General features: G+C 33.5%; 4 protein-coding genes across 7 annotated transcripts; 2 read left to right on the forward strand and 2 right to left on the reverse strand.

The window, feature by feature from the left end:
* The first annotated feature begins 10,702 nt into the window (after positions 1-10,702).
* On the forward strand, positions 10,703-964,008 carry LOC126886732 (apoptosis-stimulating of p53 protein 2). 3 transcript variants are annotated; one of them, XM_050653743.1, is made up of 13 exons: positions 10,703-10,980; positions 60,874-60,929; positions 565,120-565,393; positions 736,305-736,483; positions 899,713-899,918; positions 920,392-920,572; positions 937,900-938,215; positions 939,999-940,192; positions 945,164-945,590; positions 953,292-953,789; positions 955,003-955,224; positions 956,976-957,175; positions 962,179-964,008. In XM_050653743.1, the coding sequence occupies exons 2-13, from the start codon at positions 60,900-60,902 to the stop codon at positions 962,209-962,211; spliced, it is 2,760 nt and encodes a 919-aa protein (XP_050509700.1). In that variant the 5' UTR covers positions 10,703-10,980; positions 60,874-60,899; the 3' UTR covers positions 962,212-964,008. The 3 variants fall into 3 exon arrangements, with proteins under 3 accessions (XP_050509700.1, XP_050509702.1, XP_050509701.1); XM_050653745.1 differs by lacking the exons at positions 10,703-10,980; positions 60,874-60,929 and adding an exon at positions 239,131-239,269; XM_050653744.1 differs by lacking the exons at positions 10,703-10,980; positions 60,874-60,929 and adding an exon at positions 538,370-538,526.
* A 5,505-nt stretch (positions 964,009-969,513) lies between these two features.
* Positions 969,514-989,560, reverse strand: LOC126886730 (inositol monophosphatase 1-like). Of its 2 annotated transcripts, XM_050653740.1 has the most exons (3): positions 989,377-989,547; positions 977,910-978,412; positions 969,514-969,907 (listed from the first exon to the last, which is right to left on the reverse strand). In XM_050653740.1, the coding sequence occupies exons 1-3, from the start codon at positions 989,542-989,544 to the stop codon at positions 969,640-969,642; spliced, it is 939 nt and encodes a 312-aa protein (XP_050509697.1). In that variant the 5' UTR covers positions 989,545-989,547; the 3' UTR covers positions 969,514-969,639. The 2 variants fall into 2 exon arrangements, with proteins under 2 accessions (XP_050509697.1, XP_050509696.1); XM_050653739.1 differs by lacking the exons at positions 969,514-969,907; positions 977,910-978,412 and adding an exon at positions 982,251-988,709 and having other exon boundaries at positions 989,377-989,560.
* Positions 989,561-989,635: 75 nt separating this feature from the next.
* LOC126886736 (uncharacterized) lies at positions 989,636-992,883 on the forward strand. Its single transcript, XM_050653753.1, has 2 exons — positions 989,636-990,336; positions 990,478-992,883. Exons 1-2 carry the CDS (start codon positions 990,016-990,018, stop codon positions 991,891-991,893), a joined length of 1,737 nt encoding a protein of 578 aa, XP_050509710.1. The 5' UTR covers positions 989,636-990,015; the 3' UTR covers positions 991,894-992,883.
* A 364-nt stretch (positions 992,884-993,247) lies between these two features.
* Positions 993,248-996,997, reverse strand: LOC126886738 (uncharacterized). The gene is made up of 4 exons (XM_050653756.1): positions 996,828-996,997; positions 996,497-996,733; positions 996,114-996,283; positions 993,248-994,798 (listed from the first exon to the last, which is right to left on the reverse strand). The coding sequence occupies exons 2-4, from the start codon at positions 996,714-996,716 to the stop codon at positions 993,731-993,733; spliced, it is 1,458 nt and encodes a 485-aa protein (XP_050509713.1). The 5' UTR covers positions 996,717-996,733; positions 996,828-996,997; the 3' UTR covers positions 993,248-993,730.
* Between the last annotated feature and the right edge of the window lie 14,426 nt (positions 996,998-1,011,423).

Raw genomic sequence — 1,011,423 nt, forward strand, 5'->3', positions numbered from 1 at the left:
ATCATTTTTGTCCCAGCTATTATCCACGGGGTAACTACAACTGGCACGTTGCATAATACTTAATTAGTCTTCAAAATTGGCCACAAATCTAATATTTATTTACTTGAAATTAATCCTGTATTAACATGTGTTTAGTTTACACATTACCGAATACTAAAAATAGTTTTGTGGTAAAATGGTTCAAGCACACTTAAACCCGTTTATTACTATTTGTTTTTACAGAATACTAAAATAGGTTTGTGCATTGATTATAGACCCGGGGATTATAGATCCGTGTCTATAATCAATGGTTTGTGGTAAAACGGTTCAAGCGCACGGTGAAACCTGTTTGCTACCAAAGCAAACTGCAATTGTTTTCAGTAAACTAAATGTAATGGCGATAGATGGCGACTGTAGGGCGAAGTATGCTTAAATTGTTTTACCACCAAGTCCCAATACCATTTAAGTATGCGAATCTGTACGTAGAGTGAAATTTTAAAAAGTGCACTTAACCCTTTTACTTCTAACCTCCTCAATTTATGATGATGTAGCGTTAGTAGGAAATACGGAAAACAGATTTAGTGAAAAGGCTAGAACACTGGAGACAAATTCTTAAAGGAATAGATTTTAAATTTAATAGAGTAAACACTAGAGAATACAAGAAATGTAACTAGAGAAGCAGACTCCATAATTAGTGATCTTTTTCTATCATCATCATAAGTGACTCGGCAATCTGTTGTGGATCTTGGCCTGCTCACAAAGAAGTCGCTACTCCTGCCAATTCCCGGCAACTTCCCTCCATCTTCTGATTCTTAGAATCGTTAGGTCTTCTTTCACATCATCAATCCATCTTCTTCGTGGTCGTCCTCTACTTCTTGTGCCCTCTGGTTTTGAAAATTTTAATCTCTTCGTGTATTCGTGATCTGACATCCTATCAATGTGTCCAGCCCATCTAAGTCTCTGCACTTTAACTTATTTCACAATATCTGGATCGGTGTATAACTGAGTTAGTTCAAAGTTGTATCTTCGACGCCGTAGCCCATTTTCATTTCGGTGCGCTCAAAAAATCTTTCTAAGAATTTTTCTCTCAAATATACCAAGAAATCTTTCATCATTTTGAGATAAGGTCCACGTTTCAGTGTTTCAGCCTCATATATCAAAACCGGTCTTATTAAGGTCTTTTTTTATATCAAATTATTTATTCACGAATCTAAAAATAAATTCTGAAAATTTTTTGAGGTTTGTACAATGGACGTTTTTAAGAAAACTTTTTTTTAAACATTATTGATTAAGATCAGTCAGGGCCGTAACTACCATTGGGGCAACCGGGCGGTGTCCCAGGGTCCCCTTTGGTTGACCGTACATGATACGAGTAGACCCCATATCACGTTTGACCCGGGGCCCCCAACATCGTACTTACGGCCCTGAGATCAGTGTGACTTTTCGAAACCTGCATTTGGTTCAAGAATGTTCTAGGTATTTTTTCTTCAATTTATTTACAGGGCTATGTATTATCAATCTTTATTATTCAAATGAAACGAAAAATGCATAAATTATTATCGCTAAGTGGGAAGGCTCGAAAAGGAATCGAATAGAAACAATATCGTAAGTAACTGGATTAAAGATTGATACAGATGAAGAGAAAATAAAAAATATATGACAACCTTTACAAGAATACATCTACACGAGGAAGTAATGTAGAAAGAGCAAAAAACTAGGACAAAAAACGTGTTTGTTAGAAATACGAGAACACGTGGAAAAAATGAGGTAGGTCACCTATGCAAAAAAGGACAGTTGAAAAAGTTAAAGGGAGAAAAGGTATTCATTCATAAATGATGATATAACAACCAAAGAAAGAGAAATGAGAAAAGCCATAACTGAAAAATGTAAGGAACCCAGGGGAAATGGTAAAACGGTAAAAAGCATGGAAACAGTATCGGAAAATAAAACAAACGAGAATTACAATAACTATAAAAATGAAAGAAAACGATAAAAGCAATTGGATTTTGTAAGTCATAGGTTTTCACTAGAGATTTAAAATTTCCAGAAAAATTGGGTGCAGAAAAAAACCTGTTTTTCCGGAAAAACAGGAAAAAAATGAAAAATACGGAAAAATTGAAATTTGCTACAATATACTAAACAAATTTTGCATCCCGTATCAAAATCGATAAATTTAGTAGAATCGGATAGATCTATATTGTCAGAAGTGCCTTTGTCTTTAATAGACAATATATCTTTGTCTTTAATATCTATGATAGGTAAGTATATAGCAAACACAATATGTATTAAATATTCCCAACAAGTTGACCAGACTAGTTCTCTTATCGAAACCTTGCTAAAATAATATGTTGAAGAAGGTTACGAATTTTGTTCTAAGCCGATTCATTTTGCAGTCAATCTTCTTGGTGCTCGCCTTAAAGGAGAACACTTGAATGAAAACCAGCTAATGGAAGCTGTAGACTTATATTGCTGAAATGGCTCATTCACGAAGGGCTTGTCCATATGAGGGCGGTTTTCCGACGTCTACTGCGCGGTTTACCTGTTTTACTTGATCCCACCCTAATGCTGCCTTTGAAGTTACCAAGGAAAACAGGGGGAAAACAGGAAAACCGCGCAGCCGACGTTGGCAAACCGCGCTCATATGGAAAAACCCTAAATCTAGATGTAGGGAAGATGGTGGTAAATCTGGCCCAATTTAGAACAAAAACTGGATTCTTTTGGTCGAAAATCTTTATGGGATAGTGCGAATATACTCATCCCGTTATATTATGGTGGCAAGGTTTTTGTACATCGCAGCCACTTATGCCAATTGCCTCCCGAATTTTAAAGGGATCTCCATCTTCCGCCTCTTCGGAAAGAAACTGGTCCTTACACGGTGTCATACAATATATCGGTCGTAAAAGCGAACGAAATATATTATCACAGGAAAAAATTCAGAAGTTGTTGCTATTCATTTAAATTTGGTTATAAACGAAAAACAGGTATTCATTTACGATGCTAGACCAGATCCACTTTTAGAAGAGACTGACAAAAATCATGTTGTTTTATCCATCCAGGATGATGAGGCTGATTTCGAGTCTGAATCAGATGCTTAGTCTGAAGATTCAGATTTAGACTCAGATGAAAATATACCACTAAGCGCTTTGGTTATAAATAATGTGCTTTCTACGTTTGAAGTTTCGGTTTTGATACTTTGAATTATTAGATAATAATTATAATTTTTGACCCTATATACTACATGTTTGTACTTATATCTTAGATATTATTATCATCATCAATGGTGCTACAGCCCAATGAGAGAGCCTCGACCTTCCCAAGTATATTACGCCAGTCAGTCCTATCCATTGCCAGCCGTTGCCAGTTTACTGCGCCTATTTTTCTTCCATCCTCATCTACACCATCCTTCCATCTAAGTTTTGGCCTACCCCTATTTCTACTTCCCACAGGTTGTGACATAAGGATTTTTCTAGGAGAGTTGTTATGCTGTGATCTTGCTAGATGTCCTGCCCATTTTAGTCTTCCTATTCTTATAAGAGATACTATGTCTTTACCACCAAATATATGTTTATATATCTGTGGTATACCTCGTAGTTCTACCTCCTCCTCCAAATACCATTTTCACAGATGCCACCGAATATTCCTCTCAGGATCCTTCGTTCAAATATAAGCAGAAGGTTTTCATCTGCCTTGGAGATGGTCCATGTCTCCGATCCATATGTCAACACTGGTTGTATAAGGGTTTTGTATATGGTTATTTTTGTTTTTTGACTTAAGTTTCTGCTTCTCATATGTCTACTCAGTCCAAAATAGCATTTGTTCGCTAGGATTATCCTTCGCTTGATTTCTTCCGTCATGACGATCTCCTTGGTGATCAGGAAGCCCAAGTATGAGAATTTGTCCACCACTTCAAAGGTAGAGTTGTCAACAGTGAATTGGTGACCGATGTTTTTGGCTCTATTGTTGGGTGTTGAGGCCATCATCTTAGTTTTCTCCTCGTTTACTTTCAGGCCCATATTTTTTTAGGCATTTGAGAGGGTGGTATACATTTCTTCTAGTTTCCGTGTTGTCCGGGCAACAAGGTCCACGTCATCTGCATATGCCAAAATTTGGGATGATTTATTAAAAATATTTCCTCTTTTGTCTATTCGTGCATCTCTGACCGCCTTTTCCAGAGCTATGTTGAAGAGGAGACACGCCAGCGGATCTCCCTGTCGCAGCCCAACATTCGTTTCAAACGCCTGTGATTGTTCGCCCTGTATTTCGACTTTGCAAACGACTTTACGCATTGTAGCCTTAACCAATCTTATCAGTTTATCAGGGATGTAGAATTCATCCATGGCTTCATACAATTTATTTCTTAGGACACTATCTATCATAGGCCGATTTGAAATCTACGAAAAGATGGTATGTGTCGATATTGAATTCATTGGTTTTTTTCAGTATTTGCCTTAGCACACAAATTTGGTCTGTTGTTGATCGACCAGGCCTAAAACCACTTTGATATTCTCCAAGAAGCTCCTCTGAATGTGCACTTAGGCGACCACATAAGATACTCGAAAATATGTTGTAAGCTGTATTAAGGAGGGTTATTCCCCTATAGTTTCTACATTCCAATTGATCACCCTTTTTGTGTAGCGGGCAAACGATTCCAATACACCACTCTTCCGGGATTTGTTCCTCATTCCAGGCTCTCAGTATTATTTTATATATTTGATTAGTCAGAGTAGCACCTCCATATTTAATAAGTTCCGCGGATATACCATCACTTCCTGGAGATTTATTATTTTTTAGGTGTTTTATTGCATCCCTTACTTCTTGAATTGATGGAGGTTCTAATGGTGTATTGTTGGTTGCTCCTGGGGGTGGTTGATTTGGATCTTCTACTTCGATGGTAAGTAGTTCTTTATAGTGTTCCACCCACCTTTTAAATATTTCTTCTTTTGTATTGAGTATTTGCCCCTCCTTATCCTTACATAGTCTTAGCCTTGGTTTGAATTCCTTTCTTGCATTATTCAGAGTTTTATAGAATTTTCTTGTTTGATTTTCCTGTTTTAATGCCTCAAGTTCTTCCAGTATTCTATTTTCATAAATTCTCTTTTTTCTTCAATGAATGTACTTCTCTTCTTTTCTAAGGTCTTTATATTTTTGTTGTTTTTCTCGGGTTCTTCTTTGCTGCATCTGTTTATTTTATATGCATCGTTCTTTCTTCTTGTGATATCCTCACACTCAGCATCGAACCAGTCATTGCGTGATGGTGGTTTTTCTTGCCCTAGAATATTATTTGCTGCGTTTTTAATATTACATTTACACGTATCCCAAATGATACAGATATTATTATTAAGTATTACAAAATATATTTAAACGAGGTGAAAATTGGTATATTTTCACGTTTCAAGTCTTAATGAAAAAATATTGAAATTTTCCCATTTTTTCCAATTTTTCCAATGGTCTGGAAAAAAACGGAAAAACACCTGTTTTCCCCAATTTTTCCCGTTTTTCCGGTATGTTAAATATCTAGTTTTCACTCAACATGTTCGAACCGGAAGTAGAACTGGAAGACGATATTTGAACTCTTCGTGTAACTTTGCGTCGAGTGATATACGATTTCACCAATTTTGAGTCATTTTTACCAAATTTCCGGTCATAACTTTTTAATCGGAAATGACATCAAAACCGGAACTAAATATTCGAGCTTGACTTTTCAATACGCGATTACACCTTTTTAACCGGAAGTGATATATAAACCGGAAGTATATTTATTCTGGTCTTGCCAAGGCGCGTCAATTATATGGCTTGTACTATTTCGGCGACTTTAAAGCAGTACTTCCAGTTGTAATTCTGCAACCGGAAGTCCGAGGAATCCTTGAGTTATAAGTTCTCGCCTCATTTGTCATTCTACAGTTGTAATAACGTAGAAGTTATATTCGCGGACAGATATACGGATGTTCCGACAGGCCTGAAACCGGAAGTATATATTTGTTTTCGTCTTGCTGAAGCGCGTCGAATAATATATCGCTTGTATTATTTCGGCGACTTTAAAGCAGTAGTTCCGGTTGTAACTCTAAAACCGGAAGTACGAGGTCAAATTTCTCACCTCTAATAGGTACCATCTTTGGGTTATAAGAGCTTATTCGTCACCTCATTTGTCATTCTATCTGTTTTAATAACGAAGGAGTTACATTCGTGGACAGACAGACGTATGTGCAGACAGGCATGAAATCGGAATATATTTTGTTCTCGTATTGATAAGGCGCCTCGAGTAATATATCACTAGTACTATTTCGGCGACTTTAAAACAGTACTTTCTGTTGCAACTTTGCAACTGGAAGTCCGATTTTAAATTTCTCACCTTTAATACCATCTTTGAGTTATATGTCCTCACTCGATGCCTCATTTGTCAATCTACAGTTGTAATAACGTAAAAGTTATATTCGCGGACAGACATGCGGATATACAGACACGGGGAGCGTTCAAGTATTACGTAACGCAGGTTGGGGGGGGGGTGTCAAAAATCGTAATAGTTACGTAATACTTAAACGCCCATTAAACAGTGCGTTATGTAGGGGGGGGGGTCAAAAATCTTAATAAATCGCGTTACGTAATACTCGAACGCTCCCCAGGCCTGAAACCGGAAGTATATATTTGTTGTCGTCTTGCTAAAGCGCGTCGAATAATATATCGCTTGTACTATTTCGGCGACTTTAAAGAGATAGTTCCGGTTGCAACTCTAAAACAGGAAGTCCTAGGTCTAGGTCAAATGTCTCTCCTTTAATACCACCCTTGGGCCCTTGGGTTATACATAAGCTTTCGTTCGACACCTCATTTGTCATTCTATTCCGTCCATAAAATATGGAAACACTAAGATAATATCCCGGATCCCGGAAAATTAGAAAGTGTCACTAATAGTAGGTACCCATATGCAAAAAAGGAGATATACTACATTCGCTCTCGCGAGATTTTTTTGACACATTCGGAATAGGAAACATACAACACAAAAATTCCTACCTCACACTATTAACTGCTAAAATCAACTCAAATCAACTTAATCTTTCATTAAAAAAAGAAGAATTATTAGAAATAGTGGGAGTGTCTAGTAATCTCATAAAATTTTGTGAAGTTTGTTTCTACAAAATATTTTTATTTTGTACAATAAATAATTTTCTCTTTTGTTATCAATACATTATAATGGGGCAATGGGGTAAATAAATAATTATTGATTGGCGTAAGGTTTATGTTATTTTTATGTCTGTTTACTATTAATAATATTGGCTATGAGCAGGTGCGTTGGTTGTGTAGTAATTTCCAATCACTTCTGACAACTGAACTTTTCAAAAAAGAAATTACTAACGTCAGTGTCAAAGTGAATCTCGATAGAGCGAATTCAGTATAGGAGAGAATGTTATACCTAACTACCGATGATTGACGTTGCTATAATTTATGAAACTTTTAGGAAAAGTAATAATAGACCTGGATCCCTCGTACAAAAAAAAGTTGATTAATAACAAGCTGAAAACTTGTTAATAGCTTAACGGTGTCTAGTCGGACAAACGTTGATTTACGGGAACACTGGAACAGGGGAAGTTTTAATTGTGGAACAGTTTAAAAATTTAGAACGTCAGATTCCGAAAACGTCCATGTATTTTGTCGGACAGAACATCCAACTGATTTGTTACCATTTCATCAAACTCTCATGCAAAATTCAGACTGGTGTTTATCACCAACTGGGCATTTTAATGAGTGGAACACGAAGAACATGTCAAATAACAGGAATCATGTTGGTTAGTAATAGCAGTCTGATTTTTGCAAAAGAGTTTAATGAAAGGGTAACAAATCATTTGGATGTTCTGTCCGACAAAATACATGGGACGTTTTCGTAATCTGACGTTCCAAATTTTTAAACTCTTCCACAATTAAAACTTCTCCTGTTCCAGAGTTCCCGTACATCAAAGTTTGTCCGACTAACAAATTTTCAGCTTGCTATTAATCAACTTTTTTTTGGTACACGGGATCCAGGTCTACAAACAAACTCTTAAGAATAATGAACACACACACATGGCAGCGTTTAGACACCGTGATAAATCCGAGCAATTTATCGATATCGATCAAGTTGTTTCAATTTATCGTTGTGTGTAAACGGTACATCGCAGCGATTTATCGGAATTGGAGTTGGACTGGTGACTGGTGTTGGTATCGGATTGCATATCAATAGGGCTTTTCATTCACAGTCATTTGTTTCAAGCCTCTGTCATATTTCATATAATCCGTGTATATTAATAGGTATTATCGACGGATTATACAACATAATATGACAGAAGCTCGAAACAATGGCAAATGTAACCATCTAGTTCAGCGATTCTCAATCTGTGGTACATGTACCACTGGTGGTACATTTCATTACTTGCGGTGGTACACAAAACACAAAAAAAATTAAAATAGTAGTACTTAGTAAGTCTTCTTAATACACTATAAAAATACAGGGTGTAACAAAAATACAGGTCATAAATTAAATCACATATTCTGGGACCAAAAATAGTTCGATTTTACCTTAGTACAAATGAGCACATAAAAAAAGTTACAGCCCTTTGAAGTTACAAAATAAAAATCGATTTTTTCCAATATATCGAAAACTATTTGAGTTTTCTTATTGAAAACGGACATATTAAAATCTTAAATAAAATTATAGTGAAATTTGTGCACCCCATAAAAATTTTATGGGGGTTTTGTTCCTTTAAATCTTCTCCCCCCAAACTTTTGTGTACGTTCCAGGTAAATTATCATTGTAGCACCATTAGTTAAACACAATGTTTTTAAAACTTTTTTGTCTCTTAGTAATTTTTCGAAAAGCTAGTTTTTATCGAGATATTTTGAATATTCGTCAAATCCACCGCATATTTGTATACTATTAAGTATGATTATTCTATGGAGACCCGATAATAATATGAACATTTATTTATAAATTACAGATTGAGGTATATTTCTGCGGCTTGGTTCTAAAAGGGCCAATGTTAAATTTTTGTTTTTTTTATACAGCTTTCTTTTGAATTTAATATTGACCAAACAAAATGCAAACAAGTGAAATTGGCCATTTTAACACCAAGTCACATAATGTGGCTTAATGCTAAAAGGACCAGAGTAAATTTTTTGCATTTTGTTTGGTCAATATTAAATTCAAAAGAAAGCTGTACAAAAAAACAAAGATTTGACATTGGCCCTTTTAGAACCAAGTCACACATTTTTAACCATATTAAAAAAGAACCCACATCTCGATTAAAGGTGCCTTATCGGAAAAATACTATGAGGCAAAAAAGTTTTAAAAACGCTGTATTCAACTAGTGGTACCGCAATAATAGTTTAATTGGAACGTACACAAACATTTGGGGGGTTTAAAGGCACAAAACCTCCATAAAATTGTTACGTAAACATATTTAAAAAGAAACAGCATCTCGATTAAAACTGGTTTATCGAAAAAATACTAAGAGGCAAAAAAGTTTCAAAAACATTGTGTTTAACTAGCGGTACCACAATAATAATTTAATTGGAACGTACATAAAAGTTTGGGGGAGTTTAAGGGAACAAAACCCCATAAAATTTTTATGGGTGCACAAATTTCACTATAATTTCCTGCCATAGTAATGCCACATGTCCATTTTCATTAAAAAATCTCCAATAGTTTTCGATATATCGGAAAAAATCCAGTTTCATTTTGTAACTTCAGAGGGCTGTAACTTTTTTTGTGTGCATATTTGTACTAGGGTAAGTTAGGTTCAATCGAACTATTTTTGGTTCCAGAATATGTGATTTAATTTATGACCTGTATTTTTGTTACACTCTGCATACATATACATATGTGGTACCAAAAATAATAAAAAGAAGTAGGTGGTACATGACTCAAAAAGTTGGAGAACTGCTAATCTAGTTGTTTCAGTTTATAATCAATCGCGACAATATAGATATCGCAGCGTCTAAACAGCTTTAAAAAATCAATAAATCGTAGCAATGTATCGTCACAATAATTCAGAATTCAGAAGTTGTAGGACTATACAGGATCATTACATTAACTTTAAAACAGATAACACAAAAAGCGTTGCAAAAAAAAAAGAAAATATTATAGGTACTATTTCTTGACCTAGAAAAAACCTTTGATAAAATACCAAGACAGAAACTACGGAAAATAGGTACCTACCTACAAAGAGAAAAAGTAATGAACAACAAGTGACTAAGAATGATAAAAAAATATACAATAGTTGTCATTCAAACATCACTTATAAAATACCTAACATAAAAAATGTCTTTTTACTTTTTGTATAAAGTTCTTTCAGTTCTTTGTCAATAATATTTTGTTTACGTTTATTTTACTTGTGAGTATGATTCATTTTAAACAAGAAATACCATAGGAATTCCTCAAAAATGCTTTAAATTGTAAACAGTGGAGGTTTACCTACCTATAAGTACCGCATATACCTACCTGAATGCCGACTACGTGGCTACTTCTAGAAAGAAACCGCCGCAAAACTTAATCAAACAATTAAATAATATAAATTTGATTGCACAGCAATGTCGTGTGTACCTTATTTTCTCCTAATGTATAAATGAATCCATCAACAACCGATAATCAATCCGTACTCTCTCTGGAGCGAATTCTTCGGCCATCTTTACAGGTACTACGTCCCTCTCTCTTCCTCTCAGCGCTTCCCGCCGCTACTACAGGTTGTTGAAGTTGACGTACCAACTAGTTTGATTTGAACGAAGTAGAGGTACAACCGATCTTTGCGTTACACGGTTTCTAACGTTTTCTTTCGTTGTAAATGCCGTTTTTGCATAAATTCTATCGTAAAATCCGCTAAAATGTCGTTATTGTTCCCAGTACTACAGTGAAAAATGTTTGGTTTTGTGTTGTTTAGTGTAAAGTGAAAATATCTGTGAGTGTTGTGACCATACCGATGTCTAAAAGGTTCTTCTATGCAATTTTTCAACAGCTCAGCACGATGATGACTCTTTGAGGTTGGTTTTGTTGCAATTTTATCGCTAATTTGTCTTCTAATACCTTTTAAAATACCCAAACAGCATATGCCAAGTATAAAAAACTAGGTCGGCATATTTTAGTCTTGGTACTACTACTACTTACATAGGTATATAGAGAAAGTGTTTTCACATAATTATATATTTATTCGTTGGTTCACGCTTAGAGAAAGAAGTAGGTAGAAGAACCTCGTTAGGTATAAAATATATTCGTCTTTACAGTACTTATAACTTATACCTATTTGGGTGGTACTTTTAAGCTAAAAGATGCGTAAATTCCTAAGTAGACCTCTAAAAATATGTAAATTTTATACATCTAATTATACAGACTATCAAGTTGGGAAATTCCAATAGGTACCACCGAAAACTAATTATTTTATAATTAGATATTAATTAAAAATATCTTTCGACAAAGGTACCACAGGCACCACAATAAACAAAATTGATACAAAAAACGTTATTTATCTATTATTTTTATTGGTAAAACTCAAAAGGCTTTGAAGGCCAACGGGTGAAAAGTTTACATTTTTATCATTACAATTATGATTTCTTCTTCTTAGGCTTTCCCACAATGAGGCCGCCGTTTTCGTCCTCCGCAGTACTCTATTCTCCCAGTCACCTTCTCTGAGGTCTCTATCTACCCTAGCATATCCTATGTTTTCCATCTTGTAGCAGATGTTCCTGTCCGTCTTCCGCCTTCTTCCCGGTGGGTCCCATTTCAAGATTCTTTTCGGCCACTTATGCTCTGGCATTCTTTGTACATGCCCGTACTACTGCTTTCCCACTAGCATTCTGCATTCTTCCCTACTGTTCTATATTTCCTCTGTTCTTATTCTATCCTCTATAGTCCAGAGAAATAAGGATTTTCTCAGTACACTCAAAGATCCAGGTAGCTGACTACTTTTTTAGTTATTGTAGACCTACAGGAAGAAAACCTACCTGTTTCCTGCCTAGAGTTCGCGTCCGTTTTTTAATTATTAACTATTTAGTGCAAAAAACGCGATTTTTTCGGTTGTTTGCACCCCATTAAAAAGCTAAATAGTTGTCATAAAATTACAAAATTTTATTTTTTAGAACATTAAAAAAGCTTCAAAATACCGATTTTTGAATGTTAAAAAGTCAATTTGTTGCTTCGCAAATTGCAAAATAAATGAAAATCGATTTTTGTTAATAATTTTAGGGTTTCAACCAAAGTTGGGTATTTTGGTACTTAACAAACACTCAAAATTTGAGACCGATCCATTAATTATTTTCAAAGTTATTCTATTTGTTTATTCCATAGACCTTTATTTTGCAATAACATAAGACAGAAAATAATAAACATAGGGCAATTCTGAGTATGCCATATGAAAGCAGAGAAGAGTGGTAGTATCAAAATGTATTAAAATATATAAAAAAAAATTAATTAAAATAGCTAAAAATCTAATGCCAAATTTTTGAAATTTTGTAGTTTATAAACATTTAGAATAACTTTAAAAATATTATCTGTAGAAACAATCTTTATATACATATTCGAAAAAAGTATTTTAACACGAATTTTCAAATAAAGAAATTTAGCCTGGGTTCATTTGAGACAAAGTTAGCATGTGTTTTTTTAATTCACAGCTAATTTGTTTATAATAATAATTAAGGAATCTCATTAGTGATATCATATAATCTCATAAGGAATCTCATGGTAGGGGAGCAAAGTATGCTAAATGTGCAGTCACTCGAGCGCTTTGGGGACCTATTGGGTTGTGATTATTAGGTCCTAAAACCAAAAAAAGTTAAGTAAAATTTTCCATTTTAGCGGGCGCTTGCCATTTTTTAATTTAATTTTCCATTTCCACTAATCGTTTTTTCCGAATATAGCGCCATCTATCCATAATTCGAAAAAATGTTTCGAATAAAAGTTGCTTATTTTTATGCAGAGAATTCAAATCTGCAATAAAAAATGGGGGCTCCCATTTAATATTTTAAAGTAAACCCCCACCCCACCTCCGTGGTGGGTCACGTTTGATACCATTCGATATATTTTTCAAAAATATTAAATAAGTGTATTTTGCAGTTTTTCGATCTGATGTTTATTTTGCTAAATATCGCGGGATTTGTATTTAAAATTTCAAATTTACCCCCCACCCCTCTCTGTGAGGTGTCGTGTTTGGTATCTATCGATAGATTTTTGAAAAATATTGAGCGTGTAGTTTTTAGTTTTTCGATCTGACGTTCATTTCGCGAAATATTCGCCTTTTTCTTGTGAAACTTTGTGACTCACCAATTCCCTTACGCCCCGCTCAAATCGTCAGATTTTTTAAATATACACTGTTTTGCATATACTTAACTTACCTTATCTTAATCTGACAATTTCGAGTATTTTTAAGGATATATTTTTTTTTTTCGGGCCCCCCTAAACGAACTCCCCTGTGTTAAGAGCCAATATATGGCAGAGGTACATCTGCAGGGTACCACGTTTCTCCCCATATGATAATCTGACGCGCTCGAGTAACTGCAAAAATCCCCGCTTGGGCTCCCCTACCATAAGAGGATGGGTACGTATTTTCGGCTGCAATGCTATTCAAATGGGGATTCGTTTTTTTCGAAGCCTGAGAAAATTAATAGGTATTTTTGAAAAATTTAAACGCAGAATTAAAGATTTCGTTATTAGCGAGGGCCGAAAGTCGCTGAGAACTTCTATAATGTTTATTTTAATAAGTTACAGGGGTGAAAAACTAAGAGAAAATTTAGTGTGATTTTTAATTTCAAATATCTCATTCAAAATAAACTTTTTAGTTATTCTAAGGGACTTTCGGCCCTCGGTAATAATTTAGTCTGTCATTCTGCGTTTAAATTTTTCAAAAATATTCATTGGTTTTTTCAGGATTCGAAAAAAATGAAGACAATGTCCGTGGTAATATTTTCCAAATCTCTCTTTGTCTAACAACGCACTCAGACGAATAGAATATTGTCAGCATAGTCAGACACTGACAATCAGTGACAATTTTAAATATTTGACATGGCATCGGGAATATTTTGAGTTGTTGATTAAACACTATTGATATATTATAGTGTATTTGATAAATAATTGATTTAAGACGTGAACTTAATAAAAAGTTATTTATTGCGTATTATTTGTGGAAGATCCAAGCAGAGAATACATCAGGACTCAGGACAATATATTCTGTGATCCAAGTATTTTGTTCTTAAAGATGTTCAAAATTGTAAGCGTTCCATAGTAACAATACATTATTAAAAAATCACTTTAACACTTTTTTTCTTTTCTCGATTGAGTATTAGTTTTTGTTGTACATATAAATTATTACAATCATTGAGTACATAGTTAGTGAAAAAATTATCACATTCAGTTATCCAAGAACATTCAAAAGCCATCTCTTTAAGCTAATCAAGACATTTTCAAGTAGAATGACATTCTAGTAATGTTTACATATCCATACCAGTGTGAATTTTACTACACGTAATTTGCCGTGTAAAGACAGAAAAAGTAGGGATAGCCGTAAAATATTTGCGAATTATGTACCCATGGCCTTAATAATATATTATTAGGCTGTATCGTTTTGTAAATAATTAGGTTAGGTAGGTACTTACATAATAAACTTTTTTTTGTAAATATTTGGTGTGCATTTTTTTGTAAGTTATTAGTCCCCTGTAACTTTACATTTATTTCCTCCAAATGTTTATTACTTTTAAATCAATATTTCATTATTTTGCGCAAATCCTTCAGGAATTTTCAGATCCCGATCGGTACACCGTACACTATAATAATAAAGCTATATGCAAAGGTAGACCGCATTCTCTAAGTAGACCGCATACTATTATAGCAGCCGTCCTGGTCTATTACGTGTTTGAACAAAGCGATAAAGGTTAGAAACCTGTATTTCCTTTAATAAATCGTTTTTACAGTACCTAAAATCATTTTTTGTTCTTCTGGGAATATAAAACAATAGATTTTTCTTACTTAACACCCATCCATGGCCCCCTCAAATTTTAACTAAAACGTATTATTCCATGTAAAATCTTACTATAATAATGAAGGTCAATTTTCAGATGGTATCAATTCACTTGCGTATTTTGTTTTGTAGCTGACAGTCAAGGTCTTAAAGAGAAAAAAACTGGGTTCCATTAAATTCCCTAACAAAGTGTTAAATTCCTCTGTAAACTGTGAAAATGAATTAACGATTTTTAGAATTTTTACGCCGTTCACAAATGAATGTCAACTGTAAACTTCCCAAAAGAATGGACAAAAATTTACTCACTTTATTATTTTATACAAAAATTAAAGTATCTCCATTGTAGAGATCAGTGGCGACGCGTGACTTTTTTTAAATTGTTACCAAAACCAGATGTAAAAAGATTAGAGCACTCGTGGGAGTGCCGACAGAAGTGAAAACTTCTTATGAAGCAAGCTCCTTCGGATACACACTATATTCCTCCTCCAACCATTATAACTTCGGTCGAACTTATACGCAAGTCAACCTATAGTATATAAGTTACTAATATCTGCCCTGTCGATAACGATCGCGAGTTCAATGCTTTTTCCCCATCCAAAGAGAAGTGATATACCTACATTATATACCCATTGGGTGAATCCTATACTATTTATATATACATACATACACATAATACATAAACGTACAGAATTTATTTCGGCGAAGCGATAACGGTCACGAATTCAATGCTTTTTCCCCATCCAGAAAGTGTACAAAATCGCTACAGAAGTTTTCACTTCAAAAATACTTTAAACTCTAATCACTTATAATGATTGGAGTAGGGACCGTGTGGCCCCTTATGCGCTTGCTTCGCAAGCTCCTTCGGGTACACACTCTATCCCTCCTCCAACCATTATAAAACTTCGTTTGAACTTATATATATGCAATTCAACCTATAGTATATACATTAGGTACTAATAAAATATCTCTCTGTAGCGATGACGGTTGCGAATTCAATTCTTTTTCTCAATCCAAAAAGAAGTTCTATACCTATATTATAAACGCGTTGCGTGCGTCCTATACTATTTATATATACATACACCTAATGTGTAGGTACCACAAAAGCGAAAATTTCAAACCAATAAGCCTGTTGCCACATCCGTACAGAATGCTTACCAAAATAATATCAGGCTAAAAGGCATTCGATTCCATAAAACTATGGGCCGTATTAGAAGAAATGAATAAACGTAAGGATTGATTCTAGATATAGAATACTCCTCAAATACATATACGACAATGCAACTATGCAAATACATGTATCAGAAGGTCTAAAAACCGGCGGGTGTATGTATTTTCCTCACCAAAATAATTTTTTACCTGCGTTTGGAAGGGTATGTCATAATCCCACAGGTATTTTCCTCACCAAAACCGAAATGGTTCTTTCAGGTAGATTTTACTAAAAGGCATTCAAGGAATTATTTATCTACTATAAAACAGTAGGTACCTATAATAATAATTAGTTAATTGTAGTATTTTATTTTTAGTGGAATTTTGACAAAAATGGCATGTTTAATAGAAAGTAATTGCGGTAAACCTTTACTGGTATTTGAAAATTTTATTTTTTATAAAATGAAAGTTTTAAGAAGTGAAGAAGTGTTCTGGAGGTGTAATAAAACAACTTGTAGTGCGAAATTGTTTACTATTGGTGCAAATTTTACAATATCTCGAAGTAGCCTACACCATAATCATGAACCAGATCGTCAGAAGATATATCTAAAAATTGTTTCTAACTCTTGTAAACGTAAATCCGAAGAGAATCTAACTGAAAAACCAGCAAAAATTATACGCCAAGAGTTTGCAGGTAATTTGACTGAAACAATTACTACGATTGATGTCAGTTACATAAGAAAATATATTTATATATTTATCGACGAAAAATGATGCCTGGTCAACCTCCTTCCAATATTGATGAGGTTCAAGAATTTGTGAAGAGCTGTGCTCAAAAAACAACCAAGGGGGAAAATTTTCTCTTTATAAACTGTGTCAAAAGTAAGATAATTGTATTTAGTTATGAAACAAATATAAGACTTTTAGCCACATTGAATTTTATACAGAGAGGGTAAAAATTATGGAATAAATTCATTTTCTCTAAAATGGACGATTTTGGAAAAAAATTCCGAAACAGGTTGGTTATTATTTTTAAATTAAAATTTTGTGGCATATATTTCATACTAGTCACGTTTGATAGCTCATTTGAAAGGTAAAATAATTCTCTATTCAATAATATAAACATTAACATCATTATTTATACAGGGTGACCAAAAAAATAATTTTTGAATTGAATTAATTGACGCAGAAAGAAGAATGTAGGTATGTACTTTATTTAACTCAAAATGCATTGTACTGCTGTCAGAGTAGCAAGTAGAAAAAAATGTTTATTTTACAAATAAACATTTCTTTTCACTTAAATTAAATCTCAAACAACCTCTCACCTGCCTCTTGGCAATTCGAACATTTAATTTAAGCGAAAAGCAATGTTCATTTGCCAAATAAACATTTTTTTCTATTCTCTGGTAGCAATATAATGTATTTTGAGTCAAATAAATTAAAACATTCTTCTTTTTGTGTCAATTAATTTAATCCAAGATTTATTTTTTTGGCCACCCTATACAAACAAATATGTTAATGTTTATATTACTGAATAGAGAATTAAACACCCTTTCAAATGAGCTACCACACGACCCCTATTCTCATTTAAAAAAATTATCGACTACGTGATCACGTTCAGATGGATGACGTCACTAGTATGAAATATAGGCCAAGAAATTGTAATTTAAAAATAAAAATCGACCTGTTTCGGCATTTTTCTCCAAAATCGTCCATTTTAGAGAAAATGAATTTATTTCATAATTTTGCCCCTGTCGTATGTATGGTACATTTCTTACTGTACCACATATTATTTGCAATTATTCACTAGTCTTGGGTTAAGTAATGGGCATTATGTATATGGGCATTATATCTTTATTAGACTGTTTACTGCCAAACAAAAAACAGAAACTTACAACAATTTTTTTATTTATTAAAATCAGAAATTTTTAAAGCTCTCAAAAAAAAAAGTTCAAGTATTACGTAACACAATTTTTGAAGATTTTGACCCCGCCTTCCCCCCTATGTAACGCACCGTAATGGGGCGTTCACGTATTACGTAACGCAATTTTTGAAGATTTTTGATCGCCCCTCCCCCCAATCAATCCTAGTAAAATTTTTGTAGATTTTGAAAAGGCTATACATAATGCAATCATTCAAATGTGTCCGAACATATATGGTTTAATATTAATTTAACAATACATGGTTCTAGATTTCATCTACACCAAGCTTGGTATAGAAAAATTCAGTCTCTTGATTTAACATCAGAATATACAAAATGATTCTGAAGTAGGTAAGTGACTCAAACAGACTTTTGGCCTTACATATTATATATAAAACCAGAAGACGTATCAGATTGTTTTGTGTTTGATTTAATGTCATGCAAACCAGAAAATGAAATTTTTGATAATATGTTGATTATTTAGTTGAAACTTATGTAGACGAAAATACCATATTCCCCCCATATTTGTGAGCAGAGGCAAATTCTTCTGTTATTCATACTACGAATGCTTGCGAATCTTTTCAGTCGCATTTTATTTCATAGTTTTATAATACGCATCCATCCATATATATCTTCTTAGAATAAATTAAAGAATTTCAGATATAATACGTATGTTAAAATTTAAAGTTTGCATATTGCTAAACCTATCAAAGATAAAGAAGTTAAACTGAAATTGAAAAATAACTGTAGAACATTTATTAATATCAGTCTAATCAAATGAATTTTGTATGGATTTTGTAAAGTGTGTCTCTTAGTATAATAGTAAATATTAAATAATAATTTATACATTTTGCTTATTATCTATATTATAAACTATTATTATAATGTAAGGAATTTAATATCTTTTATTCGGATTTTGCATGCTTTCATAATAATCATTCCTAAATTACATCTATATTTTTATTTTATTACCTGAGTGAGTTGGTGAGGAAAATACCTACCGGATTAATAGGAACCCTTAAATTTGGTGAGGAAAATACCTGTCGGATTATATGTTTTTACTGGTTGGTGAGGAATTTACCTCCGCCCCTAAAAACAAGCAAAATAAGAACGGAGAGAGAAGTTAGACAAAAACAAATAAAACAAAAGTGATGACAAATCAATATATCAATCACAATCGACTTAGATGGAAGTGATATCGAAAGTGTCAACTTACAGAGCTTACAGAGGTATCAGCCAATATATTGAGAACGACACAGATCTCTGAGGGAACATATTTATACAAAATGAGGACGTGCGAAGCAGGACGAAAGTGGAATATGTAATTGGAAAAATTGAAATACAAATGAAACGGACCTGGGTAGGACATGTGGCACGACAAAACACCGAAACGTGGACGAGAAACATTGTACATTGGAGACCACGCGAGTACAGTCGTAGTAGAGGAAGATCGCAAAAACGATGGCTAGACGACATCAAAGCAAAAATGGGGAGAAACTGGCACCAAATAGCACAAAACAGAGAAGAATGGAGAACTCATGGGGAGGCCTTTGTCCCGGAGTGGATGCAAACAGGCTTAAGAAGAAGATAATATATATTATAATATAAATAAATAAATAAATAAATAGTTTATTTACGGCCAAAAATACCATTTACAATATACTTATATTATCGTAATATATATTATAATACGTAAAGAATCCAAATCTGCAATAAAAATTTGGGGGTCCCCCCACTCCACCTCCGTGGGGTGTCGTGTTTGGTACCATTCGATAGATTTTGCAAAAACATATTGAAAGTGTATTTTGTAGTTTTTCGATCTGATGTTCATTTTGCGAAATATCGTGGGGTTTGTATATAAAATTTTAAATTTACCCCCCACCCCTCTCCGTGGGGGGTCATGTTTAGTACCGTTCAATAGATTTTTGAAAAATATTGAAGACGTATTTTTTAGTTTTTCGATCTGACGTTCATTTTGCGAAATATTCGCGTTTTTTTGTGAAAATTTTTGACTCACCCATTTCCTTAGGCCCCGCTCAAATCGTTAGATTTTTGAAATATACACTCTTTTGCATGTACTTAACTTACCTTATCTTAATCTGACAATTTCGAGTATTTTTAAGGATAGATTTTTTTCAGGCCCCCCTTAACGAACTTCCCTGTGTTAAAGCCAATATATGGTAGAGGTACATCTGCAGGATACCAGGTTTCTCCCCATATGATAATCTGACGCGCTCGACTAACTGCAAAAATCCCCGCTTGGGCACCCCTACCATTATTAGTTTTCTCAGAATTCGAAAAAAATGAATGGATTTAAATAGCATCGGACCGAGATTTTACGTCTACCCCCTTAAACGCGTCTTAAAGTTGTCTAAACTTTAAACGCGTTTTTCTAAAAAATGTTTTTTCAAAGGCGGTGGACATTTTCAATCCACCTGAAATTGTACATAGATTTTCTTTAGACGTCTTAATGAAGTTTCTTTGAAGAAATGAGGTTTCTTGAAGTAACGTTGTCGAGATATAATTGTTTATCGCCAACCGTCACTAAAGTCATTCATTATTGTACTCATTTGCCGCCATTTGCGGCAGTAAAGTAACACTTTATTGTACTGAAAGAAGAATTTTACTTTACCTGCCGCGATTAATCAAATTGTAAGATATGTAAGTAAGTGGTCGATGCCAGTAATCGAATGGCTAGTATTTGAGTGAACTTAAAATTTATTTACTTTAATTATTAAAAATATTGTACACAATTTGCGATATTATCAAATAAATTTATGTCAAAAAGTGGAATTTTCTAGTATTTTGTAATTATATTCATATAAAATAAATTAAAACTTTCCGATTTAGTAATTATTCAATATTGATAACTATCGATTAAAAATCGAAAGCGGCCATCTTGCAAAAGTTATCTGTCATCACTGTCATGAAATTATTATGACGTCTAAAATTTAAAAAGTTCTTAAATTGTAAATTACAGGTAAGTGTTAAAACCAATATCACATTATTGTAGAAAGTGAAATTGTAGATAAAATATATTTTGGCATTGTCCAAGCTGCCAAGCTTTCAGTACTTCACTCTTCAGTTTTTCATTCAGGGATTATTAAAATTAAAGATGATTAATTTTATGAAATAATGAAGATAATCAAATTTAAAAAATTGTGTAGTGTTATAATGAGATTTTAAAGAAGTTAAATAAACGACAGATTTTTATTCAATTATTTTTATAAATTTTATATATTTTTAAATAATTACAGAGCCTAAACTCTTACCTAGTCAACTTTAAGGTGCGAATCATCGGAATTCAAATTCCAAGTTTATTTCCAATCAAATTATGTTGGCGTTAAAATTTTGTATGCACCACGTCAGTAAAGACTCTTTATCGAACTTGTCTGTTACTCGCTTCGCTCGCTACACTCGCTCTTCTCGTAATATCAGACTCGTTCGATAAAGAGTCACTTTACACTGACTTGGTACATAAATAACTATGTTATGCATGTTTTTTGTTTACCAATAATAAATACATATATGTTGATTTTCACAATTTTGTTACACAGAATTTCGTTTTTTTATTTCCGAGTGATACCAAGAACTCAAAAATCGTTAAAAATAAAAAAACTCGACAGCGTTGTCTCGAGAAACTCATAAGCTTATAAAATATTTTTGAATTTTTTGTTTTACATGATCCAGTGACGAGTTCTGATGTCCACCGCAAAATTCATTTTGTTTGAAGTTGTCTGTAAAAATTTGCCACCGTTGGCTTATTTTTCAATATTTTTCCTGTATGTAGAAAGTACTATGTTGAATTATGTATATCTGTTGTTTTGTTGAGGTATCCAACTATCAATTACTATTGAGAGAATTTGTAATCTCTTTTTCTGCACAGGTATAGGTACTAAGATTGCACTTCTTCATTCGTGTGGCGTTGCTCGGTTTTAATATTCCTAACATTTCTCGCATATTATGTAATATAAAAGATTATCGTTGCGTTGCATAAAAAGGTCACATCAGTACAACCGGATGTCCAGATAGATTCTTCTCATGTGCTTCCGTACGGTACTGCTTTCCTCACACTTATTACTCTGTCTATTATTGCAATTATGTATGAAACGGTAGCTGTGCATAGGCACTTATTGAGCGAATCGCATTGATTAGACTGTAATTTTTCTGAGTAATTACTCAAAATGGTTTCCGCGATATTATCATACCATTAAAATAGCTACGGAATAGTGTTTAGTGATTTTTTCCTTTGGCTGCTAGTTTGTTAGCGGATATGATTATGTATGTAGACTAGAAGGCCAACAAATTATCTAACAGTACACAAAAATCAACCAAAGTAGATCGGATATTGAGCAAGAAGTATTTGACAATTTTTTTATTATAGTTTAACGTTACGAGGTTGACTTTACTATTTTATTTTTACTGATTTCTATTTAGACACTAACTTATATTTATTTAAATAAAAAGACTTACTTTATATTATTTTATTTACATACAGTAACTTTACAATATAACAACAACTTTTCTGATTAGCTTGCACTTTGCGGTGCGTGTCCCGATGTCACATACAAGCAAATACATAAACAAAAACATTGAGTAATAATTTCGTATATTACATGAAGAGAAGTATCCATTCTCAAATGTGGTCTGGTCTCGAAATAAGGAAGTACAATACTCAAAGAGGTACCACAAAAAATGTATATTAATAAAAGGTCATAAAAGGACGCGTTTCGTGAAGAGCCGAAACGCGTCCTTTTATGACCTTTTATTAATATACATTTTTTGTGGTACCTCTTTGAGCATTGTACTTCCTTATTTCGTATATTGTTATTAGATGATATAAAATTTAAACTGAATTTGCTAATGACTTACAGAACTCTTATTTTCTGGATGCTTAATTATATCCCTTTACACTTGTACTTTACGTTGCAATATGATTTGGAGTAATATTTCATGTCTTAACACATGTCCCAATTATTGTATTTTCCTCTCTTTGATTATGCTTAGTAATTCTTTTTGTTTACTCATGCTCCGAAGTACCTCATCGTTAGTAATTTTTTGTGCCCAAGGAATTCTCAGCATCTGTCTGTATACATACACCTCAAAGGCAACTATTATCTTTTCTGTTTCGTTGATTCTCTTTTCTGAGTCCGTTGTCCAACTTTCACAGCCATGCAGCAAGACAGAGAAGACGTGACATCTGATCATTCAGATTCTTAGCTCTTCTAGACCAAGGTCTGATCTCTTAAAAAGTAGTGTTTTAATTTTTGTGTTTTTTTTCGCTTGTTAGATTCTTGATAGGATTTCTTGTTGCGGGTTACACTTGTTGTTGATATTTGCTCCCAAGGAATGGAAGTTACTTGTTCTATCATTTGTCCCTTGGAATACAAATAATATACGTTTATTGGTATATTTGAAAATACATACTACAATTTTAGTTTTGGAAACTTATAGATGTAAACCGAACATTTCGCTAGGACGAACTACCTAAGTACCGCATTTATTATATTTTCTAGTTTTTGTGCGTTGCTTGCTATGAGGACGGTATCATCCGCGTGTCATGTTATCTATGCTGGTTTAAACTTGTTTCTATCTTGGACCTCGTCTAATGCGTTTCGGAAAATAGATTCTGGTCTAAGAGCTCTAGCAACGTTTTCGAGAAAGTATTTTAAGACAGCTGATTCTTTAATATATTCGTCCCTATGCTTCCTCGAACACCGTACTGGCCATCTGGCTGCTGATACAGGTTGAGTTCATTACTGCGCAGCACACCTGTACAGGTAAATACAAAATCAGGGTGATTGATTAGTGTGATAAAGCTTATTAGATCCGCTATAGTAATAGATAGCAATAAAAGTTAATAACAAAAATTGTAGTCAACTTTGAGCTTCACATTACAAAATTAGTTTTCTTTATATCGAATACAGGGTGAGTCAAAACGCAAGTACACATTATTTTCTCAGTATTTTAAATAAAACACCCTAATTAATAACTTGCTCTGAAAAATGAAAATATCTTGAAAACTAACAAATTTAGACATAGGTAATATCCATTCATCCAATGGCACTACAGCCCAAATCGAGCCTTGGCCTCCTTCAACAAGCTTCTCCAATCATTTCGATTTACCGCTGTTCTTTTCCATGAACGCGTTCCCAGGAAGTTCCTGGCAGCCTCATCGACTTCGTCTTCCCATCTCTTCTTAGGTCTTCCAACAGGTAGGGAATATTATACAAAAATTAAAGTACGGTAATGGTACTTTTCGATAGTGATATAAGATACAGGGTGTTCCATTTAAAATTTCTAACAAAAAAAAAGGACTTGCGTTTTGACTCACCCTGTACTCGATATAAAGAAAATTAGCAATATCAACAATTCTTAAAAATTTTCACAATTAACAAAAAAATATGGCACCAATAAACCATTGCTGTTGTGCTTATTTTTATTTATACAGGGAGCTGAACTTGTTACGATTTTTATATAAAATTGGTTATAACTTTGTAGATACCCTATATAACATAACAAACCTTTATATTTTTGTGATGGGGAAGTTAAGAGGATTTCGAATATAAAATAAAATATAAGGTGTTCCATTTAAAAAAACAAAAGTTTGGTCTGCCACTATGTTATCGAACACCCTGTAATATTCTAACTAATTTTGTAATGTGAAGGTCAAAGTTGGCTAAAATTTTTGTTATTAACTTTTATTGCTATCTATTATACTATAGCGGATCTACTGAGCTTTATCACACTAATCAATCATCCTGTATAATATTGAGTCTAAAATTATTTTGACATGAAAAATTTTTTTGTCATTACTTTTTAAACCACAGATGTCTGGCAATTATAATTCATATTTTTAATAATGTTTAAAAAGTAATGACAAAAAAATTTTTTCGTCTTACAATAATTTTAAATTCGATATATTTACCTGTACAAGTGTGCTGCGCAGTAATGAACGCAACCTGTATCAGTAGCCAGATGGCCGGTACAGTGTTCGAGGAAGCATAGGGAATAATATATTAAAGAACCAGTTGTATTAAAATACTTGTTTTTCCGACGTTGGTCCATTCCGAATACAGATTAAATAATAGTGGTGATAAGACGCAAACTTGTCGCACTCCTCGTCGGATTTGTATATCTTCAGCTTTCCTGTCACGTGTGCTCCATTTTAATTGTTGCCGTTTGCTGCCAATATAGTTCTGAGTCTTCTTCGTCATTTCTGTTATCAGAATGTTGATCATCTTTTGATGGTGAACTCATTCAAATGCTTTTCGATAATCAATACATGCATATACATCTACATTCATGTATTTGCATCTTTGAGTTACCACATTTAAGGCAAAACGTAGTTAGTGCTCGAACAAGGCGTAATTTTGCTTTTTTTATGTCAGTATTCATATTTTTGTGAGTTTGACTGTTGCCGATCTGGCCATTGTGATGCACCGTCGATTTCATATGTAATGAGTTAATGAAGTATTAGAAGAAGTATGTAGGTTAAAAAATAAACCGGCTACCAGAAGATTTCTAAATATTTTTTAATACAAGGCCTGGCTGAGATTCGTCGGTCATGGTCGTAAAACTGGCGGTCATAAACTGTTTTTAAATTAAAACAAACGTGATAGTAAATTATATTTTAGATGCCTTTAAATTTCTTAATTACTGTTAAAGTATCTTTGTTATTCTCTTTTAATATGAATATCATACGAGCGACTATAAATTAAGTCCGCAATAAATGATGCTTGTATTTGTGTACTCAGGTTTATTACTGAGTAGATTCTAATAGTTAGTTGTTCTCTTCATTAAATGTACTTTCCGTTTAATGGTGACATTGTTAAAACAAGGAATAAAATATTACAAGAAAACAGAAATGGGGGAGAACGGGGAATATTATTAAGAAAGAAAGAAAGTTTGACAATAATTCTCTTCGAAAAAGGAGACAGGGGAGATCTGAAGAACTATAGGCCAATCTCACTGCTACCCCAAATGTACAAACTGTTTATGCGAGTAATAACTATACTATATTCAAAATCAAGATGCACTAAAAATAAACAAACCAAGACACGTTAACTGTTACAAGGAGCACTCCTGAATCATGATTTACAATGTACATACATTGTAAATCCCAAATGATGATCTACAAAGTTTATACATACATTGTAAATCATGATTCAGGAGTACTCCTTGTAACAGTTAACGTGTCTTGGTTTATTTATTTCTAGTGCATCTTGATTTTGACTGTAGTGTAATAGGTTATCGTCGAAGCTTGATAGCTATCAACCGATAGAGCAGGCAGGATTCCGAAAGGGTTACAGCACAGCGGATCATCTTCTTACAGTCAGAACGCTAATAGAGAAAGCCAATAAATATCACTTGAACTTATACATTGGCTTCGTTGATTATGAAAAGGCATTCGACTCCACAGAACTTTGGTCAATAGAGAAAGCTATGAATAACTGTAGGATACATTCTCAATACAGAATGCTCATACATAATAATATTTACAAGAAAGCTACAATGAAAATACAAGTAGATGGGAAAACCAAAGCTATACCAATCAACAGAGGAGTTCGCCAGGGAGACGTTATTTCACCAAAGCTATTCACACTGGGACTGGAAGACGTGTTCAAAGACATTGGGTGCGTTCGGACGACCACAGCGGCTGGACAGCTGAGCCAGCAGTAGCTGTCAGACGTCACCGCTGGAAGCCAGCCGCTGAGAGATTTACTAAGCTTTCCCTATCACGGCTGGATACAACCACTCAGCCGATTTCTGCTGACCGCCAGCCGCTATGGTCGTCCGAACGCACCCATTAACTGAGTAGATAAAGGATTAAATGTTAATGGAAGAAAACTGAGCCATTTGAGGTATGCTGACGACATTGTGACTCGCTACGAGTTTCGGAGAATTACAGGCCATGATGACGCAACTATTTCAAACTTCGGAATAGAATAGAATAGAAATATGCTTTATTGTCACTGAAAATTTTTACAATTTTATGGACAAAGCTTACATACAGTCAAAAGAAAAATAATATCAACAACAAATAACAAATAACAACTACAATTTACTAAAATTAGATAAATCGTCAATATACAGTAAATCAGTTATAAAACCAAAGACAAAAACAATTAATTGCAAAATTTACATAAATTGCAAATTGAACATACTTATAACAAATAAAATACAACATTAGGAATTGACAGTTTAAGCTACTGCGTATGAAACCCAATTTTCTTAGTTATTTATTAAGAAATTCTTCTATTGAATAATATGGTCTTTTAGATAGATAGGCTTTTGTCATTTTACGGAACTTTGGGAAATATGTTGCAGATTTCAAGTTGTAACGGGAGATGGTTGTAAAGTTTTTTTGCGGAATATAATATAGATTTCTTTACTAACTCAGTGGATAGGGTAGGTAAATAAATATCAAATATTGAATTTCTGGTGGAGTAAAGATGATTGGACCTTGCTGGAAAGACACGAAGGTGTTTACGAATTCAACAAACCGTTTCTAGAATATATAAAGAGGGAAGTGTTAAAATTCCGTGATTTCTGAAGTAACTTCTGCAATGTGTAGATCTTCTGCGATTGATCTTCTGATCAAATTGAGCAGCTGTACTAGAACCCCAAAAAGGAAGACCATATCGAAGATGAGACTCGAACAACGAAAAATATGTTATTTTAGTTATTGAGTTCCCTTGAGACAGATCTTATGGCATAGCGAGCTGAGGCGAGTTTCTTACTTAACGAATCGATATAAAGGGACCATTTGAGGTTACTGTCTAAAAAAATACCAAGAAATTTTACAGAATCAACGGTACTGATCTGGCTGTTATTAAGAGGCAAAGGTTGAAGAGCTCCTTTATAGGATAATGCTACTGTTTTATCTACATTAAAAGAGAGTAAATTCAGAGTAAGTCAGACCAGGTCTTTATCGTCAGTAGATCCGAAGTTATAGTTTCATGAAGAGATGCAATAGTTGAGTTGCTCCAAGTGATACTGGTACCATCAGCAAAAAGAAAAAATTTCCCATCGATTTTTAAATTAGTGATATCATTTATAAAGATAAGGAACAGAAGAGGACCCAATACTGAACCTTGCGGTACTCCACATACAATGTTTTTGAGACTAGAGTCAGTATCATTTGCTCTAACTAGTTGTTTCCTATTATTCAAGTAGGATTGGAACCAATTCAAAGAAATACCTCTAATTCCATAGAAATTTAGTTTTTTAATCAAGATGTCGTGATTTGCACAATCAAAAGCTTTGGCATAGTCACAGAAAACAGTGGCAGTAAAAAGATTATTGTTTAGTGCTTGATAAACCTCATGTAGTACAGAAAACATGTTGTTATCAACGATAAAGGACATAAGTCGAGTTTTAATGAGTCTCTCAATAATTTTGGAGAGTACCGGTAGTAAGGCAATAGGTCTATAGTTGCAGGCATTATATTTTTCACCACCCTTATGAAGAGGAATAATAATGGCTGTCTTTAGGCACTCTGGAAATTTACCTTTTTCGAAGGAATCATTAATTAGTGAGACGAGGATTTCCAACACATTTTCTGTGAGATTAGAGAAAATTTTTATAGATAGTCCATCAGTACTACAGGATGATATGCTTTTGATACTATTGATTGTTTGGATCAGTTCAGAGTTATCGACTGGTTTTAAAAAGAATGAATTCGAGACCTTTCTTGAATTAGGGAGATAGGAAATGGGATCTTGTTGCGGCAAAATAGTTGATGTATATATTTTTACTCACATTAACGAAGTAATTGTTTAGACTTTCAGGATTTGAAAGGGAAAATAATTGAGCTCTGTGAGTTTTATTTTGAAGATCGTTTATTATAGACCAGGTTTCTTTTGCAACACTTTTAGAGCTTTCCAGACGATTTTGATAATAGGCTTTTTTAGCTGATTTGACAAGTTTTAGATATGTTGTCCTGTACTTCGTGATATATTCAGTGACAGAAACATTGGTAGTAAATTTCTTGATGTATAGAAGATTTCCGATGTTTTGGCTTAATAGGAATTAAAGGAAATGCCTTATTGAAGATTCGGAGAAGCTTATCTAGAAAAATACTGAAATTGTATAGTCCACGTATATAGAAGGAAACTGCCACTCAGAAGTTAAGCATAAATTTTGGAATTTATGAAAATTCTGGGCGAAAAAAATCCTACCTAAACGTCGGGTTTTTGAGGAGGGTTTGCTGAAGATGTTAAACTTCGTATACACTGCTTCATGATCAGATAGTCCCGCATTAAAAACTGTAGAGCAGACATCAAGGGGTGAGAAATCTGAGACAATATAATCGATTATGGTAGATGTAGTTTTTCTAATCCTTGTAGGAGAAAAAGTAGGTCTTAAGATGAACTTGGAAAAACCAAAAATAATGACGAATACACCGAACATTAGAAAAATAACGTTGAATGACATAAATTTAGAAACAGTAAGCTAATACATCTACCTGTGACACATAATGAAAGTTAACAAAGAAAATCAAACTGTCGAAATTACCAGAAGAACAAGGTTAGCATGGGCAACATTTGGAAAACTGATTTGGATATTGAAAAACGCTAAAATATAACAATATTTGAAAACCAGAGCTTACGCTCAGTGTATGCTCTCTTTACGTACGTATAGTTCACAGACGTGGACATTCACCAAGGCCAATATGAATAAAATAGTAGGCACAAAGCGCGATGGAAAGATCAATGCTCGGGGTGAGGTTTATAGACAAAAGAACAAATAAATGGATTAGAAGCAAAACCAAAGTAAAAGACGCAGGAGAACATGCTGCCAATTTAAAATGGAGCTTCGCAGGACACAATGCCCGACTGAAGGATAAAAAATGGAATCACGAAATACAACAATGGAGACCATGGTTAGGAAGGAGAAGCAGAGGAAGGCCACAAATGAGATGGGCTGATGACATTAAGAAGAATGGAGGACACAACCGCAAACAAGTGGCGCAAAATAGAAAACACTGGATTGAATTGTGGGAGGCTTATGTCCAAAGTTGGATTACTTAAGGCTGAAGAAGAAGAAGAAAAAGAACTTACATATTATGGTTAACTTCTTATGATATCTCAATTGAAGAAATAGCTCTTCTTCCAGATATTACAAACTTAGAAACGAAATCAAATAAAAGAAAATCCCTACATACTGAGATATCAACATCAGCTCCAATGAAAAAAAAAACAAATTTTAAATATTTCGTCTTCTCTTCATTTATTCGAAGACTCAGACCACCTGTTTCTTCCTTGAGTTGTGAAAACACGTCTCTTGTAGAATCAGCCACTGAATCTAGATAGATCATCAGCAAAGGCCAACAATAGCTTTAATCCTTGATTAGCAACTTCTCCCGTCAGCTCAGACTCAGATAAGATTTTACTTACTTGCATATTCTTAGGCCTCTTCTACACATTCGGCAGACGCTTCTGCGGATGCATCTGCCGATGTATCATCACGAGCTGACCACACATCTGTAGGTACACATCTGTAAATCGTTCAGTTTGTGTTAATTCTCGGGTGACGCAATATCTACTTTGAATTCACTGCGGAAATAGTCTAAGAGCTAGTCAACCCTCCGACTAACGGTCTTCCTTTAAGGCTAAAAATTTGTATAGTGATAATTCATAGCACACCAAGGCTAAAAACCAAAAACCATGACCTGGCAGGCAGCCCTGCACTTGTATCTACCAGGTGAATCGAAAAGTGCATAGTTTAGGGGGGAAATAAACTTTCTCCTGTAAAGTTTAAATGTGTTTGAGTAAGTCATTTAGAAGAAATGTGTACAATGCTAGGCGATTCTGAACAGCATAAGACCTTGCCAGGCGAGGGGAAAGATTAGGGGTTTTTCCTAAAATTATTTTTTTTGCATCGAACAAAGTTTTTTAGGTTTTTTGAATCATTCCAAACAGAAAAAGTCTTTAGTGACTTTTCTCTTAGGTTCATAGTTTTTGACATATAAGCTATTAAAAAGTTTAAAAATTGCGAAATCGGTCATTTTTAACCCTAAATCGGACATTTAACTGAAAATTTTAATGTTGCCAAGGCAGGTAGATATTCTTTAAACATCGATTGATGAAATACCGAAGAGTTTTTTGCAATACAATGTCGAAAACCCCTTTCTTTTTTAATTGCTAATCAAGCGGGCCCGACACTGTATCTAGTACAGGGTGAGTCATGAGGAACTGTACATACTCCTACCTCGTATAGAGACTCCTATGGGGAATAACAAATGACCATTACAAAATGTCTGCTCCCATTGTTTAATAATATACAGGGCGAGTTTCGCATTTTGACAGAAATTTGTATTCGTCAGAATTTTTGAACGGTCAGATCGATGTGTCTCTTATTTTGGCCAATTGTTACACTATTACCACCTAATCAACTAATTTATTCAAACTAGAAAAAAATCAGGTCCGGCTTTAAAAAAATTAGTTCGTTTGGCTCTTAGAAAAAATGTCACCCTGTATACGCTTTTTGAAAACTCTAATATGAATTTTACAAATTAGACAAATAGGCAATTAAAATGGCATATTTATTTTTTTCCGCACACGAATACTTAGTTTCTTATAAAAAAATCAAATTTCACTATGAATGAAAAGTTTCGTAAAGTGAACCATAGATTTAAACAAAATAACTTTTATTACAAAAATTAATTTTTTTTGCACAAATAAGTAATTTATGTTACCATCCAATCAACTGATTTATTCAAACTAGAGAAAAATCAGGTCCGGATTAAAAAAATTAGTTCGTTTTGGTCTTAGAAAAAATTTCACCCTGTATATGCTTTTTGAAAACTCTAATATGAATTTTACAAATAAGACAAATAGGCAATTAAAATGGCATATTTATTTTTTTCCCCACACGATAACTTAATTTTTTATTAAAAAATCAAATTTGTCAAAATCGGAATTTTAACCTAAAAATGAAAAAAAAAAATGAACTCGCGGTTTAACTCGCTACAACTCTGTTACATTTTAATATTTTTTTTCTGAAATTTTTAAAGCACATACATCTTACCATTGTGAAGACTATGAAAATTGTTGTAGACTTTCAGTCTTCTTCTTGTAAAAGTTGCAAACTTGTAAATCGCAAAAATTAGGTGGAAAAATTTAAAATTTATCAATTTGATCACGTCTATGTTAAACTATAGAGTCCAAAAGAAGTGTTATGGGAAGTTTTAGATCTAGACGTGTTATAGAAAAAAAAAATGGTAAAACTTTTAATTGTAAGAAAAACGTTGTTTTTGTAAATTAATTTTTGTAAAAAAAGGTAATTTTTTTAAATCTATGCAAAAACTTTGCCAAACTTTTTATGCATAGTCAAATTTGATTTTTTAATAAAAAAATAAGTAATCGTGTGGGGAAAAAATAAATATGCCATTTTAATTGCCTATTTGTCTTATTTGTAAAATTCATATTAGAGTTTTCAAAAAACGTATACAAGGTGAAATTTTTTCTAAGACCCAAACAAACTAATTTTTTAAATCCGGGCCTGATTTTTTTCTAGTTTGAATAAATCAGTTGATTAAGTGAAACATAAATTAAATATTTGTTCAAAAAAAATTCATTTTTGTAATAAAAGTTATTTTTTTTAATCTATGGTTCACTTTACCAAACTTTTAATTATTCATAGTCAAATTTGATTTTTTTTTATAAAAAATTAAGTAATCGTGTGGGGAAAAAATAAATATGCCATTTTAATTGCCTATTTGTCTAATTTGTAAAAATCATATTAGAGTTTTCAAAAAGCGTATACAGGGTGAAATTTTTTCTAAAACCAAAAAGAACTTATTTTTTAAACCCGGACCTGATTTTTTTCTTGTTTGAATAAATCAGTTGATTGGTGGTAACATAAATTAAATATTTGTTCAAAAAAAATTAGTTTTGGTAATAAAAGTTAATTTTGTTAAATCTATGGTTCACTTTACCAAACTTTTAATTCATAATCAAATTTGATTTTTTTATAAAAAAAATTAAGCAATCGTGTGCGGAAAAAAATAAATATGTTATTTTAATTGCCTATTTGTTTAGTTTGTAAAATTCATATTATAGTTTTCAAAAAGCTTATACAGGGTGAAATTTTTTCTAAGACACAAACGAACTAATTTTTTTAAAGCCGGACCTGATTTTTTTCTAGTTTGAATAAATCAGTTGATTAGGTGGCAATAGTGTAACGATTGACCAAAATAAGAGACACATCGATCTGACCGTTCAAAAATTATGACGAATACAAATTTCTGTCAAAAGGCGAAAGGTCGACCTGTATATTATTAAACAATGGGAGCAGACACTTTTTAATGGTCATTTGTTATTCCCCATAGGGGCCTCTATACGAGGTAGGAGTATGTATAGTTCCTCATGACTCACCCTGTATAGTGAGGAAGTTTGAGTTTGCATAAATTCATTATCTCGAGAATGGGCAAATTTGAAGAGATATCCTCAGACAGGTCAATTTCTATTTTTAAATTAGAACTTTTTGGCATATCAAGTATATTCAAATGGGAAATAAGCCACAATTTTACCTAAAAATGATTTTATTAACGTTTCGACGCCCAAGTCGGGTGTCGTTGTCAAAATACAAAATAATACTAAATAAACAAAAATGTTGTTGCTTAGTAAAAAATTCTTCTAATAATTTATTTAATCTGACTCATTTATATCGGCAATTCAGACACGTATTATACATTTTAAAGTAGACGACTTTAAAATGATATTGCCAATATTGATGAGTTGCGTTCCTGGGACGACTTTACTAAAAGATAGTTCATTCGATTACATGAAATCAATCCCAACTCAAGAATATCCGCCACAAAAAATCATAGCATGTGATCTGTCATTAAAAAGACAACCAAATGCAACGGTGGCACTGAAATTCTCGCGTTAGAGATTCCATAGTAAATCACGAGGGAAAACCAGGAAAAACCTCGTGATACTATCCCGACATCGTAAGTATTTGGGTTTACATTTAGTTTACTCTCAAAACTAATACCGAATTCTGACTTGATATTTTAAATTTTAAATATACTAAAATACTCAATGTACTAACTCGATATGCTACTGATTTACTAATTGTGGTATTTTCTTTCTATTGACTTCCTCCTTTAATATTGGTAACCACATCCTACTGCATTCTACCGAGGAATTTGCGACACAATTGGTTTCATTTAGCATAATTAGAGCCGCTTCTTTGATTTTTCTCTTTTTACTATCTGCTTCTTTTAGGACTATACTTGAATCTCTCCACTGAACTCTATGTTCATTATCCCATGCGTGTTGACATATTTGAGATCTATCAAATTCTCTATTTTTTATATAAGACTGATGTTCATTTACTCTAACGTCTAATGGTCTTGACGTTTCACCTATATAAAATTGTTCGCATTCACAAGGTATTTTATAAATACAATTCTTTGTTCTTTCTTGTTCACTGTTAGGTTTAGTTTTAGATAGAATAGATCTCAATGTGTTTGTTGTTTTGAATGTTGTTGATATGTTGAATTTATTTCCTATTGTTTTAAGTTTCTCGGATAGTCCTTTTACATATGGTATTGATATTTTCCTCGTATTATTTCTTGTGAATGTTGTAGGATCCCGTTCTAAGTTGTTCTGTTCCATTCGATCCAATCTTGACAATTCCTTATTTATAAACGATATGGGATAATCATTTTTTAATAAAACAGATGTTAACAATTGTTTTTCTTCAAAAAATGAATTTTCGTTAAAACAAGTAATTTTGGTAACTTACTAAATAAATATTTAATAAATTTAAATATTAATTAAAATATATTATTAATTACAAATTTAATGATAAATATTTAATTAAAAACAAATACATATATATATATATATATATATATATATATATATATATATATATATATATTAAAGTTAAATATATATATATATATATATATATATATATATATATATCAATTTACAAATTCTAGTTATATATACAGCTGTGATCATTTCTAGTTTATATATATATATATATATATATATATATATATATATATATATATATATATATATATATATATATTGATGCACGTTAAGTTGTGACTTCCGGTATACAGAAGAGGCTGTCCGACTTCCACCTTTTCTACTAGGAATTATTTTTTAAAAATTGTGTATTTGGTAAAAGGGGGGCTTATAAAATGGGTCTACCTATTGAGGGGAAAGGATTTACCAAAATAAATTTTGAATATATATACGTATATACCGAAGCGTACAGCATACGTTATGGCTTCCATATATAGGGTAGTTCAAGGTGCGTTGTCACTTCCAGCGGTGTTGTCATATTTTGGAAGTCACAACGACTCGTCTGCTGATTTACCTCTTACTTTAAGCGTAATGTGTGATCTTTTGAAACTTTTACTGTGAATACAGTTGTGAATACAGTTCTATGTTTTAAAGTTGTCTATTTAAATTAAAAGATTGATATTCTTTTGATTAAACAGGTTTACAAAAAAAATACATTTCGGAATATTTGACGAAACCATATGACTAGGGGGTTTTTGGGGTCGCTGGTCACGAATCCGGGGTCCGCTGACCTCTATCACGTCAGGTAATGGTAATCTCAAGGTCAAATCAAGATAAACCGACAGTCGCTCTGAAAAAGTATATTAGGGGGTTTTTGTGGTCGCTGATGACGAATTTGTGTCCGCTGACCTCTATCACGTCTAGCTCAAGGTCATTTCGAGGTCAAATCAAGATAAATGGACACGATCGCTCTGAAAAAGTATATTAGGGGGTTTTTGGGGTCGCTGATCACAAAACTGGGGTCCGTTGAGCTCAACCGCGACAGGTAAAGGTCATTTCAAGGTCAAATCAGTTTTGTGGACTTGTCCTGATTTGGCCTTGAAATGACCATTACCTTACGTGGTAGAGCTCAACGGACCGCAGTTTTCATGATCAGTGACTCCAAAACCCCTATATTTTCAGAGCGATTGTGTCGATTTATGTTGATTTGACCTTGAACTAGACGTGATAGAGGTCAGCGGACTAATGATTCGTCATCAGCGACACCAAAAACGCCCTAATATACTTTCTCAGATATATGATTGATATTTATTTTACAAATACTAATATTTTATTATTGCTGCAAAATGGATTTTTTGGAATTAATTAAAAAAGTGTTATTAGTAAGTAATTTATTTATGAAAATTATATCAAAAATTTTAATAAATAAATTTGAACTTATAGGAAATTTTAATATTTATTATTTTTCTTGATTAAATTTTGAATTTTAGATTTTATTACAGGCACCGTCCTTTTAATTTTTGATGTACCAATAATAATGTGTAATAAGAAAATTAAATTAAATTAGATCCATCTTTTTAGAGCAGATTAGTCCCAGTCTGCTACTCGATACTATTGACTGTGCTTCTCCAGTTCTTTCTATCCTCTGTCTTTTTCTGCTAGTCTCTAATTCCTGCCCTATATAAATTTTCCTTTTTTAACCATTTATTCTAGTTCCTCCGCGTCTCCTTCTAACTCCGGGTTTCCATTGTAAAATTGAGTTTATAGTTGTTACGCTACCTGCTCTCCATATATGCCGCAACCATCTAACACTGTGCTGAAATCTGAAAATCTGGAATAATATCTACCAGGGTCGAAACATTTTTTTTAATATATGAAAATAGTTATTTATGAAACAGTTCGTGAAGTATGCTTTTTACGAATGCACGTGATGTTTAGAGCACAAGCGACAACGGAGCGAGTGCTATACATCGCTTAAATTCGCAAAAAGTACTTCACGCACAGTTTCATACAATATTTTATCTACGATAAACAAATAAAAAAACTGTAACTCTTCATCACTGGAATTCATTCCTATTCTACAATTTTTAGAACTTATTTAAACATTCTAATTTCTTTCAAACCACAAAACTGTCAAATTTTTTTTTGTAATTTATTGCTCATTATGTCATCACCATGACAACGCGAAAGTTAAGGATATTTGATTATATGAAAGTGTGTCAAAAACAGTGCGAAAAAGTAAATCCCGTTTAAAATACATTGTTACTTCACGCACACGTTATCCATTAAATAGATCGATGCAGATCGGCCTTATATCGGATCCTCTACTATTAGTCCGTTCGCTGACGGTAAAATATTGTAAAACCCATAAATTTTAAAAAACCGCTTAGATCAGGGGTGGGCAATTACTTTTAAGCGCGGGCCAAAATGAAAGTTTCAAAATGTCTCTCGGGCCGGAGGACTATACCGGATATGTACGCTGTGCCCACGCGAATTTTTTTGGTGTAGCTTATTCCCTGCCCAAGAAATAAATACTATAAGTATTATTTTAAAGCATTTGGACAAAGAAATTTGACTGTTAATAATTAGAAAATGGTAATAATAAATTGTCCTACTTGGGAATACATGCGAAAAACTTGTGCCCAGTAAAATATGTCACGTAATTGAAAAAAAAAATGGTCATTATATTAAATCATAAGAAGATCCAGATAAAAAATGAAGATATTGAGCAAGTGGACAAAATGAAATACTTACTTAGGAGTCTGGATTACGGAAGATTTAAATTCGAAATCATAAATTCGATCAAGAATAGAGCAATTGAGGGTAGACTTTTTGAAGATGAGGACATTTCTGAGTCACCAAAGACTCAATCTGCAAATCTGATATTAGTTGATAAAATGTTGTATATCCACTCTATTCTTTTTTATGGTGCCGAAGCTTGGATTGTTTAGAAAATACCATGGACCGATCATATACGAACAAAATGATGTTGCACGAAATGGAAAGAGACAGAGAACTTTTGACCTCCATTAAAAGGAGACAGACAGCATATTTACGGCACATGCTCAGAAATGATATGTACGAGTTGTTCGAAGGAAAAGGGGTCCTGGTAGACGACAAATATTCTGACTGAAAACATTTGAGACTGGACCGGGTTAAACACACAGACGCTTTTAAGAAAAGCAGAAAATAGAGACGAATTTGCAATGGTGTTTTAGCCAACCTTCATTAGTGGAGTCGGCGTTAGAAGAATAATAATAAATTAATGGTAATTAAATAAATCAGTTATTGAAAGATTTTATTTCCTTATTTATTTATATTTTAACGATACAAATTAATTTATATTGATACATATTTTGTAAATATACCTAATATTAAATAAAATTATAAAAAAAAGACAAACATTAAACGTTAAAATTAATAGAATACTCATTATAAGTATAACTTCTATAATAGTTAATGCGAAACGTGAAATCGCGAATGTTCATGTGATATTATTTCTTCAAAATTGGGATCCAAATCACTTGTAGCAATCCTTAATACCGAGTGTAGATTTTCGTCAGTAATTTGTGATCGATATTTATTTTTCGTGGAAACCATCAACGAAAAAGTTCTTTCACAAATATATGTCGAACCAAATAAAACTAGGTATTTTTGAACATAGTTTAAAAAATGTTTAAAATGTTCTGTATTCAAAGCACCGTAGAAAGCACTCAATTCGTTTGATTGAACATTTTCTTTTAATAAATTATTTGCCTGTAAGTCAATTAATTCTAGCTGAATTTCAACAGGAGCTTCTTGCACATCGAAATTGAAAGGTTGACTAATTAATGACAAAGGTTTTTCAATAGCTTTGAAATCTTGAAATCTTCTTTGGAATTCAGTATGCAGGTCTTGTGTTACTGAACTACAGGGTGTAACAAAAATACAGGTCATAAATTAAATCACATATTCTGGGACCAAAAATAGTTCGAATGAACCTAACTTACCTTAGTACAAATATGCACATAAAAAAAGTTATAGCCCTTTGAAGTTACAAAATGAAAATCGATTTTTTCGAATATATCGAAAACTGTTAGAGATTTTTTATTGAAAATGAATATGTGGCATTCTTATGGCAGAAGCATCTTAAAGAAAAATTATAGTGAAATTTGGGCTCTCCATAAAAATTTTAAGGGGGTTTTGTTCCCTTAAACCCCCCCAAACTTTTCTGTACGTTCCAATTAAATTATTATTGTGGTACCATTAGTTAAATTCAATATTTTTAAAACTTTTTCGACTCTTAGTATTTTTTCGATAGGGCAGTTTTTATCGAGTTGCGGCTTCTTTTTTAATATGTTTACATACAAATTTTATGGGGGTTTTGTTTCTTTAGACCCCCCAAATGTTTGTGTACGCTCCAATTAAACTATTACTGCGATACCATTAGTTAAACAAAATGTTTTTAAAACTTTTTTGCCTCTTTGTATTTTTTCGAGAAGGCAAGTTTTATCGAGATATGGCTTCTTTTTTAATACGGTTCAAAATATACCTAAAAATGTAATACATCATACATTTTTCATATTATTACCAAGTCTTCATAATCGTATTTAACCATATACAAATATGTGGTGGATTTGAAAAATATTCAAAATATCTCGATAAAAACTGACTTTTCGAAAAAGTACTAAGAGCCAAAAAAGTTTTAAAAGTATTGTGTTTAAGTAATGGTACTACAATAATAATTTAATTGGAACGTACACAAAAGTTTGGGAGGGTTTAAAGGAACTAAACCCCCATAAAATTTTTATAGGGTGTCCAAATTTCACTATAATTTTTTTTAAGATGCTACTGTCATAAGAATGCCATATGTCCATTTTCAATAAAAAAATCTTTAATAGTTTTAGATATATTGGAAAAAATCGATTTTCATTTTGTAACTTCAAAGGGTTGTAACTTTTTTTATATGCACATTTGTACTAAGGTAAGTTAGGTTCAATCAAACTATTTTTGGTCCCAGAATATGTGATTAAATTTATGACCTGTATTTTCGTTACACCCTGTATATTTAAGAAAATCAGAATTTTTCAATAATTCTCGTCGTGTTTGTAATGATGGGAAGTGGTTTAATATTTTTTTATTAAAGTTCTCAGCAAATAAGTTTAGTTTTATCATAAATGCTTTGACATTTGAGTGCATATTGAAAGCGAACTGGTTTTTCCCTTGTAAATTTACATTAAGTTCATTTAAATATTTTACAATATCTACAGAAAACGACAAATAGTTTAGCCATGCCTCATTTTGCAATTCAGGAAAATCATGTAGTTTTTCTTTTATCGACAAGAAGGATACTATTTCATCAAGCAAATATTGAAATCTGTCCAAAACTTTACCGATGCTAAGCCATCTCACCTCAGTGTAGTAAGGAATTTCGTAAAAGTCACTTTCAATTTCTTTCAAAAATTCAACAAACTGTCGATGATTTAAGGCACGTTCCCGGATAAAATTTACAACTTTTGTCACAACAGTAACGACGTGATTCAATTTTAAAACTTTTCTACATAACACTTCTTGATGAATAATGCAGTGTAAAAATAATATGTCTTGTTCTGGCTGCAACTGTTTTACTTTGTCGCTGATTCGTTTTAGTAAGCCCACATTTTTCCCTGTTAAACTAGGACAGCCATCCGTAGTGATGCTTACTATTTTGTTCCAAGGTAAATTTACTTTAACTAAACACTCTTCAACAGCGTTAAAGAAGTCTTCACCGGTAGTTGTATCTTTCATTGGATGCACACTAAGAAGTTCCTCGCGAATTTCACATTTTTTGTTAATGCCCCGAATAAATATTAATAATTGACTTGTGTCAGTAATATCGCAGGACTCATCCAACGCCAGAGAACAATATGTAAAATCAGCAATTATTGTTTTTAGCTGGTCGAGTAAATTTCCTGAAATATTTTCGATCCGTCGTACTATTGTTCTCCTTGACAGGCTTAAATTTTCAAAAATATGTTTTTTTTCAGGACAACATATCTCCGACACTTCTACCATGCACTGTTTAACAAATTCTGCTTCAGAAAAAGGTTTACATAACTTAGCAATTTTGTGTGCAATAACATAACTTGCTTGTGTGGTAGATTTCTCGATGTTACTTTGTTTGCTAAAAATATTTTGTTGTTTATTTAAGTTTTTTGCTAAGTTGTCTGCAGCATTTTTAAGTTCTTCTAAAGAAAACGATGCATATTTTGGATGTTTTGATGTAAAATGCCTCTTTAAATTATATTCCTTGAAAACAGCAATGGTTTAATGGCAAACTAAACAAATTGCTTTCTTACCAATGTTCGTAAAAAGGTATTTTTCTGTCCATGCTTCATTAAAATTTCTGCATTCCAAATCAACTTTTCTTTTTTTAGATTGTATCATTTTGCAAATGCTTACAAATAAATATTTTAATACAATAAAATAAAAACAATGTTTTCAAATTTTACTTACAAAATGTCCTCCACTTTTTCAATTTATTATATATTTGCAAAATAACACACACTGTATCAAAAGAAATATGAGGAGTAATAGGAAATACGACCAGTGCTAAATCAAAATAAACTTATACGCGTCTTTCGAAGTAGTAAAACTTCGGCAAAAATCGGTAACAATGAATTTTATGCTGAAGTAGGTATTCCAAACAACCATACTTAATTCAGATTTAATAAATAAAGAATCATATTATTGGGACCAAAGTGCTGAGGTATTTAGATCATAAACTGTCAGTGATATGGTTGAAATAGATACCCAAACACCGAGTGCTTGTCTTGAGACCTTGAGAGTTAAATACGATTATTAATACCGAATAAACAATTATGAATCTCCGGGGATTTCCCTATATTTTAAAAGAAATTTAAAGTAAATAGTTACAATTAAACAGTTTTTAAAAATATAGTTAGCTAAGGCTGTTCGTAATTATAATACTCTCTATTATTTATATATTTAATAATTTATGTGAACACTATGCAAACTATTACTGTTGATTTCAACAAAATCACATAAAAGGGATTAAAAAGATTAGGTACTTGCGGGGTTTTTCAACGGGCCGGACAAAGTAAGCGAAAGGGCCGGACCCGGCCCGCGGGCCGGCTTTTGCCCACCCCTGTGCTATAGCCTTATTCTTTAACTATATCGCTGTAATAACATTGTTTCTAGACAGGTAAATTATCATTGTATACTGGGCGTACCAATCAAACTGTTTTTTTTTCAATTTTCACAACACCCTGTGGAATATTCTAGCCTTTATACAATATTGAAATTAAAACCCAACTATAGCCCCAGGTTTTCTTAACGTCCTGTTTGTTATTCATTCGCTTATGTTGGATAATAAAAAAGTTAGGGACTTTAACAACTAAAGATGTTCTTTATCAATACATGGTGTTTCTAAATAAGTGCGACAAACTTTAAGGGGTAATTCTGCATGAAAAAATAATGATCGTTTACTTGATAAAGCTATGTCCGCAAATGCTTGCAAATATAAAATTCTTTTGCCAAACGATCATTATTTTTTCATGCAGAAATTACCCCTTAAAGTTTGTCGCACTTATATTTAGAAACACCTGTATCGATAAAGAACATGGCTATTTGTTAAAGTCCTTAACTTTTTATTATCCAACGTAAGCGAATGAATAAAAAAACAGAATGTTAATAAAACCTGGAGCTATAGTTAGGCTTTTATTTAAATATTTTATAAAGGCTAGAATATTCCACAGGGTGTTGTGAAAATTGAGAAAAAAAACCCAGTTTGATTGGTACACCCGGTATACAATGAAAATTTACCTGTCTATCAACAATATTATCATAGCTATTTTGTTAAAGAATAAGGCTATAACATATTAAAAAAAATTACTTAAATCGGACAACAGGTTTGGGAGATACGAGACATCAAAAATTACCCATTTTTTTGGGGTGCCCGTTTTTCGTGCCGGTGAGTGTAGATTAAATTAGAAGTTCATTGTAAAAAAGGAAGTAAACAAAAACACGAGAAAAATGAATTTATATAAGTAAATAGGTAAGTAAATATTATAGATTAAAATAAGTACAGAAAATATATAATTATAGAGATATATAATCACTTATTGTACCTTCATTTAAGGCTAACTTTAAAAGTAAAGCAGATCTGCTATTATTCATGTTTAAAAATAAAAGGCACACAAAACACTAAGTACGATTAGGACCGCGAATCTACAACAGATAAATGTCTGCAAACCGTTACACAGGGTTGCCAAAAAACGGAAGTCACACCGAGCGGTGTGGTATACGGAAGACGCTACGCGTTGTGTACATAGCCTGTATAGTAGCACGGGAGCGACACTAGCGCTGGTGATATACCGTCGAACTAAAATCTGATCTTATGAGTATGTTAGATACGATATGACTTCCAGCGAAATTTTTAATATAAGCCTTCTGATACCATCTAGTAGCCAAATTCGTAAAAATATAGGCAAAACGTTGTGACTTCCGAAATCGGAAGTCATAACGGTATATATGAAGTAACAACGTATTACGAGAATCTACTTTGGAAGTCACATGGATACATGTATCAATATATATATATATATATATATATATATATATATATATATATATATATATATATATATATATATATATTATTAACAAGGTATTTAATTAGATACTCAATACTTAAAAGTACAATATGAGGACAAAATTACAGATCTAATTACAAATGGACCTTATACCAAATTAACGAAGGATCCAACGAAGACACTGGAAAACAAAATCTATAGAACTTTATTCAAATTTAAAAATGACCTAACGTACTATCAAAGAAAATTAATGACACCTCATTACAGTAAGACACCACATTTTTATGGAGTACCGAAAATTCACAAAGCAAATATTCCACTTAGACCTATTTGTAGTACCATCAATTCTCCTTGTAGTGAACTATCAAAATTTTTATTAAATATTATAAAACCATTTGCAAATAATAATGACACATTTATAAAAAATACACAACATTTTTTAAGCAAATTATCAAATATTGAATTTAATCCAAATAATATTTTAGTAAGTTTTGACATAAACAGTTTATTTACAAATGTGCCATTAGATAAAGCTTTAAACATAATCAAAACGAAATTAGAAAATGATAATACATTAACAACTAGGACAAGACTAAATGTATCAGCTATAATGGAGTTATTGACATTATGTACTAATAATACCTATTTTCAACTAAATAATGAATTCTATAAACAAAATTTTGGTCTCGCAATGGGCTCTTCTTTATCTCCATTATTGGCTAATATATTTATGGAGGATTTCGAAACTAATATCATTTCTAAACAAAATTTAAAACCCACAATATGGTGGAGATATGTAGATGATGTGTTTTCCATATGGCCTCATAGATCGGAATTGTTAGATATGTTCCTGAATATTATAAACGATCAAGAAGAGACAATAAAGTTTACAATGGAAAAGGAATACAATAACACCCTACCTTTCCTCGATGTTTTGGTCTCAAAGAAGGATACTGGATATGAGACTCAAGTGTATAGAAAACCAACACACACCAACAGATATCTCAATTACAAATCAAATCATAACATAAACGTTAAAAAGGGAATCATTAAATCCTTATATGATAGAGCCAAAATTACTTGTTCTAACGAAAATTCATTTTTTGAAGAAAAACAATTGTTAACATCTGTTTTATTAAAAAATGATTATCCCATATCGTTTATAAATAAGGAATTGTCAAGATTGGATCGAATGGAACAGAACAACTTAGAACGGGATCCTACAACATTCACAAGAAATAATACGAGGAAAATATCAATACCATATGTAAAAGGACTATCCGAGAAACTTAAAACAATAGGAAATAAATTCAACATATCAACAACATTCAAAACAACAAACACATTGAGATCTATTCTATCTAAAACTAAACCTAACAGTGAACAAGAAAGAACAAAGAATTGTATTTATAAAATACCTTGTGAATGCGAACAATTTTATATAGGTGAAACGTCAAGACCATTAGACGTTAGAGTAAATGAACATCAGTCTTATATAAAAAATAGAGAATTTGATAGATCTCAAATATGTCAACACGCATGGGATAATGAACATAGAGTTCAGTGGAGAGATTCAAGTATAGTCCTAAAAGAAGCAGATAGTAAAAAGAGAAAAATCAAAGAAGCGGCTCTAATTATGCTAAATGAAACCAATTGTGTCGCAAATTCCTCGGTAGAATGCAGTAGGATGTGGTTACCCATATTAAAGGAGGAAGTCAATAGAAAGAAAATACCACAATTAGTAAATCAGTAACATATCGAGTTAGTACATTGAGTATTTTAGTATATTTAAAATTTAAAATATCAAGTCAGAATTCGGTATTAGTTTTGAGAGTAAACTAAATGTAAACCCAAATACTTACGATGTCGGGATAGTATCACGAGGTTTTTCCTGGTTTTCCCTCGTGATTTACTATGGAATCTCTAACGCGAGAATTTCAGTGCCACCGTTGCATTTGGTTGTCTTTTTAAAGACAGATCACATGCTATGATTTTTTGTGGCGGATATTCTTGAGTTGGGATTGATTTCATGTAATCGAATGAACTATCTTTTAGTAAAGTCGTCCCAGGAACGCAACTCATCAATATTGGCAATATCATTTTAAAGTCGTCTACTTTAAAATGTATAATACGTGTCTGAATTGCCGATATAAATGAGTCAGATTAAATAAATTATTAGAAGAATTTTTTACTAAGCAACAACATTTTTGTTTATTTAGTATTATTTTGTATTTTGACAACGACACCCGACTTGGGCGTCGAAACGTTAATAAAATCATTTTTAGGTAAAATTGTGGCTTATTTCCCATTTGAATATACTTGATTATAAAAATGCCACAAGAAAATAGCTTCAGAACAACATTAAGAAACCGGTATGGGCCAAGCGTTTGTCAAAATTTTAGGAGATTGGAAACTTTGTACGAGAAATTGGCACACTGTCAAAATTCAATTAAATTTTTAAGACGATGTAGAGACAACAATTTAATACCAAAAGGCTTGAGGTTACGACCAGCGTACTCAAGCAGAAGACTCCAAAATATTTTATATAGAGCCAGTGTGTCAATGATCCGGGAAAGGTTACAATTTCATAGATCAAATTTATTTTTTATTGAATAAGACATCGTAAGTATTGAAGATTTGCTTTACGGAATGATATCGAATTCTGATTTTGATCGAATTATTTTTAGTTTACACATAATTTATCAAAATTCATATCAGAAACAAAGAAATATACATTTAAATAAATTTAATATTCTTTTAGAACAAAATAGTATACATACTTTTGATAACCTAAATAGAAATAATGACATATTAGCGACAGTTGTCAATCTATCAAATAGACATTTAAATGCAACGGAAAATTTGGTATTGTCAAAAGGTTTAAACTATGCTTGACTATGCTGTCACTCATCCATCTATTCCAAAATTAGACATAATTAGCGCAGTGGAAAAAATATCCGTGTTTACCAACTCATGAAAAAGAACAATATAGGGTACTATGCAAACTTGAATTGGAAAAATCTAATAAAATTGAACAGAACATCAATAAAGAGGAAATGAAAGCTTTAAAAACTTTAAAAAATGATGACTCCATAACAATCCTACCAGCGGATAAAGGAAATGCAACGGTAATAATGGATAAAGTACAATATGAGGACAAAATTACAGATCTAATTACAAATGGACCTTATACCAAATTAACGAAGGATCCAACGAAGACACTGGAAAACAAAATCTATAGAACTTTATTCAAATTTAAAAATGACCTAACGTACTATCAAAGAAAATTAATGACACCTCATTACAGTAAGACACCACATTTTTATGGAGTACTTACCGAAAATTCACAAAGCAAATATTCCACTTAGACCTATTTGTAGTACCATCAATTCTCCTTGTAGTGAACTATCAAAATTTTTATTAAATATTATAAAACCATTTGCAAATAATAATGTCACATTTATAAAAAATACACAACATTTTTTAAGCAAATTATCAAATATTGAATTTAATCCAAATAATATTTTAGTAAGTTTTGACATAAACAGTTTATTTACAAATGTGCCATTAGATAAAACTTTAAACATAATCAAAACGAAATTAGAAAATGATAATACATTAACAACTAGGACAAGACTAAATGTATCAGCTATAATGGAGTTATTGACATTATGTACTAATAATACCTATTTTCAACTAAATAATGAATTCTATAAACAAAATTTTGGTCTCGCAATGGGCTCTTCTTTATCTCCATTATTGGCTAATATATTTATGGAGGATTTCGAAACTAATATCATTTCTAAACAAAATTTAAAACCCACAATATGGTGGAGATATGTAGATGATGTGTTTTCCATATGGCCTCATAGATCGGAATTGTTAGATATGTTCCTGAATATTATAAACGATCAAGAAGAGACAATAAAGTTTACAATGGAAAAGGAATACAATAACACCCTACCTTTCCTCGATGTTTTTAGTCTCAAAGAAGGATACTGGATATGAGACTCAAGTGTATAGAAAACCAACACACACCAACAGATATCTCAATTACAAATCAAATCATAACATAAACGTTAAAAAGGGAATCATTAAATCCTTATATGATAGAGCCAAAATTACTTGTTCTAACGAAAATTCATTTTTTGAAGAAAAACAATTGTTAACATCTGTTTTATTAAAAAATGATTATCCCATATCGTTTATAAATAAGGAATTGTCAAGATTGGATCGAATGGAACAGAACAACTTAGAACGGGATCCTACAACATTCACAAGAAATAATACGAGGAAAATATCAATACCATATGTAAAAGGACTATCCGAGAAACTTAAAACAATAGGAAATAAATTCAACATATCAACAACATTCAAAACAACAAACACATTGAGATCTATTCTATCTAAAACTAAACCTAACAGTGAACAAGAAAGAACAAAGAATTGTATTTATAAAATACCTTGTGAATGCGAACAATTTTATATAGGTGAAACGTCAAGACCATTAGACGTTAGAGTAAATGAACATCAGTCTTATATAAAAAATAGAGAATTTGATAGATCTCAAATATGTCAACACGCATGGGATAATGAACATAGAGTTCAGTGGAGAGATTCAAGTATAGTCCTAAAAGAAGCAGATAGTAAAAAGAGAAAAATCAAAGAAGCGGCTCTAATTATGCTAAATGAAACCAATTGTGTCGCAAATTCCTCGGTAGAATGCAGTAGGATGTGGTTACCCATATTAAAGGAGGAAGTCAATAGAAAGAAAATACCACAATTAGTAAATCAGTAACATATCGAGTTAGTACATTGAGTATTTTAGTATATTTAAAATTTAAAATATCAAGTCAGAATTCGGTATTAGTTTTGAGAGTAAACTAAATGTAAACCCAAATACTTACGATGTCGGGATAGTATCACGAGGTTTTTCCTGGTTTTCCCTCGTGATTTACTATGGAATCTCTAACGCGAGAATTTCAGTGCCACCGTTGCATTTGGTTGTCTTTTTAAAGACAGATCACATGCTATGATTTTTTGTGGCGGATATTCTTGAGTTGGGATTGATTTCATGTAATCGAATGAACTATTTTTTAGTAAAGTCGTCCCAGGAACGCAACTCATCAATATTGGCAATATCATTTTAAAGTCGTCTACTTTAAAATGTATAATACGTGTCTGAATTGCCGATATAAATGAGTCAGATTAAATAAATTATTAGAAGAATTTTTTACTAAGCAACAACATTTTTGTTTATTTAGTATTATTTTGTATTTTGACAACGACACCCGACTTGGGCGTCGAAACGTTAATAAAATCATTTTTAGGTAAAATTGTGGCTTATTTCCCATTTGAATATACTTGATTATAAAAATGCCACAAGAAAATAGCTTCAGAACAACATTTTTGGCATATATATAAAATACTAGTGACGTCATCCATCTGGGCGTGATGACGTAATCGATGAGTTTTTGAATGGGAGTAGGGGTCGTGTGATAGCTTATTTGAAAGGTTATTCAATTCTCTATTCATTAATATAAAAAGTTGACATAATTATTTATACAGGGTGTGTAAAAAGATTTTCTTTGTTTTTGTGTAAATTAATGTAATAAAAATTTTTTTTGTACACACTGTATAAATAATTGTGTTAATGTTTATATTACTGAATAGAGAATTAAATAACCTTTCAAATGAGCTATCACACAACCCCTACTTATATTTAAAAAAATCATCGATTACGTCATCACGCCCAGATGGATGACGTCACTAGTATTACATATATGCCAAAAAATTATAAATTAAAAATAAAAATCGGCCTGTCTGAGGATTTTTCTTCTAATTCGCCCATTCTCTAGAAAATGAATTTATGCAAACTCAAACGTCCTCACTTATACTACAGTGTCGCGCCCGCTTGATTATCAATTAAAAATCAAAGGGGTTTTCGATATTGTATTGCAAAAAACTCTTCGGGATTTCATCAATCGATGTTTAAAGAATATCTACCTACCTTGGCACTATTGAAATTTTCAGTTAAATGTCCGATTCAGGGTTAGAAATGGCCGATTTTGCTATTTTTAAATTTTTTAATCGCTTATGTCAAAAACTATTAACCTAAGAGAAAAGTCACTCAAAGCCTCTTTCCTCGCCTGGCAAGGTCTTATGCTGTTCAGAACCGCCTGTCATTGTACACATTTCTTCTAAATGACTTACTCAAACACATACTTAAATTTAAACCTTACAGGAGAAAGTTTATTTTACCCCCTAAATTTGCACTTTCGATTCACCTGGTAGATACAAGTGCACCGCTGAGGCCTGCCAGGTCATGGTATTTAGCCTTGGTGTGCGATGAATTCTCTTATTTAGCCTCTTAGACTAAAACTAAAGTGCGTCGTAGAGGTCGGAGGTCAGATGTGTGGAAAGGCATCGGGCGTTCGAACCGAAACCCTTTGATCTGTGCTAGGAAAACCGACAACAATCGGATATTTATAAACAACACACGATCAAATTGCCCCATCTACACATCTGCAGACGCGTCTGCCGATGTGTAGAGGAGGCATTTTAGACCAACTTGAATAGCAACGGTGATAAAGGGTCTCCTTGTCTAAGTCCTGATGTTATACTAAATGGCATTGACGTTCTGTTTCATATTTTTACCTGTGCACATGAGCCTGTCACGCACATTTTCCATAATATTACAACATTTTCTGTAATTGCATTAATTATTAACAAATCATTTCGAAAATAATTTATTCGACATTTGACATTCGAAATAAACAAATGTATTGCAAATAATTTAATTACATGTTACGAATTTTAATTCTCTCGTAAGTGTATCTATAATTCATTTGAATAACGCTTTTATCAAAAGTTGTAATCAATAATCCCGTATTTAAGTTAATTAAATATTCATTATGTAATGAGGTACAAATGAAGCCGTATCATTTATAAATTATTGATGAATAATTGGACGAATGCCAGAATGTGAATACAATTCGTCCCCCAGGTCGAGTTTTCTGTTATATCGTTACAAGATGTCAGTAATTTACAAAAATATACACTGCTCGAACAAAATCTACAACATCAATTAATTAAACTCCTGTATACAAGGAATATTTATATTAAAAAGACCCTTTCGGGATACATCAAAGTACGGTTTCGAAATAAAAATTTCATTATCAGTGCTACTTACAGGTGTACATGCTTGAGCCACCAAAATCTGTGGGTGAAAACTCTTTAATAGGGGAGTGCATATAGATTTTCAGTTCGGAAAAAACCAAACAAGATAGATCTTTTTGTAATTTCATTAAGAAATGTTTAATAAACAACATATCAAAAAGTTCTACTCCAGAGGTGGGTGCTTCATTTTTTATTAAACAAATGAACTGCGAAATTAGATGTTTTTTTAAATAACTCCGAAAATATAAACTTTAGGAAAAAACTGGCTTGACCATTGAAAAATTCAGAAAATTTTACAAAAATAAACTTATATAAAGAATTTTCTAAAATTAAATCTGTATCTTCTATAATTTTTTATTTATAACGCTAAAGTCACCCTTCTCACAAAAATTGGTGCTCTGTAAACTAACGTACGGTGAAGTGCACGCTTAAGTTATTTTAATGTAATTCTTTAACTAATGGATCAAATGAAATTTTACAAATTGAACATGAAAGAAGAATAATTAAGCTACCTTATGGTTATAATATAAAGAAATAAAATTTATGGGCATAAGTACGGTGGGGGCGGAAAGTGAGCCCTACATGAATTTTGTTTAAAAATGATTTAAAAATGTGTAACTATGTAATACAATTTTTCTTATAAAACTCTCAATTTTGCACAACTTACCTTTCAAGCATCTTACTAAATGATGTTTCATTCGAAAAAAATCTCAAAAATTTAATTCAAATGATATGACGTCTCAGAAAATGTAATTTTTAAAATCTTCGTAGTTTCATAGAATTACCACCACTTTAAGACGGTATTACTCAAGTTTGAACAAATCTATTTACAGTTTTATAAGTGCTTTTTTAAAGCTCAGAATGTAATCTTTAAAATGCACTCAATTATTTTACTTTAGAAATGAAATAAACTATTTCTTTTTAAGAAAATTAAGAAAGATAACAAAAATGTAATACAAAAACCGAAAATTACCGGCTAAAAAAATGTTTATACAAAGTAATCAAAACTTTTTTGTGTAAAACTTACCTAAAATACATTTAATAATAAGCTTCAACAATAATAAATGTTCAGCAAAAAATTTTTTTTTAGCTCTTATATAGTATGTCTGCGTAACTTGGAACCTATTGATAACTTTTTTATTATCAGTTTTACGAAAAAAGTTATTTTTTATAAAATACTCTGCATCGTATATAATCTAAGATGCAATCATCAAATATCAAATCTAATTAATGTTATACGAGGTATGTCAAAAAATATGAATTTCACTCAAGAGTAAAGTACCTTTTCATTTCACAATATCGAAAATTGTTATTAAGAAAAGTTGTTTGGAATTAAAAAATTTGTTTTAGTGTTCAATTACATTAAAATATTGTGAATAATAAAAGCACTTAACTCTTAAGAAAAATTCATATTTTTTACATACCTCGTATAAAATTGAAAAAGTTTGATATCTGATGATTGTATCTTAGATTTTAGACCAGGGAGATCATTTTATGAAGAATAACTTTTTTTCGTAAAAGTGTTAATAAAATAGTTATCATAATTGTAAGTAATAAAGTGATGATGAGTATCAGTAATTTGAGAAAAAATTGAAAAAATTTTTTTTCGATTAGAATGATGTAATTGTATATTTAGACATCGTTTCTAATTTCAAACAACTTTTCATAATAGCATTTTTTGATATTCTGGAATATAAAGGTACTTTACTCTTTAACGAAATTCATATTTTTGACATAACTCGTATAAAATTGATAAAATTTTATATCTGATAGTTGAGTTTTAGATTTTTGACTATCCAGAGCATTTTATTAAGAATAACTTTTTTCGTAAAATTGATAATAAAAAAGTTTTCCATGTGGTTCCTAGCTACGCAGACACACTGTATAAGGGCTTCTGTATAAGAATTTTCAAATTGCAATGCCATATTCAGATTCAGCATAATCAAAAACAAAATAGAAACATATTTAATCAAAGTAAAATGATGAATTTAACGATATTTTTAAAATTATTTATACAAAACAATTGTTATTGTTTAAACAATTAATAAACAATTAGCGGCCAAATCTGCGAGTAGAACTTTTTACTTTAACATGTACATATATAAACTAACAAAAAAGTTTTAGAAAAATATAAGCTTGTTTGAATTTTTCCGAAACAATGCATGTTTGCGTTCTAATTGCACTCCCCTATAAATAAATGTTATGAAGTTGTAGAAAAGTTACATGTTATGTTTATACATATAAAATAATATGTGATGTTTAAATTATTCCTTGATTTTACATCAGCCAACGTAGTGCACTCCACACTGTGAGTTGCTAGTTCTGAAGATAGAACCTCACATTACGAACTCTAAATAGCAACTGATTTGGCAATGAGCAAAAATAAATAAAATAAAGATAAAAAAATAATAAAATAAAAAGTGTCTATTATTAAATAAAAAAAGTTTACGTTACTAAGGTACCCCCGTTTTGCAAAAATTTTGCAACAACGATAGCTTCTTCATATACCTATTGGTCCGTACATCGTAAAATGATGAAAAAATAATAAAAAAAAAACAATTTCTGTGAAACTTTTATCGACATGACTTTACATTAATATGTATTTTGTCAAAACAATTTTTTTATACCTTTAGTAGTTTCTGAGAAATAGCCCTTTTAACTGCTTATTTGGGACACCTATTTGATGCCACGAACATAAAAAGACACATCGTTGAATTAACTCATTTTTAATCAATAATTTGGAACAATTAGGTACCTAACATAGAAGTCTACGTAAAAGGCGTAAAATGTACATATGGGCCATTCCACGAACATACGCCTGTTTTGGATTACTTCCACAACGAATATTTTACTGTGCAACATAAGAAGTACGAAAGTAAATGGCGCTAATAATTATTCCAATAAACAACAATGTAATTTGTAATTTACTTTCGTTCTTCTTATTTTGCACAGTAAAATATTCGTTGTCGAAGTAATCCAAAACAGGCGTATGTTCGTGGAATAGGGTATATAAAAAACTCTTAATTTTAATATGAATGAATTTGCGGAGAATTAACTTAGAAAAATATGTTAAAGATAAACAACTATGTAGCTATAGTTTTTTTCGTCATAAAAATTTATATAATCATCTATCTAAATTAAACTTCCTTTTGGATATAATTACATTCTAGAATGTTTATACAATATTTATATTTAAATTTTTATAATATTACTTGTCAGTGTGAAATGTGTTGTGTTAAAAGATATCAATTTTATTGATTTTATTTTTTAATGCACTTTTCCTAAATTCAATCAACAATATCTTTTAGAACACGCAGACATGAATGGCAGCGAAAGAATTGCAAAAAAGCAGCACACCAATATAACCTGAAAAATTAAAAGAGCCCATGTTATATTCAAGCTTGCGTTACAAAGTTTTGGAGTTTTTTTAAATATTATTTAATGATTTAAAAATTAAAAAAAAAATAGTTAAATTATTGTAGAATATTAAAAAATATTACTTAAATAAAAAAATATTTCTTGTTTAAAGTTGTCCTTCCTTTTGGTAAAAATATATATACATACAGTAAAATTATTAGTAGCAAACGAAAAAAAATAGCACAGTAGGCAGTACTATAGACTAGCGCGAAGCTTCATACTATGTATTTTTTAATTTTAAATTATATTTTTAAAGTTGAATAAAGTAATTTTATTATTTATTTTTTTAATTACTATTTACATTTTCGCTTCAAAAATAAATATTAAATAATTACATAAAATCACTCTTAGTTAATATTTTTGTTATAGATTTTAATAATATTGAACACGTTTACAAGCTTATTTCGTGACGCCCGCCGTGTCATGTGTCATGGCGCTGCTTCTCTGACGCTCGCATCACTATTTTACGATAGAGAAAAAGAAATAGAACGCCATTATAGTGGCTTTGCTTCATAAGCACGCTGTAGGTATATTTTCCGATAGCAACATTTTATTAAGGCTTATTAAATCAAACAAGGAGACCTACAATTAATTACAATAATACTTAGGTCCGCTATTAAATCGATAAATAAATTCGTTGTAGGACGATGCCGGTGCTACCGTAGGTATTACATATTTTTGAAGCAGTATATCTCAAGATTGACATAAAGACCCTCATTAAATTTTAACAAGTATTTCAGATGTATTTATAATCTGAGTAACGTCATAATTTAACAACTGCCTTGACACAGCAGGGGAAAGTTGTATAAGCTTTTTTGTGTACAAACCCTGATGAGATTTGCGTTGTAACAAAAAAATATAAACCTATTTTTTTTATTTTTTATACACTTACCGGCAAAATTAACCACCCACCTTAAAACTGGGTCATTTTTGGTGTCTCGAATTTCCGAAACCTGTTGTCCGATTTAAGTGATTTTTTAATATGTTATAGCCTTATTGTTTAACAATATCGCTGTAATAATATTGTTACTATTATAAACATGTGCTAAACATGTAAATTTTCATTGTATACCGGGTGTATACAATGGGTTTTTGGACCATAAAAAAGTTGGTTACTTTAAGTGGCTATGGGTACATAATTTGCAAATATTTTACGTGTATCCCTACTTTTTCTGTCTTTGCACGGCAAATTACGTGTAATAAAATTCACACTGGTATGGATATGTAAACATTACTAGAATGTCATTCTACTTGAAAATGTCATCATTAATTTAAAGAGATGAGCTTTGAATGTTCTTGGATAACTGTTATTTTTATAATTGCAAATTATTAATTCAGTTAATAAATGTGATAATTTTTTCACTAACTATGTATTCAGTGATTGTAATAATTTATTTGTACAACAAAAACTAATACTCAATCGAGAAAAGAGGAAAAGTGTTAAAGTGATTTTTTAATAATATACTGTTATGGAACGCTTACAACTTTGAACATCTTTAACAACAAATTACTTGGATCACAGAATATATTATCCTGATGTATTCTCTGCTTGGATCTTCCACAAATAATACACAATAAATAACTTTTTATTTAGTTCACGTCTTAAATCAATTATTTATCAAATACACTATATATCAATAATATTTAATCAATAATTCAAAATATTCCCGATGCAATGTCAAATATTTAAAATTGTCACTGATTGTCAGTGTCTGACTGACAATATATGCTGACAATATTATATTCGGCTGAGTGCGTTGTAAGACAAAGATAGATTTGGAAAAAATTATCACGGCATTGTGTTCATTTTTTTCGAATCCTGAAAAAACCAATAAATATTTTTGAAAAATTTAAACGCAGAATGAAAGACTAAATTATTACCGAGGGCCGAAAGTCCCTTAGAATAAATAAAAAGTTTATTTTGAATGAGATATTTGAAATTAAAAATCACACTAAATTTTCTCTTAGTTTTTCACCCCTGTAACTTATTAAAATAAACATTATAGAAGTTCTCAGGGACTTTCGGCCCTCGCTAATAACGTAATCTTTCATTCTGCGTTTAAATTTTTCAAAAATACTTATTAGTTTTCTCAGGATTCGAAAAAAATGAATCCCCATTTGAATAGCATTGCAGCCGAAAATACGTACCGATCCCAACTAGCCATGTTTTTCATCAATACAGGTTGTTTTTAAATAAGTGTTGCAAATTTTAACGGGCAATTCTCTATGAAAAAATAATAACAGCTTGCTTTATAAACGTATGTCCGCAAATGGTTCGTTTCCGAGATATTGGTGTTGCCATTTTTCTTACAGAGTGGCGATATATTTATTGTTTTAAAACTGGTTGAGATATGCAAATGACATTTGGTGGGTTTTAAGAGGTAGTTATTGCACATTTTTGACATACAATTAAGAATCTAATATTCACCATTGGCGCGCATACGGGTAATATGACCCAGGGATAATATCAATAAATATATTACAAACCAAATACCAAGGGGGACGATTTGTCGCCACACATGCAATGCTCATACCTTTTTACTTTATCGTACTACATACGTAGTATGAGTATAATAGATAAAGGATCGTGCAAAAATTTTTTTTTTTTAGATTTCACTTTTTTTTGACGTTTTGAGTCCCCCTGAGTGTAAAAAGCAAATAAAAAAAACATGTCGGAAGTATGTACGTATGTCTGTACGTATGTCTGTACTCTGTACGTACGTATGTACGTACGTATGTCGCCACCGCCCAACAAAAACTACCGGACCGATTTCGATGAAATTTGGTATGAGTAAGTTTAAGAGAATTTTGTCGAGAAACTAAGCTTTTGAAAAAAACCTCTCAAAGGGGGGCCGAAATAGGGGGGTTATTTGGGGCCCATTTTTGCAAATTTTGACCGAAACGAATGAAATTTAACATAAAGTTAGCTTATCGATAGGTGAATAGAAATACGGAATTTGACATTTCCAAATCCAAAATGGCGGCCAGCATGGCCGACCTCCCACTCGATACATTTCCCTACCAATCTAAAAACTTGTTTAAGATAAATTTAATTTGAAAAAACATTTATATAGCCTAAAGATGGGCCTATAACAAGAATATTATCGTTTTTCAGAAAAAGTTATGGGTTGCCTATATTTAAGGGGTCAAAATTTGACATAACTTTGAACTAGATTTTCTCAAAAATGGCTCCAAGGAATTTGTTTATTTTTTGATATATTTTTGATATCTTATCGGTTAATTCAATAACATTAGTCAGATTTCTTATCTCCTCATAGGAGGGGAGTTATAAATTTTTTATAAAAAAATATTCGAATGCCCGTAACTTCCTCTGTAATAGAAACTATAATTTGAAATTTGGCATGCATATAGAGTACTTTATTATCTATTAGTTCAATAAATTTTACCCACAATATGGCTTCCGGTTGAACCGGAAATGAAAAAAAAATCTTAATTTTTTTGATACGCCCTGTATATTTTTACATATTTTGAAAGAATGCAAAATTACCTTTCCAATGTCATAAAACTCGTTGCTGTAGCTCAAAAACTCGAAAAGTTACAGAAAATAGAAATTTTGCTAGAATCTTGTGTGTGTCACCTCTCACGCGATCATAGCAGAGCATTATTATAGGGCAGTCAATGAGGGTATTTGGCTCCAAATTCCATCCTACTACATCGATGTACTTTGATATTTTCACAGTAAGTAGGGAATAGCTCAAGAAACAAAATCTACCCTATATAATATGGCGCTTTTATCTTGGGGCAATTCCCACCCTTTCAAGGGGGAGGAAAATCTGTTGGTCAAAATAAGCATGGAGGTGGCTAGAGAACCTATTTTTAAGCAAAAACTGATCTATACTTTTTTTTGAGAACTCAATACTTTTTGAGTTATGCGTAGTTGAAAATTGGCCATTTTCATTTAAAAATGACACGTTTTCGGACGGTTTTTTGTGAATACCTTAAAAACTATGCATCAAACTAAAAACAGTATATAAATTTTTTTAGATTATAAATAATAAAGAGATTCGTTCCTTCGTAAATTTTCTATTTATAATACAAAAAGAGATATGGTAGGTAAAAAGAGTTTGTTTTTTTGGTGCATGCCCAAAGTACTCATGCTTTTGTAGTGTTTGAAAAGGCATTTAAAACGAGCACCGTTCAAATGTCGGTTACATTCAAACTAAGCGAGATATGGTGCAAAAGAATATATGACTAATGTACTTTAAGGAAAAATGAGAAGTACATACATTTAACCCATCATCCACCAGAATTTAAATGCATTGTTTTTCTTTTGCAATACCTCTTAATATAGTGTTATTTCTATTTTCAAACAGTTGGACGGGTGAAAAAAATAAGATCAAATTATAGAGCGCATTTTTAACTTTTCTTAAAATTCTTCCTTTTGCTCCATGCAGTTCGAAAATAAAAATGTTCTATCCCCGAGAAGTGGTGGGAACCGCCCCCATGATAAAAGCGCCATAGTATATAGTATATAGGATAGACTTTGAATTAGGAGATTGGGCTTTGGGCTACTCCCAAAATTTCATTAAAATCCATGCAGTAAAATGCAAATATTGTAAACTATTAATTTCTCAGAAAAATGAACTAATTTGAAATGAAAGTATGACTAATATTCTATTGATTTAGGTATGCAATAATCTATAGTGTGTCCCCGAACATTCTCCCAAATGCAGGAATTAATGATGCGTAGAACCATAAAATATTATCAAGTATACAAGGTGTTTCTAAAATATCAAAATAACGAGTAATTTTGTTATTTTTATAGAATGCCAGTATCTAGTACGATAACGATAATAGATCGGTACGATAAAGTTCTCGGGCGGCCCTTCCGTCCAGCGTTTTTTACAGTAATCTCTTAATTTTTAGAAATTACAAACAGATTTGGGGCTATTATTTGGGGCTGATTTATGTAAACAAAATAATAATAACTGATATAAACCCATAATGTTTTTGTTTTGTGTATTATCTATTATGATAAATAAATAAATATCTATCTATCTATCTATAATAATATACGATGTGGCATAGAGGCGACATAGAGTTACGTCCATCAAGTTAGCAGAACAAGGTCAGCAGAACACAGTTATTCTTATACCATAATTAAGTGTAAATAAAATGCAAATTTAATGTTCCAAGAAAAAATTTATCGCTCTTTTTTTTAAGTTATCGCATGTTCTACTATAAAATCTACTATATTTTCTACCAGATTCTAAAATCTACTAGATTTAAAATTTTCCCACTAAATCACAAGAAATTCTACTACATCTAGTAGAAAATCTACTAAATTGGCAACCCTGAATGGTACCAAAACTTCTATTGTGCACTGAAGGAGAATGGCTCTAGAGCAGGGGTGGCAAATACTTTAAGCGCGGGCCAAAATGAAATTTTCAAAATGTCTCCCGGGCCGGAGACCTATACCATAAGTATCTTTTAAAGAATTTAGACAAAGATATTTGACTGTTAATAATAGATAATACTAATAATAAATTGTCTTAGTTGGGTGTGGGTGTACATTATACATGCGAACCATTTGTTCCCAGTAAAATTACGAAATTTTTAATGTGGTCCATTATATTAAGCCATAACAAGGATCCAGATAAAAAATGAAATTCAGCAGCCTTTATGAAGATAAGGAAATTTGTGAGTAACCAAAGATTCAATCTGATGCAAATCTGATATCGAATAAAAAACGTTATGCCAAGTCAACCATCATCGACGAAATTCAAAGGAGACAACTGATCTGGTATGCTCATGTAGAAAGAATGGACGACGACAGGCTGCCAAAACAAATTTTAAAATTGACGCCAAGCGAAAGAAAAAAGGAGGGCCGAAACAATCCTAGCTCTCTGGCATTCAGAAGGTAATGTCAAAAAGGAACCTTCACCCTGGCGAACGCAACGACGGACGAACAAAGCAGGAAACTGGGAACCGGAAGGCAGAGAACCCTATAAATAGGGTTAGGAATAGGGTCCAGGAATAAGGCTATAACATATTAAAAAAAATCACTAAAATCGGACAACAGGTTTAGGAGATTCGAGACATCAAAAATGACCCATTGTCTCGATTTTTTTGGCCAGGAGTGTATATCCTTGTAACCGGATAGAAAGTGTTGCATTTTTTTAGCCATCAGTTTAACAACTAAGTACCCTTTTAGACTAAGACACTGGTGTCTGACACCGGTGTTCAATTGCAGCAAAGCATTGTTGAGCCACTAAAATCAGTCACACACTCAAAGTGGCTCGTCTGTAGTCGTTCATTTAAAACAATGCTTTGCTGCCGGTGGCGGACACCGGTGTCAGACACCAGTGTCTTAGTCTAAAGGGGTACTAAGGGCGATCGCAAACACAGCCACTTGTGATCGCCACCGGTGGCTGCTACACGCATGGGTTTGGCTCACACACTGCGATCCCGATTGTCTTCGAGCGACAAGCTACGGCGGTGGACGGTTTTCGCTACTTGAAGTCGGTGACGACCACAAATGGCTGTGTTTGCGAGCGCCCTAATCTAAACCTACATTATACGACAGTAGAGCCGACATAGAGTTTTCCTTCAAAGAAAAACCAGTACATTTTCTTTGAATTCGGGGCCAACCCCTGTATATAATCTTTGTTTTTAACAACTCCCGATAACACTGCCCAGGAGGGTGTTAAAAACTTGTTTGTTATCTTTATATATAAATAAACGCTGAAACAATGGACGCTGTCTTGAGATTAGAAAATTGGAAATTCCCGACACGCGCTCATCCATTCTTTAAATTTAAAAGAAAGTGAGAGGAAAGAAAATGTTTGCTGATTAAATAGGAACACTCCGTGTGGAGAGGGGCTTTAAGCTGAGGCATTAAGGGTACTTATTCCGCAATTAATCACTTGCTGAATAGGGTTGTTTTTTTGTTTCAGGAGGGACATTCCAGAAGAGAAATGGTATGAAGGAGCCAGATCACTTTAGCGAAACGGTGAGTAATGATTGTTTCTACTTTTTAAGTGCCAGTTCAATGGTGAAGTAGTTGATTTAAAAAGGCCTTTTAGATTTGTCGATATTTACGAGGAGGCTACGTTTAGTTTTCAATATAAATAGCCCACCCTTTTAATATTGTGGGAATTGTTCAACAAAAAGTTCAACAAATTAATTCATCAAGTGAGCATTTTTCAATTGTTCATAATTATTAAAATAAACAATAAAAATATTTAAAACATTTCACAATGTGAATTTTTATGTAATTAAGTAGGTAGAGGTAATGGATTTTGATAAGAGCTATGAGTCATGCCGATGCAGTACACAAGTTTACATGTTATTTACAAGGTCATAGCTCTTGTCAAAATCTATTACCTCTACTATATGAAAAAGATGGGTCCGATCGGTCGAGTAGTTTACAAGTCTATTTCTTTATCCCATTTGAGAAAAAAGGTCCGTTTCAAATGGTTGTACAGGTGCTTTATCAACACTTACATTAAATTAAATAGTAGCTTTGTGGAAATATACAATTGTTTGTAATATAAAATTCTGAAAACATTGAACTTCTGTTTCTAGGCGATTAATAGGCGTTAAGGAAGTAGAAAAATACCTTCAATTGTATAATGCTCATTTTATACAAATTATACTAAAAATGTAACAATAGGGAACTTGCACTAAAAATTTTTTTTGCATAAAATTGTTAATTTATGTTTTAAAATCTTATATTCAAAATATTACGTCTTAACAATGAATAGTGTACGTACAACATCTAATCAAAGTTCCGCGCCTAAAATTTCCGTTTTAAACAACTTCAAAAGCGAGACCTGAGGTCTGACGTCACAGGCCACTCGTATCGTTTGTCCGTTCGGGGTGGGCCATTGCATTTAATGCAGTTTGCCCATAGATAAATAATATAGTTGAAATATCTTGTTTTACTCTGTGGCAAAAATGATTTTTTCTGTGACAGGCAAAATATTAACATTTTATCTCTGTTGACATGTATCAAAAAGTTCTTTTTTATGAAATTACTTTGTTCGTTTCTTGTGTTGAAGAACAAAGAAGAAACAAGTAACTTAAAAATAAACAAAACTTTTAGTAATAAAAGTAAGAGTAACTAAAAAGTATTGGTGCTACTATAGTATGCGGTCTACAGTCGGGTTTCTACTATAGCTTGCGGCCTACCGAGGGATGCGGTGTAAGTATAAGCTGAGATGATAAAGATATTAACTTGTAAAATTACAATAATTATTCTTCTTATTTATGCGTATTATTAACTTTGTAAAGAAGGATTTTGTTGCTGCTAATCACCATAATCTTTTCTCAGAAGGCTTTGAACACAATAATGAAAGGCTCCAGTAGATACTAATAAACATTACAATAAAATATAATCTTTATTATAATGAAAATTCCACACCTGTAATTTTGAACCAATCAAAATACGTTATTTTGACAGATCACCATGGCAACGGAGGTATTTTATCGGAAATTTTTTGCTCGTGGCGTACCCAACAGCGAATTATAGTGGAAATTTTTTGACGTTTACAATAACAGAACATTTTTTACAGACTGGTTTTTATTTGTTTACATAATTTAGTTTTGATTCATTTTCTATCACTTGTAGTTACTCAAAACTTATGTAAAATTGAAGAATATACTATTTTCTATCTTGAAATGGTATTCCCATGCAACTACAGTGAGTAGAAATTACGAATTTGAAAGCCTAAATAATTGCTGACAAAGCTATGGCGCGCTATTAATCTGTTCATGCAGCTTTGGATTTTCAAATGCAAATTTGGTGTGGAATTTTCTTACCGAATACCACGCGAAGTCAAATTAATATCCGGAAATTTTTTTTTGATCATGAATATTTTTAGGAAATTTTCAAAATATTCATGATCTCAAAAAAATTTCCGGAAATAATTTGACCTCTAGTGGTATTACTAGTGAAAATTACACCGTAATCTTTTCCAGGATATACGAAATCCTTCGATTAGAGGTAGGTAGATCAAACCCACGGGGTAATCCGTATAAGTACTATAATATAATGGTACCAAACTATTGTTATAAACGGTTTAAACATGCTTATTAATAACTCTTACTTATTTGCATTGACACTTCGCATTTCTCCAATAGAATAGCTTTTACTACTTTTTATAAAAGTTGCCACGATGAAGACATCAACGGTAGGTAAGTTAGTCAGATTGACCTTTTGAAAAACCCTCGTCCGTCATATTATGCGTTGTAAACTCTTTACAAGGTAGCACTCAACTTTATCAATTTCAGTTTAAAACTAAGCTGATTGGGGAACTACTTATTACAATATATAAGATGAACATAAATAATACCTAGGAATTTTTCATTAAAGACGATTAAAATGTAATATACCCGTGATACCTACCTTAATCGCGTTGTTTCCGCCGGTTCACCGTGGCCCGTGACGTCGAACCAATAGAAGGACGTTCAAGAGCCTCCTAAGATATTTGAATTTTATAGCATTTTCAAAACGTCGTAATTAGCGTACGGGTTAAAAGTATTTGTTTTTTTCACATGCAAGCGTTTTAAGATCATGTTACCTTTTAATATAATTTTAATATCATTTTAATATTTAAAAATTTTTGCAAGTTCCCTATACCTAGGGTTACTATACGTCCGGATTTCGTCCGGACAGTCCGGATTTGGTCCGGACAGTCCGGATTTGAAGGACATGTCCGGATTGGCGCCCGGATATGAGAAATGTCCGGATTTTTTTCTTTACTAAAAAAAATGGAAAATACTAGGCCCAACGGTGGGAAATTTCATTCTGCGCAGCACCTTAGGTCTAAAGTATGTTAAAACATAGGTGTATATGTATTTTAAACTAACAGAGATTTTCGATGTAGCGAAACAGCTGTACTTTTTGATTGTGCCATATGAATTTCGCATATATGTACAATGTAGAGGTAGCAACACAGTCAAATTCACATTTTACATTTTCTACAACCCCTTGGACAACCCCTGTCCGGATCTGGCCTTAATAAATTATGGTAACCCTACCTATACCGTACTTTTCACAGATCGAGATCGAAATAGTCGTTTTGGTTGGTATATAAAAAATGCGTTCTTCCTGGTTGAAAGACATGAGCAAACTGAATCGACTAGTGTGCGGAGAGCAATCGCTTGTGCCGCAGGCTTCTTACAAGATGAGCAAGACGCGCGAGCTTCGAGACGTGTCTTCGATCGAGCCATGTGTTGATGGCCTAAGAAGAGTTTTTTGATCTCATTCTTTTCGTAAGGTCTCAGATTTTCATGTTTTTAAAAAAGTATATTAATTTTTAATTATTTACTTACAAATAATTGATGCAGAATGAAGTATGTACCATTTTTTGACAACTGCAAAGGACATCGCACACATCTTATGGAAAATATAATGTCACTCACATTCAATAAAATTTATACGAATAGATTCGTTTTAAATTAACGGTCAAATCTTATCATTGCGCCAACTCTTAATTATGATTAATTACGGCGCGAATTGCAATTAAAGTTTATCGAAATCACATTTTTGGAGTCGGTAAAACTGTCAGTTACAATTACTATTGCTCTGGGTGCTATTCAAAAGAGCCTTAGGCCGATGCCACATTATGCGTTTTGACCGGATGCGTTTCCGACGCATCCGGTGAAAACGCATAGTGTGACAGATCGGTCCGGTTGCGTTGGAAGCGGATGCGTTTTGAGTCATCGGTACGCGCTTACTACCTGCACCAGACTAAACGCATAGTGTGACAGGTCGGTCCGGTTGCGTTGGAAACGGATGCGTTTTCACCGCATCCGTTCAAAACGCATAAGGCCGATGCCACATTATGCGTTTTGACCGGATGCGGTGAAAACGCATCCGTTTCCAACGCAACCGGACCGACCTGTCACACTATGCGTTTACTCTGGTGCAGTTTGTAAGCGCGTACCGATGACTCAAAACGCATCCGTTTTCAACGCAACCGGACCGATCTTTCACACTATGCGTTTTCACCGGATGCGGCAAAAACGCATCCGGTCAAAACGCATAATGTGGCATCGGCCTAATGTGGCATCGGCCTTAAACCCCGCTGGGCCTAAGCGGATTAGTGAAACTAATCCGCTGATTTATGGAGTACCGACAATTTGGGTATTATAAAATATTTTTTCTCTCTCTAACTTATGTACGTATCCATTTGATTTCAGATTTATTTATATCAATTTCAGCTCTTATTATTGAAAATATGGAGTTGGCGCAATGATAAGATTTGACCGTTAATTTAAAACGAATCTATTCGTATAAATTTTATTGAATTTGAGTGACATTATATTTTCCATAAGATGTGTGCGATGTCCTTTAATATAATTTTAATTATCTGCATTATCTTATTTATTTTATATTTATAAATCTTATTTATTTTATATGTATGTACAGTACGTAAATTGTTCAGCTGGACATAGGAAACATACATCGTATATATTTAGATACATAAATCCATACATTGTATTATATTGAGATGATTGTGGCAACTGAGCTACAAATACAAATTGTCAGTAATTGTTTATCCTGGATGTTAGCATTAACTTCAAAATTCGTTAAACGTCAAGTATTATTGGTTTGTCATCTGAACCTTGACCGAAGCGAAGAGTATTGTTTAAAATGTCTATTTATACTTCTCCAGAAAAGATGCAAATAATTAAATGGTATTATCAGTAGTAATTGCACAAGAGCTCTAAAATTCTATATTAATTTTAGAGATCGAGTGCAATTTGTTGTGATTATTTCATGAATAAAACTGTTCAAAACCAAAATTTTATTTTAATTTATTAATGTAAGTACAAATTAGTACAATTAAACACACAGTTGTTATAAATATTTTACGGTTGAAAGTCATCACTTTTATCATTTTTAAAACATTAATTGTCATTAATGTCACTGAATGTATTTTTTCGTAGCAAAGAAGGGCATCTGACGTAATATACTTAACGACGGGCAATTATCAAAAATTATCGATTTAATTCAGATTTCTCTAGCTTTCTATTGGTCAGAATGTCCTATGAATGAAATAATCAAAAATTATCAATTAATTCAGATTTCTGTAGCTTTCTATTGGTCAGAATCTCCTATGAATGAAATAATCAAAGTAATTCGTTGGCAGAATGTGTAGATCTATTTGCTAATACTTTCGAAACTAGACCCATACCTTGCAGACAAACAATGGCAAATGTTATAAATAGTTTTGAAACACAATATTGCTTAAAAGATTGTACAAAATGTCACAAAAAAAGAGATGTCCCCGAAAAGACAGCAGGAAATCGAAAGAAGGGATGAAGATATTTGTTCTAAAATTGAGGTAGATAACTCCAGAACCACCAGAAGTGTCGCCAAGGAGTTGGAGGTTTCGCATACCACAGTTCATAAAGTCCTAAAAAAATTGCTTTAAGAGTTTCAAATACTCGAGAACCCAGGAGTTATTTCCCGGACATCATTATCGTAGAATGGAGTTTTGTCAAGCTGCAATGGATGCATCACACGAAAATGATGATTTTGTAAAAAACATTCTTTTCACCGATGAATCGTCATTTTCTGCACGAGGTCATCACAATCCTTCCAGAACGCGGTATTGGTCTCAGGAAAATGAACATAGAAGTATTGTACATCGGACTCAACGCCATCAAAAACTTAATGTGTTGACCGGCATTTTAGGTGACCATGGAATTGGTCCATTTTTCATTGAGGGAGTTCTGAATTCAGCTAAATATCTTGCTCTTTTACAAGATAGCATTATTCCAGCTATTCAGAATATCCCAGATGTACGTTTAGAAGATGTCTGGTACAAACAGGAGGGCTGTTCCGTTCATAATGCGCGTATCGTGAAAAATTATTTAGGCACAATTTTTCAAGATCGCATTATAAGCGGAACAAGCAACCAAATTAAATGGCCTGCAAAATGTCCCGATTTGGCTCCCATGGATTTCTTCTTCTGGGGACATATTTATTAAATCCACCATCTATGGCAACGATCTCGAGAGGGCACATAGTCTAGAGGATTTGTAAAATAAAATAAGAAACGCTTGTGCTACGATTACGCCACAACAGCTTGAAAACGTGAGGCAAGCATTTTATGATAGACTAGATTATTGTCTTGCAAAGCAAGGTGGTCTATTTAAACCTTTCATTTAGTTTACTTATTATTTTGTACCGTATAATGTATTGTTGGTTTTTCAATTACTTTAAATTAATTATTTATTTGTGTTTAACTAGTTTGAATAATAATTTTTCGTTTTTCGTTGGGCATAGTACACAATAAAATTTTTGAAAGGTTTTTAACTGCATTTTAATAACTTTAAATTATTTACGTAGATTTACGTAGCAGGATTACCTCCCTCGATTCACAGGTCTTTTTCATGAAAGAAAATTCTACATAGAGTTAAAAAAAATAGGTGCGGTTCCCTGTAGGCCTATTGGGGACGATCTTTCCACAATAGAAAAGATCAACGCACTGGCTAGCTTACCTCAAGTGGTGTGAAAACGGCTAGATATGTTTGTAAAGGAGAAATTTACTTTACTTAAAGGATTGTGACCGATCAGAGGTCACAGGTCAAAGTATCCTCAAAATACTAAGGTAGCCACTTGAGGACACTTTTGCCTTTAACCCCTTACGACACGCAAAGGCCGCCATTCGTGAAGTCACAATCCTCGTTTATATTCATTTCGACTGACACAAATAAACGTCAAAACATGACAATAACGTAGTAGCTAATTTTTGGCCTGAGGGAATGAGAAAACTGTGTCTGTTTAATTTTGTAATGAGTTTTAAATAAAAAATATTTTAAAAATTAAAGTAAAATTATTAACTCATTAATCATAATCTTTGTTTTTGAGTTATTTATGGACATTTTTGCTTACAAATTCACTTATTCTATTGGTTGTAACAACTCTATTGCACCAGAAACTCGAACTCGTACACAAGCTTCAACTAACACAGATTAGCGCAGTTGCCACACTCAACTTAATGTACATTGCATATGTCCAGCTGTACGATTTACGTACTGTATATAATTTTAATATAAATTTAATTATATCTGCACCATTTTAACCTCTATAAAAAACAAAATACACCATCTGAAAGACTGCGAAAAAACACATCTTTATAATAAAACAAATTTGTACGACCCATAAATCCGGAGACAAATTTGGGTAGCTTGCCAATGAAGTTTTAAAATATATTTAATATAGATATGCATAATTAACATTGTAAAAACTTATTAAACTTACTAAACCAAGCCGTATGGTGAGGGGAGTTTCTCTAAACGGTAATATACGGTATATTTTTTCTCTAAACGGTAAAATACCTAAACGGTATTTCAAAACATGGCACGCTTGAAACTGCAACATCTCGGTTGCTACCTAATGTAAAACCTTCTGTTTTTTGATTTGTAGTAGCTTGTATAAATAAAAAGTTATAACATGTTTTCACCCCTACAAAGCCACCACCAACCCTTAAAAAGTTAGTGTTTTACCTTTTTTGGCAGTTTTTTGTTTTGATACTTTTTTTTATTATTTTTATGAATCAATTAAATTTTCTTTCTCTACAACCGTGTTAAAAATGCAATTTTTAGCACTCCATACGAGCGTTAAAAATGCTACTTTAAGGCACTAGTGCTTTAAAATGTTTAAGGCACTGCAGTTCGTATTGACCGTATAGGCAATTTTGATGTAATGTCAAAAAAATATAAGAATGTCAGTCAAGTTCAAGTAAAAGTTTTTGTAGATATTGTCCTGTAATTACGTTTGTAGAAAAAATATTGTATGATATGCGTGTTAAAAAGTACATTTTTAAGGCACTCATGTGAATTGCAGAACTCGCTTCGCTCTTTCTGCAAACTTTCACATGCGTGCCTTAAACGTGTACTTTTAACACTTATATCATAAATAACTATTATCTACATATTTTGAAATGCAATGTTTGAAATCCAATTTTATTTATAAAAAGACATTTTTCTTTAAAATATTGTTTTTTTTTCTTATTTTTCTTTTTATTATTTATACTGCATTCTTCAATCATTTAATTTTCCTTTTAATTTAATACATATATTTCAAATTAATATTCATACTTATAAAAAATATTTTAAAATATTAAAATTAAAAATACGTATGTGCCGCGGGCCGCTTTTGTCAAATCATAGATCTAATAACAGATAGATTGGGCAAGGTCCGAAAAATAGCGTAACGCGGAACAGTTTGGGCCGCGAGATAAAGTACATCTGCCGAAGAAATCTTCATCCTACACCATAGGGGTGTTTTTATGGTTATATTGAAAACGTCCACTACAGTCGGACAGTCCCTGTAGGTAGGTGTTGGAAAATATTCTGAAAGTGAGCGATTATCATGATTTTTTGTTCGCTCACGGTCCATTTAACCGTATTGTTTCGAGGTAATTTACGAATTCCTGTGTGGTCTAGTGATTTATTTTCACACAAAAAACTAACGAATAGAAGAAACATTAGTGGACGTTTATTAATTACACAAAATAAATTATTAGAGGGAAAAGTTTTTTTTTTATTCTTTATAGCGACATTAGCCATATACGGGATGGTTCTTGTTACGTTGGTAAGGACCACATTTTGAAGGCTTCTACTTTTTTCATTCGGGGTGGTACAAAATAATAATACCGGAGTGTGCTTGTTCTAAACAAACTACATATTGGAGAGGGAGAGAAATGTGTACATAAAAAAGGAAGAAAATGCGTGACGACAGAAAGTTGTGTCCTAGTTTTTGTTCCATGTAACAACATGTTGCAAAAATTCTTATATACTCAAATATGTTGAAAGATGTTAGATATTTGCCTCCCCCTCTAGAATCCGTGGACTGTTTTATTCTACTCGCCTGGGGTATTCTATCACATTTAAAGACTTTTAAACACATACATTTACTACAGCAGAGGCTCAGCTTACATCTTTTATAATAGTAGGCACAAGTCATAAACCAGTTGTACCTCTTTCATACTTTCAAAGGAATTCGTCATTATAGTTTTAAATGCCAATATTGTATGCAGTTATGCAGTATAAGTTAAAAATAATAAATATTCGCAATATATTTGCAATTTAGACAACATTAAAATATTTAAAAAATACCAAAGAAGGAATCTCCAACAACGCATTAAAATAACCACCTGTGTTATTATGTACATCGATATTATTTTTCTAGAGTCATGAAATAGCCTAGAATTGTCATAAATATTTGATTCTCTTCCGTAATAAAATCAATAATCGATAAAAACGCGGATTAAGTTTAACGAACTCCATATGAATGATACCCGTGGCCACTACTGTTGAGTGTTGGCCTTCTATAAGACATTCTTCCTCTAATGACATAAACCGTTGCCATATATGACAGCTGAAATGAATACATGTTCTGTTAGAGCAGAACGGTGCTCGTTATTACACTTAATGTACAGTATGTCTTCGCCGGTTTTTATCGAGACACGTTAATTTTAAATTAAAATGGATTCTTCTTAACCATTACGCCGGTTTTTCTCGATCAACGGTACAGGGTGTTTAGAGGCAGATATATTGTAGTGACTTCTCGCATATACGGAGCGGATAGTTTTTTCCTTCTATTATTTCTTAGGAATAAAGCACAAATTGGTGAAGGTTCACAAATAACGTGCCTTCATTATACTAATGGCTTGTTTAAAATGATAGTAAAGTAATAAAAGTAATATTTCATTATAAATCTTCTATTGTTGAAAATGTTACTCCTACTTTAAGCGCTTCTGTAATTCAGCTTGTTAATAGTGTAGTACAAACTTACTTTTTCGAGTTTGGATCCGACTACAGTTTTTCTGCCCAATATCGGGTCGGGCTACATCTTCACTCTTTGTATTTGCGAGACATACATCGAGGTGCACTGTGATGGGCAATACTGCATACTCTGGTGCTCCACATTCTATATTTTCTCACATTCACAAAGTGAGGGTTCTTTCCTCAAGGTTCATTCCATTAGGTGGTTCTGGGTGTAGGGGACACAGTTCGAATGGTTCAACGCTGACGTTTCTCATAAACCTTCTCCTTGATTTAAGCCAGCTGGTTCCTGGCGGTTCGTCAAGCCCGTACCTATAATTGGTACCTTTCATCGAAAGTTTGCCTAAACTTCTCAACATATTGCGAGGCGCATCGACGATCTTCTGGTGACCCGAATCCAGCTGCCCGCTACAGTATGGATAGAGGGGTAGATTTCATACAGCCGGTAGTTCTTCTACATGTTTCATCTAATGCAGTGTTGACTTGCTGGGCGTGTCTACGTCTATCCACACGGGACAAGCAAATTCCCCTGCTGAGAAACATAAGGCCTCAGCTGTTTACTTTAAGACCTGTGGGTTTGCACCCCACTTGCTCCCTACAAGTTTCCGGAGGAGGTTGTTTCTCGTAGTAATCTTTAGTCTTGTACTCTGACAATGGAATATCTATACAGGGTGTTTGGTAAAGAATGGGCCATAGCTTAACCTCAGGTTCCTGAGGTTAAAATAGGCCGATTTAAGCTAACTTACCTTAGTATAAATTTATAATAACCGAGATACAGGGTGTCAAAGTTAAACTTTTTTTTTATTATTTATTATTGAATATTTCCTGACATGTATGAGATAACAACATGAAATTTGGTATGTGTGGGTTTTTTGGGCCGAGAAAACTAAATTCCCTACCAAAAATCATGTATTGGCCAGAGGGCGCTACATACGCCTTTCAGCACTCATTTATTACGTTCAATTTTTTTTATCCCTCACTGTATAATTTTGACATTAAAATGTTTATTATCCTATTAGTTTTACTTAATAAAGGTATACATACCTCTTTCATCTCCCTAAACTCAACCGTTTTCGAGATAAACACATTTTAAATCTGCGATACACCATCATTTTTAGCATAATCATTGTAGTTACACCCGAAAAATAACTTAAAACCATAAAATTATCCAAAAATGTATCGCAAATTTCTTCAAATGGAATTTGCGATGCAATGACATAAATTTGAGAACTGGCACAATTATTATGGTTTTAAGTTATTTTTCGGGTTGAACTACAATGAAATATTATCTCGAAAACGGTTGTGTTTAGGGAGATGAAAGAAGTATACCTTTTTTAAGTAAAACTAATAGGATAATAAAAATTTTAATGTTAAAATTATACAGAGTGAGGGATAAAAAAATTGAACGTAATAAATGAGTGCTGAAAGGCGTATGTGGCGCCCTCTGGGCAATACATAATTTTTGGTAGGGAATTTAGTTTTCTCGACCCAAAAAACCCCAACATACCAAATTTCATGTTGTTATCTCATACCTGTCAGGAAATATTCAATAATAAATAAAAAAAAAGTTTAACTTTGGCACCCTGTATCTCGGTTATTATAAACTTTGTACTAAGGTAAGTTAGCTTAAATCGGCCATAGGAATCGGCCTATTTTAACCTCAGGAACCTGAGGTTAAGCTATGGCCCATTCTTTACCAAACACCATGTATATGTTAGTAACCGGTCTAGTGTAAGTCCAAGATATGTGGGCCTATCAGTATGTTCCAAGTGTTGTGCCTCCCAAGATACATTCAGTTTTACATGCGCTAAATGCTTGTTGATATGGAACGCACATATTTGGATTTTAGTAGGATTTGGTTTTAATGAGTTTTGTTTGTAGCAAGTAGACGTCATGTTTGAAGCTCTTCCATTGTCGACTCTACTTGTGTAAGAGTTTTCCCTTTAACGGCGATACTAAGGTCGTCAACGTAAACAAAACTCACAGTTTGGAGGGTGCATTGGCTGTTTGTTGGTGTAGATATTATATAGGGACTGCGCCAGAACGCTTCCTTGAGGTAGGCCATTTTTTGAGTTTTTCATCTGCTCTTCTTTCCATTTAGCACAACGTAGAAGCGTCTGTTCCACAACAGCCATGTCATGATCTTCACCAGGTCATAGTCAAGCACAGTGGTATAGTTCTTAGTTAGCAAGATTCTGTGGTTTATTGTATCGTATGCCGTTGTGAGGTCTCTCAATTCTATCTCTTTCTTTTCAAATCAGTGTTAAGTTCAGTACTTGCCCTGTGCACGATTTACCCTAACTTGCCTAAAGCCTAAAGCATGCTTGTTGTGGGGTTAGTTTTGCATCTAATTTTTTCTGGATGCCTTTGAAACTGAGGCGTTCATACAATTTATACAGGTGGCATAGCAGAGATATCGGATGGTAGCTACTCGTTAATTCAGGGTCTTTTGGACAATCTATCTACCCAGAAGAGAACCAAAGGGCGGAAATCACTAGAAGAGCAAGACTGGCATGGAAAGGAATTGGAAAAGTTGAAGACTTAGGAACCGCAAAATATCTCAATACTTAAGAAGCAAGGTGTTTAACCAGTGCATCCTTCCTATCATGACATATGGATGTCAAACCTGGATCCTAACCAAGGCAAATATGCATAAACTAGCCGCGACATAAAGGGCAATGTTAGGTAAAAGTCTGTCAAATAAAAAGAGGAGCCAACGGTCGAACGCCACAATACAACATTGGTACCCTACAGAGGTAAACAACCAAGAGGAAGACCACAGATGAGATGGGATGACTAAAAAAATCACCGGAACAAATTGGAAGTATGTTGCTCGTTGCTCAGGATAGAAATCGATGGGAGGAGTTAGGAGAAACCTATGTTCAACAATAGACGATAGAAGGCTAAAAAATAGTTGAGGAACTGAAACTGAAAAAATGGCAAAACCTCGCAATTTTTTCGTTCAACATCGATCTGTACCAAATTTTGGGATTAGGCTTATTTCAACCTCTAGTTCATTTTCTATATTGAGACGTTGTACGCTTTTGGTTTTTTAAGGGTGAAAACTACCCCTACTTGTAAAAAATTATAAAATAACATTTAAAACTTTAATATTGTAAACATTTGGTTCTTATTAGTCACATAATTATTATTTTATGCTTTAAGATATAATATCATAATATTTCAACCCTTAAAACCACCCTTGTTAGAACTATATATACAAAATTTACTTATCATAAAAGAATAATTACGGCTTGCATCGATTTACATAAAAATTTGGGATTAGGATCATCTCACCCTGTACTTCATATTCTATATCATGCGTTAATTATTTTTAGGGGTGTTAACTACCCCTTATTGTCAAAAATTATATAAAAACATTGTAAACTTTAATATGGGTAAAATTTGGTTTTGATTGGTTAAATAGTGATTGTTTAATGCTATAGAATATAATATCATAATATTTCAACCCGTAAAAGCCACCCTTAATAACATTGCAATTTTTATAAGTAGATAATTTAATAGATCTATACAGAAAAAAAGTAGAATTAAAGAATTACAAAAACATTTATTTACACAAAAATACGAATTTACAAATAGGTACCGGGTGTCCCAATAAGAATGGCTCTCGGCCATATCTCAGGAACCGTTTATAGTACAGCTTTGGGAAAAAAAATTTTATAACAAAAGTTACCTCGAGAAAAGCCTGGAAATTATTTTCATATTTGTAAGTCCACCGCTAGAGGGCGCAATTGAATGTCAAAAATTTAAAAATCAAAATTTTACAAAATTTACATAATGAAAGGGCACTGAAAATCCAATCATCGTATTCTTCGCAAAATTCTGCGAATATTTGATTTCACAAGTGTAACTCTACCTTTGCAAATAAGAGGTGGGGGTGAGTGGGAACCTTGTTATGAAAAATGGCTGTAAGTCCGGTTCTGCTTAATCGATTTTTGCAAACTTGGTCTCGTTGAAAACAGATATTTTTCGTTAATGTAAGAGTTATAATTACGAAACAGCCTAATAAGTAATATGCCAGCTAGGGGTCGCTATTTTATGTTTTTCAGAAATCTAGTTTTCTTTGGAAAATATTAAATACAAGTATGCACTTTTAACCCTGTATTACAAAATTATACCAAATTATCAACAGAATATCGAAAACCGCATGTCGATACCTTTTTTCTATCTCGAGATATCTTAAGAAACGTGTTAATTTTTAAACATAACTGATGATGTCTCCTGTAAACGAAGTTACGGAAATCAAAGTGGAAACAAGTAGTGTGCTGTGGAAAAAAGTTAAAGCGTGACACTTGCAGAATGCCGACAAAAGTGAATACTTATTACAGATTCGATTATATTCGTTTGATTCAATTAGATTCCAGTCGATTAGATTTAATTTTATTTAATATATATTATATCTATAATTTAATATAAATAATATTATATACTAGTGATTTCACCCGTTAAAATTAGGATTAACAAGATATAAAGATACATAAAGCTTTAAATTATTATTTTTCTTAATAATGTAACCGATATTTTTTAATTTAAAAATTTAATTACTGATGAAGTATAGTAAATACTTCGTGTAAATTTTAATCGTAAATAATGCATGGAAGAGTTCATTTATTTTTAGATACTCTCATTAAAGGGGAGGCCGTTATACAAAAGTGACTATTTTAAATTTGTTGATTACATTATTTCTTTCAACCTACTTATCCTCAAATTGTATTTTTAAACATCCTATTTATTTTATATAATAATAATTAAATTCACTATCAAATTTGAAGTACAACTTCTTTTGAAAGTTTGTTAATTCTAAAATTAATGGGTAAAATCACTAGTACAGTTTGTCAAACGTAGCAAAAAGTTTAAAAATTTCGGCGATTGTAAGATTTTCAAACTCTTTCCTACGTTTGACAAACCATATATATTATGTATTAAATTGGGTATATTTTAAATATATTAAATTATCAGCATAATTATAATAAATAAAATTAACCCCAATTAAATGGAATCGACTTGAATCGAACCGAATATAATTGAATCTATGAGAAATATTCACTTCTGTCGGCACTCCGCAAGTATTCCGCTCTAATTTGTTTCCATAGCACACTACCTGTTTTCACTTTGATTTCCTTAACTTCGTTTACCGGTGACATTATCAGTTTGTTTACAATTTATACGTTTCTTAAGATATCTCGAGATAGAAAAAAGGTATCGACATGCGGTTTTCGATATTCTGTTGATAATTTGGTCTAATTTTGTAATATAGGGTTAAAAGTGCATACTTGTATTTAATATTTTCCAAAGAAAAATAGATTTCTGAAAAACATAAAATAGCGCCCCCTAGCTGGCATATTACTTACTAGTCTGTTTCGTAATTATAACTTTTACATTAACGAAAAAGATCTGTTTTCAACGAGACCAAGTTTGCAAAAATCGATTAAGCAGAACCTGACTTACAGCCATTTTTCATAACAAGGTTCCCACTCACCCCCACCTCTTATTTGCAAAGGTAGAGTTACACTTGTGAAATCAAATATTCGCAGAATTTTGCGAAGAATACGATGATCGGATTTTCAGTGCCTTTTCATTATGTAAATTTTGTAAAATTTTGATTTTTAAATTTTTGATATTCAATTACGCCCTCTAGCGGTGGACTTACAAGTATGAAAATAATTTCCAGGCTTTTGTCGAGGCAATTTTTGTTATAAATTTTTTTTTTCCCAAAGCTGTACTATAAACGTTTCCTGAGATATGGCCGAGAGCCATTCTTATTGGGACACCCGGTACAAATACAAATAAAAATATTTTTTTAGTTATCTTCCAGTATACGAACCGGTTCTGTGGTATAATATACATTGAAAATGCTCTATTAGGGGACTATTCGAATTTTTCGAAAACAAAAATTCGTTTTATAAACATAGCTCCTTAATTTTTGGCGATAAAAAGTTTTTTCGAAAATGATTTTGTAGGACTTTTGAAGAGCTATAAGACTATGAAAATTAAATTCCCTTAGTTTTAATTGGGGTGGGTTTAAAGGGCTCGGATAAGGGGGTGTTTGCTCGTAAATAGAGGTTTTAAACAACTATATCTCGGTAACTATTCACTGTAATGAAAATCTACGCACAAGGAAATTTTAGCTATTAAAAAAAGCTACAATTTAGTAATGTATTATTTTTATATATCTCCAGTATTTTCGGAGATATTTTGAAGAAAAAGGTGAAAAATACGATATTGCAAAAATCTGTTTTTCTGTAAACTCCAGTTTTTCTAAAATTAGGCCTTTTAAATAGGTAAACTTCTTGGGTGTATTGATAATACAAATATAAAAGGAATTACAGAAAGGTAACGACCAATTTTTAATAAGGAGGGTAGTTAGGGGCTTGTTTTCACTGATTTTTTCGTAGAGAAAACCTTTAACATGCCGTATCTCGGTTTGTATTGGTCGTAAAAATATTATAGAAACAGAATTTGGTTTGTGTTACTAAAAGATACAATTTTGATATCTAGGTACAGTTTTTTTGATTAAATACATATTTTTCGAGTTATTCTCAAAAAACCCTCTAAAATAGTCGTTTTTTCGTCGAAAAACTGCTACTTTCAACCGCGAATAACTCGAAAATTATTAGTTTTACGAACAAAATGTAAAAAACATGTATTTTTTAGAATTATTTTGTACATCGATTTACATGGTTAAAATGTAAGAAAAAATTCCCACCCCCGAAATGGGGTCTCAACCACCCCCAAGATATTAGCGTACAGCGGCATGATATAGAAAATGTTCCTTGGACTATTCCCTACCTTCTGTGAAAATTGCAAGTACATCCATGCTGGACGAAGAATTGTGAGCCAAAATGCTTCATTTGCTGGACTAAAAAGATTTATGAAAAAGAAGATTTTAAGATAGGATTTAATAACAAACTACCATTCGAAAACATAAATGTAAAACATTAGAAAACACTATACAGGATCGAATAAAAGTTACTGCTTTCTGATTTAAATGGATTAAAAAAAATGGAAGTTTTTTGGATCGTTACAAGATGCCAACGTTCCCATTTTAGGAACATGTTTTAAAGTAATGTATTTTTTTACAAAATAAAATGATAAAGGATACCCCAATAACATCTTGTTTACGGATATTTGTTTATTACAGTTTTTAATGAATCGGCTTTCAAAGGGTTTTATCGTCGTCCAGCAGGTCCACGAAAGTGCTCAGCAAGTGAAGATCGTAAAAAGACGACACCGTAAAACTGTGTTTTTCTCTCACTGGATTTTAATTTTTCCAAGTTAATCCAGCGTATGAAAATTACCTTATTTGGTGTCGCTCCTACAGTGTTTCTAATAATTTTCAGGTAGAAGGAAAGGAGGCAGCATGGATCCACTTTGTTATTAAATATAGCTCTGGAACAAGTTGTGAGGAATAAATAGGTCTGGAACTCTTTTCTACAAGGAACACCAACGCTTGGCGTATGCTGATGATTTGTGGAGAGTACAGCTTCATACAGTCTCATTGCAAGAAGTGGAGAGTACCGTAAAAATACTGTTTCTGGCTAGCACTAAGATTGAACTGAAAGTGAATATAAGCAAATCCAATTACATGGAAATTGCGGAGAAACAAGAAAGAAGCAACATGGGACATTTTAAGTTAGAGGTGGAGGATGGTCAGAGGTAGAATTTGATAGGTTGGACAAATATATGTATTTGGGTACACTTATCGATCAGACATGTAAGGAAGGAGCAGAAATCCAGTTAAGACTGACCAAGAGTAATAGATGCACTGGGACTATGAACAAAATAATTAATGCTAAAGAAATATCGCGTAATACGAAAATAGGAGTATCCAAAAGGATAATTAGACTCACAATGCTGTACGAACCGAGACATGGACTATGAATAAAAACCATACAGAATAGATTGGAAGCCTGGGAAAGAAATATCAAATTAAATAAAAAATAGTTTAAAAAACGCAGGCTAAAATGGCTCTGTCATCTAGAAATAATGCATGAGGGCAGACAAGTCAAGCATATTGGTTGGAGAGCACCTGAGTGCAAAAAAAAGAGAGGAAACCAAGAAGGAAATGGAGAGATGTAGTAATGGAAGACGTCAGTGAGTTTGGAATCAGAGATTGGAAGCTGACAGCGAAGAACAGAAAAGGATGGAAATTATCCATCCAGCAATGGACTTAAAAGGTCTGTTAACGCTATACGTACATAAATTTTTTTTCACAAAATAGAATTATAAGATATCCCAGTAACATCCTGTTTACGGATATTTGTTTTTTTACAGTTTTTAATGACTCGGCCTTTAAAGGGTTTTAGTATCGTCCAGCAGGCCGATGAATGTGCTGAAGATCGTAAAAAGACGACACCGTAAAACTGTGTTTTTCTCTCACTGGATTTTAATTTTTCCACGTTAATCCAGCGTATGAAAATTACCTTATTTGGTGTCGCTCCGGCAGTGTTTCTAATAATTTTCAGTTAATTAAATTCTTGTAGAAGGAAAGGAGGCAGCATGGCGCTCTTAGCAGACTTAATGCCTCATTAATTTTCGCAAAATGAACTTTATACACGTACTTTTCTACGCAAGAAAATGAATTTTAGGGCTTGAGAGTGAGGCAGAGGGCCCAGCCCTAATCACGGGAACAACTGATGGCCCATAAAAACTAAAAAGGATATTCATACGGTGTCGCTAATGCGTGCGAATGCAGATGGGTTAATGTATCCTACATATTAATTTGTTGGGGCAGAAGAGATATTAAATTCATAAGAACACTTTACATATAATTTAGAAAATTAAAGGCAAGGGTGGAAAGTTTTAGACACAGATATGAACCAGAATTTATCCAAATATATTAAATAATTCAGCGGAATTAAAGGAATAAATATATTAAATAATTCAGCGGAATTAAAGGAATTGAGATGTTGGTGACTGTCGCCAAACTTACATCGGTCAAACTGGCAGAAACTTTAATAAACGTATAGCAGAACACAAAAGGGCTTTCAGCAATAGAAAAACAGATTCTATGGGAAGAGATAAGGGAAGATTAAAAGAAGTAGTAACAATACTGTCAAATGAAGCACGGAACAGGGGTATAGAAAGTAACGAAGTTTAAACAAAATATCCAATCTGCTCTTATGGCCAAACCAGACGGGGCCACTCTGCAGCGCTAATCTGTGCATCCACAGAGTGGCTGAAACAGGCGATTTTCTAGCGCCGGCGACTACGCTGTGAAGTGGATCGTTTGGAAGGGTGCGGCGTTTAATGTAATGAGTGAGAAAAAAAAAGTAAGCTTGTTCAAATAATTAAAAACTTGCCGGCTAATAATCTTTAAAAACCGTGTTCTTCAAAGTCAGTGTTTTTAATGTCCATAGTTTTAAATATTTTATAAAATTTCTACTGTTTTGAAAAAATACCAATAAACTCCATAAATGGAATTAAGAAGAACCAGACAAAAGCAGCTTTATCACAGAAAGAAGCACATAAAAAATTAACCAGTACATCTGGTATCCTACAGCCTTAAAATAGTTTGATACAATTTTCAACACAATAAACACACACAAATAGTAAGATTCCTATTACAAATGAGTGAGCGAGGTCCTGTTTTTAAGGAAATGATGACATTAAATATATGTAAACATGGTAACTTGCAACCCTCTTTTAACTGATATCTTATCGTTTTGTTTTCTACAACAAAAAATAAAACCTTTTTTTGGCAGAGGATGGGACCCCACTATTTAACATAAATAAACAAACAAGATTGTGAGTATTTCTTTTGTTCAGTTCAATGCTGGATTCAGACGAGGAAAGTCTTCTTTCTCGTCAGAATGTATAATAAAATGTAAATATAAATAGCAATATTGCTTACAGGATTTATTCTTTTCGATAGGGCTACCTTCTTTAAAATCAGGAATAAATAATTCAAAGATCTCGTCCCACGCTTTTCTTTTCAATGCCCTGTAACTATACCCTCGGGTTCTTGTATTCCATATAGCCGGTCTGTTTTGGAATTCAATTAAAAATCTTTCGGAATCAAAATTCATTTTACGTGCTCACCGTGTAAAATTTCGTCAATATTTGTGGCAGCTACAAAAGTGGTCCGTCTGAATGGGTTTTGCCACTAGTGGACGCCACTGGCAGTGAGACTCGGACTGTGGCTGGCCACAGTCGCTCGTCTGGGTTGCGACGTCCACTTCACATAAGAACCCACGGTAAATCATCGGAAGCTGCTTTGTGGATCCACAGAGTAGCGCTGCAGAGTGGCCCGTCTGGTTTGGCCCTTAGAGAAGATAAAACGAGCGAAATCAAGATATGAACCTGCACTTTTGAAAGAGTTCAACAATTTAATTACTTGGGAGTAATTATTGTGAATGAAAAAAATAAGTGAAATGTAGAAGTATATGTATAACAGCACTACAGGCCTTAGAGGCCCTTAGCTTCGATAGTGTTGACTAAATTCTTCCACTTTTCCAGTCCTTCACTTGTTCTCTCTAGTCTCTTGTACCCATTTCTTCGATGTCAGTCCGAACGGCATCCAACGGCTTCCTTCGTGGTCTCCTTCTTATTTTCTTTCCTTGTTCTCCTGCTAGCAAAACTCTTCAGGTGTTTCTTTCTTGTGGCCATTTTCTGTGTTATTTTAGGTCTCTTATACATCTCCCTTGCTCCTGGATTGTTCTTCTGCTTGTTCTTCTGCATTCACCGTTAGCCTCCTTGATACCACCAAAAACTTTTCTCAAGATTTTCCTGTCCCAAATAACTAGCTTTTTTTCTTCTTTCTGGTTCATTGTCCAAGTTTCACATGCATACAACACCGTTGGTCCCACTATTGTCTCATAAGTTCGAATCTTGGTTGCCCTGGACAGGTTTTTGGCCTTCAACAGTGCGTTTAATCAGCGTATATCAATTTCCCTCTCTTCGTAAGTGTAGAAGTAACGCAACGAATACTAGCAGGCAACAAAACACTGGAGATACTACAGGGTTAGGCTAATGAAGGACAAGAATTAGCGGCCAGATACGAATGAACCATGAAATCAGCGACATAATGAAGCGAGCACATTCTTCTTCCTATGCCTACGCACTACAAGAAGAAGAATGTGCTCGGTGTCCCAGGCATGCTTATATCATATTAGTGACGTCATCCATCTGGGGGTGATGACGTAATTGATTTTTTTTTTAAATGAGAATAGGAGTCGTGTGCTAGCTCATTTGAAAGGTTATTTAATTCTCTATTCCGTAATATAAACATCAAAATAATTGACTAAGTTTTCAATCTAATAGCACATAAAACAACACTAAAAATGTTGCTCTACATCCTACCAGATTGAAAACAATGGGAACCTTCTCTGGTTACACCTCCGAGGCTTCTAAAATTTGCAAGCCATACGGATGCTGAGACTAAGGAAGATGAGGTAATTTTACAATTTATAATTCACGTCCCATCTGCTCAGCGCGGTAAAGTTCCAACAAGAATGGTTCCCTTCGTACTCCAATCAGAGTAAACATGTAAACAAAAAATGAATAACCATTTTAAATTTCGTTGCAACACGAAACTACAGCCGCATCATATACTAGTTAAATCAGAGAATGCCGCAAGCCCCTCTACCTGTTTCGAAACTTATTAGTCTCTCATCAGGAGGCACATATGCTGCTCTCTCTGACCCAACCAGGACGAACCCCGGCTTGCAGTTACGAATTGCAACGAACGAAATGGCATGGATGCCCTAGCGGCAACTGCTAGCAAAAGACTAAGTTTTCAATCTAATAGCACATAAAACAACACTAAAAATTTAGAAGCCTCGAAGGTGTAACCAGAGAAGGTTCCCATTGTTTTTAATCTGGTAGGATGTAGAGCAACATTTTTAGTGTTGTTTTATGTGCTATTAGATTGAAAACTTAGTCTTTTGCTAGCAGTTGCCGCTAGGGCATCCATGCCATTTCGTTCGTTGCAATTCGTAACTGCACGCCGGGGTTTGTCCTGGTTGGGTCAGAGAGAGCAGCATAATATGTGCCTCCTGATGAGAGACTAATAAGTTTCGAAACCGGTAGAGGTGCTTGCGGCATTCTCTGATTGAACTAGTATATGATGCGGCTGTAGTTTCGTGTTGCAACGAAATTGAAAATGGTTATTCATTTTTTGATTAAAATAATTAAATTAATAATAAAAAGAAGAATGTATGTATGTAATTTAATTCAAAATAGAAATAAGATAGAAATAACGGAAAAAAATGTTCAAGTTGCCACCCATCTGTCTCTTGGTAGTTTGAACATTTAATTTAAACGAAAAGCAATGTTTATTTGTAAAATAAACATTTTTTTTCTTTTTCTGATAGTGGTGAACTATATTTTGAATTAAATAAATTACATACATTCTTCTTTTTGTGTCAATTAATTAAAAAAAAATATTTTTGGACACCCTGTATAAATAATTATGTTAACGTTTATATTACTGAAAAAAAATTAATAATCTTTCAAATGAGCTAGCATACGTCCCCTATTTTCATTAAAAAAAATCATCGCTTACATCAACACGCTCAGATGGATGACGTCACTAATATGATATAATATATGCCAAAAAATCATAATTTAAAAATAAAAATCTTGGGATTTATTTCCGAAATCGCTCCTTTACGAAAAAATAAATTTATTCCAGCCTTTACGTGCTCACTGTATGTATTAACCTTGAAACAACAAGAAACACATGTTTCTTGATACGAATCATCTTGCTATAAGGAGGAAGGGATTATATCTCGTTGATTGGCGTAAAGGGTCTATTGACGAAGTTAAAAATCAATTATTAATATAATCTGGCGTAGGGTGTATGTAATGGGGATCTGTTATTAAGTGAACATCTTTATTGAAAGCAAGGGGTGAAAATAACAGAGAGGGGACGACAAAGGAGATGGCAATTAGTAGAGTCAAAGCGTTAGACGAGAAACCCTCCAGTTTGTATCCTTTTTACTTTAATAAACCAATCTGTACTCTTCTAACAAGCTAAACCTTAATGGTATCTGCCCTATATGTGTGATGAGATGTGGGCTCTATTCGAAATGTAAAAAAGAGTTTCTAGATTTGTTAATTTGAGTTTTAAGACTAAAAAAATATTTAATAGTTTGATATTTAGGTAAAATGTCTCGAAATCACACAATAGGGAAAAATGTTTATAGAAAAATTGTTCTGAAAAATTTATTGTTGTGTTAGAATTTATTTATCAAACAAAATGTTATGTCATTTTAACCTATACCGCTATACCACAGCATAATAAACGCAACAGCAGTGACACACTAGAAGGCGGGAAAAGTTCGCGCACTATTACTGCGCAGATCGTCGGCCATTTTGTGCGTAGTACCAGACAGTGTAGAAAATCGACAGTGTTGCCGATTTGTACATAATTATCAGATTTACTTAACTTTTATGACATTCTGATAATAAATATTTTTTAACATAATTTTATACTTATGCCTGTGGGAATTATGTCAATAATTGGGACAAAATACAAAATATTGACGATGAATGACGATTGTATTGTTAATCTTTTGCAGAAATTTCAGAAAATATTCAAAAATAATCTCTTACGGGTAATACAGTTAGTGCAATAACTGATACTGCACCAATGCAGAAATAAAAAAAATCACGTTTTCTTAGATATTGTTGTCTGTCGACGTTTAAATGCGATGTGTCAGCAAATATTAAATTAGTGTTAGCAAAAGTGAAGGAGTAAAAGAATGTTACTCCTTTCAAACAGACAAAAAATGTTAAATTATTTTAATCACATATAAAGTCTTCATTTTCACAAGATGAGGATGAGGAAATATTATTTGAAAGCGTTCCAGATGTAGTTTAATTATAGTATAATATATTACAAATAATTTTGTTACAAGTATTTTTGAATTATTTTTTGAATTTATGTATTTTGAAATTAAGTTAATTAAGTTGAATAAAATAACTTTTTTCTTAATGTATTTTTATTACCCTTAGAAACTACCAACATAAAAAATTTTAACATAATTTTTGGCAAAATCTGATCATTTTAGCAGTGGATTAATATAATTTCATATAGTGACATAGGCAACACTGACGAACGAACATATCACTTCACCACTGAGATGTACTACGCTAAAAATGGCGACTCTCTACTTTTCAACTTCAAAGGCGGCATCGGGGAGTGTCCTTGCTGGTTTCGTTTATTATGCTGTGGCTATACCCTGTAGGCACTCACGACTGTTTACAATGAAAATACTTTATTGTTTAACATCAGAAAATCAACGATAGAATCAACGATAGAACAAACGAGGAAGTGGCTCAAGCGCTTCAAAAAATAAAGAAAGGAAAAGCGGTAGGACCAGATGATATTCCTGGGGAAGTATGGAGAGCATTGGGAGAGACAGGAACAAGGTGGCTAGCAGGTTTATTTAATAGAATTATGGAAGTTGGACAAATGCCAGACGAATGGAGAAGCAGTATACTAGTAGGTACCTGTCTACAAAAACAAGGGAGTACAACAATATACAAACTACAAGGCTATAAAACTGCTTAGCCACACCATGAAAATATGGGAAAGAGTAATTGATAGACGGATACGTGAAGAAACCGAAATATCCGAGAATCAGTTTGGCTTTACGCAGGGCAGATCAACAACAGATGCAATTTTCATTATAAGTCAGTTGATGCAAAAATACAGGAGTAAAGAAACAAACGCTCATATGGTATTCATTGATCTTGAGAAAGCATATGATAGAGTTCCTCGAGAGGTTCTGTGGTGGGCACCCAATAAGAAAGGAGTCCCTGGTGAATATGTAAAGATTGTGAGGGATATGTATGAGGGAGTAACGACTAGTGTTAGGACAGGTGTGGGAGAGACTGATAAATTTCATGTGAAAGTAGGATTGCACCAAGGCTCGGTGCTTATTCCGTATTTATTCTCATTAGTTTTGGACCAGATAACAGCGAAACTACAGGGTAACATTCCATGGTGCTTAATGTATGCTGATGATGTCGTGTTAGTACGAAATAATGAAAGATACTTAGAACAAAAACTGGAACAGTGGAGACAAGCTCTGGAGGAAAAAGGTTTAAAACTTAGTAGGACAAAGATAGAGTATTTCCAATGTTCATTTAAAGATGGAGTTACTACAAATAAAATGGTATCTTTGGATGGTGAACTGATAGTAAAAAGCAATAGTTTTAAGTACCTGGGATCGGTATTACAGAGTAATGGAGAAATAGATGTAGATGCATGCAGTAGAATTAGGGCTTAATGGATGAAGTGGAAGGAAGAGAGTGGTGTGCTGTGTGACAGGAAAATTCCAATGAAGTTGAAGGGAAAATTCTATAAAACAGCCATAAGAACCATGATGTACGGAACTGAATGTTGGGCAGTGAAAAAGAAAGAGGAACAACGAATGCATGTGGCGAAAATGAGAATGCTTAGATGGATGAGTGGAGTGACAAAAAAAGATAAAATTAAAAATGAGTATATTAGGGGAAGTCTAGGTGTAGCACCAATTGATGCCAAAATGAGAGCATAGGTTGAGATGGTTTGGTCATGTTCAACGTCGAGACGCTAACCACCCAATACGAAGAATTGCTGAAGTGCAGATTCCTGGAAGGAGTAGGAGAGGAAGACCAAAGAAGACGTGGGGGGAGACGATTTGTCAGGACATGTTGGTAAAGGGGATTAATATTGATATGACCCAAGATAGAATTGTATGGAGAAATACAATTAGGGAAGCCGGCCCCGCATAGGAATAAGGCAAAGAGAATGATGATCAGAAAATCAACGATACATTTAAACGGTTTAACCACTAACAAGAGCGGACTTGTAGGACTTGTGCAGATTTTATATGGTTTTTAACATTAAAATGGACTTATGTAGATTTCATTTTCACAATTTTAGCAAAATCTAGCAAACTATAGTAGAAGAAGAGCATATCACTAAACCAACTCTATGATATAATCAAATTTCAATATAAAAAAAATAGTACGGATGGAGCAGGTCTTGATATTATCAAAAATCTATTTCATGTGTTAGGTTATCCTTTATTAAATTTAATTAATATGAATTTAGAGAAGAGCCTGGTGCCCAAGCAATTTAAAATATCAACTATAGTTCCTATTCCAAAAGTTCCTAATACTAATAAACTTGATCAATTACGTCCAATAAATATGCTCCCATTTTGTGAAAAAGTTTTAGAAATTGTGGTTTACAATCAGCTGATTAAATTTATTACTTCAAATAATATCCTGTATAATTACCAGTCTGGATTTAGAAATTCTCATTCATGTGAGACCGCATTACAGTTAGTTGTCTCAGATATGAAAAGTATTTTAGATACGACAGGGGTCGGTATATGCGCAGTTTTTATAGATCTCAAAAGAGCATTTGAAACAATAGATCGTCATATAATACTTCTTTTGAAATTAAAGAAATATGGTTTTAACGGGACAGTTTTTAATTGGCTGGAAAATTATCTGTCAAATAGGTACCAAAGGACTAAATTAAATAGTGAAATGTCAAATCCACAGTTAAATGATATTTGTGTGCCGCAAGGCAGTGTACTTGGACCTCTACTTTTCATATTATACATTAATGATTTGGGAAACGTATTAAGCAAATGTAAAATTCATCTTTTTGCTGATGACACATTAATATATTTTTATGGGGAAGATTTTGTTGATGTAGTGGACACAATGAATCGTGAATGCATTTATTAACTGAAAGATTTAAGTTAAACAAATTGAAAGTCAATGAGTTAAAATCCAAATACATGTTTATTGGTAATAATACTCTTTTCGGGAAATTCTTAAGTTTGGATGTTCACATTAAATTAAATAATGAAAAAATTGAAATGGTTCAGGAAATAAAGTATTTGGGATTCATATTGGATAGGAAACTAACTTTTAGTAAACATGTTGATTACATTTGCAGAAAGATAGGGAAAAAATAGGTTTTTTTCGAAGAGTATCACCATTTTTGACATTTCAAACTAAATTAACAATTTATAATTCGTTAATATTGCCTCACTTTTTATATTGTTGTTCATTGATTTATACAGGATGTTCTAATTATGACAGGCTTCAAATTCTCCAAAATAAGGCTATGCGAGTAATATTGAGATGCAATCGATATACTCGAATTCAAGATATGCTGAAAACTTTAAATTGGTTAAAAGTTGAACATTTTATGTATGTCCAATCTATGACATTCTTATTTAAGATGGTAAACCATTTATTGCCTGAGTATTTAAACAGTCAGTTGGTCCCGATAGCAAATGTTCATGAGCATAGCACTAGAGCTGCAAATTCAATAAATTTTTATGTTAGAACAACCAACAAGTCCAGTTCAATGAAAAGCTTGTTTCATAAAGGAATTGTACAGTTCAATAATATACCTTATCACATTAAAAATAGCCATAATGCAACTATCTTTAAGAGATTATATTAAAACTAAGACCTAGAAACCAATTGGCAATGTTCGTTGTACTTCCAGTGTTTTTATTTTTATTTTATTTTCTCTTTTTTTTTTTTTTGTTTATATATTGAATGTTTCTGATTAATTTAATTTGACAATGCTTATTTCTTTATTTGTTTAGTCTCATGTTTTTAATTTTTGTAATACTTTATGATAATTATACAGCGCTCCTTGCCTTGACAATTCTTATGTAATTTGTACAGGTGTGGAGTGCAATGTTTTTGTTTTGTGTATTATCTATTATGATAAATAAATAAATATCTATCTATCTATAGAAAACAGAGCTGTACATAGCTTTTGGATAATGCAAACAGATGCCATAAAAAGTCTAAAATTAAATATTTTGTACTTATGCATTTTTCATATTAGGCCGACGATATTGCAAATAGAAACGGAAAACTTTTATTTCAGAAAGAAAAAGATACAACAACACAATGACTGTAATACAGCTATACAAAAAAGAATCAATTTACTCGACCAATGCCGCATTAAAACAAACACAAAAATTAGCCGTTCCCATGAAACGTTACACGCAAAAATATCATCACAGCATAAAAGCAATTTATTTTTCAGAAAAAAACTGCCGCATTAATCATTCATCACCTCGTTGAGGCTCTTTGCACCGGGTTTTAAAAGTTCTTGATGGTCCTTTGTGTTGATGATCCTCAACAAGTGTTGAAAGCTTCCAATATTTTTGGCAAATAACGAATTTATCGTTCGGCGCTTGTGAGTGGCTACAATCCGTCGTGGCGTTGTACAGTCTGTGTTGGTGTTGTTAACTTAAACTCCAGTTTTCAATATTCAGGAGCTGATGCTTAAGGCCCACTGTTAGAGTGGTTACAACCCAAATTTGAATAATTTATAATTTGCTGTGAAATGAAATATTCGCCATGGAATGAGATTATATAGTCCACGGGCCAGGACTATCTGTTGTACAAAATTATTAATACTCTAAACCGCATCTCGAGACCTATTAGTCTCTCGTCAGGGGGGTACATATTATGCAGCTCTCTCTGACTGAACCAGAATAATCCCTGGCCTCCAGTCTCGGAGATGTCGTTAGGGCATCCCTAGGACGTTAATCAAGAAGTACATGCATGTTTTATCGATTTTGAAAAAGCGTTTGACAGAGTACGCCACGATAGGCTAAGAGACATTCTTGAAAGAAAAGACATAGATAATAAAGATCTGCGAATAATTCTCAACTTATATTGGAATCAGAAAGCTAACATCAAAATAGAAAACGAGATATCAAAAGCAATAGAAATACGTAGAGGAGTAAGACAGGGATGCATTTTGTCACCACTGCTATTTAATGTATATAGTGAAAGCATCTGTCAGGAAGCCCTTTTGCAAGCAAATGAAGGAATCGTAATCAATGGAGAGGTTGTAAATAATATTCGATACGAAGACGACACTGTACTAGTTGCAAGAACAGTAGAAGAATTACAACGATTACTTACAAACATAAATATTGCTTGCAACAATTATGGCATAAACATTAATATCAAAAAAACCAAGTATATGGTCTTCAGTAAAATCATGACACAACCAGCACATATTAGTATAAACGGCATTCAAATTGAAAAAGTATCAAGTTATAAATACTTGGGAACTTTAATAAACGAAACTGGAGACCAAAACAATGAAATAAAAAGACGTATCGAAATTGCCAGGGCCACCTTCATAAAGATGAGAAAATTCTTCTGCAACAGAGATATAAGCATCCCTCTACGATTAAGAATGCTAAGTGGCTACGTATTTAACACGCTATTATACGGTGTAGAGGCCTGGACTCTCAAACAGAACAACATAAAAAATATTGAAAGTTTCGAGATGTGGTGCTACCGTCGAATGCTGAAGATAAGTTGGGTTGAAAGAATCACAAATCTTGAAGTAATACGAAGGATAGGAAGAGACTCAGAAATTTTATTAACGATAAAACGAAGAAAACTCGAGTATTTGGGTCACCTGATGAGAGGTCATAAATACGCATTACTTCAAAATATAATGCAAGGAAAAATAGAAGGAAAACGGAATCCAGGCCGTAGAAGAATGTCGTGGATGCGGAATTTGAGAGAGTGGTTTGGCTGCACCACTAATGAACTTTTTAGGTCAGCTGTAAACAAAGTCAGGGTAGCCTTGATGATTTCCAATCTCCGATAGGAGTGGCACGAGAAGAAGAAGAAGTCCACGGGCCAGGACTATCTGTTGTACAAAATTATTAATACAACACAATTACTGTAATACAGCTATACAAAAAAGAATCAATTTACTCCACCAATGCCGCATTAAAACAAACACAAAAATTAGCCGTTCCCATGAAACTTTACACGCAAAAATATCATCACAGCATAAAAGCAATTTATTTTTCAGAAAAAAACTGCCGCATTAATCATTCATCACCTCGTTGAGGCTCTTTGCACCGGGTTTTAAAAGTTCTTGATGGTCCTTTGTGTTGATGATCCTCAACAAGTGTTGAAAGCTTCCAATATTTTTGGCAAATAACGAATTTATCGTTCGGCGCTTGTGAGTGGTTACAATCCGTCGTGCCGTTGTACAGTCCGTGTTGGTGTTGTGTTAACTTAAACTCCAGTTTTCAATATTCAGGAGCTGATGCTTAAGGCCCACTGTTAGAGTGGTTACAACCCAAATTTGAATAATTTATAATTTGCTGTGAAATGAAATATTCGCCATGGAATGAGATTATATAGTCCACGGGCCAGAACTATCTGTTGTACAAAATTATTAATACTCTAAACCGCATCTCGAGACCTATTAGTCTCTCGTCAGGGGGTACATATTATGCAGCTCTCTCTGACTGAACCAGAATAATCCCTGGCCTCCAGTCTCGGAGATGTCGTTAGGGCATCCCTGCCATTAATATTAGAGATAGGCCGGGGATTATTCTGGTTCAGTCAGAGAGAGCTGCATATGCACTCCCTGACGAGAGACTAATAAGTTTCGAAACAGGTAGGGGTGTTTGCGGCACTCTCTGATTGAACTAAAATATAATACGGCTGTAGTTTCGTATTGAAACGAAATTGAAAATGTTTATTCATTTTTAATTTGCATTTTGACTAAAATCGGAGTACGGGGGATCCATTTTCGTTGGAACTTAACGCGCTGAGCAGATGGGACGAGAATTATAAATTGTGAAATTCCCTCATCTTCTTTAACCTCAGCATCCGTTATGGCTTCCATTTTTAGAAGCCTCGGAGGTGTAACCAGTGTAAAATAAAACAGTTTTAATCTGGTGGAATGTAAAATAATATTTTACATTTTATTGTATGTGCTTTTTTATAGATTAAAACTTAAACTTTTTTTTTATTTTTTAAATAATTATGATTCGTAAACTAACAAAACATTTTTACACAATGCAAGTTGTTCCTTAAAAAAACCTATAATATGATGTTTGGTAAACCTTGATATATGTAGAACTGGAGATATTGAAAAATTAGTGAAAAAACATTGCAAAATTACCACATTTAGGCAATTCTTCACTTGTAACACGGGTGAATTTTGAGTAAAATAACTTTATAATAGCTCATATTAAAATAAAATGTGATCTGTCTTTAAAAAGAGAACCACATGCAATTGTTGACAGTAAAATTCTCGTGTTAGTGATTTCATAGTAAATCACTAGGAAAAACCAGGAAAAAACCTCATGATACTATCCCGACATTGTAAGTACTTGGTTTTACATTCAGTTTACTCTCAAAACTAACATCAAATTCAGATTTTATATGTAAGTTATTTTAAATTATAAATAATATTAATAATACATAGATTAATCATGCAAAAATCAGATTGCCATTTACCGCCAACATAATTCCTGTCATTTGACATGTTCTACGTGTAAGTCTTATTAAAATGTCTAATATATTTGCCGGACAAACATTTTTTCATATACATATTATATAAAGTTTGCTATTGAAAAAAATTAAAAACAACCTGTTAGTTTTCACAATCATAAACTTGTCAGGATGACACGTTCCACACTTACAATTAAAATCACGTTCCACAATTAAAACTTCCCCTGTTCTAGTGTTCCCACACATCAAAGTTTTGTCGGACTAGACGCCGTTAAGCTATTAACAAATTTTCAGCTTGCTATTAAAAAAATTTTTTTTTTGTACGCCGAATCCAGGCCTATTATATTTGTTAATTTACGAATTATAATCATTTAAAATTAAAAAAAAAAAACTTCGAATTAAGCAGGTCAAAATACGAATAAACTCAGTAGACTCCGTGGACTGTGATCGGCCACTAATAAGCACCCCTGGCTCTTAGACTATATAGGTCAGTAAGATATTTTAGAAAATCTCTCGAGGATGCGGTTTAGAGTGTTAATGATTTTGTATAACCGACATATTAAGAGTTTCTCTTTACAATGCTCTTCGTGAAGAGAACGTTAAATATTGGTATTAAATATGTAAACAAACATTGCAACGAGGTTAGCGGTCAAGGAGAAAAAAGAAAAGTGAGATGTTATTTCCCATGCTTCTTCAGTTTGGCTTGAAAAAACATTTTAACCGTTTAACACCGGCAATATTAAATAGTATCGCAATAAAATACGAGTAAAATAAGAATCCTAGCTTTCGTTAAAATTCTATTTTTTTTATTTTAAAATATTCTGTCTCGACTACTAATCCAAATATTATGTTATGCAGACGACGCCGCATTAATCGTCGAGACAGAAGACGATTTCCAAAGATTAACACACATCTTCAATACAACAGCCAAGACATACAATATGATAATATCAGCAGAAAAAACCAAATGTATGACAACATCTAAATACCCACTACGATGTAAAATCGAAATTGATGGGAAAATAATAAAGCAGGAAGCAAGGTTTAGATATCTGGGAATAGATATATAACCAGTTACGGAGATGTTGAAGAGGAACTACGACAACAAAGCTTAAAAGCAAATAAAGCGGCGGGATCTCTTAATGACACAATCTGAAAGAACAAACACCTAAGACAAGACACAAAAGCAAGAATCTATAAAGCAACAATTAGACCTATATTGACATACACGGCGGAGACAAGACCTGACACATCTAAAACGAGACGACTACTAGAAACAACAGAGATGAAAATACTCCGACGAATATCAGGGAAAAGTCTGTTGGATATGGAGAGAAGCGAAAACATAAGAAGATCATGCAATGTAGAAGACATAAATGGATGGGTGACACAACGGAAACAGGAGTGGAACGAACACATTAGTAGAATGGCAGAGGATAGGATAGTACGAATAGCACGAGATAAGTCACCAAAGGGACGAAGAAGTATTGGCAGACCAAGAAAAAAATGGTGCGATAACTTACAACAATTTAGGAGGCTAATATTGAACAAGAAACAGGCTTTAAAGCCTACATACAAGAAGGAAGAAGAAGAAGAAGACTAGTAATGGTCATTAACATAGGTAAAATTTACATTTACATTTTTAATACTTTTACATCACTCCAAAGGCTCATAATTTTTTCTTTGGGTGTTCTTTTTAGATCTGATGATGTTTGAATCTCCGTTGTTGAGTTTAGAAAATAGGCTTATTTTGCTGCTACATCAGCTCTAATTTATCTGGGAAGGGTATCAGTACACTAGAGGCAGATTGTCGCAAAAAAAGATCTTATAGGGGAAAAATAGATAACTACATACACCAAGAATGTAACGATTTTCCCGAGACACTCTAATACAGGTATCTAAAAATTGCTTTTGATGAATTTGATGATAACCGTCATTATTTTCTTATAAACAATATACGCATAAACAATATAAGATCGCTATTTGAGTTTAAATACTAAAAGTGAAGGCCTGTAAATTATATGGAAAAGTGACGCAATTTTTCCCAAAATATATAGAAAATCCTTTAAAATGATAGTTTGTAAAGTTAATTATTGTTAATTTACTACTTATTTACCATGCTTATTTACTGCAAAAATAGCTTCAAAAGTCGATTTTTTGAAAATAATTAAGAACTTTTCTAAAAATGCACAAAAAGCTTTGATTTGGCGTAAAAATGAGGACAATCTTAGAAATATTGAGCTGTAGAAATTTGAAGAAGTTTTACGTAATAGTTATTGTAAAATTGAAATTGTTTATCCCAGAAAGCTTTTATCGAATACAACGTTATTATGCGTAAACTATTGGGCATGAATTCTGAAAGAACCAAATGAAGAGAAAAGCTTAAACGCATCAACATGCAAATGCAGCAAATTATTTTTGCCCTGATGCCCCCAGGGCCAAGGAATCGAATCAAATAAGAAAACCAAAACTGTATTTCATTTAAATTAGTCCCCCCAACCCCCTCTCCTCGCACCCACAGTAAACTATCCGTTTCCGCTACACCATGCCGACTTGTCAATAGTCATGTACTTGCAGTAGCACCAACCAACTTTCTGTTATCCATTCTGTCTCTCTTATGGTATTACGCATATTTACTTAAAATCTTTCATACTGACCAAAACAATTGCCTAACTTACTATAAGCATGAATGAGTTGATATCAGTGATGTGGGATCTCTCTCCCACATCCCTGGTTGATATGCTTCTCCGTCGGATTATGCTTTCGAAATGTCACTATTATTATCCAACTTTCACTCTACAATTCGTTTTATATAAAATACATTTATTTTTCGTGTTTTAATTTAACAGTTAGTACATTTATATTTTATAACATAATCAGTTCATAATAGTTGTTACATATACATATAACGCTTATGGATGTTGCTATTTAATATGTAAAATTTTTAACAATATTTATTCTTGTACATTTCATATCAATTGGTTGTTGACCTAAAGCTGACAACCACTAACAAAATTTTGAGAAGAAGAACTTGACATTTCAGCTAACCTCCTGTTGACTTAAGACTGTCAGTTGTTCCCTCTCAAAATAAATACAAAAAACCTAGTTTGAGATCTTAAAATAATTAATTATTACAGTGAATTCAACAAATGTAGTGCTACTCCTTACCAAAAAATTTTATCCATTTATTTTTTCTATGTAGTTGTCATAAATCCTGTTTGTTTTGTGTCTTGTGTTATGTTAATTTATTTATTATTTTAAATTTCTCAATGTAAGTGCCTACACCCTGTAATTATTAATTAATTATTTCTGACTATACATCATCATACAATAGCTTAAACAAACCCCAAACCTCCAACCCCCTTTCTCAGAGCAACTTTAATAATCACTGGTTTTTAACGAATATTTTAACTTGACCATTATGTATCAAATTAATCAAATTTCTAGTTGTTTCTAGTGTTAGGCACCTACATCGATATAAACGAACTGACACCCCTCAGTCCTTTGATTGAGAAGAATACAATCTTGCAACTGATTCCTATTTGTCAATCTCCTTACTTCGACCTTTGAACATAGCTCAAAAACATCTAAGAGCAAAGACCTTTACAATCGTACACACAGTCAATCTGCACTTTAGCTGCATCTACGAACTTTCCATCCAAGCGTTGTTTTTCTCATATCTAACACATCTATCTCTGTTTCACATAACACATCTGCCTTCAGGATCCATTCCAATTCACTGTGTTTTGACCTACGAAGCATGTCCGCCTACCCAGTCCTTCACCTAGCTAACCTACTAGCATAATCTGGACGTTTAAATATGTTAAGTAGATCAAAAATCCAAAAAAATTTTAAAATTTTTTAAAGTTTAATGTAATTTAACAAATAGTCATAAACCACAAGCAACTGTGTGCGTGTGCGTGCTTATGAGTATCTGTTTGCTCATGTGCGTGCATACGTATGTACTTGTTTGGCTGTTCTGAAACATCAACATTTACATACTTTTCAAAGTTTTGGGCTTTCTATCAGTTTTCATACAACCAGACATTGTTCTAACTCTGGCTTTCTTTAATTGTAGCATTTAATCACTTGTAACGCCGATCTGTAACGATGATCTGTATATTGTAGAGATCGAAACCGGTCGTCGAAGTAATTAAAAGATTGTGAGTAGGTACGTCTGTGTTTCTTTACTTCATTCATTCATTTTTTTTCGAACTGCATTTTGTACGAATTTAAAAACAAATACCATGTTCTACGACTCTTAGAACGCAAGTTGCCTTTTTTTCAAAAATTCACCCGTCTTTGTTTATAAAGATTAAGGAATTTAAAAAACACAATTTGAAAGACTAAAAGTTAAATTTTTGCGATAGAAATAATTGAAAACGATTCCTTTAAAAATACGCCAAAACTGAAGGGTTTAGAAGCGATGCGATTTGCACTCTCTCCATTTTACTAGGTATTTGAAAAACCTAATTCATAATTTCAAATTGATGAAACTCGCAATATCTCTCAAATCGCAAATTCATATTTTGTTTTAACGGCATCTTGTTTTGTTGCATAGATTATAAAAATGCAATTACATATATTTATGTAGTTAAATTCCGTGAAAACTAGAACAGTAGTCATCAATTTTGAATGAATCAACAATAATTCTAATCTATAAACGTCTGCAACAATGTAATTGAACACCACTCCTGACAATGTTAGTATTGAATGAAATACAATATCATGTTACCTATAATCTGATCAGCAAATGTTTGAAATAAAAACTTTATTGCTGTTATCATTGAACAGAACAATAATCCCACTGTGGAATATCAGAGCCAACGGTATAACCTGTAGGCCAGTAAATGTCCATTTTGGAATGTAATCTTGGATTTAGGTTCCTCTTACCATTTTATTTATTTTATTTAGCGTATGGCACCTGACACATTTACATATATTTTGTATAAGACAATACATAGGTTCACAAACGTCATACATAACTTATTTACATAGTGTATCGACTCTGGAGTCGCCATCAGGAAATCCTCTGACCTGCCATGATATGATCTTATGGGACACTGTTCTGTGATGTGATAGATGGTTTGTGGTTGTCCACAGTCACAGAGTGGGGATGGTCGTTTACCCCATTTGTGCATCATGTAACCACATCTGCCGTGTTGGGTTCTGATTCGGTTCAGCATAGACCATGTGTTCCGTGGTAAGTCAAAGCCTGGTGGTTTTTGTGTGATGCAGGGTAAGTTGCTATTTTGTTGTTCCATCCATTCTCGAATCCATGTTGTCGTTAAATTGAACCTCTTTTTCCACAGCCACCTTTGCTGCTTTTATTGGTGGTCGTCTGGAGCGTAGACGGTTACCGTTGGCGGCATCTATATATTGATGAATTGGCAGGTTTTCATTATCTACTATCTTTCTGTACTCACTAGTGAGTTCCGAGTTCGTATATGCGTCGTAGTTTGGGTGGTGGAATGTGGCTCAGTACTGGGAGCCATTGCGTAGGGGTGGATTTGATAACTCCAGCAATCATTCTCATTGTATTATTCAATTGGGCATCTACTTTGTATATATGTGGGCTGTTAAGCCATGCCGAAGAGCAGTATTCCGCAGTTGAGAAGACTAGGCCCAGGGCAGATGATCGCAAGGTGGAAGCCGATGCTCCCCATGTTGTGCCGCACAGCTTCTGGATGATGTTGTTTCTGGATTTAAGTTTTTCAGCTGTTTTTGTCAGATGTTCCTTGAATGATAGGGTTCTGTCAAGAGTCACCCAAAGGTACTTTGGTGTTTTATTGTAGGCGATTGTGGTGTTCTCGAACTGAATATTGAGTATTCTTCCTGCAAACTTGTTATTTAGGTGGAAACTGGAAACCTTTGTTTTTCGTAGCGTTTGGTTGGAGCCTCCATTTACGGAAATATTTTCCCACTATGTGTAAGTCCGTGAGGATTTCTTCTGTTTCTTCAAATGACTTACACCTTGTTGCAAGGACCCAGTCATCAGCGCCCGCGTAACCAAACTTCCTTGATCTGGTTTCTGGTATATCAGAGATGTAAAGGCTAAAGAGAAGAGGAGCCAGGACAAATCCCTGTGGCAGTCCATTCTTCAGTTTCCTTGGGGTGCTGATGTCAGATCCCATGACCACTTGAATCGTTCGGTCGGCTAGCATGCTGTTGATTATTCGAGCGGTGGATTTACAGGGGATTGTACGGAGGAGCTTGTATATCATGCCTTCTCTCCAGACTGCATCGTAGGCCGCTGTTAGGTCTATGAATGCGGCTGCAGTTTTAAGTTTTCGCTGGAACCCTGCCTCAATAAATGTGGTAAGTGAAAGAACCTGATCTGCGCAGCTTCTTTTGGGTCGGAAACCTGCCTGATCAACCGGTATTGTTTCAAGCAGCTTTGGGCTAATTCTATTGTAGATAAGGCGCTCTAGAAGCTTAAACGTCACCGATAGTAGGGCTATTGGTCTGTAATTCTTAGGGTTGTTATCATTTGGTTTCCCTGGTTTTAATATGGCAATGACCTTCGAGCCTTTGAGTTCCTGTGGTATGATACCGGTCTTCATAATGTCCGTGAAAAAGTGGGCTATCCATTCTCTCGCACATTTGCCGCAGTTAATTAAGAATTCGGGATGGATATTGTCAAAACCTGGGGCTTTACCTGGCTTTACATCCTTGAGAGCAATAGTGATTTCTTCGGAAGTGAAAGGGCGAGAGTATTCGGTGTCTGTAGATTGGAATTTTAAAATAATGAATGGGTTGCATGTGTGAGTCCATACTATTGTAGTAAAGAAAAAAGAGACGTTCTCACAAACAATTTATTTTACAACTGACGACCGGTTTCGCTGTCTACAATATTCACAGCATCTTCAGGTCACGGTAAAAGTAAAATTAAATGCTACAAATAACAAAAAAACCAGAGTTAGTTAAGTGGTCTGGTTGAAATCAAAGGGTAAAGATCAAGCCAATATTAAAGTATATATATTTATGCATACATATAAATACTAAAATGTACCACTACATTATTTTGTTATTCCTGCCAATTATTTTGTTTTGTTTGTACATGACAATCAAATCTGTCCCTCTACCATCTCTCCCTTTAGCATAATTTGGAGAAAAAGTATGATATTGAATACTACTATATTCTTCCCTTATACCGGAAAGTAAGTGTACATTTTATACTTATACTTGACATACTTTAGTTGCCACTACATTTGAATGCTTGCATGTATGTGATTGTGAGGGTTGTTAAACCATATTTACGTACATTTTAGTATTTATATGTATGCATAAATATATATACTTTAATATTGGCGTGATCTTTACCCTTTGATTTCAACCAGACCACTTAACTAACTCTGGTTTTTTTGTTATTTGTAGCATTTAATTTTACTTTTACCGTGACCTGAAGATGCTGTGAATATTGTAGACAGCGAAACCGGTCGTCAGTTGTAAAATAAATTGTTTGTGAGAACGTCTCTTTTTTCTTTACTACAATGGAATTTTAAAGTTTTGAGCTCTCGTTTTACCTTGGTTGTATGTGGCTTGTCTTTCGGTGCTCTAGATGTTGATACCAGATGTGAGGCAATATTGTTTGGGTTAATTGTTCTTTTGTTCCTTGTTATAGGAGTTCCGCTTCCTAATTTTCTTAACAGTGTCCATGCTTGCCTGCTTGATGTTTGAAAATTAAGACTTTCTACAGTTTCGGTCCATTTTTGTTGTCTCGTCGCATCTAGGCTATGGAGCAGTTCATCTGCTATTTCTTGATCGCCACTTTCAAGGAAGTTTTGGTACAGTTCTTCACTATTATGGGACCAACCGGGAATGTATTTTTTTCGGTAGCCTCTTGGTATATGCTTTTTGGCCGTGCTTATTACGGCTCCAGCGAATCTTTTGTAATTTCTGCCGGTAGGGGGTATCCATCCTAGAGTCTTGTCCAGTTCCGTAGAAAACCTACTCCACTTAGCTTTCTTCAGATTCCACCGTGGGCGAGGGATGGATGTGATTATAGGAATTTGCCCTTACCGTGATACTGATGATACTACGACCTGTCTATAGGACTTGAGCTCAGGCTTGATTTTACTTGAGAGATGAAAGCCACTCCTTCTCGGGGGTGAAAAAATATACCTTCAAAATAAGTCTGGAAATGGATAAACTACTAATTCTAAGCAACTTTTGTTCTATAGAGCTTCTAATAAATCAGTACTTTTGGAGTTATTTGCCAGTAAATATGTTCATTTTTTAACAAAAAGAACTCGTTTTTAGACGGTTTCTCACAAATAACTCAAAAAGTAGGTCCACAAAATGTATTACAACTAAGTGACTACAGCTGTTTCGCAGAGTGCCTTTCTCAAGTGATATAGTTTACAATGTGTTTGCCTTTTTAAGTCTTTAACTGAAGAGGTTGAGGAGTGGGGAGCTGTTTGTCTCGAGTTGGTCATTCAGAATTATATCTCTATTTTTCAATTTATTAATTTCCATAGATTCTAAAAAAGATCGCTTAAGGCCTTTATTTTGAATATGCAGAATTTGAAACTCTTCATTTAAAGAATGATTATGATCTAGCTAGAAGGTGAAGTGCGTATGTAGAAGTGTCTGTTTTTCTATTGTTGAAAGCCCTTTTGTGTTCTGCTATCCGTTTGTCAAAGGTTCTGCCAGTTTGACCGATGTAAGTTTTCGGACAGTCGCCACAAGTTAGTTTGTACACACCACTCTGTAGTTGCTTTCTCTTTCGGCTTTTATTGTTCTTAATATATTTGCTTAAGTTGTTGTTACTTCTGAAAGCTGGTGTTATTCTTTTCTTTTTTATGTATCTGGCTATTTTTGTTGTTATCTTGCCAGTATATGTGAGAGAGCAGAAGGTACTGGGTTCTTTCTGTGGTGGTGGATACACTTTCAGGGCTCTCTTATGGAGTTTTTGGTTTAAAATTTTGTTAACTGTTTGTTCGCTATAGCCATTGTTTACTGCTATTTGTTTAATGATGTTTAGTTCTATCTCGAAGTTATTTTTTGTCTTGGGATTTCTGTCAGTCTATGTATCATGCTATGGTAGGCTGCTAATTTGTGTTGTGTAGGATGGGATGACGAATTGTGTATGGTTGTGTCAGTATGGGTAGGTTTATGATATGCGGAGAACTCATATTTGTTGTGTAGTCTGGTAATCGTTACATCTAGAAAGTTTATGGAATTATTCTGTTCTGTTTCTATTGTAAACTAAATATTACTATGAAGTGAATTAATGTATGATAGAAATTGGTCAAGTTGTCTGTTAGTTCCTGTAATAGCAGAACACAAAAGGGCTTTCAACAATAGAAAAACAGACACTTCTACATACGCACTTCACCTTCTAGATTCTAGATCATAATCATTCTTTCAGTGAAGAGTTTCAAATTCTGCTTATTCAAAATAAAGGCCTTAAGCTATCTTTTTTAGAATCTATGGAAATTAATAAATTGAAAAATACAGATATAATTCTGAATGACCAACTCGAGACAAACAGCTCCCCACTCCTCAACCTCTTCAGTTAAAGACTTAAAAAGGCAAACACATTGTAAACTATATCACTTGAGAAAGGCACTCTGCCGAAACAGCTGTAGTCACTTAGTTGTAATAAATTTTGTGGAAGTATAGAAAACAAACGTTTTCAGTGTTTTATTGTTATATAAAATAAACTTCCATCAAGTAACGGTCGAATCCATCAATTACAAAAAGTAAGTACTTTATGGAAAAAATATACCTTGTAAAACCAGAGTTTTAGATCATGAAACTTAGGTTCGTGTTCATCAAATTCCAAATCAAATATTTCAACTTGAAATAACCAAAGAATAAAGTAGTTTACGGGGAAAACTTATCACTTTTTTAAAATGTTTAAAGAAAGCTTTATTTTTGCTTTTATGAAAGCAACTAATGAATATTGGCAATATGAATGAGTCAAATAAAATTAAATTACTTATTAGAAGAATTTTTTTTACCAAGCAACGAACACGAAATTTGTTTAATTTATTAATGTTTTGTATTTTGATAACGATTTCCGAAGTGGAAGTCGAAATGTCAAATAAATTTAATTTCAAACTTAAATTGTGGATTATTTCCTAAATAAAATAGTAAATTTCATAAGATACCACAAGGAAATAGCTTCAGAACAATATTTTTGTTTTGTTATAAAAGTTTTTAGCATTAAAACTAATCAAGTTACGCTCAAAATAAAGTTATCCTTTTTTTTGGTTAAAAAAGAATCGTGAAACTCACTCCCTAATTAGCATCTTAAATGAAATTACAATTTACTTTACTTATGTATTGTTTATAATATTATCTGTAAGTTTCATTGGTTCAAAGTGTTTATTTTTGCAAAAATTTGATTTTAAAGAAAAAAAATGTTTTTGAAATATTGAAAAAAAAATGTCATTTTTTTTTCAAAATAACTTAAAAGGTATTAGTGATATGAAAAATCTCGTAAAAAATGTAGGTTTTGCTTTAGAAAATATTTTGAATATTTTTATTTTTCTGTAAGACAAAGATATATATGACTGTTCAAAGTTTGCATGCACTGGTGATTAGTGACTATTAGTTCAAACCCTTTCAAAAATAAACACTTTGAACCAGTGAAAACTTACATACCATATAAACAATACGTAAGTAAAGTAAATTGTAAAGGGGAGAGGGACAATTTCATTTGGGATGCTAATTAGGCTGTGATTTTCACTATTTTTTTACCAAAAAAAGTAACAACTTTTTTTATCATAACTTGCTTACTTGTGATGCTAGAAACTTTTATAAAAATCAAAAATAAAACTTTTTTTACACACTGTAAAAAATTTTTGATGAGTTTTCTTCGAAAAGTGCTTTATTTGACGAATAAGAACCTACGTTTCATGAGCTACAACTCAGCTTCTACTGGGTCTACAGACTTCATCCATATACCAGTTTGTTCATTTTTTTATAAGCTATATTTTTGCTAACAATATTTTTTCGATAAAATACTTATATTTTGGTGTTTCCAGTAAATACTTATATTTGCCAGTAAATATGTTCATTTTTTAACAAAAAGAACTCGTTTTTAGACGGTTTCTCACAAATAACTCAAAAAGTAGGTCCACAAAATTTATTACAACTAAGTGACTACAGCTGTTTCGCAGAGTGCCTTTCTCAAGTGATATAGTTTACAATGTGTTTGCCTTTTTAAGTCTTTAACTGAAGAGGTTGAGGAGTGGGGAGAAAAATCTCGTAAAAAATGTAGGTTTTGCTTTAGAAAATATTTTGAATATTTTTATTTTTCTGTAAGACAAAGATATATGACTGTTCAAAGTTTGCATGCACTCGTGATTAGTGACTATTAGTTCAAACCCTTTCAAAAATAAACACTTTGAACCAGTGAAAACTTACATACCATATAAACAATACGTAAGTAAAGTAAATTGTAAAGGGGAGAGGGACAATTTCATTTGGGATGCTAATTAGGCGGTGATTTTCACTATTTTTTTACCAAAAAAAGTAACAACTTTTTTTATCATAACTTGCTTACTTGTGATGCTAGAAACTTTTATAAAAATCAAAAATAAAACTTTTTTTACACACTGTAAAAAAATTTTGATGAGTTTTCTTCGAAAAGTGCTTTATTTGACGAATAAGAACCTACGTTTCATGAGCTACAACTCAGCTTCTACTGGGTCTACAGACTTCATCCATATACCAGTTTGTTCATTTTTTTATAAGCTATATTTTTGCTAACAATATTTTTTCGATAAAATACTTATATTTTGGTAAGTCCAAAGGGGCAAGAACTAAAATTCGAATTGTTATCTTTTGCACTTTTTAAGATGGAAAATACAAAGCAGAACAGAGTGGGAATTAGTCGACAAGGGGATCCATAATTGCATCCACGACTTGTCGTTCACCGTAATAACAATTTTTAGCGAACTATTTCCGTTTACAGCCACACAAGTGAATTCAAATCAGCCGCTTAAAGGAAAAGTGGTATAACTCACAAACGTTTGTTGGTGAAATGGTATTCTTCTAATGACAAAAGAACAACGAAATTCAATCATTGCAATTCGGCATCCCATATAAATTTCAACAAATTCTTGTCAAGAATCCGTCACAACTGGCTCAGTAAGTATTACTGAGATTTTTTAGTTCGTCAACATGCAAATTGTTTTGCCAAAAGTTAAGTTATATGCAGTTATACCACGTTTCACCTGAGCGGCTCAAATAAAATGAAAGTAATGATGATTCAGATTTGATTACAGAACATGGCCTCTATTATGTCATACGTATTTTGGTTTTAACTTAACCTCATCGGAGCACCTCTATAGCGGCACTGAACTGGAATCAAATATTTTTATCTCTTCGGTATAATTATTAAAATAACCATCATCCACCATCTATTGAATCCATCCAAACCACCATCTATTGAACAGTAAGTCAAAAGAGGCAGGGACTAAAATTCGAATTGTTATCCTCTGCTCTTTTTAAGATGGAAAATACAAAGCAGCTTTTGATTTACTATTAATAGATGGTACTAGTTGCATCTTTGGTAATTATTTTAATAATTACATCGAAGAGATGAAAATATTTGATTCCAGGTCAGTGCTTCTACACAGGTGCTCCGATAAGGCCAAGTTATACGAAATACCTATAAGCACATTATAGTCTGGGCAGATTATCTGAGAATAGACCATTTTTGGGAAAAGTTATTTACCAGCAATTTTATTGCTGGAATCAAATCTTATGATTGTATATATTAATAATATAGGTATGCAAAGTCCGCAGATAGTGTGCTACTTTTTTGATGAACAAAATGGCGGCCCTAAATTGTGTTCTTTTCAATTTTTGCTGTATAACTCCAAAGATTTTAATTTTACACCAAGAACACTCAAATAAAAATTCACCGTAATTAAATTCTGCATAGGGACGTATATAAGTAATTGTTTATCAATGATTAAAACTTGGTAATATAAAAGCCCTTTTCGTATAGATTATAATTCCATAAGCCGATGGAAATTGAATGAACAGTTTAGCAACAATTGAATTGTTAATTAAAAATTTACGGTCGCTATAATAACAACAATAATTATGGTACATAAGAATAACTATGATTTTTGTATAAAAAGACAGTGTACCTACATATCTAATATACTTTACAGAAATGAAATTGGACTATATAAGCGGCCTCACGAATACATTAAAATTATAAACAATTTTTGGCTTATAAACAAATTGAATATCTCGGTAAATATTAAATTAGATTAAATCATGAAAACGGTATTGGAAAAAAAGCGACAGGACGCTTCTTCTAAAAGAAAAAACGTTTAATTGTGATGAGTGGTTCCTGAGATACAACCGGTCAAAGTTGACCGGCATTTACGAACAACAGGATCATAATTTTCGAACCATCACCTTTTTATTTTTGTCCTCTTTCTCCACAACAATTTTTTTCATATCTTTAAAATACTCACAACATAATAATATATTATTACATGTAATAAAAACTATCGATATTACGAGTGAAACATGCCAAAAATAGCAAAATTCCAATCAAAAATTAGGTTGGAGAAAATGTAATCTCAAAATTCAAGATCTGTATACGTTAAAAAAATGTATTTTCTCGGCTTCCCATGGAGCAATTTTCTTCATTATTTTTTTGTTCCCAAGTAACTCGAGTAGAGCCACCTAACTAACGCATTATTAAATGTCAAAGTTGCTTTTGTTTTGTTATAATAAATTAATTTATTTATTATAACAAACATTTTTAATTTCTTTAAATAAAATTGTTTAAATAATTATACAGCTTTCAAATAAGAATATTTGTGTTTTTTACGTTAAAAGGTACAGTTGTAGTAAGTTTATCTAAAAAAAGTCTACAACTGGAAAAAATATGTAGTTTTATTTTCCTATAAATAAATTATCTATTATGACAAAACAAAAGCAAGTTTGACATTTAATAATGCGTTATTTAGATGGCTCTACTCGAGTTATTTGGAAACAAAAAAATAATGAAGAAAATTGCTGCATGGGAAGCCGAGAAAACGCATTTTTTTAACGTATACCGATTTTGAACTTTGAGGGTTACATTTTCTCCAACCTAATTTTTGATTGGAATTTTGCTATTTTTGGCCATTTTCACTCGTTTTATCGATATTTTTTATTATAATAATATTAGTTATGAGTATTTTAAAGATATGAAAATTGGTGTGGAGAAAGAGGACAAAAATAAATAGCTGATGGTTTGAAAATTATGATTTTATTGTTTATATCTTTTCCGTAAATGCCGGTCAACTTTGACCGGTTGTATCTCAGGAACCACTCATCACAATTAAACGTTTTTTCTTTTAAAAGAAGCGTCCTACCGCTTTTTTCCAATACCGTTTTCATGATTTAAGTTAATTTAATATTTCCCGAGATATTCTATTTGTGTATAAGCCAAAAAAATGTTTATAATTTTAAAATATACCTGAGGCCGCTTAAATAGTCCAATTTCAATTTTGTAAAGTACATTAGGTAGGTACATTGTCTTTTTATACAAAAATCATAGTTATTCTTATGTATCATAATTATTGTGGTTATTATAGCGACCGTAAATTTTTAATTAACAATTCAATTGTTCATTCAATAAACTGTTCATTCAATTTCCATCGGCTTCTGGAATTATAATCTATACAAAAAGAGCTTTTATATTACCAAGATATTTAATTATCGATAAACAATTACTTATCTAAAATTTTAGTTGAAAATTAAAGATTTTGTTGGAAAAACCCGCATTTTCCAGGGAAAATTTTCGTCGAAGTAAATCGGGAAAAACACTTCTCTATGCAGAATTTAATTACGGTGAATTTTTATTTGAGTGTTTCTGGTGTAAAGTTAAAATCTTTGGAGTTGTAGAGCAAAAAATGAAAAAAAACACGATTTTTGGGCGCCATTTTGTTTATAAAAAAAGTAGCAAACTATCTGCGGACTTTGCATACCTATATTATTAATATATACAATCATAAGATTCGATTTCAGAAATAAAACTGCTGGTAAATAACTTTTCCTTGTATTTTGTTAATTAGCCCAGAGTAGAGGTCCTGTTCTGTAATCAAATCTGAATCATATGTACTTTCATTTTATTTGTATTCACTTTTGTGGGTATAAAAGGAACTAGTTCGCTAAAAATTGATATTACGGTGAACGACAAGTCGTGGATGCAATTATAGATCCCCTTGTCGACTAATTCACCACTCTGTTCTGCTTTGTATATTCCATCTTAAAAAGAGCAGAGGATAACATTTCGAATTTTAGTCCCTGCCTCTTTTGACTTATTATTCATAGATGGTCCTAGTTGCATATCTGAATCATCTTTACTTTCACTTATATTTTGAGGTATTTGGCAAACACCGTCCAAGAACGTGGTTTTCTTACAGAAAAATAGCATTTTCACTCGCAAATAACTCAAAATAGTATTAACTTAGTGAAAAACTTTATAGAACAAAAGTTTCTTAGATTTTGCTAGTTTGTATATTTCCGGACTTATTTTGAACGGATGTTTTTCACTCCTGATAAGGGGTGGCTTTCAACACCCAAAAAAGCAACTCTAAAACTAAGTATAAAAGTAAAGTAAAGGGTTCTCTCTCTTCAATCCTGACCCCCCGGAGGGAGTGTAGTGGTTGACGTGATGTCGTGTATTGTCCGTCTCCAAAGATCTCTGTCTCTGGCCATTTCTTTTAATTCATTCATAGGTCTTTTGCATATTCCTGTAATTTGATCGATCCATCTTTTTGGGGATCTTCCTCGTGATCTTCGGCCTTCCACCTTTCCTTGTATAATGAGTCTTTCCATGTTTTCTGTGTTTGCTCTCATAACATGTCCAAAGTATTTTAATTGTTGGAGATGGACTTTACTGGAGAGTCGTTGGCTAACTTTTAGCTCTCTTAAAGTTGAATTATTTGTTCTATGGTCGGTCCAAGGAATTCGTAGCATTCGTCTCCAACAGAACATTTCAGTGGCGTCTATCTTTCTTCTTTCCGAATTTCTCAGGGTCCAAGATTCACTTCCGTAGATCAGTATTGGGAATATTAAGCAGTTGATCAACCTCATCTTTAACGCTCTTGAAATTTGACAGTCCTTCCATATTGTGGTCATTTTTGCTGTGGCGACTTTTGCTAGATCACATCTACGTTTTATTTCTTCCTGTAGTGACCCTGTGTTTGTGATTAATGATCCCAGATATAAGTATGAGCTCACAACCTCAAACCGATCAATTGTGGTTATGTATGGATGATTGTTATGTAGTTTATCCACTATCATGATCTTTGTCTTTGATATGTTTAATTGCAGACCAAATATTTGACTTTCGTTTTCAACCAGTCGTATAAGATCAATCAGCTCTGTTTGACTATTTGCAAGAAGGGCTGTGTCATCTGCGAAACGTAGGTTGTTTATTTTATGACCATTTATTGAGATGTCTTTTTCCTATCCTTCAAGTGCTCTTCTCATAATATGCTCTCCATATACATATATTGAATAATTGTGGAGATAGTATACATCCCTGTCTGACACGCCGTTCTGGATGAAATTCGTTTGAAAGTGTGTCAAGCACTTTAACTGATCCAGTAGTGTGTTCGTATAGTTCAGTTATAAGTGAAATAAGGTGCTGGGGTACGCCTACTTCGTTTAGTATTCGCCATAAGTGTCTCCACTTGACCCTGTCGAACGCCTTACGATAATCTATAAAGCATATGTACAGTGGAATGTTGAATTCCCTAGATTTTTCGATTATCTGTCTTATATTCAACAGGTGTTCTCGAGTACCTCTACCTTTGGTAAATCCAGTTTGCTCTTGTGGAATTGCTCCTTTAAGGAATGTTTTTAGTCTCCCATTGATTATATGTAGCATTATTTTACCGGCATGTGATATAAGAGAAATAGTTCTATAATTGTCGCATTTATGGAAGCTGTCTTTTTTATGAATTGTTATTGTAAAGGGTTAGAGCAACCTAAAACCAAATTTTCATTCAATTCGGTGGTGACACGGAAAATTACTTGGTATCGCCATAATTGACGTTCATATACTGACCTAATAACCTATATCATTTCATTTTATCGCTTCTAGACTATATAGACGCCATTTAACTTGTCCGTTGCCTGCACAAGATATTATTGTATTTCTGATGACGGTAACACAATTACCACAGTTTACTCGTTTACTAGTTAATAAACTTATATTCGGTCAGCTTCAGTTTCTACAAATGGCAACATTTTAAAAGAAAACAGGCGTTCGGGACGAGGATTGAATTAAAACTGTCCTAGAACTGAACTGAAATAAACGTTTAATGGAATTGGTTGTTAAAGAAAATAGAGTAAAGAAGGAAGTCTTGTATGCATTATATCGGGGTATCGAGACATACGGTATGTTTCTTAACCTTTTTAAAATCAGGTGGCGAATTTTCGCTCTTGCTTGCCTATTTCCGTTTAGACAAGGCGAAAACGGCGAGTTCGTTGGAAGAAATATTCCCATGAGATTTTTTTGCATAATCACATTCGGGAGACACCCCAGAATAAGGTTCAAGAAGTCGCCCACGCGAAAAGTGGTCCAATTTTTTTTAACAATTTTTTTTATCAAATTGCAAAAATCAATGTTTTCGGTCCGGACAAATTTTTTTTAGATTTTTCGGACCATTCTGTACAGAAAAGGTCTTTTGTAATTTTTTTTCTAAAGTTGATCGTGTTCGAGTTATAAGCAATTTAAAATTTGGAAAACGGCCATTTTTAAGACTTAATAACTCGGTTAAAGATTATTATTATGAAAGTTAGAAAGTGACTAAATTAAATCAAAATCAAATTTAAAGCCCCCCCTTCATGATCCTGAAGAAATTTGTGTCATTAATTTATTACTAAGCTGTTATTTTTATTTATTAATAATGAGCGGTAAGATCGTATTGACGCGGCTGTAAATGTGAGTGCGAGTGAGATTCTCCATTGGACTGCCTGAATGGCATCTCTTTCGCACTCATCATGGACGGCCCCCTAATACGTACATGGCGCTCATTATTGTTACTTAAAAATAACAGCTTAGTAATCAAATAATGACAAAAATTTCTTGTTGGACCTTGTAGGGGGGGGGGGGGGGCTTTAAACTTTGATTTAGTCACTTTCTGACTTTCATAGTAATAATTTTTAACCGAGTTATTAAGCGTTGAAAATCGCCATTTTTCGTTTTTTCAATTTTAAAATGCTTTTACCTCGAAAACTATCAACTTTAGAGAAAAATTATAAGAGACCTTTTTTATCCAGAATAATCCAAAAAAACCTAAAAAAATTCTCCGGTTTAAAAATATTGATTTTTACAATTTGATTAAAAAAATTGTTAAAAAAAATTTGGACCACTTTTCGTGTGGGCGACTTCTTGAATCTTATTCTGGAATGTCTCACGAATGTGATTATGCAAAAAAATCTCATGGGAGTATTTTCTCCAAAGAACCCGCCGTTTTCGCCTTGTCTAGTTATTCTTTTTGTTTTTAGTGCACTTACGGGGTTGTTCACGTATATTATACAGAAATGTAACTAAGTTACCCTATATTAAATTTTAAGAGTGTATGCGCAAAATTTCGTAAAATTTCGTTCCAATACTTTTTAAACGCATTCATTTTTTTCGGATCCTGATAAAATTAACCCTGGAAGCTCACACTTGGGTGTGAGATACCCATCGCGACACTTAACTGCATGTAGCTTGCGCAGCTGCATTTCAATGGTAATGCTGTTTTATATAAATTCAGTCTCTAGTCTGGCAAGGACGGGTGTGTAGTTTCGGTCTCATTTGAGCAATATTTCCAATCACGAAAATTTATTGAATACAGGCTAGGGTATGTAGCACCCATGTGCGAGGTTTGTGATCAAGTGTGCGTTCAAGTTAATGACCTAACAACACAACATCCCACAAATTTAGTAAACCAAACTTGGTGTTTTTTTTTGCAAATTTTTTTTGCATTTCTGCAAAAGCAAAGATGGAAAAGCAAAGCATGCATGCTCGGCTTGCTATAAAGTCATAAGGCGCGTTCCAAGTGACATGAAAACCGTCCTTCGTACTGCCCTCGTCATGCGCATTATAAAAAATGCGTTCCAAGCGAACATGAACGATGATTGGTATCGTACACCGTGTTGTTCCAAGCGATCCATGTACCGCTTCGAAATCGGTAACTGAACGGCCCTTTTGATACATGCCTTCAAGCAGAAACTATTTGTACTGACTTGCGCAGTTAGGATTGTTTTTATTTTTACTGGTCACTGCTATGAGATCAGCTGATGATTCAATAATAGAATAATCCACAATTTACGCTATTAGTACCTGTGAATCTTGATTTCCGTTTAAATAATTATTAATTCTTTTTTTTTCAAATTAATCTTATAAAAATGGATAATTTATTATTTTCTTTTTTCATAGAAGACAACGATTTAATGTCAGATATCGATTCTGGGGAAGGTTTTGAAGCTGAAGTGATGTTTAATGAACATGTTAAGTCCACTTTACATCAACAATAAATTGAACAAGAAATTGACAAAGTTATTTAAGGTCAAATTTGGCTTATATAAAACACAATTCTACATCCAATTTTGCCGTGAATAAAAAGAAAATTAACAAAATAAAACATATCCAATTGTTCTATTTCATCAAATTATATCACTTTCTTTTACAAACCATACATTTTGTACTCGTCAAATTTGGTATTGAATAACTTTGTCAATTTCTTATTCAATTTATTGTTGATGTAAAGTGGACATTAGAAATATTAATTTTTAACCATAACCATCTAGCAAACTACTAGTGGTACAGTGGTACTCGCACTGAAAATGGCTCAGGCGCAACTCGAACTTGAAATGGTACACGAATTCGTTCCAAGAGGGTTACGTACCGGTAATCGGATCGAGATCGAAAGAAAACCGTTCAAGGGCGATTCTGCGCATTAAAACAGTCCAATCGATTTCGTGGCGGTTCAAGGGATCGTACAAATGTGTCGTCTTGGAACGAACCTATAATGCATACGGAGCATAGAGCCACACTGTCTTATGAATGTAGTCTCTAAAATGAATGAAACTGAAATACCTGGCTAAGAATGAGTATGAGTTCTATAATCAAAAGGTGTTGTATTTTAGTTAGAAATACCATTTGGTTGTTAAATTAAATTAAAATATTTTGAATTATGTTTCCGGTTTTTTAGAAAATGTTTGTTAATTATTTTTAGGTATTTTTAATATTTTTTTCTTTTGTGTTACTTCAATTAAGAGAGAGAAAATAAAATGATTTATTTATTTATTCTTATGTATTCAATAGTGATTAGAGAGTCTCTGGAAATCATAAAATATTTACTTTTTTTTATTTCTTCACAAAAAATCATTGGGTATCTGATACCCATGTGTGCGGTTTATTTAAAAAAAAAATAGGTGTGATCTTCCAGGGCTAAATAATAAGTATTTTTGAAAAATTGAAATAATAAAAACGTTAATACCCATATTTTTTTTTGTTCTAAACGAATAGTTGATCGTATGTTTACAGTACTAATTAAAATTGATAAATATCGAGTAGTATCCGCTTTGTTAAAACATACAATTAGTAGTTCTTGTATAACAAACAATTTGTTAATCGCAAAAACTCCTTAGAAAAGGTCTACGACCTCTTCACCTACCCACCTAACAGTTCTAGCTCTCAATTACCAATATTTATCTCGTAGGTATTGTGTAGATTCGGTACCGATCCCCACAATCCACATCGTTGTCTAATTGTGGTACCACTCCAATGGTACCGGTACCATTCCAACATCCAACAAACAGATTCTTAGCGAAACTACCGAGAGTTGATTGACTTTGGTTGCTGTGAATTTTTTATCGGCTCGAGAACGTCACCTTGAGTTAACAAATTTCGTGTTGTTACCTTGAGAATAAAAAGTTACGACGAAACCAACAAATTGTTGGCTTCTAGCTGATTTATTAGCTGGGAAGCTGAATCATATCGTAATCACTACCAACGACGGAGACAAACACGAATCGTTTTAGGTTGTTGCCAAATCAACCAGCCACTACTTTATTAATTTTTCAAATGATGATAAAGGACATCGCACACATCTTATGGAAAATATAATGTCACTCAAATTCAATAAAATTTATACGATTAGATTTGTTTTAAAATGACGGTCAATTCTTATCATTGCGCCAACTCTTAATTATGATTAATTACGGCGTAAATTGCAATTAAAGTTTATCGAAATCACATTTTTGGAGTCCATAAAGTGTTAGTTACAATCATTATTGCTCTGAGTGCTATTCAAAACAGCTTAAACCCCGCTGGGCCTAAGCGGATTAGTGAAATTAATCCGCTGATTTATGGAGTACCGATAATCTGGGTATTTTAAAATATTTTTTCTCTCTCTAACTTATGTACGTACCCATTTGATTTCAGATTTATTTATATCAATTTCTGCTCTAATTATTGAAAATACAGAGTTGGCGCAATGATAAGATTTGACCGTTAATTTAAAACGAATCTATTCGTATAAATTTTATTGAATTTGAGTGACATTATATTTTCCATAAGATGTGTGCGATCTCCGCACACGTAAACGGTAAACGTATTACCGGCTAACTATATCGAAGATACAACTATTAGTCTGGGCTGATTTTATCGGAGAATAGGCCATTTTTGGGAAAAGTTATTTACCAGCAATTTTATTGCTGGAATCGAATTATAAGATCCTATATATTAATAATATAGGTATGCAAAGTCCTGAGATAGTGTGCTACTTTTTTTATAAACAAAATGGCGCCCGAAAATCGTGTTTTTTTCAATTATTGCTCTATAACTCCGAAGATTTTAACTTCACAACAAAAACACCCAAATAAAAATTCACCGTGATTAAATTCTGCATAGAGACGTGTTTTTCCCGATCTGCTCCGACGAAAATTTTCCTCGGAAATTGCGGGTTTTCCCAACAAAATCTTTAATTTTCAAAGAAAGTTTTAGATAAGTAATTATCTACCAATAATTAAATAATTTGGTGACTTAAAAGCCTAACGCTTATTCTGAAGAGGTAATGCGAGAAACTCTGGAAGATGAAACAGTCGGCATAAGAGTAAATACAGTCTTAGTTAACAACATCAGATATGCAGATGATACAGTATTAATAACCGATAATTTGCAATACCTGCAAAGAATCATGAGTAAAATAGTAAGGTGTAGTAGGGAGTACGGACTCTCTCTCAATATCAAAAAGACGAAATTTATGAAAATTAGTAAAAAACAACAATAATAATAACGAAATCTTGGTAGTAGAGGGCCAGCAGATCGATAGAGTAAAAAAGTACACTTACCCAGGAACACTTATAACAGAAAATAATGACTACACTGCAGAAATCAAAGTCAGAATCGAAAAAGCACTTTCTAATTTTATGAAAATGAAAAAGGTCATATGTAGCAAAGATTTAACATTAGCTCTTAAAGTACGCCTAACAAAATGTTAAGTATACAGTGTACTATACTATGGAGTGGAATCATGGACGTTAAATGTAGAGACAATGAGACGACTTAACGCCTTTGAAATGTGGACCTATATAGAAGAATTATGAGGGTTTTCTGGGTAGATACAGTAACGAACAACGAAGTACTGAGAATAGGTAAAGAGAAGGAAGTTGAACTTACAATTAAAGAAAGAAAACTACAGTATCTCGGACATGTGATACTGCGCGAGAAGTATGACATCCTGCGACGCATAATGCAAGGAAAGATAGATGGCAGAAGAAGCATCGGATGAAGACGAATTTCATGGCGAAAGAACCTGAGAGAATGGTTTGATGCAGCTCAAAACAACTATTTCGAGCTACTGCCTCAAAAATTAAAATAGCTATGATGATTGCCAACCTCCGTAGCGGAGATGGCACCTGAAGAAGAAGCAATCTTATCGGTTCTTGGGGGCTTTCTCAGAAATTTGATGGCTATTATTATCTCCGTTTTAGAAGGGACCTCGCAAGATATGTAGAAGTCTATATTCTGCGGATTTTATACAATTTCATCCGCGTTATACCTGGGTATACTTATCATCTTAGTCCAGGGCGGATCTGTTTTGAGATGGACGTTGAGAGGTGACTCAAATTTTTTTGCAGAAATTGCTTGAAAATAAATCAAATAATAATATTTGAGTTATCCTCCCTCTCAAAAAGGTCCGGAACATTGTTTAAATAATCAAAATATCAAAAATTGAAGGAAAAATTCGATTTTTTTCTTCGTTTTTTGATTATAACTTTAAAAGTGTTCATTTTCGAGAAAAGTTGTACTGACCTAAAAGTTGCGTATTTAAATTTCCTACAATATAAAATTGGTTAAAAATTTAAAAAATAGTCACCCTAGTTGCAAAATAGCAATAATTGCGAAAAAACCATACAAAAATAAGTATTCGCATTTTACGTTTTTCAATCATTTATGATACACTTAGGACCTTCATATTTCACCCAGAAAAACTTTATGATACAGTAAAACAATACTGTAAATTTCTTTAAGATCGGTTTAACAGATTTTACAAAATAAATTTTGCAATCCAGCTTTCGCAAAAAAAATTAATTTTTTCAAAATGTTACAGGACTGAAACTAAAGCAGATAGCAAGTTAAAAATTTTTTTTCTTATAGAAGTGTACTGTACCTTTCATTTGCAATTTTCAAAATTAAAATCGATTAATTACCACGGCGTCAAAAAATTTTTGAAATAAACAATAATTTTTGGTGCTACGCGCAGGACAGCGGTGTTCGATTCACACAAGTTGATTTCCACCTAAATGTCTTCCAATCTTTATCTAATATATTATTTTCTTACTCTATATTTTGTTGTATTTTAATATTTTAATTCCACAAAAATCAAACTAATTTTATTATTGTTTGTGAAATATTGTTTAAACAATTGCATATGTTTAAAAATAATAAACTTTTATTATTTCAGTTAAAATATATGAACAAAGAAAGTTTTTGCTAATAAAATTGTTATATCAAAGGATAGAGTATGTGTTTTTATTTTGCAATAAACAAATTTATTTATTTATATCGAAATGTAATAAAAATTAAAATGTATCAATAATTATCAACGGTCATTGGAATGCCCAATCAGAGCAAACTATTCGCTGTCCTGCGCATAGCACCAATAATTAATGTTTATTTAAAAAAATTCCTGACGCCGTGGTGTTAATCGATTTTAATTTTGTAAAATTGCCAATGAAAGGTACAGTACACTTCTATACGCAAAAAAATTTTCAACTTGCTATCTGCTTTATTTTCAGTCCTGTAACATTTTGAAAAAATGAATTTTTTTTACGAAAGCTGGATTGCAAAATTTATTTTGAAAAATCTGTTGAACCGATCTTAATGAAATTTACAGTATTGTTTTATTGTATCATAGAGTTTTTCAGGGTGAAATGTGAAGGTCCTAAGTGTAGCATAAATGGTTGAAAAACGTAAAATACGAATACTTGTTTTGTATGTTTTTTTCACAATAATTGCTATTTTGCAACAAGGGTGAGTATTTTTTAAATTTTTAACCAATTCTATATTGTAGGAAATTTAATTATGCAACTTTTATGTTAGTACAACTTTTCTCGGAAATGAATACTTTTAAAGTTATAATTAAAAAACCAAGAAAAAAATCGAATTTTTCCCTAATTTTTTGACATTTTGATTATTTAAACAATGTTCCGGACCTTTTTGAGAGGGAGGATAACTCAAATATTATTATTTGATTTATTTTCAAGCAATTTCTGCAAAAAAATTTGAGTCGCCTCTCAACGTCCAAATGTACTAATATTTTTACAGATGCGCCCTGGTCTATCTCTTGAAAATGCTCCTTCCATCACTATACTTGGTCATCTGTTGTAGTAAATAATACCTGTCTTGGATATTACAATGTTCGAACAGTTGGGCCTATTTTTTGTTAGTCGTTTAGTAATTTGGTATAGAATATAATTTGTACTTTATCAAGTGCGATTTGTAAAATGTTCAGTCATTTCAATCAAACGGCAGATCAGGGAAACGTGTGCAAAGAAAAAATCATAATTTTGGCAACGTCGCTTTCAAATATGGCGAGGGATTTAAGATTTAGCGAAATACGAATATTATTTCGTAATTTAATCCGCTGAGAAATTCTTTTATGATGGATTCATTTCAGAACCAGATCCAACGGACAATGAGCGAGGAAGAGGAAAACAGACGATTGACGGCTTAAGCAAATTAAATTTTAAGCCAAATCGAGGATACGCACTTTGACTAGTAAACGGACCATTCACAATGGTTTTATGTTTATTATAAAAACATACGAGTTAAGCTGATTAGGAGGCTACCGGTTAGATTTTATAAACGAAAGTCTGAATATTAGTTGGAATGTACATACGAGGTTTGGGAAATTGAAATCTGTTTTTGAGGCATTAAAACTTTGTTAAGTACCATAACTCACAATGAATTGCTGCTTGACTTTTACATTCCAAGGTTTAGGAATTTCCTTTCCTTCTTGCTTCCTTCCCTTGGGTTAGTCTAGCTTATTGCTCACTTGGGGTGGGGTTTTCGAGAGAGACAGAGAGCGAGAGAGAGAGAGAGAGAGAGAGAGAGATTTTGAGTCTTTCTAAGATTGTAATTTCTTCATCTAAACAATAAAATCTCCTGTTAGTGACTCACAGTAAATCATGAGGAAAAACCAGGAAAACAGAACAACTTAGAGCGGGATCCTATAACATTCACAAGAAACGATACGAGAAAAATAATAATAACATACATAAAAAGATTATTGGAAAAAATTAAAACGATAGGCCAGGGCTTCCCAAACTATGCGTCGCGACGCCCTGGGCCGTCGCCGAGTTGTCCCAGGGGCGTCGCATGTCAGAGCGGACTTTTAATACAGAAAATATATTTATTACAATACTCATATCCTGCAATTGGCAGATAAAGTTACTGGGTTTCAGAAGAAGTTGCTCTTATGGAAGAGAAAATTAGAAGATCAAGAAAGTTACTGTTTACCTGCTTTACAAGGAATTCTAGAAGAGAAATCGATAGAAATCCTCGATCCCTCTTTAAAAAATATGTTTACATAATACATGTTATCATTAAGTGAACACTTTGACCAATATTTTCCCGTAGATCTGGAGTAATATGACTGGGTCAGAAACCCTTTTCAGTTATCCACATCATCGACACTTTCAACAGAGGAAGAAGAACAACTGACAGAATTGTCCAGTGATTCCAACCTAAAGCTTCAATACGACAAGGACAAACTGTTTGAATTTTAAAGCTCAGTTTCTCATGAACATCATGCTATCAGGACTGTAACATTTAAAGGCTTTATTACCATTTGCGGCTTCGTACTTGTTTGAAAGGGACTTTTCTGCAGTAACAGTAATTAAAAACAAGTACAGAGTACAGGTCAAACATAAACTTAGAAAAAGAAATGAAAGTGGCAATTTCTAAATTGGAGCCCCGGTTTCATAAGCTGTGCTCAAAAAAGCAAGCACATCCCTCACATTAACCAGCCAGTTACATAAAAAAATATCCCTTTTTATTTTTGCGCCTATGTTTTGATTTTGTTCTTAATTTCTAATAAAAATATAAATATTCAAATAGTTTTTTTGTTATAACTATAACCTGTTACTAGTCTAGTACTTACTACAATTGGTAAGTTTTATTGGGGGTTTTGTTGAGGGGCGTCGCAAAAAATAGCAAAGTCTCAAGGGCGTCACAGTACGAATAAGTTTGGGAAGCCCTGCGATAGGCAATACATTCAACAACATTCAAAACAACAAACACATTGAGATCTATTTTATCTAAAACTAAACCAAAGGTTAAGATAAAATTAATATGTTCTTTATGTTCGTCCTACAACAATAGGACGAACATACAGAACTTCCTAACAGGGAGAGAGTATGTACAGTTATGTACAAACCTAGGTTGCTGGTTAAAAATATGAGACTCTTACCTGTATTATAGGGATGTCTTAACACTATTAATTCAAAAAGCTTTTACAAAGGGGTACCTACTAACGATTTATTGTAGAGTGTAGAGAAAATACAAAATGGAGCACAACAACTAGGAGATCAAAAGAAAACATACATACAATCAAATAGATCCAACACTAGATCATCAAAAGAAAACAAAATACTATAATCACAATAATTACTTTACGAGTTTAACCCTTTCGCTGCGTCAAATAAATACATATCGCTGACCAGTGCGGCAGTAGTTTTTTAACACTAAATGCGATATTTTTTCAACAATTGTTTTTTGTACATATGTTAAAACGGATTATTATAATTTTTCTTCTGAATTTTTGCAAGACGCACATGTGCGCTGTACGCAGTTTTCAAGGAATTTCTTTTAAAAATGCGGAGGACGCACTTGTGCGCTTGATACAAATTTTTGTATTTAGTAAATTAAATCGACTTTTTTGATCTAAACTAAAATTTTATTCATTCAAACAGGATGTAAAATAAACAAATAACATATAATGTAAAATAAAAGTATACAAAATATTAATTTTTTCCTAATGTCTTTCTATATTGATACATGATATTCTCTGAAACATTTGCCTAAGCAGAGGCCAGGTTTATCGGGACATTCTTGACAATGATAAATAGTATCCTTACGTATCTTATTTTTATTGCATGTCCGACATTTTTTTCTAAGAGTTTTACCACGTTCATTATGTAACTCAATTTTTGAAGGTGTGTGGTTTACACCCGAAGTAACTGCTACTTCTGCTGTTCCTTGACATTTTTCTGGTAATAACTTTTCAAGTATTGACAATCGAAACTTATAATATGACATTTTGTTATTTCCGTGGTACTTATTATACAATATATGAGCATTTTGCAAATATAGCTGAAACAGATGTATGCCAATTTTTTTGTACCAACGTAAAGTTTTGCGTGTCGGCGGATAATAAGAAGACATTTGGTCTTGAAGATCTACTCCGCCCATATATTTATTATATTGAATGATTGGCAGTGGTTTAATTTTCTCATCCCCTCGTCTATTTCTTACGGTTACCATCTCATTTTTATATTCAGTTGAAATGTAAATGATATCTCTTGTCTCGCCATTTTCCAACCATTACGTTGTTGAGGTACATACTTTTGGTCTGGCCTTTTTTTAACTTTGCGTCTACGACGTTTTTTGGACAGCCTTTCCTATCTTTTCTCAGAGTGCCTGTACAAAAACTATTTTTATCCAGTAGTAATTTGGCCAAGTTATAACTATTGTAATAGTTGTCCATATGAAGCGAATGTCCATGGTCGAAAAAATTACGCATTACGTGTAGCACCACTCTTTCTGTATGAGACTTACCAGCAGTTGCATCACCTGCACCAGCATATATATGGATATCCAAAATTGTTGAATCGGCTTCTGTCAGCATATAAAGCTTTACTCCATACTTATGTCGTTTCTTAGGGAGATATTGCTTGAATACCAGTTTTCCTTCCCACAAGATCATCGATTCGTCTAGAGATAAATACTTTCCTGGATAGTATACCGTCTTCATTTTGTTATTAAAATGATCTAGCAAGGGTCTTACCTTATATAGTCGATCTACTGGAACTGGTTCATTTTCTTTTACATTTTCGGCAAAATGAAGGCATCGCATTATAAGCAAATAGCGGTCTCTACTCATGTATGAAGAAAAACAAGTCGAAAATAATCTATTTTTCTTCCAGTAGTCTTGTATGCTAGGCAATTGGATTGTTCCTGTATGGAAGGTTAATCCAATAAATATTAGCAATTCCGATATTGTTAATTCCTTCCATAGGGAAATCCTTGAAGGGTCACATCCTTTGCTGGTAGAAAGAACTTCAACTGCATAACTGTTAGTTTGTAAGACAATCATATTTAAAAGTTCATCGTCAAACAACAGCCTAAACCAATCGTACGCACTATCACCAGGACTATCGACTAACAATCCACTTCTTTTTGTAAATGGAATTTGTTTCATACCGCTAGTTGTTTCGGTCCATTCATTGTCTGTAATCTGTACGTCAGGATTATCTGCAACGGTATTATTTAACTCGTTCTGTAGTACATCATCCTCAGTATCACTTCCAGAAGAGTCTTCCGAAACATTTTCAATTTCAACTAAAAATATTAATTTCAGACCACAAGTTTATTATTACATTTATTTACTTACAGTTATCTACATCACAGTCTTCATAATCTTCATCTGAGTCTGAATTATATAAAAACTGCATCAATTCCTCAACACTCAGATTTTTTTCATTTCTCACTTTCACGGTCTTACGTCTTTTTACGCCTGAAGGTCCAGCTTTATTTAAATCAGCCATTATTATACAAATAATTAAACTTATAATCACACTAAACCGTTTGAAACGACAACACCTTTGAAAACCTAACTATGTGAGTAACTGATCTGCGACGCCACCTATGAATAGCTCTGCAAATCTAACCACATGATTCACCGAGCCGCGACGCCACCTATGAATAGAAGTGACCTTTAATAAAATGCGGACAAAGTTTCCTTGATCTCCTGAAACTGAGTCAATTTTAAATGTATATGGAAATCACCATATACATAGGCCGCTCATGTGCGCCATACGCATTTTACAAAGAAATAGGAGGGCGCGCATGTGCGCTTTACGCAGCGAAAGGGATAATGAGTCTTTCACAACGTCTTTGTGCATCATTTTGTCTGTCATACCGTTGATTGAGGTATTGGACCATATCATACCATATCAATATTTCAATCAACGGTCATACTTAACTAGAACGTAGATTCTAGCTATAGTGGTGTGAGGAGGACGTGACAAACGTTGATCGTATTCAGCTACCAAAAGCATTTTAAACTTCTAAACACTTATATACACAAAGAGTGTATATGTTACAGTTCAAGTTGATTCTCAGTTAGAGTTGACTCCAACCAACTGAAACGAGCAGTAAAAGTTGATTTTAAAAATTTAAATCGACTTTTACTAGTTGGAGTTTACTCTTCCTGGATCGATTCAGTAAATGTTGATTATACGAGAATCTCAAGTGCATTTTTGATGAGTGTGCGTTTCTTTGTTTTGACCGTTTCAACTACTTATTAGTATAGCCTGTAAATTCGCCCCCGTTAGGTAAATTATTTTGATGCGATATTTTGCACAAACTTACTCAAAGAAATACATCCGTATAACAATCCTTATAACAAATACACAGGGTGTCACGCGGTACCGCAGTCGAAAAATTGTTTAACCAATTTTGTTAACCAAATTCACAAAAATAATTTTTATCTACTCTATCTCATATTATGTAAAGCAGCGGTTCTCAATCTGTGGTACATGTACCACTGGTGGTACATATCATTATTTGCCGTCCTGCCAAAGACAAACCATTTTCATTTCCAATAATGACACGAGCCGTCTCACCGTGCCTCGGAGAGCACGTTAAGCCGTCGGTCCCCCTGGGCTAGTGTACATCGACACTAGTTACTTGAAACAGGGTTAAAGATGTAATTGGCGCCGGAACTGTCCGAAAGGCAAAAATGCCATACGATATTATATATTATGAAAGTCAGAAACTAAAAAAAATCAAAAATTAAAGCTACCTCTATAAGATCCTGAAGAAATTTTTGTCATTATTTCATTAATAAGATATTATTTTTAATTAACAACAATGAGCGCTAAGCGTGTATTGAGGCGGCCGTCAATGTGAGTGCGAGTGAGATTCCCCATTGGACGGCCGGAATGGTGCATCTCTTTAGCACTCACCATTGACGGCCGCCTAATATGCACTTAGCGCTCATTGTTAATAATTAAAGATAAAGCTTAGTAATAAAATACATAGTAACAAAAATTTTCTGCGTTATAAAGAGAGACTACTGTAGTGACAAAAATTTCTGCTGGATCTTGTAGAGGAGGCTATAAACTTTGATTTGGTCACTTTTTGTCTTTCATAATAATGGATTTTAACCGAGTTATTAAGCCTTGAAAATGGCTATTTTCGCATTTTTCAAATTTTAAATCGCGTATAACTCGACAACAATCAATTTTAGAGAAAAATCACAAAATTTTTGTTCAGACTAACCCAAATGATCTAAAAAAAAATTGTTCGAAGTGAAAAAATTATTTTTGTGAATTTATCTAAAAAAAATTGTTTAAACAATTTATCGATCAAGGTACTCCCTGGCACCCAGTAGATTTGTTATAAGGACCTCTTTTTGAGTAAGTTTGTGCAAAAAATTCGAATCGGAGTAATTTACCTAACGGGGGCGACGATACAGCCTAGGCTAATTTGAACATATTCAGTAACATTTAATTTCTAGAATCGGCTGTTTGTGTGAATCAGAATCAACTTTTACTAAATGGCATTGGGAAGAGTATACTTTTCCTAGTTGGAGTCTACTTTTACTAGTAAATGTTAGAGATGCATCAAGTCAAACTAGTTTGATTTTACTCAACAAACTTGACTTGACTTGAAAATCAAACTTTTTGTATAAAAAAGTTTGACTTGACTTGATTTCGATATCTTTAGGTTTGACTTGAAATCAAACTTCTTCAAACAGTTTGAAAAGTTTGAATATTACGCAACGTGTTTATTTTCAATTTTAAATGAGTCCGCCTACGCCTTTATTTGTTCAGTGGCGGATCAACGGGAGGAGGGGGAGGGGTAGGGGAAATTCCCCCTCTCCCAACAAAGGCAAAAATTTTTTTTGACAAATTTCAATAAACATAGGAATGTATTGGCTGATACGATATTTAAACCGCAGACAGACAAATAAAACCCAATAAACGCGCCAGTTAGGATAATTATTAAGAAAGCTTAATGCATATTTATACATTATTTTTTTTTTTAATTTAAACCCAACATTTGTAGCCTGTATCCGAAAAAAATTTAAATTGTAGATATAAAACCATATAGACCTGGATCCAGCGTACCAAAAAAAAAAGTTGATTAATAGCAAGCTGAAAATTTGTTAATAGCTTAACGGTGTCTAGTCAGACAAACTTTGATGTATGGGAACTCTGGAACAGAAGAAGTTAATTGTGGAAAAGGTTAAAAATTTGGAACGTCAGACTGCGTAAACGTTCCATGTATTTTGTCGGACAGAACTTCCAATTAATTTGTTACCATTTCATTAAACTCTCATGCAAAAATCAGACTGGTGTTTATCACCAACTGGGCATTTTAATGAGTGGAACACGAAGAACATGTCAAATGACAGGAATCATGTTGGTTAGTAATAGCAGTCTGATTTTTGCATGAGAGTTTAATGAAAGGGTAACAAATCAATTGGATGTTCTGACGGACAAAATACATGGGACGTTTTCGTAATCTGACGTTCCAAATTTTTTAACTGTTCCACAATTAAAACTTCCCCTGTTCCAGTGTTCCCGTACATCAAAGTTTGTCCGACTAGACACCGTTAAGCTATTAACAAATTTTCAGCTTGCTATTAATCAACTTTTTTTGGTACACGGGATCCAGGTCTAATAACCCTATGGTTAGTTTTGAATTTTAAAGAAATACCAACGAATATACAGCAATACTAACTTTTGTATTGTGGTACATATATTCGAGTGAACTAGCAGCTTGGTACCACATGTTTTTTCGAACTGGCCCTAAGATAAATAATAGTCTTATTTTATTGTTAAGGACATAGGCGTAACATGTCGCTTATTAAAATGTTCAATGTGTTTTAAATGTATTAATTTTTTTTCAAATTCTGAGAAAACTAATAAGAATTTAAAAAAAAAATTAAACGCAGCATGAAAGATTATTCTGAGGGACAAACATCCCTGAAAGCTTCTATAATGTTTATTTTAATAAGTTACGGATGTGAACATGAAAAGCAAAATTTAGTGTTATTATTAATTGCAAATATTTCATTCAAAAGAAACTTTTTATTTATTATAAGAGACTTTCGGCCCTCGGTAATAACGTAATCTTTCATTCTGCGTTTAAATTTTTCAAAAATACTTATTAGTTTTCTCAGAATTCGAAAAAATAAATATCTACATTTAAAAGTTTTAAATTAAAACACATTGAAAATTTTGACTTTTATGTGGCACTCATTGAATTATTAATTTTCTTATCTTAATTGGCAACTAACATGTCTATCTCGACAAAAAAGTATATGTACCTACTAAATAAATTATTTTTCAAACTCTTTCAAACTAGTTTGACAAACAGTTTGAATTTTCAAACCTGTACGATTGACCAGTTTGACTTGACTTGAAATATTTGTCAGAAGGATTGACTTGAGTTTGACTTGAAATTAAGTCAAACTCAAGTCAAGTTCAAACATTCAAGTCAAACTTGTGCAACTCTAGTAAATGTTGAATATAAATCTTCATTTTATATTTATAATCAAGTTTACTGAAACCAGCCGTTAGAGTCGACTCCAACTAGTTGGAGTCAACTCCAACTGGATAATCAACTTGAACTGTAACATATACAAGTGTTGTGTACTACCAACAACTTTCTATTGATTGCTTGTATCTTGTATACCAACAATGAATAATCTTTCCCAGATTATAGAGAGCACGTAGAATGAAGGTACAGTGGGTATAGAGAGTTTTTGATGAACTCGTGAGGAGCTGCCAAATAGAGATGTTCTTTGTCCAACATCTTGATTTAGTTTTTATCCTGAACGGATCTTTTGAGACACAGATTTACACTTTTGAGTGGAGTACGGTAACAGCGGAGGTACAACAGGAGGAGGAGGAGGAGGTTGCTTGTTGACCGGAGTAAACTAAGTAAAAGACTAAATACTTACCATGTCGAGATAGTATTATGCGGTTTTATTTCCTGTTTTTTTCCTCGTGATTTTCATTATTGCATGTGGTTGTCTTTTTAAATACAAATTACATGCTTTTGTTTTTCCGACGTGTATTCTAAACTTAAAAGGCTACATCAACGTGTCATCAATATTTTTTTTTCGAAAGTTATGCGAACTTTCAACAGTGCGTCAGCAGTACGACAGTGACACTATACTATCAAAAACGAAGGCACACTATGGTGATAACAATAATTATTATACTCATAAGCGCGCTAAATGTTGCCAAGTCAGTCAAGTTTGATTTCTTGTTATAGATAATCGATTTTTAGTATTCCAATGTAACACAAAATCTAGACATGGGATAAAAAAGTTTATTTAAAAAAAGTGTATTTTTTTGTTCTTCTTAATGACGGTACAGGCTCGTTTTTGTAATATCGTCGTTCTAATCTGTATAAACTGCGTAACACCATAATTCTCTGAAAATGAGTTATTACTGTCATCTGTTTCAAAAAGCCCCTACTCATCGTTTAAAAAAAGGTAGCACATGCATATTTTTACCACATGGGTAAATAGCGACCTTTTCTTATACACCGTATCTCCCTTGTCGCCAAATTTTGTACGAAAAATACGTAACTCCCTAGTTTGTTAATATAAATGTTTGTTAATTTTTGTAAAATACACGACAAGAAAAAGTTAGTGGTAAGTAATATTAAATACTTATTAAGCAATATACAAATGTTAGTGATATCTGTATCTGTAAAATATTTCCGTTTTACCACCCTATCTTTTAAAATGGAGATACGTAGTATTCGCATTAGTCTTTAAAGAAATAGGTTTTGTGTCTCCTGAAAAATTTGGATAAACGGAGTTACGCAGTTTACAGATTAGGCCGACGATATTTTATTCATTTATAGAAGAATTTCCACATACTAACATAATGTCTCAAATTGGGCTCTGTACCGCCATTCTTTACTATGTTATGAATATGTGTGCCAAATATCTCGACAAAATATTCAAAATTACAGCCGCAGTCTTGGAACGCGTCTTCCGCGCGCTTGTTGCCTCTTAAAATTGATTTCATGTAATCGGAACCATCTTCCAATAAAGTCGTCCCAGAAACGCAATTCAAAAATATTGGCAATATCATTTTAAAGTCATCTACATACTTTCAAATCTATAATATATAATGCCTGCATTGTCAATATGAATAAGTAAGATAAAATTAAATTATTAGAAGAATTGTATACCAAGTAATAAAAAACAAAATTCGTTTAATTTATCTGTTAATGCTTTATATTTTGATAACGACTTCCGAAATGGAAATCGAAACGTCAAACAGACTTATTTTAAAGTAAAACTGTGGTTTATTCCTAATAGACATAGTAAATTGTTTAATAGTTATTTATGATATAAGTGTTAAAAGTACACGTTTAACCCATTTCGTCCCACTGTAGTCGTCTAAGTACAGCAGCAAAAATGGCCTAGTAGTGACACATCTGGTAAAAAAGAGGTCTTCCACGTGTATGTCCGATTCTATTGGGAAGTGTTCTACTAGATTTTCATAAATTAGACCTTAAGTGGCGCTCTTCTTCTTAATTTTGCCGCAGAAATTATAAGCTAACCCTCATATTTCTGTTGGATCATCGAAGTAATTGTTATTTTGTGATTTTTTGATACTATTTATCATTTTTTTAACTTTTTTTGTTGTAAGGGTAAGTACTAGTAACGTTTATTTATTCAGTATAACATTTTTTTTTATTATTTTTGTTTTATATACGTTATAGAACTCTTGCTTTAGCTTCAGATGACCTAGCGAGTTCCAGTCATAAAGGTGTATCGGTGGTAGATATTGATGCTTGATGTCATTGATGATGTCGTTGATGTGCCTACTGACCATGAAGTATATTTGATAGAAACTTTAAAAGACAAGGGCTTTAGAGCAACAGGCTCAGCAAGAGAAAATCGTATAAAAAAATGTCCTTTGTTACCTTCCGCTGTAATGAAAAAGGAGAATCGTGGATATTTCGAATACCGCTTTGACAAAACAATTCTACTACTTTTTGTAAAATGGAAGGGAAACAATGTGGTCGCAATGGCATCAAATTACGATAGTATTAAACCACTTTCAAAAGTGAATCGTTGGTGTGCTGCTGCCAAACGAAAAATTGATGTACCCCAACCCAAACTTTTCTCATGATAGAATGCTTCAATGGGCGGTGTGGATCTCTTCGACCAATCGGTAAATAACTACCGAATCAGTATACAAGGTAAAAATGGTGGTGGACCATTTTTACCCACATGCTCAACTCGGCTCTTGTCAACTCGTGGAGGTTACAAATATTTGCTGGAAATAAAGAAATGGATTTTTTGGCTTTTCAACGAGATGTAGTACGTCATTATTTAAGGAAATCTACTTATTCTAGAACTTCCGATGTCGCTTATGCCATCAAAGAGTACGTTGGACTTGTATAAAGTGTGAAGTTACTCTGTGTATTGAACGTGATTGTTTTGTACAATTGCATACTAAGTAGTTAGATTGCATAAGTACAAGTATGTACCTATATTGTAAGAAAATAAAATATTTTAATCTTTACACAATGTTTCATATTTTTGACTCCCGATCAGCCCATTGTACTCGTATGAGTACACCTACTTTTTGCTAAAAATTTAATTTTTTTATGTCAAAAAACAATGAATTTTTACTATTTAACCCAGATCCAACAAGGGCATTCAAAAAAATCTTGTATTATCGAAAAAAAATGTCGTGGGATCAAATGGGTTAAGGCACGCATGTGAAAGTTTGCAGAATGAGCGATAGCGAGTTCTGGAATTCACACGAGTGCCTTAAAAATGTACTTTTTAACACGCATATCATACAATATTTTTTCTACAAACGTAATTACAGTACAATATCTACAAAAACTTTTACTTGAACTTGACTGACATTCCATTTTTATATTTTTTTGGCATTACATCAAAATTGCCTATACGGTCAATACGAACTGCAGTGCCATAAAATATTTTAAAGCACTAGTGCCTTAAAGTAAACTTGTAGTATTTTTAACGCTCGTATGGAGTGCTAAAAATTTCATTTTTAACTCGGTTGTAGAAAAAAATGTTTAAACAACTAATTTAATATATTAAATAAAGCGCATCGTCGCATGAAAGAAATATAAGAAGCCTAGAATTTTATTTAATCGTGACTCGGCCATGTTCCCTTATAAAGTAATTTCCGAGACGGTATTTCCTCCAGTACAAAAGAGATAAAAAGGATGGAGCATTTACCTAATGCATAAATTAAACTGGCACTGCAAAGAGCGTTTTTTGTACGAGAATCTTTTCTTGTCACGTGATGTTCCGCAAATAAACCACAAGCGGCGAATATGCTCATAACAGAACTTTGTGTATTATGAGATACCAATGAAAATTGTACAGAGGGTGTGTAGATAAAATTAATATCTACACAATAGGACCAACATGAAGAACGTATTAAAAGAGAGAGATGTAAAACATAGGTTGCTTGGTACAAATATGTCGTACCATCAATGCAAGACTATCACAACCCAAAAATTACCATTTTTTGTTTTTTATGAAAATGTAATGGTAATGGGTAGTCTAACATAATGCAAGAGTATTATAACTTAACATTAAGATTGTTTAATAATGTCTTATATTAAATTTTGAGTTATAATACTCTTTCATTATGTTAGACTACCCATTACCATTACAGATTCATAAAAAACAAAAAATGGCAATTTTTGAGTTGTGATAGTCTTGCAATGATGGTGCGATGTGACTACACAAACTGACATGAAGTAAAAACCACTTCTATGTAAAAGGTATATTTACTAAAAAAATTTTAAAATCCCAATGGATTCAATAAACTGAGTTCATCAGAACGTTTTCAAACCTATCGGTCCATCATCAGTGAATTTGAATACTTGCAAAATAGCCCCAGAACCAAACAATGGTTGTGATTATAAATAAATCTACATTATGTTAAAATAAAATTAAAAAGCTAAACGCCGATGTTCAGGGATTAAACCTCTGGGAACATGGTGAAACTCTACCCGAGGACCCAATCAACCATCTTCGGTCAACGATGACTACTAAGTGTCAAAGCTGTGTAAGGAAAAAAAATGACAGATTTTTTTTTCCTTACACAGCTTTGACACTTAGTAGTCATCGTTGACCGAAGATGGTTGATTGGGTCCTCGGGTAGAGTTTCACCATGTTCCCAGAGGTTTAATCCCTGAACATCGGCGTTTAGCCTTTTTAATTTTATTTTAACATAATGTAGATTTATTTATAATCACAACCATTGTTTGGTTCTGGGGCTATTTTGCAAGTATTCAAATTCACTAATGATGGACCGATAGGTTTGAAAACGTTCTGATGAACTCATTTTATTGAATCCATTGGGATTTTAAAAATTTTTTAGTAAATATACCTTTTACATAGAAGTGGTTTTTACTTCATGTTCCAGTTTGTTTAACTATAAGGTATACAGCCAACCCAGGGAACTACCCCTTTTTAGTAAATATGTGACTCTTACCTGTAATTTAGAAATGTCTTAAGCACTACCGGTTCAAAAAGCTTTCAGCGTAATCAACAGTTGTATTCTACCAATTATGACCTATGGAATGGAGAACCATAACACTTACAGAGGTATCAGCCAATAGATTGAAAACGACACAGAGGGCGATCGAACGAGCTACATTGGAGACAACGCGAGCTCAGTCGTAGGAAGATCAGTAGAGGAAGATCATAAAAAAGATGGCTAGACGACATCAAAGCAAAAATGTAGAGAAACTGGCACCAACTATCACAAAATAAAGAAGAATGGAGAATTCATGAGGAGGCCTTTGTCCAGTAGTGGATGCAAACAGGCTGAAGAAGAAGAAGAAGAATTTATTGAATGACCAATAATACAAAATTTGGTCAACGCGTAACAAAATACTTCTCGCTTTTCGTCCTGTAATAGCTTATAAAAATAAACAAGTTGAGAGGCGTTGTAAAACAGCCACTATCTTATTTTCTTTAAATAATACGTAAAGCTATAGTTATTTTCCTAACAAGTGCAGAAAGTCATACTTTTTCGCACGCGACTGCAGTTTGCCGAACGACGCGAAGCGGGAGTTCGGCAAGCAGTCGAATCCGGAAAAGAGACTTTCTGCAAGAGTTAGGAACAATATTTTTTCTACGAGTCTTTAAAAAATGACCAAATCTTAATCAATTAATTTAATTAATATGAAAATACATACACAAATTAATTCTTTGACAAGGTTGTCAAAACCAAACTTTCAGCATAATTGGTTAGCATGACGACGATCTTGCTTTCCATGACGATGATTCAAAACGACTGTTATTGTCTACCGATTTGACTTTCGAATATTATGTCAAAATAATTTTATTTCATCGAATTGTCGCGTTAATTTCATTAAAAAAGGAACACAATAAGATATATTTGAAATAAAATAGTAAATAATATCTAAATATTAGTTTATTGCATGTATTATAATTATTTTAAGGCCATATTAAAATATCTAAACGCGTGCGGAAAACTAAAACTTTCTAAACTAAAACGCGTGCGCGAAAGTAGACATTTTTGCACGCTCGTAGAAAAAAATAATAATCTATCTTTATCTACTCTATGTCATATTATGTATAAGTTTTTAGTTTGTGAAAACTGTCATTATAGATAGCAGTGCGTGAAGGGTTTAAAGTGCGCGTGAAGTAACAATGTATTTTAAATGGAATTTACTTTTTCGCACACTTTCAATGGCTTTTTTGGCACACTTTCATATAATCAAATATCCTTAACTTTCGCGTTGTCATGGTGATGACAATATGAGCAATGACTTACTACCAAATTTTTGACAGTTTTGTGGTTTGAAAGTAGTTAGGATTTTTAAATGTCAAAGTTCTAAAAATTGTAGAATAGAAATGAATTCCAGTGACGGAGAGTTACAGTTTTTTTATTTTTTTATCGTAGATAAAATATTGTATGAAACTGTGCGTGAAGTACTTTTTGCGAACTTACGCGATGTATAGCACTCGCTCCGTTGTCGCTCGTGCTCTAAATATCGCGTGCGTTCGCAAAAAGCATACTTCACGAACTGTTTCATAAATAACTATTATAGTACAGTCAAGTTGTCACCTCCGATTTGGTTGAACCTCCATCGATTTTCATGAAAATTGGTGAGTAAGAGGATACCTCAAGAAACAAAAGTGACGTTCTGCCAACTTCCTCTTTTACTCTGGGGGTGAATATCACCCCTTCTCGAGGGCGAAAATTATTTTATTAATAATAACCCCATTAATCGATAGAGGGATAAATTGTAAGTAAAATTTGTTAGACAGTGAGCACGTAAAGGTTGGAATAAATTCATTTTCTCGAGAATGGACAATTTTGGAAAAAAATCCTGAAACAGGTCAATTTTTATTTTTAAATTACGACTTTTTGGCGTATATATCATACTAGTGACGTCATCCATCTGGGCGTGATGACGTCATCGATGATTTTTTTAAATGGGAATAGTGCTCGTGTGATAGCTCATTTGAAAAGTAATTTAATTATCTATTCAGTAATATAAACATTTACATAATTATTTATACAGGGTGTCCAAGAAAACATTTTTTTAATTTAATTTATTGACGTAAAAAGAAGAATGCATGTAATTTATTTAATCATAAATACATTTTACTGCTCTCAGAAAACAGAAAAAAATGTTTATTTGAAAAATATTCATTGCTTTTCGCTTAAATTAAATGTTCAAACTGTCAAGAGGAAGGCGGGTGGCGGCTTTGATATTGAATTTAAGCAAAAAGCAATATTTATTTGTCAAATAAACATTATTTCCTGTTTTCTGATAGCAGTAAAATGTATTGTGAGGTAACACATTCTTGTTTTTATGTCAATAAATTTAATTCAAAAAAATTTTTTTGGACACTGTATAAATAAATATATTAATGTTTATATTACTGAATAGAGAATTAAATTACCTTTCAATTGAGCTATCACACGACCCCTATTCTCATTTAAAAATTTTTAAGATGACGTCATCACGCCCAGGTGGATCACGTCACTAGTATGATATATATGCCAAAAAGTCGCAATTTAATAATAAAAATTGACCTGTTTTGGGATTTTTTTCCAAAATCGTCCATTCTCGAGAAAATGAATTTATTCCAACCTTCACGTGCTCACTGTATAAAGTTATTACAATAAATTAATACTTTTTCAGTTATTAAAGATCAATGACTTTAATTTTTCGTGAAAAAAATTCATGTTTTAAAGCGGTTTTTCATAAATAACTCAAAAACTATAAGTTATCACAAAAAACTGATTATCAAAATTGAAGCTAATAAAAAATCAAATAAATTACATACTTGAAAAACCTTTTAATATTAATTCAAAGTAATTCATAAGAGTTGAATGTATATTTTTTTCGGTGAGTACTCAAATCTAAGTATTCAAGTTAAATATCTAGAAAACGATGCATTTTTTAAAATATATTTTTCTTGTACCAAAAGTTCTCAAAGAACTCAAAAAATACCGATCAAATGAGCTCCAGAAGAAGTTAATAGCATCAAAATTAAGCAAGTTATGACGAAAATAAGAGGACCCCATTTCAGGATACCCATTTCAGGACCCCGAGGACATACCCCATTTCCACAAAAATTAAAATTTATATTAATCCCTATACTTTCTTACTATAAGACTTTATTTATTTTAGCATAAAAGTAATGACTTCAAAAATGTTGACTGGTTTAAAATGCATATTTTTGAAATAAAAAAAAAAGATTTAAGCAAATCAGAATTTTTCAAATTTTCGTTATAATTTTTATTAATTTCATTTTCTTTTGATAGTAACTCCAAAAATACTCGATATACCCACGTAAAAATGATGCAGATCAAAATTTGAGTTTTTTATGTTGTATAACACAGATCTTACTTTTTTTATTATTTTTATAAGATAAAAAATAACCGAGAATAACGTTTCAAGCCTAAATTTTACTGCGAGAACATTGTAACCGGGGACTTTATAACCTTTTATCTTTTAAAAATTAAGGGATTTAAAAAAATAAATTTAAATCGATGATACAATACTTGAAATTACCTTTCAAGTGGTTTTTAGATGAACCCGATGTCATAAAAATTAACTAAAAAACTAATAACATTTTTTTTTGGAAAAATTATGTGAGCCATACATTTTGAAAAATTTTTGGAACATAAATTTTGATACCATCAAGCAACTCCTTCTGGAGCTCATTTGATAATAGTCTCTGAGAACTTTGTCAAGTATTTAAAGTATATTTTATAAAATTCATCGTTTTCCGTTATAGCTTGAATACTTAGATTTGAGTACTTGCCGAAAAAAATATATACGTTCAACTAACTTTGAATATTAAAAGGTTTTTCAAGTAAAAAATGTATTTAATTTTTTATTATCTTCAATTTCAGTAATGATAACTTTTTGTAAAAACTATTTTTTACATTTTGAAGCACGACAAATTAGATAAACATGTGATGTACATAAACTTGAAAAAAAATTCGTGCTACATAATTTAAAATCGCACCGGCGGCTCTAGTCATCAAGAGATTTTAGGGTGTGAGTTCATACAACAATATTTAAGCTAAAGAAAAGAAATTATTAATTTTTTTTGGGCGCCATTAATAGATCAGAATCTATTGATATTTATCTATATAAAAATTACAAAAATGTTACGAAAAAAATGGTATCCCTTTGGCTAGTAATGGTACTTACCCTTGTTGTCTGTGGTAGGCTGCGTTTCCTAATACAATAAGGATACATAGATGGATTGTGCGAACAGAAAAAGACGAAATAAGTTTTAACATAGTTACCATTTATTTAGATAGAAAATTGTCATTAAACTGAGTTGAGTTGATTAGAAAAATAAAAAATAAGTCTTTCGCGTTTCATCTTAAAAGTTCAAAAAAAAGAAAAAGGAACGAAACAGTTTATTGCAAAATACCTGGTGATGATCCATTGTTGTTGAATTGCTGGAATCGGTTAGCTCGCCAGAGTTGTGGGTACGACGAAATCACTTTCACTTTTCACTTTCATTTTTAGAGTTAAAGTACTGTTACATAGTTGTTATTATATTATACGAAAAATAAAAATTCCATAGTTCTTTTTGTTTTATGAAAAGAAAATAACTGCATTCATGATTATTAGTGATACTTCTCACTGACTTGATAATTAAACATATTTTATTTAGACCATTGTCTTTAAAAGAAAAATGGAACTGCGTTCCACGAAGATTGAATTAAGTGAGGTTTATATGAGACATATTAAACGAAAATCTTATCCGCAAAAGTTGAACTAAGTTCTGTTTGAACGAAACATATTACACGCCGTACTAAGAAAACTATTATTTTATCGTACCGGACACAACACAGAGAATATACCGGTATGGTATTTAAGACAACATATCGCACTTGCGATTTTCACGACAGACTCTCTAAGATTCCATTTTGCCTATTTAGGCACAGACAAGAAAAAATGCAGGTCTTCACTGCATGACCACTAGAACTTAATTCCTTTCTTCTTGTCCTAATCTCGGACAAGATTCCTCTCTGCTCTCTATATTCACCTCCCTTTTTCACAGCTATCACCTAATTTTACCAATAATCATCATTCCGAAATTTTCGTACCAATCACATAGCTGGAAAATAATGTTTAGACCAGCCTTATTATGATCATACGTTTCTTTTTCGGCCAATCACCACGAGTGTCCTTTTTGTAACCGTTTAAGGATTCCCAGGAAAGTTACTGCGTTGTAATTTTGTGGAATTGCTAGATTTCTATCACTCAAACATTTAGCAATCTTTCCTATTCTTCTTTTTATGAGGCATATCCTGTGCAAAGTAAATACTTTTAGGAAAGCTGTCTCCGAGCTCTAAAGTGTCTTTGTGATTTTACTGCCTGCAATAGCTAAATTATCAGCTTAGGCGTCTAGAATTTCTTAAAATATTAATCCTTCCGCTTTCTTGTGGGTGGCCTAAGAGAAACGCGTTGGGAAGTACATTTCGTCTTACTTCTATCTATAACGACAGAGACGGACTTTTGCGATATTTAGATTGTGATTCTTCTAGCCTGTTTCAATTTTAGTACTTTAGTTTTTAAGTTATTTATTTAAACCGCTTTAATAACATGCATTTTTTCAGGAAAAATTAATAGCACAAGTGTTTCACTTTTGTTTCTTGAGGCATCCTATATCCAATCACCAATTTTCATGAAGATCGATGGAGGCTTACCGAAATCGGAGGAAATAGTTGATTTTTACCTTGATACACTGTACTACATTATTTTCCTTAAAAGAACATAGAGCTAAAATAATAATCTATCCTTATAAATCAGCCTGTTATCGTGTGTAAGACCTAAATACCGCAGCAGCGTATGTTTTATGCAAAAATCTCGCCAAAAATCCTAATGCTATGCCGCTTTCTCATAATAACCATACAAGCATAATAGAATCATAAATATTAAATAATATTGCGAAAGTAGCTACAATTTAGAAACAACGGAATAATTTCTGTTCGCTAACAACTCTGACCCTTCTAATTTATGTGTAGGTGGACTCTCGTGAAAGTTATTTAAAAGTACATTAATTAGATGCTCTAAATTTGTTTTTCTCTCTTTTATAATGTGTGCGGTATGAGAGACCTGGTAGGTAAGATGTACACTGAAAAACAAAAAAAAAATGCACCACCTAATAGTATATGACTGAAAGCGCGATAGTCTATAAACTAAACACCAAATATACACTACAAAAACAGTTAAGCAGTTCGATACCATATTAGGTCTTCCTAATGTTGCGCGTTGGCAATGGCAGCTAATCTGGAAAGCTCAACGTAGGTGGCGCTCGTGTAGTTGGAGGTCACGTCAACTAACGTCAACACTTCAAATCAATCTATTTCCAAGTAAATATTGCATATTTGTTTCGCTGTGTGAATTAAACTCGAGAAAATAAAATCCCCCAATGTTGTGCTATGGGTTATTCCACGAACATACGCCTGTTTTAGATTATTTTGACAACGAATATTTTACTGTGCAACATAAGAAGTACGAAAGTAAATGGCGCTAATAATTATTCCAATAAACAACAATGTAATTTGCAATTTACTTTCGTTCTTCTTATTTTTCACAGTAAAATATTCGTTGTCGAAGTAATCCAAAACAGGCGTATGTTCGTGGAATAGGGTATATGCATTTGTGCTTATCGAGAACATCAGGACACAGGTTTCTCAAAGATATTCTGAAGAGAAAAAAGTGAATTGTAGCAATAAGAAGGGATAAATATGTGCCGACTATAAACGCACGTATCTGCAATAAACATTTTGTTGAAACAGATTACGTATTGCCCCTAGATTCGACTGTAAAAAATAGAATACTTCACTATAAAATTCAGATCAAAATTTATTATAAACGCACGGATTCGGGATTAAGATGTGCAATTTTATATACATTCACACTGTTGCCATATCTACAATCGCTTTTTATGGGGTGAACATATAAAAAAATTTATATTTGAACATTTGAAGCAATAACAATAATACAGAAAAATGTGAAATTCTAATTTTAAATAATTCTCAAGTTCTCAATATTTTTAGGGACTAAAACATAACCTGACCAAACCTAACCTAGCGTCATTGAAAATAATATAAAAAAGTTAATAACTGAATTTTAGTGACATATTATCTTTAAAATATGCTTTAAAATGACTAACATATCCTGATCAAACCTAACCTAATCGAAAATAATATAAACAAGTTAATAACTGAAAATTAAAGTGACCTAGTAGGTACCATTCAAATATTCTTTAGTGACTAAAACATAACCTGATCAAACCTAACTCTATATTTTTCTAATTTCATCTTAAATTTAAGGTCGCTTTTCACGTAGACAAACACCCAAATAATTGTACTTAATTAAATTAACACATTCTATATTTCCATAAGGAATTATATTTTTTTTTAAATAAGACAACATTGCACAATCGACTGCGCTCAACCCATACTTAAACCAAATTTACACCAAATGCGCAACTGTCATGGCGCCCATATTTTGAAAATATCACATTTTTAAATGAGATAAACACAAAAATTAATGCTGAGCGCACTTAATTGTGAATTTTAAATTGATAAAAAAGTAAGGCAGATCGCACATATCATATTATTCACAGTTGTCAGACTCGTGTGGGGAGCGAGTCAATACTAAATAAATACCCTCTTCTGAGCTATAGAAATAAAACATTGAGACGATGATTAATATAATTTATCATTCGATAAGGGCTTCCTTTTTCCAGTAACTCTCGCATTCCTTCTCAATTCGTTTTTCAACGCACAAACAGTCTCCAATATTTCGGCCATAATTTATTATTTATTAAATCGTAATCAAAAACACCATATACAATCTTCACGAATAGTCAAAACGTTGACCTCCAACTACACTAGCGCCGCCAAGCGGGAGAAACGGCGTACATAGGTGCCATTGCATTAGCAAGTTATTCACGTTCTTCACATTTTTCAGCTAAGGCTACGGCTCCACGGGCTGGAAATTGACGCTAGCAGTAGCCGCAAAACGAACTTAAGGTTCCACGGAACGGAATAGGAATAGCCGAACTGAACCGACTACGCACAAGTCCTGTAGTCGGTACAGTTCGGCTATTCCTGTTCCGTTCTGCGGAACCTTAAGTTCGTTTTGCGGCTACTGCTAGCGTCAATTTCCAGCCCGTGGAGCCGTAGCCTAAGGCTACGGACAGACAAGCGACAATTTGCGGCGCTGTAAGAGCAGTAAAATGTAGCGCGAAAATGGTTCCCACGGTGAGTGTAGTGGATGGCCAGACTGAGCTGTGAATCCTGGTTTGGTCCTCCACTACACTCACCGTGGGACCCATTTTTCGAGCATCGTTTTACAACTCTTACAGCGCCGTAAATTGTGGCTTGTCTGGCCGTAGTCTAATAGTTGTTGAGCACCGCGTATTCCTGTCCAATCGCGAATATTCTTGAGCCATGCCATGTTTCCTTCAAATTACTCTGCTGCTCTCGGTTTTACGTTTCATGATGAGCTGATGGATTCTGTACTAGTCTGCTATAAGAACATGTCCTAGGTATGACTTTTTCTTATTTTACTATAGTTTTCAATGAAAAAAAACGACTAAAATCCTTTATAAAAGGTATATTTGTCAAAGTCCCTAAAAAGGGCTACATCACAGAACTAGTTTTCGATCGGATGACCGATCATCATCAGTGCTTACGTGATTCTAACATGCTAATCACCAAAATACAAAAATATATGGGTAAAAACCCTTTAAAATTGATCCGTCATAAAAACATGGTGAGGTCCGAAAATTTTTCTAAGTATTTTTCGTTCAAAACGTCTGAGCTTTTCTTCGTTTGATTTGGTCATGGTCCACGTTTCGCAACCATATGTTAGTACAGGTCTGACGATGGATTTATAGATTTTGATCTTGGAACTTCTTGTAAGATTTTTGATTTTTTAAGCTTATCCAGTGCGAATAGACAGCGATTTGCTGATTGGATTCTGTCTTTTATTTCTTCAGTAACATCGTTGTCAGCTGATATTACGGCCCCCAGATACTTAAAACGTTGTACTCTTTCGAAATTGAAGGTGTTGACCGTCACATTTTGTCCTATCCTGTCTCTTCGTGTCGTTCTATTTATACACATATATTTCGTCTTCTCTTCATTAATCCTCAGCCCTACTTCGCATGTTGCTCCTTCCACCTTGTTGAAAATGGCTTTCGTGGATAGGATGGAGTCTCCAACGAGATCAATGTCATCTGCGTATGCTAGTAATAACTTGGGACCTTGAACCGATAGCAGATCTGTTTTTATTTCGGCCCACCTCATGGCTTTCTCTAATACAAGGTTAAAAAGTAGTGGAGATAAAGCATCACCCTGTTTGAGTCCACTGTTGATTTCGAAGCTGTCAGACAGTTTATTATTTACACGTACTTTTGATATTCCACCCTCCATACAGACTTTAGTCATCCGAATGAGTTTCTTTGGTATTGAAAACTCCGCCATGGCATTCCATACTTGGCCTATTTCTACGCTGTCATGTGCCTGTCGAAAGTCTATGAAGAGATTGTGTATGGGTCTGTTATACTCCCATCCCTCTTCTAGACGCTGTCTCAGCGTGAATAGTTGATCTATTGTGGATCTGTTTGCCCTAAAACCGGCTTGATATTCTCCTAGGACATTTTCAGCATAAGGGGTTAGTCTACTAAGAATTATGTTTGAGAGGATTTTATATGCCGTGTTTAAGAATGAAATTCCTCTGTAATTCGCGCATTTTGTTTTGTCCCCTTTTTTGTGGATGGGCACTATGATGTTTTCCTTTCATCTTGCTGGTATCCTTTCTTCTAACTATATCTGTGTTATTAATTGGTGGATTTGGCGATGTAGTGTTTCTCCACCATATGTCAGAAATTCTGCTGGTATCTCGTCAGTACCCGGCGCTTTGTGATTTTTCAGCTTATTTAAGGCCTTTCGGGTTTCTTCAAAAGAGGGATTTTCGACGGGCATGTCTGCTGTTATATAGATCTCTTCTTTGTGCTGTTCTTCCTGTATGATATTTAGAAGGTCCCTGAAATACCCTTTCCATTCTTCTGTTAGTTCTTTATCGTCGATTATCATATGGCCTTGATTGTCTCTCAGTGTATGGATAGAATTGATTCTATGTCCTCTTTTCTCTGTGGAGATTGCTTTATAGAATTCTCCGGAGCCTGGTTTGGGTCGGTCTCTCTCCATAGCTTCAAATTTTTGTTGTTCATACTTTCTTTTCTTTGTGCGTATCATTTTTCTTGTTTCTTTTCGGCAGTCGTCGTATTCCTTTTTACTTTTGTCTGTTTGTAGTTGTATCCATGTTTTCCTTACTGTTTCTCTTTTTTCCAGCTGTTTCCGACATTCATCGTCATACCTAGTGTGACCAACTCCAATTCAGTCGAATTCGGGACAAGGCTAAAAAAAATACCTAAAATCCGGGACTTTTCGATGAAAATGGGGCTATTTTTTTAATATAGAACTTTAATATCATTTTTCATTGATTATTTAACATTTTTATGTTGACAACAATTTTTTTGATGGATGAATTGTAATATTAGGTAATTACATTTTTGTTAGTTTTTGACGTTCTGACTTTCATTCCGGAAATCGTTCTCAAAAAACGAAAAATTAGTAAATCAACTGATGTTGGATTTCCACGTAAAGAGAAAGGTTAATATAAAAATATACTTATCATTGTTATCATTATTTAATATCCATGCTTTTGAATTGTCTTTTCAGAAGACGATAATTAAAATATAGAAACGGGAAAAAGTTCAGAGTTTGAGTTCTCGTAGAATTATAATACTATATAAAATGCATGCGTTTTAGATGTGGTATTAGTATTACACTCTAGAAATTGTCGACTTTTTTTCGTCCCGCCAATTCAATTTGGTGCGAATTTTTAGAACAACGTATTCAAAATTTCAAAATAGAATTTTATTAAAACATTGAAAATTCGGATGGCCCGGTAGCCTTATCCGGGACGCCGGGACACGACTTCGTAATTCGGGCCATGTCCCGGATTTTTCGGGCTAGTTGGTCACACTAGTCATACCATATGTTTATGCCCGCTTCTGCCTACTCCTTCCAAAGATTTCTTGTCAGCTGTCTTGGTTATTCTTTCGGCAGTCGTTCCCCACAACTCTTCTATATCATTGTAAACTGTTTCAGAGTTCAAGGTTTGTTCAAGTTGTTCTATATATTTTTGATGTTTCTCTGTGTTTAGCATTTCGTCTATGTTCCATTGTGGGTTCATTGTTGTTTTGTTGTATTTGTGGCTAGATATTCTGCATTTGACTTTTGCTGTGACTAAGTAATGATCTATGTCTCCGTCTATTCCTCTGAGGCTTCTTACGTCTATGATTGTTTCCATGTCGGGCATCTACAATGATGTGGTCAATTTGGTTTCGCGTAATATGGTCGTTTGAGATCCAGGCTTGCTTATGAATGTCTTTATGCGGAAACATAGTTGACTTTATTAACATATTATTAGCTGCTGCAGTTTTTGTGAGTCTTAAGCCATTGTCGTTGGATATATTGTGAAGGCTGTGTTTACCGATTATGGGGTGTAGGCTAGGCTCTTTCCCTATTGCCATCATTCGACCTGGAATGAAAAGCATTAATTCTGAATTAGATTAAGAATTAAGAATTTAAGATTAGAAGAAATTAATACGACAAAAAACAAATATATAAAAGGTAATTTCCATTACAACCCATTACGTCTTATTCCCATAGAAACGTCATATTTAATTTTGAATTCCTTGTCTATTTACATAGATTGATCGTTTTCTGAGAACTGACAACTGATTATCGAGGGAAATCACCACCAAATCATCGCTAAAACCTCCACGGAACGAATACAAATGTAAAAAGTTTTCGCCAACTTCCACCTTTTTTATTCGCCATTCATTCGACCTAATCCTCGGCCGCCAAAGGATCTCGGATCCAGCTTTTTAGGAAAATATATCCCGCGTGTAACTGGTCTAGAATAGAATGGAATCAGCGAGATGGGTATAAGTGTGTTAGCCTATTTTCAAGAGCTGCCAGCCGTGCGTTGCGACAAGCCATGATTTACTTCCAGAGACACTAAGAGGAATCAATGTCTACGCCGGAACAGTATATCGTGTGTCCGAGATAAGAATGAATTGCTGACGGAAAGTCTGATTCCAGAAAATGGAAAAGTACGTATATAAATGAATATTTATTTTACGTTATAATGCAAAGTAAATATGTACGTGTTCTATACAATATTTATAGGCGTGTACATACAGTATTGGGAATCTTTTTTCGGAGCATAGCTACTTTCAATGCAATAAGTTAGATTCTTGATTTGCAATTAGCTAGTGTAAATTTCAAGATAACGCCTCGATGTTTCATTTTTAATTCATTTGTTCGACTGCACTGAAGTGAAGTGCCCCGTCGGATTGCATCGTTTGCTTGCAAAGGTGCGATAGCCAAATGAACAACTGATTTAATTTTAAAACATCGCGACGTTATATTGAATTTTACACTGGTTAATTGCAGATCAAGAACCTAAACGTATTGTAACGTATTGCATTGAAAGTTCCTGTGTTCCGAAAAAAGATTTCCAAGACTGTACAGTCGGAAAAATGAAAGAATACCCATGACATAGGCGTAACCAGGATGATCCTAAGGGGGGGTTACAACTACACTGAACCAAAAAAGTACGTAAATATAATGAAAAAAACATTGATTCAAAAACGGGGAGCATTAATTTTCGTCCAATGATCAGTATCGTTGGTCCAATGTAAGTAGATACATTAACTTATGCTCAAAAACATTTATTTTTATGAATTAGTACGTTCATTCAATGTACTTTCTAGTTAAGAATCAATGTATCGGTACATTGAATTAATGTATCGGTACATTGAATCAATGGATCGGGACATTGAATCAATGGATCGGTACATTAATTCTTAACTAGAAAGTACATTGAATCAACGTACTAATTCATAGAAATTAATGTTTTTGAGCATTAGTTAATGTATCTACTTACATTGGACCAACGATACTGATCATTGGACGAAAATTAATGATCCCCGTTTCTGAATCAATGTGTTTTTCATTATATTTACGTACTTTTTTGGTTCAGTGAATGGCATCTTCATGTATATTTGTACATAACATACAAATAGTTAATAAGTAAACAAAATGACGACTTAATATCTGCATAAATATTTCAAATATAGGTTGAAGCAACGATTTTTTGCCGACTCACAAACTAATGTTAAGTATTATCTATAAGTTTAAAGAAAAAAAAAACATATATTTTTAATTAACACAAACAACTTTTTATAATGTAATTTGGAAAAAAACTGAATAACTAGATATAACAGAAATTGATTCTTCTTATAAAATATATAAAAAAATATAAATTTTTATATTATATAAAAATGTATACCTGATATTGTGAAAATAAATACATCTACAATAACATCTCCATACGTACAACATCTCTCTGGGATTAATTATCACCACCCATACAGAAAGCAAATGGTTGAATGGCATTTTTCTTTGATTTCAAAAATCTAATATGATCTTCGACTTCTTGCTGGGTCTTCCCGATGTAAGAATGATTACTGAAAATCTCTGATGGTATATTTTATTAGTTCGTACAAAATATCGATGTAGAACCCAAAGAATAACTGCATGATAGCCATCTACAATTTATATTAATAATTATTATAAAAAAATAAATCTAAATTGGATAATGAAATAGGTACTTACATTCCGTAATGTCTTCATGGGTAATCTTTTCAAATAAAAATTTATTTGTTTTATCCTCGATACGATTTTCACACCGAAGAAAGGAGATAATTCTTTCGAAATTGCTGTCCCATCCCTCAATAAGTCCATTTCCATTTCCAAATGCCACTCCAAAATCCATATCAATCTGCAAAAGTGGAAATAGAAGTACAACTTTTTTTTATAGAAATCCAACAAAATAATTTATAAATAGTTAAAAATATATGTAACATACCTTAGAAAAATCAACCAAATCACAAATCACTATTGCCAAACACCGCTCCTCAGAGTCTGCAGGGTGACTGTCTGCTAGAAAGTTGCAACTGTTGTCACGTGATTTTTTTACACCAATAAAAACACTTATAGAGTATTAAGAAATGTATCAATTTATGTACAAGACCATTGCTACAATGAATTGATCATTGATTCAGGTATATTACATTAATACAATGATTGCGTTACATCAAAACAATGTATCGAGTTATTAATCAAAGTCGAAAACATTGATTTAATGTTACGAAAACATTGATTCAATAAAGGAGTTCGTAATTTAAAGAACACTGTACATTAGTGCAACGTTTTATATTCATTAATTTTACCGCATAATCCTGATGTATAATTTCATATATACAATGAACAAATTATTAGTATTATGAAAAAAGTCATTGGATAGATAAAAAGATTAATTGGATTAATGATTCTATTCATTATTTTTTAAATAGAATTACATTGTAATAATGAATATGGTCATTACTTAATGACTACGTGTTTATAGTATCAACGAAATTTTCATTGAATCAATGTAAAAAAAGTCAATGATTGGCGTTCATTGGTACTATGTACAATATTTTTTTCAGTGTACCTGAAAGGGGGAGGGTTACAACTACTGGAAGGTCTCTGAGGGCTATGGTGTTAAGCGTATAGAGCTCAAAGTACATCCCAATGGGGGGAGGTATAACCCCCAAAACCCCCCTGGTTACGCCTATGACCCATGAACGATCACATCAATCACTTATTTTGTATTTGCTGTCTTTTTCTATAACAAACGTTTGTTATTTATAAAGAAAGACAGCAAATACAAAATAAGTGATTGATGTGATCGTTCACGGGTATTCTTTCATTTTTCCGACTTTACATAATATGTGAAATTATTTATGGAAAAGTACGTTTATAAATGAATATTTATTTTACGTTATAAAGCAAAGTAAAATATGTGTTCTATACATGAAAAATACATACACAATACAATTGGATATAGGAATTTAGTCACATATACAATAGTGGCATGTACACTGTGGGCCGAAATAAAGGAGTACATTTTTTAGTTGAAAATAACTTTTTTGTTTTTTAGACGATTTAATTTCTTTTAGCAGTTCTAATAGACTTACATGTCCTCAACATGACTGCAAGTTTGGAAGCAAAAATAACATACAGGGTCAGACTTATAAAAAAATTATGTAACGGTGCATTTGAGCTCGTTGCAAATGAAAACTGTCTCAGCTAAAATTGAATTGATATTCTCTTTTGGTAGGTTAACTATCCAGAACACTTCGGTAAAAAGGAAATTTTTTAAAATTACGGGATTCGCAAAATATCATTTTTTTACTTAAATAATGTACAGAACACGTATTCGCCATGAAATTTTAAAAAATCCCGAATTTGTAAAATATAATTTTTTACTTAAATTGGGAAATCTAATTCGAGTACTTTTCTAATATGTTCACCAGAACGAAACCACATTATAAAGAGGGAACCTCTATATACTGTGACGAAACCCTCTTAACACTAAATTACATCTTTTACATCGTTTTTGCCTCATATTAGCAGTAATTTTTGTTAAATGTCTTAAGAATTTCTCAATATGTCAATTTTACTTAGTAAGCCATGACTGCTCAGGTTGCCATTTATAGTTAAATAAGTAAATTGGCCAGTTCATAATGCCACTTTTAGGCAAAGAGGACAGAATATATTATTATATAAATTTTACCGTAAAAAATATAATTATGGCACAAGAAACATTGTAAATGCATTTCCTGAGAAAAATTGGCATATTAGAATGATAGGAAAGTTCTCAAGACATCTAAGGGAAACCCATGGGTCTATTGAACATAAAAGTGGAAGAGGAAGGAAGCGAAGCTGAATAACTGAAGAAAATATTGTTAGAGTAAGGGTTGTTTTAGGAAGTTTGCAACCTGGCCAATCTGTTGTAGCAAGGAAAATCGCAAAAGAAACTAGAATTTTCCGCACATCAGAAGATTGCCATCTTAAAGATTTAAAAAAGTTTACTGTCAAAGACTTACTGCAAATGTAAGAGAAAAACTAGTGAAAAGATATAATTTGCTACTAATAAGATTGCGTTCTCGTGAAGACATTAGAAAAATATGGTTTTCAGATGAAAAAATGTTTTATTTACGGCCTCCTAAAAATACCCAAAATAATAAGGTGTATTCTGACGTACAATTTAAGAGAGAAATTCCTCTAGAGCATTTTTAATTGAAAAAAGTGATTTCTCAAAAGGTGTGATGTAAGAATTAAATCCGGTTGACTATTCAATTTAGGGAATTTTCGAACAAAATTTGTATGTCGGACAACAATTTGAAACCATCGAACAGTTCAAAGAAAGATTGCAGTTTGTTTGGAACAATTTTGAACAGGGTGTAATAAATGGTGCTACCAATTTATGGCGAAGACGACTTCAAGAAGTGGTAGACACTAATGGTGGACACACTTATATTATTTTAGTCTAAGTTTTAAAATTAATAAACTGTTTTCATAAACGTGTTATTTGTTAAAATGTTATATTTTCCTAATTTAATAAAAAAATGATATTTTTCGAATCCGGTAATTTTGAAAAATTTCCTTTTTACTGAACTGTTCTGGATAGGTAACCTACCAAAAGAGAATATCAGTTCAATTTTAGCTAAGACAGTTTTCATTTGCAACGAGCTCAAATGCACCGTTACATAATTTTTTTTATAAGTCCGACCCTGTACGTTACTTTTGCTTCCAAACTTGCATTCATGTTGAGAACATGTTAGGCTATTAGCCCTGCACAAAGAAATTAAATCGCCCAAAAAACAAAAAAGTTATTTTCAATTAAAAAATGTACTCCTTTATTTCGGCCCACAGTGTACATATGTGAAATTATTAATATAATATCAGAGTTGTGTGGACTGTATTTCTTCAAATGGAAATCAGAGAGGGATTATGATAATACAGACAATATTATGGGTAAACCAATAATATTGGGTAAGTTTATAAAAAATCTTACCCAAAGTCACTGTTATCAAAGTCACATCTGCCAGTTTCACAAGCGGCTACTCCTCGTACAAGGTTTAATTGTTATTAGCAGATTAGCGGTTTGTCTATATCGGATTAGCGTCTTATACTATCGCACAGAGAACAAAAACGTTTGTTCATTGATTGTTGAACCCAGCAGCAGGTTCGCGTACCTACTGAGAGTTCATAGTCATCCTAATCCATAATCCCCACAAGGACTCAACCCAACCTTCATCCTACCGCCCTATTTGCCTATCGCCTTTACCCTCCAAAGTGACTGAAAGGCTTTTCCTGAAAAGAATAGTAAATAGCGCTAAGAGTTCTAAGCAACCCTGCAAACACCTTGGTACATTTCCAACAATTCCAACAATACTATACATAGGAATCTCACAAGTCCAAACCGTCAAAGCAGACATTATTTCCCGGTGCACTAATTACCACAATAGATTGCAGGATCAACCAAACATTTTGGTCACCAATCTGCTGACACCCCTACAGACCAAAAGACTAAAAAGAGCAGACGCTCTTGATCTCAACACTACAGCTAAACTAAAACACAAAATTAATAAAATAATAATTATATTATTGTACTCTTTTAGGTATTCATCACTGGGTGAATACTATCTGTGTCACTCTCTTAACACTTACAGATGCCAATAAAATTGATGTCAAAAAAACCTTTATATGGTAGAAAGGTTTTTGTTATTTTTTCCGATTTTTGTAGACTACCTCGTAAAAACTTCCTGGATTCCACAAGCGACACCACACACAGCAATCATCGACCATTAGCTTCTTTCGTATCCCATTACTAGCGATAATAACCCAGATTATATCGCGCTGGTTAGTTACTCTGTATAATTGTAGCCAAGTACGAGAACATCCTTTGCTTCTTTGATTTTGTGCGTATTGTTAATCAAGAAATTGCGGTTTTATTAATCTCGTTTTATTGAGCGAAAGATGTGATTAGGATGTGAAAGAAGGAAGCGGGTGTGAGGCAAATTAGGTGTAATTGCCGCATTCGGGATTTCCACAAAAACAACGACAGATAGAAGAAAACTAATTGCTTGTTCTTGTGCTCCGTTCCCGAATTAATTGGAACTTACAGGGTGTAGTGTAGAATAGGATCGACAATGTGTAATATACATGAATTATTTAAAAGTATTTTTAAGTAAAATGATACATAATTTGATTTGACTTTAAAAGTGAAGAACTTCTAGTGGTAATAAAGTTCCAAATCTTGGTCAAAAATAATTAATATAGAGACATTTACCAAGGCTTAAAATGTTCGTTTTGAGTTGTTCTTTCATTGGTCAGTTTATAGCTGAATTTTGTTTAAATTTCTAAACCAATTAATTCGCAACTTTTTAGTGAAATTTTTAATGTTTGATTGTTATTACTTTTTTATTAATAAAGATAAAGTAATTTTACACAGTTTTTTAAAGTTGAAACAATTACCTTAAAATGAAGAGGTTTTGAAAGTTACGTATGAAATCTGAGTTATACCTACTTGAAAAAGCCACATCGAATAACCAGCTGAAAATAACAAATTTAACAGAATATAAAGTAGTAAGTCGTTCCAATTAGTCGGGCTATATTATAACAGGTTTACCATTTACCAAAATATATTGAGAGATTTTGGACACAGAGAAGAAGTGAAAGCATGGAGAGATTGGTGATTCAAGGAAAAGTACCTAGATGGTAAAATAACTAGAGAAAGATCGGCACTTTAAAATTCAGACCAAATAAAGAACACCACTCTTTACTTCTGGCACAGCACGCCATGCGTAATAGAGAGAAAAATGGACAGCGACCATTATGTCGAATACCATAACCTTACGAATAATAAAGGTTAAAGGAGACAAATAAAGGAACAAATCTTTAAAAAGAAACGGAAGACTAGTGTGGGTATGTTGTAAGCAATTCTGGGGCTGTGCCAAAGCTAGTACTAACAATGTTGTCCAAATATTTTACGTTGAAGTGTTAAGAATGATCGTTGAATACTCCTTGGTGTATACCTAACAGTGATCTCTATGGGGATCTGAAGCAAGAAGCAAGTCACGAGAAGTCTTCCCAGTGGTGTGACTTGTTGAGGTTTGTTTATTATGTTCTTGTTGGAGTAACATGGTAATTATTATAATAAACATGATTACCGATGTACCTGTCTTTAATTCCTATCACTGGAACTTTTGGATCAAGCTTATAACTGCTGGATTCTCACAATCAGCAGCTGACAATTAATGAACCCGGAAATGCATGAGGAAGAGCAAGACATTCAAGAGCTTTATTGTTTTGATCCTGTTCAAAGTGAAGATCAAATGACTGTTGGACAATTGACTAAAGGCCTCAGTTTAATTGAAAAAGAATGCTAAATTTAGAAAATGTAGACTACAAAATATAGATCACAACAAAAATTGCCAAACTCAAATGGAGCTTCGCAGGCCACACTGCTAGACAAAAAGACCAGCGTTGGAATGCCACAATACAACACTTAAGACCTTACGAAGATAGACGACCAAGAGGAAGACCACCATTGAGATGGGTAGATGACATAAAAGCAATAGATGGAAAAATTGGAACTATATTGCTGAAGCTAGAGATCGATGGAAGGAGTTAGGAGAGGCCTATTTCCATAAATGGACAAGAAGACTAAGAAGAAGAAGAAGAAGGCTATAATAAAGAACGCATTTCCTCTACAAAATAAAGAATAATAAACTTTGAATCTTTCTAGATTCAGTTTCTAGTTCTACAATAAAATAACTTCGATTGCCGATTTTATATTATTTGTATATCCTAAGATTTTAATTTGGGATCAATAACCTAAAATTAGGACCTTCCGTTATCACTCGGTCTCACTTATCGCGTACGTTCGGGTATTACTGTATTTCATTCATCTATCTATATAAGGATTTTTACAGCTGTCGCCGCTTTCCTTTTTTCTGCCAACGCACAACGTCTAGAGTCCTGTATGTCCTGCCATTCTCCGTCTCTAAGGTCTCGTCTTTCCATGGCCTCGTCCACTTCATCCCTCCATGATCTCCGGGGTATTTCATTCAATTAGGTATTTTATATATTGATATTTCAGTATTTTACGGGATCAATCCATCAGCAAAGAAAACGAAAAGAGGATATATGAGACTATATAGTGAAAAGTATCAAACTATACAGCTGTGAGGTATTGACACTGAAAGAAAGAACACTGGCAACGCTGAGAGCAATGGAAATGGATTTATGGAGAAGATCAGCAGGAAGATCTAGAAGAGAAATGATTATCAACGAACTCATTAAAGAAATAGTGGAAATCAAACGAACAATTAGTCCATTGAAATGTTACATTTTTTAGGCCATATCTTGCATTTGTTAGAAGAGTCAATTTTATTTTTTAATGTGTAGGGTGGATCAGTAGAAGCTTAAGTTCAAGTTTTTGGGGTCGCCACCCTTGTCCCCCGGCCGCCATCTAGGAAAAGGGGTGCAAAGGGGTTCCGCGCTATATCTCGTAAACTAGGAACCCTACGAAAAATGTAATAAAATATAAAATATAGCGCCAATTAAATTTTCTACAATTTTATTTCTATTACTTTTTATCATCAAGTGACCAACAAAAAAGATATAAACAAAAATAAGTAACAATTGGATATAGTAATTGAGTCAATACTCGCAATCTTAAGTTTGTATATTTATTAGTTGTTATATAATCATGGGCAACCGGTTTCGAGTCTTACAATATATGACTCATCATCAGGCCCAGTACAAAAAGTCTTCTCAATACAAACTACAAGCTAAAAACACAAAACGAGAGACATGTACATATACATATATAAAACATAAAAAACAACTTTGTCTTGGTTTTAATCACACACAATAAAGCCAAACAACTGTATAGTATTGAGCTCAACAGTCTATAGCATGTAAAATGAGACATTTTGTCATTGAGAGCGACCAATCTGATGAAAATTGCTTGGTATATAATTTAATATATACTACCATCAATCCTTAACTAGTTAAGGGTTGATGGAGTCCTGACAAGATGGTATGCGATCAAACGACATAATATAAAGTTATTAGTAATCGGTATGTACTTACATAACAGCCATTAAAACTGTTCCACAGCTAAAGATGTACCTGGAAGTCACCAGCCCCATAAGAAGAGTTGACCAATCAAACAAATTAAAACAATTTAAGAGACTAATTGCTGTTTGATTGGTCAACTCTTCTTATGGGGCTGGTGACTTCCAGGTACATCTTTAGCTGTGGAACAGTTTCAATGGCTGTTATGTAAGTACATACCGATTACTAATAACTTTATATTATGTCGTTTGATCGCATACCATCTTGTCAGGACTCCATCAACCCTGAACTAGTTAAGGATTGATGGTGGTATATATTAAATTATATACCAAGCAATTTTCATCAGATTGGTCGCTCCCAATGACAAAATGTCTCATTTTTACATGCTATAGACTGTTGAGTTCAATACTATACAGTTGTTTGGCTTTATTGTGTGTGATTAAAACCAAGACAAAATTGTTTTTTGTTTTAATGTATATGTACATGTCTCTCGTTTTGTGTTTTTAGCTTGTAGTTTGTATTATAAAGACTTTTTTTGTACTGGGCCTGATGATATATTGTAAGATTCAAAACCGGTTGCCCCATGATTATAATAATAACTAATAAAAATACAAACTTATGATTGCGAGTATTGACTCAATTACTATATCCAAATCATTTTAAAAATAAGTAAAAAATTTTTAACAAGTTTCCTTTTGGAGGTTGTAACTTTTTTTCAGTTCATTTAACAATAAAATATTATTATGTATATCAATTTTGTAGAGGGTTTTTCAGCGAACAATTTACGCTATAAAGGTGTTTAATTCTATTTATTTATCTAGGTTTTACAGCGCTCCAAACTTGACCAGATTGTCGAATGCTCATAGGGATACAATAAAAACAAAACGTTAGGCTTACTTTTATATCTTAATATTTTTTTATTTATACAATTTATTATTATGTTAACATTCCTATGCTATTATTAATCTATTTTTGACCTTTCTCCTCACTATAAAACTTAGAACCCTAAGCATATATAGAAAAGGCCCAAGAAGTTGTTTGATGACAAATTCGCTGGTCCAGAAGAAGAACAACACAACCGCAAAATGCAAAATTCTTCAGAAGAGCAAAAAAAGATTTTTAAATATTTAAAATAGGGATTAAATGAAGAGTAATCGTCCAGGAGCATCGGTATGCCGTTTGTTTTTTGACAACATTGGCTTTTATTTTCATCGATATTGGTTCGAATTTCATTATCTTAATTTAATCGCCCCATTTTCAACCTTATCTACAGTTGCATCTTTATGCATCTGAAACAAGGTTTAACATATCGCGTATGTCAGTAACGACGCAACTACCCTATAGTGGCTCAGCACATTTTTACAGTTCGGTCTTTTTGTATCATCTTTACATAGTATTTTAGAAGTTAATTGCGCAATAAACAGGAATTGACAAAATTTGCAGTTACGTAATTTTTCTTCCGTATCGGACTGAATATCTGCCTGCTATTACTTTTATTATTATAATTTATCCTAGGTGGCACAGCAGTCGGTCCCCCTCTACTTAGCTTATTCTTACAGTTATTGTGTTACCTATTTGGCCACGTGCAGTCGTATTAAAAATTGCGAACAGTATTTTGAGTTTTATAGATAATACTATTGAGAGTCTTGTGGGTAAAATTTATATTTTTGTGATTATATAAGCATTTTGTGTTTTTTGTAAGAGCGCATCATGAGTGATGATTATTTAATTTGTGAGAAGCCTCTAGGGAAAATTATTTGTCAGTAAGAAAATCGATCTATCTTTACTCACTGTTGTCGGAGAACGTATTTCGTCTCTTTATATGGCGGAAATACAGACGATTCTCTGGAAACCCTGAGATACAAACGATTCGCTAAAACAGTGACAAAAATGCATTTAATCTCTTCTCATTTCCTCCAACACAAGATGCAGCCCGTTTCCACAGACTCGGAGTGTATCACCAGATTTAGTCATGGCTCGGTAAACATTGTGATCCAAAAAATTGGGGCTGGAAAAAGCATGGAAAATTTTGGTTACCAATCCAACCTTCCAAGCCTCCAGTACCCCCGAGCTTATGAAATTTATCTTTAGCAGATGCAATGGAAACTGGAAGTGCATGTGGTTGCCGAAAAGCAGACCTCAAATGTTCATCAGTGTGCCTCTATTGTGGTGGTGAATGTTGCAGCAACATCGTGGACATATCAACCTTATTTATTGAAGAAAATGAATTGGTAGATGAATTACCGACAATGACGCCAACTCTAACTCGCTCATTGTCATTATACCACAAAAATTCACCTCGTTTACTGCTTCAGATCTTGACTCGCAGCTTGGACCTTCGAGAAGAATGAAAAAATAATAACTATGATAGATCTTTTTCAACATATAATAATAAATAATATTATTTTGCCCAGAAATTATCCGTGGATTAGGCCTATTGGGGATACCACACAAAAAACGCGCCTCCAGAGTCTACCTCATAGGTGGCCGGAAAAGTGTCAAAAATAGCTTAATAATAGAATAGAAATGTTAAAATCATAATAAATAAATATATAGATAGAAAAGTAAGTCCAAGGTTTTGTTTTTATTGTATTCCTATGAGAATTCGAGAATCTGGTCAAGTTTCAATCGCTGTAAAACCTAGATAAATAAATAAAATTAAACAACTTTATAGTGAAAATTGTTCATTGAAAAATCCTCTATAAAATCGCTATGATGTTATTTTATTGTAAAATGAACGGAAAAAAGTTATAACCTCCAAAAGGAAACTTTTTACAAAATTTTCTCTTATTTTTGTTTATAACTTTTTTGTTGGTCACTTGGCGATAAAAAGTAATGATATGAAATTGTAGAAAATTTAATTTGCTACATATTATGTGTAATTAAATTTTCTGTATGGTTGCTAGTTTAGGAGATACAGGGCGAAAACCTTTTGCACCTATTTTCCAAGATGGCGGCCTGGGGACAAGGGCGGCGCGGCGACCCCAAAAACTTCCTTCTACTGAACCCACCTACAGATTAAAAAAATAAAATTGACTCCTCTAAAAAATGCAACCCTAAATGTAACATTTCAATGGACTAAATCACGTATGACTTATCAACAAAATCACTTATCTGGTTCGGACATAATATACAAAAAATGGATGAACAACGAATACCAAAGGAAACACGAAAATTGCACCCAGAAGTAAAGAGAAAACCAGGTAGACCGAGAAAAAGTTGTGAGCGAAGGAATAGACAAAGAGCTGAAAGAAAGAAACATAGAAGATGACCTATGGAACAACCGGACGAAGTGGCGATTGCAAGTCGAAAAACGGCGGAGGACGTTATAAACCGACTTGTAGTAAATATTGATATTTGTGTCTGTAAGTAAGTAAATTACGTGATTAATGCCAAACCCTGCGACTTAATAAACGGCTGGTTTTAATGAACAGGAAACACTTTTCACAAAGTCAAAATGTGTAATTATCGCAGACACAGACTGATTCATAATTCTGATACGGTGTATTTTTTGTTGACTACTTTCAGTAATTAGCTTGAGTATGTTCCTAATTATCGCTCACTAGGCTCACGCAAAGAGATCAAGAGATATAGGTAGATTTAATAGACATTATTGTCAATAATAACAGTTGTTAACGTATCAACCAGACATTGAAAAGCAACGACTAATGTTAATAATAACATTAAATTTATACTCAAAAAAGTCAGACTTTGCTTCTAAATAATTAACTATTCCATTAGATAAGAGGTCTGGGGAATATAAGTGATGTAAAGCAATATATACAGTTGAGTCCCTGAATCTTTACCCGTGCGTCATGATTTAAAGCATACAAAATAAGTCGATGATAAGTCGAAAATTGAAATTTACTAAACGCAACGGCAAATCACTACTGTCACTGTCCCTATGAGTATAGTCCACTAAAAAACAGTAAAAATCAAAGTTTACGGAACTAAAACAATGGAAATGTGCATAGCTATACTTACTGAAGTAAATTATAAAAAAAACTGGAAATAGACAAAGTAAATAAATCAAAGAAACAGACAATTACAATTATTATTTGGGTTTCTTTATATAAACAAAGGAACAACTGAAGATGATAATAAAAAATAGACTGGGACAAACAAGAGACTGCATACAAAAATTGAACACGGTACTGTGGGATAAGAGCATCAGAATAAAAACAAAAAGAAGAATATTCGAGGGGTTCGAGCGAAAACCCGATAAATGCCAAAATTATGAAATCCAGTGTTTTTATTTCTGCGGTATTAAAAACACGTCTCCTACCACTGATAAATGTTACTATTTGATATTAACATTTTTGAGCACAATAACTAATAAAATCAAAGATGGTAAAAACCGTTAACTGGTATTTTTAAATATCAGCAAACCGATATATAACTTTACTAATAAAATTACTTTGTTGTAAACATATTTATAATATGATATTCCGGTAAAATAATTTATTTTCTTTTTCCTGTGTAAAGTTACTAATTTTATTAGAAATATTTCTGAGTTAAAAACTGATAAAAAATTTTATCGGAGACAAAGATTACAAAATTGTCAATTTTGAAAAACTATATTCATGCGAAAACCCAATAAATAATTTTAGACTATGATAGTTTATTAAATTTCAGTACACTTTTTTCCTGCGAAAACCCAATAAAACATGGCGTAAATTGGAAATTTATTATTAAGAACAAAAAGACGGTTAGAATGGGGCCCATATTTATAACGAAAATCAAAATCAGAGCTTCCAAGGTACCACAGCAAATCAATAGTAGTAAATTTAAATTTAATTGTACTAAAAAGTTGTCTGAAGACTATAGACACAAACTCTGTAGAAATTACTGGAGTCTAGTAGTAGTATACTCTAGAAAATGTTTTATTTTGTACAATATAACTGTCAATATGAGAAGATATTGGTTTGAATTAAAAAAAACTACTCTGCGCCATAAAAGAAAAAAACAAATCAAATTTATTGGATATCAAATTTAAAAACCGGTAATAAGATCGTAGATCGAATTCCAGATCGAATTCCAGTGATGGGAGAACAATTGGAAGAAGAAGACATTTTACCTTTTTATATTCTAAAAAGAATGTAGATTCATTTTTTTTTGTTGTAGTAATATACAGTTAAATCTTATTTTATAATTAAAAAAATAAAAACCAATAAAACCAAATGTTATACTCATTCAACGAGGTAAAACCCGATAAATATCACGTTTTATTATTTTTTGTAAATACGTTTTTATAAATTAAAATTACAATAAATTATTCTAACTAAACATTAAATTCTCTACCATTTGGCTATAACAAATGTTTGATTAAACTTCCTATGATGATTTGAAATCTTCTTCAAACTTCCTAAAATCTTTAATCGCGATTATCTCGAAACAATGTTTTTGTTAGTTATCGGGTTTTCGCTCGAACCCCTCGATAAGACCATCACAAGAAGTATCCTGACTTATGGGTGTGAAAATTGGATAATAAATAAACAAAAACAAAATAAGAGAAACAGAGATGGAATTCCTAAGGAGAAGCAACAGAATAACAAAGAGATAGAATAAATAACAAAGATTAAAAAAATTGTAATGAACTCAGATATAATAGAATACCTACATATAAACAGAATAACAGAGTGGAGCCCGATAGGAAGAAGGAAGAGAGGCAATCCCCGAAGATCTTTCAGAGATGAAGTGGACTAAGCAATGGAAAGAAGAAATCTGCAGGAAGGGGATTGGCAAAACAGAAAGAACTGAAGAGAAAGGTTGAGTGAAGGAATACTTTGAAAACTGTGTAAACGAGGGGAAGGGAACTTTTGGCTGTACACTGTATATCAGCTCAAAAACTGTTACAATGCGATAAAGCGATTGCTGAAATGAAATTTGATAAGAATAAAATAATCTAAGTAAACTCAAGTTTTCCCTGCTATCGAAATAATTATAGGGTGTAAAACTTTCTAAATTAACACTTTATCATTTCCAGACCATTTGTCCGATCACACAATTACATTCGAATGCGAAATATGAATACAGCAAACTTTATATTTATTATTTGCTTTAGATTAAACAGAATACAATAATTATAAAATTCAATAGCTTCTATTTTGTTGTGCAGACCTAGTTTTGAATGAAACAATAGCGAATTTTATTTATTGACTGTCCATCTATCGCGAGAACCGTTCATTTGGAATGATTAAATTCAACCGTCATATGTAAATATTCGCACACAATATTTATAATATGCGTTGTGTTCGTTTAATTTGGCTTTATAGAACATATTGTTAATAGTCCAAGTAATGAAGCTTAAAATAGGACAGAACCTCGCAATTTTTACAGAATGGATCGATTTGCTTGAAAATTTAAGAATAAGTAGTGGATAGTCCAAGGATCAAAATCTATATCATTCCGAAAGGCGCTTTTAACATGGGGGGGTGGGTGGTTGCCACCCCATCTCGGGGGTGGAAATTTTTCATTATATTTTAATCGAAAAAGTTGGTAAAAACACTCATTCTAAGCAAAAAACGTTCTATACATTTTTTTGATAAAATTGATAGTTTTCGATTTATTCGCTATCGAAAGAGTTAGTTTTATATCGAAAAATCAATGTTTTTAATAAGTTTTCCGCTAATAACTCCAAAAGTTTTCGTTTTATCAAAACAACTTTACTTTTTTTACTAAAAATGTAACTTTTGAAGAAATAAACAAAATCGTTGTTTTAAATTTTCCTTAGGACCAATAGTAATCGAGCTATACTTTATTATATGCTGGCTCTTCTTCATCAAATGCTAAATATTGTAGTTTCAAAGTCAAAAGACGGGAAAACTATGCATTTTTCGAGGACAACTTGTTGTAACTAATTTGAAGTATGTATTTAAAAATATCTATCTCCAGAAATAAAAAAAGTGTCTAGCTCAAAAATTAAGTTACTTATAATGAAAAGAATATCAGTCCCTATTTTTTTTCAGCGAAAAAGTGTTTGGAAGCAACCTCCTAATCTCCACCCTAATTAAAATTAGTCGTTGACCTTATTTTGCCTTTTTTACTTATGTATTATTAATAGGTTTTAGAAGTTTGACCGGTTTAGAATGATTAGTTTAAAAGAAAATGGATTTAAAAGCGAATAACGAATTTTTGTAGTTTGGAACAAAATGGCATTTTCTTCAGAATAGAAAGATTAGCATCAGAGATACGAAAAAAATGTTTAAATATGAAATTGTAGCTTATTTAGTTCCCAAGACCTGGTTTGCAAAAATTTTTTCTACGGCAAAAATTGAGTGAGCTATTGACAATTAGAACTTGTAATAACCTGCAAAAACCACCTTTACCAACCGTTTCAAAGTCACCTCCTTTTGCGACTGAGGACTTTAAAAAGATTTAATATTAATAGGCTTATATATCTTGTAAAAACCTACAAAATTCTTTTTTACCACACTTTCTAAAGTAAAAAATAAAAAAGTTACGATTAAAAAATCAATATATTTTTTTTTAAAAAAAAGGGGGAAACCAATTGGAAGCATAATAATGTAAGTTAGCGGTGTTTTTAGTCATTGGCCTTATTTATTCTTATTTATTTATGCATTATTAATAGATTCTAGAAGTTTGACTGGCTTAGAATGATTAGTTTAAAAAAAAACTGGAGTCAAAAGCGAATAACGATTTTTTGTAGTTTGGGTAAAAATGCCATTTTCTTCAGAATAGAAAGATTAGCATCAGAGATACGAAAATATGTTTCAATATAAAATTGTAGTTTATTTAATTCCCAAGAACTTTTGAAACCCAAGAAGGTTTGAAAAAATTTTTTATACGTCAAAAATTTAGTGAATTGTAAATGAGTGTTATCGAAAAACATTGATTTTTTCGATATAAAACTAACACTTTCGATAGCGAATAAATCGAAAACTATTACTTTTACCGACAAAATGTATAGAACATTTTTTGCTTAGAATGAATGTTTTTATCAACTTTTGCAGTCAAAATATAATTAAAAATTTCCACCTACGAGATGAGGTGGCAACCACCCTCATGGTAAAAGCGCCTTTCGGTATCATATAGATTTTGATCCTGGGACTATCCATTACTTATTCTCGAATTTTCAGTAGTAATTGCACAAGAGCTCTGAAATTATTGAATTTTTCCCGAGTGACACTTTGACAGTTTTAATTTCACGAGCCGAAGGCGAGTGAAATTATGTCAAAGTGTCACGAGAGCAAAAATTCTATATTAATTTCAGAGATCGAGTGCAATTTGTTGCGATTATTTCATGAATAAAACTGTTCAAAACCAAAATTGTATTGTAATTTATTTATGTAAGTACCATTAAACACACAGTTTTTATAAATATTTGACGATTGAAAGCCATCACTTTTATAATTTTTAAAACATTAATTGTCATTAATGTCACTGAATGTATTTTTTCGTAGCAACGAAGGGTATCTAACGTAATATACTTAACGACGGGAGATTATCAAAAATTATCGATTTAATTCAGATTTCTGTAGCTTTCTATTGGTCAGAATCTCCTATGAATGAAATAATCAAGCAAATTGACCCATTCTGTAAAAATTGCGATGTGAAAAGCTTCGGTTCCTGGCCTATAAAGGGTTTTTTAAACGCTTTTATTTAGTTCAATCGCTTACGTCAAATCTTTAGACGTTAATTTGACTGCCTTTTCTTCAATGGAAATGAATGAAATTTTGCAGACATATGGATTCGCGGGAACAATACACGAATAGTCGATAATTTTTTTTATGTTTATGAATTGTTTAAATAAAAAAACGATTTTAATGGAAAATGCTTAAATTCTCTTGTTTTTTACAATGTAGTAACTTGAAACTTTTAGAGATTATAGCTAATTATATGAACTATACATAATTTCACTTTCTACGTTATTTTTTTACGTTATGCTTCATATATAAACAATAAAGTTGCAAATTTATCCAGTTTCTGTCCGATTTTTGTCCAGTTTTCAGCGAAAAACAGTTATGGCACCGCAGAGGGACGAATGCTGCCCTTAGTATTGTCGTGGGCTTCGACTGTCCATAAAACGCAAGGTTCGACTGTTGACTACGCTGCGCTGTCGTGAACTTGGGCCCGAAAGTGTTTGCGTAAGGACAGGCTTAAAAGCCTGCATTGAGCCTGCAAAGCTTACGTTTCATTGAGCCGAGTGCGATCATTAAGGTACGTATCCATACAAGGGTGAACCCCGCTCGGTGTAGCTGCTCAAATGGATACAGCATGCGCTCCCTTACATATAAACCGGAAACCGGTTGAAACGAAGAGTGTACGCGCCAAGCGGCGATCACCGACGTATCCACTAAGTGGAGCTACTACACCGAGCGAGGTTTGCCCTTGTATGGATACGTACCTTTAGACGGCTTGTGCATCGAAGAACTGCATTGCGAGAAATTAACAGCGTCTACACCTCTGCAATAGTAAAGTATTACAAGAGATGGAAATAATGCGAAAACTGTAATAGTCGTAAATAATGATTTTGATTTAAGAAATGTATGAAGAAATTACAGAAAATGTACAATGTATGTATCAAAAGTTAAAATAAATGCAAAAAAGGTATCTGTCATATATCTACATCCTTTTTTTAAACATGACGATATATTTTAATGTTTGAAAAGTGTAAGACTAAAAAGTAAAAAATAAAACAAATGAAAAAATTTTTTTTTAAGAAACGCTTTTATTTAGTTATGAGTGACTAAAAGTAAAAATATAAACAAATCAACTAAAAAGCAAAAAATAAAAAAATCAAACTTGACGGATTATTCGAAAAAAACGTTCGTTAAAAAATGAAAAAATCTAACACATTCGTTAAAGAAAAGTGTGGGGCGCGTCTTCACCGAATAAACGGTTTTCGCCCCACGCTTTTCTTTAACGAATATGCTAGATTTTTTTAATTTTTTTAACGAACGTTTTTTTCGAATAATGCGTCGAGTTTGATTTTTTTTATTTTTTGCTTTTTAGTTGATTTTTTTATATTTTTGCTTTTAGTCACTCATAACTAAATACAAGCGTTTGTTAAAAAATTTTTTTTCATTTGTTTTATTTGTTGTTATATTGTAAAATTAACTTTCATGCACTAGTGCTACGACGCAAATATAATAAAAGAGATAAAGTCCAGCAGACTACAATGGGCAGGACACCTCAAAAGACATTCTGAATACACTAGTGCGAGAAATATGCGGATATCAGTCCAGACTGTGTTCCTTGTCGTAAAGCCTGTTGGCATTAAAGCCCTCGTTCCGGATTTAGTCCCACTCCGCTGCGATATTTCCAAGAAAATTTGAGTATTTCACATTTACTAACAAAAAATAGCTATCCACTGCTAGAAATAGGTCTCCCTCAGCTCTTTCTATCTGTCTGTATCATGTGTGGCTTGCATCCAGTTACAGCGAACATGGTTCAGGGCGTCAGTCCACCTGATTGGTGTCTGGCCTCTACTCTGTAGTGCTTCTTATCTAAAAAACGACAGAAGTGAGCCCAAAGTCTTCGAAATGTAGGTTTTACAGAAGAATTGGGCAGAATACAGAATTAACCTGTTAATTCTGGAAGAGTATCATATAAAAAAGGCTATTAAAACAAGTATCTCTAAGCTATACGAGCATCTCTAAGTTACTTCGGCCACACAGCAAGAATAACGGGGACCATAGAATTATTGGTAGTAGAAGAAAAGGTAGAAGGTCGAAGACCAAGAGAACAAACTTTTTCTTTCTCCCCTTCCTATCACAGGGTGTCCCATTATTTTCAATTCCTCGAGTGATTTTCCTTTAACTTTTCCCGCCTCTGCTACTTGCTGTATCCATTTTTTCTTGGTCTGTCTCTTTTTCTTTTTACGATGTTCTTTTCTTGTAATTCTGTTGGGTTGCATCCTCATCAAATGCCCCTACCAATTCATTTGTCTCTTTTTTAGTTTATTTATTATTAGTTTTTGGTTGGCCATTCTCCTAATAGTCTCGTTGCTTAATCTATCCCATTTTGTCTTTCCAACTATCCTTCTTAAATGTCTCATCTCCATTGCATTTATTCTGCTCTTATGTTTTTCCAGAATTGTCCAGTTTTCACTTGTATAGAGCATAGTCGGTATCACTATTGTGTTATATATGTTTATTTTTGCCTCTCTTGCCAGTTTTCTCTTTCCCAGTATTGGGGCTAACGCATAGTATAACTTGTTTTATTTCTTTGCTCTATTTGTTATTTCCCAGTCTATTTTTCCATCGTTAGTAATGATACTTCCCAGGTATTCGTAAGTTGTAACTATTTCCAGTTCTGAGTTTTTGCATTTTATCTTTATTTCAATATCGACTTTGCCGTTGATTATCATTATCTTACTTTTTCCCTCGTTTATTTCCATCAAGAGAACAAACAAATAAGAAAAAATACGGATTGTGATATCAACAATATGAATCAAACATGAGATATTAGCAAAAGAGTATATAAAAACTAAATAAGACCAAAAAACAAGATAAGATGATGAAGACTGGAAAAAAATGTTGAAAATTAGAAACGAGAGGTAGTAGTGAAAACCCTAATGCTAAGAACCTAAAAACCTTTAGTCATCAGTAAAGTCCGGATTATAAGCATGACAGAAAGGTCAAAATAAGCACTTATACACACAACGCAAAAGTCTAGGGATATTTTTATAAATAGACGTATTTTGTTTATCTGTAATCAACTTAAAAAAAGTAATACAAAACTTGTAGTTTAAATTGTTGTTTAATATGTCAAAAACCAAAAATTGCAAAAAAAAAACAGAAAATTGGAGCAAAAAAATATATTGCAAATCACCCATGTTTCACATACTACCATAAAAGGTCAAAAATACGAAATATAAACTTAAAATAAAGTATGGCCATTACGTTGGTTTATCACAGCTCTACATCTACTGTTCATGCTCCGAATCACATTGTTAATGTCTGCTTGAGGTAGTTGTGTCCATTGTTTTCTCAGAAGCTATTTTAATTGAAACTCATTGTAGATGTTGCCCATATATGGAGTAATTCTTCGTTGGAGCATGTCCCATACATGCTCAATGGGAATCAAGTCCGGTGATTGTGCTGGCCACGGCAATACATCAATACCCTCGTTATCCAACCAGTTTGTTACAATATGCGCAACATATAGTCGAGCGTTATCATGCATAAAGTAAAAATTTTCTCCAACAGCAGCAGCAAACGGGCGCACAACAGGTTCAAGGATAGTGTCCGAATATTGCCGACTTCTGAGAAAGCCACGTGGGAAAATGAGGTCAGTTCTTCCGTCAATCATGATTCCGTCCCATACCATTAATGTACCACCTCTGTATGCATAAACTTCTTGAAGATGTCGTAATCGTTCTCCATTTCCGGGTCGTCTCCAAACTCTTGTCCGACGAGAATCTGGATGAAATCCATATCTAGACTCGCCACTAAACAAAACTGTGGCCCAGTCATTGTCAGCGCGATTGCCTCTAGATAGAAGTGGTCATCTCAGTGGTCACTGACTACGAAGTTTGGCTTCATGGAGACGATTCCCCACAGTACTGCGGCTAATTGTTACATTATGTGCAAGCTGTAATTCATTAACCAGCTCGGGTGCCGTGATTGATTGTTGGCTGCCTTCTGGCATTTAAAATTAAATATCGGTCTTGAGCGACGGTTGTAGAGCGACCACGTCCTGGATGTTGCTCGGCTGGACTCCCAGTCTCTCTAAACCGACGCCACAAACGACTTACAACGCTTTGGGAGACACCCAGCTGGTCAGCAACTTGAGTTTGTCGCATACCAGCTTGAAGGAGGCCCACGGCTCTACTCATCTCGTCTAACGTTAAATGTTGTCGTTGCATGGTAAAAAACAATATCTTTAACTCACCTATTAAGTAAGAATGGTATATAGTGACTAAAATTAAAAATAAACAAAACATAAAAATGTCGATTTTTTTGTCCCTTCTAAAAAACATTCTAAAACACGTATTGCTATCAGTTTTACAATTTTTTGATAAGAAGTGAGTGTCTGTATCAACAATTATAGTACAAGCAAATTTATATGGCCATAAAATTTCTGTCATTGGTATTGTCAAATTATTAAAATATCCTTAGACTTTTGCGTTGTGTGTATAAGCAAAAAATGTCGCAAAAATAAGCAAAGTTTTTATGGAATAAGCAAGGTTCAAGAAAAAAACGTGTAAGTAAACATGGATAATATCCATCTATTATATTATTATAATGATATAAATATGAATAAAGGACATTAACATTAAATTACATTTATTTGTAATTATCGTATTATTAACAATAAATAAAAAACTACCAAAGTGTTTAGCTATAATATAATAAAAAAAAAATCGAAAAATAATTAACATATTAATATATTTTTTATTCATGGCCATTAGCATAAAAACAATTAACAATATGTTTTTCAAAATTTTGTTGTAAAAAGCTATGTCTTCTATCTGTACACACATATATTTATACGTAGAAAAAGTTCTTTCAACATCTGCAGATGTGATTGGTGCGTATTTCAATTTAGTCAAATGTATCGGTATTATTTTACAACAATATATTAAATTTGGGCTGTCTGCAGACAAATATTAGTTTATTACATGCCAGGTATAACTATGGATTTTCCCATTTATCTGCTAAGACTAAGGGATTAATATTCTTATGGTTTATTGAATTATTAGAGTTTTATAGCCCTGCATACTTCATAGAATTTTGCTTAAAACAGGAAATAACATGAAATTTCACTATAGTTTATCATAAGAAGTAAAATAAACAAAGATAAGCAACATATCTTTAAAATAAGCATTTTTACTAAAAATCCTAATTATAAGCAAAAAAAGCAAAAAAAAGCAAAATGCTTATAATTCGGACTTTAGTCATCATCATTGGCTCTACAACCCATGGTGGGTCTTGACCTGTTCCAGAATCATCTTCCATTACTTCTCATCCTTCACATTGGTTTTCCAATTTCTTACTCGTAACACTCGCAAGTCGTCTTCCACCTGGTTCTTAAATCGTGCTCTAGGCCTGCCTCTTCTTCTCACTCCATGCGGTATCTTGCTATAAATATGTTTTGACGGCTCCACCTCATTCATTCTCTCTAAGTGGCCTAGCCACCGCAACCTGTTTATTTTGATAGACCCACCAACAATAGGCAGGCTCACTATAAAGGCGGTAAAGCTCAAAATTATAGCGTCTACCCCATAATCCGTTTTCCTGCACGCCTTTATTAAACGCGTTTTATTTCCAAAACATTTAGTACTAAATCAAAATATTCAAAGTAACAGTATATTTGCATTACTTAATTAAAACCCAAACAAAATTTGGAGTAATTTCCTAAATAATTTTTATATAATCTCAGTAACACGATTATTAAAAACAAAGACATTATTAAATAATCTTTGTTGCCTTGAGCTAACTGTTGAACGTTAAAATTTTTTATATAAATATTATTTTGCAATATTACATAAATTTAAATATTTCGTGCTTGTGAAGTATTAATCTTTAATTATATATTCCATTAAATACCATTACGAAAACGGTACAAAAACAATGGAATATTTGGCATTTTCCATTCACACACTCTTTAAGTAGTACACATGAACAAATCTATATGTTAACGAAATGAAAAAATCTCCATATAGACCAGTCTCTATGTGAAAAAGTCGTGTATAATATCGTGGGCGTACGGGGAAAATCTACTAACTTCATTTTTTTCATTGATATTTTAATACCATTAAATCCACAAACATCAATATGTTAACAGGAAAAATCGTATATCTCCAAATTCGTCATCCACCATGCTTAAATCGGAAATTCGTAAAAAAATTTGTTGAAACTTGTTATTCCGGGGTTTTTAAGGTTACTGAAGGCAGGGCCGCCGAGAGGGATGAGTGGGCCCCGGTAAAAAGTGAAGGGCGGGCCCCTGGCAAAAAGTGAAGAGCGAAAAAATTGTTTAATTTTTATAGAAATAAAATTATAAATAATAAGAAACATTTCAAATACATATAAATTTTATTAAATTTTGATTATACAAAATTTTATTCAATTTATAAGAGTGAAAATATTTATAATACAGGTGCTTTTCGAGTTTTCTGATTTGGCAAAAATCGCATGATTTTACCAAATCATTTTCAATTCACAAAGTTGAAATAGTCCATGTGGTGAGACCGCTCCCGTCTGGAAAAATTTCTGATTCGGTTTCTTTGTGGATTCCTATTCAAAAATGTCCCCTTTAAACAAATCTGAAGGGTGCCGGGCGGAATTTTTGGGCAGAAATTGTTTAAACATTTTTTTTAACAAATACAAAAGATCACGTCTTCTTGCTTCGGAACATAATATTTTTAAGTTTTGTGGGTCATTCTAAACAAGAAAGGTATCTTGTAAATTTTCTCAAAAATTGATAGCTTTCGAGTTATAGTTTATATAGTTAAGTTTAAACATTCAGCTTCAATATCCTGAAGAGTGATTGCGTCTAACCTTAATGTAAACCGTCGTTTTTTAATTGTTAAATATGCATGTCAATCCGATTTTTTTGCCGGTGCGGCGCGCTCTATTTCAAAAATTTCCAATTTTCCTCCGAAAGATATTTTTTTTAGATTCTTTGGGATATTCTAAATAAAATAAGTTTCTTGACATTTTTCTTAAAAGTTAACAGTTTTAAAGTTATAAGCGATTTAAAATCCGAAAATGCATTTTTTTGTCATTTTTCGGATTTTAAATCGCTTATAACTTTAAAACTATTTACTTTTGAGAAAAATGTCAGGAAAGTTATTTTATTTAAAATATCCCAAAGAATCTAGAAAAAATATTTTTCGGAGGAAAATAGGAGATTTTTGAAATAGAGCGCGCCGCACCGGCAAAAAAATCGGATAAACACGCATATTTAACAATTAAAAAACAACGGTATAAATTAATGCTAGACGCGATCACTCTTCAGCATCTTGAAGCTGAATGTTTAATCTTCAATTTAAGTACCTGGCAACCTCAAAAATACTAATTTAAATATGAGTTTTTAAGCCTCGAAAATGCGTATTTTCGCATTTTTCAGATTTTAAATCGTCTATAACTCGAAAACTATCAATTTTTAAGAAAAATTACAAGATACCTTTCTTGTTTAGAATGACCCTAAAACCCTAAAAATATATGTTCCAGGGCAAAAAAACGTGATCTTTTGTATTTGTTTAAAAAAATTGTTTAAACAATTTCTGCCCAAAAATTCCGCCTGGCACCCTTCAGATTTGTTTAAAGGAGACATTTTTGAATAGGAATCCACAAAAAAACCGAATCAGAAATTTTTTTAGACGGGAGCAGTCTCACCACATGGACTAAAAGGCAGCTAACCGATCCTGTTTCATTCATTACCTCATAGCATTTTTTATGCGAGAAAGAAAAATAAAGGACCTTTCTGCTTCTGTGACTCTCACCGGTAATGTGCAAAATATTCTTAACACAATAACGATTCAAATTTGAGATGTTTAATTTTATTAAGCAAATCTATTGGAGAAAGTTGAGATTCACCAATATTATCCTTGTCTATCGCTCTCAGATGAAAAATTTCATCTCTCATTTCTTCACTGATGTCTCTTTATAAAACTATTGCAATACATATATCAATTTTCCTTCTTAATATTGTCGTCATCTTCATCTCGGAATATCCATAAAATGTTAAAATTTTCAGCATTAAATCTTCTGGTTAAATTGCTTTATTATTATAACAATATTAAATATTTCCCAGCGAAATATTGCGTCGGGCTCAAAATTATCAGTAGTAATTGCACAAGAGCTCTGAAATTATTGAATTTTTCCCGAGTGACACTTTGACAGTTTTAATTTCACGAGCCGAAGGCGAGTGAAATTATGTCAAAGTGTCACGAGAGCAAAAATTCTATATTAATTTCAGAGGTCGAGTGCAATTTGTTGCGATTATTTCATGAATAAAACTGTTCAAAACCAAAATTTTATTGTAACTTATTTATGTAAGTACCATTAAACGCACAGTTTTTATAAATATTTGACGATTGAAAGCCATCACTTTTATAATTTTTAAAACATTAATTGTCATTAATGTCACTGAATGTATTTTTTCATAGCAACGAAGGGCATCTGACGTAATATGCTTAACCACGGGAGATTATCAAAAATTATCACCTTAATTTGCATCTCTGTAGCTTTCTATTGGTCAGAATATCCTATGAATGAAATAATCAGTCGCATCACTACTAGGCCCAGGCAAATCATCAAAAAATCTCACAGACTTTTTGCGCCTTTTTTCTTTATTTGATGTAAATTCTGGATTGATTCCATAATTGCTGGTAACTAATTTAGATTCTTCAACATAGATTCTTCTGATTTTTTGTAAATTTTCTAGAAGCAATGATATATTTTTATTCTCCATATCTATACCATATTTTTAGCTGACTGCACTATTATTTATATTTATTGCTGTTAAAATTTTAAACCAAATCAAACGAATTTTGGCAATAAGGTAAGAGCAAAAAAACGGGAAAAATTACGTCTTTGGTCTGGTCGACGCCGGGCCCCTTACATCGCCAGGCCCCGGTAAAATGTACCGGCTGTACCGCCCTCTCGGCGGCCCTGACTGAGGGTTTTAATAATATATATATATATATATATATATATATATATATATATATATATACTCAAGTTTCTAACATATTTATATCTCAAAACAATATATTACTAATGCTAAAGAGAAAATAGCTTCAGAACAATATGTGGCGAAAACAAAAAGAAACTGTATAATGCATGGTTTACCCGGCAATTTGAATAAAAGTGTGTAGTTAGAAACATTAATATTTTTTATTCCTCTACGACTGCTGTTAATTTTAATGCATTTATGCACACTAAACACTATCGCGTTCCATTGCCTTGAATTTCCACATCCACAAAGGCGAATTTTCACGTTTATTACACTACACCACCGCACCAGGATAAGCCGTTAAATTATAAACTCTGGCCGCACTCTTTATAATATTAACCAAAGCTAACAATGTAATTTTATCTATCTGTGTGGAAGACAAGCGTATTCGGTGTCTCGACTCTCGACATGTGGAAGAGAACGAAAACAAAGAGTTGGATGTACTGTTTACTGCTCTAATGGGGATATCAGCGGAGAGGGTTGTGATGTGACGAATTTATTGTATCATCAGAGGATCGAAGAAAATAAAAATGGAGAAAATGTGGACCAATTTTGTTATACTTTAAAGTCGACAATAACCCAGAAAATATCAAATCGTCCTATTAGAGGTAAAACTCACTAAGTGCACTTTTTGGAGATTTTGACATTTTCATCAATTTGAACTTAATACGGTACTGCCCAGCCCTGGAGAAGTCACCTGGGGCTCTAACCCTTCTAATTACTGAGATAATTTATCGTACAATTCACTAAGTCTAAGTGCATTATTGTGAATTTAGGTTTCAGGGTAAAACTCACTAAAACTTATTATTGCACTTAATGAATTGTCCTTACAATCTGGAGTGCACTCTTGTGAATTTTGGTTTCAGGGTAAAACTCATTAAAACTTACTATTGCACTTATTAGTGAATTTTTCCTGTACAATCTGGAGTGCCGAATAGGTACTTAGTGATCTTTCAAACAATACATTAGTAAACATAACTGTGTATTAATTGTGTGCATTATCTGTTCGGCGATTGATTAAAGAAATATGAGTTTTAATTTCTTTTTAACAGATAGCTTACGTAAAGGGTACTTACCATAATCTATTTTGCGATTAAGCAGGCGACTTTTGGGGCTGTCATAATCATAAATGCCGAAAGAATTGCATTTATTTTCAAAGAACGAAACTTATTATTCATTTTTTAAATAACAGACTGTTTTGTATAAACTTATTTAATTGTTTATTCACTTTTTATTCATTACCATAACCAGATTCGCAGCTTTAGCTCCGTTAGACGTTAGATAATATGTTTTAGGTTTAACATTTTGTAATATAATGCATTTTTTGTTACTTATTTCTTTCATTTTAAATCCCAACGCCATGATACCCCATGTAGACAAATTCATTAACTTCTCAATATCCAATAATTGTGTTCATGGAACAACTCATTAAGTACCAAGTGTAGTTAGTGAGTTTTAACTCTAATAGAATATCAATATCCAATAATTGTGTTAATGGAAAAACTCATCAAGTACAAAAATTGATCTAATATTGATTATATCATAGTTGCTGTGACAAAACGTGGCTTAAAATATCTGTTTTTATTTATTCTTTAAAGTTGCCTTAAAAAAATTCCAATATTCAAGTTAGGTGAATTTAAAAAACAATTTGTACCTTTAAATCGATTTTTCTTCATTTTCTGAAAAGTGTAGTTAGTGAGTTTTACCTCTAATAGGACGAAATAAAAAAAAAATGGGAATGAATTACGTGAAAGTCGATAAAAAATCCTACAACACAATACAGCTAATACCAACAAAAAAATGGATAGATCATTATAAGAATCTACTTACCGAAGAAAGAACAGAATACAAAGAACAAATAACAAGCACAAAATGAAATAAATATAGAAGTACTAATTGATATAGCAGTAGTGACTAAAGCAGTAAAACAGCTTAAAAATGGAAAATCCCCCGGCCCGGCGGAGTATCAGCAGAATTGATAAAAAACGGAATGGAGAAATTGTTTAGATCTCTTGCGTACATATTCACAAAGTTCGTCAATGGAGAAAGCATCCCAGAGGAATGGAAAACAGCTTTCATAACCTCGATACATAAAAAAGGTAACAAATTACACTGCAATAATAACTACCTAGTGCTATCAGTAACGAGTACGGTGAGTAGGATATATGGAAGAATAATCAGAGATATGATCGAAGAAGAATACAAAAACCAAGAAGAAGAAGAAGAAGAGCAGAGCGGGTTTCGAGCCGGTAGATCTTGCAGAGACAACATGTTCTGCTTTAAACAAATTATAGAGAAGAAACTAGAACGGAATAGATCAACACACCTAACACTCATAGATTTAGAAAAATCGTATTATGATAACATACCTATCTCGAAACTATGGCAGGTACTCCAGGAAACTTCAATCAATCATACACTCATAAAGGCTGTTCAGAATATATACAACAACATGGAAGCCCAGATAAAATTAGGCAACAGATAATCGGAACCATTCAGAGTCAATAAAGTCCTACGACAGAGGTGCTGCATATCATCGACACTTTTTAAAATCTATATTGATAAAGCTCTCCACCAGTGAAAATCGAAATGCAAAGGAATGGGCATACAGGTGGACGGTGACACTTGTTTGTATACTCTCCAATTTGCCGATGATCAAGTAATATGTGCAAATGACAAAGAGGATATCGAGTACATGACTCGAAAATGGTTACTATTCGGGTCGTGGTAGGGTCTAAAGATTCTTCTGATCTACGAAATCAAGAAAGTGAGTTGCTGCCAGAATTAACATTATTTATTAAATATACGAAACTAACTTATTGGCTGAATAAATTCACAATTATTATTCAATCATTGTGACAATAACCAAATACATACATTCATCAATGTCTAAAAGTTCGTTGAAACAAAAAATTAAATTGTTGTTACAACGAAATACTATTCAATAATCACTGTTAATCAATATTAGGAACTGAATTTTTTTGAGTGTATTTCCTTTTTTCTCTATAATTACTTTTAGTGTTTATCGTCGTAATGATAGTTTTCTTTACATTCTGTTGTTTCTCGTTGAAGCATAATGTTTCTCCTTTTCTGTCTGTCTTGTAGTTTTTTGGCATTCTTTATTAAACCATTTCCTTCTTCTCGGCCTACTTTTTCACATTATTAGTTCTTACATATCTGTAATTGATTTATCCATTTGTTGGCACAGCTTTTCGACCTCACTGTTCTGGTCGACTCTCTTTAGATGTTGTTTTATTTCCTATACATAATTTTCTTGGATTTCCTCATTTTGCATTTTCTCGATGTTAAACTGTCAGAAGTTTGTTTTAACCCAGATATGCCTGAAACTTACCTTAAAATAATTTTTAATATTTTTCTTCACATTTACGTGTTATGTAAGGTATTTGTCGTTAAAACAAAATATTTATGTAAAATAAGTAAAAAAAATGCTGTACAAAATATAACATACTATTAGGTTTGGGTATAGTATAAAACAAAACATTTGAAATTTAAGCATACGTTGCATTTTGAACACCTTATTTATGAAATATTATGGCACAAATCATACTATCGAGTTCTTTTTTCACCAAATGGTCTAGTCCTAGTCGATCATAGCAATTTTAGACGTTTTCATTGGCAGATGGACGACCTAATCCAAATTAGCCTCTTCTAAATTATAACTGATCCAATTTTGTAAGTAAGGCATCTGTCACAGCTTTGAGTCGATTTCAAAACATTCTCCTCCAAGGAATGTTGACATAACCACTCAATAATAGAGTTCCCAGAAAAGCTTTGACCTCATACTCCCGAACTTTTTGTTGGCGATCCTTCTGTGAAGCATATGGATTAATTGCTGACGGTATAAGCTTTAGTATAAGTTACTTATCAACGAAAAGTGAAAAACATTCAGCGGAACGCTTATAATCATAATTTGGAAGTTCCCTTTTCACCAATACATTGACCTTCTCTCTGCATGTTTTCTTTTACCTAGTGATATGTATTTTTTCTTTGATCCTTTACCTGTCCATTTATTTCTCAGCTGTGAATGGAATGTTTTACTGAGAATCGGGTAACAATATGTCTTCGTCATTATTTTGCACATATGTTTGAGAACGAGGTTATAATTCCGAACCACGTAAATTATCCATTGCCTTTGTATCTCTATCATCAGTCTTCGTCTGTTAGGACATCACATGCATTTACTGGAGACTCCAAAGCAATACTGTCTACAATTGCTACTAAATTTTCATGATTCTCCAACATGCCAAGCGCATCCTCCAGTGAAAAGCCCCTAATAATAAATAGTACAGTAAAACCTCGATATAACGGACTAATTGGGGAACGGGGTGTCCGTTAAAGCCGAAAGTCCGTTATATAAAAATAGGTTTAAAATAAATCAGACTATTTAGAAATGTGTTCTCATTATGATATAATAAAAAGTTTATTGAAATTCTTTGTAAAATATAGCGTTTGGGATCCACGGGGACCCCGTTGTTATGCAATGTATCTTGGTATGGGCAGGGTTAAGTATGTATAATATTAACAGGACGTTTTTAATTTTTTTACATTTGACCGGATTTTTGGTCCGTTATATCGAGGTTTTACTGTATGGTATTTTCCTGGCGTGCAATATTTTGTACACTAAAATGAAATAGCCCAACGCATATTTGTAGAATAAAAACTTAATCAATTTCTAACTCTAAATAGAAATATATACGTGTTCTCTACCGGTATGTTCATTATATATATATATATATATATATATATATATATATATATATATATATATATATATATATATATATATATATATATGAATTAGAACGCCATAATACATGGCATTGGAGCACATATTCGTCAAAACTTCCGTGATTTAACTGGTACCAATAGACTGATATATCGATATTTCAAGGTCTCCCTCTCATCAGTCAGTCGAGCTGGTACTACAAATTAAATCACGGAAGTTTCTCTGAACGTCTCCAAAAATTTCGCCACTCTAGTGGCAGCTTACAGAGGCGCCATCTCTTTTGATGGCAGGGAACGAAGACGATTTAATAATACCGTCTCCTATCCTCTGAGCTATCGGAATGTGCAAAAAGAATAAAGCTTCTAGCAAAGCTTGCTATTGCTTTTATGAATTAGAACGCCATAATACATGGCATTGGAGCACATATTCGTCAAAACTTCCGTGATTTAACTGGTACCAATAGACTGATATATCGATATTTCAAGGTCTCCCTCTCATCAGTCAGTCGAGCTGGTACTACAAATTAAATCACGGAAGTTTCTCTGAACGTCTCCAAAAATTTCGCCACTCTAGTGGCAGCTTACAGAGGCGCCATCTCTTTTGATGGCAGGGAACGAAGACGATTTAATAATACCGTCTCCTATCCTCTGAGCTATCGGAATGTGCAAAAAGAATAAAGCTTCTAGCAAAGCTTGCTATTGCTTTTATGAATTAGAACGCCATAATACATGGCATTGGAGCACATATTCGTCAAAACTTCCGTGATTTAACTGGTACCAATAGACTGATATATCGATATTTCAAGGTCTCCCTCTCATCAGTCAGTCGAGCTGGTACTACAAATTAAATCACGGAAGTTTCTCTGAACGTCTCCAAAAATTTCGCCACTCTAGTGGCAGCTTACAGAGGCGCCATCTCTTTTGATGGCAGGGAACGAAGACGATTTAATAATACCGTCTCCTATCCTCTGAGCTATCGGAATGTGCAAAAAGAATAAAGCTTCTAGCAAAGCTTGCTATTGCTTTTATGAATTAGAACGCCATAATACATGGCATTGGAGCACATATTCGTCAAAACTTCCGTGATTTAACTGGTACCAATAGACTGATATATCGATATTTCAAGGTCTCCCTCTCATCAGTCAGTCGAGCTGGTACTACAAATTAAATCACGGAAGTTTCTCTGAACGTCTCCAAAAATTTCGCCACTCTAGTGGCAGCTTACAGAGGCGCCATCTCTTTTGATGGCAGGGAACGAAGACGATTTAATAATACCGTCTCCTATCCTCTGAGCTATCGGAATGTGCAAAAAGAATAAAGCTTCTAGCAAAGCTTGCTATTGCTTTTATGAATTAGAACGCCATAATACATGGCATTGGAGCACATATTCGTCAAAACTTCCGTGATTTAACTGGTACCAATAGACTGATATATCGATATTTCAAGGTCTCCCTCTCATCAGTCAGTCGAGCTGGTACTACAAATTAAATCACGGAAGTTTCTCTGAACGTCTCCAAAAATTTCGTACCAATTGTAGTACCAGCTCGACAAAATTGTAGTACCAGCTCGACTGACTGATGAGAGGGAGACCTTGAAATATCGATATATCAGTCTATTGGTACCAGTTAAATCACGGAAGTTTTGACGAATATGTGCTCCAATGCCATGTATTATGGCGTTCTAATTCATAAAAGCAATAGCAAGCTTTGCTAGAAGCTTTATTCTTTTTGCACATTCCGATAGCTCAGAGGATAGGAGACGGTATTATTAAATCGTCTTCGTTCCCTGCCATCAAAAGAGATGGCGCCTCTGTAAGCTGCCACTAGAGTGGCGAAATTTTTGGAGACGTTCAGAGAAACTTCCGTGATTTAATTTGTAGTACCAGCTCGACTGACTGATGAGAGGGAGACCTTGAAATATCGATATATCAGTCTATTGGTACCAGTTAAATCACGGAAGTTTTGACGAATATGTGCTCCAATGCCATGTATTATGGCGTTCTAATTCATAAAAGCAATAGCAAGCTTTGCTAGAAGCTTTATTCTTTTTGCACATTCCGATAGCTCAGAGGATAGGAGACGGTATTATTAAATCGTCTTCGTTCCCTGCCATCAAAAGAGATGGCGCCTCTGTAAGCTGCCACTAGAGTGGCGAAATTTTTGGAGACGTTCAGAGAAACTTCCGTGATTTAATTTGTAGTACCAGCTCGACTGACTGATGAGAGGGAGACCTTGAAATATCGATATATCAGTCTATTGGTACCAGTTAAATCACGGAAGTTTTGACGAATATGTGCTCCAATGCCATGTATTATGGCGTTCTAATTCATAAAAGCAATAGCAAGCTTTGCTAGAAGCTTTATTCTTTTTGCACATTCCGATAGCTCAGAGGATAGGAGACGGTATTATTAAATCGTCTTCGTTCCCTGCCATCAAAAGAGATGGCGCCTCTGTAAGCTGCCACTAGAGTGGCGAAATTTTTGGAGACGTTCAGAGAAACTTCCGTGATTTAATTTGTAGTACCAGCTCGACTGACTGATGAGAGGGAGACCTTGAAATATCGATATATCAGTCTATTGGTACCAGTTAAATCACGGAAGTTTTGACGAATATGTGCTCCAATGCCATGTATTATGGCGTTCTAATTCATAAAAGCAATAGCAAGCTTTGCTAGAAGCTTTATTCTTTTTGCACATTCCGATAGCTCAGAGGATAGGAGACGGTATTATTAAATCGTCTTCGTTCCCTGCCATCAAAAGAGATGGCGCCTCTGTAAGCTGCCACTAGAGTGGCGAAATTTTTGGAGACGTTCAGAGAAACTTCCGTGATTTAATTTGTAGTACCAGCTCGACTGACTGATGAGAGGGAGACCTTGAAATATCGATATATCAGTCTATTGGTACCAGTTAAATCACGGAAGTTTTGACGAATATGTGCTCCAATGCCATGTATTATGGCGTTCTAATTCATAAAAGCAATAGCAAGCTTTGCTAGAAGCTTTATTCTTTTTGCACATTCCGATAGCTCAGAGGATAGGAGACGGTATTATTAAATCGTCTTCGTTCCCTGCCATCAAAAGAGATGGCGCCTCTGTAAGCTGCCACTAGAGTGGCGAAATTTTTGGAGACGTTCAGAGAAACTTCCGTGATTTAATTTGTAGTACCAGCTCGACTGACTGATGAGAGGGAGACCTTGAAATATCGATATATCAGTCTATTGGTACCAGTTAAATCACGGAAGTTTTGACGAATATGTGCTCCAATGCCATGTATTATGGCGTTCTAATTCATAAAAGCAATAGCAAGCTTTGCTAGAAGCTTTATTCTTTTTGCATATATATATATATATATATATATATATATATATATACAGTGCTGTTTTTGTGACGGTACGCGCCGGTACGCCGTACCGGCACCTCTTGGGACAAAAAATAAAAAAACAACCAAATTATAAACAAATTCTTGAATTTTTTCCTTGCTCCCAAATAGCTTCAAAACGCCCTTATTGAGGCTAAATTTAAAAAGTTTTCCCGGGGGCAGACCCTCTTTATGAACCCTCCCCAGACCCCCCGGAACATTGCGTACCGGAACCTCTATTGTTACAAAAACAGCACTGTATATATATACAAACAAATGAAATAGAGAATGTGGAAAAATCCCCTTACGAATAACTCACACATCCACTATTTCGAGCTGGGAAAAATTTTCTGAATAGAATCAAAGATCCAAACACCAGTTCTCAGAAATGTGTTTCGCCCTCTATATATATATATATATATATATATATATATATATATATATATATATATATATATATATATATATATATATATATATATATATATGTATGTATATATGTGCTTTCTGTTGTTTTCCGGGTTTGACTCCGCGTTAAATAATTTTGGTTTTGATAAAAACCATTATTTTGACGACGTTTCGGCAAGATCTCACTTGCCATTGTCAAGTCAGGTAGTTCCGCTTCTCGCTGCTGCTTGAAGTAAACTGAATTTTTACTCACGATACCGTCGCTTATGTAGTTGATCCTGATGCTGCTTGCCCTGCGCGAACTCTGGCTCTTGTTATTGGTCCGGTGTAGGTTGCAGTCGTCGGCGGGATGTTACGCGTGGATGTTGCGGCCTGATTTATTTTGGTCTTTTTCTTCAATACCGTTTTCCAAGTTGTAGGAAGCCGTTGCGCATCATCTCTTTGGTTTAAGCCGTTGGGATTTCTTTCAATTTCTATCGATTCTCTGATTTCCCGTTTTCTTTTTATTTCGATGTTAGCTAACATCGTTGTTTGGTTCAGGTTTATTGTGTGTCCTGTATTTGTGACATGTTGAGCCAGGGATGACGTGGTTTCTCCCCTTTCGATAGCATTTCGGTGTTCTTCTCGTCTTACCTGGATTCTTCGGTTGGTCTGTCCAATGTACGACTTTCCACAATCCCCACACGGAATCTCGTATACACCTTGGCTTTCTAAAGATATTTTGGTCTTTGGTGTTGGTAAAATAGTTGAGATCTTTCTGTCCGTATTAATTCTGTCCGTATATATATATATATATATATATATATATATATATATATATATATGGCTCACAAATGATAGGAAGCCCGCTACAACCTGCCGATGAATGGAAGCCCGCGGTTTACGGGGTAAGGGGATTGTAGCACTGTCTTATTCCTACAGTCTTACGAAGCCCACTCGTATAAACGCGTTCACAGTGTATATGGATTACGCATTATACGAAGCCCGACGATGTTGCCATGTTTTAATTTACGTTTAAATAATACGACTGTTCTACGAGATCCCTATATGTGTATATAAGTCGTCATATTGCCTGTTATAAGAAGCCCAATTCTATTCAACAATCTATACGAAGCATTTTAGAAGAGTCAAGATAGAACGAAAAGATGCATTGTTTCGGAGCAATTCAAACAAGATTATCTTTTTCTAAAACTTTTTTTGTTAGTTTATATACATGTTAAAGTAAAAAGTTCTACTCACAGATTTTGCCGCTAATTGTTTATTATTTGTTTAAACAATAACAATAATTGTTTTGTACAGTGTGTCCAATTAACACGTTGACGGACACTGCGTCAAATGTATAAGCAAGTGTTGTGACACTATATGTATTTTGCAAAGTAGAATAGGGAAAAATTCAACGTATATAGACGTTGTGTCACATTACATCAATGGAAATTAGACGACTATAGACGTTGTGTTCGTCAACGTGAAAAGTTGTGCATGGTCTAAATTAAAAATAGAACCATCAGTTCATTTTTTTAAGCCATATACGAGATATTATGTCAAAAAATATGAATTTTACTCAAGAGTAAAGTAGCTTTATTATTCAAAATATTAAAAATTGTTGTAATGAAAAGTTGTTTGGAATTAAGAACTATATTCTAATATGCCATTTCATCTTTCTAATTAAAAAAAAGTTGAATTTTTTTAATTATGGATATACAACATTATTTTCAGTTATTTCAATTATGATAACTCTTTTATTATAGACCAGTAAGGATCTGTGAAAAAACGTCTATTTTTGGATGTGAAAGGTGGCATTCGAATTTTTGCAGATAAAGTAAGGTGATAACTTCGTTAATAATAATTTACTTATGCTCCTTCTCAAATATGTCCGGAACATTAATAAAAAAAATAAAATATTTAAAAATTCGAAAAACGTCGATTTTTTTCTGTTTCTTTGCTTATAACTTTAAAACGATTCGTTTTGGAACAAAGTCGTAGAGAAATAAAATAAAGATAATTGAATTTTGTATGATATCGGACTGGTCAAAAATGTCTTAACTTATAACTTTTTCTGCAATATAGCAATAAATACAAAATAAGGGGGCAAAATATGCCTGTTGTTATTCAATGTTTTTAACCACTTCGGTGGTACTTAGAACCTTAGTAATTCACTTAGGAAATTCTTTGTAACATACTTAAACCGTGTACCAAATTTCATTAAAATCGACCTAATAGATTTTGCATAATAAATTTGCAATTTAAATGTTTTTAAAAAAGTTCAAATTTTTTAAAATCTTTCTGAACAAAAAGTAGACCATTTAGAAGTTGTCTAATTTTTTTACATATAAAGAGGTGCTTTACCTATCTAATACAGTTTACAGAATTAAAATCGGATTATTTAAGGGGCCTCAGCAATGTTTTAAAGTTATAAATAATTTTTTGGCTTATAAACAAATAGCTTTGTTTAATAATAAACAATTAATTTTTAGCAATGCAAATAATTAAAACCGGTATAATTTGATTTAAACTTTAAAATTATGTCAGCAGAATTGCTATTTTATTTTTTAATCAAAATTATTCGCGTTCAAAAATTGCACTTTTTCGATTTTTTGAAAGTTCCGCTGCGTTTATCTCGAAAACTATGCATCCTACGAAAAAACTTGTAAGAACATTTTTTGCTTAGACTTACCCAAGAAATATAAAAAAATGTTTTATTTTGCGAAAAATCGATGTTATGTAATTCCTCAAGTTCTTTGTTTATAACAATTTTATTGACATCCGGATCAACTGTTACCCAAAAAAATCGTGTTCCACGGGTCAAAAAATACATAAAAATCTTGGGTAAGTCCATCTAAATAAAGGAGCGCGCAGCACCCCCTCCTGGCCACAGGACTAATTTGTTTATAAGCCAAAAAATTGTTTATAATTTTAAAACATTGCTGAGGCTGCTTAAACAATCCGATTTTAATTCTGTAAAGTGCATTAGATAGGTGGAGTGCCCCTTTATATGTAAAAAAATTGACAAATCTTTGTATATACCAGTTTTTGTTGTGCAAGATTTTAAAAAATTTTAATTTTTTAAAAAAAGTTTAGATTGCAAAATTATTATTCAAAATCTAGTAAGTCAATTTTAATGAAAATTGGTGTACGGTTTTAGCACATTACAAAAATTTTCTAAGCGAATTAGGAAGGTTCCAAGTGTAACCTAAGTGATGGAAAATAATTGAATAAGAACAGGCTTGTTTTGTCCCCTTATTTTATATTTATTGCTATTTTGCAGCAAGGGTGATTAATTAAGAGATTTTTAACCAATCGCATCTGATAGAAAATTTAATTACCTTTGTTTTATTCCTATACGACTTTGTTCCAAAATGAATCGTTTTAAAGTTATAAGCAAAAAAACTTGAAAAAAAAAACGAAATTTTTTGAAATTTTTAAATATTTTATTTTTTTTTATTAATGTTCCGGGCATATTTGAGACGGAGCATTAATCAATTATTATTAACGAAGTTATCACCTAACTTTATCCGCAAAAATCTGAATGCCACCTCTCACCTCCATCTAAAAACAGATCCTTACTGGTCTATTATTAATTATACGAAAAAAAGTTATCCTTTGTAAAAAGTTCTGCATGGCCAAAGACCTTAAATACAACCATCTTATATCAATTTTGATTAATTTTATACGAGGTATGTCAAAAAAGATAAATTTCGATCAAGAATAAAGTACCTTTATAGTTCAGAATATTTCAATGAGAAGGATGGAATATTGGAAGATGGTTTTTAGTGTTGTTCTGAAGCTATTTTCTTGTGGCATTTTTATAATTATTTTGATTGGGAAATAAGCCACAATTAAATTGAAAAAATAATTTTATTAACGTTTCGACGCCCAAATCGGATGTCTTTGTCAAAATACAAAATATTACCGAGTAAATATTAGTAATATTTTATATTTTGACAACGACATCCGATTTGGGCGTCGAAACGCGAATAAAATTCCCAACCTAGCGACCCGGCATTGGTCGCTAGGTAGATTGTTACGCGAGTGGTCGCGCGTGAGATTTTCTCTCACATATCCAAATTTTACCTTTTTTTACAAAATAAAGTTTTTAAAACAGTTTTTAACCTTTTTTTATTAACTAATAATAAGAAAAAAAGAATGTAACATAATATAGATAATAATATAATAAAATAAAAAGAAATAATCGGAATTAAACCAATATTAATCAATCTCCGTATCTTGATAATTTACGGCACAGCACACAAATATAACAAGAATGCTCTGGAAAAATTGATTGATGACAATTACAATTTTTTTTACATTATTTTAGGTTTTAAGTGCCAAAATAAAATTAATTTTTATGTACAGTTCGTAACGCGGGTGGTCGCTTGATGAGAGAATGTCTCACTTGAAGCGCGCTGACTCAACAATTGGGTGATATTAGGTCAACTGAGTCACTATCTAAGCGGACGATTCTATTAGATTGTCGAGGGAGGATAGTTAGGAGACTAGAAGGAACTACAGATCTTATAATTTCCCAGAAAAAAAATTCTGTGCAATTTTCTGAAACCGTGAGAGAAAATCTCATATAGCGACCACTGGCGGGTTAATGATGGTTTTTAGTTCTAAACAACTTTACATAAGCACAATTTTCAATATTGTGAAAAATAAGGGTATATTATTTAAGTACTCTTGGGAAAATTCAAATTTTTTTTTATATACCTCGTATAAAATTGACAAAATTTGATATTAGACGGTTGTATTTTAGGTTTTAGACCCTGTAGAACATTTTATAAAGAATAACTGTTTTTCGTAAAATGAATAATAAAAGAGTTTTCCACCTACCTCTACCGAAAGTATACTTTTCCGGACCTGATTGTAGGGAGCAAAGTTGTACTTTTCCTCCCTAGGGAAGAAAAGTAAAAGTGACATCATGGTATTTCATTCATAAAAATATAACTTTTTGACGCCCTGTACAATATCTATTTTCTATTACGTAAGTTTGTATACATTTTAACGTTTATTTATAAAACACTCTGTATTTCACAGAATGGTAAAAAACTGTAAGCTGTTATTTTGATTTAACAATGTTTACATTTTTATTTTGACTTATATTTGACAGTTGACAGTTATATTGTACGTACTTATTAGTTTTAGTTCTAATAAATTTTGTTGGTTAGTTACATAAATAAATTAAGTAAACATGAAAAAATGACTTGTTATTTGAGGAAGGTAGAAAAACCATATGTATAACATGGGAGTAAAGTGCCTTTTCCTCCCTTGAATGATTACTGCCCTCCGCTACGCGTCGGGCAGTAAACTTCATTCTCGGGAGGAAAAATACACTTTCCTCCCTTGTTATACAAATATCTATATGTATCATAATTGAAATAAACAACTAAACATAATGTTGATTAGAAAAATTTTCAAATTTTTTTTTTGCCATTAGAAGGATGGAATTGCATATCAGAATATAGTTCTTAATTCCAAATAATCATTCCAAATTATATAATTTAAAATAATTTTAAAAATATCGTTGAATTTTGTTTCTATTTTGTTTTTGATTATGCTGAATCCGAATATGGCATTACAATTTGAAAATGCTTATAAAGAAGCTCTTCTACACTATGTCTGCGTACCAGAACCTGCGAACCATATTTGAAACATTTTTATTACAAATTTTACGAAAAAAAGTTTATTCTTCATAAATTGCTCTGCATAGTCTAAAATCTAAAACCCAATCATCAGATATCAAGTTTTATCAAGAATAACTTTTTTCGTAAAACTGGTAATAAAAAAGTTATTAATAGGTTCGAAGTTACGCAGACATAATGTTTAAGAGCTAAACATATTTTTGTTGAAAATTTATTATTGTTCAAGCTTATTATTAAATTTATTTTAGGTAAGTTTTAGAGAAAACATTTTTGATCACTTTTTATAAACAATTTTTTAGTTGGTAATTTTCGGTTTTTGTATTAGGTACATTTTTGTTATCTTTCTTAATTTTTGTCAAAAAGGAATAGTTTCATTCATAGTTTCATAGTTTCATTTCTAAAATAAAATTAATGAGTAAATTTTAAAAAATACATCAAATGCTTTAAAAAATCACCTATAAAATTGTAAAAAATCTTTTCAAACTTGAGTAATACCGTTTTAAAGTGCTGGTAATTCTGTAAACTACGTTTTTACTTAAAACTTACGTAAAAGTTTTCAAAAATTGCATTTTTGCGTCATATCATTTGAATTAAATTTTTGGCATTTTTTTGAATGAAACATTGTTTAGTAAGATGTTTGAAAGGTAAGTTGTGCAAATTTGAGAGCTTTATAAGAAAAATTTTATTAGTTACACATTTTTAAATAATGTTTAAACAAAATTCAGCCCACACCGTACTTATGCCCATACATTTTATTTCTTTTTATTATAACCATAAGATAGCTTAATTGTTCTTCTTTCCAATTAAGCTATCCTTTCTTGTTCCTTCTCTTAATTTTCTTCTTTCTTGTCCAATTTGTAAAATTTTATTTGATCCATTAATTAGAGAAATACACTGAAATAACTCAGCCGTGCACTTCGCTAGTTTACAGTGCGCCAATGTTTGTGAGAAGGGTGACTTTAGCGTTATAAATAAAAAATTATAGAAGCTACAGATTTAATTTTATAAAAATTTTAATCTTATATTTAGGTTTTTTTCAATAGTCTGAATTTTTCAATAGTCAAGTCAGTTTTTTTCTAAAATTTATATTTTCGGGGTTATTTAAAGAAACATCTAATTTCGCAGTTCATTTGTTTAATAAAAAATTAAGTGCCCACTTCTAGAGTAGAACTTTTTAATATGTTGTTTATTAAACATTTCTTAGGGCCATCGGTACATAATTCGCAAATATTTTAAGGCTATCCCTACTTTTTCTGTCTTTACACGGCAAATTACGTGTAGTAAAATTGTCACTGGTATGGATATGTAAACTTTACTTGACAATTTCATCATTAACTGTAAAGATGGCTTTTGAATGTTCTTGGATAACTTTTACTAGTATAATTAATTGCCTTAATTGTTAATTCAGTTAATTAATATGATTATTTCATATTTCCGACCAATAGAAAGCTACAGAAATACAAATTAAATTGATCATTTTTGATAATATCCCATCGTCAAGTATATTACGTCAGATGCCCTTCGTTGCTGTGAAAAAATACATTCAGTGACATTAATGACAATTACTGTTTTAAAACTTATAAAAGTGATGACTTTCAATCGTCAAATATTTATAACAACTGTGTGTTTAATTGTACTAATTTGTACTTACATAAATAAATTACAATAAAATTTTGGTTTTAAACAGTTTTATTCATGAAATAATCGCAGCAAATTGCAGCTCGATCTCTGAAATTATTATCGAATTGTTTCCCTCGTGCCACTTGACGTAATTTCACTCCCCTTCGGGTCGTGAAATTAATACTGTCAAAGTGTCACTTGGGAAAAATTCGATAATTTCAGAGCTCTTGTGCAATTACTACTGATAATTTTTTCACTACTTATGTATTCAGTAATAATTTATCTACTGTACAACAAAAGCTAATAATCAATCGAGAAAAGAGGAAAAGTGATAAAGTGATTTTTTAATACTTATATTGTTACTATGAAACGCTTACAATTTTGAACATCTGTAACAACACAATACTTGGATCACTGAATATATCCTGGTGTATTCTCTGCTTTGGATCTTCCATAAATAATAAACAATAAATAACTTTTTATTAAGTTCACGTCTTAAATCAATTATTTATTAAACACATTATCAATATTATTTAATCAACAACTGAAAATATTCCCAATGCCAGGTCAAATATTTAAAATTGTCACTGTCTGACTGACAATATGCTGGCAATATTCTATTTACTACTGACAAAGATTTGGAAAATATTACCACGGACATTGTGTTCATTTTTTTTCAAATCCTGAAAAAAAAACAATAAATATTTTTGAAAAATTTAAACGCAAAATGAAAGACTAAATTATTACCGAGGGCCGAAAGTCTCTTACAATAAATAAAAAGTTTATTTTGAATGAGATATTTTGAAATTAAAAGTCACACTAAATTTTCTTTTAGTTTTTTAGCCCTGTAACTTATTAAAATAAACATTATAGAAGTTCTCAGGGACTTTCGGCCCTCGCTAATAACGTAATCTCTTATTCTGAGTTTAAAATTTTCAAAAATAATTATTAGTTTTCTCAGAATTCGAAAAAAAAAAATTAATTCCATTTGAGTAGCATTTCAGCAGAAACTACGTACCCATCCCCTTAATGAAATTAAAAAACATCTATATTGTTTGATTTTTTCCGAAGGGAAAATCTATATGCATTTGTATTAAATATTTTGTATTTGTATTAAATGAGGCGCTCAGAGCAACAGTGGCACAGTCCACAAATTGAGCATTTTTAGATTAATACATCAATAAAAGCAGAAAAATTGGATATATGGTTCAACAGTGGTCTACACAATCTAGCTCTATATTTGGCAAGATGGCACTACATAATGTATTGTTGCCTTGACAAATACTAAAAATACGAATGAAACAGTGGCCTAACCCTCAATTGTGTGGCTCAGACCCATCAAACAAGTATTCATCGTATCAGAATCAGAATAATACGCATAATTCATAAGAATGACTATTTTTAATTTTATAAAGTAATATTTAATAATAATAACTTTAACCCCGTCCTTGACTGAGTGGTAAGAGCGCCTACCTTTGGATCGAAAAATCCGAATGGTTGTGAGTTCGAATCTCACCAGGGTCAGAAATGTTTCATTTATTAATTAATAAATGAAAATAGTTTCTGTCCTTGTATGATCGGTACTCACCGGAGGGATCGCAGACGTTCGGATACAGTTAGCGTCTCTTTGCAAAGACAATGACGTCAACTTTGCAAAGTAACAAGACACTTACTCAACACACACACACACTACACATTACACTAGGTACCTAACTGTTAAAAATTACCGTACCTACCATGCCAATGGCCATTAGTTGTCGAGGCATTAACCTTTTTTAAATAAAAAAAAAACAATAATTTAATTTGTCATATTAATTTCCTATTTGGTAGCAAATTTTGTGGCTTATTACAAACTAAAATAGTAAATTAGTAATACAAAGTATTAATTTGTATTAATTGTATCAATTAAAATAAATAATTCTTTTGCGATTCAATTTTTAAATCTTTTTTCTGTCGGTATCTTACTGTGTACAGGTAATGCTAAGAATTACCATAATCTGTTCTCGGGAGTCTTAGTACACAAGATTAATGACGATGAACGACCCAAAAATACGAAAAATGTGCATTGCCAGGTAATAATAAAAATGTTTACAAGCTAATAGTACTTTGAGGAATACGCAAAAACGTTGCCAAACTTCAGGGCTTCTTATAATCGGTAGCTCAATGTGGGCTTCCTAACGCTGCTGAACTTCTACAGAGTATATACTTTTTTTCGCAGCGCAAACTGGTGGTAGATACCATGAACTACGAGTGTATGTTTTGATAATAATTCCAGGCATAAGCAGCCCGGGCTTCGTATTGTTAATCATGATTTCAGAGCTACCTATGGTACATTTCTAAAATTTGTCCGAATATATATGAAGCCCAAGCGTATTCACATGTTCTGAGCTTGGTTAAAATATCGAGAGATGGTGTAAAGTACGTTTTTTGGGGAAATAACATTAAAGAATTACGAAGCCCGAATCCGGGCTTCGTAAGGAGGTGTCGGGCTTCGTATGACCGGTGCGATATAGCGTTTTTGGCTTCCTAAAGTCGGAATCCATATATATATATATATATATATATATATATATATTTTCTGCAGAAAGATAATAGACCAGTAAGTATCTGTGAAAAAACGTCTATTTTTGGATGTGAAAGGTGGCATTCGGATTTTTGCAGATAAAGTTAGGTGACACCTTCAGTAATAATAATTGACTTATGCTCCTTCTCAAATATGCCCGAAACAGTAATAAAAAAATTAAAATATTTAAAAATTTCGAAAAACGTCGATTTTTTTTTGCTTTCTTTGCTTATAACTTTAAAACGATTCGTTTTGGAACAAAGTCGTAGAGAAATAAAATAGAGATAATTGAATTTTGTATGATATACGACTGGTCAAAAATGTCTTAACGTATTACCTTTTGTGCAATATAGCAATAAATACAAAATAAGGGGGCAAAATACGCCTGTTGTTATTCAATGTTTTTAACCACTTTGGTGGCACTTAGAACCTTAGTAATTCGCTTAGGAAATTATTTGTAACATATTTAAACCGTGTACCAAATTTCATTAAAATCGACCTAATAGATTTTGCATAATAAATTTGCAATCTAAATGTTTTTAAAAAAATTCAAATTTTTTAAAATCTTTCTGAACAAAAAGTAGACCATTTAGAAGTTGTCTAATTTTTTTTACATTTAAAGAGGTGCTCTGCCTATCTAATACACTTTACAGAATTAAAATCGGATTATTTAAGGTGCCTCAGCAATGTTTTAAACTTATAAACAATTTTTTGGCTTATAAACAAATAGCTTTGTTTAATAATAAAAAAATTAATTTTTAGCAATGCAAATAATTAAAACCGGTATAATTTGACTTAAACTTTCAAATGCTGTCAGCAGAATTGCTATTTTATTTTTTAATCAAAAGTTATTCGCGTTCAAAAATTGCAATTTTTCGAATTTTTGAAAGTTCAACCGCGGTTATCTCGAAAACTATGCATCCTACGAAAAAACTTGTAAGAACATTTTTTGCTTAGAATTACCCAAGAAATACAAAAAAATGTTTTATTTTGCGAAAAATCGATGTTATGTAATTCCTCAAGTTCTTTGTTTATAACAATCTTATCGACATCCGGATCAACTGTTAAATTCTGTAAAGTGCATTAGATAGGTGGAGTGCTTCTTTATATGTAAAAAAATTGACAAATCTTTGTATGTTCTAGTTTTTGTTGTGCAAGATTTTAAAAAATTTTAATTTTTTAAAAAAAGTTTAGATTGCAAAATTATTATTCAAAATCTAGTAAGTCAATTTTAATGAAATTAGGTGTACGGTTTTAGCACATTACAAAAATTTTCTAAGCGAATTAGGAAGGTTCCAACTGCAACCTAAATGATGGAAAATCATTGAATAAGGACAGGCTTGTTTTGCCCCCTTATTTTATATTTATTGCTATTTTGCAGCAAAGGTAATAAATTAAGACATTTTTAACCAATCGCATCTGATAGAAAATTTAAAAAAATTAATCGTTTTAAAGTTATAAGCAAAACAAGTAGAAAAAAAAAACGAAATTTTTTGAAATTTTTAAATATTTTATTTTTTTTTATTAATGTTCCGGGCATATTTGAGAAGGAGCATAAATCAATTATTATTAACGAAGTTATCGCCTAACTTTATCCGCAAAAATCTGAATGCCACCTCTCACATCCACCTAAAAACAGATCCTTACTGGTCTATAACAAATATTTAATTATTTAGCAAATAGTGTTCCAAATTCAGCCGTATTATAAAACTTATAATCTTTATCACAAAATTATCGCCAGATATCACAAAGTGAGCAATTCACAACTACACCTTATTGTTGGTTAAGGCTTACTGAAAGTATTTAAGCTGTTACCAAGGCAAAGAATATGCATATATGTACAAGTAAAAATGTGTTTATGGTGTACAATTTATTGTACGTCAGGCACATCTGGGTTAAGTTTCTGTTATGATATTATTAACCTACTTTTTGCTCTCACCACGTAATGGTTTGTGTCTCTATCTACTCCCCCGAGGCAACTTACACATATACATCAAAGGAAATGCTAGAAAGAGATAGACAAACATAACTAATAATAATGTGCCAACAAAACATTAATAATCTCATTAATACAACTATTTTCACGCCCAATAGAATCCAACACCACTTTTAAATGAAAAACTCTCCAATAAACAAATTAGCACTATAGCATTATATCAGTATTCCTGTTAACATTCCAGTAAATTTAATATTTTAATAAATCATCTATTATTTATATGAATACACAAAACTATTTGTTGTTATGCCATAGTTAATTAAACTAATATAACAGAATTAACATGCAAATTAGTTCGATGTGATAAATTCATATTATTCCGTATATTATTAAAATTAATCCAGTGGTGTGACAACATATTTCTTTTTGGTTTTTATTCCAGATGTGTTATTACATAGATAAACGTAGCTGTTCCTGAAGAACATTGACGTAACTGCAAAAAGCAAAATTGTTCAGGGGAGCAAAAAAACGATTTTTAAATATTTAAAATAGTGATTAAATGAGGAGTAATCGTCAAATAGCATCGGTATGGCGTTTATCTTTGCAACGCTGGCTTTTATTTTCATCCCTATGGGTTCGAATTTCAATATCTTAATCGAAATCTCTATTTTCAACCCTATCTACAGTTGCGTCATTGTTCATCTTCAAATTTTTCTTTGTCAGGGAGAAATCTAACACAAATTCAATTGGACTCATAATCTTTGGATCAGCAATACCGTTAAGAAGAGGCATGCTAGATAAAAAAAAACAAAAATGAATAGTTCAACAATAGTGTAAAGTACAGTTAAGACATTACATGATAAAGAAAATTAGTCGAACAATGACAAAATAAACTTACGTCGTTGTTACACAAAAATTCCAGTCCAAGTTGATCTTCTTAAAAGGCTTGCGTGACACAACTGACGCTTGTGCCATTGTCCTTCTGAAACAAGGTTTAAAATGGAGCATATTTCAAGAACGACACAACTACTCTCTAGTAGCTCAGCACAGTTACAATTGTGTCGTTGTATCATCTGCCCACGGTATTTTAGTCGTTAATGACGTAATAAATAGGAATTGAAAAAAATTGCAGTTACGTTATTGTTCTTCCGGGACGGCGATATACAAATGTGCATCAATTGGGAATTACAGTCGGTAAACAAGTTAGGGTATGTTTCTTTAAAAATGTACATTAACCCTCCGTTAGTCGCTATCGGTGTCACACACCGACGACAGAATTATTCATTCGGGATTTACAAAATAATTGGTTTTTTCTATCGCCACTTTCTGTACCTCTTCCTATCAACTAACCTCGTGTTAGTATAGATTCTTACCTACTTGGGTACAGTTGTGCCAGTTTTATAGCTATTTTCGGTGCAAGACTCCGGAGCGACTAATGGTGTGGTTATTACGTTATTGGCATAGTTCAGGTAAATATTTAGCATCTTATTATTGCATTTTATCGGTAAGTTTTGGTCAAATCTTATTTATAGATGTCCTTTGAAGCCGAACAAAAACGTTTGTTGGAATTATGGGAAATGGTTCCTAGCGAATATTTTTATATTACAAATAACAATATGTTTATTGTTATACTAGGGTTTTTCATTTTATATCTGTTGTTTTTCAATAAAGCATTTTCAAAAATATTTTTCAGTCATTCCTATACACAATATAAAATATCTGTAAGAATTTTATAGCAATAACTATTTTTTTAAAATTGTCGGTCTCTGACACCTTAGCGATCTTGATGCTCCGTTTATCCTAGCGACTAACGAATGGTTAATAGAAATCTTCCAATATTATTTCTACGCGTATATAATAAAATATGTCTAGTGGCTGTAATTCCAGCGTAATCGGCTAAATGATTCTAAAAAGGAACAGATCTACCGCATAAATATTTCGTGTTGGTATCATGTGACGTCACGGGCTATGACGCAGATGACGTGCAACGGTAAGTATATTGGACCCTACCGTGTATGTACCGGGTGGTGAATCGTCAATCGGGCCATACGAAACTCAATGGAAAATTCTAAACTATTGAATTTCTGTTTCCCTAATTATTTTACATCAAAAGTCGTCAGATACTATTTGTAGAACACTGAAATATTGACAATTCAACTAATATAATATTGTTATAACTTCGTTGTGACCAAACGCAACCCATTATACACATTCTGCACTACGTATTGCCTAACTTTTATAACAATACTCTATACATTTAGTCAGTGCTGTTTTTGTGAGGGTACGCGGGTACCTCTTGGGACAAAAATAAAAAAAAATCAACAGAATTACAGACAAATTTCTGAATTTTTTCCTTGCTTCCAAATAGCTTTAAAACGCACTTATTACGGCTAAATTTAAAATGTTTTCCCGGGGCGGACCCCCTTTTGAACACTCCTTACACCCTCCGGAACATTGCGTACCGGAACCTACATTGTTACAAACACAGCACTGCATTTAGTCACTCGACGATTTACCGATACGATATCTTACATTTTTTCTATGATTTCTCGTGTAAAAATAAATAAAGAATTCACTATACAATAAAAGATAAAAGGAAAATAAAAAACAAATGAAAGCGGAGCCATACCCGCCAATGAGGTAGCTGGTTGTCAAATACAGAGGCGAAAATTCGCGATAAAAATTCAAGTTTTGTATAATTTGTTATAATTAAGTTAGTTTTGTGTGATTTCTAGTTATTTTTATAACATATAAATGAATATAGATTGGATTTTAAACCAATTAATATTTATTAATTATAACTAAGTGAATCAAATTAGAGTAAATTTTAAAAACAGGTGGTGCAAATTATGTTCTATATATTACAGCCTCTGACGCATTCCACATTCCGATCTCCACCTTTTTCGATCGGTCCATTCTTCCTCATTTATGGTTCTATCTCTCATTATTCCTATGATTCCTTCTCTCCATTCTAATGCTGGTCTGTCTTTTCTTCTATTCCGTGGGACATAGGTTAAAGCTTCTTTTGGTCATCGTTCGTCTTCCATTCACCATTACATGTCCGTACAGGCGATACGGGGGGGGGGTCAACGGGTCCATGGACCCCCTATTGTATTTAGTCTATAATGGTTTTTATTGTATTTAGTATGGTTTAATTATTTATTATTTTTTCTGTTAACTCTAAACTTTAAGCATCAGTACAACACTAAATTACACGACAACCAAGAATTCTTCCAAAGAATTGAAAGAAGCCATAAAATCTAATAAAACACCCTTCTCTGAAAAATAATCTGCAGGCGCATTTGTTTGGGTTTTGTACCGGTGGAACCATAAACAACGGAAATATTTTCAATCTGTCATTGACAGACTAAACGTGGTTCAATAAAGATCTAATCACAAAAAATTTTTAATTTAATGCAGTAGAGCATCATGTTTCTGGAAGTAATCCATTGGCATCCAATTTAGGCCAAATTCTTTTATAATTTTTACTATATACATAGTTTGAACATACAACTTAACCAGTGCTTGGCATTGTGGCCATTTAGCAAGGACAGGGAGTTCACTGATGATGGACTGATAAGTCCGAAAACGTTCTGAACTTAATCCTTTTGGATTTTTAAAATTTTTATTAAAATATACCAATTACACCAGGGAGTGTTTTACTTCACGTTAAATTTTATTTAAATAATATTAAATTATCACAAGAAAATAGCTTCGATATAACACTAAAAATTGTGTGTTCTGAATACAGGCTTCCCATTATATTTTTGACTTTGAGTATATTATGTGAGTTCTGAGTAAAATAAAAAAATTGTGTGTACTTTGTACGCACCGCACGTAAGAAGTTATACTTAGATTATTATGATTTCAACGAAATAAATATATTTTAAACAGTTTAATTATATTTTTATTTAAATATTAAACTAATTTTAATACTTAAAATAATATCAAAAATTAAAAATAACGTTAATACGTCATTTTTAGGAACTGTAGCCTCCCCGCAATTACTTTTCCCTTGATAAATCGTAGAAAATCTAAAAAGCGTCAGGTTTTCTACAATATTTTTAATTTTCTTTTCATCATATTTTAATACTAATTATCCTATTCTCAACGAAGACAAATCGAAAGACACAAAAATTATAATAAATATCGTCCTATTAGAGGTAAAACTCACTAAGTGCACTTTTTTGAGATTTTGATCATCAATTTGAACTCAATACGGTACTGCCCAGCCCTGGAGAAGTCACCTGGGACTCTAACCCTTTTAATTGGTGAGATAATTTATGGTATAATTCACTTAGTGCATTATTGTGAATTTCGGTTTCAGGGTAAAATTCACTAAAACTTATTCTTGCACTTAATGAATTTTTCCTTACAATCTGGTGTGCCGAATCGGTACTTAATGATCTTTCAAACAATACATTAGTAAACATAACTGTGTATTATTTTTGTACATTATCTATTCGACGATTGATTAAAGAAACGAATTAAAATTATTTCTTTGTAGCAGATAGCTTACATAAAGGGTTCTATTTTGCGATTAAGCAGGCGACTTGTGTGTTATATTGTATTCTTGAAACTGAATATTATTGTCTTTGTGTGCAATATCTGTTCGGCGATTGATTAAAAAAATATGAGTTTAAATTTATGTGTAACAGATAGCTTACACAAAGGGTAACATAATCTATTTTGCGATTAAGCGGGCGACTTTTGTGGCTGGCATAAATGCCGAAAGAATTGCATTTATTTTCTAAGAACGAAACTTATTGTACATTTTTTAAATAATAGACTGTTATTTTTGATAGTTCGTTAGTTGTAAGTCAGCGAAATTTTGTATAGCATTGTATAATTTAAGTATAAATTTTTTCGACTTCTTGAGTAGATTCTGTTTTAGGTTTAACATTTTGTAATATAATGCATTTTTGTTACTTGTTTCTTTCATCTTGAATCCCAACGTCATAATACTTTATGGAAACAAATTAATTAACTTTTCAATATCCAATAATTGTGTTCATGGAAAAACTCATCAAGTACAAAGTGTAGTTAGTGAATTTTACCTCTAATAGGATATCAATATCCCATAATTGTGTTCAAGGAAAAACTCATCAAGTACAAAAATTGATCTAATATTGATTATATCATAGTTCCTGTGACGAAACATGGCTTAAAGTATCTGTATTTATTTATTCTTTAAAGTTACATTAAAAAAATTTCAATATTCGAGTCAGGTGAATTTAAAAAACAATTTGTACCTTTAAATCGATTTTTCTCCACTTTCTGAAAGTGTAGTTAGTGAGTTTTTACCTCTAATAGGACGATATATTTACTAAAAACACGAACGTATTTTTTTACACTTTATTTGCATTGATACATACTGTCGGTATGAGCTTACTTTATACTGTCGCTTTTATAAAAATATTCACCCTCAACAATTTTCCTAATCGCGCCTAAAGAAGTATAACTTCAAAAATTGTATTTTACAAAAAAGTGAGGTCCAAAAAATGACAAAAATATGAAACATTCGTATCTACCGGCTTTTATTGATTGTAACTGAAACTACACATTGTAACTAAAAAAATAGGGTAGGGTCACAAATAAACATCGCAAAAAATAGAGCCCTAAATAAACAACACAAACAGAATGAACATATCGGTAATATTGTTTAAGCTCACGCTTTTCCTGTCACTCCGTTGTTTGGGAAAACAGTTTTTGATTACATTTGCACTCAACCACCGAACTAACAAGCTGTACATGAAAAGCGAATTATAGTTTTTGTAACGTGAAAAAAATAATGGAAATCAAACGGGAAGGATTACCGGTGGAAATGTTGAAAAATCCGTCAACGGAATTAATAGCAGAATTCGAAATATTAATTTTATTTTAAATAATTTCGATACATAGTCTAGGCTCGTGAAGCTCTTTTTTCACTTAACATACGCTCAGAAAATTTATGCGTTTTAAAATGCACAACAAATCACGTTAAAATAATTAAGTTGATCTGCTTAATTTAATTAATTAAAAGTATTTATTTCATAAACGTTCACTAATGATATGATATTGATTTGAATACATAATAAAAATGTAATTATTTAAAGTTAAGGGAATTTCCTTTTCTTTGATGTCTAATATTACTTCTTTTTAAATTAAATATTATCACATATAATTTAAAAGAACCACATTTAAAATAAAGCAGCATTGCTAAATTGTTTACTTGTCTACTAACAGCGGCGATACAATCAAATATGCACATTTTTATTTTAATTTACTTTTCTGAAATGTTTACTAGTATTTCCCTTTAAATCAATTATTAGGGGATATATGATTTAAAAGAACCACATTCGAATCAAACAGCAATGCATTTGTTCCGTCCCTCCACATATTTTTCTTTTATATATATATTTAGTAATTAATATTCTAAGTTTTATTATTATTCATTTTTTTTTGTTTAATCATGTGTGTGTATGCTACGTACTAATACGGTCCTGCACTACCCCCAAGCTAATAGCCACTTAAGAAATAGCTTGGCTTGCGATGCATATACACGCATCCCTCAGAATCGTATAGACATTCTTTATGACATGACATAGAGTTCAGTGCGAAATCACAGTTTTATCTAGTTTTAAAACAAAACCAGTGCCAAACCGCCCCCAGCCTTAGTCGACTAAGAAGAAGAAGAAGACAGCACACAAAGTTACCTTTGGAAGGCAAAAGAAGAGGAAAGCGCTTGTCATATGCTAATTCTGATTGGCTAAGTCTTCCACCCACTCTTAGAAGATCATGTGAGTCAAAGAAAGGATTCAATTTTTTCAAATATTTGAATTTGACAGCATTACCTTTAACCTGTTCTATTTCCTCCTTTAGATATCTCTGTTGCACTAATCTAATTAATTTATTAGTGGCATTACTTTGCTCTTGAATAGTAAGCATTCCAACGGTTCGTTGATTGGCTGATTTTAGATTACCAATGAATCGGAGAACATACGAGAAGACGCGTTTTAATTTTGAAAAGGAAGAAAATCGATTACACAGATTATCGATGAATTCATCTGTTGGAAAAGATAAAAGACAACTTTTCGGTTTTAATTCCACATCATGTTCGATAGAATCGGGCAAAGAGAATGACCAATTATCTTCAGTAGTGCGAAGGAACTCCGGACCCACCCACCAAGCAGGAGTATTTAAGAAATCCTCAGGGAAAAGTCCACGGGATCCGTGATCAGCACTATTTAATGACGAAGGAATATATCGCCAGTGTTTCGAAGCAACCCTATCCTGAATATAAGAAATTCTGTTACTTACGAAAGTTTTCCATTTATACGGTTGTGAATTAATCCAATGAAGGATGACAGTCGAATCTGACCATGCATAAACTCTACTAAACGAGATAGTAAGAGTTTGCAGTAAATAAGACATTAATTTACTAAGAATCACGGCTGCATTGAGCTCGAGACGAGGAATAGTTTGAACTCTGGTAGGAGACACCTTTGTTCGAGCTAAGAGAAAATAGGTTTTGATGGCTCCTGTGTCATAACAAACACGAAGGTATGTAACCGCAGAAGATCCACGTAAAGAAGTGTCGCAGAACCCATGAAGCTCACAGAAAACAATTCCATTTAACGGAATATAGCGAGGTATAGAAAACTTTGAGAGTAAAGGCAATTGAATTTTAAATTGCTCCCACTTTGAAGTAATTTCCAAAGGTGGAGTTGCGTCCCAATCTAAATTAAGTAACCAAAGACGCTGAATAATAGTTTTCACTATCAATGTGACAGGATTAAGAATCCCATAAGGATCGAATATACGAGCTATTTGGCTTAAGAGGTTTCGTTTTGTACAGGAAGCTTGGAGAGGTAGAATTTTGTAAAAGAAAATATCAGTTGTTGGATTCCATCCAAGCCCTAATACCTTCAATGATAATTGATCTAAGTCGAATGAAAAAGACTTCTGCAGAATACTATCCAAAGGAATATCAGCAAGATAGAATAATTGAGGAGCATTACTTGCCCATTTGTGTAGCTCAAATCCACCACGATTTAATAAAGATATCAATTCTTTTATAGCGACAACACTATCTTGTAAATCTCTTCCTGTCACCACATCATCTACGTAAGTATCATTCAGAAGTATAGACGAGGCTACAGGTAAGTCTGATTCATCGAGTGCTAGTTGCTGTAGAGTACGAATTGCAAGATATGGTGAGCTAGACACACCGAAAGTAACGCGAGTGAGTTCGTATTCAGCAATAGATTCCTGTTCTGAAAAACGCCAAAGTATTCGTTGAAACCTTTGTTGATCGGGAGCAATAAGAATCTGAGTAAACATGGATTTAATATCCGCAGTGAATACGTATTTATGAAACCTGAATTTAAGTAACAACTTTACGAGATCGTTTTGTAATTTTGGACCCGGTAATAAAGCGTCGTTTAAGGACGGGAATGTGGGAGCATGTGCGGAAGCATCAAATACAACGCGCAGGGGCGTAGTACTGGACTCCTTGTAAATGCAATGATGCGGTAGATAATAAGCATTATTTATGGCCGCACTTGGCTGAATAGGATTTAGAAACTTATTGTCTATGAATCCTCTAATAAAGTTTGAGTACTGAATCTTAAGTGATTCATTCTTGGCAAATCGGCGCTCTAAAGAGCTAAATCTTTGTAAGGCTAAACGTTTTGTGTCGCCGAAAGAAGGTATATCATTTTTAAAAGGGAGACTTACAATAAATCTGCCCTCTGAATTTCTAGAAGTGGATTCAGAATATAATTTCTCGCAGAGCGTGTCGTCCGGAGAACAAGATTTAATTTCTGGCACTTCCTCGACTGCCCAGAATTGTTTTAACGTTGCGTCCAACTGATCTGTGTCATCAGTTGAGAATGCAGTAAGAAACGAATGGATGTTTGTAATGTTTGTGGGTGGAATATTTCCCATCAAAACATACCCGAAACTAGTTTCAAGGGCTGATATCTGATCATTTCGAGTTTTAATGATTCCCCCTGTTAAGATATACGGAAAAATGTTGGCTCCCAATAGGACGTCCACTCTGCCGGGAATATGTGCCATTTTATCAGCTAACCTCAAATGTTGCAGATGTGACAAGTTGTCCAAGGAAATGGGAGCAGTTGGCATGTTTTGGCAAATCTGAGGGAGAATTATTGCATCTAGCACGCAATGAAAGCTTATGTCATAAGACGAAGAAATGTTTAGTTTTACGCCTGATTTGGCTGGAGTACACATCCTGTCAAGACCTTGTATCGATAAAGCCGCATTAAATTTAGGGAGACTTAATTTGTCTGCACACTCTTTACTAATGAAGTTAGCTTGAGACGCACTGTCTAACAAGGCTCTAACTTCCAGGGCTTTACCAAAACGATCAAGAACATGGATTGTAGCTGTAGCTAGCAAGACATTATTTGTCAAAGTATTTGATAAGGCGGAAACAGAAGGCACATGGTCGTTAGATGAACTTGCAACCTCGTTATGAGTTAAAGAAGAATGATCATTGGGATTCTCAAAATGTAGAGAGCTATGATGCATTTTGCTGCATCGGGCACACCTTCTGGACGAAAGGCATTTGACTGTGGCATGAGTATTAGACAAGCAATTTACACAAAATTTATTCTGTTTAACTAATTCGAAGCGTTTTTGAGGTGTTTCAGCAAGAAATTTATTACATTTAAATATAGGATGGTCGGAATCACAAAAGAGACATTTATTATTGACAGAACTGGTCAGAAATGTAGAAGTTTGACGAGACGAATGTTTTACCTTATTAGAATTATCTGAACTGGAAGATTTATTTTTGCTTACTTGTCTTTTATATGACTCCAATGAAGTGCAACGCTGCAATGCGAACTTATAAACTTCCTCATACGTAGGTATATTTTTTGAAGCAAAGTATATTTCGAAAGCCCTAACTGTCTCTTCGTCCAATTTATCCATGAGTAAATTCATTAGAATGAAGTCCCATTGAGCGGGAGAAAAAAGTAATTTTTCTAGAGAAGCTAAGTTTTCATTGAAAATATCTAGCAATTTTCTAAGTGAAACATGATCATCAGTTTTAACCGCACTGGCATTCTGAATATTTTTCCATAATGCTCTAGATAAGTCTCTTTTACCTTCATAGCGATCAATTAGGGTATTGTATGCAATCATATAGTTTGAATCTTGCAACTTGATATTTTTAATTAAATTGTAAGGTGCTCCCCTAAGTGATTGCAGAAGATAACCAAACTTTTCTATATTAGAAAGATCTGAATTATTATGTACAAGAGCATTATATAAATCAATATATGTAGGAAAATCTGTAATCTCTCCATTATATATACACAAATTCAGTCTGGCGAGACTTACATTAGGTTTAGATCTAATCGGTGGATCAGAAGATGCATTCTGATTTCCACTAGAAGCAATGTTTAATGCTGAATGATGTTTAAAATAAAGTGAAGCTATTTTATTAATAGAATTAGCGAATTCGAACCTAATTAATTCTTCCCCATCTAAATCAGCATTTTCCTCAACAGCGATTAAATTGATTAACTCAGTATGTTGATCATTAAAACTAGTATTAATATTTTCGTAATCTTTTGCAGCAAATAGAAATCCTGGAACTAGAGATTCATCTACTAAAAGTTCATCTGCAAGCTTTTCAATTTGTTTAATTTTACAGATTTCAATATTACGAAGGGCACGTAGTCTTGTGACTCGATTTTGCGTTCTAGCTGCCATGATAAAATGTTTTTATTAAAATTATTTCTTAACTAAACCTTTAAAGATACGCTCTCAATAAGTTTAATCGTTAATAGTATGTACTTTTAAAGTGAAAACTCAATAAGTATCAATAATGTTTAATATTTATTATATTTGAGAATGTATAGCCGAAAATTAACACAGAATTATTAGACAAACAACAATATATTTATTTATATTTCCTTGTAACTAGAAAATCTACGCATAAAATATTTTTAAAATAAAGTATTCAATAAATATTGCGCTTTTAATTTCTTACGTTATTTAAAATATAAACAAATAATAATAATGTACCAAAATATGAATTAATAATAAAATATATTTTTCTTTATTCAACATTCAAAACTATAAAAACGCCACCCCTGTATATACATTTGCCTTAAAAGAATGCGTATATTTATGTTTGTATCTGAAATGACTCTGAAATCTGAAATGACCTCCCAAACATATGAATTTTAAAAACCTGCAGCCCTTAATGGCATGAAACTAAACACATGTTATGAATAGCCCCGTCGGCGTCGATGCGATGCGACTTCGGCTGAAAGTAGGCGAAAGCTTTTGTGAAGAATAATGCACTGAATAATTTGAAATTTTATAATTTTATTATTTTAACTGAATTAATTACTTTAATAGTTTAATTAATTTCTCTATTCGTTCTCGAAGGACCATTAATGTTATTATATATTCTTTAATTAGAAATAATACATTTAGTTAGAACAGGTGCTGGTTTATATGATAATTTGAAAAAATTGAATCCTTTCTTTGACTCACATGATCTTCTAAGAGTGGGTGGAAGACTTAGCCAATCAGAATTAGCATATGACAAGCGCTTTCCTCTTCTTTTGCCTTCCAAAGGTAACTTTGTCAAACTCCTCATCTCAGAAATTCATGTTGTACATCTTCATGCAGGCATTCAAGGTACGCACTTCGCCTTGTCACAAAACTTTTGGATAATTTCGTCCAAACGTGTTATTCGTAGTGTCCTTTCAAAATGTATTTCCTGTTGGAGACTAAAACCTTCGAATTATCAGCCACCCATGGGGGCTCTTCCCGACCTACGGATATCCAAAGTGAAACCATTTTCCTGCGTTGGCGTCGATTTTGGCGGCCCTTTTCTGATACGGGCCAATAAACTCAAAAATGCTAAACGCACCAAAGCCTATCTTTGTCTCTTTGTATGCTTTGCCACTAAGGCCTTGCACTTGGAATTGGTATCTGAGCTTAGTACAGAGGCATTTTTAGCCGCATTCAGACGTTTTATAGCACGTCGAGGACGTTGCTCTGTTGTATATTCCGATTGTGGAACAAATTTTGTAGGCGCAAAATCATATCTAGAGGACATTAAGTCACGGTTTGATAAAGACAACGTCATTACATGGCATTTAAACCCCCCTGCAGCTTCCCATGTTGGTGGATTGTTTGAAGCAGGTATAAAAAGCGTAAAAGGTCATTTGTATAGGGTCATAGGCGAGCAAGTTTTAACGTATGAAGAATTTAATACGTTACTTATTCAAATAGAGGCTGTCTTAAATAGTCGTCCTTTATGTCCTGTCAGTAATGATCCAAATGATTTTTCAGTATTAACACCTGGGCATTTCCTGACATTGGAAACTTTAAAGATCATTCCCGATCACGATTACAGTGATGTTAATTTAAATCGATTAAATCGTTGGCAATTACTGCAACGATTACATGCAGACTTTTGGCGAAGATGGAGTAGAGAATATTTACATACTCTTCATCAACGCACAAAGTGGCATAAAAATGAGGGTAATCCTAATCTAGGTACACTCGTATTAATTCGTAATGAGACCAAGCCTCCCTTACAATGGCAAATTGGTCGAATTAAAACTTTAATTTTCGGCAAAGATAGTGTTGCTCGCGTCGCTATTGTACAAACCGCGAAAGGTGAACTTAGGCGACCTTTAGTGAAGCTATGCCCTCTACCATATATTGATTAAAATGCAAATATGCATTTTGGTGGGTGGGAATGTTCCGTCCCTCCACATATTTTTCTTTTATATATATATTTAGTAATTAATATTCTAAGTTTTATTATTATTCATTTTTTTTTTGTTTAATCATGTGTGTGTATGCTACGTACTAATACGGTCCTGCACTACCCCCAAGCTAATAGCCACTTAAGAAATAGCTTGGCTTGCGATGCATATACACGCATCCCTCAGAATCGTATAGACATTCTTTATGACATGACATAGAGTTCAGTGCGAAATCACAGTTTTATCTAGTTTTAAAACAAAACCAGTGCCAAACCGCCCCCAGCCTTAGTCGACTAAGAAGAAGAAGAAGACAGCACATAAAGGTACCGTACATTATATACATCAAACACATTTTAATTGATTAATTTTGATTTAACCCATTTTTCAAATTATCATATAAACCAGCACCTGTTCTAACTAAATGTATTATTTCTAATTAAAGAATATATAATAACAGCATTATTATATGAAGATGTTTTCCCCGTCTGCTTATATCAATAAGACATCCTTTTAATTTTATGTGAACATTTTTATTTTAAGAGCGAGAAGATATTGTTTCTATAAGATTCGCTAACATTTTAAAAACACTGCGGCGAATTTTACCCGCGTGACTTAATACTGTTCAATAGAAACTCGATGCAGTCGCCATCACTAACTGACAAACTTTTGTCCTTCGACATCACGACTTGAAAGCTTCTAGCCATGATACAAATATAGTTAATGTTTTAAAGGACTGGCCTTTATATTCGCATGCTAATGTAAAAGACTTGGTAAGTTTCTTGCTATAATAATATGCATCATGTGCCATGCATTTATATTCAAGGCATCTAATATTATTTTATTTTATTATTTTCAGATTGACATTGATTTTCGCTTGCTATTTCCTGGAAAAAAATTTTGCTATACATATAATAAATGGGCGGATTTTAAGAAGAAGATATCATTTTATAGAACAAATATAAATCATAAATCCTTTAAGTTATTATTTTCATCTTTAAATGACAAAACTGAAACAAGTAAGTTTTTTTGTAATATAATAAATAAGTTGATACTTGTGCTAAGGGCAAATTGTATTCTAACAAAAACTATTTTTACTAAGTTTCTAATATAAGTGTTTTGTCGATTTTTTTCCAACTTGGTCTTGGTGACCAAATAAATATTATACATTTTAGCACAGTGTGGCAAATATACAACTTTTGAAAAAAAAAATTTCATTCTATTTTTCTTTTTTATATTATGATTCAAATTTGTTTCTGTTTTAGATGTTGAAGATTATATCTTGGCCACATTATTAAACTCCATTATTCTACCAACTCGTCGGTTTCCAGTAGAAGTTTAGTTTCCAGTAGATAGTTTTTGTTTTTAGTTTAGAGTTCAATCTTGTCCTGATTATTTTTTAGATTGATGTTATAATAGGTTTACGTTATTTTTGTATATGCAAAATTATTAAAATATATAATAATTTTTGTTATAAATTTAATGTTGATTTTATTTAAAATGTTAGTACTAATGCGCTTGAATTAAAGTCGGCTCAAACTTTAAACAAAGTAAAATACTAATAAATTAATAAACATTTCATTTTAATTCATAAAGAAAACAATTTGATTTAAATTGACAAACAACTTATAATATTGCTGTAAGTTTTGAAATAAAAGGAACGTATTTTAAAACAAAAAGAACGTAATTTAAAAACAAAAGGAAAGCCAAGGAAGTAAAATCATTTTCTCTTTAAATCAAAGGGATAAATCAAATTTACTTTTAAATCGGCATTTAAATCTATACAGAACTATTAGAAAAATAACAGTGTTTCATGTTCATTGAAATAGCTGGGTCATTTCAATTGCTTAATGATATTTATTTACTTCAAATAGCACAGTGCGACGTTTTAACAGGATTAACCAATTAGAATGACTATGAGCATGCTTATTTTAAAAATGAGTTTAAAATCGTAAGATCTGTTAATTTAAATAAAAACACTAATGAAGCCAAAACATATTGGATTTTAGTTGAATCATTATTTTTTTTTTTTATTTTACAATGATTTTTCTTTAAGCGTACTTATACAAAGGTGCCTGGACGTCAATCAAGATATTTGCGTGTTTTATTGACTATAATAAAGCATTCGACAAAGTACGACATGAACAATTAATACATGTCCTGGAATCAAAGAAGCTGGACTACAATGACCTCAGGATTATATCGAATTTATACTATAAGCAACGAGAAAAAGTACGTGTTAACGACTAGCTGTCAGAGGAAATTGAAATCAGACGTGGAGTGAGACAGGGATGCGTGTTGTCGCCAATTTTTTTAATGCCTACTCGGAACAGATCTTGAAAAAAGCTGTTGAGGTTGAAACAGCTGGAATAAAGGATAATGGAGTTCCCATTAACAACATTAGATATGCGGATGACACCGTCATCTTAGCTGAAAATATTGGGGATCTTCAGAGGCTGGTGACCAGAATAGCAGAGTTTGGACAAGAATACGGGCTAACAATGAATGTCAAGAAGACCAAGTTTATGACAATAACGAAAATCTCTTCATAAACGGATCCAATATCGAACGAGTCGACCAATATGCATACCTTGGAACAATGATCAACTCCACAGGAGATTACTTACAGGAAATCAAAATCAGAATAGAAAAGGCTAAAGCAAATTTTAACAAAATGAGAAAAGTGCTCTACATAAGATATTTGAAGTTGGAGCTAAGAGTTAGGTTGGCTAGGTGCTACGTTTTCTCGACTTTGTTTTATGGAATGAACCTTGAATGCTGCATAGAATTCTGAAAATATCGTGGACAGAAAATATCGTGCACGTTACAAACAAAGAGGTTTTGAGAAAGATGAATAAACAAATGGAAATCCTAAATACCATCAAAACAAGAAAATTGGAATATCTCGGACATATTACACGTGGAGAGAGATACAGCTTGCTCCAATTGATTATGCAGGGAAAGATTCAAGGAAAGAGAACATAGGGAGACGCAGAATATCGTGGCTGCGCAACCTGAGAGAGTGATACGTATGTACATCAAATGAACTTTTCAGAGCAGCCGTCTCTAAAATACGAATAGCTATGATGATTTCCGACCTCCGCCACGGAGATGGCACTTAAAGAAGAAGAAAATAGTCTAGGGTCAGAGCTAGGTTACAGTGGCCTTTTCATTTCTGATAAGCTTACTTAAGGTTTTTATGTATTTTTGGCTGCTTACTGCACTGTTATACTATGGAGGAGACACGAATTAACCTTTCAAGTAGAAATAAATATTAGGCAAAAGTCTACGTTAATATTATGTACAAACTTCGGATAATAACATTACTTCCATTCCTTATTGTGTTTAGGTTACCTGTATTTACTTTAACAGTTCAATGTCAAACGTTCGTCAGGTCCGAAAACAATAGCTGAACACGCTGCATAATATATCATAATATCCAAAATATTACACATTTTATTTTTATACTTTTCTACCTATACGCAGAAAAATATTGAATTGATTTAATCATGAAATATCTGATAAGGTTACCAAATAATTATCTAATTGAAATAATGCCACATGCTGATATGGAATTTTGAGGGTGTTTTCGATCCGAGTGGTCAAACAACTGTTCAACAACAACAACAATTTTTCAAACAAAATTTGTTCTTTGAAAAAAAAAACAAAATAGCTTTTAATAAACTTTAATCCAATAATTAGAACTCGACATATTGTAAAATTAGTGCAAACTGGTTGCAAAATAAGTAATTTTCGAAGCTTTTTCGATCGTAACTCGGCTTTTAAACATGCAAATGAGCTTTACAAAGCATCATCAGTCTCAATCAAAATTGATATGTATGTCAAAAATGATGTATTTCGAATGTCACTTCTAAATATTTAAATTGTAAAAATTATGGTGAAAATGGATAAAACACCTTCAAAATATCATGAAAATTCTTATAGAAAACGAAGTCCCGCCAGAAGAATCTCGTCGGAAGTTTTTGCAATCCTTTGTTGAATTTTATTAGAAATTTTTGTAGGTCTGATAAACAAAATTTAACGTTAACTGAATTAGTGAGAAGAGGAGCCCAAATCCAAATTTAAAGACAGATGAGAGAACAAGAATGAACAAGATTATATTCGATTCCTTTTTGTAAACTTTAAGATAAATTCATGTTGTTTTATAATCTAAATTTAACCCTCACGCTCAAGTTGTAGTCCATTTGACTAACAACTTCAGTGAGAAACTGGGTTTATTTATTATGTACTAGGTTGCTACAAATATTATTATTATTATATTATTATATTATTATATTATTATATTATTATATTATTATATTATTATATTATTAAATGTATTTATTTGCATTAAAGTTTTGCCCGTTTAGCGTTGAATATTGAGTTTATTGTATTGACTGATTTTACATATATAATATTTCCGTTCAAAATAAAGATACGTTTTTTAGTTAACAATGTTCTAATGATAATATTTTATTTTCAGGTAAGTGTTGCCGAGCGCCGCCGCCGCACATTTTCTTTTTGACAAAAAATCATTAAAGAGGTAAGATTGCATTTTCCAGTTATCTACATTTGGTTCCTGAGCCTTTCATTTATTTTTAACACTTTTGTGATTACGCAGAATCAGTGGCGCACCCAGGGGGTCTTGGGGGTTAAAACCCCTCCCAGGGCATATAACAAAGATATATAAAGAATAAAATCAATGGGAAAATACGCAGTAGCTGGCTGTATACCATAATTAAAAAATCATACAGAAGTAAAAAACTTCATTTGTACAATGGTATAAAAAGTTTATTAAAAACTATTAAAAGTCATCCAAAAGGATCTGCAAAACGTTTTCGATCTAGATCAGATCATCTTCAGTGCGTTCTGCCTAGTACATGGAACTAGCAACCTTATGAAAATGGTAACATCGAGAAATATGGTTTAAATGATAATTCTATAATATTTATAGCGACTCCAAGTCGATGTTAAAGGATTAATTTATGTGTTAGTAGTGCTCAAAGGGCAACATGGTTCCCTGCTCGATAAAAAATCGTGGTTCTTGCCAGTTCAATGGTTGGTCTGTGTCCATTGAACTGGCAATAACCACGATTTTTTATCGAGCAGGGAACCATGTTGCCCTTTGAGCACTCCTAACACATAAATTAATCCTTTAACATCGACTTGGAGTCGCTATACATATAGAATTATCATGTAAACCATATTTCTCGATGTTACCATTTTCATAAGGTTGCTAGTTCCATGTACTAGGCAGAACGCACTGAAGATGATCTGATCTAGATCGAAAACGTTTTGCAGATCCTTTTGGATGACTTTTAATAGTTTTTAATAAACTTTTTATACCATTGTACAAATGAAGTTTTTTACTTCTGTATGATTTTATATAAAGAATAGTAGTAAAGCACTAAGCCTAAACCTCTAACTTTTTTAAACTAAGACGGATTATGAAACCGTTTGCATTCGATTCGGGAGAGCTTCAGGGAAATTCTTGAATACTTGGCATGAATAATTACAAATGAGAATTGCATTCTTGTAGGCGGAAAATCGAAAATCCATTTTACAACGCGCATCTCAAAGTGTTTACACAATAAAAATTCACAACTTGTAAAATAATCATGAGAATGAGTTCAATTTTCATATTCGGAGTATTTTGAGGTTGCTAAACAGGAATATAGGGTCGGCGAAGCTGTAAGAGGTACCTGGTGTCAGGAATCTACGTCATCTCCTGGAGTTTTATAGAAATTTGTTATTGAAAATAATTTATTATCTCGGGGTTTTAAGATCGCTGAACACGAATATTGTAACGAAGATGCTGTACGAGATACCTGGTATCCTGTATCTACGTCGTCTCTGAGAATTGTATGAAAATTCGTAATAAAATTTGTTGCAATTTGTTATTCCGGGGTTTTTAAGGTAACTGAGAGTTTTAATTATATACTCAAGGTTCTGACATATCTAAAAAAAATATTATTAAGAGTGAAAAAAAAATTCGAATTATTTTTTTTTTTTCATAATTTGCGCTCTAAACTAAAATAACTTACTGTTATTGTTACGCACCGTTGAATTTTATAACGAATTTCTATAAAACTCCAGAAGACGAAGAGTCCGGGCACCAGGTAACTCATACTCATACATCATCTTCCATGCAATATTTATTACAAAATTCCAGGAGATAATATAGATACCGGGCACCAAGGTACCCTCATACAGCATCGCCGAAGCAATATTCGTTTTCAGTAACCTCAAAACCCCCCGGGATAACAAGTTTCAACGATTTTCATAATGATTTTCCATAAAACTTCAGGAGATGACATATATGCCGGGCACCAGGTACCCTCATACAGCATCGCCGAAGCAATATTCGTGTTCAGCGACCTCAAAAACCTCGGAATTAGTTTTAATGATTTTCATAATGAATTTCCATAAAACTCCAGGAGACTACTATAATGCCTACTGGGATACCGGGCACCAGGTACCTCTTACAGCTTCGCCGAACCCATATTCCTGTTTAGCGACCTCAAAACCCCCGATATAAAAATATAACTCATTTCGATGATTATTTTCTGAGTTTTGAATTTTTATTTTTTGACACTTTCAGAAGCACTTTGGAAAATACATTTTCCGTTTACAACAATGCAATTTTCATGTGTCCCTCATACCGAGCATTCAAGAATTTTCCTAATGCTCTCTAGAATCGAACGCAAAATGTTGCATAACGTAATGCTTTATATCCTCGTTTACAGGAAAATGTAACTTGTTTTTCACAAACAATACAAAAAAAATTCGGTGTCCAAGCCAACCCCTCCCAGGGGAAAAATCTCGGTGCGCCACTGCGCAGAATAGTATATTTACCGTAGATGAAAAGCATGAGATAGTTTTTAACCCACCCTGAGGGACTTAAACATCCCTTGACCTTGAGAATGACCATTCGGTTATAATTATTCAGTGCGGCGAGAAGGATTAACTCATGTAAGGAAGAATCAGTCCACCCCACCCAAATGCTTCAGACTATCCACTATCCCTTCCCTCCCCCCCCCCTTATGAGCGCGTTGTCACTGCTTTTTATAGATGATAGATCTACGATTATCTAGACTTTATTATATATTGCTAATATTTGCTGTTTGGGTCTTCCGTGCTTCCACCTAGGGTAAACACCATACGTTAATATCCCTTGCAGGATCCGGATTGGGTGGTCTTCTAGTTCAGGGGTCACCAATTAGCGGACCGCGGTCCGCATCCGGACCGTATGCTAGTTTTGTGCGGACCGTGAATAAATACAGAATGTAGTGTTTTGCAATTTTGAAAATATTTGGCCATGTAGTTGTGTACTATGTTTGGCTCAACTTATATATATATATATATATATATATATATATATATATATATATTTTTACTATGTACATCTTATCTTTTGCTACATGTCTTTTTAAGGTAACGCTAGTGCTTTTTTACCTCTCTTTTGGATGTTGTTTCTTATACCACTCTTTTTGTAGATGAACTGATGATGTCTACTGAGCAGTAGACGAAACGTCTTCAATAAATAGATGAAGTAGCTGAATTCTTTGTCTCTTTTTTCACCCACTTGACCGATAAAACCCTACACTTACGAGTGCTCCTTTGTTATATTGGAATTGACGGTCGTACTCCTTTATGATATATATATATATATATATATATATATATATATATATATATATATATATATATATATATTGTTAAATGATCGTTAAGTCGACTAGTGGTGATCTCTAAGAGTCTCCTGAAGTAGTAAGGCAGATAAGTGAATAGTTGTGAGTTTGTTGAAATAAGTGTCCTGACGGAAGCTCATCACGTAAAGCATTGTAAGTTATATTGTTCTACTTATATTCCAAGAGTCACCGTTGCATGCCGGAACGAGAAATAGATTCAGTTTATCGAGAGGAGAAAAGGCTAGCATTGTTTTTTGAAAGATACGTGCATCTGTAGGGGGTCATTAATGACAATAGGCTTGCAATAATTTGTTGCGAGATTGCTGACTACATCGGGGGCTGCTAAGAGTAAATTGTAGGCGACCAGAGACAAGAATTTGGACAACTCATCATCCGAGAGACAGTTTTATTTTTTTTGTAGAATTATTCATAACGCAAATTTCAATAAGTACTTTAGATAGTGGTAGGGTTATTTCAATAATCAGAATAGGAGATATTATTTTTAGAGGATATTTTGAGGGTGAATTTATTTTAATAGATGCTTTTGTACCATATATGTGTTTTATTCCGTTAATCTTTGACCTTATTTATCATATGTAAAGCAAAGAAGATATTGAAGCACGAGAATATAAAACCCTGAGATTAGAGCATTAAATAGTGTGATTAAATCATAAGTGCATCATTAAAATTAAATTTAATTAATTAGTTAATTATCTAATCAATTGCTTTGAGTACACCGATCTTTGAATATCACATTAACTGGAGCCCAGAACGTGGTGGCTTAAAAATATCGCAGCTTTGCATTTGATGGTAGGGAAAGAGATAAGGAATAACTACAGGTGATCCAGAGATAATTTGACAATTTTTCCAGGTGTAAAAATAATTTTGATTTATGGATTGATCGTAGGTATTTGATATTTACTGCCATTGAATTATTTGATTTTTTTTTACCAATCGTACATTTGATATTTATTTTGAAATTTACTGATTGCATATTTGATATTTGTGGAGAAAATTTATTAAATTTGGGGAGAAATATTTGTCGTGTTCTGCAACTTATAGAGTGTTGTAAAATTTCACATTTGGCGGGGACAAAGAAAACAGTAACGAAAAGAAACAACATGTCGACCACAAGGAGGCAAAGCAAAATGCAAGAAAACAGAGAAGAGGAAAAAATTGTTGAAGAAGGATTGGATAATGAAGGAGATACAACGATTATGGAGAGAAAAGAACAGGAATTAACAGGAATAGAGAAACTATTGCAACTGATGCAACTCCAATCACAACAAATGGATAGAAATCAACAGGAAACAAAAAGGACAATGCAAGAAAATCAACAGGAAGCAAAACGAACAATGGATAGAAATCAGGAGGAAACAAAACTAGCAATGAAGGAAACACAGCAAAAAATGGATGACAATCAAAAGGAAACAAAACAAGCAATAGAAGAGAACAATAAGAAAATAGAGGAACGCATAGAAAAGTATGAAAAGGAAATAAAAGGATGTTTGACAACAATGAAAAACGAGATAGAACAGTTAGAAAGCAAATTTGAAAATGCAATACAAGAAGACAGGCGAGAAATAGAAGAAAAATTTAAGCAAAACGAAAAACAAATTGCGGAACTCAAGAATCAACAGAATTGTGGAGAAAGAAGGGAAATGATTATCCATGGTACAAGCGACGCGAAAATACAATTTGGCGGGGATATTAGAAAAACACACCCAGTACCATTTGTTAAAAATTTGAGAACCAAATTGCAACATATTAGATATTTTGACGACTGCAAAGAAACAATTAGAAACCATCTGAAAGAAGGAGCAGCGTTATGGTATGAAAGTAAAGAAGATGAGTTTGAAAATTGGACAGATTTCGAAAATAAATTTCTCAACTATTTCTGGGGGAAAGTTAAACAGAGGGAAATCAACCAAGAGCTACAGAATGGAAGATATCACGAGAAAATGGGAATATCGGAGGAAAGATATGCTTTGCAGATATATAACAATTCCAAATATCTAGACTACAAATACTCTACCGAACAACTGGTAGAAATGATAAGCAGACATTTCGAAGAAACGCTGGAGGACCACGTGATTTTGAGAAACTATCAAGATATTGATAGTTTGTGCCAATTCCTTCAAGTAAGGGAAGCAAAACGAAGAGAAATGCGAAACAGAAGACAACATGAACAATATAATGGACCGGCAAGAAGGTATCAATCAAATTATGACCAGAGAAACCGACATGCCCAATCAACAAACGAAGATAGGCCGAGAGAATACCAAAATTACAATAGACAACAAAATTATGATAACAGGAATCACGCAAAAAATAGAACATATGAAAATCACAACAGAAACAGAGATGCACAAAATCCTCCGACTAGGAATACGAACGAACAAAGGGACGGTAGAAACAATCAGAATTTCCAACGACAAAATAGAAGGGAGATGAATAATGTAACAATAGAAAACGAGGAAGAAGATGTATGCAATGAATCCAGACAGGATTTTCAATAAAGCATCCACTGAACAAACATAAACAACTCTCCGGTATATTTTGTCATCCGAGAGAGTTTATACAGTTGGCGGGAAATGAAAGACAAAGTTCTAATTCAAATTTAATATTCTTAGATGCATTTATAAAACATAAAGCGATTAAAATTTTGATTGATTCTGGATCGGAGATATCGTTAATCAATAAGAAACTAGTAAAAGAATTAAATTTGGACAGATTTGTGTATAAAATTCCTAGGGTTGCTTTAGTGGGTGCAAACAACAAAAAATTGACGACAGTAAATGAAGGTTTGGGAGTGCGGATCAGAGTGGGAGACAAATACTATATTATGCAATGTGTGGTGATCGAAGATTTAAACCATGATATGATAGCGGGAATTGATGAATTGAGTGAAAAACATATCACCATAAATTTTTCGGAGAATCAACTGGAAATCAAAGCAGAACCAGACAACATAGAAGAAGAAACGGAAATAGAGAGGAAAATAATTGTTGAAAAGATAAATGAACAGGAAAAACATAAAGAAATCAATATGACTGTAGAGGAAAAACCGAAAGTACAAGAAAAAAATCAACCAGAAAAAAAAAGAAGGAAGAAAAAGAAGAAGAGTTCAAAAAGAAAGAAGGAAAACACGGTGGATACAAGAGAAAGACAGGAAATCGAAGATACGGAAGAATTGTCGGCAATCGACGATAAAACAGAAAGGAAGCAGGAAGAAAAGGAAGTTCTCATAAGAGAAATGAAAGCAGTAGAAACATGGTGCTCGGGATACAAAATGGAAATTGAAGATAAAAAAAAAACAGAAGAAGAAATAAAGGATGAGGACAGAGAAGAAATGGCAATAATGGACGAGAATCCAGAATTTTATGAAGAAATATTATGGACAGTGAACACATGCGAACAAAATGAGGATGAAAGAAAATTAAAATGTGGAGAAAATATGGAAAAGGAAGTAGAGAAGATTCTAGAAAGTTATGGAGATTTGATTAATGAAGAAAGCCGAGTGGCTAAAAATTATGAACATTCTTTTAAAGTTAAAAACTTAGAAAATTTTAAATCCAAGACATATCCAATCCCGTATAAATACAGGCAAAGCGTCGGACAGGAAATTGAAAAAATGATCGAAGACAAGGTGATAGAAAGATGTGACTCTCCATATATCAACCCGATAGTATGCGTTAAAAAATCGAGTGGTGATTTGCGATTATGTTTAGATGCAAGAAACATTAATTCACACACAATCGCGCAATACGAAGCGCCTTTGAACATCGAAGCCATATTTGGACGAATCACAGGGTCACACATTTTTTCCAAAATCGATTTGAAACATAGTTTTTGGTTAATACCTTTGGCAGAGAAATGTCGAAATTATACCGCTTTTTCGATCGACGGAGTGGTATACCGATTTAGGGTGGTACCATTTGGCCTACAGAGTGCATGCGCTGCTTTGGTTCGCGCATTGAACACAATCTTAAATAGGCATGAAGAATTTGTTGTACATTACATAGATGATTTATTAATTTTCTCACCAGATATAACAAGCCATCTACGACGTATTCACACTGTGCTAGAAGAACTGGATCAAGCGGGATTGAAATTAAATATTCAAAAGTGTCAGTTTTTCCAAAAGGAAATACTGTATTTAGGATTCAAATTAGACACAAAAGGGATTAGTCTTGCAGAAGATAGAATCGAAATTATAAATAACTACGCTAGGCCAACCAATTTAAAAACATTGCGGGGATTTTTGGGAATGGTAAACTATTTCAAAAAACTAATACCAGACATCAGCACAAAAGAAATACCGTTGATAGCATTACTTAAGAAAAATGTTAGGTGGAAATGGGGAACGGAACAAGAAATGGCTTTCAAAAATTTAAAAGGAGCTTTCTCCACAGCTGTAAGAGTACACCACCCAAGATATGATCAACCTTTCATTCTCCGGACCGATGCTTCCATAACAAAATTCGCAGGGGTGTTATCACAGATCCAAGACGATGTAGAGGTGCCAATCTGTTTTGTCTCCCGTGTAACCAAAACATATGAGAGAAAGTACAGCGTTACTGAATTAGAGTTCGCCAGTGTGTTATTTTGTATAAATAAATTACGATTTTACCTACTAGGGGCAAAATTCACCGTTGAAACAGACCATGCAGCTTTGGTACATATAATGAAAAATAGGCTGGTAAATAATAGAATTCATAGGGGCATTCTTTTACTTCAAGAGTATGATTTTGAATTTAAATATATCAAAGGAACTGACAATATCTTGGCTGATGCGTTGACGAGAGATGAACAATTCCGCAAAGAGGACCACAAAACTCTCCACGTTGGCATGAACATAATGAGAGAAGAAGCAGGCTTATTTTCTTTGGCTCAGATCAGGGAAAATCAGGAACAACTGGATGAAAGAGAAAAGCAAAGGGCCGAACAAGAAGATAACTTATATTTTAAGAGGGTCGATGGTAAAGAACTATATGTAATCACGGAACAGATGGCAAAAGAAGTTTTAGCAAAATTACACTGTGACAACGGACACATTGGAAGCAGGAAGGTGTGGCTTATGTTCAGGGAGAACTACATTTGTCGACAGGACTATACAATAGCCAAAGAGATGACTCGAAATTGCGAGACATGCCAAAAGTGTAAAAGTAAGAATTTCAAAAACGAAAACATCACAAAAAACGTCATAGCTCGGAAGAAACTGGATATTGTCGCCATTGATATGTTGAGCGATTTAATAACAACAACACAGAGGAATAAACATATATTAGTTATGGTGGATGTTTTCTCAAAGTATTTAAAACTGTACCCATGTAGAACCACGAAAGGAGCTGAAATACTTCGGAAGATAGACGATTTTATCGAAACAGTGGGAAGACCCCAGACAATATTTTGTTGGACAATGCGACATACTTTAGGAATGACCGTTTTAAAGGGGAATTAAGAGAGAGAGGCATAAATACAAAATTTGTAAGCATCCGACATCCACAGAGCAACCCATCAGAGCGTTTTATACAAGAAGTCACAAAATTTCTAAGAATTGCTGCGGAAGAACATCATCGACATTGGGACAGAAAAGTGTTTGAAATAGAGACGTATTTGAACTGTGCACCAAATACGGTTACCAAGGAGACGCCTTTATATGTAATGAAAGGAACAATGCCTACGAGACCGTGGGAAGACACCGCCCCCAGACAATACGAAGAAGTGATCGAGGTGGTTCAACGAAGATTGAGACGAAGTGGAGAGAAATATCTCCAAAGGCAAGAGAGGACCCGAAGAAGAAGGCCGGTTACATTCCAGAAAGGGGATAAAGTTTTAGTGAGGGCACTGAGGGTGTCCAATTTACAAAATGGTATTTGTGCTAAATTGATGCCGGTATTTGAAGGTCCATATAGGGTCAATACGGAAAATGGGGTAAATAGTTATGAATTAGCGCATATAGAGACAGGCAAGATACGGGGTATTTTTAACATTCACGACATTTATAAGTATCATGAGTAGAGTTTGGTAACATAATGGAATAATTTGATCCTAAAAAAAAACTTGTGTCATTTAAATAAATAACAGAATTTTTTCGGCAAATCAAATGGCGGGGAGTTGTTAAATGATCGTTAAGTCGACTAGTGGTGATCTCTAAGAGTCTCCTGAAGTAGTAAGGCAGATAAGTGAATAGTTGTGAGTTTGTTGAAATAAGTGTCCTGACGGAAGCTCATCACGTAAAGCATTGTAAGTTATATTGTTCTACTTATATTCCAAGAGTCACCGTTGCATGCCGGAACGAGAAATAGATTCAGTTTATCGAGAGGAGAAAAGGCTAGCATTGTTTTTTGAAAGATACGTGCATCTGTAGGGGGTCATTAATGACAATAGGCTTGCAATAAGTTGTTGCGAGATTGCTGACTACATCGGGGGCTGCTAAGAGTAAATTGTAGGCGACCAGAGACAAGAATTTGGACAACTCATCATCCGAGAGACAGTTTTATTTTTTTTGTAGAATTATTCATAACGCAAATTTCAATAAGTACTTTAGATAGTGGTAGGGTTATTTCAATAATCAGAATAGGAGATATTATTTTTAGAGGATATTTTGAGGGTGAATTTATTTTAATAGATGCTTTTGTACCATATATGTGTTTTATTCCGTTAATCTTTGACCTTATTTATCATATGTAAAGCAAAGGAGATATTGAAGCACGAGAATATAAAACCCTGAGATTAGAGCATTAAATAGTGTGATTAAATCATAAGTGCATCATTAAAATTAAATTTAATTAATTAGTTAATTATCTAATCAATTGCTTTGAGCACACCGATCTTTGAATATCACATTAATATATATATATATATATATATATATATATATATATATATATATATATATATATATATATATATATATATATATGTGCGAAGCCGCTTTTTCAAGAATAAACTTTATTAAAAATCGGTGCAGATCTCAGCTAACAGATAAATCTCAACTCCCTAACGAAAATCAGTTGCACTGTTGCACTAAACTCATTCCGGACTTGAGATAGGTTCTATATTTTTTTACATAGGAAACAATTTTTTTAAATAAATTTAAAATTATCTTTTTGCCCCGAAAATGTATTGATTGGTTATTTGGGTGATTTTAAACAAAAACGGCCTCTTGTCATTTTTATAAAAAGTTGACAGTTTTCGAGTTATAAGCTATTTAAAATGTGAAAAATGCGAAAATCGCATAGGTACGCATTTTCGACGCTTGAAAACGCATGTGTAAATTATTAGTGCTCCGGTTGACAAGTGCCTAAAGTTAAGCTTATACATTAAATTTCAAGATTCACGACTTATTTCAATATAGACCGTTAGTTTTTAATTGTTAATCGTCGGGCGTCGCACTTTATGATGCGTTTCTGTCGCATGTATACATATACGTACTTATGCGCCAAAAATTCCCAACAAATTTTATGATATATTATTATCATAGTTTTTTTTAATAATTTATTTAATTAATTATTGCCAATGTGCTAATTAAATACGCCAATCATGTAGTGCGATACGCACCACATAATCCGACGCGATGCCGCGGTAGATTAAGGGTCGAGGACGCGCATTATTAACAATTAAAACAACGGTCTAAATTGAAATATACCCCGATTACTCAGCAGAATCTTGAAATTGAATGTTTAAGCTTCAATTTAGGCACTTAACAACCTCAAAAATAATAATTTACACATGAGTTTTCAAGCTTCGAAAATGCTTATTTTCGCATTTTTCAGATTTTAAGTAAATCGCTTAAACTCAAAATCTATCAACTTTTGAGAAAAAAGATGGCCCAAAAATGATAAAAACATAGGTATTTTCGGGAGCAAAAAACGCCATATTTTGAATTTTTTAAAAAAGAATGTTAAACAATTTCTGCCTAAAAATTTCTCCCGGCAACCTTCTGATTTGTTATTATGATGGGATGATATTTTTTCACAAGAATCCGCAAAGAAACTGATTTAGCACAACCGGACATAGGTAACATTAAGTCCGGACCCCGGAAGCAAATGTCGATAGGTTTTCGAAACGGACCCTCAGGGAATATAATTGGTGACCCCCTATTCTAGTTCACCCAATTTTTTTCTCGCTTTTTCCTCCCCACTATCCAGTAATCCTTATAGGAACCGTTCAGTGACGTATCTGGGCTTGTTTGCAACTTTTCTGAGACAGTTGTTGTGTGCTGCTTGGATCTTCTTTTTGTTGCTTTGACGTATGTGTCCTCATGCAATAGATGCATATGTAATTATTGCTGGTATGATGCTGTTTATCAGTCTTTTGTTTTCATGGCTAATTTGCTTCTTCTTTCTATGAGTCATCTTAATGCGGCTTTGGTCATTACTGTTTTCTGGACTGTCGCTTTAACTTGTGGTGTGAATATTAAACATTGGTCTATCGTGACTGCTAGATATTTAGCTTCGATTTCCCATTCGATGGATCCATCTTGCACTGTTAGCTGTTTTTTTTTCAGTTATCTTTTCTCTTTTTGAAGATAGCCTCTTGAGTATTTTCTGGATTTATTGCTCTTTTCCATTGGATACTCCACTCTTAGACTATGCGGAACCATATAAGAAACGAAGAACTACGATTGACAACAGGAGTCACAGATGTTGTATGTCGTGGCCCGTCTGACAGATCTCTCTCTCTCTCTCTTGTCGTTTCCTCATGACTGAGGATCGTGATTCCTTCCAATATTCCTAACAATGTTTCTCCATTGGTCTCTATCTTCAGCTGCTCTAAGAGCTTCGCAGAATGAGTTTCCAGCTGAATTCTTTATTTGGTCTGACCATCTAGTTGGTGATCGTCCTCTTGATCTTCTCCCCGGAACGTTTCCAGAAACAATTAATCTCTCCAAACTGTCGTCACCTCTGCGAACCACGTGACCAAAGAATTGCAGTATTCGTTGCAGACATATTGTGGACAGCCTTTTTTTTAATCTTGAGTTGGTTTATAATGGAAACGTTTGTCCTATGAGCGACTGACAGATGGGAGATGGACAAAGAGGTTGCTCGAGTGAAGACCAAGAGCCGATAAAGGAAGTAGAGAAAGACCATCCACGCGAATGACAAATAACATAAAAATAATGACCACAAATTGGATTCAAAGCGTCCAGGACAGAAGACAGTGGACGGAAATAGGGGAGGCCTATATCGAGCAGTGGATGCAAATGGAGCAGTGTCGTCTGTGATTTCTTATAGCTATATTAAAGTTCCTGTGTGGCCGCAATTGCAGTGTCGTCTGCATAAAGGCTGATTAGCGTTCCGAGTATTCTTGCGTGCTATACAGGAGGGGTGATAAGGCTGCCCCCTGCGGTACTCAAGCTTACGGGATTCCGAGTTCAGATAGAACTGGTTCTATCTGGACCCTGAAACTCCCATCGCTTAGTTACGAGGATTGTAACGTTACAAACGTCACGTCTTTAATATTTTATTTTTAAATAATTATTTTACTCTATTGTCTTTAATATTTCATTAATAATTATCTTCTATTCGTTTTAACTTGCTTTTTCGTTAAAAACTTGTTTGGCGCCCTCTTTTATTATCTTCTATTTACTATATCTCTTTTCATCTAAAATCTAAATCATCAATTGAACATACTGAACGTACCCCGTATATTCTTACTCTGTAAATATCTGTCTTTCAATACGGAACATGCCTGCTACTTCATTATGTACTTGGTCGTCATTTCAAGTGTCATTTTCAATGACAGTGTCACTTCATCCCTACCCGAAGACACAAAATGGAAGGGAAGAATTATTCCTTAAAAAGGCATGTAATTTGAAAATTAGATTTATTTTCCATCAATACTTAATATTCTTTTGGGTTTTTGGGTAAAATCTACTTTTCTCCTTTCGGGAGCATGAAGCCCATCGCCGGCGATGCATCAGAAGGCTGCTGTCTGTGTAGAGATGCATCTTTGTTTTAGTTGTCAGCTTCCTGATGCATCGCCGGCGATGGGCTTCATGCTCCCGAAAGGAGAAAAGTGGATTTTACCCAAAAACCCAAGAGAATATTAAGTATTGATGGAAAATAAATCTAATTTTCAAATTACATGCCTTTTTAAGGAATAATTCTTTCCTTCTCTTTTGTGTCTTCGGGTAGGGATGCAGTGACACTGTCATTGAAAACGACATTTGAAATGACCAAGTACATATGAAGTAGCAGGCATGTTCCGTATTGAAAGACAGATATTTATAGAGTAAGAATATACGGGGTTCGTTCAGTATGTTCAATTGATGATTTAGATTTTAGATGAAAAGAGATATAGTAAATAGAAGATAATAAAAGAGGGCGCCAAACAAGTTTTTATTGAAAAAGCAAGTTAAAACGAGTAGAAGATAATTATTAATGAAATAGTAAAGAAAATAGAGTAAAATAATTATTTGAAAATAAAATATCAAAGATGTGACGTTTGTAACGTTACACACTCCTCTCTCCCATCAGAAAAATTTTGAACACAAGTGAGAAATTTTTCTCAAAGAAAACAGGAACTCTACACGATATGAGTTTCGTCATGGACTTGCTGTATCCATAATATATCGTTTAGGGACAGAAATCTTTAATTTTTAGATTGTACATTTAATATTTGTTTATAGTGTAAAATTCGATATCGATTTTTACACCAAATAAAGATTAGCTCCTTTACTGTCCACCTCTATCTTTAATATCCATTCGTAAAAATTCCGTGCTAAGAATTTGGAACATAATGTATAATAAAATATAGGGCGAATGCTTCTGACATTATAGTCCTCACAAACATAATATATTATTTGCCTCACTTAACCTAAAATCGAAAAAATTGCATTATAATTACAGTTGGATTAACTTCAAACACGAACCGTATAGTCTTTGTTTGATCAATTGTTCAGGGATTTTCCCCCGCGTGTTTTTTCAGAAGAAAACAAAGAACAAAGAATAAATTCAAGAACGTTTGTACGTAATGGACGTACGCCGTAGCTCGGAAGTTTCAAGTCCATCGGGAGTTTAAATTTTGATTTTGCTGCTCGGAAAGAGCGGAAGTAAATTAAAACAACGGATTAAAAACGAAAAAAGAAACATATTGTACCTACATGATGTATTTATTAAGTACAACAGTAAAATACAGAGTGGATAAAAATACTGAAGTTGTTACATAGTCCAGGGCGCATCTGTTATGAGATGGACGTTGAGAGGTGACTCAATTTTTTTTGCAGAAATTACTTGGAATTAACTAATATAATAATAATTGAGTTATCCTCCTACTCAAAAAAAGTTCCGGAACATTGTTTAAATAATCAAAATTTAAAAAAATTAAGAAAAAATTCGATTTTTTTCATCGTTTTTTGATTATAACTTTCAAAGTACATATTCACTTCCGAGAAAAATTGCACTAACATAAAAGTTGCATAATTAAATTTCCTACAATATAGGATTGGTTAACAATTTTAAAAATTGTCACCCTTATTGCAAAATAGCAATGATTGCGAAAAACCATAAAAAAACAAGTTTTCGCATTTTACGTTTTTCATCCATTTATGCTACTCTTAGGACCTTCATATTTTACCCAGAAAAACTTTATCATATAATAAAACAATACTGTAAATTTCATTAAGTTCGGTACAATAGATTTTGCAAAATAAATTTTGCATTCCAGCTTTAGCAAAAAAAATCATTTTTTTAAAATATTGCAGGACTGAAAATAATGCATTTAGCTTGTTGCATGTAGCTAAGTTGAATTTTTCTTACATATAGAAGAATACTGTACCTTTCATTTGCAATTTGCAAAATTAAAATCGGTTAACAACCACGGCGTCGGAAATTTTTTAAAATAAATATTAATTTTTGGTGCTACGTGTAGGACCGGAATGGCACGTTTCATCGCCGCCGGTTCATCGCCGCCGTTTCGATGCCGCCGGTTCATCGCCAGGCCATTTCATCGCCGGCCGTTTCATCGCCAGTTAGTCAGTTGATCTTGTATTATGGGAGATGACAGGACACGACGTTAAATTCAGTTCAAAACTTATGACAAATAAATAGATAAAAAATATTATTATATTAATTTACTGTTCTATTTCTACTTCCCCTAAATTTGATACTAAACAGTATTAAATTTGTAGTGTTAAATTATATTATAAAAGTTTAAAAGTCTATTAAAAGATAAGTATGGCAATGGGAATGGTCATATGTCGCATTTCCTAGAATTCCTAATTAATACAAAAAATAAATAATAAATGTAACTGTCGAAAATTGGTCGAAAATTCGGAAATATATCAGTTAGCGATTAACTGACTGGCGATGAACCGGCGGCATCGAAACGGCCGGCGATGAATCGGCCGGCGATGAACTGGCGGCATCCAAACGGCGGCGATGAACTGGCGGTGATGAAACGTCCTAGACCCTGTAGGACAGCGGTGTTCGATTCACCAAGTTGATTTCCACCAAAATTTCTTCCAATCTTTATCTAATATATTATTTTCTTACTCTATATTTTATTGTATTTTAATATTTTAATGTTGTTCTGAAGCTATTTTCTTGTGGCATTTTTATAATCAAGTATATTCAAATGGGAAATAAGCCACAATTTTACCTAAAAATGATTTTATTAACGTTTCGACGCCCAAGTCGGGTGTCGTTGTCAAAATACAAAATAATACTAAATAAACAAAAATGTTGTTGCTTAGTAAAAAATTCTTCTAATAATTTATTTAATCTGACTCATTTATATCGGCAATTCAGACACGTATTATACATTTTAAAGTAGACGACTTTAAAATGATATTGCCAATATTGATGAGTTGCGTTCCTGGGACGACTTTACTAAAAGATAGTTCATTCGATTACATGAAATCAATCCCAACTCAAGAATATCCGCCACAAAAAATCATAGCATGTGATCTGTCTTTAAAAAGACAACCAAATGCAACGGTGGCACTGAAATTCTCGCGTTAGAGATCCCATAGTAAATCACGAGGGAAAACCAGGAAAAACCTCGTGATACTATCCCGACAGCGTAAGTATTTGGGTTTATATTTAGTTTACTCTCAAAACTAATACCAAATTCTGACTTGATATTTTAAATTTTAAATAATACTAAAATACTAAATATGTACTAACTCGATATGTTACTGATTTACTAATTGTGGTATTTTCTTTCTATTGACTTCCTCCTTTAATATGAGTTACCACATCCTACTGCATTCTACCGAGGAATTTGCGACACAATTGGTTTCATTTAGCATAATTAGAGCCGCTTCTTTGATTTTTCTCTTTTTACTATCTGCTTCTTTTAGGACTATACTTGAATCTCTCCACTGAACTCTATGTTCATTATCCCATGCGTGTTGACATATTTGAGATCTATTAAATTCTCTATTTTTTATATAAGACTGATGTTCATTTACTCTAACGTCTAATGGTCTTGACGTTTCACCTATATAAAATTGTTCGCATTCACAAGGTATTTTATAAATACAATTCTTTGTTCTTTCTTGTTCACTGTTAGGTTTAGTTTTAGATATAATAGATCTCAATGTGTTTGTTGTTTTGAATAATGTTGATATGTTGAATTTATTTCCTATTGTTTTAAGTTTCTCGGATAGTCCTTTTACATATGGTATTGATATTTTCCTCGTATTATTTCTTGTGAATGTTGTAGGATCCCGTTCTAAGTTGTTCTGTTCCATTCGATCCAATCTTGACAATTCCTTATTTATAAACGATATGGGATAATCATTTTTTAATAAAACAGATGTTAACAATTGTTTTTCTTCTAAAAATGAATTTTCGTTAGAACAAGTAATTTTGGCTTGTTTTTTAACAATTTTTTACTAAGCAACAACATTTTTGTTTATTTAGTATTATTTTGTATTTTGACAACGACATCCGACTTGGGCGTCGAAACGTTAATAAAATCATTTTTAGGTAAAATTGTGGCTTATTTCCCATTTGAATATACTTGATTAATATTTTAATTCCACAAAAATCAAATTAATTTGATTATTGTTTGTGAAATATTGATTAAACAATTAAATATGTTTATAAATAATAAACTTTTATTCTCTAAGTTAAAATATATGAACAAAGAAAGTTTTTGCTAAAAAAGTTTTATTTCAAAGGACACAGTATGTGTTTTTATTTTGCAATAAACAAATTTATTTATTTATTTATATCAAAATGTACTAAAAATTAAAATTTATCAATCATTATCAAAGGTCATTATAATGCCCAATCAGAGCAAACGTATCAGCTGTCCTGCGCGTAGCCCCAAAAATTATTGTTTATTTAAAAAAATTCCTGACGCCGTGGTAGTTAACCGATTTTAATTTTGCAAATTGCAAATAAAACGTACAGTATTCTTCTAAATTTAAAAAAAATTCAACTTACTATCTGCTTTATTTTCATTCCTGCAATATTTTGAAAAAATGAATTTTTTTTTGCTAAAGCTGGAATGCAAAATTTATTTTGCAAAATCTATTAAACCGAACTCAATGAAATTTACAGTATTATTTTATTATATCATAAAGTTTTTCTGGGTAAAATATGAAGGTTCTAAGTGTAGCATAAATGGATGAAAAACGTAAAATGCGAATACTTGTTTTTTATGGTTTTCCGCAATTATTGCTATTTTGCAATAAGGGTGACAATTTTTAAAATTTTTAACTAATCCTATATTGCAGGAAATTTAATTACGCAAGTCAAAGTTTTAAAGTTTTCAACGTAATAGAAATATTAAAAATATTGAAAAATATTAAAAATATTCCTAAAAGATATTTAATTGAAAACTTATTGGACCATTTTTCTGGTAACGGTTTTCTGGACCTCCACGGCTTCTAAAAATTGCAAGCCAGATGGATGCTGAAGCGAAGAAGACAAGAGGGAATTCAAAAAACTTACAATTCACGACCCCGTCTGTTCAGCTGGTGAATTTTTCATTTTAATTACGCAACTTTTATGTCAGTGCAGCTTTTCTCGGAAAGGAATACTTTTAAAGTTATAATCAAAAAACGAAGAAAAAAATCGAATTTTTCCTTCATTTTTTGACATTTTGATTATTTAAACAATATTCCGGACCTTTTTGAGTGAGAAAATAACTCAAATATTATTATACACTCACCGGCACAAAATTCCGCCACCCAAAATCTTTAATTAAGTTTGACAATTTATAACTTTATTATTTGTGCTCCGATTTTCAAGAATCTTGCACCAGTTTGTAGGTACATGTATTGATATCGTTTGGTATTATTCTGGCAACAAAAAAAATTTGCTTGCATGACATTATACAGGGGTGGATGAAAGCGTTGTATTTTCTCCTAACTTTAAAACATTCTGTGGAACTATGGAAGAGCTGATTTTGTTTCATAGTCCTATCATATTATTCTGGAGGTATCACTAAAATTTTGTTTTTTGAATTATCCGAATATCTCTTTTCTTGTAAGAGCTGTACCATTTTTTGTAAATAAAAACACTGATTGACTCATAAAATAGAGGTTGGATTGGTAAGATTAGAATGGCCCGCATGCAGCCCAGATCTCAATCCTATTGAGTATTTATGGGATGAATTAAAAAAGCTATTCGCCGTCATCCTAGGTCTCCAGAAAATTTGGTACAGTTATGACCCTGGTAGAGGAATATCGAGCTATTCACCAGGCAAGGATAACACATATTTATTCGATTCCAAACAGATTGCAAGCAGTCGTTGATGCAATAAGTGGACATACTCGCTATTAAATTGTTTTGTTTTGTTCTTAATTTCGTTTTGTTTTGTTAATTTTAGTGCGTTTGATATTTTTAATTAAGTAAAGCTTCAAAACAGTGTTTTTATTTACAGCTCTTACAAGAAAAAAGATAATCGGATAATTCAAAAAACAAAAGCTTAGAGATACCTCCGGGATAATATAAAAGGAGTATGAAAGAAAATCCGCTCTCCAATTTTTCCACAGAATTTTTTAAAGTTATGAGAAAATGCAACGTATTCAGCCCTGTATAATGCCATCTGAGCAAAAGTTTTTTGTTACCGGAATAATATCAAACGACATTAATACATCTACCTACAAACTGATGCAATAATCTTGAAAATCAGAGTAAAAATAATAAAGTTACAGATTGTCAAACTTAATCAAAAATTTTGGATGGCGGAATTTTGTGCCGATGAGTGTATGAGTTATTTTCAAGCAATTTATGCAGAAAAATATATGAGTCACCTCTCAACATCCAAATGTACTAATATTTTTACAGGTGCGCCCTGGTCTTATGGGCCGGCTAGACACAACGTCTTGCCTGTGCAGTCCAAAACTGTGCAGGCGTGACGGAACAAATAACGACGCTGTAGAAGTAAGTGGAGTAAAAAGTGGCTCCTGCGGAGAATTTCTTAATTAACTACTGTTTGACGTGTCGATTTGCACTCTGGAAATCGTCCGCAGAAACAATTAAAAAAAATTTGGTTTGAAAATTCTAGGAAAATTTCTCATATTTAATTTTCTTTTAATTTTTTCTGAGGACGATTTGCAGAGGGGAAATCGAAACGTCAAACAGTAGTTAACTAAGAAATGTAATGTTCGTTACACCTACAATTTATGGTTCAATCCTATACAAACATAATACAATTATTGTATTAAGTATATAAACTTTTTTCAATGGTAGTATACCAATTTTGGAAAAAATAATAGTTCATCTTTAAAAAACGGTCAAAAAATTATATGATTTTAAAGAATACCCTATTTTAGAATCAATTAAAAATAAAAAAATTAAATATTACGTATTAAATAAAAGCGTATGCTTCATTTTTCTTATTCCTGTCAAAATATTCTCTACTCTTCACCTTCCATAATGCCGGCAAAGATTTGTATAAGTCTATAAATTCAGTTAAGAATTGTTTTGAAACACTTCTTATGCAGCTCATTTCGTCTGGTCTTGGTCTATCCATCTAGAAAACTTTTGCATAACTGAAGAACGGACTGAACTGCCGGCCACACGTTCAAGCAAAACTGTAGAACCTAAAACTGCACAGGTAAAATCTTCAGCATGTCGACGAGAGTACAGTCCGCGCTTGGAGGCCTGCGCACGATACAGTCTTGCCGTCCATACACACGCTCTTACAGGCAAACGCGTAACAGGCCGCAAAGATTTTCATCCTTTAAAATTTGGTATATTTTTAACTGCACGTAGTCAATGAATCAGTGAATATAGGGACATAAAACGCCAGAAGTCTTCTCCAAACTGGAAAACTTTACATAGTAGAGATGTAGAAAAAGAATTACTAAGACAAAGTATATGAGGTCTAGCAGAAACACACTGGAAAGATCAAGGACATTTCAAAACAAAAAACCACACTATCCACCAAGATCTGAAAACACAGGATATAATGGAGTAGCGATTCTAATAAACAATAGAATAGAATCGAAATATATCATGCAATGCCCTTATTCTGACCAATAGAAAAGGATAAACAAAAACGTCGGGTGTTCTCCGATACCAACAAGTTCACACGCAGAACTGCAGAATCCACAATAATGCAGGTTGGCATCTTGGCGTAATCCAGGGCTTCGTATCAGTATCAGACAGTCTCACGGATTTCAGTCGCCAGAAAAATAACAAATCCTTTGTCGGCGAATTTATTACTCAAGTTTTATATAAACATCTATCAGGAATAGACAAGCTTGAAATCTTCTATATACCAGGGTGGTAATGAAATAAGTTTTTTTAAATTCGAACACAATTTAGGAAAATAAAAGGGTGGAATGATCGTGTTTTTGGCACCGTTTCAACACATAGCCAGAATGACAGATGGGCGATGGAGAGAAGACAAGAGAAGCGTCGGTCGACCGCCTACAAGATGGACTGACGCTTTAACAAGGCTAAATAAAAACTGAATTAGAGCGGCGCAAGGTAGACGGGGTTGGAAACAAGAGGAAGAGGCCTATGCTCAGCAGTGGACTTTTGAGGCTGACTTATAATGCATAGGTACCTGTTACCAAATGAAAGAGCATAAATTAAAATGGTTAGGGCATGTTTAAAATCGAGATACTAATCGTCCAATACGAAAATTGGCTGTTTAATCAGCATGACCTGCATTGCATGCCCAAAGCTAATTCTCTACGAAGTTTTAACCAAAGTAGTACTCGTAAACCCCTTCTTATTATGAATATTTTTGTTTGTCTACATGTCTACATTTCTACATGTATTTTAATCGTACTATAGATTTGAGTGTCGCTGTTATCACAAGACTATTAAAACTTCATTATAAACTGAATTTTTAGTGGAGTATATAAAGAAAACCATTCGCTTTCCATTTCCTCGTAATTTTCACCCCATTTAAGAGAAAACTTCCAACCCTAAACCGCTATTAAAATATTAACATGGACATTAAAACAAAATTTTACATTCGGCCCGCCACAAGTAGACAGTGAATTTGTCACTTATCCCTGGCCACCTCCGACTTGGGGCGTCGCGCCGTCTCATCCGACAGAATGTTATGAATAAGGGTGCGCGCATGTGTTATAGCCACCGGAGATTCCGACTTGCATCTCGGGACAGCAATTGAGGATCCTCACTACAAGCGTTTATAGTTGATGCCAGTTAGGAGTGTTAGTTGTCGTGCTTATGCGGATATACCTATATAGGGTGTCCCATAATTAATTGGACATTAGCTAATGTGTGATAGATGACATCAAAATAAAACGTTTGAGCTCAAATTGGGTTGGCAAAATGTTGCTAGTTTTCGTTGTAGGGTGATTCGTTAATACTTTTTTCTATTCGTTTTAGGGATATACAGAGTCGGCCAAATCCAAAGTGTCCACCTCGATATTTGGCAGTATTTATTAGATTTTAAGAAAATGACGAAACAGGCAGATTTTTAATCTAAGGGGGACACATTTTTACGGTACATACAACTGTCATTTGTCAACCCCCTCCCTTCTACATCCCCCACCCCTTATTTTTAAATAGGGAATAGGGGTTTTGTGTTAGCTCATTTGAAAGGATATTCAATTCTCTATTCAGTAATACAAACATTAACATAATTATTTATACAGGGTGTCCAAGAAAATTTTTTTTAAATTAAATTAATTGACACAAAAAGAAGAATGTTACCACAGCTATTTCTCAGTCGGAATTATTATTTTTAATTAGTTGGTTAGATTTAGAGTGAGCATGAGACATGACAGTTCAAATTTCAAATAAAACACTAGATAACTATAGAGATATGTAATATCAACATAAATTTAAGCCCCTATTTACATAAAAATATTAATTTTGATTTCAACAGTTTATAAGAACAAAAGTAGGTAATTATTTTAACAAAAAAATTAAACCAGAACCAACTGTTTCTTTCACATAAATATAAAAAAAAACTTGTTATTTTAGTCCCCTTTTTAGACCCATTTAACCCAATATAAATTGTCCCTTGTTTATTCTTGTCTTCTCCCATAAAATAAAATAAAATCTGTTACCGTCTTTTTTTCCTTCAATAACAAATCATTTGCCTGGATAAACACACTGCAATCTTCCTTAAATTTTGTCACAATGTCAAATGGTTAAACGTCAAATATAGAACTTCGAAATAAATCTGCCAAATGTATTATTTCTAATCTATTAAATAAATGTACTTCTATTGCAACTTCTTCAAACAGGATCGATAAATACATACAATTACTGTACTACCGGAACACCCAACAAAAGAAAAAAACAATAAAAATAACTGAACTAACCTCTTAAAACTGAAAACCAATAAAGTGGTAAAAAAATGACTTCAGCTTACCTTTAACATTTAAAAGGGTCCATTAAAGAACTCTTGGCCTGGCCATTAATACATTAAATTAATATTTGAGGGTTTTCCTAAAAATTCTTATCGTGCCCCAAATTTCCAGCACACCAACGGAAACCTCAACAGAAGAATTCTCAGCACATCCCATCAAAGGATCGAAAAACTACCATTTTCAATTAAAAACTGAGAATTCTAATCGCCGACCAGGCTTCAAGTGCTTTCTCAAAATCTATGTATGTATTGAAAAAGAATGAACGTTGTTGATTTGCCAACAAGGCGTTCAAAAACAAAAACTCTACAACAAAAATATTCTCTCACTGACTCACACAAAAAGCATATACATCCAAACATACAAATTATACATCCTACAAGGACAAAATAATCGGTTATAAACAACCAAAACTCAACAAACGTTACTACTAAATTTTCAACCGTAATAATGTATGTAATTTATTTAATTCAAAATACATTCTACTGCTGTCACAAAACAGAAAAAATGTTTTTTGATAAATAAACATTGCTTTTTACTTAATTTCAATGTTCAACCTATCTCTGCCTCTTGGTAGGTTGAATATTGAATTTAAGCAACAAACAATGTTTATTTATCAAATAAACGTTTTTTTTTTGTTTTCTGTCAGCAGTAGAATGTATTTTGAGTTAAATAAATTACATACATTTTTCTTTTTGTGTCAATTAATTTAATTTAAATAATTTTTATTGGACACCCTGTACAAATAATTATGCCAATGTTAATATTACTGAATAGAGAATTAAATAACTTTTCAAATGAGCTAACACACGACCCCTATTCCCTATTTAAAAATAAGCGGTGGGGATGTGGAAGGGAGGGGGTTGACAAATGACAAATGTATATACCGTAAAAATATGCCTTCCTTTGATCAAAAATCGACCTGGACACGAGGATTGATATCGAGGTGGACACCTTTATTTGGCCCACTCTGTATTAAATCTATTCAACTGATTTAACCCTTAAACGCCCAACCTTTTTTAGGTTCCATGTACGCCCAAGGGTGGGTAAAAAATGTCCACCTCGAAAATAGCTAATATATTTATTGAGAGTTGTTGGAAATGGATTAAACTTAAGAATCTTATGCTAAATAAACACAGCATCTTCTAAAATGTTAATATAAACAATTTACAAACCTTACAACAAAATTACAATGTACATCAAAATTAACATACCAGTAAAAGCCAGTAATTCAGATTTGTCGATTTTCTCCACATTCTTCCTGTCAGCCTCCTCATTGGCGGATAATTATGTAGATTATGTAATTATACGTCGATAATTATATGGATTATCTTCCTACCAACGAGAAATTATATAGAAACCTTTAGGAACAAGTTTTACCAAGGGTGTACTTTTTATGCCCATCCATATTTAACTCAAGATGCTACTTTTGTTTTCAAAAATATCGGTAGAACCAAATTAACATTCGATAAAGGCCTGTCTTTTTAACAATAAATAATTTTTTTTAAATTTTTAAACACGTAATAAATATGTTACAAGGGAATACGCATTAGGTGGACATTTTTTACCCACCTTTGGGCGTTTAAGGGTTAAGTGAAATTTGGTATCATGCTATTATTTAGTAAGCATGATAAAAAAATGTTTCGAGAGTTATCATTGACACCAGGTACCGCCACGTGCTATAACATTGGTTCATTAATATGACCATAATTTATTTGTCCGCCCTGTATGCACATTCTCGAAAAAAAAACATGAAATAACATTCAATCCTACACAGAAAAGGTATTTTTCTTTCAAATCAAAAAAGTACAGTGTTTTCGAAATAATAGTCTATTGTACAACAAGTGAGAAAACAAGACATATTTCTCACGAGCGCAAAAGTTTGTTGGCACGAGCCGAGGCACGAGGCGAGGGCCGCAAATCAAGCGAGGGAGAAATATGTCATTTTCTCATGTGTTGTACACGGTACTTTTTCTATGGATGCGGTATGTCAAGAGTTCAAACTTCAAAGTTAAATAATTTAGGTGCTTTTTGGTATATTATATGCATAAATTGAAATAAAATACATATACACCTGGTTCCAAAAAAAACTGATACGACTCTTGAAGCGTATTTTGTAGAAAATTGAGCAGTGTATTTTGAAGGATAAATACTAAATATTTACATACTGTCAATGTCACTGCCAAATCTTAAAATTTGTCAGATAGCTTATTCTGTTCCACGGTTATTAGACTTTATTATAAATCTTTATTATTAGGAATACTTTCTCCTCAGCTGAGGGTATCTTATCAACTGTATTGTTTTTAAACAATAGATGATAAAATAAAAATATTGACAGTTCAAAAATGTGAACATTATTGCATTGTGTGTGGCCTAAGTTTGGGCTGAAAACTGAAATGTATTACATTTTTACAAAATTTTGGAATATGTTTAATTATGTAGACCAATTTTAACAGTTGTTTTCAATACTCTACAAATAGTTTCTAATGTCTTTTGATGTCAAATAATTAGGGAAGCTGGAATTCAACAGTTTAGAATTTTACATTGAGTTAATGCAAAATTGTGACGCATGTCAAAATTCTCAATGTATTTTAATTGTAGGTATTCATTTTTTCGAATCCTGAGAAAACTAATAAATATTTATGAAAAATTTAAGCTCCGAATGAAAGACTATATTATTACCGAGGGCTGAAAGTCCCTGAAAACTTCTATAATATTTATTTTAATAAGTTACAGGGCTGAAAATAAAAGAGAAGTGTGATATTTAATTTCAAATATTTCATTCAATAGAAACTGATTGTTTATTCTAAGGGGCTTTCCGCCCTCGGTAATAATGTAATCTTTCATCCTGCGTTTAAATTTTTCTAAAATACTTATTAGTTTTTTCATGATTCGAAAAAAATCATATTACGATTCAAATGACAGTACTCTCGTAACGTAATCCACGTTTGTTGTGTATTTGTTGTATAATTTGTTGTATAATCCACGTTTACAATAATTATGTGATCTATTTGATGTAAAAACTATCATTTATAATATACTCTTTATAAAATACAGGAATTCAAAATAATATAAACATTTAGACCTTAATAATTAGTACAATTTATGAATTAACATAATATGTAATCAGTTGCTTATTGTTTGTTTATTTTATTATTTGTCTGTCATAATAAATATAATGTCAGATCAATCAAATACACTGCTCAACATGATCAAATCTTACTAAGAGTCGTATCAGTTTTTTTAGGAACCGGCTGTACATGTAGGTATTTAATATTCTTAAAATTTATATAAGTACCTTATTTTTTAAAATTCTAATTAACAGTTAGTTTTGAACAGTTTTGAAAGGTAATTTCTGGTAAGTTTTCTCCTCCTCTCAGGCGTCATCGGTGGAGCTATACAGTCACAACTCCGAATCAAACATCAACAAACCTGCGTTATTTAAGGGAAATTACCGCGAATGCAATAATTACCACCTTTGAGACGCAAATCAGCGACCTTTCAAAAAAACGTTTACTGTAGAAAAATAATTAAAATAATTGAAATAGAATAATAAACAATAGTTTAAATCTAAGACCTTTCCTAGACGAAGAGAGATTATATACGTAACCGTTGCCCTTTCTGGTTTCTTCTATATTCGTCGTGTCCGTGCTTATAAAATGTTAAAGCCGGAGATTCAGGATGTAACCAGAAAGCAGTTTCTTTTGACGAAAAGTCTTAGATTTAAAATATTGTTTATTATTTTATTTCAATTATTTAATTGTTTTATTACAGTAAAGTTTGTATCTGAGACTTTTAGTCTTCCTCGTTTTTATATACCTTTAACTTTAAGACGTAACTCTTGGTATATGCATAATGGTGCACCACCACATTATAGCCTATAGGTTAGAAATTATCTAGTTGAAGTTTATCCTCCCAGGTGGATTGGTAGAGGTAGTGTATACCGATGGTCAGCACGTAGTCCCGAACTTAATCGTCTAGACTTTTACTTTTGGGGCTACCTAAAATCACTTGTTTATAAAAAAATAAACAACCGTCAAGAATTATGGCAAAATATTGTAGAGGGAGTTAACCTTATTATGGTCCAAAGAAACTCATTATTTAAAATAAGACAGAACTTACACAAACGATTTAGATTATGTAGTCTATTAAATGGTGGAACATTTTGAACACTTATTGTAATTTGCTTTCGTTTTGTTTTGAATTATTCACTTTGTCAATTGATTTTTATTTAATTTCTTAATTTTTTTAAATGTGTTACTTTGTAAAAGGTTTAATAAAAATAATTGTTTCAATCAGATGCATTTCGTTTTGCAAAAATTATCTACTACTAATACATTTAACATTCACTGGTATTTAGGATCATTTGAATAATGTTTGATTGAATTTACATAAGTTTTTGTATACTTTTTTAAAGTTTATCTTCTTCTTCTTTAAGTGCCATCTCCGCGACGGATGTCGGCAATCATCATAGCTATTCGGACTTGGAGACGACTGCTCCGAAAAGTTCGTTTGATGTACATCCGTACCATTCTCTCAGGTTGCGCAGCCACGATATTCTGCGTCTCCCTATGCTTCTTGTTCCTTGAATATTTCCTTGCATAATGAGTTGGAGCAAATTGTATCTCTCTCCACGTGTAATATGTCCGAGATATTCCAATTTTCTGGTTTTGATTGTATGTATTTAATTTTATGCACGTCTCTAAGAAATAATATAATTTCGAAAACGGTGTACTTTTTTTATTTGAAAGAAGAGTATCTACATTTTTTGTGTAGAATTGAATATTATTTCATGTTTTTCCGAGTGTGTGAATACAGGGCGGACTAAACGTAATAAACTGTACGTAAAAGTAAAAATATACTTAAAATGTCATCTACATATTTCAAACTAGCGCGTTTGCGGCTGGCATCGGCGATAAGCGATAAGTAGTCAGGATCCTCATTTGCTGTCCCGAGACGTAACTCCGGAGTTTCCGCCACCGGCGGAAGGGAGAAGCATGGATGATTTTATGATCAATTATCTAAGTTGTTTTTATTTCGTAGTTCCTTCTAGATTTTCACATTTTTTAGGAGCTTCCTCTAATCTTTAATCCACATCACACTCGTTTTTTATAAGATTTTATCGGGGGAGAGTGCGGAGATTTATGATATACAGGAAGTTGCCACAAGGTGTTTTTCTTATCAAATATTGTCAGAAATAAACCGAGGAAAAAGTGCTCAAAATAGATTTACAGAATGTAGTTCAATTTATCATTGAGTTATATTCACTTCTAAACTTAAGCTATGAAAACTTTTAAAACACTTAAAAAAACACTAAAACACACTAAAACAAATTTTAAAATTTCGTATGAAATTTTTTTAATCCAGAAAATGAGATCCCTTGTTAGATATGATTAAGTTGTATTAAACAAAGATGCTTATAAACAAATAGCTTTGTTTAAAAATAAAAAAATTATTTTTAGCCATACAAACAATCAAAACCGGTATAATTTGACTTAAACTTTCAAATGCTGTCAGCAGAATTGCTTTTTTATTTTTTAATCAAAAGTTATTCGGGTTCAAAAATTGCAATTTTTCGATTTTTTGAAAGTTCAACCGCGTTTATCTCGAAAACTATCCATCCTACGAAAAAACTTGTAAGAATATTTTATGCTTGGAATCACCCAAGAAATACAAAAAGATGTTTTATTTTGCGAAAAATCGCTGCTATGTAATTCTTCGAGTTTTTTTATTTATAACAATCTTATCGAAATCCGGATCAACTGTTATCCTAAAAATTCGTGTTCTACGTGTCAAAATACATAAAAAAAACCAGGGTAGGTCCATCTAAATACAGGAGGCCGTTGCATCCCCTCCTGGCGACAGCACTAATTTGTTTATAAGCCAAAAAATTGTTTGTCACTTTAAACATTGCTGAGGCTGCCTAAATAATCCGATTTTAATTCTGTAAGGTGTATTAGATACGTAGAGCGCATCTTTATATGTATAAAAATTAGCCAACTTTTAAATGGTCTACCTTTTGTTCAGAAAGTTTTTAAAAAATTTGAACTTTTTTAAAAACATTTAGATTGAAAAATTATTATGCAAAATCTATTAGGTCGATTTTAATGAAATTTGGAGGACGGTTTAAGTATGTTATAAGAAATTTTTAAGCGAATTACGAAGGTTCTAAGTGCATCCAAAGTGGTTGAAAAACATTGAAAAAATAGGCTTATTCTGCCCCCTTATTCTGCCCCCTTATTCTGTATTTATTGCTATTTTGCAGAAAGGGTAATAATTTAAGACATTTTTAACCAGTCGTATATCATACAAAATTTAATTATCTTTATTTTATTTCTGTACGACTTTGTTCCAAAATGAATCGTTTTAAAGTTATAAGCAAAGAAAGTAGAAAAAATTCGATGTTTATCGAAATTTTTAAATATTTTAATTTTTTTATTAATGTTCCGGGCATATTTGAGAAGGAGCATAAGTCAATTATTATTACTGAAGGTGTCACCTAGCTTTATCTGCAAAAATCCGAATGCCACCTCTCACATCCACCTCAAAACAGATCCGTCCTGGTCTAAAGCTGTTTCTGTGGAAAAGTGGACTAAAAATGAATATGCAAAAGACTATATACCTATATATGTTAATAACAAATATAAACAAACAGATGGGAGATGCGTCGATAGAAAGGGTTGATAAATACAAACACCTGGGCACCTAGATTTCAGAGCATACTGATTAAACAGAAATAAGCGCCAAGATAGAAATAGCAAGAAATGCGTTTGTAAAAATGAAAACAATTCTCTGCAAAAAAGACCTTAGATTAGAATTGAGAGTAAGAACTCTGAGATGCTAAGTTTTTTCAATATTGCAATATAGACTTGAAAGCTGGACACTGAGCCAAGAACGCATAAATAAGCTACAGTTATTTGAAATGTTGTGTTATAGAAATTAAAATAGCATGGACATAGAATACGAAATACTGAACACAATAAAAATAAGAAAGTTGCAATATCCGGGACACGAAATGAGGGGACAGCGATATGAAATGCTAAGACTGATAATCCGGTGAAAGATAAGACGAGGAAGGAGAAGAGTGTCATGGTTAAAAAATGTAAGGGACTGCCTTAAATGTAGCTCAATAGAACTCTTCAGAGCAGCGGTAGATAGAATAAAAATGATGAAGATGAAGTTTTTTTTAAATGGTTTCCCGGAAAATAGTGCGTTCCTTCAAGGTACGGGCTAAGTGCATCATTTAGAGCAAAAAGTCTGATACAATTTTTTGTAAAGTCAATAGTTTTCAAAAACAATGATTTATTAATTTTAATGCATTTGATTAATGTCCACAGAAACGCAAATACAGCGTTCCTTCTTCTGTGTAAAAATAATTTTACTGGAACTCAACTCAACTATCATGAATCATCGACCATTAGGCATAATATGTATTGATAAAATACTAATAACGGTGATAAAAAAACAGCATAATATTTGAGTTTATTAAATATCTAATAAATAAGGATTGAGTGTTTTAACTTACTATACATGAAAATTTTTTATTACAATCAAACTACGTCTTCAAGAAGTATCTATCGGTAAAACATATTACAAAAAATTTGAGTACTACATTTCTCCATTCAATCTTCTGGGAAGTTCGAATGGTTCAATCAGATGATTAGCTACTAATAATCCCAGCCCATAAATTCATACCTTTGGCATTATGAAAGTTAAACACAAACACACCATTTCCCGTAAAACAAGCTTTATCTGCACACAACACTTTACACAGAAATTCGGGTTCTCTGAAGATTTTGCTTTGAAAGGATTTGTCTACAAATTCTTAAACTTCGAGGTAAATCGTCTTGGTGTACCTAAATCTTGCACTAATTATATACTATAGGTACGGGTACGTAATAGGGTGTTTCATCAATTGTCATTTGTTTCGAGCTTCTGTCATATGTTGTATAATCTTTGTATAATATTAATATACACGGATTATACGACTTATGGCAGAAGCTCGAAACAAATGACTGTGAATGAAAAGCCATATTAACATGATACTTGCTATCGAAATCATGACAATACCACAACAATACGATGTATTCTCGGGTTACAGGTAATTATGATATGACTGTTTGTGTTTATAATTTTAAATATCTTCACTATGTCAAAATAAATAAAACTGCCTAAGTGCATCATTTAGAGCAAAAAGTCTGATACAATTTTTTGTAAAGTCAATAGTTTTCAAAAACAATGATTTATTAATTTTAATGCATTTGATTAATGTCCACAGAAACGCAAATACAGCGTTCCTTCTTCTGTGTAAAAATAATTTTACTGGAACTCAACTCAACTATCATGAATCATCGACCATTAGGCATAATATGTATTGATAAAATACTAATAACGGTGATAAAAAAACAGCATAATATTTGAGTTTATTAAATATCTAATAAATAAGGATTGAGTGTTTTAACTTACTATACATGAAAATTTTTTATTACAATCAAACTACGTCTTCAAGAAGTATCTATCGGTAAAACATATTACAAAAAATTTGAGTACTACATTTCTCCATTCAATCTTCTGGGAAGTTCGAATGGTTCAATCAGATGATTAGCTACTAATAATCCCAGCCCATAAATTCATACCTTTGGCATTATGAAAGTTAAACACAAACACACCATTTCCCGTAAAACAAGCTTTATCTGCACACAACACTTTACACAGAAATTCGGGTTCTCTGAAGATTTTGCTTTGAAAGGATTTGTCTACAAATTCTTAAACTTCGAGGTAAATCGTCTTGGTGTACCTAAATCTTGCACTAGTTATATACTATAGGTACGGGTACGTAATAGGGCGTTTCATCGATTGTCATTTGTTTCGAGCTTCTGTCATATGTTGTATAATCTTTGTATAATATTAATATACACGGATTATACGACTTATGACAGAAGCTCGAAACAAATGACTGTGAATGAAAAGCCATATTAACATGATACTTGCTATCGAAATCATGACAATACCACAACAATACGATGTATTCTCGGGTTACAGGTAATTATGATATGACTGTTTGTGTTTATAATTTTAAATATCTTCACTATGTCAAAATAAATAAAACTGCCGGGTTGCCAAATGTAAATTTTAGTAAAAGACATTATTTTATTTTTTTGAGGCAACAGATGACTTTAGAAAGAAAATGTATAAGAAAGTTTTCTTTTAAATGGTGAATTCTACCCACACCTTTAAGGAACGCACTATTTTCCGGGACACCCTGTATAGTTAATTTTAAACTTGTTTATTGTTTACTGTAATTTCATAAATATATCGAAATGCCATACGCTAAATAAATAAATTATTAATAATTTAACACATAAAACTATTTTTCAAAATATCGAGCTATCCGTACTAATAGGAAAACTTAAACTTATGTATGTATATAACCTCTTCCTGCAAGTAACCAATCACTTCCCAGCTCGCCCTTACAATGGCATTTTCAACAAAACAGAGCATGGCATAGAGTCCGTTAGAGTTTGGAGCAGTCTGTCGGCGAAACTCTTGGAGGGAAGACTCAATGCGAGCTCCCTCAAAAACGGCCTAATGCGACGATCGCTCGACATTGGTTCTCTCTCGTAGTTTACTATTTTTCTAGTGGAATTTTTTAAATCAGCAGAAATGGTAGATCATTTTTGGTATGTTATCAGATATTTCATTTTTTCTAATTAGTATTTTTTATGCATTATTTATTTAATTTAAATAATACTAGAATTAAATAAATACCTGATATCTTATGCCTTAAAAAGTTTACATAATCCAATTTTATTGGTTAATATACATATTAGATATATACGAGTATGTTCATTTTTAAACGCTTTTCTTTACTTCAGTTAGGGGAGTGCAATTAGAACGAAAACATGTATTGTTTCGGAATAATTCAAACAAGCTTATATTTTTCTAAAACTTTTTTGTTAGTTTATATACATGTTAAAGTAAAAAGTTCTACTCACAGATTTGGCCGCTAATTGTTTATTAATTGTTTAAACAATAACAATTGTTTTGTATAAGTAATTTTAAAAATATCGTTGAATTCATCATTTTACTTTGATCAAATATGTTTCTATTTTGTTTTTGGTTATGCTGAATCCGAATATGGCTTTACAATTTGAAAATTCTTATACAGAAGCTCTTATACATACAGTACCTATGTTTGCGTAGCTAGGAACAACATGGAAAACTTTTTTATTATCAATTTTACGGAAAAAAGTTATTCTTCATAAAATACTCTGAATAGTCAAAAATTTAAAACTCAACCATCAGACATTAAATTTTATCAGTTTTATACGAGTTATGTCAAAAATAGGTATGAATTTCTTTAAAGAGTAAAGTACCTTTATATTCCAGAATATCAAAAAATGCTATTATGAAAAGTTGTTTGAAATTAGGAACTATATTTTAATATACAATTACATCATTCTAATCGAAAAAAAAATCAATTTTTTCTCAAGTTACGAATACCCATCATCATTTTATTAGAATAATTAATTATTGTAACTATTTTATTATCAATTTTACGAAAAAAAAGTTATTCTTCATAAAATGCTCTATCTGTTCTAAAATCTAAGATACAACTATCAGATATCAAACTTTTTCAGTTTTATATGAGGTATGTAAAAAACATAAATTTTTCTAAAGAGTTAAGGACTTACCTTTATTATTCACAATATTTTAATTAGAAGGATGTATTTGAACACTGAAACATATTTTTAATTCCAAACAACTTTTCTTAATAAGAATTTTCGATATTGTGAATTATAAAGGTACTTTACTCTTGAGTGAAATTCATATTTTTTGACATACCACGTATAAAATTAAAAAAATTTATATTTGATGGTTGAATCTTAGATTATAATATAATATCATATCATATATCATATGATGCAGAGTATTTTATAAGGAATAACTTTTTTTCGTAAGGCTGATAATAAAAAAGTTATCAATAGGTTCCAAGTTACGCAGACATACTGTATAAGAGCTAAAAAAAATTTTTTTGTTGAACATTTATTATTGTTGAAGCTTATTATTAAATGTATTTTAGGTAAGTTTTACAGAAAACAGTTTTGATCACTTAGTATAAACATTTTTTTAGCTGGTAATTTTCGGTTTTTGTATTACATTTTTGTTATCTTTCTTATTTTTCTCAAAAATAAATAGTGTATTTTATTTCTAAAGTAAAATAATTTAGTGCATTTTAAAGACTCCATCTTAAGCTTTAAAAAACACCTATAAAACTGTGATAGACCTGTTCAAACTTGAGTAATACCGTCTTAAAATGGTGTTAATTCTGTAAAACTATGAAATTTTCAAAAATTACATTCTTTGAGGCGTCGTATCATTTGAATTAAATTTTTGAGATTTTTTTGAATGAAACATCGTTTAGCAAGATGTTTGGAAGGTAAGTTGTGCAAAATTTGAGAGTTCTATAAGGAAGATTATATTAGTTACACATTTTTAAATCATTTTTAAAAAAAATTCATGTAAGTCTCACTTTCAGCCCACACCGTACTTATGCCCATACATTTTATTTCTTTTTATTATAGCCATAAGATAGTTTAATTATTCTTCTTTCATGTCCAATTTCTAAAATTTCATTTGATGGATTAGTTAAAGAATTACATTAAAATATCTCAACCGTGCATTTTGCCATACGCTAGTTTCCAGTGCGCCAATGTTTGTGAGAAGGGTGACTTTAGCGTTATAAATAAAAAATTATAGAAGCTACAGATTTAATTTTAGAAAAATCTTTATATAAGGTTTTTTTGAAGTTATACTTCTTTACCAGCGATAGAGGGTAAATTTTTATATGGGAAAACCTAGCGACCGGGCGCATGCGCATTATAACTTTGTTCTGATTGGATGTTCAAATGACATGTCAAAAATTATTCATTATGGCGACTGTGGCACAGCTGTAGTTAGATTATTTATGGTTGTTGCGTTTTAAAATTTGTGTGAAAAGAAACAACAAACAAAAGTTAGTTAATAGTTATACTGCCTTTTTAAATAGTATTCATATACCTATATTTTTGGACTTTTGGACTAATTTGGACAAAGAAAACTCATTCTAATTTGGTAAGTAGTTTTTATTATAATCATATTGTAATTATACATTTGGATTAGGTTAAAATACATACATTTATTTTCTCAAGAATGCGGATTTTAGAGAGAAATCCCAAATTAGGTTCGATTTTTATTTTGAAATTATGATTTTTTGGCGTAGATTTATTTATCTAGTAGGTACCTATGTAATGCTTTGATTTACATACTTAATTTGATTACCAACAAAAGTTCTACCAATCTTCATCTAATATATTGTTTTCTTACTGTTTTGTTATATTTTTATATTTTCTTCCACAAAATTTAACCTACATAATTCAATTTTCAAAACAAGTGTCAAACAGTAAAACGTTCAGTTACCGTATTTTTCCACATGATAAGTAATGTCAGATTGGACGAGTGAGTCTACGCTTCGATTACGAGTCAAAGCGGCATGAAATTCAAGGGTTCAATTCCCGATGCAAGTTTTATTTTTTTATACATGTTATGCTTGTAAGTATATTTGTTATATAATTTTTTTTCAGAAAATGCGTATTTAAAATTTTTGCCAACAATTATTATCGTTCAGAAATCATTTTTTCTTTGTGGCATTTTTCAATGTGTTTGTGTGCGTTTTATTCTTTTATTTTTTTAAATTTTTGGTATTGTCTAAAAAATCACATAATATGTAGTAGAAGTATAACTTCTTACGTGCGTACAAAGTACACACACATTCTTGTTTTGTAACATTTTCTGAATTTTTCAATGGTCAAGTCAGTTTTTTTCTAAAATTTATATTTTCGGAGTTATTTAGAAAAACATCTAATTTCTCAGTTCATTTGTTTATTAAAAACGGAAGCACCCACTTCTCGAGTAGAACTTTTTGATATGTTGTTTATTAAACATGTCTTAATGAAATTACAAAAAGTTCTATCTTGTTTGATTTTTTCCGAAGTGAAAACCTATATGCACTCGCTTCAGTAGTTTGCATCAAATCTTTAGACGTTAATTTGACTGACTTTTCCTCAATGCAAATGAATGAAAATTTGCAGACATATGCATTCGCGGGAACAATACACGAATAGTCAATAATTCTTAATGTTTAGTAATTGTTTAAATAACAAAAAAAAAAAGATTTTAATGGAAAATGCTTAAATTCTCTTGTGTTTTTTACAATGTAGAAACTTGAAACTTTTACGGATTGTAGCTAATGAATGATATGAACTATACATAATTTCACTTTTTACGTTAATTGTTTACGTCATGCTTCATAAATAAACAGTAAAGTTTAAAATTTTGAACGCTCATATATTTCTCTATATATAAAACTCGAATTAAAAAAATTCGTGTTTTTATTGTAGTCTCAGAAAAACCACCGGTAGAGACATTTTGTGCTACAATTAACATTAGAATTCGTTTTGTCGTATTAATTAATTAAACGCTTATCTTTAGTTCAATCGTTTGGGTCAAATCTTTGGGCGTTAATTTGACTGCCTTTTCTTCAATGCAAATGACTAAAACTTTGCAGACATATGCATTCCGAAGAACAATACACGAATAGTCAATAAAAATTTTTTTGTTTATTAATTGTTTAAATAAAAAACGATTTTAACGAAAAATGCTTAAATTATCTTGTTTTTTACAATGAAGAAACTTGAAAGTTTTACAGATTGTAGCTAATTATATGAACTATACATAATTTCACTTTTTACGTTAATTGTTTACGTTATGCTTCATAAATAAACAACAAAGTTTCAAATTTTTTGCCGATTCCGACTACTTTTCATGTTTGTACATCATATGTTTTATACATATTTTAATAAACATGACGATATATTTTAATGTTTGAAAATTGTAAGACTAAAAAGTAAAAAATAAAAAAATATGAAAAAAAATGTTTTTAAGAAACGCTTTTATTTATTAGTTATTAATATTTAGTTACGAGTGAAACTTTATATTAATGTTTAGTTACGAGTGACGAAAATTAAACATATTATAAAAAAATCAACTAAAAATCAAAAAATAAAAAAAATTGAAAAAATCTAACACATTCGTTAAAGAAAAGCGTGGTGCGAAAACCGTTTATTCGATGAAGACGTGCCACGCTTTTCTTTGACGAATGTGTTAGATTTTTTCAATTTCCTTAATTTTTTGCTTTTTAGTTGATTTTTTTTATAATATGTTTAATTTTAGTCACTCGTAACTAAAGAAAAGCGTTTCTTAAAAATATTTTTTTCATATTTTTTTATTACGTAGTAAAAACAACATGTCTTGTCACAGTAGAAATAAAACAAGCCATTTTTAAATGCACACAAAAGTAGTAGAAATAAATAATACAGTAATAGGTAATGTAAGGATATACTACAGATAAACAATAAAAATAAAATGTTTTTAAAAATCTGCAAATTTTTATCAAATCATATACTTAATATATACAAATGTGCAGACTTTTTATGCATAATTTTGTAAATCAGAAGAAAGGGTAGATCATTTTTGGTATGCTATCAGATATTCAATTTTGTCTAGGTAATACTTTTTATATGAAGGATTTTTAAATTTTGTGTTATTTAATATAAAAATTTTAATATTTTAAATTTAGTTAATTTAAATAACACTGTCTATAGTCCGGGTGGATCTATTTTGAATTGAACATTTTCCATAGGAGTCTAATTGTTGCTCGAATCACTTTAGGATGTACCATGTAGCAATAATCACGATATGTGACAGTCGAAAACTTTGTTCTTAATTTTGTATTTAAAAAAATCTGGAAAAAATCAAAAAATTTTGTCTTTTGCACTCATATTTGTGCCTATACCCCGAGAGATATCGTTCCTACAAAAAAAAATTATAAAAGATAAAAGTTTCGTTTTTTAATTTTACATATACCTATGTATTTGACTAGATAGAAATAAAAAATGTAATGTTTTGTTGTTTAAAAAATATTAATAATTGGGAACAAAAGTGCAAACAATAGAGTTTGTCCTTTAAATATTTTTAAATACATAACTTTTTCATAGCATTTGTAGGCTACGAAAAAGCTTTCGACACTATAGAACACACGCAACACAATGCAAAATTGTAGAATAGACAGCAGATATATTAACTTAATAAAAGAAACTATGAACTAACCTACAGCTACATACTACCTAAATGAAAATGGATATACGAACCCTGTACCATTAAAGAGGGGAGTCAAACAGGAAGACACTCTATCACTCAAACTGTTAACCTTAGTTTTAGAGGACGTTTTTAAGAACCTAAATTGGAAATATAAGGGAATAAACATCAATGGCCGCTACCTCAGTAATCTACGATTTGCAGATGACATAATCCTGATAGCCACTGACCTACAAGAATTGCAAACCATGCTTTCAGAACTACACACAGAATCTTCTAAAATAGGACTGAAAATGAATTTAAACAACACAAAAATCATGCACTCCGAAGAAACGATGACAATAAAAAACAACAAAGTTATAGAAAAAGTTGCAGAATATATATACTACTTAGGACAAAAAATAATACTAAATAGGGAAATTCAAACGAAAGAAATAAAAAGAAGAAGAATGTTAGCATGGGCAGCATTTGGCAAACTAAACTATATACTCAGAAATCAGCAAATTCAACTACATCTTAGATCTAAAGTTTTTGATGCATGCATTATTCCGATATTAACATATGGGGCACAAACATGGACAATCACAAAGAATATGTACATACTCAGAGTCACTCAAGATGCGATGGAAAGAGCAATGCTTGGCATACCACTTAAGGACAGGAAAACAAACACATGGATAAGACAGAAAACCAAAGTCTCAGATGTGGTACAAAAATCATTAAAATTGGAAAGAGAATACGCTGGACATGTAGAGGAGCGATCTAAACAAATGACACAGAACAATTCTAACCTGAAGACCAACACAAAAGACCCAGACGCAGACCTCCTATGAGATGGACAGATGATCTGAAACGAACTGCCGGGAAAAATTGGCTACAATTAGCGTACAACAAAAAACAATGGAAAGGAAAACTTGAAGAGGTTTATGTTCAGATGTGGACGTGAATGGCTAGACGAAGAAGAAGAAGAAGAACTTTTTCATAACCTACAGCTTTCATAGTCCGCCTATAAAAACTTAATAATACGACTGAAACGTGTGCTAAATTTTGTTCGATTTAATAGTTTGTGTACAATAATTTTGCAATCCAGGTTCCGAGAAAAAATTGCCAATTTACATAATTATGCTGGGCACAAAATAAAAACACTTAATAGTCGAACGTTTTTTCATAAATAAATATAAAGAAAAACTTGTGCTGTCAAACGCACTTTTAAAAAAATAAAATCGGTCTACTAGGAGAACTTGCGGAATTATTTAAAATTATACCCCCTTCTCTAAAGGGATGCCCCCATCATAACTCCCATGCACCTCGTGCGACTTTTAAGTGTTTTTTGTCATTTTTATGCATGGTGTCACTAAACGCATCACGCAAAAATTTTTATATAAAAAGTCCTTGACAAGACAAGGGTTTAGAGCCATCTATCACTTATGGTAAGGCGGCAAATGCATGCCATCTTTAAGTTTCGATATCTCGGCAACCAATCAACCAAATCCACTGTTTTTCACTTAGGGGACAGGCGCAAAATTTGGAACCAATGCATTTTAAATTCATTCATTTTTTTCGAATCCTGAGAAAACTAATAAATATTTTTGAAAAATTTAAACGCAGAATGAAAGATTACATTATTACCGACGATCAAAAGTCCCTGACTTTTATAATGTTTAATTTAATAAGTTACAGGCGTGAAAAAATTTAGTGTAATATTTAATTTCAAATATCTCATTCAAAAGAAAATTTTTCTTCATTCTAATGGACTTTCTGCCCTCTGTAGTAATGTAATCTTTCATTCTGCGTTTAAATTTTTTTTAAATATTTATTAGTCTTCTCAGGATTTGAAAAGAATAAATTTAAAAAGCATTGGAGCCGAAATTTGATTGCCTATGCTCTTAAAAAAATTTACATAATCTAATTATTGATTAACACATTAGATAGATATAGATAGATATATACGAGTATGTTTATTTTTACGTAGTAAAAACACAATAAAATGTCATAATATACATAAAACAGCCATTTTTAGATGCACACACAATACGTTAATGTATACGAGTATGTTACGGACAATGATGTAAATTGGCCATTAACGTTAAAGACCGGGCATTGTCGTGAATGTCCATTTCCCCTGGTTATTAGCGACAATGCCCGACCATTAACAACAATAACATCAGCTATTGGCCAATGTTGTAAAAAAAAATTAGAGTTTTCATCAGTAACCGGTCAATAACGACAGTGGCCAAAATCAAATGGTCAATGTTGATAAATAAGTAAAATTAGGTATGATGTCCTATTATTTTTTTATATGAGATAGCTTTTGAAAGCTAATTATTTTTATTTTGACAAGATAGTGAACCATGACATTTTGTAACACTTTTTACATAAATTTACTACGAGTAATTTCAGCACGAGCACAGAAATGAAGCAAATAAAAAACATAACCTATCTTTTACGAGTAGTCTCAGCATTGACCGATTAACAACGGGTATTGTTGAAATTGACCGGGCAATGATGGAAATGTTATCAAGAATTTAAAATTATCATCAATGATTAACTATTTATATGGGAATATGCCACAAGGAAGTAGCTTCAGAACAACATTATCATCAATGTCCAGTTTCTATAATAACGTTAATATCCAGCCATTGTCGAGAATGACTAATTCAACAGGCCATTGTCGATATTGACCGGTTATTAACGTTATTGGCCGGATCTACGTTATTGCCCGTAACATATAAATAAACAATAAAAATAAAATACATTTAAAAAGATGCAAATTTTTCTAAAAATAGATATAGAAGAATATATCTAATATGCAAATATGCAGAAGTTAAAATTATTGTCTTGTTCATAATTTTTGCATTTAAAAACCAATTCATATACCTAATAATAATAATAATCAAAAATGTCTTCCTGCTAGTATTTGGAATTTTTCTACAATATACAGCGTGTCGCATTTAAGATGAAGACATTTTTTAAGATAGTCAACTGAAATTTAAATTTTAAACGAGACCACAAACAGGGTGAATTTTCGATATTTTGCTTCCTGTTAGAGATATCGGAAAAAGTTATTTGGAAAAGTAGTTCAAAATATTATTATAACCCCACATACCAAATTTCATGACAACATTCGCACTTTTAGTGTAGTATTTTTAGTCAGGATCCTAAAACCTAAAACTGGTTTTGGTTTAGGAAAAAACTAAAAGTGCGAATTTTGCCATGAAAGTTGGTATATGTCGGGTTATAATAATATTTGGAAAAACTTATTAAAATAACTTTTTCCGATATCTCTAACGCGAAGCAAAATATCGAAAATCCACTCTCTGGATTCGCAGTAGGCCCCTTTTAAAATTTAAATTTCAGTAATTTCAGCCGAAATATAGGGGTCTTTATCTTAAACGCGACACACTATAGATTGTAACTAGTATAAGAAGGTTATTTCAAGGGTTATAAAATCGTATTAAATTTAATCTTTCAAATCCCTTATTTTTAAAGATAATATATGTTAAAGGACATGGTTTTCGCAGTAAAATATAGGCTTTACACGTTTCTATCTCGGTTTTTTTTATCGTACAAAAATAAAAAAAACTCAAATTTCGTTTCGTTCTCTATCATTTTTTACGTTTATAGAGTATTTTTGGAGTTATCAAAAGACAATAAAATTTACGAAAATTTAGAAAATTTTGATTTTTTTTAAATATTTTTTTTTTCAAAAAATGAATACTAAACCGGTCAAAATTTTTGTTCTTTTCGTAGTGGTTCTTTTCGTGGCCTCCACTTGACAACATAGGCGTAACCAGGGGGGTTTGGGGGGTTATAACCCCCTCCATTGGGATGAATTTTAAGCTCTATACGCTGAACATCATACCCTTAGAGACTCTTCAGTAGTTGTAACCCCCGCCCCACCCCCCTAGGATCATCCTGGTTACGCCGTTGCTTGACAATACGTTTTGTCTTTGACTACACATGACTACTATTTCAAAATATTCCATATTTCCATAAATTAGAGCAAAAAAGGTCCGTTGTAACTGTTTAATTTCTTACATTTCAAGACCATTAACTGGCGCAGGGATAAATCAAATTTATTACGATGGCTTCTGAGTCGCAAATGACTCATTCTTTGTGTTTAAAACGTAATATTTGCACCCTTCATGCGAAACCATATAATTTATATAGTTAATTAAACAAAAGCGGCCCTTTTTATTTTCCGAATTCGTGTCGACGAGTTCTGTATTTTTCTGGAGCGTGTGAATGATCTACTTACGTCTACCAGGGAAAAGGATAAGTTCTACAGCTTGCGTTTTTAAAAAATCCGTACCAGTGTTAGCAATGCTACTACATCGATATACTCGATAACTCGGATTAATCGGGAACGCGGCCGATCCGGGTTATCGAAAATCCGGGTTAGCCGGAGAATATGGTAAAAATTAATAAAGTATACTTACAAATAAACTCCGATATAATTGAAATAACATGAAATATATGTACATATGCACAGTACCTACACATCAAAATTACTAAAAACACGCAAACACAAACCTAACTAAACGTCACAATCAGTCACAATCGGAACGATGTTATGTTATTTAAGAACAGTAATAACTAAGACCATTGTTTAAAAAAGATTTTTTTAAATAGTCTTCTAGTCTTTTTTAAACAAAGACCGTTTGAAATAAATAAAGGAATACTGCAGGTGCCTGTGTTTCCGATAATCCGAGACAATGAACATCGGCGTCGCTCTGCTGCCGTGTGCCATGAGTCACTTTTACTATCGCATAGTTCAAATTACACAAATACACATTATCTCTCAAATATTATATTACTTACATTTTTATTGTTGAAATATTTGTCTGATGAAAATCGGTCCGTGCTAGCCGGACTTCCGGGTTATCGGGGGCCGACTTATCGGGGTTAACAGTTGTAGCAGAGAAAATAAAAGTCGCAAACAAGCTGGATGTACATAGAAGGAAAAAAGTTGGGATTAGTAATTAATGAAAACAAAACCAAATACATGAAATTGAACGGGAAAGCTGGTATAGGACTAATAATAATGGGAAAATATAAATTTGAAGAAAAACCATATTCAACTACCTAGGAGTAACAATAGGAAAAAGCAGCAGAGACAGAATACAGGAGAGAATCTAGAAGGGTAATCTGACTTTTGAACGGAATAAACAATTAGATACTCTAGATCCAAAAACATCAGCAGACAAACAAAAATCAGAATGTATAAGACACTGATCAGATCTAAGAGTAGTGCAAAGAAAAATAATGAGATCAATATTGGGACCAAAAAGAACAAGCGACGGAGAAACAAAAATGAAGACCAATAAAGAAATTCAACAAGAAATGGGAGGTGAGATACATAAAAGCAAGACGACTAGAATGGGCAGTCCACATAATGAAAAGAGCACCCACAAAAATGATAAAAAGAATCACAAAATGGACATCCCTGGAACCCAGAAAAAGAGGAAGACTCAGGATAAGATGGTGGAATCTGGCTTTTGAACGGAATAAACAATTAGATACTCTAGATCCAAAAACATCAGCAGACAAACAAAAATCAGAATGTATAAGACACTGATCAGATCTAAGAGTAGTACAAAGAAAAATAATGAGATCAATATTGGGACCAAAAAGAACAAGCGACGGAGAAACAAAAATGAAGACCAATAAAGAAATTCAACAAGAAATGGGAGGTGAGATACATAAAAGCAAGACGACTAGAATGGGCAGTCCACATAATGAAAACAGCACCCACAAAAATGATAAAAAGAATCACAAAATGTACATCCCTGGAACCCAGAAAAAGAGGAAGACTCAGGATAAGATGGTGGAACCAGATAAAAATAATAAAAAGAAAGGACTTAAAGACAAGATGCAGAAACGGAAAAAATTGGAAATACATAACCAACGCTGCAAAGACACATAATATAAATCTATAAGATATAAACCAAACAGGAATAATCCACCTCGAAAAAGGATTACTATATGCCGCGACACTGCCATAATCCACTAGCATTGAGGCTGTGATGATGATAATGATCTTATTAAAAAAATCGTTAACGAGTTATTTTATTGCTTGTTAGTCACTCTCTCAACTATTTAATTACATTAAAATTTTCACCCATTTAATAAACTTCTCCCCATTTTTTAACGAGCTTTTCCTCTTAAAAAACTATTAGACAAAAGAAGCACACTGCGAAACTTTCCTTTACCTCAACTTTCTCAACATTAACTTACTTGTCCATTAATTACTATATAATTCAAGATAACGAGAAAACTTATAATCAATTTTTGAAAATCTGTTAACGCTCAAACGGGCTCTTTAAATTTCTTATATTTTTTTTAATTGAAACTTTAGTACATAATGAGGTAACTTGTTGGAACTACAACTTTCTAAAGTCGACCATAACGCTGAAAAAATTATGTCTCTCGATAATAGGCCAGGACAGTAACGATTTTCTCAAGTATAATTTTCTTTTAAAAAATTTTTATTTTAGGAAAATATGTCTTTAAGGCCATGGGTATCCCTATTTTTTCTGTCGTTACACGGCAAATTACGTGTAGTAAAATTCACACTGGTATGGATATGTAAACATTACTAGAATGTCATTCTACTTGAAAATGTCATCATTAACTTAAAGAGATGGCTTTTGAATGTTCTTGGATAATTGTTATTTGTATAATTGCAAATTAATAATTCAGTTAATAAATGTGATAATTTTTTCACTAACTATGTATTCAGTGATTGTAATAATTTATACTTATGTACAAACAAAAACTAATACTTAATCGAGAAAAGAGGGAAAGTGATTTTTTAATAATATATTGTTACTATGGAACGCTTACAATTTTGAACATATTTAACAACAAAATACTTGGATCACAGAATATATTATCCTGATGTATTCTCTGCTTGGATCTTCCACAAATAATACACAATAAATAACTTTTTATTAAGTTCACGTCTTAAATCAATTATTTATTAAATTATTACACTATATATCAATATTTATTATTTAATCAACAACTCAAAATATTCCCGATGCCATGTCAAATATTTAAAATTGTCACTGATTTTCACTGTCTGACTGACAATATGCTGACAATATTCTATTCGACTGAGTGCGTTGTAAGACAAAGATAGATTTGGAAAATATTACCACGGACACGGTGTCCATTTTTTTCGAATCCTGAAAAAACTAATAAATACTTTTAAAAAATTTAAACGCAGAATGAAAGACTAAATTATTACCGACGGTCGAAAGTCCCTTAAAATAAATGAAAAGTTTATTTTGAATGAAATATTTGAAATTAAAAATCACACTAAAATTTCTCTTAGTTTTTCACTTCTGTAACTTATTAAAATAAACATTATAGAAGTTCTTAGGGACTTTCGGCCCTCACTAATAACGTAATCTTTCATTCTGCGTTTAAATTTTTCAAAAATACTTATTAGTTTTCTCAGGATTCGAAAAGAATGAATCCCCATTTGAATAGCATTGCAGCCGAAAATACGTACCCATCCTCTTAAGTTATGAATTCAGTTTTTGAAATATAGTAAAATCGAGGACGACTTCATTTTTAAATGAAGTTTTTAGTTTTTAAACACTCATCATCATCATCATTCTCTTTGCCTTATCCCTATACGGGGTCGGCTTCCCAATTGCATTTCTCCACACAATTCTATCTTGGGTCATATCTATCTTGGGTCATATCAATGTTAATCCCCTTTACCAACATGTCCTGCCTTATCGTCTCCCCCCAGTTGGTCTTCCTCTCCTACTCCTTCCAGGAATCTGCACTTCAGCTATTCTTCGTATTGGGTGATCAACGTCTCGACGTTGAACATGACCAAACCATCTTAACCTATGCTCTCTCATTTTGGCATCAATTGGTGCCACACCTAGACTTCCCCTAATATACTCATTTCTAATTTTTCTTTGTCACTCCACTCATCCATCTAAGCATTCTCATTTCCGCCACATGCATTCGTTGTTCCTCTTTCTTTTTCACTACCCAACATTCAGTTCCGTGCATCATAGCCGGTCTTATGGCTGTTTTATAGAATTTTCCCTTCAGCTTTATTGGAATTTTTCTGTCACACAACACACCACTCGCTTCTTTCCACTTCATCCATTTAGCCCTAATTCTACTGCATGCATCTCCATCTATTTCTCCATTACTCTGTAATACCGATCCTAGGTACTTAAAATATTGCTTTTCACAAACATTTCACCATCCAAAGATACCATTTTATTTGTAGTAACTCCATCTTTAAATGAACATTCCAAATACTCTGTTTTTGTCCTACTAAGTTTTAAACCTTTTTCCTCCAGAGCTTGTCTCCACTGTTCCAGTTTTTGTTCTAAGTCTCTTTCACTATTTCCTATTAACACTACATCATCAGCATACATTAGGCACCATGGAATACTACCCTGTAGTTTCGCTGTTATCTAGTCCAAAACTAATGAGAATAAATAAGGACTAAGCACCGAGCCTTGGTGCAATCCTACTTTCACCTGAAATTTATCAGTCTCTCCCACACCTGTTCTAACACTATCGTTACTCCCTCATACATATCTCTCACAATCTTTACATATTCGCCAGGGACTCCTTTCTTATTGAGTGCCCACCACAGAATCTCTCGAGGAACTCTATCATATGCTTTCTCAAGATCAATGAATACCATATGAGCGTTGGTCTCTTTATTCCTGTATTTTTCCATCAGTTGCCTTAGAATGAAAATTGCATCTGTTGTTGATCTGCCCTGCATAAAGCCAAATTGATTATCGGATATATCGGTTTCTTCACGTATCCGTCTATTAATTACTGTCTCCCATATTTTCATGGTGTGGCTAAGTAGTTTTATAGCCCTGTAGTTTGTGCATTGTTGTATGTATCCCTTGTTATTGTAGACAGGTACTAATATACTGCTTCTCCATTCGTCTGGCATTTGTCCAACTTCCCTAATTCTATTAAATAGACCTGCTAGCCAACTTATTCCTGTCTCTCCCAATGCTCTCCATACTTCCCCAGGAATATCATCTGGTCCGACTGCTTTTCTTTTCTTTATTTTTTGAAGCGCTTGAGCCACTTCCTCGTTTGTTATTCTGGTAACCATTGCTGTTACTGTCTCCGTTAACTCCACAGGCTGTCTGTCAAATTCTTCATTTAATAAACTGTCAAAATACTTTCTCCATCTCTTTTTGACATCCTTTTCGTGAATTAGTATTTTATTATTTTCATCTCGAATAAATAATAATTTCGTTGCAAGACGACACCAAAAGCCATCTTATATTTCAGTTCGTTCAGAAAAATGATCCCAATAAAGTTTTATTTTAATATTACATATTATTATATATTTTATTAAAGTAAAACTTTCGCTTGCTTTTAGTAGATATCGCTACGACACCCATGCCACGTTATTTCGTTGCGATTCTATGCTAACAGCCCGAAATGCTCGTTAGTTGGTTCAGAGAAAGTCATATATACATTTTCTGATGATAATCTAAGAAGGTTTGAACTCGGTTAGAGTGTTTATGGTGCTCTATGAACGAACTGAAATATTATAACGATCGGATGGACAAGAGGTCATGGGAGCTGAGCCAGAAGGATCAGGACAATATTATCCTTAGATGGAATAAGGAATGACCGGAGATGGAAAGGTCCAATCGCTTACATTGACGAAACAAAGGCCACGTTGCTCAGTCGGAAGAGATGTGGGCGTGGTTCTTTGTGTTGCGCTTGTGCTGTTAAATAAATAAATATTGATATGCGAATAGAGCTAATGGAACGACGATAGACAAAAGATAAATAGATAACATTAACTGATGGTTTGACTCATGGACTCTAAGAAAACGTAAATACTGAATACACAAACGAAAACATTGGGCGCCTGGAGTTTTGACCGCTAAACTCTCAAAGGAAAAATTAACGAAACATAACACAACAATAGAAAAATTAGCAACACTGCTACGACAAAACCACATTGTTCTAGTCTTGAGCTGTAAATAATAATTAAATAAAATGCAACATCGTACACTCTAATAAAACATTTATTAAAATTCTCAAAACGAAATCTCAATATTTACACAATACGTACGCGGCAAAGTTGAAATAAAAGGAGCGACAAAGAATAACTTTGGCCACAGTGTAATGTGGATTCAGATACTAGCGATAGGTGGTAACTGGGACTTGGAACCAGCCCTGTGAACAAAATTAATTATTCACAGTGAGGGTTCTATGAAGAAAAAAGGTTTTTTAAAGACTTACCTTAAAGAGATTTTAAATACAATTAAAGTCAGAAAACTGCAATATCTGGGACATGTTATGGTGGGCGAGCGTTATAACTTGTTACAATTAATAATACAAGGAAGAATACAGGGTAGAAGGAGTCGCGGAAGAAGACGCATCTCCTGGTTAAACAATTTGAGGGCTTGGTTTAATTGCACTTCTGCTGATCCCTTTAGAGCAGCGGTATCGAAAGTGCGAATTGCCGTGATGGTTGCCAACCTTCTTAGAGGAGATGGCACATGAAGAAGAAGAAGAAAGACTTACCAGAAGAAAATCCAGGCTGGTCCATCACAAAATAACTAACGTTCACCACATGACTCAAACGACTTAACTTACTGCAACAAAGTTTAACTCACGAATGCCAAGATTTCTCAGATTTCTGCTTAAATAAGAACTGATGGCGTGGGTACGCGACTTTGTCAACGGTCGTGAAAGATATGCAAAAAGGACCTTATCAACATCGCAGCATAGTCTCAGAACCATAATCCTCAAATGAGTTATGACTATTAGTGGATTAAGTGTTAATGATTTTTTCCAGTTCTAGATTCCAATTTCCACGTTGAGTGTGAAAATAGACGGGTTTCATGAAGAGAATATGGCATTCGAACGCAACATATGTTTTTTGAGAAAAACACGCGGATATAGGTCCTAAGGTCTACAGGCAATTAAGTAGAAGCCGTGAAAAGATGGGGATTGAATTAAAATCTACACTGGGAAAACTTAAACGTTACAATATAAGACGGCTTTTGGTGTCGTTTTGCAACGAAATGATTATTTATATATTTATATAATAATAATAAAACAGTTTTTGATTGTCTGATATTATGATATTCTTTTAATCGTACATCCCTCGTAAACGAGTATTGATTGTAGAGCAACTTTTTGCACAACCCTGTAATATAACTTCTACATCATAAGGCAAGATTAGCGAAATCTGCTCGGGCAGGTGTCTGTGACTAGCCATACCTCCTTCGGATAATAAATCCCAAACGGTCCGGAACGCCGGAGAGCTAAAGTGAAGATGAGGAAAAGTATCCGCATCCGCGTTATGAATGGCTGCTCGATGATGATGGCGACTTCAGAAACCGTTGATGGGTGCGGATACGAAACGGATGGGTCAGGGACGAGCCCATCAACTAATTCAACTAAACGACAGGACGAGTCAGAGTGGAGAAAGTTTGATAAAACGTAATTATAGCGAGTGAGGGAAGGAAATGTTTGTTTTACGTCTCTCTAGTAATAGCTAACGAAGGTACCGAATATTCTCGAAGAGGTTTGTTAAATAGATCATGGAAAACAAAAGTCTTTTATTTTATTACACAATATAACTTATACAATTAAACAAATGTGATGTGAAAGCTTTTATCATTATTTGTAGTTAGTTTTATGATTATTTTTTGAAGCGAAGCTTTTATAGTGGCGATGTATTAATTGTCCTATTACAGTAAAATGACAAGAATGTCTGTGTACTTTGTACGCACGTAAGAAGTTATACTTCTACTACATATTATGTGATTTTTAAGACAATACCAAAAATTTAAAAAAATAGAAGAATAAAACGCACACAAACACATTGAAAAATGCCACAAAGAAAAAATTATTTCTAAACGATAATAATTGTTGTTAAATACGCATTTTCTGAAAAAAAAATTATATAACAAATATACTTACAATCATAACATGCATAAAAAAATAAAACTTGCATCGGGAATTGAACCCGTGAATTTCGTGGCGGTTTGATTCGTAATCGAAGCGTAGACTCACTCGTCCAATCCCACATTATTTATAATGTGGAAAAATACGGTAACTGAACATTTTACAGTTTGACAGTTGTTTTGAAAATTAAATTATGTAGTTTAAATTTTGTGGAAGAAAATATAAAAATATAACAAAACAGTAAGAAAACCATATATTAGATGAAGATTGGTAGAACTTTTGTTGGTAATCAAATTAAGTATGTAAATCAAAGCATTACATACCTACTAGATAAATAAATCTACGCCAAAAAATCATAATTTAAAAATAAAAATCGAACCTAATTTGGGATTTCTCTCTAAAATCCGCATTCTTGAGAAAATAAATGTATGTATTTCAACCTAATCCAAATGTATAATTACAATATGATTATAACAAAAACTACTTACCAAATTAGAATGAGTTTTGCTTGTCCAAAATAGTCCAAAAGTCCAAAAATATAGGTATATGAAAACTATTTAAAAAGGCAGTATAACTATTAACTAACTTTTGTTTGTTGTTTCTTTTCACACAAATTTTAAAACGCAACAACCATAAATAATCTAACTATAATCTAACTACAGCTGTGCCACAGCCGCCATATTTAATAATTTTTGACATGTCATTTGAACATCCAATCAGAACAAAGTTATAATGCGCATGCGCCCGGTCGCTAGGTTTTACCATATAAAAATTCACCCTCTATCGCCGGTAAAGAAGTATAACTTCAAAAAATTGTCACGACACGGAAGAGTCAATTTACTTTTATAGGGGAGTGCGTTATAAAACATGTAAACATTTCATTTAATTATCAACTATATTTTTGAACTACAGTGCTTCCATAAAGTAACGCATAAATTCATTATTTCGTAAACAGGTTACTTTAAGGAAAAATCCCGAAACAGGTCGATTTTTATTTTTAAATTACAATTTTTTGGCATATGTATCATACTAGTGACTTCGTCCATCTGGGCGTCATGTGAATAGGGGTCATGTGATAGCTCGTTTGAAAAGGTATTTAATTCTCTACTCACTAGTATAAACATCAACATAATTATTTATACAGTGTGTCTAATTTTTTTTTTTTAATTAAATTAATTGACACAAAAAGATGAATATATGTAATTTGTTTAATTCTAAATACATTTTACTGCTGTCACAAAACAGAAAAATGTTATATTAAAAAAATAAACATTGATTTTACTGAAATGCATTATCAATTTCTGAAGACGTTAAATATTGATACAAAGGCCCCATCTAAAAATTTTTTGCTATAAATTAGAAAACCTATTTTTTAGTTGGATAATCATATTATCAAAAATATCAAAAAAAAAGTCGTCAACGACACTCATCCATGTTTAATTGCACGCACACTGTAATAGGTACTAACGAGTAGTAACCAAAACAAAAAGTGGTAACAAGCCTACTAATACCAACAAGGCGCCCATGCCTTCGCCTTCAAAAATTTCAGCCACGAGCCGTCTCCGACGATAACCGATGGACCATCATGTGTATCCACAAATAAAAGTGGTAACAACGTAACCTGCAACCGAGTCGCATAAACTCGCCAATATTTTCGTGCGTATAGTTGGCTTTTTACTAAATTACTATTGACACTAATATTTCTGTTGAAAAAAAAAAATAAATGGAATTTTTTCACAGTAGTCATAAAATATTTTATTTGTAAGATTTTTAACTGTTACCAGTGGTAACAGTAGTTACATGGACGCTTCGCCAGTGTAAAACTGTGGCTTTTTCCTAACAAAAATAGTAAATTACCTTGAAGATTCCACAAGAAAATCGCTTCAGAACAATACTCGAAATTCAAGGTGGCAAGCAATTAAAGTGTGTTTCTTGAATATAATCTTGTGAAGTAATTTTCAGTGTAAGCAAACCAAACAATATAAATATTTGAAAAGCAAGGGACGCGGTCGACCTACATTTACATAGATAATACTGTTTCCTGGTTTCCTGGCCCAATTTTGAACAGTGTACGTGTGTCACACGGATATTACAGGAAGAGAAATTCATCAATCATAAATATGCAAACATGGAAACCAGAAAAGGATCTGTTATTGTAAAACAATTGTTTGAGTCTGAAGAAGAGTTACAATAGACCTGTTCTTTTTACAGTATACAGGATTCGTTCATTCATAGAGATTCTGAGCAATAGAAGGCTACAGAAATAAAAAATTACAGCGATTATTTTTTGATGATTTTAACTTCCAATCGTATGTATAGTAAGATATTTGATCACGTGTTTAATACTGTCCAATCAGATTAAAATTATACTGAGAATTATCTACTGTAGAAAATTACCGATAGAATTGTTTTAAGTACATTGCTTCTGTTTAATGGCAACCAGTTTCCTAGTTTTGAAAACTGTCACATTTAAGAAAATATCCGTAATATACATAAGTATTAAAAAATAATCTTACGAATATCACACGACAGTAAGAATAAATAAGAAAATAATGCTTCATTTTTACTCAAATTTGTTGTCATTGGGCAATAGCCACTCGAGCCCTGCGGGCTCTCGTGTCTATTGCCAGACAACAAATTTTCGAAAAACTGTCGCATTATTTTCAATTTATTCTCACTCTCTTGTGATATTATACCCGATAATTTTTGATAATTTCCCGTCGTCAAGTATTACGTCAGATGTCCTTCGTTGCTACACAAAAATATATTCAGTAACATTAATGACAATTTATTAATGTTTTAGAACTTCTCACAGAGAATACCAAGAAAAAGGCTTAGCAAATATTCTGTGAAGATATAAATAAAATATTAGTTAAAATGATTTAAAACGACAATTTTATTCATGAAATAATCTTACCGAATTACTGTCGAGCTCTTAAAAATTATCGATTTGTTTTTCCCTCGTACTAACACTGACATAATTTCACTCTCCTTCGGGTCGTGAAATTAAAACTGTCAAAGTGTCACTCGGGATACAAATCGATCATTTTAGAGCTCTCGTGTACTTACTACTGACAATTTATTTTTAATGTATATGTAATCATCATCATCATCCAGCCCTTTGCGTCCACTGCTGGACATAGGCCTCCCTCATTTTTGTCCATTGTGTTCTATTTTGAGCACTTTGCATCATCATATGATGCCAATTTTAAATCATCCCTTCCTAATACCAAGCCAATTTTAAAACACCTAGTACCAGATGAGGAGAATTATCACACCCGTATTTTTTTGTATATTTGCTAATTTTGCTGTGTTATAATTTTGAAGATAAACCCCCTCTGTGGCTCAGTGGTAAGAGCGCCTACCTTTGGACCTAAAGGTCGTGAGTTCGAATCTCACCTGGGTGGAGAATTTTTCGTTTATTAAAAATTAAATAATGAAAATATCCACTAGGAAAATGTTTTTCCACCTACCTCTACCGAAAGTATACGTTTCCGGACCTGATTGTAGGGAGCAAAGTTGTACTTTTCCTCCCTAGGGAGGAAAATATTTTTCCTCCCTAGGGAGGAAAAGTAAAAGTGACGTCATGGTATTTCATTCATGAAATGTAACTTATTGACGCCCTGTACAATATCTATTTTCTATTACGTAAGTTTCTATACATTTTACCGTTTATTTATAAAACACTCTGTATTTTGCAGAATGGTAAAAAACAGTAAATTGTTATTTTGATTTAACAATGTTTGCATTATTAATTTGACTTATATTTGACAGTTGACAGTTATATTGTACGTACTTGTTAGTTTTGGTTCTAATAAATTTTGTTGGGTAGTTACATAAATAAATTAAGTAAAAATGAAAAAATGACTTGTTATTTGAGGAAGGTGGAAAAACCATATGTATAACATGGGAGTAAAGTGCATTTTCCTCCCTTGAATGATTACTGCCCTCCGCTACGCGTCGGGCAGTAAACTTCATTCTCGGGAGGAAAAGTAGCACTTTCCTCCCTTGTTATACAAATAGCTATTCCTGTAGTTGGCTGTATACCATATATTACAAAAACGATAAAATCCTTTATAAAAGGTATATTTGTTAAAATCCCTAAAAAGGGCTACATCTCAGAACTAGTTTTCGATCGGATGACCGTTCATCTGTCATCATCAGTGCTTACGTGAATCTAACATGCTAACCACCAATATACAAAAATATGTGGGTAAAAACCCTTTACAATTAACCAACCCTTCATGGGAACATAGATGAATAATGTGAACTTAAACATGGATGTCTAAAATATCCAATGTCTTATGCTCTAGGTACCATTGAGCTCGAATTTGACTTGTTCACATGATGACTATATATGGTACCAAGTGGACTTGCTGTTCGATAATCTGATTTTTTTCTGTTTTTGGTGCGGAATGTTGTTGTTTCGAAGGAAAGAGTATAAAACTTCTGTTTACTTTTGGGACGTATTATATAACTATAATATAACTATTTCGATCAGGCATAAACTTCGGAGGGTTGCATGTTGTATTCCTTCTTAGCGCTTCGCATAGTGTTAGTTTCTTGTCGATAAGATCTGCTGATTCCAATGAAGTGAAGAAGTTATCCGTGGTAATTTCGTGATCAGGTCCAGAATGCAAATCAAATCTAAAACTACCCTTCTTCCTTGGTCGCGGTTCGAGTATTTCCTCGTTTCCCCAAATACACTTGAAAATTCTTGTAATAAGCGGTATCAACATCTGGCAGACACCAGATCTGAATCCCATATTTTCCTGGTTTGCTTTTCATGTAGACTTTAAAAGGATATCATCCACAAAATGGCAATAACTGTTCATCGACGGTAAGATGAGCTGTGGTTAACCCCCGCTGTGTTTATTGCTTGGTTTATTGTTTATACCACAAGTATGTACTATAATTGTGAATCTGGTAAAGTTCTTCTCAGGACCTTCTTTCAGTGTGTCATTAATTTTGATGTCAATTATGATTTTAAGAATGTGAATCATTGCATGACATTTTAGTTAAATCTGACAGTAGTCAGAATATTAATCGGACAAATATGAACACGTTATTAAAATATAACACTTTTATCACAATTTGGTATAAAAATAAACTAATAGTGTTTATTATATTTATAAAAAGTGCTGTTCTTTGATTTGTATAGTCGCATATATTGTATAGGTATGTATAGATAATTGGTATATCATTTTTTTCGATTATAGCGCCATCTATCAACAACTAGAATAAATGTAAATGTGTATATTATGTATAATCACGGACCTATCGCTTCTTCCGTCACATTCAACTTAACACGTTAGAAAGAAATCGAAGAACTCTCACTCACTGAAAGAAAGCTCTGAGAAGAACTATATACTATAAACTATAATATTAAATAGTTTCAGCTAAATGTTACAAAATATAAAAAAACTAATGTCGAATTTTTACAGTGTATTGTCAAATACGTTTATGATGTGAAACATTAACACAGTAACATAAACCAATGTGCTGGTTTCATATTTCGATACCTCGGTTGGTAATAGAATTACAGACATATACTTAATATTTTGTTTTGAACAGTTGGTAGTATCGTTGTATAAATGCATAACCCTTAACTGAGCGCCCAAAGATAATATTATCATTTACCGTGCGCTGGAACGGAAATTTGGCATTTATTTAACATTGTCGTATGATACTGCGGGACTACAAATAATAGAATACGTCGGGTCAAGGTTTATATAAGACAGGCTCATAGAAATCAAAATATATTGTGTATATTTTCTAGTTTTCCCTCACAAAGTTTAACACAAGTGTACCTTTGAAAATACTAGCATAGCCGTAATCAGGGGGTGGTTTTGGGGGTTATAACCCCCCTTTTTTGGACTTTGAGCTCTATACGCTTAACACCATTATTATTCCATACCCCCCCCCCCCAGAGACCTTAAGTAGATGTAACCCCTCTTAGGATCATCCTGGTTACACCTCTGAAAAAACGTGATCTTTTGTATTTGTTTAAAAAAATTGTTTAAACAATTTCTGCCCAAAAATTCCGCCCGGCACCCTTCAGATTTGTTTAAAGGGGACATTTTTGGGGTCTCGGTGAATTCGTAACTATTTTAATCCCCCATCCTAATTACAGGCCAACTCGTAACTCTGGCGCGCAGGTAATTCTTCGATAACCCACTAACTACCGGTGAATTAGTAACTTTCATTTTTAAGTAATGTTGATAATTTAATATCGGTATTCCAGGTATGTACCTGTAAAAATTACTCTCTTTGAAGGTGGTGTAAAATCATTTATGTATTGTCTCTTGGAAGAGTTACTAGAGAAAATCCAAATAAATTTTGTGAAAATGACTGAAATTCTTGTAACAGATAACAGATTTTGTAATGAGTGCACGTGGGTGTAAGTTATTGGTGGTAAATAATTTTAAATTTCAATTAAAGAAAGTGCTAAAAAGTGGAAAACATTTATGGTACTGTTCTGCATCTAGTTGCAAGGCAACCTATTATACCGACGGAATCATACGGCCTGCTATCATACGGCCCCTATTTTCATTTAAAAAAAATCATCGATTGCGTCATCACGCCCAGATGGATGACGTCACTGGTATGATATGTATACCAAAAAATTAGAATTTAAAAATAAAAACCGACTTATTTCGGGATTTATCTCCAGAGACGCTCATTCTCGAGAAAATTAATTTATTCCAACACAAACGTCCTCACTGTATTTGTTTATAAGCCAAAAAATTGTTTATAACTTTAAAACAGTGCTGAGGCCTCTTAGATAATCCGATTTTAATTCTGTAAAGTGTATTAGATAGGTAGAGAGCCTCTTTATATGTGAAAAAATTAACAAACTTCTGAATGGTCTACTTTCTGTTCAGAAAGTTTTTAAAAAATTTGAACTATTTTAAAAAAATTTAGATTGCAAAATTATTATGCAAAATGTATCAGGTAGATTTTAATGAAATTTGGTGGACGATTTAAGTATGTTATAAGGATTTTCTATGCGAATTACGAAGGTTCTAAGTGCAACCAAAGTTGTTGAAAAACACTGAATAAAAAGAGGCTTATTTTGCCCCCTTATTTTGTATTTATTGCTATTTTTCAGAAAAGGTAATAATTTAAGACATTTTTAGCTAGTCGTATATTATAAAAAATTCAATTATCTTTATTTTAATTCCCTACGACTTTGCTCCAAAATGAATCGTTTTAAAGTTATAAGAAAAAATGTAGAAAAAAATTATTGTTTTTCGAAATTTTTAAATATTTTAATTGTTTTATTAATGTTCCGGGCATATTTGAGAAGGAGCATAAGTCAATTATTATTATTGAAGTTGTCACCTAACTTTATCTGCAAAAATCCGAATGCCACCTCGCACATCCACAAATAGACGTTTTTTTTACAGATCCGCCCTGGTCTATACATATAATATTGTTTCAATCAAAAGAGATTTCAATTTTTGTTATTTTTTTATAGGTACATATAATACACAACATGTTTTTAAGCAAACCAAGAACCATTCGCTTACATAATAATATGCTATATGCCCCGTGTTGGCTTAATCCGTTACTGTTCAAATTTATTTCTTACCTTTTAACCTATTAACAACTATTAAACAATGGTTTCGAATTCACCTGTATAAAGTTGCGAGTTGGTCAGGTAGAAAAGTTACGAATTGGCCGGTGTACATTTTGATTTAAAAAAGTTTGTCATTAAGAGTTACGAGTTGGCGCGTGTCCCATTTTTGAATAGGAATCCACAAAGAAACCGAATCAGAAATTTTTTCAGACGGGAGCGGTCTCACCACATGTACTATTCTAAATGTTTGTATGTACTAAAATTGTTAAAGAAATATTTTTTTCAATCCAGTGCTGTTGCTTCTTTATTTATTTTTCTCATAAACTAATCAACAACTCTAAGTTGTTATTGAAACTAATCAATAACTCTAAGCATAAGTGTTATACATTTTTGAAATCAGTACAAAGATGGGAATCCAAATATAAAATAAAAAAATGGGGTAGTAATTTAAAAAATATTAAGGGATGAAATATGGCATAATGTCTCCCCCTTCAAGTATTATTTGACATGTTTTTGCGTTTTTTCTAAAAATCAGTGGTTCAAAAGTTATTTAAGGTGGATAGTTTTATCTGAAGAGCACTGTATAATATAATAATACAGTGTGTCCATAAAGTAACGCATAAATTCGTTATTTCGTAAACCGTTTACTTTAAGGAAAATTCCCGAAACAGGTCGATTTTTATTTTTAAATTACGGTTTTTTGGCATATATATATCATAGTAGTGACGTCATCAGTCTTTTAAATGAGAATAGTGGTCATATGATAGCTTATTTGAAAGGGTGGTCGATTCTCTATCCAATAATATAAACATTAAAATTATTTATACAGTGTGTTCAAAAAACATTTTTTTAATTAAAATAAGTGAGACAAAAAGAAGAATATAATGTAATTATTTAATTCAAAATACATTCTACTACTGTCAGTAAAAGAAAAAAATTTTATTTGACAAATAAACATTGATTTTCGCTTAAACGAAATGTTCAAACTGCCAAGCGACAGGTGGGTGGCAGCTATAACATTGAATTTAAGCAGAAAACAATATTTATTTCTCAAATAAACATTTTCTTCCTGTTTTCTGACAACAGTAAAACGTATTTTGAATTAAATGAATTACGTACATTCTTCTTTTTGTCTCAATTATTTTAATTAAAAAAATGTTTTTTTGAACACCTTGTATAAATAATTAGGTTAATGTTTATATTAGTGAATAGAGAATTGAATACCCTTTCAAATGAGCTATCACATGACCCCTATTCTCATTTAAAAAAATCATCGATTACGTCATCGCGCCCAGATGGATGACGTCACTAGTATGATATATATGCCAAAAAATCTGAATCTAAAAATAAAAATCGACCCGTTTCAGGATTTTTCATTAATGTCGCTGGTTTACGAAATACTGAATTTATGCGTTACTTTATGGACGCACTGTATATACTAGTTAAGGATACATTTTAAACAATGTCTCACAATTTCTGCGACACATTTCGTCCTTTCTGCGGCCAAAACGAAGTGAACCGTGGAAGTGAGTGAATGTATGTGGGCTTTTTGGCGGATTGAAACGCCTTTAAATTTCCTGTCCTTTGCCAATGAATCGTGATTGGAAAAAGGGGTTGTATTTACTATAAATATACGACACAAAGGATTGAAAAATTCAATTACGTCGGATACCCCACAACTTTCGACACCGTAAACGTCGTGACAAAGAAGAACAATTCGCGATATCGAGAAAAATACGGTGGGTACAGGCATGACGCCACGCCAAAGAGGGAAACACTGACTTTTTGTTAATACAATCTGGATCCGTTTTCTAAAACTTAGAACCAACTGTACAATCAAGGCATGTACATATTGGGAAATTATTAACTTAATTTCAGAATTGTGTGGACTGAATTATAGTCCGTTCTTTAACGGTAAAATATTGCAAAACCTCTAAATTTTAAAGAACCGCTTGGATTGACATGAAATTTGGCATACACATTGTTAACAAGTCAAAGAAAAAAGTGATATTGTGCCGATATGTGCTTTTGCCCTAGGGGTGGTTTTCACCCCCTGTTGGGGGTGAAAAAATATTCGTCCAAAGAAAGTCAGGAAATGGATAAACTGGCTAATTTTAAGTAACTTTTGTTCTATAGAGTTTTTTCACTAAGTCAATACTTTTCGAGTTATTTGGCAGTGAATATGTTCATTTTTTCAACAAAATAACCACACTTTTAGAAGGTTTTTCGCAAATAACTCAAATAGTAAGTATTTTGTCGAAAAAACATTATTAGCAAAAATATAGCCTGTAATAAATTTTAAAAAAATGATGTATATATCACGTCTCTATACCTAGTAGAAGCAGAGTTATAGCTAATGAAAATAGGTTCATATTTGTCAAATTCCAAATGGAATACTTTAACGTGAAATAACCAAAAATGAAGCACATTTCGGGAAAAACTCATTACAACTTATTTAAAGTGTTTAAAAAAAGCTTCATTTTTGTTTTATAAAAAAAATTTCTAGCATCAAAATTAAACAAGTTACGCTCAAAATAAAGTTAGTCACTTTTGGTTTTGGTAAAAAATCGAGAAAATCACCCCCTAATTAGTATCTTAAATGAACTTAATCGTAACGACTTTACAAGTTTATTGACTCGTGTATATATTGTTTATATGATCTGTAAGTTTCATCGGTTCAAAGTCCTTATTATTGAAAGTGCTGTAGTTAAAAGGGGTTGAACGAATCACTGATCACGAATGTATGCAAATTTAGAAACACCAAATCTTGATCAATTTTTGTCTAACAGAAAAACAGCAGCCAAAGAACTTGGGAAAGTTCAGAGGCTAGCACTACTTTGTGTTACCGGGGTAATGAAAAGTACCCCGACGGCAGCCATGGAGGTACTCATGGGACTCCCCCCCCTGCACCTTCTGGTGATGGCCGAGGCGAGGCTAGGGGCCTACAGGCTGCAGTTAAATGGTGGCTGGAGGCAAAGGTCATACGGGCACACCAGGATTGTGGGGCACATTCGTGACCCCATCCTGGATATGGTGAGTGACTGGAGTCCGGTCACTCACAAATTTGATCCTCCCTTCAAGCTGGGGTTAAAACCCCCGGTGGAGGGGGATAAAAGACCGCAGAGTGAGGTAACATGGTTCACGGACGGTTCAGTGATGGGCGGGCGCTCTGGAGCTGGAGTGTATGGTGTAGAGCCCGAGGTGTGCATATCTATGCCTCTTGGGCGGTACACCACTATATTCCAGGCGGAGGTGGCTGCTATCACGACTTGCGTCGTAGAGAATATTCGAATGGGCCTTGAGAATAGGACCATACGTATTCTCTCGGACAGTCAGGCAGCACTTAAGGCCATTGCCAGCTGGAGAATTAACTCTAAGCTTGTGCTGGAATGCCGACAACACCTGGAAACCCTGGCCTACCGAAACCGAGTGGAACTCGGGTGGGTGCCGGGACATACGGGGGTTGAAGGAAACGAAAGAGCCGACTCACTTGCGAGAGAGGGTTCGGCTGTCCCCCTTACTGGGCCTGAGCCTGGCCTAGGGGTGACCAAATCGGCTGTCAAAGGAGCTGTTGCTAAATGGATCCTTGCGCAGCACACCCGACACTGGAACGATATTTCGGGACAGCGGCACAGCAAGTTAATGATGGGGCGGCCAAACCCCTCGTTAACCGACGAGGCCCTACGACTCGGAAGGAAAAAGCTTAGGGCGGTAACTGGCTTACTAACCGGACACTGCACTCTAAGAAAACACCTGCACAACATGGGGATCTTTCACGGAGACCCTGTTTGCAGGAGATGTGGGGAGGCAGATGAAACTGCCTCACATGTCATATTTGACTGTCCAGCCCAAACCCGATGGCGACTGCAATACGGGGTCGAAAACTCGAACCTAAGTGTCAGAAGTCAGGTAAAGAACCTAATAAAGGGTCTTGTCCTGCTAGCTGGGAGAATGGACCTCTTATAGGTAACAGACGACTTAACTTCAAGTTAAGTAATCCCGAACCCATTGGGGACAAAAACCCAATGATGGTTAACCCGAGACCGAACGGTGTGTGCAATAAGCCTACTCAGGCTGCAGTACGGGCCCCATGGCCACCCGGTTCGATCTAACAATCAAAAAAAAAAAAAAACAAGTTACGCTCAAAATAAAGTTAGTCACTTTTGGTTTTGGTAAAAAAATCGAGAAAATCACCCCCTAATTAGTATCTTAAATGAACCTAATCGTTACGACTTCACAAGTTTCTTGACCCGTGTATGTATTGTTTATATTATCTGTAAGTTTCATCGGTTCAAAGTCCTTATTATTGAATGGGCGATAGTTAAAAGGGGTTGAACGAGTCACTGATCACGAATGTATGCAAATTTAGAAACACCAAATCTTAATCAATTTTTGTCTAACAGAAATACAAAAAATACATGATATTCAGAAAAGAAAATCTGACTTTTTTATTTTTCGAAATTTTTGTTATCTCTAACAATGTTTAAGTTATTTTGAAAAAAAGCATATTTTTCAAAATTTAAATTTTTAATAATTTTACTTTGAAACCAAATTTTTTTCAAAAATAAGCACTTTGAATCGATGAAACTTACAGATCATATAAACAATACATAAGTAAAATAATTTGTGGAACGGTAACGATTAATTTAATTTAAGTTGCTAATTAGGGGGTGGTCTTCCCGATTTTTTTTGCATAAACAAAAGGGACCAACTTTATTTTGAGTGTAACTTGCTTAAATTTAATGCTAGAAACTTTTCGTAAAAACAAAAATAAAGGTTTTTTAAACACTTTAAAAAAGTTATAATAGGTTTTCCCCAAAAAGTGCTTAATTTTTTGGATATTACACGTCGAAATATTGTATTTGAAATTTGGTGAATATGAATCTATTTTTCATTGGCTATAACTCTGGTTCTACGAGATCCAGAGACCTAACGCGAACACCATTTTTTTTACTTTTTTATAGGCTATATTTTTGCGAAGAAGGTTTTTTCGACAAAATACTTACTTTTTGAGTTATTTGCGAAAAACCGTCTAAAAATGTGGTTATTTTGTTGAAAAATGAACATATTCACTTGCAAATAACTCGAAAAGTGTTGACTTGGCGAAAAAGCTGTATAGAACAAAAGTTACTTAAAATTAGTCAGTTTACCCATTTCCGGACTTATTTTGGACATATATTTTTTCACCCCCAAAAGGGGGTGAAAGTCACCCCCAGGGCAAAAGCACACATCGGCACAATATCACTTTTTTTCTTTGACATGTAAGCTATACGTATGCCAAATTTCATGTCAATCCAAGTGTTTCTTTATGTTGTTCTGAAGCTATTTCCTTGTGGCATTTTTATGATTAATTATTTATATGGGAAATAAGCCACAATTAAAATGAAAAAAATAATTTTATTAACGTTTCGACGCCCAAATCGGGTGCCGTTGTCAAAATACAAAATATTACTAAAATAAACTAAAGTGTTGTTGCTAAGCAAAAAAATTCTTCTAATAATTTATTTAATCTCACTCATTTATATTGGCAATTCAGACATATATTATACATTTTAAAGTAGAAGACTTTAAAATGATATTGCCAATATTTATGAGTTGCGTTCCTGGGACGACTTACTGAAAGATAGTTCATTCGATTACATGAAATTAACCCCAACTCAAGAATATCCGTCATAAAAAATTATAGCATGTGATATGTCTTTAAAAAGACAACCAAATGCAACGACAGTAAAATTCTCGCGTTAGAGACTTCATAGTAAATCACAAGGGAAAACCAGGAAAAAATAGGATAGTATCACAGGGTTTTTCCTGGTTTTCCCTTGTGATTTACTATGAAGTCTCTAACGCGAGAATTTTACTGTCGTTGCATTTGGTTGTCTTTTTAAAGACATATCACATGCTATAATTTTTTATGACGGATATTCTTGAGTTGGGGTTAATTTCATGTAATCGAATGAACTATCTTTCAGTAAGTCGTCCCAGGAACGCAACTCATAAATATTGGCAATATCATTTTAAAGTCTTCTACTTTAAAATGTATAATATATGTCTGAATTGCCAATATAAATGAGTGAGATTAAATAAATTATTAGAAGAATTTTTTTGCTTAGCAACAACACTTTAGTTCAGGGGTTCTCAATCTGTGGTACATGTACCACTGGTGGTACATTTCATTAGATGCGGTGGTACACAAAACGCAAAACCACAGCCAAAATTCAGCATATTTGTAGTTAATTAGATTATCTACCTCCGTAGATACTTCAGTTAGGTGGTACCAAAAGTAATTATAAGAATTTTGGTGGTACATGGCTCAAAAACATTGAAAACCACTGCTTTAGTTTATTTTAGTAATATTTTGTATTTTGACAACGGCACCCGATTTGGGCGTCGAAACGTTAATAAAATTATTTTTTTCATTTTAATTGTGGCTTATTTCCCATATAAATAATTAAGCGTTTCTTTAAAATTTAGAGCAAAAACCGTGAAAGAATGGACTATTATAGGTTTTTAATTCAAGGGAGATTAGACAGGGATTATGATATACAGACAATATCTAATTAAGGTTAAAAAAATCTTACCCAAGTCACTGTTACACTCGTGTATCAATCAACGTCACATATGCCGGTTTCACGCGCCATTTATTTCTCGTACGAGGTTTAATTGATTTTAGCGGATTAGTGGTGCACAGAAAGAAAAAGCGTTTGTTCAGCGATAGTTGAACCCAGAGAGGTTATCGGTATTTTCGCGTCTTAACTAGTGATTATCACTGAGAGAGTTAGAACCGTGTGTTTTCTTCAACGAGTCAACTTTTCTTCAAATAGAGATATATTTACAGGTCTGTTGCCTTTGATGATCAATAGTGAATAGCTAGAATCTCCCGTTGCAATGTCTAAGCAAAATGTCTGTACTTAAGTATGAGTCGGGTGGAGTCGGTAGTAAGATATTGTTAAGGGTTGTATTAAGGAATTATTTAAAATTAAGGTTAAACACTGTTAAAATAATGCAGCGAAAAATAGTCAAACTAGTCAGAAACCGTCAGCAAACAGTTGGTTAGTGAGAGAACATAATACAGTCACCAGTACTATCCCCTCTACTCGCGCTGGTCGACTATTCGCTGATGGTTTCAAACCGTTTGAAACTGATGCTAGAACAAACCTAATATTTGTTGCATGTGAAAATTTGAACCAACTGCCGTTTTTTGGATAATATTTGACATCAACAATTGGCCATTTATAGTGTGACAGAAATAATTGAAGACATGGATTGTACTCAAGAAATGCGTTTGATGTATTATCATTTTAAAGAAGAAAACAAGTGATATCATAAAGTACAAACAAGACATTGTGACAAAATGCCTGATATACACAGGATTGTACTCTATTCTAATTAATGTCACTCTTCTGCGATGTTAATCCTCCTTTAAGGATTTTTCTTCACTATCAGATTTGTTTGAGTTTAAGGTTTAGCTGACAAAAATGTCCCTTTGTCTACCACAAGATTAAGATCTGAATCAAACCAGCTAAACTGAACTATATTAGCACGGCTCGTCTTCTTTTTGTGACGACCTTGGTGTCCAACCATCTCTAGGTGAAGACCCCACAACATCTTCCTTTTTCATCTTTCTTTGCATTCTGGTAACATGCTATTTCTTCTTCTTTTGTGACTTCTTTGTTATTTTCATATTTTTATGTGTGTTAGATTTTTAGACATCTGATTTTGTAGAAGATTTTGTTAATTTGGTTTATCATTACGTCTGATTTCATAATAAAGTTAAAGTGGACTTTAAATTTAAAGTTGACTTGAACAATGCAATTTTTATAGTTAAAGTAAAATCAACTTTAAATTTAATAGGTCTGGATCCCGCGTATGAAAAAAAAGTTGATTAATAGCAAGCTGAAAATTTTTTAATAGCTTAAGGGTGTCTAGTCGGACAAACTTTGATATATGGGAACACTGGAACAGGGGAAGTTTTAATTGTGGAACAGGTTAAAAATTTGGAACGGTCAGACCACGAAAACGGCACATGTGTTTTGTCCGACAGAACAGACTTAAACTCTTCGAACAGAGATTAAACTCACATGCAAAAATCAGACTGCTATTTATCACCAAACGGGCGTTTTAATGAGTGGAACATGTGGAATATGTCAAGTGACAGGATTTATGACAGGTGATAAATAGCAGTCTGATTTTTGCATGAGAGTTTAATCTCTGTTCGGAGAGTTTAAGTCTGTTCTGTCGGACAAAATAAATGTGCCGTTTTCGTGGTGTGACCGTTCCAAATTTTTAACCTGTTCCACAATTAAAACTGCCCCTGTTCCAGTGTTCCCATATATCAAAGTTTATCCGACTAGACACCCTTAAGCTATTAACAAATTTTCAGCTTGCTATTAATCAACTTTTTTTTCATACGCGGGATCCAGACCTATAAAGTCCACTTTAACTTTATTATGGAATCGAGCGTTAATGATTTTTGAGTTTTTTCAATTTTCTCAAATGTTTTTTTGGTTAGTACAGCAGCAGATTATTCTTATTATCTGTAATGTATTTGTTTTTTGTTTATACAGTGCGCTGAAATAAGTGTTACCCCCCCTGTCAGCTAAACTTATTTATTTTTAGCACGTAAGCAAAACGCTCGGACAGGTCGATTTTTAAAATAATCAAAGTATATTATCACATCAATGTTTCGAACTTTACGCGATCCCTCTTCAGGTGACAGGGACAACTTTGATTTTTTTTTAATGGGAAAGTACATCATGGTGCACCACATTTAAAAGCTTTTAAAATACTGATTACAAAAATGTATAATACTTTAATCCTTTTTGAAAGCGTAGGCGCAAAATTTCGGTCGAATTATTTTTCAATGTATTCATTTTTTTTCGGACCCTGAGAAACCTAACACGTATTTTTGAAGAATTTAAACGCAGAATGAAATTTTACAGTATTATCGAGGGTCGAAAGTACCTGAAAACCACTATAATGATTATTTTAATAAGACTCAGGGGTGAAAAAAAGAGAAAATTTAGTTGATTTTTAATTTCAAATAAATCATTCAAAATAAACTTTTTGTTTATTCTAAAGGACTTTCACCCCTGGGTAATGTTTTCTTTCATTCTGCGTTTAAATTTTTCAAAAATACTTACTAATTTTCTCAGGATTCGAAAAAAATAAATGCGTTTAAAAATAATTCGAACGAAATTTTGCGCCTACGCTCTTAAAGAGGATTAAAGTGATATATATTTTTGTAATCAGTATTTAAAAAGCTTTTAAATGAGGTGTCACATGATGTACTTTCCCATTTAAAAAGATCAAAGTTGTGCCTGTCACCTGAAGAGGGCTCTCGTAAAGTTCGAAACATTGATGCAATAATATACTATGATTATTTTAAAAATCGACATGTCCGAGCGTTTTGCTTATGTACTAAAAATAAATAAGTTAATAAGGGGGGGTAACACTTATTCCAATGCAATGTATTTTAAAGTGATTGTACAGTTCTGTTTTGTTTTATTCAATATATTATTTACGATAACTACATATTTTTAGTCTGTCAATTTCCAGTAATACGTTGAATTAAACGTTAAATTTTCATGCAATTACGTAATTATACCCTAGTTTGAATATTTTAATATCCTAAAAGGTAATAATTAACTGCTAACAATTATTCGACCAATTCGTTTCAAATGAATTGAAATACATTAGGGAAATTATATTTATTATGACAAACGGTTAAAAATAAATTAAATATGTTCGGAGAAGTTTCCGCGATTAATACAATGAAACTTAAAGCTAAAATCAATATCAATAAAAGTATTAATATTAAAATTAAACTCACCAGGCTTCCGGGTTGAACCGCGTCGTTGGTTTCTAGGCCGAGCTTTCGACGTCCTCTCTGACGTCATCTTTAGGGCTTCCAGGGTCTCAGTCTCTTGAGGCTCTAGTCACTACACTCACTACAATAGTGTTGTGCTCCATGTTGGAGCGTTCATTTATACCGTGGTTAGTTGACATGGCCTTCGCTGACGTGGCTTTCGATGACGTGGCCTTAGAGAGTTGGCGCGAAAATTATTCTGGGCGGGATTTGGATTGACGTAAATATTTTTGACGGCGGGATTTGGTTTGGTAGATGGAGAGGACAATGTTTTTTTAGGAGGGGTCTCCAAGTCGAAAAGGCAACCGGATGCAGTCATTTTTGTTGAGACAATTTGGCCGTTTTTCGATCTCTATGGCTTCTCGGATAATTATTGGTTTATAGAAGCGGATAGAGGCTATGGTTTTGGAGGTTTTGGAGGTTTTTTGGACTTTACACTCCACTTTATCTTATCTTTCCACTGATTAAGTAACTGAGTTCTGCAAGACATTCACAAATTCATTATAATAATTAATTAAAATTTAAATTAATTATATTTTTTCAGATCGATACAATGTGAATCAATTTGTTTATTATTTTACGTTTTGATCGTTTTACGTTTTCATCTGTTTTGAAGAAAGTTGAGAGTTTTGAAAAAACATGCTTTTTGGGTGTTTAAAGACATTTCGCCCAATTTTTGAATTGCTAGGAACTCATTACTTTAATTACCTGTTGGTGGAGGTTACAATTTTGCTTTAATACAGGGTGTCCCGGAAAATAGTGCGTTCCTTTAAGGTATGGAGAGAATAAACAATTTAGAACAAAAAAGTCGTATACCATTTTTTTCTAAAGTTAACCGTTTCCGAAAAAAAGATAACATTGTTTTCCATATAGCTGTATTTTAATGTTTGGAAATTTTAATAAACTGGCAACATCGTACGCACTACGGAATAATAACAGATAATAAGAACTCGTTTGTGATTGTGATTTACAGTATTTAAAATAATCCAATCTAATAGTAGGTATTGTCGAAGCGAAGATCGGTGGAATAAGCGCATTTTATCAATGAAATTCGATATTTTTAAGATATTCCAGAAGCCGCTACAGATAAAATGTTTTAACGACCTATATTAATCATTCAGAATTACTCAACGGATATTAGTACAGTTGAAAAAATTAAGACGATAACCGGACAACATTGATTTAATGAGTAAAATTTAGTTTTTTTTACTTTAATGACAAAAAGAGCAAGCCCATTAGCAGAACCTAATTAAAAATTATTTTGCACATCATATTTGAAACATTATTTGGTTGAAAAATCTCATTTTTGTTGGCAAAAAAAATATATTAATTTGTTTGGACTAAATTACAGTTGTGCTTATCTTAAAAAGGATATGTTACTATCAACATTCGCACAGTGTTGCCAAACTGAATTTTGTTATTTTAGGGGTAAATTTTTTCCACGGATCTCCGAGGGTACTATACTTATGTATATTTACAGTAGGAAAAATGAAAGAATACCCATGAACGAACATATAAAACACGCTGTATTTTCCTGTCACCGTGTCATACAAAAAATTGGCCAGCGCAAGTACATGTAATAATTATTATTACATGTACTTGCGCTGGGCAATTTTCTTTGTGACACGGTGACAGGAAAATACAGCGTGTTTTATATGTTCGTTCATGGGTATTCTTTCATTTTTCCGACTGTACTATTTGTTTACTAAAATTATTTTCTTTTGAAATGTATTGGAATACCTATTGCATAATTTTAAACGAATTACACATCTTTTAACATAAAAACACATCTTTTAACTAAACTAGTATTATGTATTTAGTAAGGTTTAAATGTGTCGAATGCCGAGTATCGCTGAGGACTTTAACTGAATTACATAGTTTACAGTGGAACTTAAATACCCCAAATAATGTCTCTGTAATTTGTTTTTGTGAACTGAAATAATTAAGTTGTACTTACTTGAAAATAATTATTACACCGAATAGATGTTCCAAGTAACCCACTTTCACAAACACCATTCATACGACGAGAAATACCGGCAAAACATTTTAAAAGAAATTAATTATAGTATGCCTCTCCATTTAGTGATCTGGCATAAATAATCAACGTAATAACATAATAGGTAATACACTCACGATTCGAAAACATTTTCGGCATTGACACTAAACAAGCTTTTTTAAAACTATCTGTTTACTATCTGTCTTCTATCTATTTACATGGGACTGTCTATGCTTAAATTTGCGTACCGCACACAGTTGTCAGATTTAAATTTGCATACCAAAATGTATTTTAATTTTTTGGTCAAACGGTTGCATTGAGCAAAAAATGTTATAAGAGTTTTTTGTTCTACATGGTGCCTTCTACCTATACCTTTAAGGAACGCACTATTTTCCGGGACACCCTGTATAATAAATCAAACCGCTAATTGGTCTGATTGATTCCACTGGATTTTCAACAGAAACTAGATAAGTTTATGTATTATGCATATTCAAACACCTCGCAGGAAATTGCCGAATGATTGCTAAAAAGGGTGGTGTCGAATTGATTGTGTCGTAATATTTATGCTGGCCGTGTACTTATATCTATATGGCTAATTAATGATATGAAACAACTAGGCATTCAAGGTAAACTAGTAAGGCTAACGGAAAAGGCAATAAGGAATCCAAGGCACGAATCCTACCAATGGAATGCCCCTCAGATGAAGTACAAACGGAGGTAGGCATCAGACAGGGAGATTCCTTGTTAACAATATTATTTAACATCGCCATAGAGGGTGCAGTAAGAGCAGCCATAATTATGGGAACTATTACTGAATCTTCAGCCCAACTGAAAACGTATGCTGACGATGTCGCACTGGTTACTAAAGACTTAAAAACCATGCAGAAGATAATATTAATATTAATACTAGATAAAGAAGCAAAGAAAAGAGGGCTAGTAATAAACCAGAGCAAAACGAAATACCTCAAGTGTTCAGAAGGGAGTACAAACATCGAGAAAGCTTGGTGCATATACCTTTGAAAGAGTACACCGTTTCAAATACCTGGGAGTGATGGTGAATGGCAGAAATGATAGAACGGACGAAATAAATGAACGCATCCTACTGGGTAATAAAACCTACTGGAACTATCAAAAATTCTTAAAAGAAAAACACATTAGTAAGATAAGCAAATTAAAAATTTATAAGACCGCAATCAGGCCATCTATCACCTATGGTGCAAAGACGATGTGCTTAACACAAAAAGATGAAATGAAGTTAGAAATCTTAGAGAAAAAGATAATTCGACGAATAATGGGACCGGTGAGGATAGGTGTGGGCGAATTTAGAAGGTTAAACAATGAAGAAATTAAAGAAGCTATCCAGGGTGAAGACATAATCAAGTTCGCGAAGGCGCAAAGGCTCAGGCGGCTGGGACACATAGAAAGAGCTAACCCAGATTCTACGCTAAAGCGAATAACCGACTGGAAACCAACAACAAAGAGACCAAAGAGTAGACCCAAAACAATATGGAGAGATCAAGTCGTAGGAGACATAAAGAAGCTAAGAATCTAGAATTGGAAGGAGCGGTGTACGGACCGGAAAGAATGGAGGAAAATTGTAGACAGGGCCAAGTTACACAACACGCCGCTATAATACTATAATTATAAAAAGACAACAGCGGACTGATTTACCGCAACAAATGAATCAGCGTTCCCAAAAGGGCGACAAGCACTCCGCCAAGAGTGAGGAAGCCATGATGATGATGAAATGTAGAATAATAAAATGTCGGGCAGGTCGCCATGCAAGGTTAGGCCTTTTTTTCGTCTAAACCGACTGGACTATATCTTCTTCTTCATGTACGATGTCCTTTCAGAACGTTGGTTTCCATCATAGCCATCTTAATTTTATTCGCTGCCACCCTAAATAGCATGCTTGTATCAACCCCCGTACCAATCTCGCCAGACCTACCACTATAATATATGATACATTTTCAAATTCAGTATCAGAATTAAGCTGCTAATTGATCAGATTGATTGTTCTAGATTTTTAACAGAAACTAGATAAGTTTCTGTTAAAATACGTTAATATACGTAAAATAAAAGATACGTATCTTCAAACACCTCGCAGGAAATTGCCGAATGATTGCTAAAAAGGGTGGTGTTGAATTGATTGTATCGTAATGTTCATGCTGGCCGTGTACTTCTATCGAGTTTTTCAGTAGTTGAGTGATAAATTGGTAAAAGGGTGAACGATTTCCGCTCAGGGTAAATGGAATGTAATTCGAGTAACTATTTAAAGCAGATTGTATCCTGGAATCGTTTCGCGAAATAGAAGGACTGTGGTGTGGGCTTATTACAGTATATATACAGATTGTCCGTAAAGGGCTAAATCGAAAAGTAGAATTAAATGTTTTTTATCAGCTGAAGCGACAAAAACGTTACTCTAATTAAAAAAAAAACGAGTAAATACTATTCTGGTAATAGGGAACTTGCATAAAATTATAAATTCGAAAAAAATGGTATAAATCACAACAGAACATAATTTACAACCTGTATCAAAAATAAAAAAGTTTTGTTTGTCTTTCGTTTGGCCCCTAAAGACGACTAAAAATTCAACTTATACCAGCCACCCCAAAACGCGTCGTGACTTCACGGGGCTGTATGTTTACATTCTACACCAATTGTATATATAATTTTAAATTAGACATTATAAACGTCAGTAGAAAATACAGTTATGTGACGTTACAAATGTTTTTGATCGTTTGAACTATTCATAGAAAATTTGTACTTTTACAAAATGGTTTTATTTTCAATAGTAAACCTTCTTTCCTTTCCTTCAAAAACTGTATCAAACTGCAATCTCAACAAACTGGTATATTTTATTACAATGACATACGATAAATGTCATTAGAATATAAATATTTTTTCTTTATTCCCCGACGACGATCTGGCTAATTACCCAAGTAGGTGGAGGCCAATAAACTAAAGAAGAAGAAGAAGAATATACGTAAATATAACCATAAACTGAACCACTAAGAAGACTTTAAATTTGTACTTCTAAGTTATTATGAGTTTTTGAAGCGTGAAATTTTGGAAATCTCATTTTTATACAAAACTGAACATTATTATGTATGTAATAAAAAAATGTGCAAGTTCCCTATTGTAAAGGAGGCAAAAAGAGTTTCACTACTTATATATGTTTGGATAAGTGTAGTATTGTCGCCACTATCAAAACATATAGATAAGAACAAATCCAAAAATAGTCTTTCCTACGCACAATTCTGTGGCCTTCTTGTTTAAGTTCTGATGTTTACTTAATGTTATCGATGTTCTGTTTCCTATTTTTACCTGTACATATCAGTCTTTCACGCACATTTAAGTTAGCTCCACTTATTTCATTGGAATTCTTATTTCTAGCTAGAGTCTGCTTCTTTTTATAAAATCATGTCTTTCAAAAAAATCGTCTTTAATATCCTGTGTTTCTCTTATCTTACCACATGATCTGCCTATCTTATCCGGTTAGCTTTTATATGTCTGACGATGTTTTCAGCGCCACAGAGAGTCATCAATTCAGCACTGCTGAGCCTTTTCCACTCTCCTCTGAATTTATTTCTTTGAGGATCAAATATTATTCTGAGAACCTCTTCTCTTTATTTCCCGCTGATGTAGAGTCCACCTTTTACTTCCATATGTAACAACTTAATAATGATGATAGGGAGTATAATGATCTACTCTCCGCAGCTATCTTTGCTGATATGTACCTCTTTTTTATGTGATTGTCATCTGTGGTTACCGCCACCAGATATTTAAACTATTTTACTATTTTTATTAATAGTTATGTTCTGCCTAACTGTTGGTCTTGGATTTTTGGTTACTAGCATTTTTTCGTCATCTCTTCATTTATTCGGAGACCCAGACTATCTCTCCTCCTTGAGTTGTGAAAACACCTCTCTCACGTCTCTTGTAGAATAAGCGATTGCATCTAGATTCTAGATCATCAGCAAAGACCAATAATAGATTTGATCCTCGATTCGCAAATCCCTCTGTCAGTTGAGAGGATATTTTACTTATTGCATATTCTAAGGCCAAATTGAATAGCAACGGTGATAAGGGGTCTCCTTGTCTAAGTTCTGATGTTATACTTAATGGCATCGATGTTCTGTTTCCTGTCTCTACTGTGCATATGAGTGATTTGAGTTAGCTCTACTAATTTCCTTGATATTCCCATTTCTAGCATTACTAGCCATACACTGCTTCTTTTTATAGAACCATAATATTATTATGTTTGCTGGAAATCTACGAAAATTTGGTATACATCTCGGTTGAATTCCCAGTTCTTTCTAATACAATATGCCCCAAAATAAAGTATACCGAACTGAAAGCTATTGATCACAGTTGTCATGGAGAGATTGAAGTATTTTGTATAAGTCAAAACAATATTTGACGTTTGCTCACAAAAGTGGTGTAACAGTTATATTGATGATGGCTTTAAGTGCTCAAGAAAAGTCATTTATTGTTGAGACCTATTTTCGCTCATACGGAGTAGAACGAAATGATGGGCCTAGTTTAAAATTTGTTTCCACGAGGTTTGAAGAACGTTTTAATAAACGATCTCCTACAAAGCGCAGCATATTGTTGCTTGTGATGAAATTTAGACATACTGGTTCCATACTTACCCAACGAAAAGGAAGATCTGGAAGGAGGAGAACCTCTAGGGACAACAACACTATGGGAAGGATTTTTGATAAAATCTTGGCTTCTCCTGAGAAAAGTCAACGGCGAATTTTAAAAGAGCTTGCTTTAAGTAAGTCTATTGTCTACCGAGCTGCAAAGGAGTTGGGAGTTTTTTCTTATCGCATTCAAGTGGTTAATAAACTAAGGGTGGCTGATAAACTTGAAAGAGTTGAATACTGCAGGAGAACATTGAGTATGGCTTACGATAACGAAAGCTTTCTCATGCATATTTGGTTCTCAGATGAAAGCCATATAACATTGAGTGGATACATTAATAAACAAACAACACGATTTTTGGGATTTGAAAAGCCACAACAGTTTGTTGAGAGACCTCATTATAGTGAAAAGGTAACAGTGTGGTGCGCCATATCAAGTCATGGGATAATTGGTCCATACTTTTTAGAGGAAAATGGCAGACGTGTAACTGTTAATCAGCAACGATACAGAGAACTCATTGTAACACCTTTTTACCAAGATCTTCGCCGGTTTTGCCGTGCTAGAAATTTACCATTCCGCTCACAGTGGTTTCAACAAGACGGGGCCACAGCGCATACTGCGGCAGAAACTTTAGCTTTGCTGCGACGCTACTTCCCAGGGCGTCTTATATCAAGAGGAAGTGATTACCCCTATCCATCTAATTCACCCGATCTTACACCATCTGATGCGTATTTGTGGGAGATTCTTAAAGAAAAGATTTACAGATTAACACATTGAAAGATAACATTCGTCGAGTTATAAATGAAATTTCAAGTGATGTTTGTAAGGCAATGATTAACAATCTTCAAGAGCGATATGAAAAATGTATTGTAATCCAAGGAGGACATACTTAACACATAATCTCTACTTATAAGTAATGTTAGCACTCTAGAGACATAAATTATAAATTATTTAATTGTTCAATTATATATTTCATTTTCGGTATACTTTATTTTGGGGCATACTGTATTTGTAGGATGGTAAATTTGATGTATAAATGTGTAAAGATGCACGAAACTCATAGGGAACTTGCACATAAAAATATTTATGCATAAAATTGTTAATTTATGTTTAAAAATGTTATATTCAAAATATTACGTCTTAACAATGAATGGTGTACGTACAACAACTGATCAAAGTTCCGCGCCCAAAATTTCCGTTTCAAACAACTTCAAAAGCGCGAGCTGGGGTCTGACGTCACCAACCACTGTTCTCGTTCGCCCGTTCAGTGAGCTATTGCATGGAATGCATTTTGCCATTGCTAGTTGTGCGTGTCGAATAACTGTGTTGTTTGCTCGGTGTTAATATTATTGTAGTTAGTGTGTTTAGTGTATAATATACTTTATCAAAATTGAAAACAAATCTGCCCAAGATAAGTACTATTTTTTATTCTACTAGCAGAACCAAAAACGTCGATTAAAATGGCTAAAGGCAGGCTTGCGAGATAAAAAGGATATTTCACAAAGTACCAAAGATCTTTATTTCTGTGAGGATCATTTCGATGTGAGTATTTATCTAATTAGTAAAGACCGGATTATATGTTCCTGTTTTGACTGAAATATGTGCATATATATGTCTGAAATATGAATAAAATATGTTGAAAATATTCCCTAAAAGTTTAAAATATGTTCCAAATATGTGGAATATGTGAAAAACATTTTAAAGTACCAAGAAAATGTGCATTAAAAAATGTATAAAAGTTTTATTAAATAACAGTAAGTACATATATTAACAAAATTTACCTAAATATACAAATGTATACCTATCTAGTACCTGTTACTATTACTTACGTTTCTACATTTTATTCCTTCTTATAAAAACAATTCACAATCAAATGTTTTTAAATATTTTCAATAGTAAAATTATGTCGCCTATCCGTTAGTAGTAATTTGTATGTTGAAAATCTTTGTTCAACATCAAGTGATGTGATTGGTGCAAATTTTATAACATTAACAATCTCCGCATTTAAATTGGTATTGACATCAAAATCGCCACAAATAATTTGGTTTGCTTCCTGTAATAATAATTTGAAATCACTATTTTTCTGTAAAGTTTCAATCCATTTTTTATTTATTGATTGTCCAATTTTTCCAGAAACTTCTTCAGCGTTTTCCTTAAATTTCTGAATTAAATTAAGGGACTTTTGTAGTGGAAACGATTCAGTTTCAAGATTGAGGATGGTTTTATAAACAAATGCATCATTCGATTTAATAAAACAAAGCTCATTGTGCAGTGATCTGTTTTCTAAAATTGATTTGCATTTTGAAATCGCACCAATATTTTTTGTTTCTTCAAAACATAAAATTAGTTCTTTTATAGGGAGAAAATGTAACCGCATAAAAACAGGCAGCTTTTAAATATGTTCCCCAACTTGTGATTATAGGCTCCGGTGGCAAAGGAGTAGTTGGTAATTTTTCTTTATATATCTGAATCCTTAAAGGCGATTTTAAAAATATTTTCTTTACGTTGCTAATTAAACTATTAAATGTAGGAAATGAATTTCGAATTTCTTCCGCCACTCTGTCTAAACCATGCGCCAAACACGTCACATGAATTAAATTGGGATATAAAACTTTTAGTTGTTGGCCAGATTTGACCATGTATGACGCGCATCGGAAACCATAAGCAAGATTTTGTTAGCTGGAACAATGTCGGGAAGGAAAAAGTTCATGAATGCATCGTTTATAAACCTAACCATTGTTACATGGTTAACTGTGTCAAGCTGTTTACAGCCAAAAATATGTCAAAATATGCCAAAATATGTTAAAAATATGCCAAAATATATCAAAAATATGCCAAAATATGTCAAACGGTCGAATATATGTTCAAACCATCAAAATATGTTAAAAAACCGAAAATATTCTAAATATGTAAAATTAAATTAGTGTCAAACGTCTTTAATTATCATAATTCGTCCACATCCTGAAGCGTTTGATTGTATCTTTGATGGTTATCGATATGCAAAAAACATATAATCCGGTCTTTACTAATTAGGTATCATATAAGACATTTTCTATTTCAAGAAAAAATATTAGTTGTCGTTTCATGAAATGTGCCTACTTAAACTTGTTTATTGGTTACAGTTTGAACAAGACATGGATAACTATATTTAATTCAAGATTATGGGTGGTCCCAAAATTATTACGTCAGGTGTTGTCCCGCACATATTTGATTGTCAACTAGATAGAAAACGAGCTTTTTCTCAGCCTGTGCGGGAAGCAGCCCTTAAAAGGGTTACCTAAACGGCAACTTCTTGAAGATACCGCTTCTACATCTAAGTCTGTTCTAGAGGACAATGATGATAAGAGACAGTGTGATCCTAATTTCACAAACTTAGTTCAATCAGAACCTGAATTAAACCAACCAGCTTTACCTCAAAAACGGTATCTTAATAAAGGTATTCAGTGTAAATTTCAAAGGAGTGTTACAGTTGAGTTGTCACCATTGCAAATACATAATAAGGATGCAGGAATTTCACCTATAAATGACTTGAAACATTATTTGAAGATACAAAAAGTGAATCAGGAAGTTCTGTAGTTGAAGATAACAGTGAATATAGTGGTAGTGATGACTATTGGTACAATGAAAGTGATTCTGTATCTTGTGATGAAGATGCGAAAGAAGAGGAAGCAAAACAATTGAAAAGTTTGTCTCTGAATTGTACAGTGATGAAGTTTCAATACAGACCTAGATTGTGTACGTTTCATATTATACGTTTTAGTTAATGGAAATAAAAAACAAACAATGCATCTATTTTTAACTCTAAGGCCCGGTACTTTGTCTCCGTTAACAGCCGGTTAGTTAACCGGGGTTTAATCGGGACAGATATATATGCATAACATAGACATAAATGCAATTATACTTATTATTATATTCATAAATAATTATAATAATAATTATAATTGCTTTTATTACAACGCAAGAGGCCCTATGAGGTACTTTTCTGTCCCGATTAAACCCCGGTTAGCTAACCGAGGTTTAACCGGGACATAAAGTACCGGCCCTAAAAAAGATAAGAACAGGACACACATTTATGTCTCTTGGAGATGATTTCGCCATAAGCGAAAGAAATGCTTCGAGAATATTTTTGCAAAATCTGTTCCGTTAATTTGTAAATATTTAAGATATTGTATTTTTAATCTCCAAAATAGTTCAATTAAATTAAACTTACCCTTAGCATTTTAATTATTAAAGACGATTAAAATGTACTATACAATCCTCAGAATAACCTAATCGCTTTGTTTTGAAAAACTCTCATGAGTAATAAGTACTTATGCGTTTTAAACCCTTTAGAAAAGTAGCAATTTCTAAAGATTTATAAATTTTACTTTGAAACTATACAATTGATTGTATAAATATACAAGAATACAAATACTTCCTGTCGCGTTGTTTTCGACTCCTAGCCCGGTTGACCGTGGTCCGTGACGTCACACCAATAGAAGCACGTTCAAGCGCCTCCTAAGAAATTTGAATTTCATAGCATTTTGAAAGCCTCGAGGTATTTTATTACGAGCGTAATAAACGTATGGGTTAAAAATATTTGTTTTTTTTTACATGCAAGCGTTTTAAGATAATGTTAGCTTATGTTTTTTAATATAATTTTAATATTTAAAAATTTATGCAAGTTCCCTATTAAGAGAAAGTTAAACAATGGTGGTCACTCCTTAAAATTAGACGGAGCTTTACTGATTACATAATTAATAATAATATATAAAGTTTCCGCACAGGAAATCCGAAATTATTCTAAAATATGTTAATATTATGGCCAAATCCCCCGGATTTATGCATTAAACAAAACAATCCAGTTTAGCCGAGCCGCACAACATCTCGAACTTCTTCTAAACCTCTTAAATAAATCAAAAAGTTAAATCTTGAAGCAATTCCTCGAAGAGCATTTTACTGCCGTATTTAATGAGATCTTTTTGTTTCAATTGTTTTTTAGTTCCGGAGATAATTCTGACCAAACAAATACGCGAGGTAGTCAATCAGTTCGAAGGCAATTCGTTCGATTGTCTACAGTGCTCGAAGGGATTGGCTTTTTGCCGAGTTTTACATATGCCGGGGATTTTCAACAGACAATAGAAGAAAGCAAAAAATGAAAAAGAAAAAATAATATGAGGCGTAATAGGCAGTTCACATGGGTACGCACTGACAAGGCATTGTAATAATTTGATTTCATTGTTATATATACGAGGAGATGACATGCTTGAATTAGCAACAGCATTGGATATGGCGATTGTTAACACATTCTTTAAAAAGAGAGAAACTCATCTTATTACCTACAAAAGTGGATAACGTCAATCCCAAATAGACTACTTCATGATAAGGAAAGAAGACATACGTGAATGCAAGGACTGCAAGGTAATAGTTAGTGAGACAGTAAGCCAACAACATAAGCTGCTTGTTCTGGACATCGAAGTAAAAAGCGAAACTAAACAAAAATATCGGAGAGGACCACAAAAAATCAAGTGGTGGATGCTAAAAGATGAAAAAGAAGGTCTATTCAGGGAAAGAATAGTAGAAAAAATATGTTGGAACATGAAAGGAAGCCCTAATACAATTTGGAGAAAAATGGCCAATATTATTAGAGAGACGGCTATTGAAATACTTGGGAAAACGTCAGGAAAGAAGTTTGAGGATAAAGAGACTTGGTGGTGGTCAAATGAAGTACAAGGATAAATAAAAGATAAGGGAAAATTATATAAAAAGTGGCAAGAAACTAGATCGGACATAGATCTTCAAAACTATATGGTCGCCAAAAAGGAAGCGAAAGAAGCAGTAGCAAAAGCTAAAGCTGAAGCGTATTCAAACCTATACGATCAACTTGATACCAGGGAAGGCGAAGCAAAGATATAGAAAATAGACCAACAGAGAGCAAAGAAAGCAAGAGATTTTAATCAGATTAGATGTATCCAAGATGAAAATAATAAAATACTAATTCACGAAAAGGATGTCAAAAAGAGATGGAGAAAGTATTTTGACAGTTTATTAAATGAAGAATTTGACAGACTGACAGACAGCCTGTGGAGTTAACGGAGACAGTAACAACAATGGTTACCAGAATAACAAACGTGGAAGTGGCTCAAGCGCTTCAAAAAATAAAGAAAGGAAAAGCAGTCGGACCAGATGACATTCCTGGGGAAGTAACGAGAGCATTGGGAGAGACAGGAATAAGTTGGCTAGCAGGTCTATTTAATAGAATTATGGAACTTGGACAAATGCCAGACGAATGGAGAAGCAGTATATTAGTACCTGTCTACAAAAACAAGGGAGACATACAATAATGTACAAACTACAGGGCTATAAAACTACTTAGCCACACCATGAAAATATGGGAGAGAGTAATTGATAGACGGATACGTGAAGAAACCGAAATATCCGATCGTCACCCAAGAATAGAATTTTGTACGCCATAATTCCTTGTTGTTCCATAATTCCAGATTGTAATGTTTATCGCCCCAAAAATATTTTCGGTTTTTTACTGGTTTATTTCGTGCCACCCTGTATAGGTAATTATCGAACAAGCTTCAAACCGTAGACACGGAATATTTCAACTCGCGTTGAATTAGTACCTAACGATGATTGTTTACTGAGTATGAAATTATCATTACGGTTGAAAAGCTTTTTGTCATCGGTTATTCTGTTCAGTTCTGTCGCGCTGGGACGAGTCCCGCAATAAATCATCGGAATGAGTTGCATATCCAATGATCCGATTGTAGCACTGAAAACGTAGTCAACAAACTCTATTTTCGTATTCATATTTTTACGCCAGCAGCGTCAACCACTGACAGACACCTGTAGCGTCATCTCTTTCATGAGGAAGAACAAGATTAATATCTGTTTGTACGCGCTGTCCTAGATAAGAATGAACAGTATTTCGAACGGTAGTAGATTGAAGAAAAAACTATTAGATGACTCGGATTTGAAGAAGCGTTTATTTGTACACGCAGAAAAGTTTTTCTTCTGAAACGTTCAATGGAGTTTTTCATTTATGGCTGACAAACAAAAACATTTCTTGACACTTTTTATGGGTTTTGCAATTATTACATTCCACGGAGTTCCAAAACTGCCATTATCAGATGTAAATGCAGCCCTACAGTTGTCTTAAATTAAAGTTAATTTAACACGTAGATGGATAAGCTACTAGTATCACAACGTTTAGGTTGATTTATGTTTGGACGGGACGTCCCAACGTTAGGTTGATTTATGTTTAGATGGATAAGCTACTAGTATCACAACGTTTAGGTTGATTTATGTTTGGACGGGACGTGTATTACACGGGCTGTGGAGCAACGGGACCCGCACGGGTTTTGATTTGTGCTACGGCAGGTGGCTTCCGGATTCTGCACGGTTTTTTTTTAATTAGTCTTATTTGCGAGTGTCTTGAGTGAGTTTAAAAAATTCCGTGATTTTGGTATCTTTGGTTTATTAGAAAAGCTATACCTTCTTAAGTCCTGTTTTCTTTTGCTACTCCACTGTAGATTAGTATTCAGAGGCAGCCCGTCGGGGTAGGCAAGGTAGCCTAACCTCTTCAAATGTACTTATTTATTAATATAAATAACTTATTTCCAAATTGTAATTTATAAATTTTGACACAATACGTAAGTATCTAAAATAAAAAAGCTACTTTTTAATTTCTCTTCGAAGTTGTAATTATTGTACGCTCCTCGTAGTAGTGCTACTCACTTCTATATTATGGCACTACCCTATAGTCAAGCACTTTTCAAATCCGCCTTAAGAACAGAACAGAATGATATGCGTCTCTCATTCTTTACGCTAAGCACAGCGCTGTAACTGTGGCTTGTCTAGCCGTACTGGACGAGAATTTCCGGGAACTTTTTGGAGCTAGGTTAGGCTACATTTTTTTGCGCCTTCGACAATGGTTGTCCCGAGCTGCATCTCGGGTTAGCCAATTGTATGTTTTAGGATCCTGACTACAAATACTGAAAAAACTAAAAGTGCGAATTTTGTCATGAAATTTGGTACGTGGAGTTAGAATAATATTTGGAACAACTTTTCCCAATAACTTTTTTCAATATCTCTAACGCGAAGCAAAATATCGAAAATTTGCCCTGTTTGTAGATTCGCAGTAGATAGCGTTTAAAATTTAAATTTTAGTTGACTATGACTATCTTAAAAAATGTGAACCATCACACTTGCTTGACTGCAAATTTTTGAATCTGTATTTATTTTGATAGCCGCAATATAGAGGTGTCTTCATCTTAAATGCGACTCACTGTGTATATAGGTATACGAGTATATAATATGTAGAGCATACTGAGGTCACGAGCCGCCACTGTAGTATATATTCTCCTAACTTTGATTGCCCTTTTCCTTTCTTTTTTTTTGTTTTTTGTAGAGCGCATAAATCTATTTGCTTCTCTTTAAATTTATTTAAAAAATTTATTCCCACAAAAAAATGCATGGTTGTAACAGCAAATCTACTAAGATGCAAATTAGAACTGGAGGGTTAGACAATAGAACAAGTGATGGAGTTTAAATATCTAGACATTACACTATCTAGCTAAGGAAAGCTCGAAACAGAAGTGGAAGATCAAGAGAATAGAGCAAACAGAGCCGCAGGTTGCTGAATGTAACAACATGGAGAAATAAAAATATCATTAGTAAGGACGGCGAGAGACTGTTTCCCAAAAGGGAGACGATCAGTGGGAAGATCACAAAAACGATGGAATGACAACTATTGGAGGGGCATTAAAATAACAGACAGTTAGGTCTACACGAAAAGAAGAAGAAGAAGAAGAAGAAGAAGAAGAAGAAGAAGAAGAAGAAGAAGAAGAAGAAGAAGAAGAGTTGAGTGCCAACTATTTTTGTTAGAAAAATGGTACAACAAAACAGAAAGTTAACAAATGGATCAAATCAAAATAAATTGGAATAAAACAATTATTTACAAGGCACAATACACTAGATTACTAGATACTACACAAGACACAATATTTAAAGAAACATAATAAAAGTGTAACGTTTATAATGTTGCAGGTTTCGAACAGTGTACAGTAAAGATCGATATAGAACCACCGACCAGGCAAGAAAGTTATTAAATGAACAAGGGTTTGCAATATAGTCCAAGGTAATAAGGATTTTCTCGGGACACTCAAAGATCCAGGTAGCTGACTACTTTTTTAGTTATTGTAGACCTATAGGAAGAAACCTACCTGTTTTCTGCCTAGAGTTCGCGTCCGTTTTTTAATTATTAACAATTTAGTGCAAAAATCGCGATTTTTTCGATTTTTTGCACTCCATTCAAAAACTAAATAGTTGACATAAAATTACAAAATTCAGTTTTTTAGAACATTGAAAACCCTTCAAAATGCCGGTTTTTGACAGTTAAAAAGTTAATTTGTTGCTACGCAAACTGCAAAATAAGTGAAAATCGTTATTTGTTAATAACTTTTACTAAAACTACCTTAGAACTTTAGTGTTTCACCCAAAGTTGGATATTGGGGTACTTAACAAACCCTCGAAATTTGAGACTGATCCATTAATTAGTTTAAGAGTTATTCTATTTGTTTATCTCAGAGACCTTTATTTTGCAATAAGATAAGACAGAAAATAATGAAGATAGAGCAATTCTGAGTATGCCAAATGAAATTAGAAGAGTGATAGTATCAAAATGTATTAAAAAAGATTGTATTATATGTATTAACATAGAATGTATTAACATATTCAAAAATCCTAATGCCAAATTTTTAAAATTTTGTAGTTTATAAACATTTAGAATAATTTTAAAAATGTTGTCCGTAGAAACAATCTTTTTATATATTCGAAAAGATAGTATTTTAACCCGAATTTTCAAATAAAAAAAATTAGCCTGAGCTCATTTGGGACAAAGTTAGCCATATGTTTTTTTTAATTCACAGCCAATTTGTTTATAATAATTAAGGAATCTCATTAATGCCATTTTAAAGAAGGTGATTTGTATTTTTTCTTAAAAAATTTGCAAAAACATTATACCTTCACAGCACCCTCTACGATTTTTCAAAAATGTAGTGCAAACGATTACTAGGGGGACATACAAATCCAGCGAGTTAAAATACCGAAAAAGCAATTTCAAACGAATATAATTTGCTGTATCTCCGGATCAACTCAATGGAAGTTGATCTTTCTTTTTTTAATTGGTATGTAATTTTTACGTACATTACAAATATGCAAGTTGTTTATAAATTTATTAATTAATAAACAGTCTAATTTGTTTAAACAATTCTTGAAAAAGTATATTTTTACAAAAAATCTATTTTTTAAATCATAGTATCATTAATGATCACAGAAAAAGTTAAAGTACACTTTAATAAATAAATGATTTTTATTAGATAATTATTTATTGAAGATAATTTATTTATTATAGTATACCTTAACTTTTTCTATGATTAATAGGGATATTATGATTAAAATCATGGATTTTTGGAAAAAAATTATTTTTTCAAAAATTGTTTAAACAAATTAGACTGTTTATTAACTAATAAATGTCTAGACAAATTACATATTTGTAATGTACAGAAAAATTACATACAAATTAAAAAAAGAACGATCAAAATATATTCAGTACATCCCGAGATATAGAAAATGATAGTAGTTTTAAGTTGCTTTTTTTTAGTTTTTGAACTCGTGCATTTGTCGGCTCACAGCTCCCCCTTCACTTACCACGACTAGTCACCAGTTAAACTACATTTTTAAAAATTCGTGCAAAATACCAGCTTTTGTAATGTAAAATGACTTTTTCTACAGACAATATTTTTAAAGTTATTCTAAATGTTTTTAAACTACAAGATTTCACAAATTTGGCATTAGGATTTTTGACTATATTAGATAATCTTTTTATCGTTTTTTAGTACATTTTGATAGTATCAGTTTTCTACTCTGATTTGGCATACTCAGAATTGCCCTATCTTCATTATTTTCTGTCTTATGTTATTGCAAAATAAAGGTCTCTGGGATAAACAGTTAGAATAACTCTTAAACTAATTAATGGATCGGTCTCAAATTTTAAGGGGTTTGTTAAGTACCCCAATACCCAACTTTGGGTGAAACACTTAAGTTCTAAGGTAGTTTTAGTAAAAGTTATTAACAAATAACGATTTTCACTTATTTTGCAGTTTGCGTAGCAACAAATTAACTTTTTAACTTTCAAAAATCGGCATTTTGAAGGTTTTTTAATGGTTTAAAAAATTAAATTTTGTAATTTTATGTCAACTATTTAGCTTTTGAAAGGGGTGCAAAATATCGAAAAAATCGCGATTTTTGCACTAAATGGTTAATAATTAAAAAACGGACGCGAACTCTAGGCAGGAAACAGGTAGGTTTTCTTCTAAAAAAGTAGTCAGCTACCTGGATCTTTGAGTGTCCCGAACATGGTCTATTTCTAGCTTATTACCCTGGTCTAATAGTATACTGTACAATTTCCAACATTACCTATTTTACAATGGAACTGAGATACAAACGTATTCACATTATGTTATAATTTGGATTTCCAAAAAATTAAAAAACTGGATTATCAAAAAACTATGTGGATGAAAAATAGTGAGACAAACCAAGTAGAAATTCAAAGAGGAGTCAGACAGGGAAGCGAGCTGTTGCCACAATTATTTAATGTGTACTCCAACTAATATTTCAGAAGGCACTACGGTAAAGAACTGAAGGTGTAAGGATTGGAGGGAGCATCATTAAGAACATAAGTTTTTTAGACGATACCGCAGTCGTGGCAGAGAATATAGACGATTTACAAATTCTCCTAGAAATCATTAATAGAGAAAGCAAAAAGATGGAACTAACAATGAATATAGATAAAATAAAATACATGGTGATTTCGAAAAACCCTGTTGACAACATACATCTGACATTGGAGGGTAAACCGTTAGAGATGGACGACAAGCATAAATACCTCGGAGCAATTATAAAGTCACACTAAGATCTAGATGAGGAGATAAAGGTAAGAATAATAATATAGCTCGAAAAGGATTTATACAAGTCACTGTTTACAAATAAGAAATTGAGTATGGCTATCAGATTGAGGTTGGTCGAATGTTATGTTTGGTCGCAACTGCTATATGGGGTAAAGCTTGGACTCTAAAAGCCCAATCCGTAAAAAAATTGGAAGTATTCGAAATGTGGCTATATAGGCATATTCTTAAAATTCCTAGGACTGCAAAAGTCTCAAACGAAGAAATGTCAAAACGAATTGGACATGGCAGAAAGCTTATGAACACAATTAAAATAAGAAAAGCATCGTATCTGAGCCACATACTTCGAAACGATAAATACTCTTTGCTACACGTTATCATGCAAGGAAGAGTGGAGGGAAACAAATAAGCATATTAAGTACAGTTCATAAAATATCCAAAAAAATTTAAGGAAAAATATTGAAAAATAAGCCAACAATGGCAAATTTTTACAGAAACCTCCAAAAAAACATACAATTTGCGGTGGACATCAGAACTCGTCAGTGGATTATGTGAAACAAAAAATTCAAAAAGATTTTATTAATCTATGAGTTTCTCGAGGTAACGCTGTCGAAGTTTTTTTTATTTTTTAACGATTTTTGAGTTCTTGGTATCACTCAGACGTAAAAAAAAACGAAATTCTTTGTAAAAGGGTGAAAATCAACATATATTTATTATTTCTAATCATAAAAACAACATATCTCGACAGTCTTACCTCACGAAATGTCTAAAGAAAATTTATCAAAATTTCAGATGGATCTGTAGAGTAATTTTTGAGTTACAATGTCCACCGCATTTGAAAAAGGAGTTTTGAGAAAAACGCTTTTAAAGTTTTGACAACTGTATCTTCGTCTTCTTATTTGTCTGTCAAATCGTAAACTGATACACATCAGAATATGTTTTTAAATCGCGGAGTACTCTACAAAAGAAAAGGCGAACAGTTGTTGAACGTTTCTCACTACGCTCAAGCGTGCTGGCGCGAAACTGCGGCAAAGCGAGTCAAAGGTAGGGATATTCAACGCTATATCTCTGGTTATTTTAGTCCGATCAATCTGAAATTTTCAGAGAGTATCTTGAAGTTATGCACTTACATTTAAAATAATAAAAAAAATTAAATATTTCAAACCATACCACCCCCCCTTAAAAAAGTGATCGCCAAACTTCATTAAAAGACGGCACAATAATAAGAAGAAGAAATTAAAAATATTTTTTAATATTTTATAATATGTTCGAATGGATTTATTCGAACTCCTACAGATTTCGAACAGTGTACAGTAAAACCACCGACCAAGGCTACAAAGTTATTAAATGAACAAGGGTTTGTAATAATATAGTGTAACAGTATCCAACTGTACCTATTTTACAATGGAACAGGGCTACAGCCCGGCATCGGCTTCGGAATTATAATTTCCTACGGAACATTGTTTTGCAGAATTGAATAAAATGATAAAGGGCTACGCTTATTCCAATTTCGATCCCTTTGAATCCACGCGCTGAATTCCACATCCGAATTAATGCTCAATTTATGTGTGGAGCATTTTCTACTCGACACTATCGCCGCCTCCTTAATTCCGACCACTAATAAAACTTGAATTGGCGGATGAATTGATTTTAACTATAACACTATAACTCAGTGAAATTAAGTAATGCATTGAAGTTGTTAATATATTTTCTATTTATTAATATTTAAGCGATAGATTCGACCGTTAGTTGATTGAAGTTCAATTTATCTAACAATAAAACACTTAAGAACTTTTGTTTTCAGCTACCAGCTTTCAGAACAAACCATAACTTAAGCAAATATATTAAGAACAATAAGGGCCAAACGAAAAATCCATTACAGAGTAGTGTATACAAACTTACATGTGGTGATTGCTCAAAAACTTACATCGGTCAAACTGATAGAACGTTTAGTAAACGTATACCAGCACACAAAAGGGCTTCCAATAATATATAGAAAAAAAGATTCTACGTACGCACTTCATCTTCTAGATCTAGATTATAATCATTATTATAATGAACAGTTTCAAATTCTTCCTATTCAAAATAAATGCTTTAAGCTATGCTTATTGGAAGTAATAATTTAAAAAAATGCAGATATAAATCTGAATGATTAACTTGAAACTTACTCCTCAACCTTTTCAGTTAAAGACTTTGTGTAAAGACATACACTGTGTCCGTAAAGTATGGAACAAATTCTTTTTTCTAAACAGAGCATTTTAAGAAATAATCCTGAAACACGTCGATTTTTGATTTTAATTTACCGTATTTTAAAATAATATTCTAATATACAGGGTGAATTACTTTCGAGTAATGACGTCACCGTCATTTTTTTTAATGGAATACCCCCATTTTGTCTCAATTTTCGGATTACTCTAGCTGAGCTGATTCCAAAAATGTATCACATGTTGATTCAAATTGGTACAGGGTGGACAAAAATACAATAGTTTTGTGTGTGTTCATAAAGTAACGCGTTAGTTAAATTAACAATATTATCAAAAATACTTATTGTCTAGCGGACAGAATATGATGAAATACATGACTTTATAAATGTTCGAACTGCAGCCCTTGCTGTATTTGACAGTAACCCAAACGTTGTACAAATTCTTGTTGAACTGTGTTTATTGTGTCTTGAGAAATATTGTTTATTGCTGTCCGAATTCTCTGTTTTAATTCTTGAATATTTGCTGGTTTCGTTTGATACACAACATTCTTCAGATGGCCCCACATAAAATAATCCAAAGGATTGAAATCTGATGACCTCGCTGGCCATTCAATAGGTCCACGTCTACCAATCCACCTTCTATACATTCTAACATCTGCAGCATAATGTGGAGGTGCACCATCCTGTTGAAACCATAAACTTTTATCAAAACCTCCAGGATTACGTCTGCTGGGAAACAAATTACGTAAAGTAGGTACGAGATACCCTCTTAAAAACTCAAGGTACGTTGCCCCGTTTAAATTACCTTTGATAAAGTAGGGTCCGATGATTCGATTTCTTACAATTCCAGCCCATACATTTACCTTTTGCGAGTATTGTGTATGATGCTCACGCATGGGGGTTTTCTTTTGCCCAATATCGCAGTATCTACAACTCTGACGGTTAACCTCGCCATTTAACGTGAAAGTGGCCTCATCAGAAAAAATAATGTTTTGTACCAAGAGAGGGTCTCGATGGCAGTTATCCATCATTGCTTCGCAAAATTGAATTCTTCTATCGGGATCATCTTCGTTTAATTCCTGCACAAGTTTTGATTATATAAGGATGCCATTTTTCAAGCTTTAATAGTTTGTGTACCGTTGTTTTGCTAACACCCATATCGCGACTAACTTTACGCACAGAAGTGTGCGCATCTTCTTCAAAACCTAGTAAAACATCTAATGCTGTATCAGAATTTGCAGAGGGACGACCTGATTTTCGTGCTTTTTCAACCGTACCAGTTTCTCGAAATTTCTTTTCAATCTTACTGGATGAACGCGTTATAGGTCTTTCTGGATATTTATCATTAAACAAATTGCACACTTCCATCTGAGTTCGCGATCTGTCTCCATACCCAATCATCATAATAAGTATTTCAATTCTTTGCTTTACACTTAACTCCATTTCTACTTCAAATTAAATCTAAGCAATTATTAAAACATTCACAAATTCCAAAAATATTGTAGTACTAAACTGTCACTGAACATCAATAAATTACTAAATAAATAATGACATTTAACAAAAACATAGCCTACTATGTTTCTTTTAAATTGATAAGAAATAATTTCTTTCATATTCTGTCCGCTAGACAATAAGTATTTTTGATATTGTTAATTTAACTAACGCGTTACTTTATGAGCACACACAAAACTATTGTATTTTTGTCCACCCTGTACCAATTTGAATCAAAATATGATACATTTTTTGAATCAGCCCAGCTAGAGTAATCCGAAAATTGAGACAAAATGGGGGTGTTCCATTTAAAAAAAATGACGGTGACGTCATTACTCGAAAGTAATTCACCCTGTATATTAGAATATTATTGTAAAATACGGTAAATTAAAATAAAAAATCGACGTGTTTTAGGATTATTTCTTAAAATGCACTTGAGAAAGGCACTCTGCCGAAACAACTGTAGTGACATTAACTTTTGTGGAAGTGTTGAAACCAAGTTTTTCAGCGTTTTATTGTTATTGTTATTATTATTTATTTATATGCACAGTTGCACAGCCTGTTAAGCCCTAGGGCATTTGTATAAAACACAATCATGAGATTAACTAGTTATAATTATTTTAAACAAAACTCGAACTTAAGTACAGTAGACTCCCGTAAGTTCGGCCACCTCGGGACCGTACCTTAGGCCGAACTTAAAAGTGGCCGAACTAACCGATGCCTATCTAAAAAATACCCATTTATTGTTTGTAAGGATCTAGCAAGCAAAAAACACTTTTACATTCTGTAGAATACAACACAGAGGAATACTCTGACATGAAAAGATAGACCGTTACAAAAATACTATAAAACAATACTTACAGAACTTTAGGCCTAATAAAATTTAAACATATTATTGCACATTGGTGGTTTGACTTCTTAAACAGTTAAAAAAGTCAGTAATTTTTTTCTGAATTTTCTTTTTTAATGATTTTTGATGTGCAAAGTCACGCCACTTTTTAATAATCATTACATTGATGGTAGTTGCTTCTTTTTGCTTTTCGACGTAGGTAGCTGCCAGTTGCAGATCTGCTTTGCCTTCAGCGTGGCTCATTTTATTTTCTTCATCTTCCTCTTCACTCTCAGAAGCATATTTGTCGTTATCCTTCTCATTTTCTTGGCGAATGACACACTCTGTGATTTCGGTGTCGTTTAAAACCTCGTTGTGTAGCTCCGTTTCAAAGTTAATTCACTCCAAAACATCTTCTTCAACAATGGGACCACAGTTCGGTAGTTGCTGAAGGTCGTGCAATAAAGCTGCATTGCCATCAGGTTCGTTAACAAGAATGTTGTTTGGCTCATCTGCTGATGCGTTTGCTTGGTCAATGTTATCTTCTATATTTGGCCAAAGTTTTTTCCAAGACTTTACAAACGTCGACGGTGGTATTTCGTTGTATGCCTTGGCCGACATGTACACAACATCCTTTTAAGAGGTCTAAGTTGTCATCAGCCTCCAGTTTCGAAAGAACTTCAGAAAGCAGTTTTCGGCGATACTTTTTCTTGAAGCACTCAATGACCCCTTGGTGAATTGGCTGTTGAAGATTGGTTACATTGGGTGGAAGGAACATCAGTTTAATTTCTTTTTAAAGACACCTGAAGACCTTCCTGGCGAGTAGGCGCGTTGTCAAGCAGTAGAAGTACTTTGATGGGCGGAGCTCGCGTCTAGGTGGCGCTCGCCAAGTGCGTGACTAATGCTCAGAAAGCCGGCCGGACTAAGCAGAGACCGAACTAACCGAGGTCGAACTTACGGGAGTCTACTGTATGTCCAAAATTCTTAACTACTCTGAAGGACCTGACAAACAATATTTCTTCAGTCACTTCCGTTTCGTGCTTTTCTTTTTCAGTCCCTCAGGGCCTTGGCGTGTTTAAGGTTTTCCTCCACCTCTTTCTGGGTCTATTTCTTCTTTTAGGAGTTTTCTGGTCATACTTAGTTTAGGCATTCTGTTCGCTGCCATTCTTTCTAAATATCCCAACCATCTGATCATTTGCGACTTGACGAACCTGGTGGCGGTATTTTCCAAAGCCATTAATTTTCCATTTTCTGATTACAGTTTCTAATTAAAGTTGAATAATGTAGTGGATATAGGATCTCTCTGTCTTAAGCTTTTTACAACCGTAAATTGATCTGAAATGTGACCGTGCCAAGCAATGGTACACCGGTAAAGTTATTTAGCGTCATTTTTAGTAGACTGATCAATTTTTTTGGTATACCCAAATGTTTCATTGATCTATACATTTTGACTATCGTATGCTTGTCTAAAATGCACAAACAAAACATTCAGCGGAAATCAGCCAGAACGAAAACCTATTAAGTTGGATGAAAGCTAAAAAAATCCTCCGCAGAACTACACATTCATTTTTCTTTGAAAGTAGAGCTCAAACTCTTAAATCTGTATTAAGTAAAATGGGCGAAATCTATAGTTTTCCTAACATTAGCCGTGAATTATTACCAAAAACATTATAACAAGGCCCTTTCACGGTCATTAATAATGACATTACTATATCCGAATGGCATTAGTAATGATCGTGTGAGGTTCACAAAGTTGGAATGACGAACAGCAATAATGCGAATCCGGATTTTCTGATTTCGGCACATCATTATACCCACCATATGCTTCACCGGAACCGAACATCTAATTTCTATTAGTATTGTATTAAACTATGTATTACTCGGGCCGGGCGTCTCACATATAGTCTAGGCACCAAATAGAGGTCACCGTGCCCTTTTCAATTCTGATGGACAAACTCAACGGTTTCTTATGGATCTTTGGCTGCTGCTTACGAATTTCGAGGGTGGATTTCGATCCGAGTGGTCAAAAATTTTTATAAACAATGTAATTGTTTATAAATTGTTTATAAGGATCTGGCTCATAAACTAAAAGAGATAAAAACGAATGTTTCAAATAAAATTTGTTCGTTTATAAAAAACAAAGAAAAAACGTTTACTAAACTTAAATCCAACAATTAGAACTCAAGATATTGTAAAATTAGTGCACAATGCAAATTGCAAATTACAAAATTAGTATTTTTCGAAGCTTTATCGATCGTAACTCGGCTTCTACGCATGCAAATGAGCCTTAGAAGATCTTATTTTAAAGCTTCATGAATAGGCTTCGAAACAAAGTTTGTTAAATTACTTTATCTTTATTTGTTTTAAAGTTATACCCGTTTGAAGTTATAATTTTCTTTAAAAAAACTGTACATTAATTTGTTTATGAGGGTTTCAAGCAAATTTGAGCTATAAACATTTATACTTTAGTTAACAGTAATGATAGAAGAACTCAAAAGGAACATTTTGAGCTTACGAAAAAGGTTCGTAAGTTTATTTTTGGCAAAGATATCGATATTTTAATAGCGCGGTCTAAGGCGCAAGATCGGCTCAGCGCGTAAAGGTTCACGCGCTAACTTCTCGATGCAAATTATAAGTTATATGTGTATAGGTACCTATACGTTATCTTTATTTTTCATTTTTAAAGATCCTAAAAAAATTTTATCATATAATTCTTATAATTAAATCATCATACTGTACCTCGTATCACCTTTCATTATATATTTACTTTGTCTTCTATTTTTTGTACTAAATGAGAAAAAAAAACAATAAAAACTAATATTTCGGAAATATAACTTAAAAGTAAGTTGATATTATTTGTTAATACTATTTTTACAAACATTTGCTTTCATGCATCTGCATCGAGATATACACGGAATATCAGCTTTTTTACATCTGCATAAGTTCTTAGAGCAATTTTTAAAGTTACATGGTGGTACTAAGTCTGTCCTTGTAGGCAGTAAAACTAAAACTTTCTGGGGCTTCAGAGTCTAATTATCCTTATGATATCCATATAAAGTGGATCTAGTTCTTTTGTAGCATCATCAAGGCACGTCAATTGTGTGTATGCCGCCACAACATAAATGCTCGTTTTATATGCAATGATGATACTGCAAAAGAACTCTATCCATTTTTATATGGATATAGTTGTTCCATTTTATCTTTGCCCATGCGTCATGATTCATTTTCAAACAAATTAAATCAAAATATAAAGTGAAAGGTACTTGTATGTGTATAGTATATAGTATACAGTATACACAACTATATACACATCGACGTACGTTTCCCTTTATGTTTTAACTTAATTTGTTTGAAAATGAATCGTGACACATGGGCAATGATAAAATGGAACAACTATATCACATATTGGCTCATTTGCATGCGTAGAAGCCGTGTTACGATCGATAAAGCGTCGAAAAATATTTACTTGACTGTGAGCCGATCTTGCGCCTCATAGCGCGCCATTAAAATATCGATATCTTGACCAAAAATAAACTTACGAACATTTTCATAAGCTTAAATTGTTCCTTTGGAGTTCTTCTATCATTGTTGTTAATTAAAGTATAAATTTTTACAGCTCAAATTTACTTGAAACCCTTATAAACAAATTAATGAACAATTTTTTTAAGAAAATTATAACTTCAAACGGGTATAACTTTAAAACAAATGAAGATAAAGTAGTATAAAAAACTTTGTTTGGAATCCTATTAATGAAGCTTTAAAATGAGATCTTCTAAGCATGCGTAGAAGCCGAGGTACGATCGATATAGCTTCGAAAAATACTTATTTTGCAATTTGCATTGTGCACTAATTTTACAATATCTTGAGTTCTAATTGTTGGATTTAAGTTTAGTAAACGTTTTTTTCTTTGTTTTTTATTAACGAACAAATTTTATTTGAAAAATTATTTTTTATCTTTTTAGTTTATGAGCCAGAGCCTTATAAACAATTTATAAACAATTAAATTGTTTATAACAATTTTTTGACCACTCGGATCGAAATCCACCCTCGAAATTCGTAAGCAGCAGCCAAAGATCCATAAGAAACCGTTGAGTTTGTCCATCAGAATTGAAAAGGAAACGGTGACACCTCTGGCGCCTAGACTAATATACCTACACTTTTTTACGCCCTTTTTCTCCGAAACCCACAAATATACTAAAGAAAAGTCTCCTTCTTCTTCTTTTTGTGTAATGACTCTGTCTGTTTTTCAATGTGCCTCCAGTAAGTTGTCATTCCATCGCTTTCGTGGTCTTCCCACTGATCGTCTTCCTATTGGGGAACCGTCTCTCGCCGTCCTTACTACTCTGTTTGTTGTTATACGGCTTATGTGGTCGTTCCATTCTACTCTTCTGTTTTTCACCCAGTTATTAATGTTGTCCACCTTGCATCTCTGTCGTATATCTGCAGTTCTAGCTCTATCCCATAGTGTCTTACCATTGATTTTTCGAAGTGTTTTCATCTCTGCTGTTTCTAGCATTATTTTTGTCCTTTCTCTATCAGGTCGTGTTTCTGCCGCGTATGTCATTATTGGCCTGATGACTGTTTTGTAAATTCTGCCTTTCACTTCTTTTCCGATATTTTTATTTCTCCATATTGTGTCATTCAGGCAGCCTGCGGCTCTGTTTGCTTTATTCATATGATTCTCCATGACTTGTTCTATTATCTGACCTTCCAGCTCTAATTTACACCTTATTAGATTTGCTGTTATAACCATGCATTTAGTCTTTTTTGGGGAAATTAACATGTTAAATTTTCTAGCAGTTATATTAAATTGGTGCAGCATACGTTGTAAATCATCTTCACTTTGAGAGATTAGTATTGCGTCGTCTGCGTAGCAGATTATTTTAAGTTGTAGAAAGGCTGAAGCTGAAGAAAAGTAATGACAGTAATTATTGTGTAAGGTTGAAAAGTAATGATAATATGGAATGATGTGAATTTTAAAAGTAATGTCATTACTGGTAATGTCATTATTAATGATCGTGTATAGATGGGCCGTAGATATTTTAATTTTTGGTATATAAAACGTGTTTTGTTTATATCTCTAATGTGTAGATTACTTCACTATGTACTACTATGCGGTATTATACGACTAAATAACTGCTATACACAAGTTTGATAATCCAATGCGAGTTTTTTGTGTTTTTAATAATATTAGATTCATTTTTTTTTTCAGGTGAGTGACTGCAAGACAAGTGACTATGCTGTATTGGTATGTTATTTCATTACACTGCGGTGTCATATAAAATAAAACACCATAAAGTTAAACGTTTCGGCTATCTTTGCCATTTTCAATAAGCACTTTAATTATTTAAATATTACTCAAAAACAAGTTATTATATATTACACTATTTGCTAGTTGGCGATGGAACACAAAAGAGAGATTTTACCCTCAAACCATAATATGACAGATACTTCAAATCTACGACTGGTTCAGGGTCGTATTTTTTTTATTTAAATGTGTCTCGTCTGCAATGGCCATTGACACAAACAATATTGGTTATACAATAATTAATTACAATGAGGACTTATAACTTATAACTAGTTATTATTACAGTTAATTTCTAAACCTTAAATAATACTATGTAAAAATTATGACAAAAATATTGGATATACAGTCATTATTATAGAGACCTACAACTAATTAATTATTACAATAATTAATCACTGAGTTTTAAATAACAGGTAGAGATTATAAAGACAAAAGATCATATATTGTGTTAAATAATTGAATGTCTTTCAAAAAACTAATTACATTATGAAGTTGATCGGATGAGTTTAAAATATCTTTAATATTTGGCTTAAGTTTATGTTGATTTCTTTGCGTCGCATCTTTAGGACACTCAATAAGGGTGTGTTTCACGATTAAAATACTAAAGCAAAAGCGGGTTTTACAATTAGGTTTCGGCTCGGACTCCATTAAGTATTCGTGTGTGTATCGGGTATGTACAATTATCAATCTTCTGCTCAAGAATGACTGCTTTTTCTTTTGTAAAAATATCTACCAATGGTGAATTTACAGCCAACTCAATTTATTAGGTTGTGATATATATATTGGAGAGATCCTTGATATCGGTCTTGTTATTGATACAATTTTGATCTTTATTTATGTGAATATCTCCAACATACATAATATTTTCTTGCAGTTTTGTTCGTTATCTAAAATCTGTACATTTTCAACTCTTATTTCAATCATTTTTTTTCTAAAATGTATAAGAAACGTTTTATAGGTAAACAATGATTTTTCACTTTTTATGATTATTTAAAAAAACAAAGCAGAATCAGCTGTACGTCTTCAAGTATTTGTGTCAGTTATCTCTCATATACCTTTAAAACCTGTATAAAGATTTTTCAGCTGTTTTTTTTTGTTTACCTAAGAATGTTCATTCACGAAAACTCGAGGGTACTCGAATTAATAAATAAATTATAGAGTAAAAAAGTTATTCTCTATATTGAGGTCTTACATTTGACTCATACCTTGGCCTTGAGTAGCCATTATTTATAATTATATTGATACTAACAGGTTAAAATGTGTGATACTATTAAAAACGACAGGTTTAGAAATGTGTAGAAATATAAAATATAAATATTCCATATGACTAATTGATTTACTTTTGAACTTTTCAAATGTATTTCAATTTCATATATCATAACGTCAAACAAAAAGCAGAATTCTAGAATATTTGAGCATTTAATATTCTATTTAGGCCTTTGTGCTTCACATAAATAAAAGCTCTTTTTGCATTTAGTCTTTTCGTTAATATTTCAAACATAGCTTTATACAGCTTTAGAATAAAAAAAATTAGTAGAATGTTAATTGCTTTTGAATACACGTGAATGACATTAATACTTTATTGACACTAGTTTGAATAAATAAATGATAACGATGAATTAAAACTGAAACAGCAAATCTGTTTTATTTAGAATTATTTCATAAAATATATAAAATATTATGACAGCTTACTTTACGTGTACAGTTCAACAGAAAAGAGCAGTTCGAATGCAGTTCGGAAAGAGCGTGAAGGAAATCGTGTTCAGTGCAAGGTTTCTCCAATAGAGGACATAGACCAGTGCAGATAGCTCTAAAATGGACCAAAACAATAAAAAATTAATAGCAGGATGAGACCAATTCCAAATGAAAGTACACATATTAGATAACATGTGGAACATTTTTCACCAAATCTGGATGAGGGGAACATGGGTTGGGGGAGCGTTTTTAGGGGTGAAAACGGTTAATTACGATTTGCGGCAAAACGGCACATCCTATCGAAAAAAGTTAAATCGCACAGTTGTAGGCAATAAAAAGATCTATAACTTTTGTAAATAAACATTTTTCACATAACCTCAAAATATCCGAGAAAATCGGAAAATTCGATGTTTTTGATTTTATTTTTTTTCTCACTGAAAAAAAAATTTTTTTTGCCAAATATGGTGGAAACTTACCTCTTTCTGTCCCAAACACGCTGTAATTTTTCTGTATAAAAATATTTTTTAAAACTCTTGTTTTTTATGTTTAAGGGAAAATGTAAGAATTTTTTCAATTGAAAAATCTCCCGAAATTTTTTTAACTTTTTTAAAGAAGTTGGCATTTTTTTTATTTAATGAAACCTCTATTTTCTGATAGTGTAAAAAAATATATACGTTACTGTGGAAAATTTTGTCACAAAAGGCAAAAATCGGAAATTTATTTTCAACCTCTCACCATTTTCAGATTCTCAGACGTAATATAAGTTGCATAGCGAGCAGGAACCAACGAACCTCTGTTAAAAATTTACTACACTAATGCCGTTGTCTGTGATTTTTAATTTTGTGAATAAATTATAGTTAAAAAAAAATAAAAAACACGCTTTTAAAGCACTAACAATTTAAAAATTAAATATTACTAGCTTTAATTTTAAAAGTTATTTTTAAATTTTTAGTGCTTTAAAAGCGTTTTTTATTTTTTTTAAAACTATATTTTTTTTAAAATCGGTTTACTTACCTATAAACTACATTTTTTTAAACTTTTTCTCATGAACCAAATTAAAAGTCGCAACAACTTTTTTAACGAAAAGGTTTATTTAATACAAAAGAAAGTAGTAATTATTATAATTTTAATGGCCAATTTTTCATCAATTAATTAAGTTTTTGCTTCTTTGATGGCATTTCTTCATCACATTCGGTAATGCTTACAGATTCTGCAGTTTCCTCTAAATCTTCTAGACCATCATGGTCTTCGTCTACATTTTCTTTATTTGGCGTTGGTTTCTCATCCGTAATGTCATCATATTCATTAATATATAAAAAAATGGTTTTTCGACATTGGAGCATTTAACAGAAATACAATTTGATCATAAATTGGTACATTTCAAACCATGCTTTCGGCACCCACATTTTTGACTATTGCATCCAGTCTCACAGCTGCAGCAAATACTTTTTAGTAATATTTCTGGAATTAATTCTGCATTTGTGAATATGGGCACAATGCCACGTTCATGTTGCTTCCAGCCCCAATTTGTTGCCGTCAGTTTGTTACCCATCCAAGATTGGATCTGATGGTATGCTCTGTAACAGTGTTGTTCAGTTGGTGGGAGATTAGCTAGTTTAAAAGAAGTTATTACTCTTGCTAATTGGTATTTGTTAAATCTTAATTGATTCAAACTTATATTTTCATTTCTACATTTATAAATTGATAGAATTAATTGTAAACCATTTTTGGCGATATTTTCTTTACTTGCGTCTTTTTTGTAGAAAATATTGGCTAAATGTGACAAGTTTTTATTGTCTAATAATGCTTTCACTATGTTTTTCTTTCCTTTTCCTGCAAAACCCGATATTGCATTTCGCATTCATTCATATTTAAAACTGTACGAGGTAAAAAATTGATCTTTTATATTACCAGAACCTGCCTTGGGGAAATAAATGTCATACTTATGAGTATTGAATTGATTCAAAAGGACCAAAAGATCAATATCTTGACCCACAACTGATAGTTTTATTACTATCTCTGGCAATTTCTATCGACGTCTTAATTATGTCAGCATCGGCATCTTCTTCTGATTGCTTACAATAAAATCCTACTGACTCTAATCTTTCAAGTAACGTTTTTATTATTTTATCCTTGTTTTTTTCGTTAGATAAAAATTTTTCCTGCAAAAATGGTATTTTTGTGTGATATTGATAATTGAATTCTGGAATATGTTCTGACATTTTCCTGCGACTACGTTCTACACTTTTAGTTGAAGTAGTTGCTGATATTATTGTGGCAGTAACTGTTTTTTCAATGTCGGGGTACCCATCAAAAACGATGTAGCTGCCTGGTGCGTAATGATTTTGTACATAGCGCAAATATTTATTAATGATCTCTTCAACTGTTTCATTTTTATGCCAAATTACTTTATGCAATAAACAGCCACCGTCCACGACATGTACAATACCGTTGGAATGCATTGGTTCATTTGTACTCATAAATAAATCGTACTCATAAATAAATTTCCGATTTTTGCCTTTTGTGACAAAATTTTCCACAGTAACGTATATATTTTTTTTACATCATCAGAAAATAAAGGTTTCAATAAACAAAAAAAATGCCAACTTCTTTAAAAAAGCTAAAAAAATTTCGGGAGATTTTTCAATTGAAAAAATGCTTACATTTTCCCTTAAACATAAAAAACAAGAGTTTTAAAAAATATTTTTATACAAAAAAATTACAGCGTATTTGGGACATAAAGTGGTAAGTTTCCACCATATCTGGTAAAAAAAAATTTTTTTTCAGTGAGAAAAAAAAAATAAAATCAAAAACATCGAATTTTCCAATTTTCACGGATATTTTGAGGTTATGTGAAAAATGCTTATTTACAAAAGTTGTAGATCTTCTTATAGCCTACAACTTTGCAATTTAACTTTTTTCGATAGGATGTGCCGTTTTGCCGCAAATCGTAATTAACCGTTTTCACCCCTAAAAACGCTCCCCCAACCCATGTTCCCCTCATCCAGATTTGCTGAAAAATGTTCCACATGTTATCTAATATGTGTACTTTCATTTGGAATTGGTCTCACCCTGCTATTAATTTTTTATTGTTTTTTTGCTATTTGCACTGGTCTAACAGCTAAGTAGATGTGTTTAATCTTGTTCTGTCCCAGATTCACACAGGCTATCGGAGTAAGTTAACCAACGACTCTCCAGTAAATTCCATTTCCAACGATTAAAATACTTTGGTCATGTTATGAGAGCAAGCACAGAAAACATGAAAAGACTCATTATACAAGGAAAGGTGGAAGGCCGAAGATCACGAGGAAGATCCCCAACAAGATGGATCGATCAAATTACAGGAATATGCAAAAGACCTTTGCATGAGTTAAAATAAATGACCAGAGACAGAGATCTTTCTTCATCCAGCCTCAAAAGTCCACTGCTGAAGACAGGCCTCCTCCCCTCGTTTCCAACCCCATCTATCCTGCGCCGCTCTCATCCAGTTTTTATTTAGCTTCCTTAAGTCGTCAGTCCATCTTGAAGGCGGTCGACCGACGCTTCTCTTGTCTTCTCTTGGCCTCCATTCTAATCTAATAACCTCTTTGTCCATCGCCCATCTGTCATTCTGGCTATGTGTCCTGCCCATCTCCACTTCAACCTGGCTATCCTTTCGATGACGTCAGTCACCTTTGTTCTTCTCCTGATTTCTTCGTTTCTGATTTTGTCTCGCAGAGTTATTCCTAACATTGACCGCTCCATTCTTCTCTGCGTGACTCTTAGTTTAGTAGCCGAGTCTTTAGTTAAGGTAAGTGTTTCTGATCCGTACGTGGACGCGCTGATCAAATATCTTTCTTTTTAGGCATGTGGGCAACTCACTTTTAAAAGTTTCTCTCAGTTTTCCAAATGCTGCTTACCCAAGGCCGATTCTTCTCTTCAGTTCATGAGTCTGGTTACCCCTGCCAATCGTAATTTCATGTCCCAGGTATTTATATCTATCTACGAGTTCTATTTCTTTTTCACCAATACTAATGTTCTGGTTGGGTACCAAATTTGTCATTATTTTTGTTTTCGAGATATTTATATTTAAACCTACATTTTCTGTAGCCACAACCAGTTCCTGTACCATCTCTCTTGCCATAACTAGATCCTCAGCTACTATGACATGATTATATCATCGGCGAAACGTAAGTTGTTTAGGTATTCTCCATCTATTTTTATTCCCTTTGTCATCCAATCCAAACTCTTGAAAGCATGTTCTAAGACCGTATTAAAAAGTTTAGGCGACATTGGGTCTCCTTGTCTAACCCCCCGTTCCATTTTTATGCGATTACTGTTAGTATGTAATTTGACGGTAATTGTTGTCTGTAAGTATATTTTGTACAATGTACTTAAACTGCCGTCAAACGGTCTTGCACTATAATGCCGTTAACAGCTATGACGACATTCGTATGATGCGTTTGACGGCATTTTCTTTGACTGCCGTTCGCTTTCACTTGCAGTTCAGCATATATATACACGTGGTTAGTTAATGCACGAGTTGACGATTCTCTTATCTTATTTTATTATAGTGCCTGTCTCAGTATATAGTTACAAGCGTTATATTTGTACCTAATTGTTAATTATTGTGGGAATAATAAGTTTTAATTTGGAAAACTTGAATGACTTAGATACGTATCATTATTGGGCGTAGTATTGCACAACGTACGGGCATGTTATTTGAGCAAAGGTTTAATCTATTAAAAAATCTCAAAACACTGTGGGCCAATGATACTGCTGTTCTACTTATACCTATAGATGTTACAGACGAAAATGACACGCAAGTTATTATTGACAGTAATGATGAAGTTGTATTTGAAAATGACACGCAAGTTATTATTGACAGTAATGATGAAGTTTTATTTGAAAATGACACGCAAGTTATTATTGAAAGTAATGATGAAGTTGTATTTGAAAGTGAAAATAAGCTGTGTGGTGAGGTGGTTTGTCAAGAGATAAGTAGGGTAGATCACGTGGAGGGGAATATACAAGAGTCAAGTCCAGAAAATGAACTTCCTATTACTCACCAAACTCTTCAAGTGAACGATGTTGCTTGGTCGACAATTAAAATGCCAGTGGCAGTAAAAAAACGATCACGCCCAAAAGGACAAGGCCTGGCAGTAATAGGACTACCAAAGAAAAAGAAAAGAAACCCCAAAACATTTCCAAATAAATCCAGGGTTCCATTCCAAAGAAATGATTAAATTTCTATAATTAATTTTTTTTTGTTTACAACCTAATTAAAATACGTTTTAATACTTCACTTTATTTTCTTTTTCGTTTATAAGAAAATATTCTAGTATTATTAAATTCTTTATCAGAAATTGATACTAAGATGGCCAGCCTCCAAGCGAACGGCATCCGAAGAAAATGCCGTCAAACGCATCATGACGTCATAGCTGTTAACGGCATTATAGTGCACGACCGTTTGACGGCAGTTTAAGTACAGCGTATTTTGTATAATAATTTTGTATACAGTGATGAGCGCGCTAATAACCGGCAAAATAGCACAAAAGATGGAAAACATAATACATTGAGCAACAAAAAGAGATGAAACTAGTGGAGATGGAAATTATCGTTATAAACGTATAAATTGGAATTGGAATTTTTCCATTGATTTTTTTGTATAAATTAACATTACATTACATAGTTTCCCACCTTTAGACGTATCAGAGGAGTATGACAACTGTCACTGTGACAGTAGAATTTTATAAAATACTCCTGTCACAGACGTCTAAAGGTGGGAAACTATGTAATAATATAATGTTAATTTATCCGTTTATAACGGATATCTCCACTAGTTTCATCTCTTTTTGTTGCGCAATGTATTATGTTTTCCATCTTTTGCGCTATTTTGCTGGTTATTAGCGCGCTCATCACTGTATAGGGCTTTTCATCGATTGTCATTTGTTTCGAGCTTCTGTCATGTGTCACATAATATTAATATATCTACGTCATACGTTATTGGTATATACCAATGATACAAACCGATAACGTATTCTTCTTTGGGTGCCGTCTTCTTAGCAAAGGTTGGCGATGACTTCTGCAAAGTCTTCTCTATTTTGGGCTTTTCTTATTAGACTTTGAAAGTCTAATCCTGTCCATTCTTTGATGTTGCGCAGCCAGGTCATTTGTCGTCTACCCGGACCGCGTCTTCCTTCTATTTTCCCTGCCATAATAAGTTGAAGGAAGTTATACCTGTCGTGTCTAAATATGTGTCCAAGATAAGATGTTTTACGTCTCTTGACAATTTCTGTGAGTTCACGTTCTCTACTCATACGCCTTAACTTCTTCATTTCTAACGCGGTCGGTCCATGGAATTTTCAGCATACGACGAAATACCATAGATATAACAGAATAGATTAGGCCAGTTCGAAAAATACCGTAACGCGGAACAGTTCGGGTCGGTGGTCTATCTATCTCTCTCTACCATAGAGATGGCCGCCGCCTGTGTGTCACTGTCGTTCCGTTATTCCCACCTCTTGGTAGATACGCTCACACTCGCACGACAGACAAAGATAGCTAGACCACCGTACTTGATATCGGCGTTACACCCCGATGGTTTGAGTGGCATATGACTAGCCTGATCTATTTTCTTTACATATCTCTGCGAAATACCCTCATCTCAAAGCTCTCTAAACGTCGATAACGTATGCCGTAGATATATTAATATTATGTGACACATGACAGAAGCTCGAAACAAATGACTGTGAATGAAAAGCCATATACGACACATATTTTGTATATACGTGTATAGAGAGATCTTTAGAGACTGACAATACACGACATCACGTCGACCACTACACTGCCTCCGGGGGATCAGGATTTAAGAAAGAGATCGGAGTAAGTGGGGAACAGTACCCATTTCTCCATGTTGGTAATACTTTTACATATGGACACTCCGACTCGCAGACGGTTGAGAGTCTTCGACGCAGGCAGGGTACAGAAAATGGCTATCGGAAGAAAGTTCCTCTGGAGGGTTCAGACGACGATGAACAGCTTCTTTTGTTGATTGGTCAGAAAGCTTTTCCTTGTTTAAGTCTTTGTGCGGTAGGCTGGTAATCGTGGAGTAGATGTCGGAAATCTAGAGTTTGTTTTTTTTGTTCCACATCTCTAGCTACTTCTCTTCGCGTGTCAGGTGGAGTGATCACCTTTAGCAAAATCCACGTTTCCTCTCAGTCTAAATGAACAAATGAAGCGTGTTCTTTTTTTTTAATTATTATAGTTTCTTAAAAACTCGATTTTTTGTGAACGGTACTACCTCTTTCACACGAGGCTCTATTGTCTTCCATTTTGAACCTTAACCCAGTCTGTTTGAAAACTCTTCAAAAACTTACACTGGAAAATTCAAATGTGCTTCTGTCTTTTAATTTTTTTATCACTGTCTCTACAAAATCATGTTCTTTTTTTTTCGTATTTTTTATATAAGGTCCCGAATTTCAAACTTACAACCCTCAGGAAGATATTTGAGGAGCTGAGCATCAAAGACGGACTACTCCATTTCGTAATTTTTTCAGGAGAGCTGATAAACTGCAGTGCGTTATATTCTCTACCTCCAATTGTGATTTTTTTTTATGAATATACTTCTAGCGTTTCGTAATACATTTGAATAACGAAAATGTGAATATATTTATGTTTTATTCCCTAAAATCAATAAAGAAAATGTAGTTGGCCGATATTGCAACCAAGTTCTGGAGCTGTCCGTTTTTGAACCCAATGTCGACGTTTTTTGTTGACCAATCTCTTCCTGGCTTAATTTTTAGGTGCTTCAACTACGTTCACTTGCATTTTTCGGAAAAATAACGCAAATAATATTCATAAAAACACGAAAACGGTTGAAATATCGTCGTAAACTGATGCAAACTTGAAACGTAATGGCTACTCTAAGTAGGTTGGTTCTAGTACGCATGGCAACTTGACACAAAAATTACCTTTCGATTGGCTGTAATGGAGTAGTCCGATTCTGCTACAAAATCAAGTTGGAGCTGTCCATTTCTGAAACTGATGCTAGTTTTCAAATGCAATTTCTTGCAAGTTTTAGCCGCTTTTGAAACTAAAGCAATTCAGATTTAAATTCTCCGTGAGTTTTGTATCACTGATACACAATGCACCACGGACACGCTTTAATGTACGGATTGAGTCGGTCGCAAAGAGCCTCCATTGGCTTTGTGTGCAAAGTCAAAATAAGCGTCCAAATTAAATATTACTTAATTTATATCAAAACCAAGTCTCGTCATTTTCACTGTCAATACACAAACAAACTTTCCAATCACAAGTACTACTATGATTTTTCTTATTAGGGTACCATTAATTTGCAACCGGTTTGGGATAAAACACTAAATCTTTCAATAACCTTGATAACATGGAACTGTTTTTAATGTTGAGCAAAAAAGGTAAAGCTGCTAGTAAAACAAACATACCTAACGAAATGTGCAGTGGACATGAATTATATCAAAAGTAAATAATCATTTCGTTGTAAAACGAAACAAGAGCCATCTTATATTTTAGTTCGTTCAAAGAGCGCCATAAGCACCGTAACCGGTTTCGAACCTTGTTAGGTTCTCATCAGAAAGTGCATCTCTGAACAAACTGAAAGAAATCGAGATGCTGGTATCGAATTACAACAAAACAACGTGATACGGGCGTCGTGGCGACATCTGCTTAAAGCATGCGAAAGTTTTACTTTCATCATCATCATCATCATCATCATCATGCAACCTCTTCTGTCCACTGCTGGACATAGGTCTCTCCCATTCTTTGCCACTCTTCACGGTTCTGTGCTGCTTGTTTCCATTTATTGGATATTCGGTTAATGTCGTCCATCCAGCGTGTTGGTGGTCGTCCTCTGCTGCGTTTGTCTTCTCTTGGGTGCCAGTCAATTAGTTTTCTGGTCCATCTTGAGTCTTTCAGTCGCGCTATGTGACCTGCCCAATTCCATTTCAGCTTGGCTACAAGTTCAACGACATCAGTGATACCTGTTCTTTTCCTTAAGTCTTGGTTCCTTATTTTGTCTTTTTTTGTCACGCCGAGAATCGATCTTTCCATGCGCCTTTGTACCACTCGCATTTTTAGTGCTGTTGTTTTTGTGAGCGTGAGAGTTTCTGCTCCATATGTCATAATAGGAAGAACGCATTGGTCAAATGTCTTCCGTTTCATAGCTGTCGGGATGTTGCTCTTAAAGATGTCTCTTAGTGAACCATACGCCGCCCAAGCAAGTGTTATTCGTCGTTGAAATTCGCAAGTCTGATTGTCTTTGCCTATTCTGATTTCATGACCGAGATATATGTACTTTTCTGTCAATTCTACCGCTTGATTTTGGATGGTTAGGAGGTGTTCACTGGGAACTAAATTTGTCATAAATTTGGTTTTACTGATGTTCATTTTGAGACCTATTGTTGAAGATACGTTTTCCAATTCTAGTAGCATTTGTTGTGCTTCACCCAGATCTTCGGTAATAAATACTATATCGTCGGCAAAACGCAGATGATTGAGAATTTCTCCATCTATTTTTATTCCTCTATTTTCCCACTTTAGCAAGGCGTATTCGAGGACCGCTATAAATAATTTAGGTGAGAGAGTGTCGCCCTGTCTCACACCTCGCTTGATATGAATTTCTCTGGTAGTATTATGTAGTTTTACACGCATTGTGGCGTTTTGGTATAATGTTTGCACTAACTTTGTAAAACGGTAATCTATTCTACTGTTGTTCAGAGCAGTTAAAATGCTGTCTAATTCCACAGTGTCGAAGGCTTTGTGAAAGTCTACGAACTCTCTTTCGTAGACTTTCACGAAGTTTTACTTTAATAAAATTAAAATAATATTAAATGCTTGCTTTACGCAGATGTCGCCACGACACCCGTATCACGTTGTTTTGTTGTAATTCGATACTAGCAGCCCGATTTGTTTTAGTTTGTTCAGAGACAGTCATATATGCACTTTCTGATGAGATCCTAACAACGTTCGAAACCGGTTAAGGTGCTTATGGCGCTCTCTGAACGAACTGAAATATAAAACGGCTGTTGTTTCGTTTACAACGAAATGATTATCTATTTCTATTAGTTTTACTCCTAACTGAGTATGCGGGACTATTTTTCGTTGGAATTTTACCGCGCTGGACAGGCGAGAAGTGAGATGCAACTTTTAGATACCCCTCAGCCTTATTTACTCCAGCATTCCACCATTCGTTGGTTTGCAAATTTTAGAAACCACGAAGATGTTACCAGAAAACTTGGTCCCAATAAAGTTTTATTTTTAATATTATTTTAATTTTATTAAAGTAAAACTTTCTCTTATATCAAAAGTACAGTATGCGCCAAAACAAACGACACTGAAAAACTAAAGCTTTATTAAACATGAAAAATTAAATAACATTTCAAATATGTAATGCGAATTTTAAGTTTTCCTTCTATACAAAATGTGTTCAAAGTGCTCGCCATTGCGTTCCAAGCAGTACTCATAACGCTTAACAAGATTGCTGAGCATGTTATTAAAAATAGGCTGCTGCATTCTTCTGAAAAAGTGAAAAATTTTTCACGGAGTTCATCAATAGTTGCCGGTGGGTTTTCTGTAAAAACGGCTTGTTTCAGCATACCCCATACGTAAGCATCAAGAGTTGTTAGATCAGGTGAATGAGAAGGGTAAGCAAAATTCGTGTTACGGGAAATTACGCGGTCTTCAAAATTTTCTCGAATCAGATCTAAGGATGCTCTAGTGGTATGAACCATTGGGTATTCAACTGTATGTTTCTGGCACAACAGAATTGTCTGAGATCAATAAAAAGTGGTGTCAAAATTTGTTCTCTATATCGCACTTGATTTAGTGTAACGGGTCTTCTACGCTCGTCTTCCACGAAGTAAGGGCCCAATAATCCATTACCTGACACTGCGCACCAAATCGTTACACGGTCACTATGAAGAGGTTTCTCTACGATGATGTCTGGTCGTTCCCAAGAGAATGATTTGTCTGTCGATTGATAAATCCATTCAGATGGATGAGGCATTCGTCTGTAAACCACACATTAGAAAAAAATAGGAGTTGTTCATAAACCATTGCCAAGACTGAAGCACAATAAACAACTCTTGATTTCTTGTCTTGTCTTGTCAAGTGTTGCCCAATCTGCATTTTATAGGGAAAACCACCAATCGTCTTAAACATTCTTCAAGTAGACGTTTCACTCAAATTCATTTTTAGAGATGTTCTGCGGAGACTTCTTTTTGGTGATTCTAACACCTGTTGAAATAGCCTTCCTTGATTCGCATTTGTTGTCACGGTAACTGGACGACCAGTACAGCTTTTGCGTTGAGTTAGAACGCTTCCTGTTCGTCGAAATTTTGCAACGACTCTTAACAAGTCCTTATTAGTCGGTGCAGGCATCTGAAACTCTTCCCGAAATTGATTGGCAACCATTAACAAACTGATTAGGTCCATTTGATCGTCCATTCCCGTATGAGCGGAAATAATATTCAATAATATGTAAATATTTTTTCTTGCGTTGTAAGCACCATTTCGAATCTTTTTGACAGTTTGTTAGAATAAACAATGTTTAAAAATACCATGACAACTATTGTCACTTGTTTCATATGACGCGATTATATTTCACAGGCTTCCTAATTTCAGTGTCCTTTGTTTTGGCGTATTTACTGTAAATAATTTCTTACTAATACTGTAAAAATTTGCTTTCATATGTCTTATGCTGTACAGTATATTGGACCATTGGCTCTCGAGAGTCTAGTGATAATCCAAAACAGTTGCAAATCCGTGAAATATACTTTACTTATTCTATCCGGTAATATTGAAGTTTTAATGATGAAAATATCTCTTTAACTCACGTTTGTTCTGTTTTTTCACATTACAACAAAAAATTTCTTGGTAATCATCCAGACTTTCGAGCATTCTCTCTGTCAAATATCCACTTTATTGATCGTACAATGGCCAAAAAAACTTTTAAAAGGGATTTAACTGTCGTTCGGTAGAGATGAAAAAAACAGATTGTAGGTAATTGGTATAATCTTCTTTTTCAATGCGCAGTGAGTTTTAAAATTGCGGTAATAGTTGTAAAAACAATCGATTGAGTAAGTTTTCCATTGTTCATTGGAATAAATTTTGTTCGAAATACATGCACTTCAAAATGCGAATGTGGGAGTGTGGGAGTAGATTACATGATGGAAATGAGAAATATGGGTCACAATCTATAAGCATCAAACGGCAAACCAAACAACAGTTTTATTTAGAAAAGAATGTTCCATCAACCATAAGTTATTAGCGACTACATAAGATATGTTACACATTGTGAGATAATATATTATGTATAGATTTAAGCTCTTTTCTTTTGGTGTATATTCTTTTCGAATATTGGCGATCATTCTGGCTATAATTATTTTATTAACTGATTCTTTAAATAGATTAGTTGTTGGTGTGGAGAACCATTTCCTCAGGTTCTTCAACCATGATATTCTTCTTCTCCCAATTCCTCGCTTTCCGAATACTTTGCCTTGAAGGATTATTTTCAGTAATCTGTTGTTAGTGCAGTTTCTCATTATGTGTCCGAGATATTCTAACTTCCTCCTTTCAATTATATACATCACTTCTCTTTGTTTCCCCATTCTTCGTAGTACGGTCTCGTTGGTTATCTTGTCCGTGCATGATATCCTAAGGATTCGCCTGTATAGCCACATCTCGAAGGCTTCAAGTTTTTTCTCCATCGCTTCAGTGACAGAATATAGAAAAGGGACAAGAAGTAAGATCTCATAAATATAATCTAGAAAGCTTGAAAGAAGACTCAACGAAATTTCTATATAAATTACGACTGGCCACAAAATTACAAAATGTGGGACGAGAAAATATAACAGCGGAAGAATTATACCAGCAAATTAAAAAATACATTCATGAGGCTGCAAGTGAAGCTTTGGGGTATAAATACAAACATGAAATAAAAAATACAGAATGGTGGTCGGAGAATATACAAACGTTAGTAAACAAGAAGAAAACTGCTTATCAGAAATGGATGTCAACAAGAAAGGAGGAAGATCACAAGAGATATGCAGCATTAAATCGAGATGTAAAAAGAGAAGTAGTGAAAAGTAAAAATGAGATGTGGGACCGAAAATGCGCAGAAGTGGATAGGTATATGAGTGGAACAAGAGTTGGGCAAGCGTGGAAGGTAATAAAGTCTCTCCAGAGGAAAGGAAAGGAAAAATCTAACATAAAGTTAATAGATCTTAAACGGTGGAAACACCATTATGAGATTTTACTGACAGAAGATAGATGTAAATTCCAAGAGATCGAAATGGAAGAATTAGCAGAACATACACAAATAGTTGAGATAACAACCGGAGAGTTAAGCGAAGCCCTCAAAAGATCTAAAAACGGTAAAGCAGCAGGACCTGGAGACATCCCAATTGAGTTGGTAAAGTACGGACCAAACATATTACATGAGATGTTGGTTCAACTATTTAATAAATGCTTAAAAGGACAAAATATCCCTGATGATTGGAATGTTGGATACATCAGCTCAGTATTCAAGAAAGGGGATAAACGCATATGCTCTAATTATAGAGGAATAACTGTTACCAACTCAGTAGGTAGGTTGTACGGTCGAATAATAAAGAAAAGAATAGAATCAGAATACGAAGACATGGAAGAACAAAGTGGATTTCGTGCAGGAAGATCGTGCACTGATAATATATTCGTTCTGCAGCAGGTAATAGAAAAACGGAAGGCAAGGAATCTATCTACCCACCTATTGTTTGTAGATTTGGAGAAAGCATACGATACGGTACCTTTGAAAAAACTGTTTCAAACATTGGCGAAGGTAGGTCTCAGTAGAGAGTATGTGGATGCTATAGCAAATATATACAAAAATGCAAGAAGTGTCGTTAAAGAAGGAAACTTTATATCTGAATCAATCCCTATATCAAAGGGGCTTAAACAAGGATGTTGTCTGTCTCCGACTTTATTTAAAATATATATTCAATCATCGCTAGAGCAGTGGAGGAAACAAGTATCCGGAATGGGAATAGACATAGGCAGTGGTAAATGTCTAACAACTTTGTTTTTTGCAGATGATCAGGTAGTCGTAGCGAATGATGAAAAAGACATGGACTACATGTTTAGAAAACTAAAGAAAGAATATGAAAAATGGGGCCTCAATATGAATATGTCAAAGACAGAGTATCTTAAAATAGGGGATGATGAAGAAGATCCAGAGTTAGAAATTAGAACCACGAAAAGATGTAATGAATATAAATATCTCGGATCTATAATATCTAAAGAAGGCACTACCAAAAGAGACATCGAAAAGAGAACGCAGCAGGGCAAAAAAGCGGTAAACATTCTGAGCTCTCTACTGTGGTCTAAAGATATAAGGCAAGAAACGAAATTGACAATCTATCGTACCTTGGTAGAGCCTATTATGACTTATGGGGCAGAAGTTTGGCAGATGACAAAAAAAGATAGGAAAAGAATAGAAGTAGTAGAAATGGATTATCTAACGAGAGCGTGTGGTATATCTAAAAAAGATCACATCAGGAATGAAGATATTAGAAGGAGGACAAGTACTGTATATTCCATTGTAGATAAAATTGAAACTAGACAACTAGTGTGGTATGGTCACGTGAAACGAATGAATGAAGATAGATGGCCAAAGAAAGCTTTAAATTACATACCACACCAAAGAAGGGGAAGGGGAAGACCTTCAGTTGCCTGGGAAGAAAATGTACGGCACATCATGAAAGATAGAGCCATCAAAGAAGACGAATGGATGGACAGAAAACGATGGCGGTCGAAATGCGAGAAGCGGCAGAGGCTGTAGGAACCTCGCTTATAGATAGATAGCTTCAGTGAGTGTCCAGGATTCAATTCCGTAGTATAATATTGAGAAGATATATACCATCGTAGGAGCCTTACTTTTATCTCCAGATTAAGGTTGTGGCTTTTAAAGATTTTGTCCATGTTGTTGAATGCACTCCTAGCCTCCTCCATTCTACATTTTACTTCTTGTATCTTGTATATATGACCACATTGTTCATTTACTATTGTTTCAAGATAAATATACTGTTTTACTCGGTCCACTGGTGTATTCTTGGTAAGCAGTTGGACGTCTCTAATTTTATTTTTGCTGGTGACCATAAACTTAGTTTTTGATATGCACTTACTTCATTTACTTTGTTTATTAGTTGCTGTAAACTGTTCAAACTGTCTGCAAAAATAACATGTCGTCTGCATAGCGGGTGTTGTTTAGGTATTCTCCATTTAGTAGTATTCCATGTTCGCAATTTTTCAAGGCTTCACTAAATGTTTCCTCTGAATATAGGTTAAATATTATAGGTGAAAGTATACATCCTTGTCTTACGCCCTGCAGAATCGCTTCCGTCGGTTCATCTCCAATATTTTTTCTTATTGTGGCTGATTGGTTCCAGTATAAATTTTGTATTAAACGCCGGTCCTTATCATCCATTTGGGCTTTTGTTAGAACGTCCATCATTTTTCGGTGTTGAACTGTATCAAATGCTTTTTGGTAGTCCACAAAGCAGGTGTAAATATCGCAAGTCATATCTCTGCATCTTTGGAATAATACCTGTAGACTAAACAGTGCATCTCTCCAGGGGCGGCTCGTGATAGTAGAAGGTGGTGAGGCACACTACACCTGAGGAATTTTATTATTATGGTTAGCTTCTCTTTAATGTCCGGAAGGTCGATTTTGTGACGTCATAACGTTAGGACTAATCTAGGACCAATAATCCCGGACAAAAATCCTTACAAATTATCCCTGGACAAGAAATTCCCAGACAAATAATCCCCGGACAAAAATTCCCCACAAAAATTGCCGGACAAATAATCTACAAAAATTTTTTATTCAAAATATCCCCACAAAGAATTCCGGACAAAAAATCCTCAAGAAATATTTGTTGTCGATTAGTTCTCTAAAACTTTTCCAGTGAATGCGATCGACTCAAATGCTTTCAGCCTCAGTGCATAGAGTAATTTTGAATTTCAATTCCATATCGAAAACTTTAAATTTTACATAACAAAAGAGTGTGCGTTTTTTCAAAAATCGTGGAAGATATGGGAAATGAGCTAAGGCTGTGGGAATCATGTTGCAATATTATTTGCTTAAATCTTTTGCTCACTCTGATTTGAATAACTATGTTCAAAAAAATTTTACAAAAAAAACACAACCACAACATACAACATTCTTAAAACAATTAAAAACTACTTTTGTATGTAAATGTAACAAATAAATAATATAAAATAATGTATTAGTTATATATTTTACAAAAAAAACACAAACACAAAATACAACATTTTTGAAACACTTAAAAACTACTTTTTTATGTAAACGTCCGATGTGGAAGTGGAAACGTTAATAAGATCATTTTTTAAGTTAAATTGTGGCTTATTTCCGATTTAGAATAATAAATTACATAAATGCCACAAAGAAATAGCAGCTTTAGAACAATATATTAGGCGATAATGAACAATGATTTAAAATGAACAATGTTTTAAATACATATCCATAAACTTCTAAAATATACCATTCTACCGCGTATGCATAGAGAGCTATGATCTGCAATCGACTTGGTGATTGTAGTCGGTTCAGTTCGGCTATTCCTATTCCGTTCCGCGGAGCCTGAGGCCGTTCGGCTATTCCTATTCCGTTCCGCTGAGCCTGAGGCCAGCCTCAAGGATGGATGAATTTTTTTCATAGAATCGGTGGCACATTTTTCAAATTTTGCTGGTTTTACTGTTGGCGTTGTCCCATACAGTTGCAGATGGTGTGAGGCTAGCTAGCTTCAACTGTAATGATTTGAGAAAGTTGGAATGAGATGCATGATGCATAGATGCATGATGCATATATGCATATAATACTGGCACGTGGAAGACGGATAAAAAGATAAAGAGTCAGGGCTGTACCGATTTTAATTTTTTTCATAAAAATAAAGGTATTTAGGAAATTTCAAAAAGCTAAATTATATTTAAAAAACTGATTATAAAACAACGAAATAACGTAAATAGTCAATTGATATACTGATGAGGCACTGCCTCACCTGCCTCATAGGACAAGCCGCCACTGCATCTCTCGTACCTACGCCTTTCATGAATCCAAACTGTGTGTCTTGTATTCTCTCTTCGTATAGCTTGCATATTCTGCGATGTATAATTTTAAGAAAGAGTTTTAATGCATGGCTCATTACACTTTTTCGCTCCCTGTTTCTTTGGTAACGTAATAAATTCTGAAAGTAGCCAATCTTTTGAAATATTTTCCAGAAGATTTTACATAGTACTCTTAAAGATTTATCATCAAGGAGTTTAAGAAATTCAGACTGTACTCAATGAAAGAGCTTAATAGATCCAACAAAACACGAATTAAAACCACACACGGGCTCACGGAAGAAATCAAAATCAATGCAGGCATTAGACAAGGGAACAGCCTCAGTCCATGCCTATTTAATTTAATAATGGATGAAGTTATAGGTAGTGTTAACATAATGAATCAGGGATACAAAATGGGTAACCGAACCATGAGAATACTTTGCTACGCAGATGATGCAATCTTAATAGCCGAAAACGAAGATGACTTACAACGCCTACTACAAAAATTCAAAATAACCGCCGAAAAGTATAACCTGACATTATCCAAAGAGAAAACCCAATCGATGGTAATATCCAGGAACCCAATTAGATGTAAATTAGTAGTGGACGACCATATAATCGAACAGGTAATGGATTGTAGATACTTAGGTGTGGAAATATCTAGCGACAGGCATCTGTGGCAAGAATCAAAACAGCAGGCAACGAAAGCAGCGAGAATATCTGGTTTCCTGAGGGATATAATCTGGCGGAATAAATATATGAGCACCGAAAGCAAAGTCCGCATTTATAAGACATGTGTTAGACCCGTACTGACATACGCAGCTGAGACAAGGGCCGAGACAACAAAGACCAAACAAATAATGAGAACAACAGATATGAAAACCCTAAGATCCATAAGAGGTATCACACTCAGAGATAGAATACGAAACGAAGACACATTGAGAGAGCTAGGCGTTCAAGACGTATCGGATGGACCCTGAACGTATGGCGCATTGGGCGAAAACACAGAAGCCCAACACCAAGCGACCCATAGGAAGACCAAAAAAACGATGGAACGAGAGTTGGAGTTCCGGATCGCAGCAAAGACTGTAACAGAAGAAACAGGACATAGTCCTATTACAACAAGAAGAAGAAGACTGTACTCCTTCTCTTAGAATCTCTTAGTCTCTGAATTCCTATCAGACACAGACATATCACCTAGCATATCGGATACATTATTGGGTAGATGATAATGAGACCGTTGTTGTTCATAATGTTGGCAGTCTATTAACATGTGCTTAAATACCTGTTACAAATACAGCAAATACTACAATATCTAAAACTTTTTTTACAATGACAGCAACATTTTCCGGTGAAGCACACTTGGCCATCCTTACTTCAATCAACGCTATAACTGAACCTTTCAACTTCTGATATTGTTGCATGTATCAATATAGTTTTTAGTTGTTTAATTTAATTAAAATATAATTACTGTATTGGAGTTATTTGTACGCTTCTATATTATCCAAACAACTGTATTATGTAATACTAAATTTGAAACTACCAAAATGAAACTATTTCAAGAACAACCTCTTTAAAATGCCAATGAATACAAGAAATTCATCCAATCGTTTTTTTTTTAGTTTTGAAGGTGAACGCACCAATTAAGAAAGACGTGAATAACGAGAAGCTTTAAGATATTTCCGGTAGATAAGTATGTATAAAAGAAGCCCACCTGTGAAATAATACGTAAATGAAAACTACGTGGGGAGATCAAATATCAGGTGTAAATGACACTTTTGTAGAGAAGTAGCATTGTTAAGAGTTGTTGTGTCACATAATTCTACTTTCCAAGCTGTCGTGTCGCCTACATTCAAATCTGTACTTCTATGGGGTTGTATTTATGTACAATATGTGTCAAATAAAATTGACAAATCTGTGGCTTGAAATGAAAAAGGCGGGTGTTACAAAATGTAAACTTTACTAATCAGTCATTTTTTATATTTGGCTACATAGTAACCACCTTTCATTGTATATGCTTATTGCTCAATACAACACAATCAATATATTATTTGTAAAATTAATATTAAATTTTAGATATTAATGGTAGCACTCCGCGGTTTTTTCATATTTGGGGGTCCCATTGACTATATTATGACACATTAAAATCCCTTTTTGTAGTTTCTTTCTAAATATATAATCAATAGACTATTATTAGAACATAAGTAAGTGAACTATGAAGCTTGTAATAATCTTATTATAATCTTTAAGGTATATTCTATAATTCTTCTTCAGGTGCGATCTAAACCACAAGCATGCGCACACAGGACAGTATATATTAAACAGTAGTAAATATTAAAATTAGTTTAATATTTAAATAAAATACAAATCAACTGTTTAAAGTATATTTATTTCGTTGAAATCGTATAATAGAAGTATAACTTCTCACGCGCGTAGAAAGTACACACACATTATTTTCTTTATTTTTGTACAAAAATATTAAAAACAAATGTCTTTTTTAGTATATCCGCAGAACATAAAGTAACAGTAATTTTATTTAGCACAGCCCTCTTAATTTAGACCACCAAATTAATGAGTCAATTAAATGTTTAGCGTTTTTTTTTTCATTCATTTCTTCTTTTTATACAGTTACCCGTCGTGTCGGCCGCATCGACCCCTAACCTTCCATTAGATCCGTCATCCTCATAAAAGAAATAAAATTAATATTTAATTATTAGTATAAGGATACGGCGAGGTTAAAAGTGTCTCGTATCCGCAAGCTCATCTTGTCCAATTTTCGTTTATTTTATTAAATTTCATACAGTGCGGTGGAATAAGTGTTGCCCCCCCCCTGTTAACTTGTTTATTTTAAGAATATAAGCAAAACGCTCGGACAGGTCGATTTTTAAACTAATCATAGTATATCATAGCATCAACGTTTCGAACTTTACGCGATCCCTCTTCAGGTAACAGGCATAACTTTGATTTTTTTTAATGGTAAAGTGCATCATGTGACACCTCATTTAACAGCTTTTAAAATACTGATTTCAAAAATGTATAATAATTTAATCCTTTTTGAGATCGCAGGCCCAAAATTTCGGTCGAAATCTTTTTAAACGCATTTATTTTTTTCGAATTCTGAGAAAACTAATAAGTATTTTTGAAAAATTTAAACGCAGAATGAAAGATTAGATTATTACCGAGGGCTGACAGTCCCTTAGAATAAACAAAAAGTTTCTTTTGAATGATATATTTGAAATTAAAAATCACACTAAATTTTCTCTTTTTTCCACGACTGTGACTTATTAAAATAAACATTATAGGAGTTCTCAAGGACTTTGGACCATCGAGAATACGGTAATATTTCATTCTGCGTTTAAATTTTTCAAAAATATTTATTAGTTTTTTCAGGATTCGAAAAAAATTATTGCATTTAGAAAGAATTTGACCGAAATTTTGCGCCTACGCTCTCAAACAGGATTAAAGTATTATACATTTTTAAACTCAGTATTTTAAGAGCTTTTAAATGAGGTGTCACATGATGTACTTTCCCATTTAAAAAAATCAAAGTTATGTCTGTCACCTGAAGAGGGATCGCGTAAAGTTCGAAACGTTGATGCTATAATATACTATGGTTAGTTTAAAAATCGACCTGTCCTAGCGCTTTGCTTATATTCTTAAAATAAACAAGTTAACAGGGGGGGCAACACTTATTCCACCGCACTGTATAAACATTCAGTACGTGATTTAGGTGGTGATTTAGTATATGATTAAAAACGTTGAAAAATATAAATACAGACGGAAAAATGAAAGAATACCCATGAACGATCATATCAATCACTTATTTTGTATTTTCTGTCTTTTTCTATAAATAACAAACGTTTGTTATAGAAAAAGACAGCAACAACAAAATAAGTGATTGATGTGATCGTTCATGGGTATTCTTTCATTTTTCCGACTGTATCTGGATACAATAATTAATGAAAATAATGAATACACAGAAGAGATTAAAGCAAGAATAATAGGGCAGGCAGGAAATGCTTTCAACAAACTGAAAAAAGTATTCTGTAGCAGAGATATTACAATTTCTTTAAAGATGATAAAACTTCTGAGATGCTACGTGTTCTCCGTATTATTTTATGGGTTGGAGGCTTGGACATGAAATAAAGATGTTTTGGACAGATTAGAAGCCTGCGAGTTATGGGCCTACAGAAGGATATTAAGAATAAGTTGGGTGGATATAGTCACGAATGTCGAGGTGTTGAGAAGAATGGGAAAAGAAAGAGGGGTTTTAAATACAATTAAAGTTAGAAAACTGCAATATCTGGGACATGTCAGGAGCGGCGAGCGTTATAACTTGTAAACTTGTTGCAGTTAATAATACAAGGAAGAATACAGGGTAGAAGGAGTCGTGGAAAAAGACGCATCTCCTGGTTTAAACAATTTAAGAGCTTTGTTTAACTGCACTTCTGCTGATCTCTTTAGAGCAGCGGTATGGACAGTGCGAATTGCCATTATGGTTGCTGACCTTCTTAGAGGAGATGGCACATGAAGAAGAAGAAGACATGATTTTAATTTTGGTCAACAAAATCCTTTTTGACACACCCTCTTTCCTACCACAAATTTTAGACAAAGAAATTAGAAACAGCCAAGAGAGTATTGGATATGTCGAATCAAACACAAACAATGAACAAGCAGAGTACCTCAACAATTGAGTATACTCAACTTTACCATATATCAGGAAACTCACTCCTAGACTGACAGGGGTACTCAATTCCTTTCATAATTTTAAAATTGTAAACAAAACAGTGTATACAATTAAAAATATACTCTCTCTCTCTCTCTTGTCGTTTCCCCATTACTGAGGATCGTGATTTCTTCCAATATTCCTAACAATGTTTCTCCATCGGTCACTATCTTCAGCTGCTCTAAGAGCTTCGCAGAATGAGTTTTCGGCTGAATGCTTTACTTGGTCGGACCATCTAGTTGGTGATCGTCCTCTTGATCATCTCCCCGGAACGTTTCCAGAAACGATTAATCTCTCCAACCAAACTGTCGTCACCTCTGCGAACCACGTGACCAAAGAATTGCAGAATTCGTTGCAGACATATTGTGGACAGCCTTTTTTTAATATTGAGTTGGTTTAGAATGGAAACGTTTGTCCTATGAGCTGTCCATGGTATGCGCAGCATTCTTCTCCAGCACCACATCTCAAAGGCATCAATTTTTTGGCGCTCGCATGCGCGAAGAGTCGAAGTCTCTGCTCCGTATAGAAATATTGAGAATACAAGGGCATTCACCAGTCTCATCTTGATATTTTGAGAGATAGATCTGTCTTTCCAAACTTTAGTTAGGCGACTCATCGCATTTTTTGCCATACCAATACGTCTCCGAACTTCTGCTTCACAGTTGCCATCGTTAGTTATACTAGACCCGAGATAGACAAAGGTGTTTACTATCTGGTATTCCTGTAACATGTTAGTCAGTTGAATAGTGTCGAATCTGTCGACCACCATTATTTTTGTCGTAGCTTTATTGATTTTCAGACCAACTTTATTGCTTTCGTGCTCAACTCTTCGCAGAATATCAAACATTTCTTGCTCATTTGCTGCTATAAGTGTAGTGTCATCAGCAAATCTCAAATTGGAGATTTTCCTACCGGCTACTGTTACTTCACCGGCCCATCCTTCTAAAACCATCCTCATGACATGTTCACCATAAATGTTAAATAAGTCAGGTGACAACACGCATCCTTGTCGTAACACCTCTCTCGGTCTTGAATTGGTTTGAGAGAACTTCTGATCTAGTCGTACTGTCGCTATATTAGACTGGTACAGATTTTTAATAAGTGTCACCAGGTGCATTCGTGCGCCCATTTCTATTAAAATTGACCACAGATTTATCCAGATTATACAATCAAATGCCTTTTGGTAGTCAACGAAGCATATAATCATAAGTACTTGAAATTCTCTAGACTTTTCAATAAGTTGTCTCAGGTTCAGGATTTGTTCCCTTGTACCCTTACCTTTTACAAATCGCGCTGGTTCCTGAGGTATTTGGTAATGTAGATAGGTTTTTAATCTGTTTTTGATGATATGCAACAAGATTTTACTAGCATGTGTTATTAGTGACAGTGTGCGGTAGTTTTCACATCTGGTAGTAGTTCCTTTTTTGTGTAGCGGGATATAAATTGAGGTGCACCAATCAGATGGCCATTTTCCTGAATTCCAAACAGCGACACAGATAGAATGGATGATATGTATTCCTTTGTTACCTAGTAACTGTAGTATTTCACATGGTATTGAATCAATGCCTGGGGATTTACTTCTCTTTAGTGATTTAATTGCATCTTTGACTTCAGCGAGTAAGAAAGTAGGTTCTCTAGGGTAGTCAGAGGGCCACTGATGTTCTGCTGATACCTCGTTATTTTTATATAGCTCGTCACAGTAGTTTCGCCATGTTTCTAATATTTCGTCAGTATCGGTCTTTAGATTACCTTCCTTATCTATTAAAAATATACATACAAAGGTAAATGATACTACACCTAAGGAGCAATGTAGTCTAGTAAGGAGGATGTCAAATGTAGTCTACACCATCTCTTGTAAAGACTGCAATAAGAAATACATTTGCCAAACAAACTGTTACCTAAAAGGACGCATCACGTCCCATAAGAGTGACTGTAGACTACATCATAACTATTGCTCATTAGCACTACATGTAGTAAATGAAGGACACGGCGTGGATTACAAATTCGTAAAAGTTCTAGAACGAGAAACTAATTACAAAAAATGACTGTTCCTAGAAATTTCATTTATAGAACAAACAGGGAACAATGTGAACAAAATAAAACAGATTATATATAAATCATCTCAATGAAATTTATTCTTTTCTCCTAACAGTTGATAAACTACACATGAAATTAAATAACTCTATCTTAGAGTAAATTTTACCATAATATTACATAATTTATAATAGGCTCTGGGGAAAAAACAGCATTAAAAATAAAATTTTCACTCTAAACTTTTCACAAAATAAAGATAATTTTGTAAATCAATCAGAATTGGGTCCTCAACGATTCAAACGATAACTCCAAATTAAGAATTTAAAATTTTCTTCTTTTCTAAATCTTTAACCTTTAACTACACGCGCTGGCGTACTTTGTACGCCAGATATAAGAATTTTACTGGAAATATATTTAAAAATTTAATTTTTGACCTTGCTTATTTTTCTAACCTATCACTGGAATGTGCTTTACAATTTGGTTTTAGTTTCGTTATAATCGGCGTTCTGGAAAGATCGTAATATACATTTTATTAATTTGTTGTTTCCGGTGGTGGACAATATACCCCAGGATTATATTATTATGTCGTAATATAAGTACATATTTTAATTGTTTTTTAGTTATTATGGCAAAAAATATATTTTTCTTTGTAAACAATACTTTTTCTCCTGTAAAAAATCACATTTAAAAAAATTTTTATTAGTAATTTTATTTATCATGGAACCCAGTTATTCCATGATTCCAGTTATAAATCCCAATTGGCTTACTGAAAAGGAACTCCAAGTATTCACTGATGCCGAATAAGGTTTATAACAAACAACTAAGTGTATTTTTTCAAAAAAAATTAAACAAATCCGCTGTTTTCTAAGTGTATTTTCTTGTGGCGTACACGCCACGCGTGTAGTTATGTTATAACTTGATGCGCGGGTAGTTAAAGGTTAATAGTTTTTAAACAAAAATCAGCCATGTACATTCCGATGCATTTACGGAAAAAACAATGATATTGTTGTTTCTGTATAAGCTTTTCTTTTTCATGTAACTAAATAGCATTCCCTAATGATGTAGATGACTACCAACGAAATATTTTAACTAAAGCATAAAGAGTACACATAGTCCATATTCTCTTAACTGTTTTCCCAAAATAGTCTGATTTTATCTCCTATGTATGTTAATAAATATTTTTTACTGTGCCACTCTGTATACGACATTCCTTTTTCGTATAACAATGACTAAGCCATTAACATAAATCTTGTAATATCTTTTTATTAAAGAGTTTAAAAATTCAAATTTTATTTCCAGGTGTGTGCGGGTATACATATACATACGCATGTTATTAAAACCTGTCCTTGGAATTTGAATTTTTAATTAGCCTCGGTTTCTTATACTCCTTTTTTATGCAACAAAACGAAACGAAATAAAAAAGAATGTTAGGAATCAATGAACAGAGCAGAACGATATTTCTTTACAAGGTGTAGGATTTCTCTTTTGGCCGATGATGTGTAAAATTCCGAAAATAACCAGTTCCACTAGTCTGTAATTACATTGAAATAAAACGATAATTAGTGACCGCTTGATCAGAATTATTTAAGTACGAGGTGCGATTGAATTCGTCCGGAGATCGTTACGAGGCAGGCACCACAAATTCTCTCCCTGTTTCAATAACAACAACTATAGTGTGCTTTATTTCTCCCGTTCAATGGGACTTCATTCTAATGACATTTTAACTCATATACTTTATACTTTGCTTCAAAAAATGGACCTACCTATATAACGTTACAAACGTCACATCTTTGCTATTTTGTTTTAAATAATTATTTTATTTTATTTTCTTTAATATTTCATTAATATTGATCTTCTTTATTCGTTTTAACTTGTTTTCCCGTTAAAAACCTGTTTGGCGCCCTCTTTCGTTATCATCTATTTCCTATCTCTCTTTTCATCTAACATCTAAATCATCATACTGAACGTACTTCATATATTCTTACTCTGTAGGTCTATTCCATCTTTTAAGATGGAACATGCCTGCCATCTCCTATGTTGCGCTGTGATATCAGTGACAGTGACAAGAATGGAGAGGGCAGAATTAATAAAATTATAAAAGCCATTGATTTAAAATAAGGCCGTTTTATTTCAACAAATCTTCTCTTGGGGTAAGAATTCTACATTAATTACATTTCTACATAAAATAGTTTTTATAATGTTGTTTTATCTAACCTTCAAATCTCCACTCACGGTCTTGATATCTTAATTTTGAATATTTCATTTCATATATTAATTTCCATTTAGCAATCAGATAATTTAACATCAAAGAAACACGAAACGTAAATCACGTTTCATGGAAATAAAACACTGCTAAACAAATAGACGTCCGGCCATTTATGAAACTCTCCGAAAATAAAAATGTTTTATGAGCATGAATCACACTCGTTTCATTGGTAGGTGGACTTCAAGATTTGTTTACCTGTGTTTTATTTTCATGAAACGTGTTTTACGTTTCATGTTTTACGTTTCATGTTTCTTTGGTGTGCGGCTTGCCTTAAGTTTATATTATTCCTTTGCCATTTGCTACATTTTACGATTATTTGGCAAATGCTCGTTTTTGGTTTTACTTCTTGATGTTTGATCAGGGCCGTAACTACCATTGGGGCAACCGGGGCAGTGCCCCGGGGCCCCCGGCCAAGAGGGCCCCCGTTTGGTTGGCCTTGCATAGATTGTAACGAGGCCAAATAAACTTTTTAAGTACTTTCAGTCAAGTTCTGCTTCGAGTTGTCCGATTGTAATAAATAGGTACACGGCATATTAATTCTAACAACTTCAAAGATCGATTTTAACCTGTTTCACCTGCACCATTATAAAAAATTTTGTCTCAAAATCTCTTCATAAAGTCACCTTATTTTCTTTGCTTTCAAACCACAAAGCAGCTCCGTATTTTAGATGGCTTCTTATAATTTCTTTGCAGTCTTTGAAGTTTAGCATATTATGTTGGAATTTGTTTTTTAAGATTTTAATGAAAGGTGTCGGATATCGTTTTCTAAATTAAATCTCTGCCAAATTGAATTCTGCTCTCATTAAAGCTGTATACAATTACTTTCTGACAGTCTCCTTTTTGACATTATCCTATCTTCTTCAATTTTTCTTCCACTTTTTCCATATCGAGTTTTAACGCATTCTAGAATTTTCTTCCACTTTTTCAATTTCCTGTATCTTCTTAGCAATCTGGTTTACCTCTTACTACATTTTCTCTAAATAAACCTTCATATCTTTCTTTCTTATCTTTCTTCAAACCTTTCGTTGGGAGGCACTGAACTCCTCATACCAATCAGACATTGCGATGTTTTGAAGTGCCTTTCAAGTCTAGTTCTGACAAGTAACAAAAGAAGAGACGAAGCAGCACAACTGAAAAATAGAAAATAGAACCATTCAAATTTGTTTTGTTACTAGTTGTGCAAAATAAAATCCTTGAAATCCTCAACATAGTCTCGAAAACACTGCAATCAAAATCTTTGGACCTTTTAACAGCTTGCAGTTTACTTAAAGAGAGCCTCTTAAAACTATCTGAAATGAGAGGACAATTTGAAACCTTCTTTGAAGTGGCTTTAAATATGTGTCAACGTTGGGGAATACCATTAGGGTTCGCTCCAAAAAGAATGCAGAAGATGAAAAAATATTTCGATGAACTGTGCGAAGATAAAGACTTCAAGATCCCAAGTCATGCTTTAGAGTAACCGTGTGTTACTCAATGATCGACACATTATGATGCCATCAGCTAGACACTCGCTTTCAAGGAATGAAAGCAGTGTAAGATACGTACCGAATTGTTCAAACTGATTTTATTTTAAATGCCAACGAATAAGACCTTCAAAACAAAGCAATCAACTTCTTAAAATGTTTTCCAGATGATTCCAGATGAAAGATTGAGGGTTTACCCTTCCTCTGGGGGGTAAACCCCCGATACCCCCGGTAGGGGGCCCCCAGATCACGTTTGCCCCAGGGCCCCCCAACATCGTAGTTCCGGCCCTGTGTTTGATATGTATTTTATCTTCTAGTTTTTGGGAATAAAATCAATCTTTGATCTTCTTGAGTTTTGTCTCACTAATACACAATGCACCATATATATTTACGAACGGTTTTAACTGTCGTAAAAGGCCTCCATTGGATTTTCAGCAGTAAAATAAGCGTGCAAATTAAATATTAAGTACTTGATTTTTGAATATAAAACACAGCTCACCATTTTCGCCGTCAATACGATTTTCAATGACAAGTACTTAAATCAGTGTCTCCGATTGGTCAAAACCCCAAGTGCAATTTATATGAAGAGGTTATTTCTTTTCTACTTAACCTATGGCTGACAAGGTCTGAGGGTGGATATGGAACATCAAATTATCTGATTATTCTGTGTGTTTCAGCATTATTTGTATGTGCTTTCTGCGTTTTTGTGTGTGTGAGTGTTTGTGTATTGTGTGTCGCATGCGTATTGCGCATGAGTGTGTGTAGATGATGAGTCTCAGCTTTTCTTATTCGCTATTGTTGGTATATTCTTGCTGTTACATTCTGCTGATGGGTTTGCTATATATTTTTCTTCATAGAGTAGGATTAGAGCTGCTTCTTTGATTTTTCTCTTTTTCATGTTTGTTTCTTTCATAATTATTGATGTATCTTTCCATTATAGTCTGTGTTCATTGTCCCAGGCATATTTGCATATCTGCATATCTATCTGCATATTTATCTTATAGATTCAGGTCTTTGACATCTCTTACGTGTTTTAAGATTTGCCTTTGGACAGGATAGATTTGAGTGTATTGGTTGTTTTAAATGTTGTTATAAACATGTACTTGGTTCCTTAATTTTTCTGATAAGCCCTTCCCTTTGTATATGATATTGTTGTATCCTTGTAAAAATGTAAATGTAAATTCGCGTTTAGTATTTATATATTTGGTATAGTACAAAAATACCAAGAGATTCTTTAATTTTAAATAAAATCTTGTTTGTTTTTTACTTTATCGTAGTATAGTATAAAAGATAAAGTTATAGGATCGTGCAAAAATTTTTTTTTCAGATTTCACTTTTTTTCGAGGTTTTGAGTCCCCCTGAGTCTAAAAAGCAAATAAAAAACGCTGGACGGAAGGGCCGCCCGAGAACTTTATCGTACCGATCTATTATCGTTATGGTACTAGATACTGGCATTCTATAAAAATAACAAAGTTACTCGTTATTTTGATATTTTAGAAACACCTTCTGTACTTGAAAGTATTTTATGGTTCTACGCATCATTAATTCCTGCATTTGAGTTCGGTGCCATATTTCGGGGACACACTATAGATGTATAGATTATTGCATAAATCAATAGAATATTATAGTCATACTTTCATTTCAAATTAGTTCATTTTTCTGAGAAATTAATAGTTTACAATATTTGCATTTCATTCTATTTCGATTACGCCAGTCAATGCACGAGATTAAGAACAAGATATTATCTCCGAATTATATCCTACTGCATGGATTTTAATGAAATTTTGGGAGTAGCACAATCTCCTAATTCAAAGTCTATCCTATATACTATGGCGCTTTTATCATGGGGGAGATTTAAAATTAAAAAATTCATTCTATAATTTGATCACATTTTTTACAAAAACCATTCATTTTAAACCCGTTCAACTTTTTGAAAGTAGAAATAACACTATATTAAAAGGTATTTCAAAAAAAAAAAACAATGCATTTAAATTGTGGTGGATGGGGAGTTAAATGTATATACTTTTCATTTTTCCTTAAAGTACATTAGTCATATATTTTTTTTGCACCATATCTCGCTTAGTTTGTATGTAACCGACATTTAACGGTGCTCGTTTTAAAGGCCTTTTCAAACACTACAAAAGGTGTTGGTAGCATTATACACCCAAAACCTGCCGTTCCTCTGTTATTTCAAGTTGAATACATCAATTTGAGCATGCACCAAAAAACAAACTATTTTCACCTACCATATCTCTTTTTGTATAATAAATAGAATATTTATGAAGGAACGAATTATTTATAATCTAAAAAATGTTTTATATAATGTTTTTAGTTCGATGCATAGTTTTTAAGGTATTCACAAAAAATTCGTCCGAACAGGTGTCATTTTTCAATGAAAATGGCCAATTTTCAACTACGCATAACTCAAAAAGTATTGAATTCTCAAAAAAAGGTATAGACCAGTTTTTGCTTAGAAATAGGTTCTTTAGCCACTTCCGTGTTTATTTTGACCAACAAATTTTCCACCCCCTTGAAGAAGTGGGAACCGCCCCAAGATAAAAGAGCCATAGTATATAGGGTAGATTTTGTTTCTTGAGCTATTCCCTACTTACTGTGAAAATATCAAGTACATCAATGTAGTAGGATGAAATTCGGAGCCAAATACCGTCATTGACTGCCCTACAATAATGCTCTGCTATGATCGCGTGAGAGAGGACACACATAAGATTATAGCAAAATTTGTATTTACCGTAACTTTTCGAGTTTTTGAGCTACAGCAATGAATTTTATGTCATTAGAAAGGTAATTTTGCATTCTTTCAAAATATGTAAAAATATACAGAGCGTATCTAAAAAAATTAAGATTTTTTATTCATTTCCGGTTCAACCGGAAGCCATATTTTTGATGAAATTTTTTGTGATAATAGGTAATAAAGTACCATATATGTCTGCAAAATTTCAAATTTAAGTTTTTATTAAGAAGGAAGATACGGGCACTCGAATATTTTTTTATAAAAAATTCATAACTCCCCTCCTATAGGGAGTTAAGAAATCTGACTAATGTCATTCAATTTACTGATAGGATATCAAAAATATATCAAAAAATAAAAAAAATCCTTGAAGTCATTTTTGAGAAAATCTAGTTCAAATTTATGTCAAATTTTGACCCCTTAAATATAGGCAACCCATAACGTTTTTCTGAAAAACGATAACATCCTTATTATAGCCTCATCTTTAGGCTATATAACGACTTTTTCCAATTAAACTTATCTTAAACACGTTTTTAGATTGGTAGGGAAATGTGTCGAGTGGGCGGTCGGCCATGTTGGCCGCCATTTTGAATTTGGAAATGTCAAATTCCGTATTTTTATTTACCTATCGATGAGCTTACTTTGAGTTGAATTTCGGTCAAAATTTGCAAAAATGGGCCCTAAATAACCCCCCTATTTCGGCCCCCCTTTGAGAGGTTTTTTTTTAAAGCTTAGTTTCTCGACAAAATTCTCTTAAACTTACTCGTACCGAATTTCATCAAAATCGGTCCGGTAGTTTTTGCTGGGCGGTGGCGACATACGTACGTACGTACATACGTACGTACATACTTCCGACATGTTTTTTTTATTTGCTTTTTAGACTCAGGGGGACTCAAAACGTCGAAAAAAAGTGAAATCTGAAATTTTTTTTTGCACGATCCTATAACTTTATCTATTATACTATACTACGTATATATGTATAATAGTACGATAAAGTAAAAAACATGTCGGAAGTATGTACGTACGTATGTCGCCACCGCCCAGCAAAAACTACCGGAACGATTTTGATGAAATTCGGTATGAGTAAGTTTAAGAGAATTTTGTCGAGAAACTAAGCTTTTAAATAAAACCTCTCAATCTAATTAGCCTTTTTCGGTCCATCTTTGGACATAGGCCTCCCCAATCCTTTTCCATTCTTCTCTGTCTGTCGCTACAGTTATCCACCTAGAGCCCACGTGCTTCTTGACATCATCTGCCCATCTCATTTGTGGTCTTCCTCTGCTTCGTTTATATTGCCACGGTCTCCAATTTATGAGAATTTTGTTCCATCGGTCTTCCTTTTGTCTTATAGTGTGTCCGGCAAATCTCCATTTCAACTTTGCAACTTCTTGTCTAACATCCCTAACTTTGGTTTTCTCTCTTATCCACTCGTTTCTCTTTTTATCCAATAGTTTTATGTGCAACATTTGCCTTTCCATTGCTCTTTGCGTCTTTATGATCTTGTCCATGTTTGCTTTTGTAAACGTCCACGTTTGGGAACCGTAAGTGAGAACAGGGAGTACGCATTGATTGTATACCTTGGTCTTAAGATGTTGTGGATATCTTTTGTTTTTAAGGATGTAGCTTAGTTTTCCAAATGCCGCCCATGCCAGTCTAACTCGTCTTTTGATCTCTGCTGTTTGGTTTTCCTTGTTAAGTTTTATAATTTGACCCAGATATATATAATCATGAACTTGTTCTATTTCATCTTGTCCGATCCTCATTGTGATGTCCTCATCTGTATTTGTTATGATTTTGGTCTTGCTGTAATTCATATTAAGGCCTATCTTTCCGGCTTCTATGTCCAGTTCTTTCATCATTTCAAACAATTCTTCTTTTTTATCGGTTATCAATACGATGTCATCGGCGTACCTTAGATGGTTCAAGCGTTGTCCACAAATTTTTATACCTTTTTCTTCCCATTCTAATCTTTTAAAGATATCTTCCAGAACCTGATTGAAAAGTTTCGGTGATATTGTGTCACCCTGTCTTACGCCTCTATTTATTTGAATTGATTGTGTTCCTTCGTATACTTTAATTGTTCTTGTGGCATCTTTATATATATTGGCTATTAGGTCTGTATATCTGTGGTCAATTCTGCTGTTAATCAAAGAACTTTTCACTGCCCAATGTTCGACACTGTCAAAAGCCTTTTCGAAATCTATGAACGCTACATATAGAGGGATGTTGTATTCATTTGCTCGTTCTATAAGGATTTTCATACTTAATAAATGATCACTTGTGCTAAATCCCTTTCTAAAACCAGCTTGTTCTTTCGATTGGTATCCGTCGAATTTTGTCGTCAATCTGTTGGTTAAAATTTTTGTTAGGAGTTTATACATTACATTGAGGAGTGTTATAGGACGGTAGTTTTTTATATCTGCTTTGTCCCCTTTCTTGTGTAAGATAATGGTTACGGATTCCTTCCAGTTGTTTGGGATTCTTTTTTCTTTTAATATTTTGTTAAAAAGGGAATAGAGAGTATTAATTACCACTTTTCCACCATATTTCAGCATCTCTGTAGTTATTCCATCTTTTCCAGGCGATTTGTTGTTTTTCATTTCTTTCAATGCCTTCTTTATTTCTGATTTGCTTATTTCTGGCTGTAATTCTGAATTGACATTTTTTATTTTCGAGTTAAGTTGGGTTTTTATTTCTTCTGATGGTTCCTTTTTTGTTTTATATAACTCTGAGTGGAAATGTTGGATTATATTTATGATGTCGTCTTTAATGTTTGTTTCTACTCCGTTTACGTCTTTTATTTTGTTTATTTCAAATCTGCCGAGTTTCGGTCTTAAGCATTTCATATTCTTGTTGTTCTGTATTACTTCTTCTATTTTTATTTCTTGTTCTTTTCTCTTAGTTTCTTTTATCATTTTGCTTATTGTCTTATTGATTTCTACATATTCTACAGATTTCCTTTTGCCTTCTTCGACAAGCTTTCTTCTTTTATCCATAAGCTTCTTTGTTTCTTCTGATACATAGTTGTCCTTTTTAACATCCTTTTTTGCTATTTCTTTTCCTGATGTAACCATCGTTGCTGTAAGTATGTTGTTTATTTCGTCTATATCTTTATCATCACTGTCTAATTTTTCGGTGAATTGTTCTTTTAACAGGTCTTTGTATTTCTCTTTATATTGCCCTAGTTTGTTTCTATCTACTATATCCGAGTTTCTTATTATTTTTCTTTTCATCTCATAGTTACCGTCGATATTAATTTTTGCTCTGACCATCCTGTGATCGCTACCTGTTGTGAATTTGTTAAGAACTGTTACATCTTTAATGATATATCGTTCCGTGGACAGTATGTAGTCGATCTCATTTTTTGTGGACCCATTAGGGCTGATCCATGTCCATTTTCTTTGGGACTTTTTTTTTGTAGAAGGAGTTCATTGCGTATAGACGCTTTTCTTCTAGGTAGTTCATCAAAGTAGCACCTCTATCATTTCTCTGGCCGTATCCGAAATTTCCTATTTTAGTTTCTTCTTTGTTTAGTTTCTTACCCAGTTTAGCATTGAAATCTCCTATTACTAGTGTGAGACGATTTTTATGTTCTTCCATAGCCTTTGAAATATCTTCATAAAATAGTTCGATGTCTTCGTCATCATAAGCTGTCGTGGGGGCATATACCTGGATAATTTTAATTGATGTTCTTCTTATTTTGAGTATGACATAGGCGACACGATCTGATATACCTTTGATTATTTGAACATGCTTACTTATGGTTTTATTTATTATAAATCATACTCCAAAATTACTATTCTTTTCATTTCCTTTATAATACAGTAGATTCCCGGAGTTTAGCTGTATTCGGTTTTCTTCTTTCCTTCGAGTTTCCGATAGGCCTATGATATCCCATTTTATATTTTTTAGTTCTTCCTCCAGTTCATGTACTTTTTCATCCGTGGACATTGATTTAATATTGTATGTCCCTATTGACAGATTGATAGATTTTCTTGGTTTCTGTTGTGTTCGTCTTAGTGGGTTTTTGTTTTTATCTATCAAGAGCGAATTATTGCCTCCCCCAGAATCCGTGAGGCAGACCTTTGAGGTGTGGGATTCAGAAATTTCCTTACCCACCTGGGGACCATTTCCGTTTGTTTTATTATTCGCCATGATAAAAAAAACCTCTAAGGGGGGCCGAAATAGGGGGGTTATTTAGGGCCCATTTTTGCAAATTTTGACCGAAATGAATGAAATTCAACTCAAAGTAAGCTCATCGATAGGTAAATAAAAATACGGAATTTGACATTTCCAAATTCAAAATGGCGGCCAGCATGGCCGACCGCCCACCCGACACATTTCCCTACCTATCTAAAAACTTGTTTAAGATAAGTTTAATTTGAAAAAGTCGTTATATAGCCTAACGATGGGACTATAAGAAGGATGTTATCGTTTTTCAGAAAAAGTTACGGGTTGCCTATATTTAAGGGGTCAAAATTTGACATAAATTTGAACTAGGTTTTCTCAAAAATGGCTCCAAGGATTTTTTTTTGTTTTTTTTTATATATTTTTAATATCCTATAAGTAAATTAAATGACATTAGTCAGATTTCTTAACTCCCCATAGGAGAGGAGTTATGAATTTTTTATAAAAAAATATTCGAGTGCCCGTAACTTCCTTCTTAATAGAAACTAAAATTTGAAATTTTGCAAACATATATGGTACTTTATTATCTATTATCACAATAAATTTTACCAAAAATATGGCTTCCGGTTGAACCGGAAATGAATAAGAAATCTTATTTTTTTTTAAATACGCCCTGTATATTTTTACATATTTTGAAAGAATGCAAAATTACCTTTCCAATGACATAAAATTTATTGCTGTAGCTGAAAAACCCGAAAAGTTACGGTAAATAGAAATTTTGCTATAATCTTATGTGTGTCCTCTCTCACGCGATCATAGCAGAGCATTATTGTAGGGCAGTCAATGAGTGCATATGGCTCCGAATTCAATCCTACTACATTGATGTACTTGATATTTTCACAGTAAGTAGAGAATATCTCAAGAAACAAAATCTACCCTATATACTATGGAGCTTTTATCTTGGGGCGGTTCCCACTTCTTCAAGGGGGTGGAAAATTTGTTGGTCAAAATAAGCACGGAAGTGGCTAAAGAACCTATTTCTAAGCAAAAACTGGTTTATACTTTTTTTTGAGAACTCAATACTTTTTGAGTTATACGTAGTTGAAAATTGGCCATTTTCATTGAAAAATGACACCTTTTCGGACGGATTTTTTGTGAATACCTTAAAAACTATGCATCGAACTAAAAACACTATATAAAACATTTTTTAGATTATAAATAATAAAGAGATTCGTTCCTTCGTAAATGTTCTATTTATAATACAAAAAGAGATATGGTACCTAGGTGAAAATAGTTTGTTTTTTGGTGCATGCTCAAATTGGTGTATTCAACTTGAAATAACAGAGGAACGGTAGGTTTTAGGTGTGTAATGCTACCAACACCTTTTGTAGTGTTTGAAAAGGCCTTTAAAACGAGCACCGTTAAATGTCGGTTACATACAAACTAAGCGAGATATGGTGCAAAAAAAATATATGACTAATGTACTTTCAGGAAAAATGAAAAGTATATACATTTAACTCCCCATCCACCATAATTTAAATGCATTGTTTTTCTTTTGCAATACCTTTTAATATGGTGTTATTTCTACTTTCAAAAAGTTGAACGGGTTTAAAATGAATGGTTTTTGTAAAAAATGTGTTCAAATTATAGAATGAATTTTTAAATTTTCTTAAAAATCTTCCTTTTTCTTCATGTAATTCGAAAATAAAAATATTTCACCCCTGTGAAGTGGTGGGAACCTCCCCCACGATAAAAGCGCCATGGTATATAGGATAGACTTTGAATTAGGAGATTGGGCTACTCCCAAAATTTCATTAAAATCCATGCAATAGGATAGAATTCGGAGATAATATCTTGTTCTTAATCTCGCGCATTGACTGGCGTAATCGAAATAGAACGAAATGCAAATATTGTAAACTATTAATTTCTCAGAAAAATGAACTAATTTGAAATGAAAGTATGACTATAATATTCTATTGATTTATGCAATAATCTATACATCTATAGTCCCGAAATATGGCATCGAACATTTTCTCAAATGCAGGAATTAATGATGCGTAGAACCATAAATACTTTCAAGTACAGAAGGTGTTTCTAAAATATCAAAATAACCAGTAACTTTGTTATTTTTATAGAATGCCAGTATCTAGTACCATAACGATAATAGATCGGTACGATAAAGTTCTCGGGCGGCCCTTCTGTCCAGGTTTTTAAATATTTTCGAACACTCACTAGAATTTTTGCGCATAAACAAGTTCATTAGATTTTGCGAATATAAAATGATTATCCGAATAGATAAAAAAATATCGCCTCGAACGGTTTCGAATTAAAATTCATTTATTTAAATTAAATTAAATTAATTCGCCGTTGTATTTAAATTTTGTTTGATTAATAAGTTTGTTTTAGAAGGCGGTAGGTAGTCTCGGTCGTTGTCTGTGTTTGCAAGAACAATTTAAAATTAGTTTTCTTTTACTCGTTCACACCTACAAGCTTTTTTCTGTGTTTGAGTTGCACATACAACGTGAAATTAAGGTCAGAATAAAAAAGTCGGATCATTTTATTTCATACCAGGAGATATCACAAGAAAGTAGCTTCAGAACAGTATCTATTGTGATGCAAGATATTTCGGGTATGGGATTTATGATCTGCAAAATGAAATGTGGCGCTTTATAAGAGGTCAAAGAACGGAGGTAAAGGAATTAATAGAACCAAAACAAATAGAAATTGATACAAGGATTGACTATCAAAAAAAAAACGCTTTATGCAGAACAAATGACGTAGACTGGGCAGTATAGTCGCCCCCGCTAGCGAAATTATTCCGATTCGATTTTTTTGCACAAACTTACTTAAAAAGAGGTCCTTATAACATATCCACAGGGTGCCGGGCGGTGCCGTGGTCGAAAAATTGTTTAAACAATTTTTTTAAACAAATTCACAAAAATAATTTTATCATTTCGAACAAAAATTTTTTAGGTAAATAACAGTATCTATTAATTGTGATGCAAGATATTTCGGGTATGGGATTTATGATATGCAAAATGAAATGTGGCGCTTTATAAGAGGTCAAAGAACGGAGGTAAAGGAATTAATAGAACCAAAACAAATAGAAATTGATACAAGGATTGACTATCAAAAGAAACGCTTTATGCAGAACAAATGACGTAGACCGGGCAGTATAGTCGCCCCCGCTAGCGAAATTATTCCGATTCGATTTTTTTGCACAAACTTACTTAAAAAGAGGTCCTTATAACATATCCACAGGGTGCCGGGCGGTGCCGTGGTCGAAAAATTGTTTAAACAATTTTTTTAAACAAATTCACAAAAATAATTTTATCATTTCGAACAAAATTTTTTTAGATAAATTGGCTTATTCTGAGCAAAAAAGGTCTCTTGTCATTTTTTTTTTAAATTGATTGTTGTCGAGTTATATGCGATTAAAAATTTGAAATATGCGAAAATGGCCATTTTCAAGGCTTAATAACTCGATTAAACATTATTATTATGAAATTCAAAAAGTCACCAAATCAAGTTTCAAATCCCTTCTTCAAGTTCCTGAAGAGATTTTTGTCATTATTTTATTAGAAAGCTGCTATTTTTAATTATTAACAATTAGCGCTATAGTCCAGGATGCATCTTCGCCCCCGTTAGTGAAATTATTCCGATTCCATTTTTTTGCAGAAACTTACTCAAAACGAGGTCATTATAACATATCCACAGGGTGCCGGGCGGTGCCGTGGTCGAAAAATTGTTTAAACAATTTTTTTTTAAACAAATTCACAAAAATATTTTTTTTATTGCGAACGATTTGTTTTAGATAATTTGGGTTATTCTGAGCAAAAAAGGTCTCTTGTGATTTTTCTCTAAAATTGATTGTTGTCGAGTTATATGGCCATTTTCGCATTTTTCAAATTATAAATCGCGTATAATTCGACAACAATCAATTTAAAAAAAAAATCACGAGACATTTTTTGCTCAGAATGTCCCAAATTATCTAAAAAAAAATTGTTCGAAATGAAAAAATTATTTTTGTGAATTTGTTTAAAAAAAATTGTTTAAAAAATTTTTCGACCACGTCACCGCCCGGCACCCTGTAGATATGTTATAAGGACCTCGTTTTGAGTAAGTTTCTGCAAAAAAATGGAATCGGAATAATTTCCCCAACGGGGGCGACGATAAATCCTGACTATAGCGCTAATTGTTAATAATTAAAAATAACAGCTTTTTAATAAAATAATGACAAAAATCTCTTCAGGACCTTGAAGAAGGGATTTGAAACTTGATTTGGTTACTTTTTAAATTTCATAAAAATAATGTTTAATCGAGTTATTAAGCCTTGAAAATGGCCATTTTCGCATTTTTTAAATTTTTAATTGGATATAACTCGACAACAATCAATTTTAGAAAAAAATGACAAGAGACCTTTTTTGCTCAGAATGAGCCAATTTATCTAAAAAAATGTTGTTCGAAATGAAAAAATTATTTTTGTGAATTTGTTTTAAAAAAATTGTTTAAACAGTTTTTCGACCACGGTACCGCCCGGCAGCCTGTGGATATGTTACAAGGACCTCTTTTTCAGTAAGTTTGTGCAAAAAAATCGAATCGGAATACTAAAATCGATACTGCCCGGTCTAACGCTAGACCGGAAACACCAGAAATTACTACACACTAAACTAAACATTAAGAAGACGGAATACTAAACGAATTATTGAAATATTGTGCAGCAGCAATGATAGAACAACTAAAAACAATAATTAATAAAAAATGTATAAACGTTTTCAATTTCTTTGCAACATGAAAATGCAGCAGCTGCATAATACTCTGGTTAAATCGGAGAGTGCAGGAACAGTCTATACCGGTTTCGGAGGTTTTTTCCTCCTCATCAGTAGTGCCCATATCCTCTTCTCTCCGATTTCCCCAGGTATCATACTTTGGGCCTTTCCGAATTGCAAAGAACGAAATGCCGCGGATGAACTAGAGCCATCTACCGAAAAGCAAAATAAGTTATCAATCGAAGTAACACAGAAAACGACAATAAATATCGTTCCCATACCACCAGATTGACAACAGGTGGAATACTTTCTTTGGTTTCACCTCCTGAGATTTTCAAAATTTATAAATCATAAAGGATGCCGAGGAAATTAAGATGAGAGAATTTTAAATAATTCACAACCCATCTGCTCAGCGTGGTAAAAGTTCCAACAAGAAAGATTCCTTAGTACTTAACAAAAGAGTAAATGAATTAAAATGTATAAACATTTTCAATTTCTTTGCAACACGAAAGTGCAGCAGCTACATAATACTCTGGTTAAATCGGAGAGTCCAGGAAGAGTCCATACCGGTTTCGAAGGTTTTTTCCTCCTCATCAGTAGTCCCATATCCTCTTCTACCACCTGTTTAGGATTGCTACATAACTACACTGTTTGAATATATTTTTTGTTTATTTAATTTATTGTGCTACATAAAATAACGCTCGGAACGCTGGTGTTACACATATGTCACCCACCGTCAAGGCTTTAGCATTTAGCATGTTAATGGTGCTACAAGGGTAAGCACCGATCCTTGAGGGAGCCCATTTTACAAGTTCTTTTACTTTTACGGCTTTTACTGCCTCTAGTTATTTTTTGAAAAGACCTATTTGAAAAGATTAATAAAATAATAAAAATAATCCATTCAATAACTTTTCATTTTCAAATTTGTTTTCTCTTCCATAAAAAACAACAACCTGTACTCGCAAAACGTAGCGATAAAGTTTTTTCGCCAATGCGAAAATCCATTTCCGATTCGAGAGCAGAAAACAAAAAAAAACTGACAGATATATTCGAGGCAAAATTGAAGTGGTTTCAAACTAAACATCAATTTGGGTAAAAGCTTCAATCGTGTGACCACAGCCAGCCAGGCAAACCCCAAGTAGTTTACGTAACTTTTTATGAAAATAAAAGAGATAAGGGATGAAAATATATTCCAGGAGCGATACGCATCGGTGACGACGGGTGGATAAATATACTCTCTAGGTAGTACACTAAATAAAAAATATGAAAAAAATTTTTTAAGAAACGCTTTTCTTTAGTTATAAGTGACTAAAATTTAAAATATTATAAAAAAAAATAACTAAAAAGCAAAAAATAAAAAATCAAACTCGAAGGATTATTCGAAAAAAAAATCGTTCGTTAAAAAAATGAAAAAATATAAATCGCGTCTTCATCGAATAAACGGTTTGTGGATAGCGCCCCACGCTTTTCTTTAACGAATGTGTTATAATTTTTCATTTTTTTAACGAACGGTTTTTTTTTTCGAATAATCCTTCTAGTTTGATTTTTTATTTTTTGCTTTTTAGTTATTTTTTTTATAATATTTTAAATTTTAGTCACATAACTAAAAAAAAGCGTTCCTTAAAAAAATGTTTTTCATATTTTTTTATTTTTACTTTTTAGTCTTACACTTTTCAAACAATAAAATATATCGTCATGTTTAGAAAAGGATGCAAGTATATGACAGATACATTTTTTGCATTTATTTCAACTTTTGATACATACATTGTACATTTTATATTATTTCTTCATACATTTCTTGAATCAAAATCATTATTTACACCTATTACAGTTTTCGCAGTCTTTCCATCTCTTTTAATACTTTACTATTGCACGGTGTAGACCCTGCTAATTTCTCGCAATGCAGTTCTTCGATGCGTAAGCCGTCTAAAGCAGTGGTTTTCAATGTTTTTGAGTCATGTACCACCAAATTATTTTAAAATTATTCTTGGTACCACCTAACTGAAATACCTATGGAGCTTAGTAATCTAACTAACTGCAAATATGCTGGGTTTTGGCTGTGTTTTTGTGTTTTGTGTACCACCCCAAATAATGATATGTACCACCAGTGGTACATGTACCACCGATTGAGAACCCCTGGTCTAAAGAATACGTATCCATACAAGGGTAACCTCGCTTGGTGCATTTGTCTCTCTGCGGTGCCATAACTTTTTTTCGCTGAAAACTGGATAGAAATCGGACAGAAACTGGATAAATTTGAAACCTTATTTTTTATGTATGAATCATAACGTAAACAATTAACGTAAAAAGTGAAATTATGTATAGTTCATATAATTAGCTACAATCTGGAAAAGTTTCAAGTTTCTTCATTGTAAAAAAAGAGAATTTAAGCTTTTTCCATTAAAATCGTTTTTTTTATTTAAACAATTCATAAACACAAATAAAATATTTTTATCGACTATTCGTGTATTGTTCCCGCGAATGCATATGTCTGCAAAATTTCATTCATTTAAATTGAAGAAAAGGCAGTCAAATTAACGTCTAAAGATTTGACGCAAACGATTGAACTAAATAAATAGTCCAGGGCGCATCTGTTTTGAGATGGACGTTGAGAGGTGACTCAAATTTTTTTGCAGAAATTGCTTGAAAATAAATCAAATAATAATATTTGAGTTATCCTCCCTCTCAAAAATGTCCGGAACATTGTTTAAATAATCAAAATGTCAAAAATTGAAGGAAAAATTCGATTTTTTTCTCCGTTTTTTGATTATAACTTTAAAAGTATTCATTTCCGAGAAAAGTTGTACTGACATAAAAGTTGCGTAATTAAATTTCCTACAATATAGAATTGGTTAAAAATTTAAAAAATAGTCACCCTAGTTGCAAAATAGCAATAATTGCGAAAAAACCATACAAAAACAAGTCTTCGCATTTTACGTTTTTCAACCATTTATGCTACACTTAGGACCTTCATATTTCACTTAGAAAAACTATATGATACAGTAAAACAATACTGTAAATTTCATTAAGATCGGTTCAATAGATTTTGCAAAATAAATTTTGCAATCCAGCTTTCGCAAAAAAAATTCATTTTTTCAAAATGTTACAGGACTGAAAATAAAGCAGATAGCAAGTTGAAATTTTTTTTGCTTATAGAAGTGTACTGTACCTTTCATTTGCAATTTTCAAAATTAAAATCGATTAATTACCACGGCGTCAGAAAATGTTTGAAATAAGCAATAATTTTTGGTGCTACGCGCAGGACAGCGGTGTTCGATTCACACAAGTTGATTTCCACCAAAATTTCTTCCAATCTTTATCTAATATGTTATTTTCTTACTGTATATTTTGTTGTATTTTAATATTTTAATTCCACAAAAGTCAAACTAATTTTATTATTGTTTTTGAAATATTGTTTAAACAATTGCATATGTTTAAAAATAATAAATTTTTATTATTTAAGTTAAAATATATGAACAAAGAAAGTTTTTGCTAATAAAAGTGTTATTTCAAAGGATATAGTATATGTTTTTATTTTGCAATAAACAAATTTATTTATTTATATCGAAATGTAATAAAAATTTAAATGTATCAATCATTATCAAAGGTCATTGGAATGCCCAATCAGAGCAAATTATCCGCTGTCCTGCGCGTAGCACCAATAATTAATGTTTATTTAAAAAAATTCCTGACGCCGTGGTGTTAATCGATTTTAATTTTGCAAAATTGCAAATGAAAGGTACAGTACAATTCTATCCGCAAAAAAATTTTTAACTTGCTATCTGCTTTATTTTCAGTCCTGTAACATTTTGAAAAAATGAATTTTTTTTACGAAAGCTGGATTGCAAAATTTATTTTGCAAAATCTATTAAACCGATCTTAATGAAATTTACAGTATTGTTTTACTGTATCCCAAAAGTTTTTCAGGGTGAAATATGAAGGTCCTAAGTGTAGCATAAATGGTTGAAAAACGTAAAATGCGAATACTTGTTTTTGTATGTTTTTTTCACAATTATTGCTATTTTGCAACAAGGGTGACTATTTTTTAAATTTTTAACCAATTCTGTATTATAGTAAATTTAATTACGCAACTTTTATGTCAGTAAAACTTTTCTCGGAAATGAATACTTTTAAAGTTATAATCAAAAAACGAAGAAAAAAATCGAATTTTTCCTTAATTTTTTGATATTTTAAATATTTAAACAATGTTCCGGACCTTTTTGAGAGGGAGGATAACTCAAATATTATTATTTGATTTATTTTGAAGCAATTTCTGTAAAAAAATTTGAGTCACCTCTCAACGTCCAAATGTACTAATATTTTTACAGATGCGCCCTGGTCTAAAAAGCGTTTAATTAATAAAAATAAATAGTGGTCATTTTGAATCTAGCACTTAAATATCGAGATTGATCGCAATTAATAGACGAAGCAACGAAGCACTTAAAAGCCCAAAACCTAGTAATTTTGTACAGTAAGATGAATCCTCATGCAACTTTTTGCATTCGATTCGAGAGTGTCAGGCAATTTTGTGAACCAAATTGATCTCCGGAAAAAAATTGTGTGCCTAATAAAATGCATTTTCAAAGAGCATCTCGAAGAGAAAAAAAAAAGGAAAATGAAAAATTTAGAACTCCGGAAATATTGACAGAAATGAGTTCAATTTTTATACTTGGAGGTTGTGGAGGTCACTGAACACGATTTTTATGACGGCAATGGACTCCGAAGTATGGCGCTATAATCGTAAAAATACTATTTATTAGCGCCTTCTATCAACAATTATAAAAACTGTTTTGAATAAATGTTACTTCTTATTTTTTCATGAGGAATACAAATATGCAATAAACATGGGGATTCCTATTTGATTTTAGAGTTACCCCACCCCCCACCTCCAGGGGGTGGAGTGAAGGGTCGTGTTTGACGTTATTCGGTAGGTTCTTGAAAAATATTAAATACGTATTTTTGGTTTTTTATTTGGAAGTGTATTTCTCGAGATATTAGATCGTTTCTATAATTTACCTATGCTATCACAATAAATCGTTTTTTCCGATTATAGCGCTATCTATACAAAATTATTCGAAAAAATGTCTCGAATAAAAGTTGCTTATTTTTACGTGAGCAATCCAAATCTGCAATAACAAATGGGGGTTTCTATTTAAGATTATAAAGTTACCTCCACCCCACCTCCAGGGGTGGAGTAGGGGGGTCATTCGATAGATTTTTAAAAAATATTGAACACGTATTTTTTAGTTTTTCGATCCAATCTTTATTTCGAGAATTATTCGATCGTCCCGCGAACTATTCGATCATCCCAAGCGACGAGTTCAATCCAAATTAGAGCTGGAGAGTCAGATAATAGAACCAGTGATGAAAGATCAAGTGAATAGCAAACAGAGCCACAGGTTGCCTGAATGAAACAATAAATATGGAAAAATAGAAATATCGGAAAAGAATGAAAGGCAGAATTTATAAAACAATTATCAGACCAATAATGAAGCAGAAATGAAAACCCCTGTGGCGACACGTTTCAATTACTACTTTTTAAATGCTAATTTTAATTTTTAATAACTTTTTCAAAATGAAATAAGACGTCCCATTTAAAATTCACATTTAATATACAAACCATATGCGTAGAAGGGCCTGTTAAGTTTTAAGAAACGAAATATATCCCTATTCAGGTAAAATTCCTGCGCAGTTTTTAAAACACCAGATCTAATAAATTGTCGCCTGTCTGGCCATATGGTAGAACCACATAATGACATATTAGTGTTTGTGGTCTAGTTCAGTAGAGTCACAGCGGACACCCCGTGCGGTCACACCCTCGCTAAAATAACAAACCCTCTTTCGAGACATTTTCAAGTTCTTTTTACCGATTGAAATAAATATATTATTGACAGACAGTTTGTTGTTTTTACATTTATTTTAATTTCATTTAATTGTTTCCTTGGACAATAAGGTTATCACACACGCAACTCAACCACACCACGGAACACCCATTCCAAAAATCGATGGTAAGAAACTATGGGACAGAGCTAGAAGTACAGATATACGACGGAGATGAAAGGTGGAGAACATTAATAACTTCGTAAGAAACAGAAGAATAGAATGGAATGGCCACATAAGCAGAATGACAACATAAGCAGAATGACAACAAATAAAGTAGTTAAGACGACGAGAGACGGTTCCCCAATAAGAAGACGATCCGTGGTAAGATCACGAAAGCGATGAAACAACTTGCTGGAGGCACTGAAAAAAAAACAGTCATGTCTACTCAAAACGAAGAAGAAGAAGAGGAAGAAGAAGAAGAAGAAGAAGAAGAAGACTTATTTCTATCTGTTTTAGACTTATTTTACAATTTCCGTAAAATAAAAGTTATAGAAAAGTAGAATCTGTACAATAGCAAAGTAGTCCCTCATCTAAATCCGTTTTTTGTCTTAAAATTCAATAACTCTTTGATTAGATTAAATATCTGTGAGAATTATACGAAAAGCTGTTGAAAACTGAAGCAACAGTCCCTCTTAATAATATTTGGTGACTTGTTGTAATTTATTTCGATAAATTGTGAAAAGAGTTCGATGCCGACGCCGAAGCTGCACAAAACGCTTTTGATGTCGTAAAAGTAATTAGGAACGAGTCAAGAGATAAGTGCTTATTCCTACTTCAACAACAAAGGCGTAAATTAAATGCCAGAAAAATCGAAAATTACTTCCAGAAAATTGGCTACACCGAAAGAGAAAATTCCGCAAAGAGGACCCTAAAAAATGTTCCGTCAAGATAATGTTTAATAACAAATATTAAAAATTTTAATTGGAAGATGCTTGGAGTTTTTATTCAGATGTTGCTAGTATACCAGTCATACTCTGAGCTAATTAGCAAAATACAAGGAAAAGTTATTTACCAGCAATTTTATTGCTGAAATCGAATCTTATGATTGTATATATTAATATAGGTATGCAAAGTCCGCAGATAGTGTGCTACTTTTTTATAAACAAAATGGCGACCGAAAATCATGTTTTTTTCAATTTTTGCTCTATAACTGCAAAGATTTTAACTTTACACCAAAAACACCCAAATAAAAAATCACCGTACTTAAATTCTGCATAGAGACGTGTTTTTCCGATTTACTTCGACGAACATTTTCCCCGGAAAATGCGGGTTTTTCCAACAAAATCTTTAATTTTCAATTAAAATTTTAGATAAGTAATTGTTTATCAATAATTAAATAACTTGGTAATATAAAAGCTCTTTTCGTATAGATTATAATTCCAGAAACCGATCGAAATTGAATAAACAGTTTAGGAACAATTGAATTGTTAATTAAAAATTTACGGTCGCTATAATAACCACAATAATTATGATATATAAGAATAGCTATGATTTTTGTATAAAATACACTGTACCTATCTAATGTACTTTACAGATTTGAAATTGGACTATTTAAGCGGCCTCAGGAATATTTTAAAATTATAAACAATTTTTTGGCTTATAAACAAATCGAATATGGAAATATTAAATTAAATTAAATCATAAAAACGGTATTGGAAAAGAAGCGGCAGGACGCTACTTTTAAAAGAAAATTTAATTAAATCTCGTTTAATTGTGATGATTGGTTCCTGAGATAAAACCGGTCAAAGTTGACCGGCATTTACGGCAAAGATATAAAAAATAGGATCATAATTTTCGAACCATCACCTTTCTTTTTATTTTTGTCCTCTTTCTCCACACCAATTTTCATAACTTTAAAATACTCCTAACATATATTATTATAATAAAAACTATCGATATTACGAGTGAAAATTGCCAAAAATAGCAAAATTCCAATCAAAAATTAGGTTGGAGAAAATATAATCTCAAAGTTCAAAATCGGTATACGTTAAAAAAATGCATTTTCTCGGCTTCCCATGGAGCAATTTTCTTCATTATTTTTTTGTTCCCAAGTAACTCGAGTAGAGCCATCTAACTAACGCATTATTCAATGTCAAACTTGCTTTTTTTTGTTATAATAGATTAATTTATTTATAAGAAAAGAAAACTAGCAGAGAAAATACATTCTTTTAACGTAGGCCGATTTTGAACTTTGAGATTACATTTTCTCCAACCTAATTTTTTATTGGAATTTTGCTATTTTTGGCAATTTTCACTCGTAATATTCACTCGTTTTTATTATAATAATATTATGTTATGTGAGTATTTTAAAGATATGAAAATTGGTGTGGAGAAAGAGGACCGAAATAAAAAGGTGATGGTTCGAAAATTATGATCCTATTTTTTATATCTTTGCTGTAACTGCCGGTCAACTTTGACCGGTTGTATCTCAGGAACCACTCATTACAATTAAACGTTTTTTCTTTTCAAAAGAAGCATCCTGCCGCTTTTTTTTTCAATACCGTTTTCATGATTTAATTTAATATTTCCCGAGATATTCTATTTGTTTATAAGCCAAAAAATTGTTTATAATTTTAAACTATTCCTGAGGCCGGCTAAATAGTCCCATTTCAATTCTGTAAAGTACATTCGATACTTCGATAGGTACAGTGTCTTTTTATACAAAAATCATAGTTATTCTTATGTATCATAATTATTGTGATTATTATAGCGACCGTAAATTTTTAATTAACAATTCAATTGTTGCTAAACTGTTCATTCAATTTCCATCGACTTTTGGAATTATAATCTATACGAAAAGAGCTTTTATATTACCAAATTATTTAATTATTGATAAACAATTACTTATCTAAAATTTTAGTTGAAAATTAAAGATTTTGTTGGAAAAACCCGCATTTTCCGGGGAAAATTTTCGTCGAAGTAAATCGGGAAAAACACGTCTCTATGCAGAATTTAATTATGGTGAATTTTTATTTGAGTGTTTTTGGTGTAAAGTTAAAATCTTTGGAGTTATAGAGCAAAAATTGAGAAAAACACGATTTTCGGGCACCATTTTGTTTATAAAAAAAGTAGCACACTATCTGCGGACTTTGCATACCTATATTATTAATATATAAGATTATACATAAGATTATAAATATATAAGATTCGATGCCAGCAATAAAATTGCTGGTAAATAACTTTTCCCAAAAATGGCCTATTCTCCGATAATCTGCTCAGACTACCTGGTTAAAGAACCTCAGAACCTGGTTCAACACAACATCTGTGAAGCTTTTCCGCGCTGCTGCAGATAAGATAAAGGTTGCCATGGTGATCGCCAACTTTCGTCACGGATAGTCGTATCAAGGCACGTATCCACTATGCTGGCGCTCCGCGCTCCTGAAACTGCTCCACATAGTAGATACGTTGGCGTGTCGTAGGCGAGCGTATAATCGGTGGCGGTTTACATGTAAACGGGGGTCCGGACAAATAATCCCTGGACAAATAATCCCGGACCAAAAATTATCTTTGGACAAAAAATTCCCGGACAAAAATCCCCGGAAAAAAATCCCCACAAAAAATCCCGGACAGATAATCCCCACAAATTTTTTTGGAAAAAATATCCCCACAAAAAATCCCGGACAAAAAATCCCCAAGAAATATTTGTTGCCGAATAGTTCTCCAAAAGTTTTCCCGAAATTTTACCAAATTTCGAACTCCAATTCCATGCTGGAAACTTCAAAATTTACATGACAAAAGAGTGAGTTTTTTTCAAAAATCGTGGAAGATATGGAGAATGAGCTAAGGCCCCGTTCTCTTGACAGGCGCTTGATAACACGCGTTTTGATAACGCCCGATTATAACTACAGTGGAACCCCGATAAGTCGGCCCCCGATAACCCGGAAGTCCGGCTAACCCGGACCGATTTTTATCAGACAAACATTTCAACAATAAAAATGTATGTAATATAATATTTGAGTGGTAATGGGTATTTGTGTGATTTGAACTACATATATACGATAGTAAAAATGACTCTGGCACAAGACGTTTATTGTCGTGTTATCGGAAACAAAAGGCACCTGTAGTATCCTTTATTTATTTCAAACTGTCTTAGCATTGTTTAAAAAAGACTAAAAGACTATTAAAAAATTATTTTTTAAACAATGGTCTTAGTCTTCACTGATATTAAATGACATAACATCGTTGCGATTGAGACCGTATTGTGTGTAGTACAGTCGTATTGTTCGCTTCCGTTCTGCAATCTGCGTCTACGTAATGGCAACAAAACGTAAAAATGTTTCTTTTCCATTGTCACGTAGTGACACGTAGTGACAATGGAAAAGAAACTAGAAGCATTAGGTAGAATTGATAAAGGCATAATTGATACGTAATTTAGATGTGTACGGTGCATATATTTCATGTTATTATATTTTCAGCGAGTATACACGGCATTTTTACAGATTCCATAAAATGTATCCAGTACGCCGATGATATATGCATCTATTCCATCCGTGATTCATATGATGATTGTGTAAGGGTTCTGGAACACATCGTGAAGCTGGTGGATACCTGGACTAAAAACCATGACCTAATAATATCTCCAGAAAAATCTGCCATCATGATATTTACGAGACATAGGATACGTACACCTGATAGTTTACACCTGTCAGGATATGATATACCAGTTGTCAATGAGTATAAATATCTTGGTATGATCTTAGACCCTAAATTACTATGGTCGAAACACGTCCAATATGTAAAAAAAAGGTGTGAAAGAGGTATAAATCTTCTAAAATGTGTCACTGGTAGAAAGTGGGGTGCCGATCCTAAAGTATCATTGATGTTCTACAGGACCTACGGGCGATCGATTCTGGATTACGGATGTATATTATACGGTTCAGCAAGCAATACGCATCTACTAAAAATAGATCGTATTCAGTTTAAAAGTTTGAGAATAACTCTGGGTGCTATGAAATCTACACCATGTCCGCTGCTGCTGGCTGAAAGTAATGAACTGCCTTTAAAAAATCGTAGAAATTTATTGGCAACCAAATATGTTCTAAAATTGAGAGCAAGAACAAGTGACTTACTGAGTATGCTGTATGAGTTATCTATTCAAAATTTAGTAAATAATTACTGGAGAATTAAAAATTCTCCACCGTTAGCGGATACTTTTCTGGAAACCAATGATTTACCGGTTACATTAGCAACAAACTATGTCAAGCCACTTTATAAATTAGATTTTGACACGATTTACAAAAAACTAAATATTATATTTCCGAAATAGTCAGAATCATCTAAAATAAATAACACTTTATTGAAATCCATATTGAGTGAATACACTAATAAAACCATAATCTACACAGACGGCTCTAAACTTAACGATGGAAAGGTAGGGTCTGCAGTGTACATTCCTTCCAAAAACAAGTCATTTAAAATAAAACTTCATTCGCATTGCTCTATTTACACCGCAGAAGCAGTAGCTATTGGGAAAGCTCTGGATTGACTGGAGCACGAGGGTATACAAGATGGAGTGATTATTTCGGACTCTAAGTCAGTTCTTAGCGGACTTAATAATATTGAATTAAATCGTAAGACCTGTGAGCTGATATGTGAAATTAAACATAAAATTAGAAACAAAAATGTAACATTTATTTGGGCAAAAAGTCACAGCGGGATAAAAGGTAATGAAATAGTAGACGGGCTTGCTAAGAATTCCACGCATTCTGGTATACAAGAATATATTTTCACTGTTACGGATCTAACCAAATTTCATAATGAAAAAATAAACTATAACTGGAAAGACAGATGGAAAGTATTGGCGAATACTTCAAATAATCATTATTATAAGATTCATCCTGTGTTACCATCCTTAACAGAATTACCACATATATTTCAATATAACATAACTAAACGATCAGCTGCAACTATCGTTAGACTAAAAACTAGTCACGGTGCTGTTCCAGCTCACCTGGCTAGATTCAACATTATTGAATCAGGAAAGTGCTCATGCGATAATATTTCCCAGTGTGATATTAATCACATCCTTTTTGGATGTTTTAAGAATAAAACGCTTTCAGATATATTTTCTGAAAACCTTGTAAAAAGTAAGATGCAACTTCCAGCAAACATAACCCATCTGCTGTCACTCAATCAGAAATCAATATTTGAACTCGTATGCAATCATCTATACGCTTCCGGATATATAATTTAGATTTGTAACAGTCAAGTTTCAGTTCTTAATATACCATAATTAATAACTTATAATAAGATTATATTAATATGCAAAAATCTGTGGCAAATGGACTAGTTTCCATGCCAAACATCACCATCATCATCATCATCATCATCATATGAACGGTCTCAAGTAAAATGTATGTAGTTGTAATGGCGCGTTAAGAGAACGGTGTCATGAGAACGGGGCCTTAGCTCATTCCCCATATCTTCCACACGATTTTTGAAAAAACACACTCCTTTGTCATGTAAAATTTGAAGTTTTCAGCATGGAATTGGAATTCGAAATTTCGTAAAATTTCGGGAAAACTTTTAGAGAAGTATTCGGCAGCAAATATTTCTTGGGGATTTTTTGTCCGGGATTTTTTATGGGGATATTTTGCCCAAAAAAATTTGTGGGAATTATTTGTCCGGGATTTGTTGTGGGGGTTTTTTGCCCGGGGATTATTTGTTCGGGGATTTCTTGTCCAGGGATAATTTGTGGGGATTTCTTGTCAGGGATTATTTGTCGGGGATTATTTGTCCTAGCTTCCCTCAAGAGAAAGAATCCATTGTTGTTTGCGTTTATTACCTTTATATATTTTTTTAATTGATACTTAAAACGATATACAATCAAAAATAACGCAATTAGAAGTAATACCGACAACGACAAATAAAAAATATACCCACTCCGTATAAAGTGAAGGCGCGTCGAAAAGTTTCAACGTCATTCCTAAAGCGATAGATCACTTGGATAAGCTGTTCAGTAAACACGTAAACAATAAAACTCGAACAACAACAACTGGCCTAAGCGTAAATCATGCGATAAAACGGTAACAGATATAAGCCTGAGGCTATATACATCCATAACTCCAAAAATTCACATATGTAACCTTTCCGTGAATATTTACTTACCTGATGAGTTATTAAAGCGTCGACTCTGCAGTGTGGTAATTAATATTTAATATGAGGGTAACCCGAAAATAGGTCATGTGTTTAATGGAAATACCTACACTTAAAAAATATACTAAACAGCTAAAAAATGCAGAATAGGGACTAAATGCGGATTTCACAGAAGACAAAAAAGGAATATCAGAGGAATATGGCTGAGATTGACATATCAGAAAACGATAACGTCGAGGAAATCTGGGAAAACTCAAAGATAACATATTTAGTGCAGCAGCAGAATCATTTGGAGATAGGAAAGTAACGAATACTAACATATCATAAAGAACGTGAATAGCAGAAAACGTGCTATTCATTGGTTTAATCACAAACTTCGAAATTTAAGAAAACAACTCTACGATTGTAAAGCAAGTTATAGAAAAACACATACTATTGACAATTGGATTAAATATTGTCAAATGCGAAAGAAATACAAGCAAGCAATTAAAGCTGAAAAACGTACTGCTTATGCTAACATAATTAACAAATCCACTAACAAAAGCAAGACAATATGGAGTATTGTTAAAAAAGAAACCTATAAGGAAAATACTACGTCTAATCTGAAATTAACACCAGAAGAGATTAACCAATACTTTACAAATATAGCAGATATTATATCGAAATCAATAGGAAACTCTGAGCATGACATAAACTACTATCTTAGCAGGCTACCTAGAAGGTCGAGTTCGTTCTTTATGTGTCCAATAATAACATCTGATGTGAAAGAATGCATACACAAATTAAAAAATTCCTCATGTGTTGACTACTATGGTTTTAACAGTAAAATTATTAAGGAATCGCTAGACACAATTATTGAACCACTCACAATAATATTTAACAAATGTATTAAAGAGGGCTACTGGCCTGATGTATTCAAAATATCAAAAGTAATTCCACTTCATAAAAAAGGAAATAAAAATGCTCCAGACAATTACAGACCTATTACCATAGTACCAACAATAAGTAAAATTTTTGAAATCTTAATTAAAGATCGTATAGCAAATTATTTGGATAACAAATCAATTATATCTAGCTCTCAATTTGGTTTTAGAAAAAAATACTCAACAACTAAAGCTTTATTAGAAGTAAGAGAACATATTGTTCACGGTCTTGATGCAGGTGAACCTACTAATGGTTTAATGTGTGACCTTACAAAAGCTTTTGATTGTGTGGATATTCAAACACTATTGACAAAATTGGAATACTATGGAATAAGGAGTACCATACACGACCTTTTAACATCATATCTTACAGGAAGAACACAGATCGTTGCATTTAATAATCAAGAATCTGATCCTTTACCAGTTTCAACTGGAGTACCACAAGGATCAGTTTTGGGACCTCTGCTATTCTTGATATATATAAATGATTTACCAAGTGCCTTGGATAACACCAACTGTGTTCTTTTTGCAGATGACACAACATTATTATGTAGAGGTAAAGCTGATTATAGTCAGGAAATATTAGAAAAATCTAAATCCTGGTTTAACTGTAACAAACTTAAGTTAAACGAGCAGAAAACCCAGACAATAGTATTTAGTTCTGATAGATGGGTTAAACCATCTGAACCAGTAAAGTTACTAGGTGTTACTATGGATACAAGGTTGAACTGGTCGCACCATATTGAAGGATTGTGTAAGAAGCTCGCCTCACAGATTTTTGCTATGCGCAGGTTGGCTACTTCTGTGAGTCGAGATATTCTTAGGTCAGTTTATTTTGGAATGGTTCATAGTATCCTGACATATTGCATACTTCTTTGGGGAAACTCGTCCTATGCATATAAAGTTTTCACTTTTCAAAAAGCAGCAATCCGAATTATTGACTCAGCGGAATATCGCGCCAGCTGTAAACCCTTGTTTAAAAAGTATGGCATTCTTCCTTTACCTTCAATATATATATTTGAAACTTTGTTAACTGTTCATAATAATATACAAGATGTAAAAACACATGCTGATCAACATCAGTATAATACAAGAAACAAACGTCGTATCATTATACCATATTCCAGATTGTGTGTTACACAACTTAATACCATAGATTATAATCTGTATAATTGTTTTTTAAACCTAAACAAAAATATTGATATTAAGGCAATGAATTCTAAACAATTTTATAAATTAGCAAAACACTTCTGTTTCTATAGTATACAGGAATTTGTTTGTTTGAGCTCCTAGTGTGGTCGTTTTTATGAAAACTATATTACACCTAATTGAATTGTTTTTTTTTATATTTCTATATTTCTATTTTTCACGCTATATTATGTGTTCTTGTATTATTTCTTAGTTATTTCCTATGTATACAAAAGTGACTTATTTATATTGTGACATGACATGTAGTGTTTACTATGTAAAAATTGTCAATAAACGTATCTATCTATCTATCTATCTATCAAAAAAGATAACCCCATTAGTCTAGTCGCAACATAGGGGGTCCCGTGGGCAGTTTTAGCTCGCCGCGATTTGATGGTGGTATTATAGGTTTTTTGGGTCGCTGAATCCAGTGGAAGTGGTATGGAAGCCCAAATGTGGTGCGTTTAATTGTTATTAACAAATTATGCTAAAATTAGGTGTTTTTCAGGAATTATTAGAAGCCCTGTAAATAAATTGATAATGTTAAGGTCTTCTGTAGTGTATTTTTGGCCGCTGAATCGAATGCGACTAGTGGCGATAACTCAAAATGTGTTCTTATTTTGTTAATAACAAAATAATTGTTTATTCGCCGAAAAGCTCGAAATGCGTTATCTACAGCAAGTTTGTAGTCTTTTTCATAGTATTTTTATACGCTAAATCGATTGTCACTAGTCGTGATAGCTTAAACCACGTTCCTACTTTATTATTAATAAACTATTGCAAAAATAACGGTTTAATGTACGTTTACTCACGGTTTTTGCTCTAAATTTAAAAAAAAACCACTTGGAATGACATGAAATTTGACTTGCACGTAGCTAACATGTCAAACAAAACAAGTGATATTGTGCCGATGTGTGCTTTTACCCTGGGGGTGATTTTCACCCCGTTTCGTGGTTAAAAAAGAAGTAAAGTCGTCCCAGGAACGCAACTCATCAATATTGGCAATATCATTTTAAAGTCGTCTACTTTAAAATGTATAATACGTGTCTGAATTGCCGATATAAATGAGTCAGATTAAATAAATTATTAGAAGAATTTTTTACTAAGCAACAACATTTTTATTTATTTAGTATTATTTTGTATTTTGACAACGACACCCGACTTGGGCGTCGAAACGTTAATAAAATCATTTTTAGGTAAAATTGTGGCTTATTTCCCATTTAAATATACTTGATTATAAAAATGCCACAAGAAAATAGCTTCAGAACAACATTAAAAAAGAAACCTTTAAAATAAGTCCGGAATTGGATAAACTGTTTAATTCTAAGCAACTTTTATTTTATACAGTTTTTTCACTCAATCAAAGTCAATACTTTTCGAGTTATTTGCAAGTGAATATGTTCATTTTTCAACAAAAAAAACCAAATAACTCAAAAAGTATTGACTTAGTGAAAAAACTGTATAGAACAAAAGTTGCTTAGAATTAATCAGTTTATCCACTGTCGGACTTATTTTAAAGGTTTCTTTTTTCACCCTCGAAAATCGGTGAAACTCAGCCCCGGGGTAAAAGCAGACATCGGCACAATATCACTTGTTTTGTTTGACATGTTAGCTACGTGTATTCCAAATTTCATGTCGATTCAAGTGGTTTTTTAAAATATAGAGCAAAAACCGTGAGTGAACGTACTATAAACCGTTATTTTTGCAATAATTTATTAATAACAAAGTCGGAACGTGGTTTAAGCTATCACGACTAGCGGCAATCGATTTAGCGTATAAAAATACTATGCAAAAGACTACAAACTTGCTGTAGATGGCGCATTTCGAGCTTTTCGGCGAATAAACAATTATTTTGTCATTACAAAAATAAGAACATATTTTGAGTAATTGCGACTATTATAGTCGCATTCGATTCAGCGACCAAAAATACACCAGAGAAGACCTTAACACTATCCATTTATTTACAGGGCTTCTAATAATTCCTGAAAACACCTAATTTCACCATAATTTGTTAATAACAATTAAACGCACCACATTTGGGCTTCCAGACCACTTCCATTGGATTCAGCGACCCAAAAAACCTATAATACCACCATCAAATCGCGGCGAGCTAAAAGTTCCCACGGGACCCCCCATGTTGCGACTGGACTACATGGTTTAGAGAGGAAGTGAAGGATGTGAAGAAAAGGAGAAAGCGTTTTTACAATGCAGAACAAAACAAACACAATAGGCATACAACCACTATAAACGAATCAGAAACGAAACGACTCAATACCCAGAGTATAGATAGAGGTTTCATCAATTTTTCCTCATCTTCTGCAGTATATTTTCTTCATGCAGTATGTTCTTCATAGTGATAAAAGCCGGATGAACCATTATTTTTATTTTTTTTTTTTATTTGCTAAGTGCTACAATCTGGTCTTTGACCAATGAGTAACTTTTTATCTATCCTATCTTACTAACTACTTAATATCTAAGAGTCACCCTTTGATGTCTTCTTAGTTGTCTTTATTATTACTGGCGCACTTTTTGATTGCGCACTATCACACAAAGCTCTGCTTTTCACTTTATCACGCACTACACCAACACGTTGCTTGCACACTAGTCGCGCAATGCTCCGCTATTAGCTTTGTCGCACACTACACCAACTCGTGAGGTTTGGTCCTCTTCAGTCTTCTTTTCTGGTTTGAGTTGTCCAGGAGCTGGATGGCCTCAATATTTTCGTGGAGAAGAAGTCTTTTTTCATGACTTTCTGCGTGTTTTCGGATTTCTTTGTCGACGGGCTCCATTCGTAGATCCTTGTGGATATCGTCATTACGGATGTACCAGGGTGCGTTAACTATGCCCCTTAATACTTTGTTTTGAAAAGTTTGTATTATTTTTAAGTTTGTCTTTTTTGTACATCCCCACAGTTGGATACCATACGTCCATACTGGTTTTATAACTTGTTTGTAGATTACCATTATTTAAGTTTCTATTTTTACTCGATTTGATTAGAATAGTTGTGAAATTAGATTATAAACTAATTTGCAAGGTAAATGTATTCGCAATCAGTGAAACGTGAACTTTTACAAGGCATAGATGAGCATTATTCCGCGCGCGGGCTAAAAAACAAACGGGAGCATGTAAACAGTATGTGTTTACACAAGTATTACTCTCCTACCACACCTAAATTATATATTATCCTTTTTGTTTTATGGTAATGATACAATTCGTCCAGCTAATTGCTCAACATTAATGCTGCTGCTATTGTAATATCTCTAATTTCCATAAAATGGAAAACCGCTTTTATTGGTATAGATATTCAAATAGAACATGATGCATGCGAGATAGAATTACAGTTAAATCAACTAAAAGTTAAACGTGAACAAATGCATGAATCACGTGAACACAATTTATAGGTATATAATCTAGATATAATAACACCTCAGGGGTGTCTCTACTTAGTGTAATTCTTATGTAGTAGTGTAAATTTAGGCAAAGACGTTGCATGCACAACAAACACTACACAACATAAAGAAAAGATTTTGGATCAGGCATATAAAAAGAGCAGCAAGAGAAAAATAGTTATTTTCCTAACAAGTGCAGAAAGTCATACTTTTCCGCACGCGACTGCAGTTTGCCGAACGACGCGAAGCGGGAGTTCGGCAAGCAGTCGAGTGCGGAAAAGTTACTTTCTGCAAGCGTTAGGAACAATATTTTTTCTACAAGTCTTTAAAAATGACCAAATCTTAATCAATTAATTTAATTAATATGAAAATACATACACAAATTAATTCTTTGACAAGGTTGTCAAAACCAAAGTTTCAGCATAATTGGTTAGCATGACGACGATCTTGGTTTCCATGACGACGATTCAAAACCACTGTTATTGTCTACTGATTTAACTTTCGAATACTAAGTCAAAATTATTTTATTTCATCGAATTCTCGCGTTAATTCCATTAAAACATGAACACAGTAAGATATATTTGAAATAAATTAGTCTTCTTCTTCTTTGAGTGCCTCTCCTATCGGAGATTGGATATCATTAGGGCGATTCTAATTTTATTTACTGCTGTTTTGAACAATTCGTTAGTGGTACAGCCAAACCACTCTTCGTCCTTGGATTTTTCCTTGCATTATATTTTGTAGGAATGTGTACTTTTGTCCTCTCATCAGGTGGCCTAAGTATTCAAGTTTTCTCTTTTTTATACTCCGTAGAACTTCTGGCTCGTTATTTATTCTGCGTATTACTTCTTCATTTGTAATTTTATCCACCCAACTTATTCGTAGTATACGGCGGTAGCACCACATCTCAAAGCTTTCAAGATTTTTAATATTCCTCTGTTTAAGAGTCCATGACTCCATACCGTAGAGCAAAGTACTGAATACATAGCATTTTAACATTCTAGTTCGTAGATGAATACTAATATCACGATTACAAAATAATTTTTTCATTTTTATTAAATTAGACCTGGCAATTTCGATACGTCTTTTTATCTCGTGATTTTGGTCACCTGTTTCATTGATAAGGGTTCCCAAGTATTTGTATTCGTTTACTTTTTCAAGTTGGGTACCGTTTATTGTGATACTAGTGTCATTTATTGGATTCTTACTGAAGGTCATATATTTGGTTTTTTTTGACGTTCATCCTTATGCCGTAGTTATTACATATCTCATTCATAGTTTCAACTAAATGTTGTAGATCTTCCGCTGTTCTTGCCATTATCACAGTATCGTCAGCATATCGAATGTTATTGATAACTTCTCCATTGACTATTATCCCTTCGTTTGCATATGAGAGAGCTTCTTGGCATATTTGTTCGCTGTAGATATTAAATAAGAGCGGTGACAATATACAACCCTGTCGTACTCCTCTACGTATTTCTATTTCGTCTGATGTTTGTTCTTCTATTTTTATATTAGCTCGCTGATTCCAGTACAGATTTAATATTATTTGTATGTCTCTGGTGTCAATGTTCTTACTCTCCAGGATTTCTTTGAGTTTACTGTGGCGTACTTTGTCAAAGGCCTTTTCAAAGTCTACAAAGCAGGCGTGTACCTCTTGGTTAACATCTAGGCATCTCTGTGTTAGAACGTTCAAGGCAAAGAGAGCATCCCTTGTACCTAATCCTTTTCTGAATCCCATCTGTGTATCGTTAATATCGATGTCTAGTTTTTGATAGATTCGGTTGTGAATGACTCTAAGAAATATTTTAAGCAGGTGACTCATCAAGGAGATTGTTCGATGATCTGAACATTGCATTGCCTTAGTTTTCTTCGGTATGGTGACAAACGTAGACAGCAACCATTCTTGCGGTATTATACCAGTACTGTATATTGTATTGAATATATGCAATATTATGGTTACGGATTTATCATTCAAAAGCTTCAGCAGTTCTGTAGGGATTTTATCAGGTCCGTTTGCTTTTCCATTTTTAGCGTTTCTTATTGCGTATTCTACTTCTTCTTTCAATATGTCTGGCCCAGTTGCATTGATTATCTGAGTTAAGTTGTTTCTATCGTCTTCAAATAATTCATTCAGGTATTCTGTCCATCTTTTTATTTTATTCTCTAGATCTACAATAAGATTTCCATCTTTGTCTTTAAGTTTACCTATTTCGCATTTCTTTATGCTTCCTGTTATCTCTTTTACTTTTTTGTGCATATTGAACGCATCGTACTTTTTCTCATAGGTTTCCATTTCTTCACACTGTTCTTTAATCCACGCCTCTTTGGCTTCTTTTATTCTCTTTTTTATGTGTTTGTTTATTTCTTTGTATTTGTCTAGGTAATTCTTCATCTTTCTTCTTTGTTCCATCAAGTCTAGTATGTCCTGTGTCATCCACCCCTTGTTCTTTGTTGTTGTTTTTGTCAGATGTTTCTTTCCTGCTGTTTGTATAGCTGTATTTATGTACTTTAATTTTTGGTTAACGTTATCCGTATCATTAATTTGTTGTTGCACTGAACTGAGGTTTTCATTTATTTCTTCTCCTGTTTCTTGTCGTATATTTTTATTTCTAAGTTTATCTAAATCTAGTGTCTTTCTGTGTGGTCTCCTAATCTTTTTTGGTCTCGCCTCTATCACAGTAACTACCGGGTTATGATCTGAGCCTATATCAGCTCCTGGGTACGTCTTAGTACATTTAACAGCATTACGATACCTCCTTGCTATCAGAATGTAGTCTATTTGATTTCTCACTATTTTTTCTTTGGTATGTTGTGGAGATGTCCATGTATATAATCGCCTAGGAGGTAATTTGAAAAGGGTGTTTGTAATAAATTAGTAAATAATATCTAAATATTAGTTTATTGTATGTATTATAATTACTTTAAGGTCATATTAACATATCTAAATTAACACGCGTGCGGAAAAGTAAAACGCGTGCGGAAAAGTAAAACGCGTGCGAAAAAGTAACACGCGTGCGGAAAAGTAAAACTTTCTAAACTAAAATGCAAAAATGTGTAAAAGTACACATTTTTGCACGCTCGTAAAAAAATAAATAGGTACTTGTGTCAAATGTAAAAGATACAATGCTGAAACAACTCAACAATTAATGGGAAGTTTACCGAGAGCGAGAAGCAATCAAGATCAACATTTTGCTAATACTGTTGTAGACTACGCCGGGCCAATCAAGATAAGAGTAAGCAAAGGAAGAGGGCACAAGAACTATAAAGGATAATGGCAGTATTTGTATGCCTAACTACAAGAGGTGTAAACCTCGAAGTAGTAAGTGATATTACAACGGAGATTCACTTCAGTGCAGCTCACATATACAGTCGGAAAAATGAAAGAATACCCATGAACGAACATATAAAACACGCTGTACTTTCCTGTCACCGTGTCATAAAGAAAGTTGTTCACCGCAAATACATGTAATTATAATTATTACATGTACTTCCGCTGGCCAATTTTTTGTATGACACGGTGACAGGAAAATACAGCGTGTATTATATGTTCGTTCATGGGTATTCTTTCATTTTTCCTACTGTACCTACAGTGACAATGCAACAAACTTTGTAGGAGATCTCTTATCTCAATGAACGAATAGGGCTTCTAATCGTCCAAGTGTGGCTTACTTCTGGAGCCGGGTACAGAAACAACCGGTACAGCTGTTTCTCAGATGAATTGTGGTTCCTTCGAAAGTGTTGTATTCCATAGGTAGAGGTTCTATTTTATTATTGTAATGATTTAAAACACTGCTAGTACTTCAATATGAATATATTATGCCTACAAAAACATTATCGAATGGTATGTCGATGTTAACAAGTGGTTGAGATCATTTATTTGCTCTGAATCGTAATGAAAACGTATAACTTACAGTTTTAAAATCAGTGTGCTCTGGGAGAGCGACTACCTCGCTCGGCGGTTAGAATTTTAAGAGTTCGAGTTTTAGGTAGTGATGTTGAAAAAGTAACTATTTGTTACAAAGTACTCGTTACTTACGAATACCGAAAGTAACGATTACCATACAGAAAGGCAAATCGTTACTTTGATTACTCTGATTACTTCGTTACTTCGTACCAATCGTATCAGAGCGAGTAACGACTATTGTATCTACTTTGATTACTCTGATTACCCCGTTACTTCGTATCAGTCGTATCAGAGCGAGTAACGACTATTGTATCTACAACCAGTACACTTGATTACTTTCTAGACTGGCCGGAAAAATCTGGAAATGATAATGTTTCTACAGTATGATCAAAAACTTTAATTTTGTATGTATTGCATTGGTTTTATTAGAATTGGACCAAGGCATTTAGGCGGGGCAAATACAAAAGTAGCAAAAGTAATCATAGTAATCAAAGTAACGAATACTGTAAATTACTTGTTTTATCGGAATACCGATACAAAATACCTACCTACTGAGAAATACGATTTTCGATAATATCATGATTATTTCATATTATGATTACCGGTACTCAAATACAAAAGTAATCATAGTAATCAAAGTAACGAATGCTGTAAATGATTACTTTATACAAAAGTAACGGTTTGTAACGAATACTCGAAAGTAACTATAATCAACATCACTAGTTTTAGGTGTGTTTAGGTGCGTAGGCTCTCGTAGGTTCAAAAGGTTGGCCAAAAACAGGTCAAGTGGTGGCGCTACGAGGGGAAAATGTATGAGCGTTGTTGCCAAGATTAGATGGTTGATTAGATTCAAACACCCAAGATAACGAGAAACTGAACAGACACCTTAACAACATTAGGAATGCTTTGGCACTTCATACCAGTATATGGGCCACGTTTCAAACTTTTTAAATTTTGAATGAAAAACTGAATCTTCACTGTGAATTCAAAAAAATAATATCTTTGTTGCTATGGGTCGTACAAACTTTTTTTTACGAACTTTTTTTTAGGATCTGTTTTTTCATAACCTTTCAGATGGTGTAATTTGTTTTTTTTTGTAAAGGTAAAAACGGAGCAGATAATGAAATTGTTTATAAAGTAAAATTGTACTTCAATCTGCATCAACTATTTGTAAGTAAACAATTAACAACATTTTTCCCAACATGAAAATTTGAAACTTTACGATGGTAGTGAGACTAAAAACTCCTTCTAAGTATTGATAAAGCACCTGTACAGCCTTTTAAAAATTACTTTTTTCCCAAATGGGAAATAAACAGAATTGTATAAGTAAGTAATTTTTTATTGTTTAGTAATTTTTCTAGTTTTAAATGCTTTGTGCGGATTTTGTTCTAATCTCACAAACATAAGATGGGTTGAAGTATTTTTTCGACTGGTAAATTTCTACCAAATTAAAGCACCGGACGGAAAATATAATTTGAAGTAATGTTTAGTAATTAACAGACGAGTGATTTACTGTCACACGAATATTACAATTAAGTAAAACAGCACTAAAATAGAGGAAGTGTAAAATGTCAAAATGTATTCTGAATTTGTTTGTGTATACTCTGAACAGCGGTTGATTAGCGAGTGGATTTATATTTTTTATACAGGGTGAGTCATGAGGAACTGTACATACTCCTACCTCGTGTAGAGGCCCCTATGGGGAATAACAAATGACCATTAAAAAGTGTCTGCTCCCATTGTTTAATAATATACAGGGCGAGTTTCGCATTTTGACAGAAAATTGTATTCGTCATAATTTTTGAACGGTCAGATCGATGTGTCTCTTATTTTGGTCAATCGTTACACTATTACCACCTAATCAACTGATTTATTCAAACTAGAAAAAAATCAGGTCCGGCTTCAAAAAAATTAGTTCGTTTGGGTCTTAGAAAAAATTTCACCCTGTATACGCTTTTTAAAAACTATAATATGAATTTTACAAATTAGACAAATAGGCAATTAAAATGACATATTCATTTTTTCCGCACACGATTACTTAATTTTTTATAGAATAATCAAATTTGAGTATGAATTAAAAGTTTGGTAAAGTGAACCATAAATTTAAAAAAAAATAACTTTTATTACAAAAATTAATTTTTTTTTGAACAAATATTTAACTTATGTTACCACCCAATCAACTGATTTATACAAACTAGAAAAAAATCAGGCCCGCATTTAAAAAATTAGTTCGTTTTGGTCTTAAAAAAAATTTCACCCTGTATACGTTTTTTGAAAACTCTAATATGAATTTTATAAATTAGACAAATAGGCAATTAAAATGGCATATTTATTTTATTCCCCACACGATTACTTAATTTTTTATAAAAAAATCAAAGGACATCGCACACATCTTATGGAAAATATAATGTCACTCAAACTCAATAAAATTTATACGAATAGATTCGTTTTAAATTAACGGTCAAATCTTATCATTGCGCCAACTCTTAATTATGATTAATTACGGCGCAAATTGCAATTAAAGTTTATCGAAATCAAATTTTTTTAGTCAGTAAAAGTGTCAGTTACAATCTGTTAAATATCTTAAAAGTGTCAGTTACTATTGCTCTGGGTGCTATTCAAAAGAGCTTAAACCCCGCTGGGCCTAAGCGGATTAGTAAAACTAATCCGCTGATTTATGGAGTACCGACAATTTGGATATTATAAAATATTTTTTCTCTCTCTAACTTATGTACGTATCCATTTGATTTCAGATTTATTTATATCAATTTCTGCTCTTATTATTGAAAATATGGAGTTGACGCAATGATAAGATTTGACCGTTAATTTAAAATCTATTCGTATAAATTTTATTGAATTTGAGTGACATTATATTTTCCATAAGATGTGTGCGATGTCCTTTGACTATGAATAATTAACAGTTTGGTAAAGTGAACAATATTTACTAGAAACCAGATTAAAAAAAAAATTAACTTTTATTATAAAAATTAAATTTTTGAACAAATATTTAACTTACGTTACTATCCAATCAACTGATTTATACAAACTAGAAAAAAATCAGGCCTGGATTTAAAAAATTAGTTCGTTTTGGTCTCAGAAAAAATTTCACCCTATATACTCTTTCTGAAAACGCTAATATGAATTTTACAAATTAGACAAATAGGCAATTAAAATGGCATATTTATTTTTTTCTCCACACGATTACTTAATTTTTTATTAAAAAATATCAAGTTTGTCAAAATCGGAATTTTAACCTAATATTGAAAAAAAAAATGAAATCACGGTTTAACCCGCTACAACTCTGTTCCATTTTAATATTTTTTTTCTGAAATTTTACAGCACATAATATCTTTTTACCATTGTGAATATGAAAATTGTTGTAGACTTTCCGTCTTCTTATAAAAGTTATGAATTTTTAAAAATAAAAGGTGCAGATTCGTGAATTGCAAAGTTAAATCGCAAAAATTAAGTGAAAAAATTTAAGATTTATCTATTTGATCACGTCTATGTTAAACTATAGAGTCCAAAGAGAAGTGTTATGGGTTTTAGATCTAGACGTGGTATAGAAAAAAAATTGTGCAGCTTTTAATTTTGAGAAAAACGTTGTTTAATTTTTTTTATGGTATAATTCCGATTTTGACAAATTTGATTTTTTAATAAAAAATTAAGTAATCGTGTGGGGAAAAAATAAAGTACGCCATTTTAATTGCCTATTTGTCTAATTTGTAAAATTCATATTAGAGTTTTCAAAAAGCGTATACAGGGTGAAATTTTTTTTAAGACCAAAACGAACTAATTTTTTAAATCCGGGCCTGATTTTTTTCTAGTTTGTATAAATCAGTTGATTGGGTGGTAACATAAGTTAAATATTTGTTCAAAAAAAATTAATTTTTGTAATAAAAGTTATTTTTTTTTAAATTTATGGTTCACTTTACAAAACTTTTAATTCATACTCAAATTTGATTATTTTATAAAAAATTAAGTAATCGTGTGCGGAAAAAAATAAATATGTCATTTTAATTGCCTATTTGTTTAATTTGTAAAATTCATATTATAGTTTTCAAAAAGCGTATACAGGGTGAAATTTTTTCTAAGACCCAAACAAACTAATTTTTTTGAAGCCGGACCTGATTTTTTTTCTAGTTTGAATAAATCAGTTGAGTAGGTGGTAATAGTGTAACGATTGACCAAAATAGGAGACACATCGATCTGACCGTTCAAAAATTATGACGAATACAAATTTCTGTCATAATGCGAAACTCGCCCTGTATATTATTAAACAATGGGAGCAGACACTTTTTAATGGTCATTTGTTATTCCCCATAGGGGCCTCTATACGAGGTAGGAGTATGTACAGTTCCTCATGACTCACCCTGTATCAAGTGGACGATTTAGAAGGACTACCATAATCTGTTTTGCAATTAACCACGCGACGTGTGTGGGTGTCATAAATGCTCAAATAATTGCATTTTCAAAGAACGAAACTTATGGTTCATTGTATTAAATAATAGACTGTTGTTTGATGCATCGTCAGTTGTAGGTTAGCAAAATTTGGTATACCTTTGTATAATTTAAGTATACCCGGTGAAACAAAAACAGCAAAAAACTATGTTGATGTTTCAGCATGTTTCGTTTCCTTCCTATGGTCTCTCTTCAATCCTGACCCCCTGGAGAGAGTATAGTGGTCGACGTGATATCTTGTCCGTCTCCAAAGGTCTTTGTCTCTGGTCATGTCTTTTAACTCATGCAGAGGTCTTTTGCATATTGTCATAAGGGCTGTGTCATCTGCGAAACGTAGGTTGTTTATTTTATGACCATTTTGAGATGCACTTTTCTCATCCTTCAGGTGCTCTTCTCATAATATGCTCCCCAGATATATATTGAATAATTGTGGAGATAGTATACATTCTTGTCTGAAATTGAATAAAATTCGTTTGAAAGTGTGTCAAGTACTTAAACTGATCCAGTAGTGTACCCCAGTGTTCCTGGGGTAGTGGTTAATTAATGTTGTGCCACGTTTTTATTTAAATATATACCTAATGTCTTAGATAACAACCTTGCGTTTTTTTATTCTGAGCGATAAAAGACATAACCAGCCATAACCCCGTTTTAAATCCTTAAAGACAACAACTCCGTGGACACGCTTTGAACGCAAACATTTCAAGACTTTTTGAATATTTTGCGAGATAGGGAATAAAATCTAGCATGGTAAATTTGCAAGGTAAGACATCCAAACTAGCGCTTCTTTTGTGTTCTTTCTCGTTTCAGACGGAATTTGTAACGAAAGGAAATCTCGGGTATTTGGGTTTGTTTATAAACTAGTTACAGAAACATGAAACTATGTTGTTCTTTTGGAAGTTACCTTTCGGCATTTGGCTTTTTCTTAAAAAAACTTGGAAATATGTGCTTTACTACTTATACTTACACATAGTTTCAAAAGTTATGCATCAATCACACAAAATTTTCGCTATTTTTAACTATTTCAGAAACTACTATTGTAGAGTATTTCATTCATAGGAGATTCTGACCAATAGAAAGCTACAGAAATAAAAATTAAACTGATTATTTTTTGATGATTTTAACTTCCAATCGTATAGTAAGATATTTGATCACGTGTTTAATTCTGTCCAATCAGATTAAAATTATACTGAGAATTATCTACTGTAGAAAATTACCAATATAATTTTTTTAAGTAGATTGTTTCTGTTTAATGGAAACCAGTTTCCTAGTTTTGACAACTGTCACATTTAAGAAAATATGCATAATATACGTATTAAAAAATAATCTTACGAATATCACACGACACTAAGAATAAATAAGAAAGTAATGCTTCATGTTTACTCAAATTTGTTGGCTCTCGTGTCTATTGTCAGACAACAAATTTTCGAAAAACTGTCACATTATTTTCAATTTATTCTCACTCTCTTGTGATATTATACCCGATAATTTTTGATAATATCACGTGCGTCGTCAAGTATATTACGTCAGATGCCCTTCGTTGCTACGAAAAAATACATTCAGTGACATTAATGACAATTAATGTTTTAAAAATTATAAAAGTGATGACTTTTAAATGTCAAATATTTATAACAACTGTGTTAACAGTACAGTATTTATAACAACTAATTTGTACTTACATAAATAAATTACAATAAAATTTTGGTTTTGAACAGTATTATTCATGAAAAAATCGCAACAAATTGCACTCGATCTCTAAAATTATTATCGAATTTTTGCCCTCGTGACACTTTGACATAATTTCACTCCCCTTCGGGTCGTGAAATTAATACTGTCAAAGTGTCACTCGGGAAAAATTCGATAATTTTAGAGCTCTTGTGCAATTACTACTGACAATTTATTAAAAAAATATCATAATGTTGACAGATATTTTTTATTTCAAAAATACACTATTTTATTTAATAAATAAAAAACTAAAACTAAAATATTTATTTCTAAGTAAAATGTACTTAACAATTTTAACTCATGTATTTCCACCAAGGGCATCGATGCAAGCCTGGATTCGAGCTTTAGTAATGTTAATAACTCGATCAATCATTTCCTCTGGCAGATTTTCCAATTCTTCTCTACATGCAATTGTGAGTTCATGATGGATTCTAGAAGGATTCCTTCGGGCATGAAGAGCTCTGGAGAGCACATCCCATGCACGTTCAATGGGGTTCATGTCTGGAGACATCGCAGGCGAAGCTAGGACAAATAATCCCCGGACAAATGATCCCGGAAAAAAAATCCCCACAAATTATCACTGGACAAAAAATCCCCAGACCATAAATCCCCACAAAAAATCCCCACAAATAATCCCTACAAATAATATCCATTCCTAAAAATGAATAATCACGATATCTATGAAAGAGTAGACATGCTACTTTTCATTGGGGAATATTTTTATAATTGTCTCTTAGCTTCTAAAGTTTACGCTTAAAGGTATCCTGATAGAAGACACCCAAAAAAGGACGTGTTTGAGAGATTTCTCGATAGATTCCGTGCTACTGGTAATGTTGCATAGGTACGAAAAGTTAAATAAAAATAAACCATTTATTTTTAATGACATCAACGAACTTGATGTCCTGCTTTCTGTTACGGAAAACCCAAATACTAGTACGTGAAAAATTTCGAGTCAATTGGAAATCAGTCAAACGAGTGTATGTAGAATACATAAGAAAAACCACTATCATCCGTATAAAACTTAACTACACCAGCATTAGACAGAACTGGAACGTTTAACTTTTCGTTTATAGACTTAAGAATTTGGAGAAGATGCTGATTTTTTTTTAAGAATGTATTGTGTACAGACGAATCTACCTACTTTTCATAATAATCGGCTAGTTAATAGACATAGGTTTCATTTTATTATGATACAGTAAACAAACATTTTATTGTTGATCACCAACACCGATGAAGTGTTAATGTTTGGGGCAGTATTCTGAGCGAGTACGTTATCGATCCATATTTTTTTGACGAAAATCTGAATAAAGCAGCTTTTTTAAATTTCTTAAATTAAGTTTTTTGGATCCTTTTTAAAACCTTCCACTTAGCGTGCGAACAAACATGTGGCTCCAATTGGACGGAGCTCCTGCTTATTTTTTACGTGATGTTAAGAACAACCTCAACATAAAATTTAGAAATAAATGGATAGATATATTCGGTCCATATATTTGGCCATCTAGGTCACCAGGATTGACTAAGATGAATTTTTTTAAATGGGGTTATATTAAAAATATTGTAAATGCTACACTTCCTACCCTACTACTTCAGATGATATTTTTATGAAATTAAGAATTTCAAACGCTTTTGCGTCTATAACACCAGCTATGTTAAAAATAATGTAAACAAATCATTTAAAATCGCATGTTGTATAAACATTTTGAACATGTATTACATAACTGATAATTTTTTACTTATAGTAAGTTGTGGTTCATTTTGTATTTAGTTATTTTCTGAATATTATTACTTAATAACTAAAAAATTTATTTTACAAATCAGCAAATAAAAATATATCTACATATTTATTTACAACTACACTCTATCTATAACAACTATGCCAAGATGATCGGTTTAAAAATCGAGAGTGACTATAAATATTTTTAATATCGATGTACCGTTTAAGAAAATTGTAAATTACGCAAAAACTATGACTCCTTTTAGTTACAGAACATATACCATATTACCATTCGAAAGAGGAACAACCTGTGTTTAGTATAATCCTTGATTAATATACATGGTGTTCTAATAAAATAACCATCATATTATGTTACATTAAATAATCCAATAATGAAACTGTAAATTTTGAACACCCTGTAAATAAATGTGTAATAATCAAGCATGGAATGCATTAATTAATTATAAGATAGTTACCAGACCGTATTGTCATAAAATGACAATGTCATACAATGACATTAATTCGCCGCCGCCTACGAAAAGTATAACTCCGAAAAATGCTGTTAAGAATAGAACTTTCAATGAACGCCGCGAAAAATATTATTTTCGATAATAATAATTGTGAAAATTATAATCCCTAATAAAGTGTTAACTAAAAAATTTATTTTTTGAGGAGTATCAGCAAAAAACATAATTTCTGTTTGTGGGTCCACGAAAATTTTAATTATTAACAAGTTCTCAGAAATAATTGTTTTCGTCGGCAGAAACAGAAACAGAAAGGGAAATAATTGTTTTCGTCGGCATCTATTATGAACTAAATCTTTTCGTTATAAATATTTTGGGAGTTATAATCTTCGCGGACACGCATATACAAAAAAATTGGAAATTGGAATTGTATTAGGAATCACATTAGTCATAGGTACCAGCGAATTAACTACATCTTTTGTTTTAAAATCGATTTACAGATTAAGAATTTAAATAATTATTGTAAATTACACAAAAACTATGACACCTAGGTATAGGACATCCATATACCATTCGAAAGAGGTAAATTTGTTTAGTATAATTATTTATTAATATACATGGTGTTCCATTTAAAATAAGCATCAAACGACACATGACTCCACTAATGAAACTGTAAATTTTGAACACCCCGTAGATAAATGTGTAATTCTTAATCATGGAATACCTTCAACCAATATCCAACTATTTACATGTAAAAGTAATGTTTTTATAATTTCGTAAATAACTTGAGAATAAGCCTTCTTTTAAAACTTTACATTTTAAGAAAAGTCAACATAACTCAGAACACTCTGTACATAGGTATAGGGAAGCCTTATGAAACTATACCTTATTTTTTTGGGGACAATTAAAAAATTCAATAAAATACATGGTGTTCCATAAGAAAAAATATAACTTTGATACGCCGCCATTTATTGGAACACCCTGTATATTTCAAAATAATTTTAAAATGTAGCTTTTAGCAACTTACAAACTATTCAATTTAAATTTTTACCATTTCGCTGTTATCTTCCGTCGCATTAGTGGTGACTCAATCTGTATATCCCCGCTCATTATAAATTACACAATTTTCACAAATTACACAATTTTCACAAATTTTACCGGAATAATTTTTTCAAATGTTTACACCTTGGCAAACCCAAACCAATTAATTAGGTATTTAAATAAAATAGTAAACATTTACTATTTACGCACGCGTTTTACTTTTCCGCACGCGTTTTACTTTTCCGCACTCGTTTAGATATTTTAATATGGCCTTAAAATAATTATAATACATGCAATAAACTAATATTTAGATATTATTTACTATTTTATTTCAAATGTATCTTATTGTGTTCCTGTTTTAATGAAATTAACGCGACAGCTCGATGAAATAAAATTATTTTGACATAATATTCGAAAGTCAAATCGGTAGACAATAACAGTCGTTTTGAATCATCGTCATGGAAACCAAGATCGTCGTCATGCTAACTAATTATATTGAAAGTTTGGTTCATGCCCCGCGCACTCTAATAAAAAACATGTAATCGTATTTATTTTCCTTCCATTTTGTCAGAGGCGTTGATGTCGGCATTGTGATTGGTGGAACATGACTTTTGACAAATCCTGCGCTATCTGTGAATCTGTGTTCAGTGTTCGTGTTCGTTCGTTCGTTGTCGTTCAGTTATTTTATATGGTCGGTTATGTGATGTGTTTGTTCACCATAAAAAGCTGATATTCAGTCGTGTTTTTTGATATTTTTGTTATTTTGTAATCGAGTACCTTTTTAAAGGTAAGTTTTGCTGATTGTAAGGTAGAGATTTTCTGATTGTAGGCATGATACTATAAATAACTTTATTTATAGTATCATGATTGTAGGTACTGTTTATCCAACAGTTTTAAAATACACACTTTATTTCGCGTTTTGTTGTTAGGTCTAATGGCTCCGTTCAGCTGTTGTGTGAAGACGGTGGAAAAACTCAACAAGTAAACATTTATTTAATCCAAATTAAATACTCATATTTCTATGTAAAATGTCACATTATTGTATAAATAAATAATTAAGAAACAAAAGTAGTTTGTGTTTTACCTTTATTGTCCACTTGAATAAAATATTAAATATTGGAAGTACCGTATGAATGCTAGATTATGGCACCCTTCCTATCCAATCAACAACAAGAACGTTTAAAATTTCACACCTATCATGTCGAAGCTACAGACCACTTATGTGGATGCCAGATTTGTAGTATCCTTCCAATTAACCAGGTGCTGAAATACGTGACATATTTTTTGAAGGGTAAGATCGCATTCTACCCAATCACACAACACTTTTTCTATGGTTTGGTTTTGACAACCTTGTCAAAGAATTAATTTGTGTATGTATTTTCATATTAATGAAATTAATTGATTAAGATTTGGTCATTTTTTAAAGACTCATAGAAAAAATATTGTTCCTAACTCTTGCAGAAAGTCTCTTTTCCACACTCGACTGCTTGCCCAACTCCCGCTTCGCGTCCGGCAAACTTCAGTCTCAGTCGCGTGCGGAAAAGTATGACTTTCTGCACTTGTTAGGAAAATAACTATAAAAAGGAGCCGGATTTATAGAAGTATAAAAATCATGAATACGAGGGATGTTGCATAGCTTTTGAAACTATGTGTATTTACTGGAAAATACTTTGTGCTGGCAGGTGTATTTTATGGTTTTCGTTCGTTCAAAAGTATCCTTTAAAATATTTTTTCAGTTTTTCGTTAGTTAAATTTTTTAATAAATTTTAATTGAAGTAAATTGTTTTCGTTTCTATATCGTTATTTGATGAGACTAGAATGAGAAACTCTGTATTAGCGACATCAAAATCAAAAACTTTCTTAAAACTTTCAATAAAAATTACTTAAAGGTTACCCAAATGTGAATAATAATTGTTCCCAGTAGGAACAAAACTGCACCTAGTTTAATTTAACTTCCTTGAACCATTTCAATTATCCACTTCTAAGCAGAAAAGAAGTTCCTTTTTTCAATTTAAGTTTATTTCTGGATTGCGAAAGTTTGCACAATTCACTTCGTTTTGCATTTAATATTTTAATTTTGTAAAATAGAGCGGGACTTTTCTTTATCACCTAGATTAACTGTCACGAAAAACTCGAATCGTTTTAAGTAACATACAGAAGTGGGAAAAGTAATTAGTAAAAAGATTCTAAAATTACGTAATGGTAGTCTATTGTAATGATTTTACTAATGTGTTAAACAGATTTTCATTTTTGTCTATAGGACACTAGGAAGGTTTAACCCTTTCGTTCATAAATTAAATTTCTTTAAGCTAAAAATCTGAAATTTGCAACATAGCGAGAATGATTTTTTAGCGAATTTTTGATATTAGTTTTACATTTTCAAAATACACAGTTTGGTCCATGGACGTATAAATAAAGATATCTTTATTTATACGTCCATGGTTTGGTCAGTACAAGATGTCCTCATTTGAGGATGTCGTGAGCCAATTGAGTAAGAATATTAGATATTTTTTTTAAATACTGACAAAAAACAAAACCTTAAGTATGTTATCCAATAAATATTGTATGGTACCTTACAAAACAATTTTTTTCTTTACTTATACAGAGATGAACATTGCATTTGTGATATGTATGTCAATATAGAAATGTCACATGAAATATAGAAACATTTATTTCTAAATATTTTGTTCAAACGCTGTTAGATGGCAGCACAAGTACTCATTGGACAGAATAGGATGTCCATAATCGGAGACAATGTGTTACAAGGGTAAAAACACATGGAACTACATACAAAAAAATATAGAATAGGTTGTCCTCAATTGAAGACACATTGAACGAAAGGGTTAATACGGTTTGAACCTAACGGTTGCTTTATTAGAAAGTTATTAGCAGCCTAAAATAATTTCTTGAGAACTTTTACAGAAATTAAAATCATACACTGTGTGTTTTTTAACAAGTTTAATAAAATAACGAAAATTTTGACAAGAGATGTAACGTATCGTAATTTTGACAAGTTAAAGATGATGCCCAAAGACTTCTAACTGCATGGAAACCAACTCCACAAAAATGTAGAAATCAAAAATGCAACTAAACTGGGTTGCCAGTTGTCTTCAAACGAAGCTAGGACAAATAATCCCCGGACAAATAATCCCGGACAAATAATCCCGGACAAAAAATCCCCACAAATTATCCCCGGACAAAAAATCCCCGGACAAAAAATCCCTACAAAAAATGCCCGCAAATAATCCCCACAAATAATCCCCGGACAAATAATCCCCGGACAAAAAATCCCCACAAAAAATCCCGGACAAAAAATCCCCACAAATTTTGTTGGACAAAATATCCCCACAAATAATCCCGGACATAAAATCCCCAAGAAAAATTTTTTGCTACCGAATAGTTCTCTAAAAGTTTTTCTGTGAATGCAATCGACGCAAATGTTTTTCAGCCTCAGTGCATGAGGGTTATAGGTAGCAATCGCCATGAGACCGCTTTTCGGCACGAAAATAATTATTAGCAATTAAAATTAAGCATCCATTGTAATTTCGATTACCAAATGTCGAATTCCAATTATGAGTTTTTTCAAAAATCGTGAAAGATATGGGGAATAGGCTAAGGCTTTGGGAATCATGTTGTACTTATTGTGTATTCGTGATGATAACTGCTGGTCCTGAAAACGATAATCTTGATCGTAATGCAAAAAATTCTGTTCCTTTTTGTAAATTTAACGTCAAAAATATTTAGTCATCATCATCATCAATGGCGTTATAACTTTTCCACCTTTTTCTAGGCCGTCAGACTGCATCTTTCCACCTTTTTCTAGGCCGCCCTACAGACCTTCTCCCCCCATCTGGCCTCTCCCCGAGCAGCTATGTATGGTTTGATTTATGGATACATTTTTAAAGTTTGTTTATAGATGAACACAGATCCTCAATTACGTTTTTTAAAAACCGGATATTGAAAAGTAATGCCTATAAATTTGTTCCCAAAACCACCAAAAAAGTTAAAATAATCGAAAAGCTTTGTATAACTTTCCTGGCGATGCGTGGAACGGATTGTTTGCATTAGTATAATCAAGATTATCGTTTTCAGTATAGTTATCAGTTATCATCATGAACAGAGATATTTAAAGCAGAGTGAACAAAAGATTTAAGCCAATTAAAACATGATTCCCACAGTTAGCTTATTCCCCATATCTTCCACCATTCACGGGAAAACTTTTAGAGAACTATTCGGCAGCAAAAATTCCTTGGGGATTTTCTGTCCGGGATTTTTTGTGGGGATATTTTGTCCAAAAAAATTTGTGGGGATTTTTTGTCCGGGATTTTTTGTGGGGATTTTTTGTCCGGGGATTATTTGTCCGGGGATTATTTGTGGGGATTATTTGTGGGGATTTTTTGTGGGGATTTTTTGTCCGGGGATTTTTTGTCCAGGGATAATTTGTGGGGATTTTTTGTCCGGGATTATTTGTCCGGGGATTATTTGTCCGGACCCCCTTCAAACATCTAGAACAAACGGAACTAATCTGTCTTGAAAATGGCAAGTGTCATCTTGCGGAAGTGTCATCAAAACAAAGGTTTTTATAAAAGCCAAATTTAATTTAAGATACATTAGAGAGTTATTCCCACCGGCAAATAAAGGATCCTTTATTACAGGATACTTTAATAAAGGACAAATACAGGACGGGTCTAAAAGAGTGGTATTGCAAACGCAGTTAAAGAATCTTTTATTTTGACAAATGACATGAAATATTTTTGTAAATATAAAAATAACCTATAAAATTCCATTTGTCGATATAAATTAAAATAAGATAATTGAAGAGTAAAACGTTAAATTTAATTATTTTGTCATTTAAAGATGTTTAGAGAACAACATAATATATCCCATAATACTCATCGTTCAATAATATGGAAGTGCAATAAATTGGAAATACTATTTTAGGAGTTTTTAAATACTTTTGCATTATGGGTATATGTAATGGGGAATTTCTGGAGAATATATTATTAGGGAATAGTGGATATCCATTCCTCAACTACAACTACCGAATGACACCATTCCAGAATTTTCAGACAGAAGTTGTGTTTTTATAATCCATCACAAATCCCTTCAAGAATTGTTATTGAAAGAACATTTGGTATTGTGAAGAGATTTCCCATTTTACCATATGTAATGAGATGCAAGTTACCTTTTATTCAAAGAATAATATCAGCTTGTTCAGTTTTACATATTGCAGTAGTACATAATAGAGAAAACGTTGAAATACTGGCAAATGAGTGTGCTGTTGATATTGATATAGAAGCTGTGGCAGTACATTTTCAACCAGGAGCTAATCTAATGCGACTAAATTGTGTGTGTGTTTGTTTAAAATTATTGTTCGACATTTAAAGCTAGCGCTTAAACTAATTTTATTTTTATTGGACTGCAGTTTGTTAATAAATTTATAAATAAATATAAATATTATATTGGTGACTGATTTTAAGTATTTTATGATCATTAGCAGGTTTTAAATAATAAATTTATAAATATGTACATACATGCTATTGGCGTTTGATCTTTTATCCATTATGGCCCTCTCTTTCTTTCTTTTCACCTCTGGATAACTAGTTATCAGGAAGTTTATCTGACAGATTAGATACTAATAGATATCTGACAGAGAGAAACTTCCCGTTAACTAGTTATCCGGAGCTGAAAAGACAGATACTAAGGATACTGTTATATAAACTTCCCAATAATTAGTTATCTGAAAATGAAAAGACCTCTAATCTGTCAGATAAACTTCCCGATATACAAAAAGATAATAGAAGAATTAAGCTTTATGCTGGTTTTTATTAATTTTTTTGGCAATGTTTAAATAAACAAATACTGATGGCATGAAATGGATCACGAACAAGGAGGAATGAAGAAGGAATTGGAGATTGTGTTTACCATTAAACGCATAAAACTGCAGTATCTGGGACACATATATAAATCAGCACCGTTACTCCCTGCTGCAGTACATATTGCAAGGTACAGTCAAAGGTAAGCGAAGACCTGGTAGAGGGAGAATATCGATGGAACTGTTTCGAATCGCAGCTAGCAAGGTTACGATTGCTATATGATTTCCAACATTCGAAACGGATAAGAACCAAAAGAAGAAGATGGCATGAAAATGAAAGTGTATTAATACTTTTGATTAAAAACTTTATAGATTCTAATCTATAAAAGATTAAATTTTCAAAAATAAATACTTGAACCTTTGTTTTATTTTGTTAACCTGTTGTTATATATCTGTTGAATAGAACTCTATTTTGAATCTAGAATTTTAACAAATCCTAACTTTCATTAAAATTTATTGATCTTATATCTTCAATCTCTTATATCTTCAACAAATATTTATTTCTATAGAAAAATGTAAAATATATTGAGTTTAATAAATGAGTTACTGATATTTTAAGTCTGATCATTGTAATTAGTAACAATTTAAAATTATTTACGTAATATTCCTTTTTACAACTTCTTGTAATAACTCAAGCTTCAATAAAATGTTCTTTTCTATATTCGTTTGGGTCAAAACATCAATAATCTATATCTCAGAATATTACTTAGAGTTGTTTTTAATAAATAAAACCCAACATACAACTTTAATGATGAAAATTTAATCAAATATCAATCCCACAATACATAAATTATCAATCCAAAGAAGCGACAAGATAAATTCAAAATACAAGTGAAGTTACACCTTTCTTCACATTTTTGACACGTTATGTCAAAATAAAGGAACTTTTTAAAATAAAGGTGTCCTCTAATTTTCCTTAAATACAGGCGGCCTGTATTTTATTAAAAGACAAAAATAAAAGACGCAATACTGCGCATGCTTATATGTCAAAATAAAGGATCTTTTATTACAGGTCGACTTAAAAAACGTTGGCAATAACTCTCTATTGGCTTGGACGGCAGAGATGTTCGCATAATTGCAAGTTTGTATTGGAATCAAACATCAGTTTTGGTAGACGGTTTGAAATCCCATGCTCTTAATAATAAAAGAGGAGTTTGTCGCAGAGGGATGCCTCTTGTCGTCCCTGCTTTTCAACGTTTATTCCGAAAGAATTTTCAGATATGCACTTTCTGAAAAACAAGAAGGAATAATTGTGAACGGTGAAGTCATCAATAATTATAGTACTTACAGTACAGTACTTCTAGCTTCTACTCAAGAATATCTGCAAACATTACTTGATAGTTTACTCGAGATCTGTAGGGAAGGATGTCTGGATCTGAACATATGGAAAACCAAAATAATCGTCATACGTAAACAACAGAATATAAAACCGTCTATACCTATTTAATCTAAATTAAATCATAACAATAATTTTTGATGGTGGTAATTTTGAATAAGTACTTTAGTTTTGAATAGTTATGCTGCACATTTTCTCTGTTTTGTTATAATTTTTAGACACTTTGTTGATTAAAGTGATGTATTCTTTATTGACTCTTTATTTTTTATTCATTATTTAAAGATGAATATTCGCCATAAACTATTTGTCACAGATAATAAAAAAACACTGAAATGTTTTAACATTTTACCAGTTTAGATTAAATAATGGTATTAATTAAAATTAAGTCGCATTTTAATTTTTTCTACTTAGAGCTCTCGAAATTGACATAATTTCAGAACTAAAATTCAAAATTTTATCAGAAAAATCATTTTGCCGAAAATTCAAAGTATACCACTAAATTTAGTTTTTCATCATCTTTTCAAATGCAAAATCCATTTTAAAAAATTTAATTGTTATGTGTCAAAATGTAATATACAGGGTGTTTTTTTGGGTCGGAACATTATTACAATATTTTTTAAGCCAGACCTGGATTTTTTATAATTGTAAATAAAATAATTGATTGGACACCTAAAAGAATATTCGCGTGTTAAATATAAAATAAATATTCAGTGCGGTTAACAAGTTGTAAGTTGTATTTAATTTTTTTTCTACTTAGAGCTCTCGCAATTCACATATATAATTTCAGAATTCAAATTCAAAATTTGACCAGAAAAAGCATTTTGCCGAAAATTCAACGTATACCACTAAATTTAGTTTTCATCCTCTTTTCAACTAAAAAATCCATTTTAAAAAAATTTAATATACAGGGTGTTTTTTGGGGTCGGAACATTTTTACAATATTTTTTAATCCACACCTGGATTTTTTATAATTGTAAATAAAATAATTGATTGGACACCTAAAAGAATATTCGCGTGTTAAATATAAAATAAATATACAGTGCCGTTAACAAGTTGTAAGTTGTATTTAATTTTTTTTCTACTTAGAGCTCTCTCAATTCACATAATTTCAGAATTCAAATTCAAAATTTGACCAGAAAAATGATTTTGCCGAAAATTCAAAGTGTACCACTAAATTTAGTTTTTCATCCTCTTTTTAACTAAAAAATCCATTTTAAAAAAATTTAATGTACAGGGTGTTATTTTTGGGTCGGAAAATTTTTCTAATATTTTTTAATCCGGGCCTGGATTTTTTACATTTGTAAATAAATTAATTTATTGTACACCTTAAAAGATATTTGCGTGCCAAATATAAAATAAATATACGGTGTGGTTAAAAAGTTATGAACCAAATAAGAAAATGGCAAAATAAAAACACCCAGTATCTCTGTTATTAATGGAGTAAGACCCATTAAGTATGGTATTTTTGAGACCGCCCAAGTGTCCTATTTCTACAGTTAACGTATGTTACTTTCCCAATGAAACACCCTGTATATAGGTCAACATACAACTGTGTTCCAGGCTAAAGTTTTTGCTTTGGTGGCTTGCATTGATGAAATTATTGATGAAGACCCTAAAGCTAAGAGAATCAACATTTAGGTACACAGATAGTCAATCGGCTATTCTGGCTGTAAAGAACCCATACACCAAATCAAAATTGGCGAGAACGTGCAAAGATCTCCTCAACAACCTGGCAAAAGACAATAAAGTGTCTTTAATATGGGTGCCGGGTCATGAAGGGGTGCGTGGGAACGAACGAGCAAAATATGTTAGCGAAACAAGGCTCGAGAGAAACTTTGACAGGCCCAGAACCTTTCTGTGGCATCACTAAAGATGCTACGAAAAACGAAGTTCAGAGATGGCTGATAAAGAATCATCAAAATAAATGAAGAGCCACTCAAGGGCAAATCCAGAATAAAAAATAATCAAGAATACTGATCAAAAACTGTCGAACAGTTTGATGAACCTCAATAAACCAGAGATCAAAACGGTCACTGAAATGGTGACTGGGCATTGCCGTTTAAAAAATCACCTATACAAACTAGGTAAGGTAACAAGAAAAAAACAAGAAAATAACAAAAAATATTAAAAAAAAGAAAATAAAACAAAAAAGGAAAAATAGATCAAATTAAAAAAAATAAATAAAAAAATAAATTATAAAATAAAAAAGAGAAGAAGATTAAAAACACAAAGAAGGACTAAGCCTCCGAGGTGTCGAACCGGGTTGAAGCCTTAGAGTTGTGTAAAAAGAAACATAATATATTTATTAGTATTTAGTATTAGTATTTAGTATTAGCATTTAGCTTTTTTTGTCAATTTAATTATTTGTAAATAATTTAAGTTGGTTAGGGTCATGAATGAAGAGTATACCTGCCGGTCAATTTTATGTCTCCACCTCCTTTTTTGTATTTTTTTGCTTTTTATTGATTTCAGTATGTAGTATCTACCTATGTATGTATGTGCGTGCATAAGTGTTATATGTGCGCACATGTACGTAGTCTTATTATATTTTGAAATAAACAGTACATAATTTATTATCTATCGTGGCTGAATGGATCAAGTAATCCAAAGCCAATAAGGAAGAAAAAACTAGGTAAGGTAAATGAACCATGGTGCAGAAAGTGCGAAATGAGAGAAGAGACTGCCATACACATACTATGCCATTACAGTGTGCTAAGTGATGTAAGGCAGGAATTTACTGGTTAGCTGAGGTTTGAATCAGAAGAGATCCTAAAACTACCAATAAAAAAACTGTTGGCCTTCGTTGAGGCCACAGAACTTATTAGAGGTTAAGGGAAAAAACAAGGTATAGTACAAAGGTCTATGACCAAGTGCCAGAGAATAACGAGTCTCAGCTGAGTTAAGAAGAAGAGATCGCCTTGAGGCTTTCGAAATGTGGTGGTATAGAAGAATTTTGAAAGTTTCTTGGGTGGAGAGGATTCGAAAGTCCACAATACTAGAACGTATCACGTATCAGCAAGACCACTGAGATTATAAAAGTATCAAGAAGAAAAAGCTAGAGTCTTTCGGACATGTAATGAGAGCTTCCAAATAAAGATTGCTACAAAAGATTATGCAAAGAAAATATCAACAAACGCGGTCCAGGACAAAGAAGGACTTCATGGTTAAGGAACTTGCGAAATTGGTATGGTGTTGATACAAGCATGCTATTTAGGGTGGCAGTGACTAAAATTAAGATAGCGATGATGGTAACCAACGTTCTGAAAGGACATAGTACATGAAAAAGAAGAAAGGGCCTAGCCGGGTAAGATGATGACAAATGCCCCCAACTCGATTCGAATTCCATATAGGTCACTATTTAGCACATATAGAGAAACTCACTTTCTGAAATTTTTAGCCCCCTAGTTGGTCACGTGACCCACCTAGAGCCTAATTAGGCTTTTTATGTTCTTATTTTTAATCTCAGCCTCATCGAGAGCTAGCGAAAAACTTTAAATAAAAAAGTTGTAGGTTTCAAAAAGTTCTGCCCGAAATTTTTTTTTTAATTTTTGGAATGAAATTTAAATTTTGGAACGATTTTAAAATTTTAAATGAGTGTAAAAAAATAACTAAGAAATTCGTTTTCACGAAAAAAATATATATAACGTGTATTTTTTCATAATACTTCACTCTGAATTTTTTCAGATTTTTGAAATTGGTGAAACTTACTTTTAAAAATAAAAAACCGCATTTTTTCGCAATTTTTTCGCTTTTTGATACAATTTTATACAAGGTGTTTCAAAAAGGTAACAGCGTCACCAGGATAGGTAAAAAACTGAAAAATAATTGGAGTTTGCTTAATAAAAAAATTTTGTAATTTTTCAATTACTACTTTTCAAGATACAGGACGTTGAGGAAAACAAAATTTTACACATTTTTTACGATTTTGCCGAAACTACTTGTAACATTGTAATAAAATTTGGCGGGTTTTAAGAGATAGTTATTGTGCATTTCTAGAGATACAATTAAGAATTTTTTATTATCATTGGCGCGCATACGGGTAATGGTCTGAATTTTTTAAAGAAAAAAACGTAGTACGCCACTGCCCTATATCAAATTAACAATCATTTTTGAATTCCTCGTCCAATTTACAACAAAAAATCTATCTTCCCTTTTTTTCATACAACGCGCCGTTTTCATGCAAAAAATAAAATATCTTAACGCTTCCAAAGTATTCAAATCAAGTTTTTATATGGGGGTGTACGTACGACGTACGAGTATAATAACGAGTAATGTAGATGTATAGAAACTTATGTACATGGAAGTTTGAATACTTTGTAAGGGTAAAGATCGTTTACTTTTTGCATAAAAATGGCGCGTCGTATGAAAAAATAGGAAGATAGATTTTTTGTCACAAATTGAACTAGGAATTCTAAAATGATTGTTGATTTGAAATATGTCAGTGGCGTACTATCTTTTTTCTATAAAAAGTTCAGACCATTACCCGTATGCGCGCCAATGATGAATATAAAATTATTAATTGTATGTCAAAAAATGCACAATAACTTTCTCTTAAAACCCGCCAAATTTTATTACAATGTTGCCAGTAGTTTCGACAAAATCGGAAAAAAGGTGTAAAATCTTGTTTTCTTCAATCTTTGTATCTTGAAAATGGATGGAATTACAAAAAATTTTTATTAAGCAAACTCCAATTAATTTTCAGTTTTTAACTGTCCTAGTGACGGTGTTGCCTTTTTTGAAACACCATGTATAAAATTGTACCAAAAAGCGAAAAAAAAGTGAAAAAGTGCGATTTTTTTAATTTAAAAGTACGTTTCACCAATTTTAAAAATCTGAAAAAATTCAGGGTAAAATATTATCCAAATATACACGTTATATATTTTTTTCGTGAGAACGAATATCTTACTTATTTTTTTATACTCATTTAAAAATTTTAAAATAGTTCTAAAATTTAAATTTTCCGCCAAAAATAATAAAAAAAAATTTCTGACGGAACTTTTTGAAACCTACAACTTTTTTATTTAAAGTTTTTCGCTAGCTATCAATGCGGCTGAGATAGAAAATAAAAACATAAAAAGCCTAATTGGGCTCTAGGTGGGTCACGTGACCACCTAGGGGGCTAAAAATTTCAGAAAGTGAGTTTCTCTATATGTGATAAACAGTGACCTATATGGAATTCGAATCGAGTTGGGGGCATTTTTCATCATCTTACCCGGCTAGGCCCTTTATTCGCGAAGTCAAACCTTAATGTCTTAGTACAAAAAAAAATTGCGCTATAGACCCTACACAGATAAACTAATACCCACAGAAGCAACGCGTATATAGATATACACTTTCTCCTCAGACAGAGTTTATGCGATTATTCAAAAAGGAAGGCTGTACGTTAAATTGCTTTATTATTAACAATCAAAAGTTAAGTCATTGGGCGAAAACAGGGATGATATCTCCGTGTTGGAAGTTCTATCGAATGAATCAGAGAATCAGCGTAGTAACATTAATTAATTAGTGCTATACAGCGCCGCATCCTTTTGAAATTATTCCCATTTCCTTTTCAATTTTCCGCAAAAATTGAGATTTCCTTCGAAAGGGCTCCTATCCCTACCAGAAAACGAACGAGTATTGCACGAACGTCTCAGATTGGGTGTAGGGGTGGTTTTAGACCGAATTAGCTATTTGTGTAATACTAAGAGGGCAAATTTAATCTGACATTTGAGATGCTTGAGACGTACACTGGGATATCTACCGCGTACTACGTGAAGTATATCAGTCAGATTGTGTGAATTCGGATTCGCTTTCCTTATAAAAAGTTTAAATGCTGTAGAATTAATGTAGAATTAATGAAAAATTAAAGGAAAAATGTTTTTTCTAGAATTAAGTGATGGAAGAAATACGAGTTGTACTAAAGTAGTACCAGCTATCTAACAGACTCATTAATATTCAGTTTAGCCTGGTGGTATTGTAGGATGTGTGAAATTCCATAAACAAGGATCTACCTGTTTTATGAAATGATCTCTTGTTTATGTAAATTCACACCTCCAACAATAGAACTCCGGTGAGCTGAATATTAATAATTCTTTAGATACCTGGTACGGGTATACAACACAGTACAAAAACATAAAGCAACACTCAAGAACCAGCGGCGTTAAGCAGGAAAAAACATATACAAATAACGCTTATCAAAAACTGAATCAACATGCACACCACCATGAAAGTCATGAAATACTAAAAAAAGTTAAAATATTTCAACCTACAGTTCAAGGTACAACTCCAAGTCATTCAAGATCATAATGAAGAAGAAAATATCGACATAGAGAACCTTGCAAAAAACTGGACAAATTACTGCTTAGATTTATACAGGGTACATTTATACAAGATTTAGAAAATGGTTGTTCTAGTACAATTTAGGACGAAGTTATTCCTTTTTTTTTAATTCAACAGCTCTTTAAAGAGCAACTTTTGCTATTTAGATTACGTAATGTGAGGTTCTGACCCCCCGGACTAGCAATCCATGACACAAGACACATTATTTTATTTTAAGTGCACTGGAATAAGTGTTACCCCTCTATTAACTTATTTATTTTTAGCAAACGCTCGGACAGGTCGATTTTTAAAATAATCATACTATATTATAGCATCAATGTTTCGAACTTTACGAGATCCCTCTTCAGGTGACAGACATAACTTTGATTTTTTTAAATGGGAAAGTACATCAAGTGACACCTCATTTAAAAGTCTTTGAAATACTAATTACAAAAATTTATACTAAGTACTTTAATCCTTTTTAACAGCGTAGGCGCAAAATTTCGGTCGAATTCTATGCATTCATTTTTTTCGGATGACAAAACTAAGTATGTATTTTTGAAAAATTTAAACGCATAATGAAAGATTACATTATTATCTAGGGCTGAAAGTCCCTTAGAATAAACAAAAAGTTTCTTTTGAATGATACATTTCAAATTAAAAATCACACTCAATTTTCTCTTTTTTGCTGTTACCTTTTTAAAATAAACATTATAGAAGTTTTCAGGGACTTTTGACCCTCGATAATACTGTAATCTTTCATTCTGAGCTTAAATTTTTCAAAAATACATATTAGTTTTCTCAGGATTTGGAAAAAATAAAAGCATTTAAAAATAATTTTACCGAAATTTTGCACCTACTCTCTCAAAATGAATTAAAGTATTACACATTTTTGTAATCAGTATTTCAAAAGCTTTTAAATGAGGTGTCACATGATGTACTTTCCAATTTAGAAAAAATCAAAGTTACGCCTGCCACCTGAAGACGGGTCGCGTAAAGTTCGAAATATTGATGCCATAATATACTTTGATTATTTTAAAAATTGACCTGTCCGAGTGTTTTGCTTACATGCTAAAAATAAATAAGTAAGGGGGCAACACTTATTCCAGCGCATTGTATAAACTGTAATGTTATGTTATGCAACTTTTCTACAACTTTTTAACATTTTTAAAGGGTTTTCACCCATATACTTCGGTTGCTCAAGCATGTAAACTTGTCAGCAGCACTGATGATGAAATTTTCATTTCGAAAACGTTTTGTGATTTTAGGGTTTTAGAGTTTTTTAAGCACCAAATAAGGATAGAAATATTAAAAAACTCGATTTCAATGGTTTTATAGGATCTACGTTTCTTACTTTCTTTGTTTCAAATGCTTCGTTTTTGCTTATATAAATTTACCGTTTTTTACTTTAATTTGTTAATATAGTTCTTCCACTCTATCTTTTCTTATGCATGAAATTATTCACGAATTACCTTTTATACTGGGTCTCTTTTTTACTCACAGAAACTCGTATCGCAAAATTAAGCCGCTTATCCATAGAAACCACAATACCTTAAACAAGGATAAACAATACGGCATGTTTTTGATACCTTGTTTACTATAAATTTTGACGTTTATCATTTTCAATGACAGTGACATTATGGCATTTGTTGTGTATATTGGAGTTTATAACTTATATTGTGTTTATTTTATAAAGTTATATTCTTATTAAATATGTATATTATGACATAGTAAAATATAAATTTATGATATTGTAGCGGTTATTTACTGTAATTACTTCTAATTACAATAAAACTAGCGGTTCGTAATTTATATACGACTTTATTTTTTTATTTATACAAGTTTACTTTACAAACTTTAGCTTAAGACTAACTCTATTTACAAATATGTCCTATTTATATATGCGATACAGATATTCCAGAAATATCTATATATCTCCAGCTATGTCCATGTGACCGCTTGCACGTCATCGGCGCTGCATCGGCGTATCTCGAAACATCGATAGTGTTCTGTCTGTGCGGAGACGGGAGCTGGTATACGAGGGTAGGTCAATAATTATTTTGTTACACTGCTCCCCTCTTAAGATCTGAGCGTCCCGATCAGCAACTCTAGATGGCCCAGGATGGCGGAATCTACAGGATTCTCCAGCTCTGCATACACCCCTAGAAAAGAAGTAACAGTCTACTGTCTTTGAAGGGTATGACATCTTCGGGTTCATGCAACACACAGTAATCCGTACGCCAGTTTCTCTGAACAGCATGCTTCTCACAATCTTCCAATCCAGATTTTCTACTGCATGGCCAATTTTTGGTAAAGCCAAATCTTTGATGTCATAATTACAGACCATTTTCTTCAAATTAGTTAGAGCACGCCATATGTTCTCGTAGCTTGGCGTGTCCGTATAAGACTTCCTGGTCACTATATACAGCAAAGATCGAGGACCATCTTCCAATCGCAATACTCTTCCAATTTTAGGTTGTTGATTCCTTAACTCGTCCAGGCGGCCGAACTTTCTATTGAATACGGACGAGATTCCTTTAGTCATCTCGAGGTCTTGTGCAACACAGTGGGCTAGAGAGACGTTTTCTGGAACACCAAACAGATCTTGCTGAACTTCTGTGGTCACGCCGAATCTAGCACTCTTTCTTTCTGCGTAATTTGACATAAATTCCTTAAAACTTGGCTGTGGTGCATCTTTCATCTCCTGTTGGAGGACTCGGGCTTCCTCTGTTTCATTTGAGCCAGCATATGGTGCAAGACGATTTATGTGAATAACTTTTGGTTTACCGTTTGGTAACTTCTTAATTCTGTATATTACGTCATTTATTTTCTTCTTAACTTCATACGGACCTTCCCATTGTCTTTGCAGTTTAGGACACAGGCCTCGACGACGTTGTGGATTATAAAGCCAGACAAGATCACCTACTTCGAAGCTTTCATTCTTGCAGCGAGAATCATATTGATCTTTCATTCTGTCACTGGCTATCTGGATGTGTTGTCGGGCAAGTTCATGAATGTTGTTCATTCGTAACTTCAGGCGGTCTACGTATTCTTCGCCTGCAACATATTCCTCGGAAGGTCTGCAGCCAAACTCTAGGTCGCAGGGCAAACGAACTTCACGACCCAACATCAGGCAGGTTGGTGTTTGACCTGTAGTTTCATTCACGGCCGAGCGGTAGGCCATCAGGAATAAATGAATGTGTTGGTCCCAATCTCGCTGATGTTCAGATACAACTTTGGACAAGTGTTTACCCATCGTTCGGTTCATCCTCTCGACCATTCCATCTGATTGAGGATGCAGGGGTGTTGTTCTGGTCTTATTGGCACCAATCAATTTACAAACGTTTTGGAAAAGAGCTGACTCAAAGTTTCGCCCTTGGTCGGAGTGGATCTCCAAGGGAACACCAAATCGGCTGAAGAATTCTTTAACAAGTACCTCTGCAACGGTAGCAGCTTCTTGATTCGGTAATGCATAGGCCTCGGTCCATTTCGTAAAATAGTCCATGGCTACCAGAATGTATTTATTTCCAGCATCGGTTTCTGGAAATGGACCTGCAATGTCGATTGCTACTCTTTCCATAGGACTTCCAACATTGTACTGTCTCATGGGTGCTCTCTTTTTACCAACTGGACCATTACCGGATGCACACAGTTCACATTTCCGGCACCATCTTCTTACATCATCTTTACAGTTCACCCAATAGAACCGTTCTCGAACCTTTTGCAGAGTCTTCGTAATACCAAAGTGTCCACCTGATGTACCGTCATGCAACTGACGCAATACTTCTGACACTTTACTTTTAGGTACAATCAACTGAAGCTTAGATTCTGTACCATCATCGTTCTCAAAGGTTCTGTACAGAAGATCATCTTTTAGTATCAGGCAATTCCATTGGCTCCAGTAGGCCTTGACTTCCGGACTACATGCACTAATGTTTTGCCAACTAGGTCTCTCACCTCGACGCATCCAATCCAATACTCTTTTTATACATGGATCGTCTTCTTGGGCTTCTTGTAACTGTTGTGGCTGCCATTGCTCATTAACGACGGTGGTTCGTCTCACGGGGCAAAATCGTTCCTCTAATTTGGCACAGTGATTACAATTTGCACTGCATGGTCGTCTCGAAAGGGCATCAGCATTTGAATGAACTCTTCCGGCCCTGTGTTCTATCTCATAATCATATTCTTGAAGTCGTTCTAACCATCTTGCCATCTGGCCCTCTGGATTACGGAATTGTATGAGCCATTTTAGAGCAGCGTGATCTGTTCGAAGAAGGAACTTTCTGCCGTACAAGTATTTATGGAAATGTTCGCAAGCCTTCACTACACCCAGCAGTTCTCTTCTGGTAACGCAATAGTTTCTTTCTGGTTTCGACAGGACTTTGCTGAAATAAGCGATGACTTTTTCCTGTCCATCCTGGATTTGTGAGAGAACAGCTCCTATGGCACTGTTGCTAGCATCGGTATCCAAAACAAATTTTCCTGCCTGTCCCGGGTAGCTTAATATCGGTGCACTGATCAGAGCCCTTTGTAGTTGTTCGAAAGCTTTTTGACACTCCTCACTCCATGTATATTCTTTGCCCTCCTCCGTCAACTTTGTTAGGGGCTTGGAGATATTGGCAAATCCTTTGACAAATCGTCGGTAATATGTACATAGGCCAAGGAAACTTCTAATTTCATGTTTATCTTTTGGTACTGGCCAATCTTTAATTGCATCAATCTTTTCAGGATCAGCTGTTACACCATTACTCGATACAATATGTCCTAAGTACTTAACGTCTCGTCGAAACATGTGACATTTCTTCGGACTTAACTTCAAGTTCGCTGCCCTCAATCGTTGAAAGACGTCTATTAGATTCTTGGCATGTTCATCAAAGGACCTTCCAACCACAATTACATCATCCAAGTAAACCAGGCATGTTTTCCATGTTAGACCTCTTAAAACTGCCTCCATTAATCTTTCAAATGTGGCAGGGGCATTACATAAACCAAACGGCATAGCCGTAAACTGCCAAAGCCCTGATCCTATCGAAAATGCGGTTTTCTCCCGATCGGCTGGCTCCATGTCTACTTGCCAATATCCACTTTTTAAATCGAGTGTGGAAAACCAACGAGAACCGGAGAGAGTATCCAATGTATCGTCTATTCTGGGCAAAGGATAACTATCTTTTTTTGTTACCGCATTGAGCTGGCGGTAGTCGATACAAAAACGCGTTGAACCATCTTTCTTCTTTACCAGAACTACTGGTGATGTCCATGGACTGTTCGATGGTTCAATTACCCCTTGTTTGTCCATATCCTTGATAATCTCTTCGGCTTCATCTCTTTTCGCAAATGGAAGTCGTCTAGGCCGTTGTCTGATTGGCTGAGCGTCTCCGGTATTTATTTTATGCGTTACTATGCTTGTTTTTCCCTTATCCTTCGTGTCAATAGCAAAAACATCTTGATACTCTATCAGCATAGATGTCACTTTTTCCGTTCGTTCATGATCAAGATCTTGGCATCTTTCAATGATCATCTCAACAAGCTCCTTTGGATACTTCGCCTTCGATGATTTCTCATTGGTATTCACAGAGCAAATTGAAGCCACGGGAACACACTGCCCGATCAAAGCTCCTCTACTTAACTTGATAGCAGTTTCCCTTAAATTCATAACTCTTACAGGGATCGCATCTCGAACTTTTACCAAAGTTTTCGCCGTTAGGAACTCGACATTATCCACATCTTCGACCATCCTTAAACTTCCCTCTCGGCAGTGTCCATCAAGCATGGTCATCAGAATTTTCTCACTATTACCGGGTATGGTTACGTCGCATGTAGTAAGTAAGCGGATGACATCTTCTTTGTCGTCGTGAAAGGGCAACTCTTCACCATTGATCTTGAGAACTCCATTTTGAACATCCAATATTGCCCCCACTTTCCTTAGTACGTCCATCCCCAATATGAATTCGTCGGAGATCTCGGCAATTAATACTTGATGTTCAACTGTGGTCTGGCCAATGGATACTGACATATTAGCCTCGCCATATGTATTAATTAGCTCACCAGTCGCTGTTCTAAGCTTTACTGTTGCAGGTGATAATTTATTATGGTCTCGTACTACATCTGGACGTGCGATAGTTCTCGTTGCACCTGTATCCACCAAAAATGATCTACATCTATTACTGATACGACCTTCGATGTATAAGTTGTGGATTCCACCGGAGGACATAAGGTTGACAGTTACTATGGGGGCTCTAGTTCTCGAGGTCGGCAGTTGCCCCTTGGTGTCGACCCGCTCTAGTTTTCCGACGGCTGTACGATCTTCTTACAATTACGACGAATGTGGCCTACGTCTCCACAATTCCAACATCTAGGCTCGCGTCTCTTTGGCATCTGATTACTTAATACTCTCCGTATAATTTCCTCCAGACGTTCATCGTTGTGTTCGTCACTTTCTTCAATGGTTCTTACTCTATGGCCTCGTGAAGTTTGACTAGCCGTTTCGTGTTCCAATGCAATAGCAAGTGCTTCATCTAAAACTTTCGGTCTTGCTAGTCGTAAAGCTTTCTGCAGTTCATTATCTTTCAGCCCATTGACGAAGGTATCTACTGCAATTTCTTCTAAAACGCTGTCTGGCACCTCTGGATAAGCCAACCGCACCACACGAGCCACATCTGCTTCAAATTCTTGCAGATTCTCACTTGCTCGTTGACTTCTACTTCGCAGTTGTGCTTTGTATACTTGTTGTAGATGGGCATCTCCATAGCGTTTTTCTAGACGAGTGAACAAGGTCTGGTAACAATTTTCTTGACCCTTGGGAATTGACCTTAATATATCTGCAGCATCACCTCGTAAAGCAGCAGTCAAGGAAACAGCCTTTTCTTGTTCGGTCCAATGATTGGCGGTCGCAATAGCTTCAAATTGTTTAAGGTATATGGACCAAGAGGACTTTCCATCAAATGGTGGTAATTTGAATCTCATATTATGCGACGTTTCGTCTCTCGGTAGTTCATCTTTCACCACAGGATCTAACGCTGCTGCATTAACTGATGGTAGTACTTTTGTATCGGTTATCATGCTCTCTAGTTGTTTGATCTTTTCTTCTACGGTCTCTACACTTTTCTGCATCTTATCGAATGTTCTAGAAACTTCTTCAAATTTCTCGTCGTTCTGTCTACAAACTTCTTCAAGTTTTTCGTTGTTTTGTCTACAGACCTCTTTAAAAGTTTCGTCAATCTTTTGCGAAACACTTTCGAATTTCTCATTGTTTTGACTACATACGTCTTTAATTATTTGAGAAGTCTCATCGAATCTTTGAGAAGTCTCGTCGAATCTTTTAGCAACATTTTCGAATTTATCGTCGCTTTTTCTAGAAGTTTCATTGATCGTTTCAGAAACAGTTTTTAATTTCGATAAGATTACTTGTTCTGCTGACTGGAAGTGGAACGTCTCTGGGTCATCTCCGTTCTTCGTGAGGACATCCTTGAGTCGTGCTTGTAGGACTATCTTGCACCCACTGCTGTCTAATTCGTACTCTTCTAATTGTTCACGGAGCTGTTTTATGGTCAGTTCTTGTAGCAACATCTTTGGTCGGCACACACGTACTTTTCAAAATGTCTAAGTCTTTCCGAATACCGAACAATCAACGCACTTCAATTATTCCCGACGAATAAAGTTCAAAAGTCTTTCCGAATACCGAACAATTAACGCACTCCGATTATTCCCGACGAATAAAGTTCAAAAGTCTTTTTTTCACTTTTCATTTATTTACACTCCACACCGTTAACACCACTGTAGCGGTTATTTACTGTAATTACTTCTAATTACAATAAAACTAGCGGTTCGTAATTTATATACGACTTTATTTTTTTATTTATACAAGTTTACTTTACAAACTTTAGCTTAAGACTAACTCTATTTACAAATATGTCCTATTTATATATGCGATACAGATATTCCAGAAATATCTATATATCTCCAGCTATGTCCATGTGACCGCTTGCACGTCATCGGCGCTGCATCGGCGTATCTCGAAACATCGATAGTGTTCTGTCTGTGCGGAGACGGGAGCTGGTATACGAGGGTAGGTCAATAATTATTTTGTTACAATATAACTTTATAAAATACGTTCACCGATAATAGCCATTTCCTATTTGATAATGACAGTAGGACGTATCAATGATATTACACATCGACGTACGTTTCAATTAATGTTTTGATTTGACTTGTTTGAAAATGAATCATGACGTTTGGGCAAAGATAAAATGGAACAATTATAACTAATTAAGTCCAAAAATCGACTGCAGGATACATATAGGTTCTTTTTATAGGGGTACATACTACTGAAAACAACTGTCGTTTCCCTGTCCGGGTCAATGTCACGAGAAAAAAACTTTTTTTTGACTAAGATATAATATAGTCCTGTCGCCAGTTAGGGTACAACGGCCTCCCTTATTCAGATGGACTTACCCAAGTTTTTTATGTATTTTGACCCGTAGAACACGATTTTTTTGGGTAACAGTAGATCCAGATGTCGATAAGATTGTTATAACAAAGAACTTGAGGAATTATATAACAGCGATTTGTCGTAAAACAAAACTTTTTTGTATTTTTTGGGTCATTCTAAGCAAGAAATGTTCTTATAAGTTTTTTCGTATGATGCATAGTTTTCGAGATATACGCGGTTGAACTTTAAAAAAATCGAAAAATTGCAATTTTTGAACCCGAATAACCCTTGAGTAAAAAATAAAATTGCAATTCTGCTTACCGTATTTGAAAGTTCAAGTCAAATTCTATCGGTTTTGATTATTTGCATTGCTAAAAATTAATTTTTTTATTGTTAAACAAAGCTATAAACACAAAGTGCTTATTGAGTGATGTTTTCAATGCATTTCCCATTTAAAATCGAACGAGTAGACGCGTCTACAAACAGGCAATTTATACGTAGCATGCATTAAAACGCATGCATTAGGCACGGGAAACACTATTTTTTATAGCTTTGGTTGACAATAAAAAAATTAATTTTTAGCAATGCAAATAATCAAAATCGGTATAGTTTGACTTGAACTTTCAAATGCGGTAAGCAGAATTGCTATTTTATTTTTTAATCAAACGTTATTCGGGTTCAAAAATTGCAATTTTTCGATTTTTTGAAAGTTCAACCGCGTTTATCTCGAACACTATGCATTCTACGAAAAAACTGTAGGAACATTTTTTGCTTCGAATGACCCAAAAAATACAAAAAAATGTTTTGATTTGCGAAAAATCGCTGTTATGTTATTCCTCAAGTTCTTTGTTTATAACAATCTTATCGACATCCGGATCGACTGTTACCCAAAAAATTCGTGTTCTACGGGTCAAAATACATAAAAAAAACTTGGGTAAGTCCATCTGAATAAAGGAGGCCGTTGTATCCTGCCTGGCGACAGAACTAATATGAATTACTACTAGAAGATGTACAGTGAATTGCAAACAACTATGCAACACTAAATTATGAAAGTGGTTGGTATAAATGTTAGCCTGGAAACAATTTTACCATCGTGCATTGTAGCATAAGTTCTCCAAGAACTTCAACTGCACGACAAGCTTTCACCCAAATTGCAATGTTACAAAATTACATCAAAATCTCTCCTTGTTCCAACACGTAATTTTGGCAGATGTATTACCATGGCATATGGTTTAATTGTCTACTTCCTAAGAACTACCGATTTATCTGGAAATCTTTCGCGGAAATGACGAAGCAGCAAGTTAGTCTCTGGTTCACGTTTACATTTGAAAGTTTCATTGAGGAAGCGTGTGATTTAGCGGAAAGTTTAGGGCCCAAACATTCGGCTGGCGCTTGTCTATTTTGCATGGTTAAACCGTCTCCCCATAATGAACTTTTTGGACAGCTTCATTATTCGCATCCTTTGTGCTCTCTCTACATAGATAAACGGCACATTTTAACTTTATACGCTTAGCCCTAACGCCCTTTTAGATTTTAATCGACTTCTCCTCGCAAATTGACCTTAATCTTGAAATATGTTTCGGGAAGTCCTGGAATTTCTTACTTAAAAAGATTAGACGTCACTTAAGACGTTACGCGGAAACTTCATTTAGAGATAATGCCGGGCCACCCCCACCCCCGCCCCCGCCCACGGTTCCATTTTCCAATATTTTACAATGGAGAAAATATACACGAAATAAGCGTTACGCGAAATATTTTCCAAGAGTTTACTATTTTATTTGGGAATAAGGCCACAATTTAAGTTTGAAATTAATTTTATGTGATTAATTTATTAATTAAATTTATTTTTACCTATATTAACAGAGGAAATCAATAGAAAGGAAATACCACGATTACTAAGTCAATAACATATCGAGGATACACAATTTGTATTTTAAATAATATACATACAAAATCAGAGTTTGTTGTTGGTGTTAATTTTGAAGGTAAACTAAATGTAAGACCAAATACTTACGATGTCGGGATAGTATCACGAGATTTTTCCTGGTTTTCCCTCGTGATTTACTAATCACTAACACGAGAATTTTACTGTCATCGTAAAGACAAATCACATGGTATGATTTTTTCTGACGAATATTCTTAAGCTAAAGTTGATTTCGTGTAATCGAATGAACTGTCTTCCAATAAAATCGTCCCAGAAACGCAAAAATGTTGGTAATATAATTCTAAAGTCGTTAACTTTAAAATATATAATATGTCCAAACAGTAGATCTACTATGATGTAAATTAGAGCTGAAGGGTCAGATAATAAGACAAGTGAAGAAGTTCAAATATCTAGGCATCACACTATCTATACTCAGTTTTAAAATTATTGATAGCACAGTCTTTATGACACAGCTCATTTGCATTTTACGTTGTATTGTATCCAAAGCTTGTCGAGGTGGCCTCGACAGCTTTGAATACAATGCAATATGCAACATGAAAATGCAAATGAGCTGTGTCATGAAAACTATGCTATCAATAATAATTTTCAAATGGATTAAGTATAACATATTAATGCTTACAACTCATACTCAAAGAAAATCTTTTAATTCTACATATGTTCTTTTTATGTTTGTATCATATCATTACTCAGTGTGACAAATGTGACAAAAAAAACAAAAGCTGGGCCAAGAAATAAATTAAAATCTAAACCTTTGTGTACAAAATAACTAATTAAGCATTAGATAATAAGTATTAGACTGAATCTAAAAATTTAAAGTCTAGTGTACGGGTAAATGCAAGGGCTTTAAAATAATATTTTATTTGATCTTCATTACCATTAAAATACGGAATTCTTACTCTGGCTTAGGGGTGAAAGTAAAATAATCGAAAATACCGGAAAATGTGTCCACTTTGGGGGACTAATGCTTCTGTTTCATTTTCGCTCGGCCACTTAATATATTAAAGTAGTATTACTACTTACTTACTTACTTAAGCCGTCCTCTTGTACCTTACGGTGTCGAGGTAAGTGGAGAAATCAGACGTCTCCATGCCTTTCGGTCAGTAGCTAGTCTTTCTGCTTCTCTCCACCCAATATTTCTTTTTTCGAAAGCCTTTCCAATATTTGCGTTTCACGTTCTTGCTGGCCTGCCTCTTCGTCGTTTGTTGTCGGATGCCGCTTTCCATACCCTCTTTACAGTTCTACCTTCACTCATTCTTGCCATATGTCCGAACCACGATAACTGTTTCGTTTCAAGTCTGTCTAAGGTCCTTCCAATACCGCACCTTTCACGCATGTCTTCATTTCTTATACAATCACGTCTGGTCACCCCGGATACCGCACGTAAATATCTCATTTCGCATGCTTGAATTTTACTACGGATGTTGTCGTTCACTGTCCACGTTTCACTACCGTAGAGTAGCACCGGCTCGTATAAAGTTTGAAGTACTTTCATTTTTGTTTTCAGGCTTACTTCTTTCTTTATAATAATTTTTTTTTTAGTGCATAGTATAATTTTGTTGCACTCATTACCCTGCTGTTTATTTCTGGTTCTATATTTCGTTGTCCATTCATTGTTGATCCTAGATACTTGAAGTCCTCTACTTGTGTAATGGTCTCATTATTCAGCTTTACATTTATATTTTCTTGAGTTTTCGATATTACTAAAGCTTCTGTTTTTTCAATATTTATTTTCATCCCAAATTTCTTAAAAGCTTCATTCCAAACATTCACATTCACTTGCAAGTCTTCTGAAACTTGTTGAAGTTTATACACCCCAACCCTAGTTCTGTTTACCTTACCCCTGCATTCTTTTGCGATTTCGTCGATTAGACTGATGAATAACAAAGGACTCAGAACACCACCTTGTCTTACACCTGTCCTTGTGTAGAATTCTAGAGATGAGCGATTGTTCGTTCTTACATTATTACGTGTACATTTATATAAATATACTATTTATTTCTTGGTTTAGCTTCGGTTTCACATTTCTACGGTTTAATATTTCCCAGATCTTGTTACGTGGCGCTGGATCAAATGCTTTTTCCAAGTCCACAAAACAGAGAAACAACTTACTGTTATGCTCTAGGGCTTTTTCTGATAACTGTCTCACCGTGAATATGAGATCGGTTGTACCTCGCCCTGGCCTAAAGTCGCATTGGCTGTCATCCAGTGTGGCCTCGATATTTTCTCGCAGTAGTATTACTAATAGTACCTAATTTATAATTTATTGTTTCAGGTGAGTAACTGCTATATTATAACAGGAATTAGTGGTATGTATTTACATTTCATGCATTTAAAGTTATTTTTTTTTGTTAGACTGTTGTTAAAGCTTGAGATATATCTATTGAAAGACTGAATCACTGACAAAATACTTAAGTTAATAGAAAACAGAACGATAATTAAAACTGTAAATAAGCAAGATATGCCATGATATACAAAGAAATACACAAGATGTGGAAAACAATTAATAGAATTTTTCAACATAATCCAAAAATTATTTCGTCAATACTTTGAAAACGAATAATATGAAAAATACCATTTTTGCGAGTATAAACTTCGTTGAGTTCTGTATAATATTTTTGATTTACACGTATTCACCATTTGTAAATCATCAATTAGTTTGATAGAATAGCCAGCCAACTGGAAATAATCGACGTACTTACTACATAGTCTTTCCGAAACATTTGAAAATTTAAAACGAGGAAAAGGAAATAGTACAGTGTATGAAGTTAAAAATCAACCTCCGATTTCGGTGAACTACGATCGATTTTTTTGAAAATTGGTGAATGGTTAGTGTTAGAGCAGGGGTGGGCAAAGTGCGGCCCTCGGGCCGCATGCTGCTCTTTATACATTTTTTTGCGGCCCGCGGAAAAAAAGTGAATTATTTTCATTTAAAGATTTTTTTAATTAGTGCTAATATTAATAAATAAATATAGATAATGCAGCTTTTAATTAACAATTTCGCAGCGGGAGATTTTTCCGCAAATTTTCAACATAACGCGGGCAATTATTTGGGTTTCCGGCAGAGTTTTGTCGGCTCCCTGAATGAAATCCACGAAATTTCAACAAATGGAAATGATATTTCTGAAGTAGTCTGGAACTGTTCATAAAACTTTAAATTAACGCTGTAACCTAGTGAGTGTAACAACTGACGGAGCACCAAATTTAAGAGGAACAAATATTGTAATGTTGAGAAAACTTACAAGATTACGTCCATGAACAATTTTCAGAACATTAGGTATTATTTTTCACTGCTTAATCCATGAGCAGGTATTGTGCAAAAATGTTTTGCAAGTAGTCAACGCCAACGTCATTTCAATTATAACTAATATTGTTAATAATTCGTTCAATAGGATTAAATCATCGTTCATATTTTGATATTATTTACTTCTTTCAAAGAAAACAAAAACAATGAAGGGAATCTAAGATTTTTCAAATTTATAACTTTGTTGATTTTGATTTAAATAACGCGTGTTGCATATTACGTATGATGCGTGTTTGCATCTATTTAAGCACGGAATTTCCCTTGACATATTTAAGTAACTAATAGCAATGTGAAAATAGTTCACTATTTTATTTGGGAATAAGCCACAACTTAAGTTTGAAATTAAATTTATTTGACGTTTCCATTTCCACTTCGGAAATCGTTAGCAAAATACAAAACATTAATAAATTAAACTAATTAAATAAATACTTAATTTATTAATATTTTGTATTTTGATAACGATTTCCGAAGTGGAAACCGAAACGTCAAATAAATTTAATTTCAAACTTAAATTGTGGCTTATTCCCAAATAAAATAGTAAATTGCATAAGATGTCACAAGGAAATAGCTTCAGAACAATATTAGGGAAAAAAGAAATAGGTTCAGAGATAAAAAAAAATAAATAAATATATAGATACACATTACACATATATTTGAGGGAAATACCATGCTTAATTAAGTGCGAATGCTGTTTAGGGGGGGGGGGGGTACGGTTTGAAAAATTTTTGATTTTTTTTATTATTTTAAATGAAAGTACATAAATAAATAAATAAACTTCAAGAAACATCTCTAAAATTTTCAGCTTAACCGGAGTAAAATTACCGGAAGTAAAATGTTTAATATCCCTACCTTCGACTCGCTTTGCAGTAGCTTGAGCTTAGTGAGAAACGTTCAACAGCTGTTCCCGTCTCTTTTGTAAATTACTCTACGATTCAAAAACATATTCGGCGTGCATCACTTTACGATTTGACAGACAAAAAACAAATTGAAATAAGTTATCAAACCAAACGCGTTTTTCTCAAAACTGATTTTTTCAAAGGCGGTGGACATTGTAAATCAAAAACTACCTACTTGACAGATCCACCTGAAATTTTTCATAGATTTTCTTTGGACATTTCGTGACATAACTCTGTCGAGATATGTTTTGGTTAACAATAATAAATATGTTGATTTTCACCCTTTTTACAAAAATTTCCTTATTTTGACTCGTATTTTGAGTGATATCAAAAACTCAAAAATCGTTAAAACTAAAAAACTCAACAGCGTTACCTCGAGAAACTCATAAGCTAATAAAATATTTTTGAATTTTTTGTTTCATATGATGATCCATTGACGAGTTCTACTGCAAAATCCATTTTTTTCTCGGAGCTGCCTGTAAAAATTTGCCACCGTTGGCTTATTTTTCAATATTTGGTCTTGAATTTTTTTTAATAATCTTTGAATTGTACTGAATATGTTTATTAGTACAAAGTTAAAAATTCGAACATGTTAAGGTAACAAATATTGCCCTCGGGATAGACCAAACATATTTTGTGGCCCTTGCTAAAAAAAGTTTGCCCACCCCTGTGTTAGAGGATACCTCAAGAAGATGCCAACAAGTTTTTTTTAGAATAACTCCGTTAATTTTTACGATGTGAGGTTCATCCAAAAATAATTTGAAAGATAATTTCAACGGCTATAAATCGTGTTAAATTAAACTTTTAAATCCGTTATTTTTTTTTAATATAAAAGGCTAAAGGGCCTCGGTTACATATTTCTCTCAGTCAAATTTAAGCTGTAAACGTTACGTTTCTATTTCGGTTATTTTTTATCATACAAACAAAAACAAAAGAAAGATATTTGTTAAAAAAAAATTAAATTTGGTTCTGTATGAGTTGTTATCAAAAGCAAATGAAATTGTCGAAAATTTTGAAAATTCTGATTTTTTTTAATCATATTTTTTTCAAAAATATTCATTCCAAACCGTTCAAAATGTTTGAGGTCGTTTACCTATGCTAAAGTAAAGAAAAGGGATTATGTACTATAAATTTTAATTTTTGTACAAATGGCGTATGTTTTAAAGATATTTGTTAAAAAAAATTAAATTTGATTTTGTATTAGTTGTTATCAAAAGCAAATTAAATTCTCAAAAATTTTGAAAATTCTGATTTTTTTAATTCATATTTTTTTCTTCAAAAATATGCATTCTAAACCGGTCAAAATATTTGAGGTCTTTACCTATGCTAAAGTAACTTTTAATAATAAATTTTAATTTTTGTAGAAAGGCGTATGTTTCATTTTTCACTTTTTCCTAAAACATTCGAAGGGGTCCTCTTATTTTCATCACAACTTGTTTCACTTTGATCCTGTTAACTTCTTATGGAGCTCATTGATAGGTAAGGTACTTATTTCTGAGTACTTTGACAAGTGTTAGGTAAGTAATCGCATGGTTTTGCCGTTTTGTAAGCTTGAATACTTAGATTTGAGTACTGGCCTAAAAAAATATACACATTCAATTATATACATTTCGCTTTGATATAATATTAAAATATTTTTCAATAATTAAGAGATTTATTCTTCGAATTTTTATTATCTTCAATTTTGCTAATAATAACTTTTTTGTAAAAACCTATGTTTTTTTTTTATTTGTGAAAACCCGCTTTAAAACATGCATTTTTTCACGAAAAATTAAAATCTTTGATCTTAATAACTCAAAAAGTATTGCTTTATTTTAATAACTTGATATAACAAATTTTTTCACCCCCGAGAAGGGATGACATCCACCCCAGGGTAAAAGCGCAAGTTGACACCAGGTCACTTTTATTTCTTGGGGTATCGGCAAACTTATTAGCCGAAGAGCCAAATATGAACATTACAACAATTTAAAAAAAATGGGAGCTAAACATACTTGTTTAGTACACTTTTTTTGAGTAAGTCAGGTTGTAGTTTCAGTATGTAGTTTGTATTTTTATGCATGATTCCAAGTTCTTATCAGTAAGACGAATTCGTTTACTCTTGATAATATTCATACTTGAAAAATATTGTTCACATACACTTCTGTAGAACCGAAAATGGCCAGAACAGCAAACGCAAGCTTTTTCAGCTGATCGTAAGAGTCAGCAATATTATTACAAGCGATGAAAATGATCATGTCTTCCTTCTCTAGATCATTCAATGCAGACCACTTGTGTTGTGAACTAAGATCACATTTTTTCTTCTCCAATATTTCCAATTCAACACGAAGACATTCGAATTTGGAACACCATACCTCTTTTTTTTAATCCAACAATTGTATTTCAAAATTAGCAATCATCATTCTCTTTGCCTTATCCCTATGCGGGATCGGCTTCCCTAATTGCATTTCTCCACACAATTCTATCTTGGGTCATATCAATTTTAATCCCCTTTACCAACATGTCCTGCCTTATCGTCTCCCCCAAGTCGTCTTTGGTCTTCCTCTCCTACACCTTCCAGGAATATTCACTTCAGCAATTCTTCGTATTGGGTGATTAACGTCTCGACGTTGAACATGACCAAACCATCTCAACCTATGCTCTCTCATTTTGGTATTAATTGGTGCCACACCTAGACTTCCCCTAATATACTCATTTTTATTTTTATCCTTTTTTGTCACTCCACTCATCCACCTAAGCATTCTTATTTCCGCCACATGCATTCGTTGTTCCTCTTTTTTTTTTTCACTGCCTAACATTCAGTTCCGTACATCATAGCCGGCTTTATGGCAGTTTTATAGAATTTTCCCTTCAACTTCATTGGAACTTTCCTGTCACACAGCACACCACTCGCTTCCTTCCACTTCGTCCATCCAGCCCTAATTCTACTGCATGCATCTCCATCTATTTCTCCATTACTCTGTAATACCGATCCCAGGTACTTAAATCTATTGCTTTTTACAATCAGTTCACCGTCCAGAGATGTCAATTTCAAAACCAGAAAATTTCAACTCGGTTATCGTAGTATTAAGAGGATTTTGACAAATGCTAAAGTTTGCAAATGCTAATTTATATTATTGCGCTTTCCGTGGATATTTGTTCCAGAGCCGCACGTAAGGAGCCAAAGAACCACATTCGGCTCTGGAGCCACACTTTGCCGACCACTGCCAGTCACCAATTTTTATGAAAATCGATGGAGGTTCACTAAAATTGGAGGTAATAGTTGATTTTTACCTTCATATACTGTACTAATTTGAAAATTTAAAACTTGGGGAACGAAAGGCCATTATAATCGATCGATAATATATCCTAGCTACTCTCTTTTTTAATGAAACTACCGTCCACATATAGAAACGAGCAAATATTTACATTTTTAAAGTCTCTTCAGCACTGACCGAGCCATTGACTATTAAAGCTTTTAATAGGCTTTCCAGGTTGGGTCGATGGGATGTGATCCCCGCTTTTTTACATCTAAAGCAACTCTCTCGTGTTTAATGGCTCTGTTCATATAGCAAGCTGAGCACGTCATTTTAAAGTGAGATTAGTGAAGCAAATATGTGGGGAATTGAATGAAATATCGACAAAAAGACCACCAAAAATTTTTGAAATAAATAGATTATAATAACTTCACGTTTATGCTATGTTACTCTTGTGATTCCTTCCTTTATCTGAGGTGGGCTATCATCATAGCCCTTCAAATCGACATTGACATATGTCATAATCATCAGTAGCCGTTTTGAGTTCACATTTTCACATATGCCTCCCGTAAATAATTCCATTTTTTATATATTCTATTGATTCTTCGGTGGCCATGGTCTTGGAGATGTAGGGTCGTCTGTGCATGCTCTCTGTGGGCATTCTTGTAATACTATCTGCCCAATCATCTGTTTGTTCTGATTCGTTTAATTTAAGGGCTACCCAAATCTTACGGGCACCTTCAAATTTGTCAGGTTTGTCTGTGATGTCTAGTAGACTATAGTAATGTCGATCGGTCTTACCCTTACCTCCCCATTCTTCTCTCCATCGGGTACTTACCTCAAAATTAAAATGATGCAGCGCTGGAGAGGATTTCGGCGGAGGTAACCTTAATCAGAGACAGTTTAAAAGAATATCGGGAATGTCGTTGTGGAGTAGAAGCTGACGATTATCCATAATTTTGTTGTATTCTTAACCAATGCATATTCGCGGCATATTACTAAGGGTGGGTAGCCACATTGTGGGGGTGAGTATAATATTGTGCCTGTTATCATACGCATAGCACGGTTTAGTTGAGTGTCAGGTATACCACTTCGGTATACCTGTTATTCAACTAGTCCGGTGCACAGTATTCTGCTACCGGATATATCAGGCCAAGAAAGGAGGATCTAAGGTTGATACTGTGGAACCCCATGTAGGGCTGCAGGGTTTGTGTATTATATAATTACGTGTTTTTAGTTTTGCTGCTGTTTTCCTCACATGTTCTCTGAATGTGAGCGTTCAGTCTAGAATGACCCCAAAGTATTTCGGGTATTTATTGTATTTCAATTGTGAGAAGTTCATACTTTAGTTTATAGTACTTGTTGTAAACTCCGTTTTTTACAGTATTACATGTAGTGGCTTGGAGTTCGTATATATATGTTAACTACGGCAATCTCTCCAATTTAGGTGATGACTTCATTTAGGTATATTATTTTCATTGGAAGCAGTAAGCAGGAGCCCATTTTTATTTTACTTCGAATATAGGCTGCGACTCCGAAAAAGTAGCTCCAAGTAAATCGTACCCAGGTATCGTTCCCCTTAAATCAAGTTGAACTTTATCTTCGGCATAGGTCTCTTATATGGCCACCAGGTCAATGTCGTTGTCGTTTAGGGACTCTGATACACGGTCCGAGATCTCTAGTCAGTTGATGTATACGTACGATGTACTTTTCACTTAACTCCACTACCACTTAACTGACGGTTTGCGTTTCCATACCATTGTAAATATTCCTGGTAACTGGTAAAGTATTCCTGGTTTACTAACAAACCACGAAGCATCGATGGAATTTGTGACTTGTTCAATCAAAGGTAAGTATTTTCATTATCCGCTTATAACACCACGTTTCAAATGCTTCCAATTTTATTATATATTCTATTTTTAGTGATAAGTTTTCCATTCCGTACTTATACTGATGTGATGGTATCTCCTGAGGTAAAATATTCCGGAAGTAAAATGAGCCTCCGTTCGGATCTCCGGGTGAGGCCTATCTCAGGGGGAACACCATTACAGGTTAGAAAAATCAGGATAGGGTCTTGGAATCTTGGTAGTCTTACAAGTAAGAGTCTGGAGTTAGTGGATGCGCTCAAACGAAGAAGAGTTCAAATTGCTTGTATTCAAGAAACTAGGTGGAAAGGAGAAAGGGCGAAAGAACTAGGTGAAGGATACAAATTGTGGTATGTAGGGAGTAGTAACACTAGAAATGGAGTTGGTATAATTGCTGATAGTGAAATGAAAGATAACGTAGTAGAAGTTGTAAGAACGAGTGATAGAATGATGTCAGTGAAATTTGTAATTGATAAAGAGGTATTGAATGTTGTGTGTGTGTGTATGCTCCTCAAACAGGTCTAGGTGAGAATGAAAGAAGAGCTTTCTATGACCAATTAGGAGACGTACTGAGTGATATTCCAGCAGAGGAGAAAGTTATAATAGGAGGTGATTTCAATGCACATGTGGGCCAAGCCAAGACAAGATATGAAACAATACATGGGGGATTAGGGTTTGGAACTAGAAATGAAGCTGGAGATGACATGCTTGAATTAGCAACAGCATTGGATATGGCGATTGTTAACACATTCTTTAAAAAGAGAGAAACTCAACTTATTACCTACAAAAGTGGACACCATCAATCCCAAATAGACTACTTCATGATAAGGAAAGAAGACATACGTGATTGCAAGGACTGCAAGGTAATAGTTAGTGAGACAATAAGCCAACAACATAAGCTGCTTGTTCTGGACATCGAAGTAAAAAAGCGAAACTAAACAAAAATATAGGAGAGGCCCACAAAAAATCAAGTGGTGGATGCTAAAAGATGAGAAAGAAGGTCTATTCAGGGAAAGAATAGTAGAAAAAATATGTTGGAACCAATGGAAAAATGGCCAATATTATTAGAGAGACGGCTATTGAAATACTTGGGAAAACGTCAGGAAAGAAGTTTGAGGATAAGGAGACTTGGTGGTGGTCAAATGAAGTACAAGGAAAAATAAAAGAGAATGGAAAATTATATAAAAAGTGGCAAGAAACCAGATAGGACATATATCTTCAAAACTATATAAAACTAGCAGTAGCAAAAGCTAAAGCAGAAGCGTATTCAAACCTATACGATCAACTTCATACCAGGGAACGCGAAGCAAAGATATATAAAATAGCCAAACAGAGAGCAAAGAAAGCAAGAGATTTTAATCAGATTAGATGTATCCGAGATGAAAATAATAAAATACTAATTCACGAAAATGATGTCAAAAAGAGATGGAGAAAGTATTTTGATAGTTTATTAAATGAAGAATTTGACAGACAGCCTGTGGAGTTAACGGAGACAGTAACAGCAATGGTTACCAGAATAACAAACGCGGAAGTGGCTCAAGCGCTTTAAAAAATAAAGAAAAGAAAAGCAGTCGAACCAGATGATATTCCTGGTCAAGTATGGAGAGCATTGGGAAAGACAAAAATAAGTTGGCTAGCAGGTCTATTTAATAGAATTATGGAAGTTGGACAAATGCCAGACGAATGGAGAAGCAATTTATTAGTACCTGTCTACAAAAACAAGGGAGACATACAACAATGTACAAACTACAGGGCTATAAAACTACTTAGCCACACCATGAAAATATGGAAGAGAGTAATTGATAGACGGATACGTGAAGAAATCGAAATATCCGATAATCAATTTGGCTTTATGCGGGGCAGATCAACAACAGATGCAATTTTCATTGTAAGGCAACTGATGGAAAAATACAGGAATAAAGAGACCAACGCTCATATGGTATTCATTGATCTTGAGAAAGCATGTGATAGAGTTCCTCGAGAGATTCTGTGGTGGGCACTTAATAAGAAAGGAGTCCCTGGCGAATATGTAAAGATTGTGAGAGATGTGTATGAGGGAGTAATGACTAGTGTTAGGACAGGTGTGGGAGAGACTGATAAATTTCAGGTGAAAGTAGGACTGCACCAAGACTCGGTGCTTAGTCCTTATTTATTCTCATTAGTTTTGGACCAGATAACAGCGAAACTACAGGGTAGCATTCCATGGTGCCTAATGTATGCTGATGATGTAGTGTTAATAGGAAATAGTGAAAGAGACTTAGAACAAAAACCGGAACAGTGGAGACAAGCTCTGAAGGAAAAAGGTTTAAAACTTAGTAGGACAAAAACAGAGTATTTGGAATGTTCATTTAAAGATGGAGTTGCTACAAATAAAATGGTATCTTTGGATGGTGAAATGATTGTGAAAAGCAATAGTTTAAATACCTAGGATCGGTATTACAGAGTAATGGAGAAATAGATGGAGATGCATGCAGTAGAATTAGGGCTGGATGGATGAAGTGGAAAGAAGCGAGTGGTGTGTTGTGTAACAGAAAAATTCCAATGAAGCTGAAGGGAAAATTCTATAAAACAGCCATAACACCGGCTATGCTGTACGGAACTGAATGTTGGGCAGTGAAAAAAAAAAGAGGAACAACGAATGCATGTGGTGGAAATGAGAATGCTTTGATGGATTAGTGGAGTGACAAAGAAGGATAAAATTAGAAATGAGTATATTAGGGGAAGTCTAGGTGTGGCACCAATCAATGCCAAAAATGAGAGAGCATAGGTTAAGATGGTTTGGTCATGTTCAACGTCGAGACGTTAATCACCCAATACGAAGAATAGCTGAAGTGCAGATTCCTGGAAGGTGTAGGAGAGGAAGACCAAAGAAGACCTGGGGGACACGATAAGGCAGGACATGTTGGTAAAGGGGATTAACATTGATATGACCCAAGATAGAATTGTGTGGAGAAATGCAATTAGCGAAGCCGACCCCGCATAGGGATAAGGCAAAGAGAATGATGAAGTTTTCCATTCCGTGCAACAAAGTAGATAATGAACACATAATACTTTGTGGCTCTAAAACATAATTCCACTACGATTCATTTGAATCAAAATTTAAAAAATCAATTTATGTTGTCAAAAAATTACGCAATTTTTCACGGAAGAATTCTTTATCAGGTCATTAAAATCGTTTTGTATCAATTTTTTGCACGCCACTGATTAGTATTCAGCAGCTAAACGACCGGTATCAGTACCGGCACCGGTAACTGTTTTTCCCACGAAGCGAACGATACGAAAGAATGACGACAAACGACGACATATCAAACGACTCCATAAAGCGAATAAAAATTGATCAGCTCCACCTTAGTCATTTATCTGATGGATTTCCCTCAGGGATAACACTATCGGGATTCTACTGTCTGGCTGCCTAAGCTGCAAATAATAATCACCATTTTTCTTAGCTACCCTGTTTTGGCAGATATGATAGTCCAGGAGAGGGAACTAGACGAACATGGAGTAGAAAATTTTCCTGAATATTGAAATTTATGCAAAACAAATTTTTCGAATCGCTTCAAGGTGTCAATTTGTTAGAGCTGAGTAGTAACTGACTTTAAAGCAATATCAGAAAGATTGCGCGGGAAATGCATATAGAAAAATTAGCATAATTAACGTACATGCTCCTTCAGTAGAAAAAGACAGGGAAATAAAAAATGAGTTATATGCTATGAACTTCTTCGTCTTTTTGTGTAGACAAGATTCTGTGTGTTTTTTTAATGTCCCTCCAGTAAGTTGTCGTTAAATTGTTTTCGTGTTCTTCCCACTTATTGTCTTCCAATTGGGGAATCGTCTCTCGACGTCCTTACTATTTGTCCTATTTGTTGTCAATCGGCTTTTGTGGTCGTTCCGTTCTACTCTTCTGTTTCGTATCCAGTTATTAATGTTGTCCAGTTTGTATCTCCGTCGTATATCTGTACTTCTAGCTCTGTCCCTTAGTAGTCCAGGGCGGATCTGTTTTGAGATGGACGTTGAAAGGTGACTCTAATTAACCCATACAATATGAGTTATCCTCCCGCTCAAAGAGGTCCGGAACATTGTTTAAATAATCAAAATGTCAAAAAATAAAGGAAAAAGTTTTTTGATTATAACTTTAAAAGTATTCACTTCCGAGAAAAGTTTCACTAACATAAAAGTTGCGTAATTAAATTTCCTACAATATAGGATTGGTTAAAAATTTTAAAAATTGTCACCCTTGTTGCGAAATAGCAATAATTGCGAAAAAAAACATAAAAAACAAGTATTCGCATTTTACGTTTTTCAACCATTTCTGCTACACTTAGGACCTTCATATTTCACCCAGAAAAACTTTATGATATGATTAAACAATACTGTAAATTTAGTTAAGATCGGTTTAATAGATTTTGCAAAATAAATTTTGCAATCCAGCTTTCGTAAAAAAAATCGTTTTTTCAAAATGTTGCAGGACTGAAAATAAAGCAGACAAGTTAAATTTTTTTTTACAAATAGAAGAATACTGTACCTTTCATTTGCAATTTGCAAAATTAAAATCGGTTAACTACCACGACGTCAGGAATTTTTTTAAATAAACATTAAATTTTGGTGCTACTCGCAGGAGAGCGGTGTTCGATTCACACAAGTTGATTTCCACCAAAATTTCTTCCAATCTTGATCTAATATATTATTTTCTTACTCTATATTTTGTTGTATGTTCATATTTTAATTCCACAAAAATCAAACTAATTTGTTTATTGTTTGTGAAAAATTGTTTAAACAATGGCATAGGTTTAAAAATAATACACTTTTTCCGCAAATCGCCAGGAAATTTTGACATTCCTGTCAAAATTTCTTGAAGAAAAAGTCAGGACTTCCTTACTGTAAGGAAATGTCATTTCCTTACTGTAAGGAAATGATATTTCCGTACAGTTGTTAGTGTTCTACATAAATGATAGAAAACACATTGCTATTAAAACCTTGTAAATTACCTTAATCATTAAATTTTCTTTATCTGGAGCTTCCTGGATAAATTTTTCAATTTCTTCCTTCGTTAAAATCTTAGATTTTTTTGCCCTATAACCTTGAGCTTGCCGTTTCAATAAAGAACGAAGTTTTGAGTATGTAGATATATCTACATTGTGTTTAAGTGCAAGGGTTGACTTCAGCATTGAATAATTGGCCCATAATGTTGAAGATTTCATCTTTAAACAAAGGTCTAGGAAGTATGCCATTACAACATTTTCTGAGAAAGAACTCGTATTTTTACTCATGCGATAATCCATAAAACGTCTGTATGCATTTTCGTACTTTTCTCTTGATTTCTTTGGCAATAATTCTAATGAAGCAGTATTCACTGCCTCAACCAGCTCTGGAGGAGTCCCAGGAATGGAAATTTCATCATCACTTATCATTTTACTTTCGAGAACACCAGCAATTAAATTTATAAGCGTCAAGTTTGACAATTCAACCTCAATACGTTTCCATAGTAACCCAAGTAATTTTATTAGGAATTTCAAAGCACCATTTATTTGGGAATAAAATTATCGCGTTTTTTTTAAATCAATCAATATCTGTCGAATTTTAAACGATTTGCGGAAAAATAGTATGTTTACCTCGTAGGAAAAGCCACATTCCTGGACTCTGTGTTGCTAAGTCTCGGCTTGCGCCTCGACTTAGCAATCTTCACAGTCGTCCAGGAATGTTAAGCTTTTCCTACCCGGTAAACAATGTACTATTATTTTCTTTAAAATATAAGAGCAAATAAAGTTTTTGCTAAAAAAAGTGTTATTTGAAAGGACAGAGTATGTGTTTTTATTTTGCCATAAACAAATTTATTTATTTATTTCGAAATGTACTAAAAATTAAAATTTATCGATCATTAATGTTTATTTTTAAAAAATCCTGACGCCGTGGTAGTTAACCGATTTTAATTTTGCAAATTGCAAATGAAAGGTAGAGTATTCTTTTATACGTAAAAAAATTCAACTTGCTGTCTGCTTTATTTTCAGTGCTGCAACATTTTGAAAAAATGAATTTTTTTTGCGAAAGCTGGATTGCAAAATTTATTTTGCAAAATCTTATAAATCGATCTTAATGAAATTTACAGTATCGTTTTATTATAACATAAAGTTTTTCTTGGTAAAATATGAAGGTCCTAAGTGTAGCATAAATGGTTGAAAAACGTAAAATGCGAATACTTGTTTTTTATGGTTTTTTCGAAGTTTTGCAACAAGGGTGACAATTTTTAAAATGTTCAGTTAATCCTATATTGTAGGAAATTTAATTACGCAACTTTTATGTCGGTGCAACTTTTCTTGAAAATGTATACTTTTAAAGTTATAATCAAAAAACCAAGAAAAAAATCGAATTTTTCCTTAATGTTTTGACATTTTGATTATTTAACCAATGTTCCGGAACTTTTTGAGTGGGAGGATAACTCAAATATTATATGAGTTATTTTCAAGCAATTTCTGCAAAAAAATATGAGTCACCTCTCAACATCCAAATGTACTAATATTTTTACAGATGCCCTGTCCCTTAGTGTCTTACCATCGATTTTTCGAAGACTTTTGATCTCTACTGCTTCTAGCCTTCTTCTTGTCCTCTCTGTGTCAGGTAGTGTTACTGCCGCATATGACATTATTGGTCTGATGACTGTTTTGTAAATTTTGTCTTTCATTTCTTTTCCGATATATTTATTTGTCCACATTGTTTGACTCAGGAAACTTGCGGCTCTGTTTGGTTTATTCACTTGATCTTCCATTTCTTCAATATTATTTGATTTCAGTAATTTGTACTTTGTTTCCTAAGGAATAAAATGATGCATTCAGATTTTTTAGATAGTTTTGCTTATCTTCGAAAACCAAATTACAAACAATTTATGTGCATGTCGGTAATATCGCCAAGTCCAATGGATGGTAATAACGCCCTGGCGTTACCATCCCTTCTTGGAGTTTTGGTTGCCTTGGCAGCTTTCTCCAGATACGTCGAAGGTTGGAAAAATTAAAAAGCGCTCTGCCGTAGAGTCATTGACAAGCAACAGTGATTCTGATGATATAGAGTTAAGTGAGATGGAAACATAAGATGAAGAAAATTATGACACTTCATTTTCAGATATGCTAACCACTCCAGATTATGGTACAAAAATGTTATTGTTCTTAAATACTTACTTATTGTTATTATTCAGCAAATATATAATTTTGAAGTATAATGTTCAATTGTTAGACCGTATTGCATTCGAAATAATAGGTTGGCGATATTGCCAACAGGGGTTGGAAATATCGCCAAAGATGACTTTTTTTTTAAATTGTCCAGTATTGTTTTATTGTTTTAAATGTGTAAAAATACCCAAATTATTTTTTTAGTAGATTCTACGTAATTTCAAGTAGTTCATTGAACAGCTTAAGTTGTGACATATTTTTTAATATGACCCACTATCCAACAAAAAAAATTCTAAATCTTAGCTTGGCGATATTACCTTCAGATACATTATTCAAAATAAGTGCCTTAAGCTATCTTTATTAGAATACGTATATGGAAATTAATAAATTAAAAAATACAGATACAGTCGACTCGCGTTAATTCAAACCTGCGATAATTCGAACCTCTCTATAATTCAAAGTTATCACGAGTTCCCTACAAAATCTCTTTATATTTCAAACTAAATCAATACATTTTTATGCACTTGGTAATTCGAACGAAAAAAATCATTGCTATATAACAAACCGACAGGTCCGTGAACTTAGCCCGAAAAAGTCGGGAAAAAAAATGCGATTGGTGCCATTCGTTTGTCCATTGATTGTCCACGTTTGTCCACCATTTTATTTCGTTAGTCCACCCATCAATTCTTTTTTAGAAACAAAAATTTTTTTTCGGGCTAACTTCACAAATCCACAAATTTTCAAAAATTTAAAAAAACTCTTGCTATATTGTTTGTCCATCGTTTGTCCATGTTTGTCCACCACATAATTTTTTTTGTCCACCCTCTGAAACAACCCCCTGTTAATTGTAATTATTTTTATATTTCTTAATTCGGGCTAACTTCACGTTCTCTTATATGGGCATTTAAACGTTAATTCGGGTGCAGAATCACAACTAAGCGTTTGTCCACCCCTTTGCAGCGTTTGTCCAACCCCTTAAAGTGCGAAACAACCCTCCTGTTAATTGTAATTATATTTTTATTTCTTAATTCGGGCTAACTTCACGTCCGTTTAAACGTGTATTTTAAAGTTAAATCGGGTGAAGAATCACAACTACCCGTTTGTCCACCCCTTCGCAGCGTTTGTCCTGCCCCTTAAAGTGCGAAACAACCCCCTCGTTAATTGTAATTATTTTTTTAATTCTTAATTCGGGCTAACTTCAACTTCTCTTAAATAGGTATTTAAACGTTAATTCGGGTGCAGAATCACAACTACCCGTTTGTCCACTCCTTCGCAGCGTTTGTCCAACCCCTTAAAGTGCGAAACAACCCCCTCGTCAATTGTAATTATTTTTTTATTTCTTTTTTCGGGCTAAATTCACGTTCTCTTAAATGGGCATTTAAACGTTAATTCGGGTGCAGAATCACAACTACCCGTTTGTCCACCCCTTCGCAGCGTTTGTCCAACCCCTTAAAGTGCGAAACAACCCCCCTGTTAATTGTAATTATTTTTTATTTCTTAATTCGGGCTAATTTCACGTCCGTTTAAACGCGTATTTTAAAGTTATTTCGGGTGCAGAATCACAACTACCCGTTTGTCCACCCCTTCGCAGCGTTTGTCCAACCCCTTAAAGTGCGAAACAACCCCCATGTTAATTGTAATTATTTTTTTATTTCTTAATTCGGGCTAACTTCACGTCCGTTTAAACGTGTATTTTAAAGTTGAATCGGGTGAAGAATCACAACTACCCGTTTGTCCACCCCTTCGCAGCGTTTGTCCAACCCCTTAAAGTGCGAAATAACCCCCTCGTTAATTGTAATTATTTTTTTATTTCTTTATTCGGGCTAACTTCACGTTCTCTGAAATGGGCATTTAAACGTTAATTCGGGAGCAGAATCACAACTACCCGTTTGTCCACCCCTTCGCAGCGTTTGTCCAACCCCTTAAAGTGCGAAACAACCCCCCTGTTAATTGTAATTTTTTTTTATTTCTTAATTCGGGCTAGCTTCAAGTTCCCTTAAATGGGCATTTAAGCGTTAATTCGAGTGCAGAATCACAACTACTCGTTTGTCCACCCCTTCGCAGCGTTTGTCCAACCCCTTAAAGTGCGAAACAACCCCCCTGTTAATTGTAATTATTTTTTATTTCTTAATTCGGGCTAATTTCACGTCCGTTTAAACGCGTATTTTAACGTTATTTCGGGTGCAGAATCACAACTACCTGTTTGTCCACCCCTTCGCAGCGTTTGTCCAACCCCTTAAAGTGCGAAACAACCCCCCTGTTAATTGTAATTATTTTTTTATTTCTTAATTCGGGCTAGCTTCACGTTCCCTTAAATGGGCATTTAAACGTTAATTCGGGTGCAGAATCAAAACTACCCGTTTGTCCACCCCTTTGCAGCGTTTCTCCAACCCCTTAAAGTGCGAAACAACCCCCCTGTTAATTGTAATTATTTTTTTATTTCTTAATTCGGTAGCTTCACGTTCCCTTAAATGGGCATTTAAAAGCTAGCACGAATTAAGAAATAAAAAAATAATTACAATTAACAGGGGGGTTGTTTCGCACTTTAAGGGGTTGGACAAACGCTGCGAATGGGTGGACAAACGGGTAGTTGTGGTTCTGCACCCGAATTAACGTTTAAATGCCCATTTAAGAGAACGTGAACTTAGCCCGTATAAAGGAATAAAAAAACAATTACAATTAACTAGGGGGTTGTTTCGCACTTTAAGGGGCTGGACAAACGCTGCGAAGGGGAGGACAAACGGGTAGTTGTGATTTTTCACCCGAATTAACTTTAAAATACGCGTTTAAACGGACGTGAAGTTACCCCGAATTAAGAAATAAAAAAATAATTACAATTAACAGGGGGGTTCTTTCGCACTTTAAGGGGTTGGACTAACGCTGCGAAGGGGTGGACAAACGGGTTGTTGTGATTCTGCACCCGAATTAACGTTTAAATACCTATTTAAGAGAATTTGAAGTTAGCCTGAATTAAGAAATAAAAAAATAATTACAATTAACAGGGGGGTTGTTTCGCACTTTAAGGGGTTGGACAAACGCTGCAAAGGGGTGGACAAACGCTTATTTGTGATTCTGCACCCGAATTAACGTTTAAATGCCCATTTAAGAGAACGTGAAGTTAGCCCGAATTAAGAAATAAACAAATAATTACAATTAACAGGGTGTTTCAAAGGGTGGACAAAAAAAATTATGTGGTGGACAAACATGGACAAACGATGGACAAACAATATAGCAACGCTTAGTTGTGATTCTGCACCCCAATTAACGTTTAAATGCCCATTTAAGAGAACGTGAAGTTAGCCCGAATTAAGAAATAAAAAAATAATTACAATTAACAGGGGGTTGTTTCAGAGGGTGGACAAAAAAATTATGTGGTGGACAAACGTGGACACACGATGGACAAACAATATAGCAAGAGTTTTTTTTAAATATTAGAAAATTTGTGAATTTGTGAAGCTAGCCCGAAAAAAAATTTTTGTTAATAAAAAAAAATTTATGGGTTGACTAACGAAATAACATGGTGGACAAACATGGACAATCAATGGACAATCGAATGGCATCGATCACATTTTTTTGCTGCGAAGGGGTGGACAAACGGGTAGTTGTGATTATGCACCCGAATTAACGTTTAAATGCCCATTTAAGAGAACGTGAAGTTAGCCCGAATAAAGAAATAAAAAAAAATTACAATTAACGAGGGGGGTTGTTTCGCACTTTAAGGGGTTGGACAAACGCTGCGAAGGGGTGGACAAACGAGTAGTTGTGATTCTGCACCCGAATTAACGTTTAAATGCCCATTTAAGGGAACGTGAAGCTAGCTCGAATAAAGAAACAAAAAAATAATTACAATTAACGAGGGGGTTGTTTCGCACTTTAAGGGGTTGGACAAACGCTGCGAAGGTGTGGACAAACGGGTAGTTGTGATTCGGCACCGGAATTAACGTTTAAATGCCCATTTAAGGGAACGTGAAGCTAGCCCGAATTAAGAAATAAAAAAATAATTGCAATTAACAGGGGGGTTGTTTCGCACTTTAAGGGATTGGACAAACGCTGCGAAGGGGTGGACAAACGGGTAGTTGTGATTTTGCACCCGAATTAACGTTTAAATGCCCATTTAAGAGAACGTGAAGTTAGCCCGAATAAAGAAAAAAAAAAATTACAATTAACGAGGGGGTTGTTTCGCACTTTAAGGGGTTGGACAAACGCTGCGAAGGTGTGGACAAACGGGTAGTTGTGATTCTGCACCCGAATTATCGTTTAAATGCCCATTTAAGGGAAGGTGAAGCTAGCCCGAATTAAGAAGTAAAAAAATAATTACAATTAACAGGGGGGTTGTTGATTTAACTTTAAAATACACGTTTAAACGGACGTGAAGTTACCCCGAATTAAGAAATAAAAAAATAATTACAATTAACAGGGGGGTTCTTTCGCACTTTAAGGGGTTGGACAAACGCTGCAAAGGGGTGGACAAACGCTTAGTTGTGATTCTGCACCCGAATTAACGTTTAAATGCCCATTTAAGAGAACGTGAAGTTAGCCCGAATTAAGAAATAAAAAAATAATTACAATTAACAGGGGGTTGTTTCAGAGGGTGGACAAAAAAATTTTGTGGTGGACAAACATGGACAAACGATGGACAAACAATATAGCAAGAGTTTTTTTAAATTTTCGAAAATTTGTGGATTTGTGAAGTTAGCCCGAAAAAAAATTTTTGTTTATAAAAAAGAATTGATGGGTGGACTAACGAAATAAGATGGTGGACAAACGTGGACAATCAATGGACAAACGAATGGCATCAATCGCATTTTTTTTCCCGACTTTTTCGGGCTAACTTCACGGAGCTCAAACCGACGCGTTAATTCGAACTCATCGGCGTCCAGCACTCGACAATTCAAAGTTGCAGAGAGAAAGATGCGGAAAGATCATAGTAAGTACAGTTTTCTGTACTTTTTCTTCTGTATTTTCTTTGTCTGTACCTGCTTCAAAAAATATGGTTTCTTAAAAGAAGATCAGGAAAATCTTCCGATACTTATGGATGATGAAGAACCAGCAATAGAAACATTAGTTGACATCAGCGGTGTGAGCTTTTCTGACTTTGTTCAAGTAGATGAAGATTTTGCTGTCTCAGGTTCACTAACTGATGGCGAAATTTTATCTGCGACAGATACGAATGAAAAAAAGTAACGATGAAGATGAGTACGATACACATAAGAACCTTTGGCAGAGGTGTCAGTTAAGGAAGCAAGATCCTCATTCGATACCTTACAAACCTTCTGTCTACAAAACAAAAGTGATGAAAAAGCATATCAGGCACTTTTTTCTCTTAAAAAAATTTATTGAGCACTCGGAGCAGCAGCAATTTTCTTTGAAGCAAACCAGTATATGTAATACAGTTCTTTCGAAAGCTTGATTAATTATGAATACATACATGTATGTACACGAATGTACCTCTAAACTTTTGTCATCGTTATAGAATAGCAGTTAATAAAAAATAATAATTAATCAACACTTAATAATTCGAATATTTATTTATTTTCTCTCACAAATTTCGAACCATGTGATATTTCAAACACTCAATAATTCGCAGTACCGGCGCTAGGGCATGAGGTGCCCGCCTGCAAAACAAGCACAGGCGCCCCCCCCCCTCCCCCACACACACTTGTATAAGGCTCTAGCCTCTAAGTGGGACCCACATGCCCGAAGATCAAATCAATCATACTCCATAATGGAGTGGTACCTATCTGACCCCCCAAGCTGTACCCAGATTAGGGTATTTGGGCTGGAATTTAAACAACATTTAAAAAATTAATTTTTCTATTTTAGTATTTTCTATAACACTAGCAGAAAAAAAGCTCATTTTGGCGCCCTCTATGCAGAGGCGCCCGCCTGCAGTGCATCCCTTGCAGGCCCGTTATCGCCGGCCCTGATAATTCGTAATGTTTTAAGAGACCCTTGAGTTTCGAATTAACGAGAGTCTACTGTATAATTCTGAATTATCAACTTGAGAAAAACAGCTCCCCACTCCTATACCTATTCAGTTAGAGACTTGAAGGTGTAGACACATAGTAAACTACATCACTTTAGAAAGGCACTATTTCCTAATTTTTTAAATGACTAGTCTTCTCAGACATTTAAAATACATGTCGTTACGTTAGTCTTAGTATTATGATGTTGTTAGGTTATTCGATATATTATGTGGTTATTACGCTGTGTTCGTACAGCCACGCATACTGGCAAACTATTTAGATTTGTAGATCACGTACTGGTCTCATTAGGCTTGTGGTGCACGTACCGGTCCCATTATCATAATATTAATAATATGTTTATGCACTTCCAGTCTGAGTAGTAATAAATCATACTTCATACTTCAGCGAAGCTGCTGATGGATGTTACCTTCTCGGTGTGCCAACTTACGAGGGAAAACCACAAAATAGCCCACCTAATCGATAGACCATTGTTATTGTCTCGTTTCACAAAAAAAACGGTGGTTTTCATAATACAAACACCAAAAATTAACAAAATAAAAAACGATATTCTAGACTTCTAGAAATGACTGATGGTAGGGGAGCAAAGTATGCTAAATTTGCAGTCACTCGAGCGTTATGGGGACCTATTGGGTTGTGATTATTAGGTCCTAAAACCAAAAAAAGTTAAGTAAAAGTTTTCCATTTTAGTGGGGACTTTCCATTTTTTAATTTAATTTTCCATTTCCAACAATAGTTTTTTCCGATTATAGCGCCATCTTTCCATAATTAGAAAAAATGTCTCGAATAAAAGTTGCTTATTTTTACGACAAAAATCCAAATCTGCAATAAAAATTTGGGGTCCCTTTTAAGATTTTAAAGTAACCCCCCACCCCACTTCCGTGGGGAGTTGTGTTTGGTACCATTGGATAGATTTTTCAAAAACATTTTGAAAGTGTATTTTGCAGTTTTTCGATCTGACGTTTATTTCGCGAAATATTCGCTTTTTTTTGTGAAACTTTTTGACTCGCCCAAATCGTCAGATTTTTGAAATATACACTCTTTTGCATGTACTTAACTTACCTTATCTTAATCTGACAATTTCGATTATTTTTAAGGATAGATTTTTTTTTTCGGGCCCCCCTTAACGAACTTCCCTGTGTTAAGAGCCAATATATGGTAGAGGTACCTGTGCATGTTACCAAGTTTCTCCCCATATGCTAATCTGACGCGCTCGAGTAACTGCAAAAATCCCCGCTTGGGCTCCCCTACCATGAGATTAAATCACCAAGTGATGGTAAATGTTCAATAAACAATAGAATGCTATTGTAGTACTCTATATAGTATTACTGTCTCTACAATACATCTCTCGTCTCCTCCTCCATTTTTCTATATAGATCGAAATGCTGGTCTTTGAAGAAAGTTGATAAGCGCACTATAGACGCATTTGAAATGTTTTGTTGGCGAAGAATGTTGCGGATACCCTGGACCGCAAGAAGAACCAAGGAGTCTATCCGTAGACAGCTGCACGTCACAAGTAGGCTTCGAAACATTGTGACCGAAGAAATCATCGCTTACTTTGGTCATGTGGTGCGTAGCGATGGTCTGCAGAAGCTGGCATTGAAGGGATGGTGCAAGGAGCGAAAGCCCGGGAAAGATCATCAACAAGGTATGACAACCCCATTACAAAATATATCGGAGCTCCACTACACCTTTGCTTCATTGTTGCAGACGGTAGAGGAAGATGGAGACAGTTTAAGAGAAATTATTGAAAATTCAAGGTAGCCATTCAAATTCAAATGAGCCATTCATCGGAATCTATCTGTCACTATCACGTCGATCCTGAAGTTAGAGGTGGGGAGACGTGGCTACCTTGAGTTTAAGGCTACGCAAAGCGATGCAAACTTCTGAACACTTTGGTACATAAAGGGAGCACTACACAACTTTCAATTAGTTGCTTTTTAATACAAAACGGACAATCTTTGACACATTGCAGAGAATTTGCAACTGTACCGTATACAGTAAAATCTTTGACGCATTTTTGAGAAAGAGATCTTGAGTGTTCACCATTTTAATTTGCTCTGAGGGTGAGGGCTGGTGCCCAAGTTTTAGGAGTCTCTTATGCGTTTTAAATATACATTGTTGTCCTTTGTATATTTTCAATGTTGGCAATGTTGTCAAAGTTGGAGTTATATATTAGTAATTTACAAATAGTTTTAAATGTTATATTTATTCTAATAATTGACTTTAGAGAAAAGATCATCAGATCTCTTTCTCTTTTACGATAAAATGTAATGTTAGTATTACCAGGATATATTAGATTTTTCTATTTTATTCCAGGGCAATGTAAAACAAGGTAATTTAATTTTAATTTTACTTGGAAAATTTTTATTTTTTTACCTTACTTTTACCATACTTATATGTAATTGGTTCCGAAAAAAACCAGAGCAGTTCCGACAAAAAGAAAGCATTTTCGTCTACTAAATACCGAGGTAATTGCTACTGAAAATAGCTATTTCGGGGACTCACACGTGTAGTATTTACAGCACTCTCCTCGTACATTCGTCCTAAATAGCTAAATTGTACTTATCAGAGCGGCTGCAGGTATTTTACTTATTATGGGATACATTTGGTCTTTGAAACGTTAAGCTTAATCCCGCAATCGTCACTTGCTCTAGCGAGCCCGCCGTTTGCATTTGATTCCTGCCTCTGGAACGTTTAATCAACGTATGTTTGGTTAATTATGTCATACGGGGAATTATATTAATTCCGTATTTGATGACAACTTCTAAAGCGTGAGTGATTCTTGAAATAACTCACAAACAAGGTACTTGTTGTAGCAGCATATGTGCCTCCTGATGAGAGACTAATAAGTTTCGAAACCGGTAGAGGTGCTTGCAGCACTCTCTGATTGGACTGGAATATGTTTCGGCTGTATTTTCGTTTTGCAACGAAATTGAAAATGGTTATTAATTTTTGATTTACATTTACTCTGTGTGGAGTATGAAGGGAACCATTCTCGTTGGAACTTTACCGCGCTGAGCAGATGGGACGTGAATTGTAAATTGTAGAATTCCCTCATCTTCCTTAGTCTCAGCATCCGTATGGCTTGCAAATTGTAGAAGCCTCGGATGTGTAACCAGAGAAGGTTTCCATTGTTTTCATTCTGGTGGGATGTAGAATAGCATTATGTTGTTTTGTATGCCATTAGAGTGAAAACTTAGTCTTTCTACTTATTATTCAGTGTAAATATTAAAGTATACCAAAAATAAAAATGTATACCATTTATATTCAGTTGCAATGCGAAGGCAAAACTGTCTTAATTTTCACTTAGAACAGAGAGCGCAAACCAGCACTCTAAATCGACGATTTTCGACTCTAATTGGAGTCATCATCAGAGAGGTCTATGTTTGCTGCTCTCTGTCCTAAGTGACGAAACTCCGAGATTTTATCCCCGCATTGCAACTGACGTTATGGAGTAGGTGCCTAGCGACATCTGCTAAATGAAAGTCAAAGTTTTTCAACCTAATAAGAATATTAAAAATATTTCTAAAAGATATGTAATTGAAAAACTTATTGGACCATTTTCCTGGTGACACCTCTATGGCTTCTAAAAATTGCAAGCTAGATGGATGCTGCAGTGAAGACAAGAGGGAATTCTAAAAGTTGACATTCCATTTCTTTTTCACTTAATACAGAGAGCGCTCTTTATATTAAAATCCTTGCTAAATGAAATTCAAAGTTTTTCAACCTAATTTGTCACTGGGAGGGGGGGGGGGGAGAACAGCAGAGAACAGAGAACCTACGCCTCTCTGATGATGCCTCCAACCAGATGCGAAAATCATCGATTTAGAGTGCTGGTTTGCGCTCTCTGTACTAAGTGAAAAATAAGACAGTTTTGCCTTCGCATTGCAACTGAATAAAAATGGTATACATTTTTATTTTTCTATTAGTATTACTCCTACAGAGTAACTAAGTCCATTTTCCGTTGGAATTTACCAAGCTGTAGACGGGGTTGTGAATTGCAACTTTTAGAATTCCCTCTTGTCTTCACTGCAGCATCCATCTGGCTTGCAATTTTTAGAAGCCATGGAGGTGTCACCAGGAAAATGGTCACATAAGTTTTTCAATTAAATATCTTTTAGAAATATTTTTAATATTTTTATTAGGTTGAAAAACTCTGAAATAGAAAGTTTGTGGTGAAACATATCATGTAAAAGCGATTTTTTTAATTATATGTATTTTTATTTACATTGCTTTCGTCATCATCTTGGTCTTTTCTGACGTTTCGATTTTTTTATGTTAAGTCTCTTCTTAGTAAAATATTAGGAAACGTAAACTAATTTATAATTCTGTAATAAAAAATGACTATTATAGTAATCAACTTTACACAAAAGACAATATTGGCACACTTAATCTGAATGTGTACGCTATTGAAATCCCATTGTTATCAAACTCAGCAGATATGGACTTTGTGACCACATCGGATTATTGAGCATCGCTTAATTAGATGATAATACAGCCTCTAGATTACCAGGTAATTCTGTGAGTACCTACCCAATATCACAATTGTGTTTATTTAGTGTTCCATTTAGATTTAATATACCCACAGCACATTATACGAAGAGCGAAATGATCTGACTATGATAGGTTACGATGATATCATACAAAGTTGTTACTTTTCGTATGCTCGTATTCCAGTTTTTTTTATCTACATATAAGAACTATTAATTTTATTTAAGATGCTACTAAAGATTCTAAATAGTGATGGATTCGACCGTTACTAGTAGATAGTGATGAATTTTCGTAACATTCACACTTGAATTATAAAGTAAATAATATTAGTCCAGGGCGCATCTGTTGTGAGATGGACGTTGAGAGGTGACTCAATTTTTTTGCAGAAATTGCTTGAAAATAACTCAAATAATAATATTTGAGTTATCCTCCCACTCAGAATGGTCCGGAACATTGTTTAAATAATCAAAATGTTAAAATATGATGGAAAAATTTGATTTTTTTTATTGGTTTTTTGATTATAACTTTAAAACTGTTCATTTCTGAGAAAAGTTGTACAGATATAAAAGTTGCGTAATTAAATTTCCTACAACATAGAATTGGTTAAAAATTTAAAAAATAGTCACACTTGTTGCAAAATAGCAATAATTGCGAAAAAAACCATACAAAAACAAGTATTCGCATTTTATGTTTTTCAACCATTTATGCTACATTTAGGACCTTCATATTTTACCCAGAAAAACTTTATGATATAATAAAACAACACTGTAAATTTCATTAAGATCGGTTTAATATATTTTGCAAAATAAATTTTGCAATCCAGCTTTCGCAAAATTTTTTTTTAAATGTTGCAGGACTGAAAATAATGCAGATAGCAAGTTGAAATTTTTTGCTTATAGAAGTGTACTGTACCTTTCATTTGCAATTTTCAAAATTAAAATCGATTAATCACCACGGCGACAGGAAATTTTTTAAATACACATTAATTTTTGGTGCTACGCGCAGGACAGCAGTGTTCGATTCACACAAGTTGATTTCCACCAAAATTTCTTCTAATCTTTATCTAATATATTATTTTCTTACTCTATATTTTGTTGTATTTTAATATTTTAATTCCACAAAAATCAAACTTATTTTATTATTGTTTGTGAAATATTGTTTAAACAATTGCATATGTTTAAAAATAATAAACTTTTATTCTCTAAGTTAAAATATATGAACAAAGAAAGTTTTTGCTAAAAAAAGTGTTATTTCAAAGGATGGAGTATGTGTTTTTATTTTGCAATAAACAAATTTATTTATTTATATCGAAATGTAATAAAAATTAAAATGTATTAATCATTATCAAAGGTCATTGGAATGCCCACCTAGAGCAAACTATCCGCTGTCCTGCGCGTAGCACCAATAATTAATGTTTATTTAAAAAAATTCCTGACGCCGTGGTAGTTAATCGATTTTAATTTTGCAAATTGCAAATGATAGCTACAGTACACTTCTATACGCAAAAAAATTTCAACGTGCTATCTGCTTTATTTTCAGTCCTATAACATTTTGAAAAAATGAATTTTTACTGCGAAAGCTGGATTGCAAAATTTATTTTGCAAAATCTATTGAACCGATCTTAATGAAATTTACAACATTGTTTTACTACATCATAAAGTTTTTCTAAGGTGAAATATGAAGGTCCTAAGTGTAGCATAAATGGTGGAAAAACGTAAAATGCGAATACTTGTTTTTGTATGGTTTTTTCGCAATTATTGCTATTTTGCAACAAGGGTGATTATTTTTTAAATTTTTAACCAATTCTGTATTGTAGGAAATTTAATTACGCAACCTTTATGCCAGTACAACTTTTCTCGGAAATGAATTTTCAAGCAATGTCTGCAAACAAATTTGAGTCAGCTCTCAACGTCCAAATGTACTAATATTTTTACAGATGCGCCCTGGTCTATATCGAATTTGATATCCTAGATTCTAACTTGAGAGATAAAGTAGATGCCTAACATAATGGACAAAAAATATAATACACAGTGTAAAAAACTAATTAATCTAATTTGCAATGGTAAGAAACCCAGTGGTAGAGTAACCCAAGTTTTAAAATTTTAAATAGGAACTTAAAAATAGGAATTTAAAATTTTAAATAGGAACCCGGCGATATTTCGCGAAATGAACATCAGATCAAAAAACTGAAAAATACGTGTTCAATATTTTTTAAAAATCTATCGAATGCCATCAAACACGACCACCCACGGAGGTGGTGTGGGGGGTTACTTGAAAATCTTAAATAGGAGCATTTTTTATCACAGATATTTGGAATCCTTAAGTAAAAATAAGAGACTTTTATTCGAGACATCTTTTCGAATCCCCACAAAAATTGAAAAACTTAACGTAGATTTTTTTGGTTTTAAGACCTAATCTTCACAACCCAATTGATCCCCATAACGCTTTAGTAACTGCAACTTTAGCATGCATCCTTACCTCCCCTACTATTAAACTCCGTTTAAAAATTATTAATAGCATAGTTTTTATGACACTTTTATGTTTTTTGTTATAGTTTTTATGTTATATACAAACATAATACAACATACAATGTAAACGAGCTATGTCATAAAAACTGTGCTATCAATAATTTTTAAACGGAGTATAAGAACAAAACAAGAGCCAAAAGGAAAAGTACTTACACAGTGGTGTATACAAAGTTTTGTTTGATGACTATCCAAAAACTTACATCGGTCAAACTGGTAGAACCTTTAGCAAACATTTAGCAGAACACAAAAGGGTTTTCAATAATAGAAAAACAGATTCTAGAGGAGCATTGTGTCGTCTAGATTCTAGATCATAATCATTATTTTATTGAACAGTTTCAAATTCTTCATATTCAAAATAAAGGCCTTAAGATATCTTTATTAGAATCTATGGAAGTTAATAAATTAAAAAAATTCAGGTATAATTCTAATATAGAAATTAATCGATAATGTTTCGTGTTCGTAATTATATTAGCCGCAAGGTCTTAATTCCCCAAACAATACTAAATTAAAATAAAAACGCGGGTATGTAGTATCAAAGATACGACACAATATATCCAAAAAGTCCGCAACATTGTTAAAAAATTCAATTTCCTTTATAATAGTCTAAGGTCCTTAACGAAAGCTGTTTTATGGCTACTCTGTGACGTAAAAATCCGAAGCACCCTCGAAGGAAGGGATATTACGTGGTATTAATAAAACCGTAGATATAGGTAAGCTGTCTCTGTGTTCCACCGTTTATATAAAGAACAACTAAAAGCGCATATTGATCCCAGAGTCCTTGTAACTTTAAGGTAGCTAGTACAAACATACGATGACTGGCGGACAAATCGATAAAATACTACACCTACTTTTTCACTATAGCAGTGACGGGACGAACTTTTTGAAGAGGGACGACGAGGGTGACTTCAAGAGGAATGTCTCTAGTTTCACAACATTTAGTGCTTTTGACGTTGTTAGTTTGTAACCGTTTTGAAAATTTCAGGACTTTGTAAAATGTTTGGAATGTATGTCGAGTTTTCACATAATTGTTTGTTGCTTGTTTAATAATATAATTAGAAATAGACATTTTAGAAATAGACATTTAATCGAAAAGCAGACAATAATGAACATTTTCAAGGAACAATCACTTCGGGACGTGTAGAAAATACTAATTAGAAAGAAACTGGGATTAAATTGCATAAAATTGTGTATTTCAAATTTCCCGTTTTGCAATTAACCTAGGTGTTTAAAAATATCATACTTGGAGCCCTTGGATAAAACGCGTACTTACTTATGGTAAGTCGATATTACCAGTTTGCTTATCTATAGTTAAATATAAATACAAAAATAAAAATCCAGTTTTTGTGGTGAAACAAATTAAACGATTGTTAATGGGACCCAAAAAGCGAAAATGGATTCCGCTTCGACGGCGATAAATCGGAATATTCTGCAATCTAACGAACCTATGCAATGCGACGCAATGGGTACTAGTCAGCAGCCAGTGGCGTACGCTCCAAAATACCAAATGTGCACTGATCAACAATTACAAGGTAATATGCAAATTTCTCAACCATTAAACACATCTTACTCTCAACCCTTAAAGCAACCCCAATATACTAACCCACCTTCCACCTCATTAAATCAAACCGAATGGAAAACAGTCGAAAACTCCAACAAAAGACATCGAACTAGTCCAGACAAAAGAATTGTAAAGCAAACAAAAATAAACGATTACTGGCTGAACTCGCCGACTACCACTTCTAACAGATTCGAGGCACTAAATAGCGAGTCGAAAGATGATGAAATAAATGACAATGAAAGCACAAGTGAAAAAGAGAAAATAACCAAACCGCCTCCAATATTTATTAAGGGGGTTAAACACATACCCCCACTTATCGAATTACTAAACCAAATTGCTGAAAATAATTACGAATTAAAAGTTCTTAGCTCCGATCAAGTTAAACTTCAGCCAAAATCTGCTGACTACTATAGTACAATAACAAAAGCCCTATCGGAAAAAAAGACAGAGTTTCATACTTATCAAATAAAAAACGAGCGCAGTTTCAGGGTTGTTCTTAAGAACATGCATTACTCGATGGACAAAAATCTTATAAAAAAGGAAATAGAAGAGAAAGGCCACACTGTTAGAAACATTTGGAACATCAAACACCCTAAAACTAAAGATCAGCTATCACTATTTTTCGTCGACTTGGAACCTTCTGATAATAATAGAAATATATATGACATTGAGTTCCTATTAAACCATAAGATTAAAATTGAACCACCGTACCAGAAAAGAGAGATACCACAATGTTCTAGATGTCAACGATACGGACATACCAAATCATACTGCCACCTTAGACCACGATGTGTAAAGTGCACAGGGGATCATGCAACAGAGCAATGCACTAATAAAGAAAGAAGTGCCAACGTCAAGTGTGTACTCTGCGAGGGAGACCACCCAGCAAACTACAAAGGTTGCAGGGTATACAAGGAGCTACAAACGAAAAAATTCCCAACGATTAGACCCAGGCCTAGCATGCCAATTAATCATGCACAACATGTCCAAGCAGGAGTTACCTACGCCCAAATCGTTAATAACTCACAACAAATTACGAATAGTAATACAAACCAAACAGAAGTAATTACTACCAATACTCCCGCCTCAAATGACATGGCTGAACTAAAGAATATGTTAAAAGTCCTGATGGAACAAATGGGTACACTGTTAAACCTTCTCACCACCGTCGTCACTAAATTAACAAAATGATCAAATTCTTAAAAATAGCTATTTGGAATGCCAACGGGCTAACAAATCATGCGCAAGAAGTTAAAGCTTTTATACTAATACACAACATCGACATAATGTTAATATCTGAAACACACTTTACAAATAGAAGCTATCTGAGAATTCCCAACTATGCAATATATAACACCAAACATCCAGATGGCACTGCACATGGAGGAACTGCAATCATAATTAAGTCATCTATAAAACACCACGAGTTAAATAAGTTTAAAAGAGACTATATACAAGCAACAAGTATTAGCATAGAAGACTGGAACGGTCCTTTAACAGTAACTGCAATATATAGTCCACCACGACATACTATAGCCAAAAATCAATACCAAGAATTCTTCAACACACTTGGAAACAGGTTTCTAGCAGGCGGCGATTATAACGCAAAACACACTCACTGGGGATCCAGGCTAATAACTCCGAAAGGTAGGCAATTATACATGGCAATGGAAACCAACAACCTTAAATACATATCTACTGGCGAACCCACATACTGGCCCACAGACACAAACAAAATTCCAGATTTGGTTGATTTCTGTGTGACTAAAGGAATACCACTTGAATCCCAGACAGCACAATCTTGTTTTGATCTTTCATCCGACCACTCTCCTGTCTTGGTCATGATATCTACGAATATCCTCGAAACACAACCTCCACCATATCTAAGTAGTAAATATACCAATTGGATTAAATTCCGGGCTATCCTTGATGAGAGACTGGACCTAAACATCCCACTAAAATCGGATGGCGAAATTGACGAAGCAGTAAATCAATTAAATAGGATAATTCAGGAAGCTGGCTGGCAGTCAACACCTAAACAACCAAGAACAATCATACACAAAGATTTACCCAACGAAATAAAAGAAAAAATCGCAGAAAAAAGAAGACTAAGGAAAGTATGGCAAAGAACCCGTGCACCCCAGGATAAAAATAGATTAAACCAAGCTACAGCGCGACTAAAAACTTTGTTAAACAACAATAAAAACAACGACATAAAACGATATCTACAAAATCTATCTGCTACGGAAACCTCCGAATACTCGCTATGGAAGGCAACACGAAAGATTAACAGACCACAACTCTCTAATCCGCCTATCCGGGCCAGTAACGGACGATGGGCTAAAAGTAACAACGAAAAAGCTACAGTCTTTGCCAAATACCTGGAGGAAGTGTTCCAACCACATGCCCAAAACAACAACTCTGATGCAGAAGATAATATTCAATTGTATTTAGAATATCCATACCAACTAGAAGCACCGTTGGGGAAATTCACAGCCAAACAAGTTTTCAACAAAATCCAAACAGATATGAATCAGAAAAAGTCCCCAGGGTTCGACTTAATCACTGCAAGAATTTTAAAAGAACTTCCCAAGAAAGGCGTGCAATATTTGACACAGATTTTTAACGCAATCTTAAGAACTGGTTACTATCCCCTTTTGTGGAAAGTGGCACAAATCATCTTAATACCCAAACCAGGCAAGCCTGTAGAAGAAGTTAAGTCCTATAGACCTATCAGTCTACTTTCAGTGATGTCAAAGGTTTTTGAAAAACTCTTACTAGACAGATTACAGCCAATCCTCGTGGAAAAGCAGCTAATACCCAACCACCAGTTTGGATTTAGACAACAACATGCTACCACCGAGCAAATTCATCGAGTCTGCAATTCCATAAACAAAGCCTTAGAAGAGAAGCAATACTGCTCTGCAGCCTTTTTAGATGTCTCGCAGGCTTTTGATAAAGTCTGGCACACTGGCTTGCTATACAAAATAAGAAAAGTCCTTCCTCTCAACTACTTTCTAATCCTCAAGTCCTATCTCTCCGACCGCCATTTCCTTGTAAAAGTTAAAGATCAGTGCACTAACTTATATCCAATCAACGCTGGAGTACCTCAGGGTAGTGTCCTTGGACCAGTTCTCTACCTACTCTACACAGCAGATCTTCCTACAAGCCAAAACATCATCACAGCCACATATGCAGATGACACAGCAATCATTGCAGCTCACTTAAACCCGTACATCGCCTCGCAACTGCTCCAGACAAATCTCGACAGTATAAATATCTGGTTACAAACATGGCGAATTAAAGTAAACGAAAGCAAGTCAGTACATATAACGTTCACTAATCGAAAAGATACGTGCCCAACCGTCTCAATAAATAATCAAGAACTACAACAAAAGGATGACGTAAAATACCTAGGTATGCACTTGGACCGCAGATTAACGTGGAAGAAACACATATTCACGAAAAGAAAACAGTTGGGTCTGAAACTCAATAAAATGTACTGGCTGATAGGAAAAAGGTCACAACTGAGTTTGTACAATAAAATTTTAGTATACAAGGCAGTGATTAAGCCAATATGGAGCTATGGTATCCAACTGTGGGGATCTGCGTCGAGATCCAATATCGACATCCTGGAGAGATTCCAATCGAAAACCTTGCGCATTATCACAAATGCACCGTGGTACATGCCCAATGAACACATCAATCGTGATCTCCAAATGAAGACTGTCAAAGAAGAAATTGCCAGTTACGCCCAAAAATACGACATCCGACTACAAAACCACCCCAACAGGCTAGCGAAGAACCTAATGAGACCCCAGGCAAACAGAAGGCTAAAGCGCTACACTCCAAGCGATCTACGAACAAGATTTTAAATTTTAAATTTTAAATTTTCAAAAATATTTTATTTATTAGTCACAAATAATTTTGTTAAGTACTAAAATTATGATTTTATAGGTTATTGTCACTGGACAGTCTCCTGCAAGTCTCTTTTAATTGTTAAACAATTTACTTATTGTAATCATTATTACAGATTGTAAATAAATTGGATGTTAAAAAAAAAAAAAACTTATGGTACGTATTTTTCTGAAGTGCACGTAGGATGTTTCTATTGGTATTGACATGTCTATTTTCTTAGGCGTCAAAACTTACATTAAGAGAGTTGTTTGGTTGGTCTCATTTAGTTGAAGAACTACTGAGTTCTTTCCGCACATTGTCAATATAAACTAGAATCCAGATACCATTTCAGCGAGTTAACTGGCGGACGTCCGCTAACATCGGTTTTAGCCTTCCTTAGTGCCAAGTCTCTCTGGCAGGTACTAATTTCTATGACTCAAAGGCTGAACAAGATGTTTTATCTATAATGGGCTACTCATCAGAAGTTAAGATAAGTAAATGAAACCGTACTAATAAATTTTAAAATTCTAAACTCGACAGAGATATCACAGGTAGACACCTCGACAGAGATGTCCAGTATTTTGGGGAATCCTTATTAGAAACAACGTGTAGGGGACGAGAAGGAAGGTATGTTTAAGGTAGCTAGTACAAACATACGATGACTGGCAGACAAATCGATATAATACTACACTACTTTTTCACTATAGTAGTGATGGGACGAACTTTTTGAAGAGAGACGACGAGGGTGACTTCGAGAGAAATATCTCTAGTTTCGCAACATTTAGTTGCTTTCAACATTGTTAGTTTGTAACCGTTTTGAAAATTTCGGGACTTTGTAAAATGTTCGGAATATAAACTTGCGTGCATAGAAATCGGCCCACTTAAAAATTTGGTCATTTTTGATGTCTCATATTTCCTAAACCTGTTAGCCGATTTAAGTGATTTTTTGAACAGGTTATAGCCTGATTCTTTAACAATACCACTGTAATATTATTGTTGCTAAACAGTTAAATTTTCATTGTATACCGGGTGTACCAATCAGACTGTGTTTTTTTCTCAAAGTTCGCATCACCCTGTGGATTATTTTAGCATTTATAAAATACTGAAACTAGAAGTTAACTATAGCCTCAGGTTTTCTCAACATTCTGTTTTTTGAATCATTCGTTTATGTTGGATAATGAAAAAGTTAGGTACTTTAACAACTAGACATGTTCTTCATCGATACACGGTGTTTCTAAATAAGTGTGACAAACTGTAAGGGATAATTCTGCATGAAAAAATAATGACAGTTGGCTTTATAAACATATGTCCGCAAATGTTTCGTTTCCGAGATACGGGATGTTGAATTTTTTCTTACAAACTGACGATTTATTTTATTGCTTTAAAACCGGTTGAGATATGCCAATGAAATTTGGTGGGTTTTAAGACGTAGTTGTTGCACATTTTTTGACATGCAATTAAGAATTTAATATTCACCATTAGCGCTCATACGTTTAATATGACCGATCATATTACCCGTATGCACGCTAATGGTGAATTCTATATAAAATACAGAGCATAATAATACATATTTTATGATCATTTTGTTCTTTTTCTAAAATCTGTACATTTTCAAAATCAAAAGCATGGTTATTTTCTGTAGAATGTTTGGCTAAGGCTGTAGTGTTTAATTTGTTGGTTTGTACACTATGTTTATGTGCAACAACCCTTCTGTATAGATATTGGTGTGTTTGACCAATATCAGTTAGTAACAATGGGTTTAAGTTCTGAAAAATATTGTCCGGATGTTTTAGATTTGAGATTTTAAACGATTTATGTCCAACATTGATATCTATTTTACAAACATTTTCGACATTTGCTCGAAAAATCCATTAATATATTATGGTAGGGATATGTAGCGTTTGTTTTAGTTGGTGTCACTACTAGTATTATTGTTAGGTATAGTTAGCTATAGGTATAGTTTGGGTTTGTTTTAGAGACACAAAGAGAAAAATGTCTATTTAAAAATTGACGGTCAGGAAACAAAAATATACATATAACAAGATATCACTATTTTCATTAGTTCGGATTTATATGAGATAGTAGACGAAGTTTATTAACACTATTTAACTTACGACGTATGTTTACTTTAAACGAAATATTCCGAATTTAGTTTGGCAAATACATCAGTGCGGTACAGTTGTGCAACTTTCGTTCACTGTAATTGCTTTTGGGCTCCCCGTGGCGAGCAAACAAACGAAGGTTTGCAGCTAGTTACGCTATTTTGAATGACATTTTGAGAGTTTTAGAACTAGCCGACTGCGACGTACCTATATGTCCCTCTTCAAAAAGGATGCTTCGTTGGCTGATATGGATGAAAAATAGGTTATAATGGAAAGTAGGTGTTGATGATATTACGGGCATTTTGTTTTTAATTTATGTGCATAATGGTAGGAGAGCCCAAGCGTGGATTTTTGCAGTTAGTCGAGTGCGTCAGATTATCACATGGGAAGAAACCTTGTACCCTGTAAATGTACCTCTACCATATGTTGGCTCTTAATACAGGGGAGTTCGTTAAGGGGAGTCCGAAAAAATCTATACTTAGGAAAACTCAAAATCGTCAGATTAAGATAAGGTAAGTTAAGTACATGAAAAACAGTGTATACATATTTCAAAAATCTGACGATTTAAGCGGGGCGTAAGGAAATGGGCGAGTCACAAAGTTACACAAAAAGACGAATATTTCGCGAAATGAATCAGATCGAAAAACTTTCTTCTTCTTATGCAATCCACTAATGGATGTTCGCGATCACGTTTGACCATTTTTCTCTATCCCTTGCAGTATGTATTAGGTCTCCTATGTTTTTTAGTCCTGTCCATTGTTTGACATTACGGAGCCATGACATTTTCTTCGTGCCCACTCCCCTTCTTCCTTCGATCTTTCCTTCAATTAAGGTTTGCAGAAACTGATATCTTTCATTTCTAATTATGTGTCCCAGGTATGCCGTTTTTCTCTGTTTAATTGTGCACATCAGTTGTCGTTCTGTACCAATTCTTCTCAGGATTTCTTCATTTGTTATTCTTGCGGTCCAGGGAACTTTAAGGATTCGTCGATAGATCCACATCTCAAATGCCTCTAGCTTATTCATTGTGTTTATTTTTAAAGTCCATCCTTCCATGCCATATAGGAGCACCGACCATATATAGCATTTTGTGAATCTTAATCTTAGGTTTAGGTCAAAGTCAGAGTTCGTAAAGACGTTTCTGAATTTCATGAATGCACTTCTGGCTCTTTCTATCCGACATTTAATTTCCATATCCGACATCCAGTCTTCACATAGCCAGGTTCCCAGGTACTTAAACTTTCTTACGCGCTCTACATCTTGGTTGTTATATGCTAGTCTTGCATTTTGATGTTGACATAATTGACGGCTGATTATAAGGAACTTTGTCTTTTTTATGTTGATGCTAAGTCCCATGTTCTCGCTATGCTCTCCAATTTTATTAAGAAGGTTTTGGAGGTCTTCTATATTGTCTGCTATTAAGACCGAATCATCCGCATATCGTATATTATTGACCCAGGTACCATTCACTTTGATGCCGCTTTCGCATTCCTCAAGAGCTTCCTGGAAGATACTTTCTGAATATAGATTGAACAGTAGTGGGGAGAGAATGCATCCCTGTCTTACACCTCTGATAATTTTTTGAGCTTGCGTTGTTTCATTGTCCACCTTGACGACAGCTGTTTGATTCCAGTAAAGAGCCTCTATGCAACGAATGTCTTTTTGATCTATGTCGAGTTGTTTCAGTATATGTACGAGTTTATGATGTTGTACCTACTCGATCGAAGGCTTTTTCATAATCTATAAAGCACATCATTACATCTTTCCTTTGATCGTAGCAGTTCTAAGCTAGCACTTGGGTTGCAACTAGTGCTTCCCTGGTACCCAGGCCTTTTCGAAATCCAAATTGTGAGCAACCAATAACCTTATCGCATTTTTTAGATATTCTGTAGTGAAGAACTTTGAGGAATATTTTTAAAGAATGGCTCATCAGACTTATCAGTCGGTGCTCTTGACACTTTGTTGCGTTGTTCTTTTTTGGCAAAGGGATAAAGGTAGATACAAGCCATTGGACAGGGAATTTTCCTTTTTTATAGATTTGGTTGAAAAATCTTTGGAGTATCGTAATTCCCTCTTCATCTAACAATCTGATTAACTCAACAGGAATTTTATCAGGTCCAACTGCTTTCCCGTCTTTCGAGGTATTTATTGCTTACGAAAAACTATTACGAAAAACTTTACGTGTTCAATATTTTTCAAAAATCTATCGGATGATAGCAAACACGACCCCCCACGGAGAGGGGTGGGGGCTAAATGTAAAATTTTAAATACGAACCCCGCGATATTTCGCGAAATGAACATCAGATCGAAAAACTGAAAAATAAACGTATTCAATATTTTTGAAAAATCTATCAAATGACACCAACGACCCCCACGGAGGTGGGGTGGGAGGTTAAGTCTTAAATAGGAGCCCCCATTTTTTATTGCAGATTTGGATTCCTTACGTAAAAATAAGTAACTTTTATTCATGACATTTTTTTTGAATTATGGATAGATGGCGCTATAAGCGGAAAAAACGATTTTTGGACATGGAAAATTAAATTTAGAAACTTTATGGAAAATTAAACTTAACTTTTTTTTGTTTTAGACACATTATTTGGCGCCCAACGTGGGGATATGCAACGAGATACCCCAAATTAATCAATATCGATTTTCGTTGATTAGATCCGGAGATATTGCAACTTTTATAAATTTGAACTTGTAAATTCAGTTTTTTAAGTGTAAAATCGCTTCGATTTTAAACTCATTACCTATGATGAATCATGGACGACTTCTCCTTAAAGGAATCGTATTTAAAAAAAATTTGTCAAAACTTCTAAATTTCTTAATGTTCATAATTACCTTCCTACATGTTGATGCGTCAGAGTTATTTTAAATGTTTATAAGCATAAAATGACAATGCTTTTATAAACCTATTTTAGAATTATTAACATAAACTTTTTAATCGGTAAATGATTTAATTTGATAGTAGAAGCCTTTCTTTTCAATCTAGTGCTTTCAGAATTCATGTACCTATGTAGACCTAAGAGTCTTTATGCAGTGAGCACGTAAAGGTTGGAATAAATTCATTTTCTCGAGAATGGACGATTTTGGAAAAAAATCCCGAAACAGGTCAATTTTATTGCGACTTTTTGGCATATATATTATACTAGTGACGTCACCCATCTGGGCGTGATGACGTCATCTATGATTTTTTTAAATGAGAATAGGGGTTGTGTAATAGCTCATTTGAAAGGTAATTCAATTCTCTATTCAGTAATATAAACATTAATATAATTATTTTTACAGGGCGTCAAAAAAAAATTTTTTTAATTAAATTTATTGGTATAAAAAGAAGAATCTGTGTAATTTATTTAATTCAAAAATACATTTTGCTGCTCTCAGAAAACAGGAAATAATGTTTATTTGACAAATAAATTTTGTTTTTTGCTTAAATTCAATATTAAAGCAGCCACTCACTTTCCTCTTGACAGTTTGAACATTGAATTTAAGCGAAAAGCAATGAATATTTTTCAAATAAACATTGTTTTCTGTTTTCTGAGAGCGGTAAAATGTATTTTGAATTAAATAAATTACATGCATTCTTCTTTTTATGTCAATAAATGTAATTCAAAAAAAATTTTTTTTGGACATCTTGTATAAAGTATTATGTTAATCTTTATATTACTGAATAGAGAATTGAATTACCTTTCAAATGAGCTATCACACGACCCCTATTACCATTTAAAAAAATCATCGATGACGTCATCACGCCCAGATGAGTGACGTCACTAGTATGATATATATGCCAAAAAGTCGTAATTTAAAAATAAAAATTGACCTGTTTTGGGATTTTTTTCCAAAATCGTCCATTCTCGAGAAAATGAATTTATTCCAACCTTTACGTGCTCACTGTATAATAACGCTGTAGATAAAAGTTTTCCGGAATAAACAATCTGAATTTTACAATAACTGTTAAGTGAAACTTCTTAAAATATTTATAGCTAAATACTTGTGATATTGTCCCTATTCTCACGCAAAGTTTTTTGTGTTTACCTATTTAGAAAAGGTATTAATAATTGATGTTAACTCTGGTTGTGTGTCTGTATGTATGTATTTGATCCTCTGTAATTGAGTGGGTAAATGTGGAGTCAGAAAAAAAATAAGTCAAAGAATGGAAAAATGGCTTTAATAATAAAAAAGAAGTAGAAATTTCAATACAAAATTATCAAAAGGTTACCTTGAATGAGTTGTTAAAATGAATTAAATCAACACTAAACATAAAACAGGAACACACAGAGCGAGATATAACAAACAGTTTAAAATGATGTGAAGAAGGATTAGCGATTGGAGCACTACATTGGTTTTATTATTTTTATAATTTTGATCAGGAGATAAACCATACATATTTTTGAAGTTATACTTCTTTAGGCGCGATTGAGATTGAGGGTGAATTTATATTAATCTGCGCGCATGCGCACACCGACAGTATGGTATTAGTCGTTATACGGGCTCTGATTGGGTGTTGAAATGATCTGTCAATAATAAATAATTGTTCAATATGAAGGTAAACAAATGTATAATATATTAGTTGTATTGTTGTGAGGACAGAAACAAAAAGTTTATAATTATAGTGACTTTTAAATAGTTTTTAAAGCAACAGGTACGTAATAATTGTAAATGTATCATAGGTACCTACCTATTTGAACCTACCGAAATACATAGTATGTAATACTTTTATTTACATAATTTGATTACCATCAAAATTTCTATCAATATTCACCTAATATATTGTTTTCTTACTCTATGTTTTGTTGTATTTTTTCAATTCTAAATCATTTCAATTCAAAATCAAAATAATTTGATTTAATTCAAAAATGTCAAAAGTTTAATCCGTTTAGTTAGTCGATCTTCGCACATAATGACACATTGTCTCCGTGGCGAAGCGTTTAATGCGAATGAACCCCAATACGACGCCAATACCAACCGCGCTGATAAGTTGGTTCGAATTCCAATAGAAACTTTTATTTTTTTATTTTTTTTATACATTTTATGATTGTAAGTATATTTATTATATAATTTTATTTTCAGAAAATACGTATTTAGTTAAAAAAATTTCCGACAATTAATGTTCAGAAATCATTTGTGGCATTTTTAATGTGTTTGTGTGTGTTTTATTCTTTTATTATTTTAATTTTTGGCACTGTTTTAATAAAAATGTTTGAGAAGTAGTAAGTATAAATTATTTTAATATTTAAATAAAATATAAATAAAAAGTATATTAATTTCGTTTATAATCATATAATCATAAGTATAACTTCTTACGTGCGTACAAAGTACACACAAATTCTTTTTTTTTTTGTATGCTTCTAATGTATGCTGCATAATCCATCCTTTCTATCAGTTCCCTATTAGCAGAAATTGAGCAAGAAGTTATGATAATGCAGACTTTGGAAATCATTCCTTGTATCGGCATCATTTAGTATACTGTTACCGGGACCTGATGATGCTGTGCAAACTGTAGACAGCGAAATAGGCCGTCGGTGTAATACAATAAATTGATTGCGAGTACGTCTAGATTTTATTTCATTAACAAAAATAACTTACAAACTCTCATTTTAAAGGATTTTCTATGCTTTTTCAGTAGAATTGTGTAAATTTTTCATATAGTCAAGAGAAATAAGATTTTTCTCGTGACACATCCCCCTTCAGGCCGAAACCAAATTTTTTGAGTAGTATGGACATCTATATTAAGAACCTATATGTTTCCTGCAGTCGATTTTGATGATATACATAGTTATAAACAAATGAAGATCAAAAAACGGTAAATTTTCGTTATTTTCGTCTATTACTAAAAAGTGAAGCATTCTAAACAAATTTGAGAATAAGAAACTCATAAATCATATAAAAAACTTCAATATGCGTTCGCTGAATATGTCTATCCTTATTTGTTGCTTAGAAAATTGCAAAATAAGTCATAAATTTTAAGATTTTATAAATGTTGATAGCTTATGTAAAAATTAAGTTAGAACCTGCTTACTACGCGGAATGCTGAGACTTCTTGTGCTTAAATTATATTTTAAATTTCAAAGCAATTGGTCAAATAGTTTAAAAGTTATTTAATTTGTTTATACCAGATTCATTTTTTTTTGCAACACTATAAGTCAGAAAATTATGAGGTTATAGTAATACTTCGGACAGTTTATGAAAGAAGAACATTTATACTATTAACTTAAAAAAATGGCAACAAGTAATTTTAAACAGTGTAAACTTATTTTGCAAAAACATGTCGATTTTTTGCTTACTTATAAACAATTAGAATAACTTTTTAACCGTTACCAGTAGAAAAATTATTTTTTCATATTTAGAAAGACTGAATTTTTGTACACATTTAGAAAGAAAAAATGACAATTAGGGACGAAATTAGCCCCCCCCCTTTTTTTAATTCACATGTTCTTGCAAAATAATTTTGCAATATTTAGAATTATTTTTTGTCATTTTTTTTAATTAAATTAATAGTGTAAATATTCTTTCATAAACTATCCAAAGTATTACTGTAACTTCATCATTTTCTGACTTACAGTGTTGCAAAAAAAATTAGTTTGAGATTAACAAATTAAATAACTTTTTGGGCTTTGAAATTTAGGGTATGATTTAAGCAACAGAAGTTTCAGCATTCGGTGTAATAAGAAGGTTCTAAGTAAATTTTTACATAAGTTATGAATATTTATAAAAACTCAAAATTTATGATTTATTTTGCAATTTTCTAAGCAACCAATAAGGATAGACATATTCAGCGGACGCCATATTGAAGTTTTTTATACGATTTATGAGTTTCTTACTCTCAAATTTGTTTAAAATGCTAAACTTTTTGGTAATAAACGAAAAAAGCGAGAATTTACCGTTTTTTGATCTTCATTTGTTTATAACTATGTATGCCATCAAAATCGGCTGCAGGAAACATATAGGTTATTATTATAGATGTCCATACTACTCAAAAAATTTGGTTTCGGCCTGGAGGGGGTTGTATCACCAACAGAATATTTTTTTCCTTATTTCTCTGAACTAATATAATTTACCGGTCTTCACCTTTAGTATTTTAAATCAAATAGGGATATTACATTGTTTATAAGTAAAAAATCAAGTTTAATATTTTTGATACTTTGTTTATTACATATGTCTCCTAATTTATCAAAATTTAGTTTATCACCTAATTTATCAAAAGCAGTTGTTAGATACCCGTATATAAGAGTGTCTTGTTACCTCTCTGTTCTACAAAGACTCATATCGTTTGCCGATCTCGGTATAACTTCCATTAAAGCAGTAAATATTGTGCGTTTAAGAATGCGACTCTAGCGATGAATGGAAAAGTTAGAGACAACTTGAAATACAAACCACGAAACCACCATGAAATTCCTTGATTGTTTTATAATATTGTCGAAAACCGAAGTGGCAGTGATTTGGTTCGAAGGATTTGTATTTCCCTTCTAAATATTTAATACTGTCGATCGCATTTTGCAAAAGTTTTAATTGCCAAACTTTGCTAGTTACGATAAACGTCACAAAACCGACACCGAGGCGTTGAATCGTCAGCAGCCGGAGAGCTCTATTCTAAATGACGACGCCGACGTCGACGAAGTTGTGCTGTTTTTGAAGACAGACGCTTTAATTGTTCCTCCTCTGGGCCCTTTGTGTTGTTGATAAAATACAAGCGAAAAACTTTGCCGTTTTCTTAAGACAAAGAAAAATAAATAATTCGTTTAATCAGTTTAAAATACTTAAGATAATCAGATTTTGTTAATAAAGGAACGGCCTTCGTGGATTTCCCCACAGGAGAGCATAATCAGATTGACTTTTACTTCGTTATTATTTTAGTATTAAAGTTTCGAAGAAATTTGCTGTTTACTAAAAGTTTAAACTTTCATATCAAGTTTTCTTTTGCAAGTTGCAAATTTACAACTACCTAAGTCAGCAATATAAGTAAACTATATTTAAAGCAAGTAAAATTAAACAAAGAATATGAAGAGTACAGGGGAAAAACAAGGAATGTCACTTTTTCATGAATTTTGGCTTTTCTCGCCATGGGGTAGTAAAAACTTAGTACTATTGACTAGACTATCGATTCAGAACAATAACCAGAAATATCAGTCTATATATATATTTTTTAAGAATTTGCATCCAGGCGAAGGACCAGGATTGTCCGCACGCCACTGGACAAAAATAAGGAATGTTAGCAGTTTTTTGGTGTATTATTAGATTAGTAACTTAATATAGATTAATATTATATTAAGATTATAGACCAATAATTGCTAGAATTCTGTTAAAAATCTCCTAAGTAGTTTTTAGCTATCATAAGAATTAAACCTTTATTGGTGTTTATCTCAATATGTATAAAATGTGACATTCCTTGTTTTTCCCCTGTACTCTTCATATATACATTTAATTCTAAATCACTAAAACCTAAAAAATTCAAATATGCGACATGACCAAAGATTCAAAAACAAATATTTATTTATAGTTGACTATAATAAGACTTTTTCGTGACACTCTTTGATACAGGTGTCATAACAGTTGCTTTTGATAAATTTAGAAATAACAATATGTAAGTAATAAACAGAATATACAAAAGATTAAACGTTAATTTTCATGAATAAACAAATAAGATGTATAAACATGAATAGGAAAGATGTATAAGATGAATAAACAATGTAAGATCGCTGTTTGATTTTAAATACTAAAAGTAAAAACCGATAAATTATATGGAAAAGTAACACAATTGTACTGAAAAAGCATAGAAAATCCTTTAAAATGAGATTTTGTAAAGTTATCTTCAGAGTGCTACACATAATTTGGCGCCCAACGTGGGCTATGCAATGAGGTACCCCAAATTAAATCCAATCAATTTTTGTTGATTGCGACTTTTGTTAATTGCGAACCGGCCATTAATATTTTACCGGTGCGAATCGGACAGTTTTTAAAACAGTAAAATCGCTGCATTTTGAAACCTTTTACCTTTGGGGCTTTTGAAAAAAAGGACTAACTCGGGTTCTAAGGGTCGTAAGACATTGTATATTTTTTAATGCTTGTTTGCCATGTTTGCTTATCTAGGACAACGAGTACAGAGCACAATGGAAAGATGCATTAATAATCGTAAAAGAAACACTGATGAAAAAAAGAACAATCAAAGAAGCAACACTCATCCTATTTAATAAAGAGAAATGTGTAGCAAACATATTAGTAGAATGTAGCAGGCCTTAGTTGCCAAGACAAGAAGTCAACAACAACAACATACCAGCAATAGCGTAGAAAAACTCATCGACAATCTCATACACAATACATATATTTAACACACAATATCCAAACATACATAATATATGTAAAACATTAAAAAAAACCTTAATTTACAGTCACATCTATGATACAGATTACACAAACTTATTCTTCTTTAAGTGCCATCTCCGCGACGGAGGTCGGTAATCATCATAGCTATCGGACTTTGGAGACGGTTGCTCTGAAAAGTTAATTTGATATACATCCGTACCATTCTCTCAGGTTGCTCAGCCACGATATTCTGCGTCTCCCTATGCTTCTTTTTTCTTGAAACTTTCCCTGCATAATGAGTTGGAGCAAGTTGTCTCTCTCCACGTGTAATATGTCCGAAATATTCCAATTTTCTGGTTTTGATTGTATCCAAGACTTCCATTTCTTTATTCAGCTTTCTCAGAACCTCTTTGTTTGTGACGTGTTCTGTCCATGATATTTTCAGAATTCTTCTATACACCCACAACTCGAATGATTCCAGTTTTTTCATTGATGCCGCATTCAAGGTCCAAGCTTCCATTCCGTAAAACAAAGTCAAGAAAACGTAGCACCTAGCCAACCTTACTCTTAGCTCTAACTTTAGATCTCTTGTGCAGAGGACTTTTATCATTTTGTTAAAATTCGCTCTAGCCTTTTCTATTCTAATTTTAATTTCCTGGAAGTAATCATTTGCGGAGTTGATCATTGTTCCAAGATATGCATATTGGTCTACTCGTTCGACATTGTTTCCGTTTATGAGGAGAATCTCGTTATGTTTTTTAGTTTTAGATATTCTCATAAATTTTGTCTTCTTGATGTTCATTCTTAGACCGTTACACAAATTAACACAAAATAACATGTCAGAATTTGATATTTTTGAGTAGGTATACTCTTCATTCAAGGCTCAAACCAACTGATGTACAAATAAACAAATAGGCAATTCGACAAATAATACTAAATAAGGCTGTTATTAATACTAATACTAAATAGGTACTATTAAATATCTATTATAAAATATTCAACCCGGTTAAACACCTCGTAGGTTTAGGCCCACTTTGTGTGTGTTTTTTATATGATTTTTTTATTTTTTTTATTATTCATTATTTTTTCATTATTTGTTTTAATTTTTAAAATTTTATTTATTTCTTTTTTTTTATATTTGTTTTTCGTTATTTTGGAAATATACAATTTTCGTATTTTCCAGAGAGGTAGGTAATAATACATAAGGATAAAAATGAAAAGCAAATGCTAAACACATTAAAGCCGACTCATTCAATACCAGAGCAAATATTTAAATTAAAAGACTGCTATGTTTATTGCTAACATGGAAATCTAAAATCATAACCGGCTATGACGAAAATTAAAATGAAATTTACTTTATATATGCGAGATTTTTTAATTATCCTTTGTGTACGATTCCAAAATAATTCCATTCGGAATCTGTGTTTTGTGAGAAATTTAATTGTTATGAAGGCACACGAATTCGCTGCTTCACTTAGACCCGTTTCTCTCCCAGGGCCATATAATAGACCAAGAGCTAGCAATGGCGGAAAATCAAGAATTTTAAGAAAGCTTGGGATATTTTTGATGTCTCGAATTTCCAAACATGTTGTCCGATGTTAGGAACACCCTGTAGAATATTGCAGCATTTATAAAATATTGAAATTAAAACTAAGTTGTAGCCATAGGCTTACTTAACACTTTGTTTTTTGATTCATTCACTTACATATGTTTGGTAATAAAAGATATATCTTCTTTTTCTTCTACTGCACCACAGCCCAAATTGAGCCTTGGCCTCCTTTATTTTTGCCTCCACCCTTGTTTGTCTGTAGCTGCTTTTCTCCATACACGGACTCCCAAAAGTGCTTGTGCGTCTCTGCTTACTGTGTCTTCCAACGAACTGTCAACACTGATGGAATCGCCATAAAACGAAGTTAATGGCGTCAGGATGAGATAGAAGATAATCAGGTAAAGGAGGGAAGATAATCGGACAGTGCTAGTCCAGGGTACGTTGTAGTTGTAGCAAATTTTACCTGACAAATTCTCTGTCTCTCTCATGTCTCTCTAGAAGTGCTAGAACCTCTCTCTTGTATGTTGGCGCCTATCTCGCTTCACTGTTGGAATGGGACGGAGCCATTCCATCAGTGTTGACAGTTCATTGGTGTCTTCCCAGCGCTTTCTTGGCTTTCCAACCGGTGTCTTCCCTGCATTGTAGCGTTCATTGCTCTTTTTGGTAGCTTATCCCCTCCTATTCTTATCACATGTCCGGGCCCATTGCAATCTTTGTATTCTAATGACAAGTCTGACAGGGGTGTTTCCTTATAAAGTTGATAAAGCTCGATGTATCGAAATCTGAAGATTCCGTTTTCCCTCACAGGTCCTAGTATTCTCCTCAGAGAATTTCATTGTCGAATGTGTTGAGTTTGTTTGTGGATGTTTCTTTCAGGACCCATGCTTCACTGCCATAACATGCTTTTTGTTGAATTAAGATTTTATAGATTCTCTTCTTTATATTTCGGTGGACACTTTTAGACCGAAATATATGGGAGAGGGCAAAATAAGCGCTGTTTGCCTGCGTTACTCTCTTCCGTGTTTCTCCATCTTCTGATCCGTCGGATATATTTCTACTCTATAATAAAAAAGATATGTACCTACTTTTATATTACAAAATTTTTTTTATTAGCAAATCGTAAGAAGTATGTGTTATAACAGCATTAAAGTAACAAAAATAAATCAATACAATACGCGTCAGTAGCGCGTGTTTCTGCTTTTACTTCTAATGACGGCTTCACATTGACGAGACTTGAGGTTGGATATTTGGTTTTAATCAATATCATTCCAAATCTCGAGATCTACTGTTTCTACCTATTAGAGCTAAGGTTCTAGGAGGTGGCAAACTCTGTCGTAGTCTTCTGCCAATAATGTCCCAGAAATGTTGGATCATGTTAAGATCTGGACTATGCGGTGGTCAATTCAAAATCCTAAGATTCACTCGTAAATGTTTGGTTACAGTTCGTGCAACATGAGGTCTTGCATTATCGTGCATTAGCAAAAAATTGTTACCAGTATAAGGAGGGAGCGAAAGAGGGAGCTCAGATAAACTATCGGTTATGTACCATTCACTGTTTAAAAAAACCCCTCTGTGGCTCAGTGTTAAGACCGCCTACCTTTGGATCGAAAGGTCCGAATGGTCGCGAGTTCGAATCTCACCAGGGTCAGAGATGTTTCGTTTATTATAAATTAGTAGATGAAAATAGTTTCTGTCCTTGTGGGATCGGTACTCACCAGAGGGACCGCAGACGTTCGGATACAATTAGCGTCTCTTTGCAAAGACATTGACGTCGACTTTGCAAAGTAACAAGACACTTACTCAACACACACATTACACATTACTCCCCTGAGTTAGTGATAAGTTATAGTCTAAAAAATCATTATGAAATTGACTGGCCAGTTGGTTGTGAAACCCAGTGCCAATAAAACACACACAATTTCAACCTGATATGAGCAACGTCAGTTTTATAAATAGCGGGAATTCTAAAAACTTTCATACAGGGAGAGGTATGCTCTCATTATTCTAATGAATGGCTATTTGTAATAAAGCTACAGTCATTAAAATAATAAAAATTAAAAACGTGTCTCAAAAATAGGACATTAGAGGTAATGGATTTTGACAAGAGCTATGACCTTGAAAATAACACGTAAACTTGTGTACTGCTTCGGTATGACTCATAGCTCTTGTCAAAAACCATTACCTCTATCAGATGGGTAAAGAACCAGCTTTCTTAAACTTATTGTTTTTCCGACGTTGCTAGCTCTCATACTATTACACCCGTTTCTCTCCCAGAGACATAATACAATGGCCGGCCGGCATTTTTGACTTCAGATTTAATTTTTCCGCCGGGCATTTTCATTACACAGGATTTATTTGTAATCGAGATGCTTTTTAAACATTTTAATGAAAATTAATCATACGAAACTCTTTTTTCTTATTGTATGTATCGTTGGAAGGAGGGAAAAATGAACGAGCAAAGTAGTCATCGATGAATAACACGTACATTTAAAAGAGCAATCATGGATCTTTTTACACAAGTTTCATTACTACCCCAAGAAAAGAAACCAATAAAGCACTTGAAAAATCTAAAAATTACTGCCAGTATTTGTGAAATCGTATATTAGGGAAAAGTCAAAAAAGGCGTACCAAAAAAGCGACATTTTTCATTAGTAAAAAATTACGCATTCTCGATGAAAACGTTCAACAGGTATTTATAAAAAACTAGTTTATACATGTACCATGTACCCATTTAACGTTAGAAACTAAGCTTTCGAATCGGACAATTATTTTGTATTGAAAAAAATTAATGTACTTGATGATTTGATTCATAGAGATTCTGATCGATAGAAAGCTACATAAATAAAAATTACAGCGATTATTTCATTCATAGGAGATTCTGACCAATAGAAAGCTACAGAAATCTGAATTAAATCGATAATTTTTGATAATTGCCCGTCGTTAAGTATATTACGTCAGATGCCCTTCGTTGCTACGAAAAAATACATTCAGTGACATTAATGACAATTAATGTTTTAAAAATTATAAAAGTGATGACTTTCAGTCGTCAAATATTTATAAAAACTTTGTGTTTAATTGTACTAATTTGTACTTACATAAATAAATTACAATAAAATTTTGGTTTTGAACAGTTTTATTCATGAAATAATCGCAACACTCGAACTCTAAAATTAATATAGAATTTTTGCCCTCGTGACACTTTGACATAATTTCACTCGCCTTTGGCTCGTGAAATTAAAACTGTCAAAGTGTCACTCGGATTATTTCATTCATAGGAGATTCTGACCAATATAAAGCTACAGAAATCTAAATTAAATCGATAAAGTATATTACGTCAGATGCCATTCGTTGCTACGAAAAAATACATTCAGTGACATTAATGACAATGTTTTAAAAATTATAAAAGTGATGACTTTCAACTGTCAAATTAATATTTATAACAACTGCTTGTTTAATTGTACTAATTTTTACTTACATAAATAAATTACAATAAAATTTTGGTTTTGAACAGTTATATTCATGAAATAATCGCAACAAATTGCACTCGATCTCTAAAATTAATATAGAATTTTTGCCCTCGTGACACTTTGACATAATTTCACTCGCCTTCGGCTGTCAAAACTGTCAAAGTATCACTCGGTAAAAATTCAATAATTTTAGAGCTCTTGTGCAATTACTACTGATTATTTCATTCATAGGAGATTCTGACCAATAGAAAGCTACAGAAATAAAAATTAGACTGATTATGTTTTAATGATTTTAACTTCCAATCGTATAGTAAGATATTTGATCACGTGTTTAATTCTGTCCAATCAGATTAAAATTATACTGAGAATTATTTACTGTAGAAAATTACCGACAAAATTTTTTTAAGTAGATTGTTTCTGTTTAATGGCAACTAGTTTCTTAGTTTTGACAACTGTCACATTTAAGAAAATATTCATAATATACGTATTAAAAAATAACCTACGAATATCACACGACAGTAAGAATAAATAAGAAAATAATGCTTCATTTTTACTCAAATTTGTTGTCATTGGGCAATAGCCACTCGAGCCCTGCGGGCTCTCTTGTCTATTGCCAGACAACAAATTTTCGAAAAACTGTCGCATTAGTTTCAATTTATTCTCACTCTCTTGTGATATTATACCCGATAATTTTTGATAATATACCGTCGTCAAGTATACTACGTCAGATGCCCTTCGTTGCTACGAAAAAATACATTCAGTGACATTATGACAATTAATGTTTTAAAATTATAAAAGTGATGACTTTCAACCGTCAAATATTTATAACAGCTGTGTGTTTAATTGTACTAATTTGTACTTACATAAATAAATTACAATAAAATTTTGGGTTTGAACAGTTTTATTCATGAAATAATCGCAACAAATTGCACTCGGCTTCTAAAATTATTATCGAATTTTTGCCCTCGTGACACTTTGACATAATTTCACTCCCCTTCTGGTCGTGAAATTAAAACTGTCAAAGTGTCACTCGGGAAAAATTCGATAATTTTAGAGCTCTTGTGCAATTACTACTGATAATTTTTGATAATTTCTCAATCGTCAAGTATTTTACGTCAGATGCCAATACATTCAGTGACATTAATGGCAATTAATGTTTTACAGCTTGTCACACAAAATACCAAGAAACAGGTTTAGCAAATATTCAGGTGAATATATCAATAAAATATTAGTTAAAATGATTTAAAAAGACAGTTTTATTCATGAAATTATCTTACCGAGTTACTCTCGAGCTCTTAAAAATTATCGATTTTTTTGCCCTCGTGACACTTTGACATAATTTCACACCCCTTCGGATCGTGACATTAAAACTGTCAAAGTGTCACTCGGGATACAAATCGATAATTTTAGAGCTCTCGTGTAATTACTACTGACAATTTTTGAGTAGGTGTCTACTCTTTGATGGTGCTTTAATTCATTGAAAAAGTTAACTTTTTCCTAAAAATATACCATAAACAGGGTGTTTGGTAGGTCGATGGAAATTTTTTAAGGGATAATAGGGGACGCCATTTGCAACATTTTTTGCTAATAATGTATCGCTCAAACTGTTAAGGTTTCCGAAATAAAGTTAAATTTGTCAATATTCGAAAATAAGGCAGCACGTCTATTTTATTTTTAAAAATAATTATCAAGCGAGATACTTCCCTGACATACAAAATGCCTTACGTATTACTTGCTCAGATTGCAAAAACCCTTTGTAGTCCAGAAAGCCACTGCGCATCCGCTAGGGAAAATATTCTAATTCGTATTTTTTGCACAATCTTACTCAAAAAGGACTCCTTTTAACAAATTTGCATGTTGCCAGGACCAAAAGGTGGTCAAAAATTTTTAAAACGTTTTTTTTTGTTTTTTTCCTAAAATTATTTTTTTTGCATGGAAAAAAGTTTTTTTAGGTTTTTTGGATCATTCCAAACAGAAAAGGTCTTTAGTGACTTTTCTCTAAAAATGATAGTTTTTGACATATAAGCGATTAAAAATTGAAAAATTGCGAAATCGGCCATTTTTAACCCTCAAAAACTATGTGAAAAACTGAAAATTTGAATGTTGCCAAGGTAGGTAGATTTCTTTAAACATCGATTGATCAAATCCCTAAGAGTTTTTTGCAATACAATATTCAAAACTTCTTTGTTTTTTAATTGCTAATCAAGCGTGCGCGACACTATTTTCCACCGACATTATGGTGCAAATGAAAGGAATAAATTCGTTATTTCGTAAACCGGCGAATTTAAGGAAAAATCCCGAAACAGGTAGATTTTTATTTTTAAGTTATGATATTGTGGCATATATGATATACTAGTGACGTCATCTATCTGGACGTGATGACGTAATCGATGATTTTTTTAAATTTGAATAGTGGTCGTGTGCTAGCTCATTTGAAAAGTTCTTCAATTCTCTATTCAGTAATATAAGCATTTACATAATTATTTATACAGGGTGTCCAAAAAATTTTATTAAATTAAATTATTTGACAAAAAAAGAAGTAGAAGGACACCCTGTATAAATAATTATGTAAATGTTTACATTACTGAATAGAGAATTGAAGAACCTTTCAAATGAGCTACCACACGATCCCTATTCTCATTTAAAAAAATCATCGATTACGTCATCACGCCCAGACGGATGACTTCACTAGTATACCATATATGCCACAATATCATAACTTAAAAATAAAAATCGACCGGTTTCGGGATTTTTCCTTAAAGTCGCCGGTTTACGAAATAACGAATTTATTCATTTCATTTGCACCATACTGTCGGTGGAAAATAGTGTCGAGCACGCTTGATTAGCAATTAAAAAAATAGGAGTTTTGAATATTGTATTGCAAAAAACTCTTCGGGATTTCATCAATCGATGTTTAAAGAATATCTACCTACCTTGGCAACATTCAAATTTTCAGTTTTTCACATAGTTTTTGAGGGTTAAAAATGGCCGATTTCGCAATTTTTCAATTTTTAATCGCTTATATGTCAAAAACTATCATTTTTAGAGAAAAGTACTTAAAGACCTTTTCTGTTTGGAATCATCCAAAAAACCTAAAAAAACTTTTTTCCATGTAAAAAAAAATAATTTTAGGAAAAAAACAAAAAAAAACGTTTAAAAAATTTTTTACCACCTTTTGGTCCTGGCAACATGCAAATTTGTTAAAAGGAGTCCTTTTTGAGTAAGATTGTGCAAAAAATCTGAATTAGAATATTTTTCCTAGCGGATGCGCAGTGGCTTTCTGGACTATTGTTGTTAATGCAACTCCAAACACAATTCGGATGTCAAAACAGTAAAACGCACCTTTCATACGCATACAATAACCATGTTTATAAACCAAAATAAACCACTTCATAGCAGGTAGATTGTTTGTTAGCATAGCAGGTAGATTGTTTTTTGTTTGTTATGCGTTCGGAGAATGACGATAGCTGATGGAAATTGTATGCGAAGAGTCAGTGTTGTAGGTTTACATTTTTATTCCATTCGTAAAACAGGGAGGTAGTACGCCTAGATAATTTTTAAACGTGAAATAGACGGTTGTCGAATATTGACAAATTTAACTTTATTTCGGAAACCTTAACAGTTGAGCGATACATTATTGGCAAAAAATGTTGCAAATGGCGTCCCCTATTATCCCTTAAAAAATTTCCATCTACCTACCAAACACTCTGTATAGGTTTCTGGTAATGCTCATTTCAGTTAGTATAGCTGTCTTGTCTAAAAGCTGCTTTCAAAAGATTTAAAGGCGAATACAGAAAAATGCACTCAATATTTATTTTAAGAGAAAATAATCCTATTCCGCATTTTACTTGCTCTTTTCTGTATTTCACCATTACAATGAGGATTAAGAATATATAAAGAACGAAAAAATAAGAGCAGACACGACTGAAACAAGATTAATTAATATTTTAATGTGAATCTAAATTTACTTACTGAACTAACTTTTCGAACGAATGGAATTATTATATTTGTTTAATTTTTATTTATGGTAGGGGAGCCCAAGCGGGGATTTCTGCAGTTACTCGAGCGCGTCAGATTATCACATGGGGGAGAAACCTTGTACCCTGTAAATGTACCTCCACCATTTGGCTCTTAATACAGAGGAGTTCGCTAAGGGGGTCCGAAAAAAAATTATCCTTAGAAAAACTCGAAATCGTCAGATTAAGATAAGGTAAGTACATGCAAAACAGTGTATATTTAAAAAATCTGACGATTTGAGCGGTGGGTAAGAAAATGGGTGAGTCACAAAGTTTCACAAAAAAAGCGAATATTTCGCAAAATGAACGTCAGATCGAGAAACTGCAAAATACACAAAAAATACGTGTTCAATATTTTTCAAACCACTAGCAGAAAATATTATTGGAGGGTATCAGACGGGCTTCCGACGGGGAAGATCGACACTGGATCAAATATTTACAGTCAAACAGATCTTGAGCAAATCATGGGAATACGATATTGATGTTCACAACGTGTTTACATGTAGACTTCACGTGTAGACTTCAAACAGGCATACGACTCAGTCAAAAGGAATAAACCATACTATATATTGGCTGAATTGGCAATACCACACAAGCTAATAAGACTCATTAAAGCCACAATGGATGAAGCTCAGACATATGTACGAATACAAAACCACCGGACAGACTTTTTCAAAATTTTGCAGGAACTAAAGCAGAGAGATGGCCCAACATTGTTTAACCTGGCACTGGAGTATGCGGTTAGGCAAATGCAAACTGGACGAGGAAACCTTCTGACTAACCGAACGGTTCAACTGGCCGCTTATGCCGATGATATTAATATTATGACTAGAACATCAACAGGAGCACAGGAAACATATGCAGAGTTAAAAACACAAACAAAAATGCTAGGTCTGAAAATTAACACAGAAAAAAACAAAAATAATGACTCAGACGAGATGAAATATAGTCCCAAAAAACATTATACATGAAGATGACATTGAAACGGTTGGAAAGTTTACATACCTGGGAGTAGAAATATATGCCGACGGATTAGAAGATCGAGAAATACGGAAGAGAATAACGCAGGCAAACAGAGCTTATTTTGCCCTCTCCCATATATTTCGGTATAAAAGTGTCCACCGAAATACAAAGATGAGAATGTATAAAACTTTAATTCGACCAATAACATGCTATGACAGTGAAGCTTGGGTTCTAAAAAAACAAACTCGACACATTCGAAAACTTTATAAGGAAGCACCCCTGTCAGACTTCATTAGAATACAAAAATTGCAATGGGCCGGACATGTGATAAGAATGGGAGAGGATAGGCTACCAAAAAGAGCACTGAATGCTAGAATGCAGGGAAAGAGACCGGTTGGAAAGCCAAGAAAGCGCTGGGAAGACACAGTAAACAGCGACGCACAAGCCCTTTTAGGAGTCTGTGTATGGAGAAGAGCAGCCACAGACAAGCAAGGGTGGAGGCAAAAAATAAAGGAGGCCAAGGCTCAATTTGGGCTGTAGTGCCGTAGAAGAAGAAGAGGAAGACCACAGATGAGATGGGTTGATGACTGGAAGAGGCAAGCCGGTCCCACATGGATGAACTTAGCTCAGGACAAACACAAATGGTGACAAGAAGGGAAGGCCTACGCCCTAAAATGGATAAAATGTGCTACATAGATAGATAGATAGCCATCATACTAGAGCTGTCGATCGGAGGTAGAAGTTAGGTTTGAACAATTTGCGCAAAATGTATTGGGCATGGAACATGCGCATGCTACACTTTGTGTTAGTTTTAGATTTCGAAGGTGTAAATTGTAAATAAAAATGTACTCAACAAATTCTTCTTTTCTATTTTAAAACTCAATTTCCTTTTCTGCACTCTCTTCACTTTATCTCTGAATACTCCCACAAATGGGACGTGGTTCGTCTCCAGGTGCTTTGAAGGAATTTCCACGTGTATTTAGTTTATAAAACCTCCTGAAACTAAATATTGTATCGTAGTCAACGTTGAACTCTATTTTACATTTCTTTTTACTCGGTAGATACTCAAGAAACGAAGTTTAAAGTTTGCTTTACATCCTATATACAGAACAATTTCTATTTATGGCAACAATATAAACAATTTTCGCTTCCATTGTATTTTATTCAAAACGTCACAAACGTCGACAACGTGCCACGAGGGCCTAAAAAAGATAGCCTATTTATTTTGCATGATTTTTCAGTCTGCTCCACAGAAATCTCCGTGAATTCGTAGCAGGAGAGGACAGAAATTTACAATAGTCATTGTCTAACAGTCACTACTTCGTCTTTTTTTCGTACCTTATTTTGTGAGGAAGTTTTTAAGTTAGAAAAGCCCTTCAGTTTGTTAAACTTCCGTTGGCTCTACGAAAAGAATGTTTATACAATTGGAACAGTTGAGAACGCTTTTAATTAAAAATTATGATGAGAGGGGCTAATTTTAGTGAACCCTATTTCATTGTTTAAGTCAAGTATATCTGTGTTGGATGGCTGAATTTCTGTCAAGTAGTGTAGATAAAATGAATATCTACAAAAATAGGACAAACATGTAGAATGTCCTAAAAAGGAGAGTATAACGCAGATTGCTAGGTGCAAAATATGACACTCTTACCTGTAATTTATGAATGTCTTAAAAACTACTGGTTTAAAAAACTATCCAAAGATAGTAACAATTTATTAAAGAGAGAGAAATGCAAATAGAGCAAAAGAAACTAGGAAATAAAGGGAAACAAAATAAATATAAAAAAAATCTCAATTTCTTTGCAACACGAAAATGCAGCAGCTGCATAATACTAGGGTCAAATCTGAGAGTGCAGGAAGAGTCTATACCGGTTTCGGGGGTTGTTTCCCCCTCATCAGTAGTCCCATATCCTCCTCTCTCAGATTCTTCCACGTACCACACTTTAGGCGTTTCCGAATTGCAAAGAAAGAAATGTCACGGATGAACTAGGGCCATCTACCGAAAAACAAAATAGATAAAATAAATATAAACAAATAGAATAAAAATGTATACCATTTTTATTCAGTTGCAATGCGAAGGCAAAACAATCTTACTTTTCAATTAGAATACGGAGCGCAGTCCAGTCCTCTGAATCGCGATTTTCGACTCTTATTGGAGCATCATCGGAAAGAACGTAGGCACTGTTCTCCATACCCTAATTGACCAGTGCCGAGAGTTTTTCCCACCCATTGCAACCGAAGTGAAGGTATTAGGTCTATCGTCATCTATCTAGGACTAGCGTCATCTGGCAATTGAAAAATGAAGTAGTTTTCAATCCTAATAGCAAAATTAATATTGAAAATATTAAAAATATTACTAAAAGATTTTTAAATTGAACAGTGCCTACGTTTTTTCCGATGAGGCTCCAATAACAGCCGAAAATCGCGATTCAGAGGACTGGACTGCGCTCCGTATTCTAATTGAAAAGTAAGATTGTTTTGCCTTCGCATTGCAACTGAATAAAAATGGTATACATTTTTATTTTATAGCCGTATTACTCCGTAGAGTAACCAGGTGCATTTTCCGTTGGAACTTTACCAAACTGCAGACGGGGGATGTGAATTGCATAGTGTAGAATTCCTTCCCTTTGTCTTCATTGCAGCATCCATTTGGCTTGCAAATTGTAGAAGCCTTGGAGGTGTCACCAGGGAAATGTACCAATAAGTTTTCAATTTAAAAATCTTTTAGTAATATTTTTAATATTTTGAATATTAATTTTGCTATTAGGATTGAAAACTACTTCATCTTTCAATTGCCAGATGACGCTAGTCACGTAATACCTTCACTTCGGTTGCAATGGGTGGGAAAAACTCTCGGCGCTGATCAATTAGGGTATGGAGAACAGTGCCTACGTTCTTTCCGATGAGGCTCCAATAAGAGCCGAAAATCGCGATTCAGAGGACTGGACTGCGCTCCGTATTCTAATTGAAAAGTAAGATTGTTTTGCCTTCGCATTGCAACTGAATAAAAATGGTATATATTTTTATTTTATAGTCGTATTACTCCGTAGAGTAACCAGGTGCATTTTCCGTTGGAACTTTACCAAGCTGCAGACGGGGGATGTGAATTGCATAGTGTAGAATTCCTTCCCTTTGTCTTCACTGCAGCATCCATTTGGCTTGCAAATTGTAGAAGCCTTGGAGGTGTCACCAGGGAAATGTACCAATAAGTTTTCAATTTAAAAATCTTTTAGTAATATTTTTAATATTTTCAATATTAATTTTGCTATTAGGATTGAAAACTACTTCATCTTATAAACAAATAGGTCCAACAAATGTGATCATAAAGAGAAACAAAACACTATAACTACAAAATTATTTACTAGTTCTTCTTCTTGTAGTGCCTAGTCGTTTCAGGTCTTGGCGACCATCATGGTAGTCTATACTTTGCACACTGCTGCTCTAAAATGATTTGTGACGGTTGTGTTGTAGAGATGTTGAAAAAGTATCTATTCGTTACAAAGTACTCGTTACTTACGAATACCGAAAGTAACGATTACTATACAGAGAGGCAAATCGTTACTTTGATTACTCTGATTACTTCGTAACTTCGTACCAATCGTATCAAAGTGAGTAACGACTATGGTATCTACTTTGATTTCTCTGATTACTTCGTACCAATCGTATCAGAGCGAGTAACGACTATGGTATCTACTTTGATTTCTCTGATTACTTCGTACCAATCGTATCAGAGTGAGTAACGACTTTTGTATCTACAACCAGTATACTTGATTACTTTCTACCAATCGTATCCCAGCGAGTAACGGACGTGACCGGTATTTTACGAGTGTTATCGAATATCGTTATCGGTATGAAGCGTTTTAAGGGTGTGAGCCTCAGAGCCTCACACTGTGAGGGTGAGGAGAAGATAGAAGATGAAACAGAGGGAGGTATAATAAAGGTAAAATATGTAATGTATGTCATTAACAAAGATCGAATGCGAGAACCCTATATTTTTATCTAGATCTATACCTATACAAAATAACAACCTACTGAGAAATACGATTCTCGATATGATTACCGGTACTCAAATACAAAAGTAACAAAAGTAATCATAGTAATCAAATCATTTTTTTCCCTTAAACAGATCGGTGAAATTCGTTGTTATATCGGAATACCTATACAAAATACCTACCTACTGAGAAATACGATTCTCGATATGATTACCGGTACTCAAATACAAAAGTAATCATAGTAATCAAAGTCACGAATACTGTAAATGATTAGTAGAAGTAGTGAAAGTAACTATAATCAACATCACTATTGTGTTGAACCACTTACGTAGATTTTTCAGCCAGGATATCCTTCGCCTTTCTGGTCCCTTTTTCCTCCTGCGTTTCCCTGTAAGATTAGTTGCAGCAATCCATATCTACCGCTGTTGCTCATGCTTGAGTGAGGTATTCGATTTTGGTTATTTTTATTGTGGTTAACAGCTCTTTTTGTATTCCTCATAAAACACCCTGATAGCAACGAGGTCGGTATTAGATATCTTCAGGATTCGACGATAATGACACATTTCGAAATAATTTTCTTGCAGATGGCGTCTGTAAAAGTCCACGACTCAACTCCGTACAACAGTGTAGGAAAGACTGAGAAACATCGACGTAACTTGATTTTTGAGATTATGCACCGACTCTATATTTGTAATGAGGCAAGTGCAAGAGAATTTATTAGAGTACAACAAACCGGCATATTTATCGTCAAATTAAAGGACGAATCGACTTATTGTACACAAGAGAGATACCTCTAGGAATTATCAAAACGATATGAAATATCAACCAGAACACCACAATAAAAGTAAAAGTAGAAGAAGAATTAACTGATCCAATTGAAGCTGGCAATGGGATAAGTCAAGGGGATTCTCTGAGTCCTGTAATGTTGAACAGACATGATCATGGATGAAACAGGAAAAAAATTTTAAGACATAATATTGCTTCTCGTGTCCCATGCTTTTTCTGAAGCCAAATTCTTCTTGACCGTGGACATCTTCTTATTATAGCCTCTTCTTCCGACGAGGTCTCCATGGCAAATTATCATTTTTCCGATGCCGTGCCGTGCCGGCCGTTACAAATGGGTTTTTGGACGTGCCGGCCTGTCCTGTGCCGTGCCGGGCTGTGCCGGGCCGGGCGTTCATAATGGGTTTCTTGCTGGAGAATTTCGGCCGTTCCGTTTTGCGTGCTGGACTGTGCCGAACCGAGCTGACCGCTCATAATGGGTTACGTTGCATTTAAATCTATACAAATGAATTTGGACTATCCTGTGCCGTGCCGGGCTGTGCTGTGCTGTGTCGGGCCGGCGTTCATAATGGGTTTCCTGCTTTAATGCTGGGGCCACAGTAACGTCTAATGCCGTTAATTAACGCATTATTTGCCATCTCTGTAATGCAAATAATGCGTTAATTAGCGGCATTAGATGTCACTGTGGCCCCAGCATAAGAGTTCGTTACCGCCACGGAAGCCTACTTTGCAGACTTCGAGAAAAGGTATTTTTCAGACGGGTTAAAGAAGATGAAGTCTTACTGGGTCAAGTGTATCGATCTAAAAGGAGACTACGTTCAGAAATAAATCACCACTTTTCCAAAATTTTCGTTTTTTCTTTCAAGGCTAAGTACTTTTCGGACCGCCCTAGTATGTGTATATTCTCCATTCCCAATTTGGGGACCTCCCTGTACGTTGTAATGTCGCGATAAGTGCTCGAATAGCTTTTGAAAAATATTGTCGCTAAAATACAAACCAGAATTACGGGTTTCATATTCTTTATAAGCAAACAGTGTATTTTATCGCGGCATTACAGTCATGTAAGATTGATGGAAACGTTTTGAGGCCAGGTCGTTGACGAATACTCTGAAAAATCGGTTTAGTATGTGCCATAGTTTGCGATGATTAATAATCTTTTTTACACGCAGGTGAGACATGTCGAACTTGAGGATTCGTTAACACTTTGCCAAAAGATTTTTCGATGAGCGAATAATACATTAACCATTTTGATGTTTTTCGAGACTTAAAATATGTCCCAAATGGCTGTTGTTTTCTATGTGGATCCTTTTCAATAGTTTCTTCTCTATATGTAATATGTTTGGAACCTTTTCACGTTTTTTTCGAGTATTTTTTTGTGTGAATTTGATGGCCTTGGCCGAGCCAATTAACCAGACATTTTGTTATTTTAAAAACAAACAATGTTTTTTTTTCAATCAGAGGAATTTTTTCCGTATTTCTAACTCTAAATACATAACAAACTAACAATTACAATTATGATCTAAATAATACACTGTTTTGATTGTAAATATTTTTTTTAATATTTAATTTTTTTGTATTTTTTTATCATTATTTTTTATTAATTGTTTTTTTTTACTACGCTTTAACATCTCATAAACCCGATATCTCAACATAAGACATAAACCCGATTCAACATCTGGGAGGTTTACATCTTCTTAGTTTATTTTTCTCTTTTTTTTGCTTTTTTTGCCTTTTTCCTCTTTTTTGTTTCTTTTTCCTTGTTTTTTGTTGTTTTTTTTTTGTTTTTTCTTTTTTCTATTATAATTTTTTCGAGTCGTCCAAGTAATTTTTTAAATTCAGCGATACTTATTTCGAATCCTCTTCTTCTCGCTTCTCTCAATGCAGATTGGCTACTACAATTGCAAACTCATTTATCCCTGTCTTCACGTCACATGGGTTTGTCTGCCGTAAGGGCCTAGGTCTGAATGATGTTAATATTTACTGGGTTTACAGATAGTTGAATAAGTAGGCATTGCATCGGTGAGAAAATGGCATAAAGTTTGTGACAGCATTGTTTGTACTTGTTTTCTAAAATTACTCCAGCTCCGTTATGATGAACTGGACCGATTAAAAGACTGGTTGTGAAAATATGTGCTTTACCGAACCAAGATCAATAATTTTTAGTTTGTTTTCCTCTAGTAGTTGTCGTCTTTCCTTCATTAGTTGTTTAGTTTCGTTGTTTATTTTGTCTTCTTTAGTTCTTATTTTCTTTGCGACCTGTAGTTCGGTTTCAAGAAGGTTTTTTATTTATGTTTTTGTTAAACCTTTAACGCCCAACCTTATGTAGGTTCAATGTATACCCAAGAATGGGTAAAAATTGCCCACCTCGAAAATAGCTATTAATATATTTATTGAGAGTTGTTACAAATGTTAGAAATGGATTAAATTGAAGAATCTTATGCATAATAAACACAGCATTTTCTAAAATATTAACATAAACGATGTATAAACCTTCAACAAAATTACGATGTACATCAAAATTAAAAGACCAGTAAAAGTCAGTAATTCAGATTTGTCGATTTCCTCCATATTCTTCCTTTCAGTCTCCTCATTAGTGTGGCCGATAATGTAATTATACGTCAATAATTATGTGGATTATGTTCCTGCCAACGAGAAATTATATAAAACCTTTAGTAATAACAAGTTTTACCCAGGATGGACATTTTTAACCCATATATACCCTACCCATATTTAACTCAAAATATTACCTTTATTTTCAAAAATATCGATATAGTATGGTATAACTAGACCCAAACCCAGGCATCCAAAGTGAAAGTTATCCTCCAACACCAAATTGTTCTATATGGTCCACATAATGTTCAGAAAAAAGTCACACCATTTTGAGCGTCGGGTTTGGGAGGAGAGGGGGAGAAATCGGTAAAGGTAAAGTCGTAGTTTTTTACGTTTTTCGTCAATATTTCTAAAACTATGCGGTTTAGCATGAACAACCTTCTATACAAAAATGTTCTACAGTAAATTTGAAATAAAAAAGGTCCTATGCGTATTCCTTCTAAAATGAACGGTTCAAAAGTTACGGAGGTAGTACCTATAGTATAATTAGTCCAAAAAAGGCCTAACCCTGACATCCAAAGTAAAAGTTTTCCTTTAACACCAAATTGTTCTATATGGTCTACATATTGTTCAGTAAAAAGTTACACCATTTTGAGCGTCCGGTTTGGGGGGGAGATGGGGGAAAAGTCGGTAAATTAGTAGTTTTTGTACGTTTTTCGTCAATATTTCTAAAACTATGCTTTAGCGTAAACAATGTTCTATACAAAAATGTTCTACGTGAAATTTAAAACAAGAAAGGTCCTATACATAATTGTTATAAAATCAACGGTTCCAGAGTTACGGAGGGTAAAAACTGGAGGTTTTCGATACTTTTTATATTCTTTGGGCAATTTATAGAAATTTTCTTGTAACAGGAATGTGTTTTGTAAATAAAATTTGCTATTTCAGTGACCGATGATATGTTAGTGATAAGCCCTTGAAGAAACGTCAACCTCACCACCCAAAATCATCATCAATTGCCCAGATAATATAAAAAGTATCGAAAACTTCCACTTTTCACCCTCCGTAACTCTGGAACCGTTGATTTTATAACAATTATGTATCGGACCTTTTTTGTTTTAAATTTTATGTAGAACATTTTTGTATAGACCATTGTTTACGCTAAAGCATAGTTTTAGAAATATTGACGAAAAACGTAAAAAAACTACTAATTTACCAACTTCTCCCCCATCCCCCCCCAAACCGGACGCTTAAAATGGTGTAACTTTTTACTGAACAATAGGTGGACCATATAGAACAATTTGGCGTTGGAAAAAAACTTTTACTTTAGATGTCTGGGTTAGGTCTTTTTTGGGCCAATTATACTATACCACCTCCGTAACTTGGGAACCGTTCATTTTAGAAGGATTATGCTTTTTTGTTGCAAATTTAATGCAGAACATTTTTGTATAGAAGGTTGTTCATGCTAAACCGCATAGTTTTAGAAATATTGACGAAAACCCTAAAAAACTACGAATTTACCGATTTCTCCCCCCTCTACCCCCCAAACCCGACGCTTAAAATGGTGTGACTTTTTTCTGAACATTATATGGACCATATAGAACAATTTAGTGTTGGAGGATAACTTTCACTTTGAATGTCTGGGTTATGGCATTATTTGGATCAATTATATCATACTAGTAAAACCAAACTTGCGTTCGATAAAGGGCCGTCTTTTTAACATACTAGTAAAACCAAACTTGCGTTCGATAAAGGGCCGTCTTTTTAACAATAAATAATTTTTGAAAAATTTTGCAAAACCTAATAAATATTGTATAAGGGAATACGCATTAGGTGGACATTTTTTACCCACCCTTGGGCGTTTAAGAGTTAATGTCGTCAATTTGGTTTGATCTGATTCGAACTTACCCGCTAAGACTTCTCGAAATTTCTCTTCATTTTTCTTAATTTAAACGTATCCTTATTGATGTGGTGACTACCAGTTGTTACGTTGTTTATTGTTGTGACGCCTTCAAATAGTCTTTTGTTGTTTGAGAGAAAATATCTTCATGTTAGGTGCGATCCATGTCCACTTTCTGTTAGGTTTCTTTTTGTGTATTTTATCGCGGCACTGTAACATTTTGAGTCCTGTAACACTCAAGTGTGTAATACAAAGTTCAACTAAGGCCTCGTTGCTCAGAATCAGAAAAGATTTGGGGGTGGATCTTTTAATCAATCTTACTAGCTCAGAAATAGAAATAAAATTGGGGAAAAGCAAAAAGTAGAAGATATCTACTATACCCTATTCCACGAATATACGACTGTTTTGGTTTATCTCGACAACGAATATTTTACTGTGCAAAATATGAAGAACCAAAGTAAATTGCAAATTACATTGTTGTTCATTGGAATAATTATTAGAGCCATTTACTTTCGTACTTCTTATGTTGCACACTAAAATATTCGTTGTCGCGATAATCCAAAACAGTCGTATATTCGTGGAATGGCCTATATACTGATAGCTACTAGACCTAAACTAGAAACATTGAATAAAGAAAAAACGAAGAATACAAGTTAGGAAGAATCTGCTAAAAAGGGCGCCAATTTGTTTTTTCTTCGAGAGATGTATACCATTAAAAGGAGAAAGTTAGAATATCTTGGACGCAGAATGAGAAACGACACTAAATACAGATTACTGAAGGTAATCCTTCAAGGAAAAGTATTCAGAACGCGAGGAATTGGGAGAAGAAGAATATCATGGTTAAAGAACCTGAGGAAATGGTTCTCCACAATAACAACTAATCTATTTAAAGCATCAGTTAATAAAATAATTATAGCCAGAATGATCGCCAATATTCGAAGCGAATAGGCACCAAAAGAAGAAGACCCCTTTAAAAGAACACTAACACTGCACTGAACTGGGTACAAATGATTAAACAATGACCGTTTTACGTTTTCTTTACTTTGATGCTTCACCAACGGAAATATTCAGCTTAGTTATTTATAAAAAAAAAGGGGTAAATACTTACATCGGCTTGTTTAGCTATAGCTATTGCAATCAAAGATGGCTCATTCTACACTAAAGTATTCTTTATTTTTGATTAACCTGTACATATTACTTTACTTACTAACCGCTTACATTACCAAGCTACACTACTGGCTGCAAAAGATAAAAATGAAAAGAAAGAGATACTTTTTGACCTAAAAAAAAATTACTAAGAAGTCCATTCGAAGGTATAGGATGGGAATGGAATGTTTATAACAAACAATAATGATAATTTAGAATACCAAAAAACTAGCGTTCTAGATCTTGATCCCCCGTATCAAAAAAAAATTGGTAATAGCAAGCTCAAAATGTGTTAATAGCTTAACGGTGTCTAGTCGGACAAACTTTGATGTATGGGAACACTGGAACAGGGGAAGTTTTAATTGTGGAACAGGTTAAAAATTTGGAATGTCAGACTACGAAAACGTTCAATGTATTTATCGGACAGAATTTCCAATTGATTTGTTACCATTTTAATGAGTGGAACACGAAGAACATGTCAAATGACAGGAATCGTGTTGGTTAGTAAGCAGTCTGATTTTTGCATGAGAGTTTATTGAAAAGGTAACAAATCAATTGGATGTCCTGTCCGACAAAATACATGGGACGTTTTCGTAATCTGACGTTCCAAATTTTTAAAGTGTTCCACAATTAAAACTTCCCCTGTTCCAGTGTTCACGTACATCAAAGTTTGTCCGACTAGACACCGTTAAGCTATTAACAAATTTTCAGCTTGCTATTAATCAACTTTTTTTGGTACGCGGGATCCAGGCCTATTCAAATATGTGTAAAGCTGGCTACACACTATGCACGTATTCGCGACTCGTGATACGAGATACATGAATCATCCAGTTCGTTGTAGTCCGTATAGTCTAGTAAAATAAAATTACACTACATGTAAATCAAAATGTAAATTCGTACAGGTTGAAACAAATTTTATATTAAAGTTTAGGTGGGTACAAAAGATATTTTCAAGAAAGTATCCAAATCATACAAGGGGATCATTGTTTAAATAATTAAAAAGGGGTCATTTTTGCAAAAAAAATATTTTTTTAGCTGCTGAGGTCATTCAATTACCAATGAAGGTCTATGGGATTTTTTTCTGCAAAGTTGAAGGGTAAGTCTTTCACATAAGTTTTACTAAATTAAATTTGACCCCCTATTTATTTAAATATTTGTATATAAAACTTTAAAAACAAATTTTCAAAAAATTATTTTTAGCGTTTTAAATAAGCACTATAAAATATCGTATTTTACAGACTAAGTTGCACTATGTTATCAGTATTAAGCAAAAAAAATTGGTCGAAAAATATGTAATATTTTTTGAGATATTGAATTTGTTTATTAAATGTTACTATATTTTTAATTGCAAAAACGCGGTTGTTGCCAAAGAAATATTCACCTGCTTAAGATCTCATTATTTTTATTTTTATCTATATTTTCGATAAATGTATTGATAAATTCAAATTTCAGTTAAACTCACCCCTAAAATGGCATTTGAAAATTATTCAAATTTGTTTATAATTTGTTTTTATAATAACGTCGCGGGGATTAAGTATTTTGAAATGCCGTTTCGATAATTGGGTTCCTGGGAATTTTTTACTAATTAACAAAATTTTTTTTCTCGTTTTTTCTTCTTCTTTTTTTTCTTGGAGCTATATTACTACGGGCCCTTTTGGGTTAAATTTTATTAAGATTGTCGAATAATCTGAGTTGTAGATTCTAGACCTAAAAATATTAAGATTTAACTAAAATCTCTTAAATAAAATATGGCTACTTACTGAGTTACAGGGTGTTTAATTTAAAAATTTAAAAATTATTGTTACCAAGGACTTTAAAACTATTCGACGTATCCTTATCATACTTGGCAGAAAGTGTGGCTATTATACACCCTACTAAATTGTGATTAATAAACGTTTCTATCTAGTGCCAGAGGCGTACGACAGGGGATAGTGAATGATTTACCCTTCCCATATTCTACGCCACTGAGTGAATTACTATTTTAGCGAAATTTTTCGATTCTCCAATACTTTGTATGTAAATAACTTGATTGGTATCGATAAAGTCATCAGTTTGAGAGATATTGGAAGTTTAAAATAAATGAACGAATGAATCAAAATAACTATGCCGTTTCATTTTTAACGTCCAATATCTCGAAAACTGATGACTTAATCGTTACCAGTAAAGAGTATATTATTTACATAGAAAGTATTGGAGAATCGAAAAATTTCGCTAAAGTAGGAATTCCCCAGTGGCGTAGAATTTGGGAAGGGTCAACCATTAACTATCCCCTGTGGTACGCCTCTGGTAGTAGCTAGAAACTTTTATTTATCACTATTTAGTTGACTGTATAGTACCCATACTTAGTGCCAAGTATGATTAGGATACGTCAAATAGTTTGAAAGTACTTGGTAAAAATAATTTTTAAATTTTTAAATAAAACACCCTCTAACTCAGTAAGTAGTCACATTTTATAAGTGATTTTAGACCAATCCTAATATTTTTAGGTCTAGAATCTACAACTTAGAGATTCGACATTCTTAATGAAACTTAATCCTAAAAGGGCCCGTGGTCATATAAATCAAAGAAAAAAAAAAGAAGAAGATAAAACACAAAAAAAATTGATAATTAGTGAAAAATTCCCAGAAACCCAATTATCGAAACGGCATTTTAAAATATTTAATCCCCGCGACGTTATTAAAAAAACAAATTATAAACAAATTTGAATAATTTTCAAATGCAATTTTAGGAGAAAATTTAATTGAAATTTGAATTTATCAATACATTTATCGAAAATATACATAAAAATACAAATAACAAGATTTAATATCGGTTAATATTTCTTTGGCAACAACCGCGTCTTTGCAATTGAAAATAGAGTAACATTTTAAAAATAAATTAAATATCTCAAAAAATATTAAATATTTTTGGACCAATTTTTTTTGGTTAATACCTATAACATAGCGCAACTTCTGCTGTAAAATAAGGTATTTTATAGTGCTAATTTAAAACGCTAAAAATAATTTTTTGCAAATTTGTTTTTCAAGTTTTATGTATAATTATTTAAATAAATATGGGGTCAAATTTAATTTAGTACGTCTCATGTAAAAGATTTACCCTTTAGCTTTGCAGAAATCAATCCTATATACCTTCATTAGTAATTGAATGACCTCAGCAGTTAAAAAAGTAATTTTTTTGCAAAAACGACCACTTTTTAATTATTTAAACAATGATCCCCTTGTATGATTTGGATACTTTCTTGAAAATATCTTTTGTGTCCACCTAATCTTTGATATAAAATTTGTTTCAACCTGTACGAATTTACATTTTGATTTACATGTAGTGTAATTTTATTTTACTAGACTAATGCGCGATGCCTGACTTAGCCCCGGCGCAAATTGAACCTAAGCGAGTCACAACCTGCGCCTGCGGGACGGGTGACCTGTGCAGTTATTTTTCTAGCGTGCCGCATATTGAACACAAGCCAACCGGCTGTCGCCGTAACGAATAGAGACGGGCAAAATAAGTGCGGACGTGTAACGGTTACTATTGATACCGGTGGTACTGAGTACAAATACTGATTACAAAATACTGATGTATCTGATCCTTGTACTGAATTGAGTAGGCAACTAAAAAACGGTAGTTCCGTACTTGTAACTAGTAACGTTTTAAAAATATCTTACACGTCTCTAGTAGTCGTAGCGGTATAACTTTCGAAAACATCGAATTTGATCATAAGCGGGTGCATAAAAAGATATCTTACACTGAGTATTTTATTTCTACATACCTTTATAATAACAAGCATAAGTTAAACACTGCATTGATTGTGTTTGCAAAAACGGTTCGCATGTTCGCAAAATCAGTGCGGACATGTAACGGTTACTTTTGATACCGGTTCTAAGTGGTACTGATTACAAAATACTGATGTATCTAATCCTTGTATTTACTGAATTGAGTAGGCAACTTAAAATCGGTAGTTCCGTACTTGTAACTAGTAACGTTTTAAAAATATCTTACACGTCTCTAGTAGTCGTAGTGGTATGACTTTCGAAAACATCGAATTTGACCATAAGCGGGTGCATAAAAAGATATCTTACACTGAGTATTTTATTTCTACATACTTTTATAATCGCATAAGTAACACTGCATTGATTGTGATTGCAAAACGGTTCGCATGTTTTAAATAGGATTTTTGCTGATTATGTATTTTGCTAAAATATTAAATAACACAAAAAATACAATTCACAACCATCATTTAATTTTTAACGATAAACAAAAGTCTAATATGATGATAAGTTTGAAATTGATCGACTTTGTCGATAACAGTGTCATTAACAGATATTTTTAAATACCATAAATCATTTTCCAATGATTGTGTGGATTTAAGAAATACATACTAAACAATGTTTTTACCTGTATAAAGGAGATTATAATTATGACACATTATGGTACTCCTTATTTTTCAAATAATATGCTCTTGTAAACGCATAACTTTGATTTATTGGCTAAACCTACATTAGATACGTCACAAGAAATTAAAAATAATGACCATGTAATAAATTCACTGTTTTAATCAGATATATTATATTCCCTACTATTGCAATAAAATATTAAAATGAATAAACTAAAACTTGTTGAGTAGTGCTACAACAAAGCAATAAAATGTTATTCATAAAGATAGTGTAAAATATATCACCGCTTATCTGGTCCGCTGGTATTAAAGTTATCAGCATGTAATTGCAAAGCGGTCTCTTAGCTGGAGAAAATACTTGTAATTACCATCCGTATTCATTTCAGATACTTCCATCTCGCAAACAAAAACACGTAAAAATTAACATCTGGCGCTGAGTCACCCGTCCCAGGCCCAAGAAAACTGTACGTCGATGACAAACCTTCCCAAGCTCGACCTGCAAACGCATGAACTGATAGTAGGATGCGCAGAACGCTCTATGCAGTCCGCCGACGCAGGTTGTGTCTGGCTTAGGTTCAATTTGCGCCGGGGCTTATCCATGTTCGTCGGTTCGTGTTGATGCGCAGCCTTTGATATTCGTTAATTTACCGCTCACAAGAGCGAATTACTATGCACACACGAGTCATATTGTTTAGGAATCGATTTTTAACGAACAAGACCCTACACACTATTCGTACACAGCCTGTGAATTACGCATCGCGCATCACGAATCACGAACACATGCATAGTGTGTAGCCAGTGTGTAGCATTTCAAATACGGGAATTGAAACTTGTAGGATTTTCGAATCGTTACAGTCCTTACAAATGGAATAAAAAATGTTCGGATTGCCAATATGCACAGATAAAAAAATCAGACTTCTCGATCTAAAAAGACATTGTGGAACAAAAGTGGGACTTCTTTTTATTTAAGAGAGGGCGATATTGAAATATCAAGGTTGATTTTGTTGAGCCAATTTTCCTTAATTTGAAACGTTCACAATCGCTTCAAACGATATATTGAACGAATCAGATCAAAATTCTTTCAAAGCATGTTTATGTTTCATAAAAACGTCCCTCCCCAACGTCCTACTTGGATTAAAGACAGATCAAACGCTTTCCCTGCTTTTCAATATTCGTCGAATACGAACACTGTATCAATTTATTTCATAATATTAGAAGTAAATAAAATCTGTTATTTTTCTATTTTCCTTTCAGCTCGCGATTCCAGCGTCATAAACTGTGCCAAATCCGCTGTAACTGTCAGTCAAACATACCCTTCCTGGCTCTGGATATGCACTTTGCTAAAATTTATAACATGGTTTAACATCATTTGAAGTCGCAAAACGGAGAGCAGACAAGATATGTAGAAATAAAAAGAGAGCCTATGAAAATGGACAAATAGAAAGAATGGAAGAAAATTTCAAAAACAAAGAAATTAGAGGGGCTTACGAATACATAAAAAAGATAAAAAGTGGGTATAAACCTCAAACAAGTCTATGTAAAGATGAAAGTGGCCAAATAATCAGTGACCAACAGAAACTCACAGAAACCTGGAACTATTATTTTCAGACCCTACTTGGGACACAAGTAGACATGGAAGATGAAATGGGTACGAACTACGAAGAAGAGAATGAAGTAGAGAATGGAGTAGAAGCTCCAACCGTAGAGGAAGTTCTCGAAGCTATTAAGGCCCAGAAAACAATAAAGCCCCGGGAGTAGACGAAATACCAGCAGTATTAGCATATATGTATAAGGTAGGTGGCGACCACCTAGCAAGTCACATCCACGCGCTCATCAAAGACATATGGCAAGAAGAGAAAATGCCCGACGACTGGAAGAAAAGTATAGTATGCCCGATCTATAAAAAAGGAGACAAACTCCAGTGCAAAAACTACCGTGGAATCTCTACTATGTACAGCATATAAAGTCGTCACGTATATTATAAACCAGCGGCTCCAACTACTAGAAGGAAATAGGTATTATTCCGATATACTTGCGATATACTTCCGATGGGGTATGTTACGTTGGTGCTACGTTGGTAGATAGCCATGATAATCTTGCAGGATTGGAATGTCGGGTTGAAACACTGACTCTAACTTTATAACTTTATTTACGATTTACGACATCAATCAACATAAGGTTACTAAGATGTTGTTTCGCGGGGGTGGTCCGTCAGGACACCCTTCTCGCAGGACGGCTCACTAGCATAGTAACGATCTTAATAATAACAATACTATAATGATAATTCTCCATCAATCCCTCTGTGGGCTATTTATATCTCCTTATAATTTGGACTTTGAAAAGTAAACTATACGTGAGCCTCTACGAGGTTACACAAACAAAACTGCGTTAATCAACCTTCGTTTTTTTGCATATTTAGAAACAATATCTTTTGTAACAACCTAAATTACTTAAAATTATATTCATTTTTTTATACATATTATATTATAGAGTAAGGGTTTTTTTCCTTATTGTACAGGTAGTTCGGATTTGGATCAAATATTTACAGTCAAACAGATCTTGAGCAAATTATGGGAACACGAAATTGATGTTCACAACGTGTTTGTAGACTTCAAACAGGCATACGACTCAGTCAAAAGGAACACACTCTACAATTGGCTGAATTGTACCACACAAGCTAATTAGACTCACTAAAGCGAGAATGGACGAAACTCAGGCATGTGTACGAATACAAAAACCACCGCACAGACTTTTTCAAAACTTCAGAGGGACTACAGCAGGTAGATGGGATGGCCCCAACTTTGTTTAACCTGGCACTGGTCACTGGAGTATATGGTTAGGCAAATGCAAACTGTACGAGGAAACCTACTCACCAACCGAACGGTTCAACTGGACGCTTATGCTAATGATATTAATATTATGAGTAGAACATCAACAGGAGCACAATAAACATACGCAGAGTTAAAAACGCAAACAAAAAGGCTAGGTCTGGAAATTAACACAGAAAAAACAAAAATTATTGATACAGACGAGAAGAAATATAGTCCCACAAAATATTATACATGAACATGATATTGAAACGGTTGGAAAGTTTACATACCTGGGAGTAGAAATATATGCCGACGGATAAGAAGATGAAGAAATACGAAAGAGAATAACACAGGCAAACAGAGCTTATTTTGCCTTCTCCTATATATTTCGGTCTAAAAATGTCCACCGAAATACAAGAATAGCATGCTATGGCAGTGAAGCATGGGCCCTGAAAGAAACATCCAAAAGCAAACTCGATACATTCGAAAGGAAAGTACTGAGGAGAATATACTAGGACCTGTGCCTGTGAGGGAAAACGGAATCTTCAGAAGTCGATACAACAACGAGCTTTATCAACTTTATAAGGAAACACCCCTGTCAGACTTCATTAGAATACAAAGATTGCAATGGGCCGGCCATGTGATAAGAATGGGAAAGGATAGGCTACCAAAAAGAGCACTGAATACTAGAATGCAGGGAAAGAGACCGGTTGGAAAGCCAAGAAAGCGCTGGGAAGACACAGTAAACAGCGACGCACAAGCCCTTTTAGGAGTCCCTGTTAATGGAGTAGAGCAGCCACACAAGCAAGGGTGGAGGCAAAAAATAAAGGAGGCCAAAGCTCAATTTGGGCTGTAGTGCCTTAGAAGAAAAAGAATGTTTATGTTTCATAAAATCGTCCCACCCTACTTCCTACTTGGATTAAAGACAGATCAAACGCTTCCCCTTCTTTGCAATATTCGTCGAATACGAACACTGTATCAATTTATTTCACAATATTAGAAGTAAATAAAATATGTTATCTTTCTATTTTCCTTTCAGCTCGCGATTCCAGCGTCATAAACTGTGCCAAATCCGCTGTAACTGTCAGTCAAACATACCCTTCCCGGCTCTGGATATGCACTTTGCTACAATTTATAACATATTAGGACACATTTCAATTCCTTATGGAGTGGATAAAAGGTTTATATCATCCCATCTCTAAGATTTGCTCTTAGGGCTTGTTAAAGACAGTGACGTTACCGGAATTTTTCCGGGGGTAACGAAATTTATATAAATGATTTTTAAATAGAAAATTCTTTTTCTGAGTTTGTTGGTCTGTTATAAATCATCATCATGACATCTACACTCTTAGCGGTGTGATTGCCGCCCTCTTAGGGCTCTTCCGATTCATTTGTCGCGGGGAATCAGTCCGCATTTCCTTTTACAGTTGGTTGGTTGTGTCTTCTACAATATTTCTCTATTTGTTCCTGTTTCTGCTCATGGTTATCCATTCTCTAACTCAGATCGTCTTAAGGTCCGTAATTATCTGGACCTCGTTTTCTGTGTTCCTCGTAGTCTGCCTGATACTGGTCTCCAGTATTTCCGAAAATTTGGCAATATTCTTGATAACTTTTTTAGATTTCTCCTTTCTATATGTCCCATCCATTTGAGTCTCTGTGTCATGATAAATCTGACGATATCTTCTTTCAAAAGTTGTCTTTTTAAAGAAGATATTTTCGAAAATATTACCTCAACTAACCAAGATAGCCATTGCTACACCCTTAGCTTAGCTCAGTCACTCAGGTGTGTGTTCGTCTTGTCCTAATCTTAGAAATGAACTATAAAAGTTTGGAATGAAAGCAAACAAAACAGTATTTTTAACTAATCATCTTTATTGTTCATAAAGATATAATAAAAATACGACTACGAGTAAATTGCATTAACAAATATATTCAAATTCTTGCCAAAAACTAACAATTCTTGATTATACTTATGGCTTTTGGTATCTGATGGTAACTTCTTGATGTCGAATGGTACTGCTGTAGACTTCTTGTAGACCTGGGCAGATGTTGCGGCCCTAGGTCCCTGCAGCTGAAGGTGGTAGGTGTTGCAACCTAGATTTCATGGTCCCATTGTTGTCAGCCTAGGTGTCATCGCCGGCGATAGACTTTTTTGAAGCTCCCAGAGGGAGGACGGTGATCTTATCCAAAAAATTAGAACAGTAAAGCACATCTCAACAATCAAGAAGATAAACCAACGTGTGCCGTCTGCCATTCTAATCGTCAGAGAGAGTAGCAGATGACAAGAATAAATTAAATGAAATTTAGATGAGGAGAATAGTTAAAATTTGATTACTAAAAGCATATAAATAGATAAAATGAAATACAGAAACCAAACACATGGTTGAACATTTGAAGGTTAGGTATAAAAAATATTAGAAAGACTGTTATAAGAAACTAGGTATGCATGGAATATAATGAGGAATATAATGATTGTAATAATTAGAAATTTTAGTGTTCTTACCCCAAGAGAAAGATAATTTGAATAAAAATGATTTAATTTTCGAATTACATGCCTATTTAAGAAATAATTTTTCTCTTCCATTTTGTGTCTTCGGATAGGGATGAAGTGACACTGTCATTGAAAACGACATTTGAAATGACAACCAAGTACTATGAAGTAGCAGGCATGTTCCGTATTGAAAGACAGTTACTTACAGAGTAAGAATGTACGGGGTACGTTCAGTATGTTCAATCGATGATTTAAATGAAAAGAGATATAGTAAATAGAAGATAATAAAAGAAGATAATAAAAGAGGATAATAAAAGAGAATAATAAAAGACGGTAATAAAAGAGGATAATAAAAGAGGGCGCCAACGAGTTTTTAACGAAGAAAACTGGTAAAAAAAATAGAAGAAAGTTATTGTTAATGAAATATTAAAGAAAATAAAATAAAATAATTATTTAAAAATAGAATATTAAAGATGTGACGTTTGTAACGTTACACACTCCTCTCACTCATTAGAAAAATTTTGAACACAAGTGAGAAATTTTTCTCAAAGAAAACAGGAATGTTACAAAATTTTATTTTTGTATTTTTATTTTTAATCTAATCATTCAAATTATATTCAATTTACTAATGTTAATTTTTGTTTCAGGTGAGTGTTGGGCAGTCGACAATGAAGTATCGGTATGTTATTGCACCATACTTTTAGCAGTACTCCCTTTTCACAAAAACTAAAATAATTTTTAAGGCCTTATTTAAAATTTAAAAGTATTAAATTTTTGCCACGCCTAGCAGACAGGAAGTGAGATGCAATTCTTAGATCTCCCCTAGCCTTCTTTGCCTCAGCATTCGTATGGTTTGCAAATTATAAATAACGAGCGTATGCAAGCCTAGATTGCATTGTTTTGTAATAATTTTAGCATAAAAATTTCATCGGTTGTCGCTCTTCCCTGTCGAAAACCAGCCTGGTATTCTCCTATTATCTCTGATTCATAGGTTTTTATTCTGGTTCTTATTTCTTTGCCAATACCTTATATACCACTTCTAACAGTACGGTCCCTGTGTAATTTTCACAGATAGTTTTATCACCTTTCTTGTAAATTGGGCAGATGGGAGGTGTGTTTTATTGCTCCGGCATTTTTTTTTGTTTTACCCTATTTTCATTATAAGTCGAGCTATTTTTTGCTGCAGTATATTTCCTCATACCTCTAAATTATCTGCTGGAACTCCGATTTCTCCGGTACTTTTATTATTTCTTAGGTCTTTTATTACTGCTATTATCTCCATTTCTATCGGTTTTTGTGTTGTGGTTCTTCCACAGTACTTCAGTCAGTGAATTTTTCACGAAGAAAGCATGTTGGGTGACTATTCGTGTAACGATAAACTACCACAGAATTAAAATACTATTGTAAACTAATATTTCAATCAACTATGATAATAATTGTCGTTTAGTGGCTTTAGCTCAGTCTCTCAGGTTGTGAACCGCCTTGTCTTAATCAAAAGATATGAACGCTGAAAATTTAGATTGAAGCAAACAAAACAATAAGTTAACTAATCAGGTTTATTTTCATTAACAATATAAAGGAAATGTGGTGTATACGTTCAAAAATATTCAAATTCTTACCCAAAGCTAAGAATTTTGGATTATACTTATAGCCCAATAAATGACCGTTTTGGAGTGTAATTTCCAGGGGCAAATCCGAATTACATGAAAATTTGGATTTAGGTTCTACTTACCTTACACTTCAAAGTTGAATTTGTGCCGTTGGTTGCTTTTACTTGGGGGGTGACATTTACCCCTTCTCGGGGGGCGAAAAACGCGTGTTTAAAATAAGGCCGGAAATGGATAAATTGACTTATTTTAATTAAGCACCTTTTGTTCTATAAAGTTTTTTTAGGTAAGTCAATATTTTCGAGTTATTCGCGATTTAAAATGTTGATTTTTCGACAAAAAACTACGTTTTCAGACCGTTTTTTCCAAATAACTCAGAAAGTAAATATTTTATCGAAAAAAATATTTTTAGCAAAAGTGTAGCCTATAAAAAAACGAAAAAAATGGTGTAACAGTAAAGTCTACAAATTGACCAGAAGCAAAGTTGTAGTTCATGAAAAATACGTTCTTATTCGTCTAATTCCAAATCGAATATTTCAACGCGAAATCACCGAAGAAAGAAGCGTTTTTCGGGAAAACCTTATTAAGATTTTTAAAGTATCGAAAAAAGCTTATTAATTGTTTTTTATAAAAGTTTACAGCATCAAAATTAAACGAGTTACACTGAAAAAAAAAGTTGGCCCCTTTTTTTTGGTAAATCGTGAAAACCTCCCTCTATTTAGCACCCTAAATGGAATTAACCGTTTGGCTTTACCATTTATTTTAACTGTATGTGTATTGTTTATATGATCTGTAAGTTTGATTTGTTTGAAGTGCTTATTTTTGAAATCATTTGGTTTTATAGTAAAAAAAAAATTCTAAACATTTTTGAAAAATTTCATTTTTTCAAAATAACTTAAAAAGTATTAGTGATAAGAAAAATCTTAAAGAGTAAAAAAATGTAGGTTTTGCTATTATAAATATGCTAGTTTCATTTTATTTCTCCGTAAGACAAAAATTGGTTAAGATATGGCTGTTCAAAATTTGCATACACTCGTGATTAGTGAGCCATTCAAGCTTTCTCAATTATAACCCTTTCAAAAATAAACACTTTAAACCGGTGAGACTGACAGATCATATAAAAAAGAGGTAGGTAAGTAAATTGTTTGTAAAGCGGTAGCGATTAATTTCATTTGGGGAGCTAAACACGGCGAGATTTTTATGATTTTTTACAAAAAAAAGAGAGCCAACTTTATTTTGAGCGTAACTCGCTTATTTTTAATGCTAAAACTTTTGTTAACAATTAAAACAAAGCTTTTTGTAAACACTTTAAAAAAGTTTAAATGGGTTTTTTATGAAAAGTGCTTAATTTTTCTGCGATTTCACCTTGAAATATTCGATTTGGAATTAGACGAATAAGAACGTATTTTTCATGAGCTACAACTTTGTTTTCATTTGATTGATGGACTTTACTGATACACCATTTTTTTGGGATCTTTATAAGCTACACTTTTGCTAAGGATCTTTTTTTCGATAAAATATTTACTTTTTGAGTTATTTGCGAAAAACTGTCTGAAAACGTAGTTTTTTTGTCGAAAAATTAACATTTTCAATGGCAAATAACTCGGAAAAGTATTGACTTACGTAAAAAACTCTATAGAACAAAAGTTGCTTAAAATCAGTCAATTTATCTATTTCCGGTCTTATCTTGAACGTATGTTTTTTCACCCCCGAGAAGGGGTGACTGTCACCCCCCAAGTAAAAGCAACCAACGTCACAATTTCAACTTTGAAGTGGAGGGTAAGTAGAACCTAAATCCAAATTTTCATGCAATTCAGAGTTGCCCCTGAAAATTACACGGTATCGCCGAATTTCCCGTTCATTTACTGGGCTATTAGGCGTATTGTATCTGTTTGATGGTAACTTCTTGATGTCGAATGGTACAGCTGTTTCTGCAACTGGCTTGGGCTCTAGATGTTATCGGCCACCAGATTTACGGGTACAGCTACAGTTGGTGGTTATTGCTGTCTGGATGCATTCTGTTTTCTTGTAGTGGCATCGCCGGCGATGGGGGCTTTATGCTCCCGAAAGGAGAAAGGTTGTTTGCTTACTTCCAAAAACTAGAAGATATAATATATATCAGACATCAAGAAGTCAGAAACCAAAAGTATGCCCTTTGCCAGTAATCGGGAAGAGTAGCAAATGGCAAAGGAATAAAATAAAATTAATAGTAATGATTACTATTTATATACTACTAATACGAAACACACACACACGTGGTTGGAGATTAGGAGATTAAATGTGAAAAGAAATGGTTACAAAAAACTATGAATGTAGACTAACAGTAAAATAGTGTAATTATTACTTACCCCAGGAGATCGTTTGTTTGGAATTAAAAATTATTAATTTTCAATCTACACATAAAGTTTGTGTGGCCGAAAGGCGAATAAGATTGTCACTGTCATCGAAATGACAACGACTCATAGAACGTAAATATAAAAGATGAATATCTTTGATAGAATGAGATATAACGAGAATGGCCTATAACAGGGCGCCAAACAAGTTTTTAACAGGAAAACAAGTAAAAATAATTACAAAAAGATTATTATTAATGAAATATTAAAGAAAATACAATAAACTAATTATTTAAAAATAAAATAGCAAAGATGTGACGTTTATAACGTTACAAATTCGGTATTAAACTCAACAAGGCGGACCGTTTAAGTCAAAGCTTTCAACCCTAATCCAAAATACTCGCAAATTCGTGAAATATACCATAATTGATAGAACGTATCTTTTACCCCGATTAGCTCACTAACCACTCACCACCCGACTCTGTCTTTATCTCGTCATTTTATGGTTTGGGCGGAGCAGCTTTCCGGTCTCGATGGAGAATAGTTACAGTAAGAAGGGTTGAATAGTCAGCAAAATTCGTCATCTACTGTTATGTCAGCTACAGTCGTTAGATCCCCAACAGGTATACATATATTTTATGGAAAATGCGGCTTCAAAAAGTGGAAAAAGACTGACGTGATCTTTGAGCGAACGCCGCTAAGGGAACTTTTAACTTTAAATCTCGGAAAATGAAAATGGAAAAACGGAAATGTCCGTTTCAAGCGAGACATTTAATCTGAGAGTTTGCTGCACATGCGACTTTCTAGAGGATTAGTTGTTAGAAAATAGTTGGAACATTGAAAATAGGTTTTACTGGCGAAGGAATGGAGAAGGAAATTGCACATTGGAAATATATAATTGGAGACATTTACTAGGAGATCAGAGCAGTATTGTTGGATTTTCATAATCCCGCACAAATTATTTATTTATTTGCAACTTTTTAGAATTTCTCTTGTCTTCACTGCAGCATCCATCTGGCTTGCAATTTTTAGAAACCATGGAGGTTGTCACCAGGAAAATGGTCCAATAAGTTTTTCAATTAAAAATCTTTTAAAAATATTTTATTTTACAAATTTTTTTATTATGTTGAAAAACAGACTTTCATTTAGCAGATGACGCACCTACTACCTTAACGTCAGTCGCAATGGGGGACTAATAAATGTCGAAAATTTTTACCTGGAGTAGAGATAGCAGCCTATGCATTCTCTGAAGAGCCTCTAGCAAGAGGTTAAATCGTCGATAAGAGTGCTGGGTGCGCCCTCTAACCTAAGTAAAAATTAAGACAGTTTTGGCTTCGTATTGCAACTGAATAAAAATGGTATACATGTTAATTATTTATTTATTTATTATTTATTTACAAAGCTCAACAGACCTTGAAGGCTTAGGGCTACAAATTCTATTAATACCTATAATACAATAATATAATACTTATACATTACAAAACTTGTATCAGGTGGGGTAGCTTCTTATCCAATCATGCTCCCTGCCTTCTAAATTGTCTCACTATTCTCCTTCATTCATACCCGTTTGTTGCTCTTTCTTCCCAACCAATAATTCCTTCATTTCTGAGATCTTCCTGTACGCCAGTGGCGGCTCGTCAGAGGAGGCAAGGGAGGTTTAGCCTCCCCATAAATTTTTTACAGACGCTACACTCTTTTGTTTATCTTGAATCGCGAAAAACAACAAGCACTCTTAATATACAACGTGTATTCAACATTAAATGTGGAATAAAATTCCACATTTAGTACGTTTTTTTTTTGAAAAATGGCTTTGGCAGAGCCAATTAGCCAGACTTGTTTGTGATTGATTGCAGATTCATAGTCATAAATTTCTTATAAACATAAGTACATTCGACAATATTTTTATAGATACATTGGTACATTGTGTAGCTTTTTTTTATTTTGTTTTTTTTTAATTATTTTACTGTTTTTTTAATATATATTTTATATATTTTATAGTACGTTTTAGTACGTTCTTTAAAGGTGAAATATTGCAAAACCTTTAAATTTTAAAGAACCGCTTGGATTGACATGAAATTTGGCAAACGCATAGCTAACAGGTCAAAGAAAAAAAGTGATATTGTGCCGATGTGTACCTTTGCCCTAGGGGTGAGTTTCGCCCCCATTTGGGGGTGAAAATATATGTTAGAAACAAGTCCGGAAATGGATAAAATGACTAATTATAAGCAACTTTTGTTCTATAAAGTTTTATCACCAAGTTAATACTTTTCGAGTTATTTGCGAGTGAATATGTTAATTTTTCTACAAAATAACCACGTTTTCAGACGGTTTTAGCACGTAAAAAAGTCAAAAACATGGTGTATATTATTAGGTCACTATACCTAGTAGAAGCAGAGTTATAGCTAATGAAAAATAGGTTCATATTCGTCAAATTCCAAATCGAATATTTTAACGTTCCATAACCAAAAAACGAAGCACTTTTTTGGAGAAAACTCATTTTAACTTTTTTAAAGTGTTTAAAAAATGCTTATTTTTGTTTTCAAAAAAAATGTAGCGTCAAAAGTAAACAAGTTACACTCAAAATAAAGTTGGTCCCTTTTTTGGTAAGAAATCGGGAAAATCACCCCCAATTAGCATTTCAAATGAACTTAATTGTTATCACTTCACAAAGTTTTTACTCGCGTATGTATTGATCATATGATCTGTACATTTCATCGGTTGAAAGTCCTTATTTTTGAAAGAGCTGTAGTTAAAAGGGCTTGAACGAGTCACTTATCACGATTGTATGCAAATTTAGAATCTTAACCAATTTTTGTCTTACAGAAAAACAAAAAAATACAAAATATTCAAAAAAGTAAAGCCGACTTTATTTATTGTTTAAGATTTTTGGTATCTCTAACAATTTTTAAGATATTTAAAATTTTTAAAAATTTTACTTTAAAACCAATTTTTTCAAAAATAAGCACTTTGAATCTATGAAACTTACAGATCATATAAACACAACATAAGTAAATTAACTTGTGAAGCGGTAACGAATAATTTCATTTTTAAGTTGCTAATTGGGGGGTGATATTTCTGATTTTTTTTGCCAAAACAAAAGGGACCAACTTTATTTTGAACGTAACTTGCTTACATTTGATGCTAGAATTTTTTTTGTAAAAACAGAAATAAAGCTTTTTTAAACACTTTAAAAAAGTTGTAATGTGTTTTCCCCAAGAATGCTTCATTATTTGGATATTTCACATTGAATTATTCTATTTGGAATTTTTCGAATATGAACCTATTTTTCATTAGCTCTAACTCTGCTTTTGCTAGGTATAGATACCTAATATATACACCGTTTTTTTCACTTTTTTATAGGCTATAGTTTTGCTAAGAAAATTTTTTTTCTACAAAATGCTTACGTTACCTTTTGAGTTATTTGCGAAAAACCGTCTAAAAACGTGGTTATTTTATTGAAAAATGAACATATTCACTTGAAAATAACTCGAAAAGTATTGATTTGATGAAAAAACTCTGTAGAACAAAAGTTTCTTATAATTAGTCAGTTTAACTATTTCGGGACTTATCTTGAACATATATTTTTTCACCCCCGAGATGGGGAAGCTCACCCCCAGGGCAAAAGCACAAATCGACACCATATCACTTTTTTTCTTTGACATATGCTTTGGCGTAGGCCAAATTTCATGTCAATCCAAGCGGGTTTTTTAAAATTTACAGCAAAAACCGTGAAAGAATGTACTAATTATCACTAAATATCCATACGCACGGAGTATTAGTATTAGAACGCATGATTGCGTCTCAGTTTTTCATTATTAATGTAGGTAGGACCCTGGGTTATCCCGAGATGCATTAACGGAGGCGAGAAGCCAGCCAGCCTCGGTTGCTAATGTTCCGCGCAGCGCAGCAGCGTTGAAGGAGACCCGGTCTCCTAACAATGCCATCCACGGTGCCATCACACGCTGCCCGGAGATTTAGCAAGGGAGGCTGGCTGGCTTCTCGCCTCCGTTGCGTCCATCTCGGGACAAAGAATTTTAGGGTCCTGACTAAAAGTAATGAAAAAACTAAAGGAGCGAATTTTGTTATGAAATTTCGTAGGTGGGGTTAGAATAATATTTGGAACAACTTGTTCAAATAACTTTTTCCGATATCTGTAACGGAAAGAAAAATATCGGTAATTTACCGTGTCTTTGGATTCGCAGTAGGCCGCGTTTAGAATTAAAAAAATTCAGCCTCTATGGACTGCAAAACTTCAAATCTGTATTTATTTTGATATACATATCTACTGACAAAGATGAAATTATTAACAAATAAACGACACAAACTTTGGTATTATACTTTTACAATTAGACTAACTATTTTTAAAATGATATATGATATTATTAATTATTAAATTACATTTTTTTGGCGCATTTTTTTGCTAGTGCAAATTTGTCTAGATATTTTACAGCTAGGTATAGCCTCCCCTATTGTAAAAATCACGAGCCGCCACTGCTGTACGCTGTCAAACCATTTTTGTCTGGGTTTTCCTTTCCTTCTTTTCGTGATTGGGTCCGGTTTTAGGATCATCTTTGGCATCCTCTTCCTTTCCATTCTCATCACTTGACTCATTCATCTCACTCTCTGTGCCTTTATGAAGCGACTGATACTTAGTTCGTTATAACGTTCCTCTAGCAGTTCCCATTCTTCCTGACCTTTCTCGTCTATAATAACCCCCAAATATTTAAAATGGACCACTCTCTCTAAATTATATTCCCTTGATTCATTAGATATGAAAGTCAACTGTCAATCTTCTTTTTACTCTGTATTTCCAACTATCATGTACACGTACTTTGACTTTTCTGGTTTATTTCTAGGTCAAAATATTTTGCCTGCTTTTCTAATCTTTTCATAACATTTCTTAATTATTTTCTTGTTTTCGTTAGAACAGTAAGAACATCAGCGAAGGCCAGACATTGATGCTCATTGTTGAAGATGGCTCCGGTCGTTTTAACTCGACTATTTCTGATTGAGTCATCTTTTAAAATTGTTCCTAAAGGTAATCCATACGAGAATTTACAAGCTATGTGAAAGTCAAATTTCGCCCAACCAGTTCGGGTTCATAAATGCTGTTGGTACGAGAGAGGCTTTGTTTTCAATACAAGTTTTATTTCAGAGATGCAGAGACGTCAATTGCGACGTATACGCATATCTGGTTGATTACGAGAAGGCGTTTGATCGAGTACAACACGCCAAGATGATGCAAATACTAAAGAAGCAGGAATTAACAACCAAGATCTGAAAATAATTAGAAACCTTTACTGGAATCAGACTGCAAACCTCAAGAGTTGACGGTGAAAACACCGAATATGTGAGAATCATGCGTGGAGTGAGGCAGGGCTGCATTTTGTCCCCCCTAATTTTCAATCGTTACTCTGAAAGAATATTTATCGAAGATTTGCACGAAACTGAAAAAGGTATATTACTAAACGGGTACCGGGTAAATAACATCAGTTATGCAGATGACACCATAGTATTTGCGGACAACCTAGAAGACCTACAAGTCCTCATGAACAAAATCACGTATGTATTATAGTCAACAATATGCACTCAATATAAACGTAAAGAAAACAAAGTTATGATCGTAAGTAAGAAAAAGATAACAGAAGGTCAACTCTATATCAACCAAACCCCTGTAGAAAGAGTGAGGCACTACAACTACCTCGGCACCATAATAAATGAAGAATGGACCAACAACCAAGAGATAAGAGCGCGCATCGGAAAAGCTAGATCAATCTTCAACTGCATGGGCGCGTTTTTCAAGAGCCTCAACCTTTCTCTTGGTATAAAAGTAAGAATGTTGAGATGTTACGTCTTCTCTGTCCTTTTTATGGTGTTGAATCATGGACCTTGAACGAGGATATGTGCCGAAAGTTGGAAGCATTTGAGATGTGGCTATATCGGAGAATTCTTAAAATCCCATGGACTGATCGGGTCACAAATGAGGAGGTCCTTAGAAGAATGGAGAAGAACCGAGAGGTACTGACCACCATCAAATCTCGAAAGTTGGAATACTTTGGACACATTATGCGAAATGAATCCAGATATGCCCTCCTAGAAGCCATCCTGCAAGGAAAACTATTTGGAAAGCGAGGTCCAGGAAGAAGAGGAACATCCTGGTTAAAGAACCTCAGAACCTGGTTCAACACAACATCTGTGCAGCTTTTCCGCGCTGCTGCAGATAAGGTGAAGATTGCCATGATGATCGCCAACATTCGTCACGGATAGGCACATCAAGAAGAGAAGATTTCTGATTATTGTTTACAATACTAAGTTAAACAGCACCGTGGATAACGGATCTCCTTGTCTAAGACCTCTGTTCACTTCAAATTTATCCGATGAGAATCCTCTGCATACTACTTGATTTCGCGTGTTATTCAAGTCATTCTTACTAACCTAATCAGTTTTGCGGGTATGTCCAAGGAGGTCAGTGCTTCATACCTTTTATTCCTTCTTATCCTATCATACGCTTGTTTAAAATGTAGGAACAACGCCTGAAGGGATACCTTATGTTCGTAGCAGGTAGTCTGGACTTCTTTTAGTGTAAAAATCTGATCTTTCACTGATTTATTAACCCTAAAACCGGCCTGATATGCAGCTAGTTTATCTTCAGCAAATCTGTTGTCTCTCTTAGCACACTGACTAATATCTTGTAACGCGTATCTAACAGAGCAACACCTCTGTAGTTTTCACATATCCATCTATCTCCCATTTTTCTTCACTTTACGGACACAGAATACCATAAAAATGAGGAACGGGAGAATTATTACACTTTACATCTATTAGTTTCTTCACATCCCTTCTTTGAACTCTTATAAAGCACCATATTTACTTCTGAAGACCACTAAAATCGTGCTTAATTTTCACATGAAAGCTTAATAATAAATATAAACTTACGTGCATAGAAATCGGCCTACTTAAAAATTTGGCCACTTTTGGTGTCTTATGTTTCCTAAACCTGTTGGCCGATTTAAGTGATTTTTTTAACATGTTATAGCCTGATTCTTTAACAATATTACTGTGATAATACTGTTGCTAAACACGTAAATTTTCATTGGATACCGCGTGTACCAATCAAACTGTGTTTTTTCTCAAAGTTCGCATCACCCTGTGGAATATTTTAGCATTTATAAAATACTTAAACTAAAACCCAACTATAGCCTCAGGTTTTCTTAATATTTTGTTTTTTGATTCATTCGTTTATGTTGGATAATAAAAAAGTTAGGTACTTTAACAACTAGACATGTTTTTCATCAATACACGGTGTTTCTAAATAAGTGCGACAAACTTTAAGGGCTAATTGTGCATGAAAAAATAATGGCAGTTGGCTTTATAAAAGTATGTCCGCAAATGTTTCGTTCCGAGATACGGGATGTTGAATTTTTTCTTACAAACTGACTGACTGAAAGAGATAGTTATTGCGGATTTTTTGACATAAAATTAAGAATTTTATATTCACCATTAGCGTGCATACGGGTAATATGATCGGTCATATTACACATATGCGCGCTAATGGTGAATATTAAATTGTTAATTGTATGTCAAAAAATGAGCAATAACTACGTCTTAAAACCCACCAAATTTCATTGGCATAACTCAACTGGTTTTAAAGCAATAACATAAATATAAATCATCAGTTTGTAAGAAAAAATTTAACATCCCGTATCTCGGAAACGAAACATTTGCGGACATACGTTCGTAAAGCCAACTGTCATTATTTTTTCATGTAGAATTACCCCTTAAAGTTTGTCGCACTTATTTAGAAACACCGTGTATTGATGAAGAACATGTCTAGTTGTTAAAATACCTAACTTTTTTATTATCCAACATAGATGAATGAATCAAAAAACAGAATGTTAAGAAAACCTGAGGCTATAGTTGGGTTTTAATTTCAGTATTTTATAGATGCTAGAATATTCCACAGGGTGATGCGAACTTGAGAAAGAAAAACACAGTTTGATTGGTACACCCGGTATACAATGAAAATTTACCTGTTTAGCAACAATATTATTACAGTGGTATTTTTAAAGAATCAGGCTATAACATGTTTAAAAAATCACTTAAATCGGCCAACAGATTTAGGAAATATGAGACATCAAAAATGATCAAATTTTTAAGTGGGCCGATTTCTATGCACGTAAGTTTATTGATAGTGCACAACCCAATACTAATTAACTGAACAGTAAAACGAGGTTTATTCTGCCAATATTCGTAAAATTGATCACCTTATTCGAACCCAAAACTTTGTTAGTTTGCCTTTAAGGTCCAGCACTCACGGCGCAATTATTTTAAAATAACGGTTGAAACCTGTTGGAAACAAGTTTCAGGCTTCGTGGTCTCGTGGGCGAATCCCCGAGCTTTTACGCTGCCAAAATAAGAAAATAGTTGCAAGTGCAATCGGTTTCAGACCATAGTTTTAAAGCAGTTTCCAGAGATCTGTATAAAAGATATTTTCAACATTTCTTGGTTCATGTCTGTAATTTAACATTCAGGGCAGATAAAGTCCAAGCTGTATCGTCGTCGCCGTTAGGTAAATTATTCCGATTCGATTTTTTTGCACAAACTTACTCAAAAAGAGGTTTTTCCACCTACCTCTACCGAAAGTATACTTTTCCGGACCTGATTGTAGGGAGCAAAGTTGTACTTTTCCTCCCTAGGGAGGAAAATATTTTTCCTCCCTAGGAAGGAAAGGTAAAAGTGACGTCATGGTATTTCATTCATGAAATATAATTTATTGACGCCCTGTACAATATCTATTTTCTATTAAGTAAGTATCTATACATTTTAACGATTATTTAAAAACACTCTGTATTTTGCAGAATGGTAAAAAACAGTAAATTGTTATTTCCACCTACCTCTACCGAAAGTATACTTTTCCGGACCTGATTGTAGGGAGCAAAGTTGTACTTTTCCTCCCTAGGGAGGAAAATATTTTTCCTCTCTAGGGAGGAAAAGTAAAAGTGACGTCATGGTATTTCATTCATGAAATATAACTTATTGACGCCCTGTACAATATCTATTTTCTATTACGTAAGTATCTATAAATTTTAACGTTTATTTAAAAACACTCTGTATTTTGCAGAATAATAAAAAACAGTAAATTGCTATTTTGATTTAACAATGTTTACATTAATAATTTGACTTATATTTGACAGCTGACAGTTATAATGTACCTACTTGTTGGTTTTAGTTCTAATAAATTTTCTTGGTTAGTTACATAAATATATTAAGTAAAAATAAAAAAATGACTTGTTGTTTGAGGAAGGTGGAAAAACCATATGTATAACATGGGAGTAAAGTGCCTTTTCCTCCCTTGAATGATTACTGCCCTCCGCTACGCGTCGGGCAGTAAACTTCATTCTCGGGAGGAAAAGTAGCACTTTCCTCCCTTGTTATACAAATAGCTATTTTGGATTAACAATGTTTACATTAATAATTTGACTTATATTTGACAGTTATAATGTAACTACTTGTTAGTTTTAGTTCTAATAAATTTTGTTGGTTAGTTACATATATAAATTAAGTAAAAATAAAAAAATGACTTGTTATTTGAGGAAGGTGGAAAAACCATATGTATAACATGGGAGTAAAGTGCCTTTTCCTCCCTTGAATGATTACTGCCCTCCGCTACGCGTCGGGCAGTAAACTTCATTCTCGGGAGGAAAAGTAGCACTTTCCTCCCTTGTTATACAAATAGCTATTTATAACAAATCCACAGGGTGTCAGGCGGTACCGTGGTCGAAAAATTGTTTAAACAATTTTTTTTTAACAGATTCACAAAAATAATTTTTTTCATTTCGAACATATTATTTTAGATCATTTGGGTCATTCTGAACCAAAAAAGGTTTCGTGATTTTATTCTAAAACTGATAGTTGTCGAGTTATACGCGATTTAAAATATGATAAACGCGAAAATAGCCATTTTCAAGGCTTAATAACTCGGTTAAAAATTATTATTATGAGAAACTGAGAAAAAAAGTTACCAAATCAAAGTTTAAAGCCCCCGCACAAGATCTTGAAGAAATTTTTGTCATTATTTTATGACTAAGCTGTTATTTTTAATTATTAACAATGAGCGCTAAGCGCGTATTCTTCTTCTTATGGTGCCTATCCGTTACGGATGTTGGACACTAACATGGCTATTCTGACTTTGTTGACTGCTGCCCTGAAAAGTCCGGTAGTGGTTAAGTTAAACCATTTTCGCAGGTTATGCAACCAGGATATTCTTCTTCGTCCTGGACCTCTTTTTCCATATTATGAGGCCGTTATTCCGGCCGACCAATGGTGAATCTTACTCTCACTCACATTGACGGCCGCCTCAATACGCTCCTAGCGCTCATTGTTAATAATTAAAAATAACAGCTTAGTAAAAAATTTCTTCAGTATCTTGTAGGGTGGGGTGGGGGGTTTTAAACTTTGATATGGCCACTTTCTGACTTTCATAATAATTTTTAACCGAGTTATTAAGCCTTGAAAATGGTCATTTTTGCATTTTTCAAGTTTTAAATCGCGTATAACTCGACAACAATCAGTTTTAGAGAAAAATCACAAGAGACCTTTTTTTGCTTCGAATGACCCAAATGATCTAAAAAAAAATTTGTCCGAAGTGAGAAATCTGTTGTTTAAAAAAACTGTTTAAACAATTTTCCGACCGCGGCACCTCATGGCACCCTGTGGATTTGTTACAAGGACCTCTTTTTGAGTAAGTTTGTGCAAAAATAATCGAATCGGAATAATTTACTTGACGGGGGCGACGATACACCTGGACTGAAGCTAGGACAAATAATCCCCGGACCAATAATTCCGGTCAAAAAATCCCCACAAATTATCCCTGGACAAAAAATCCCCACAAATTATCCCTGGACAAAAAATAAATCCCCGGACAAATAATCCCCGACCAAAAAATCCAGGACAAATAATCCCCACAATTTTTTTTTGGACAAAATATCCCCACAAAAAGTCCCGGACAAAATTTCCCCAAGAAATATTTGCTGCCGAATAATTCTCTAAAAGTTTTCCCGTGGATGCAATCGACGCAAATGTTTTTCAGCCTCAGTGCATGAGAGTTATAGCAATCTCCATGAAATCGCTTTTCGGTACGAAAATAATGAATAGCAATTGAGATTAAGCATGAATTGTAATTTCGATTACCAAATTTTGAATTCCAATTCCATGTCGAAAACTTCAAATTTTACATGACAAAAGAGTGCAAGTTTTTTCAAAAATCGTGGAAGATATGGGGAATGAGGGAATCATGTTGTAATTATTCGCTTAAATCTTTTGCTCACTCTGCTTTGAATAACTATGTTCAAAACATTGTCTATTCGTTATGATAACTGCTGGTCTTGAAAACGATAATCTCGATTGTAATGCAAAAAAACCTGTTCCTTTTCCGCTGGCCTTGAAAACAATAATCTTGATTGTAATACAAAAAACCTGTTCCAAGTTTCCAAAATGCAAAAACTTCAAAAATATTTAGTCATCATCATCATCATCATCAACAGCATCGCTACTACATAACTCTTCGAGAGTCTTTACCGCGTTTATTATTACTTTTCATGTTTTTCGGTGCCATTATTTCCCATTGTCCCATTATAGGTTTGTCGCTTGTCACTTCCGTTTTGTTCAATCTTCTCTGACTACATCTTTCCATCTTTTTCTAGGCCGTCGTACAGATCTACTCCCATCTGGCCTCTCACATTTTTTGAAAGGTTTTGATAAAACTCACATTTTTTTGTCATGTAAAATTTGAAGTTTTCGGCATAAAATTGGAATTAGAAATTTGGAAAATTTCGGGAAAACTTTTAGAGAACTATTCGGCAGCAAATATTTCTTGGGGATTTTTTGTGGGTATGTTTTGTCCAAAAAAATTTGTGGGGATTATTTGTCCGGGATTTTTTGTGTGGATTTTTTGTTCGGGGATTTTTTGTCTGGGGATTTTTTGTGCGGGATTATTTGTCCGGACCCCCTGGACTATATACTCAATATAGTTCTACCTTTTCGATAGGACAAACTGCTTTTTCTAATGTAGGTATCCATTACAAAAATACGTATATGTTAAGTTTCGGTGTCTATTAAGTGATAAATTTTTTATTCGGTTAGAGGACGTCCACAATAAGAAACAGTCTTATCCACGTGCGATAAAAGTAGCGAAAAAATGAATAGAAAATAGCTCTCCTTTGTGACCAACCCTTTACCTATGAAAGAGCGTTGAAATGTGTTACAGCCTGTAAATTTTATATGAACTTCCGCCATGCTGTTTACTGCGAACCTTTGTGGATGAGTAACTCCATTAAAAATTTTATTTGCAGAGGAAACGAAGCTTAAACTGATAAAAACCGTAGTTTACTCAGTACATCACACATTTAGTATTGTTTAAAGCTATATAGTGAAGTTTTTATAGCGAGTCTTTTACTCTATAGTGCAGCCGATATGTGAAACAATTGTGCTGATAGAACTATATTATTTGGACCACATATACATACAAAGGTTCAAATTTAGATATGAGGATATCTCAGTTTTTGTTCTTTTTACAAAAATGGCGGGCATTAAAAATGGCGGGCATTCAAAATGGCGACTATACATACAGTCGGAAAAATGAAAGAATACCCATGACCGATCACATCAATCACTTATTTTGTATTGGCTGTCTTTTTCTATAACAAACGTTTGTTATTTACAGGAAAAGGCAGCAAATACAAAATAAGTGATTGATGTGATCGTTCATGGGTATTCTTTAATTTTTCCGACTGTATATGACTAATAGGACTATAACTTTTAAACGAAAAATCCGATTTCAGCCAAATTTGACATCAATGTTTTTTTTTTTTGATAAATAAGATCGATGTCTTGAACCGGAAGAATCGGTTTACCAGAAGTTGTGTTTTTACTGTTTTTTTTATGTAAAAATATGTTGTTTCTTTTTCAATTTTTTCACTCTGTATATATTAATTTTTCAAAAAGGTAATACAGCCATTGAAAAGAGTGTAAAAATATTTTTTAGGAAATATTTTGAACTTTTTAGTTATGTTAATTACCATTTAATAAATGCATAACGTATGTTCACATGTACCTATGGGCGTCAGATTCATTTTGAATGCCAGCCATTTTTGTAAAAGACAAAATCTAAGATGGCCTCATATTTAAATTTGAATCTTTGTATGTGTAGTATGTGTGGTCCAAATTATATGCTTCTACCATTAAATCCACAATAATTCTTATATTATTATTTGCACGAATCTGCCGCACAGAGGTAGGTACCTACATGTGAAGATCCATTATGCATTTATTAAAAAGTAATTAATTTAACTAAAGAGTTCAAAATATTTCCTAAAAATATTTTTACGCTTTTTCCAACGCCGGTATTACCTTTTTGAAAAATTAATATATACAGGGTGAAAGAATTGAAAAAATAAACAACATATTTTTAAATAAAAAATCAGGAAAAGCACAACTTCTGGTAAACCGATTCTTCCGGTTCAAGACCTCGATCTTATACATCAAAAAAAGAACCTGGAACCAAATTTGGTTGAAATCGGACTTTTCGTTCAAAAGTTATCGTGCTATTCATAGATTCTCTGGATTTGTAGCTATATGCACATCATTAAAAATTAGAATTGCGAGAATTGGGATATTTTAATGATTTAGTAAAGAATTAAAAAACTGCTATATCTAATAAAACAAAAATTCGTTACAATTCAACAATTTAACATAAATTAAAAATATTTGAACTATAACAGTTGCTCAAAATGTCCGCCATTTTGTTCGATACATTTCCTTGCTCGTTTTAAAATATTTCGAATCGATTTTCTAATTACATTGGGATTATTCATAATTTTTCTGGCAGCTTCTTGTGAACTTGACAGAATTAATCATTATGATTTCAAAATTGCCGTAATTAAATCGTCTGTGCAAAAATTTGACATGCACCGTTTAACGCAGTTTTTTATGCACTTTTAAAATACGCAAACAAATTTTCAAAATTTCAATATACAGGGTGTTGTTTCAAGGTCACAATTACTTTATAATTTTTTCTTAATCTGGACCTGGATTTTTCTTGTCATTAGTAATTGCGTCGTTCCAATGTGGTAAATAAGTATAGATTATTTTTAAAATGAGTATTTATTTATTAACTTTAATAATTTATAACAAAAAGTTAATAATATCTGCTTTTTAATGTCAAAGTTCTTAAAAAATTCAATATAATTTCAAAATTAAAGTCATAAAATTGTCTGGCCGAAAAATTGAAGAGAACCATTAAACTTACTTTTTTGTGCTCTTTTCAAATATGCGAACAGATTTTCAAAATTTCAATATACAGGGTGTTGTTTTAAGTTCACAATTACTTTATAATTTTTTGTTAATCCGGACCTGGATTTTTCTTATGGTTATTATGTCGGTCGTTTGGGTTTTGAATGAGACATATGTGTACCAAATATCAAAAAAATATACAGGGTGGTTCTAAAGTTATGGCTTAGGAAAGAAATGGGCAAAATCGATAAAACACCCTGTAACTCGGTTATAAAAGTCGGTAGGGAAAAAAATGTACTATATTTAGAACCGACTCGGTGACGTCTATTCACCATTAAAGTATTTCCGTTTCCCAATGAAACACCCTGTATATTTTTTCTACCAAATATGGGACGGTTAGAATATGTAGTTTCACTTATATTTCTTTTAAAACATCAAACCAAATCAGCTATCTCATCCTTTCCCCTATCATTCCCTACACATAAATCATCATAATTTATAGAAATTCAGTTAAGAATATTTAAAACAAAGAAAACGACAAAAACAGTAGCAAACTTAAAAACTTACGTAACTGTGCCCAAAAATTTAAATTTCAAAGCAAACCTCTTAAAGAATTACGGAACAAAAACGGAATTAAGATTATAAAATGTTAAACCCCTGCAAATTCCTGGCAAAAATGTCCTCCTTCAAGATTTATATTTCAATTTTTAACAAAATCGAACACAGAACATCTGCACACAAAGCTTAAGTTTTTACCTCGCTGCTGAAAGGTTTAAACTCAACTAATGGTATGCAAATAACCAGGAGAACGATTTCTAAAGGGCATCTAAAACCCAAATTACGTGATTTCGATATCTCTCACAGATATCGTTCCCTTTATAGTTCTAAAGCTAAGACCCAGGAGCGGGCCGAGGCTTCGGAATCCCTAAAAACACATTGTTATACAGAACAGATATTTTGGATACAGCCATTTTCATAAAATATGGAAAGAATATTGCGCAAAAAAGTAAAATAATGTTTTTATTTGACGTTTTTGATTTCAGATCAGAAACCGTTATTAAATTTTTTTATATGGGACTTTTAAAAACTCAGACGAGAAGTTCTAAAAAAACACCGTTTTTAAAATAAACCATCCATCGTTATCATGCATTAGCATGAAGCCGTCACCCATGTAGCCGTCGTAAGGCCTATTTCATACTTTACGACTTTGGTCGTCACGACAAACGGTCGTACGACCGTTTGTCGTGCTCATCGGACTTTCACACTTTACGACAGTATTCATTTTATTGTCGTAGAGAGCACAGGGCGTAGAATGAATCGGACAAAAATTTATTATTAATGCATAATATATTATTTATACGTAGAAAAAGTTCTTTGAACATCTGCAGATGTGATTGGTGCGTATTTAAATTTAGACAAATGTGCCGGTACCATTTTACAACAATATAATAAATTTGGGCTTTCTGCAGACAAATATTAGTTTATTACAGGGACAGGTAAAACGATGGGATTTCCCGTTTATCTCCTATAAGCCTAAGGGATTGAAATTCTTATGTTTTATTGAATTATTAGAGTTTTATAGCTCTGTATACTTATAGCGTTGATTGATAAATTATAGAGGGGTATCAGTATTTATCAGAGGGGGATCAGTATTTATCAATCAACGCTAATAGAATTTTGCTTAAGACAGGAAGTAATACATGTAATTTCACTATAGTTTATCATAAGAAGTAAAATAAACAAAAATAAGCAACATATTTTTAAAATAAGCATTTTTACTAAAAATCCTAATTATAATCTTTTGTAATTAAATAACATAAAAAATAATAATTGCTCTGAAGCTATTATATTGTGGTCTCTTATGCAATTTACTATTTTAGTTGAGAATAAGCCACAATTTTATTTTATGATTGAGTTTATTTGACGTTTCGATTTCCACTTCGGAAATCGTTATAAAATACTTCTTCTTCTTGTCTTTATCTTTATGCGTATTACATTACATGCCATAATTATTTCAAAATATTTTATTAGATTTGTACTTTATGTTCTGTTTTAAATAAAATGTAGCAATAAAAATGTTATTCAAGTAGTGATACATTAAAAATAATACAATTAAAAATGTTGCGTTTACATAACGTTGGAAATTAATGGGCTAAAAAATTCAGGTTAGTAATCTACGAGTATACTTTAAATGTAAAATAAAGTAAGTACAACTTACCAAACTTAGTTTTCTCCTGGTCCTCTAAGTTTTCAAAATCAGGGTTAACCTCCACTAAAACTTCCTTGTCACATTTCTGTCTTTATACACATTTAAAGTTTTGTCCCACAACACTGGTCTACTTTGTACCAGTGCAATTAAAAATTCCCCAATCTATATTGTCTGCCACTGGATTCACTGATACTACACGACTAACTGTCGTTAAGTATGGAAGCACTAATTTATGCCCGTGGTTCACTGATAGCACGGCACGACACGACCGTCGTCCATTGCAGTGACATTGGACGACAGGCGAGGAGCAACGGCACGACAGTTAGTCGTGGTCGTCCTGTGTGAAAGGCTCCGTACATTGCTGTATTGGTCTAATGGAATGTACGACTAACTGTCGTTACGACCGTTTGTCGTGACGACCGAAGTCGTAAAGTATGAAATAGGCCTAAGGAACAATATGGTCTTGGAGAATATCTGTAATGTAACGATCCACTGTCAAACCCCCTCCGCGATCACCACCGGGCACGAACACAAGCTCTTTTTTTCCTTCTCAAGATATACCACCCCAAAATATACACGAACCGCCCTATAGCATTGTTTCGACACTGCAGCACTGGGCAAATCGTTCTCCGGGCCTCCGATAGAAGTGTCGTCTTCTGTCATTGCTCTACAAGTTCAGTCGACTCTCATCAGAGAATAAAACTCTGCACCATTGGCCAATGTTCCAATTGAGGTGTTCTCGGGTAAACTGAAGTCGGCCTTGTTTCTGATGTGCATTCAAGTTGGGCCGAGGGTTATCTTGTCTGGGAGTCAAAGTGGCAGTCTTAAGTCTGCTCCTAATTATTCACTAAGTGACGGTGACATATAGTTACAGAGAGAATATTCCTCAAGGATTGATACGCTTGTTTCACACACTAAGAATTTTGAACCGCTTGAAACGTTCGGTGAAGGAAGAAAGATTCGATATGATTGCTCGAGCCACTATGGACATTTCAACCATCGCACGTTCAAAATTCTTAGTGTGTGAAACAGCGCTTAAAGCTCAACACCTGTCGCGTGCCAATCCCACAAGACACTCAGGACAATAAATCGATCATCCCTCTCTGTCATTACACGTCGCCGACCCGAACCTGGTCGTCGAATATAGCTACCGGTCTCCTGGTATCAACGGTAACCCCAAGAGACTGCAAACTCCGTCATAAGGAGGCGACGGGCGACAGTCCTCTGACTTACGCAATTACCTGAACCGCCTTCACTGGTGAAGTATCAATTTTGTACAATATTCACTTACTGCACTTCGAAGTTGTAACGTTAAAAACGTCACATCTTTGATATTTTATTTTTAAATAATTATTTTACTTCATTTTCTTTAATTTTTCATTAATCATTATCTTCTGTATTTGTTTTACCTGTTTTCTTCGTTAAAACTCGTTGGCGTCCTCTTTTATTACCCTCTTTTATTATCCTCTATTTCCTATCTCTCTTTTCATCTAACATCTAAATCATCAACTGAACATACTGAACGTACCCCGTATATCCTTACTCTCTAGATATCTGTCTTTCAATACGGAACATGCCTGCTACTTCATACGTACTTGGTTTTTGAATACTATTTGGCAAAGGTACAATTTGGTTTTTAACTTCTTGATTGTCACTTATACGCATTATTCTTCTAGTTTTTGGGATAAAAGATCACCGTCCTCCCTCCGGGAGCTTCAACAATCCTCAATCGCTTGCGATACAAGAACGAGGAACATGAAATCTAGACTGCAACCACATCACCTAGACTGCAACGACCAACATCTGTAGGCCTGGTGGAATGCAGCCTTTAGAACCCCAGAGCCAGTTGCAGAACCAACGGCAGTACCATTCGACATCAAGAAGTTACCATCGAACCAGATACCAAAAGCCATAAGTATAATCCAGAATTGTTAGTTTTTGGCAAGAATTTGAATTTTTTAATGCATTTAATAAGTCACATTTTTATTATATCTTTATTGAACAATAAACATGATTGGTTAAAAATAATGTTTTGTTTGCTTCCATTCTAAATTTTCAGAGTTGATTATCTAAGATTAGGACAAGACGAACACACACCCTGGGAGACTGAGCTAAGCTAGGGTGAACGATAGCTATCTTGGGTGATTGGAGTACTATTTTCGAATATTATTTCAATTAGCTGAGCTAGTAGCTATTTTTCTTTTCGTTGCAAAGTGTACATACATTTCAACGTTTGAAAAGCGACTGAGACAATCACCGGCCAAGATGCTATACGCCTTTTCTATTGACTTCCCTCAGATATTCCAGTCAAAAAGTAGCGCCAGTAATTTTACGATTTTTAAATGCCTCATTTCTTGGAGTAATACAAAAAAATAAAAATTTTTTAACGAAAATCTATTTAGTTCAGTTATTTTTAACAGTGTATTATCGAGTAAGTCGTTGAACAATTCTCATTCCCTTATTCAACTCACTAGAGGAATTTATTAGCCATCGTAATAAGATTGCTTTATAGCTTATTTGTGACAAGAGGAAATCACGATCGGCGATTAAGCATAAGTTAATTTACTCAGGTTCCCCTTATCCCCCTTTCCCCCTTATTTCGTCTCCGTCCGCTGCGACATTCAAGACATTCAGGAGAAGCTTAATCCTGGACAGTGAAGAAGTTTTATCGCACAGACAATAGACAATAACTATTTGCGCTGCTGCCTCTGAAGGATTTCTCTAAACAGTTTAATTGAATATCTGGAAATTGAATATAAACGATACAAAAGCTCCAACTGGAGCATTTCGGAAATAAACTCATTTTGCACTAAACGTAAAACCAACATAGTCTTCTAAATTACATATTGTTGCGAAAGTCTTTTGTGTGGCGTTTCAGCCTTTATCAATTCTTTAAATAATACCCCTATCAATGAACACAAAACTTTACGAAAACATCCAAAAAAATAAAGGAAGGATGAAAATTTGGGAATGGGTAGTTGAAATTGTCTATTATTATATAAAAAAAGTTTACAATTCTACATCCCCTCCATTTTACAAAAATTGGAAAATACAGGGTGAAAAATATTTTTTCGGGGATGAAAAAACATATGTTCAAAATAAGTCCGAAATTGGATAAAATGACTAATTCTAAGCAACTTTTGTTCTATAGAGTTTTTTCCCTAAGTTAATACTTTTCGAGTTATTTGCGAGTGAATACGTTCATTTTTAACAAAACTAAAACATGTTTTTGGACGGTTTTTCGCAGATAACACAAAAAGTAAGATTTATTTCTGATTTTTAAAAAAACTTTTAACTTTAAAAGTAAGTGAGTTACGCTCAAAATATTGCTGGTCCCTTTTATTTTTTGGTAAAAAATCGCGAAAATCACCCCCTAATTAGCTTCCCAAATAAAATTAATCGTTACCGCTTTACAAGTTACTTTACTTATTAGACAAGGCGGAAACGGCGGGTTCGTTGGGAAAAATATTCCCATGAGATATTTTTGCATAGTCACATTCGTGAGACATCCCAGAATAAGGTTCAAGAAGTCGCCCACGAGAAAAGCGGGCCAATTTTTTTTAACAATTTTTTTTAATCAAATTGCAAAAATCAATATTTTTGGCCCGCACTAATTTTTTTTAGGTTTTTTGGACAATTCTGGACAAAAAAAGTTTCTTATATTTTTTCTCTAAAGTTGATCTTTTTCGAGTTATAAGCAAGTTCAAATTTGAAAAACGTGAAAATGGCCATTTTTAAGACTTAATAACTCGGTCAAAAATTATTATTATGAAAGTCAGAAAGTGACTAAACCAAAGTTTAAAGTCGCCGTTACATGATCCTGAAGAAATCTGTGTCATTAATTTACTACTAAGCTGTTATTTTTAATTAATAATAATGAGTGGTTAGATCGTATTGACACTGCTGTAAATGTGAGTGCGAGTAAGATGCACAATTGGACTGCTGGAATGGCTTCTCTCTCGCACTCAGCATTTTCAGCCCCGCACACGTGCATGACGCTTATTATTATTACTTAAAAATAACAGCTTAGTAATAAAATAATGACAAAAATATCTTCAGGATCTTGTAGGGGGCTATAAACTTTGATTTATTCATATATTGACTTTCATAATAATAACTTTTAACCGAGTTATTAAGCCTTGAAAATCACCATTTTTCGTTTTTTTCAATTTTAAATTGCTTATAAGTCGAAAACGATCAACTTTAGAGAAAAATTATAAGAGACCTTTTTGTCCAGAATGGTCCAAAAAATTAAAGAAAAAATTGTTCGTGCAAAAAATATTCATTCTTGCAATTTGATTAAAAAAAAATTGTTAAAAAAAAATTGGCCCACTTTTCACGTGGGCGATTTCTTGAACCTTATTCTGCGATGTCTCAGAAATGTGATTATGCAAAAAAATCTCATGGGAATATTTTTCCCTTCGAACCCGCCGTTTTCGCCTTGTCTATATGTATTATTTATATGATCTATAAGTTTCATTGGTCCAAAGTGCTTAGTTTTGAAAAAAATTGGTTTTAAAATATAACATTTTTTTTAATTTTCAAAAAAAATCCTTTTTTTTTCAAATTAACTTGAAAATTATTAGTAATACCAATTATCACAAAGAGTAATAAAATGTACGTTTTGCTTTTATGAATATTTTGGATTTTTTGTTTTTTTCTTAGACAAAAATTGGTTATGCTATGGCTGTTCAAAATTTACATAAACTCGTGATTAGCTACTCGTTCAAGCTATTTTAACTACAGCCTTTTCAAAACTAAGCACTTTGAACCAATGAAACTTACAGATCATATAGAGAAGACATAATCAAAGTAACTTGTGGAGCGAAAACGATTAAATTTATTTGGAGTGATAATTAGGGGGTGATTTTCGTGATTCTTTTTACCAAAAAATAAGAGGGACCAACAATATTTTGATAACTCACTTACTTTTAATGTTAGAACTTTTTTTGAAAACAAAAATAAACCTTTTTTAACTGCTTCGTTTTTTGGTTATTTCAAATTGAAATATTCGATTTGGAATTTGACGAAGAAGAACCTACTTTTCATTAGCTACAACTCTGCTCCTACTGGGTCTACAGACTTCCTGTGTACATCATTTTTTTCAATTTTTTATAAGCTTTATTTTTGCTAAGAATATTTTTTCGATAAAATACTCCACTTTTTGAGGTATTTGCGAAAAACCGTAAAAAAACTGTTTTTTCTTGTTAAAAATGAACATATTCACTCGCAAATAACTCGAAAAATATTGACTTAGTGAAATACCTTATAGAACAAAAGTTGTTTAAAATTAGTCATTCTATCCAATTCCGGCCTTATTTTGAATGTATATTTTTCACCCCGAGAAGGGGCTATCCCCATTTTTGTAAAATGGAGGGGATGTAGAATTGTAAACTTTTTCTCATATAATAATAGACAATTTGAACTACCTATTCCCAAATTTTTATCCTTCCTTTATTTTTTTTGGGGTCAGATTGTTCTTTGATCGGGCTATAAACCGGCAATAGTGTAACGTGTCAAAATTCCGTTACGTTGCATCAAAATTTTCGTTATTTTATTAAACTTGTAACTTGTATTGTTTTAATTGTTGAACAGGTTAAAAATTTGGAACGTCAGACTACGAAAACGTCCCATGTATTTTGTCGGACAGAACTTCCAATTTATTTATCCTTTCATTAAACTCTCATGCAAAAATCAGACTGCTCTTTATCACCTGTCATAATTCCTGTCATTTGACATGTTCTACGTGTCGGACTTTTAAAATGTCCACTTGTTGATAAATGCCAGTCTGATTTTTTTGATAACAGTTTAATGAAAGGGCAACAAATCCATTGGAAGTTCTGTCCGACAAAATACATGGGACGTTTTCGTAATCTGACGTTCCAAATGTTTAACCTGTTCCACAATTAAAACTTCCCCTGTCCCAGTGTTCCCATACATCAAAGTTTGTCCGACGAGACACCGTTAAGCTATTAACAAATTTTCAGCTTGCCATTAATAAACTTTTTTTGGTACGGGCGATCCAGGCCTATATCATTTTGTGACGAGTAGTTCTTTCAGAACAACAGACTCAGTAAAACACAAAATAAAAATAAAATAAATTTATTGAGGATTTTTATATACAGTTTAAACTTAAAATATTAAAATAAAATAGCATTCTATCTTCGCCCCATTCCGGAGCAAGCTCCCGGGTCGGACGTCCGCAAAAAAAATGAAATTGTCTTTATTGCTATCATCAAAAACATAAAAGAATGTGTATGTACTTTGTACGCCCGTAAGAAGTTATACTTCTACTACATATTATGTGATTTTTAAAACAATACCATAAATTTAAAAAAATAAAAGAATAAAACGCACACAAACAAATTGAAAAATGCCACAAAGAAAAAATTATTTCTGAACGATAATAATTGTTGGCAACAATTTTAAATACCCATTTTCTGAAAAAAAAATTATATAACAAATATACTTACAATCATAAAATGCATAAAAAAATAAAAAAATAAAAACTTGCATCGGGAATCGAACCCGTGAATTTCGGGGCGCTTTGATTCGTAATCGAAGCCTAGACTCACTCGTCCAATTCCACATTATTTGTCGTGTGGAAAAATAGAGTAACTGAACGTTTGACTGTTTGACAGTTGTTTTGAATATAATTAAATTATGTAGTTTAAATTTTGTGGAAGAAAATATTAAAATATAACAAAACAGTAAGAAAACAATATATTAGATGAAGATTGGGAGAACTTTTGTTGGTAATCAAATTAAGTATGTAAATCAAAGCATTACATACCTACTAGATAAATAAATCTACGCCAAAAAATCATAATTTAAAAATAAAAATCGGACCTAATTTGGGATTTCTCTCTAAAATCCCCATTCTTGAGAAAATAAATGTATGTATTCCAACCTAATCCAAATGTATAATTACAATATGATTATAATAAAAACTACTTACCAAATTAGAATGAGTTTTCCTTGTCCAAAATAGTTCAAAAGTCCAAAAATATAGGTATATGAAAACTATTTAAAAAGGCAGTATAACTATTAACTAACTTTGTTTCTTTTCCTACAAATTTCAAAACGCAACAACCATAAATCATCAAACTACGTACAGCTGTGCCACAGCCGCCATATTGAATAATTTTTGACATGTCATTTGAACATCCAATCAGAACAAAGTTATAATGCGCATGCACCGGGATCATAGGTTTTAACATATTAAAATTTACCCTCATATCGCCGGTAAAGAAGTATAACTTCAATAACAATATTAGAATATTACAATACACAACACAGTATTTACAAAAGCAATTGCGCTAAATGGAATCAACATATCTACATAATTACACACACAGATTTGTAGCCCATCACACTTCAATTCAGTGTAATTATTACAATCAAACATCGACACACAGCTACCCATTCGCCAGCTCCGGGTCAGAGATGCCAGCTACCGCTCACTGCGTTTACAGTTCCGACAAAGCATCTTTTCAGTAGAAAGTAACTTTGCCACGCCAGAGTTCCAACTCACTCCATTACATAACTGCCGTTTGAGTTCCTTCCCGGTTCAGTACACTGAACTGAGTGGAACTGATTTCATGATCCTCGATTCTATTCTTAAGTATACTCTCGGTAACCATCACTCCTTGGTTCCAACAGAGAGGTATGGCACGTTGGGCTTGAGTTGGTATGGAAATGCGTACGGTTGTCTTCTGACAAGCTGTTGAATGCCGAGCGGAAGGATATCGTTACAATTTTCATGAAAGTGTAACTCCATTTCTGTCTAAAATCGCGGGGGTTAGATTCCAAAGCGTCTCCAATTAGACTTACCATACTTTCTCTAATCAAATGTTAGTACTCTCTCTCTCTCTCTCTCTCTCTCTCTCTCTCTCTCTCTCTCTCTCTCTCTCTTTCTTTCTCTCTCTCTCTCTCTTTCTCTCTTTCTTTCTTTCTTTCTTTCTTTCTTCAGTCTTGCCCCTACTGAGAGAGTGTAGGGGGTCATCGTGATGCCGTGTATTGTCAGTCTCCAAAGATCTCTATCTCTGGCGATTTCTTTTAACTCTGGATTGGTGATCTTCGGTATTCGGTAGTATTTTAATTATTAGAGAGGGAAGAGGGACTTTTGCTGAACTTGCTGAACTCATTTAAAATTGAGTTATTTGTCATGTGGTCGGTCGACGGAAAACATTCTTACTCTCCAAACATTCTCCTCGAATAGAATTTTTCAGTGGCATCTATATTTCTTCTTTCAGCGTCTTAGAGTCAAAGATTCACATAAGTATGTCGTCAGCATTGGGAGTATTAAGCAGTTGATCAACCTTTGATTTTTGATAAATCACAACATTTACGTTTTATTTGTTCCTGTAGTGACTGTGTTTGTCCTATAGTGATACACATTTTCCCCTTATCCCCCTTCTTCCCTCAGTCCTCTGCGACATTCAAAACATTCAGGAAATAATCTTAGTCTGATTTTGACGGCTCTGTCAGGAGTAAACAAAGTACCTATACTTTGTTGATAAGTTAACAGGTGGGTTTGGAACAAACATAATAATTTAATGAAATATTTGAATATATAGGTACCTATAAAATTTAAAAAAAAATATAAATAATAATAACTTATTTTACTAACTACTTTTTTGCCTTATTTCTCTGAATTATTAGTTCTTCCTCAATTCTAAATATGTTATAAAAATGTATACCATTTGATAAAAATTTTATACATACTATAAATGTATACATTTTTATTTTATATTAGTTTTACTCTTTTGAGTAACATAGGTCCATTTTCCGCTGGCATTTACAGACGGGGTCGTGAATTGCAAATTTTTAGAATTCCCTCTTGTCTTCTTCGCTTCAGCATCCATCTGGCTTGCAATTTTTAGAAGCCATGGAGGTGTTACCAGAAAAATGGTCTAATAAGTTTTCAATTAAATATCTTTTAGAAATATTTTGGATATTTTTAAATATTTCGAATATATTTTTATTAGGTTGAAAACTTTGACTTTCATTTAGCAGATGCCGCTAGGCCCCTACTCCTACTCCATAAATGTCAGTTGCAATGCGGGGATAAGCTCTTGGAGTTTCGACTTGGGGCAGAGAACAGCAAACCTTACGCCTCTCTGATGATGACTCCAATTATAGTCGAAAATCGTCGATTTAGAGTGCTGGTTTGCGCTCTCTGTACTAAGTGAGAAATAAGATAGTTTTGCTGTCGCATTGCAACTGAAGAAAAATGGTATACATTTTTATTTTTATTTTTTATTTTTATTTTAATTTATTTTATATTAGTATTACTCCTTTGAGTAACATAGGTCCATTTTCCGTTGGATTTACCAGAAGAACAGCCGGGGTCGTGAATTGCAAATTTTTAGAATTCCCTCTTGTCTTCTTCGCTTCAGCATCCATCTGGCTTGCAATTTTTAGAAGTCATGGAGGTGTTACCAGGAAAATGGTCCAATAAGTTTTCAATTAAATATCTAGAAATATTTTGGATATTTTTAAATATTTTGAATATTTTTATTAGGTTGAAAACTTTGACTTTGACCTAAATATATTTGTGATGTAATTTTGTGTCATTTATTTCGGACGTATTAAGGTGTAAACATCTAATTTGTTAAATGTTTACAACATTCAGACAACAAAGTGGTAGCGTATTACATATAAAATTTGGATCGAAAATATTGCATCTGGATTTACGAAAACATGAATTTTTCAAGCTTACATGTTGAGCTGATAAGGAAAACATATCTATCAGATTTTAATCCATCATGACAATTAATACTGACGTATTCGTTCCAAATAACAATAGTTCCTTTTTTTTTCTATTTCGTATGTTCAGCGTCCTTTGAAAAATCACCGTCGATTTTTAATATGTCATGGAAACTTATTAAAGCTTGGAAGATTATAATTTCTCCCATAGAGTTTCCAACAAAAGATTTTACATTCATATTATTACACTACTTTTGTACAAATTAATAATTTCTTATCTAGTTTAAAACCCACATATTTTGGTGGTAAAAGCACTGGTGATCGAATTATTGGAATTATTATTCCGGAAACGTCCTGTGATGTACCCCTTTTTAGGGATTTTAATAAAAATTATAAAGGATTCTAGTATTTTTGTGATTTATAGTATACAGCGGGCTACAGGAATTTAATTTCCTCGTGGATTTTTATACAAATAAATCTAAAATCAAATGGGTATGTATGTGTACAGGGTTATTCACTATATTTTGACCCCCCTGTAAACTGCTTTATTTATAGAATTAGAAAAAAATGTAAAATACAAAAGTTGCACGATTTTTTATATAGTTTTCGAAAATGATAGTAGAAAAACAAAGAAGGTGCAAACGAAATGGCCGCAGATGTTAACTTTGTTAATTTAAATGGAACACACTGTATATGGTTACACATTTGAATAGAACGTTCTGTAACGAACATTTCCATATTGAGTTTAATGGGCCTATCTGGAAAAATAAGCGAGATACTAGATATTTTGAATAAATGTCAGTCAGGTGCCAGCATGGTAGGCTATGACAGTGATAGGAATACCATGACAACAATATTATTTTTTGAGTAATTTATATTTTTTATTACCTATATTTTAAACTTTTCAGCTTCCATGTAACCGTGACCCATTCTAATTAAACATTATAAATTGTCAAAGAATAACATTGTTGTCATGATATTCCTATCACTGCCATAGCCTACCATCATGACGGAAATTTATTCAAAATATCTAGTATCTTTAGTGTGATCAACTAGCCCGAAATACCCGGGACATGGCTCGAATTAGGCATTCCAAATCACGTGATATAATATGGCTGCTGGATGGCGAAACTGTCATCCATAGGCGTATCCAATATTTAAACCACTTCATATTTAATTTGCTATCAAAATTTCACAAATTTCGGTACACAATTAACAAAAAAACAAAACCAAACAGGATATTCTTTACAAATTTGTCAATATTCAATGTAAACATTAGATACGCCATGACCACCCCCCTTAACTATGTCTATGGCCATGTCAGTTTAGCCATCCACCGACCACCACTGACAGTTCATTGGAATCCCTAATTGTGGAGTCGTGATAATCTAATTCTAGAGTGTAATAATAATACCACATTCAAAACGCATGCATTTTATATGGTGGTATTATAGTTCTACGAAAACTCAAACTCTGGACTTTTTTCCGTTTCTGTATTTTAATTATCGTCTTCCGAAAAGACGATTCAAAAACATTAATATGTAATAATGTTAATTATATTTTTATATTAACCTAACGTTCTATTTACATGAAAGTCTAACATCAGTTGATTTTCTAATTTTCCCTTTTTTGAAAACGATTTCTGGATTGGAAGTCGAAACGTCAAAAACTAACAAAAATGTGCCATTAGTTACAACCCATCCCATCAAAGAAATTTTTGTCAACATAAAAATATTAAATAATCAATAAAACGATGATATTGAAGTTCTATATTTAACAAAAATGGCCCGATTTTCATTGAAAAGTTCCGGATTTCAGGTATTTTTTTCAGCCTTGTCCCGAATTCAACTGAATTGGAGTTGGTCACACTAAGTATCTTGCTTATTTTTTCAGATAGGCACATCAAATCCAATATGGAAATGTTCGTTACAGAACGTTCTATTCAAATGTGTAACCATATACAGGGTGTTCCATTTAAATTAACAAAGTTAACATCTGCGGCCATTTTGTTTGCACCTTCTTTGTTTTTCTACTATCATTTTCGAAAACTACATAAGAAATCGTGTAACTTTTGTATTTTACAATTTTTTCTAATTATGTAAATAAGGCAGTTTACAGGGGGTCAAAATATAGCGAATAACCCTGTACGTTAGTTAGAAAGAGAAGTGATTTTGGAATCGGCAGTTCATAAATTTTTCTTTAGATTTTAAGGCAGATACTTACTCTTCTTTTGCCCTTTAATTCGTCCAATTTTGAACATAGTCTCCTCCCAGTTTCCTCCATTCGCTTCTGTTTAGTGCTTTCTCATTCCAGTGCGTTCCTCCTATCTTTTTAATGTCGTCTCCTCATCTCATCTGGGGCCGTCCTCTTGCTCTCTTTCCTATCCATGGTCTCCATTGTTGTATCGTGGTATTCCACTCAAGGCTTACTCTTATTTTATAGATAATAAAATAGGTATAATTTGGTCAATCGTACCAAAGTATACAGTATAACATGCAAAGGGGAATAGAACTTTGACAAGATGTTGATATGTCATATAAGGGGATGTTACACAATGAACAACATGGCCACGGTCGCTCGAGTCTCAGAGATCTAATGGGTGTGGATTCTTAAGGGATTTTATAGTATACTCTTTTTAGCTTAGAAATAAAAAAAAATAGAAAAATCAAAATAAGAATGTCAAAAAAATCAAATTAAATATTGGGCGCCACTGGTTACCTAAAGGGAACCAAAAATTATACAAAAAATAGAAATAAAGCAAAGAAAGATAAATCAAAATAAAACAAAAAAAAACATAGTCAAATAAAAAATATACAATATACTTTAAATTTACAGCAAATATGGTGTGACTTACCTTGTTTACTCTATACTATATTCTATACTCAGCCAGTTTCTTTATTGTTCTTACGATTCAAGAGAGAAGGAAAAGAGAAATGATAAGATGGTAATTAGCAAATAAAACATTATTTATTAAAACAAAACAAAATGATGAATCTGTGATCTCACGGTGTTACAGATTGAGATCGAGATTACCAATTAAATAAATGAAAGAAAAGTTCTACATAAAAAAAATATTACCTTGTGTTACAATCATTGTCCTGTTCTTTTCGGTGGTTGAGTCCAAGGCGCGATTTCACTTCACTTTAAAGTCACTTTACAATATTAATAGATACAGCAACAGTTCATATTTGATGAAACCATAGTTCATAAGAAAATTTATAGAAAAATTCAGCATTGTCTAAATAAATTAGCACTTAGGTACTCGAACAATAATATTTAAAAAGATCTTGTTATCTAGTTCATTAAACTGGATCAAAAATACTAAAATGAAAGCAACTCCTTGCTTTAACAAGGGTGTTGAAAACACAAAAAGAAAACTTCTTAACTTCTACTTGCTTGTAAAGAACGGTGGTACTAACACTAGTACAAAGATATCGCGTTCGCTTAAAACGGCGAAAACGCCGTGGTCTGTAGATTGTTTAAGCCATGATGGGGTAAACACTAACTAAACACAATTATTTCTGCAAAACAATTGCAAAAAAAACTTAACTGGAACTTCACTACTAACTTTTGCCGGTAGCCGCATATCGCAGCCCCGAGGCAACCGGCAAGATCTTAACTTGTCGATAGCTCTCTCTCCTGAACTAAACTTGAAGACGGCCCAGATGGAACTCCATTAACAGAACTGACTAACTCGATCTCCTCAAACTCCAATCTCTAAAAATCAACGCCCTCTCAAAACCAGAAATCTTCACTCCCATCAAGAACTCAACCAATTACAGATTCAAAACACTCAATAAATTTAATCTTTGCCAATAAGAAGTTGCTTGACATACTTCCAGCCACACCCTCTGAACTCATAAATCTTCTTCTTGACGAATCCAAATTACAAAACGACATCAGCCAAAGCTTCACGTTTCCCACAGAAAATTGCTAAATTAACAATTTTACACGTGTGCTCTTTGAGCTGTTATCGCCAAACACTGATGAGTTAACATAAACACTTCCCACAGCTTGAAAGTCGGTATGACAGTAATCCGAGTCTAATGGGTACTATCCATCAACAAAACTTCAGACTTCAGTCTGGAAAAACCATTAAAATTCTTTGATGGCAAAAGATAACGTATACAAAACAATATCGGATGATCCAATTCACCGCGTAAATTCCTAATACCGTACGATTAACAAAAACACACATCATGCGAGGAAATAAGAACCTATCGACTCGATCACTGTGAGAACGAAAACAACTCACAAATCCAATTCCACCCAATAACGCGGTCCCAACGATCATGATATACAGGGTGTAACGAAAGTCTTACAAATGTAAACTGGATCGGAATTTCAAATAACTTTGGTACCGTTATAACAGTTCCTCTAATTCGGCTTATCTCACGCTGGGTTAAGCTGTTTTCAATAGCGACTAGACTAATAGTATTTATGAGTGACAGTTTTATTGACTTCAAAATTGTGATTTTACAATTACATACAATTAAATAACAATTTAAACAATTAATTACAATTTAAGCCGCTATTAATCAAAATTTAGAGTTGGCGCAATGATATGAAATGATTGTAATTTTGAGACGATCTATTCGTGTAAATTGTATTGCATTTGGCATGATATTGATAATATGTATGCGGTGTCCTTTACAAAAAAGTAGATTTTTGCGTTTTATTTTCTTTTCCTTTATAATATCCATCTGTAGATTAACGGAACTTGGAGAACCACCGAATACGTGCCCTTATCAAAGCAATTAGCCTTCAGGTATGATCTGATCGTAGGTATAGTTGTCCTTGAGATTTACTATAATTGTCTGAATTTTACTGGAGGCATCGAATTCCGCAATGTTCCTCTATTCAACATTCTGTGCATATTCGAGGATTCGATCGATCGGAGATACGTGGCATTTAGTAATTCATAGTAGCAATTGTAGCATAGGTAAATAGGACCAGTGGGCCGTTCCTAATGAGCGTAATTGTTGCGACCAATTAGCAAAAGTCAACTGAAAAACTTTTATACAGGCAGCCACATTGATTATGATTTTATTCTTAAGAGGCCACATCAGCGCGTCATCAATATTACTTCGGGGGATAGTCGCACACCCTTTTCCAATTTTCTGCGAAACTTTGGCAACAGTGTGTCGGCAGTATTTGACACTGTCTAGATGAAATCACAATATTGTGACAATATACTCATAGTCATAGGCGCGCTAATTGGAAGTGACAGAAAACAAACTTTTATTATTAGTATTTACTTATTTAGCGTATGGCTTAAGTATATCACAGAATATATTTAGATTTATGCATTATACAATGCATCACAAACAGATGTCCAATTTTTTTATATATTCGATTGACCCTTCGGTTACCATTACAAAGTCTATAGGGTCGCCTGTGTATGCTCTGCGTGGGCAGTCCTGAACAATGTGACTGATCGTCTGTCTTGCAGCGCCGCAGTCACAAGAAAGCGAGGGGAGTTTACCCCATCTGTGGAGGGAGTCGGCGCATCTTCCACAGTTTGTTCGAATTCGATTAAGGGCTGCCCAAATCTTACGGGGACGTTCAAATTCGCCAGGTTTCCCTATGATGTCCGGTAGACTATGGTAATGCGGATCTGTCCTACTTTCCCAATCTTCTCTCCATCGGGTATTTAAGTCAAAGTTGGATTGCTGCAGCGCTTGAGCAGATTGTAGAGGGGGTAACCTGGATCGGAGACGGTTTCCAAGAATATCGGGGATGTCGTTGTGGACTAGAAGCTGGCGACTGTCCATTATTTTGTTATATTCTTTAACCAATGCATGTTCGCGGCGTAGGTTGGGTGGTGCTATATTACTAAGGGTAGGTAGCCACATTGTAGGGGTGGGCTTAATTGTGCCTGTTACCATACGCATAGTACGGTTTAGTTGGGTGTCGACCAGGTGGGTATGCCAGGTACCTTAAGCTAGCATGGCCACATGAGCAAAACCCAATTTAACCTATGCCATAATTTTTCACCAATTTTTCACTAATTTATTACCACCCTAATAATTTTTCACCCCTTAACCCCACTTCAGGAGAGATGTCACGCTAGCTTAATATTCAAGCTAGCAAAATTCTCGATAAAACGGCATTGCATGAGCGGAATCCAATTTAACCTATGCAATAATTTTTCACCTATGTTAAACTAATTTATTACCACCCTAATAATTTTTCACCCCTTAACCCCGCGTCAGGAGAGATGTCACGCTAGCTTAACATTCAGGCTAGCAAAATTCTCGATAAAACGGCATTGCATAAGCGGAATCAAATTTAACCTATGCAATAATTTTTCACCCATGTTAAACTAATTTATTACCACCCTAATAATTTTTCACCCCTTAACCCCGCTTCAGGAGAGATGTCACGCTAGCTTAATATTCAATCTAGCAAAATTCTCGATAAAACGGCACTGCATGAGCAGAATCCAATTTAACCTATGCAATAATTTTTCACCCATGTTAAACTAATTTATTACCGCTCTAATAATTTTTTACCCCTTAACCCCGCTTCAGGAGAGATGTCACGCTAGCTTAATATTCAAGCTAGCAAAATTCTCGATAAAACGGCATTGCATGAGCGGAATCCAATTTAACCTACACTACAATTTTTCACCCATGTTAAACTAATTTAATACCACCCTAATAATTTTTCACCCCTTAGCCCCGCTTCAGGAGAGATGTCACGCTAGCTTAATATTCAAGCTAGCAAAATTCTCGATAAAACGGCATTGCATGAGCGCAATCCAATTTAACCTATGCAATAATTTTTCACCCATGTTAAACTAATTTATTACCACCCTAATAATTTTTCACCCCTTCACCCCGCTTCAGGAGAGATGTCACGCTAGCTTAATATTCAAGCTAGCAAAATTCTCGATAAAACGGCATTGCATAAGCGGAATCAAATTTAACCTATGCAATAATTTTTCACCCATGTTAGACTAATTTATTACCACCCTAATAATTTTTCACCCCTTCACCCCGCTTCAGGAGAGATGTCACGCTAGCTTAATATTCAAGCTAGCAAAATTCTCGATAAAACGGCATTGCATAAGCGGAATCAAATTTAACCTATGCAATAATTTTTCACCCATGTCAAACTAATTTATTACCACCCTAATAATTTTTTACCCCTTCACCCCGCTTCAGGAGAGATGTCACGCTAGCTTAATATTCAAGCTAGCAAAATTCTCGATAAAACGGCATTGCATAAGCGGAATCAAATTTAACCTATGCAATAATTTTTCACCCATGTTAGACTAATTTATTACCACCTTAATAATTTTTCACCCCTTAACCCCGCTTCAGGAGAGATGTCATGCTAGCTTAATATTCAAGCTAGCAAAATTCTCGATAAAACGGCATTGCATGAGCGGAATCCAATTTAACCTATGCAATAATTTTTCACCCATGTTAAACTAATTTATTACCACCCTAATAATTTTTCACCCCTTCACCCCGCTTCAGGAGAGATGTCACGCTAGCTTAATATTCAAGCTAGCAAAATTCTCGATAAAACGGCATTGCATGAGCGGAATCCAATTTAACCTATGCAATAATTTTTCACTCATGTTAAGCTAATTTATTACCACCCTAATAATTTTTCACCCCTTAACCCCGCTTCAGGAGAGATGTCACGCTAGCTTAATATTCAAGCTAGCAATATTCTCGATAAAACGGCATTGCATGAGCGGAATCCATTTTAACCTATGCAATAATTTTTCACCCATGTGAAACTAATTTATTACCACCCTAATAATTTTTCACCCCTTAACTCCGCTTCAGGAGAGATGTTACGCTAGCTTAATATTCAAGCTAGCAAAATTCTCGATAAAACGGCATTGCATGAGCAAAATCCAATTTAACCTATGCAATAATTTTTCACCCATGTTAAACTAATTTATTACCACCCTAATAATTTTTCACCCCTTAACCCCGCTTCAGGAGTGATGTCACGCTAGCTTAATATTCAATCTAGCAAAATTCTCGATAAAACGGCACTGTATGAGCAGAATCCAATTTAACCTATGCAATAATTTTTCACCCATGTTAGACTAATTTATTACCACCCTAATAATTTTTCACCCCTTAACCCCGCTTCAGGAGAGATGTCACGCTAGCTTAATATTCAAGCTAGCAAAATTCTCGATAAAACGGCATTGCATGAGCGGAATCCAATTTAACCTATGCAGTAGTTTTTCACCCATGTTAAACTAATTTATTACCACCCTAATATTTTTTCACCCCTTAACCCCGCTTCAGGAGAGATGTCACGCTAGCTTAATATTCAAGCTAGCTTTGCGGCTTCTAATAGTACTGATCATTACCTTTCCAACGCATGTCTAATTTTGAAAATCGGTTATACTATTCAAAAGTTACCGAGCTCAGAAATATGACTCAATTTCTAATTAAAAAAGTGAAAATGTTTGTGGATATGTACAAGTGTATATGTGTATAAGTGTATACAAGTGTATACACTTATATTGTATGTATCTATGTATGTATGTATGTATGTGTGTGGATAAGTTAAACCGATCTGAATTTTTTTTTCTATGTTTGAAGAGGGGGTTAGGGCCGATTCAGAACCGGTGTAGTTTGTGATTTTTGACCACCCTTAAGCCAGTTATAGGACTTGGTAGGTACAAAACGGTATATTTTTTGGGGCTATATATCTTCAGTTCAAGAATATACAGGAGAACCGCAAATACACCCAATCAATAGTGTTGATTTCAGATTTCAAATGGTCTGTGAGCCGTCAGGATCAGACATACACACGGCTCAGTATTATAGCCGAAAAACTGAAAAACTAAACTTTGAAAATTTTGGTTTTTCGACAATTACTAATAATTTCAATTTACGAATTGCGTAAATTACTGAGCGTTTGTAGAAGGACTCTAGACGAATCTAACGATGTGTACCCCATATCCGGGAAAATTCGAATTTTTAAGTTACAGGCTTTATAAGTATGACCAAATCTATTATCTATGGGAAAAAACGGGTTCCAAGCTCAATAATTCCTGTAATCAGTTAGCATACTTGACCTTAGATGCATCAGATACTACTTGTCGATACGTTTCAAACTCATGTTTAGTGATCAAATTCGGTTAAACCGTTTAGAAGTTATTGAGCTACAGAAGTATAATCCAGTTAACGATTATTCTCGAAATGGTTTATGTAGTTGTAGTGATTACGACGCTAAATTTGATCTGGCAACGGGCAATCAGAGTTTATTTACCAGCCATCCCAATATTTTTTTTTCAATATATTTTGAATAGAAAAAAATTGAGTGTAAATTCGATGGACACTAAGTCATTTGGGAGGTAATGGGACAAAGTAGACCATTTATAAAGCTTAACGTGTAGGTAATCGAGAAAAACATTGCATTCAACTTCATACATTTAATTTATAAATAACTTTAAAAAACTCCCAATTGAAGAATAAAAAACCGATAAATGCCGTAAAAATGAGTGGCGCATACAATATTCCAGCTACAAAAGATCTGATATGAATATTACGTGGCGCGACAATGTATTTTCATTTCGATGCAAAACAAAATTCTAGTTTTATTTTAAAAGATTTTTCCATAATATTTGCTAAATTTGAAGTAAACGCGCCACAAAAGAGTTTCAAAATTCAAACTGTATCAAAGTTAGTCTTTTGTGACGCGTTTTACTTCAAATTGAGCAAATATTATGGAAAAATCTTTTAAAATAAAACTAGAATTTTGATTTGCATCAAAATGAAAATACATTGTCGCGCCACGTAATATTCATATCAGATCTTTTGTAGCTGGAATATTGTATGCGCCACTCATTTTTACGGCGTTTAGCGGTTTTTTATTCTTGTAATTATTATTGTGATAGGACTCAATTTTCATCTCTCAATATTTTTTAAAAGATCAGATTTTATCATTAATAATGAATAAAACACAAATAGGTATAATATATTGATGTGATCTTGATTATTGATATGAGATAATAATTTTATATGTCATTTAATTTAATCAATGCATTAATAATAATCTAATTAATTTACCAGATCACATATCAATATGTTTTCAATCTCAGGGCTTTTTATAAAATTAATTACTTACATACGTGGCTTCTAAGTATTTCTCAATGGTTCCTAATCGGGATAGGAAAGAAAAGAGTAAAATAATAACACATATGGGTTACAATTGTAATCAAAATATTGTTTATTTTATTTAAATGGCAATCACTGCTTATTATTTGCTATATCTTATTATTCTTAAAAATAACATTTACACATGGGAATCTTATTTCCTTTTGGTTTCCAATTGAAAGTTTTTATTAACATTTAACTATTATGATTTATTAGCAACAATTCTATTTAAGTTTGATGAAGCTTTTCTGATATTATTGATTATGTTTCTTCAATTTTAAATGTGGTATTTAATACGAAAAACCCATACATTCATGTCCAAACAAATGAGACTGACCTTTTTCTGGTGAACTGAGAATGTCTTCACACAAGACCCGTTTCCTGCTATCCTTGGCTGCAATCAAAACCTCGTCCTGGCTTCCAGTAATGTTCTCCTCTGAAACTAGCTCGTATAGCTCTCGTTTCCTTGCTTCTGTCGTGATGCTGTGTTCTACCTTTTTCGAAACTGCAATCAGCTACCGGGAACTCTTGGCTCAAGGAGGTTCTTTTACTCTCAACCTGGCCTACCTCTCGTTCCACGATAGATACTCCACACTCACGGAACTACACCGGCTTTCTCACTCTCCGTACACTACCGTCTACTACTGGACTTCACTTCTCGACAGCTCAAAACATTCTGATCTCTATTTGTCATTCATTCCCCTACTTTCTAAATATCCCTTCCAGATTCACAAATCAAACTTCCACCACCAACTCTCATTCGCAGTATTCCTCAAAACCAATTTTTAATCTTTCTAAATATGCTTAATGGATTTCAAAAGAAAAATAGTTAATTCCCATTCTAAAATTACTTTCTACTAATTACAAAATTTAATGATCTATTATCTACTTCAACTGAGTCTTATTTAGCATAAGCTAATGATCGAACCTTCCGCGAACTACGATAATGACCTATTATCGATTTCACTTGAGTTTTATTTAGCATAGGCTAATGATCGAACCTTCCGCGAACAACGATAATGGTACGCCATTCACTTTGTTTATTCTAAGCGCATTTTCCCGAGTTTCGTTTAATCACTTCTTAAAATTAAATATAACAATTTGTTGTATACAGGTTGTTCTAAATTTATATGCCCGTGGTTGAGAAAATTGAAAATATTTTATATTAAATTGAATTTTGTTTATAATTATTAAAATTAAATTTTCATATCAAATAGAAATATAACAATATCTACGGACAATGAACTGATATATAAGTATAAAAGTAAAATAATTTTTAAATTAACAAGTATGTAATTTTTAGTATAGCTAACACAGCCCTTTGGAACATTTATTACTTAATTTTTATAATAGGGTACCGATAATAATGCATTTTATGATACTATTCTTTCCGCATTTCAAAGTCATAAAACCACCACCCAGATGTTTACCTATTGTATCTACTACTATTGTTGTAGTAAGTGGGTCTGTATTAAAATTTATTTACTTCTATGAATAATTTTTAACCACGTTAGTATAGGAAAGTTAAGATTTAGGGACAAAAAAAATCATTTTTTACAAATTTACTGTATGTACTTTATATTATTCTGAAGCTGTTTCTTTGTGGAATCTTTTTGAAAAAAATTTACTATTTTATTTAGAAATATATACTATAGTTTAAGCCAGATTAAATTAAATTTTTAGAAGAATTTTTTTACTAAGCAACACAAACAAACTATTTTTAATTTATTAATATTTTGTATTTCAATGACGACTTCCGAAGTGGAAGTCGAAACATCAATAAATTTCATTTTTAACTTGAATTGTGGCTTATTTACAAATAAAACATGTAGTACATTTCACTATACCTACTATATTTATAAGTAAAATAAGAAAGGGCTCTGGTTAGTTTTTACTTAATGTTAACCAACCTCATAATTTTACAACCAAAACCACACTGAATGGGAAACATTCCACAAGCTACACATTCGCGTTAGCTGAATGCAAAATATTTTTGCATTCTAATGTATAAATGCTTAATTATTAATTTGTACTGCTAAGTAGTTCATATTTTGACTTAAGTAGGCTAAGTTATAGAGTACAGGGGGAAAACAATAAATGTCACATTGTATACATATCGAGATAAACACCAATAAACGTTTCATTCTTATGATATTCTAAAAACCACTTAGGATATTCTTAGCAAAATTCTGGCGACTCTTGCTCTAAAATCTTAATATAATATTAATCTAATATTATATACAGGATGAGTCATGAGGAACTGTACATACTCCTACCTCGTATAGAGGCCCCTATGGGGTATAACAAATGACCATTAAAAAGTGTCTGCTCTCATTGTTTAATAATATACAGGGCGAGTTTTGCATTTTGACAGAAATTTGTATTCGTCATAATTTTTGAACGGTCAGATCGATGTGTCTCTTATTTTGGTCAATCGTTACACTATTACCACCTAATCAACTGATTTATTCAAACTAGAAAAAAATCAGGTCCGGCTTTAAAAAATTAGTTCGTTTTAGAAAAAATGAGTCTTAGAAAAAATTTCACCCTGTATACGCTTTTTGAAAACTCTAATATGAGTTTGACAAATTAGACAAATAGGCAATTAAAATGGCATATTTTTTTCCCCACACGATTACATAAATTTTTATAAAAAAATCAAATTTGACTATGAATTAAAAGTTTGGTAAAGTGAACCATAGATTTAAAAAAATTAACTTTTATTACAAAAATTAATTTTTTTTAAACAAATATTTAATTTATGTTACCACCCAATCAACTGATTATTCAAACTAGAAAAAAATCGGGTCTGGCTTTAAAAAATTAGTTCGTTTGGGTCTTAGAAAAAAAATTACAAATTAGACAAATAGGCAATTAAAATGGCATATTTATTTTTCCCCACACGATTACTTAATTTTTTATTAAAAAATCAAATTCGTCAAAATCGCAATTTTACCATAAAAATAAAAAAAAAATAAACAACGTTTTTCTTAAAATTAAAAGTTTCACCATTTTTTTTTCTATAACACGTCTAGATTTAAAACTCCCCATAACACTTCTCTTTGGACTCTATAGTTTAAAATAGACGTGATCAAATAGATAAATTTTAAATTTTTTCATTTTTCATTTATTAAATTAAAATTCATAACTTTTACGAGAAGAAGACTAAAAGTCTACAACAATTTTCATAATCTTCACAATGGTAAGAGATATGTGCTGTAAAAATTTTAGAAAAAAAAAATATTAAAATGGAACAAAGTTGTAGCGAGTTAACTGTGATATATTTTTTTCATTTTTGGGTTAAAATTCCGATTTTGACAAATTTGATTTTTAATAAAAAATTAAGTAACCGTGTGGGGAAAAAATAAATATGCTATTTTAATTGCCTATTTGTCTAATTTGTAAAATTCACATTAGAGTTTTTAAAAAGCATATACAGGGTGAAATTTTTTCTAAGACCAAAACGAACTAATTTTTTAAATCCAGGCCTGATTTTTTTCCAGTTTGAATAAATCACTTGATTAGGTGGTAATAGTGTAACGATTGACCAAAATAAGAGACACATCGATCTGACCGTTCAAAAATTATGACGAATACAAATTTCTGTCAAAATGCGAAACTCGCCCTGTATATTATTAAACAATTGGAGCAGACACTTTTTATTAGGTCATTTGTTATTCCCCATAGGGGCCTCTATACGAGGTAGGAGCATGTACAGTTCCTCGTGACTAGGGAGCGGATTTATATTCGATCAATTTTGATGAAATATGCGCATATATATGCGGTAAAAAATTACGAAATATGTGCAAGATATGCACAAAAATTCAAAAAATGCGCATTTCAAGAAACCACAAATTTTCTGTTCTATTCTATTCTAGGGGGTTCTTTTATAGGGGGGGGGGCAATCTTATTTATTATCTTTCAAATAAAATAATTTTTTTATATATGCAATTTATTCACAAAAACTGCTACCAATAGTTACCTATTTAAAATAAAACAACAATATCACTCTAAATTATCTTCGATTATAATTCACTAAAATTTGTTTTTCCAAATTCTTGACGAGGAAACATATTCTTTGATCAGATAAAATATTTTTATAACTTGAAAAACTCCTTTCAACATCAATAGAAGTAATTAAGGCGTATTTAAAATAACTTGTTAATTTCCGTTAAAAATTCGTAAAACTATGGTTAAAGGTGTAAATTGTTTTGACAATAGAGGATTTAAAAGAATTATCAGAATTATAGGTACCTACTAAATATAATAAAAGTAAATAAAATTCGGATTTCCAGGTAAACCATCCTTCATCATTACAACCTACAATCATTTTCTAACGGCGTACGATAAGCACTAGTAAATAAGTACTTTGTGTAAAGATCCGGTATTTTCTAAGAAAAAATGAAAGGCAGTGAATGAGCCGTCTCTCTCATAGGCGTAACCAGGGGGGTTTTGGGGGTTGTAACCCCCCCCCCCATTGGGATGTACTTTCAGCTCTATACGCTTAACATCATATCCCTCAGATATTTCCAGTAGTTGTAACCCCCCCCCCCCTTTCAGGTAGATGAAACCCCCCCCTTAGGATCATCCTGGTTACGCCTATGGTCTCTCTTCAGGTAGTCCTCGAATTAATATATATGAAGGGCTTAATGTGAAACAATGAAAAGCCTCAAAAAGGTAAAAATGAGATATTTGACTTTGAATGTTAAAAATAATATTAAAAAATCCAGTAACAACTTTTATTGTTTTAGTTTAGATATTTCGATGCATCATGCCCTATGAGATCATAGTTGACAACAATATTAATAAAATTACTTGAAACTCGAGAAAAAACAGCATTTATTTAAAAAAAATGTGGCATGTTACATTATTCCATTAATAATAAATACCCAAATTTTAGATATATGTAGATTCATAATTTTCTATTATTGACTGAGTTCGTGGTGGTTTCAACCCTATACGTGTTAAACAGTGTTTATTTCTTTGTCTCCATCAACTTGTTGGAATTTTTGACGGGTGTGTTTGGTTTTGTCCTTTTTATTGACGGACCTTGTTCATTATCCTACAACCAAATGCAATAATATAACAAGCCACGTCACAAGCCACTACATTAATCTTGAATGGTAATAATGTGACAAGCCACATTTAGGAAAAAATTACATATTACTGTATTTTCATTACTTGAGTCACTTCTAGATTGTACATAGTCAGGGTTACGGTCACTGTCATCGAATGTCAAGTCAACTTTACTATTTTTCTTGCTAGAATCATCAGAACTCAATAATTATCCGAATTGCTTCCGCCCATGTTCGCCATTTTTATGGGGCTTGTCATTATGTCGAGTAGATACTAGAGACAAACTAGACCTATGCAATAGTGTGACCATAGATTTATCGGGCCATCTATTAACGAAGGGCTGAGATAATTTGTTAGTGGCTTGTTATACTATTACTTTAACCAAGAATAACACTAACTTGTTTTGAAATCATGTGTGGCTTGTCATTGTTTCACATTAAGCCCTTCATATACAGGGTGTAACAAAAATACAGGTCATAAATTAAAGTACATATTCTGGGACCAAAAATAGTTCGAATGAATCTAACTTACCTTAGTACAAATATGCACATAAAAAAAGTTACAGCCCTTTGAAGTTACAAAATGAAAATTGATTTTCTCGAATATATCGAAAACTATTAGAGATTTTATATTGAAAATAGGCATGTGGCATTCTTATGGTAGGAACATCTTAAAAAAAAATTATAGTGAAATTTGTGCACCCCCTAAAAATTTTATGGGGTTTTGTTCCCTTAAACCCCCCCAAACTTTTGTGTACGTGCCAATTAATTTATTATTGTAACACCATTAGTTAAATTTAATATTTTCAAAACTTTTTTGCCTCTCAGTATTTTTTCGATAAGGCAGTTTTTATCGAGATGCGGCTTCTTTTTTAATATGTTTACATACAAAATTTATAGGGGTTTTGTGCCTCTAAAGCCCCCAAATGTTTGTGTACGTTCCAATTCAACTATTACTGCGGTACCATTAGTTAAACACAGTCTCTTTAAAACTTTTTTGCGTCTTTGTATTTTTTAAATAAGGCACCTTTTATCGAGATGTGGCTTCTTTTTTAATATGGTTCAAAATATACCTAAAAATGTAAATCATAAATAAATTTTCATATTATTACCAAGTGTCCATAATCGTAACCATATACAAATATGTGGTGGATTTGACAAATATTCAAAATATCTCGATAAAAATTGAATTTTCGAAAAAGAACTAAGAGGCAAAAAAGTTTTTAAAACATTGTGTTTAACTAATGGTACTATAATAAAATTAAATTGGAACGTATCCTAAAGTTTGGGGGGATTTAAAAGAACAAAACCACCATAAAATTTTTGAGGGGTTATCAAATTTCACTGTAATTTTTTCTTATGGTACTACTGCCATAATAATGCCACATGTCCATTTTGAATAAATAAGCTCTTATAGTATTCGATATATTGGGAAAAATCGATTTTCATTTTGTAACTTCAAAGGACTGTAACTTTTTTTATGTGCACATTTGTACTAAGGTAAGTTAGGTTCAATCAAACTATTTTTGGTTCCAGAATATGTGAATAAATTTATGACCTGTATTTTTGTTACACCCTGTATACATACGACAGCCTGTGCGGGGAAATATTTTGTGTTGAATTAAAAAATTTTAAATTTTTTTTGGACTTAAATGTTTTTAAATAGGCACAAAATATGCATGTTTCTTTAAAAATATGCATGTTTCTTTAAAAATATGCAAAATTTAGTAAAGTTCTCAAATATGCGAAATATGCATGCAGTATGCATTTAGCATAAAATCCGCTCCCTACTCATGACTCACCCTGTATAGGGTGGAAGGCACTTATGGAACAAAATTATTTCTGTCCTTGTTTTAAACAATTTTAAAAAACGCCAAGACCCGTCCATTTTTAAATATAAATATACGCTTTTTAAACCTAAATTTGATTGTACAGGGTGATTCACGCAAGTCTAGCATAGTCCATAAGCTTTATTTTTAATGAAACACCCTATATATTTTTATACTTTTAAAAGTTGCTTAACAACCTGATTTCATCGAACTACATCATGTATGGTATATTATGAATAAGACAGGGTGAAATTTTGAAATTATAATGTGTGGAAACCACTTATGGAAAAAAATTGTTTGTGTCCTTATTTAAAAAAATTATACCAAATTGTTCTATATGGTCCACATATTGTTCATTTTGAGCGTCCGGTTTGGGGGGCGGGGAGAGATGGGGGAGATGGGGGAGAAGTCGGTAAATTAGTAGTTTTTTACGTTTTTCGTCAATATTTCTAAATCTATGATTTAGGATAAACAATGTTCTATACAAAAATGTTCTACATAAAATTTAACAAAATTCCATAAAAAAATGTCCTATACATAATTGTTATCAAATCAACGGTTCCGGAGTTAAATACGGAGGGTGAAAAGTGGAGGTGATGATTTTGGGTGGTGAGGCTGACGTTTTTCAAGGGCTTATCACTAACATACCATCGGCCACTAAAATAGCAAATTTTATTTACAAAACACAATGTTGTTAAATACAATTTCTTTCATCAGTAATAATACCTATTATAAACAATTCCGTTCACGAGGTGCCATTTTTTGGAATTCTGCTGGCTTGAATATTAATCTAGCGGAACATCTCCCCTGGAGTAAGGTTAAGAGGTGAAAAATTATTAGGGTGGTAATAAATTAGTTTAACATGGGCGAAAAACTACTGCATAGGTTAAATTGGATTCCGCTCATGCAATGCCGATTTATCGAGAATTTTGCTAGCTTGAATATTAAGCTAGCCTGACATCTCTTCTGAAGCGGGGTTAAGGGGTGAAAAATTATTAGGGTGGTAATAAATTAGTTTAACATGGGTGAAAAATTACTGCATAGGTTAAATTGGATTTTGCTCATGCAATGCCGTTTTATCGAGAATTTTGCTAGCTTGAATATTAAGCTAGCGTGACATCTCTCCTGAAGCGGGGTTAAGGGGTAAAAAATTATTAGGGTGGTAATAAATTAGTTTAACATGGGTGAAAAATTATTGCATAGGTTAAAATGGATTCCGCTCATGCAATGCCGTTTTATCGAGAATTTTGCTAGCTTGAATATTAAGCTAGCGTGACATCTCTCCTGAAGCGGGGTTAAGGGGTGAAAAATTATTAGGGTGGTAATAAATTAGTTTAATATGGGTGAAAAATTATAGTGTAGGTTAAATTGGATTCCGCTCATGCAATGCCGTTTTATCGAGAATTTTGCTAGCTTGAATATTAAGCTAGCGTGACATCTCTCCTGAAGCGGGGTGAAGGGGTGAAAAATTATTAGGGTGGTAATAAATTAGTTTAACATGGGTGAAAAATTATTGCATAGGTTAAATTGGATTCCTCTCATGCAATGCCGTTTTATCGAGAATTTTGCTAGCTTGAATGTTAAGCTAGCGTGACATCTCTCCTGAAGCGGGGCTAAGGGGTGAAACATTATTAGGGTGGTAATAAATTAGTTTAACATGGGTGAAAAATTATTGCATAGGTTAAATTGGATTCCACTCATGCAATGCCGTTTTATCGAGAATTTTGCTAGCTTGAATATTAAGCTGGCGTGACATCTCTCCTGAAGCGGGGTGAAGGGGTGAAAAATTATTAGGGTGGTAATGAATTAGTTTAACTTGGGTGAAAAATTATTGCATAGGTTAAATTGGATTCCGCTCATGCAATGCCGTTTTATCGAGAATTTTGCTAGCTTGAATATTAAGCTAGCGTGACATCTCTCCTGAAGCGGGGCTAAGGGGTGAAAAATTATTAGGGTGGTAATAAATTAGTTTAACATGGGTGCAAAATTATAGTATAGGTTAAATTGGATTCCGCTCATGCAATGCCGTTTTATCGAGAATTTTGCTAGCTTGAATATTAAGCTAGCGTGACATCTCTCCTGAAGCGGGGTTAAGGGGTAAAAAATTATTAGAGTGGTAATAAATTAGTTTAACATGGGTGAAAAATTATTGCATAGGTTAAATTGGATTCCGCTCATGCAATGCCGTTTTATCGCGAATTTTGCTAGCTTGAATATTAAGCTAGCGTGACATCTCTCCTGAAGCGGGGTGAAGGGGTGAAAAATTATTAGGGTGGTAATAAATTAGTATCACATGGGTGAAAAATTATTGCATAGGTTAAATTGGATTCCGCTCATGCAATGCCGTTTTATCGAGAATTTTGCTAGCTTGAATATTAAGCTAGCGTGACATCTCTCCTGAAGCGGGGCGAAGGGGTGAAAAATTATTAGGGTGGTAATAAATTAGTTTAACATAGGTGAAAAATTATTGCATAGGTTAAACTGGATTCCGCTCATGCAATGCCGTTTTATCGAGAATTTTGCTAGGTTGAATGTTAAGCTAGCGTGACATCTCTCCTGAAGCGGGGCTAAGAGGTGAAACATTATTAGGGTGGTAATAAATTAGTTTAACATGAGTGAAAAATTATTGCATAGGTTAAATTGGATTCCGCTTATGCAATGCCGTTTTATCGAGAATTTTGCTAGCTTGAATATTAAGCTAGCGTGACATCTCTCCTGAAGCGGGGTGAAGGGGTGAAAAATTATTAGGGTGGTAATAAATTAGTTTAACATGGGTGAAAAATTATTGCATAGGTTAAATTGGATTCTACTCATGCAATGCCGTTTTATCGAGAATTTTGCTAGCTTGAATATTAAGCTAGCGTGACATCTCTCCTGAAGCGGGGCTAAGGGGTGAAAAATTATTAGGGTGGTAATAAATTAGTTTAACATGGGTGAAAAATTATAGTATAGGTTAAATTGGATTCCGCTCATGCAATGCCGTTTTATCGAGAATTTTGCTAGCTTGAATATTAAGCTAGCGTGACATCTCTCCTGAAGCGGGGTTAAGGGGTAAAAAATTATTAGAGTGGTAATAAATTAGTTTAACATGGGTGAAAAATTATTGCATAGGTTAAATTAATTTCTGCTCATGCAATGCCGTTTTATCGAGAATTTTGCTAGCTTGAATATTAAGCTAGCGTGACATCTCTCCTGAAGCGGGGTTAAGGGGTGAAAAATTATTAGGGTGGTAATAAATTAGTTTAACATGGGTGAAAAATTATTGCATAGGTTAAATTTGATTCCGCTTATGCAATGCCGTTTTATCGAGAATTTTGCTAGCTTGAATGTTAAGCTAGCGTGACATCTCTCCTGAAGCGGGGTTAAGGGGTGAAAAATTATTAGGGTGGTAATAAATTAGTTTATCATGGGTGAAAAATTATTGCATAGGTTAAATTGGATTCCGCTCATGCAATGCCGTTTTATCGAGAATTTTGCTAGCTTGAATATTAAGCTAGCGTGACATCTCTCCTGAAGTGGGGTTAAGGGGTGAAAAGTTATTAGGGCGGTAATAAATTAGTGAAAAATTGGTGAAAAATTATGGCATAGGTTAAATTGGGTTTTGCTCATGTGGCCATGCTAGCTTAAGGTACCTGGGTATGCCTGCTATTTAGCCACACTGGAGCACAGTATTCTGCCACCGGATATATCAGGCCAAGAGCAGAGGATCTTAATGTTGATGCTGTGGACCCCCATGTAGTGCCGCAGAGTTTCTGTATTATATTGTTGCGTGTTTTCAATTTTGCTGCTGTTTTCGTCAGGTGTTCTCTGAATTTGAGCGTTCTGTCTAGAGTAACCCCAAGGTATTTCGGGTATTTGTTGTGTTTTAACAGCTTGTTATTAAAATACACTCGCAATTCTCTGTTTGCCAACTTGTTGTTTAGATGAAAAGCTGATACTTCAGTTTTTGTAGTACTTGGCTGTAGTCTCCATTTCTTAAGGTATGTGATTTCTGTAGTTTCTAAAGATTGGTGGCTTGTTGCAAGGGTCCAGTTGTCAGCATATCCAAACTTCCGAGATTCGGTTTCAGGCATGTCAGCAATATAGAGGCTGAAAAGTAAAGGGGCAAGGACAGAACCCTGTGGAAGACCATTGTTAAGTTTCATCTGTCTACTCGTCTCCTTTCCCATTATAACCTGGAAGGCTCTGTTGGTCAACATGTTGTCAATGAGGTTAATTATCTTTCTGCAGGGGATAATGCGGGCCAGTTTATATATTAATCCCTGTCTCCAAACAGTATCATATGCTGCTGTTAGATCTATAAATACTGTTGCTGTCTTTTGTTTCTTTTGAAAACTAGCTTCTATAAAAGTTGTTAATGACAGCACTTGGTCCGTACAGCTTCGATGAGGGCGGAAGCCAGCTTGTTCAATGGAGACATTTTCTAGTATCCTGTGACTAATTCTGTTGAGGAGAAGCTTTTCTAATAGTTTATATACCATGCTGAGTAGAGCTATGGGGCGGTAGTTTTCTGGCTTATCGTTTGATTTGCCCGGTTTCGGAATTGCAATTATCTTTGTTCGCTTAAGTGAGAAAGGAATGTTACCTGACTGAAGTATATCATTAAAGAACATTGCAAGCCACTGTTTCGTGTATGCACCACTGTGTATCAAGAACTCTGGATGGATACCATCAAAGCCAGGTGCTTTAATAATAATATATAATTTAATAAAGGTGCAGAAATAAGTATTCTTGCTGAATATTCGGAGTTCGTACTGTTCATTTGTTTTAATGCCCTTAAGTCTCTTTTCACGTTGGTAGTATGTGTTCGATCTCGTGGAGCTCTGGATAGAGATACTATATGGGAGGCAACCTTGTTAGGAGACATTTTAGACTCTGAATTCCAGCTGGTTAGCTCCTCCAATTTTCCGCAACAAGGACCATTCCTGCCGGCTTGATTTTTTGAAGTCAAGGTTTTCGACAGTCTTTATCCATTTTTGGCGTCTAGCTGTATCGATGTTGTGTAAAAGCTCATCGGCTATTTCTCGGTCACCATTTCGAGAAACTTCGTGTATAAGTCTTCACATGTTTTAGTCCATCCAGGCACATATTCTTTGCGATACCTCCTAGGGATGGTTTTCTTGGCAGTGCTTATTACTGCGCCCACAAACCTCTCATAATGTTTGCTGGTTGGAGGGACCCAGCTCAAGGTCCGGTCTAGTTGTTCAGAGAACTTCTTCCAGTTTGCTTTTCTAAGATTCCACCTGGGTCGAGGATATGATCTAATTATTGGAATTGATATTCCGATGGTGATAAGCACCGGACGATGTTGAGTATGTGGGAAGTCTGCAAGGACACTTCTCGCAGTTGTTAGTGGTCTGTCATTGGTATCTTTTGAGACAAAACATAGGTGTGGGTTATATTCTTTTCTCCATGCAGCTGATTTAAATGTTCCTCTGTCTTAAAATTCCTCTGTAGTAAATAAATATTTATAAAAATTAACCAAAATAGGTGAAAATTTTATATTGGCATAGGTATTTGCACGAAATAATAATAAAACAGTATTGTCACTCTCTCCATATCTCGTATTTCGATCTAACTCGCGTGGAGGTGAGCGTAAGAAGACTACATCAAAGCGTAAAAACATCATACAAGTGGCATACAGCGTGTCTCGTCTGGTCTCGTTCCCTGTTCAACTACTGTTGATATTTGCTCAGTGATCCTGATATTTTAATATAAATTTATATTCTCCACTTGGTAATGTTTGAAAGTCTATCAGATCAACTTGTCCCCTCTCATTAACTTCCTTGAAAGAACACCATGGGCTTTACTACGACACCTTTCTTTGGAAGTGTTTTCTCCTTTACACATACCTCACAGTTTTCAAGAAAACTTTGGATGACATCCCTGGTTATGTTTGCATATTTTTCTTTTAAATTTTGCTCTAATTTATGAATGCCACCATGACCTGTTTGTATGTGAGCACAATTTATTATATTATACAATTCGGAATCGCATACAAACTACTTAATGATATTGTCTGTTTTGCACATTGGAACAATCAACTTAAATGTATCTCATACTTGTAAAATGTCGTACATCTTAACTCGTCGATAATCTGATGAAGTTTTGGTTTTTCTATTCTTTGCTTCCGAAACTTCACTAATAAGTTTTTTATAATCAGTTTCGGTTTTAATTCGAAAACTATTTATATTACCACCCAGCTCATTCACTTTCAAATTGAAAATATCTTCCAGGGTCATTTTAAATTGGTAGATTATTTAAAGAATAATAATAAGAATAACTTAATAATAAAATAACTTAATAATAATAAAAAAAATAAAGAATAATTTAATCCGCAAATCCAGAAGTAAGAAACGTTTAACTATAAAAAAATAAACTCTGATACACTGATTAAATGTCAGTTATAACCTCATTCATTGATATTTGTTTGAATGCCTTTTAAAAACAAATGGGGAATAATGTTGAATGGGTTGCATGTGAGAGTTCATTTTAAATGAAGTAAAAGACAGACGTACTCTCAATCATTTATTGTAACTTCCGACGACCGGTTTCGCTCTCTAAACTATGCAGAGCATCTTCAGGTCAACGGTTACAAGTCACTAAATGCTACAAATAAAAAAACAGAGTTAGAACAATGTCTGGTTGTAAAAGATGCTAAAGATCCATAAGATCAAGCCAATGTTGAACAACATACATAAAAGTGGTGAAAATAGCAGACAAATACATATGCATGTAAAAACGGCGGCGGTAACAAACGTCCCCAAGCTTACAAACACATGCAGATGTATATCGTCTATAATCATGCAATTATAACGTGTCGTACTTACATTCGGATACAAGGAGCTACTACCTCAGTATTCATTAAAGCCCTGTGAAGTTGGCACCTCTAAATACAATTTTTTCAAAAATTTTTCTTTTTTTTAATTGTCCATCAAATGTCCACTCTTGTCCAGTAAAAAATTTTTTTTGTCCACCTTTTGTTTACGAGATACTAAAAAACGTGAAATAAGGCCCAACACCCCGAAGTCAAAAAAACGTCGTAAAAACTGATACGTTTGATTGTCCAACTGTTGTCCACACTTGTCCAGGCATTTTTTTTAATTGTCCACCTTTTATTTATTTAAATTAGCCATAATCATCGTTTGTTAAGTAGTAAAAATGCCAAAAAATGAGAATTTTTTGAAATTTTTTTTCACGTTTGATTGTCCATCGAATGTCCACCCTTGTCCAGCAAAAATTTTTTTTGTCCACCTTTTGTTTACGAGATACTAAAAAAACGTGAAATAAGGCCCAACACGCCGAAGTAAAAAAAACGTCGTAAAAACTGATACGTTTGATTGTCCAACTGTTGTCCACACTTGTCCAGGCATTTTTTTTAATTGTCCACCTTTTGTTTATTTAAATTAGCAATAATTATTGTTTGTTAGTAAAAATGCCAAAAAATGAAAATTTCTCATTTCGTCTTCTGTGATTGGTAGATGCCGCGTCAAAGAATATCGATTGGGAAAAAAATATTTCGTCATTAGTTAAAGCGGGACAGAGGCCGTTTTCTCCGTTTCCTCCTTCCACTCATTCGCTTTCTGTTCTATGCGTCTCACTCGCACTGCAGCAGCCTCTGTGTCCCCTTAAGATGGGAAATATTGCTTGCACCAGGAATTTGATTAAAACTTGCAGTTTACATTTTTCGTTTATTAAAACATTTATCACCGGCACTTTTACTATTTTCTATAAACTTATAGAAAAATGAAATGTTGAATGTTTACAAAAATCCTACAGAAGTATATCAATAAACTCACTTATTAATTGTTAGTCGTCTAATTGTCTATTTCTTCGTGATTCTCAAACCTATCATGCATTTTTTTTTTCAAAAATGTAAACATATATTATTTTTCGGTTATCCAATCAACATAACTTGAGCATAGTTTCTTCGAATTTTACCACAATCAACTATTAAAATAGGTATATGACAAGTACCTACTGCATATTAAAATGAGTTATCTTTTTAAATAGTAAGTAACCCATGTGAAAAGTTACAGATGACATACTATTCTCAAAAATGTTGATCATCAAGAAATTTTTCATCTTCGCCTTCAAATTTACAGAAAATTGTCAGCATTTAACGCATCAGATGAATCATACTTCCGAGGAATTTTCTAATATGTTATTATCAAATTATAAATAATTGAGATCAACAAAAAAAAAGAAAAATAGAAAGTGTACAAATAAAAAAAATGCCAAAATATGTCTAAACATCAGTTGGACAGTAAAATCTATTAGTTTTTATCAAGCGCGGCTCCTCCTTAGGGTCAATTGGTCAATGACCCCCCTAAAATAATCTCATAAAAATACCAATTTTATTAAAAATATCCTTTATCTAAAACTTCACTCTGAAATATAAAATTCTCTCTCAGCAGGTCAGCAGTCTGCATTGGCAAAACAAATATAATAGATATAATAACGTCGCGCCTCGCGCTATACACAAGCCCGTGGCTGGGCCGTATTTTAAATTGTCTATATACAGTTCTTATGGCTTATGGACAAATGCATGTAAAATAGAAAAGAGACGGCAGATAGCAATTTCGTGGGCGAGAGTGGGAGTGACCTTTCCGTCGTATACCTCTAGTAGAGTCGACGGCCTCACGTTTAGTTAGTTACCGTCTGCTGACAGCACTTCACGGCAGGTCTATATCGATCGCGGCGTATTTGCGTAATTTATTTTGTTTTGTTGGATTTTTTTGTGATTGTAACAAAAACAAGATGAGTGTTGTTGACGAAATAATTGCCTTAAAATCTGCTGGAACACTAAATTATGAACGGCGGCTTGAGAAAAAAGAAAGTGGTCGACCAAAACCAAACATGAATTTAAAACAAACAACAAAGGATAGGGGTAAGGACATTCAAAGATATTTTAAAGAATCAATGTACAATTTGTGTGATTGGATTTGTGGCTGCAGTGTGAGAAATGCATTTTTTTGCTATCCGTGTTTACTGTTTTCGAATGACGCTGTATGGGCGAAAAATGGAGTAACTGACATTAAGCATTTAAAAGTGAAAATTACAAAACATGCCTCTTCAACTACTCATATAAATTCATCAATGAGTTACGCAAGTTTAGGACGTGTTAACATAAGACAGCAACTTGATAGTGTATATCGTAAATCTGTGCATGACTTTAATGAATTGGTATCTAAAAATAGGTATATTTTAAACAAACTAATCGACTGTGTAAAATTTTGTGGAGTTTTCGAAATTGCATTGCGCGGTCATGACGAAAGTGACAGCTCCAATAATCGTGGAATTTTTCTGGGCCTTATCGATTTTGTTTCTGAACTGGATTTAATGTTTAAAGAACACATTGAAAAAAGTACAGTATTTAAAGGAACATCGAAAACAATTCAGAACGATATTTTAGAATCAATGTTAGCCATTGTGCATACTCATATCATGAAGGAGATTGGCCAGACAAATTTTGTGGCCATTCAAGTAGATGAGACCACAGACAGCTCCAATAAAACGCAGATGATTATCATATTGCGATATGTATTAACTGGTATTGTACATGAAAGATTTTGGAAATTTGTTAACCCCCTAGGTACTACAGCACAACATTTAACTAATGTAATATTGGAAGAACTTCAATTATTAAAAATTAATGAAGCACCTGAAAAATTGATTGCCCAAAGTTACGATGGTGCATCAGTCATGAGCGGTAAACTGGGAGGAGTACAAACAAAAATTAAAGAAATATACCCAAATGCACACTTCATTCACTGCTATGCCCATCAATTTAATCTTATCCTCCAAAAAGCGGCGAGTCAACACAAACCGATAAAAATATTTTTTGCAAATTTACACGGATTTTCGTCCTTTTTCGGCCGATCTCCAAAACGTACGATGGTTCTGGATAGAGTGGTTAAAGTAAGGCTACCTAAAGCTGCGCCTACTCGATGGGCTTTCAATACAAAATGTGTTGAAATTGTATACACTTATAAAGATGATTTAAAATCTTGCTTAGAGGAAATTATTGATGAGGAGCAAGATGGTAACAATATAAATCAAGCAACTGGTTTAAAAAGACATTTGGAAGATGAGCATTTTTTATTTTGGTTAAATTTTTTCCATAAAATAATGCCCCATGTTGATATATTGTTTAAACAATTGCAAATGCGAGACATTGATGTTATATCTGTCAAAAATTGTATCCTGTCTTTTAACAACAATATCCAAATAATTAGAAATACTATTTTGGAATCAGAAGTACCAAGCACATCAACAGCAAAAAAAAGAAAAACTACTGCAGAGGATCCAAAGCGACGAACTGCACTTGAAATTTGTGATATTATTATATCTGAAATAAATCACAGGTTTAGTTTCAATGATCATCTCATGATTTCACAGTTATTCTACATAGAGAAATTTGAAGCATACACTACCAACTTTCCGCAAAATATTTTAAAAATGGTGACGGCTAATTATCCCACAGTGAATATTTCCAAACTAAAATCGGAACTTGAAGTCTTATATTGTCGTGAGGATTTTCGCAATAGTGCTGGTGCAGTAGCCATACTTCAGCTTTTTATTAACATGAATTTGTCTGAAACATTTTCTGAAGCAGTGAAGTTATTAAATATTTTGTGCACACTCCCTATGACAACCGTGGAAAGTGAGAGATGTTTTTCTACTTTAAAAAGAGTAAAAACATTCCTGCGTAATACGATGGGACAACCTAGACTTAGTGCCTTGTCTATGCTGAGCATCGAGAAAACGCTTGTCAAGAGCATTCCAAATTTCAATGAGAAGGTCATAGACTATTTTGCAGAACTAAAGGATAGAAGAATTGACTTAAAATATAAAAATATTTAAAGTAAGTTTCGTTTTAATAAATTTACAATTTATTATACTATAAATATTCCTATCTATATATCAGTCAATAACCTGTTCATACCATTTTTCCTATATTTTTTAAAAGATTTACTCTAAAAAAAGACAAATTTAATTTTCGGAAAACTAGGGTAAATAGTATTGAGTTTTATCTAAGTCTGTATTTTTTATCTAAAATATAAATGCTAAAAGATCTTTTAAATACTTTAAAAAATCAACAGTTTGAAGTTTTCAAACCAAAATGACCCCCCTGAAGATTGACCCACGAGCCGCCGCTGGTTTTTATGACCTTTTTTCAAAGTCCAGGTGCTTGGCCTTATTATGGGTAAAATATATTATGTATCATTTTCTAATTATCTCTTAGGCTAAAAATGGACAACGAAAATTTTCTTGCTAACAATAGTAAAAGTTAAAAACATCAAACAAAAATGTCTGAACACGAATGGACAACTTTTGGACAATCCAAAGCTGTTAGTCCTGACAACTTTTTCTCGAAAACTTATACTCCTTCCCTGTCCAAAAAATTTGTTTCAACTATTTTTTTTTCAAAAAAGGTGGACAAAAAAAACTTTTTGTTGGACCAAGGGTGGACATCCGACGGACAATCAAACGTGAAAAAAAATTTCCAAAAATTCTCAATTTTTGGCATTTTTACTAACAAACAATAATTATTGCTCATTTAAATAAACAAAAGGTGGACAATTAAAAAAATGCCTGGACAAGTGTGGACAACAGTTGGACAATCAAACGTATCAGTTTTTACGACGTTTTTTTGACTTCGGGGTGTTGGGCCTTATTTCACGTTTTTTTAGTATCTCGTAAACAAAAGGTGGACAAAAAAAATTTTTGCTGGACAAGGGTGGACATTCGATGGACAATCAAACGTGAAAAAAAATTTCCAAAAATTCTCATTTTTTGGCATTTTTACTAACAAACGATAATTATTGCTAATTTAAATAAATAAAAGGTGGACAATTAAAAAAAATGCCTGGACAAGTGTGGACAACAGTTGGACAATCAAACGTAATAGTTTTTACGACGTTTTTTTGACTTCGGGGTGTTGGGCCTTATTTCACGTTTTTTAGTATCTCGTAAACAAAAGGTGGACAAAAAAAAATTTTTACTGGACAAGAGTGGACATTTGATGGACTATTAAAAAAAACAAAAATTTTTGAAAAAGTCGTATTTACAGGTGCTAACTTCACAGGGCTATTCATTAACATGATATTATTGCTTAAGTTGTGTTAACGGGATATGGTGGAATAGACGGAGAATGTTACAAAGGTAAACAAGTTTATGGGATTTGGGAATTCTTGAGGGTGAAGAGATAGTTGTTGAGAGACAACCAACAAATATGTGCCTGTTATTGTGTTTGTGAAGTAAACTTTAGTGAATGTTATATATACAATTTTTTAAAATTTAATGGTTTTAATGGTATTAAAGATTTTTATTTCTATTTATTAAAAGATTTTGTTTTTATTTATATTTATTAAAAGACTTCTATTTATAGATAGAATGTTGGGGTAATTCTTACCCTGGCTTAGGGGTAAAAGTAAAATATTCCAAAATAGTAGAAAGTAGATGTAGATAAAATGAATATCTACACTCTACACAAGAGGTAATGAATAAAGAATGCCCTCGAATGAGAGAACTTATATAACAGGTTTTTGACTGCAAAATGTGAGAACTCTTACCTATAATTTAGGAGTCTCTTAAACACTAACGTTTCAAAAAGCTATCCAATAGTAGATACGGTATGCGCCAAAACAAAGGACACTGAAATCAGGAAGCCTGTGAAATATAATCGCGTCAAATGAAACAAGTGACAATAGTTGTCATGACATTTTTAAACATTGTTTATTCTAACAAACTGTCAAAAAGATTCGAAATGGTGCTTACAACGCAAGAAAAAATATTTATTATTCAGTATTATTTCCGCTCATACGGGAATGGACGATCAAATGGACCTAGTTTGTTAATGGTTGCCAATCAATTTCGGGAGGAGTTTCAAATTTTGACACCATTTTTTATTGATCTCAGACAATTCTGTCGTGCGAGAAACATACAGTTGAATACCCGAATACCCAATGGTTCCAACAGGATGGGGCTACTTGTCATACCACGAGAGCATCTTTAGATCTGATTCGAGAAAATTTTGAAGACCGCGTAATTTCCCGTAACACAAATTTTCCTTACGCTCCTCATTCACCTGATCTATCAACTATTGATGCTTACGTATGGGGTATGCTAAAACAAGCCGTTTTTACAGAAAACCCACCGGCAACTATTGATGAACTCCTTAAAAAAATTTTGCCCTTTTCAGAAGAATGCAGCAGCCTATTTTTAATAAAATGTTAAGCAATCTTGTTAAGCGTTATGAATACTGCTTGGAAGGCAATGGCGAGCACTTTGAACACGTTTTGTATAGAAGCAAAACTTAAAATTCGCATTATTTGAAATGTTGTTATTTAATTTTTCATGCTTAATAAAGCTTTAGTTTTTCAGTGTCGTTTGTTTTGGCGTATACTGTACTAACAATTTATTATGAGAGAAAATACAAAATTGGTCAAACAAATTAGAAAGTAAATAGAAAACAACATAAATATAAACAAAATCCTAGAGCTACAATATTACTTACTATAGCATTATAATTAACAAGTCTTTTGAACTCTTTTCAATGTCTATGTGCATTATTGTTCGGAATTCATTGTCACGCAGATCTGGACTATAGAGGTGTGGCGATGTGGCAACCTTGGGTTAGAGGCTACCAATAAAAATGATGCCAAGAAAACTTCTGTTAATTTGGTTCACAAAGAGGACACTACAGAACTTTTAACTAATTGATTTTTAACACAAGCGGACAATCCTTGATAAATTGTAGAGAACGTTGAGAGTAAATAAATGTCCAGTGCATAGTAAAAACCGTTGACTGATTTTTGAGAACAGTGATCTGGCTTGGTCCAAGTCTTAATTTACTCTGAGCGTGAGGGCCTAGTGTTTTGAGAAGTATTTTTTTGAAAACATGTCTCTTAGGCACACATGAACACTAAACATTGTTGGCTTTTACAGTGCGTAAATCGTTCATTACCTCAAAATTGGGGCATTAACCTCAAAATTGACAATTAATTTCGGGTGACACAAATAAACGTCAAAACATGACATTGTAGTAGAACTATTTTTGACCTAATGGGAAAACTGTGTCTGTTTAATTTGGAAATTAATTTTTAAATAAAATATATTTTAAAAATTAAAGTAAAATTATTAATTCATCAGTCATAATCTTTTTTTTTATTTATTTATGGACTGCCTTGCATTCAAAATCACTCATTCTATTCGTTCTAAAAGCTCTATTGCACCAGAAACTCGTACCATGCCCCGCGCACTCTAATAAAAAACATGTAATTGTATTTATTTTCCTTCCATTTTGTGAGAGGCGCTGATGTCGGCATTGTGATTGGTGGAACATGACTTTTGACAAATCCTGCGCTATCTGTGAATCTGTGTTCGTGTTCGTTCGTTCGTTGTCGTTCAGTTATTTTATATGGTCGGTTATGTGATGTGTTTGTGTCACCATAAAAAGCTGATATTCAGTCGTGTTTTTTGATATTTTGTAATCGAGTACCTTTTTAAAGGTAAGTTTTTCTGATTGTAAGGTAGAGATTTTCTGATTGTAGGTACTGTTTATCCAACAGTTTTAAAATACACACTTTATTTCGCGTTTTGTTGTTAGGTCTAATGGCTCCGTTCAGCTGTTGTGTCCAGACGGTGGAAAAGTTCAACAAGTAAACATTTATTTAATCCAAATTAAATACTCATACTTCTATGTAAAATGTCACATTATTTTATAAATAAATAAGTAAGAAACAAAAGTTGTTTGTGTTTTACCTTTATTGTCCACTTGAATAAAATATTAAATATTGGAAGTACCGTATGGAGGCTATGTACCTAACATGGAGGCTAGATTATGGCACCCTTCCTATCCAATCAACAACAAGAACGTTTAAAATTTCACACCTATCATGTCGAAGCTACAGACCTCTTATGTGGAGGCCAGATTTGTAGTATACTTCCATTTAACCAGGTGCTGAGATGGCGCTGAAATACGTGACATGTTTTTTAAAGAGTAAGATCGCATTCTACCAAATCACACAACACTTTTTTCTATGACTCGTACTTGAACAGAAATTTCAACTAACACAGGTTAGCGCAGTTGCCACAATGATCTCAATGTATATTCCCTATGTCCAGCAGAACGATTTACGTACTGTATAAGTTTTCAATTTGGCAATGTTGTCAAATATGGAGAAAAACGTCTACTGGTAAATTAAAAATATTTTTAAAATTAGTTTTATATGTTCGACTGGATTTCGAACAAATCAAAAATCAAAAATTGGCCCGTCGCTGTCGCTGGGTTTCCCAAAAGTGTCAGGGTTCCTAATAATGCCTCTATTTCGTTTGCGTTCCGCCATCCTGTATATTGACGGCGTTTTATGTAATAGCGTGTGTGTCGGGTGTTGGTGTGGTTACTATTTTTAGAAAAAAACTTATTACTATCGATCTTTCGCCGGATGCAGCTACCTGCATCAAAAAAAATAAAAATGCACACCAAATGTACTTTCTAATTTTCCGCCTGTATTTACGACAAAAAAATTGGCAAGTGCCGAGTGCGAGTCGTATCTTCCAGCGGGATATAATTAGACGTTTGTACCTCGAATGCAGTCGAGTTTGTGTTGTTGTGAAAGTGTAATCCTAACGAGACTCTTCAAAACACTTGTTTTATGTACCAACCACTATTATATTGTAGTTTTCGTACTTTTAAAAAATTCTATTGTGTTGCCTTAGGAGCTGTTCCAGGTATGTTGGAATTGTTTCGTTTTTTCGTTGCTCTTACGATTTAGTCAAGGAGCTTGTTTTGAGGTATGCTCAAAATTATAATATTTGATAACAAAGTTGTATGAACACAACAAACTGAACAAATAATTATTATTAATGAAATGAAAAGTCCCAGGTCCGTAAATCTGAAAACCTCTACCGAGGAAACCAATTTCTGGGTACATCCTTAATCTGTGCCTTTTACAATTTATAAGGCAAAAAGACGACGAATAAAGGAGACGAAAGGGGCTATATAATTTGCAGTCACATTCCGTCCATTCGTCTAGGAAAAAATTCCAACGGAATTGGTTCCGTACACTCACGCAATCTGAGTAAACTGAGAGGCCCGGCCCTAGGGATTTTGCCGCCCTGGGCCTAGATTCCGTGCACTGTAGATATCTACATGTCGCTTTCTATCGATATTTGAATATCAAAATATATGAATTTTTAGCTTTAATTGAATTATTTTCTAGTTTTGCTCTAGTTTATCAATTAGAGTATAACCTAGCAAAACTAGAAAATAATTCAATTAAAGCTAAAAATTCAAATATTTTGATATTCAAATATCGATAGAAAGCGACATGTAGATATCTACAGTGCACGGAATATAGGCCCTGGGCAAGAGCGGTGACCGCCGCCCCCCTTGGTAGGCCCATAACTCATGACCTTCCTTCAGTGATCGCCAACTTACTCGTAAACCACGATTGTATTTTTATTGATGTGTGCTTTGTGCTAAATTATTATATGTATTTATATGTACATATTTATAATGTACGTACATTACTATATTTACACATTCATTGCTCATGACCATGACTCGCATCCGAGTCGAGTTTGTAGGTACCAAATCTAAAATGTTATTTTTGTTTTGATCATGGAGGAGCTGAATAATTTCGTTTTGAATACGTTTTTCCCAACTAGTGATGCTGCCTGTTCCTACCATTCGTTGTTCTGCTAATGTGTTCTTGTAAAACAGAATCAAATTTTCCACATTGCTCAAGCTTTAAAATATTACCATTGTTGTGATGAAAAAGTTGATCAGAATCGCTCCTCAATGGAAGACACTGTTGTGCTAAGAACTGTATTATTGATATAAGTCGTTCTATTACATTTTTCCAATAACGAATTTCTGAATTTAGAACTTTTTGTGTTTCTTCGTCTATGGTTTTGCCCGACTCTAGTCTAATTGCTAGTTCTACACACTGTCGCTGTGACTGTGGATGAGCTGGAGATTTAGCGTGGCTGGACAAAGCTTCAGTCATATGTTTCCAATTATTATTATATCCATTTTCAGTCAATTTAATGTTGACATTAGAAAATATTTTTTCTTCAAACGTCAAATAATGATGACATTACTTATCTAACTTGATCCTGTCAAAGTTTGATGTCTCCGCAGGCAGCCGTTTTTTTTCCCATTTCTTTACGGCGGAGGAAAAAATGTTGTCATGGCAACAATATGAAACATGTCACAAAGCAACAATACAAAACAATCTGAAATATTTTTATAATTTAGTAGAGTATACTACATGCTTTGCAATATAATTTTTTTTTACCTTTAATCCTAAATACAACTTATCTGGCGCTTCAAACAAAAATTTATCAAACTCGTCTTTAGTGAAAACTTTAGACTTCTTTGCAGTATATCCTTCGCTTGTCTTTTTCAGAAAGGCACGTAACTTTAAAAATTTGCTTATATCCACATTTTTTCTAATAACTAACTCGGATTTTATCATAGAGTATCGTGACCACATTGTAGAAGATTTCCATTTATTTTCATTTTCCATTAGGTATATTAAAATATGCCAGTAAAACGTCTTCGGTAACTTGCCGTACTCCTCTTGTATCGCACCACTCTTGGAAGTGCTTGTACGCTAACCGATACTTTATTCCGGACTTGGAGGGCCCCAAACGTGCTACTGCATCATTAGCCGCGGACTCAATTTCGTTTAGGTTTTCCATTTTCGCACTAAATTTGCGCTTGCGGTTGCAACAACAATAAGCTGTCTTTAATAATTGCAAACAACTGTCAAACAACTGTAACCAGGGAGACGCAAATCCCACCGACGACTTAATTATTTTAATTTCTAACATCTAGACGACTTTGATAGTTGTCACAGTTAATTTCGAGTAAAAATAACGTATGAATTGTACTATTTATGGTTGAAAATTACTACGTTTGAAGAAAAAATAGTATACTTTATTCGGCAAAGAAGCGACTTTTCTTGACTTGCCCTCTAATATCGGGCGCGTCAAGAAAAGTCATGCTTCTCCGCCTCGTAAAGTAATATACTATTACAGAAAAAACAATACACATAATTATTGTTTGTGTTAGAATAAATTAACCACTTTCTCTCAACAGTTTCACCATTGTACATTTTGTAGCTGTAGTATTTAGTTGTAAATCTGCGATCTAAATTATTATCTTTCGGGTACAATTGAGCCTCTGCAATTGGATAATTTTTGCGGGGGCCTCTTGTTACTAAAGTCGTTCTAGCAAAATCATTAATTTTATTGGACCACTTTACTGGATTATATTCAATAAGTCAATAATCAGTAGCTCACGTAGATGATTGCCCTAGGTCCTAGATGACTGTCGTTGGATTGAGAGGGGCCGGCAGCAGATGTGGATGCTGATGATTGTCCTAGGTGACCGAGTTTGGACTGAGGGGGGGCGGTATCAGACGTAGATGCTGATGATAGTCCTAGGTGATTGTAGTTGGACTGAGAGGGAGCGGCAGTAGACGTGGATGCAGATGATAGGCCTAGGTCTGGGTGAATGTTATCAGACCCAAAGGGAGCGGTAGCAGCTGTATGTTCTCTAGGTTGAGCCATATTTTCAGCATCAGTGTGTAACTGTTATAAAAATTTACCTAGGAAAATGTTCAGCCTTTTTGTTTTAATTTCCTTCTTTGCTCTCTTTTTCCTATACTCACTACCAGAAAGACGTTTTCTACCATCCATTATTCTTCTTCTTCTTCTACGGCACTACAGCCCAAATTGAGCCTTGGCCTCCTTTATTTTTTGCCTCCACCCTTGCCTGTCTGTGGCTGCTCTTCTCCATACACGGACTCCTAAAAGGGCTTGTGCGTCGCTCTTTACTGTGTCTTCCCAGCGCTTTCGTGGCTTCCCAACCGGTCTCTTTCCTTGCATTCTAGCATTCAGTGCTCGTTTTGGTAGCCTATCCTCTCCCATTCTTATCACATGTCCGGCCCATTGCAATCTTTGTAATCTAATGAAGTCTGACAGGGGCGTTTCCTTATAAAGTTGATAAAGCTCGTTGTTGTATCGACTTCTGAAGATTCCGTTTTCCCTCACAGGTCCTAGTATTCTCCTAAGTACTTTCCTTTCGAATGTGTCGAGTTTGTTTTTGGATGTTTCTTTCAGCACCCAGACTTCACTGCCATAGCATGTTATTGGTCGAATTAAGGTTTTATAGATTCTCATCTTTGTATTTCGGTGGACACTTTTTGACCGAAATATATGGGAGAGGGCAAAATTTGTTTTGCAAATTTTGCAAAAAAAACTACAAAAGCAAACTCTGTTTGCCTGCGTTATTCTCTTCCTTATTTCTCCATCTTCTGATCCGTCGGCATACATTTCTACTCCCAGGTATGTAAACTTTTCAACCGTTTCAATGTCATCTTCATATATAATGTTTTCTGGGACTATATTTCTTCTCGTCTGAGTCATTATTTTTGTTTTTTCTGTGTTAATTTCCAGACCTAGCATTTTTGTTTGTGTTTTTAACTCTGCATATGTTTCCTGTGCTCCTGTTGATGTTCTACTCATAATATTAATATCATCAGCATAAGCGGCCAGTTGAATCGTTCGGTTGGTCAGTAGATTTCCTCGTCCAGTTTGCATTTGCCTAACCGCATACTCCAGTGCCAGGTTAAACAATGTTGGGGCCAGCCCATCTCCCTGTTTTAGTCCCTGCGAAATGTTAAAAAAGTCTGTCCGGTGGTTTTGTATTCGTACACATGCCTGAGTTTCATCCATTGTGGCTTTAATGAGTCTTATTAACTTGTGTGGTATTGCCAATTCAGCCAATATATAGTATAGTTTGCTCCTTTTGACTGAGTCGTATACCTGTTTGAAGTCTACAAACACGTTGTGAACATCAATATCGTGTTCCCATGCTTTGCTCAAGATCTGTTTTACTGTGAATATTTGATCCAGTGTCGATCTTCCCCGTCGGAAGCCCGTCTGATACTCTCCAATAATATTTTCTGCTAGTGGTTGGAGCCGCTGGTTTATAATATACGTGAGGACTTTATATGCTGTACATAGTAGAGAGATTCCACGGTAGTTTTTGCACTGAAGTTTGTCTCCTTTTTTATAGATCGGGCATACTATACTTTTCTTCCAGTCGTCGGGTATTTTCTCTTCTTGCCATACGTCTCTGATGAGCGCGTGGATGTGACTTGCTAGGTGGTCGCCACCTACCTTATATAGTTCTGCTGGTATTTCATCAACTCCCGGAGCTTTATTGTTTTTCTGGGTCTTAATGGCTTCGAAAACTTCCTCTATGGTTGGAGCTTCTACTCCATTCTCTTCTACGTAGATCATACCCATTTCATCTTCCATGTCTACTTGAGTTCCAAGTAGTGTCTGAAAATAATGCTTCCAGGTTTCTGTGACTTTCTGTTGGTCACTGATTATTTGCCCACTTTCATCTTTACATAGACTTGTTTGAGGTTTATACCCACTTTTTATCTTTTTTAGGTATTCGTAAGCCCCTCTAATTTCGTTGTTTTTGAAATGTTCTTCAATTTTTTCTATTTGTCCATTTTCATAGGCTCTCTTTTTATTTCTACACCATCCATTATTGCACTTACATAATTATTTTTATTAAAATTAAACACTTAATAGTATCCTGGTACACACCGGTACGGAAAGTAAACTGTACAACAATTGATCTAAATTGATTTAAAAACTAAACTGACTAAAATACCTACAAGCCTATACAATTAAACAAAATACAAACACACAATAAAATTCTTAACGGGACATGTATGACCTATGGAAACTTGCTAAACGGCTACGAAAAGCGCAAGTCAACAGATATCAGTTATCAGTCGGTACTACTGCACCTGAACCCTAAAAACAATCTTGGTAGGGATTGGGGTGGGGGGACAGGTAGTTCTGATCACACTATTCTTATGCGATGAAGAAGAGGGCGGTGTTATGGATTTCCCGTCGAATGAGCCTTGCAATTGAAGACCTTGGGACCAGAAGGGGGCAAGCCACAATTTCGTCAAAAATGAGTTAAAGTAGAAATCGCACACTTTAAGACCATATTAATGTCCCAAACAGAAAATTTCAGCAGTTTTCTCATAGATGGCGCCGCTGTAGTTGAGTCCCGTTGTGTCACCATTACTTTACATTGCAACAGAAGGAGACAAGCCACAGTAGTAATCAACATGACGGCGGAACATTCCCGTGTAAGTAAACGGAAAATAGACTTTTCTGAGTTTGATTCTGAACACAGTGACCAAGATCCATTTTTAAATAAAAGCGAAGATGACAAAGACTATACAGTATCCGGAAGTAGCAGCGATTGGGAAAATATAAACTCAGGAACAGTAAGTTTATTTACTGTGTGGCTTGTCTCCTTATGTTATATTTTTTGAACCTAAAAATATTAGGATTGTTCTAAAGGATTTTTGTGGCTTATGTATTGTATGTAGGAAAATGAATAGGTTTCTTCTCAGACTTCTCAGACTTCTCGAGTTCTCTTGACAACTCCAGAAAAGAAGGCGCCTTCTAGATGGAGACACAAGGATACCCAACGATATAAAAAATTAAGCGCAAGACTAAAAAAAAATCTAGTTTACGAATATGTATATAAATACAAAAGGAAAGGAAATATGTAGAACCAAAAAAATGAGGTGAACCTTGCGGTTGCAAAAAACAGTGTAGGCAGAAATTGGTGCTTTCCAACAGATTCTACCAGATACTGAGAATAATGAACCACTGGAAGACATTGAACATTTGGACGACTTTTCAGATATTGAAAATATTGACAACTGAATTATTTTATTGTTGCATTTTATGTTCATATTTTAGAATATAATTTTTTATACAAAAGGGGATAAGCCTCATATTTTTTCAAAAAATGTTCAAAAACTCAAAAACCGTTAAATAAACATCTGTGTTACTTTTATTGTGTATTTAATATCATATTTCCAAACGATTATGAGCCTTACTACCAAGAAAAATTTAAAAATTGGATTACAGGATTTGAAAATAAGTTTAAAATGATGTTTTCTCCAAAATATTGTTTGGTGGCATGCCCCCTTCTGGTCCCAAGGTCTTCAATTGTTATTTGTTTCACTTATTTAATTCTGGTTTTTACAGTCGCATTTTTGCCGCTCTTGTTCATAATATTGATTTTTTATAATATTAAAAACATAATTTATTATTTCTTTATTTTCAAAAATTTGCTGTTGTCTAAAATTTGCCGCCGCTAAATTTTTCGCCCTGGGCAACCGCCCAGTTCACCCACCCCTGGGGCCGGACCTGACTGAAAAAATGAAAGACAGGATATGTTTCATTTTGGTTCGGAGATCATCCCCTTACGTACGTTTCGGTCTCCCCAAATTTCGTTGGAATTTTTTCCTAGGCGAATGGACGGAATGTGACTGCATATTGTAGAGTCCCTTTTGTCTCCTTTATTCGTCATCTCCTTGCCTTATAAATGGTAAAAGGCAGAGATTAACGATGTACCCGGAAATTGGTTCCACGGTAGACGTTTGAACTTCAGTAGAGAACTGAACTTATAATCCAGATTTATGTATCTAGTACTTCTCATGTCGGTAATAGATATCGCTACAGCGCTCAAAACGCGAATTATTTTTATAATTTTGCTTAAATAGACAGTTTGGTTTCATTTCGAATCAGAGAGGAGCATGTAACCCTTCTGAGTGCCACTCTTATGCTGGGGCCGCAATAACGTCTAATGCCGTTAATTAACGCATTATTTGCGATCTCTGTAATGCAAATAATGCGATAATTAACGGCATTAGACGTTAGTGTAGCCCCAGCATTAATGCCATGGACGCGCTTACGAGCGTAACACCGGGGCTGAAAGGGTTAAGGTTGGTCTATATTAGGATTGAATTCGTCTTCATCGGTTTTTTTCGTTTGAACTTTCATTGATGATTGCGTTTGTGCGAAGAAAAGGTGAAGGAATGGCGATTCCTGGTCCATGCGATACAGGTCGTTTAGCAGACGGTAAACAAGAATACTGAATTGTATTTTTATTTTGGATTGAAATCTTTGATATCGCATGAGCCAAGTAACAGTCGCCTACATGGTTTTTTGATTCCCTCCATACCATAGGAATGCTGAAGGATAAAGAGCTTTGCTGATTTTATGACTTGCTTTTTTTCAAAAAATGTCGAAATGTTATTGTTATAAATTGTGTTTATGTGTTAAGTTACCTAATATATTTTATTAAGTTTTACGCCAAAATGGATAATTTGCGTTTTTTGGTAAGTGTTCATAGAATTGTTTGCAAATATTATGACAAAAATACTTGATTTATTTCAGATATTATTTTGATAAAGACATGGAGCACCTGCCGAAACGTCAATAAAGAACTTTTAATAGTATGTAATTACCTTTAAATGAACCTAATCCTAAGAAAGTTTTTTCAAAAAATATAAACTTAAACTTATTGCCATTCTAATTAATTAATAAAAAGGGTTTCAAATTCGAACTATATTCAATTAATGTTAAAATCAGTAGCTATTGATAACAGCAAAAGCAATTCGGTTTTTTTAGCACTACGCGAAAAATATACGACCTGCCCCAAGTGTAACAGATATTGTTAATTATATTTTCCCCAAATTCTTTTTCTTTTGTAAACGATATCTATTGTATTGGATTTGGTGTATATCCTCGGCTTTATGACGAAAAACCGCGTTGAGAACAGGTAGAAGGATCATCTTCTCGTGAGATCTAGTTCACAGAGGGAGGGTCAATTTTAAATAAATTCTGAGAAGAATTTTGGGAGTTCACAAAAGCCTTTCATGGTTATTACTCCCTTATTTCTTGTTTGCGTAGTTTGTTTTGTTTGGGTCGACATGCATGATTGCATTTTTGGTTGTTTCCTTTAGATTAGAAGATTAACCTGATCTTATGTTTAAACGATGCTTTTATTTGCAAGAAAAATCAGCAATTTCACACGAAAAAAATACTTTTTTACTTTATGTATTCCTATTCCTATTAGGAGTATAAATGATAAAAACTGTATTAATTATTACTGGTGATGGGAATATAGGTATTAAGTTTAACAACAATATGGGCAATATGATGGGTGAAGGAAATATTGGGAATGGGTAGGTATATAAATAGTAATGAAGGTAGGGAAAAATTAAATATAAGTATTATAAATAAACACAGTAACGAAACAAATAGCAGATATAATGATAATACAAAAACCAGGGAGCATGAAATCAACGATAATAGTAGTAATGGAGAAGACGAAAACGGTAATGAGGAAATACATCGTAACGAGACAAATCATATAGGAATAGCGACATGGAATGTGACATCTCTGACAGGCAAGGAAATAGAAGCTGCAGAAGAAATGGAAAAAATGGATGTACAAATATTGGGAATAAGCGAAACAAAAAAGATATGCAGAGGACACATAAATATCAACGAGAATATAGCCTATACGCTGTGAGCTCGTACGTAGAGGCGATATTTACAAATTCGCGAGCGCCAGTAGTGACAAGTCTGTAAACGTTTACCGGAAATTTGACATAAATGTCAAAGTGATTAATTTAAAATTAAAATTAAAAACATTAATTATAAAAAATATTAGTTGGTCAAAGCTGTGGTATATATTTTTACCTTAAATATACTTACGTTTTAAATACTGAATTATGTTTTTTTAATGTTCCGTAATATGTAATTATAAATTAATGTATTAATCTTAGCGCCATCTACACGATAATTGTGAAAGTATCCGAAGTAAGAAATTCATATTTTATCAATAGAACGTCAAAATGATTAGCAAAATCTTAAAAAAATCGATTACAATTTAATTATTTTTTTTGCGGTGTAAATATTAAGCGATAACAATTAAATAATAAATTTAAAAATTACCGGTGAAAGTTGAATTAGTAACCGCTAGGAGCGACATCAGCGAAGCTCAGAGCGTATACTATTCCGGAGTACTGCAGGGACATAGAGCAAAAGAAGGAGTTGCTATAATAGTGAATAAAAGAATAGAATCAAGGATAACAAATTACGAAGCAGTATCATCTAGAATAATTACAGCCCAAATAGAACTAAAAGATAAGATAGGGATAATACAAATATACGGACCAACAGAAGGTAGTGAAGAAGAGGCTATGATAGAATTCTACAACGAACTCCAATATACATTAGATAAATTAAGAGAGACAGGAAAAAAAAAATAATTTTAGGAGAGTGGAATTCTAGATTAGGTAAGGACGTTAATAGGGGATTAGGATGTATTGGACAATATGGGGAATGGGGAAGAAACATTAAATAGAAATGGAATTAAAATGCTAGAATTCTGCCAAACGAATGACCTGATAATAGGAAGCACATTCAGTGAACAAACCATTGAAGACAAATATACATTTGTGGCTGAAGAGAGAAATGCAAAGAGCTTAATCGACTATATAGTATGTACGAGAAATTTGGAACAAACAATTAACGGAAAAAGAGCCGGAGCTGTCCACACAACACAGGCTTGTCACTGCAAAACTGAAGGATGAAAAAATAGAGGAGGTGGAAAGAAAAGAGTACAAGAAAGTAAAAGTAAACAAACTAAAGATATAACGTGTGCGAGAACTTTACAAGAAGGAAACCAATAAAAGATTGAGGCAGATAGAGTGCCAAAAAGAAACATGGACAATGGAAGAAAGATTGAAAACTTACAGGGAAGTATTAAAGAAAACAGCAGCTGAAGTGTGTGGAATCAAAAAATGTAATAATCAATTGAAAAGGACAAGATGGTGGAATAAAGAAGTGAAAACAGAAATAAAAAAGAAGAAAATGGCACTAAAAAAATACATCGAAACGGGCTTAGAATAATATAAAGAAGAATATTACAAGCAGAGACAATTGGTAAAAAAGACAGTCACACAAGCAAAAGCAAAATCATGGAAAGAATTTGGAGAAAAACTACAAGAAGTTTATATAACAAATAATAGAAACTTTTGGACGACAATACGACACATGGAGGGGAAATGAAAGGAGATAAATGCAGTAAGAGATAGATCAATGCAAATTCAAATAAACCCAGAACAAATAGCTAGAGTATGGAAAGAATATTATGAGAAAAAATTTGATACCGAAGTAACACAGGTTGACAATGTAATAAATGAAGGCCAAGAAAACACAGAGATAGACCAAATAAGTAGAGAAGAAGTAATAGAAGGAATATCAAACATAAAAATAGACAAGGCAGGAGGAGATGATGAAATTGAACCGGAAATGGTAAAATACATGGGAGAAGAGGGAATAAACTGGCTATGGACAATATATAAAGAGGCGTGGGAAAAACAAGCAATCCCTAGAGACTGACAGAATAACATAATTGTACCAATATACAAAAAAGGAGAACATATAAACTGCGAAAACTACAGAGCTATGTATACTACAGAGGTCTGTCATCGGTATGCTTTAAAATGTATACGAAAATAATAGAGAAAAGACTAAGGCAAGAGGTAGAAATGAAATTGGGAGATGAACAAGCGGCTTTTAGACCAGGAAGACAAACAAATGACAACATATTTACTATCAGGAACCTAATCGAAAGATGCTTAGACACGAGGGAAAACTGGTATTAGCATTCATAGACCTAAGAGCAGCATTTGACACGATAGAAAGATAAATTATAGGGGAATGCTTGAGGAAAATAAATGTACCAAACAGATTGATAAAAATTATATAAAGTATTTACAAAGAGGTAAAAGGAAGAGTACAAATAGCAGGGGAACGATCAGAAGAATTTAATTGGAATAGAGGTATTAAACAAGGAGATAGAGTCATCCCTTTGCTATTCATAATCGTAATGAATGAATTAATAAGAAAAACTAGAGCAAGAACCAACCAACTACAGACAATAATAGGATACCATAGATTACAACCAGTAACAATAGAGTCCTTAATGTATGCGGACAATGCGGACGACATAGTACTAATAGCAGATTCCGAGAACAAAATGCAGAAACTAATGGATATATGGGTAGAGGAAATAGAAGAGCTAAAAATGGAAATAAACGAGGAAAAAAGTAAGATAATGGTAATCAACGGCAAAGAAGATAATGAAATAAAGATAAAATGCAAAAACTCAGAACTGCAAATAGTTACAACTTACGAATACCTGGGAAGTATCATTACTAACGACGGAAAAATAGACTGGGAAATAACAAATAGAGCAAAGAAATCAAACTAACAGAAAGTTATACTATGCCTTAGCCCCAATACTGGGGAAAAGAGGACTTGCAAGAGAGACAAAAATAAACATACATAACACAATAGTGATACCGACTGTGCTCTACGCAAGTGAAAACTGGACTATTCTGGAAAATCATAAGAGCAGAATAAATGCAATGGAGATGAGACATTTAAGAAGGATAGTTGGAAAGACCAAATGGGATAGATTAAGCAACGAGACTATTAGGAGAATGGCCAACCAAGAACCAATAATGAATAAACTAAAAAAGAGACAAATGAATTGGTATGGGCATTTGATGAGGATGCAACCCAACATAATTACGAGAAGAATCCACGAAGCAAGGAACATTGCAAAAAGAAAAAGAGGCAGACCAAGAAAAAAATGGATACAGCAAATAGTAGATTCGGGAAAAGTTAAAGGAAAATCACTCGAGGAATTAAAAATGATGGCGGAAAACAGAAAAGAATGAAAGAGATGGGTGAATGTAAATTAAAATAGCTATCCCAAATCCGACACCCTGATAGGGTACAAGGAAGGGGAGAAAGAAAGAAAGAAAGAAAGTATTCCTATTCCTTTTCGGAATATGTATTAGTTTGGAGTATTGGCCCTCTTACCCTTTGTCTTTACCCAGTTTTTCACTTTTCAATTTTTTTCTTCTGTCTGGCCTTAACTCCATTGTCCACACTGACGTCTCTATTTAATTTTGTAAGTGATGCATTCGACCGTTACTTGATGGAAGTTTTTTGATCCCCCCAGAAACTCAGAAACCAAGAGATTTTTCAAAATTAAAAAAAAAGACGTCAATTTATATTGGAAGGGGGACGAATTTTCATGTAAAATTCATACCCTCAAATGTAACCCCCTACTGCCCCGCATCAAACACCAGTTTGATTTTTAAATAGCAAGTGTGGTCGAGTGGCACATCATTTGAAAAGTAATTTTTTTCTCTACACGACATTCTCTTTTTTTAATTTACGTTATAAGTTAATAATACAAAATAATCTTTAATGTTATTCCGCAAATTAAAAAAAAAATACAGGGTCGCGTAGAGAAAAAAATTACCTTTCAAATGATGTGCAATTCGACTACACTTGCTATTTAAAAAAAGCTGGGGGTTGATGCGATGCAGTAGGGGGTTACATTTGAAGGCATGAATTTTGCATGAAAATTCGTCCCCCGTTCAATAAAAATTGACTTGTTTTTTTAAGTTGTGAAGAATGGTTTCTAAGTTCCTGGGGGCGGGGTAAAATTTTCGTTGGAACACACTGTATTGTACGGACTGTATAATATAATCTAGCAGAAGGTACTGGGTTTTTCTCTGGTGGTGGCCAGACTAATTTCAGGGCTTTTTTTATGCAGTTTCTGATTTATAATTTTGTTTATTGTTCGTTAGTTTTGTGGCGACACGCTTTAATTACTATTTTTGCTAATTTTAATTTTTAATAACTTTTCTCAAAACGAAATAAGATGGGTCATATAAAATTCACATTTAATATACAAACCAGATGCTAAGAAGGGCACGGTTTTTCGAAACGAAATGTATCCCTAACCATACGTTTTTGGTGTGTTTCGTTTTACAAACTGAATTCCCCATAAATTAATTATCTTATCAGACCTTATGTCAATAACTCACTTTGGAGATGCATTCCAAGGAGTTTCTTAAAACTGCAGAAATGTTTTAACTTTTAAACGCCAGATCTAAATAATTTATCGCCTTTCTGGCCAGATGGTAGAAACACAAACATATTAGCGTTTGTGGTTTTTTCAGCCACGGCAGTCGGTTCACAACCTCCCGTGCGTCGGGAGTCACACCCCAGCGGGCATCGGGATAGGTCAACAACACACTTACGAGATATAAGCAAAACAAGTCTTTTTACTGATTAAAATAAATATATTATTGAAAGTTTGTTGTGTTTACATTTATTTTAATTTTAGTTAATCGTTCCCAAACCATTCGGAACAGTTTTACCCATTGTTTATTGCTATTTGCTTAATGATATTCAAGTTATTTTTTTGACATGGGAATTTCTATTAATTTATGTAACATGCTATGGTACGCTGCCAATTTATGTTGTGTAGGATTGGATAATGAATTGAGTATAATAGTTGTGTCAATATAAGTAGGTAGGTTTATGAAAAACGGAGAACTCATGTTTATGTTCAAGTATGATAGTTTTTAAATCTAGAAAATTGATTATCGATGAATAATTGATTGTTATTAAGTATGGATTTCGATGTAAACTACTGAAAGAACGTTATCTACTCTGTATGTGCAAACATTAAGACCTTACATATGTTTGTATATGGATAAGGGGTCGTCCATTAATCACGTGATGTTTTTTTGTCATTTTTTAAACCCCCTCCCCCTTGGTGATACATGGTGAGGTTTAAGACCACGTATATCACGTGTATTGTGAAATTTCGTGATGTTTTTATGGACCTTTCCCCCCCTTTCGAGCCTCACGTGATTAATGGACAGCCCCTAAGCTGTTAACTTTGAAAAGTTTGTGTCTATCTGTGAAAATTTTTGAAAAAAAAAGATGAATAACTCAAAAGAATATAAAATAACTCAAAAATATAAAGTTTGGACCTATGATACCTTATACAAATTTTGTGTATAATCTTATGCCGAATCTAAAAATGCAATAATATATAGGGTATTCCAATTAAAGTAACAACGTTGCTGTTTACTTCCGGTATAACCGGAAGTGGCATATCTGTCAAAATATTTCGTATAAGTTCGTCATAAATTGTAATCCTCATAAAATAATTTTTATAAAAATCGTGTACGTAGTTTTCGATATAAAATAATATAGATAATTCTAATGCAAGCTTGTCGTGAGACACCCTGTATAGAATATGGTAATAAAAAAGATATATTATTATCTATAGAAAAAAAAAACTGTGTTTTCTATTCAATTTGATAGTGACAGACACACTTTGGTGGACACACAAAAATTAAAATCAAACGAATGTACTCACAAATTCCTTCCAATCATAGACCCATTACCCTACATTTTTTTCTTTCATAATCAGATACAGCAACATATTATAACATATTACAGCCACATAACTCTCGATAGAAACATTCCTGATTCCTTCTCCCAGTGCCATAGAGACACATGTTATCTGGTTAATGTCCCAGAAACTCATAATTCAATTCCTCATTGACCTGAGTGTCGCCAAATAATAGGTTTTAGGTACCTTAACATACTCGAAGTGAAAGAAGGGCCCTGTTTGTCGAAAGAAGGAAAAATGTGTTTAGTTTAATAAGTTGTGTGTAGTGTGTAGGATGTGACAAATGAGTAGTGTTCCGATTTTTAGTAAAGTTTATGTGGACATATTATATACATAACGTTAGGTTTGTTTTTTATTCAGTTGTTTTTTTGTTTTTATACCGTTTTATTATTGGAAAAATAGTAAACTTTTCTTTAATAATAAGCAATAGGTTTTGTTTTGAAACAATTACAACAGGAAAACAAAAAAGTTTTTACTATCTTCTTCTTCTTCTTCTTCTTCTTCTTCTTCTTTTTCTCATATCCTTTTGGCCTCTCACGCTTCGTATTGGAATTAAATGCAATGATCTTTCCATTGCCTTTTCCTTCTTCTTTCCATTACTAATATTTGCCTTGTAATTATTTCTGGTTTCATTCTAATAATAGTATATTCGAACGATAAAAATTGCTTCTGTTTAATATCCTCAGTAATAGGTTTGTATTTGTTATTTGTCTGATATTTTCGTTTTTTACCCTGTCTCATTTTGTGTTTCGTCTCCCCCACATGCTTTACCTGTTTTGATTCTATTTATGGCTTTGTCCATTTCACCATTTCCTCTCTTGTTATCTGCGGTAAGATTTCCACTACTTGGTTTTCCTCTAAGTATTCTTCTGCCAGTTCGGCCCATAATATTTTTGTATATTTTTCTTACCAGGTTTTTATTTCTATTTCTTCGTTTTTAGTTGACTGTTTTTGTTTTTAATTGATCTTATTTTGTTTCTTTTCTTGCCTTTTAACCTCTTTATGTGAGTCCAAAATTGTTTGCTATAATTTATATCCTTCATTCAAGCTACCTCCAAATTTTTCCCAGCTTTTTCTTTTTGCAATTTTGACTACCCGTTTTACTGTTTCTCTTTGTAATATATTTTCTTCGTATCGCTTTCTACAGATTGTTTGATAAGTCTTCTGTAGTGGGTATTAAATTAAGCTAGAACTAACTTGCTTATATATTGTAATAATGATCAGATAGCAATAATCATAAGATTCCTACTGGAGTTTTACCAAATAAAGAAAACTTTCTGGTTTAATTGGCAATAACTTTTTTGTTTATAAACATTTTTTATCTACGAAAATCTCACTTTAAAGAAAGTACTTTCAAGAAAGTCATCTGTTGAACGTTTCCATCTACAATGCATAGATTTTTCAGAATATTGAAATGAATGAAAAAGGTCGCTTTTTTGCTTAAATATTATAGTATGTACAGCTGGTTCCAAAAAAAAATGATACGACTCTTAAAGCGTATTTTGTAGAAATATGAGCAGTGTGTTTTGAAGGATAAATACTTATTATTTACATACTGTCACTGCCACTGCCAAATCTTAAAATTTGTCAGGTAACTTATTCTGTTCAACCTCAAAAAATGGCTCCACATGTTAGCAAATGTACAAAAGACGTTTGTTTTATTCCTTAATAATAGTGAAAATAGTAACAACTATTTTATGTAAAAACTATCATTTAGTTGTACATTGTTTCACAATTTTTGCCCCAAATTTTAAACAACCGATTAGATTGAGATTGAATACTTTTCGAGTTATTTGCGAGTGAAAATGTTCATTTTTCAACAAAATAACCACGCTTTTAGACGGTTTTTTGCAAATAACTCAGAAAGTAAGATTTCATCGAAAAAACATCCTTAGCAAAAATATAGCTTCTAAAAAGTTGAAAAAAATGGTGTATGTATGAACTTTTTAGACCCAACAGAAGCAAAGTTGTAGCTAATGAAAAATGGGTTCATATCCGTCAAATTTCAAAGCGAATATTTCAACGTGAAATAATCAAAAATTGATGTACTCTTTAGGAAAACTCATTATAACTTTATTAAAGTGTTACAAAAAATATTTATTTTTGTTTTTTTTTTTAGTTTCTAGCATCAAATGTAAGACAGTTACGCTCATAATAAATTTGGTCACTTTTTTTTGGTAAAAAAAAACTCAAGAAATCACCCACTAATTAGCATCTTAGATCAAATTAATTGTTACCGCTTCACAAGTTACTTTACTTATGTATTAGCACTTTGAACCGATGAAACTTACAGATCATATAAACAATACATACACGAGTAAAGCAACTTGTGAAGTGGTAAATAACGATTAATTTCATCCGGCATGCTAATTATTGGGCGATTTTCACGATTTTTTTTACCAAATGGAAAAGGTACCAACTCTATTTTGAGCGTACCTTCCTTACTTTTAAGTCTAGAAACTTTTTTGAAAAGCAAGAATAAAGCTTTTTTAAATACTTTAAAAAAGTTAAAATGAGTTTTCCCTAAAAAGTGCTTCATTTTTTGGTTATTTCACGTTGAAATGCTCGATTTGGAATTTGGCGTAACTTTGCTTTTATTGGGTCTAGAGAGTTCATACATACACTATTTTTTCCATTTTTTAGAAGCTATATTTTTGCTAAGAATGTTTTTTTCGATAAAATGCTTACTTTTTGAGTTATTTGTAGAAAACCGTCTAAAAACGTGTTTCTTTTTGTTGAAAAATGAACATATTTACTCGCAAATAACTCGAAAAGTATTAACTTACTAAAAAAAATGTTATAGAATGAAAGTTGCTTAGAATTAGTCAGTTAACCTTAGAAGTACGAAGTCTGGGTCAAGCCTGACCCGAAATTCACTTATTTCTTGATGTTTAATGAAATATTATTTTTACAAAGTCGATTGATCGTAAGTTTTCCTTATTTGTTTCAATCTATCTATTCTTGTATTATGAGTAAACATGCAAATTACAGTTTTTGACCGGGTCAGTCCTGACCCGGTTTTCGGATTTCGAAGAATATTTTCAATATGTTTGTAGGTACAAAACGCGAGATAAATTAATTCCTATTCGAGAAATCGCTGATCTATTTGCCCAAAATTGTAGGGAATCATAATGAACCATCTGCTTTTGGTACTATCGACGAGCAACTTTTAAATTTTAGGGAACGTTGTCCATTTCTGATTTATAAAGCTAGTCAACCGAAAAAATACAGTATAAAGGCTTGGACCTTATGTGACGCTGCAAATTTTTAGTGCTGCAACTTTGAGCTGTATACTGGAAAAATTAGTGATAAATCTGAAAGTAACCAAGGCCCAAGAGTTGTCAAAACACTTAGAGAATATTGGCATAGGTCTGGTCAAAATATTACAACTGATAATTTTTTTACTGACATTCCTTTATCCGAAGAACTCTTATCCAAAAATTTAACTTTTTTGGGTACTATTAGAAAAATTTTGTTTGCCCAAGTCATTGCTTGAAATGACAGATCGTTCACTGTATTCTTCAAAATTTTTTGGTTCACTAGAAATATTCCTTTAGTTTCACATGTAACCAAGCCAAACAAATCTGTCGTATTATTATCGACCTTACACAATGAACATTATCATTACACAGTGAAGACCAAAATTTTAAACCAAAGATTATTTTGGATTACAACAAAACCAAAAGTGGAGTTGATATTTTAGATAAATTGATACGAGAATACACATGCAAAAGAGCAACAAGAAGATGGCTTTTACGTATTTTTTTAACTTATTTTTGGATATTGCATGTTACAATGCTTTCGTTTTATGGAATATGAAAAATTTTGAATGGAACCAAGTAAACATAAAACATCGCAGAAAACTATTTCTGGAGGGGCTTGGGAAACATTTAACCTCACCCATATAAAACGAAAAGCTGAAGCAATACAAGAAGAACCCATCGGGTACCATAAATCCGTAATCGTTGCAATAGAGATCACCGGTATTAGTGTAAAGAAGCAAACAGAAGTGCCGGAATCTGAAACAAAATTAGGTTGTTGTTATTCTTGTAGGGGTAGTGACAGTAAATATTCAAAGAGGTGTGACATTTGTAAAAGATCTGTGTTAATACTCATTAAAAACGTGGAAAAGTCCATATTGTCAAAATTAAATGCAACTACTGCCAAAAAGATGAGAATCTTAAAAAAATTAAACAAATAAAATAATTTAGGATTATAATTTTCATGACTATTTGTTTTTTGTTAAATTAAGCATACTCTTTAATAATACTGACTATTTAAAACACACTTATACATAAAATGAGAATGGGTCATGCTTGACCCATCATCGTAATCTTTTTTTTTTTTTTTAACTCCCAATATATTTACAATCTGTCACATATCATATATAATATTAAAGGACAATAAGTAAATGATCGGATATTTACATTGGACATGTAGGAAATATTTCCAGTGAATTATTTCCTTTACATAATTAACCTATTTATTTAAAACCATTATTTGTTTGTTATTCTGAGTACACTTAGTTAAACCTGCTTATCAGGTCCGTTGGTTTAAATTTTTTTAAGCGGCGCACTTCACCTATGGTTATGGTGTTAAATAGATCACTCGCGAGAGGGTTCACATGCGTATTCACTCTATCCCGATATTTTTCACTATGTCGTTTTATTTCACTTTTGATGGTGGGGACTTCTAAGTCTCTTTCTATTGCTGTATTTGGCACGTACCAGGGGGCATTGACTATTCTTAAAACCTTATTTTGGAACCTTTGAAGTATTTCTAAGTTTGAATGTGACGCTGTGCCTCATAGCTGGATTCCATATGTCCAGATTGGTTTTAGAATTGATGTATATACAAGTATTTTGTTTTGAATGGTCAGTTTAGATTTCCTGCCGATAATCCAGTATAGTTGCTGCAGTCTAAGTCCTAGTTGTTTTCGCTTGTTGAATATATGTGTCCGCCATGTGAGGCGTTTGTCTAGGTGCATGCCTAAGTATTTCACACTATCAGCTTGTGCTAATTGACTGTTCTTTAGTTTCACTGGTGGACACTGATCTCTTTTCATCGTGAAAGCAACGTGTATTGATTTGGATTCATTCGCTTTTATTTTCCACTTTTTTAGCCATACTCCTATTTTGTTCAAGTTTGTTTGTAGGTTTCTTGTAGCTCCTGCAGGATTGTGATGGGAGGCTAGTATTGCTGTATCATCAGCAAATGTTGATACTGTTGTTTGTTCTGTAGTGGGAATGTCTGCCGTGTACAATAAATATAATATTGGGCCCAAGATACTACCCTGTGGTACTCCAGATTATATGTGGTAGATGTTAGTATATTCAGACTGCTGTTTTACTAAGAAAAATCTGTTAGTTATGTATGATTTTAATAATGGATAGAAGTTGTGAGGTAAACCTTTTTTTTATTTTATACAATAGTCCAGGATGCCACACCTTATCAAAAGCTTGGCTAATATCTATGAATGCGGCTGAACAATACCTTTTCTTTTCTAAGTCATTGCTAATTTGTTTAACGACTCTGTGGAGTTGTTCTATTGTGCCATGTTTTGCTCTAAAGCCAAACTGATGATCTGGTATGAGCTTTTTTTCCGTTAATATTGGCTGCATTCGCTTGAGTAGAAGTTTCTCAAATATTTTTGATAAGATTGGCAAGAGACTGATGGGTCTTTACGAGCATATTTCATTAGGGTTTTTACCTGGTTTGGGAAGCATTATTATTTCTGCTACTTTCCACTGATTTGGAAAGTAGCTCAGCCTTAGCATTGCGTTAAAAATTTGTAGTAATGCTGTTATTCCTTTTCTAGTGAGTTTTTGCACTATAATGCCGGTTATTAGGTCATAGCCCGGTGCTTTTTTGGTTTAATTTGGTGTACAATTACATCTCGTATTTCCTTGTATTTAAAGTTGCTTATGGGCTGTTCCATTTGGAGAGGTGACTCTAGGTAGTTTTGTATGTCGTCCATGTCTTCTTGTGTACTCTCTACTTCATTTGGTTTAAACACATTTGATAGGTGAAATGCAAATGCATTGGCCTTTTCTTTGTCGTTTCTGGCCCATTTCCCCTGTTGATCTTTTATAGGGGGAATATGTTGTTGTGGCCTGTTCAATTTTCTTGTTGCTCTCCAGAGTGAGTAGTCTGTTGCTTCCGTTGGCGTTAGGTTTTCGAGGTATGCCTGAACCGAGTCATTTTTCATCGTTAACAGAAGTTTTTTTAGGTCCTTACTTGCTTTATTGAGGTTTTTCTTATTTGCTGCTGTCCTTGTTTGCTGCCATTTCTTGCGTAGTCTTCTCTTTTCAGCAATTTGGTCTTCTATTATGATTGGCTTTTCGTCGATTTTATCACTGACTTTTTGTATCGGAGTTGCGACCCAACCCGCAGTTTGAATGGAAGTTGTTAGTTTTTTTAATGCTACTTCTATGTCCTCGGTTGTTTTAAGAGGAATTTACTATAGGTTTTTTTTGGTCGCCCTACTATTCCCTCAAGCATGGTTAAGAGTATTGGTGAATGATCAGATGATAGGTCAAAGCTTGACTGTATTTTGAGTTGTTTAGTATTAATGCCTTTTGTTACGAAAAAATCTATGGCATCTGGTGTTTTCTGTGGATCACTGGGCCAGTATGTGGGTTCTCCGGTGGCGAAGTGCTTTAAGTTACTGTGATTTATAGTTTGAAGTAATTCTAAAATCGTAATCGTAATCTAAGTTAGTAAAATACTCTCCGTACTCCGAAGGTTAATCCATATCCGGACTTATTTTGAACGTATATTTTTTCACCCCTGAGAAGGCGTGAAACTAACCCCCAGGGCAAAAGCACACATCGGCACAAAAGCACACATGCGCCAAATTTCGTGTAAATCCAAGCGGTTTTTTTTAATTTACAAGTATTTTACCGTTAACTATTAATAAAAAAAAACATGTTAAAAGTTCGATACCCACGGGATGGTACGCCTCTTCTATTGACTTCCCCCAAATATTCCAGTTGAAAAATAAAAGGAAATAATTTTTCGTCAAAAAGGGCGTAGTTATATCTCTCTAAAGGGTAGTTTTTATCATCAATTCATAAAAAATATTACCTTAATCGATCAAAATCACTTCCCATTCGATATTTTTACATTAAGTAAAGGCCATTTTTTGTCACAGATGTCAGCGAAGATGCCGAAAAGTGCCTGTCTTACTGGAGGCAACAAAAAATGTGACATGATAGATATGACAACTCTATTTCGTTGTGGAATATACGAAATATATTCCATTTTCTACTACGTGGAGCTAAGGAGAAAGAAATACGTTGTGTTTTCCACGCTAAACCTATAGCAATCGATAAAGAAAATAAATGTGATTTTATATGTAGGTGTTAGATCTAAAATATATGACTATAATATTATGTGAAATATATAGGACACCTTATTTTATCGGGAAATAAACTGTTTTAATATCTTTATAAGGCACTGAAACGACTTCAAAATGATATTAAAGTACAGTTAAGGCAAGACGTATCATGTTAGCGGAATTAATAAGTTTCTTTACCAAGTCTAGTTTGTTTTCCCAACGTTATTTAAAGTACATATTGAAGAAACCACAATAGATTGCAATGCCTTACAATGAAATGAACAACAAATAAGTTCTGTACAGTTTTTTGTTTGTATATAATCACGTTTTATGGTAGAAAATGTAGAGGAACTGGTCCGAATATGGGCCCCCCATTTGTTTTTCTATTGAAACTTGCTTATTATATTTTTATAACAATGTCTAAATGTCATTTATACATAGTGTGACCAACTCCAATTCAGTCGAATCCGGGACAAGGCTGCAAAAATTCCTGAAATCCGGGACTTTTCAATGAAAATCGGGCCATTTTTTTTTAGAAGACGATAATTAAAATACAGAAACGAAAAAAGTCCACCGCCCACCGATATAAAATGGTGGTATTAGGTCCAAATCCACCGCTTTGGATGTGGTATTAGAAATTCTCTAGAAATTGTCGACTTTTTTTCGTCCCATACCAATTCAATTTGATGTGAATTAGAAGAATAACGTATTCAAAATTTCAAAATAGAATTTTACCAAAACGTTGAAAATTTCGGATGGCCCGGAAGCCTTGTCCGGGACGCCGGGACACGACTTCGTAATTCGGGCCATGTCCCGGTTTTTTCGGGCTAGTTGGTCACACTATTTATACATGCTATAAGACCTTGGAACAACAACTGCTAACTATGTATTTTTTATAATAAAGTTTATTAATTTTACGGATAATAATATGACATGGGGCATATTTTTCTAACCAGGCCAGGCCAGGCTGTCTGAAATATGGGCCCCACTCAAAAACTAACAAAATTTTCTTTGACATTAAAAATACGAAATAACCTAGCCAACAATTTATGCTTAAAAAACAATAAACATATCTGTGAAAAAATAAAATAAAATTATCTGCAAAAATCGCAAACGTAAGAGTCTTTTTCAGCTCCGGAACACTGTTCATGTGCCCAGAGATTGCACATTAAACATTGAACTCACGTTTCTCCTCTAGTGTCATCAGAAAACTGTTGTTATAGACATGTGGCGTCATTGCTTTCAGGAGAATACTGTCCTATCTGTTCTACGTCAAGTTCTTCGCCAGCGGGCAAAAATTCCTCTTCCTCTTCTTCATCCGAACTGAATTTGGTTTTGATTTTTCTCTTGGGATTCTTTACATTTTCTTTCGGCTTTAGCGCAGAAACTATTCGCTTCCCCTTTCCATCCTTGGTCTTTACATTTTCTTTTGCTTCATCTGAAAATACCGTTCTCTTCCCCTTTCCCTCTTTTGATTTTCTTATATTCTCAATTGATATTTCAAGGTCTGATTTATACGGAGATGAAGTTATAACTTGAGACCGAGAAGTGAAGACACTCGCTTCGTAACTGATGGGACAGGTGAAAGAACGAATGGACTCATTAATGTTTTTGAACAGTGTTCTGGTACGGTGGCTGCGTTCGTTTTGTTCCTTTTTGGTGGATCTGGGTCTTTAGAACAGCTTGGTTCTTGATCTTCTGAATGAACTGTTATATTTTCAATTGTTTCTCCAAGTTCCCTTGTCAATCCTTCCAAATTAATTTCGGATGAGTTACAGGTGTTCTCAGATTCAAGTTTCTCGGCAATAAAATCAGCATCAGAAAAAATGGTTTTATTTATTGGCCAGATTCCTGTTACTTTGAACCCATTCTTAGCAATATCTGCCGTTTGGCATTTCAGAAATGCTTTTCCCAATAGTTCTGCTAAATTAAATTGTGTTAGGGCTCTGTTATTAATTCGTATCCAGGTTCTAATCTCTTCACTATAATAAGCTTTTAGTGGTACCATGAACGTTTTGTCTAGGGGCTGGAGTTTATGTGTCGAATGAGGAGGAAGTGATATGATGCAGACATTATTTTCCCTTGCCAAATTTATTACATCTAAATTTCTTGTGTGGCTGTAATGTCCATCTACTATAAGCAACACAGGTGACTCCTCAGTAGGCTTTACGAACTGGATAACATGATTGAACAATTCAGTGAATAAATTTTGCTGGATCCAGCCACCTGGATGTACTGCATAGATACTCCCTGCTGGTGCTCCGCGCATAAGCTGATCATTTCTATTTTTTCTTGGAACAACAGATGAGACTTCTGGAGACTAACAATGGAGGAACAAATTGCCCTCCTGCGCTCATTGCTGCAACCATAGTCACTAGCGAACCTCTCTCAGTAGATGTAATGGCGGCAATCTGACGCTTCCCTTTTCGTCCAATGATTTTAGCAATTCTCGATGGTACAATGGAAATACCACTTTCGTCGACGTTGTATATTTGATGTGGACATATTGATGTTTTTCATATTGTGCCTCAAGGTTATCGAAAAATATTCTGATATTTTCCTTGTTGAACTCAAAAACCATCTAACCAGGTACGACCCGCAGTACCATTTTTAAAAAGATTTTTGATTCTATTTTTAACAGCCAGTGTGTATACCATTCTACACAGATCTCTTCTGGTTAAACCACAAAACTGAGACTCAATTTTGAGAATATACTCAACCAATTCGTCTTCTATATCATCGTGGATGTCCAATGAGATCATAGATATGATGGAGGAGGGGCGAAAGTTCAAAGATGAGGACACGACATTATACAAAAGGATATACAAAGAGATTAACCTTTAACTTCTCGCGCATCAAGTTATAACATAATTACATGCGTGGCGTACTTTATACGCCACAAGAAAATACACTTAAAAACAGCGGATTTTTTTATTTTTTTTTTGAAAAAATACACTTAGTTGTTTGTTATAAACCTTATTCGGCATCAGCGAATACTTGGAGTTCCTTCTCAGTAAGCCAATTGGGATTTATAACTGGAATCTGATTCCATGATAAATAAAATTACTAATAAAAAAATTTTTGAAATGTGATTTTTTACACGAGAAAAAGTATTGTTTATAAAGAAAAATATATTTTGTGCCATAATGACTAAAAAAGAATTGAAAGATGTACTTATATTACTACTTATATTACTATAATCGTCGCGTATATTGTCCACCGGAAACAACAAATAATAAACTGTAAATTACGATGTTCCGAGAGCGCCCATTATAACGAAACTAAAACAAAATGTAAAGCACATTTCAGTGATAGGTTAGATAGATAAACAAGGTCAAAAATTAAATTTTTAAATATGTTTGCAGTGGATTTCTTATATCTGGCGTACAAAATACGCTAGCGCGTGTAGTTAAAGGTTAAAAAAGTAATCAGAATAGCTATGGATACAGGCATAACGAAGATACATGGATGTGCGCGGTGGAGGTCGCGGTCGCGGTCTAGGCTTACATCTGGATAGTATATTTTTTATGCTAATATCCGGCGAATGTCACGTGCTTTGAAAACCACCAATAAACTTATAATTTACCACGCGATCAACAGCTCGATCGCGATGTAAAACAAACTATTTTGTTCTGGCATCGACATCGCTGTATACCGCGATGATAGGTCGCGAGGGTGAATAGATGAAACACCCTTGGTATATGCGATCTCATAAGAAAATGAATGTTTGCTTTGATATCGATGTTGCTACCGCAACATAATGTGCGGAAATACAGCTATTGTAACATAAACACAATTCATTAAATATACTCAAAAAAGTTAAAGAAGCTGCAGTGCAGGCTTACACAAGCCTAGACAAGTTGTGTGGAATTCTTAAGTGTGGAAGAGAGACTAGAGACTTAAAAAATATGTGGAAATAACTTTCGCATCTGAAAGATAGAATACCATTGAATACACGGAATGCCAAAGTTACGTCAGCTACTGACGAAAGCCGAAATTTGCGCCAGGAATGATAAAGTACCTATCCAGGAGAAAAGGGAAATAAATGGCTGTGCATAATTTGCAGAGAAGCTTGGAAGAATCAAAAGATGTCTGAGAGGATTGGGAAAAACAATTTAATCGTACCAATACGATGCCCAAAACGGATGCAAAAAGGAAACGAAACCCAATGTGAAAACTACAAAACAATATGCCTGGATCCCCTATATTGGTATTAAGCTCTCTTTAAAACAAGTCAAATAAAACAAAATACCATACATACATTTAATATTCTGAATCATTAATACCTACAAATTTAAATAAAAGTGTACATCTATATTGTGTCCAGTAAAATAGCAGTTATGTCTCTCCCTGTCAATTCCAAACTGCTTCTTTTGCTACTGCCATCTTCATTATATATTTGACAACCTTTGATGGACTCGAATTCTTTACGGAGTCCAATGATCTATCATGTGCCACAGATAAACACCACAAGAAAAAGAATTATACAGCCACACAAAATCGAACAAAAACATCGTCCTTCCAGGTTCTGATACTTTATAATGAATCAAGAAACTAAAAAAATTGTATATCGAAGTATATAAAAAGTATTTATTTCCTTAACTAAGCCTTTTCGACAAAATTGTCATCACCCGAGTTAATGGTCAATAGAAAAAAGATCAGTCTTTCAACTGCTTTATAATGGTTTTTGAAATTTTACACAAAGCGTAAAATATTGTTTTATTTTTCCAATGTTTCAACATTAAATCAAGGTTGTTTTATTGTTTCAGCTACCAGAGGGAGTGCAGTTGACGTTAAGTGAGCTGCGCGAAATGGCGTGTCAGCAACAAGCGCAGATTGAATCGCAGCACCAATTGCTGGCTGCCAAAGAACAACGGCTGAGGTACCTGAAAGAGCAGGAGGCGCGGCAACAGCGCGTCCATGCTGAAAGCGAACGCTTGCGCAGACTGAGGGATCGGGTCGACGCGCAAGAACTCAAGCTGCGCAAGCTCCGGGCGCTTAGGGGACAAGTCGACCAACACAAGCAGAACAACATTTCTCTCAGTAAGTACAATAAGAATTTTTAAAAATGCTTTACTTATTATTCAAAACACCATTACAGCTGACATTGTTCTAACTTAATTGATGATTTGTAAAATTAATTCGATACTCAGATTTCTTTATATTCAATTTCTCGGCTATTTTTTGTTTAATTATTGGAAGGTAGTTCTTGAGGTGTGGTAGTTGACAATTGGTATGGAGTTGTGTCCCATATCGCTTTCTGTATCTTCTTCCTTCTTGTATGTAGGCTTTAAAGCCTGTGTGTTTTTAATAGTAGCCTCCTAAATTGTTTAAATTATCGCACCATCTTTTTCTTGGTCTGCCAATACTTCTTCGTCCATTTGGTTACTTATCTCGTGCTATTCGTACTATCCTGTCCTCTGCCATTCTAGTAATAACGTGTTCGTTCCACTCCTGTTTCTGTTTTGTCACCCATCCATTTATATCTTCTACATTGCATGATCTTATGTTTTCGCTTCTCTTTCTATCCAACAGACTTTTCCCTGATATTCGTCGAAGTATTTTCATGCATGCAGCTAAACTCTGGAAATCGCCTGTACTATACAGGGAAAATAGACGAAACATATGGTGGAGTAGGATTTCTTATCAAAAAGTATCTCACACCCTACATTTCCACATATAAAAGCGTTTCTTATAGAGTAGCTTATATTATAGTAGACCTAGATAATAAAACTAAGATAAAGGTAATACAAGTGTATGCTCCCACAACATCACATCAGGAAGAGGAAGTTGAAATGTTCTACGAAGATCTGATAACAGCATTAGATGAAAATGATACTATAATTATGGGAGATTTCAACGCAAAATTAGGTAAAAAAGAAGAAAATACTGAAACTAAAATAGGGATGCATGGTTATGGCACACGAAATGCAAGAGGAGAAAAATTATATAACTTCTTAAAACAACAAAATTTATATGGCATGAACACATATTTCAAAAAACAAGCAAACCGAAAATGGACGTGGATATCTCCCGATAAAAAGACGAAAAACGAGATCGATTACTTCTTATATGTGGGAACAAAGGCATTTTTGAAGACATAACTGCTCCCAATCAATTAACAACTGGCAGCGATCATCGTATTTTAAGAGCAAGGATTGTTTTTAAACAGACCAAAACCCGTAGAAACAGGCCACATAATTATAATCAGATAGATCAAACTAAAATCCGACAGAAGGGAGATGAGTACAGAGCAGTGGCGGCTTTTCTTTATGTGCTGCTGAGCTGCAGAACTACCAAACAACCATAGCAAATCTTAATTATTAAAGAATAATTAATATAGTTTTATTTCAAATCTGCCATATTATCATATTAAACATCAACTGTTAATAATAATTCACCAACAACGATGATTAATATTATTTTTTTTACGTATTTACTCCTCTAGTGAAACCGTATAATTTTTTTACGTATTTGGTGCTCCAGTGAAGCAATCTTTTTACGTATTTGCTGCTCCAGTGAAGCCGCGTCGATAACAACCGAAACACTGGCAGCGGTAAAATGCATTTATTAGGCAAACGGCGATCTTAGCCGATGTGCTTCGGCAATCGGCTGATTAACGGCCTCGGAAATGTGTTTGCGAGCTGCAATTCACGACAGTTATTCGTGACCGTTGCATCTGTGCCGTGTTTAGAAATTCCACAGCACAGCAGAAGCTGAACGTAGTTTTTCAACTTTAAAACGGATCAAAACATTTTTAAGAAATTCAATGCGCGAAGACAGATTAACAGCCCTTTCCACACTCTCGATAGAAAAAAAGTTCATCGCTTCAATACCGAACTTTAACGATAAAGTAATCGAAAAGTTTGCGACAAAAAAGGACCGGCGTATTAATTTCCAATTTAGAAAAATGCAATAAATGTAAGTTAATCAGATTTTTATAGCATGTCGTTATTAGTTACTATTAATTAGTATTAAAGCTAATTTTATTGTTTTTGTTTTCGTATGTTATTCTATTTCTATTATTTTATATTGGCCGTGGTTCATGCAGCACACCCTATAGCAGATGTCACGAGCCGCCACTGGTACAGAGAAGTCTTAAGAGAAGAATTTGTAGGATATTATCAACAAGAAAATACCGACATGAACACAATTAATAGAGAAATGCAACGAAAGCTCTTGAAAGCAGGTCTGACTGTGGCAAAGAAAACGAAAAGTAAAGAAGACAAAATAAGCGTTGTAACAAAACGGTGATAAAAATTATTATCACGGTGAATGACAGGACGTGAAATGCAATTTTAGATTTCCCTTGTCGAGTATTTCACCAATCTGTTCTGTTTTATTTTTCCAATTTAAAAAAGCAGAGGATAAATAATTCGAATTTCAGTTCCAGCATATTTTGTGTTTCAAAGATATTTAGTTGGTTCCATATTTTATCCCAATCCTGTATAAGGAATTAACTATTGAAAATGACAAATTATCTAAACCTCATCCCGTAAAAAATCTAACATTAGCAATAAATAACGTAATTACCACGTCAACCTTCTCTTACGATTTATTCGTGTTTTCCAAGTAAACAATAAAAGCTGGAAGGATGCCTCTAGAAATAAATAAGATCAACTACCATTGTAACCGTACTTTTTAAGCTCCTTCTTCTGTCATCCCTAAACCATAAAATACATAATGAAAAGTCTCAGTATTGGATTTTATATACCCAAAGAGGATCTTCTTTATAACGTATATATAAAATTTATGAGCTTAAAATAAATGTTATATATGTGAAGTTCTCGTATATTATATATATACAACGGAAATGTGTGTTTTACGTTTCCATTTAAACCTAAAAAAGGAATAGTAATGTAATAAAGATGCAAATAGAGGACGATAAATAGGAAATTAGTGAAATAAATTCAGTTTGAGTACGTTGTTTGTCAGCATTTCAATGGGTTCAGAAAACCTCTGAATACAAGTTAGACAATTTAGTTGGACGATTTTTACTAAAACAAATTATATTCACCTTAATAATACCATCGATCTTTATCTTCGTTGAATAATGTATAGAAGATGACGAATTTCATTACTGAACCCCCTCCCTGAATTTGCTAATGGTTACAGATTAAAATCAAATGTGACGCCGCATTTAGATCTGAGCAAAGTTTTAAAATCTATGTCCTATGAACCTATGAACCTCGATAAGTCGGCCTCCAAAAACCGGGAAGTCCATCTAACCCGGACCGATTTTTATCAAGCATTTCAACAATAAAAATGTATGTAATATAATATTTGAGAGATAATGGGTATTTGTGTATTTGTAAATAAATTTGTGTATGTGTAAAAATGACTCATGGCACACGACGGGTGCCATGAGTTGATGACAATGAAATGACTTCATTGTTCGGGTTATCGGAAACAACAGGCACCTGTAGTTTCAAACTGTCTTAGCATTGTTTAAAAAAGACTAAAAGACTAATAAAAAATTCTTTTTTAAACAATGGTCTTAGTTCTGCACTGATATTAAATAACATAAAATCGTTGCGATTGAGACCGTATTGTATGTATGTAGTAGAGTCGTATTGTTCGCTTCCGTTCTGTAATCGTTCGTAAATCTATTTAGATTTTGTGTTTGCGTGTTTTTTTGTCTACGTAATGGCAACAAAACGTGAAAATGTTGTTGTGACAATGGAAAAGAAACTAGAAGCATTAGGTAGAATTGATAAAGGCGAATCTTTAAAAATAATTGCAACATCATATGGTGTCGGTACATGTACAGCAGCGGTGCTCAAAGCGTCGATCGCGATCGACCGGTCGATCGCCAAAGTTTTTGAAGTCGATCGCGATTCGCGGAAAAGATAAATACAAATAGAAAAGACGGGGACTGCGCTGACTCACCACACGTGTATGAGCGAAATATGCGATCTGCTATCTGCTCACCCAAAAGTTGCGATAATGCCGATTCGGCATATAAGCATTCACAGATAACTTAAACTGGTAGTATGCTGTATCGGCATTGTATTGCTGTTAGTTAATCATTAATCATTCATTACCAAAGTATTTAAGATACCAGTCAAACATTTTATTATACGTTAATATTTAAGACTCGATATGAGTGCTGCGAAAAAAAGTAAAACATATCATTTTAATAATGCCTGTGAAGAAGAATTCCTGTTTACTATGGTGAAAGATAAGTAGTGTGTTTGTCTTGTTTGTCGGTCTTTCGTTGCTCTTCCCAAACGCGGAAATTTAGAACGGCATTATAAAACTGCACAAAAACTATGAAAATGATTTTCCGTAAAATAGTTTGTTTAGAAAACGGAAAGTGCAAGACTTGAAAAATAGTTTGAAGACGGAACAGTCAATGTTTACTAGGCCTGTTAAACAATCAGTAGCTGCAACGATTGCGTCGTTTAAAATTTCTTATATACTGGCACAACATAAAAAACCGTTTGAAGATGGAGAGGTAGTGAAAGAAGCATTCATTGAAGCAGCGAGTGTATTATTTGAGGACTTCAAAAATAAAACAGATATTATGTCTGCTATTAAAAAACTCGGGTTGTCAAGTCCAACGTTCACCAGACGTATCGAAATCATGGGCAACGATTTGGAAAGTACAGTAGACGATACAGTACTCCTAGCTTCTAGTCAAGAAGATCTGCAAACACTACTTCATAGTGTCGTTGAGAGTTGTAGAGAGGCAGGTCTGGATCTGAACATACGGAAAACCAAAATACTCGTAATAAGTAAACAGCAGCATATAAAACCGTATATAAATGTAAATAATACCAAACTTGAGCAAGTTGATAAAATCGTTTACCTCGGACAGCAACTAAATTGTAACGCAGAAAGTCACGGCGAAATTAGATCTAGGATGGAGCAGGCTAGAGCCGCTTTTAGAAGGATGTCCAAGGTGTTATGTAACAGAGACCTAAAATTGGCATTGAGGATCTGCCTACTTCGCTGCTACGTGTTATCAGTCTTAATTTGTAGTGTCGAGTCTTGGACTGTGAATAAAATCGATCTAAATCGCCTTGAGGCTTTCGAAATGTGGTGCTATAGAAGAATTTAAAAGTTTCCTGGGTGGAGAAGATTCGAAACTCCACAATACTAGAACGTCTCAGCAAGACTACTGAGATCATAAATAGCATCAAGCAGAGAAAGCTGGAGTACTTCGAACATGTAATGAGAGGTCCCAAATATAGGTTGCTACAAAATATTATGCAAGGAAAAATAGCAGGCCAACGCGGTCCAGGACGAAGAAGAACCTCATGGTTGAAGAACTTGAGATTGGTATGGTGTTGATACAAGCATGGTAACCAACGTTCTGAAAGGACATTGTACATGAAGAAGAAGAAAATTTGGAAAGCCAAGTGAAAATTGATATTATGAAGTGTGTATACTTTTCTTTGCAATTTGACGAGTCGACCGATATGACTGATACTGCCCAGTTGTATATTTCCATTTGGATGGTATTTTCTGATATGTCGTGTAAAGAAGATGTTAACAATGCGGCCTCTGAAAGTAAAAACTCGCGGAGAAGATATTTACAACGTTTTTATAAATTTTGTGAAACAATACGAGCTACCGATTTACAAACTAGTGTGTATTGCAACAGATGGTGCACCATCCATGACTGGCGTTAACAATGGATTTGTTGCATTATGTCGAGTTAACGATGACGTTTCATCTTTTTTTTCATTTCATTGCATCATTCGCCAGCAAGTTTTGTGTTCCAAAATTTTAAATATGGACGACATTATGAAGATGACAACAAAAATTGTGAATTCAATAAGGGCGCGAAGCTTGCAACGACGTCTTTTTAAAGCAATATGAAAATCATTTCCGTCCAAAATGAGGTACTGAAAATAATTTCGGATATACACCTTAAATCCAGAGCGACTGATACGAAATTTTGGTCTTTCATATCGTCTGAGAAATATCCATCTTTGAAGCAAGTAGTTCTGCAGCTCACAGCATTCTTTGGATCAACGTACTTGTGTGAGTCTGCATTTTCCCAAATGAAGATAGCGAAATCAAAGTATCGTAATCGGCTAACTGACGAACATCTCTTATCATGCTTGCGTTTGGCCCTCGGTAATTACGTACCATCATATGAAAAACTTATGGATGATAGGCAGTGCTATGCATCAACATCACATCCAAATAAAATTAAGATAAAAAACATGACTTTAATTTCAACTCTCTATATGTAGTAACACCTTTTTATCAAATAGAAATGTGCAATAAAGTTTTTTTATTTTCATAGTTGTTTTTTTTTTACCAGCAGTCGATCGCTGGCCGCTTGTAGTTTATGTGGTAGATCCCACGAAGTACAAGTCTGAGCACCACTGATGTACAGTATCGGATTGGAAGAAAAATAGAGCTAAAATCGAAAAATTTTGTTTCAACATGGTAACAAAAGACAGTTTGGACAATCGGTGCAAAGCTAATAAAGCTAAAAATGAGACTCTCGACGACGCTTTGTATGTGTGGTTTAGTGCGGAACGCGAACGTGGTTTACCAGTGTCTGGACCAATTATTCAAGAATCAGCACTCAAGCTGAATAAAATGTTGCCTGATTGTGAACCAAATTTCACTGTGAGTCAAGCAGGCTGTGTACTGTGCATATAAATTTCATGGTATTTCAATTATAACGGAGTTTATCCTGTAAATCCTGCGGATAATCCGCAGCACGGATAATCCGCACCCGGATAATCGGGGTTCTACTGTATATTCAAATTCTTGCCAAAAACTAACAATTCTGGATTATACTTATGCATGGCTTGTGGTGTTGGTTCGATGGTAACTTGTTGATGTTGAATGGTACTGCTGTTTCTGCAACTGGCTCTGTGGTTCTAAATGCATTCCACCAGGCCTACGGATGATCGTCTTGGTGATGTGGTTGTAGTCCAAATAACATGGTTCTTGTTGTTGTATCGCCGGCGATTTGAGGATGCTTGAAGCTCCCGGAGGGAGAAAAGTGGTTTTATTCCCAAAAACTAGAATACAAAACGTGTGTATAAGTTTTGACATCAAGAAGAAAAGGTACCCTTGCCAAAAAGTATTCAAAAAGTAGCAGATGGCAAGGGGTAAATTAAATGGAATTAAGATGGGGAGAATAGTTAAATTATCTGATTACTAAAAGCATATCAATAGATGAAATGAAATATTCAAAATTAAGATATCAAGACACGTGGAGAGTCGAGGTTAGGTATAGGAAAAAAAATGACTATAAAAAATAATTATAAAAAGCTAGATATGCATGTAGGAATGTAATTATTTAGTGTGACCAACTCCAATTCAGTCGAATCCGGGACAAGGCTGAAAAAAATACCTGAAATCCGGGACTTTTCAATGAAAATTGAAAATCGGGCCATTTTTTTTTTCAGAAAATGATAATCAAAATACAGAAATAAAAAAGTCCACCGTTTCAGTTTTCATAGAACTATAATACCACGATATAAATGCATGCGTTTTGGATGTGATATTAGTATTACACTCTAGAAATTGTCCATTTTTTTTCGTCTGATCAATTCAATTTGATGTGAATTGTTAGAAGAATAACGTATTCAAAATTTCAAAATAGAATTTTACCAAAACGTTGAAAATTCGGATGGCCCGGAAGCCTTGTCCGGGACTCCGGGACACGACTTCGTAATTCGGGCCATGTCCCGGATTTTTCGGGCTAGTTGGTCACACTAAATTATTAGAAAAAAAATAATGAATTTTCTTACCCCAAGAGAGTAAGTGTTGATGGATTAAAATGAAGCTGGTATTCAAATTTCATGCCTTTAAATAAATAAATTCTTCCCTTCCATTTTCAGTTTGTGTCAGGGAGTAGGGATGAAGTGTCACTGTCATATCAGCGAAATACACAACACATATTTCAACAGAACTGAAATTTGAAACACAGAACATGAAATTTGAAATAACGACTATGGAACACAAGATTGAAAAGAGAGTTGCCTATGGAACGGGCGCCAAACAAGGTTTTAACGAAAAAGCAAGTTAAAACGAATATCAAATCTTTCCATTTCCGTCTGTCCTTGGCTGCGTTTTTCCATTTAGTTCCTGCAGCTTTTACAGTATCGTCCTTCCATCGCATCTAAGGTCTTCTTCCTGTCCACGGTCTCCAGTTTTGTATTTCAGCATTCCATCTTTTATCTTCCTGTCTCGCATTGTGGCCCGCAAATCTTCATTTTAACCCTGTTATATGTTCAGTTACATTTTTTACTGAAAAAAAAAGAATGTGTGTGTACTTTGTACGCACGTAAGAAGATATTCTTCTATTATATAATAGGTAATTTAAACGAAGTAAATATACTTAAAAGGTTATTTGTACTTATTTTATTTAAAAATCAAACTAACTTTCTTATCTACCACTTTCAAAAAAGAAGAATATCTTCAAAAATTATATAATAATATACTTACAATCATAAAATCTATAAAAAAAAATAAAAAAATAATAACTTGCTTGGGGCTCGAACCCACTTCACGTCTACCGCGCCGTACGAAAGCTGACGGGATTTCAAACTAGACCACATTCGCGTGTACGTCATGTGGGAATATACACAAACTAAACGTTTACACCATAAATTTATATGAATTTAATAAATCATTAGTTGGATTTTTGTCGAAATAAAATACAACAAAATATAGTGTACGAAAACAATATATGAGATGAAGATTTGTAGAAAGTTTGTTCGTAATCAGATTATGTAAATTAAAGCATTGCCTACTAATAGGTAACTACATTATTTTGTTTACATTTTCCAAATAGATAGGTATTGAAACTATTAGGTATTTCCAACTGAAACATTTAGAATTACGTACCTGCGGCTTTTCAAAACTATTTAAAAAGTCACTATAATTATAATTTGATTTTATTTCTGTCCACACATCAATAAAAACTAATATTATACAATATTTTTGTTTACCGATAATCTCCATATTGAACAATTATTGACAGATCATTTCAAAATTTCAACACCCAATCAGAGCCCGTATAACCACTAATACCATACTGTCGGTGTGCGCATGCGCGGGGATCAATCAAATTTTACCCTCAGCGATTCGCCGCTAAAGAAGAATATCTTCAAAAAAAATGAAATATTAAAGGAAATAAAATAGAATAATTATTTAAAAATAAAATATCAAAGATATGTGACGTTTGTAACGTTACAATTTTATAATTCTCTGAGAGAAATAGTGATATTTTTACTTCTTTTTAAAAATTTCAGAATTATTACATCCCCTAAACTAGTATAAAAATCAATTCCATTCGTAGACTACTGAAATAACTATTCACAAGTTCGGTGTATGTAGAAGTCGGTTGCTAAGAAAATTATTGATAAAACGACTCGCGGCTTATTCAGCTACCATGCACTAAACCATTTTATCTTTATGGAACATTCTTCAAGGATTTCCTGTGTTTTTTGGCTTTGCTATGGGCGTTGTAGCATAAAAACGTTTTCCGATTTACCAGTTTCCGATGCGCTCATTCATTTATCTTTATATATGTGATTTAGCCCAATCGATGAGGCGAGGCGATAAAAGAAAATGAGTTACAATACAAAAAGCAGTCATAATAAAATAGAAATATAGTTAGTATTATAGCACTAGAAGATCGAGTTCATTCTTCATTACGTTTCTGAAACAGTTTTTGCGGCATTGTGTTTATATCGTCGCCTTAGTACTATAACTTGATAACTCCAAAATTGACGTTTTTGAGATAACTAGTTCACAAGATGTATTTCATTTGCCTCCATATTGTGTAAAAACTTGATAGCTCACTTCAAACGGGTTAAGTATTTATTTATGATTGACGAAAGTTGATAAAACTCAAATGCCACTAATATTCAGTGCTAAAACTTGACAAGATAAGTTATCAAGCTATTATTTAATCGAAATAATCGTGAATACGACATACACTGAATGCTATAACTAGATAACTCGAGTTATCTAGTTTTAGCACGTGTTTCTCTGAAACCATTGAAGTTACCACATAATTGCTATCTGTTTATTCGGTTCATTTTAATGCAAGAATTCGAGAATTGTTAGCAGATCTGGCAACCCCCATGGCAGAGGGCTAATTTTCAACAAAATAATGTTTAAAATATTAGTTGTGTTAAAAAGTTCACTTATATGCGACTTAGCACAACATGCGACATTACCAAATGTTAACATTATGGTAGTGCTAAAAGTTGATAACTTTAATTTTTCATGTTTTTTTCCATATTGGAAAACAAATTTACACCATATTCCTAAATAGATCAGTTGCCAAAAAGTTAAGGAACAGTATTTTAGAGCCGCAGAGTGAATTCCGTATTTACCAACATCATGGTAGCAGCACAAATATCTTTAAAATCTTTAAACTCGTTTATCTCAAAACTACTAATTTCGAGTTATCAAGTTATAGTATTAAGGCGACGATATGGTATTGACCACAGTTGATTGCAATAACAATACTTGAATCGGTCATTTCGAAAACAACATATTTGGGGGAAAATGACTTTTCGACGCCATAATGATTTCAAGATTGAGATCAATCATTTCGCGTGAAAACCACGTAAGTTACTGTTTAAAATACTGTATGGCAGGTCGGTATATTTTTCGGTCATTTCGAAAATAACATATTATGTCCTTATCCATATCAACGTTTATGAGTTATGAGTTTAAAACATATGAAATATTGTTTAGTTTTTTGCCAATGTAAAATATTCACATAATATAATATATAATATGTTTCTGTGTATTTTGACTGTTTTTTTGCTGAAAATAAAGAAAGTTTTAGTGACATTAAAAATTATGGTTCATTTCTAGAACAACATATGTCCACAGAATTAAAAACTTAATATCAAAAAAACTAAGTAACATTTTAGTTTTATTGTACATACATAATATATCTGTTTATATGCATTTTGACTGTTTTTTGCTGAAGTTGTAGTACAAACATTAAAATTTATCATTCATTTCAAAAACAACATAAGTCCACAAAATTAAAAGCTCCATCAAATTTATTTATTTTATTTATTTAATATCAAAAAAACTAAGTAACTTTAGTCTTTTTTTGTCTTTACGAAACATGTATTTATAACCCATAATACTTAACCCATAACCCAAATATCCAACTATTAATGGAAATATTTTTACGTTTCCTGAAAAATTTATATATTGTAACATGTGTTGTTTTAGAAATGACCGATTCAACTATCAAAAAAGATTCATATTATAGAAATAGTCCTATCGCCAGTGGGGGTACAACGGCCTCCTTAATTCAGATGGACTTACCCAAGTTTTTTTATGTATTTTGACCCGTAGAACACGAATTTTTTGGGTAACAGTCGATCCGGATGTCGATAAGATTGTTATAAACAAAGAACTTGAGGAATCACATAACAGCGATTTTTCGCAAAACAAAACTTTTTTGTATTTTTTGGGCCATTTTAAGCAAAAAATGTTTTTACAAGTTTTTTCGTAGGATGCATAGTTTTCGACATAAACGCGGTTGAACTTTCAAAAAATCGAAAAATTGCAATTTTTGAACCCAAATAACTTTTGATTGAAAAATAAAATAGCAATTCTGCTTACCGCATTTGAAAGTTCAAGTCAAATTCTATCGGTTTTGATTAATTTCATTGCTAAAAATTAATTTTTTTATTGTTAAACAAAGCTATAAACACATAGTGATTGAATGATGTTTTCAATGCATTTCCCATTTGAAATCGAACGAGTAGGCGCGCGTACAGACCATTTATACGTAGATTACGTATTGTCCTTTTCATGATCATTTTTCAGTGCGTAACAAATGATAGGAAAAAGGGTAAGTCCGTGATAATACGCATTTATGACATTTATTCTAACATGACATTTTAGTTAAATCTGACAGTTGTCACATTTTATTTTCAATTTGGAATAAAAACAAATCAAATGTGTTTCTTGCATTTATAAATTGGTATTTTCTTTGATTTGTATAGTCTTATAAATTATACAGATTATATTTGTAATATTATTATCTAATTAAAAAAAAATTATTTTTTTATTATGGCGCCATCTATCGACAACTAGAATAACTAGAATAAATGCTATAAAAATGTCACCGACGAAATGTAATCACCGACGTGCCTTTTTTTCTGTCACATACAATTTAATGCGTTAGAATTAGAAAGAAATCAAAAAACTGTGACGCACTGAAAGATGATCATGAGAAATACTGTACATTAAAACGCATGCATTGGGCACGGGAAACACTATGTGTTTATGGCTTTGTTTAACAAATAAAAACTTAATTTTTAGCAATGCAAATAATCAAAACCGATAGAATTTGACTTGAACTTTCAAATGCAGTAAGCAGAATTGCTATTTTATTTTTCAATCAAAAGTTATTCGCGTTCAAAAATTGCACTTTTTCGATTTTTTGAAAGTTCAACCGCGTTTATCTCTAAAACTATGCATCCTACGAAAAAATTTGTAAAACCATTTTTTGTTGAGAATCACCCAAAAAATACAAAAAAATGCTTTGTTTTGCGATAAATCGCTGTTAAGTAATTCCTCAAGTTCTTTGTTTATAACAAACTTATCGACATCCGGATCAACTGTTACCCAAAAAATTCGTGTTCTACGGGTTAAAATACATAAAAAAACTTGGGTAAGTCCATCTGAATTAAGGAGGCCGTTGTACCCCCCCTGGCGACAGGACTAAAATTAGTGTTATTAGAAACAAAGAGTGTATAACCGCCAAGGTGTTATAGACCGGGCAGTATCGTCGCCCCCGCTAGCGAAATTATTCCGATTTGATTTTTTTACACAAACTTACTCAAAAAGAGGTTCTTATATAATATCCACAGGGTACCGGGCGGTGCCGTGGTCGAAAAATTGTTCGAAAATTGTAAAAAAAAACAATTTTTTTTTAAACAAATTCACAAACATAATTTTATGCTTTCGAACATTTTTTTAGATAATCGGCCCTATTCTGTAACTTTTAACAAATCGAATAGAAATGACCAAGTCGAATCGTAATTACCCAAAATCGGAATGTTTGATATCTATCGCGTCATTTTTGTGTTTGGATCGGTATTCTGTAACTCATATCGTAATCGAAATCTCTGACTTCTATTTCACGCGGTTCTGAGGAGGTGGCAACCGCGCAGTAACCAGCGAAATTGTGTTCTGTGACCTATTTTGTTACTTGAAATATGACACCGTTGCCATTTCCTCAATGTTTTCATACTTTCTTCATACTATCCTCAAAGTTTTGAGAAGTAAATAAAATATTCGTGTAAATACTGGATTCAAAAAGCTCAAAAGAGGATAAATGGTTTTAAATTAAAGTTAATTAAAATTGATATAAAAAAGAAGATAAACTGATAAATAAAAAAGATAAGTGAAGATAAGAAGTATAAATGCTTTTAAATCAAAGATATTTAAATTGATGTTATTAATTCATTATTATTAATAAATTATTTAAAATTGATATTACTAATAATATGCAATCTTTAAGATTCGATTCCAGTTGAAATAACTGCTAAACAGCTTTTCCCAAAAATGGCATCTTTTCTATAATTTGTTCAGACTATGAGCGTTGACTGATAAATATACAAATATACTGGTATAATATTTATTTATCAATTAACGCATAAGAAGTCTATCGTATGCTATTCTTGTGCATTATACCATTGATTGCAATTGTACAAGAAATATGCGAACAAAATATGGCAACAATGTGAATGGGAAACATTCAGACGCCAAGTAGCAAATAAATAAGGTTAGGTCCAATTATTCATACTCGTACAACATGTCTAAATGAAATATATATAGTTCTCTAAACAAATAACACCACAGACTAAAAATTAAGCATCTAAAAAAAGGTACAAATACTATAAATAATTATAAATAAGTAGTATGTAATTAATTATTTTTATATATAAAATATAAACGTCAAAACAAAACAAAATGCGCTTGCGTCAACCACAATTCCGATAATCGAAATCTCATCTCGACAGGGTAAATGCTGTCGAAGTGATTTCTATCACAAACCATACATACTCATAGACGTTTCACGTAAATTGTCAAGGTCAAGACAGCAAATTAGTTACCATTCCAATCCAGAGATGTCGCTGTCAGTCAATTCTCTTGTCATATTTAACAACTGACAGTTGACAATTAAATTAATTTGTTATTTACTTTTTATTTTACAGTTTGTGGCTTAATTATTTTATGTTAATTCATGTGGTGTTACGTTTTTAATTAGATTTAATCACAATTTTAATCAATTGTATTAACCTCCTCTCCGTTTTTATGAGTAGAATTTTTAGTTTACATTGATCATCCCGTGTTGTGTTTCTCCACATTTAAAAAAACAATATAATAGATCCTGAAACAGTTTATTCTAATAGGCAAGTGTGTCATCAACATTTCGGGCCTATATATTTTTGGAAGTTTGTAAAAGATTATAAGGTATTTATCTAAACAATCATCCTACAAGATTCTTTCAAAAATTTTCATTCAACTCAATATTACACATCAGTGCTTTCACGTGACACATGGCAGTAGTGTTTAGCATTTTGAAAACAAATTGGAATATTTGAAGTTTTCAGTAAAACATTGAATAAAACATTGAATTGTCTTTCTGTTGTTTTAATTTCCTGCGAAATTTCATCAAAAATCCCGCAAAATTTATAATTTGAAATTACCACGTAACTAAAATTCGTCAATTTAGTTCCCATTCCAATCAAGAGATGGCGTTAATTCGATCCGAAAGATTAACATGGTCGTGAAACGTCTATGAGTATGTATGGTTTGTGATTTCTATTCACATTACGATTGTAGAGATTCCGAAGTAGTTATGGAATACGGATTTGGACTATTTCTATTCGACTTGGTCACTTCTATTCGATTTTACTGACTTCTATCATCGAAATGAGTTACAGAATAGGCATGATTTTGGGTTATTCTGAGCAAAAAAGGTCTCTTGTGATTTTTCTGTAGAATTGATTGTTGTCGAGTTATATGCGATTAAAAATTTGAAAAATGCGAAAATGGCCATTTTCAAGGCCTAATAACCCGATTAAAAATTGTGATTTTGAAATTCAAAAAATGGCCAAATCAAGTTTCAAACCCCTTCTTCAAGGTCCTGAAGAGATTTTTTGCATTATTTTATTACAAAGCTGATATTTTTAATTATTAACAATTAGCACTCTAGTCCAACTGTATCGTCGCCCCCGTTATCGAAACTATTTCGATTAGATTTTTTTGCACAAACTTACTCAAAAAGAGGTCCTTATAACACATCCACGGGGTGCCGTGCAGTGCCGTGGTCAAAAAATTGTTTAAACAATTTTTTTTTAAAAATTCACAAAAATAATTTTTTTTATTGCGAACGATTTTTTTAGATAATTTGGGTTATTCTGAGCAAAAAAGGTCTTTTGTGATTTTTCTCTAGAATTGATTGTTGCCGAGTTATATGGCCATTTTCGCATTTTTGAAATTTTAAATCACGTATAACTCGACAACAATCAATTTTAGAGAAATATCACAAGATACCTTTTTTGCTCAGAATGTCCCAGATTATCTAAACAAAATTTGTTCGAAGTAAAAAATAATTTTTGTGAATTTGTTTAAATAAAATTGTTTAAACAATTTTTCGACCACGACACCGCCCGGCACCCTGTGAATATGTTATAAGGACCTCTTTTTGAGTAAGTTTGTGCAAAAAAATCTAATCGGAATAATTTCATTAACGGGGGCGACGCTACATCCTGGACTATAGCGCTAATTGCTAATAATTAAAAATAGCAGCTTTGTAATAAAATAATGCCAAAAATCTCTTCAGGACCTTGAAGAAGGTGTTTGAAACTTGATTTGGTCATTTTTTGAATTTCATAATAATAATTTTTAATCGAGTTATTAAGCCTTGAAAATGGCCATTTTCTCATTTTTCAAATTTTTAATCGCGTATAACTCGACAACAATCAATTTTAGAGAAAAATGACAACGGACATTTTTTACTCAGAATGACCCAAATTATCTAAAAAAAATTGTTCGAAATGAAAAAATTATTTTTGTGAATTTGTATAAAAAAATTGTTTAAACAATTTTTCGAGCTAACGTATACTCCCTTGCGAATTAGCTCTTGAATAATGACCAACATCCCTTGGTATTATGTATGTTTATGTAGTTTTTTACCAAAACGCTCATATTCACAAAACTTTGGAGCAACGTCTCTGGTACTATTATCAGTGGTATAACACGTTGCACCCAACTTTTTCTTCTCGACAATCACGCGCAATCTTTCATCATTAACAGCAAAAGTATCTTGAAAGATTTTTTTGGATACGCGGACAAATTTTCCATCTTTCCAACACTGGGAAGGGTATAGCATATTGTTTTCTGACGTCGGCTGTCTTGCTCATCAAGGGCGCCCATATAAAAATTTTTAGGGGGGGCCAAACGTGAAGATGTTGCACATTACATTTTGTATATTTCGGATGACAATATATACAGTAGACTCTCTCTATAACGAAGACGGGTATAACGAGGTTTCGCTTATAACGAGGTACATTACCCATATAGCACACAACGTCCGATGTACGTCCATATAACGTACATTTAAAGTCCAAACGTCCATGGACCAAAACTGGACGTACTATGTACGTACATTACGGGACGTCCATTGGACGTTGGATTTCAACGTACATTGGACATCCATTTGTGGTCCATGGATATTTTACACAAAACGCGACTATTATATTAAGTCCCAATACAAACTAAATGAGAATCTTCTTGACAACGTTGTCGCTCTTCGCGCTATCGGTCGTGAAAGTTAGTATTAGGCAGGTACTTTTAGGGGATTATCGCTGTTAATTGTTGTGGAATACTGAAGGATGGTTTATTTATGATAATTCACAGAATGGCAAACGCGCTTGTAATATACAACAACGGTACTGACTCTAAAAATAGTTTGGAACAGAAACCGAACAGAGATTAAACCTCTTTTAATGTGCATGCTTCCTAGGGCGTCATTATCTGAATCTCGTTTTTATGAAAATACATCCTGTGATATATTTGTGTTTTCTGTTTATCGTGCAAGTGCAGTCGTGCATTAATGAAGTTCCTAGTTCCTATAATAAAGTATATATTATAATGAAGTTATAGTAAAGAGAAATAAAAAGGTCTTTTGTGTAATATTTTTAAGTATAAGTTTAGTATTATAAGGAACTATTTCCTATAAAGGCTTTTTGCTATGTATTCACAAAATTATAGATACTAGATTTCTTTCTGAAAAGTGCCCTACAAATGTCCATAAGACGTACATTGAATGTACATAAGGTGTACACTGAAAGCTTCAATACAACGTACAATGTACGTTTGTAGCGGACATTCTATGGACGTCCAATTTTGTGAACTCTGGACATTCGTTGGACGTCCATCGGATGTCCATTGTACCTTAGCGGGACGTCCATTGGACGTTCCAATGTACACAGATGTACGTCCATTGGATGTCCATAAAACGTACTTGTGCTATCTGGGTAGGTGTCCCATGAAATTCCTATTGAACTATAACGCTCTATAACGAGGCATATTTGGTTACAACGAGGAAAATTAAAATCGAAGAATACGTGTCTTTACCTGTTTTTAGCGTTGTAATGGTCATAAATAGCGGTCTCGGCACCTTAAGAAGAAAGGTCATAAATAAATAAATGCCCCAACTGCCTGTACATAGAAATGCCCAACATCTGTCTTATTATCGAGGCCAGTGCTGTAATAAACTCGGCCACCTGTAATAAACTTCTGTCTGTTTATCGACCGATATTGAATATTATAGGAAATTTACAATTTATGACGGCGAAGTCTCATTGTTCACTGTTCCGGTTGACCATCGACATCTAATAAACTACGTAAGAGGCATCAAAACATTTCATTATTATTGTTGTTTGATATAACGAAATCCGCTTATAACGAGATAATTAGTCCACCATTTCAGTTCTCGTTATAGAGGGAGTCTACTGTAGTTTAAACCACCTAAAAAACCTAGTTTGAACCCTGTTGTGAGAAATTATTCATACATTTTAAATACTAGACCAAGTTTTTAAATGGAAATGTCATGGCTACCACAAAAGTTGCGCCTCTCTTTAAAACCCGTTTGAAAAGAATACAATGCTTGCAAAGCCCTGCCTTCAACTTTGGCGAGTAGACTAAACATGAGTATGTGTCGAACCAAGTTTTTACTTTAAAATCTTAAAAAGGAGCCCCCTTTATTTTTGCAGATATAGAATCCTTATGAAAAATAAGTCTCATATATTCCAAACATTTTTAGAATCGTTGATAGATGGCGCAAATAAATCGCATTTTTCGATTATAGCGCCATCCGTCAATTCTAAAAAAAGTTTCGAATAAATATTACTTATTTTTTGAGGAGGAAACTCAATCTGTAATAAAAAACGGGGGTTCCTATTTAAGATTTTGAAGTTAACTCTCACCCCACCTCCAGAGTGTGGAATGAAAAATCCTGTTTGGTGTCATTCTATAGATTTTTGAAAAATATTAAACACATGTTTTTTAGTTTTTCATTTGGAAGTATATTTCTCGAGATATTAGACCGTTTCTATAATTTTGCTATGGTATCACGATATATCGTTTTTTCCGATTATAGCGCTATCTATCCACAATTCGCAAAATGGCTCGAATAAAATTTGCTTATTTTTACAAGGAAAATCCAAATCTGCAACAAAAATTAGGGATTCCATTTAAGATTTTAAAGTTACCCCCCGCTACACACCCAGGGGTTGAAGTGGTGGACTTGTTTAGTGTCATCGCATAGATTTTTGAGAAATATTTAACACATATTTTTCAGTTTTTCGATCCGATGTTCATTTCGCGAATTATTCGACCTTTCCGCTACTTTTGGTACACTCTGTATATAACACTCATTCGTCATGAAATATCACCTGTTTTTCATTTAAATAAAATTGTTGTGTTCATCATAATGTACACTTTAAAAATAATCTACTTACTAAAAAATACTTTTGCAAACTAAAATTTGACTAACTATGTTCAATAAATTTATTTCTGTTAATAAAGATGATTCTATTCAGTGTACACAAAACTTAATATTATAGAAAATAAATATAATTACAGATTTTACACTTTATCTTTATAGTGCCAGTTCTCAAAGACGAATGGCTCATTAGTGATTATCGGTCAGAGATCGGATTTCTTGCTGATATGATTTTCTTTGCAGTATTATAAATGATTCATTTAATTTGTAATTTTGGGTGTCGGTTACAGTATATATTATGTTCCCACGCTTCTAATCTCTTTCAATGTTTTCGTTAATAGCATACCCTGACTGTGCGAAATGTGTATTATGCACATTCCATATAGACCGCTGTCCCAGACACACAGATTTTCTGTTAAACTATTAATTACCCAATATGTGAATTATTTTATTAATAAATAATGTTGTTTCCAATTTATCTCTCAAAATTATCCAATCATTTTTTGACAAAATACGTTTATGTAATATAAATTTAATTTTTGTTCTTTCCCGAAAAGCTAGGGGGGGGCCACGGCCCCCCCCTGCCCGTGTGTATGGGCGCCTATGTTGCTCATCCTCGTCCAAACCATGTCGTCTTGTTTAAACACAGCAAACACGTAACATCTTCACAGTGCAACTTGCATTCGCAAGTGATCTGCAAAAAATACACAAGCACAGTATTAAAAATAAACAGTAATGACACTCTGCGGCCTTGATGAAGTCACGCATTTTTTCTGCGCTGACAGCTTCACGTTTAAAGTCTATCAGGTGCTTAGTGGCACAGTAGTTGTTGCTGGTTTAATCTTGTACATTCGTTTTAATATGTTGCCTCTTGAAGCTGTTGGAACTACTAACTGTGATCGTTCAAAGATTTGATAATTTATTTGACCTACTTAATTCGTCTAATATTTCTAAACCTAAGCTCCATAATGGGGCATTTACTCATTCTGATTACCAGAAAATTTTTCATTGAGCCAGTCCGGTCGTAACTTTTAGTCTCAGATGACAGATAACAAGATGGCTGCCTCTACAAAATGTGACTTCAAAAACTTCAAATTCGCCGACGGGAGTGTCACTACTGTCTGTTTTTAATCAGGGTTGGAAAAAACCCGGGTTTTTTTTTAAAAGCCCAACCCGACGGGTTTTTTGGGTTTTTTAGGGTTTTTTTCGGGTTTTTTTTTGGATTTTCAGTTTTTTATTTAGATTTGATATATAGTTTCTGCTCTATCAAAAGTTTTACAAAAATTATAAATTTTATTGCAAAAATAATAAAATAACAAAATATGCTTACAAAATAAAGCAACTTGACAATGTCAGCAATTTATAAGCAACTATCACATATATGTTGAAATTAGGACAGAGGAGGAGCAAGAATTTGATAAAAATATCTCCAAAATATTAGATAATGTCGCCATATATAGAGAGGCTCTGTATTTGCAAAAACAACTTGCCGTTATTGTGAAAGCTCTAGACAGATTCGAAAGTGATTCTGTAAACATTTCTGATGCAGTAGAAATATGGAAAGATGGCCTCGACCATGATTTGTTACAGTCATACAGACAAGAAATAAAAAAGAGATATGACTTTGCCATTCAACCATTTCACCTTTTTGCAAATACTATGGATCACAAATACATGGGAAGACGACTTACAGGGGAAGAAGAGGAAACAGTCGAACAATGGGTTGCATCGAATCTTTCTGATGAGTTTTTGGCAGTGATGTTATCATTCAAGATTAAGGATACAGACATGTTCCCCGCAACACTTTTCAAAAAAGAACTTGTCAAAAAATTCTCAACAAAGAAATGGTGGAAGCTGATATCAATAAAAAAACAAATCAAATACCATATGAATTTTGTATTTATATGTTATCTTTGTTCTCATGTCCAGCTTCATCTGCATCTATTGAGCGGATTTTTTCTTCATATGGATTAATATGGACTAAGCTTCGCAACAGATTAGGTGCCGATAGAGCTGCAAACTTGGTAAAAATATATAATCATTTAAGAACCGAGTCCTCGTCCTCGACCGAGTCTAACGAATAACGAATGGGAATTGGGAATGTGACAAAAATACAGATTCTGATTTTCCTGATAACTAATATGCTTTGCTGATGCTTTGTTTAACAAGAAACTTGTTTATTTTTTTATTTGTCTATATACCATGTTTAAAATAAGTGTTTTATTAGTTTAGTTTCAGTTTCTCTCGTTTTGTATTCACCTACTACTTACTTCATGGTATTTATGCTAGTTTTTGTTTTTATTCAGAAATAAATATGACGTTCATTCAACTGAAAATTTGCTATTTTTGAAAAAACCCCAAAAAACCCAATAATAGTGGGTTTTATCAATTGAAAAAACCCGAAAAAACCCGCTGGGTTTTATAAGATGGGGAAATTCTATGCCAACCCTGTTTTTAATACTGTGACCCAAGGCTCAAATGGAAAATCATTAGGTTGTTATCTGAAACTTGTTCGTTGGGATATCTTTTGGAGCTACTTATGTTTTGTATGACGCTCCAACTGATTTTAAGCGTTTCTGCTAACTGCCAAATTAACCACTGCCATTAAGTCTTCCCTTTTTCTGACTTTCTTCCATTTTAAGGTAGTACTATCAATTATTATAACTCACAATAAGAGCATACATCTGACACAAGCAGATGTCTAGAAGTAGCTATATCTCAACCGTTGGATTTATAATATTCCAAGGTAATATCCAATATAATATAATATCCAAGGGAATTGGTGAAAGGTAATTGCTTTGCTGATGGAAGGAGTTGGGAGAGGCCTATTTCCAAACATGGACGATAGAAGGCTAAGAAGAAGAAGTAAATAGCTGCCGTACATACAGCCCCGACATCTATGAGAAGCTCCTGAAACTCTAATTTTAATGCTGGCACCTGGCACCTAGAACCTTGCTTAGGACGACAAACGAAGAGGGGGAGGAGGACCTTGGATCATTACTACGTCAATAACTCAATTTAGAAAAAAAAATGCTCTGTGGTCCTTTCTAATTTCCACCATATTATAATTCAAATCTATGTCTGAAATTGGTTGTTTAAATATTAATAAAACAACCGTATATGAATAGAACAAACGTCTTAAATAAAAGACAAACAAATAATCCCCAACGATTGGCCTATTGCCGTTCAAAAACAATTTGCGAAATGTGTGTATCAGTTTTGAAAGAAAATGATTTGGCTTCCTGCCGTTGTCTTCCTTCATGCGTGCATTCATTGAAAACTGTATATTCATGCCCGACTACTACATAAGACCGTTATGTTCCTACCCATACTCCCATACAGACACACACACTCATTCCACTGTTTTGTTTCTTGCTCGCTGAACCGTACGCATTTCCTTCCGAATCTATTTTATATAAATGCTCCGACTGTTTTTTCCTCTTCATGATTTCATGCATGTGTTAAGCTGGGATCCAACGGAACGCGGCGTGGCACGACTCGAGAAACAGAAAATATGTAATAGAAGCCAAATTAAAGACGGGTATCAACGCCACGAGAAATCGCGTTATTTCCCCCTTCTTCTTCATCTTCTTCTTCTTCTTTTTCTTCTTCTTCTTCTTCTTCTTCTTCTTCTTCTTCTTTTTCTTCTTCTTCTTGTGGTGCTGTTTCCTTTAGTGGAGATTAGCTACTACACTGGCAAATCTGTCTTTGTCCAATGCAGTTCCAAACAAAGATGTTGAATCAAGGCCGGTTCAGTCTCTGATATTTCTAAGCCATGAAATCTGACGCCTAGATGGACCCGTTTTCCTCGAATCGTACATCATCACATTGTTTGATTTGCTTGTATAGGATAAATTGCTATGTGGAAATGCGTTCAATGTGTGTCCCCGTTTAGGATTTTGTCCTCTTCAGGGTTTGTAGTGGATGTAAAATGTTGGCAGCAAAAGCAAACAGTCCGAAAAACACACTGGGGCAAGCGCCGTATCCTGGTGTTTTTTGGATCCTGGGTTATGCCGGACGGTGGTGTCCAGAAGGCTAAGAAGTCAACAGAGAAGAAAGTTTGATGGATTGTTGTTGGTTCCATAGACATTTTTGTGTACTGTCCGTGCTTTGCTCTCGACCAGTCTCCCTAGAAACCATTGTACAACGACAGGCGAACCTGCGTCCCTCGTCGGCGGTCAGGAGGTGGCTTTGAGCGCAGCGTGGACAGTGAGCGTTCGAGTGGTGAAAATAGTTGCGGCTATTTTCTTGGGGCGAACAGGTATAATTGTGCAATGAAGTTGGGAAACCGCAAAAAACCAACTTCTCCCTGTTCGGCCGATCGAATCGTACCCTGGATTAACAGTTGCGCGAGGCGGTACTTTTTGTTTCTCATTGTGTGTCCCAGGTAGCTAACTTTTCTAATTTTGATGATCTTTACTTCTTTAGCAGCTCGTTATGTGTACCAATTATCCTCAGAACATTTTCGTTGGTGGTGTGGGTTGTCTAAGGTATTTTCAAGATTCTTCTATAAAGCCATAGTTCAAAGGCTTCTAACTTCATCATTCATCAGCGTTATGTTGAGTGCCCAGGCCTCCGTTCCATACCAAAGTATTGACCATACATAGCAATGCAGAAAACGACATAGTCTAGGCGCCAGAGGGGTCACCGTGTCCTTTTCAATTCTGATGGACAAACTCAACGGTTTCTTATGGATTTTTAGCTGCTGGTTACGAATTTCGAGGGTGGATTTCGATCCGAGTGGTCAAAAAATTGTTATAAACAATTTAATTGTTTATAAGGCTCTGGCTCATAAAGTAAAAGAAATAAAAAAATGTTTCGAATAAAATTTGTTACTTAATAAAAAACGAAGAGAAAATCGTTTACTAAACTTAAATCCAACAATTAGAACTCAAGATATTGTAAAATTAGTGCACAAGACAAATTGCCAATTGCAAAATAAGTATTTTTCGAAGCTTTATCGATCGTAACTCGGCTTCTACAAATTCAAATGAGCCTTAGAAGATCTCATTTTAAAGCTTAATAATTAATAGGCTTCCAAACAAAACAATTAAAACAATTTTACATTAATTTGTTTATAAGAGTTTCAAACAAATTTAAGCTATAAACAATTATACTTTAATTAACAATAATGATAGAAGAACTTAAAAGGAACAATTTGAGCTTACGAAAATGTTCAGTGTATTTTTGGCCAAGATATTGATATTTTAATGGCGCGCTATGAGGCGCAAGTTCGGCTTACAGTCAAGTAAGTGACGAAATTCGTAGCTTTATCGATCGTAACTCGGCTTCTACGAATGCAAATGAGCCTTAGAAGATCTCATTTTAAAGCTTAATTAATCTTCCAAACAAAGTTTGTTAATTACTTTATCTTTATTTGTACATTAATTTTTTATAAGGGTTTTAAACAAATTTGAGTTATAAACAATTATACTTTATAAAATCATACAGAAGTAAAAACTTCGTTTGTATAATGGCATAAAAAAAGTTTTATTAAAAACATTAAAAGTCATCTGAAAGGATTTGCAAAACGTTTTCAATCTGGATCAGATCATCCTCAGTGCCTAGAACGAAGTATTTCCACGTTAGAATGAATGCAAAAGGTTAAAATTGTGACTAGGTTAAAGAAAAATGTGGTAATACTTACGTTCTGCTTAGTACATGAAACTAGCAACTTTTTGAAATAGGTTACATCGAGAATTACGGTTTACATAATAATTGTATGGTGTTTATAGCGACTCCAAGTCGATGTTACAAGATTAAATGTGTTAGGAGTGCTCAAAGGGCAACATGGTTCCCTGCTCGATAAGAACTTGTGGTTCTTGCCAGTTCAATGGACACAGACCAACAAAAGTGAAGGAGATGACAATCTAATTATCAGACCGAAGTGACATGACAAGACAGGTAGTCAATTTTTGGTTATGAATTTCAAATTATTAGTGTTGTTTAAAATTTGGATTATCTATTAGTAACTGTATAAAAGTGAAATTTAAATTATAATAAATTAGATTTTATTGTAAAAGTCTAAAAGGCAACTCTCTACTCTCTGTTACAGAAAGAACTGTTGTTAGTGTTAGGTTGATAAAATACTAGTCATAGTAGAGTCAATGACGTCATTGGTGACAATTTTGAGAAAAAAGACGAAAATTTGATTTAGTTTGAAATAAAAGAGAAGAAAATTAATTCTATGTGCACAACTGATATAGGTACCCATTGATTTTGTTTTAATTATACTTTAATTAACAATAATGATAGAACAACTCAAAAGGAACAATTTGAGCTTATAAAAATGTTCGTAAGTGTATTTTTGGCCTAGATATCGATATTTTAATGGCCCGCTATGAGGCGCAAGATCGGCTCACAGTCAAGTAAGTGACGAAATTCGTAGCCAAAATATCGATGTCTTGGCCAAAAATAAACTTACGAACATTTTCATAAGCTCAAATTATTCCTTTTGAATTCTTCTATCAATATTGTTAATTAAAGTATAAATTTTTATAGCTCAAATTTGCTTGAAACCCTTATAAACAAATTAATGTATAATTTTTTTAAGAAAATTATAACTTCAAACTGGTGTAACTTTAAAACTAATGAAGATAAAGTAATTTAACAAACTTTGTTTGGAAGCCTATTACTTAAGATTTAAAATGAGATCTAAGGCTCATGTGCATTCGTAGAAGCTGAGTTATGATCGATAAAGCTTCGAAAATTACTTATTTTGCAATTTGCAATTTGTATTGTGCACTAATTTTACAATATCTTGAGTTCTAATTGTTGGATTTAAGTTTAGTAAACGTTTTTTCCTTCTTTTTTTATTAAGGAACACATTTTATCTTAAACATTTTTTTATCTCTTTTAGTTTATGAGCCAGAGCCTTATAAACAATTAAATTGTTTATAACAATTTTTTGACCACTCGGATCAAAATCCACCCCCGAAATTCGTAATCGGCAGCCAAAAATCCATAAGAAACCGTTGAGTTTGTCCATCAGAATTGAAAAGAACACGGTGACCTCTATTTGGCGCCTAGACTAACATCTAGGGCTGATATTAATGTTATGTAATGCTCATGTTACAAAATAAGCTTTTCATCTTGATAATGCCTTGTCGAGCTACCTATATTTTCGCTCTTACTTCTTATTTATATTCAAGTTGATTGTTAAACCCGCAGCCAAGGTATTTGTATTTGTTTACGTATTCAAGCTGTTGTGGTTCACATTATTGGAAGGGGTAAATTTTTTTTATTCCTTGATATTTTCATAACTTTGATCTTTGATCGCAGTATTGAACATCATCCCCAATTTTCACAACTCTCAGTAACCCTATTTAACAGTATGTATCCGGAGACTGTGGTCCGAATCAGTCATTAAAATAGTCTCATCTGTATAGCGGATGTATTTACTCTTTGACCGTTTATCCTGATTCCTTTTGAAGAGTGCAATGAAACGTCCGCAAATATTACTTCAGAGTAGACGTTAAAATGAGATGGAGAAAGTATTTTGACAGTTTATTAAATGAAGAATTTGACAGACAGCCTGTGGAGTTAACGGAGACAGTAACAGAAATGGTTACCAGAATAACAAACGAGGAAGTGGCTCAAGCGCTTCAAAAAATAAAGAAAGGAAAAGCAGTCAGACCAGATGATATTCCTGGGGAAGTATGGAGAGTATTGGGAGAGCCAGGAATAAGTTGGCTAGCAGGTCTATTTAATAGAATTATGGAAGTTGGACAAATGCCAGACGATTGGAGAAGCAGTATATTAGTACCTGTCTACAAAAACAAGGGAGACATACAACAATGCACAAACTACAGGACTATAAAACTACTTAGCCACACCATGGAGTAATTGATAGACGGATACGTGAAGAAACCGATATATCCTATAATCAATTTGGAGATCAACAACAGATGCAATTTTCATTGTAAGGCAACTGATGGAAAAATACAGGAATAAAGAGACCAACACTCATATGGTATTCATTGTTCTTGAGAAAGCATATGATAGAGTTCCTCGAGAGATTCTGTGGTGGGCACTCAATAAGAAAGGAGTCCCTGGCGAATATGTAAAGATTGTGAGAGATATGTATGAGGGAGTAACGACTAGTGTTAGAACAGGTGTGGGAGAGACTGATAAATTTCAGGTGAAAGTATTAGAAATATTAGATAATAAAAGGTACAAATAATAGTAAACAAACTATTTATTTTAACCGAAAAACCGAAAAACCGAAATATTACAATATACAAAGAAATTAAGATACGTGTTTCTACAACGAGATATTCTTCTAGACTCCTGTAAAAATATCAAATACAAAACTACTAAAATCGCTTTCACATCCATATGTCTTGTAACACGATACTTTCATGTAATCAATCCTATGTAAGAGTTTTCGACCTAAAAGGTTCGGGGAATTAGCCCGCCCACTTTGACTGCTATGTCCATTTTAACACTAATAAGAATACCATAATTTATAGTTGAATATATTCTAACAGAAAGTAGAATTGCACCAAGGCTAGGTGCTTAGTCCTTATTTATTCTCATTAGTTTTGGACCAGATAACAGCGAAACTACAGGGTAGTATTCCATGGTGCCTAATGTATGCTGATGATGTAGTGTTAATAGGAAATAGTGAAAGAGACTTAGAACAAAAGCTGGAACAGTAGAGACAAGCTCTGGAGGAAAAAGGTTTAAAACTTAGTAGGACACAACCAGAGTATTTGGAATGTTCATTTAAAGATGGAGTTACTACAAATAAAATGGTATCTTTGGATGGTGAAATGATTGTGAAAAGCAATAGTTTTAAGTACCTAGGATCGGTATTACAGAGTAATGGAGAAATAGATGGAGATGCATGCAGTAGAATTAGGGCAGGATGGATGAAGTGGAAACAAGCGAGTGGTGTGTTGTGTGACAGAGAAATTCCAATGAAGCTGAAGGGAAAATTCTATAAAGCAGCCATAAGACCGGCTATGATGCACGGAACTGAATGTTGGGCAGTGAAAAAAAAGAGGAACAACGAATGCATGTGGCGGAAATGAGAATGCTTAGATGGATGAGTGGAGTGACAAAGAAGGATAACATTAGAAATGAGTATATTAGGGGAAGTCTAGGTGTGGCACCAATTGATGCCAAAATGAGAGAGCATACGTTAAGATGGTTTGGTCATGTTCAACGTCGAGACGTTAATCACCCAATACGAAGAATAGCTGAAGTGCAGATTCCTGGAAGGAGTAGGAGAGGAAGACCAAAGAAGACCTGGGGGGAGACGATAAAGCAGGCCATGTTGGTAAAGGGGATTAACATTGATATTACCCAAGATAGGATTGTGTGGAGAAATGCAATTAGGGAAGCCGACCCCGCATAGGGATAAGGCAAAGAGAATCATGAGTAGACGTTAAACAGTATCGGTCATAGCACACAACCCTGTCTCACACCTCGTAATTCAATTGGCGTTGACGTGTTACTGTTGGTCTTTATGATTGGTGTCTGATTCCATTAAATAACTTCTATAATTATACAATCTCTTTTGTCGACTCCGATGTCGTTCAATCACTCCGTTAAGGTCCTGTGCTGCACCCAGTCGAACGCTTTTTCAAAATCTATAAAACAGACAAAAAGTTCTGCTTGTAGATCTTTCCACCTGTGTGCCAGAGTTTGAAGAAAAAATATTGCTTCTCGTGTTCCCATCCCTTTCTTCTTCTTCTTGTGCCACTCCTATCGGAGATTGTAAATCATCAAGGCTATCCTGACCTTGTTTACAGCTGACCTAAAAAGTTCATTAGTAGTGCAGCCAAACCACTCTCTCAAATATCGCATCCATGACATTCTTCTACGGCCTGGATTCCGTTTTCCTTCTATTTTTCCTTGCATTATATTTTGAAGTAATGCGTATTTATGACCTCTCATCAGGTGACCCAAATACTCGAGTTTTCTTCGTTTTATCGTTAACAAAATTTCTGGGTCTCTTCCTATCCTTCGTATTACTTCTTGTGATTCTTTCAACCCAACTTATCTTCAGCATTCGACGGTAGCACCACATCTCGAAACTTTCAATATTTTTTATGTTGTTCTGTTTGAGAGTCCAGGCCTCTACACCGTATAATAACGTGTTAAATACGTAGCCTCTTAGCATTCTTAATCGTAGAGGGATTTTCTCATCTTTATGAAGGTGGCCCTGGCAATTTCGATACGTCTTTTTATTTCATTGTTTTGGTCTCCAGTTTCGTTTATTAAAGTTCCCAAGTATTTGTAACTTCATACTTTTTCAATTTGAATGCCGTTTATGCTAATATGTGCTGGTTGTGTCATGTTTTTACTGAAGACCATATATAGTCCAAGTAATGAAGCTTAAAATAGGACAAAACTTTGTCAGTTGCAATTTTTACAGAATGGATCGATTTGCTTGAAAATTTGAGAATAAGTAGTGGATAGTCCAAGGATCAAAATCTATATCATGCTGAAAGGCGCTTTTACCATGGGGGTGGCTTCCACCCCATCTCAGGAGTGGAAATTTTTTATTATATTTTAATCACAAAAGTTGGTAAAAACGTTCATTCTTAGCAAAAAACGTTCTATACATTTTTTTAATAAAATTGATAGTTTTCGATTTATTCGCTATCGAAAGTGTTGGTTTTATATCGAAAAAATCAATGTTTTTAATAAGTTTTCTGCTAATAACTCCAAAAGTTTTCGTTTTATCAAAACAACTTTACTTAACAAAAATGTACCTTTTGAAAAAATAAACAAAAACGTGTTTTTAGATTTTCTTTAAGACCAATAGTAATCGAGCTATACTTTATTTATGTTGGCTCTTCTTCGTCAAATGCTAAATATTGTAGTTTCAAAGTCAAAAGACGAGAAAACTATGCATTTTTCGAGGACAACTTGTTCAAATTAATTTAAAGTATTAAAAATATCTATCTCCAAAAATAAAAAAAGTCTCTAGCTCAAAATTAAGTAACTTATAATGAAAAGAATGCCAGTTCCTATTTTTTTCAGCGAAAAAGTGATTGAAAGCAACCCCCTAATCACCACCCTAATTAAAATTAGTCAATGACCTTATTTGCTATTTTTTATTTATGTATTATTAATAGGTTCTAGATGTTTGACCGGCTTAGAATGAACAGTTTTAAAAAAAATGGAGTCAAAGGCAAATAACGAATTTTTGAAGTTTTGGAAAAAATGGCTTTTTCTTCAGAATAGCAAGATTAGCATCAGAGATACGAAAAAATGTTCAAATATGAAATTGTAGCCGATTTAATTTCCAAAAGCCTGGTTTGTAAAAATTTTTTCTACGGCAAAAATTGAGTGAACTATCGACAATTAAAACTTGTAATGACATGCAAAAACCACCTTTACCAACCCTTTCAAAGTCACCTCTTTTTGCCACTGAGGATTTTAACAATAATTAATATTAATAGCCTTATAGACCTTATAAAAACCTACAAAATTCTTTTTTACGAAACTTCTAGGATCAAAATTAAAAATGTTAGGGTTAAAAAATCAATATATTTTTTTGAAAAAAAAAAGGAGAAATCCAATTGGAAGCATAATAATGTAAGTTAGCGGTGTTTTTAGTCATTGGCCTTATTCATTCTTATTTATTTATGTATTATTAATAGATTCTAGATGTTTGACTGGCTTAGAATGATTATTTTTTAAAAACAGGAGTTAAAAGCGAATAACGAATTTTTGTAGCTTGGTAAAAAATGCCATTTTCTTCAGAATGTAAAGATTAGCATCAGAGATACGAAAAAATATTTCAATATAAAATTGTAGGTTATTCAATTCTCAAGAACTTGGTTTGAAAAAGTTTTTTCTACGGCAAAAATTGAGTGAATCGTAAATGAGTATACCTATCAAAACATTGATTTTTTCGATATAAAACTAACATTTTCGATGGCAAATAAATCGAAAACTGTTAATTTTATCAAAAAAATGTATAGGACATTTTTTGCTTAAAATGAATGTTTTTACCAACCCTTGCCGTCAAAATATAATAAAAATGTCCACCCTCGTGATGGGGTGACAACCACCCCCATGGTAAAAGCGCCTGTCGGCATCATATAGATTTTGATCCTTGGTCTATCTACTACTTATTTTCAAATTTTCAAGCAAATCTATCCATTCTGTAAAAATTGCGAGGTGAAAAGCTTCGGTTCCTGGCCTAATACTTGGTTTTTTTGATATTAATTATGCCATAATTGTTTCAAGCAATATTTATGTTTGTAAGTAATCGTTGTAATTCTTCTACTGTTCTTGCACCTAGTACAGTGTCGTCTGCGTATCGAATATTATTTACAACCTCTCCACTGATTACGATTCCATTGATTACCCATCCCTTTACTGAAGCCAAATTGTTCTTGAGAAATAATCTTGTAGATAGTACGTGTTACTGTGCAAAAAACAAAGGTATGTACTAAGATATTCATAAATTACTGCAAAACAGAGGTTTTTGCAATTCTCTCGATCAATTATTTGTGTATTTTAATTTAGAAAGGACACGGCACACATCTTATGAAAAATATAATGCAATAAATTTACATGAATAGATTCATCTGGAAATTACAATCATTTCATATCCTTGCTATCCTTGATTGACAACTCTGAATTTTGATTAAGCACTGCGTAAATTGTAATCAAAATTGATCGAAATCCCATTTTTGAAATCCATAAAACTGTCATTCATAAATACTATTAGTCTAGTGGCTACTGAAAACAGCTTACCCTGCGTGAGCTAAGCCGATTAGAGTAACTATATACTTTTGTACGACTGACCAAATTATATCTACTTTATTATCTAGAAGATAAGAGTAAGCCTCTGTCTTAATACGTGAAGAAAGATTTATGAAGTGGCGATCCGGTAAATCTCTTTTCTCTCTTTGACTCAGTTACATTCTTATTTGATTTTAGATTTATTTATATCAATTTACGCCGTTATTTATCAAAATTCAGATTTAGCGCAATGATATGAAATTATTGTAATTTAGAGACGAATCTATTCATGTAAATTTTATTTCATTTCAGTGACATTATATTTTCCATAAGATGTGTCATTTGCCAATTAAAAAACTTTTTAAGATTTTTAAGATAAAAATTAATTTTTTCACTTTTTATGATTTAAAAATAACAAAAATATACACTCACACGGCACAAAATTCCGCCACCCAAAATTTTTGATTAAGTTTGACAATTTATAACTTTATTATCTGTGCTCCGATTTTCAAGATTCTTGCACCAGTTTGTAGGTACATGTATTGATATAGTTTAGTATTATTCCGGTAACAAAACAATTTTGCTTGCATGGCATTATACAGGGGTGAATGGAAACGTTGTATTTTCTCCTAACTTTAAAAAATTCTGTGGAAAAATGGAATAGCTGATTTTGTTTCATAGTCCTGTCATATTATTCCAGAGGCATCACTAAAATTTTGTTTTTGAATTATCCGAATATCTCTTTTCTTGTAAGAGCTGTACCATTTTTTGTAAATAAAAACACTGATTGACTCATAAAATAGAGGTTAGATTGATAAGATTAGAATGGCCCGCATGCATCCCAGATCTCAATCCTATTGAGCATATATGGGATGAATTAAAAAAAAGCTATTCGCCGTTATCCTAGACCTCTAGAAAATTTGCTACAGTTATGGCCCTGGTAGAGGAATATCGGGCTATTCCCCAGGCAAGGATAACACATCTTTATTCAATGCTAAACAGATTGCGAGCAGTCGTTGCTGCAAGAGGTGGACATACCTGCTATTGAATTGTTTTGTTTTGTTGTTAATTTTGTTTTGTTTTGTTAATTTTAGTGCGTTTGATATGTTTAATTAAATAAACCTTCAAAGCAGTGTTTTTATCTACAGCTCTTACAAGAAAAGAGATATTCGAATAATTCAAAAAACAAAACTTTAGTGATACCTCCAGGACAATACAAAAGGAGTATGAAACAAAATCAGCATTCCAATTTTTCCACAGAATTTTTTAAAGTTAGGAGAAAAAACAACGCTTCCATTCACACCCGCATAATGCCATCGAAGCAAAAGTTTTTTGTTATCGGAATCATAAAAAACGACATCAATATACAGGGTGTTTGGTAAAGAATGGGCCATAGCTTAACTTCAGGTTCCTGAGGTTAAAATAGGCCGATTTAAGCTAACTTACCTTAGTACAAAGTTTAAAATAACCGAGATACAGGGTGTCAAAGTTAAACTTTTTTTTATTTATTATTGAATATTTCCTGACAGGTATGAGATAGCGACATGAAATTTGGTATATGGGGGTTTTTTGCGTCAAAAAAACTAAATTCCCGACCAAAAATTATATATTGCCCAGAGGGCGCCACATACGCCTTTCAGCACTCATTTATTACGTTCAATTTTTTTTATCCCTCACTCTGTATAATTTTAACATTAAAATTTTTATTGTCCTATTAGTTTTACTTAAAAAAGGTATACTTCTTTTATCTCCATAAACTCAACCGTTTTCGAGATAAACGCATTTTAAATCTGCGATACACCATCATTTTTAGTATAATATCATTGTAGTTACACCCAAAAAATAACTTAAAACCATAATAATTGTACCAGTTCTCAAATTTATGTCATTTATGTCATTTTTGGATAATTTTATGGTTTTAAGTTATTTTTCGGGTGTAACTACAATGATATTATACTAAAAATGATGGTGTATCGCAGATTTAAAATGCGTTTATCTCGAAAACGGTTGAGTTTAGGGAGATGAAAGAAGTATACCTTTTTTAGGTAAAACTAATAGGAGAATAAAAATTTTAATGTCAAAATTATATACCAAATTTCATGTTGTTATCTCATACCTGTCAGGAAATATTCAATAATAAATAAAAAAAAAGTTTAATTTTGACACCCTGTATCTCGGTTATTATAAACTTTGTACTAAGGTAAGTTAGCTTAAATCGGCCTATTTTAACCTCAGGAAGCTGAGGTTAAGCTATGGCCCATTCTTTACCAAACACCCTGTATGTACCTACAAACTGATGCAAGAATCTTGAAAATCGGAGTACAAATAATAAAGTTATAGATTGTTAAACTTAATCAAAAATTTTGGGTGGCGGAATTTTGTGCCGGTGAGTGTATGTACCTTTAAGAACTTTTTATAAAAACCTGTAAAGATTTTTATGTGAAATTGATGATTCTTTCACAGATAGACTGGAGTATTAGTACAATTTCTATCACAGTAAACTGATTTTTATTCTGTGTGTGATATTTCAGTGATTGATATTTCAATTTTGTCGGACCGCTGATGGACCGACAATGGATGCATATGATGTATCTAAAACGTGACATTTCCATTTCGGTAGTCATTAGTTCTAGAGAACTTTATTTTTTCAATTTATTTTCATGACGAGCATTATACGCTTCGAACACGTCGAGTTGCTTGTAAAGATCGAATAGCCTCGATGCCTTATTGGTTATTCCATGAATTTCTGACAATGGCGATATGTGTCAGAGTCAGCAGGGATACAGTAGACGGCGGATCGTTTTTGAAATGATAAAAGAGTGCGTAGAGCGAGGTTTGTGGGGGTAGGCAACCACTTGTAGCAGATCGGTTTACCCCTAAAAGACGCTTAGAAACGTCATTCATGACGAGAAAAGTAATTCATTAAGAATGTCCAATCTCTGGGCATTTTACATTATACAACTAGATTGTTTATTCTGGACAATTTTGTTTTATTTAAAAATTTAATATCTACTTTTACCCAGAGCTTTAAAACTATTTGACATATACTTGCCATACTTGATAGAAACTGTAGGTGTTCCGTCCCTCCACATATTTTTCTTTTATATATAATTAGTAATTAATATTCTAAGTTTTATTTTTATTCATTTTTTTTTGTTGTTTAATCATGTGTGTGTATGTTACGTACCAATACGGTCTTGCACTACCTCCAGGCTCAAAGGCCACTCAAGACGGCTTGGGGAAGCGATACATATACGCACATTCCTCAGATGTGTATAGACATTCGTTATGAAATGACAGTGTTGTATAGTTTAAACCAAACAAGTGCCAAACCGCCACCCAGCCTTAGTCGACTAAGAGAAGAAGAAGAAGACATCATTCAAGGTACCGTAGATATGCATACCACACAATTTAATTGATTGATTTTACTTTTAGCCCCTTTTTTACCTTTTTAAATTATCATATAAAAACCAGCACCTGTTTTAATTAAGTGTCTGATTTCTAATAAAATAAAATCTAGGCCGTCCGCACATGGGACGACGCTCGAACTACTCGACTCGATTCCAGTCGCGTAGGTCTCTCCCCGCCAGTCAAGTTCTTTCGTTGGGGCATTTAGCTCCGTACACGGAGCGTTTAGGATTGAAAATCTCGTCGTCTTGTACGACTCTCGTCCCTTGCGATCCGTAGTGCACGAGAAAGTTCGAGTGAGACGCACGTTTCCAGTCATATAGGTATTTTATTTTATTTGTTTCCTTCGTTTTTTGTTGTTTTTTGCGCTTAATTAAATTTTAGTTTTCGATCGGTGCATGTTATGTTCGTTGATTGTACTCCTACCTACTAGTTTTGTGGAAATATATTGTTTGTAATATAAAATTCTGAAAACATTGAACGTTTGTTTCTAGGTGTTTATTATAAAATTCGTTAGGGAAGTAGAAAAATACTCTTATGCGGGTATGCACCCTCGGGAAACATCTTAGGGTAGTTGGGGGTAGTTTGTAACGAGTAAGCGATGGACTATCCAGCTAATTGAAATAACATCCGAAAATATTACCCCAACCGACCAAGATAGCTATCGTCACACCCTTAGCTTAGCTCAGTCACTCAGGTGTGTGTTCGTCTTGTCCTAACACCTTAGAATGAACTCTGAAAATTGGAATGGAAGCAAACAAAACATAGTTTTTAACTAATCATGTTTATTGTTCAATAAAGATATAATAAAAAAATGACTTAGTAAATTGCATTAACAAATGTATTCAAATTCTTGCCAAAAACTAACAATTCTGGATTATACTTATGGCTTTTGGTAGCTGATGGTATCTTCTTGATGTCAAATGGTACTGCTGTGGATTTCTCTTGACCTGGGCAGATGTTGAGGCCCTAGGTCAGTGCAGCAAAAGATGTTCAGTGTTGCAGCCTAGATTTCATGGTCCATTGTTGTGGTATAGCCCTAGTTCCATCACCGATGTGGATGGCTTGAAGCTCCCGGAGGGAGGACTGTGATCTTTATTACCAAAAACTATAAAATAGAGACACATATCAATCATCAAGAAGAAAACCAAATTGTACCTTTGTCAAATAGTATTCAGAAATAGTAAATGGCAAGGTTAAATTACATGGAATTTAGATGAGGAGAATAGTTAAAATTTTGATCACTAAACGTGCATATATATAAATTAAAAAGATAATATATTTAAAACCAAAATATCAGAACAAATGGTCTAACATTGAAATTTAGGTTAGATATAAAAAATATTATAAAAAGCTGGGTATGGATGGAATATAATGACTCTAAGAAAATATAAAAAAAAACTATATGTAACTCACCCCAAGAGGAAGATTATTGTTGAAATAAAAATTTATTTATTTTTGATTTATTTATTTTTGAAGCTGCTCTGCCTTTTAAAACATTACCACCACTATTTTGGAGAATAAAATATGCGGGTTGCCACTGTCATAAAAATGACATGACAATGAACCTTGGACGAAATTTGAAATCACGAACATGGAACACAAGAGATGATACAATGTAAATAGGGTTGCCTATTATAGAACGGGCGCCAACCGATTTTTATTAAAGGGGAAAATGGGTAAACCAAATAGAAGAAGATAATGATTAATGAATGAAATATTAAAGGAAATAAGGTAAAATAATTATTTAAAAATAAAATATCAAAGATGTGACGTTTGTAACGTTACAATTACCCCCTACCAATAGGGGTTGCTGAATTAAACAATATGTATAACTGCTTATTTATTACCAACTATAAAGACCACAGTAAATAGTTGATGTGCTCGCGGTAAAACCATCTGCTAGAGCATCTGGATTGAGAATGTTCTTTTTTAATAATACGAATGAATTAGAATGAATCACCATACCTTCGTGTTTATATAAACAAACTTATAACATCTAGTTTGTTTATATTGTCGACTCAGCGTGGCCATGACATACGAAAATATGAATTAGTTGACTATGCAATATCGTCGACTGGTGCTTCTAACAAAACTAGGTGACCCAGTAAAAATGTAAACAAATGTGTATGTTTTGGTTTTCGTTTCTAGTACATTTAAGAATTAAATGAATATGTGTTGATCTCAATTTTGGATGTTGATAAACCCTTACACTCTCAATTGTATAATGCTTATTGTATACAAATTATACTAAAAATGTAACAATACCGTACTTTTTACAGATCGAAATAATCTTTTTGGTTAATATATAAAAAATGCGTTCTTCCTGGTTGGAAGATGTGAGCAAACTGAATCGGCAAGTGTGCGGAGAGCAATCACTTGTGCCGCAGGGTTCGGACAAGACGAGCAAGAAGCGCGAACTTAGAGACGTGTCGTCGATCGACCCATGTGCGGACGGCCTTCGTATACAGTAGGTATGGTACATTTTACTAAATTATGATAAATAAACGTTTCTGGCTACTACCAGAGGCGTACAACAGGGGAGAGTGAATGGTTCACCCTTCCCAAATTCTACGCCACTGGCCGAATTGTTATTTTAGCGCAATATTTCGATTCTCCAATACTTTCTATATAAATTATATTATTCATTCGTAATTCGTAACGACATTCGTAACGACAAATTCATTAGTTTTCGAGATATTTGAAGTTGAAAATGAAACGGCACAGTGATGTATTGTGCTACTTCATTTTTAACTTCAAATGTCTCGAAAACTAATATGATTTTATCGTTATGAATGAAAAGTATATTATTTGTATAGAAAGTATTGGAGAATCGAAATATTGCGATAAAATAGCAATTCCGCCAGTGGCGTATAATGTGGGGAGGGTCAACCATTCACTTTCCGCTATCCTACGCCTCTGGTAGTAACCAGAAACGTTTATTTAACATAATTTAGTAGGGTATACAGTACCTACACTTTCTGCCAAGTATCATAAGGATATGTCAAATACTTTATACATGTCAAATGACAGGAATTATATTGGTGGTAAATAGCAGTCTGATTTTAGCATAAGAGTTTAATGAAAGGGTAACAAATCAATTGGAAGTTCTGTACCACAAAATACATCGGAAGTTTTCGTAGTCTGCCGTTCGAAACCTATAACCTGTTCCACAATTAAAACTTGCCCTGTTCCAGTGTTCCTGTACATCAAAGTTTGTCCGACTAGACATCGTTAAGTTATTAACAAATTTTCAGAATGCTTTTAATAAAATTTTTTTGGTACGCTGGATGCAGGGCTATACAGTCATTGCGTGGTTCGAAAATTATTTAGATCATCGCAAACCAAACAGAAAGTGTGTTTTGAAGACCATATTATTGTCATCAAAAAATAGATACTCCTCAAGGCAGTGAATTAGGTCCCCTTTTATTCATTCTGTACATTACCTATATCGATATTTTTGTACTCTGTGAATTTATTCATCTTTTTTCCGATACTCTAATTTACTGTATTGATGAAAAAGTTCTTCTTCTTCTTCTTCTTCTTCTTCTTCTTCTTCTTCTTCTTTTTCTTCTTCTTCTTCTTCTTTTTATGTAGACATAACTCTGTCTGTTTTTTAATGTGCCTCCAGTAAGTTGTCGTTCCATCTTTTTCGTGGTCTTCCCACTGATCGTCTTTCTATTGGGGAACCGTCTCTCGCCGTCCTTACTACTCTATTGTCATTCGGCTTATGTGGTCATTCCATTCTACTCTTCTGTTTTTCGTCCAGTTATTAATGTTGTCCACCTTGCATCTCCGTCGTATATCTGCATTTCTAGCTCTATCTCACAGTGTCTTACCTTTATGAAGAAGTTGATGTAGTTATAAAAAATTAAATACTATTTTAGATAGGGTTGATAAATATTTGAAAATTAATAAACTGAAGTTGAAGGTGCAAAAAACAAATGCATTGGTTTTCACTACCCAACATTTATAAATGACTGCAAAAATAAGGGTTTTTTTGCAATTATCTCTGTCAATTGTTTATGTATTTTAATTAGAGGCTCACAAAATTAAAGAACTTTTTATTATCTACAACTTTTATTTGAACCATTTTTCTCTAAAATGTTTCATGGGCAAAAAATGACTTTTTTACTTTTTATCATTGTTTAAAAACAAAGCAAAATCAGCTTGTACGCATTCAAGGATCTGTTATCACCTATCCCTCATGTACCTTGTAAGATTTTTATAAGATTTTGCAGCTGTTTTTCTTTTTTTCTGGCCCTATAACGATCGGATGGACAAGAGGTCATGGGAGCTGAACCAGAAGGATCAGGACGATATTATCCTTAGATGGAATAAGGAATGACCGAAGATGGAAAGGTCCAATCGCCTACATTGACGAAACAAAGGCCACGTTGCTCAGTCGGAAGAGGTGTGGGCGTGGTTCTTTGGGTTGGGCTTCTGTTACAATGAAAGATGGCAAATGAATAAAGAATGATATGCTAATAGGGCTACTGAAAAGGTAATAGACAGAAGATGGATAGATAACAATTAATTGATGGTTTGACACTTGAACTTAAATAAAACGAGAAGACTGAATAAATAGAACAACAATAAAGGGCGCCATTAAATTTTTACCGATTTAAATTTACAAAGGAACAATTAACGATACATACTACTACGACACTTAATGCTACAAAAGAAAAATTAGCAACGCTGCTACAACAAAACACCAATGTTCTAGTCTTGAGCTGTAAATAATAATTAAATAAAATGCAACATCGTACACTGTAATAAAACATTTATTAAAATTCTCAACGAAATCTCACTATTTACACAATACGTACATATGCAGTGTAAGATCGCCAACAACAAAATTAAGAAACCAAAAAAATAAACAGTTAATCGGTAAAACAAAATGTTGACGAAACAATAACTACCGAATGTAATTATTATTACTGCATATAAAGGGGTATACAGTAGAACTAAAAAAATACGAAATGTAAGTGAACGAATATAACTCTTATTAACTCAAAAAAATAAACTGAATAGTGAATTAAAAAATAAAAAGTTGATGTTCTAAATAAAATCTAATAATCTTAACGTTCACTTATAAACAATAAAAAAAGAGCTCTTTGTATTGTTTATATATAATATATTAATATTTCTAATAATACTCAAAAAAAATTTACATAATGAAAATGTCTTATTTTAGTATTAAAAATAAAAAACAAGTGTCCTGCATATACGTAAATGTCACTATCACAAACTGAGCGAAAGCTTTAAGTCATTGAACTTATTCCACGAAAAACACAAAAAGGTCTTTACCCTGGACAAGCGAAAGGCATCTCTACTACTTTCTTAAGTAAGTAAAGGATGAGTAACTTACTTAAAACAGACGTCAGATTGACAACAAATAGATTTGGACCACAGCGTAACGTGGACCCAGATATTAGCGGTAGGTGATTACTTGGGACTGGGACCAGCCCTATGGCCAAAATTAATTATTCACAGCGAGTGTTCTATGAAGAAAATAGTTTTTTAAAGACTTACTTACAGTACAACCTGCCATATCCGGACCTGTCATATCCGGACCTCCACTTACAGTACAACCTGCCATATCCGGACCTCCCCATATCCGGACCGATCTGCGCCGTCCGGATCTACCGAAATCTACCGAGAAAGGCAGTCCTGCTGTTGGACAACGCACTAAAAGATGGCGAAATAATGTATTATAGAATCTATAAAACGTGTCTATCGACGAAAGTTATTGACGGCGTTGATTACTGGAATGTATGAAGGAGAAAACGTTTCAGAGACTATAAAAGAAGTAGTGGTCTTGATATCCGGATTTTTTCATATCCGGATCGGTCTGTCGCCACATTGATCCGGATATGGCAGGTTTGACTGTACTTAAGATCACAAAGTACTAGAGTTCACTACATGACTGAGACAACTCATCTCACTGTATCAAAGTTCAACTCACAAGAATGACGCCGATTTTTCAGAATTTGTTCTTTTTATGGACGTTCGGCGTTTGTTGATAGGGGTGGGGTTTGAACCAATCAAGATCATGGGAAACTGTGCGAAATATTTAAAAACAGGTTCGCTAACACTCATACAGGGCTTAGCAACCCTATTTCTTAAATGAGTTATGAGAGGGCAAAGACGATATCTTTCACCCAAAAAGCTATTAAAGGCTCAAACTTTGCGTGGGAATCGCATCTATCGATAGCAACACATGTGTTTCTGATAAAAAACACGCCGATAGAGACTCTAAAATCTACAGGCAGTTAAGTCAAAAACCGTGAAGCGATGAAAATTTAATTAAAATATACACTCAGAAAACTTAAACGTTACAGCCTTACGGTGCATTTGTTTTAATTGGGGACAAATTATTTCTTGTGAAATTATCTCTTACATTTTCTTGAGGATCGTCGCCTCTCGAACTATAACTGTTGACCACCCTACCCTAAAATTTTCCTTCTAACCCGTTGATTTCAGGATATTAAAATCTATTTGTTCCCGTGCATATTTTATTCTGAAGAAGTCGATAAATTTATCACAATGTCGCGTTAAATGAAAATCTCCGGTATTTGTTCAGTTCCTTAGTGTCTGTTTTACATTCAAATAGAAAGGGGAGTACCGTCTCAGGATGTTTAAAATATTCCGCTCTCTTGATTATGATTACTTGCAATTAGACCAGGAAAACGGTGTTATAAAAGAAGACTAATTTCGAAATTATTACAATATGCTAATTTGCACGCCTTTGATGAAATTTGAATAATTTTAACTACGCCTTTGATCATTACATTTATGAAAAATTTATTAATTGAATAAGCTTGTGAAAGCTTTAGTCAGATTTCAATTTTTTTATTAAATTTTTGCCCTAAAAAGAATGCAGAGCTTGCTATGAGCGTTATACAGAGTAGAGCATCTGAAGCATTACAATTTGAAAGTAAATTAAGAACTAAAACTTAAACTTGTTTAGAAAAAATACTACTCAAAATTCAATAGGATTGCCCAGACTGTTTTTCCTAAACACTTGTTGGAGAGCGGCTAAGTAATGATCTATTTATCGTCACACAAATGTGCCTAGCAATTAACGTGTGTGCCACTAACATCTGTTGTAGACAAATTAGCCTCACGGTGTTGCGAAATTTACTATTTACCAGTGGCGGCTCGTACCACTTTAAGAAGGTAGTGCCACAACTCGGGCAGCCACCAAAATTTTTAGTGACGGAGTCACGATATTGCCAAAAAAAGGTATACTGACAACAAAAACTAAAAAAAATATGCGCGGATACTTTTATCTTATGTACATATCTTAAGTTTATTGATCTGAGGTGCCAAGCAATTGTCCAACATTGATCAAAACAGTTCCGTAAATTAATTAATAATAAAAACCTCTTAACCTACCACCAGCATTTACTGCTGATAGTGCTTGAAAATTGTTATTACGATTTAGTCTCTATTTACCAATTTATAAAAATAATACTATTTCATTATTCACACACATGCACAAATTTTTGTAATGTCACTTTTAAAGTTTACGATATATGAAGTTCATTCTTCTATTTTTTGGTTGCAAAGTTTTCAATGACTTTACAATTAAAATTATCAATACAATTTACAAAATGCTTTTCTGCAGATAGCATACCTAAAGCACTAGGTTTCGATGTAAACATCGAAAAACAGCGTTCTGCTTCAGATGTTGATATAGGAATGGTAACTAAAATACTTAAAAGTTTAATAGTTTCTTCAAATGTGCTTTTTGAACCTTCCCTCTACAATAAAACCGATAGCGAAACAGCCCCAGAAGTAGTACTTAATTCGTCTCGCTAATACAGTACCTACTTCTAATTCAGTTTTAAACCGAGTTTTGCTTAAAAATTAAAATTGTCTCCATGGTTCATTAAGAAATGATTCGGAGAACTGATGCTTATAAGCAGAAAACTTCTCCGACATAAATAAATTAGAAGCAACTAAATGTCCGGAGAAGGTAGACCTTTGAAAGATCTGGTACTTTGAATAATATGAACCTTTAAGTCGTTGTCTAATTCGGCGCTAAAATTGACCAGCTCCTTAAATATGCCTCTATTTTCTGAATTTTCTTTTTCGTCGTGACCTCTTAAAGCTAACTCGAAAGCTCCACAACACCTTATAACATTTGTAGTTTTTTTTCTAGCGAAAAACCACCAAAAAATTTTTTAAAATACTAATCTTTATTGTCAATTAATAAATTAAACTTAAGAAATAATCAAAATATTATCAAAATACCCACGATCATGATGCACCAAAAGTTTAATTATAAATACAAAAACTTTTTAACAGAAAATATACATAATAAAAGCGACAAACCAGCACGTAAAGAAACTCAAAATAAATAGACCTGCAGCGGGATTACGAACATTCGATGCGAGATCGCAAAACGAACCGTAGGCAAACTCGATGCGAATACGCATCGAAGCCAAAAAGTGATTACGAACTGGGTTCGAGTAGACTGTCAGAAAATGATCGGCAATTATCGTATTTTTGAACCTGCGGGATAATATTTCGAACAAATGGAATGATGTGCACGTTATATGCCATCAATTTCTCTCATTAACCTCAATAATTATTACAATAGAATATAAAATAAACTTTTTATTACATATTTAATTGTTATAAACCATTATTTTATATTCTAAGGATGATACAGTGATAACGTGTACCTAGATATATAAAAATATAATTTTCGAACTTGAGTAGAATTTGAGGTTAATTATGATTTTTTACCGTTATTAAAGATTAAATAGCCAGGGAAAGATGGGAGACGTTATATAAAAATATTACTAAAGGTCGTAATGGTCACTGCTAACTACCTATCCCCTTCATTGAATTTTGTCACAGAGCATTCCTTATCTTACCTTTTCGCCATTAAATCTTATTCTGCAAATATTACGAGGATAAAAATTAACCATGGACGTTTCCTTCACATATTTTTAAAATAGGAATAAGTATTAGAGAACTTCTGTTCGTGTAATGAGTGTAATAACACCTCACTGGGAGATTTAAACAGTATATTTTTTTAATGTTCAAAACATGAGAATTATTATCAAAATCGTATAATCTAAATATCGTTTGATTAACGATTTACATTATTTTTAAATTGAAGAAATCAAAGTATGAAGTAAGTAGGTTATGTCGTTATGTATTCACTTTTCTTAATTTTTATACTTGGATCGGCAAGAGAGAAAGCGTTATAGGAGATCAGCGATCTATCAGAGAGAGATAGATAGCTCGAGTTGGCAACTCGTTAGGGTCGTTGGTATCGAGCAGTGCCTTCGAGTTGACTCGCATCGACAACGTAGGGAAAGAGGTTTCGTAATCACTCTCTACGGTAAAACATGGCGGATACGATGCGTATCGAGTGTACGTAATCCGGGCCCTGGCTTCATACCCTCGTGCCTGGCACAGAGATTCTAATGTTAAGGTATACTAATAGTCCAATATAGCTCTTTCTCTGTCACTTACATATAATGCTCGTAAAATCTTTCTCTCTTTACTCGTGCCAGTACTGACTTCGGCGCGAAGGAGATTCTCCTGTCGAATACTCTCCGCTGTCGGCAGGGATTGTATTGCGCCCATAGTTGCCATATTTTATATAATTTATGAAGATCAAAAGAAATGCACACAAAAAAATTAATAGGAATTAAAAAGTTTTGAAGATAAAAAATATGTTTATGAATAGTTAGCAAGGTAGTGCCATGGCTCTATGGCACTACCTCACGGGCCGCCACTGCTATTTACTAATATCGAGGATTTATGTATATACACAATACACAACCAAACTTATATCAAAGCAGCATGTATTTCAAACAATTTATTCTTTTGGAAACACTTGTTATTGTTGTGAAGAATAAAGGTTTTTTGATTAAAAATAAACAAAACGATAAAACAATCAGATAACACAGCTCCGTATTAGTCCAGAGTAATAAGGATTTTCTCGGGACACTCAAAGATCCAGGTAGCTGACTACTTTTTTAGTTATTGTAGACCTATCTATAGGAAGAAAACATACCTGTTTCCTGTCTAGAGTTCGCTTCCGTTTTTTAATTATTAACTATTTAGTGCAAACATCGCGATTTTTTCGATTTTTTGCACTCCATTCAAAAGCTAAATAGTTGATATGAAAGTACAAAATTCAGTTTTTTATAACATTGAAAAAACTTCAAAATGCCGATTTTTGAAAGTTAAAAAGTTAATTTGTTGCTACGCAAACTGCAAAATAAGTGAAAATCGTTATTTGTTAAGGTGATACAGTAGCGATCAACAAGTAGCCAAAACACGTTCCAAGATTACGGCTGTAATTATGAATATTTGTTCGAGATATTTGGCACACGTATTCGTAATATAATGAAGAATTGCGGTACAGAGCCCAGTTTGAAAAATATATTAATATGTGGAAATTACTCTGTAATTAAATACAATATTAAAAAAACGAGCCTGTACCACCATTAAGGAGAACAAAAAAATACACTTTCTTCAAATAAACTTTTTTATCCGATGCCTAGATTTTGTGTCATTTTGGAACTACTAATGAAATAAAAAATTTTAGTAGTTCCAAAATGACACAAAATCTAGGCATCGGATAAAAAAGTTTATTTGAAGAAAGTGTATTTTTTTGTTCTTCTTAATGGCGGTACAGGCTCGTTTTTTTAATATTGTATTTAATTACATAGTAATTTCCACATATTAATATATTTTTCAAATTGGGCTCTGTACCGCCATTCTCTATTATATTACGAATACGTGTGCCAAATATCTCGAAAAAATATTCAAAATTGCAGCCGCAATCTGGGAACGCGTTTTGGCTACCTGTTGATCGCTACTGTTTCCTCTTAATAACTTTTACTAAAACTACCCTAGAACTTTAGTGTTTTACCCAAAGTTGGGTATTGGCGTATTTAACAAACCTTCAAAATTTGAGACTGATCCATTAATTAGTTTAAGAGTTACTGTATTTGTTTATCCCAGAGACCTTTATTTTGCAATAAGATAAGACAGAAAATAATGAAGATAGGACAATTCTGAGTATGCCAAATGAAAGTAGAAGAGTGATGGTATCAAAATGTATTAAAAAACATAAAAAAAAAATTAATATAGTCAAAAATCCTAATGCCAAATTTTTGAAATTTTGTAGTTTATAAACATTTAGAATAACTTTAAAAATGTTGTCCGTAGAAACAATCTTTTTATACAGGGTGTAACAAAAATACAGGTCATAAATTTAATCACATATTCTGGGACCAAAAATAGTTCGATTGAACCTAACTTACCTTAGTACAAATGTGCACATAAATAAAGTTACAGCCCTTTGAAGTTACAAAATGCAAATCGATTTTTTCCAATATATCGAAAATTATTAGAGATCTTTTATTGAAAATAGACATGTGGCATTCTTATGGTAGTAGTATCTTAATAACAAATTATAGTGAAATTTGGACACCCTATAAAAATTTTATGGGGGTTTTGTTCCTTTAAACCCCCCCAAACTTTTGTGTACCTTCCAATTTAATTATTATTGTAGTACCATTAGTTAAACACAATATTTTAAAAACTTTTTTGCCTCTCAGTACTTTTTCGAAAAGTCAGTTTTTATCGAGATATTTTGAATGTTTGTCAAATCCACCACATATTTGTATATGGCTAAGTAGGTACGATTATGGAGACTTGGTAATACATAATATGAAAATTTATTTATGATTTACATTTTTAGGTATATTTTAAACCATATTAAAAAAGAAGTAATATCTCGATAAAAAGTGCCTTTTCGAAAAAATACAAAGAGGCAAAAAAGTTTTAAAAACACTGTGTTTAACTAATGGTACCGCAGTAAAAGTTTAGTTGGAACATACACAAACATTTGGGGGGTTTAAAGGAACAAAACCCCCATAAAATTTTTATGTAAACATATTAAAAAAGAAGCCGCAACTCGATAAAAACTGCCTTATCGAAAAAATACTAAGAAGCAAAAAAGTTTTAGAAATATTGAATTTAACTAATGGTACCACAATAATAATCTAATTGGAACGTACACAAAAGTTTGGGGCGGTTTAAGGGAACAAAACCCCCATAAAATTTTTATGGGGTGCACAAATTTCACTATAATTATTTTATAAGATGCTCCTACCATAAGAATGCCACATGTCCATTTTCAATAAAAAATCTCTAATAGTTTTCGACATATTCGAAAAAATCGATTTTCATTTTGTAACTTCAAAGGGCTTTAACTTTTTTATGTGCATATTTGTACTAAGGTAAATTAGGTTCATTCGAACTATTTTTGGTCTCAGAATATGTGATTTAATTTATGACCTGTATTTTCGTTACACCCATATTCGAAAAGATAGTATCTTAATACGAATTTTCAAATAAAAAAATTTACCCTGAGTTCATTTGGGACAAAGTTAGCCATATGGTTTTTTTTAATTGACAGCTAATTTGTTTATAATATTTAACGACGTTCTACACCTTCGTTGCGGGGTATGCCTCTCAGAGGAAAGGGGGGAAACTTATATGCAAGCAAAAGTTGGTAACAATGCATTTATAGCAGAATACTCAAATCATATGTTTCAGTATTGAATACTTTATAAAAATAAATTCTAATAAATGACGGAAATTACGGAATAAATTACGGAATTAATTATAATAAATAAATTAAAAATAAATGGTACGGTAAACAATCCTAATTTTTAAATATGTTATTCCTTACAAAAAAACCTTTAATTTAAGCACAAATAATTAAAAATCGTAAATTTGGGTCAAAAGTTATTAACTTTTTAAGAATTCCCATAAGAGCCTATGTTAAAACTTAACTTTGACCCTTAATAGTAATTAAACGGCACGGTAAAACAATTTTTTTAAAATCAAGTCTTAGTTTTTTGAAGTAAACTATAACATACTAAAATTTCTTGCAAATCCTTAATTCTTTGCCGAAGGTGTAGAACGTCGTTAAGGAATCTCATTAATGCAATTTTAAAGAATGGGATTTGTATTTTTTCTTAAAAAATTTGCACAAACATTGTACCTTCACAGCAACCTCTACGATTTTTCAAAAATGTAGTTTAAACAATTACTAGGGGGAACTTACAAATCCACCGAGTTAAAATACCGAAAAAGCAATTTCAAACGAATATAATTTTCTGTATCTCTGGATTAGCTCAATGGATTTTGATCTTTCTTTTTTAATTTGTATGTAATTTCTACGTACATTATAAATATGCAATTTGTTTATAAATTTATTAATTAATAAACAGTCTAATTTGTTTCAACAATTCTTGAAAAAATATTTTTTTACAAAAATCTATTTTTGTAATCATAGTATCATTATTGATCATAGAAAAAGTTAAAGTACACTTTATTAAATAAATGATTTTTATTAGATAATTATTTATTGAAGATAATTTATTTATTAAAGTATACCTTAACTTTTTCTATGATTAATAACGATAGTATGATTAAAATTATGGATTTTTGCGAACAAATTATTTTTTCAAAAATTGTTTAAACAAATTAGACTGTTTATTAATTAGCGAGGGCGGGGAAAACAAGCAAGGACGGAAATTGCCAGATCTGTTTATAGATATAAAGGAGAAGTTCCATGTTCTCATCTCAATATGCATATACAAATACCTGGGATATTGTCTCATTCAGGCAACCTGCGGCTCTGTTTGCTCTATTCACTTGATCTTCCACTTCTGTTTCGAGCCTTCCGTAGCTAGATACTGTGATGCCTAGGTATTTAAACTCCATCACTTGTTCTATTATCTGACCTTCCAGTTCCAATTTACATTTTATTGGATCTGCTGTTATAACCACGTATTTTGTCTTTTGTGAGGAAATTAACATGTCAAATTTTCTGGCGATTATGTTGAATTGGTGCAGCGTACGTTGTAAATCATCTTCACTTTGACAGATTAGTATTGCATCGTCCGCATAGCAGATTATTTTAAGTTGTTTTTCTCCCATTTGGTATCCTTTTATAGTTCTTGCTTTTTTGATTATTTCGTCCATGAACAGGTTGAACAATAAAGGACTCAAGGAATCCCCCTGTCTTATCCCGTTGCCAGCTTCAATTGGGTCAGTTAGTTCATCTTCTATTGTGTTGTTCTGGTAGATGTTTTCGATCGTTTTAATTATTCCTAGAGGTACCCCTCTTGAGTATAACAAATGGATAACGCCCTTTAATGTGACCCTGTCAAATGCTTTCTTAAGGTCCACGAAACATAAATATGCCGGTTTGTTGTATTCCAACGATTTCTCTTGAACTTGCCTTATTATAAATATAGCGTCAGTGCATGACCTTCCCGACCTAAAACCTTGTTGTTCTTCTGCTAATGTTATAATTTCATTCAATTTGTTTGTTATCACTTTGGTTGTTAATTTTAATGTTGTGTTTAATAAGTTAATTCCTCTGTAATTCTTCGGGTCCGATTTGTCTCTATTTTTGAAGAGAGGTATTAGGAAGCTTGATCTCCATTCTTGTGGTATTATGTTTTGTTCTATTATTTTTTGTATTAGTTTTAATAGTTGTTTAGTTAGATCTTGTCCTCCGTACTTTAGGAGTTCGTTCGATGTTCTGTCCTCTCCTGGAGATTTTCTATTCTTTAATTTTCTTAATGCTTCCTTTACCTCTCCCTCCTTGATGTTTATTTCGTCGTTTGTTGTAACTTCAGGTGTTGGTGGTTCATCTCCTTTCTTTGCCCTCTGATCATTCAGATCATTTCTGAATTTACAAAACAGTCATCAGACCAATAATGATATACGCAGCAGAAACACGACCCGACACAGAGAGGACAAAAGGATTGCTCGAAACAGCGGAGATGAAAACCCTTTGAAAAATCCATGGTAAGACTCTATGGGACAGAGCTAGAAGTACAGATATACGACGGAGATGCAAGGTGTATAACATTAATAACTGGGTAAGAACAGAAGACTAGAATGGAATGACCACATAAGCCGAATGACAACAAATAGGATAGTCAGGACAGCGAGAGACGGCTCCCCAATAGGAAGACGATCAGTGGGAAGACCACGAAAAAGATGGAATGACAACTTACTGGAGGCACATTGAAAAACATACAGAGTCATGTCTATACAAAAAGAAGAAGAAGAAGAAATACCTGGGATATAAACAATGCAAAATATTAGGATTGTTTTAAATTTTTGAAGTTATACTTCTTTACGGGCGTAATGACGGTGAAATTTTATATGGGAAAACCTAGCGACCGGGCGCATGCGCATTATAACTTTGTTCTGATTGGATGTTCAAATGACATGACAAAAATTATCCAATATGGCAGCTGTGGCACAGCTGTGGGACTGTGTTTGGTTATAATGTATGCTTGTTGCGTTTTAAAATTTGTAGGAAGAGAAACAACAAACAAAAAGTTAGTTAATGGTTATACTGCCTTTTTAAATAGTTTTCATATTATATTTTTGGACTTATTTACATAGAAGAGATGATTGTTGCATGCCAATGTGAAAACTCATCAAACTGTGCCTAGTATGAGTGCCGCAGATCTCGCTTATTCAAAGCTAAAGAATCTTTCACTGGTGTTTTATAAATAGTTGATCAAATTTTGTTATGATATTTGAACATAGCCACTTTGCACGACGCAAGTGATTGCGAAATTTATTAGTCGTTATACGGGCTCCGATACCTACCTTGAACCTACCAAAATACATAAGTAGTATGTAATACTTTTTTTTACATAATTTGATTACCATCAAAATTTCTATCAATATTCACCTAATATATTGTCTTCTTACCCTATGTTTTGTTGTATTTTTTCAATTCTAAATCATTTCAATTCAAAATCAAAATAATTTGATTTACATAAGTTAAAAATGTCAAAAGGTTAATCTGTTTAGTTAGACGATCTTCGCACATAATGACAAGCTGTCTCTGTGGCGCAGTTTTAATGCGAGTGAATCCCAATACAACGCAAATACCAGCCGCGTGGTAAGTTGGTTCGAATCCCAATAGAAACTTTTATTTTTTTATTTTTTTTATACATTTTATGATTGTAAGTATATTTATTATATAATTTTATTTTCAGAAAATACGTATTTAGTTAAAAATTTTTCCGACAATTAATGTTCAGAAATCATTTGTGGCATTTTTAATGTGTTTGTGTGTGTTTTATTTTTTTATTATTTTAATTTTTGGCACTGTTTTAATAAAAATGTTTGAGAAGTATTAAGTATAAATTAATTTAATATTTAAATAAAATATAAATAAAAAGTATATTAATTTCGTTTATAATCATATAATCATATAATAGAAGTATAACTTCTTACGTGCGTACAAAGTACACACACATTCTTTTTTTTCTAAATTTCAAATAAATCATAAGCTTCAACAGGCGTTAGCGCAGAGCTTTTGACTACTTATTTAAACAGCAATATCACGTCTACCCTTCTATCATCTACAAATATTTAAATTTTCTTCCTTGCTCGGGATGGGATCGGCATTCGAACAATATGCCCTACTGTAAATTTATGGGGCCCTACGTAAAATATGTCTCTTACTACAGCCCTGGAAGAATTCGCATCCGAGGGATAAAACACAGACAGAATTTGAAGTATTTACACAAATTCTACAATTAAGAATCTTTTAGCGAACTTTTAATATAAGATACGTTTGCTTTGGCCTTAACTTCTGAAAATGTAGGGGATTCGGTGTGATAGGATAATATTTGTTCTAGGGTGTCGGTAGTAACAAGTACACCATCGCATTATTGTTATACAGGGTGTAACAAAAATACAGGTCATACATTAAATTCCATATTCTGGGACCAAAAATAGTTCGATTGAACCTAACTTACCTTAGTACAAATGTGTACCTAAAAAAAGTTACAGCCCTTTGAAATTACAAAATAAAAATCGATTTTTTTCAATATATCGAAAACTGTTTGAGGTTTCTTATTGAAAACGGACATGTGACATTATTATGATAAGAACATCTTAAAAAAAATTGTAGTGAAATTTGTGCACCCCATAAAAATTTTATGGGGGTTTTGTTCCCTTAAACCAGCCCAAAATTTTTGGGTACGTTCCAATTAAATTATCATTGTGGCACAATTAGTTAAACACAATGTTTTTAAAAATTTTTTGCCTCTTAGTACTTTTTCGAAAAGTTAGTTTTTTTTAGATATTTTGAATATTTTGTCAAATATCCACCACGTATTTGTGTACTGTTAAGTAGTGTTAAGTACGATTTTAGAGACTTGGTAATAATATGAAAATTTATTTATAAATTACAGTTTGAGGTATACTTTGAACCATATTAAACAATAAGCCACATCTCGATAAAAGGTGCCTTATCTGAAAAATACTAAGAGGCAAAAAAGTTTTAAAAACACTGTGTTTAACTAATGGTACAGCAATAATAGTTTAATTGGAACGTACACAAACATTTGGGGGGTTTAAAGGCACAAACCCCCCATAAAATTTTTATGTAAACAGATTAAAAAAGAAGCCGCATCTCGATTAAAACTGGTTTATCCAAAAAGTACTAAAAGACAAAAAAGTTTTAAAAACATTGTGTTTAACTAATGGTACTACAATAATAATTTAATTGGAATATACATAAAAGTTTGGGGGGTTTAAGGGAACAAAACCCCCATAAAATTTTTATGGGCTGCACAAATTTCACTATAATTTCTTTTTAGGGTGTTCATACCATAAGAATAGCACATGTCCATTTTCATTAAAAAATTTCTAATAGTTTTCGATATATCGGAAAAAATCGATTTTCGTTTTGTAACTTCAAAGAGCTGTAACTGTTTTTGTGTGCATATTTGTACTAAGGTAAGTTAGGTTCAATCGAACTATTTTTGGTCCCAGAATATGTGATTTAATTTATGATCTGTATTTTTGTTACACCCTGTATAATGCGATGCGATAAAAATGGGGGTGCATTATACAAATTTGTAAATAACACCAGTACATGGATAATCGATGAAAGTTTTTTTACTCTAGCATAAGCGGTTCAGATGGTATAAAAAGCAGATTTTTAAAATGTAACACCCTGTACTTAAAAAATGGGTAATTGCCCTTAAATGAAACCTATACCAAAAAATCAGCCACTTATTTGTTATTAACTGCCTCAGGGTTTCTTCTTGATTTTCATTACAGTTAAGGAAAAATATATTTTTTAAAACATCTTTTTTCAAAAATTTTTAAAAAATTTGGGGCGGTCCCCGCTAAACGATGGGTGATAGACATATGTTTTCCGGAAATAAATAGTAGGAAATATAGTCCTCTTCATTTTGCTATTTAGTAAATTTTTTGCAAAACGTACAGGAAGAGCTACGTTTCGCAAAAACCACAAATTACCCCCTTTAAAGGGATGAAAAGGGGGGTTCCGGGGCGAAATTTTTTAAGAAAAAGTTAGTCTCATAATAAGCACCCCTGGATATACCAGAAAAAAAAATAAAACCGGACCTGTGTTCATTTTGCGAGGTTCAACCTGTTTCCTACACAAATCGCTTATAACTCAAAAACGATCAATTTTTGAAAAAAAAAGGACTAGATACCTTTTTTGTTTAAAATGGCAACAAAATATTAAAAAAATTGTTTAAACAATTTCTGCCCACCTTCAGATTTGTTTAAGGGGGACATCTTTGAACAGGAATTCGCAAAGTAACCGGATCAGATTTTTTTTATTTAAAAACCTTTTTAAAAACTTTTCGTTAGTTCAATCGTTTGTGTCAAATATTTAGACATTAATTTGACTGCCTTATTTTCAATGCAACTGAATGAAAATTTGCAGATATATACATTCGCGGGAACAATACACGAATAGTCAATAAAACAAGTTTTTTTTTTGTTTATTAATTGTTTAAATAAAAAAAAAGAATGTGTGTGTACTTTGTACGCACGTAAGAAGTTATACTTCTATTATATGATTTAAACGAAATTAATATACTTTTTATTTATATTTTGTTTAAATATTAAACTAATTTATACTTACTACTTCTCAAACATTTTTATTAGAACAGTGCCAAAAATTAAAATAATAAAAGAATAAAACACACACAAACACACTAAACAAGCCACAAATGATGTCTGAACATTAATTGTCGAAAATTTTTTTAACTAAATACGTATTTTCTGAAAATACAAATATATAATAAATATACTTACAATCAAAAAATGTATTAAAAAAAACAAAAAAGAAAGTTTCTATTGGGACTCGAACCAGCGCTGATAAGAGCGGTTGGTATTGGAATTCATTCGCCTTCTCCGCTTAGCCACGGACACTATGTGTCATTATTTACGAAGATCGACTAACTAAACGGATTAAACTTGTGATATTTTGATATTTTGAAAATTGATCAAATTATTTTAATTTTGAATTGAAATGATTTAGAATTGAAAAAATACAACAAAATATAGAGTAAAAAAACAATATATTAGGTGAATATTGATAGAAATTTTGATGGTAATCAAATTATATAAATAAAAGTATTACATACTATGTATTTTGGCAGATCAAATAGGTAGGTTTATACCCATGATACATTAACAATTATTACGTACCTGTTGCTTTTAAAAACTATTTAAAAGTCACTACAATATTATAAACTTTTTTGTTTCTGTCCTCACAACAATAAAACTAATATATTATACATTTGTTTACCTTTACCTTTACCTCCAAACCACAGCTGCCATATCGGATAATTTTTGACATGTCATTTGAACATCCAATCAGAACAAAGTTATAATGCGCATGCGCCGGGCTGATAGGTTTTAACATATAAAAAAATCACCCTCTATCGCCGGTAAAGAAGTATAACTTCAAAAACTATTTTAATGGAAAATGCTTAAATTCTCTGGTTTTTTATAATGAAGAAACTTGAAACTTTTACGGATTGTACCCAATTATATGAACTATACATAATTGCACTTTTTACGTTAATTTTTTACGTTATGCTTCATAAATAAACAATAAAGGCGCGTTTACATGTATCCAGTAACTGGCGCCAGTCGCACTGGAACGACAGTGCTGGCATCATGTAAACGCTTTTTTGTTCCAGTCCTGCGCTGTCTGCCAGCGCTGTCTCGAATAGAAGGCTGGCCCCGGATTACGTACACTCGATACGCATCGTATCCGCCATGTTTTACCGTAGCGCCTTATGGGAAAACATGGCGGATACGATTCGTATCGAGTGTTCGTAATCCGGGCCATGGTTTATTTTTCGTGCCAGTGGCACTCGTCCGCGTCCCCTCTAACCCCGTGCCGGTGGTTGTAGACACGTGTAAACACAGCGTTCCAGTCGCTGGCGCTGTCGTACCTGTGGTTTCAGTGGCCGTATTAGGATTTTTAATAAGAGTGCCAGTGAGATTGGCGCCAGTTACTGGATACGTGTAAACGAACCTATCCAGCGCTGTCTTAGTCAAGCACTCGCATTCCAGTGAGACTGGCGCCAGTTACTGGATACGTGTAAACGTTACTTAAAGTTTCAAATTTTTTGCTGATTCCGACTACTTTTCATGTTTGTACATCATGTGTTTTATACATATATTTTAATAAACATGACGATATATTAATGTTTGAAACCTCTAAGACTAAAAAGTAAAAAAATATGAAAACAATTTTTTAAGAAACGCCTTTCTTTAGTTACAAGTGACTAAAATTAAAAATATAAAAAGATCAACTAAAAAGCAAAAAATAAAAAAAATTCAAACTCGAAGGATTATTCGAAAAAAACTGTCACATTCATTTGTTAAAAAATTGAAAAAATCACGTTAGTTAAAGAAAAGCGTGGGGCGCGTCTTCATCGAATAAACGGTTTTCGCCCCACGCTTTTCTTTAACGAATGTGTTAGATTTTTCAATTTTTTAACAAATGTGTGTGACAGTTTTTTTCGAAAAATCTTTCGAGTTTGAATTTTTTTTTTTGCTTTTTAGTTGATTTTTTATATTTTTAATTTTAGTCACTGGTAACTAAAGAAAAGCGTTTCTTAAAAATTTGTTTTCATATTTTTTTACTTTCTTTCATATAGGAGCGGCCTCGCAACATGGGCTATTTAGTAGACGAATATATTAATTTGTTTCAGCTACATGTATTGTTTTTGTGAAGATTATTTCTGACCCCAATTTATTATTGTTTGAAACAAAATTTCTGCACTACAGTTAACTGGTAATTTACATTTCACGATTTATCTTCATTACCATCTTATTACCCACCACGTATTTCAGACTGTGAATACAATGAAAATGAGTCATCGGTAGAGACATAATGGAATCATTTTAGGTTGGTATTAGTGCGCACTGTCCCGATAAGGCCCTGCCCTTGTTGTTCCAACGCAAACGTTAGGTTTTGTTTAATTGTGCGATGTTCATTATCGTAGGACGGCAAATATGGCTTTTTTTAATAGATTACAACGGTATTCTGTAGGCGAGGAAATGAAGAACTAAAAAGCACGAAACCTATCTAGTCCAGGGCGGATCTGTTTTGAGATGGACGTTGAGAGGTGGCCCTAATTTTTTTGCAGAAATTGCTTGGAATTAACCCATATAATAATAATTGAGTTATCCTCCCCCTCAAAAAGGCCCTGAACATTGTTTAAATAATCAAAATGTCAAAATATGAAGGAAAAATTCGATTTTTTTCTTCGTTTTTTGATTATAACTTTAAAAGTATTCACTTCCGAGAAAAGTTGCACAAAAATAAAAGTTGCGTAATTAAATTTACTACAATATAAGATTGGTTAAAATTTTTTAAAATTGTTATCCTTGTTGCAAAATAGAAATAATTGCGAAAAAACATAAAAAACAAGTATGTATTGGCATTTTACGTTTTTCAACCATTTCTGCTACACTTAGGACCTTCATATTTCACCCAGAAAAACTTTATGATATGGTAAAACAATATTGTAAATTAAGTTAGGATCGGTTTAACAGATTTTGCAAAAAAATTCATTTTTTCAAAATGTTGCAGGACTGAAGATAAAGCAGATAGCAAGTTAAATTTTTTTGCAAATAGAAGAATACCGTACATTTCATTTGCAATTTGCAAAATTAAAATCGGTTAACTACCACGGCGCGGCGGCAGGAATTTTTTTTAAATAAACATTAATTTTTGGTGCTACGCGCAGGACATCGGTGTTCGATTCACACAAGTTGATTTCCACCAAAATTTCTTCCAATCTTTATCTAATAATATTATTTTGTTACTCTATATTTTGTTGTACTTTAAAATTATAATTCCACAAAAATTAAAAACTAATTTGATTATTGTTTGTAAAAAATTGTTTAAACAATTGCATATGTTTAAAAATAATACACTTTTATTTTCTAAGTTAAAATATATGAACAAAGAAAGTTTTTGCTAAAAAAAGTGTTATTTCAAAGGAGAGTACAGTAGGAAAAATGAAAGAATACCCATGAACGAACATATAAAACATGCTTGCATTTTCCTGTCACCGTGTCACACAAAAAATTGGCCAGCGCAAGTAGATGTAATAATTATTGTTATATGTACTTGGACTGGACAATTTTCTTTGTGACACGGTGACAGGAAAATACAGCGTGTTTTATATGTTTGTTCATGGGTATTCTTTCATTTTTCCGACTGTATGTGTTTTTATTTTGCAATAAACAAATTTATTTATTTATGTCGAAATGTACTAAAATTAAAATTTATCAATCATTATCAAAGGTCATTGGAATGCCCAATCAGAGCAAACGTATCCGCTGTCCTGCGCGTAGCACCAAAAATTAATGTTTATTTAAAAAAGTTCCTGACGCCGTGGTAGTTAACCGATTTTAATTTTACAAATTGCAACTGAAAGGTACAGTATTTTTTTATATGTAAATGCTGTCTGCTTTATTTTCAGTGCTGCAACATTTTGAAAAAATGAATTTTTTTTGCGAAAGCTGGATTGCAAAATTTATTTTGCAAAATATATTAAACTGATCTTAACGAAAATAACAGTATTGTTTTATAACATCATAAAGTTTTTCTGGTTGAAATATGAAGGTCCTAAGTGTAGCATAAATGGTTGAAAAACGTAAAATGCGAATACTTGTTTTTTTATGGTTTTTTCGAAATTATTGCTATTCTGCAACAAGGGTGACAATTTTTAAAATTTTCAGTTAATCCTATATTGTAGAAAATTTAATTACGCAACTTTTATGTTAGTGCAACTTTTCTCTAAAATGAATAGGTATTTTTAAAGTTATAATCAAAAAACCTAGAAAAAATCGAATTTTTCCTTAATTTTTTGACATTTTGATTATTTAAACAATGTTCCGGATCTTTTTGAGTGGGAGGGTAACTCAAATATTATTATATGAGTTATTTTCAAGCAATTTCTGCAAAAAAATATGAGTCACCTCTCAACATCCAAATGTACTAATATTTTTACAGATGCACCCTGGTCTAACCACTATTTTCCGCAGTAAGATGAATCGCTATGCAACTTTTTCATTGAACATTGACTACTATAAGTATTGACTACATTCTTAAGTAGTGAACATTGAACTGGTGATGTCGTGAATAAGAAATAATGTAAGTCGTTTTACTGTATACGCCAATCCTATCGGAGATTGGAAATCATCAAGGCTATCCTGACCTTGTTTACAGCTGACCTAAAAAGTTCATTAGTGGTGCAGCCAAACCACTCTCTCAAATTCAAATTCAAAAGTAATGCGTATTTATGTCCTCTCATCAGGTGACCCAGATATTCGAGTTTTCTTCGTTTTATCGTTAACAAAACTTCTGGGTCCCAACTTATCTTCAGCATTCGACGGTAGCACCATATCTCGAAACTTTCAATATTTTTTTATGTTGTTCTGTTTGAGAGTCCAGGCCTCTACACCGTATAATAGCGTGTTAAATACGTAGCCTCTTAGCATTCTTAATCGTAGAGGAATGCTTATATCTGTTGCAGAAGAATTTTCTCATTTTTATGAAGGTGGCCCTTGCAATTTCGATACGTCTTTTTATTTCATTGTTTTGGTCTCCAGTTTCGTTTATTAAAGTTCCCAAGTATTTGTAACTTGATACTTTTTCAATTTGAATGCCGTTTATACTAATATGTGCTGGTTGCGTCATGTTTTTACTGAAGACCATATACTTGGTTTTTTGATATTGATGTTTATGCCATATTGGAATTAGAGCATGGAGAAGAGTTGCCAGAGACAGGGGCGAATGGAGGATTGTTCTGAAGAAGGCTTTGGCTCATAAAGAGCTGCAACGACACTGATGATGATGATGATAATGATGTTTATGCCATAATTGTTGCAAGCAATATAATCTAAGAGCTGGGAGCGGATTTTGTGCGTGATAAGTAATATGGAAAAACTATACGGGGATATGTTGAATTAGTTGTGTACATGACTTTCCCCAACGGCCGGAAACCAGAGTGGGGGACGAGGGTAGTTATAAGGGGTCAAAGTCGCGGTTTTTATTATTTTTTTTGTGACACACATGGTCGAGATAGTGCAATAAGTAAAATATCTAGGGCGGAACGCTGCATGGCCGACAAAGGGATGAGGGTAGGGGTGAATATAAAAAATATAAGGGGTTTTTTGCACCAGGGGACGTTCGTGATTGAGATAGTGCACCAAAATTTGGTTTTTATTATTTTTTTTTTGTGACGCTCATGATGGAGATAGTGAACCAAAATTTTGGAGTAAGTAGGTCATGACGTAACTAAGTAAAATCTCCAGGGACGGAACGCTGCTTGGGTTACAGGGAGTATAAAATTGTAGGCAGGGGTGAGTATAAAAATATAAGGGGTTTTTTGCCGTTCGTGGTAGAGATAGTGCACCAAAATTTGGGAATAAGTAGATCATGACATTACTAAGTAAAATCTCCAGGGCCGGAACGCTGCGTGGGGAACAAATGTTGTGCTGCGTCACAAAAAAAATAATACAAACTCCGACTTTGACCCCTTAAAACTACCCTCATCCCCAACTCTGGTTTCCGCCCCTGGAGATTTGGCTTAGTTACGTCATGATCTACTTAGTGCCAAATGTTGGTTTACTATCTCGATCACGAACGTCACAAGAAATGCCTTATAATTTTTATATTCACCCCTGCCCCTACCCCTTTTGTCGGCCATGCAGCTTTTCGCCCCTGGAGATTTTACTAGTTACGTCATGACCTACTTATTACCAAATTTTGGTGCGCTATCTCGATCATGAGCGTCACAAAAAAAAATAATAAAAACCGCGACTTTGATCCCTTATAACTACCCTCGTCCCCACTCTGGTTTCCGGCCGTTGGGGAAAGTCATGTACACAACTAATTCAACATATATCCGTATAGTTTTTCCATATTACTTAAAACTCACAAAATCCGCTTCTATCTCTCCTACCAATATTCATGTTTGTAAGTAATCGTTGTAATTCTTCTACTGTTCTTGCAACTAGTACAGTGTCGTCCGCGTATCGAATATTATTTACAACTTCTCCATTGATTACGATTCCTTCGTTTCCTTGCAAAGGGGCTTCCTGGCAGATGCTTTCACTATATACATTAAATAGCAGTGGTGACAAAATGCATTCCTGTCGTACTCCTCTACGTATTTCTATTGCTTGTGATGTCTCATTTTCTATCTTGATGTTAGTTTTCTGATTCCAATATTAATTGAGAATTATTCTCAGATCTTTATTATATATGTCTTTTCTTTCAAGAATGTCTCTTAGCTTATCGTGGCGTACTCTGTCAAACGCTTTTTCAAAATCGATAAAAAACCAGATCAAAAAAGGACCACATCTAGTTATAAGATAAGTTATAAAGTTATACGATAGATGAGTTCCAAACTGTCTCGTCTTATCCGACAAAATAATTCGTGAATATTGCGTCGATTATCACCAAGACACAACCGCGGAGGTATTTAAAGACTGGTTTAAAAATAAATGAATATCTACCAAATATACCACCAAACACTGTAATAATTGTTATAGACAATGCGTCTTAAATCATAGTAGACAATTACTTATAGCTCCTTGTGCTAATGATACTAAAGCTACTATTCAAAATTACATGTTCGATAATGATATTTCTTTTCAGGAAACATATGAAAAAAGATTTATTGCAAATTTTAATGACCATCAATTAAAATCTGGAATTAGGAGAAAGAATGTTACACCTACTCTAAGCGCTTCTGTAATTTAACTTATTAATAGCGACGTACAAAATATTAATGTTAGCAACTGGCAAAATGCAATTGCACATATACAAAAAATTGAAAATTCCTACAGTCATGTAGATAATTTTTTAAGTATTGTAATTAATGTATCAGATTGTGCACTTTTCTTAAAAAAATGGATCCTTGATTAGTTTTTACACTAATCCACTTCTCGAAGGTTCACAATGTAGGTAATTATAGAGAGGACTGTATTATTTATAATTTTAAACCTTTTTTTCTTCTTCTTCTTTTTCTTCTTCTTCTTCTACGGCACTACAGCCCAATTTGAGCCTTGGCATCCTGTATTTTTTACCTCTACTCTTATTTGTCTGTGGCTGCTCTTCTCCAAACACGGACTCCTAAAATGGCTTGTGTGTCGCTGTTTACTCTGTCTTCCCAGCGCTTCCTCGGCTTTCTTGGATGAACCTTGGATTTTAGACCTTTTGGATGAACTTTATTCACTTAAATATGCATTGAATTTATAATAACAATTTACATAAAAACAAAACTATCTTTTTTAGCTTCGCTTCTTCCTTGGCAATTCTTGAATCCTTGATCAGATTTTATACTAATCCGGCTAGAAGAACCCCAATGTAGGTAATTATAGAATGGACTGTATTGTTTGTTATTTTAAACACTATGGATGAACTTTATTCAGATAAAATATGTGCTGAATGTACAATAACTCTTCTTTTTCTTCTTCGTCTTCTTCTTTTAATAGGAATATGTCCTGTTTCTTCTATTACAGTCTCTGCTGCGATCCGGAGCAGAATTTACAATAACATTTACATAAAAACAAAACTATATTTTTTGCTCCGGTCCTTCCTTAGAGGTTCTTGGATCCTTGATTAGTTTTTATTCTAATCCGGCTCGAAGGACCAAAATGTAGGTCATTAGAGAATGGTCTGTATTATTTTAAACACTTTGGATGAAAAAGACTAGGTTTTCAATCTAATAGCACATAAAATAATACTAAAAATATTACTCTACATCCCACCAGATTGAAAACAATAGGAACCTTCTCTGGTTACACCTTCGAAGCTTCTAAAATTTTACAAGCCATAACGGATGCTGAGACTAAAGAAGATGAGAGAATTTTACATTTTATAATTAACGTCCCATCTGTTCAGCGCGGTAAAATTCCAACGAGAATGGTTCCCTTCGTACTCCAATCCGAGTAAACATGTAAATCAAAAATGAATAATTATTTTCAATTTCGTTGCAACACGAAACTACAGCCGCATTATATTCTAGTTCAACGAGAGAGTGCAGCAAGCACCTCTACCGGTTTCGAAACTTATTAGTCTCTCATCAGGAGGCACATATGCTGCTCTCTCTCTGGCCCAAACAGGACAAACCCCGCCGTGCAGTTACGGATTGCAACGAACGAAATGGCAGGGCTGCCCTAGCGGCAACTGCTAGCAAAAGACTAAGTTTTCAATCTAATAGCACATAAAATAATACTAAAAATATTACTCTACATCCCACCAGATTGAAAATTTTGCTATCAGTCGCTATGATTGAAAACTTAATCTTTTGCTAACAGTTGCCGCTAGAGCATCTCTGTCATTTCGTTCGTTGCAATGCGTAACTACCCGCCGGGGTTTGTCCTGGTTGTGTCAGAGAGAGCAGCATATATACCTCCTGATGAGAGACTAAAAAGTTTCGAAACCGGTAGAGGTGCTCGCTGCACTCTCTGATTGAACTAGAATATGATGCGGCTGTAGTTTCGTGTTGCAACGAAATTGAAAATGGTTATTCATTTTTGACTTTGGATGAACTTTATTCACTCAAATATTGAATTTATAGCTTGACTCATCGTCGCATCGCAAACTACCACTACCACTTGGAGGCATTTACTGTTTATAGGATACCCCATGTCATATACGAGATATATTATTATAATGTTGACATATATTTAGAAAATAAAATGTGACCCGCTCGCGGGTCACTTTGCCAGCTTCTCGCATAAAAGAGAGAAACCGACCTCTAAACTCTGATGTGGAAAATATGCAAACAATTTACATATTGATTTTAAAATATTCAATTTTAAAATTATTGAAAAAAAAAGATTAAAAATTATTGAATTTACAAAAGATATTTACATAAAAACAAAAACTATATAATTTGCCCCCGTCTTCCTTTCTTGATTAGTGTTTACAGTAATCCACGTCTCGAAGATTCAAAATGTAGCTAATTATAGAGTGGACGATATTATTAATTATTTTAAACTGTTTGAATGATTTTCATTTAAATACTGAATTTACAATAAAATTAACATAAAAATAAAACTATATTTTTTGCTTCGCTTCTTGCTTGGTGATTCTTGGATCCTTGATTAGTTTGAAAATTAATCCGGCTGGAAGGACCAAAATGTAGGTAATTATAGAGTGGACTGTATTACTTATGATTTTAAACATTTTAGATGAACTGTATTCACTTAAATATTGAATTTATAGCTAGCCTCGTCGTCGCATCGCAAAGGACCGTACTTAATTTCTGTACACTACCACTTGGAGGCATGTACTGTTTATAAAATATCCCATGCCTATATACGAGATATATTATTATAATGTTGACGTATATTTAGAAAATAAAATGTGACCCGCTCGCGAAACACTTTGCCAGCTTCTCGCATAAAAGAGAGAAACCGACCTCTAAACTCTAAACGATCTGATGTGGAAAATATGCAAATAAATGAGGCGCGAACTGAAAGCTGAAAAATAAAAATTATAAGTAGCTTCTCAAGAACAGCGCCAGAAGAAAGTGTTTTTTCGTTTTATTGTCCTTAGGAGCTTATTTTTCTAGCGGGAAGTATAAAGTTAGTTCCAATTTTACGAGACTCTTTTCCAAACCTGAAGATTTTAATGTTTAAATATACAGTGCTTAATGGAATTAATTTTTTCATTCGATAACGATTATTTAAAGAAAAAGCGCTTGAGCAACTGTTAAAGACACTCATCATAAACACAATTATTTTAAACGTTTTTTTTATACTTGGTCTTTTTCACTATGTTCGGGAAATCTTGTAATCCATTACAAACATAGCGAATATAGCTCAATGGTAGAGCATTAGACTGCAGATCGAGAAGTCCCCGGTTCAAACCTGGGTGTTCCCTATTTTTATTTAATTTTTTTTAGTTTATTTTAGTTAGCATTTTCATATTTTGCAGAGTTAATATACTAAAAATTCATATTTTATTCATATAAAGTTGATAGTAATATGATGTTAAGGTACAGTGGAATCTCGATAAGTGGGATTAATCGGGACTGCGGCCGATCCGGGTTATCGAAAATCCGGGTTGGTCGGAGAATATGGTAAAAATTAATAAAATATAAGAGACTAAGTTTTCACTCTAATGGCATACAACATATCCCACCAGAATGAAAACAATGGGAACCTTCTCTGGTTACACCTCCGAGGCTTCTACAATTTGCAAGCCATACGGATGCTGAGACTAAGGAAGATGAGGGAATTCTACAATTTACAATTCACGTCACATCTGCTCAGCGCGGTAAAGTTCCAACGAGACTGGTTCCCTTCATACTCCACACAGAGTAAATGTAAATAAAAAATGAATAAATAAATTGAAAATGGTTATTCATTTTTTATTTTTTAATAAAATATAGTATACTTACAGAAAAACTCCATTATAATTGTAAAAACGTGAAATATATATGCACAGTACATCTACTTAAATTACATACAGATGTATACAGTATTGTTTGTTCATTTCTTGGTAAAAAACTCAGTCAAACTGAAAAAATGTTTGTTTTGTCTGATGAAATCGGTCCGGGTTAGCCGAACTTCCGGGTTATTGGAGGCAGACTTATCGGGGTTCCATTGTATATCACAAAACAATTCTTTCGAAACATGTTTGAATAATTTTTTACAATTAACATTTTCTTTGAGTTATATTATGAGTTTAAAATCGATTACACAATTCTTTCATGACATAGGGATTGAAACAACAATATATAGTTAATAATTTTATATTGTGTCCTATATACAGAGAGGGGCTAAATTATGGAATAAATTCATTTTCTCTAAAATGGACGATTTTGGAGAAAAATCTCGAAACAGGTCGATTTCTATTTTTAAATTACAATTTTTTGGCATATATTTCATACTAGTGACGTCATCCATATGAGCGTGATGACGTAATCGATGATTTTTTAAATGGGAATAGGGGTCGTGTAGTAGCTCATTTGAAAGGGCGTTGAATTCTCTATTCAGTAATATAAACATTAATATCATTATTTATACAGGGTGGCCAAAAAATAATTTTTGAATTAAATTAATTGACGCAAAAAGAAGAATGAATGTAATTTATCTAACTCATTATTCTATTGCTGTCAGAAAATCGAAAAAAAAATGTTTATTTGGCAAATAAACATTGCTTTTCGCTTAAATTAAATGTTCAAACTGCCAAGAGGTATGTGGGAGGATGTTTTTGATTTAATTTAAGCGAAAAGAAATGGTTATTTGTGAAATAAACAGTTTTTTCTATTTTTTGACAGTAGTACAATGCATTTTGAGTTAAATAAATTACATACATTCTTCTTTTTGCGTCAATTAATGTAATTCAAAAATTATTTTTTGGTCACCCTGTACTAATAATGATATTAATATTTATATTACTGAATAGATAATTGAACAACCTTTCAAATGAGCTACCACACGACCCCTATTCCCATTTAAAAAATCATCGATTACGTCATCACGCTCAGATGGATGACGTCACTAGTATGAAATATATGCCAAAAAAATGTAATTTAAAAATAAAAATCGACCTGTTTCGGGATTTTTCTCCAAAGTCGTCCATTTTAGAGAAAATGAATTTATTCCATAATTTAGCCTCTCTCTATAACAAAACCGTGGTATTATAAAAAGTGTATTTTTTTTTTAATATTATTGCACTAATCTTTTATGTCAAATAATTATCTCCATACCTCACATCCAATATGGTCTAGTGCAGTGATACTCAACGTGCGGCCCGCGGGCCGCATGCGGCCCTCTAGCGCTTTTAAGGGCCCTGTGATCAAATTATTTGTCAAATGTCACGTGTTTTTCAAATTATTTGATAGTGTGCCTATGTGTTTGAGGCGTGAGGCAGACAATTTAATGACTTTAATTTTAAATTATATTGAAATTTTTAAGAACTCTGATTAAAAAGCAGGGTACTATTAGCTTTTAATAATAAATTATTAAAGTTAATAAACAAATACTTATTTTAAAAATAATCAATACTTATTTGCTATATTGCAACGATCCATTTAGTAATCACAAGAAAAATTCAGGTCCGGATTAACAAAAAAAAAAGATAAAATAATTGTGACCTTGAAACAACACCCTGTATATTAAAATTTTCAAAGTTTGTCTGCACATTTGAAAAGAGCACTTTAATGATATTACTTTTGAAATTATATCGAAATTTTTGGTTTTGAAAGTTTGAGTTTTTAAAAATTTCAGCATAATTTAACAATCGAACTCATTGAATTGCCTGCGCAAAAAATGGAAGCTCTATTAAAGCTCTTTTCAAATGTGCAAACGGGTTTTGAAAATTTCAATATACAGGATGTTGTTTCAAGGTCACAATGGATTTATAATTTTGTTTATTCCGGACCTGGATTTTTCTTGTGATTAGTAGTGGGTGGTTTGGGTTCTAAATGTGACATATCTGTACCAAATATCAAAAAAATATACAAGGTGGTTCTAAAGTTATGGGTCCAGAAAGAAATGGGCAAAATCGATAAAACACCCTGTAACTCGGTTATAAAGTCGGTGGAGTAATAAATTTAGTATGTCCAGAACCGCCTCATTTACTCTATTCACCATTCAAGTATTTCCATTTCCCAATGAAACACCCTACACACTACTTCATCTTGATTGCGGGCCGCAAGCTGTGGCAATAGCTTTTATGTGGCCCAGGAAAAAAAAAGGTTGAGTATCGCTGGTCTAGTGGCTAGCATACCTGGCTTTCACCCAGAGGAGGCTCGTGTTCGATTCCCGGCATCAAAAATGCTTTTTGTTTTTAAAATTGAAATTTGAAAAATAATTATTGTTTTATAATAGGTACTTTTTTATATTGTGTCTTATAAATAATAAAAACGTGGTATTATATAAATTTCTTTTTTTTTTATAAAAGTGTAATTATTTTTAATGACAATTTATTTAACAATCAGAATATACATTTTGTAAGTTCAATTTTTGACTTGGGCGGTGGACTCTCCTCATTGGCGTGAAGGGATTCCTTCCAGTGAAGGAGTCATAGGTTGACACACCTTGTCCAAGTCTTGGAACACCCAAGAACACTGAGGGACAGCAAAAAATCCTAACAAACATTTTTCTTCAAAATTATCTCAGTTAACTTTCTTGTAAGAATTTTTTTCTATGACGTACAGATTCTTGGTAAATCAATGCTTTCCGTTTCCCCCTCCCCTACGAGGGGGGTTTTAGGGAGAAATCGAGGAGTAGGAATGGGAAACTTTTTTTCATTTTTTTGTTGATCCTAAAATTGACATTCTCTGCAACATTCAGCGTGTTCATCTTATTTTTAAACGCTTTTATTTAGTTCAATCGTTTGCGTCACATCTTTAGACGTTAATTTGACTGCCTTTTCTTCAATGGAAATGAATGAAATTTTGCAGACATTTGGATTCGGGGGAACAATACACGAATAGTCGATCAAATTTTTTTTTTTATGTTTATGAATTGTTTAAATAAAAAAAAAACGATTTTAATGGAAAATGCTTAAATTCTCTTGTTTTTTACAATGTAGAAACTTGAAACTTTTACAGATGTAGCTAATTATATAAACTATACATAATTTCACTTTTTACGTTATTTGTTTACGTTATGCTTCATATATAAACTTCATATATAAGTTTCAAATTTATCCAGTTTCTGTCCGATTTCTATCCAGTTTTCAGCGAAAAAAAGTTATGGCACCGCAGAGGGACGAATGCTGCCCTTAGTATTGTCGTGGGCTTCGACTGTCCATAAAACGCAAGGTTCGACTGTTGACTACGCTGCGCTGTCGTGAACTTGGGCCCGAAAGTGTTTGCGTAAGGACAGGCTTAAAAGCCTGCATTGAGCCTGCAAAGCTTACGTTTCATTGAGCCGAGTGCGATCATTAAGGTACGTATCCATACAAGGATGAACCCCTCTCGGTGTAGCTGCTCAAATGGATACAGCATGCACTCCCTTAATATAAACCGCAAACCATTTGAAACGAAGAGTGTACGCGCCAAGTAGCGATCACCGACGTATCCACTAAGTGGAGCTACTAAATACCCGAGCGAGGTATGGATACGTACCTTTAGACGGCTTGCGCATCGAAGAACTGCATTGCGAGAAATTAACAGCGTCTACACCGAGCAATAGTAAAGTATTACAAGAGATGGAAATACTGCGAAAACTGTAATAGTCGTAAATAATGATTTTGATTTAATAAATGTATGAAGAAATTACAGAAAATGTACAATATATGTATCAAAAGTTAAAATAAATGCAAAAAAGGTATCTGTCATATACCTACATCCTTTTTTTTAACATGACGATATATTTTAATGTTTGAAAAGTGTAAGACTAAAAAGTAGAACATAAAACAATATGAAAACATTTTTTAAGGAACGCTTTTATTTAGTTATGAGTGACTAAAAGTTAACATATAAAAAAATCAACTAAAAAGCAAAAAATAAAAAAAAAATAAAAATCGATGGGTTATTCGAAAAAAACGTTCGTTAAAAAAATGAAAAAATCTAACACATTCGTTAAAGAAAAGCGTGGGGCGCGTCTTCATCGAATAAACGGTTTTCGCCCCACGCTTTTCTTTAACGAATGTGTTAGATTTTTTCATTTTTTTAACGAACGTTTTTTTCGAATAATCCATCGATTTTTATTTTTTGTTTATTTTTTGCTTTTTAGTTGATTTTTTTATATTTCAACTTTTAGTCACTCATAACTAAATAAAAGCGTTTCTTAAAAAAAATTTTTTCATATTGTTTTATTAGAAGTTCATTGGCATTTTCGTATCCAACAACTGGACTAATTGAAATCCTGTGGTGGAAATACGAGTCAGGTTTTCCACAAAGCGAATAAAAGAACATTCTAAATTGAGACGTTTATTCAAAATTGCAAATTTTAACGAACACATGTCTTCTACTACAACTATAAACCGTGAAATAACACTTTTCATAACTCAATCTGAATAGTAAAACAGGCTTTTAACAACCGAAGCCCCCGCAATAAAATGCTTCATTTGCGGAAACTTTATACACTCGAATAAAACATATACGAAACTATGGAATTAATACAAGCTATCTCGGTTTCTTGGAGCTCATAAGTTTCCGTTTTGGAAAGGTACTTGATAAAGTAATTGCATTATAAGTTGCATAGTGTGCTCTCGAAAGCAGTTCCGAGTTTCTTTGACAGTGATGGACCGCTTTGCTCTTCGTTTGATAGTTCGCGAGAGTTTTATTTGAAGCACTTATTTTGGAAATACCTTTGAAACTATACGAAGGATCCGAAGGAGCAACATGATTGGTAGCGTTTTATACGTTTTGCAGCGAGACAGCAACACGCTAAGAATAGTTTTCGTTTGTTTCAATCATTTTCAGTAATTTTTTGATACTAATAAAGTCGGTGTAAGATCCATATTTAAAAATATATTTTTAAAAAATGTACTAAACGATAATATCGTTTATTATCGTTACCTATATTATATTACCTATATTATCTATATAACTTCCAGAGGAAGCTCATAGAAAAATAATAGTAAAAAGTAAAATATAACCGTATATTAAAAAAAAATTGTTTATACCAAAGAATTAAACACAAATTTTAATAATAGAATAAATTGTAAAACAAACAATCTGAAACGATTATTTAAATAAATGTAAGAGAACATGAAAAATACCTCAAATTATTTTAAATAGAAAGTTACCCAATATAGTTAGGTACAATAATGAATTATAGCTGGTAAATAAAAAAATTAATTTAAAAAATTACGAAATTGTTTATGTAAAAGTTTTTGTCCAATTACACTGGAGTCTTTATGTAGACGTCGATGAACCAAAGGAAACCGAAATCCTCGCAACGGAGAATATTTATAGGGAAAAATATAGATCTTAATATCTGGGTACAACTGCTACCATTTATCAATGAATTTAATTTTAACTTTAAAAAAATTTTACTTAGTACTTTTTGTTTACGGGGCCTATAAGGCTTTGATTAATGAAGACCGACACTTTATTTTTTTTAACAACACAAACTGCTCCTTTCAGTTATCGGGAATACCCTGCTTTTTCTTCACTTTGCCAAAAACTGCTTGGCTCAACATCCCATTCCATCACTGCCATACCTTCAGTTCTATTGGTCAAAACAAATATCCGTATGGTATGTTTAACAGTAAATGGTTGAGTTCAATTAGTTACCACTATAAACATCCTGGATTAACCGATAATAGTATAAAAGGCCCGGTTTCAGGTAAAATTTAAATATGTTTTCTGGTAAAATTTCTTTGCTTTATTATGTAAGTACCGTCTAGTGAGTGCTAATTGCAAAAGACCAACTCTGTCTACCTCGGTTGCTTATCGCTTTAGGTGGGTCTTAGCAATGGGCCAGGTCAGATAAATTTAATAATATTTACGACCGCACTAATTGAACTCAACCATTTACTGTTGAACAAACTATACTTCTTCATATTTCAACGTCTCCAAATTTCCAATCGTCAGTAGTTTCATATTTTCTAGGAAATCGAAGATCTCGACTTTTTCCAAATATTTCTGGTAACTCTGATAACAAAAGCGTCTTTCGTATACTCGCATTCACCCGCGAATTGGTCTTAGAAGCACTTTCTATCAATTTAGCCGCACTGATACGATTACAAACTAGAGATGCATCAAGTCAAACTAGTTTGATTTTATTCAACAAACTCGACTTGACTTGAAAACCTAACTTTTTTTGTAAAAAAGTTTGACTTGACTTGATTTCAATATCTTTAGGTTTGACTTGAAATCAAACTTCTTCAAACAGTTTGAAGTTTGAATATCACATTGCGCAAGGTGTTTATTTCCAATTCTAATTGAGAGCGTACCGACTTTTGTTTTGACTTATTTGGATAGGTCTGAATCTGCTACTCAGCAAATTAGTTTGTAGTTCATATTATTAAGAAGTATATGCTTGGCTTGTTTATTACGTTCGTTTTGAAGTGTGTGTGCTTTGTGAAATAATATCTGAACCTGAATATTTTTCGGCTCAGAATAAGTACCAGATCAAATTGAGTCTGATTTTGAAGGTATTCCCAGTGCAAAAATTAAGAGAAAAAATCTGCATACATACTTGTATTATGTAAAAACAGCGGTATAAAATGACAAATAGTGAACTAATTCTTTAAGACGACATTGCAAAGTCGCAAAAAATTCATTAAACCTACTCTATCAAAAATATAATATTTTGTTGTTCCTTCATAAATTTTTGTTAAAGGGCGGTTCAAGTATTACGAAGCGCAATTTTTGAAGCTCTTACAACCTCTTTATCCCATCTGTATCTTTTCATCTTTTGTTGTGAAGAGAGGTCCAGTTATCTATTGCAAACACGTGTTACTGTGCTTGATCTGGTTAATACAAATTTTAAGATTTTTTCACTTGAATACCATTGTCCTATTGTAACATGAGCGGAGCGTGAGGGGGCAATATAATACAATCCAGGGGTTCTATGTAAAATATAAACGAAAGTTGAAAAGTTGGGAGATTGTGATTCTGTAGTTTTTTTTATTTAAGTTAAAAAACAATGTTGCGTAACGCGCTGTTCGAACCCCCTCCCCGATATAACGCGCCGTAACGTTTTACATGGCCCCCTCCCCCCAACTTGCGTTACGTAATACTTGAAAGCTTCCAAAGTAGATTAAATTACACTTGGTATGATAAAAAAAAACTATCCAACGAATTCTTTGTTTTAATCTAGTAACACTCAAATATAAAAAAGTTATATCGATAAAACGAAACTTGCCAGCAAGCAATTTCTAAGCATACAGGAATCAATTTCAAAAAATTTACCCTATTTTGATTATAAGCGCTTCCTGTATCAAGATACTTTTATGTGGCACTCATTGTATTATTAATTTTCTTATCTTAATTGGCAACTAACATGTCAATCTCGACAAAAAAGTATATCTACTAAATAAATTATTTTTCAAACTCTTTCAAACTAGTTTGACAGTTTGAATTTTCAAACCTGTGCGATTGACCAGTTTGACTTGACTTGAATTATTTGTCAGAAGGATTGACTTGAGTTTGACTTGAAATTAAGTCAAACTCAAGTCAAGTTCAAACATTCAAGTCAAACTTATGCAACTCTATTACAAACATTTGTCCAAAATTCATAAAATTATTTTACCATTGTTAAAAGAGAAACTTAATAAAATACTGGGTAATTCCAATCGGTGGAGTCTTGTTCTAGCATTCATACGAGTAAGACCTGTGCCAATATAATTAAAATCTAGTTTACCTTATCAGTAGTAATTAGTGTATTTGATTTCGATTTAATAGTGTATTTTAAAAAGTGATTTCTGGACAAAATTTGTACGTATTGCTTTCTTTATATTATTAAACCATTATAAATTGTATTTAATTTATAAAAAGTGCATACCAGCGGCTGGTTTCACCAGTTTGCTGGTTCTTGCTGACCATCCAGCATAATGGCTTTGAATGCAATTCTGATACCAGAACCATTTAAAGAAAAAATATAACACGAAGCTATTGTCTGTATCTGCATGACAAGTACAAACATACACAGTAATCCTACAGTTTCTACCTCAACCATGGCCCTTCAAAGTGCTACAAATACTCAAGCTACTACATCAATGTCGTACGTAAACGCTGCAAAATCTTCGCCGAAACCACCATCCCTACCCAAAAAAGAGCAAGCCATAGTCCTTCACGCAGAAGAAAACCTTAAACTTCTAGATTACGTTAAAGCTATTGGTGATGTCATCGGACCAACAAATATTTCCTTTGCTTCCAGAATCTCAAATAATAGAATCTGCATATATCTAGCCAACCCAAATCTCGTTGATCAACTTCTGAAGTCCCACCCAACTATCCAAATCGGATCCCTAATTTTAAGTATTAGGAAACTTGTCTCCCCGACAAAAAGAATATTAATCTCGAATATCTCTCCTTATATTCCCCACCAACTTGCAGAAAATGCAATCAAGAGTCTTGGTCTTCAAATAGCCTCCCCAGTGTCTTTCCTTAGAGCAGGAATTCCAGGTGATGAATATTCCCACATCCTCAGTTTCCGCCGCCAAGTGTATGTCTTTTCACCCTCTGATAATTTCGAGCTTCACACCTCCTTATTAATTTCATTTGAAGGCAATGATAATAGAATTTTTCTTTCAACGGACAAGATGGAATGTTTCGTATGCAAACAGGCTGGACACGTTGCGTCAAATTGCCCCAATACTTCATCTGACAATGTGTTATCACAAAATTCTACTCTTTCTCATGACCCAACTCCCACTACCGAATCAACGCCACAGCAACAGCATACACAACTTGTGACAGACAATGTGTTATCTCAAAACTCTACTATCTCTTATGACCTAACCACCACCACCGAATCTACGCCACAGCAACAGAACACACAACTTTTCTCCCATACTGAATCACATCAAGCTGAAGACGGTGATCCAAACAACATAAATATTCAAAAACCTTCTTCAATTTCTTCTACTCCTCAAACCCTACTGCCAACTCCCACTAAAAATCCATGTGAAAAAACCTCTGAAGTAATGGATCAACAAGCTTCACTCGGAATCATAGGAGAATCATCCAGTACATCTGTGAAAAGAAGTATTGACGAAACGTTATCCCCTCCCATCGAAAATCTGAATACTAATAATCCAACGTTTGCTCTCCCTCAAACACCACGTCAAACCAACATCCAAAAGCCCAAAAAACCTAAACGCACAGCACCTACTCCTGACGCACTTAAATTTTTCATGAATAAAAATTCCACAACACTCCCATTAAACTATGATCAGCTAATAATGCTAATTGAAAATACCCAAGGTAACAATTCACCTATAGAAATTATCCAGGAATACACAACCGATCTCCCCGGTTTAATAAACCTATTAACCATATCTTACCCATACCTATCAGACAAAACTACGAAACATCGCTTCACCCGACTTAAAAATAAATTGAATCACTATCTAGGTAAAGATATCACTGACAGTGAATTATCTTCCTCCGATGCCTAATTTTCAACCCTATATTACAGTGGAATATTGATGGACTGTTCCATCGTTTACCCATGCTTCAAATCATCCAATCAGAATACTGTCCAGAAATAATTTGCCTACAAGAAACTAACCTTAGTCCAAACACAAGTTACAATTCTAAGCAGTTCAATTGTTTTAGAAATGACAGTAGACTTCCCAAATATTTCAGTATTTTTTCTGCTGAACTTTATGCAATACTCAAAGCCCTTGAACATGTCAACAAAAACAAAATACCAAAATGCTTGATCCTAAGTGATTCACTCGGTGCTTTACAAACTTTAAATCATGTGTATCCTAAAAACCCCCTAGAGAAAATGGTAAAATCTGAACTAGAAGAGGCTCAAGAAAATTCCAGACGCATTACCTTCATATGGATCCCATCTCATATTGGTATCGATGGAAACGAAGCAGCAGATCAGTGCGCCCGCAAAGTGTCGGAAAGTGTCGAAACAGAGGTAACGGAGTGTCGAAATCTCGCGAGTGACATAAAATCGTACTTTAGAAATCTAATCACGTGTAAATGGAACCAAGAATGGAAATATTCACAGACATCTTTAAGAACAATCAAGGATAATGTTTACCCGCGGCTATCGAGAATACGAGCCCGAAAACTTCAAACTGTTATCACACGTCTGCGTATAGGTCACACAAGATACACGCACTCTCACCTGTTTACAAGAGTCGATCCCCCTAAATGTGAAATTTGTGACGAAATAAATAATGTAAAACATTTTTTAATTGACTGTCCACTTTTTGCAAATAAACGAATTAGATTCAATATTCCTAACAACATCAACAAACTTTTAGGCACAGATGGTTACTATGACAATATCGCAAACTATTTAAAATGTATAGGGCTATATTATAGAATCTAAATTACTGGAAGTTATACCTACACTGTATTCTTAATTTAAGATACATACTGTAATTATAGATAATAATATCGATAATTATTTAAAACTCATAGAATTATATTATAGATTGTAAGTTATTGGAACTGTACTCCTACACTGTATTCCCGCTAATCACCTCTTGGTGGATGCGGTAAATTTTCAATAAAAAAAAAAAAAAATTCCAATCGGTACCTATTTTATATGTTGAATGAAAAAAAAAATAATTTAAAAATGAACTATTTTAACGAAATACAAATTGACAAAATGTATGCATACAAATTATTATACAATCAGATAGCTTTTCTTCTTCTTCCTCTCTGCCTTTATTTATTTATGACAATACATACATAAAATATGATACTTACTTACATAATAAATATGGTACACTTATCATATCATAATATGATACACTTAGGGCCGGTTGTTCGAACGCTAATCAAAACTGATCATTATCAAATATTTAATTACAATTATATTTGATTAAGCGTACTTCTGACAGATGTCGCATTTTGAGGTTATGTTGACTGATTTATTTTAATATTTTGGTTTTAATTTAAAATAAAACATAATTAAACTCTTTCTGATGTTAATTTCTTGTTTTTACTTACAAATCAATAATAATAATAAGCAATTTTTAATAATTTAAGAGCTGCGGCTATATTTTAATTACTGTTTTATCTACAATCAATAACTGATTAGTGTTTTACATGTATTTTTCATGTAGCGATTTGATTTCCATCAAGAAAATTGATTACAATAAATGATTGATTATAATCAACTTCTTGATTAGCGTTCGAACAACCGGCCCTTAGCAATTTTCCATCAACAAAGAATTTTTGAAAAAAAGCGCTAACTCGAGTTTTCGATAATTAAGCAACAAATTAATAAAAATAACTATACAAACTCTCATTTCAAAGAATTTTCTATGATTTTTCAGTAAAATTGTGTCACTTTTCCTAATAGTTTTTCAGTCTTCACCTTTACTGTTTTAAAATCAAATCAAATAGCGATTTAACATTGTTTATATATTGTTTATAAGTAAAAAAATTAGGTTTAATCTTTTGCATATTTTGTTTATTACATATTTTATCACCAAATCTATCAAAAACAGTTGTTAAATAGCTGTATCAAAAGTATCACAAAAAAGGCTTTTGTTTTTCTAATTTCTGTGGTCTATAAAAGTTACCTAGCAATTTTCCATTTTAGTCCAGAGAAATAAGATTTTTCTCGTGACACATCCCCCTCCAGGCCGAAACCAAATTTTTTGAGTAGTATGGACATCTATAATAATAACCTATATGTTTCCTGCAGCCGATTTTGATGATATAAATAGTTATAAACAAATGAAGATCAAAAAACGGTAAATTTTCGCTTTTTTCGTCTATAAATAAAAATTTAAGCATTTTAAACAAATTTGAGAGTAAGAAACTCATAAATCGACTAAAAAATTTCAATATGGCGTTTGCTGAATATGTCTATTCTTATTGGTTGGTTAGAAAATTGCAAAATAAATCATAAATTTTGAGTTCTTATAAATATTCATAACTTATGTTAAAATTAACTTAGATCCTTCTTATTACACAAACTGCTGAGACTTCTGGTGCTTAAATTATATTTTAAATTTCAAAGCAATTGGTCAAATAGTTTAAAAGTTATGTTGAGATAATACCTATCACAACATGACAATAGGACGTCATAAAGATCGTCCTAACAAAGAGAGAGAGACTGTACTACTAAAGAGGTGCTGGTTCTAAATGTAATGTATGAGGTTATCTACCTGTACCTGTAATAAAGGGGGTGAGAGAGGGATAGTTAAACACTAAGGTTTAAAGGAGCTTTTACCATGAGTACTAACATTTTATTAAGAGGAAATATATACAAAGTAGAGTAAGAAAACCTAGGAGAGAAAGAGAACAAACATACATAAAACATAAATGCGTGGATGCAACACTAGCATTGATCCAGAGAAAACAAAATACCTACTACAAAACTACAAAAAGTACTTACGAGCTACCAATGAGTCTTTCAGTCCATGTACGCACTATATTGTCTGTCCAAAGTCACTTGTTCCACTATCCAGTCTGGAGACGATGTGGCGATGGTGTGGTTGAAGGCAACAGAGTGTTGCGTCTTACTTGGGCTTGAGTAACAGGTGAGTGATGCTACCTGACACTTTAAAGGTGCAAGAGATAGAGAACTGTTGCGTTGCTCGTAACTCTGTTGTCCCTGGAGGACGTATAACAGATCGAGAGAGACGTTTTCACGATTCACACTTTACTTTATCCTTGACGGATTCACTTTTTAGCATCGAGTCTGGCAACGGTGTGTTGCCCAGATCTCGTACTGATACACTTGAGTGGGGCGACGAGATGTTGCCCTGAGCTAGATTGATTCCACACTGCCCTTTTCTTTAACGGGCGAGTTATAATACCCTCTTGGCACTTGGAGGGTGAGGGAGGTACCGGGATAGAAAGTTATTTTAAGGCACATGCCTTTTTAGGCGCACACATTAAAAACTAACACTAAACTTGTCCTTTGTACATATTGGCACTGTTGACAGTGTTGCAATCAAAAAATGGAGCTAGAATTGAAAATATTATAAAAATATTTTTTTATGTTCGAATAATTATTCGAACAAGTTATTTAATTTGTTTATGCCAAATTAATTTTTTTTGCAACACTATAAGTCAGAAAATTATGAGGTTACAATAATACTTCGGACAGTTTATGAAAGAAGAACATTTATAATATTAACTTAATAAAAAAAATGACAAAAAGTAATTTTAAACAGTGTAAAATTATTTTGCAACTACACGTCGATTTTGTGCTTACTTATAATCAATTAGAATAACTTTTTAACCGTTATCCGTAGAAAAATTATTTTTTCATATTTGGAAAGACTGAATTTTTATACACATTTAGAAAGAAAAACATTTGTCCTAGGACAATTAGGGACGAAGTTAGCCCCCCTTTTTTTTTAATTCACATGATAATTTACATGATTCACTTGCAAAATAATTTTGCAGTATTTAGAATTATTTTTTGTCATTTTTCTTTAATTAAATGAATAGTATAAATCTTCTTCTTTCATAAACTATCCAAAGTATTAGTGTAACTTCATCATTTTCTGACTTATAGCGTTGCAAAAAAAATTAATTTGGGATAAACAAATTAAATACCTTTTAGACTATTTGACTAATTGCTTTGAAATTTAGGGTATGATTTAAGCACCAGAAGTCTTAGCATTCCGTGTAATAGGAACGTTCTAAGTTAATTTTTACATAAGTTATGAATCTTTATAAAAACTTGAAATTTATGATTTATTTTGTAATTTTCTAAGCAACCAATAAGGATAGACATATTCAGCGAACGGCATATTGAAGTTTTTTATACGATTTATAAGTTTCTCAATCTCAAATTTGTTTAAAATACTTTTCGGTTATAGACGAAAAAAGCGAAAATTGACCGTTTTTTGATTTTCATTTGTTTATAACTATGTATATCATCAAAATCGGCTGCAGGAAACATATAGGTTATTAATATAGATGTCCATATTACACAAAAAAATTGGTTTCGGCCTGGAGGGGGTTGTGTCACCAACAGGATATTTCTTTTCCTTATTTCTCTGATCTATTTTCTTTTATTTTTCTCGGTCCAAAATAAGTCGCCGTAATGACTAAAATCCACCGTAATTTCCATCGATGCTCAACCTTAAAGCATTCATGATAACAACGTTTCCATGCACTAAGTTTAAATGAAGCTACTAAAATTTTAGTTGGTACAGTACATAATTTCGTATTTATTTTGGAGCGTCTCCTCTAACTAAAGTATTCGTCAACTAATCTCAACTTCGTTTCAAAGCAAAACTTATAGTGGACCTGGTTAGCGGCGTTTGTAGACGAATGCAGTGGTTGGAAGCGCGTTTGAAGGATTTATGTCTTCCAGATAAATTTTAAAAAGTCTACTAAAACTTGTTTGAGTAATAAAACAGGTATTTGATTAGAAAATTTATAAATTTGCAGCGTAAAGCTGGGATCCAACGAAACGTGGCATGGCATTCCTTGATACATAGAAAATATGTTCAAGGGTGGCCAAACTGTGGCTCGCGAGCCACATGCGGCTCTTTGAAGAATTACTCGTGGCTCTCGATAAATGTACCCGAGATCCTTTTTAATTTTGTGTTAATATTTAAAACAATTATTATCGTTCCATGTGTGTTTCAGAATCTTTTTTAAATTACTGACAACAAATATGAAAGACCAAATGCAACTTTGTAACAAATTCCATTTCCATCCAAGCTAAGAGTGATATGACAAATCAAAAACTGCGCGAAAGAATATTAAGAGTGACATTTTACTCGACTTAAAAAAATTTGTTACAATAATAAAGTAGAAAAACTGAACGAGTAAATAAAAAAGCCAGAAGGAATATTGACCGAAGTCCAAAATTTATTTCAAGATTTAAAATATTTTAAACCGTTTCTTAATTTTTTTCTGAATTATGTAATTTGAAATAAACATGGTCCATAAGGTGAATTTTCTATTACCATAATATGACCCAAACAACATCTGGAGAATTAAAATTAATAGAGACGCAAGAAGATCAAGCTCGAAAATAAAACTATAAGGCGACTCCGATTACCGAATTTTGTGTATCAAAATCGAAGTACATATTCTAAATTAAAAAAGATGCTCGCCGAATTATTTCCATATTAGAAACAACGTACTTGCGTATGGACCATTTAATTCCATTTTAAAATTCGTGAAATCCTAACACATATCAATATTAACTAACCAGCATCTAAAAGAATTACTGAGAAGTGCTACCACAAATTATTCACCAAATTTTAAAGAATTACCAAAAGAAGGAAAACAAATGTTGGACAGGGAAAAGAACGAAAACATTAGAAACATGCTAAGACAGGGACCAATAGAGAAAAAAATTGAAAAAAGAAACCTGAATTGGTTTGGACATATAACTAGAATTAACGAGAACAGACTAGTAAAGAAGGTGACAGATGCCAAGAGACAGGGGAAAAGAAGAAGGAGCAGACCTAGAAAGGAATGGATGGAACAAATCCAGGAAATCGGAACCATGAGACGGAAAACAGCGCAACAGGTGAAGGAAATGGGAAGAAGACCGGAAGGCGTGGTAGAAATGGGTAAAAGATGGATAGGTGATAGCAAAGTTCGACTCTCTTATTGGGCATAAGGACAACGAGAAGAAGAATAAGAAAAACAAATGTAATTAAGTTTTAATATTTCGTAATTTTATCTCTGTTTTCAATAAATAAAAGTTTTGTTAAAAAACATTGTACATACCTTCTTTACATACTTTTTGAACACGTTTTTAATTGCGGCTCGCGAAAAATTTAACTTGTGAAAAGTAGCTCTGGCTATCAAGGAGCTTGGCCATCCCTGATAGAGAAAGATAGAAGCTAAAGAGAGGAATCAACGCAACGTGCAATAGCGTTATTTCCCTTAGAATTTGTGATTTGCGATGAATTTGTGATTTACGATCCTTGGGCTAGGACTGAGGCGTCTATTTATGGACAGCCTGGATCGGCGCTAAGTGTTCCATCGTTTGTCGGTAAATGAGCACGGTCCAAAGGAAGTCAGAAGCTTATACAAACCCTTCCAAGTCGGCTAGCGGCTGTTACGGTTAGTGCTACAGTCACTCCATATAGCACAGGGGTGTATTATTTTTATTTGTACAGGTTGATTTTAATAATTAATATTTATTGGAAATTTTAATGCTACACCGTGGTCTAACGACGTTTTGTTGGAATTATTATGATAATATGAATTAACCAACTTGCTAAAATTTCTACCGCTAACACTGGTGATGTACTCTCGATATTCGACGGGACAAGCATGGTCTGACTATAAAGTAAATATTTATTACTTTCACAGTAACGCAGATTGCCAACCGCACTGTAAGTTACTAGAAACACTGTCCGTAATGTGAGAATCCAACCATCTCCGCGACGGAGGTTGGCAATTGTCATGGCTATTCGGATCTTATATGCTGCTGCTCTGAATAGTTCGATTGATGTGCATCCGTATCATTCCTTCAAGTTACGCAACCATGAGATTCTTCTCCTTCTATACTTCTCTTGCTCTGAATTTTCCCTTATCTCCCCCTTAATCTTACAATTAATTGAAGTATGTTGTACCTCTCATTGCGCATAACATGCCCCAGGTATTGCAGCTTTCATGTCTTGATGGTTTCCAATATTTCTATTCTTTTGTTGACTCTTCTCATGACTTCGTTGTTTGTTACATGCTCGGTCCATGATATCTTCAGGATTCTTCTATACACCTACAGTTCAAATGCTTCCAAATTTTTAGCAGTCGACGCGTTAAGTGTCCATGCTTCTATCCTGTAAATCAGAGTCGAGAAAAAATAACACCTTGTCAGCCTAACTCTCAAGTCTAATTTCATTTCTCTTGCACAAAGTACCTTTCTCATTTTATTGAAGCTTGTTCGTGCTTTTTCTATTCGAACTTTGATTTCTTTGGAGTAATCGTTTGTGTGATTAATTTTATTATTGTGCCAAAATACATAGTTGTAGTTTTCAACTTGTGCTAAAGTTTTACCGTTAATTGTCAGGCTTCCATCATTATTTTGGGTTTTTGATATCCTCATAAGTTTAGTTTTCTTGATGCTTATTGACTCTATTATTTTTTCTTTTAAATAACTTTAATTACTCATTTAACAGTGTAACATGCAAGAAGGTGTTTGTAGCCCGATTGACCATTCAGGACGGGATTCATTCGATACAAACACAAAGTCATCAGAGGGAAGTGTAATAGACAACGTACCTTTCTTGTTTGTATGCTAATCACACACTTCCAAGGTTTATGGGCGTTGACCCATTTGTCTTTTAGAATGCAATCGAGGGACAATTCCAATTGTGATGCAACGGAAATGGGAGCCTTGCATACGTACGTAGGAAATTCGTACAATGTATCGATCCAAATAATCGGTTCTTTTTTTGTGGACAAAAAATGCAGTGATTCACTGCATTCTTTAATATTGCCATCGAATTCTTACTTCTTGTCATAATTATTATACCGAGAGGATCTAAATTATGGAATAAATTCATTTTCTCTAAAATGGACGACTTTAGAGAAAAATCCTGAAACAGGTCGATTTTTGTTTTTAAATTACAACTTTTTGGCATATATTTCATACTAGTGACGTCATCCATCTGAGCGTGATGACGTAATCGTCATATTCGGGAAAATTCGAATTTTTAAGTTATAGGCTTCATAAGTATGATCAAATCTATTATCTATGGGAAAAACGGTTTTTCAAGCTCAATAATTCCTGTAATAGCTTCAGTTATCTTACTTGACCTTCGATGCATTAGATATTACTTGTCAATATGTTTCAAACTCATGTTTAGGGATCAAAATCGGTTAAGCTGTTTAGAAGTTATTAAGCTACAAAAGTATAATCCAATTAACGATTATTCCGTTTATGTTGTTGCAGTGGTTACGACGCTAAATTTGATCTGGCAACGGGCAATCCGAGTTTGTTTACCGGCCATCCCAATATCTTTTTAAATCTATTTCGAATAGAAAAAAAAATCTAGTGTACATTTGATGGGCACCAGATCATTTGGGAGGTAATGCGACAAAGGCGACCATTTATAAAACTTAACGTGTAATCGAGAAACATTGCATTCAACTTCATACATTTAATTTATAAATAACTTTGAAAAATTCCTGATACAAGAATAAAAAACCGCTAAACGCCGTTAAAATGAGTCGCTCATACAATATTTCAGCTACAAAAGATCTGATATGAATATTACGTGGCGCGAAAATGTATTTTCATTTTGATGCAAAACAAAATTCTAGTTTTAATTTAAAAATTTTTCCATAATATTTGCTAAATTTGAAGTAAACGCGCCAGAAAAGAGTTTCAAAATTCAAACTATATCAAAGTTACTCTTTTGTGGCGCGTTTACTTCAAATTTAGCATGGAAAAATCTTTTAAAATAAAACTAGAATTTTGTTTTGCATCAAAATGAAAATACATTTTCGCGCCACGTAATATTCATATCAGATCTTTTGTAGCTGAAATATTGTATGCGCCACTCATTTTTACGGCGTTTAGCGGTTTTTTATTCTTGTAACTACATTATACACTAAATTTACTACAAATAATTCTTTAAAACTAGTGGCTAGCGTACCTAATTACATTTCAATTCACAAAACTTCAAGTTACACTGTCTGTCTCGTATTGTCATTAGTCAGAAACGCTTTCACACCTGTCACCTGTAATCAGTTGGCTTTTACCTTTCTCTTTGTAAAGACAGAGAAATCGACTCAACCACCCAAATGCTTCGTGGAATAGTCATATGATGCTTTGAGATATAGGCTATTGATTATGTACTATAGAAAGGAACTACAACGTTAACAGGGTTTTATTATTTCATATGGTCAATGAATCTCTCTATATGAAAAAACCGCGGAGTGCTACCATTTAAAGGGGTGCGTTTTTGAGAAATGGGTGAATTAGTCCCTGGGCACAGGTTACATTAGGGTGAGTTCTATGCACTTTTGGTACAAACACGTCTACATAAAAATTGTTCCTGGTTAAATTTCCTATCTAAACATAACTTTTTAAAGTCAGAGATACTTTTTTTTACAAAAATATATTCAAAAGAAAAAGCACAAAGAAACCCAAAAGAAAGAAATTTTGTTTTTTGTCCCATAACTTTTGTCCACGGGGATATAGGTATAGACATTGCTTCACAGAAAAAAAACTTACATATTTTCTCTTTAAAATAATGTTTATTAGAGGTCATTAGGATTTACAGTTTTCGAAATATGATTTTTCAAAGTTCGCCACTCACAGCAATTTTGGGCAATTTTCCTTGTTATTTCGCAAATATTGTTCTGTAACTTTTTTCTACGTAACTTTAGGTATATGCAATGGTGTAAGAGGAATAGAAATCAATTACCTTTAAAATGGTCTACTGTATTATGTTGTACGACTTCTTTTAAAGAGGTTATCTTTTTCAAGACTTTTAACGAGTTTTTATATTTTTACGATTATTTTTTAAATTTCCCATTATAACTTTTTTTTCTATATGGTATATATTATATAATAAAAAAGAAAGCTTATTCTGTTTACTTTAAAATGGTGTATTATAAAAAATTGTAGGGCTATTTTTGAATAAGATATGCTTTTTCAAATTGTAATAAGTACTTGCAACGATTTTTGATTTTAGGATTATTTTTTAAATTCCCCATTATAACTTTTTTATGTGATTGTGTGTTATGATTAAATCTTATTTTTTATAGGTAATACTTTTGATCCACTTGACTCGGCCGGGCAAACTTGAAAATATGGTTTAATTCCAATATTTACTGTCAAAGCTCCTGCACTACAAGCTTTGCTTGAAAAAATAGCATGTAAATATAACCAAAGGATGTACAAAAACTGCGGTTGTAGGAAGATAGGAATTAGTTGTTCAATATTCTACAAAGGGTGCATGTGCATGGGTACTTATTGTGGGAACTCTAAGCCCAGCCGCACACCAAAGAAACATGAAACGTAAATTACGTTTCATGGAAATAAAACAGTGCTAAACAAATAAACGTCCGCCCATTTATGAAACTGTCCGAAAATAAAAATGTGACATGAGCATGAATCACACTCCTTTCATTGGTAGGCGGACTTTGAGATTTGTTTAGCAGTGTTTTAGGTTCACGAAACATGTTTTTCGTTTCATGTTTCATGTTTTTCGTTTCATGTTTCTTTGGTGTGCGGCTGGGCTAAGATAACTGAGGTGTCAGAGGAAGATATTGAAGCTAATGCTAACGAAGAGATGGACTTTGATTTTGAAATTTTTTTAAATGTCAACGTTTAAATAATTTTAACTAAAGTGATGTTTTTTAAGACTAATGTTTTTGTAATTTTTGTAAAAGAAATATTTTAAATAATACAGGTAAAAAAATATCAAAGAATCACTCGGTTTCCATTATGTATTTAAATATAGATGATTTTAAAGAACAGAAAGTAAGCCCTCTTTGTTGCGCAATATATAGATAGTATATTCATGTACAAGAAAAAAAGTTATAATGAGAAATTTCAAAAATAATCGTAAAAAATGTAAAAAATAATATTTTTTTTAATATTAGGTATTATATAATATATAATATATTATATAATAATTTTGTTTTATTTTTATATTATATTATAAAAAAATCGTTAAAAGTATAAAACCTTGAAAAACCACAATCTCTTTAAAAAAAGTCGTACAACGTTATACAGTAGACCATTTTAAAGGTAATTGATTTCTATTCCTATTACGTGTACCATTACATATACCTAAAGTTACGTAGAAAAAAGTTACAGAACAATATTTGCGAAATAACAAGGAAAATTGCCCAAAATTGCTGTGAGTGGCGAACTTTGAAAAATCATATTTCGAAAACTGTAAATCCTAATGACCTCTAATAAACATTATTTTAAAGAGAAAATATGTAAGTTTTTTTTCTGTGAAGCAATGTCTATACCTATATCCCCGTGGACAAAAGTTATGGGACAAAAAACAAAATTTCCTTCTTTTGGATTTCTTTGTGCTTTTTCTTTTGAATATATTTTTGTAAAAAAAAGTATCTTTGATTTTAAAAAGTTATATTTGGATAGGAAATTTAACCAGGAACAATTTTTATGTAGACGTATTTGTATCAAAAGTGCATAGAACTCACCCTAATGTAACCTGTGCCCAGGGACTAATTCACCCATTTCTCAAAAAAGCACCCCTTTAAATGGTAGCACTCCGCGGTTTTTTCATATATAGATGTCCATTGACCATATGAAATAATAAAACCCCGTTAACGTTGTAGTTCCTTTTAGCTATCTTATTTTGAATATAATCAATAGCCTAATATCTCTCTAAATTTCATCCATCGCCAGGATTTAATATACAACATGTCAACGTAAGACTTTTAGTCGACATTTTAAGGGTTTTAACCCATGTATTTTTGGTGGCTTAGCATGTAGAGCTTGTGAGTATAACCTGATTTTTTATCTTGGTCAACCTTTAAATTTTTTACTTTTGTCTTCACTAATTATGGTTATACTTATTTTAGGCTCAGATCACTGATGATGCTCTCTTTAAAGCGAAAACGTTCTGTTTTTAATGTAGCCCTTTATTGGTTTTTTCAAATAAATATACCTTTTACACAGAAGATTTTTTTCTTCAATTTTTGTAATTAATGGTAGAAAGCCAGCTACAGGAAATTTTTTTCTTATGGATATCGATGGATTACTTCCAAATCTCGAGAAGATTTACTTTCCCTGAGCCACAAGCCTATGATGATAATTACAAAACCGACTCAAGACATAAAAATGCTTGTTAACAATAAAACGTTCCTGTAACGACTGTAATTATGTTTCATTTAGTATTTTATTTTAAGAATCTTCACCATTTGAGAGAAACATGAGCTAGTATAATATTATAGTAAGCGTAGAAAATCCAATAATCGACTTACCGATAACATTTTTCTTTAGTTTTTAATATGCTGAGAAATTGTCCACCCCTACTTTAATCTCTTGAAAAATTCCGTTTTACCATCGATCTGCTAGTCACTCCTTAATTAGATTTATTGCCTTTTTTAAATTTCAAATATAATTAGTAATCTACTGGGATTACACTTAACGAACAAAAGAGACCTTGTTTAACCAAACAATGTCATTAATTTTATGTAACATGCTCGAGTTTTAGAATTTCCGAAACAGAGCAGAGAATTTATTTTCCAGTACAGTACCTCACTATAATCTAACGAAAGAAAAAGGGAATTTAACGCGCGAAAAGCGTAACGTACAAGAAGAGATAATGAACTTTTCATATGAACAAAGACTATATAATATACAGGGATATTCACTCTTCTACTTGTAGTGCCTTCTACTGTGAGCGGCCGTGGAGTAACGGCATATTCGCTGGCCTCATACGCCAGTGCACGTGGGTTCGAGTCCTGCCAAAGACAAACCATTTTCATTTCCAATAATGACACGAGCCGTCTCACCGTGCCTTGGAGAGCACGTAAAGCCGTCGGTCCCCCTGGGCTAGTGTACATCGGCACTAGTTACTTGAAAAAGGGTTAAAGATGTAAATGGCGCCGGAACTGTCCTAAAGGATCTCTCCGGCAAAAATGCCATACGATATTATTATTAGTGCTTATCCGTTTTGGATGTTGGCGACAGGAAATCCTTCGCCTTCCTGGTCCACGTTCTCCTTATACTTCACTGTAAAATTAATTGCAGTAGTCCATATCTTTCGCTTTTCCTCATGGTGTGACCGATTAATTCGATTTTGGCTATTTTTATTGTGGTTAACAGCTTTTTTTCTTTTTGTATTCTTCATAAAACGTCCTGATTACTGATGTGGTAGTTATAAGATGCCTTCAAGATTCCACGATAAAGCCACATTTCGAAAGCTTTCATTTTCTTGAAGGTGGCGTCTGTGAAAGTCCACGACTCAACTCCGTACAACAGTGTAGAAAAGATACAACATCTTGGTAACCTGATTTTTATGGGTTTTGATAAATCATTACATTTGAATAGCTTAGCCATTTGTTGGAAATGCAGATCTTGCTTTCTCTATTCTATATTTGGTAGGTATCAAGTTAGGCGTATCTTTTTTACTCTTTCCATTTGTTGACCGTTCATACAGATTCGTCCAAATTGCTGTTCCTTCTTTAGAATCATCATCAATTTTTATTTCTTAATATTTAGTGAAAGTCCATATCTCTGACTTGCTTCTGTGACTCTATTCATTAACTTATGGAGGGCTTCACAACTGTCAGCGAAAACCACCGTGTCGTCCGCGTATCTTAAGTTATTGACACTAGAGATTGCAATTTCTGGATCCAGAATCCAGCAATCCAGCTGGATCCAGCGCTTTTTTTTACATGCTGGATCCAGCAAACCGGGCTGGATCCAGGCGCGGATCCGCAAACGTGTCAAATTCGAAATAAGTTACTGAATGTCTTCATTAGCCTCTTTATTCAAGGCCGTGAGTCGGCAAGTTGCCATTCTATCGCGCTGCTTGCAGTAGCTCAGTATGCTGGAAAGTTTCTACAGCCTAAAAGTTTGCACCAATAAAGCGTTGATAGACATTGATTCTGCGATAAAAACCTCTGCTGGCGAGTGGTCAATAATCAATGAGTTGATGGCCACTCTCTAACCGGTAAAACTGGCTGTAGAAGCTCTTTGCAGAAGAGAGTCCACTTTGATAATGGCCGACACAACCATGACATTTGCCTTAGACAAACTAAATAGCCAGGACTCTAGCCTTAATGCCAATCTATCGGAAGCACTACGCAACAGTATCACGGAACAGTATCTCTCTGAAATTAAAGGTACATTAGTGTACTTACAAAATTAAAAAAGTATGACGAAGGACTAAACAATGCTGGTTATTTCCCCATGCCGAAAAAGAATGCAATGCGAGATGAAAAATTTGTTGATTCGTATAAATAAACAAGTAACTGTGGAACCAGTGTAGGAGGACATAATGAAAGAAGATGGGCCAACTAATCCGGAGTCCGTGAATTCTACTTTGGAACAAGAACTTGATATTGAATTGAAACGAATAAAAAAAGAAAATTTTATAACCAAAAAAAAATTTGGTTCTCAAAAAGATTACGAAATGATTTTGGAAAAGGAAATGGCAGTTTATGAGGCCAAAGGAGTGGAAGGCGATCATTTGTCAATGGTCTATGACTATTTGATTACCTTAAAACCGACCAGCACAGAGGCCTGAAGGGCTTTCTCCGCAACCGGCTATATGTGCAGTTCTGTGCGAAGTAGGTTGGGCCTATGTTTTTTAAGGTCTTACTTCCAAGAAACTGAATAATTCATGTTTAAAAATTTAGAAATTTAAAAATTTAGACTACAAACAAAAACACATTAAAATCGTGTTTTTATTGTGATTCCATATTTTGACACATTCCCCGTTAATTCGAATTCCGGCTTAACATCATCTACGCCTTCTCGAAAGATTTCCTCAGAGTATATGTTGAACAGCAATGGTTGGACAGCAATCCCTGTTGGATCCCACGTTTGATTTTGATATCGTCGGATTCTCCTTCCTCTATCTAGATAGACGATGTTTGATTCCAGTAAAGATTGCTAATAATTCTTAGATCACAGGTGTTTATTCCAATATCTGTTAATATATCCATCAGATTGTGGTGCTTTACTGTATCAAACACTTTATGATATCAGTAAAGCATGCATAAATATCGCAATTTACGTCTCTACATCGTTGAAATATCACTTGTATGCTAAAGAGAGCCTCTCTCGTACCCACTGCATGGTACGGAAATCACTGCAGGGTACGGATTGTGTTTTCTTTTGTATCAATAGACGTCAACTTCAGCCATGTTCCTGGTATTACTCCGCTTGAATAATGGTCGCATTCAGTACACGAAAAAGTGAGGGAGCAGTTCTTGATGGAGCGGTAACAGTTGTTGTGTTTCGTTTTGTGAACGCTCCGCTTCGTAAATTCGTGACAGACTATCACTTTCTGTTATATGTGAGGTTATATTTATAAATGAAGTAAAAAACAGACGTACTCTCAATCATTTATTGTAACTTCCGACGACCGGTTTCGCTCTCTACACTATGCAGAGCATCTTCAGGTCAACGGTTACAAGTCACTAGATGATTCGGCTACAAGGAGCTACTTCCCGAGTATTCATTAACATGATGTCTTGCTTAAGTTATGCTAACGGGATATGGTGGAATAGACGGAGGATGTTGTAAAGGTTAACAAGTTTATGGAAATTCTTGAGGGTGGTGAGATAATTGGTGAAAGACAACCAACAAATCTGTGCCTGCTAATTTATTTGTGAAGTAGAATAAAGTAAATGTCATAATATATACAATTTTAATATGTGATGGTTTTAAAGATTTTTATTTATATTTATTAAAAGACTTCTATTTATTAATGTATGTGTTGGTATAATACTGACAACGTTTGGATCAAAACGGGTTGACATCTAATATATATGTTAACTCTGGACGTGCAATTGTAACCCAAATTGTTCAATTGTATTGACCAAAGGTCAATACTCCTAGATATTCTAATGAGAGGAGTAGTGGTCGCACAAAGGATGAAATAGTCGGAAAGCTTAAAAATTGTAGCTAAATGATTGTATTAGCAGTCATGTAATAAAACAATAATAAAATGTGAATTGATTGACATCAATGTAGGTACATGAAACTGAGATATAAAATAAAAGAGAGAAAGTAGAAAAGAAAGAAAATTAAAACTAGAAAGGAATTAATATTCAGTTGAAAGTTAATTGACTGTAAATTGAGACTATGTTTCGATGATTTAAGCAGTGAAGAAATTTTAATAAATTGTTGAATCAAATAAAAGAAAAGGAAATAATAAAAATGGGGTACCTACCTACATTGTGTTAAATTCGTCAATAAATCAGTAAAATCCACATTAAAAATTAAAACAAATCGCCAACACATACATTAATAAATAGAAGTCTTTTAATAAATATAAATAAAAATCTTTTAATAAATATAAATAAAAATCTTTAAAACCATCACATATTAAAATTGTATAATATATGACATTCACTTTAGTCTACTTCACAAACAAAATAGCAGGCACAGATTTGTTGGTTGTCTTTCACCAATTATCTCACCACCCTCAATAATTTCCATAAACTTGTTAACCTTTACAACATCCTCCGTCTATTCCACCATATCCCGTTAGCATAACTTAAGCAAGATATCATGTTAATGAATACCCAGGAAGTAGCTCCTTGTAGTTGAATCATTTAGTGACTTGTAACCGTTGACCTGAAGATGCTCTGCATACTGTACAGAGCGAAACCGGTCGTCGGAAGTTACAATAAATGATTGAGAGAACGTCTGTTTTTTACTTCATTTAAAATGAACTCTCACATGCAACCCATTCAACATTCGTGATATTTTTATACTTGCCTCTGCATAGTGCCTCTACACAATAAATTGTTTTTTACTTCATAATCATGGTCAAATTGTTTACCGTGTGCGCTACTTTTCAATTGATAATTAGTACTTGACGCCATCTTTCAACAACTTGTTTCCAAAAACAAGTCTATTGACAAATTCGCAAAAGTGGCATACGTTGGACAGATGTAGCGGAATAATTAAAATGAGCTCAATTTCATGGCGATCGTTCCGTAAATAGCGCCACATTCAGAGAACGAATTGCCAACAGTTGCGGAAACTCTCCGTCACTTTTTCATCACCGGAACGCTACAATTGTCTCCGTATTAAATATTTTTTAGGCGTTGAAAACCGTCAGTGTTGAAATAGTTTTATGAGTTCAACATAATGTGCATTTTCAGGCCCAAGACCTTTGCCATCTTGTAGTTGAATATTGTTTTTCCACTTCATCTCATGTGATTGGTAATTGGTCATTACATATGTAGGATGGAAGTTGTTCGGACCTATCATCATCAAAAAGCTTTTGTATGTCATTAGTCCATATGCAAATTTCTTGATTTTTATCTGTGATTATGTTCTCCTGTTGATGTCGCAGTTTGCTAGCTGTGTTGGATTTCTTAAGACCAGCTGCTTGTTTCTCCTTTTTATATGTATCGTGTTTTTGTTCCAACAACTTTATCTCTTCACACTGTAATTTTAACCAATTTTCTTTGGCGTTTCGTATTTCGGTTTTTATTTGTCTCTGAATAATGTTGTACATTCTTTTGTTGTTTTCTTTTGTTGGTCTTTGATTTTCTTCTTTCTTCCATAAGTTTCAGTATATTATCATTTATGCACTCTTTGTAAATTTGCTAAATTTGAAGTAAAACAAGCCACAAAAGAGTACCTATTTGATCACGTTTGCAGTGAGCACAAGGCTTCTTTGTGACGCGTTTATTCAAATTTAGTAAATATTATTTAAACATCTTTCAAAATAAAACTACAATTTTATTTTCCATCAGAATGAAAATACATTTTTGCGCCACGTAATATTTATATCAGCTCTTTTGAAGCTGGAATATTGTGTACGCCACTCATTTTACCGCATTCAGCGTTTTTTTGTATTCTTGTCTGCAATTTATACTCCTTATAACACTACACATGAACTACCTATACAACAATCCTCAACATCTAATAGCAACCAGGATAAACTTATCCGCAGTCATTGACACGTTGTTAAATCCTTCAAAAAAATGAACGATCCCTCTGAGAATATTATCACAGTAATGGCCAATGTGGGCTGCTACAGCCGGCCGTTTCAGAAGATAAACATTCCCATACTCTGTCGGTAATGTCATAAGAGTACGCCCTGTATCAACAAATTCGCAGGCAGCGGCGGCATATGGTTACTGAACCATAAACTGCATTTTAATGAGAGAACAATTATTCGCATACAATTGTCAGCGAATTTCGCCACTTTGAACTTGAAACACTCGTCTGCAGCGTTGTCGTGAAATTCTTCAAATATTCAGAGCTATCCAGAAGATCCGTGTAATTTGATTCACTGCAGTTTTTGTGGAAAATAATGAACTTTTTGCAACTGCAAGAATGAATAATCTTGTTAGAGTTTGAGTTTGAAATAACGACATAAAAGAGACTATCGATTTTAGGTTGAATAACAAAGAAAATGTATTAAAAGCAATAGTTTGAAAAATGTCATATTTTCATTGCTTTCTCTTAATAGGCGAACGGTTTCACAGTTAATAGACATATTATGTCCAAAAGTTTGAAATATTGGAATATTTCATCTTTTTATTGATTTTTATATATAAACTCTTCTGAATATTTAAACATCATTTTGCTTCAATTCTCATCAATACTAATAAATAAATCTCAAAACCAGATAAACGATATGCAAAAAAAATTATTTAATCTCTTGGAGTGAAAAAGTTACAATGTACAACTTAAAGTTCTTACGATGTCAGTTGGACCAGTATAAAAACAAAATTCGACACCGATTGTCGGCACCGTTTGTAAAACATAGGCGGCGCAATAGAAATTTATTAGTAAACTTTTATTTTTAAATTATGGTTCAATATTTGTTAAACAGTAATAATGTTGTGAATTGTTCACATTTCTTTATGAAATTGACACCAAAGATAATTAAAAATACATAATACAAATGAAATTTAACGTGCTTATTAATTTGAGAACTAAAGAAATAAGGCTACACTTTGAGTATACACATAAAATACTTACATGAAAACGAACAATTCGTCTTCCAGTCGAATTATCTTAATTCATGACTAATGGAGAGATCACTTTTACTACTGTACATGGGACATATTTTTGACAAGTTGAAATATATCACTATCCGTGTGTTCAGAACTTGATTCGACACTTGTTGTGTTTATAACTACCACATCAATATTGGAAAAGAAGTGAAAGGCGCAATTTACATAACAGTTATCAGACCAATAATGACATAAATACGCGGCAGAAACACGACTTGATACAGAAAGGACAGAAAGAATGCTAGAAACAGCAGAGATGAAAATACTTTGAAAAATCGATGGGATATGGGGAGAGCTAGAAGTGCATATATACGACAGATATGCAAGGTGGACAACATTAATAACTGGGTAAAAAGAAGAAGAGTATAATGGAACAACTACATGAGCCAAATGACAAAAAACAAAATAGTAAGGACGGCGAGAGACGGTTCCCCAATAGGAAGACGATCAGTTAGGTCTGTATCCCGCGTATGAAAAAAAAAGTTGATTAATAGTAAGCTGAAAACTTGTTAATAGCTTAAACGGTGTCTAGTCTGATAAACTGTGATATATGAGAACACTGTAACAGGGGCAGTTTTAATTGTGGAACAGGTAAAAATTTGGAACGGTCAGACTTAAACTCTCCGAGCAGAGATTAAACTTTCATACAAAAATTAGACTGCTATTTATCACCTGTCATAATTCCTGTCATTTGACATATTCTACATGTTCCACTCATTAAAACGCCCATTTGGTGATAAATAGTAGGCTGATTTTTGTATGAGAGTTTAATCTCTGTTCGGAGAGTTTAATTCTGTTCTGTCGGACAAAATACATGTGCCGTTTTCGTGGTCTGGCCGTTCCAAATTTTTAACCTGATCCACAATTTAAACTTCCCATGTTCCAGTGTTCCCATATATCAAAGTTTCTCCAACTAGACACCCTTAAGCTATTAAAAAATTTTCAGTTTGCTATTAATCAACTTTTTTTCATACGCGGGATCCATACCTAAGTGGGAAGACCACGAAAACGATGGAATGACAACTTACTGGAGGCACATTGAAAAACAGACAGGGTCATGTCTACACAAGAAGAAGAAGAAGGAAAAGAAGAAGAAGACATTAATATTGGTGACAAAGCAAGATAATATTTTTATTTTAATTGAACATGAGCTACACAATTTTTCCAAATGTCACTTTTGACTTGTAAGTATATATTATATTGTATTAAAACAGAAAATAATGAAGAATTACAAAGAATGATGGAAGCACTAGATAGTGAATCGACAAAGATGGGACTGAACATCGCTTACAGTAAAACAAAAGCCATGACCAATCAACAAGGAGAACCAATAATTACAGTGGCACAAACAAGAATAAAGCAAGTAAAAGAGATATTCTAGGACAAATCACTAAATTAAGTAAAAAACATCAGACCGAAGAAATAAAAAAAACTAATAAGATTGGCCTGGGCATCACTCGGAAAACTGTCTTTTATTCTAAAGAAAAAAAATACCCCCGATACCTAAAATCAAGAGTCTTCAATCAATGTACACTCCCTCTCCTCATATATGGCTCTTAGACATGGACACATACAAAGGAAAATATGGAAAAAATAAAAATATGAAACATGAAAAATTCCATTAATTACATTATCCAATCAGCGGACTGAGCAAATTGACGTCATTAAATCTCGCATAATATATGGGACATCCTGTATAAACAATACAGTTATTAAAATTTAAAATTGATCATTAAAAGTATATAATACTTACAAATGCAATTTAATGTGCTTATTCATTTTTTAAGTACTAAAGAAATGAGACAAAAAATGTATTATAAAAATAAAATAATTGTAAGTTATGACGACGACACTGTTTATATAGTGTTTATATTGCTTGCCGCCTTTGAAACATAAGAAGGTATTTTGACCAGATAACGATATGATTTGAGCCTAAGCACTTCCGAACAATTTGACCAATTACTCTTCAGTATTGCCCATTAAGATACGTTAGAAAGTAATAAGCCACACCCGCGTCCATGTGGACTAATACAAGGAGTGATCAATTTTGAAGCAAGCAAATGTTTATATGGTTTATCTTTATTTCTATGCTCTTCGTAGAATTACTGACCGGACCCCAAAAATGCTTCTGGTCCAACTGACATCGTAAGAACAGTACATACTTACATTTAAAAATAAATTAGTATAGATAAAATTTCTTTTAATAATACTAATAATCAGTATTTCCTCCATTGGCCTGTATGCATGCCTGTGGCGATTTGACATGCTGCCGATTAACTGGTCGAGCTGGGCTTGCGGAATTCTCTTCCGTTCTTCACGAGCAGCATCTTTTAGTTCTTGAAGTGTAATAGGAGGATTGTTTCGCTTCTTGATGCGTGTTTTGAGAATGTCCCAAGCATGTTCAATGACGTTCATGTCGGGGGAATTCGAGGGCCACTATAATGTAGATATTCTTTCTTCATCCAGAAAATTTTGTACTGCTGTTGTTCGATGAAAAGGTGCGTTGTCATGCATAAACACCAATCCATCACCTACTGCCCCTCGTATTAGACGCAAGACAGGATTTAAAACTTCCTCGATGTACACATCACCAGTGACTCTTCTCTCCATAACCAGCAGTTGCGTCCATATACCATTCATAATACCACCCCAAACCATAATACGGCCACCTTCAAATGGGACACGCGCAGTGGCGGTTTCTCCATAAGTGCACATGTGCACGTGAACCCCCAAAATTATTTTCACACCAACATTCATATATGTAATATTTATAATTCTATAAATAACATTTTAATCTAACTGTGCAGTAATTGAAATTCGAAATAACAGATCCAAGGAGTTTATAAGTATCTAATAGGTAACATTTAATTATTTTTATTCTATTTCAAAGGAGAAAGTTCACGGATGCGAGGCCTTAGACAGAACCCCGCGTTCACCGCTCTCACAGTGGTTCATATCCCAATGACTTTTCATACGACTCACCACCCACCCCGCTACCCGCTATAGCCCACAAGTTTAGATGGCCAAAGGATCACAAGTCGGATGTGATCTTATGGCATGATCTTTGGTGTTTTCAACGTGCACGGCACACGTATGTTTAAATTTTGCTTTAGTGAAGTTAGAATTTCGGAACTATATTAAGAATGGAAGGATTTGTGGACGTAAATGTTAGCGTGGAATATTTAAAATCAATTAAATTTTCTTCATTATATGTAGAAGAAAAATTTAAAATGCCGAAACCAAATTTGTTAATTATTAAGAATGTAAAAAAGTGAAAACGTCGGGATTATAAATGATTATTGAAAATGGAGATTTGTGTAAAAATTTACAAATTGTGTAGGTGTGAAGCACATATTTGGAGAAGAGGAAGCATAATGAATAAAATAGAAGATACGATTTTAACTATCCAGTTGGAATTCCAGATTGGAATTCTCCAATTTATGTACTTGTTACGATGCCAGTGACAACTGCAGAAACAGAACGATGTCTCTCTGCATTGAAACGTATCAAAACTTTTCTTAGAATAGCTATGGGCCAGGATCGATTAACTGCACTCGCAATGTTTTCAATAAAAAAAATGATACAAGAAATTCCAAATTTTACTGAATTTTTTTGTGAATAATTTATCTAAAAAATAACAGGCGACTGACTTTCGTCACAAAACTTGCTTGTAACATTTAAACACTAAATTATAATTTTAAGTCAATAAAATACATTATTTATTGTAATTTTTAATAAGGTCCTTTGATTTTTACAATTTGAAGACACTCAAAAACCTTTACCTACGGAAATAGGGTCTCAAGGTCTTTTTATATGTTAACATTATGTGTGCACCCCCAATATTTTACACCAGGCGCCGCCACTGGACACGCGGTTGGGCTGTTTCTAGTCGGGCTTGTCGTCCTGGAGCCCTCCAAATCAGTGTTCTTGGCGAATCAGAAACCATGCCAATTTTTGATTCATCAGAGAACATCACGTTATTCCAGTTAGGACCATGATGCACCATTTCTCTAGCCCACTGCAACTTTACTATTTTGTGTTGGTAGGTTAGTTTAGGAACATGTAGGAGTCTTCTACAATACCGCATTTACCGCATTTAGTCTGCGTGTTATTTTTTGCCGTGAAATATTCAGTCTTGGAAGCCTAAAAATTTTTCTGGATATACCACTTGTAGGTTCCAGACGATTTCTACGAACTATCAATGTTATCTGCCGGTCTTGTGCTGCTGTTGTACATCGACTTCTACCACTTCTGGGACGATCCTTGACGTCAATTATTGTATCTTGGATTTTTTTAAATTTTCGATACAACAGTCTGAGTAATATCAACAATATTCGCGATATCACTTTTAGTGCGGCAGATTCGTGCAAATATTATAAGAATTGTGCATTTAATGGTAGAAGCATATAATTTGGACCACATATACTACACATAAAAAGGTTCAAATTTACATATGAGGCCATCTCAGGTTTTGCCTTTTACAAAAAAGGCGGGCATTCAAAATGGCGACGATACATATGTGACTAAAAGCACGATAACTTTTGAACGAAAAGTCCGACTTGAACCAAATTTGGTATATGGGTTCTCATTTTGATGTACAAGATCGAGCTCCTGAACCGGAAGAATCGGTTTACCAGAAGTTGTGTTTTTCCTGATTTTTTGTAAAAATATGTTGCTTATTTTTTCAATTCTTTCACCCTGTATATATTAATTTTTTAAAAAGGTAATACCGACGTTGAAAAGAGCGTAAAAATATTTTTTAGGAAATATTTTGAACTCTTTAGCTATATTAATTACCATTTAATAAATGGATAACGTATCTTCACATGTACATATGTGCGGCAGATTCGTGCAAATATTATAAGAATTATTGTGCATTTAATGGTAGAAGCATATAATTTGGACCACATATACTACACATATAAAAGTTCAAAATATTTCCTAAAAAATATTTTTACGCTCTTTTCAATGGCGGTATGAACTTTTTGAAAGATTAATACATACATGGTGAAAGAATTGAAAAATAAACAACATATTTTTACATAAAAACCAGGAAAAACACAACTTCTGGTAAACCGATTCTTCCTTGATCTTGTACATCAAAAAAAGAACCTATATACCAAATTTGGTTGAAATCTACCTTTCGTTCAAAAGTTATCGTGCTATTAGTCATAAGTATATGTATAGTCGCCATTTTGAATGCCCGCCATTTTTGTAAAAGATAAAATCTGAGATGGCCTTTTATCTAAATTTGAACCTTTATATATGTGTAGTATATGTGGTGCAAATTATATTACTCTGGGCTAATTAGCAAAATTCATGGAAAAGTTATTTACCAGCAATTTTATTGCTGGAATCGAATTATAAGATCCTATATATTAATAATATAGGTATGCAAAGTCCGCAGATAGTGTCCTACTTTTTTTATAAACAAAATGGCGCCGACAAATCGTATTTTTTTCAATAATTGCTCTATAACTCCGAAGATTTTAACTTTACAACCAAAACAGTTTAATAAAAATTCACCGTAATTAAATTCTGCATAGAGATATGTTTTTCACGATTTGCTCCGACGAAAATTTTCCTCGGAAAATGCGGGTTTTCCTAACAAAAACTCTAATTTTCAAATAAAGTTTTAGGTAAGTAATTATTAATCAATAATTAAATAACTTAGTGATATCAAAGCTTTCTTGGTATTGTAATTCCAGAAGCAGGTGAAAATTAAACGAATATTTTAGCAACAATTCAATTGTTAATTAACAAATTACGATCGCAATAATAAACAAAATAATCATGATACATTGATCAAACTTATAAAGATTATAAAGATGAGATGCTTATTTAATATTTTATCGACAAAATATAAATTTTTTTTTTGCATAATCTTTAAATTTTGAAAAAAAAAATAGTTATAATACGCTGGTCTAATTAGTAAAGTACAAAGAAAGGTTATTTACCTGCAATTTTATTGCTGGAATCGAATTATAAGATCCTATATATTATTAATATAGGTATGCAAAGTCCGCATATAGTGTGCTACTTTTTTTATAAAAAACAAAACCCATCAAATAAAAATTCACCCCAATTTAATTTTGCATAGAGACATGTTTTTCCCGATTTGCTCCGACGAAAATTTTCCTCGGAAAATGTGGGTTTTCCCAACAAAATCTCGAATTTTCAAATAAATTTTTTGGGTCAGTCATTATTTAACAATAATTATATAGCTTGGTGAAATAAAAGCTTTCTTGTTATAGATTATAAATTCAGAAGTCGGTGAAAATGAAACGAATATTTTAGCAACAATTCAATTGTTAATTAACAATTTACAGTCGCAATAACAACCAAAATAATCATGAGACATTGATCAAACTTAGAAAGATTATAAAGAGATTATAAAGGTGTGATGCCTATTTAATATTTTGTCGACAAAATATAAATTTTTCATTTTTTTGCATAATCTTTAAATGTTTAAAAAAATTGTTATAAACAAATTAACATTTCTCAGAAATTGTTCATTATATTCTAATTTAAAAATATACTTAAAATGCGTATTTCATAGGTCTTGAAAATGAATGCTTTAAAAAAATTTTCCAACCATTTGCAAAAAAGTTATGAAACAGCAAAATAAATATACGAAATCTCCGTTGTTTATAATTAGTTTTAATTGTTTCAAAGCTTAAAAGTGAGTCTATGGTACAACCTAATTACTCACATAGAATGTCAAAAATTACTGCAATGGTTATATTTTAATCAAAGATTAAAAACACTTTTTTTGTAATTTTTAGCGCAAACGTAGGCCTGATACAGAGTCGGAGCTAAAATGTTCACTCGAAGCGACTGACACGCAGCATGCATTATTTATTAAAAGTGTACATCACGCGGCCGGTCGTCGCTCCGAGTGAAAATGTTAGCTACAGTACTGTGTTACTCTACTTTCGCGCGTGTAAATTGCAGAAAAATATATTTATAATCTTTAATTAAAATATAACTATTAAACTGATAATCGATATTTTTTTGTAAATAATTAGCTTGTACTTTAAACTCACTTCTACGCTTTGAAAGAATTAAAAAAAAGTATAAACACAGTAGTAATCATATGATTATTTTGCTGTTTCATAACTTTTTTACAAATGGTTGCAAAAAAGTTTTTTAAAGCCTTCATTTTAAAGATATTTAAAATGCCCATTTTAGCTATTTTTTTAAATTATAATATAATAAAAACTTTCTGAGAAACGTTAATTTGTTTATAACTATTTTTTTAAACATTTAAAGATTATGCAAAAAAATAAAAAATTCATATTTTGTCGACAAAATATTAAATAGGCATCTCATCTTTATAAGATTTCAAAGCTTGATCAGTGTATCATAATTATTTTGGTTATTATTGCGACCGTAAATTATTAATTTACAATTGAATTGTTGCTAAAATATTCGTTTAATTTTCATCAGCTTCTGGAACTATAATCTAAACTAAAAAGGCTTTTAAGTCACCAAATTATTTAATTATTGGTAGATAATTACTTATCTAAAACTTTATTTGAAAATTAAAGATTTTGTTGGGAAAACCCGCATTTTCCGAGGAAAATTTTCGTCAAAGCAGATCGGAAAAAACGCGTCTCTATGCAGAATTTAATCACGGTGAATTTTTATTTGGGTGTTTTTGTTGTAAAGTTAAAATCTTCGGAGTTATAGAGCAATAATTGAAAAAAACACGATTTTCGTGCGGCATTTTGTTTATAAAAAAAGTAGCACACTATCTGAGGACTTTGCATACCTATAATATTAATATATAGGATCTTATAATCCGATTCCAGCAATAAAATTGCTGGTAAATAACTTTTCCCAAAAATGGCCTATTCTCCGATAACCAGCCCAGACTATACAGTGCTAGTCAAAAGTCCGTACCCCCCCTCGTATCTTTTGAACGGTTATAATTATAATAGTGAAATTTGGAGGGAGGAAATAGACGGACGTAAGCTTCTTAACTAGTCATGACAGGTGACGTAATAGTGACAGATGACGTTACAGAGCCACTGTGACCGTTAATTTTAAATGGGACCTTATGGCAAGTGATACCTCGTTTGAAAGGTATTGAAAATACCTATTCAGTCATACTAATTTTGTTTGAGTTTAAGCTAATTTTGATGAACAAATGAAATAAATATAAAATTGTAGTTTCGCATTTAATTAATAAAAATTCAATATTCCGCCTATGATTACTTGTCAAACAGGTTGACGTTGACGTAAAAACTACTAGAGAATTAAAAAACGTCAACTTTTTTGACAAAAAATCCAGGCGGACATTTGAATTTTTATTAATTAAATTCGAAACTACAATATTATATTTATTTAATTTATTCACCAAAATCAAAATCAACCTAAACCCAAAAAAATTAGTATGACTGAATAGGTATTTTAAATACCTTTCAAACGAGCTATCACTTGCCATAAGGTCCTATTTAAAATTATCGGTCACAGTGGCTCTGTAACGTCATCTGTCACTATTACGTCATCTGTCATAACTAGTTAAGAAGCTTACGTCCGTTTATTTCCTCCCTCCAAATTTCACTATTATAGGTATAACTAGTGTTGCCAGGTCCGATTTGTTTTTAATCGGTACATAAGCAAAAACAAATCGGGATTTACGGTTGTAGACAGATCGGGACAAATAAACAACAATAGCCCAGTTAATGACCGTTTTGGAGTGTAATTTTCAGAGAACTCCGAATTGCATGAAAATCTGGTTTTAGGTTCTACTTACTGTCTACTTCACAGTTGAACTTGTACCGTTGTTAGTTGCTTTTACTTGTGGGGTGACAGTTACAGTTACCCCTTCTCGGGTGTAAAAAAACGCGCGGTAAAGGAAGTCGCAAAATGGATCAACTGACTAACCCTATAAAACTTTTGTTCTATATAATTTTTTAACTAAGTCATTACTTTTCGAGTAATTTTTTCGAAAAAAAATATTCTTAGCAAAAATGTAGCTTTTGAAAAAGCAAAAAAGTTGTGTGTTTAGAAAGTCTATAAAACCAGTAAGAGCAAAGTTGTATGTACCTCATCAAAAATACGTTCTTATTCGTCAAATTCCAAATCGAATTTTTCAACTTGAAATAACCAAAAAATTAAGCAATTTTCGGGCAAAACCTATTAAAATTTTTTAAAGTGTTTAAAAAAATCTTTAATTTTGTTTTATATAAAAGCCTCTAGCATTAAAACTAAGCGAGTTACGCTCAAAATAAAGTTGGCCCCTTTTTTTGATAAAAAAAATCGTGAAAATCTCCCCCTATTTAGCACCGTAAATAAAATTAATCGTTACTGCTTTACCTTTTACTTTTGTATGTCTATTGTTTATACGATCTCTAAGGTTTACCGGTTGGGAGTGCTCAGTTTAAAAAAAATGGATTTACAGTAAAAAAATTTTTCCTAAAATATTGTGAAACGCCCTTTTTTCCAAATAACTTAAAAATTATTAGGGATACTAAAAATTTCAAGGAGTAAAAAGTAGGTAGGTTTTGCTTTTATAAATGTGATAGATTCATTTTGTTTTTCTGTAAGACAAAAATTGGTTAAAATATGGCTGTTTATATTTTGCATACACTCGTGATTAGTCACTCGTTCAGGCCCTTTCAATCATGTAAAAAATACATTAGTAAAGTAAATTATTTGTAAAAAAAAGAGTCAACTTAATTTTGAGCACAACTCGCTTAGTTTTGATGCTAGGAACTTTTTTAAAACATAAAAATAAAGCTTTTGGTTTTTCCCGAAAAGTAATTCATTTCTTGGTTATTTCACGTTGAAATATTTGATTTGGAATTTGACGAATAAGAACGTATTTTTCATGAGCTACAACTTTGCTTTTGCTGGGTATAGACTTTACGAGTTCACATTTTTTTTTCAATTTTTTATATTATGCTAGTACATTTTTTTGCTAAGAATATTTTTTTCGATCAAATACTTATTTTTTGAGTTATTTGTGAAAATCGTCTGAGAACGTGATTTTTTTGTCGAAAAATAATCATCTTCAATCTTAAATAACTCGAAAAGTATTAACAAAGTTAAAATTCTATAGAACTAAAATTGCTTAAAATTAGTCAATTCATCCATCTCCGGACTTATTTTAAACGCACGGCTTTTCACCCCCAACTAGGGATGACTGTCACCCCCGAGTAAAAGCAACCAACGGCACAAGCCGTCTAAATTTTCATGCAATTCGGAGTTGATCCTGAAAATTACACAGTATCGCATTATTTCCCGTTCATTTACTGGACTACAAGGTGTTTCTATAATATGTATTTAATCCTACATAATAATAATAATCAGACGAAATTACAAAAAAAAATCGTAGATTCAGTAAATTATTTATTTATTAAAATTATACTTTTCATTCGATTTTGCCGATTTTAGGAGTGCCTTTTATAACATAGTTATAAAATTCACTGCAAGTCCTCCTGAAATTGGTTTTCGTGGGCGAAAATCGGGACATTTAGTGTCCCGATCAGGTACAAGTCGGTACGCGTCCCCAGACCCCTGAAAATCGGGACGTCCCGCGCAAATCGGGACACCTGGTAACGCTAGGTATAACCGTTCAAAAGATACGAGGGGGGTACGGACTTTTGACTAGCACTGTATACTTTATCATTAAATGCACAATTGTTTCACATATCGGCTGCACTATTTGACTAAAGCCCTGTTGTAACAAAGCAATTACTCTAAATCTGTCAAAATGAGATATCACGTTTCTAGGCTTTTTTAAACGGCTCAATTCAAATTTAAACAAAGACTGAAATAATGTGTAAATACGCTAATCAGTTGAAGAATGTGACCAAAATAGTAAAAAAACCATTCAAGTTTTTTATCATTTTCATTTAAAAACACTCTAGAATGAATATCAACAACAGTTTTGAAACCACCATAGGCGTAGATATATTATTTGTACGTATTCCAAATTCCAAACTTTTGGACATGTGTGTATTATGACTATATTTCGGCGAAACGTAAGTTGTTTAGATTTTTATTCCATTTCTCAGTCAATCGAAATTCTCGAAAGCATGTTCCAGCACCGTATTTACAACTTTAGGTGACATGGGATCTCCTCATCTCCTCGTCTCCCAGCTCTATTTTTATACGATTACTATAAGTAGTATGTGATTTGACAGTGGTTGTTGTATGCAGAATTTATATTGAGTTGTATGATAACTGGTTAGTGTTTAAGGTACTAGTACACTTTAGAAGACCAAAAATAAGCATTTTTTCAAGATTTTTTTCTCAGAAACTTTATTAAAAATGAACATAAACTATATAACTCTTAGAGAATACAAAAAATATATCTTTTTTCATTTATGCACGTACACTAATGTTGTAGAGGGCGCCAAATTCGAGCCCTCGAAAAAAAGTAGTTCCGATGGCGGAAAGTTAATCTCGGGATTGAGATCTCTGCAACAAAAAACCCATACGGCATTTGAAAAAGGAAGGTTTCTTACGTGGCAATTTACCACCGTTAGTGAAAAACTCCGCAAAAAAAAAGATTTTACGGAAGTTTGAAAAGTTTTTGTGAAAAAATCGCCCGTTTTTCTTCAGTTTTTCATGTTTAAAAAATATTTAGTTTTTATTTTTTGGTGAAATTGTGGTAAATTGTTACTAAGAAACCTTCATTTATCAAATGCAGTACAATTTTTTTGTTTCAGATATCAGATATCCCAATCCTGAGATTGTCTGCCATTATTTTTCGAGGTCTCGACTTTTGCGCCCTCTACAATATTAGTGTACGTGCATAAATGAAAAAAGATATATTTTTTGTACTCTCTAAGAGTGAGGTATTAATATGTAAAAAGTTTTATGTCCATTTTTAATAAACGTTCTGAGCAAAAAATGATTATTTTTGGTCTTCTAAAGTGTACTAGTACTTTAAATAAATTTTTTCGTTAAAAAATCCGATAAATATTTTGTGCCAAAAGTTAATTGTAGTTTGTTTATGGTTTGAAATATGCTGCTGAACTAATAAATAGACTTGGTATTTCAGTGTAAAAAACATTGCTTTTTATAAAACTAACATACTTCTCAAGTATAAAAGTCGCACACTTTTTGTCGGTTTCTTGACGTTGTCGACATGTCCTCACTTTTTGTTTTAGTTCTATTTACTTCTGGGAGTGGTGCAACTTCAAACGTGGCCTTCGGTTGTCGCCGCCGACAACGACGGCGTTGAGGAAGCAAGTAGAAAGGAATGTCAGTAATACCGATACACTTCTTTTTTACTATTTTTGGTGGCTGCACTATGAAGTTGTCTTCGGCTTTTACTGGCTTGTTCTTTGCGAAACATTTTAAATTAAATAGATGTGGAACGGGACCAAGTTTTATCAAATGCGGGATTTCTTAAATAGTCTAGAGGCCGGCTAGGTCACCGTAGTAGTGATGTTGAAAATGTAACTATTCGTTACAAAGTACTCGTTACTTACGAATACCGAAAGTAACGATTACTATGCAGAGAGGCAAATCGTTACTTTGATTACTCTGATTACTTCGTTACTTCGTACCAATCGTATCAGAGCGAGTACCTATTTTGATTTTGAGTATTGTATCTACAATTGGTATGATATAATTGATCCAAAAGATGGCACAACCCAGACATTCAAAGTGAAAGTTATCCTCCAACACCAAATTGTTCTATATGGTCCACATAATGTTCAGAAAAAAGTCACACCATTTTGAGCGTCGGGTTTCGGGGGGAGAGGGGGAGAAATCGGTAGTTTTTTACGTTTTTCGTCAATATTTCTAAAACTGTGCGGTTTAGCATGAACAACCCTCTATACAAAAATGTTCTAAATTAAATTTGAAATAAAAAAGATCCTGTGCATAATCCTTCTAAAATGAACGGTTCCAAAGTTACGGAGGTAGTATAGTATAATTGGTCCAAAAATAGACCTACCCCAAATTGTTCTATATGGTTCACATATGGTTCAGTAAAAAGTTACACCATTTTGAGCGTCCGGTTTGGGGTGGAGATGGGGGAGAAGTCGGTAAATTGGTAGTTTTTTTACGTCTTTCGTCAATATTTCTAAAACTATACTTTAGCGTAAACAATGTTCTATATAAAAATGATCTACATAAAATTTAAAACAAAAAAGGTCCTATACATAATTATTGTTATAGAATCAACGGTTCCAGAGTTGAGGAGGGTGAAAAGTGGAGGTTTTCGACACTTTTTATATTTTTTGGGCAATTGATGATGCTTTTGGGTGGTGAGGTTGACGTTTCTTCAAGGGCTTATCACTAACATACCATCGGCCACTGAAATAGCAAATTTGATTTATAAAACACAATCCTGTTGAAAATCAGTAGGAAATTGCCCAAAAAATATAAAAAGTATCGAAAACCTCTACTTTTCACCCTCCGTAACTCTGGAACTGTTGATTTTATAACAATTATGTACACGACCTTTTTTGTTTTAAATTTTATGTAGAACATTTTTGTATAGAACATTGTTTACGCTAAAGCATAATTTTAGAAATATTGACGAAAAACGTAGAAAAACTACTAATTTACCGACTTCTCCCCCATCTCCCCCCGAAACAGGACGCTCAAAATGGTGTAACTTTTTAATGAACAATATGTGGACCATATAGAACAATTTGGTGTTGGAGGAAAACTTCTACTTTGGATGTTTAGGTTAGGCCTTTTTTGGACCAATTATACTATACTACCTCAGTAAGTTTGAAACCGTTCATTTTAGAAGGATTATGCATAGGGCCTGTTTTATTTCAAATTTAATGTAGAACATTTTTGCATAGAGGGTTGTTTATGCTAAATCGTATAGTTTTAGAAATATTTACGAAAAACGTAAAAACTACGAATTTACCGATTTCACTCCCTCTCCCCCCCAAACCCGACGCTCAAAATGTTGTGACTTTTTTCTGAACATTATGTGGACCATATAGAACAATTTGGTGTTGGAGGATAACTTTCACTTTGGATGTCTGGGTTTGGGTCTAGTTATACCATACTAAATCGGTTGATATCGGAATCGGACCGGTATTCCACGAGTGATCGGTATCAGTACAGTTAACTAAAATTTTATCCATGAAGGGCGAAGGCTATGAAGAGTTTTACAGGATTACAGGGCGCTGAGAAGTAGTGGTCGACAAGACAAGAATTCTTGTCTTGACAAAAACTTCTTGTCTTGTCTTGAGAAAAAATCAAGAAATTAAAAAAAATCTTGTCTTGACGTTTTCTTGACATCTTGTATCTTGTCTTGAATCAAGAAATTTCAAGATCTTGAAATTTCTTGACTACCCGATCCGGTGTTTCCCCGGCGACATTTTTATTGCGTTGCGTGCTGACACGGCCTCGACTGTCACTGGGGGGAGTCCCCGAACTGCATTTGTTTCCTGACTAGCGAAATATTGATGTGTAGTTGCATGCTTAAATTAAGCATTTTGTATGGTTCGCACATATCCATTCTAAACTTAGCTGTCCAGGATTTCATAAAAATTATTGAACCAAATCGAAACAGTTAGACATCGAAAATGATTTTGATTATTTGGAGGATGAGATCGAAGTAAAAAATGATAGAAATGATCGAATGTTTCCGCGTTACGGTTTTTTGCTGAGGATGCCTTGTCTACTGTTAATAGGTCTATGCATAGAACCCCTTCAATTGGAAAAAGAAAATTTCTTAGACTTTATTTTTTTAGCGCAATTTTGCTTTAAACAATCTGAAAAATTCAAGATGTACTAATAGGTCTATGCATAGAACCCCTTCAATTGGAAAAAGAAAATTTCTTAGACTTTATTTTTTTAGCGCAATTTTGCTTTAAACAATCTGAAAAATTCAAGATGTACTTTCCTTTTGAATACAAAACAGCCTGATTTTTTTACAGATTTTTAAATTAAAAATTAGCCCTAGGAAAATTTTTTTAAATTTCCAAAAAAAATTTAGGTTATGTTAAAAATATTTGGCTAAGTTTTAAGTAGTAATTTTTTATGTCTTTTTTTATCGTTCTTTTGAATTACATAGACCAAATTTTTAATTTTTGATCGGAAAGGACAAATAAATATAAAAAACGCATTTTGTTTGTGATCAAAATATATCGAATTTCCACCGTGAAACACGCTGAAAGTCCTCCGTTTAAATATTTGAAATTTCGACCCAGTAATACTTTCGCTACGCCCTGTATATCGATCTTCCGCATAGGCAGAGTATGGCGTTATTCAATTCTCACGGGATTTGGATGTTTATTTCGGTTCTTGCGATTCTTTGAAATTTGGTGTACAAAGGTGCCCCAAATTGTTTATATCCTACGCATTTAAGAAACGGAATATTTTTCAATAAACCTTTGAATTGTTGTAGTTTACAAGGTAAAAAGGTTTTTATGATATTTACAGTTTTGGTTTGTCGGTTATATGTTTCGTCGGTATATCCAAATAGCTAGAGGAAGGACCCCTGCTATGCTGTTAGGCTGTTGCAGTCTAGAAGATGAGAGATTTTTATGACTTTCTCAGACACAAATTTATTGAGGGTGTATTGCAACCGGAAGGCTTAACCTAAAATAAGCCGATGTCTTCAGTAATATTGGTTCTCAAAACTAACTGTAATATTGTATGAGTCATCGCATTTCGTGTAAACTCGAGGGATTTTGTTATTGCGAAGTTTGTTGAAGGTAAAACCATCATGGCGTTCGAGGGATGTCTTAAGAGTTTTTCTGACCATTTGATTGGTAGAGAAATATCTGGTATGATTCCTATTGGTCTAAGTAGGAAGTCACCTTTTTTTGGGAGAGGAACCCAAGTTTGAGAAGGATCGAGTTAGCGGTCCTAGAAATCAGTTCCGTAGAAGTCACCATCAAGTGAAGTTGAGTGATGAGTTCCACCAGGGCCACCATCGAGTTGAGTTTAGTTTTGGTTCCTTTAGGGCCATCGTCATGGAGAAGAGTTCCACCAGGGCCACCATCGAGTTAAGTTGAGTTTTGGTTCCCTTAGGGCCATCGTCATGGAGTTGAGTTCCATTGGGCTGATTCTAGCCCGGTGAATGTGATGGTGTATAGTGAACCCCGGCGATTTTCCCGCTGTTTCTAAGCAAATCGTCGTTATCATTTTATACCAATGTTGGTATCCACTAATTTCGTTTAAGCAGTCAGAACCAGAAGTAGGAGAGAAGAGTTTCAATTTTCTCATTACTATGTTTAACAGTGCAGTTAAAACATGTAGTATACTCACATACTTTATTTTGGTCAAAGTTAATGAACTTTCAATAATCATGTTCGAGTCTTAACTAAATAATTTTATTCGAGTAAAAGTAAATTTGATCCAGTTTAACGAACTTTTAAACTATTTATCTTCAAGTGAAAGCTGAATTTTTCTATAATAATGTTTGTTTATAAACAATGTACTGTTTGCTGTAATTAACGACAGTGAAGTAAGTGTTTCGCGAGTGCAATAGCGCCTTGGACTTTCCAATCAAGCTACGAGGAAGAAGCCAGGACACTAATTGTTAAGGTATAATTTTTATATTTGTAAAACTGTTCGTTTCATCTTTGATTAATTGGTAATCTGGTCTCTAATTATAACAGAGAGATCAGAGATTAATTTTTTTGTTTTTAATAAATAATGTTTGATTTTCAACATATAATTTATTTTCTTCCCTTCTCTCTTGAATCGTAGGAACAACAAAACATTGACTGAGTATATAATTTTGAGTATAAAGTAAAGGAGGTAAGTTACATTATAACATTTTGTATATTATGTATATTATTTTATTTGACTATGTTTCTTTGTTTTATTTTAATTTATCTTTCTGTGTTTCATTTCTATTTTTTTTGTATAAAGTTTGGTTTCCCTTAGGTAACCAATGGCGCCCAATATTTTATTTTTTGTATTTTTCTTTATTTTTTATTTCACATCCTTATTTCGATTTTTCTATCTTTCTAATTTTTCTAAGCTAATAAGAGTATATCATAACATCTATTAAAGAATCCACTCCCTAAAATCTCTGAGACAGTAGCAACCGAGGTACTTAATAACTTATGTAGCACGAATTTTGTCCAATTCTTAATTAGTCATGTTTCATAAAACAACAGGGGCTATCTTTTGTCTTACATTAAAATGGCCCCATATGACTTCCATTCTTTGTCGTGTTTCATAAAATGGCTTCCATTCGTGGGGCTGTTTCATAAAATTAATCGTGTTACAAACGTCGAGTGGATACAAATTTTATTTAAAAAACTGATTTCGCGTGCGTTACTGACATTCAAAATCGCCGGTTGCTTCACGCGTTGTTTTTGAGAGAAAGGTTTATTTTGCTTTCCACAAAACATGCTAACAAAGATTTTTGTTCAAAATCTCAGCTACATTATTTGTTGTTTAAAACATTTTTTTATACGGCGTAATTATATTCTTGGTATGAAGTTTTCGGTTTGTCGTTTAGAATTTCCCATTGAGTTTCCTATGGCCCGTTGGACGGTTCAACACCCGGTATATTTGTGTATGTCTGAGTGTGTATACATATATATTATCATATATACAGGGTAGCGAAAAAGTATAGAAACACGGTAATTCCCGGAAATCGCTAAAACGATTTTTATAGGTTGTGGTGGATAAGGGTCTTCTAATGCGGCCGATATCATAGTGCTAATTACATTGTTGTCAAATCTTCCGTTGTTCTGGAAATCTAACGAACTTTATTATTTCTAATGGAACACCCTATATATTTTTTGCGGTTTGAAGACCTTAAGAAATTCTGAATATTTTTCATGTTATATTCCCTATAACTAAAGTTACTAGAGTTACTAGAGTTATTGTCACATTTACTAAAAAACAAAAATTTTAACAAATTTTAAAAATCATTTTTTCGGCCCGGTTAGACAATATTTTAGGGTCTTTGGATCATTGGGAACAAAAAAGGTCTTTCGTAATTTTTCTCTAAAGTTAATGGTTTCCGAGTTATAAACAATTTAAAACTGGATAAATAAAAAAAATGACGATTTTCAAGGTTTAAAAACACAAGTAAAAAAAATAATTTTTCAAGATCAAACCTTGTTCTATCAGCTAACTATAATAATTTTTGGCACGTTTTATTCTAAAACATTGTTTTTTATAATTAATTATTGTTAATGAAGCGCATATGAGAGGACGGGCGATCGGACTGCTTTAACAACTAAAAAACAGTGTTTTAAACTGAAATAAGCCCAAATTACTTTTCGATATCTGATAAAATAAGGCTTGAATTTAAATTTACGTACTTCGTGATTTCAAAAATAATATTTTTTACTTGTGTTTTTGAACCTAGAAAATCGTCATTTTTCGATTTTTTTTCAGTTTTAAATTGTTTATAACTCGGAAACGATTAACTGTAGAGAACATTTACAGAAGACCTTTTTTGTTCCCAATGATCCAAAGAACCTAATAAAATGTCTACTCGGGCCGAAAAAATTGATCTTTATAATTTGTTTAATTTTTTTTAATAATTGTAGCCATAAATCCGAAATTGTGGCATTTAGGTATAGGGAATATAACATGAAAAATAATCACTATTTCTTAGGGACGTCAAAACGCAAAAAAATATATAGGGTGTTCCATTTGAAATAAGAAAGTTCATTATATTTCCAGAAAAACGGAAGATTTGACAACAATGTAATTACCACTATAGTATCGGCCGCATTAGAAGATCCTTACTCACCAAAATCTATAAACATCGTTCAAGCGGTTTCCGAGAAATTATCGTGTTTACATACTTTCTCGCTACCCTGTATACTCACACACATTAAAATATATGAAAATCATATTATATAGATAAAAAAAAATAAAAAAAAAAGGAAAATAAATAGAAAAAATATTCTTTTTCGCATGCGCAAAAAAGTGCCGCGTAGCCGATTTTAATTTTGCTGTATTTTTGATCTACTAGGGATACTGAAAAGCAAAAAAAATAGGATGCACGATCAACTTCTAATTAGGTTTTTTCTACAACACCGTGTAATACGTATAAGCAGGTGTAAAATAGTAGGTATATTCTTTTAATAATTCTTTAATCTGTAATCTTAAATCTTTAACAAAAGAGTAAGCACTCTCATTCCTGGCTGAACATTCGTCGACAATTCGATTAATTTCGTTAAAGTTAAATTTGTTTTCTGCAGTTTGCATAAAATAGTGGCTCGGTGCGCTATTAATTAGTTTTACACCGAAAACCCTTTATATTCATGATTTCCGAGAAGTAGCAGGAAAGAGTCTTAAAATTGGAGTGTTAACTTTCATTATGTCAAGAAATGTAAAAATTGTTGCATAGCTTGTTGAATTTTGGTGGAGGAGCCAATTGTAATACATATGTGATTTACCCCTATTAGCAGATGATACCTGCATATACAGGGTGTCCCATAATTAATTGGACATTAGCTAATGGGTGATAGAAGACGTCAAAATATTAAGATTTGACCAAAATCGCTTAAGAGGAAACAGTAGCGATCAACAGGTAGCGAAAACGCGTTCCAAGATTGCGGCTGTAATTTTGAATATTTTTTCAAAATATTTGGCACACGTATTCGTAATATAATAAAGAATGGCGGTACAGAGCTCAATTTTAAAAATATATTAATATGTGGAAATTACTCTGTAATTAAATACAATATTAAAAAACGAGCCTGTACCGCCATTAAGAAGAACAAAAAAATACACTTTCTTTAAATAAACTTTTTTATCCGATGCCTAGATTTTGTGTCATTTTGGAACTACTAATGAAATAAAAAATTTTAGTAGTTCCAAAATGACACAAAATCTAGGCATCGGATAAAAAAGTTTATCTAAGGAAGTGTATTTTTTTGTTCTTCTTAATGGCGGTACAGGCTCGTTTTTTTAATATTGTATTTAATTACAGAGTCATTTCCACATGTTAATATATTTTTCAAATTGGGCTCTGTACCGCCATTCTTTATTATATTACGAATACGTGTGCCAAATATCTCGAAAAAATATTCAAAATTAGAGCCGCAATCTTGGAACGCGTTTTTGCTACCTGTTGATCGCTACTGTATCACCTTAAATAAAATATGGCTCCTTACTGAGTTACAGAGTGTTTTATTTAAAAATTTAAAAACTATATTTGCTCAGTATTTTAAAACTAAGCGAAATATCTTCTTCATACTTGGCAGAAAGGGTAGGTATTATACATTATATGAAATTATGCTAAAAAAACGTTTCTGGCTACTACCAGTGGAGTACGATAGGGGACAGCGAATGATTGAACCTTCCCAAATTCTACGCCACTGGCGGAATTGTCATTTTAGCGCAATTTTTCGATTTTGCAATACTCTTCATGTAAATAACGTACTCTTTACTCGTAACGATAAAGTCATTAGTTTTCGAGATATTTGAAGTTAAGCATGTAACGGCACAGTTATTTTGATTAATGTGTTGTGCCGCTTAATTTTAAACTTAAAATATCTCGAAAAATAATGATTTAATCATTAAGACTGAAGAGTATATTATTCATTCTTAACGATAAATTCATTAGTTTTCGAAATATTTGAAATTAAAAATTAAGCGGCACTATACATTAAAATAACTGTGCCGTTACATACTTCAAATATCTCGAAAACTATTGACTTTATCGTTACGAGTAAAGAGTAGGTACGTTATTTACATAGAGAGTATTGGAAAATCGAAAAATTGCGGTAAAATGGCAATTCCGCCAGTAGCGTAGAATTTGGCAAGGGTCAACCATTCGCTGTCCTCTGTCGTACGCCACTGGTAGTAGCCAGAAACGTTTATTTATCATAATTTCATAGGGTGTATAATACCTACACGTTGTGCCAAGTATGAAAAGGATATATGTCGAATAGTTTTAAAATCGTGAGCAAAAATAGTTTTCAAATTTTTAAATAAAACACCCTGTAACTAAGTAAGGAGCCATATTTTATTTAAGCGATTTTGGTCAAATCTTAATATTTTGATGTCTTCTACCACCCATTAGCTAATGTCCAATTAATTATGGGACACCCTGTATGTTCCGTATTTATTGAAGTGTCTTTATGATGTTTAATGTTTTGTTTTGTAATCACCAAAATATAATTTGAGAAAAGAAGATTATTCCGAACTAATAGCTTTGCCCAAGGAAGAATGGAATGGTCACTAGTACTTGGACTGATTCTCAGAGACAGGGTCAGAAGTAAGGAAAGCAGAAGAAGGGCATGCGTTTTACACATGTCATAGACTGAATATCATGGCTGAAGTGGAATTGGGCGGATCATGTGGCCAGAATGAAGGAAGAGAGGTGGACCCAAAAAATTACAGTGTGGATACCACGAACAGACAGAAGTAGAGGCAGACCACCTACAAGATGGACAGACGACTTCAAAAGGGTCGCTGGGAAGTGATTGCGTGAAGCTCAAGATCGACCAAACTTGAAGAAATTGAGAAGGAATGAATGAATAGCCTTGCCGGAAAAATGTGGAGGGGCTTTTGGGGTTTCAGATTGATCACTGCCAAGGAACGTGCACTATATTCTGCAGCTAGAGAGCATAACTGTAACTTTTATACATATTTAATATATGTAGTGATTACTCACTATGGAGAGTCACGAAGAAACTCAACAGGCCAATAAGACAAAATCCACCCATTAAAAATCTGATGGTGCATGGGCTACAACTAACCCAGAAATACCGGACATATTTGCTGATCATTTTGAAAATACTTTTAAACCACAAGACATGCAATCGAAAAGCCCAATCCCTAAAAAAATTGGAGGTATTTCGAATGTGGAATGCGGCTATATAGGCGTATTCTGAAAATTCCTTGGACTACAAAAGTCTCAAACGAATAAGGGTTAAGACTGATTGGACATGGCAGAAAGCTTTATAACACAATAATAAGAAAAACATCGTATCTGGACCACATACTTCGAAACTATAAATACACTCTGCTACACGTCATCTTGCAAGGAAGACTAGAGGGAAGAAGAAATCTTGGCTGAGGAATATCAGAGATTGGACTAACCTCAGCGTTGAATAGATATTTCACGTTGAAAAAGATAGAGAAGCGTTTAAAGAAGTGATCGCCAACCTTCGTTAGAAGACGGCATAATAAGAAGAAGAAGATCTGCAATCTAAGTTTGACAACTTTCCAACAATATATAAGTAGATGAAAACATCAGAGAGACAATGCAATTGGTACCAGGAAATACTCTGTTTCAACTGGACAAGTGGATTTTAATTTCTTGAGGTACTTTTTTAACTTTAATTGTGTGTAAACGGTTCTAAGCTGGGCATTCACGGTCATTCCATTTGGAACCACGCCAAAAATTGACGCCAAAACCATAGCCCGTTCACGATCACTATAAATTGGTTATCATTTCGTATGTGACGTGGTTAAGTGAAGAAGCATAATGTTGGTTTCCGAAGATTGCCGAAGAACTCAGCTTAGAATGAACGAAAAATGGTCGTGGGTTTGGACATTGACGCGAGGGTGACGCGATGGCATGACACGGTGTAGCGCCACTCACGAGCAGACGGCATGATGGCTTGGCGTCAAGCAACGGCATGATGCTATGGATTACGAAGCGAATGGAAATCCGGATTTTGGCATCACGCCAAAAAAGCGATCATGATTTAACACTCACGATTAATATTTGGCTGTATATCACGCCATTTGACGCGATGTCATGACCGTGAAGGCCCATCTTTAGGGTGTTCTTGAGGTAACCATTATGTGGAACGTCACTTGGTTTGGTGTTACTAGATAGGTTGAGTTGCCGGGTGGGTTACTGCGTCTTTGTTTTCGAATCGGTGACCAGGCTTGCCTACTCGAGTTTTTAAAATCTATTCTAGATTGTCAACTGTCTCCGTTCATTTCTCGCGCTTAGATCTATCAATGCTATGGAGTAATTCGTCTGTAGTTTCCTACTTTCCGTCTTCACAGCATTTTTCATTCAGTTCTTCTCTCTCCTTAGACCATCCAGGAATATACCTACTCTTTGCGGTACCCTCTAGGAATTACTGGTTGTGCTGATGTTATTATTGCTTTCGTTAATCTCTCGTAGTTTACGCTTTTTGGTGGGATCCAAACCTAAGCATTTGTCAAGATTATACTAAGAATGTAGGCCAGTTATACAGAGTGGGTCAAATAAAAGAGTCCACCTCCATATTTGGCAGTATTTATCAGATTTTAAGGAAATAAAAAACAGGTAAATTTTTGATGTAAGGGTGACATATTTTTATGGTACATATATCTGTCATTTGTCAACCCCCTCTCTTCCACTTCCCCCACCCCTGATTTTTAAATAGGGAATAGGAGTCGTGTGCTAGCTCATTTGAAAGGTTATTCAATTCCCTATTCCATAATATTAACATTGACATAATCATTTACACAGGGTGTCCAAGAAAAATTATTTTGAATTAAATTCATTGACAAAAAAAGAAGAATGTATGTAATTTATTTAACTCAGAATACATTCTACTGCTGACAGAAAACAGAAAAAATGCTTATTTGATAAATAAACATTGTTTGTTGCTTAAATTCAATATACAACCTACCAAGAGGCAGATGGGTGGCAGCTTGAACATTGAAATTAAGCGAAAATCAATGTATATTTATCAAAAAACGTTTTTTTCTGTTTTGCGACAGCAGTAGAATGTATTTTGAATTAATTGAATTAATTCCCATGGTCTGAATTCCAAGAACCTCGTTGTCCATCGTTCATCTGTCATTCTGGCTACGTGTCCTGCCCATCCCCATTTCGATGATTGTCTGGCCATCCTTTCGATGACGTCAATCACCTTGGTTCTTCTCCTGATCTCTTTTTTAATTTTGTCTCGCAGAGTTATTCCTAACATAGATCGCTCCATCTTCTCTGTGTGACTCTCAGTAAACTGAGGCTTTTTATTAAACATGAGATAAATTGTGTGAATACCGGATTTTAGTACGCGATAAAAATACTATTCCAAGAAAAAAAGAGAATATGTAGTGATTATAAACGTTAAAAGAAAAACTTATTGTATAAAAGTTGTCAGAAAGCTACTTTTGTTTAGAAAGTTAGCTTACCTACAGTAACGAGTTTCATAAAACTTTAAGTGAGTTTTCTATTAAAAACTTTCAAGTATATTTGGATAGGAGGAAATAAAAGGATCTTATTATATTACCATTAAAATTACGTTTACCCTCAAAACAACAAGAAAAAAACAAATAGCAGCGAGAGCGAGCACCGGAGAAGAGCTGTCACCATAGGGGGTATCTTAAAACAAATTGAATTTTGTATGTTAGTCTTAAGAGAAGCAAAAGAGCTTCTTTTTAGCTAACCGGTTTATTTTCTTTCTCTCAACTTTTCTCTCTAATATCTCACTGTATCGCTCAGTTTCGATTCGTATAGTGGAGGGACTTGTTTTGTAAAACTCATATAAGGATTTCCACAGTTTTCATTGTATTCCTTCACTCAACCGTTCTCCAGTTCTTTCTGTTTTGCCAGTCCCCTTCCTGCAGATTTCATCTTTCCATGGCTTCGTTCACTTCATGTCTGAAAGATCTTCGGGGTCTGCCTCACTTCCTCTTTCCTATCGGACTTTACTCTGTAAATTCTGTTTATCCAACGTTTTTGGTCTTCTCGACTGACATGTCCGTACTATATTAATATCTTCTGTTCTATGTAGTATTGTGTTTTAAATTTTATCAATCAAAAGCAAAATGAAAATTAAATTAAATTTTTTTTTAATAACGCGGGCACATAAATTTGATACACCCTGTATATTGAGCTGTAAATATTTATTAGAATTTAGTTTGGATGTAAGTGGATTTCTCTTTTAATGAGCTTTCTGATGAACCATTAAAGACTTTTGTGAATAATTAAAGTGAAAAGGACGATGTATTTAGGTTTAAAATGGAGAAAGTTGTTTACTACGGAAACTATAGAATCCATAGCTGGATGTAATCATCATTTTCGAGAAAAGTGGTTTTAAAAAGGAAAGTTTGGAATTTTAATATTTGTTTCAACCCGAGTGAATGTTGTAGAGTTTCCCCGAAAGTAATTAAGGATGATCGGAATAATTTTGAAAACGACTGTTTGTTTGTCGAATGGAAAAGTCGATGTTTCTGATTCTTGGCAAGTTGGAAGGGGAAAGGTAGTTTGAATGATTGAGAGAGTTTGAAAAAGAGGTCATTATGTTTTTGGCATCGCTGAAGAGCAGTTCGACGTTTTCGTGGATAGATAGTTAGCAAATACCAGTGGCTGTTTGATAGTGGAGAATAGTGTTGAAAAGTGGAACGAGAGACAGATCAAATTGAGACGAAATACCTCTTTGATTCTGTATTATTGTGAGAAGGAGAGCAGAGAATTTTTGGAGTTTTGTTTGAATCGAGTACGTGTCAAAAGAGGCCCGGCTTGTTGGAGAATTGGTGCTGGTATGCTGATAGTTTTGAAGCTGGAGAGCGGAGAGGGCTTTGATGAGTAGCCTTTAACATAGTCAACGAGGGAGAGCTGTTCTGGGTCACGAGAAGATATCAGAGTGAGTGAAGCAAAAGGTCAGTCAACTTATGTGAAAGATATTTTTATGTTCGGAAACTAAAATTTTGAGTAAAAGGCATATGAATTAAAATTCCAATATTTCTAAAAGTAAATAGGAAGTATAGCTAATCTTGCGAATACATAAATTTGTTTTGTTTAGTTTGTTTTACCAAAGTCATCGGGAACAAACCGATAAATTGTTTTTTTTTAACTATAATAAATTTAAGTGGTAAAGATTTCATTCGGACATCTGTGTCCACAGGTTTTAGATTTGATAGATTTTAGAGTATTGATTTTGACAAATAAAAGACAATTCTGTATGTTTATTTTAATATTTTGCTTTATTTCTTTTCCCTATTTTATCCCGATTAGGATCAACTAAGAGATACTGAACCCACGAGAGAAAATAAGTATAACGTGAGATAATTTAGATTTTTTTTAAAAAAAGGCACTCTGAGATTTTTTATTCATTTTTATGTATGATTTGTGACAATTAAATAATTAATCAGATAAATAATAATTAATATAAAATTAATAAAAAGCAGATCATAACAGTAGTCTGTTATATCTGAGTTCATTCCCATTCTTTTCTTAATCTCTGTTATTTATTCTATCTCTCTTATTTGCAGCTTCTCCTTAGGAATTCTATCTCTGTTGCTCTTATTTTGTTTTTCGTTTTCTTATTTATTAGCAAATTTTCACACCCATAAGTGAAAATACTTCTTATCATGATGTTAGGTATATATTCTTATTTTTGTTTTTTATAATGATGTTCTTATCCCACAGTACCTTTTTACTTTATCGTACTACATACGCAGTAAAGTTTAAGAGAATTTTGTCGAGAAACTAAGCTTTTGAAAAAAACCTCTCAAAGGGGGGCCGAAATAGGGGGATTATTTGGGGCCCATTTTTGCAAATTTTGACCGAAACGAATGAAATTTAACTTAAAGTTAGCTCATCGATAGGTAAATAGAAATACGGAATTTGACATTTCCAAATCCAAAATGGCGGCCAGCATGGCCGACCGCCCACCCGATACATTTCCCTACCAATCTAAAAACTTGTTTAAGATAAATTTAATTTGAAAAAACATTTATATAGCCTAAAGATGGGGCTATAACAAGAATATTATCGTTTTTCAAAAATAGTTATGGGTTGCCTATATTTAAGGGGTCAAAATTTGACATAAATTTGAACTAGATTTTCTCAAAAATGACTCCAAGGAATTTGTTTGTTTTTTGATATGTTTTTGATATCCTGTCGGTTAATTGAATAACATTGGTCAGATTTCTTAACTCCTCATAGGAGGGGAGTTATGAATTTTTTATAAAAAAATATTCGAGTGCCCGTAACTACCTCTGTAATAGAAACTAAAATTTTAAATTTGGCAGACATATATAGTACTTTGTTATCTATTAGCACAATAAATTTTACCCACAATATGGCTTCCGGTTTAACCGGAAATGAAAAAAAAATCTTAATTTTTTACATACGCCCTGTATATTTTTACATATTTTGAAAGAATCTAAAATTATCTTTCCAATGACATAAAACTCGTTGCTGTAATTCAAAAACTCGAAAAGTTACAGAAAATTGAAATTTTGCTAGAATCTTGTGTGTGTCCCCTCTCACGCGATCATAGCAGAGCATTATTATAGGGCAGTCAATGAGGGTATTTGGCTCCGAATTCCATCCGACTACATCGATGTACTTGATATTTTCACAGTAAGTAGGGAATAGCTCAAGAAACAAAATCTACCCTATATACTATGGCGCTTTTATCTTGGGGCAATTCCCACCCCTTCAAGGGGGTGGAAAATTTATTGGTCAAAATAAGCATGGAAGTGGCTAGAGAACCTTTTTTTAAGCAAAAACTGATCTATACTTTTTTTTGAGAACTCAATACTTTTTGAGTTATGCGTAGTTGAAAATTGGCCATTTTCATTTAAAAATGACACGTTTTCGGACGGTTTTTTGTGAATACCTTAAAAACTATGCATCAAACTAAAAACACTATATAATTTTTTTTTTTTTATTATAAATAACAAAGAGTTTCGTTCCTTCGTAAATTTTCTATTTATAATACAAAAAGAGATATGGTAGGTAAAAAGAGTTTGTTTTTTGGTGCATGCTCAAGGTGCATGCTTTTGTAGTGTTTGAAAAGGCCTTTAAAACGAGCACCGTTAAATGTCGGTTACATTCAAACTAAGCGAGATATGGTGCAAAAATATATATGACTAATGTACTTTAAGGAAAAATGAGAAGTACATACATTTAATTCCTCATTCACCAGAATTTAAAGCATTGTTTTTCTTTTGCAATACCTCTTAATATAGTGTTATTTCTACTTTCAAAAAGTTGGACGGGTGAAAAAAATAAGATCAAATTATAGAGCGCATTTTTAAATTTTCTTAAAATTCTTCCTTTTGCTCCATGCAATTCGAAAATAAAAATGTTCTACCCCCGAGAAGTGGTGAGAACCGCCCCCATGATAAAAGCGCCATAGTATATAGGATAGACTTTGAATTAGGAGATTGGGCTTTGGGCTACTCCCAAAATTTCATTAAAATCCATGCAGTAAAATGCAAATATTGTAAACTATTAATTTCTCAGAAAAATGAACTAATTTGAAATGAAAGTATGACTAATAGTCTATTGATTTAGGTATGCAATAATCTATAGTGTGTCCCCGAAGATTCTCTCAAATGCAGGAATTAATGATGCGTAGAACCATAAAATATTTTCAAGTATACAAGGTGTTTCTAAAATATCAAAATAACGAGTAACTTTGTTATTTTTATAGAATGCCAGTATCTAGTACGATAACGATAATAGATCGGTACGATAAAGTTCTCGGGCGGCCCTTCCGTCCAGAGTTTTTTATATATTCTTTAATTGTTTCTTTGTTTTATATTATGAAACCTAAATACTTGTACTTGTTTGTTCCTTTGATTTGTTTACCTTCGTCTATTTTCAGCTGTTTAATTTCTGTATTCTCCGTTGTTATGTATCCCATTCTTTGTATATTCCTGTTCCAGTTTTCTCATCATAAGGTCATCTTCGTCTTGTGCGATCACTATTTTTTGGTCGTCAGCAAAACTTAGGGTATATAGCTATTCATTTCTAACTTAAGTCTGTTTTAGACTATACCTTTTTTTGTTAACAGAAAATGGTATAACAAAAGCTTACATCAGTGTTTCCCAAACTTATCTAAAGCGCGACCCCTTTTTGTTAAAAAAATTGTTCACGACCCCCTACTCATCACCCAAACCAAAATAGCGACAAAAATAGCGTGCCTAATTTACAACTGATGGTTTCTCAAATTTTATTTTACTTTACTGTTTAAATTCAAACTAAATACATTTAAAAAATTCAACAATTATTTTAATAATTGCGATCTGTCCCACTAGTACACTAGTAGTACTTCTGCCAGACTAGCATTTACAATAAAAATAAATAATAAAAAGTCGACTGCACATTGTACACCGCGACATCTTTGTGTCTACATCGCAATACTTTTCCATGATATTCGCGAAGGCTCTACTCCTTACTTCGCTACTAGATGGCACTCTGGAACGTTCTCGTAGCCTCGTTTTGGCTTTATATAAGCGGCGATGTGCAATGAGACCTCAGTTCGAAACAGCACGTTGTGGCGAATGCAGCGGTATTAAGTAATGAGTATTTTAACGAAAAAGCATTATTAGCAAGTTATAAAGTTGCTTATCGCGTTGCCAAAACTAGCAATCCGCACACAATTGCTGAAAATCTGATTTTGCCAGCAGCTGTTGAAATGGTACATATAATGATTGATGAAAAAGAGTCTGCAAAGTTAAAAACAATACCTCTGTCAAATAATACTATCCAAAGAAGAATTAGTGATATGGCAGAAGATATTCAAGCGCAAGTTGTGGAAAATCTTAATAAATGCACGTACTTCTATCTTCAAATGGACGAATCCACGGATATATCTAACTGTGCCCAATTTATTACGTTTGTGAGATATGATACAAATAATGGCATTCAAGAAGATATTTTATTTTGTTCCCCATTGGAGACCAATACCACTGGAAAATGTTTATTCGACAGTTTTGTGAAACGCACAAGTAAATATGTTATTGACTGGGAAAATGTATTGCTATATGCACAGATGGCGCTAAAGCTATGACAGATTATCAATCAATATGACATCAATCTGGTCTTGTCGTCAGATTACAAGAAATAATGCCTAATGCCACATGGAGACATTGTTTTTTACATCGAGAAGCTCTGGCGTCAAAAGCTTTACCTCCTGAAATGGACTGTGTTATGAAATCCATCAATAAAGTTGTAAATTCCATTAAAGGAAAAGCTTTTCAGACCAGTATTTTTCGAAAAATCTGCGAAGACATGGGTGCTATATTTCAAAATCTTCTTTATCACACCGAAGTAAGGTGGCTTTCAAGGGGCAACGTCTTAAAAAGAGTATTTTACTTAAGAGCAGAGCTTTTAATGTATTTGAAAGATGAGAAGTCCCCATATGAAAATCAATTTTCCGATCCTATTTGGCTTTTGAAACTAGGTTTCCTTGCTGATATATTCGAACAATTAAATATTTTGAACAGTAATTTGCAAGGTCGCGACATTAATATAATTACAGCCACAGATAAAATTAAGGGGTTTATAAGAAAAATCGATTTATGGTCAACTTCACTTGGCAAAAAGCAGCTCGATTCATTTCAGTGCGTTCAGGAAATTATAGAAAATGTATGTTACAGTGCTACAAATTTTGAACAAGTTTATGCAGGCATGCAAGTTACTTTGCTTAATTTAAAACAACAGCTCTGTGATTATTTCCCCGAAGAAATTCAAAACAGTTACGACAGTTGCAGATGGATACTGAATCCGTTTTTAGCCGATTCCTTTCAACATGCTGAAATACCAATAAACATGAAATAACAACTTATTGAAATATCAAGTGATGGAATGATGAAGCTCCAATTTTTTTCCCAGAACCCGGACGAATTTTGGACCAAAAAGATGCAGGAATACCCTCAGTTGGCGAATGAAGCTGTAAAATGTTTGGTTCCATTTGTAACATCATATTTATGTGAGTTAAGTTTCTCGTCTATGACTGCCATTAAAACAAAAGTGAGAAATCGTCTCGTACTTGAAAACGATATAAGTGTGTGTGTCTCAAATACACAGCCTAGATTTGAAAGACTACTTTAAAAAAAACAGGCGCATGGGTCTCATTAACATTGTAATATTTGACTTTATTTTTTTCTTTTACTTTTAAGGACTTTTAATATTTAGTTTTATGTTTCGTTTGATAATTAATTGTTAATTTTTATTTACGGCTTTATTAAAATAAAAATACATTATTTAACAAAGTAGTGTTTTTGTCTTATTTTGGAAATTTCCGGCGACCCCCCTAGTACCTCATTGCGACCTCCCAGGGGGTCGCGACCCCACACTTTGGGAAACACTGGCTTACATGAAATGATTGTGTACAATATTAATACAAGAAGTTTTGTGTATTACATTGTCACTTTTTCCTATTAGAATATGTTATGTGATTCTGCGCATTACATGCTAAAAAAGTACTTTTTATATTTTTGTGATGGTACATGTACTGTTAACCTCAATTTTCTTCTTCTTATTTTATTTTAAGGATATTTTAACCTCATTTTCCTCAACATTTAACCTAGTCAGTTTTATCTTTGATGTTTTATATTACAAAGATATGTTATATGATGGATAAGAAAACTCTATTATTATCAGCTGCTTCCATTGCAACATTTCTTAAAAGAAAAGTTAACCTTTAAAGAACCAATGTGACAGTATAACGAAAATAACCTAACTGCGCATGCCTGTGTACTAAAAATGGTTGTCAAATAGGACATGTTCTAATTTGTATAACATTTTCTGTTAACAGATTTTGTTTCCTGTTTTACATTGTGATAAAACTTAGTATACCATTTTCTTATATCATTTTATGTTATAGTCTAAAACATACATTATATAGATACCCATTCCTTCGCACTTTCTTTTCTATGGTTTCAGGGTTTTTTCCAGGAATATTTTGGCCAGGGTAAGGGATGTTGAACAGTCCTGTACCAGTCCGTTTGTCATCTTAAATGGACTGCATATTCTATTGCCTGTTTTGATAGTTACTTTGTTAATCTTATATAGTGCTTTTACTGCTTTTATTAATATTCGTGGAACTTAGATGTCTTCCACTGCTTTCATAGCTTGGTTCTAGGAATCGAGTCATAGGCCTTCTTAAGATCTACAAGAGCCAGATGGATGGATCTATCTTTGGTCATTCTTTTTTCTATTAGTTGTTCGACCGTGTAAATGTGATCTGAGCTTTCGTAAAACTTCTTTATAGAAAATTGAATATATTCCTTATATTGTTGAATATTTCTTGTACTTTGTCGTCCATTTTCAGAACTCTCTTTTGTTGCGTAGGCCCAAACACGCACCTTAGTGGGACGTATCCAGGTATATTCAGAGCTTCCCTGTTCATGTGATTCTGGATGGTCTGTATTGTTTCTTGATGGTTTTACACGTTTGCCCCCATACGGCTGAGACGTATGTTTGTCTTAGACAAATTATAGAATTTGCCATCCTATCTTTGTCTTCAATCTCAGTGTACTCTTCCGAACTATTAGCGATGAGAATTGTCTTTTAAGTGCTTTAGTTTTGTTGACCGTTTGTTTTACTTGCTCTGGGAAGATCTCGCTTTTTGTCCAACGTTACGCCTATGTATTTGGCTTGGTTTGACTATTTAATTAGGTATCGAATAGCGATAGCATCCTATTTGGCCTGCCTCTTCTTTTTTGGTACATGACGGTCTGTGTTTTGTTAGGATTGACAGCTACTCTCCACTACACGCACCTTTCATGTAGTTCGTCAAGCGCCTTTTGTACGTGTCTTGTTGCTAGATCTGGGTGGATACAGCTAGAAGCTATCGATGTATCATCTGCGTATACACTTAGCAACGATCTGGGTTCAGTTGGGGTGTCTGCCACATATATGGTGAATAGATATGGCGACAATACCACTTCCTGTGGCACACCAGCCTCCATGTTTCCAACTTCGGGTAGGTTTGGCCCTATTACCTATCTGCCTTCATCTTATACAGCAGGTATCGTGCCAGACTCTGTCGAATGCTTTACTAACGTCTAGAAAGGCGGCTGCTGTATATTTATTTTCATTTAACCTTTTCGTGATATATTCTGTTATTCAAAGTTCCTGAAGTTTATATGAGTGTTCGGATCTGAATCTGAAGTCTGCTTCAGGTATTGTTCCGATTGCTTCTGATGCTTCTTTTAGCCCATCTAGTGTATATCAAAGAGGTGGGACAATTATTGAGATGTAGTTTCTTGCGGGGTGAGCTGAAGGCACTACCCCTGCCACATGCAGGCCATGGAGGCGACTCAAACCTACGTTTGTCTTCGACAAGCTCTACAAAATCGAAACAAGACAACATAGGGAGTTAAACGTGCCAAATGCATATTGCACCTACACCGATGGCTCCAAAATGGAAGAAGGTCAGGATGCGGGATATACTCCAGATTACTGAACCTTAGTATAATATGGGTTGTGGGCAAAAATGCCAGCGTAGTTTTGACTGAACTGGCTAGTGTCTCCTTCTTCTTCTTTATGTGCCGTCTTCTACCGAAGGTTGGCGACCATCAAACGATAGGTTTCTCTGTTTTGTGCCGCATGTATTATGTTCGCAGCTTCTGGTATTTGAAACCATTCTCTCAAGTTTCTCAGCCAGGATTTCTTCTTCCTGCCCAAACCTCTTCTACCTTCAATCTTGCCTTCGACGATAAGCTGTAGCAGACTGTACTTATCATTACGGAACACATGGCCCAGGTATGACGCTTTCCTCCTTTTAACAGTTGTTAACAATTCCAACTCTTTACCCATTCGTCTCAATACCTCTGTGTTGGTCACTCTGTCTGTCCAAGGAATTCTCAGTATGCGTCGATACAGCCACATTTCTAGAGCCGCTAACTTCTTTATAGTTGCTGCTGTTACCGTCCACCCTTCTACTCCGTAAAGTAGCGTAGAGAGTACATAGCATTTTGTGGCGCGCCATCGGAGGTTAACGCTTAGGTTGCGGTTGCTTAAGAGCTTTCTCATTTTTATGAATTTGGATCTTGCTATTTCAATTCGGATCCTAATCTCTACGTCTGGGTCCCACTTATCATTTACTGTATATCCCAGATATTTAAATCGGTGTACTCTTTCAATACGTTCGGCTTCAATATTCAGGTCGATATGTTGAATGTTCTTTTTACTGATCACCATAAATTTAGTTTTCTTTCTATTGATCTTCAGTCCAAATTGGTTGCCAGTTGTATTTACTCTATTTAGCATCATCTGTAAATCTTCGATGTTATCGGCTAGTATAACAGTATCATCTGCATATCGAAAATTACTTATTGGTACGCCATTAATCTTGATGCCCTCATTGTACTCTTCTAGTGCCTCTAGAAATATTTGTTCCGTGTACACGTTGAAAAGCAGTGGCGAAAGAATACAGCCCTGTCTAACCCCTCTAGAAATGGTTATGTTTTCACTCACCATATGTCCATTCTTTATGTGGGCTGTTTGATTCCAATATAGATTTTTTATAATCTGGATGTCCTTAGTGTCAAGTCCTGAAAGATGTAATAGTTCTATGAGTTTGATGTTTGATAGTATCAAATGCTTTCTCATAGTCGATAAAACAGGCGTAAACATCTTTCTGTTGATCCAGGCATTTTTGAATCAAGACTTGTATTGCAAATAGGGGCTCTCGAGTTCCAAAACCGCATCTAAAACCGAACTGTGTTTTACTTATGCTGTGTTCTAATTTTGCTCGTATTCTGGAATGGATAATATGCAAGAATACTTTAAGGGTATGACTCATTAAACTTATAAGGCGATATTCGCTACACGTCTTAGAATTGGATTTGGATTTGGATTTGGATTTGGATTGGAATTGGATTTGGAATTGGATTTCTTGGGAAGGGGCACAAATGTAGATTTCAGCCAGTCCGATGGAATTTGACCAGTATCGTATATCTTATTGAACAGTTTCAATACTACATTCATGTTGTTCTCGTTAAAAACTTTTAAAAATTCGACTGGTATTTCATCGCATCCTGTTGCTTTCCCATCTTTCGTTTGATCTATAGCTTTTATCACCTCACTTTTCAATATTTTTGGTCCATTCAGATCAAGAGAGTTCGTAGAAATATGACGATAATCCGTAAACAAATCTTTTATGTAAATTGCCCAAGTCTGTAACTGTTCTTCTTTATCTACAATAAGTTTGTTGTTCTCGTCTATTAACTTACCAAACTGTTTTTTCTTGTAAGTATAAGAAAACTCCTTAATTTTTTTATGTATGTTAAAACTATCGTGTCTTCGTTCTAGCTCTTCTATCTCTTGACATTTTTCTTGTAACCGTTTCTCTTTGGATTCTTTTATCTTTCTGCTGACAGTTCTATCCAGTTCTTTATATTGCTAGTGTCTCCGTAGCCGCAAAAGAGATAACCCGGAAAGGTATAGCCGGTAAAACCATAATAATCTGCACAGCCAGCAGACAAGCTCTACTAACCTTGAATAGACCACGTGCCATATTAGGACTAGAAATGGAGTGTCATGAGTCACTAGCCTAAGCTTCGGATGGTAACAACATCATCCTGAGATGGGTTAAAGGACACAACGGAAATAATGGCAACCGCATTGCTGACTAGCTAGCTAGGAAGGCAGCAGGCCTTAGAATCTTAGGACTTGGTGATCTTTTTGGCTGGTCAACTGCAACAATCGCGGAAATTGCCAAATGTCACTCTCACACTCTCACACGCAAACCGTAAAAAGATGGGAAGAAGGGCCAGGATGGAGACTTGCCAAAGTAACACTAAGGAACCGTGGGAAATCAGCATCAGAGAAGTACTTGTACTCTATATAGAGAATGACCAGGAAAAACCTACGCTTGACAGTTGGTTTTTCTGGCCATTGTCAACTAAGCAAACACCTCCACCACCACCTTGCCTTTTAAGTGACATGCGGACAGTTTCTGGGCACACTTTTATTCTTCGTTGATTTCCAAATCTGTTCGCTAATTTTCGAAACCCTAGGCGCGGATTTTGTCGTCCTAAAGCCACTAAAGCATTTAAATTATTTCCGCGAATCTTACGCGGTCTACCCGAAACTGGTCTATGTCTCATCTATTATCTATGCCATTTTTTATCCACTTTATTGTCTCATACACTGCACTTTTTCCGAGTTCAGTCAATTGCACTAATTTTTTAACGTTTCGGACACCCTTTCTATACAAATATTCCACCACTTTTCTTTTTTCTACTTGCGACATTATTTCACAAATCTTAAGTCTGTTTACAAACAACAATATTTGACAGATGGTGTTGTCATGCGATTTTGTCCATAACCTACTATCGGCACAACCTACTTAATGCATTACTTTTGTCTTAAAATGTTATAAAAAGGAAATCTATTAAAATTAGGAAAAATATAAAATTCCGGATACTTTCTAGACGGACTATATTTTTGTCTTGTTCAATACCCAGTACTTTATTTTTTCGCTTTCTGTGTTTTATATTAATTTTGAAGGATACAAATCCGGAATTCAAGTCTAAATTGTTTAAGTTTCTTTTATATGTACAATATTTGTTGTTTTTCGAGCTTCCATTACTTTAAATGTTCTCTTTCGGTAGCAAGGAATCATACTAACCATAAAATTCTGACATAAATGAAAGAGGGTCGTTAAAAATTCAATTAGGTATTTCAGAATTGATGTTTACAAAAATAAAAAGACTGCTCTGAGAGATGTAAGCATCTGAGAAGAACCGATTCTTTGTGGCCTTACGAAAAAATGGATATCTATCTACCCAAAAATCAAATTTGTTGGAATTCGCCTCCGACGTCAAACACGCGGAAGGCAAGCTTGAATGAAAACAATATAAAAATGACAGAACAGCCAAAGGGAAAAGGTAATTTCATAAGGTAGATAGATAGAAGAAAAAATGCGTGTAATCTTTTGAGTGGTGATGAAAGGCTGAAAATCCCCAATTTCAGTATATATACAATACGTGGGCTCTTGAGAGAAATACATTTTTAGCAGAAGCTGATTGTGCGGACGATGTTTATCAAGCAAAAAATTGAGAATTAGTGAATGAATGTTTTCTAATACATTTTTAATAAATATTTCCAGAGGTCTTTTACACTAAATACGAATTATATAGGTAAAATGCCCCCGCTCATCCTAGAATTCAATTTTTCCCAGGTTTTCACGTACCCAGCGCAATTTTAACCCGCCATCTGCTTTACATGCATGTAAAAATTTCAAAAGATTCACACGCCTAGTTCAGGTTTTTACAGTAGATATTTTTTATAGACCCGTATATAATAGTGCGGCAGATTCGTGCAAATATTATAAGAATTGTGCATTTAATGATAGAAACATATAATTTGGACCACATATACTACACAAATAAAGGTTCAAATTTAGATACGAGGCCATCTCAGATTTTGCCATTTACAAAAATGGCGGGCATTCAAAATGGCGACGATACATATGTGACTAATAGCACGATAACTTTTAAACGAAACGTCCGATTTCAACCAAATTTGGTATATGGCTTCTTTTTCTGATGTATAAGATCGAGTTCCTGAACCGGAAGAATCGGTTAACCGGAAGTTGTGTTTTTCCTGATTTTTTATGTAAAAATATGTTGTTTTTTTTTTCAATTCTTTCGCCCTGTACATATTAATTTCTCAAAAAGGTTATACCGGCATTGAAAAGAGCGAAAAAATATATTTTATGAAATATTTTGAACTTTTTAGTTATGTTAATTACCATGTAATAAATGCATATCTTATCTTCACGTGTACCTATGTGCGGCAGATTCGTGCAAATATTATAATAATTATTGTGCATTTAATGGTAGAAGCATATAATTTGGACCACATATACTACACGTATAAAGGTTCAAATTTAGATATGAGGCCATCTCAGTTTTTGTTCGTTTTACAAAAATGGCGGGCATTCAAAATGGCGACTATATATGTGACTAATAGCACGATAACTTTTTAACGCAGAGTCCGATTTCAACCAAACTTGGTATATAGGTTCTTTTTTTGATGTATAAGATCGAGCTCTTAAACCGAAAGAATCGTTTGACCAGAAGTTGTGTTTTTCCTGATTTTTTTGTAAAAATATATTGTTTATTTTTTCAATTATTTCACCCTGTATATATTAATCTTTCAAAAAGATAATACCGGCGTTGAAAAGAGCGTAAAATTATTTTTTAGGAAATGTTTTGAACTCTAGTTATATTAATTATCATTTAATAAATGCATAACGTATCTTCACATGTAGGTACCTACCTCTGTGCGGCAGATTCGTGCAAATAATAATATAAGAATTATTGTACATTTAATGGTAGAAGCATATAATTTAGGCCACACATACTACACATGCAAAGATTCAAATTTAGATATGAGGCCATCTCAGATTTTGTCTTTTACAAAAATGGCGGACATTCAAAATGAATCTGCCACCCATAGGTACATGCGAACATACGTTATGCATTTATTAAATGCTAATTAACATAACTAAAAAGTTCAAAATATTTCCTAAAAAATAGTTTTACACTCTTTTCAATGGCTGTAATACATTTTTGAAAAATTTATATATACAGGGTGAAAGTATTAAAAAAGCAACAACATATTTTTACATAAAAAAACAGTAAAAACACAACTTTTGATAAACCGATTCTTCCGATTCAAGACCTTGATCTTACTCATCAAAAAAAGAACCTATATACCAAATTTGGTTGAAATCTGACGTCTCGTTCAAAAGTTATCATTAGTCACATATTTATAGTCTCCATTTTGAATGTCCGCTATTTTTGTAAAACGAACCAAAACTGAGATGGCCTCATATCTAAATTTGAACCTTTATATGTGTAGTACATGTAGTCCAAATTATATGCTTCTACCATTAAATGCACAATAATTCTTATAATATTTGCACGAATCTGCCGCACATAGGTTCATGTGAAGATACGTTATGCATTTGTTAAATGGTAATTAACATAACTAAAAAGTTCAAAATATTTCCTAAAAAATATTTTTACGCTCTTTTCAATGGCGGTATTAACTTTTTGAAAAATTATTACATACAGGGTGAAAGAATTGAAAAAAAAAACAATATATTTTTACATAAAAACCAGGAAAGACACAGCTTCTGGTAAACCGATTCTTCCTGTTTAAGATCTCGATCTTATACATAAAAAAGAGAACCTATGTACCAAATTTGGTTGAAATGTGACTTCTCTTTCAAAAGTTATCGTGCTATTAGTCACATATGTATAGTCGCCATTTTGAATGCTCGCCATTTTTGTAAAATACAAAAGCTGAAATGGCCTCATATCTAAATTTGAACCTTTATATGTGTAGTATATGTAGTCCAAATTATATACTTCTATCATTAAATGCACAATTGTTTCACATATCGGCTGCACTATAATACATTACAGATGGCTGCACGTCAATTTTTAAATTTGTGTATTTATTCAAAAATATTTCTGATTTTTTCTGATTTTTCCGTTAGGAGCGCGACCTTCAAAAACCGGAAAACCTAAGTTTTTAGGGGTATTTGGGGATTTACTTCATTCTATAGGCTTCAAAATTTATCAAATCAAGTTTTATTATACGTTATAATAATTTGAAGTAAGTAACTGAGTTCTTTAGGATATTCAAAAATTGGGCGAAATACGTTCAAACTCTCAAAACACACATTATGGTGAAAGTATTAAAAAAGCAACAACATATTTTTACATAAAAAAACAGTAAAAACACAACTTTTGATAAACCGATTCTTCCGATTCAAGACCTTGATCTTACTCATCAAAAAAAGAACCTATATACCAAATTTGGTTGAAATCTGACGTCTCGTTCAAAAGTTATCGTGCTATTAGTCACATGTATAGTCTCCATTTTGAATGTCCGCCATTTTTGTAAAACGAACCAAAACTGAGATGGCCTCATATCTAAATTTGAACCTTTATATGTGTAGTACATGTGGTTAAAATTATATGCTTCTACCATTAAATGCACAATAATTCTTAAAATATTTGCACGAATCTGCCGCACATAGGTTCATGTGAAGATACGTTATGCATTTGTTAAATGGTAATTAACATAACTAAAAAGTTCAAAATATTTCCTAAAAAATATTTCTACGCTCTTTTTAATGGCGGTATGAACTTTTTGAAAAATTAATACATACAGGGTGAAAGAATTGAAAAAAAAAACAATATATTTTTACATAAAAACCAGGAAAAACACAGCTTCTGGTAAACCGATTCTTCCTGTTTAAGACCTCGATCTTATACATCAAAAAGAGAACCTATGTACCAAATTTGGTTGAAATCTGACTTCTCGTTCAAAAGTTATCGTGCTATTAGTCACATATGTATAGTCGCCATTTTGAATGCTCGCCATTTTTGTAAAAGGCAAAATCTGAAATGGCCTCATATCTAAATTTGAACCTTTGTATGTGTGGTATACGTGGTCCAAATTATATACTTCTATCATTAAATGCACAATTGTTTCACATATCGGCTACACTATAATACATTATAGGTGGATGCACGTCAATTTTTGAATTTGTGTATTTATTCAAAAAATATTTCTGATTTTTTCTGATTTTTCCGTTAGGAGCCCGGCCTTCAAAAACCGGAAAACCTAAGTTTTTAGGGGTATTTGGGGATTTACTTCATTCTATAGGCTTCAAAATTTATCAAATCAAGTTTTATTATAGGTTATAATAGTTTGAAGTAAGTAACTGAGTTCTTTAGGATATTCAAAAATTGGGCGAAATACGTTCATACTCTCAAAACACACATTATGTTTTTCAAAGTTTGTAATAGTCCAGAAAGCCACTGCGCATCCGCTAGGAAAATTATTCTAATTCAGATTTTTTGCACAATCTTACTCAAAAAGGACCCCTTTTAACAAATTTGCATGTTGCCAGGACCAAAAGTTGGTCAAAAATTTTTTAAACGTTTTTTTTTTTGTTTTTTTCCTAAAATTATTTTTTTGCATGGAACAAAGTTTTTTTAGGTTTTTTGGATCATTACAAACAGAAAAGGTCTTTAGTAACTTTTCTCTAAAGTTGGTAGTTTTTGACATATAAGCGATTAAAAATTGAAAAATTGCGAAATCGGCCATTTTTAACCCTCAAAAACTATATGAAAAACTGAAAATTTGAATGTTGCCAAGGTAGGTAGATATTCTTTAAATATCGATTGATGAAATCCCGAAGATCTTTTTGCAATACAATATTCAATACTCCTTTGTTTTTTAATTGCTAATCAAGCCTGCGCGACACTATTTTCCACCGTTGCATGTGTATACAGTATGGTGTAAATGCAAGGAATAAATTCGTTATTTCGTAAACTGTCGACTTTAGGGAAAAATCCCGAAACAGGTCGATTTTTAATTTTAAGTTATGATATTGTGTCATATATGGTATACTAGTGACGTCATCCATCTGGGCGTGATGACGTAATCGATGATTTTTTTAAATGAGAATAGGGGTCGTGTGCTAGCTCATTTGAAAGGTGCCTCAATTCTCTATTCAATAATATAAACATTTACATAATTATTTATACATTCTTCTTTTTTTGTCAAATAATTTAATTTAATAAAAATTTTTTGGACACCCTGTATAAATAAGTATGGAAATGTTTATATTACTGGATAGAGAATTGACGAACCTTTCAAATGAGCTAGACAAGACCCCTATTCTCATTTAAAAAAATCATCGATTACGTCATCGCGCCCAGATGGATGACGTCACTAGTATATCATATATGCCACAATATCATAACTTAAAAATAAAAATCAACCTGTTTTGGGATTCTTCCTTAAAGTCGACGGTTTACGAAATAACGAATTTATTCCTTGGATTTACACCATACTGTATACACATGCAACGGTGGAAAATAGTGTCACGCAGGCTTGATTAGCAATTAAAAAACAAAGGAGTTTTGAATACTGTATTGCAAAAAGCTCTTCGGGATTTCATCAATCGATGTTTAAAGAATATTTACTTACCTTGGCAACATTCAAATTTTCAGTTTTTCATATAGTTTTTGAGGGTTAAAAATGGCCGATTTCGCAATTTTTCATTTTTTAATCGCTTATATGTCAAAAACTATCAACTTTAGAGAAAAGTCACTAAAGACCTTTTCTATTTGGAATGATCCAAAAAACCTAAAAAAACTTTGTTCCATGGAAAAAAAATAATTTTAGGAAAAAAACAAAAAAAAACGTTTAAAAAATTTTTGACCAACTTTTGGTCCTGGCAACATGCAAATTTGTTAAAAGGGGTCCTTTTTGAGTAAGATTGTGCAAAAAATTCGAATTAGAATAATTTTCCTAGCGGATGCGCAGTGGCTTTCTGGACTATAAGGGATTTTGCGACTTTAATAATATTTTTTAGAATCGATACAACTTAAGTACTTAATTTTTTTTACTTATTATGTGATTAAAAAATAATACTCAGCGCAATTTTCGCCTGCTATCTCATTTTCCCCGTCACTTTTTGAAAAGTCATTTTTCGTTTTTATTTTTTTTATTTTCATTTTTTGACATACCTCGTATAATATTCATAAAATTTGATATCTGATGCTTGAATCTTGGGTTTTGGACCATGCAGAACATTTTATAAAGAATAACTTTTTTTCGTAAAATTAATAATAAAAAAGTTTTCCATATTGATACAACTTACAGGGACATACTGTATAATAATACCATAGTGTAAGAAACAGAGGTTGAAACTCGCAAAATGGACACAAGTCCGGTTTTATTTTTTTTTCTAGTATATCAAGGGGTGCTTATTATGAGACTAACTTTTTCTTAAAAAATTTCGCCTCGGAACCCCCCTTTTCATTCCTTTAAAGGGGGTAATTTGTCGTTTTTGCGAAACGTAACACTTCCTAAGAGAAACAAAAGAAAACACACTTATACGTTGGTGTATACAAACATACATGTGCTAACTGCCCAAAAACTTACATCAGTCAAACTGGTAGAATCTTTAACAAACGTATAGAAGAACACAAAATGGCTTTTCAAAATAGAATAACATTCCATGTACGCACTTCACCTTCTAGTTCATAATCATTGTTTAAATGGTCAATTTCAAGTTCTCCTATTCAAAATAAAGGTCATTTTTTTTATTAGAATCGTGTAAATTAATAAATTTAAAAATATATATAATTCTGAATGACCAACTTGAGACAAATACCTCTCTCCTTCTCAGTGTAGACATACAGTAAATTCATCAATTGAAAAGGGCACTCTGCCGAAACAGTTGTATTGATAATAAAATATAGTAACATTTGTGGGAGAGTGTAATCTTGAGAATATCATGGACGGAGAGAGTCACAAACGTCGAGGTCTTGAGAAGAATGAATAAAGAAAAGGAAGTCATATTTACGATCAAAAAACGAAAACTGCAATACTTGGGACACATTACAAGAGGCGAAAGATATGAACTGCTTCGAATAATTATGCAGGGGAAGATATCAGGAGAAAGGTCCATAGGAAGAAGACGAAACTCCTCGCTAAAGAATCTACGGGAATGGTATAGCTGTAGCAACAACGAATTGTTTCGGTCAGCAGTTTTGAAAATACGTCTAGCCTGATCGCCAACCTTCGGAACGAAGATGGCACTTGAAGAAGAAGAAGAAGAACATTTGTGGATGTATTTAAAACAAAAGTTTTCAGTGTTTTGTTGTTAAGAAAACTGTTAGTTTGTTTATTATGTAACTGATTTTTTATTTCTTCTTCTACTTCTTCTTCAAATGCAAATCCACTAATGGATGTTGGCGATCACATTTTCCATTAACTCTCTGTTTCTTGCAATGTGTATCAGAGATTGTATGTCGTTAATCCCTGTCCATTGCCTTATGTTTCGGAGCCAGGACATTTTCTTGTGTCCTATTCCTCTCTTGCCTTCAATTTTACCCTGGATTATAAGTTGAAGGAACTGGTATTTTTCGTTTCGCATGATGTGACCCAAATACGCCGTTTTTCTTTTCTTGATGTTTTCGAAAAGCTGACGTTCTTGGTTGATTTTTTTAAGGACATCCACATTTGTGACTTTCGCCGTCCATGGTATCTTTAGGATACGGCGATAAAGCCACATTTCGAAGGCTTCTAATCTGTTTATATCCCTCGTTTTGAGTGTCCAGCCCTCTATGCCATATAGCAGCACCGACCACACGTAGCATTTAGTAAACCTTAGTCTCAGTGTAAGGTCGAACTCTGAGCAAGTCAGTACCTTCCTGAATTTTACGAAAGCTTGTCGAGCTTGCTCAATGCGACATTTTACTTCCCTGTCCGATGCCCAGTCTTCAAAAAGCCACGTTCCTAGGTATTTGAATTTGCTCACTCTCTCAATGGACTTAGTATTTAGTGTTATGGTGGAGTTTTCAAATGCATCCAAGTTTCTGGAGATGATCATGAATTTGGTCTTTTTAGTATTAATCTCTAATCCCATTCGCTTACTGTATTTTCCGATTATAGTGACAAGTTGTTGAAGATCTGCTATGTTGTCGCAAGTTAAGACAGCATCATCAGCATATCGTATGTTGTTGATCAATACTCCATTCACTTTGATTCCCATCTCTGCATCTTCCAAAGATTCTTGAAATATGGCTTCCGAATAAATGTTAAATAAAAGAGGTGAAAGCATACATCCCTGCCGAACACCCCACCCCTTCTTATATGCATGGATTTGGATATAGAATTGTCTATTTTTAATTGTGCTGCCTGATACCAGTACAAGTTTTCAATGCATCTTATGTCTTTTTGGTCTATATCAAGCTTCTTGAGGATCTGCATTAACTTGTGATGTTGGACACGATCAAACGCTTTCTCGTAGTCTAAAAAGCACAGGAATACGTCCTTCCTCTGATCGTAACAATTTTGGACCAACACTTGTGTTGCTACTATTGCTTCTCTTGTTCCCAAACCTTGCCTAAACCCAAACTGAGAATCACTGATGTCCCATTCACATTTTTTGTATAATCTTTGATGTAGTATTTTTAAGAATATTTTTAAAGTGTGACTCATCAGGCTAATGAGTCTGTGATCCTCACATCTTTTTGCATTGACTTTTTTGGGTAGGGGAATAAATGTAGTGAGCAACCACTGCTGAGGATAGCAACCAGTTTCATAAATAAAATTAAATATTTTATGTAGTGCTGAAATTCCCCTTTCATCTAGTAGTTTGAGTATTTCTGAAGGGATTTCCTCAGGTCCAGGTGCCTTATTGTTTTTTGAATATAATATTGCCTTTTCTATTTCCTCTTTAGTGATTGAAGGGCCAGTCAGCTGGTCGTCTGTATAAACTTCACTCATGGGTCTTTCGTCATGAAAGAGCTCCTGGATATAGTTTTCCCATATATGAATTTTCTCTTTTTCACCTAGCACTACCTGGTTATCCTGATTAACTATAATAGTTGGTCTTCGTTTTCTGTATATTCCAGCAGTCTCCTTAAGCTTTTTATGTAAATTCCGATCGTCGTGCTGTCGTTGTAAATGTTCTAGATCGATACATTGTTGCTTAAGCCATTCATTTTTTGCTATTCTTATCTTTGCTTTTATTTGCCTGTTAATGTTTTTATACATATTGCTGCCATCTGGGTTATTCTTGTGTCGTCGTCGTTCATCCATTAGTAATAGTATTTCTTCTGATTTTTTATTTGCATTCCATCTATCATTTAAAACCGTTTTCCTTTCTATTCGGAATTCGAAACGTCGTCGAAGCATAGAAAATCCGTTGTGTCATTTTCTAATCGCAACACAGAATATTTTTTCTGTTGTGCAAGGTTGGAGAATAACCTTTGATGCTTGCAAATCTCGACGGAAAGTTCGTCACATTGCCATTTTAGAGCGACAAAGCAAATATTTATCTCGCTGGTAAAATCCAATCTCCGAGGAGTCTAGGTGCTCCGAGGCGTGTGTGTTGTGTGCTCAGTTCTGTGTGTCATTCTAACGAGTTCTCGGAAAAATCTACTTTCCAAATTAAAATATTTGGAATGAAAACTTAAAACACATACTGCAGCTGACAAAAAATACTAAAAAAGACAAAATAGGCCAACTATATGATCAAGCTGTGGTAAGGGTTGTTTTAAGAGGTAAAATACATTCACAAATATATAAGCGTACCAGGTATCTAAGAGACGTAATGTTCAGTCCAGCGGAATACTATTGTTGGAGGTGTGAAATTACATAAACAAGGGACCATTTCATAAAACAGGTAGTTATCAGCATGAAGATGGGAGTAACCGTTCACTTCACGGTTGGAAAGTAGCGGGACGGCCAGCGATTTATCAATTCTGAACCGCTACACGATTTGTCTTTAACTCAATACGTTAAAGCCCGGTTGATTCCCGTCATATCAGTCCACTATGTCGAGCCAGTTGAGTCTTCAGATCAGTCCTCCATAGACTCCGGTTTGGCTTTAACTCAATACGTTAAAGCCCGGTTTGCCCGGTTGAGTTCTTGCCAGAGCAGTTCGCCAACTTGAACTAAATTTCTGTCGATCCAATATTTCGTCGTCGTTGTATGTTGCATAGGACTGAATTGTCTCGATTGTCCTGTTTCCAAGTGACCTAACACCACTTCAGAACTTGGTTTATTTTTGTGGTTGGGGACACTGCGTTGTTGTTCGCTGGGCCACTGGTGGCCTGGAGGAGCCAGCCTCCAGAGTAATCTGAGGAGAAAGGGTTGTGTTGGACGGTTCCTTTCAGAATTTTTGATGCTTTTGAATTTTCTGTCACCTTGATCGCTATTTTGCACAATTCCGACAGACCCATCTTCTAACACTCGTCCATGGTGGTGGGAAGTAGTTGTAGCGCAGATCGCTGTCGCGTTGGAGACTCGAATTGGATGCGCCATCGTTACCCATCATTACGAGATTTTAAGAGAAAAAGTTTTAGAAGAAAGTAGGAAGGTTTCAGATACAGAATACATTATTAAACATAGTATACACTAATTTAAATCTAGAAACCTTCCTTATTAGAACCATTCTCTGTTAACATCCCGAATCTTTGCCTTCTACATTTTACAAGACATAGAGACGACGAAAATTGAAAACGGAAAGGATTCTACAATATGCAATCACATTCCGTTTTCCTTAATATAGGAAAAGGTACAAGAAATGGTCACAATCTGAGTATAGATAGAAGCGAATTAAAGGCAATTTATGTCTTACTTCGATTCAGAGGCAAGGCATAATCTGCAGACAGCGCTGTTTCTGGTATAATCTTCATCAGTACAGATGCTTGCCCACCTCTGAATCAACACAAAACCAAATTGCATATTTAAGGGAAATTTCAAACATAGATTAAAAGCGGATTTCAATCTAGGGGATTTCAATCTATCTTTGAAATTTCCCTTAAATAGGCAATTTGGTTTTGTGTTGATTCAGAGGCGGGCAAGCATTTGTACTGACGAAGGCTATACCAGAAACAGCGCTGTCTGCAGATTATGCCTTGCCTCTGAATCGAAATAAAATATAAATTGCCTTTAATTCACGAAAAACTTAATTTAAAAATAAATAAGGTAAAAAAAAATAAGGTATGTAATTTTCCTTCGAAGATTTATAATGCGTATATTAAAATCTTATACAGAGTCGCATAAAAGAATTTGGAATGGAAAAGTAAAAGTTTTATGGACCTTTTCAATGCTGACTGAGCTTTTCCTATTCTCGATTTGATGTATTGCATATAATCATTGTTTTCGGATTAAACCCTAAACTCTCTGTTCAATCTTGACCTTTACAATAGTATCTAGTTATCCCTACTTAATTCCATCCCTACCCATACAGACAATTTTGCTGGACATTTTGGGAACAAGAAATATATTCTCTCTCTGGTGCTTTTGTGTAGCTCCCATTGCGACACATCTATATCAGTTAGACCTTTCTTTTGGGTACCATTACCGCTGAACGAACGCTCCTATTCACTATGCAATAGTCTTATACAGTAATTCGACATAAAATAATCGCGAATACGTTAAAAACATTTAAAACCCGTGTCTGAACCATTTAATCCGCGACTGAATCGGCTTATGTGCTTCATCAAAACGCGAACAGTAAAACAAGACTTGGTAAGATTTTTATAAACTTATACATTGTCTGTTTATCATAACCCTTTGTTAATTCCACTTGAACCAGCAACCGCATACAGTCCACAACTCTGAAGTTATATTAATAATTTCATGTATGTGCATGCCTTTTTGTACACTCTCTTTTTGTTGTGTCTTTGCAATGGACTTCAGAATCCAAGAAAATGTTGATAATCTACGTTTTAGTTGAAATTTACTTTAAAGCGAAACTAACGACGTCAAAATAGAATAATCGTTACTGCTTTTTCCATCCCGTCTAGTCCTAAATCTCTCGCAAAATATGATTGATGAATTTGTAAAAATCGTGAGTAAGTTCACGTATAAACTACTCCCTATTCCAGAAGCGAAATCCAATTCTGAGCGCTGTCCACACTGACGAAATCTGCCGCTATTGCTACTGCCGGATCTAATCCTGATGGGCTCTTATATTACTCTGGCGATGTCTGCCGCGGGCCACGTTACGGAAGGGTGGAAATGGAAACGCTCGTTGTCGGTAATACACTATTCTAAGGGGTGCGTTATTGGGCTGTCCTTTACGTAATTTGAATTCAGATTTTACGAGAGGATTGCAATTAAACCTGCAAGAATTGAGTTTATTCCCTGAATATAGAAAAACATTTAATGGGCCATTTTTTGTTTTTGGTTTTTTATTACTGTTTACTTTGTAGCATTTAAATTTTCCTAAATATTAACAGGGTGTAGTTGGTCTAGTTAGAAAAATGTGCAATACTTCTGCCGATAGCCACTTTCTTTCTAGTAGATAAACAATGATGACTATTAATTTTCTTCAAATTTCTCCCTATAATTAATTTTGTCTGGGTGTAATTATTTTAAAACTGCATAAAATCAACCGCGTAATATAAGATCAGCTGCACTCTTTTTTTAAGTACCCATCAAGAATGTTTATATTGCCTTTCAATTCCCAATTAGGTATTCACTAAATACTCTGGCGACAAACTATAAAAGAACCAAACACCCTAAACTCAGTCATTCTTTAAACTTACTGACACGTACTGACAATTTAGTCAGTACAGATTTGTAGTGAAAGATTTCTTCTTAATACTACATACTAGGTTTTGTTTCTTAATACTCGCCTACTACTCGTCTATAAAACTTTACACAATCTACAACAACCTATATGATATATTTCTATTTGTGATTAAAATTATGTAAATGCGATCATTTTTATCACCTGTATAAATGCAAAGCCTTATTTTCAGTTATCTCTTGTTTGTAATGATATGATGACCACAGCTGGCGATCGGCCGGTCGACCGTAGATGATCGAAGGAGTATCCGTGTTGGCGCATCCCCTCTACATACCCCACTAGGCGAAACCAACGGAGAAGTGGCACGGAGAGCGTATTTAAGACGAGGAGGGGAATCATAAAATCAGTTATTCTTGACGTGTTGAATTAAGAATAGCTCAACGGCAGAGATGCGGTGGATTGAGCCGGTACTTTGCCGAGGTGGGCGCATCAGTATTGACGTGGCGTTCCACCGGAACCGTTACCGCAGTGAGCGGTAGTGACGATGGACGGGTGACTGTGAGTCGCTGTTTAATGTTATATCATTGGATTGAAATGCGATGGCTGCGAGTCTGAATGTGTAGATAGGTTGATTCCGTGTAGCGAGATTGCTATTGTATATACAGAGAGAGTCTGTAATTTGGAATAAATTCAATATCTCAAATACTCATTGTTTTTTTGAAAAATGCTCAGACCCGTCGATTAGTATTTCAAATTGTCCTTTTTGACATACAATAACAATGTATACAGGGTGTCCCAATTTAGAGATATGACATCATCGTTGATTTTCTTAAATGGCAACACTGTCATTTTGATAGCTATTTTGATAGGGTGTGTAAAGTTATACACATCTGCAAAATATCAAATTTTTATTCTCTACCATTTACAAGATATTAGAAAATAACAAAGTTATGTTTGTATAATTGTTTTTTTGAAAAATGCTCATATCCGTCGATTAGTATTTCAAATTGTCAATTTTGACATACAATAATAATGTATACAGGGTGTCCCAATTTAGATATATGACGTCATCGTTGATTTTCTTAAATGGCAACACTGTCGTTTTGATAGCTATTTTGATAATAATAATAGTCTCCCGTTTTATACCGCTCACGTGGCTTTGGGAGTATAGCAGGGCAGTCTGCTATATCTAGGTCCTACGGTATACAAGGAAGGTAACGGGGCCAGTGCTACGCTTCAACCGCCTGTTATTACCCCTGGTTTTACCCAAGGTACTCATTTTATTCAGACTGAGTCGACCTTAGGCCTATAAACATTTTAGAAATATCTAGTTGTTCTTGCCGGCGGTAAGTGTAAAGGTATACACAACTGCAAAATTTCAAATTTTTATTCCCTACCATTTACAAGATAATAAAAAATAACAAAGTTATGAAAAACAAGTAATCAAATAATAATTGAATTTATTTATTTCAATTAAGCAAATACTCATAATCTTGCCCTCAATTATTGTCAAATTGTCAATGGGCAACGTTATGAGCATTTGCTTAATTGAAATAATTCAATTCAATTATTATTTGATTACTTGTTTTTTACAACTTAGTTATTTTCTATTATGTTGTAAATGGTAGGGAATAAAAATTTGAAATTTTGAAGTTGTGTACAACTTTACACACCCTATCAAAATAGCTATCAAAATGACAGTGTTGCCATTTAAGAGAATCAACGATGACGTCATATCTCTAAATTGGGACACCCTGTATACATTATTATTGTATGTCAAAAAGGACAATTTCAAATACTAATCGACGGGTCTGAGCATTTTTCAAAAAAACAATTAGTTTATTTTATTTATTTTGAACTGTATATAGGTAAATATCTTAAATATATTTACTTTGTTTTTAACCTGTGCTTTACTGAGTCTGTCGTCCTGAAATAGCTACCCCGTTACATGTTAATTTGATATTTTATCAAATTTTAATTGAAAGCAGAAGATAGCACAGTACGTATTGAAATTGTAGAAGCCTTTTGCACCAGTTGTATTACATTGTAAAAAACAGTTTATCAGTCGTTTATTATTTCAGGCTATCGTTTTCCAGGTGAATATTAAATTTTCAAATTTGATGGAAAGCTTGAAAATATATACGCTTGAAAAATTACCGTGGTATAGGCGGTTGAACTAAAATGTTAAATAAATACATCGTTTCATTCCACTCCCAAATAAAAACAGCCCAGCCAAAATATACTTTCACTCAGGGAAAATGTTACTTTGAAAATTATCAAAGCAGCAATTTTTTGTGGTTTTCTAATTTTAGTATTTTATTACATATTATCTTATATACAGGGTGTAACAAAAATACAGGTCATAAATTAAACCACATATTCTGGGACCAAAAATAGTTCGAATGAACCTAACTTACCTTAGTACAAATATGCACACAAAAGAAGTTACAACCCTTTGAAGTTACAAAATAAAAATCGATTTTTTTGAATATATCGAAAACTATTAGAGATTTTTTGTTGAAAATGGACACGTGGCATTCTTATGGAAAGAACATCTTAAAGAAAAATTATAGTGAAATTTGTGCACCCCATAAAAATTTTATGGGGGTTTGGTTCCCTTAAACCCCCCCAAACTTTTGTGTACGTTCCAAATATATTATTATTGTGGTGCCATTAGTTAAATTCAATATTTTTAAAACTTTTTTGCCTCATAGTATTTTTTTGATTAGGCAGTTTTTATGGAGTTGCGGCTTCTTTTTTAATATGTTTACATAAAAATTTTATGAGGGTTTTATTCCTTTAAACCCCCCAAATGTTTGTGTACGTTCCAATTAAACTATTACTGCGGTACCATTAGTTAAACACAGTGTTTTTAAAACTTTTTTGCCTCTTTGTATTTTTTTGATAAAGCATCTTTTATCGAGATGTGGCTTCTTTTTTAATATGGTTCAAAATATACTTAAAAATGTAAAAATGTAAATCATAAATAAATTTTCATATTATTACCAAGTCTCCATAATCGTACTTTACCATATACAAATATGTGGTGGATTTGACAAATATTGAACTATCTCGATAAAAACTGACTTTTGGAAAAAGTACTAAGAGACAAAAAAGTTTTTAAAAACGCTTTTCACGTTTTTCAAAAAAGTTTAACTAATGGCGCTACAATAATATTTAAATTGGAACGTACACAAAAGTTTGGTGGGATTTAAAGGAACCAAACCCCCATAAAATTTTTATGGGGTGTTCAAATTTCATTATAATTTTTTTTTTAAATACTACTGCCATAAGAATACCACATGTCCATTTTCAATAAAAAATCTCTAATAGTTTTCTATATATTGGAAAAATTCGATTTTCATTTTGTAACTTCAAAGGGCTGTAACTTTTTTTCCGTGCACATTTGTACTAAGGTAAGTTAGGTTCAATCGAACTATTTTTGGTCCCAGAATATGCGATTAAATTTATGACCTGTATTTTTGTTACACCCTGTATATTATATAAAATTCAATTGCTGTTCGTTAGTCTCGCTAAAACTCGAGAATGGCTGGACCTATTTGGCTAATTTTGATGTTTAATTATTTTTGTGGAAGTTCAGGGAAGGTTTATACGGTTTTATATAACCAAAATTAGTGGCAACCAAAGTTTGTACATCTATATGTATAAAATGCTCTTTTTGCAGTGTTTGTTGCCATACTCCTCCGAAACGGCTTGACCGATTTTTATGAAATTTGGCAGGTATATTCGACCGGACTGGGAGTAGATTGTTATCTATATTTGATAGCCCTATGTCATAAGGGGGTTGCACATGACACCGTAACTCTCACCAGAATGACGTAAAAAATTCGAAATTAAGTAGGTAGACTCCTTGCTAAATTCCGAGCAGAACCGTACTAAAATTTTTTCTCTAGTACTCTAGTGCAATCAGTGTCCGAAATACAATATCTTAAGCCATAGAAATATTCTGAGGACAGAAGAAGAACGAGCAACAAATTTCATCGAAGAAAAGTGCAACTGTTTAACTTTTGAACTTAAATTGGGCAAAATATGAATTTCTTAATTTTTCGAAATTTTCAAAAAATATCTCTAAACGGAACTTTTCTGGCGAACGGCAAGCAGGAGAAAAGTTTTGAGCACACGAAAAGAACAAGCAGCAAATTATAAAATTTTATTTAATTTTAATTAATTTTGTTGAATTTTATTTAATTTTATTTAATTTTATTTAATTTAAGTATTTTATTTATTTTCGTTTATTATATTTATTTTATTTTTTAATTTATTTATTATTTTTATTTAATTTTTTTAGCTTTATTTAATTATATTTAAATTAATATGATTTTATTTATTTTTAAATAATTTTATTTATTTTTATCTAATTTCATTAATTTTATTTAATTCTTTCATTTATTCACTTTTATTCAATTTTAATTTACTTCATTTACTTTTTTATTTAATTTTTTTTATATATTTTATTTAATGATATTTAATTTTATTTTGATTAATCAACACCGATATAGTTGGACAACCCCGAATCCAATCATAAATACAGGGTTGTTTTTAATGTAGATAAAATAAAGCTGGTATGATACCAGAAGCCCACCATAGTTTTTATAAAAATATTTTGGCACAAGATGATGTACGAGAAGAGGACAACAACTACGGGAAAACCTGTCAGTAACGGCCGCTAAAAATGAAAGAACTATTGGCCGATATAGAAAGGTGGCCGGTATTGCGAGTGTTTGTAGTCTAGATATAAATAATTGGTTTGGGGAATTTTTAAACTGGCCGTTAGTACAGGTGTCCGATGTTGACAGGTGGCCGGTAACACAGGTTTTACTGTAAAAGTAAATTTTTACATTTACACTTACACTTACACTTTTTACAATTTTCTCCGTGCAAAAGTGTTGTAACTTTGAAATTCTAATACTAAATGTGTGGTGATTAACAATTTTTTCCGTGCAAAAGTGTTGTAACTTTGAAATTCCTATTTTTTTGGCATTAATATTATTTTATTTAAATTTATATTTTTGGTTAATGTAATATAGGCTGAAAAGCATGCAAAATCATAATTAAATGTTAATTTTTCTTAAAACTTGTGTCTTATTTCACCGATATTGGCACGAAAATAAACAAAATCGTCTTTATCTCGAAACTTACTTATTTTGCCGGGTCAGCTAGTATGAAATAAATACAGAGATTAGAGATTACAAAATAACAAATATCTTCTCAAGGTAGCCCACACTATGGCGCAACATGCGGTTCAAAAGCCTAGATAGTAATAAAACAAAACTAACTATTGTTAAGTCATTTTGAACGCAAAATATTCACTACGAAAAATATGACCCGACTGTTGATTAGATAACCAGACACTATCGAATTATCCGGGAGCAGACTTAGAGACGGCCCACGTGTCACTGGTAGGAGCGTTCCGAGTCAAACTCAAAAAGTGCAGAAAAGGTATGTCCAATCTCTCACGACTATTTCCGATAAATCTTGCTTTTGTGCTTCCAGCCATTTCTTGGACGTATTCTTCTTTTTTCTCCATTTCTCCCTCCTTCAGTATTGTGTTAACATTTCGGTTCTCTCGCATTCGTATAATGTGACCAAGGAATACAATTCTTTGGCCTCGTATTTTTGCCGTATATTAGTTTTCTATAAATCCTTATAGTTTCTTTATTTGCTCGTCTTCTTCAAATATTCACTGCCGTTTGGACCCTTCCAAAGATTTTTCTGAACACCTTTCTATCCCAGATCTCTATTTTCTTTTCTTCCTACTGGTTCATAATCCAAGTTTAGCTGGCATACATCACTGTGGGTCTGATTTCTACCTACTTTTATGTAAAAGAAAATTCTACAAAGTTGATACTATTTGCTGAAGCAATAGCATCTACTACGTTTTATGCATTCCACCCAATGACTGGATCGTCGGCAAAACGAACGTTATTTATAATTTCTCTTTTTCTCCCATATACAGTTCAGTCCGGGAATCTTTATCCGTGCGTCATCATTTAAAGCATACGAAATAAGTCGATGATAAGTCGGAAATTGAAATTTACTAAACGCAACAGCAAGTCACTTACTGTCACTTAATGTTGCGTTTAGTAAATTTCAACTTCCGACTTATCATCGACTTATTTCGTATGCTTTAAATGATGACGCACGGGTAAAGATTCGCGGACTCAACTGTATCTTGATCTCTTCTGCGGAGTTTTGAAGTACTTGTGTAAATAACTCTTCGGAATATATATTAAATAAAAAAAACTTATACAGAAGTAAAAACTTCAAGTTGTATACCTACTGGTATAAAAATTGTTTATGAAGTTTTAATAAACAATTTTTATACCAGTATTCAACTTGAAGTTTTTACTTCTGTATAAGTTTTTTTAAACTATGGTATACAACCAAATGTTGGTATTTTCCCATTGATTTTATATATTAAATAGTAATGGTGAGAGTACACAACCCTGTCTCGCTCCTATACTTATCTATTGCGCATCCGTGGTATTTCCATCTAATGTTATCACAGCCTGTCGGTTCCAGAGATTTCTCATTATGTTAATATCATTTTTATCGAATCCTTTTCGCATTAGACATTTCATTACAAAATGATATTAAACTTTCTCAAAAGCTTTCTCATAGTCTATATATACGACGAAAAGATCCTCTTGGTCTCAAGTAACATATTCGGTCTGATATTGGTTGAAAATCTAAAACCTGTTTTGTTTACTTTTTCGGACACCATGACTGACACCATGATCTATTTTTACAGGACTAAAAATCCTACACCCTGCTTTCAAGTAAAATTTATTTCATTTCAATTCAATTCAGCTGCAGTGATCACCGTCGCACTGTACTCAGTCGCTGTTCATGCGACGGAAAGCGGATGTGAATGAGTTTTTTAGCGCGAAAATTTTTAATATAATTGCTAAAAGTTAAACTTTCATTCTGCCGCAATTCAATGCCTCAATGCGACGAGTACATCGCAGATATAATAGCTCCATATAAAGAGTAAAACGGGATGCACAAAGGCAGAATATAAAAAAATTACGAGTATAAATGTGTACATACAACAGGAATAATTGTACCATAACAAACATTTACTTTATTCAGTAAAATAATTAAGTTAATTCAATTTATTTCAGTTAAGTTTTTATTAAAAAAATATAACACATGTTTAATCAAATATAACTTTTTCTTCTTCTTCTCATATCCTTTCACCCTCTCAGGTGTCAGATTGGGATTCCAGTTCTTCTTTTGCCTATTGTTTCCATTGATTTCTATTCTTGGCCATCGTCAATAATTCTTCAATACTTTTTCCTTTATTCCTTCCTATTTCTTTGGTCTGATCTATCCATTTCCTCCTTTGTCTTCCCCTTCTCCTTTTCCTTCTGCTTTCCAATTCCAATATTTGCCTTGTAACTTTTTCTGGTTTCTTCTTCTTCTTCCTTCTTGTATGTAGCCTTTAAAGCCTGTGTCTTCTTCAATATTAGCCTCCTAAATTATTTAAGTTATCGCACCATCTTTTTCTTGGTCTGCCAATACTTCTTCGTCCATTTGGTGACTTATCTCGTGCTATTCGTACTATCCTACTAATGTGTTCGTTCCACTCCTGTTTCCGTTTTGTCACCCATCCATTTATGTCTTCTACATTGCATGATCTTCTTATGTTTTCGCTTCTCTCCCTATCCAACAGACTTTTCCCTGATATTCGTCGGAGTATTTTCATCGCTGTTGTTTCTAGTAGTCGTCTCGTTTTAGATGTGTCAGGTCAGGTCTTGTCTCCGCCGTGTATGTCAATATAGGTCTAATTGCTGCTTTATAGATTCTTGCTTTTGTGTCTTGTCTTAGGTGTTTGTTCTTCCAGATTGTGTCATTAAGGGATCCTGCCGCTTTACTTGCCTTTAAGCTTTGTTGTCGTACTTCCTCTTCAACATCTCTGTAACTGGTTATATCTATTTCCAGATATCTAAACCTTCCTGCTTCCTGCTTTATTATTTTCCCATCAATTTCGATTTTACATCGTAGTGGGTATTTAGATGCTGTCATACATTTGGTTTTTCTGGTTTCATTCTACATATTAATATATCCGAATCAGAACATTTGTTTCTGTTTAATGTATTGAGTAATAGGTGTCTCCTTTGTCATTTGTCGGATTGCTTCATTTTTTATCAAGTCACATTTTGTCTTTTCGTATATTCTTCTCATGTTTCATTTCGATTACTTTGATTTTTGATTCATGTTTTATGTTTTTTCTGAATTGTATAGTTTTATGTGGAAACTACCGTGGAATCACGCTGCTGAATGCAGCATACAAAATAATGTCCAACGTCATTTATGAAAGACTTAGACCACACGCTGAAAAAATAGTTGGCAGGTACCAAAGTGGCTTCTGTAGACAGAAGTCAACAATAGACCAGATATTTGTTCTGCGACAGATCCTTGAAAAAACAAGTGAACATAACATCGACACACATCATCTCTTCATAGACTTCGAAAGCGCATATGACAATATAAACCGAGAATTCTTAATAAAAGCAATGAAAGAATTTAATATACCAACACAACTAATAGAACTGATAAAAGAATCTCTAAAAGTAGAAAGTAAAATCCGGATACAAAACGAACTAACGGAAACAATAGATGTGAAAAAGGGACTACGCCAGGGAGGCGCTCTCTCATGCATCTTGTTCAACATTTTACTCGAGAAAATAATGAGGGACACAACAGTCAATACTCGAGGAACAATAATTAATAAAAGCGTGCAAGTACTAGCATTTGCAGATGATGTTGACATAATCGCAAGATCAAGAAGAGAAATGATAGAGGCATTCAATCAAATAGAACGAGCTGCACAAAATAGTGGCCTGAAAATCAACCATAACAAAACAAAATATATGCAGGTAAGTAAAAACACAGAAATAAGGCAGCCACAAAATATAACAATAGGAGAATACAACATTGAGGGGGTAAAAAACTTTACATACTTGGGATCCCTAGTCACATCTGATAATAACGTAGCAGAGGAAGTGAAGAGGCGAATATTTATTGCCAATAAAAGTTATCATGGCTTAATTCGGCAACTAAGATCAGACAACGTCGCAAGGAAAACAAAATGCCAAATATACAAAACCCTAATAAGACCGGTACTCACATACGGCTCAGAAACCTGGACACTCACTAAAAGAGAGGAAACATTGCTAGCCACCTTTGAAAGAAAAATCTTGCGACACATATATAAGGGCACAAAAGAAAATGGAATTTGGCGAAGAAGGTACAACTTTGAACTATACGAAATATACCAGGAGCCAGATATCATAACATTCATTAAAATAGGACGGCTGCGTTGGATGGGACATGTAGAAAGAATGGAAGAAGGCGAAATACCAAACAAAATATTCAAACAGATACCAATAGGAAAAAGAACAAGAGGAAGACCGAAGCTGAGATATTTAGAACAAATAGAAAATGATATAAAAACCTTAAAAATAAAAAACTGGAGAAAAAAAGCACGAAACAGATCAGAGTGGAGAAGAATCCTGGAACAGGCCAAGACCCAGAAAGGGCTGTCGAGCCAATGATGATGATGATGATAGTTTTCGCTTGCGTATATTAGCATGTTATCGTATGGTGAATTTTTCTCTTGACTTCCATTTTTACATCTTTGTGGCCTAGTATTGTTTTATTAATTGTGTTGTATAATCGTGTAGATTTATTTCCTATATTTTGTATTTCCGCATCCATTTTGCCATCATCAGTCACAGTGCTGATGGAATTTCCAGATATTCTTACGTTGTTATTTTTTCCATTATTGCTCCATTACATTTAATCTCCTCATCGTTTTTGTTTTATTTATATTCACCTCCTTTGCATTTTTAGTATTTCATCAGTCTACGCATTCACCAGCACTTGCATTTTATTTTTGTTGTCCGCTACTATAAACATCATCTGCGCAAATTAAACTCTGTAATTTTACTGGTTGCAAGTTCCTGTATTAAATTATTGTATTTAGGCTTTTCTTGTTTAGGGTCTTATTTAGCAAATTAGTATGCTAAATGTGCAGTCACTCCACTCGAGCGCTTTGGGGACCTATTGGGTTGTGAAGAGTAGGTCTTAAAACCAAAAAAAGTTAAGTAGAGTTTTCCATTTTAGTGGGACTTTCCATTTTTAATCTAATTTTCCATTTCCAACAATCGTTTTTTTAGATTATAGCGCCATCTCTCCATAATTCGAAAAAATGTCTCGAATAAAAGTTTCTTATTTTTACGTAAAGAATCTAAATCTGCAATAAAAAATGGGGGCTCCCATTTAATATTTTAAAGTAACTCCCCATTCCACCTCCGTGGGGGGTCGTGTTTGGTATCATTCGATAGATTTTTGAAAAACATTGAGTAAGTATTTTTTAGTTTTTCGATCTGTCATTCATTTCGCGAAATATTCGCTTTTTTCTTGTGAAACTTTTCGATTCACCCGTTTCCTTACGCCCCGCCCAAATTGTCAGATTTTTGAAATATACACTGTTTTGCATGTACTTAACTTACCTTATCTTAACCCATTTGATCCCACGACATTTATTTTTCGATAATACAAAATTTTTTGAATGCCCTTGTTGAACCTGGGTTAAATAGCAAAACTTCATTGTTATTTGACATAAAAAAATTGAATTGTTAGCAAAAAGTAGGTGTACTCATACGAGTACAATGGGCAGATCGGGAGTCAAAATATAAAACATTCTGTAAAAATGAAAATGTAAAAAACGAGTCCACGAAATTGCACTAGTCACCAATAATTGCGCTCTCGTGCATATATATGGTATCCAATAAAAAGTAAAATAGCCAGAAATATCTTTATCTCTTCCTGCGTTACATAAAGTGATGAGATGATTATTATTTTGAACGGCATATATAAAAATATACTTGACTGTTCTGTAATATAAGTATTCAATAATTTCATTGTCAAAAAATTTCTCGAAATAGTTTGATACGAGATTTACCTCGGATTTACTCTTTCATATCATCCAGACAGCCCTTGTAACCTGTTGTAGATATCATACTAATATCAGTAATTTCTTTTGTCCAGTCAGATTCTTTGGTTTTATTTTGACCCTTCAATCAATTTTCTTTTCTAATGGCAAGGGGAAGATTGTCGTTGTCAGAGTCATCACTCATGTAATGAACTATTTCTCTATTTCTCCGGGAATATCATTCGGAAAGCTTTGGGTCTGAAGATCATCCTTATCTATGTCCTCAGGAATAACTACCGCCGATACATCTTATGAGTGAAACTCACTATGTCATTTGAAGCTAAAGCGGGTGTTTTATGTTTTCCATAAAATCCTATGGGACTTATAGGCCGCAATTCTTGAAAATCAATTCCAATACAAATATTGAACATGAAAGAATAAAAAACCAAATAAACATATTATTTAATCTTATATAAACCCACTGTACTCAAACGAGTACATGTCTATTTTGTAACATAAAAATAACAATAATAAAAAGATTCCTACACTGTACAAATAAACATTACCAGTACTTACCCTTCCAACAATAAAAGTTAAAAAATGATAAATAATATCAAAACCACAAAATAGCAACACTTCAATGATTCAACAGAAATATGTAGGTTAGCTTCTAATTACTGCGTCACAGGTTAGGAAGAGGAGCGCCTCCGACGGTATAATCTGTGAAAATCTATTAGAACACTTCCTAATAGAATCGGATATATACATGGAGTACCACTCGTTTGCAAGAAGTGTCACTACTAGGCCATTTTTGCTGCTGTACTCGGACGAGTACAGTGGGACCAAATGGGTTAATCTGACGATTTCTTCTGACGAGTTTTTCTAAGGATATATTTTTTTCGGCCCCCCCCCCCTAACAAACTCCCCTGCATTAAGAGTCAATATATGGTTGAGGTACATTTTCAGGGTACAAGGTTTCTCCCCATGTAATAATCTGACGCGCTCGAGTAACTGCAAAAATCCCCGCTTGGGCTCTCCTACCAAAAAAGTTAACAAATGAATAAAATCAATAGAAATTGGAATCTAATAATACAATGGCCCACTTCTATGATTCGTTGTTAAAAATTTGTACGACTCGCAGCGGATGTCTCTGTAATCCTGAAAGAAGACGGCAAACCGCGTGCCCCCCTAGGGATACGTGTTCGTTTGAGACGAATTGTGTGCATCAATGTGTGAGCTGATATTTGATATTACGTGATATATGACGACAACCGTAATATTGTAGATGCGGTAACATTTCCTGGGTTTCATCCAGATCGACAAAAGGTTTTGACAAATCGATACCTTTTTAATCAACAACGTAAACTATTCCGGTAACGTGGCAGAGGTTGAAGGGCGCTGTTGCCACAAGTAGTTCTATTGTTCACTAATCGTGGAATAATTATTTATGCGTGTCATAGATTCAACGCCGTTATAAATAAATAATACTACCAATACAGCAAAATAGTTTAAAACAAGTTTCCCTTAAGTTTAATAACCTAAAAGAATATTGATTATCTAAGCTGCTCTTATTAAAAAAAAAAAGAATGTGTGTGTACTTTGTACGCACGTAAGAAGTTATACTTCTATCATATAATTTCATCGAAATAAATATACTAAACCGTTTATTTGTATTTTATTTAAATATTAAACTAATTTTAATAATTACCTACCACTTTCAAAATTTTTTTATTAAAATAATACCAAAAATTAAAAAAAAAAGAATATGAATCGTCCGGATTCGAACCCGGGACCTCTCGATCTGTGGTAGAATGCTCTACCAACGATGCTATCATCGCACTGTTTACGTGACATCTCGGACATAATTACAAATCACGGTGAAATAGATCAAGTGAAGTATAAAGATGCTATAATAGATACTTATTATCTTACTCCCGAGGAAGACAAATCCAAAGACACAAAAATTATAATAAATAATATATTTACTAAAAACACTAATATATTATTTTCATACCTTATTTGCGCTGATACATACATAACTTGAAAGATTAGCAAGGAAATCCATGCTGTCTGTGTGCGCATGCGCCCAGAATAATAAAAATTCACTCTCAATCGCGGCTAAAGAAGTATAACTTCAATAATAGTATTAGCTATTTTTTTAAGATAAAGTATAACTCATCATTCTTCAGCAGCGTCGAAACTGCAATTTACCTCAGAAGGGCAGGCATTTATTTTTAGTGCCTAGAAAAAATCAAACTTCAAGGCTACCTTCTCCCACTGAAAAATAAAATAAAAAACCGAAAAGTATAAATCTGTTAAAGTATAAAGCAAATTACTGAGAAATCACTAGAGTATAATAGACCAGCATTTCTATGGCTGATTGGCGAAGAAAGCATTTGACAGAGTAAGACTCAAAAATGTAATCCATCTTCTGTATAATAGAGAAGTTCCCCTAGATATCATAAAAACTATTGAAAACATCTACCAAAACAACAAAATGGAAGTCAATATAGATGGGCACATTACAGAACCTATAGACATAGGCAGCGGAATAAGACAGGGGAACTCATTGAGCCCTATGCTGTTCAATTTAATCATGGATGAAATCATCAAAATCGTCAACAAAGAAGATGATACAGAAGGAAACAAAGAAGTAAAAATACTCTATTCCGCAGACGACGCAATACGCAATACTTATACCCGTGTTGAGCTGGCCCCCCCCCACTTGCAAAAATTAAAAAACAAATAGCCTTGATTTATGAGCTATTTATGAGCTCTCATATTCCGCAAACTAAAAATTTTGAGCTCGTTCCACTGAGCAGGAATTTAATACCCTAGTGGGGGGGGGGGCTGAGTCAGCCCCCCCCACTACTTAAAAATAGGAATATTGAATCGGTTTTTGCGGCAGAATTACGAGCTATTTATGAGCTCTTGAAATTATATAGTTTCGATTTTTGAGCTCATCCCCTTCACCCCCAAACAACCCTTTAATTGATTTAACTTAAGAGAAAGATGCTGAGAAAACTTAAAATATATCGTATTGCGGATATAATTCCTATAGCTTATATACTCTAAGAATAAACTATTAAATCAAGGGCATTTCGATTATTGAGCTGCAACCCCTTCGCAAGAAAACCACCCTATCTTCCCGGCTTAAGAGAAAGTTGTATTTAAAATGCGTTAAACTAATTATTTGGCGACTACATATCATTTAATAATTTATAAGCTTCCAAATTACGCGCATTTAGATAAGTAAATTGCAATTTATTTTGTATAGTGCAGTCACTGAAGGTAAAAATCAACGATTACCTTCAAGTTCGGTGAACCTTCATCGATTTTCACGAAAATTGGTCAGTGGTTAGAGGATACGTCAAGAAACAAAGGTGACATGGTACCACTTTGCGTCTTTACCCTGAGGGTGGATACCGCCCCTTCTCGGGGGTGAAAATTATTTTATAAAAAATAACTGCACAAATCAATAAATGAACAAATTAAAAGCAAAATTTATTATATAAAGTTAATAAAATAAGTCAATACTTTTTAAGTTATTAAAGATCAAAGATTTTAATTATTTGTGAAAAAAATGCATGTTTTGAAGAGGTTTTTTGTAAATCACTGAAAAACTGTAAGTTTTTACAAAAAAGTTAATAGTAGTTTAATTCGCATGGCTTATATTATAAGAATAAACTCTTAAATCACGCACCTTTCGATTACATAGCTACAACCCCTTCGCAAGAAAACGACCCCATTTTCCCGGCTTAAGAGAGAGTTGTTCTTAAAATAATTTAAATTGATTATTTGGCGGCTACATATCGTTTAATAATTTATTAGCTTGCAAAATATACGCATCTCAATTACTGAATTGCCATTTTCTTTCTATAGTGCAGTCACTGAAGGTAAAAATCAACTATTACCTTCGATTTCGGTAAATCTCCATTTATTTTCACGAATTGACAATAACAACTTGGGGTTTTAGCCTGGGGTATATGTCACCCCTTCTCGGGAGTGAAAATTACTTTATTAAAAATAACCCCACAAATCGAGAGAGGGACAAATTATAAGCAAAATTTGTTATATAATGTGATTAAAATAAATCAATACTTTTTGAGTTATTAAAGATCAAATATTTTAATTTTTGGAAAGAGAATGCATGCTTTAGAGCGATTTTTCATAAATGACTCAAAAACTGTAAGTTTTTACAAAAAAGTTTTCATCACTAAAATTGAAGCTAATAAAAAATATAATAAATTGCTTACTTGAAAAACCTTTAATGTTAATTTAAAGTAAGTTATTGGTAATTAAATGTATATTTTTTTCCGCGACTGTTCAAATCTAAGGGTTCAAGCTTAAATAACGGGAAAAAGATGCATTTTATAACACTTAGGTACTAAATACTTGTCAAAGTACTTAGAAATACCCATCAAAAATAAGATCCAGAAAAAGTTGATAGTATCAAAATCCGCTCACCAATTTTCGTGAAAATGAATGGAGATTTACCGAAATCGAAGGTCATAGTTGATTTTTACCTTCAGTGACTGCACTATAGAAAGAAAATGGCAATTCAATAATTGAGATGCGTATATTTTGCGAGCTCATAAATTATTAAACAATATATATAACGATCAGATGGACACGAGGTCATGAAGGCTGAACCAGAAGGATCAGGACGATATTATCCTTGGATGGAATAAGGAATGACCGAAGATGGAAAGGTCCAATCGTTTACATTGACGAAACAAAGGCCACGTTGCTCAGTCGGAAGAGATGTGGGCATGGTTCTTTGTGTTGGGCTTCTGTTACAATGATAGATGGTAAATGAATAAATAATGGTATGCGAATAGAGCTAATGAAACGACGATAAACAAAAGATAAATAGATAATATTAACTGATGATTTGACTCATGGGCTCTAAGAAAACGGAAATACTTAATACTCAAACGAAAATATAGGGCGCCAGGTATTTTGACCAAAAAATACTCAAAGGAACAATAATTAACGAAACATAACACAACAATAACAAATTAGCAAGAATGCTACGACAAGACATCAATGTACTAATCTTGAGCTGTAAAAAAATTAAATAAAATACGACATCGTAAGTTTCAATGTAACATTTATTAAAATACTCTACCAAATCTCAATATTTACACAATACGTACAGTGTATACGCAGTATAAGATCGCCAACAACAAAATTAAGAAACCAAAAAATACCTAAACCGTTAATCTATAAGACAAAAGTTGGCGACATAATAACAATCACTGCATATAAATTGGTGTATTCACCAACACAGTAATACTAAAAAAATGGAATGTAAGTGAACGAATATAACTATTAATTATTAACTCAAAAAAAATGAACTGTAGTTACTCAAAAAAATAAAATATCCATACTCTAAATAAAAACTAGAAATTTTACCGTTCACTTACAACAAAAAAAGAAAGAGCTCTTTGTTTATATTTATACCTATCTAACAATACTTAATAACACTCTAATAATACTCAGAAAAATATCTACATAATGTAAATGTTTATAGTTTAAATGATCACCCATTTAAAAATAAAAAGATAATCATCAACTTCATACTAAAAGTATGACCTACTTTTCAGAATGTCACTATCACAAACTGGGCGAAAACTTTAGGTCATTGAACTTATTTCACGAAAGAACACAAAATTGTCCTTGCCCTGGACATAACAAAGGCGTCTCTACTAATTTCTTCAATAAGTAAAAGATGAGTGACTTACTTAAAACATCTGTTAGAGGGTAGGATGGCCCTTTGTAAGCCGGCAAGCTCTCAAGGTGTGGAAGATGGCCATGAAGAAATTCAACTTTATGACACAGTCGAAAGAATAATAGTATTTAGCAGTGTTCATAAAATAGCAGCTGGACAACATAATGCATAGGTGGAAGGTGGAAGGTGAAAGGTGGACCCTTTAAAAAAATAGAAAACGAAATTGTACAATTATTGTACATACCAATAAACAATCATTAATACTCTTACCTGCCTAATCGGCGGGGCCCACAATACACGAACAAACTTGATCTCACATAATGACTATATTAACTCAACTCACAAATGATGCAGAATTTTGAGAATTTGTGGTTTTTATGAACCTTTGGCGTCCTTTGTTTGTGGTGGGGTTTTAACCAATCAAAATTATGGGAAACTGTGAAAGATATTCAAGAACAGATTTCCTTACCACTCGTAAAAGGGCTTAGCGAACCTAATACTTAAGACGAGTTATGGGATGCAAGGCCCATATCATTCACCAGAAAGCTATTAAAGTCTAATGTTCGACTCTATCGATAGCACATATGTGTTTCTAAGAAAAACAACGCCGATAGGGACTCTAGGATCTAATCAGTTAAGATAAAAGCGTGAAATGAAAGGGACTAGACCAAAATCTACACTGGAAAAACGTAAACGTTATATATATAGTCGACAAATAATTAATTTAAATTATTTTAAGTACAACCATCTCTTAAGCCGGGAATAAGGGATGGTTTTCTTGCGAAGGGGTTGTAGTTCAATAATCGAAAGGCGCGTGATTTTAGAGTTTATTCTTAGAATATAAGCTATACGAATTAAACTACTATTAACTTTTTTGTAAAAACTTACAGTTTTTCAGTGATTTACAAAAAACCTCTTCAAAACATGCATTTTTTTCACAAATAATTAAAATCTTTGATCTTTAATAACTTAAAAAGTATTGACTTATTTTATTAACTTTATATAATAAATGTTGCTTTTAATTTGTTCATTTATTGATTTGTGCAGTTATTTTTTATAAAATAATTTTTACCCCCGAGAAGGGGCGGTATCCACCCTCAGGGTAAAGGCGCAAGGTGGTACCATGTCACCTTTGTTTCTTGACGTATCCTCTAACCACTGACCAATTTTCGTGAAAATCGATGAAGGTTCACCGAACTTGAAGGTAATCGTTGATTTTTACCTTCAGTGACTGCACTATACAAAATAAATTGCAATTTACTTATCTAAATGCGCGTAATTTAGAAGCTTATAAATTATTAAATGATATGTAGTCGCCAAATAATTAGTTTAACGCATTTTAAATACAACTTTCTCTTAAGCCGGGAAGATAGGGTGGTTTTCTTGCGAAGGGGTTGCAGCTCAATAATCGAAATGCCCTTGATTTAATAGTTTATTCTTAGAGTATATAAGCTATAGGAATTATATCCGCAATACGATATATTTTAAGTTTTCTCAGCATCTTTCTCTTAAGTTAAATCAATTAAAGGGTTGTTTGGGGGTGAAGGGGATGAGCTCAAAAATCGAAACTATATAATTTCAAGAGCTCATAAATAGCTCGTAATTCTGCCGCAAAAACCGATTCAATATTCCTATTTATAAGTAGTGGGGGGGGCTGACTCAGCCCCCCCCCCCCACTATGGTATTAAATTCCTGCTCAGTGGAACGAGCTCAAAATTTTTAGTTTGCGGAATATGAGAGCTCATAAATAGCTCATAAATCAGGGCTATTTGTTTTTTAATTTTTGCAAGTGGGGGGGCCAGCTCAACACGGGTAATACTTATAGTCCAAAATGAAGATACATAGTCTGTAAAGATTTGTCCACAGTTTTAACATAAGAACAAAAGAATTCAATATGACAATTTTATCCCAGAAACCTAAAACAATAGTAATCAGTAAAGGACCAATATGCAAAATAGAAATTGATGGCATCAGTATTGAACAGGTAATGGAAATAAAATACCTTGGAATTACACTGTCCAACTACGCAGACCTGAACGAAGAAGTGAGAAATCCAGTACAAAAAGCAAATAGACTGGCAGCATGTCTTAATAACACTATATGCGAAAAATATGGCGAAACCAACATATTAACACTGAGATGAAGTCAAGAATTTATAAAGCTAGTGTAAGACCAATAATGACATATGCATCAGAAATAAGTCCCGATACAGCCACAACACAAAGACAGGAAACGGCAGAGATGAGAGTAAAGAGAAAAATAGAAAAAAATGGAATAACCACATAAGCAGAATGGGAGAGGCACGTATGGTCAAAATAGCAAGAGATAAAAAATCACCAATCGGTAGAAGAAGTATCAGCTGACCACGCAAAAAATGGAGTGACTACCCTCCATGGAGGTATCAATCCGCCAATAAAAAAGCAAAATTGCTTATAAAGAGGAGAAAGAAGAAGAATTTTACCAACAAATACTATTCTTTTGTTGTTAGTTTTGTCGTGTTGGGTCCTTAAGGGACGGAAACGGAGCCAACTATCGGAACTAGGGAAACACTGACTCTAACTTATACTTTTATTCAAAGGTTTACAACATCCATAATCGTAAGGTTAGGAAGATGTTGTTTCGCAGGGTAATCATTCAGACACCCATCTCGCACAAATGCTAACTATAATGGTACTCTTAATAATAAAATAATAATCCTCTCTTTTACCCCTCTTCGGGCTTTTATATCAATCTTTATTTTGGACTTTGAAAGTAAACGGTACGTGAGTATCGTTACTTACTAGCGAGGTTACCTAAACAAACTCCATCAATCAACCTTCGCTTTGTTTGTGATTATAGAAACAACATCTTTTGTATCGACCTAATTATGATTAAATTACCTATATACATATTTTGGATACATATTATATTATACAGGGTGAGTCATGAGGAACTGTACATACTCCTACCTCATTTAGAGGCCCCTATGGGGAATAACAAATGACCATTAAAAAGTGTCTGCTCCCATTGTTTAATAATATACAGGGTGAGTTTCGCATTTTGACAGAAATTTGTATTCGTCATAATTTTTGAACGGTCAGATCGATGTGTCTCTTATTTTGGTCAATCGTTACACTATTGCCACCCAATCAACTGATTTATTCAAACTAGAAAAAATCAGTTCGTTTGGGTCTTAGAAAAAATTTCACCCTGTATAAGCTTTTTGAAAACTCTAATATGAATTTTACAAATTAGACAAATAGGCAATTAAAATAACGTATTTATTTTTTTCCGCACACGATTGCTTAATTTTTTATAAAAAAAATCAAATTTGACTATGAATAATTAAAAGTTTGGTAAAGTGAACCACAGATTAAAAAAAAATAACTTTTATTACAAAAATGAATTTTTTTTGAACAAATATTTAATTTATGTTACCACCAATCAACTGATTTATTCAAACAAGAAAAAAATCAGGCCCGGATTTAAGAAATAAGTTCGTTTTGGTCTTAGAAAAAATTTCACCCTGTATATGCTTTTTAAAAACTCTAATATGATTTTTACAAATTAGACAAATAGGCAATTAAAATGGCATATTTATTTTTTCCCCACACGATTACTTAATTTTTTATAAAAAAATCAAATTTGACTATGAATAATTAAAAGTTTGGTAAAGTGAACCATAGATTTAAAAAAAAATAACTTTTATTACAAAAATGATTTTTTTTTTAACAAATATTTAATTTATGTTACCACCAATCAACTGATTTATTCAAACAAGAAAAAAATCAGGCCCGGATTCAAAAAATAAGTTCGTTTTGGTCTTAGAAAAAATTTCACCCTGTATACGCTTTTTGAAAACTCTAATATGATTTTTACAAATTAGACAAATAGGCAATTAAAATGGCATATTTATTTTTTTCCCCACACGATTACTTAATTTTTTATAAAAAAAAATCAAATTTGACTATGAATAATTAAAAGTTTGGTAAAGTGAACCATAGATTTAAAAAAAAATAACTTTTATTGCAAAAATGAATTTTTTTTTGAACAAATATTTAATTTATGTTATCACCCAATCAACTGATTTATTCAAACTAGAAAAAAATCAGGCCCGGATTTAAAAAATTAGTTTGTTTGGGTCTTAGAAAAAATTTCACCTTGTATACGTTTTTTGAAAACTCTAATATGAATTTTACAAATAAGACAAATAGGCAATTAAAATGGCGTATTTAGTTTTTCCCCACACGATTACTTATTTTTTTATTAAAAAATCAAATAAATTAAAAAATCATAAAAAGTTTGGCAAAGTTTTTGCATAGATTTAAAAAAATTAACTTTTTTTACAAAAATTAATTTACAAAAACAACGTTTTTCTTAAAATTAAAAGTTTTACCATTTTTTTTTCTATAACACGTCTAGATCTAAAACTTCCCATAACACTTCTTTTGGACTCTATAGTTTAACATAGACGTGATCAAATTGATAAATTTTAAATTTTTCCACCTAATTTTTGCGATTTACAAGTTTGCAACTTTTACAAGAAGAAGACTGAAAGTCTACAACAATTTTCATAGTCTTCATAATGGTAAGAGGTATGTGCTGTAAAAATTTCAGAAAAAAAATATTAAAATGGAACAGAGTTGTAGCGAGTTAAACCGTGAGTTCATTTTTTTTTTATTTTTAGAAAATTCCGATTTTGACAAATTTGATTTTTTAATAAAAAATTAAGTAATCTTGTGGGGAAAAAAATAAATATGCCATTTTAATTGCCTATTTGCCTTATTTGTAAAATTCATATTAGAGTTTTCAAAAAGCGTATACAGGGTGAAATTTTTTCTAAGACCAAAACGAACTAATTTTTTAAATCCGGACCTGATTTTTCTCTAGTTTGAATAAATCAGTTGATTGGATGGTAACATAAATTACTTATTTGTGCAAAAAAAATTAATTTTTGTAATAAAAGTTATTTTTTTTTAATCTATGGTTCACTTTACCAAACTTTTAATTCATAGTGAAATTTGATTTTTTATAAAAAATTAAGTAATCGTGTGCGGAAAAAAATAAATATGCCATTTTAATTGCCTATTTGTCTAATTTGTAAAATTCATATTAGAGTTTTCAAAAAGCGTATACAGGGTGAAATTTTTTCTAAGACCCAAACGAACTAATTTTTTTAAAGCCGGACCTGATTTTTTTCTAGTTTGAATAAATTAGTTGATTAGGCGGTAATAGTGTAACGATTGGCCAAAATAAGAGACACATCGATCTGACCGTTCAAAAATTATGACGAATACAAATTTCTGTCAAAATGCGAAACTCGCCCTGTATATTATTAAACAATGGGAGCAGACACTTTTTAATGGTCATTTGTTATTCCCCATAGGAGCCTCTATACGAGGTAGGTGTATGTACAGTTCCTCATGACTCACCCTGTATACAACAGTTTGTTTAGTAAGTAAAATCAAGATTGAACAGTATGTCTTGTAATGCTATTTAATAAGGTAAATCTTATCCACAAAGAAAAACATTTGGGAATTCTCGTATTTATTATTCCTGAATTTTTCCTGACTGGTCTGATTGACCATACATAAGTTGTCGACGTTTTGTTTTGAAAAAGGTCACGACCCTCCTCGGACCTCTTTATAGGTAAATCTGAAAAGCCAGAAGCATTGAGGGCCGGCTTTAATTCCAGTGAACGTTTCGGTCTTTGAGCCTAATGTATTTACTTTAAGCTGTGCGGATGACCAAGTCATTACAGCTCGACGACTTTACTTTTATAGCCAGGAAGTTGATGATAAACACAGACGACCACAACAGCGAATAAGACGACATAAGGGTGAACTATTAGAAGTGAATGACAACCCGAGCTTCAAAATATTCTTGGATAAGACGAACACAGATTTATGTATTATACAATGTTCGATAAAAATATCGGACTGACTTTTGATGCAGTGAAATAATTAACTTTGAAATTCTTATATAATTAATGTGTACAAACAGTTTAAGTAATAATGAATTTTACTATTTTATCAAAAATGAATAACCATTTTCAATTTCGTTGCAACACGAAACTACAGCCGCATCATTATTCCAGTTCAATCAGAGAGTGCAGCAAGCACCTCTACCGGTTTCGAAACTTATTAGTCTCTCATCAGGAGGCACATATGCTGCTCTCTATGACCCAACTAGGACAAACCCCGGCGTGCAGTCACGGATTGCAACGAACGAAATGACAGGGATGCCCTAGCGGCAACTGCTAGCAAAAGACTAATGATGAGAGACTGCCTCCTGATGAGAGACTAATAAGATTCAAAACCCGTAGAGGTGCTTGCTGCACACTCTGATTGAACTGGAATAATGATGCGGCTGTAGTTTCGTGTTGCAACGAAATTGAAAATGGTTATTTATTTTTGATTTGCAAATTGTAGAAGCCTCGGAGGTGTTACCAGAGAAGGTTCCCATTGTTTTCAGTCTGGTAGGATGTGGAACAGCATTTTTTGGTGTTGTTTTATGTGCTGTTAGATTGAAAACTTAGTCTTTTACTATTTTAATTGGGAATAAGCCACAATTTGACTTTAAAATTAAGTTTATTTGATGTTTCCATTTCCACTTCGGAAATGGTTATCAAAAATAGATATTTTAATTATAAAAAATATAAAATTCCTTGGCTACGGTTTTCCCGATGAATGATAAACTTATTAGTACTTAGAAATACTGCAAAACTCAAATAGTGCAAACTTCTCTCGATCAGCATTACTCGTCAAGAGCTGCTACCACTTTTTTACCCCTTACTCACAAACTACTTGTCATCATCATTTGGCTCTACAACTCTATGTGAGTCTTGGCCGCGTTTACTATTTCCCTCCATTGCTGTCGGTCCTGAGCAGCTATTTCTGATTGCTGTACTCCCATTTTGCGTTGATAACAAACTACTTGTACTCAAAAAAAAAAACTGCCGGCATTAGTTCACTTTCTGAGGATTCGATGTTCTTTTCTCAAGGAACAGGAACAGATCAAGATCCAAATTCTCCTTCCCCATCTTTTTTAACCATTCATCTTTTAGTCACTCAAAATCAACCAAAATCCCGAGTTCTCAAGACATGACTTTCAACTTTCTCATTTTTATTTTCGATAAACAAAGCTAACAATGGCCCTGCATAAATTAACTTTGCACAATTAACACATTGAATGCCACATGAGTTGTATTTAACTCACACCCTATTTGGACTAAGCGTTATGTGAGTTAAATATGATTCCATTAACATTGAGATTCTGAACATGGAGTCTGAAGTCAAAAAAAATTAATTTGGCAGTTAAACTGTTAAAACCGAGAAGAACAGGTAAAAAGTTTTTCCCATTATATTCGCATATTCGCTACGAAACAAATTGTTTTATTATACATTTCTGACAACTACTACAAGGCCTTAGAGGCCCATGGCTTAAAAAGTTTGTTCTTTCTTCGTTTTCACTTTTCTGTATGTACTGAGATCTTCTCTGGCTTGATATGTGATTTTTTTCCACTCCTTCCTGTTATTCATTTTTTTCTAGCCTTCTAGCCCCATTCTTTCCGTATCTTTTTCGATCTCTTGCTTCCATATATTATTGAAGTTATACTTCTTTAGGCGCGATTGAGAGTAAAATTTCATAATACTGCGCGCATGCGCACACAAACAGTATCGCGTTTAGTTGCTGAATCTTTCAAGTTATGTATAAATATATCAGTGCAAGAAAAGGTGTGAAAAGAATATATTAGTGTTTTTAGTAAATATATTTATTATAATTTTTGTGTCTTTGGATTTGTCTTCCTCAGGAGTAAGATGAGTATAATTAAAACATTTTATTGTAGATTTATTATACTTCACCTTCCAGTCTGTTTGTTACCGTGAATTGTCATTAGGTACGTCCGAACCGATACAGACACAGTCCTCGTAGCGTATTTGGTATAGCATTCGGCCAGAGATCGAGAGGTCTTGAGTTCGAGTCCGGGGCAATCCTATATTTTTTTTTATTTTATTGAAAGCGGTAAGCACAAAATTAGTTTGGTGTTTAAAAAAAATAAAACTATTCCGATGGGTGAGTTGCGGAATTTAATTAAAAATGGATATAATAAAACAAACGGTAATTTTATTTTTGCAACGAAAATGTGTTCGTTTAGGTCTCTCGGAGAGGGTCGCGTCGGTATGTGTGAATGGTTCGCATGCTGCGTAGTGACTAAAGAAAGCAACCACAAACGAAGATAATGTTTGTATTCCTTTTCCCCTGACCAGATGATCACATAAATCACTATCAAGTCTGGCGTCTACTTTTACGGTTTTAAGAAAAATAATTTCGAATGCATAGCTAGCTGTTGACACATTAACTGTCTGATAAAATAATTAATTAATGAGGGTGCAGTTTGTTGCCGCATAGACGAACAACAGATGTCACAGGGTAAGGCCATAACCTTCGTATTTGAATATGCAGTTTGAATGACTAACGTTGTTTTGTTTTTGAGAAAAAATATTAAAATTACAATTAGCAAAAATAGTAATTAAAGCGTATCGCTATACACCCCCTTCTGAGAGACTAAAACGATAGATAATATATAATATATACAAATTACATATAATGAAAATTGAAAATAGGAAAAACAAATAATGCAAAGTTTATACAAGGAGAAAGAAAAAAAAATCACTTGATTCACTTTGAACTAACATTTTCTTGGTAAGTTCCAGTAAATCTTGCTTTTCTCCCCGGTCTGTTGTTGTTTGTTTTGCTGGTCATTTCTTTTCTATTTACCCGGACGACAAAAGTAAATGAATGTGAGCATTGTCGTCGGTGTTTGGTGCGTGGTGCGTGGTGCATGGTGCATGGTGCGTGTTGCTTAGTGCGTGATGCTTGGTGCGTGGTGCTTGTTGCGTGGTGCTTGACGCTTGTTGCGTGGTGCTTGGTGCGTGATGCTTGGTGCGTGGTGCTTGGCGCTTGTTGCGTGGTGCTTGGTGCTTGACGCTTGTTGCGTGGTGCTTGGTGCGTGATGCTTGGTGCGTGGTGCTTGTCGCTTGTTGCGTGGTGCTTGGTGCTTGACGCTTGTTGCGTGGTGCTTGGTGCGTGATGCTTGGTGCGTGGTGCTTGGCGCTTGTTGCGTGGTGCGTGGTGCTGGTGCGTGGTGCATGGTGCTGGTGCGTGGTGCGTGGTTGCTGTTAGTGTTTTGTGTGTGCTTGGGCAATTGACAAGCTACATAGCTGGATTTTCATGTCAGCTAATTCGGCTGTCAATTTCCCGATGGCCACTGCAATCCGATCTGAGACACTATTGTTGGCACTGGTCGTCATTGTTGCTGTTCACTGTATTTATTAACCGGCAAAAGTATATTAAAAAAACTAACTTTTTTTAAATTTTCGCGGCGGTTTAAAATACTCGCGAGGGTCACCAATATTCCGATGGGTGAGTTGCGGAATTTAATTAAAAATGGATATAATAAAACAAACGGTAATTTTATTTTTGCAACGAAAATGTGTTCGTTTAGGTCTCTCGGAGAGGGTCGCGTCGGTATGTGTGAATGGTTCGCATGCTGCGTAGTGACTAAAGAAAGCAACCACAAACGAAGATAATGTTTGTATTCCTTTTCCCCTGACCAGATGATCACATAAATCACTATCAAGTCTGGCGTCTACTTTTACGGTTTTAAGAAAAATAATTTCGAATGCATAGCTAGCTGTTGACACATTAACTGTCTGATAAAATAATTAATTAATGAGGGTGCAGTTTGTTGCCGCATAGACGAACAACAGATGTCACAGGGTAAGGCCATAACCTTCGTATTTGAATATGCAGTTTGAATGACTAACGTTGTTTTGTTTTTGAGAAAAAATATTAAAATTACAATTAGCAAAAATAGTAATTAAAGCGTATCGCTATAAAACAATTTGTTTAAAGTATATTTATTTTTAAGAAATCATATAATAGAAGTATAACTTCTTACGTGCGTACAAAGTACACACACTTTTTTTTGTAGGTCTTCCTTTTCACTTTTCTGCGGCAATAGTGTAATCTAGTACACTTATTGGAGTCCTCGTGTTCGGCATCCTTTCTAGGTGACCTCGCCGTCTAAGCCTCTGTGCCCTTATTAATCCTATTATGTTAGGTTGGTTGTATAATGCCTTTAACTCGTCATTTGATCTTCTTATCCATAAACTGTCCTTTATCATTCCTCCATATATCTTTCTCAGGATTTTCCTTTCCCAGATTGACAGTAAATTTTCTTAATTTTTTGTCATTGTCCATGTCTCACTGCAGTAGGTTAGTATTAGTTGTATAGTAGTGTTGTATAACTGTATTTTTGCCTTTATTGATAAAAACTTGCTTCTGTTTCTCAACATTCAATTAGGCGCATGAACACTTCTATTGTCTGCCATTATTCTAACTCGTATTTCTTCTTTCATTTTCGGTTTAAGTGATAATATTGCTCCTAAGTACTTAAATCGTTCTACCATTTCAAATTCGTATGATTTTTCTTCTTCTACTTCTACTTTAATCTTCATGTCTGAACTGACCATCTGTTTTACTCTACTCTCTCCTATTGATCTTTTTTTCCTCTTGCCAGCAACACATCATTCGCAAATACCAAAACTTGATGTCTCATATAGGAGTCCTTCTCCATTGATTTCCACTTCTCGCATTATTTTTTCTAGGCACAAGTTAAAAAGTAATGATGACAAAGCCCTGCGTTATTTCTTCGTTTACTATAAATTTGTTCGATGATTGGTTGTTTATTTTGACTCTGTTTTCTATATTCTCTAAAGTAAGATCTATCATGTTGCGTAACTTTACGCTAACTCCCAATTCCTCAAGCACCTTTTTTAATATTTTGTCTTTTTATTCTATCCTATGCTTGCTGGAAATCGATAAATAAGCGATATCGTTGGTAAATTGTGTTCATAGCTTTCTGCTTGCAATTCTCTGATTACGAATACTTGGCTATTGTGCTTCTCCTTCGTCTAAATCCGCACTGATATTCGCCTATTATATCTTCAACTTCTTTTTCAAGTTTACAGAATTCTGTTTATTGCCTTTTTTATGTAATGGGCAAATATCACTTCTAACATATACAAAAAAAAACATGTGAATGGAATTAATTCCTCTATTTTAATCTAAACATATCTCTCCCACTAATAAATACGGCTGTTAAAATTCTATGTATTTCCAGTCTTGCTGTATGGCGCAGAGGCATGGACACTAACGGAAACATTAATGAGGAAGCTGGAGGCATTCGAAATGTGGGTGTATCGGTGTATCCTCAAAATATCCTGGACGACTCACACAACCAACGTAGAGGTATTGCGCCGAATGAGAAAACAAAAAGAACTCTTTCACAATTAAGAAACGGAAACTTGAATACCTCGGTCTTATTATGAGACATGATAAATATATACTCCAACTGATAATACAGGGTAAAATAGAAAGCAAACGGGGACCCGGAAGAAGAAGACACTCATGGCTTCAAAACTTACGTCAATGGTTTGGACTAACATCGATCGGGTTATTCAGAAACGCCGCAAACAAAATTGAAATTGCTATGATGATAGTCAAGGTCCGCAACGGACAAGGCACATGAAGAAGATTTTAATCTACCTGTAGAAATAACAAAATGTGTTACCTAATTTTTGGTTACTCTTTCTTTTTTCTGTCCTTTTAATTGTTCTACATTTGCTGATCATAACAATATATTAATCTTAAGATTCATCTTACACTTAATTTTAAATGGTCACAGAAACAACTGTTTAGGTATTAAGCTTTATCTTAAGAAGTAGTTAACATTTTACCAAACGTCACGTCTGCCATAAAATTAATTAATCAATTACCATCCATTAATTAATCTCTTTATCTTGTTTTCAGCAAGTGACCTTGATTCAATACGAGCCCTTTTCAATGAAAAGGAGAAGGAGCTATCTCTGGCTGTGGCCAAAGTGGAGGAGTTAACTAGACAGTTGGAGGAATTAAGGAGAGGACGGTCGAACAAAAACTCGCCACCACCTTCTGCCTTAGAATTGGATAAACTCCGAAGGGAGCTCATGGTAAGTTTCTTATCTATTATCTGCAAGTCTTAAGCCGGGCGACAAACCGATAATTTATACTGTGGCCACTCACACTCTGAAGGACTTACATGTCCGCACAGCGCCAAGGATTATATCCGAACCGATTACAAGCACAAGCCGATTGCAGATCCTAGCTTTCTACGCTTTCCTATTAAAACATATTATAATTTCACCTAAAATACATCGACATTTTAATAATTTTATATTATATAGGTAGGTACATTAACTCTTTCAGTCATAATCGTCGCAGATCTCTTCATAATTATATGAAACTCACTGGCGAAGCGTCCATGTAACCACTGTTACCATTGGTAACACAGTTAAAAATCTTGCAAATAAATATTTTATGACTACTATTAAATAATCAACTATTATTAAATAATTCCATTTATATTTCATACCAACAGAAATATTTGTTAATAGTATGTATTCAGTAAATAGCCAACTAGACGCACGAAAATATTGGCGAGTTTATGTGAATCCGTTGCACGTTGTTACCACTTTTGCTTGTGGTAACGAAGGATGATCCTCGCTATAGCTCGAGACTGGCTCATTTCTGAAAATTTGTGTATACTGTGTATATCAGTATTGTTACCATTTTTTGTTTTGGTAACGTTAGTTTAGTACCTATTACAGATTACAGTGTGCGTGCATTTAAATATGGAAGAGTGTCTCTGCGTAACCGATCAACTACTTTAAAATTCATTCTCGTATATTTTATTATACAGTACGTAAATTGTTCAGCTGGGCATAGGGAATATACATTGAGAGAATTGTGGCAACTACGCTTACCAGTATTAGTTGAAGCTTCAGTTCGAGAACGAGTTTTTGGTGCAATAGAGCTGTTAGAACGAATAGAATGCGTGAGTTTTGATGAAGCAAGGCTGTCCCTAAAAAAATCAAAAAGTTTATGATTAATGAGTTAATAATTTTACTTTAATTTTTAAAATATTTTTTATTTAAAAAATAATTTCAAAACTAAACAGTTTTCCCATTCCCTTAGGCCAAAAATATTTAGCTACTACATTGTTATATTTTGACGTTTATGTATGTCAGTCGAAATGAGTTGTCAATTTTGAGGTTAATGCCCCTTAATGCTAACAACCATATTGTCATCGAGGGAGCTCAGTTGCCACAATTATCTCAATATAATACAATGTATGTATTTATGTATCTAAATATATACAATGTATGTTCCCTATGTCCAGCTGAACGATTTACGTACTGTATATAATTTTGAAGAAAAAAAATGATATTATTGAAAATGGAAGACTTAAAGTATAAACAATAGTTTTCAAAATATGTTCTTTTCCTACTTGTTCATTTTTGATGTAATTTTTATGGTAGAATAATCTCTCTAGTTTCTCTATTGTTTATTGTTATACCTATTACATAATTACCTATAATTTGGGAATAATGATTTGTTTAATTTTATCCCACAGGATTGAAAACAAAAACTTATATTTGAGAGGTTCAAAATAATTTTTTTAAATAAGATTTTTTTACATTTGGTGTTGGTAACACTTTAGAAAAAGTCACGCGCCGCTACTGAATTGAAACTTCGTAAAAAGTCATTTTAATAGATTGAAATCTTTACCATTTATAAAAACAACTTATTATTTACATGAAATATTGATTAATACTGACAGCTAATATTTATAATAGTTATTTATGTACCAAGTCAGTAAAGTGACTCTTTATCGAACGAGTCTGATAGTACGAGAAGAGCGAGCGTAGCGAGCGTAACAGACGAGTTCGATAGAGTCTTTACTGACGTGGTGCATACAAAATTTTATCGCCAACATAATTTGATATTGGTTTTAATACTTACTTGCAATTTACAATTCAAGAACTTTTTAAATTTTAGACGTAATAATAATTTCATGACAGTGATGACAGATAAGTTTTTCAAGATTGCCGCTTTCGATTTTAAATCGATAGTTTTTCGAATATGTGAAAATATTTTTTCTAAGGATATATTTTATATATGAGTATAATTACAAAATACTGCAGAATTTCACTTTTTGACATAAATGTAATTGATAATATCGCAAAATTGTACCACATTTTTAATAAATAAAGTAAATAAATGTTAAGTTAATTCAAATAAATAATCGATTCCTGCAATCGACCACTTTACATTCAATTACGGTTAATTTGATTGAAAATCGCGGCAGGTAAAGTAAAATTCTTTTTTCAGTACAATAAAGTGTTACTTTACTGTCGCAAATGAGGGCAAATGAGTACAATAATGAATGACTTTAATGACGGTTGGCGATAAAAGTATTTATTAATCCATTTTAGAGAAAAACATTTAAATAGAAAGTTGTAAATTAAAAAAGGAACAATTTGAGCTATGGCAAATTTAATTTCGTTAATTTGTTGTTTGCAAAACAGCCTGCGAAAATATGTATAAGTCTTGAGACGGAGACTGGATCTAGGATTAACTCTCTACGATATTTTTGCAAAAAGTTATAGCCTTCGACATTTGACCTCTCGAGATAAACAATTTATAATATACAGGGTGAGTCATGAGGAACTGTACATACTCCTACTTCGTATAGAGGAACCTATGGGGAATAACAAATGACCATTAAAAAGTGTCTGCTCCCATTGTTTAATAATATACAGGGCGAGTTTTGCATTTTGACAGAAATTTGTATTCGTTATAATTTTTGGACGGTCAGATCGATGTGTCTCTTATTTTGGTCAATCGTTACACTATTACCACCTAATCAACTGATTTATTCAAACTAAAAAAAAATCAGGTCCGGCTTCAAAAAAATTAGTTCGTTTGATTCTTAGAAAAAATTTCACCCTGTATACGCTTTTTGAAAACTATAATATGAATTTTACAAATTAGGCAAATAGTATATTAAAATGACATATTTATTTTTTCCCCACACGATTACTTATTTTTTTATAAAAAAAACAAATTTGAGTATGAATTAAAAGTTTGGTAAAGTGAACCATAGATTAAAAAAAAATAACTTTTATTACAAAAATCAATTTTTTTTAATAAATATTTAACTTATGTTACCACCCAATCAACTTATTTATACAAACTAGAAAAAAATCAGGCCCGGATTTAAAAAATTAATTCGTTTTGGTCTTAGAAAAAATTTCACCCTGTATACGCTTTTTGAAAACTCTAATATGAATTTTACAAATTAGACAAACAGGCAATTAAAATGACATATTTATTTTTTCCCCACACGATTACTTAATTTTTTATAAAAAAAAATCAAATTTGACACTGAATAATTAAAAGTTTGGTAAAGTGAACCATAGATTTTAAAAAATTAACTTTTATTACAAAAATTAATTTTTTTGAACAAATATTTAACTTATGTTACCACCCAATAAACTGATTTATTCAAACTACAAAAAAATCAAGCCCGGATTTAAAAAATGAGTTCGTTTTGATCTTAGAAAAAATTTCACCCTGTATACGCTTTTTGAAAACTCTAATATGAATTTTACAAATTAGACAAACAGACAATTAAAATTGCATATTTATTTTTTTCCCCACACGATTACTTGAAAACTACGAAAAAAAAAAATGAAATCACGGTTTAACTCGCTACAACTCCGTTCCATTTTAATATTTTTTTTCTGAAATTTTACAGCACATATCTCTTACCATTGTGAATATGAAAATTGTTGTAGACTTTCCGTCTTCTTCTCATAAAAGTTATAAATTTTTAAAAATAAAAGGTGCAGATTCGTGAATTGCAAAAGTTAAATCGCAAAAATTAAGTGAAAAAATTTAAGATTTATCTATTTGATCACGTCTATGTTAAACTATAGAGTCCAAAGAGAAGTGTTATGGGTTTTAGATCTAGACGTGGTATAGAAAAAAAATGGTGAAACTTTTAATTTTGAGAAGAACGTTGTTTAATTTTTTTTATTTTTATGGTAAAATTCCGATTTTGACAAATTTGATTTTTTAATAAAAAATTAAGTAATCCTGTGGGGAAAAAGTAAATACGCTATTTTAATTGCCTATTTGTCTAATTTGTAAAATTCATACTAGAGTTTTCAAAAAGCTTATACATGGTGAAATTTTTTCTAAGACCAAAACGATCTAATTTTTTAAATCCGGGCCTGATTTTTTTCTAGTTTGAATAAATCAGTTGATTGGGTGGTAACATAAATTAAATATTTGTTCAAAAAAAAAATTAATTTTTGTAATAAAAGTTAATTTTTTTAAATCTGGTTTCTAGTAAATATTGTTCACTTTACCAAACTTTTAATTATTCATAGTCAAATTTGATTTTTTTATAAAAAATTAAGTAATCGTGTGGGGAAAAAAATAAATATGCCATTTTAATTGCCTATTTGTCTTATTTGTAAAATTCATATTAGAGTTTTCAAAAAGCGTATACAGGGTGAAATTTTTTCTAAGACCAAAACGAACTAATTTTTTAAATCCGGGCCTGATTTTTTCTAGTTTGTATAAATCAGTTGATTGGATGGTAACATAAGTTACATATTTGTTCAAAAAAAAGTAATTTTTGTAATAAATTTTTTTTTTAATTTATGGTTCACTTTACCAGACTTTTAATTCATACTCAAATTTGATTTTTTTATAAAAAAATAAGTAATCGTGTGGGGAAAAAATAAATATGTCATTTTAATTGCCTATTTGTCTAATTTGTCAAATTCATATTATAGTTTTCAAAAAGCATATACAGGGTGAAATTTTTTCTAAGACCCAAACGAACTAATTTTTTTGTAGCCGGACCTGATTTTTTCTAGTTTGAATAAATCAGTTGATTAGATGGTAATAGTGTAACGATTGACCAAAATAAGAGACACATCGATCTGACCGTTCAAAAATTATGACGAATACAAATTTCTGTCAAAATGCGAAACTTGCCCTGTATATTATTAAACAATGGGAGCAGACACTTTTTAATGGTCATTTGTTATTCCCCATAGGGGCCTCTATACGAGGTAGGAGTATGTACAGTTCCTCATGACTCACCCTGTATAAGCAATAAGTTCACCGATCGAGGTTTACAATTTTTTTATGATTTAAATTGTAAGATCTTCATTTTAAGGCTTTAAAGAATAAAAAATGTTTTTTTAATAAATAATGCAATTTCAAAAAACGGCCATTTTATACCTTTCGCAGGCTGTTAGTATTTAACTTTAAAAATTTAAACTTTCTTTTTTAAATTTTTAAAATTTCGCGGGGTTTAAATTAAACTTGCCAGTTTTTCTCTAAAACCGATTAATGAATATTTTATAAATGTTAGTTGTCAGTACTATAGTCGGTTCGCTAAACTCAGACGCAACTGGCCAGATATTTTAGTCGTTAATTTTTTTGTTTTTTGCCAATTTTGCAAAAATTGGCAAAATTACTAACTATTTAGTGATTATTAACTATTTAGTAATTATTTTTTACCAATTTTACTAAAATTGACAAAATTATGGACTAAAATATCTAGCCAGTTGCGTCTGAGTTTAGCGAACAGACTATAATCAATATTCCATGCAAAATAATAAGTTGTTTTTATAAATGGTAAATATTTCAATATATTAACATGATTCTTTGCTAGTGTTTACGAAGTTTCATATAATTATGTAAAGATCTGCGACGATTATGACTGAAGGAGTTAATGTACCTACCTATCTTATATAAAATTATTAAAATTTTTATGTACTTTAGGTGAAATTATATGTTTTAAGTACATATCCATAAACTTAATAATCAATTCTTACCGCGTATGCGTAGAAAGCTAGAATCTGCAATCGGCTTGTGCTTGTAGTCGTTTCGGTTCGGTTATAATCCTTGGCGCTGTGCGGACATGTAAGTCTCTGACGGTTGCCCTCTGAAATTAATTTTCGGTGTTAGGCCAGTTCGAATAATTACGAAGTTTCCGTTTTTAATGACCGTTTTCTAGTGTATTGATCCATGTGAATGTGCACTCATAGATTGTTTGTTTTTGCGATATTGGTGCATTTATATGTATAAAAAACAATTAGTGCAGAGGCCAGACCTATAGATACTTCACTTATAAAAGTATTGAGAACCACAATGTATGATTGCTGTAAGAGCAATAAAATGCCTACAATAGAAATATTATAAAAACATTGGCAACAATCGATTCGAACATGAACTGCTCTGAAAAAACTCTTCAAAATTGTATATAGAAATTAGGCTGTAATTTTTTTTGGCATCCATTTTATTGCAATCTATTTTATAAAATAATAAATTTAAATTTGTAAATTTAAAACAATAAATAAACGCTAAGCAGTTATGGAAAGCCAAAGATTAGTCATCAGACGTAATGTGTGCGTAGAAGACGTTATATATTGGCAAGAAAGTAGGCGAATTAATTACTGTTTAGACGAAATTTGGTATTGTTACAAACGTTAGGTAAGATTTATCCCATATAGAAAATGCCCCTTGACGAACTAGTCCAGGAACCGAAGCTTTTCACCTCGCAATTTTTACAGAATGGATCGATTTGCTTGAAAATTTGAGAATAAGTAGTGGATAGTCCAAGGATCAAAATCTATATAATGCCAAAAGGTGCTTTTCCCATGGGGGTGGTTGCCACCCCATCTCGGGGGTGGAAATATTTTATTATATTTTGACCGCAAAAGTTAATAAAAACATTCCTTCTGAGCAAAAAACGTTCTATACATTTTTTTGATAAAATTCATAGTTTTCGATTTATTCGCTATCGAAAGTGGTAGTTTTATTTCTAAAAATCAATGTTTTTCTACGGTATACTCATTTACGATTCACTCAATTTTTTCTAAATTTTCGAAATTTACAAACCAAGTTCTTGGGAATTAAATAACCTACAATTTCATATTTAAACATTTTTTCGTATCTCTGATGCTCTAATCTTTCTATTCTGAAGAGAATGGCATTTTTTACCAAATTACAAAAATTCGTTATTTGCTTTAAACTCCAGTTTTTTAAAAACTAATCATTCTAAGCCAATCAAACTTCAAGAATCTATTAATAATACATAAATAAAGAAGAATGAATAAGGCCAATGACTAAAAACACCGCTAACTTACATTATTATGCTTCCAATTGGATTTCTCCTTTTTTTTTCAAAAAAATATATTGATCTTTTAACCGTTTTATTTAACTTTTTTATTTTTTATCTTAGAAAGTTTGGCAACAAAAGAATTTTGTAGGTTTTTACAAGATCTATGAGGCTATTAATATTAAATCCTTTTGAAATCTTCAGTCACAAAAATAGGTGACATTGAAAGGGTTGGAAAAGGTGGTTTTTGTATGTTATTACAAGTTTTAATTGTCAATAGCTCACCTAATTTTTGCGGTAGAAAATTTTTTTTAAACAATGTTCTTGAGAATGTTTTAAAAAGAATCCCTTTTTTTCAGCAAAAAGTGATCGGAAACAACCCCCTAATTAAAATTAGTCATTGACCTGATCTGGTCTTCTTTATTTATGTATTATTAATAGGTTCTAGAAGTTTGATCAGCTTAGAATGATTAGTTTAAAAAAAATGGAATTAAAAACGAATAACGAGTTTTTGTAGTTTGGTAAAAAATGCCTTTTTCTTCAGAATAGAGAAATTAGCATCAGAGATACCAAAAAATATTTATATATAAAATTGTAGCTAATTTAATAATTTTTTGCACGATTGATCATTTTTGACTGTTTACCGTGACAGATTTTACGTCAGTAGGTGACATTTACTAGCAACTCGACGGTAAGTAATCCAACTCGACGGTAAGTACTCCAACTCGACGGTAAGTAATTCACTTACCGTCGAGTTAAAAAATCTCCTAATTTTAATTTATTTTCTGAAAGAATAAAGAAAACTAACGAATTATTTATTAATATTGAAACTTATGGTACAATTTGTTAAATTATTTAATGAAATCCCACTTGTTTGGGCTGTGGTTTCACTTCTAACAGAAACTCCTGCAGAATCGCATACATTAGTAGTATTACTAGTATTGCACAATATTTTTTCGGCAAAATCTATTTTATTTTGAAGAGAATCTTCTACATAGCTTTCTGCCACTGTCGATGAACGCCAACCTCCATGACGCTTTAATCCGAGGACATCAACACCTTTATTAGCCAAAAGCGTTGCTGATGTCCTCCTGAACGAATGGCCAGTATAGTTCTCGGGATTAGGCAAATTTAAGAATTTGGCAATTTGAGAAGGCCAGCCCCCGATTGTCCCTTTCCCTATTACTTGAGCACAACATTTTCCTTTGGCGTATCTTAAGAACAAATGATTTGATTTTACTTGTAATGGACGAAGTTTTATATACTTAAAATTATTGACAACTAAATAAAAACTCAATTCTCCATTGTTGTTATGCACCCTAGTTACTACCTAACAACCAAAGTATCTATCTTGATAAAATGAATGAAACTAGTCAATATGACGAAAATGTTTAATTTTATAATTTATAATGGTATCAATCGTGCAAAAAACGTTATAAGCATGTCGAACGTTAAGGATAACCGATCTCAGACAATAATTGGAATCGTCGCTCCGCTCCTCCTCCAAACAATTGTCTTCGATCGGTATAAAACCCTTACCGTTCTCCGTACTTAATATACTATTAAAGATTTTTACACAAAAACAAATTGAAGGTCTACACACGAAGCAATTGAACACATTATACGCCGTAGAAAGTATTGCCGAAAAGCATGGGCACACTATATATTATGAAAATATAAAAATAATAAAGACATTTTAAAATCAAAGAACACTATCGATAATAAATTTTTGTTTTTAAAAGACTTTAATTTACCAAGCAAAGTGTAATTAGCGAGTACCACACCGGGTTTTTGTAAATAAAAAACGTTTGCCTGGTTAGCTAGTATACCTATACAATAACATTAATTAAGTTTGATAGTATAGAGATAGACTAGATTAAATTATGAGAGAAAACGTCAAATCTATTTTATAACCAACAAGAATTCCATGAAAATTGACAGCATGAAATAGTTTCGGAACAATATTTATTCAGAAATTCGTTAAACTTACTCCATTTATCAAATGTTAATTTTTGAAATATAGCCATTTAGTCCAGGGGCCAGGGCGGTTTCATGGCCGATCAAACTAAAAAATATAAACCGTTTTTGCAAAATGCAATTGGTTCCTTTAAAAAAACCTGCAAAATGATGTTTGTTAAACTTTGATCCAATAATTAGAACCGGAGAGTTTGCAAACATTAGTGCTAAACCTTGCAAAATTACGGCAATTAGGCAATTTTTCACTTGCAACTCGGCTGCATTTTGAGTAAAATAACATTATTATAGCTGAGTGACTGAGCTAGGCGAAGCGATAACCGTAGGCTCTCATAATTAGTTCGAGTTTTATGGTTCTACATTAATTAACTAAACTATCTGTCGTAGGTCTATCGTTACAACGTTTTTGGACTAGCTTCATTGCTACCAGGTGCTTTCCCAGTCTTCATATTTCCTGTGGCTTCCTCTAGTTTTTCTTCCTGTATAGCTTATGTTTCCTCAGTGTTTTCCTCTGTCCGCTAATTCCGTTATTTTCATTTTATTTGCTCCCGTTCAACATTTGTTCGAAATCTGTCCTTCATCTTTCCATTATATCCTTATCGTCGGTTAATATTGTTCTTTTTTGGTCATTATTTGTCTTAGGTTTATTTCTTTGTTGCTCCAGTTTTTCATTGTTCTACAAAATAATTTTACATTTTCTCTATGATTTTCTTCGATATTTTCTCCGAACTTGTCCCAGCTTTTATTTTTCTAATTTTGGCTATTTCTTTAACTTTTTTTATTCTGTGTATTTTGTTTCATGTTTTTATTGCGTAGGTATTCTTTCCACAAACTGAATTCTTCAAAGAAAAGTTTGAACAAAACGGAGATCGACTATACGATGGAATTATACTGGATCAAACGGATACCAGAGAAACCCCCTTCAGTAGCTATAGAATAGAATAGAATAGAAATATGCTTTATTGTCATGAAAAATTTAACAATTTTATAGACAAAGCTTATAGGTCTGGATCCCGCGTATGAAAAAAAAGTTGATTAATAGCAAGCTGAAAATTTGTTAATAGCTTAAGGGTGTCTAGTCGGATAAACTTTGATATATGGGAACACTGGAACAGGGGCAGTTTTAACTGTGGAACAGGTTAAAAATTTGGATCGGTCACACCATGAAAACGGCACATTTATTTTGTCCGACAGAACAGACTTAAACTCTCCGAACAGAGATTAAACTCTCATGCAAAAATCAGACTGCTATTTATCACCTGTCATAATTCCTGTCATTTGACATATTCTACATGTTCCACTCATTAAAACGCCCATTTGGTGATAAATAGCAGTCTGATTTTTGCATGAGAATTTAATCTCTGTTCGAAGAGTTTAAGTCTGTTCTGTCGGACAAAATAAATGTGCCGTTTTCGTGGTGTAACCGTTCCAAATTTTTAACCTGTTCCACAATTAAAACTGCCCCTGTTCCAGTGTTCCCATATATCAAAGTTTATCCGACTAGACACCCTTAAGCTATTAACAAATTTTCAGCTTGCTATTAATCAACTTTTTTTCATACGCGGGATCCAGACCTATTACAAGAATCATAAATAAAAACAATAACAAATACAATTTACTAAAATTATACAAATCGTCAAATATAAATAAAACATAATAAAGTCAAATAAAAATCAGTAACAATCTATTGCAAAATTTAAAAAAAATTGCAAATTGCGTAATCTACCTAAATAAATTTAATAAGTGATTTAATAAGTTATGCTGCTGCATATGACACTCAAATATAGATTAAGATTCTACTTATACATAATAATACTGTAATTTCTTAGTTATTGGTTAAGAAACTCTGCTATTGAATAATATGGTCTTTCAGATAAATAGGCTTTTGTCATTTTACGGAACTTGGGGAAAGATGTTGCAGATTTAAGTTGTAGAGGGAGATGGTTGTATAGTTTTTTTGCAGAATATAATATAGATTTCTTTACTAACTTACTGGACGGGATCGGTAAATAGATGTCAAAAGTAGAATTTCTGGTGGAATAGTCACGTCTAGGTCTTTCTGGAAAGACATGTAGATGTTTACGAATTAAGCAAACAGTTTCTAAAATATATAAAGAAGGTAATGTTAGAATTCTGTGATCTTTAAAATAGCTTCTGCAATGTGTTGTTCTTCTGAGGCCAAACAGATATCTGATTGCTCTTTTTTGCAATTTAAAAATAACATCGGATTGGGCAGCTGTACCAAAACCCCAAAAAGGCAGACCATATCGAAGATGGGACTCGAACAATGAAAAGTATGTTATTTTGGAAGAGGCTAAATCCATTTCCTTCGAGACAGATCTTATTGCAAAGCAAGCTGAGGATAGTTTCTTACTTAACACATCGATATGAAGGGACCATTTAAGGTTGCTATCTAAAAAAATACCAAGAAACTTTACAGAATCAACGATACTGATCTGGCTGTTATGAAGAGGTAAGGGTTGAAGAGTTCCTTTATAGGGTAATGCGACTGTTTTATCTACGTTAAAAGAGAGTAAATTAGAATCTGACCAGGATTTTATTGTGAGTAGATCAGAAGTTATAGTAGCATGAAGAGTTGCGATATTTGAGTTGCTCCAAGTGATACTGGTATCGTGAGCAAAAAGAAAAACTTTTCCATCGATTTTTAAACTAGTGATGTCATTAATAAAGATAAGGAAAAGTAGAGGACCCAATACTGAACCTTGTGGTACCCCACATACAACATTTCTGAGACTAGAGTCTGTATCATTTGCTCTAACCAGTTGTTTCCTATTTTCCAAGTAAGATTGAAACCAGTTCAAAGAAATATGTACCTCGAATTCCATAGAAATCTAGTTTTTTTATCAAAATGTCGTGATTTACACAATCAAAAGCTTTGGCATAATTACAAAAAACAGTGACAGTGTGGAGATTATTGTTTAATGCTTGATAAACCTCATGTAGTACAGAAAACATGGCATCGGTGGTACATTTATTATTTAAAAAGCCGAACTGATTTTGTGATAAAATCTTGTTATCAACGAGAAAGGACATAAGTCGGGCTTTTATGAGTCTTTCAATAATTTTGGAGAGTACCGGTAGTAATGCAATAGGTCTATAATTGCAGGCAATAGATTTTTCACCACCCTTATGAAGAGGAATAATGATGGCCGTCTTTAGGCACTCTGGAAATCTACCTTTCTCAAAAGAATCATTTATTAGAGAGATGAGGACTCTCAACACATTGTCTGGGAGATTTGAGAAAATTTTTATGGATAGTCCATCGGTACTACAGGAAGATTTGCTTTTGATACTCTTGATTGTTTGGATCAGTTCAGATTTACCAATCGGTCTTATAAAGAATGAATTCGAAACCTTTCTTGAATTAGGGAGATAGGAAATGGGATCTTGTTGTGGCACAATAGTTGATGTTATATTTTTACTCACATTAACAAAGTATTCATTTAGATTTTCTGGGTCTGGAAGGGAAAATATTTGAGCTGTGTGAGTTTTATTTTGAAGATTGTTTATTATGGACCAAGTTTCTTTTGCAACACTTTTGGAGCTTCTGAGACGATTTTGATAATACAATTTTTTAGCCGATTTTATAAGTTTTAAATAGATTGCCCTGTACTTGGTGATATATTCAATAATATTTTTGCTTAATTGTGATTAAAGGAAATGCTGTATTGAAGATACAGACCAGCTTATTAAAAAAATCACTGAAATTATGATCGACATCCAAGGAAGGAAAGTGCCACTCAGAGGTTAAGCATAAATTTTGGAATTTACGAAAGTTCCGACCGGAAAAAATCCTGCCTAAACGTCGAGTTTTCGAGGAGGACTTGCTAAAGATGTTAAACTTCGTATAAACCGCTTCATGATCAGATAGTCCCGCATTAACAGTTGTAGCGCAGACATCAAGGGGTGAGAAATCTGAGACAATATAATCAATTATGGTAGATGAAGTTTTTGTAATCCTTGTAGGAGAATCAATGTGCATTGATAGACCATATGATTCAAATACGTTGACCAGGGATATTTGTGTAGCACAAGCAGCAGCATAATTAATGTTGAAGTCCCCGCATAAAATTTTTCTGCTTTTATGTGGCAGGTCATCAAACAAATTAAGCAGGTTCTGAAAAAATAGTTCCACGGAAGAGTCAGGTGATCTATAAATGCAAATAATATAAAGATTAAGGTTCTTACTGTAAACTAAGGAAAACTCAAAGAATGCTTCACTTAATAGAAAGTCATATTTTGTTACCAGAGAAAAATCATTATTTGTAGAAAGAATTAGGGTGCCTCCATGAGCTGAACTTGGACGGTCATACCTAACAATAGTGGAATATTTTTCTACAAAAAAAGGCTCGTTGACTTCAAGCCAGTGCTCAGTAACCGCAACTATCGGTGGAAACCCTAATTCCTCTAGAAACAGAAATAATCCATCAGTTTTATATCTTATAGAACGAATATTAATCAGAACCATGCTAAAGTTGTTATCACTAAAATAATTTGAGGATTCTAGTCCCTCAGAACACGTCTTGATGTTTAAAAATTTCGTCTTGGAGAAGCAGCGGAATAGTAGTTTCGGTGGCATTCCCTTGATTTTTGCAGGTGAATAATTCTTTCCGAAGTTAGAAAAGACCTAAAAGCAGCAAGATCAGCGTCAACCTCATCTGCACCAATTCCATAAGCATCATTAAAATCTAGAAGAATTTTTCGTAGATCTTCACTCTTTGTAGGAAGTCCTTCGGAAGCCAGAAACAATTTAGCACTTGTGTTGGTATACCCATCATAAAATACTGATGCAGGTTGGTCGTGCAAATAAGCAAGATGAAGTTTAATGGCCTTTAAGATATCCGGTTCCCTTAATCTGGCTAAAAGATATCGACTATTAGAGTTATTGGTTAATCTAACTCTTGGTGGGGTCAATGGATCCAGATTAGTCGATGGTTCTAAAGTATCTTTCTTAATGAAATTAATATGGGTATGGAGCGGATTCTTAGTTTTGCAAATTTCGATGGCCTGTTTGTCTGTTTTTATGTTTGTGCTCTGAACTTCATCTTTGTTGTTGCATAAACTGCTATTTGAATTTTCCAGGCTAATGGGACTTCTGATATTCTTCGGATTCTTATGTGACTCAGATGAAAGCGTTGGTTCGGAATATGCAGATTCGATAGACCATTTAATGTTTACAGCAGGTGGCCAAATGCCCTTATTAAATAATAGGTTAATAGATGTTCTAGATTTTATACCTATTTTGAATGAAGAACCAGTTGTTGTGTCGGCATCTTTAAGGAGGGCATAACATCTTATATATTCCTTGATACCTAGCTTCTCTTTAATATAGTGAACCACTTGTATAGGGGTGTATATTGGGCTCAAGTTACTAATAACTACAAAGTGACACTTATCTTCTGTAATTTTTGACTTTTGCTCTGCATTTGCTTCGAAATGTTGAGGCTCTTCAGTCTGGGTACTTGAGGTGGCATAACATGTATTTTTCTTCAATACCTCTTTTTTCGTTGGTATGGTAGATAGACTTTTGGTAAGATTGCTCATTTGATTCGATATTTCATTGATGTTTGAAGAGAGCCTATCTAATCCCAACTTAATATCAGTTGAATTTGATTCTTGGATTTGAACCTTAATAGTCTCATCTGAACCCCCGAGAAAAACTGACGATATATTAAAAATATCATGTTCCATCTGCCTAACAGATTTTAAAACCTTTTCAGGATTCAGCAGGTTATTTAGTTTATGGATCTCATCAATTTTTTTCGTAAGATAGTCAGTCCAGTTTGTCTTCATTTTTTGTCAACAAATCGTAAGTCTCAATGAAAATAGGCAAATTATCACTAAGTTTCTTAGTAACTTGAGTTAAAGCTTCAAAGTTCTCTAGTGGTATTTGATTTTTTGATAAGTTGGTTATTTTTTCGTTTAAATATCTTAAGCTAGGCGAGTCACATACTGTACAAAAGAATCTTAGATGGGGAAATTTTTGTTCCAATAGGGCTTTAGTGGTGGACTTGTTTAATTTTGTGCATCGTATACAGAAATTTCTGCGGCAATCTCCATCGCACCGCAATCGTATTTATCTGAATCCGCAAACTTTTCAAGGCAGTTGTCACAGTTGTAAAACATGGTTTCAAGGTTAGATATGCAATAAACTGGGTCGAATGAAAATAAACAAAAAAAATTGAACACTTACACTAGTTTCACAACACTCCAAAACAAAACAATAAAACAATAAACAATACAAAACATTTAAACAATGAGCAGCTGGCCGATGCAAATCAAAACACAACTGACTGACTCCGCGGCCAAAGACTGACTGAAGCTGAGCTGAAATGCAAGAAGCAGTTACCAGACTGAAAAACAACAAGTCACCTGGATTAGACAATATTAGCGCAGAATTAATAAAAGAAGGCGAAGACTCCCTATTGAATGCGATACATGAAATAATAGTGAATATATGGAATAATTAACAACTGACACAAGACTGGAGTACCGGAGTAATTATTCCACTACATAAAAAGGGAGATCAGCTTCAATGTAACAACTACCGGGCAATAAATAACGCTACTGACTGTGGCATATAAAATACTGTCAAATATTGTCTATGAGCGATTGAGACCATATGCGGAACAAATAGTTGGGGGATATCAATGTGGTTTCTGCAGGCAGAAGTCCACAATAGATCAGATCTTCGTCTTGAGGCAAATCTTGGAAAAGACTAGTGAATTTAATATAGACACACATCATCTCTTCATTTATTTTGAGAGTGCTTATAATAATATACATCGAGAATTCTGATCCACGCCCTGAAAGAGTTTAATATTCCAACACAACTCATTGATATAGTAAAAGAAACACTTAAAGTACAGAGCCAAATTCGAATTCAAAACGCACTAACAGATACAATACATGTTAGAACGGGCCTACGACAGGGAGACGCCCTATCCTGTATTCTATTCAACATCACATTAGAGAAAACAATTAGAGAGTCAAAAGTCAACACCAGAGGAACAATAATAACAAAAAGTGTACAAATATTGGCATTTGCAGATGATGTTGATCTCATAGCTAGAATCAAAAGAGAAATGATAGAATCATTTAATGCGATAGAAAGAGCGGCACAAAACAGTGGCCTAAATATTAATGAAATAAAAACCAAATACATGAAGGCCAGAAAATCGACAGGCCAAAGAAACCTACAGAATCTGACAATAGGAGACTAACATCGAAAGCGTAAATTTTTTTACATATCTAGGTTCACTAGTCACCGCAGATAACAATGTCAGCGAAGAAGTCAAGAGACGAATACATATTGCTAATAAATCATAATGGACTAATTAAACATCTAAGATCTAACAACATCACGAGAAAAACCAAATGCAAAATATACAAATCCCTGATAAAACCGGTCCTTATATATGGATAAGAGACATGGACACTGTCGAAAAGCGATGAGAACTTATTAGGTACGTTTCAACGAAAAATCCTCAGACACATATATAAGGGGGTGAAAGAAAATGACGTATGGCACAGAAGATACAATTTTGAACTATACGCAGCATACAACGAACCCGACGTCATAACATCCATAAAAATCGGACGTCTGCGCTGGATGGGCCATGTTGAACGGATGTTGGAGACCGAAACACCAAAACATATAATGAGGCAAGCACCAGTAGGGAGAAGGTCAAAGGGAAGACCCAAACTTATATACATGGAACAAGTGGAACAAGATCTGAAAACACTTGAGATTACCCACTGGAAGAACAAAGCAAGGAACAGAACAGAATGGAGGAAAATCCTAGAACAAGCCAGGACCCAAAAAGGGTTGTCGAGCTACTGATGATGATGATTCTTTCCACAATTTCTTTTTTTATTTTATTTCGATGTCTACCTTTATATACCACCATGGTGACCGTTTTTCTTTCGATATTTCTTGTTGTATTTATCATAGCATTTCAAATTTTCCCTATTTTTGTTGTCCCTGTTCTTATTATGTAATCAGATAATTAGAAATAAGACATAGACAAGATATTTTATTGCAAGTGCTGGTGTTATATGATATATCGAAAGAGTTTAAGCAAATTTATCAATTAATTGAAGTGTGTGTATGCAAGTTAGATATTTGTACGGTACCTTTTTTATGCTGCCGTCTTTTTCTCCGGGTCTAGGACGTTTCATCGCCGCCGTTTCGATGCCGCCAGTTCGATGCCGATGCCGGCCGATTCATCGCCAGTCAATTAATCGCTATCTGATATATTTCCGAATTTTCGACAGTTACAATTATTAGTTATTTTTAGTATTAATTAGGAATTCTAGGAAATGCGAGATATGACGGCGATGAAATGGACTGGCGATGAACCGGCGGCATCGAAACGGCCGGCGATGAACCGGCGACATCGAAACGTCCCATTTCGTTTTCTCCCTAGTACTAGGCTGGGTTGCTGTTTTCTGGCACTTTGTTTGGTTTAAAAACTATATAAAACTGTGTTGACTGTGTTCACTGAAAGCTTATACATATCTGAAGAATGCGTGTATCTGCATGGCTTACCCAAGCTGTCTTAAGTGGGTTTGAGCTTGGGGCTAGTGCAGGGCCGTATTGGTACGTAATTAAAATATACACACACATGGTTAAACAAAATAAAAAATGAATAATAATAAAAACTTATAGTAATTACTAATTAAATATAAAGAAAATTATTTGTGGAGGGACGGAACAGTCCCAAATGTTCTTCTAATATTTCTGTGATTTTTTGTTCTTTGTTAAAATCCTTTGCTAACTCCTCCTTGTATCTAATTTTAATCGTTTCTTCCCTTAGTTTATGTATTTTAATTATTTCCTTGTATTTCTTACTCTTGTCTCCTGTGCTTTTCTTTTTCATTTTGGAATATTAAATTTAGTTTTAAGTAGATAGTGGTTACTGCCTATTTCATAGCTTCTTCTGACTTTTACGCCTTTTATCCAGCTCCCCCTTATTTCTGGAAATGACTTCTCTTGTAATCTTATGTATCTTTCAGGTTGGAAATTTCGAAAATATTCTGAAATGTATCTGGAAAGGGATTTTTTAAATTAAATATACTAGTATAAGAGCTGTGAGACATTTTTGAGTAGGTATTTTAGGCAACCTGAAAATTTTTCAGGTGACTCTTCCATGATAGCCTAATACAAAAATGCCGGTCTGGCTGGAGGGTAGCGGTTATTTTCCCCAAAAATCCCCCCCAAAGTTAAAAAAAGGGTAAAAATTGTTATTACAAAAAATATCATTGACGTGACTTTAAAGTAAATTTAAATATTCAAATATAAAGAAAATAAACAGGCCAGGCGATTTGAGGACGATTTTAACTCTGCAAGATACTTGCATGGGCGCCCCAGGATTATTTTCAGGGGATGCATCTGAACTTCAGAAGATTTCATCTGAATCTGTACATACTATTAACGAGTATAAAATATACAACTATACATGCAAAGCTATGTACATTCCTTCAGGACAGGGAAGTACAATTATTATTTTGACAGGGTATTTTTTAATATTAAAAATAAATATTCTACAAAGACAGCTTTTTTTTGGTGAAATTTTCCAACTGCCATGTGATCGAACAAATTACGCGTGCATATAAATGAAAAGCGCTATAGGTAAACAGGAGTGTGAGAAAGAGCGTATACCGATAGCTGTTTGCGTCCTCTGTTGTACCTGAGCGAGTCCGTTCGCTCGAGAAAAATCACGTGACCTGGCGATCCCATGTTGTTGTGCTTCGAAACGTCAGAGTAATTATTATATATTATAGTTTTTTAAGTAGAGTCGGGTCCATAGATATTTCGCCCGTCGGCAAATTCAAACAGATAACATTTGTATTGTTATGAAATTCGAGTAAATCAATGTCCCTTTGATTAAGCACATGCCGGTATTTTTACAACCGGGTTACTCATTGTAAATCAATCAAGTTTAACACTTGAAAATGTATACTTGGGCATTAGTACAGTTAAAATTGTTAGACGATTATATTTAGATGAAATATTAAGCAATAGAATTGAAACTTTTTTCTACTTTTAAGGACAAAAAAGCAAGTTTATTAGCGGAACTTGATTCAAAATTATTCTGCAGATTATATTTGAAGCAATATTTGATTAAAACATCTCATTTTTGGTGGTAAAAATATATTAAATACATATATTAATTTGTCTGGACTAAAGGTGGTCAAAGATGGTCTGGAGTTATATTTTTGTTTGAATTAGCCGACGGGCGATAGATAGATGGTGTTTACTTTAACTTTTTCTTAATTAAAGGAAAATAATACGTACTATACAATAGATTTTGCAAATATAATAGAAAAAGACAGATTTATTATTATAAAGATATAGGTAAAAAAGTATAAAAGTATAAACTAAATTGATTCTGTGTCCGAATCTTGTACTTCTTCTTCAAACTCCTCATCTGAGCTTAAATATTCACTGTCTTCTTCTTCGTCAGACTCCCCTTGAGACTCAGATTCCTCTTCTACATGATCTGCAAATAGTTGTAATATATATTTAGAATTAATTAAAAATTAATTAGTGATTAATTAATTGAGTTGCTACGTACCTATCCTCTGTCCTTTTACACGGAGTCGAAGCCTGGACAATCACGGGCGCATCTGAAAAAAGACTTGCCATTGTTGAGATGTGGTGTTATCGAATAATGTAAAAAATATCATGGACGCAACACGTAACAAACACGGAAACATTAATAAGGATAAAAAGTCAAAAAAATACTCAACAATATGAAGGAAGGAAAAATGAGCTACTTTGGTCATATACTAAGAAATAAAAAACATGATGTAATTTATAATATAAGGAAAAGTATTAAGTATTAGTATACATTAAGTTTTAATTAATTCTAAATACATATTTACAACTATTTACAGATCAGGTAGAAGAGGAATCTGAGTCTCGAGGGGAGTCTGACGAAGAAGAAGAGAATGAATATTTATTTTGGCTCATCTTTCTTTCCTTTATAGTGTTGAGTATTTCTTTTGCCTTTTTCATCTTTCTTAATGTTTCCGTGTTTGTTACGTGTTGTGTTCATGATATTTTTTACATTATTCAATAACAGCACATCTCAACAATGGCAAGTCTTTCTTCAGATGCGCCCGTGATTGTCCAGGCTTCGACTCCGTATAAAAGGACAGAGAATTTTAAATTTTTAATTAATTCTAAATACATATTACAACTATTTACAGATCATGTAGAAGAGGAATCTGAGTCTCGAAGGGAGTCTGACGAAGAAGAAGCCAGTGAATATTTAAGCACAGATGAGGAATTTGAAGAAGAAGTACAAGATTCGGACACAGAATTAATTTAGTTTATACTTTTATACTTTTCTACCTATATATTTATAATAATAAATCTGTCTTTTTCTATCATATTTGCAAAATCTATTGTATAGTACGTATTATTTTCCTTTAATTAAGAAAAAGTTACTTAAAAAACTATAATATATAATAATTACTCTAACGTTTCGAGACACAACAACATGGGATCGCCAGGTCACGTGATTTTTCTAGAGCGAACGGACTCGCTCAGGTACAACAGAGAACGCAAACAGCTATCGGTATACGCTCTTTCTCACACTGCTGCTTACCTATAGCGCTTTTCATTTATATGTACGCGTAATTTGTTTGATCACATGGCAGTTGGAAAATTTCACCAAAAAAAATTCTGTCTTTTTTAGAATATTTTTGATATTAAAAAAATACCCTGTCAAAATAATAATTGTACTTCCCTGTCCGGAAGGAATGTGCATAGCTTTGCATGTATAGTTGTATATTTTATACTCGTTAATAGTATGTACAGATTCAGATGAAATCTTCTGAAGTTCAGATGCATCCCCTGAAAATAATCCTGGGGCGCCCATGCAAGTATCTTGCAGAGTTAAAATCGCCCTCAAATCGCCTGGCCTGTTTATTTTCTTTATATTCGAATATTTAAATTTACTTTAAAGTCACGTCAATGATATTTTTTGTAATAACAATTTTTACCCTTTTTTTTAACTTTGGGGGGGATGTTTGGGGAAAATAACCGCTACCCTCCAGCCAGACCGGCATTTTTGTATTAGGCTATCATGGAAGAGTCACCTGAAAAATTTTCAGGTTGCCTAAAATACCTACTCAAAAATGTCTCACAGCTCTTGGACCATACCTTTTATAAACGATTTCAATTAATTTTTTGTGATTAATGGTAGATATACAGCTGACTACAGGAAATTATTTTTCCCTGTGGAGTTTGAATATTTTCCAATTTCCTTCAGTTCCAGGATATTGACGTTGCACTAAGTCCCTTATTTAAATACGCATCAATTCAATCTCATCTCATGTAAATCCCGCTTAGCTCTCAAATACAGTACTTACGAACGAAATATTCATTAAAATCATATATAATGCAGCAACGAGAGATATAAAACCCTCTTTATTCGGGAATCGCTGAACGATCTTCCAATTCTCCACTCAACTCAAAAATTAATGGAAACAGCTGAGATATATCGCAGTACACGGCCTGTTATTTATGTTTTCTCCACTGCTGAAGCTATGCAGTCAATTATTAGTATATTTTTCGTTTTGTTCGCCAACAAATCAAGTTTTGTGGTAAGAGTAAATAAAAAATTTAGTTGTACAAATGTTTACGATGTGATTTTTTGTCATTTTCAAATAAAATAACTGAATATTTTATTCACCTGCTCCGCCAATTTTATAACTTTCTTCTCCTTCACTTTCTTTCAGTATTGGATTGTTAGTTCAATGTTTGTTGTTCAAACAGGTATATTTATGTTTCGTGGACCTTAAGAAGGCATTTGACAGGGTCAAATTAAAGTAAATTATCCATTTGTTGTACTCAAGAGATGTATCTTTAGGAAAAATTAAAACGACCGAAAATATCTACCAGAGCAACACAATACATGTAAAAGTAGAAGATGAACTAACTGACCCAATGAGAGAAAAACAATTTAAAATATGTACATAATCTGCTTTACAGACGATGCAATACTAATCTCTCAAAGTGAAGATGATTGGCAATGTATGCTGCACCAATTTAATATAACCGCCAGAAAATTCAACATTTTAAATTCCCCAAAAAAGACAGATGGGTTTAAATATCTAGGCATCACACTCTAGATACGGAAAGCTCGAAACAGAAGTGGAAGATGAAGTGAATAAAGCAAACCGAGCCGCAGATTTCCTGAATGAAACAATATGAAGAAATAAAAATATCGAAAAAGAAATGAAAGGCTGAATTTACAAAACAGCGGACAAAAAGATTGCTCGAAAGAGCAGGTATGAAAACCCTTCGAAAAATTGATGTTGAAAAAAAAATTGAAAGACAAATGTTGCACTTAAGACTCATGGATAAAAAGAGAAACGAGTGGATAAGAGAGGAAACCAAAGTTAGGGATGTTAGACAAGAAGTTGCAAAATTAAAATGCAGATTGAAATGGAGAAAATGGATACCGTGGGAATATAAACGAAGCAAAGGAAAGCACCAAATGAGATGGGCAGATGATATCAAGAACCACGTGGGCTCTAGGTGGATAACTGTAGCGACAGTCAGAGAAGACTGGAAAAGGATTGGGAGACCTATCTATGTCCAACACTATGGCACATAGCTAGAAGGACAGATATACGATGGAGATGCAAGGTGGAGAACATTAATAACTGGGTAAGAAACAGAAGAGTAAAATGAAATGACCATATAAGCTGAATGACAACAGTAGTAAGGAAGGCGAGAGACGGTTTCCCAAAAGGAAAACAATCAGTGGTAATACCATGAAAACGATGAAACGACAACTGAAAACTAGAAGAACATTGAAAAAAGAGAGAGTGTCATATCTACACAAAAAGAAGGAGAAGATGACGAATGTTTGTTGTTTATCCATATTTATTGGTTATCCTTAAGTTTTAGCAAGGCCTAGAGCAAGGTGAGAGCTCAACGGAACATCGACGAAGAAAGAGATGTACTAGGTTAGGTACCTCCTTTTGTCTAGAGTAGATGAGAGGCGCGATCCACCAAATGAAAGATAACAAAGGACTTTGGACTAAAAACCGTAGAGTGGCTCGTAAAAATGATGAATTGCTGCATCCATACATTACAAATCCCCAAAATCTGGAGGAAAGCTAGAGTGGTAGCCCTCTTAAAACCAGGGAAGGATCCGGCGGATACAAAGAGGTTTAGACCTGTCTCTCTTTTGTGCCACCTTTTCAAGGCCTTTGAAAGAATGATACTGAACCGGGATTCCAGCACAACCAGGATTCAGACCCGGTAAGTGCTGCTGCAGTCAAATTCTTAATCTCACCCAACATATAGAAGATGGCTTTGAACGGAAAGAAATTACAGGAGTAGCGTTCATAGACCTAACTGCCGCCTATGACACAATTAACCATCAACGGCTACTCGCAAAACTCTACGAAACTACAAAGGATTTTCGACTAACAAGGTTAGTGAAATGTCTCCTCCAGAATAGACGCTTCTACGTAACGTTCCAGTCCAAGAACAGTCGGTGGAGGGACCAAAAAAATGGGCTCCCACAGGGAAGTGTCCTCGCGTCGATTCTATACAACATATACACCAACGACCAACCCATACACCAACAAACAAGGCATTTTATTTACGCTGATGATACAGTTGTGGCAGCTCAGGGAAGAACCTTCAATGAAGTCGAAGTGAAACTGACAGATGCCCTGGGAGACTTACCTCTATACTACGATGAAAACCATCTGAAACCCAATCCCACAAAAACCCAGGCATGTGCTTTCCACCTTAGAAACAAGCATGCCCGAAGGCCGCTGGAGGTGGAATGGCGTGGTCAGATGCTGGAACAAAACGAGACGCCAAAATACCTCGGCGTACGTCTGGCTGGATAGAACTCTGTCTTACCGATACCACTGTCAAGATGTCAAGAAGAAAGTAAGTGCCAGAAATAATAACATCCGCAAGCTAACTAATACCAAATGGGGAGCACAACCACACACTCTCCGCACTTCTGCCTTAGCATTATGTTTTTCGGCCGCTGAGTTTGGAGCACCAGTATGGGCAAACTCTGCTCACGCAAAGAACGTTGACGTGCCTCTAAATGAAACGGTTCGTATAATATCGGGTTGCCTGAAACCGATACCTATCGAAGAGGTATACCCCATAGCTGCGATTGCTCCACCATTTATCAGGAGGAAAGTCACGTCAGAGGTAGAACGAAAAAAGCAGGAGACGGACCGAAGACACCCCTTATATGACCACCAAACTCAGCCAAGTAGATTAAGATATCGGAAAAGCTTTCTGAAAACATCAAGATCCATCCCCGAAGCGCCAGAGACGCGCCGAATACACCTGTGGCAAGCGTCAGCTACCGCAACACATTTTCCTACCTCAGAGGAAATGGCTGCTGGACACAATTTACCGTATCTGACTTGGAAAGCGCTAAACAGACTAAGAACCGGCGTTTCACGTTGTGCTAGTAACCTGAAAAAAATGGGGATACCAGGAAGACGATATCTGCGACTGTGGCGCGGTTCAGACAAGCCGGCATCTACTGTCATGCACAGAGATGAGAGAGACCTGCACAAAAGAAGACTTAATTTTAGCAAATGACAGGGCCATCTATGTGGCCAACCATTGGAAATATAGAATTTAAAGTTGTTGGTGTTCCGGACACGGAAAGTAAGTAAGTAGCAAGGCCTAAATCTAATTTGGAAGAAAAAAAGTTATACCTAGAAAATGGTCAAATGGAATAATTATATTGTACCAGCACACAAGAAGGGAAATACAAGAGACGATTTCCGGAGTGGAAACCGAAACTTTAATCTAACAATAAAAAACTGAAAACGTTTGTTTTCTATACTTCCACAAAATTTATTATATCTAAGTGACTACAGCTGTTTCGGCGGAGTGCCTTTCTCAAGTAATATAGTTTACAATGTGTTTGCCTTTTTAATCTTCAACTGAAGAGGTTGAGGAGTGGGGAGCTGTTTGTCTCGAGTTGGTCATTCAGAATTATATCTGTATTTTTCAGTTTATTAATTTCCATAGATTCTAAAAAAGATAGCTTAAGGCCTTTATTTTGAATATGTAGAATTTTAAACTCTTCATTGAAAGAATGATTATGATCTAGAAGGTGAAGTGCGTATGTAGAAGTGTCTGTTTTTCTATTGTTGAATGCCCTTTTGTGTTCTGCTATCCGTTTGTCAAAAGTTCTGCCAGTTTGACCGATGTACGTTTTCGGACAGTCACCACAAGTTAGTTTGTACACACCACTCTGTAGTTGCTTTCTCTTTCGGCTTTTATTGTTCTTAATATATTTGCTTAAGTTGTTGTTAGTTCTGAAAGCTGGTGTTATTCCTTTCTTTTTTATGTATCTGGCTATTGTTGTTGTTATCTTGCCAGTATATGTGAGAGAGCAGAAGGTACTGGGTTCTTTCTGTGGTGGTGGATACACTAATTTCAGGGCTTTCTTATGGAGTTTTTGGTTTAAAATTTTGTTAACTGTTTGTTCGTTATAGCCGTTGTTTACTGCTATTTGTTTAATGATGTTTAGTTCTATTTCGAAGTTATTTTTTGTCATGGGAATTTCTGTCAGTCTATGTATCATGCTATGGTAGGCTGCTAATTTGTGTTGTGTAGGATGGGATGATGAATTGTGTATAGTTGTGTCAGTATGGGTAGGTTTATGATATATGGAGAACTCATGTTTGTTGTGTAGTCTGGAAATCGTTACATCTAGAAAGTTTATAGAGTTATTCTGTTCTGTTTCTACTGTAAACTCAATATTATTATGAAGTGAATTAATATATGATAGAAATTGCTATGGTAGGCTGCTAATTTGTGTTGTGTAGGATGGGATGATGAATTGTGTATAGTTGTGTCAGTATGGGTAGGTTTATGATATATGGAGAACTCATGTTTGTTGTGTAGTCTGGAAATCGTTACATCTAGAAAGTTTATAGAGTTATTCTGTTCTGTTTCTACTGTAAACTCAATATTATTATGAAGTGAATTAATATATGATAGAAATTGGTCAAGTTGTCAAGTTGTCATTGTTGTTTATACAGCTCCGTCATATAAAATTTCAAAAAAACTGTCAGATATTATTACAGAATACACTAAATTTTCACCTAAATTCACCGTAAAAAATACACTAGAACTAGTTAATAAAATACAACATTTTCAATTGCCCAAAAACTCCAGACTAATTTCATTTGACGTAAAAAATCTTTTTCCTAGTGTTCCTCCTACAGAAACTTTTGTTTTAGTTAAGAATCTTTTAGACCATAATAGTACAAATCCGATCATTGCATCTGAAATTTTACACCTTCTTGAAATTTGCATAAATCAAGACTATTTTGAATTCAATAATCAAATATACACAAACAACAGTGCAGGACTTATTATGGGTAATCCTCTAAGCCCATTGCTATCAGATATATTTATGAACCAACTTGAAACAACAATTTCTAAACATCCCGTATTTAAACAGTTCTTATATTGGTGGAGATACGTGGATGATATACTAGTATGCTTTACAGGAACTAACAGACAACTTGACCAATTTCTATCATATATTAATTCACTTCATAATAATATTGAGTTTACAGTAGAAACAGAACAGAATAACTCTATAAACTTTCTAGATGTAACGATTTCCAGACTACACAACAAACATGAGTTCTCCATATATCATAAACCTACCCATACTGACACAACTATACACAATTCATCATCCCATCCTACACAACACAAATTAGCAGCCTACCATAGCATGATACATAGACTGACAGAAATTCCCATGACAAAAAATAACTTCGAAATAGAACTAAACATCATTAAACAAATAGCAGTAAACAACGGCTATAACGAACAAACAGTTAACAAAATTTTAAACCAAAAACTCCATAAGAAAGCCCTGAAATTAGTGTATCCACCACCACAGAAAGAACCCAGTACCTTCTGCTCTCTCACATATACTGGCAAGATAACAACAACAATAGCCAGATACATAAAAAAGAAAGGAATAACACCAGCTTTCAGAACTAACAACAACTTAAGCAAATATATTAAGAACAATAAAAGCCGAAAGAGAAAGCAACTACAGAGTGGTGTGTACAAACTAACTTGTGGTGACTGTCCGAAAACGTACATCGGTCAAACTGGCAGAACTTTTGACAAACGGATAGCAGAACACAAAAGGGCATTCAACAATAGAAAAACAGACACTTCTACATACGCACTTCACCTTCTAGATCATAATCATTCTTTCAATGAAGAGTTTAAAATTCTACATATTCAAAATAAAGGCCTTAAGCTATCTTTTTTAGAATCTATGGAAATTAATAAACTGAAAAATACAGATATAATTCTGAATGACCAACTCGAGACAAACAGCTCCCCACTCCTCAACCTCTTCAGTTGAAGATTAAAAAGGCAAACACATTGTAAACTATATTACTTGAGAAAGGCACTCCGCCGAAACAGCTGTAGTCACTTAGATATAATAAATTTTGTGGAAGTATAGAAAACAAACGTTTTCAGTTTTTTATTGTTAGATAAAATGAACTTCCATCAAGTAACGGTCGAATCCATCAATTACGAAACTTTAATATTTAACACAGTATATATTTTCTTGTACATAATTTAGTGATGATACATTATATTATACGACATGTTTTGTGGCAATTCTAATAATGTAATGAATGTATACGTGGCGTATACTAGTATTATAATTCTCGAGAAAGTACATAAATACACACATCCATATATTATACCTGTACATTATTAACTCATGTGCTACCATAATGTCTGGCTCCCGGGGGAAACAATGCTAAATATTATTCCAGAAAGCAGGGTCTCCGGGATTCCTTGTGGCTTTACTGGAATATAATATATAAGCTGACTAGGTCGTTATACATGGTAACATTTTTGATTAATTACCTTGCTGAAAGGTGGAGTGCGAGAGGGGGATTTTTCTAACGTTCGGGAAACTATAATTCATCGTTTAATTGGGAAATATTGCCCAAGGATATAATCTGTTTATGTATGTCACAATAGCCATTACCATTCACGGCTTAAATTTTAACGAGCATATTCCAGAGCGCAAATTTTATGATATTTTAGTACTTTATTTGGTCACTAAAGCTGGACATTCACGGTCATGCCTTCACGTCAAATGGCGTGATATACAGCCAAATTTTGATCGTCAGTGTTGAATCACAATTACTTTTTTGGCGTGATGCCAAAAACTTGATTTCATGCCATGCCATCATGCCATATGCTCGCAAGTGGCGATACATTGCGTCATGCCAACGCGCCACGCTCCCGTCGATGCCCAAACCCACGTCTATTTTTGACATTTTTCGTTCATTCCACGCTGAGGCGTCGAGCGCGCCGCACTGCTTTTTAGTCAATAGTGAATCAAGACAGACACAGAGTAAAATTACTGACCAAAATGGCATCCGGACCTGAATCATTAAGGTGAAACAGTAGCGAAAACGCGTTCCAAGATTGCGGCTGTAATTTTGAATATTTTTTCGAGATATTTGGCACACGTATTGGTAATATAATAAAGAATGGCGGTACAGAGTACAGAGCCCAATTTGAAAAATATATTAATATGTGGAAATTACTCTGTAATTAAATACAATATTAAAATAACGAGCCTGTACCGACATTAAGAAGAACAAAAAAATAAACTTTCTTCAAATAAACTTTTTTATCCGATGCCTAGATTTTGTGTCATTTTGGAACTACTAATGAAATAAAAAATTTTAGTAGTTCCAAAATGACACAAAATCTAGGCATCGGATAAAAAAGTTTATTTGAAGAAAATGTATTTTTTTGTTCTTCCTAATGGCGGTACAGGCTGGTTTTTTTTTAATATTGTATTTAATTACAGAGTAATTTCCACATATTAATAAATTTTTAAAATTGGGCTCTGTACCGCCATTCTTTATTATATTACGAATACGTGTGCCAAATATCTCGAAAAAATATTCAAAATTACAGCCGCAATCTTGGAACGCTACCTGTTTTACGTTTTTGCTACCTGTTGATCGCTACTGTTTCCTCTTAATTGAATTTATCGATAAGTACAAGGAACTGGAATGCTTGTGAAAGGTGGCTTATAAGAACTAGAAATAAACAAAACATTCATATAATCCTACAATATGCTAATAATTACTTTACATGTCTCTGGTATTATGACTCCCAAAAGTTGCGAAGATATTACGGTCGGAAACTTGAGTTCCTCGTAAGTCATACCCGACGCTAAGAAAGGAAGCGATACACAAAGCCTCTCATGAGGACTTACAGCGTCTATCATATTGGTGTCTTGTTTCTTTATTAGTGGAGTAACAAGCTCCAGTAATTTAAAGCATGCTGGCTCGTCCATCTTTAGATAATTTCTCCAATCAATTACATCTGAACGAAGAGGATAAAGATTACGCAATTTCTTTCATGGACACTTCTCAATTATTGCGATGTACCTGGCCCTCATCAGTTTTTTAGTTTGTTCTCTTCTTCTTATAGTGCTTCCTTTGGTGCCGTGGACCTACAGTGCGTTGGCGAATTACCTTAATGTATTTATAAATAAATATTTTATATCAGACGTCTGCCTTTTGCTGCATGGAAAAGTTCACCAGTGTTATGTATGCCTGTCCAGTTCTTTATACCGGGTGTCCACTTATATTTTCCCCCATTTTAACTGCCTATAACTTCTAAACGGCTCAACATAGAAATATGCGGTTTTCGCTGAAATGTTTCGCTTATTTTAATAAAAGTTTTGTCTGAATGGACTGAATTTTTTATATCGCTTTCAAATACGAAAAGAAAAATGGCGGATTTTTGAAAAAAACGTTGTTGACTTTTTTTTAATAGAACACCCAGTATATTTTTTTGTAAATTGAAAGAAAGGTCATTCACCTATCCATCGATATAAAGTTTTTCAAAATCGGTTGTCGAATCAGTGAGTAATTAATTTTTAAAATGAGAGGTGCAACGTGGATATCACATACCTAAATAACATAACTAAGCAAATTGATATTATGTTATGTGATTTCCACATAGCATCTCTCATTTTAAAAATTAATTGCTCAGTCATTTGACCGATTTAAAAAAATTTGTATCGTTGGATAGGGAAATGACCGTTTTTTCAAGTTTTAGGTAAATGACCATTTTTTATGTCGTTTTTAAATTAAAAATCGCGGATTTTTGGAAAAAAAACTAAATTTTTTTTATTGAAACACCCAGTATATTTTTTTGTAGCTTGAAAAAATGGTCATTTACCTATCCAGTGATATTACATTTTTTAAAATCGGTTGTCAAATGACTGAGCAAATAATTTTTAAAATGAAAGATGCAATGTGGAAATCACATAACATAATATCATTTTGCTTAGTTGTGTTATTTAGGTATGTGATATCCACGTTGCACCGCTCATTTTAAAAATTAATTACTCGGTGATTTGACAACCGATTTTGAAAAACTTTATATCGCTGGATAGGTGAATGACCTTTCTTTCAATTTACAAAAAATATACTGGGTGTTCCATTAAAAAAAGTCAACAACGTTTTTTTTTCAAAAATCCGCCATTTTTGTTTTTGTATTTGAAAGCGATATAAAAAATTCAATCCATTCAGACAAAACTTTTACCAAAATAAAACATTTCATCGAAAACCGCATATTTTTATCTTAAGCCGTTTAGAAGTTATAGGCAGTTAAAATGGGGGAAAATATAAGTGGACACCCGGTATTACGTAGCCACGACATTTGTTTGCGACCTACGCCCCTCTTGCCCTCAATCTTTCCTAGAATGATTAGTTGAGGGATTGCGTGTTTTCCCCTCTCAGGATATGGCCCAGGTATCCAATTGTTCGTGCCTTGATCAAATTGAGCAATTCCCTCTCAGTATTTGCTCTTTTTAAGACTTCCTCGTTTCTCACCCTATCTGTTCATGGTATGCGGAACATTCTTCGCAAGGTCCATATTTCGAAGGCCTCCAACTTATTAATGGAAGATATTTTCAACGTGCATGTCTCCATGCCGTATAACAATATGGACCAAATTGGCACTTAAAAATTCTGTAACGCAGATTGAAGGAAAGATTGCGGTTACAAAGTAGCGGTTTAAATTTGATAAAAGCTTGTCTTGCTTGTGCGGTACGGCATTTTATTTCTTGTTGAGGATCCCATTGGTCATTCACCATCATTCCCAAGTATTTGAATATTTTCACTTGCTCGATTGGAGCATTATCTACTTGCAGTTGTACTTTTAAATGTGCCATGTATTTAGTTTTTCCAGCATCTATCTTCAAGCCATATGTTTTTCCTGCGGTATTTATTTTATTTAACATGACCTGCTTATCATATTCGTTATCTGTGATTATCGCGGTGTCGTCGGCGTAACGAATGGTATTTATCGGGTACCCGTTGACCTTTATACCACAGTCAGTGCCTTCAAGTGCCTCTGTAAAAACATTCTCAACATAGAGGTTGAACAGCACAGGAGACCGAATACACCCTTGTCGCACCCCTCTTAAAATTTCAAATTTGTCTGTGTTCGTTGATTTGTTCAGCCTTACTCGTGCTTTTTGATTCGAATAGAGATTCTGGATAACTCTTATATCTTTCGCATCATAGTTAGCATTAATTTGTCCAGGGAATCATTATAAATCTCTCCGCGATAGCGCCCATGCAAGTACACTAACACCGTTTAGCTCGTTGTAGCGTAAACAATTTAAGTCGAATATTTAGCTATATTTTCGCTAGGTATATATCAGTTATTAAACCCGTGATAAATTACATTATGGCAATTTTTGGGGGTAATATAACCAACATCACTAGCAGCAACATTAATTAATCAACAGCTACCACCAATTAAAATTCTCGTTAACTTGACATCCACTCCACCACCGCCAACTACATGAATCACGAGCGTAGCCGAAGGGCCTTGGGGGTGAAACGAGACAGAAAGACACATCCTCGATCGACGGTAACAAATGTCTGGTCTGAGAATTCCGTGTTGTTATATATTTATCAGTCGGCTTACGCTTTTCTGAGCACACCAGTTGTTTCCCTTTTAACCCCAAATACATTAAATTAAAATGTACCCCCACGCACAACAATTTCTTACGTTGGGGTCCCGAAGTGTCTCCAATTTACTTAATTGACCAAGTTTTCGAAAAACGCCAAGTTTTATTACGTAAAAATAATACAGTAACCATGGGCGTCGCCAGGATTATTTTCATGGGGATGCATCTGAATTTATACTTTACATATTATTAACTATATAGTAACAAATATACAGAGTGGGCCAAATAAAAGGATCCACCTCGATTTTTGGCAGTATTTATTAGATTTTAAGGAAATTCCGAAAGGGGGACACATTTTTACGGTACATACATCTGTCATTTGTCAACCCCCTTCCTTCCACATCACCCACCCGTATTTTTAAATAGGGAATAGGGGTCGTGTGCTAGCTCCTTTGAAAGGTTATTCAATTCTCTATTCAGTAATATTAACATTTTCATAATTATTTGTACAAATAATTACGAAATAATTACGGTTATAAAATAACGGGTGCAAAGGGTGCCCAAGAAAAATTATTTTAAATTAAATTAATTGACGCAAAAAGAAGAATGTATTTAATTTATTTAACTCAAAATACATTCTACTGCTGACAGAAAACAGAAAAAAAATGTTTATTTGATAAATAAACATTGTTTGTTGCTTAAATTCAATATTCAACCTACCAAGAGGCAGATGGGTGAAAGCTTGACCATTGAAAATAAGCAAAAAGCGATGTTTATTTATCAAAAAACATTTTTTTCTGTTTTGTGACAGCAGTAGAACGTATTTTGAATTAAATAAATTACATAAATTCTTCTTTTTGTGTCAATTAATTTAATTTAAAAAAAAATTTCTTGGACACCCTGTATAAAAAATTATGTTAATGTTTATATTACTGAATAGAGAATTGAATAACCTTTTAAATGAGCTAGCACACAACCCCTATTCCCTATTTAAAAATAAGGGATGGGGATGTGGAATGGAGGGGGTTGATCAAAAATCGACCTGTTTCGGCATTTCCTTAAAATCTAATAAATACTGACAAAAATCGAGGTGGATCCTTTTATTTGGCCCATTCTGTATATAAAACTACAGATACATGACTGTATTGCTATGTACTTTCTTTCTAGACAGTTTAATACTTTGGCCAGTATTATACTAGGCAACTGGTGACGCCACCAAGTTGCTCCACCAGTGACTTATTACGTCACGGGGCAGTTAAGTAAATGAGACCTATTAATTAGACTACGGTAACTGGTTGCGCCACCAGTTGCCCATATCGGTCACCAGTTGACCATAATATTTTGTGCGCTTTAATTTTATTATACTAGGCAACTGGTGACGCCACCAAGTTGCTCCACCAGTGACTTATTACGTCACGGGGCATTTAAGTAAATCAGACTTATTAGACTACGGTAACTGGTTGCACCACCAGTTGCCCATATCGGTCACCAGTTGCCCATAATATTTTGTGCGCTTTAATTTGGTAGAGCCACTAGTTGCGCCACCAGTTGCGTCACCAGTTACCTAGTCTAATAACGGATTTTGTTTTATGAATTTGCGACTATTTTGAATGAGGAATGCTTGAATTCCTGGGCTCTCTCAGATCTTCATTTGTACTTCTGATCCAAGGCGGTTCTCCATTTTTGCTCCAAATATTTTCAAATGTTGAAAGTCACTGATTACAACCATTCTGATCGATTCTTCTTTATTGTTGATGTTCATCAGAAATTTATTAAATGCTTCTGGTTCATAAGGTCAAATGGAGAACACACCAGCTTCATTATTATCTCCACCATACTTCTCCACCTTCTGCTCTCTCACATATACTGGCAAGATAACAAAAAAAATAGCCAGATACATAAAAAAGAAAGGAATAACACCAGCTTTCAGAACTAACAACAACTTAAGCAAATATATTAAGAACAATAAAAGCCGAAAGAGAAAGCAACTACAGAGTGGTGTGTACAAACTAACGTGTGGTGACTGTCCGAAAACGTACATCGGTCAAACTGGCAGAACTTTTGACAAACGGATAGCAGAACACAAAAGGGCATTCAACACTAGAAAAACAGACACTTCTACATATGCACTTCACCTTCTAGATCATAATCATTCTTTCAATGAAGAGTTTCAAATTCTGCATATTCAAAATAAAGGCCTTAAGCTATCTTTTTTAGAATCTATGGAAATTAATAAACTGAAAAATACAGATATAATTCTGAATGACCAACTCGAGACAAACAGCTCCCCACTCTTCAACCTCTTCAGTTGAAGACTTAAAAAGGCAAACACATTGTAAAGGTACCCCGTCAAAATAGCCCCGTCGAAAAAGCTCCGACAAAATAGCCCCGACATAATATCCCGCACACAAAATAGCTCCGACAAAATAGCCTGCAGACAAAATAGCCGCGGAATAATAGCCCGCCGACAAAATAGCCCCGACAAAATAGCCCCGACAAAAAAGCTCCCTTCAGAATTAATTATGAAATAATCCCTTAAAAATACATTTTTTCGGAAATGGTAATTATCCTCTATTCAGATGTTTATCTTAACCACATTAAATAAAAATGATCTTTTCAGAGAACTCTAGTCCTGTCTTCTCTGCCTTTTGGAAATTTGAACATTTAATTTAAGCGAAAATCAATGTTTATTTGTGATATAGATATTTTTTTCTGTTTTCGGGCAACAGTAAAATGCATTTTAAATTAAATAAATTACATACATTCTTCTTTTTTTGTCAAATAATTTAAATTAAAAAAGTTTTTTGGACACCTTGTATAAATAATTATGTAATTGTTTATATTACTAAATAGAGAATTAAATAACCTTTCAAATGAGCTAGCGCACGATCTATATTCTCATTTAAAAAAATCATCGATTACGTCATCACGCCCAGATGGATGACGTCACTAGTATCACATATATAACAGAATATCGTAATTTAAAAATAAAAATCGATTTGCACCATACTGTACGTCTGAATTGCCGATATGAATGAGTCAGATTAAATTAAATTATTAGAAGAATTTTTTTACCTAGCAACAACATTTTTGTTTATTTTATTAATATTTTGTATTTTGACAACGACGTCCGAAGTGGAAGTCGAAACGTTAATAAAATAATTTTTTAAGTAAATTGTGGCTTATTTCCCAATTAGAATAGTATCTCATTTAAAATAAATGATACTCCGTTAAAAGGTAAAACTTTTTATTGGAGGTGTTTTCTAATAGGCTGTTTTAGCCGGGGCTATTTTAGCCGGGGCTGTTTTGACCGGGGCTATTTTGTGTGCGATCTATTTTGTCGGGGCTATTTTGTTTGCGGGCTATTTTGTCGAGGCTATTTTGTGTCCGGGCTGTTTTGACGGGGCTTTTTTGACGGGGCTGTTTTGACCGGGCTATTTTGACGGGTCACGCATTGTAAACTATATCACTTGAGAAAGTCACTCTGCCGAAACAGCTGTAGTCACTTAGTTATAATAAATTCTGTGGAAGTATAGAAAACAAACGTTTTCAGGGTTTTATTATTAAATAAAATGAACTTCCATCAAGTAACGGTCGAATCCATCAATTATTCTCCACCATACTGTTGGTTGTTTGTCTTGTTTGTGTACAATGTTTTGTTCACCATCAGATTCACCATGGAACAAGAAAACAATAATTTACTTCCTTTTCTGGATCTGCTAATTACAAAAGAAGACACAGGATTTGCAATTATAGTCTATAGAAAACCAAGCCACACCCACAGATATTTAAATTACCACTCCAACCATAACGTACACATCAAAAAAGTAAATATCAAACCTTTTTACAATAGAGCCCTAATCTCCTGTTCTAATGAGAATGTATTTCAGGAAGAAGAAACCTGCTAACAAAGGTTTTGACTAAAAATTAATACCGATTTCATTTATTAATAAGTAATTCTACAAGATATAAGAACTGAAATAACAAAACACCACAAACGTTCCAGAAAGACTCATGAAAATTGATTCAAAGATGACAACAATAACATATGTAAAGGGCGTACCAAAAAAATTGAAAAGTGTAGTAAACGAGTACAAGATCACAATATTCAAAATAACCAACACGCTGAGAACTGTCGTGTCCACAACCAAACACAAAAGAAAGATCCAAAAACTGCATCTGTAAAATACCCTGTGAATGCAACAAATTCTACGCTGGAGAAACTGCATGACCACTAAGTGTCAAGATAAACAAGTATAAAACATACATCAAGGAAAGAGACTTCAAGAAATCTCAGATATGCAAACATGTCTGAGACAAGTACAGAGTATAGGGCTTTTTAAAGCTTCTCATTTGTTTCGAGCTCCTGTCATATATCGTATAATCCGTGTATAATATTAATATACGACATATGACAGAAGCTCGAAACAAATGAGACGCGTTGAAAACGCCTATTAATGTAAAGATTCAATAGCCATGAAAGAAACAGACATGAAAAAGAGAAATGTCAAAGAAGCAGCCATCATTCTACTTAACGAAGAAAAATGTGGAACAATGTGGAACACGAAGAAAAATGTGGAATCAGCAAAACGTAGCAGGCTTTGGTTGGCAATACCAAAAGAGGAAGTCAACGACAAGAATATAGCAATAATAGGCTGTAAAAGAAGTAAAGGAATTCGGAGAAAAATCACCTACAATCTTATGCACACAAAATACATATGCAACACACAATACAGTTGAGTCCCTGAATCTTTACCCGTGCGACATCATTTAAAGCATACGAAATAAGTCGATGATAAGTCGGAAATTAAAATTTACTAAACGCAACAGCAAGTGACAGTAAGTGACTTGCTGTTGCGTTTAGTAAATTTCAATTTCCGACTTATCATCGACTTATTTCGTATGCTTTAAAGGATGACGCACGGGTAAAGATTCAGGGACTCAACTGTACACAAATAACATAGAATAACACACAAAAGAGTCAGAATTTGATATTCCTAGTGCAATAACACCACCCTCATCGGTACTCACCGGAGGGACCGCAGACGTTCGGATACAATTAGCGTCTCTTTGCAAAGACAATGACATCGACTTTGCAAAGTAACAAGACACTTAACACTACACATGACACTAATACTCATGTTGTGACTGGCTGAATGACATACAGTCCATGCCATTAAAATAAAAAAAAAAACACCACCAGAATGTTTTAAAATAATTCTTTTTAAGAACGATTTCCGCAGTCAATAACATTATTTAAAAATGTAATTGTGGCTTTCCCATATAAACATAATATTTAAATTCAACCTGCCACAATAAAGCAGAACTTTGTATAAATTTTACAGTCCATATTTTTAAATAACAATATTAATAATACATTCCAAACGTAAAAACTGTATGTAAAGTATTTTCCACAGATCTAATAAATTTGGAATACCGACGATGTATTAGCATCATATAGATTGTTGAGCCTACATGACACTTGTGACATTAATCATACTACCCACTTAGTAAATAATTAGTACAAAAGTTCAGATATACGAGTGGCAGCCCACAGACTCCTGAGTAAATTACGATAGCACGAATCGGGGCGCATTAATGTGGAAGAGCCTCTAAAATGATTAAAGGTATTTTCCCGGAGCCACTGAAGTGCCAATTAATTCTGATGATCGCCTCTCGCGCAAAATTATATATCGGTTATCAATGAGTGTGCGTTATCATTCTTATTTGCTCTTCAATCGGTAACTACCTCGATGGCTATTATTACATTGATTGAGTATGCCAGTGTCGTAGTGGAAATTTTAAAAGCAAATTTTTCAGTCGTGTTAGATTTCATTAACGTCGATTTTGTAAAATTGTGTCTATGGAAGGTGTAGAGAGATAATTATCTCACGAATAGTTTTACAAAATCTTAAGCTGCAAAATCTTACAAAATCTTAATACATATGCGAGCCGAACTGTTTGCGAACTACTCGCGTACAGTTCTCTGAAAATATATTTACAGCGAAATCATCGCAAACTCATCACAATCCATGGAAAGCGACGAACCAACATTTGTGCGATGTTTATGTAAATTATTCATTCAATTTGTAATTTTAACTAAAGACACGTTCTAAATGTAAATCATCATCATCAATGGTGCTACAGCCCTATGAAAGAGCCTCGACCTTCCCAAGTCTATTACGCCAGTCAGTCCTATCCATTGCCAACCGTTGCCAGTTTGCTGCGCCTATTTTTCTCCCATCCTCATCTACACCATCTTTCCATCTAAGTTTTGGCCTACCCCTATTTCTACTTCCCACAGGTTGTGACATAAGGATTCTTCTAGGAGGGTTGTTATGCTGTGATCTTGCTAGATGTCCTGCATATCTTAGTCGTCCTATTCTTATAAGAGATACTACGTCTTTTCCACCAAATATATGTTTATATCTGTGGTATACCCGTACTTGTACCTCCTCCTCCAAATACCGTTTTCACAGATGCCACCGAATATGCCTCTCAGGATCCTTCGTTCAAATATAAGCAGAAGGTTTTCATCTGCCTTGGAGATGGTCCATGTCTCCGATCCATATGTCAACACTGGTTGTATAAGGGTTTTGTATATGGTTATTTTTGTTTTTTGGCTTAAGTTTCTGCTTCTCATATGTCTACTCAGTCCAAAATAGCATTTGTTCGCTAGGATTATCCTTCGCTTGATTTCTTCTGTCATGACGTTTTCCTTGGTGATCAGGGAGCCTAAGTATGTGAATTTGTCCACCACTTCAAAGGTAGAGTTATCAACAGAGAATTGGTGACCGATGTTTATGGCTCTATTGTTGGGTGTTGATGCCACCATCTTAGTTTTCTCCTCGTTTACTGTCAGGCCCATATTTTTTGAGGCATTTGAGAAGGTAGTATACATTTCTTCTAGTTTGCGTGTTGTGCGGGCAACTAGGTCCACGTCATCGGCATATGCCAAAATTTGGGATGATTTATTAAAAATATTTCCTCTGTTGTCTATTCGGGCATCTCTGACCGTCTTTTCCAGAGCTATGTTGAAGAGGAGACACGCCAGCGCATCTCCCTGTCGCAGCCCAATATTCGTTTCAAACGCCTGTGATTGTTCCCCCTGTATTTCGACTTTGCAAACGACTTTACGCATTGTAGCCTTAACCAACCTTATCAGTTTGTCAGGGATGTGGAATTCATCCACGGCTTCATACAATTTATTTCTTAGGACACTATCATAGGCCGATTTAAAATCTACGAAAAGATGGTATGTGTCGATATTGAATTCATTGGTTTTTTCCAGTATTTGTCTTAGCACAAAGATCTGGTCTGTTGTTGATCGACCAGGCCTAAAACCACTTTGATATTCTCCAAGAAGCTCCTCTGAATATGCACTTAGGCGACCATATAAGATGCTCGAAAATATTTTGTAAGCTGTATTAAGGAGGGTTATTCCGCTATAGTTTCTACATTCCAATTGATCACCCTTTTTGTGTAGCGGGCAAACGATTCCAAGACACCACTCTTCCGGGATTTGTTCCTCATTCCAGGCTCTTAGTATTATTTTGTATATTTGATTAGTCAGGGTAGCACCTCCATATTTAATAAGTTCCGCGGATATACCATCACTTCCTGGAGATTTATTATTTCTTAGGTGTTTTATTACATCCCGTACTTCTTGAATTGATGGAGGCTCTAATGGTGTATTGTTGGTTGCTCTTGGGTTCGGTTGATTTGGATCTTCTACTTCGATGGTAAGTAGTTCTTTATAGTGTTCCACCCACCTAATGTAAATAAAGACAGCAATTATTTGTTTATCAACTATAAAATAAAAATGATTACATTGTGTTTCTCACGTTTCTTATCTCTAGGAACACGTCATTGACACAATCTCGATTCGACAAAACGAACCAGACAATATAGCTGCGTACGCGGTCCGAATATCGAATACCTCGGTCATATCATGAGGAACAGTGAAAGGTAACTGCTGCAACTAATCTTGCAAGGAAAGTTCACAGTATAAAGAGGGACAGTAGAACCACTCTCCGAAAAATTGGAAGTAAAATCTGTAGTCGCGCATGGCGACCGCGCAATGTTCTTAGTCGCTTTTGCCCCACTCTCGCATTGCTAGTCGCATAGAAACGTACGGGTTTTAACAGGGAAAACCCGCATCCACCACTGGTGAGTGGTGAATTATCAATAATTGAGTACTGCTGGTATTACTTCTTGAGATCAAGTGGCGACAGAGAAGTGGTTTTACTGTCCCTCTTTATACTGTGAAAAGTTGGAAGGGAAACGAGGACTAGGAAGGCGAAGGATTTCCTGGCTGAAAAATCTACGAATGTGGTTCAACACAACAACCACAAATCTTTTAAGGCAGCAGTGTGCAAGGTACAGATTGCCATGATGGTCGCCAACATCCGAAACGGATAGGCACTACAAGAAGAAGAACGCGGCCCAAATTTAACGGTGAATATCCTTTGTGTTCGTCCCAAAAACCGACAGGCTGTGGTTCGAGATAAGCGACAAACGAACAGCTCCGAAGAGGTTTGTCCCGCCGCGCCGTACAAATTATACGAATGTAGCGTTCGCATACAGGTCGGCTTGCATATGTGTACCGAGCTTTAGATCCTTTAAATTACGAAATTACTGACTACTATATTTTATTTATAGATATTATAAAAAACGAAACATATATAGGCTTTATTTACTTTCGAAATTAGAGCACAACAGGTGCACTTGATGACATAGTCGTTTTTGCTACCTAAGCAATAACGCACATATTATATAAGTAATCAAACTTGACTCACTGAGGAATATAATAACTGCTTGTTATGAATAAATACACCCGAAATAATCTGCCAATATTAATTAGAATTTGATACTCGAAATTTGAGCGATGAGCTCTGTTAAAGATATAATTATAACGTGGTACGTTATCAACGAAGTACTAACCAGCATACTTATATCTGTAACAAATACCAAATAAATAGTGATGGGTAAAAGTGTGTTCCTGGATTCACTACCTCTCTTCAAGGGCTACCTCCATCCCGTATTATATTAGGTGTATTCGCGGAGAAAATCCTGAACTTAACCAGAGGGAGAGCGCCTGCGCATTAGGTGTTTGACAGAAAACACAGGTTCGACAGATGTTAGGGAAAAATTCGACCTCAGCGCACGCCCAATTTTGTAATACGCAGGCGTTCTCCTTCTGGTTAAGTTCAGGATTTGCTCCGCTAATACACCTATTATATAGGGTGTAGTTCACGATATAAAACAAACTCAAAAATTTAACGAAATCCAGTCTAGATCTATACTGGTAGCTGAAGTTGGTGTTAGTGCAGACTCTATTGTTTAATTATTTATTCTAAATAGAACAGAAATTAAAATAAATTTCTGTCCAAAACTGTTTTTGACTGCCCAAAAAAAAACTACATCTATAGTCCAGAAAGCCACTGCGCATCCGCTAGGAAAAATATTCCGATTCGGATTTTTTGCACAATCTTACTCAAAAAGGACCCCTTTTAACAAATTTGCATGTTGCCAGGACCAAAAGGTGGTCAAAAATTTTTTAAACGTTTTTTTTTTGTTTTTTTCCTAAAATTATTTTTTTTTGCATGGAAAAAGGTATTTTTTAGGTTTTTTGGATCATTCCAAACAGAAAAGGTCTTTAGTGACATTTCTCTAAAGTTGATAGTTTTTGACATTAAGCTATTAAAAATTGAAAAATTGCGAAATTGGCGCAAAACCGATTAAAACCCCCTGTTGGGGGTGAAAAAATATTTGTCCAAAGTAAGTCCGGAAATGGAAAAACTGACTAATTTTAAGTAACTTTTGTTCTATAGAGTTTTTTCACTAGGGCAATACTTTTTGAGTTATTTGCCAGTGAATATGTTCATTTTTTCAACAAAGTAACCACGCTTTTAGACAGTTTTTCGCAAATAACTCAAATAGTAAGTATTTTGTCGAAAAAACATTCTTAGCAAAAATATAGCCTATAAATTTTTTTAAAAAATGGTGTATATATCACGTCTCTATACCTAGTAGAAGCAGAGTTATAGCTAATTAAAAATAGGTTCATATTCGTCAAATTCCAAATGGAATACTTTAACATGAAATAACCAAAAATGAAGCGACATTTCGGGGAAAACTCATTACAACTTATTCAAAGTGTTTAAAAAAAGCTTCATATTTGTTTCATAAAAAAAATTTCTAGCATCAAAAGTAAACAAGTTACGCTCAAGATAAAGTTATTTTCTTTTTTTTTTGGTAAAAAAAATCGGCAAATCACCCCCTAATTAGTATCTCAAATGAAATTAGTTGTTACGACTTCACAAGTATATTGGCTCGTGTATGTATTGTTTATATGATCTGTAAGTTTCATTGGTTCAAAGTCCTTATTTTTGAAAGGGCTGTAGTTAAAAGGGGTTGAACGAGTCACTGATCCCGAACGTATGCAAATTTCGAAACACCAAATCTTAGTCAATTTTTGTCTAACAGCAAAACAAAAAAATACGTGCTATTCAGAAAAGCAATGTTGACTTTTTTTTGTTTTTCGAGATTTTTGGTATCTCTAACAATTTTTAAGTTATTTTAAAAAAAGCATATTTTTCAAAATTAAAATTTTTAAAAATACTTTAAAACTCAAAGTTTTTCAAAAATAAGCACTTTGAATCGATGAAACTTACAGATCATATAAACACAACATAAGTAAAATAATTTGTGGAGCGGTAACGATTAATTTCATTTGAGTTGCTAATTAGGGGGTGGTCTTCCCGATTTTTGTTTTGCTAAAACAAAAGGGACCAACTTTATTTTGAGCGTAACTTGCGTAAGTTTAATGCTAGAAACTTTTTATAAAAACAGAAATAAAGCTTTTTTTCAACACTTTAAAAAAGTTTTAATGGGTTTTCCCCAAAAAGTGCTTAATTTTTTGGATATTTCACTTCGAAATATTTTATTTGAAATTTGGTGAATATGAATCTATTTTTCATTGGCTTTAACTCTGGTTCTACGAGGTCCAGAGACCTAACGCTTACACCATTTTTTTTTACTTTTTTACAGGCTATATTTTTGCTAAGAACATTTTTTTCGACAAAATACTTACTTTTCGAGTTATTTGCGAAAAACCGTCTAAAAATATAGTTATTTTGTTGAAAAATGAACATATTCACTCGCAAATATCTCGAAAAGTGTTGACTTGGCGAAAAAGCTTTATAGAACAAAAGTTACTTAAAATTAGTCAGTTTATCCATTTCCGGACTTATTTTGGACATATATTTTTTCACCCCCAAGAGGAGGTGAAAGTCACCCCCAGGGCAAAAGCACACATCGGCACAATATCACTTTTTTTCTTTGACATGTAAGCTATGCGTATGCCAAATTTCATGTCAATCCAAGCGGTTCTTTAAAATATAGAGCAAAAACCGTGAAAGAATGTACTTACTATACATGTTATTGGTGTTATTGTCACTAAAGTGAAAGGGATCATTCAGATTCATTTAAAACCATACAAAAATAATTCGGATCCCGCTAAAACAAAAGTTTAGTCTCATGTGAATTAACTAAAAACACAATTCCAGTCGAATTTAGTAGATAGAATAATACAATTCGAGAACAAAAGCGATTAACACATGAAATACGCAATGGCCAAATGAGAATACGTGATTGCGTTAAAAAATTAATAACACTGCAATTGACAGAACCTTTTTTTGCGATGTAGGGAAACTACGAGTTACGGAAGTGAACGTTATGGACGTTATAGTCGAGGCATTGAAGCACAAAAATAGGCCTTACTGTCGATTTTTGGCGCAGTAAGACGGATTTTAATGCAGTTTGGTGCGTTGGATTCGTGAGAATGTCAGGAAATTTTGTGAACTAATGTAATGTAATGAATAAGAAATCTCAAATTGCATTTGTGCATAAGAAAAATGCATTTCAAAAATGCATTTCGGTAAATAGTGGGAGAAATTGACTCAATTTTCTTACTCGGGGGTTTTTGGGGTCGCTGAAAACGAATATGAGGTCGGCGAGAGTGTGCAAACTACCTGGTTCCTGCAGCGGGTGTAATAAACGTCTTCCTCTGGAGTATTGTGGTAATTTATCATATAATTGGCTTAAACTCATTACTGGGGGAGTTTTTGGGATCGCTGAAAACGAATATGAGGTCGGCGAGAGTGTGCAAACTACTTGGTGCCTGCAGCGGGTGTAATAAACGTCTTCCTCTGGAGTATTGTGGTAATTTATCATATAATTGGCTTAAACTCATTACACGGGGGTTTTTGGGGTCACTGAAAACGAATATGAGGTCAGCGAGAGTGTGCAAAGTACCTGGTGCCTGCAGCGGGTGTAATAAACGTCTTCCTCTGGAGTATTGTGGTAATTTATCATATAATTGGCTTAAACTCAATACTCGGGGGTTTTTGGGGTCGCTGGAAATGAATATGAGGTCGGCGAGAGTGTGCAAACTACCTGGTACCTGCAGCGGGTGTAATAAATGTCTTCCTCTGGAGTATTGTGGTAATTTATCATATAATTGGCTTAAACTCAATACTCGGGGGTTTTTGGGGTCGCTGAAAATGAATATGAGGTCGGCGAGAGTGTGCAAACTACCTGGTGCCTGCAGCAGGTGTAATAAACGTCTTCCTCTGGACTATTATGGTAATTTTTTCAATAATTGGCCAAACTTGTTACTCGGGGGTCTTTGGTGTCGCTGAAAATAAATATCGCAACAACTAAATTCTAATTTCATATCATTTAAAGCAGTTTGAATTAAGGCGCAAGTGGATAATGTGGTTTTGCCTTGAGAGAAAATTACTAGATACAGAATGTACTTAATGGCTATTGCCAAAAATAAAAAGATTGTCATTGGAAAAATTCTTTCATCTGTTGATGCATTTACCCTGCATTTAAAAAGGGTATGTTTACAAACACAATTTTGGCTGCATGGAGAGGACAGTAACATGAACCCAACCGATTGGGGATGGGAATTACAAAATAATGTATTAATTCCAGTAATTCCTAGAATGACTCAGCCACCTGGTCCTCCAAACATTTTAAATTTAATATTCTGTAGTTGTAAGTCACACTGCGGCAACTCATGCGGGTGCATGAAGCATGGGTTAGTTTGTAATTTAGCCTGCAAAAATTGTGCAGGCTCTGATTGCACAAATATTGCATTGGACTCGAGAGAGGAAGGCAGTAATGAAGGAGAAGATGATAATGATGAAGAAAATGAATTTTAAAGATAAATTACGATAAATTTTGTGTAATGAACTTTTTTAACCATAAATATATTATAATAATAAAAATTTATGTTTATTTATAATAAAAATACCACCCTTTTCGATCACTATAGTTACGTCGAAGAAAATAGATTACCGCAAAAACCCCCGAGTAACGAGTTTAAACTAATTATATGATAAATTACCATCATACTCCAGAGGAAGACGTTTATTACACCCGCTGCAGGCACCAGGTACTTTGCACACTCTCGCTGACCTCATATTCGTTTTCAGTGACCCCAAAAACCCCCGTGTAATGAGTTTAAGCCAATTATATGATAAATTACCACAATACTCCAGAGGAAGACGTTTATTACACCCGCTGCAGGCACCAAGTAGTTTGCACACTCTCGCCGACCTCATATTCGTTTTCAGCGAGCCCAAAAACCCCCGAGTAAGAAAATTGAGTCAATTTTTCACACTATTTAACGAAATGCATTTTTTTATGCACAAATGCAATTTGAGATTTCTTATTCATTACATTAGTTCACAAAATTTCCAGACATTTTCACGAATCCAACGCACCAATCCGCATTAAAATCCGTCTTACTGCAAAAAAATCGACACTTCAATCCTTCAATGCCTCGACTATTATTATGGTTTTAAATATTTAAAGAGTACATAATGTATCGCTACCCGAAAATACATTATTTTAGTCCATTGAAAAGGTACATTTAGGGTTGCATTTTTCACAGGACGCAATTTTATTTTTTTATATAAATGTGTTGGTTTTTATTTCGACAATAATTGTTGCTACTCCACGTCTGTGTTCGTTATCATTGTTTCCCGAGTAATAGTCCTTGAGCTCACCGTTTAAAAAAAATATTACCTCCCACATAAGATTTTTTTATTCTAACAATAAAACACTGAAAACGTTTGTTTTCTATACTTCCACAAAATTTATTACAACTATGTGACTACAACTGTTTCGGCAGAGTGCCTTTCTCAAGTGATTTAGATTACTATGGGTTTGCATTTTTAAAGGTCTTTAACTGAAGAGGTTGAGGAGTGGGGAGCTGTTTGTCTCGAGTTGGTCATTCAGAATTATTTTTTTATTTTTCAATTTATTAATTTCCATAGATTCTAATAAAGATAGCTTAAGGCTTAAAGGTATATTATTATTGTTAAAAAGACGCCATACTGTCAGAAAACAGAAAAAAAATGATTATTTTAGAAATACACATTTTTCGCTTAAATTAAATGTACAAACTGTCAAGAGGCAGGTGGGTGGCAGCTTGAACATTGAAGTTAAGCGAAAAGCAATGTTTATTTGTCAAACAAACATTTTTTCTGTTTTCTCGCAGCAGTAAAATGTATTTTGAATTAAATCAATTACATAAATTCTTCTTTTTGTGGCAATTAATTTAATTAAAAAAAATTTTTTTGATACCCTGTATAAATAATTGTTATAATTTATATTACTGGATATAAAATTGAATAACATTTCAAATAAGCTAGCCCACAGCCCATATTCTCATTTATACATGACGTCACTAATATGATATACATGTATATTATGTCAAAAAATCATAATTTAAAAATAAAAATCGACCGGTTTCTGGATTTTTCCTTAAAGTCGCTGGCTTACGAAATAACTATTCCTTTCATCTGCACCATACGTATAAAACTAACATAATTTTATAAATTGTTTGTCTTCTTACTTTTTTCTATTATTTATTTTACATACAGTATGTCCCTGTAAGTTGTATCCACATGGCAAACTTTTTTATTATTAATTTTACGAAAAAAGTTATTCTTCATAAAAAGCTCTGCATGGTCCAAAACCTAAGATTTAACCGTCAAATATCAAATTTTTTGAATAATATACGAGGTATGTCAAAAAGTTTGAATTTCGCTCAAGAGTAAAATAACTTTATTTTTCACAATATTGAAAATTGCTATTGTGAAAAGTTGTTTGGAATTAAAAACTATATTCTAGTATGCAATTACATCCTTCTTTTTGAAAAAAAATTTATTTGAAAAATTATGGATAACTAACATTACTTTCAGTTATTTCAAGTCAGATAACTCTTTTATTATTAATTTTACGAAAAAAAGTTATTCTTAATAAAAAGTTCTGCATAGTCTAAAACCTAAAATACAACCATCTTATGCCAAATTTTATCAATTTTATACGAGGTATGTCAAAAAATATGAATTTCGCTCAAGAGTAAATTACGTTTATTTTTCACAATATCGAAAATTGTTATTATGAAAAGTTATTTAGAATTAAAAACTATGTTTCAGTACGTAATTACATCCTTCTAATTGAAATATTCTGTACTATAAAGGTACTTTACTTTTGATCTAAAGTTATATTTTTTGACATACCTCGTATAAAATTGATAAAATTTGATAGGTATAAGGTGGTTGTATTTTAGGTTTTAGACCATCCAGAATGTTTTATTAAGAATCACTTTTTTTCGTAAAATTAATAATGAAAAGAGTTATCAGAATTGAAATAACTGAAAATAATGTTAGTTATCCATAGTTTTTCAAACATTTTTTTTTTCAATTAGAAGGATGTAATTGCATATTAGAATATAGTTTTCAATTCCAAACAACTTTTCACAATAGCAATTTTTAATATTGTGAAAAATAAAGCTACTTTACTCTTGAGTGAAATTCAAACTTTTTGACATACCTCGTATAACATTCATAAAATTTAATGTCTGATGGTTGAATCTTGGGTTTTGGACCATGCAGAACTTTTTATAAAATTAATTTTATAATTAATTAATTTTCGTAAAATTAATATTAAAAAGTTTTCCATATGGATCAACTTACAGGGACATACTGTATAAGTATAACATCTGATAAAACATTTTATCTGTTATTTCGATGTCTTTGTACAACATACGCAAATAACTACAGTCAATTCTTCTTCATTCAACTTTATTAGCTCAGAAGAAAAGAAAACAGCTCCCGTGTATATAATAGATAAACTTAATTTTGTTTTCCAAATAAACCCGGACGTTTTTATTACATTCAACGTCTAAATGAAGGAATTCCTCGGAGGTGTATACATTTTTCAATTTCAATAAACTTCTTCTCCACATTCACGTTATTTATCATGACAGCAATGCAGCGTGTCCGCTAATATGCATTTTATTGCAGTTCCGTTCCGAGTCTTACAAGAAGTACGAGAGAGCCACGAGAATTACCCGACCTCACATATACATGAAGTGTTGGTAACCTAGACATGATAATATAGGTAAATCGTAATGAGTGAAAACATAACTATTGACCATAATATCAATAGCATACAACAAACAACAAACAGACACTTGCAAATATCTGAACAAATATATTTGAACTTGGTAGACTACTTAAAATTTATAATCTTCACTAATTTTGGAATTTTCATGTAATTAGTGTTAAACGATTAATCTGTAACAAAGTTGTTAGAAGTTGTAATATTTAGTGAGATATTGGTGATAACGATAACAGAAGAAGTAACTAATAACGAGACTACTCCCATTTAAGGGCAAGAATCAGAGAGGCGTCAACATGTAATTTAATTTGAAACAAATACATAGGTTATATTGTTTTTTTATTTAAACAATAGGCACAAGAGTACAAGGGACCCGCGCAGACTGCAGACTTTTAATCGGCCGATAGTTTAGTCGGCTTCTTAATCAGTGCGCACATTACACCGATTCAGTCTTGGCCGACAAAAAAGTGTGATGGGCTTCCCGATTGCATTCAAACTAAAAAGTTGCCCAACTATCGGCCGACTGTTTAATCAGTATTGGCTAACTATATACGCCGTGCGCACACAGGACGATTGTTTTGTCGGCCGACAGTTCAATTTGGAGAATTCTCTATACAATTTTCGGATTCGGAATGTAAATGACGGTTTGAATTTTTGAATACAGTCATGTTTAAAGACAAAGAAGGAAGGTAGTCTTTTGTTATCCTTTCAGAGAAGCAGAGAACTACAGGAATGTAAACAAAAATGCAAATATTCATTCCATTGTTGTAAGTCACGTATGTTAACAATATAAATAGAAATAACAAAGAGAATGGCAGGCAATGGATACGAGAATAGCCTTTCTTTAGAAAATGTATTAGCGTCTTTTGCTTTGACAATATCTATAATTTGGTATTTCTACGATTCCACGCCAAAATTCCCATTTTTAAATTTTCGTAGAGAAAAGAATAGAAGATGGTTTAGGGCAGTGTTGCCAGGGCTACCGAAATTTCGGTAGGTCTACTGAAGCTGACTCCTTCTTCTTCTTTAAGTGTCGTCTCCAAATCGGAGGTTGGATAGCATCATCACTATCTTTACTCTATCTACCGCTGCTCTAAAAAGTTCTATAGAACTGCATTTAAACCAGTCCCTTAAATTCTTCAACCACGACACTCTCCTTCTTCCTACACTCCTTCAGCCTCTTATCTTTCCCTGTATTATCAATCTCAGATATTGTAAGTTTTTTTATTTTTATTATGTATATTAATTCGCATTCTTTGCCCATTTCTCGCAATACTTCCGTGTTCCTTTTTTTCTGTGTCCATGCTATTCTAAGCATCCTTGTCTTGTGTAACACCACATTTCAAATGACTTTAGCTTATTTACGTGTTCTTGCTTCAATGTCCAGCAATTCAAGTCCATATTGCAGTATCGGGAACACGCAGCATCTCAAAGCTTTTACTCTCAGTTCATTTTCATTGTTTTCATTTTTAAAAACACATTCTTTGGTATTCTTATCTTGGTCCTTATTTCTGTAGTTTGGTCGTTTCTGTCGTTCAGGGCTAGGATTCCGTGCACTGTAGATATCTACAGTCGCTTTCTATCGATGGCAATTGTCATGAAAATATTTGAATTTTTAGTTTTAATTCAAATATTTTCTTGTTTTACTAAGTGTCACTTCAGCATCAATTAGAGTATAACCTAGCAAAACTAGAAAATAATTCAATTAAGGTGATACAGTAGCGATCAACAGGTAGCAAAAACGCGTTCCAAGATTGCGGCTGTAATTTTAAATATTTTTTCGAGATATTTGGCACACGTATTCGTAATATAATAAAGAATGGCGGTACAGAGCCCAATTTGAAAAATATATTAATATGTGGAAATTACTCTGTAATTAAATACAATATTAAAAAACGAGCCTGTACCGCCATTAAGAAGAACAATAAAATACACTTTCTTCAAATAAACTTTTGTATCCGATGCCTAGATTTTGTGTCATTTTGGAACTACTAATGAAATAAAAAATGTTAGTAGTTCCAAAATGACACAAAATCTAAGCATCGGATAAAAAAGTTTATTTGAAGAAAGTGTATTTTTTTGTTCTTCTTAATGGCGATACAGGCTCGTTTTTTTAAAGAAACAACAAAAAAAAAACAACAGAAAGTTCGTAAAGAACAGCGAATAAAGTCAAGACAGGCGATAGTTTAACGGAAAGTTTTGATGTCAAAGAAGGAGTACGGCAAGGTGATCCATTATCATCGGTAATGTTTAGAATAATATTGGAAAGGTTATACAGGAAGCAAATATTAATAGAACAGGTCTTATATATCATAAGAAGCACCAGTGCTTAGCATTTACCGACGACCTGATAATATTGGCTAGGAGCCAACCGGAACTGATGGAAACAGCCAAGCAACTCGAGGAGAAAGCCGTGACCAAAGGATTACATATCAACGAAGAGCAAACAAAATATATGGAATGGTCAAACAAACAATTTACTCAAGGTCAATACATAACAATGAAAACAACAAAAGGAATCCAATACAAATTCGAAGAAGTGGAAAGGTTTGAATACTTAGGAAGTATTTTCACAAGGGACTCTAATATCCAAGAAGAAATACGTAGAAGAATTATGTCAGGTAACCGTGCCGTATATGCTCTCAACAGGTTGTTGAGAAGCAAAAATATATCCCGAGGAGCAAAGTTAAGAACACACAAAACCGTAATAAGGCCAGTCGTAACTTATGCATCTGAGACATGGACCACATTAAAAAAACAGCAAGAAATGCTATTAGTTTGGGAGCGAAAGGTGCTGGGCAAAAAATCTTTGGTAGGAAGAACGTAAATGAACAATGGATGCTAAGAACAAACAAGGGGCTATCAGAGCCTTATCAAACCATGGGCCTGCTAGGCCTGTTTGTAGTGCTCATGTATTATTACTACATATTTGCAATTGAGGTAGATTGCTTAGCGTAACGATCTGTCAGCAATTACTTCCGAGCACACTCTCTTTCGAGATCAGTTTATCTAACAAATAGAATACAAGAATACGTCTTGTTTTACAAATATATGAAATTATAACGCGTTGCTAATATTGACCTACTTGTGTATTCCTATTGAAAGTAACATATGATTTAAAAGTCTATTACAGTTATTAATAATTAGCTTAAGGGTTTGTTTCCCTTACCCTACAACAATGATAATTCATTTTATATTGTGCATTTCCAGCCCTTAATATTATATTAACTTTTCCTCGAATGAACCTCGTAGATCTTGTATCCACACATAATAAATGGCTGATATATTTTGTTTGACTGTGTGGATAGTGCAACAATAAATCTGTTAGGCGACCTCATGAAACACTAACATGACTTAATAGTAGTACGTGAAGCAAAAAGGAGATTTTCATTAACGAGGAAATGGGAAATCGGGTCATGTAAGGAATGCCATTTGATGCGAAATGCAATTTCGTATGCACTAGAGAGATATTAATAATATTTTGCTAAGTGGTGCGTTTGAAAAGTTCTTTAAAACCATTTGCTTTTGCATATGCATAATGAAAGAAATGGAATTATATAGACACAAAAAAATATATAAATTTTTCTGTTTACAGAGAAACTTGTTGTTTAAAAAATAATGAAAAAAGAAGGTGTGTGTACTTTGTACGCACGTAAGAAGTTATACTTCTATTATATGATTTCAACGATATCAATATATCTACTTTAAATAGTTTTTTGTATTGTATTTAAATATTAAACTAATTTTAGAAAAAACTAAAAGAATACCAAAAAGTAAAAAAAAATATGGATTGTCCGGATTTGAATGCGGGACCTCTAGATCTGTAGGCGAATGCTCTACCGATGAGCTACCACGGTTCTCTTTACGTACGATCATTTCTCGGACATAATAATTACAATCACGGTGACAAATAGATCAATAATTGAATAAACATTTTCAATAATACTTATTATCTTACTGCCGAGGAAGACAAATCCAAAGACACAAACATTATAATAAATATATTTACTAAAAACACTAATATATTCTTTTCACGCACAGCTTATTTGCGCTACATAACTTAAAAGATTTAACGACTAACACCATACTATAGATGTGCGCATGCGCCCAGAATAATAAAAATTCACTCCCAATCGCACCTAAAGAAGTATAACTTCAAAAATACAATTTAAAAAGTTGTTGTATACAATTCGCAAACACCTAAAACTTTGCAAAAAAATCAGGGGATAAGCGTATAATCCGAATCTAGGTCGACCTTCATCCATCTGCTTTCCGGATGAAACATTTTTTTTTATTAAATTTCATGCATAGACAAGTATTACTTGCATGGGTTGCCTATCAAAATATTGGCATAGCTATCCGTAAAGGTATGGTGGTACGGGGTTGCCACCCCCGGTGATGGGGTTGATTAGGTTGAAACCCTAAATACTTGAATATATTTATTTAACTCACTAAGTGTTACAGTAACTAGTTGGTGTTGGATGGATGGACACCGTCTCGACTCTAACGAAGTCTGTTTCTGAATAATGAATAATATATGTCTATCTTTTTACGTATCTATAAATAAATCGTATTTGTTTGTTATGATTGACTATTTTTTAACGTGACCGTGAATTACTAATAGCAGCATTATTGTTGACTTTCTGTTTTCAATATGTGTGGCCTAGATTACATAAACCAATGCCACCTACTTATTAAATCCAAACATTGAATGTGTATAATGTTTACCCAAGACTTTTAAAAACTTAATCGATTAAATACTCTTATTTTTTGGATGCTAATATAAATCCTTTACAAAGGTGGAGCGTAGGCTTTGAAATCGACATTTCAAGCACATTTTTGTGAATTTTTTTTAAGTATGGTAGGATTATTTTATTTTTAAATTAAATAAACATATTTAGTAAAATTCATAGAATATTCAAAAAAAATTCAAGGAAAAATATTGAAAAATAAGCCAACGGTGGCAAATTTTTAAAGACACCTAAAAAAACAATGGATTTTGTGGTGGACATCAGAACGTATCATTGGATCATGGTAAATAAACAATTCAAAAAGATTTTATTAGCTTATCAGCAACTCTCCCGAGTTTTTTTAGTTTTATCGATTTTTGACTTTTTAGTATCACGTCAAACGTCGGACGTCAAAACAACAAACTTTTTTGCAAACAAAAAGGGTGAATATCCACATATGTATTAGTGTTAAACAAAAAATAAGTATAAAACAAAAAAATATCTCCACAGCGTTACCTCAAGAAATTTCTAAAGAAAATATATACAAAATTCCAGTTGGGTCGGTCAAGTAGTTTTTGAGCTAAAATGTCTTACCGTCTTTGAAAAAAGCAATTTTGAGGAAAACGCGTTTAAAGTATTGTCAACTTTTATTTTCAATTTCTTTTTGTGTCTCAAATCGTAAAGTGATGTACACCGGAATATGTTTTTGAATCGCGGAGTAATTTACAAAAGAGAATGGAAACAGCTGTTGACCGTTGTTCACTAAGTTCAGCGCGCTGACGCGAACCTGCTGTATAGCGAGTCGAAGGAAGGAATATTCATAGTCAACATTATCTTCCTCCCTTCGACTATCGACTCTCGACTCGATACTCGATTTGCAGCATTCGCGCCAGCGCGCTGGAACTTAGTGAACAACGGTTAACAGCTGTTCCCATTCTGTTTTCCATCTTTTGTAAATTACTCCGCGATTCAAAAACATATTCCGGTGTGCATCACTTTACGATTTGAGAGACAAAAAAGAAATTGAAAATAAAAGTTGACACTACTTTTAACGCGTTTTCCTCAAAATTGCTTTTTTCAAAGGACGTAGACATTGTAACTAAAAAACTGCTTGTCCGATCCACCTTTAATTTTGTATATTGTCTAGACATTCCTTAAGATAAAGCTGTCGAGATATTTTTTGTTTTATGCTTATTTTTTGTTTAACAATAATAAATATGTTGATATGAAAAGTCAAAAATAGATACAATTAAGAAAAACTCGACAGCATTACCTCGATGGATGAAGTCATAAGCTAATAAAATCTTTTTGAATTTTCTGTTTTCCATGATCCAATGATGAGTTCTGATGTCCACCGAAAATCCATTGTTTTCTTAGGTGTCTTTAAAAATTTGCCACCGTAGATTTATTTATTTTTCAATATTTTTCCTTGATTTTTTTTAATATTCTATGAATTGTTCTGAATATGCTTTATTTAGTTAAACTAATTTAAAAATAAAATAATTCTACCATACTTTCAAACAAAAATTCACAAAAATGTACTTGAAATGTTGATTTCAAACCCTACGGTCCCCTTTAAGGATAGATATGACAAGATTTTGATAGGCAACCCATGCAAGTAATGTTTGTCTATGTATGAAATTTAATAAAAAAATGTTTCATCGGGAAAGCAGATGAAGCAGGCGAAGGTCCACCTAGATTCGGGTCCAGTAATATGTATTAGCATGATGGACCTGTCGATTTAAATAAAAGCATTCGATAACGGCAGACTCAAAGACTTAATAGTCCAGGGCGCATCTGTTTTGAGATGGACGTTGAGAGGTGACTCAAATTTTTTGCAGAAATTGCTTGAAAATAACTCAAATAATAATATTTGAGTTATCCTCCCACTCAAAATGGTCCGGAACATTGTTTAAATAATCAAAATGTCAAAATATGAAGGAAAAATTCGATTTTTTTATTGGTTTTTTGATTATAACTTTAAAACTCTTCATTTTTGAGAAAAGTTGTACTGACATAAAAGTTGCGTTATTAAATTTCCCACAATATAGAATTGGTTTAAAATTTAAAAAATAGTCACCCTTGTTGCAAAATAGCAATCATTGCGAAAAAAACCATACAAAAACAAGTATTCGTATTTTGCGTTTTTCAACCATTTTTGCTTAACTTAGGACCTTCATATTTTACAAAGAAAAACTTTATGATATAGTAAAACAACACTGTAAATTTCCATTAAGATCGGTTTAATAGATTTTGCAAAATAAATTTTGCAATCCAGCTTTCGCAAAAAAAATTCATTTTTTAAAAATGTTGCAGGATTGAAAATAAAGCAAATAGCAAGTTGAATTTTTTTTGCTTATAGAAGTGTACTGTACCTTTCAATTGCAATCATCTGCTATTTGCTTTATACAATTTTCTAGGTATTGTTTTTGACTGCCTCGTGAACATATTTTATTTCGTCTGGTATATACCTTGTAGATATTATAAAAATCTTGCTTGTTGGGATTGTATTCGATTTCTTTCATTTTGTAGTAACTGCAAATAAGGAAATAAAACGCAGGAATGCAGTTGTACCCTTTTACCTTTTCAAACGTCACGAACACGATAGGATATTAATTTTTTTCCAAAGTGTTTCTCGGTGGTTTGGCGTGCCGCCGCTCGCAGCCTCAACTTCTCTGAGTATTGGGAATTGAAGAAAAAACCACATTTCCATCCTATTTCCTCAGTGTACCGGCTTTCGTCTCGTCTCGTACGGTCGTTTTTCATTTTTCAAGCCTTGTTGGAATTCTCGTATTTTTGTTTCCATTACATTTAGTCACACTTTTGAAACATTCTTCTTGCAAGGACTGTTCCCCCAGCCCGTTCCCCTTGATACTGCTGGTGAAACGACAGATATATCACCGATATACCGCTTTTAACCACTTCAACACTGACATATTGAATTATTGCATAGCGTTTTCCTGCTTTTTATTCCTTAAACGAAAAATTTAAATAACAGTAAACGGTATTTTTGCACACGATAACAAAAAAGAAATATTTGTAATCGTTGGGCTGAAAAGTTCGTAGGCTAACATAGAAAAAACATTTTTGATAAAATTTGATTTTAATATTGAGTAGAGTTACCTTTGAGGGCGATACAACGTTGTATGAAAACTTCAGGAAATATGAAAACTAACTTGAAAAAAGATTGATTTTAAATAATATGGTTCCACAAGCTATGCGCAAATCGCTTACCTTAAAAATTGGTGTTCTTTAGGATTTGGTAAACTATGCAGACCCAAGGGTGACTACTCAATTCATCACTGCTCCTTTTAATGGATTCCTTCCATGAATTTCACGATGCACGTGCGACGGTAGTCAACTCACGAAAGGTTCGGAATTCGGGAGTTCTTTCACCGTTGAAGGTTTGAAGCGAAGTCGTACCTTCTGTCCTTAAGGTACTCAACGGAGCATGTACGTTTGTATATGAGGCGCAAAGCGAAGTAAAAATTGATATTGAGCATTTATTTAAATTAGAAGACACACAAGGTTATTCCGCATCATTTTAAAGAGGGCAGAGAACAGCCACTAAATAAAATTATTAAATTATCTAAAACTTATTCTACCCGAAATAAATAAAATATTAAAATGATATTTAATATAAAATAAAGAAATAAGGATTCCCGAACAGCGGTCATACAACTTTTCAAATACAATTTTTATAATACAACTTATTTTTAGCCTCAAAATAAGCCTCAGTTTCGATGATTACTTCTTCATTGGTGTTAATTTCTTTCCAGCGAGCATTCCTTTGAGGTCAGCGAAGAGGTGGTAGTCGCTGGGAGTAATATCTGGTGAATACGGTGGCTGCGGAAGCAATCAATTCAAAGCCCAATTTATAAAATTTTGCCATCGTTTTCATTGATTTGTGATAATGAGCGTTGTCTTGATGAAATAGCGCTTTGTTCTTCTTCAAATGGATCTGTTTTTTTCGCGATTTCGTCCTTCAAGCACTCCAATAACACAATGTAATAATCGCTGTTAATGTTTTTTTTCCTTTGGGCGCATCCCAAAATACTGATACCATAACCTTGCCAGCCTACTGTTGCGTCAGTCCACGTTTTGGAGTCGGTTCATCACGTGCAGTCCACTCGGCTGATTGTCGATTGGACTCCAGTGTGAAATTATGGAGTCATGTTTCATCCATTGTAACATACCGATGCAAAAATTAAGTTTTATTACGATTAACTAGCTTCAAACAAGTTTCTCTTTGAAATCTTTAGAGTCTCTGCTATCTCAAACAACTTCACTTTACGGTCATCCAAAATTATTTTGTGGACTTTTTTGATATTTTCGGCGGTAACAGCTTCTTTGGAGCGTTCTCGGTGCTAATTTCGCCTCGTTTAAACTTAGCAAACCACTTTTCTCAACGGTTGATTTTCCTGGTGCAGAATCCAAATAATGTTTATCAAGCCAAGCCTTGATTTCAACAACAACTTCAACAGTATTATTTTTTGATCCATTTTTTTTAAACTAACTCAAGTTGCTTCATATCACTCAAAATGCTATATCTCATAAACTCTAAGAGTTCGATAACTGTCAAATTAATACACGCATCTTTTAAAGGTTAGGGCTGACTAAAAATCATATGGATTTAATACCAGTAGTGCGATCTATGTGTCAGCCTACGAAGTTTTCATCCCATCTTATACAAGAAGGGGCCAAAAATTGTGCTGTTGGATTTGGATTGTGTAGCACTACTTAGACGCAGAGTAGAAGCAATTCGATTTAATTACTTAATAACTTACACTTAAAATTCTCACTCAAATTACAAAACTCCACTACCACATAACTTGCAGCCATTGGTTTTGTTATTGTTGTTGGCTATTTATAATTATTAGTTTTCTCTTTTTCATAGGACTGTTTCTTTTAGCACCATATTCTTTCAAATATTTTGGAAGTCCTGGAAATGATTTTGGAGTGGCATTTTCTCTAAGAGAAGGTTTTTTCTTGGAAAAGTTTTTAAAACACCAACAGCCAACAGAATGCATATATGTAAACAAACACACAGATATTTTTATAGGACCTCTATTCACTGTTGCCAAATTTACATGCTCTGGTCCTGCGCTAAGAGGACTATGCTTTTTGTCATGAGGATCTTTCAAGACCGCGTCCCACCATCAAATAATTTGATCAAACTGGTTTGAGCAAACTTGAAGTGACAGTTAGTGACGTCACATCCTGAGTGTTCATTGTGGATAATAATGAAAAATTTTAATTTTAAATAAAGTACAAACAAGTTAGACAACTCGATACAAAAAATTTGATCAAACTAGACTGATAGTGAGAGCACAGATTTTTAGAATTTCAAAAAACTGCAATTGTGACGTCACTTTGACGTACTTCCTCAAGTACGTCAAGTTTGCTCAAACTGTTTGATCAAATTATTTGATGGTGAGACGCGGCCTTCAGTGCGTCACAGTTTTTCGATTTCTTTCTAACGCATTAAATTGTATGTGACAGAAAAAACGCACGTCGGTGATTACATTTCGTCGGTGACATTTATAACATTTATTCTAGTTGTCAATAGATGTCGCTATAATCGAAAATAAAATAATTTGCGAATTATATAATATATCTACAAATATATTATAATCTGAATAATTTAAAAGACTATTCAAATCAAAGAAAATACCATTTTATAAATGCAATAAACAAAATTGATTTGTTTTTATGCCAAATTGCAAATAAAATTTGACAACTGTCAGATTTAACTAAAATGTCATGTCACTAAAATGTATATTATCACGGACTTACCTTTTTTTCTATCATTTGTGACGCACTGAAAAATGCTCATGAAAAGAAGCATAATAGGTATGTTTAGTTTATGTTCAATCATGACACCTGCATAAAAGCGACACAAGAGTTGACTGAATTGAATTTTTTTTTATATAAAATTTATATAACCAGAGACATGTAAATGGATAGACTTGGCTAGGGATATACCACTCAATGCATCGGGGTGTAACGTCGACATAGGACTGAGTGGTCTAGCCATCTTTGTCAGTCACATGCGCGGGATCGCTTGGTTAAAAGAAATAGATAGACGATCGGTGGTCTATCTATTTCTTTTAACCAACTGACTGTTTCCATGCTGTTTCCGCGTTACGCTTTTTTGGTGAGTATGCCGAGTCTACGCTTATTATGTCAATGTATATAACTCCTAATGGATTCTGCAATCTGCCGGAAGGCCAATAAGCGTTTGCTTTGACAAATGTGAGATTGACATGTAGAGTATCACTCCAGTGAGTGATCTCCTTTAAAGAACTAGCTAAATTTAAATTTAGTGTTTTTTTGACAATGAATTGAAATAAAAAAAGAACCGGCGGATTTTCAAATTGAATACGATTTTTTCTAACATTCAAGTTAACTCCTACAACTCTATCGAAAGGGACAACATTTTTTATCTTGTTAAATTGCAGCACAAAGGTGAGAGTAAGGTCGGATCCTTAAAAAAGTTTTCAGAAATTTACTAGGAAAGATAAAAAACGAAAAGTTTTATCTTTTTCTACCGTTCCGTCCCCAATTTGAGATCGGCGCCAACTTTATTTGTGTGTTCCTCAGCAAAAAGTTTATTGATAGGTTAACAATAGGTATATATGGATGGAATGGTGTTGTATATACGAGGGGACGTCTGAAAAGCTTTAATGAAAACGTTCAGACTATTTGTAAAACTTAGAAAAACAAGCAGTTGGACTTAGTAAGTTCTGAGTTTTCACCCAAAGTGACCGGAACTATAACCGGTAGTCGACATTTGAACTGTTTGTGTAAATTTTCGTCGATTTATATACGATATCATCAATTTTGAGTCATTTTTGCCAAACTTCCCTGTCATATCTTTTTAACCGGAAATAACATCAAAACTTGACTTGCTAAGGAGCGTCGAGTAATATATCGCTTGTATTATTTCGGTGACTTTAAACCAGTATTTCCAGTTGCAACTCTCGAACCGGAAGCCCGAGGTTAAGTTTCTCACGTTTAATACCATCCTTTAGTTATAAGCTCTCAGCCGATGCCTCATTTCTTATTCTATCAGCTTTTATAATGTTGAAGTTATAATTGCGGACAGTCAGACGGACGAACAGAGAGGCATGAATCCGGAAGTATATTTGTTTTCGTCTTGGTAAGGCACGTCGAATAGTATATCGCTTGTACTATTTCGGCAACTTTAAAACAGTACTTCCAGTTGCAACTCTAAAACCGGAAACCCGATGCCAAATTTCTCACCTCGAATACCATCTTTGAATTATAACCTTTGATTCGATACCTTATTTGTCATTTTATCTGTTTTACTAGAGGAGGAATTATATTCGCGAGCAGAAACCGGAAGTTTTGCTTAGGCGCGTCGAGCAATATATCACTTATAGGTACTATTTTGGCGACTTTAAAACAGCACTTCCGGTTGCAACTCTAAAACCGGAAGTACTAGGTCAAATTTCTTACCTCTAATACCATCCTTGTGTTTAATTCGACACATTACTTGTCATTGTTGTGTTTACAAAGTCTTTGGGGCAGACAGACACGGATAGTTTATTTCACATTTTTTCAAAATGAGTGAAAACAATAAGCAATTTTTATTAGAATCTATGGAAATTAATAAATTTTAAAATACGGATATAATTATGAATCACCAACTTGACACAAACATTTCTTTACTCCTTAACCTATTCAGTTAAAGACTAGAGATAGTGTAGAGCAGCGGTCGGGGAACCAGGGTAAATTACCCCAAATGGGGTAAAAATGAAATTTTTGGGGGTAAAAATGAAATTTTTGGGGGTAAAACTGAAACTTTTGTGAGTAAAAAGTATATATGTATTTTTAATTTGCTATTTTATAAACCTGTTAGTATTTTTCAACTTAAACAATATACAAAATGAATTTCGACTCAATTCAAGCTTTCTGCTTAACCCAGGTATAAACATACCAAAAGGCACCGCCAGGAAAACATTCCACTTTGCGGTTCAGAGAGCCCATATGAAACGAGTCTTTGTACTCTATGCAGAGTATGGCATTAACAAAATAAGAAAATCTACGGTTTCGTTTTGATTAAAATCTGTCTTCCTCCATCCCCCGATAGTACTATTTCTAGGTCTACCTGTTGTCAAGGAGGCTCTAAGGAAGACAGATTTTTACCATTCCGACCGTAGATTGTCGATATAAATTAAAATAATTTATATCGCAGTATGGATAGAACGCCCTCTAACGGGGAATAAGCGAAATGAATTTCGACTCAATTCAAGATTGATCTCTGTTAAAAGACAAAGATTGAATATCAACTTGTTTGGTACATTTGATCAGCGTTCAGCATCAAGGGCTAGCTTTGAAGTAGCCTGATTTATTGCTCGAAATAAGAAATCATACACTATTGGTGAAGATTTGGTTAAACCAGCTGCTGTAAAAATGGCAGAGATTGTGTGGTCAAAAAGAAGCGAAGAAACTGAATTCAGTGCCCTTGTCTGCGAGAATTGTGAAATATCGAATTTCTATATTAGCAGAAAATGTGAAGGGACAGGTTATTTTAGCATTAAAACAGGCTAAATATTTTGCTATTCAGCTTGATGAGACAACTGATTTTAGTAGCAATTCACAGCTAATGGTATATGTTCGCTACAGAGGTGCAGATAATTTTGAAGAGGAATTGCTGTTAAATGGATACTTCAATGTGCCAAGTTTAAAATGGGAAAACAGTATTTCTGTATCTTTGGATGGAGCTCCAGCTATGCTGGGTCATATTGATGGTTTTTCGGCTTTCGTAAAAAAAAATAACCCAAATATTGAAGTTACTAACTGTATGATATGATCCATCGCATGGATACACTGGAAGTTGTCATGCATGATGTCATCAAGATTGTAAATTTTATCAAGGGACATGCACTAAACTCGCGGCTATTTCGTGAATTATGTCAGGACGGAGAAGCTGAATATACGGACCTACTTTATTATACAGAAGTAAGGTGGCTCTCTCGCGGAAATGTACTAAATCGAGTATGGACTCTCAAAACTGAAGTCGAAATTTTTATGGTTGATCAAAAAAATATTCTCGCAGATAAGTTTAAAAACTCTTCCTGGGTTGCATATCTCGCATATTTAGCGGACATTTTTGGGAGTATAAATATATTAAACAAAGAATTGCAAGGTAAAAATATTAATATCATTTCAGCAAGAGAAATAGTGCAAGCGTTTGGATTAAAGCTGCAATATTGGAGACAGAAAGTAGAACAGAACAAGATAGCTTCTTTTTCAAGGTTAGCTTTGTTTTTGGAAGATTGCGAAAATATTACTTTTGCTGACATCAAGGATACAATTATGACATATCTTATCAAACTCATAAAGCGGTTTTCAGATTACTTTCCACATCTTGATACACGTACTGTCAGTTGGATATGCAGATAGTGTAGATCCTTTTAAATTTGAAATTGCTATGATACCAGAAGAACCTTCAGGTTTGGCAGAAGCAATTCTTGAACTTCGATCTAATACTGAAGCACGTATTCAATTTGAGAGTAAACCAAATCTGTCGTCTTTTTGGATGTCAAAAGCTGCAAAGGCATTCAAAATTACACATGAAGAAGCGATTAAAAAATTGCTGCCATTTGGAACAACATATTTGTACGAACAAGGCTTTTCCACTCTAATGAATATAAAAACGAAGAACAGAAATCGATTAAACGTCGTATTCAAATCGCTCTTACATCAAAAAGTCCCAATTTTGAAGCAATTGTATCGAACATGAAACAACATCATTTCTCCAAAACGTAAAGGAAGAATTTTTTCAATTCTAATTTTTGTTTGTACCACCATTATTATTATTATTATAATTTGTTACAGTACCACAAATTGTCAACCCTCAATTGTACCCCAATGGGTTTTAATTTGTTATATAATATACAGGGTGTAACAAAAATACAGGTCATAAATTAAATCACATATTCTGGGACCAAAAATAGTTCGAATGAACCTAACTTACCTTAGTACAAATATGCACATAAAAAAAGTTATAGCCCTTTGAAGTTACAAAATGAGAATCGATTTTTTCGAATATAGCGAAAACTATTAGAGATTTTTTATTGAAAATGGACATGTGGCATTATTATGACAGGAGCATCTTAAAGAAAAATTATAGTGAAATTTGTGCTCCCCATAAAAATTTTATCCTTATTATTAAATTTGTTCCTTAAATCCCCCCAAACTTTTCTGTACGTTCCAATTAAATTATTATTGTGGTACCATTAGTTAAATTAAATATTTTTAAAACTTTTTTGGCTCTTAGTATTTTTTCGATAAGGCAGTTTTTATCGAGTTGCGGCTTCTTTTTTAATATGTTTACATAACAATTTTATGGGGGTTTTGTTCCTTTAAACTCCCCAAATGTTTGTGTACGCTCCAATTAAATTATTACTGCGATACCATCAGTTATACACAATGGTTTTAAAACTTTTTTGCCTCTTTGTATTTTTTCGAGAAGGCACCTTTTATCGAGATATGGCTTCTTTTTTAATGCGGTTCAAAATATATAAAAATGTAAATCATACATAAATTTTCATATTACCAAGTCTCCATAATCGTACTTAACCATATACAAATATGTGGTGGATTTGACAAATATTCAAAATATCTCGATAAAAGCTGACTTTTCGAAAAAGTACTAAGAGCCAAAAAAGTTTTAAAAATATTGTGTTTAAGTAATGGTACTACAATAATAATTTAATTGGAACGTACACAAAAGTTTGGGGGGGTTTAAAGGAACTAAACCCCCATAAAATTTTTATAGGGTGTCCAAGTTTCACTATAATTTTTTCTTAAGATACTACTGTTATAAGAATGCCATATGTCTATTTTCAATAAAAAATCTTTAATAGTTTTCGATATATTGGAAAAAATCGATTTTAATTTTGTAACTTCAAAGGGTTGTAACTTTTTTTATATGCACATTTGTACTAAGGTAAGTTAGGTTCAATCAAACTTTTTTTGGTCCCAGAATATGTGATTAAATTTATGACCTGTATTTTCGTTACACCCTGTATATTACTTATTATTACCGTTATGTATTACTAGGTATTATATTAATAAATTCAATAAATGGTGTTTAAATTAAACTTTTAGTTATTGTTTTCTTTTCAAAATTATCATGGGGGCTGTAATATGAAAGATTCTAAAAAGAGGCGATTTCGTTTTTTTTTGCTCTTCGCCATGGGGTAATATCAACTTACACAAAAATATTTTGGGGTAATGATTAAAAAAGTTCCCCGACCGCTGGTGTAGAGTGTAGGATAGTATTGTAAAATATAAATCACTTGAGAAAAAATGTACTCTGGCACTCTGCTGAAACAGCTCTAGTGATATCAATTTGTAATACATGTTGTATAAAACAAAAGTTTTCAGTGTTTTATTGTTAGATTTAGATTATTTATTTATGTGCTTTTATTAATTTTGTTTTCCTTTTTTGCAGGTAAGTGCCACACCAAAAAGATTATGATTTGTCTTCTCAAGCAGTAAGTAAAATAATGTTTATATTCATTTAAACATGAAGGTTTGTAACTTTTATTGAGTTTTAAAGTGAATATTGATATACAGGGTGTTCCATTAATAATTATCCATATAGTAACTGGAGAAACCTTAGCACAAAATACGAAAATTTAACCTAAAACACTTAAATAAAATGTGGTTCCTTACTTAGTTACAGGGTGTTTTATCTAAAAAGTTCTGAGCAAAACTATTTTTGCTCAGCATTTTAAAACTATTCGACGTATCCTTTTCATATATCCTTGGCAGAAAGTGCGACTACTATACACCCTACTAAATTGTGATAAACAAACGTTTCTAGCTACTACCAGAGCCGTACGACAGGGGATAGTGAATGGTTGACCCTTCTCAACTTTTACGCCACTAGAGGAATTACTACTTTAGTGCCATTTTTAGATTCTCCAATACTTTCTACGTAAATAATATACTCCTCATTGGTGACGATAAAGTCATTAGTTTTCGAGATATTTGAAGTTAAATATGAAACGGCACAGTTATTTTGATTAATTTATGATATGATTCATATGATTCAAATTTAAAAATTATTTGTATCCAGTACTTTAAAAAATATTTGGCGTATCCTTATCATACTTGGCAGAAAGTGTAAGTACTGTAAAGTTGACACCATCTGTCTATCGTCCGTCGGCAAATTCAAACAAAAATATAACTCCAGACCATCTTTTACCACGTGTAGTCCAGACAAATTAATATATGTATTATAATATATGTAATGTATGTATTATTAATATATGTATTAATATAACCAACTCGAGTTGGTTGTTAACCTCTCACCTGAGCACATTAACCTTGTGCAATTTCCGAGCAAGGATGACATACATCCACATGTGATAATATATAATCTTAAGACATCGACTTAAGGTCGATTATTATATAGCTTATAATGTAGCAATAATGTTATTTAGAGGTTTTTACACCTTTTGAATTGGCTAGTTTCAACTACTTGTACACTGGACGTTTACACTGATGATGGTCATTTTGACCGAAAACGTTTTTTTATGTAGAATTAGGTTCTCTAGCCACTTCCATGGTTATTTTAACCAAAAAATTTTCCACCCTCGAAAAGGGGTGGGAACCACCCCAAGATAAAAGCGGCATAGGATATAGGATACACTTTGTTTCTTGAACTATTCACTACTTACTGTGAAAATATCAAGTAAATTGATGCAGTATGAGTATGATGGAATTCGGAGCCAAATACCCATTGCATAAGCAAATATTCATTGACTGCACTATAAGTATTATTAAATATTTTCAGCAAATCTATGTTACACTGAAATACTCAGCAAAATCAAAGTTCTCCCAAGAAGAAAAGAAAAGGTAGTAATATCAATTTCAACAAGATTTTCCGCCTGTCTCTGAAAATACTTTTAACGAGAAAATATTTAGATACTGACTTATTCTGAAACTTTGCCGCCAATTTGAAAGAAACATTTTTGAATAAAATGTAACACGAATTCATCATTACGAAGTCGTATAATAAATTCAAAGGAATACGAAGTCTTTCAGTGGAACTCAATGCCAAAAAAACATGGAAAAGTTCTTATGTTCATTATGATGTCTGTATTAATAACGAGAAGTCAAAAATAAGATTTCAATCGTTACTATTTTTAATTTTCTTGATATAGTAGCTCAGAGAACGCCTTCGGAATTAGAAAGAAAAACCTTAAATGGAATTTTGTTAGACATAAAGCTAGGATCCAACGGAGCGTGGAGTGGCACGCCAAGAGAAATAGAAAATATGTAATAGAAAAAGATAAAAACTAAAAACGGGAATCAACGCAACGTGAAATAGCGTTATTTTCCCCAAAATTTGTGATCTACGATCCTTGGACTAGGACTGAACCCTCTATTTACGCCCATTGGTTGTCGATAAATAGGAAGTTATAAGCTATTACATACCTTTCCTTCTAGGAACTGGTACGGTCAGTACCGTAATAATTTTACTATGGAGTGGTCTAACGACGTTGTGTTCGAATTTCATCATTGTATTGAAACGAAATAGACGATGAACTACCCCAGCTAATTGAAATAATATTCGAAAATATTACCTCAATCATCCAAGATAGCCATCGCTACACCCTTGGCTTAGCTCAGTCTCTCAAGGTGTGTGTTCGCCTTGTCCTAATCTTAGAAAAGAAACTATGAAAATTCGGAATAAAGCAAACAAAACAGTATTTTTAACTAATCATGTTTATTGTTCAATACAGATATAATAAAAATATGACTTAGTAAATGCATTAACAAATATATTCAAATTCTTGCCAAAAACTAACAATTTGTAGATTATTTATTTATTATTTATTTACGGACCGAAGTCCATTAGTACATGATACAATTAAAATGTCACACAAATTATAAAAATAAGATCTAGTAGGTACAAAATTGGTAAATACATAACAAACAATAATAAAGAATAAAATTACTTGCTCTCATTTAACAATTGAGAGCTAGAATATTTTGAAATTGACAAATACAATAGTTGACAAATCAGTCTTGAAATTAGAACATTAAGTTAAGTATAAATGTAATTGTGTGGAAAACGCAGTAAAGTCGTTCACAAAGAAATCAATTTGCGGAGATAATGTGTTTGCTAATTTATACTTATGGCTTTGGTATCTGGTTCGATGGTAACTTCTTGATGTCGAATGGTACTGCTGTAGACTTCTTATAGACCTTTTTTTGAAGCTCCCAGAGGGAGGACGGTGATCTTATTCCCACAAACTATAAGATAAAAACACATATCAATCATCAAGAAGAAAAACCAAAAGCGAGCCTTTGCCAAATAATCGTAAAAAGTAGTAATTGGCAAAGGAACAAAATAAAATTAATAGTGACGGAATAGTTAAATAATTTGATTACTAAAAGCATATCAATATATGAAATGAAATATTCAAAATTAAAATACTAATACACGTGGAAAGTAACGTCGAGGTTAGGTAAAAAAAATCATAAAAAATTAAAAGTAGACTATAAAAAACTTAGAATACAAAACTCACCCCAAGAGAATAATAAGTCTGGAAATAGATAGCTATTATCAGCTCTGTAATTGCCTTTTATAAGATTACCACCACCATTTTGAGAATTGAAATGACAGCGTGAACTGTAGAAAGGTAGGCATGTTCCGTATTAAGACAGATATTTACAGAGTAAGAATATACGGGGTACGTTCAGTATGTTCAATTGATGATTTAAATGAAAAGAGATATAGTGAATAGAAGATAATAAAAGAGGGCGCGAAACAAGTTTTAACGAAAAAGCAAGTTAAAACGAATAGAAGATAATTAATAATGAAATATTAAAGAAAATAGAATAAAATAATTATTTAAAAATAAAATATCAAAGATGTGACGTTTGTAACGTTACAGTATGAATTAACCTTCTTCTTCTAGTGCCGACTCCACTAATGAATAGTTGATGTCGATATATTTTAGCAAAAAATAAAAAAGACCAGCAATATTTTGAGCGTAACTCACTTACTTTTAATGTTAGAAGTTTTTTTTAAAAACAAAAATAAACCTTTTTTTAAACACTTTAAAAAAGTTATAATGAATTTTTCCCGAAAAGAGGGTTTCCGTTTTAGGGTTATTTCAAATTGAAATATTCGATTTGGAATTTGACGAAGAAGCACATACTTTTCATTAGTTACAACTTTGCTTTTACTGCGTCTACAGACCTCATGCATACACCATTTTTTAAGTTTTTTAAGCTATATTTTTGCTAAGAATATTTTTAACGCTAAAGTACTTACTTTTTGAGTTATCTGCGAAAAACCGTCTAAAAACATGTTTTTTTTTTGTTAAAAATGAACATATTCACTCGCAAATAACTCGAAAAGTATTAACTTGTGAAAAAACTCCATAGAAGAAAAGTTACTTAGAATTAGTCATTTTATACAATTTCGGACTTATTTTGAACGTATATTTTTTCACCTCCGAGAAAATATTTTTCCCCCGAATTTTCCAATTTTTGTAAAATGGAGGGGATGTAGAATTGTAAACTTTTTCTTATATAATAATAGACAATTTCAATTACCTATTCCCAAATTTTCATCCTTCCTTTATTTTTTTGGAGGTTTTCGTAAAATTTTGTTTTCCCTGATCGGGCTAATATTAGAACAAGCTAAGTAGTGTAGGAAACAAAGGTTGAACCTTGCAAAATGGACACAAGTCCGGTTTTATTTTTTTTCTGATACATCAAGGGGTGCTTATTATAAGACTAACTTTTTCTGACAAAATTTCGCCCCGGAACCCCTCTTTTCACCCCTTTAAAAGGGGTAATTTGTGGTTTTTGCGGAACGTAGCCCTTCCTGTACCTTTTACAAAAAATTTCTTTTATAGAAATATGAAGAGGACTATATTTTCAACGATTTATTTCCCGACAGCATCTGTATATCTTCCACCGTTTAGCGGGGGTGGCGCCCCAAAGTTGACAAGTTTTTAAAAAAGATGTTTTTAAAAATAATATATTTTTCCCTAACTGTAACGGAAATTAAGAAGAAATCCTACCGCAATTATTCACAAGTAATTGATTGATTTTTTAGTATAGGTTTCACTTAAGGGTAATTGCCCTTTTTTAATTACAGGGTGTTACATTTTAAAAAACCCCTTTTTATACCATCTGAACCGTTTATGCTAGAGTAAAAAGACTTTCAGCGATTACCCATGTACTGGTGCTATTTAAAAATTTGTATAATGACCCCCAATTTTTTTCCCGGAACCACCCTAAAAAAAAAGAAGAATTAATAAATAAAGTGATTTTCTTGGAATCCTTCACACACAATGCCCTTTATTAATATGCTTTATATATTATTTTGTGCATGTTATTATTACCCATGCATGGACACCAAAAGCGATTTCCTAGTGTAACCCTTGTAGCCAAAAATAAATAAATAAAATGGGGGGTTGAAAATTTTTTTTTGTTTTTTGCTTTTTGATCCATATGGGCATATGCTTCATCAATAGTGCTTTTCAAAAATATATATGGTTATTGCAACATCCCTGCGTAAACCACCCCTATCCTTGAAAATATACTGCAGAAACTACCCCTATCCCTTGGCGAGCATATTTTTACGATTTTCTCATTACCTATGCATTATTTTTAAACAAAACTTATATAAGGTTAAAGACCACTATTTACTCTAAAAATTAGGTCCCATTCATTTTTTTCGTATAAGCAACCGTTACGGCACAGTGGCGCCGTAAACATCATATATGCTTTGGCGGGCTCCAGTTTTTGTTTTTTTTTTTCGTCATCTGTTTGTTTTATTGATAAAGTACTTATGTAAAATAAAACAACACAGTGTAACCTACAAATTATGACTTATGCACATTTTACAATCTTTGCGCCCCAAAGCCACAGTGGTGGCCCAAAATCAATTTTTGCATATTTTCGCCACCAACACGAATTTTATTGCCTTAATGCTACCTTAATAGCACAATATTCACCCTTAAGTGGTCGCTAAGCAGTGGCGGATCCAGGGAGGGGGGTGATGGGGCCGATCACCCCCCCTCTCAAACCAAGTGATATTATATTTAAAGATTATAAAAATATTCATTTATTTTTATAGAAATACTTATATTATTATTTTTATAAAAATGGCGTACTTTTTATGCTTTAGCGACAATGGCGGATCCAGCATCGTTAAGAGGAGGGTGGCAATTGGTTAAATTTTTATAAAAATAAATGAATATTTTTATAATCTTTAAATATAACATCACTTGGTTTGAGAGGGGGGGGGTGATCGCCCCCATCACCCCTCCCTGGATCCGCCACTGCTTAGCGACCACTTAAGGGTGAATATTGTGCTATTAAAATAGCACTAAGGCAATAAAATGCGTGTTGGTGGCGAAAATATGCAAAAATTGTTTTTGGGCCACCACTGTGGCTTTGGGGCGCAAAGATTGTAAAATGTGCATAAGTCATAATTTGTAGGTGTTGTTTTATTTTACATAAGTACTTTATCAATAAAACAAACAGATGACGAAAAAAAAAACAAAAACTGGAGCCCGCCAAATCATATATGATGTTCACGGCGCCACTGTGCCGTAACGGTTGATTATACGAAAAAAATGAATAGGACCTAATTTTTAGAATAAATAGTGGTCTTTAACCTTATATAAGTTTTGTTTAAAAAAAATGCATAGGTAATGAGAAAATCGTAAAAAGATGCTCGCCAAGGGATAGGGGTAGTTTCTGCAGTATATTTTCAAGGATAGGGGTGGTTTTCGCAGGGATGTTGCAATAACCATATATATTTTTGAAAAGCACTATTGATGAAGCATATGCCCATATTGATCAAAAAGCAAAAAACAAAAAAAATTTTCAACCCCCCATTTTATTTATTTATTTTTGGCTACAAGGGTTGCACTAGGACATCGCTTTTGGTGTCCATGCATGGGTAATAATAACATGCACAAAATGATATATAAAGCATATTAATAAAGGGCATTGTGTGTGAAGGATTCCAAGAAAATCACTTTATTTATTAATTCTATACCAAAAAATCAATCAATTACTTGTGAATAATTGCGGTAGGATTTCTTCTTAATTTCCGTTACAGTTAGGGAAAAATAAATTTTTTTTAAAAACATCTTTTTTAAAAACTTGTCAACTTTGGGGCGCCACCCCCGCTAAACGGTGGAAGATAGACAGATACTTTGGGAAATAAATCGTAGAAAATATAGTCCTCTTCATATTTCTATAAAAGAATTTTTTTATAAAAGGTACAGGAAGGGCTACGTTCCGCAAAAACCACAAATTACCCCCTTTAAAGGGGTGAAAAGAGGCGTTCCGGGGCGAAATTTTTTCAGAAAAAGTTAGTCTTATAATAAGCATCCCTTGATATACCAGAAAAAAAATAAAACCGGACTTGTGTCCATTTTGCAAGGTTCAACCTTTGTTTCCTACACTAAAGAATGCACCACTCACTGGGTGATTCTTATATTAAATTACATAGTAAGTTACGATCTCTAAAAAAGTTACTTATTATTTGTCTTTGACTAGATTGTAACATTAAATACAAACCATAAAAAAAACCAAAAAAATGTGAATCGATGATATCCCTGGTCCAAAAACTTCAAAATGCACTCCAAAAAGTGACTGTTTCAGGATCCATTGGACGCCCTTTTAGATTTTTAATTCAAAAATCTACCAACTTTATTACTTATTGCGTAATTTATCTTTTTTTATGCCACAAATGTCATTTTTCACAAGATAATGCACATTTGAGTGAATTATACAGTGCGCTGGAATAAGTAATTTATTAACTTATTTATTTTGAGCACATAAGCAAAACGCTCGGATAGGTCGATTTTTAAAATAATCATAGTATATTATAGCATCAATGTTTCGAACTTTACGCGATCCCTCTTCAGGTGACAGGCATAACTTTGATTTTTTTTAATGGGAAAGTACATCATGTAACACCTCATTTAAAAGCTATTGAAATACTGATTACAAAAATGTATAATACTTTAATTCTGTTTGAGAGCGAAGGCGCAAAATTTCGGTCGAAATATTTTTAAACGCATTCATTCTTTTCGAATCCTGAGAAAACTAATAAATATTTTTAAAAAATTTAAACGCAGAATGAAATATTACAATATTCTCGATGGTCGAAAGTCCCTGAGAACTCCTATAATGATTATTTTAATAAGTCACAGGGGTGAAAAACGATAAAATTTAGTCTGATTTTTAATTTCAAATATATCATTTAAAAGAAACTTTTTGTTTATTCTAAGGGACTGTCAGCCCTCTGTAATAATGTAATCTTTCATTCTGCGTTTAAATTTTTTAAAAATACACCCATACCTCGCTTTACGGCCTAGATACGTTCCACGAAACATGGCCGCAAAGCGAAATGCCGTATAACGAATCAATTATTCTAATACAAATTCATAGAAATTTAATAGGATCGGTTCCAAGTTTGTTAAATGTGTGACATGGTGTATCGTTAAAAATGTATTTTTTCTTTTTATTTTATTTAAATCAAAAATACATACAAAACAAGCACATACATTGGTATATAAAATAATAAGAGATTCCAAAAACCAACAATAATCTACAAACAAAAATGAAACAACTTCACGATACGTAAAATATGTGTGTATTACCTATATGCATACATATATTTTTTTAAATGACTTTAATCTGAAGACGGCAAAGGAATGTTAACCTACAAATCAATGTCGTCATCATTTTTCGCTTGTAAGGATGGGCCTGGCTTAATTTTGTTAATTGTAATTCCTTCCATGATTCACTGATGATATCAACAACATCCATAATGTTGTAATTTTTCCAAAATGCTTGAATTGAAGATTTACCATCGGTTTCCCTTATAAGTTGTCGGAAAGTTCGGCGTAGGTAATACGCCTTAGAAGTGGCTATTACACCTTGATCCATTGGTTGGATCAAAGCGGTTGTATTTTTCGAAAGGTACTCAATCCTAACACCTTCAAATAGTTCGGATAAATTAGTAGGATGCCCCGGTGTATTATCCAAAATTAGCAAAGCCTTGTTGCTTAAGTTATTTTCTTGCAAATATTTTTTCACTTCTGTACAACAGTGGTTTTTGAACAAATCCACAAAAGTAGCTTTAAGTAGTCATCCAAGCTTTCTTGTTGGATCTCCATATAACGGGTAATTGATTTTTATTTAGTCCTTTAAGAGACCTTGGATTTTCGGACAAATATATTAGAAGTGGTTTTAGCTTAAAATCACCAGTGGCATTTGCACCAAGTAGCAAAGTTCATCGTTCTTTAGACACTTTATAACCAGGCGCAGATGTTTCGGTTTTTGAAATGTACGTGAGATTAGGCTTTCGCTTCCAATAAAGTCCTGTTTTGTCTACGTTAAACACTTATTCAGGTTTCTAGCCACCTCTTTCAGTAATTCCCTTTAAAATGTTAGGATATTTCTTAGATGCGGCCTGAAGAGTGTGCATCAAGATTGCGTTTGCGCGAGAATGACAACATGGGGCCGTTATAGCGAAACATTTTAGGCCGTAAGTCGAAACCGTGCCGTAATTGAACAGGGCCGTTATAGCGAAATGCCGTATAAAGAGCGGCCGTATAACGAGGTATGGGTGTACTTATTAGTTTTCTCAGGATTCGAAAAAAAAAATGAATGCATTTAAAAAGAGTTCGACCGAAATTTTGCGCCTACGCTCTCAAAAAGGATTAAAGTATTATACATTTTTGTAATCAGTCTTTCAAAAGTTTTTAAATGAGGTGTAACATGATGTACTTTCCCATTTAAAAAAACCAAAGTTAATAAGGGGGAGGGTAACACTTATTGCAGCGCACTGTTTAAAAAATTCATTGTTATAGCAAAAAAATGTAAAGAATGTAATGTTTTTTGTCTCTTGTACAATTATCTTTAGCGTTTATTCCATTTTTGAATTAGATTAATATCAGACTACCTACTTTGAGAATTTCTTTCTATAGTCCGGAAATGCATAATAAGTCTTTATTATCTCTGGACTTTGAACATCATAATATTTTTCGAGGAAATGCTTTATGAGCTTTCTTTTATCTTATTAGAAGCTAAAAATTCCATTCAAAAGCACCAAAGATTACATTTTGATAAAAAGACGTAAGCTTTTACTCAGTTATTACAAAAGAGAACAGTCGCCTTGTCAGGACATTAATATTTAATTTATAATTTTCAACATTCTGCATATAAATCTCCCGGAAAAAAGACAGTTCCAGAAAATCTCTACACGTTCTCTTCTTTTCCTGAAAAATCAAATCCTAATGCCGCTTCAACTTTATACTATTGAATTAAATATAAGGCAGGCTTGATATTCAGACGACTGTTTTAAAATTGTAGGAAATTTCTTTTGTGCTCTTCTAAAGGGAGTTTTTAAGCAGACGTGACATTCATGTTAAACGATTGCACGGAGATTTAACAAGTTAATGTATTTATAGTTTTATGACGGGTCGTTTTTCTCACAAACACTTTAATTTTTTTTTTCTCTGATTCTGGCTTTGGTTTAGAACTAGAACCTTTAGCCACGTAATTGTATAACTTATCACTAAGTCAGGGGAGTAATGTGTAGTGTGTGTATTGAGTAAGTGTCTTGTTACTTTGCAAAGTCGACGTCATTGTCTTTGCAAAGAGACGCTAATTGTTTCCGACCGTCTGCGGTCCCTCCACTTTAATTTAATAAAGTAGACTTAATCTATAACGAGAACTGAAATTGCAGACTAATTACCTCGTATAAGCCGAGCTCGTTGTATCAAACAACAGTAATATTGTGCATACATATACATATGTAATTTTCTAAAATACCCCAGGCTGTGGGTGAAAAATAGGTCGATTTCAGGATATAATTCAGGAATTTTTGAAACCTATCAGGTATTGTAAAGGACGATGCCAGGAATAACTTCTACTAAAATGTAACCAAAAATATTGTGCGCTTTTTTTTTATTGCGATTTTCATTTGTTAAATTTGCAATTTTTAATTATTTTTAATTTTGCAGCTTAGGATATTGATTTTAGAGAAAAACTTTTTAATAGAAAGTTGTAGTAAATTAAAAAAACCTACAATTTGAGGTACGGTAAGTTTAATTTGGTTAATTGGTTATTGCAAAACAGCCTGCGAAAGGTCCAAAATGGCCGTTTTTTACAATTGCATTATTTATTGTACAAATAATTTTTTTTTATTTTTTAAAGCTTTAAAATGAAGATCTTTCAATTCCAAACAAAAAAAATTGTAAAGCTAGATTAACGAATTTGTTGCTTAGATATTATAAATTGTTTATCTCAAGAGGTCAAATGTCGAAGGCTATAACTTTTTGAAAAAAAATCGTAGAGAGTTGGTGAAACATCTAATCTCCTTCTAAAGAGTTAGATTTTCATATTCTGATGTAAATAAATGCGTAAAACATTTTTAAAGCTCTAATTTTTGGGTTTGAAAATAAGGGGGCAAATTTCGTTATAAACATTTAGAGCTGAAGCGGCCCTGTACATCCTATGAGTTTTTAACTTACAGAATATTGTTGCTGAAGATAAAACAAAGATTTATAAAAAAATAAAAAATTTCTACGACCAACTGAAGCCGAGATAATCTTTGGATTTGAAAATAAGGGGGGCAAATTTCGTTATAAACATTTAGAGCTGAAGCGGCCCTGTACATCCTATGAGTTTCTAACTTACAGATTATTGTTGCTGAAGACAAAACGAAGATTTATAAAAAAATAAAAATTTTGTACAACCAACTGAAGACTAGATAATTGTTTTTTTTTTTCTTAAGTCGTAGTGCCTTTATTTATAACAATTAAGAAATTATTTTACAGTCATTGACTAAAGAAAGACTAATATTATCTTAGAATAAAAATTATTATAAAATATAGTTACATTTAATTATTAAAAATTATTTTTAAAATCGGTGCTTTTGCGAGCGGCCGAATTTTGCAAATCGCTCGGTTCACTTCAAATCCGCGCGGTCGGAAAATTTTTACGTAACTTGTATTAAACTTTGACAGAAAACAATTTAATAATATTACCATTATAATATACAGTCTATTTACCACTATATTTGTTTTTCTTGATAAATTTTATATGTGAAATTTCATTTCTGAAGAAATAATATTACAAAAATGATACATATATATGAAATATATAGCTGTATTTTTAATATTTTCATTGTTATATAAATATAATAATAATAATGTTACTTCTTACTATAATATACAATATAAAACTTTTTCTTCTTGTAGTGGGTATTCTTTTTGGATTTCACATATAAAAGTTTATTAAGAAAAACAAATACAGTGGTAAATAGACCGTATATTATAATGGTTATATTATTAAATTGTTTTCGGTCAAAATTTAATACAAGTTACGTAAAAATTTTTCGAGCGCGCGGATTTGAAGCGAGCCGGGCGATTTGCAAAATTCGGCCGCTTGCAAAAGCACCGATTTAAAAAATAATTTTTAATAATTAGCTGTAATTATATTTTATAATAATTTTTATTTTAAGATAATATAAGTCTTTCTTTAGTCAATGACTGTAAAATCATTTCTTAATTGTTATAAATAAAGGCACTACGATTTAAGAAAAAAATAACAATTATCTCGGCTTCAGTTGGTTGTAGAAAATTTTAATTTTTTTATGAATCTTCGTTTCGTCTTCAGCAACAATAATCTGTAAGTTAGAAACTCATAGGATATACAGGGCCGCTTCAGCTCTAAATGTTTATAACGAAATTTGCCCCCTTATTTTCAAACCCAAAAATTATCTCGGCTTCAGTTGGTCGTAGAAATTTTTTATTTTTTTATAAATCTTCGTTTTATCTTGAGCAACAATAATCTGTAAGTTAAAAACTCATAGGATGTACAGGGCCGCTTCAGCACTAAATGTTTATAACGAAATTTGCCCCCTTATTTTCAAACCCAAAAATTAGAGGTTTAAAAAAGTTTTACGCATTTATTTACATCAGAATATGAAAATATAACTCTTTAGAAGGAAATTGGATGTTTCACCAACTCTCTACGATTTTTTTTCAAAAAGTTATAGCCTTCGACATTTGACCTCTTGGGATAAACAATTTATAATATCTAAGCAACAAATTCGTTAATCTGGCTTTACAATTTTTTTTTATGTTTGGAATTGAAAGATCTTTATTTTAAAGCTTTAAAAAATAAAAAAGATTATTTGTACAATAAATAATGCAATTGTAAAAAAACGGCCATTTTGGACCTTTCGCAAGCTGTTTTGCAATAACCAATTAACGAAATTAAACTTACCATAGCTCAAATTGTAGGTTTTTTAATTTACTATAACTTTCTATTAAAAAGTTTTTCTCTAAAATCAATACCCTAAGCTACAAAATTAAAAATCATTAAAAATTGAAAATTTAACAAATGAAAATCGCAATAAAAAAAAGCGCACAATATTTTTGGTTACGTTTTAGTAGAAGTTATTCCTGGCATCGTCCTTTACAACACCTGATAGGTTTCAAAAATTCCTGAATTATATCACGTTTTTTCACCCACAGCCTGGGGTAAAACAATAACTTCCTATAGGGTAGCCATTCCGAGCAATATAAGATGCTAAATATTGTTTGAATGGCGCTTTTGAAAAAGAATCTGTGGATAAACAGAAAGAGGTGAAAGGCGGTGGAGATTATTACATCACTGGCCTCGATAAACACACAGATTTTAGGCCTTTCTGTATACAGGCAGCTGGGGTATTTATTTATATCACCGCGCCAAAAACAGGTAAAGAACATGTTCTTCGATCTTATTTTCCCTCGTTATAACCAAATATGCCTCGTTATAGAGGTGTTATAGTTGAACAGGAATTTCATAGGACACCTAATGTACCTCGTTATAAGCCAAACCTCGGTAATACCCGCGTTCGTTAAAGAGAAAGTATACTGCAGTATATTATCCAACGAGCATTTGCCGGTCATCATGATGCGAGCATGTGGGATACGACATGAGCCGCGAAGCGGCGTATAGAATACGAGTATCATAATGACAATTCAATGTAAGTTTTATACCTACATGATTTTTTCTATAATCATTCACCACAAAAAAATATATTAAAATTTATTTATTTTGTAACACAAATAAATTAAGTAGTTATATGATTAAATTAATTGTTTTGTTGATACATTTATATTTTGAGTACTTATTACACAATTATTAACATGAATTTGAGGTTAAATTTTCAATATCCCTATCATATCATATCTCAGCTCCCCTTAGAACTAAGAGTAAGGTTGGCTAGGTGCTACGTTTTCTCGACTTTGTTTTACGAAATGGAAGCTTGGACCTATAACAGTCCGTTAACTTTAATTATCTTTATAGTTATTTTATTTAAATTTTAATAACGGTTTGTCATTAAATTATACTTAAAAATAATAAGATCTAACTAAAATAAATCTTTGACTGACGTCATACTTAACTATTAGTTGGCACAAGTACTTCAGTTGGTATTAGACACCATTCGCTGTCATGTGAGTTTCGTTCTGTGAGGCTCCTCGTCTAACGACGGGAAATAATTGACACTTCGCTTGGTACGCTAGAACGGAAAAGTGGCGGATGACTGATTGAAAAGGACGGAAATTTTAATACAAGAGTTTCAAGCTTTTATAAGTGATATTTAGTGGCAAATTATTGGTGGTGCTTTGGAGAAGCTAGGAGACTAAGTTTTGGGAGATCCCGGAGGAATTGGAAGTCATGTCATCCGCCACTTGGGGGAAATCTTAAACTGTAACCAGTCCGTCAGCTCCCCTCACAACTGGGAGCAACCGTTCTACGCCAAGCCAGGTCATTTGGAGACCAGCCTGGAGAACCTCCCACATACCTACTTTTTATCCTGCCCTCTGCACCCCAGAAGGGCATCGGTATATTAATTGGTACAAGCTAGCACCATCCCTGTGCTAATTCGCCTACCAGGGATTTTGGAATCCGTAGCAAGGACACTCTCGGGGACCATTTAGGGTTTGTTTTGGGACACTTAGTATCTGCTAGTGATTGTCACTTCCACTATTACACCACATTCATTTTTTGTATAAGACTCGGGACATTTATTTTGATGATTAAGTTTTATAGTTTATCGCACATATTTTGTTTCAATATTTAAGTTGCATATTGTTTTTATATATCTATAATAGTTGATAGTGTTCCCCAAACCAGTAAACTCTCTGGTCAAAGAGGTTTGAGCTCAGATCATCTTTTCCCCATATGAGATTCTCTTTACCTTTATATATTACCTGAAATTTACTTGTACCATTTATTTACTTAATTAACTTTATATTTTTAGTACTAACCTTGCTTGTCTCCACTTATCAATTTAAATTTATATACTTTGTCCTCTTAATTTGCTTAATTTATTAACTTATTCATATAACTTTAATCTTTCTTTAGTCAATCATAATTATTTAACTTATTTGCTTAACTTTACTTAAATTCATTTAATCAATTTCTAATTATATCTTTGGACGCTATTCCCTTTGAATAGCTATCCATTTTACTTGTTATATTTTTTAGTGACTACGTGTCGAAGCAACTGATTTTTATATATCAAGTAGACCGTAGGTTCACCTTAATGAGGCTAGTGCCTATTTAACTCTTTGAGAGTTACGGAAATTATTCATTGTGAATAATCCTCCCTTAATTATATTCTGGTTCATTAGTTCTATAGGGTTTAACGTTGCTGTACGTATTGCAATCGTACAATTATTTGGTGAAGGTTGTTATTTAACCTAGTATATGTAAGTTGGGGGTATGCTCTATATAAGAGCTACTCCATTACTAATGTAACTATAGATTATATTTATATTACTATAGGTAATTATTTCCCATTGTCATTTTAGAGTTACATAGTTTGTATTTTTCTAACTCAGAGGTTGTCAAAAATCTAAGTAGTTATATTTAATAAATATTTATTTGTTTTGTATATCCATTATTTTTTTTCCCATTTTTGAATTTAATATATTTACTATTTAACAGCAGTGTAAGATACCTGGAAGTTTGGTCCATTCCAACTTCTGGCGCCCATAATTCAGTCTATTTTATTTATCTCCTATATTCTTCTATTTTTATTATATTATTATATTTATCTAATTTATTTTCTGAACATATATTTTTATCTTAAAAGATTTCCCTTTTTCTAGTCATCATCTCTCTTTAGGTTGAGCTACTGTTCTTCGACAGGCATGCAAACGAGCCGTATCCATCCTTGAGTGTCAAGTTGCTCTCTTGCATCTATAGCTAGCCAACTCTATTCAGTTTGCCTCTGTCTCTCCATACTTCCATTATCAGTTCATCACCCTTCCTTCATTCATTTCATCTTATCATTTTAGTTCAACCAAATACTACTGCAAAGTAGTATTTTTGTTACATTGGCGCCCATGATACGTTGAACGCACATGATTCACAGGGTTGCAAAGCCACAAATTCTTTAATTGGTAGTGTTAAGTATAATAATAATTTTGATGGTGAAGTAGTTCCATATAATGGTTGTATCCAACCAAATATTTTAGATTTAGATATTAACTCTTTATTAGTTAGGAAACAAAATGATAATAGGCCATATCTACCTATTCAAATTTTAGGACAATCGTGTTTAGCTTTATTAGATAGTGGCTCTAATATTTCATTGATAGGAGCACATTCATTAAATTTATTGAAAAATGCTAATATTCCCATTATGCCCATTTCATCTTTGCAAGTATCTACTGCAGATGGTACAGTCCAATCTATTACAGGCAAACTCCAAATTGAAATCACAGTGGCAAATTTATGTAGGAAAATTACATTTTATGTTATTCCTTCTGTACAGAATTCTATAATTTTAGGTATGGACTTCTTCAATGCTTTTAATAGCACCTTAAGTTGTTCTGATTTTTCTTTTTCCATATCTGAATTTAATCTGTCTACCCTTAGTGCTATTCATGATTTTTCCAGTTTATCTAGTTCTGAACAAAGGCAATTGGAGAATATGATCTCTCAGTTTACTACTATTTCTTCAAATGACAAACTAGGTCGTACTTCATTAATATCTCACACTATTGAGGTGGGAAATCCTACTCCTTTCAGATTATATCAGTATCCCATACCTCAAGCCTGGCAGGCAGATTTAGAAAAAGAAGTTGATTCGATGCTTGCTTTAAATATCATAGAACATTCAACGTCGTCCTATTGTTCCCCACTCTGGTTAACAAAGAAGAAGGATGGATCCTTCAGGATCTGCTTTGATGGTCGAAAACTAAACAGTATCACCACTAACAGGGATGCTTATCCAATTCCCCGAATCGACGTGATTTTGAGCAAACTTCAGAATGCCAAATACATCTCTTCGATTGATTTGTCTAAGGCCTTTTTACAGATCCCACTGAGTGAAGAGAGCAAGAAATATACTGCTTTTGCTGTCAGTGGTAAAGGATTATTCCAGTTTGTCACCATGCCTTTCGGTCTTGTTTCTGCTCCTCAGACAATGTGTCGTCTGATGGATTTAGTCATTGGTCCACAGTTAGAGCCCTATGTTTTCTATTATTTGGACGATATTTTAGTAGTCACCCCTGATTTTTCCCTTCATATGGAAATTTTAGATAAATTGTTTTTACGTCTTAAGGAAGCTAATCTAACAATTAATCTGGATAAGTGTCAGTTTTGTCGTCCTAGTCTTAAGTTTCTGGGTTATGTTGTTGATAATCAGGGTCTAAGGACTGATCCTGAGAAAATAGTTGCTATTAAGAATTTTCCTATACCTAAGACCACCACCCAAGTCCGTAGGATATTGGGAATGTGTGGATATTATCGCCGGTTTGTACCTTCATACTCTACCTTGTTGTCACCTCTTACGGATCTTTTGAAGAACAGGAAAAAGGGGCAGACCATTACCTGGACTCCTGAGGCTGATGAAGCTTTTAGGCGCGTTAAAGAGGCTTTAACTAGCGCACCAGTCATGATGTCACCTAATTTTAATGAGCATTTTTATTTGATGACTGATTGCTCTAATACTGCTTCTGGTGGCGTATTGTTCCAGTTGAAAGATGGCTCGGAACATCCCATAGCTTACACGAGTAAGAAATTGAATAAGGCCCAGAAAAACTATTCCACCACAGAGAAAGAACTCTTAGCTATCATACATGGGTTGGAAGCATTTCGTTATTATTTAGAGGGCCGTAATTTCACCATAATTACGGACCACAGTTCCTTGGTATGGCTTCATAGTATGAAAAACCCATCTCAGAGACTTTCCCGATGGATATGCAAACTGGCTGCCTATTCATATAAGATTGTTCATCGAAAGGCCAACGGTGTAGTGGTTGCTGATGCTCTTTCCCGTGTCCATGATCTTAATGTCTTAGATTTGTCCACCTTAACTCCTGACGAGTGGTATCAGAATATGATTGATAGGGTTACTCAAGACCCACAAAATTATCCTGATTTTAAGGTAGAGAACAATATACTGTACAAACATATCTTAAGTCCTATAGAGGCCTTATCCAATATGTCAGATTGGAAAATAGTTGTACCTACGCCAAATAGGGAGAACATATTACGTATGTTTCATGATGAAGTTACTGCTGGACATTTTGGTTTTTATAAAACTTTTCATCGTATTGCCGAATTATATTATTGGCCTGGCATGCGCAAGTCTATCAAAAAGTATATTTCTAAGTGTTTAGTTTGTGCGACTTGTAAACCCAGTAATTTACCACAAGCTGGACTCATGGGTTCCTTTAGGAACATTAATTTTCCTTGGCAGATGATCTCGTTGGATCTCATTGGACCCTATCCTCGTAGTTATAAGGGTAATACTTACTGCTTGGTAGTTGTGGATTATTTCACCAAATTTCCTGTAGTTTGTCCTCTTCGTCAGGCCACAACTCCAGCCATTCTGAAATATTTAGAGGAACAAGTCTTTTTGTTGTTTGGTGTTCCCCAAATTGTGTCATGTGACAATGGTCCTCAGTTTGCGTCGAAGGCTTTTAAAGATCTTTTAGCTAAATATAAGGTCCAGAAGACCTTTTATAATGCTGCCTACCATCCTCAAGCCAATCATACTGAGAGAGTGAATCGCAGTATCGTCACCGCCCTAAGGTCCTATACATTCCCAGATCACAGAGCTTGGGATCAATATATCCATTCCATAGCTCAAGCCATAAGGACCTCTGTCCATGAGGTTACCCAATGTTCTCCTGCATATCTCAATTTTGGTAGAAATGTTGCTTTATCTGGTGACTATTTTGGTACAATTTCCGACACTTCCACAAATCTCCCTCAGATATCCGATAACCTTCATCGCTTAGAAGATCTCCAGACTCTACCTCAAATTTTTTCTGACATTCGGAAGAAGTTAAAAACTTCCTATCTAAGGAACCAGCAGCAGTATAACTTGAGGAAAAGAGATCTGCGATTCTTCGTTGGAGATAGAGTGTTGAAGCGAAACTTTGTAAAGTCTAATAAGGGTGATGCTATTTCGGCAAAATTTTGCCAGAAATATATTCCCTGTACGGTTGTGAAGGTAATATCTCCTTTAGTGTATGAATTGAAGGACAATTCGACTAACAAACGAATTGGACAATTTCACATAAAGGATTTACTGCCTGATAACACCATGGATGAGGTTGATTCATCATCTTCGGAAGAAGATTAACTTTATAGGGTTGTTTGAGCTAACTTCTTCCTCTATTTGTCTTTAGCTCGATCCTTATTAAGATTCAGTATTTTGGTTTAATATTTTATTCACCAGATAGAGCAGGTACATATCTCCATTTTTATCTTTTGGCATGGTTGTTAGATGACTTCCAATTTATGAATCATTAGGTTAATTATTTTTTTTAGTACGCTTATGTATGAGCTTATCATTTTTTTTCATTATTAATGTTGCATTTTAATTATTATGCATCAACATTATTAATTATTAATACTGTTAGTAGGATTACCCAGTTAATAAAATCCTACTTGTAATTTTTAGATTGTGCACCTACCCCTTAGCATAGAAGGGTTGTTGATTATTGTATATTTATATATTTGAATATGTAAGCTCATGCAAGTACGTTGGTTTAATATTGATATTTGGTATGGAACTATGGAACTAAGAATATTATACACTACTTATCTCAGGTTGTGTGTTGTATTTTTGATATTTGACTACACACTATTTTTTTTATATGTATCTTTTATTATCTTGTTATTAGATTTGCCATATTGGAAAGATGGGGTGGTTCTTAATTTTATATTGGTTTACTTTATCAACATTTGTCACAGATATCCTAAATACTTTATAATAATTTATATCCTTATGCCCTACACAGTATGATTCTGGAATTAGTTTGGAATTCTGATGTATGTATGGATTTCTTCTTAAGAACTAGTCTGCCAATGCTCTGTAATTTGGGTTCCTAGGTAACCTAGTGAATGCGTGGGTTCGAAATTCAGCAACTGATCACTGCTATCCGATTTCGTAACCTATGTTTTCATAGCAGAGTACGCAGATGTTTATTCATCAAAATATTTCTGGTCAGGAAATGTTGGCCACATGTCCTGACCATCCTGGTGTAATTATTCCAATCATTCCAGTTACATTTTTAGCATTTGATAGGGAATATTTAGTTTACATTATGTCCCATACTTCATAGGTAGTAGGTTCCTTTTAGTATTTGAGGTGTTTGGACAAATGAATTGCTTATTTTAGTAGATTTCCTCTTCTTTCCTGAGGCATTAGTTTGTTGTTGAGATTCAGGAATATTTCCTGGATAATTCTATGTATGCGAGAACGTATGAATCTACAGTTTTATTCCAAATTGGTTGCTCGTTCTTGTCATATTTTTTTTCTATCATTTATCATGGTGTCATAGACCTTGTCAGTTCACCTTTTAGATTTTTTTTTATTACAATTGGTACGTTATCAGCTATAGCTATAGCTAGTGAACAACAGCACGGACCAATTTTAGTTAGTCAACGACTTACTTGAGTCGATGGACCTAATTTAGTTTATTTAGTATTAGTGAGAATTGGTACACAAATCTTCCTGATCGTTCTGCTTTGGATATGCTCCTATAAATCTGGTGTCCATTGATAGTCCGATTTTGGATAAAGCGTCCGAGTCCTCACTTATTTTGTTTATTTGGTTGTATAGGCTTGTATTACCGGTTGTGGTTGTACATAGGCCTAATTAATTTATGTGATTTAGTATTGGTGTGAATTGGTCCATAAATCTTCCTGGTCGTCCTTCTGTGGATATGCTTTATGAATCTGGTGTCCATTGATAGTCCGACTTTGGATTAAGTGTCCGATTCCACATTTATTTTGATTAATGAGTTTTTGGATAACTTTGATATGCTTACTATTTGTATTATTTGGCACTGGTGAGAATTGTTCCATAAATATTCCTGATTGTTCTTCTCTGGATATGCTATTACGAATCTGGTGTCCATTGGTAGTTCAATTTTGGATGAAGTGTTCCATTCTTCACTTATTTCAGTTGTTGATTTCTTTTGTCTTACTTTAGTATATTTATTTGGTTTATGGTGCGAATTGGCTCATACCTTTGCCTGGTTGTTCGTCCTTGGATATACCCTTTTTAAATTTGATGTCCATGGATAGTTCAATTTTGGACTTAGTGCCAATTCGACATTTATTTGTCATTATGAACTTTAGTACATTATTTAGCTTATGTTTTGGTTTGCAGACAAAATGTCGATGACATTTTAATATGACTTCGAGCCATCTTTTCCGATTCATAGTTTTGGTGTAGTAATCATCCTTCTTTCCCTGATCCCTAATTTGTGGTTACTTGTAATCTTGCGGGTCAACGTAGAATGATAGATTATTACCACTTGGTTATTAATATTTTGAATTAAAAAAAAAAAAAAAAAAAAAATTTTTGCTTAAAATTTTTTTCTCCGAGTAGAAGGGGAATATAACAGTCCGTTAACTTTAATTATCTTTATAGTTATTTTATTTAAATTTTAATAACGGTTTGTCATTAAATTATACTTAAAAATAATAAGATCTAACTAAAATAAATCTTTGACTGACGTCATACTTAACTATTAGTTGGCACAAGTACTTCAGTTGGTATTAGACACCATTCGCTGTCATGTGAGTTTCGTTCTGTGAGGCTCCTCGTCTAACGACGGGAAATAATTGACACTTCGCTTGGTACGCTAGAACGGAAAAGTGGCGGATGACTGATTGAAAAGGACGGAAATTTTAATACAAGAGTTTCAAGCTTTTATAAGTGATATTTAGTGGCAAATTATTGGTGGTGCTTTGGAGAAGCTAGGAGACTAAGTTTTGGGAGATCCCGGAGGAATTGGAAGTCATGTCATCCGCCACTTGGGGGAAATCTTAAACTGTAACCAGTCCGTCAGCTCCCCTCACAACTGGGAGCAACCGTTCTACGCCAAGCCAGGTCATTTGGAGACCAGCCTGGAGAACCTCCCACATACCTACTTTTTATCCTGCCCTCTGCACCCCAGAAGGGCATCGGTATATTAATTGGTACAAGCTAGCACCATCCCTGTGCTAATTCGCCTACCAGGGATTTTGGAATCCGTAGCAAGGACACTCTCGGGGACCATTTAGGGTTTGTTTTGGGACACTTAGTATCTGCTAGTGATTGTCACTTCCACTATTACACCACATTCATTTTTTGTATAAGACTCGGGACATTTATTTTGATGATTAAGTTTTATAGTTTATCGCACATATTTTGTTTCAATATTTAAGTTGCATATTGTTTTTATATATCTATAATAGTTGATAGTGTTCCCCAAACCAGTAAACTCTCTGGTCAAAGAGGTTTGAGCTCAGATCATCTTTTCCCCATATGAGATTCTCTTTACCTTTATATATTACCTGAAATTTACTTGTACCATTTATTTACTTAATTAACTTTATATTTTTAGTACTAACCTTGCTTGTCTCCACTTATCAATTTAAATTTATATACTTTGTCCTCTTAATTTGCTTAATTTATTAACTTATTCATATAACTTTAATCTTTCTTTAGTCAATCATAATTATTTAACTTATTTGCTTAACTTTACTTAAATTCATTTAATCAATTTCTAATTATATCTTTGGACGCTATTCCCTTTGAATAGCTATCCATTTTACTTGTTATATTTTTTAGTGACTACGTGTCGAAGCAACTGATTTTTATATATCAAGTAGACCGTAGGTTCACCTTAATGAGGCTAGTGCCTATTTAACTCTTTGAGAGTTACGGAAATTATTCATTGTGAATAATCCTCCCTTAATTATATTCTGGTTCATTAGTTCTATAGGGTTTAACGTTGCTGTACGTATTGCAATCGTACAATTATTTGGTGAAGGTTGTTATTTAACCTAGTATATGTAAGTTGGGGGTATGCTCTATATAAGAGCTACTCCATTACTAATGTAACTATAGATTATATTTATATTACTATAGGTAATTATTTCCCATTGTCATTTTAGAGTTACATAGTTTGTATTTTTCTAACTCGGGTTGTCAAAAATCTAAGTAGTTATATTTAATAAATATTTATTTGTTTTGTATATCCATTATTTTTTTTCCCATTTTTGAATTTAATATATTTACTATTTAACAGCAGTGTAAGATACCTGGAAGTTTGGTCCATTCCAACTTCTGGCGCCCATAATTCAGTCTATTTTATTTATCTCCTATATTCTTCTATTTTTATTATATTATTATATTTATCTAATTTATTTTCTGAACATATATTTTTATCTTAAAAGATTTCCCTTTTTCTAGTCATCATCTCTCTTTAGGTTGAGCTACTGTTCTTCGACAGGCATGCAAACGAGCCGTATCCATCCTTGAGTGTCAAGTTGCTCTCTTGCATCTATAGCTAGCCAACTCTATTCAGTTTGCCTCTGTCTCTCCATACTTCCATTATCAGTTCATCACCCTTCCTTCATTCATTTCATCTTATCATTTTAGTTCAACCAAATACTACTGCAAAGTAGTATTTTTGTTACAGACCTTGAATGCGGCATGAATGAAAAAACTGGAATCGTTCGAGTTGTGGGTGTATGGAATAATTCTGAAAATATCATCGACAGAACACGTCACGAACAAAATGGAAGTCTTAAATACAATCAAAACCAGAAAATTGGAATATCTCGGACATACTACACGTGGAGAATACAACTTGCTTCAACTCATTATGCAGGGAAAGATCCAAGGAAAAAGAAGCTTAGGGAAACGTAGAATATCGTGGCTGCACAACCTCAGAGAATGGTACGGATGTACATCAAATGAACTTTTCTAGCAGATGTCTCTCACGTCCGAATATCTATGATGATTGCCGAACTCTATCGTAGAGATGGTACTTGACTTTTATTCTGTATAAAATGATGTGTGTTCGTTGGAGAATTAAGTAACGAAACTGTGAACGAAATGCGCAAGTTGAGTACAAAACGATACTAAATTAATGAATACAAACTATTTCTTAAAACCTTTCATAGTGCTGGAACATATCACTGACACCTCGAAATTATCAGCGTGGGTGTTTATCATCTCCGATGTAGTCTAGATATTGAAATAAAAACATACACAGTAGCGTGCTCGCCATAACACCTCCCTCCTGAAGACCGAAGCTGGGGTGTCCAAGAAGGACTTCTTTTGCAGCTTCGAAGTTTTGGCTTGTAGTGTAGAGCCTCTCTGGATATGCTCCGCACAGGGCAAGTAGGGCCACATGAAACAAAGAAACCAACCGGCAATAACTCATTCTACTTTTGTTGTTATGAGAAGGCCGTATATATAGTGTACCACAAAGTAATCGAATTATATGTTTCAGTTATTAATTAAAATCCCTTTATAATATGGATAATAAAACCTCATATCTACTACTTGCCGTGTTACACTTCAACTTCGTTTAGTTAATCGCATCATATAATGGTTTTACATTATTGAAATGAAATTTTCGAATATCTTCGTCATCTAACTTAATTTTTAGAGTTTTATTGGTTTCATTTACTTCAAGAACAACATATGGTCCTGTATTTAATACCGATTTTGGTGTATTTGGATTTCTCCTACTGACTGCGCCACTTTTATTCTGTATAAAATGATGTGTGTTCGTTGGAGAATTAAGTAACGAAACTCTGAAGGAAGTGCACAAGAGTTGTTAACAGCTTGGAGTACAAAACGATACTAAATTAATGAATACAAACTATTTCCTAATACTTTTCATAGTCCTGGAACATATCACTGACACCTCTAAATTATCAGCGTGGATGTTTATCATCTCCGATGTAGTCTAGATATTGAAATAAAAACACAAACAGTGGCGTGCTCGCCATAACACTTGTAGATGAAGAAGCTCCTAACTACTCTAGCAAGTGTTTGTAATAATCAAGTCCTGCTCTTGGCAACATTGTAGGCGGTCCCGTCTCTCGATGCGAGTTCCCTGACCACAGATTCCTACACATTTTCCACTTTGCTTTTTTCCCAGCTTTGTGAGATCTCATTCGAATTTTTTGTTCGTTTGAAAGACCTCTCGGTGCTATTATGGATGGAATATAACAGCGTTCAAATTTCTACTGCTTCACTGGGGGCCTAACGGGATCAAATCGCACGATCTCGTTGGTCAGTTCACATCTCCTCTATATTGAGTAGGATGATGCCTCTATAATTACCACACACCATGATGTCTCTCTTCTTGTGTAGTGGACGCAGTATGCCTAATTTCCAGTCTGCGGGTGTTTCTTTCTGTCGTCAGGTTTCAGTGCATATTAGTGCACATTAGTGCATATTTTTCAAAATAGTGTCGCTACTGTTTTTAAGAAGCTCGGCAGGGAGATTATCCAAACCACAGAATATGAAACAATTTTTTCTATTCTGTGATCCAAACCGGGGCCCTTCGATCATGGAGCCCTTCGAGTGACTGTCGATCATTTTCATTCATCTGAATCATAGAAGCCTCCATCCCATTTTCATGATGGCCATTCAGCAGTTCTTCACATTGATTCGCCCATTTATTATGGTAGGGGAGCCCAAGCGGGGATTTTTGCAGTTACTCGAGCGCGTCAGATTATCATATGGGGAGAAACCTGGTACCCTGCAGATGTACCTCTACCCTATATTGGCTCTTAACACAGGGGAGTTCGTTAAGGGGGCCCCGAAAAAAAAATCTATCCTTAAAAAACTCGAAATTGTCAGATTAAGATAAGGTAAGTTAAGTACATGCAGGAGAGCGTATATTTCAAAAATCTGACGATTTGGACCGGGCGTAAGGAAATGGGTGAGTCCCAAAGTTTCACAAGAAAAAAGCGAATATTTCGCGAAATGAATGACAGATCGAAAAACTAAAAAATATGTACTCAATATTTTTCAAAAATCTGTCGAATGATATCAAACACGACTTCCCACGGAGAGGGGTGGAGGGTAAATTTAATATTTTAAATACGAATCCAGAGATATTTCTCGAAATAAACATCAGATCGAAAAACTGAAAAATACACGTATTCAATATTTTTGAAAAATCTATCGAATGGCACCAAACACGACCCCCCACAGAGGTGGGGTGGGGGTTACTTTAAAATCTTAAATGGGAGCCCCCATTTTTTATTGCAGATTTGGATTCGTTACGTAAAAATAAGTAACTTGTATTCAAGACATTTTTTCTAATTATGGATAGATGGCGCTATAATCGGAATAAACGATTCTTGGAAATGGAAAATTAAATTAAAAAATGGAAAGTCCCCACTAAAATGAAAAACTTTACTTAACTTTTTTTGGTTTTTAGGACCTACTTTTCACAACCCAATAGGTCCCCATCACGCTCGAGTGACTGCACATTTAGCATACTTGCTCCCTTACTATTAAGTATCTGTTCCTTGCCATTAATTATAGAACCATCTATGTTGTTTTTATCTTTTTACAGTTGTTTTTCTGTTGACAGAATCCCCGTGAGTTTTTTTCTGTTGTGGTGGTTAATAATCTACTACTCGAATTTATGGATATTTATTTCGACTGGTATTAAATTCGACCCAAATATATTTTCAACTTCATGAAACAAAAACACCCAACAGCTTTTTAATTCAACAACCCCAAAACGAAAATAAATTTATTTTAAAAGCTTAAAAGCAAACGAAAAGAGTTTCGTTAATTAGCACCAATATTGGTCTTTCCCACAAACTTTGTCCGATTTTCATTATTGGCAATGGAAAACTCATTTGAGTAAGGGTTTCAATGAGATTTTAATTCGAAATGGAAATTTTTTTGTAGAATTCTGTTAAAAACTCTTTAAAATCCATTCGTTTCCCTTCAAGCTGTGTTAAGAAAAGCACATACCAGATGTTACATCTCTTGGTGGTTTTTAATTGAATGTATTGTTTGATTCTCTAATTATTTTGGGCATCGATCAATATTTTTTTATTAATGGTGTGTATAGCATATTTCAGGAATTTGCGACGATTTTGGATTAGGGCAAAAGCACTCTAACTAGTTAGAGAGCTTTTGGCGCTATCTGAACTAACGAAATGATTATTTATTATTTTTATTAGTTCTACTCCTATTCTGAGTATTGGGAACTAACTTTCGTTTAAATTTTACCGTGCTGGACAGGCGGGTAGTGAGATGCAACCTGATAGATCTCCCTCGGTCTTCTTAGCTCCGGCGATTCGTTGGCTTGCAAATTTTAGAAGCCACGAATGGTGTAAACAGAAGATTAGTTCTGATAAAGTTTTATTTTTAATACTGTTAATATTAAAAGTAAATTTCGTTCATATTCAGTACACAGAGTATTACTCCGAAGCATTTCATCATCATCAACTAGCCTATATTTGTCCACTGCTGAACGTAGGCCTCCCGTAAAAATTTCCACCTATTTCTATCTTGAGCTTCTTGCATCCAATTTGTGGTGATGCGCTTGATATCATCCGTCCATCTAGTCGGTGGTCGTCCTCTGCTTCGATATGCCTCCTGCCTTGGTCGCCATTCCAGAATCTTTTTGGTCCATCTGTCATCCGTCAGTCTGGCAACATGTCCTGCCCAAGCCCATTTAGCCATGGCTATTCTTTCAACTGCCTCCGTGACTCCTGTTCTTCTTCTTATTTCTAGGTTCGGTACTTTATCTCTGATGGTAATACCTAACATTGATCTTTCCATAGCGCGTTGTGTAACTCTTTTTTATTTATTGTTCTTTTTGTCAGAGTTAGTGTTTCTGCACCATATGTAAGAACCGGCAAAACACACTGGTCAAAAACCTTTCTTTTTAAACAAACTGGAATATTAGAAAAATGAATAACCATTTTCAATTTCGTTGCAAAACGAAAATACAGCCGAACCATATTCCAGTCCAATCAGAGAGTGCTGCAAGCACCTCTACCGGTTTCGAAACTTATTAGTCTCTCATCAGGAGGCACATATGCTGCTCTCCCTGATCCAACCAAAACAAACTCCAGCGTGCAGTCCCGAATTGCAACGAACGAAATGGCATAGATGCCCTAGCGGCAACTGCTAGCAAAAGACTAAGTTTTCACTCTAATGGCACATAACATATCCCACCAGAATGAAAACAATGGGAACCTTCTCTGGTTACACCTCCGAGGCTTCTACAATTTGCAAGCCATACGGATGCTGAGACTAAGGAAGATGAGGGAATTCTACAATTTACAATTCACGTCACATCTGCTCAGCGCGGTAAAGTTCCAACGAGACTGGTTCCCTTCATACTCCACACAGAGTAAATGTAAATAAAAATGAATAACCATTTTCAATTTCGTTGCAAAACGAAAATACAGCCGAACCATATTCCAGTCCAATCAGAGAGTGCTGCAAGCACCTCTACCGGTTTCGAAACTTATTAGTCTCTCATCAGGAGGCACATATGCTGCTCTCCCTGATCCAACCAAAACAAACTCCAGCGTGCAGTCCCGAATTGCAACGAACGAAATGGCATAGATGCCCTAGCGGCAACTGCTAGCAAAAGACTAAGTTTTCACTCTAATGGCACATAACATATCCCACCAGAATGAAAACAATGGGAACCTTCTCTGGTTACACCTCCGAGGCTTCTACAATTTGCAAGCCATACGGATGCTGAGACTAAGGAAGATGAGGGAATTCTACAATTTACAATTCACGTCACATCTGCTCAGCGCGGTAAAGTTCCAACGAGACTGGTTCCCTTCATACTCCACACAGAGTAAATGTAAATAAAAATGAATAACCATTTTCAATTTCGTTGCAAAACGAAAATACAGCCGAACCATATTCCAGTCCAATCAGAGAGTGCTGCAAGCACCTCTACCGGTTTCGAAACTTATTAGTCTCTCATCAGGAGGCACATATGCTGCTCTCCCTGATCCAACCAAAACAAACTCCAGCGTGCAGTCCCGAATTGCAACGAACGAAATGGCATAGATGCCCTAGCGGCAACTGCTAGCAAAAGACTAAGTTTTCACTCTAATGGCACATAACATATCCCACCAGAATGAAAACAATGGGAACCTTCTCTGGTTACACCTCCGAGGCTCAGTTCCGAGTTCTCGTTGGAACTTTACCGCGCTGAGCAGATGTGACGTGAATTGTAAATTGTAGAATTCCCTCATCTTCCTTAGTCTCAGCATCCGTATGGCTTGCAAATTGTAGAAGCCTCGGAGGTGTAACCAGAGAAGGTTCCCATTGTTTTCATTCTGGTGGGATATGTTATGTGCCATTAGAGTGAAAACTTAGTCTTTTGCTAGCAGTTGCCGCTAGGGCATCTATGCCATTTCGTTCGTTGCAATTCGGGACTGCACGCTGGAGTTTGTTTTGGTTGGATCAGGGAGAGCAGCATATGTGCCTCCTGATGAGAGACTAATAAGTTTCGAAACCGGTAGAGGTGCTTGCAGCACTCTCTGATTGGACTGGAATATGGTTCGGCTGTATTTTCGTTTTGCAACGAAATTGAAAATGGTTATTCATTTTTATTTACATTTACTCTGTGTGGAGTATGAAGGGAACCAGTCTCGTTGGAACTTTACCGCGCTGAGCAGATGTGACGTGAATTGTAAATTGTAGAATTCCCTCATCTTCCTTAGTCTCAGCATCCGTATGGCTTGCAAATTGTAGAAGCCTCGGAGGTGTAACCAGAGAAGGTTCCCATTGTTTTCATTCTGGTGGGATATGTTATGTGCCATTAGAGTGAAAACTTAGTCTTTTGCTAGCAGTTGCCGCTAGGGCATCTATGCCATTTCGTTCGTTGCAATTCGGGACTGCACGCTGGAGTTTGTTTTGGTTGGATCAGGGAGAGCAGCATATGTGCCTCCTGATGAGAGACTAATAAGTTTCGAAACCGGTAGAGGTGCTTGCAGCACTCTCTGATTGGACTGGAATATGGTTCGGCTGTATTTTCGTTTTGCAACGAAATTGAAAATGGTTATTCATTTTTATTTACATTTACTCTGTGTGGAGTATGAAGGGAACCAGTCTCGTTGGAACTTTACCGCGCTGAGCAGATGTGACGTGAATTGTAAATTGTAGAATTCCCTCATCTTCCTTAGTCTCAGCATCCGTATGGCTTGCAAATTGTAGAAGCCTCGGAGGTGTAACCAGAGAAGGTTCCCATTGTTTTCATTCTGGTGGGATATGTTATGTGCCATTAGAGTGAAAACTTAGTCTTTTGCTAGCAGTTGCCGCTAGGGCATCTATGCCATTTCGTTCGTTGCAATTCGGGACTGCACGCTGGAGTTTGTTTTGGTTGGATCAGGGAGAGCAGCATATGTGCCTCCTGATGAGAGACTAATAAGTTTCGAAACCGGTAGAGGTGCTTGCAGCACTCTCTGATTGGACTGGAATATGGTTCGGCTGTATTTTCGTTTTGCAACGAAATTGAAAATGGTTATTCATTTTTATTTACATTTACTCTGTGTGGAGTATGAAGGGAACCAGTCTCGTTGGAACTTTACCGCGCTGAGCAGATGTGACGTGAATTGTAAATTGTAGAATTCCCTCATCTTCCTTAGTCTCAGCATCCGTATGGCTTGCAAATTGTAGAAGCCTCGGAGGTGTAACCAGAGAAGGTTCCCATTGTTTTCATTCTGGTGGGATATGTTATGTGCCATTAGAGTGAAAACTTAGTCTTTTGCTAGCAGTTGCCGCTAGGGCATCTATGCCATTTCGTTCGTTGCAATTCGGGACTGCACGCTGGAGTTTGTTTTGGTTGGATCAGGGAGAGCAGCATATGTGCCTCCTGATGAGAGACTAATAAGTTTCGAAACCGGTAGAGGTGCTTGCAGCACTCTCTGATTGGACTGGAATATGGTTCGGCTGTATTTTCGTTTTGCAACGAAATTGAAAATGGTTATTCATTTTTATTTACATTTACTCTGTGTGGAGTATGAAGGGAACCAGTCTCGTTGGAACTTTACCGCGCTGAGCAGATGTGACGTGAATTGTAAATTGTAGAATTCCCTCATCTTCCTTAGTCTCAGCATCCGTATGGCTTGCAAATTGTAGAAGCCTCGGAGGTGTAACCAGAGAAGGTTCCCATTGTTTTCATTCTGGTGGGATATGTTATGTGCCATTAGAGTGAAAACTTAGTCTTTTGCTAGCAGTTGCCGCTAGGGCATCTATGCCATTTCGTTCGTTGCAATTCGGGACTGCACGCTGGAGTTTGTTTTGGTTGGATCAGGGAGAGCAGCATATGTGCCTCCTGATGAGAGACTAATAAGTTTCGAAACCGGTAGAGGTGCTTGCAGCACTCTCTGATTGGACTGGAATATGGTTCGGCTGTATTTTCGTTTTGCAACGAAATTGAAAATGGTTATTCATTTTTATTTACATTTACTCTGTGTGGAGTATGAAGGGAACCAGTCTCGTTGGAACTTTACCGCGCTGAGCAGATGTGACGTGAATTGTAAATTGTAGAATTCCCTCATCTTCCTTAGTCTCAGCATCCGTATGGCTTGCAAATTGTAGAAGCCTCGGAGGTGTAACCAGAGAAGGTTCCCATTGTTTTCATTCTGGTGGGATATGTTATGTGCCATTAGAGTGAAAACTTAGTCTTTTGGAATATTAGACTTGAAAATGTTATTTAATCTACCGAAGGCAGCCCATGTGAGACCTATCCTTCTTTGTTTTTGAGTTGTCTGGTTATCTCGGCCTAAGCGAATCTCATGCCCTAGATATTTGTAAGCTATTACTTGGTCGATGCTATGACTCTCAATCTGAATTTTATCGCTGACTACAAGGTTGGTCATAAATTTTGTCTTTGAGGTGTTAATTTTAAGACCAATTGTTTTTGACACTTTATAGAGCGTGTGCAGCATTTTTGTAGCTTTATCAACTCTATCAGATATTAAAACGATGTCATCGGCAAATCTTAGGTGGTTCAGATCCTCCCCGTTTATATTGATTCCCATATTATCCTCTCCTTCCATTTGCTTGAACATATATTTAAGAACAGCTGTAAACAATTTCGGGGAGATAGTATCACCGTGTCTAATTCCACGTTCTATTCTAAATTTCTTGGTATCTTCATGAAGTCGAACACAAGCTGTACCAGTTTCGTAGATACTTTTAATCAAGGCGATATATCGGTAGTCAATGCGGCAGTCCGCCAATGCTCGAAGCATTTTATGATGATCTATAGTATCGAACGCCTTTTCATAATCCACGAATATAAGAAAGATAGGCTTGTTATACTCTGTGCACTTTTCTATTAGCGTTTTTATAACTTGTAGATGATCGTTTGTTCCGTATCTGGAGCGGAACCCAGCCTGTTCACAAGGTTGGTAACTATCCAGTTTGTTCACAAGCCGTTTTGTTATTATCTTCATGAATAGTTTGTATGTATGGGAGAGCAAACTAATAGGTCTGTAGTTCTTCAGATCTGAAATGTCATTTTTTTATGCATTATGGTTATTATTGCATTATGCCACTGAGAGGGGGTTACGCCTCTTGTCAAACAAACATTGAACATCTTTTTCAACACATTTATTAACGTTTCTTCTCCTTCTTTGATGTGTGCAATGACTATCCCATCTTCTCCAGGTGATTTATTGTTTTTCATCTCCGAGAGAGCTGATTTTATTTCCTCTGTTGTGATATCTGGGATGTCTTCTGAGCCTACATTTTGAACTTTTGGTATTTGACTTTGATCAGGATCTGGAAGTTCTTCTTGCTTATACAATTCTGAGTAAAAATCTTGAGCAATTTTTAAAATATCTTCCTTATTTGTTGTTATTTCTCCTTTTTTATTTACAAGTTTACAAATATTTTTCGATCCTTCAGTCATTTGTCGGCGCAGTACCTTTAAACTCTTATTCTTTATCAATGGCTTGAGTTATGTGTTCAGTGTTCAGTACTGAATTGAACTGAACCGAAGCATTTACTCCCAATCAAATGAATTCGCCTGTGGAAATAGACGTATTCTCATTTCTTCAAAGTCCATATCAAATGAGTTTGCCTATTCCGAAATTTAAATCGTCCGAAGTCATATTAGCTATTAAAACGATAGAAAATCTCCAGGGTACGACTTGATCAGTGGAAAAGTGTTGAAAGAATTACCTCTCAGATGCATAGAACTTATAACGTTTATATTCAATTCCATATTAAACTTAGGTTACTTTCCTGATCAATTGAAAGTGTCTAAAATAATAACCATTCTAAAACCGGGGAAACCTCAAGAAGAAACTACATCGTACTGGCCAATCAGCCTCTTGCCAATCACGTCTAAAGTTTTCGAAAAACTATTAGTAAAAAAACTCGAACCCTGGATCAAAAATCTAATTCCAGACCACCAGTTTGGATTTCTGCCCCATCACTCAACAATTCAACAAATTCACAGAGTGGTAAAACATATAAATGCTGATTTTGAGGCCAAAAGGTACTGTTCAGCGACATTTCTTGACGTTAGGCAGGCATTTGACAAGGTATGGCATGAAGGTCTCCTATACAAGCTAAAAAGGACATTACCGCACAGCTTTTACATTCTTCTTGAGTCATATTTGTCAGGTAGGTGTTATTTTATTAAATACCAAGATGCAATTTCCAAACTCTATTCTATCAAAGCTGGCGTACCACAGGGTAGCGTGCTGGGACCTACCTTGTATCTCTTGTTTACCGCAGATATACCTCCAACTCTTCAGGAACCACTAGAGGAGAGACCATCTACAGAAGAAATTATGCTAGGAACATTTGCCGACGATACTGCAATCCTAGCCTCACACACTGACACTATTTATGCCTCGCATCTCCTTCAAGCGTATCTAGACAGAATACAAGATTGATTTTTGGAATGGAAAATTAAAGTCAATGAAGGAAAATCTATTCATGTTACATTTACAACACGAAGAGGAACTTGTCCTCCTGTAACTTTAAACAATCACCAATTATCATCAGCCAACGAGGTAAAATATCTTGTTATTCATTTGGACAGAAGTCTCACATGGAGGAAACATATCTGGACCAAGAGAAAGCAACTAGGTCTCCGATTCAGAAATATGTATTTGTTAATGGACCGTTCATCAAGACTATCTCTGGATAATAAATTGCTGCTCTATAAGGCAATACTTATGCCAATCTGGACATATGGGTTGGAACTGTGGGGCATAGCCAGTCACTCCAATATCGAAATCATTCAAAGCTTCCAATCAAAAACCCTCAGAACCATCACTAATGCACCTTAGTACATCAACAACAGAATTATTCATCGAGACCTTAAAATGGATATGGTACAAGAAGTCATCACAAAACGTAGCGCTGCATACATTGTCAAGTTGGAGGATCATGAAAACCAGTTTGCACTTAACCTCCTAGACAATTCCCAAGAACAGCGTAGGTTAAAGAGGTGCTTTTGGAGGTGGAATATGCTTTTGAATCGCAGAATAATTTACAAAAGAGAAGAGAACAGCTGTTAAACGGTTCTCACTAAGCTCAAGCACGCTGGCTCGAAGCTGCTGAAATGTGAGTCGAAACTAGGGATATTCAACATGCTGTATATCCGGTAATTTTGCTCCGATTAATCTGAAATATTCAGAGAATATCCTAGAAGTTATGCAATTTCAGTTAAAATAATAAAATAATCGAAAATTTCAAAATTGTAAAATCAGACCCCCCCCATTAATATACTATTTGTTTTGCATTAATAATAATTTCGCAAAATGTTTACGTCCGTGAGAATTTACTGTGATTATACTGTATCTATAATGCGACACGATCGAGTAATCATGACGACTTCCTCTTCGATTTAACTCTTGAAACTCCGCACACACAAAGTTGAAACAGTCATTACGGCAGATCTCATCATTAAGTTGATATAATGTACCTAAATAACTTAGAATCAGTAGTAACTGAGTTGATTTGAGGAACACGTTCAATTTGCAATTTTCCTTTATTTCCCAACTATATCATCTATTATTAAAGCGTTTTCTATTGTTTGCAATAAAACGAATCAGCGCGTTATCTGCGAAAGCTAAGAAATTACGGAAACATCTAATATTTATGCCGAATTAATCTTGCTTCAGAGGTGGAGAATAATGGGCTAGTTCCGCAGAATAAACAAATATACACAAAAGCGTTTAGAGATAAGAAATGCGAGAGCTAGTTATTACGCAATAAACAGAGATCGTCTATAATACCGTGTGTTTACTTTTAAATTAGATATAGGAGTACAGGAATTCATGGCAACACTGCTTCCCCGTTTCCCACTCCGAGTCGCGCGGATTTATTCTGTCATTTTTTTATTCTACTGCTAGTGGATTACGAACACTCGATACGAATCGTTTCCGCCATGTTTTCCCATAGCGTCTTACGGGAAAACATGGCGGATACGATTCGTATCGAGTGTTCGTAATCCCACCCCTGATTCTACAGTCGGCAATGCAATTCATTCTCATATAAGCAATGCTCTCTTTTTGAATAGCATGGAATTTATGTCATTCAGCCAGTCACAACATAAGGTACCTAGTGTCATGTGTAGTGTGTGTGTTGAGTAAGTGTCTTGTTACTTTGCCAAGTCGACGTCATTGTCTTTGCAAAGAGACGCTAATTGTATCCGAACGTCTGCGGTCCCTCCAGTGTGTACCGATCCCACAAGGACAGAAACTATTTTTATTTACTAATTTATAATAAACGAAAAATTCCTGACCCTGGTGAGATTAGAACTCACGATCATTCGGACCTTTCGATCCAAAGGTAGGCGCTCTTACCACTGAGCCACAGAGGGGGTTAAAAGCAATGCTCTAATCGAAAACTAAAGGTATGGTATGTATATTTATTTAAAATGTCAGTTGAAACATTTCATTCCGACGCGATTTATAAGGACAGTTTAATATCACATTTATCGGTAATCAATTTAAATTATAAATAACTCGCGACAATGTTTCAAACGTATTTGAACAATCCCCGTACTTCATAGGAGAGATATGGAATAAAGAGATGGGAAATAAAAGGTAAAATAAATATTGGACATTGATATTGTTATTGTTCATTTAGTTTATGATTTCTATGATGTTTATCTGGATTATATTCTGCTCAGTTTCTATAAAAATGTATATTAGACCTGGATCCCGCGTACCAAAAACAGTTGATTAATAGCAAGCTGAAAATTTGTTAATAGCTTAACGGCTTAATGGTACTCTAGTCGGACAAACTTTGATGTATGGGTACACTGGAACAGGGGAAGTTTTAATTGTGGAACAAGTTAAAAATTTGGAACGTCAGACTACGAAAACGTTCCATGTATTTTGTCGGACAGAACTTCCAATTGATTTGTTACCATTTCATTAAACTCTCATGCAAAAATCAGACTGGTTTTTATCACTAACTGGGTATTTTTATGAGTGGAGCACGAAGAGCATGTCAAATGACAAGAATCATGTTGGTTAGTAATAGCAGTAGCCCGATCAAAGAACAATCTGACCCCAAAAAAAATAAAGGAAGGATGAAAATTTGGGAATAGGTAGTTGAAATTGTCTATTATTATATGTATAAGAAAAAGATTACAATTCACCATCTCCTCCATTTTACAAAAATAGAGGGGAATACCCCCTCTCGGAGATTTTTTTTATGCAATTATGTCTATTTACAATCTACATCATTAAAAGAGTATTAAGTAAATTTGTTCCATGTTTTTGGGCATGAAGAAGAGACTTCCAATGATGTCTCATCTTATTATATTTATGTTTAAGTCTTAAAATAGGTCCTGAGGCCAGGTTCTATCTAGTCTCCTTGTGGCAGGGCCATTATGGAATAATTCGCTCCTCTCGGAGATGAAAAAAATACATTCAAAATAAGACCGGAATTGGATAAAATGACTAATTCTAAACAACTTTTCTTCTATAGTGTTTGTTCACTGAGTCAATACTTTTCGAGTTATTTGCGAGTGAATATGTTCATGTTTAACAAAATAAAACATGTTTTTGGACGGTTTTTCGGAGATAACTCAAAAAGTAAGTATTTTAGCGAAAAAAACATTCTTAGCAAAAATATAGCCCATAAAAAATTGAAAAAAATGGTGTATACATGAGGTCTGTAGATCCAGTAGAAGCAGAGTTGCAGCTTATGAAAAGTAGATCCTTCTTCGTCAAATTCCAAATCGAATATTTCAATGTGAAATAACCCAAAAACAGAGAACTTTTAGGGGAAAATTCATTTTAACTTTTTTAAAGTGTTTAAAAAAAGGTTTATTTTTGTTTTTTAAAAAAACTTGTAATATTAAAAGTAAGTGAATTACGCTCAAAATATTGTTAGTCCCTTTTATTTTTTGGTAAAAAAATCGCGAAAATCACCTCCTAATTAGCATCACATATACATTTTAACATGATCACTTCACAAGTTACTTTGTCTATGTATTGTTTATATGATCTGTAAGTTTCATCGGTTCAAAGTGCTTCGTTTTGAAAAAGCTGTAGTTAAAATGGCTTAAACGAGTAACTAATCACGAGTTTAGGCAAATTTTGAACAGCCATAGCATAACCAATTTTTGTCTAACAAGAAAACAAAAAATCAAAAATATTCATAAAAGCAAAACGTACATTTTATTACTCTTTGAGATTTTTGGTATTCCTAATTGTTTTTAAGTTAATTCCATAAACAATTATGATTTTTTTCAAAATTAAAAAAATGTTTTATTTTAAACCCAATTTTTTTAAAACTGAGCACTTTGAACCAATGAAACTTATAGATAATATAAACAATACATACATAAAGTAACTTGTAAAGAGGTAACGATTAATTTTATTTGAAAAGCTAATTAGAAGGTGATTTTCGCATTTAAAAAAACATAAAAGGGACCAACAATATTTTGAGCGTAACTCACTTACTTTTAATGTTAGAAGTTTTTTTAATAAAACAGAAATAAACCTTTTTTTAGAAACACTTTAAAAAAGTTGTAATGAATTTTCCCCGAAAAGTGCTCCGTTTTTTGGTTATTTCACATTGAAATATTCGATTTGGAATTTGACGAAGAAGAACCTACATTTCATTAGCTGCAAGCTCTGCTTCTACCGGGTCTGCAGACCTCACGCATACACCATTTTTTTCAATTTTTTATAAGCTAAATTTTTACTTAGAATATTTTTTTCGCTAACATACTTACTTTTTGAGTTATCTCCGAAAAACAGTCTAAAAACATTTTTTTTTTTTGGTTAAAAATGATTCACTGGCAAATAACTCGAAAAGTATTGACTTAGTAAAAAAACACTATACAACAAAAGTTACTTAGAATTAGTCATTTTATCCAATTCCGGACTTATTTTGAACGTATATTTTTTCACCCCCGAGAAAAAATTTTTCACCCCGTATTTTCCAATTTTTGTAAAATGGAGGGGATGTAGAATTGTAAACTTTTTCTTATATAATAATAGACAATTTCAACTACCTATTCCCAAATTTTCATCATTCCTTTATTTTTTTTGGAGGTTTTCGTAAAATTTTGCGTTCCCTGATCGGACTACAGTCTGATTTTTGCATGAGAGTTTAATGAAAGGGTAACAAATCAATTGGATGTTCTGTCCGACAAAATACATGGGACGTTTTCGTAATCTGACGTTCCAAATTTTTAAACTGTTTCACAATTAAAACTATTCCAGTGTTACCGTACATCAAAGTTTGTCCGACTAGACACCGTTAAGCTATTAACAAATTTTCAGCTTGCTACTAATAAACTTTTTTTGGTACGCGGGATCCAGGCCTATATTAAGTTTGACTCTACCAAATACTTCTGTTAGATCTACGAAGCATACAGTTTATACTATTTGTATTCCTTAAAACGATACTCCAGAGCAATATCTAGATCAAATAAGAACATTATTTGTCAAACAAAGAGCTAAAAATTGTTTTTAATTATGCTTTCCGCATATATAGTCTGGGCAGATTATTGGAGAATAGGCCATTTCCCCGAAAAGTTATTTACCAGCAATTTTATTGCTGGAATCGAATCTTATGATTGTATATATTAATAATATTGGTATGGAAAGTCCGCAGATAGTGTGCTACTTTTTTTAAACAAAATGGCGCCCTAAAATCGTATTTTTTTCAATTTTTGCTCTACAACTCCAAAGATTGTAACTTTACACCAAAAACAACTAAATTAAAATTGACCGTAAATAAATTCTGCATAGAGACGTGTTTTTCCCGATTTACTTCGACGAAAATTTTCCCCGGAAAATGCGGGTGTTTCCAACAAAATCTTTAATTTTCAACTAAAATCTTAGATAAGTAATTGTTTATCAATAATTAAATAACTTGATAATATAAAAGCTCTTTTCATATAGATTATAATTCCAGAAGCCAATGTAAAGTGAGTGAACGGTTTAGCAACAATTGAATTATTAATTAAAAATTTACGGTCGCTATAATAACCACAATAATTATGATACATAAGAATATCTATGATTTTTGTATAAATAGACACTGTACCTATCTATACCGAATTGAAATTGGACTATTTAAGCGGCCTCAGGAATATTTTAAAATTATAAACAATTTTTTGGCTTCTAAACAAATAGAATATCTCCGGAAATATTAAATTAAATTAAATTATAAAAAGGGTATTGGAAAAAAAGCGGCAGGATGCTTATTTTAAAAGAAAAAACGTTTAATTGTGATGAGTGGTTCCGGAAATGCAACCGGTCAAAGTTGACCGTCATTTACGGCAAAGATATAAACAATAGGATCATAATTTTCAAACTATCCTTTTTATTTTTGTCCTCTTTCTCCACACCAATTTTCATATCTTTAAAATACTCATAACATATATTATTGTAATAAAAACTATCGATACTACGAGTGAAAATTGCCAAAAATAGCAAAATTCCAATCAAAAATTAGGTTAAAGAAAAATGTTATCTCAAAGTTCAAAATCGGTATACGTTAAAAAAATACATTTTCTCGGCTTCCCATGGAGCAATTTTCTTCATTCTTTTTTTGTTCCCAAGTAACTCGAGTAGAGCCATCTATCTAACGCATCATTAAATGTCAAAGTTGCTTTTGTTTTGTTATAATAAATTAATTTATTTATTATAACAAAAAATTTTAATTTGTTTAAATAAACATTGTTTAAATAATTATACAACTTTAAAATGAGAATATTTGTGTTTTTAACGTTAAAAAGTACACTTGTAGTAAGTTTATCTAAAAAAAGTCTACAACTGGAAAAAATATGTAGTTTTATTTTCTTATAAATAACTTAATCTATTACAACAAAACAAAAGCAAGTTTCACATTTAGTAATGCGTTAGTTAGATGGCTCTACTCGAGTTACTTGGGAACAAAAAAAGGATGAAGAAAATTTCTCCATGGGAAGCTGAGAAAATGCATTTTTGAAACGTATATACCGATTTTGAACTTTGAGATTACATTTTCTCCAACCTAATTTTTGATTGGAATTTTGCTATTTTTGGTCATTTTCACTCGTTTTATCGATAGTTTTTATTATAATAATATTAGTTATGAGTATTTTAAAGATATGAAAATTGGTGTGGAGAAAGAGGACAAAAATAAATAGGTGATGGTTTGAAAATTATGATTTTATTGTTTATATCTTTTCCGTAAATGCCGGTCAACTTTGACCGGTTGTATCTCAGGAACCATTCATCACAATTGAAAGTTTTTTCTTTTAAAAGAAGCGTCGTGCTGCTTTTTTTCCAATACCCTTTTCATGATTTAATTTAATTTAATATTTTCTGAGATATCCTATTTGTTTATAAGCCAAAAAATTGTTTATAATTTTAAAATATTCCTGAGGCCGCTTAAATAGTTCAATTTCAGTTCTGTAAAGTGCATTAGATATGTACTGTGTCTATTTATACAAAAATCATAGTTATTCTTATGTTTCATAATTATTGTGGTTATTATAGCGACCTTAATTTTTTAATTAACAATTCAATTGTTGCTAAACTGTTTATTCAATTTCCATCGGCTTCTGGAATTATAATCTATATGAAAAGAGCTTTTATATTGTCAAGTTATTTAATTATTGATAAACGATTACTTATCTAAAATTTTAGTTGAAAATTAAAGATTTTGTTGTAAACAAAATTTTCGTCGAAGTAAATCGGGAAAAACAGGTCTCTATGCAGAATTTAATTACGGTCAATTTATATTTTGGTGTTTTTGGTGTAAAGTGAAACTCTTTGGAGTTATAGAGCAAAAATTGAGAAAAACACGATTTTCGGGCGCCATTTTGTTTATAAAAAAAGTAGCACACTATCTGCGGACTTTGCACACCTATATTATTAATATATATAATCATAAGATTCGATTCCAGCAATAAAATTGCTGGTAAATAACGTTTTCCACCTACCTCTACCGAAAGTATACTTTTCCGAACCTGATTCTAGGGAGCGAAGTTGTACTTTTCCTCCCTAGGGAGGAAAAGTAAAAGTGACGTCATGGTATTTCATTCATGAAATATAACTTATTGGCGCCCTGTAAAATATCTATTTTCTATTACGTAAGTATCTATACATTTTAACGTTTATTTATAAAACACCCTGTATTTTGCAGAATGATAAAAAACAGAAAATTGTTATTTTGATTTAATAATGTTTACATTAATAATTTGACTTATATTTGACAGTTGACAGTTATATTGTACCTACTTATTACTTTTAGTTCTAATAAATTTTGTTGGTTAGTTACATAAATAAAATAAAAATGGAAAAATTACTTGTTATTTGAGGAAGGTGGAAAAACCATATGTATAACATGGGAGTAATGTGCCTTTTCCTCCCTTGAATGATTACTGCCCTCCGCTACGCGTCGGGCAGTAAATTTCATTCTCGGAAGGAAAAGTAGCACTTTCCTCCCTTGTTATACAAATAGCCATTCCTTGTATTTTGCAAATTAGCCCAGAGTAATAATAGATAGTCAATACTTCGAATGAAAATTAAAAATGTCATCTCGTATTCTGCGTTTAATTAGAGAATAGTAATACAAAAAACTATTCACAGTGTCTTATTAACTTCGTGTCTTCATTAAAATGACTCCAACGCCTTTTTTCGAATAATTCTTCCACATTTAAATAATGTACACTACTTGGTCGCTATTTGTCAGGCAAGAAAGGTCCTGTTATTAAATTTCACAATTTTAAAATGCAGGAAAAGAGTTGGACTAATGAAAGCTGACGTATTTTCTATGCATCTTGCAATTCTACACTAAAACTCGTAAAGCATTATGGTAGGCGAGCCCAAGCGGGGATTTTTGCAGCTACTCGAGAACGTCAGATTATCATATGAGGAGAGACTTAACTAATGTTTGATATTTCGATATCCACTTCGGAAATCGTTCCCAAAATAGATTATTTAAAAAAATTCTGGGAAGATGTGTACCAGGCGCAGATCTAGAAATTCATAATAGGGGGGTCAGACTTACCTCAAATATTATATTTTCCAGATTTAGCCATACCTACGACTCACACTTACTCTAACGATAAAATACATTATATTTATAATCCCAGGTACCTACAGTATCAAAAAGATTGAGCTCTGATGGGACCCTTTCCGTATTATCAAGCCGTAGTTGCAAGTAAAATAAAACGGAATTAGCATAAATACATTTAATATTAAATCATTATTAATATACACAATTTTAAATATGAAGTGAGAAATGTGACAAAAATCGGGAAAATGTGACTAAGGTCGGGAATAATATAAGAATAAAGACAAAAATATATTAATATAATGGTTTCTACAAGTTGTGAATAAAGTAACTATAAACCAGATTTACGGAAAGCAATAAATACGCTACTAAACACAATTTGTGATACTGGGAACAGTTTGGTTTAACAATACACATAAAGAAAACAAAACTAAGTTATCCTAGTTTATCTAAGAAAACTTACGGTTATCAGTAAGAAATGTAAAGTCATAACAAGAATCCAGATAAAAAATGAAGATATTGAACAAATGGACAAAATGAAATACTTAGGAGTCTGGATTAAGGAAAATCTAAATATGCAATCAGAAATTTAATCAAGAATAGACCAATCAAAAGCAGCCTTTTTGAAGATAAGGAAATTACTAAGTATGAGTAACCAAAGACTCAAATTGCAACTCCTATATGGAGTGGTAAAATGTGCACTCTATTCTTCTTTTAAGGTACTAAAGTTTGAACTGCTAATGTTGACATAATTAGAAAGTTGGAGACTTTTGAGATATGCCTTCTTAGAAAAATTTTGAAAATACCATGGACTGATCATATTACGAACGAAATAGTGTTGCAAAAACCGGAGGAGACAAGGATTAGTTGTGACACGATATTTTAAGTCGTCACTGCACTTCTCGTTACCCATAAAGCAACCGATATCGTTATAATTAGTGGCTGCCGAATATGTATCACACGTAACTGATTCTGGTGAAAATACATTTACACCAATACTACAGTTTCCGACAGCTAACGTTAACGTAGGCGTACTATTACCATCGGCAACATTAGTAGACCGAGGACTTACTTGAGAACGTGGCTTCTTTATGAACTGCATTATGTCGGTTTGAATCTTTCGTTTGGACATATTCACTATAAATAATTAATGAATAATTGTTAGTCAACGCTAGCAAACACAATTCACGACTATTAATCTCACTGGTCACTTTTTTCCAATTGGAGGTATAAAGATTAACGTTTCTATCATCATGGAGTAGGTACGCGCCCCTGGATTATCTAGTAAAATTCAAATTTTTATATCTTTATTATACCTACCTACCGCAAATTTGAAACGTGACTTTTCATGTGGTAAGGTTTATAACCAGTGTAATGTATTTGCATTTTAAGATATCATTTCTGTTATTCTTTGAATTGAGAAAAATATTTCAGTTGTTTACCTCTCCATCGGTACCCAAACAAATGCGTCTTCAATTTATTTTTCAGAAAAGGCTGGTTTTATTAGATTTCATTGCTTCTTTCAATAATTTTTTGGAAGCGGTTGTCGTTTAATTTAGTGTTCTACTGATGACTTAAAGTTTAGAGTTGACAGAAAAAAAATAATAAATAATAAAAAAATACTTATAGACTAAATACAATAGGGGTCTATAGACCCTTTGACTCCCCCCTGTATCCGCGCCTGTGTGTAACCAAGTTTTATTGGGTTATGTTTTTTCAAAAATTGACATACTTCGCCTAGATCTTGTAGGCCAAGTATATATTTATATATATTTTTGTTTTAACTTGGCACTATTGAACATGAAAACGCCCTAAAAGTCCTAACTGGTGGTCTGTAAAGGAGCATGTTATCAAAAATAACCAACACTTAATTCCACCAATGTAAAAATTGTAATATCGAGGTATTGCCATTTTTACATTCTACGATTAGCTGCTTTACGACTATCTTTGGCTGTAAACATATTTAAATCGACGGGCAGGCCTTGAAGAAGGCTCTTAAATAACACGAGGAATGTAAAGTTTATAATTATTGATAATGTGATCTGGAAATGAAAATAAACCTGAGGGAAAGATATTTATTGTAAGTAGGCTTGAGATAGGATAACGAGAGAACCGCAAATCGCATAAGGAATGTTATTAAACGTATATGTTATTTATTTAATATATTACTAAAAAACGATTTGAGAAGGATAATCAAGATAGACCGGTAAATATACAGGGTGTTACTAAATCATCATGGCATCTAGATTTACGCCATCTTTGGGCTCTTCCGGTTCGTTTGTCGCGGGGAATCAGTCCACATTAACATTTGGTTACAATTTTTCTCTATTTGTTCCTGTTTTTGCTTATGGTTACCAATTCTCAAAATCTCATCTTCTTAAGGTCCTCGACTATCTGGTTCTCCCATCTGGTTCTGGATCTTCCTCGTGGTCTGCCTGATCTGGTAATTTTTTTGATAACTGCTTCTGGATTTCTCCTTTCTATGTCCCATCCATCTAAGTCTCTGTACCTTGATAAATCTTGACGATGTCTTCTTCTTTCAAAAGTTCTCTTACTTCGTGGTTTATCAGTTTTCTAAATTCATTATTACCTAAATTTAGTGGGCCTGCTATTCTTCTTCTTAACGTGCCCTATCAAGTTCCCTTGACGTTGGCGATTAACATGGCGAAACTGTCTCTGTCTCGAGCTATTCTAAATAGTTGTTCTGCTTTCTTTATTCCTGTCCACTCCCGGATATTCTTCAACCAAGAGGCCTGCTTTCTACCAATTCCTCTGCGTACTTCTATTTTATCCATCATAATAAGTTGAAGAATATTAACCGGTGTCCCCATACTACGTGTCCCAAATAGGCCAGCTTTCTATACTTGATGTTATCAAGCAGCTCGCGGGCAGCATTTGCTCTCTTAAGGACTGCCACATTTGTCAGCATAGCCGTCCATGGTATTTTCAGTGTACGTCTGTGCAGCCACATTTCAAAGGCCTCCAAACGTTAATGGTGGATATTTTTAATGACCATGCCTCGACCCCATACAAGAGGATTGACCAAATGTAACATTTAATCATGCGCTTTCGAAGTTGAAGTTGCAAGTTATCATTACAGAAGAATGACCTCATTTTTTAAAATGTCGTGCGGGCTATCTCGATTCTACATTTTATCTCTTTATCTGGATCTAGTTGTTCAGTAATATGGCAACCAAGATATTTAAAACTGGGTACTCTTTGAATTATATGACCAACATATAACCGTGAATTTTGATGGGCCAAACGGCTAAATAGCATGTATTTTGTTTTTGAACAGTTAGGCCAAACTCTCTTCCCACTGTGTCAATGGCATTTAAAAGGTGTTGTAATCCATTCATATCATCACTTAAAATAACTGTATCGTCTGCATATCTGATTATATTTATCAGAATTCCAGTAACTTTCACACCCCATTCCAAATTATGCAGCGCTTCCTTAAATATTCTATCTGAATAGAAATTGAATAACAGTGGGGACAGTATACAACCCTGTCTGACACCTCTTTGTATTTTGCATATTTCTGTTGATTTTCCATTTATGCAAGCTGTCGCTGTTTGACGCCAGTATAATTTTCCTATGATTCGTACATCTCGACTATCAACTCGTTTATCCTTTAATATTTTAATTAATTTGTGATGTTATACTCGATCAAAGGCCTTCTCATTGTCAATAAATACAGCAAAGACGTCTTTCCTTTGATCTCGGCATTTCTGCAATAATACATTTAGTGCAAAGAGTGCGTCCCGGGTTTCCAGTCCATTTCTGAAGCCAAATTGTGTTTCATCCTGGTCTTCTTCACATTTATCTCTGATTCTACTGTGGATGATACGTAGAAAGATTTTCAAAGTGTGGCTCATAAGGCTTATCATTCTATAATCGCTACAGTTTTTCGGACGTTGTTTTTCGGTAGGGTTATGAATTCGGACTTTAACCAATCTTCAGAGATATCACCAGTCGAATAAACATCATTGAAAAGTTTCTCTATTTCTGCTATTCTCCGAATTATTTTTCTCTCTAGGATCCTCAATATTTCTTTATCTTTCTGTGTCAAGCTCATTACTTCAGCGCCATATGTGATTATTGATCTAATTGTACTCTGTAAATTTTCAGTTTAGTATTCTGAGTAAGCTTCTTATCTTTGAGGAAGTTGTTGTATTTCCAGCAGGTTCTGTTTCCTGCCTGGATTCTTTCATTGATTACTATGCTTCTATCATTAATTCCATTTAGTGACACCCCAAGATATTTAAAGTGTTCTACCTTTTCAAACTCATATTCACCAATGTTTAAACTTGTGACATGGACTGAATTTTTTCTTGAGCATATTAGGTATTTTGTTTTATTTTGATTTATTGCTTAGTCCCTTTTGGATGCATCCTTGCACAACTTCGCAAATTCTTCCTTTAAACTGTTTAGGCTTCTACTAATCAATGCTATGTCGTCAGCATATGCCACAACTTGCGACGTCGATGTTATAATTGTGCCTTTTATTTCTCTAGCTCTTATTGTTCCTTCTATAGCGACATTAAATAGTGACTTTGATAGAGAGTCGCCCTGTCATACTCCAGTTGCTATTTCTATATGTTTGGTGATTCCGCCATCTGTTATTATTGCTGCTGTCGATCATTCCATTGTCATTTTCGTAAGTTTTATAAGTTTCATTGGGATATCCAGGTTTTTCATATCTTCTATTATGTCGGGTCTCGTTAGACTGTCAAATGCTTGCTTGAAATCTATGAAAAGGATTTGTAAGTCGATATAATGTTCGTTAGACTTCTCAACTGACTGTTTAATTATGTGTATTGCGTCTATTGTTGACTTTCCCGCTCTAAATCCCTGCTGGCAGTCTCCTATTTTAGTTTCAATATATTTTTAGGGTCTTTGTCTGATTAATGATGTCAAGATTTTGTAACAGTTTATGTTTATGTTTAATGTTTAACAATGTTACTCTTAGAAAACAATATTAAAATGGACCAGAGTTGTAATGAACTAAACGCAAAAAAACGTGATTTAATTTTTTTTATTTTTAGGGTACAATTGCAATTTTGACAATATTCCCCCACCTAAAATTTAAAATAAATTTCATTTTCGTTTTTGTCACGGTCAAAAACATAATATAAGACCAAAATTAGCCATTCACCACCCATGGTCAGTATCTCGAAAAATAAGCGTTATATTGGGGATTTCTAACGTCGACATTAAAAGTTGCACTATTTTTTTCTATAAAACATTTTGATCTAAAACTTACCAGAAAACTTCTTTGAACTCTCTACTTTAACATAAACATGATTAGGAAGCTAAATTTTAAACTTCGTCACACAACTTTTGCGATTAAACTTTGCAATGCACAAATCCGCACCTTTTCCTTTGAAAAATTCATAACCTTTATCAGGATAAGAATATAAGCTTGAAACCGTTGTCTTCAGAAATGTTAGAGCTATATACTGTAAAAATTTCAGAAAAAAATATTAAAATGGAACAGAGTTGTAGCGAGGTAAACGCAACGTGATTTAATTTTTTTTATTTTTAAGTTAAAATTGCGATTTTGACAATGTCCCCCCCCCCCCCCATAAAATTCAAAATAAACTTCATTTTCGTTTTCAGCACCCTCGAAAATATAAAGTATGAATAAAATTAGCCATTCACACCTCCGTGGTCAGTATCTCGAAAACTAAGCGCTTTTTTGAGGGTGTCCTGCTCGTGTATGTGCGCTCAGCGTTTGACATTAAAAACCCCCTCGAATAAAAAAATAAAATAATTTATTTTTACGCGAATAAAATTTACTTTTTTCATTTGGTATTATAATAATAGTGTAAGGATATCACTTAGAAATACATAAAACACACGAACCGCTACTGATCTGTTCAGAGTAGGCTTAAGCAAGGAACAAATTCAAAGGAATATGTTGAAGAACTCGACAATTTTTCACGAGTAATGAAGCCGACAGTTTTTATCGTCGCTATGTGTCTTCTATGATTGCTGAAAGCCAACTGCAATTTGTGAGACATATCTTACTCCTTGAAATCATTTTTTGTAGTAAACCGAATATATTACCACGAAAATAAAACTGTTAAATCTGTATAAATGCATATACAGTGTGAGGCGAATGTATGGAACAGTTGAATTATTTTATAAGCCACTGTAACCGATTTCGAAATACATAATAGTTAAGTTCTAAATATTTTCCTAGCTAGAGAGACTAACATTATATTCTCAAAACTATTTTCATTACTATTCTCAAAAAATAAAGAAATGAAAAGCAGTCGGACCAGATGATATTCCTGGGGAAGTATGGAGAGCATTGGGAGAGACAGGAATAAGTTGGCTAGCAGGTCTATTTAATAGAATTATGGAAGTTGGATAAATGCCAGACGAATGGAGAAGCAGTATATTAGTACCTGTCTACAAAAACAAGGGAGACATACAACAATGTACAAACTACAGGGCTATAAAACTACTTAGCCACACCATGAAAATATGGGAGAGAGTAATTGGTAGACGGATACGTGGAGAAACCGAAATATCCGATAATCAATTTGGCTTTATGCAGGGCAGATCAACAACAGATGCAATTTTCATTGTAAGGCAACTGATAGAAAAATACAGGAATAAAGAGACCAACGCTCATATGGTATTAATTGATCTTGAGAAAGCATATGCTGGAGTTCCTCGAGAGATTCTGTGGTGGGCACTCAATAAGAAAGGAGTCCCTGGCGAATATGTAAAGATTGTGAGAGATATGTATGAGGGAGTAATGACTAGTGTTAGGACAGGTGTGGGAGAGACTGTTAAATTTCAGGTGAAAGTAGGATTGCACCAAGGCTCGGTGCTTAGTCCTTATTTATTCTCATTAGTTTTGGACCAGATAACAGCGAAACTACAGGGTAGCATCCCATGGTGCCTAATGTATGCTGATGATGTAGTGTTAATAGGAAATAGTGAAAGAGACTTAGAACAAAAACTGGAACAGTGGAGACAAGCTCTGGAGGAAAAAGGTTTAAAACTTAGTAGGACAAACACAGAGTATTTGGAATGTTCATTTAAAGATGGAGTTACTACAAATAAAATGGTAACTTTGGATGGTGAAATGATTGTGAAAAGCAATAGTTTTAAGTACCTAGGATCGGTATTACAGAGTAATGGAGAAATAGATGAAGATGCATGCAGTAGAATTAGCGCTGGATGGATGAAGTGGAAAGAAGCGAGTGGTGTGTTGTATGACAGAAAAATTCCAATGAAGCTAAAGGGACAATTCTATAAAATAGCCATAAGACCGGCTATGATGTAAGGAACTGAATGTTGGGCAGTGAAAAAGAAAGAGGAACAACGAATGCATGTGGCGGAAATGAGAATGCTTAGATGGATGAGTGGAGTGACAAAGAAGGATAAAATTAGAAATGAGTATATTAGGGGAAGTCTAGGTGTGGCACCAATTGATGCCAAAATGAGAGAGCATAGGTTAAGATGGTTTGGTCATGTTCAACGTCGAGACGTTAATCACCCAATACGAAGAATAGCTGAAGTGCAGATTCCTGGAAGGAGTAGAAGAGGAAGACCAATGAAGACCTGGGGGGGAGACGTAAGGCAGGACATGTTGGTAAAGGGGATTAACATTGATATGACCCAAGATAGAATTGTGTGGAGAAATGCAATTAGGGAAGCCGACCCCGCATAGGGATAAGGCAAAGAGAATGATGATGAGGAGAGACTAACATTATATATCATCAGCATACAATAAGCACCAGAAAACGTTGCACTGTAGTTTAGCTGTTATCTAATCCAACACGTATTAGCCATCAGTATTGGGGTATTTTGCGGTTCTTAAGTATCCAACTAAGGTTTCCAAATCATGCCTATGCTAGTCTTGCTCTTCTAGTAATTCGCACTGTGGTTCTCTTTGTCAAGTTTCATGATTTGGCCTAGGCCGATATATTCCTGAACTTGTTCTATCTCACTGCCATTTATAGTTATACGTCTGGGTTCATCTGTGTTTGTCAATATTTTTGTTTTTTTCATATTCATTTTTAGGCTGACTTATTGGGAGCTGCCTACTAGTGATGTTGATTATAGTTACTTTCGAGTATTCGTTACAAATCGTTACTTTGATTACTTTTGTTACTTTTGTATTTGAGTACCGGTAATCATATCGAGAATCGCATTTCTCAGTACATATTTTGTATTAGTATTAGTAGGATACTTTGATTACTATGATTACTCTTGTATTTGAGTACCGGTAATCATATCGAGAATCGGATTTCTCAGTATTTCGTATATCGCGGTGTGCAAGTACTTGGAAAGGGAAACAAGAAACGACCGTGCGCGAGTCGCGGAGAAATATTGCAACTATCTTAAATAATTCATATTGTCAATTGAAATTGTCAAATTGACGTATATTTCATACCTTCTGTCATTGACGCAGAAAAATTATATATTGCTCCACAATATTGATATGATATGCAATTATTTTATAAAGGTAAATTTAATTAATTGTATTTTGCTTGCAGTACTGCATTTTAATAACTAATTTTATTTACTACATACAATTGTTTACGTTTGCTAAACATAACCTGCATCTTATTTTTTCTTCTTATTATTTTTTTAAATATAATTGGCCAATATAATTAAAAGTGCGAATAAAAGTACAGAGCGTAGAAATAGAGGTCGCTTTGCCGAACTTGCACGGTCCCACCGATCTATTTAATGGATAGAAAGTAAATGATATGTAATTGTTCTGTCATTGCTGCTCCACAATATCAGTAATCTCGAGTAATCTGTTTGCATCAATTAAGTGCCAAAAACAAACCGTCGAAACTCTAGATGACGTACCTTGGCAGTAACCCTGCGCACCTAGGTGCTTCGGAGGCCGAAATAAGAAAATCTGGCTCTTAATATACTGATTTTAACATGTTTATGCATTTTTCGATGCGCTTTATAGCGCATAATACGTAGTAGCGCGAATAGTATGTAGTTATTATTAAAATCTAATGTGTTGCATTTTTATTTTCAAAAGAACTAACATCTGTGAAATTCTGTCAATTATCTACCTCGACAAATCGTATAGACATCTGTTTCTGGGTACATGCTTTGTTAAATGATATACCTCCCACTGTTTCAGCTACTTCTCAGTGCCCTGTAATCCTGTAAAACTCTTCATAGCCTTTGCCCTTCATAGATAAAATGTTAGTTACTGTTACTGTTACTGTACTGATACCGAACACTCGTGGAATACCGGTCCGACTCCGATATCAACTGATATCAACCGATTAGATACAATACTCAAAATCAAAATAGGTACTCGCTCTGATACGATTGGTACGAACGAAGTAATCAGAGTAATCAAAGTAACGATTTACCTCTCTGTATAGTAATCGTTACTTTCGGTATTCGTAAGTAACGAGTACTTTGTAACGAATAGTTACTTTTTCAACATGACTACTGCCTACTAGTTTCTCCATCATAATTTGCAGTTCCTCGAATGTGCTCGCTATAATCACAATGTCGTCAGCGATACTGAGGCGGTTGAACTTTGCCACTAACGTTGATGCCATAAGTTGACCAATTTGAAGTTTTGAAGACGTCTTCTAGGGCAAGGTTGAAGAGCTTATATAGTTGTATTATCAGTCTTAGCATTTCATGTCGCTGTCCTCTCATTACATCTCCCAGATATTGTAACTTTATTATTTTTATTGTGTTTATTATTTCGCATTCTTTGCCCATTTCTAGAAAGACTTCCTGTGAAAGAAGTGTTCGCTTTCTTCTGTGTCCATGCTATTCTAATCATTCTTCTGTAACACCTCATTTCAAATGACTGTAACTTATTTGTGTGTTGTTGCTTCAATGTCCTGTAGCAGTTCAGAGCTCGTACTCTCAGTCATAACCTAAGGCCTTTAGAGAACTGTTTTCATTTTTGCAAACGAATTTCTCGCCATTTCTATCCTGGCTCTTATTTCTGTTGTTTGATCATTATTTTCTGAAATCCAGGTTCCCAGGTATTTATCGGTACATTTCTTAAATGTATGTTTGTTTGTATATTGATTTTCTTAAATATTATCATATATTTATTCTTTTTATATTCATTTTTAGTCTGGATTTTCAGAAATAGTTTATCTTGTTTCGTAGTCGTAGTGGTTGGAGTTGTTCAGCTGAGCTTGCCATAATCACGGTGTTATCATATGAGGACACACATATGCATCAGTTTATTCTTAATCCAGTCGTCATAAGATTTATTAGGGAGCCGGCACTGCGCCAGACAGACAATAATAATATTCTTGATGTTCTCATCAGAGCATATTCAAAAGTTGCTCTCTTCATGTTGTGCAGTCATTTGAGAAAAGAATTATAATATGCTCGGTGCTCGACAAGAGAGAGTTACCTTGTGCCTAGCGATGCGGTAGCGATGCCGCGTGGTGCGGCAGTCGTGGCATATCTCTCGCTCATAAATTAAAAGCCAGCAGCTTTGATCAAATTTTAAGAAACTTCCACTAAGTTTCTTTTTAGTACAGTAAAAAAAACGATGGCGAAAAAGTTAGCTGCCTGTTTTTTTTACCGCTAATTCTATATCTGGTATAATAACCAGTAATTCTATCGGAAGTCAACAATTTTTGAATTGAATACTTCTTATCGCCTGTGTAGTATAATTAGGACACTCTGTATAGAATATGTTTTAAAAGATGTGTACTATTGGATTTATTGGAAGTTAGGCGTGTTAATGACAGTTGAGATTTTGGGGTCGACACATACCGTAATATACGTACCTACATATCTTTACACTTATTTTAACTTTCTCAGTAAACTAAGTACATATCCCGAATTTTCTATTGATTGATTGGTTTCAACGTGATTTTAAGAATGGATCCCGAATTTTAAATTATTGTCTGGGTTTGGGGTGGTTTCAGTCCTATAGGGGTGATTTGTTCAATTTTTTCAAAAAATATAGTGCGGCACATGTTTTTATGCTAAATCTATATATAGCTCCAAATTTTCTATTCATGACTGGCCTCGGGGTGGTTGCAACCTTATAGGGATTGATATGTTCAATTTTTCCGAAAAATATAGCGCGACACATTTTTTTTTGGTAAAACCATTGTAAAACTAAATATAAATTCAGAATTTTCCATTATTGACTGGGTTCGGGGTGGTGTCAACCCTATAGGAGTTGATATGTTCAATTTTCCCCAAAAATATAGTTGCGATACATGTTTTCATGGTAAAACTTAGTATAACCGAATTTAATATTATTGACTGGGTTCGGGTGGTTTCAACCCTTTGAGGTTGAGTTCTTCTTCTTCTTTTTGTATAGACATGACTGTCTGTTTTTTCAATGTGCCTCTAGTAAGTTGTCGTTCCATCGTTTTCGTCATATTCCCACTGATCGTCTTCCTATTGGGGAACCGTCTCTTGCTGTTCTGACTACCCTATTTGTTGTCATTCGGCTTATGTTGTCAGTATCAGGCTTATGAGGTTGAGTTCTAGGAATAAAATTAAATAAAATGAAATCAAATTAAATAGAACTAATTATTTTTTTTATTTAAATGTATGTATCTCGGCTGCAGTGGCCATTGACACTAATTAAAATATAATTAATTTAAATAAAATGAACTAAAATTAAACATCGAATCGGATGGAATCGAGTCGGGTCGAATCGGATGGTATCGAATCAAATCGAGTTAAATCCAATGAAATCGAACCTAATCTAATCGAAAATTTTATTAACCTACATATAGTAATAACGCGCTAAACGAAGTGTTCACTTCTGTCGGCACTCCCCAAGTACCACGTTCTTTTTTTATTTTTCTTACTTTAACTTGTATCGTTATAACCGCCACATGTTTTTTTCAAATATTTTTATTCAAATAATTATTTCATTACAATTTCTATTGATTTTACTCATTTGTTAACATTGTGTTTTGTTTTACTATTTTTCTTCTCAAAAAAAGTTGGAGTTCAATTCCTCTATGAAATAAATATCATGTTTAATCTTTCACTTATTTTCTATGCTTATCTTTTCCCGACATTCAAATCCAATAACTAGGTTAACCATCCTCCTTTCTTGAGCCCTGGCCAAAGCGTGGTGACAATCTAGATATTGTTAGTTTGCTGTCGTTCATTCGTGCATTCATTCGTGCTTCATGTAGGGATCATGATGGAGTCTTCATTTGATCTTCCCATAGGGTTGGAGATCTTTCTCTTGGTCTTCGGCCAATGATGAGGGGACAGAGATATGAAATGGTAAGATAAATATTGCAGGCAAAGATAAGAGGAGGAAGGAGATATAGGAAGAAGGATGGTATCAAGGTTAAAAAATTAAAGGACTGCTTTAAATGTAGTTCAGTAGAACTCTTCAGGGCAGCGGTAGATAGAGTAAAGATAGTGACGATAATATCCCACCTTCGATTGGGAGAGGGCACTTAAAGAAGAAGTTAGGTTGCACATAAAGCAGTTATAAATATTGACCTTGTTTTTCATGTACATACCGATGTTATATCTAACATGTATGTCATTGTTATGTAAACTATTTATGAGTAATCATCAGATTTGATGATCTAATAAACAAGAATCGGGCAGGTGTAAATAACTAAAATAAACATTTATTTTTTCTGACAAAGGACTTGTTTAAAAACTATCCATGTTCCCGCATTCTCCACAAATTGTTTCAGAACAAAAACAAAAATAGCAATAAAACCAATAATGTAAGTTTCAAGTTGGACCATTTTACATGTTTCAAGAAGAAGAAACTGTTCATTTTAAAAAGTGCACTATCAGACGTGTAATTTACCGGGCTATTTCCTTCTTTCTGGTCCTTTAAACTTTAAAGTATATGCATATTGAAATTTAATTTAAGGTGAATCGGAAAATCATGGGGGAGATTAAAGGCTTGTGGATTTTTCGATTTGAATTAATCATGAGATGACGTTACCTAAGCACATTATTGAAGACATAATAATAAATCTTGTTGGGTTTCGGAGTAGAATTCTTATAAATTTAAGGCTTACATCAACTAATCGAGACTATGTAGAAAAATGTATGTATAGGTAAATAAATAAATAGTACAATACAGATGAACATCATCTCGTGTTGCAGCTAAAGCAAAGTATTATCAAGACGTATTAACAGGGATAGCTGGGATACGCAAGATAAACTATTAACCTGCATGGATGTTTACAAAATTATTAACGAAGGGGCAGATCCTGGAAAGATCCGAAAAGATTCTGGATCAGGATCATCGTGTTCAATCTCACCACTTTTTTTTAGAACTGAATAGAAGACGATTTATAATATGTTCGCTGCAAATAATTTTCCTACTTTAAAAATAATGTTTCACCTCCCCTGCTATCAATTTGATCGCATAGATTTGTATACGCTTCTGCTTTAGTTTTTGCTAGCGATACTTTGGCTTCTTTTTTATCGACCGTCTAGTTTTGAGGAAATGTGGCTGACCTATTTTCTTATCACTTTTTATATAATTTTCTTTTCTCCTTTATTTTTTTCTTGAACTTCGTTTGACCACTAGGTCTGTTTATTTCAAATTTCTTTCCAGAGGATTTTTTAAGTATTTCAATAGCAGTATCTCAAATTATAGTATATCCCTCCAGATTGTATTGGCTCCTTTCATGTTTCAGCACATTTTTTCTACTATTCAACTCAAAGAGCTTTTGAGAGACTTATGAGACATCTAAGCTTAAGAGATCATGTGAGAGGCGAAGATTTAATAAGAAAACCCAAAGTAAAAGATGTTATGGAAGCTATCGCAATATCTAAATGGAAATGGGCACGATATGTGGCAAGATAAAGTGAAGATAAGTGGCCAAAGAGAATAATACAATATCTACCAAGAGGATATAAACGAGGCATAGCAAGACCGCAAAAAAATGGTTCGACACTATTAAAGAAAGGCAGGAAGAAACTTGCACCAGATGGCACAAGACAGGGAAATATGGAAAACACATGGGGAGGCCTGTATCCAGGATTAGGAAAGAAGAGGCTGCTAAACAAGAGGCTACATTCTACAATGACTGACGAACATTTAATTGAGTGTGTGAGGAAGTACCCAATTATTTATGATATTCATGCTGGGTGAACTGCCCATCCTCCATCGCCTTTTCCTTCTTTCATCTTCAACCAAAGCTACAACAGCTATTGCTAGCAATTCCATGTTTGTAAAATTCATTTTTTAAACGCACTCAAGACACTTGTACACCGAGAGAAAAAAATTCTTGACATAAAGAAACTTTATTAATATTTAAGAAAGATCGACTTGGCATATTGCCTAAGAAATATATTTGAATTCTATTGAAAAATATTCTAATTCGGATTTTTTGCACAATCTTACTCAAAAAGGACTCCTTTTAACAAATTTGCATGTTGCCAGGACCAAAAGGTGGTCAAAAATTTTTTTAACGTTTTTTTTTTGTTTTTTTCCTAAAATTATTTTTTTTGCATGGAAAAAAGTTTTTTTTAGGTTTTTTGGATCATTCCGAACAGAAAAGGTATTTAGTGACTTTTCTCTAAAAATGATAGTTTTTGACATATAAGCGATTAAAAATTAAAAAATTGCGAAATCGGCCATTTTTAACCCTCAAAAACTATGTGAAAAACTGAAAATTTGAATGTTGCCAAGGTAGATAGATATTCTTTAAACATCGATTGATGAAATCCCGAAGAGGTTTTCGCAATACAATATTCAAAACTCCTTTGTTTTTTAATTACTAATCAAGCGTGCGCGACACTATTTTCCACCGACAGTATGGTGCAAATGAAAGGAATAAATTCGTTATTTCCTAAACCGGCGACTTTAAGGAAAAATCCCGAAAGAGGTCGATTTTCATTTTTAAGTTATGATATTGTGGCATATATGGTATACTAGTGACGTCATCCATCTGGACGTGATGACGTAATCGATGATTTTTTAAATGAGAATAGGGGTCATGTGCTAGCTCATTGGAAAGGTTCTTTAATTCTCTATTCATTAATATAAACATTTACATAATTATTTATACAGGGTGTCCAAAAAAATTTTATTAAATTAAATTATTTGACAAAAAAAGAAGTAGAAGAACACGCTGTATAAATAATTATGTAAATGTTTACATTACTGAATAGAGAATTGAAGAACCTTTCAAATGAGCTACCACACGACCCCTATTCTCATTTAAAATAATCATCGATTACGTCATCACGCCCAGACGGATGACGTCACTAGTATACCATATATGCCACAATATCATAACTTAAAAATAAAAATCGACCTGTTTCGGGATTTTTCCTTAAATTTGCCGGTTTACGAAATAACGAATTTATTTCTTTCATTTGCACCATACTGTAGGTGGAAAATAGTGTCGCGCACGCTTGATTAGCAATTAAAAAACAAAGGAGTTTTGAATATTGTATTGCAAAAAACTCCTCGGGGTTTCATCAATCGATGTTTAAAGAATATCTACCTACCTTGGTAACATTCAAATTTTCAGTGTCTCACATAGTTTTTGAGGGTTAAAAATGGCCGATTTCGCAATTTTTCAATTTTTAATCGCTTATATGTCAAAACTATCATTTTTAGAGAAAAGTCACTAAAGGCCTTTTCTGTTTGGAATGATCCAAAAAATCTAAAAAAACTTTTTTCCATGCAAAAAAAAATAATTTTAGGAAAAAAACAAAAAAAAAACGTTTAAAAAATTTTTGACCACGTTTTGGTCCTGGCAACATGCAAATTTGTTAAAAGGAGTCCTTTTTGAGTAAGATTGTGCAAAAAATCCGAATTAGAATATTTTCCTAGCGGATGCGCAGTAGCTTTCTGGACTATATATCTTTGTATATAAGATATAATTTTCTAAAATATTTTAAATAAATTTTAATATACCCAAAGAAATATATCTTAAACGTTAGATATTAATACATACAAATAATTTCTTCACTCTTAAATCACTGGCTTCTATACAATAATAAAAGGGTGGAGAGACAAATCCAACTTTCTTAATTTTTCCTTCTTTTTGTTAATAACACTGTATATCAGCAATTACCTAAAACAAAACCAATCATATTTAGTTCAAACATGGCTTTATTTATCCTACCATCTATGTTATTTTTTTTTCTTGTTGTATATGAAATATTAATTATTTATCTGTATAATATCACACAATAGACATTGTTTAGCTAAAATAAGAAGAAAAATACAACCAATGTAAAACATTAAAGCAAACATATATTGTAATTTTATTTATTTATATAATCTAAAAGAGACAGCAAACCTAATCATTAAGAAATTTTATTACAGGAAAGTATTATTAGTTTACATCTTAAGTTATTTTATACCTATTAACTTATTTAGTTTTCGGCAATAAAAGTTCTTAATTGTTAAGATGTTTCTTTTAGACTAACTAATATTTCTTTATGACAAATAAAGCACACGCCATGTTTGATATAACCTTGAATTGTAGGATTGTATATAGAAGACGATACATTCAAGAAACATGTTATAGTTTATACATAAGTATACACATTTTTATAAAGGAACTTACCTGTATACAGTTCTACCATTTATGGAAGCCCCTAGTTGGTTAATAGCTCCTTTCAATGTTGTTCTGAAGCTTTATATTAGATATATTATTCTCTCCGAGGTGGAAGTCGAAACGTCAAAAAAATCATTTTTTAAGTTAAATTGTGGCTTATTTCCCAGTTAGAATAAGATCCCTTCTTTCAGAGTTGTCCATTAATATAGATAGGTATCTAAAATGCATATAAAGATACTATTATGTTTCTTTTAGAAATACATATTCGGATATGCAACAATATTATTATTACATCTTAAATTAATCAATTTACTTTTATTTAATACCTATGTACATGTACTATGTACGTACCTTCAAACTATCCCTTAGATTTTAAAGAATATACCAACAAATCCAAAATCCATCCATGAAAATGAACTAATGCCACGCCATCTTGTCAAACACTGAGATTAAATCGCAAATAGTGAATAATGGTTCATCATCAACTAGCCTATATTTGTCCACTGCTGAACGTAGGCCTCCCGTAAAAATTTCCACCTATTTCTATCTTGAGCTTCTTGCATCCAATTTGTGGTGATGCGCTTGATATCATCCGTCCATCTAGTCGGTGGTCGTCCTCTGCTTCGATATGCCTCCTGCCTTGGTCGCCATTCCAGAATCTTTTTGGTCCATCTGTCATCCGTCAGTCTGGCAACATGTCCTGCCCAAGCCCATTTAGCCATGGCTATTCTTTCAACTGCCTCCGTGACTCCTGTTCTTCTTCTTATTTCTAGGTTTGGTACTTTATCTCTGATAGTAATACCTAACATTGATCTTTCCATAGCGCGTTGTGTAACTCTTATTTTATTTATTGTTCTTTTTGTCAGAGTTAGTGTTTCTGCACCATATGTAAGAACCGGCAAAACACACTGGTCAAAGACCTTTCTTTTTAAACAAACTGGAATATTAGACTTGAAAATGTTATTTAATCTACCGAAGGCAGCCCATGTAAGACCTATCCTTCTTTGTATTTCAGTTGTCTGGTTATCTCGGCCTAAGCGAATCTCATGTCCTAGATATTTGTAAGCTATTACTTGGTCGATGCTATGACTCCCAATCTGAATTTTATCGCTGATTACAAGGTTGGTCATAAATTTTGTCTTTGAGGTGTTAATTTTAAGACCAATTGTTTTTGACACTTTATAGAGCGTGTGCAGCATTTTTGTAGCTTTATCAACTCTATCAGATATTAAAACGATGTCATCGGCAAATCTTAGGTGGTTCAGATCCTCCCCGTTTATATTGATTCCCATATTATCCTCTCCTTCCATTTGCTTGAACATATATTCAAGAACAGCTGTAAACAATTTCGGGGAGATAGTATCACCCTGTCTAATTCCACGTTCTATTCTAAATTTCTTGGTATCTTCATGAAGTCGAACACAAGCTGTACCGGTTTCGTAGATACTTTTAATCAAGGCGATATATCGGTAGTCAATGCGGCAGTCCGCCAATGCTCGAAGCATTTTATGATGATCTATAGTATCGAACGCCTTTTCATAATCCACGAATATAAGAAAGATAGGCTTGTTATACTCTGTGCACTTTTCTATTAGCGTTTTTATAACTTGTAGATGATCGTTTGTTCCGTATCTGGAGCGGAACCCAGCCTGTTCACAAGGTTGGTAACTATCCAGTTTGTTCACAAGCCGTTTTGTTATTATCTTCATGAATAGTTTGTATGTATGGGACAGCAAACTAATAGGTCTGTAGTTCTTCAGATCTGAAATGTCACCTTTTTTATGCATTATGGTTATTATTGCATTATGCCACTGAGAGGGGGTTACGCCTCTTGTCAAACAAACATTGAACATCTTTTTCAACACATTTATTAACGTTTCTCCTCCTTCTTTGATGTGTTCAATGACTATCCCATCTTCTCCAGGTGATTTATTGTTTTTCATCTCCGAGAGAGCTGATTTTATTTCCTCTGTTGTGATGTCTGGGATGTCTTCTGAGCCTACATTTTGAACTTTTGGTATTTGACTTTGATCAGGATCTGGAAGTTCTTCTCGCTTATACAATTCTGAGTAAAAATCTTGAGCAATTTTTAAAATATCTTCCTTATTTGTTGTTATTTCTCCTTTTTTATTTACAAGTTTACAAATATTTTTCGATCCTTCAGTCATTTGTCGGCGCAGTACCTTTAAACTCTTATTTTTATCAATGGCGTGAGTTATGTGTTCAGTGTTGTAATTTCTGACATCTTTTCGAATGGATTTTGTGATATCTTTGTTTAACTGTCTAAGTGCTGCAAAATTTTCTGTGTATTTGTTTTTCAATTCTCTTCTTTTGTTTATAAGGTCTTTAGTAGCTTGAGTAAGTTTATCTATCTTGTTTTTTCTTTTTTCCTTATATTTGCTATGAGCGTTTCGAATCGCACTGTTTATTCGCATGTTTGTCACCTCTATATCTAATGCATTTTCATTTAGATGTTCTACTTCTTTCAGTTCTGAAGTTATGAGATTCTGATAAGCTACACTATCTTCTATCGATTCCCATTTATTAGAAGGCCTCTCTGTTATCATTGCTGTCCTCTCTTGTCTAAGGTTGATCAATATTTTTGCTCTAACCAACCGATGGTCACTCCCAACAGTGATTTTATTGATTACTGTAACATCTTGGATAATATTTTTTCTGTTTGTGATGATGAAATCAATTTCGTTTTTTGTTATGCCATCTGGACTAGCCCACGTCCACTTACGTTGTTGGTTCTTTTTGAAAAATGTGTTCATCACGTATAGCCGATGATGCAACAAAAAATTTAGTAGCATACCTCCTCTATCATTTCGCTCACCATATCCAAATGAGCCCATAGCCACTTCTGCGTTATCTTCTTTATATCCAAGTTTAGCGTTAAAATCGCCCATTAAGATTAGGTGGTGGGTTTTATCTTTTTCCATAGCTCTATTTATATCTTCATAAAAGTTTTCTATTTCTTCATCGCTATGACTCGTCGTGGGTGCATATACTTGGATAATTTTAATAGAGCATCTCTTGTTCAATTTTAGTATGAGGTACACAACTCTTGAGCTTACACTATCTATTTTTATAATTTTATCTAGGTGTTTCTTGTGGACGAGAAAACCTACGCCGCCAACTGCCTTATCGTCTTCTCCAATGGAATGTAACAGATGCCCTGATTTTAAAACTAATTGGTTTTCTCCTTTTCTTCGTATTTCGGAAAGTCCCAGTACATCCCATTTTATGCAGTTAAGTTCTTCCTGTAATTCAATGAGCTTATCTTCAGTTGCAAGCGTTCTTACGTTATAAGTGGCAATATGCAATGTTCGTTGTCCAATAATGGTTACTGCGCGGTAATTCTCTTGTGGAAGAAAATCTCTTTGCGAGTAACATTTCGGCATTAATGATAAAGTTTTTATTTAATAACCACAGTTACTACAGAGGGTATTTCTGAAGAATTATTTCTTGTGGTTTAAAATATTTATTTGATTGCAAGAAAATTTCTTGTTCACAAATATTACTATGGATTAACTTTAGGATAAGAAAATTAAAATGTAACCATTAATACATTTCTTAGTATTGAAGAAATTATCTGTAAGAAATTATTGAGTTGTGCTTAAAAAACTAGTTTCTTTATATGTGAAGCGGTATGTTTAAGTTAATATGATATGGTAACTTTTAAGAAAGATAGCTCAAAGAAATCAGTGTTTTAGGAGAAAAGAAATTGTTCTCTCGGTGTAAATAAAGCTAATTAAAAAAAAACTCGCGCAGAAGCCGGAAGCCCAATAGGAGCCCAGTTGTTCCACGGCCCGTGTCGTACACGTCACGTCCTAAAGCCTTTTCAGCCTTAAGTCTTAAAAATGTAACATTTCAATGGACTATTAATTTTTACATACATCATTTAAATTTATTTATTTTCTGTAACATAAAAAAATCTAAAAATATTATTTTGGGACTACATTGTATTTTAAAAAAATATCTTTTTATAACTCCTGTATTAAAAAATAAATACAGTGACAATCTATTAGTTTCACAATGCGGCTATACCCAAAAGTGAAACTTTTCCACTCCATCCCATCCCATAATTTGATAACACCTACATTAAAATTCCTAACTATTGAATAGAGCGATAGGGACCTAACCCAACATACCTACCTACCCAAATCCATTATGACACAGTCAACAGAGCCTCCACAAACATTTTTATTGAGGAATTTACAACAGGAAATCAACATAAGTCTAACAAATTGCGTTTTTCTATTGAATGTTTTAAGTAAATGTCCGGTGTGTGTGCAGCTATTATAAGGAATTTGGAGACTTCGTATTAGAATCGGACAAGAAGAAGAAAAAGGGAAGGTTTGCTTTTGTGATATAAATATACGGGGGCTGTTGCACATGTTTTGAAACCAAAATGGAGGTAGTACCAAATTGGTTTTAATATTTTGAAGATATTAGTCCAGTTACTTCTTCTTTTTGGGAGCAGCAGCTTTTCTTGCTTTTGTTTTTGTTGTCACTTTAGCCTCTGCGGAAGTTGGAACTGCGAATGAAGATGGAAGAACCGATTCCCTTTTAACTTTCTTCTCCTTGGCCGGTTTTTCTCTTTCTCTTTGATGCTGCTTTTTTAGTCTTAGTCACTTTCTGTACAGATTTTTCTTTTGAGTTTTGATTCTACTGCGTTTGCAATTTTTTTCATGTTAGGTAGTTATTCTTCCACCGTTTTTTTGTCCTGAACTAGCCGGGATCCCGAACGATTTTTGTCCGGTATTCGATACCGGTATTTATAATAAAAATACCGGTATTTCGGTATTAGCTTAATTTATAAAAAGTGAATTTATGCACAATAAACTTTCTTCTAAGATATTTTTTCTATTACAAGAAATTATTTTTGAAGATAAACAACCAATATCATTGTAAAAAATATTTATTAAACACGTTTATTACACATACAAGTCAAGTATAGCGCTTTCTAAAAGCGCTATACTTGACTTGTGTATACTATATCAGCTTCTACAACCAAATTATTAAATCTCGTCTAGACAAATTAGTTATATGAAAATTCTTAAATATTTAAAATTAGACTACTTTATTTTATAAATAAGCCGTAAGATTTATTAATCAGAATTGTTTTTACATTTTCAGATCTATTTTTCATTTTTTTGTGTATTGTGGTGTATAAATTAGGATTACTTATTTTCTGAATTATTAATAATAATTGAAAATATATAGCGGTCTAAATACAGAGTAATCCATATAAAATATTTGTCACAGTAAGTTAATTTTTATATTAATATATTTTAAAGTTAAATTAATTTACAAATAGCAAATTTCATAAGTAAAAGTACTATCCTCTTATATGCAAAATTTATCCTAGAATCAAATATATAGTTTTTCTATTTGCACATTTTTTGTATCATCTATCCCTACTCTCTATGTAATGTTATAAACAACATCAACTCATTTCAAAACAAAATTTAATAGGTTTCATATATTATTTAATAACAAGTCGATATAATATAACAACTGAGGATAGTATAAGTATAACGTGTATATTTTTTATTCATAATACCGGTTTTAATACCGGGATCCCGGTATTTGAAATTTTAAATACCAAATACCGGTTTTGAGATTTTGGCTCGGTATTGTAAGCCCTAGCGGCAATGAAATGTGCAAACTCAGCAAGCGGTGGCTTCCAACGCATCCTTGGAAACCACCACTATTATTTTTCATGGTACAGTTTTTTATGACGTCATTCATCGCAGTGTTACCGGTCTCAGTTTGTCGGCACCGCTTTCGAGGAAACCAGCGCTTTAGATATTTTTTGATGAACGGTGACGATTTTTCTGGCCGATATTCTTAAGTTAAAGTTTACTTAACAAAAAATTAATAAAAAGTGACTCCTCCTTGATTTTCTATACACTCAATTAAGCGCTGGTTTCCTCGAAAGCGGCACCGACAAACTGCGACCGTAGCACTGCGATGAATTACGTCAGATTACGGTGAAAAATTCAAGGTTCTCCACTGCGGCAATGGACTGTGCAAACTCAGCAAGCGGTGGCTTCCAACGCATCCTTGGAAACCACCACTATTATTTTGCATGGTACAGTTTTTTATGACGTCATTCATCGCAGTGTTACGGTCTCAGTTTGTCGGCACCGCTTTCGAGGAAACCAGCGCTTTAGATATTTTTTGATGAACGGTGACGATTTTTCTGGCGGATATTCTTAAGTTAAAGTTGACTTACAAACAATTAATAAAAAGTGGCTCCTCCTTGATTTTCTATACACTCAATTAAGCGCTGGATTCCTCGAAAGCGGCACCGACAAACAGCGACCGTAGCACTGCGATGAATTACGTCATATTACGGTGAAAAATTCAAGGTTCTTCACTGCGGCAATGGAATGTGCAAACTCAGCAAGCGGTGGCTTCCAACGCATCCTTGAAAACCACCGCTATTATTTTGCATGGTACAGTTTTTTATGACGTCATTCATCGCAGTGTTACGGTCTCAGTTTGTCGGCACCGCTTTCGAGGAAACCAGCGCTTTAGATATTTTTTGATGAACGGTGACGATTTTTCTGGCGGATATTCTTAAGTTAAAGTTGACTTACAAAAAATTAATAAAAAGTGGCTCCTCCTTGATTTTCTATACACTCAATTAAGCGCTGGTTTCCTCGAAAGCGGCACCGACAAACAGCGACCGTAGCACTGCGATGAATTACGTCATATTACGGTGAAAAATTCAAGGTTCTTCACTGCGGCAATGGAATGTGCAAACTCAGCAAGCGGTGGCTTCCAACGCATCCTTGAAAACCACCGCTATTATTTTGCATGGTACAGTTTTTTATGACGTCATTCATCGCAGTGTTACGGTCTCAGTTTGTCGGCACCGCTTTCGAGGAAACCAGCGCTTTAGATATTTTTTGATGAACGGTGACGATTTTTCTGGCGGATATAGTTAAGTTAAAGTTGACTTAACAAAAAATTAATAAAAAGTGACTCCTCCTTGATTTTCTATACTCTCAATTAAGCGCTGGTTTCCTCGAAAGCGGCACCGACAAACTGCGACCGTAGCACTGCGATGAATTACGTCAGATTACGGTGAAAAATTCAAGGTTCTCCACTGCGGCAATGGACTGTGCAAACTCAGCAAGCGGTGGCTTCCAACGCATCCTTGGAAACCACCGCTATTATTTTGCATGGTACAGTTTTTTATGACATCATTCATCGCAGTGTTACCATCGTAGTTTGTCGGCACCGCTTTCGAGGAAACCAGCGCTTTACTCTATTGGTTATTGATCGAACTAATTGGTCTATCCATCTAAGGCCGCATCCATATATGCTCTACTCTTTGTTCACCGAAATTTGAAGCCAAACAGTTTATAGGCGCGGGGGAGGAATCGAGGTGATAGCAGATAGAATGTGACATTTCCTTCTTAGTCAGTGGCGTACCTTCCAATAATTGAACGGTATTTGAAACAATTTTTTTGTTTGAACAAATGATTACTAATGGTATTTTTAGTATCGTTAACTTTTTTTTATCGTTTAGTATCGTAAAATTTTTATAATTTTTAATTTATGAAAAGACCACAACTTGGGCAAGAAAAGGCCACATGCGGCCTTAAGGCCGCACGTTCGCCACCCCTGGTCTAGATCATATTGCGGAATACTCATCCAAATTCTTCGTATGGCATGCCACAGGTCTTTTAGGTTTGCAGGAGAACGTGGCAGTTGATTTAGGTTCCGACCTGCCATATCCCACCCATGCTCGATGGGTGATAAATCAGCTGATCTTGATGGCCACTCGAAAGTCTCAATATCAGATTCTTGTATGAACTCCATGATGTCACGGGCAATATGAGGTCTTGCGTTACCCTTAAAAGATTGCATTTTGAAAGATTGCTAATCTCGAAAACGTGATACTCTTATATTTTTATTATTAATCACTTGGCATTTTAAATTTTTTGAGTGAATCAAAAACAATATTTTTTATTTTTGCCAAAAAAACTTCAGTTAAAGAAAAGATATTGAGGTAAAAAATACTTTTGATCCAAGTAAATAAGCGTGTACAAATTGCATTTTTCTGGCCATCAGTATATTTATTGCTTTTTTTTATATTTTTTCAGTGGCGGCTCGTGACCTCAGTATGCGGGTAGGCTACACATATACTTCGGGTAGGCGACAAAAAATATCCTACAGTTTGTAATACATTTTGAGCCGTCTTGCAATACTAAATGTAATCTATGAGCGCAACAATGTGTAAAAATTGCTTTTGGAGCATCTACTTTAATTTTTGATTGTAATCCGTTTAAAGAGCCAGCCATTACACTTGCACCATCGTAAGATTGAGCAATTAATTTATTTTTGTAATCATATGGCTCAAGCACGTTTGAAATTAAACTACATAGAGCGTCTGCAGATCTATTATCGCTAACATCAAAAAACCCTAAAAATCTTTCTGTTACCTGACCAACTTGTTAACAAAACGGATTGTTAAAGTACACTGTGATTTTTCGGTTATATCAGTAGTATCGTCAGCTAGTATAGAAAAAAATTGACTTTCATTAATTTCTGTTGAAATTTCATTTTTTACGTAATCGGCAAGACAATCTATTAAATCATTTTGTATTGTTTTTGACAAACCCGTGAACACCCCTTCTATTTTTTAACATGATCCTGGATTTCCTGATCGCGTTTAACTACTAAATTAAAAATTTCTTTAAAATTACCCATGTTTGAAGAATTATGGCTCTCATCACGACCGCGAAATGTAAGTTCTTGTTTTGCTAAAAGAATTGTAACATCAATTTCTTCAACTTCTTCAATCTTTTTCAACTTCTTCATTATATATCTTATTAGATAGAGAAATATGTCCAGCGAAAGCACTGTCAGTAGTTTGTTTATTTTTTTCTAACCGTTTTAAATCTAAGCAATTGTTTAAATGTTCTTTCGAAGATTCATGTTTTTTTACACTAGCTGATAAATTTTTCAAATCTGAATATCCCTGACTCACCCAAACATTTTGCTTCAAATTTGAGAGCAACAGACAAGGCCAACAGAAAAGTGAATTTTTAAAATAACTTCCGCTTAGCCATTTATGATTTTCATACCATATTGTTTTAAACGATCTCAAAAATGGTTGATTGTCTTTTGTCTTATCTGTGGATAAAATTGTTAAATTTTGTAAAGGCCGGCCCATTGAAATAATTACTAATCTTTCTTGATTTTGGCGCCTTGAAAAAGGCGTCTCGATCAAACTGCATATTACATCGTTTAAAATATTCATATTCGATGACTAAAGTTTTTCCACCAATAAAACTAACACACCTACGTTTCAACAACGTCAAATATTACTTATTTTATTTATGTATCAAATAATAATTTACTATTCGAATAAATTGATAAGTTAACAATTAACCTCGCTTTAAATTTTTAATTATCTATATAATCTAATAACACATTATTCAGTTTTCATAAACAAATTTAAATTGTCCTACCTAGTTTTATTCAACACTTAACCTACTAATAACAGCCAAAATCAAAAAACAATTATTTTAAAACAGTTTCACAAGACACAAGAGAAGCAACTGATAAAATTTTGTAGGTCCGGCTATAAGACTCTGTGCCTATCCGCCCGTTCAAAATCCGCCGGCCTGCAGCCGGCCTGCAGCAGGCCTGCTCGCGTAAACAGAAAGAGATCGCACGTCAATTCCGTGTTGGCGTCGTTCTATTTCAGGCTACGTTCCCGAGTGCCTGCCCAAGGAGAATATAGAATCTATACAGTACTACTGATACTACAAGGAGCGTACAATAATTATAACTACGGAGAAAATTTTTTGGATATTTTTAAAAATAATTTGGATAATTTTTGCTATTTTATTGTAGATATTGTGTCAAAATTTATAAATTACAATTTTGAAATAAGTAATTTATATTAATAATTTATATTATTGTACTACATTTGAAGAGGGTAGGCGGCGCCTACCTTGCCTACCCCGACGGGCCGCCCCTGTATTTTTTAAATATTTTCCGAGTAGGTACTGTTTCATTATTTAACTGTATACCAAGCCATTTTCATTCAGTTCAGACTTGCCTATCATTCTTTGCTTTTCCTACAAATATCCCAAGATGAAAACTATCGGTGTCATATATAAATCTTCCCCGAAAGTACACATCTTATCTTCTGGTTACCTAAAAACATCCCAAACAATAGGAAACGTAATGGGATTGTAAAAGTTTCAGCAAATTTATAGATGCAGGTCCATTAGAACAGCTCCCATGAGGTGTGTTGAAATAAAAAATCCCACTAGCCACGGTGGCCCTTATCTTTCATAAATTCTCAAGAGAAAAGCCGCATTAGGTCAGTTAAGGGGTGTTTGGAAGGTTTGCAAGCTTTAATAAAATCGAACGAGTGGGTCATAATTTTTACTTAGGATGTGTTTGGAATGTCTGACTTTTTTATTATTATTTTTTTCAATAAAATACCGAAAAAAATTTTTTTATTTGTACAAAATTTGGTATACTTCAAATATTTCAGCTATTTTTCACATAGACACATAAATAGAAAATACAAACAGAATTTCTCCCTTAAAACATGTTTTACAATCCCAACACTAGTCAATAAAAAGTTATAGTCGTTAGGGCGATAATTTTTTTACAAAAAAGAATTCCTTTATTCGTATAAACTTCCTTTCGTGGCATTCTTCTTCTTTGTGTGGCGTGCTTGTTTTCAAGCGTTGGTTATCGTCGTATTAACAAGCTGATGAAATGTTTCTCGGTCGGCAGCTATATGAAACAATTCCTCGACCGTTCGGCCTGTCTATTGTCTAATGTTACGCAGCCAGGACAATTGTTTTCTTCCAACCCAGCGTTTTACATTTATTTGGCCCTGAATGATCAACCGGAGTAAACGATATTCAGGTCCTCTCATTATATATTATGACCGAAGTAGTGAACCTTTCTCATTTTTATGACGTTAATAAATTCTCGTTCTTTGTGCATGGTGTCCAGCACACGTCCGTTGGATATGTGTGCTTTCTAGTGTTGCCCAAAACCGGTCTTGGTCTTGCAGTCTTGGTCTTGTTCTTTCATTTTCGCAAGACCACGACCAAGACCGCCTAATTTTAGCAAGACCAAGACCAAGACTGCCCCTGCAAGATTTGAGCAAGAACAAGACTAACCCTGCGAGACTCTTGCGTCTTGCAGTTAGAATCGAGTGTCATTTAGGTAGTATAATATTTCGGGTATATGCTTAGATGCATACTCTATGAGACGCAAAACAATATGTAACAAAAATTTGTAAAATTGGACGAAATTACGAACAACAAAATAAGCATACATACATAGCGAATCAAAATATCGATTAAAAGAACATTTGCCACATTTTATACGTACTCAGAAATCATAACTACAATGTAAAATAAAACATTTTGAACATTCTGTCCCAGCAGACGATTTCTTCACTCTGAAATTAATTGTCCAGATTTTGATAATAGCCGCCACATTTTAAGAATATTATGTCATCTCAGCTTAGCTGATAAAAAATATAATATTACAAATTTTATCTGCCTATAGACTAACATTGTTTGTGCTGAGTGTGCGATATCGGTTACAAACCAAAATTTGCTGAAAATGCGCGGCTATTTCCGACTAACTATCAAACAACAGTCTATTTCTATTATATTTTAACATAACGAACAATAAGTTTTTCTCTTTGATATGCATATCTTTCGGCGTTTATGACACCAACACATGTCTCGTTGTTAATCGCGAAACAGATTATGTTACCTTTTCAGTTTTCGGTATGCTTATCTTTGATAAAGAAATTTAAACTCATTATTCTTTTTTTAATCGCGCAGCAGACTACAAACAAAAAATTAACAGTTTAAAATAAATTTCATTGACACTTTCGCATTTTAAACTTACATTATGAAGTCTCTATTTTCATGCATTTTTAAATTACTTTAATCATTGTAGTATTTGTTATTCACAAGTAACGAGCCAAATTAACAGATAATTCCGGCTACTCTATAAACAAAATACCGAAATATTTAAAGTAACGAAATAACGGTAGGGTATTGGACTGACCAAGACCATTGGACTGACTATTGGACTAGGGAAAGTAACCATATCCTACTTAGGGTATTGGATAGTAACGACTGTAACGAGTATAAGGAATTGTCATCATCATCAATGGCCTTACAACTCTTAGTGAGTCTTTACCGCGTTTACCATTGCCTTCCACGTTTGTCGGTCCTGTGCCACTAATTCCCATTGTCGCACTCCCATTTTCCGTAGATCTTCTATAAAGAATTGTACTTTGTATTAATTCTTGCTAAAAAAAATTAATGTAAAGATAAAGTCTTAGTAATAGTAACGTCAAAGCAATTGCGTACTGTTCTGTAATTTAATTTGTATTGTATTTTATTTTTTATTTAAATAAATGCCAAAATATATGTCTTTTATTCCATCTCATATAAGGTGAGGGTCGATCAATCCCTTTCTAGACAGATAATGGTCTTTGAAATACAGTCAACTTTATGGCATTAATTTGGTTTTTTGTATTTTAACCATGTTTTGGCACATGTAAGCTTATTAAATGCAAACGTTTATTAAGAAACTGACTCCCGTGGGCCATGGATAGCTCAGTTAGTTAGAGCATTGACACGGATCGCTTAGATCGTGCCGATCGTGGGATCATACCTTACCCAATGCCAGTTTAGACATTTATTAATTTTATTGGTCATTACACTGTTACAGTGTACAGATTCTAAATGTGCCGCATGCCGGTGGGGGATGGCGTCTATGCGTAGTGTTATAGTCGGTGTAAAGAGAGGACGTATTCGAAATGATGAAATAGAAAATAATATAACATTTGTTATTTCATGATTTCGAATACTTTCTCTCTCTTACACCGACTACAATACTGCAAATAGACGCCATCCCCCACCGGCACTTGTAGAATCTGTGAAATGTACGTTGTTCTAAGATCTAAAGCAACGCTTAATAAATAAATAGCACTAGGCTAATGGGTAACTGCGAGACTTGCAAGACTTTTGCTGCAAGACCAAGACCAAGACCGAGAGTGCAAGACCAAGACCAGGACCAGATGTCTAACGCATTGTGCAACTCTAAATGCCATAATGCCTCAACATGTGAGATTAAACACTATTTTTTTTATTTTAATTACGACGATATAAAAATAATAAACAATAAAATTAAAAAATGACGTTTTATTAAACCTAATCTACCAAATTACGACATTTTAATAGCTGATCGGGGTTTGACTAGTCTACCTCCGATTTCATAAAATTAAATTTCGACCTTTGCCTGACCAACTTAGTCTCTCCTAGGTTTGACTAGTCAAAGGCCGAAACTGTAATTTATTTCGGGCTTTCACTAAGACCGTCAGTCAGACCTGAGGATTGCCTAGTCAAACCTAGGAGTGCCTGATATTCGGGCTTTGACTATAACATTATATACTCGTTAACCCGGCACCTGCCACGTGGCTTTGCAAGGCGCCAACTGCCACGTGGGGATCTCACAGCACCCCTTAACAATTTTCTGTGATCCACTTGTTTAAAAAACAAAATAATGTGTTGAGTAACACAAGAATATAAATAAACATGTTTTATTAACTTATTAGCCACTAATATGTTATAAAAGTTGAAAAATAAAATGAAAAAGGTGTTATAAGCAAATTAGCAAGTACCAAACCTTAATAAATGAAGTCAAGTAAAATATCTAAAAAAATTAAGATATAGTGAGTATAGCGTCTATATTAATAATTTAAATCAGTTATTTCAATACAAAATGTAAATTTGACCTGTTTATATCAAAAATACAAAAAAAATTTAAAACATAAAGTGCCAGATGATGACACCCTAATTCGACTTTAGAGCTATAAGTTCAGAATGACACTAAATAACCACTTTAAACACTAACACATATATACTATATAATATTATAGAAAGCTACTATGACGCACAGCTCGCTTACCAAACTTGAAATACCTAATATTTGATAAAAATATGTTATGGGGTGCTGGCAGATCCCCACGTGGCAGGTGCCGGGTTAAGAGTGGTCCCAAATCCGTCGGCTGGAGGAAGAGGGGGTGAGTTTAGTTGGTAAGCGATCCGGCACGGTGAAGCGTGGCGGATTGAATCCAACACACCTGGGACACCTTGCCAGATGGTCTTTAGAAGATTCTCACATAAAGAAAAGGTATATGACTGTCAGATAAAAATAGGAATGTCTGTGTAAGATCAAAAATAAAAGTCAAGGATATCACAAATAAAATTGCCAAACTCAAATGGAGTTTCGCAGGCCACACTGCTAGACAATAAGACCAGCGTTGGAATGCCACAATACAATATTGGAGACTTTACGAAGGTAAACGACCAAGAATGAGACCACAGATGAGATGGGTAGATGACATAAAAACAATAGTCGGAACAAATTGAAAGTATGTTGCTCAGGATAGAGATCGATTAAAGGAGTTGGGAGAGGATTATGTCTATAAATAACATGATAGAAGGCTAAGAAGATGTTGCAGAATAGGCGTAACCCGGTTTTTGTACAATTCGTACCTTCCACGTTATGAGTTCATTATAGGGCAGTCAATGAGGGTATTTGGCTCCGAATTCCATCCTACTACATCGATTTACATGATATTTTCACATTAAGTAGGGAATAGCTCATGAAACAAATCTACCCTATGCCAATGTGCGCTTTTATCTTGGGGGTGGTTTCCACCCCTTCTCGGGAGTAAAAATGTTTTGGTTAAAATAGCCACGGAACAGGCTAGAGAACCTAATTTTAAGCAAAAACTGTTCTATAATTATTTTTTGAAAACTCAATACTTTTTGAGTTATTCGTGGTTGAAAATTGGCCATTTTCATTGAAAGATGACACCTTATCGGACGGATTTTTGTGAATACCTTAAAAACTATGCATCTAACAAAAAAACTATATAAAATATTTCCGTAGGTTATAAAAAAACAAAGAGATTCGTTCCTTCATAAATCTTCTAGTTAAAATAGAAAGACGGATATAGTACTAGTAGGTAAGAAGAGTTTGTCTTTTTGCTGCATGCTCAAATCGGTGTATTCAACTTCAAATAACAGAGAAACGGTCAATTTTATGTGTATAATGATACTTACAACTTTTATAGTGCTTGAAAAAAACCTTTAAAATGAGCAATACTAAATGTCGATTACATTCAAACTAAGCGAGATATTCTGCAAAAAAGTTGATGACTAATGTATTTTAAGAAGAAATGAGTACATTTAACCCCTCATCAATCAGAATTTAAATACATCGTTTTCCTTCTACAATACTTTTTATTATAGTGTTATTTATATGTTTAAAAAGTTGGACTGGTTTAAAATGAATGGTTTTTGAAAAAATAAGATCAAATTATAGGGCGCATTTTTAAATTTTCTTAAAAATCTTCCTTTTTCTCCATGTAACTCGAAAATGATAAGAGATACGAAAAAAAAAATAGCACACAAAAATGTAGGATTTTATTAGATAGAAATTTTCTTTTTATTTTTCATTACTGTATCTCTTATCATTTTCAAGTTACATGGAGAAAAAGGAAGATTTTTAAGAAAATTTAAAAGTGCTCTCTATAATTTGATCTTTTTTTAAAAATCATTCATTTTAAACTTAACCCCGTCTAACAGACGTGTTAGAAATAACACTATAGTAAAAGGTATTGTAGAAGGAAAACGATGCATTTACATTTTGGTGGATGGGGGTTAAAATTACTTCTCATTTTTTCTTAAAATATATTAGTTATCAATTTTGTTTGCAGCATATCTCGCTTAATTTTAATGTAATGGACCTTTAATATAGCTCATTTTATAGGTCTTTTCAAGCACTACAAAAGGTATTGGTAGCATTATACACCTAAAATCGACCGTTTCTCTGTTATTTCAAGTTGAATACACCAATTTGAGAATGGTGAACCAAAAAACAAACTATTTTCACCTACCATATCTCTTTTTGTATTATAACTAGAAGAGTTATGGAGGCAAGTGTCTCTTTGTTTTTTTTATAACTTACAAAAATGTTGAATATAGTTTTTTTAGTTAGATTCATAGTTTTTAAGGTATTCGCAAAAAACCGTTCGAAAAGGTTTTATGTTTCAATGAAAATTTTCAATTGTCAATACAGTAGACTCCAGTAAGTTCAGCCTCGGTTAGTTCGGTCTCCGCTTAGTCCGGCCGGCTCTCTGAGCATTAGTCACACACTTGGCGAGCGCCAGCCAGACTTGATCTCTGCCCATCAAAGCAGTTCTACTTGACAACGCGCCTACTCATCAGGAAGGTCTTTAGTGTCTTCAAAAAGAAATTAAACTGCTGTTCCTGCCACCCAATATAACCAGTCTTCAACAGCCAATGGACCAAGGGATCATTGAGTACTTCAAGAGAAAGTATCGCCGAAAACTGCTTTCTGAAGTTCTTTCCAAACTGGAGGCTGATGACAACTCAGACCTCTTAAAAGTGCTGAAGTCAATTAATATGAAGGATGTTGTGTACATGTCAGCCAATGCATACGACGAAATACCACCGTCGACGTTTTTAAAGTCTTGGAAAAAACTTTAGCCAAATATAGAAGATAAGATTGACCAAGCAAACACATCAGCAGATGAGCCAAACAACATTCTTGTTAACGAACCTGATGGCAATGCAGCTCTATTGCACGACCTTCAACAACTACCGAACTGTGGTCCCATTGTTGAAGAAAATGTTTTGGAGTGGATCAACTTTGAAACGGAACGACACAACGAGGTTCTGAACGACGACGAAATCGCCGAGTGTGTTATTCGCCAAGAAAATGAGAAGGATAACGACACAAATGCTTCTAAGAATGAAGAAAAAGATGAAAATAAAATGAGTCACGCTGAAGGCAAAGCAGCTTTGCAACTGGCAGCTACCTACGTCGCACAGCAAAAAGAAGTGACTGCCATCGATGTAATGATTATTAAAAAGTGTCGAGACTTTGCACATCAAAAATCATTAGAAAAGAAAATTCAGAAAAAAATTACTGACTTTTTTAAGTGTTTAAGAAGCCAAACCACCAGTGTGCAATAATATTTTTTGTGCAATAAATTAGAGTTCTGTAAGTATTGTTCTATAGTATTTTTGTAACGGTCTATCTTTTCATATATTATGTCCAGAGTATTCCTCTGTACAGACAACACGTGTTGTCTTCTTCTTAATGTACAAGTGTTTTGTTTTTGCTAGATCCATACAAACAATAAATGGGCATTTTTTACACAAGCATCGGTTAGTTCGGCCACTTTTAAGTTCGGCCTAGGGTCCGGTCCCGAGGTGGCCGAACTTACGGGAGTCTACTGTATGTCCAATTTTCAATCATGAATAACTCAAAAAGTATTGAGTTTTCAAAAAAAATATAGAACAATTTTTGCTTAGAATTAGGTTCTCTAGCGAATTCCGTGATAATTGTAACCAAAAAATTTTCCACCCCTGAGAAGGGGTGGGAACCACCCCCAAGATAAAAGCACATATCGGCATAGGGTAGACTTTGAATTAGGAGATAAGTAGAGGCTATTTCCAAAATTTCATTAAAATCCATGCAGTAGGATATAGAATTCGGAGGTAATATCCTATTCTTGCTCCCATTGACTGGCGTATTAGGAGTTTCCAGACTTTGGGTCAACTCTGTATAATAGTAATGTCAGTCATTTTCATTCAGACAATATCTCTGGCCCTCTTTCACTTTCGTAAGCCAATAAAGTTATCATAGTCTGGCAGAAGAAGTCAAAAACTGAACTGCTGACAAACATTTACCCCGCTCATGTGTCTGTCACTGAATCCAATATCAAATTATCAAACATCTATTTTCTGTTCGACATTTCATTTGAGTAATTGAGGTAGTTATTCTGACTGTCAATTTGGAGCTCTATAAAATCATTTAATCTAGAATTTCTCATTAATTTTAACAAGACTGGAATCCGCGCTGCACATGCGGCAAAATAAAACGGAGAGGATATTTTGATGCTTTGAATCTATATATTACAAACTATCGGTGTGGTGGTAAGGTCTGTAGTGGGATTATTCTGTTTGCTGTGACATAAAATAGAGTATGTTTCATGAATTTACTAGGGTTTTGGATTGGATTGTCAATGGTCCAATCTACGGTGGAACATAAAAAATAGCTGATAAGAAAAGTAAATTGGTCTAGTAATGAAAATATGTAACAATATAAACATTATAATCTTTAATAAGATAGTCCAGAAAGCCACTGCGCATCCACTAGAAAAAATATTCTGATTCGGATTTTTTGCACAATCTTACTCAAAAAGGACCCCTTTTAACAAATTTGCATGTTGCCAGGTCCAAAAATGGGTCAAAAATTTTTTAACGTTTTTTTTTTGTTTTTTCCTAAAATTACTTTTTTTGCATCGAACAAAGTTTTTTTTTAGGTTTTTTGTATCATTCCAAACAGAAAAGGTCTTTAGTCACTTTTCTCCAAAATTGATAGTTTTTGACATATTATACCTAAGCGATTAAAAATTTAAAAATTGCGAAATCAGCCATTTTTAACCCTCAAAAACTATGTGAAAAACTGAAAATGTCAATGTTGCCAAGGTAGGTAAATATTCTTTAAACATCGATTGATGAAATCCCGAAGCGTTTTTTGCAATACAATATCGAAAACCTCTTTGTTTTTAATTGCAAATCAAGGGGTCGCGACATTATTTTCAACCGTTGCATGTACATTATGTTAAATGTAATATGGGTAAATATAAACTTACGTGCATAAAATCGGCCCACTTAAAAATTTGGTCATATTTGATGTCTCATATTTCCTAAACCTGTTGGCCGATTTAAGTGATTTTTTGAACATGTTATAGCCTGATTCTTTAACAATACCACTGTAATAATATTGTTGCTAAACACAAGTAAATTTTCATTTTATACCGGGTGTACCAATCAAACTGTGTTTTTTTCTCAAAGTTCGCATCACCCTGTGGAATATTCTAGCATTTATAAAATACTGAAATTAAAACCCAACTATAGCCTCAGGTTTTCTTATCATTCTGTTTTTTGATTCATTTATTCATGTTGGATAATAAAAAAGTTAGGTACTTTAACAATTAGACAAGTTCTTCCTCAATACACGGTGTTTTTAAATAAGTGCGACAAACTTTAAGGGGTGATTCTGCATGAAAAAATAATGACAGTTGGCTTGGTAAACGTATGTCCGCAAATGTTTCGTTTCCGAGATACGGGATGTTGAATTTTTTCTTACAAACTGACGATTTATTTTTTGCTTTAAAACCAGTTGAGATATGCCAATGAAATTTGGTAGGTTTTAAGAGATAATTATTGCGGATTTTTTGACATAAAATTAAGAAATTTGTATTCACCATTAGCGTGCATACGGGTACTATGATCGGTCATATTACACGTATGCGCGCTAATGGTGAATATTAAATTCTTAATTGTATGTCAAAAAATGTGCAATAACTACGTCTTAAAAGCTACCAAATTTCATTGGCATATCTCAACTGGTTTTAAAGCAATAAAATAAATCGTCAGTTTGTAAGAAAAAATTCAACATCCCCTATCTCGGAAACAAAACATTTGCGGACACACGTTTATAAAGCCAACTGACATTATTTTTTCCCTTAAAATTTAGAATTATCCCTTAAAATTTGTCGCACTTGTTTAAAAACACCGTATATTGATGAAGAACATGTCTAGTTGTTAAAGTACCTAACTTTTTCATTATCCAACATAAACGAATGAATCAAAAAACAGAATGTTAAGAAAGCCTGAAGCTGTAGTTGGGTTTTAATTTCAGTATTTTATAAATGCTAGAATATTCCACAGGGTGATGCGAACTTTGAGAAAAAAATCCTAGATATTCTATGAACATCGATTGATGAAATCCCAAAGAGATTTTTGCAATAAAATATCGAAAACCCCTTTGTTTTTTAATTGCTAATCAAGCGGGCGCGACACTATTTTCAACCGTTGCATGTATGTATATGTAATTGGAAAACATTTTAAATTAAAAAAAAATGTTTAAAAATTTTTGACACATTTTCGACCCCGGCAACATGCAAATTTGTTAATAGAGAACCTTTTCAAGCAAGATGGTGAAAAAAAAATTTAAACAGAATATTTTTCCGCACGTATATTTACGCATATTACATATACATGCAACGGTTGAAAATAATGTCGCGCCCCCTTGATTAGCAATTAAAAACAAAGAGGTTTTCGATATTGTATTGCAAACAACTCTTCGGGATTTCATCAATCTATGTTTAAAGAATATCTACCTACCTTGACAACATTGACATTTTTAGTTTTTCACATAGTTTTTGAGTGTTAAAAATGGCTGATTTCGCAATTTTTGAATTTTTAATCGCTTATATGTCAAAAACTATCAACTTTGGAGAAAAGTGACTAAAGACCTTTTCTGTTTGGAATGATACAAAAAACCTAAAAAAACTTTGTTCGATGCAAAAAAAGTAATTTTAGTAAAAAAAAACAAAAAAAAATCGTTTAAAAAATTTTTGACCCATTTTTGGACCTGACAACATACAAATTTGTTAAAAGGGGTCCTTTTTAACTAAGATTGTGCAAAACATCCGAATCAGAATATTTTTCCTATCAGATGCGAAGTGGCTTTCTGGACTGAGAAGTTATTTACAGTAAATCGTTTTGGTATAATTCATAAGCACTGGACATTTTACACGGAAATGTTTGTTTTCCTAGTTGTTTTACCTTTTTGGTCAACATTAAAAGTAGCTCCATGTTAATTAACATATAACGAGGCTCGGCTCGTTTGACGAGCCGAGCTTTGAGTTCAAACCGGTTTGTTTCTCGCGAGACGAGCTTCGAGGCGAGCCTAGCTGAATTCGGAACAAGCCGAGATTTCCTTAACGAGCCTGTCAATATTTTAGCTAATGCTCTAATAACTAATACTTTGTACTAATGAAGTATCGTATCGAGTATCGATATCGGCAATATTTTCTTATAAAAATATCGTATTGATATTGATTTCGATACGAGATCGATACAATACTCGATAAAATATCGACATAAAAAGAATACATCTGAGCTGTGTAGGCTCTTTATGCCCACTTTTGCATGCTTGGCAAATGGGCATTATTCTAAAAATATTACAAATATTTATTATAACTTATAGATTCTTATAAAAACTGAATATTGCTGAATGCTTCTTTGAAACGACTAATACTTACTAATTCTATATCTATTATTTAAAAATTACTTTTGAAAAGATAGGGAAATCCCGGAGATTCGGAATAAATCGCAATTCATTATTTTTGTTAAAAATTATTTTTGCTCCATCATCATTTACTTCCATAATATTGCCACAAATGTCACATGATATAAACAATGTAATCATAACATTCATTTAGTCACTCTCAAGAGCTTCAATTTCAAGCACTCAAGTGTAAAATATTATAACAGCTGATGCTTGGGTTGCAGATCACTTATCTATCATCGCGATATGGCATTCGCGTTAAAGGTGGCACACGCGCAGTTACCAATAGCGAGGCAAATACATACGCTTTGACAGTTCTCAATATGTAAACAAACTGTTAAACTGACAAACTACTTAATTTGTTTGCGTTACAAAATTAATCAAAGAAAATATATTTTTTGTTGTGAATGATCATAGAAAAAATCGTGTATACAACTTGCATTTGACTATCATTATGAAGCTCGTATTCTATACAAAACTCGCCGCTAGGCGGCTCGTTTCGTATCCCTCATACTCGCTTCATAATGACCATCATTAAATGATCGTTGCATAATATACTATTTCGAGCTCGACTCGGCTCGAACGAGCCACTAGCCGAGCCGACACGAGTGATGAGCTCAACTTGCAGCTCGAAGTTCAAGCCGAGCTTCTATAAAAGTCATGGCGGCGGTTTTTTGGGGTGCACGCGGCGCAATCCACATTGAATTCTTTAAAAGGGAAAATTAATCAATGGCAAATATTATACGAACTTATTGGGTCGATTCAATGAGAAATTGAAAAAAAATACCGCATTTGGCCAAGAAAAAAGTTATTTTCCATCAGGACAATGCAGTGGTGTAAACATGTGCAGTTTCCAGGGCAAAAATCTATTAATTAGACTACGAATTGCTCCCTCGTCCACCCCATTCTCTAGATTTAGCCCCGAGTGACTATTTCTTGTTTCCAAACTTGAAAAAATGGCTCGGTGGAAAGAAATTTGACTCCAACGACGAAATCATCACACAAACAAATACCTATTTTGATGACTTCGACAAGTCATATTTTTCGGAAAGGATAAAAAAATTGGAGAAACGTTGGACTAAGTGTATAGAACTCAAAGTAAACTTTTATGTTGAAAAATAAAATAACTTTTTATATAACAACCTGTTTTTCATTCAAAAAGTAACGGATGTATAGACCCGCCCTCGTATTTTTACCTAAAAAAAGTAATTACATACTTCATTAATACTACAAACTTTTGTTGCTGTGATGCACTATACAGGGTGTTTCATTAATAATTGTCCATATAGTAACTGGAGAAACCTTAGCACAAAATACGAAGATTTAACCTAAAACACTTAAATAAAATATGGTTCCTTACTGAGTTACAGGGTGTTTTATCTAAAAATTTAAAAACTACTTTTGCTCAGCATTTTAAGACTATTCGACGTATCCTTTTCATACTTGGCAGAAAGTGCGACTACTATACACCCTACTAAATTGTGATAAACAAACGTTTCTAGATACTACCAGTGGCGTACGACAGAGGATGGTGAGTGGTTGATCCTTGTCAAATTCTACGCCACTGGAGGAATTACTATTTTAGTGCCATTTTTAGATTCTCCAATATTTTCTACGTAAATAATATACTCTTTATTGGTAACGATAAAGTCATTAGTTTTCGAGATATTTGAAGTTAAATATGAAACGGCACAGTTATTTTGAATAATTTATGATATGATTCATATGATTAAAATTTAAAAATTATTTGTACCCAGTACTTTAAAACTATTTGGCGTATCCTTTTCATACTTGGCAGAAAGTTTAGGTACTGTACACCCTACTAAATTAAGATAAATTAACGTTTCTAGCTACTACCAGAGGCGTACGACAGGGGATAGTGGCAGGTTAACCCTTCCCAAATTCTACGCCACTGGCAAAATTGCTATTTTAGTGTAATTTTTTGATTTTCCAATATTTTTATGTAAATAATATACTCTTCATTCGTAACGATAAAATGATTAGTTTTCGAGATATTTGAAATTAAAAATGAAGGGACACAATACATTAATAAAAAATGACCGTGTCGTTTCATTTTTAACTTCAAAGATCTCGAAAACTAATGACTTTATCTTTACCAATGAAGAGTATATTATTTTGATAGAAAGTATTGGGGAATCCAAAAATTTAACTAAAATAGCAATTCCGCCAGTGGCGTAGAATTTGGAAAGGGTCAACCATTTACTTTCCCCCATCGTACGCCTCTGGTAATAGCCAGAAACGTTTGTTTAATATAATTTAGTAGTTTGTACAGTACCTATACTTCCTGCCAAGTATGAAAAGGATACGTCAAATGGTTTTAAAATGCTGAGCAAAAATAGTTTTTAAATTTTTATATAAAACACCCTGTAACTCAGTAACGAACCACATTTTATTTAAGTGTTTTAGGTTAAATGTTCATATTTTGTGCTAAAGTTTCTCCAGTTACTATATGGACAATTATTAATGAAACACCCTGTATAACAACCTGTTTTTCATTCAAAAAGTAACGGATGTATAGACCCGCCCTCGTATTTTTACCTAAAAAAAGTAATTACATACTTCATTAATACTATAAACTTTTGTTGCTGTGATGCACTCTATCGATACATTTTCTACTTCTTCCCTTTCATGACTGGAACATTACCCATTTTATACTTCCCTCTACAAAAAAACCGCCTAATCGTGGAATCAAATCTTGACAAGTCGCAGTCGGTTGAAACCCATAAAAAGAAGTGAATTACATCTAAATACGAATCGAAATGTGTTCTTTTATATCGGAAAAATCTCTCTCCCCTTCGGCCAATTGAAATTGGCAGCGAAGTGCTAAATTTCGAGGGATTTTCCGTTAGTTACTTAAGAAAAAATAGCCCGAAGACAGTAATAAGAGAGCGATTTGGTCTGAAATCGAAATTTAATAAAATTCCGAAGGCGTTCGATGTGTACAAACCCATAAGAATTTTATTATGAGAAGAACTTCAAAATGCCTTCGGCATAATGGTCAATAAAAATTTCATGTAGAGGTTTGGACATTTAGTCTTTAAAGCTCTTGTAGAATCCGAAGCACTATACAGGGTGCTTTAAACGAAGTGCCCCAAGAAACGAATGTAAAACTACGTGAAAAATCCAACTGAAAAAATCTAAAAATTTGTGGGGGAAGTCAATAGAAAAGGTGTATCACTCCGTGGGTATCGAAATTTTTATTGTATCTTGGTTTTTTATTAACATTTAAGTGTTAAAAGTAACTTTTTTCATTCATTTAAATATTGTGAAAAAACTAAGCATTGTAGATGAAAATGTTCAACGGAAGACTTTCTTGAAAAAACTTGCTCTTTAAAATGAGATTATTATGAGAAGATCTTCAAAATGCCAATAAACATTTCATGTAGAGGTGTGGACATTTAGTCTTTAAAGCTTTTTTAAAATCCGAAGCAATACAGGGTGAGGCAAATAAAGGGCCTATTAGAAATATCTCGAGAACTAAAGGCAACAGAATCATGAAAATTTGAATTAAGGGGTTTTGAAAAGTCATCTATTTAATGAAAATATTTTGTGACTGCATAATCTTCACTGATGATGCATAAGGATGCTGAAATAGTTACTATATGGAGATGGTAGTCCAACTCTGAATCGAATATAAACAAAACCTGCCTTGAACCCTTTTTTATCTTTTTCATTTTTACTCAATTTGTGAGTATTTAGAAACTGTCTTTCGGTCCTTTTCCTAGACGAAGAGAAGGTAAATGCGTGGCCTAAGTGTCCTCTATTTGCTTTCTCCTATTTCGTCGTCTCTATGTGATTATATATTGTAAAATCCGGAGATATGGGATGCAGCCAGAAAGCAGTTTATTAACGAAAAGTCTTGGATTTAAAATATTGTTTATTATATTTTTATTTCAATTATTCTAATTGTTTAAAAAGTAGTAAACTTTGTATCTAGGGCTTTTCGTTTTCCTCGTAATACGAGAGATGTCGCTGTATTGCGTCTCAAAAGGCGGGTTCATCGCATCGCGATGGTTTGCTTTAAAAGAGGCAGAATGTTTGTATTCCCTTCAGAGTTGTGACTGCATAATCTTCACTGATGATGCATAAGGATGCTGAAATAGTTACTATATGAGATGGTAGTCCAACTCTGAATCGAATATAAACAAAACCTGCCTTGAACCCTTTTTTATCTTTTTCATTTTTACTCAATTTGTGAGTATTTAGAAACTGTCTTTCGGTCCTTTTCCTAGACGAAGAGAAGGTAAATGCGTGGCCTAAGTGTCCTCTATTTGCTTTCTCCTATTTCGTCGTCTCTATGTGATTATTTATTGTAAAATCCGGAGATATGGGATGCAGCCAGAAAGCAGTTTATTAACGAAAAGTCTTGGATTTAAAATATTGTTTATTATATTTTTATTTCAATTATTCTAATTGTTTAAAAAGTAGTAAACTTTGTATCTAGGGCTTTTCGTTTTCCTCGAAAATATTTTCATCTATTTTCTACTTCCGGTTATACCGGAAGTTGCTTATAACTTCGTTTTTTTAAATGGGACACTCTGTATATTTTTACATATTTGGATTCTCTTCGATGTCTTCTTTTTTAAAATATGAGGTTTTGTAATGTTATACAGTGTATTTTAAAAGATAATTACGTTTTTGTATTAATTTCTTAGCAAAATTAACACCCTGTAGAAATGTAGTAGTTTGACATGTAAAACTTTACTTACGTTCAAATGATTTTTAATATAGTCTACTATTGCTAAGAATCATTAGTATAGCTAAATTTTTATTTTTAGTATACAGGGTTGGTCGAAACTCGGAATGAGTATTTTCTGAGTTTTCTTAAATGGAAAACCCTGTATTTTAGTATTATAATGAAATGATATTTTATGGTACTTTTTTATTTCTTAAGCATTCCCTATACCTAACTGCTTTAATTTGTGCTTAATTGTTAATCGCACCAACAATCTTAACTACGTAGGTATTTTGATAGCTAAACCATTATTGGTAATTTTAAGGATTAGTCTGGATTAATATGTATTTATTTCTGAAAAATTATTTGTGATTGAATTTTTTCACGGCCAACCTAATAAAATTTTACGTATTTTTTGTTGCAATTAATGTTTAGCTTGAATCACCAATAACTCACAAATTAAAGCAATTAGGTATAGGGAATACTAATAGTATAGGCAATAAAATAAAAAAGTACCATGAAATATCATTTCAATACAGTACTAAAATACAGAGTGTTCCATTTAGGAAAACTCAGAAAATATTCATTCCGAGTTTCGACCAACCCTGTATACTAAAATTTTAAAATTAGCTATACTAATTATGCTTAACAATAGTAGACCATTTTAAAGATCACTTGAACGTAAGCGGAGTTTTTAATGTCAACCTGTTACAATTCTACAGGGTGTGAATGTTGCTACGAAATTAATAAAAAAACGTAAATATCTTTTAAAATACCCTGTATAATATTACAAAACCTCATATTTTAAGAAAGAAGATATTGAGGAGAATCCAAAAATGTAAAAATATACAGGGTGTCCCATTTAAAAAAACGAAGTTATAAGCAACTTCCGGTATAACCGGAAGTTGCAAAGAGATGAAAATATTTTCATTAAATAGATCATCCTTCAAAACCCCTACATTCCAATTTTCATGATCCTGTTGCCTTTAGTTCTCGAGATATTTCTAATAGGCCAGTTATCTGCCTCACCCTATATACAGGGTGCTTCAATCGGAATACGTGTACGATACACGTAGATTATACCGCAAGAAACTCTTGCTCTTTAAAATGAGATTTTTATAAATATGCAGTACGATAAGTATTTCCTCCTGCTATTACCGGTCGGTATTGACCAGCTACACATTCACCCTTTATCCCTTTACAGTTGGTAACCTCTTTTACCTGACTTCTTCTTCACAGCACTATATCTGACTTTCCATTCCTGCGCTACTATAGGTAACATACTGGTCTTCAGTCTTCATAAAGAACGTGTTAACCACTGACTAATCCCATGCCACTGCAAAGTCAGTCACACTATTTCCTTCATCATTTCTTATTTCCATCGCAAAACCTCCATGAACTCTTTCTATTCCGGCTCTTTCTCTACCAACATGCCCATTCAAATTACCTCCAATAAAATACTTTCCGTCTGCAGGAATCTCGAGCATCTCGCAATTAAGGGCATTTCAAAATTCTTCCTTTTCCTGTTCTTCACACCGTACCTGTGGCATGTGGAGGCCCCTGGGCAGAATTGGTGTGAGGGCTTTATGGCCTACCATTAAAAAAATGTTGATATACTTTTATAAATATCTATATTTTTTAATAATAAAGAATTCAAGAGCTGTAACTTGTTACAGTAAAATATTAAAAATAAACATAGTGAGATGTATGGTTAAAGTCCGGGTACTTCGAGATTTTTTAATTGAAAATTCCTTGATTGTATCGGACATGTCTAGTTGGTTTGACATCGTTTTAATGCTCATTATAGAGAGATGATTCAAACTCTCTTGGCCCATCATAAACTGAAGTCAATTTTTAATTAATTTAAGTTTTGAGAATGACTTCCCCCCACTGCAATTTAGCATCAACGCAATGTTTGAAAACGCATCATTGGCATAATTCACCTTTTTTCTTCTAGCAGTCAGTACATTTAAAGTTCTTTGCTTATTTTTGATGAGCCGATTTCCTCTTTAAAGGAATTGAAACATTCTACAAATTGTACTAGTTCGACACCTAGATTTTCGTCTAAAACATTGCTATACATGTCGGTAAGCTTTAGTGAGTGACCTTCAATTTCATTGGGAATAAAAGTTTCCAAATGATGTAAAAATCCAAAATTGGAATGAATGGATTCATCTGCAGAAAGCCTCTGACTTAAAGAGGAAATGAAGTGATTTATAATAGCGATAAAATTTTGAGTCCTAAATTTCTCTGATGTTGTCATTTCAGTCTCTTGAGATGTTTCATAATCCAGTGGAGTAAGTCGAATATTCAGTAGTTATTTTCTATGTGTCGAATAGTCTTGAGTTCAGCTTGCCATCGCACCTCACGTCTCACATATTTCGAAATTGTCACGTCTTGACTGTCTAAATTCTTTTAAATGATCTAAGTGCCGCCACTACTGACTTTTAATCTGATTATAACCTTTAACTTGTGCTTAAACATTCAATTAACAAGTTGTGTCTATATGTAGAGGAACTGAAAAATACGTATAGTTCTAATAAGAAATCAAAGAATGCTGTGGTAGTAGGACAACACTCAGCTGCAGCTTTTGCAACTAAATTTAGAGAGTGGGCGGCACAAATGTTTGCATAAAACAAAAATAATTGTATGTGAATAATTTGCTGATATTTTTACGTTTGAGTCTTTGTGGGGCCCCCGGAATGTGGGGGCTGCAGCTGCCCAACCTGCCCCCCTTAAATCCGGCCCTGGATTGGACAGTCATTATCCTATCACTTCTTCTGGTTACCCTTACAAGATGTTCCTTCCACTCGTTCTTCAAAATAATGCCTACTCCATTTGTGCCATTACCGTTCGAACTACTATATATTAACTTGCATCCATCTCCAAGATCTCTTAAGTTATTACCAACGAGTTTTTTGCACACAAAGTACACCAATTCTTCTCCTCTGTATAAAATCGGCGAGCTCTCTTCCTTTACCTGTCATACTCCCTACGCAACGTTGAGCGTTGCAATCATCAGGCTAAGGGGTAGCCCTAGCTCACTTTTTACTATGCGTAATTAGGTATTAGTACTAGACCTGGATCCCGCGTAAGAAAGAAAAGTTGATTAATAGCAAGCTGAAAATTTGTTAATAGCTTAACGGTGTCTAGTCGGACAAACTTTGATGTACGGGAACACTGGAACAGGGGAAGTTTTAACTGTGGAGCATGATAAACGTGTCGTCCTGACAAGTTTATGATTGTGAAAAATAGCAAGTTGTTTTTAAGTTTATTCGATAGCTAACGTTATGTTATATATGAGAAAATGTTTGTCCGACAAAAATGTTGGGCATTTTAACGAGTCCGACACGTAGAACATGTCACATCACAGGAATTATGTTGGTGATGAATAGCAGTCTGATTTTTGCATGAGAGTTTAATGAAAGGTTAAAAAAGCAATTGAAAGTTCTGTCCGACAAAATTAATGGGAAGTTTTCGTAGTCGGACATTCTAAACAGGTAAGATATAGACAAAAATGCTGTTGATAAATAGCTTTCCGACAAAAACGAAATTTAATTAAGTAAATTATTCCTTACCAAGAATGACTGTTGTCGGAAAAAAATAAGGGGTAGATTTTGTAGTCGGACAATTTAAAAAAATAATTTTTTAAATTTCAATAAGGGGTGATTATTCTATGTCAAAGTACCTGCAATCAATTACAATCGATATCTTTCGATTTATCTCTTCATCATTTAGATACCTCACTGTAATACATTTATAGTAGATCAGGCAAATTATATTATGGATTGAGTGGTCTAGCTATCTTTGTCTGCCACATGCGCGGGATCGCTTGGTTAAAAGAGATAGATAGACCACCTATCGACTTTTTGCACTGTATTCCCTGTCTACCCTTATGTCTATGAATACATTTCCATTTAAGAAAAACTGTCACTTTTGACAATAATTCATAATAAATTGCAATCGTAACTTCAAATTTAAACTAATCGATTTATTTTGGCAGCAAATTATTTCTAGCCATGTGACATATTAATTACATTAATATTTCATTTGTCGAAAGTTGAGGAAAATTACGTTATACAATTTTAGTAATAATTTATTTAGGTACCCTTTTGCAATCAAGCAAAGCATTATAATAGCACTAAGAATGATATTTAATAAAATTTTCACAATTATCTGGCAACTGAACCTCATTGAATTGATGACGAAGTATTTTACTAAATTTGTAAAATGTTCGAAAATTACTCAAAAATGTTCCGTTGAATGGTTTCACTTTTGATTTGGCGACTTAAAATTTAAACTGTTGACACTCAAAAATAGACACAAAAACACTCCATAGTTAATATAAATTTTAATTTCCAACACACGTGGCAAACAGAAACTTAGAGACCATGTACTTTCAAATACTACTTTGTATAGCACAAAGTGTCACACTGACAAATGCAGCCTTCTAATACATACTTCTAAGCATAATGTGTCACATAGATAAATAAAAACAAAAATAAAAACTTCTTTTTATTTCTCTATGGTGTGTCATATTTACGTCTATTCTTATAAGCACCGAAGTTTTAGACTCTTCACATTTTTCAATGTCGTTTACAGGGTTAAGATTTGAGTATGGAAAAAAATGTATACAACGTTTTTTGTAGGAAATTTTCCGTAATTTCTGATGCGCCCAATTAGAAAACCCTAAGAGATTGCTTTCACATGTTCTTTGACATTTTTTTATTATCATTTTCAGAATATCTAGAACAAACTCCACCCAAAAAATAATTGTTTTGCAATATATACATGAATTGATACTTACCTCACTGTTTTTAGAGTGTGCATGTATATATATATGCACATGCAAATATGTGAATATAAATAATAATATATAACTAAAATAGCTTTATAAATATGTGACTAAGTCATTCTGAAAAAAATGTTTTTTATTTATTTCCTTCGATTTGCCCAAACTTTTTGTCCGACATATAACTTTTTGCGTTACAAAATATAATTTGTACGTAAACAAATCAAAATTAGCTTGCTATTTATCACCAACATTTTTGTCTATATCTTACATGTTTAGAATGTCCGACTAGGAAAATTTCCCATTAATTTTGTCCGACAGAACTTCCAATTGCTTTTTTAACCTTTCATTAAACTCTCATGCAAAAATCAGACTGCTATTCATCACCAACATAATTCCTGTGATGTGACATGTTCTACGTGTCGGACTCGTTAAAATGCCCAACCTTTTTGTCGGACAAACATTGTTTCATATATTATATATCGTTGGCTATTGAATAAACTTAAAAACAACTTGCTATTTTTCACCATCATAAACTTGTCAGGACGACACGTTTATCATGCTCCACCGTTAAAACTTCCCCTGTTCCAGTGTTCTCGTGCATCAATGTTTGTCCGACTAGACACCGTTAAGCTATTAACAAATTTTCAGCTCGCTATTAATCAACTTTTCTTTCTTACGCGGGATCCAGGTCTATACGATTCGACGCCGAATTGCAGAAAAAGCGACCTCATTTTGCGAAGAAAAAAGTGCTCCTCCACCATGACAACGCACCGGCTCACACCTCCACCCAGTCCCGGATTAAGAATCATGAGGCCCCTAGGCAACCCAAGCTATGAGGCTCCTTAAGAAGCCTCCCGCCTTCTCTCTCCAAAAACCACATATAACGTCTCCATCTCCGAGCGGTATTCCATAGCTATAAGATATAACGGTGACAGTTTCTAAAAATTTTAATTTTTGAAAATGACCCTTCGCCTGTTGCATTTATAATCATTAGTGTAAGATAAGTCTTAAAAGCTACAGCACGACCAAAATTAACTTTGTATTTGAGATTTGGATGCGCAGTGTTGTTGACGTTGAGTTTTTCCATATTTTCTGAATTTTATTTTGGTATCTTGCAGGGCAGGTATTTTACTTGGCGAGAAGATAATAAAAACAATTCAAAAAAATTGGAAAAAACCGAACGTCAATACCAGTCCTCATCCAAATCTCAAAAATAAAATTTGGTCGTGCTGTACTGACACATTTGGAAAAGTCGATTCGAGTTTGTTCTCCCAACAATAAATAACCCAAAATTAATGTGAAGCAGGAATAAATTGTTTTCCCTGCAAGTCTTGGAGCTGGGCTATAAAATATTTGAACTGCATAGTTTCAGGATGAGTGTCATCAGGATAGTTTTCATGTAGATTTGAAGCACACTCCTTTACTTGAGTATCACTCATGTTTCGAAAAACGCAAAACACCAAAACACTGAATTTACTGACTCATACAACGCTCATACGCTGCCCACCGACGACTTAGCTCAGCAATTAGCTTATAAAAAATTGGTAGATACGTCTTAACCTTTAACTTTTCTCCATCCTGTAGAAAAACTTCATTAGAATTAGCATCATCAAAATGTAGTTTTCTTACTGCCTTTCGTTTATTCTTGTCGGAATATTAAAGGTATTGTAGATCGCAGGCCTTCTGCTCGTCGTAAGCAAAAATTATCTCTTTGGGATTATGAGAATTCCAAAAGTGAATTTAGAAGCTTAACTGTAGTCTGAAGTCCAGTCTTCTCTTTGTCTGTAATGATTAACTGACATCGTTAATGCGTTCTAAAATTTGTTGCACAAAACTGATTCAATATGAATGAATTTTTTTTGACATTTATTTTAACAAATACTTAGCTTCATGAACTGTTTCAGGTGTGTGATTAGTCTCTTCAGCAAGAATATGAAGAGCAGATTTGAAGGCGTTGTAACCTTTAGATAAAACTCTTGTTACATCAGCCCTAGCACTCCATCTAGTGCTGCTTGTTCTTTTAAGTTCTTTAAAGACTAGATTGTGGCCAATGGTATCGCTTCATCATCATTATCAATGGCGTTACAAATCTTCGTGAGTCTTTACTATTACTAGTTTAGACTACCGCGTTTACTATTACCTTCCATGTTTGTCGGTCCTGTGCCACTAATTCCCATTGTCTCACTCCCATTTTCTCCAGATCTTCTTTGACTGCATCTTTCCACCTTTTTCTAGGCCGTCCTCCAGACACTTGGTGGAGTTTATGGTATCACTTAGTGGAGTTTAATTTAAGCATTTGATCATGACTTCCCAACGGTGGGTACCTACCTTACTTACTATTTGATCAACTACTGCACCTAACTACAATGACAACAGTCATTCTCTTCCAAAGAACAAAACCAAACTAAGATAAGAAGACATAAGTGGCTAAATGATAAATTCCGCGGGAAACTAGAGAGGAAGGCATGAGTAGTGCGGAAGAGGGTAGGGAGGGAAACCGTGCAGACTGACAGGTAGTACTGTCCTTTCTACCAAACGGTTTCTACATTAGCGACTTCTTCTTACAACATAGGCTTTCTATGTGAAAAAAGTATGCATTTGTAATGTAGTTTGATACGTCCACCGTTATTTCTATGGTATTGCGTGATATTTGAATTTCTTAACATAATATTATGATTTATTTTAAGTTTTTATTTAATTCTAATTTATTTTTTCGTTTTGGGCTCTGCGAGGCCCCCTTTGGAGCCGAGGCCCCTAGGCATCTGCCTATTTTGCCTAATGGTTAATCCGGCACTGCCTCCACCGTCGTCATAGCCCAAATTGATCGAACTGGACAACGAACTCTTGCCCCATCCACCGTATTCTCCAGATTTGGCACCGTGCGACTTCTTTTTTTTTCAAACTTGAAAGTCATTCGCTGTGCAGAAATTTAAGTTGAATGAGGAGTTCATCGCCTCCATGGAAGCCTACTTTACAGACCTCGAGAAAACGCATTTTTCAGAAGGGTTAAAGAAGTTAAAGCACCGCTTGGTCAAGTGTATCGATTTAAAAGCAGGCTATGTTGAGAAATAAATCGACACTTTTACAAAGTTTTCGTTTTTCTGCTGTAGTAGTTGTAGTAGATAAGAAGTTATCGTACCGCCCTAGTAATTATGTGCACAAATAATGCTGTATTGATTTTCTTGCCTCTAATTGGACTCTGCATTTTATTTAAAAATCTCATTTTTCTAAATGAAATAACGAATGCTCTAATTAATATTTCCTTCCAGAAGGCAGTCACTTAGACTTCCTTTATAAATAAACCACGTTACGTGCACAACTGCTGCGTGACAGAGATTTCTATCTGGTCCTTGGAATTTCCATATTTATGTATTTATCGACAACCGTATCTAACATTAATAATTTATTTCATCCATCTATCATCGCGAATATTCCCGCATTGCATTTACCTCTTCGGCTGTTCGGATTTCGAAGCCATAAAGGCCATGCTAGAGAAAACTGACATTTTCAGATTTCATGACCCAAACGTAATAAATTTACCCGAACTTTGAGGATGGATTTATCGATGAAGACTACGGTTGGTTGATGGACATAATCGTATTTCCTACAAATTTAAACATTCAGCGTTTTTGTGTAGATGCACGAATAAAAACAGTAATAGCTTTACTGAAATTTTATTTACGGCGTTGCTTCATGGACAGATCTTTAAAAAAAAATTTTGTTAAGGAAATTGCATAAAAACAACGAGCTTCGTTCGAGCTGAATTTTTTATTTACGAGCCATCTCTTCAGATTTGGGAACACATAATAATCGGAGGGGCTAAATCAGGAGAATGAGCCTCATGAGAACGCAATTCGAAGCTTAACTCATGAATTTTTGGACATATTGGATATTAGTGCACCCTAATATGTGTAGATTTTGGCATTGGATCCGACCATCACTTGTAACACCGTTGCCGTATCCTCTATTTTTTCATACTATCACGTTACAATTTTTTGTGATAATATACACGAGCGGGACACCCTCAAAAAAGCACTTAGGTTTCGAGATACTGACCACGTAGAGGTAAATGGCTAATTTTATTCATACTTTATATTTTCGAGGGTACTGAAAACGAAAATTTAAGAACGAGGTTTATTTTGAATTTTATGTGGGGTAACTTTGTCAAAATCGCAATGTTAACCTAAAAATAAAAAAATGAAATCACGGTTTTTGCGTTTACCTCGCTACAACTCTGTTCAGGGTTTAGGTCTTAGCGCGATAAAAAAAAATATACAAAAAAAAAAAAAAAAAAAAAAAACTAAAAAAAAAATAAAAAATGTAATAAAAAAAATGTTAAAAAATATAATAAAAAAAATAATAAAAAAAACAGAGTAAAAAAAAACAGTAGTACTAATAGTTTTAAATTTAGATACTAAGCATATATTTTGTAAAAGAGAGAATTCAAAACACATTGACTGGCCAGTTGGTTGCTTAAACCAGTGCCAATAAAACATAAACACACACACACACACATTTCAATATTTTTTTTCTGAAATTTTTACAGTATATAGCTCTAACATTTCTGAAGACAAAGGTACATGCTTCAAGTTTTTATTCGTATCATGATAAAGGTTCCAAGATGTCCGAATTTTTGCTATAGGACGTTCCGACACGCTGTCAGGATTATGTCAATACGGCGGCTGTGAGGAAAACATAAATTTATTCTATCAGTTCTTAATGTGTTTTAGATCATTTTAGTTGCATTTATTTGTAATTTTGTTTTGTACAAGGATTAATTTAACATTTTTACTGGAATAATCGATAATATGCTTCATTTCTCTTGTGTTTTGAAGTGTGTAATGCGAAATAATCGTGATAAAGTTCAGTTTTATTGGTTACCATCAGTGCTACATTTTAGGCAGAAAACCAACTGAACAAGGGCCGGTATTTCAACAGCTACTTAAGCTTTTGCTTAGCTAAGCCTGTGTCAAGAGTTAAGGAGAAGCTTAAGCTGGGTGCCGTATTTCCATCATTTCCTTAACTAAACTGATCCTCAACTGTAAAGTTAATTGGTTTGGTACCTCTGAATACGTCAAAATGACAGAATTAACTGTTCTGAGTTAAAATTCACTACCTACTGTTGACATTTAATTTTATCTTGTCATCTGTATCAATGTCATTTACTTCACTTAGTTTCGTGTTAATTTATTTTCTATATTTTCTCTGATTTTATTTTTTATTGTTATTTTGCATAAGCAATAGATCCGTCTGTGTAATTTTGTTTATGAATATATTCCTTAAAATGTCAAATTGGAATGTAAGTTTACTTTTGTAAGATAAATATATAAAGCATTGTAGAAATAAATATAATTTTCAGGTGCCTACACCTTCCAAAAGGAGTAAGAATTTTAATAATCGTTAATAAACCAATAATAACGTTGTTACGTAAAAGTTGATTTTCAAAATAACTCATAATAATTATTAATCTATAGAAATAACCTCAAAAATCACAAAACAAATTTTAAGCAAAGGCTTAAACCAACTCCCGCGCTAACTTAAAATTATTTGGTTTAAGCCTACGCTTAAGCCTCAAATTGAAGTGGAAATACAGGCATCTAAGCTTATGCTCAGGCTTAAAGTAAGCTTTGGCTTAAGTGCGGTTGGAAATACCGGCCCTAAATAAGTTATGATCTGAGAGACAAGAAAAATGGTTACATTTAATAATAAAGCTATAAAATTTCCTATAATAATACTAAATACCTAACTAGGGTACCTACAAACAACATCTGTATTGTCTGCCAACAACTTTCAAAAATAATCACTTATCTTTATTTATTCACTGTTTAAAACTAAATAAAGTCGTTCAAGTACTTGTACAACTAAAAACTACACAAAATCAACAACAAAATGTTCTCAAAATACAACTAGGAAACTATTAAAGTGGTAAAAAATTTAAGAAACACAATGTCAAAAAATATAAACAAATAAAATACGTTCGTTCGCGGAGCCTATTAATTTCCTCCCAGCCAGCGTTGACATAAACGTCAAAATCCTGAAACGACCTATTGTCATAACGCTCTATGTTTATTTTTTAACCAGGAGTAAACTAAAAAGACAGATTCACACCCAAGAAAGTCACTAGAATAATAACCAAATACATCTTCTTTTTTGGTTGATCTAGTCGGCCCTCAACGGTAATCCATAAATATTATATTAAATTAATACGTCGCTAAAGAGTTCCAAAAACAACTGCTTTTTATATAAAAGTAGACTAACAATCTAAAAATTAAAGGAATAACACAGAAAACACAAAAATTGCCGATATAACTTAATTAACCTATGAAATGTCACTAGGGTCAAAATTTGATAAATGTCATTAGTGTCAAAATTTTATAACAGTGGAGTAAACTTACCTGCGGTTGGACCAATTACAAACAAGCAACACAGCGCGGTAAATTTGAATCACTCCTCTTGGTTAAAAAACAAACCATAGTGAGTCGGTGTATTGTCTTGGAAAAAAAACACTTTTTTCTTTTCGCTATTGGGTCGTATCTCACTGAGTTTCTGCTTCTGTTTGTCTAATAATGCACAATCATATTGACTATTGATAGTTTTAACTTTTTCAAGATAGTCAATTAAAATAATGTCTTTTCAATACCAAATTACAGTGGTCATGACCTTTCCGATCCATTGATCATCTCTTGGCCATTTCGGAGCTTTTTTGCCGGATTTTCATTGCTAGAACAATTTACTTTCGTACTTCTTATGCTGAACTATTAGAGTGGACCATTGGCTTTCCAGTGTCTAGCGACAATTCAAAATGGTCAATGGTCGCAAATTCGTGAAATATAGAGACAGAGAAAATTCGGACAGGTAGTATATTAGTTAGTTAGTATATAACCTAAAATGCGGCATCTGAATATTATGTTTGTGCGTCACAGTGTTGCCATACTTTTTTTGTTTATTTCTTGTATAATTTCAATCAATGTTAAAAATATACCTACAAAAATAAATAACTACTTTATTGGTGTTTCAAAACTATTTTTATCTACTCTATCTCATATAGTCCTGTCGCCAGTGGGGATACAACGGCCTCCTTAATTCAGATGGACTTACCCAAGTTTTTTTTTATATATTTGACCCGTAGAACACGAATTTTTTGGGTAACAGTCGATCCGGATGTCGATAAGATTGTTATATGATTATATGTAGCAATGAAAGTAATCAAAACCGATAGAATTTGACTTGAACTTTCAAATGCGGTAAGCAGAATTGCTATTTTAATTTTTAATCAAAAGTTATTCGGGTTCAACAATTGCACTTTTTCGATTTTTTGAAAGTTCAACTGCGTTTATCTCGAAAACTATACATCCCTCGAAAAAACTTGTAAGACCATTTTTTGCTGAGGATCACCCAAAAAATACAAAAAATGTTTTGTTTTGCGAAAAATCGCTGTTATGTAATTCCTTAAGTTCTTTGTTTATAACAACCTTATCGACATGCGGATCAACTGTTACCCAAAAAATTCGTGTTCTACGGGTCAGAATACATAAAAAAACTTGGGTAAGTCCATCTGAATTAAGGAGGCCGTTGTACCCCCCTGGTGACAGGACTAATATTATGTATAAGTTTTTAGTTTGTGAAAACTGTCATTATAGATAGCAGTGCGTGAAGGATTTAAAGTGTACGTGAAGTAACAATGTATTTTAAATAGGATTTACTTTTTCGCACTGTTTTTGGCACACTTTCATATACATAATCAAATATCCTTAACTTTCGCGTTGTTATGGTGATGACATTGTCAGCAATAAATTACGACAAAAGTTTTGACAGTTTTGTGGTTTGAAAGAAGTTAGAATTTTTAAATGTCAAAGTTCGAAAAATTGTGGAATAGAAATAAATTCCAGTGACGAACAGTTAGTTTTTTTTATTTGTTTATCGTAGATAAAATATTGTATGAAACTGTGCGTGAAATACTTTTGCGAACTTACGCGATGTATAGCACTCGCTCCGCTGTCGCTCGTGCTCTAAACATCGCGTGCGTTCCCAAAAAACATATCATCTACTTTTTTATCTATTTATCTACTTTTTTATAACAATTTAAATTATCTTTGATTTAAAAACATTTATACAGTTTATCTTCATTTATCTTTTTTATTTATCAGTTGATCTACTTTTTTATAACAATTTTAATCAACTTTGATTTAAAATGTCTCTTTTGAGCTTTTTGTATTAAAAAACTTTACTTTATTCAAAACTATTTTTTAATTTATTATAATCATTCATATGTTTGATTTATCTATTTATATACTTTCTTATAATTAAAATGCCTCTTTTGAGCTCTTTGTATTAAAAACAACATAAAACACTTTCCTTTATTAGTGTTTCAAGACTATTTTATAACTTTATGTAATTGATAGTATGAAAAAATTGAGGATATGACAACGGTGTTGCATATCAAGCTATTGGGTGCACTAATATACAACCTGTCCGAAAATTCTCTATAGGTGGGAATGCAGAGTCGTTGGTGATTATCTATTGCCAGTTGGTGACTATCTAGTGAGTTTTTACAAATTTATAAAGACACAGGTCGATAAATAGCAGGCAATGGGAGAATCTACACTATAGATTCATCACCTGCCAGCTTATCTAGATAAAATTCCAACAGAATTCTGCATCCTTAGTACTTAAATATGAGTAAAATAAATTAAGGATAGACAGTTTTAGATTTAATTCGATTTGTGAAATATACTTTATGTACTAATATTGATCTTAACTGATTTTAACCACATTTTTTTGTTTCAGTATCGAAACAAATTAAACGAGCAACAAAATCAAAGGCTACACCAACAACGGGAGGCTTTAACGGCGAGACAGGAGGAGATGAGTGCAATCGACAAACGAATATCAGAGCTTCAAGAGCGACTGCACCGGAAACGGATGCTAAATCAGCAATTAGCCAATCAGATAAGCGCTACGTCACACAAGGCGGCGTACCACCAGTTAGTAAGGTAAGTTTCAGTAGTTTTTAGTTATCAAAGCATTTAAAATTCTTCTTCTTCTTCTTCTTCTCTCTCAAGTTCTCTGCCACACAGTCCTTCCATTTTCTCATCTACTACACTTTGCCTCTCCCACTCCTTCCATCAACTTCTAACGGCTCTATCCTTTCTCCAACATATTTATATTTTTCACCTTTCTGAAGACTATGGGACCTGTTATAAGCTTTCAGTGTCATTCTTATGATTCTTAAGTTATGATTTTTTAAAATAAAAGGTGCAGATTCGTCAATTGCAAAGTTAAATCGCTAAAGTTGAGTAACAACATTTTAAATTCGGCTTTTACGGAAATTCACGTCCATGTTAAAATATAGAATACAAAGAAGTTTTCTGGGGAGTTTTAGATCAAAATGTTTTATAGACAAAAATGGTTGAATACCGACGTTGTACACCCCCAAAATAACACTTATTTCTCGAGATAGCTAGTGAACGCGGGTGGTGAATGGCTAATTTTGGTCTTACTTTACGTTTTTGATGGTGCTGAAAATGAAGTTTATTTTGAATTTTAATTGGGGAACATTGTCAAAATCGCAATTTTACCCTAAAAATACCAAAAGTGAAATCACGATTTTTTTTTAAATAAAAGTTGCAATTTTTTCCATAAAACATTTTGATCTGAAACTCCCCAGAAAAGTTCTTTGTGCTCTATATTTTAACATTAACGTGATTAAACAGCTAAATTTCAAATTTTGTCACTCAACTTTACGATTTAACTTTGCAATTCAGAAATCTGTACCTTGGGCTTTAAAAAATTCATAACTTTTATTAGAATAGGACCGAAGGCTTGCAACTAGTCCCTTAGTCTTCAGAAAGGTGATAAATATATGCTTTAAAAATTTCAGAAAAAAATAATAACACTGAACAGAGTTGTTGCCAGTTAAACACAGAAAAAACGTGATTTTTTATTTTTAGGGTAAAATTGCGTTTTTAACAATGTTCTCCCATGTAAAATTCAAAATAAACCTAATTTTCGTTTTCAGCACCATCAAAAACATAAAGTAAGACCAAAATTAGCCATCCACTACCCATTGTCAGTATCTCGATAAACGATATTTTTGGAGGTGTGCTGCTCGTCTAAAAATGTAAAACATCAGGATGGTAGAGCTCACGGAGAATTTTCTACCTTCCCCTTGTAGCTTAACGTAACAGCTGAGTACATATTTTAATTTAACTGTCACATCCTTGACAATATCGATCTACTTTTCTTTCCTCTTCGCTAATAATTGTGGTGTATTGTAAGCATTCCCTTGCGAAATACATACTCTACAAGAAAGTTAATCACAGTGCTTATTAATCATTGCTGCACTGTCGGTTCTTCTTTTTATCTTACCTCACGGCATCGGTGAGGATCTTGTTCTGTCTAGGAATACTTACTTACATTTAAATCGATTGAATAATTTCACAACTTAGTTTCTCTATTTTCTAGGCGTTCTGAAAACTTGGTCCAAAAATAAAAATTGACGGCATTGTGTTTGTTTCTTTGTCTGACATTTACCCCAGTCTATCTGTGAAAAAATCATTGATTTCACCTAAAAATCTTTATAGAGAACACCTAAAAATAGAGGTTTTTGAAGGTTCTAAAAGGTATATAAAAGATAACTTTTTCTAAAAGGTTTGTGCTTTTTTTTTAAACAATCATAAAAAGTGAAAAAAAAACATTTTTTGGCTGTAAAACTTTTCTTATATAGTTTAGTGAAATATACATAGTTCAAATAAAAGTTGTAAAGGTGTAAGAAACTTATCCGAGTGTTGTTACGTCTCTGGTAGTCAAATAATTTTTACCTTCAAAAGATATTTTTACCCACCGAAAACGTATACCCACTATACCCACGTATACTACTTCAGAAATATTACAGCTATATACTGTAAAAACTTCAGAAAAAAATATTAAAATGGAACAGAGTTGTAGCGAGGTAAACGCAAAAAACGTGATTTCATTTTTTTTTATTTTCAGGTTAAAATTGCGATTTTGACAATGTTCCCCCACATAAAATTCAAAATAAACCTCATTTTCATTTTCAGCACCCTCGAAAATATAAAGTATGAATAAAATTAGCCTAAAATATTAAGGGGAATAGTTAAAGCACCCTGGTACATCCGTAATGACGACCTCCACAAGGATCTACGAATGGAGTCAGTCGACAAGGAAACCCGAAAGCACGCAGAATGTCACGAAAAAAGACTTCTGCTCCACGGAAATATTGAGGCCATCCAGCTCCTGGACAACTTAAATCAGAAATGAAGAGGATCAAACCTCACGACTTGGTGTAGTGTGTGACAAGTTAAAAGCGGAGCATTGCGCGACTAGTTTGCAAGCGACGTGTTGATGTCTGTTGATGTAGTGTGTGATAAAATGAAAAAGCAGCGATTTGTGTGATAGCGGGCAAGCAAAAAATGCCCCAGTGACAATAAAATCAACTAAGAAGATATCAAAGGGTGACTCTTAGATATTAGGGAGTTTTTGTGCACACAAATACGTAAACGTAACGCATCTTTTTGACATATACGCTTGCGCATTAATGGTTGAACTCCCGTATCTCGATGCGTATTACCTAAAGTAACGTTCTGCTACGTACGTGAGAACGCATCCCTATCGAGACGAAAGTCACCGAATGCACACGAGGATCTTGCCCGATTACCTACCAAAATGAACATTTCATCAGCGTACTACCCGTTTATAAACATTTTAAAGGTTATATTGGTTATTGGTTTAGTCTATTTGAGTAAAATTATTCTGTGTTTGTAATTGGAAATTGGAACTTCATAATAGATTTAAAATTTTATTGTTTTTAAGTTGTCTATTAATAAAGCAAAACAAACAAATCTTGTATTAATTTAATTAAGAAATACAGTGATCACCATAATTAATAACTAGATAAACAAATGACCTAATTTCAGTAAAATTTTCAAATAAATATGACCAAACTATTTACATACTGGAATTCTGATGTAGGTACAATAATTTACAACTAAAAAGTAGGTATAAACAAAAATAAAAAAATTTTAACCTAAGGAAAAATAATATTTTTATATTTAAATAGAAGCAATTAAAACCATACCATTTCATCATTCATTTATCTTTTTTTTATATTTGTATATTGTGTGAACATTGTTTTATTTTTTTAATGTCAACGGAATTTAAAAATGACTTTACGATTTGCTTTACGTTACGTTAAGGCAGCTACAAAAACTACCTATTTTAACGTTCTTCCTCTACCACACGTTAGTTGCTTTACGTATACGGAGATGCGTACGTTACGTAGCAACAAAAACTCCCTATTAACTAGTTAGTAAGTTAGGATAGATAAAAAGTTACTCATTGATCAATCACCAAATTTTAGCTCTTAGCAAAAAATGTTATTTACTGTTTGTAATGTATTGTCCTCTATGCTTATATCTTCTTCTTAACGTGCCCTATCAAGTCCCCTTGACGTTGGCGATCAACATGGCGAAACTGTCTCTGTCTCGAGCTATTCTAAATAGGTGTTCTGCTTTCTTTATTCCTGTCCACTCCCGGATATTCTTCAACCAAGAGGCCTGCTTTCTACCAATTCCTCTGCGTCCTTCGATTTTACCCATCATAATAAGTTGAAGAATATTAGACCGGTCTCCCCTTACTACGTGTCCAAAATAGGCCATCTTTCTATATTTGATGTTTGATGTTTGATTATATGCTATGCTTATATACAAAAACTTAACTGTGATGTCGGCATACGCTAAATAAATATAAATACAGTCAGTTCTCGGTCCAAATACTCATACCGAACGAATTTTGGAGGTGGAAATGGTAAAGTTCTTACAAAAGCAAAATAGATGCAATTGAATTAGCGACGGCGTGGAAAACTCGCGTGCTTTAGATGTTGATTTTGGGTTGCATCACTTGATTTACCTTACTAATTGGTGGTGAGCAACTGTGTGCACAGTTCCGTATATCCACTTCCACTTCCCTAATTGTTTATTTAGCAGCCGCTTCTTTGGAGTTTGAGTTCGTTGTTTGCCAGATGCACTTAAAGTATATTGGATGTAGGGAATTAGGGCAAAAGCGTGGATTTTCATACACACTCGGTTACATTTAGCTCATGAAATATGATTTTACGGGATATTTCATAAGTGGTTTTTAAGAGGGAGTAATATATTGCTTAATCTAGATATAAGCAACTAAAACTTGCATCATATATGTATCCAGTGTGGTCTCACTTTAACGTGGTCCATTGAAGGTCTCTTTTTCTTTTATGTTGTTTCCAAGTGCTATTTCCGGAGCTACCAAGAATCATTATTTCTGGATAAAAAAGGAGCTTATGAAATTTTTTTTCAAAAATACAATATTTAGAAGAAACTTAATGAAATTAAGGGACGTGAGTAATTGACGTGAGTGGTTGAGAAGATTATGTCCGAAAACCAAAAAAAGATTTCCATTTTAGTGCGGATTTTCATTTTTAATTTAATTTTCCATTTCCAATAATCGTTTTTTCCGATTATAGCGCCATCTATCCATAATTCAAAAAAAATGGCTCGGATGAAAGTTACTTATTTTTACGTAAGAATTCCAAATCTGCAATAAAAAATTGGGGAAGCCATAGCAGGGTATTGTTGTTACAAAATCTCGTGAACCTAATTCATTCATTTGGTGACGTCAATATACGAACGAAACGATTGAATCCGACATTACTGAAAATATCAGGGTGCAGATGGGACCCTGTCGCGCAATTCGCAGCAAATAAAATAGTCGTATGTTTTTAGGCTTCATTTTATTTCGGTTATACATACGCATTTTCAAGGTTCACGAGGTTTTGCACTAACTCTAGTCTGCTATATCTAGGTCCTACGGTATACAAGGAAGGTAACAGGAACAGGGCCAGTACTACGCTTCAATCGCCTATTATTACCCCCTGGTTACCTGGTTTTACCCAAGGTACTCACTTTATTCATGCTAAAAATGTCTAGTTGTTTTTCTTGCCGGCGCGCGGCGGTGGGATTTGAACTCCGGCCTACCAGCACTCGAGCCAAGCATACTACCGCCTGAGCTACGCCGGCCCATATGCGATAATATATTTTAATTAATTTAATAATCACAGTTTTTGTCGATCTATAAAATATTGTTCATTCCTTTCCGAAACCCTTTTAGATAATAACCTACCAACTAAACCCCTCCTTCATAAATAATCTCAATTTGGGAATTAATTTCCTTAAATACATATTTCTTGTACACCTGCAGTTTTTCGCTTAAAAGTAGCTTCAGTTGCAATTCACAATGTTCGCGTTCTCAATTCGCCATATTTCATCAAAAAACCATCCCGCTGTGGCCAATCCGACCTGTTTTATCGGTGCTATGCTATTAGTTCCGGTCTTTTGGCACGGGTAGCTGAACAAAACAACTCGTTCATACGGGGGTAAATTTATTACGCAATGAGTGGGTGTCAGAGTGTAGAGGTATTATTAATGTGTTACAAAATATCATATAATAATATAAGAATAATAGAGGGAATAAAGGAAAGATGTTCCCTGAAACAGAAGGTTCATTACTAACCATTCAGGATCAGGTTATACCAATTAAAAGATACCTGAAATATATCGTCAAGAACCCTCAGGTCCAAACCGACAAATGCCGATATGGATGTCAAGCCCAAGAAACCATCCAACATCTTACAGGGGACTTTCAGGCATTTGTTGCAACTGAATAAATATAAGGAACGGCATGACTCGGTAAGAAACTTCAAGAGATAGCTATCAAATATCTAGGCTATCAAATACCTGGGACTTCTTCAAACGGGTCATCTCCCACAGTATCAATACGTTCCTAAGAGCATGCTTGAGAATGACAACTACAAGCTGCCTGGGACCGCACAGACCAAACAGTGGCACATAATAGACCAAATCTCGTATTAGTTAACAAATTAACGAGACAAACAACACTCATTGATTTGGCGATACCTAACAACAATACGTTGTTAGGGTTAGGTATGCGTATTGTTGTGACAACGTGCGTGCTAAATACACTGAAAAAATCGCCAAGTACAGAGATCTGGAAATTCAAATACGAAAACAATGGAAAATGCAAAAGCATAGAGTATTGAGATAATACGTATTCTCTACCCTTTTATATGGAGTTAAAGCCTGGACAATTACGGACGCAACAAACACGGAAACATTAAGAAAGAGCAAAAAGAAAAGAAATACTCAACACTATGAAGGAAAGAATATAACAGCCCCACGAATGGAAGCCATTTTATGTAGCACCAGCGTATGGATAAAAAAGGCAAAAAATAATATGTATCACGACAAATTAAACAAACATAAAAATATCTATACTTGGTGCTACGTAACTTTTCGTAGTACCTCGGTAGCTCCAAGTCTTCAGAGATCTAGGGGTGTGGATTCCTAATAGATTTTAAATATAATAGAAAAAAATTGGATAAAAAGAAAATGAATGACGAAATATATATGAAACTTCAGAGAAAAATAACTCAAGTAAAAAGTTAATAAAAATATTTAGTTATCATAAGATACAAACACATTTACATAAATATAAATATAAATATAACATGACTTACCATAATGTTCTCAGTTGAATATCATTTAGGACCAAGAAAAAAGGACCGGATAACAAACATTATTGCAAAATGAATCAAATTTTTATTAAAATAAAGATAAAAAAATAAAAAAGACAAATGATAGAGCTTTTTTAGAAGTACAATATTAAAGATCCTGTTTACAAAAACGATAAAAAAGTTTACAAACAATACCTTGTTATATAGTCCTGTCCTTATTCTTCACTTTGTGAATGTCCAAAAAACGCACTTTTCACTTAATTCAGATAAATAGTAGTACAAAAATGTTTATTTCCATGAAAAATTTCAGCAAAAATAAATCAACTTCCAAATGAGTCTGTTCATATTGACTTTTTTAAAATATTTAAATAACTTTTGAGGTATTTAGGATTATTTTTAGCACTTAATCCATAACTGCTTACAAAAAGAAACTTAGGTAGTGTAGTATACACTAAAATAAACTGACTCTTTGCCTAACAGCGGCATTTGGCTTGTGGCTAGGAAGTCACGAAAGGATAACAGTTTCTAACACTACATAGGTACTGCTTCTAATACTCTAGGAACTTAAAAATTTTTAGGAACTTAAAAAAAACTTGATTAAGAACTACGTCAAAACTTAATCTTTGAACTTAAATTTCTCAGAAAACCGCCAAAGCGGTTCTGTGGAGGCTACAACAGACCTCTCTCTTTGAAAGCCCAAACTTGAATTCCATAATCTCACAACTTGAATGAATCTCCTCAAACCAAAACGCTTCCTGCCAAAACCCTCTCCCATTTCCTCATTCTACCCACTCATCCAATCAACCAATAAGAAAAAAGTTCAATTCTTCCTTCTTTCATCATTGACTAATAAAAAAAATAACTAAGCTTCCTACACTTATTATCGACCAATAGGGAAAATCAAAATATATTCTAAAACCAACCTACTTAGTAGAGAACCATCAAAAATCAGTTCGCAAAGTCAGCAAACCTCTCTCCGTTCTAACATTTTTAATAAAGATATTGATGAGTCCACAATTAACACCTGCGCTCTCTGATACTGATATTAGCACGTTTGTGTATCTAACTCCCAAGATTCGTGGAGCCAGTTGATCATTATAATACAATGTAACTTTTTTTTACATCACAAACTGAACGGGCGAGAATTTAAACACAGGAAATCGAATGTAGATATGACTATAAAATAATATAACGTCTTTCTTTTAACAAAACTGATAAACTACAATTCCATATTGAATTATACCCCACGTATTTTTCGGAACAGAAATAAATTCCTTGAAGCGATATTCTTATGTCTACAGGGTAAGACAAAAATATGTTACAGTACATTTACGATTTTTGGTTTCTGGATGAGGCAAAAAATTTAAGTTCTTTGGAACCGTTTCAAGAAAAATAAGCATTTTGATCATATGCTAAGACATGAATTAATATGAGTTGATGTGATCGATTATACAAGAGACAGTGGAAGCAAAATGGAAGAAAATGAAAAAGAGAGGACCGGGGAGACGTAGTGGCGGATTTAGAAAGACATAAATAATAACTAATATGCATTAAGTTCCCCTAATTTTCATAACTAGTGGGTTTACTGGGTTGAATTTGTCTGTCTATAGTTTAAGTTTCTTGCCAGCTAATATATTTTTATGTTTCAACAATTGTTTTCTTTAAATTTGGGGGCGAGGATTCTTCCCCCTTGTTGGGGTAGGGATTTCCCAATTTCCCTTGTAGATCCGCCACTGTGGAGACAACACACATCCTGAATGACACATTTAAAGCAGTGGAGTGGAAAAACAACCGCAGAACTCTTTAAAACCGTTGAATAGAGTAAAATGCGCCGGCATGATTGCCAATGTCCTTAAATAATGACGCACACGAAAATGACGAAGAACAAATTGAACGTGGCTGAATTGAACGCGGCTGAAAAATTGAATAATTTCGTGTATGCCCACCTCTACACTGTTTTATATAAAGCCACCATCAACACAACGATAACAGGTAACAGAGGTACACTCGTAAAAAACCGAACAAGTGAGACAAGTGGAATTTTACGATTATTCATCAATTACTTTCACCTTTTATTTCTTTTTTTGGTAAAAACCTTTTCGTTTATTTCGCCATTGCAATATTACAGGTTGTGTAATGGAAGAAAAAGCTCTTGCAAAAGATGTACGTAAATTCGATAGAAGTGTTGGGGAATTTATCTTATAAAAGCTTCTTTGAGCTGTAAAAATAATTTTTATCGCCAACCGTCACTAAAGTCATTCATTATTGTACTCACTTGCCGCCATTTGCGGCAGTAAAGTAACACTTTATTGTACTGAAAGAAGAATTTCACTTACGTGGTAGTAAGAACGTAAGTGGTCGATGGCAGTAGTCGATTATTTATTTTAGTTAACTTACAATTTATTTATTTTAATTATCAAAAATATTGTACAAAATTTAAGACACTGTTGATTAAATTTATGTCAAACAGTGAAATTCTGTAGTATTTTGTAATTATGTTCATATAAAATAAACCAAAACTTTACCGATTTAGTAATTATTCAATATGCTATACTATCGATTAAAAATCGAAAGCTGCCATCATAGACCAGGGCGCATCTGTAAAAATATTAGTACATTTGGACGTTGAGAGGTGACTCAAATTTTTTTGCAGAAATTGCTTGGAAATAAATCAAATAATAATATTTGAGTTATCCTCCCTCTCAAAAAGGTCCGGAACATTGTTTAAATAATCAAAATGTCAAAAAATTAAGGAAAAATTCGATTTTTTTCTTGGTTTTTTGATTATAACTTTAAAAGTGTTCATTTCCGAGAAAAGTTGTACAAACATAAAAGTTGCGCAATTAAATTTCCTATAACATACAATTGGTTAAAAATTTAAAAAATGGTCACCCTTGTTGCAAAATGGCAATAATTGTGAAAAAAACATACAAAAACAAGTATTCACATTTTACGTTCTTCAGCCATTTATGCTACACTTAGGACCTTCATATTTCATGCTGAAAAACTTTATGATACAGTAAAATAACACTGTAAATTTCATTAAGATCGGTTTAGTAGATTTTGCAAAATAAATTTTGCAATCCAGCTTTCGTAAAAAAAATTCATTTTTTCAAAATGTTTCAGGACTGAAAATAAAGCAGATAGGAAGTTGAAAATTTTTTTGCATATAGAAGTGCACTGTACCTTTCATTTGCAATTTTGCAAAAATAAAATCGATTAACACCACGGCGTCAAGAATTTTTTTAAATAAACATTAGTTATTGGTGCTACGCGCAGGACAGCGGATAGTTTGCTTTGATTGGGCATTCCAATGACCTTTGATAATGATTGATACATTTTAATTTTTGGTACATCTCGATATAAATAAATAAATTTGTTTATTGCAAAATAAAAACACATACTCTATCTTTTGAAATAACACTTTTATTAGCAAAAACTTTCTTTGTTCATATATTTTAACTTAAATAATAAAAGTTTATTATTTTTAAACATATGCAATTGTTTAAACAATATTTCACAAACAATAATAAAATTAGTTTGATTTTTGTGGAATTAAAATATTAAAATACAACAAAATGTAGAGTAAGCAAATAATATATTAGATAAAGATTGGAAGAAATTTTGGTGGAAATTAACTTGTGTGAATCGAACACCGCTGTCCTGCGCGTAGCACCAAAAATTATTGTTTATTTCAAACATTTTCTGACGCCGTGGTAATTAATCGATTTTAATTTTGAAAATTGCAAATGAAAGGTACAGAACACTTCTATAAGCAAAAAAAATTTCAACTTGCCATCTGCTTTATTTTCAGTCCTGTAACATTTTGAAAAAATGAATTTTTTTTACGAAAGCTGGATTGCAAAATTTATTTTGCCAAATCTGTTGAACCTATCTTAATGAAATTTACAGTGTTGTTTTACTGTATCATAAAGTTTTACTGGATGGAATATGAAGGTCCTAAGTGTAGCATAAATGGTTAAAAAACGTAAAATGCAAATACTTGTTTTTGTATGGTTTTTTCGCAATAATTGCTATTTTGTAACTAGGGTGACTATTTTTTAAATTTTTAACCAATTCTATATTGTAGAAAATTTAATTAGGCAACTTTTAGGTCAGTACAACTTTTCTCGGAAATGAATACTTTTAAAGTTATAATCAAAAACGAAGAAAAAAATCGAATTTTTCCTTCAATTTTTGACATTTTGATCATTTAAACAATGTTCCGGACCTTTTTGAGAGGGAGGATAACTCAAATATTATTATTTGATTTATTTTCAAGCAATTTCTGCAAAAAAATTTGAGTCGCCTCTCAACGTCCATCTCAAAACAGATGCGCCCTAGACTATCACGCAAAAGTCATCTGTCATCACTGTCATAAAATTTTTATTACGTCTAAAATTTAAAAAAATCTTAAATTGTAAATTGTTCGTTTTATTTGTTATAAAGGCTTTTTATTTGTTAATATCTGGTCTGTTTGTGCTGTAGTGCTTTTGGTTAATTCATAGTTACTTAATCGACTTCGTTAATTTTGCTCTTGATTAAAAGTAGATACATAATAAAAATTTCGATCTCTATTTATAACCTAATATATTGATCCAATTTGCCAATGAAATTTAATAATTAAAGCAATTGACTGATACCTTTAAATGCATTTTTAAATATGGCAACGACAAGAGCACATGCGTATGGCCTGGATCTCGCGTACTAAAAAAGTTGATTAATAGCAAGCTGAAAATGTGTTAGTAGCTTAACGGTGTCTAGTCGGACAAACTTTGATGTATGGGAACACTGGAACATGGGAAGTTTTTATTGTGGAACGTGATTTTAATTGTGGGACGTGTCATTCTGAGAAGTTTATGATTATGAAAACTAGCAGCTTGTTTTTAAGTTTATTTAATAGCATAGGTACTTTATACAGGGTGTAACAAAAATACAGGTCATAAATTTAATCACATATTCTGGGACCAAAAATAGTTCGATTGAACCTAACTTGCCTTAGTACAAATGTGCACATAAAAAAAGTTATAGCCCTTTGAAGTTACAAAATAAAAATCGATTTTTTCCAATATATCGAAATCTGTTAGAGATATTTTATTGAAAATGAACATGTGGCGTTCTTATGGCAGGAACATCTTACAGAAAAATTATAGTGAAATTTGTTTACCCCATAAAAATTTTATGGGGGTTTTCTTTCCGTAAACCCCCCCAAACTTTTGCGTACGTTCCAATTAAATTATTATTGTGGTACCATTAGTTAAATTCTATATTTTTAAAACTTTTTTGGCTCTTAGTATTTTTTCGATAAGGCACTTTTTATCGAGTTGCGGCTTCTTTTTTAATATGTTTACATTAAAATTTTATGGGGGTTTTGTTCCTTTAAACCCCCCAAATGTTTGTGTACGTTCCAATTATACTATTACTGCAATACCATTAGTTAAACACAGTGTTTTTAAAACTTTTTTGCCTCTTTGTATTTTTTTGATAAGGCACCTTTTATCGAGATGTGGCTTCTTTTTTAATATGGTTCAAAATATACCTAAAAATATAAATCATAAATAAATTTTCATATTATTACCAAGTCTCCATAATCGTACTTAACCATATACAAATATGTGGTGGATTTGAAAATATTCAAAATATCTCGATAAAACTCGACTTTTCGAAAAAGTACTAAGAGGCAAAAAGTTTTTAAAACATTGTGTTTAAGTAATGGTACTACAAGAGTAATTAAATTGGAACGTAGACAAAAGTTTGGGGGGTTTAAAGGAGCATAACCCTCATAAAATTTGTATAGGGTGTTTAAATTTCACTATAATTTGATTTTTCAGATACTACTGCAATAAGAATGACATATGTCCATTTTCAATAAAATATCTCTAACAGATTTCGATATATTGGAAAAAATCGATTTTTATTTTGTAACTTCAAAGGGCTATAACTTTTTTTATGTGCACATTTGTACTAAGCTAAGTTAGGTTCAATCGAACTATTTTTGGTCCCAGAATATATGTGATTAAATTTATGACCTGTATTTTTGTTACACCCTGTATAATATACAATGAAAAAATGTTTGTCCGACAAATATGTTGGGCATTCTAATAAGTTCGACCGACAGGTAGAACATGTCAAATGACAGGAATTATGTTGGTAATAAAAATAGCAGTCTAATTTTTGCATGAGAGTTTAATGAAACGGTGACAAATCAATTTGAAGTTCTGTCCACCAAAATACATAGAACCTGTAACCTGTTCCACAATTAAAACTTCCCCTGTTCCAGTGTTTCCATACATCAAAGTTTGGCCGACTAGACACCTTTAAGATATTAACAAATTTTCAGCTTGCTATTAATCAACTTTTTTTGGTACGCGGGATCCAGGCCTAAATGTGAATGGCACCTTTAAATGCATTTTTAAATAATCTGGCAATGACAAGAGCACATGTAGGAAACCGATGCATCAGTTGGCTGAAATTTTCATTAGGTTTGCAGCGAACGAACGCTTTGTTCGATGTGTTAGAAATGTAATTTGATTTGTTATTAGTAATTGTGCTCTCGGAGCTGATAATTATGAAACTACAAACAAGCATGCTTACTTGTTGGTGTATAGTTTGAAGCATTCTACTCGCTGCAGATATCTATACCTTACAGCTTAATTGAAATTTAGTACAGACGTACAGACTACAGACGTGTATGTTGATTTTATGTGTCTAGTTTGAATTTAAGGAATATACGTTTCAAGATTATTATGTTCTAACTTTTGTTCGGGAATAATAGCAAATAAATCGACATATCAAAACTGGTGATAACATTGACCATCTTCAGGTAATAGGCGAACGGTTTACCCCTAAAAAATACGCTTAGAAACGAAATATACCGACTAGTTTTTTTGAATTTCTAATGCACCAAACCATTTTTTTACTTGATTCTATTAGGCCAGGAATTGAAGCATTTTGGCTCGCAATTTTTTCGTCCTTGAAATTTTCACAGTACATAAGGTAGGGAATAGTCCAAGAATCATTTTCTATATCATGCCGCTGTACGTTAAAACCTTGGGGTGGTTGCCACCCCATCTCGGGGGTGGGAATTTTTTATTACATTTTAACCATATAAATTAACGGAAAATGTAATTCTAAGAAAAAAATGTTTTTTAAATTTTCTTCGTAAAACTAATATTTTTCGAGTTATTCGTGGTTGAAAGTAACAGTTTTTCGACGAAAAAATCGACTTTTTTAGAGGGTTTTTTGAGAATAACTTGAAAAATATGCATTTAATCAAAAAAACTGTGGATATCAAAATTGTATCTTTTAGAAACTGAAACCATATCCTTTAGCCTGTTTAGCCGTTAGTTGTTTTCGTCAAGTGCATAATTTGAAATATTCAAAGCCAAATAACGGGAAAACTTTGCATTTTTCGAGGAAAACTTACAAAATCTTTTTTCAAATATACAATTAGACCTTCGAAAAAAAATAAAATAAAAAGTTTCTAACATAAAAATTGAGCGACATGATCAAAATAATGTCGGTACCTACTTTTTTCTACGAAAAAAATCAATGCAAACAACCCGCTAACTAACCTCTTAATTAAAAATTGATCTTCACCCTTCCGTAATTATTTTTATGTATGTATTATCAATACACCCAAGAAGTTTGACCTATTTAAAAGGCCTAATTTTAGAAAAATTGGAGTTTAAAGATAAATTGATTTTTTGCAATTTCGTATTTTTTACTTTTTTCTTCAAAATATCTCCGAAAATACTGCAATACGAAAAAAATGATATACTACTAAATTGTAGCTTTTTTAATGACTAAAACTTCCCTGTACATAGATTTTCATTACAGTGACTATTTAGCGAGATATAGCTGTTTAAAACCTCTATTTACGAACAAAAACTCACTTATTCAAGCCCTTTAAATTCACCCCAATTAAAAACTAAGGGATCTAACGAAATTTAATTTACATAGTCTTATAGCTCTTCAAAAATCCTACAAAATCATTTTTGAAAAACTTTTTATCGCCAAAAATAAAGGAGCTATGTTTATAAAACGATTTTTTTTTTCGAAAATTCGAATAGTCTGCTTGGGATTATAATAGAGCATTTCCAATGTATACAATATCACAGAGCCGGTTCGTATACTGGAAGATGACTAAAAAACTACATATTTGTATTTGTACATATTTGTAAATGCGTATTTTTGTGTAAATAAATGTTTTTGTACTTCTTTAATTCTACTTTTTTTTTCTGTATAGATCTATTAAATTATCTACTTATAAAAATTGCAATGTTATTAAAGGTGGTTTTTAAAGGTTGAAATATTATGATATTATATCCTAAGGCATAAAACAATCATTATTTAACCAGTCAAAGCCAAATTTTACCCATATTAAAGGTTACAGTGTTTTTATATAATTTTTGACAATATTGGGTAGTTTAGACCCCTAAAAATAATCAACGTCCTTAAGCATGATATAGAATATGAAGTACAGGGTGAAATGATCCTAATCCCAAATTTTTATCGATTTTATTTTAGGATATTATTATTTATTTAGGATATTATTATATTTATTATTATTTATTTTAGGATAAATAATTTTTTTATATATAGCTCCAACAAGGGTGGTTTTAAGGGTTGAAATATTATGATAGTATATCTTAAAGCATAGAATAATCATTATGTAACTAATAAGAACCAAATGTTGACCATATTAAAGTTTAAAATGTTATGTTATAATTTTTTTACAATTAGGGGTACTTTTCACCCTTAAAAAACCAAAAGCGTACAACGGCTCAATATAGAAAATGAACTAGAGGGTGAAATGAGCCTAATCCCAAATTTTTGTACAAATCGATGCTCGACGAAAAAATTGCGAGGTTTTGCCATTTTTTCAGTTTCATTTACTGGATTATACATAATATATATTTTTTTAAGTTCAAATGAATTTTTTTCATTTATTCAAGTGGGTCGGCATATATTATTAAAAAATAACTTGTTACCAACATTTCACCAATTCGCTTCGGAATCAATTATTGTTTTAGGCGTATCTTATCGAAGTAAACACTTTTTCTATTTTGTTTTAAAATGCCTTAAGGCAAAAAATGCCTTATTTAATGATTTTTTAAATTTTTTTTCTAAAAAAACTACTAAGTGAATCTACAACAATTTTTAAACCTTCAAGTAGAAATAATAGTATTTCGACAGGAATAAATTGTTTCTAGCCCGCTGAAAACATGGACACAAATATTTCGAATATGCTTTTCGAGCAGTTTACCGCTAATACGGATGTTCACAAAAAATTAAAAAGTCATTTCAAACATGTAAAACGATTAAGAAACACCCTAGGAATAATTGTCCAAAATTTCAACAAAATTGAAAAAGCCTTAGCTAAAAAAATCTTTATTAGAAATCTAGCATTATTTTAAATTTCAAGAACGCTTCTCTATTGGCCTGACGTCACTAGTTGCATACCCCAAGCGCGCGCCATTCTCATAGTGTTACTGTTTACCTGTTTGACGTTTCAGGTCATTTTATTTTGTTCTCTTCTTGTTTTATCAGGGTTAAAGTGGAGTTTTATAGTGAATTTGTTTAGTTTAAAGTGAATAGACTGTTTGTAAGGACATATTTTGGGTTTTACAAAAATAAACAAATAAAATGGAAGAAGGTTTTCAGAAAGCCGATTCGTATAAACTACCGACTGTAGTGTAGATGTAACAATGGTGTATGATTTATTGGCATCTTGTAAAAAAATAAAGCTACCACAGCTTTACTGAGTGTATATTCCATATAATTTTCCATGTCTTCTTTAAGCTAAAAAAATAAATGCTTAATACTCCACAAAAAAAAATAGAGAAAGTTGTATGCATGCATTGTACGCATGCATATTGTATACATACATTGGCTGGTTATTACTTTACCTTGTTTAGGTGTATTAAAAATATTTTTATTCTTCTTCATGTGCCTTGTCCGTTGTGGACGTTGGCTACCATCATGGCAATTTTAATTTCATTTGAGGCGTTTCTGAATAACTCGATCGATTTTTGTCCAAATCATTGGCGTAAGTTTTTAAGTCATGAGTGTCTTTTCTTCCGGGTCCGCGTTTGCTCTCTATTTTACCTTGCGTTATCAGTTGGAGTATACGATATTTATCATGCCTCATGATATGACCGAAATATTTAAGATTTCGTTTCTTAATAGTAAAAGAGATTTCTTTTTGTTTTCCCATTCGACGCAATACCTGTACGTTGGTGTGGGTCGTCCAGGATATTTTGAGGATACGTGGGTACACCCACACCTCGAATGCCTCTAGCTTTTTTATTAATGTTTCCATTATTGTCCAGGTCTCTGCGCCATATATCAAGACCGGAAATAATAACATTTTAGCAGCCGCATTTTTAGTGGGAGAGATATTATGTCGCAATGGGTGAAAATATTTCTCATGCATGTTGTTAAATGTTGCTATGTCTTTTTCAACTCTAGATCTTATTTCGGTTGTTTCGTATTTCGAGTTGACAACTGTTCCAAGGTAAAAAATATTTTTGAACTTGGATATTATACATTTTCATTTCAACCAATCTTTTCACTAAATTATTAATGATTTTAATATAATATAAAGTCATACCTACATCCACATGTAGTTATTTCAAGGTTTACTTCTACTGTATGTATTATTAGAATCCCGTTTTTAGGAATATCCCAGTTTAAGGAATACAAATTTGAGGTCCGGAAACTTTTTCATTTACTCTTTAAGGGGGTAGGTGCAAAATTTTGGTCCAATGCTATTTAAATTCATTCATTTTTTTCGAATCCTGAGAAAACTAATAAGTATTTTTGAAAAATGTAAATGCAGAAAGAACAATTACATTATTACCAAGGGCCGAAAGTCTCTGGAAAACTTCTGTAATGTTTATTTTATTAAGTTAGTTCTTTAAGTTAGTTATTTTAAGTTCTAGCTGCAACAAACCATTTCCTTTTCCGTTTTAAATTGGCTGGAACGGTAATAAAAATCTTGTCAGAACTGTTTTTTGATGTATTTACACACCCAGGAACAAAACACCACTTATTTGGCTTTATTTTTAATAATTAAATACGTAAAAACTGCGCACATTCAAATACACTGAGTAAATAAGTATACAAAACTAGTCGTCGATCAAAGACGTTACGACTGCTGACGTCACAGACCGTAGCCTCGCTGCAGGGTACCGTTTTTCTAGCCTCCAAGAAAATCAACATTATGAACTCATTTATCTTAAAAAATATACATTTTTAAACAGTTTTATGATTGTTACGTTTTTATATACCTTGTAATCTATTGAATTTAACTATATTTAAAAATTAGTGAACATCCCTATTGTATACAGCGGTTGCGACGATGTATCTTTGCTTAAATTTAAAACAATAATTATTCAATTCAAATTTTTACTTACAATTTATTTAGAAAATAGATATTTATAATTATTTTTATAAAGACGTGTTATAACTAAAACAATTGAAATTCATTTTTGGAATTAATGCAACAATAATGCAAGTTTTCTTTTAATATTCGTGGTGACTATGATTGAATATTTTATTATAGTAAAACATATTAAACATTATACAGGGTGTCTGCGTAACTTGGAACCATATGGGAAACGTTTTTAATATCAATTTTAAGAAAAAAAATTATTCTTCATAAAGTGCTCTGCATAGTCTAAAACCTAAGATGCAATCATCAGGTATCAAATTTTATCAATAATATAAGAGGTATGTCCAAAAATATGAATTTCGCTCGAGAGTAAAGTGCCTTTATATTGCACAATATCGAAAATTGATATAAAGAAAAGTTGTTTGTAATTAAAAATTATGTTATAATATGCATTTACACTCTTCTAATTGAAAAAAAAAATTGAAAATTTTTCTCAAATTACGGATACCCAACATCATTTTTATTTAAGATAACTCCGTTATTATTAATTTTGGGAAAAAAAGTTATTCTTTATAAAAATGTCTGATTAGTCAAAAAACTAAGATGCAATCATAAGATATCAATTGTTTTTCAATTCTATACGAGGTATGTCAAAAATATGAATTTCGCTCAAAAGTAAAATACCTTTATAGTTCACAATATTTCAAATAGAAGGATGCTATTGCATATTGAAACATAGTTTTTAATTCTGAACAACTTTTTATAATAACAAATTTCAATATTGTGAAAAATAAAGGTACTTTACTCTTTAGCGAAATTCATATTTTTTGACATACCTCGTATAAAATTGACAAAATTTAATATCTTATAATTTTATTTTGGTTACGAGACTATTCAAAACGTTTTATAAGGAATAACTTTTTTTCGTAAAATTAATAATAACGGAGCTATCATAAATAAAAATGATGTTGGGTGTCCGTGATTAATTTGAGGAAAATTTTCAAAAAAAAATTTTTCAATTAGAAGAGTGCAAATGCAGATTATAACATAATTTTGAATTGCAAACAACTTTTCTTAATGACAATTTTCGATATTGTGAAATATAAAGGCACTTTACTCTTAAGAGAAATTCATATTTTTTTACATACCTCGTATATCATTTATAAAATGTTATATATGATGATTGCTTCTTAGGTTTTAGGCTATGCAGAGCATTTTATAAAGAATAACTTTTTTTCGTAAAATTGATATTAAAAAAGTTTCCCATATGGTTCTAAGTTACGCAGACACACTGTATAATTTACTTTTCATTGGGTTTATTGCACCTTGTATATACGTCTAAAATTACTGATAACTTACCCCGAAATCGATACGATTTAAAAATAACATCGAGAATGTAATTCAGTAATAAATACCTACAATATACTTGAAGCCATTCAATCTCCTACTCCTTTTATAAACATATTGGGTTTTAACAATTTGTACACCAGAAAAATACATATACTGTTATTATTAAACAAACAATAATAATGAATATTATACAAAATCTGATGAATGGAAATCAAATAGATCAACTACAAACAAAAAAAAAGTATAAAAAGCAGATACCGATAGTGACTGACTGTGTTCTATTTACATAACTGAACAAAACCTTCTAAAGAAAAAACAAATATAATTAAACAAATATAATTAAAACAATTTCCAACATACAATAGAAAATCTAAAAATGCAATCGTATACAGGGTGTTCCATTTAAAATAACAAAATTTTTGTTGGAAGTGGCATGTCTGTCAAAATATTTTCTTTAAATTTGTCATAACTTACTAATAGTTTCCGATATATATAGTGTGAGCTCGTCATAAAACACCCTGTATGTTTGGGTATATATTGAATGCGTGTGACTTTTAAACAAATCTACAGTTAATGACATATCTGCAGCTCTTATGTCATGTTCTTAGTTGATCCGCTAGTATTCATTTGGTTACAGCTAACTCCCACCTCTCCTATTTATCCATAGGACGTTCTCTATTAGAGATTGGGGCACGTAACTCCCCCAACTAAAGAACTTCGTCAACCAGTTTGTCCTTCTTTTTTTCATATTTGTCCCTATTTTTTTTCAGTTTCATTTATTTATTCCATAATTGTAAATTTGCTACCCGCTTTAGATACATCATTTAACAGTTCCTCGAACAAGCTATATTTACAGGCCTTGCCTCTAGATCTGTGCCGAATGCATACATTGTGGCTAAATGAATACTTTGGTATATTATTTTGCTATAATTGCCATACTAGCCGGTGCGTTTTGGTTCAGCTCAGTTTTCGTACAAGTCTCTCTGATGATGAGTAGACCCTGAAACACGAGAATCGAATTGAATCTAAACACAACTGTATATATTTATTAAGCCATCTTTCTCTAATTATTTTAAAAGAAAAACATTATATGTATTTTAGGAACTAATCCTTTTATTTTATTTTGTTACAGGTTGACTGGAAATCAAGATCAGACCAACCAAGCGGCTTTTGCGAGGAAACACCAGCAAAACAATGATCGGAAAGGCTTATCGAGAGGCAATATTGCTGCTGTCGAGCCGTATAACCATATCCCCGTCCAACCTCAACCTACTCATCAAATTAACAATATAAATACTCATCCTGATATTAAGGTAAGTTTTTTTATTTTCGTACTTATCTACTAGGGGTAGGAATAACGTAGCGAGTATAACCTAAATCCACAAAAGACTCCACAGGAGTAGAGTTTTTTTACTCCACAAAATTATCGGTTTCCTCATCCCACGACGTAGTACGCAATACACGCCGACCCCGTTTACTTTCAATATCTTCAAATCAACTTAAACGAAATTTGGTTTCATCAAGAGGTATCCTTCACATAATGTACAGGTTGTCAGAGACTATTTAGATATAATTTTTTAAAAGTTAAAGGGAGAAGTGTTCAATAGTCCCTACTCTAAATTTAAATATGTTAAGCTTTCACAAGTTAACAAAAATATGTAATACGATACTCAGTAGAGTCGTACTTTACTTACTTACTTACTCCACTATGCCTCCACTGTTCTCTGTTTTGAGCAATCTCTACCCAATTCTCCACGCCCATAGCTTTCAGATCTCCTGCTATATTATCTCCACCGGAGTCGAGGGCGTCCGCGTGGTCTTCTTCTAGTTGGGACTTCCTCCCATACGAGCCTTACTGTTCTTTGGTCAGAATGTCTTCTGAGGTGTCCTGCCCTTCTGGACTTTATTTCTGGAGTCTTCTGGACCTTATTAAAGAGTCCAGAAGGGTATAGTTCTTCTAGCTCTTTGTTAGTTCTTCTCCTATATTGTCCTGCTACTTCATCAAGCACAGGCCCAAAGATCTTTCTTAGGATTTTTCTTTCCCAAAAGCGTCGTATGTTAATAGCCCCGGAGGTAGTATCAAATTTGTCCGGAGCTTATTACCTTTTGTTAATTTGTAATAAATTTGTAATAAATTTGTCCGGAGCTATCAAAGCTTATTAACAAATGATGTGTCAGCTGACCCAAAACCGGAGATTTTAGGCAAGATAAGGTAAAATGTGAAACTTGATGGAAAAACGCTACAACTTATATGTCAAATATTTATCTCCGTGTTTTACGTGTATAGTGGCCTAGAAAACTTTTTTTGTTTTTAAAATTGACATTTTGATTTGAAAAATAATTATTTTTTGATAATACCACGTTTTTATTGAAGTTATACTTCTTTAGGCGCGATTGAGAGTAAAATTTCATAATACTGCGCGCATGCGCACACAGACAGTATGACGTTTAGTTGCTAAATCTTTCAAGTTATGTACATAAATATATATATGTGCAAGAAAAGGTGTGAAAAGAATATATTAATGTTTTTAGTAAATATATTTATTATAATTTTTGTGTCTTTGGATTTGTCTTCCTCAGGAGTAAGATGAGTATTATTAAAACATTTTATTGTATATTTATTATACTTCACCTTGTCTGTTTGTTACCGTGAATTGTCATTAGGTACGTCCGAACCGATACAGACACAGTCCTCGTAGCGTATTTGGTATAGCATTCGGCCAGAGATCGAGAGGTCTTGAGTTCAAATCCGGAGCAATCCTATACTTTTTTTTTATTTTTTTGAAAGCGGTAAGCACAAAATTAGTTTGGTGTTTAAAAAAAATTAAAACAAACTAATTAATACTATATTTATTAGTTACTAGTATTAAACTATATTTATTTTTAAGAAATCATATAATAGAAGTATAACTTCTTACGTGCGTACAAAGTACACACACATTCTTTTTTATTTATATGACACAATATGATAAAAAAATCTGTATGTCTTTTATAGAATCGTAAATTATGCATTTGATCATTATTATGATTGACCTCCTTAATAAGCAAAGTTGTTGTACATGAACCCCTGAACCTTCCTAAGTTAGTACGACCAATCTAAGTGAAAAGGGAGGTTGCCCTCCCCCCATGCCGACATTTTTTTTTATTTTTTTTTTTTGACAAATTGTTTTTTATTAATTTTATATGATGTAGAACCAATAGATACATACAACCCTAATATTTCAGTTTTCTATCACCAACCCCCCTATTAATCTAAATATTTTCCTGTTCTCTATAATATATAAAAATGAATATTTGTCTGTATGCCCCTTATTGAATCGTAAGCTATGTATTTGATCATATGATGACCTCAAGCAAAGTCGTTGTACATGAACCCTAGAAGGTTTCTGAGTTAATACGACTAACCTAAGTAATCATTATTTACGCAGACACCACAAAATAATATTGTTTATTAGAAAAAAGTATACGCAATATTTTTGAGTATTTTTTGGCTTTCTGGTAATTTTTAGGTATTTAACTTTTAAACACTATTTAGTTCTAAGCCGGTACGAAGTTTGCCTGGTCAGCTAGTTAATAATAAAAAAATATTCTTGGACTAGTTTGAAAAAGATTAAAAAGTATAAATCATTAATTTATGAATTTTAGATTGTAAGAAAAAAGCGTCAGCTGAATATTTTGTGTTGTATAAATAATAAAAGCCTGATATTATCAAGAAGAAAATAATTATTTTTCAAATCAAAATGTCAATTTTAAAAACAATAAAGTTTTGAGGGCCAGGAATTGAACCCGAGTCGTCTGGGTGAAAGCCAGTAGCTGTATTCTAGGCCATTATACACGTAAGTCACGGAGATAAATATTTGACATATAAGTTATAGCGTTTTTCCATCAAGTTTCACATTTTACCTTTTCTTGCCTAAAATCCCTGGTTTTGGGCCAGCTGACACATCATTTGTTAATAAGCTTTGGAACACCTAACTAAATAAAAAGAAAACAACCATGCTAAAATGCTCCGGTCAAATTTGACACTACCTCCCGGGCTATAAGGAATTAAATTTATAAAAAAATAAAAAGAAAAAATTAAAATTAAAAAAATGTTATAGTATTAAAAATAGTCATGTCTGATGCTATTCCTAATTCCAACCGATAATCCCCGACAAAATTTCTAGTTTCAATCCCTAGTATCCCATATAGCTTATTGAACAAGATTGACATTGTTGAAACAACCCAGTGTTGTTGTTGTTGAATGAAACAATACAATTTTATATTTTCCTTGAATCAAATGAATTAAATTGGCTTCATGCAGAAACATCATTAGATTTTTAATTATTTTGGATTAATAATTCGATAGAGCTAATTTAACGAACATTCCCAATTTGCGTCGAATCTAAATTCTAAACGTCGAAATAGTCCAGGCTGTCTTCTAGCCCCGTCAGGTAAATTATTCCGATTCGTTTTTTCCCAAACTTACCCAAAAAGGGGTCCTTATAACAAATTCACATGGTGTCAGGCCGCGGTATCGGCCTGTACCGCGGTCGGAAAATTGTTTAAACAATTTTTTTAAACAAATTCCAAAAATCAATTTTTTCACTTTGTACAATTTTTTTTAGATTCTTTGGGTCATTATGAGTAAAAAAGGTCTCTTGTGATTTTTCTCTAAAATTGATTGTTGTCGAGTTATAAGCGATTTAAAATTTGAAAAACACGAAAACAGCCATTTCGAAGGCTTAATTTTTAAGGTTAAAAATTATTATTATGAAAGTCAGAAAGTGACCAAATCAAAGTTTAAAGCTTCCCCTATAAAATCCTGAAGAATTTTTTGTCATTATCTTATTACTAAGCTGTTATTTTTAATTATTAACAATATTAAATCCTGAACAAATTTTTGTAATATATATATATATATATATATATATATATATATATATATATATATATATAAACATAGATGTAGATCTTTGAAACACACTCAGTGAACCAAAGATCCAAGGTATATATATATATATATATATATATATATATATATATATATATATATATATATATATAGGTATATATATATATATATATATATATATATATATATATATATATATATATATATATATATATATATATAGAAAACTTGGTTTAATAATAGCTGACTCAATTTAAATTGTTTAAGGAGGAGAAAATAATTGGGTAACCAGCTGAATATGGACAAAGTGTACTCTTTTTACTTATTCCAATATATTTCGCCCATTTTCATGGGCATCATCAGGGAAAGCTACAATGTTGGTTATTAGGTAGGTACATAAGATGAATTAGCAGTATACTTACTAAGTGAGAATTGTTGTCACGATGTTTTAAAAGAAGCAAATATAAATAAAATGATAAAAAAATAATGACAGTAGACTATATCCAGAAAGATGCACTCTTGCTACACATGTAAATGACAATAACCATACCATGGACTATAATTCATTTAAAATTTTAGATATAGAAAAAAATTATACTAAAAGAATCTTTTTGGAGATGGCTTTTATAGCACAATGTGATAATTGCATCAACAAAAAATCAGACATTAATCACCTGAGTGAAATATACTCTTATTTACTATTCTTAGACAAAAATAAAAATAATCAAAATTTAACAGGTTTAGCTAATATCTCTCACTTAAATAATTAATAATATTGATTGCTGATAACCTATTTTAACTGTTTAACTTAATAGGATAATGACCAAAAAAATTTGACTGACAATTAACATAAAAGTAAATAAATAATGTCAGACCTTGTTTTCAATTCATTGTGTCAATATATAAATTTTATCTATCATCATGTATATTTTAAATTATGGACTTTTGTGATATGTTATTTCTGTATTTTATTTTTTTTATCATTTTATTTATATTTGCTTCTTTTAAAACATCGTGACAACAATTCTCACTTAGTAAGTATACTGCTAATTCATCTTATGTACCTACCTAATAACCAACATTGTAGCTTTCCCTGATGATGCCCATGAAAATGGGCGAAATATATTGGAATAAGTAAAAAGAGTACACTTTGTCCATATTCAGCTGGTTACCCAATTATTTTCTCCTCCTTAAACAATATATATATATATATATATATATATATATATATATATATATATATATATATATATATATATATATATATGAAAGGAAACGGCAATTGCATTTTATTTCACTTCGACCACCACCGATATTCTACACGACGTGTTTCGAGCTCATGTCAAGCTCTCGTCAGGAACATCTAGGTGGATGGTCGAGGTGTAAGAAAATGCTTTTGGCCTTTCTGGTAATAATAAAATAACCAGACTTCAGTACACTTGGTACGACATCTATATTAATTAAACGAAAAGATTATATATATATATAAAGATTATATATATACATATATATATATATATATATATATATATATATATATATATATATATATATATATATATATATATATATATATATATAAAATGATGTTGGATAATCGAGTACAAATATAAAAATAAATAAGCAAAATCATTGGCTAATACTCGTAAAGTGAATGTGAATTTAGTTGGAAATATATAAAATGATGAAGGGTCATCATTCCATACATTTCTGTGCAACTATATACACCGGTGTTTCGGCCTATTTGGGCTTCGTCAGTATAGTGTAGCAAGTTAAAAAAGTTGTTTGTTAACTTGTAAAAGGATTACTACAGGAGCAAGGTTACCATTTTTGGTCAGATTGTTAGAAGACCCGCAGTCGCAAGGCTACAACTAACATTGCCAAGGAGGTAAGGCTACCTGAGGAAATGAAAAGCCATAACATTATTAAAATGTATGGAATTATATATTAATATTATATATATAAAAATAAAAATTGCACAGAAATGTATGGAATGATGACCCTTCATCATTTTATATATTTCCAACTAAATTCACATTCACTTTACGAGTATTAGCCAATGATTTTGCTTATTTATTTTTATATTTGTACTCGATTATCCAACATCATTTTATTTAATAATGTTATGGCTTTTCATTTCCTCAGGTAGCCTTACCTCCTTGGCAATGTTAGTTGTAGCCTTGCGACTGCGGGTCTTCTAACAATCTGACCAAAAATGGTAACCTTGCTCCTGTAGTAATCCTTTTACAAGTTAACAAACAACTTTTTTAACTTGCTACACTATACTGACGAAGCCCAAATAGGCCGAAACACCGGTGTATATAGTTGCACAGAAATGTATGTAATGATGACCCTTCATCATTTTATATATTTCCAACTAAATTCACATTCACTTTACGAGTATTAGCCAATGATTTTGCTTATTTATTTTTATATTTGTACTCGATTATCCAACATCATTTTATTTAATAATGTTATGGCTTTTCATTTCCTCAGGTAGCCTTACCTCCTTGGCAATGTTAGTTGTAGCCTTGCGACTGCGGGTCTTCTAACAATCTGACCAAAAATGGTAACCTTTCTCCTGTAGTAATCCTTTTACAAGTTAATAAACAACTTTTTTAACTTGCTACACTATACTGACGAAGCCCAAATAGGCCGAAACACCGGTGTATATAGTTGCACAGAAATGTATGGAATGATGACCCTTCATCATTTTATATATTTCCAACTAAATTCACATTCACTTTACGAGTATTAGCCAATGATTTTGCTTATTTATTTTTATATTTGTACTCGATTATCCAACATCATTTTATTTAATAATGTTATGGCTTTTCATTTCCTCAGGTAGCCTTACCTCCTTGGCAATGTTAGTTGTAGCCTTGCGACTGCGGGTCTTCTAACAATCTGACCAAAAATGGTAACCTTGCTCCTGTAGTAATCCTTTTACAAGTTAACAAACAACTTTTTTAACTTGCTACACTATACTGACGAAGCCCAAATAGCCCGAAACACCGGTGTATATAGCTGCACAGAAATGTATGGAATGATGACCCTTCATCATTTTATATATTTCCAACTAAATTCACATTCACTTTACGAGTATTAGCCAATGATTTTGCTTATTTATTTTTATATATATATATATATATATATATATATATATATATATAAATCAAATAGATGAAATAGAGAATGTGGAAAAATCCCCTTACGAAATGGTGGATGTGTGAATTGTTCGTAAGGGGATTTTTCCACATTCTCTATTTCATCTATTTGATTTCGTACGAGTGGTCGTTAAACCAATAACCTTGGATCTTTGGTTCACTGAGTGTGTTTCAAAGATCTACATCTTATGTTTTTAAATATATATATATATATATATATATATATATATATATATATATATATATATATATATATATATATATATATATATATGTATATATATAAATTCGGGTTCAAAATGTCCTCCGACGTTGTCCGATGCCTTGTTGTCAATATCTTCTATCATTGAAGTTTTCATCTTCTAATCCTCGTACACTCATTAATCGTCTTACTCCTTGTATCCATGTCGTTCTTAGCCTTCCTCTTTTCCTGTTTTCTGTAGGTATCCATTTCATAATTTTCTTTGGCAGTCTTTCCTCCCCCATTCTCTGAACATGTCCGTACCACGTTAATTGTTTCTTCTCAATGCATTCTACAACCGTTTCCTGTAAATTCATTCTTCGCTTTACTTCCTCATTTCTAACCCGGTCCAATCTCGATGTTCTACTTGCTCTTCTTAGTCCATATCAGTAGCTTCTATTTTCCTTTTTTGGTGTTCCTTTATTCTCCATGTTTCGGATCCGTATACCAATGTGCTCTTAATCATGGTGTTGTATATTCTCATTTTTCTTTGTTTCCCTATCTCGGTACTCCACAAAACTCCGTTCAATAATTTAACTATCGTTCTTGCTTTATTTATTCTGCTCTTAATTTCTGCATCGTCAGTACCTTCCTCGTTAAAATTAATTCCCAAATAATTATTTTTATCACAGCTAGTTATTTTCTGATTATTGTCCAATATCATATCAGTTGAATCCTCACCTAGGCATAAATATTGTGTTTTTTCTACATTCATCTGCAGTCCCCATTTTTCGTATTCTTCCTTCAATTTGCGAGTCATATATTCCAAATCTTCTTTATCGTTTGCACATATTATCTGATCTTCTGCAAACTGAAGGGTGTACAGGCAGGTGTTGTCGTCGATTTGTATGCCCATTCCACTGCATTTTCTTTTCCATATTGTAAGGGCTTTGGCGACATAAATCCTAAACAGACTCGGTGATATGTGATATGCAATATCCTTGTCGTAGACCTTTGTTGACTGTAAACAAATCTGTTATTTTGTTTCCTAATTTTACTGCAGATTTCATGTCACTGTATAAATTTTGGACAGCTTTTATGAGAGTAAAGTTAATGTTGGAGTTTTGCAGTACTTCCCATAGTTTCGGTCGGTATATTGTCATATGCTTTTTGCAAATCTATAAAAACTAGGTGTATTCGCCTATTCCGTTCTAATTTTTTTTCGATGATTTGTTTTAACGAGAATACATTATCCGTACAGGACCTTGCAGCTCTAAACCCGCATTGTTCTTATTCTTCGTATCTTGAGTATTCTTGTTCAATCAGTTCTCTTAAAATTTTTGTCATTATCTTATTACTAAGCTGTTATTTTTAATTAATAACAGCTTAGCAACAAAATAATGACAAAACTTTCTTTAGGAGCTTATAGGGGGGCTTTAAATTTTGATTTGGTCACTTTCTGACTTTCATAATAATAATTTTTAACCGAATTATTAAGCCTTGAAAATGGCCATATATAACTCGACAACAATCAATTTTAGAGAAACATCACAAGAGACCTTTTTTGCTCAGAATGGCTAAAAGAACTCCAAAAAGTGAGAAAATTGATTTTTTTGAATTTGTTAAAAAAATTGATTAAACAATTTTTCGACCGCAGTACCGCCTGGCACCCTGTGGATTTGTTATAAGGAGCTATTTTTGAGTAATAGGTCTGGATCCCGCGTATGAAAAAAAAGTTGATTAGTAGCAAGCTGAACATTTGTTAATAGCTTAAGGGTGTCTAGTCGGACAAACTTTGATATATGGGAACACTGAAACAGGGGAAGTTTTAATTGTGGAACAGGTTAAAAATTTGGAACGGTCAGACCACGAAAACGGCACATGTATTTTGTCCGACAGAACAGACTTAAACTCTCCGAACAGAGATTAAACTCTCATGCAAAAATCAGACTGCTATTTATCACCAAATGGGTGTTTTAATGAGTGGAACATGTAGAATATGTCAAATGACAGGAATTATGACAGGTGATAAATAGCAGTCTGATTTTTGCATGAGAGTTTAATCTCTGTTCGGAGAGTTTAAGTCTGTTCTGTCGGACAAAATAAATGTGCCGTTTTCGTGGTCTGGCCGTTCCAAATTTTTAACCTGTTCCACAATTAAAACTGCCCCTGTTCCAATGTTCCCATATATCAAAGTTTATCCAACTAGACACCCTTAAGCTATTAACAAATTTTCTGCTTGCTATTAATCAACTTTTTTTTCATACGCGGGATCCAGATCTATAAGTTTGTGTAAAAAAACGAATCGGAATAATTTACCCGACGGGGGCGAGTATACAGCCTGGGCTAAAATAAAAACAACGTATCGTGTATTTATCATTATACGCCTCTGGGTATTATTAAGCTCCCAATATTGTGAACTGAATATCAAAATCAAGCGCCAAAATTAATTGTGTAAGACTCGCTTCTGTGTGATTGGGATTGAGCAAACAGTTTTGATTAATTAGAAATTTTCGTTTGTAACAGTCATCAGTTTGCGAACTAAGGGCATCAGAGATTTCAGCCTGAAGTATTGAGCATCTTTTGTGTGATCTGAGACGCTTGATTACCGATATTGAAAAAGCAAGACTGTTATTGAAACTAAAACAGTAATATGAAAATCTTTCATCTATGATTTTTTTTTTGATTAATTTATCTGCGTTATTAAATAATCATATCATGGATGACAGATAAGATATAGAAGCTAATGGACGAAAGAAGAAAAGTCAAAAATGACTGGGAGAGATCATCATCATCAATGGTGCTACAGCCCTATAAAAGAGTCTCGACCTTCCCAAGTCTATTACGCCAGTAAGTTTTATCCATTGCCAACTGTTGCCAGTTTGCTGCGCTTAATTTTCTACCATCCTCATATACACCGTCCTCTGAGCTTTGGTCTACCCCTATTTCTACTTCCTACAGGTTGTGACATAAGGATTCTTCTAGGAGGGTTGTTCTGCTGTGATCTTGCTAGATGTCCTGCCCATCTTAGTCTTTCTATTTTTATAAGAGATACTACGTCTTTACCACCAAATATATGTTTATATCTGTGGTATATTTCGTCGTTGTACCTCCTCCTCCAAACACCATTTTCACAGATCTTCTTCTTCATGTACCATGTCCTTTCAGAATGTTGGTTACCATCATAGCTATCCTAATTTAATTCGCTGCCACCCTAAATAGCATGTTTGTATCAACACCATACCAATCTCGCAAGTTCTTCAACCATGAGGTTCTTCTTCGTCCTGGACTGCGTTTGCCTGCTATTTTTCCTTGCATAATATTTTGCAGCAACCTATATTTGGGACCTCTCATTACATGTCCGAAATACTCCATACTTGATGCTTTTTATTATCTCAATAGTCTAGCTGATTCGTTCTAGTATTGTGGAGTTTCGAATCTTCTCCACCCAGGAAACTTTTAAAAATTCTTCTATAGCACCAGATTTCGAATGCCTCAAGGCGATTTAGGTCAATTTTATTCACAGTCCAGGACTGGACACCGTAAAGTAAGACCGAGAACACGTAGCAGCGAAGTAGGCGGATCCTCAATGCCAATTTTATGTCTCTGTTACATAACACCTTGGACATTCTTCTAAAAGCGGCTTTGGCCTGCTCTATCCTAGATCTAATTTCGCCGTGACTTTCTGCGTTACAATTTAATTGCTGTCCAAGGCAAACGATTTTATCAACTTGCTCAAGTTGGTATAATTTACAGATATAGATGGTTTTATATGCTGTTGTTTACTTATTACGAGTATGTTGGTTTTCCGTATGTTTAGATCCAAACCTGCCTCCCTACAACTCTCAACGACACTATCAAGTAGTGTTTGCAGATCTTCTTGACTATATAGAAGCTAGGAGTACTGTATCGTCCACATATCGCAAATTATTGATGACTTCACCGTTCACACTTATTCCTTCTTCTTTTTCAGAAAGTGCATTCCTGAAAATTCTTTCGGGCCAAACGTTGAAAAGCAGGGGTGACAAGAGGCATCTCTGTCGTACTCCTCTGTTAATATTGAGAGCCTGTGATTCCACACCATCTACTAAAACTGATGTTGTTTGATTCCAATACAAATTTGCAATTATGCGGATGTCTCTACCCTCTTACTAGAGGAGAAAAATATGAGTTGCTGAGAATTATTATGCAAGGAAGGATTCAAGGAAGAAGAGGCATAGGAAGAAGACTCATCTCCTGGCTGAGGAACCTTAGAGAATGGTTTAACTGTAGTTCATTACAACTATTCAGAGCAGCAGCCAACAAAGTGACCATAGCCATTATGATATCCAACCTCCGATAGGAGAGGGAACTTTAAGAAGAAGAAGGACGTCTCTACCATTCAAGCCAATGTCTTTTAGAGCTTAGATCAATATAGAGTGCTTAACACGATAAAATGCCTTTTGAAAGTCAATAAAACAACAGTATATGTCTACAGATATATCTCGACATCTTTGAACAAGTACAATTTTGTAAGTACGTTCATCCCAAATAATGCCTCTCGTTCCAAACCCGTTACGGAAACCAAACTGTATGTCACTTATGTATTCCTCGCATTTATTGTAGGTACGACCATGTATTACCTTCAGAAAAAATTTCAATAAATGGTTCAACAAACTAATGGTCCTATAATCAGCACAGGTTTTTACTGTTGTCTTCTTAGGTAGAGCTATAAACAGTGAATTGGACCAACCATTAGGTAGTTGTCCGCTGGTATAAATGGTATTGAAAACCGAAGTTATAGCCTCTAAAACATTGCTATCATTTATAAGCTTCTATATTTCCGTTGGAATTTCATCAGGACCTGTCGCTCTGCCATCTTTTGATGATTGAATGGCTTTTATTACCTCGGAGCGGGTTATTAGGGGTCCGTCGCAGTTAGTAATATCTGGAGGTGAACTACTAACGGAGCCTATTTGGACGGAGGAGTAAGACAAGGAGATACCATCTCGCCCAAGCTATTCAACCAAGCGCTAGAAGATGTGTTCAAACAACTGCACTGGGATGGTTTGGGTATAAACATAAACGGGCAATATCTGAATCACTTACGATATGCTGATGATATTGTATTAATAGCAGAAAAAAGTGAAGAATTACAAAGAATGATGGAAGAACTAGATAGAGAATCGACAAAGATAGGACTGAAGATGAATTACAGTAAAACAAAAACCATGACCAATCAACAAGAAGAACTAGTAATTACAGTGGCACAAACAAGAATAGAACAAGTAAAAGAATATATATATATATATATATATATATATATATATATATATATATATATATATATATATATATATATATATATATATATATATATATATATCTAGGACAAATCACTAGATTAAATAGAGAAAATCACACCGAAGAAATAAAGAGAAGAATAAGGTTGGCCTGGGCATCATTCGGAAAACTGTCTTATATTCTAAAGAACAGAAAATACCCGCAATACCTAAAAACAAAAGTCTTCAATCAATGTATACTCCCTGTTTTAATATATGGCTCTCAGACATGGACGTTTACAAAAGAGAATATGGAAAAAATAGCAAAGACAGAAAGAGCCATGGAAAGACAAATGCTGAACATTAAATTATCAGACAGGAAAAGAAACGAATGGATCCGTAACAAAACAAAAGTGAAAGACGTCTCTACCCAAGTAGCAAAGCTTAAATGGAAGTTCGCCGGACACACCCTACGGCAGAAGGATGAAAGATGGACTAAGATGGTAATACATTGGAGACCATGGAACCACAAACGAAAAAGGGGAAGGCCACAGATGCGATGGTCAGATGACCTGAAGAAACACACTGGGTCAAAATGGATGCAAATTGCCCAAGATAGAGAGGCATGGAAGAAGGAAGAGGAGGCCTATATCCAAGGATGGATGTTTAAGTTTTCATCTGCCATGAATATTATGGTCCATATCTCCGATCCATATGTCAACACTGGTTGAATAAAGGTCTTGTATATGGCCATTTTTGTTTTTTGGCTTAAGTTTCTACTTCTCATATATCTACTCAGTCCAAAATAGCATTTGTTTACTTTATTCTTCGCTGGATTTCTTTCGTCATGACGGTCTCCTTGGTGATCAGGGAGTCTAAGTATGTGAATTTGTCCACCACTTCCAAGGTAGAGTTATCAACCGTGAATTGGTGACCGATATTTCTAGCTCTATTGTTGGGTGTTGATGCCAACATCTTAGTTTTCTCCTTATTTACTTGCAAGCCCATGTTTTTTAGACATTTGAGAAGGTGGTATACATTTCTTCTAGCTTGCGTGTTGTGCGGGCAACTACGTCCACATCATTTACATATATTTCCTCTGTTCTGTATTTGGGCATCTTTGACCGCCTTTTCCAGAGCTATGTTGAAAAGGAGACACGCCAGCGCATCTCCCTGTCGCAGCCCATAACAGGCGTTTTAAAAGCCTGTAATTATTCGCCCTGTATTTCGACTTTGCAAACAACTTTACGCAGTGTAGCCTTAACCAATCTTATAATTTTATCGGGGATGTGGAATTCATCCATGGTTTCATACAATTTATTTCTTAGGACACTAATAGGCGTAACCAGGGGGGGGTTGTGGTTATAACCCCCCATTGGGATGAACTTCTTTAAGCTCTATACTCTTAACACCATATCCCTGAGACTCTTCAGTAGTTATAACCCCCACCCCCCTCATAATCATCCTGGTTACGCCGTTGAGGACACTATCATAGGCCGATTTAAAATCTGCGAAAATGGTATGTGTCGATATTGAATTCATTGGTTTTTTTTCCTTATTAGCCTTAGCATGAAGATCTGGTCTGTTGTTGATCGACTAGGCCTAAAACCACATCTTATCTTCTCAAATAAATTAGAGATTTTGTTTTAAACAGTGTTAAATTCGATCACAAACAAATGGGGATTTTCGTTCGGTATAACGCTTCATTGTGAGCTTTGATGCAGAATATGGAGTTGTATGAAAACTGTAGGAAATATGAAAAACTAACTTGTTAAAAAGATTGACTTTAAAATAATATGGTTCCACAAGCTATGCACAAATCGCTTACCTTAAAAATTGGTGTTCTTTATGATTTGGTAAACTATGCAGACCCGAGTGTGACTACTAAATTTATCACTGATCCTTTTTAATCGATTCCTTCCATGAAATTCACGATGAACGCGCGACGCTACCATCAGATCACGAAAGGTTCGGAATTCGGAAGTTCTTTCACCGTTGAAGGCTGGAAGCGAAGTCCTACCTTCGGTCCTAAAGGTACTCAACGGAGCATGTCCATTTTGTATATGATGCGTAAAGCGATTTTTGTGCGCGTGGATGAGTAAAATTGATATCGAGCTTTTGTATGAAATAAATGAGTAAGGTAAGTTGACCAAATAAGGCCCACTTAATGTTTGTTAGTTGTTTTTTGATAAATAAAATCACGATATAAATCTGAAAACCACAGAGAAGATAAATCACATATTTAAATTTAATATGAGATTGTTAAATTTTGTCAAATGTTTTATGAGTTGTTACTTTTTAGTCTTTAAAAAATGGTTGCTTCTGAGCCTAATTAGGAACACCATGTTCTTAATAAGGCCCACTTCATGTTCTTAATAAGGCCCACTTTTTAAATGTGATAATTATGCCTGGTTGCACCAACAGATCTTCAGCTCCAGTTTAGCCCAGTTCAGCTTATGTCGCATTGACGTTCCACGTCTTAAGCTTAAGGTCTATTGGTGCAACTATATATACATTAATCAATTTAAACAAAGGTGACATGTAGGACATTTATTTTGTAAAAAATAATAGGTACTTAAAATAATTATTGCAAACAGTCTGGACATATGAAAGTCTTTATCATCTGCTGAAAGTCCTACACATCTGCTGAAAGTCCTACACACTCTTCATGAATATATCGTTTGCAGCTGTCACAAAGTCTCATATCCTTAACGACATCCTCATTGCAGACGAAACAATACCAACTATCTTTTCGTTCTTCTTTGTTTTTTGAGGTTTCAAGTGAGCAGTGTTTATTTTTCTCTTCTCCTTTTTTTAGTTGTTTTTTGACTATTTTTCCGTTTGCCAAGTTTTTTCCTTTTCTTGATTGGTTTTTAGGGTCATTTAAACCAGCTTCATCAAAAAATGATTTTGTATCTTCCTGTGCTCGATAGTTCAGGGATTTCTTTCTAGCACCTTTGCGTTTTCCAGTTTCCAATTCTGGTGTTATTAACACTGCGTTGAAACTTACTGACATTTCGTTTTCTTCTTCTGAGCTGTCATGTACTGAAAATTCATTGTCAGAACCGTCAGAACTCTCGGAGCTATCTTGCGTATTTTTCTCTTTTAGAGCTTTGATTTTCTTTTTTCTGTCTGGAGTGGAGCTGCCAATAGGATTATTCGTTGCGGAAGTCGAAGCTGATGGAATAGCAGAATCTTCTGAGTCTAATTTATTTTCTGTTACTTCTGATGGGCAAAAAGCTATGTCAGGAATGACACTCGGATCATACGAGTATATTCGCGTAGCACGAAAACCTGAAATAACATTTGATGCTGCAGTTGCTTTTGGCCATACTTTTGAGAAAATTGTGCCAAACGAAGATTTATTGATCGTTCGATCTGGTTTATTTGTCCAGTAGGTGATAACTTCGTCGTCCCAGTAAGATTCGAAGACTTTAAATGCCGCCTTGTCCATAGGTTGCAGTTCATGTGTGCAATTACTTGGCAGGCAAAAAAGCGTAATTTCATGCGACTCGGCTTCATCAACAATACCTGCATCCAAATGGGACGATGGTCCATCAAAAATAAGCAGTACTCTTCCTATTGGCTTGTACTTAGCAAAATGTTGTACCCACTTAATGAAAACTGGCGTAGTCATACTTCCTTTCTCGGTCATTTCAATAACTGTTCCAGCAGGAAGATTGTCATACCATTCATTCTTCTTTCTTTTTCCTTTGAACAAGATCATAGGTGGAATTATTTGTTCTATAGCATTTCCACAACCGACGATTGACACATTCTCAGCGTGCTCTTGCGAAATCAAATGAACTCGTTTGACACCTTTACGAGCATATACCTGTTGTGATTTATGAAGGTTTAGGCGGCAACCTTTCTCATCAATATTAAAAATGCGTTGAGGGCTTTGCAGGATATCAAGCTTCAACATAACTTCGCGTAGCTTTTCAAAATAGTCATTGACTATGAATCTGTTTAATTTGGCGGCTCTAGCTGGATTCATGAATTGAGATTTTCTTTTAACTACTTCGGGATGTCGATTTAAAAAAAGTTTGAGCCATTTTCGACCAGCTAAGTTTTTATCGATAAAAGGTGCATATGTGCCATTTCTTTGGCAATATTCATGGACAGAACGTCTTATCACTGATGATGTCAGAGGCATTCCAACGTCAGCTAGCCTAAAAATTCTTCCACACAACTCAGATTCTTGTTGGGGGGTTAAACATGAAGGGCGCCCAAGTTTCTTTTCCGCTTTTCCACTAAGCAAATGATTCCTAAGTGTTCGACGGGCAATATTAAATTCTTTGGCGGCTGTTCTTACTGACATCCCATTTTTAACTGCTTGGAAGGCCAAAGCCATTTGTTCTTCAGTCCATAAAGCTCTAGGCATCTTAAGCTTTTTAGTATTCTTTTTGAAACAAAGTTAAAAACTTATAAAACGTGTTATTGTAGTGGTCTTAACAAGGCCCACCCGTAGTCTTAATAAGGCCCACCCGGGCCTTATTAGGAATACTGTAGGTGATCAATGTTTTTTAGACATTACCATTATTTACGTTTTAATAAACATAAGGTGATTCAGGTACTATGAAAGTACAACTAATAAGTACACAAATGTCATGCAGAATAAAAAAAATCGCACTCATAATCGTATTAAATTACAAAAGCATACTAACCTCATTATTAGATTGGATATTTACCCATTGACCACTGTAAACGAATGATCATATAAAAGCGACAGATCGCGTCGCTGCTCAACTAAGTGTAACAATTTGCACCTAGATGGCTCTACTGCGTCTGTACATTGCAGCATACTGCCATTATTTGTCCATCCTGAGGAATAAGGGCGAGTGGGCTTTATTAGGAACCGGGCTTTATTTGGCGAACCTACCTTACATAAGGTTATTCTGCATCATTTAAAAGATGGCAGAGAAAAGCAACTAAATATAATTATTAAATTATCTAAAAACTTATTCTACCCGATATAAATTAAATACTAGAAAGATATTCAATATAAAATAAAGAAATAATAAGGATTCCCGAACAGGAGTGGAGACATAATGTTGGTATCTTCGTTAGTATCGGTCGCTAATTTTGTAATACTAAACTATAATTTTGTTCCATTTATTACACTATTTTTTTTTAGTTACAGAGCACCTATGACCCTTATCAACCAGTATACTATATGAAGAAGGACCAAGACTCCCCCAAATCGAACTTGGAGTCCCAAGACGTGGGAAGCAAATTACCAAACCTGTATCCTCCCAAAACCGACGAAAATGAGCTTCACAAAGATTTCCCGGCGTCGAAAACGGACCCCAAATATCAAACGCTTCCTTACAATACGAAGTTCACGGTGAACCTCATCATGAACAACGCGAATAAGCCGAACAAAGAGGAAAATCTCAAAAACAACGAAGAACAAATAGACGCTACTAACGAGAATGTTATTATGCACACAGGTAACAGATTTGTCAATTTATCATTAAGAGGAGATGGTAAAAAGTTATCTGTATGTTATATATGTGACACTGCTACTGTGAGGTTATTCATGTGATGTATTTTTTCTTCTTCTTTAAGTGCAGGATGGATATCATCATCAATATCTATACCCTATCTACTGCTACCGCGAAGAGTTCTATTAAACTGCATTTAAACCAGTCCCTTAAAATTTTCAATCATGACACTTTCTTTCTTCCTACACTCCTTCCTCCTCTTAGTTTCTTATTTTTATTGTGTTTATTATTTCGTATTCTTTACCCATTTCTCGCAATACTTCCGTGTTTGTTTTCTTCTGTGTCCATGATATTCCAAGCATCTTTATGTAATACCACGTTTCAAATGACTGTAGCTTATTTATGTGTTCTTGCTACAATGTCCAGCTTTCAAGTCTATATTGTAGTATCAAAAACAGGTAACATCTCAGAGATTTTACCCTCAGTGTCATCTGCATTTCTTATGTTGTTAATAGTTCTTCTTCCGTTAATTATTATTTCTTCACTTTTCAGAAGATAGTAATGCTTCATCAAAAATTGATTCACTATATACATTTAGGGCCGGTTGTTCGAACGCTAATCAACAATTATCATTATGAAATATTTAATTACTGTCACCAAACTGTCAATGTCAACTTTGTTTGGGTTGCTGAAAACATAATTAATTAAAATTATGAGATTTATTATCAATTATGTTAATAATTATTGTTATATTAATTGATTATAGTCTCAGAATTGTAATCAATTATGTTTTTAGCAACCCAACCAAAGTTGACATTGACAGTTTTCACAGTAATTAAATATTTGATAGTGATCATTGTTGATTAGCGTTCGAACAACCGGCCCTAAATGTTAATATGTTAATAACATAATACATTCCTGTCTAACTCCTCTCCTGATTTCCATTTCTGAACTGGGTTTGTTTATATTACAATTTGTGCTCTTTGATTCCAGTAAAGGTTTATTATTATTCTTAAATATTTTTTGTGTGTTTTTTGTGTTTAGAATTTGGATTAATTGTTTGGACACTTAACAAACATTCACATCCACATTCATGAATCTTTGAGCTATCGCAGTAAGAGCAAACAAAGTCTCTCTGGTTCTTAGTCCGTTTCTGAACTCAAACTGACTATTATCTACTTCTTCTTCCAGTTTTTTAATTATACAATGTATTATTTTCAAGAATAATTTGAGAACATCACTTGATCGTGATATTGTTCGATATTCACTGCAGTCTTAACGTTTGTATTTTTAGGGATAATGCAAAAGGTTGAGAGTGACCATTGTTTCGGTATAATATGTCCAGTTTTCTATATTGTGCTAAATAAGTCTACAATAATGTCTAAGATTTCATCATTTATGCATTTTAAGCTTTTTACTTGGATTTGGTCTAGTCTAGACCTACTGAATTGCCATGTTTGCTGTGTTTTTAAAGCCATTTTAATATTATCTTTTAATAACTTTAAAACCACATTATATTCTACTTTCATCTGTTTCGTATTTTATTTGTTTATCCACTTTTTTGTACATCTGATTATTTTTGTTTTCATATTGATGTCTTTCTTCCATTAAATCTAAAAATTTTTACAAGGTGGCCTGTCCAGCGCAATTTTTGTATTTTTGCATAATTTGCTATAATATTCTTGGTAATATTGATATAACTCTTTGCTGAACCTTATTCTCCACATATCTTGAAGTAAAAATTACTTATATTGTGATTTATTTTTACCATAATAATATTCTGTTTTAGGTCACATGACTGTACACAGCGCCCCACTATACATGGTGAATAGAAATATAGCAACGGCTCTAAATCAACACGACTTATTGAAAACGAATAGTGAGAATAACAAGGATATTGTAGTTAATGGTAGTGAAGACCACAGAGAACGAGAACGAGAAATAGCCCCGTCTAGTTCCAGCACTTTGACACCTGCATATCAGGTAATACATATAAAGAATTGACATTCACCCTATAGATATAAAACACATGAAATGTAGCAGATTTTTCAGACCTTGCAGGAGAGTTTCTTTGAGGTTTGTTAAGTCTGGCTTGTTATTTTTCCTCTGCTGCAGTTCTGCATTAATCATCATACCATTCCGCATTTCTTCGTCTTTTGGCTTTTCCGACAGTTTCACAGTTTCATCTGAAGATTTCGTTATTACTGTGTCGTGTTGGGTCCTTAAGGGACGGAAAGGGAGCCAACTATCGGAACTTAGGAAAATACGGACTCTAAACTATACTTTTAGTTAAAGTTTACAACATCCCTAAACGTAAGGTTAAGAAGATGTTGTTTCGCGGGGTGGTCGTTCAGACACCCATATCGCACGACTGCTACTGTAATAGTAATCTTAATAATAATATATTTTACCCCTCTTCGAGCTTTTTATATCTTTCTTTATTTTGGACTTTGAAAGTAAAGGGTACGTGAGTATCGTTACTTACTTGCGAGGTTACCCAAACAAACTCTATCAATCAACCTTCGCTTTGTTTGTGATTATAGAAACAACACCTTCTGTAACGACCTAATTCTGCCTAAATTATATACATTTTTTGGATACATATTATATTATACAGTAAGGGTTTTTTTCCCTTACTGTACAACTGTTTTTTCCTGTCTCCATTCCTGCTCTGCATTGGCAATTAAAAATAATGAGTTTGCTGCATTTGCAAAAACATATATAGTAGTTTATGAAACATGAAACGATTTCTGCGATTGCGCAGGCTAGATGTCAAGAAATAGCTATTTGTATAACAAGGGAGGAAAGGGCTACTTTTCCTCCCGAGAATGAAGTTTACTGCCCGACGCGTAGCGGAGGGCAGTAATCATTCAAGGGAGGAAAAGGCACTTTACTCCCATGTTATACATATGGTTTTTCCACCTTCCTCAAATAACAAGTCATGTTTTCATTTTTACTTAATTTATTTATGTAACTAACCAACAAAATTTATTAGAACTAAAACTAACAAGTACGTACAATATAACTGTCAACTGTCAAATATAAGTCAAATTAATAATGTAAACATTGTTATCAAAATAACAATTTACTGTTTTTTACCATTCTGCAAAATACAGAGTGTTTTATAAATAAACGTTAAAAGTATAGAAACTTACGTAATAGAAAATAGATATTGTACAGGGCGTCAATAAGTTACATTTCATGAATGAAATATCATGACGTCACTTTTACTTTTCCTCCCTAGGGAGGAAAAATATTTTCCTCCCTAGGGAGGAAAAGTACAACTTTGCTCCCTACAATCAGGTCCGGAAAAGTATACTTTCGGTAGAGGTAGGTGGAAAAAGCAATTCCATATCACCGCCGACTTTTTTTTTATTTAACCTCCCAATTTATTTACAATCTGTAAAACAAGTTACAATGAGTAAATGTTGTGACCACTAGTGTAGGTGACTTGGAGAAAATGATTCATTAATAATTTTCTTTACAAATATTTTACATAGATATAAAATTGTTTGTCTCTGGGAATTACGACACATATAACTAAAATCGCGATGGTAAATCACTAGGTGTATTTCGTCTAAGTCTTCTTCTGACTGGTTGTCTCATCAGGTTTCTGGCTAGTACATTTGGATGTTGTGCCAGTCTGTCTTCGTATTTCTGTGCGAAGTTAGTAATTTCTTCTTTTACAGTTCTTCTTTTACTGTTGCAATTTCTAGATCGCGTCTAATAATATTATTTGCAACATACTATGGGGCATTTGTGATTATTCGAAGAACCTTCGACGGGAACCTCTCCAAGATTTCGATATTGGAGTTTGATGCAGTACCCCAAAGTTGGATCCCTTAACTCCATATTGGCTTCAAAATTGCTTTGTAGACAAGTACTTTATTTTTCATCGAAAGTGATGATTTGTGACCAATCAGCCAGTAAAGATTATGTAATGTGACACCAAGTTGTTTACGCTTTATAAAAATGTGTGTTCTCCAGTTTAAGACAGCGAATGGGGGTTGACGGCTCTCTAACAACAGATATAGAAAGAAAACAGCTGATATGGTACGGACACGTCCAGAGGATGGATAACTCAAGACTCCCTAAAATAATTATGCAATGGGTACCACCAAACCGCAGAAAGAGAGGAAGACCCAAGAAATCTTGGAGAGAGGGAGTAACGAAGGCGATGAGCGCAAGAGATCTTAGAGAGGGCCAATGGGATGATAGAATGTCATGGAAATTAGGCATCGGACAACGTCGCAAGACGTTTTAAAACCGATTGATATATATATATATATATATATATATATATATATATATATATATATATATATATATATATATAAAATGATGTTGGATAATCGAGTACAAATATAAAAATAAATAAGCAAAATCATTGGCTAATACTCGTAAAGTGAATGTGAATTTAGTTGGAAATATATAAAATGATGAAGGGTCATCATTCCATACATTTCTGTGCAACTATATACACCGGTGTTTCGGCCTATTTGGGCTTCGTCAGTATAGTGTAGCAAGTTAAAAAAAGTTGTTTGTTAACTTGTAAAAGGATTACTACAGGAGCAAGGTTACCAATTTTGGTCAGGTTGTTAGAAGACCCGCAGTCGCAAGGCTACAACTAACATTGCCAAGGAGGTAAAGCTACCTGAGGAAATGAAAAGCCATAACATTATTAAATAAAATGATGTTGGATAATCGAGTACAAATATAAAAATAAATAAGCAAAATCATTGGCTAATACTCGTAAAGTGAATGTGAATTTAGTTGGAAATATATAAAATGATGAAGGGTCATCATTCCATACATTTCTGTGCAACTATATACAGTATATATATATTGCACAGAAATGTATGGAATGATGACCCTTCATCATTTTATATATTTCCAACTAAATTCACATTCACTTTACGAGTATTAGCCAATGATTTTGCTTATTTATTTTTATATTTGTACTCGATTATCCAACATCATTTTATTTAATAATGTTATGGCTTTTCATTTCCTCAGGTAGCTTTACCTCCTTGGCAATGTTAGTTGTAGCCTTGCGACTGCGGGTCTTCTAACAACCTGACCAAAATTGGTAACCTTGCTCCTGTAGTAATCCTTTTACAAGTTAACAAACAACTTTTTTTAACTTGCTACACTATACTGACGAAGCCCAAATAGGCCGAAACACCGGTGTATATAGTTGCACAGAAATGTATGGAATGATGACCCTTCATCATTTTATATATTTCCAACTAAATTCACATTCACTTTACGAGTATTAGCCAATGATTTTGCTTATTTATTTTTATATATATATATATATATATATATATATATATATATATATATATATTATATCTCCAGTTTAATCTTTGGTCTAAGTGCATTCCAAGGTATTTGACAGTTGCTTGCTGATTTAGTTGGTGGTTGTTGATATATACAGGCGGGCAGTGACCTTTACGGTTTGTGAAGGTAATATGAATCGACTTTGTTTCATTTTACAAAAAACTTGGTATTTTTGTTTCATTTGTTTGAAAACGCCACCGTTTTAGCCAAGTTTGCATTTTGTTGAGGCTGGTTTGCAGAAGTTGAGAAGCTACCCGTGGGTCCTGATGTACTGACATCACTGCTGTGTCATCTGCATATGTAGCTGTCGTGATTTGAAAGTTTGTTGGTAAGTCCGCTGTGTACAATAGGTATAACACTGGCCCCAGAACACTGCCCTGTGGAACTCCGGATCCAACTGGAAATAGAGACGTGCGCTCATCTATGTTGTACAAAAAAGTAACGGTTATGGAGGTAGGATTTTAAAATTAGGAAGTGAGTAAGAGGAAGCATTTTTTTAATTTGTATAGAAGGCCTGTGTGCAAGACTTTATCGAATGCTTGCGAGATGTCTAAAAAGGCGGCAGTGCAGTACATTTTGTCTTCCAATGCTTGATTAACATTTCTGCATATCCGATGAACCTGTTCTATGGTTGCGTGTTGGGATCTGAATCCAAACTGGTTTGCAGGGATTAGTTCTCGATCTGATAGGAGTGGTTGAATTCTTGAGAGTATCAGTTTTTCTAGAATCTTTGACACTATCGGCAGTAAGCTTATGGGTCGATATGATTTGACATCTTCCAGAGGTCTACCTGGTTTGGGAATTATTATAATTTTTGCGACTTTCCAGAGGAGAGGGAAATATGCGGTTCTTAATACTGCATTGAATAATTGAGTGAGGTACACAATTCCTTTCCTGGGTAGTTGTTTAATAATTTTACTGGTTATAAGATCGAAGCCTGGGGACTTTTTCGATTTAAGATTTGTATTATTTTTATCACTTCATTTACCTTAAACTTTTCCGGTGGAAGTTCTAACTGGAATGGAAATTCTAAAAGTTGTTGGATGGATGCTTCAAAGTTTTGATTTATCTCAGCAGGGAAAGGTTGAAAGACATCTGTGAGATGTTTTACAAACACTTCTGATTTTTCTTTATTGCTTTTGGCCCATTCGCCGTTTTCTGCGCGAATAGGAGGGTTGGTTGATTGAGGTCGTTTAAACTTTTTCGTAGCCTTCCATAGAGAATAGTCTGTACTTTCTGTTGCTGATAGATTGCTAAGATATTCTTTAATCCCATCGTTTGTGTAGTTATTTAGGAGAGTTTTGAGTTGAAGTGTAGCCTGGTTGAGTCTGGTTTTGTCCTGAGGCGCCTCCGTTATTTGCCATGTTTTTCTTAAATTTCGTTTTTCTATTATTTTTTGTCTGATTATGCTTGGTAGCTCTTGTTTCATGAGCGTCGTGTTTTAGGGGTGTTGTTTGCCAGATTGCTTCCTGTATAATTACGTTAAAGTTTTGTATGGCTTCATCTATTTCATAGTTTGTTTTTAAAGGTAGTATTAGGTTTAGGCTGTCCGAAACCTTTCCCAATTTAACACCGCCGACTAAATTTAATTTACAACGCTTTTGTTTTCAGAAACCCATTAGCAGCGTTGCACCAACATCGGTCCACCACACTAGTCTTTTGTCGAACGTGTATCAAACCAACTCCATCAAGGTTCAACCTGTCGAACCACAAACTATATCTATAAGCAACACATCTACTTCTAGCAGCACCTACAACCATACAAGTACTAGCAACAACCTTGTGCAATCTTCTCCTTCGCTAGTATTATCACCGCCGCAGAGTAGTAGTACTCCTTTGAGTAACACTCCGGAGACAGCTAGTAAAGTACCGAAACCAGCACTGCCTCCGAAGCCGGCGATTAAACCGCCGCCGAGACAAACGCAAGGTTTGAACGAGGACAATAGCATCGTGGTGCCCCCACCTGTCGTTCCATTCAGCGAAGCTTTTGAGGACAAGCTGTTGGGAAAGAAGTTGGAAAGTCTTATTACTAAACCAAGTAAGTTAATTTTTTTACTTAAGTCTTTATCTTTATCTACTTTAAGTCTTTAATTTTTTTATCTTAGTCTTCTTTATGTTTATATTGAGTCCATATTGTTGACTGCAATACGCGATTTTGTTCACAAGGGTTTGTGTCATCTGCATACCTGATGTTGTGTAGTCGGTTCCCGTTTAGTAAAATGCCTCTTTCAGTTTCGTGCAAAGCTTCGATAAAAATGCATTTAGAGTAGAGATAAAATACACACTTGCCTCAATCTACGCATGATTTTCACGTATTCGGTGAAAGGATCGCCTTAAATTCTGAGGTTTGGGGTCTGATTGCAGCAATGTTTCTACACTCACCGGCACGAAAAACGGGCACCCCAAAAAATGGGTCATTTTTGATGTCTCGTATCTCCTAAACCTGTTGTCCGATTTAAATAATTGTTTTAATATTTTATAGCCTTATTCTTTAGCAATATCGCTGTAATAATATTGTTGCTAGACAGGTAAATTTTCATTGTATACCGGGTGTACCAATCAAACTGGGTTTTTTTCTCAATTTTCACAACACCCTGTGCAATATTGTAGCCTTTATAAAATATTGAAATTAAAACCCAACTATAGCCCCAGGTTTTCTTAAAATTCTGTTTTTTATTCATTCGCTTGTGTTGGATAATAAAAAAGTTAGGGACTATAACAACTAGCCATGTTCTTTATCAATATAGGGTGTTTCTAAATAAGTGCGACAAACTTTAAGGGGTAATTCTGCGTGAAAAAATAATGACGCTTTGCTTTATAAACCTATGCCCGCAAATCCTTCGTTTCCGAGATACGGGATGTTGAATTTTTTCCTACAAACTGACGATTTATTTATTGCTCTAAAACCGGTTGAGATATGCAAATGAAATTTGGTAGGTTTTAAGTGGTAGATATTGCGCATTTTTTCAAATACAATTAAAAATTTTATATTCACCATTGGCGTGCATACGGGTCATATTACCCTATCATATTACCCGCATGCACGCCAATGGTGAATATAAAATTTTTAATTGTATGTCAAAAAACGCGCAATAACTACCTCTTAAAACCTACCAAATTTCATTTGCATATCTCAACCGGTTTTAGAGCAATAAATAAATCGTCAGTTTGTAAGAAAAAATTCAACATCTCGGAAACGAAGCATTTGCGGACATAGGTTTATCAAGCAAACGGTCATTATTTTTTCATGCAGAATTACTCCTTAAAGTTTGTCGCACTTATTTAGAAACACCCTGTATTGATAAAAAACATGGCTAGTTGTTAAAGTCCCTAACTTTTTTATTATCCAGCATAGGCGAATAAATAAAAAACAGAATGTTAAGAAAACCTGGGGCTATAGTTGGATTTTAATTTCAATATTTTTTAAAGGCTAGAATATTCCACAGGGTGTTGTGAAAATTGAGGGAAAACCCAGTTTGATTGGTACACCCGGTATACAATGAAAATTTACCTGTCTAGCAACAATATTATTACAGCGATATTGCTAAAGAATAAGACTATAACATATTAAAACAGTTATTTAAATCGGACAACAGGTTTATGAGATACGAGACATCAAAAATGACCCTTTTTTGGGGTGTCCGTTTTTCGTGCCGGTGAGTGTATATATTTTCAGATCTCGGTTAATTTCTACCTCTTTTAATATTTGCATCATCTTGGTATGCGGTCGGTCTAGACGGCCCAGTTAGCTGAGACGCAGTTGATCGACAAGTTTAGTGGATTTGCGATCGAGGTTCGAGTCTCAGCCAGGTCATTTGAAATTAATAAAAGACCAACGCCGTAGTATAAAATTCAATAGAATCTACGACTTGGTCTGGAATAAACTGGCGTCTGATCGGCCTATGGAGGAGCGGTACGGCAACGGATAAGGGCTTGCGTCTTGGTGATACTCCTCCATAGATCCCTACCGAAGGGCGTTGACACCTAAGAACCAGCATAAACCATTTTTAAAATAAAATAAAAGAAAAGATGGTTTAGATTTGATTACAGTACAGAGCCTCTACTATGTGCTTATACGTATTTCGGAATAACCGTTTCCTCATCGGAGAACCTGGGTAGAGGCACTGAACTGAAATCAAATCCTTTCATCCTTTCCGGGTAATTATCAAAATAATTACTAAAGATGCTAATAGCACCATCTATGAATCAAAAGTCTAATAAGTCAGGAAATAAAATTCGAAATTATTTATCCTCTGAGCTTTTTAAGTTGGAAAAATAAAGCATAACAGAGTGGCGAAATACTTGACAAGGGAAATCTAAATTGCATTTCACGTCCTGTCATTCATCGTGATAATAATTTTAGCGAACTATTTCTTTTAATATCCACCAAAGGTGAATAAAGTATAAACTAAAAGAAAAGAAAAGATGGTTCAGATTTGATTACAGTACAGAGCCTCTACTATGTGCTTATGCGTCTTTCAGAATAACCGTTTCCTCATCGGTGCACCTGGGTAGAGGCACTGAACTGAAATCAAATTTTTCGGTAGATGGCCCTAGTTCATCCGTTTATACATTTTTAATTCATTTACTCTTTTGTTTGAGTATTAAGGAATCTTTCTTGTTGGAGCTTTTACCACGCTGAGCAGATGAGTTGTGAATTATTTAAAATTCTCTGATCTTAATTTCCTCGGCATCCTGTATGATTTATAAATTTTGAAAATCTCAGGAGGTGTAACCAAAGAAAGTATTCCACCTGTTGTCAATCTGGTGGTATGGAGACGATATTTATTGTCGTTTTCTGTGCTACTTCGATTGATAACTTACTTTGTTTTTCGGTAGATAGCCCTAGTTAATCATTGACTTTTCTTTCTTTGCAATTCGGAAGGGCCTAAAGTGTGGTACGTGGCAGTGGCGGCTCGTGACCTCAGTATGCGGGTAGGCTACACATATACTTCGGGTAGGCGACAAAAAATATCCTACAGTTTGTAATACATTTTGAGCCGTCTTGCAATACTAAATGTAATCTATGAGCGCAACAATGTGTAAAAATTGCTTTTGGAGCATCTACTTTAATTTTTGATTGTAATCCGTTTAAAGAGCCAGCCATTACACTGGCACCATCGTAAAATTGAGCAATTAATTTATTTTTGTAATCATATGGCTCAAGCACGTTTGAAATTAAACTATATAGAGCGTCTGCAGATCTATTATCGCTAACATCAAAAAACCCTAAAAATCTTTCTGTTACCTGACCAACTTTGTTAACAAAACGGATTGTTAAAGTACACTGTGATTTTTCGGTTATATCAGTAGTATCGTCAGCTAGTATAGAAAAAAATTGACTTTCATTAATTTCTGTTGAAATTTCATTTTTTACGTAATCGGCAAGACAATCTATTAAATCATTTTGTATTGTTTTTGACAAACCCGTGAACACCCCTTCTATTTTTTAACATGATCCTGGATTTCCTGATCGCGTTTAACTACTAAATTAAAAATTTCTTTAAAATTACCCATGTTTGAAGAATTATGGCTCTCATCACGACCGCGAAATGTAAGTTCTTGTTTTGCTAAAAGAATTGTAACATCAATTTCTTCAACTTCTTCAATCTTTTTCAACTTCTTCATTATATATCTTATTAGATAGAGAAATATGTCCAGCGAAAGCACTGTCAGTAGTTTGTTTATTTTTTCTAACCGTTTTAAATCTAAGCAATTGTTTAAATGTTCTTTCGAAGATTCATGTTTTTTTACACTAGCTGATAAATTTTTCAAATCTGAATATCCCTGACTCACCCAAACATTTTGCTTCAAATTTGAGAGCAACAGACAAACAAGGCCAACAGAAAAGTGAATTTTTAAAATAACTTCCGCTTAGCCATTTATGATTTTCATACCATATTGTTTTAAACGATCTCGAAAATGGTTGATTGTCTTTTGTCTTATCTGTGGATAAAATTGTTAAATTTTCTAAAGGCCGGCCCATTGAAATAATTACTAATCTTTCTTGATTTTGGCGCCTTGAAAACGGCGTCTCGATCAAACTGCATATTACATCGTTTAAAATATTCATATTCGATGACTAAAGTTTTTCCACCAATAAAACTAACACACCTACGTTTCAACAACGTCAAATATTACTTATTTTATTTATGTATCAAAAAATAATTTACTATTCGAATAAATTGATAAGTTAACAATTAACCTCGCTTTAAATTTTTAATTATCTATATCAGCTGTTCTCAAACTTTTTGCGTCATGTACCACCAAATACTTTTTATTATTTTTGGTACCACCTTACTGAAATACATATCTAACTAGGTGATCTAATTAACTATAATAGTGGTGCTGATTTTGGCTGTTTTTGCGTTTTGTGTACCACCTCAAAAAATTAAATGTACCACCAGTGGTACATGTACCACAGTTTGAGAACCGCTGATCTATATAATCTAATAACACATTATTCAGTTTTCATAAACAAATTTAAATTGTCCTACCTAGTTTTATTCAATACTTAACCTACTAATAACAGCCAAAATCAAAAAACAATTATTTTAAAACAGTTTCACAAGACACAAGAGAAGCAACTGATAAAATTTTGTAGGTCCGGCTATAAGACTCTGTGCCTATCCGCCCGTTCAAAATCGTAGAATACGGTCGCTATGCAGGTCTGCTCGCGTAAACAGAGAGAGATCGCACGTCAATTCGGTGTTGGCGTCGTTCTATTTCAGGCTACGTTCCCGAGTGCCTGACCAAGGAGAATATAGAATCTATACAGTACTACTGATACTACAAGGAGCGTACAATAATTATAACTACGGAGAAAATTTTTTGGATATTTTTAAAAATAATTTGGATAATTTTTGCTATTTTATTGTAGATATTGTGTCAAAATTTATAAATTACAATTTTGAAATAAGTAATTTATATTAATAATTTATATTATTGTACTACATTTGAAGAGGGTAGGCGGCGCCTACCTTGCCTACCCCGACGGGCCGCCCCTGGTACGTGGAAGAATCTGAGAGAGGATATGGGACTACTGATGAGGGGAAAACAACCCCCGAAACCGGTATAGACTCTTCCCTGTACTCTCAGATTTGACCATAGTATTATGCAGCTGCTGCATTTTCGTGTTGCAAAGAAATTGAGAAAGTTTATACATTTTTAATTCATTTACTCTTTTGTTTGAGTATTAAAGAATCTTTCTTGTTGGAGCTTTTACCACGCTGAGCAGATGAGTTGTGAATTATATAAAATTCTCTCATCTTAATTTCCTCGGCATCCTGTATGATTATTTTTGAAAATCTCGGGAGGTTGTAACCAAAGATAGTATTCCACCTGTTGTCAATCTGGTGGTATAGAGACGATATTTATTGTCGTTTTCTGTGCTACTTCGATTGGTAACTTACTTTGAAATCAAATCCTTTCATCCTTTCCGGGTAATTATCAAAATAATTACTAAAGATGCTAATAGCACCATCTAGGAATCAAAAGTCTAATAAGTCAGGAAATAAAATTCGAAATTATTTATCCTCTGCGCTTTTTAAGTTGGAAAAATAAAGCATAACAGGGTGGCGAAATACTCGACAAGGGAAATCTAAATTGCATTTCACGTCCTGTCATTCACCGTGATAATAATTTTAGCGAACTATTTTTGAAGTTATACTTCTTTACGCGCGATATGAGGGTGAATTTTTATATGTTAAAACCTACGATCCGGGCGCATGCGCATTATAACTTTGTTCTGATTGGATGTTCAAATGACATGTCAAAAATTATCCAATATGGCAGCTGTAGCGCAGCTGTGGTTTGGACGGTTGACGGTTTGGTTATGTATGGTTGTTGCGTTTTAAAATTTGTGGGAAGAGAAACAACAAAGGTTAGTTAATAGTTATACTGCCTTTTTAAATATTTTTCATATTATATTTTTGAAGTTATACTTCAAAATGTTTTAATTTATGTATGTATCAGTCCAGAAAAGGTGTGGAAAGAATATATTAGTATTTTTAAATATATTTTTCTACAAACGTGTTAAAAATGCAATTTTTAGGACTCCATAGGAGCGTTGAAAATGCTACTTTAAGGCACTAGTGCTTTAAAATTTTTAAGGCACTGCAGTTAAAAGTGAATTGTCAAATTGTGAAACGTCAAAATATTCATATTTCATTTATTAACATTAATATTAATAATACAACTTGCGCAATTTGAAAAAGGTGTAGGTCTGGATCCCGCGTATGAAAAAAAAGTTGATTAATAGCAAGCTGAAATTTTGTTATTAGCTTAAGGGTGTCTAGTCGAACAAACTTTGATATATGGGAACACTGGAACAGGGGAAGTTTTAATTGTGGAACACGTTAAAAATTTGGAACGGTCAGACCACGAAAACGGCACATGTATTTTGTCCGACAGAACAGACTTAAACTCTCCGAACAGAGATTAAACTCTCATGCAAAAATCAGACTGCTATTTATCACCAAATGGGCGTTTTAATGAGTGGAACATGTAGAATATGTCAAATGACAGGAATTATGACAGGTGTTAAATAGCAGTCTGATTTTTGCATGAGAGTTTAATCTCTGTTCGGAGAGTTTAAGTCTGTTCTGTCGGACAAAATAAATGTGCCGTTTTCGTGGTCTGACCGTTCCAAATTTTTAACCTGTTCCACAATTAAAACTGCCCCTGTTACAGTGTTCCCATACATCAAAGTTTATCCGACTAGACACCCTTCAGCTATTAACAAATTTTCAGCTTGCTATTAATCAACTTATTTTTCATACGCGGGATCCAGACCTAGTGGTTTAAAAGGTTTTTTATTATAATTTTGTGTCTTTGGATTTGTCTTCCTTTGGCGTAAAATAATAAAACATCTATTTTTATATTTCACTTGTCACCGTGATGTATAATTATGTATATCTGAAAGGTAAGTAGCATGCGGCTTGATGGCCTTGTTGGTAGAGCATTGGACCAGAGATCAAAAAATCGCGAGATTGCGGGTTCAAATCCCGGACGATTCATACTTTTTTCTTTTTTTTTTTTTTTAATATTTGGCATTGTTAGGTTTTGGTTCATTTTTGGTAATTATTGTTAATTTTTTGTATTGTAACTGTTAAGTAGGTATATTTATTTCGTTGAAATTATATTATAATAGAAGTATAACTTCTTACGTGCGTACAAAGTACACAAACATTCTTTTTTTTTAATATCAACCAAAGGTGAATAAAGTATAAACTAAAAGAAAAGAAAAGATGGTTCAGATTTGTACAGTACAGAGCCTCTACTATGTGCTTATACGTATTTCGGAATAACCGTTTCCTCATCGGAGCACCTGGGTAGAGGCACTGAACTGAAATCAAATCCTTTCATCCTTTCCGGGGAATTATCAAAATAATTACCTCTGTACTGTAATCAAATCTGAACCATCTTTTCTTTTAGATTATGCCTACTTTATTCACGTTTGGTGGATATTAAAGGAAATAGTTCGCTAAAATTATTATCACGGTGAATGACAGGAAGTTAAATGCAATTTAGGTTTCCCTTGTCGAGTATTTCACCACTCTGTTGTGCTTTATTTTTCCAACCAGAGGATAAATAATTTCGAATTTTATTGCCTGACTTATTAGACTTTTGATTTTTAAAATACTTTCCTTTAAGGTGCCATTGTATATAGACATGTTACGTTTACTCTTAGCGAAAAAGTATTGTAGATTAGGTCTTATCTTATTTTTTTATTTTTTAGTTTCTATTCCAACATCTACAACAATCAGCAAAAGCGAAATGATCATCAAGGCGAAGCCTCTAACGATAAAGAAGCAACCATTCAGCGAACAACCAAAACTGAGATCACAAACATCCATGCAGAACGGCCTCTCCAGCAGACGAATCGAATCGCTGCCATTGATCAATAACTTTTCAGAGCTTAATCTAGACAAACCCCACGCAGAAGAAAAAGACGAAACTGACAAATCGTCCGTTTCCGACGAAGCTGATCACGAAGACAAGGGATACGATAACGTCATTCGCAGATGTAAAAAGGGTAATTTGAAGCAAACTGGTAAGCCGAATCTCTCTAGGAGGGTGAGTTTTGATCCACTGGCGTTATTGTTAGACGCTAGTTTGGAGGGAGAATTGGAGTTGGTTAAGAAGACGGCCACACAGGTAACGAACCCCAGCGCTGCCAATGATGAGGGAATAACGGCTCTACACAACGCCATCTGTGCTGGACATCTAGAAATAGGTGAGTTCTATCACTGGAATTTTTTTAATGTAGACGCAGTTATTGTCATTAACTCTTAGGAAGTAACTAATATGAGCTTTTAAACACTTATATATCGCTAATTATCTCCCAATCTCCTGGTACCTGGGAGAAATTATGTCCTAGAATCTAGACCCATTCTACCACCTAATTACCAAAGTTTCCCTTCCCACGTCCTTCTTGATGACGGACAACAGAACGCTAATAAAGAGAAATGATCCTGGGTCTATTATTGGATACTATAAATTATAGAAATATTAAATGAACCGAACGATTACCGGTATATACAATCCGTCACATTCGTGGGGGTGCTCGTGGTATGGCACTTCATTGCCCTAGAGCTGAGCAACCGACTCCAAAGGCCTGAAGAGCTAAAAAGTCAACGGCATTGAGATGTGGAAAGCCACTGGATGATTACCACATTAAAGATGCGCATTAAAGATGCGCATGATAAAGATCTCACCTGTTCTATGAACTAGAAGAAACCTAAAACGAGATTCGTTGTTTTTGTTTATTTATGTCGTGCTATCGTTCTTGCCGCTCCGGGTTGGAGGTGTCAGCTGCCGCTCACTGCGGTTACAGTTCACTAAGAGCGCGCCCACCTCGACAGAGTTCCAATTCATTCCATTGCATATCTGCCGTTTGAGTTCTTCCCGGTTCAGTACACCGAGGGGAGCTGATTTCATGATTCTCCTTCCTCTCGTCTTAAATACACTATCGCTAGCCATCACTATTTGGTTTCGTGGGAGAGGTGGCACGTAGGGGGGTTGCGCCGATATGGAAACGCGTTCGATCCTCTGTTGTGGATCTGCGGAACGCCGGGCTGCAGGCATCATATCATTACATTCTTTTTTAACACATTCACGGATACAACTGCTTATGAAGTCACTTACTCCATAAGAAGACTTGGCTACATGTAAAGCGTGTCCGTGAATGTGTTAAGTGCCCTGTCCGTTGCGAACGTTGGCTATTAACATGGCAATTCTGATCTTGCTTACGGCACTTCTGAATAGTTCGACATATGTAAGTCCGTGTGTCTTCTCCTGCCTGGCCCTCGCTTACTGTCTATTTTTATATTGTTCCCATTTTGCATTTACGTTGATGCCAATGTATACATAAGATTCTACATGGTCAATTAGTATGAACTACCCTTATCACCTTAGAACCTCACTTATGTATATTTTTATTATTTTAGTAAAATTCTTGGTGGAATTCGGCTGCGACGTGAACGCGCAAGACAGCGACGGATGGACGCCTCTGCACTGCGCAGCCAGTTGTAACAACTTGACCATGGTGAAATTTTTGGTGGAGCATGGAGCTTGCATCTTTGCCACGACTCTCAGCGACCATGAAACTGCAGCAGAGAAATGCGAGGAGGACGAGGAGGGATTCGACGGGTGTTCAGAGTATTTATACAGTGAGTAAAGATTATCAATTTAACATTATTAAAAGTAAATGCGAAGAGCTCAATAAATTTATAGTGTCAACAAGATCAAGAGAAGCATGGAAAAGGGTAAAAAACCGGAATACAAACAGAAAAGAAGATATTGGAATAGATTTAATAGAAGACAGATCTTGGAACGAACATTACTCGCAACTTTTGACTGAAACAAGACCGCAATTCACGAACATCAGTACAACAACATATGAAGTAGACTACGATGAAGACGATGAAATAACAGTACAGGAAGTCGAGAATGCAATACGAACTCTAAAAAATCTTAAAGCATGCAGACCACAAGGTATAACGAAAGCAGCTTGTTGGGAAAATATTAGCCTACAACCTTTTAACTCATATAGTCTTTATAGATCTGACAAAGGCACACCATAGTGTATGTACCACTTTCAATGCTCTGGATAGCAATGGAAAAACAAGGAAAAGGAAAAAATATATAAAAGTAGTACAACAGCTTTACAAAAATATGGCGGAAAACAATAAAACTGGAAACAATTTATCTAGAGAAATTCCTATTAGTAAGGGCTGTTGCCTAGGACCTACACTCTCCAAAATATATCTGAATGAAGCGCTCCCAGTATGGAGAAGAAAGCGCTGCAATTTGGCCATTCCAAGCGAAGATGAGGGATTATAGCCGATACATTGTAGTTGAGATAAGCCGTTCTAGCTGAAGAAGAGAGTAATAGTGATAGTGTATACGCTTAGAAAACTGGAAGGGGAGTGCACCAAGTGGAGCATCACAATTATTATTAAAAAAATCGAGTACTTAGTTGCAGGAGAAAAACCAATAAGCCTACAAATTGAAATTTGAATATAAAATCAACTGAAACCTTCAAATACTTGAGAATCCAAATAACATCAAAAGCACAGCGTAGCGAAGAAATATATTCCAGGATTGGCCAAACAAGATGAGTTACTGCACAGCTACAAGGACTATTGTGGAGTAATAAAATAAAATAAAAATAACATTGCGTTGTACGGCGCCGAACTCTGGGAAATAAATAAAAAATTAAGGCCATGGAAATTAACCATTGGAAACAATGTTACCGGCTTACTACTAGACTTGGTAGGTTGACGAACGAATATATTAGGAGAGAAATGGAAATTGATCTAGACCTAGACATAATAGATACAATTGAAGCCAAAAGACTAAACAGGTATCGACACCTGCAGAAGAATGCCTGAAAATAGATTCCCAAAGAAGATAGAAAACGGACTCCGTCCGGAATCTAGAAGAAAACGTATCTGGAAAGAAGATGTCGAAGATGCAATGACTGCCAGAGATAGATTTAAAAACTGAAGATTGCTTCGACAGAAAATTCTGGAAATTATTATGTATACCTACAGTGATAAGTGCGCTAAGAACCGGCAAAATAACGCAAAAGATGGAAAACAATATGTTGTGAAATAAAAAGAGGTGAAACTACTAGAGGTGACTATAATTATTACAGAATTTTGTAATACGTAAATGTAAGTTGCCATACTCGTCCGATAAGTCTAAAGATGGGAAACTATCAATAGTGGTAATGTAATGTAAATTTATAGTTTTTTATCGATAATTTCCCACGTCTACTAGATTTATCTCTTTTTATTTCACAAGGTATAATGTTTTCCATCTTTTGCGTTATATAAACTGTATAGTAAACAGAAAAAAATATCATTATTATTATCAGATGCCTTGTACTTTATTTAATGATATTGTTTTTTTGTAGGCGTTCAAGAAAAGTTAGGCATACTATCGGGTGGTGTAGTGTATTCTGTATTTGACTATACGGCACAACAACCTGACGAATTGAGTTTTAAAGAAGGAGACCAAATCACAGTTCTGAGGAAAGGAGATGAGAACGAACGAGAATGGTGGTGGTCTCTGTTAGGGGATAGAGAAGGGTACATTCCACGCAATTTGCTAGGCGTAAGTAAAATATTTATTACATAAACATTGCTTTTTAACCCGATTTTTAATACTTTTTGGATGGTTTTGCTTGATTCTTCTCATTTTTTGCCTTTATACGCCATTAAATGGCACGGTTCAAAGTCTGCTCTTCAAAAACATGAGGTGACGTGTTTTCCACCCGTAGAGAAATATATGCAACCTCGTCTTATGCGAAAAACTCGGTTTTCAAATGTTTTTATAAGTACACTCCTGGCCAAAAAAAATGGGACACCTTAAAAATGGGTCATTTTTGATTTCTTGATTCTCCTAAACCTGTTGTCCGATTTTAGTGATTTTTTTAATATGGTTATAGCCTTATTCTCTGAGAATATCAATGTAGTAATAGTGTTGCTGAACAGGTAAATGTCATTGTATACCGGGTGTAACAATAAGACTGTTTTTTCCTGAAAGTTCGTAACACCCTGTGGAATATTCTAGTATTTAAAAAATATTTAAAAAAAGCTGAACTATAGCCTTAGCCTTTCTTAACGCTTTTCGACTCATTCACTTATGTTGGATAATGAAAAAGTTAGGTACTTTGACAACTAGCCATGTTCTTCATCAATACAGGTTGTTTCTAAATAAGTGCAACAAACTTTAAGGGTTAATTCTGCATGAAAAAATAATGACAGTTTGCTTTATAAACATATGTCCACAAATGCTTCGTTTCCAAGATACGGATGTTGAATTTTTTCTTACAAACTGACGATTTATTTATTGCTCTAAAACCGGTTGAGATATATGCAAATGAAATTTGGAAGGTTTTAGGAGATAGTTATTTCACTTTTTTTGACATACTAATAAAAATTTTATATTCACCATTGGCGTGCATACAGGTAATATGACCCGTATGCACGCCAGTGGTGAATATAAAATACATAATTGTATGTCAAAAAATGCTCGATAACTGCCTCCTAAAACCCACCAAACTTCATTTGCATATCTCAACCGGTTTTAGAGCAATAACTAAATCGTCAGTGTGTAAGAAAAAATTCAACATCCTGTATTTCGGAAACGAAGCATTTGCAGACATATGTTTATAAATCAAACGGTCATTATTTTTTCATACAGAAGTACCCCTTAAAGTTTGTCGCACTTATTTAGAAACACCCTGTATTGATGAAGAACCTGGCTGGTTGTCAAAGTACCTAACTTTTTCATTAACCAACATAAGTGCATGCGTCAAAAATCAGAATGTTAAGAACGGCTAAGGCTATAGTTTAGCTTTAATTTCAATATTTTTTAAATGCTAGAATATTCCACAGGGTGTTACGAACTTTCAGGAAAAAACAGTATTATTGTTAAACCCAGTATACAATGACATTTACCTGTTCAGCAACACTATTACTACATCGATATTCTCAGAGAATAACGCTATAACATATTAAAAAAATCACTAAAATCGGACAACAGGTTTAGGAGATTCAAAAATGACCCATTTTTAAGGTGTCCCATTTTTTTTTGCCAGGAGTGTATTTATTCGCGGTGTGCAAGTACTTGGAGGGGATACGAGAAACGATCGTGCGCGAATAGCGGAGAAATCTTGTAACTTTCTTAAATAATTCATATTGTCAATTGAAATTGTCAAATTGACGTATATTTCATACCTACTGTCATTGAAGAAGAAAAATTATATGTTGCTCAAAATATTGATATGATATGCAATTATTATATAAAAGTATATTGAATTAAGTGTATTTTGCTTGCAGTACTTACTGCATTTTAATAATTAATTTTATTTACTACATACAATTGTTTACCTTTTAATAACATAACCTAAATCTTACTTTTTCTTCTTATAATTTTTTTTTGGGCTACGGCCTTGACAATTATCCAGCAACCAGGACCAATATGATTGGCCAATATAATTAAAAGTGCGAAAAAAGTTGCCGAGCTATGAAACCAGGTGTCGCTTTTCCGAACTTGCACGGTCCCAATACTCAAGTATCTTCGGATTAGATAACTGACTTTCCTGATTTTTCAACTGAACGGTTGAAAATATTCTTTACTGGATTGTACCAACTACACCAAGCAGTATCTTAATTAGCTGAAATGATCCAAGAAGACGATAACTTAAATTATTGCAACGGACAGCGAGAAATGATTAGATTTGAAGTAAAGTCGTGGCACATCAACAGCAAAGCTATTCCTAAATATTATTTGCATTATGAGCCAAACGTAGATGGTATGGAAAGTATTAAACTATACTGCTGTAGTTGCGTAAACGACAACAGAACCATAGGTTGTTGTTCGCATGTGGCTGCCGTAGGGCTGTTTCACATTATAAGAATTTTGAACGTGCGAGGGTTTTCTCGTGCGGTAGTTTTGACGCACTTGTCCTTTTCACACAATAAGAATTGAGTTACACGAAGATATTTTGCTGTGTTGTTTGGTATATTATTTTTATTTACACTTTGTGGCTGAGGTAGGTACATGATACGATGTCTGATATGTATCATTAGGATGTATCATTACAAATGGGTATTTTTGTCCATACTTTTGTCCTAATGTACTGTAATGCGTATTTAATTACATAATTTGCAATTTCTATTTTGTCAGTTATTATTTCTTATGTTTTTAATTAAAAGTCTTAATTTGTTTTTATAATCGTTGTTCTACTAAGTTATTTGTGGGATCTTGGATTAGCTCATACAATATATGTAATAAACTATTCTAAACGGGAAATAAGCCACAATTGAACTAAAAAAAAAATGATTTTATTAACGTTTCCACATCCGATTTGGGTGTCGAAACGTTAATAAAATTATTTTTTTAGTTAAGTTGTGGCTTATTTCCCATTTAGAATAGTTTATTACAAAAATTCCACAAGGAAACAGCTTTAGAACAACATTACAATCTATGTTTGTCATGTACAGAATTTAAAAGACACTCATCCACTCATTTTTAAATATTGTTCCCCTCGTTTTAAATGTTGTTTTTAGATAATTCCACACAAGACGTGACCGCCTCCCTACTCCAGTCTTCACCGAGTCGTTTACCCTATAAAACTAAATAGGAATTAGAATAAAAGGTATAGTTATATCATATGGAGCGAAATCAAATTATAGCGTTGTGGTGAATTTATCGTCCAAGAAAAAGAAATAAGAGTAACCGAATTTATTTTGTCCATCCTATTAACGCAAAAAGATACGATTTATATATTTTTATATTTACACATATTGACGGAACTCCCTCTATACTCAACGTTAATTGCAACTATGTAAAATAAAGTTTATTATAATATACTTAGCAGTTTTAATTATTGTTGTTATCAGTAACATATAAATAATTTCGCTGTACTTACCAAATGTGTTTTTTCCTTTATCACCTAATTCGTCAAATGCACTGTTAAGTGCACGGCATACACCATTCCAAGCATTTCTCGTCAAGTTTCTATCTTTAAAAGAACAGGTTGTAGCAAGGGATGACATAAACACGGCGACTTTACCGAACGTTCCAACCACCGTCTAGTGAGAAAGGCGCCATATGATTACATGCGCCACCATTGAAATGTCGTCGTGCGTTCTAACCCTCGCAACCTTAAATTCTTATAATGTGAAACAGCGCTTAATATACTATTTATGGCATGGAAGATATTTGGCAAACATCATCAAGCGTAGAACATCTTACAAAACTCTCTGTCAATATTCTTCTAGCGCCGACTCCACTAACGAAGGTTGGCCATAACCATTGCAAATTCGTCTCTATCTTCTGCTTTTCTTAAAAGCGTCTGTGTGTTTAACTTTAAGGGTCCAGTCGCGAATGTTTTTCAGCTAAGATATTTGTATGTGCCCCCAATATGCTGCCTTTCTCCTTTTAATGGTGGTCAAAATGTCTCTGTCTCTTCCCATTCTGTGCAACAGCATTTCGTTTGTAATATGATCGGTCCATGGTATTTTCAAAATTCTCCTAAAAAGCCACATCTCAAAAGCTTCCAGCTTTTTCATTAAGTCGACATTAATAGTCCAAGCTTTCGCACCATAAAAAAGAATAGAGTGGATATAACATTTTACCATCCGATATCATAGAATATGGATCCGTGTTATGACTTCACCCCTCGTATAGATAACCATGGTTATCTTTGACAATACAGATGTTATACCGTAATGGTGGAAGACAGTGATGAATACTAAGAAGTATGATATATTAACATTTATTTTCCCTAAACTGATTATTGTATTGTATTTTTGTATCCTACCCAAAAGTATATCAAAAAGACATATCCATAACATGTTCGAAATTGTTCCCCAGTTATGGTAATTAAGAGTTCGCAGTGAATTATTTAAATACTTATTCTACAGTAAGAAAGATGACAAATGACAGTTGACAACCTGAGTCACTACCCACTGATATTGTGAACCAAAGTTTCCAAGTACAAAATTCCAATAGGGCTTTTCATTCACAGTCATTTGTTTCGAGCTTCTGTCAAATGTCGTATAATCCGTGTATATTAATATTATACACAGATTATACAACATATGACAGAAGCTCGAAACAAATGACAATCGATGATAAGCCCTATAGGGCTTATCAACGCTTCTCATTTGTTTCGATCTTCTATCATGTCGTAGAATCCGTGTATAATACTAATATACGACATATGACGGAAGCTCGAAACAAAAATGAGAAGCGTTGAAAAGTCCTATATATTCGCTGCAAGTTTCGCCAGTAGCGCTCTCTCGTGGTTTGAAACTTATACTTTTCTGTTAAAATTGTTCAAATTAAATGCACAAAACTGCCGCTAATGGCGCTGGCGAAAATGATTTAATCTCCTCTACTTATTGGCTCACAGCGAATAGGTTCTACCCCTTCCGTAATTATTTTATATATATCCATTTAAACATCCATAAATGTTTGTATTTATTTGGGCACACTTGGGACACGATTTTCTATTATATATGCAACGCATCATACAACTACATAGTTATATCAATTTTTACCCCATTTTATAACCAATTCTAATTATACTTTCTTTTTTTCAGCTTTATCCAAGAGTGCCGAAGAACGAAGACTAGCAGACGGTGTTCCTTGCAATATTAAGTACATTATTTTGGGTATAGGAGAACAAAAATATTTTATATTTTTAGGACATTTAAAAATATTTTATATTTTTAACCCTTCTTGTATATGAAAACGAAGAAGGAAAGAGTTTGATCAGTTATTATCATTTTTACACAATTTTATCACTATTTTTTCATATCTCTCTTATAGTAGAGCTAGAAATTATTCATCGTAACATTTGAGCGTCGCAAAAAATTATAACTGAAGAAACAAACCAATTAATTTAAGGTAGTAACATTGGGGCTTTACGTCTCGCATTGGACAACCTTTGAGTACAAATTTATTATTCTATTGACTTGATTCAGAAATTCAACAGTTTAGAATAATTTCCCATTGAGTTTCCTTCTACATTAGTCATGAGGCTATGCCGTTACGGGACCACAAAAATAAAATTTCTCTAGATCCCTGAAAAACTGGGCATTTCACAACATATGGCAACAGCGCCTTCCATAAGAGCCTATGTGTTAGAATGTGATCGAAAATCAACTTTCCCCAGATTCTAGAGAAATTTTTAAAAAATCTAGAATTCATTCTGCTCGTTTTTGGCGCTTTTTGTGGTAGGGACAGAACGGCTCGTCGGTATTCCTTCATTAGTTGTCTTTGGCGGTCTGGTTGCAACAGCTGCAGCTAGTAACAGGCTAACACAACTACCACATTCAATCACAAGAATCTATTGCATTGCTTTAATAGTAACGAACGAGGCAGTCCAATTTGAAATGGAAAGTCCCTTACATTCTGTAAGTTTTATGTGTAGGTATAAAATTTTTCAGAAGGACGTCATTCACAGTTAATAAATAAGCATCCTGTATCTATTATTTGCAGTAAGTAATTGAAGTACAAGCGATGTTTTAAAAATACATATAGGTTTTCTTACCAAATCCGACCTACGTCATTGAAAATCTGCAGTATTAATCCATTCCAACATGGTAGGTTTTATATTATGCAATACATACTTATTTTTCTAATGGATGAAAAGTAGATATTCAATGAATACTCCCTTACTAGAAATATCGGGAATACCACTATTGCGATTGACTGTCAGCAATTGAATTATGAGCTTAGAAAGAATATTTGTTCATTTAGCCTTTATACGTATTAAATTATTTAAAATAAAAATAATGAATAAAATTTCATATTATATAAAATAAGTTATACATATGTAAATATATTTAAAACGAATAAGTTTTCAGTATAAAATCACCGTTTTTGTGTATCAAATTGTTAAAATAGAAGTAAAAACATTTGTCCTGCGTTTATTGTACCCTTGACGTATGACGTATAATATAATATAGACCTCTTACGTCATTGGTACGGTATATCACAATTATATGTACCAATGACATATATTATGACGTAGAAATATTAAACGTCATATGTCAAGGGTACGAAAAAAGAAAAGCGAGGAATTGCCCTATTAGATAGGTTTGGTGGCTCTATGATTTAATTATTAAGTTGTTGATGACGTAAGTGGGACACGGTAAGAAACAAGAGATATTTTGCGACACTCTACACATCAAATTAACGCGAAAGGAAAATATATATTATATATACATAATATTTATCACCTTTGCTCAATATATATTTATATATTGTTCAGTAAAAGGTTCTCTCTTTTATATATAAATGTTCATATAGTTATTTTTAACATTTATTGCTTTAAAAAAACTAATCGTTAATTTCATATATATATTTGAAATTGTAAATATATAAATATGAGGATATTTACAAAAATAAAATTATTGACATACAAAGTTTTGTTTTATTTCTCAACCAGCCTCCAGGTTGTATCGCATATCTACTATTTCCAATCTACAATTATTAACACGTTTGCGGACATAACGTCTATAGACGTCTAATTTCAATTGTTGTAATGTGACACGACGTCTATAGACGTCTAATTTCAATTGTTGTAATGTGACACGACGTCTATAGAGGACATTTTTGGAAAAATGAGTTGTGACAAAAAATCGGTGTCATTATATCTACAGATGCATATTAAATGTGTCGCGATGTCTATGGTCATCCTCCACATGTTTACAAAAATGTTATTTTTGTAATTATTGTTTTTATAAACTATAAGCGCTAAAATAAATACAGCAATTTCCCTATTCTACTTTGCAAAATACATATTATATAGTGTCACAACACTTGCTTATACATTTGACGCACTGTCCGTCAACGTGTTAATATAGCAGAATACATCGGCAGAAATGAGAAGCAATCATAAATTGATATTGTGCAAAATCAGAACGAAAACACGTGTACCTATGTGATAACAAAACACCGTAATACACAACAAAGATAAAAATCGTAAGCTTACAGGATGACTCTACAAGATACCTATTCCAAAAAATAATAACAGAAGCAGAAACATATACCTATATCTTTAGTCTTCTTCTTCTTTTAGTGCCTATTCGTTTCGAATATTGGCGATCATTCTGGCTATAATTATTTTATTAACTGATGTTTTAAATAGATTAGTTGTTGTTGTGGAGAACCATTTCCTCAGGTTCTTTAACCATGATATTCTTCTTCTCCCAATTCCTTGCTTTCCGAATACTTTATCTTGAAGGATTACCTTCAGTAATCTGTATTTAGTGCAGTTTCTTATTCTGTGTGTCCGAGATATTCTAATGTTCTCCTTTTAATGGTATACATCACCTCTCTTTCTTTCCCAATTCTTCGTAATACGGTCTCGTTGGTTATCTTGTCCGTCCATGATATCCTTAGGATTCGCCTGTATAGCCACATCTCGAAGACTTCCAAGTTTTTTCTCCATTGCTTCAGTGAGTGTCCAGGATTCAACTCCGTAATACAATATTAAGAAGATATAACATCGTAGGAGCCTTATTTTTATCTTCAGATTAAGGTTGTGGCTTTTAAAGAGTTTGGCCATGTTATTGAATGCACTCCTAGCCTTCTCTATTCTACATTTTATTTCCTGTGAGTGATCCCATATATCTATACTCTAATCCAGCGGTTCTCAACCTTTTTGAGTCATGTACCACTTACGTTCCTTTTATTATTTTTGGTACCACCTATATTTTTAGATTGTATTTATTTATTTATTTGAAACTTTACAAACACTATAAACTAATAGTAATTACATGTACAGTAAAGTACTAACTAAGAATATAAACCTAAAACTAATAAAGTAAGTAAATGAGAAAAGGAAGAGAGTATTTGTGTTTTATGAAATCCCTTAAACCTAACGCTGTGCAAGCAATGTCCCAAGGTCCCTGATTTTTACATTAAATATGACTATATCAGTCAGTCCATTGAATACTTCATTACAGACTTTTAACATATTATTTACTGGTGACATATTTCTATAAGAATTTGTATAAAAAGATCTAGGGTGGTTATCCTTAACCTACTCTTAGGTACACTAAAGTAAATAAACTCAATTAAATCACAGTCTGTGTACTTAATACTGTTAACAATTAAGTATATAAACATAATGGCCTGACTGTTTCTTCTAGTGGCAAGTGACTGCAACTGAAATGAATCCAACATTACCCTGTAAGAGACCATATTAGTCCGTTCTTTAACGGTAAAATATTGCAAAACCTCTAAATTTTAAAGAACCGCCTGGATTGACATGAAATTTGGCATATACATAGCTAACAAGTCTTCTTCTTCTTCTTCCTTCTTGTATGTAGGCTTTAAAGCCTGTTTCTTCTTCAATATTATCCTCCTAAATTGTTTAGGTTATCGCACCACCTTTTTCTTGGTCTGCCAATACTTCTTCGTCCATTTGGTGACTTATCTCGTGCTATTCGTACTATCCTATCCTCTGCCATTCTACTAATGTGTTCGTTCCACTCCTGTTTCCGTTTTGTCACCCATCCATTTATGTCTTCTATATTGCATGATCTTCTTATGTTTTCGCTTCTCTCCCTATCCGACAGACTTTTCCCTGATATTCGTCGGAGCATTTTCATCTCTGTTGTTTCTAGTAGTCGTCTCGTTTTAGATGTGTCAGGCCTTGTCTCCGCCGTGTATGTTAATATAGGTCTAATTGCTGCTTTATAGATTCTTGCTTTTGTGTCTTGTCTTAAGTGTTTGTTCTTCCAGATTGTGTCATTAAGAGATCCCGCCGCTTTACTTGCTTTTAAGCTTTGTTGTCGTACTTCCTCTTCAACATCTCCGTAACTGGTTATATCAATTCCCAGATATCTAAACCTTGCTTCCTGCTAACAAGTCAAAGAAAAAAAGTGATATTGTGCCGATATGTGCTTTTGCCCTGGGGGTGGTTTTCAGCCCTCTTGGGGTTGAAAAAATATTTGTCTAAAGAAAGTCAGGAAATCGATAAACTGGCTAATTTTAAGTAACTTTTGTTTTATAGAGTTTTTTCACTAAGTCAATACTTTTTGAGTTATTTGGCAGTGAATATGTTTATTTTTTCAACAAAATAACCACGCTTTTGGACGGTTTTTCGCAAATAACTCAAATAGTAACTATTTTGTCGAAAAAACATTTTTAGCAAAAATATAGCCTGTAAAAAATTAAAAAAAATGGTGTACATATCACGTCTTCACACCTAGTAGAAGCAAAGTTATAGCTAATGAAAAATAGGTTCATATTCGTCAAATTCCAAATGAAATACTTTAACGTGAAATAGCCAAAAATGAAGCACATTTCGGGGAAAGCTCATTACAACTTATTTAAAGTGTTTAAAAGAAGCTTCATTTTTGTTTTTTAAAAAAATTTCTAGCATCAAAATTAAACAAGTTACGCTCAAAATAAAGTTAGTCCCTTTTTGTTTTGGTAAAAAAATCGAGAAAATCACCCCCAATTAGTATCTTAAATGAACGTTACGACTTCACAACTTTCTTGACTCGTGTATATATTGTTTATATGATCTGTAAGTTTCATCGGTTCAAAGTCCTTATTATTGAAAGGGCTGTAGTTAAAAGGGGTTGAACGAGTCACTGATCACGAATCTATGCAAATTTAGAAACACCAAATCTTAATCAATTTTTGTCTAACACAAAACAAAAAAATACATGATATTCAGAAAAGCAATGCTGACTTTTTTGTTTTTCGAGATTTTTGGTATCTCGTAACAATTTTTAAGTTATTTTGAAAAAAAGCATATTTTTCAAAATTTAAATTTTTAAAAATTTTAATTTGAAACCAAATTTTTTCAAAAATGAGCACTTTGAATCGATGAAACTTACAGACCATATAAACACAACATAAGTAAAATAATTTGTGGAGCGGTAATGATTAATTTCATTTAAGTTTCTAATAAGGGGGTGGTCTTCCCGATTTTTTTTTGCAAAAACAAAAGGGACCAACTTTATTTTGAGCGTAACTTGCTTAAATTTAATGCTAGAAACTTTTTGTAAAAACAGAAATAAAGCTTTTTTAAACACTTTAAAAAAGTTAAAATGGGTTTTCCCAAAGAAGTGCTTAATTTTTTGGATATTTCACGTCGAAATATTCTATTTGAAATTTGGTGAATATGAATCTATTTTTCATTGGCTATAACTCTGGTTCTACAAGATCCAGAGACCTAACGCGTACACCATTTTTTTTTACTTTTTTATAGGCTATATTTTTGCTAGGAACGTTTTTTTCGACAAAATACTTACTTTTTGAGTTATTTGCGAAAAACCGTCTAAAAATGTGGTTATTTTGTTGAAAAATGAACATATTCACTAGCAAATAACTCGAAAAGTGTTGACTTGGCGAAAAAGCTCTATAGAACAAAAGTTACTTAAAATTAGTCAGTTTACCCATTTCCGGACTTATTTTGGACATATATTTTTTCACCCCCAAGAGGGGGTCAAAGTCACCCCCAGGGCAAAAGCACACATCGGCACAATATCACTTTTTTTCTTTGACATGTAAGCTATACGTATGCCAAATTTCATGTCAATCCAAGCGGTTCTTTAAAATTTAGAGCAAAAACCGTGAGAGAATGGACTATATATGGATATTCCTCGTTTTTTCCTTAGGTATAAAAATCTTAGAAATCGTTTTTGAACTTTTTCAATCCTTTCTATTATCAAGACTTACTAAGTACTACATATTTTAATTTTTCTTGTGTTTTGTGTACCACCGCAAATAATGATACTATGTATCACCAGTGGTACATGTACCACAGATTGAAAACCGCTGCCTAATCTATTTGTCTGTTTATTTGTCTCAGGCTCCAACTCTCGTTTATAGCAGAAAACCCAAATATTTAAACTGTTCGACTTGTTCGATTTCTTCTCTAGCTACATATATCTTTGCGTTTGGGTAATTATTTCTACCTATAATCATTGTTTTTGTCTTCTTGATATATTTTCAAACCCAAAAGCTTCACTTGCAAGAGTTAGATAATAATCTAAAAGGCATTGAAGATATTCGATCCTATCTGCCACTATCACTGTGTCATCGGCATACCTGATGTTGTTAATTAATATGCCATTTACTCTAATACCATTATGTATTAGAGGCTGCCACTGCTTCTGCGAAGGCTTTTTCTGCATATAAGTTAAACAACATTGGACAAACTACACAACCCTGCCTTACATCTTTTTAATTGAGAAACCTTCTGTTTCGCTGAAATTTTAAGGATATACTGTTGCTGTCCTGTTCCAATATAGATCATCGAATGCTTTCTCATAATCGATGAAACAGATAAAAACATTTTTTCTTTGGTCTAAACAATTCTGTATTAATAACAAATAAATAATATTAATGAATAAATATTTAAATTTATATAATAAGTCATCATCATCATCAACTAGCCTATATTTGTCCACTGCTGAACGTAGGCCTCCCGTAAAAATTTCCACCTATTTCTATCTTGAGCTTCTTGCATCCAATTTGTGGTGATGCGCTTGATATCATCCGTCCATCTAGTCGGTGGTCGTCCTCTGCTTCGATATGCCTCCTGCCTTGGTCGCCATTCCAGAATCTTTTTGGTCCATCTGTCATCCGTCAGTCTGGCAACATGTCCTGCCCAAGCCCATTTAGCCATGGCTATTCTTTCAACTGCCTCCGTGACTCCTGTTCTTCTTCTTATTTCTAGGTTTGGTACTTTATCTCTGATGGTAATACCTAACATTGATCTTTCCATAGCGCGTTGTGTAACTCTTATTTTATTTATTGTTCTTTTTGTCAGAGTTAGTGTTTCTGCACCATATGTAAGAACCGGCAAAACACACTGGTCAAAGACCTTTCTTTTTAAACAAACTGGAATATTAGACTTGAAAATGTTATTTAATCTACCGAAGGCAGCCCATGTAATAAGTACATTTAATAAAAACATCCATCTATTCTTTTATTTTTCCACTTTTAACATTTACTCTACACACATTTATCACAACTAGGTAACTCTCTTTGGATATCTTGGGTTGGGATTCTCACACTCCAGACCCATCTTAACTATCATCAGGTGTGGGATAATAAGTGGACACCAGTTGCTGTGCCAACTTTTCCGCGAGCTCTTGAGTACACGCTACCAGAGCTCGCCTGGACATTATTTTTAAATCGCCTCCTGACGGATCTATGACTACACCGCCCGCTTCCCGTACGATCAATATGCCGGCCGCCATGTCCCACACGTGGATGCCAAACTCGAAGTACGCGTCAGCACCGCCTGTTGCTACCATCGCGAAGTTAAGAGCAGCTGATCCGAGTGCCCTATACCTAAAACAAAATATTTTTTTTCAAAAATTTACGCTAGTACACTGAATACAGGGTGTTTCAATAATAATTGTCCATATACTAACTGGAGAAACCTTAGCACAAAATACGAAGATTTAACCTAAAACACTTAAATAAAATGTGGTTCCTTACTGAGTTACAGGGTGTTTTATCTAAAAATTTAAAAACTATTTTTGCTCAGCATTTTAAAACTATTCGACATATCCTTTTCATACTTGGCAGGAAGTATAGGTACTGTACAAACTACTAAATTATGTTAAACAAACGTTTCCGGCTGTTACCAGAGGCGTACGACGGGGGACAGTGAATGGTTGACCCTTTCCAAATTCTACGTCTCTGGTGGAATTGCTATTTTAGTTCAATTTTTGAATTCTCCAATACTTTCTATGAAAATAATATACTCTTCATAAGTAACGATAAAGTCATTAGTTTTCAAGATTTTTGAAATTAAAAATGAAACGACACGGTTATTTTGATTAATGTATTGTGTCGCTTCATTTTTAATTTCAAATATCTCGAAAACTAATCACTTTATCGTTACGAATGAAGGGTACATTATTTACATAAAAAGTATTGGAAAATCAAAAAATTACACTACAATAGCAATTTCGTCAGTGGCGTAGAATTTGGGAAGGGTCAACCAGTCACTATCCCCTGTCGTACGCCTCTGGTAGTAGCTAGAAACGTTTATTTATCTTAATTTAGTAGGGTGTACAGTACCTACACTTTCTCCCAAGTATTATAAGGATACGCCAAATAGTTTTAAAGTACTGGGTACAAATAATTTTTAAATTTTAATCATATGAATCACATCATAAATTAATCAAAATAACTGTGCAGTTTCATATTTAACTTCAAATATCTCGAAAACTAATGACTTTATCATTACCAATGAAGAGTATATTATTTACGTAGAAAGTATTGTACAATCTAAAAATGGCACTAAAATAGTAATTTCTCCAGTGGCGTAGAATTTAAGAAGGGTCGACCATTCACTATCCCCTGTCGTACGCCTCTGGTAGTAGCTAGAAACGTTCGTTTATCATAATTTAGTAGGGTGAATAGTAGTCGCACTTTCTGCCACGTATGAAAAGTATATGTCAAGTAGCTTTAAAATGCTGAGCAAAAATAATTTTTAAATTTTTAGATAAAACACCCTGTAACTGAGTAAGGAACCACATTTTGTTTAAGTGTTTTAGGTTAAATCTTCGTATTTTGTGCTAAGGTTTCTCCAGTTACTATATGGACAATTATTAATGAAACACCCTGTATAGCTAGTACACTGATACCAGCAGAAAATCAGTGGCCCTCTGATTGCCCTAGAGAACCTACTGTCTTACTCGCTGAAGTCAAAGATTTGCTCTAATTCTTTGTTTTCGTTATCTTGATATGTTTCATTTCTATCGTCTATTGTGTCATTTCTAAATTTGTTTTCATAGTATGAATGTGTATGAATTTGTTTTCATAGCGGAATGTGATAGCTATATGCTTATCATCAGTGGCATAAAGTCTACTCCGGGATAATAGAAAGGAAGCTCAGGAAAGAATTGGAAGGAAAACCAGAAGAAGAACAAGCTGCTTTTAGGAAGGAAAGAGGAACAACATATAATATATACATACTGAGAAATATAATTGAAAGGAAAAACGAAATAGGAGAAGACATATATATTACGTTTATAGATATTAAAGCTGCTTTTGATTCTATAAATAGAGAAGTAATATGGTCAGTAATGGAAGACCTGCAAATCCCGCAAAAGATAGTAAGCGTGGTAAAAAGTACATATATAAACGTACTTGCTAAAGTACAAATAAACCGAAACAGATTGCCAATAATGAACCTAAGGAGCTCTCAGTCTCAGCTCAGTTTTGTTTATATTAGTAATGGATAGAGTAATGAAGAGCGCTAAAAGAAGGTCAAGGCAATTACAGTAACAATAGGGTACAGGAATTTAGCACCAGTGAGAATGGAGGGATTACTATATGCAGATGACCTAGTAATAATAGCAGACAATATAGAGAAAATGCAAAAATTAATCGATATCTGGGTGGAAGAAATAGAAAATTTCAAAAAGGAGGTAAATGTAAAGAAAACGAAGACCATGATAGTAGCCCAAAAGGAAAGGGTAAAAGGGTAAACCAAACGATATTTACGTGCAAAAACGAAATAATAGAAACAGTCTCGACGTTTGAATACCTGGGAGTAATAATATCAGAGGATGGAAAGCTAGATCAAGAAATCTCATAAAGGGCGAAAAAAAAAAACAAATAAGATCTACTATGCACTAAATAAAACAATATTTGGAAAGGATAAGAAAGAAAGAAATAGATAAAAAAATAAAACTGAAGGTATACAATGCAATATCTGCACCAACTTTAATTTATGCAAGTGAGACATGGGTAAACAATGCAAAAATAGACAGTTATAAGTAAAAAATTATAAATAATAAACAACACAAAAATAACAAAAATAAACGCAGCGGAGATGAAGCAGCTGAGAAAAATGCAGGAAAAACGAAATTGGACAGAAGAAGAAATGAAGATATTAGACAAAGACTGAAACAGGAATCGATAATAACCAAGATCCAAAAAAGAAAATTAAAATGGTATGGACACATTAACAGAATGGACCAAGGAAGACTATCAAAGCAGGTGATGGAATCAAAAAGATATGGTAAAAGGAGGAAAGGGAGGCCAAAGAAGAGATGGATCGATCAGATTATAGAAATTGGACAGGAAAAAGGAAAAACACATCAACAAACGAAAGAGTTAGCAAAGGACCGCAAGAAATGGAAGATATGGATAGAGAATGAATAAAACCTCTGACGCCCCTGAGGGGCATAAGGAGTTTCGAGAAAGAAGAAGTTTTCATAGTATTCTTTCCATACTTTAGCTATCTGTTCTGGATTTGGTTTGTTGTATCCCTTACGGCTGTTATTTCTTTATGTTTTCCTATCTTCATATGTCTGATTGTTGTCCAAAAGCTTCTATTATTTGTTACATAGTTTTCCTGTAATTCTTCTCAAAACTCTTCCCACGTCTTTGTTTTTGCTTGTCTTATGGTGTTTTTCGCTAATCGTCTCAGCCTTTAGTATTCTTCTTTATCTTCTTCCAGCTCGGTTTTAATGTATTTTTTCCATGCTATTTTCTTTTTCTTCACTGCTGTTTTAACTTCATTGTTCCACCATCTCGTCCTTTTATGGTGTTTGTTATGTTTTCTGATTCCACATATTTCTATTGCGGTAGACTTTATAACTACTTTAACCCTAGAAGAACCAAGGAGGGTTAAAAAGTATCTACAACATTGCATTACATCCGATTTTCTAAATACCTTTGTTCCTAAAAATCTCAAACAATTAGTAGTTGTCGGCGCACTACTGCCCTATTAGATGGCATAATTAGCATTTCTATAATTTAATTCATTTCCTCATACTTTTATAAAAACTTGACAGTGGACTATAAATAATCTCCTTGAATACAAAATCCACGAGGAAAATAAACTTCCTGTAGCTGGCTGTATACCATAAATCACAAAAATACCAGATTTTTGTAAAAGGTATATTTTAAAATACCCTAAAAAAGGGTCACAATACAAAACGTTGTAATATACGTTAAATAAGGGTCACAATACAAAAAACTCCTTGAATACCCTCAACACCATACCAAAATGGAAAGGGACGATTTCATTCATGTGTCAAATTAGCAAAATCTAAAGAAAAAAGGCCAATAAGCGGGCAAAAACAACCATAGTTTGTTCAAAATGCAAGTATGTATGGGTTAAGCACAGCAAGAAGTCAAAAATGTTTCTGTATGCTACGATGATGACAAAGAACGACACAACAAATCAGAAAGATGTTACCCGTGTTGAGCTGCCCCCCCCCCACTTGCAAAAATCAAAAAACAAATATTCCTGATTTATGAGCTATTTATGAGCTCTCATATTCCGCAAACTAAAAATTTTGAGCTCGTTCCACTGAGCAGGAAATTGATACTTAAGTGGGGGGCTGAGTCAGCCCCCCCACTACTTAAAAATAGGAATATTGAATTGGTTTTTGCGGCAGAATTACGAGCTATTTATGAGCTCTTGAAATTATATAGTTTCGATTTTTGAGCTCATCCCCTTCACCCCCAAACAACCCTTTAATTGATTTAACTTAAGAGAAAAATGCTGAGAAAACTTAAAATATATCGTATTGCGGATATAATTCTTATAGCTTATATACTCTAAGAATAAACTATTAAATCACGTGCATTTCGATTATTGAGCTACAACCCCTTCGCAAGAAAACCACCCTATCTTCCCGGCTTAAGAGAAAGTTGTACTTAAAATGCATTAAACTAATTATTTGGCGACTACATATCATTGAATAATTTATAAGCTTCCAAATTACGCTCATTTAGATCAGTAAATTGCAATTTATTTTGCATAGGGCTTTTCATCGATTGTCATTTGTTTCGAGCTTGTCATGTGTCACATAATATTAATATATCTATGTCATACGTCTTTGGTTTGTATCATTGGTATACGCCAATAACGTATGACGTAGATATATTAATATTGTGTGACACATGACAGAAGCTCGAAACAAATGACTGTGAATGAAAAGCCCTATAGTGCAGTCACTGAAGGTAAAAATCAACGATTACCTTCAATTTCGGTGAACCTTCATCGATTTTCACGAAAATTGGTCAGTGGTTAGAGGATACGTCAAGAAACAAAGGTGACATGGTAACACATTGCGCCTTTACCCTGAGGGTGGATACTGCCCCTTCTCGGGGGTGAAAATTATTTTATTAAAAATAACTGCACAAATCAATAAAAGAACAAATTAAAAGCAAAATTTATTATAGAAAGTTAATAAAATAAGTCAATACTTTTTAAGTTATTAAAGATCAAATATTTTAATTATTCGTGAAAAAAATGCATGTTATGAAGCGGTTTTTCGTAAATCACTGAAAAACTGTAAGTTTTTACAAAAAAGTTAATAGTAGTTTAATTCGTATAGCTTATATTAAGAATAAACTCTTAAATCACGCGCCTTTCGATTATAGAGCTACAACCCCTTCGCAAGAAAACCATCCCATATTCCCGGCTTAAGAAAGAATTGTACTTAAAATAATTTAAATTAATTATTTGGCGACTACATATCGTTTAATAATTTATGAGGTAAACCTTCGATTTCGGTAAATCTCCATTCATTTTCACGAATTAACAATAACAACTTGGGGTTTTAACCTGGGGTATATGTCACCCCTTCTCGGGGGTGAAAATTACTTTATTAAAAATAACCCCACAAATCGAGAGAGGGACAAATTGTAAGCAAAATTTGTTATATAATGTGATTAAAATAAATCAATACATTTTGAGTTATTAAAGATCAAATATTTTAATTTGTGTGAAAGAAAATGCATGCTTTAAAGCGATTTTTCATAAATAACTCAAAAACTGTAAGTTTTTACAAAAAAGTGTTCATCACTAAAATTGAAGCTAATAAAAAATATAATAAATTGCTTACTTGAAAAACCCTTTAATGTTAATTTAAAGTAAGTTATTGGTAATTAAATGTATATTTTTTTCTGCGACTGTTTAAATCTAAGGATTCAAGCTTAAATAACGGGAAAGAGATACATTTTATAACACTTAGGTACTAAATACTTGTCAAAGTACTTACAAATACCTATCAAAAATGAGCTCCAGAAAAAGTTGATAGCATCAAAATCCGCTCACCAATTTTCGTGAAAATGAATGGAGATTTACCGAAATCGAAGGTCATAGTTGATTTTTACCTTCAGTGACTGCACTATAGAAAGGAAATGGCAATTCAATAATTGAGATGCGTATATTTTGCGAGCTCATAAATTATTAAACGATATCTAGCCGCCAAATAATTAATTTCAATTATTTTAAGTACAACTCTCTCTTAAGCCGGGAATATGGGATGGTTTTCTTGCGAAGTGGTTGTAGCTCATTAATCGAAAGGCGCGTGATTTAAGAGTTTATTCTTAGAATATAAGCTATACGAATAAAACTACTATTAACTTTTTTGTAAAAACTTAGTTTTTCAGTGATTTACGAAAAACCGCTTCAAAACATGCATTTTTTTCACGAATAACTAAAATTTTTGATCTTTAATAACTTAAAAAGTATTGACTTATTAATAACTTTATATAATAAATTTTGCTTATAATTTGTTCTTTTATAGATTTGTTCAGTTATTTTTTATAAAATAATTTTCACCCCCGAGAAAGGGCGAATTTCCACCCTCAGGGTAAAGGCGCAAGGTTGTACTATGTCACCTTTGTTTCTTGAGGTATCCTCTAACCACTGACCAATTTTCGTGAAAATCGATGAAGGTTCACCGAACTTGAAGGTAATCGTTGATTTTTACTTTCAGTGACTGCACTATACAAAATAAATTGCAATTTACTGATTTAAATGCGCGTAATTTGGAAGCTTATAAATTATTAAATAATATGTAGTCGCCAAATAATTAATTTATTGCATTTTAAGTACAACTTTCTCTTAAGCCGGGAAGATAGGGTGGTTTTCTTGCGAAGGGTTTGTAGCTCAATAATCGAAATGCATGTAATTTAATAGTTTATTCTTAGAGTATATACGCTATAGGAATTATATCCGCAATACGATATATTTTAAGTTTGCTCAGCATTTTTCTCTTAAGTTAAATCAATTAAAGGGTTGTTTCGGGGTGAAGGGATGAGCTCAAAAATCGAAACTATATAATTTCAAGAGCTCATAAATAGCTCGTAATTCTACCCCAAAAACCGATTAAATATTCCTACTTTTAAGTAGTGGGGGGGTAGGGGGTGGGCTCCACTAAAGTATTAAATTCCTGCTCAGTGGAACGAGCTCAAAATTTTTAGTTTGCGGAATATGAAAGCTCATAAATAGCTCATAAATCAGGGCTATTTGTTTTTTTAATTTTTGCAAGTGGGGGGGCCAGCTCAACACGGGTAAATATGTTTATTTTTTAACCAAGAGGAGTGAACTAAAAAGTCAGAGTCACACACAAGAAAGTCACTAGAAAACTCACCAAATACATCTTCTTTTTGGGTTGATCACGTCGGCCCTCAACGGTAATCCATACATATTATATTATATTAATACATCGCTAAAGAGTTCTAAAAACAACTGCTTTTTATATAAAAGCAGACTAAAAATCTAAAAATTAAAGGAATAACACAGAAAACACAAAAAACCACCGATATAGCTTATTTATTAACCTATGAAATGCCAATAATGTCAAAATTTGATAAATGTCATTAGTGTCAAAATTTTATAACAGTGGAGTAAACTTTCCTGCGGTTGGACCAATTACAAACAAGCATTACAGGGCGGTAAATTTGAATCACTCCTCTTGGTTAAAAAACAAACCATAATAACACAGAACCATAAATTTGAAACTGTATCCACCTTTAGCTACTTGGGAGCAACAATAGGGAAAACTGGAAAAGAGAGAACAGAGGAAAGAATTCTGAAAGGCAAAAAAAACATATGGAATGAATAGAAATCTACTGAGAAGCAAAACCCTAAGTAAGAAAACCAAGATGAACCTATATCAAGCCTGTCCTCACTTACGTCTCAGAAACATGGATGATGAGGGAATGAACGAGATGTGGCCATCAACACCCATTTATAACCAAAGGCTGGATGGAGTGAGGAGAAGAAGTAGACCCAGGGCACGATTTAAGGACCAGGTGGAAGACAACTTATGAGTGTTAAGAGTATGACACTAGAAAAGAAGGGCGAAGGGTTTAAAGGAATGGAAGCTCATCCTAGAATAGGCCAAGACCCACTTGATGATAGTTTTATTTGATTTTTTTAAACGATTTTAACAAACCACTGTATTCATGAGATGTCCCTTGAATTGACTTATGCCACTTTCATTTTCACTGCATCACAAGTATTAGAAAGAAATAGGGCCCTGAAAAAAGGACACGAGAAGAACTATATATCTCCAATACTTACCCGTGAACTTGTGGTAATAGCTTCAAATAATTTTCATTAACTGTCTTCATCTTTTCAACATCCCTAGCAGTACCGCATTCAAACATAATCAGCGCATCACTCAGTGCCTTAGTGTTAGAGACATGTATACGCTCGCCATTATAGAAAGCTCCCTTTCCACTTCTGGCAGTGAACATTTGGTTCAACATGGGATTGAAAATAATACCTATTTCTGGTTTTTGGTTTATAAAAAGGGCGATGGAAATGCATGAGTGTGGAAAAGCGTGGACAAAATTCATCGTCCCATCGATTGGATCTATTATCCATGTTGGTGTGTCTGTCAATTTAACTGGTGTTCCGGAAGCTACTGATTCTTCTCCAATGAATTTGTGGTCTTTGAATGCTTTAGATAAACCGTCAATAAGTAACTTTTCGACTGCTTGGTCAGTTTCTGTGACCAAATCGATGTCACTGGATTTTTGTTCTACTTTTTTGCTCCTGTTATGTACTTTTTCGTTTATCATCTAAAAATAAAGATAAATATATACTTAGTTGAGTTATTTCTCCTAAACTATTTACATTAGCACTGGAAGATGTTTTCAAAACAATGGAATGGACAAAATGAATGGACCAAAAATAAATTTTACCACAACAAAAACAATGACAAACACACAAGATAATAGAAACGTTATACTAAACAAAACCACAATAGAAGCGGTTAATGATTATATATATTTGGGACAGATAATAAAAATAAATAAGGAAAACCAAACGACGGAGGTAAAAAGAAGGGTCAGATTAGCCTGGGCAGAATTTGGGAAATTAAAATGGGTCTTAAAAAATAAAAAGATACAATACTAAAAAACAAGAGTGTTTGACTAGTGCATACTCCCAATTCTCACATGCGCATGCCAAACATGAACCTTGACCAAAGCTAATATGGATAAAATAATGAAGACACAAAGAGCCATGGAGAGAGCAATGTTAGGAGTAAAATTAACAAACAAAAAGCAAAACAACTGGGTAAGAAATAAAACAAAATCAAAGACGCAGGAGAACATAATATAAGGCCAGGCTAAAATAGAGCTTCGCAGGTCATAACGCCAGACAAACGGACAAAAGGTGGAATACCACGATACAATAATGGAGACGACGGACAGGAAAGAGAGCAAGAGGATGACCCCAGATGAGATGGATAGATGACATAAGAAGAAGAAGACTATACAGTGTGTCCACGGATGGGGTGCCCAAGAGGAAAAACTTTTATTTTCAATTTTAGCGAAACATGTCATTCTTGATAAAATGTTTTGCTTGTTCTAAAACCCCATAAAATGAAATAAAATTCAAGTTTTTCAAATCCTGCTTATTTTTATAGCCAATTTTATGTAAATCCCTATAAATTTTTGCACTAAGTTCGAAATTGTAACAATAATAACTTGGGAGAACAACCCTTTCACTTCTCTGGATTATGAAGCCAGACTTTGTCGTTCTCCTTTAATCATCAAATTATTTATTAATTAAATAATTATTAATCCAATAATTTTAATAAAGAAATTTATCACAAAATAAATTCTTTATTGAACGCTTAACATTGTCGAAAAAAATGACAATTCGCAAATTATTTATCGGAGTTGACAGTTACTAAGCTACATTGTGGCTTGGCAACACTAGATTATTGTTACGATTTCGAACTTGAGCAAAAATTTACATAAAATGGGATTTACATAAAATTGGCTACAAAATTAAGCAGGATTTGAAAAACTTGAATTTTATTTCGTTTTATGGGGTTTTAGAACAAGCAAAACGTTTTATCAAGAATGGCATTTTTCGCTAAAATTGAAAATAAAAAAGTTTTTCCTCTTGGGCACCCCAACCGTGGACACACTGTATTTGTATAGCTGAGTATCAAAATTGTAGACACTAAATTCCATGAAATAGTGATGACCATTTTGAGTCATTCTTGATCTTCCAGTGGCATACAAATTCCTTTTAAGAGTGAGAGGTAGCTCTACTTAGATTGAAGAATTTTTACATATTAGGTACAGTCGGAAAAATGAAAGAATACCCATGAACGATCATATCAAGCACATATTTTGGATTTACTGCCTTTTTCTATAAATAACAAACGAGAGAGATAGATTATTAAGTGTTGTCCTCATAATAATAATAAGCAAAAACGTTATCCAAGGCATACTCAGTTACATATTTATAATTGACAGAGTGAGACGGCGATACAATTGTTCAACGTAGTTATATTAATTTAGTAGAAAATTTAAACTCAAACTTGACTATTTCTGTACTTCTAATGTCATTCTTAGAAAAATATTCAACATGAGTAGAGATAATGATTGTATAAACTACTATTCGAGTAATTGTGCTGGTCAACTATAATCTGACTGATTCGATTTCTGTCACTTTGACAGTGAAACTGGGTTAGGTTCGGTAGAGTTTATAAATTTTAACAATTAGTCGTATTTACTTGAATAAACTCAGTTCTTTTAAGAGCTATTTTGATATTATATTATATTTTTGGTTTGGTAAGTATTTATTTAATTAAAATACGTCAATAAAATTTGTAAGTGATCATCTGTCAATATGGTTAACTTCTGTCTATGAGTTCGCCAAACGTGTACATATTAATCTGACTTTTCAATCATAGTGTATGAAATTACAGATTAGTATATCTTTACGAATGTACATTTTATTTGCAGATAATGTCTGGAAAATGATCTGTATACCTAATGATCTGAATTCATTAAGTTTACTTTCATTTTAAATCACTTAATGCAGCTGAAATAAACGACATTTTTTAAATTCCTGTTACTATTTACGTCCACTGGCAACTTTAACATGGAGAAATTCATAATACTATTTGCTTACTCATTGTTTTTGTATTATTAATCTATATCAAATAATGAATTACGGTAGTAATAGTAACGTTTATCACCAATAAATATATATTATTATATCAGAAAAATAATAACATCACAAAAAAATTTTGACACATTCTTACATAGCGAAAAATCGTACGGTGGGGTAGTAGTCACATCCGTTTATTTTCAGTATTAACTTAGTGTAGACTAGAAATTTTTGATTTGATTCGTATGCATATTATCTATGACGCATGCGTATTCTTTCATTTTTCCAACTGTATGTACTACTTTTCTCTCCCTACTATCTAAACGAATTTATGCAATCAGCCATAATGCAACGGAATAATTTAAATATTGACTTAGATATAATATTTCTAAAGGTATATTGTAGTTAGAATTTTGCATGGGAGTCATTTTATCACGTATATTAGATATATATGTTAGATTGTGCTGACCTGATAGTCAGCAATCTTGATAATGACTGTGTTATTGCTATTATTGAAAGATATCAGTAATATAGTTAACCTGAAGCAGTTAATACATCTTTACAGAGTTCTGACAAATATAGAAGGCAAAAATAGTCAAAGGAAACGTCAGCAAAATTTTTTGGAAGGTGAAAAAACTACTATATACAACATGTATTGAGGACTCTCTGAAAGGAATGAAAATATGTCAGTCAATGACGTTGTCACGATATGTATTGATTTGACTAAAGTGTCTGCGAGAAGTATTCACATGATTCTAAAACAATTGAAACAAATAACCAGAGGAAGAAAACATATTCAGCTTGAAGAGGATATTCAGCTATTCGGACTATTTTTTTTTAATGAAATACCAACCCTAAGCAAAGTCACAGAAGAAATAGATTCCTACGAGATGACACCCAAAATATCACAACCTGTGAACATTTAGACCAGTGGTTCCCAATCTTTTATGTCTGGCGACCCACCTTCCTTTTCATATACGCGACCCACCCCTCACTCATGATGATAGAATAAAATAAAGAACACAGTCACTGTACACTACTCAGCTACTGTAAGAGCCACGCCGCGACCCATCTGAAATCTGCACGCGACCCACTAGTGGATCGCGACCCACCGGTTGGGAAACGCTGATTTAGACAAATAAACATTCAATATAGGAAGAAAGTAGGAACAGTTTAGAGAAGAGAAAGAGCAGATATTATTTTGTGGCAGAGACATTACTTGAAAAACTCCAAGTCTATAGTTTTAAAGGAAAAAAAATCTACTTTTTAGACAAAACTGACTAAATCGAGGCCATAAGTACTGTCTAAAGGTGTGGTAAAGATATTTAAGTTTATTAAACATTGACAAGCCTTTATTGAATGGTTAACACCAGGGGGTAAAGAAGGACAGAGACTCATTTTAACATGGTGATTGAGGTTTCTTTGTATAACAGCTTGTTTTCTTTCAATTTTTGTACGGCTCTGTTATGTAATATACTTGATAGACTGACAATTAAATGTGGATTCGGTTAAACAACTTTATTTAATGTACATTACCCATACAGTGCCACAATTAACTTTATATAGTCTAGTCGGATATAATACGTATGTTCCCTAACCACTAGCTTGGATAACTAACGTCGAAAATGACACACACTGTCAGTCCTGCTAAGTGTTACCCATCATTTCCATCTGTAACTAACTTAACACTAACAGATATACAACATTTCCTTCCCTACTAAACTAAAGGTCTAATCTAACACGTTTTTTGCCTATCCTGGAACTACGTCTCAGGGACGTTTCAGTTCCAGGTGAATTTACTGCACAGTCACCACTAACTGCTTGTGACAGGCTACTACTAGGGTGTGCCTCTGTTTGGATGGATGGAGATTTTACCTGTATCAAATTTCCTTTGTCTTGTTCATCCGAATTTGGAATTTTAGCTATAGGAACCATGTCATTGCCTACATTTGCATGTGATACTGGTAAAAGCTCCGTACATTTTTCAACATCCAAGTTTACACGTGTGTTAGTTAATTTTCTTAAATTATTCACATGTTTATACATAATTTTATCATCTACCTTTACAAAATATGTAGTTGCACTTACACATCTTACAATAACCCCTTCTACCCATTTGTCCTGAACATATGGACCTAATTTGCCCACTAACACTTTTTCACCTGTAGTAAAGACATCTGGTTTTACATAGTCAACATTTTTGTTGAACATAACTTTCCCTTCCTTTCTGGGTTTTAAAAGGTCAATTCTGGTTCTAGGTTTAACTTTGAAGACAATTTCATTGGGACTTAACCCAGTACTAGCACTTGGTGTATTTCTATACTTAAATAGGAAATTTACCACTTGCTGCTCCATAGTGAGCTCCGACTGTTGAATGGAACATTTTTCCAATGCAGCTTTGACTGTTTGAACATGTCTCTCTGCACACCCATTTGACTGAGGGTGATATGGTGGACTTTTTAGAATGGTTATTCCATTGTTTTGACAAAATCTTGTAAATTCAGTAGCGTTAAACGGTGGACCATTATCACTCACCAGCATAACTGGCAGACCCATCAAAGAGAAAGTTACCTTCAACTTGTCTAAGGTGTGTAATACTGAAGTACCCTTTTTCATAACATGTATATCAACCCACTTTGATTTAGAGTCTACAATAATTAAAAATGTACAATTGTTTTTATAAAAAAAATCAACATGTATTCGTTCAAATACATTTTCAGTTTTAGGCCAAGACACTAAAGCTTTTTCAGAATTATTTTGCGTTATCTGACATACCTGACAACTATTGATCATTGTCTCAATATCCTGTTGCAACCCCGGCCACCACACTACTGCTCTAGCTAACATTTTAGACCGTACGATACCTATATGTCCTTCATGAATTAATTCCAAAATACTTTCACGTAATACAGTGGGGATTACCACCCTTATACCTACCATCAAACATTGACTTTCAATAGAAAGTTCATTTCTTTTCAAGAAATATGGTTTAAGTTCACCATCTCCACATTTATTTGGCCAACCTGTTTTTACAAAATCCATCACCTGTAACAAAATACCATCTTTTGATGAGACTTTAGCTACATCCTCATATGAAATAGGTAAATCCTCTGTTAAATTAAATGAATTAATTGAACTATCAATACCAGTTACGTCACTCAAAGGTAATCGTGATAACATGTCTGCCTCATACATCTTTGACCCCTTTCTATATTCTATAGTATAGCTATAGGCTGATAAAATGACATTCCATCTAGTAATCCGTGAAGCAGACAATACTGAAATATTGCGATCTGGGTTAAAAAGTATTTTTAACGGTTGATGGTCTGAGACCAAAATAAAAGATCTACCATAAATAAATTTATGAAATTTTTTAACGCAAAAGATAATAGCCAAGGCTTCACGTTCTAATTGTGAATAGTTTTTTTCAGCCTTACTGAGGGAACCTGAAACAAAAAATATTGGCTTCTCCTGACCGTTACTTTCTCTATGACTCAACACACCTCCCACTCCATAAGCACTTGCATCACATGCTATCACTATGGTTTTATTTGTATCATAATGTGCGAGGACATCATTTTCACAAATTAATCTTTTACTTTTTTCAAATGCTTCAATACACTCCTTATTTAATGAAAATTCTTGACCTCTCTCCAAAAGTTTATACAAGGGCCTTAACTGACTTGATAACATAGGTACAAATTTACTATAAAAATTTATTAGACCCAAATATGAACGTAACTGTGTCAAATCTCTGGGTTCTGGAGCATCTACAATGGCCCTTAACTTTTCTTTAGTAGGATGTATACCATCTTTATCTATTAAATGTCCTAAATACTCAACCTGATTTTCAAAAAATCTACACTTGTCTACATTTAGTTTTACATTAAACTCAGATAATTTACTTAATACTTTACCTAAAATTTCCTTTGCATGTTCCAAAGAACTACCAGCAATCAAAACATCATCCAAGTACACACTAACACCTTGTATACCACAGAGAATTTGGTCTATAACAGATTGAAACAAAGCTGGTGCACAAGCAATTCCATATGTAAGCCTAGTATACCTAAACATACCCATGTGAGTGTTAATGGTAAGATATTTTTGAGAATCTGAATGCACCTGAAGTTGTTGGTATGCTCCAGACATATCTAAAACACAAAAAATCTTTCCACCTGCTAAACTCGCAAAAATGTCTGCTGGTATAGGAAGAGGATATTGATTTACATTCAAGACCTTATTTACAGTGACTCGAAAATCCACGCAGATTCTAACATCATTTCCACATTTTTTTGGGACTATTACTATGGGCGAGGCCCATTCTGAAAAACTAACTGGTTTTAGAATCCCAACTTTAATCATTTGGCCCAACTTTTCCTCTACTTTGTGTTTTAATGCATATGGCATCGAATAAGGTTTTCTAAAAATAGGCGTAGCATCTTTTTTAATACTAAAATTAATTTTAAATTTCTTAATAGGGTTACACAAATTATTGTCAAACACTACTGGAAATTTGAGTTTCAACTCACTGACAGTATTTGAGCCTTGAAGGAAATTTACAAATCCAGATGAAAACTTCTGTTGCCACCCAGGAAACAGGACATTGAGCCAATTTCTACCCAATAAGGGGGTAAACTGCTTTGGAGATTCTATTACTGTTAGTGGCAATATAAAATTATTATTATCTAATTCAACCTTGACATTACATTCTCCAATAGCTTTAATACCTTGCCCTGAAACCACATTTAACTTATAACTTACAGGACTTAATTTTACCTGATTACCGAACATTATTTTGTAACCATCTGCAGATATTACTGACTTACAAGCTCCAGTATCAACCTCAAAATCAATATATAACTCACCATTTAATAATAGTTTTAATTTGTGTGGCGCCCCTGAAGCTTCATCTTTTAACATATTCAACTTCCACAAATCTTCATTGAGTTCGTTACACTGAAACACGCTGTCACTTTCACTTTCTTCTACAACCCCTATGGTAGATGAATTCTTCTTGTTTGGACATAATCTCTTAACATGTCCCACCTTAGAACACCCGTAACACTTCCACCTAGACGCTGGACAATCTCCTTTCTCATGCTTCCTTCCACACTTAGGACATTTTACCTTATCACTGCTAGACTGCTGGAAGCCAGATTTTTTTAAGCTATTGACATTACTGCTTGTGTCCGCTAAACTCCTAACCTGTTTTTGGGCTAGTTCCGATGCTTGGGCTATCTGACATGCATTAGCAAATGTCAGACCTGCTTCCGCAAGCAATTTTTTTTGAATACCTTCATCCATCATGCCACAAACAAACCTGTCTCTCAGTGCATCCTCTAAAAATTGCCCAAAATTACATGTGCTGGATAACTTCTTCAGTTCCACCATGTAATCACTAACTGACTGATTCACTTTTTGTTGGCAGTTATAAAACACAAATCTCTCATAAATTTCTGACACAGGTGGCGCATAATGAAGAATTAACTTGCTTTTTATTTCAGCATATGTTAATTCTGTTGGTTTTTTTGGGGCCACCAGATTTTTGAGAGTCTGATAAACCATAGGACCTGCAAGTGTAATGAACAGGGAGATCTTCATATTTTCATCTACCTTATTGACTATGAATAGGTGCTCTAGTCGTTCTAAATACGAATTGAAATCTTCCCCACCTGTTTCATTAAACTGCTCAATGTTTCCTACTAATGCCATGACTTTTTCCTTGGACATCAACAAAAAAAAAACAAGGTTACGTCACCCTAACCTTACTGTTACAGCCCGAAGCTCTCTTTCCTTGTCTAAGGACCGAGTCACACCACGATCACTTGCCACTGTCACTGATCGCTGACAAACTGTACTGTGGTTTGGTTATCCTGCCAACTGCGACCATAACCTTAAAACGAGCACATGTGACATGTGAAAACTTTTAAGTTGTTTAAGACCGACCTCGTCGCCAAATGTTATGTAATATACTTGATAGACTGACAATTAAATGTGGATTCGGTTAAACAACTTTATTTAATGTACATTACCCATACAGTGCCACAATTAACTTTATATAGTCTAGTCGGATATAATACGTATGTTCGCTAACCACTAGCTTGGATAACTAACGTCGAAAATGACACACACTGTCAGTCCTGCTAAGTGTTACCCATCATTTCCATCTGTAACTAACTTAACACTAACAGATATACAACAGGCTCCTTCCTCGATGACTGCCCTTGATGACTCCTTCCTCTATTGAAATGTTATCTTTCTCTCTTTTGTCATCCATGTCTTCGAGTTCGATTTCTGCTTCTTGCAACTTTATCTTACTTCCTATACCTATTTAGTCCACCCTCAAAATTATCTGACCATCTTTCTTGTATATGATCCTGATCACTAATGTTTCCCCCTTTTATGTTTCTAACTATGGATAGTCTAGGTTTGAATTCTTTTCTGTTCTGGTTAACCTCCTTGTAGAGTTTTGTTGTTTCCATTTGTGTGTTATACTTCCTAGTTCTTCCAGTTGGTTTTCTATATGCTCCTTCTTGTTTTTTGTCCTTTAATGGTATTGTAAATTAACAAGTTTTCACTATTGAAGTGACGAAAACCCTCATATTTTTCAAGAACAGCATACAGAACATTCACAAAAGTCTGTCTGGGCAGGTAGTCTTGGAAATGCAAATGTTGGGCCTTTATGTACTAAAGAAACCTTACTATACTAAATTTACAATCAATATGCAGTAGAAATAAACAAACCAAGACAGGCTAAATGCTACTAGGATCACTACCAAATCATAATTTATATATATAAATTCAGGTTCAAAACGTCCTCTGATGTTATCCGATGCCTTGTTGCCAATATCTTCTATCATTGCAGTTTTCATCTTCTAATCCTCGTACACTCATTGATCGTCTTACTCCTTGTATCCATGTCGTTCTTGGCCTTCCTCTTTTCCTGTTGTCTGTAGATATCCATTTCATAATTTTCTTTCGCAGTCTCTCCTCACCCATTCTTTGAACATGTCTGTATCAAGTTAATTGTTTCTTCTCAATGCATTCTACGACCGTTTCCTGTAAATTCATTTTTCGCTTTATTTCCTCATTTCTAACCTGGTCCAATCTTGATGTTCTACTTGCTCTTCTTGGGCGTCCATCTCAGTAGCTTTTATTTTTCTTTTTTGCTGTTCCCTTATTCTCCATGTTTCGCATCCGTATACCAATGTGCTCTTAATCATGGTGTTGTATCTCATTTTTCTTTGTTTCCCTATCTCGGTACTCCACAAAACTCTGTTTAATGATTTAATTATCGTTCTTGCTTTCTTTATTCTCCTCTTAATTTATGCATCGTTTGTACCTTTCTTGTTGAAATTAATTTTCAAATAAGTACTTATATTCATCACAGCTCGTTATTTTCTGATTATTGTCCAATATCATATCAGTTGAATCCTATTATTAATGTGTGTTTAATGGCATAAATATTGTGTTTTTTCTACATTCATCTGCAGTCCCTATTTTTCGTATTCTTCCTTCAATTTGCGAGTCATATATTTAAAATCTTCTTTATCGTTTGCATATATAATCTGATCGTCTGCAAACTGAAGGGTGTAGAGACAGGTGTTGTCGTCGATTTGGATGCCCATTCCACTGCATTTGCTTTTCCATATTGTAAGGGCTTTGGCGACATAGGTGAATCATAATTTACCATGTATATAATATATTGTAAATCCCAAATCATGATTTTCAAAGTTTATACGTTGTAAATTATGATTCGGGAGTGATCCTAGTAGCATTTAACATGTCTTGGTTTGTTTATTTCTACTGCATCTTCAATGTAAATTTAGTATAGGTAATCTGTATCTTATTCTGTTTGAAGAGACTATCAATTCTCTGTTGAGCTAGAAACAAAAATTTAATTTCTGTTGAAGTTGACTATCTTTAGAAATATTCTCCTAACTTAGAGCAACCAAACATCTGAAAACAAAGCATGGCTTCAATAGTCAACACATTGTGAATAATATTGTGGCAAATGAATTTATGTGGTTTGTGGAATTATTGTTTACTATTTCCTATCATAAGCGGTTTCTGCAGAATGTTATCTTTAAAGATAAGTTGTTGAATGTAATGATACACTTTAATATTTTCATAATTAGTGAGAAATATTATGTAATTTAGACTAGAAATTTCTCTATTTACTTTAATTGGAGTATAAAAAATACTTTGACCTTGAGTGTACACTTACAGCAAATAAGAGAGATAATACTTCACCTGCAACTGCAACTTGTTAAAGATTAGTAATATGACAATCAATAATCAAAAACCAAAATTAACTCATTTCCATTCACGTCTAAAGAAAACATAATTCAGTAATGCTTGTATAATTATCAATTACCGAATTTTTTATATTTCTTCTTTATTAACAATATAAAATTAATTTTATTTAAGAAATTAATGTGGACAGTTATTTTTTATGCTTTGTAACTTGCGATCTTTATTCAAAAGCTAACTAAAAAGGGATTCAAATGTACCTAATTACGCAAAGGAAGACAAAAAAATAACTATCTCAACCCTCGTCATTTATTACAAAAGAAATTAGAAATTAAAAACGCAAAATGAAAATAATTATTATTTCAATTCTTACCTTCCCTGCTTCTTTGACAAGCTTCATAACAGTATCATAATACATTTCTGTATTTGTCTCACCCATTGTTCTAATAAAAATATTATTACTTTTATTTATATTTAAATATAAATTACAGATACGATATGCCCGCCTTGTCACTGTGGGAAAAACGAATGAAATAAACATTAAATTTTTTAATTAGGCAATCCAAACCACGTGACTATTTTGACGTTTAAATGGCGGTCGTATGGCATGCAGTCGATTTTGCTGGTTTACTTGCATTGTTGCACTTGTGCTTTTCGTTGTAGAGTTGGTGTTAAAATTGTTTTATTTATGCCTGGTTGCACCAACAGATCTTAAGCTCTAGCTTAGCTAAGCTCTACTTATAGATAGGGCCTCCTTGAGTATCACTTACGTTGCACCATAATTTTAGATTCTTACCTTATTATCAATCATATCTATTATTATATTATGGTATTCTTATTGTAATATATTATAATTATATTATATTAATTCTTATGATATTCTCGACTTAAGTTTAAGATCTGTTGGTGCAACCGGGCATTAGTTACTTGTACCCTTTGAAAAACTGTCTTTTTCACAAGACAACATTGCAATATTATTTGTGAGAGTCGGACTTTTGTTTTTATTACAAATATGGCTTTAAAAGAAAGTTCGTATTTGGACCAACTAAGAATAAGCTCTCCTGAAGCCGCAGATAGATATTTGGACAAAATCAAACAACTTAACTGTGATCCATATGCTCTAAGTGAAGTCGATTTTGATTATGGACTTACCTATGTGCCACCAATAGCTTCCATGGACATTCTGACCTATATTGTTTTTACTCACAGCTTTTATACCCATGAACAAATGAGAGCTTATAAAAGTTTAGCAGCTTACAAATATTTCAAGTCTGGCTTTGTAGAAAAAGTGGGTTTTAAAGTTATTAATGATCTGGTGCTTTTAATAGGCAAGGTAAGAGTAGTACCTGTATTTCAAATTTTTTAAGAAAAAATACCTGATTTGTTAATAATCAATATTAAAGAGATTACTTTTTAGTCTTAGGGTTTAATATAATTGATTGCCTTGATAATTGATTTAATTTTTTTGTTTCAGGTGCAGCATTCAATGAGAGCTAGAGAAACCAAATTAAGAGTTTGGATTATCGCTGAAACAGGTGGTAGTATTTGTACTGCGCATTGTACTTGCATGGCAGGTCTTGGGGAAGTATGTAGCCATGTTACAGCAGTTTTGTACGCTGCAGAGCATGCAGCATATTTGAAGCAGCAGAAAAATGAAAAGAATGTAGCGTGTACAGATGTCAAATCAACTTGGCCAGTTCCAACGCAAAGTGGTACACATCCAATAGAAGCTGCTTCACTAGACTGGGGGAAAGTGATAGAAGAAAAAAATTATAAGGAAATTCCTCCAATGGATGATAGCGAAATGTTGGACTTGCTGCAAGAATTGCAAAATTCCAATTGTGACGCTGTTTTGATGAGGCATGTAGAGCCATTTGCGTCACAACTGTCAGATGAAAATAATGAAAAAGTTAGTATACCAGTCCTTTTTAATGTGTACCATAAAAAATATGAAAAAATGCCTCTAGATGATCTCATTCAACTAGGTATGAAATGTAAAATGGAGGTAACCCAGAATATACGAAGAGAAATAGAAGATAAGACACAGGACCAAAGGAAATGTGCAGAGTGGTATAGACAAAGGACTGGTAGAGTAACAGCTTCAATTTTTAAAGATGTCTGTAGAACCAATGTGGAGAAACCATCCCTATCTTTGATCAAATCAATATGTTACCCTCGCAAAATTTCTACAAGGGCAATAAGATGGGGGATAAATCACGAACAGCTGGCAATTGATGCTTATAAAAAAGAAACTAGCAGGAATCATAGAGACTTTATAGTGAATACAATTGGCTTGGTAGTGTGCATGAAATGGCCTCAGTTAGGTGCCTCACCTGATGGATTTGTGTATTGTGACTGTTGTGCTGCGGGTACCTTAGAAGTAAAGTGTCCATTTTCTCTTCGAGAAAATGGAAATTTACAGGAGTATGCAAGTCGAAAGGACTCCTGTCTTGAATGTGATAAAACTGGTACAGTAAAAATGAATAAAAAACATAAGTACTATTACCAGGTGCAAGCACAAATATTTATTTGTAAACTTAATTATTGTGACTTTGTTGTCTGGTGTCCTAATTTTATATTTATCGAAAGAGTTTTACCAGACATAAAATTTTGGGAAGAAATTAAAGATAAAGTCCTAAATTTTCATGCAAAAGTAATTATGCCTGAACTTTTAGGACGTTATTACACTTCCAGAGTACCAGGTGGCAATATAACAAAGTGGTGTTTTTGCAATAATGTCGATGGTGGCCAACCTATGGTTCAATGCTCATATGAGAATTGTAATATTTTCTGGTTCCATATTGGGTGTGTAAATTTATTAGAAAAACCCAAAACTAGGTGGACATGTTCAATATGCAACCAGAAACTATTTCATGATTATGCCACATAAAATTTTAATGGTTCATGTTTCCATTATTTTCATAATCATTATTGAGTCCATTCACTCTCTTCTTCCATTTCGCACTTTCTGCACCATGGTTCATTCACCTTACTTGTCACCATTTCAGTGACCGTTTTCATCTCTCGTTTATTGAGGTTCATGAAACTGTTTGAGTTTTTTATTAATATTCTTGATTATTTTTTTTTATTTAGTCTAGACTTGAACTTGAGTGGTTCTCCTTTTCTATTGATGATTCTTTATCAGCCATTTCTGAACCTCATTTTTCGTAGCATCATTAGTGATGCCACAGAAAGGTTCTGGACCTTCAAAAGTTTCCCTCGAGCCATGTTTATTCCATATATACATACAAAAGTACAGTGTACCATAGTATACATATACTTTTAAGAGGAAATTTTGAAACTTTGTTTCCTTAATATTTTTACAATTCATTCTACGGTTGATATAGGTCAGTCTCCGAAACATCAAATAAATACATTCTTTTCAGTTTTCATATGATTTATTCTCATTAAAATTGTCACAAATTTTTTATTAATATCAAAATACAAAAACAACCAATGAGGTGTACATAAATAATATACGCTAGCCACAGTCATTATTGTAAGAATGCTACTTAAAGTTAAAATTAAATCATTTGAATGCAAATTATTGTCTGGAATTGTTGAATTCTGGACATTATTTTCGTTCTAGTTGAACACATTTTTTGCAATTTTTTTATGCAATCATTATGTTACTACATGATCTCTTGCTCTTGTATTGGCTTTTAAATTGTTAACTGTACTTAGTTTTTTACAAACTTAATGTCTGTATTTTACATTTCTCAATGGTTCGTTTCACTAGCTGCTTTACTTACAACTTGCTAGTTGCATTGCTTTTTTTCTATGGATGTTTGTTATTTATCAAACTCATTTGTAGATGAACTGGTAATGTTCACTAATTAGTGAACAAAAATGTCTTCAATAAATAGATGAAGTAGCCGAAGTCTTTGTCTTTTATTCTCCACCTTTTGACCAATAAACCTACCACTTTCGAATGATAATATTATGATTTACTATCTTTTAGTAAAGTCGTCCCAGGAACGCAACTCATCAATATTGGCAATATCATTTTAAAGTCTTCTTCATTAAAATGTATAATCCATGTCTGAATTGCTGATATAAATGAGTCAGATTAAATAAATTATTAGAAGAATTTTTTACTAAGCAATAACATTTTTGTTTAATTTAATATTTTGTATTTTGACAACACCCGACTTGGGCGTCGAAACGTTAATAAAATCATTTTTTTGGTAAAATTGTGGCTTATTTCCCATTGAAAATAGTTGATTATAAAGTACTTTACAACATAAAGCAAAATGTTTATTTATTTATAAATCAAACAGACAAAAATGCCCAATTTTGTTTATATTATACCGATTTAACAACAATAGATCATCAGAACTGCAAGCTTCCCCACAACAAAGATTTGTAAAATGATGAATTCAATATTTTTAAAATTATTTAAGTATACAAAAGAGTTTTAATTCTTTAAACAATTAGCGGCCAAATCTGTGAGTAGAACTTTTTACTTTAACATATTTAAAAACCAACAAAAAAAGTTTTAGAAAAATATAAGCTTGTTTGATTTTGTCTGAAACAATGCAAGTTTTCTTGCTGTAGCTATTTATAATTCAAAACTAACTGACAACCTCGACAACATGGCATATATATATCCTAGTTTTGGCCAAAGGTGTCATTGATTGTTTTTCGTAGTGACACTTCAGATGTGTACCAAAAATTTAAAAGAAATACTAAAAAGGCGACAATCTGGTGAAATAGGTTAAATTTAATTAAATTGGAACAATAGGAGGGCATAAATTAATCAAAACACATGCTATAAAAATTATCTTATCAACTATATTTATACCATCAGTAACATGGGTTAACATAGAAATCGGAAGTGGCTCTGAAAAAATATTAAATTTATTTTTAATGGAGCCAATAACTCTTTCTACGTGGATTCTAACCTGTGCAATGTTTCTAGTTTCTTCCAGCTCTAGTGGAAGCAATTGTTTTTTCCCCTTGGTAAAAGCTGGAATTACTAGCTTTGCTTGTAACACATCTAAAAATTCTTTTATTAAAAAACCTCGATCTGCTATCACAATATCTTGGGGTTCTATTTTATCCAAAAAACCAGAGAGCTCTACTATTTGTTTATCTGATGTTCTTCCTCCCCATGCTTTACTGATATATGAAATACAGCCTTGGGGAGTAATTCCAATAAGGAATTTAACTGTGTTATGATGTTTATAGTTTGACCATGTTTGCTGCTGGGTTAAATAACTAGCTGGTTTTTGGATAAACACCTCAAAGCAATCAATGATAATTGTGGTCTTATCATGAAAGACTTCTCTAAAGCAAGAAGGCATGTTTTTTTTAATAATTTCCCGATCTGGCCATTTTATGCTATTTTTAAATCTTTGATACATTATTGAGATGATGGTATTAAAATAGGTGGAACATGTTGATTGAGAAATGCCAAATTGGTAGGCCAAATATTTAAAATCTAGATTAAGTCTCATTTTCATCAATGTCAACAAATATTGTTGAGAGGGATCTAAAACAGTTACTGAGGATGATGGAATAAATGGTTTAATTCTGTCAAATACTGACTTCAAAACAGAAAAATTTAAACCGGTATAATATAAACATTTCGGATTGTCCGTTTCTAGTGACTCGAAACTTAAAATGGTCTTATTAATTCTGCGAGTCAACTCGTCAATTTTTTTATTTGCAAATTTTAATTGTTGAGCCATCTGTTCAATATCATCTGAGGTTAACTCAGTTTGAGTTTCGGTTCCAGTACTGTCTTCATACATTGCTGTAGTGTTACTTTCACTTACTGTATTGTTTTCATTCTGTAACAAACATAATTGATTATAAATTGGGATCCTTATAGTGGAACCATATGCAAGCTTTAACAGAATTAAGCAAAAATACAACAGTTTTAATTTCAAAATATCAAACTTATGACAGTTTCTTATTATAAAATCATATACTTTACATTTATACGAATCTTGAAGGTTAGTTGTGAGTCAAACTGAATACCTAGATCTTTTATAATGTCTTCACAATCCGATACAACATTGGTAACAGAGTAATTAAGGTTTTTACATGTACTGTCGACTATTATACACTGATCTCTATAATTAAAATTCCCTTTAAGAGTGTAAGCGCAAATATTTTACTGCTATCCCTACCTTTTCTGACTTTACATGACAAATTATGTGTAGTAAAATTCTCACTGGTATGGATATGTAAACATTAGTTGACAATGTCATCATTAACTTTAAAAATATGGCTTTTGAAAGTTCTTGGATAACTGTTACTTGCATAATGGCTTAAATTATTAATTCAGTTAATTAATATGATAATTTTTTCACTAGCTATGTATTCAGTGATTGTAATAATTTATATATTGTACAACAAAAACTAACACCCAATCGAGCAAAAGTGATTTTTTAATAATATATTGTTACTATAGAACGCTTACAATTTTGAACATCTGTAACAACAAAATACTTGGATCACAGAATATATACTGGTGTATTCCCCGCCTGGATCTTCCATAAATAATAAACAATAAATAACTTTTTATTAAGTTCACGTCTTCAATCAATTATTCATCAAATACACTATCAATATTATTTAATCAATAACTCAAAATATTCCTGATGCCATGTCAAATATTTAAAATTGTCACTGTCTTATCACCATATTCTATTCGACTCAGTGCGTTGTATGATAAAGATAATGAATGTTCGATTTGGAAAATATCACCATTTTTAATCCTGAAAAAACAAATAAATATTTTTAAAAAATTTAAATGCAGAATGAAAGACTAAATTGTTATCAAGGGCCGAAAGTCCCTTAGAATAAATAAAAAGTTTTCTTTTGAATGAGATATTTTAAAATAAAAAACACTACATTTTCTCTTAGTTTTTCACCCCTGTAACTTATTAAAATAAACATAAAAGTTTTCAGGGACTTTCGCCCTCGGTAATAAAGTAATCTTTCATTCTGCATTTAAATTTTTCAAAAATACTTATTAGTTTTCTCAGGTTTTGAAAAGAATGAATCCGATTTAAATAGCATTGTAGCCGAAACTTTGTACGGATCCCCTTAATTCCAAATCAATTTAAAGTTAATGACATTCTCTTTTAATTAGTATACCTCAATAAATGTATCATTGTCCTCTTGTGAAACCTTTGTGGAAGATCTTTTCTTTACTCTTTCCAGTCTTTCAAGGTCCTGCTTTCGTTTTACAGGTCCCCTAGAGTAACCCATATTTTGGGTTGGTATCCAATCAGGATCATTTACATCTTCAAGTTTTGCAGGTTGTCCTAAAACAAAATTATATAACGTAGATACACAGTTAGTAGGCATTCGCATCGGGTAAAATTTTTTGGGAAAATAGCTTAAAACAATGTATATTTTCATATTTTCCAAAAAATTTTACCCGATGCGAATGCCTACTAACTGCCACGGCACCTACAATATTTTATTGAAATATATTAAGATTAATATTATTTCTTTATAGAAAATTATTGACAAACCTTGAATAAAATGTTTGGAACACACTTTTTGATATTTTAATTTTGATTCTGTCAGGTCTGCTCTTCCTATGGCCCTTATCCATTTTTTTCTGCGTTTAACAGTTAATTCATTCAAGTGGATAGCATGTTTAAACTTCAGTGGTTTGGGAATAGCAAAAAAAGATACTTTATCCCTTTTCCACCTGCTTCCACAGTTCACTACAATACATGTTAGTGGCATAGCTATTACTAACTAACCTAAAATAATAAAATACATAAGTAAAAAATCTATTTTAGGGATGCTTAATATAATTTATTATTAAACTTTGAAATATAAAATTTGTTAACCTACCTTTCTTCAACCTTCCAAATTACTTAGTTAAATAAAACTTTTTAAGTACTTATTCTAGTTTATTGATGTAAACAATATTTTTTATTATGTCACAGAAGTATGTTAGCAATACTTAGGCGGATATAAATATACGAAAATTACTTTAAATACTTAAAAAACAATATTTATCATATGCTTTCAATGTATTGCATGCCAATCGCCAGACATATTGGAATAGTTTGACAGATCGTTGGATTCCCTAATTGATTATGACGTAAACCATGACGTTAGCTGTCATTCAACATGACAGTCTATGTCAGACAGACAGACGTTTTTGTTTTGTGCAGAGATATGTAAAGAAAATAGATCTGGCTAGTCATATGCTACTCAATGCATCGGGGTGTAACGCCGATATCAAGTACGGTGGTTTAGCTATCTTTGTCTGTCGTGCGAGTGTGAGCGTATATACCAAGAGACCAAGCCCCTGATTCTAAATCAAATTTCGACACTAAACAAGTCGCTTTCAATATGGCGACGGTTGAAATGCGATTGTGCGAGCCTTGTGGATTTTAGTTGAACTAACGAAGTGACGTCATGAAATAGCGACTATCGAAATTAATAGCGACTTTAAAAAGGGTGTTGATATTATAATTTCGACTGTCGAAATTATTTGACACGGAGATGAATGAATGGCCAAAAGCGAGGTTAGGTTTAGTTTAGATGTGTTTTGTTTATTTCTTGCAAGGAAAACTAAAGCAAAAGGTATTATAATATAGCTGGGTTTAATTGAAATTTGCTTGTTTTGAGGAATTAGATAGAATAGTATTAAATTAGAAATATAATAATTGAGAATGTCCACAACATGAATCATCAACTCAATGAAAGATGTAAGGTAATAATCTGGGAAAATTAGTAAAAAACAAGAAAAATTAATTACCAGCTATTTTATTGCTGGACATGCTGAAATCAAATCTTAAGATTTCCTATATTAGTAATATAGCTGTGCAAAGTCCACAGAAAGTGTGCTATTTTGTTTATAAACAAATTAGCGCGCTCCGAAATCTTTTTTTATTATTGCTCTATAACTCCGAAAATTTTAACTTTAAACCAAAACACTCACATAAAAATTGACAGTAATTCTGCACATTGATAATTTATTCCAATTTCCTTCGACGGAAATTTTCCTCGGAAAATTCGGGTTTTCCAAACAAAATCTTTAATTTTCAACTAAAATTTGAGAGAAGTAATTATTTATCAATAATTAAATTATTTGGTGACAGTGACATAAATCTTTTTTGTTATAAGTGTCTTGAAGATATGAAAATTTGTATGTACAAAGAGGACCGGAATTAAAAGGTATCTAATGGTTCAAAGATTAAAATCCTGTTGTTTATAACTCTGTCGCAAATGCCGGTCAAATTTGACCGGTTATACCTGGAATCACTCCTCGCAATTCAATTTGTTTTTCTTCGAAAAGGACACAGAAGCCGTGCCCTTTTCAACAGCGTTAACTTAATTTAATTAAATCTAATATTTTCTGAGGGGTTCTATTTGTTTATAAGCCAAAAAATTGTTTCTTTATAACATTCCTGAGACCGCTCAAATGGTCCAATTTCAATCCTGTAAGGTACGTTGAATAGGTATAGTGCTTTTTTATACGAAAATCATAGTTATTCTGGTGTATCATAATCTTTCTGGTTATTATTTCGACCGAAATTTTTTAATTAACATTTTAATTATTGCTAAACTATTGGTTAGATTGTCGCCGGTCTCCTGATATACAGAGAGGGGCTAAATTATGGAATAAATTCATTTTCTATAAAATGGACGATTTTAGAGAAAAATCCCGAAACAGGTCGATTTTTATTTTTAAATTAAATTTCTTGGCATATATTTCAAACTAGTGACGTCATCCATCCGAGCGTGATGACGTAATCGATTTTTTTTTAAATAGGAATAGGGGTTCGTGTTGTAGCTCATTTACAAAGGCGTTCAATTCTCTATTCAGTATTATAAACATTAATATCATTATTTATACAGGGAGGCCAAAAAAATTTTTGAATTAAATTAATTGACGCAAGAAGAAGAATGCATGTAATTTATTTAACTCAAAATACATTCTATTGCTGTCAGAAAATAGAAAAAAATGTTTATTTTGCAAATAAACATTGCTTTTAGCTTAAATTAAATGTTCAAACTGCCAATAGGTAGGAGGGAGGCAGTTTGTGATTTAATTTAAGCGAAAAGAAATGCTTATTTGTGAAATAAACCTTTTCTTCTATTTTCTGACAGCAGTACAATGTATTTTGAGTTAAATAAATTACATACATTCTTCTTTTTGCGCCAATTAATTTAATTCAAAAATTTTTTTTGGCAACCCTGTATAAATACCTAATGATAATAATGTTTATATTACTGAATAGAGAATTGAACGCCCTTTCAAATGACCTACCACACGACCCCTATTCCCATTAACAAAATTATCGATTACGTCATCACGCTCAGATGGATGACGTCACTAGTAAGAAATATATGCCAAAAAATTGTAATTTAAAAATAAAAATCGACCTCTTTCGGGATTTTGCTCCAAAATCGTCCGTTTTAAAGAAATGAATTTATTCCATAATTTAGCCCCTCTGTATAATCTACTATAATAAATCTTTCATGTCATCAATTATTTAATTATTGATAAATAATTAGGTACTTCCCTAAAATTTTAATTGAAAATTGCAGATTTTTTGGGAAAACTCGGATTTTCTGAGTAAAATTTTTGTTGAAGGAAATCGGAAAAAAAATAACTTTGTGCAGAACTAAATTACGGTGAATTTTTATTTGAGTGTTTTTGGCTCAAAGGAAAAATTTTAGGAGTTACAGACCACTAATTGAAAAATAAAGAAGATTTAGAAGTGCTAATTTGTTTATAAATAAAATAACACACTTTCTGCGGACTTGTCATACCCCATATTACTAATAAAGTAACGCATAAATTCGTTATTTCGTAAACTGGTTACTTTAAGGAAAATTCCCGAAACACGTCGATTTTTATTTTTAAATTACGGTTTTTTGGCATATATATCATACTAGTGAAGTCATCCATCTGGGCGTGATGACGTAATCGATGATTTTTTTAAATGAGAATAGGGGTCATATGATAGCTCATTTAAAAGGGTATTCAATTCTCTATCCAAGAATATAAACATTAACATAATTATTTATACAGTGTGTTCAAAAAACATTTTTTAATTAAAATAAGTGAGACAAAAAGAAGAATATAATGTAATTATTTGATTCAAAATACATTTTACTACTGTCAGTAAACAGAAAAAAATTTTATTTGACAAATAAACATTGATTTTCGCTTAAACGAAATGTTCAAACTGCCAAGCGACAGGTGGGTGGCAGCTTTAACATTGAATTTAAGCAAAAAACAATATTTATTTCTCAAATAAACATTTTTTTCCTGTTTTCTGACAACAGTAAAACGTATTTTGAATTAAATAAATTACGTACATTCTTCTTTTTGTTTCAATTATTTTAATTAAAAAAATGTTTTTTGAACACCTTGTATAAATAATTAGGTAAATGTTTATATTAGTGAATAGAGAATTGAATACCCTTTCAAATGAGCTATCACATGACCATTCTCATTTAAAAAAATCATCGATTACGTCATCGCGCCCAGATGGATGACGTCACTAGTATGATATATACCTATGCCAAAAAATCTGAATCTAAAAATAAAAATCGACCCGTTTCAGGATTTTTCATTAATGTCGCTGGTTTACGAAATAATGAATTTATGCGTTATTTTATGGACGCACTGTATATGCAATCTTAAGATTCGATTTTAGCAATAAAATAGCTGGTAAATAATTTTTCCCAAAAATGGCATTTTTTCGATAATTTTCCCAGACTATCAACAAGTTCCAATAAACGGGAGCGCCAACCCAAATTCTGAGCAGTCTCAACATGATAAGGTTAATATCCCCAGTTGTAACTAATATCGAAATGAATAAGAATCGCTATATTCTGCGGCTGTCATGGCGGTGTCGAAATGAAATTGCGACTGTCGAAATGAATTAGAATCAGGGCCCAAGAGGTGGGAGTAACGGAACGACAGTGACACATCCAGTGATATGGGAGGTCACTGGACACACCACAGGCGGCGGCCATCATATGCTAGAGAGAGAAAGTTAAGCGCCGGTAGAGAGAGATGGATAGACCACCGACCAGACTGCTCCGCGTTACGCTATTTTTCCGAGTTGGCCAAATCTATGAGTATTAAGATCTTTGGTTTTGTGCATAGAGTTATATATTAGCATAGAGAGAGTATCATTCAGAGCGAAGTGACGACACCATCTTTTTTATTTGGATTAGTGCTGTTTCACTCTTATGCATAGTAAAGCTGCTACAGTTGTCCCCCTCTTCCGTGCCTATATTCACACTGAATGTCATCATAGATTTTCGATGCAGTGTGTTAGAAAGAGATGCAGCAAACCAGTCCATGAGATCTTGACGTCAGGAAGCGCGGAAGGTAGGCTCCCTCTATGTTAATATTTACCTCTATGGTTTTGTGGCGAATGTATTTTCTTCTTCTCTTTATTTGAATCGCCTTATCTGCCAGGGCTATCCGGCCAGGATCCGTGAATATAAACTTAAATATTCAAGATCCGTAAGCTCATATGTATTATGCTTTTTCTCATGAGGATTTTTCAGTGCGTTAAGGCCGCGTCCCACCATCAAATAATTTGATCAAACTGGTTTGAGCAAACTGAAAGTGACAGTTAGTGACGTCACATCCTGAGGGTTCATTGTGGATAATAATGAAAAATTTTAATTTTAAATAAAGTACAAACAAGTTAGACACATCAATACAAAAAATTTGATCAAACTAGACTGATAGTGAGAGCACAGATTTTTAGAATTTCAAAAAAACTGCAATTGTGACGTCACTTTGACGTACTTCCGGAGTTTGCTCAAACTGTTTGATCAAATTATTTGATGGTGAAGGCCCCGTCTCACCATCAAATAATTGACAGTTAATTTGATCAAACTTGACAGTTAGTGACACAAAGTGACAGTATGTATAGTTTGTGTCACTAGTCAAGTTTGATCAAATTAACTGTCAATTATTTGATGGTGAGACGGGGCCTTGAGACGCGGCCTTCAGTCTAGTTTGATCAATTTTTTTTATTATGAGTTGTCTAACTTGTTTGTACTTTATTTAAAATTAAAATTTTTCATTATTATCCACAATGAACACTCAGGATGTGACGTCACTAACTGTCACTTTCAGTTTGCTCAAATTATTTGATGGTGGGACGCGGCCTTGACGCATTAAATTGTATGTGACAGAAAAAAAACGCACGTCGGTGATTACATTTCGTCGGTGACATTTATTCTAGTTGTCAATAGATGGCGCCATAATTGAAAATAAAAATAAATTGCGAATTATATAATATATCTACGAATATAATCTGAACAATTTATAAGACTATACAAATCAAAGAAAATACCATTTTATAAATGCAATAAACACAATTGATTTGATTTTATGCCAAATTGCAAATAAAATGTGACAACTGTCAGATTTAACCAAAATGTCATGTCACTAAAATGTATATTATCACGGACTTAACTTTTTTTCTATCATTTGTGACGCACTGAAAAATGCTCATGAAAAGAAGCATAGCATGAGCATTTATTTATAGTATCATGCCCGTAGGCACATTCACACATGCTAGTGACATTCCCGACGCATGCGCCTTGCATCTCACAGCACGCTACTAGCAAGAAAAATCAAATTCTCTGCGAGTAGCTGGCATGCCAGTTAACGTACACACATGCCAGTTTGGGGACAGTAGCTGGTGCTTGCTAGTTACAGGTATGCCAGTGTACTAGTAACAGGCAGGTGTGTAGCCGGCTTAAAGCCGGAGATACACGTGCCAGTTGTACTCTGTACAATTGTATTGAAATGCACCCGTACCCCTCCCTTAAATTTCGCAACCAGGAAATCCTTCTACGTCCCACATTTCTTTTTTTTTAACACATTTTTCCTCATATATTAGCTTTTTTGCTACTGTCAAGTTTAGCAGGAAAGCGCTGTAATAAATAAAAAGCATATATGTATTTACCGCAACAGCTACCGGTTATACTGTTTCTCTTTGTTTTTAAGAGTATCAAACAAAGATAACTATCTGTACTATAAGTGTCAAACTCATGTCCTATAGAAGTATAATATTTAAGATTTTGGTTTATGGATGTGAAGTTAGTTAAAATATAAATTGTCTTATGAAACTATCTACACAATAAATTCTGTTACGTTAGTTTCTCGATTTTAATTTGATTCAAATTGTTGGATATTTTAATTTAATTATTATATTAAAACAAAATACGTATTTCGTCCTCCCAGATTATAATTTGAAAACAATATTTTGACATTAATTTGACTTGACAACAATTTGATTAAGAGACTAAATTTCTATGGAATTCGAGGTATTTCTTTGAATTGGTTCCAATCCTACTTGAATAATAGGAAATAACTAGTTAGAGCAAATGATACTGACTCTAGTCTCAAAAACATTGTATGTGGAGTACCACAAGGTTGAGTATTGGGTCCTCTTCTGTTCCTTATCTTTATAAATGACATCACAAATTTAAAAATCGATGGGAAAATATTTCTTTTTGCTGATGATACCAGTATCACTTGGAGCAACTCAACTATTGCATCTCTTCATGAAACTATAACTTCGGATCTACTGACGATAAAGACCTGGTCTGACTCTAATTTACTCTCTTTTAACGTAGATAAAACAGTAGCATTATCCTATAAAGGAGCTCTTCAACCTTTGCCTCTTAATAACAGCCAGATCAGTGCCGTTGATTCTGTAAAATTTCTTGGTATTTTTTTTAGACAGCAACCTCAAATGTCCCTTCATATCAATTGTTAAGCAAGAAACTCGCCTCAGCTTGCTATGCAATAAGATCTGTCTCAAGGAAACTCAATTTAGCATCTTCTAAAATAACATATTTTTCGTTGTTCGAGTCTCATCTTCGATATGGTCTTCCTTTTTGGGGTTCTAGTACAGCTGCTCAATTTGATGTTATTTTTAAATTGCAAAAAAGAACAAAAAGATATCTGTTTGGCCTCATAAGATCTACACATTGCAGAAGTTACTTCAGAGATCACGGAATTGTAATACTTCCATCTTATATATTCTAGAAACGGTTTGTTTAATTCGTAAACACCTTCATGTCTTTCCAGCAAGGCCTTTTCACTCCACCAGAAATTCAATCTTTGATATTTATTTACCGATCCCATCCACTGAGTTAGTAAAGAAATCTATATTATATTCCGTAAAAAAACTTTACAACCATCTCCCTCTACAACTTAAATCTGCAACATCTTTCTCAAAGTTCCGTAAAATGACAAAGGCCTATCTATCTAAAAGACCATATTAGTCAATAGAAGAATTTCTTGTATTTTATTTATTGTAAGTATGTTCAATTTGCAATTTATATAAATTTTGCAATAAATTGTTTTTGTCTTTGCTTTTATATCATATATATATATATATATATATATATATATATATATATATATATATATATATATATATATATATGATTATTAATATGTAGTGACTGTTAATAATACAAAATGAATAATAATTCTCACATATATATATATATATATATATATATATATATATATATATATATATATATACATATATATATATATATATATATATATATATATATATATATATATATATATATACATATATATATATATATATATATATATATATATATATATATATATATATATATATATATCTTTTATATCTGTATATTGACGATTTATCTGATTTTAGTAAATTGTAGTTATTTGTTATTGATATTATTTTTCTTTTGACTGTATGTAAGTTTTGTCCATAAAATTGTAAAAATTTTCAGTGACAATAAAGCATATTCTATTCTATTCTACATTATATATTTAACCTCCAATATTATGAGAGACGTCAGATACAATTTCTAATCTCACCAAATGTAATAATGACGGCATATAAACTCGTCACTAATTCCAGCCAATGAAATGCTCGCTGTAATAGGAATGGCATGTCAAAAAATCTGATTATTCCCTCTATATTTTTTCAAATTAAGAATAATATGGCAACAAAGGGAAAATTACGTGCAACCTTTATTGTTTGACTTTTCCTATAGCAGGTTTTTCTACCTGAAAATCATTTTTAATGGTGCAGGTGTTTAATGCTCTATCATGTAGTGATTTGATGATTCTCTTTTTGATATTTAGGTTGTGGTTTGAGTGATACTGATAATTTAAGTATCTGTTTAGGTGAGTTGGTTTTCTGTAGATTTTTGACATCTACAATTAACTACATCAACACAGAAAGATCAGAATTTGACATGGTTCTCGAAATATGGGTTGTAACGTTACAAACGTCACATCTTTGATATTTTATTTTTAAATAATTATTTTACTTTATTTTCTTTAATATTTCATTAACAATAATCTTCTTCTATTTGTTTTACCAGTTTTCTTCATCAAAAACTCGTTGGCGCCCTCTTTTATTATCTTCTATTCACTATATCTGTTTTCATTTAAATAATCAACTGAACATACTGAACGTACCCCGTATAGTCTTACTCTGTAAATATCTGGTCTTAATACGGAACATGCCTATCTTTCTACAGTTCACGCTGTCATTTCAATTCTCAAAATGGTGGTGGTAATCTTATAAAAGGCAATTACAAAGCTGATAATAGCTATCTATTTCCAGACTTATTATTCTCTTGGGGTGAGTTTTGTATTCTAAGTTTTTTATAGTCTACTTTTAATTTAATGATTTTTCTTACCTAACCTCGACGTTACTCTCCACGTCTATTAGTATTTTAATTTTGAATATTTCATTTCATCTATTGATATGCTTTTAGTTATCAGATAATTTAACTATTCCGTCACTATTCATTTTATTTTATTCCTTTGCCAATTAATACTCTTTACGATTATTTGGCAAAGGCTCGTTTTTGGGTTTTCTTCTTGATGATTGATATGTTTCGTTATCTTATATTTTTTGGAAAGAAATCAACCTTTCCCTCTTCGGGAACCTAACCCTCACACATCACCGGTGATGCAACTTTAAGGCGAAGAATGAGACCATGACATCCAGACTACAGCACCCAACATCTTCAGCTGCAGGGGCCTAGGGCCGAACTTCTGCCCAGGTCTACAAGCAGTCAACAACTGTACCATTCAACATCAAGAAGTTACCATCGAACCAGATACCAAAGCCATAAGTATAATCTACAAATTGTTAGTTTTTGACAAGAATTTGAATATATTTGTTAATGCATATAATGAGTCATATTTTTATTATATCTTTATTGAACAATAAACAAGATTAGTTAAAAATACTGTTTTGTTTGCTTCCATTCTGAATTTTCATAGTTCATATCTAAGATTAGGACAAGACGAACACACACCCTGAGAGACTGAGCTAGGCTGGGGTGAACGATAGCTATCTTAGTTGGTTGAAATATTATTTTCAGCTGGCTAAGGTAGTCTATTGTCGTTTTTTCGTTTGGCGCCCAACGTGGGGCATTTGTCTACAAGATCGAGGCCAAGTACTTAAGTCAAATGGCAATGGTTTAAGGTTAAATCTAATAATGAAGCAAATAAATAGAAATCATTTAATAAATAAGAAAATACTTTCAGAACCTCATCATCCAAACGTTAAACAATGATCACAAATTTTTATTATATTAACACATTATTCTTAAAATTCTTTAGAAACAGCTTACAGTCTTCAGTACACCGTCCTTTTTTGAAAATGATTACAAAAGTCTTAAAAATGGTTTTAACTGCTTCGTTTGAGCGAGTCTACCACTTTCTAAAAATTTCCAGAGTGCAGGTTGGACGCTTTTCCGTACGCACAACACCTAAATTTGTAGCTCTAGCGCGGTTATGTTTTGTGATTGCAACACTATAATTTTTAATTTTAATGAAAAGATTATACATTAAAATGAAGTCAATTATTTTTAAAAATTAATAACCATTTTCAAGAGAAGGTTCCCATTGTTTTCAATCTTGTGGGATGTAGAGTAAGTAATATTTTTGGTATTGTTTTATGTGCTATTAGATTGAAAACTTATGTCTTTTGCTAGCAGTTGCCGCTAGGGCATCCCTGCTATTTCGTTCGTTGCAATCCGTAACTGCACGCCGGGGTTTGTCCTGGTTGGATCAAAGAAAGCAGCCTATGTGCCTCCTGATGAGAGACTAATAAATTTCGAAACCGGTAGAGGTGCCTGCTGCACTCTCTGATTGAACTAGAATATGATGCGGATGTAGTTTCGCGTTGCAACGAAATTGAAAATGGTTATTCATTTTTGATTTACATGTTTACTCCGATTGGAGTACGAAGGGAACCATTCTTGTTGGAACTTTACCGCGCTGAGCAGATGGGACGTGAATTATAAATTGTAAAATTCCCTCATCTTCTTTAGTCTCAGCATCGGTTATGGTTTGCAAATTTTAGAAACCTCGGAGGTGTAACAACAGAAAGTTCCCATTGTTTTCAATCTGGTGGGATGTAAAGTAATATTTTTGGTATTATTTTATGTGCTGTTAGATTGAAAACTTAGTAGTTGGAACTTTACCGCGCTGAGCAGATGGGACGTGAATTATAAATTGTAAAATTCCCTCATCTTCCTTAGCCTCAGCAACCGTTATGGCTTGCAAATTGTAGAAGCCTCGGAGGTGTTACCAGAGAAGGTTCCCATTGTTTTCAATCTGGTAGGATGTAGAGCAGAGCTGGGTAGTATCCGGATACAATATCCGGATACTTTTTATGTATCCGAAAGCTGTATCCGGATAATCTTTAAATTTTGTATCCGGTATCCGTATCCGTGATCAAATTTTAAAGTATCCGCCATCCGGATACTTTTTTTGATATTCGGATACTTTTAAATATTTATCGCCCGCCGATAGGCGATAATGCACCTAACGTAGGCGCAACACAATATGGAGGAGAACATCTAGCAAAAATGTGCATTAAAAGCTTAAATACTCGTTTTGCAAACATTTTAAATTTGGAATGGGAAGATCCAATTATAGCTGCAGTTCTTCTTCCTAGATTTAAGCTTAAGTGGTACAATGTCGTAAAAAATCCCAAAAAAAACTATAGAAGGTATAAAAAAATGTCGCCATGATATAACTGTCGCCAAAGCAAAAATGGAATTGGAAAGTTTCAATGAATCAGATGAAAGTGGAGATCAAAATTTGGATGACTTCTTTGATTTTAGCAATTTTCGAGACCAGCAAGTGAACAACAGTTGCACTATTAATTATACACAGAATAAACAGGGTTCCAGCATCAATAATAAAACTTCTTAACCAATTTGAACATCTTAAATGAATACCGTATCTTAAAAAGGGTGTCAATAAAGTATAACACATGCTTACCTTCGTCAGCACCAGTTGAAAGACTTTTCTCTTTTGCAACTATGGTTGATACGCCTAAAAGAAAAGCTTTAAGCGATGAAAGCGGCATGCAGAAGTCACCTGTCATCACTGTCATATTTAAAAAATTTAAATTGAAAATTGTATTTATTGTAATAAAAGTGTTAAAACGAATATCAAATTATAGTACAGTAGTGCTGCTTTGGAAATGGAAGAAATTACATGAACGCCACCTGAAATACGCAAGAAATCGTTAGAGGCAGTTTCAGAGCTTCTCCCAGCAAAATTCATCGAAAAATACAATAGGCAATATAGTCCATGTGGTGAGACTGCTCCCGTCTGGAAAAATTTCTGATTCGGTTTCTTTGTGGATTCCTATTCAAAAATGTCCCCTTTAAACAAATCTGAAGGATGCCGGGCGGAATTTTTGGGCAGAAATTGTTTAAAGAATTTTTTTAAACAAATACAAAAGATCACGTTTTTTTTCTCCGCAACATATATGTTTGAGTTTTGACGGTCATTTTGAACAAGAAAGGTATCTTGTAAATTTTCTCAAAACTTGATAATTTTCGAGTTATAGGCGATTTAAAATCTGAAAAATGCGAAAATACGCATTTTTGAGGCTTAAAAACTCATATTCAAATTAGTATTTTTGAGGTTGCCAGATACTTAAATTGAAGACTACATATTCAGCTTCCAGATTCTGAAGAGTGATCGCGTCTAACTTTAATTTATACCGTTGTTTTTTAATTGTTAAATATGCGTGTTTATCCGATTGTTTTGCCGGTGCGGCGCGCTCCGTTTCAAAAATCTCCTATTGTCCTCAGAAAAATATTTTTTCTAGATTCTTTGGGACATTCTAAATAAAATAAGTTTCTTGACATTTTTCTCAAAAGTTAATAGTTTTAAAGTTATAAGCGATTTAAAATCCGAAAATGAGTTTTTTGTCATTTTTCGGATATTAAATCGCTTATAACTTAAAAAACTATTAACTTGTCAAGAAACTTATTTTATTTAGAATATCCCAAAGAATCTAGAAAAAATATTTTTCGGAGGAAAATAGGATATTTTTGAAATGGAGCGCGCCGCACCGGCAAAAAAATCGGATAAACACGCATATTTAGCAATTAAAAAACAACGGTTTAAATTAAAGTTAGACGCGATCACTCTTCAGAATCTTGAAGCTGAATATTCAGTCTTCAATCTAAGTATCTGGCAACCTCAAAAATACTAATTTAAATATGAGTTTTTAAGCCTCAAAAATGCGTATTTTCGCATTTTTCAGATTTTAAATCGCCTATAACTCCAAAACTATAAATTTCTGAGAAAAATTACAAGATACCTTTCTTATTTAGATTAACCCAAAAAATCTAAAAATATATGTTCCAGAGCAAAAAAACATGATCTTTCGTATTTGTTTAAAAAAATTGTTTAAACAATTTCTGCCCAAAAATTCCGCCCGGCACCGTTCAGATTTGATAAAAGGGGACATTGTTGAATAGAAATCCACAAAGAAACAGAATTAGAAATTGTTTTCAGACGGGAGCGGTCTCACCACATGGACTAATATGACATATTTGAAGCATGGCGTGAAAAAAATTGTATTACAAATTACTTATAGTGAAAGTGTTTTACTAGCATATTTCTCTGAAATGCCTAAAGAATATTCTCCATCGACTATGTGGTCCTATTATTCAATGTTAAAGGCAACTTTGACCACAAATAAAGACATAGATATAAGCAATTATAAAAAACTTACAGCTTTTTTGAAACAAAAAGGAAGGAATTACATTCCCAAAAATCAAAAACCCTGCCGCAAGAAGAAGTGCTAAATTTCTTATTAAATGCACCTGATAACGAATATTTTTAATGATGAAGGTAATTCAACAAAAATAAAATTACTATTACATATTATATTGTACGTAAAGTTCTTTTTCATATCCTTGAATCTACCATGATTTATGTATAATGTCTTTTCATTTGATGTCAATTATTTTCTTTACATTTTTTACTTGCCTATTTGTTCTTTTTATCCCCAATATCGGCCCTGTCTACCAAATGGTTGCGTAGGCTAGCGGTATTAGTATGGTATAACTAGACCCAAACCCAGACATCCAAAGTGAAAGTTATCCTCCAACACCAAATTATTCTATATGGTCCACATAATGTTCAGAAAAAAGTCACACCATTTTGAGCGTCGGGTTTGGGGGGAGAGGGGGGAGAAATCGGCAAATTCGTAGTTTTTTACGTTTTTCGTAAATATTTTTAAAACTATACGATTTAGCATAAACAACATTCTATACAAAAATGCTCTACAGTAAATTTGAAATAAAAAAGGTCCTATGCATAATCCTTCTAAAATGAACGGTTTCAAAGTTACTGAGGTAGTATAGTATAATTGGTACAAAAAAAGGCCTAACCTAAAAATCCAAAGAAAAAGTTTTCCTCCAACACCAAATTGTTCTTTATGGTCCACATATTGTTCAGTAAAAAGTTACACCATTTTGAGCGTCCGGTTTGGGGGGGGGGGAGATGGGGGAGAAATTGGTAAATTAGTAGTTTTTTTACGTTTTTCGTCAATATTTCTAAAACTATGCTTTAGCGCAAACAATGTTCTATACAAAAATGTTTTACATAAAATTTAAAACAAAAAAGGTCTGACACATAAATAATATAAAATCAACAGTTCCAGAGTTACGGAGGGTGAAAAGTGGAGGTTTTCGATACTTTTTATATTTTTTGGGCCCTACTGATTTTCTTTAACAGGATTGTGTTTTATAAATCAAATTTGCTATTTCAATGTCCGATGGTATGTTAGTGACAAGCCCTTGAAGAAACGTCAACCTCACTACCCAAAATTATCATCAATTGCCCAAAAAATATAAAAAGTATCGAAAATCTCCATTTTTCACCCTCCGTAACTCTGGAACCGTTGATTTAATAACAATTATGTATAGGACCTTTTTTGTTTTAAATTTTATGTAGAAAATTTTTGTATAGAACATTGTTTGCGCTAATGCATAGTTTTAGAAATATTGACGAAAAACGTAAAAAAACTCCTAATTTACCGATTTCTCCCCCATCTCCCCCCCCCAAACCGGACGCTCAAAATGGTGTAACTTTTTACTGAAC

Source organism: Diabrotica virgifera, chromosome 6 (assembly GCF_917563875.1).
Source record: "Diabrotica virgifera virgifera chromosome 6, PGI_DIABVI_V3a".
Classification (NCBI taxonomy): Eukaryota; Metazoa; Arthropoda; class Insecta; order Coleoptera; family Chrysomelidae; genus Diabrotica; species Diabrotica virgifera.

Bases quoted from the DNA above. Each gene is read 5' to 3' on its own strand.
- LOC126886738 (XM_050653756.1), bottom strand. From the start codon at position 996,716: ATGCCACTAACATGTATTGTAGTGAACTGTGGAAGCAGGTGGAAAAGG. The intron at 996,284-996,496 runs GTTTGTCAATAA...ATTTTGTTTTAG, and splicing joins TTCCAAACATTTTATTCAAG to GACAACCTGCAAAACTTGAA. The intron at 994,799-996,113 runs GTATACTAATTA...TGTTTGTTACAG, and splicing joins ACAATGATACATTTATTGAG to AATGAAAACAATACAGTAAG.
- LOC126886732 (XM_050653743.1), top strand. From the start codon at position 60,900: ATGAAGGAGCCAGATCACTTTAGCGAAACG. The intron at 565,394-736,304 runs GTAAGTACAATA...TCTTGTTTTCAG, and splicing joins GCAGAACAACATTTCTCTCA to CAAGTGACCTTGATTCAATA. The intron at 955,225-956,975 runs GTGAGTAAAGAT...GTTTTTTTGTAG, and splicing joins GTGTTCAGAGTATTTATACA to GCGTTCAAGAAAAGTTAGGC.
- LOC126886730 (XM_050653739.1), bottom strand. From the start codon at position 986,480: ATGTCCAAGGAAAAAGTCATGGCATTAGTAGGAAACATTGAGCAGTTT.
- LOC126886736 (XM_050653753.1), top strand. From the start codon at position 990,016: ATGGCTTTAAAAGAAAGTTCGTATTTGGACCAACTAAGAATAAGCTCT. The intron at 990,337-990,477 runs GTAAGAGTAGTA...TTTTTGTTTCAG, and splicing joins TGGTGCTTTTAATAGGCAAG to GTGCAGCATTCAATGAGAGC.